This window comes from Macaca nemestrina, chromosome 9, assembly GCF_043159975.1.
Source record: "Macaca nemestrina isolate mMacNem1 chromosome 9, mMacNem.hap1, whole genome shotgun sequence".
Lineage (NCBI taxonomy): Eukaryota > Metazoa > Chordata > Mammalia > Primates > Cercopithecidae > Macaca > Macaca nemestrina.
Window position 1 is genome coordinate 81,620,725 of NC_092133.1, and position 1,153,433 is coordinate 82,774,157.

General features: G+C 43.8%; 2 protein-coding genes, 2 long non-coding RNA genes and 2 other non-coding genes across 10 annotated transcripts; 3 read left to right on the forward strand and 3 right to left on the reverse strand.

Moving 5' to 3' along the window:
- Positions 1-53,838: 53,838 nt before the first annotated feature.
- LOC112429228 (U6 spliceosomal RNA) lies at positions 53,839-53,941 on the forward strand. The gene has a single exon (XR_003021397.1). It is a non-coding gene; the product is annotated as a U6 spliceosomal RNA (small nuclear RNA).
- Positions 53,942-57,958: 4,017 nt separating this feature from the next.
- On the reverse strand, positions 57,959-98,662 carry LOC105495986 (uncharacterized). The gene is made up of 5 exons (XR_011607873.1): positions 97,336-98,662; positions 77,794-77,988; positions 75,864-75,963; positions 74,791-74,880; positions 57,959-58,446 (listed from the first exon to the last, which is right to left on the reverse strand). It is a non-coding gene; the product is annotated as an uncharacterized lncRNA (long non-coding RNA).
- A 16,760-nt stretch (positions 98,663-115,422) lies between these two features.
- On the reverse strand, positions 115,423-912,305 carry LOC105495984 (glutamate ionotropic receptor delta type subunit 1). Of its 2 annotated transcripts, XM_011766003.3 has the most exons (17): positions 911,824-912,048; positions 909,477-909,632; positions 752,936-753,220; positions 685,781-685,986; positions 455,822-455,875; positions 403,108-403,278; positions 389,106-389,267; positions 387,567-387,686; positions 261,246-261,347; positions 259,601-259,798; positions 256,049-256,373; positions 254,702-254,840; positions 164,108-164,303; positions 136,726-136,892; positions 130,230-130,470; positions 129,880-129,970; positions 119,323-119,459 (listed from the first exon to the last, which is right to left on the reverse strand). In XM_011766003.3, the coding sequence occupies exons 1-16, from the start codon at positions 911,900-911,902 to the stop codon at positions 129,881-129,883; spliced, it is 2,691 nt and encodes an 896-aa protein (XP_011764305.1). In that variant the 5' UTR covers positions 911,903-912,048; the 3' UTR covers positions 119,323-119,459; position 129,880. The 2 variants fall into 2 exon arrangements, with proteins under 2 accessions (XP_011764304.1, XP_011764305.1); XM_011766002.3 differs by lacking the exon at positions 129,880-129,970 and having other exon boundaries at positions 115,423-119,459; positions 911,824-912,305.
- Positions 912,306-984,606: 72,301 nt separating this feature from the next.
- On the reverse strand, positions 984,607-1,070,975 carry LOC105495982 (WAPL cohesin release factor). Of its 3 annotated transcripts, none has more exons than XM_011765999.3 (19): positions 1,070,843-1,070,975; positions 1,067,063-1,067,581; positions 1,047,039-1,048,064; positions 1,044,544-1,044,644; positions 1,020,386-1,020,481; positions 1,019,126-1,019,278; positions 1,018,724-1,018,860; positions 1,017,520-1,017,631; positions 1,014,055-1,014,282; positions 1,007,996-1,008,107; positions 1,007,222-1,007,319; positions 1,005,479-1,005,555; positions 1,002,223-1,002,398; positions 1,001,784-1,001,899; positions 1,000,609-1,000,773; positions 994,871-995,078; positions 991,958-992,046; positions 987,270-987,365; positions 984,607-986,968 (listed from the first exon to the last, which is right to left on the reverse strand). In XM_011765999.3, exons 2-19 carry the CDS (start codon positions 1,067,559-1,067,561, stop codon positions 986,903-986,905), a joined length of 3,555 nt encoding a protein of 1,184 aa, XP_011764301.1. In that variant the 5' UTR covers positions 1,067,562-1,067,581; positions 1,070,843-1,070,975; the 3' UTR covers positions 984,607-986,902. The 3 variants fall into 3 exon arrangements, with proteins under 3 accessions (XP_011764301.1, XP_011764300.1, XP_070925944.1); XM_011765998.2 differs by having other exon boundaries at positions 1,044,544-1,044,662; XM_071069843.1 differs by lacking the exon at positions 991,958-992,046 and having other exon boundaries at positions 1,044,544-1,044,662.
- Positions 1,034,948-1,035,054, forward strand: LOC112429232 (U6 spliceosomal RNA). Its single transcript, XR_003021400.1, has one exon. It is a non-coding gene; the product is annotated as a U6 spliceosomal RNA (small nuclear RNA).
- A 14,812-nt stretch (positions 1,070,976-1,085,787) lies between the features above and the next one.
- Positions 1,085,788-1,096,901, forward strand: LOC139356081 (uncharacterized). Of its 2 annotated transcripts, none has more exons than XR_011607465.1 (3): positions 1,085,788-1,086,064; positions 1,095,984-1,096,104; positions 1,096,715-1,096,901. It is a non-coding gene; the product is annotated as an uncharacterized lncRNA (long non-coding RNA). The 2 variants fall into 2 exon arrangements; XR_011607466.1 differs by having other exon boundaries at positions 1,096,004-1,096,104.
- The last annotated feature ends 56,532 nt before the right edge of the window (positions 1,096,902-1,153,433 follow it).

The following is a 1,153,433-nucleotide window of genomic DNA, read 5'->3' on the forward strand; positions in this document are numbered from 1 at the left end:
GTTTTGCACACTTAACTACTACCTAAGATGAGAGGAATGGTTTATTTGGGTTCAGAGAAATAATTTGGAAGAGGCACTGAGGGCTTCCTACCTCAGAGTGAGCATCTGCTGATGAAGACTGCCATAAATCAGCATCAGCAGGGTATATGAAAGGTTAGTTTTATCAGGTAGAGGCAAGACTCAGTGAGGACTTTGATGATGGGCATGTGCTGGTTTAACATATAGCAAGACCTTAAAGGCTCCAGTGCTAGAGGAAGTGCAACAGCATGAAGGTGGATTTTGGAAGCAGAAACTCTAAAACAGTATGGAGTTCAGAGAAGACATGCATTTTATTATAGAATAAAAAGTTGCAAGAACATGAGGCAGAAAGTTTTGGCTAATTTTAGGATTTCACAAAAGAATCTGGATAGAGCTGTTTACCACCATGATGGAGTATAGCCCAGTGAGCTATCAGAGGCCTAGTGATGCCACTAGACAAGGCATCACGTTGAGCATCTTTGCATGAGGCATAATCTTTATGCTGCCAGGTTCACTGTGATATATTTATATTTATAATAAATTTTATCTTAGATTCTCTCTGGACTACAGATCAAAATTTTAAAACGGTAAGTCTCTACTCCATTTCAAGGCTGCTTGTTGACTGGTCTAGCCATTCTTTGCCTTTGTCATTGGGTGATCAGTTAAGTTTGGCGGTGGAAAGCACATACCAGGCTTGCAGGTAGCTGAGGCTTGCTGGGGCCAGGGATTATTCTCCAAGCTGCCATTCTGAGCATGGCAACCCAGATTTTATCCATTCAACAGATGCGGTGCTGCAGATTCTGTGTGAATTCAAAGAAAGGAGGACTCAAACAAGAGGTGATAGACTTGTGGGATTTCAGATATTGATCACATCCTTGTCCAAGTGGAGAAAAATTTTCCACATCAGATCCCAGTGAATGAGCTCATGATAATACCGTGAAATCAACACTTCCAAATCCCTTAAACAGGAAAAAATACCTCAAATCTAAACAGGCATTCAAAGCCACTCAAGACACAGACAAAAGCACTATCTGCCAGAGTATACAGGATACCAACTTGACAATTGTGTGTCCATACATATACATGTGCACATATGCGCATAAGTGTGCACACGTTTACCCACGTACACACACATAAGAAAAGTGATTGATCTGGTCTAATGCAGGAGAAGGAAAACCCTTAACATGATGCTAAATACAGAATTAATAATAAAGTTAGATAATCCCCACTTGTACTACAACTAGTGAATGAATGTTTCATGGGGAAAAGGATACTTACATAGTCTCAAAGTTTCTTCCCACAATTTATTTTTTTACAAAAGGGGAAAAAAAGTAATTTCACAGTTGAGCAGTCTGGTGAATTACCATGTTAACCAAGTGATTAGAGTTAACATAACTAATATTGGATAATCTAGAATCATATGATATTTGATATAAATGCATTGAGAAGTATACAGTATTGCTTCTGTTCCTCAAGTGACAAGTAATAATAAAAACATAAATAAAATGATGAGAAGACATCAGACAAACACAAATTGATGGACATTCTAACACTATGCTTGCAGTGTTAGAATATTTCATATTAGAGACTGAAGACTCATGACAATTAAATGCAATGCCTTTAATGTTGGATTACTAAACTGAGAAAATAACTATACAAAGGACATTATGGGACAAATGGGTAAGTCACTTAGCCATTCTGTGTCTCATTTGTCTAAACTGACAAAGGGGGGCTAAGCCTATTTATCTCCAAAAGTTATTAGTGCATGAAATGAGATATCTTTGTAAAGTATGTAGCACAGGTCTGAGCATAATAAATATCTAATATGTACTCACTGATAGCTTTCTTATTCACCATAGTCCTCTTTCTCCACTCCATAATTTATTCTTACTTTGTCGTTGGGCTAATTCTGACAATGTGATTTATTTTTGCCACCTAATTGTAGCTTTAGGGTAACTTTTGCAACTGCCCAATGTCAGGTCGTAATAAGTTAGCTTCTGGCCTTTGCTTTCTCTTCTACCTGTCCATAGTGTCAGTGTGTAAGTGCGACTGAGGGTCTCAGCCTTCTTTCCTGATACTATCTACATTTGTTTTCAAATGTCACTGTCTGAGTAATGCTTTCCCTGACTACATTTACATGGAAATCTACAACTACTCAACAATTTCTAACCTGCTTCATTTTTCCTCATAATATGTATACTTTAACACGCAACAGGCATTTACTTGATTGTTTTGGTTATTTTCTGTTCTTCCCCTCATTGGAATATAACCTCCATGAGGGCAGGATATTTTGGCTGTTCTTAATTGATATATCTCCGGCATCTGGAACAGAATTGACACTTCATAGATGTCTGTTGAAGGGATCATAAAGGCATTTATGAAAGGCATTCATAAATATTTGTCAATGAATGAGTTTTTCTCATTTGCCTGGCAGGTGCCCTCTCCTTTCTTAAATGAGGGAAGACCCCTTAGATGAGGGGTGCATGGCAGCCACTGTGAGCCAAAGTGGGAATTTATGGCCGTTATTTAGGTTAATTAGTATTTCTTAAAGAAAATCTCAGAAGTTTGTGAATTCATGTAGAACTAAAAAGATGAATTCTCTAAGATTGTATTGGGGTAATTATAGAAATGAGAGTAAAAATTTGGGACATGTGAAATATAAGGAAATGAAACTTATCCCTAGAGTTTCTTGCCAAAAAAAAAAAAAAAAATAGATTACCTTGTTACACAAAAAAATATGGCCACAAGACAGAGTCCCCACTCAGAAACTAGGGATAAAAGGAAAACAGAAATAAAGGTATTTTAAGTGAATGTGAGGAGAAAATATAAGCGTCCAATTGTACCTAATAATTTAGGGTGTCACCATAACAAGTTTCTAAATATTTCAAAAATAGCAATGTTTTGAATATATACTTTTAAGAAAAAGTATGAATTAACTTTTTTCAAGCTAAGAAAGTGCTCATTCACAATTATAAAATTAAACTCGAAAAGGTGTATTTTGGTAAGGACAGTTAACATGAGATCTATCTGGTTAACCATATTTTAAGTGTCTAATGAATTATTTTTTACTATAGGGACAATGTTGTGCAGCAGCTCTCCAGAGCTTATTTATCTTGCTTAACTAAAACTTTATACCCATTGATTAGAAATTCCCTATTTACTCTTCCCCCAGTTCCTGGCAATGACCACCACTCCTTGATTCTATTAATTTGACTATTTTAGAAACCTCAGAGTAAGGTAATCACACAATATATGTCTTTCTGTGGCGGGCTTATTTCACTTATTATTGTGTTCTCAAAGTTCATACATGTTGTTGCATATTGCAGAATTTATCTGCAAGTATGGGCAATTTCACTTCTTCCTTTTCAATTAGTATGCCGCTTACTTTTTTCTTGTCTAATTGCCCTGGCGAAGACTTCCAGTACTATGTTGAATTGATGTGGCAAGAGTGGATATCCTCTCTTTGTTTCTTATTTCAGAGCAAAAACTTTTAGTCTTTTACTGTTGAGCATTATATTAGTTGTGAACTCTTCACATATGACCTTCATTACATTAAGGTTTTTCCTTCTTTGCCTAATTATTATGAGTTTTTAATAATGAAAAGTTATTAAATTTAGTCAAATGACAAAATACATTTTTCTGCATTTATTGATATAATCATGTTACTTTTATCTTTTATTCTGTTATCTTAGTTAGTCTACCTGTTTGTCAATTTTGTCTTTAAAAAAACTCTCAGTTTCATTTATTTTTAAATTGATTTTCCTTTTTAGACATTTTTATTTTTTCACATCTATGCTTTTTTACTATTTGCTATTTTATTTATTTTTACTGTAAATTTTGTTATTTCTTACAATAACATAAGGAAGTATGAAACTCATTAATAACAGTGAATATATTAACAAACATGGAATATATTCTACTATAATTGTGGTGGTTAAATAACTTTTAATTATATTATTAAAGTTAAAAGGCAAAAGTATAACAAATAAGCATAACTATAAATATGTTAAAACATACACAATATAAATAGATGTAAAGTATAACAGTAATAACATAAACAGTGGGAAGAGGAGAAGTTAAAGTGAAGTCTTTGTGTGTGACTGAATTTAAGTTGTTGTCAGCTTCAAATAGTCTGTTACAAATATGTCATTTTATATAATCCCCAAAGTATTTGCACACACAAAAATACCTATAGATGTTACACACAAGAAAGAGAGAAAAGAATCAAAGTATAATAATATATAAATGAACAAAACACAAAGATGACAGCGAGAGGAAAAGACAGGCAAAAGAACTACATGACTAATGGAAAACAGCTAACAAAATGGCGATGATAAATTTTTCTCTATTGATAATTACTTTAAATGTTAATGGTTTGAATTACTTAATCAAAAGGCATAGAATGGATGAATAAATTAATAAACAAGACCCAACTATATACTGCCTACAAAAGAATTACTTCACTAAGGACGTGCATAAACTAAAAGTAAATAGATGAAAAAAGATGTCCCATGCAAATGGAAACCAAAATAGAAGAAGGGCAGCCATATTTATATCAGATAAAATAATCTGTTTGTTAAAAATTCTGACAAAAGACAAAGAATGTTATTATATGTTGGTAAAGAGGTCAATTCATCAAATGTTTATATAAACATTTGTCTATCTATCATCTATCTTATCTATCTATCTATCTATCTATCTATCTATCTATCTACAACCAACTTTGGAGAATCTAAACATATAAAGCAAATATTAGCAGATCTGAAGGGAGAAATAGATAGCAATGGAGTAATAGTAGATGACTTTGATGCCTCACTTTAAATAATGGAAATACTATGCAGATAGAAAATAAAGGAACAATGGACTTGAAATATACTTTAGAACAAATACACCTGACAGACATACAGTAAGTCTTCATATCAGCTTTAAGTAAAATTACATATAGTATGCTATAGGAACTTGACTTTTTAAATATTAATTAGCTTATGGTAAAATTGATTTCATTATACAATCCACTGTTTTACTTAAAGTCACAGTTTCCAAGAACCTATCGATAACTTTGAATGAGGACTCAACTCTATACAGAAAATTTCATTCAATAGCAGCAGAATAAACATTCTTCTCAAGCATACATGAAACATTTTCCAGGATAGATCATATGTTAGGTCAGAAAACAAGTCTTAACAAATTTAAGAAGATTGAAATCATATCAAGCATTTTTTTTCAGAGCACAATGGTATGAAACTAGAAATAAATAACACATGGACAAAGCCAGAAAAATTACAAATATGTGGAAATTAAACAACACCTTGCTGAACAACCAATAACTCAAAGATGAAATTAAAAGCAAAATTAAAATATATATTGAGACAAATAAAAATGGAAACAAAATATATGAGATATACAGCCAAAGCAGGGTTTTTTTTTCAACTTTTATTTTAGAATCGGGGTACACATGCAGATTTGTTACAAAGTTATAGTGCATGATGCTGAGGCTCAGAGTGATTGAATCCATCACCCAGGTGGTGGGCATAGTACCCAAGAAGTAGTTTTTCAGCCTTTGCTCCCTTCCCTGTCTCCATCTCTAGTAGGCCCTTCTATTGTTCACATAATTATGTCCAAGTGTACCCAAAGTTTAGCTCACACTTATAAGTGAGAACATGTGGTATTTGGTTTTCTGTTTCTGCATTAGTTCACCTAGGATAATGACTTGCAGCTATACCCATGTTGCTGCAAAGGACATGATTTTGTTCTTCTTTATGGCTGCATAGTATTCCCTGGTGTATATATACAATTTTTTTTTTTTGAGACAGAGTCTCACTCTGTTGCCCAGGCTGGAGTGCAGTGGCTCTATCTCTGCTCAGTACAAGCTCTGCCTCCCAGATTCACGCCATTCTCCTGCCTCAGCCTCCCAAGTAGCTGGGACTACAGGCACCCGCCACTGCGCCTGGCTAATCTTTTGTATTTTTAGTAGAGACGGGGTTTCACCATGTTAGCCAGGATGGTCTTGATTTCCTGACCTGGTGATCTGTCCGTCTCGGCCTCCCAAAGTGCTGGGATTACAGATGTGAGCCACTGCACCCAACCTATGCAGTTCACCATTGATAGGCACCTGGGTTGATTCCATGTCTTAGCCATTGTGAATAGAACATTTCATTTTTCTTTGAGTTTATACCCAGTAATGGGATTATTAGATCAAATCGTAGTTCAACTCTTAGTTCTGTGAGAAATCTTCAAACTGTTCTCCACAGTAGCTAGATTAATTTACTTTTCCACCAACAGCGTATAAGTGTCCCCTTTACTCCATAACCTCGTCAACATCTGTTATTTTTTTTTACTTTGTAACAAAAGTCATTCTGATTTGTGTAAGATATTATCTCATTGTGGTTTTGATTTGCATTTCTCATAATTAGTGATGATGAAATTTTTTTCATATCTTTGTTGGCCACTACTATATCTTCTTTCAAGAAGTATCTGTTCATATAGTTTGCCTAATTTTTAATAGGGCTGTTTGTTTTAACAAAAGCCATTTTCAAAGGAAAGTTTATGATAATTAATGTCTATATTATAGAAAAGTAAGATGTCAAATAAACAAGCTAAATTTAACTTCAAAAACGTAGAAATAGAACAGAATAAGCCCAAAGGTAGTAAAAGGAAGGAAATAACAATCGTAGAAGAAATAAATGAAAGAAAGACTAGGAAAACAACAGAAAAAAATATGTAAAACAAAGAGTTGGTTTTTTTGAAAATGTAAACAAAACTGATCAACTCTTAGCTAAATAGAAAAAAAAGATTAAAAATTCAAATAAACAAAATCAGAAATGAAAGAGGAGATATTACAATTGATGCCACAGAAATACAAATGATCTGAAGAGACTACTTATGAGTAATTATAAGTCAACAAGTTGAATAACCTGAAAAGAAATGTATAATTTCCTACATACATGCAACCTACCAAGGTTAAATCATGAAGGCATAGATGTCTGAAGAGATTAATAATGAGTAAAAAGATTGAATGAGTAATGAAAAATCTCCCAACAAAGAAAAATTCAAGACTAAATGCCTTCGCTAGTAAATTTTACCAAACATTTAAAGAAAAATTAACACCAATCCTTTCCAAACTTCTCCAAAAAACTGAAGAGGAGGGAATACTTCAAATTTTATTTCATTAGGCCAGCATTACAGTAATACCAAAGCCAGACAAGAATACTATAAGAGAAGAAAATTATAGGTCAATATTCTTAATAAGCATAAATGCAACAAATCCTCAACAAAATACTAGTAACTGAATTCAAACGTATATTAAAAGGATCTTACACCATGATAAAGTGGGATTTTTCTCTGGGATGTAGTAATGGTTCCACATATGCAAATCACTAATCTTGATACATTGCATTAACAAAATGAAGGAAAAAATAAATATAATAATCTCAATAGATGCAGAAAACATATTTGACAAATTCAACATCCTTTCACAATAAAAAACTCTCAACAAATTAAGTATAGAAGTAAGTTACCTCAACCTCAACATAATAAAGGCCATATATGACACCCCACAGCAGATATCATATTCAATGTTGGAAAGCTGAAAGATTTTCATGTAAGATCAAGAACAAAACAAGGGTGTCTACTTTCACCACATCTATTCAACATAGCACCGGATGTCCTAGCTAGGGTAATGAGGCAAAAAATAAACAAAAGGCATCCAAATAAGAAAGGAAGAAATAAAACTGCCCCGTTAGCAAATGACATTATCGTATGTATAGAAAACTCCAGAATCCATTTTTTTTAAACTGTAAAAACTAACAGATGGATTCAGTAAGTTTGCACGATAACAAATCAATCAACAAAAATAGTTGTATTTATACATACTAAAAACAAACTACCCCCAAAAAAGATTTAAGAAAACAATCACATTTACAATTACATCGAAAAGCATAAAACACTTAGGAATAAGTCTAACCTAGGAGGTAAAAGATCTTACACTGGAAAATATGAAACATTATTGAAAAAACTTGAAGAAGACACAAATGAATGAAAAGTTATTCTGTGCTTATGAATTAAGAAGAATTAATATTCTTAAAAGTTCTTACTACCAAAACAATCTACAGATTTAATGCAATCCATGTCAAATTACAATGGCATTTTTCATATAAATAGAAAAACAATCCTAAAATTCACCTGGAACCACTAAAGATCCCAAATAGCTAAAGCAATCTTGAGCAAGAAGAACAAAGCAGGAGGCATTACATGTCCTGATTTCAAAATATGATACTTAGCTATAGTAATCAAAACAGTATGCTTCTGGCATAAAAACAGACACATAGAGCAATGGAATAGAATCCTCTTAACATATACGGTCAATTAATTTTTAACAAAGGTGCCAAGCATATACAATGGAGAAAGGATAATCTTCAATCAATAGTATTGGAAAAACTGGATATCCACATACAAAATAATAAAATTAGACCTTACTTTACAATATACATAAAAAATTACTCAAAATTGATTAAAGACTTAAATGAAAGACTTGAAACTTTAAAACTCTTAGGAGAAAACTCCTTTACATTGGTCTTGACAATAATTTTTTAAATTTGATTCCAAAAGCACAGACAGCAGAAGCATTAGTGAACAAGTGGCGCTACATCAAACTCTAAACGTTTTGCATAGTAAAGCAAACAACTAACAAAATGAACAGCCAACCCTTGGAATGAGATAACATATTTGTAAACCATATTTGATAAGGGCTTAATATCCAAAATACATAAGGTACTCATACATCTTCATATCTATATGTGTATAAAACTGCATTAAAGAACAATTAATGAACCTTAATAGACCTTTTTTTTTTTTCAAAGGAAACATACGAATGGCCAATAGGTGTATGAGAAGATGCTCAGTATCATTAATCATCAGGAAAATCTAAGTTAAAATCACAATGCGATATCACCTCATCTTTTAGAATTGCTCTTATCAAAAACAGAGAAAGAGTATGGAGGAAGGGAAAAAAGGGGGTATAAGAATAGCCACCATTGATTTTGACCATTTGGTCAAAAGATACAAACTTTCTTTTATAAGATGAATAAGTATTGGATATCTAATGTATAGCTTGGTGACTATAGCTGACAATAATGTATCATATACTTGAGCTTTGCTGAGAGTAGAGATCTCAGGTATTATCAGCAGAAAAATAAATATGGTAACTAGGTGACATGAAGGGTATGTTAATTACCTTGACAGTGATAGTTATTTCACAATATACATATATCAGAATATAATGTTTTATACCTTAAATGTATACAATTTTTGTCAATCTTCCCTCAATAAACCTGAAAAAAATACTCTATACAAAATCAAAAACATACAAAATGGCAAAAGTAAATTATTTTTTATCAATAATTATTTTAAATGTAAATGAATTAAACTCCTCAATCAAAAGACAGACTTTCTGAATGGATAAGAAACAAACATACAAGGCCCAACGATGTATGGTCTACAAGAAACTCACTTTAGATTGAAAGACACATATAGGCTGAAAGTGAAGAGATGAAAAAAAGATATTTCATTTAAATGATAACCAAAAAGAACAATGGTGGCTATTCATATGTCAGACAAAATAGACTTTTTAAACTGTCATAAGAGACAAAAAAGAACATTGTATAGTAATAGTAGGATCAATTTACCAGGAAAACAAAGCAATTATAAATATATATGCACCCAACATCATAGCACACAAGTATGTAAAGCAAACATTGACAGAACTGAAGGGAGAAGTAGGCAGCAATATAGTAATAATAGGAGGCTTCAAAACCCCACTTTCAATAATGAACAGAAATTCCAGATGGAAGATCAAAAAGGAAACAGAGGATTTGAATAGCTCTATAGACCAAATGGACCTACAGGCATATACAGAACGTTCCACCCAACAGCTGCAGAATACACATCGTTCTCAGGTGCACATAGACTTTTCTCCAGGCTAGATAATGTGTTAGGACACAAAACAAGTCTTAACAAACTTAAGAAGATTTAAATTATATCAAGTATCTTCTCTGACCACAATGGAATAAAACTAGAAATCAATAACAGAAGACAAACTAGAAAATTCACAAATAAGTAAAAATTAGACAGTATACTATTGAGCAACTATTGGGTCAAGAAAGAAATAAAAACTAGAATTTGAAAATACATCAACACAAATCAAAATGAAACACAATATACCAAAATTTATGGGATATGGCAAAAGTAGTTCTATGAGGGATGTTCACAGCAACAAACACTTACATTAATAGAGTAAAAATAATCTCAAATAAAAAACTAAATTTACATTTCAAAGAGGCAGAAAATGAAGAACAAACTAAGGCACGATTAAACTCTGGGAAATTTCTCCCATTGCAGGGAACTTTATAAATCATAGACCACATACATCTGGAATCTGCTCACTAGATAAATTGATGTTTTGGTGCTAACACCAAGAATAGTCTATCTTTTTTTTTTTTTCATTTTCTCTTCTATGAGCCTCTAGATAGCCGGAAATCTCCACTATGATCTTTGATTGATATTAGCAATGTAAATTTAGATTATACCTGTACTGTGTTCCAGAAGCAGCATTTTAATAAAAAAATTTAGAGATTTTCTTGTGTTTTCTGCACTTTTTGTTATTATACAAACACTGTGATTCTTATGTGATTTTGTGGGATTGTCACAAATGTGGGGCAAATAAGGGTCTAAAGTTGGATAACTCAGCTTTGGAAATGCTAGTACCACACAGTGTTCATTATACCACCTTTCCCAGTGTTTTCTGTTGAACAATATGGATAGACTTAATGTGGAATGAAAACAGAATCACGGGTAAACTATATCTGATAAGGGGAAAATTTGACCTTAAAATTAAATTTAATTAATGGCCCCATATAACCCATTTCAGAGCTTCCTTGGGGTGATAGATTCATATCTGAGCTTTCCACCTATAATGAGGAGCAACTTCATGAAGGAACAGACGGGATTGCTCCAGAAGTTCATAGATTTTCAGCCTCTAAAAGGACAACTGTAATCCTGGTTGATCTTAACTCTCAAATTTAATAAAATCAGTTTAAATATTTTATACACTGTCAGGGTAGATCCAGTATTTCTGTGTTCACTTTGTCCATAGAAAGGGGATTTTATTTTACTACTCAGGAGGAGAAAATATTGGAGTGAAAAATTTCAGCTCTTCTCTGCACTCTTACAAATTTTCTCTTTCCATACGTAGAGACCAGGATATTCACTAGGTTTGAAGGAGCACTTAATTTGCCTCAAAAATGGCATCAGATTTCCCCTTCTCTCACTTCCTTATAGCTAGGTCTCTTATAAGGATATTGGACTCACTGCTTTCTCAACCCATGCATTAAACCAGGGCAAGTCTCTGCCCCTCGCACCCTCCTTCATAGGAGAGAGAACTGTTGGCGCTATCTTGGTTTCAGTTACCTAGCACTCCTGTATTTCAGGATTACAGGCACATCCTGGAAACATATTAGTCAGATAGGTATTTGTGCTTTTTGTTTTTACCCATTAGTACTCAAGAGAGAAGGACAGAGTATCTTTGTCACTCCCTCTCAACTTCAACAAAAGCAATTCTATAATTTAAGCTTCCAGAGATTTCAAATAAAAATTAACTATGCAACAGTATTTTAACACAGAAACACATCCCCATAGAGAGGAGCTATGTCTTCTGTAAAGACATTGAGAGAAGGCAGGGGAGGACCTGAGGAGGGGCTGGTAGAAGGGAAAGAAGGGAAGGAGATGGGTCAGGAATCCTCATTTTCAGAGAGGGTAGTGCTGCATCGTCCAGGCTGGTCCAGCCCTGGAGGGAGGTATGTGGGCTGGCTGTAGAATTAATTGAATTTCACAACTTGCCTCACATTCCTGCTGACACAAAGTGCCTTGTAAAGAGGGAGGCATCGCAGGATGCCAACACAATGGCAAGACCAAGGCTGGGCACTGCTGTGAGCCTTTCTTTATACAACTCCTGGCTCAAAATAGCTTGCCTGTTAGCACCCCAGCTGAGAATACCCACTGGCAAGGGAGGAAGAAGTGTGCCGTCTCTAAGATACAGCTGGCGCTCTGCTCTGAGATGAAGCCCTGGACCCGCAGAAGTCCTTCCCCTCTCAGAGCCCTAGAGGCCTCACCTATATAGAAGGTATTTTGACAACATGAATTTTAAGTTCCTTCCAGCTGTGACACTGCATTCATCTAATGATCTGAGAATCAGCTCAAGACCTCCTTTAGCAACAGTTCCCCAGCTTCATTAATGTGCAGAATCAGAGTATACTTAGGACCCAAGCTTCCTGTCTTACTTCTCACTTAGATATTAACCAAGGACAGAACAGAGTTCTGCACCAGGCACCCTACAAGTCTTCACAAAGGTTGCCATATGCAATCTTCACAGCAATATTGTAAGGGATTAAGGATGAGTCTCATTTTTTAATAAGGAGATAACAGCTCAAAGAATTTGGGAGGCTTGACCAAAGCCAACAAATTTGTAAACAAGAGTTAGAATGTAAGTGTAAACTATACAACTCCAATGCAAGAGTCTGTTTCCACAACTCTTCTACTCACACAAACCTGAATTGCTTCTGGGACCCTTCCCTGTCACAGAAGGGAATGTCACAGAAGTGTGTCACAGAAGTGTGTCACAGAACTGACCATGGCACTGCCTTTCTTAGTACCTGGCATAGCATCGTTACTAAACACATGTTTATTACTGAATGGCTGTCTAAATGAATCTATGTTTTATGGATTAAATATATTAGAGCATCTGATCACTAAGCAGAAGCATTATTGCAAATAACATTTCTTGTCAACAAATTCTGATTTCTCAAATAATATTTCTAAGAATACTCCTGCACAACCTTCACTTGTTCACGTATTCATGCATTCAAAAAACGGCACCTACAAGACGCTAGGCACTATGCCAGAGGTTGGTTCAAAGAAGAAATACTCCCAGAATACATAGCACAAACTGTATTGTGGGAGGACAGCCTAAATAAAATGAATATGCAATTACAATGTGAATATGTGCTGTGAGGGAAAGTTGCCCTCAGAGCTGAGAATGTGCCCTGGGGAGTCAGAGTCTGCTTTCCTGCATGCTTGGCAATTCCACTGAGACTTACAGGATGTATAGGTATTAGCCAAGTGAGGGAGGCTGACAGTATAATCATTTTATGCAGCAGACAGCATGCGCAGAGGTGCATCAGTAGGGTGAACAGTGGTCCACTGCATGAACAGAAAGAAGGCTCTGGAGGCTGAGATGAGCCTGACAACGTGCTGACACCCATAACTCACAGAGGACAAAGATGACTTCTAATACTCATACCTGCAAAGTTTCTCATACTTACACTCATCTGGACCTACTTCAAGCATCCTTTCTCTGCAGAGCTGCTTTTTTAAAAGGCCAATCACTGCATTCATGGCCTGCAACTCACTCCCACCATCTTCAAGTATTTCAACATTTTTAGTTTTTTCTGGGTTCAGCCTCATTGATGTCCCTTTCTCTTTTGCAAAATTACCATTAGTATATAAACATACCCTAATATCTCCTATCTGAAATAAAGGAGAAAAATTTCCATTAATGCTTATATTCCCTTAACATCTGCCATACAGTTCTTTCCTTCCTTCCTTCCTTCCTTCCTTCCTTCCTTCCTTCCTTCCTTCCTTCCTTCCTTCCTTCCTTCCTTCCTTCCTTCCCTCCTTCCTTCTTTCCTTCCTCTTTCTTTTCTTTCTCTTTCTTTCTTTTCTTGCTTCCTTGCTTTCTTGCTTTCTTTCTTGTTTTGAGACTAGGTCTTGCTCCGTCACCCAGGCTGGAGTACAGTGGCCCAATCTCAGCCCACTGTAGCCCTGACCTCTCTGGGTTCAGGTGTTCCTCCCACCTCAGCCTCCCAAGTAGCAGGGACCACTGGTGCACACCAGCACATCCAGCTAATTTTTGTACTTTTTTCAGGAGATGGGGTTTTGCCATGTTGCCCAGGCTGGTCTTGAACTCCTGGGCTCAAGTAACCCTCCCACCTTGGCCCCCCAAAGTGCTAGGATTACAGGTGTGAGGCACTGTACGTGGCTTCTCTTTCTTTCTATAGATAAAATTCATTATAAATTTGTCTCATAAGCAATTTCTCATGTCCCATTCTTTTTCTCTCTCTCTGTATGTCTCTCTCTCTGTCACACACACACACACATTTTTTTTTTAAATGGGAAATATTACACACATTTAGAAAAAGGCAACAACCGATTTAATTGCCACCCAGGACAAAAATAGAACAATAGAACAGTGTCAGCTCTCAGAAGCCTTCCCTCAGCCCTTCTCAATTCTCTCTACTTCAAAATTAATCACTATTCTTAATTTTACTTGTGCACTTTCTTACTTTGCTTTGTAGTTTTACCACCTATGTATGCATTCTTAAATGCTATAGTTTAGCTTACCTAGTATTGCCTGATGTTTTAAATTTGCATAAACATAACCATATGGTAGGACATTATTTGTATTTAGCATCTTTCTATCAGCATCATATTTGTGAGCATTATCCATGTTATTGCACAAAGCTGTAATTTATACATTTTTACTGATGAAAAGTCTTGCATTATATGAACATGCTTCTCTCTCCATTCTATTTTTCAAAAATACTGGATTATTTCCAGTTTAGAGTTCTTATAAATAATGCTTCAATGAACACCCTTGAACACATCTATCTGTTAGTACATATCTGTAGACATTCATTTTGGATGTATGTAGGTGTGAAAGTGAGGGATCATAGACTTTACATACATTCAACTTTCATAGATAATAAAAAATGTTTTTCAATATATTTAGACCTACTTACACATCTACTGAGAGTGTTTGAAGAGTGCCTGTTGTTCCACATCCTATTTGTCACTTAGAATCATTAGTCTTTTTTCTCTTAGTCATTCTGGTGGTGGAATGTTGTCTTGCCTATTATTTAAATTTGCATTTCTTTGATTACTATCTAAACTTCTAAAAGTAAATTTATTCTCCAATTGGACAAATACTTTGGAAAAATGCTTGTTCAGATCTCTTGTACATTTTTCTATTGTACAGTTTTTTTTTAATGAATTTGTTAAAGGTAGTCATACATTCTGTATATGAGCTCAGTATTGGTTAGATGGGCTGCAAATGTCTTCTCCCACACTGTAGCTCACTATTTTTGTTTCTTAATATTGTCTTTTGTAAATAACAGTGTTTAATTATAATATAATGCCATTTTACAACATTTTCCTTTTTACTAGATATGTATGTCTTATTTTAAATAGGTTTTTTATTACCAAAGTTATGAGCATATTTGTATATATTATCTTCTGGAAGTCTTACCATTTTACAATTCATATATAGATTTGAAGCTCCCCTGAAATTTATTTTTGTGTTAAGTACAATTTCATTTTTGTTCATTTGCATATTCAGTTGACCCAGCACCCTTTATTGAAAAATGTTTTCTTTTCCTACTGTTCTATAGTTCTTCTTTTGTTTAAAGAAACTGACAATTTATAAGTAGGCATAAATTTGGGTTGTTTATCATTTCTTTGGTCTACTTGTGTGTCTTTATAATAATACCATAATGTATTATGTATGATATTTGGGATGGAATTCTTTATAAATATTCTTTTTCAGATCAAGGTGATTCTGTTTTATTCCTAGTTTGCTAAGACATCAAAGATGAATGAATGTTAAATTTTATCAACATTTTTGCATCTGTTGAAATGATCATAGAACATTTAGCATAGTAAATCAGATTATTTGATTTTTTAATATTTAAAACACCTGGAATTAACCCAACATGGTCATGAAGATTCATACTTTTCATATATATTATGAGCTATATTTGCAGAATTGTGTTAGGACTTTTGGATCTTTCTTCATCAAGAATGAAATTGTACTTTATTTTTCATTCACCTAAGGTACATGTCAAATTGGAATATTAAGGTTATGCTGGACACAGAGAACAAATATAGTAGTAATCCTTGTGTTCCGTTTGGAAAAATCGTATTCCAAATCACAGAAAGAAAGCTTTTAACCATTGTTATTATTTTTGCTTAAATATTACTAGAATTTTCCAAGGACATTCCACATAAGTATTACCTTTTCTTTGTTGGAAGGTTTTAAATTGCAGGACTCATCTGTCTTAACATTTAGAGGACTCTTGATTGTCTTTCTTTCATCAACTTTAGTATTTTCTTTTTCTAGATATTTTACAATTTAGTCTACATTTTAAAATTTGTTATAATAACAAGTCATCACATATTCTCATTATCTAATATTTTGACATTTATATTAACACTTCTTTTCATTATTAAAAGCAAACCTTCAAGTCTTTTTTTTTTTGTCAGAGTCTTAACAATTTTGTTAATCTTTTCAAAAAGAGACTTTTAACTTTTTAATCCTTTCCCTGCATGTATTGCAATTTACTTATTTTCACTTGTCTCTTTATGGTTTCCTTCTCTAAGCTTTATGTGAGTTTCACTTGTTTTACTTTCTTTCTTTCTGACTTGGATGCTTAGGTCACCGGTTTTTCAGCTTTTATTCTTTTATGGTATTCACATTTTATATTTTATATTTATCTTTAATTATGTATTTGCTTATAGTCCAACAATTTGATATATAACAGTTTCATTATCATTCAGCTCAAATATTTTCTAATTATATTTGTTCTCTATGTAGAAGCATATATTCAAAACCATGCTTCTTAATTTTTAGACAAATGGGAACATCTTAGTTTTTGTTGTTGTTGTTGTTATTGAGTTCTGGCTTAATATCCCTGTGGTCAATGAGCCTACTCTGTAGAATGTCACTCTCTTGAAATTTATTGAGATTTCCTTTATGCCCCAGCATGTGGTCAATGTTGGTAAATGTTCCATGTGTACTTGAAAATAATGTTTATTCTGTATTCATTGGGTGCAGTGTTCTATATGTTGCATTTTCTATCACATGTGTGGATTATTTTGTTTAAATCTTTTTTATCCTTACTGATTAATTTGTCTGCTTGTTTTATCAGTTACTGGGAGATGAAAGTTGAAATTTTTGAATATGGCTTGGGTTATCCTATTTCTCTCTTTACTTCTGTCAGTCTTTGCATTAATAATAGGAGCATACACATTAGAATTGATAACTGAGCTTTTAGCATGATGAAATGTCAATCTCTAACTGAGTATCTCCACACCTGACCATTCTCTTGAACTCCACACTCATCCATCCAATTTCTCATTCAATAGCTCCACTTGATGGTCTAGTGAGCTTTCAAAATATTACATATCTGAAACAGAAGTCCTGATTATCTTTCTTAAACTCTTAACTTTCCTAAACTTCCTCCAGATTTCCTTCTTTCAATAAGTAGCACTACTAATCCTCCAGTTACTCAAACCATAAACTGAGAAATATTCATGACGTCCTTCTTTCCCTCAAGCTTTTCAAGGCCTTATACTGTGGCCTGAAAAGCTCTACATGATGTGACTTTTTGTCTTCTACCTTGTTTTGTGTTTTTCTCCTGTAGTACTATATTCTACTACATTACTTTTCTCAAGTTTCCATAGTCTTTTCCAACACAGGATATCTGCACACACTATTCCTCTATAACGCAAGAGCATTATTCTTTTTCTTTAAAGGAAAGCCCTCAGAATGGTCTTTCTTTTCCACTTGGGTTTTAATCATCTCATTATCTCATTGACTCCCATTATGGTCAATATACCTTGAAATTATTTTATATGTCTTTTGCTTTGATTTTGCTTGTTTCTCCCAGTAGAAATAACTTCTTAAAAAAAAGAATTGCATTTTATTTGCTGTTTTCTGTACCTCCATTGGCTTCAATAATGCTTCATACAGAGCAAGCTGTCAACAGATAACTGTTAAATGAATAAACCAACAAATGGTTAAAAGCCCTTTGAAAATGTTGGGTTTTATTCTAATAAGGAGGAAAATTTTGAAGGGAGTAAAATTGCGGAGGGTTTGACATGATCTTTTTACACTTCGAAAATATTATTCTGGCTGATGTGTGGGGAATGTTTCAGAGGAAACAAGCATGAATGTATGAAAGCCAGTCCACATAAGAACTGCTGCCCGCTCAACCTAGGTTTATGATAGTTAAGATGGAGAGAACCTTTGGTGTCAGAGAGAAATCAGTTGTTTAAAGAATGCCAATACATTTTTTCTTTTTCTCTTTTTATTATATTTAAGTTCTAGGGTACATGTGCAAAACGTGCAGGTTTGTTACATATGTATACATGTGCCATGTTGGTTTGCTGCACCCAGTAACTTGTCATTTACATTAGGTATCTCTCCTAATGCTATCCCTCTCACATCCCCCCACCCTATGACAGGCTCTGGTGTGTGATGTTCCCTGCCCTGTGTCCAAGTGTTCTCATTGTTCAGTTTCCACCTATGAGTGAGAACATGCAGTGTTTGGTTTCCTCTCCTTGTGATAGTTTGCTCAGAATTATGGTTTCCAGCTTCATCCACGTCCCTACAAAGGGCATGAACCCATCCTTTTTACGGCTGCATAGTATTCCATGGTGTATATGTGTCACATTTTCTTAATCCAGTCTATCATTGATGGACATTTGGGTTGGTTCCAAGTCTTTGCTATTGTGAATAGTGCTGCAATAAACATGTGTGTGCATGTGTCTTTATAGTAGCATGATTTATAATCCTTTGGGTATATACCCAGTAATGAGATGGCTGGGTCAAATGGTATTTCTAGTTCTAGATCCTTGAGGAATCATCACACTGTCTTCCACAATGGTTGAACTAGTTTACAATCCCACCAACAGTGTGAAAGCATAGCTATTTCTCCACATCCTCTCCAACACCTGTTGTTTCCTGATGTTTTAATGATTGCCATTCTAACTGGTGTGAGATGGTATCTCATTGTGCCTTTGATTTGCATTTCTCTGATGACCAGTGATGATGAGCATTTTTTCATGTGTCTGTTGGCTGCATAAATGTCTTCTTTTAAGAAGTGTCTGTTCATATCCTTTGCCCATTTTTTGATGGGGTTGTTTGATTTTTTCTTGTAAATTTGTTTAAGTTATTTGTAGGTTCAGGATATTAACCCTTTGTCAGATGGATAGAGTGCAAAAATTTTCTTCCTTTCTATAGATTGCCTGTTCACTCTGATGATAGTTTCTTTTGCTATGCAGAAGCTCTTTAGTTTAATTAGATCCCATTTGTCTATTTTGACTTTTGTTGCCATTGTTTTGGTGTTTTAGTCATGAAGTCCTTGCCCATGCCTATGTCCTGAATGGTATAGCCTAGGTTTTCTTCTAGGGCTTTTATGGTTTTACTTCCAACATTTAAGTCTTTAATCCATCTTGAATTAATTTTTGTATAAGGTATAAGGAAGGGATCCAGTTTCAGCTTTCTACATATGGCTAGCCAGTTTTCCCAGCACCATTTATTAAATAGGGAATCCTTTACCCATTTCTTGTTTTTGTCAGGTTTATTAAAGATCAGATGGTTGTAGATGTCTAGTGTTTTTTCTGAGGCCTCTGTTCTGTTCCACTGGTCTATATCTCTGTTTTGGTACCAATACCATGCTGTTTTGGTTATTATATGCTTCTAGTATAGTTTGAAGTCAGGTAGCATGATGCCTCTAGCTTTGTTCTTTTGACTTAGGATTGTCTTGGCAACATGGGCTCTATTTTGGCTCTATATAAACTTTAAAGTAGTTTTTTTCCAATTCCGTGAAGAAAGTCATTGGTAGCTTGATGCGTATGTCATTAAATCTATAAATTACCTTGGACAGTATGGCCATTTTCATGATATTGATTCCTCCTATCCATGAGCATGGGATGTTCTTCCATTTGTTTGTGTTCTGTTTTATTTCATTGAGCAGTGGTTTGTAGTTCTCCTTGAAGAGATCCTTCACATCCCTTGTAAGTTGGATTCCTATGTATTTTATTCTCTTTGTGTCAATTGTGAATGGGAGTTCACTCATGATTTGGCTCTCTGTTTTCTGTTATTGGTGTATACGAATGCTTGTGATTTTTGCACATTGATTTTGTATCCTGAGACTTTGCTGAAGTTGCTTATCAGCTTAAGGAGATTTTGGGTTAAGACAATGGGGTTTTCTAAATACACAGTCATGTCATCTGCAAACAGGGAAAATTTGACTTCCTCTTTTCTTAATTGAATACCCTTTATTTCTTTCTCTTGCCTGATTGCCCTGGCCAGAACTTCCAACACTATGTTGAACAGGAGTGGTGAGAGAGGGCATTCCTGTCTTGTGCCAGTTTTCAAGGGGAATGCTTCCAGTTTTTGCCCATGCAGCAAAATATTGGCTGTGGGTTTGTCATAAGTAGCTTTTATTTTGAGATACGTTCCATCAATACCTAATTTATTGAGAGGTTTTAGCATGAAGAGCTGTTGAATTTTGTTGAAGGCCTTTTCTGCACCTATTGAGATAATCATGTTTTTTTTCTTTGGCTCTGTTTATATGATGGATTACATTTATTGATTTGTGTATGTTCAACCAGCCTTGCATCCCAGGGACGAAGCCCACTTGATCATGGTGGATAAGCTTTTTGATGTGCTGCTGGATTCGGTTTGCCAGTATTTTATTGAGGATTTTTGCATAGATGTTCATCAGGGATATTGATCTAAAATTCTCTTTTTTTGTTGTTTCTCTGCCAGGCTTTGGTATCAAGATGATATTGGCCTTATAAAATGAGTTAGGGAGGATTCCCTTTTTTCTATTGATTGGAATAGTTTCAGAAGGAATGGTACTAGCTCCTCTTTGTACCTTTGCTAGAATTCGGCTGTGAATCCATCTGGTCCTGGACTTTTTTTGGTTGGTAGGCTATTAATTATTGCCTCAATTTCAGAGCTGGTTATTGGTCTCATCAGGGATTCAGCTTCTTCCTGGTTTAGTCTTGGGAGGGTGAATGTGTCCAGGAATTACTGCTTTAAATGTGTACCAGAGATTCTGACACATTGTGTCTTTGTTCTCATTGGTTTCAAAAAACATCTTTATTTCTGCTTTCATTTCATTATTTACCCAGTAGTCATTCAGGGGCAGGTTGTTCAGTTTCCATGTAGTTGTGTGGTTTTGAGTGAGTTGCTTAGTCCTGAGTTCTAATTTGATTGCACTGTGGTCTGAGAGACAGTTTGTTGTGATTTCTGTTCTTTTACATTTGCTGAGGTGTGCTTTATGTCCAACTATGCAGTCAATTTTGGAATAAGTGCAATGTGATGCTGAGAAGAATGTATATTCTGTTGATTTGGGGTGGAGAGTTCTGTAGATGTCTATTAGGTCCACTTGGTGCAGAGTTGAGTTCAATTCCTGGATATCCTTGTTAAGTTTCTGTCTCATTGATCTGTCTAATATTGACAGTGGGGTGTTAAAGTCTCCCATTGTTTTTGTGTGGGGGTTGAAGTCTCTTTGTATGTCTCCAAGGACTTGCTTTATGAATCTGGGTGCACCAGTATTGGGTGCATATATACTTAGGATAGTTAGCTCTTCTTGTTGAATTGATCCCTTTACCATTATGCAATGGCCTTCTTTGCCTCTTTTGATCTTTGTTGGTTTTAAGTCTGTTTTATCAGAGACTAGCATTGCAACCCCTGCTTTTGTTTTTCTTTTCCATTTTGCTTTCCATTTTCTTTATTTTGAGACTATGTGTGTCTCTGCACGTGAGATTAGTCTCCTGAATACAGCACACTGTTGGGTCTTGACTGTTTATCCAATTTGCCAGTCTGTGTCTTTTAATTGGTGCATTTAGCCCATTTACATTTAAGGTTAATATGGCTATGTGTGAATTGGATCCTATCATTATGATATTGGCTGGCTGTTTTGCCCGTTAGTTGATGCAGTTTCTTCCTAGCATCAATGGTCTTTACAATTTGGCATGTTTTTGCAATGGCTGCTACTGGTTGTTCCTTTCCATGTTTACTGCTTCCTTCAGGAGCTCTTGCAAGGCAGGCCTGGGGGTGACAAAATCTCTTAGCATTTTCTTGTCTGTAAAGGATTTTATTTCTCCTTCTCTTATGAAGCTTAGTTTGGCTGGATATGAAGGTTGAAAATTTTTTCTTTAAGAATGTTGAATATTGCCCCCCCGCTTCTGGTTTGTAGGGTTTCTGCTGAGAGATCCACTGTTAGTCTGATGGACTTCCCTTTGTTGGTAACCTGACCTTTCTCTCTGGCTGCCCTTAACATTTTTTCCTTCATTTCAGCCTTGGTGAATCTGACAATTATGTGTCTTGGGGTTGCTCTTTTTGAGGAGTATCTTTCTGGTGTTCTCTGTATTTCGTGAATTTAAATGTTGGCCTGCCTTGCTAGGTTGGGGAAGTTCTCCTGGATAATATCCTGAAGAGTGTTTTCCAGCTTGGTTCCATTCTTCCCATCACCTTCAGGTCCACCAATCAAACATAGATTTGGACTTTTCACACAGTCCCATATTTCTTGGAGGATTTGTTCATTTCTTTTTACTCTTTTTTCTCTAAACTTCTCACTTCATTTCATTCATTTGATCTTCAATCACTGATACCCTTTCTTTCACTTGATCCAATTAGCTACTAAAGCTTGTGCATGCATCATGTAGTTCTCATACCATGGTTTTCAGCTCCATCAGCTCATTTAAGGTCTTCTCTACACTGTTTATTCTAGTTAGCCATTCGTCTAATCTCTCTTTTCAAGGTTTTTAGGTTCTGTGTGATGAGTTCAAGCATCCTCCTTTAGCTCAGAGAAATTTGTTATTACTGACCTTCTGAAGCCTATTTCTGTCAACTTGTCAAAGTCATTCTCCGTCCAGCTTTGTTCCATTGCTGGTGAGGAGTTGCATTCCTTTGGAGGAGAAGAGGTGCTCTGGTTTTTAGAATTTTCAGCTTTTCTACTCTGGTTTCTCCCCATCTTTGTGGTTTTATCTACCTTTGGTCTTTGATGATAGTGACCTACAGATGGGATTTTGGTGTGGATGTCCTTTTTGTTGATCTTGATGTTCTTCCTTTCTGTTTGTTAGTTTTCCTTCTAATAGTCTTGTCCCTCAGCTGCAGTTCTGTTGGAGTTTGCTGGAGGTCCACTCCAGACCCTGTTTGCCTGGGTATCACTAGCAGAGGCTGCAGAACAGCAAATATTGCAGAACAGCAAATATTGCTGCCTGATCCTTCCTTTAGAAGCTTCATCTCAGAGGGGCACCCAGCTGTATGATGTGTCAGTCAACCCCTACTGGGAGGTGTCTCCCAGTTAGGCTACACAGGGCTCAGGGACCCACTTGAGGAGGCACTCTGTCTGTTCTCAGAGCTCAAACACTGTGCTGGGAGAACCACTGCTCTCTTCAGAGCTGTCAGACAGGAACGTTTAAGTCTGCAGAAGTTTCTGCTGCCTTTTGTTCAGCAGTGCCCTGCCCCCAGAGGTGAACTCTATAGAGGCAAGCAGGCCTCCTTGAGCTGCACTGGGCTCCACCCAGTTCGAGCTTCCTGGCCACTTTGTTTACCTACTCAAGCCTTAGCAATGGTGGACACCCCTTGCCCAGCCCAGCTGCCGCCTCACAGCTTGATCTCGGACTGCTGCGCTAGCAGTGAGCAAGGCTCCATGGGCCTGGGACCCGCTGAGCCAGGTGGGGGATTTAATCTCCTGGTGTGCTGCTTGCTAAGACCATTGGAAAAGCACATCATTTGGGTGACAGTGTCCCAATTTTCCAGCTACAGTCTGTCACGGCTTCCCTTGGCTAGGAAAGGGAAATCCCCCAACCCCTTGCACTTCCTGGGTGAGGTGATGCCCTGCCCTGCTTTGGCTCACCCTCCATGGGCTGCATCCACTGTCCAACCAGTCCCAGTGAGATGAACCAGGTACCTCATTTGGAAATGCAGAAATCACCCATTTTCTGTGTTGACCATGCTGGGAGCTGCAGAACGGAGTTCCTCCTATTCGGCCATCTTGGAACCGGCTCGCTACATTTTTTTCTTTATGCAACTGAATACTTATGCCATTCTCTGAGGTAAGGAACACTGGAAGAGACTACTTATTGCAAGGGAAGGCTGTAAGTTCCAACTTGAGTCTGAGGTATCTAAAGGATGCCCAAGGGAAAAAATGAAATAGGAAATAGGAGATTGGTCATACTTTAAGTGGCCATGTGACTAAGTTTATTTCAGACAGTAAAGTTTATGACAACTGTCCCAGTGAAATACAACTTATAGTGCCTTCTCTAACTCCTAAAATTAGTTCTTTAGGTATATCACATCAGAACTTGGTCAGAGCTGAAGACATGCTTGGTAGTCTTCTGCATCTAAATTTAAGTACTGGGAATAGATTTTGTTACTTAAGGAAAGAGCATCGAGTGAGAAAAGAAAAGAATCAAGGATGACGGCTTTAAAATTCCAATAACAATATTGAGAATGTTGAGTCTGCAGAGGAGATAAAGACATGCCTAGTTTTGTGGAATGACAAGAAAAAGAGATAATTTCTACATATTTATGTAAAAAATAGCAAATGGCTCTATGTTGACAGAGCCTTGATAAAAATTAAAATTGATAAATGATATTAATATGTTTGATTCTAAAATCCTCCCATCTCTTCCAAAATATTAGTTTTGAGGCAGCACTGGCATATCACTAGAAGAGAGGAATCAAAACATGCTAAAAAGGAAAGAAAAGGCCGGGAAGTAGCAATATTGATTGCTGCACCAGGAAGGAGATCTTGTCATTCTATTTGGTGAAGCAGATTGTGAGGAGGTTTGGACAGATGTAAATTTCAAGCTGTAAATACTCCAGACCATCTCCAGAGCCACAGGACATCCCCGACATGTACAATAATGCCAGGGACACAGCAGAATCTTTATAAACGGTGTCAATTAAGAAACCAATTTATTTGCTTGGCACCTAATTCTTCTGTGTTTCCATACCACTGTGGCAGGCAGAAAATGGACCCTCAAAGTTGCCCCCTTCTTAATTCCCCAACCTATGAATATGTTACCTTACATGGCAAATGGAATTTTGGATACATGATTAGATTAAGAATCTTGAGATGGGAAGGTTACTCTGCATGATCCAGGTGGGACTACTATAATCACGAGAATCTTTACAAGAGGGTGGCAGGAGTATCAGAGTAAAAGACAGATTTGAAGATGATAGTCAACTGCCTTTGAAAATAGAGGAAGAGACCCTGAGCCAGGGAATGTAAATGGTATCTAGAAGCTGGAAAAAACAAGGGCAGGGATTCTTCCCTAGAGCCTCCAGGAGAAATACAGCTTGGTTTGGCACCTTGGTTTTAGCTCAGTAAGACTCATTTGGAACTTCTGGCTTCCAGAAATGTAAGAGAATAAATCCATGCTGTGTTAGGGCATTACACTTGTGATAATTTATTACAATAGCAATAGAAAATGAACCTATCAACACACCCAGGAACGTAAACTGATATGCACTTTTTCATGGTCTGAAATCGGAAGCAATGAATTATTTTCAGGAAACTCTTTTCAAGTACTTAAGTTTCTGCATGCTAACTGGGACTGTGTCTCAGAAGATGACACAGGCAAATATTTACACACAAATTTAGATTTTTAAACCAGGAATGAATGGAAAATTTGATTCCACAAAAGAATTACTTACCTTGAATCACATAGCCAGGCATTGATAAATTAGTGGTAGAATCCAAGTCACCTAAATCTCCATCAGTGCTTATACTTTCCTACTGACTTATTTACTGAACCTGTGTACGTTCTTCTAAATCAACTAAACACAGTTCACTTTGAAAGGAATGTTTCATTCCTCTGTAGAACTACTGGTTTATAATTTATATTGTAGGGTAAAACAATAGTTAAAAGGTATAGCCCATGGCATAGAGAAATTTCTATTCATTTATTCAGTTATTCATTTAATCCATAATTCATTTATTTATTCATTCAATGTCATGCAAGTGTAAAGGGCTACAATATGCCAGACACTGCTATAGAAACTGGACATAATGTTGACTAGGACAGACAAGAGTTCTATTATCACAGAATTTTTATTATAGAAGGAAAAGATAGATAATAAAGACCCAAAGTAAATAATAAACTGCCAACTAGTGATAATGGCCATATTGTGATAGGAGTACCGGAGGTCTGGAGTGGTCATAAAAGGCTCTCTAAGGAGATAATATTTAAGTTTATGACTAAATGAACAGAAAAATCCAGACACAGGAAAGAACATTTTAGGTAGAGGAAATAACAAGAGCCACAGGGAGCTATGTGGTTCCACGGATTTAATTTGCATTATAGACTGCAATGCACTGAGTAAGAAAGACTTGTCTATAAGTTATAGTTTTATTACCATATTGGATATGTCATCGCAGGTAAGTTATTTATCTGAGACTCAATTCCTTTGTCTTTAAAATCGGGTTATTAAACATACTCCAGTGAGTTGTGGTAAAGACTAAATTAGATAGTATTTGTGGATGTGCTTAGCATATAGTGGAAAGCTCAACGCATTGTATACATTTTTCCTTTGAAAGAGAAGGCACATAATGCTTATTCTGGCACAATTCTTATTTCAAGGAGATCCTCCTAAAACATTCAAAAGGATATAGGGGAGTAGAGTCAAAGGAGAAGATCTGGGGGAATTGCAATCTATTCACAGCTGAGAGAAGAGATTGAATGGTCCGGTTGGGTGGTAGTCATTCATGGCTGAGGAAACATCTCCAATCAAGGAGAGAGAGGTTCAAAATAAAATACAGTGAATAGAAAATAGTGGGTTGTGCTGATCAGGTGGTGAAAAGCACAGAATTTGGCCATCACTCAAATCCAATTCATCAGTTTAAAAGCAATGTCCTTCCTTTGATGATTTTCCCAAACCAGCTAATTAAAAATGTCTTTGCCCAGTGAGAGACCATGATTGACAACAACCATCTCTTAAACCTACAGCTATTTAACAGTGTGTTTCCTTTATTCTAACATTTGCACTTATAATGGATGAGTTGTCATCACTGTGAAATTATCTGAGCACAGCCTTGTGTACGTTGCAATGCCCTCCCTCGTCTCTCTGGGATAGTAAGCAGCAAGCCCTTACCGGTGAGCAGGCTGAGGTCAGCCACAGCAGAGTTGGGGCTAATGGCTCAATACCAACAGCTCACAATGTTGCTTGTCAAGCACCATTAGGAGGCACAGTCCCAGGGCAAGCTGCAGGAAACTCAACTGCCATTCCTAGGAGGAGTGCCCAGAGCAGTTCCCTGGAGAAGCCCAAGAAATCCAGGCTCCAAGGGGGCAAATAGGAATGTTATTAAACGTCTGTCTTGTGTCAGATACTCCTCAGGGGACTATCAAGAATGCAAAATTCAGCAAGCATTCAACATTTCTATGCTTTCTTTTCTTAAAGTTCAGACTTCTTTGTCTCATGATCACTATTCAACCAATACAATTTATCTTCCATTACCACCACTCACCAAAATTTTCCATTCAAAATTCTCCCTAATGCCAAGCAGAGTGTCCACATCTCAGATGCCTACAAGGGCAAGGCCTTGACCTTCTTACCACCGTCCTCTCCCTTGGAAAACATGATAAACAAAATATCATTTTCTTGCCTGTTCTTCTCTGTTATATATTAGTCTCCGTTTCTAGGTGTTTGCCTTTACCTGACCCTCAGATATGCTGGTCTCCAAACAAGAATTTTGAGTCACTTCTATTCTATCTTTGCATGCTCCTCCTGACAACACAACCATGACCATGGAACAAGTCACCAACCAAATGTTGAACACTCATTCTGGCAGAAGCATTTGTGCCACCTCAAAATTCACAGACGTGCATGGATTATGAATAGACAAATGAGCATGGGTTTTTTTCTCTTGACAGCTCAGGATGTCAAAGAGACACTACATCAGCTGGCCACCTTGCAAACTAAACACAGACTATAATACAAAGGGGAGTATAATAAATCTAGAGTCATTTTATCTAAATCTCCAACTTATTTGCAAATACTTTAGCAATTTTATAATTTGAATCAACATAAGTCCTGATCCCATGATAAGAAAAAGCACATGTAACTCACATGTCAATTGGAATTTTCTAGCCTTCTGATACCTTGTTAAGATCATTTAGAATCTTCATTCCAAATTCTGTGGAATATTAACTTTCTCAGAGATTATTTTTAAATACATAAGAGACCAAGGCTTTCATGACAGCCTTTAGCTAGTTTCATTACTTCTTCTCTTTCTTTTTTTTTTTTTTTTGAGACAGAGTCTCACTCTGTCACTCAGGCTGGAGTGCAGTGGCATGATCTCTTCTCACTGCAACCTCCGCTTCTCAAATTCAAGTGATTCTAGTGTCTCAGCCTCCCAAGTAGCTGGGATTACAGGGATGCACCACCACACGCAGCTAATTTTTGTATTTTTAGTAGAGACAGGGTTTCACCTTGTTGGCCAGGCTAGTCTCAAGCCCCTGACCTCAGCTTCCCAAATTGCTGGGATTGCAGGTGTAAGTTACTGTGCCCAGCTAATTACTTACTCTTTTTATAAACGTTGTTTCTAGTTTCACAGCATGGTGTTGTGAAAAACAGTCACTTAGATTTTATTCTCTCTCCTTCTCTCTTTCTCTCTCTCACACACACCCCACAAACTTACTTACACACATCTTCATTCTTAGATACAGACTTCACTGACAATTGTGTCTGTTTGAGTGTGTGAAGAGCTTTATGAAAGTTGGTTGTAGATGAGAATAAGGAGACTAAGAAAAGTTTTAACCCAGCAGCAATGCAAAACAATAGACATCTTTATTCTTAAATTTTCTTCTCTTTGGTGTTTCTTATCTAGATGAGATATCATAGGCCAGTGTTTCCCTGATTCTCTCCACTAAGAATAACTGTAACTGCTGAAAATAATGCAAGAAGCACTCAACAAGAACTCTAAAGGGTATAAAGAGAAAGGCGTACTGGTGAGAGAACCCAGAACTGGAAGAGCAACCTACGGGCAGGGAATCTTTAGTCCCCTCACCCCACTCAACAAAGGAAAGCAATCCAGGCTAGATTTCTTCCAACCCTCATTTTAACAGCAGAGAGCAGCCCAGGTAGAATCATTCTTCTGCTGGGTTGGACGGGGGTCCCTCTGACAACAATGGTTGCCACTTTCTGAGTCATTATTATGCCTTGATGCAGACTGAGTACCTGGTGAAGGAAACCAAGTGACCTGGTAAACATCACAAATTGGGCACCGTGTGTGCAGCAAATTATTCCAGTTATAGCTGCGTGCAGAAAGAGCATTGAAAGACAGTGGGGAAGGAGTAAGACTTCAAGTGATGCATCTGTTTTTATACCTTCACTTAAGGATGCATGGCTAAATGGGTAGATCGCTACTAATTCAAGGGCAGTGGCTAATAATTTGGCCAGTTGGCTAGGACTTGTGAGGACACTTGTTTCCTAAATGCAGGGTATACTCTGCAAAGGAGGCTTTCCCACAATCAGATAGGCAAGATAGTTCACTGCATGGATAACACACCTCTTTCCTTAGCTATCCTTTCGCTTGATTGATGGGTCCATGAGTAAAGTGGCTATGGTGCACTGATGGAAAATAAGCACAGGTCTAACAATGTGGATTTCCCTTCACCAAAGCTGATCTGGCTTCTGCACATGCTGACTACCCAGCCTGCCAACAGCACCGCTCAGTGCGGGGCCCCTGATCCAGCACCTTTCGCTATCAGTTATCAAATTCATTGGATCCCTTCCATTATGAAGGAAACAGGGGAACAGGCTTTTTCTTCACAAGAATAGACATATATTCTGGATATGGACTTATCTTCCCCATTTGAAATGTTCCTTCCAATTCAGCCTTTTACAATGTTGTATAGTCCCTTCATAGCATTATTTCTGACCAAGGACTTTTTTTTTTTTACAGCAATATAAGTTTGCCAGTAAACTTGTGCCCATGAAATTATCTGCTCAAATCACATACTCCATCACTCAGAAGCAGCTGGTCTGATAGAATGGCAGAATGCCTGACTGAACATTTAGTTTAGGTGCCAACATCCTGTAAGTGAGGACTGCTCCCTGTAGGATGTGACACGCACTCTGAACCAGCAGCCAATATATGTTGTCGCTTCTCCCATCCCCACACTACACGGATCTAGTACCTACCCAAGGGATACTACCTACCAATCCATTTGACTTGCAGCCTAGTGACCTGAGATTTTCAGGGTGCAGAGGTCTTTATTTCCAAAGAAAAAATGCTGCCACAGGATGCTCACCAACAATTCCACTGAATTGGAAGTTGAGGTTGTCTTCTGGACACCCTGTGCTCTTCAGGCCACTGTACTGCTAGGTGGAGAATAGGGTAGTGTTCCTAACTGGAGTTATTTATACCAATTAACAAATGAGCATTGGTATGCTTCTACCAAATAAAATGGAAGGTAAACTGGAATAGTCAGTGTGTATATCTGGAACTTACGGGCTTGACTGGAGCACCCATATCTTGGAGTAAAAGTTAATAGAAGGCAACAGCAATCCAGCAGAGACAGGGCTACTGAGACCTCACACCTTTTTATTTAAAAGGCAGGTTTACATTACCCCACCAGATAAAGAACCCCAACCAGACAAGGTGCTGGCCGGGGGAAAAGAGAACTTGAAATGTGTTTTAGAAGAAGAAACTCCAGCCCATGGCCAGACACAGAAATGAAGACTATAGCCACTATGCACGTTTTTGTTAAATATGTCGGTATGTATCCATCCGCTATTTATTTTCTACTTTTCTCCTTCCCCTGTTATTTCCAGTGAGGGGAATATGTGTTGCTTATATTTACATTTCACTTTCCAGGCCAAAATCCCATACCAGGCCACATCTAGAACTAATGGGGAAGGTGGTCTATCAGCTGCAGATGGGAGGTGCCGAGATGGGCGTGGTGGATGAGAGGACGTTTTGTATCCTGTTGTACCTCCTGAAGTTGCTGGTATGCAAGTTAAACAAAGGCAGAGTGAAAGAATAGCTGCTGAGAGGTGCTGTGGTGGACTGTGCAAGTCACATCTGTGTGCTTCCAGACCCATTCATAACCAGAGTTCAGAAAGGAAGCAAGGAGAAAAGATGGAAGCAGGGTTAGGAAGAAGCAGACCTACAGACAGACAGAAGGAAAGTTTTCAAATATAGGACGTGGACTGAGGAGAAAGGGCCAGGGTTTACATTTCAGTAAGATTTTCAGGGCAGAATCAGACTTCTGGCAACTAAGCCAATAATGCATATGTCAGTCCAGGCAGAAGATTCAGATCCCTCTTTTTAGACAACTATGACTGACATTCTAAGCTGGATAGACAATAAACACCAGAAAGAAGCATGGTGTGTGATGGGGTGAGGTGGAGAAGGCTTCGCACAGTGGGAGGTGGCTGTAGGGAGGGTGTCATCATGGTGAGATGGAGAAAGAATGGAATTGAGGTCAAGGAGGTCTAGAATGGAGCCACTTTGTTGTTGCTTACCGTACTTGCCTGCATTTTGTCTTATTCACGTTCAGATGAGCTCAATGGTGTGTGAGTAAAAACGAAGTATGGGGTATAAATACTGTGCAACTGCTGGCTCATGAAATTAAAATATAGGTGAGAATTGGCATGATGAGGGGTGGCAATGGCAGGACTGCCTTAGCAAGACCAGGACTCTTGCTTTGCAAATCCAAGCACTTAAGGATAAAGGAAGAGGAATGGGGCACCATAGGTAAAAAAGAGAGATGCTGAAGAACAGACATGAGCTCACAGACAAGGATCAAAATAGCAAGAAATAGTGGAGGGAATTTCAGAGGCAAAGTTAGTTTCATTTAAAGATAAACTGCAGCCCCAGGGTATGCACAGATAAAGTGCTACCAAATGATATCAGATTCACAGAAAATATGAAAATCAAACACTCGGAAGAAAAAAAAATAATAAAGGAAGTTGGCTTTCTGCTTTCTCATACTATACAGTACAGAGCTTCCCAGCCCAAGCAAGGGAAATAGACTAGGGGAAAAAAAGATCCAAAAAGACAGTGGGGAAAATAATGCTCAATAGGACTGGCCAGAAAGAAAGATGAAATGTGTTACATGTGCCTCGAGCACAGGGCAGCTGTTCGCTTGAGATTTTCCCTGCTCTGTGGTAGCAGCTAAATGCATGGCCGCAAGGATTCCTAGGCCCTGAGTTTGTGTTTGTAGAGCATGTTATTAGCTCTAGGAAATAAGGAAAGCTCCTAGAGCAACTACTCAGTCTTCAGAAATGGTCAAATGGAAAGAAAGTGTTTAAAGCTCCCTTTTACACAGTCATGGATCACACCACTGTGCTCTTTGCAATGATTCCACTCACAGCATTAAGCATGCACAAATTTCTCCCAAAAATAAACAGTCACTGAGCTTCTATTGTTTGCCTGGTCCCATACCCCTACAGGGAGGAAGGGAGACTTGGTGAAAGCCACTGTACTCAATGAGCACACTGACTGAAAGAAAAATGTGACCAGGACTTAAATATACATAACAAAAAGTAGAAAAAGATAGAGCTCCCGCAGACACAGTATTATTATTTTGTGAGCTCCTAGTGCATCTCAGGCTGCCTGGAATTTACTTCACTTTGCAGATGCAGCTTGAGAGGCTGTTACCTCTGTCTTGCAATCTAGACTCTATACTAATCCCTTGAAATCTTGCAGCTTTGCCATTGCATCCATATGCCCCAGCCTTATCCAGTCTATAATCAGATTTTACACAAGTATTTCATCCTGGAGTGATACTGCAAGTATCACCCAGCAAACCCAGCACTGTGTTAATAGGGCCTTGAATCCAGTCCTAAATGAGCTTTTAAAATCTTTCTTCAGCCATGGCACATACAGCTTTATATAAGCCACAGCCTCAGGACAGTGTCTACAGCATCTCTTTCAGCCATCTTGCCAGATTCAAGGACGCTGCCTTTACTCTTGTTTCATGCACCCTGCTGGCTCAGGACCTATACCCAAGGCTTGTGGGGTGCATTTGGTTCCCATGATCCCCCTGATGTCACACTCCAAGCTGCCTCTGCCTGCTTCCAGAAGCAGAGCTCGGTAGGGTTCAACTTCTGCTCAGCTCACTACAGAGGCTTCAGTTATGCTCTGGGCTCCCCGAGAGGTTCCTCTTGTTTGTGAACACAGCTCATCTATCATTGCTGTGTTTAGCACAAAGGGAGGTTCACTGCATGAACTCCCAGTGCCATTCTGATCAGTGGTCTATGTCATCTCGTTTAATCTCCACAATGCTCTGGAGAGGTCAGGAATGCCATAAATCATAGACTAGACTTCATATAAAAATTATTAAAATAAAAGAACCCACAGTCAGTTGGCTATGTCAAAAGAAGGAGGAGTTAATATCTGCATTTTACTAATAAACAAATTGGATCAAAAATATAACCTGACCATACCTCTAGTAAGGTTAGAACAGAAACTTGACCCTGTATCTGTTGAGTCCCAGAGCCTATAAATGATGTTGCTTTGGTGTTTGGGGGAGCAAGAATTTATCCATTCATACGCACAAGGATCTTATCAGTCCTTGAAAAGTAAGGGATGACAGCTTTTTAGACAGGGTGAACCAAAATGGGAAAAGTTCTGGATATCAGAAATACCAGATATATTCTCAAAAAAGACTAGTTCTCCAAACTAAAGCATTCTTCCTCCAGTTACCAGTCAGTGAATGCATCTACCCCGTCAATTCCAATAAATTTGCAACTAGTATTAAGTACTACTACATGCCAACCACTAGGTACTGAGAGTGCAAAAGATGATTAAATTTTGTCCTGTCTGTAAGGATCCCACAGACTGATAAGAGAAAAAGATATCTTAACAAAAATACTCTCTAGTGGTTTTATGTTATGATAGCTAAAAGGCCAGGGTATATTAGAAGTACAGAAAAGAACATTATCAATGATACTTAGATAAAAGGGAAGTCTTCAAAGAATAGCTGACATTTGAGCTGGTTCCTGAAAGGTGATAGGATTGCAAGAAGTGCAAAGGGTGCAGGATCGGGGAATAGCAGAGGCAAAGGCCAATGACATGACACAGATTATGCTTCTTTCAGGAATGGCAAGTGGCCCTATTGATCAGATCCCTTCTCTTGCCTGGGTGCAAAGACTGAGCAGGGAGAGAGAGAAAAAGGAATAGGTTCAAGTTGGAGTAGTAGTTTGGGCTCATCTCCCACAGACTGAATCCCAGATGAAGCTACAGCTCAGGATGTGTTAGGAATCCTCAGGTCTGGAGCAGGCAAAATCTGTGGCTGAAGGTACAATGATACCACTCTCCAGTTGATCCCAGGCTTATTGCCAGCATAATCCAAGAGTGCTCACTGAGCTGTGTGTATATGGTACCTGACACAGAAACTACAACACTCATTTCTCCAACTACTCATCCCTGTCTCCACAGAGTGTCGGAGCTACTGTCTTGTTCTCCTCGTCCCATTAAACAGAACCATAGGAAGAGGTGGCTTGTAAGGAATGATCTCACACCACAGAGCTATCAAAGCACAGTCTTTTGTCCTGGAGACTTGCCACACAAGCAGCAAGCTCTCCAACTCTGCTTCACTCCTGGCAAACGGTAAGGTGAGGACCTGCAGAGAGGGGACTCAGGAGCTGACACAAGCGGAAAGAACGGCCTGGCAAAGAGAAAGATCTAGGAAGGGTGTGGGGGAGGGGGTGGAGTGGAGAGGTGAGAAACACAGATGAGTCCTTCTTTTGATTTTCTGTTTGTTTTCAAATTCTTCACTTCTAATACCTATTGTTTTGTCATGTTTCTTTCAGTCTAGTTCAACAAATATTTACCCAACCCCATCCCAAATGCAAGGACTAGGCCGAAAATTGGAATTCAAAACAGAAAAGGCATAAACTCTATTCTCATGGAACTCATAATCTAATAAGGAATAGAGTCTCTCAATGCAGCATATTAATAAAATATTGAAAGTGCAACAATAGAATTAAGCAAGGAGGCAGAGGGGATGTGTATAAGAGAAGCCTCAGGAACCAAGGCAAGGCTTGTTAGGGGAGTTGCCCCCTGAACTAAATATTTAAAGATAGGTGGAAGTATTTTTCATATTGATGACATAATTGGTAATGAAAACTGCTCCAACAGACATGTCATGAAGTGTTTATGTTGAATAACACTGCATCAGTGCAAATATAACAACTGCTATTATACTAGGAGAAATTAATAAAACCATAATCAAGTCAGGAAACTAAGTCAATTCTCTAAACCTTAGACAGATCAAATAGACAACCATAAATGAGTTTTAGGAAAACAATAATACAATAAATAAAGTTAATTTGCTAGATATATATGTTTTGTATGTCACAATCTTTTTAAAATGACTGTGGAATATTGAAAACAAATAAAACATAAGATTACCTTCTAAACACACACAGACCCTTAATTCAATCTAAACGCTGAAATTACATTAAAACGAAACACAAATTAGAAAATCTTTTTGAGTCTATGTAAATATCAATAAAACAAAATTCTGATCGTGTTAACTAAGGGGCAAAAAGAGAAAAATAATCAACACTGGGATAAGTGTGTCCAGCTACAGATATGATTGACTAATATTTTAAGGATTTTTGTAAATATGTTCATAAGGAATATTGGCCTATAGCTTTCTTGTTCAATAGTGTATCATGCCGATGCTGTGTTCATAAAACTAGATAGACAGCATTCGCTCCCCCTCTACTTTCTAGAAGAGTTGTCTAGGATTGGAATTCTTTCTTCCTCAAATAGAATTCATTGGTGAAACCACAGGGACCTGGAATTTCTTCATGTCTCGTAATGAACAGAGCTAGATCTTGCTTTTTTCCAGTCTGAGATGCTCCAACATTTATTTAGACTGTTTATGTTCCATACATTCTGTCCGTTTATATTCTATGCAATTATACCTGTCCTTTGGGTTTAAGTCCACAATCTTGCTATTTGTTTTCCATTTTTGTCTTTTGTTTTTGTTCTTCTGTTGATGTTTTCTTGCATTTTCTTTTTTTTTTTGGCAGGGGGAGGTGGGTGGTACTTGCATACAATCATATATTTTATGTCCTCTATTAACTTCTCAGCAATACCTCTTTCACTATTTTTTCATAGTTGCTCGAGGGCTAACAATCTGTACTTAAATTTCCAGTATCTACACGGATTAATGTTTTCACTTCACACCTGACACTTTCCTCTTCTGATGCTTCCACTTTCCACTGTGCTCTTCACACCTCCCACTTATTACTTTTCAAATGTAATAACTAAAATGCAGTAAAATTATATGTACATGACCCCTTTCTTTAGTGCTATTGTGCCACTTTTTATTTCTACAACATAATAAATCCTACTTTATGATGTTAATATTTTTGTTGTAAACAGCTATTATTTATAGAAATTATAAGCAGCAAAATGCATAGCTTTTTATGTGTAACTGCTTCTTTTCCATTTTTGTTGGTTTCTTTTGCTTTCTATATATCCGAATTTCCTTCTGATGTCATTTTTCTTCAACCTTAAGAACATTTTGAATTTCTTCCATTACATGTCTGCGAGTAGTAAATTCTCTCAGTTTTATTTATCAGATGTCTTTATTAACCCTTCATTTTTAGATGATATTTTTAGTTTGTATAGAATTCTGGGCTGACTGACACCACCACCACCCCAGCTCATTAAGGATGTCATTACATTGTACCCTGGCCTGCTGTCTTCCTGATGAGAAGTTATTCGTCATTTTCATCTTTGCTTTCCTGTATATAATGTGACTTTTTTCACTGGATACTTTAAATATCTTCTCTTACTCTTAGGTTTTCAGTAGGTTGACTGTAATACACCTTGAAGCAGTTTCCTCTGTGTTTATTCTGCTAGGAGTTCATTAAGCTTCTCATATCTGTAAGTCAATGTTTCTCATCACATCTTGTAACTTTTCAGTTATTGTATTTCAAGCATTTTTGTATCATTATTGATCTAGTCTCCTTATAGAAATCATATTTACACACATCAGACCATATTATATTGACTTACATAACCCTGAGGCTCTGTTGATAGTTTTTTCTACCTTTATTTTATCTCTTCTTTAGATTAGATTATTTCTTTAGGTTGTGAGTCAAGTTTGATTCCTCAATTTTTCTCTATCTTCAATCTGCTGATCTGACCATTCAATAAATTTTTCCTGCAATGAATTCCTAAATGTGTGTTTTGTTATTTGTCACAGTTTCCATTTCTCTGTGGTGATTTCTGAGTGCCTTATTTTATTTTATTGAATTCCTTAAACATATTTCTTTATGAATTTTATTTTATTTTATTTTATTGAATTCCTTAAACATATTTTATTGAATTTTATTGAATTCCTTAAACACATTTTTATATTTTATTGAATTCCTTAAACATGTTTCTTTTTTATTGAATTCCTTAAACATACTTCTTTATGTTCTTCTAGCACTTTATAGTAGCTGTTTTACATTGTGTGTGTGTGTGTGTGTGTGTGTGAGTATGTGTGTGTGTATTTCTGCTAAATCCATGTTAAAGACCATCTTGTGGTCAATCTCTATTGACTTTTTCCCCCATTACTAGTTTTCTCTATGTTCAGCAATTTTTGATTTCCTACTAGACATTGTTGTGTTGAACTGTAAGGACTTTGGATTCTGTCATCTTTTTCTGAAGAGTGTTGGCTTTTGTTCTAGTGAGTAGTTTGACTATTTCTTGCTCACCTTGAAACTGAGTAGGTTTTCTTATATCTTATTATGGAAGATCTGTTGAAAGCCAGTTCTGTTTCATGTCCTCTGTAACATGGCAAGATTCGACTTCCAAACACTGTCTCTTTTTCAGAATCTTGTTAAAGTTTGTTTTCAGACTTTGTTAAAGAGAAATAAAGTAAAACTTACTAAAAATTTAATATTTCCTTATAAGAAGTATTAGTCCATTCTCCCACTGCTAATAAAGACACACCTGAGACAGGGTAATTTATAAAGGAAAGAGGTTTAACTGACTCACAGCTCTACATGACTGGGGAGGCCTCACAATCATGGTGGAAGGCAAAGGAGGAGCAAAGGCATATCTTACATGGTGGCAGGCAAGAGAGAGTGTGCAGGGGAGCTGCCCTTTAAAAAACCATCAGATCTCGTGAGACTTAATCACTATCATGAGAAAAGGAAGGGGAAAACCTGCCCCCAGGATTCAGTTACCTCCCACCAGTCCTACCCAAGATACGTGGAGATTACAGGAGCTACAATTCTAGATGAGTTTGGGGTGGGGGAACACAGCAAAACCATATCATAAGGGAAAGCCTAAAGATGTCTCAGGTGGATATCTCCAACATCCCTGAGCACTGCTCGAGCTCTAGTATCTGTTCCATTCTCCATCCTACAGCAGCTACATCTTCTAAGTCTCTCATTAAACTTGTACAGCCTGACTCCTTATCAAGGACTCATGGAGACTCATGAGGAAACCTCTGCCCAGCTCTCTATCCTCTAGTGCCTGCCTATTAATTCCAGCACCTTTGGTTTTCTCAAACTCTAATATCTACCTCCTTTGATCAATGATGCTGCTGTTCTTTGCTTGGACTCCAGCTCACTACGCAGCCATCAGAAAACTGTCCCCCAGGCAGAAACCTGAGGCCATGACGGGGATTACCTAATGAATTGCCCTTCTTTCCCGGTAACTGCCATACTGTTTTCAATAATGGTTGCACCATTTCACACCCCTGCTAATAGCAAACAGGGCTTTCAATTCTCATGAATTACCAACATTTTTTAATTAAGTGAACATTTTAACTATGTCCATTATATCTTTCCCCTCCATTGCTTAAAATTATGTGGTGATTTCCTACTGTATTTAGCAAAAGAACTTGCCATTGACTATCAGGTCATGGTCAAGCACCTATCTGCCTCTTTAGATTTTATGAGGCTTCCTAGAACCTGGAAACTTTTTACCTCAGAATATTTGCACTGCCAGATTTTTGGATTTCAACTTCCTCGACTTTTCATGTAACTATTTTCGTTAAAATTTTGAAATCTGATACAAGGTAAGATGACATCAATGTTATTGAATATTCATCTGGAAGTGGAACTCAGTGTTACTGAGGTCAAAAGTAAGAGTTGTAAATATTAGAAAGAAGGAAGTGGCCAGGCCCAGTGGTTCATGCCTGTAATCCCAGCACTTTGGGAGGCCGAGGCAGGTGGATCACCTGAGGTCAGGAGTTAGAGACCAGCCTGGCCAACGTGGTGAAACCCTGTCTCTACTAAAAATATAAAAATTAGCTGGACGTGGTGGTGGGCGCCTGTAATCCAGGTTATTAGGGAGGCTGAGGCAAGAGAATCACTTGAACCCAGGAGGTGGAGGTTGCAGTGTGCTGAGATCGTGTCACTGCACTCCAGCCTGGGCGACAGAGCAAGACTCCATCTCAAAGAAAAAAAAAAATAAAGAAAGAAGCATGCTAACCAACATTACTTTATAGTGGGATGGGATTAACTGACCTCCTTTTGCTTAGCAAAATTGGTTAATAATCAAGATTCTGTGTTCTGAAGTTAGCACTTTGGTTAAAATCCTGATGTGCCACTTACTTGTCCTGCCACATTGGTAACTCAATCACTCCAAGTCTCAACGGCAGTAAAATGTGTAATTTACTTTGCTCAGGGCCTAGCAACCAAGTAGTAACTTAGTAAATGTGAACTATTATCTTTTTGAATAATGTTTCTAGTATAAGCTTTTGCTTTGTGTATAAGAAGAAAGCCTATTAAAAACAAATATGCCAAAACAAAGAACGAAGACTGAACAATCTTAAATTTTAATCTTGTCTGCTGCAATCTGCTCTCTCTTCCTTGAGTCTTCTGTTTCCATCAGGGCTTCACTCTTTAATAGCACTGAATCTGAAAGATAACAACAGTAATTATAGGAGAGAAAACTGAGGCATAGCAAGGAGAAGGGCTTGTTAGTGTTAACCTGCGGTCACTGGAAGAGCTCTGATCTGAAACTGAGTCTGATCTATGCTGTTCCCTCTGCCAAGTGGCCTGTGAACTAGGGAAGGGTGTTGCCCTTGCTTCTCTCCTTATCCTCAGTACCTGTGTGGTCTGAAAGACTGTAATAGACACCGCTTTATCAACTAAAGCCCTAAGGTTAAGAAAACAAAAGTTACCCATGGATTGAGCATTCAGGGCCCAACTGGTATGGCAAATTTCTAAATTCCTATGACCACAAGAAAAAAATTACACCCTAGCAAAACTCCCCAACACTAGGAGCTATCAGGCTGATTTACAACCCAGGCTGCTACACATCTGATTGGACAGACCACCAGCCTTACAAACATTCTTTTCTAATAAGCAATTGCAGAACTTAAGCCAGTTACAACAGCTTATAGAGGCTGTGCACAAATTGTCTTTGTGTCTTATAATTCACTCTTTGGTGTAAAGAGCCAAATTCCATTCCATTTCAATGCTAAAATCCTGCCCTAAAGTGAACATGGAATGTATGTTACATACAGGATTACCCGTTATGCATGCACTTGGCTTCTCTCATAAATATGTATAGCTTTCTACCAAATCTGCTGAATATGTAGGATATTGGCCCTCTCAGTCATAAAATCCAACCTGTCCTTCCACTCTTCAAAGAGAAAGTAGATTCAGTACCAGCCATAGACAATGTCTTTCCAGTTTGCAAACTGCTATTGCCAATATTTCTACTATCCATCCTGGTGGTCTTCTGAATGACAGCTACTACCTTCTTAGTATCTTGTCCTCACTACCCATATAGTGATCTAAAAGAAAGGAGGTTTGGATGCACAGGAAGAAAGGAGGGAGAAAGGACAAAACTAAGAAGTTTTCACAGACCTATTCAGTCATGTTACTAGTGTGATTATATTGAATTCTTTGCCTTTTCTTCCTCAGTGGCAATTCTTAAAATAACCTAAACCTATGATCCATGAAACCGAGAAAGAAATGAGATCAGAGGTAATCTGATTTTCCTCAAACTCCCTTTTCTATTGTCTCTGAGGCAATTGGGAACAACTGAGAGACTCTCCCATGTAGAGGAAATGAAGTGTGCTCTGTCAGACACAACGTGTGTAGCTTTGGGAGAGGTCTGTGTTTAAAGCAGGTGTCATTGAAGTTTCTGGGAAGTATTTAGTCTCTGATCTTCTCTCTAGCTCCAACATCAGGACAGCCACACCTCTGTGTTGCTTTGTTCCCCTCTTCTTCACCACATGTATCTCATACAGCTGAAGAAAGACTTTTCTATCAGAGAGAATGTGCTAAGTAATTAGCAGGAGTCTTTGAGTAGCCAGACAATGACAACATTAGCCTGAATTGTTTAGATAAATTAGGGCATGGGTAAAACCTGAGTTCATAATAATAGAGACTCCCAAGAAGGTGCTTAGAAGAAATCAGTCACAAAGCTTTGTTTTGGTGAAATGGGGTCAGCCAGTGCTCTGTTTTACTGAGGTAAAAGTGTGAGTTAGTGTGTCTGTGCCTATGAATATGTGAGGCATGTGTGTTTGAGTGTGAGGCAGTGTATGTGTGAGGATTTGGGGAGAGAAACAAGAAGAAGAATATACCAGCAGAAGATGCTAAATCTTTCCCTCCCTTTCTCGTCCATATTCTATGAGTAGTTCTAGAATATTCTGGAATGGGAACTGTCAGAGGGGAAGCATGTGTTGATTGTTACTCTCATTAATTGAGGCTTGTATTCAGGTCTACTGGGAAAAAAAGCTCTGTCCTTGAAGGACGCACAATGCCTTAGATAAAACACTCCAAAACTGCTGATATTCAGTTATCAGTGAGCCACCAATGATAGTAGAAACAATAAAAAAGTTTAACTAAGAGCCCTGTGGGCATTGAACTGGTCAAATGGGTGTTTTCTGAGACGGGAAACAGTTTGGACAAGCAGAGAGTGGCAGAAAGGAAAGGGTTCCTGGGCACTGAACATGAGCCACATGTGCTTGTGGTTGGGAATAGACAGACAGGGGAGTGGAGGGCAGGTGGGCTCCCAGACCTTCCAGGCCAGGGGGCTGCTGAAGGAGGCACAGGTAGGAAGAGGGTAGGGAAATGGGAGATGGGGTATACAGGGATTTCATGCAGTTCCACACTTTTAGATTTTAGACTCATTCTGCGAGGTGGAGCATTTCTTCTTTAAACCTTTATGGCACAGTGACAGATGTTTTAAAAATGTACTTTCGTTTAATTCTTTCCATGGCCCCGGATGGCAAGTATTATTATTCCCATTTTACAAATAAGGGAACAGAGAAGTTGGAAGGAGGTTAAGAAATGTGTCTATAGTCTATTCCAAAACCTGTAAGCCTTTTATTTTTTTTTTTTTCTTTTTGCTTCTATCACATCACCTCTGTCTGAAAAAGCTCTCCTGCTGCTAATCTCCACCAGGATAGGGCTCTTTTTATGTTAATGTTAGGGTGCACAAAACAATTCCCCAAAATACAGTGCTTGGGTATGCTGATTGCTTTTGAGAATTGAAAGGACTCAGAAATAAACCTCAGAACTATGGTCTCTCTCTGATCTTTTCCACACCTCCCTGTCTCTCTCACCCTTTTCCCTAAGGCACTTGGGAGAAGTGAGCTCTGTTCACATAAAGCACTTGGGAGAACAGAGCTCTGTTCACATAAAGCAACCTGAACTTAGACCTTGGTTCCCCAGTCTGTGAAGAATGGATACTGATTTGGTGGGAAGAATTTGTAAGAGCCTATCTTGCGCCAAAGTTCTAGGCATCCCAGGTGGGGACAATAGGGGAAGACTGAGCATGTATCACTACAATACAAAAATTGAAGTTCATTCTGGTATTCCACAAACACTGATTTGTGGGTTTCTGTGTGCTAGAACATGGTCATTTGAGTGCAGAAATTGTCCCCTCAGATCTCAGCTGTGTTGATAACTGTGTGAGCATATGCGATTTTCTCAACATCTTCTGAGCTTCAGTTTCTTAATCAGGTTAAGTAGGGATAATTGTACTGACTTAAAACAGCTGTATTAAGAATCAAGCGAAATGAGCTTTCCATTCATTCGTATAAAGAAAACAACTATCTTTCCCTCCTAGTGGCTGATCTCCATGAATCTGTGTCAGTCTGTTGTTAATGCAGGGGCAAAGGGAACAGTTCCCCTTCATTCTCTGAAGGTACACTGAAAAATAAACTGACAAAAGGCATATTAGTAAGAGAAAAGGCATACAAATTTATTAACATGTACAGGGGGGAATCACAGGGTAATCACCCAAAAAAGCCAGGGTAGTATAATGCTTATGCATCCTTCTTCACACAAGAGGGACCTGATGGAAAATGTAGACAATTCTTTTGAGGAGCAGTCAATCATTAGAAAGAATGAATGGACCCAGGTGGTGGGAGTCAGACATTACTGGAAGGTAAGAGGTGGAGCTGTACAGGAACAAAGGTTGTTTTATTTTGCAGATAAAGTCCTCCACGTAATCACTTGGAGCTGCTCTCAGAAGAGCAGATGATGTCTGGATGTGGTGATGACTTATAGTCTCTTCTCTTCTCAGGTGGTTGATCTTTCCTGGTTATTTGATGAGATTCTTAGGGAGGAACTCAAGACAATTGCATTACTTTTGGAAAGAAGTTTTGTTAATCATATAAGGAAATTCCAGAGATACTCCCTCCCAAGTGCTTCAGGGAAAAGGGTGAGAGAGATAGGGAGGTGTGGAAAAGGTCAGAGAGAGACCATAGTTCTGAAGTTTATTTCTGAGTCCTTTCAATTCTCAAAAGCAATCAGCATACCCAAGCACTATATTTTGGGGAATTGTTTTGTGCACCCTAACATTAACATAAAAAGAGCCCTATCCTGGTGGGTTCTGCTGGTCCAGTTCTCTGCAAAGTAAAAAAGAGTATATCCACATCTGCCAACCCTTGTATCTCTGAGAGAGATGAGCAGTTCCTGCAGATGCACTCCCAGTGAGATCTGATGACTGAGAGCTTATTCAGAATCCAGAATCACTTTTGAGTTACGGGCAATGCTTATGCACTCTGAAGGTTGGTGTCTGGTAGGAGGGTGCCAGATTGGCAGACATACACAGCAGAAATGTTCAGAATGCCCACATATTTATTCTTGAAGGAGGAAGCCAGGCCGATGACATCATGCCCTCCTGTGCCACGAGAAGCCTAACACCATTGGCCAAGTGAATCAGGAACAGTCACTTAGAGTCACTAATAGGTGACAACCTCCACCCACATTCTGCCACAGGTCAGGGTTACAGAGCTCTGTTCAGTGTCAAAGGAAAATATGATTGCCTTTGGAAGAGGCAAGCAAATGTCCTATTCCTGACCCCAGAGGGGCCATCCTGCTTGTACTCAAAACATCTGTGTTTAGAGGAAGTAGCCTTGTGAGCGGAGGGAAATTGAAGAAAGAAAGGTTTTCTCCAGAAGTCTGGAGTCCTTCCTCTGAGATAAAAGCAAAGAAAGAGGGGGATGGGCCAGAAACCAAAGCTAGTGGGGGTGACTCTGCAGGATGTGTCAGCTACGAGACCCAGAGAACAATGTGTACAAGTCCTGTGGAAACAAACCTTTACAAGGACTGTTAGAAAGTCCTGCAGAACCTCTCTCCACACTCTGAGAAGACTACTATCTCCCTAGCCATGACTGGGATTAGGAGGGCTCAGGCTGTGGTAAGGGTACGTAACGGTAACTGCTGAGTAATGGAGCTGTTACGTGACTGCCAGGCTCATTTGCTCAGTGTGCAGTAACAGACCAGTACACTGAAACAGCAGGAGTTACTGCAGAGAAAGTTTCATGATCACTGGGCAGCCAAATGAAGAGACAGGAAGAACCTCAAATCTGCCTCCCTGAGAGGTTCTAGGCTAGGGTTTTAAAGAGAATTGTGGAGGGAAAGGGGCTGGAAGATTGTGGTCACCATTTGGTAAGGGTGGGGGGGATGAAATCATCAGGATGTAGAAACAACTACATTCTTCAGTTGAGCCAGCTCCTTGGTGGGGACCCTCAGGCTAGCTGACATTGGTACTTTCACTGGAATATGAGTTCTTAAAAATATCTTAAATGAAAAACTTGATATTTCTCAATGATAAAGATGTTATCTATAGGAAAAACTAAGGAAAGTTAGTGCCTTGTGACCTGGTCTGTGACTTATGGGAAGTAAGCGACTACAAGTGAGTGGGCCAGAGGGTGTGCTGGTTAACCGTTATGTTGAGGTGTAACTGTATTCCAGTCTTCTGCTTTTGTCAAAACATCTGGCAATTGATTTTACTAATTTTATGAGGATGGTTTCAGAACTGACTAACGGGCACATGTATTTTCTCATTAAATTTCACACTAGGCCGGGCGCGGTGGCTCAAGCCTGTAATCCCAGCACTTTGGGAGGCCGAGACGGGTGGATCACGAGGTCAGGAGATCGAGACCATCCTGGCTAACATGGTGAAACCCCGTCTCTACTAAAAAATACAAAAAACTAGCCGGGCGAGGTGGCGGGCGCCTGTAGTCCCAACTACTCGGGAGGCTGAGGCAGGAGAATGGCGGGAACCCGGGAGGCGGAGCTTGCAGTGAGCCGAGATCTGGTCACTGCGCTCCAGCCTGGGCGACAGAGCAAGACTCCGTCTCAAAAAAAAAAAAAAAAAAATTCACACTAATGTTGAAAAGAGGTGGTGAGGCTTCAAAGTCAGAGACTGACCCAGAATTAGGCTTGCTGTAGGTACTAAATAATTATTCCTTGAATGAAAAAATAGGATTATTCTCGGTTGGGGTTCAGGCTCAGATGGTTGCCAGGTAGTGATTGACTCCAATGGCCAGAGTCTAAGTTGGCATGGGTTTGTGTCAGGGCTCAATGAGCCTAGAGGTAAGTCCAGGTCGTGACCAAGATCCAGGCTTAGTCTGGGATCTGGGCTCTGTCTGAAGCCAGGCTGAGATCAAACTGAGGGATTATCAGATTTGTGCTTCAGGATCTTCCTCCCACCACTTGGAGTCTGTTCTCGGGATTTGCGGCTCATCTTCTTCTCCATGTCTCCTCCTTGCTCACCTCAGAGTTGGCATCTGTATCACTGTAGCCAAGTCTCCTACATGCTTTCTCCTTCGTTGCAGACCTAGGCTCCCTGGGGTCTGCAGTGATATGCCCTGACTCATGCTCAGTACAGACAAGACTGAACAAAATTGGCAATACCAGGATAATACAGGAGGCTGCCAGGTGATACAGGCTACCACATTTTGGATAGGCCATGGTATTCACATGTAAAGATGTGTAACTTTGAACAACAACAAGAGAGAACCTGGGGATATGGAAGCACCCACAATTATAGCACAGGCAATTGAATTTCAGTTAAGCTTAACTGCAATTAAACTGTCAGACTATCAAAATGGACCAGAAAGGCAATACTGAGTGGGTCTTTTTCCCAGTCCTCTCGTGCACATGTCCTAGTGGTCTACAGGGATGGAGGGTGCAGGTGGAGGCATAGGGAGTGGGCTTCCCACAGCATGATCCACTTCTCTATTGGCTCATTTTCATTTTCTTTACCAAAGACACATGAAAAGAATTCAAAACTACCATGACCCAAATGTGTAACATATGGTGCAATTAGTAAGAGTGCATTAAGAACCAAATTGGTCCTCCACTGCCACTTTTCTGATAATGAGAGGGAGGAAAGACTAGGAAAACAATTGCAAAGCAAATAGCTGAGACACAGTGCTAGCTTCCCTGAGGAGGAAGGCTCTCAGAATGGGCTCAATCTCTGGATCCAGGGACACTTCCTGGAGAAAAAAAAAAAATCATTTCTAGAAAACAGCATTTCTGGAACTAAACTTGACAATATGGAACAAACATACTAAAAATGTCTAAGACCATTGTTCCACTAAGTTCACTCCTAGGGATTTATTGTAAGGCAATAACAAAAAATGTAAACTGAGATTTATTTCAACATTAATCGTAACAGTGAAAACTTAGAAAAAAACTTGAAGGAACAACAATATGGGAATAGTTAAGGAAATTATGATGGGGACAAACAATGGAAAATTACATCACCATCAAAAATTATGCATACAGAGAATCCTTAATAACCCAAGGTGATGCTTCTGACAGAATTGTTAAACCAATCACAGCACATAAATCCAAAAGTGCAGTGTAACCTCCACTGTTTTATCTACTAACTGATGTCTTCATCTAGCTTAAAAACTCACTGTAAATACATAACAGTGATAAATAGTGGTTATTGCTAGATGTTGAGCTCTGGAATGAGTTAAACAGTATTTTTGTTGTTTCATGTATCTTGCAAATGATTTCCAAAGGGTATACAATGCTTTGATAATCTGAGAAAAAAATTTGCTCCTTTGGAATAAAAAAATACATCTCTTTCTCAGCCTCATATTTCTCCCATACGAAGTAAAGCTGCCTTTGAGAACAAGGGCCCTGGACTTTTTCTCTGTAAGCAATGATTTTCTTAGCTCCCAGAAAGAAGAATTCTGACACCCCATAATGCAGATTCTCAGAGGCTTTCCAGGCCCTAGCTCAGGGATCATTCTTTGCCTTTAAATGCCAGCTCACCTGTCCATTCAAAGCAGTTTCTTGCAGGATGGTCAGAACTAGCAAGATGAAGATCAGGTGGCAAAATGTCTCTTTTGAAAGTGGTTTTATTAATCTCAAAATAGGGACTGAAGAAATTACGGTCGCAACCAGGATCTCCTAATGCCTTGTTGCACAATGTGTGGTCCCTGGGCCCTCAGCACCAGCCTCAGCCAGGAGCTTGTTTGATAAGCAAATGTGTAGGCCTCACCCAGACCTACTGAATTGGAGTCTGCATTTAACAAAATCTGCAGGTGACTCTTAAACACATTATTATAGTTTGGGAAATACTGTTCTATAAGTTAGATTTGCAGTAATCTGGTATAATACAACAAGCACAAGGTGATAAGGCAGGGCACCTAATTGTTGATCCCCACTCTATAATAGAAAAGCTAAATGACCTTGAAAAGCTGGATGCCCTTGCCTGAGTCATCTGTGTGCATATCTAGGTTTTAGTTTCCACATCTGAAAAATGGAATTCATAAAATGTCTCCATGATAGGGTTTGGACAGATCAAATTTAGCGGCGTAAATAACCTTAGGGTGGTACATGGAACAGAATGAGAATTAAATGATTTTTGTCATCATTAGCATAATTATATATGACAGTTGTAAGGATCAAATGAGATAATGAATACGCAAACCTTCTACAGATGTAAGAGATTCTTACACAGATGTGAAGAGAAATTATTTTATGGATGTTAGGGATCATTCTCATCCAGAAAGCCAACTGTGAAAGAATAGTTGGGAAAAAGAGAGTGAAAATGTAGGCTCTCCTGGGAGAATTTTGATTCCATGGGCTCAATCTCACAGAGAGAATCAGCAGAAGTAGGGTAGACAGAGTGGGGTAAAGCTTTTACAAATGCACAGCTACCTTTATTATTCTCAGTTCCCTCCCACTCAGGGAGGAGAAAAATGATACCCTATTATTAGGAGAGTTAGGGGAAGTTTGAGAGCACCTGCCCTCTCACTCCCCCAGGCACCATATCAGACAATCTCTCACCCTTGGGGCTGCTGGTGAGTAATCTTTGCAAATTTTTTCCCATTTTCAGATGTTAGGAAGCTCTGCCTGTATGCCCTTGAACTAGGAGGAAGGAAAGCCTACGCTTCACACAAGCTGTGTCAGCTGTCAAGCAAAGCGGTCAAATGTCCTGGATAGGGAAATTGATAAAAGTTTTCAGAAATGGCTCAAATTACCTTGGCCTTGAACAAAAGCAGCAGGAAGGTATCCTAGGGAGGGAAGTGAAGCTTGAAAGGTGCAGAACAGACTGGGCCCAATTTGGGGAAAGTGGATGTAAAGCTTTACATTGAAGGAGCAGAAATAGAAACCTATGGGAAATAGCCAGTGTTCTTCCTTTAGACTTGGTTCTGGACCGTGTACACAAAATCCCGAATTCATTAATGAGAGTCCTGGTGAAGAGGTTAAAATAAAGCATATTGACTCTACTGAACTTGGTCCTTACATTTCCAAGTTCCTGGTGATGCCACAAGGATTGTTTTTCTAGTACAGTCACTAGACAAGATCTGATTTGATTTTGTTCAGTGCTACACCCAGCGGATGCTTTAAATGTGCATCTCGCCAGATCAGTCCCTGACATCAGACTTGCTGTCTATGCCTTCCTCTCTCTGCTAAGTGACCATGTTGAAACTGCCTTTGCAAAATTATGGCTGAGATAGTGAAAGAGATCTAACCTAACCAACTCCATCTTGCTTCTAACCTTTAAGCTGTCCTTCTTCATTCCTGGGCATAGGCTAAACTAACTTTGAGAGGAACTTAGTTTCTAGTTTGAAACAAAGACGATAACAGCCATTTCCAAAAACAAGACTTCTTCTTGCCTAGGGACTAGACTGCCTTTATAGGACTAACAAATTAGGCACAAGGTTAGAAATGGTGGCTTAAGAGTCATGCAGCTGGAGGCTACAAGATTCTGACCCTCCCTAAGCTGCTCCTGAGATCAGTGCTTAGGATATTTTGCTCAACCTGCATCTGATGGATCAGCTGGCACCCCCCAGATGGATAAAGTGGTTCAACTGATCTTGTGGCCCCCACTCAGGAACTGACTCAATGCAAGAACACAGCTCCGATTCCCTATGATTTCATCTCCTACTTGGCCAGTCAATACTCCTGGTTCAGGGACTTCCCCCCACCCACCAAGTTGTCCTTAAAAACTGATACCAGAATGCTCAGGGAAACTGATTTGAGTAATAATAAAACTCTGCTCTCCCGCACAGCCAACTCTGTGCAAATTACTCTTTATTGCAATCCCCTTCTTGATAAATTGGCTTTGTCTAGGCAGTGCACAAGGTGAACCCATTGGGCAGTTAGAGGATTTGTTCCTGGCCTCCCTCATGCCCCTGACTTCTTTTTCTCTGATTCTTTTTATTTGGTCTTCCTCAGGCTGACCTGGTGTCTTCTAGAGTTCCATTATCTACTATCCAACAAAAGTGGTAAACTCAAACACCTTGAGGGCAGGAAAGGAAGATGAATGTGTTAAAGAAGCAGAGTGGAGTAGGGAGTGGTGTGGAGTCGGAAAAACTGAACATTGTATGTTCTGCTAAAAAGGTTTCAGGTTTCTCTTACTGAAATCATTGTCCAGGCCAGATTTATCCACTTCCAATGTCTGCCCACTGTGCCCTCCAAATGTCCACCACCAGCGTTTGAGTGAGATCCTACCTGTCTGAAAAAGGAAGCCATGTTTGGATTTCTGGCAAGTTAGCAAGGTCCTAGAGGCCAGAAGGTTCAGCAGGACCTGAAATGCAGTCATTTGTCTGACCCGTCTCCACTTTATTGGCCCTTGGGCTGGACTATTTCAGGTCCCATCTAGACTTTATTTTGACCTCAGCTGGGTTTCCTGGGCTTCCTGGCAATGTCTGGGGATCAAGGAAAACCTAGTCCCAAAGTCGCATGCATGAACCATGTGTGGCAGATGTCTGCAGTGCTTCCCATCACATCCTGTGGCCTGTCTCTCATTTTGGGCCAACCATAGTGGTTAGCTTCATGCAAGCTTATCCTGACCTTACAGGGACAATGCCCAACTTCAAGCAGGAGCTGGCATCTGTCAGCTTTGCTTCGCTGCCAGGACCTTGTTGGGCACCATGTTTATCTGCCCAGCCCTTGTGTGAGCACAGCCAGAAGCACCCAGGAATTAGACGGACCTTTCTGTCTCTATCTTATGCTTTGTTCTCACACATCTGTCAGCCACATCTGAGCTTCCCAATCTGTCCCCTAGAATATCACACTCAAACACATATGCTTTGTCCTTCACTTCTTCCCTATCCACCTGGATGATTCCTATTTATTTTTCACAACTCCACTCACGCTTTGACTCCTTTGAAGAGCCTTTCATCATTCCCCTACCCACTTCTATCTCTGTTGGGTCCTTTCTCTGTGTTTACATTTCTTCTCTGAATCTTGCCAACATAGAAGTACTTACCATTTTTTTTTTATAATTGTAGAGGAGAAAACATAATTTATTTCCTTTCTTTTTTTAAGTTCTAGTTTTGGTTACCATATATTAGTCAGAATTTTAATTCTTAACCTTAATTCATAGTGAAAATCTAAGCAGTAAACAATTTTTAACTCAGTCACATACTAACAATTTATGAATACATATTTTATAATCCTCAGAAACATAAGCTTTCTAATGGAACCATTTTTCAGTGGAATAGGATATATTTACTAATAGGTCTAGATATCTTTTTTTCTCTGAAATAAGAAGCCTAAAGTATGTAAGTTTACACTCATATTTAGTAATATCTTAGCAATATATCTTATTTGGAAATGATCTAGATATTCAACGAATATCAATTATTCAATTTAGCTTAGCAAAAAAACTCTAAGGGTATAGTTACTAAAAGATTTGAAACACTTTTTAAATAAGCGTTAAAAAATTATAATTATTATTAAAATATTACTTACAAACTTTTATTCAAATCTATTTTATTTAATTTTAACAATTATGTTTGGAAAATTTTATGAGACTTTAGGCAACTCTGATCATCATCTCAAGTTAAATTTTCTATGAATCATTTTTGTTTTATTGTATGTTAGATTAGGTAAGTATCAGAAAAGCAAGAACCTGAAAGCTAAACATATGAATATTTTGCTGATAAACTTAGAAGATGTCGTTATTTTTATTAAACCAACAATATTAAACTAGTCTTATTTACCGTTCTTTACCCCAAATGATTTACTCAAGTCACATGAACTGGAAAAATATTTGGGCTTATTTATTTAATATATGAGCACTCATCTTTAAGTTAAGTTGGTATCATGTAGAAAATATACAAACATATGTATAGACATATACATACATGTAGACATAACATGCAACCTACAAATGTACACATGCATGCATACAAAAGCCAGAGAAATCACAGTTCAGTGTAAAAGCAGATAGAGCTTTACAGCTGACAGGAACCTGTCCATTCACAACTCTTGGGGTTCCATGAGGAAAAACAGAGGTTCCTCCCCAAAAGAGGAGTCTATGTTGGCTTTTCTGTTTTCCTCCCAAGATCCCAGGGCTGTTAGAAATCTTTTTTAGGTCTACAATATGGCAATCTTTCCTCTTGTAACCTTGTGGGTTGCAAGAGGAAAGAAAGACAGAAGTAAATGGAAGAACAAGTCTTAGAGGCAAAAACTATATCAACAAGAGGAGAAACAGACAGAAGTGCATATAGTTGTTATAGAGAAGAAGGGTTTTAAAAATATACGCATACACATATAGCCTAAATATCAGCTTTTAATTAAGGTGACTTTTGACTATAGAGCTCTTAAAATCTTTTTATCAAATTTTAGCTGGGCAAATAGCAAACATTCCTGTTTCTTGCCTTTTCCTTTCTTAAATTTACATAAAGAAAGAGTCTTGGAGGTGGATATATTTGTTTATTAGAGGTCTAATGTGATCACTGTTTAAAACTCTTTGTCTTTAAAATGTTTTAATAAACTGTTTCTTTTGTTTTTCTAAGTATATTGTTCCATTTAGCTTAGGAAAGGAAGCTAAGAAAAACCAAAAAATTCCTCTTATGCTCTAAATGTAAGCCAAAATTTAAATCAAAGGTATACCTTGATTGTTTAAAATGAATAATTTTAGAAATGTTTCTCTCCTGAGCTAAAGGCACCTACTGAGGAAAGCAATTTTGTGGTTGGTTCAAAGCACTTTAACTCTGTTTCAAATCCTATCTCAGTTGGAATGCTGCTTATCTAATTCCCTAGACATTTCAAAGTCATGGTTAAGATTTTCATATCCTAAAGACTAAGAAGAATCCCTTAAAAAACATACTTCTAGATACAAAAGTCCCAGTTTCCAAAGTAAACCTACTATAATTGTGACTTAAAATCAGTAAGTCTTTTTAAGGCTTATAACCAGACACAAAAATTATATCCCCTAAGATGGTGTAAAAATGCAATCCCCTTCAAGATCCGAAGTTTTTCCAAAGATGGCCTAAGAAAGTAAAGACCTTTGTTATTAGCAAGGCAATGAAGGTTGAGACAATTAAGACAAATCCTGAGAGCCAGCACATTTAGAAAAACAGACATTTTGGACCCAGTGGAACTCCCAGCTGGCTACCTGACATAGGCCAGACAATTTATGCCCTCAAGGTGGCACAGACCACAGAATAAATTTGCAGCTTACAAAGCCAAGCTTCCCAAGAAATGAAACAAGATGAAAGAAGAATCTTGTTGTGATCCTCCTATGAAAAACCACTCAGAAAGTCAGAGACAAGGAAAGCAAAGATCATCCTTGTAAAACTAACAATCAATAACCAAATAGGTACTTAAAGAAATCTACAAGTCACAGATTCAAAGAATTAATTTTATTATTATTTGTAAATGTTTTCCTCCTATCAATCTGAACCTGGAAAGGGAGGGATGAGGAAAATGTTTTACCTTCTTTCTTGGCCAGGTACCACAGATAGAAACCTGGGAGAAGCTGACCTTGGTGAGAAATCTTACCCTTTTCTGCTGCATCTGCCAGTTCTCCCAGGATTTCACCTGTAGGTACTGGAGCAGTCAGGGTGTCTCTGTTGGCCCCATCTTGGGTGCCAAGTTGTAAAGGAGAAAACATAATTTCTGTCCTTTCCCTTTTTTGATTCTTAAAGAGACGCTGTTGAGACACTGTCCTGAAAACAAAAGTCAGATTAAACAAGTGAGGAAAACAAGCAGAAGTTTATTAACACGTGCTGTACCCATCACGCAGGAAAAGTCTCAGTTCAAAAGTGTTTCTTTTTCAAGGCAGTGGCTTAGGGTCCTTGCTTAAATAATATTTTAACAAGGAGCCATAAATCCTACATAGTGACAAGAAAAAGAAGAAAGCATCTTCAGGCTTCCAAAAGGTGGGAAAATATGGGAAGGTAAATTGATGGGGAGAGTGAAATCTGCTCCTAGACCATCTGGTGCCATTGTCTATGGGCTCTGTCTCTAAGCGTGTTGATGTGTTCTCTTTGGCAGCACATGTACTAAAATTGAAACAATACAGAGAAGGTTAATATGGTCCCTGTGCAAGGATAACACAAAATAAAAAAGCAATAAAGTAGTAAAAGTCTAGTTTAAATTTTAAAAAGATATATATATATTTTAAAAAAGAAAGTGTGTTGTAAAGGAGCTTGTCCTTAGGTGGGAAAAGTAGAGAGGAGGGGCAGAGTCTGCCTCTGTGTTTTAAACTTTTAACTTTAATTAAAATCGCCAGTATGTTAGAGAGGCATATTTTGCTTATAATTCCTCTTTCTCTCACACATATATTGAAGGCTCTGTAAAGGATGGAAGACTTGTCAATCACCTCTGTGTTTGCATTCATAGTGTGTGACAAACAACTCGCATTAAGTAAATATTTGTTGGATGAATAAGTGAACAAATGAATGCGTGGTTTACAGTATGCTCAGTATCCTACTGGCACCAAATATAACCTTTTGCATAAGACCAGTATCAAAATTAGTAAATACTTCATGGGAATTTATTTGCCACATAGAAATCATTTAATAAACGCTAAACCCTTATTTGAACTACAAAAAGAAAAAAAAAAATCACTCAACAGAGTGAGGGAAATGAATATAAATTTAACAAACCTGACCATAAGGGTTTTAATTATTTAATGATTTAATGAGTCCGAGAGTGGGTGAGTGCATGACTGATTGCTTCATGGAACCCATGGGGTTATGGGAAAGGATCAGAGTTAGCTGCAGACCAATACTGTTAATTCGAGAAATACTTAGGGGGTGCCTACCTAATGCCAGGTGAAGTATATAGTGAGACTGAGCTTATGATGAATAGCTCAGTATTCACCAAGCTGTAATTACTTTGGAAAGTAAAAGGATGTTTACCTGGTTTGAATAAAATTTGAAACTTTAAATAGTATGCTAAATGGTAAAATTAGAATTTAGGGCAATTGGAGATCTTAGCAATGTATGTTCCCTAGTTCCACCTTAGGTTTTGATTGAAGACAGGCTACTTGCACCTAATGTCTCTCTGGATCAATTGAATCCTAAGTCTAACCATTAAGGACAATTATGAAAACTAATTATTAGGAAAAATATACATTTTATTAATGTATATAGGAGGAGGGGGTATCAAAGCACTTAGGAATCTTTTAGCTAAAATCTTGAGTTTGTTGCAGCCCGGTCTGAGCCTTAAGGTCCCTGTGACAGGTAGAATTGCTCTTGCTCTAACGTTGACTTCGTTACTTCTCCTCATCACTGGTCCACCTCTGCAGATGTCTGGAGTGGCAGCTTTTTGTTGTTGCTGTTGTTGTTGTTTTTGTTTTTTTGTTTGTTTGTTTTTTTGAGATAGTTTCGCTTTTGTTGCTCAGGCTGGAGTGCAGTGGCTTGATCTCAGCTCACTGCAACCTCTACCTCCTGGTTTCAAGCGATTCTCCTGCCTCAGCCTCCCGAGTAGCTGGGATTACAAACATGGGCCACCATGCCCGGCTACATTTTTTTGTATTTTTAGTAGAGACAAGGTTTCTCCATGTTGGTCAGGCTGGTCTCAAACTCCCCACCTCAGGTGATCCGCCCGCCTTGGCCTCCCAAAGTGCTGGAATTCCAGGTGTGAGTCACCGCGCCTGGCCGAGAGGCCGCTTTATAACAGAAATGTCATGAGCTCGGGAACCAAACTGAGTCTGCCCTTTATTTAAATGTTTCATAAACTTGAGCAAATTGGCTTTCATCTTGGAACCTTCTTAGCTTATTTACCTGAAATGTCAGGGCAAATTGCACCTCGGGCAGAATTTAATGAGGTCATAGTCAAGTAGGCCTGGCGTGGTCCTAAGAGCAGAGGACTGACAAAGGGTCCCCCCTTTTCTCTTCCTCAGAATCAAGAGCCTTGTTATTAGGATTTTTCCTGAGTTTCTCCATACTTCTCCTTTTCTGCTCCTCTGGTCAAAAGTTCAATGTTAGTAATCATTAAGAGGCCAAGTAGTTGGGAGAAAAGAACCCAAAGGCAAGAACTCCTTGTCTCTTCTTTGTACTTCTAAGGTCTCCTAAGTTGCAGTTTCCTACCTGAGCTAGATGTGACTTGAAAGGATGTTGGGGGTAGATTCTGGAATTTTCATGTTCGGCTATGTAAAATGAAAAAAATCTGAAATGGATGTGGAAATGTCCATTTGTTCTTATTATAATCTCATACTTTATCTTCATTTATGATTGCTATTTAGTCAGCAATAGAACACTACAGCTTTCAGTTTCTTCCTCTGTTAAGCAAGTCATACTCTGTAAACAAACACTCCACTAAGTGCTCTTTGAAGGGGCCTTTTCAACCTTTTGTGATGTAAAGAATCTTTTACAGCACAAACGAGTCCACCTTCTAATTTAGTTTTTTAAAGTAGGAGATTCAGGGACTCCATTTACCTATTCTATTTAGAATTTAATTACACATGAAAGAATGTGTATTACTTTTCTTTCGTTCGTTCGTGTAAAAAATTACTAGAGGTTGTCTGGCGTGTTGGCTCAGGCCAGTAATTCCAACATTTTGGGAGGCCGAGGCGGGCGGATAACCTGAGGTGGGGAGTTTGAGACCAGCCTGGCCAACGTGGAAAAACCCTGTCTTTACTAAAAATACAAAGTTAGCTGGGCGTGGTGGCGCATGCCTGTAATCCCAGCTAATCAGGAGGCTGAGGCAGGAGAATCGCTTGAACCCAGGAGGCGGAAGTTGCGGTGAGTCGAGATCGCACCACTGCACTCCCGCCTGGGCAACAAGAATGAAACTCAGTCTTAAAAAAATGAAAAAAAAAATACTACAGTTTTAGCAGCAAAAAACAAAACTTCTTTTCCTTAGCTCACACTTTTATAGGTCAGAAGTCCAGTTCAGGAGGGCTCTGCTAGGTTTCATACTCAGAGTCTCACAGGACAGAAACCAAGATGTGATCAAGCTGGGCCCTTCTGTGGAGGCTCTGGGAGAGAAATGGTTTTTAGTCTCATTCAGGGTGTTGCTTTAATTCAGCTCCTGTGATGATGGCACTGAAGTCCTCCTTTCCTGTTGGCTGTCAGTTGGGGCCGTTCTGTGCCACACTGCCCACATTCCTTCTCATATGCTCACCTCTGTCTTCATACCAGCAACAGTGCTTTGAGGCCTTTCTTTTTACATCTAACATTGCCTTCTGCTTTCTTCTCCTGTTAAAGAAAAAATTATTCGATGACACTTATTAAAGCACATTAATGCAGACTTTATTTGGGGCCATCACAACAGATGTGGGGACTGCAGCAATGAGTTTTCTGATGGAGACATGGGCAAGTGGGAATTTATAGTCGGAAAGCAGGGTGGGAACAGTGGATGAAAAATTATGAAGAGGAAACGTCAGAGATAAGGGAAATTCTGGCTGAACCGACCTAACAGGTTTCTTGCTGAAGACAGTCCAGGATGATCAGATATCACCTGGGAGATGATGGAGGATGAGGAGTCCAATCAGATATCAAGGGTGGGGAGTTCTTGCTAAATTCACTTAGCAGGGTTCTTGCTAAAAGTGGATTTTCTAAGGAAGTGCATAGATGGGCCTGGGAGAAGATTCAGGAGACTGACTAACGTTTGGCCAAACAAAGAACCTTTGTCACACCAGAGAAAGCTTTGTGCGTTTGAGGACTTATGGTTAGACTGGGTCAACCCAAATAATCTCCCTTCTTCAAGATCACCTGTGCTATATAACATAACAGAGCCACGGGGATAATATCTTTTCATAGTCACAGGTTCCAGCATGGAATCTTGAGTGCCATTTTTAGAAATTCTGTCCAGCACAGGTGCATCTCTACAGAAAAATAGTTTTCTGCTCTGTCTCCTCCTCCTTCACGTACCGTTCTCCTGAGCGTTCTTCAGAAGGATACTGATATCCTTAGGCAAGAAATCCTGGGACATTGAATAAAAGTAGACAAAGTAACTGAAGCAGAGGAGAAATCAAATAAAAACAGGGATTTCTCAGCAATTTTCTTGAGTTAACATCTTTGAAAAATAGGAACTTCCGAAGTTCAACCAAATCCAAGTTCTGAAGTATCTCACTAAGACTGAAGAGGAATGTATACCAACTCAAAGTTTCCTTGAATTAGACAGAATAATTTTGTTGAGCTGCTAGGTTATATAATAAAGCCTTCCAAGCCCCATTTGATCAGAGTGAGCACTCACCATTTGTCCACGGACTATTAGATTAATAAGTGATATCTAACCAGGCTTATTCTGCCCACACACAGCAAGCCAATCACTGATATGAGTTTTACAAAAGGGAGTTTATTCATGAGGCAGCCAAGTGAGGAAATGGGAGAACATGTCTCTAGCACATCTCTCTGTAGATGGGGTTTTAAGGATATTTGTGGGATAGAGGATTAAGATGGTCCAGACATGGGGAAAGGTGATTGGTAGTGGGGAAAGATGACGTAATTGATGGTCTTTGCAAGTGTAACTGAGGATCATGACTCTTCATAGGACGCATGTTCAGTAGCATGATCTGAGGAAAGAGTTTTGGCCCTCTGATGCCAAAAGATAACATTTTAGGCATTTGTGCAGGCCCAGTTGAAGGGTCGGTGGTCTCAATCAGTTGAAACCAGACAAGAACTGTCCCCTAGCTCCTGAAAAACAAGTTAAAGCAACTGTTACCATAGTGACATACATATCAGATATATTATCTCTAAGGAATCTGGTGAGAGTTGAGTTACATATTGTTTGGCTACATGACTTTTAGCTATAAGAGTTTAAGATCAACTAGAAGTAAGCAGTTAAAAGCAAGCAAGGCAGGTTAAGTTTGGCAAGCTTAATCAGGTCAGCCTTCAGTTTCACAAGGACCAGAGTACACAGTTATTGAGAAGACTGATAGGCAAGAAAGTTCTTAATTAAAACAAGATGTTAATTTCTTTATAGACTGATTTATAATTTTTTCTTAATTATCCATTTATATTAAACTATATACCACAGTTTGTCATAGCTAAAGGTGAAAAAATTCATTAAAATCTTCATGTGCTATGGGCAAGCAACACCTTCACAAAACACAGGATGAAAAGTATCTAGGCCATCACTCCCGATTGTACTCATTCATTTTACAGTAAGTGCTGAGCACTTACCATGTGCCAGACACTGATGTGGGTATGAGAGAGAGAGCAAAGAACAGAATGTGCCCAGGTCCTGTCTTCATGAGATTTACATTCCGGGGCCCTGAAAGATGAGCTGCTGCCACAGGTCCTCCTGGGCATAAGAAGCAAAGCTGGTTCCTGCAGAATAGTGACTCCGCAAGAGCAGAGCCCAAGGCAGACACCCATCTCATGCCTGAGATCATAAGTCAGGGCCTGAGCTTGGTCAAAGTGAAGACTAAAAATGAACTACTGCCCCTGCTATATGTAAGAAGTGATTTATTGCCTCCTACAAATTCCAGAGTCCACCTGAGTCTGCTCTGGGAAACAGGAAGACTTAACCTAGAGACTCCAAGGTTTATCTAGGGGATATATGCGCTCCATATCATTTAAAATATGTAATAAAATTTTTCTTTCATAAGACTTTGGGTAAGATAGTGCAATTTGAGCACAGGGTTTAAATGCCTTTCTCTCTATTAATTCCATTGGAAAGACTGATAGGTAATAAAAATAGGGGAAATTTTCATCAGACCTGTGTTGCAATCAAAAGTGAAAAAAATAAACTTGAGGGATTTCTAAATTATACCTTATTTCCATCCAGGGGAAAATAAAGAGGCATGCCTGAACCTCCAGAGGGGCATCAATAGGCTGATAAGGCATAGTCAAAAAGAGCATTTGTTCATATACAAACCTCACTGCGAATTTGGAAAATCTTCCTGGCTGATTGGGATTTGCAGACACCAAGAGAATGTACTGATGAAGGAACAGTTGTGAAGTGCCATTATGAGCAGAGCCCAGGACACAGAAGAGTAAAGAAAGCCCCTGCCCCCAGGAAGAAAGCACAGTTGCCCTTCTGAGACTGGAGTATATCCCCAAGAGGGAGGTTTAAAAAAACCTCTCCATAGTCACCGCAGTAGAGAGGGCAAGGGCAGGAGGCAAGATCAGCCTCGGGCAGCTCTTTCCTTCTTGACATGGGCAGGTAGTATTTAAAAACGACTGCACTAAGTTCCCTCAGGCTCATGAGCTTGCAGAAAGCAGCCGGTGCAGCTAGCTCAGGCTCGTCCTTGATATAGTTAATGGCAGCAGAAGCTATCACCCAGCACACACTACATATATCTCGTTTTTGTCCCATTTAACAGATTATAAAATCAAAGCACACACAAAAACGTCCCTGTAGTACAAAGTTATAGAGCTAGGATTCTAAACACAACAATTAGATAAAGTATAATTTAGAAATCCCTCAACAGTGAGTTATAGAGCCAGGATTCTAAACACAGCAATTAGATTGCAGAGACCAGATTCTTACTGACTGTATCATATTGCCTCTTTCAGGAAGAATGCTGGGCACTGCTAGGACTTTTAGCCAGTTTCAAGTAGAACTGATTGAACAAAGCTGGCTGCATGCTACTTCCCAGTCAAAGGTAATGAAGGGGAATATGGTACCCCAAAATATTTCACTTTGGTATATGGACAAATTTTAGCTGAAGGCAATTGTGAATCAACAGATGCAGAAAGAAGCCTTCTTGGGGCTTCCTTTGTCTGACTAAAAGCAGAAAATTCAGAGAAATGAGGACCACCATAAATCCTTTCTCCAGGGAAGTTTTATGGTCATGAAAAAGATGGAAAGTTGGCACCAAAATGAGTCTGCCCAAATCTTCCTAAAATAACACTTACCTTACATTAGTTCTCTCATATATTTACCTTCACATAATTTACTGCCCCTAAAAGCCCAAAATTCCCCTTTCCTTTATGTAGTCACTGCCCCACAATTTTTCACCTTTTGTTTATATGGTATATAACCTTACAATTCTACCCAATTCTTTGGGTTTTCCTTGTTTGTTGTTGTTATGTTGTTTTTGTAAAACCCTATACTTGTGAAAATGTTAACGTCAATAACATTTGTACGTTTTTTCTCCTGTTCATTTGTCTTTTGTCAGCTTAATTTGCATACCCTAACCACTAAACCCAAGAGAGTAGAGGAAGAGGGGAAAGTGTTTTATTTTTTCTCCACTGCAATAAGAAGAATCACAGAGATGATACAATCCTGAAAGAATTTCACAAGGTGGTAACTTCCTTCCCATTCTTCTCAGGCTGAAAAATTATAAAAACATACCTTTCCTCGCCCCCTTGTGTGAATTGCAAGGATTTGGTTAGAGATCATCATAATTTTCTTTTCTTTTTTTTGAGATGGAGTCTTGCTTTGTTGCCCAGGCTGGAGTGCAATGGCGTGATCTCAGCTCACTGCAACCTCTGCCTACTGGGTTCAAACCATTCCACTGCCTCACCCTCCCAAGTAGCTGGGCCTACAGGTATGTGCCACCATGCCTGGCTAATTTTTGTATTTTTAGTAGAGATGAGGTTTCCCCATGTTGTCCAAGTTGGTCTCGAACTACTGATCTCAGGTGATCCGCCCATCTCGGCCTCCCAAACATCATAATTTTCTAACAGATTTTATATTAGTTACCATTTTGCTGACAGACAATACCAGTTAATTTCAGAATTTGGGCTCTAAGGGTGAGCAAACCTCGGGAAATCGCACTTTTTGGGAAGATAGTACTGGAAAGTTAAGAAGAGCCTCTCTGCCTGTGTCTGGTGTTTTAAACAGGGAAGTGGCAATCCCAGATGGGGAGGAGAGTGTTCACCAAGGGCCATATTCACTTCATTACTGCAGTGTGTTTTCTGATGCCACCTGGGAGGGCACTGGCAAAGGGAAATGTGGAGGGATCAATGGGATCTAAACTTTAATCATGAGGGTGAGACAAACTAATCTGGTCTCCATCACCCAAGGAGGAAACAGAATGGATAGAGACAAGAATGCAGGGGCAATGACCCTTCCTGGCTCTCAAAAGCAAGGTATCCACAGCCAAGCTGTTTCTGGGGTAAAAGGAGAGATCAGAAGTCAGCCAGCCCTGGGTTCAAGTGCCAGCTTCCTGTTTATTGCATGAGTAAACTACAGCAGTTGCTTGAGTCACTGACTATTCTGTCACATGGAGATTATTGTTACCTATCTACTGCATTGGTAGAATTTCATAGGAATGAAATGTAGTGCGTATGTCAGCCTGGCAAGTGCTTGTCATGGACACACAGACTCATTCTTATGCCCACCTACCCCTGTTTATTCTCCACACATTAGCACAACACCCAACGTAAACTTTTAAAATCACGAACAGATTCATGCAGTTTCCCTAATTCAACCCTTCAATGACTTGCCAACACCCTGAGAACAAATTCACCATTTTCCCCCACAGTCTACATGGTCTGCCCATGGCTGATGTTCCAACCTCATCTTTAGCACCCTCCCCCTTGTCTACTGGGCTTCAGTCCCACTGATGGATCACTGCCACTCCACTTGCCAAGAGTATGCATAACCAGGGCCTTAGCATGTGCTGTTCCTTCTTACTCAAAACCCTTCTCTAGATATTTACATGGCTCATTCCCTCAGTTCATTAAGGTCTCTGCTCAAAGGACATGTCTCAGAACATGCTTCCCTGGTTTATCAGAAATGACCATCTTTTTATGCTTGATCTCCTTACTCAACTTCAGTCTCCTTCTTAAACATTACATTATATATTTATTTATTCATCTTTTGTCTGTTTTTTTGTAACACACCATGGGTTTCATTCCTCTCTATTCCAGTGCCCAAATCAGTGCTGGCACATAGATAATAAATGTAAGTTATCTTTGCCTTTCTTCTTTCATTCCCTATCCTCTCTCAGGACTACAGAATCCCATTCAGAATCTATGAGAATCAGAGTTGTGTTTTTATAAGTAAATGAGACTTGACCCCTCTCCTACTATTGCAGGCACCACCACCTTCGCCGATGAAACCCACATTAGGAGTGCATTCTCTGTTCAGTTCCTCTTATGTGTCCTTACAGCATGGAGCTTCCTGAGCTCTGCAACCATGTCCCCCGCTAGGGGGAAGCTGGAAGGAATCAGTTTCTCCCCAGAACTGCCTGCCTCATCCTCGGACCTCCCGCTGCATCTCCCCAGTAAGTGCCTAAGTGCAGCTGTGTGCTCTGCAGCCAATGACTGGTATCCTTATAGGCACCTGGTAAGCTTTATGAGCCTTTATGGCACTCGATACATAATAAATAATAATATGCTGTCAGATGATTACTCTATGACTGCTGCTATGATGAACCATTCAGGGGGAAGTAATAACCATGAGCAAATAGAAAAGCAAACAAAGAAACAATTTGTTTTGCTGCACCTAAAATGAATCTAGGAACACAGAGAGATTCATCAGAAATTGAAATGTTTTGTTGACAAAGGCATGGAGATAATAGGTGTCTTTAAATGTGCCTTTTTCTGAACAGCTCCACTGTGCTCTGCCAGCACACTGTTCTCTGACCTCACACTCATGGAGGTGGCACAGGGGAACAGGGGAAGGGAGGAGACAAGCGTGGTCTCCTCGTCATAGTCCATGTGAAGCCATGAGTCCAGTGAAAGTTAGTTTTTCTCTGGCTCCAACAGGCCGGCAGTTGGGCTGTCAGAAATGAATAATAATGGGGTATGTGATCCTTTAACAGAACCTAGTCAATAAATATGTCCTATACTATAATAACTCTTTTTTCAACTCCTGTACTTGTCAGAGGGACTTGAAGTACAGAATTTTACAGTCCTTGTCCCATTGAAGGAATATTGCTAGATGCCTGAATGTTTAATAGCAATAAAACACAAGGTGCCAAAGATCGGATTCTGTTAAAAACTAATGGCTATACTGTATGATTCCATTTATAGAGCAACCTTGAAATGAAAAAGTTACAGTAATGGAGAACAGATCAATGGTTACCAGAGATTACAATCAGAGGGAGAGTGTGATTACACAGAGGTAGCAGCATGAGGGAGATTTTTTGTAGTGCTGGAAGAGTTCTATATCTTGATTGTGGTGGTGTCAACAGAAATTTATACGTGTGAAATTCCATAGTACTATACATCATCATCAACATCACCACCACCGCCAACAAAAGCTGATAAAAGTCAAATAATTCCTATGGTTTAATTAATAGTGTTGTATCATTACCAATTTTCTGGTTTTGAAAATGTACTCTTGTATATAAGATGTTATCATTGGGGAAAGCTAGGGAAAGCACACACAGGAACTTCCAGTATTATTTTTGCAACTTCTGTGAGTTTTAAATTAGTTCAAAATAAAAATTTGAAAAAAATGCAAAAATAAAACCCTAATGGATATATTCCAGTTCTGTGTCCTTCGGAGTAACTATGTTTCTGTTGTCTTTCCCATTGCTGTGACTACACAATCAAGAGAGAATATATGGAGGAGATATTTTAGGACAGTGAAAAGTAAATAGTAGCAAATGGGTTGGAAAGAAGACCAGAATTCAAAGCATCACCAAATGGTGGTAAGTTTATGCATTTTTTCCCTACATTATCCCCTAGGCTGAATGCAATTCAAATTGAAACTGAGAGGTGGTCATTTACACAAACAGAGAGGCCTCCAGGAAAAACTCTCCAGTTCTGGCTCCAGGAAGTGAGAGAGGAGCTCTGAAATCTCAAAAGGAATGTGGAAATCCTCTGTTGTCAATGTTGTGTTGCTGTTGTTTATCCTCCAAGTAATATCACAGCAGTACTGACAGAAGTCTCACTATTCAGTGGGGTTGGGAACCCAGGAGTGTGGAGAGAGCTACCATTGCCTTTTTCCTCACGGATCCTCCTTCCACTTGACCCTAGACAAAGTGTAGTCATGGAAGTGCATGGCAGGGCAGAAAAAATAAAGTCACAATACTTTCTCTGGAGGACCAAAAAGAGGAGTGCCAGGGACCCTTTGGAGTCAGTAAAAAACCACTGGATGTGCTTTACCTGAGAGACTGTGAAGAGGGAGGAAACCAAGAAGACATCCCCCATAAAGTAGTTTCAGAAATCCTGGGTTCACCTTCAGTCTACACATGAATGGATCTGATTCTACTGAGCATATAAAGATTTAGAGGACAGAACTAATAACTAGATCATTGACCAAGTCTCAAATCCACCACAGGGTGGCACACATGTGGGCAAAATCTGAATAGCGCTGTGAGGCACTGAGCAGTGAACTGACATTGAATTCACAGCCCACAGAAGACAAGTTGGAACTTGTAGTCTGAACTTAGTCAGGTTGCCTTGCCACTAAGAGAACCATATCAACATTTGCCGTAGAATTTAGATAACAACCAGAGAACAAAACATAATATTCAAAATATCCAGGAAATAAGCCAAAATTACTTGCCATGGGAACAAAACAAAACAAAACAAAACAAAACAAGAAACGTTCAATTTGCATGAGTAAAGACAATTAACACTCACAAATGTCAAGATGACACAGATGTTGGAATTACCTGATAAAGACTGCAGAGCATCTATTATTTGAAAGACTTGAGAAGCAATAGTAAACACTCTTGAAAAAAATGGAAAAACAGAAAGTCAGCAAATAAATAACATATAAAAAGAAGAATCAAATAGAAATTTTAGAACTGAGAAGTATACTAACCAAAATGTAAAACTCATTAGATGGGCGTATTAGCAAAAACAGAGAGGGAAAAAATAAAGAGAGCCCCAGAGATCTGTGTGACAATAATAAAAGATTTAAAATGCACGTCATTGGAATTGTAGAAATATAGGAGAATCTTGGTAAATATAAAGGCCATTTTCCTCTTCTCATGTTTTTAAAATTTATTCCATGTTTGAAACAAAAATTGTAACGTTCATCTGATAACGTTTTAATGTAGTTGTTGTAATATGAAAACTATAACATAAAGGAAGGAAGGTAAGGGGACCTATGTGATGCTAAGTTTTCTATATAGTGTAATAAAATTCTTAGAAGTTTATAAAAAGAAAGTGTATATATTTTAATTATGAGAGCAGCCAGTAACAAACAGATAAAGTAAAATCCATAATAGATCAATTAAAACAGAATAAAAGAAACTTAAATGTCACTCACTGAAAACAAAAAAGGAGAAACAAATGACAAACAGAAGTGACAGAAAGCAGACTGAAATAGTAGAGTCAAATACAAATCTGTTAATAATAATCTTAAACACAGCAATTAAATAAGAGAAATTTTCAGAATGGATTTTTAAAAATGACTCAACTAAATGCTGTCTACAGTAAACTCACGTCAAAGATAACAAAATAGGTAAATGAAAAGAAAAAGGATAGACAATTATGTCCCATGCAAACATTAACCCACAAAAGCCTGAGAGGCTATACTAATATGAGAAAAGAACATTTCGGAGCAGAGAAAATTACAAAGAGTTCTTGCATATGAAACAACAGTAACAATCCTACATGCATGTGTGTTTAACAACAGAGCTTAAATATGCAAAAATGACAGAAATTAAAGGACGAATACAAACATTTGTGATTATATTAGGAGATTTCAACATATCACTTAGTAGTATAGAGAACTAGAAAACAGATAGTCAGCAAGGATATCGAAGAATTGAATGAAACTATCAACCAACTGCATATAATTGATGTTTATAGAACACTACACTCAGTGACAACAGAATACCCATTCTTTTTAAGTCCACATGGTACATTTACCAAGATACTCCAGAACCTGAATCATTTAAAAAACTTTGTGAAGTTTAAAATAATTAAACTCTACAAAGTTCTCAGACTTTCATGGAATTAAACTAGACATCAATAATAGAAAGATGACTGAAAAATCTGGAAACATCTGCATATTACGTACCCCACTTTAAAATAATCTGTGAGTCAAAGAGAAACTTCCAAGATAAATAGAAAAAAAAAAATAGAACTTAAAGAAAATAAAAGCACAAATAGATCAAAGTTGTTGTGTACAGTTAAGATAGTGATTAGACTGAAAGTCACAGTAATAAATTCATTTATTAGAAAAGAAGAAAGTTCTCAAATCAATATTCTATGCTTCTAACTTACAAAATAAGAAACAGAGCAAAATAAATTCAAAGCAAATTTAAAGAAGAAAAGAATAAAGATAAGAGTAAAATTCAAGCAACAAATATTAAATATCAATGAAAGTAAAAGCTGGTTCTTTGAAATAATCAATGAAATTGATAAATATCAAGATAGTAAAAAAAAAAGAGAGAGAAAGGATATAAATTACCAACAGTAGAAATGAAAGAGATGCTCTCACTAAAAATGACATACATGTAACAAGAATAGAGAGTGAACAGCTAGCTCAACTCTATGCACTCTCTTCAATAATTTATCTGAAATGACACAATTCCTCAAAAACTGTAAACTACAAATTCAGAAAAGATGAAATAGACAAATCTTCTTACATAATTAAATAATTTGAATTTGTAGCTCAAGAGTCTCCTGAAAAAGAAATTCCAATCTCTGATGATTTCCTAGTGTAGTTATATCAAATATTTTAAAAAATAACATCAGGTGTTGAAAATGTCTTTCAAATAATAGAATAAAAAATTTTGTCTACATAATTTCATGAAGCCTATGTCACTCTGTACCAAAACTAAAGCAGCAGAGTAGAAAAAAATGAAAACTACAGACCAATATCTTGCATTAAAATATGCAAGAATTGTCAACAAAATATTGTTAAATTTAATGAAGCTATATAAAATCATCATAATGACAATGACAATTCACCATGACCAAATGGAATTTATCCCAGGAAAATAAAACTTGGTTCAATGTTCAAATAACAATCAATGTGATCCATCACATTCAGAGTTCGAAGAAGAAAAAATACATTATCAGATCAACTGATGAAGAAAAAGAAGTTCACAAAATTTAGCATTCATTTATGATAAAAACTCTTTGCAAAGCAGGAACAGAAAGGAACTTCTTCAATTTGATAAAAGGTCTGTACAGACAAAATCTACAGCTACTATCATACTTAATAATGAAAGTCTGAATGTTTTCTTCTTCAGATTAGGAAAGATAAGGAATCCTTTCTCACTATTTCTATTCAACATAGTACTGGAACTTTTAGCCAACGCAATAGGCATGAAACAGCCATTATTTTTTAGAAATAAATTAGACGTGAATAAATAAAACCGTCTCTATTCACAGAGACATGATTGTCTGTATAGAAAATCCTAGAGAAGGAAAAACAAAAACAACAGATACTGGAGAGAATGCAGAGAAAGGGAGTGCTTATTCACTGTTGGTGGGAATGTGATTTAGTACAGCCACTTTAGCAAACAGTATGGAGACTCCTCAAAGAACAAAAATTAGAACTACCATTTGATCCATCCATCTCATCATTAGGCATCTACCCAAAGGAAAAGCAATCATTATATCAAAAAGGTATCTGCACCTATGTTTATTCTAGCACTATTCATAATAGCAAAGATATAGAATCAACTTAAGTATCCATCACTGACGACTGGATAAAGAAACTGTGGTATGTATATACAATGGAATACTGTTCATCCATAAAAAGAATAAAATCATGTCTTTTGCAGCAATATGAATAGAACTGGAAGCCATTAAGCAAAACAAGTCAGTAACAGAAAGACAAATACCACATGTTCTCACTTCTAAGTGGGAGCTAAATAATGTGTACACATGGGCATAGAGCGTGGAATGATAGACAACTGAGACTTAGAAAAGCAAGGAACTAGGAGGGCATAGACAATAAGAATAACTTAACGGTACAGTATATGTTATTCATGTGATGAATACACTAAAAGCCCTGACTTCACCACTACACAATCTATCCATGTAACAAAACTACACTTGTACCCCATAAATGTATACAAATAAAAAATGTCCAAAATAATAACAAAGTTGACAAGGTTGCAAAACGTAAGTCAATACTGAGAAATTAAACTTTTTTCTATATACTAACAAAGTACAATTAAAACCTGAAATTCAAACAAAAACAATACCATTTATAATAACTCCAATAAAAATAGAAACACTTTGGCATAAATCTGGAAAAACATCAAATAGAGAATCTGTATGTTGAAAACTATAAAGTACTGTTGAAAGAAATTAAAGACCTAAATAAATGAAGAAAACTACCATGTTCAGGCATTACAAGATTTAACATAGGAAAGATATTAATTCTTCCCAATTTGATTTGTAAGTGAATTCAGTATTGACCAAAATTTCAGCAGAATATTTTGTGTACATAAGCTGATTCTAAAATTTACATGGAAAAGCAAAGAAATTTGAATAACTAGAGTAATTTTGGAAAAGAAATATAAATTTTGAGAAATCATACTAATTTTAATAATTATTATAAATCTATAGCAATCAAGACTATGTGCTATTGGTGAAGATCAAACATGTAGATCAATGGAAGAGAGTAGTGTCCAGAAATTAACCCACACAAATATGGCCAATTTATATTTGACAAAGTTACAGATGCAGTTCAATGAAGAAAAGTATTATTTTCAACAAATGACGATAGAACAATTTGACATATACAGACAAGAAAATAAATCTTAACTTACATCTCATACCTCGTACAAAAATTATCTCTGAATTGATCATACCTCTAAATGTAAAGTGCTAAACTAAAAATTTTAGGAGAAACTCTTCAGGACCTAGGGCTATGCAAATAATTAGAATTCTTAGATATGACAACAAAAGCCTGAGACATAAAAGAAAAAAATGATCAATTGGATTTCACCAAATTTAACAAATTTTGCTCTGCACAAGACATTATCAGAAGGATGAAAAGACAAGCTACAGACTGAGAGAATATATTTACAAATCACGTATCTGACAAAAGACATGTACCGGTAGTAAGTAAAGAACTCTGAAAACTTGACAGTAAAAAAACAAACAACACATTTTTTCCCAATGGGCACAAGATGTTGACAGACAATTCACCAAAGAAAAAACATCGATGTCAAATAATCACAGGTAAAGATGTTCAACATCATCAGTGACTAAATGAAAAATTAGGATCATGATGAAATATCACTGCCACATACTGAATGTCCAGACTGTAAACTACTGTCAATATCAACTCCTGCCAATGATGTGGAGCTTCTGGAACTCTTGCATATTGCTAATAGGAATGTAAGATGATGCAGTTGCTATGAAAAATGGTAAGTAGCTTCTTCTAAAGTATTCATATGCTCATCATATGGCTTAGCAGCTCACTCCTAGGTATTGACTCTACAGAAATGAAAACTTATGTTAGCACACAAAAATCTATACATGGATACTTTAATGTCTTTATCACTAATTGATCAAAACTAGAAACAACACAAATGTTTCTCAATTAGAAAACAAATAAACAAAGAGTGACACATTCATACAGCGTAGGTATCCGTCAGCCATAACAAGAAACAATCACTGATACACGCAAGAACATGGATAACTCTCAAAAGCATCATGCTGAGTGATACAAGCCAGTCTCAAAAGGTCACGTATTATATGATTTCATTCATACAGTAGTCCCCAGGAAAAGAAAAAAAAAAAAAAAAAAAAAAAACTATTGTGATGAAAACAGATCAGTGGTAGTCAGAGGCTGCGTGTGAGTGGGAGGTAGAGTATAAAGAGTGTGCATGAGGGAATTGTTTTAGAATAATAGAATGGTTGTGTATGTTAATTATGGTGGTGGTTACATAGACCTACATATGTATTCAAATTCATAGAAATGACAGTAATAAGGACAGTGTGGTACTGGCAAAAAAAAAAAAAAATAGACCAATCAATGGAGCAGAATAGAGAACACAGAAATAATTCACATAAACATAGCCTACTGATCTTTGACAAAAGAGCAAAGACAATTCTATGGCAAAAGGACAGTCTTTTCAACAAATGGTGCTGAAACAACTGGACACCTGCATAAAAAAAAAAAAAATCAATCTAGACACAGGCCTTACACCTTGCACAAACATTAACTCAAAATTAATCAAGACCTAAATGTAAAACAAAAAAACTTCTAGAGAAAAACACAGGAAAAAATCTAGGTGACCTCGGGTTTGGTGACTTTTTAGATATAACACAAAAGCACAGTCCATGAAGAGAAACTGGGTAAGCTGAACTTCATTAAAATTAAGAACTTCTGCTCTGTCAAAGACACAGTTAGGAGAATGAAAAAAGAAAGTCATTACTTTCTGACTGAGAAAAAAGAAAAAAATTGCCTAGCAGCTATCCAATGGCTAGTATACAAAATATACAAAGAGCTCTTAAACATCAAAAATAAGAAAGCAAACAACTCAACTAAAATGGGCAAAAGATCTGAACAGGTAATTCACCAAAGATGTACGGATAGCATACGAAAAGATACTCAATAACACATGTTATTAGTTAATCACAAATTAAAATAACAATTATAAACCATCACTCACCGATCAGAATAGCTAAAATTTTAAACTCCGATAACATCCAATGCTCATACAGACATGGAGCAACAGAAACATTCATTCCTTGATAGTGGGATATGCAAAATGATTCAGCATTTTGGAAGACAGTCTAGTGATTTCTGACAAAGCTAAACATCATCTTACCATACAATCCAGCAATCACCAAGTAAATTTAACCAAATTATTTGAAAACTAATGTCCCACAAAAACCTGCATACGGATGTTTATAGCAGCTGTATTTAGAACTGTCAAATCTTAGAAGCATCCAAGGCATTCTTCAATAAGTGAATGGATAAATTATGATACATCTATACCATGGAATATTATTCAGATTTTAAAAAATGAGCTATCGAGTCATAAAAAAAGACACAGAAGAATCTTAATGAATAGTACTAAGTTTAAAAAGTCAGTCTGCAAAGGCCATATACTGTACAATTTTAACTATATGACTTTGAATTAGGAAAAACTATAGAGACAATAAAGAGATCAATGGTTGCTAGGAAAAGGGTGGATGAGAAGAAGGTAGGCATGAGTAGGTGGAGCACAGGGGACTTTTAAGGCAATGAAACTATTCTGTATGATACTGTAGTGGTAGATACATAACATTTATATTTGTCAACACCCATAAAACTATATAACACAAAGTGTAAACCTTACTGTAAAATATGGAATTTAATTAATAATAATATATAAATACTGGTTCATTAACGATAACAAATATACTACATGAATGCAGGATGTTAACTGTGTGCAGGGTATGGGGAAGAGGAGTAGTATATGGAAACTCAAATTTCTGCTCAATTTTTCTGTAAATGTAAAACTGCTTTAAAAATAATGTCTATTAATTTTAAAAACAGAACTGTACACTCTGAAAGAAAAACTCTACTGCACTGATAATTTCAAAAACAAGTTGAAAATAAAAGCAACCTAGGTGTATAATAACAGGGGAAAGTTTATATGTGCACACAGAAAAATCCACTTATTCATCATTCAACAAGTATTTATTTAGATCTCCATGGACTCTTTATATCATAGTAAAGTAAAACATTCATGTTCAGGATATTATCATTTTTTCTTAGTCAATTAATTACTGTCACTTAATCTCTATCTCATGCAACTCTCCAGTCTGTGGAAATGTTTTCCTTTCATAGTCAGCTTACATTTTCTGGCTGAGCATTTTCTTCATCCTCTTGCTTCTACCCTTGCCTCACTTGTCCTCTTGCCAAACTCGCGTAACATGTGTGCTGTCATTCGCCTATTTTCCATCTTCACCTTCTCACATAACTCAATGAGCACTGTGGGAGAAAGCCTTAAAGCAGCCCTTGGCATGTGGTCACTGCATCAGCTCTGATTTCAAAGAGGCGCACAGCACTACTCAGTACTCCTGTTCTATCTGTCTTGAGAGATTTTACTTCACAATTGTGATTTTTAAATTCTTCCATTTAAAAATAATAGCTGATCCCACCACCCTGTTTGCTCTCAGCAGTTAAGCTTTTGTCACAAGTAAAATAGGAATTGTCCCAGGAGCTCTACCAACAATTTCCACTCTAAACTGACAAACGTAGACCCATCCTGATTCATTGATCTTTGTTACTGCCTGTTAAAACAGAAAGCTTCTTCCTCCAGGAATGTTCTTGCTTTCTTGGGACCTCATTCTATCAATTACTTCTCCATGATTTGCTCTACTATTGTCAAAAAATCTATCTCTACAAACTTTTCCTTAAAAGCATTCACACTTTATTAGATCTTTCCCAGCTTTGGAAGAAACAAAAAAAAACTTCAAATAAACATTAGAGCTTATGTCCTATCTTTTCCCTTATTGACAGTCCTTTTCATTTCTCACTTTCCATTCACTTCCTGATTCCAGTCATCTGATTCTTTGCCAAGTAGCCATAAAATTGTACTCAAAAAGATACTAATGCAGTCTTTAATACCAAATCTAATTGACACATTTTTATCTTTATTTTCCTTGATCTTTGATCTGCACCTAAAATTTTCTTCCCTTGGTTTCTGTGATTTCATGCTCTTGCTCTAATCCTCATTTTTTTGTTTGCTCTTTCACAGACTCCATTGTCAGCTTTTGTTCTTTTATATTTCATTCAGATGTTGGTCTTCATACTGTACACATAGTCCCTGAACAACTTCTTCCTTTTATTCTTATAGATCCGATTATGTATCTTAACTCCAGTGTCTCACTCTTGAATTTGCTTTATAACCAACCCCCTATCAGCATCCTCTACTTATATTTCCAAGAATACCTTAGAATTGAAATGAAAATCAAAACCCTTTATCTTCTCCCCTTCTTCAATAGTTTCTGCTTTAATTGTCTATCCAATTATCCAAAGCAGAATCCTGGGATCTAGCCCTAACATATTCCTCTAATGCTTCATATCCAATCAATTTCCAAGCCCTCTTGGTTTCATCACCCAAACATCTCTTGAATACAATATGTTACTCTACAATGTCAATCACAGCCTAAGTCAAATTATCATCGTATCTCATATAAATTATGAATTTTGTCTTTTAACTGGTCTCCTGGCTTCAACTTTGTTTGCCTCTGGTATAGTTTTTCACACAGCAACCAGGGTTATCTTTCTCAAGCAGAGTTCTGATTAGATCACTCCTATGCTTAAAATAGTTCAATGGCTCTTCTTGTATTTAAGCTAAAATATCATCTCCTTAGCAGAGCTCACAATCTTTCACAATTTGACCCCATTGAATTCTACTGACCCAGCTTTCACTACTTCCCATCCACACTCTATTTCCCAATCAATCTGAACTATGTGTAATTTCCAGGATGCACAGTTCTATCTCATGTCTCCAGGTTCTATCTCAATGCCCCATTCTCAAAGAATGGAACACTCTTGAACTTTTTTTGCCATGCTGTCTTCTATTTATTCTTTAATTCTCAGTTCAGATACCATCTACCCTAGACATCTTTTTCTGGGTAAGGACTGCCGCAATACTCTGTATTTATTTCTATCACAGTGCTTGTCCCACTGTTGTAATAATTGGTGACTTGCCTACTAGTGGAATTTCTTGAGGGCAAATTTAAAATGCTGTGCCTTATTGATCTCTATATTGCTGTTCAGACTAATAGATGATCAAGAGATGTTTAAAGAAGGAATTTAGAAAATCAGAATGGAAGGAAGAAAAGAAAGAAGGAAGAGAGAAAGGGAGCGAGAGCGAGAGGGAGAGAGGGAAAGGATGAATAATAATAATAAAAAAAGAAAGCAAAGAAGGAATTACGCCCTTTAAGATTACAGCTATGTAAAAGTGCATTATACTAACAGATATTTTGTTCCTGATATGAGATTATGGGTGATTCACTCCTGGTTATGAAACTGTGTTTAAAGTTGTTACATTGTTTCAATAATTAAAATGCCACTGATTTTTGTTCTACAAGTATGTGACAGGTACTCCTGGTGTGACAGAGACTGCTCTCTGTTCTTCAAAAGGTGTTTCTTCCTCTTCTAGGCACATGCCTAGACTGGGTTTCACAGCCTTCCTCTCTGCCAGTAGGGCCATAGGACCAAGTTCCAGCAAAGAGACTATGAACAGTAGTGACATGTACCACTTCAGGATTTGATCCTCAAAGTCCTCTCACAGTGATCCTCTGCAATTTCTTCCTGTCTCGAAGGTGGCCAGAGAGAGCATCATGAACCTAAAGGAGTGGAGAAATAAAATATGAGAAAAGCCCAAGTCCTTGAATGATTGCTTGAAAAATCTCCCTACCAAAACAGTCAATTGGACTTTATTTGGGTGAGACTGCGTTTCTATTGAGTGAAATTATTGAAGTTTGAGAATTTATCTATATGGCAGTTAAGCTAAAGTAATATACTTGGTGAATAGTTTAACATGGAACCACCTAGATACTGAGATGACCTTGATTTTAATTTGCCTGTTGTAGAGCACATGGGAAGTTGATATCAGCAAACCTGATTCCTACAGCTATGGAAGGATGAAATTTATCAGTTAGTAAAAATAATTCTATCATGAACAGTTTGAGTGTAAGGGAATAATAGATATAATATTGTCCATCCCTCTATATTACACATGGGAACTCTGAGGTGCAGAAAGGGAAAGGCTGAATCAATTGTTGCTAAGTCAAGCTTTGCTTTCAACCTTCCCAACCACATGTTAGGATGCCTTGTCTGGGACAATTCACAGTTCATTGATTGTCCAGAGAGCAACATGTGTGCTCTGGCTGCCTAGATGTGACACTGCCTTTCAAGCCTCCAAGGGCACTCTTCCTGAAACTGCCTCTGTGGTTGAGGAGGATCACCTTCTCAAAGAGAGGAGAATAGTTCTTTGACCAAGAGCATTCAAGGAGCTGAAATTTCCTGCTAGAACCTTTAGAACCCTTAGTCCGCGGTCAAGAGGGTTCTTGTGATCTTGAACTAAGAACAAACTTGCTTAACCAGATATGAAAATAAAATGGTATGAGGTAAAAATGAATTAATTAATTTTGTTGTATTTTAAATTTTCTGTTTAATAAAGAATGCTGTAGATTTTATTAACCAATGACAGACTGGGAGATGATTGTGGAAAGATATAATCACTTATTCATTTCTGGTACAAGTGTAAAATGAGATGCCATTTGGGGCTATCTGATTTAGAAATATCTGGGGTGTGCATGGAAGTTACCTATGTACATGCTCTATGATTCATCCACACCACAAAGAAAATTTCTGCATAGGTCTACAGGAAGTTGAGTAGAAGAACAGAAGGCATTATCTGTCCATTGCTGGAAGAATAAAAGTAAAATGGGATGGATAAATACCATAATAAAATGAAAACAAGCAAGCAAATCATTGAGGGAATTAAGTATAAAACTAAACTATATATTGTGTGAATACAGATATATGTGTGTATATGTGTGCATATATACATATCCACATATATACATATCCACATATATATCTGCATATAGTGTACACTTAAATACATACAAAATAGCATAAGATTATTTTTCCTTTTCATCAATAAAATGTTCAGGGATAGAAAAGTATACATCACTTAACAAAAACCTTATAAATGTTTCCCTTGGCTTAAAAATTAAACATTTCAAATAAAATTCAACCCCATAAGTAATTGAACATTAAACCTCCAAGAACATATTCTCTTATCTGGCAAGAGTTTAAAATTACTAAGCTCTTGCTTACACTTTTATGCTCCTGCTACATATATATTTGTGCAGAAACAATATACAGTATTATTTTATATGTTTAAAGCTTTCTAAAAAAGATATCGTACTGCATGAATCCTTTTGCAACCAGCTTGATTTATTTAACATTGTGTTTTTGAGTTTTCTCTCTGTTGTTGTTTGTACATCCAGTATGTTTATTTGACTGTACCATATTTCATTGTGTGCATATACTACCTAGTATTTTCCTTGTCATATTGATGGGCAGATCATTTCAAGTTTTTGACATTACAAGTCATTTTGAAATGAGCATTTTTGTATATGTCTTCTTGTTCACATGTCTATGAATTCATGTATGGTATAATACTAACTCTGAAATTCCTATAGCAGTAGTGTTTGCATTTATCTAGATATTGTCAAATGATTCTCCAAAGTGGTAGCTCCAATTATATTCTCACTGCTAGTGCATGGATGTACCTGCTCCTTTTTCTTTACTGACATCTCTGCTAACACGTGGCACATTCAGAGAATATTGTGAGTTGTTGCCTTATAAAATTTATTTATCTGATTAATACAAAAAGTCTTCTGAGGTTGAGAATCTTAATGTATTTATTTACTCGTTGGGGTTTACTTCTTATCTTTTTTTCTATTTTTCAATTTTCATCTATTTTCTTACTGATTTATAGTAATTCTATATACACTACTGAATGCTAATTCTTTGTCAGTTTTGTGCACAGCAAATGTGTTTCCTGATCTGTGGGTTATCTTTTCAATTTGTTTGTGTTTTTGATACACAATTCTTTTTAATTAAAAGTTTGAAATCCATCTTTTCTTTATGTTCCCATGGTTCTTGATGTATTTGAAAAAGCATTCTCCAATATTGAGGTCAAAAAGATATTTGCTATATTTTCTGCTAAACATTTTAAAATTTTACTTTTTACAGTTATATCTTTAACTGAATGGAATTGATTTGTTTTTACAGTAACAAGATGGGATTCAATTTTTTTTTCATATGGATAAGCTATTATATCGGAACCATTTACTGGAATGATCCCTTTTCCCAGCTGCTTTGTAATGCCAGCTCTGTTGCACATCAATTGATCAATATGTTGCACATCTGATCAATATGTTTTCATTGTCTATCATGTTTTCAATTGTGTTCTAAGTACTAGTTACATATCAGTAACAAAATAATTACACCTGATGCTCATTCTGCATTTCCAGCCTGTTTCTTAGAGTTGATATTGCTGTGTCTAAAACACTGTTTAATGACTATAAAGTTTATTTGTTCATGTTATCTAATAAAAAAGTTCCTCTCCTCTTATTCCTCTTTTTTCCAAATTATTCTGCCATTCTTACCCCTCTTATCAAAATACACATATATCTAAAATATTCATATATATGAGTACAAATATAATTTCTATAACAAACCTGTATCTTAGGTTGTTTTCCCCAAAAGCAGAGCCTGAGAAGAATTCTTGTTGAAGTGCTTCTCTTAAGAAAAGAAGAATGAGGGCAAGCACGGTGGCTTACACCTGTAATCCCAGCACTTTGGGAGGCTGAGCAGGGAGGATCACAAGGTCAGGAGATCGAGACCATCCTGGCTTAACAGGTGAAACCCTGTCCCTACAAAAATAAAAAAAAAAATAGCCGTGGTGGTGGGCGCCTGTAGTCCCAGCTACTCGGGAGGCTGAGGCAGGCGAATGGCGTGAACCCAGGAGGCAGAGCTTGCAGTAAGCTGAGATTGCACCACTGTATACTGAGATTGCACCACTGCCTGGGCAACAGAGCGAGACTCTATCTCAAAAAAAAAAAAAAAAAAAAGAAAAGAAAAAAAAAAAGAAAGAAAGGAAAAGAGAAGAAAAGAAGAATGAAAGCAAGCAAGAAGCAAGGTAGATGGAATACTATGCAGCTGTAAAAAAGAGGAAATCATGTCCTTTGCAGCAACATGGATGTAGCTGTAGGTCATTATCCTAAGCAAATTAACACAGTAACAGAAAACGAAATACAGCATGTTCTCACTTATAAGTATGTGCTAAATATTGGGTACTCACGGACATAGAGATGGGAACAATAGACACTGGGGACTACTAGACGAGGGAGGTAGAAGTGAGGGCAAGGGGCAAAAAAACAATTGTTGTGTACTATGCTCACTACCTGGTGACAGGATCATTTGTACCACAAACCCCAGCATCACACAATATACCCCGGTAACAAGTCTGCACACATACTCCCTGAATATAAAATAAAAGTTGCAAAAGTTGCAATTATTTGTTTTACAGAAGCAAGGTAGGGGTGGCTCTCATACAGCTAAGGGCAATAATTCAGTAAAGGGGATTGTTGGGGTCTTACCAGTCAACATTCATGGCAGTTAGGGGATGTGGTGAGGCACCTACATTATCCACCATAATCTGTAGCACTATTTTTTAAGAATAAAAATATGCTGCAAAACATGTACATTTTACACATTAGGGATAACCTGATGGGGGAGAAATGGAGTTAGAAATGGGTGAAAATTAAAAATAAAAACTAAAGGAGTTTTCCTCTAGATTGTTGAATGATGAAGTTCTATTGCACTTCTCTGTACCTGTGATACAATAAAAGATTGATATAAATAAATACATAGTGATGAAAAACATACATAATTCCATCCCCAAACACATACTTACCCTTTAAAAACACTGCATTGCCAAAACTGAGGCAGCCTTGTGAATAGCTGTGGTCTATAATTTAGGAGGTTTTTGTTGAGCTTTTGTAAGTCTCTACTAATGAGTCAGTGTTCAGCCACTGTTCAGTTGTAGCTTTTAATTGCAAACTTTGGGACACTCTAAATTAGGGGTATATGAAGCCAGATTCACTAAAACCCAATGCATGCTGATGGGCTTAGTTATTTTTTCCCAGTGTGGACTTACATTCAGCCTCAACTCTTAACGTATATTTGCATTGCGAAGAAGAAAAAATTTTGCATTTTGATTTATTGATGCTTAAGTCCACAGGCACGTTGTTCGCTAAGGCCTGATATTCAGGCTGTCTCAGGAGTAGTATTTTTCTATGCTTGCTATCTTGCAAACAGAATAAAATTTATGTTACACAGTTCAACCATTTTGTCTTGTTTCCTGATCATCCAAATGCATAGTTACCTTACCATAATATCCGGACTAATATTGTTATCCTCACTACCTCACTTGAAACACACAAATCAGACTCCAGTCTAACTTTTATAAAGGTAGTCTAGAATCAGGAGTCCAGCAATATTGTGGAAGCAGTTAGCATACATCTCTATCCCAATGCAGCATCCAGTATCCAGTACCCAATACACACTGCAGTATCCAATGCAGTATTTTAATGTCTAAAAGAAAAGGAAATCTAGAAACCATGAATAAAATTAATGAAACAATAACCCCTATAGGTATCTCTGTAGAAGTCTGGTGTGATAGCATGAAAGATCCAGACCTCAGAGGGAAGGGCTCGGGGTCTTGGTGCTGTCTCAGAAACAGAACACTTAGCTTTGGGCTCAAATTTACCAGAGGATGAGCTGAGCAGCTCTGCTCAGAACCAGAATCATTTAAGGATTGTACCTAAGTGATAGGAAGAAGACAATACTTACACTCTCTCCCCAGGACAATGAGAAATGAAAAGTAAACATGCTTCTGCCTAGGGCTTTGGGTGGGTAAAAATGTCTTCTATATCTCCCGTGGAATTAAACTCATAAACCTGCTTCATGTATGCAAATGAAATCAAAAGTTTGTCTAATCCTATGAATAAAAAGTAATTCACAAATTAGAAAAAGGTTAAATCTAGCTCCAAACTGTTGAAACTCGCAGGCAATCTAATAAAAATAAAGCAATCTATATCAACAATTATAAAAATTAAAATGTATAATATGTCTACAGACAAAAATAGCCTCTGCTGAAGATGTGCTTACATAAAATAAGAAAATAATCTACCATGAGAGAGAGTCAGAAGACATAACAAACTGGAAATTGAATAGAAAAAGGAAGCACAAAGGAAGTATATGAAGAAAATCAATATAAGAGATCAAATTAATTAAATAAAAAACAAAATATGATTGACAACAACAAAAATTTATACTTTAAATAGAGTATAAAATTGATTTAAAAATTTTTTAATACTAACAGTTAGAAAAAAGAGAGGACAAATTTCCAAAATCAGAAATAAAAAATAAAAAGACATCAAATTTAAAAATAAAGGATATTAAGGTCAACTTTTGGAAAATAAATGTAAACATTTGAATAAAATAAAAAAATCTTAAAAAATTTATTACAACTGACATAAGATCAAAGAAAACATAAATTGTCCTTTCTCTATTAAAAAGCTGCATTCTTTAAAAAAACACATAAAAACCTCTTCACAAATAAAAGAGCAGTTTCAGAGGGCTTCAAAGGATAAGACTGGCAAACTTTAATAAAAGAATAATACCAAGTTTATAAAAATCTTTCTAAAGAAATAAAAAAGTCAGAGCACTGACTATTTTATTTTAAGAAACCAGAGTTAACATAGTATTTAAACATGGTGAAGGCATTATAAGAAAAGAAATGTACTGGACAACCCACCTATACACAAAACCGAAAACTCTTAAAGATAATATTTGTTTAAAAGTCAGTAATACATAAAAATTATAACATACTATGTCCAATTTAGGTTTATTTCTAGATTGCAATTTGGTTCAGTATTCAAAGATCAATCAACATAATATATCTTGTTAATGGAATAAAGAATAAAAGTATATTATCTCAATAAATACCTAAGTATAATCTGATAAAATTCAACCTCTATTGATGACAAAAATTAAAAAGAATTTGAAAATCTAGAATATATTTTTCTTAATCTTAAAAAATTCATCTGGTATTTTAGCAACCAGAATGCTAACTCTCGTGTGTTCATTCAATTTTGTACTGATTTTATCACATTTCTATGTGACAAAATAAGGCAAAGAAATGAAAACAAATGAATAAGAATCAGAAAGTAACAAATAAAACTATTTGTAGATAATATGGAACTTTAAAGTATAATTACTAATTGCAAAATCTATGAAGAATAGAGTAGGAAAATAAATTTCATGATATTCATATAATGGAACATTACATGACTAGACAAAATGAATGAACTAAGACTTTACATAAAAACAGAGTTGACTGTTTTATAAATACATTGTTGAGTAAATAAACCAGACATAAGAAAGTCTGTATAATTCTGTCCATAAAATTTCAGAAGTTGGCAGGACTAACTTGTGATGGTAAAAGTCTGTAGAGTGGTATATTTGAGGAAAAAGAAAAGTGTAATGATGGAAAGGGGACATGAAGGAGGATTATGGGTTCTGCTAACATTTCTTGGAAAATGCAGCGATCATGCCAATCTGTTCATTTATAATTATTCACAAGGCTATACTCTTATCATTTGTGTACTTTTCTGTATAATAGAATATGTTTTTAATTTTTTGAGTTTGCAATCAAACAAGGCACAGAACAGATATTAGAATGCTACTTTCTGTGTAAGAAAGGACGAGAAATTAATACCTATCTATGTAATCCATCTACACACAAAAAACAGGAAGCAATGCACAGTTGTTATTTTTAAGAGGAGAACAGAGTTAAAACAAAATTCTCACAGTATACTTTTTATGCACTTTTGATTTTGAACCAAATAAATATTTCACATATTTAAAAAATAGACTTGAAAAAGTAAGCCTTAAAATAGAAAATCAACTGAAACAGACTTTCTTCTTTTGTTACTATTTAGAAAATAGAACAAAATCATTGTTTGTACACTATCAACCAAAACAAATTGGTCAAGCAAAAAATTTGTAGGTTTTTTTTTTTTTTGTCAAAGCCTATCAGAAACTTACGAATGCAAATGCACTGCATTCCAGAAAAAAAGATAAACATATTATAGAATAAAAGAGACCAGTGGCTCCTGGGGAAGTGTGAAGAGGAAAATTTGATCACTGGTGAGTTTTAAGAGAAACTACAAGAACTTTAACAAACTTGCCAGGGCCCAGTGTGAGCCTGCATGATGGTGTGAAATTCTGAGGCACCTGGGCTACAGAACAAGTCTGCCCCACACACCAATTCTTTCCCAAGGGTCTTCCCTGAATGCTCCTGGGTAGTGTGTGTCAATGGCAACACAGGGCAGTTGCTGAGATGCCATTGAGGTGCATGGACCCTCCCCCAAGGGCAAGGCAAGAATACTCCACAAGCAGAGAGGCAGGAATGGATTTATCAAGGCAGCCAGGCTTTCAACAACTGAACAGCTGAGGGCAGAGAAAGAGAGCTGGGAGAAACTATAGTTGGATATTTTTACACTCCTCTGAGTAATTGATAGAGTAAGTATATAAAAAAGTAGTAAAATACAGAATTTGAAAAACATTGTCATGGAATTTGACCCAATTGGTATTTATAGAACACTTCACCTCAAAACTGCAGAATACCCATTATTTTCAATTGCATATAGAGCAGTCACCAAGATAGACCAACATTCTGGGTCACAAAGCAAGTTTTAATCAATATAAAAGAATGGAATCACACAGAATATATATATTCTCCCACCACAGTATAAACCAAAAATAGAAGGCTAAGCCCCCTACCCCAACCATCTGAATGGATGCCTCCTCTAGGCCAAAGACATTCTAAAGTTAACCTAAAAATTTTGTTCAGGCTGTGATAGAAGGGGCAGTTGGACATGCTTCATTATACCCTCCCCAGTTTTGCAATTCAGGAAAAGCCAGCCAGCATTAACATCAACATAGATCTTAAATCTGATCAGACAACCTATTCTCTTTGAAGTTCACTACTTGGAGGCTTCATCTGCATGATAAAAGCTTGTTCTCCACAACCGCTTATCATAAACAAGATATTCCTTTCTATTGATAATAACTCTTTCAATCAACTGCCAATCAGAAAATTTTTTAATCTACTTATGATCTGGAAGCTCCCCCAAATCCCCACACCCCACCAGATTGGTTAGATCTAGAAGTTGTCCCACCTTTCTAGATTGAACCAATATAAATCTCACATGTATTTGATTGATGTCTCATGTCACCCTAAAATGTATAAAACTAGGCTGTGCTACAACCACCTTGGGCACATGTTCTCAGGATCTCCTGAGAGTCGTGTCATGGGTCATTGGTCACTCATATTTGGCTCAGAATAAATCTCTTCAAATATTTTAGTTTGACTCTTTTGTAGGCAATAAGGATTTTAAATAAGAAATCAGTAGCATTAAGGTATCCAGAAAATTCCCAAATATTTGACAATTTAGTAATACCAGTTTACATGACACATCAGTCAAACAGGGAATTAAAAAAATTAAAAAGTATTTCAGTCTAAGTTATAACTAAAACACTACATATCTAATTGTATGACTTATAGCTAAAGAAGTGCTTAGAGGAAATTAAATGGCTTTAAATGATTGTATTAGAAAATAATAAAGGTCTCAACCGAATTATCTTAGTTTCCAACTTAAGAAAGTATAAGTAAAGCAAATTAAATCAAAAATAAGTAAAAAAAATTAGTAAATATTGGAATCAATAGAAAAATGACAAATAAAAAATTGATAACTCAAAACTTTGAAAATAATTTTAAAATGGGTCAAAATCTAGCAATATTAGTTAAGATACAGTGAGAAAATGCAAATATCTAGCAAAAGAAATAAAATAAGAAACATAATTATAAATTTACAAACATTGAAAGGATAATAGGGGAATAGCGTAAAGAATTTAATGACAATAAATTCTTCGACATATATTAAGTGAACAAACCCTCGAAGAGTAAAACTTACCACAGTTAATACAAGAAGAAATATAAAATAAAAAAATCCCAATATTACTAAAAAATTCAACTCATACTAAAAAATATTTCCACAAAGAAAATCCTAGGCCCAGATGACTTCTTAACAATTCCATGAAACGTTGATAGAGATAATGTGAATTCTACACAAACGTTTTCAGAATAAATAAAAAATTCTGCGCAATTTTTTATACTACTAAAAAAGAGTGATGGGTTATTCTAACACATTTTGTGAAACTTATAAAATACTGATAGTAGTACCTGGCAAAGACATTGGAAGAAAAAGCTACAGATCAATCTCTCTCACAAACATGGACATAAAATCCTTAATAAAATGTTAGTAAACCTTTCCCAGCAATATATAAAAATAATAATAAATCATGACCAAATAGAATTAATCTCAGGAATACAAGGTTGTTTCAATATCTGTGAATCAGGCAATGTAATTCACCACATCACCAGAATGAAGAGAAAAAAATGATCACCTCAGTACATGCAGAAAATCATTTGATTAAATTTACAGCCCCTTCATAATAGCTTTTAGGAAACTAGGAACATAAAAGAAATTCTTCATTCTGAAAAAAGGACATTTAAACAACAAAACAAAAACAAAACCTCTAGCTAACATCACTCTTAATGATAGAATATTGAATGATTTTCCACTAAAATCAGAAAAAAGAATGTATCTACTCTCTTAGTTTGTATTCAATGTTGTACTGGAAGTCCGAACTACTGAAAAAATAAAGAAGGAAGGGAAGAAGGGAAGGAAAAAAGGGAAAAGGAAATAAAGATTGGTTGAGAATAAAAGAAATAAAATGTTGACTGTTATTGCTTGTCATAATGACTGTGTATGTAAAATACTCAATGAAATCTACTAAAAATCTACTAGAAGTTAAAATTACATTTAGTAGTTTTACAAGAGGCAATGTCAATATACAAAAAACAATTATATTTTTCATACTAGCAAATAAGAATTGGCAGAAAGTTATAAAACAATAATATAACTGTATTATGTAAAATATTTAAGAAAAAATTAGCAAATAATATTCAAGTCTCATACATTGAAGACTATAAAATATTGCATTTAGTGATTGTTTAGGAATTATAGAAAGAATTTTTAACTTAAAAGTTAATATTATTTCACTTTGCCATCAATATGAGAACCTTATTTTGATATGGTTTGATATTTATCCTTGTCCTTTGCACTGTTATTGCCTATATATATATATATATATATATATATATATATACACACACACACACATACATACATACCACAGGTATATAATTATTGCTTTAGAAGTTATGTTTTCTAAAGAAATTAAGATAAAAAATTATATGGGCTGTCATGTTTCTCCATATGATTTTTTTATTTCCTGGGCTCTTTATCTCTTTCTGTTAATCTGAATTTCCGTATGGTATCAATTCTCTGCAGTCTGAAGCAATTTCAGTAGCTTTTGTGTGAAGAGATGTAAAGACAAATTCTCCCAATTTCTTTCCCTGGAAATATTTTTACGCTGTTCTAATATTGAAGAATAGTTTTTCCAGTTGTATAATTTGTGTGCATGTGTGTTAGTGTATGTGCACATATACACCCATGTGCATTTTCTAGCACTTTAAAGGTGGTGTTTTTCTATCTTCTGGCCTCCATTGTTTCCTCTTACAAGTCAGCTGTCATTCAAATTATTGTTTCCTTGGATGTAATATACATTTTTCTCTGGCTGCTTTACAGGATATTCAATCTCAATCTCTCTCTCTCTCCCCCCACCCCCACCTTTTGTCTTTCTCCCTGTCTCTCTCTGTTTTTTTTTTTTCTCTCTCTCCCTCTCTCCTTCTCTCTCTCTCTCTTTCTTTCCCTACCCACTCTCTCTCTTTTTTGCAGCTGGACTATGATCTGAATAGATGTGGTATATTTATCCTACTCCTTAGTACTTGTTATTCTGAGGAATCAACTGATTAACGAAAAGCTCAGGATTTTCAACAGAATCCTTTCACTCTAGCTGTTTGAACCACTCCCTATGACTCCAGCCATTACATAGTCAAAGAAATCTCTATTCAACCCACACTTGCCCAGCAGCTTTTGTCTACCTGTGTTTCTGCATATCAGCAATTTAGTATTTGGCCAAAATCTTGAGACCTGCTACTGATTTTTGAAGTTCCTTCTCTACACAGCTCCCTTTTCTCCAGCACCCTGCTTTGCTGTCTCTAGCTGCCTCGACCTTTCAGAGCCTCTGATTTCTGTAATCTCAGTTCCTCTAAGCCCCTGAACTTTCTTAAGTCGCTATTTCCCTGCAAAGCAGTGCAGAGTGTCCCTCTGCAAAATGCCAGGGCAATCACAGGGCTCACCTCATGTGTTTCTGCCTATCTCAGGAAGCACATTGCTGTGTTGCAATGTGATTCCATAATCTAGAAGCTTTGCCTAATATACTTCTTTCCAATTTTTCATATTTATTTACAGCAAGAGGGATTATCTGGTACCAATTGCTCTGTTACAGCAGAAGAAGAACTTCATAAATTTTTGTTTTTCAAGTTTTTAAACATTCAGAAATTGTGAAAGAATGTTAATAATTGTTAGCACTCTTCTGCGTCTAAAAAATTCTTTTTGTGTGTAATTTTTTACAATGACATTTTAAAATAAGTTGCAGGCATAATAATAATTCACTCATAAATGCTTATATATTTCCTCTGAATAAGAACCTTTTCCAACATAACTGTAATACCATTATTATACTCAAAATTAATAATAATCCCATAGTAACATATAATATGCATTCTATATTCAAATTTACCCATTTGCCTTCAAAGTTGTCTCTGTAACTGATTTAATTGTTTAGGAATTATAGAAAGGCCTTGTTTTATTATTTAATTGTTTATTCTGGATCCAAGGACCAATCAAGGCTCATGCATTACAATGCATTTGTTCTTATTTTTCTATGATCTCTTTTAAACTAGCATAGTTTATTGTTTACTGTTTGTTTGCTTGTTTCCTTTTTAAAGAGTCAGGCAACCAGTCTTCTAATTGAATTTTCCACAATTTGGATTTTTCTGATTGTTTACTGATGCTATTGTTCAAAGCATTCCTCTATTTCTGAATTTCAGTTAAATTTAACCTTAGGCTAATGATTTGGTTAGATTAAGATTAGATGTTTTTGTCAAGAATACATCATAGGTGATATTGTAACTTCAAATAACATCTTATCAGGAGTAAAAAATGTCACGATGTTTCACCATAAATGATGCTAGTTTGGATCATTCGCTTAATGTGGTTACCACCGTCTCTCCATTTTAAGACAATATTCTTCCTTTTATAATCAGTAACTGAGCAATAATATGTGTCACTGTGAAATTTTTTTCCAAAAACATTTCACCCACAGGTTTTTGCACCCATTGCTAGTGTTTTCCAGAGTTAGTTTTTATATTAGGGGTTGCAAATTGGTGATTTTTAAATTATACATTGATTAGTTGTCATTTTTGTAAATACTTTTTTAAATTCCCCATAATTTCTATACTTAGAGAAACTGAAAGCATTGAATAAGAGTTAGGAAAACGTCATTTTAAAAATCAGCATTTACAGGTCAGTTGTCCCTTTTGGAGGTATCCTGGATAAAGTTGTAAGGCTGGGTGTTACAAGGCCAAGGGGAAAGTTCCACTTAGCCCTCCGAAAGTTTGCTGAAAAATCAACTTGCAAACAAATTTGTCTGATCATAGTTTTCTGTGACACAGGAGCCTTCAGAATAAAGAGCCAAATATACAGGGAAATTGTCCATTTTTATGGTTAGGTTTAACAAAGTGTGGACAGCCATGTAGAAATGTAACTGAACTAAAAGGGTATGATCTAATGCTAAGAGCCTGAATGGAGAGGCTCAGCAAGCCTGTCTGTCTAGATTCTTCCGGGCCTCTCCGCACAGCATTTCTTCCTTAAAGGCATGGGGCAGGACCTTCTCTGGAATGGGATCTTATGACCTACAGTGAAACATGGTAGATCACATAATTTCTTTATGGCCAGTTTTTACACAGAAAGGCGGAGGGAAAATTAGAGTAATATTTCTAGGTTTCATGGTTGACTTTGAGGAAAGGGGTTCTGATTTCTATGTTCCACCTTGGGGAGGAAGGATTCTGGCTTCCATGGCTAGCCTCAGGGGAGAATGAGGGGCCAGAGGCAGGAGGAGAGGAGAAGGTCAGGGAGAGACCTGTGCTTCTGAGGCTGCTTCTAAGGCCTTCATTTTGGGAGTTTGTTTCCTGAGTCCCAGCAGTGTCAAGGCCAGGCCAATCTGGCTGGAGTTTCCTTCCTCAAAGGTGAGCTGGTTGCTCCAGGCCTCTGAAGCTCCTAGAGCCATTGCCCGGGGCTCTCCCATGAGCTCTGCAGTTCCCATGGAGCTGGTTCCAGAGAGGGCCTTTCCTTGTTAATTTTGTTAACGGCGAATTTCCCAGTGGGGACATGTGGGCTTCTGGTTGCAGTGGAGACTAAGGGGTATGTATCCCCAATTGACTAAATGCTTGCCAACCAGCTTCTGTAAAAACAGATTTCATACCCAAGGGTACCTTGTCTTTTCAGGGCTGATTATCCCGTTTTAAGCCACGGAGAAATAATCCCTGACAAGCACTCATGGGCATGACTGCAGCACATCCTGTTCCACTTTATCTCTGCCTTATTTGCTTGGAGTGGTCAATTCTCTCCTTAACAGAAATTGAAAGGAATCAATATCTTCCTTCTTAAAACCAAAACAAAATATCAGGTAAAAAGGTCAGCTCTTCTGAGAATGACTCAGCACCCTGAAGCTCAGACACTTTAAACTGGAGGAATGTCATCCTCAGTCATTTTTCCAGGCAGGAGACACTCACCTGTTACTGTGAGCGAGGTGTGTAATGAGGCTTGGAGGAAAAGGGACAAGGAGCTAAAACTACAAAGCATTTTCTCTGAACTTGTTTGCACTGAAGCGTCTCCTTTAATAGCCACTTGCAATATTCTTATTATTTGTCTTGTTTTAAAAATTAAAAAAAGAGAAATTGTTGACAGACCAGGTCACTCGTCCTGAGTTTTATGGCCGGAAGGCAGTGGCGTTACATTTGAAAATCAGGTAGTAGGGATAAGGGGCAGTGGAACTTCTGACCCTAGATTTTTCACAACCCCACTGACAAAGACATTCTTTCAGCTCTATCTAACCCCTTACCCCTATCATCTGGTTTTCAAATGTAATGCCACTGCCTTCCAACTATATAACTTGAGACAACTGACCTGATTGCTCAATAATTTCTCTTTTTCTCTTATTTTTAAAACAAGACAATAAGAATATTGCAAGTGACTACTAGAGGAGATGCTACAGTACAAATAATTTCAGAGAGAATGCTCTATGATCTTAGTTCCTTGTCCCCTTTCCTCCAAACCTCATTACACAGTTCACTCACAGTAACCACACAAAAGAGGAATCCCTATTCCTACTCCATATTTAAGGACACCATGGCTGAGAGAGCTAATTGCCTACAGTGACAGGCACTAAGTCACCTTGCCCTCTCTCCTGACCCTTGTCATGAGCCTCCGATGGACTCTGCACTGTTAACTCATTCCCAACTTACTACCTACTAAGGTATTTTCCAGAAGTAGGACTATCAGTGCTAAAACCAGGACAGTCCAGGGCAAACTAAGATGGCTTTTCACCCTAAATTCCCCCTCCTGGACTAAGCTATTATTCCTTTTTTTGTTTATTTTTTCTTGCTGAGAGGGCATCACATTTACTCTACCAGTTTATCTCAATGAAGTCCTTATTCTGCCCAGAGGTAATCCCTGCTACCTTCATACACTCCATCCTGATACCATCCCTGTGTTTTCCTGGTCCTCAGCCATGGTCTCACTTAATTTTAGGTTGTTTAAGCCAAAGAGGAAGATGGATATTTTCCCTGACATGTACCAATCTCCTGTTAGATTAAAGACTGATTGACCTTGCTCTTTGATCTCCTTGAAACTTGTTTTCCCCAGCTTTATTAAGGTATAATGGGCAGATAAATGCGTAAGGAAAATGTGGTATATATACACAACGGTATACTGTTCAGCCTTAAAAAGGAAGGAAATCTTGTCATTTGCGAAAACATGGATGAACCTGGAAGCTATGCTAAGTGAAGTAAGCTAGGCACAGAAAGATCAATACCACATGATCTCACTTACATATGCAATCTGAAATTACGCTGTTTATGATTCCTCTTCATGGGAGGTTTCAAGCCCAGGGAACCATGCACCGTAGCAATATGCATCATTACTCTCCTGATAGGCTTTGGGCCCCTGAATACTCAGTGCTCTGCTCTGACATTCCAGGATCTCACTTTGGTCAGGGACATTCCACACATCGGTGGACTGTCAAGCTGTATGTCATTTGTTCAGATTTACTAATAAACCCTGAAAAAAAAAACAAAAACAAAAAACAAACAAAAAACACCAACCCTAGAAGAACACAGAGTGCGCGTGTGCACACACACACACACACACACATAAAAGGGAAAAGAAGAAACCTACTAGCAGTGCATAGATCATGTGGGCCTTAGATTTCATATCAGCTGGGTTCATATCACTTTGTGTGATTTTAGACAAGGCATTTACTTCTTTGAGTCTAGTTCTCCTTGCTGTAAGAAGGAGTAATGATCAAACGATTTGCTCTCAGGAACAAATTAGAATAGTACCTGCGATACAACAGGTGCTTACTAACACCTAGCTTCCTTTTTTTCTGTTAAGCTGAGAACCATGACTATTCGTCCCCAGAACTTTCAGGCTGTGATGGGCACACAGAAGTGGGTTTTACTGGATTTCCAGCAGGGTTGGATGGGTCCTACAGGTACGGATGCAGTTGGTGCCTGTAGGGTCAGCATGAAAGCCATCTTATAGAAGCCAGAGTGTCTCAATTTCTTGTGCAAGACACGTGGTGACCAGACACCCCTGGGAAGAACCCAGAGTCACTCCCAAGCCCACCTGAGTCCTCGCTGACTACATAGTGCTGAATGCACACGTGGGTACTAATTGAATAAAGCTTCCTCAGGATCAATATGGCTTCACTCCAAATAAGCCTACTATTTAAATAAGCGAAAGAAAATGCCACTCACTGGCCTCTGCTATTTATCTCCTAATTACGAGCATATTTGGCCGACTCAAAACCAATTTATGTGTAGAAATCAAACAATTAAAAAGGTCTCATTACTAAAACCTGGACATCCTTTTATGCAAATGAAGTGCTATGATATACAAGGATTTATGATGAACAAACAAAGCTGAACTTGGATGCACATGTGCTTCTAGTCAAAAGAAGTTCCCAACTGGGTAGAGCCCAGGACTGCCTTTGCTGTGTGTCTTTTGTGGAGAGGGGAGCCAACAGCATCGTCTCCAGCCTGCAGCCTGGCACACACAACAGCAATGGAGGCAGAGCAAAGATATTATACTTGATCTTAGCCAAAAGACTGAAAAGCGATAGAGAGCAAGAATATTGTTGCCCACCAAAACAGCCATGCGAATGGCCCTTCCCAATCCCTGGTCTCAGTTGCAAAATCTTCTCTACTCCAAAACCCTGCACATCTGCACATTTTCAGCCACTCACAGTCACAGCCACATTCTGAGGTCATATGTATCTTAAAACTCTAAATATCCACCTACTCCTAGAGAGCTTACCATGTTCTATACTGTGCTAAGTGCTTTATGTGCACTACTAGAATTCTCGCTATAAGCTTTTGACATAGGAACTATTATTATCTCCACTTTATAGATTAAGCAATTGAGTTCCAAGTTCACACAGCTAATAACTAAGAAATAATACTTATACACAGATGTGTCTAACATCAAGGTATGTATTTGTATCTGTTGCACAATACATTTTTTTTCCTACAATCTCTATTTAACCTTTCAATGTCTGACCAAAGTGTGTCCCTTCACCTATCCCAATAAAACTGCCCTGATGTGAACTCACGGAGAACTGCAGCTTTCCAGTCCTGCTCTGTCTTTCCAGCCCATCAATCCCAGACCAGTTTCACTTCCTTCCTATCAACCTGGCTGCTGTTGTCAATCATTTCAACTACGTGTTTACTAACTCCCTCAATTCCCCTGATCCCTTAATCTTTCTCTGCACAGGCTCTCATGATGTACAGGTCTGGATTAATACAATTACCTGTTTTGCCCTTTGCGACCCAGGGAACGTGGAGGCCGCTGGACAAAATCTGCTACATGTGTTTGAGTTCAACCTTCGTGGATCTTTCAGTCTCACTGAAAATCCTTTATCCTGCTCAAGTTGTCTCTCTTTCCTCTTCCCTGCAGTGATGACTCTCAGCCTTGTCTTTGTCTTCAGGCTCCCCACCAGGCCCCTGCCCTCATTCTCTCAGCTGATGAATAAGTGGTCTATGTTGCTGGGAAAATTGAGATCCTTAACTGTGAACTCCTTCAACTTTTCTCTGAAAATATCCCTTTATCTTTCCTGGTTTTTTCCCCACCTGTTGCCAAGATTTCAGATGTCACAGTCTTCAACAAGACCTCGCTTTGTCAAAAAGCCTCACTCAAACTTGTGTTGCCACTGAGTGTCCACTGTGTCTTTATGTTTACTACCCATCATTCCATCCTCTCCTGAGTCCCCTACAACCTCCCTATGGCCACTCTGGGAAGAGTCTGCTCTTCCTCTTAATTGAAATTGGAAGTTTCTGATAGTGCTTACCATACCCCCTTCTGAAACATCCTCCTTCCTTGAGATTTTTTTATTTTTTTTTTTTTGAGACGGAGTCTCGCTCAGTCGCCCAGGCTGGAGTGCAGTGGCGATCTCGGCTCACTGCAAGCTCCGCCTCCCGGGTTCACGCAATTCTCCTGCCTCGGCCTCTGGAGTAGCTGGGACTACAGGCGCCCGCCGCCACGCTCGGCTAATTTTTTGTATTTTTAGTAGAAACGGGGTTTCACTGTGTTAGCCAGGATGGTCTCGATCTCCTAACCTCGTGATCCGCCCACCTCGGCCTCCCAAAGTGCTGGGATTACAGGCGTGAGCCACTGCGCCCGGCCCTCCCTAGATTTTTGTGGTAACACACTCGTAATATTTGGGTGGCTACTCGGAGTCTTCCCTTTGACCCTTTTCTTAGTCCACTTTCTCGTCACTGAATAGATTTCATCCACAGACACGAATGCAAATACCATCCATACTCTGATGATCCCAAAATCAATTTCCCAATCCCAGATCTTAACTGAAAACTAGAGATGTGTACTTACATGGCAAAAATGATGTGCCAAGAAATAAACCCAGCCTCCTCTTTCTAAACCTAGTATTTTGGAGGGTAATCTTTGTTTTAAAGACGTTAAATTTGATCAAATTATCCAAGGTAGAAACCTAAGAATTATATTTTAAGCCAGGCATGGTGGCTTATGCCTATAATCCCAGTGCTTTGGGAGGCTGAGACAGGGGGATTGCTTAGGCCAGGAGTTCAAGATCAGCCTGGGCAACGTGGCAAGATCCCATGTCTACAAAAAATAAAAAATAAATATCACATTTTATGTCTTCTTATCAATTGCTCTCATACATATGCCCAACTGATATTAAATCCCACTGATTTAATTTTGTTTATTCATTCACTCAAAAATATTTATTTGAAATTTCCTTCATGAGAAGTAAGTAATTTCAGCTGTAATAACGCACAGTGCCAGGGACACCATGCAGTAGGTGCAACATAATGACCCTGTGAGTCATGGTGCTACACCATGACTATAATAATAAGGATAATAATAGGCAATAGGGCCTGCCCTTATGGCTCTTAAAATGTAGCATAGGGACATGACCATAAACAAGATCAGCATCAAACAAGTGTAAAATTGCAAGAAGACATCAGAAAATGATGATTGAGCCAGGAACTGAAGAACGAGGGAAAGAGAAAGAATTGAATAGAAGTCAAATGGCTCCTGTACATAGTACTGTAGGCAAATGCCTCGGGCAGGAGCATCATAGGGCATAATTGCCACTGAAAGGCCAGTGTGGCTGAAGCAGAAATTGGAGGAAAATTGTGCAAAATGAGACTGGAAATCAGGAGGAAAGCAGACCATGCAGAGCCTAGACCACATGAAGGAGCTATGTTTTTGTCTGTTCTATCAGCATTGGCAAGACAGTGAAAGCATTTACAGATATTCAGCATGAGACAGAGAAAAAGAAAAACAAATCTGAGTTTTGAAAAATTTACTTTGGTTACAGTGTGGCAACCAGCTTGGTGAGGAGCAAGGATCAAGGCAGGAGAATGTTGAGGCAGCAATGGCAGTGTATCTGGCAGGAGGGCTGGTGGTCTCTTGAATGAGTAGGAAGGCAATTGGACAGGAGACAGGTGGATGGGTTGGTGAGTTGTTCAGGAGATAAAATCAACACAATGATGTGTTGACTATGGATGATTAAGGAGAAGAGGACATCATGTCAGGTTCCTGGCTTTTCTAGGTGGATAGATGATGGTGTCCTTTACTGACTTGGAGAATAGAGAAAGAAGATTATGTGATGGAGGACAGCACTGGGGACTGTATCTTAATTTCAATTATGAACATATTGGTTTGCAGGGACTTTCAGCCTTCCAAGAAGAGATATGGATTACAAGTTTGAAACTCAGAGGAAGATAATGCTGCATATGAATGTGTGTGCTGTCTGTATGTAGATGATAAGTGATGTCATAATGTAGATGAGAACGTCCAGGGAGAAAAATTTGAGTGAACTGAGAAGACACACAGCCTGTGACCAAATTCTGAAATCTCCAACATTCACTGGTTGAGTGGAAGAGAATAAGCTCAGAAAATAAATGGAGAAGACATGGTAGGAGGGGTAGAAGAAAAATTAGGAGAATGCTGTCTCACGGAAGACAAGGGCAGAGAGCATTGCAAGAAGCAGAGAGTGATTATCAGGGCTGAAGGTGCTGAGAATTCAAGGAAGAGGCCATATGGAAATACCTCTATTCAGTGGAGCTACTTGGATGTGGAATTATGGGAACCAAGCCACAGTAGAGTGGTTAAGAAATATTGTAAAATGAAGAAATAAGATTTTCTTTAAGAAGCTCAATAAAAGAAGAGAGGAAGAGAGCAATAGCTGGGGGAATGAGGTTAGGATTTTACGTGTATTTAATGGAAAGGGTTTGAACAAATTAAAAGCTAATCGACAAATCTAGTTAACAGAAGGAATCTATGTATAAGGGAAAAAATAACCTGTTTCATTGCTCCTGGGAAAGCAAGAGTGGATAGGATCTGGTTTTCAGGATGAGATGTGGCTTTAACTCACAGGAGAAAGTCTCCTTTATTATAACAGCAAAAAAGGGGAGATATTGAGGACAGATGCAGGTCATTCATATATTTATAATTTGGAAGATAGATAAATTCTCATTTGATAACTTGTATTTTATTTTTTATTTTTCTGTAAAATGGATATGAACTGACAAAAACCAATCCTAAAAAACACATGTTATATGATTTCATTTATATAACATGCTAGAAATGATAAAATGATGAGAATGAAGAACAAATTAGTGGTTGCCAGAGGCTAAGGAGAAGCAGAAGTGGGTGTGACTATAAAACGGCAACATAAAGCATCATGTTGTGATAAAAACATACTTTATCTTTGCTGTATTCATGTCAGTATCCTGGATTTGATATTATGCTACAATTTCACAAGATGTTACCATTGGCAAAAACTGAGTAAAGAGTACAGGGAAACTCTCTTATTACAACTTCATGTGAATACACAAGTATCTCAAAATAAAAAAGTTTAATTAAAAAATGTTGAGTAAGGGAGAGGAGGCGTGTTTATGCATTTAAAAAGTGTGAACAGTTTCTGAGGAAAGTAAAGAAAGAATCGGCCAAAAAGTCCTAGTAAGATTTCCAGGTCTCTTAGAGATTGGCAACCATGAATTTACAATGACAGCAATCAATCTGCTCTGCTGTGTAGCTTTCATCACCTGCACTCCACCGTCTGGGGATAAGAACAGAGAAAACAAGTGGTTGGGTTGTTCAGGATACAGGTGCACCAAACCTGTGCAATAACAACAGCAAGAAATCCAGGACAATTTTTCTCAGATCCATCTCTGTCCTTTCCATCCTCCCTGCTGCTGCTTCGGTTCAGAATCGTGCTTTTGTATCTCCTCAACATGTGCAGGCTCTTTCCTCGGCTACTCCCACACCAGCATTGTAATTTAAGCAGCTTATCCTTCAAATTCCTGGGCCCAGAAGTGACAACAACAACTGCGACTATGCCTTCATAGCTTCTTATACATTAGTGTGCTGTATTTATCAGTGTTCCCTAGAGAAACAGAGCCAAAAGACAAACAGATAGACAGAGAAACAGAGAAAGAAAGAGGGACGGAGGGATGTGGGGGAGAGACAGAGAGAGAAGAGAAAGAGAGAGAAGGAGAGAGATGTATTGTTTATGTATTTTAGGGAGTTGGTACACATGGTATGGACCCTGACAAGTCCCCCTCTGCAGGTCAGGTGGGGATCCAGGGAAGATGCTGGAGACCATGTTACAGCTCCAGTCCAAAGGGACTCTGGAGGTAAAATGCCCTCCTTTCGGGAAACCTCAGTTTTTTCTCTTAAGACCTTCCATTGATTGAATGAAGCTAACCCTTAGTACAGACATTAATGTGATTTCCTCAAAAATTGATTGATTTAAATGCTAATTCCATCTAAAAATGATACCTTCACAGCAACATCTAGACTAGTGTTTGACCAAATATCTGGGCATCACGACCCTAGCTAAGTCAACACATAAAATTAACCATCACATCCATTATAGCTAGAGTGATCACACCATTCATCATTTTAATGAAAGTTATTAATAATTGTTAGAACAATAAGCACAAACTGGGGCTGTCTCTGGCAAACCAGGACATAAGACTATCTTCATTACAGTCTCATCACAATGTGCTTTGATATCTCCATGGGAGTTTCTATGGATCTTTGTGTCCCTAGAAAAAGTTGGTGCCCTGCACACTGTTGTATTCAAGAAATGTTGACTGCCCTTCCTGGCCCATCTTGGTTTTTATTTGTCTGTGGTCTGTCCTCACCATATAGTCCATTCCAGGTACTCCCACCCATCTGAAATCTCTCGGGCTTATCCCAAAGAGGATAGATTCATATTCTGTTAGCCTCTGACACCTCTGAAACGCCTGAAAAGGAACATTACCCAAAAACAAAAAGAGAAGAAACTGTTACCTTCAACTTAAGTGTACATAGGACATGTCCCTGGGCTCAAGGGTAGCTGCCTTTGGGCTGATGGCTACTCCACTCAAGCCCTGATCTGAGCAGGGTCTGAGAATCACACTCAGTCCTAAGACCCATATCTTGGGGTAGCTGTATCCCACCTTGGCATTGTTACCAGGACTGCTTAGTTCTCAGTATTCTGGGTGTCCCTCCTCCCCCAGCTTTTAGGTCTTGGAAGGGACATCTCCATACTAAGAACCTCTACTCCTCTACCCTGCAGAATCCTTTTATAATCCTGAGTTCTATTCTGCTAGTTCTATTCTGATCAAATTGCCTCTTCCTGAAAGCAGGAACTCTGGATCATCACCAAGTCCCAGACTGAAAAACCCACCTAGAACCTAAATTCCTTTGACAGATAAGCATAGCTCTTGGAAATCACTCACTGTGCATGCAGAGAACTGCTGCCAAGCCCCATGGGCAGGTTCCTGCTACTGCTGGCATGTGGCCATGTCATATTGCTGGTTCTAGTTTCCTGTGTCGCTGCACTATGTCCATCAGCCACAGATGCATCTAAGACTGGCTACTGTCTCCCAGCTTATTTGAGTTTGCTTTTCTGCTCACTGGGAAACTGTAGGCCCTGCCTCAGGGTCTGTTTGCATGTCATATGTGGGCTTGCTACGTGCTCAGTTCCAGCACCAGTTCTTGGACTCTGCCGTACTACGTTTTCTGCCCTCAGTAACTAAAAACCTCCCAATCCATTTAGTCTAGGGTTTGTCTTCCCATTTTGTGCAACTGCAGGGAGGATGTTTCGTGCTGTAGTTAAGAACAAAGATGTGAGAACCAGACTGACCTAGGTTGCTCTGCGGTCTGAAGCAGATTACATAAAATCTTCTACCCTCCATCATCTGATCTCACGGTCTTATTGTGAAGATTAAATGATGGAACACATGCAAAGAGTCTGACATGATGCCTGTTACTGAGTCAGCCCTCAGCATCTAAGCCTAATATAGGACTTGAAATCTGGCCCTAGTGTTCTGCCTTTCATCTCCTTTGGGTGGTGATATGCTGGCTAATGTTTTATAATCAGCTCTCTGAATAAAACAAGGGTCTGATTTACAGTGCTTGCTGACTTCCATGGTGTAAATACTCCCATCACGGCCAATTTCATGGTGCTAATGTGGTGTTACTGAACACAGAGTTGAGAAAAGATACACACAAGAGGTTTTCATGAGCTGGTAAGAGCGGGACGCAGCACACCAGTGACACCGGCCCAGTGCTTATGCTCTGAGCTGGACCTTTTATGAGGAACTCCTTTCTGGCTCATGCCCAAGAAGCTATCTCTCCGTGATGTGTTAAAGATCTGTCTGCTTCACATTCTTGGGAGTGACGCTGGATAAAGCATGTAGTCGTTTCATCGCTTCAAATAAGGTATGACAGATGATTCTGATCTGCTGAGATGCAGCAGCCTCTTCAATTGCAGCTAGGGGTTAGGTTAGCTCATGACATTGATGGTGAGGACTGCCCTTCTGGGAACTTCCCAGAGTTCTCTACAGCACCTCTGCTCATCTCATAGGTTGCTATGAACACCTGCCTGAAACTTTTACTTCTTACAAAAAGTGGCCCCAGGACTCTCATTTCTGTCTATTAATACCAATACTTCCAAGAATAACAACTAGAAAAGCTGAATGGAATGAAAGAAACAGTTGTTTGCAGGTATTAGGGAGATACTGAATAACCAAGAGTTAAAGGCCACAGTCTTGGGAGGAACTGCATGAGGCTTTTCCTATTGGCCATTGCCACTTTGGTGTATATCATGGAGATAAGTGGCCACCAGAAAATGGAGAAGAACCCAAGGGAGAATCAGCAGCTAAGCAGTGCTTTCCATATATCACGGAAGTGGGGAAATGAAGGCTGGAGTCTGGGCCAATCACAACCCGATCTTGAGGAACCCAAGTCCTGGATAGTGAAATGGGGATACTAAGATGAGAGCCACACTGTGTGCCAGTCTTCTTATTGAGGGATTAGGCTATTTATAAGTTGTTTAGGAAAAAAGACTAAGAAGCAGAGGAATAAAGACACTAAAAAGGTGAGTAGAGTTTTTGGCCATTTCACTATGCTGGGGAGAAAAAATATGGAGATGAGAATAGGGTGTTGGTAAACGTAACAGGTGTTCAGACATGATCCCTGGAGATCTACAGTTTACTAGTGGGGATAAAACATAATTGAAACAGGAAATTTTCCTGGACCCCTTCATGGGTGGGAACTGGAATGCAGGTGCTGGAGCTAGCCAGTGGCTTCAGAGGCTTCACTCACTGGGATCCACTGCATTCCACCCCTTGTGGGAGGAGGAGTGCAGCTGAGCTGGTGCAGGAGCCGGAGAAAGTGCTTCTGGGCACTGGCAGGGGCGAAATGCTGTGCAGGCCCCAAGGCAGCATCTATGGGGGAGTACCCACAATCCCCAAAGCCCCAGAAGGAGTGTTACAGGCAGCACTCTTTTAGCTTTATCAGATGGCTTAAGTGATTAACAGCTTAGTGGACCCTCTGCCTTTTTGCAAGGGCAGAGGGTCAGTGTGGTAGCCTTCTGTACTTTGAGCTCTTGTCCAGCATCCAGGAAAAATCAGTTCACATGAATGAATTGAAGGATAGTAAATGTGGGGGATTTTATTGCCTGTGGAAGTGGCTTTTAGTGGGAAGAAGAGTTGGAAAGGGGATGGAGTGGGAAGGTATTCTCCTGTAGTCCCACCATCAAGCTGTCCCTCTGAAGTCAGACTGCTTCTCTCCAACATTTAGCTACTTCCTCTCTTCCCCCCTTCTCTGCTCTCTGCCAGTGGAGCTTGGAGTTTTCATGGGTACAGGATGGAGTGCAGGGCAGTCCAGGGGTGGGTTTGGAAAAGGCAATATTTGAGCGGGAAAATGGGCATGTAAAGGTCTCACGTTGGGCTGTGGTTCTAGGCTTGAGGATGGGGCCCTCGCCAGAGAACCCACCCTTTTCTGCCTGGAATTTCTTTGCCTCCTGTCCCTATCAGAAGTAGGCAAAATCTTTTAAGAAGTGAAACCAGCCTGTAATCCTAGCACTTTGGGAGGCCAAGGTGTATGGACCACCTGAGGACGGGAGTTCGAGACCAGGCTGACCAACATGGAGAAACCTTGTCTCTACTAAAAATACAAAATTAGCCGGGTGTGGTGGCTCATGCCTGTTATCCCAGCTACTCGGGAGACTGAGGCAGGAGAATCGGTTGTACCCATGAGGCGGAGGTTGCGGTGAGGCAAGATCACACCATTGCACTCCAGCCTGGGCAACAAGAGTGAAACTCCATCTCAAAAAAAAAAAAAAAAAAAAAGAAAAAGAAAAAGAAGAAGAAGAAGAAATGAAAGCAGGCTCAAGTCAGTTCCATTCCTGAATAATTGAGATTATCTGTCTTATTCTAGTTGCCCACTATATGATAGAGTAAATCATTTCTGGGAGAAGAGAATGCCGTTCTGAGCCTACATAGTGTTTCATACACAATATCTGATGCTCCGTAAAATATTACTAGGCATTTTTTAAAGCTTCTTCTGGATTCTAGACCTGCATGTAAGGAGCTTTGAGGTCTTCACTAAAAACAAATAAACACAGGAAAAATACATAAACTGAAAAATCAACTCTTCTTAGATCTATCATAAAAGTAAGGTCACAGGATGAACCTCTTCCCCAAAAATAAGAGAGGCACACCAGCATATACAGAGAATCACAACTTGCCAGAACAGAGACCCACAAGCAGAAACCTCTGTGGGAACAAATACGGGGGCAGGAAGACCCAAACTGTAAGTCGTGAATTGCTAAAAGCTCAGTGTGGATGAATCTGAGAAGTAGAAACTCCAGTGGGGGCAGGCATACAGAGGCCCCTCACTTTTTATGAGTTTTACTTCCAGGAGCTCTCTCAGGTTCTCAACGTGAGTAGTAGAGAAAACTTTCCTCATGTATTTGAAAGTAGGAAGGAGAAGTAAACATTATGAAATATGCCAGAGCATTCTGTTCTTAAAAAGGCCTGCGGTCAATAAAAATATCTTACCAAAGCCTACTCTTTTGTGGTTTTAACAGAGCCTAACCAACCTGGAGAAAGAGAAAGACCCAACTCTAGCCCCCTCTAGTCAACCTGTCCTACCTGGAGCAGGGGGCGGGGCGACTGAGAAGCCCTTGTGAAGTTCATACCCGGGGGCATAGGATCACAAAAGGATGAAAGCCTAATAATCACAGAATGACAGAACACTTCACCTTACCACCACATTACTAAAGATCTGTTACCAGAATTCCTTTTGCTGAGTACGTCAGGTCAGGCTTACAATAAAAAGTTACAATATATACTAAAGGCAAAAAACAACAACAACAACAACAACAACAACAACAAAACTGTTTGAAGAGACAGAGCAACTATCAGAACCAGACTCATATATTTCAGATATGTTGGAGTTATCAGGTCAAGAATTTGGAGCTGTCGTTAATAAGCTAAAGGCTCTAATGGAAAAAGTAGAAAATATGCAAAGCAGAGGTAAAATGTAAGCAGAGAGAAGGAAACTTTAAGAAATATTCAAAAAGAAATGATATAACTCAAAAACATTGGAACAAAATGAAGAATACCTTTGATAGAGTAATTCGTAGACTGGATATGGCTGAGGAATGAGTCTCTGAACTTGGGTATGTGTCAACAGAAACTTCTAAAACTGAAAATCAAAGAGAAAAACAGATGAAAAAAATAGAACATTATATCCAAGAACTGTGGGACAACTACAAATGATGTAACAAACACTTAATGGGAATATCCGAAGGAAAAACAGAGAAAGAAACATAAAATACTTGAAGTAATGACTGAGAATATTCCCCAATGAATGTCAGACACCAAATCACAAGTCCAGGAAGTTCAGAGAACACCAAACAGAATAACACCACCCTGCCTCTGAAAGGAAAAATCAAAACAAGACAAAAAAACACTACGCCTAAAAATTTTATATTCAAACTATGGGAAATCAAAGATTAAAAAGTCTTAAAAAGGTAAAAAACATCTTACTCATAAAGGATCAAATATAAGGATTACGGCTCAGTGCTGTGGCTCACGCCTGTAATCCCAGCACTTTGGGAGGCTGAAGCAGGCGGATCACGGGGTCAGGAGATAGAGACCATCCTGGCTAACAGGGTAAAACCCTGTCTCTACTAAAAATACAAAAGAAAATTAGCCGGGCATGGTAGCACATGCTTACAGTCCCAGCTACTTGGGAGGCTGAGGCAGGAGAATCACTTGAACCCAGGAGGCAGAGGCTGCAGTGAGCAGAGATCACGCCACTGCACTCCAGCCTAGTGACAAAGTGAGACCCCCTATTAAAAAAAAAAAAAAAAAAAAGGATTACATCTGACTTCTCAGAAAAACTGCAAGCAGGAGAGTGAAGTAAAATATTTAAAGTGTTGGGAGAAAAAGAAACACTAACCTAGAACTCTATATGCTGCAAAATTATCCTTTAAAAGTGAAGGAAAAATAAAAATATTCTCATACAAACAAAAATCGAGGAAATTTGTTGCCGGTAGACATGCCATGAAAAAAATGTTAAAAGAAGCTCTTCAGAAAGAAAGAAAATGATATAGGTCAGAAACTCAGATCTACATAAACAAAGGAAGATCATTGGAGAACCAAAAGTAAAGATAAAATAAAAACTTCTATTTTTCTTGTTGTTAATTGTTCTAACACAAAACGGTTTGCTCCAATTAATAGCAACAGTTTTTTAAATGATTATAGCTTATATATAAGTGAAACGAATAAGGGTGGTGATTCAAAGAACAAGAAGGAACAATCAGGAATATTTTGTTATTATAAGGTGCTTGCACTGCCTGTGAAGTGGTATAATATTATTCGAAAGTGGACCTAGATTGGTTGTAAATATATATTGCAAACTCCAGGCCAACCAGTAGGAAAAAAAAGAAAAAGAAGTATAAATGATATGCTAAGAAAGGAGAGAAAATAGAATTATATAAAATGCTCAAGTAAAGCGACAAAAGACAGAAAAGCAAAAACTAAACACAAAGGCAATAAATAGAAAAGATATTAATCCAATCATATTAATAATCATTTCAAACATGAAATATCTAAATACACAATTAAAAAATTATCAGAGTGGATCAAAATCCCACAAGAAACCCACTTTAAATACAAAGAAACATATAGATTAGAAGAAATGGAGAAATGCATATCATGCTAACACTAATCAAAACAAAAAGGAAGAAGCTGCATTAATATTAAACAGAACAGACTTGACAGTAAGAAATATAATCAGGGATCAAGAGGGGTAATGATAAAGGGATAGATTTACAATAATATACAACAATCCTTGATGGGTGTGCACCTAAAATAAGAGCATCAAAACATGTAAGTCAGAAACTGATAGAACTTCAAAGAGAAGTAGATGCATCCACTATTATATTTGCAGACTTTAGCACTCCTTTATCAGAAATGGACAAATCCAGCAGGCAGCAAATAACTGATGACATAGTTGAAATCAACACCTCCATCAATCAACTTGATATAATTCACATCTATAGACTACTTCATCCAATAAAAGTATAGTGCAAATTCTTTTTAAGATCATGCAAAATATTTACCAAAATAGACCAACATTCTTGGCCACAAAAAACCAACAAATTTTTTAAAAATAGAAATCATACAATGTTTTCTCTCAGAACAAAATAGAATTAAACTAGAAAAGAATAATTAAAGGTAGGTGAAAAGTCCCCAGATACTTAGTAATTAAACAGCACAATGTTTAATTATTGTTATTTCTAAATAACATTGGTGAATGAAAAAAATCTGAAGAGAAATTTGGAAATATTTTGAACTAAACAAAAATAAACAGTTCATCAAGAATTGTGGCATGCAGCAAAAGCAGTGCTTTGAGAGAAATTTGTAGCAGTCACCGTATATACTTTTATAAAAGGAAATATCTAAAGTGAATGATCTATGCTTCCACTTTAGAAAACTGGCAAAAGAAGGCTAAATTAAATCCAATGTAAGTAGAAGAAAGAAACAATAAAAATTAAAGCAGAAATAAATGAAATTTAAAACAGAAAATCGATAGAGAAAATGAACAAATCCAAAAGCTGGTTCTTTGAAAGATGAGTAAAATGTATAAAACTCTAGTCTGCTTACCAAAGGAAAAAACAAGACAAAAATTACTAATATCAGAAATGAAGAAGAGACATCAGTACAGATCTTATGAACATTTAAAGGAAAATAAAAGTACTATGAATAACTCAATGCCTACAAATTTGATTATTTAGATAAAATAGAAGAGAAAGGCACATGTGCCAAATAACATACAAGAAAAAGTAGGCGATCTGAATACACCTATATCTACTAAATAATTTGAATAAAAAATTCAAAACCATTCAAAATCCAAAGCATCAAACCCAGATGGGTTCACTGATCAATTCTACCAAACATTTAAAGAAAAATAATGACAATTTCCACAATCTCTTCCAGAAGATAAAAGCAGAGGACAAACTTCCTAATTCATTCTGTGAGGCCAGCATTACCCTAATACCAAAACCAAAGACATTTTACAAGAAAATAAAAGTACAGACCAACATTTCTAATGAACACATATGCAGAAAATCTCAACAAAATATTTGCAAATTGAATTCAATAAAAAAATTATACATCATGACCAAGTGTCATTTATCCAAGGTATGAAATGCTAGTTCATTCTATCAACAGACTAAACAACAGCAACCAAAAGTTCATGATTATATCAATAAATGCAGGAAAAGCACATTTAAAACAACTTGATGCCTATTCATAATTAAAACTCATGGCACACTAGAAAAAGAAGAAAATTTTCTCAACTTGGTAAAAAAAAAATCTACAAGAACCTGTAACTAACATTTTACTTGATGGTGAGAAATTAGAACATTTCCCATTAAGATCAGGAAAAAGACAAGTATATCTCCTCTTATCATTCCTTTTCAAAATATTAAAACTATGCAATAAGCAAGATAGTTCAGTAACACAAGAAAAGGAAATAAAAAGTATGCAGATTGGGAGGAAAGATATAAAACTTTTTGTTCATAGGTGACGTATTTCTTTATGTTGAAATCTGAAACAACCAACAAAAGAACTCCCGAAACTTAAAAGCAATTATAGAAAGCCTTCAGATACAAGGTTAATATACATATTAAATTGACTATCTATATGTCAACAATAAATGGAATTGGACATTAAAGCCACAGTACCATCTACAGTAGTGCCAAAAATATTAAATTACTTGGCATAAATCTAGCAAAATATTACAAGATCTATATAAGAAATGACAAAACTTTGATGAAATAAATCAAAGAAGAACCAGATAAATAGAAAGATATTCTATGTTCATGGATAGAAACACTCAATACTGTCAAGGTATCAGTTCTTCCCAACTTGATCAATAGACTAAATACAGTCTCAACCAAAATCCCAGTAGTTATTTTGTGGATATCAACAAAATGATTCTAAACTTTATATGAAGAAGCAAAAGACCCAGAATAGCCAAAACAATATTGCAAATGAACAAAGTCAGAAAACTGACACTATCAGACTTTAAGACTTACTATGAAGCTACAATGTGGTATTAGCAAAAGAATAGACAGGTAGATCAATGGAAAAGAATAGAGAGCCCAGAAGTAGAACCACATAAACATAGTCAACTAAATTTTGATATAGAAGCAAAGGTAATGCAATGAAGAAAGATACTCTTTTCAACAAATGTTCTGGAATAACTGAAAATCCACATGAAAGAAAAAAAAAAAACCTACAAAGAATTTAGATAGAGACCGACAAAAATTAACTCAAAAGAAACCATAGACCTAAATGCAAAGAACACAACTATAAAACTTCCACAAGATATCACAGGAGAAAATCTACATGACCTTGAGTATGATGATGACTTTTTAGATACAACAGCAAAGGCAAAATCTATGAAATAAAAAATCAGTAAGGTGACTGCATTAAAATTAAAAATTTCTGCTCTGCTGAAGATACTATCAAGAGCATGAGAAGACAACCACAGATTGGGAGAATATATTTTCAACATACATATCTGATAAAAAGATTATTATCAAAAAAATACCAAGAAGCCTTATATTCAACAATGAAAAATCAAACAACTCAATTTAAAAATTGGGCAAAAGACCTGAACAGACACTTCATCAAAGAAAACATACAGATGTCAAATAAGCATATAAAAAATGCTTCACATCATATGCCATTAGGGAACTGCAAATTAAAACAGAGATACCACAACCTATCTTTTAGAATGGACAAAGTCCAAAACAGTGATAGTATCAAATGAGAAGGAATAGGAACTTTCATTTATTGATGGTGAATACAGCCACTTTAGAAGATAGTTTGGTAATTTCTGACAAATTCGGGAGATTCTGACAAACACAATCTTATTATCCAAACCAGCCATTGTGCTTTTAGGTATTTACCCAAATGAGTTAAAAACTTAATGGCCACCAAAAACCTACACATGGATGTTTGCAGTAGTTTTATTTGTAATTCTTAAAAGTGTTGTTTCAGGCAGAAGACAAATATCTCAGAAAGAAACAGAGACATAGAGGGAGAAATAAAGAGACACAGAAAAAATAAATATATTGAAAAGCCCAAATGATTCCTTACTGCATATAACGATAGTTAAAAAATTATTATTGAAGTTTTGTTGAAAATATATGTAAAATTACAATTATAGAAAATGGAGGGGATTAAATGAAGTTAAGGTGTTTTAAGATCCCGATTTTGTCTTGGACATGGTAAAATATATATTTATATCTGTAGGATAATCCCTTTAAGAATATAAAAATGTACAACCAACAAGCTAACAGAGAGAGGATATTGAATAACAAAGCATTATTTTAACTACTAAGAAGGCAAAAAGGGGATAATTAAAATAGAACAAAAGGCAAAAATAGAAAACAAGACTATCGATCTAAACCCAAATACATCAGCAATTATATTGACTGTGAACGCGCTAATTATTTTAAACACCATATTAAAATACACACACATACGGACACACACACAGAACCTCAAACTGCTTTCAAATGTCACACCTTAAATATAAGAACGCAGAAAATTTGAAAGTAAGAAATGGAAAGGTATTAATTTTTTCAAAGTTTATCAGTGGATTCAATGCAGTTTCAGCCAAAATCTCAAGAGTAATTTTCCAGAAAATAGCATGATGTTTTAAAATTTATGTGTAAATGCAAAGGACTGACTCACATAACCAGATATCAAGATTGATGACAAAGTTACATCAACTAAGACAGTAGGGCATTAGTGCAAAAGCAGACAAATGGGTCAACAGAATATGATATGAAAATAGGCCTACACACGTAAGATCACTGTATTAATGATAAATCTGACACCGCAGTGTAATGAGAAATGGACGTTTTTCTATAAATGTTTCTGTAATAAACGAATGTCCATACTAAAAATATATTGTAACCTCTTTCTCACATCATACTAAAAAATTGATTCCAGGCAGCTTGCAGATGTAAATGTAAAGGCAAAACAAACATCAACACAAAACACCCGGAAGAAAACAAGAAAATATCTTCGTGGCCTTGTTTAGGCAGAGTTTTCAGAAATAGGACGTATCTAACTCTGAAGATTAAAAAAAAAAAAAGTTGAAAATGAACTTACAGTTAAATTAACAACTTCTGTTCATCAAAAGATGCCAGAAAGAGAGTGAAAAGGTAAACCTATGGAAGAAAAGAGACAGCTCACAAAAGCAATATGCAAATAAGCATACGTAAAAGGCTCAATCTCATTAATCATCAGTAAATGCAAATTAAAATCACAATTAAGTGTACTGCATTCTCACTAGAATGGCTGAAAATTAGAATATATGATTGCACTGGTGTTAATGAGGATGTGGGACAACTGCAACTCTCAAACACTGCAGGCCGAGTGCATAAATCAGTACAACTATTTCTGAAAACGGTTTAGAAGTATCTACATAAAATTGAACACATGCATACCTGTGACCCAGCAAACCAACAGAAAGGCATACATAAATTCACCCAACATGTCCAAAAAATGCTTATTGGGATACTGCTTGTTATAACCCAAAATGAACTCAGGTCAAAAATCTATTGATAGTAGAATGCATAAATTGTGGCATATTCATACAAAGAAATCCTGTATAACAATGAAATGAACTTCATGCAGAACCATAAAGTCCCTAAAGCCAATGTTGAATGGGAAAAAAAAAAAAAACAGACAAAAAAGTATAATCGATTCTATCTCAACTTCTTTCTTTCTTTTTTTCTTTTTCTTTTTTGAGACGAAGTCTTGCTCTGTCACCAGGCTGGAGTGCAGTGGCACGATCTCAGCTCACTGCAACCTCCGCTTCCCAGGTTCAAGCAATTCTCCTGCCTCAGTCTCCCGAGTAGCTGGGATTACAGGTGTGTGCCACCACGCCCAGCTAATTTTTGTATTTTTAGTAGAGAGGGGGTTTCACCATGTTGAGGAAATTCTATTCTCATTTTGGGTTAGGGCCTACACAAGAGCACTCACAATGTTAAAATGAACCAACCTCTATACTTATGATTTATGCACCTTTCTAAGTAAATTTTATAATTTTCTAAACAATTATATTATAAAACTGTGACCTTGTAATTGGGCCTTTTGTGACCATTTTCCTGTACTACTACTAATGGTCATCATTTCTGAGCACTTGCTGTACGTCAGTCACTGGCACTAGGTGTTTTAGTCCAAGTTTTCTTTTCTTTCTTTTTTTTTTGTTTTCGGAGATGGTGTTTCACTGTTGTTGCCCAGGCCGGAATGCAATGGCGCGATCTCGGCTCATTGCAATCTCCACCTCTGGAATTGAAGCAATTCTCCTACCTCAGCCTCTCGAGTAGCTGGTGTTACAGGTGCCCACCACCACACCTGGCTAATTTTTTGTATTTTTAGTAGAGACAGGGCTTCACCATGTTGGCCAGGCTGGTCTCAACCTCAGGTGATTCACCCACCTCGGCCTCCCAAAGTACTGGGATTACAGGCATGAGCCACCATGCCCAACCTCCAAATTTTCTAAGTTCATTCTTCAAGATAAAATTGCTGCTCACGTTGTTTAGATTTCATAGGTATGGAAACTGATGCTCAGAGAAGTTAAGGGACTTACTCATGGTCATATAACTAAAATCCTACCTCCAAAAGCACACCTTTCTCATTCTAACACTGACTCCTGTGTAGTTCTGTGCATTAGTATTCTTCAGGCATCCATTCAGAATAGTGGCCTCCCACAGCCAAATTAGAATTATGCAGGATACACTCACACTATCCCAACCGCAAAAAGGCTGACTAGTGTTTTCTCCACGAATGCCACACCTTCCACACTGCCTGCCCTCACCTGCAAGCTTGCAGTCCTTGGTGGCTGAGACCTAGATCTGGGGAGGTGACCGTCTGTCTGATGGGTCTCGTGTCTCCATCTTCAGAACATGTGGGGCAATTCAGGGCAGAAAGAGCATGAGCTTCATTTAGGCTGACAGACAAGATGAATGACCTTGAGAAAACCACTTAATTACCCTAAGTCTCATTCTCTGCATTTATCAAAAAGAGATTTCTTTAATTTTCCAGGGTGAGAAGGAGTTAATTCTCTTGGGACATACTAGGCATATGATGCATGTGAATTCCTTTTCTTTCCCCTCTCGACTCCCCTAGAGTAAATATATTTTATTTCTTTCCCGCCCCACACTCATTTTCCATCTTTCTCTACTCTGCCTCAGTGGACTCCCTCGCTGTCTGCTCTTGGGACTGGCAGGAGATTAGCTGGCAGGAGACCAGTGAAGTCAGAGTATGTACTTCCGCAGCTGGCTGCTTTTAGAGTCACCATTGAATAGCTTATCTCTGGAGCTGCGCTCAGCTCCTGTCAGGCAGTCCTGACCATAGTTAGAAAATGAGATCCCTCCTTCCACCTTGTTGGGCTGTCAGCAGGTAAGGGTGTGCTGCTCTTCCTACACTCAGGCTTCTCCGCTATGGAAGAAAACAGACAGCTCACAAGAGCCATATGCACATAAGCATGTGTAAAAGGCTCAATCTCATTAATCCTCAGTTCTCCTTGTGACTTTGCTTTGCCTGTGCACATCTTTCCAAATAGTGTCTCTCCCCAAATTTCTCAGTTTCCCTGTGCCATCTCTTTCTTACCATGCAGGATCCTTACTGACACAGCAGCTCGCTCTGTCATTTTCTCTAGAATACATCAAGCACTTTCTACATGAGATTACTTAGTCTGGTCAGATGACAAGTTGCCAACAAAAGAAGATTTAACTACCTTTGGGCTTCGGGCCTAAGGTAGAGGCACAAGCCAAAAAAAAAAAGCAGACATGATGGAATAGATGTAAAATAATCCCAGCACATATACAGCTCGTTGCTTCAGGTGTGTGCATTTATTTCCCCCATAAAACACAAGGGGTTGGATGCTACCTAAAAAACACAGGGCTATCACCCTAGGAACCTCGGAAGGTCTTGTGTTTTTTTGAACTATATGGACATGAACCTTACCTCGCAAACTATATTCTGAAAGATGCATAGATACCTCTGCCAGCTTTGGAGAGGCAGTTTCCCTGAAGTTTGCTTCTTTTCAGCTGCACTTCATCATGAGCATGTCTGAAAGTCAGGAGCTGAGAGGGCACTGACTGAGCCTCTCACAATCAAATCACTCCTCTCTAGGTAAGCCAGGCTGCTTTTCATTTGCTTTCCGAGAACAATCAGAATGATTACCTGAGAGGGTCTCGGGAACAGAAGTGAGGGCTGCTGTTACTGCTAGCCCCCAGTGGGAGAGTGAGACCTAAAGCAAGCATTCCAGTTCTACGGATGAAAATGGAAATGCTTCCTTCCTCTGTCTCAGCAGACAAGCTGGAAGGAAGTGGTCTGTACGTGAATGTTATGAATAAGATGGTTGACTAAGCTCAAAGCCTGAGCAGTTCACACCAAGAGGCAGGATGCTGTAGGTGCACAAATCACAAGAACTTCTATTTATAAGAGTGTGTTTGTGCAAGTACCTTACCCACATTATCACTGATCTTCAAAACAGCTCAGGACTCAGAATCCATTCTATAGGTGAGGAGGAGAAGGAAGGCTCAGAGACATTGGTAATAGGATCAAGGATACCCATCTAGTGAGTGGCAAAGAACAGATTTTAAGCCAGATCTGTCTTTTCCTCCTCTAATCTACTGAATCAGCACTAGGCCATCCTGTTTTGCGGTAAAAAAAGTAATTTGCCACAAAGCAAAGGGAAGCATGGCCTTGCTTGTCAGGAGCCAGCTCTGGTCTTTGGAAACTGTATAGGTTCTGCAAGAGGCTCAGCTGGCAGAAGAGGTGAGCTTATGAACTGGGAAAACATCATTTCAGCAATCATGAATCACACATAGCTCTGTGAATTCATTCTTATCACTTCAAATCCAAAATCATACAACTGTAAAGTCCAGAGCCAAAATGCAAAAGCAGGTCTCACTTATTTTATTGACACAGCATTTGTCTAGCATTCGTACCCATCTAAGGTGCACAAATCCCTTCTTCCTGCACCCCTTGCCCAGGGAGCCAGGCCTAGAACAGAGCAAACGTGGATATATCCCAGGCAGGGCACTGGCCCTTCCCATCCAAGAAGGCCACAGGGAGGTAAGGGGTTGAAAGTAAGAGGCAAAGTGAAAGGAATCCTGTCTACTTAATGTCAGGGAAACAAACATGAGAGCTTCAGGGGAAGACAGACCAGCCAAAATCCTCTGAAGGAAGACATGAGCGAGGGAGGTCTCTGAGGAGGTTGACTTCACCATTGAAATGCAAGCGAGAGGATGCTGGAGGGTGGTGGATTGTCAAGTGGCAGGGCACAGGCGCCAAGCTGGAATAGTAAACACGGTGGTGGGGAGTGGACTGGGTAATACTAGAGCATTTAGAACCAAAATCAGCCCAGGGACTGAGTGTGGAGACAGTCAATTCCCTGCCAGTCTATTATTTCTGGAGGAAGAGCTTGAATAAGTTTATTTCACTCAATTTTTTTTGCTTGCCTCAAATTAAGGATGGATGAAGCAGTTCTAAGGACTGAGAAGTTGTGCTATGGGAACCAACTCCCAATTGCAGCTTTTTTTATGATTACTAACTATGGAATTTTCACCAAATAGAAGATATAGGTATTATTGTCACTAATATAAGAATGAAACAGTGAGATTCAAAGAAGTAAAAAGGAATGTGCTCAAGATGTCACCCCCAATAAGAGCCAGACATAGGAATCCAGCCCAGACCTGGCCAGTTTTAGTATTCATTCCTTTGACTTATCTTGACCACTTTCTTGGGTGCCAGGATCAGGGCACCAGCCCCACCCTGTTGCCCATGCATCTCATGGTGCCCAGGGTGCCCTGCCAGTGGGATTTTTCCACCTCCTCTTAGTCAAAGCCCCAAGGCCCGCATCTGCAATGCATTTTCTACACTCCCTCCTCTGGCTACTGTTCTGCTTTTCACCTCAGATGAGCACCAAAATAAGATTGCTCCTAAACACTCACCTTGGAAGAGTGAGATGCAGAGGCTTGCCTGACTCACAACTCTTAAGGCAAGTGGCTTAGAGCTTTTATACGAGAATTTTAGGAATATGTGAAAGATATGAACCAGGATCCTGGAATAAATGCACATACACACATGCATACGTACATGCACAAGCAATTTGGCAGATAATTTTTGGAGGTTTTTCAGGCACCTCTTAGGTCTGTCAAGGGACTTTGATGGAGGAATTCCTGCCCAGGGGAGAATCCTAAAACCCTTTAGAGCACTAGTTAGCCTCAGAGTTTCCCTTAGCTTGATGCATACTTTGCCTTTGGCAGAAGGAGGAGATGCCTCTTGGGGAGTCTAGGGGAGGAAGGAGATACCCTTAGAGGAACAGTCCAGCTTCTGAGTAAACCTAACAGACTGATGCCCTGCCTGGCTGAGGCAGCTTCAGGGGAGCAGATATCTAGCCCAACGCTGTGGTTAGAAATGACACTGTTAGCCCAGCCTAGCTACAGCCACTGCAGGGGGCCACAAGCAGATACTCACCGACTGCCCTGAAGCCACTGGAGAGAAGGCAGCAGATGTAGAGGCTGGGGTACCTGATAGGCTGGTGACAGGGAAGGTCAGCACAGATGCAGCAGCTGAGGCACAGCGGGTATGCTCTCCAGGAGGGAGAGCCGGCTGTACTGGCAGGAGTATGCACTAAGGACTCAGACAGACAAGAAAGTGAATCTCAACACTCTCTCTCACCAGCTTTGGAACCATGTCTTTTTGAGTCTCAGTTTTCCTATCTATAAATCTATTTATAATATTTTTTACCTTGCATGACTGATCTGAGAATCAGAGAGTGTTTATATGTGAGGGGTATAGTACAGTCCCTCAAACACCACACCTGATCGAGATATAGTCACTGATACAGATGATAATGGGTATTCTTATTAGGAAGCAGGATGTTTTGGAGAATGCTTGGGGATTCTTTGCATATTTCAGGGATTCTGGTTGCGAATCAGGATTTTAGAACAAGGGACTGATGATAGAGGAGGGTTTGCTGAGCACACCAGGCAGCTTTGCAGACAAGAGGCCACATTGCAGGAGCTGCTCCTCCCTCCTCGGTGGCTGATTGCAGAGCACCGCTTGGCTGATTGTTGCATTGAGATTGTGCACTGGGCAGGGAAGCTCTGAAACAGCCTCTTTTCTGCCCTGGTTTCTGTTTCTGATGAGCATATCTCCATTTGTTTATGTCACCCAAGTGCATTGCCACGTGCTTTAAACCTCTACATGCATGTGTCTGATACGGTGAGTGTGTTTGCATAGACTTAGGTGTTTGTGCATGAACATGTACATATGTGTATATGTGTCTGTGTGTACTTATTTTAGATGTACAAGTCTCCATATGTTGGTGAATATTTTGTTTTCCTCTGAAGTTTGGACACCCCCGAGTCTCTGGCAACTGTATACTTGAATCTACCAGCAACTGAGCTCTCCTTGGGGCACATTTGGTTGCTCACCGTAAGTAATCCAGGTCTGTCTAGTGCCCTCTCTTCCAGATCCCAGCCATCAGCCATTGTAAACTTCTGTGCCCATCTTTTTTTTTTTTTTTTTCCCTGCAGAGAGAGTTTCTATTATCTCTGGAGCTCAGTGCTCAATGTCAAGTTCAGAGGTGAGACAATAAATGCTGGCAGGGGAGGGATGATCAGACATTACAGACAATTGTCCCTTCCTCTTTCGTAGGAGGTGACTATTAGCTCACCTGATTTATCTGGAATAGGTTCCCTTCTCTCGTAAGTAATCTCCTCTGACTAAATACCACCACTGAGAGGCAAAAGAAAAAAACAGACAATGAGTAAAGTTATTGGCACAGAAGAGGGTTATTTATGTGCAGTGTCTTGGTACAAAGGGTGAGGATAATAAGAATAAACAGTTTTATTAAAACAACTAATGGCATAAAAGAATATTTTAGATATTAAAAAATGTTACATTAGGAACAGAAATGCTGCCTCTTTTATTGTGTCCACAGCAAGGAAAGGTCAGTTAAAATTGTCTGGAGCTTTTATCTCATTTTCTTTTGCCAAGCCTTGGAGTACAAGGCTCTAGTTAAGACGCAGATGCTAACTCATGAGCAGATACTTTTGGGAGTGAAGGTTTCCTGAAAACGAAGCTGGAGGCACTCAATTAAGTGGCCCCTTCACCTTGGAAGCAGAAGGTCACATAGAGACCTGAGTTAGCTGTTAGACCTTGCCCATCTCTGTTATTTAATAATATTTAAAATGTTTAATATTTCAATTTTTTATAATATTTCTATCACCTATTATTAAATGCAATGACTTTTAAATGAAAATGCACAGGCCATGGATTACATCCCTCCATGTCCTCATGGCCTTTAGGATCACTGGGCTTTTCTTCTTTAATGTGTCTGCTTCTCCTTCAGTGCTTGAAAAGATAAACATTAGGTATGAAATTAGTTTTACCTTGGTACTATTTGGAGGATTTCTAATTTAGGAACTAGGTAGCTTCTTCTTAAGAAAACAGCCCTTTGTGATTCCCCACAGCTGCTCCTGTCCACCCATCTGCTCACGGAATCCAGTGGTGTCTGTTGCCCACCCCTCGGCCCCAGTCTCAGGAGTGACCCCAATGTGGAGAAGCCTGTCCTTGGTGCAGGACAGAAGAACTAGGGCTGGGCATCCTCCCTTTGGTTTCTAAAAGAAGAAGTCTTGATCATGACAGACAGCCCCCTTAGATCAGCTTTACTGAGCTCGAGGCCAACAGCGGGGCTGTTTCCACCACAAAGTCACTGAAGCCAGGGGACTTTTTCAGAGGTTGGCTAAAAAGCACGTGCATCTGAGGGTAGGGGATCAGGTTGATGGCTCCAGGCCTGTAGGATGACTGAGGGCATAGGATGTTCACTGAAGAAAGGTCTCCACAGATCCTGTAAGGGCCAAACTTTGAGAAACCAAGCTATGGCTCCACCAGGAATGACAGTCCCTTAGCCCTGAGACCTAAGCACAGGGAAGCAACTTATCTAGAGGAGAGGGTGAGTGCAGAGATGAGAGTGGCAGCACAGTCCACTGACAATTAAAAGGGTGTTCATTCCTCCAGGCCATGGGAACACTTCTCTACACTGATCAATCATGACCCAGTTCTCTCCTAAGACACTTCCAAGAACTTAATATTTTAAAGAACACTGTTAGGTTAACCAAAAATTAGACTTGCTGCTCAGCCTGTCCCTCACACTGTCCCCGCTTGGTTTCAGGGAACTCTGGATATGCACTGGGTGAGGAGGGCATGGCCTACCTCCAGGCATATCTGAGACCCCCCTTGAGGAGTTTTTCTCATGACTGTCCCTGCCGATGGCACAGAATTTACTTCATAATCTCAGCATGCCCAGAAACAAGCAGACAGTATTTCTTCACCCCAGAGAATAAGAGCATAGGGAGCAAAGACAAGATTTATTATTAAACAACTTTAATCCAAATGCTGATTATTATTTGCAGTGTCTGAAGGCACAAAATATACCTAAAATGTATGGAATAGTCTAAACAGTTATAAATCCAAAGAGCAAAGCATGAAAAAAGATACATTCTGAGCTGACACAGAAATCTGAGTTGGGAAGATTTTTTTTTTCCTAGAGAACTTGCTTGACTATCAATCATTTCCCCTCATGCCAAGGGTAGAAAATTCTAAAAAAAAAAAAAAATAACATAAACGGTGAAGAATAACACCATGAGGTGTTAAGGATTTTGTATAAGCAGAATACTTCTCTTGAGGATGCTGGTCTCTCTCTCTCTCTCTCTCTCTCTCTCTCTCTCTCACACACACACACACACACACACACACACACACATGCACAAACACATCCTCCATCTCCCTCTCTTTCCTCCTTGACACTCATTCTAAGCAGAACCATCCAAGAAGACATCCATGCTATACCCCAGAAGACAGGCCATCTCAGGGGGCAATGGGGAAACAGAGTTGGTGTGTGATAAGGCAGTGAGACCAGAGTTTGATTAAAAAAATAGATATATATATATATATATATGAAAAATTGACCATTCAGGGCAGGGCCCCCAATGTGCTGATGGAAAACAAAGCCTGCTCTTCCTCGGGGTCATGGTAGCCCACCTAGGCTTCTCTGAGCATGCCTGGCTTCAAGCTCCACATGCTCTGATTGGAGAAATGTCAATGGATTGCCTAGGTAGCACGAATATCAGACCATTCTCAGCATCCAGCGATAAATAACATAATTATAAACACTCTCTTCCCCACAGTGCTTTCAGCTGACTGTGTGATGTGGCCATTCTTTACTGCTCAATCATGTCACTAGGGACTTTAGGAAAGAAATCAATCCCGAGCTAGTTATCACCCTCATAAATACATCTCTCTAGAAACTCCATAAGGCTATAGAAGAAGCAATCAATAGGACTTTGTATTTCTCCACGATCACAGACCCAGGCTCTCAGCTCCGTGATTACTGCTGGCTGTGGGAGCTCCACCTCCTTCAGTGACAGATGTGGGCTGTGTATTCCATTCTGACGGGTCTGGAGATCAGAATAACCTTTGTCTTTAGGAGAGGAACTGAAGTGACACAACTCAGATTCCCCCAGTTCCACTCCTAATGGTTCTTTCCCTGATTCTGTAGTTTAGTTGTCTCAGAAAGGGCAACTGAAGGAGGGGGAGCTGTTAGGTAGTCCTAGGCTTACAAAACTGGATTTCCCCGCAGCTGTACCTGCACAGGCATAGGCCTGGAAATCTCAGAGGATATCAGATGCCCTGAGTGGGAAGGGCCCCTGCTCTGGGCTGGATTGCTGCTTGAAGAGGACTCCAGGTCTGGTCTGGAGAGGGTGGTGAAGCTGGAAGGGAGGGTTTGTGCTGGAGCCATCCCTGTTTGTTGGACTGCCTGCAGGATTTAGGACCCTGAGATAGGCCTTCACTTTTGGGGCTACAAGCAACTTCCCTGGTGGATGGGAGTTACACTTATGCTTCTTATCTAAGGGGCAACGCTTTCATCCTACCTAAACAAACATGGTCTCTTTTCTCTATTTCTCAGCATGCCCCATCACCTGGAGTACTGGTCCACCCACCTGGGCACCTCCCCCAACTCTTTCTAAAAGGATCTGTTTACCTGACACCACGAAGCTTCTACTCCCTGCATCTATGACCTCACTTCCTTCTCTCACCCGGGACCATGGGCCAAAACCCAAGGGAACATTCTTCCTCTACCTCGCCTTTTGTTCCACCACCTCACCTGGTCCATGTAACTAACCCCACCTCGCAACTCCTTGCCCCCATGGACCTTCTTCCAGATCAACCCCACCTCTGCCCAGCCTCCCTGAGGAAATGATGGAGTCTGCCCTCCTCCCCCCAATATTCTATCACTTTTTGATTCTTCTAATTTTGAAAAGAAAATCAGAAACAAAGCCAACAGGATGAGATGAGAACAGCTCAGTATCAAAGTCCTCAATTACCTTATTACAGGTAACTGTCAGCTTCTCTTGGGCCCACGGGGCAGAGGCACACTGCGGCACACACAGCAGTGACCATCTCGTCCCGCATGATCCAGGACAGGACAGGACAGGACAGGACGGCCCTGAGTCCAGGGCACCTCCTCAGTCCCAGGCTACCCAGAACAGCCGATCACCCTACAGCACAGCAACCCAGTAGGCGAGCCCAATACGGGCTCCAGACTCACTCTTTATCCAGCTGAAGGACTAAAAGGAATGAGGGGCCAGGAGCAAAGAAATGGGGCAGCAAGCTATGGGACAAGGCAGCTAGTGGCATGTGGGGCTCCTCGTCTTCCCTTCTCCCCCAGCAGAGAGGGGCTTCTTATCTGGTCGCTCCTCCTGCCCTCAGAAAGGCCCAGGAATGGGGGGGCTCCTTTGGCACTTCAGAATGATCACAAGTAATTTTCCTTTTTATTCATATAGAACAAAATTTACAAAGTCATTCATACAGTTTTTGTGTTTTTTTACTGACTTCGAAAATTGGGAATATTCAAAATACACTTTTACCCCACTCCATTCTGTCATTATTTACACATATGTACAAGAAAAATGACAGAGTCTCTGTGTGTGTGTGTGTGTGCGAGTGTGTGTGGTTTGTGTTGTTGTCTTCTTGTATTAAAAAGCTCTGCTGGTCGGGTGGGTGGGAGGGTGGGCGGGAGGGCAGGCGGCGCGGTCAGATGGAGGTCCCGTGGGAGGTGTCCAGAGCTTCTGGAAGGACGCCTCCAGGCACGGGCTGGAAGGACATGGGGATGGGGGTCTTCACCGGGCTCTGCCGGAACAGCCCCCCGTTGGGCGACCTGTGTTTGCACTGCATGGAGGGCATGGTGGCTGAGCTGCTCAGCGGCAGTGGCAGGTTGCTGCTGGGCACTGATGAGAGTGTCCGGCTGGTGCCATGGCTGCTCTGCTCCGGCAGAAAGGTGCTGACTGAGAGCTGGGTGTTCTGGTACTCCCGTGTTGGCTCCAAGGTCTGGGTGGGAGCCAGGCCCCCCATCTCCAGGGCCGAGAGCTCAATCGACGCTGGGGAAATCTGCTTGTGAGCAATGTCTTCATCCATGAGGCTGTTCATACGCCGGTGGACCTGCTCCAAGTTCACTTCTTTGTCCTGGAGGGAAGGCACAGGAAGGTCAGGTGGGGCCCTAACAGTAAGTCAAGGCTGGCTTGCTACAACTCTGGATGTCTGGAGGCACCAGGCCTGGTCAGTCTGTTGGGCTGTGGGTGAGTATCCCATTCATGTGGCTCCCACCTCCCCTCAATTATATGGCCAACCCTCAGTCATCTGGGGAAGCCATGGGGTAGACATGATCCCTATGTAACAAAGAAGATGCCATCAACAGGCCTTGGCTGCATCCTACCTTGCCTCTGTACTCAGTTTAGAGTCACTGCCACACCCAGAACCAACCCTTAGGACAAGATGCTTTGAAGAGCAGGCAGAGACAGGAGAAGAAGTCCCACAGGAATAAAGGAAATGGTCCTCGAGCCCCTAAGGTGCCCCATGAATATGCCACTTCAAGTTCACGATGATGAAAAGACTTTGTATGATCATCCCCACCTTACACAAGAGGAGGTTCAAGCCCAGGAAGGTTCAATGACTCCTCAGAGTCATAGGTCCATGAGTGTTAGAGGCAGCTTGGAGGCCTGGAGCCAGAGAGAAACCCTGCCTCACCCAGTGACCTCTGTCCTCCCTGTGCAATCTCCTCAGGCAGCCCAAGGAAGGGGACATGTCCTTGTCTGGAAGGGCAAGAGGGCAAGGGTTCCTGCATGGAGATTGTGAGGAATGGGACTTCCCCAGGGTCAGCTGACTCTCCTGGTTTCATGAGGGTTCAAGGCTATCTAAGTGGGTGATCTCACACCTGATACTGTCTCACCACAGTGGGTGACATCACAGGAAATTACTTGGTTTGTTCATTTGTTAAGAAAGAAAACAAAACAGAATATTGTTCCTTTCAAATAACTTGATGATTTGTCTACAATGTCAGAATAATTAAAGGCAGACAAACTGCTTGAAAGCTCAAGGAAGATGTCATCTCCTTCCTTAGCTTCCCCGCAGTGAGGTGGGCACAGGATCTGGTGCTCAGCAAAGGAGCCATATGAGCTTCCCGGTGAGGTTGAAGCTGCAGGGACTTTGTAAGCAACATGGGTGCTGATGGGCCAGGGAACGTGGTGACCTCTCCCTCACCTCAAACTCCTAGAGAAATACAGTCCCGAAGCTCAGCTCCCAGGCACCCCTGCAGGTGGTCTCATGTTGGCATCTTGTATCAGAGAAAGCAACCCATCCCCTGTCCACCTTGCAGAGGAGTTAGAAATATTAAGAAATATAGGAGCCCTGAATATGCTTTCAGAAGAAAACAAAGGAATCACATGAATCTAAGAGCCATTCCAATGACTGCTTTGAGCTTCTGTGGGGATGATCGGAGAGGATTTCCACCCCCAGAAGTTCAGCTGAAAGATGGGCATGAGCCCTGAGCAGATGAGTGCATGAATTACAGGGCTAACCCCCATGAAAGGTCAACTCAGTGTTCCCCAGGCAAGGAAGTTAAGTGCTCTACAGTTCACTCCTTGCTTCAATGTCCCCTGGCACATAGAAGGTGGGACCACTGCTCTCTCCACACCTTTATGAGTTCATGGTTGGCACACAGAGCTTGGCTTCTGATGAGACACCTGCTGTCATTCTCAGAATTCTTCCCAGGACAAGAAAACTGACAACACCCATAAGACAACTTGACAAGTCATGCCAGGGCAGGAGGAAATCAAGAGAGCCAACTGGTTTGACAGTAGAGGATACTATGGGATGTGGCTTGGTGTCATAGGTGAAAATGATATCAGAAACCACTGGCACAGCTTCATAGGCACAGTCACAACTCCAGTGATCTCAAGCCCACCCACACAAGCAGAGCTCAGTTCATTGGTGCTGGAGACTATCTCTGAGTTAGGGTCACCTCTGCATGGCAAGTGTCATGGGGAAATCAGGGGGACTGGCTGGAGAATGCCAGGCTTCTACTTGGCCCAGCTAAATATTGTTCATGCAATGCTTATGCTGACTCCTTCAAAGGTTTGTAAAATATAGAGCAAACCAAATTCAAGTTATTTTCCTAATTACCTTATGCCATGGTGGAGCCAGCTCTGTTCAACTTTGCTCCTTTTTGTGTGTTCTATTTTGTCTGCTTTGTTTTCATTTTTGCATGTTAGACTACTTTAGGAATATTTTATAACTGTTATACAGGATATTAGTGGCTTAGCGCCACTCAGCATCAATGATCTTTTCCCAAGGAAGTCTATGGTTTATTGCTTTTAGGGAGTTACTATCCCCACTGGATAACAGTTTGACAGGCTACCAAGAGGCAGGTTACCTGACAAAGAGATAGGACCATGACCCAAATAAGGACAGTAAGATTGAAGCTGAATCCTGAACAAAGAGACAGAGAGACAGAAAACAGTGGGTGCTTCATCTGCTGCGGCAGTGGGACTCCATCAAACTTTCTCTTCCACAGCTGTCCTCCTAGTGTCTGGGTGCTGGGCCTCCAGACAAGCCCTGACTCCTGCCCAGCATCAAGTCTGCATCTCTAGCATTCTTGGGACTGCTATGAGCTCCTGTTAAACTGTGGATAGAGTGTCATCTGTATTAGCGAGACTCAGTGCCACAATCATTTTGGTGAATATTTGTATCTATAAGGCACGTTCATTTTGAAATGTATGAATGGCACAAAACAAGTACCAGGGAGTCTGGAAGTTGTAGTTGAGAGAGGAATTCAGATACTTTCAGGGTTTAATAAGATAACCTTCTCTTCTCTTTGCAGCTAGCAAAGCTTGGAGAAGGCTGAACAAGCTGGTCACCCTCACTGGCAGAGACTTTCATTTCTGTGGAAGGGAAATTGATGACCTGGGGACCACTGGAAGAACTAGTTAGTAACTAGTCAGCTGCATAATCTTCCCTTTTCCTCCCTTCTAACTTCCCTTCAGGACTTTAAGGACCCCTTTGAAGATGAAAAGAAAGAAAGTTTGAGTGGACTCAATTGAAGTGGGAACCGGGTGTCTTGGTTCCAGGGTTGCTCAACTCTGGATTCTGGCAGTTGATAGAGGGCCTGTCCTTTTTCTCAGTCAATTGAGCACTAGCCCAGGGTGTTCAGGAGATGCTCCCATTTTGTCAGAGTTTGGAGAGAAGGAAAGATTAACTTCCTGTCCAAGAAAGCCACAGGGAGGTAGGGGGTTGGAAGTAAGGGACAAGGTGAAAGAACTGTTTCTACTTAATGCCAGGGAAACAAACATGAGAGCTTCAGGGAAAGACAGACCAGCCAAAATCCTCTGAAGGAAGATGTGAGCAAGGCACGTCTCTGAGCTGGAAGACTTCACCACTGAAGGGTGAGAGAGAGAAAGACGGAGCGTGGTGGACTGTCAAGTGGCAGGGCACAGGTGTCAAGATGGAATGGTAAACATGGCGGTGGGGAGTGGATTGGGTAATACTAGAGCATTTAGAATCAAAACCAGCCCTGAGACTGAATGTGGAGATAGCTAGTTCCCTGACAGTCTGTTATTTCTGAAGAAAGAGCTTGACTAAGTTTATTTTACCCATATTTTTTTTTTGCTTGCCTCAAATTAAGGATGGATGAAGCAGTTCTAAAGACTGCTAAGCTGTGCTGCGGGAACCAACTCCCAATTGCAGTTATCATTAGCCTTTAAAGTCTCTGTGTCAGGACATGCAGAAAGTGTCTACACCAAATGGACAAATGTTCCAGGGGGGTTTCCTATCCAAATAGTTATTAAGAAATCCATCCTCTTCACATCAGGGTCACCTCATTCTACTCAAATTCCATCATTCCCAATAGCTCCAACACCAGGACAAATCCTGGGAGATGAGGGTACCATCTCGGGCCTCTTATTTTGGTTGTTTAACTGAATAAGAAAATGTGTATAACTGCAGCAAATGACTCCTGTGTTTTCTGAAAAACAAATGCAGCCATTTGCTGTGTCTCACAATGTGTCCTTTAAGTTGCCTGCTCCTGCTGCTGTCTGTGGGAGCCAGAGCTGAGGTGCAGAGAACAGACTGCCTGGTTTGGAAACCCTGGAAGCATGGTCTGCTTGTATCACCTGGGGCCGTAGATTTAGCACTCATAAAGTCATGTCTGGCTGTTCCTTCTGTGTCTCCAGCCAAGGAAAGAGGAGACAGGAGTAATCAGCCTACTCAAGGAAAGAGGCAGGAGTGATTTGAATAATTATCTATCTTTTAGACAAAATGGTGCATTCTATTATGTTATGCAAATTCAAATAATGGGCTTTTTTATGTGAACTACATCCGTTTACATCCTCATTATCCCAAGGTTTCAGTGTTCGGCCAGGTAATGACAGCTGTGAAAAGAGACTTGGAAACTTATTGCTACCTTCATTAATTTACTGTAGGTAACTGACCTAGTGAAACATCCCTGAATATGAAATAAAATTCACAGACTGTGTTTACCCATGAATCCGGCTGAATTCCAGCTCTGTGTTTCTCATCCCATATTAAACTGACGACAGATGCACCAACACAGGTTACTGGGGAACCTCTCCCAGGCATTGTCTTGCAGAGATAAAGTTCTGTAATTAAGCCACTGTTCACCAATGTGGAAATAATACAGTGTATTGGAAAACGGTAATTAACTAAACTATCATCTTTGTAACAGCCTGTTACACGTGGGACTCCTTAGAACAGACTTTGCTTGGAGTCCAACAGCTCTTATTTTAAGTTGGGCAGGAACAAAACTGGGGATGAGGGACTTCCCCCTGACTGAGCTGGCTGTTGGTGGCATTATCCTGTTACCACTGAGACCAACCAGGTGCTAAATTGGACCCAAGGGCTGGGAAAAATGCCACCAACACAATCTTCAGTGTTGTTCCCAAGACTTACTTAGCCCCAACGGGCTGGGCTAGGGGTCTGAGAGTATTGGCTGGATAAGGACAAAGGAGCTCAATTACTTAAGTGAAATGGTCTCAGGAGATGGTGGTAGTTTTTCAAAGCATCAGGAGAAAGAGTTCTGATCAGTTCAACCACAGATATTTTAGGGAGGGCAATGAGAGCGAACCGACAATGACTTCACATCATGGTGGTAGCAGCAGGTGCACCAAGGAATGAGCTGAGGCTAGGGGTACAGCAGCTTGCTCAAGGCCACGCAATTCCACAGTAAGTGGAAGGTCAGGACAAGAGCTCACATCTACCAGGTTCCCAAACCTGGGCTCTTTTCTTTTCCTTTTTTGCTTGTTTGTTTGTTTGTTTGTTTGTTTGTTTGTTTGAGACAGGGTCTCCGTCTGTCTCCCAGGCTAGAGTGCAGTGGCCTAATCTCGGCTCACTGCAGCCTTGAACTCCTGGGCTCAAGCAATCCTCTTGTCTCAGCCTCCTGAGTAGCTGGGACTACAGGCACATACCATCTCACCTGGCTAATTAAAAACAAATTGCAGAGACTGAGGTCTAGCTTTCTTTGTCCAGGCTGGTCTCCAACTCCTGGCTTCAAGCAATTCTCCTGCCTTGGCTTCCCAAAGTGCTGGGATTACAGGCATGCGCCACTACACCCAGCCTAAAACCTGGGCTCTTTTCCATGACATCAGTGTGTCAAGAAATTCATCCTCCCCACACCAGTAAGAATTCATTCTACTCAAATTTCATCACCCCCAGTAGCTTCTCACCTTGGAATGCTGGCATAGATCAGAGGTTTTCATCCTTGGCTGGATATCAGAAGCACATGTGGAGATTTTAGAAATTATGGCAGTCCAGATCTCCCTAATATGACCCTTTGGGAAACAGGGCCCAAGCATCTGTATTTCTAAAAAGCCCCAGAATTCATCACCTCTGATATGCAGCCAGAATTGAAAGCCACTGATCCAGCTGCAATGATTACACAACAATTTAACATTAATAACATTTTCTTTATGTGAGTCCAGACTAGTTCATTCATTCAATAAACGTGCTTGAGCTCCTACTACCAGATGAGCTAATGTTCTTGATAAAGCATCTATCTTGGTCCCTGGCACATAGAAAGTGCTCAATACTTCAATTATATTCATCACCCCTTAATGAGAGCTTCCACTGTTCCAGAGAGAAGGCAAATTGATGGGAATCCAGAGGTGAGGAGGCACTGACGGATCTGAAGCAGAGACAGGCAGGTAAATAATTACTGGCAATGTGGAGCACACCCAGCAAGGGAGGCAGCTAGTGGTGGCAGCAGGCAGGGGAGGCTTTGCCAAGTGATCTGGTTTTGAGATACACAGTGGTGTATGGTAAGTGTTCCATGGCTTCTCACTGGAGGCCGTGGGCTGAAATATGCACACTCACTATTCTTACTCTCATGCTAAGCCATTTGCTCCTGAGCATAGTTCTCAGGCCAGGCTGTTTCCAGCAGAAGGGAGAGACTGAGGTTCAGATAATGTAACTGTGTAACCAGAAGCCAGGAACCTAGCCCCGGGTAGAGCACCAAGTCACAACCTTCATTCCCAAGTCCTCTGGAAAATGCTGCCTCAGAACCCAATGGGCTCATGCATATACCCAGTGGAAAGGACAGCGCCCTGGCCTTTTGACAAGCTTGTACCTGGGAGGCAGCAGGGGTACAGAGGTAGACACATTGTTCACATCCCATCTCTACCCTTCTCACTTCTGAGATGGATTTCATCAAGGATAAGGATGCCTTCCTCAACTACTGAAGAGGACTAACAAGATTGCTCAGCACAGGAAAGGAGCCCTAAGGTGTCACTTGTCTCCCTCATATTCCTCATTGCCTAGCCCAGAACCTTTGGATGGAGTAGCCCCTTGGCCACCATCAACCAAGCATGACCCTGGGCCAGGCACATCTTTAATTCACTTTATATGCCTTCCCTTGTTGAATCCTCAATGCAACACTGCTGGGTTGGCATAAATGAAGAAGAAAAATGTGCAGAAGGGCAAACTCTTTACATGCAGTTGAAGAAGACATCAAAGGAGTGGAGGCAAGGAAGGGTGTGGAGTGGAAGAAGTGAGGGCCTCTGGGATCGAATCTTTCATAGCAGGTGGGGACATGCAGACAGAGGCTGCCCACAGCCAGAACAGAGGGGCCGTCTGCTCCTCTGTCCCCTGCTGCCCGGCCACCCTGGCCTCAGCCAGCTCCTGTGTGCGATGGAAGCCAGGCCAAGGGAGGGCAGGCAAGGCAGAAAGCAAGAATTCCAAACTCCGAGCCCAGTGATGGATGATTCATATCTCACTCCTCATGTCATCTCCCATTTCTGCAGTTCTCATCTTTATTTCATGAATATTTTATTCTCAGAGCAATGGCTCCACATCCCCCATAAATCTAGCGGGTGGCTCTTTACTGCATCCATGGAGCTTGGTGCATTCACCTGCATTGGATAACTACATAATCGTCTGATTCCTTAGAAAAAATATGAGCTCAAATCTACATGAATATTAAGGGGTTGAACGCACATTACTACTCTTCTTCAAGTAGGTGTCTAAACTGTGACGACATCCTAGAGCAAGCCATTAAACACAACTTGGGCTCTACCCAAAGACACGTTTCTGGCTCTTAAGAAATACAGCCCATGCCTCAAAATGAAACATTGAAAGATCAACCAGACACTCTCACCTAATTGCAAATGCTGCCCCATAAAACACGGGCAACCAGGAGCACAAAGTAGTTCTGGATTAAATACCATCATTATTTTTTGAAGGTTTTAAGAATATGCTTCTAAAAGACTGTTGTTTTGAGCCCTTTCCTGGTTCCTATTCCCTGCATGATAAAGTCAAAACCTCTCGGTCTGGCATTTAAGTTCTTCGGTGCAGGCCCCATATCCCTCCCCAGCTTCCCCTGCTAGCATCTCCTTCCTCATGTTGACACTTCAGCCCTAGAGCTCCAGGAGGTATGATGACTTTGTTCACCTCCGTGCTGTTCACTTTGCCCAAAATGCAACTTCCTGTCTCATCTTTAGTACCAGGATTTGTATCAATGCTTCAAAGCTCAGTTCTAACAGCTCTGAGCCCCAAGTAGTCTTCAATAACCACACCCCTAACCCCTCTGACCCCACCATGCCCTGGCTGGGCTGGATGCCCCTTAGCACTTTTGTGATACTTGCTGATCACTGCAGGACAGCCTGCTCAATGAGTGGAGACTGCTGGGCCCAGCTCTCTGCCACATCTGTGCATGCGGAGGTAAGCTCCCTGAAGGCAGGGGCCGAGTCTCTACAGGCAGGCTTATTAAAGGAAGAAAGGGAGAGAGGGAAGAAGGAAGGGAGACATTGCATTTGAAATTTGGAAACCCATAAAAATAGGAAAAAGATGGAACATTTCCATGCAACCCTTCCTAGCAACACCAGAAGGGGTTGGAGGACAGGCAGCTGCTGTGCTTTTCCAACCTGCCTCTCTCCATGTGTCCTCATTCCTATCTGGAAGCAGGTTGGCAGCAGGGGCAGGAAGTCCCACATTCTGGAAGCAGGGCTGATGTATTCATCATTTCATAACTGAGATCCTGGACTTATGTGGAAGCCAGAATAAAAGGTAGGATGTTTTACCGGCAAGAAAGGAGCTGTTCCTCACAGCTAGGTGATTCCTTGGTCTCCTGGTCTCTACATTTTTTTCTCTTTTCTTTTCTGTCTTCCTATCTATGTCTCTTTAACAATCACCAGTCTCTCTCTCTCTCTCTCTCTCTCTCTCTCTCTCTCTCTCTCTCTGTCTCTCTCACACACATACACCACAACAATTAACTGTGGGTGGTCCAGGCTGAAATTGTCCAAACCGTCACTAAACTAGGCATTGTGAAGGGACATGGCTAAAAGCAGACAATGACTTCCCATCCAAAGGACAAGCTCTCCCTGCAGGTGGCTCACAGATGATAGGCTAGAGGCTGGGGCTGAGCCTGAACCTGTGTCTCCAGGCCCCCAGCCTTGCCCACTGCTGCCCAGGAAGGCAAATTCCTGACAGTGTGATTTTCATCCACCTGGAGACCCTCCCCTGCTCCCCTGACACAAAAGGCCTTTGCACAGAGGAAACCAGGCTGAAGACTTATGGAAAATAAGCAAAACCCAAAACAAACAACATGGAGTGGGAGCAACGTGGGCCAATTTGGGGGCCTGGTCTTTTCCATCCTTCTCATCCTTCTGGGTTCTACTGGGAGTGGTTTTGGGACCACTCCACCATGGCTGCCCACTGATGCTTCCGTGCATAGAGACCTGGGTGGTGCCAAGCAGGTGAATGGTGCACTCTGGCCATGGCGTGGAGGGGCTGACACGATGAGGAGAGGTCAGGTATGTGCGGCCTTTCCTTAACACTGCTCGTCAGAATAATTCACTGTCCCTCCCACTGACTTCTTTATACAAAATGTTCCGGTAGCCAAAGAAGCTCGGGACAGAACCATCAACTGTTCCTTTCAGGCCTTTTCCTCAAAGCTCTGCCTTTCTTCCCTTCTGAGCTCCGGGGGTGACAGGACAGCCACTGAGGCTGCAACTGGCTCCAGCTTCACATTCCCTTACATGGAGATACACTGAAGGATGGAGAGGAAGACAGATGTCCCCGAATATTGCAGATGTACTGAGTTAAGCAGTGTCCTCCTTCCAGGGAAGAGACAGCGTAAGGACAGAGAGCTCACTACCTGGTATAATGCAGAGTCCTGTAAAGGAGTGAGGGACACCTACCCCTGTCCTCACCCCTGACCTGCCAGGAATGCCCTTACAGACCAACGAATGGAGGGTGAGATGTGGCCAGACACCCAGGCCACAGACATGGTGGACCCACCCTTCCTGCCCAGAGGTGCCAAATCCCTGCCCTAAATTAGGCTGAGAAGGAGCCCGCCGGCTCTTACGTCCTCCTGGCTGTTTTTCTTTCCTGGCTCAGTTTATTTTTATGCCCCTTGGACCTCCTTCCTCTGAAACCATTTAATGAACTGCCCGGTACTATCTGAGCTTTCAGTAAAAACAAAAACAGGTAAAAAACAAAAACAAAACAGAAGTGCTTTTGGGTCTGATGCAGGTTGCTTTACCACTTCCTGTTTGAGGTTTATATCCATTTGCACCCACAGAGTCTCTAAGCAGAGCTGTGGTTCTAGACATAGCTGAGGCCTATGTGGCACAGAGTGACAGCCCCGTGGATGGTGTGGCTGGGCATGTGTAGTTTCTGCTGGCAAAGCATCATCACCAAATGACACTCCTTTCCACCCTCCCTTAGGGGAACTGTCTCCAGGTCTCTGGGGGACCTTGGTGAAGGCTTTATTTCAGAAAAAATAAAAATTAAAAAAAAGAGCTTGCAGAAGAATACAAACCCGATAAGAAGGAAGTGTGGAGGGACAGAATCAACTTGCAGTTGGCACATACAGGGAGGGACGTGTGCCCAGAACCTGGAGTGTGGACAGAGCTAGAGTGTTCCCTGGGCTGGGTGTACCCAGGAGGGACAGGGGCACGGCTGGGCCCTGCAAGGAGGAGGGATATAGGGAGAAAGGAGTGCTGGGAGGGACAGGGATCCCCTGATGCTCTGGGAGAACAGTGCCCTGTGGCCCTTGGTGAGAAGTCAAAGAGAATCAGGAAGGAACGGGCTCCTCTCTTACCCTACAGGTGGTCTCTCCAGGTCAGGGTGGAGGCACATGGGCGGGGCAGGGTAGGGAAGGGCTCTCTGGCGCTGCCCACGCTGTACCTGCTCTATAGATAAATACAGGACTTTAGTGGCTAAGGCTGGCACTGCAGCACTTTGTTCAAGCAAGAAAACATCCCCTACATTCTTCTCTAGTTTTAAAAACAAAATAAAACAACAACGAAATCCCCCAATATAAAACTCTGTTGTCTCCAGACAAGATGACTCAGGTAACTACTAACTAGAAACAATCTGCCCTCCCAGCGGCCCAGTGTGACACTCTTGCCTCTAGGCTGCGAAAGGGAGGGCAGGCCCCAGGGTGCTGACCTCCTTGGGGGTCTCCTGGTGGCACCGGTTGCTGTTCCACCACAACTCCAGGGCGGCCACCAGGCAGGCCAGGAGCAGGCCGATGGCCAGGATGCAGAAGACCCCGGCGAAGCTGTGTAGCTTGAGGGATTTGCCGTCGGCCTGGGCACTGGCATGGCTGGTGAGGTCACAGCGGCCCATGTGTGGCCACCACTTCTGCTTCAGCACATCCAGGTCCCCTGTGTCCTGCAGCTCCAGGATCCTGCAAGACACAATCCAGGTGAGCTATAGCCACTGACATCATCGACTCAGCCATGAGGGCCCTGGCCCCTGCCCCACCATGCTGGCCCCACTACAGACAACATTGAGCCATCCTAGCAGCTTTCTGCCTTAGCTCTTCTCTTCCCAGTCCACTCCCCACACTGCAGGTAAAGTGTTACTCCCAAACGCACATTAAGTTTTGTCACTTCCCTCCCCAACAGCCCCCCGCTCTCTCCCACCCTATCCCACTGCCCAAGAATAAAGTCTGACAGCAAATCACATAAGGCCCGTCACATGGATTCTGTGGCAAGAGCTCAAGATAAAACTAGGAAATACAGAAAGGAAAGAGGCAAACATTTAGGTTGTGGATTTAGGATATTCCTGATCCTGAAAATGCTTTCTTTTGAGCTTTCATTACTATATCCTAAGTCTCTCCCACTGGGATTCACCAAATTATTCATACAATCATTTGATTTGAGGACCTTCTGTGCTTTGCCTAGTATGATGTTCAGCACTGCTGAGCTTATGGTCTAGAGATACAATCACTGACGCTAAAAAAATTAGCTCAATCAAAGTGCAGGCAGAACTGTGATTAAAAAAAAAAAAAATTTAATCAAAGTAGAGGTTCTAGGAAACAGCACATAGTAGGTGGTGTTCACTGGAGGATAGGAGAAATCCTCACCGAGGAGCCTACAGGTAAGGAGAAGCTTGAAGGATGACTAATCATAAAACAGCTCACATGGGTCTAGCATGTTCTACGTGCCAAGGTTTACCCTCCATGCTTGACAAATAGTGTTGAATCTTCATTCGCATGCCAATCCTTTGAGATGGTTATTCCTGTTTTCCCATTTGACAGAGAAGGAAATCAAGGCACAGAGAGGTGAAATGTCTTGCCAAAGTCATTATGAGGCTGCCAGGGTTGGCTTTCAACTTGCAGGAGGAAGAACCTTCCTGAGACTAACACCCCATGTGAAAGTCATGTCTGGGGTAGCGCTTAGCACGTTTAAGAAGTGGAAAAACGGCCAGGGAGGCTATTGGGTGGTACGGGAGCAGGCATCAGGTGAGGACAGGGAAGAAGGCAGAGCCCAGACACGGGCTCTGAGAGGGCATGAGCGGCAGCTTCGATTTCATCATGTGTGCAATGGTGAGACAACCCATGCTGCTTCTGTACTCCCCACTGTGGTTTTCTCTGGTTGTGGTATTTTTGTCTGTAACCCAGGAGTCTTAACAGAGAGCCAGTGGTAGCTGGTAGCACTCAGACCCCAAACACCTAAGCTTTTCCAGTGGGGAGTGGAGCTCTTTAAGCCTGATCCATGGTGATATATTCAACTGATAACATCTGTAGAGGTCCCTCTGAGTTCTCTGGGTGTGTGTCGTTAGAGAGCAGCAGTTGTTTATAGCCAGGAGAAATCCACTGCCCACTGGACAGTTGTGTGATCTCTACCCTGGACCTGCATTCCAGCTCAGCTGTGACCACAGACCGGAGGCTATGCTCAATTCCCATACATGAGCTTGTGTCTGGTGGAGACAAGAGTCACAACCCTGAGGGGGTCCCAAGACCTGTCAGCATCATGGGCCCAGCACAGCATGGCCTCTTGATGTCTGGGAATGGCCTGGCTCAGTGCAAAGATTGGCTTTGGAGGCACCAGACCTCACCTGGACCGGGGACTTGCCCCTCCTAAAGCTCAGTGTTCTCATCTTTGCAACATAAACTGTTGACCCCCACTTAGATGAGCAGATCCTTCAGGACAGGAGCTGTGGGTTATTCTGTTTTCCCTGAGCAACCACAGTGACAGGCATCACTAAGGCTTTCAGTAGATGTCTGTTGTGTCAATAAATGTGTGAATGTACTAATTGAGCAGTAAAAACTTGACTAAGATGGCTGTGGTTAGATATTGATATAATGTCCATTAAGTGCTCAAGGCACTGGTCAGGATGAAAGACACAGAATGTGGCTGTACATTCAGGGACTTGGTTGTTAAGATACATGTGCATTTATATGGTTTGGGGTCATGCTTAGATTGCCCCAGAACACTACAGACCCCTCTCATGGCACATCACATGGTGAACCGGACAGCTGTAGTGTTGTACCACCTCATATGATCACGTCGGGTCAACTCAGTGGCTGCGCGTCTGCCTGTTCACTGGCCTTAATAAGTCTGTGCTGGTAGGCATGAGGAGGCTGAGCCTCCTGGCAGTTGCAGGAACCTCAGGGACAGATAGGCAGGACCTCAGGGCCTTTGAGGAGGTCAGCAGTTGAACAGCTAGCTAGCTATGGATAGACAGTAGAGCTTTGTGTTCATGGCTATCCATTCAAATCCAGGCTTGGAGTCTCTCAAATTTAGCTCTCTTATCACTAAAGCCTGAGGTTATAATAAATGTACCTACCTCACAGGATATTGTGACAAAATGAGAAGAGGGAACACATACAGACCGTTAGCTTGAGATCCAGCCAGTAATCAGAGCTCCATAAAAACTGGTTAGTAGTTGTCAGTCTGATGGCCACATTGACCAGTAGCCTTATCTTGCCAGCACTGACATGAGCGACCTTTTATAGAGAACACAGTAGGAGCTGATCATTTTACACTGTTTGAATCCTCATAACAGCCTGCAAAGTGGTTCTTATTATGTCTATTTTACGTCTCAAAGACCTAAAGCTCAGAATCTAGATGACTTGCCCACTGTTGCAATTAGAAAGTGGCAATGCTGCTCATCAGAGCTGGGTCATTCTGACCCAGGAGGCCATGGTCTTTCCAGAACAGCAGGCTGTTCTCCTGGGGCCAGCTTCGGGGCCTAGGGGATGGTGAGGCTCTGGCCAGATGGTGGTTGTGGGGTCAGATCCCCACTCTTCTGCTCATTAGACAGATCCTGTGCAATGTCAGGGAAGTTGCTTAATTTTGCTGACCTCTTCTTCCTGCTCCCTATAATTGTATGCACTTTTTATACCCAGTCTTATCCCAGAATGATAGTAAGGCAATTTATAGGAAAGCATAACATAAAACAAAAAACCTAAACAAACAAAAATGATATTTAAATATGGAAGGGACAGAGGAAAGATAAAACAAGTCACAGGTACAAAATGACTTTGAGAATGAGGCTAAACTAATGCACACCGTAATAATCCATACTCCCGCTTACAAGAAAGCCAGAGGGATAATAGCCACTTCCTGAAGCCAGCTGTTCTATTTTCCAGACAGATATAATTGCAGGTGCTTTTTTTTATTCAATAGCTGTGGAGCCTGCTACACAGTAGGTGCTCAATAAATGGCTATTAAATTGCTAAACATTTATTGAATGCCCACTCTGCATGCTGTGGTCTGCAAGCCTGTTTATAGCACATAAGCCCTGCCACACATGCACATACATCTAGATTCTGTCTTCTGCCAAAGCAAAGGAGCGTATCTTTATTGAAGGAAGTAGTTTAGTTCCCAGGATGAAGGGAAAGACAGTCACAGCAGTTCCACATAAGGCTAGGACCTACCATTTATACCAGAACCTGTTTTCTACAAATGGCATGAGGCACTGCTCTCAGGACCTGTCCCTTCACTCCTCTGAAACATGCCTTAGCTAGGGGCAGCTCACAGTTCTGTATGCACCATACAAGAAGGCCTTTTTTTTTTTTTTTTTTTTTTTTTTTTTGAGAATAGGGTCTTTTTTTGTCGCCCAGGCTGGAGTGCAGTGGTACGATCTCAGCTCACTGCAACCTCCGTCTCCTGGGTTCAAGCAATTTTCATGCCTCAGCCTCCCGAGTAGCTGGGATTATAGAAGTGTGCCACCACATCCACCTAATTTTTTGCATTTTTACTACAGACAGGGTTTTGCTATGTTGGTCGGGCTGGGCTTGAACTCCTGGCCTCACGTGATCTGCCCGCTTCAGCCTCCCAAAGTGCGGGGAGCCACGGCACCCAGCCCAACAGAACCTTTTAAAGAACCACTGGCATCAGTAAGTTGGCAACCTGAGGTCTGAGTGTCGCTACTCAAGGGATGATCCCAGCCCAGAAGGAACTGTACCATACAGGAAGATGAGGAAACTGTGGGAGGCCAGCACAGGCCACTGGTGACGTTTCCTTATAATCACAGAGCACATGCCTTCTGATGAAAGCAAACAGTAATCAAACACTACTTGTCAAAATGACATGGAAACTGGACTAGCCACATTTGATTATGGTGACTGCTGGAATCAGGAGAGCAGCCCATGGGGTCTCTGTTGGGAGGTTTTGCACATGGACCTCACGGTCAGTGAGTGGACAGGTAGTGGGCAGGCTTGTTTCAGAAAGCCTGGTCTCTGGAATCACACACCCCATGTTGGCCCTGGCCCTGGTCCTCTGAAGTCACACAAAGGACATCTCACTCCTTCTGCCTCCAGCAAGGCTTACGATATTGGAGGTGGGCAGCCACACCCCTCCCCACTCATCTCCACCTTCCCCAGGTTGAGTATTCTCAGGTTCTACTCTGACCTAATGGGAGTCCCCTCTGCTCTGACTCCATTCAGCAATCCAGCCAAGACCGGGGCTCCTGGACTAATGTCTGCTGCCTCTTCTCTCCAGTGTGTCAGTGTTCACTTCAGCAGACTCTCAGGAGCCATGTGAGCAGTGTGAGCACACGGGGACTCTAACCTTTCCTCTCTGGGGCCCCTGTGCTTCCATGAGCGCGTCTTGTGGCGCATTAGTGGTCTTGGTGCTGCTGCTGTGTTGGCCCCATGGGCTCTCTTACCATCTGTTCTAGAGAGATGCTCAGAGGTTGATGGTCTGTGGAATCGTCCTGAGCCTCCCATCTCGGAAAACCAACTGGTGTGAACCTCAAGAACACCAACGTGTTATAAATCCTGGAGAGAAGCCATTCTTTCTTCATGCATTTAATCTGAGCAATTGATAAATCACTACTCCTCCTTCCCTCTTGTCATCTCTCTCTGCTCCAGAGAGTAGAGGGAGGAACAGAATGTATACTTGATTAAATTTAAGGGAAAACCCAAAAGTCTCATTTACCTTAATTAGCCCTACTCTTTTCCTCAGTTTTGCAAAGAAACCACTGAATGGACTGGTTGCAGGCCCTCCTCCTCAGCCTTCCCTTGATGGGGCTGAGGCCCAGGTACTCATGAGCAGAAGGGCACAATGTGGACATCTAGAGTGTGGGAGAAGGGAGGTTGTGGGGCTTGGAGATCCAGCAGCCACATGGGCATAGCACTAGGGCTCAGGAGACCTGGATTCTACTTCCAGCTCTGCCAGCAGCTGGCTCAGCAATCTGAATATCCTAGTTACCCTCTCTGAACTGCAGGATGTTAAAGAAATGATTTATAAGGACTCTCACGTCTCCAAATAGAAGTTCCTTAGTACTGAAATCCATGCATTAATCAGTTGACAAGCGTTGCCCCTGAACCTGGCATGATGCCAGCCTTTTCATTCAGATGCTTCTGCCTCATTTTGGATTTGGGTAGACTCTGGCAGAGCCTGCCCATAGGGCTTCCTCACTGGGTTCTGAGGATTCATCCCTTCACCCAGCAAAATGCCCTTCACAGATGTGTGCAAGAAGATGGCCCAAGGCTTAGACATGTTGGGGACAGGAGCTCTTGTTCACAGCTGACTACTGGACAAAGGCCACTGAACTACCCATGCCCCACTTCCACCCTTTCTGGCTAAGGCCACATCCCTTCCCTGCCCCAGCAGACAGCATCTCCTTGGACAAGGAAACTTCTGCCCTACAATCAGAGGTCCCTTCCAGCCACGTGCAAATAAATATGGAGACATTCTGCTTCTCTGACCCTACTTTTTAAAAGTCTCCACATTGACTACTCCACTTTACAGGTACATTTCTCTTTAAAAGTGATTAGTAGGCCCTTATCAGATCCTGCTAATTATTCATTTTTCTGGCTAACTCCTCCTCATTCTTCCAGCCTCAGGTGCCCCCTCCTCTGGGAGGTTCTCCCAGATATCCTGGGTCTGGTGAGATGCCCTTTTCTGCCTGCCTCTACCCTAGCATACTGAGGATGTCTTTGCCACATGCTAATATGCTCTGGGCTGGCATTACCTGCTCACAACAGAGACCCCACAGAGACTCTGAGCCTTCCTGGCAGGGACCATATACTTCCACAGGGTCTGAGGGTAGGGGAGGAGGAAGCAGTGGGGCATAGTATGTGCTTAGGAAAATGTGATGAACAAAGGTATTTGCATTGGCTCTTGTCTTCTAAGAGGTTATTCTCTTACCCTCGACCACCAGAGTCCCGAGACACTAGAGTCCCCAGGCAGCTGCCTGAGCTTACCTCTGGGAGAAGAGGTCCCTGTAGGGGCTGCCATGCTGCAGGGCGATCCCGTAACCCTTGCTGCTGATGCTGTTGCCGATGACAGTCACCGAGCAGTCGTCATCTGTCAGGGCTGCGTATTCCACTACGGCCACATCCCATAGGAAGGCGTAGTTCCCCTTCTTTGCCTGAAAGATCAAAATTACCATGAAATCAGGTAGGCCTGGCCAGTTGTGTCAGCTTTGATCGGTGAGCTATCTTGATGGTGGGATTTGAGGGACCCATCCTCAATGGTCTTCCTACCCACCAGACAGCACAACAACTCTGCTACTGTTTCCTGGCCTACAAATACCAGCATTGGTTGAGGCCACTCACTTTGACTAGACATAAAATGTGTGCAGACCAGCCACAAAACATCTCATGGAGAGGGGAAGAGCAGAGGAACTAGAGGTGGGCTCTAAGACGAGCTTCCTGGTCACAGTGCCATGGGCCTGTGTCTCAGATTAGAAGGCTCAGCTTTGGAGAGTGTAGAAAATCTAATGCCAGGTGACTGAGATTCTCAGATCAGAATTGTTGGGGAGCATAACAGTTGGGGATGAGGAACAGGGGAGAATAGAACCATGGCAAATCTTATCCACTGATATTTCTACTTAGAATTTGTCTGAGCTCTGCTTAGGGTAAATCTGGAAAATGGCCCTGAATTCAGTGCCCCAGAGTAATGATGACTTAATATCAAGCACAAGCACATGCACATGTCTAGAGTCCCCTGTGCATGAGGAAAAATCCATCAGGGACAGGGCTTGACTGTTATGGTGCCATGCCAGGCTTCTGCCACTTGTCTTTTATTGCCCACACATGAAGGTATGCACATGCCTGCACACACCCCTACACATGCACACACATGCCTGCACACATACACCTGTGCACATCCACATACATATGTGTAATACACACACATCTATGCACCCATAAGTATGTGTTCACATACGTATGCACACACTCACATGCATATATGTTTGTACACACACACATGTAAACACATATACGCACACACACGTGCAGGTTTCTGGTGTCACTGTCTCCATATCAGTGCAGTGGTGGCAGATTCTTCCATCGGGAATTTGCCTGCGGTGACAGCTAAAGTCCTACTCTGTCACACCCATCCACAGCAGAGGTTGTCTTCTATCCTGAACCACAATTCTAACTTTGCCTGGAGTTTGGGCACTGGGAGGGAATGCAAGCTGCTTTACTTTCTGGAAAGAGATGCAAACCTGACACTGTCACTTGGCCATCTTGAAACAAAGTAGGATGTTCTTAATGCAGCAAAGTGCCCGGCTTTAATGCTATAGCGAGCACACAGACAACTCGTTGCCACTTCTTTCCTTTCTACCGTGGCTCGCACTAGATGATGGGGGGCCTCATTATGGGCTTAGTGACAGCACTGAAATATCACAGACAATAATAGGCCATGCTAGCAAGCTACAGGCTTCTTGGCATTGTTGAGGGCATTGTCCCTGGCTCCTGCCTTTGTTCAGTTGAGTCTTCATGTCCACTGAGACTTTCCAAAGAGTGTCATAGCTACTTAGACGAAGTTAGTCAAGATTTTATTTCTTTCAAGACCCCAAGTGCCCATGGCCCAAGACGGCTTATTTCTTTGTCAGAAGTTCTCCATTAGAAGGATTTGTGGGCAGAGTGTGACCTCCTGCAGTGGGAAGAGCCTGTTCCCAGACATTCAGACAATTTTGCCCAACAACCTTGTAAGAAATGACACACACCTGTGCCACTCATTGACTTTCACCTCAGGGAGCAATTCAAATATTACACCAAGGCCTCAGTCCTCAACCAATCCAATTTCAGAAGTCCTAAAGGACTCTGACCCAGGTTGCAAAATTACACACATCTCTCTCCTTCCATGTAGGAAGATAACAGTCCTATAAATTTTTCCTGCTGGCAAACAAGTTTTCTCACAAAAAGATAGACATTTTCAACCTCTTAGTAACCAAGTTTCTCAGCAAAATGTTGACTTATGACCTAATATTTGGTTTCAGTCAGACTTTGGAGCATTTCACATCCATGCTTGCAATTCAACATGACAATCAGACATTGTTATTTGTACAATTTCAAAAGGGCATGTCACTTTGAGGGAAAAATTAAGATCAGGTTTGTTTCTACATTTCAAGTGATGCTCCAAGAATGAAAACAAAATATGCTGACTTAGACAGAGTGGAAAGGGACTCCAAGGAAAGCCTGATGTGGCCACTCTAATGGGACACGTGGCTTCCTTCAAGCCACAGGCGTTTGTGACTCAGTTTGGGCTCAGGGACAGGTGAGCACAGCTGCATGAAAGCACCCACATTTATAGTCCTGCTGGCCTAAGCTGAAAAGGAGGGAACATCCAGAAGGGATGCTGGCAATGGCTCAGCCTCAAATCCCTGCTAACCAGGAAGGAAGTCCAGAGGAGACAGTAGGACATGCCTTCTGGACCTGCTGAATACTCCATCTCCCCATTTGTCTATTTGTAAACAGGGACTAAGTTCATCATTATATTTATTTTTTCTTTTTTTTAAAAAAAATATAGACAGTCTTGCTATGTTACCCAGGCTGAATTTGAACTCCTGGGCTCAAGCAATCATCCTGCTTCAGCATCTTGAGTTGCTGGGACTACAGGTTCATGCCACTATGCCAGGCTGCCAATATATTTCTTGTGTCTGAGAAAGCATGTGGCTGGATCCAGAATCTGCCTGAAAATGCCGAAGCAGGAGCACCTGGAGAGGGTGCTGTCCCACATTTTGTGATGGGAGCTGGAGGTAGGCTCTAGGATGAGCTTTCTGGTCATGGCATGGGCCTATGTCTCAGATTGGGGGTTCACCCTTGGAGAGGGCAGAAAATCTAATGCCAGGGGACTGTAATTCTATGGAAATGTAGGGGAGTATAACAGTGTGGAGATGAGAAGGAGGGGAGGATGGACTGTGGTAAATCTTATCCATTTAATATTTCTACTTAGAACTTGACTGAGCCCCGTTTAAAATGAATACAGGAAAAGGCCTTGACTTCAGTGCCTCCAAGAACAGGTGACAATATCCAGCACAAGTACATGCCTAGAGCTCCCTGTGCATGGGGAAGAACCCTTTATGGATAGGACCCTGACAGGGCCAAATCAGAAGCTCCAATGGTGGCAGGACAGGCCAGATTCTAGCTCTGTCCTTAGGAAATACCCTCCATTCCTAAATGTCGTCTTCACTTCCTTGGCATCCCAGAACTTTCTCAGCCTTTCTCTTTCAGCTCCATGCTGAGTAAAAGGCAGTGCTGAAGTATTTCCTTGGGTCCCCAAGTTCATCTATTTCCAGGAGAACTTTCTGGACCTTGCAGACATCTCCCCCAGTTTCCAGTGTGTCACAGAGCCTGTCTGAGACATAAGGCTTCTTAGGTCTGACCATACTGTCAGGAACATTGCAGACGCCAGCTCTAAGAAGTCAAAATATCCCACCCATCATGGCCCTGTTGGCTTTATACAGACCCTCTTCTTCTCCCCTTGCAGAATGAGCTCCATCCTGTCCCCACAAAAACTCTAAGCTTTGCTTCTTCCTTGTAGGGTCAGAATCAGTTTTCCATGTGGCCCCTAATAATGATGAATTCACCCCCTTATTCTGTGCTACTTATCCACTGGTCTGACTTCCCCACTACAGGGAGGAACACCTAATATATCAAGCAAGCATCTGCCTCCAGGACAGCCAAGTGTGTCCTCTCTTCCCTGCCCCTCCTGCTGCAAGTTCACCCTCCTTCTTCCTTGAGTCTCAGCATTTCCTCCAATCCCGCTCCTAGGTTCAGTCACCTCCTCTGTGGGTGCAACCTCTTATCTAGCCTCTAGTTCTGTTAGGAAATCATGTCTATCTCTTTCTCGCCATTCTCCATCCCTTCACCTCCATTTCAGAGACCTCTCACATTACGAGGCATTTGTCATTTCCTATTTATATTAACTCTTTTCTGTTGAGGATGTTTTCAGGCTCTGGAAAAGACACAGCATAGGCAGGAATCTAGCTTCCTCTCAACCTTATGCTATGGTCTGGTGCTTGTAGAGGGAGGAGGGTGAACCCAGTCACCTCCCTGCAGGTGTCCCAGAGTCCCTTGGCCAAGTGTCACAACAGATCTTTAGATCTGCTATTTTTTTGCTACTTCCTGTTCAGACCAACTCCTTCTTCCTGTATCTCCCAGTACTGTCTTATCCCTACTTCCAGGTGGCTGTGGGAAGTTGAGGAGGATAATGTCTGAGAACAGCCATGATAGGTGGTAAGTTGTTTGCAAATAGATTGTTAGCATTTATCTCATAATGCCTAAAAGATAAAAGGGATGCCACTGATTTGAGTTCCGCTATTAAAAGAAAACAAAAGCAAACACTATATTTCACCTTTCAATGGGTTAAGTTACCTTTATCTGGTTTGGCTGGTCCATTTATAATATTAAACGCATTCTGAATTTCCAATTGCTGACTCACCATGGATCAATGCCTTAGAATAAGGCTGGTGGAAAGTTAGGCTGGAGACAAGGCTGTGGATACAGCCAAGCTTGCTCCAAGCCCTCAGCTCTCTGCAGAGCCTAGGTGGGCATAGACATCCAACAGTCCAGGCCCCTTTGACCCCAGAGAGCCCTTCAGGACTAGTTACGGGGTCCTGGGACTCCAACCCATGTTTCTTCCAGGAGCTATGAAACGTATTTGCAGATCATCCTAGAAAATAGATGTCTGCAAACTAATATGTGTAAGTGGCCAAATTACATTTCTAGAACATATGGTCTAGAAATGTAATTTGGCCACTTACACAGCGCTTTAAAAAAAAATGATAATATCTAGTGGTAAAGGAATTGTGAAAAAAATGTGCGTAATCCTTCATGGCTACCAGCACCACAAAATGATGCAACCCTTTGGAGAGTAATACAAGAGTACAAAACACAAATGTTTAAAGCTGCTCATGTCTTTCACCTTTGCAAGTTGGGAATTTAACCAAAAAAGTAACCTAAATGTATCTAAAATGCATGACAAATATTCTAAATCAAGAGTTGACTCTAAAGTAAACATATGGTTTAAATATTTACTATTAGGGAAACAACTTAATAAATTATGGTTCATAAATGTGATAGCATTTTATGTAACAGATAGTAATATAAAGACTTTACAGAAACACTATATGTTTATATACATAGATATGAATACTTAAGGAAAGTGAAAGAAAATAATAGGATGAACAGATTATTATTGATAGATACAGTATTATTGCTCTTGTGTGTACATGTGAAATGCAATATTCTAAAAGATGGATCATCACCTAATAGAGCGGGATAAGTGACACTTTTCTAGACAAGTGGCTGAAAGTGTTGTCTTTATTTAACCTTGTTTCACAGTTTGTTCTATCATGCATGACACAGACACCTAATCCAATCTGCATCCTCCATGTGCCCCTGGCTCCACTGTAGCAGTGCCCTGGCCCATCATCAACAGGACACAAAGGTCTGGGAGAGCTCTCAGACCTCTCCAGAACACTGGCTCCCTGATAATAGCCAAGCACTTGGAAAAATCTCCTTGACATTTCTGGCCTACCTCTAAACATTTTGCTTCATTTCATTCTCTCCTTTTCCTAAAAGAAAAGCAAACAAACAAACATGGTCCAGACATAAAAAAGAATAGATGCAGGAACTTTAGGGAAAGGAGGAAGAATATCTTGGCATGAGAAAAAGTCAAAGGCATGTGAGCATCTATCCCTGGGATGCCAGGACAATAACAGCTAGAGAGACCACCCAGCCTTGTCTCCCAGCAAACACCTTAGCAAACAGATTCCCTTCTCAGTCTACCTGCACCCTGGGTTGTTGCAAAAGGAAAAAAAAAAAATTGACATGGTGAGGGAGTCTGGCTCTAACACTTACAGCATCCTCCCTAACATTTAGGGGAATATGATTGGCCTCTATTTGCTGGAGGAAGGTTGGGCTCTATAAAAGAAGCCGCAAGTGAGCTGGGTTATTGGATGACTTGCTTGTGTTCCATGACTTCACACCGGCAGTAAAATGAAATTGCATTGCCTTTTGTTGCTCCACTGATTCCACCCCTTTTGGAACTCACTTGGAGCACAACCTTTCAGAGACATCAGCCTTCAAGGCAAGAACCTCATTACACTATTACATTCCATCCTAACTGCTTTGGAAAGGGACAAGCAACCACACTGCTCCCCCAAATGAGAATGTTTGTGCTGCAAACATCAGTTAGAAACGCTATCGGAAAGGAAGCACAGAAGGAAGTCAGGTGCCCGTAGTGCCAGGTACAGGGAAGGTGTGGGGCCCCCACTGGGTACCAATGCCTTCAGAAACCTGATCCCTTTTTTATCCATGTAATACTACTCAAGGGCAGAAGATTCCACCCCATTTACAGACAAAACAACAACAACAACAAAAAAAAAAAAAAAAAACTGAGGCTCAGAAAAATTAAATGACATGTCCCAAACAAGCCTGAATTATGAACAGTGGAGCCATGTCAACCTGAGTTACATCTGGCTCCAAAGAAGTCTGTGCTGTCTCCTCTGTCCTGGTTAGACTCATGAAGAATGGACTGGGGAGAATTCACCTACTGTCTTTGCTCTTGGACCACTTCCCAGGGAACATTGCTGGTGACAGACCACACACAAATGGCAATGCCTGTATTTCCCTAGCTTTAGAAACAAAAGTGGTTCATGGAGTCACTGAAACTCTGGAAGAAGGGAGGACACGGGGTCTGCCCCTTCTCTGTACATCATGGACTCTTTGGAAACCTGACACATTCTCGTGTGCATTCACCATCTGTGCAGAGTGCATTCTGCCTCTGCTTCAGCCACCATTTATCCTAACAAAGCAGAACTCAGCCTTTTCAAGCATCCTAAGTCTTAGTTCCTATAGTCATGTTCATACAATGGCAACACATTACCACAGGCAGCCTGAACCCTGGCTACGGTGATACCTGTATTATGTATGCACCATGCCAAATTATAAGATTCAACAGTAAAACCCAGACCATCTGCAGAGAAAAAGACAATTTTGCAGTCGGCTGGTGGGAGTGTGGCTGGCATGATATTTCTGGAATGGCAATTTGGTGGGGAGAATTGAATGTTTTTAAAATGTGTACATGCAGCGATTCTACCCCGTGGGATTTATCCTGAGGAATTATTCAATTTTCAAAAAGTGTTTGCATAAAGATTTTTTCAGGGCAACACTGTTTAAACTAGTCAGAAGTTAGAAACAACCTAAATGCTCAGTAATTGGGAATCAGCTAGGTGAATGATAGTATTAGATGGTGGAACATTATGTTACCATTAGTATGGGGCTTTAAAAGAGCATTGATTGTTAAGGGAAATTTCCATGGGAAAAAAAGAGGCACCCCTGAGCTATGAACCAGCCTGGGTTACTGAATCCAACTGTATGAGTTTAAATGCTAGCTCCACGCTTGCTGTCTGTGCAGACGAGTTGCTTAACATCTCCGAGTCTCAGTTCCACTGGATAAACTGGTCCCTACCTCACAGAGTCCTGATGAGGATTAAATTACTCAATATGTGTGATGTGCTTAGGATCTTGCTTAACATACGGTAAGTGCTAAATAAATGATAATCAATCTTATATTGTTTAGTGGAAAATGAACCTATTACACTAGAGTATTGACATTGTGACCACCTCTCAAATTATTATGTAAATCTTTATGTTTGTGAAGGATCAAAAATAAGTGCCAAATACAAGCCATGGTCATCTTTGGGAGGTGCCATCATGAGTGACTTTTGTTGGTTTTGAACATCTCTTTGTTGCCTATGTTTCCTGCAGCTCAGCAAGACTCACCTTTTGTGACTACGGATATCGAGGCTCAGCCTCCTTCCTTGTGCACAGTGCCGCAGAAAAAGCAGGGTGCCCACTGTCACAGCTCAGCTCTCCAGTGACCCTACTGTCTCAGGGGCTAACAATTGTTTCCTGAAAAGACGGTTGTGAGTGGGAAATTCCCGAAGGCAAAACACTGTACCTGGCACAGCATGAGGGCTCAACGCGAGTTCCGTGTCCTCCTCCTTCCTTCAGTTCCCAGATGGTCAGGAGATCCATCTGTCAGCTGTGATTGAAGCATTTTCCCTCCACCTACTCCCCTCTTGCCAGTCACCCCCCATCTTCACCAACTCAGCAACACACTCTGTGTGAGTATGCAGTGTGTGTGCATGCAGAAGAGTGTGAGTTTGTGTGTTTATGTGCATGAGAGTTGTGTATGTGCATATGTGTAAGTGTGAGGGAGATGTGTTTGTATAGATGTGTACATGTGGATGCACATGAGAATATATGGGTGGGTGAGTGTGTGTGTATTCGATAATACACGTTAGTGTCTATAGGTACGTATTTATGTGTATGTGTGCATGGGAAAGTGTGAGTGTGTGTATGGGTGTGTGCGTGTGCGCATGTTGGAATAATGTACATACAGGTATGACTGTGTATGTGTGTGAATGTATGTGAGGGTGTGAGAATTATGTGAGTATGTGTACATGTGTAAGCGTGAGGGAATGTGTGTGTGTGAAGGTGTGTGTGTATACATGTGAGAATTGTATATATGTGTGCAGGTTGATGAGTGAGTTTATGTGTGAATGTGTGAGTATGTGTATGATTGTGAGCACCATTGCCCCAAGGGAGGCAGCAGAGGACTCAGGTACCAAGCTGCTGGAGAACCATGAAGGGTTCAGAAAAAGTGGACCTTCAGCTGGAGATAAAGAGCCCATCTCTAAAGAGAGAACAATGGAGAGAGGTGATGCAAAATCAAAATGATGTGAGGCTGTGAGGCCGACCATTGGTGGGCCCAGCTAGGAGGCTGCCAGGAAACCTGCTACCCAAAGAATGAAAGGTAAAGACTTTTTATCTGGATCAGACTCTGGACCAGCAAAAGGAGGCAAACCAGGACAGGCTTAGTTGGGGGGCAAGAGATTGCAGACAAACTCTCCACAATTACTGAAAAAGCTGCTTTTCTGAGGGTCCACAGGGCACAAAGTCAATTTGGCTCCTGGCTGCAACCCAGAGTGAACAGGATGGGACTGGACAATGAGATGACACAACCAAAGGGGAGCAAGGCCTTCTGGCAGCAGGTAGGCCTTTGGCTTGTGTGGCATGTAGAGCACAGACACTAGGGCAGCCCTTAGCTTTGTCATGAAAGGCCCAGAGAGGCCACCCATGACCTGGGCAGGAGAACTGAGAAGATGGAGGTGTCGCCAGGCTACAGCAGTAGGACATGGCTCCTGATGGCCAGGTGCCAGGATTTCTGCAAATGATTGCCTGTCTCATCCTGGTATTCCTGTTTCCTAGAGTAACATAGTCAATAGTGAGGAGGACAGCAGTGGATAGAGAGAATGAGAGTAATTCTGCATCTCAAAAAGGCCACCAATCCCTTTTTTCCATGAGTTTCTTTTCTTTGTTAAAAAATTTGTATAACTTTAAAGGGTACAAGTGCAGTTTTGTTACATGGATATATTGCATAGTAGTGAAGTCTGGGATTTTACTGTAACCATCACCCAAATAGCCTACATTGTACCCTTATGTAATTTATCATCCCTTACCCCCATCCCACCCTCCCACCTTTCCAAGTCTCTAATGTCTGTTATTCCACACTCGATGTCCAGGTGTACACATGATTTAGCTCCCACTTATAAGTGAGAACATGTGGCATTTGATTCTCTGTTTCTGAATTATTTCACTTAAGATAGTGACCTCCAGTTCCATCCATGATACTGCAAAAGGCATTATTTTATTCTTTTGAATGGCTGAATAATATTCCTTTGCATAAATATACATATATATCACATTTTCTTTATCCAATCAACAGATTGATTTCATATCTCAGTGAACAGAGATGCTATAAACATATAACTGCAGTTATCTTTTAGATATAATAATTTTCTTTGAATAGATACCCAGTAGTGAGATTGCTGGGTAGTTCTATGTTTAGTTTTTTGGGAAATCTACATACTGTTTTCCATAGAAGTTTTAGTAATTTACATTCCCACCAACACTGTAGAAGCATTCCCTTTTCTCTGCATCCTCACTAACATCTGCTATTTTTTGTCCTTTTAATAACAGCCATTCTGACTGGTGTAAGTGATATCTCACTGTTGGTCTAATTTGCATTTATCTGATGACTAGTGATGTTCTGCATTTTTTTCCTATGCTTGTTGGCCATTTGTATTTCTTTGTTTGAAAAATGTCTATTCATGTCCTTTGCCCACTTTTTAATGGAGGGACAGATAGCCAGAATTTGTAAGAAACTCAAACAACTGAACAACAGCAACAATAACAGAAATGCCTTTTCTCTTACGTTATCTGCCCTTTGATTTTTAACTTTGTTTATAGAATTTTCAATTCCAGGTCATAGAGAGCACAGCATGGTATGTTGGCGAGAACAAGGATTTGGAGACAGGCAGACCAGGTCTTTCTTTAGCATCCTTGGCCACCTATCTGAGCCCTCTGAGCTGAATGCCCTCACCTAGAAGACAGGAATAGCATGCCCACCTCACACACTTGTCACAGGAAAAGACAGTGTGGTGCATTGAAGAAACGCAAACAATAACACACTATTCTCATGATCATGACAATCATTACCTGCATTATCTTATAGCTGAAAGTTTGGATCCTGATAATGCAATTGCCTTGGAATAAATAACACTTGAAATTGTCCTCAATCATCAGTATAGTAAATTAGAAAAATTGTTAGACTAGGCTGGATCACAGTCTTGGCCCAATTACTGATTTCATATCAGTTTATAAAAATGGAAGAGTGGCACAGATGGTCCTTCAGGTCTTCTCCAGAACTGGCATTCTTAAAGTCTATGATATAGACTAGTGGCTCTCAAAGTGTGTTTTCTGGCCAAGCAGCATCAGCTCACTGATGAACTTATAAGAAATGTAAATTATCAGGTCCCATCCCAAGACCCACTAAATAAGACTCTTAGAACAAGGTCCAAAATGCTATGTTTTAATAACCTTTACAAGTGATCCTGATGCATGCTAAAGTCGAGATGTAATGATTTAGACCTCTGGGTCAAATAATTTCTGATCTTCTCTTGAACATAGGTTTAGAAAGGGAGATAGTATTAAAGCTCCAGGGTGATGAATTGGAGTACTGAATGGAAGAAGGGAAACCATAGAGTTGAGAGACCAGGGCTACTAAAAACACATTTTAAAGGAAAGTCACATGTTTTACCAGCTATTCTCTTCCCTTACCATCAATTCCATTCCCTGAATTTCTTAGAAAGTTCAGGATAAACTTCCGCAGTCCAAATTGTGTACACTTTCCACCCAAGGAAATTGAGGCTCAAAAAGAACTGTACCCAAGGCCACAGAATTAGCTATTGGCAGAGCTTCAATTTCTCCTCAGATCTCCTTGACTGCAAATTGCCTTCCTCTCTGTCACATCAAAAGTTCAGTATCAGTAGCCCCAAACAGCCACACTGAGCCCCCTGAGCAATTGACTCTGTCCTCATGCTGGTTTTCTCCCCTCTTCTGCTGCCAGATTCTTGTCAAGTCTTTGTTAATGACATCTGCCTCCAGCATCTGACCCTTTGGAGACATTATGGCAGCATTCCCTTTTAGGGCCTCCAGCACTTTGGGGAGGAATAGTTTTATTTAGTGAGCCAAAAATTGTCCTAGTAAAATAAGGTTTCTTATATTTTCAAGAAAAAAGAAGCTGGTTTGGTACAAAGGAAAAAGAAAAGTCCTAAGTTGGAAAAATCAATGCCTCTTTTCTCAAATTCTGAAGTTGTACGCTATCAGCAAAACTAGGGACTATAAATAACCTCGTCAGTAGGGCAAAGGGACACATTGATTTTTCAATGATTTGTCAAAATTTTAAATTGTCCAAAGACCATGATAAACAATAATCTAATCTGAGTTATTCCATGGGAAAAATTAAGATGACCTAAAAGAAAGAGTAAATCTGTGTACCCAGATACAAAATAGATTACAAAGGGAAAAGAATACAGAATGAAGAATGCCATCCCAGGAAATTTAAACAACTTAAGAATACATGAATTCAGGGTACACAGACGACAAACATACATATGGTCAAATAGCCCATAAAGTACAGGAACAGGACTGTGCAGATACTCCGTGTGTGCCAGGTACACACATATGCACACCCACCCACACCCACACCCACACACACATAAGGAAGAATGTAAGCTTGACCATGCATGTCCTGTTTGCTCCCCTAGCATGATGTCTGGCATAGAGTTGGTGCTAAGTAAATATGTGTAAAGTGATTGAATAAAAGATGAAGGGATGGCAAGCAAAATCTGGGAAGCCAGAAGCCTTGGTCTTGGCTTGACTGAGCTGCTGAGTGGGGTACATCCTGTTTGCCCCTCCTGGTCTGCCCTCCACCCTTTTCCACCCTGAAGTCTCTTCCAGAGGCTTCACAGACAGCATTAATGGGCACCCTTGGCCTCAGTTTCTAAAATTCAAGAATAAATAAAATACTAATAAAACAACAATCATGACAATCAGCACCATTTGTTCAAGCAAACGTTCTCAAACTCGGAAGCCATGAGGATCACCTGGAGGACATGTTAAAACACAGATTGCTCACCTCCCTGTTGCCCAGCTTCTAATTCATTAGCTCTGGAGTAGAGTCCAAGACGGTACATTTCTAACAAGTTCTCACATGATGCTGGCAGTGTTGGAACAAGGCCCACCCTTTGAGAACTACACTGTTAAAATATACTTTTTAATGTTTTTCTTTTGTTGTTTTGAAATGGAGCCTTGCTCTGTCGCCCAGGCTCACTGCAACCTCCGCCTCCTGGGAACAAGCGGTTCCTGTGCCTCAGCCTCCTGAGTAGCTGGGACTACAGACATGTGCCACCAGGCCGGGCTAATTTTGGTATTTTAAAAAAAAAGTTTTTATTTTATTTGAAGGTGTGGGATACACGTGCAAGATGTGCATAGGTGTTACATAGGTAAACGTGTGCCATGGTGGTTTGCTGCACCTATCAACCCATCACCTAGGTATTAAGCCTCACATGCATTAACTATTTATTCTGATACCATCCCTCCACCCCCCAACAGGCCCCAGAGTGTGTTGTTCCCTTCCCTGTGTTCATGTGTTCTCATTGTTCAGCTCCCACTTATGAGTGAGAACATGTAGTGTTTGGTTTTCTGTTCTTGTGTTAGTTTGCTGAGGATAATGGCTTCCAGCTTCATCCATGTCCTTGAAAAGGACATGATCTTGTTCCTTTTATGACTGTAGAGTATTCCATGGTGTATTAATTTTTGCATTTTTAGTAGAGATGGGATTTCACCATGTTGTCCAGGCTGGTCTTGAACTCCTGACCTCAAGAGATCCTCCCGCCTCAGCCTCCCAAAGGGCTGAGATTACAGGCGCGAGCCACCATGCCTGGCTCTTTCACATCACTTCTAATCTTTACAATAACTCTGATAAGACCTGGTATTATTATTCTTATTATTCAGGAGCCCGTTAATTTGCCCAAGATCTCACAGCTAGTAAAAGATGGATACAAGATCCAAATCCAGTTCTTTCAGAACCAAATCCGATTCTCTATTCACTATGCTATGCTGCCTTTAACTGAGCACTTGACTTCACTGAAATAAAGTTTAAGTGAGACCCATGAAACTATACCCCGAGGCCAAGGTGGCTTTGCTGTCTGAAGCAGCTTCTTCTTAAAGTCTGTTTAGCCATAAAGGGTTGCTGGGAACTGGCAACACGAACTGTGCTGTGAGGAGAGAGAAGCAGCAAAATTGCATGCTATCCCAATTAACATTAAGGAACATCCCTTCATGTGCTGGGAGACCATCTCCAGAGGCTTATGTGGAAGAGCCTCATCCTCTAACTCCATTTGTGGCTAAGTATTCCTTTATGGCCTTTGCTAAAATGTCAGAGCTCACACAACAGCCTTGGAGCACTTTGAGGAGCTATAAAAGAGGTCACATTCTGACCAAAAAGATACAAATGGACTCTCATTCCTCACAGCTGAATAAGCTGTGGGCTCTACCTGTCGGAATTTACAGCTTTGTAAAGTCAAAAGAACCATAAAAGTTCACTGGTAGAGGGCTGGGTGCAGTGGCTCACATCTGTAATCCCAGCACTTTGGGAGGCTGAGGTGGGCGGATGACCTGAGCTCTGGAGTTCGAGATCAGCCTGACCAACATGGAGAAACCCCGTCTTTACTAAAAATACAAAATTAGCCAGGTGTGGTGGCGCATGCCTGTAATCCCAGCTACTCGGGAGGCTGAGGCAGGAGAATTGCTTGAACCCAGGAGGCGGAGGTTGTGGTGAGCCGAGATTGCTCATTGCACTCTAGCCTGGGCAACAAGAGTGAAACTCCATCTCAAAAAAAAAGTAAATAAAGTTTACCAGTAAAGGGGCTTTACAGGGGTAGTGGGGGAACTCCTGCACAGTCCTGATGGGGGCACCTCTCTCTATCCCTCTCTCTCTCTCTCCCAAACACACACACACACACACACACACACACACACAGAGAGAGAGAGAGAGAGAGAGAGAGAGAGAGACTACAATTTCAAAATATAGGACCCAGAGCAAATCTTAATATCCTCATGTTATAGAGTGAAGAGACCTATCAGCTGTTTATTGGAGCACCCCATCCCAGTGGAAACCACTACTTCTACCCAAATATGTTTTATCTTATGGATGATCACAAGATAATGATGACAATGATAATAATAGTAGTAATAACAAAAAGACACAAAAATGGTAGAAAGAGACAGCTAATTTTTGGGAAAATAATTTAGTTTTTTTGAGTTTTGCATTCCTTATTTGCAAAATGGAAACACGCCACAAAAGATCCTCAATGGTGAAGATAAAGTGCATAAGCACAATGCCACACATGTCAATTTCTATGTAAATGTTATTTTTTTTCACTTTTTCTTCCTTTTTGCTCCTGAATAAACATTATGCCAATAAAGTGGAAATAAAACTAAGCTACACAAAACTTGCCAACAATCTGGCTGACATAATAAATCAAAATTATTTTCACCAGAAATTTCTTCTTGATTTTAATGTAATCTAATAACAAAACAATTCAGTTTAAAATGTAAAAACTTAAGTCATAAAACCCAAAGCAATAATATTCAATGGAACAAGCAGAATGGCATCAGCCCACATTTACAGCCAGCACTAAGGTGAAGCGTATCAGACCTGGGTACAAAGCAAATTACAGGGTAGAGAAAATCTGAAAAAAAAAAAAAAATCAGATTTAAGCGAAGTCAATATCCTCCCACTTCCTCTAATAAGAAGTTTGAAAATAATCAAGGTTAGCATGATGGCATGGATATTGGTTTGATTCCAGAGCTTACTCTATCAAATTATAAAAATTGTAAAAGAAAGTAATTGCAGAATTCATAACAAGATTTGCTTGGCAATGCTCAAAACCCAAAGCAGAATAATTTAATAAGGGAGGCACAGTGGGGGTTTTCCTTGATCTTTGGACTGTATTATCCCAAACCAGTCGTCACCAAACAGAATTAAACGGCAAGGAGTTATAAAGGGGCCAACTTAGTCAATTGTGTGGCAACGGGCTCCAGTAAGACTGACTCTGCCACTCAGGCCCAGGGCAGAGGACCCCCTGCCCTCCCCTGCCCCCTCCTTGCCCTTACTGCAAGTGGACCCCAGAAATTTTGCTGCTCATTCATGTTTAAGAAAGATACAGATGAATGCATTTCTTCCCACTCTCATTTCTTACTCATTGAACATTTACTTTGATTTTTGAAAGGGTAGGAGACTTTGAGTAAGCGCTTTATCCCTATGCCCACCTCTGTCCTCGGCCAGCCCTAAGGACAGACAAATAAATAAGAGGCAGGCCTCACCGTAGAAAAGCCCCAAGTCTAGCAGGGCTGTGACAGAGCAGGGCACTGAGGGTTGGATGGCATCTGGTGAGGCTGCACTCTGGGATGACCTGTGTAGTAAGGGGAAAGGGAAACCCCAGGGAAGGCTCAGAAGACACTAATGTTTCTGTTACGGCCTGAGGGATAACCAGGAACCAGCCTGACAAGCAGAGAAGGAGACTGGTGCTCCAAGCAGTGTGCGAGAGCTGAAGCTTCATTCTAACCACGAATTTCTTCCATTTCTGTGGAGTGTCACAGGGTAACGACAAGGGCGCTGGAGTGAGAAGAGTTCAATACTGACTCAAGCTTGATTGTCAGCAAGTCCCTTGCCCTCTTGGAACTTCAGTTTCCTCATTAATGAACTGGTTGTGCTGAAGCACAATTGACCTGATGCACGGGAGAAACTTAACCTCACACCTGGTCCAGACCAGGTTTCTCTCATGGTAGCTGTTGTGATAAAATTAATCTCCTGATTGTCCAAACATTGACATAAGGCCCAATGGAGGAAAGGGAGACCCAGGATAAAATAAGAAAGGATACAAAAATATTTTACTTTTGAAATAATATACTGTCCCAAGTCCGTTTTTGTCTTCTCTTCTAACTCAGTTTTAGGAGGAAAAGTGTCACGTCCACTTTTACATATTAACTGAGTTCAGCACTAGTAAATGGGTTGATGAATAAATGAACGAATAAATGGATAAAATACAAAATACTTCACAGAGTAAATCACTGCAGAAATCTATATTTAAGGAAGAAATTTACATGTCCATCACTTCTGATTATTGAACAACCATAGACCTCTAAACACGATCTTATTCAATTTCCCCAATTAGCCACAGTTTATAATGGCAATGCCCAGGAAAAAAATTTTAAAGAAAATGATTGCTGTTCCACTCTAGTCCCCAGAATTATAAATCAAAATAAAGCAAAAATACCTGCATACACAAATAACTTGTACAAATATAAACAGAAAGAAACAAAAAATCACAATGAAAGATATGAGAAAGTAGAAAACACTAATTTATTTTTAAAATCTTAAGATAAATCACAAGGATTTGATGAAAAAAATCCACTGACAAATAAATATTCTTTAGATCCCAAAACTAATAATGTAATTCATTCAAAGCTCTGCTTTTGGGAATATTCAATAATATTTCATCAAGGGCTTTAAATGTTTATATCCTTTTTGGCATCATAATTCTACTTTTGAGAATTAGACCTACAGAAATAAATGTAGTAACTGAAAAACATTAGGCATAAAGATGTTCATTACAATGTTATTTATAACTGTAAACAACTGGAAATGACCCAAATGGCAATCAAGAAAGGAATGTTTAAATAAAATTTTTACATCCATTTACATTTCATAAAATACTAATTAGTCACTAAACAATTTTTATGAAGTTTTCCCACATTGTCAGAAAAATGCAGGATAAAATATTTTTATAGCAATATAATTATATGCCATGTTTGTAGAAATTCTAAAAAGACTAGACAGAAATACACAAGAGGATTCCCGGAACTGCATTTAGGTGGTGAAAAAAAGAAATCTCTTAAACTTTTCTTAATGGGGACTTATTACATGTAAATCATAAACGTATAACCTAAAGATTTCCTCTCGAAACTGTTTATTATTTTAAAAGTTGATATGGATTGGGGGATATTTGAGTGGATCTGCCGTTGGGTGGACTGCAGAGTCAAAGCATGTGAAAAAGGCTTAGGCACATTTTAATTGGCCACGGCCTACAGAACTCAGGAAGCTGAAGCCCAAGACCATGGGAGAGATACTGAAGACAGTAACTATGAAGCAGTGAAAAGACCACTGCCCTCATTCTCCTACAAGGAAGCTACACATTTAGCAGAAATAAACTACTACTAAAGCTACACATTTAGTAGAAATAAATGTGGGTTTTGTTCACATGGAGTTCAACTGTTTTTTCCTGCCTCTCTAATTTCCTTTATCTTCCTGTACCTTTTATTTCTTGCTTGCCAGTTTGCTCTCACATTCTCACACTTTTAACTTCAAATCAGAAAAGGAGTTGAGACTTAGAGATTACAAAATATGTGTTCCTAACATGACTATCTTGGAAAGCTTCTTCTAACTTCACTAAGTATCCCCGCTCTGGGCATCCATATTCTTTCCCACATTAAATCAATTGCAGCCGTTTGCTGTCCTCTAGAACTTGATTCCTTAACAAAAAGATTAAGTCTGAGACTTCATATTTTGAATTAGGTGATAATGAATACACAACATATAAAAATTAACAGGGTGGGGTTAAAACAGTGTTTAGAGGGAAGTTCATAGCTCTGATACTTATATTAGGAAAGAAAACAAGTGTAAAAGTAATGATGTAAGTTTTAACATTAAAAAGCTAGAAGAGGTAAGATAAAATTATAACCAAAGTAAAATAGAAGAAAATATTTTATGCACAAAAAAGTTGAAATCAATAAAATATAAAAACAACAGTGAAAATCAGTGAAGACAGAAATTGGTATTTTTGAACAGAAAAACCATGCTCATAGATTGGAAGATTCAGTATTATAAAAATGTAAGTCTTCCCTGAAATGATCCTTATATTAAATGTAATAACGATCAAAATCTCAACAGGCATTTTTGAAGAAATTGACAAAATGATTATAAAATTCAAGTGGAAATGTAAAGAATCTGAAATTGCCCAATCTTGTAAAAGAAGAAAGAAGTTGACGGACTTACAATACCTGATTTAAGGAATTATTTTAAAACTTCAATAATCAAGATATTTTTGTATTGGCATAAGAGTAGTTATATGGATCAATGGAACAGAATAGAGAGTCCAGAAATAGACCAACACATACATGGCCAGTTGACTGTCAATCAAGGCATGTAGTCAATTGATTAAATACAAATTATCTTAATAATGGTAACAGGTCAATAGAATAAAATGAATAGGCAAGTTACAGACTAAGAATTATATTTGTAGTACTTATATTTGATCAAGGACTTCTATCCAGAATACATAAATTAATGAATATAAATCAGCAATGAGAAGATGGAAAACCAAATAAATATTAACAAAAAAAGCACACATTTTATGAAAGAAGATACATGGATGGCCAATAAGCACATGAAAGCATGCTCAGCATCACTAGTCCCCAAAGAGAAGCAAATTAAAATAATAATCAGATTTATGTTCATATCCACTAAATTAGCTGCAACCAAAACTACTAGCAACACTAATGCAGGATAGGACATTCAGCAACTGGGACTTACAAGTATGTAAGGATTATATTACCAGAGGTGATGTAAAGTAGCATAACCACATAGGAGGTAGTTAGTTTCATAATGACCTAGTAATTTCACTCTTTCAAATTTAGCAAAGAAAAATGGAGACATATCTCAACAAAGTACTTATATAGTATTGTTCATATTGTCATATTTATGGTAGCCCTGAATTGGCAACAACTACAGTGTATGTTAATTGGAGAATAAATAAACAAATCAAGGTTCATACAATAGAATATCATCCACACACACGCAAAAAAGAAGTACTGATATGCACAACTCCATGGGTAAATCTCATAGACATTTTGTTGGGTGAAAGAAGGAAACACAAATACATATATTCTGTATAATTCCATTTGTATGAACTACAAGAGCAGGTAAATTTAATGTGTGGTGCTAGAAATCTGTAAGTGGTTTTCTCTGGGGATGAGGAGAAGTGTCTAGAAAGTGACAAAAGAAAATTTTTACAGGTGATGGAAATAGGTATCTTGTTTTGGGTGATTATTACAGAATTGCATAAATTGTCTAAACTCATGAAATAGATACTACATGTGTATTTTAATTGCACCTCATAAAAGACTAAGTGCTATTGCCTTTTTTAAAAAATCTTTTTCGTGGCTGCGTGCGGTGGCTCACATCCGTAATCCCAGCACTTTGGGAGGCTGAGGCAGGTGGATCACCTGAGGTCAGGAGTTTGAGACCAGCCTGGCCAAAATGGAGAAACCCCTTCTCTACTAAAAATACAAAAATTAGCTCGGCATGGTGGCACATGCCTGTAATTCTCGCTACTCAGGAGGCTGAGGCAGGAGAATCACTTGAACCTGGGGAGACAGAGGTTGCGAGCTGATATTGTACCATTGCACTCCAGCCTGGGCAACAAGAGCAAAACTCCATCTCAGAAAATAAATAAATAAACAAACAAACAAACAAATATCTTTTTCTAACATATAGCAGTTGCTAAGATAGTTTGCTGACACCTGCTGAATGTATACCTTGTGCTACAATCCACATTGAATGCTTTAGACCCTATACATTGGTATACTTGCAACTAATCTGGACAGACCTTCCTCAAGTATCACAGATGGTACAGCGAGGTGAATATACTTGTTCAAAGCCACAGACTAGGTTGAGCATAAAATTTAAACACACATTTTCTAACTCCTAAAAGGAAGATGCTACTCAAACTACATTTCTTGAATGGATAAGTTCATAAATGAATGAATAAAGAGAAGATGCCATCCAAGTTGCAAAATAGATATAGGGTCTTTTGAGCAGGTACAAAAGATACAGACATGAATGATTCACCAATGTGAGTGCCTGAGAGGGAAGGAGGCTTACAAAATCCCCAATCCATACTCACTTGGAAGCAGAGAAATAACAGAATTTCTTGGATCATGGCTACAAGGGCTCTTGCTGTTGTAGAGAGCAGTATTTTTGCTTTGCACCACACAGGTAGCTATGTAGTCTACATCTCCTTCCATCATCTTGGTCAAATTTTCTTGATCTTTGAATCTAGCATCCCAAAAGTGCAAAGAAGTGCCCACCCATATAAGCCTCGCCCTACTCCTCAGTAGGAATTTCCAGCATGCCATGGAACTAGGAGCTGCCACATATGAGGTCACCTTTCTTACCTTGCCCTTTCCAAATGGAGGGTTATCTGGGTGCCAAAGTTCCTGATCCTACTGTGGAAGACTGCCATCCTTCTAGGGATCAGCTTCTCTGCCACAGGTGTAATCCCTGACACTAAGCAGAGATTGTGTGCAAGGAGAGCAACCCTGTCACAGAGCAGAAAGGAAGAGGAAGGGAGCAAATGTTGGTGCTAAGAGGTGATGCCCACATGCAATCTAGTGCAAGGACAAGCATTAGATCAGGGGTGGAAATAAGATTTGTGGGCCCATTTTCTTCCTGCATTTGCATTCACACTTTGTGACTTCAGCTATATTTACTGAAAGGAAAACACCACCTTTTGTTACCACCAAATGCTGACCTAAAAAACTCCTTTCCTCTGAAAAATACTATCTCCAGCCACAGGGTCTGAAACAAGCTACTCATCTATTTATTCAAAGGCCTCAATGAGCTGTGAAGATTGACATTTAAACTATTAGCGCTATATTCTATTTGACAGTGTTATTAAATATTAGGTTTGATTTATGGAAAGGCTTAATCAATTGGTGGTCCAGGTCAGCCCTGGCACTGAGCAGAAATTGGGTTATGCTGGATGTTGCTTGATGAAGTTGATCAAGCTAAAGAAAAAAAATCCCATCAGCAATATTAAAACCTGACTTCACGTGATGAAGTTATTATCATATAAATTTGAACCATTTGCCAGCTCAATTCTGCATCTCCAAGTTTCTGTAATGGATATTTTAATAGTTTGAAAATCAAAAGATAAAGTCACAGACTTCAATAACCGTTGCCATGACACATGGAAGGAGCAGTATGGCTGCCAAACATGGGAGTCGGGCGTATATCTTCCTACTTTGGTGTCAGAGAGGGAAGGAAATAAAAGCACAAGCAAAGTGTACACAAGGGGGTGGAAACACAATGAGGTGTAGAAAAGATGAGATTACCACCCCATGGGAAGAGGCATGAGTAGAATGAGGTTTTGGTGACCATGCCACTAATTACTCACATCTGTGTGAACCTTAGGCAAGCCACTTAGTTTCTCTGAGGCTCAGGTCCAGTTTCTACATCTTGGAGATAATAATCAAGTAGTCGGTTTCAGATGAAAGTATGAATGTATGTAAATGATCTGGCCCAGTGCCTGGGATGTAGAGATTGCTCAATAGATTTCAGACGGAGACCAGGCCAGACCAGCAGTAAAGCTGGGTCTCAGTGCAGTGAGGGAGAAATTTCTAGGCCATCAAAGACAGACCTAGAGGACAAAAAGGGGCAGACCCCGAGTGCTACAAGATGGTACAGAGCTGGATGATGCACTACTAGAGGCGCCTATGAGCTGTTAAACGGTGCAGAGCTGCAGCAGGAGCTTCTTAGTAGAGATGCCTGTGCACCATTCCATTATATAGAGTTAGAGGATATGCTACCTACTAATGGTGACTGTGTGCTATGAGATGATGCACAGCTAGAGGCAATGTCCCTGGGTTGCCCCTGTCTAGACCGGGAGTCCTCAAACTTTTTCTATAAAAGAACAGATAATAGATATTTTAGGCTTTGTGGGCCATATATCTTTATCATAACTATTCAACTCTGCTGAAATAGCAGGAAAGCAGCCATAAATAACATGTAAATAAATGAGTTGGGCTGCTTTCCAATAAACCTTTATAAAACAAGCTGTAGGTCAGATGTGAACAGGAGTCAGAGTTTGCCAATCCTCGGTCTAGTCTTTCCTTAGGCCTGATAGGTGCACGTGGCTGACAGAAATGGAAGCAGCCTCTCTCCTCTCTCTTTGTGATGCATCTTTCAGGACCAGGAAAATCTTATCCTCTACAGAAGGTTATCAAGAGACAAGCCTGACAGGAACCCTGGAGCTATTTCTCTTGTCCCTTCCACCATGAAATCTAAAGAGGGTAACCTGCTAACCGATGACAGGAACCTTGTCTCCGATTTATCTGCCTCTGCTCAGTCAGACAGCAAACAGATGACTCATTCAGGGACAATCCTGTATTCATTGAGACTTACTGGGTGCCAGGCAGGTTTGTTGTGAAAATGGTGTGTGGTAGTCTCTTAATAAATAAAAATTCCCTCCTGTCCCAAATTTTCATATTTGCCTCATCAAAGTCTGACAAGATCTCACTTGTCCTTATCTTAGTGGCCACTGGCATGGTAAATCCTTTATTTGCATCTTTTGCTACTGATTTTTTAACATTGTTGTATTCATGAATAAGACTCTATCTCCAGAGGGTTAGTGATTGCCTAAGTGCCGCCAATGGACAAGGAGTAGCTAGAACAATAAGGAGGTGTTTCTCTAATGACTCATCTCCAGGTTTATTATCCTCCAGAGGCTCAATGGTGTGTGTTGGCATGAAGGAGTGGGTCCCAGAGGTGAGCTAACCATGACATAACCCTTCTCCAGTTCTGATATCATGGACAAATGATTACTCTAAACAATTCCCCACCTAAATTGGTTTCATGTCATTAAAAGCCTTAGCACTCCCAAGGAGAAAATAACAGCAGCTCTCCAGGGTCACCCTCCGTACCAACCTCCTTGACTTTTGCAGCAATTAGACATTGCTCCGCTACCAAACACTTCCTGAAAATGGAGCTGAGTCACCAAAGAGCAACTGAAAATTAGAAGTGTGATTGTCTGTCAATTGCTAAAGAAGCTTCCAGAAGAAGCCCCTCGGTGGGCAACTCCTCACCTTTGCCAGGCTGCCCACATTGCATGGCAGCAGACTCTGTTTGGGATTTGGAGAGGCTGTTCCTCCCTGAATACTGGGCCCATAATTCCCTACTTGCTGGATTTGTCCTGCAGTTTCTGGATTCAAGTTGTCATCCTCACTTAGGGCACAGCCATCTCCAGACATCTCCAGACTGGTCTGCTCCGGGCTCAGGGATTCACAAGCTTACTAAAGCCATAGTCTGGGGGCAGGGAGCACAGGGGCCACTCCATAGAAGTAGGGAAGAGGACAAATTTCAGACAAGCATTTAAGTCCAGTAGTCATCCAAACAGGCACATGAAGAAGGAGGATTTGAGAGTAAATCTGAGCTTTTCCTCCAGTAAAAAAAAATGCAGCACACTTCATTGTCTGACAATACTATAAACTCACTTTTATGACACTAGTTATAAAACCCGTAACATTTGTCTAGTGCTGGCAGTTGGTTTCTTTTTCTTAGAGATCCAAATGCAAGAGAGAGATTTGTGATCTCAAAACCAGCTTGGGGTTCATAAAATGAAGGTATCATAAAAACAATCCATCCTATGTACTAAAAAAGTTAAATTCTATACCATGAAGTGATAGGCATTGATAAAAAATCCTTTGTTGGCATCCTTTGCTACTGATTTTTTAACATTGTTGTATTCATGAGTAAGACTCTAAATATCACCAGAGGGTGAGTGGTTTCCTAAGTGCCACCAATGGACAAGGGCTAGCTAGAATGATGATGAGGTGTTTCTCTAATGACTCATCTCCAGGTTTATCACCATCCAGAGGGCTCGATGGTGTTTGTTGGCCTTTCTGAGGCATAAGCAGGCAAATGTCACCTGCAAAGAGGGAAGGGGTGGGTACTTGTGAGGAGTACAGCATTGCCTTGCTTGGTCTGGACATGCATTTGGAAGAGTAGGGAGGTGAGCAGAATGAGGTCAATGACAACTTTTGCTTCAGGATACCCGTACATTTCTCCTGGAATGGCTGTCTTTTTGAATTAACTCATTAACTAATTTTCTAAAATCTCCTGCTAATCTAAACCTAACACCAACCCTGCCTTACCAACAATGTCCTTCTCTCTTCCCTGCTGCTTTGGCTCTCCCACCTGTAGCAACCACTGTGGTGAATCTTGTATTTTATCATTGCTTTGGATGTGCATGTGTATATTTTATACATTTTTAAGAGGGCATAATATTCTGTGTTACCTTCTATTAGTTGACCTGTATGAAATTGTCTTTAATGGTTTATTTTACTCAATATCGTCCTGCTAAGATTCATCCATTTCATTGTAGCCAGCATCTTTCTTTATATTGTTAATGGTCATTTGGATGGTTTCCAGGGTTTTGGTTCTACAGGAAGTGCTACCGTGGCCTTTCTTGTCTCCAAAAGTGTATGTGGACATTATTTTAGGTCGATACATTGGAGTGTAACTGCTGGGCCATACGGTATGTAAGTGTCCCATTTTACAAGAGAATGCTAAGCTCTTCTCCAAAGCGATTGTACTGAGCACACCCCCACCAGCAATTAACCAACTGTTACTCCACGTCTTCTTCACCACTTCTCATTTTATGCCAAACTAATTGGTGTAAAATGATATAATCTTTATGGTCTTGATTTGCATTTCACAGATCACTAATAATTTTGAACATCTCTTCATTTGATTATTGGCCATTTGTGTTGCCTCTTCCGTGTCAAGCCTGTGCAAGCCTCTTGCCATTTTCCTGTTAAGTTATTTGAGCTTTTCTTATTGATATATTCTTGATAGTAATCTTGCATTGGTTATATGTATTATAAATATCCTCTCCCAGTGTATGACTTGCCTTTTTATATTACTTAAAGTGACTTGTAATGAACAGAACTTTAACAAAGTCAAAAGTAGCTATCTTTTTATTTTTCTAAGCAGTGCTTTTTTTTTTTAGCATTATGCAATGAATCTTCATAAGACCCTGTGAGGATGACAGTACTGGCTCTCTCTGAGAGTCAAAGAAAGCCAGGAAAAGGAACTCGAAGGCCATTTGGCCCAGGCCTCACATGCACAAAAGGCCTTAAATCAACATTGTGTTCATTATCTTCAAATGAGGTCACCTACAGCCACAAAGATTCACTGTCAGGGATGAAAGAAGACCCTGCAGCTTAAGGCTAGAGCACCATCCTTTGCAGTGAACTGAGAACTATGAGGTTTTAATAAATCTTGTAAGCATGAGAATAGCACAGTTACACTGCATTCTATTATTATTGTCAAAGTATCACTTTGTTAAATCTAAACATTCAAAATTTATCATGATATGTATTGTCAGATCATTTAAATCTCTAAGGAGACCCCCAAATGGAAAGTTGCCCAGGTCTTTCTCAACTCCAAGAGTTCCCAGACAGGGAGAATGGTGTGCTCCATTTCACAATGTTGGTCACTTACAAAACTGGAATTCACACCTAAATGTGTCAAGCTCCAGAGCCTAGACACATTCTGCTGTTCAATGTGGCTAAGTGGCAAGGAAAAGTCATCCTGAGCATGGGATCCTGTACAAATCATCCTATGCACAACCATCTTCCCAGTGGGCCTCACTCCACATGGCACCACAGCTAGGTGCCCCAGCCTGTCACGGGATAGAGGCTGCACTCTGTCTGATGCCCATGTGTTTCCAAAGCAAAGGGGGACTCAGGCCTCTCTCCCTTGACCCCTCTGGGGCACATCAGGGAGGGGCTGGCAGATTGCTGAGGACCATGAAGGGCAGGGTGGTGGGCCTTAGTGGCCCCAGAGCTTGCCCCAGGCTGTCCTGACATCCACCGCTCTCTGCAGGAAGGCCAAGATGTCACTGGAGTGGCTAGGGGGCAGCACAGGGATGAGTGTGTGTGTTGGGGGGGGGGGGGTAAGGTGTGAGTGCGCCTGTGAGGGTATACATGAGGAGACTCCACAGAGGTGGCAGGATGGGTCTGGGAGAGAAAGGATAGGAGGAGACACTGAGGCAGTCGGTCTGCTCAGAGAGGCAGCAGTGCTGACCAGGGGGCTGTACATGTCTCCGGCCCTATTCTCTAATGACCTCAGGACAGTAGCTGTCGCATGTGGGGGTCACTGGACAGGAGGACCCCACCACCAGCAGCAAAATCATAACACCTGCCTTCATCCCACCACATTCTTCTTCATTGACCTCCAAGGGCTCTACAGCTGCACATGAGTGGATAAATGCCAATTCCCCAGCTTGGAACCCAAGGAGTCATGAGTCAGAACCATCCAATCCTCAGCTGTATAAGAGGATAATAATGCTGAATTCGAGTCATTGTGGGAAATTGACTGAAACAAATGAGCAACATCTAACAGTGCTGAAGAGCATCATGGGCTTTCTCCTCCCTTCTTCCCTCTGGCACTGGTATCTTCCCACTTGTCCTCCCAAGGCTTTGCCCGGTAAGGCTCTGTCCCAGGCTGTCTGCCCTTATCCCCATCTCTGAGGCACACCTCTTCTCACAGTACGGCCCCAGAGATGAGCCCAGCCCACCTGGCCGACCCTTTCCCTGTGTGCAGACTTCCCCAACCAGACCCCCAGGATAACCACAGTGGGCCACCCTCTCCCCAACACCCTCCCTTCACTCCTGCACCTCTTCCTTGGTACTCTGCTTCTGCTTTTGCCAAGTGTTCTCATCTGAGGTGGACAGGTCTCTCTGTGCCACCCTCCTATGAGCTCATGAGGAGGGTGGGCCAAAGGTCAGGCTTAATCTGCCTGCTCCTCCCCAGCCAGCACCACTCTGCAAACTTGGAAGGTCCCTAAGGAGCAGCTGCTCTACTTCTGCTGCCCAGAAGGGGCATCCACCTGAAGAACGTGTGTGATGGATTGCCCTGCAGGTAACAGGGCTGCTCAGAGTCAGATGCCTCTGGAGGTGTCTCCCACCTGGGGGATGACCACCCCATGGCCCTGTCACAGTGCACGTGCCCAAGCGCCAGCTCCCCGCCTACCTTCCTGATGCCTTCTGAAGGACTGGACACACAGTTGTCAGCCCCTCCGTTCTTGCTGATGGTCCGCCAGAGTTCGGCAAACGTGCTGTCCTGCTCCAGGGGGTTGGTGCCCTTGGCTCGGAAGTACTCATATACAGCAGAATCCCGGACGGTGCCATAAGACATCTCCACTTGTTTGGACAAGTCCTGGAAAGTCCTGAAACGCAGAAAGGCAGCGAGGCATGAGTACATGCTGTGCACTGCACACTGCAAGGTTACAAATGGGCTGCAAGGCTCTTCTGAAGTCCAAGCCCAGCATGGCCCACTATCCACATTCTTCATTCCCAGTCCCCCAAAGTTTGAGTCCCTCAGCCCGGAGAGGGCCTCATTCAATTACAGGTATGTTTTCTCAGTGTTGATTAATTCAATAAGATGACTGGGAGCCTAAAACCAGGTTCTTTACTGAACTGGAGGGATAAAAGGATGAATAAGACATGATTCTTGCCTTTAAGGAGCTTATAGTTCAGCTATAGAAGCAGACATATAGACAGAAAATCATAGTATCAAAGAGTCAGGGCAACATGAGAGGCTGTTTGCTGCGGATCTCCAACTCAGATGCCTGCAGAGGCTGCGCAGGAAAGAGGCCTATGTTGGCATTATGGACGATAATGATGGCTGGCCTGTGACACTCAGAGACAGCATGGGGAAGAAACGCACTCAGAGACCAACTGACTCAAGGTAAATTAAGAGGCATCCCCTCCAAAGCTTGCAGCTGTGCTAGGGGTCTAGGCAATTATTGACTTCGAAAGCTCCCCACCCCATGACCTCCCCAACCAATTTGGTTTTTGAAAAAATAAAGTAAATTGGATTTTTATATCTCTCCTGATTTTAAAATGTTGACAATTATTTAAAAGATAATGAAAAAAACAAAGCACTTCTGAAGGCCTTGGGTTTGCTCTCCTTAGAGGAGTGGCAGGTAGCTCCAGCCAGGTGCACATCAGAGGGGGGATTTCACGAAACAACAGCCATTGGCAGCCCAAGAGCAGACTTCTGAGCTAGGAGCAGAGGAGGAGATTCCTCTGGGGAAGGATGAATAGTCACAGCAGGAAGGACCAGTCGCTATGAAGATTTCACTTGCTTCAGAAGAGCGTACTTGGCTCAGCATGTTGAGAGAATGTCATGTACCAAACAGAATTGCAAAGTAAAAAAAAGCCCAGTGGGGAGCTAGCCTCTCTCTCCAGGTTCCAACCTGATCACTCTTTACTTATTTCTCTTCTAGAAATCTCAGTCTCTCCTCTTTATCAACCCACATCATCATCCCTCCCTCTCTCTGAGTCACCGTTTCCACAGGAAGAGCCAGTCTTCTCAACTGGATCTACACAACCCTCCATCTTCTGGTCTCATTTCTGGCTGTTCTCCCCACCTGCACACAGCACCGTAGCCAACCTTGAAATGAGAAATCCCACACACTTCCCATCCGTGGCACCAGGCCACAGTGCTCCCTCTGCCTGGAATACCTTTATCTTCCTCCTCTAACAACACCTCTACAAGCCCGTTGAAAATCCAGCAGCCAACAGCTGCCCCTTTCCTTGGGCAGCTGTCCCCACCCCAGCCTCCCTGTGCCCTCTCCACACCTTGTGGGCTTCTGTGGCAGCACGAGCTCACCGGGACTTCAGAGGCTACATGCCAGAGCAGAGACAAGCAAGGGCTCTGGAGTCCAATTACCTATCTTGCCTGTCTGCCCTCCACAACCAACACTGTGGTCCAGAAAACTTAGTTAACTTATCTGTGCCTCAGTTTCCAAATCTTTTAATAATGGAGATAGAAGCAGAGCCTGTGGCAGAGGATTGCTATGAGGATTAAATGGGATTTGTGTTCAGCTCTCAGAGCAGTCCCTGACTACCGTGATTATTCAGGTCCCCAGTGGACTATATGAATTGAGGACTGGAGCTGAAGGAGCCCCTTTTTTGCACCCATGGCCCTGGACCAGTGCTGACAGCAGCCTCCCCAGCCAGCACACAGTAGGCCCAGCTGTGGATGCTTCCCCTTGCTTCGGAGACACATGCCACAGCACTCCTTAGGTCCCTGCTATGTAGCCCAGAAATTAGTATTCGTTTCAATACATTAAAGATGAAAGGAAACATAAAATAACAAATTCGATGAAGAAATCTTTCTAATTATTGTTCATTATTTATATCTAATTGAAGCAAGATGTTCCTTTGCCTGAAGGGCCCCAAGGGTTGCAACTCTGCCGTAATCTGCCTGTAATGAAAGGAGGGGAATCTTTTTTTTCCCACATTTTTAAAAATTTTTCTCATGGTAATACAAACAAATACAAGGCTTTGATAAATGAGAAACATCAGGATGAATTACATAGTTGAGTCTAAATACTGAGCTGCTCTAAATTGCTGCAGTTTTCATGAGTGTGGAACGAATGGGTAACTGCCAGGGATCTCCAAACTGTTTCATCCCCACATTTGAAATGGAGATTTTCTCTCTCCTCTAGGTATTATTCATGAAGGTGCCCATGTCCAGAGGCTCAGGGAATATCTCTGGATAAGAAGCAGGCAGCCCAAATGTTTATGGCTTCATGTTCATTTCTGTTCCAGTAGACCTCACTGCTCCCACCCCAAAATGCCACCCCCATCTTCTTTGAATCTTACTGCTCAGACCCACGGTCATAGCCTCCATTCATCCGTCACCTCTAATAGCCACAAATTTGTGCAGAGGAATCTCTCCCATCTCAGACATGTACTTGATCTTTCAACAAAGGTTTCCAGGCTCACTAATGCCCAGCACAGGGGGCACTATTATCTTATTCCAGGGTGAATAAACTTATGGAAGGCTACTTGGGATGTTGAACAGAGGGACCCAACTATTCATCCACAAAAGCCATCATCTCCCTGAGGAAGTCATCCTCTTGTCACAGCACACAGTTTTGGAGGGGACACACAGGGAGGAATAAAGGAGAATGGGGACAGCCAGGCATCCAGACTGCCAAGCCAACACTGGCAGTCAGCGGAAGACAGATGCTGAAGTCAGACAGGACGCCCATTCAAGCAAGTGAGGGAGGCTTCACCTGGAGGAGGCTGTGCTAGCAGCACACTCAATTTAGAACTTTTCTGAAGTCAGTCTCTTCAGCAACAACTGCTACGAAGTGTCCAGGTACCTCTACCACAGAGAGATGAAGGAGACGTGCCCATCACAGGTGTGGTCTCTATTAACCTCACATGCACAATGCAACTCGCTGATGTCATTCAACCATTTATTTCACCAACAGTTCCTGAATGTCTACTAGGTAAGGCACAGTGCACACCAAGCAAGGAATACATGGCAGGCATCATCAAGGGGTGAGTTGTCAGAGAAGTAAAGCAACAGCGACCAAACAATATGAGAGACATTAAAATACAGGTCTGTATAGGGGATCCCAGAAGCACAGAAAAGTAGCTAACCCATAGGTAGGAGCTAAAGAAATGCTTCCTAGAAGAGGGAACATTAAGCTGAGTCAGAGAGAACGGGTAGAGGCAGCCAGATGGAGAACCAAGGGGTAGAATGTTCCTAGAAGAGAAGGTATTACCTGAGAAGGCATTTGGGTAATGAAAACAGGTGGCTTATTCGGGACACAAACCAGGGAGCAATTCACATCAGCTAAAAAGACATAGGTGATGGAATTTGGCAGTCCTGGGTGTGGATGCTCCCTCTGAATGCCTTCACTGTTTGACATAGACCAGTAGCTCTCAAAGTGTGGTCCTCAGAGCTGCAGTGTCAGCACCTCGGGCCTTATGAGAAATGCAAATCCTTGGGCCCCACTCCAGACATACTGAGTCAGAAATTCTGAGGGTGATGCTCAGCAGTTTATGTTTCCACAACCCTCCAGGTGATTCTGATGCATGCAAGCTCCAGAACCATGGACTGGGGCAAATCATTTAATCTCTGAGGCCTTAGATTTCAAAACTCATACCCAACTCACAGGGTTGTTGAAGATTAATGATCCCAGACATATACCTGGTACACAATTAATGTTTAACAAATGGTAGCCCTTCTAGTAGACTGCTTATCAGTAGTTCAAATGGTTGGAGCACTGGGCTCATGTGAAGGAGTCATGGGTAACAGGCCAGAGTAGTCATACCCAGATGGAAGCAAGCATGGGCAAGCTGCATGTCTAAGCTTCCAGGCTCATGTGATTGAAGCCTATCTCCCCATCTGCCCATCTGTCTCCCCATTGAGAAGCCTATGGCCCATCTTGTTTCCATCTTGTTGCCAAGGTACATGCAAATGCTCCCCCATCAGCCCACAATTTGCTGCCTTGTCAACAGCACACACTTCAGACACTCAGGATACCTAAAGGGATGACTTGCAGAATTCTGAACCCAGGATGAGCATAGAGACACCAAAACTCCTCTATCAGGCAATCTGGACCTTTGCTTTGTGGGTCGTCATAGTAACAGCCTAGCAGAGGCTACCCCGGGAAAGTAGTGAACTCCTAGGCAAGGAACTGCTCAGGAAGAATGGCCTCAAAAGCATCAGACCCAGGCTGCCCACCAGAGTCTGCACTGGCTCATGAAATACCATGGTGCAAGCTTGTGTATCCCTTGAGCCTCACTTCTGTTTGCTGCCTACCTTCTTACTTCACCTTTTGATAATATTTTGTGTTGGAATCCTCCCCTGACAAAGCCTACCCTCTCCTCCAATCTTATGTTTAAATCAATATTTCTACTTAAGTGTGTCCTACCAAAACTGGGTTTGAGACCAATGCGAGCTGCTTCTCTGTGTCTCCTGACCTGGATTACCGATTTTTGAAATTTCCACAAGCTAAAAGCATAGCTGATACCTTTGAGCACATCAGATTGTCTTGCAAAAGGACTTTGTAAGCATCCCTTGCCTCTGAGAACACTGTCCTCTAATTAAACATGTACCTCCAGGGAAGACCCACCATGCATCCTTCAGCTGTGGCCAAGGATATTCTCCCCAGCTTGGTACCACCTCCTTTCCTTCCCACACCTTTCTCCATAAGTCAATCTTTCTATTTCCTTGATATATGTTCATTAACAAAGAGATAAATGTGTTTGCAGTATAAGAAAAATCAATAATACAGAATTTATAAATACATCTTTGCATGTTACAAAAATATTTACATTGGCAATGGAGATAAACACACTTGCAACAAGAGCAGAATAAATATTCAGTATATGTAATGGATTTCAACAATGGTGGGGATGTCATAAGAATGGGCCTGATGCATTTGGATCTGGAAGTCCTATTATTCTTCCTTAAGGAGAAAACAATGTGGTGGAGTGGCTCAAAAGACACAGGAGGGTGGGGATATCCATTCTGGTGACTTGAAACTTTCATAGCTACAGCCTACAGATGCCTATACTATTATTCTAGCAGTCTCGATTTTCTATCTCATGTCTGACTCTACAAGAGATGATGCTGCAATCATCAAAAGAATCCAGATTGCCTGGCTAGGGCTCCACAACTGGCTTCCAGAGGGCACCATGACCCACCCTGGTACACACTGATAAGCCTCTCCTGGTTTTCTTCCCCAGGGTGCCCCAAGGCCTCTCTAATCTGTCACCCATGCAGGGGAAGGCTTCCTAGGTGTTCTCCTTCTTTCATTCACTCGTCATTCAAAAACCCTATTTCCTGTGCATCTACCTGCATTAGACAGTGCTCTAGGTCTGGGGATAGGGCATGAATGGCACCAAGTTCCTACTTTTGTGGATTTTACATAGTTGAGATGAGACAAAGAAACAAACATCAATGACAACAGCAACAATACAATAACTAGGTAATGCCAGGGTCAGCAAACTTTCTGGAAAGGGACAGATAGTGCCTGTGTGGTCTCTGAGGGCCACACAAGACTCAGTCACATATTCCTTGTTTTTGTTTTTGTTTTGTTTTCCAACATTTAAAACGTTTTTAAAAAGGAAAAGCAGTCTTGGCTTGCAGGCTGTGTCAAAGCAGGCTGCAGGCCCTCTGAAGGCCTGTGGGTATCGTCGGCTGACCCCTGCAGCTCTGTAACAAGTGATGAAAAAGGCTACGAAGATTAATAAAGCAGAGCAAGGGTGAGATAAAATGATGGAGGCAGTGATTACATAAAGTAGCCAGGGTGGATTTTGAGCCATTGGAGTTGACATCTAGGGCATGTGTTTCTCTAGTATCTGTCCTCACACTGGACTAAGAGGAGCAGAGAAGAGTGAACTCACAGAAGCTGGGGCTGAGGCCTGCTGGGACTGTCCTGCGAAGGAGCTAAGACAGGGCGGCCAAGGAGCCAGCTTATGAACCTCTCCTACCTTGGAACATTTACTCAGGGACCTTCCAGGAAGCCTGGGAAAGGTGATGCTTGGGTGTACACAGGTGCTGTGGTTAGAATACTGTCTCCGCCAAAACTCATGTTGAAACTTAATTCCCAATGCAGCAGTATTGAGAGGTGGGGCCATTGAGAGGTGATTGGATCATGAAGACTCTGCCTTGATGAATGGATTAACCCAGTCATGGACTAATCAGTCATCATGGGAGGGGAGATGGTATTTTTAGAAGAAGAAGAAGAAGAAGAAGAAGAAGAAGAAGAAGAAGAAGAAGAAGAAGAAGAAGAAGAAGAAGAAGAAGAAGAAGAAGAGGAGGAGGAGGAGAAGAAGAAGAAAAGAAAGGAGGAGAAGAAGGAGAAGGAGGAGGAGGAGAAGAAGAGGAAGAAGAAGAGGAAGAAAAGAAGGAGAAGGAGAAGGAGAAGGAGAAGGAGAAGAAGAAGAAGAAGAAGAAAGGCTTAAGCTGGGATGCGAGTAGGCTTGGTCCCCTGTCCATGTGATGCCCTGCACCACCACATGACACTGCAGGGAGAAGGTGCATACCAGATGCAGCTGCTGGACCTTGGACTTCTCAGCCTCCAGAACTGTAAGAAATAAATGCCCTTAAAAAAAAAAAAAAACTACCCAGTTGAAGGTATTCTGTTATAAGTGAGAAAAAATAGACTAAGAAAACAGTTCTCCTTTGTATCCAAAGCCTAGTCAGGGTGTGATTTGGAGTAGTGAGCAGAGGGACTGCAGATCCAAACACTGTATGAGAACACTTAGTGACCCACAGGGTGAGGGCTGCAGGGCCCACGGCAGGAAAATGCATGCTTCCATAGGCCACAGAGCCCTTCTTCCAATCTATGCCTGAAAGTCAGCCTCGGAGGGCCAGCTGAGGTGCCCTCCCTCCTCACCTTCCTTCCCTCCACGGCGTTTTCTCTCCAAATCCCACTTCTTCAATTGCTATTGAAATTAAGACATCCAAAATAAACGGCTAGAAAAACTCAAAGCATTTGAATATATTTACATACTTGTAAAAAGTAACAATTAATAAATGTAAATAAATATAAAAACAAAAGTAAAAGGAATAAGCAGTGAACTTCTGCAAGACTTCCACTTCTTACAAACACATTTTTGTAAAATTTGCATTTTTATTATGTTATAAATAAAAAATGTGATCTGAATGATTTTAAATATCCTGCTTCTGCCCAAGCATCAGTTCTGGGCCTTGAGAACTGAGCTCTGTGCTCTCTTCTATCCTCTACGTTCACCCTTCCTCCTGGGTTAGCCTCCCATCAGCCAAGATCCACTGAGAGGCAGGAGGTCTCTCTACCAGCCCCATCAAACACCCTGTCCACAGCCACGAGGAGGCTGTGATAGTTGTATCTTCAGTCCCTACAGCAAGACAAACATGTCAGACTAACTCAAAGTGGTCTGAGGCCATCCCAGGTACTCAGGGCCCATCAGTACTCAGGCTCCCATACCAAGGCAGGCTGGAGTTTCCTCACTTCCGCACCTTCTGCCTGGATTCAACTCAGGCCTGGTGTTCTGGTCCCAAAGCAGACTGTGAATTCCTAAACATGGGCATATGTGATACGTGTTTCTGATTTGCCAAACTCAGCCTAGATCCTGTATGTAAGCAGAGCTCAGTAATAGGAGCTGTGAAAATCACCTTGATGAGGTCAGATAATTGTGGGCCAGGTGCTAAGCAAAGTCAGGAGCTCAATGTCCACACTACTCACTAGGTCAATTCTGGGGCTTCTATTTCCCCCAGCAAAGGAGGCTTAGTGTAGAGCCTTCAGTGCTTCAGTGCTGCTTCCTCCAGCTCTTCTCGGCTACCCTACTTTTGGGGTGCCAGCCTGGAAGACCTCCTGCTCACTCGGGCCTCCAAGTCTTCACTCAGGTTCATTGCCTGCCTTCTTTGCTGTGTCCTGCCTTTGTCAGGTGACTAAAACGTACCTACCCTGAAGGAATCAGCTCAGCTGTCATGTTGTATTGAAAGAGTGGATCCATGACCACTGGATCTAAGTCCTGTGTGTTCTGGACTTGGCCCTATCCTAATGTTTTCCCCTTTGAGCTTCCTGTGTTGTCTGCCCACCTCAACCCTGAGCTCCCCCAGGGAATGGACTCTGTGTTCATCTCTGAATTTCTATCACCCCGCATACAGGCTGACAGACATTAGGAGCTGAGTTCATGTTTTCTGGAAGAATGAACTCTGTTTTAAAACAATTTTTTGTTTAGAACTGAATGGCTGAATATGGCTGGGAGAAGATCCAAGCTAAATACCAGCATGGTGATTCTAACTTTAGAATCATGACCACTAGCCTCCAGGAGACCCTTAAATATGCCTGAAATCTTCTAAATCTCCCCGTGCACTTCCTCCTCCTACGTTCTCAGATGACTCTCAGACAATGAGGCTGCTTCTTGTTTCCTGAGAAGGGAGACGCCATCAGTAGAGAACTTTGCTTTTCTAACGAACTCCCTTCTCGAAAACTACCGAATAGAATAGTTGCCTTCCATTTTTTAAAAATGACAGTTTTGTTTTTTCTCCTATGTATGTCTAACTCTGTTTGTCTCCTAGATCCCAGACGCTTTCTCAAAGTACATTGCTCTTCCAGTTGTCACCTCTATCTTCCTCATCATGAAATTATTTCTCTCTGCAGATCATTTCCATTGGCTTGAAAATACATACATACATCTTCGCTCTCGGAAAAAAAAAAAATCCTATGAAATGACATCCTCCAACCACCCTTCCAGCTCTTCTTCTGGAGAGTTATCTATGATTACTGCCTCCATTACCCTCTTCCCATTTCTCAGAAACCTGGCTTACTCCAGTTTTCATCCCACTGCTGATCTGAAGCAACTTTCATCAAGGTCATTAATGATCTCCCAAATACAGTGGCCAATCCTTGGTCTTCACATCCCCCCGACCAGTAGCATTTGACAAGCCAACCACTCTCCTAGATGCCCTTCCTTCATTTGGTTTGCAGAAATTGCTCTTGCTCAGTCCTCCTCCCACCTTGGAGGATCTCCTTATTCATTTCCTTTCCTAGTTCTTTTTTCTGTTCTCAGACTCTGAATTTTGGAATCTTCCAGGGATCAGACCACAGATCCCTTATCTTCTGGGTTGCAGGACTTTTGCCACAATCTCATCATGTCAGTTGTCCGTAGATGCAGCCATACATTGATGACCACAGTGGGACACCCCAGCCCTGACCCACCCCATCCACTCCTGGCAATCACCCACCTGACCACTTCATTTGGATGGCTAATAGATCTTCACACTAAAAATGTTCAAACTTGAGCTCTTAAATCACTAACCCCTAAATCATGCCTGCTCTTCCTTTAGTTCTCCCATCTCAGTCAAACACTGCTCTATTCTTTGAGATGTTGTAGCCAAGAGCCTTGAAATCACTACTGACTTCTCTCTTTCTTATGTATCACACATACAAATTTCAGCATTTCCTATCTCTTCCTCTATCAAGATACATCTAGAATCAGATCACTTATCATGACCTTCACTCTGCATCTTATCTGGACACTGAGATAGTCTCTCTAAGAAACTCCTTGCTTCCACCTTTAACCCCTACAGCTATTCCCTGGGGAGGTCAAGCAGAGTGATCCTTTAAAAATCTATGCCAGATCATGTCACCTCATCATTCAAAGCCCTCCAATGACTTCTTGACTCCAAAGTCAAAGGGAGCATCCAAAGTCCTCACATAGCCTGAAAGGTCCCATGTTATGTGGACCCCAATATATCTACTCTCACCATACCAGCCTCCCTGCCTTCCCACCTCAGGGTTTCTGTAGTTTTTTATTAACCTTATCCTGGTTTATTCTTCCCTCAGATTTGTAATTGGCTCACTCTCTCAGGGTCTGAGTCGAATCAAATGTTACCTTCTCCATGATGCCTTTGTTGACAATCTTTTACAAAATACAACACCCCTTAAATTATATGAAAAAAAACCACAAAAACACATCACAACTTGACATATATGGCTGCTTAATGTTAGTTCCCCTCCTAGAATGGGATTTGGCTATTTGTTTTGTTGCTGTATCACCAGTGCTTACAACTTGAGTGACCAATCACCCCAGTTTGCTTGGGAACTAGAGATTTCCTGGATGCAAGACTTTCAGTGTTAGAACCAGAAAAGTTCTAGCCAAACTGGGATAATATGCCCTCTACCTACAATAGTGCCCAGCTCATGGTAAACACTCCAATGAACATAGGTTATATGTATGAATCATATATGAATGAGTTGGCCTTTTTCTTGCCTTTAAAACATCTAGTTTGGATAGTCTGTTGGAAAAGTCTTCATCTTGGGTTGACTAGTCTCCCTTCAGGACAACTGTGAGTCAATCATCTGCAGAGAAGCAGGCCTAGTAATAGTTTGAGGTGCTTGAACCAAAGAACTGTGGCCCTGAGCCAGGAAGCACAGCACAAAGCTACATGGCTTCAGGCTGCCCAGGAACAGATTGCCAAGGAGTCTGGGAATCAGATCTAGTTCTTTAGGCTCAATCCACAGGGTGCTGAAACTTCATGATACAGGTTTTTTGTGGGTGCAGTAGAAATCAGCTTCTACCAATTAAGAGAATTCTCCTGGGATACAGTTGTTGTCTGCTCCCCTGGCTCCTGTGTCCCTGCCACTCCATGGGAGTCCTGCCAGCCAGCAAGACCTCCATGCCAGGAACATGGCTAGCTCCCAGCTCTCAACACCCACAAATATTTGCTGTCACAAATCAAGATAAAAGCAGGATGCACCATTAACCTTTAATATATCAGTTCTGGGGCTCTTAATCCATTATGAAGCTGTCACAAATGTGTCTGAAATGCAAATCAGGGCAGCAGCCCTTGGGGAGGCTGTGAAGGTGCCTTCTTCCCCTTCTGGCATAGCCAGCATCACCCTGTACTCCAGAGAAACAGCATGAGCCTCTTCTCTCCCTGCTAATACTGTCTTTCCTTCCCTCTTCTTCTTTTCAAATGTCTGCCTGAACCCTCTAGTGTGTCATCTTCCCCAGCAGTCACTTGATATGCCAGAAGAAAGATACAACGAGACTAACTTCCAGACCCTGTGCTAACACTTGCTTTATACTGTTTCATTGAACCTTGGCAATAGCCCTTTCATAAAGTTATTATTGCTAGCCCCCTCATTTTACAGATTAAAAATCAAGGCTTCAGGAGATTAAGGAATTTATGGAAGGTCACAGATGCAGCAAGTACAAGAGCTGTCTTCACACTCAGGACTGCTTGGTACAAAAACCTGTCCATATTAGTATCATCCTATGGTGATATTAAGTAGCTCATAGCTAAGTGAGGAGGGTGAACAGGCACATGGATCATTACAAACATCACGCAAAACAGTGCTAGAATGAAGCATAGAGTCATGGGAACATGAAGTTGAACTTGTCCCAGCTTAGCAGACAAGGAACTAGGGCTGTGGGCAAAGAGGGAGGGTTCATGGGAAGGGTGAGGCTAAGGCTGAGACTTAAGGAGAAACAGGAAATGGACATGTAGAAGAGATAAATAAAAAATGTTCTGTGCAAAGGTAACATTGCATTGTTTAAATCATGGATGTGTGTGAGAAAGAGAAATCTTCTGGGAACTAGTAATAGTTTACTAGGAGACAGCAGAAATGGTATATTACTAAGCACTAAGAATAGGATTGCAGGACAATTGTCCATAAAATACTTAGAGGATTGTTATAATGGAATTTTTGTGGAAGTGCAAAGATAATGGAAAAATGATAAGCTATCGATGTTCCCTAGACAATTATGGGGCCAGAGAATGTGTGAGCTGAGTGGGTGGAGACATCTTATACTGTGGACAGTGAGGAAGCCACTGCAGAAAGTATGCCACACATATTTTAGAATGCAGAGCTGAGAAGCAGCTGTAAGTCCATGTGCTTGCACATATGTGTGCATGCATAAATGTGCACACCTGTTCAGGCCTGGGTGTGTTCATGTAAGAATGTATACTCAAGGGCCCCAGGGCAGGAAGAAGAGAAGAAAGATGGAAGAGAGTGTTGCTGGAGGGCCAGGACAATTGGATGGGGGTATGCCATTTGCTATGACTAACTTTAAAATAAAGGAGTGGTTGTGAGTTCCTCAGTGGTTGGATGGGGACCCCAGAGGAGGTGGATTCATGTGGCAGAGAGCCCAACCAAAGCAGCTGGTGAAGGGATCACAGCACACAAGACATCTGCCTGCCTGAGCTTGTTTATGGATCTGAGCAGTCAGTACTCATGGTGCAAGAAAACAGACTGAGGCTCTTCCCTTGTGGGACAGCTGGAGGGAAAATACTAGCACACATGGGCCAGTGATTGAACAATGCAAAACCAGCTGTAATTAAATGTGAAGCTACAAGATCTAGCTGTTTCGAATCAGTTTGCAGAAAAATCACATTAACAAGGATATAGACTCTGATGGGAAGTTTAGGAAAGGGAATTGGGAGGAGAAGTTGTGCTGTATCATTGATGAGTCTTGTCTGAGTTCAGAGAATGGGAGGATTCCTACTCTGTGCCATGTGCTGTTACACAGGCTAGCACATTTCATTCTCAGAACCACCCTCTGTGGTAAGCTATTCTTCCCACCTTATGGATAAGGAAATTATGAAGTTTTTGAAGCTGGTCCATGCCAAAGCCAAGTTGAGCTTGTTGAGCTGTTGATGCTAAGCTGTTCCAGGCCTGGATCTCCTAGATGCCTTAGCTATCTTCCCAAACCAGCTCCAATTAAGGATGATGTCCATGCCATGGAACGTTCGGTTACAACTTTTTTTATCTTGGACACCATTTCTCTTGTGGCACCATTAGCAATGCCAGGTGCCAGTCACAGCACCCCAAGAGCTCCACATGCCAAATAACCTTGACCTGGCGTGCTCTCTGGCCAGGGACAGAGACTATCTGCTGCAGGTACCTGCACTCCCCAGGGGGCATCAATGGGAGCCTGCCTATGCCCCAATCAGGACCAGGATACTGGCAGGATAGAGCATGGTGCTGTTTTTTGTTCTTTGAAGTAATTATTCATCCCATTGATGTTTTAGGGTTTGGACAAGACACTCAGGATAACTCTGCCAGTATCCAACAGTGTTTGTCCAGTTGGAGCAAAACATCCCACTACAGAACACTAGATACACCACCATGGAAAGGTTGTTGGAAAGTACACAGATGGACAAAAACATCTGGGGATATCCAAACATATCCAGACCTGGTGCCAGTCCCTCTTTCATGAGATCCTTGTGACAACCCTGGGAGAACAGTCCTAATTCTTAGGACCCTGGGAGGTAAGGTGAATTCCCCAGAGAATTAGAGACTCATATCAATTTATGCAGGACCCTACAGCTGGTCATGAGCAGAGATGATCGCATATGCTAGGCTGTTCTGGCTGAAGTCTGGTTCTAAATATCAAACCTCTTAAGCAGAGAAAACAAGGGAAGCAACACACTACAGTTCAGGCTCTATCTCACCAGGGGTCCAGGGCCTGGATTCTGGACCCTGCCTAGGGAACATGGCATTTCCTTGCTCTTAGGAGTACTCATGCTGGAGTGGCAGGGCAGGGAAGCGGTTCAGAACCTGGGCAATGGAGTCAGAGTGTGCTTTCAAATATTACTTTACATCTTGCTAGCTCTGTGGCCGTGGATAAGCTACCTAACCTCTCTGTGCTTCAGTGTTCTCATCTATGCAACAGGAATATTCATGGATTGAGTGAATTCAGGCAGAGCACTGAGCATAGTGCCAGTCTGTGGGAAGCATCTAGTAAGTGTCAGCTATCGTTACGAGCTTCAGTTCCCCCAACGATTACATGAGAGAATGATGCTATGCCAGTGTTTGTAAACTGCCAATCTGCATGCCCAGTCCAGAAGTGGCTGGTTTGGCTAGCATGCTCTTTGCCTACTTTGAATCTGCATTTTTTTTTTAGCCTGGGTCTGTGATTTTTGGGTCATCACAGGCTCAGCACTCTGGTCTTAGACCGACATTTACATTCTCTGCTTAGCCCTGTAAACACTGCGATGGAAACCCACTGGACAAGATGATCCATCAGGCCTTTTCCTGCTGTGATATTTCATGATTCTATGGCCTGGGCTGGAACTAAAAGACTTATCTTGTTTAGGATTCTCTCTTCCAGAAAAGCAGCATCATGGGCTTTTTTCTCTGAAACATAGCTGTTTTCTCTGAAAACTAGAATCTCATTTTGCAGTGTGTGTTGGGACTCAGAGCTACCACGGGGAGGATATCACAGAGAACAGACCTCTAGTGATTAAAATGTAGTGTGCTCAGACGCCAGCAGCTTTGCCTCTGCAGGGTGCTGGAAGCCACCTCCTCAGAAGCAGGGACCCAGGGAGCTTGTCCCCAAGTCACACCAAGGCTACAGCCACACTGCGCCCAATGGGGCAAAGCAAATCAACCACCTTCAAAGGCACCAGCTCAGGTCATTGTGGTCTTTTCTGACTCTTAAGAACATAATAGGTCCCTGTAGTGCCTCAGAATGAAAGATAATGCACAAAATTTAGCCACAAACCCAAAGCAAAGCCAATGTCTTCCTCTCTGGGAGAAGAGAGACTTCCAGCAGGAAGAGCCAAAGATGAATTTTGGGTGGAAGCTGCTTGCCATTCTTCCAGAGAAATGAGCATTCCAAGGGAACCCTCACCATTCCAAGATGGTGCTCTCTTTGCCTGCTGTCTCTCTAGACTACCATGTCTGCCAAAAACAAGGTTCTCCCTGGAATGGTTTCCTTCTGCCATGTTCACAGGGCATCCAGGCCAGGTAGGAGGAACACTGCCTCCTGTGTTTCCTGGATTCAGAGCCAGGCACACCAGGACCAGGCTGTACCTGAATTTTTGCACTGAAATCCCAGGAGTCACTCAGCAGATGTTGCATCCTGATTTGTTTGAGTGGATGAATGAGGTATAAGACACACATCTCACTGCCTCATCTGTGTTTTACTCTCCTTTCTCCTATTCCAGAGACAGTAGTCAGGTCAACAAACAGGGATAACTAAAGGTCTCTGTAAAGGTATTTCTGATGTTCCTTCATGGGTTTGGCTAAACAGTCTGGAAAAGTAAAAGCAAAAGGACCAGAGGGCGCTTGGCTTGAGGAGACCCCCAGGTAGGAGAGGGCTCCAATGCCAGGATGGGGGCCTTCAGGGACCACATGACTACAGTGAAGGGAGCCGTTGGGCCAGCAAGGCGGCTGCAAGTGGAGCCATCTCAGGTGAACCCCAAGTCCCTCTGCCCTGTACACTGGATCCCCAGCTCCCTCCATAATACTTCTGCCCACCCACAAGGCCATTGCCAACCAGAGACAGGCTCCCTTCTCCTTCCAAACCATAGGGCTCCTCTCCCAGGGAAGAAACCGTGTTCCCCCATGCCTGAACTGAGCCCTGTATGACATTTTTCCTGATGCCAGGGCCTAATGGGTTACGTGGCCTACCAGAAGAGAGTTGCACTGTATCATAGGAAGCACCACATCTGCCACGCCACCGTGACAAGGTTCTCTGTGGGAGGCTGGGATGGATTCTGACCAATGAAGCTGTCTGGATAAGCCTTTCATGGGTCCCCACTCTCCTCAGGAGGAAGGGACCCCTCCAGATCTGACTCTTTAGGCCTGAAGGATTTGTCCCACTTAGTCCTCCAGCAGCTACTCCTATACTTTATGTTCTGTCCCGTGCAAGATTTTGTTTCCCAAGCCCACAGTGCTCTCTCCTGCGTCTAGTCCTTCTCATATGCCACATGGAACAGTTCTCCTTTCTAAACATGCGGACAACTCCTCATTCCACATCTTGGGGAACATATCACTACCTTCAAAATTCTGTTCCAGATATTTCCCCTGTGATGGGTTGGAATGCATCCCCCCAAAGTAAATATGTGGCATCCTAACCCCTAGTACCTACAAATTTGATCTCACTTGGGGAGTCCTTATCAGAGGTCATCAAGTTAAATGAGGTCATTAGAGTGGCCCTACTCTGATACCACTAGTGTCCTTATAAAAAGGAGAAATTTCTACACAGATACCTACACAGGCAGAATGCCACGTGTAAAATGAAGGCAGAGAGCAGGGTAATGCATCTACAAGCCAAAGAACACCAAAATTGCCAGCTACCGTCAAATGCTGGGGGAGAGGTGAGAACAAATTCTCCCTCACAGCCCTCAGAAGAAATCAGCTCTGCCCGCATTTTGATCTTAGACTTTCAGCCTCCAGAACTATGAGACAATAAATAAATTTGTCCTTCTCTACTGGACAAATATACTCCAGTTTCCTTTCCACACAAGCAAACCCCAGCAGCCCCAGGGTCACACCTGGACAGTGACTAGCCCACCACACATGTTTACAGCTGTGGGGTTCAGGATGAAGGGTGTCAACCTACAGATCCAAAGTCCTCTAAAGAGCTACGCTTGTCCACCCTCCCATGTTTCCCTCCTTCTTCCCATGATCCTAAAGGGTTAATATGATAATTAACGCATGGGATCCTAATTCTTATGATATTAATCAAACTGAAAACTGCAGATGGTGTTTAATAACTTAGTATCAGCAGGTTCCAGGCACTTTACCTAAATCAAGTTTGTGATACTTTGTTCACAGTACCCCTAAGAAACTAATACAGCCCCCATGTGCCCTGACAATCACAGAAACTTCCCTAATCATGGTACTCATCTTGCTGTGCCGTACTGAGTCACTTCTCTGCCTGCTCCTCTGAATTGCCAACTGCCACTCCATGAAGGTGGAGAACATGATTTCTCATCCACTTTTTATCTCCAGAGTCTGACACAATGTCAGGTGAATGATAGGAGCAAATGATCTCTTTATTGTAGAAATGTAAGAATGAATGAGTGAATAAACGAATAGGATGATTTCTGATCATAGACAACTGTTGCAACATGGTCTTTATGTTGGTTACAAGATAATGTTACCATAGCACTGTTACTCCACCAATGTCCAGCTTAATCCAGGTATTGAATGTGCTCCATACTGCCTGCTGGATGAATAAATGAATAGATGAGTCAATTAACCTGTAAAAAGAGACACCTCCCAGAGTATAAAAGGCACAGTGTCCTCTCCAGCATGACTTCATTCCTGGCGTCATGTTTCTTGAGAGGAACCTTGCCATATGGAATAGTCACTCAGTGTTGATGTGCAGCAGAGCATGGCATGAAGGCACTGAGAGGCCCAGGAGGGAGCTCTTGACTGGGAGTCACAAGATCACCCTCTTTGTGCAATTAGTCTGACAGTCAACATGTGAGAGCCTCCAGTAAGAAGAGTCATGCTTTTAAAAGAATGCCTACTATGTGTCAAGCTCTGGGTAGAATCCTCATGAAACCCATGAAGGGCAAGTATGAACATCTCCACTTTCCAATGAGGAACCCAGGCACATGAGATAGGTGACTTGTCTGTGGTCCTGTAGCCAGTAAGGGGTAGCAAAGATTTCTGCCTAGTGGTGCCTACCTCAAAAATGCTCTTCCCTTGGAATCAGAGCATTACTTTGAGACTAACCTTACATCTCAGACTTTTCCATCTCTGTTTCCAGTTTTTTATCTTTTGTAATGTCTGAATGTATTTACATCTTATTATCCTGCATGGTTTGAAGAAGCATTGTCAACGTATCAGCCAACATTAGCTGTGCTTGGAGAACACAAGCAATGAGCTCAGTCTCTTCGCTGACAGCCGAGCTTGAAGCCACAGGCATGGGTACCTTGGAGGTGGCAGTGGCAGCAATATTAGAATCTGAGGTTTCATTTCCCACAAAGGAAATGAAATCCAGGAGGGCACAATAGGTGGAGGGCTCCACTTGAAGTCTTTCCTTTCAACTTTTCAACAGGAATGTTTTATTAAGTGATGTACGTTAATGTAAAGCATTGGATTTGATTCAAATAAGCTTACATTTGAATCCAAGTTTTGCTTCACACTAGGTATGTGGACTGTTTTCTGCCTTGGTTTCCTCATAAGCAATCAGAGCTTAATGTGGTAAAAATTAAATGATGTAATTTTTGGAAAGCACTTAGGCAGTTTCTAGTACAGAATATATTGTATAACACAGTACATATTCACACACAGACTACATAGCATATACTGTATATTAAAATGAAAGTAATTCCTCAACAAATGATATGTAATTATTAGAACTACCATTATTAGTGCTACTGTTGTTGTTGAAGTAATTTCCCTTACAGGGCTGGGAAACCAGGTGTGACTGATATTTAAGTAGACTCCTTCTCTACTGGACAAATATACTCCAGTTTCCTTTCCACACAAGCAAACCCCAGCAGCCCCAGGGTCACACCTGGACAGTGACTAGCCCACCACACATGTTTACAGCTGTGGGGTTCAGGATGAAGGGTGTCAACTTACAGATCCAAAGTCCTCTAAAGAGCTAGGCTTGTCCACCCTCCCATGTTTCCCTCCTTCTTCCCATGATCTTAAAGGGTTAACATGATAATTAAAGCATGGGATCCTAATTCCTATTATATTAATTAAACTGAAAACTGCAGATGGTGTTTAATAACAACTTAGTCCCAGCAGGTTCCAGGCACTTTACCTAAATCAAACGTATCATAAAACTGGCATGAGACTCAGAGTCTAGCCCTGCCACATCTGGCCAGGGACACATGTTTTCACTTAGAGCAAAAGCAACACACCATCTCTATTACTTATGCAGATATGGTCTTAAATTGCTTGACAGTCTGATTCCACCCTACCATCTTCTGGAGCCAAAAATAAAGGAGTATTGATTGCAAAGATTAATAACAGAGCTTAAGGAGGAAAATGGTTCAAAACACCTTTTTTCTCTCCCTTCGTGATATAAACGCCTGCCACCCCTGCAACCTAATTTTGTCACCCAGCACACGGGAGTGTATTAATTAAAGTGACACCAAGGACAGGAAAATCTGAGCTCTTGGGGTGATGACTGGAAATACATAAATATGCATCTCCAAGCTGTCTCGGGAAGGGAGGCATGTTGCCAGGCAAGATCAGCATAATTTCACCAAAGGGAGGGTGGACAGGAGTGTGCACAGCTCACCGCTGGAGGTCAAGGCTCTTTTCTGGCAAATGTCTCCTAAACCCAAAGAAAGAAACTAGACAAAGAGCAAATATGTGATTTTTCTACCTTGTCTCTAAAGAACTACACCATCACTTTTGTAAACGTCCTCTGATATGGTCTGGAGGGAGCTAATACAGAATGAATATTTATTATGCACTAAATTTCCAGACTATACTGACAGAGATAGAGTGGTGCCATTTTATAGGCAAGGACACTGAGGCCCAGCATGGTTAGTCAATGTCTCAGCCAGTATTGAATACTAGATTTGACAAAACCACACCCCTACACTGATCTGCTGAAACAGAAGGCATGAAAGAACAGGGTAGAATGAACAGGTGTTTCCCAGGGGGCCAGCCCTAGAACACTTCTCCTGGTGGGTATGGATAGGAACCTCCCTCCAGGGTCAGCACATCCTTTGAAAGGGGCATTTCTTGCTGCCATCCCTCCCACCAGCAGAGGGTGCACTGGGACTTTGATGCCTCTCCCCACTGGGGGCAGGTACCTGCAACCTTGGGTGGAGAAGTAAGAGATTTAGTTGAGGTTGGCTTGGAAGGCATGAGGGGATGGGGGATGATTTTAGAGGTGCTCACTTTACATTTTTTATTTAGGTGAACTTCATTGTAGTCAATAAACCAGTTTCAACAGCCAACTGTACTTTGTGACTGATTTCGGTTACTACAGGGGACATGACCTCAGCTCATCCCGAGCTTCCCCACTGTCATTACCTGTTGGGCATCTCCACCTGGATATCTATGCGCATCTAACACTTACCTGGTCTCAACTGGACCTTGTTCTGCCTACCCAAGCCAGCTCCTCCCCTGTACAGCTCATGTTAGGTGCAGGTGCCCCCATCCACCCAGGTCTCGCACTAACACCTGGGCTGCCTTGCCCCTTACTCTGGCCTTTCTCCCACCTGTCATATTCCAACAGGCCTGACCGAGTTGAGCCCCACAATATTTCTCAGATCTCCCTACTCCTCCAACATCAGTGCTACTTCTGTAGTTGAGGAAATGCGGAGAACATTCATTAGGCTGTAACGAGAAGGAACTAAGCAGAGGCAGAGAGGAGCAGACACATAGAAGAGAACCCAGGATCAGTGATAACAGCAAAGTAGTGAAGACCTTGCTCTCTGTGGTTATGTGATTGGCATGACTGTCTCCAGTGTAAATCTGCACCCACATCTGGCACATGGGAAGCCCGTCTATTCTTTATCTGCTGTTCTTCCTGGGAAAAATTTCCCCTGCATCCTCTGGGACTCCCAGGTAGAGGCAGGCATTCTGGTATGTAGCAACTCTTTCTAGAATCACACACACACAAACACGCACACAGACAGAAAGAGAGAGGGGGGGAAGAGAGAGAAAGAGAGAGAGAGAGAATGTATTTTATCTGTTAGCCTACTCCCCTAGTAGGCTGTTTTTTTAAAAAAAGGATAAAGACAAACAATAGAAGATTATTAGTGAGTTCTTACTATGTATAGGGCAGTGTTCTGAGTATTTACAGAACAACCCTTTTAGGTTGGCCCTATTAGTATTCTTAGTCTACAGAAGAGGAATCTGGAGTCCAGAAGGTTAATCAGCTTGCCCAAAGTCACACGTCCATTCAATATCAGATCCAGGATGTGAGCTCAGGCTGTCTGGCTCCCGTACATGGACTCCTAACCATGCTCCTGCACTTTAAGTTCATGAAGACATGCAACAGGTCTAGCATCTTCCCCAATGTGCCTCCAGAACTGAGCACAGCCCCTAGCACATGGTAGGTGGTCAACAAAAACTTTGTGAGTGAATGAGTGGATGAATCTAGTCTGTTTGTGTGTATTATTGCTGTAAACCCTGATAACTGGTCTAGTAGTATTCTGTTCCCAGCTGTCTGACTAGGCTTCCCCGCTCTGCAGGAAATGACAACTCCCCTTGCCCTCCATTTCCATGAATTCATGCTAAGCCAGTGCTCTTCCTGGAGGGCACCCACCATTCCCCATCCCTAAGCCCCAGGCAAAGGCCAGCCATGCAGAATCACATACCATCTCACCTGCTGAGTTATCCCCATTTTCCGAGGAAAATCCCCGGCTAATCTGCTGTGTACTATGACTGTTGTTATTATGAGATAAGGTGTATTAGTCATGTGAGGGCATCAGCACGCACCTTCCACAACCTGTCAGACACAGGAGACTGGGGATGCTTCCATAGGGAGGCTCAGAAAGGGATCCCAGGGAAGGAAATGCAGCCTCAGTCTGGCCCTTCCTGGCCAAAAACAGAAACCAGAGTAAAAGAAAGAAATGCACATAGACAACAGGCAGATTCATTCGGTATGTGAGCAATGGAGCATGTGCCTCTGACTCTGTGTGTGTGTGTGTGTGTGTGTGTGTGTGTGTGTGTGTGTGTGTGTGTGTGTGTGTGTGTGGTTAGCTACTCCTGAGTGGGCATCTGTGGGCTGATGTGTGTCTTCTCTGTGTGGAGCTCTGAAGTGGGAGCAGGAAAATGTGCCTGTTCTTGACTCCAGATCAAATCTGTCCTGCTTTTCTTAGTGTGTGGAGCCAAGAGAAGCCACTTCTGAGATGTTCTTTAGACGCTACTGTTTAAGGTGAGAGTTTGAACTAAGTCGTCAATAAGCTCACAAACTGTCAGAGCAGGAGGCAAGTTTAGAAATCTTCTCATAAAATCCCCTCATTTTATAGACCTAGAAAATGAGACCCAGAAAGCAGTCACTTTCCAAGGACACACAGCTAATGAGTCTGCCAGGACTCTCTGTCCACACTCAGTGGACTTTGCACAATGCCTGAGGGACTGCTAGAAGACCTGCCATTGCTTAAAGGTAGAATTTATCTCACACTTCAGCAATGGCAATAAGACATTGCTTCTAAAGGCAGGTCACCAATATCCAGGCTCTACGTTGCACATCAAAAAGTCATGTTGGTTGCTGTGTTCTCAACAGCTCACGATCCTTCCTGTAAATCCTCTAAGTCAGGACAGTGGAGTGTGCTCAAGGGGTCCAGATCTCAGGAAGACAGAGAGAAAAAAAGTGACCTGCAGGACACATTGGCAACCACTGCAGACTTCCACTGTGGACTTGCACTGGCATAGTCAGGTGTTTGAAAAACATTATCGAAGTTAGAAATCCTCTTGGTTCCCACCAAAAGCAACGGCAGCAAAAGCCAAAATTGACAAATGGGATCTAATTAAACTAAAGAGCTTCTGCACAGTAAAAGAAACTACCATCAGAGTGAACAGGCAACCTACAGAATGAGAGAAAATTTTTGCAATCTACTCATCTGACAAAGGGCTAATATCCAGAACCTACAAAGAACTCAAACAAATTTACAAGAAAAAAACAAACAACCCCATCAAAAAGTGGGCAAAGGATATGAACAGACATTTCTCAAAAGAAGACATTCATACAGCCAACAGACACATTAAAAAATGCTCATCATCACTGGCCATCAGAGAAATGCAAATCAAAACCACAATGAGATACCATCTCACACCAGTTCGAATGGCGATCATTAAAAAGTCAGGAAACAACAGGTGCTGGAGAGGATGTGGAGAAATAGGAACACTTTTACACTGTTGGTGGGATTGTAAACTAGTTCAACCATGATGGAAAACAGTATGGCGATTCCTCAAGGATCTAGAACTAGATGTACCATATGACCCAGCCATCCCATTACTGGGTATATACCCAAAGGATTATAAATCATGCTGCTATAAAGACACATGCACATGTATGTTTATTGTGGCACTATTCACAATAGCAAAGACTTGGAATCAACCCAAATGTCCATCAGTGACAGACTGGATTAAGAAAATGTGGCACATATACACCATGGAATACTATTCGGCCATAAAAAAGGATGAGTTTGTGTCCTTTGTAGGGACATGGATGCAGCTGGAAACCATCATTCTTAGCAAACTATCATAAGAACAGAAAACCAAACACCGCATGTTCTCACTCATAGGTAGGAACTGAACAATGAGATCACTTGGACTCGGGAAGGGGAACATCACACACCGGGGCCTATCATGGGGAGGGGGGAGTGGGGAGGGGGGAGGGATTGCATTGGGAGTTATACCTGATGTAAATGACGAGTTGATGGGTGCTGACGAGTTGATGGGTGCAGCACACCAACATGGCACAAGTATACATATGTAACAAACCTGCACGTTATGCACATGTACCCTAGAACTTAAAGTATAATAATAATAAAAAAAATTAAAAAAATAAAAATAAAAGTAATTGTAAAAAAAAAAAAAAAAAAGAAATCCTCTTGGTTCCACCAGAGGATGACACACAGGCTAATCACAGGATTCCCCACTCTAGGCCTGAGTAAGCATGTGGCCCAAACCCGGCCTGACTTGTCTTCCATGTCCAATGACTATTTTATAACCATTACCCAAATGCAGGGCACTAGACAGTGGGACTCTGTGAGTCCAGCAAGCCCACTCCAAATGGCCAGTGGGTTAAGTAGGGGTGGAGGATGGTGGCAGTTTCCTATTTATTGAGGGGCCCCACGAGCCAGGCAATGTGCAGAGCACTTTACAGAGAGCATCTCTTCACAATCACCACCTGTGGGGAAGTCAATGTTATATCACAGAGGAGCGAACTGGGAATCTGAGAGGGCTCCAAGGGCCCCTCTCGGTCATGAGGATGGGCATAAAAGGCAGATGATTTCAAATGTGGACAAGTTGGCTGGGAAAATTAAAAGCAAAATACATCTACATAGAACAGAGCTCACACTTTCTGAAGTCCCTGCTTCTTCCTCCATACCCACACCCTCACCCTGGCTCCTGACCCATTTTTCATCCATGACTTCCTCTTGAATCTCCAGTTTGACTCCCAGCCCCACTTCTCATGACTTGCCCTGCTCTGTGGGTCCTGATTTGGCCCATCCTTAGATCAGACTGTCTAGGGAAGGACTGCTAGCTCCCATCCCCAGACGGATCTTATCCTGAGGCCCCCTTCTATGTCCTGCTCCAACTGGAAGCCGCCTTTAATACTTTCATTCCATGCAGTAACTTAGATTACTAAAATGGAAGCTCTTTCAACCAAGTTTACTGTTTAACATCTGAGCCTCGGTAACAACTGAGCACTCTCTTAGCTCAGTTGCTGATCACATTAGCAATCAGTGAATGGGACTTAGGGAAAGTAGACTACTCTGGCTTGATTCTGCTTTTTGTGTAGCATCATATTCTACTGTGTTTTGGCTTACAGTGAGGAATGCTGACACACCTGCATCGTAACAAGGTATTTTGTTTTCTTTAAAAATGTGATACAAATATGTTTTTCTAGTTAGTTTATTGAATTGTCTTTCTTGACTTTTCTATTCAGAAATACATATTTATGATTTTTCAAAAATAGTTCATTAATAAATACATCTGGGAAATACTGAACACGACAGCCCCTCTCAGAGACTTACGGTGCATAGTAACAAAGGAAAGACTGAAAAGCCCTTTAAAGAAAATTTTCAACTTTATTTCACCCAACTTTTTCCATATTCAGAAAACAGAGCTACTAGGAATCCACTTGGGAAATGATGTGTAGATGAATCAAAGACCAAAAGGCTCTGAAATGGGCACCAATGCTGAGACTTGCATTAGAAACAGAGCAATGAGGATTCTGCCTGCCCCCGAATAGGATTTCAATGGGCTTTTTAAACAAGCCCATTGTATTTCCATCTTGAATAATTAGCTGAAGGAACACTGTTTTTCAAGAAAGGGAGACTAGGGAAGAAAGATACCTCAGAAAAAGGGTCAGAAATGACATCAGAAGTTTAAAATGACACCTAGACCCAAACAAACACGAAGACAGTCTCTTTTGTCTATAGAGACAAAATTGAGGATGACTGCAAGTGTGAGAAGGACCTGAGAGTCGCTTGAAGACCCCTCATCTCAGGCCCTGCATCTTCATCTCCTGCTCATGACCAACTGGCTTCTATTCCCACCCTTCAGCCCACAGGGTCCTCCATCTTGCTGGGTCACAGACCACCACCTCTGGAAACTGCCGTGACCTACATGCCCAACTTGACAATGCTTGACAATGGTTCACCTCTTCATTTTCATTGCTTATTGCAAATTTTCCTCCCTCCGCTCTGCCTGTGCCCATCCAGTCATAGATGGTTTGCCGCTCCTCCCTTAACCTCTGGCCTTCTTACTTGCATAGGGTTGAGATAAGCGCCTCTAGGATGCCAAAATAGAAATCTCCTGCTCTGAGAATGCCATCAAGCAATCCTCTTTTTCTAAAACCAGCTCACCTCCTGACTTCCCTATGTCCTGTGAGGACACTGCCATCCTCAATCCCCCAAATATAAAGTCTTAGGACTCTTCAATAATCCTTTTTTTTTCTACCTTTGCCTTGTTGAGTCAACAGAATTCTACTTTTCTTTTCATTTCTACTGACATTCTCTTAGCTCAGTTTCTTTCCCTGTCATCTGACTATGGTAGTACAGGCTTAACACCTTTTATTGCACTTTGCAGTTACTGTGGTTCTTACAAATTGAAGGTCTGTGGCAACCCTGTGTCGAGCAAGTCTGTCAGTGTCATTTTCCAACAGCATGTGCTCACTTCATGTCTCCATCACCTTTTAGTAATTCTCACAATATTTCAAACTTTTAAAATAATAATAATAATAATTATTATTATTATTATATGTTATAGTGATCTATGATCAGTGATTTTTGATGTTACTATTGTGATTGTTTGGGGGCCACAAACTGTGCCCATATAAAATGGTGAAGTTCATCAGTAAATGTGTGTGTTCTGACTGCTCCACTGACCAGCCGTTCCCTCATCTCTCTCTCTCTCTCTCTGCTCAGGCCTCCCTATTCCCCAAGACACAACACTATTGAAATTAGGCTGATTAATAATCTTAAAATGGCCTGATTGAGTGAAATAAAGAGTTGTACATCTCTCATTCTTGATGAAAATCTAGAAATGATTACACTTAGTGAGGAAGGGATGTTGAAAGCCAAGAAAGGCCTCTTAGCCAGTCAGCCAAGTTGTGAATGCACGGGAAAAGTTCTTGAAGAAAATTAAAAGTGCAACTCCAGTCAACATACAAATTATAAGAAAGCAAAACAGCCTTATTACTGATATGGAGAAAGTTTTAGTGGTCTGAATAGAAGATCAACAGGACATTCCCTTAAGCTAGAGCCTAATCCAGATCAATGTCCCAACTCTCTTCAATTTTAATGAAGGCTGAGAGAGGTGAGGAAACTGTAGAAAAAAAATTTGGAAGCTAGCAGAGATTGGTTCATGAGGTTTAAGGAATGAAGCTGTCTCCATAACATAACAGTGCAAGATGAAGTAGCAAGTGCTGATGGAGCAGCAAGTTATCCAGAAGATCTAGCTAAGATCATTGATGTAAGTGGCTATAACAAATAACTAATTTTCAGTGTGCATGAAAACACCATCTATAACTTTCATAGCTAGATAGAAAAAGTCAATGTCTGCCTTCAAAACTTTGAAGAGCAGGCTGATTTTCCTGTTAGAAGTTAATGCAGCTCATGACTTTATGTTGAAACTAATGCTCAGCTACCATTCTGAAAAGCCTAAGACCCTTAAGAATTATGTTAAATCTACTGTTTCTGTGCATTTTTTTTTTTTGATGGAGTCTCCCTCTGTGGCCACGCTGGAGTGCAGTGGCACAATCTTGGCTCACTGCAATCTCCATCTCCTGGGTTCAAGCAGTTCTCCTGCCTCAGCCTCCTAAGTAGCTGGGACTACAGGTGCATGCCACCATGCCCAGCTAAGCTTTGCATTTTCAGTTGAGATGGGGTTTCACCATGTTGGCCAGGACGATCTTGATCTCTTGATCTGCCCACCTTGGCCTCCCAAAGTGCTGGAATGACAGGCGCGAGCCACCACACCCAGCCTCTGTGCTCTCTAAAGGGAACAACAAGGCCTGTATGACAACACATCTGTTTACATCATGGCTTACTGAATATTTTAAGCCCACTGTTGAGACCTACTGCTCTGGAAAAACAAAAAGATTCCTTTCAAAATATTATTGCTCATTGACAAAGCACCTGGCTACCCAAGAACTCTGATGAAGATGTACAAGGGGATTAATGTTGTCTTCATGTCTGTTATTACAACATCCATTCTGCAGACCATGGATCAGGGTATAATTTTGACCTTCAAGTTTTATCATTTAAGAAATACACTTCATAAGGCAGTAGTTGCCATAGATAGTGATTCTTCTGATGGATGCAAAGTAAATTGAAATCTTCTGAAAAGGATTCACCATTCTAGGTGCCATTCAGAATACTTGGAATTCATGAAAGAAGGTCAAAATATCAACATAAACAGGAGTTTGCAAGAACTTGATTCCAATCCTGATGGATGACTTTGAGAGGTTCAAGACTTCAGTGGAGGAAGTAATTGCACATGTGGTAAAAATAGCAAGAGAACTAGAATTAGAAGGGGAGCCTGAAGATGAGACTGAATTCCTGCAATCTCATGATCAAACTTAAATGGGTGAGCATTTGTTTCTTACAGATGAGCAAAGAAAGTGGCTTCTTGAGATAGAATATATTCCTGGTGAAAATACTATGAACATTGTTGAAATGACAACAAAAGGTTTAGAACATTCCATATGTATAGTTGATGAATAAGTGGCAAGGTTTGAGAAGTGTGACTTCAATGTTCACAGAAGTTCTACTGTGAGTAAAAGGCTATCAAACAGCATCACATGCTACAGAGAATTCTTTCATGAAAAGAAGAGTCAATTGATGTGGCAAGTGGCAAGTTTCATTGTTGCCTCATTTTAAGAAACTGCCACAGCCACTCCTACCTTTAGCAACCACCACTCTGATCAGTCAGCAGCCATCGACGTCGAGGCAAATCCTCCACCAGCAAAAAGATTACAACTCACTGAAGGCTCAGATGGGGGTTAGTACTTTAAAATTTAAGGTACTTTAAAATTAAAGTATATATATTTTTAGATATAATGCTATTGAATACTTAATAGACTACAGTATAATACAAACATAACTTTTATCTGCACTGGAAAACAAAAAAATTCCTGTGACTTTAGTTATTGCAGTATTCACTCTCTTGAGATGATCTGGACTTGAACAAATTCCTCTCAGATCACTCTTCTTAATTAATAGATCCATGTTTTAACCTTAGATTAAAATTAGTTTGCTCATCTTTCACTTTTTCCACCTTTCTCTACTGGACATAGTAGGTTTAGATGTGACCAGTTCAGATGCAATGTCCTTTGTGTTTCCTTCTATCCATATTTCCAACACGATGGTAAGATTGCTTTTGTCTCTGAGCTTATTCTTTGGCTTGTGTGCTGTGACCTGCCCAAGAGTTACAAAGCTGTGGGCTCATCTGTTCTCCCTCTGTGTTCACCTAGGGCCAAAGCCTGCATATTTCTCTACTTGGTTCTAGATGTCCCATAGAAAGCCCCTCACAAAACAGGTGCCCAAGAAATGTGTGTTAAGAAGAAATCCAATGAATAACAACAGCTTCAGCATACCCCACTGTATATATCTCAAAGTTCAAGACAGACAAATTATAAAAGTCTTCTTTCAGAGATTAATGGATTATAAAAGCTTACATTATATCTTTTGTGACATTTTAGAATATTCCAGGAATCATCACATAGATTACACTGATTGATCAAGATGACTATCCTATGAAGTCAACTGCAATTAACTATCCTCATTTGAAAGATGAGGATCTGGAGGCTCTGAGAGGTTAAGGGTTATTCAAGATCACAGAGTTAATATTTTGCGGCACCATATCACCTGTTTTTTCTGCCACACAACTTAGTACAAGAGAAGTTAAAAGTGAAAATTGCAGCCTTTTTTTTTTTTTTTTTTTTTTTTTGGTGTGCAGCATAAATCCATCCATAGCAGTCAAATGGATTACCTGACACTGATATGCCCAGTGTATACTAATGAGAAGCTCAATCATTATTAATGCAAATTATAACCAAAGACTTACTAGGTCCTTTATCCCAGGAGGAGACATATATAGGACAAACTCTGGGCATGAAGCTCAGAAATTTAGAGTATCATTCTGCTTAAACTGCTCATATATTCCATTGGAGTTTATTGGAAATTATTTTTTTAGGGCTCATTTCTGGGTTCATGTTCAGTGCACTATCAATAGCTTTACAGGTGTTTTGAAGAAGATAAGAGACCGTCCATCAGGTTCAATGCTGCTGGTTTGTGTCATTTCCTCTTAGGAAAATTGCCCAGAAAAAAAGAAACCTATTCCCAGGGAAATTTTTAAGAAATTATTCATACTTTTGAAGGGTCTAGACGATACCTAGCAATGCTGTCTACTCTGGGGCTGCACACCCGTGAGCTATGTGGCTAGAAGGGATTGATGAAGCACCTTAGGACTAGCAATAAACTCTGCATGATAAGTCTAGAATGGCAGTGCTCTTCTCCTCTCCTTTCTTTTCCCTCCACCCACCACTTATTCCAGATCCTCCTAGGCTAAGCGACAATGAAGATCTCAGCCTGGGGCAAAATAATGCAGGAGGAACTTGAACCTACCACAGGGATCCAGGATAACTCCTGGTGAGAAGGGCTGCTTTCAGGAATGACAGACATCTTATGTGTATTACTTGGGGAATTCTTTGATTCAGTCCTTCAGACTATGCCTCAAGTTCCTTAAGGAAGGTATCTGAGAAAATGACAAAGCAAGCTACTTAAAATGTGTTCTCGTGTGGTGGAAAATGAGCTCGTACCTTTCTTCCCATCTTTATCTCTCTCAAACAGAGGGAGACCATAAACACAATGAGTTCGACATTCAAACTTCAGAGAGAAGAATAATGTTCTTTCAATGTCCAGCAGGGACCCTGGTATAAAAACGCCGTGCAGTCTGGTGTGACATTAACCCACATAGACTAAATTGGAGGCATCAGCTTCAGGTGTTCATGAGAAGGACAGGTTTGCTTTTTGACAGATTAGGCAAAGTCACAGGGCAGGGGCAGTGTCCATGTTGCTTTTGGTGTTCCATACACCTTGTGAGGGCTGGGACCTGCATGTGAAGCTGTAATTGGAAACTGAAGATTCAGTCAGGCCCTGGGGTCAGAATCCCCAAGGCTTTTGGCAAATTCTGCTTCCTGTCCTGTCTGTGTGACCAAGTGGTTTTCACTAAAAAGGCTGTGCAATGCCACAGGGATCACCTCCAGCAAGGAGATTTTCATGGCAGCAAAGAACATAGATATAGCTTGAGTTTCTGCTCATGGAAGGGAGGTCAGCCAGACCTGTAGTGGATACTGTTAGTGTCTCACCTTGAATCTTTTTTGGAAGGTTGAGCCTGTTCCTCCCGTGAGTCCTGGCAGCTAATGGGGCAAGAACACCGCCCTCCATGGAGGGGAGCTGCCTCCCCTGGAGATGACCCCCCTCTTATCTCTTCCACAGCCCACAGCCAACAACTGACTGACATGGGAATGTCAAAGGCAGCCTCTTTGCTTCAGGGTGGGATCAAATCTGTGGGGCCACTTGCAATCCAGAGTTCTTGTGGGATCAGGCTGGAGCTAGTTTCCACCTGACACCATATTCTTGCTTAGCACCTTTTCCCTGCCTCACTCTATTTCCCTCATTCTGCTTCTCTTGAGGTTCCCCCTCCACCCAAGAAAACATTTGTGCTAGAGTCCTCAGCTCAGGTTCTGCTCGTAGGAATCCCAACTACAGGCAAGAAAGCTTCGCAGTCAAACACACCACAATGGAGATGCAGCTTCCAATGAGCCTCTCCTAGCCCTAGAACAGCAAGGGAAGCTGGGAAGCCATGGACTTCCAAGTTGCAGAAAGCTATGAGGCACAGCACTGAGCACCTTGGAAGCACCCTTAAATCCTGGAGGTCTGACTTGATTGATAAAGCTCCATATTTTCATATGCTTGGTTCTTTGCATGTCAGCACTTCTGTTCTCCTCCAAGTCCGCAGGGACCAGTCTCTGCAAGGACAATTAATTTCACTTGCTTACCAGATTCAAGCACAATTAGTCACTGGGTTTGCTATTAGTTAATGGCAGGCAGAGCTATCAGAACCATCACTTTTATGTGTGGGGTAGTAATAAAATAAATAAGGCCTTAGGAGAAAACCTGACCCTACAGTGGCTGCTGTTTGCAGATGAGCTGAGAAATTAATTTGTCGGACCCTGTATTTGGACTGAAGATTCTAAGCTGTCTTGATGATTTGGCAATGTGTGACAGATCTCCTCTGATAAACTCAAAATGGGGCAAACTGACCCCGAAAACTGCCAGAGCCTCCTTAGTGATAAGCCTGGAATCTATTTCTAAAACAAAATCTCAAGGGCTGAAGTGTTCAACAGGGTAAGAGATAAAGTGGGATGTGGGTAGGTAAGTTTTAATTAAGACCAGGGTGTGGGTGTGAGGGCTGCTGGCAGGCCAAGAATGCCCACCCAGCCAGCATGCCTGGCACACAGTGGCCAGCAAGCAGTGGGAAAAAGGACAGGCATGAGGCATTCTTGTGATTCAGTCGAGGGGGAGGAGGGATCAGAGCTCACTGAGTTCCTGGATGCATCAATACTGGGAATTTAGAAGAAAGGAAAGAGAAACAGTAACTCACTTCAATGGAGCACCTATCATGTGCTAGATACATTCACATAGTTGTCTCTATTAACCTTTTCAACAGCTTTGTGAAGAAGGGATTGATATTTCTATCCAAAAGCCAGGGGAAACAAAGCTGAGAAGACAAAAACCTACATCAGGTGAATACCCAAGCCTACATGATTTTCAGCCCACCAAGGTTGTACTCTCAATACTTTTCTGGAATCGTAGTTAGATGAGACCTTCCCTGGAGAGAATGGAGTCATAGGTTTGACTGGAGTCTCCCCTACAAAGTAGTGTTTATGGGATGAGCTGTGAGTGAAAAGAGGAGTGTTGAAGGAAAACAACCTCTAAGCACATTCACAGAAGTGAGAAGAGCATGCACAATAGGGGGAGGTAAAGAAGGACATGCTCCATTTTGTAGCCTGGTGAGATTAAAGGGAAGCGAGTTCATAGAGTGTATCTTGAGACACTAGAGACAGACATGGTGCCAGAAACTCCCCAGAAAGCACCTGTGTCTACAGAGGGGATTTAACTGGCACAGGTACAGGCAGGATGCTGTATCTCATTCTTAGTAACTTGGCACTCAAAAGGCAGGAATCCTATTTCTTCACCACAAGCACTCTGCCCCCCACAACCCTCAAACTCTAAGTTGGCCAAAGCTAAGGCAAGATGTGGGGTGGGCTTCCTGGCTCCCTAAGAAGCATTTCAATTGAGGCCTCAGTTGAGCAGGAAGGTCAGGGTTCTGCTAGGAAGAAAGGGAAATGATCACCTCCCTGCTGGACAAGGTGCCCCAGGAGAAAACCTCAACAGCGATGCTTCAGCAGAGGAGTGATTTTTTCTTGTTGATATCCTGAAGGAAAAGATCAAAGGCTGGACATAATTCGCTAATCTCTCATCCACCGGCTTCTTTCAAAGACACATTCAAAGAGAATTATAGCTCTGGGCTGTGGTTCTCTTTAGCCCTTTCTCAAGCCCTAGGAGCAGAAATTGTTAACTGGGAAGAGTGGACTCCCCAAGGTCCAATACCCAAAGATGAGGTCTAAAACTTGGCTGCTGCAATTGGTGGCCCGTGGAGAGGTCCCATTGCCTCATGTGGTCTCTGCACCGTATCTCCTGGTTCTCTTCTCTACTTGAGTCTCAACATCATTTTCTTTTTTATTTTATTTTATTTTTATTTTTATTTTTATTCTTTAAGTTCTAGGGTACATGTGCATAACGTGCAGGTTTGTTACATATGTATACTTGTGCCATGTTGGTGTGCTGCACCCATCAACTCGTCAGCACCCATCAGCTCGTCATTTACATCAGGTATAACTCCCAATGCAATCCCTCCCCCCTCCCCCCTCCCCATAATAGGCCCCGGTGTGTGATGTTCCCCTTCCCGAGTCCAAGTGATCTCATTGTTCAGTTCCCACCTATGAGTGAGAACATGCGGTGTTTGGTTTTCTGTTCTTGCGATAGTTTGCTGAGAATGGTGGTTTCCAGCTGCATCCATGTCCCTACAAAGGACACAAACTCATCCTTTTTTTCATTTTCTCTAGTCTCCTTAGAGACTTTGCACCATCCATCAGCCCTTCTTTACTTTGCCTCTGGCTACCCTCTGTCTAAAGACATGATAAGGTCCACCTCATCCTAAAATAATTACTGTAACATCCAGATCTCCCTGGACACCTCCCTCAGCTCTGCCACCACCGCCTCTACAAGCCTCTTCTCTCCCCTTCCTCTCACCATTAAAGTTCTTGATAATAATATGCCCTCACTTCTGCAACTTTGGTTTGTACTCCTTGAAATTTAAATTACACTCTGAGTATGCAACTAAATTTTTCTCTCAATGGATAAAGGAGAGGGAACTAAACTCAGCCAAGTCCCACGCTGCTGCTTAACGTGCATCATTATAGGTAATCTACACCTGACATAAAACAGGCTCTCAAACAACGCTGATGATTTAATTTGTCATTTAATCCAGTACTCTTTCTAGCTTCACATGCCCCATCACATCTAGGGATAGAACATTCTTCTGCCATAACTACCATGGCAGTAATTCTCAGTGGTGGTGGGAGGCAGAGTTTCAGAAGCCTCCAGGGAATTCTGCTTATCAACCCCAGACAGATACATCCTTGAAATACCTACTCCTTGGAACAGCACAGCATCTCAGCTCCCAGGCTCTGATCAAGCTCCCAAACCATAGATCTCTCTCATCTTCCTCTGCCATATCTTAAATGTGCCATATCTTAAAAGTCTTTGTCTGAGCCTTCCTGGTTACTCAGTCTGCAGTATATCCAATGGGAATTCATTAACTCCCACAATGAAGAGTGAATATTTTTGCAGCGGACTTTGAAGGCTCTGAGTTTATCAGCCCCAACTATTCCCCAACCAACAGGTGCGCATTTCCAGCTGTTCCTCAACCCAACCTAAATGGATCTGGGGAGGCCTGTTGGAGGAGGGAACAATTGAATTGACACTTGCAGGACAGACACAGATATCAATGTCCTGGAGAAGCAGAGGACTGGGGCTTCCAGGCAGAAGGAACAAGGATGCAGAATGTAGGATATGGAGGTAGGGAACCCTGGTCTGTTAGACAAAGTGTCTTACTGGCAGGAGAATGGAAGTGAATGAGGCAAGAATGTTTCCAGAGAAAATACCACCCTGCTAGCTGAGAAGAAGCTACAAGAAGCTAGTGATAAAATCAAGGCAGAAAGTATTTAAAAACCAACATCAGGACCCAGGACAAACCATCTGTAACAGTCAGTGGGGGGACATTAACACACTCTAGTGCCTGCCCTGCCCTACCCCCTGCAAGATGCAGCATGACAGAATTATGCAGGCAGTGGCCATGATGGGCCTAGGCAGAGGTGGTGGCCAGTGAATTTAGGGGGTCATGGAAAGAGTCCTGAGGCCCTGGGCGGGGCATCTCAGGCTCCTATGCATGCAGCACAGTTCCACGTCAGGCCTGTGCTAACAACTTGCTTCTGCTTTAGATGCCCAAGACTTCCTCCAGCCATTCCAAGGAAGCCCTGGAGCTCCTGCAAAACACTGAAGGGTAAACATGAGTACAGAATAAGTGTGTGTGCAGTGGTAGGAGAGTGCAGATTGCGGCTGCAAACAGATCCAGAAGAGCCCAGCTTAACACCCTTTCTTCCTCTTTCCAGGTCACCTCCCACCAGTGTCCAGCTCCACCAGTAAACCCTCTGCTGCATTTCCTTCCACTGGCACTTCCTCCACTCTGGCTGCCCCTGGAGACCACACTCCAACTCCTTCCCTAGCCAGGAGTCCACATCTTCCTTCTCCAGCCTATTCACGCAGCTCATCTTCCCAAAGTGCCACATGATCATGGCCAACTCCTGATGGAAACTCTCATCCATCTGCCATTCAGCATAGAAATCCCTGACCTAAAAAATAGCAGATGCTGGTGAGGATGCAGAGAAAAGGGAACACTTATACATTGTTAGTGGGATGTAAATTAGCACAACCCCTATGGAATGGATATTCCTCAAAGAACTAAAAATAAGATTACCATTTGATCTAGCAATCCCACTATTGGGCATCTACCAAAGGAAAAGAAGTCATTATATCAAAAAGATATGCACACTCATGTTTATCACAGTACTACTCACAATAGCAAAGATACGGAACCAATCTAAATGCCCATCAACATGGGCATTATCTTTGACTAGATAAAGAAAATGTGTACACATACACCATGGACTACTACTCAGCCATAAAAAATAATAAAATCACTGTTGCAGCAATGTGGATTGAACTGAAGGTCATCATCCTAAGTGAAATAACTCAGAAATAGAAAGCCAAATACTACATGCTCTCACTTACAAGTGACAGCTAAATAATGTGTACACATGGGCATAGACAGTAGAATAACAGACACTGGAGACTCAGAAGGGTGGTAAGCGGGTGAGGGAGGAGAAATTACCTTATGGGTACTATGTACTGTATTTGGGTGATGATTACACTAAAAACCCAGACTTTGTCACCATTCAATATATCCATGCATCAAAACTGCACTTGTACTCCCTCAATCTATAAAAGTAAAAACTAAAAAAGAAAGAAATCCCTGATCTCATTTTGCAGGCCCCCCATGATGGGGCCCAATCTCATGTTCAAGTTGGCTCCCACCATGAGCCCTGTTCTCCACCTAATCTAAACTCGGGAAAAGGAGCTCTGAATCAGGCTCTCTGGCACCTCTTCCATGTCCAACATTGCACCAATATTTTAAAATGTATTATCTATTTTTTTCTAATTCAAACAACACCCATGAAGCAGATATTAGTATTTTTCATTTGTTTCTAGTAAAAGAACAAAGAAAAGAAATAGGTTTGGAAAACTTCAGTTTCTCAAAGTTTATTAATTTTCAAGGCTGGAACTCAGACTTTGTCTGACAGTCTCCGTGTCTTCTCAGCTTTCCCATGACCCGAGGCTTCCCCAGAGTTCACTGTGGGTCCCCACCCGGGTTTACCCCACATGCACTGCCTCTTAACCTGGAATGCTCCATGCACCGTCACTTTCTAAATCTTGCACCTTCTTCATAGCCCAGCCCCTTTCTGCCACCGCAGCTGAGGGTAATTATTCCCTCCACACTGCCTTCAGCCCACGCACCTGACAGATCACTCTGGGTTGTTCTGCTGGCATTTCCGCATCTCTCTCACTTCCCATATTAAACAGCAAGCTGCCTGATGGAGGGTCTTTTGCAAGGACCACAGTATACGGCCTGCTGTCCCCATACATGCTCAGCACGGTGTCTGTGCCAAGTGGATGCTCAACTAGAGTTGAACCAATGTTGGGGTACCTCAGGCAATTTACCCAACATGTACACTCAGTTTCTTCCCCGGCATAGCATATGCACCGGCAAACACTGGGAGAGCACCTGTCTCACCCTTCATGTCTTGGAGTGTTCACTGGGTGGGGCAAGCAGCAGAGAGCAACAGATCCTGGATAATAAGAATAAGAAAGACAGACATGCCTTCTCAGAACCAGCTGGCTTCTCTGCAGCAAGGGACAAGGGTCCCTGGGAAGGCCTTGCAGATGGAAGGAAAAGGGATGAGTCCCAAGACCAGATCTTCCAAGAGTTGTCATATAACGTGAAAAGTCTCTTCGTTTCCTAGATCCTCTGTTTCCTTCAATGAAATGGAAAAAATTGCAATCCCCACATTCTAGAGAGTTGGGAAGATGATATGAGATTTGTTTGTAAGACACTTACTGCAGAGTCTAGTGCAGTGTATGCAGCAATTACGGTCTATGATTAGTAGATCTTAGACCTATTCATAGACCATATGCCTGTACAACAACAGACCCTCCAAAAATAGGTAAATACATAAATGAATAAAAAGCTCTGATTTCTGTGATGTCATTACTTCCACCATAGACAACTTTACCCTAGCAATGTGATGTCGGTGAATTGTCACCAGCCAGCAGCACACCACTGCTTGCAGATCACAAAAAATTGCCAACTCACTTTGCCACTCTCTCCACCTCCTTATAAACACAGACAAACATCTTTGGCAGGTGGGAAAATAAACTAACAGCTGCAATTTCCAACTAAGGTATAGAGAGGAGATGGAGGCCTCAGGCACCCTTCCCCAGTGGAGGCCAAGGCCTCCCACAGGCCTGCCTGCATGGCCTCAGCAACACAGCCTTGGACAGATTGAGTCCCTGTGTCTGATGTGCAGCCAAGTTCCTGGAATGTAGCCGCTTGGAAGGAATCCCAAGCCTGCCTGTTGTGAGAATCCTCTTCAGATGTGCAAGAAGATTCGCCTTCTGGCATCACTCCCCAGGGAAGATGGCACGTGGCTAGGGAGCCTTTCAGTTGTGGCCAGTTTTCACTTTCCAAGGATGTGAAGAACATCCTACATTTCTACTTTCGTTGTTGTTTTTCAGTCAGTACTTAAGTGATACCCAATTCCCATGGTGACAGGCTGGGCTAGTAGCCCTCACACTCAGTTTACCATCACTCTCAGATACACAGAAATCATAAGAGAGCTTCCTTCTATCTCTGTCTGAAACTTATTCACCAAGAGAGACCTCGCTTTCTAGGAAGTTCTAGAGGTTTGTTATAGGCATGCAGAGAAAAAAATAGAAAAACAAAATTTCACTGGACAAAAATGAAGGCGATCATCTCTTACAGGAGGTTTGAGGAATGTGTTAGTGTCAAAGCGAATAGGGAGAACTCCATGTCTCTCTCAACGACAATATGCCAAAACAATTGAAGAGATCTCTAGGTCTTAAGAGTGGAAATTTTTAAACTAGTGCTCTGAAAAAGAAAATAGAAAAGAATCTTCACAATACTGTTTTAGAGCTCTTAGGTTTGGCATGGGACATGAGCAGTGCCTTGAGGACTGCTGAACTGAAACGTGGCACTGTGGAACATACAGTGGTTATGAAGTCAACTTTGAAGCAAACTGTTTTTCTCCTTTCCTCATTAAAAGCAGCAGTTGTAAAGAAAATTGCCATGAAATCCTTGTAACTTTTGCCTTTCATGCTCACTGGCCATGAACTGCGTTGAAGAACTCTGATAAAATCTGACCTGAGAAAAAAATAGAAAACTTAAATAGTCCTATAACTATTAAGAAAAACTAAATCCATATTTTGAAACCTTTCTACATTGAAAACTTTTGGCCCAGATAGCTTCACTGTAGTGTTCTACCAAATATTTAGGAATGAAATATTTCCAGTCTTCAACATACTCTTACAGATAATAGACAGTGAAGGTTTCCCCTGTGATGAAGAATGTCTAACTGTTCATCTATTTCCTCTTGCTGGGCACAAAGGAACACCAAATTCCGCAACCTTTCTGGCAGTTAGAGCCATGTGAGTAGATGCAAATTAATAAAATATGGGCAAAAATTATGTATAAAAATTCCAGAACGGGCCATAAAGTGTTATTTCCCCTTACGGGGGAACTTCAGAAACCATCCATTTAATATGGGAGCCTCACAATATGTACAGATTCTGGATCTCTTAGTCATTTTTATGCCAAGGGGGTGATCTAAACGACAATGGACTATGTTGCAAGCCAGAATTAATTGTGTTAAGATATTTTAGCATTTAATTGTTACCACGAAATAGCTTAGACTAACTTGACAAGTATACATGCCCCTAAAACAATGTATACCACTAGCACAATTGTCTTTTCTTTTTTTTTTTTTTTTTGAGACGGAGTCTCGCTCTGTCGCCCGGGCTGGAGTGCCGTGGCCGGACCTCAGCTCACTGCAAGCTCCGCCTCCCGGGTTTACGCCATTCTCCTGCCTCAGCCGCCTAAGTGACTGGGACTACAGGCACCCGCCACCACGCCTGGCTGATTTTTTGCATTTTTTAGTAGAGACAGGGTTTCACCGTGTTAGCCAGGATGGTCTCCATCTCCTGACCTCATGATCCGCCCATCTCGGCCTCCCAAAGTGCTGGGATTACAGGCTTGAGCCACCGCGCCCAGCCACCACTAGCACAATTTTCATAACAAAATATGATAAAGATGATAAGAGAATGAAAAATTACCAGCCAAACTTGCTTGGAAATATAGAGATAAAAATCCTAAACAAAATATTAAGAAAATTAATATAGCAATTGTAACCTGAGCTTCTTTCAGAAATGCAAAGTTGGTTTAAAATTAGAACTATCTATGTAATTTGTTATATTCATATATCAAAGTAGAAAAAACTATAATCATCTTCACAGATACAGAAAAAGCATTTAATAAAATGTAATATTCATCTTAAGGGAAAAAGACCTTCTTAGCTTCATAGAAATGAAAGAATTTCTTAACTTAGTAATGGATATCTGTAAAACATATCAAACATCATCCTAAATGGCAAAATATTAAAAGCTTTTCCTTTGAGAGAAGAAACAAAATGCATAAGTCCGCCATACTATTTAGCTTGGGCTGCCATAATACAATATCATAGACTGGGTGGCTTAAATAACTGCAATTTATTTTCTCACAGTTCTGGAGGCTGGAAGTCAATGATCAGGGTGCTAGCCTAGTAGGCTTCTGGTGAAGGTTCACTTTAGGCTTGCAGACTGCCATATCTTCACTGTATCCCACATGAGAGAAATGTCTCTTTCGCTTCTTACAAGGCCACAGTCATTTTGCATTAGGGCTCCACCCATTTGACCTCATTTAATTTCAATTACTTCCTAAAGACTCTGTCTCCAGATATTTACCACACTAGGGGTTAGGGCTTCATCAAATGAGTTTGGGGGAGAGATATAATTCAGTCTATAGCACCCATGATAGCTTTTATTCAACATTGTACTGGAGGTATTATTTTTTTCATCAAAAGGGGGATAAAATGCTAAAGATTGTAACAAGATCATGATTTTTGCAAATGATATGATTGTGTACACAGAAATTCCAAGAGAATTTATAGTTATTAAAATTAATAAGCCTATTCAGAAAAGTAACTGGATTTAAAATCAATACACAAAATTAATTGTTTTTCCATACACCAGCTATATAAATGTAAAACATAAATTAAAATTTACAAGATACCATGAAAATGTCAAGTACCTTGAAATAAATCTAACAAAAGGTGTCTATATCTTTATGGTAAAAACATGAGATAAATTAAATTGAGAAAAAGAATGCTTCAATAAATAGAGAGTCTACCATTTACATGGGTCAGAAAACTCAGTATTATAATGATGTAATTTATTTCCAAGTCAATTTGTAAATTCAATATAATGAAACTATCTACAGTAATTTTAGGTAAAACTTAAAACACTGATCCAAAAACATACATGGAAATGAAAAGATCCAAGAGTAACCAAAATTCTCTTGGAGACAAACTAGGTTGGAGACATGGATATAACAGTTACATAGATTTACTAGGAAGTTAAAGAAATTAAAATAGTTTGGTATTTTACAAACATAGATAGACCAAAGGGAAATAGTAGTTCTAGAAACATGTGTATATACTTTATTTATGACAAAGACGACACTGTGCTGAAGGAAAGCAGTAATTTTCTGATAGGATAGCAATATAGTGTAAAGAAAATGTAGCAGAAATAAATATACTATTCATATTAACAACACAGATATTATGATACATAGTGATGTATTTAATAAAAATGTGCAAGACCTTTATTGAAAAACAATATAAAAGTAACTAAAGAAAAAAAACTAAACAGAAAGATAGATATACTCTGTTCATGAATAGAAAAACTCATCTCATAAAGGTGCCAATTATCCCCAAGTATATTTTGATTTTGTTTATGTGAAATATAAGAAGCTGATTTTCAAGTATATATAAAAGAATAATGCTTCAAGGAAGTTCTGGAAAATATAAAAAAGATAAGTGTGACAAGCACAAAACTATTATAGTGCACAGGGAAAAACAAATAGATCACTGGAGGAGAAAAGAAAGCCCAGGAGTCTCAGTTACATACACAGCCCACTTATGTGATTGAAGAGACACTGGAAATCAGTGGAGATTGTCAAAGCCCATAGAACTTTCCAGCACAAAAAGTAAACTTGAATGCATAAATTTTTTTTTTTTAAAAAAAGGCCAGGAATTTGGGGGAACCCAGGATAGAATGCAGATTGTCTCACAGGAATCTCACAGTAGTATAAATGAATGATGTGACCACTAAAGGGCATAGGGCAAATGACCTAACCTGTCAATTCAGAAAACAGTGTTTTGACTGGAAATTATAAGGCTAAAAAAAGAAATTCTTAATAAATATTGTTCTAGTTAGTAAATTTGATTCTCATGAAAGTAGGGGTTATTATTCTGAAATTGCTTTCCAAATGTACTAGGGTCAAACCAGTAAGTAAATGGATGATGTATAGTTGGATCCAGGTTTCTGTCTATTGGAAAGGGAAATTACAGAGAGGCAAGAGAGAGAAAGCAAGAATGAAATATGCAGTACCGGATTAGAGTTGGAGGCAACAGTATACATTCATGTTTAACTTGGTGAAGGTAACACATGACTGGATAAAGAAACAAGCAAGTGTGTACATGTGTACATGGGTCAAGATACATACAGCTACTTCCTAGCTCCACCCTCTGAGATGACCCAGTAGCAGTGATGCCCCAGTAGCAATGAATACACCCAGAGCCCATAAGTCTCAGATTTATTACCATTCTTAAATTAAAAGACAAAACAAAACAAAAAACTCCTTGGAAAGACAACACATTCTAAGGCTGGGGCAGGGAACATACAGAATGGGGGAGCATCTTGTGACAAAAAATAAGAAAATGAATACAAATAAAGGAGAAGAAAAGAATGTGATTGTGGTCAGGCACAGTGGCTCACACCTATAATCTCAGCACTTCGGGAGGCTGGGGCAGATGGATCACAAGGTCAGGAGTTCAAGACCAGCCTGACCAACATGGTGTAACTCCATCTCTACTAAAAAATACAATAATTAGCCGGGAGTGGTGGTGTGCACCTATAATCCCAGCTACTCAGGAGGCTGAGGAAGGAGAATCGCTTGAACCTGGAAGGCAGAGGCTGCAGTAAGCGAGATCATACCACTGCACTCCAGCCTGGGTGACAGAGTGTGACTCTGTCTCAAAAAGAAAAGAAAAGAAAAGAAAAGAATGTGATTGCACCACAGGGACCCAGGAGCCAACCAATGGCCAAAGCCAAAACAATTTGAGCAACAAAATAACTATGGTACTATTGGATTATAATTTAAAGAATAAAATATTCATAAATCTATACTACTATAAATTAATGACTAAATAAATACATAAGAAGAGATAAAGCTTTCATAGAGGAGAATTTTAAATAACTTATGTAGATACTCCCTCCTCTGGGAAGTAGAACTTAATATACCTTCAACCTTGAGAGTGGACTGTGCTTCATGACATGCTACTAAAAAGCAGAATAGGGGAAAGAGGTATACAAACCCTCAAATTGGAGAAACCTGGCAAAAGCCACTTTGCAGGTTTTCCTTTCCTGTAAACATAGACTACTGTACTGTAAATAAAATGTTTATTTAAAAATCAGAGTGGGGCCAGGCATGGTGGCTCACACCTGTAATCCCAGCACTTTGGGAGGCTGAGGTGGCAAGATCACGAGGTCAGGAGATGGAGACTATCCTGGCTAACACGGTGAAACCCCATATCTACTAAAAATACAAAAACTTAGCTGGGTGTGGTGGCGGGTGCCTGTAGTCCCAGCTGCTCTGGAGGTTGAGACAGGAGAATGGACTAAGTAAACCCGGGAGGTGGGAGCTGGCAGTGAGCCTAGATCGCGCCACTGTACTCCAGCCTGGGGGACAGAGTGAGACTCCGTTTCAAAAAAAAAAAAAAAAAATCAGAGGGGGAAAGCATGAACTATTCAATAAATGACCCTGTAAAAATATTTATCCATATAGGTTAAATGATATTCTCCAAAGTAAATTCAAGATGGATAAAAGACCTATATGTGAAAGTCAATACTGCATAATTTGTTAAATAAATCATAGACCTGGAGTTAGGGATGATATTTTTAAAAAACATGCAAATAGAACAAATGCTAAAGGGAATAATTTATAAAGTTGACTACATTAATATTAAAATCTTTTCATAATAAAGATGCTACAAAGGAAATAAAATATAAGCCACAGACTGGAAGAAAATGATGGTATACACGTAACAGATGTGTAAGATTGATAAGATTAAAGCAAGTATCATAATTTACCAAAAGCAAAAAACATATGAACAGAAAATGTGCAGAAGAAGCCCGAATGGAAATAAACTTATGAAAACAATGCATAGCCTCACTTGTAATCAAGAATCTGGAAATTAATATAGTTATAAAATAGCATGTGACACCCACCACATTTTCGAAACTGAAAGATATTAAATCATCAAATATTCACCGCATTGATAAACAATGTGTACTCTCATACACAGCTACTGGCAATGTAAATTTGCAAAACCACATTAAAGAGCAATTTGGCAATATCTAACAAAATTAAATAAAAGTAAAATTATACTGATAAGCCAGTGATTCTATTTCAAGGTATGCATTACAAGGAACATATCCATGTGTTGTTCACAAGATAGTATAGGAAAGCATACTGTAGCACTGTCAATATTGGCACACTGGCAAAATACTGAAACAATCCAAATGCCAGTGATGGATAGATAAACGTGATATGGTTGTATAGTTAAAATAAACTTTACTATATGGTATCTAAATAAATGGACTAGCCCTATATGTACCAAATATTGATTTTAAAAGGCAACACGTAGATTTCCTACTATTTATAAATTACATACAGTTCAATACTACTTACACATATTTTGAAGATATTAAAAGATGATACATATATTAAATATATTTCTGATCTAAAATATCAAAGGTATTAAGAAATTGAAAGAAAATAAAATATTTTAAATAATCCTATATTTTATTTATAGAGGCATATTATATATGGTAAAATTTACATATGGAGAAAAACTGAAGTCATGTCAATAAATGACTGTGGATAGAAGAGAAAAAAGAGAAATGACATAAGTGCTAATGTGTATTCAATACTATCTATAAGATTTTATTTCACAAAACACAATTCGAAGGAAATTGATTAACATTTCTTATACATGGGTAGTGGGGCATAAATGTTTGTTATATTGCTTTTAATTTCTTTTCATGTTTAAATGTTTTCTATGAAACATACAAAGATAGTTAAAGAGATGTGAATTATGATAAAAATACAGGTATTGAACAAGCACTGAGTCCATTTACACATAGAACCTAATATTTAGCAACTCTGGATAATTATGGTTACAAAGAAGAAATATACATTCATAATTTTTGTAACATAAATATAACACCAAACAAAAAAAAAAGGAAAGTAATACTTAGGGAAATAGGAGGCCACTTGTACATGTGTATGATAATCTTATTTTCCACAGTGGAGATTAAAATACTTGAAGCCGATAGTTGAAAGTACTGCAACTTCTTCAGTTTTTCAGATTTGACTTTATAACTACAGAATAACTTAGGATAATTTAGGAACTAATATTTCTTGTAATAAAAAAAATTCAAACTTCAGCAATATCTTTAGTTTCACTTATATTCATTGTTCCTCAAAGTCAAGTAAAAATAAATATAATAATTTTATTAAGAATAGGTTTATAAGATGACCCTATTTTATTCTCCAATTACCTCTCTCTATCCATCCTTAAATAGGCAGAACCAGACTCCTGAAATGATTTTCTCCAAATTGAAAATATTAATTACTTGGAGAGAGGGAAAAATGTTGGTAATTGTTATTTTTAAAATTTGAATTTGTATGGTAAAAATAAAAATATTTGCAAAAAAAAAAAAAATGTAACCAGGACCAGGCACGGTGGATCATGCCTGTCATCCCAGCACTTTGGGAGGCTGAGGCAGGAGGCTTGCTGGAGCCCAGGAGATTGAGGCTGCCATGAGCTAAGATGGCATCATTGCACTCCAGCCTGGGTGACAGAGCAAGACTGTCTCAAACATAAAACACACACAAAAAAAGAAAAAATAGTACAATAATTATATTACAAAATATTTAAGGCAATAAAGTATAACATGGCACAAACAGACCGTATGAGACAAGGGATTTTAAAGAGAACACAAATGAAATGGGAAAAGTTCAAGAACAATTAAAGGAAGAGCAGGCTTTCACCAGACCTGGAGGAAATGCGAAATTTCAAAAAATGAACAAACAAACTGAGGAACTGAATGTGTATTTGGGGGAGAAGGACTAACCTGAAAATAACTGGCTCACCGAGAGTGAAATGACTGTGTTTAAAAGTGTGGGGGATACAGTATGTGATTTCAAATGAGGGAGTTGGATGTGATTGCTGGTATGAGAATAGTGCTGGGAAATCCCAGGAAAATGGAATTGTTCAGTCTGGTAAGTCAAAACAGATTCACAGAGGAGAGAGCATAGATTATTGAATGGAAAAGTCAAGTTTTCCAGGAAGATGAAGTGAGTAAAGTATTCCAGGATAGAAAAATAAAACAATAAATTCAAAAGCACAGAAAGGAGACAACTTGTGACTGAAACATCAGGTGAGTGAGAAGGACTGGGAACGGGGAAGCCATGAAGGCAGGCAAGGCTGTCACGTCATTGCCTTTGGTGTCTACTGCAGCAGCTTGGACTTCTTGCAGGAGATCACAACAGACTTCGTCTTGGGGAGAAAAGGGGCTGCTGGGAAATAACTTGATTAGTCTTTTAAAAAATACTCAGAAGGTATTGGGTAAATTTTTTAAAAAGAGACATGGCTGGAGTGCAGTGGCACAATCATAGCTCACTGCAGACTTGGACTCTTGGCCTCAAGTGACCCACATGCCCCAGAGCAGGAAGGAAGCTATCTAGGTATGTGAACACCTGCTTCAAAAGTGAAACAAAGAGGAGACTTTGAGGCATATTTATGAGGCGGTCTGCATCTCTAGGTGGCAAATGATGTCCTGTGGGAAACAAGGACAGCCTGGGGTTAAGGGTGAATGAGTGGCCAGGAGGATGGTGGTGCTCTTCCACTAATGAATAATGTTGGCAGAATGGTTTAGGGTTGCGCTAATGAGCTCAGTGTTGAACAAGTTGAGTCTATGGACCTGGCCTGGACCAGGGCCCCAGACGTCACACCTTCAGCATTTGGTGGTAATTGAAGCCTTCGGAGTGGGTGACACTGCTCAGGAAGTACAGAGAATGGGCTAAGCAGGGAGCGGGATGTATAAGCCTGGAAATACACATCCCCTGTCCTGTACTTAAGTGGCTTACCAGGCAGCTTATCAGGTTTCATTTATCCATCTTGTTCGTTTTAGTGCTTTGTTCTACCCTGTTGATATCATTTAGAATTTTGATTCTATCAGTCAACATATTAACCATCCTAGGCTTTTCAGTTTAAAATGTCTCTGTCGAGCATGCACAACTCTCCCAACTTCCTAAGACGATAATCATAAAAATGATAAAATATCACACCATCATTCAAAAAATTACAACTTTGTAAAATAGCAAATGTGCCATTTCTTTATAAGCATTTTGGAACTAGTACAGATAGGCTACGAAGGAAAGAGCCAGGAACGAAAAGTCAACAAGATAAGATGTAAATGGGAATGGTTAATAGAGTGAAGAATTGCAGGGGAAAAACTGAAATTGCTCAAATGAATCCACATGGAGAGTAAACAGGATAAATTGTAAGAAGGACACATTTCAAAAACTGGCTCTGAATCCAGAGTAAAAGAACAAAGAAATAGAAAAAAAAAAAGTGAAGATAAAAGGTCGATAGTAGAGGCTAGAGGGCAGAGCATCACCCTCAAAAAATATATAGAAGTTGCTGACATACATGCAAACAACTGTAGTAAATGTTATAAACAAAGCTATAATTAGAAAAAAAAATCATCAAATACAACAAAAACCAAAAGATAACATGACAATTGAAAGAAGTCACCACATTCCAAGGAAATCCAATGGAAAGAAACAAATATTACTTGTACCCATGCTAACAAAATCTGTCAAAAATATCCTGTAGGCATATGACTTTTAAAAGGAGGAGAAAGGACAGATTCAAAGGAAGAAAAATAACTCAGGTCATTTCTATCCTGTGAAGTCCTACATGCTAGAGAATATAAACTTGAATTCTACCAGTCAAGTTATTCTTCATACGTAAAGAACCAGAAATGAAACAAATCTTCAGAAATGTAGGAGTTTAGAAAATAAAATATCTATGTCCTTTTGCTGAAATATCTAGTGAAAGCACAATTCAACCAGGAAGAACCTAAATGCAGAAAAGCTGTATGTAAAATGATTCTCAGATTTTCCAAAAAAGCTATCAGAAGGAACACCACCCAACTTATCAACATTGTCTTATGGAGAAAGGTTTTAATACTTCGTTTCTATCTGAACTGACTATGAATTAAATCTGCAATGAAATAATATGCTAAAATATAGTCATATTTTTGTACTTTGATTTGTGCATTTTTCTTTTGCTTAGATTTGTCTTTAATGAATATGTACTTTTACAGTAAAAAAATTTACATAAATATATACGTCCTTAAAATTGTATATTATCTGTGAAATTGATTAGTATGTGTTTGTTCTCTTAATCTAAGCCTGATTACTGTTGAACACAATGGTTCTAAGGTAAGCACTTTATGACATTCAACTAAGCAATAATCTGCCAAGTTAACCCAAATATATTTTATTAATGCACTAGGACAGTTTTTAACCAATTACAAATCTATTTATCCATGTACCACATTTTCCTTTTTATCCCAAGATCACTATCAAAGACCACCAAATAATGTACTGCTGAAATCAAGACATACCAGGTCTATGAATTATTCTGATTTGCCAGTCTAAAAAGTCTATCCAAAACAAAGAAAAACAAGTTGAAAGAGGTTAGCCTAACTCAAGATGATCTGTTCTTGGGGCATTGGGACCACCTTCCAGGGATCACTTTTTCCTTTCCAAGTGTTCACAGATCTTCCAAATAAATCATTTGTAAATGTTGGCACAGTTGCACATCAAATTCACTGGCATATCAAACACAAAATTCAATAATTCAATGGTTTCTCAAAAAGTTAGATATATAACCATCTCTGATACTCTAATACCATTCTGATTTTCAAATATTATCAGCAGTGCAAACACACACACACACACACACACACACACACTGTTCCAGAGTCTTGGAATGGTTTTCTAATTGAATCTGGAAGCAGGCTTTTACAAGGCATTAGGGGAAAGATAGATTTATTCATTTATTGAGGACCAAGTGAATGCCAACACAATGCTGAATCATATGATGTCTAATTTAATTAATTGACATAACCCACCATTAAACTCATTAATTCTGTCTATTTTGGAGGTGAGAAAGCTAAGACTCAGATCCATAAAGTGACCATCTAAAATCACACAGCCAGCAAGCCACTGTGCTAACACAAAACAATTGAACCAATGGTTTTTATATGACAGCAGTGATTCTACTTCACATTATTGTCTGTTAATGCTACCCAGTAATCCTTAAACACTGACCTCCTCTGCTAACGAAAGTGTAGAAAGCAATTCTGCCATAACTTTTATTTTCTTCAGCATTTTTCACCAATTGAAGTTCATTATTTCACTTGGCCCTACTTATACACACTTTTGAGTGAATACCCCTGTTTTGTTTTATTATTCTGTGCATTACCTTCCAATTTCCATGCTTGTCTCTCATCCCTCTGATTCCCCAGCTCCTCGTAGTGAGCCCGTGGGCATCTGCCTGCTGTTCCCTCCTCACTGAGATAATTTGTGATTAGACCACTCCCGCTGCATGATTTAAAGACATTCCCCTCTTGAACCATAGCCGTGGACCTCAGAATGTTCCCTTTTCTGAAAAATTTGGAACTCTGCTTTCCTGAAGAATTAACTAACTACCAAGTTGTGCCTAACTCTGCCTTCTAGTTCGCATCTATTACAATAAATTTCAATAAGACAGTTTCTCTTTCTCCCACACTTCCCATTACTTGTATTATCAACAAATTATTTTCTCTCCCTCATTTTTAAAATGTGAACAGCTCTGCATGGCCCCAAATGCGCCATATATATTCTGGCTGTTTTCCAAGACACTTGCCCTGGGCTTGTCAGAAGATAGATGGGTCCACAGTCACTGAACACCAAAAGCAATGACCAGCTCATCTAAACTACCTTGTTTCCACCTCAGAGGTTTCTGAAGTTGGGGTCCCATTGCACACAGGGAGATTGTCACTGTAGCCCTCTCGATAGTTCTACATCACACCATGCAATGAGCTGCCAATAGGGCAGCTTGTTCTCAGCAGCAGCTATCCTTTTTCGTGGTTTCGTCAGTCGCTCCATTTATGCAGCTTTCTCTCTACATCTATTCTTTTCTTCTCACAGCTTTCACAGTGTGTTTTCATTATTATTTGTTTACCTACTGACTCTAGGGTATCCGAGTCTCTCAAGCTCCACTGTCTGTTCATTCATGAATTTACCCAACCCTACCATGTGTTAAGCTGAGTGCCAAGCCATTTGTTTAGCACGGAGAATTATAAAATGAATGGAACACAGTTTCTACACTCAATGAAGGCATGATTTAATGAAAGACAGAACTTATAAATGAATAGTAAAAATTCAATTAAATAAGTTCAGTGATAGAAACAAAAGGGGAGGATGGGTGCAGTGGCTCATAGCTACAGTCTCAGCAGTTTAGGAGGCTGAGGTGGGTGGATTGCTTGACCCCAGGAGTTTGAGGCAAGTCTGGGAAACATGGCAAAATCTCATCTCTACAAAAAAATACAAAAATTAGCCAGTTGTGATGGCGTGTGCCTGTGGTCCCAGCTATGCAGGAGGGAGGCTGAGGTGGGAGAAAAGCTTGAGCCCAGGAGGCAGAGGTTGCAGTAAGCCAAGATTGTGCCACTGCACTCCAGCCTGGGCGACAGAGTGAGATCCTGTTTAAAAGAAAAAGAAAAATAAACACAAAGAGATCAAATAAGTAATCAAATTTCAATTAAAGAAGTTATATAGGAGCTGTCATAGAAAATCATAAGAAAAATCCTACAAGATAAATAAAACTGAACTCTGAAAATTTAAAACAATTGACTAACAAGGTACAGGAAATAATTGTACTTTGAGATATTCAACAAGGCCTAGCATTTGAGGCATCACAGAACATGCATGTAGCTGTAAAGGTAAGGCTGTAAAGGTGGCTACAATCAAGTGAAGATGCTTTGCTAAGAAAGTTGAACTTTAATCTGAACACTAGAACCACTAGAGATTAACAAGCAATGACTGACCTTATCAGAATTTATTCTACAAAGAATTTTGTACTTACAATATGGAGAAAGATTTGAGGGAGTGAAAAGAGGAGAGAAAAAGGTAAGTCAGGAGGCTGGTATAATAAACTAAGTAGTCATCAGGACATACAGACCACATGTATTTGAGAGATTTAGGGGATAGAATGGATAGACTCTATTAACAGAGTAGTTCTGGGGTGTATGGAGCAAGTGGACATTTAGAATGATTCCAGTGTCTGCCTAGTCAATAAAATATTTGGGGAGAGGGAGAGTGAGATGCATAGGTAGAACATAGAGACTTTTTGTACAGTGAAACTATTATGTATGATACCATAAAAGTGGATATATGTCATTATATATTTATCAAAACCAATGGAATATACAGCACGAAAAGTGAGTCTTAAGTAAACTGTGACCTTAAGTTAATAATAAGGTAACAGTATTGGCTTATCAACTGTAATAAATGTGCCACACTAAGATGTTAATAATATACTACAAGGCTATAGTAACCAAAACAGCAGGGTACTTGTATAAAAATAGATACACAGGTCAATGAAACAGAATAGAGAACACGGAAATAAAGCCACATATCTACATCCAACTGATCAACAAAAACATGCACTGGGGAAAGGGACACTTTTCAATAAATGGTGTGGAGAAAATTGGATTGCCGTATGCAAAAGAATGAAATTGGACCCTTATCTTTCACCGCATACAAAAATCAACTCAAGATGAATCAAAGACTTACATGTAAGACTGAAACTACAGAAATACTAGAAGAAAACCGAGGGAAAACCAGATATTGGTCTAAGCAAATAATCTATGCCTAAGACTGCAAATGCATAAGCAACAAAATCAAAAGTAGACAAGTGGGAATTAACTAAAAAGTTTCTGCAAAGCTAAAGAAATAGTCAACAGAGTCAACAGACAACATGAAAAATGGGAGAAAATAAATATTTGCAAAACATGCATCCAATAGGAGACTGATATCCAGAATTTACAAAGAACTCAAATAACTCAACAATGAGACAAAGAACCTCATTAAAAAGTGGGTAAAGGAAATGAACAAACAGTTTTCAAAAGGAAGCATACAAATGATCGACAAACCTGAAAAAATGCTCAACATCACCAATTATCAGAGAAATGTAAATTAAACCTACAGTGACTTACCATCTTACACCAATCAGAATGGCTATTACTAAAATGACAAATGTAACATGTTGGCGAGCATGTGGAGAAAAGGGAACACTTATACACTGTTGGAAGGAATGTAAATTAATTAGTACAACCTCTATGGAAAACTGTATGGAGATTTCTCAAAGAACTAAGGATAGATCTACCATTTGATCCCACTACTGAATATCTAACCAACAGAAAATAAATCATTACATCAGAAAGATAATGTTTATTGCAGCACTGTTCACAATAGCAAAACTATGAAATCAACTTAAATGTCCATCAGCTGGTAACTAGATAAAGCAAATGTGGTGTATATACATAATAGAATATTATTCAGCCATAAAAAAGAATGAACTCATATATTTTGCAGTAACATTGATGGAACCAAAGGATATTACTGTAAGTGAAATAACTCAGAAACACAAAGTCAAATTCCTCATATTTGTTTTAGTTGTAAGTGGGAAGTAAATAATACACATGGACAAAGAGAGAAAAATAATAGACACTAGAGACTTGGAAAAGTGGGAGGGTGGGAGGGAGGTGACGATGAGAAATTACTTAATGGGTACAATGTACATTATTTGAGTGATGGTAAGACTAAAAGCCCAGACTTTACCACTATACAATATATCCATGTAACAAAGCTGTACTTATACCCCTTAAATTAATACAAATAAAAAAATAACAATAGAGGAAAGTGGAGGGAAGAGAAGATGAATATATGGGAACTCTATTACTTTCCAGTCAATTTTTCTGTAAACCTAAAACTGTTTAAAAAATAAAGTCTACTAAATTTTTAAAAACATGTAGGAGAGAAGAGAAATACTAATTTGGGATTTTCCAGTACCTTGAATATGTCAACTTTAGGTTAGTCCTCAAGGAAGGCTGTCTTTTCAACAGTCTATAGAGTAAGCCTGTGGTAATGCTGACCCTTACCTTCCTTAAAAACTCAACATGTACTCCAGAAGGCTGGACACAATGCCCTTGATGTTTCTTTGACAACCAGATGCTGTAGTTCTGGATGTGACATGAGAGAAGTGGGTATGCACCCATCATGGGAGTTGTACAACATGCTTGCCCCTTTGGAACCTAGCTTTCCTGAATTATATAATTCTTACTACTATATTGTGTATGCATAAGCCTGAACAGGAATACAAATTTTACAGCCAGGTTGTGCATATGGATGACTTATCACAGCTATAAAATGTGGATGCTATCAATTCATGAATCTCACTGTTCAAAGTGAAACAGTACATAAACTGCAGACTGCATTTCACACAATTCTAATGGATCTCTGGATACAGGAGCAATAGAAGAATAAAAAGAAGTAAAAAAATCAAAAGATGTGGAAAATCTCCAATTTGACCTTTAGAAAAAGGTGTCTTGTCAACGCTTTGCCCAGTAGTATACTGATGTGTATGCTGGACATAAGCAATTGTCCTCAATCTAAAAATAAATAAGAAAAACCATAACCAACCAACCAAACAAACAAACAAAAAACCAAGCCAATTCCTCTTTGCATGGCAGAGGTGTAAAGAGCATGTAACCCAAGGAGTAGGGAGCACAAAATACATGAATTCAGAGTTTATAAGAGACCTTCATGGCTTCCTAGCTATTATGGACACAGCTCAGGAATGCACAATTCATCACCTCCCAGAATGTGTATTCATCTTCAGACATGTCTGACACCAAGAAAGGACTTTATTTTATCCACTGAGCTAAGCTTTATCTTGAACTATCTTACCCAATGTTCCTAATTCTTTATATATGGACCATAAAGCACAAGTCTGCCTTCAGTAATTAAGTAATCCAATTAACATATCTATAGGGTATATATACTGTCAGGCACTGTGCTAAGCAGACATGAGTGCATGTTAAACAAAAGTAAGCACATAAGTACATAATTGTACAGTGTAATAATTGCTATGAAATAAAAGTATAGGGTCTATGACATTAAAAAAATAGAGAAAGGTGATATAAATTGAGGTGTATCTAGGAAGGCCATTCTGAGGAGGTGATGTTTAAGCAGTCACTTGAAGGATGAGTGAAATTGGCTAGGTAAAAAAAAGCAGAGAGAAGGGTGTTCTAAAAATATGGACTAACTTACATGAAAAAGAGCAGAAAACTATTCATGATGTTCAGGGAGCAGACAGAAGCTACTGGGAGATAAAATTAAAAACACCTAGACAGAGACGGGGCATGCCAAATTTCCATTTTCTCTTATTTTTCTTGGTTAGTCTTGCTTGGGGTTTAATACCTTTATTAAAATTACCAAATAACCAACTTTAAGCTTTGCTAATTTTCTATGCCGTTATATATATTCTATTTTTTTCTTTCAGATTGCATTGAACTAAGCTTGTCTTTATTTTTCTCTCTTCTTAAGAAGGAAACTAAGAATCTCAATTTAAGCAAAACTCTTTTTGTTTCTATTATAGGCATTTAAAGCTATAAACTTTCCTTTAAGCATGATTTTAGCCATATTAGATAAACATTTAGCTAATATTTTAGCTAAATATTTATTATTGATAATATTTAGCTAATATTTCAGCAATATTTTGGCTATATTATGTTAGTTATATTTCCTGTGAAGTTTCCGGATTGTTTATTTTTATTGATTTTTAATGTAATTAATTGTAGGGATAGAACATGCTATGTATGATTTTACTCTTTAAATTTACTGAGATTTAACTCTATGGCTCAAAAAATGATTATTCTTGGTGAATGTTTCAGGCACACTAAAAAATTGTATTCTGCAATTTTTGGGTGTAGTGTTCTATAAATGTCAATTATGTCAAGTTAGCTGAGAGTGTTGTACAGATTTCTAAAGCCTTAATGGTTTTTTGTTTACTTGTTATATGAGTTTTTAAGAGAATGAAGTTAAATTTTGACTATATTAGATTTTTCTACATATTCCACTAGATTTGTCAGATTTTACCTCATAAACTTTGTTGTTCCATTATTAAGAGCATAAATATTTAGACAACTTGTCTCTCTGGTGACTTTGTTCCTTTTATTATTATGCAATGACCCTCTATCCTCTGTAATACTCTATGGCATAAAGTCCATTCTGTCTGATATTGATATAGCCTCACCAGCTTTCTTATGCTCACTGTTTACATGGTATATCTTTACCTTGTCTCTCAATCTATCTGTGCCTTTTTGTGCTTAAAATGTTTACATATAGCATATTTTCCCCATTTTATAGTTATTAATAATGGGAAGACTGGTCCTGTTCCTTTATCATAACAGGGAAGACCTGTTACTTTATCATAACATGTAAAGAAATGTACACAATTTCTTTTTCATGAGTCCCATTAATATGAACCACCTTCCTCTACCAGTTTATGGTGGCCTAAAGGCAAGAACTGATATGTAGCTCCGTTAAAACATATTTTGTTAGATGCAGCCAATCACTTCAGGCTATTGACATTTTATAGATCATTTTTTTTCCTAACCAGAGGCACTGCTTTCCAAAAATTAATGTGGATTAAAAACATTTAGAGATCTAGTCATATACAGATTCTGATCCAGGATATCTGAGGTGAGGCCTGAGACTTCACTTATGCTAGTGATGTTTGTCTATATGGTCCACTTTGAATAGCAATTCAAATAGGATTTACAGTACCCACTAACTTGCAAAGAGTTATTCAGATTTTCTATGGCAGAAGTTACTAACATGAATGGCTTGATGGTGTGCAGTGAGTATATGAGGGTATAAAGCCAGCAGGTGACAAAAAATAAAAAACTAATTATACCAATGGCAATCTGAAGAGTGCAGGTACCCCCCAAAATATCAAATTTAAAAATTTTAAACATTGTGCTGTTAAAAAACCAAGGATGTCAGATAAATTCAGATAATATCCAACTGTTTATGATTCCTATTCAATGTCACTACCCACATATCAATTAAAAGAATGAAAGGCTCACATGCAAAATGGCAATGATCCATGTATAAACAGAATTTAAGTTCAGTCTCCAAAGAGCAATTGATCCACAGTAGCCCTGCCCAGTTCACATTTTCCACACTTAATCCACAAATACATTTTCTAAGACTTGACATAGGTGTTATTAAAAATCCATACATATTTCTTTTTATCATAAAATATTCACTTATCAACGGGCATTCAAGTATCCACCACGTTTTTTCAACCCGATAGCTCTTTTTTTTTTTTTTTAGCACTGAACCATATTCCATTGTCTGGATATACCAGAGCTGACTTATCCATTCACCTGTTAGAAGATACCTTAGTTGCTTCCAAGTTTTGAAAATTATAAATAAAGCAGCTATCAACATTTATGTAAAGATTTTTGTGTGGGCATATATTCTTAATTCTTCGGGCTAAATACCAGAAGAGTAATTGCTGTATTATATGCTAAGAGTATGCTGTGTTTTGTAAGAAACTGCAAACTGTCTTCCAAAGGGGCCATAACAGCAATGAATAAGACCTTCTGTTGCTTCATGTCCTCACCAGCATTTGGTGCTATTGGGGTCTTGGATCGTGGCCATGTTAATAGGTGCGTAGTGGTATTCCACTGTTGTTTTAATTTGCATTCCCTAATGACATGATTTTGAGCATCTTCTCATGTTTGTTTGACATCTGCAAATCTTTGATGAGCTGTCTGTTGAGAATTTTTGCCCAATTTTTAAACAGGTGGTTGGTATTTTTTTCATTGTTGAGTTTTTTGTTTGTTTGTTTGCTTTTGGGTTTTGTTTTGTTTTGCTTTTTGTTTTGTTTTTGGAGATAGAGTCTCACTCTGTGGCCCAGGCTGGAGTGCAGTGGCATGACTTCAGCTCACTGCAACCTCCACCTCCCAGGTTCAAGCAATTCTCCTGCCTAAGCTTCCCCAGTAGCTGGAATCACAAGCATGCACCACCATACCTGGCTAATTTTTTTATTTTTAGTAACTATAGGGTTTCGCCATGTTGGCCAGGGCTGGTCTCAAGCTCCCGACCTCAGGTGATCCTCCCAACTTGGCCTCCTAAGAGTGTTGGGATTATAGGCGTGAGCCACCGTGCCCAGCCTAATTGTTGAGTTTTAAGAGTACTTTGTTGGCTGGGTGTGGTGGCTCACACCTGTAATCCCAGCACTTTGGGAGGCCGAGGCGTGTGGATCACAAGGTCAGGAGTTTCAGACCAGCCTGACCAACATGGTGAAACACCGTCTCTACTAAAAATACTAAATTGCTTGAATCAGGGAGGCGGAGGTTGCAGTGAGCTGAGATTGCGCCACTGCACTCCAGCCTGAGCGACAGAGCAAGACTCTAACAATAAAAAAAAAAAAAAAGTACTTTGTATGTGTTGTGTTGGATACCAATCATTTATCTTACATGTGTTTTGCAAAGATTTTCTCCCAGTCTGTGACCTGTCTTCTTGTTCCTTTAACAATGTCTTTCACAGAAGTGTTAAATTTTAGTACATTCCAACTTAATAATGTTTTATTTTATGGATCATGCTTTTGTTCTTGTATTAAAGAAGTCACCACCAAACCCAAGGTCATCTAAATTTTCAGTTTATCAAAAGACTTTTTAAAATAATAATACAAAATTAAAACTCAGAGGTTTATAGTAAATTTTGTATTAATAAAGGTTATTTCTTTACATTGAGATAATTGGAAGGAATCTACCTCAGGATAAATTAGGCTTCTGGTGAATTCAGAAGCCTAATTATTTTCTCCTCTGAAACTGTGCAGATCTGTGGACACAAGACAAATCTCTAATTATAGATTGCCTATCTTTCCTTAGTTTAACACAATAATTTATCTGTTCAAAGTATTTGCTTACTTTAGTTTACAAATTTGATGTTTCCAGTGAAAATACGAGCAAACATCTTAAATTGCAGTTTATACCAACATCCCTATTTTACATATATGGAAGCTAAACATCAGAATAGTTTCTAATGCCATCCAGCTATGTGGTGACAATTTCAAAATGGAGCTGCCTACTTCCTAGACTAAATCTTCTCTCCCACATCACCCAGGCATGCTGGCTTTCTTCAGCACAGGACTCCAAATCTCAGAGCTGTCCCTTTGACTATGAAGGACCTTGTCAACAACAGTAACGATAATATCCAGCAGATATATGGCCCTTTCTATGTGCCAGGTAACTTTATAAACTCTAACATAGATTGATTAATCTTCCCAATAAGCCTGTGAGATAGATGCTATTCTTATCCCTATATAGAGATAATAAAAGAGAAACACAGAGAGGTTAAGTGATTTTCCAAGATTACACAGGAAGTAAGTGAGAGAGAAAGGATTTCAAACCAGTCAGTCAAGCTCCTGTGTCTATGCTCATGCCTTCTTGTCTTTCTTAGTCATGCCACTACTGTCCTCCTGCCTTCCAACCTGAGCCTATGGGCCAAATATGATCTTTCTGAATGTAGGATGCTACTCACATAGGATTTTTAAACAAAGTATTTCCTAAATGCAGATATTAATTCATTTAATGATGCATTTCCTAAAGGCATTATTAAAAGGTGCCTGTAGTGTTCAACCTTATGCCAATGCTGCCATTTTCAAATGATTCTGCTGTCATCATTATAGCAGGTAAACATCTATTAGTAATTGTAAAGGAAATGAAAGTAATTATAGTAGTTTGAGATTGCTTAGTGAACAAAAATGAGATATTCTCTCCTCAATGAACACACCTCACACTCACCCCTGATGAAAAAGGCAAAAATTGCTTAAAGTAATGGATAAGTGAATCTCTCCTCTTTAGATTTCAGTTCTCTTGGATGCTGGCATTGTCTATGTCTTTTAAGGAATGTATAGATTCCTAAGACTAAGACAGTAATGATGAATATTTATATGGACAGGGTGAATTGCAATCATTATTAAATGGTTTTATATTAGCTTGAAAATACATAAGTTGAAGATAACTAAAAAAAGACATTTATAAAGAGAGAACAGATATTCATCCTTACTCCTTTCAGATAACTACTGAAATGAACAGGTCACTTTTTAAACTCTGGGGAATCATGTATCATGAACCAGGAAAGGTTGCTACCTACTCATTTAAACTCTTTGGGCAGTTTCTAGGGGAGAGAGAAAATATTAATGGGAGACAGCAATGGGAGACTCAAATTCATCTTGCTTTGAAAATGCATCATTTCTGTGGATTTCTTCTTATATCGATAGAGACAAAGTAATTCAGAGCAGCAACAATAAAAAATGCCTAGGTTCCTCACAGCTTTGCAGGGTACAGAATGCAGTAATCCTCATTTACCAGCATTTGTCTCCGAACAATAGTAATTTGTCAGTAAATAGCAGAGAATATCGATGGCAAGGAAAAAAAAAAGAAAAGGTTACAAAAAGGTACACAGTGGCTTCTCTTACTGTTGCTGAGGCTAAATCACTGAGAATGCTAGAAACTGAAACTTTGTCACCAGGGCAAAAGACTCAAAAGAAAAAATTCCACTAAGGCATAGTTTTGATAATGGGAATTTAAATTTATATCACAGTCTCCACTTGTACTCACAAGTCCAGATTAAGACTTGAAAGAGTTATTCTAACTGCATCCAGTTGTACTATTAGGAAATCCAAAGAGAATCAACCCACCTGTTTATGGAAAGAGCTCTCCACATTCAAGGAAGAGTAAACTAAACAAAAACTGATTATTCTAAGTGAAGTAACTCAGGAATGAAAAATCAAATATCATATGTTCTTACTGATATGTGAGAGCTAAGCTATGAGGAGGCAAAAGCATAAGAAATGATACAATGGACCAGGGGACTTGGGGGGAAGGGTGGGAAGGGGGTGAGGGATAAAAGACTACAAGCAAAGTGCAGTGTATACTGCTCAGGAGATGCGTACACAAAAATCTCACAAATCACCACTAAAGAACTTACGTAACCAAACACCACCTGCTCCTCAACCTATGGGGAAAAAGACATGAAGATATTTCCAAATTAGAAAATAGCAGCAAGATGGAGACATAAAGGAAGATTTCACTATGAAAGAAATAATACATAAATATGTTTATATAATATTGTGTTAAAGATACTAAAGAATATATTGTTAGAAAAACATATGCTAAGGAAAACAAAGCCAACATTTTAAAAATATTTGTTTTTCTGTAGGTATAATTTACTACAGCAAGGACTCTTTATAACAAAACTTTAAAATGAAATCCATAAAACATTGGCTGAGAAATAAAAGAAGTGCTAGCAGAGTGAAAGGAAGAAAGAATGAAGGGGGAATAAAAATATATAAGTAGAATTTATATAGTCATTAATACTGCTAAAAGGCATGTGAAAACTAAAGAAAATCTAATCTGAAATATGAAAGACAAACTGAGGAACTCCCCCAGAATGAGCAGGAAAAGGAAATGAATTGAAAATGATCAGAGAATGAGATAGATGTAGAGTAATCATAATACCAACATATGAAAAATCAATGTTCCTGGAAACAACATGCAAATAAATGGGATATAAATAATAAGGAAAGGTTTAATAGATGAGAAAATTATTGAACTAAAGTGCAAGTTTCTGTTTGCATATACGAAGGCCTCACTGAATCCTGAGAATGATTAATGGCATATCAACCAACTCTGGAAGTTTTTAAGTTGAAAGACATTAGTAAGGATAATTACAAAGGAGAAAGCACAAGAAAGGAGAAACAAGTGAAAGAGGAAGAGGGAAAACAGAAAAAGGAAAAGGAAAACAAAAAGAGAAGAAAAAGGAGCAGTATGAGGATAAATGGAGGCGGAGAGGAGAGATGAGGAAAAAGTGGAAAAGGAAGGGGAGGAAAAGAAGGAGAAGAAGGAAGAAGGAGAAAAACAGGGAGGTGGTAAGTGAGAAGAAAGATGGTGAGGAGAAGGAGAAGGAAAAGAGGAGGAAGAGGGTGAAAGGGAAAGACAGAGAAGGGAAGGTTAAGGAGAAAGAAGATGAATAAATGAATCAGACAGAAACAGAAAGGAAGAAAGAAGGAGATGAAGAGGGGAGAAGAGAGAAAGTTGTGAGGGGGTGAGGGAGAAAGTAAAAGAGGAGAGGAAAATCAATAGGTGAAAGTTTCTCCATTGTATTACACACAGGAAGAAAGCAATCGAGCAAGTTCTAAACAATACTGAAGAGGAAAGTTGTGACACAAGAATATTACATACGGATATGTTTTAATTAATGTATAAAGGCAGCAGAAAACATTCTCAGATATGCTGTCTCAGAAATCATACTACTTATTATATTGCTAAAAAAGCTACTCCAGCTGATCAAAAATCCATCAAAATAAAGAAATGAACAATGGCTAAATCATAGTATAAAGAAACATTCAACAATCATTAAAACAATTGGAGCATAGAATTCAGTCTTAACTGTAACTATAGATATGGATGGGAAAAAATAAAAGAATGTGAATGGCAAATATATATCTTAAAGAAGCCATATAGGATGTTAAGAAGAAAAAAAAGAAACATAGTAAACTGGGTCTAAAATTTTGTAAACAAAGATTAAGTAGAAGGAAGAAGGAGAGGAGGAAAAAAGGTATTTTAGTATTACCTTACAAAAGAAGAGATATGAATATATAGTTTCACTGCTAATTCTGAAAGAGAAATGGAGTTGCATGTATTTTTAAGCCTAAAGAAAACCACTGGAGATTAAAAGAAAATGGTTAACTTCAGGTAGGAGGTAAGTATAGTAATAATAATGGTAACAGAATGCTAAACAACATAAAAAAATTGAAATGCACAAGTGGACATGAGAAAAATAAAATCAAATATATTTATATTATAATAACTACCAATGGTTAAAAATACTCCTTTAAAATACAAGATTAATAAAATGGGATCAGAAATACAATACATGCTGATTACAAGAGAAATACCTAAAGCACTATGATTCAAATATGACAAATACTTTTCAGGTAAACACATAAGAATAGTAATCAAAAAGAGTCATACCAATATTCAATAAAGTAGATTTAAGGTATACAATATTAAATTGGAAAATGATCATTTTATATTGGCAAAATATTGAGCCCTAATGAAGTTGTGGGTTACAGAAGTACATAAAGCAAAACTTGAGAGAAGAAGATGACCAAGCATGTGCCCAATTCAGTGTCGTGTATGTGTCTGGGTAACACATACACCCATTGCAGTCAGTCACTCATTTGCAGAAGCAACTTTCAGAAAGGGTGTAATCATCAAAATGTCTCACATATTTTGGAGGATAGACCATGCAGTTACCTCCACATATGAAATAGGAAACCCCCCAGATTACAGGGAGGAAAACTGCATGAAGAAGCATGGTATGCCCATGAATCACATGGCTCAGCAGATTATCAAAGAAGACTTTACCACATTTGATTATATATCATATACTAATGAAAACAACCTGAGAGATTTGAAGAGAAAATTTCCTAAAGTTAAACACTGCAAAGCTAAAATTGAACTACTTAGGAGCTATATCCACCAAAACAACTTTTTACTGAAAATCCCTGTTAAGGGAATGACACTGACTTTGAGACGGTGTACCAGCAACGTGTCAGGTGCTGCAGAGCATTCTTGGAAAAGGCCCACTGAGGCTGCGCTCATGCCCTGCTGCAGCCAACAGTGACAAGACCCCACCTGAGGTTCTGCATTTCTCAGTCAGTGTGCTAAAGCGCAATAATGTTTTACAGTTTGATATCCCATCTCTTCCTTCAGTTGACATACTGTTTCTTATCTTAAAAAATAATTGTAGATAGAAATCAGTTGTGTTTGGCTGAACAACAAATAAAAATATTTGATTCAGACAGTTTAGGGGGTATATTAAGTATTCTTGGACTAGTTGAACCTTTCACTTTGGCCCAATTACAAGAATAGTGGAACATACAACATATAGGGCAATAAATTAAAGCAAAATAAAGTAAAACATCACTTGAAGACCTATGTAACATCTAAGCCCATCAAGCCTTAGAGAATTTAGTCTACCTCTTCAATTAGTTTGTGTGAATAGCCTGATGAAGGACAAGTGCCCTCCACTCACCTATGCTGTCTCTCTCTTTTGGCCCATGGAACTCATAGTCTAGATTAGAATTATTTTCGTTCACTCACACCCATAGGGCACAATTGTATATTTAAAAGATAAGAAAGAGAGGAAAATGTAATAAATCACTATTTGGCACTTTTCATACCTCTTAATTTTTGTCTAGGTTATTTCATGAGGAGGAATATAGACCATAGATAAACCAGGATAGAAGTGCCCTTCTTTGCTGTTCCATATGTTGGTTGAGTGATATGTCTGTATTTACATCCACATGTAACCCAAATGTCAAATACAAATTGACTCAGGTGATTAAAAAAAAAATTGAGTTGGAAAAAATTATTTTATATTGGCATGCTTAAATACTGATATGTTAAGAAATATTCTTTCATTTGTGTTTAATACATTTATAGGCAATTATAGGTAATTTATATGTACTTTGATGTAATTAATCTCAAATTCAAATAGATATATGTCAGAAAAACTTCTTTTCAAAATGAATTGGGGAGTTATAAAAATATAGCTGAAGTGTAATAAAAAAAGTAAAGAAATAATAGAGAAAATTGGATTCAAAGGTATACAGGCAAGTAAGTTATCAGGGTATTAGCCATTTATTAAAAGGAATAGAAATTAAAATAATATTAAGCCAAAGATACAAAAGAAATTAAAATCATAGTGATGGATGAAAGAGGAGGAATTAATAAAAGTAAAAGTAAATTGAGAAAAGTTTACTTAAAAAAATCAATAACTGATTATATTAGGTGTTTCACAGGACACGTCATACTATGCATTTAACATGTCTGGTGTCTTCTGGTTCTCCTAACATCCTTTGTCAGGTAAGCAGTTATCCTTTAATGAGAAATGTGAGACATGATGAGATTAGTTACTTCTTCTTTTTTTTTTTTTTTATTATACTTTAAGTTCTAGGGTACATGTGCATAATGTGCAGGTTTGTTACATATGTATACTTGTGCCATGCTGGCGTGCTGCACCCATCAACTCATCAGCACCCATCAACTCGTCATTTACATCAGGTATAACTCCCAATTCAATCCCTCCCCCCTCCCCCCTCCCCGTGATAGGCCCCGGTGTGTGATGTTCCCCTTCCCGAGTCCAAGTAATCTCATTGTTCAGTTCCCACCTATGAGTGAGAACATGCGGTGTTTGGTTTTCTGTTCTTGCGATAGTTTGCTGAGAATGATGGTTTCCAGCTGCATCCATGTCCCTACAAAGGACACAAACTCATCCTTTTTTATGGCTGCGTAGTATTCCATGGCATATGTGTGCCACATTTCCTTAATCCAGTCTGTCACTGATGGACATTTGGGTTGGTTCCAAGCCTTTGCTATTGTGAATAGTGCCACAATAAACATACGTGTGCATGTGTCTTTATAGCAGCATGATTTATAATCCTTTGGGTATACACCTAGTAATGGGATGGCTGGGTCATATGGTACTTCTAGTTCTAGATCCTTGAGGAATCACCATACTGTTTTCCATCATGGTTGAACTAGTTTACAATCCCACCAACAGCGTAAAAGTGTTCCTATTTCTCCACATCCTCTCCAGCACCTGTTGTTTCCTGACTTTTTAATGATTGCCATTCCAACTGGTGTGAGATGGTATCTCATTGTGGTTTTGATTTGCATTTCTCTGATGGCCAGTGATGATGAGCATTTTTTCACTGTCTGTTGGCTGTATGAATATCCTCTTTTGAGAAATGTCTGTTCATATCCTTTGCCCACTTTTTGATGGGGTTGTTTGTTTTTGTCTTGTAAATTTGTTTGAGTTCTTTGTAGGTTCTGGATATTAGCCCTTTGTCAGATGAGTAGATTGCAAAAATTTTCTCTCATTCTGTAGGTTGCCTGTTCACTCTGATGGTAGTTTCTTTTGCTGTGCAGAAGCTCTTTAGTTTAATTAGATCCCATTTGTCAATTTTGGCTTTTGTTGTCGTTGCTTTTGGTGTTTTAGACATGAAGTCCTTGCCCATGCCTATGTCCTGAATGGTATTACCTCGGTTTTCTTCTAGGGGTTTTATGGTATTAGGTCTAACATTTAAGTCTCTAATCAATCTTGAATTAATTATCATATAAGGAGTAAGGAAAGGATCCAGTTTCAGCTTTCTACTTATGGCTAGCCAATTTTCCCAGCACCATTTATTAAATAGGGAATCCTTTCCCCATTTCTTGTTTTTGTCAGGTTTATCAAAGATCAGATGGCTGTAGATGTGTGGTATTATTTCTGAGGACTCTGTTCTGTTCCATTGGTCTATATCTCTGTTTTGGTACCAGTACCATGCTGTTTTGGTTACTGTAGCCTTGTAGTATAGTTTGAAGTCAGGGAGCGTGATGCCTCCAGCTTTGTTCTTTTGACTTAGGATTGTCTTGGAGATGCAGGCTCTTTTTTGGTTCCATATGAACTTTAAAGCAGTTTTTTCCAATTCTGTGAAGAAACTCATTGGTAGCTTGATGAGGATGGCATTGAATCTATAAATTACCTTGGGCAGTATGGCCATTTTCATGATATTGATTCTTCCTATCCATGAGCATGGGATGTTCTTCCATTTGTTTATGTCCTCTTTTATTTCACTGAGCAGTGGTTTGTAGTTCTCCTTGAAGAGGTCCTTTACATCCCTTGTAAGTTGAATTCCTAGGTATTTTATTCTCTTTGAAGCAATTGTGAATGGAAGTTCATCATGATTTGGCTCTCTGTTTGTCTGTTACTGGTGTATAAGAATGCTTGTGATTTTTGCACATTAATTTTGTATCCTGAGACTTTGCTGAAGTTGCTTATCAGCTTAAGGAGATTTTGGGCTGAGACAATGGGGTTTTCTAAATATACAATCATGTCATCTGCAAACAAGGACAATTTGACTTCTTCTTTTCCTAACTGAATACCCTTGATTTCTTTCTCTTGCCTAATGGCCCTAGCCAGAACTTCCAACACTATGTTGAATAGGAGTGGTGAGAGAGGGCATCCCTGTCTTGTGTCAGTTTTCAAAGGGAATTTTTCCAGTTTTTGCCCATTCAGTATGATATTGGCTGTAGGTTTGTTGTAAATAGCTCTTATTATTTTGAAATACGTTCCATCAATACTGAATTTATTGAGAGTTTTAGCATGAAGGGCTGTTGAATTTTGTCAAAGGCCTTTTCTGCATCTATTGAGATAATCATGTGGTTTTTGTCTTTGGTTCTGTTTATATGCTGGATTACGTTCATTGATTTGCATATGTTGAACCAGCCTTGCATCCCAGGGATGAAGCCCACTTGATTATGGTGGATAAGCTTTTTTTGCCAGTATTTTATTGAGGATTTTTGCATCGATGTTCATCAGGGATATTGGTCTAAAATTCCCTTTTTTTCTTGTGTCTCTGCCAGGCTTTGGTATCAGGATGATGCTGGCCTCATAAAATGAGTTAGGGAGGATTCCCTCTTTTTCTATTGATTGGAATAGTTTCAGAAGGAATGGTACCAGCTCCTCCTTGTACCTCTGGTAGAATTCAGCTGTGAATCCATCTGGTCCTGGACTTTTTTTGGTTGGTAGGCTATTAATTATTGCCTCAATTTCAGAGCCTGCTATTGGTCTATTCAGGGATTCAGCTTCTTCCTGGTTTAGTCTTGGGAGAGTGTAAGTGTCCAGGAAATTATCCATTTCTTCTAGATTTTCTAGTTTATTTGCGTAGAGGTGTTTAAAGTATTCTCTGATGGTAGTTTGTATTTCTGTGGGGTCGGTGGTGATATCCCGTTTATCATTTTTTATTGTGTCTATTTGATTCTTCTCTCTTTTCTTCTTTATTAGTCTTGCTAGTGGTCTATCCATTTTGTTGATCTTTTCAAAAAACCAACTCCTGGATTCATTGATTTTTTTGGAGGGATTTTTGTGTCTCTATCTCCTTCAGTTCTGCTCTGATCTTAGTTATTTCTTGCCTTCTGCTAGCTTTTCAATGTGTTTGCTCTTGCTTCTCTAGTTCTTTTAATTGTGATGTTAGAGTGTCAATTTTAGATCTTTCCAGATTTCTCTTGTGGGCATTTAGTGCTATAAATTTCCCTCTACACACTGCTTTAAATGTGTCCCAGAGATTCTGGTATGTTGTATCTTTGTTCTCATTGGTTTCAAAGAACATCTTTATTTCTGCCTTTATTTCCTTGTGTACCCAGTAGTCATTCAAGAGCAGGTTATTCAGTTTCCATGTAGTTGAGCGGTTTTGATTGAGTTTCTTAGTCCGAGATTAGTTACTTCTTAATTGATAGAACAACAGTTTGAACTCTGACAGTCTAAAATTTTAGGCTGCATAATTACCTGTGCAGACTGTGGGGGTAATTTGAAAGTCAGATTCAACAGGAGGTTTGTGGAGGAAATAAAATATCCCAGCCTTAAGATGAATATAGAAAAAAGTTTAAACCCAAATAAAAAAGAAAGAGAAAAGTAAAAGAAAACACAATAGTAAACAAATAAGGTATTTTAAATGATTCAAGAATAAACATGTATTTAATCCCATTTTCAATAATGAATAGAAAAATCAGATAGAAGCTCAATAAGTAGAGAACTTTAACAACTCTATTAAAAAAATAGATGTAAGAGACATAAATATCTTCCAAACAAGAATATGGTATACATTTTTTTCAAGTGCAGTGAAACATTCTCCCAATAGACCATATACCAGGGTACAAAACAAGCCTTCACACATGTTTAAAGATTAAATAACACAAAGTACATATTCTGATCACTACGGAATGAAACTAGAAATTAACAGAAAGAGAAACAGAAACGGAATTTTTGTAGGTTAAATTAAGTAACTCTCTTTCAAAATTAGTGAGTCAAGTATGAAATCACAAATTAAAAAATCTTGAGATAAATGAAAATGAACACACGACATGCCAAACAATATTGGATGCAGGAAAATTAGCAGTGTTTAAAGAAAAGTTATAACTAAAAATGCTTACATTGAAAACAGCTTAAATCAACAACCTAACTTTATACCTTAAGAAACTAGAAAAAAATGCTAAATACAAAACTAGCAGAAGGAAGAAAATAATAAAATTAAGAGCATAGATAAGTAAAATAGAGAACAGAAAAACAACAGAGAAAATCACACAACCAAGAGTTGGTTCTTCAAAAAGATCAACAAAATTGGTGAACCTTTAGCTAACTTAACTAAGAAAAAGGAAAGAATACTCAATAACTGAAGTCAGAAATGAAAGAGAAGACATTACTACCAATTTTACAGAAGAAAAAGAGCCATTAGGCAGTATTATGAATGACTATATACAAAAAATGAATAACCTAGATGAAATGGGCAAATTCCTAGAAACATGCAACCTACCAATATTGAATCATAAGGATATAGTAAATCCAAATAGATCTATAACTAGAAAGGAGATTGACTCCATAGTAAAAAAAACCCTCACCAAAGAAAATCCCAAGACCAGAGGCTTGACTGGCATATTCCAGCAAAATTTAAGGAATAATGAATGCTAACCCTCCTCAAATTCTTACCAAAAAAAAAAAAAAAAAAAAAAAAAAAAAGATCTAAACGAGAGGGAACACTTCCTAACTTATTCTATGAAGCCAGCATTACTCTAATACTGAAGCCAGACATAAGGACACTACAAGAAAAGTATAGATCAAGATTCCTAATGAATCCTGAACAAATTTCTAGCAATCTGTATTCAACAGTATATTAAAAGGATTATACACCATTAACAAGAGGGATTTCTTCCTGGAATTCAAGAATAGCTTAATATACAGAATCAATCAATGTAATACATCACATTAACAGAATTAAGAAAAAATATGATTATCTCAATTGATGCAGAAAAAACATTTGACAAAAATTCAACACCCTTTCACGACAAAAAAGAAAATACTGAACAAACTAGAAAGAGAGGGAAACAAGCTCAATATAACGAAGGCCTTATATGAGAAACCCACAGTTAACATCATATTCAATAACTCAAGACAGAAAGCTTTCCCTGTAAGATCAGGACAGGACACAGATGCTCACTTTCACCCCTTTTATTCAACACAGTGCTAGAAGTCCTAGCCAAGCAATTTGGCAATAAAAATAAATAAGAAGCATTCAAATTAAAAAGAAATAAGTAAGGTATTTCCATTCTCAACAACATAATTGTATAGGTTAAAAAAAAAAAAAACAACACTAAATTACACATACACACACACAAACACACACACACACCTGTAAATACTAATAAACAAATTTAGCAAAGTTGCTGGATAAAAATAGACACACAAAAATCAGTTTGTTTCTATACATTAACAATAAAATACCTGAAAAGGAAATTACAAAAATAATTCCATTTACAATAAAACCATGAATAAAATAAAATACTTAAGAATACACTTAACCAGGAAGGGAAAAGGTGTATGCACTGAATACTAGAAAACATTGCTAAAAAGACATTAAAGGCACAAATAAATAGACATTTTATGCTAATGGATTGGAAGACTTAATATTTTAAGATGGCAGTACTGGTCAGAGTGATCTACTAATTCAATGCAATCTCTAACAAAATTCCAATGATTTTCTTTTGTAGAAATAAAAAAAAAAAACTAAAATTTGTACAAAATTTCAAGGGATCCCCAAATAGCCAAGACAGTCTTCGAAAAAAACACAGTTGAAGGTCTCACATTTTATGATTTCCAAATGGAATCAAAAGCTATGACGATCAAAAACAATGTAGTATTGGCACAAAGACAGATACACAGACCAGTGGAATGGAATAGTGATCCCAGACATAAACCCTCTTGGGTATGGTCAAATGATTTTCAACAAGGGTGCCAAGACAATTCAATGAAGAAAGGATAGTCTTTCAACAAATGGTAATGGGAAAAGTGGATATTCACATGTAGAAAAATGCAGCTGTATCCTTACCTTACACCATACATAAAAGTTAACTCAAACTGGCTCAAAGATTTAAATTTAACACTAAAATCATAAAACTGCCAGAAGAAAACATAGAGGAAAGCTTTATGACATTAGATTTGACAATGAATATTATGCCTAAAGTACAGGCAACAAGAGACAAAGGGATAATCTGGACTTCATCAAAATTAAAAACTTTTCTGCATTAAAAGACACTATCAGCAGAGTGAAAAGGCAACCTGCTAATAGAAAAAAAATTTGTAAATCATATATATGATAATGGATTAATACCTGGAGTGTATAAAGAACCCCTACAACTTAATATCAAAAAAACTATAAATGATTCAATTAAAAATAGGCAAAGAACTTGAATAAACATTTCTCCAAAGGAGATATGCAAATTTGACAATAAACACATAAAAATTCTCAAAATTTTATATCATGGAAATGCAAACCATAACCACAATAAGATGCTACTTCACATCCATTGAAATGGATATTTAAAATAAAAACAAACAAACAAAAAGCAGATAACAACAATTATTGGCAACAATTTGGAGAAACTGGATTTCTTATGCATTGCTGTGGAAATGTAAAAGGATGCGGCTGCTGTAGAAAATTGTATGGTTATTCTTCAAAAAAATGAAACATGGGGGGGCAATTCCAAGATGGCCGAAGAGAAACAGCTCCAGGCTACAGAGCCCAGCATGAGCCATGATTTGATTTCTGCATTTCCAAGTGAGGTACCAGGTTCATCTTACTGGAGTATGTTGGACAGTGGGTGCAGGACAGTGGGTGCAGTCCACCAAGCAAGAGCCGAAGCAGGATGAGGCATCACCTCACCTGGGAAGCACAAAGGGTAAGGGAATTCCCTTTCCTAGCCAAGGGAAACCATGACACACAGCACCTGGAAAATCGGGTCACTCCCACGCTAATACTGCGCTTTTCCATTGGTCTTAGCAAACAGCATACCAGGAAATTATATCCCCTGCCTGGCTCGGAGGGTCCCACACCCATGGAGCCTCCCTCATTGCTAGCACAGCAGTCTGAGATCTAACTGAAAGGCAGCAGTGAGGCTGGCGGGGGAGGGGGGGGGCCACCCGCCATTGCTAAAGCTTGAGTAGGAAAACAGAGCTGCCTGGAAGCTCGAACTGGGTGGAGCCCACCGCAGCTCAAGGAGGCCTGCCTGCCTCTGTAGACTCTACCTCTGGAGACAGGGCATAGCCAAACAAAAGGAAGCAGAAATCTCTGCAGATTTAAATATCCCTGTCTGACAGCTTTGAAGAGAGTAGCAATTCTCCCAGCATGGAGTTTGAGATCTGAGAACGGACAGACTGCCTCCTCAAGTGGGTCCCTGACCCCCAAGTAGCCTAATTGGGAGGCAACCCCCCAGTAGGGGCGAACTGACACTTCACATGGCTGGGTACCCCTCTGAGACTAGGCTTCCAGAGGAACAATCAAGCAGCATTTGCTGTTCAGCAATATTCACTCTTCTGCAGCCTCTGCTGCTGATACCCAGGCAAACAGGGTCTGGAGTGGACCTCCAGCAAACTCCAACAGACCTGCAGCTGAGGGTCCTGAATGCTAGAAGGAAAACTAACAAACAAAAAGGACATCCACACCAAAACTCCATCTGTACGTCACCATCATCAAAGAACAAAGGTAGATAAAACCACAAAGATGGGGAAAAAACAGAGCAGAAAAGCTGAAAATTCTAAAAATCAGAGCACCTCTCCCACTCCAAAGGAATGCAGCTCCTCGCCAGCAACGGAACAAAGCTGGATGGAGAATGACTTTGACAAGCTGACAGAAGTCTTCAGAGGATCAAACTTCTCTGAGCTAAAGGAGGAAGTTCGAACCCATCACAAAGAAGATAAAAACCTTGAAAAAAGATTAGACGAATGGCTAACTAGAATAACCAATGCAGAGAAGTCCTTAAATGACCTGATGGAGCTGAAAATAAGGGCATGACAAGTGCACAAATGCACAAGCTTCAGTAACCGATTCGATCAACCGGAAGAAAGGGTATCAGTGATTGAAGATCAAATGAATGAAATGAAGCGAGAAGAGAAGTTTAGAGAAAAAAGAGTAAAAAGAAATGAACAAAGCCTCCAAGAAATATGGGACTATGTGAAAAGACCAAATCTGCATCTGATTGGTGTACCTGAAAGTGACAGGGAGAATGGAACCAAGTTGGAAAACACTGCAGGATATTATCCAGGAGAACTTCCCCAACCTAACATTCAAATTCAGGAAATACAGAGAACACCACAAAGATACTCCTCAAGAAGAGCAACTCCAAGACACATAATTGTCAGATTCACCAAAGTTGAAATGAAGGAAAAAATCTTAAGGGCAGCCAGAGAGAAAGGTTGGGTTACCCACAAAGGGAAGCCCATCAGACTAACAGCAGATCTCTTGGCAGAAACTCTACAAGCCAGAAGAGAGCATTCTTAACGAAAATAATTTTCAACCCAGAATTTATTATCCAGTCAAACTAAGTTTCATAAATGAAGGAAAAATAAAATTCTTTACAGACAAGCAAATGCTGAGAGATTTTGTCACCACCAGGTCTGCCCTACAAGAGATTCTGAAGGAAGCACTAAACATGGAAAGGAACAACCAGTACCAGTCAGAGCAAAAACATGCCAAAATGTAAAGATATCGATGCTAGGAAGAAACTGCATCAACTAACGAGCAAAATAATCAGCTAACATCATAATGACAGGATCAAGTTCACACATAACAATATTAACCTTAAATGTAAATGGGGTAAATGCTCCAATTAAAAAATGCAGACTGGCAAATTGGATAAAGAGCCAATACCCATCAGTTTGCTGTATTCCGGAGACCCATCTCACGTGCATGGACACACATAGGCTCAAAATAAAGGGATGGAGGAAGATTTACCAAGCAAACACAAAACAAAAAAAGGCAGGGGTTATAATCCTAGTCTCTGATAAAACAGACTTTAAACCAACAAAGATCAGAAGAGACAAAGAAGGCCATTACATAATGGTAAAGGGATCAATTCAACAAGAAGAGCTAACTATCCTAAATATATATGCACCCAATACAGAAGCACCCAGATTCATAAACCAAGTCCTTAGACACTTAGAAAGGGACTTAGACACCAAGACAATAATAATGGGAGACTTTAACACTCCACTGTCAACATTACACAGATCAACGAGACAGAAAGTTGAAAGGATATCCAGGAATTGAACTCAGCTCTGCACCAAGCAGACCTAATAGACATCTACAGAACTCTCCACTCCAGATCAACAGAATATACATTCATCTCAGCACCACATCGCACTTATTCCAAAACAGACCACATACTTGGGAGTAAAGCACTCCTCAGCTAATGTAAAAGAAAAGAGATTATAACAAACTTTCTCAGACCACAGTGCAATCAAACTAGAACTCAGGATTAAGAAACTAACTCAAAACCACTAAACTACATGAAAACTGAACAACCTGCTCCTGAATGACTACTGGGTACATAACGAAATGAAGGCAGAAATAAAGATGTTCTTTGAAACCAATGAGAACAAAGATACAACATATCAGAATCTCTGGGACACTTTAAAGCAGTGTGTAGAGGGAAATTTATAGCACTAAATGCCCACAAGAGAAAGCAGGAGAGATCTAAAATTGACAACCTAACATCACAATTACAAGAACTAGAGAAGCAAGAGCAAACACATTGAAAAGCTAGCAGAAGGCAAGAAATAACTAAGATCAGAGCAGAACTGAAGGAGATAGAGACACAAAAAACCCTTCAAAAAATCAATGAATCCAGGGGCTGGTTTTTTGAAAAGACCAACAAAATGGATAGACCGCTAGCAAGACTAATAAAAAAAGAGAGAAGAATCAAATAGACACAATAAAAAATGATAAATGGGATATCACCACTGACCCCACAGAAATACAAACTACCATCAGAGAATACTATTAACACCTCTATGTGAATAAACTAGAAAACCTAAAAGAAATGGATAAATTCCTGGACACATACACTCTCGCAAATCCAAACCAGGAAGAAGTTGAATCCCTGAATAGACCAACAACAGGCTCTGAAAATGAGGCAATAATTAATAGCCTACCAACCAAATAAAGTCCAGAACCAGATGGATTTACAGCCAAATTCTACCAGAAGTACAAGGAGGAGCTGGTACCATTCTTTCTGAAACTATTCCAATCAATAGAAAAAGAGGGAATCCTCCCTAACTCATTTTATGAGGCCAACATCATCTTGATACCAAAGCATGGAAGAGACGCAACAAAAAAAGACAATTTTAGACCAATATCCCTGATGAACATCGATGCAAAAATCCTCAGTAAAATACTGACAAACCAAATCCAGCAACAGATCAAAAAGCTTATCCACCACAATCCAGTGGGCTTCATCCCTGGGATGCAAGGCTGGTTCAACATACACAAATGAATAACTGTAATCCAGCATATAAACAGAACCAAAGACAAAAACCACATGATTATCTCAATAGATGCAGAAAAGGCCTTTGACAAAATTCAACAGCCCTTCATGCTAAAACTCTCAATAAATTCGGTATTGATGGAACATATCTCAAACTAATAAGAGTTATTTATGACAAACCCACAGCCAATATCATACTGAATGGGCAAAAACTAGAAGCATTCCCTTTGAAAACTGACACAAGACAGGGATGCCCTCTCTCACCACTCCTATTCAACATAATGTTGGGAGTGCTGGCCAGGGTAATCAGGCATGAGAAAGAAATGAAGGGTATTCAATTAGGAAAATTGTCCCTGTTTGCAGATGACATGATTGTATATTTAGAAAACCCCATTGTCTCAGCCCAAAATCTCCTTAAGCTGATAAACAACTTCAGCAAAGTCTCAGGATACAAAATCAATGGGCAAAAATCACAAGCATTCTTATACACCAATAACAGACAAACAGAGAGCCAAATCATGAGTGAACTCCCATTCACAATTGCTTTAAAGAGAATAAAATACCTAGGAATCCAACTTACAAGGGATCTGAAGGACCTCTTCAAGGAGAATTACAAACCACTGCTCAGTGAAATAAAAGAGGACACAAACAAATGGAAGAACATCCCATGCTCATGGATAGGAAGAATCAATATCATGAAAATGGCCATACTGCCCAAGGTAATTTATAGATTCAATGCCATTCCCAATAAGCTACCAATGAGTTTCCTCACAGAATTGGAAAAAAACACTTTAAAGTTCATATGGAACCAAAAAAGAGCCCACATTGCCAAGACAATCCTAAGTCAAAAGAACAAAGCTGGAGTCATCACACTACCTGACTCCAAACTATACAACAAGGCTACAGTAACCAAAACAGCATGGTACTGGTACCAAAACACCGATATAGACCAATGGAACAGAACAGAGCCCTCAGAAATAATACCACACATCTACAACCATTTGATCTTTGACAAACATGACAAAAACAAGAAATGGGGAAAGGATTCCCTACATGATAAATGGTGCTGGGAAAACTGGCTAGCCATATGTAGAGAGCTGAAACTGGATCCCTTCCTTACACCTTATACCAAAATTAATTCAAGATTGATTAGAGACTTAAATGTTAGACTGAAAAACCATAAAAACCTTAGAAGAAAACCTAGGCAATATCATTCAGGCCATAGGCATGGGCAAGGACTTCATGTCTAAAACACCAAAGGCAATGGCAACAAAAGCCAAAATTGACAAATGGGATCTAATTAAACCAAAGACGTTCGGCACAGCAAAAGAAACTACCATCAGAGTGAACAAGCAATCTACAGAGTGGGAGAAAATTTTTGCAAGCTACTCATCTGACAAAGGGCTAATATCCAGAACCTACAAAGAACTCAAACAAATTTACAAGAAAAAAACAAACGACCCCATCAAAAACTGGACAAAGGATATGAACAGACACTTCTCAAAAGAAGACATTTATGCAGCCAACAGACACATGAAAAAATGCTCATCATCACTCACTATCAGAGAAATGCAAATCAAAACCACAATGAGATACCATCTCACATCAGCTAGAAGGGTGATCATTAAAAAGTCAGGAAACAACAGGTGCTGGAGAGGATATGGAGAAATAGGAACACTTTTACACTACTGGTGGGCCTGTAAACTAGTTCAACCGTTGTGGAAGACAGTGTGGCAATTCCTCAAGGATCTAGAACTAGAAATACCATTTGACCCAGCCATCCCATTACTGGGTATATACTCAAAGGATTATAAATCATGCTGCTATAAAGACACATGCACATTTATGTTTACTGTGGCCCTATTCACAATAGCAAAGACTTGGAACCAACCCAAATGTCCATCAATGACAGACTGGATTAAGAAAATGTGGCACCTATACACCATGGAATACTATGCAGCCATAAAAAAAAAGATGAGTTCATGTCCTTTGTAGGGACATGGATGCAGCTAGAAACCATCATGCTCAGCAAACTATTGCAAGAAGAGAAAACCAAACACTGCATGTTCTCACTCATAGGTGGGAATTGAACAATGAGAACACTTGGACACAGGATGGGGAACATCACACACCAGGGCCTGTCATGGGGCAGGGTGGGGGGGAAAGGGATAGCATTAGGAGCTATACCTAATGTAAATGACAGGTTAATGGGTGCAGCACACCAACAGGGCACATGTGTACATATGTAATAAACCTGCATGTTGTGCACCTGTATCTTAGAACTTAAAGTATAATAAAAAAATAATTAAATAATTAATTTAAAAAATTAAACATAGAATTACCATATGATCCAGCAATTTTACTTCTGGGTATATACACCAAAGAATTAAAAGCAGGCATTGAACAGGTATTTGTATACCCAAGTTTATAACTGTAGTATTACAATAGCTAATATGTGAAAGCAATCCAAGATTCCACTGATAGATGAATGGATAAATAAAATATGATTTATACATTAAATGGGATATTATCAGCCTTAAAAAGGAAGGACATTCTTACACAAGCTACAACATGGATGAATCTTGAAAACAGAAAAGTAAAATAAGCCAATCATAAAAAATAAATGCCATATAATACTACTAATATGAGGTACCTAGAGTAGTCAAATTTATAGAGACAGAAGATAGAATGGTGGTTTCCAGGGTCCAGAGAAAATGGGAAATTAGTTCCTTCATGGGTACAGATTATCAGTTATGCAAGATGAAGTGTTCTGGAGATAGATAGTAACGTTGATTGCGACAATGTGAATATACTTAGTGCCACTAAACTTACATTTAGAAATTCTTAAAACAATAGGTTTTATGTTATGTATATTTTACCAATAAAAATTTAAATCAGAATAAACAAATAATTTAGTAATATCTTCTAATACCTAAAGATCTTCTTAAAACTTGTGAAGTTTATTCAACAAATAAAAAAATAACAAATTTAAAACTAAATATCAAAGACTATCTACTGAATCAATTAAAAGTATTAAAATTACCTCCTGAAAAAGAGCACATCAAACAGTTTTATAAAAGAATTAAGGTCAGGGTGTAGGTGGAACAGAACTATATAACAGCATAACTTTTGTACATTATTAGGCTAAATTTGTTATTAATCCAACACAAATTGTTATAAATTAAGATGCTAATTGTAGTGTCCTGGGCAACTATTAAAAATATAATAATAATATATGATGTGTGTATATATACGTATATATATCAAGGCAGTTAAAATAGTAAAGAAAAAACATCCATTTTTGAATAGACCAATAGCAGGTTCTGAAATTGAGGCAATAATTAATAGCCTACCAACCAAAAAAAGTCCAGGACCAGATGGATTCACAGCTGAATTCTACCAGAGGTACAAGGAGGAGCTGGTACCATTCCTTCTGAAACTATTCCAATCAATAGAAAAAGAGAGAATCCTCACTAACTCATTTTATGAGGCCAGCATCATCCTGATACCAAAGCCTGGCAGAGACACAACAAAAAAAGAGAATTTTGGACCAATATCCCTGATGAACATCGATGCAAAAATCTCCAGTAAAATACTGGCAAACCAAATCCAGCAGCATATCAAAAAGCTTATCCACCATGATCAAGTGGGCTTCATCCCTGGGATGCAAGGCTGGTTCAACATATGCAAATCAATGAACGTAATCCAGCATATAAACAGAACCAAAGACAAAAACCACATGATTATCTCAATAGATGCAGAAAAGGCTTTTGACAAAATTCAACAGCCCTTCATGCTAAAAACTCTCAATAAATTCGGTATTGATGGAACGTATTTCAAAATAATAAGAGCTATTTACGACAAACCCACAGCCAATATCATACTGAATGGGCAAAAACTGGAAGCATTCCCTTTGAAAACTGGCACAAGACAGGGATGCCCTCTCTCACCATTCCTATTCAACATGGTGTTGGAAGTTCTGGCTAGGGTAATCAGGCAAGAGAAAGAAATCAAGGGTATTCAGTTAGGAAAAGAAGTCAAATTGTCCCTGTTTGCAGATGACATGATTGTATATTTAGAAAACCCCATTGTCTCAGCCCAAAATCTCCTTAGGCTGATAAGCAACTTCAGCAAAGTCTCAGGATACAAAATTAATGTGTAAAAAATCACAAGCATTCTTATACACCAGTAAGAGACAGAGAGCCAAATTATGAATGAACTTCCATTCACAATTGCTTCAAAGAGAATAAAATACCTAGGAATCCAACTTACAAAGGATGTAAAGCACCTCTTCAAGGAGAACTACAAACCACTGCTCAATGAAATAAAAGAGGACACAAACAAATGGAAGAACATCCCATGCTCATGCATAGGAAGAATCAATATCATGAAAATGGCCATACTGCCCAAGGTAATTTATAGATTCAATGCCATTCCCATCAAGCTACTTTCTTCATAGAATTGGAAAAAACTGCTTTAAATTTCATATGGAACCAAAAAAGACCCCACATTGCCAAGACAATCCTAAGTCAAAAGAACAAAGCTGGAGGCATCACGCTACCTGACTTCAAACTATACTACAAGGCTACAGTAACCAAAATAGCATGGTACTGGTACCAAAACAGAGATATAGACCAATGGAATAGAACAGAGCCCTCAGAAATAATACCACACATCTACAGCCATCTGATCTTTGACAAACCTGACAAAAACAAGAAATGGGGAAAGGATTCCCTATTTAATAAATGGTGCTGGGAAAATTGGCTAGCCATAAGTAGAAAGCTGAAACTGGATCCTTTCCTTACTCCTTTTATGAAAATTAATTCAAGATGGATTAGAGACTTAAATGTTAGACCTAAAACCATAAAAACCTTAGAAGAAAACCTAGGTAATACCGTTCAGGACATAGGCATGGGCAAGGACTTCATGTCTAAACACCAAAAGCAACGGCAACAAAAGCCAAAATTGACAAATGGGATCTAATTAAACTAAAGAGCTTCTGCACAGCAAAAGAAACTACCATCAGAGTGAACAGGCAACCTACAGAATGGGAGAAAATTTTTGCAATCTACTCATTAGACAAAGCGCTAAATTCAGAACCTACAAAGAACTCAAACAAATTTATGAGAAAAAAACAAACAACGCTATCAAAAAGTGGGCAAAGGATATGAACAGACACTTCTCAAAAGAAGACATGCATACAGCCAACAGATACGTGAAAAACTGCTTGTCATCACTGGCCATCAGAGAAATGCAAATCAAAACCACAATGAGATACCATCTCACACCAGTTAGAATAGCAATCATTAAAAATCAGGAAACAACAGGTGCTGGAGAGGATGTGGAGAAACAGAAACACTTTTACACTGTTGGTGGGATTGTAAACTGGTTCAACCATTGTGGAAAACAGTATAGCGATTCCTCAAGGATCTAGAACTAGAAATACCATTTGACCCAGCCATCCCATTACTGGGTATATACCCAAAGGATTATAAATCATGCTGCTATAAAGACACATGCACATGTATGTTTATTGTGGCACTATTCACAATAGCAAAGACTTGGAATCAACCCAAATGTCCATCAGTGACAGACTGGATTAAGAAAATGTGGTACATATACACCATGAAATACTATGCAGCCATAAAAAAGGATGAGTTTGTGTCCTTTGTGGGGACATGGATGCAGCTAGAAACCATCATTCTCAGCAAACTACTGGAAGAAGAGAAAACCAAACACTGTATGTTCTCACTCATAGGTGGGAATTGATCAATGAGATCACTTGGACTCTGAAAGGGGAACATCACACACTGGGGCCTATTATGGGGAGGGGAGAGGGGGGAGGGATGTCATTGGGAGTTACACCTGATGTAAATGACGAGTTGATGGGTGCTGACCAGTTGATGGGTGCAGCACACCAACATGGCACAAGTATACCTATGTAACAAACCCGCACATTGTGCACATGTACCCTAGAACTTAAAGTATAATTAAAAAAAAAAAAAAGAAAAAAAATATCCATTTAACACAAAAGAAGGCAGCAACAGAAAACATGAGGAACACAAATAATGTAAGTCATATAGAAATCAAATAGCAAAATGGCAGAACTAAGTCCTTTCTTGGAAATTATATTAAATATAAGCAGATAAAACATTTATTTAAAAGTAGAGATCAGCATAATGATTTTAAACATGATCCAACTATATACTGGGTACAGGTGTCTCACTGTAGATTCAGACAAGTATATTGAAAGAAAAAAGATGGAAAAAGATATTCTATGCAAGTGGTAATAGAATAGGTTGACTAAACTTACATCCAACAAAATAGACACACATGTGTACATATACATATATGCACTCAACATTAAACACATAAATATGATAAGTAAATTTTGACAAAACTGAAGGGAGAAATAGTGATACAAGAATTCTCAGGGACTTCAATGCCCCACTTTCAACCATGGAAAGATCATCTAGGCAGAAAGTCAGTAAGTAAAAACAGACTTGAACAACAATGTAGACCAGATGGTCCTAACAAACACATACAGAACACTCCATTTAATAGCCACAGAATACACATTCCTTTCAAACTTTCATGGAACATTCTCCAGGATATATTACATGTTAGACCACAAAACAAGTTTAACAAATTTGAGAAGACTGAAATCATATCAAGTATCTTCACGAGGCACAATGCTATGAAACTAGAAATCAATAACCACAGAAAAATAAGAAAATTTATCAAATGTGGAAATTAAACACATCCCTGAAACAACCAGTACATTATAGAAAAAATAAAAAGGGATACTAAAAGAATTCTTGAGACAAATAAAAATGGAAACATAAGCATACCAAAAATAATAGGATGCAGCATGAGCCCTTTTAAGAAGGAAGTTAATGTTGATTAAAACTACATTAAAAAAGAAACATTTTAAATATTCTAACTTTATATCTCAATGAACTACAAAAAGAACAAACGAAGCCCAAAGTTAGCAGAAAGAAGAAAATAATAAAGATTAGGGCAGAAATAAATAAAATGGAGACTAGACAGGCACTACCAAAGGTCAATGAAACCAAGATTGGCTTTTCTGGAAAGATAAACAAAATTGAAAAACCTTTAGCTAGACTAAGAAAAAAGTGGTAAGTCTCAAATAAATAAAATTATAAATGAAAGAGAAGCAATCAATACCACAGAAATAGAAAGGGTCATAAGAGAACACTATAAATAATTTTGCAACAGCAAACTGAATAATTTAGAAGAAATGAATAAATTTCTAGCAACATACAACCTACTGAGACTGATTGCTGAAGAAACAGAAAATCTGAACATATTAATATTGGTAATAAGATTGGAACAGTAATCAGAAACCTTCCAAGAAAGAAAAATGCCAATCCTTCTCAAACACTTCCCAAAAAATTGAAGGGAACGCTTTCAAACTCATTTTATAAGACCACCACTACCTTTATATCAAAGCCTGACAAGGAATCTTTGAGAAAAGAAAACTACAGGCTAATATCCCAGATAACATAAATGTGCAAATCTTCAACAAAATGCTTACAAACCCAATTCAATAGCATGTTAAAAAAAAAAAAAAAAATCCCATGATCAAGTGGAACTTACCCCCAGAATGCAAGGATGGTTTAACATACAAAAATCAAGATATAGGAGACACTACATTAACAAAATGAAGGATACAAATTATATATTTATCTCAAAAGATGTAGAAAAATCAATTACAGAAAATTTAACATCTTTCATGATAAAAACTTTCAGCAAATTGGGACTAAATGTCATGTACTTCAACATGATAAAGGCTGTATATGAAGCCTATGACTAACATCATGCTCAACAGTAAAAATCTAAAAGCTTTTCCTCCCAGATTGGGAACAAAACAAATTGCCCACTCTCACCATATCTATTCAACATAGAACTGCAAGGCACAGTCAGAACAATTAGGCAATACAAATAAATAAAAGATAAAGAAAATGTGATACATATATACCATGGAATATTATGCAGCCATAAAAAAGAACAAGATAATATTCTTTGCAGCAACGTGGATAGAGCTAAAGGCCATTATTTGAAGCAAAGTAACAGAGGAACAGAAAACTAAATACCACATGTTTTTACTTATAAATGGAAGCTAAACAAGAACATATGGATAGACACTATGAGAGGAACAACAGACACTGGGACATATTTGAGGGTGGAGGTTAGGAGGAAGGAGAGTATCAGAAAAAAATGACTATCAAGTACTATGTTTATCTGGGTGATAAAATTATCTGTACATCAAACCCCCATGACATACAGTTTATCTGTAAACAAACCTGTACATGTACCCCTGAACATAAAAGTTAAAAAAAAAAAAAAAGAAATAAAAGACATTCAAATCAGAGAGAAAGAAGTAAAACTGCATATATTTGTAGATGACATGACCTATATAGAAAACCCTTGACTTCACCAAACAAATGCAGGAACTAATAAATAGTGCAGTAAATTTGCAGGATACAAAATAAACATACAAAAATCAGGAATATTTCTATAAACTAACAACAAAGTATTTGCAAACAAATCATGAAAACAATTCTACTTAAAATAGCATAAAAATAAAATTATTGTGTATAAATTATACCAAGGAGGTGAAAAATCTGTATGCTATGCTGTAAACTATAAAACATTGGTGAAAAAACTGAAGAAGACACAAATAAATGGAAAGGTATCCTACATTCATGGACTGGAAAAAATAATACCATTAATATGCTAATACCACCCAAAGTGATCTATAGATTTGGTATAACCCCTACCAAAATACCAGTGATATTCTTCACAGAAATAGAAAAAAAAAATCGTAAAATTCCTGTGACCACAAAAGGCCCCTGAATAGCAATGCAATCTTAAACAAGAGAAGCAAATCTGGAGACATCACACTACTTGATTTCAAAATATAGTAGACAGTCATAGTAATTAAAACAATATGGTATTGGCATAAAATGAGATATAGAGACCAATGAAAGAGAATAGAGCCCAGAAATAAATTGGCACATTTGCAGTCAATCGATCTTTGACAAAGTCGCAAAGAACACACAATGGGGAAGACAGTCTTTTTAATAAATGATGTTGGAGAAACTGAATATTCACACACAAAAGAATGAAAATAGACCCTTATTTCACACCATACACAAAAACCAACTCAAAATAAATTAAAAACTTAAATGTAAGAGCTGAAGCTGTAAAACTTCCAGAAGAAAAAAGCTTTTTGACATTAGTCTGGGGCATGAATTTTTGGATGTGACCCAAAAGCACAGGCAACAAAAACAAAAATAGATAAATTCAGATAAAAAACTGAATCAAATTTAAAAATCTTATACATAGCAAAGTAAACAATCTACAAAGTGAAGAGACAACTTGCAAAATGACAGAAAATCAAATAATGTGCTAATATCCAAAATATATAAGGAAATCAAAAACTCACTAGCCACAAAACAAATAATTTAATTTAAAAATGGGCAAGGACCTGAATAGACATTTCTCAAAAGAAGACATATAAATGATCAAAAGATATATGAAAAAATATTCAACATAATTATCATCAGGAAAATAAAAATGAAAACTATAATGAGGTATCACCTTACACCTGTTAGAATGGCTATGGTAAAAAAAAAAAAAGACAAAAAATAACAAGTGATGATAATAATATGGAAAACAGGATGGCAATTTCTCAAAAACTTAAATATAGAAGTACCATATGATTCAGTGATCCCACTTCTTAATACAGAGCCAAAGAAGATGAAATCAGTATCTTGAAGAGATATTTGTCTGCACTACCATGGTCATTGCAGCATTATTAGAAATTGGCAAGATATATAACTAACTTTTTTTTTTTTTTTGAGACGGAGTCTCACTCTATTGACCAGGCTGCAGTGCAGTGGCATGATCTTGGCTCACTGCAACCTCCACCTCTCAGATTCAAGTGATTCTCCTGCCTCAGCCTCCTAAGTAGCTGGGATTACAGGCGCCTGCCACCATGCCTGGCTAATTTTTGTATTTTTAGTAGAGACTGGGTTTCACCATGTTTGCCAGGCTGGTCTTGAACTCCTGACCTCAGGTGATTCGCCCGTCTCGGACTCCCAAAGTGCTCGATTACAGGTGTGAGACACTGCACCCAGCCAGAATCAACCTAACTTTTTATCCACAAATAATTGGACAAAGAAAATGTGATATATTATATATATGCACATATATTATATAATGTATATACATGTGATTATATATTATACACACACATATATAATGTATATAAATGCAATTATTTGTATATATTAGATATACATATAATATATAAATGTGATACATTATATATAATTAATATATATAATATATAAATAAAATATATTTCCATTGTGACAACATGGGTGAACCTAGAGGATATTGTTATGTTAACTCAAATATTATATTACGTTAACTCAAATAAGCTAGGCACAGAAAGACACATACTGAATGATCTCACTTATATTTGGAATCTAAAGAGTCAAACTCATAGGAACGGAAAGTTTATTGGTTGCCAGAGAATGGTGGCTGCCAGGGACTGGAGTGTGGGGGAATTATGAGCATTTTGTCAAATAGTACAGAATTTCAGTTAGGTATGATGAATAAGATCTGGAGATATAATGTACAGCATGGTGGCTATAATTCATAAAATTGTGTTATACATTTGAGATTGGCTAAAACAGCAGATCTTAAATATTCTCATCACACACAAAAAACTGATAACTATGCGAGGTAACAGATATGTTACTTAGCTTCATTGTGGTAATCATTTCGTAGTGCACATGAAAATGTTATATTCAATAGAAGAAGAACAGCCTTTTCAACAAATAGTGCTGGAGCAATTAAGTATCTGTGTTAGTTTGTTTTCATGCTGCTGATAAAGACATACCTGAAACTGAGAACAAAAAAAAAAAGTTTTAATTGGACTTAAAGTTCTAAAAGGCTGGGGAGGCCTCAGAATCACGATGGGAGACAAAAGGTTCTTCTTACATGGTGTAGGCAAGAGAAAATGAGGGAGAAGCAAAAGCAGAAAGCCCTGATAAACCCATCAGATCTCGTGAGACTATTTGCTATCACAAGAACGACATGGGAAAGACTGGTCCCCATGATTCAATTACCTCTCCCTAGATCCCTTCCACAACACGTGGGAATTCTGGGAGATATAATTCAAGCTGAGATTTGGATGCAGACAGAGCCAAACCATATTATTCCACTCCTGGCCCCTCCAAATCTCATGGCCTCACATTTCAAAAGCAGTCATGCCTTCCCAACAGTCCCCGAAAGTCTTAACTCATTTCAGCATTAACCCAAAAGTCCACAGTCCAAAGTCTCATCTGAGACAAGGCAAGTCTGTTCCGCTAGTGAGCCTGTAAAATCAAAAGCAAATTAGTTACTTCCTGGATACAATGGAGATACAGGTATTGGGTAAATATAGCCATTCTAAATGGGAGAAATTGGCCACAACAAAGGGGTTACAGGGCCCATGCAAGTCCGAAATCCAGCAGGCAGGCAGATTTTAAAGCTCCAAAATGATCTCCTTTGACTCCAGGACTCACATCCAGGACACACTGAGGCAAGAGGTGGGTTCCCATGGTCTTGGGGAACTCTGTCCCTGTGGCTTTGCAGGGTACAGCCTCCCTCGTGGCTGCTTTCATGGGCTAGCATTGAGTGTCTGTGGCTTTTCCAGGCATACGGTGCAAGCTGTTAGTGGATCTATCATTCTGTGGTCAGAAGGATGGTGGCCCTCTTCTCACAGCTCCACTAGACAGTGCCCCAGTAGGGACTCTGTGTAGGGACTCCACACCCCACATTTCCCTTCTGCACTGCCCTAGCAGAGATTCTCCATGAGGGCCTCACCCCTGAAGCAAACTTTTGCCTGGGCATCCAGGCATTTCTACGCATCTTCTGAAATCTAGGCAAAGGTTCTCAAACCTCAATTCTTGACTCCTTGACTTCCACATAGGGACTCCACACCCCAGTAGGGACTCCAATCCCACATTTCCCTTCCACACTGCCCTAGCAGAGGTTCTCCATGAGGGCCTTGCCCCTGCAGCAAACTTTTGCCTGGGCATCCAGGCATTTCTATATATCTTCTGAAATCTAGGCAGAGGTTCCCAAACCTCAATTCTTTGCTTCTGTGTACCTGCAGGCTCAACACCACATGAAAGCTGCCAAGGCTTGGGGCTTCCACCCTCTGAAGTCACAGCCCAAGCTCTATGTTGGCCCCTTTCAGCCATGGCTGGAGCATCTGGGACACAGCACCAAGTCCATAGGCGGCACACAGCACAGGGACCCTGGGCCCAGACCATGACACCATAGTTTGCTACTAGGCCTCTGGGCCTGTGATGGGAGGGGCTGACATGGCCTGGAGACATTTTCCCCATGGTCTTGGGGATTAACATTAGGCTCCTTGCTACTTGTGCAAATTTCTGCAGCTGGCTTGAATTTCTCTTCCAAAAATGGGTGTTTCTTTTCTACTGCTTTGTCAGGCTGCAAATTTTCTGAACTTTTATGCTGTTTCCCTTTTAAAATGGAATTCTTTTAACAGCACCCAAGTCACCTTTTGAATGCTTTGCTGCTTAGAAATTTCTTCCACCAGATACCCTAAATCATCTCTCTCAAGTTCAAAGTTTCACAAATCTCTAGGGCAGGGGAGAAATGCCACTACTCTCTTTGCTAAAACATAACAAGAGTCACCTTTGCTCCAGTTCTCAATAAGTTCCTCATCTCCATCTGAGACCACCTCAACCTGGACCTTATTGTTCATATCACTATCAGCATTTTTGTCAAAGCCATTCAACAAGTCTCTAGGAGGTTCCAAACTTTCCCACATTTTCCTGTCTTCTTTTGAGCCCTCCAAATTGTTCCAACCTCTGCCTGTTACCCAATTCCAAAGTAACTTCTACATTTGTGGGTACCTTTTCAGCAATGCCCCACTTCCAGTACCAATTTACTGTATTAGTTTGTTTTCACACTGCTGATAAAGACATACCCAAAACTGGGAACAACAAAAAAAAAGTTTTAATTGGACTTACAGTTTCACATGGATAGGGAAGCCTCAGAATCATAGTGGGAGGTGAAAGGCTCTTCTTACATGGTGGTGGTAAGAGAAAATGAGGAAGAAGCAAAAGCAGAAACCCCTGATAAACCCACATTAGATCTTGTGAGACTTATTCATTGTCATGAGAATAGCACGGGAAAGACCGGCCCCTATGATTCAATTACCTCTCCCTGGGTCCCTCCCACAACATGTGAGAATTCTGGGAAATACAATTCAGGTTGAGATTTGGGTGGGGGCACAGCCAAATCATATCAGTATCCATAGACGGAAAAAAAAGACCTCAGCCTCTACCTCAAATTTCATACAGAAATTCACTCAAAATTGATTGTGGAATGAAATGTAAAATGTAAAAATATAAAAATGTTAGGAATTTTAAAACAGGAGAAAATCCTAAGGCTCTCTGGATAGACAAAGACAACATCAAAAAGAATGATCCATGAAAAAATAAATTTCTAAATTTGACCTCATCAAAAGTAAAACCTTTTCTCAGTGAAAGACCCTGTTAACGTCAAAACATCATGTTGTATGCTGTAAATTTTTGTCAGTAATACCTCAATAAAGAAAAAAATAAGTAAACTTAGCAAAAGATCAACATAATAGTAAATGGCTACTTGCTTTATCAATTTTTTGAGGAAAATATTTAGTTGACTAACTACTGAGCTGGGTTCAAACTCAATCCACTATTAGATTCACTGATACTTCATTATTTATTAATTATTAAATAGGAAAATTTTAATTAATTGTGTTATATGGTTAATTTTTCAATTAGTCCATTTGCTCTGAATACAATTCTGAAATCCTTTAGCTGATAATTTTGAAAATAACAAAAAATACAAATGTGAAAAAATTTATATGTATAGATGTAAGTTCAAGAATGGCTAAAATAATCCTAACAAAGAAGATTAAAATGGAAGGAATCACTCTGCCCTATAATAAGGCTTATGCTATAGCTACTGTAATCACAATAGTATGGTGTTGGCAAAGGGACAACCATATATAACAATGGAACAGAATAGACAATTTAGATAACATACAAATATGCCCAACTGTTTTCTCACAAAATACAAAAGCAATTCCATGGAGGAAGGATAGCCTTTTCAACAAATAGTATTACAGCTATTGGACATCCATAGACCAAAACAGACAGACAAAACAAAACAAAACAAAACAAAAAATGCTCTCAACCTAAACCTCAAACTGTATAAAATTATCTCAAAATTGATTGTGGACTGAACTGTAAAATGCAAACATTTTCAGTAAAAAATAAAAGTAGAAAATCTTCAGGGTCTCAGGCTAGGAAAAGACTTGACAGCAAAAGCATGATTGGTGAAGCAAATAATTTTCTAAATTGAACCTCATCAAAATTAAAAAGTTTTCATGGTGAAAAGACAAGAGTTTGAAAAGACAAGCTATAGAGTGGCAGCAAATATTTGCTGACCGCCTATCTGACAAAGAACTAGTATGTAAAATATATAAAGAACTTTCAAAACTCAAAAGTAATAAGCAATCCATTTAGAAAAGTTAAAAACAGATATTTTATGGAAGGGGATATATACATAGCAAATAAGCACATAAAAAGGTGTGCAGCATCATTAGTCATTAAGGAAGTGCAAAATAAAACCACAATGAGGTATGACTCCACACCCATCAGAATGGTAAAATGAAAAATAATGGCAATACCAAATGTCAGGAAAGATGCAGAGAAACTGGATTATTCTTACATCACTGGCAGAAATATGAAATGGTACAGACACTCTGGAAAGCAGTTTGATACCTTCTTACAATACCCAACATGAACTTGCCATATGATCCAGCAATTGCACTCTGGGGTGGTTATCACATGTAAATGAAAACTCATGTTCACGCAAAAACCTGCACACAAATGTTCATGGCAGCTTTTTTCATAATTGCCAAGAATTTGAAACATCCCAGATGTCCTCCAATGGGGGAATGGTTAGTCAAACTGTGGTATATGTGATATTACTCTTATGTGGTACATGTGGTATAATCAAAGCAGTAAACTACTAATATGCACGAAAACGTGGATGAATCTCTAAGGAATTATGTTGAGTGAAAAAGCCAAAGCCAAAAGGCATTATTCCATTTATATCACATACTGAAATGGCAGAATTTTAGAGATGGAGCACAATTAATGATTGCCAGAGTTGGGGACAGAGTGGCAGGGGAAGAAATGTGAAAAAAGTTGGGTGGTTATAAGAGAACAACATAAAGGATCCTTGTGGTGATAGATCTGTTCAATATCTTTAACGTGGTGCAGATATACAAGTTTATAAGTGATAAAATAGTATAGATCCGAATGCAGACATACATATAGACAGACACACAGAGAGATGAGTATAAGAGGGGAAATGTGAATAAAATCAGTCAACCGCATCAATGTCAGTACCCTGGTTTTGATATAATATTAGACTTTTGCAAAATGTTACCACTGAGAAGACTGGGTAAAGGATCCTAGGAAACCTCTCTGCAATTTTTCTTACGACTACATGTGAATCTATAATTATCTCAATAAAAACGTCAATTTAATAAAGATATTAGACAATATCATACTGAATCTTGAATCCTAGTCAAGGAGTTTGAACTCTTTTCAATAGCTAGTTGAGACCCATAGAGGCTGGTTGAGTATAGATGACTTGATTAAGAGCTATAGATCAAAAGAACCAATATGATGGCAGTGAGTGTGATGAATTAAAGGAGATGTTACTAAAGGCAGTGGCTCAAAAAACCATAGTCAGACATCAAGTTAGAGTTAATATTGAAACCAATATTGTGCCCAATGAAGTGTACAACAGATCCATGCCTATGGCCACTTCAGCAACCACACATCCAAACCAAATGCACTTTGTCCATGTTCTTTTTTTTATAATCTGCACTATATTTGGGAATCTGATCATAAAATAAAATCACTTCCAAGATTTATTTTGCTATATTGAGCTCGTTCTTTTATGCCATAATCTTAATATTTTGTAAAAATGAAGACATATTTTTAGTTTTTGGTTTCAATAGTTTTATAATCATATAAATGTGCATGAAATATGTTTTCCAGTTATTGTGGTAATTGGTATTTTTGAAAAAATCATTTTAAGGTGTTTGAAGATTGAAAAAAACATATTAGACTTCTGGTTTAAATTAATTTTAACTAAATATTTGTAAAATTTTGATTAAATAAGTTTGTAATCAATGTTTAAATGTCTGAGGAAATGTAATTTGTTAATTGATTTCTTAGCTTTGTAGCCAGCATTAAATTTGCAGGGAATATTATTTAATGAATTTATACATTTATGTAATTTTGCCTGAGATAAAATACAACAAGAGTGAAGCTCTTCTCCACGCACTAAAGATTCCAGGAGACCATCAGATTGCAGATCAGGGCTCTCTCCATCATACCACACTGCCCTGGAAAGGTTTACATCCTCTTTAAAGCCTCTCTGAGCTGCTGGCTCCAGATCAAGGAGGAATAGGCTTACCTTATGGGGTTGTCCATCCTGGACACTGTGAGGAAGGCAGCAAGGTTGGCTGTGTAAGAGGAGCACACAATGAGCGTGAAGAGCCACCAGCTGCCCATCACGATGCGCATGGCCACGGAGTTCACGGAAGATTCACCACCTGCGGGAGGCAGACAAAGTGGATTGGCCAGTGGCTTCTGGTCTCCCTCTCATCCCCAGGGAGGTGCTCTGCCCTGCAGTCAGGCACACAGGCTATCACTGGTGATGGGCTGGGAACCAGGGAGGTGACTGCCAGCTGGCTCTGGGCATCTGTGCCAATTCTGGGATAAGATCCTAAAATCATGGATCTTGGACAGGGGTAGAGGACCACAAAATATGGAAAAGTTAGGATTGGGCTTCTAGTGGTGTGGAGTTCATCAAAACACCAAGGGTGGGGTCTGAATATGAAAATCTTTCAGTTAGGAGATTCTACCTCACAGTGGCAAGAACTTCTAGGGCTGCAGTCTTATGTAAGATCCCTTTCCAATTTCAAATTCATATATAGCAGACTCAGGAATTCTGTAAATATAGAAATACCTCCTACGTGGAGGGCTCCCTGGCTTTTCTTTTAAACTTCAGAAATGGGATGTCCCATATCACTTTTATTAGTATTCAGCCCTCTCTAGATGGCTTTTCTTCCCCCAGAATTTTCAGAAATCATGGCATGAGACTTTTAGTTAGAAGTTTAGCCTCTTTGAGGCCAATTATTTCTCCTTGGTCTCTAAAGTGTTAGGAGAAGAGAGCTTCTCACTGCTTATCTCCTTACATAACCTCACAAAGCATTTGCCATGGTGCAAACAGGACCAACACTCGCATTAGAAACTTTGCAATTTGTTGCTCCAGTCACAATGGCACAATCCTATAACTCACTACTGGATAGAAGTGCCATTCAGACCCCTCAGAGGTAGGAGAATTTGTACCTCAAGAATGGCTGGAGTACTGCTTATATGATTGCAACACAATTGGGATTTTTTTTTTCCCATTAAGTCATCAAATTTAAGCAAGATTCACAGTTTCATTGACAACCTCATGTGCATAGCAATCACTTTAATGTAGGAGGGGAGAAAAGTGCAAAGCAGAACTCCAAAGTTAATTTTATCTAAAGTGGAGAATCAGGAATTGAAGTTGAGTTCCTTATTGTTGTTTCATTTAATTTATCTCTGATATTATTCAGGGAAGTTGGGTGCAACATGATATTTGTACTGTCCTAGAGATTAAGTAAAATTGCATTTGAAATGACTTTGGCAAAATGCACCTGAGAACTTTGCCAATGGATAAGTCCTTCCAAGCCCCTAGAGCTATTCAAGGATCAGGGAATCAGAAAGGTACCTTGCTGTACGAAGGCTCCATAGACAATCCAGATGGCACTGTGCAGAGTAGCAGAAGCTGATGGCCTGGGCTGGGCAGCACTCTGAGCCCTCACAGCCTGTATCCTGTTCAACACAAATATCAGCACACCAACCACGGGGATGGCTGCTGCAATGCAGGCCCACACAGCAAAATCAAATGGAGCAAAGAGGGAGAAGATGCTGATTTTCTCCTCAGGTTTCTTGATTAGAATTCCCACTGAATAGTCCATGTACCGCTTGCTGAAGTCCACAACGCTCTCCCTTTCTGGGGTGATGGTGATGGCAGAGATGGCCAAGTCTGCTCTCTGAAAGGCAAAGCCATCTCATCAGACGGCAGTCCTCAGCTTACTGTTGGGTTCTGCCCTGGGTCAAGGTCCACCTTCTGCCCTTTGAACTGCTCTTTTCAGAGGAATGGATTTGAGAGCTGGCGCCCTGAGAGTCTGAATATTGTAAGGAAAATCCAACACTAAGTTGTCTGTTACTATTTCCTTTACCTTACAAGTTTCTCTCTTCTAAAAACTTCAGGAAACGGTTTCTACAGAAAAGAGCCGAGTAAAGCATCTTCATTTCTCTATGAATTACAGTTTATCTTCACTTTCTTGTTGTTTTCCTACCAAACTTTAGCTATCTTCTTTTTATTTTCCCTGTGTTTCCCTCTACCCTTCACCAAGAAGGCCCTTCTATCTTCTTCTAAGCCTGTCTGCATCCTCCCTACATGTTAAGACCAGAGGCACACTCCATTTCTTCATCACACCCCTCGGACTCTATTATCCCACATTGATCTCTCTCTTTTCTAAAACACTTCAGAAGTTATATGGTGAGTTCTACAACTATGTTAGACTTCATTAACATATTAGCCACTGAGTGTTTTATAGGTAGACTTTATACCAGAGAGTAAAATACTGAAAGAATAAAGGGATCATCTACTTACTTCTATCTTCCCCCACCCTTAATTCATGGCTTGCAGACCCACAGGTTGATTCTTCCATGATAAAGCCATGGTGTGAAGAATCTCTATGGACGTTCCCTACCGTGACCTCAAAATTATCTCCCAAGATGTTTGCCTTCCAAAATGGGCTTCCATTTCAAAAACAGACAGAAACCCCATTAAGATGGATCCAGACTGTGAGGATGAAGCTGCCAAGTTTGGGGCGATTACAAGCTTCATGTCTGGATGGGTGGGTGCCAGGTGACAATGGGGCCTAGAGTCCTCCTTTAGTCACAAGAGCACTGAAAGGCAGTCATCATAATGATCTGGGCTCTTGGCCCTCCAAGTGGGAGGCATCAGCAGAACTGGTTTCTTTTAGAATGGCCAATAGTGACAACTGATTCAACCTCCATGCTCAAGTTGGGGAAACACATGTGGAAGGATTTTTTTAAGGTTTAATACGTGGGCTAGGGACAGATATACTCATGTCCTAAACTGAAATCTAATACTGTACCTTGAGTAAAGACAAAATATGAAGGTGACCCTATCAACACCCTCCTCTTACACTTGTCACACTGGCACCTCTGGTTCTTGCCTCTCTTCTAAAAATCCCAACATCCAGGGACTATTTTTAGGATTAGGAAGGTTTGGAGCATATTTAAGGGCTTAAAAAGAAATTTAGTGGAGCAGGATAGGCTTATAACACAGAATGAAGGTAAACTAATTTATGAAGCAAAGTTTGAAGGAGGCACAAAGGAATCAACTCATGACACAAGTGGAGGGGTTGTCCTGTGACAGTGGGAGAGACTGACAGGGGACAGGGGACACTCCCCTCTGTGGGAGATGGCAGGTGCCTGCAGATGTAAATTTCATAGGCATTAGAAGTACAATTTTATGCCCCAAAGTCTCAGTTTATTTCCCAATATAGAAGTGCAATCATTTTTTTTTTTTAGTTGGGAAGGATAGAAGATTCTTAGGTAGCTCAAGAAGAAAGGTAAACTTTTTAAACAGTCTCTGAGAGACATAGCCAAGGAGCCCAACAGAGGACAAGTTAAAATATTCTGGCAGTACTGAAGGGCCCAGCTGATTCTGGAGACCACACAGGGTTTCTACAGCAATCTGGACAGATTCGTAATTTCCTTCTCTAATTGAGTGCAGCAACCTAGATTTCAGAGTGAAGAGGATAGATAATAGAATCCATTCAGGCTTAGGGTGCAAGAAAAAAGTCGAGAACAGAGGGAGTCACAAGGGATGAAGGGAGGAGGGATTTATCTGGCCACCCATGGAGGATGCAGTATCAGAAAGGCACAGAAGCCGCAGAGAAAGATGGACCTCAAATACACACACTACGTGGAAAGAACCAGACACAAAAGACCACATCTTGTATGATTCAAAAGACCACATCTTGTATGACACAAAAGACCACATCTTGTATACAAAATGTTCACTGAAGCAACTCTATAAGATACAAAGTAGATTAATGGTTGCCTAGGGCTGGGGGTGGGAATGGCATTAACTATAAGTAGGTATGAAAGATCTCAATGGAGTGACAGAAGTATTCTAAAACTAGATTATAATGAAGGTTGCACAACCCAGTACCTTTACTAAAAATCATTGAGTTGTATATCTAAAATGGGTAAATTTTATAGTATGTGAATTTATCATAGTAAAGTTGTTTCTTAAAAAGATTAATAGAAATCAGAGGAATGACAAGCCTAGTGTCTGCCTTTACAGATTTAAAAAGCAAAGGGCCTTTGCTGTCAGAGTAAAGGTTCAAAAGAGTCAGAAGGACAACTTGTTGTGGTCATGCAGTGGGCTAGTGATGGTGACATGTAAGATGCTAACAAGATGCATGGGGGTGAACAATGGAGTGGAGCAAAGCAAAGCTCCCTGGAGGCGAGGATGTCAAAGTACTGGGAGTCCAGAGTTGTCTACAGGGATGTCAGAAGTTGTCAGAATGGTGGCAGGAGGAATAATGGAGATGGAGGACTTGAGTCAGATGCCATCATGATCAATGATCATGGGAAAACGACCCAAGGTCATGAGATGACAAGAAGGGGGACATGGTAAGTTGGCCTCATGCCATGAGTTTCAATGAGGATGCAGTTTCTACGGGAGGGAAGAAGAGTACGATTTAAATGAGTATGAGGACCTGCGGGATGCCACACCATCCACCCAGCAATGTAGACACACACATGTGTATGCATATCCTACCTGTGGTCTATGAGGGATAGGAGAATGAGCACTCACCAGTACCCCTGGTAGGAACTAGGTTTCTGCTTCCCACCAGGGAAGGTTCCCTGTAGGGTGTGGGGTGGTTCCCTGAAGGGTGTGCTACAGAGTAGGCACAGTGGATGATAGACTTCAAATGAATGACAGAAGTGGGCAGGGAGGTAACACAGAGTGTCAGGGATGAGGAGATACAAGAGCAGAAATGGATGTAGCAGGGGATTTGAGGACAAAAGAGCCTTTGTGTGTGGAGAATGGTAACTGTGGTCTGTTTAGCTGGTCCCAAGGTTTCCACGGTGCAACTGGTCAAGTTTAGATATTACCCCAGAGGAAGACTAGGGTGCCCCTCCCCCTGGATCTGCTGTGGGGACCTACCTTGCTGATGAGCTCCCCGATCATCCCGTTCCAGGAGGTGTTATGGAGCTGGTGACCATACCTGCCATCAGGGGCTTGATAAATCTCATATTTGAAGCCCAGAGCCTTGGCCAGTGCATCCAGGACATCTATGGAGAACCCTTTGTAGCGCTTGGGCTGTCCTAGGATGTTCTCAGCCACCATCACGAAAGGCTCTTCCTGAGGACAACAGAATGAAGGTTCTCCAATTAAATAACAGGTTCATTAACACATATCTCGAGTGTATTGTTAGAGAGAAAGATCTGATTAGAACATTTGCAGTTCCCCAATTTAGGACTGGAGGCTCAACTTACCTGCCCTTTTCTAAAAGCCGTGTATGGACACTCAAGGAAGAGTGCACAGGATGATCACTCCAATCAGTAGGTCCATACAGAGGAGTGGAGATTCATTTGTCCTATGTTGTTATCCCGGGCTCTGCTCCAACCCCTACTTCCCTGAATAATATGGTTTGTTTTCCTTCCTCCATTTGTAACATCCATGCAGAGTTAGGACCGTGTCCTTAGAATATGCCAAAATTATACAAGGCCCACATAAGAAACATGAAACTTCTCATCCAGGATAATAAGTGGTGATAAAGTTCTGTGACATCAGGTTGAGAGAAAAAGCATTATGTCTACTAGCAATACTAGAAAGTGGATATGGATTAACTGGCCAAGGCCAGACCAGAAGCCAAAGGGTAAGATAGAATTCAAACCCAGAGTTCCGAGTTCAAAGCCATGCCACGCTCACACCTGCACATGTTGTGCTATGCCACATGTGAGCGAGGTGGTCGTCTGAAAAATGCCTCAGCGCTCACCACCATTCCCCTTCCTTCTTGTGTGAAACTGAACAAGGGGCCTTTGGCAAACAGTTCCAGGGAGTATAGCTCATTAATTTAGTGGTGTTGGGAAACAGGGTGTAAAGCTTGTTTGTGGTGTGCAAACAGGGAATGCACAAATACTGCTGCCAAAGATTTCTGAGCCAAGGGAATGCTAGTGTCTGCTGGGACAGAAGGGACATTTGGGCATGTGTGACCCAGTCAATAAGAGGCAAATCTATAACGTCTCCTGCAGTTTTTATAAAAATGTGAAAAAAGCAATTGAAAGGAAGATGCTTTTAAGGTCTCTTACAAATGCAAAAGTCTATGATTCCACGATACCCATGCAGAAAAGTTGCAACTACCAAATGGTCTTCATTCTGAACTTGTGTCACATGAGCCCATCAGTAGTGTTGGGTGCTAGGAGAATGTCCTCCTCCAGAATCTATCTTGGGGTTCTGGCTACCAGAACAGCTCTCCTAAGGACCAGTAGTGGGTCAAGATCCAGTTTACATCCAAGAACAAGGGGAGCAGCTGGGCCCCCTCTGGTCCTCAGAGGAAGCTGTGGATGAGAAGTCCTTTTCTAGAGCAGCTCAGGGACTTCCTATGGAAAGCACAGAGGTCCTGGGGCAGAAACATCAATCTCACTCTTCCTTTCATTATTCACACAATTAGTTAAATGAAAGGCCTTATGAAAGCTCATAACACTCCTCAAGATTCTCTTCTCCCAAAACCCAGCATGAAACAGAAAGCAGCCTCTGATTCAACAGCCTGGATGGTGTAGCTCCCAGAATGTCCCCATGATCCTACCAAGACAGTCACCACTTTGAGAGTCAATCCTTGGAGGCGGCTGCCCATGGGCCTCTCTTGCAAGCTGCCATTCAAGCCCTTCTCTGAGTCCCACGTCGCCAACTGTGAAGGAAAAATAAAGATTATGAGGGATGAAACTGACACCTATGCACACCTTAGGACCTCAGCTCCTACACTGGGAGCCTGAATTAGGCAGGTAGGATAACAGCAGTCCCCTAGAGTTCCCAGAGACCCAGAGCCATTTTAAAACCCTAAAGAGAACAGACATATGGTAAACAGAGTTACATGTCCTCCTTCAGCTCACCTGGATCTCTAGAGCTCAGCACAGCCCTAAAATGAAACCAACTGGTGAGAACTTGTCTCTAAAACAAATGTTTATGTCCAGTTTTATTCTGTTCACCCACAGAGGCCATGTCACTGTGATGCCTGCAAAATACCCTCTTTGTTTAATTATTCCTTTGGCTTGCCCAGGCCACAAGGCCCTTGAGTTCAGCCATTGCTCCCTCCATAGGTAGGATGAGGCTCAGCAGTAAAGCAAGTAGTAAACGCTCAAGTGCACAGCTTGCCTTGCACCCCGGTGCCTATGGCAAGCAGGGTCAAGAGCTTCCTGCCTGTTTTCACTGTGGTGTCAGCTGCTTCATTTTCCTTGATAGGCAAGTAGAGGTTAATGGCAGGGTAAATGTGCTCTGAATCTGCTACATTCTCCTAAGCCTGCAGAGTGTATCCAATAGCCAGATGCATCTCTTACAGTCATCCTAAGGTGGTCACGGAGAACCTACCTTGGCTCAGAAACAATGAGGAGACACAGTTGTTCATGAGACTGCTTCCCCTCCCTGCATCCTTGCAGGGTCTATACAATGACAAAACTTTTGTCTGGGAAATGATTCTCAACTATTAATGGGGAAGACATAACAAAATGCAGATACCCAGCTCCATCTCAAGTCAACTAAATCAGGATCTCAGGGCCTGAGCATAGGAAGTTAATGCCTCCCGAGTGCTCCTGATATTGCAGCCAAGGTTGAAAACCCCTGCTCTTCTAGGTCACTGGCCCTCCAACTTGGATGCATATTAGTATCTCTTCTGGGGGGCTTTATAATAAAATGTACTGAAAGTTGGGTCCTACCCCCAGAGACTCTTATGTAATTGGTCTGTAGTGTACTAGAGATGAATATTTTAGCTCCCCAGGTGATTCTAATGCACAGCCAGAATTGTGAACCACTGTTGTTGATTAAAGCCATGATGCTCAAACTATGATATCCACACAAATCGCCCAGGGATTTTCTATGCACTTTCTGATTCTGGTGCCTGAGATTATTCATGTCTAACAAGCTCCCAGGTAATGCTGCTGCTGCTGCTAATCCATGGACCACCATTTAAATAGCAGGGGGCTAATGGGTCAAACTGCCACAGGCAGTATATACTGTTGTCAGGGAAAAATCCATAAGATCCCCTAGTTAACCTGAAGAGAAGAAGAACCCCAGTGGAAAAGTGCTACTGGGAGCCCTAAAGGAACCACCAACTATTCCACTTAAGAATGCTTCTACTCTCTCAGCATTTCCCATGGTTCTGACATCTGCAGCAGGGTCTGCACACTGAGCCCTGACTATAAGGCCATAGAACCTGAGGGGCCATTCCTCCTGAAAGAGACAACAACTCTGAGATATAAAGTAAAACCACCAGAATAAGAGATGGAGTTCTAGAGTCAGTTTAACAGAAACCTGGAATTTCCTGCTGTCACCTTGGACATGATGCCCAACAAGACCCACTCCATCCTAAATAATAGGATGCCTTGGTGTGATGAATAAATAAATTAGTAAAAAACATGGCCATGTACCCTGAAGAACCACCCACCACCACCACCACTAATTAATTTGGGGGCATTGAGATAAAGAACAAGTGAAGATCTACCCAAAATTCTGCTTAAAGACCTTGAAGATACCAATATACCACACTTTGGGTAATGATATAGTTTAAAAAAAAAAAAAAAAAGCAAAAATCATGGCTATTTCTCCATTGGATCTTAAGAAATAGGCTGGGAGCTGTGGCTTATGCCTGCAATCCCAGCACTTTGGGAGGCCAAGGCGGGTGGATCACTTGAGTCCAGGAATTCAAAATCAGTCTGGGCAATATGGTGAAATACTGCCTTTATAAAAAATAAAAATAAATTAGCCAGGTGTGGTGGCATGCACCTGTAGTCCCAGCTACTTGGGAGGTTGAGGTGGGAGGTTCAATTGAGACCAGGAGGTCAAGACTGCAGAGAGCCGTAATTGTGCCACTGCATTCCAGCCTGGGCAACAGAGTGAGATCCTGCCAAAGAAAGAAGGAAGGAAGGAAGGAAGGAAGGAAGGAAGGAAGGAAGGAAGGAAGGAAGGAAGGAAGGAAGGAAGGAAGGAGGGAAGGAAGGAAAGAAGGAAGGAAGGAATTGAGAGAAGGAAGGAAGGAAGAGAAAGAAATACAGAAAGATAGCGGGGGGAGATTGAGAGAGGAAAGGAAAGGAAAGGAAAGGAAAGGAAAGGAAAGGAAAGGAAAGGAAAGGAAAGGAAAGGAAAGGAAAGGAAAGGAAAGGAAAGGAAAGGAAAGGAAAGGAAAGGAAAGGAAAGGAAAGGAAAGGAAAGGAAAGGAAAGGAAAGGAAGAAATTGCATGAAGATGCAGAATCGATTCCTACAGCTGGATTAAAATGCTTGTCAGAGGGAAGAGGACAAATTCAGACAAATGGGGCCAAAGGGTTGATTGCCTCTATTCTTTGGATGATCTACTATGGACTCACTGGGGCAGGAGTGGATATTTATTTGGGGTGCCTGCATCTGCACTACCTTAACTGCTTAGCCCAGGTGCTGGAGCTGCTTAGCCCTGATGTGTATGCTGCTACTTCTCCTGGGTGTGGCTGGAGTTGTAGAGGTCTTCTTGACCATCCCAATGGCTCATAAAGTCATAACAGAAGCCATCTTGTCCTAATGATGATGCAACCATTCCAGACACTCCATACTCTATCTTGCACCAGGACCCTTTTGCCTAACATCTGCTGCCAAACCTTCCTGGCACAGTGAAGGGGCATCTTAATTCTCTACTGTCTTGGCTTGAGTGAGTGTTTGGAATGGGGCTCTGTGCATCTTGATCAAGAAGGCCTTCTCTGTCTTTCTACTGGGATTGTAATCAGAAATTAGAATGGAGGATGGAGGCAGGAAGAAACAGTTGGGATGAAGCCCTGAACATCATTCTCTACTTCTGGCCCACTGCTTGGCTCTAGGAGGCACCACCTCAGTCCCCCTAGATCTTTGCAACAGCTTTCTCATTGGTTTCATTACTCTCAACCTCTCTCTCTTACAGCTCATCCTTCAATAGGCAAGTGGGTACCCTTACAACAAATAAACTCAAATATGAACTATATTAATTAAACTATTCTAATGAATTCCTTTTTCCTACAGAATAAATCCTAAGACTTTTAAACTTGGCCTAAAAGAAAAGGAAAAGCCTTCCCCGTCCAGAGCCAATCCTGACTCTCAACCTCACTTTAGTTTATGTAGTTACAGTATACTACAATCCCCAAAACTACTCCTCCTTTCTCAGGCACACCACATTCCCTCCTGATATTTGTATCTGGTTTCCTTCTGCCTGGAACGCCCTTTCTCTTCTTCTGGGTCTGGTAAACTCTTACTTGTTTGTTGAAATGAGATTTCACTTTAGAATAGTTTTAGATTTACAGAAAAGTTGTAGATGCTGTGCAGAGAATGTCAATAGATAGATACCCAGTTATTCCCAATGTTAAGATATAACATTAGAATGACACATTTATTACAACTAATGAATGTTCAGCCTAATATCCATGATTTATGCAAATCTGCAATAGAAATGGAATAGAAGGATCTCCAGTTCCTTCTACTCTTGGCCTAAGTCAGTGAGTCAGCTGTGGCATTGGGCTTTCTTGCCATGTTCTCTGGGGTCAAAACCCTGTCTTCATAAGCTGTCTAGAGCCTCAGGCTCCTGGGCTGGACTTGGCCTTTCTCATTCCCATCTCAGGGTCTCCAACCTTGCCTCGAATTCCAGGCTCTCCTCTCCAACATTAACTTCTGTAACTGAGGAAGAAGACAGGAACTTGGAGGTGAACTTAGCAGACGTTCATGAGTCAGTAGACCTATGTTCTAGTTGTTGTCATCACTTATGTGAGTGACCTCAGACAGCACTTGACAGCACAGTGCTTGAAACATAGAAAGAGTCAATAAATATTTTTTCAATAAAAATTGAAAGTACACTTTACTGAGATTCCATCATTTTCTTTTCTTTTTTTTTTAGACAGGATCTCACTCTGTTGTCCAGGATGGAATGCAGTGGTATGATCATGGCTCACTGCATCCTCTGCCTCCTGGGCTCAAGTGATCCTCCCACCTCAGCCTTCCAAGTAGCTGGGACTACAGGAGTGCACCACTACATCCTGCAAATTTTTCTGTATTTTTTGTAGAGATGAGGTTGTGCCATGTTGCCCAGGCTGGTCTCAAACTTCTGGGCTCAAGAGATCCACTGACCTCAGCCTCCCAAAATGTTGGGATTACAGGCATGAGCCACTGTGCCCAGCCGATTCTATTTTCTTATCTATGAAATGGGAAATAAAAATCTTCCTTGCCTACCAAATTGAGGGGCTGTTCAAAGAAGAAAATAACTTTGAAATAGTCTATTATAAAATAGCTTAATTAAAAATCACAAAGTAAAGAACCAGGATATAAGACTGTATACAATATGGCCTCAATTATGTTTTTTTTTAAAGCAGTGGTAAAAATGGGAGAAGATACATTAAAATGTGATACGTGGATATATGTGTTACACATAGGTGATGGAATTATAAGTAATCATTACTACCTTCTTTATCCTCTTCCTGATTTTAACAGGATTTTCACTAATAGGAAGTAAAATAAGCTTTTGATAAAAATAACTAGCATAGATGATTGAGCAATATCCTATCACATGCACTTGTACGACTGAAAACTGCATGATGGGGGAGCAACTGGAGTCAAATTACCTGTCAATATGTCAAGGCCAATCTGAGAGTCAGAACCCAATAAATCAGTGCTTTGGCTCTAAGGAATTTTGGTCTAGGGGTTCCTCATCATGAAGGGGCATATGGCTAGTTTGACCAGCACAGCTTCTCATATTCTAGGATCTCTCCAAGACAGTGGGAGCTCTGTAAACTGTTGGGTTGGGAGATAGGAAGTGCCCACAGCTGAGGCCCAGATCCGTGAAGATAAGCAATCCAAGTAATCATTCTCCACTGAGAAAGAGGAGCAGCTCCAAATCATTTTAGTTAATATTCAGACAACCTTAATACAAGAAGGCCATGTAAATTAAAATGGAATTTCATGAAGGAAAAACAATTCTTCCAAGCCTATTATCATGCTTATCTCTTCATCTAAAAGTGGTTAGGACTTAAAAAGTATTTTTGTTTTGTTTTGTTTTGCTTTAATACAGACTTCTCTTTCTCCCTAGCCTTTAGGCATCCTGTATCCTGGCAAAGCAAGAAAAAAAATACTTCAAAGCAAAAAATCAAAATTCTGCCTTTCAAACACATCAAAGTGCAACAATGTTCCAGGATTCAGGATCCTTCATATTGAGTAGGAAAGTTTATTATTCCCTCACATCAGACAGAAGCCAAGTGCTCCAAGCAGAGTGAATCTCCCCATTTCCACAAAACTGTGTGCTCTTGCCCAAATCTTAAGACAACAGTGGTAAACCTCCACCATTTCTGGGCAAGGCCATCCGTCTGTGATTCAAAATATAAGGCCAGAACATAGAAAAGCAGGGTTCACATGAAATAATCCAGTGGAATATTTTTAAGTAAATGAAGGCTTTAAATGGATTACTAGCCCTGTAGTCAACCAAGATCAGAAGACACTTGCATCCCACCCCCATCCTGAGGGTGTCTGGCGCTCCCCACTCCGAATGCTCAAGAAAATGTTTCAGTCAATAAAAGCCAAATGAGGCCGATTGACTTGATAAATGGGAAGCCAGAAAAACCTTTTACCCAAAGAAGTCCCGACACTTAGTCATACAGCTCGAGACCATTTCATTTGTACCTAAGTGTGTCTACTCTGACTTCCCCTTGTATTTTGCAGACAGAATTTTGTTTACAGGATCGATGAATTTATGGCCACGGACACCCACTTTTGACAGCTGACCTGTCGAGATCAGTGCCTGAAAAACTAATTTCCAGCACTATTAAACAAAACAAGTACTGCTGCTATTTGATAAGACAGCTACGGTTTTCATTCATTGCTGAGATCTGCTCTACCCAAACCAGAAATGTGGATGGAGCCAGAGGTTACAGCACAATCATCACTTGAAAGGAGATATATGGCCTCAAAATCTGATTATGACAAACAACTGTGCAAGAGATCAGCCAATTGGAGAATATATTTCACAAATCACTGGTCTCAGGAAAATATATTTCCCAAGTCAACGGGGCTGTTCTTCAAGTTAGTGTTTCTGAGTTGTAAGATGTGGGGATTTGGGACTTTGTGGCCCTGTCCTTAATAAATGCAGGGTTATTAACCCTAAATGGGACAGGTGTCCTTTGGAAGATTGGGCTTCGTGTTCTGTAGACTAGTTATAAAGGTGTCTTAAAGTATCATTCTCTTTTCATGGGGAGGGAGGATAGAAAGAGGTGGCAATCTAACTGTTTTACAGCCCAGGGACAGAATATAACCAATTTCATATAGAGAGCATTGTATATTCCTGCGAAGGGAAGGACAGAGGAAGGGAGGAAGGAAGGAAGGAAGGAGGGAGGGAGGGAGGGAGGGAGGGAGGGAGGGAAGGAAGGAAGGAAGGAAGGAAGGAAGGAAGGAAGGAAGGAAGGAAGGAAGGAAGGAAGGATGGATGGATGGATGGATGGAGGGAGGGAGGGAAGGAAGGAAAGGGAGGAAGCAAGAGAAGGAAGGAAGGAGACAAGGCAGGAGGGAGGGAAGAAGGGAGGGAGTGAAGAAGAGAGAGAGGGAGAAAGGGAGGGAGGGAGGGAATGAAGAAAGGAAGGAGGTAAAGAAGGAAGGAAGGAAGGAAGGAGAGAAGGATGGAGGGAGGGAAGGAGGGAAAGGGAGGAAGCAAGAGAAGGAAGGAAGGACAGAAGGCAGGAGGGAGGGAAGGAGGGAGAGAGCAAAGAAGGGAGAGAGGGAGAAAAGGAGGGAGGGAGTGAGAGAAGGAAGGAAGGAAAGAAGGAGAGAGGGAGGGAGGGAAGGAAGCAGGGAGAAAGGAAGGAAGGAGAGAGGGAAGGACAGAGGAAAGGAATGAGAGAGGGAGGGAACAAAGGAAGGAAGGAAGGAAAGAAGGAAGGAAGGAAGGAGGAGGGAGGGAGGAAGGAAGGAAGGAGAGAAGGAAGGAAGGCAAGGAGGAAGGAAGGAAGGAGAGAACGAGGGAGGGAGGGAGGGAGAGAGGGAGAAAGGAAGGGAGAGAAGGAAGAAGGAGGAGAAAAGGAAGGAAGGAAGGAAGGAGGGAGGGAAGGAAGGAAGGAAGGAAGGAAGGAAGGAAGGAAGGAAGGAAGGAAGGAAGGAAGGAAGGAAATAACCCCAAATCTCACGTTTAAGAATATCCAACAGGACAATGGATCAATAAGCTACACAGTCACAATTTTACAGCTCAGTGACAAATACTTTGTTGGTAAGCTTGTCTCAAGATAGTATTGGAAAGCAAGAGGTGAAGATTTTATGGCCATGTCTATCAGACCTCACAACCACATCTGAAATCCCATAAGAGCTGTGTTCTCATCAACCAGTGACTGCCATGATCTGAGTGCAGATGGCCCCAGCCTCAGTGATGATGGCCATAGTGGGTCTGTCGTTATGTCAGTGCATGGGCTTTTCTAAAACAATAAGTCATATTTTAGGGGTTTTTTTCTTTGTTTACTTTTATTGGAAAGCAAATGGGCTCAGAGTATGTTTCAAAAGATCACAGCCTTAAATAAGGGTAAGGTGAAACAGAACTCACTATCTTGAATCAGCTTGAATTGGACATTCGGCCAGCACTGATACCAGATAATCCACTGCAAGTCTTAACCTTCAGCTAAATGCAGGAACAACATGTTTAGATACAAACACAGCACCTGGAAAGGAGACTGTGAACATCTGAGGGTAGAATATTAATATTGGTAGCCAGGATTCCCGAAGTAAGGTATAACTTGAGAGTTCATTTTGGGAATCCCAGCATATCAGAGTTAATGAACCTGGGCCTTGGAGGGTATGAGTCACAGGTGTTGGCAGTCAGAGCCGAATTAATACACCCACTGAGGAAGGGGCTAGGACCACTCTTGAATATCTCAGGCATGTGAATAGGAAGGGGTGATTATCACTCTCTGAGATGGAGAGAATTGAGAGTATCCATCTCAGTTAGGACCATTTGCACAAGGAATTGAGACTTTGGTGTGAAAGACACACTATCTTAAAAACAAGTCCTAGAAGGACGTGTGTTAAGTGTCCAGAGGACAGAGCTGTAAGAAACTAAAAGAAGAGTGAAATGGACAGGAGGGCTATGATATACAGGGGCTTTTGAAAAACCTTTAGCAAGGATGAGGAAAAGATACTTCCCAGCGGGGCAGGAGAGAAAGGCAATGAAAACTAGCAGAAATGCCTTCTGCACTGGCAAGAGATCACTCGTAGTGAAGGCAAAGGAAATGCTCAAGCTCTGGCTTCCACTACCTTAAAGCCCAGGCCACGAAGGTCTCAGTGGACTCACACAGGATAAAAGGACCGACCAACTCTAGTAATGCTGTCAATGGAGCCTTTTGTCATATTAAGAGCGAGGATGGAGGCAGGCAGTTCCACTTCTGCTTAAGATATAGAAAGGAGCAAGAGGATTTGGGAACAACAACAACAGTAAAGCCAGATAATCAACTAACCATACATATATATAAAGTTAGCCTATAAGACACTTGCAATCACAAAACCACCCTTTGAACTGAATTTCAAATGGTACGAAACCCCTTCAAGCAGAGACAGGATGTAAGAAGTGTTTCTGCTCTATGGCAGAGCATGGAGCAAAAGCAGGTGGTAGTTATAAAAGTAAGTAAGAAGAAAAAACCCTGGAATTTTAACAATCTTAAAGGTCAAGTGTGGATCTTTAACAGTCAGGATCCCTGGGCCCTAGACTCAAGGGAGGCCACATCTACTCATCAGCCCTTCTCCATCAAACTTCCACTGGATGAAGCAGGAAAAAGAAAAATGTAAACTACCATCCAAAAGTTATAGGAAAAATATCAAACATGTGTGTACCCAATAAAGGATATGTATCAAGTACACATAAAGAAAACTCACAAACAACCCATTTTAAAATATAGAGAAAGGACTTATTTTTCCAATGAGAAAGACATGTGATAGGCCAATATGCACATGAAAACATACATGCTCCACATCATGAGTCATCAGGGAAATGCAAAGTAAGGTCACAAGGCAATACACTAAATCTCACTTGAATGGCTAAAATCAAAGACTGATGTTACCAGGTGTCACTGAGAATCTGGCAGGCAAATTCTGCAGCCACATTGGAAGACACTTTGGCAATTTCCTATAAAGTTAACATACAATGTTAAGCCCAGCGATTCCACTCCTAGACATTACATAAGGGAGATGTAAACCATGTCCATGCAAAGGTCCACATGTGAATGTTCATAGAAGCTTTATTCATAATAGCCAAAAAATTGAAACTCTCCAAATGTGGATCAGCTGGTGAATAGATAAACAAAGTGTGGGATATTTACACAACAGAGTACTACTCAGCAATAAAAAGCAACAAGCAACTGACACACACAACAACATGGATAAAGCTCAAATGCCTTACGCCAAGTGAATGAAGCCAGACATAGGAGAACGTGTGATTTACGGTGCTGTTAATATGGCATTCTCGCGAAGGCAATATTACAGGTACTGAAAACAGATCAGTGTTTGTCTGGAGGTGGTAATGGTAGAAGGGTATCAAATGCAAAGAGGAAGGTGGGACATTTGGGGTAACAAAAGTGTTCTATATTTTGAATGGCCTGGTGCCTACGTTACCATATACATTTGTCAGAGCTGATCAAACACTGTATACCTCAAAAGGATAGATTTATTGCACATACTAAATAAACCATATGGTTTCAAAAGCTTATTTCTTTTTGTGAGATGGTGCACATATAAGCCTAAGCTCAAAGGTAGTTATAAGTAGCCGTTTCTGGCATTGGGTGGAGCAATGGGATTATAGGGAATATTCATCTCTTGCACTCCACAGTCCTATACGGTTAGAATTGTTTTACCGAGAGGAAGCATTGTTTTTATAATCAGAAGAAAAACAATAAAGCAATTTTCATTTTGAAACTGCAGTGCAGTCTAGCTAATGACTGTAATGTTGATTTTGTACCTTTCTTTAATTGTTTCAGGTGTATTGGCTTTTTCTCTCTAAATAAACTGCAAGTTCCAGCAAAGGCATTCTCTATAGTGGGACAAGCCAGGCTGGAATACTGTTTCTTCCACAGATGAGCCTGGGGACCTTTGGCAAAGTATGAACTGGTCATATTTGTTCTCTGGGCTCAAGTGTCTTCACGTGTTCCAAGTTCCATCAGATATTAGTTATTGTTATTAATAATATGATATCTCCTCTTAAGTCTATTATGCTCGGGCCCATACTAACAGATTTGAGATTCTTGTTGGTTTTAATTGATCCGAATTAATCACCCTATGTGCACTATACCTCAGTCTGAAGTCTGACAAGACACTTCTGACAGTCAATTCTATGAGTTCGTACACTGAAAAAAGTAGCAGATGTCTCCCATTACACTCTCTCAAACTATGAACTGGCTCTTCTCTCTGGAACATCCTTCTCTTCCTTTGTCCTCTGCCTCCTACTTAGACTCAAGGTTCCAGATTATGCCTTATATTTGAAGCTCTGCAAAAGGTTTTCTCATTCAGTGCTCATTTATTTCCAGTGGTTGAAATTTCCTGGGCTGGATTTTCTCTTTTGCATGATTTTCTGTTGGAAACTTACTTTAAGACTTCTAGTCATGGTAAAGTATTAGGATAATAAATATTTTCTTTAAAAACTCGCTTGATATGTCTTTACCACTAGGCCCCTGTGTGTGGTCCGTGGTCCAGGAGCATTGTAGTGTGGCTCCATCCCACATCTACTGAATTAGTTTCTGTATTTTGACAAGATTCCCAGAAGAACATAGGCACAGTAAAGTTAGAGAAGAACAATTTCTATATCATGGTACCATCATTTCTTGCTTGGGACCTTTATGAGCTGCCTTAACTATCCTTCAATTTCTTTCTTATCCACCCCCTATCTAAGCCTCCCTCAACCCAGCAGACAGTTTTCTTTCCTTTTCTTTAAGAAAATTGCTTTATTTCATTCTTCTCAAAATTCTCAAATGGTTTTCAGTTACACTTGGGTCATCGTTTTCATGGTCTGTAAGACTCACCAAGACGTGATCCATGTCTGCCTTTAACCCCATCCACCACACTTTCTACCTCACTCACTACACCCCACCGACACTGGCCACCTTTCACTTTCTCTCTCAAGCCGAGGTCCTTCCTGATTAGGAACTTTGTGCACATCCTTCATGTTCCCAGTAAATCTTATCTCTGCCATTCACATCTCATGGTTGGCTCTTTCTCATCTGGTGGGTCTTGCCTGATGAGTTTTACTCTTGATAAAGGCCTTCGCAGGTTCACTCTTCCTAAGTATTTTAATATTTTTAAACACAAGACCTTGATATTTTCTTCATACCTCTCAAATATTGAAACTGTGAAAAGCACCCTCCATAATAGGGAGGATGTCTGTTTTGCTCACCATCATACACTAAACATCTGACACACTTTCTGGCACATGTCATGCACTTAACAAATTATTTGTTGAATCAGGAAATAAATTAAAGAACTAGTCCATGGATAGTTCTTTAACTATTCCATAAAGGACCATACAGTAAATATTTTAAGTTTTCTAAGAAAAGCATGACATTCCAGCCAGTTAATGAGGAAGTACCCAAACAAGATTTTATTGAGCAAATCAAAATGAAGAAGAGATGGTCTCTGCCTTAACAAAAAGTTATGTGGGCCAGGCGCAGTGGCTCACCTGTAATCCCAGCACTTTGGGAGGCTGAGGTGGGTGGATCACCTGGGGTCAGGAGTTCGAGAACAGCCTGGTTAACATGGTGAAACCCTGTCGCTACTAAAAAAAATACAAAAGTTTTCTGGGCCAGATGGTCTCTGTGGTCAGCCACTCCATACATTGAGTAGTGGAGTTGGGTTCCAGTAGACTTTACTTACAAATTAAGCGGCAGGCTGCATTGGGCCCAAGGGCCATAGTTTGTTAATCCCTGAAATGTTGATACCTTTATTATATTGTTCCCTCTGCCTAGAATGTTCTTCCTTCAATTGCATATTTCAAGGCACTACCTTTCTTTCAAGGTTCAATTGTCAGTTTAAAAAAACCGTTTAATTGCCCTGTTTTCAGGAAACCCCATTTTATCTCTCCAACTAGAAGTGACAGATCCTCCTGCATCTTTAATGCATTATGCTTACCCCTTTTCATGGCACTGATCACATTCAGATTTCCCTGACAGTTCCTGCAGCAGATTGTATTTTCTAAAGATGGTTGTGACAATATTCCCCATCCCACATGCTCTTCTGTAATGTGACTTCTCCACCTCCTATCAGGAAGAGAAGTCTAATTACTCTTCCTTTAAATCTGGTCTGAATCTGATGCTGTCTTTGGGACTAGGTCAGAAAGGGCCATACAGTGTCTACTTAGTTCTCTTGAGATACTTGCTCTAGGAAAAAGTTTTTCAACCTGACACTGTTGGCATTTGGGGCCAGATAATTATTTTGTGGGTTGGTGTGGGGGCTATTCTGTGCATTGTAGGATGTTTAGTTGCATCCTTGACCTCTGCCAAATAGATGCCAGTAGTGCCTCTTTCCTGACTCCCCGGCCCCCAACCAGTGTGACAACCAAAAATATCTCCAGACATTGCCAAAAACCCTTGGAGGATAGAATTGTACACCCACGCCCCCCGTAAACACCACCCATTGAGAACCAATTATCTAGGAGAATCCCGTTTTGCCTGCAAAAAGTACAGCAAACCTGAGACCACCATGCTGGAGAGATCACATGTGGGTCCCACATGGATCCCATATGTGTCCAGCCTTCCAATCACCTCTGCCAAAGCACTAGACATGTGAGTGAATCCATCTTAGATCCTTAAGAGTGGCGCATAAACTAGCTGAGTGTCATTGAGTGACTTTAGTTAACATTAGAAGAATCCCCAAGACAAGCCCTGACCAAATTTCTGACATACAGAATCCATTAGACATTTGTAAATTATTATTTTATGAAATTCTAGGTTTTCATGCAGTAAGTAACTTGAAAAGAAGTTAGCCCTGGAAATGCAGTGATACTATAAGAAATATATATAAAATATGTGGAACTGGCTTTGAGGCTGTGTATAGGAAAGAAGATAGGAGAACCTTAAGGAGACTTTTAGTGGAACCGAAACTCAAGAAAACTACTGTAGGAGTTTAGGGGAAAATATTGGAAGCTGAAAAAAAAAAGCTACCTTTGTTATTAGGTTGGTGAGAAAGTAATTATGGTTTTTGTCATTAAAGTAATGGCAAAAGCCACGATTAATTTTTCACCAACCTAATATCTAGTGGAAGAAAATTTTAGAAATTTTTCACATGCAGTAATATGGAAAGTAGAAAATCTACTTAATAAACTGGTGAGTCTAACTACTGAGGTGTTCAGGCAGAAATTTGAACGATCCTTTGGTTTCTCGTAATTGCATGTCATAATACATGCATAGGTGCATAGATAGTTCATAGATTAAGTAAAGAAGGGATTCTGTTTTCAATCAGAATTTAAAGAAAGTATATAGAAGAGAGAAGCCAAGATTTGTTGGATTCAAAAATAAAACAATTTTTATTCTCAGTCTTTTCTAGCAGAAAATTCCAAAATAAGAGAGGTTCTCAATGCAAAGATCAACTCCTGAAGACTAGCCAGAAAATGTGGACCCATGAAATGAAGGGTATAACTGTAAACCCTTTCTTAAGACTTCATACATATTTAAAATGCTGCCTTGAAGACTTCTCAGAAAGACAAAAGACTTTCTATAATCTTAAAGGTGTACCTCGCAGACCTTCTCTGTTAGACTACAGAAATTCTAAAAATCACTAGCAGCCTGTTTGGGAATTCAAGCTAAAGAAGAGACTGTCAAAAATATTTGCAAGTGTGGCTTTTATCTAATGTGGTCAACAACCAATAAACTTAATTTTAAAACCCACACAATTTTTAAAGTAAGTGTAGTGTCAAAAGCATAACCAGGTTAGACTAAATGGGTCAGAGACAACACAGAATGAGAGAGACATTTAGATCCCTGAACTATGGGAAGGAAATCAGCTGCAAAAAGAATCTACATTTTTTTAATGGAAAACTAAGGATGATTTGGGAAGAATCAAGAGCTCAAAGGTAGAGTGAAGAAACAGAGAAGCAGTAACAAGTTTTAATTGAGGAGTTAATGACATGAGCCCAGCTGGATATGAAAATTGCTATCGACCAGTTATCACTATGTGCTTTCCAACTTCTCCATCCTTACAAATGGTAATCCTTATTGCAGTTATCCTATGACTGCCTTACTTTCATATCTTGAGTACAAGGGAGTTGTATAATTTGTCCTTTAGATTTAGGTATTCAGGTTGAAAACTATACTTGGGAAGATGTACCCAAGAATCTGTACTCAAAGAGCTTCATCTGTACCTCAACCTGACTTAGATAATGAGATCCTAGACTTCGAGTCAATGCCCTAGATGGTACGAGTCTTTGAGGTTCTTTAGAGAGGGAGTTGAGAGTATTTTTTTCATTTGAAAGGGGTGTGGATCATTATAGCCATCAGAAGCAGGACAGCAGGTTGCACCTTCCAAGTTTAGCAATAACATCATCCTATGCTCTTCTAGAATGTGACCTTGTCACTTCCACATCTTCATACAAAGCCTAACCTCACCCCTCTCCCTTCAATATTGATTGGTTTTATTTGTAATTTCTAAATTGTTGTGGAAGTAACATTTTGTGACTTCTGAGTCTACATTCTAAATGGCCTTCAATTTCCACTTACGACCCTTGCACTGGGGCAAGTCAGCCACCATATAAGAGATTCAACAGCTTGAAATCACCATGCTGAAGAGGCTACATGTAGATGTCCTGGAAGATAGTTCTAGATGATCTCAGTCTTTTGGTAACTCCCACCAAGGTACCAGGTATGCAAGTGAAGCTCTCTTGAACCCCCGAGTACAGCTAAGTGACCTCAGTTGAAATCACCCATCCAATCCTGCATAATATATGACATATAATAAAATAAAACACAATGAATATTACATAAAATAATATAATAAATTATTGCTGTCTTAAGCTGTTAAATGTTGGGGTCATTTGTTAATGCATCAGTAGTAACAGTTTTTCATACATTTGCCTTTATGCTCATCTTAAGAGCCTAGGCTGGTTTAGTCCTCTCTGTATTCCCACAGCATCTAAAATGCTGCCTCCCATACAGTAGGTGAACTTGTTTACATTCTACAAAGTATTGTCACACATAATATCTCATTTGAGTGTCACCAACACATTGTGAGTTAAGTAAAACAGAAATTTTTATCTTCAATTTTGCTGGTGGAGAAACCTGAGGCTCAGAACAGTTAGGAGATTTGTGTCAATTAAATAATCCAGAGAGCCTGTAAACTCAGAACTTCTGAATCAAAGCCCATGGGATTTTCCTCACAAAATGCTCCCTATGCACATAGTAGTGTCTGCATAGGCATTTCCTTATTTAATGGAGGAAGAAATAAAGGAAAGGTGAGCAGGAGAGAAGAAGGAATAACAGAGAAAAATGTTCCAAAGGCAGTTAACTTCCACAGTGATGAAATCTCATCTGGACTGGGACTGCTGACGAAGCCCAGAAACTTGACACAATCCTGAGGTCAGCATTTTGTGGGCTTCCTTCCCCTTACATCTTATTTGACATTCTGGGAGCCAGATCATTGCACAGGCACAACCTAGAAACCTCATAAGCTTCAGGCCTCCTTCCTCCTGCCCCTTCCTCTTAGCCCCATACTATAGAGGTTTCTCCAGCTGCACAGAAGGAAAATGACTCTCATTCATCCCCAGCACCAGAGTCAAAGAATTATTCTTACCCAGAAAATGGATATAAGCATAACAATAATAAAGCCTATAAAGAAAGTGATTAGTCTATATAACCTGGGAGTGATATTAGGCAATAAGAACCAAGAGATAGAGATTTTGAAAGCAATTTCTGTTATGGGATACCAGAAGTCTTGAGGCCAGATGATCTAGCTACCAAGACAGTGTAGGGGGTCAAAGGTGGGTCTTCCTATATCTAATTTTATCTTTCATAGTCCATAATCAGAAAGTGAATAGTACTTGCTTTCAGTATCAGTAAGTCTTCTTTAGTTTATACATGTAACTCAGATATTAAGATAACCAAAAAAATCACCTTTCTTTCTACAACAGTAAAAAGAGAAAATGATCAGTACATTACTTTGTAAGATTGGAGGGGATTCTGCTTCTGATGAACTTGAAGGCTGTGTTCAGGGAAATGAGTCATAGGAGTGAGGTGCACCTGCCCACCATGACTGTGTACATCTCAAGGTCGGCAGCCAAGAGTGTCTGCCTCTGCGTGGCCTCCAAAGACCCTGGGCTCAGACATTCAAACATTCAATAAGAACATCTGCAACTGAACTGAAAGAAATGGAACAGAATGGAGTAGAACATTCACATAATTCCACACTGATTGAGAAACAGTACAGTATGGTGTAAAGTGCTTCCACTAAAAAACCTGTGGATCAAGGGTGAGATTGCCCGAGAAATATCACGTGACCTTAGTCAATTCATGTGACTATCCTATGTTTCACTGTCATCTCCTGAAAACCAGGAGCAGAAATTCTTAATATCTAACCTCTTTACCAGTGAAATCATATGGGTAAAAGAGGGTTGAGAGCTATAAAACTGATCAAAAATTGATACCGTATTAGCAATATTAAAATAATTATTATCTTTGGCTGAATGAATTTGGGCAGACTTCAGTTTGAATCCTACCTCAATCACATACTAATTATGGCTTTAAGGAAGCTAATTAACCCTTTTTAGCCTCAAGTTTTGTTTCCTTAAATTAGAACACATATTAACTTTGATAGCAGGTCCTGGTGAATTTCTATATTCACCAATGCTCTAAGCACTTGGAAATTTATATTTCTACATCAGGTTTCTTCCCCGGCCTCCAGACTGAAATGACCAGGCTCCAGCTTGACATCTCTACTTGAATACCTAATAGACAACTCAGAGTCAAAAATTTCAAATACATAACCTTCCATCCAAAAACTCCTCAAACACATCACATACTAATCTTTTATTTTCCAAATATTTCTCATCTCAGTTACAAACACCATTATCTACCTCATTACTTAAGCCAAAGATTTCAGAGTCATCCTTGATTTCACCTTGCACACAAAAGCCATCTGCTAGCCATGTTTACTCTACTTCAGAACTCTATCCGGAAACTGCACCATATCTATTACTACCTCCCAAATCCCAGCCACGATATTCATTTGGATCACTGAAACTGCTTTGTAACAGATATCCCTATTTTTACTTGGGCCTCCAGGTGACAGGCAGTTACTATTCATCAAATATCGATGTGTTCTTCTAAATTTCTCAGCTTCATTCCAGTGAGTTTGGGGCCATGTGCCTGAGTTCTAACAAGTGGGAATGTTAGCAATGGGGACTCTTGCTTCTGGCTAAGAGCACTTAAGCTTCTGTGTGCTTATCCTTCCATCTCTTCTTCTTCAGTGGCAACCATATAGTTCACAAGTTGATGGGGTAGAATAACAGGATAGATGTTGCCTGGATTCCTGAGTCACTGCATGGAGAAGACATTCTCTAGAGAAACACCTGGCCACATCAGGCTTTCTGTGAACAAGAAATAAACCTCTAATGCATTAAGCCTCTAAAAATAACAGTCTAGCCTATCCTGACCATAATACATCCCCTACATAGGATACAGAGTGACATTTCAGAAACATAAATCATTTTATATTACTCCTTCATTTAAAATGTTCCTTTGGCACCCATTTAAAATAAGATCCAAATTCCCAAGCGTAACCTACAACATTCTATACGATCTGACCTCTGCCTAGTTAATAATATCCTATCACTTCCTCCTAGTAATCTAAAACAGCCACACTGGCCCACTTTCTGTTCCTCAGACAGTCCAAAACTACTCCCAGTGTAGAGCCTTTGTGCATGCTCTTCTTCTAGAAACATTTTCACCCCAGAACTACTCTTAATCGACTTCTTGCATTAGTCAGTTATTTTCTCTAAAGGGATTTCTTGTCATCCTAAGTAGCCTCCCCTACTAAGTCCTTCTCTGTCCTATATTCCTATTTTAGTTTTCAATAGTATTCATAACTATATAAAATGATCCAACTTATTTTATTATTTAGTTTCTAAAATTTTTATAAATTTCTTGTCCATCTCCCTTCACTGGAATATAAGCTTAATGAGGACAGAGTATTGTTTGACCTATTTTCAGCAGGTCCTTCAGCACTTATTAAAATGCCTGGCACAGAGAAGACACTCAGTAAAAATGAATTATTATTACTATCATTACCATAAATTAAAAAGATATGCATACCTATTTTTATAGTTAGCTGAATTCCAACAGGAGCATCTATTCTTAGGCGACTAGGGTGTAGATCTGTAATAATCTTAATACATGATCACACAGTGCTCTACCTGAACCAAACTTTAGAGAAGGTTCAGCTGTGCTCAGAAGCACACAACTCTTCTGACCCATTTCCAGGGAAGAATTTGGTCATCTGATCATCACCTGTGATTGGCTGAAAGATACGATTACTCCTATTTTAAGAACAAGGCTTCTGCCCAACCTCACAGGCAGAACAACTTGCAAAGTAAAACATGAATAACTGAAAGGAAAGAAAACCAGAACAAATACTTTCACAAAGAGAATAAGTAATTAACTAACAAGCATGGAAATATGTCCAATCTAATAACATAAAAAGGCAAGTTGTCATGTTATGCTATTTCTATTTCTATTTTTGCTTATAAAATATTTTTAAAATGAAATACCTAGCAATGATACCATGAAATGAGCACAATGATAATACAGGGTAAACTGATACTCTGTGGAAGATAGCGTAGCAGTATGCATCAAAAGCCTAACAAACATACCTCTTGATCATTAATTTCAGTTCCAGGGAACTATCCTAGGGAAGGATTCCTATAGATTAATGACAGAAACAAAAGTAATGCACAAAGATGATTATCAGAGAACTAAACATAATGGCCAAAACAAACAAAAAGGAAACTACCCAAAATCCAATTACAGGAGAAATGTAAAGTAATTATGGTCCACCTCCTGGATATAACAGTAGGCAGCATTAAAAATAATGATCAGAGATTGTATTAACATTAGAAAATATTATGACCCATAATATTGGATAGTAATTGAATAGGAATCTTGTAACGGTTGAAGAAACATTCAGGTTGATAGAAACGGAATGTGTTGGGTAGGTGGGCCCAGAGGGGACCCTGGGAGAAAAGGATATGAGATGAGGGAGATTCTAGGTGTTTACATTCTTACAATCTCAGGAGAGAAGAGAGCCATGAACATATAAAAATCTGACTAAACGGAGCAGAAAGTCTGGCTGAGCCAGAATTTCGAAGGCACCTCTTCTGGTTGCCCTGGTTACAGGCTCCCTTCTCTTGGTAGTGATATTATAAATGAGACAAGTCACATACAAATGAAATGAGCAGATATTAGGGTAGCACCAGGTTGGGTCTAAGAAGCTCTGCCTTGGGAGCAGATTTCAATAAGAGTTTGGGAAGGGTTTGTGCAGGAGACAAAGGTGGTATTAGAAAGAAAGCATCACATCCAAGATAAGAAAAGACTGCTGCTGAAAGCTTGAGAAAATCAGGTCTTCTGTTATCCCACTGAGATAGCCCTCATCACACCAATGGGTTCACATGGCTTCCCTTGTTCAGTCTGGTCCCTTTAGTTACATGGAAGAGGAAGCCTCAGGATCAAAACTTAGTAGAACTCAATCTCCCCAGTGGCTTTTGGGGGCCTGTATAGGTAAAAGCTGGGGAATCAAAATTATATTATTTTAAAAAGATAAATATATATTCTTATTACAACCATATACATATTTAATATTATATATGTATGCACACATATATGTATGGTATGTGGTATGAGAATATATAATAGATCCAAAAATTAATGATTTTTTAAGTAAAAAAATTATTGTTAAATTTATTTAAATTAAATGCATTTAAAAAAACTTTCCACAATGAGCTTGACTTGCTTTTATAATGAGAAAAATAAAGTATGATTTTAAATAAAGTGAAATTTTAAATACTTTTATGCAAGTCTAGGGTTGTGAACTTGCTACGGCCAAGTCAGTGACTAGCTGAAAGTAATCATCCCCACATTTCTGCTAGTCACCTTACTCTGACTAGTCAGGATAGAGCCACATCTGCCTTCCCAAAATGGCCTTTCTTTAATCCACATTATTTAACAAAGCTTGAAATAGACAAACTGTAGAAAGAGTCGATGCCCCTCTTGAGTGTATCTTTATGAGCCTTGTAATTGGTGCAAGACCAAAGCACATACAATCACAGCCCTCAGGTCCCCTATGGTTAGAATTGGTGGGAAACACATCCCAGAGCTGACCGTGAGTTCACAATCTTGGAGACACACTCAAAGTGGAGAAAGTCCAGAAATGATGACCTGCACTCACAAGGTAAAATCTGAGACATGACTGACTACCTTTGGGATTGGGAAGGCCTTGGAGGTGACCTCATGCCAAGGTCAACACATTTCCTGTACATGACCCCTGTGGAAAAATGCTAAGCCTCACACCAATATATGACTGCTTATTTACAAATGATATAGATATATATACTAACATATTATATATATTACCAAATAGATACAAAATGGAATTTTGACAAGTGGAGATACAGATAAATTTTGTTAAATGTCTTGCCAGACTTGAGAGATCATATTGTAATTAATGAATATTTCAAGATCCAATATATACTTATGACAAGGTTCATTATTAACCACTATAAATTCAAATTGATATTTTAAATAGTCTACTGCTAACTTGGAATTTTTAACCAATTTCCTGTAATACCAGAATATATTGTTATTTTATCTACCTCATAATATGGCTGACAAAGAGCTGAGACTAAGAGTTAAAGAAATGTCCATTCAACCATTTTCATATTGTAAGCTATGTTTGCCTTTATTAATATTGTCAATCTGTCCATTACTAAAAGGTAACTTTTAAGTTTTTTTCAAATTCCTCTAAGGGTTATTTTAGTTAAAAATCAATATTATACATAAATTCCCTGCCAGGTAGATATACATTATAATACATTACAACTTGTAGAAATCAAATAAAAACTTAGGGCATTCTGGCAAACCATCTGTATTCTGAAATCCCTACTTTTCCCTTGGGTATCTCATGTCCCACACTTCAGTGCTGCTGAGAGTGTGATCCATGGATCGGTGCCAGCCTTCAAACTCTTCCTAGTCTTCAATGAGATAAGTAGAGAAATCAAAAGTGTTTATAAACATCTAGCAATTTCACAGATTACACTATGTCATCTGATTTAACTAGAAGAGGGAGGGACTTGTATTCTGTGTATCTTTAATGTTTTGGAAATTCATTTTATTATACTCTATAAAAATATGGGTTGGTGGAAGATTGAAAATAAAAATAAGTGGTCCTTTACTGCAAATAATTGAGAAGCACTGACATATGGGGCACATGGGCAGATTGACATATAGACAGTAAGGGCACCATCAAGTACAGAGCAGGAAAGGCCAGGACCAAGGCCTAAAAGATTCAGCTGGTAAAGAGACGACAAGCCACTTAAGGATTCAGAGAGTTTATAACTTATATGGACAGAGAGAGGAAGACTAATCAAATGTGGCCACTCTCTGTGTCTTCCTACATACCAGAAAAGATGACACTAAAACCAAAGGGTCTTGGTGACTGCAACTCCAGCTGTGAGATATCCCACTGCTGGGGAGCCAATTCTAGACTTTATCTGGTCCAAATGACTATAACTTCAGTTGTGGGATACTCCATTGCTGAGGAGCCAATTCTAGACTTCACTTAAGCAATTTTATAGCCTACAGCTATATCTTGATAGGTGTAGGGCAGAAAGATTCACACCTCATGAAGAGTAATGGAAAACTGTCTCAGGACAGCCTCCCACAGGAAATAGGAAGGGGAGTGAGAGATGGCCTCAGAGCAGCTCCTCAGAGGCCTCCCTTCTTCTTGTGTTCCAGAAGGATTGCAAGGTGATACACCAAGACTTCCATTAGCTGTAGTTTAAGCCTTTGCTTGTATGGCCTATCTGGACACATACAAGGTCATCAGACAATCATGGCAAAGCCATTCCCCTATAAGCACCAGTGCTAATGCACATAGCAAATATTGTAAAGCTTAATTTCTTTCTTAAGTTTTAAGACAAAAAAAACTAAAAAGAAATTTCTAATTTTATCCTCCATCACCCAGTGATGTGACAATTTCACTCACGAGAGCACTGATCTTGTGAAATCTTCATACAAAGCCAGAATTCACATGCCACCAGCCTAAATGACTACCCAGACACTCAACAGATGCGGGGAGGGGGACTCACTTCCCTCAGAAATGTCATTTTTCAAATGTGGGCAATGGTTCACAGAGTTTTTTCTTCTATCAAAGCATCAATATATTCATTAATTAAACAAACATTTATTGAAGGCTGCCACATGCCAGAAGCTGACAGGCACAGGTCACAGAAATGAAGTATAGATCCTGTCCCAGAGAAACGTCTGGTCTAGAAGGCAGAAAGATAGAATAAAAGAAAGTAATTAAAATCATGAGTTACATATGAGAAAAAGGTTTGTAGAATGCACTGAGGAGAAAAAGAGAAAAGAGTGGTCCTCTGAGCACACGAGACTAGGGAAAGATACGACAAAGAGAGTAAGATATGATTAAAGTTAAAGAGTGAATAGAATTTCCCCAAACAGACTTACATAAAGCCCATTACTGATCAAAGAAAGAGCATATGCAAAGCAATGGTGGTAAAAAGAGAGCATGCTATGTTCAGAGATATTCCTTTCCCCCAAACCTTCTCATTCCCTTGACTTATATCCAGTGGGCCAAGAGAAAGACAATAAGGCATAATAAATAGAGGTTGGGTTTGGGAGTCAAACTTTGGTTCAAATTCTAGTTCCTCCCCTTGCAGACTGTGTGAACTTGGGCAGGAAACTCTTTGATTCTATTTCTTCACCCACAAAATAATGGAATTAATGCCTACCTACCTTAAAAAGTTATTTATAGGATTAAGAGTAGGCTGCACATAAAATGACTGGCATATTGGAGGTACTAAATTTATTTTTATCATTGTTATAATTTTTCTTAAAGAGCTTGGGATGCTTTCGAATCAGTCTAGTCTTTCTGGTACAGGATGGCCCTCTTGGTATTTGAAACAGCCTGATCATGAGCCTATGGGTTTTTAGCCTTTTCTGCTCACTAGTTCCCCTCACTATTTCTTATGAAGCCTGTTTTTGACCGGCCCTTTTTCATACATTAGTAGAGTGGCTGCTAGAAAGGGTCCTAGGACTCCAGGCCTGGTAAAACTTGCGCAAGCATTTCAGTTACTAATTGAAGCAAAACAAACCACCCCCAAACTTAATGGCTTCAAACAGCCACAACGTATTATTTCTAACAGTTCAATGAGCTAATGGAGCCTGCTCCTGGGATTTCATTCAGCTGGAAGATCAATAGGTCCTGGGTTCAGCTGAGCTGGCTGAGATGACTTGGCCTTTCTCTCCACATGGTTTCCATCCTTGGTTCTTTAGTGCCTGCCCAGCTCAGGATGGCGTGCAAGGGAGCAAAATGGAAGCTGCGTGGTCTCCTGAGGCTCCAGAACTTCCGCAAAGTCACTTCCACCACATTCTAGTGGTCGAAGCAAGTCGCAGGAGTGCCAGGATTACCAGAGTAAAGCAAAGGACTCTTCTGAAAGGTAAGAGCATCAAATTCACATTGCCAAGGAGGGTGCACATGCTGAGATGAGGAGCCTACTGCCGGCATGAGAGCATGAGAAAACATGACGCAGCTGGTGCCACTCTCACTCTCAGCCCTTGAAGTGGCACTTCCACTCGGGCACCCCTAGGCACTCTGCTGGGGCCATAAGCACACGTGGTGGGGCTCTGACACCCTTGTCTAAGAACCCCATTTCCTGGTGACATGACCTAGATGGAAAAGGTCTGGAACAAACTTGAATTATACAGTCCTCTCCCCTGGCCCCTGAATCTCCCTCATCTCATCCCTAAAACAAGGAGGCGGGACTCATACCTATCAGAGCCCTTCCCACAGGCCAAAGACATGTTGAGACCCTGCCATGCGCTGGACGCCACTGGTAATAGCTCAGGAACCTTCTCTCACCGTGGTAATCTCTCTCCTACCCTCACCACCCATTCTCCTTCAACCCCCACCCACATGCAATAGTCCTCCCTTATCTGAGGGGGATACATTATGTTCCAAGACCCCCCTTAGTGGGAGCCTGAAACCACAAACAGTACCAAACCCAATTGCCATCAACTGGAACACGTTTCTGTTCATGTTCTTCACCCATAAATTTAATGCTCTTTTCATCTTAACTAAGCACTTATCATGCACTGTGGCCGTAAATTTGCAGTTTGAGCTGTGAAGAATAAATTTCTTTTTCCTTCTTCACAATTTCATGGAAATAAGATTCGTTCTTGCCGTAGATCTTAGCAACCTCAGCATACAACTTTTTTCTTTTCTTATTATGTCTAGAGCTTTCACCTTTTCACTTAAAGGAAGCACTTTATGGCTTCTCTGTGGCATATCTGAATTGCCAGCATCACTAATCTCGTACTTTGGGACCATTATTAAGTCAAATAAGGGTTACTTGAACACAAGCATTGAAATCCCAAGACAGACAATCTGATAACCAAGACAGGTACAAAGTGACCGACTGGCAGGTATTATCTACAGTGTGAATACGCTGGACAAAGGGATGATTCATGTCATAGGTAGGATGGAGCCAGATAGAGTGAGACTTCATTCTGTTACTTAAAACAGCAACAGCACTGCAGTCTAAAACTTACAAATTGTTTATTTCTGGAATTTATCATTTAATATTTTTGTGCCATAGTTGATTGGTTGACTGTGGGTAACTGAAACCATGAAAACTGAAACCACAAATAAGGGAGTACTACTGTATAGACACAGGCATTTGGCCCTCTGTCCATTTGTCACTTACACTGAGCTAACAATTTATAGGTTATGCCAGGTGTTGCTCTGAGCACTGTACCAATATAAACTCCTCTAATCCTCATGACAACCTAATGAGGTAGGCACCATTACTGATTCCCTGTACAATGGGGAGACTGAGGCAAAGTGTAGTTTTATAGCTTAAGGGTTAATGACTGCCTTTTGGATCAAAATGTTCTCATAGTCTGTCAGCTGCTTTTGCATAGCTCCTCCAAGGATCTACCTTCTAAAAGGTACCTGAGTTAAGTGCAGGATCTAAGGCATGGGAAGCAAACCAAGCCAACAGGGCACAAACTTGGGGTGGCAGGGTTTACCCACTCGGCAGATGCTCCTCTACTGAGCTCAGGCACAGCCTCAATGCCTTCAACTCCCCTTCAAGGTTCTACTACCTAATCTCGCTTAGAAGAACAAGCCTCTCACTGAGGAACACCTTCCTGCTCATTATCTGTGGATGGGAAGGAAAATTTTCCCTATGGCCCAACCCAAGCCGAATGCTTACTTGGCTAATGCTGCTGCTGTTGTGAGAACTGTCTTCAGGATGCTGAGAGGATCTGATGCCCAATCTGCACATGGGTGGAGTGAGGGCAGAAAATTCTCCCACCTCTCCATTCTGGGAGTTGGCATGTACAAGAAAACAGATATAATGATCTCTGATCAGGGAGGCGATAACAGGCCACCAAATCTGGGTGGTCTTACAAACATTCAGAGCATCCCCAGGATTGTGGCTGACCTTGTTATTTAGGGAAAGTGGGAAGAAGCTCACTTTGAACAGAGTTCAGCAGCATCTTGAATAATGTGACAGAGCCTACTGGGGAACACTAAAGACTAGGAACAGGAGCTGAAGTTGGTCCCCATGTACTATGTATGGTGGTTGAGCTGAACCAGGTCAAATTCTAGCTCCATCCAAACACACTGTGTGAACCTAAGGATCTTACTGAAATCTCCAAGCCTGTTTTCCCAACTCCAAGGTGGGGACAGTCATTCCTACCTTCTTTAAGATTCAATGATAAGCCAACTAAAAAGTGTCTGGTACATTCTTGGAGTTCAGTAAATATTGCAGCATGCTGCTACACTGGCAAGTATTCTAAGGGAAGTGTAAGCTCCAACCAGAACAGACAGGCCAGGTAGGCAGGGGCCATAAATTTGACACCATAACACTCCTGGTACAGCCTCACACAGACTGACCTTCCTTGGACACTGAGGCAGTCCTTGCAGATGCACCAACAGAAGAAGTAGAGCACGGTGGTTAGAGTGCTCCTCTGCACTCACACTCTTGATTCCATTTCTGCATCTGTTACTATCTAGCTATAGCATTTGAGGCAAGTTTTAGGGCCTCTTTGGACTTCAGATCTTTCATCTGTAAAGTTAAATATATAACCATTTTAATTATCTTTTGCTGCATTATCAAATAATGGCAAAACTTAGTAGCTTAAAACAACAATCATTTTCAATTGTTTTATTTACTTGCTCACTCTTTTGCAATTGTGAAAGAGTTTGGCAACAGTTCGTCTCTGCTCCACGTGCCATCAGCCAGGGAAAACCACTAGGGGTGGGCACTTTCTTTCCAAGTTGACTTCACTCACATGGCTGGAAAGTTGGTGGGGCTGTGGTTTAGGAGTTCAGCAGAGGTAACTGTTGAGACCTCAGTTTTCCTCCACATAGGTTCTCCTCATTGTTGAGCCTGGTAGCTTCAGGGTTTTCAAACTTTTTACATGGCATCTGGATTTCTCCAGAGGGCAAAGCGCAGATTGCCAGGGATCGTACGCACTGTCTCATAGCATGTCCCACCATCAGTTCTGCCATATCCTGTGGATTAAAGCAGGTATAGGCCCGCCCAAGTTCAAGGGGAGGGTACTGCAAAAGTGTGTGGGCACTGGGAAGTATGATTTGATGGGGACCAATTAGAATAACAGCTCACCACAGCCTATCTTCCCCATAGGGCTATGGATAGGATTAAATGTACTAGAGCACCTATGGCACTTGTCAAGTTGTGATTGACCTGCTAGTATTGAAAGGCAGCACAGTGGAGAGCCTCCCACTATAGGCTGGTGGAACAGACTCCAGACAGGCTGCTCCATTCTCACTGCTCACTAGAGGAAAAGCTGCTTAACCCCTGTGTGGTTTGAATTCTTCATCTATTAATATAAAACAAAGATAATAATAGCACTTGCCTTGTAGAATTGTTGTGAGGATTAAATAAGTTGATGTTTATAAAGTGTTTAAAATCATGCCTAGGACATAGTAAACATGATGGGGATGACTTCCATTATTATAATCCTAATCAGAGCCAATTTCAGTCTCTGAGTCTTGGTCATGAATCAAGTCTCTGGCATCAACACATCCCATGAAGCAAAGTGATGACTACAGAGGTGTTGTCTTCCACCTTGTTCCTGGCTGCCCCTCGAGGTCACTGAGTGCCTTTCCCTCTCCCTGCAACCCTGGTGCTCCTTTCCAGGCATCCCAGTCTGATGGGCCATAGACATTTTCTGTTGGATCCTGGACCAGCTCTTGGGCAGCTGCACCTTTACAACCCTAGAGTCTGGCCAGGTGCTGAATGCAGCTGCTCTTGGGAAAAGACCTGGAGACCCATTCAAGCTGATCCCCACAGCTCTGTCTTACTGAAAAGGATCACACTTGTTGTCTTCCTTTGACTTTATGAACAACCAACTCCCTCTTGGAATATATCTCTCTGACTCTTCCTTGACTGATTAGTGCATGGAAACGACCCTCACTAACCAGAGAGAACTGTCCTCCTGGGTGGTAAAAGGCGATTTGCACAGTGATTGAAAAATAACATTTTTTTATCTAATCCATAATTAGGTCTTGGAGAAACAAATTAAGTGAAGGCAAAATGATGTTTCTTTAAAGCATGCATACTGATCTGCATAATTATGTACATTTAATGGTTTTAATTTCCAAGGGAAACTATTTTTAAAATGAGTTCGGAAAAGTATTTTTCCCTTCAATTCTATGTCTATAAAGTTAAGTCCCCAGGCTTGATACTGCACTGACCCAGTCTGCAATCCTAACTAATTAGTGATGACATTTTAAACCTAATACAGCAAGAGTATCTTCCACCTCTGAGGGCATCCTGCCATGCCAGGTAAAGAATTAATGCAAGAAAGAGAGTCCCCAAAGTGTGGTGCCTGGGGACTTGCTCTCTCTGGCCCCTATCGCCATCACATTCTCAAGTCTCCAGGCCTGTCTTCTCAGTGGGGCTCTTGATGGTAACAGTTGTGTTATTATGAATATATAAGACAGGATTCTGACATCCGTTTTTGTTAGTAGCAACCTATTTAACCTCAGTGAGAGGTGGTGTCATAACAGGAAACTTGGACTCAGACAGCCCTGCTGACTTAAGTTTGTTTAGGCACAAATAAGATACATGAAAAGTGTTGACCATCAATTGTTTTTGATCTGTATAAATGGCAATTTTATATTGTTCAGCTTTATTAGATGCCTGACATATGGCAAGAACTCAGTAGATTTTAGGTGTTATTACTATTGTCATTGGCATGATTTGTGCAACTCACTGTAAGTGGAAGTAGTACTACTGCCCACTTTCCAGGTTGTTGGGAAAATTAGATTAAAGTAGATAAGAAAATGTGTTTGTCACTCCCTCGGCACACAAGACAGTTTCAAAACAATTTAGCTCCTTCCTTTTGCCCATTTTGGGTTTCCACCATTCATTTTCTGCCAGGTAAACTGTAACAACTCAACAGAAGTCACAAAGAGCCCTGCATCCTTTAATCATCAAGCTTTTCAATGTCTTGGAAAAACGTATGAGACTGGTCACACACACACACAGTATTGGCTAGTGAGACAGAAATCAACAATGTCAACAATAAGTATACATTTGCAACACATTCTATAGTGTCTCAAGCACAATTTCCTCAATTATTCTGTTTTATCTTCCCTAAGAGTTCCAGAAAGTGGGAGTTATGCCTGGATTTCCTGTTCAGGAGCCACTCTGCTCTATTGTAGCAATTTGAGGTTCCCTGGCTTTGGCAAAATGTCCTTGTCAGAGCATCAGCAGGGCCATCAAACTTCACCCAAAGCACCAAGATTCTCAGATGATAACACAGGTCAGAAGGCATTTCTTCAAAGTGGACAAACCTGCACTCATACCCATGAGCTGTGGCTCCAGCGCCATGCACTGAGAACCCAGTAACACCACCTCTAACCTGAAGTTAAAGGCTTCGGTTTTTCAGTCCGTGATGAATTATTGGCCAGCTCTTCAAAAAACAAAAAGGGGTGCTGACGAGTTGATGGGTGCAGCACACCAACATGGCACAAGTATACATATGTAACAAACCTGCACGTTATGCACATGTACCCTAGAACTTAAAGTATAATAATAAATAAATAAATAAATAAATAAATAAATAAATAAATAAAAAGACTCTGAGCTCAGCTGAGCAAATAAAAAGGCAAATTTTTATGGTTATCCCAGGAAGAAGGAAGCACCTGCTGTGCACTATTTCAGTTTTTCCACTCAACAATGCCTGCAGCCAGTTTTACAATTCTCAATGAGCCCCAGAGAAGCTAACCAGTTAGCTCCTGGTCATATATCGAGTGTCATGTGTTAAACACTAACGGTTTTATCTCACATCCTCAAATCAAAGATAGCAGCTTTAGAAATAGCTTGTTTAGGCTTCAGCACAATTAGGGATGTGTAGAGAGGAGAAATTGACTCGTGGAGTTCTTTCCAGTTTCTGATCACCCATTCAAACAAGTATTTACTGAGCCCTTTCTATGTAGATGCTGCACTGGGGATGAGAGAGCCAATGCTAAGCCAAGGACAAGGTCACTGCTCTCACAGTGCCCATGGTGTGCAGAGGTAACAAGCATACAAATTAGCAATTACACCGTTGTGCTGTGCAAGTAAGTGCAGGGCAGCCAACCTAACCCAGCATCATCAGGGGAGGCCCCTAAAGAAGAGGCAATGACAGGGAGTTCTAAAGCGTGCTAGCCAGCTTCAGGGAGGAAGCTGGAATAGAGGCCAGGAGACAGATAAAACCACTACGGGTCCCCAATTGGTCAGCATCCAATAGAACATACTCTGAACACTTTAGGGTGCAAATTGCCATGGTGACCCCTCTGTCTGCCAGACAGTCCCTATGCCATGCTCCCCCCAGACCCCTCAAAATACACACACACTTTCAAAGTCTCCTTCAGCAGTTTACTTGATTATGCCAAACCATCCTGCAATTCAGAAGAGGTGAAGCTACCACAGGAACAGAAAACAAAAGAAATGCTTAAGACAGGGAAACATTGTTATCAGCCTTCTTGAAATGTAGTTTGCTTCTCTCCAATATGTTGAAAACATTGAAAAAGCCTTCCCAAATATCTCAAACATCTGCTGAGTGGGCCAAATACTCCCTCCTATTTGCTCCACCCACAGTCGCTGTATCCATCATGCCTCAGATTAAGTGACACTCAATTACAACATGTACAATTTTGCACCGCATTCCTCCAACAAGGGCTCATGCTGGAGCAGTCCTTTCCCCACTGTCTCCTGGGTGTGCACAGTGATGTCAATGAAATGCATGTGCATGATAATTAAATTTGACATAATTACTTTTCCAAATGATCACTGACACTCCATTGTTCCAAAAGGACTAATCCTCAGAGCTTCCAAACACAGTCTGGAAATTTCTGGATCTAAATGAGATTTCAAAGAATGTAATTTGTAATAACCAAGATCCCCAATGAACATTTTAATATATCCTTTCTTTGTTACAATCATTTGATGGTAAATCCAACTGAATTAGAATTATCCTAGGGTGATGAGCTGCCTGACTGGGGGTGCCAGTTGGGATGTCCCAGACCTTGAATGTGTGAGTTGCTCCCCGATCTGCCCCAATGCAGGAACTGTGCCTCAACCAGCTTCCTCCTTTCAGATAAGCCCTAGACTGCCACATGTGCCAGAGAGAGGGCAAAAGGCTGCCAGCTCCCTATTCCTATCTGCTGACCAGAAAAGCTACAGAGGCTTTGACAGACATGAGAAACCAGGAAGAGAGAGGGCAATGGGGAAGAGAAGAAACGCCCCCTGTCTTGAAGCCATAACAATGCACAAGTAATCAATTCTGTTTGGAGGGTGGGAAGAAGTGAGTGCCAGTTGTGAGTCAGGTGACTTGTCAGGTGCCTGATTTGCTCACTGATTTAGCAGAATCATCCTGGGAGACAGACAGGAGGCCCCTGAGTAGCCTCAGGGTTAAAACCTAGTCCAAAGTCACAGCTAGGATTTGTAACTATGTATAAGACTACAAACCCCACAGTATATCTGGAAACTGGGAAACTGCAGCAGAGCACATCTGGGGAGAATGGAGGGGTAGACAGCAAACAGGTAAAGTCCTCCTGTGGTAAGAGCAAGAGTGACATCTTTCTCCAGAAACTGAGATTTGACTTCTGGGAGAATGGGCAGGGTGGACTACAGTCTTGGTCTTTTTGCCAATTACCCCAAGCCAGCTGCCCACCTTGCAGTCCTCATCTCGTTTTCTTGCTTTTCTTACTTGTTGTGCTCCCTTTTGCTCTTCCTCTCACCAAAGCCCCTGGCACACTGATGTCTGACACTCCATTTTCTCATCATACTCTATCCCACTGCCTTCTAATTTACATAATGCAACTCATCTCAGAAAACGTTTTCCCAATCCTATGTCAATTTCCCATAACTGTGACAATTTATCTGGTTAGGAAAACTTCAAGTGAGAAAACAGGACCTGCAGACATCATCAACATGGGTCTCATTTATAATGCACATTTTTACCTTACTCACTGGAAATGGACAGCACAAATGGCACTCACATGGTCATGCAGGTATCCCTCCTATTTTTAAGCAGCATCCTCTGCATTTGTTAGAATCATCAGTAGACAAATTTGAATGTGTGTAACATTTATTAACTGTAACATTAGCTCTGATATTTCAGTTTAATCAGTGTTACTACAGACAAGTAAAGTAATTCTCTTGTACTCGCCCATAAACAGTATTATCTTTTCTTTTCCAAAAGGTACCAATTCATGATCTAAGGCACTTGGGAAATAATTTCATCTCTGTGTGGGGAGGCAGATGAAAAACTCCAGCAAAGTCTCTGAGAGACTCCATTTAAAGATTAAATAATAGATAAATTACAGATGAGGCCACAGAGAAGGAGCCCTCTGGAGACTGCTGGATTTTTCAATATTAGTTCTTAATAAAAGCCATGAGATGTGTTTTCTGCCTGTAAAACTCCAGTTTGTTCAGGAACAGGATGATGAGCCCCTGAAGTGGTGAGTCTTTCCATGAAGGGTGACAGGAGGTGACCAAAATGCTCAGTAAATCCTTCCCAGGCCAAGAGGCAACTGTGCTGACGAGTTGATGGGTGCAGCACACCAACATGGCACAAGTATACATATGTAACAAACCTGCACGTTATGCACATGTACCCTACAACTTAAAGTATAATAATAATAAATTTTTAAAAAATAAAATAAAATAAAATAAAATAAAAAATTATAGATGATAAATAACTGCAAAAAAATAAAAATTTTTAAATCACAAAAAAAAATAAAAAAAAAATAATCAGAGGGATCCAGTTTCATTCTATGCTGCCAAGCACTGACTTCCCTGCAAAGTGATGGTTCTCAAAGGGCTGCACAGAATCCCTCTGAGGGGTGGAATTTTAAGTAGGGGCACCTGTGGCAAATGAACTCACCACAGGGCCTCAGGATAAATTCTGGGCCTTCGAACGGCCCCACATAGCACTTTCTGGTAGCATTCACAAGTCCTCAGTGAGGCCCAAAGTGGGCAGAGAAAGTAAGCCCAGAATGGACAAAGTTCCCCTGGTCCCTTTAAGAACCAGTCATCTTGATGTGGGGAAAGTCAGCCACCTGGGCTGCTGCAGTTGAACCCCATGCCCCGCAGGGTCCAGCACAATACAGGGCCCAGGAAACAATGGTTAGACACAGGCACATGTTCTAAAGAGTTGTCTGAAAGCCTCAAAAACACATGTGGGCTTTATTTCTGAGTCTAAGTTAGTAAACCCATGACTTCAAGTTTATCTTCCTCTCCACTAAGTTAGTACCTTCACGTCACTCTCACAAAACAACTGTTTCTGAAGCTACGGTTTACTCTGCACATAGCTCACGTTGTGCTTAACATTGCAAGCATGTCAGCCATAGTACAGGCCCAGACACAATTCAAGGAAAATAGAAAGGGAAAATTGAAAACAAAACTCAGGGTCACTGAATTTAAAATTCCATTTGTCTGAAAATAGAAAGGGTCATCAGACTATATAACAGAAAGGCAGCAGGGATTTTTCTTTGCCCCAAAGAGGACAAAGCAAGTGGTTAGATGGTCTCTTTGAGGATTCCAGTACATCTTTATACCTGATATTTATTTAGAATTTAGGATGTTGCAGGTGCTGAAAAGAGTAATTGATGTATGAATATATCCCATTTAATCCTCAAAACAACCCCGTAATTTTGTATTATGTTGTATTATCTCAGTTTTCAAGCAGATGAAATTGAGGTTCATAGAAGTTGAATAACTAGTCCACAGTCACACAGCAAGAAAATGGCTCAACCAGGACATGGTATTTGCTTCCAAATTCTATGTATAAGTGATCATGATTACCCTTAGAAAGCTCTGCATCCAGAGGGAGATTCAGCTACACGGGCTGGCTTAGGCCTCAAGACCCTTCTGTTGCTCTGGCAATGCTGATTACCAGCGAAGGTCCTAGCAATGTTTTCCCATGTGTCTCCAGTTTCATAATATTTGAAAAAGTAGGATACAAGTTGAGCACCTCTAATCTGAAAATGCAAAATCCAAAATGCTCCAAAATCTGAAACATTTTGAGCATCAACATGACACAAGTGGAAAATTCTATACCTGACCTCATATAACATGTTGCTGTCAAAATGCAGTCAAAATTTTGCTTCATGCACAAAATTATTTATGACATTCTATAAAATTACCAATTACCTTCAGGTCATGCATATAAGGTGTATGTGAAACATAAATGAATCTCATGTTTAGAATTTGGTCCCATCCCCAAGATATTGCATATAAATAATGCAAGTATTCCCAAATCAGAAAAAATCAGAAATCCAAAACACTTCTGGTCCCAAGCATTTCGGATAAGGAACACTCAATCTGAACTTAACGGGAATCAATTCAGACCACTGTTCCACCCAACTTCCTATTAGCCACACTTTCTCTTGTGTCTACTGCTGTAGGAGCCGCTGTCAGAAATTTTAGGAAGCCAAGTTTTGGGTCTGAGTTTAGTGGAATACTTTCCCATGGTCTAGTTTCACTTCCATGCATAGAAAACATATTGCTGGCTACCAGAGGGGGACAATTTTAACCAGCTTTCTTGCTGACTCAACTGGTTTCATACCACAGAGGTGCACAGGTGATGTTGTGTCATGGCAATACATGGCAGTACATTTTAACCAGCTTTCTTGCTGACTCAACTGGTCTCATACCACAGAGGTGCACAGGTGAGGTTGTGTCATGGCAGTACATGTGCTGCAGCCCTGGCATCACAAGTATGTGCTAGAGGAGAAACAAGGTTTGAAATAAACCAAGGAGGAAGTCAGCCATGGAAAAATCTTCCAAATCTTCCACCTCACAAAAGAAACTTGGAAGGGTTTCCTTAAATTTGACAATAGGGACTGGGCACAGTGGCTCACGCCTATAATCCCAGCACTTTGAGAGACTGAGGTGTGAGGATTGCATAAGCCCAAGAGTTCAAGACCAGCTGGGGCAAAGTGGTGAAACCCCATTTCTATAGAAAATTTGAAAATTAGCCAGGTGGAGGGGCATGTGCCTGTAGTCACAGTTGCTTAGGAGGTTGAAGTGGGAGGACCAATTGAACCCAGGAGGTTGAGGCTGCAATGAGCCGTGTTCATGCTAGTGCACTCCACTCTGGGCAACAGAACAAGAACTTGTCTCAAAAAAAAAAAAAATGACAATAGTTTTAAATTTACAACACATCACCAATGATAAGAAACCAAACAAAACTTTTCTAAACAACTACTAATAAAAAACTTTCAATCAACCATACCAGAGGAAAGATGAAATAATCTTGCTCTTCTCTCTATGGGACATTAAATTCAAAAGGATTATCATATGACGAGAGGATCAAAGAGTAGCCAAAAATGACAGGGGAGAAATTATGATGGAACTGTGTGCAAGGCAGATGACTCTGTGTGTGTGTGTGTGTGTGTGTGTGTGTGTGTGTGTGTATGATTTTGTTGTATCTGTCAGGGTTTTCATGTTTTTTAGTATATTTTATTGTAATTTTTTCTCATTAAATAAATATTCACTTTCATACCTGATTTTACATTCACAATTTCATATTCTTTTCTTTAAAGTAAAGCCTTTGAAATTACACACACTTCAAGTCTTAGAAAGCCTGGATCTGCCCGGCCTGCGTGTAACTAGAGGGGAAGAGTCTTCCCCTGCATATGCCAAGAATATATTCATGCCCCTCTTGTTTCCTGTAGTCAAATCCATGTCTGTCATTGTCAAATTCCAATAAGGTTTATAATTTCTTGGGAATGAACATTAGTGCATTTGGCAGGGTTATTCCCAGAACTCGAGATCAGGAGAAGCTGGGCCACTCAGGCGCAGCTATTCGTCTTATGAAAGTTGTAACTAATATTTCCCTTTTTAATTTGACCACTAGGAAATGTAGAGCCAAGTTGGAGCAATGCAGCAATTGTACAAAATCAACAAGTTACACTTCTATGAGCCTATCCTCCTCCCACACCGTCACCCCCAGTCCCATCCCCAGCTTTATTAATTTCTTGTCCTCCATTATCTAGGCTGCAATTCCACCAGTTATTTTTTCTGATCCATTTTTGGTTTTGTTAGTTGACTCAAGTTCTTCACTGAATCATATTCATTAAAAATTCAAATAATTTAAATAGCATATCTAATATACACCCAGCATGCTTATTTTTAGGATGGGAAAAAGAACTTTGTTAAATGAATAGATAGACAAATAAGACTTAAAAGTTCTGAGTCATTTTCATTTTGCTGAAGTTTTGGGCCTGTTGTTACTCATTCCATGGGCAAGAGTCACTGGGTCGGGGAGATGGAAAAGCGGCAAGGAAGAATTCAAGGGAAAGCAGTGGGCATTTCTTCAGTTGTCTTTTCATGTGCTTGACAGCTGGCAATTTCCTCTGCCTTTATGCACACACTTCCCAAATGTGGCTCCTATTCCACCTTTGATATTTCTTTTGGCTGCTACACCCATCCTGTCCTGATGCAGAATCATTTGGCAGAAATAGAAAAACGTGAGATATTTGTTGAGAGCTCTCTGCTCACAAATGGCTATGGCTGGTGCCACAGCTATAGTGACCACACAGACCACAGAGGCACATTAGACACACTGAGACTTTACATTGCTGTTTGCAGAAAAAAATCCTGTTGACAAGGGATGCAAACCACAAAAGCTTGGAAAGCAAAATGACAGAGTTAAGAGATGCATAGTAATCCCCAAACAGAACAGGAAATGCAAACCCCAGAGACTTTGGTGGAAAGTTTTATCACCTTCCCAGGAAATCCCGAGTTAAAACTGATTAAGAGGAAATGAAAGCTGAGAATGTATTTTCCTTGACCAACCCCTAAGGAAGTGTGGAAAATATGAAGTATTCAATAAATGGTGTTGGAATAACTGGGTGACCATCTGGAAAAATATTAAGTGGAATCCATTTTTCACACAACACACAATACACCAGGATGAATTCCAAAAAATTAAGGATTTAAACACATCAAATTGAAACTATAAAAGTTCTAGAAGATAACACTGAAAAATTATTTAAAATTTAGAATGCATAAAAGAAAAAAATAGTAATTAGACTGCATGAAAACCTTCCATGTGGTAAAAAATAAATAAATAAATAAATAAATAAATAAATAAATAACAATGATAATAACAAAAAGAAAATCCAAAAGACTAACAATATTCTGAGGAAAATATTGGCAATATCCAATGCAAAGGGTAATCTCTTTGATGTATAAAACTCCTATAAATAAACAAGAAAGACACAGATCAACAGTTCGGTTTTTAACGTGGAAAAATTATATGACTTGCCATTAACAGAAAAGGAAAACGAATGCCTCTAAGCATTTGAAAAGATATACAGCTCATACAGGGTTTAAAAAAGTACAATTTTCAATTATTCTGTGTTACCATTTTTCACCTAACAGGTTGGCAAAAACCCCAAAGTTTGGTAAAGCACTGCAGTAACAAGGCTGTAAGGAAATTGGAACTCCAATGCATTGTTGACAGAAATAGAAATTGACCCAACACCTGTGGAGGCCAACTTGGCAATATTTAGCAAAATCACACACACATATATACAAATACTTTTAACCAGTAATTCTATTTTTAGGTATTTATCTTAAAGTTACTCTCAGACACTTGTGAATTAATATATGGTCAAAGTCATTTATTCAATACTGTTTTCAATAGCAGAAGATTGGAAATAGCTTAAATGTCCATCGATTGGGTATTGGTAAAATAAGTCATGCTCTATTTACTCAAAGGAAAGCATTGTACTTGTAAACAAACAAAAAGACTATAATAATGTACCTGTAAAAAAAGAATCAAGAAGTTCTTTCTGAACTAATATGAAAATAACTGCAAGAATAATGGTGAAAATGCCATGGAATATTATGCAGCCTTAAAAAAGGAATAAAATCATGTCCTTTGCAGCAACATGGATGCAGCTGGAAGCCATTACCCTAAGCAAATTAATGACAGAACAGAAAACCAAATACTGCATGTTCTCACTTATAAGTGGGAGCTAAATGTGGGGTACACATGAATATAAAAATGGCAACAATAGACACTGGGGACTCCTAGAGGAGGAAGGGAGGGGAGAGGGGAAAGGGTTGCAAAACTAACTATTGGGTACTATGCTCACTACCTAGGTAATGAGATCCATCATAGCCCAAACTTCAGCATCACACAATATAACCATGTAAGAAACCTGCACGTACACCCCACCCCAAATCTAAAATAATAGTTGAAATCATTTAAAAATTTAAAATTTTTAAATTTTTTGCAAAAGAATATTGTTGAAAGGGGGGTTGAGAAATATGTATTCCAATTTATTTGGTTTAAAGAACTGTATATGAGAAAATAACAACATTAGGCATCTCTTCTGGCAGGGAGGAAGTGAGGACTAAACACAAAAGAGTCACTGTCTTTGTGGGTGGGGAGCAGAACTTTCACTATATAATAGTTTTGTTCAAATTTTTGCACCACATGAATATATAGTATAATCAAATAGTTTAACAATCAAAACAAATTTAACCTAATGAATTTTTAAAAATATATGTAACTGAGATCAGAAAAAAAAAATCAAAAAAGCACTGGTGGTCTCATTAGTTAGCCAGATGGTCTAGTTAGAAGCCATGCACTGAAGAGACTTGGGTTTGTGTCCCAACCTAGGCACAACACCTCCGCGTTCCTAACTACAATGACCTTGCCTACTGGAGGCAATGGTTGGTGTAAGGCCTTTGCTGCTCCAAGAGAAGACTACAAAGATGAGCAAGCAGCTCTTGATGTTATGGGCCCAGGAATAAGCACTTCACCTATGCAATGTCAAATAAAAATTAAACCTCAAAACAACCCTTTTTATAAGGGACAGAAGTGAGGCTCGGATCAATTTCATGCTTTCCACAACAAAGAACATAGAGCAGACAATTGATAGCAGAGAGAATATAAAAGGCTACTAAATGAATATGAAATGCTCTCACACCTTCTCCACTTAGGAGAAAAATAGAAACACACACAAGACAGTGCCAGTGTCCTGGCTGGAGCAGAGCTGAGGCTACCTCTCCAAGGAAGTGGCAAGAACTGGGGTGGACTGTATTGAGACTTCCACATAGCACCCAGCAGCCGAGGGGAGGCAGGAGAAGGAGAGATCACTGCTTGGAAACCACACCCTAGAATGGAGGGCTCTACAAAGCGTGGCGACCGCAGCCCTAACTCAGATTGTCAAGCCTGTATGTCAACAAGCAAATGCTACCTGTGATCCAAGTGCCCAACATCCTCTCCCAACACAGAGGAGGTTTGCCTGCAAGGGCACTGATTCTCTGAACTGAGTAAGGAGAGGCAGGGATGAAGCTAACAGCCATGTTCCGGCATAGTCCTCAAATCTCTGCTGTGTCCACTGAATCTCATGTCTGCTAGTCCTTGTGTGGCTTGCTCACTAGCCAAGTGTTCTAGGGACTCAGGGAGGCAGAAAGCAGACCACAGTGAGAGGCTAGCAATGAAATGCGTTTGCTACCTATAGCTACAACAAATTGTGGTATTGGCAGCTGAAATCATTATCTGGATAAAAACAAACAGCAAATTTGACAATAAATTGCATTCCTTCCCACTGTAATAGGAAAGGGTCCTGTATCAGCACAAACCTCCACCTTCCTCTCCAATTCTCCAGCCTAATGTGTAATTACAGCTGGCCACCTTCTCCTCTGGCCTAACAACCATGCCCTCTGCTCTAATAAGTGGGCCTCTAAATCAGGGAGGCGGGGATGTTCCCAGAATCAGCAGTGGGCAAAGGCCAACGCTACAAAAACCTGGGGTCCACTCTCTCCCCTGGGCCCTCGTTTCTCCCAGCCTGCAATATTGCCAGGAGTGCTTTGCCTACCTCCAGCCTACTGTCCACTCAACAAATCCATTCACGTCTGCTAGGAGTCCCCACAATGCCTGTCAACTTTGCTGAACATTGGAATCCTTGGAAGACTTTAAAATAGACTGATGCCTGGCTCCCACACCTGGGCTTATGGTGTAAGTGGGATGGCGTAGGACCTGGGCACTGGGATTTTTAAGAGCTCCTGGGTGATTCTAATATTCAGCAAGGACTAGAGACCCATGTCATATTGTACTGTTTTGTTTCTTTGAAGTTCTCATCATGTGTCTTCATAGAAAGTATAATCTAATGGAGAAAACAGCCATGATTTCATATAAAAGGAAATGACCAATTTACTTGCTTTTTGCCTACTAAAGAGACTCCTCAGCTGGTCATAGCTCAGGATAGGAGGATGAACTAACCATGGGACTCTCCCAGTTTTCGCAGTGAAAGTCCTACGTCCCAGGAAACTCCTTAGTCCTGAGCAAATGAGGAATGTTGGTTACCACAGCCAAGGACACCACATCACTCAGCAGTGATAGACAGGCATTCAGCAATCATCAGACACTCTTGTATGCAGAAATTTAGCCGTAATTAAAACTAGGGGGATGATACTGAGGAAAGAATAAATCCACACCCCAAATATATTTCTGTACATGGTCTATCATCTCAAGACTCATTAATTTAACCAGTTCTTGGGCATCTCGGTGTCAGGTTCTGTTGTCCATGAAATCTGTTGGAAGACACTATGTCCTGTTGTGGAATTCAAGAGATAAAAAAATAAAAGACGGAAGCTGGAATCAATAAGACTAGGACCACCATGGACAAGAAAAGGGGTTCTGAGGAGCACACACACGGAGCATTGGCACTGGTGTGTGTGCCAATGGAGGTGTCAGAGCAGCTGCGAGAGCTCAGGGGCATGAGATGAACTTGTGTCCAGCACACCTGCTAGACAAGCAGAAACTCCAGTGGGAATCATGGTGGGGACCAGGACCATGCAGTGACAAGGTGAGGAACAGGTGGCTCAGCAAGGTAAGAGGTAGGCCAGAGCAGGGGTTGGGAGGTGGGGACAGCATTGGATGCAGTGTCACTGGGGTTGAAATGTCACTCCAAGGCTAGGTTGTCAGGAACCATGTGGTATTCACCCCCCAAAAGTATTCATTGTGCTTCCCTTTTCTGCTCATCATTATAGTGCCCCAGGATAGTGTGATAAGCAAAAAGATACTGTTCCTGACCTCAGAAAACTCACTTTCTAGTGCATGGGAAGAGGAAAAAACAATTTCAGGGCAAGGGGACAAGTTTGACCTGTGTGCTGTGCTGATGATTTGGATTTTAACTTACACTCAACAGAAAACCAAGAATTCCCAGTAGTGAAAGGTGTTTTCGAAAAACTTCTGCGACAGAAAAAGTAAATGAAAAGCCTTCAAAGCTGAGACCTGACAGATATAGCTGGGAAGAGTGTGGGATAAAGACAATATCTCCAGGAAATAATAATATTTAGAGATGGATGAGGGAGAAGAAAGTAGCTATGAAGTCTGAGAAGCAGCCAAGCCTTTAAACAAAAAACAGTTCTGGAAATGATTTAAGTTGTCATTTTTCAAAATGTCTTCAGTGAAGTTAAATACTTTTCTTTCTCCCTGCTGTGCATGTAACCAAGCTGCTGTTGGAGAAAAGTTGGGTGGAAAAGCTCTGCTGCCTTTCAAGGAAGGAAAATGCAGCTCGGAAGCCCCGGCTCAGGAGGAGCTTGTCGAATTTGCTGGTGTTTCTCACTCTACGAGGGCCTCCAGGCAAGCACATAAAGCACATCAAATGGAAACAAGATTCAATTTTTGTTCCCCTGCTTCACTCTATTGGAAAAATCCAAAACCTGCCTTAGGAGAGTGAAATCTCTCTAACTGGATGGGAGTCTTCTCAGTTATCCTGCCAGGGTTTCATCCCTGCCATGTGGTACAGGCATCAGATGCTCACTGAGCACCCACTGGCTACTGCATGCCAGGTCCCGTGCTCCCAGCAGACATCACCACTCCCAGATGTTTCAGAAGGACAGTGACCATGGGAATGATAAACTCCTTTGCAAATAAGAAAGGACAGGCTCAACCGATCCTCTCCCTGCCCAGGCTGGGCTTTTCTGTTTTAATTGAAATACGTTGAATACCAGAAAGATTGGACAGCATTTGACAGCATTATCCACTCTACAAGCAGAAATGTGACGAGGTTAATTACATTGTCTAAAGAGGTCCTAACTGCCCCTTCCAGGCATGTTCTATCAGTTGGCCCCTGAATGAGCAGTCACTAATACCTCCTAATCTCACACAACAGGCACTGGCAATGCAGCCCTGCAGAGATGAGGATGGAAAGGGAAAAGGAAAGTTACACATGGAAATGGTGGGTGGTTTCTATGAAGGCACCAAGTGCAGGGAAGAAGTCCTTTGCATTTAGTCCTGGTTGGCTTTGCATGCTAGCAGAGTCTGTGGGATGATGGAAAGATGTATGCCAGAGAAAGGGAAGGGGTAAATGACAAGGGCAGGTGTAGCACCGTGCAGATTCTCCATCTCATCTTCTCTCCCGGCACTAGCCCACGCTGTGTGCTCCCTTAAGGCTCAGCAGTGCCAGGTCAAGATTGGATGAAACAAAAGGGGCAGAGCAGCTCCACCTCGCACCATGCTTGGCATTGGGAGGACATCTTGAGATCTTTGTCTAACCCCAGCCCTAGAGCCTCAGAGCAAATTTGCCAGAGAGAAGAGGAGGATCTGCGAGGCCACTGTCCACTCAGAGCTTTGCTGCCATGGGCACTGCATTCCAGATAGACCAGAGGCACAGCCACCAGCAGCTGGGATTCAGAACATGCCCAGATGCAACTGCCACCACATCCCCCACAGATCTACAAACCCAGGCCTACCTGGAGGAGGTGGACGAGGAAGTGGGGCTGGAGCAAGAAGAACTGGTGTAATCTGGTGTTACAGAGAGCCCCGTTTCTCATCCTGCACCACTGGGCAAAAGTCCTGTTTCTCCTAACTACTATTCACGTGACTTTGAGCACATTACTTAACCTAACTCAGCCTCAGCTCCCCCATCACTAGGATGTGGATGATAATCCCTCCTATGGGGCTGCTGCTTACCAGTACTGAGCCGACATTTTCAAAATGCCTGGCACACCGCGGGCCTCATACGAGTTTAGTTATGCCAATGGCACTTCTGAGCCAGCTTCCTGAACACCCAGCCTGGAGGCAGATAGTACGGGTCACACCCTATTTCCACTCTGCCACGCTGTGGGATCCTGCATGAGCTACGCCTCCCTTCTGTAAACAGGGCCAATATCAGTGCTTAATCATGGAAGTCAAGTCACAGTGATGTTCTGAGGATTAAATTAGGCATTTGATGCAAAGTCATTCAAAAACTTCCTGGCACATAGTGCTTTATAAATAGTTGTTGCTATTAAAATTTACAGAATGTGTGGTCTTGTAAAGACAGACCAAAAAATGCCCTACTTGGCCCAGGGTGTGTCCATGGTGAACACCAGAGTGCTTGGGAACCCAGTTTCCAAAGGAGGGCCAAGCAGCCACCGGGCTCAGGAGCTCACTCCTGGGAAGGAATGATTTTCTCTATCACAGGAAGTTTCCCCCAATCTCTACAGAGCTTTGGAGGGTTCGCCTGGTCTCCCTAACCAGAAGGGGAAATGAAGTAGGTGCTCCTAGGATTAAAAACTGGCATTTGAATCTCTGCTCACAGATGGAAAGTAAAAGTAGCAGAACCCAATTTTAAAAAATCAATATCAAATTAAGGATAATTTTTCCTCTGCTAGAAGGAGACTAAAGCTAATTCTCCTGGACTCCTGAGTCATAATATCATTTGGGGAAGAACATTTCCCTTCAAATATTGAGATACCTCTGCGTGCTCCCACTATGCCATATAAGCATGATTAGCTCTGTCAGAAATTAATCCTTTGTTGCCTGAAATCCATACAGTTACTTTTTTGTAGTATGCCTCTGACAAATGAATAATCTACTTTTGTAAAATACAACGTTATTGATTACATGAGCTGCAGTATAGCAGTGGCTGGCCAGTTGCAAACGTGGTGGTTGAGATGATAAAATGCCTGTGTGATGCTGCTGGAGAGTAGGTAACAAGTGGGTGACAGAGGGTCAAACTTTCGGACCACAGCATGTGACTCAGGAAATGCTAACTCATTCCCTCAAACCTCCTGAGTAAAATCTGTATTTAATGAATACCTACTACATGGCTGGCCTCATGTTGGGCATTTTACACAGAGGATAGTGTTATATAAGCCTGTGAAGTAAATATCATGGTCTTCAATTTCCAGTGAAGAAACAGAGATATATTGTACATTAAAAAAAAAAAAAAAAAACTAGTTCAAGATCACACAGTCAGTAGCTTATTAGGCCTGGATTTATACATAGAAATGCCTGGGCTTAGAATCCATGATCTTAATCACTAGGCCCTCACAAGCTCTTCCAGACCTCAATGGTTATTTAGGAGGCCAGGAATTCTCAATAGTTTAACATTGGTTGGACCTATTTTTGTTAGTCTTTTTTCTGAAAATTAATGTTCCTAGAGGCAAAAAATTAAAAGTTTAATTACAATAAATCCATATTAATGTTCTCATAAGAATTTTATAATATTTTTAAGTGAAAAAGCCAGCCAGGTCTGGGAGCCACTGCAATTAGCCCAAAATCACAATAATAGCAATAATACCAATTACGACACTTAACAACTGACCCTCAGACAAGACATGTGAGTGCACATGCACGCGCGCACACACACACTCACACACACACACAGTAATCAGAATCCACATTGTAACATTGCAAGGAAATGTTTGGAAAATTAACAATCAACGCCTTTTATGAGATCTCTGTAGGACGGGCAGTATCATTGTCTATTGACAGCTTGAAAACAGAATTTCTTCATTCATTCAACGAATGTTTATTGAGCATGCCAGGCCTTGTTCTAAACCTTGGGGACCCAGCAATTAACAAAACAAGTAAAAATCACTGCTCTCTTGTACGCTACAATTTAGTGAAGGTAGACTAATACAGGTGTTACATGGGATGAGCAATGGGCAGTGTTAGAGTTGAAATGTTAAGTGAACAAAAGAGCCTCATTGAAGAAGAGTTATTTGAGTAAAAACCCTGAAAGATTGCAGGGAGTAAGTCAAATGAATATCAGGAGAAGGGCATTCTGGGCTGAAGGAGCAGTGAGTCAAAGGCCCTAAGATAGGTAAATGTCTGGCAGGCATAAAATGAGTGCAATACTGCCAGGGCAACTGCTGTAGAGCCAGGGATGTCACAGGGGACTGGGTCACATGGGCCTTGAGGCTATTCTAGAAAATATTCAAGTACAAACCAGTGTATGTGCATGTCTAAATCTTCCAGGAGGAATTTTGGGCAGTTGACCAAGTTAATTGCAATAAAAGACACACATTGACATGGAATCAAAAGAAGAAAGAAAATGAATAAGGATGGAAATAAACTACAGCCAGAAAGGCACTAAAAATGCCTAAAAAGATGATCTCCACATCTCCAACAGCTGGGCCTCACTTTTCTTCTCAGCCTCCTAGGAGTCAGAGTAGGCACAAACAGGGAAATCCTATTCATCACCAAATGCACCAACCCCAGAGAATAAGTGCCAACAACTCAATCTGAGGGATTAAAACTGTCTTTGGCATTGTAATTAGAAAAGACTGTCTCCCGGGGGATCATATATCCAGACTGTGTGAAGCAAAGCGGACAACAGCATCGTTAGCAGCACCCTTGCAATGAATGTGACGAGAAGCTTCCCAGATTCTGTTTCTTAGGTACAGTGCAAGGTGCTCAAGCCAGTTCTGCCAAGGGTGAAGAGAGGGCTGGGCATCTGAGGGGGCTACCCTCTGACAGAGAGAGGGCCACACACAGATTCATAATATCAAGAAGCAGGGCAAGACCTCTCATCCTTCATGTAATCCTCACCGAATGGAGTTCCTTGAATCTGATTTTATGGTCAGAAAGAGTAACAGTGAGATCAGGACTGTCCTGGCACTGCCCAGAAACCCACTGAATATAGCTCTTGTGGTTGCCAGTGGAGGACTAACCTCTGAGGCTTCGCAGAAAATAAACCAGAATGGAAATGACATACCTTTGTAGAAGCCAAGGATCTTGCTAAAAACAGTTCATCCTTGTGTCATGAGGTGAGCTGAGGATTACCGCTGGTGGGGACAGGGATCACTTCAGAAAACTGCCACAAGTCTGCTTCAGTGCACAGACAAATAGGCAATCAGGGACCTGCCCAAAGCTCCCTCTCATCCAGCATGGCCAGAATTGTTTTACTCCAAAAAAAATAAAGCTTTTGTCACCAGAGGCTTACCTGAGCCAAAATAAAACCTCCCAAGAGCACCTAGAGAAGAGCAGTATTTGAGATAGCCTGGCCACTCCCAAGACACCGCATGTCATGAGGGGGTTATTGGTTAGTTGAGGGTTGGGAGATGTCGCTGGCATCAGGGGGCCCAAGGTCTTTTAAAAACAAGAGCACGTAATGTTCAGTGTCCTCATGATTTCCTAGGTGGGGCTGTGATGTAACTACTCTCCAATATGTCAAACCTTCAGCAAAATCTGCTACAGATAAAAAAAAAAAAAAAGAAGCTGGAGAATATCTAAAAAGGAAATAATATAAATTATTTATTTACATTATTTTATTTTATTACATTAATAATTGTCCTTCTCTTGGAATAATTATTTTGAGGACTAATTGTCTAAACAGGAATCATCTAGCTCAAGATGTTGAAAGCATGCCAGAGGTAAATTAAAGAACTTTTACTCTCAATAGCGGGGTCTTTGCTCATCTCTCTGAGGCTCTGACTACATAAACCAATCCTCAAGCCCATAAACATGCACACCCACTCCACAGCATGCACCTCAGGTGTGTCCAGGAGGCTAATGGGTAGTACAGACCTCTAGACAGAGGATCAGGGGCCACAGAGGACAATGGGTCAAAGGAGTTCTTCCTAGGGGACAGAACTAGAGTCTGCCCAGGGCACTCTGTCCACTGCCATGGCTAACATGCTCATCGGGCTTCCCAGGAGTTCAGCATCGCTCTGAATGATGGCCATGCCATCTCCCTTTCCCCTTTCTACCAAGTGGGATGCTTACTGCATTTATCCTGTCCCAATTCTAGGACTGTGTCTGGTGTGCTTTGGAAGGGAGGACTGCAGACAACCATGAGCATCAGTTTGTTTGTTTAAGCTCCTGAGTCACAGTATAGCAAGGAGCCCATCTTAAGCTGATGGAGTCCGGAAGTTCTGGGCTTTTGAACGGATCCAGAGGCTGGGTGGGATTTGAAGGTTGTCTGCTTTAAGGACGAGGTGTGCATGCTCTGTGTGAGGGAAAATCAATGAAACATTTGGTAAACACAAGGGCTAACTATGGAAGAGTGTTTTCACTGGTTATCAAGATTTCTTTTTTTTCTCTGAGCACACAATTGAACTGCATTTTCAGCCTCACTTTCCCGTCCCCATGGCCATGTGACTGAGTTCTGCTCAATGAGATGTGACAGGTGACACTTCTAAGTCTGGCTACACAATTGCAGAAGAGATCCCCGATGCTCTCCCTTGTATGTAGACAGCATAATGTCACCCAGCATGGTTTCTGAACCAGTCATTTGATCTGGGGCCTGGCCTGACTGAGAGGAGCATGTACATGCACACACTTGTGCACCCTAGCAATCAGGAACACTTATTTTGGATTTTACATGAATGAGAAGTAAACTGGAACGGGGTAGAGATGCTTTTAAACTTACAGGGTAAATATTCAGGTAAGGAATTCACTACGCTGGTCTCTGACCACCCCAAAACTTCTCTGAAATTCTGCTGTTGCAGTAGCCCTGTGTTAGAAGCTCCTTTGCAAATCAAAGGAAAAGAGTCTGGTTCCACAGTGGTTGAGAGCAAAGCGGAGGAAACAGACCCACAGCAGGAAGCAAAATGATCACGAGATGAATTCCATGGATGCAGAAAGAGACAAGAAAAGTGGAACTAGGAAGGGGCTTCCCTGAGAATGACCACAGTTCTGCCGTGGCAGGCTTTGGGTTCCCCTCCATAAGCTGGATGAAATCTCAAGCTGTTTTTAAATACTGAAGGGAGCATGACTTCTGGAGTCTAAGGCTTCTAGGCTAGACTGAAATATCTGTCTCCTCCAGTCCCCAAGGACAGGGGCACTGACTTCCTTTTTTAGTGTTCCAGGGACCTAGTGAATTCAGTAAAGCAGCCTCATTGGACTTTATGATGAAGCCCCAGTAATAAATGGTTTACACCCAACTTTACCACCACAGCCATCTCCACCCCAAACCTGAAATCAGGAACTTTATGTGACTCAGGATAAGACCAATGACAGATTGGCTCTCCTCCACCGGAAGAACAGGCAACAGCAGCTCAAAGTGCATTAAACAAATGCACACACACATACCCACACCCACACAGTACACAACACCCCACAGACACACACACGTCACACGCACACAACACCACACATACACACACACATGTACTCACCATACCCACACACTACACACACACATACACATAGTATACACATACACACACACATAGTATACACATACACACCATATACATACATATGCACACACAATCTCTAGCCTGGCTACATCATGCTGTGTAAAATGAATTTTTTTTTCATGATATTCCCCCAAGCAGTTATCTTTCCAAAGTATAGAGGCAGTGAGACCTGATTCATGAAGGGAAAGCTGCCTGAATCAATAGCCAGCCTGAGTGACATGATAAGATTTTAGTGTGATTTCTACATCATTCACCAAGCACTCAATGGGCACCAACCACACACCAGACACTGTACTTGGCGTCTGAGAAACTGGGTGCTGAGGGTATGATTCCTGTTCCCAAAAGGCTTTGTAGCAGCTGCCATGCTGGCTCTAGGATTCAAGATAACCTGTTCCAAGGGAAGTCACTAAACTCTAGCATTGATGTGACAATGCTTGCTCTTTCCTGGTTGCTCAGTGGTCCACCCCCTGCAGGCATGCCGGACTCCACAGGGCAGCAGGGTGCCTCAGGAGGGCAGCAAAGGGCTGGAGAGGAGCACATTGGAACCACGTGGGCCTGCAGGGCATAGCTTTCTCCCGGATATCCCTCCCACCCTGCTGCCTCACCCAGGGGCTTATTTCTATTGGCAATCTCAGTAGTGCACATCCACATTTAGATAAGTGGCACTAAAATAAAATGGACTGTAATTATTGTTATAGATTACAGTAATTACAGATGGGAAAGGGCCGATTAGATTAGTATGCCCCACCCCCCGCCAGGACCCGGCTGATAAGAAGGAGATTTGTGCAATAGGCAATGAACCTGCTGCGAGCACTGGATGTCACTATGGCCTCCCAGGGCCCAGGCTGCAAAGGGCAGGGTGTGGAGGAGGAGTGGTGGGAGGGAGAAGCTTTCAACCTGAAAATAAACCAGCCATTAAGAAACGGGGCCTCTCTCCAGCCTGCCTGGAGGTCACACCTGTGAGAGCTGGGGGCAGAGCCATGGCTGGGGCTTGCCCCAGGGCCTAGGCCCCCTGCTATGAGAGGCTCCCCCTCTGCCTCCCAGCTGCCATCCACCATCTCCCATCAATGCCCTGCAGCCGTGGCTGGAGCACAGCACCCACGGAAGACGACTGTGACATTGAGCAAGTTACTTATATGTTCTCTGAGCCTTGTTCCCATTGGTCGCTGAAGAGACCATCTGCATTCATGCAGTATGGTGGTGAGATCACAGACATAGTGCATCCGGGACAGTTCTGGAAGGGTTTGGTAAATGTGCCTGTCCCTGCCCCTGCCCCTGCCCTGGCCACTCCCAGCTATCCAGCTGGGCCTACTGGTGCTGACAACCTCATTGCCTGGATCTGAACCCTCTGTCCTCAGGTCCATCGTGGCCATGGACTCTGCTTTGTCCTCTGAGTCTGCTGTCCACCTGGACCCAGGTCATAAGAGGTCCTGTGGGTGAAGCTAGCGGCCTGAGCAACTCCTGCCATGTCCTGGGGCTGGGCACCCACCTTCATGCTGGACTTGAAAAATGTAGGCCTCATTCCTCTCACTCATCCTTCCCACAGGAACTGGAGCTATGCTTTGAATCCTGGGAGGGAACAACAAGGGACTGATGTCATGGGTTATCTCCTGCCCAACCAGCTCCATTTCCCTTCCAAGAGGCTGCCCAGCTCTGTGACATCCACTGCTTCTGAGACCCACAGGACCGCCCATTCGTGTGGACCACAGTGGAACCAGGTAAATCCTCAGCTCAGCACACTGCCCAGTTGCATCCCCAACATCCCCCAGCCAGCCTAAATGGGTGGGTCTGCTGCCAAGCCCACCCCACCTTGCCCCTCTCTGCTGCTGTGCCCTGCTGCCATCTGACAGCCAGGGGCCCCCATGCCATCAGCACTCCCCCTCTCCAGTTTCTTTCTACTCCTGATGCTTCTGCTCCTAGGACTGAGAAGGTCCCCAGTGGCTTATAGAATCCATTTACAAATCCCTCCCCAGGGTCTGGCCCTGGTTCCACTCTTTGCTCTCGTTTCCTGTTACCCTGCAAAGCACTGAGCACATCACAAGGATCTGCTAACTCATCGGTCACCCTCCGGAGACTATAAACTTCAAAAAAAAAAGAAAAGAAAAAGAAGTTATTTTGCCTTTTAATTACCCCTTAGCAGAATGTCTGACACACAGCAGACACCAATTAAAAGCTGATGAATGAGGGGGAAAAAATCAGGAATTATTGACTGCCTAGATGCTTGCCAGCCTTTTTCTTTCATGATTTGCTCTTTCTCTGTGGGAGAAACTTTTCTTATAAAATATGGTCAGGGCAGGGAGGCGCAGTGAGCCTGGCCAGAAGAGCAGACATTCACCGCGATGCTAGACAGAGACAAGGGTGGTGTTAAGCAGGCCCAGTGAGTCAAGAGGAAAGAAGAGCATGGCAGATTGCAAAGGTGGCCTCCTTTTCTCTCTGGGGAGACTCCTGAGCTGGAAGTGAAACATCTGAACAGAGCCTGAAAGCACAGGAACTTCTAGGCTACGGCAGGCTTATTGTACCCCATGGAGAGACTTAGTCAATGTAAGTAAACTAGCAGATTTTAAATTCCGTATGGTCTCATCTCCTGCCTGGTAGCCCTTCCTGCAAGGGTGCAAACTCCAAGGCTTGCCATGGAATTTGCACAGCCTAGCTTATGTTTTTAGGTTATTGTCTCTGCTCCTGATATTCACCAGGAAAAGTTGAATCTAACTTAAATGCTTTCCCGAAAATCTCCAAGTTGCTGCTGGGCCCATTTTTGTTTTCTGGCTCAAAGGTTTTCCCCTTGGCTCCACCCTCTGCATGGAGAATCAAAGCACAGATGTGTCTGTGAGCCGAAAGCATCAGTGGTGCTGCCCCCTCGCCCCAGCAATCGAGCCCCAACCCCGTTCCCCACCATCATGCCTCTGAAGGCTAACGCACCCAACACATACAACCAACCTTGACCTGGGATGATCTGCAGCAATACAGAGCCTCAGAAAAGTGACCACTTGGCAGAGAATCTAGAGACCCCACATCCCATGGGACAGATCCCACCAAAGGCAGCCTCTCTGTTTGCCTTCTGCATCCTTCTTTCATCCCCATTGTTCTCGCTCAAAGCCAACATCTGATCAGATGGAAGTAGAATAAGTCATCTCTGGTTCCTTCTATACCATGCAATACCCATGGTCAGATCTCATGGGTGGAGAAGCCAGGCAAAGTCAACTTCCTACATGTCCTAAATGCACTATTGCATTTGGCCTCTGGTCCTCTGTCTTGGGGACTCCTGTTTCCCACTGGTGAGTAAGTGGAGGCAACGGCTGGATGGTCCCTGCATGCAGTTATTTACTATGCAATCCTCTGAAAGACCAGAAGTTAGAAAGACCAGAAGTTAAAAACTACTAACAGTGGACCCTTCTTAGAGGAAACACTTGGAGTCTGAGGGCATCTCTTGGAGGATGTCTGGTTTCCTGCCTTTGGTTCTCTGTTCCAATCTTTGTCTGCCAACAGCTCAAGGGCTCCCTCAGGCCTGCAGCTTCCTATTTCAGCTTCCCCTGACTCTCATCAGAAGAATCTGATCTAGACTGGAAAAGATGAAGTCTCCCACTGAAATACAGCCACTCTAACCTGGAGCCCACCTGGTCCTGATGAGCTTCCTCTGCTTTAGGGGGCAGGACCATGGACCTCCCTGCCCAGCTTCTGCCTCTCAAGAATGTTGAGCCTCTCACTGGGCTAGTCTCAGAGTCAGACTCTTGGGAAGAGGCCTTGGAGCCCTGCAGCAGACACTGTCACAGCCCTACAGACTTCCATGGGTCACTAGAGCTCTCCAAGGTTTGTCATGCCCCTGTACCTTTGCCTTTTCTCTTTCCTCTGCCTAGAACACGGTTTCACTGGTTCTTTATGTGCCCTTCTCTCTCAACATTTGGGTTTCCATTTGTATATCAAGACTTTACATAATATATGCCTGCCACCAGCACGGCTGCAGTCCCATCTTTATCAGAGCTCCTCTATTCCTACTTAGCATTTAATTATTATGTTTAGGTGTGTTCTTTCTTATGGTCTTGTCTCCCCTAAAGATTGGGGTCCCCATTAAAGCAGGGATGAGTCTGTCTGCCCAAGGTCTTATCTGTAACATCAATCAATGTGGCTGGCTCATAGTGGGGCCAGTGAAGTTTTCTTGGCCAATCTCATGAATTTATTCCCCAGTGAAAGGCAAACCCTAATTGTTCCCACACATACGTCATTACCCACAGACTTTTTCAGGCCTGAGTATCTGGGAAGGCTCGTCCTCTTCTGGGTCACTGATTTATTCTTGCGTTAGGAAAGTCTGGCACTGTGAAATGGGACCTGTTTCCCTTCTCACTGTGGCTAGTTGGAGGTGCACAGGCACATATGGAGTGTCTGGAGCTGACCTCTAGCAACTAATCAAGTCCTTCGCAGATGAGTTGCTGAGCACCAGACTGCACCAGCCAGGAGGGCTTTCAGCTGCTTTGGAGATGTCAGCCCAAGTTAGGACTTGGCTGCAAAATAAAACTAGGCTAGAGAACTTGGGGTCGGGGGAGGCAGGGTGGGCACACGCATTTGTATACTTAGCTTTCCACCAGCTTCATCTTGCATCTCTGCCCTCATTTTCTCTTTGCCCTAATTTCTCCCATATCTTGATTAAGAGGAAAAAAAACAAAAAATACCTCCCATTGTACATTAAGTGTTTCTGTAAAGTGTCAGAAATCCTTTTCTGGAAGGAGGCAGAATATAAATAAGTAAATATAAATAAATAAATGAGCTTTGTCTTCTTCCCCCAGGGTGCCCCCTCTGCTTGGATTCAGGTCATCTACATGTCTATTTATGATCTATTTTCAAATTTCAGGATTGTGACTGTGTACGCAGGAACCACAGAGCTGGCTCTGGAGCCAAGACACCTGCCAAAGCTGACACTGCACTGAGCGCCACCGTCCGTGTGCAGGCTGGTGCCCACCTAGAGGGCCCTGGGGAAGATGCCAGAGCAGCCACAGAGTGGAGAGGACCTGTGAGCACCCCAGACTGGGCAGCACTATCCAGGAGAACCATGGATAATACAGAGGTGTCTCTCTCCCTGCATCTCAGCTTGAATTTATAGAAAATGGCAGTTTGGAACAAAGACCACCTCTGAGGGTGAAAATGGGTCTCAAAGCTCCTGGTGCAGTGCCCAGGTGCAAGTATGGTTCCTATTATTAAACAACCCTTCTGGTAACACAGGCAGGCTTCAGAGGATGCTCTTTCAGCTGTAGCTTTATGAATTCCTTTGCTACAATTAAAGCAGCAAACACTTTCAGGTTCCACAGCTGAGAGGAAGGAACTGGGATAGCTTCAGAACTGCCCACGGATGTGACAATCCCCCAGGAGATTTGGGGGCCTCACAGTCAGGGTAGCAGAGGCCAAGAGCAGGGGGTGGGTCCTGAACATCCCTACACTGTGGCACTGTGATCTCATTCAATGCAAACCTACAGTACAAACACAAGTGCAATTTGCAAGTCTGAGTGATCAGGCCCTGAGACCCTCTGGCTTCCCCCAGGCTGAAGAGTCCCAAGTTCTGCAGCGGCACCCACCCTCATGGCTCTTGGCGTCCACACCTGCTCTTCCATCTCCAGAGGGCCCTCTCCCTTTTCCTGACTCTGCCTCTGGCCTCAGCTTAGATTTACTTTGTCCGGCAGCTTTTCTCAGTGGGTAATTCATCCTCCTCCAGCCAGGCTGGGACTGCTGCTGCATGTTCCCGGGTCCACCCACCTCTCCTATCACAGCATGACTGAGCCTGTCCACCAAAGCGGGTGAGGACCGGCCCAGGATGTAGGAGGACAAGGCTGTGTTTCCCTTCGTTCCCTGTCATTCCCTAGCACCTAACCCCACGACTGGCAGATACCAGGAACTCAATAAATATAGATGGAGCAGGAGAATGATTAAATGAGATGACACGGAGTCTGCCAATCCCCAGCAGTTTGTGACTAGGCAATTGTCCTCAGGGGACCTGGCTCCACACCCAGAGGCCATTTCAGGCCTTGGGAAAGGGAAACTGGAAAGAAACAAACAAGGTCTGCATCTGTGAGGAGACTGCAGGACAGGCAGATGATGAGGGAGATTTAGAGTGGGACAAAAGGATGTTTCTATCAAAGGAAGGGCCTGTCTGGGCAAAGGGATTGTGTGTGTCGGGGGGTGGAGTTCAGGGCCTGTCAGCATGGGGCACCAAGGTATGCTGGGGTCACTAGGTTTAGAGCTGGCCCTGTCCTGAGTCGGACGAGGCGCCTCCTGGCAGGGAGCATCCAGGCCCTTGGTCCCCCATCCATTTTCTGGGTCAGGTGCATATGAGGATGGTCACCCCTATGCTCCATGAGTGGGCATCTGAGACAGATGTGGCTGACAGAGGTGGCTAACTGTACAGGGCCGCCTGGCTTCTCCACCACCAGCTCCTCACAACTTCTCAAGCGCCTCGACTAAGCCCTCGTCCTGGCTTCACAGAACCCTCTCTCCCCGGCTCCTCCGCTCTTTAGAGACCAGGCACAGCTCCACCGTCTCTGAGGCAGAGTAGAGAAACTTGCTGGGCTTTGGTTCTAGCCTTCCTGAGGGCCTGGGGGCAACACACTCTACTGCCCCCATGGTTATCTACTCCCCTTCTAATCCTGCCTTTCCCAGAGACAACGAGTGACTTCACCCCTGGCAATGGCCACCCATGGCGACAGAAGCACACCAGCCAGGCAGTGACACCCAATATCAATGCCCACCCGGCAGCTCAGGTCCGAGCAGAATACAGATATCCTCAGATGAGAGCATTTCAGGGAGCCCACAGACAACGTGACTGATGTCCCTGAAGAGTCCAGGTTGGTCCCCAAATCCAACCGGAGGCCAAGCAAGGCAGAGACTGTGTTGTGGTTTCCAGCCACACCCAGGCCGTGAAAGATGCCCCATGGTGAGATGGAGCACAGGACCTGAGGGCAGAGGGCCAAAACCCTGACTTGGGCAATGCAGATCTTAGAAGAATTTTCTGAAAGTTCCCTCCCATTTTGAATCCTGAAAATTATGGAGAGATACACATCCAGGACAAAGTGAATAAAACACTTGGAGAGAGAGAACTCACCAATTCTCACAGAAGCCAAGGACAGCCCCAGCAAGCTCCTGACTCCAGTCCCCAGTCCCTCCCTACACTTTCTGAAACAGGGAGCCAGCTCTCTTTAAAGGTGAATGATAATCAGAAAGAAAGCAACAGTATATACATATATATATATATATATATATATATATATATATATATATGAACAGAATGTCCCCAAATCATGAGTAAGGGAGGGAGAAGCCAGCATGGGGAGAAAAGCAGATGAAGAAACTGTAAAAATCCATCACAAGGAATTATCTCTTAGGGCAGAAAAGATTAATAGTTCAGGCAAATATTCTCCCCAGTCTCAAAAAAGTTATAGATAACATGGTCTCTTAAAGGAAAAAGAAATTCAAGAAGAGATACAAGAGTTCAAAGAAAAGATAAAACAACAGACAGATGAAAAGCAAATAGTTCAGGTTAGGGAAGAGACAAAGCCGGGGACCCTGGCCTTTTGTGCAGGGGACACAGTGGGGAGAGCTGGGCTGTGGTCCAGCGGGGAGGATGCAGCATCAGGAGCAAGAGGAGCAGCTGAGTCCCTGGGTTCCCCAGGCAGGGGGCCAGGGAGCCAGCCCAAAAGAATGTCTTCACTTTAGTTCTGGAAGCCTAACTGCATTCATGAACTAGCACATAACTTAAATGATCTACCCAAGCTGGCCAAACCACAGAGCATAGCTTTCCCCAAATCCTCCTTCCACAGGAATGGGACCACAGCCTCCCTGAAACCATTACCCACTCCATTGAAGGATTATGCCTCAACTGTCAGTGCCACCAGAGATCTGCCTTGACGCTCGAAGCTCCTGACGGTGGCAGCAGTCGCAGCCGCAGCAGCAGGAAGAAACAAGTTGTAGCTGTCAGCTCTGAAATGCAGACAGTGTTGTTCCCATCTCTGGATGATGCCACAGCACTTAGGGCCTCAAATAAATCCTGTATTGATATTTCCTCCAGTGGAGGGAGCCCTGGCGAGGTGCCTTTCAATATTTTTAAAATGATTTTCCCTCTTGGCTGCACTTCATAAGTCATCAGACACTGGAAGCCAGAATCCTCTTTCTTGCTGGAATGATTTGTTCTCTGGCAGGGTACAGGGTTTATGACTCGGGAGGAACCCAGCTTGCGATCTGAGCTGAGAGGTGCCAAAGGCCTCAGGATCCTGGTCTCTTTCTCTCTCCACTCCTCCCAACACTGGCTAAATGAAGCGACTGTTGCAGCTCTGTCCAAGAACCCAGATCCATGGGGCAGGTTCAAAGGCAGGGCCACTCCAGACCTCTCAGGAAGCTGTGGTTTTCCTCTCAAGCTTGAAGCCTCTTCCTCCTGGTATCCCAGTGGAATGATGGAAATGACACCCAGAGTCCTGCAAGGAGGAGGCCACAACGACCCTTATTGTGAGTTCCCGTCCAATAACACCACACCAGAGTACCTATAGGGCTGTGAGAAGGTGGGCCAGCAGAGCAGACAGAGAAGAGTCAGCAGGGGCACTTGCCCATCACAACAATGGCAGTGAGGAGGGTGTGAAACATTTCAGATTAAGTCAGATGCCTACGCCGATGTCATCAGTACCTGCTTCAGGGCTCTGCCACACCCTTGTCCCATCCCTCCCTAAGTAGCTTTTCCATCATACAACTTCTGGCAAGTGCCACATATCAGCTCCAGAGTGCAGGCATGCCTCCTGTCTGGAGCTCAACACTCTCGATGGGCTTTGAAGCCTTTCCAGGTCCAACATCCATCTTCCTCTCCCAAAGGGTTCCATAATCCAGCTATGTGAAACCCACTACCTTAACCGGAAGCAACTCTTGGCACTGCCATATGCACTCCTTGAGCGGCGTCCTGGGACTCTGCAGGTGCTTCTGCTGGATCCTTAGTCTGCCCCCACCTGGAAGCTGCTGTCCATCCAGCAGCACAGGTGTACTCTCTGCAATCAAGGTGCACTTGAACCTCCACTAATCAATCACTTTTTCTTCTGGAGTCTCTTACCCAGCTCCTCTTACATGCATTGTCTGTCACTGCTCTCGATTTTAAGCTTCTGGAGACAAAGACTATATTTCTTATTCATAACTTTAATTGCATAACCCAGGCCAGGCCTAGACGAAGGTCAGGAAAGACATGACTGGAGGAATCCAGTTCTGCCCTTGGACCGACAGCTATCATGTGAGTTTTCCAACCTCTTCAGGCCCTGATGGTCTCTGCAGGGCTCCACCATTTGGCATCTCTGGTACGCTCACTGATAGTAACTTTTACAACGTATGGCACATACAAAATACTCCACAAATGATAGCTATTACTACCATGGTAAAGGTCATGAAAACTGTATGAAAAAATAAAAGCATTACTATAGTGAGAGTCAATCAACAGTGGGAAGGAAAATTCACTGGTCTTAGGTTGAATGATTTAAGCTGGAATTTTCTAAAATGAATTCTGCCGAGCATTCCTGGGATAGTCCTGGGTCTACCAGGAATGACAACAACAACAAAAGCTCTGCATTAAATGAACTTAGGAAGAAAAAAATGGAGACAACAGAATTAAACAGATTTCTTTACTACAGACTTTTAATATGATAATGTGTATTATGAATCATGATAAGATAGATTTAACATGCAGCATTTCCCATACTTAGTTCTCCCCGGGGCCTTTCCTTCAAGAAGCATCTCCTCGAAGGACTGCATCTCCAAGCATACTTTTGGAAAGGCTGAATTAATCTCTCTGTCAGAACAGGTGTTTCAGTGGATTGTTTTTACCCAAATCAAGGCTGTAGATTTTCCACTGCTGAGGTTATTTGGTTAGACTCTACCCAGCCTGCCATAATGATTTAAATATCAACTCTGTCACCCATCATTTTAGCTGCTTAATATGATCAGTAACCTAATCATTTATATGATTTATAACATAGACAAAAACAAGTACAGCTATTTCCATCCCTGAGGTTGAATCTCAGAGCATCAGTGCTTAAGGGAAAACGTGTGTCAGGCAGTGAATGTTTTCAGGATCATGTTCACAATAAAGTCAATAATGAATTTTATAAGTGTGTTTCTAATCATGTTCTTGAATGACAGTCAGTGACATCACACCGAAAATATTTGATGAAATGGATCTCCACAGAGGAAAGCAATTCTCACTGGAAGAATCTTGCTGATTACAAACGTTAGTGTCCAAAGGATTGATGGATTGAATAGCTTTCAGGTAATCTACTAAAAGTGTTGTTTCTCTCAATCTACCTTTGATGGGGGTTAAGTAATGGCAATGGCAAGTTCAAAGTTTTACTTCTAAGCCAGTGCCTGGGGTGCAGCCAATAGTATTTACCACTGGGTGCTAATAGACCCAACTGATGTAAAGGCAGCTGATGTGGAGATAAGACCCTGCATTTGCCTCCTGTAATCATAAGACAGTAGAGCCGTGCCCTTGAGGTCAAACATTGATGGAGAAGTGTGAAGCTGACATACTGCCAAGTGATTGCTTTTCCTGCCTGAAAGACACAGCAAATTCAAAGTGGATTACTTACCAACGTCTTGCACTATTTACATAGGTCTCCAGTTGAAAATGGCAGATGACACATTCTCCCCCAACTTCTAACTAAATATAAAGACACGGAAATGATGAAAATATGGAAAAAAAGATGAAGACAATACTGACAGTCATCCCACGTAAATATTAGCAATTTCCCTTGAATATAGGTGGATGGATATGGATTGAGAAATATAATCACTGGACTACCTATGCTTTTGTCAAAAAGACAGGACAGCCTAACCACTCTGAATCACCACAGAAGGATATTCTAACATCATTCATTCCTTCTTTGATTGTTCTTGAAATTAGAGGCCCAAGGTTTATGCCAAATTGAATAGTGCATAGCAATTCCTCTACTGTGTGCTCCCTGTTTCTGGGGCAGCCAGACCATTTTCTGTATCTCCCCAAACATATGACAGCAAAAGACACTAAAAGGTGTTCTGCAGCATGTCAGTCTTACAAGATGCACCTCAGAGAGCTTCATCTAGTCCCATCTCAAGAAGCCACAGTCATCAAAGGCTCTCAGAAGCCATTTAGTAAACAATCCTGTAATGATTTTGTTTAATTCAATATTTCTTAAATGCACTTGAATACAAGGCATTTTTATTTTTCATTTATCATCTATATACATCCTGAAGAACTAGTGTTCCCTGAAATATATTTTCAGAAAATGCTCTAAATTAATTTAGGGAAAACAATTACCAGGAAGCAGGAAGATAGGAAACAGGAAGTGGAGGAGAAAGGAGACAGGCAATGGCACATCGAATCCTGGCACCCATAATGCCCACCAGCAAAGCACATTTGGCTGAGACAGAAAGAATCTCAACATCTTACAGCAGGGCTTGCAGTTGCTTGCTGAGCAATCCAGAGAAAGTGACCATAGGTAAAACAATACACACAACAGTAAACAACATCTTCCAAATGATTCAGAGGACATGTTTATCATGAAACTGTTATGAAGAACTGAAGGAAGAAAACAGGCTGAGATGGAGAGTCCCAGGAAGGACAGAAAAAATGACAAGCTGAACTTAAAAGGGGAGCTGGTGAGTTAAGGGAGGGTTGCAAACAAAACCAATACCTCTAATCCCAGCATTAGAATTGACGAAGAAAAGACTGGATCGGCCGGGCGGGGTGGCTTAAGCCTGTAATCCCAGCACTTTGGGAGGCCGAGGCGGGCGGATCACACGGTCAGGAGATCGAGACCATCCTGGCTAACACGGTGAAACGTCGTCTCTACTAAAAATACAAAAAACTAGCTGGGCGAGGTGGCGGGCGCCTGTAGTCCCAGCTACTCGGGAGGCTGAAGCAGGAGAATGGCGTAAACCCAGGAGGCGGAGCTTGCAGTGAGCCGAGATCGCGCCACTGCACTCCAGCCTCGGGGACAGAGCAAGACTCCGTCTCAAAGAAAAAAGACTGGATCAGTCATGGGAAGCCTTCTCTTCCTGACAATGCGAAAGGAATGGTCAGAGATAGCAATGACAAGGGACGGGGGGAATGATGTGGAGAGAATAGAGAATAAAGGTCAAAGCCAGAATCACAGATGATTCTGGGAAAACTAGTGCATAAACCAGAAAACCCACAAAACTTTGACAGTATCAAAGAAGATACCATTGGAGAAATACTTTTGAATTTTAAAATAGTCAACTGTAAGCCAAAGGGACTTACCACACTCTAAACAAAGTTCTTAAAATAAATCTAGACATATTGTGATTAAAATATTAATTGGACAAAGAATACACACTGTAACAAATTCTTAAAGAGAAAAAATGGTGTTGACTAAAAATCTACTTTATTTCAGACCTTCCATTTTATACACTAGAAACAACAACAGAAAGGAGTAAATGTCTCCAACTTACATAATGCCACAAGAAGTGCATTCTGGATTAAGAAGCACATTGCAAGATATAAAAGGCTCAGAAAAAATCAAAAGTGGCTTGCTTGGAAAAACAGCGTGAATATATAATCTAGCCACTCTGAAAATTAAGAGGTCTAGATGGGCAAATCATGGTAGAAAAGCAATGACTTTGAACGCTGAAATAATTTAAGCTCATAGTTAAAATGTTCTAACTCAAAAAAAAAAAAAAAAGTAGCAAATAACCTTTCAGAACAATTTGACATCAGACCTCAACAGCAACAGAAACATTAGTTTCAATAAGACAACACAGTAAGATATTTTAAGGCATTTTAAGTAAAAGAACATTAAATCTGAAATTTTATATCCAGACAAATTGCCTTTCAAATGTCATAAAAATATTTTCAGACATACAAGGAAGGCTTCATTAGTTTTGTCTAACAATGACCCATTTTAGAAAGACTTTGTGATAAAGTATCCAAATAAGAAAAGACACAAACCTAACAAATGCTGCAGGAGACACATGAAGTAGGAGTGATAAAATATCTGGAAAATTTTCTTTTGTCTTTTAAAAGGCTAAGAGCACTGCCAAATGGAAAGGATAAAGTGTATATATAAGAAACCAAAACGAGAATAAAAGAAAATAGCAGGATGATGTGGTATGAAGCTGTTAAATTTCTTATTATTTGAAAAAGAGTTTTTTTTTTAAATCTCAAAACACTGGATAATTTTTTTTTAAAATTCAAATTTCCTTTTTTTAAAAAAATTTCAACTTTTATTTTAAATATATGGTGTATGTGTGCAGGTTTGTTACATAGGTATCGAGCTGACTACTCGAGTAGTGAGTATAGTACACAATTGTTAGTTTTTCAATTCACATCCCCTTCACCCCCTACCAACTCTAGTAGTCCACAGTGTCTATTATTTATTTCTGTATTTATTTTTATTTTATTTATTTCATTTTTTGAGACCAAGTTTCGCTCTTGTTGCCCAGGCTGGAGGGCAATGGCGTGATCTTGGCTCACTGCAACCTCCGCCTCCCGGGTACAAGTGATTCTCCTGCCTCAGCCTCCTGAGTAGCTGGGATTGCAGGCATATGCCACCATGCCCATTGGTGGCTAATTTTGGTTTTTGTTTTTGTTTTTTTTAGTAGAGATAGGGTTTCACCATGTTGGTCAGGCTGGTCTGGAACTCCCCACCTCAGGTGATCCGCCTGCCTCGGCCTCTCAAAGTGCTGAGTTTACAGGTGTGAGCCACCACGCCCAGCCCACAGTGTCTATTACAACACGTGTTTCTGTCCATCTGTGCTCAATGTTTAGCTCCCACTTATACATGAGAACATGCAGTATTTGATTTCCTGTTCCTGTGTTAGTTCACTTAGCATTATGGCCTCCGGTTTCAACAATACTGTTGCAAATGACATGATTTCATTCTTTTTTACGGTTCCATAGCATTCCATGACCAATGAAATACTTTTTAGTGGCTACATAGTATTCCACAGTATATACATATACCACATTTATCCAATCCACCATTGATGGGTACCTGGTTGATTCCATATCTTTTCTATTGTGAATACATAGTGATGACCATGTGAGTACGTGTCCTTTTAGTATAATGATCTATTTTCCTTTGTGTATATACCCAGCAGTGGGATTGCTGAGTTGAATCATAACTCTATTTTAAGTTCTTAACAATCACAATAAAAATTATTGTCAGTTTAAAGGCAATGATTGGAAAAAATATCTGCTACATCTTCTTTGCAAATTTTGCTTTAAGGAGGCTGAGGCTTTAAGAGTGAAAGTATAAGAAGAGATACACAAAGAAATTCTAATAAAAAGAAAAATGAAGTCACCATCAGACAATATAGAAATTAAGGCAAAACAGTATAGACAATATATAGACTGTAGTGGAATTGTTGGATTATAGGGTAGTTCTATCTGTAGTTTTTTGAGGAACCACCAGTTTTCCATAGTGGCTGTACCATTTACATTTCCACCAACAGGGTAAAATAATTACACTTTCTACTTATCCTCACCAGCATTTGTTGTTATTATTATTATTTTTGTAGTAGTAGCCATCCTAACTGGAGTGAGGTGATATCTCACCGTGGTTTTGATTTACATTTCCCTGGTGATTAGTTATCAGCATTTTTCATATACATATTGTCTCTTTGAATATCTTCTGGGAAATTCCTATTAAGATATCTTGTTCATTTTTAAATCAGATTATTTGGTTTTTGTTATTGAGTTGTTGAGCTTCTTGTATATTCTGCATATTAACTCCTTGTCAGATGCATAGTTTACAAATATTTATTTTCTCCTATTCTGTAGGTTGTCTCTTCACTCTGTTGATTGTTTCCTTTGCTGTGCAGCTTTTTAGTTTGATTTAATCTCATTAGTCTATTTTTGTATTTGTTGTCTGTATTTTTGAGGTCTTACCTAAAAAGTTACTGCCTAGATCAATGTCATGAAGTGTTTCTCCTGTATTTTTTTCTGGTACTTTCATAGTTTGGGGTCTAACATTTTAGTCTTTAATCTATTTTGAGTGGATTTTTGTAAGAGATAGGGGTCTATTTTCATTTTTCTGCATGTAGATATTCAGGTTTTCCAGCACCATTACTGAGAAGACTGTATTTTTTCTAATATCTGTTCTTGGCACCTTTGTGAAAATCAGTGGACTGTAAATGTATGTATTTATTTCTAGGTTCTTTCTTTTGTTTAATTGGTCTACATGTCCATGTCTACATTGGTACCAACCTGTTTGGTTACTATTGCTTTGCAGTGTAGTTTGAAGTCAGAAAGTGTAATGTCTCCAGTTTTGTTCTTTTTGTTCAAGATTGCTTTTGCTATCTGGGGTCTTTTGTAGTTCCATAAAAATTTGATAATTTTTTTCCTATCTATGAAAAATGATGATGTTGAAGAAATATCTGCACTCCTATGTTTATCTATGCTTATTACAACACTATTCACAATAGCTAAGGTACAGAATCAACCTAAGTGCCTATCAATGGATGAATGGATTTTTAAAATGTGTTATACATACACAATAGAATATTATTCAACCATAAAAAAAAATGATTTAAATCCTGTCATTTTCAACAAAATGGATGAACCTAGAGGACATTATGTCAAGCCAAATAAGCCAAGCACAGGACAAATGTCACATGGTCTCACTCATGGAATCTTTAAAAAGTCAATCTCATAGGAGTAGAGAGTAGAACAGTGGTTACCAAAGGCTGGGTGGGGAGGGGGAGAAGGGCAGAGGCTGTTTATTGGGTATAAAATTAGTTAAAGAGGAGTAATGACTTCTGGTGCTCAGTTGCATAGTAGGGTGACTACAGTTAACAATAGTGTATTGTATATTTCAAAATAGCTAGAAGAGGGAAGTTTGAATGTTCTCATCACAAAGAAATGACAAATGTTTAAGGTAATGAATATGGTAATTACACTGATTTGATCATTATGCAATGTATATATGTATCAAAACATCACAGCGTACCCCATAAACATGCACAATTATTATGTGTCAATTAAAAGACAAAATTAAAAAGTATAGGGAACACAGGGAATATAGAAAGTCACTACAGAATGTTGAAAGTGTTTAAAGAATCAAAAATACATATCTAATTCACACATGTCTAAACAAGTATGTGCCTAATACATTAGTCACAAGATATACACATATAAAATTACAAAAAAAAAAAAAAAACTCTAATACTCTATTAAGTGAATAATTTCTAAGGAACTTTCTCATTGGTCAAGCAAACCAATGGCCAAAGTTATAGAAGATGTGAGCAACACAATTTAATGAACATATAGTTGCGTATCATACAATGTAAAAACACACATCATTCTCAGACATTTATAATACAGTCCCGAAACTGGATTACATACTAAACAAGAACCAACTATGTTCTTAACCAAAGATTACAAGATAGAAACAAAAACATAAGATATTCTTATATAGAGAAAAATTTTAAAGTACTTGTAAACAACTCCAAGATTATAGAAAAATCCATAATGGATAGTTCAAAACCATCTAGAACTATAACAACAACAAAACCCCAAAACAACTACCACATAGCTAAATTTATAGAATATAGCAAAAGTGGTAATTCGAGGAAAATATTTAACTTTCAATTCTTACATTAGAAGAGAAACAAGACCTAAGAATCTATAAAGAGAGTAACATTAATTCCAAAAATATACAAGAAAGGAGATAAGAACAGAAATTAACACAATTATTTATTTACTAAATAAATGTTTACATAGTACTTTCTATGTGTCAGACGACATGAGTGCTTTGCAATTATTAACTCTTCTAGTCAACATAACAACCTGTGAGGTGGATATAATTCCCATTTTACAGAGATAGAAACTGAAACACAGAGAGTTTAAGTAATTAACACAGAACCACACAGCTGGTAATTGCTGGAGCCCGAATCTGGCTACAGAGTTTGAGCTGTTTCGTTAAAATAGAAAGACTCCAATAGAAATAAAGGTCAATTATTTAAAAAGAATAACAAAATAGGCAAACCTCTGGGATTATTGATTTGGAGAGAGAGAAATAAAGACTGAGAACAAACAAACAATATTATGATTGAAAAAGTGACATAATTAGTAACAGAGTAAAAACTAAAATATGAGAGAATATTATTAATTCCTTTATGCTAATAACTTTTAGAAGTTAGAAAATTTCTGTTTGTTAATGTAAAATGATTCAATAAGAAATAAAACATGAAAATTCTGATAGCTTTTGAAAAAAATTAAAATAATTAAAGGTTTTCCCATAAATAAGTTCTTGACATTTTCATAGGCAATTTTTACTAAATTTACAAGATGTATGTTCTTTTAAAAAATATAAGTAAAAGGAGCATACTGTAACTCATCTTATAAATCCACTATAATTTTGAACTGAAAAGAAACAAAAATTATTCAAGAAGAAAATTTTACAGGACTGTTCATTTTATTCATCAATATAAATGTAAAATATCTAAATAAAAGTGTTAAATAAAAATCTTTAAAACAAATTCTAAATAACTAAATACAACAGGATTTATGAGTTCTGTTAAACAAATTAATGGATAAAATCCATGTCATCACCTCACAGAGACAAAGAAAACTTTCCACAATATTTAATATCTATTTATGATAAAATTATAATATATTAGGAATGGAAAGAAAGTTCTCTATTTTGATAAAAGGGATCTACAAAGCACATTTAATAAACATAACCATAAATGAGAAAATGTAAAGCAACTGCTTTAAAATCAGAATATAAAATGATGTTCAATATTAACAAATCTACTCAACATTATACTACATGTTCTAGAATATACAATTATAGGAAAAAAACCCTAAGAATTAGAAATGTGAAATTAAGAGATATTATTTTCAGATTATGTTTATATATAAAACAAACAAAAATAATCTTGAGAAAAACTATTAGCTATAAGAGATGAATTTAGCTAGATAAATGAATATAAAATCTCTCTATAAATGTTACTTGTTTTTCTATATACCAAACAATTAGAGAAAACATCTTTAAAAGACAGCATTTATGATAGAAAATAAATCTAACAAAAATGTGCAACATTTGTATGAGGAAGTTATAAAAATTAGTGAAAGTCATTAAAGAATTTTAAAATGAACTGTTAACCCATGATCAAGGAAAACGAGACATAATATGGTAAGGATATCAATTGTCTCTGAAATTGTTCTATACAGCCAAAGAAATGCTAATCAAAAAAGCAACATTTCACAAGGAACTTGGAGGGAGTAAAGACCCAAGAATAGCTAAGACATTTCTGAAGAAGAACTGGGAGAGAGGACCCAACTTAACAGATAATATGATTTACATGATTTATTATTAGGCCATAGAAATTAAGATAGTTCAGTGTTGGTATACTGATAGATCAATTGACCATCATAATAAAATAGAGAACCCAGAAGCAGACCCACATATATATGAATATGGAAATTTGCCTATAGAAAACAGGAAGCATGATAAATCATTAGGCAAAGGACTACTGGATAAATATAACTATGGTAAAATGCTTATTCATAACCTTTCAAAAATGAAATTGTATGCCAACTCATATTATGCACAAAATTTATCTCCACATAGATTCAGATCTTACATTTAAAAGGAAAAATAAGTAAATTTTAATAGGGATAACTCTGAATCCTGGTCATAACAGAGTAACTGGTAACTAGCACTTCCACCAATAAATAACTTAAAAACAGAAATAAATATACAAAACAAAACTGTTTTCAAACACTGGACAAGAGGCAGGGCAGAACTGTGACTGTCAAGAGAAGAGAAACAGATGAAGAGAGTCCTGCAATCTCACCAGAACTCCAAGCAGAACAAACACACACACACACACACACACACACACACACACCCAAGGCACATTCAAATCAAATTGCTTATTTGCAGGATCTAAAAATCAAAACAATTGAACTCATGGAGACAGAGAGTAATTGGTACTAGCACTTTCACCATAAATAACTTAAAAACAGGAATAAATATACAATAAAAACTGTTTTCCAACACTGGACAAGAGGTTGGTTACCAGAAGGATGGTTACCAGAGGCTGGGAAGGGTAGTTTGGGGGTGAGTGGAAGGTGAGGATGGGCACAAAAAATATAGTTAAAAAGAATGAGTAAGACCTACTATTTGATAGCACAGCAATGTGACTACAGACAATAATAACTTAATTGTACATTTAAAAATAACTAAAAGAGTATAACTGGATGATTGTAACACAAAGGATAAATGCTTGAGAGGACGGATACATTCCCCATGATGTAATTATTTCACAGTGCATGCCTGTATCAAAACATCTCATGTATCCTATAAATATATACACCTATTATGTACCCACTAAAAACATAATTAATTTATTTTTAAAAACACCACATACAAACTTAACCTAACTGACATTTATGGAACACATCTAACAACTTCAGCGCAAATGAACTACTTACCTAGATTAACTATTGATTTTCTATCAGACAAGTCTCAATAACTTTAAAACAACTAAAATCATACAGAAAATATTCTGTGACCAAAACAAAATTAATTCATAAATTAATAACAAAAGCATTTTCAAAAAAGCTCTAAATAAATAAATTTAAGCAACATATGTGAAAATAACCAACTGGTTAAAAAATAATGAAAATTAGAAGATATATTTTTAATTTTTTATTTTTGTGGGTATGTGGTAAGTGTATATATTTGTGGGTTACATCAAATGTTTTGATACAGGCATCAATACATAATAATCACATCAGAGTCATGGGGTGTCCATCACCTCACACATTTATACTTTTTGTTATATTTTGAGCTAAAAAATAACGCACACCCAAACAGCAAAGTTTATGGGACATAGCCAAAGCAGTACTTATTTAAAAAGTTATAGTTCTAAATATTTTTATATATATATTTTTAAAGAGAGAGGTATACAATCACTAACCCAAGTTTTCAATTAAGGAGCTAAGATGAACAAATTAAGCACAAAATAAATAGAATTAATGAAACACTAAAGAGGGGATATCAATGAAATTGAAAAAAACCAGAAAATATATAAAGACAAAAATTCATTCTTGACAATAACAATAAAAATTGATAAAACCCTATTTAGACTAGTCAAGGAAGAAAAAAGAAAAAAAGCATAAATTACCCGTCTAAGGAGTAAAAGACAGGGTATCACTACTGATTCTACGAACATGAAAACGATAATAAAAGACTGCTATAAATAATATGCCAATTAATTTGAAAAAATAAAATGAAAAAAAAAGTTTTGAGATCCAAATGACCAAAACTGACATTAGAAGAAATGAGAATTCTAAATAGACCTGTAACAATTAAAGATATTGAATTCATAATTTGAAATCCTCATACAAAGAAAACACAGATGATGTGTTTACTCACATGGATGTGTGTTTACTCACATAGATGGCTTTACTCAACCATATGGGAACAAACAATACCAATTTCACACAAACAGCTTTAGACAGAACAGAGGAAAGGGTACTTTCTAACTCATTTTATATGACCAGTGTTATGCTCATACAAAACCAAAGACATTACAAGAAAAAATTCATGGATTAATACCCTTCATAATAATAAATTGAATTCACTTATATATAAAAAAAAAGATACAGCATTATGACTATGTACGTATTTGTCCTAGAATTGCAAGGTTGTTTTACCTTTCAAAAAAACTCAATCAATATAATTCACTCCTCATTAACAGAATAAGGCAACCAATTACCATAATAATCACAATAAAAATTGTATTAACATTCAAAGCTCAATTATGATAAATGCCTCAGCAACATAGAAACTGAATAAAGCCCATGTTCAAAAACACCTTCATTTCACAACATGCTTAATAATGAAAGCCTGAATACTTTCTAACTAAGTTTGGGGACAAGGATGTCAGCTCTCACCGCATCTTTTCAAAATTATAGTAAAGGTACAAAAGAAAAAACCATACAATGGAAAAAAGAAAAGGAAGGAAAAAAGAGGGTGGGAAGAGACAGAAGAAGAGAAAAAAGGAAGGAAGAAGTTGACTGCCCTTTTAGTCATATATCTAAAAAATGTAAAGAAGATAAGAAAAATATACTAGAATATAGGAACACACTACATATAATATATAGGAATATAATAACATAATATAATAAAATGCAGGAGTAAACTACTAGATCTAATACATAAATTTAACAAGTTCACAGGATACAAAAACCTGATATCTGTCTACACACCATTAGTCAGCCACTGAAAAATGAAATTTAAAATAACTTTTGAAACAGTGTACAAAACATAAACTACATAATACTAAATTTAATAAGATATATTCAAGGGCTGTATACTAAAAACTATTGATGAGAAAAATAAAATAAAACCTAAATGAATAAAAAGATTTGGCATGTTCATGAGTGAAAGACTCAATTGTTAAGATGTCCAATAAACCCTAAATTGGTCAAAAGATTTAACAATCCCCCCAAAAAATTCCAGGTGTTTTGAGACAATTTGACTCTAAGAAATTATGTGATTCTAAAAATTTAAAGGACTAAGAATGGACAAAATAATGTTTACCAAGGCAGTAAAAGTGAAGAATTTACATCATGTGACTATAAAGCTTCAGTAATGAAGGAGGTGTGGTATTAGCATAAAGATAAATGTATTTTAAAAACTAAACAGACTAGAGAGTCTGCCAAAAGATCCACATATACACCCTGAATTGACTTTCAACAAAGATCCCAAAGTAATACATTAGGGCAAGAAATGCCTTTTCAATAATTAGATATCATATGATAAATAAGTAGGTAAATAAATACCTTGATACCTCCCTCACAACACATACAAAACAATAACTCAAAGTCAATCATAGCCAGAAAAGTAAAACATAAACTATAAAATTTAGGCAAAAAACACAGGGAAAAATATTTGTGACTTTGGGATGGACAAAGTTTTTTTAATAGGAAACAAAAAGCCATAAAAGAAGGATTGATAAATTGGACCACATAACTATCATGCTTAAAACAAACAAACAAACAAACAAAAAGTCCATTAAGGAAAAGACAAGCAAGCTATGGACTGGGAGAAAATATTCACAATACATACACCTAATTAATGAATGGTATCTGGAACATTAAATAAGTCATACAACTCAATAAAAGAAGACAAGCAATCCAATGTTTTAAATGGGCAAAAGATTTGAATAGACACTTCGCAAAAGAACACATTAAGAATTGCTAATAAACACATAAAATGATGCTTAACATTATCAGTCATTATAGAAGAATTTGAAAACACAAATACCACTATACACCCACCAAAATGACAAAAATTAACACAGTCATGCCAAATGTTGGTAAGAAAGTGGAACAACTGGAAATTCCATACATTTCTGGTGAGAATACAAAAGGATATAGCCAATTTGGAAAACAGTTCAGCAATTTCTTAGACTGTGTTCTTAGACTATGGCTAGACATTTGTCATAACCCTAGATATTTACTTAAGACAAAGTAAAGCGTAAGTCCCCATCCACACAAATAATTGCATGTGAATGTTCTCAGAAGCTGGATTTATGATAACCCAAATTTGGAAAAAAAAAATTTTTTTCATAAAATTGTGATAATATTCATATAATGAAATGTCATTCAAATAAAAAGGAACAAACAATTCAATAAAAAGGAATACACAAAACAACGTGGAAATCTCAAAAACACTAGGCTAATTAAAGGCAAATTGATATAAAAGATGACTCTGTACTTTATTTGTATGTTCTAGAATAGACAATATTTATAGTGACAGAAATCAAATCAGAATTTGCCTACAATGAAGGGGGCATTCAATTCAAAAGGGGAATGGGAGAATATTTTAGTGTCATGGAAAGGTTCTAGCCCTTAAATAGGGTGGTGGTTACCTATATGAACATATTTATCATTACTAATCTAATTGTGCAATCAAAATGGGTGCACTTTAATATTTGTAAATTACATCTCAACAGATTTTTTTAAACTTTACAAAATGTAAGGACATATCTTTTACCTTGGATTCAGACAAACAGTACTACTTTAAAAATTTTTTTTTTAATCTTGGTTTATTAAAAGTAAAGAAAAATAATCTTGGGCTGGGCGTGGTGGCTCACGTTTGTAATTCCAGCACTTTGGGAGGCTGAGGTGGGTGGATCACCTGAGGTCAGGAGTTTGAGACCAGCGTGGCCAACATGGCAAAACCCCATCTCTACTAAAAATACAAAAATTAGCCAGGTGCAGTGGCGCGCACTTGTAGTCTCAGCTACTCAGGAGGCTGGGGCAGGAGAATCACTTGAACCCAGGAGGTGGAGATTGCAGTGAGCTGAGATCACGCCACTGCACTCTGGCCTGGATAACCGAGCGAGACTCCATCTCCTCAAAAAAAAAGGAAAAAAGAGAAAAGAAAAAGAATCTTTATTTACTAAGATTAAGAATTAGTAATTTTAGACACCTTAAAAATATGGAGGGAAGAATGATACAAATATATGAAAGATAATCATGTGACTTAAAAAAGTTAGAAGCTTCAGAAACCACATGAAGAACTCTCATTGATCAGTAAGAAAGAGATAAATATTCCAGTAGAAAAAATGAGCAATGGAAATGAATATTACCTGGAAAAAAAACATATGTTAAATTAACATATGAAGAGTTGCTTGGTTTTCATAGTGATCAGGGATATGCAAATCTTGATCAAAATGTGATATTATTTTACATTCTCTTGAGTGGCATAAATAAGAAGTCTAAAGTGGAACATTGTATTCATTGCTGGAAGTATAATTAATATAACCACATTGGAAAACAAATAGATATTATAAGTTGATTTTTTAAGTTTATTATCCACAAGACTCAGGAATTCCATTTCTGTACATAGTCAAGAGAAACTCTTGTGCATCAGTAATATAAATTAAACAACATAGTTGCACTTATAATAAACTTTATTAACATAAAAGTGTTGAGTTTAAAAGTAAAGCCCAGGAGATACCCTTATTTGAAAGTTCAAAACTATTTAAACTGAACAACACTTCAGGGAAATGGCATGAATAAATATATAATATAATCATAAAAGTAAGGGAAGGTCCCACAGTAAATAATTGTAAAATTTATTAAAATGTATAAAATAACTGATTTCAGGCCTTATATATCAACAATTACAAGGTTACTTTTGAAATACCAGAAAAACATGGCAGGAGGCCCATATTCACACCAGACATTATTACCTGCAGATATTTTGTAATCAGTTTTGCATGGAAATCAAACACAAGCATGGAATGAGAGTCTCGCTAGCTGAAGGGAACAGAAATAAGAGTTTGTGGTACCAAAGTGAGAAAAATTTGTGAAGTATGTTAAGAGGAAGGAACAAGTTGAAATTAGAAAGAACTCCAAAATATCTCTGTAAAAATTGCATTCAAGCTCTTGGATGACTCCTATGACACGTACCTAGTTTGCAAAAAGTCTAAGATGATGTCACTGATCAACTAGGAAAATAGAGAAATGAGCACATATTTCAGAGGTCACAAAGTTCTGGAAATATGTTAAACCTCCAGGGAAAGTATAAACATCTCAATGAATGAATGTCAATGACTATTAAGTGACACATGAGGGAGGCTATGCCTTCAGTGTAAGCATGATCTAAATAAGAGTGAGGAAAAGACTAAAATAGAATCACCACAACAAATTGAAAATCATACCTCAATAAGACCAAGATGATTTGTTAGCAACATAAATGACTTTTAGTACAGAATTATACAATAATCAGACAAAACTAACATAAACCAAAGATGGTACAACGTATCTACTACAATGTCCAGGATAATAAAAAAATTTACTATTACACATATAAAAAACAGAAAATGACCGATAATCAAGAGATAAAATAGTCAATAGAATTAAGACCTTAAAAGGTGAAGATATTGAGTTAACAGACCAGCATTTAAAAATAAATATTATGTCTATATTATGCCTGTATGTCAAAGAAAACAGAGGAAATGAGACAGAGAGACAACCCGAATGAAAAGTTAAAAAATTTCAACAGATAATTTAAATCCACAAAAAATTATAAATACAGGCAAGAATTGTAAAATAAAATATAAAATAAAATATTCACTAACTCAGAATAAAATGGACTGAATACAGCAGATGTGACTCGTTAAACTATAAATATGTTTATACCCAATATTCAACTGATTCACAGAGAAAAAATAAAATGAGGAAAAAAACAGAGCATAAAAGATATAAGTACCTGTTAAAAATGTCTAACAAATGTTTAATTGTTGTCTCAAAATGAGAGAAAGTATCACATCTTAAATTATTAAATTTAGTAAAACACATCAAACCATTCCCTCAATAACTTCAGTAGGATAAAAGTAATAAAAGCCACACCTACTTAAACACATTATAGTCATACTCCCAAAACCACACCTACCTACACACATTATAAACATACTCCCAAAACTCAAATACAGAGAAAATTTTAAAAGCAGCTAGACAAAAAAGTATATTCCCTTAAAAGGAGCAACAATAGGATGGATGACTTTCAAAACAAAAATCTGCCTAGACAAAAGGAGTGCTATCAGCAAGATGGGTAATTAGAAAGACCTGCCATACATTTCTCCTTATAAAAAAGGACCAAAGGAACGCAGCTCATCGTCAGCAACGGAACAAAGCTGGACGGAGAATGACTTTGACAAGTCGAGAGAAGAAGGCTTCAGTCGATCAAACTTCTCAGAGCTAAAGGAGGAACTACGTAACCAGCGCAAAGAAACTAAAAACCTTGAAAAAAGATTTGACGAATGGCTAACTAGAATAACCAATGTAGAAAAATCCTTAAAAGAACTGATAGACATGAAAACCATAACATGAGAACTATGTGACAAATGCACAAGCTTCAGTAACCAACTCAATCATCTGGAAGAAAGAGTATCAGCGATTGAAGACCAAATGAATGAAATGAAGCGAGAAGAGAAGTGTAGAGAAAAAAGAGTAAAAAGAAATGAACAAAGCCTCAAAGAAATATGAGATTATGTGAAAAGACCAAATCTACGTCTGATAGGTGTGCCTGAAAGTGATGGGGAAAATGGAATCAAGTTGGAAAACACTCTGCAGGATATCATCAAGGAGAACTTCCCCAACCTAGTAAGGCAGGCCAATATTCAAATTCAGGAAATACAGAGAATGCCACAAAGATACTCCTTGAGAAGAGCAACTCCAAGACACATAATTGTCAGATTCACCAAAGTTGAAATGAAGGAAAAAATCTTAAGGGCAGCCAGAGAGAAAGGTCAGGTTACACACCAAGGGAAGCCCATCAGACTAACAGCAGATCTCTCAGCAAAAACTCTCCAAGCCAGAAGACAGTGGGGGCCAATATTCAACATTCTTAAAGAAAAGAATTTTCAACCCAGAATTTCATATCCAGCCAAACTAAGTTTCATAAGTGAAGGAGAAATAAAATCCTTTACAGATAAGCAAATACTTAGAGATTTTCTCACCACCAGGCCTGCCCTACAAGAGATCCTGAAGGAAGCACTAAACATGGAAAGGAACAACCGGTACCAACCATTGCAAAAACATGTCAAAATGTAAAGTCCATCGATGCTAGGAAGAAACTGCATCAACTAGCGAGCAAAATAACCAGCTAATATCATAATGACAGGATCAAGTTCACACATAACAATATTTACCTTAAAAGTAAATGGACTAAATGGTCCAATTAAAAGACACAGACTGGAAAATTGGATAAAGAGTCAAGACCCATCAGTTTGCTGTATTCAGGAGACCCATCTCACATGCAGAGACAAACATAGGCTCAAAATAAAGGAATGGAGGAAGATCTATCAAGCAAATGGAAAACAAAAAAAACGCAGGGGTTGCAATCCCAGTCTCTGATAAAACAGACTTTAAACCATTAAGGATCAAAAGAGACAAAGAAGGCCATTACATAATGGTAAAGGGATCAATTCAACAGGAAGAGTTAACTATCCTAAATATATATGCACCCAATACAGGAGCACCCAGATTCATAAAGCAAGTCCTTAGAGACTTACAAAGAGACTTAGACTCCCATACAATAATAATGGGAGACTTCAACACCCCACTGTCAACATTAGACAGATCAACGAGACAGAAAGTCAACAAGGATATCCAGGAATTGAACTCACCTCTGCACCAAGTGGACCCTGGGCGACAGAGCAAGACTCTGTCTCAAAAAAAAAAAAAAAAAAAAAAAAAAAAATAGACATCTACAGAACTCTCCACCCCAAATCAACAGAATATACATTCTTCTCAGCACCACATTGCACTTATTCCAAAAGTGATCAAATAGTTAGAAGTAAAGCACTCTTCAGTAAATGTAAAAGAACAGAAATTATAACAAACTGTCTCTCAGACCACAGTGCAATCAAACTAGAACTCAGGATTAAGAAACTCAATCGAAACCGCTCAACTACATGGAAACTGAACAACTTGCACCTGAATGACTACTGGGTATATAACAAAATGAAGACAGAAATAAAGATGTTCTTTGAAACCAATGAGAACAAAGATACAACATACCAGAATCTCTGGGACACATTTAAAGCAGTGTGTAGAGGGAAATTTATAGCACTAAATGCCCACAAAAGAAAGCAGGAAAGATCTAGAATTGACACCCTAGCATCACAATTAAAAGAACTAGAGAAGCAAGAGCAAACACATTGAAAAGCTAGCAGAAGGCAAGAAATAACTAAGATCAGAGCAGAACTGAAGGAGATAGAGACACAAAAAACCTTCAAAAAATCAATGAATCCAGGAGCTGTCTTTTTGAAAAGATCAACAAAATTGATAGACCACTAGCAAGACTAATAAAGAAGAAAAGAGAGAAGAATCAAATAGATACAATAAAAAATGATAAAGGGGATACCACCACCAACCCCACAGAAATACAAACTACCATCAGAGAATACTATAAACACCTCTAGGCAAATAAACTAGAAAACCGAGAAGAAATGGATAATTTCCTGGACGTGTACACTCACCCAAGACTAAACCAGGAAGAAGTTGAATCCCTGAATAGACCAATAGCAGGTTCTGAAATTGAGGCAATAATTAATAGCCTACCAACCAAAAAAAAGTCCAGGACCAGATGGATTCACAGCCGAATTCTACCAGAGGTACAAGGAGGAGTTGGTACCATTCCTTCTGAAACTATTCCAATCAATAGAAAAAGAGGGTATCCTCCCTAACTCATTTTACGAAGCCAACATCATCCTGATACCAAAGTCTGACAGGGATACAACAAAAAAAGAGAATTTTAGACCAATATCCCTGATGAACATCAATGCAAAAATCCTCAATAAAATACTGGCAAACTGGATTCAGCAGCACATCAAAAAGCTTATCCATCATGATCAAGTGGGCTTCATCCCTGGGATGCAAGGCTGGTTCAGCATACGCAAATCAATAAATGTAATCCAGCATATAAACAGAACCAAATAAAAAAACCACATGATTATCTCAATAGATGCAGAAAGGCCTTTGACAAAATTCAAAAGCCCTTCATGCTAAAAACTCTCAATAAATTCGGTATTGATGGAATGTATCTCAAAATAACAAGAGCTATTTATGACAAACCCACAGCCAATATCATACTGAATGGGCAAAAACTGGAAGCATTCCCTTTGAAAACTGGCACAAGACAGGGATGCCCTCTCTCACCACTCCTATTCAACAAAATGTTGGAAGTTCTGGCTACGACAATCAGGCAAGAGAAAGAAATCAAGGGTATTCAGTTAGGAAAAGAAGAAGTCAAATTGTCCCTGTTTGCAGATAACATGATTGTATATTTAGAAAACCCCATTGTCTCAGCCCAAAATCTCCTTAAGCTGATAAGAAACTTCAGTAAAATCTCAGGATTCAAAATCAATGTGCAAAAATAACAAGCATTTTTATATACCAGTAACAGACCAACAGAGAGCCAAATCATGAATGAACTCCCATTCACAATAGCTTCAAAGAGAATAAAATACCTAGGAATCCAACTTAAAAGGGATGTAAAGGAGCTCTTCAAGGAAAACTACAAACCACTGCTCAGTGAAATAAAAGAGGAGACACAAGCAAATGGAAGAACATACCATGCTCATGGATAGGAAGAATCAATATTGTGAAAATGGCCACACTGCCCAAGGTAATTTATAGATTCAATGCCATTCCCATTAAGCTACCAATGACTTTCTTCACAGAATTGGAAAAAACTCCTTTAAAGTTCATATGGAACCAAAAAAGACCCCACATTGCCAAGACAATCCTAAGTCAAAAGAACAAAGCTGGAGGCATCACGCTACCTGACTTCAAACTATACTACAAGGCTACAGTAACCAAAACAGCATGGTACTGGTACCAAAACAGAGATATAGACCAATGGAACAGAACAGAGCCCTCAGAAATAATACCACACATCTATAGTCATCTGATCTTTGATAAACCTGACAAAAACAAAAAATGGGGAAAGGATTCCCTACTTAATAAATGGTGCTGGGAAAATTGGCTAGCCGTAAGTAGAAAGCTGAAACTGGATCCTTTTCTTATTCCTTTTATGAAAATTAATTCAAGATGGATTAGAGACTTAAATGTTAGACCTAAAACCATAAAAACACTAGAAGAAAACCTAGGTAATACCATTCAGGATATAGGCATGGGCAAGGACTTCATGTCTAAAACACCAAAAGCAACGGCAACAAAAGCCAAAATTGACAAATGGGATCTCATTAAACTAAAGAGCTTCTGCACAGCAAAAGAAACTACCATCAGAGTGAACAGGCAACCTACAGAATGGGAGAAAATTTTTGCAATCTACTCATCTGACAAAGGGCTAATATCCAGAACCTATAAAGAACTCAATCAAATTTACAAGAAAAAAACAAACAACCCCATCAAAAAGTGGGCAAAGGATATGAACAGACATTTCTCAAAAGAAGACATTCATACAGCCAACAGACACATGAAAAAATGCTCATCATCACTGGCCATCAGAGAAATGCAAATCAAAACCACAATGAGATACCATCTCACACCAGTTGGGATGGCAATCATTAAAAAATCAGGAAACAACAGGTGCTGAAGAGGATGTGGAGAAATAGGAACACTTTTACACTGTTGGTGGGACTGTAAACTAGTTCAACCATTGTGGAAAACAGTGTGGTGATTCCTCAAGGATCTAGAACTAGAAATACCATTTGACCCAGTCATCCCATTACTGGGTATATACCCAAAGGATTAGAAATCATGCTGCTATAAAGACACACACACACGTATGTTTATTGTGGCACTATTCACAATAGCAAAGACTTGGAATCAACCCAAATGTCCATCAGTGACAGACTGGATTAAGAAAATGTGGCATATATACACCATGGAATACTATGCAGCCATAAAAACGGATGAGTTCATGTCCTTTGTAGGGACATGGATGCAGCCAGAAACCGTCATTCTCAGCAAACTATCACAAGAACAGAAAACCAAATACCACATGTTCTCACTCATAGGTGGGAATTGAACAATGAGATCACTTGGACACAGGAAGGGGAACATCACACACCGGGTCGTATTGTGGGGAGGGGGGAGGTGGGAGGGGGGGAAGAATAGCATTAGGAGTTATACCTAATGTAAATGATGAGTTAATGTGTGCAGCACACCAACATAGCACATGTATACATATGTAACAAACCTGCACGTTGTGCACATGTACCCTAGAACTTAAAGTATAATAATAATAAAAATATATATATACATATAAAAGGACCAAGGAAGTGAATTAACAACTAAAACTTTTACTGAAGCATCAGAGGGAAAGTGTTGAAGTGTAACAAAGGAGTAGTAAAGTCATTTCAGTGTTCAGAAACCCAAGAGGGTAACATAAAGAGGGGAGCAAGGCACCCTGCCTCTGCTGAACCACCTCTCTTATTGAGATTAGCTCAGAGTTAACAGGGACTTCTTCCTGTGGGAAAGGGAAAGCAGAGGACCTGCAGCAGCCCTCACTGCCACTATAGCCACCCTGTAATCTTTACTACAGAAGAATCCCACAGTCCTCGTAATCCCTCAGCTCCATTTGGGAGCTGTCTGGAATTCACACGGCTGCATTTCACTGGATTAGGAGTACAAATTTTGTACTTCCATTATCCAATTACCCAAGCTGCTGGGGTGTGGTGCCATCTTAAAACTAGAGCCACTACTGGAGTGTGCTCTGCCTTGGAGGCCAATAGCAACTTTGGGCCTCCAACCGTGGGATTCCACAGTCTTTCCACCCACATGGGTGGCTGTAACACCACGACCCCAGCTGCTCAGAGCACTGGGCCCAGGAATGGCCCTTGCTCCCTTACCACACTGTAGGTAAGCCATCCTGGGTCAGCTGAACTGCTGTGTACCCATGTCCCTGGCCAATAAATAGTCCAGCAGACCTGACCCTGGCTAGACACACCCTTGAGCTGCTAAGCAGCTGTGGCCAGAGTTGGAGAAACAGTCTAGCAGACCTGACTCTAGCAGAGAAGGCCCCAGAACAGCTGAGCAGCTGTGTGCCTGTCTGTTAAGAGAAACACTCCAGCAGACCCATCCCAGGCAGACCTGGTCTTGAGCTGACCTAACTACCATGCACCCTTACTCCCAACTGGAGATGAAGCTAGGCAAACCTGCCCCTGGCAGACATGCCCCTAAGCTACCAAGCATCTGCATCATCATATTCCCCATCAGAAAAACAGCCTAGTGGACCTGCCCCAGGCAGACGTATGCCTGAACTGGTTTAGTGGCTATGCACCCATTACCCTGACCACAGAAATAGCTGAGTAGATCCAACCCTGGCATACTTATCCCAAGCCAGACAAACAGGCATGACTCATGTCTTCAGTTGGAGTAATAAACGAGAGACCCTGACCCCAGTGAGCCAGTCCCCAAGCCAGCTGACTCATCCTGCACACCTGCACCCACAGTCCAAAAAACATCCTGGTGGCACAAATCTTAGTGAACCAGTCCTCAAGTTGGCTGATCCACTGTGTTCATGCATATACCCCAGCCTGAGAAACACTTCAGCAAGCCCACCCCAGAAGAAGCTGTGTCATCACCACCACAAATCCTCACAACCTAGGCCACTAAGGCACTATCAAACATCACTAACATGGATTACATCTGAAGAAACTACATTACTTTATCTACCAAGAACCAAAGTCAATACACCCCAGCCAATCAACATATAAAAACCCATCTATAGGAACAAGATTTCTCCATGAAACCTACTCTATAAAATTGGAAGAGGCTAGTATTCCCTCAGGTGCATAAATATCAATGTAAGAACACAGCAAACATGAAAAAGCAAGGAAGCATGACACCTCCAAAGTAACACAATAATTTTCCAGTAATAGACCCCAAATCAAAGGAAATACACAAAACGCCAGTGAGATACAAGACAATATGAATAAACAATTCAATTAAATTAGGAAGACAATTTAGCATCTGCATTAAAAATTCAGCAAAGAGACAGATATTATTTTTAAAAAGAACCAAACAAAACTTCTAAACCTGAAAAACTTAATGAATGGAATAAAAAATACAATCGAGAGTTTCAACAACAGATGACACCAAGCAAAAGAAAGAATTTCTAAACTTCAAGACAGATCTTTTGAAATAACAAAAGCAGACAAAGAAAGAGGAAGAACAAATAAAGAAAGCCTACAGAGTTTATGGAAAACCATTCAGTGAATAACTATTTGCATTATGAGCAATCAGAAGGTAAAGAGAAGGGAAGAGGTGAGGAAAACATTTTTGATAAAATAATAGCAGAAAACTTCCCAAGTCTAGAGAGGGAGAGATGGACATCTGGTCAAGAAAGCTCGAAGGACCCCAAATAGATTAAACACAAACACATCCTCTCCCACATACATTAGAGCCAATTGTCAATCAAAGACAAAGAGAGCATTCTAAAAGCAGCAAGAGAAAAACAGTAAGTCACATATAAGAGAATTCCAATTAGACTAACAGTAGGTTTCTCAGGAGAAATCTTACAGGCCAGAAGAGAATGGAATAATTTATAGAAAGTGCTGAAAGAAAAACACACTGCCAGTCAAGAACCCAGCAAAACTGTTACTTAGAAAGGAAAGAGAAATAAAGTATTTCCCAGATAAGCAAAAACTACAGGAATTGCTCACAACTATACTGGTGTTAAAAGAAATGCTTAAGGGAGTCCTTCATCCGGAAGTGAAAAGATGATTACTATCATCATGAAAACACAAAAAATTACAAAAATCATAGTTAGAACAGATACACAAAGGAGAAAGAGAAAAAAAATCAAACTTTATCATGACATAAGATTACATATGTAAAGTGTTAAAATAAAGATAATTACAAACCTGGAACTTGATAATCTATGGAAATGAGCTTCAAAAAATGATGATCAGGGTGTATGTACAAAGATGACATATATGTTGTGATAATGGCAGTGATGTACAGTGGCTGTAAAAGCCCATTTGGAGATAGCAATTATTAGCATTTTATTATTTTTTGTCCTCTTAATTTACTTAAAAGACATAACTGGAATTCCAATTCTGCTAGGCTGGTAGGAATCTATTACAGCCCAGACCTTCTGCTAGTTGGAGTTATACTTTCTGGAAAAAATGCAGAAAATAATTACCTGAGGACTCTAAAGTGTGAGGTAATGAAGGCAGATTGTGAAAGAAAGTCAAAACTAAAGAAGCAAACAGGAGAAGTTCTCTCTCTCTCTCCCCCATCTCTTTCTTTCACTATATATTTGTGTGTGTCTATACATACATATGTATGTGCATTAATATGTGTATATCTGTGTGTATATTTTATATATATACACATACGTGTGTGTGTGTGTGTGTGTGTGTGTATTCTCCTGCTCTCTTTCAACTTAAGAGGGTTCTTGCTGTATATCAGCATGGTGGTAATGGCAGCATTGGTACCTAAAGGTAGCATGGAAACTCATATATTGCTTTATATTTGGTGAACTTGAATAGAGCAATAGAAATAATTCAATCTGAAGAGAAAAGAAGGTGGAAAAGATTGAAAAAGAAAGATCAGAGCCTCTAGGACTCTGTATTAAATGCTTTAATTGATGTGCCATTGGAGCCCCAGGAGAAGAGAAAAACATCTTTGTGCAAAAATATTTAAAGCTGTAATTATAGAAAACATTCCAAATTTGATACAAAAAAAAAAAATATATATATATATATATATAAATTACGGATTCAAGACAGTGAACTCCAAAAAGTATAAGCACAAAGAAAACCATGTCTACATATATCTTTATCAAATTGCTGAAAACAAAATAAAAAGGAAAAGTCTTGAAAGCAGCCAGAAGAAAACAACACATTATACACAGTGGAAGCCAGATTGGAATCACCATTGATTTCTCATCAGAGGATATGGAAGCCAGAATAAAGTGGAACAACATCTTTAAAATGTGAAACGCTGGGAAAAAAAAAAAAAAGAACTGTCAAACCAGAATTTTATATCCTATAAAAATATCCTTCAAGAATAAATGAAACTTACAATCTTCTCACAAGAAGAAAAACAAATAGAAGTTTCACAGCAGGCCTACAATATTAAAAATGTTTTTTTTTAATTTGCTTTAAAATATATTTTTAAAAAATTATGTTTAAAAAATATTCAAGGAAAACAATACCAGAGGGAAACTTGCATCTTCAGAAATTAAAGAATAAAATAAATAGTAAATATCTAGACTATTTTCTTATACCTTAAGTACTTTTAAATGTGTGTAACTGAATGTTGAAATAAAAAATTACATCATCTGTTAGAACTTTCAATGTATGCAGATATATAGGACATCTATAATGCAAAATAGCACATGGGTAAGGGAGGAGAGTTATAGGGACCTACATGCTACAAATTTTCTAAAGTTTACCTAAAGTGATACAACATTAGTGCTAAATAAATTCCTTAAATACTGACAGAAAATATATATCCAAAAAGTAAATAAATAAAATGAAATATTTTTTAAAATTTAAATAATTCAAAAAAGGCAAGAAAAGGGATATGGAGACTGAACAACCAAAAAATTAATAAGAAAATTGTAGACATAAATCCAACTCTATCAATAATTACACAAAATTATACGATGTTCCAAACACTCCAATTTAAAGGCAGATATTGATAGAGTGGACAAAAAGCAATACCCTGCCATAGGCTGTATATACAAGTAACAATTTAAACATAAATGCCAGGTAGATTGAAAATAAATGGATGGATAATTATACAACTTACGTAATGTTGTGAAATGCGGCCAAAGCAGGACTTAGAGGGAAATGTGTATAATTAAATGCTATGCTAAAGAAAGAATAAAGATATAAAATAAATAACCTAAGTTTCTAACTTAAGTAATTAGAGAAAGAACAAATTAAAGCTAAAACAAGCGATAGAAGGAAAATAATAAAGGTAAAAGTAGAAATGATCGAAGTTAAAAACAGAAAAACAACAGAGAAAAATCAATGAAACCAAAAGATAATGTCTTTGAAAACATTGTTAAGATTGATAAACCTCTAGTCAGACTGCTCAAGTAATAAGTGGAAATAACACCAACTACTAATATCTGGAATTAAAACAGGACATTACTATATACTTTTAAATGAGATTAAGGGTATACCATTAATAGTTCTATTTCTATAAATCAAACAACTTTGATGAAAATAATCAATACCTTGAAAGATACAAATTACTATAATCTACTCAAGAAGAGCTAGATAATGAGATAACTTCATATCCATTAAAGATATTAAATTTATAGTTAAAAATCTTTCAAAAGGCCCCTATAGTTTCACTGATGGCGTCAGAAAGAAATAATACCAATTCTGCACAATTTATTCTAGAAAATAGAAGAGGAGAGAACATTTACCAATTATTTTTAAGAGGTCACCATTATACTAATACCAAAACGAAATGGCCATTACAGAAAAACGAGACCGACAGATCATGTAAACATAGATGCAACCTTGTCAACAAAATACCAGCAAACTGAAAGGAGCCACATATAAAAAAGATAATACATCATGACCAAGTGATGTTCATCCCCCAAATACAAAACTGCTTTCACATACACAAATCAGTCATCGGAATTCACCATATGATCACACTGAAAACCTGAGAGAAAAAAAAATCATAATCATCTCAATGAACCATTCAACAAAATTCAACATCTATTCATGATAAACACTCTCAAGGAACTAAGAACAGAAGGAAACTTCCATGACTTATTAAAAGACATCTTTTTTAAAACCTGCAATAATGCCTCATTTAATGAATGACACTGAATGCTTTCTCCCTAAGAGTGGGAACAAGGAAGGAATGCCTTATTTCACAATTCCTAATCACCATCATATTGGAAGGCATGCAATAAGACAATAAAAATAAACAAAAGAAATACAAGAAATATAGATTGGAAAGAAATAAATAGAACTGTCTCTATTCACAGACGAAACGATTCTCTGTGTAGAAAAAACTAAACAATTACATTAAAATACACTAGTAAGTAGTAAGTTAGTAAACGAATAAGTAAGTTTAACAAGATCACCAGATACAAATTCAAATTGGACCACAGACTTAAATGTAAAACTTTAAAACTTCTAGAATAAAACATAAGAGAAAAATCTTCATGGACTTAGGTTTCTAGAAAGTTTACATTTGACACCAAAATCACAATGCACCAAAAAAATGTAATTTGAAATTTATCAAAATTTAAGTACTGATTGTTCTGCAAAAATACACTATTAGGTAATGAAAAGGCAAGTCACAGATGGGAAAAGATATTTTAAAACTCTTATCTAATGAACACCTTCTATTAAGAATACATCTATAGAAAATTAATACTTCGGCCGGGCGCGGTGGCTCAAGCCTGTAATCTCAGCACTTTGGGAGGCCGAGACGGGCGGATCACGAGGTCAGGAGATCGAGACCATCCTGGCTAACACAATGAAACCCCGTCTCCACTAAAAATACAAAAAAATTAGCCGGGCGTGGTGGCGGCGCCTGTAGTCCCAGCTACTCGGGAGGCTGAGGCAGGAGAATGGCGGAACCCGGGAGGCGGAGCTTGCAGTGAGCCGAGATCGCGCCACTGCACTCCAGCCTGGGCGACAGAGCGAGACTCCGCCTCAAAAAAAAAAAAAAAAAGAAAGAAAATTAATACTTCAACAATAAAGCAAAACAACTCCTTTTTGTAAACAAAAAAAAAGTTTACATCATTAGTCATTAGTTAAATGCAAATTAACACTACAATTAGGCACTACTATATATTTATTAGAGTGGCCAAATTTTTTTAAAAATTATTATGATAATAAATTGACAGCACCAAATGCTGGCAAAAATATGGAGCAAAAAGAACATTAATTCATTGTTGGTGGAAATGCAAAATTATACAGCCACTTTGATAAAAAGTTTCACAGTTTCTTATGAAAATAAATATCTACTTATGACATGATCCATCAATTCTACTTCAAGGTATTTATCCAAATGAATTAAAACTTCCTTTTACATAAAAATCTTTACAAAAATTTTGATAATGCCCTTATTCAGAATTGCCAAAAATTGAAAATAATCAAGATGTCCTTCAAGAGTTGAATGGATAAACAAACCCTGGTACATCCAACAATGGAATACTATTTAGCAAGAAAATGAAACAAATTACAGAACAGCATAAGTTAATCTTAAATAGATTTTGCTAAGTGAAAGAGGACAGACCCCAAAGGCTACATACATATCATGTAACTCATTTATAAAACCCTTGTAAAGTCAAACTATAGAGGCAAAAATTTGACTAGTGGTTGGTTGCCTGGCTGGTTTTTAAGGATGTGGGGTTGAATAGAAAGAGGCCACGCAAGACAATTTTTAGGGTGATAGAACTATTCCGCATGTTACCATGTTGGTGGACACATGATGCTGTACATTTGTCAAAATCGATAAAAACTGTACACCACAAAAGTAAATTTTATTGTATAATTTTTCATGCTTTTTGTTATCATTATTATTTTAACTTTTATTGGAGGTTCGGGTGTACATGTGCAGGTTTGTTATACAGGTAAACTGTGTGTCAAAGGGATTTGGTGTTCAGATAATTTCATCACCCAAGTAATAAGCATAGTACCTGATAGGTATTTTTCTCTGATGCTCTCCATCCTTCCACTCTTCACCCTCAAGTAGGCCCCAGAATCTGTTGTTCCCCTTCTAGCAGCCATGTGTTCTCATTGTTTAGCTCCCACTTATAACTGAGAACATGCAGTATTTGATATTCCATTTCTGTGTTAGTTTCCTTAGGATAATGGCCTCCAGCTCTCTCTATGTTGCTGCAAAGGACCTGATCTCATTATTTTTTATGGCTGGATAGTATTTCATGGTTTATATGTACCACATTTTCATTATCCAGTCTGCCATTGATGGGTATTTAGGTTGATTCCATGTCTTTGCTATTATGAATGGTGCTGCAACAAACACACACATGCACATGTCTTTATGGTAGAATGATTTATGTTCCTTTGGGTATATACCCAATAGTGGGATTTCTGGGTCGAATGGTAATTCTGTTTTAAGTTCTATGCCTGTAATCCCAGCACTTTGGGAGGCCAAAGTGAGAGAACTGCTTGGGTCCAGGAGTTCAAGACCAGCCTGGGCAACACAGTGAGACCCATCTCTACAAAAAATACATAATCGGCCAGGCATTGTGGCATGTCCCTATGGTCCCAGCTACTCAGGAGGCTGAGGTAGGAGGATAGCCTGAGCCCAAGAGGTCAAGGCCGCAGTGGGCCATATTTGTGCCACTGCACTCCAGCCTGGATGACAGAGTGAGACTCTATCTCAATAATAACAACATGTTTAAGATTTATAGCCAGAATGTCAAAATATTCCATGATGGAAAGTTGGCTATAAAAAATGAATTATAGAAGGCCAGGCACAGTGGCTCACGCCTGTAATCCCAACACTCTGGGAGACCGAGGCAGATGGATCATGAGGTCAAGACTTTGAGACCAGCCTGGCCAACTTGGTGAAACCCCATCTCTACTAAAAATACAAAAATTAGCCAGACGTGTGGCACGTGCCTGTAATTCCAGCCACTTGGGAGGCTGAGGCAGGAGAATTGCTTGAACCCGGGAGGCAGATGTTGCAGTGAGGTGAGATTTCGCCACTGCACTCCAGCCTGAGTGACAAAACAAGACTCCATCTCAGAAAAAAAAAAAAAAAAAAAAAATTTCATTGTAGCACAAATAAAAGGCATAACCTCACTGAAGGCAGAGGAGGAACGGGAGTTTACCTAAGTAGCTTTCGGAAACAGTGATTTGCTTGGATACTCTGATACCAAATACCGAAAGAACTGTATTTAAATGCTGTTCTTTAGTTGGTAAATTTGGTTCTCACATGCATGCTGATTAGCAGTTCTGATACTCTATGTATCCAAGGGTTGGACAAACAAGTAAATAATTTATAGATAATGGAAGCCAAGTTTCTCACTGTCAAAGAGTGAAGTAACAAATAAGTAAAAAGAGAAGACTAGAATGAATCCTTCCTGATAGATGAGTTAAATATTGTGATTATTTATACATACAAGTATGTGTGTTTAAATCTACCTATGTTTCCGTCTATTTGTATCTACAAATATACATCTACACACACACACGGATGGATGAATGGATAGACAGACAGAAATAGAGATGTGTGTGTGCACGAGTTAATACACATGCATATACATGGATAGACAGACAGACAGAAATAGAGATGTGTGTGCATACAAGTTAATACACATGCATATACATGGATAGAGAGAAGTAGAGAAGTGTGTGCATACATGAGTTAATACACATGCATATACATGGAGAGACAGAAATAGAGATGTGTGTGCACACATGAGTTAATACACATGAATATACATGGATAGAAAGACAGACAGAAATAGAGATGTGTGTGCATACGAGTTAATACACATGCATATACATGGATAGAGAGACAGACAGAAATAGAGATGTGTGTGTGTACATGAGTTAATACACATGCATATACATGGATAGAGAGATAGACAGAAATAGAGATGTGTGTGCATATGAGTTAATACACATGCATATACATGGATAGAGAGACAGACAGAAATAGAGATGTGTGTGTACATGAGTTAATACACAAGCATATACATGGAGAGACAGACAGAAATGGAGATGTGTGTGCACACATGAGTTAATACACATGCCTATACATGGAGAGACAAACACAAATAGAGATGTGTGTGCATACATGAGTTAATACACATGCATATACATGGAGAGACAGACAGAAATAGAGATGTGTGTGCATACATGAGTTAATACACATGCATATTCTTCCTCACTTTGTCCATTAAAAGGTCCCAGAAGCAATGATATCTCAGTAAAAGCAGATATATTAATCACCCATATTTTAGTTTCTGAATACCACTGATATAAGCCAGATACCAATAAAACAAGCCAGAGCTCCTTGGAGAAATGGCTAATTCTAGGTCAGAGGCAAGGAAAATACAAGATGGGAACAGAGCATCTTATAGCATCAGAAAGTAAAGAAGTCCTCAAAAAGGATGAGGAAGCCATGTCCAAAGGAGATAGGAGGCTACTTGACACAGTTCCCAGTAACCAAAGCCAGAAAAATGTACCAATATTAATTTTTTTTTTTGACAGAGTCTCGTTCTGTCGCCCAGGCTGGAGTGCAGTGGCACAATCTTGGCTCACTGCAACCTCTGCCTCCCCTGTTCAAGTGAGTCTCGTGCCTCAACCTCCAAAGTAGCTGGGACTATAGGCGCATGCCACCACACCTGGATAATTTTTTTGTATTTTGTAGCAGAGACGGGGGTTCGCCATGTTGACCAGGCTGGTCTCAAACTCCTGACCTCGAGTGATCCACCTGCCTCAGCCTCCCAAAATGCTGGGATTACAGGAGTGAGCCACCATGTCCTGTGCAATAGTATTTGATTATAACCCAAAGATTAGCATTAAAAAATTCATGAGTTCATACTGATATAATGCATGTTTGAACAAATAAATAAATGGGAGGGAGAGGAAGAGTCAAATCCTCGTTATGTAAGAATTTCAAGTAAGGTAAGAGGAACAAGAGAAACTTCAAATCATCACAAAAAGCACAATAGCAACAATTGCTGCATACAGGATTCGCTGATAAATGCTAAAATTAGTGGGAAAAAATTAAAGGAGAAATAAGACATTTGCACAGTTTCAAAGCATATTCCCCCAGACGTTTATTAATTACTGTGATTTTGACAAGGACCCACAACTTTTTGTTACTCCTCACACCACGCAATGAATCTTAACTCCCCTTTCCTCAACATGATCTGGACTTAGTAACTTGCTTCTAATGAATATTGTATGAAAAAAACTAGTAATTTTACCTTGGGGAAACCTCACAGACACCACCATAAACAGGCAATCAAGGTTAACATCACATGAATATCATGTATCCCCTAATACGATACAGAGAGAAGGGTACCAGGTGGTGTTCTTCCCCAGAATTCGTAACCTCCATCTAATCATAAGAAAACTTCTGGCCAGACATGGTGGCTCATGCACGTAATCTAATCCCAGCACTTTGGGAGGCAGAGGCAGGCGGATCACTTGAGGTCAAGAGTTCAAGACCAGCCTGGCCAACATGATAAAACCCCGTCTCTACTAAAAATACAAAAATTAGCCAGCCATGGTGGCGGGCACCTGTAATCCCAGCTACTCGGGAGGCTGAAGCAGGAGAATCATTTGAACCCGGGAGGTGAAAGTTGCAGGGAATCGAGATCACACCATTGCACTCTAGCCTGGGCGAAAAGAGCAAAACTCCGTCAAGGAAGAAAGACAGAAAGAGAGAGAGGGAGGGAGGGAGGGAGCAAGGGAAAGAAAGAAAGAGGAAGGAAGGAAGGGAGGGAGGGAGGGAGGGAGGGAGGGAGGGAGGGAGGAAGGGAGGGAGGGGAAGGAAGAGGGAAAAAAGAAAAGAAAGAAAACTTCTGATACACTCAAATTGAGGAACTTTCTACAAAATACCTGATGAATACTCTTCAAAATTGTCAAGGTCTTTCAAAAAAGAAAAAACTAATAATTTTTTTTTTTTTTCTTTTTGAGACGGAGTCTCACTCTGTCGCCCAGGCTGGAGTGCAGTGGCCGAATCTCAGCTCACTGCAAGCTCCGCCTCCCAGGTTTATGCCATTCTCCTGCCTCAGCCTCCCAAGTAGCTGGGAGAAAAAACTAATAATTTGTTATAGATTGGAGGAGGAAAGAGCCACAATGACTAACTGCTATGTGGATTCCTGGAAAAGATCCTGAAAAAGGAAAAGAACAATAGTAGGAAAACAGGCAAAATCATAATAAAGTCCATAGTTTACTTCATATGCCTAGTGTTCCATTATTGGAACGCTAAGGATGTGGGAGTTCTTTTTTTTTATTATTATGAAACTAAGTTTATTACAGATACACAATTTATCACTGAATTTTATCCATGCTCTAAAAATCTAGTGATGAAAAGATATCATTAAGAAAATTAATGTGAAGCCACAAATTGACTGAAAATCTGTGCATGTATATTTCTGACAATTTATATACAAACCAGATAAAAATTTCCCACAATTTAAATAGTCAAAGCAATACTTTTTTTTTAATGGGAAAAACTGCCAGGATGGTGTAACTAACATTGAATTTAATCTCAAGTTAGAAATAGCTAGAAAATTGAACAAACTGCAGATGTCTTCAACTTTTTTTTTTTAAATTTATTTATTATTATTATACTTTAAGTTGTAGGGTACATGTGCATAACGTGCAGGTTTGTTACATATGTATACTTGTGCCATGTTGGTGTGCTGCACCCATCAACTTGTCATTTACATCAGGTATAACTCCCAATGCAATCCCTCCCCCCTCCCCCCTCCCCATGATAGGCCCCGGTGTGTGATGTTCCCCTTTCTGAGTCCAAGTGATCTCATTGTTCAGTTCCCACCTATGAGTGAGAACATGCGGTGTTTGGTTTTCTGTTCTTGTGATAGTTTGCTAAGAATGATGGTTTCCAGCTGCATCCATGTCCCTACAAAGGACACAAACTCAAGGATGTGGGAGTTCTTTATATCCTACTGCTCAAAGTCATTGCCAAGATCTGATTTTTCAAATTCAAAAAATTGCAACCTCAGGAATAAATAGGTTAATATATTATTCCAAGGCTAATTTCCCAGATTTTATATATTTATAATTATTATGTTAGATGTTAAAATTAAAGGAAGCTAAGGAAAGTACATCAAATAATTATTCGTGATGTCTTTTCAAATTCTAAAATTATTTTTTAGTTATAAAAGCCACAACAAGATACCACTATTATACCATTATACCATTTATAATGGCTAAAAAGTTTTAAACTTATCTATACTACATGGAGGCAAGGCTGTAGAAGAATTGAAATGTTAATACATTGCTGAAGGAAATTAAAAATCAAATATGCAGTTTGGAAAACAGCATGGACGTTTCTTTAAAAATTAAGCATCAACAATATGACCCAACCATTCTGCCTCTTTGGTATTTATTCAAGGGAAATATAAATATATATCCACAAGAAGACATATTTTACACAAATGCTTGTATCCGCTTTATTAAAAATAGCCAAAATCTAGAAACAATGCAAATGCTCATCAACAGATGAGCAGATAAAGAAATATGGTTTTCCCATATAATGAAATTACTCATCAATAAAAAGAAAAGACCTCTTAACAAACATAACAGTGTAGATTAGTCTCAAAATCACATTCTAGAAGAAAGAGTAAAAGAAAGCACATTATGTATTATATTTATATAAAATTCTAGGAAACACCAAATAAACCGTTGTAACAGAAAACAGATCAGGCCAGCCACGGTGGCTCATGCCTATAATCCCAGCACTTTGGGAGGCCGAAGTGGGAAGATCATTTGAGGTCAGGAGTTCGAGCCCGACAGACCAACATGGTGAAACCCAGTCTCTACTAAAAATACAAAAATTAGCTGGGCATGATGGCGGGCACCTGTAATCCCAGCTACCTGGGAAGCTAAGGCAGGAGAATCACTTGAACCCGGGAGGCAGAGGTTGCAGTGAGCTGAGATTGTGCCACTGCACTCCAGCCTGAGTGATAGAGCAAGACTTCATCTCAAAAACAAAATAAAAACAAACAAAAAAGAAAACAAATCAGCAGTTGACTGTGGGTTGTGTTAGAGGGAGACATGGATTGCAAAGAAGTACAGGCAAATTTGAGGGTGATGCAAATAATTGTTATCTTGATTGTAATAAAAATTTGCTATATATATGGGTGTCTGTATTCATATATATATGTATATGTGTATATACCCTGAAAATTATTAAAATGTACATTATCAATATTCTCAATTATTTTACTTCAATCATCTCTCAGTAAAGTTGCTAAAAGTCATTGAAATATACACTTGATCCAATCTGTCACTGATGGACATTTGGGTTGATTCCAAGTCTTTGCTATTGTGAATAGTGCTGCAATAAACATACGTGTGCATGTGTCTTTATAGCAGCATAATTTATAATCCTTTGGGTATATACCCAGTAATGGGATGGCTGGGTCATATGGTACATCTAGTTCTAGATCCTTGAGGAATCGCCATACTGTTTTCCATAATGGTTGAACTAGTTTACAATCCCACCAACAGTGTAAAAGTGTTCCTATTTCTCCACATCCTCTCCAGCACCTGTTGTTTCCTGACTTTTTAATGATCGCCATTCTAACTGGTGTGAGATGGTATCTCATTGTGGTTTTGATTTGCATTTCTCTGATGGCCAGTGATGATGAGCATTTTTTCATGTGTCTGTTGGCTGTATGAATGTCTTCTTTTGAGAAATGTCTGTTCATATCCTTTGCCCACTTTTTGATGGGGTTGTTTGTTTTTTTCTTGTAAATTTGTTTGAGTTCTTTGTAGGTTCTGGATATTAGCCCTTTGTCAGATGAGTAGATTGCAAAAATTTTCTCCCATTCTGTAGGTTGCCTGTTCACTCTGATGGTAGTTTCTTTTGCTGTGCAGAAGCTCTTTAATTTAATGAGATCCCATTTGTGGCACATATACACCATGGAATACTATGCAGCCACCAAAAAGGATGAGTTTGCGTCCTTTGTAGGGACATGGATGCAGCTGGAAACCATCATTCTTAGCAAACTATCACAAGAACAGAAAACCAAACACCGCATGTTCTCACTCATAGGTGGGAACTGAACAATAAGATCACTTGGACTCAGGAAGGGGAACATCACACACAGGGGCCTATCATGGGGAGGGGGGAGGGGGGAGGGATTGCATTGGGAGTTATACCTGATGTAAATGATGAGTTGATGGGTGCAGCACACCAACATGGCACAAGTATACATATGTAACAAACCTGCACGTTATGCACATGTACCCTACAACTTAAAGTATAATAATAAATAAATTTAAAAAAAAAGAAATATACACTTGAAATGGGTGCATTATATGATGTGTAAAATATGCCTCAATCAAGTTATTGAGAAATCCAAGATATGCTCAAGAAATTTTTTAAATTACAAAAAAGATAAAAATATAGATCATTTGAGAAATAATTAGAATCTAATTAAAATATATATAAACAAAAATAAACAGAAAATTAAAAATGCATAATGATTAAAACCAAAGAAGGGGATAAAATGTTAACATGTGGGTCATGCTTAAAAGCTCTAATGTGTGTAATTAGCATTTCAGAGAGAAGAGAGAGAATTCACCAAAAGCAACATAAGATTAAATACAAACTGAGAATCGTCCAAAACTGATAATATATTTAAATCCAAATAATTAAATAATTCTGTGAATATCAAGCTTGAGAAATTTTTTTTTTAAATCTTATACAGTAAGACTACTGAAAACTTTAAAACAGTCAGGGGAAAAAATGTTACCATTTTACTTTGAAATGAGAAACAGTAAGACTGACAGTCCCAGAAATGATGGAATCAAGAAGAAAGTAGAATAATACCTTTTAAAGTTATGAAAGAAAAATAACTACTAGCTTAAAATTCCACACCCAGTAAAAATAATCATCATCAATAAGTGCTGGAAAAATATATTTTCAAAATAATAAATACTGAGAGAATCCACTGGTCACCAGTAAACCCGCATCAAAAGAAACACTAAAGAAAGTTCCTTGAGTACGAAAGGATCCCAGAGAAAAGTAGAAAGGAATAAGAACAATTGAAAAAGTAAATATGTGACTAAGTATAACTAAATAGTGATTAAATGATCATTGTTCAAAAAATAGCAATGTATTAAGGGTTTTAAAATATTCACAATGAAAGTACATGACAACAATAAGGCAAAAGAGGAAAGGACTTTAAAAGAGTTGATTTTGTTTGTTTGTTTTTTGAGATGGAGTCTTGCCTTGTTGCCCAGACTGGAGTGCAGTGGTACGATCTTGGCTCACTGCAGCCTCCACCGCCCGGGTTCAAGCGATTCTCTTGCCTCAGCCTCCCAAGTAGATGGGATTACAGGCCCACACCACCACACCTGGTTAATTTTTATATTTTTACTAGAGACGGGGTTTCACCATGTTGGGCAGGCTGGTCTCGAATTCCTGGCCTTAAGTGATCTGCCCACCTCAGCCTCCCAAAATGCTGGGATTACAGGCATAAGCCACCATGCCCAGCCTTTTTTCATTGTTGTTTTTTAATTCATTTTTTCACATTTTTGAAAATTTCAATAGCTTTTCAGGTAAAAGTGGTTTCTGGTTACATGAATGAACTGTATAGCCGTGAATATCGGATTTTAGTGCATCTGTTACCCAAGTAGTTTATATTGTACCCAATATATCGTTTTCTATCCCTTACCCCCTGACCCCACCAACCTTCCGGTCTTCTGAGTCTCCAATATCTATTATACCTCTCTGTATGCCTTTGCATACACATAGCTTATTTCCCACTTATAATTGAGAATGTGTATTTGGTTTTCCATTTCTGAGTTAACTTCACTTAGAATAATGGCCTCCAGATCCATTGAAGTTGCTGCAAACGACATTATTTTATTATGTTTTATAGCTCAGTAGTATTCCACACTACATATATACCACATTTTCTTTACCCACTCATCAGTTGATGGATACTTAGGCTGGCTCCATACCTTTGCAACTGTAAATTGTGTTGCAATAAACATGTGTGAAGGTGTCTTTTTGATGTGATGACTTCTTTCCCTTTGGAAAAATATCCAGACGTGGGATTGCTAGACTGAATGATAGGTCTACTTTTAGTTTTTTGAGAAGTGCCCATACTGTTTTCCATATAGGTTGTACTAATTTACATTCCCAACAGCGGTGTATCAGTGTTTCCTTTTCACCACATCCATGCCAACATCTGTTGCTTTCAACTTTTTAATAATGGCCATTCTGGCTGGGGTAAGGTGGTATTCCATTGTGGTTTTAATTTGCATTTATCTGATGATTAGTGATGTTGAACATTTTTTCATGTTTGTTGGCCATTTGTGTATCTTCTTTTGAGAAGTGTCTATTCATGTCATTTGTCCATTTTTTGATGGGATTGTTTGTTTTATTCTTGCTGATTTATTTGAGCTTCTGGTAGATTCTGAATATTAGTCATTTGTCAGATGCATAGTTTGCAAATATTTTCTCCCATTCTGTGGGTTGTGTGTTTACTCTGATGATTCTTTTGCTGTGCAGAAGCATTTGAATTTAATTATGTTAAAATAGACTAATACTGAAACTTTCTAGTGTTAGTGTGGAAAAGGTAAAAGAATAATTTATGCTAGTTTGTAATGAGTCAAATGTATTATTTAATCTCTAGGGAATTCACTAAAAGAATAGCAAAAGGTAACAAGTTAATAGAGGGGGCAAAAGAACTAATTTTTTAAATGATCAATCAAAAATATGGCAAGAGAGAAATGCAATAGAAAGCATAATCACAAAAAGAGAATGGAAAAGATAGTAAAAAACAACTGGACAAAAAATATGTGTGTAATACAAAGAATATTGATTCACAAACTGATTATCAATAACATAGTTTCAAATATGTATAAATGTAAGTTATGAGAGAGAAAACAGAATAATATTCTTCAATAAATTAAGGTAAAAAAGAAGAGGAAAAAGAAGATAAAATAACAAATAAAAAAGAGAAAAGTGATAACCATAAACCCAAATAAACCAGTCACTATACTGAATGTAAGTAGATAAAATACCCCCAAGCAGGCCGGACACGATGGCTCACGCCTGTAATCCCGGCACTTTGGGAGGCTGAGGCGGGTGGCTCACCTGAGGTCGGTGTTCCAGACCAGCCTAATCAACATGGAGAAAACACCCCCGTCTCTACTAAAAAAAGCACAAAATTAGCCGTGCATGGTGGCACATGCCTGTATTCCCAGCTACTTGGGAGGCTAAGGCAGGAGAATCGCTTGAACCCCAGAGGCGAAGGTTGCGGTGAGCCGAGATCGCGCCACTGCACTCCAGCCTGGACGACAGAGCGAGACTCCGTCAAAAACGCGCGCATACACACACACACACACACACACACACACACACACACACACACACACGCAAACGTCCAGAATTGTCAGATTGGATTAGATTTGAATTTTAAAAATCAATAATAATGACTCGCATCCCCAATTACTTAACTTCATACTAAAAAGAAGGGAAAATCCCTGTGAATGTGTTCGCAGATGCCAGCAACTGTGACCCTCCCCAGTCCCCCACCCCTGTTGTGCCGCCAATGTTGCCGGCGTGAGCATGTGCCGGAATGCTGTTGCTCCATTTGTGCCAGTGCCCCACACTTGCCAACACATGCACCCTGCAACATTCAGCTTGCCACACTGCACCCTACACCCTGCCACACTGCTGTGGCTACTGGCAGGCACAAGTGAGCAAGGATCCTGCTGCCATCATTTCAGTGAAGCACTGTGGCCAGCATTGCCCATCAGAGCATTGCTGCCAACAGACTGGGAACACCTCAGTTCCTCCAGCACAGCAGGTTCCTAATTTCAAGGGGCCAGAGAACAAAACTCGGGGCCTGGCACCAAGCCTCAAGAGTTAGAGTAGGCAGTCCAGGAGTGCTGACCTGAGGCTTGATCCCCTAAAATCTTCCAGAAATAAAGCTAATTGACTGAACCCACATTATGCCACAATCAAACCTCCAAGGGCATCAAAGAAAATGAAAGCAAAAAATCTAATTCAAAGGACAACTTCAAAGATTGAAGGAATATGAGTCCACACAGATGAGAAAGAACCAGTGCAAGAACTCTAGCAATTCAAAAAGCCAGAGTATACTCTTACCTCCAAATGGCTGCACTGGTTCGCCAGCAATGGTTCTTAGTGAGGTTGTAATGGCTGAAATGACAGACATAGAATTCAGAATGTGGATAGTAATGAAGATTATTGAGATTCAAGAGAAAGCTGAAACTCAATTCAAGGAGTCTAAGGAATACAATAGAATGATACAGGAGTTGAAAAATGAAGTGGGCATTTTAAGAAAGAACCAAATTCATCAGATAGAGCTAAAAAACTCACTTCGAGAATTTTATAATACCATCACAAGTATCAACAACAGAATCGACCAAGCTGAGGAAACAATCTCAGAGCTCGAAAAACAGTTCTCTGAATTAAATCAGTCAGACAAAGACAGACAGACAGACAAAGAGAGAGAGACAGACAGAGAGAGAGAATTAAAAAGAATGAACAAAATCTCTGAGAAATATGAGAAAATGTGAAAAGACCAAACCTATGACTCATAGGCCAAATCTATGACTTGGAGTCACTGAAAGAGAGGAAGAGAAAGCAAGCGACTTGGAAAGCGAATTTTTGAGGATAGGGTCCATGAAAACATCTAATCTTGCTAGAAAAATGCAGGGATTGCTATTTTAACTTCAGACCAAACAGATTTTAAGCCAACAGTGGGAAAAAAAAAAAAAAAAAAAAAAGCATTACATAATGGTAAGGGGTTCGATTCAACAAGAAGACCTAACTATTCTAAATATATATGCACCAAACACAGAAGCATCAAGGTCTTCTAAGACCTTGATAAGAAACTGAGATAATCACATAATAATAATGGGATAGATCAACAGCCTACTTGTAGTATTCGACAGATCATCAAGGCAGAAAACTAACAAAGACATTAAGGACTTGAACCTGGCACTCAACAAAATGGATCTAACAGACATCTACAGAAATCTCCATTCAAAAACAAAAGAATATACATTCTTCTCATTTGTATATTGCATATACTCTGAAATTGACTACACAATCAGCTATAAAACAATTCTCAGCAAATTTCAAAAAATGAAATCATACCAACCACAACATGCAACCACAGCGCAATAAAAATAGAAATCAATACTAAGAAAATCATTCAAAAACCATAAGATTACATGGAATTTAAACAACCTGCTCCTGAATGCCATTTGGGTAAACAATGAAATTAAGCAAGAAATCAAGAAATGATTTGAAACTAATGAAAAGAAATACATAACATAGCAGACAGAATATCTGGGACACAGCTAAAGCAGTGTTAAGAAGAAAATTTATAGTGCTGAATCCCACATCAAAAAGTTAGAAAGATCTCGAATGAACAACCTAACATCATACTTAGAGAAATGAGAGAAAAAAAGAAATCAAAACAACTCCAAAGGGAGCAGAAGAAAAGAAATAACCAAAATCAGAGCTGCACAGAATGAAACCAAGATGTAAAAAACCATACAGAAGATCAACAAATCCAGGAGTTCATTATTTGAAAGAATAAATAAGATTGATAGATCACCATCTAGTCTAATAAAGGAAAAAAGAGAGACGATCCAAAGAAATACAGTCAGAAATGACAAAGAAAACATTACTACTGAACTGAAATCCAAAAAAATCCCCATGACAACAACCCCCGGAGACTACTCTGAACACATCTATGCACACAAACTAGAAAACCTAGAAAAAATGAATAAATTCCTGGAAACATACAACCTCCCAAGATTGAACCAGGAAGTAATAGAATCCTTGAATGGACTAAAAATTAGTAACAAAATTGAATCAGCAATAAAAAGCCTATCAACCAGAAAAGGCCCAGGACTAGATGGATTCATAGCTGAATTCCACCAGGTGTATAAAGAAGGGCTGCTAATATTGCTACTGAAACTATTCCAAAAAATTGAGGAGGAGGGACTCTTTCCTAACTTATTCTATAAGGCTGGCATCATTCTAACACCAAAACCTAGCAGAGACACAGCAAAAAACAGAAAACATCAGGCCAATATCATTGATGAACACAGATGCAAAAATCTCCAACAAAATACTAGCAAACTGAATCCAGCAAAAAGCTAATCCACCACAAACAGGTAAGTTTTATCCCTGGGATGCTAGGTTAGTTCAGCATATACAAATTAATGTGATTCATCACATAAACAGAACTAAAACCGAAAGTCACATGATTATCTCAATAAATGTAGAAAAGGTTTTGATAAAATGGAACATCCCTTAATGTTAAAAATTCTCAACAAACTAGACATTAAAATAACATACCTCAAAAAAAATAAGTCATATATGACAAACCCAGAGCCAACATCATATGGAATAGTCAAAAGCTGGAAGCATTCCGCTGAGAACCAGAACAAGACAAGGATGCCCATTATCATGACTCCTATTCAACACACTATTGAAGTCCTAGCCACAGCAATCAGCAAGAGAAAGAAACAAAGGACATCCAAATAGCAAGAGATTGGAAGTCAAACTATTTCTGTTTGTGGATGATTAATTCTATATCTAGAAAACTCCATAGTCTCTCCCAAATGTTCCTTGATCTGATAGTCAATTTCTGCAAAGTTTTAGAATACAAAACCAATACACAAAAATCAGTAGCATTTCTATACAACAACAACGTACAAGTGAAGAGCCAAATCAAGAACACAATTCCATTCAAAATATCCCCCCAAAGAATAAAATACCTAGAAATAAAGCTAGCTAAAGAGGTGAAAGATCTCTGCAATGAGAATTACAAAACACAACCCAAAGAGATCCGAGATGACACAAATAGAAAAATATCCCATGCTCATGGATAGGAAGAATCAATATTGTTAAAATGGCCATACTGATGCCATGCTATTATGCAATTTACAGATGCAATGCTATCCCCTTTGAACTACCAATGGCATTCTTCACGGAATTGGAAAAAACTATTTTACAATTCACATGGAACCAAAAAAGAGCCCAGATGGCCAAAGCAATCCTAAGCAAAAAGAACAAAGCTGGGGGCATCACATTACCTGACTTCAAACTATACTACAAGGCTACAGTAGCCAGAACAGCATGGTACTCAAACAAAAACAGACACATAGACCAATGGAACAGAATAAAGAGCCCAGAAAGAAACCCATACACCTGCAATTATCTGATCTTTGACAAAGTAAACAAAAACAAGCAATGGGAGAGGGCTTTCCTATTCAATAAATGGTGCCGGGGTAACTGGCTAGCCATATGCAGAAGACTGAAACTGGACCTCTTCCTTACATCATATTTAAAAAATTAACTCAAGATGAATTAATGACTTAAATGTAAAACCAAAAACTATGAAATTTCTGGAAAACAACCTAGGAAATACAATTCTGGACATAGACCCTGGCAAAGATTTCACAAAAAAGACACCAAAACAATAGCAACATAAACAAAAATTGACAAAGGAGACCTCAATAAACGAGCTTCTGCACAGCAAAAGAAACTATCAACAGAGTAAATAGACAACCTACTGAGGGGGAGAAAATTTTTGCAAACTATGCATCCAATAAAGGTCTAATATCCAGAATCTGTAAGGAACTTCAACGAATTTACAAGCAAAAAGAAACCCCATTAAAAAGTGGGAAAAGGACATGAACAGACACTTCAAAAGCTGATATGCACATAGCTAACAAGCATATGAAAAAGTGTTCCATTATCACTAATCATTAAAAAAACGCAAATCAAAACTATAATGATATATCACCTCACACCAGTCAGAATAGCTATTAATTAAAAAATAAAATAATAACAGATGTTCATGAGGTTGTGGAGAAAAAAGAATGCTTCTACACTGCTGGTGTAATGTAAATCAGCTCAGCCATTGTGGAAAGTAGTGTGACAACTTCTCAAAAATTAAAGCAAAATTACTATTTGACCTAGCAATTCCATTATTGGGTATATATCCAAAGGAATATAAATCATTCTATTATAAAAACACATACACATGTATATTCATTGCTGAATTATTGACAATGGCAGACATAAAGTCAACATTAATGTCCATCAACAGTAGACTGGATAAAGTAAATGTGGTACATATACACCGTGGAATACTATGTAGCTATAAAAAATGAGATCATGTCCTTTGCAGAAAATTAGATGGAGATGGAGACCATTTTCCTAAGCGAACTAACACAAGAGCAGAAAACAAAATACTATGTGTTCTCACTTATAAGTGGAAGCTAAACACTGAGTACAAATGGACACTCGAGTATTTGAGGGTGGAGGGTGGGAGTGAGAGGATTGAAAAGCTACTTATCAGGTACTATACTAATTACCTGGGTGATGAAACAACAATCTGTACACCAAAACCCCATGACATGCAACTTACCTATATAACAAATCTGCATATATACCCCTGAAGCTAAAATAAGTTTTATAAGATATAAAATAAAAAGAAGAAAAAATAGGTAAATCCACAACCACAATATGAAACAATAAGATGAGATACCGTCTTTTTAAGGGCACATGAAATATTTACCTCTATGGTGGTAATACCGTAAGATGACTGTATGGTGGTCATGTAGTGAGCCAAGATAATATTTAAAGAGCCAAAATCATTTACAAATTTGCTGATCACGGTGACAATAAGTTAGAAACTATTAAATGACTAACCAAAGAAAAGACTAGAGAACCTTCTATGCTTAGAAAATAAGCAATATGCCTCTAAATAAAACCTGGGTCAAAAACAATTTTTTTTAGTAAATGAAATAATGTTTGAGCTGGATAACATTGAAAGTAAAATAAGTCAAAATATATGGAATTCAGCTAAAACAGTACTGTAAAGTAAATTCATAGCTTTAAATGAAAGAAAAATAAACACAAAAAATAAATTATCTAACCACACATAGCAGGAAGCCAGAAAAAGGAACAAATCATAATAAAATACATTGGAAAATAAAATAAATAAGAACAAAGATTAATAAAAATTTTAAACAAAATAAAGTAATAAGGCCAAAATTTGTTTTTTGAAAAGAATAAAGAGATGAAAACAACCAAAATCAGGTAAGAAAACAATTTTTTGTGTGTGCCATGATATTTGACAATTTAGATGAAGTGGAAATACTTATTGAAAATCACATCTTAACAAACTGAGTGAAGAAATAATATAAAATCTAATGTACATACTAGCATGTTTGCATAAATATATATACTTAATGACAGTTTGCTTCACTAGTGAATTATTCTGAACATTTAAGAAAGAAGTTGCACCAACTTCATACAAACTCGTTCAGAAATAGAGAAAAATACACACTTTTTATCTCATTATAAGAGCCCCAGCATTCAATAGTCTTAATACTAAGACTATTGAATACTAAAACTCACAAGGACATTGCCACATAAGAAAATTTCAGACAAATTCTCCATGAACATAAAGAAATTATTAACAAAATATTAGAAAATCAAATGTGGTGATATACAATAAGGATAATAAATTACAACCAAGCATAATTCGAGCAGTGAAAAATGGCTCAACTTCCAAAAACCCATCAATGTGAGAGTTTCTCAAGAAGATGATGTAGACTCATTTCTCCCTGCTCTTCTCTGCTATATACAACTACAAACCCTGGAAATAACGCAAAAGGCAATGAAAGGAGAATTCTGAAAGATGGGAAGAGGAAGACAAAATAGTAACGGAACTCAGCACTAGAGGAAAAACATAGTGACAGGGTGTCTTATGGCCCCCAACAACATAAAAAATGCAACAAACACAGGCCTAGAATTTTCTAAATTCTAACCTAGCAACAGAAGATGGTCCAGGTGGCTCATTCTTCTCCCAGCCAGATCAGACAAGCAATACCAAAAGGACAATCAATCAGAAGTCCTGCTGAAAACAAATGGCCCAGCCCTAGAAGCACTACCCTTCCACACCAACCACCCTCCATAGTAACCTGGGACTCCCCTGACCCACCATGAGAAACCAGGCACCATAAGCAGCACTGGCAAAGAGATCTCATCATTACTGGACACAGCTCAGGAATCTTCTCTGTCATTGTGGGTCCAAGACTCCACACCCCCACTCAGGCAGCTGGGCAGGACCAGCAAGGGTGATTCTACCTAGCCCATAAAAACACTTCATCCCCATAGGCTGGAATCTTTCCTCCTCCACCCAGAGTCAGCAGGTGGCATTGGCAAAAGGGTTCCTGCCACAAGCAGTCCCCAGCCAGGGAAGTGCCCTCTTTTCCCTACAGGCAAGATAGTCTTGTCACAAGTGCCTGGGAAGTGTTCCTCATTCTCAACTACAGAAACCAGGTGGCCCAGCCTGGAAAATCCCTGTCATACTTCTTGGGAATCACAAAGAAAGATCAGTGGAAGCCCCAACAGCACCAGATAAACTAAATAGACCAAAATAGTACCACAAAATAACACCAGCTCCTAAAATTAAGTAGTCACTGAAAGCACAGCAGATAAAAGTAGGCCAGACATGTGTACTAAAACTAACCAGGATAACTCCCTACCAAAAAAAAAAAAAAAAAGATTTAAGTAGAACACACAGCCTCCTAAGACAATTACCACAATGTTCAAGATATAATCAAGAACTAGGAAAACCACAACGTGAGTAAGAAAAAATGATCAACTGATGCTAAGACCAGGATAGATCAGATGTTTTAATTATCTGACTATAATTTTAAATAAATAAAATCATAAAAATGCTTCAACAAGCAATTACAAATTCTTGATACAAAAAGTAGAAAATCTCATCAAAGGACAAGAAGGTATAGAGTAGAACTAAATGGAAATTATGGACCTGAAAAACAGAATAACTAAAATGAAACATTCACTGGATTAAATCAATCATAGTGTTTAGATAACAGAGGATAGAGTCAGCAAACTGGAGAACAGATGAACAAAATTTACCCGATGTGAAAAACAGAGAGAAAGCAGATTGATAAAGAAATGAACAGAGCCTCGAGGGTGTATGGGACAATAACAAGAGATCCAACACCAACATTAATTCCACTGAAATTCCAGAAAGAGAAGACAAAGAGACTGAGGCTGAAAGACTATTCAAATAAATAATGATTAGCAGTTTGACAGATTTAGTGGAAGATGTAAACCTGGAAATTCAAGAAGAATTCAAACAAGATAAGCCCAAATAAATCCATGTCAAGACATATCATAATAAAACTTCTGAAAACTAAATTTTTTAAAAGAAATCTTGAAAGCACCTAGAAATAAACTACCCAGAAGAATACAAAAATACAGCGATTTGAGAATATGAAACTACGGTAATCAGTAGAAAATGGCACAACACATTTAAATTCCTGAAAGAAAAGAACTCTCAACCATAAATTCTATGTCTGTCTTTCCGACAAAAAGGGGAAATAAAGACATTCTCTGATGAAGGAAGACCAAAAGAATATGTGCCTAGAAGACCAATCCTTTGAGACTGGATAAACAACATTTACTAAGCAAAAAAAAAAAAAAAAAAAAAAAAAAAAAAAAAAACAAAACCATTATTGGAGCTTTAGGAAGTAAATAAAAGCAACAGAAATATGAGGATATACTATCCTTCTTCTTCTGAGTTTTATAAATGTATTTGATAATTGAAACAGAAACTCTAACACCATTTGATACTCAAGACAATGACATTTAAAAGTATGAAAGGTAAAGGTACCTGAATGGAAGTAAGATTTCTATATTTCACTCAAAGTGGTAAAATATTAACACCAATAAACTGTTAAGTCACATATGTGTATTGTAATACTCAGAGCAACCACTAAGAAAACTCCACAGAGATATATACTAAGGAACACTATAAATATATCAAGATTGAATCATTAAAATATGCAAGTAGCCCACAAGAAAGTAAGAAAAGAGAAACAGAAAAATTAAAAACAGAGGAAATAAACAATTATGATATAGCACTTACTTAAATGCTAAAACAACAATAATTATCTTAAGGATGTAAATATGCCAATTAAAAGGCAAAAATGGGAAGAATAGATTTTTTAAAAATCCAACTAAATGCTGTTTGCAAAAAACGTTACTTCAAAGGTGATAACATGGGGGGTTAATGTCAAAAATCTCAAAAATATACCATGCAAACATTAATTTTTAAAAAGTAGGAGTGACTATATTAATATCAGGTAAATAAAATCAACAGAGATAAAGAGGGACATTACAAAATTTTAAAAGGAAAAATCCATCCGGAAGACATAATGATCCTAAATGTGCATGCTCCAAACAACAGATCTTCAAAATGCACGAAGAAAAAACTGATAAAGCTGAGAAGAAAAATAGACAAATCCACAATTATAGTTGGGGACATTGACAACCCCATCTCGGCATTTGATAGAACCAATAGATTGACAACAATATTGAAACTCTGAACAACACAATTGATATGGTTTGGCTGTGTCCCCACCCAAATCTCGCCATTAATTGTAATAATACCCACATGCCAAGGGTGGGGCCAGATGAAGATAAGTGAATCATGGGGGCAATTTCCCCCTTACTGTTCTCATGGTAATGAATAAGTCTCATGAGATCTGATGATTTTATAAATCGGACTTCCCCTGCACAATCTCCCTTGCTGACCACCATGTAAGACGTGATTTTGCTCCTCCTTTGCCTTCCACCATGGTTGTGAGGCCTCCCCAGTCATGTGGAACTGTGAGTCAATCAATTAAATCTCTTTCCTTTAAAAATTACTCAGTCTTGGGTATGTCTTTATTAGCAGTGTGAGAACAGACTAATACAACAATCAACCAATAATATCTAATTGACACATATACAACATTTATCCCAATATCAGCAGAATACACATCTCTTCAAGTGTGCACTGATTATTCACCAAGATAGATCATATCCTAAACAATAAAGAGACTTCAATAAATTTTAAAGAACTGATATCATATAGAGTATGTTATCTGATTATAATGGAATCAGACTAGAATTCAATAAGAGAAAAACAAAAGGATGATCCTTAAACATGTGGAAAGTAACAGTACAGTTTTAGCCTAAGCCATAAATCAAATAGGAAATTTTTAGAAAATATATAGAACTGAATATAAATGAAATGCAACATATTAAATTATGTAAAATGCAGCCAAAATAGTTCTAATAAACTGGTTCAACCACTGTGGAAAACAGTATGGCGATTCCTCAAGGATATAGAACTAGAAATATCATATGTCCCAGCCATCCCATTACTGGGGATATACCCAAAGGATTATAAATCATGCTGCTATAAAGACACATGCACATGTATGTTTATTGTGGCACTATTCACAATAGCAAAGACTTGGAATCAACCCAAATGTCCATCAGTGACAGACTGGATTAAGAAAATGTGGCACATATACACCATGGAATACTATGCAGCCATAAAAAAGGATGAGTTCGTGTCCTTTGTAGGGACATGGATGCAGCTGGAAACCATCATTCTCAGCAAACTATCATAAGAACAGAAAACCAAACACCGCGTGCTCTCACTCATAGGTGGGAATTGAACAATGAGATTACTTGGACTCTGGAAGGGGAACATCACACACTGGGGCCTATTATGGGGGAGAGGGGAAGGCATTGGGAGTTATACCTGATGTAAATGACGACTTGATGGGTGCTGACGATTTGATGGGTGCAGCACACCAACATGGCACAAGTATACATATGTAACAAAGCTGCACGTTGTACACATGTACCCTAGAACTTAAAGTATAATAAAAAAAAAAAATAGAAATAACAGGAAAACAGCAAGTTTGAGAACTAACAAAAAAAAAAAAAAAGAAAAAAAGAAAAACGTAAATGTCTCAAATAATCTAAGGTTCAACTTCAAGGAGTAAAAAAAAGCAAAATGAATTCATAGCAAGCAGAAATAAAAAAGGATGAGAGCAGAAATTATTAAAATTAAAAATAGAAAAATAATTTTTAAAATGAAACAGAATATTGTTCTTCAAAAAATCAATAAAGGAGGGGAGGACAAGATGACCAACTAGATGTCGACAAGTGGAATAGCTCCCATGGAGGGACGGAAATGACGGGTATGGTTTTAACAGATCTTCAGAGGGAAGGCACCGAGAGTGGATGGAGGAAAGACACAGAACCTAGATTGAAGAGGGAGAAATCTGTGAACCCCACAAAGGCTACTCAGCACTGGGATTCATTTTTGACCCACAACAGCTCTAGGGGAATGGATGAATTGAATTGGCAAGAAGCAACCCATTCTCACCACAGGCCTCTGGATCCCAGGCAGGAGGGGACCCCTTGACTACCACAGACACTTGAGGTAGCAGGGACTGCTGCTTAGAGAAGTGGTGGGGCAGCAGTCAGCTGATGCAGAGTACAGAGAGTTTGGTATAGGGGCAGCTGTAATGGAGCATGGCCAGGGACAACTATCGCCCTAGGCTCAACTTACTCCTAAAGAAGAGACTTTAGCTTTAGGGGAACTGTCAGACCTGATCTCTGTAAGGTGGTCTGCACATCAAACAGGACTTATCCAACCTGAGTACTCCTCGGCCTGCTTACCTCTCCTGGGGCCCCAGCATCACCATGCCTGCTTATAAGGCAGCGTCAGGTGCCCTGGGGACACACACCATAGCTTCTGCACCAGAGAACCAAGCCTGACAGGTGGAGAGCTCCAGAGAAGTGGCTCCTGTGGCTGCACACCAGCCCACATGCCACCTCCCCATACTGCAGCTTCCCCTGAGCCCACAGCAACCCCTCACATCACATTGTTAGCATGTGTCTGCACAGGTGGGTTTTGCTTTACTTGCCCTGCCAGCATGTGGGAGTGCAGTTTATCCCCCCCCACCACCAACTGTCACTGCAGACAGAGCCTTCATGGCACACAGCCAGCAAGCCCTGCCTCCACTGGTGTCCCATACTTGTGCTAATGCTGCACAGAGAACAAGGGATCCTCCCACAACCTGAGTGATCACTCTAGCTTGTGGGGGCATAGAGAAAGCACCTAGACCTATGCCAGCCAGCACATTATCCCAAACCAGCTCCACCTCCAGCACAACAGTGCGCATAGTCTCCATCAGGGCCCCTCCTACTACCAGCTGTCTTGCCTCTGCCACTGTGGTGAATGCCCACAGTGAGGCAGGCACCCCTGCACATGCTAGCACTCTGTTGCAGCTGTTGCACCTTGGCACTCCCAGCACAGTGGACTCCAAGCCTCTAGGAGCCAGAGAACAAAGTTGGGGCCTAATACAAGTTCTCCAGAGTCAAAGCATGCAGTCTAGGAGTTGGGAGCTGAGCACTGGCTCCTGAAAAATCTCCCAGAAATAAAGCAAGTTAGTGAATCCACCTTATACCATAATCAAGTCCTCATGGTCATTGAATAGGACAAAAGGAAAAAAAAAAACAACAACACATACAGAGGTCAGTAACCTCAAAGACTGAAGGTAGATAAGCCCACAAAGATGAGACTCAGCACAAGAACGCTGAAAACTCAAAGCCAGAGTGTCTTCTTTCCTCCAAATGACCACATCATCTCTCCAGCAAGGGTTCAGAACCAGGCTGAGTCTAAGGTGACTGAAATGACAGAAATAGAATTCAGAATATGGATAAGAACAAAGCTCATTAAGCTACAGGAGTAGGTTGAAACCCAATGTAAGGAAGCTAAAAATCATGATAATACATTGCAGGAACTGACAGACAAAATAGCCAGTTTAGAGAAGAATATAACTGACCTTATAGAGCTGAAAAACACACTACAATAATTTCATAATGCAATCACAAGTACTAATAGCAGAAAAGACCAAAAGGTGGAATCTCAAAGCATGAAGACTGCCTTTCTAAAAAGAGACAAGCAGACAAAAACAGAGAAAAATGAATAAAAAGGAATGAATAACACCATCAAGAAATATGGGATTATGTAAAGAGACCAAACCTATGACTGACTGGTGTACCTGAAAGAGATGCAGAGAATGGAACCAACTTGGTAAATATATTCCAGGATATCATCCATAAGAACTTCCCCAACCTAGCTAGAGAGGTTAACATTCAAATTCAGGAAATGTAGAGAATTTCCTGAATTTGAATGTTAACCTCTCTAACCAGTCAGATAGTTCATAAGAAGATCATCCCCAATACACATAATCATCAGATTATCGAAGGTTAAAATGAAAGAAAAAATGTTAAAAGTAGCTAGAGGAACAGGCCAGGTCACCTACAAAGGGAAGTGCTCATCAGACTAACAACAGAACTCTCAGTTGAAATCCTACAAGCCAGAAGAAATTGGGCACTGATATTCAACATTCTTAAAGAAAGAAATTCCAACCCAGAATTTCATACCCAGCCAAACTAAGCTTCATTAGCAAAGGAGCATTTTCGGATAAGAAAATGCTGAGGGAATTTGTTACCACCAGAACTGCCTTACAAGAGCTCCTGAAGGAAGCACTAAATATGGAAAAAAAGACTTACCAGCTACTACAAAAATACACTGAAGTACATAGATTAGTGACATTATAAAGCAACCACATAAACAAATCTGCATAATAACCAGCTAATATCACAATGACAAGATAAAATCCACACATATCAATAATAACCTTAAATATAAATAATCTAAATGCCCACAATTAAAAGGCACAAGTGGCAAGCTGGATAAAGAATCAAGACCCATTGTTATGCTGTCTTCAAGAGACCCATCTCACACGCAGTGACACACATAGGCTCAAAATAAAGAAAGGAAAAAAATCTACCAAGCAAATGGAAAACAGAAAAAAGCAGAGGTTGCAATCCTTGTTTCTGACAAAACAGACTTTAAACCAATAAAGATCAAAAAAGACAAAGAAGTACATTGCATAATGGTAAAGTGTTCAATTCAGTGAGAAGATCTGACTATCCTAAATATATATCCATCCAACACAGGATCACCCAGACTCATAAAGCAAGTTCTTAGAGACATTCAAAGAGACTCAGACTCTCCCACGATAATAGTGGGAGACTTTAACACCCCTTTGACAATATTAGATAGAGCACTGAGAGAGGAAATTAAGATATTCAGGAACTGAACTCAGCACTGGATCAAACAGAACTTATAGATCTCTACAGAACTCTCTACCCCAAAACAACAGAATAAACATCTTTTCATTGCCACATGGAACATATTTTACAATTGATCACATAATCCAAAGTAAAACACTGATAGGCAAATGCAAAAGAACCAAAATTATAATAGTCTCTCATACCACAGTGTAATTAAATTAGAAATCAAGACAAAGAAATTTACTCCAAAGCATCCAATTACATGGATTGTATGAATGACTTTCTGGTAAATAATAGTATTAAATCAAGAAGTTATTTGAAACTAATAAGGCAAAGACACAATGTACCAGAACCTCTGAGACACAACTAAGACAGTGTTAACGTGAAATTTATAGCACTAAATGCCCACATGAAGAAGTTAGAAAGATCTCAAGTTAACAACCTAACATTACAACAAAAAACAAAAGAGAACCAAAAGCAAACAGATCTCAAAGCTAGCAGAAGAAAAGAAATAACCAAAATCAAAGCTAAACTGAAGGAAAACCATTCAAAAGATCAATGAATACAGGAGCTGGTTTTGTGAAAAAATAAAATTAAATTAAATAGACTGCCAGTTAGACAAATAAAGAAGAAAACAGAGAAAATTCAAATAAACACAATCGGAAATAAAAGCAGCATATTGCCATTGACTCCACAGAAATACAAACAACCATCAGAGAATATTATGAACATTTCTATGCACATAAGCTGGAAAATTTAGAAGAAATGGATAAATTTGTGGCACCTACACCCTCCCAAGACTGCACCAGGAAGAAATTGAGCCCTGGATGACTAATAACAAGCTCTGAAATTGAGGCCATAATAAATAGCCTACCAACCCCAAAAGCTTAAGACCAGTGAGATTCACAGCTGAATTCTACCAGATGTACAAAGAAGAGCTGGTACTATTCCTACTGAAACTGTTCTAAAAAATTGAGGAGAAGGGACTCCTCCCTAGCTCATTCTATGAGACCAGCATCATCTTGATACCAAAACCTGGAAGAGATACAACCAAATAAGAAAATTTGAGACCAATATCCTTGAACCTCAAAATAATAAGAGCCATATATTAAAAACCCATGGCCATCACCATACTGAATAGGCAAAGGCTGGAAGCATTCCCCTTGAAAACTGGCACAAGACAAGGATGCCCTCTCTCACCACTTCTATTCAACATAGTATTGGATCCCTGGCCAGGGCAATCAAACAAGAGAAAGAAATAAAGGGCATCCAAATAGGAGGAGGAGATGTCAAACTATCCCTGTTTGCAGATGATACGATCCTATATTTAGAAAACCACATAGACTCCAATCAAAAGTTTCTTAAACTGATAAAGAATTTCAGCAATGTCTTAGGGTACAAAAATCAATGTGCAAAAATCACTAGCATTCCTATACATCAAGCACAGTAAAGCAGAGAGCAAAATCAGGAACATACTCACATTCACAATTGCCAGAAAAAGAATAAAATACCAAGGAATACATCTAACCAAGGAAGTGAAATATCTCTACAAAGAGAGCTACAAAACACTGCTCACAGAAATAAGAGATGACATTAACAAATGAAAAAAAAAAACATTCATGCTCATGGATAGAAAGAATCGATATTGCTAAAATGGCCATACTGCCCAAAGCAATTTACAGATTCAATGTTATTCCTATTAACTTACCATTGAGATTCTTCACAGAACTAGAAAAAGCATTTTAAAATTCATATGGAACCAAAAAACACCCTGAATAGCCAAGGAAATCCTAAGCAAAAAGAACAAAGCTGGAGGCATCAGGGTACCCTACTTCAAACCATACTATACGGCTACAATAAGCAAATCAGCGTGGTACTGGTACAAAAACAGACATCTATACCAAAAGAAGAGAACGGACAACCCACAAATAAGTCCACACACATACAACTATCTGATCTTCAACAAACCTGACAAAAACAAGCAATAGGGAAAAATTCCCTATTCAATAAATGGTGCTGGAATAACTGGCTAGTCATATGCAGATTGAAACGGGACCCCTTCTTTTCACCATATGTGAAAATTAACTCAATATGGATTAAAAATTTATATGTAAAGCCCAAAACTCCAAAAGCTCTCTAAGACAACCTAGGTAATATCATTCAGGACATAGGTATGAACAAAGATTTCATGACAAAGAGGCCAAAAGCTATTGCAACAAAAGCAAAAATTGACAAATGGGATGTAATTAAACGAAAGAGCTTCTGCACCAATAGGGTAAACTGACAACCTACAGAATAAGATAAAATTTTTGCAAACTATGCATCTCACAAAGGTCTAATATTTAGTATCTATAAGGAACTTAAACAAATTTATCAAAAAGAAAATATTAAAAAGTGTTCATGCAAAGAACATGAACAGACACTTTTCAAAGGAAGACATACAGGTAGCCAAAAATAATATGAAAAAAAGCCCAACACCACTGATCATTAAATAAATGCAAATTAAAAGCACAATGAGATACCATCTTATACCAATCAAAATGGCTATTATTAAAAAGTCAAAAATGACAGATGATGGCGAGGTTTTGGAGAAAAAGGAACACTTATATACTGTTACTGGGAGTGTAAATTAGTTCAACTATTGTGGAAGAGATTGTAGCAATTCCTCAAAGACCTAAAGAAAGAAATACTATTCAACCCAGTAATCCCATTACTGAGTGTATATCCCAAGAGTACAAATTGTTCTATTATAAAAGCACATGCATGTGTATGTTCACTACAGCACAATTCACAATATCAAAGACATGGAATTAACCTAAATGTCCATCAATGTTAGACTGGTAAAGAAAATATGGCACATATATACCCTAGAATACTATGCAGCCACATAAAAGAATAAGATCATGTCCTTTGCAAGGACATGGTTGGAGTTGGAGGCCATTATTCTTAGCAGAATAGAAACAGAAAATCAAATACTGCATGTTCTCACTTATAAGTGGCAGCCAAATGATGAGAACATGCGGACACATAGGAGAAAACACACACTGAGGCCTATTAGAGAGTAGGGGGATGGGATGAGGGAGAAGATCAGAAAAATATCTAATGGGTACTTGGCTTAATACCCGGTTGTACAACAAACCCCTATGACACACATTTACGTATGTAACAAACCTAAACATGTAACCCTGAACTTAAAATAAGAATTGAAAAAATCAATAACATTGATAAAACTCTAACAAGACTAATAAAAATAATAATAAAGAAGAGACAAATCACGAATGTCAGGAATAACACAAGAGATACTATTACAGATGCTATAGCCATTTAAACAATAAAAGAAAATACAAACAACATTACACTCATAAATTTAACAAGTTAGAAGAAATGACCAATTATTTCCTACAAACTACCAGAAGTCAACCATGATGAAATAGATAATCTGAATATCCCAATAACCATTGGAGAAATTTAATTTGTAATTTAAGAGCTCCTGTAAAAGAAATCCCCAGGCTATAATGATTTTACTGGAGGATTATATCAAACATTTAAGGAATTAAAACCAAATTCTAAACAATCTCTTCCAAAAGATGAAAAACAAATGTTTTCCTACATATTTTATGAGGCTAATACTACCCTGATGCCTAAAGCAGACAATGATAGTACAACAGCAAAAAAAACCCTAAACCTCAATATTCTCATGAATTCAGAATAGCAATATCCCCCATAATGTCTTAGCAAATACAATGCAACGATGTATGAAACATTTTGGTAATCAACACAGGGTCATAAAGATAGGCACACTGATCAATGGCATAGACTAGAGAACCCAGAAATAGACCCACACAAATATGCCAAAATGATTTATGGCAAAGATCCAAAAGCAATTCAATGGAGGATGGACTGTCTTTTAAACAAATGGTGGTGAAGCAATTGGATACCTATAGGCAAAAAAAAGAACTTCAACCTAAACTTCACAATGTCTAAAATAATTAATTCAAAATGGATTATAGACTTAAAAATATGAAAATATCAAACTTTTAAAAAAATAGGAGAAAATCTTTGGAATATAGGGATAGGCAAAGAATTCTTAGACTTGACACCAAAAGCACGATATATAAAAGGAAAAATTGATACACTTAGCCTCATTAAAATGTAAAACTTTAGCTCTGCAAAAAGTCCTCAACAGGAAAGGAAAAGCCAATTACAAATTGCAATAAAATGATTGCAAACTATATACCCATTAAAAGACTAGTATCTGGAATATACAAAGAATTCTGAAAACTCAACAGCACAATATAAGCAATCGTCTTAGAAAAACAGTCAAAAGACTTGGGCAGACATTTCACTGAAGAGGATATCCAGATGGCAAACAGGCAAATATGAACATAAAAAAATTTCAACACTACTGACTATCAGTGAAGTGCAAATTAAAGCCACAATAAGATATCTCTGTGCAATTGTTAAATAAAAAATAGTGATAACACAAAATGCAGGTGAGGATGTAGAGGCATTTTCTTATGCATTTCATGGCTGAAGTATAAAATGGTACAGCTACTCTGGAAAAGAGTTCGGCTGTTATTTTTTTTAACACTACACATGTAATTACCATATGACACAGCAATTTCACTCTTGGGCATTTATCCCAGAAAACCTGCACACAAATGCGCATAGTGGCTTTATTCATAATTGCCCTAACTGCAAGCAATTCAGATGTTCTTCAATGGGTGGATGGTTAAACAAATAGGGACACATCCATTCTTTAAAATAATACTCAACAATAAAAGGGAGAAACTCTTCATACATGCAACAAACTTGGATGGAACCTCTAGAAAATTATGCCTTTTTTTCTAGAGTGAGAAAAGGCCAATAAAAATTATAATACTATACGATTCAATCTATATATCATTTTTTAAATGACAAAATTTTAGAAATGGAGAATAGAAAATACTATGGTTATCAGGAGGTAGGAACAAGAAGGGCAGGGAGGTATGAGTGAGGTCCATGTGGTCATAAAAGAGCAAATGGGGAAGGAATCTTCTTGGTAACAGAATTGTGTGTTGGATGTGGTAGTGGATATATCAGCTCACGCAGGAAAATACTGAATACAACTAAATACACACAGACACACACACACAAATGAAACTGGGAAAATGTGGATCTGAATGAGATCCATAGGTTGTATCAATGTCAGTATCCTTATTGTGTTATTGCATCTCAAGATGTTACCACTGAGGAAACTGAATAAAGGGTATGCTGGATCTCTCTATACTATTTATTAAAACTGCATGTAAATCTATACCAACTCAAAATAAAAATGTAATTGTAAAATATTCTGAAAAGTAAGATAAATTGGATGGTATCAAACTTAGCAAATATTGGAATATACTATAAAATAATAATAACAGTATGGTATGGTATGATATTCGTGCAATAAAGAGAAATGAGCACCATCAAAAAGGAATATAGCCACATAATTTATCATATTAACAGGAAAGAGCAAGAATAAAAATTATATAATTATCTTGATAGATGCAAAATAGCCTTTAAATAAATGTAACACTCATTCTTGATAACACTATTAGTAAACTAGGAATTCAAGGGAATTTTCTTAATCTGAAAAAAGAACATTAAACCAAAATTATGTAGCAAACATATTAAAGAATAAATTATTACAAATTATATTCTGACATCAAGAACAAAATAAAGACATCCATTGTTATTACATCTACTTAACTTGAGCTAAAGACCCTAACTAATGCAACAAGACAGGAGAAAGAAATTTAAAAATTAACAATTAGAGGCCAGGCGCGGTGGCTCACGCCTGTAATCTCAGTACTTTGGGAGACTGAGGTGGGTGGATCACGAGGTCAGGAGATCGGGACCATCCTGGCTAACATGGTGAAACCCCGTCTCTACTAAAAATACAAAAAATTAGCCAGGAGTGGTGGCGGGTGCCTGTAGTCCCAGTTACTTGGGAGGCTGAGGCAGGAGAATGGTGTGAACCCAAGTGGCGGAGCTTGCAGTGAGCTGAGATCGCGCCACTGCACTCCAGCCTGGGCAACAGAGCGAGACTCTGTCTCAAAAAAATAATAATAATAATGGCAATTAGAAATGCAAATATAGAAGTTTTATTACTTATAGATGACATGATTGTGTATACAGAAAATCTAAAATAATCTAAAGGTAAACTAGCAAAATAAATTAGCAAATACAGTTAGTTCACTGGAAATAAGTTTGATATACAAAACCAATTCCGTTTCTATATACACACAGTAACAAGTAGAAAACTCAATTTGAAATTGACTACATATAATCATAAATCAATATCCAGGAATAAATCAAACAAAAGTTATTCAGATCTCTACAGTGAAAGCTACAAAACTTTACTGAGAGAAATTGAAGAAGCCATAAATAAATTGAGGGGTATACTATATTCATGAATTACGTTACTCCATGTTGGTAAGACATTAACACTTCCCAAATTGATCAAGAGTCAAGGCAATCTCAGTCAAAATCCCAAATTTGTTTGTGGAAAATAAAAATATAATTTTAAAATGTATAAGAAAATGCAAAGAGTCAAGAATCACCAAGTTGATCTTGAAAAATAAGTATGAAGCTTGCTCAGGTTTTCCTCCATCTCCTGACTGACCCTGTGGTCCTGTCTAGTGTGCTGTGCATGCTCCTCTGGGGAACTGTGAGTAACAATCTATCTTTTCAATGGCAGTCATCTCCTGATTTGTTGGCCTTTCTATACCTGTATGATAATAAAAATTCCTTGTAAAACACAATAATGAATTTTCTAAAACTACATACAACAATAATAATGAATCCTACTAACACACTGTTGAGCAAAAGAAGTAAGATACGAAAGAGTATGGAACATTTGATATCACTGATATCAAGTTAAAAACAGGAAAAACCTAATTAAGGTCATTAGATATCAAAACTGGTTCCATTTGGTGGGTGTGGTGACTAAAGGGGTGCACAGGGGAGAACTCTGAGGGTGCTGATGACGTTCTTTAATGTAAGTGTTGTCTGTGTGGGCATGTTCACTTTTGAAAATTCACCGTGATTCATATAAGATTTCAACATTTTTCTGTATGAGGTTTATGCTTCAGTTTATATTAGCAAAACCACTAACAATTCAGTCACAACTATATTCAGAATAAAACAAGGCATTCCAAAACAAGAAAGAATAAAAATAAATTATCTAACACCTCATATAAAAAGTTTTTAAAAATAGCAATAAAATTGGCCAGGTGCAGTGGCTCATACCTGTAGGGGGCAGATCATTTGAGGCTAGGAGTTTGCAATCAGCGTCACCAGGATGGTGAAACTCCATCTCTATTAAAATCAGCTGGGCATAGTGGCATGTGCCTGTAGTCCCAGCTACTCGTGAGCCTGGCGCACAAGAACCACTTGAACACAGGAGGCAGAGGTTGCAGTGAGCCATGATTGTGCCACTGTACTCCAGCCTCAGCAACAGAGTGACAGTGTCTCAAAAAGTGATAAATAACAATAAAACAATTATTATGTAGCAGGCAGACAGAAAAAAATACAAAAAATGATTAAACAAATTAGACCTAGTTCTTTGAAAAAAAATCAATAGAAAAATCTGCTGTCAAGTCTAATCAAAAAATAAAGCAAGACAACACAAATATGTAAAAATAGGAATGAAGAAGGAGTTATGTCAACAGCTCAGTATTTTTAAAATTGTTTACAAGTACTATATAGAGCTGTAAGTAATGAATTTGAAAATTCCAGTGAACTGCAAGATTTTCAGTGAAGCAGATTACTAAAAATGATTAAATGAAATGTAGAAACCAGGAAAGAAAGTTTCCAAGATACAAAAGTAATATCTCCAAAACCAGCAACTAGTCCAGAAAATTGTACAGTCAAATTCTTTCCAACATTCAAGAGCTCTGTCTATGCAAGTACAAAAGAATGAGCAATTTCTTTTCCATGTTATGAAAAGAGCACAAGCCTAACACAAGCTGAACACAAGCATCTGAGAGAGAAATTCTGCCAATGTTACTTGTGCATCTAACAGGAAACCCTCACCTGCTATAACAACAACAAAAAAAATGATATAAAATAGCACAGTAAGCCAGGACCAATTTCTAGGAAAGGGCTCTTCACTTACAGAATGGAGACACACAGAAAAGAGTACTCTTCTTCTACTTACTGCTATCTTTCTGGGTATAACAGTTTGAACTGCCACAGTCATTCTGAAATTATGAGAAAAATTAAGACTGCGGCCTGAGAACAGCCAAGCTGAGATATGAAAAAGACCCGGGCCTTTGGGCTCAGCAACGAATCACTGATTTGGCCAACCCTGAAGCCTTCCTAGTTGCAGTCCTCTTTAATGTGAGATAGTAAGTCTTTCTTATTGTGTAATCCACTTAAGGTGGACATTCTGTTACCTGAAGACAAGCACATTCTGAAAATGTACAAATGTGAATTAAATTTAAGCTGAGAGAAAAAAGAAAAATGATTAATAATTTCTAAAAATCAATGAGGAGATATGCAAATTTATATAGCTTATAATAAAATGTGATATTCAAGTCAATAGGGAAATGAAGCTCTGCTGTATAAATGGTAGTAGAAACCATTTAGTGAAAAAAATGTAAAAGCTAGGACATTATGTCACAATTTATCCCAAATCCATCCCAGTTAGATGGTAGATTTTGTCGGAAAAAAAAAAAAATCAAACCACAAAAATAACTGGAAGAAAGTATGAGTAAACAGTATCTACTTTGTGAATTGGGTATAAGTTTCTAAAAAACGCAAATATAAAAAAATACAAATGGATAATCTAATCATTTGACCACATGCATTTTTTAATGTCTGTATGTGAAAATATTTTTTAATTCAAAGGCAAACTATTTATTGGAACAAAATATTAAACACAAATAACTATCAATCCCTTTCTGAAAGAGAGGTTATGTAGGTTTACAATGTGCAAAGAACCTGAGGTATAATTTACAAAAATGTGAAATACGAATGACCAATAATTATACTTTAAAATGTACAATCTCACAAGAAATGCAAATTTAGTATATCACTTTTTCATCCTGCTACCAAACTAGCAAAAATGCTTAATATATATTAACCATATTTTTTAGCATATAACATAGACTTTATATACTACTCATGGATGTGAAAGTTATTAGGCCTTTCTATAATCAATTTGAAAATACGTATCACGTACATTAGGAGCCTAAAAGAATTAATATTCTTGTTCTGGTAATTCTACTTCTTAAAAAATATAATATGGAAGTAAATATAGATATAATTAAAACTATGTATTTTAGATGTTCATGACAACACTATTCTATAATAAATGTGGTGAAAATACCTAAATATTCATCAGATAGGAAGATGCAATAAATGATGGCTGCCTGGAAGTTGAGTAATGTATTTCCACTGAAAAAATCACAGTTGTAAAGCACAAAGAAATGAGGAAATATTACCAATATAACATTTAGTAGGAAGGTCAGGATATAAAATATATTACAATAAATAGCAATTTGATAAATATACATATCATGATCTCTATGTACAGAGGGAGAAAAAAAAAAAAAACACAAGAAAATACACCAGAAACATTAACAGTATTTATTTCTTGGTTTAAAGATTGTAGCTGAGTTTTACATTCTTCTTTTCATTTATCTGTATTTTCTGAACATTCTATCCTTAATGGGTATGTATTGATAAAACGCTACCTAAAATGAAATACTTAATTGCATCTTTTCCTTATTTCTTCACTGGGATGAAGCAGCAGTGTTTGTTTCAGTTCTCGGCTCTGTCAAAAATAGTTCTGCACAAGGGTTCAGAACGGTTGACATTTTACTTTGAAAATACACTGGAAGAATGTTAATCCATGAAGAGACTCAAGTTTATTTCTCTTCTTCGACTCACTGTGCACAGCCGGGAGTCTCTATGAGAGCAGCTTAATAGAGACACTGCACAGTCCTCAGACTAGATCCTCGCAGCCCCACCTCCACCCATATCCCCCTCCTCACTGCTGTGCCCACTTCCCAGGCTCCTAGCACCAACTGCTGGAGCCACCAGGTAAAGGCAGCTTCTACCTCATTACGAGTTAGCCTTTTCAACCTGGCTTCACCTCTTACAACTTCTGAACCCGAGAATTTGGGGCAATTTGTAACACCGCATAGTGGATCTGCACGAGAATGTTAATGATGCACTTTCAAGCTCAGGGAGGACTGAGGTCTCACGGCGTGGCAATCGCTGCACAAAGAGCAGTTATTACTCAGTGAATTATCAGCAGTCACAAGGCTCTCCCAGGGATGCAACATCAAGGGGGGCATTTGATTCCCATCCAAAGCCAGCTTTTATGAAGAATCAACATTGACAGAGAAGTCAGAAGAAGCATCTTAAACTAGTAAAGGGGAATGAGGCCCTTCTATTTCCCTGGGAAATCGCTGGAACAGGGAGGCTGAGCCAAGGGCAGTGGTGGAAATTTCAACTCAGCAGGCTCCCAGCCAACAGGAAGGGACTGTGATGCCCTAATGCTGGCTGGGGAAGGTTGGAGCAGACAGTGAGATGAAGGGGAGAGAGGGAGTCACAGAACTGCATCACCTCAAGTTCAGAAAGGATGTTCTGGGTCCTCTGTTAACCCCCTCTCACTCCCAGGAAATCTGCCTTCCAAGCCCAGCACAGCATCATGCTTGCTGGTGCTATGCATCTCCCCAGTCTCTGGGCCTCTCTTTCCCAAACTTAGCTGTGCAGACCCCAATTCCCCACCTATTGCAACCAGCACACGTGCTTCTATGTATATTTAATACATTTGGGTCCCAGAAAGATCCTGCTTGACCAGACTTTGTAGGGCCAGAGAAAAACTTGATCCCCTGAACAAAATACTCCTTCAGCCTCTCTTGGTCCTAACTTGATTCTAGAAAGGAGAAGAAAACAGCTCTGTTGTCTCACACCACATCAGGGTCTCCCTCATCCAGGATGCAAGGCATAAAGCAAAGCCACAGGCTGTCCAGATGCTTCTGCCTACTTCCCCCACTCTCCTGCCCAAGGACACCCGCTGCCCTCCACTGAGCCACTGAATCGGGTAGATGCCACCCACAGAAAATGAGGTTCAGAGGGCCTGCGAGCAGTTGGCAATTCTCCCAGGGTTTTCAAGCACAAGGGACCTGGAGTTAGTGGAAGAGAATGAGTTCCCTACACCAATGTCATTAGGATGGAGAAAGGCGGACAGCTTCAGCAATCAGGTCATGGAGAAATGTTTCCTCTGGGCTATAACTAGTGCTCCTATCCAAGCAAGTCATGCTTGTGGGGAAAAAAGAAAGACAACCACGTTTTTCTTCTTGCAATGATTACACCAACAACAAAACAGCCCTGAAAATAAAATCTTATCAGAGGTGAAGTTCCACAGATCCCTCACAGCCCTTGGTCTTTATAAGGAGTGGACATCTGCTGCCAGGCATAGAAGGGGAGTTTGGCACTGCCCTGGCACACAGAGCTGAGTGATCCCAGCTGTACCAGCTCAGGGCTGCAAGAGGGAGCCTCCCATCTCTGGCCTTGGCTTTGGAGCTATAATCTAGGGTACTGTCAGGCTGGAAGCTGTGTTTTAGGCCTTCCTGTGCCTCTCGGCTCTTGTGGAGTCTGAGATAGATACGCTCAGAGAAAATGCACAGTCCCATTTGCCCAAAGCTGATGCCCTGTGCCATATGAGCACGCTCTCACTGCCAAGTGCTGCACGGTGTCATTACACTGACTGACCCCTCCATCCAACAAGTAGGCTCATATTACCTGTAACTTTCCTCTGAAGAAACAAAGGTTCAGAAAAGGGAAGTTGTGCACAAACTCAGGAGAGGCAGAACCAGGAGCAAAGCAAAGGCCCAGGTCAATGAGACAACATACGTACGATGTACCTTCGGATACCGTGGATGCTTAATAGCTCCTGCCCGCTCCCTACACCTAGCAGCTTCCCACACACCCCACCTTTGGAAACTTGACTACAGGTGGCTCTGACACATCTGTCAGAGCTCAATCATGAGCTAAGGACATTTACATGGACACGTTCATGGCATCCTCCTTTGGAGATTCCTATCTGAACAAAGAGAAAGAAAGCCAAATAGAAATTTGTGGAGGTCCTGTTACAGTTCTGAGCCCTGAAAAAAAAATATGCCTCCAATAGGATAGAAGAAGCATATACCACCCCCCACCCCACCAAGACAAATGTTAGACCAATGCCTGTGAGAGCTGGAAGAGTTTCCAGCAAACCTTTCCCCTGGTGGCAGACCCATGCCAGACAGCTCCAAGTACAAAACAGACAATTAGTATTTTGCTAGTAGTTACACAGCAAGCTGATGACATAGACCTTTGATTTTTCCATACAAAGCTCATTCACTAAGAACACACTTCCTGGATGAGATAATTGAATTGAATTAGTATTTGTCCAGCACCCTGTAGTGAAAGGCGATCACCCACTCCTTCCCTCCAATGAAGGGGCTGAGTAATCTACAGTCTCTTGATACCACTTAATCTAAAATGTCTGGGTGACTCACTGTCCCTGAGATTTCCCTCCAGGGTATTTAGTTTAAGAAAATATCTTGGTCTTTAATTTAAAAGATGCCTCTTGGTTTAAGTCTTAAAGAAACTGCTTAGTCTGTGTCTGATTTGTTCATATATGACATATATAATCTTTGCAGGGAATGCTGCCCCTGCCCAGCATAACAGGATCTAGGAGTCTGCCCAGTCGGCTCCTCCAGCAGCTGTGCACGTTGCATGGCCAAGAGAGCTGCGACCCCTTGGACTCTGACCTTGGGCACTCCTTAGATGACTGATCTGGGCACTGTTTTGGTGTGGCTCAGGACCCTACCCTCAAATTTGTCACCCATCCTCAATTTTTTTCTTCCTTATGTGAATGTCCTTTATTTTTAAGTTACCCTGATTTTCCAGCCCCACCCTTCACAGCCCCATCTCCCATCCGAAACCACCACTCAGCTCTGCCTTCAAATGCTGCCCTACCCCCATGATACAGTCCTAATCCCTTCTCCTTGGTTCATGTGAAACCCACCGGACTTGCTTTAATGCACCCTAGGCCTGAATCACAAACATTTGCTATAGTAAATCCCATTCCCTGCTTTCCAGATAACTTCCCCTTAGCAGTGATAAGCTGCCAGGCAGACAGATAACAACTAGGATATGCAGTCATTAAGGGCAGATTTTAAAATGACAAAAAGATACATTTTAACATAAAGCCCACTTGAAAATCAGCTTCCCTTCCAACTCAATTACATTCAGGCCTCCTGCTCAAAGCTCCTTATACTGAGAGATTCCAGCTCCCACTGGCTTCGGGGTTTTTGAGGCACGTTGCCTTGGCAACATAAAAGGCCCAGACACCTGAAACAGGAAGTGGAGGACACAGTGCCTCCCCGTCTCTCAGGCACCTGAGGTGGCCAGCAGGGCGCCAGGCACAGGACTGGAGGGTCAGCTGCTTGAGACAAGGCAGGGACCTCCACAACTAGCATTCCCACCAAAAGAAGTGGGTGGGAGACGGAAGGAGCCGGCAGGCAGGACCTAACTTCAGAATAAGACTTGGGGATGAAGGCAACTGCGCCAGGACCATGGTCAATATGAACAGTTATTTCAGCAGCCAGCTACACTTGGCAAGCTTTTTCATACCAAAGTGACTGAAAGAACCCTCCTTACCTGGTGGGAGTCCCAGTGCAAGCCCGTATCTCTTGTGGTCATGACCCAGACCAGTGCTGACCACCCATCCCCATCCCCTCACCAAGTCTCACAGCTTTGGGCATCCTAACAGACATCATAGGCCAGCCCTGGCTTCCTGGACATCACAGGTCACACCCTGGCCCTCCATGGGAAGTCACAGAATAGTTGCTAGCCAGCTCCATCTAGGATGCCACCAACAAACCTCTGAGCTCCAAAATGTCATCAAGCCATGTATGTCAGACATTGTGTCACAACAAATTATTGAATCTTCAATTATTTATATGACCAATCCATGACTCTCTCTTCCATCACAGAGTGGGCTAAAAATTCCCCACCTCCCCATCACACATGCACCCAGGCCATCCCAGCCTCTCCCTGGTGAGCTAGTCTTCTGCCCCATCTGTCACTGATGAGCTCTACACTGCTCCCTCCCTGTTCCCCAGCTCTCACACTCTCCACCAGTCCACACATGCGTCTTTCTATCCTGGCCCTCAGGAGCAAAACCTTAGAAGTCCCCCACCCAGATTCTCAGTACCCCAACATCACTTAGCCCTTGCTTCCCCCCTCTAGCACTGCTCCTAGCCAATGCTGACATCAGGCTAGAGGGCTCTTTACTGAAGGCTTATCCAGCCCCTGCTGAGAGCTCATTGCTTGCAAGGACTGTCCTTCATGCTCCAGGTACCATCATTAGTGGACACATCTTCCTTCAAAGTGTATGAAGTGCGTACATGTGTGAGTGTGTGAGCATGTCTGTGATTACATGAGGCTGTGCCTGAGTACATGCCAATCAGTCAATGCTTTCATTATTTCCAGAGAAGATCAAGCCCCTGTGGCCTTGGTCTTCTACACCATGAGTAGTCCCATCTCTGGTCTCTCCTGTACAGGTTATTTCTGGAAGTGCATCCAAGCCAGTGGAGTTGGCCAGGCCCAGGACAGCCAGCCACTGACCACACCAGGATAACCACCATCAGCTCCACACTGGCTCACAGTGACCACATCCGAGGTCCTTCACTTGGATAATTGTTCCAAGCCCTTACTTGCCATATGGGCCTCTTTGTCCTAGCCCTGTTAGACTCTTGGTGTCATGGGTCTCCTTAACTGTGGGGATCCCCACCCTGGATAAAAGGCCACCTCTCTACTATCTACAATCCTGAAAAACTGTTCTCTATCCCCCATAAGAGGTGGAAGAAGAGGGAAAGTATCACTGGGAAGACCCAAGCTGCCACCTGCACCAGCACCAGCGCCAAATAAAAAAAGTCAAACCTCATTCTGAGCGTTCAACTCATCTGTCTCTCATTTCTCTTTCTGCTGGGCTCTGGCATTTTCCAATTTCCACCCTCCTTGCAGCTCCGTTTTCTGTTTGTGGCCTTGTCTCACTCTTGGATCTGGAGGACACTCAGGCTGTAACGTCTGTCTCCCGCCTCAACCACAATTCACACTTGTCCCTGTGGTTGGGCTGATTTCACTGCTCTGAGAAAACATATTGTCCTTTATAGCCTCCAAGCAGCCCCCCTGATCCAAGCAGTAGGACCCAGTTGTTACCAGGTACCCCTGCTCTACTCAAAGAGACTCCATTAGTGACAATTTCTGTTTGGAAACCTCTCTGCACCTACTCCCTAGCATGCTATATAAACACCAGCCAATTACCATTGCATCAGCAGATTACCATTGCATCAGCAGAGAGAGACTGGGAGGGAGGATATCTGTGCCAATTAACAGTTGCTAGGAGCCCAGGGATCCTGTAGCTATTGCTGTCTTCAGGGGCACCATAGCAGGAAGATTGGAAGATAGGGAGCCTGGGGCTTACCTTGCGCATGTCTTTGCCAAAAGTCTCACTATAGGTAGTGCCAAGGATTTCAAATTGGACATAGGGATTCGAACTGTCCTCCCGAAACTCCATCACCCCAGTGAGGCCGGTGATGTGGCCCTGCAGAAGAGGAGAAAAACCCATTGGAAAATCTGGTTAAAGTAAAGGATGGCATCCCAAAGGCTAAGAGGAGCAAGGAAGTGGTCACCAAGAAGGGAGCAATCAGTCTTGAGACCATGGACAGGCTGTAATGAGGACAAATAGGCTGGTGGTCCTAGGCCCTCAGAGCAGGATGAATACTTTCTAGGACATTTGCTTATGGGAGAAATCTCTAAGGCTTGCACCTGTCATTCATACCGTCCATATGCTTAGAGTCCCTGCTATGTGCCAGGCACCATGCTAGCCATGAGATTAAACAGTGGCGGCTTTTCTCCTTGCCCTCTTGAAGCTTAGTCCTCCCCTTGCAATCAGTTCCAGGGGCTCACCTTAGCCTGACCCAAGAGGAAATTCAAAGGCCAACAAGAGACATATCAGACACATGATGTTAAGTTGCAGGGCAGCAAGCATGTGCATTGGAGGGCACAGCCAGGTCCCAAGCTTGGATCTTGACTTTGCCACCTGTGCCACATTGGGCACATTGCCCATCTCCCAGCTTTGGCCTGAAGTTAATCAGCTCCACATCATAGAACCCACAAGGACTGAAGGAGAAAATAGGTACAAAGCACAGCATCCAGCATAGACTGGCTACCGTCCCCCTGCCTCTCTCTACTGGCTCAGTGGGCTCTATAGGAGAAGGAGGCAGCAGGAGGCTGAGGGAGTCATGGTGACCCCCTTTCTCTCTCCAAGTCCAGGGTGAGATTCTCATCCAGATTTATCTCTCATAGTCCCTGTGAGCCTACAGAGTCCCAGAAACACTGGGCCCAAAAGGGGCCCTGGCTCTGCCCTGGGCTGTAGTGGATTCTCACCTACACTACAGCATGTTCACTGCTACTGAAACCACATGCAGTTCATTGTGAATAAACTCCTAATGCTATGGATTTCCCTAAATACTCTTTTGAAACCTCTAAAAGTCAATTCACTCTAACAAATGGTCCATAGATTACTCAATTCACTTCAAATCCAGCTTTCTAATTCAGTATCCCTCCTCAGCACATGAGATACATCACAAGCACACATACAGGTGCACTCCTCTCTTGGGGAGTGGTGGTCTGCATAGAGGGGTACCTTGCAGACATGGGATAGGCAGCTGCCTCCATTTCATACCTACTTGACAATTACGGCCAAGGGCAAGTTGCTCAGCCTGTCAGAAATTCTTATATTAAATTGAGGACAGTAATGATAGTATGTATTCGTGGACCACAGCTCACCTGGCCTGCAGATGCTGGGACAGGAAGAGTGACGAGGAGAGAGGAATGGGGAGAGGCCTACTGGGGCAGCCACACAGAGCCTAGCTTCAGGCCAGCTGCTAGAGGGGAACACAGTAGAGTTGTAAGAAGCGGCCTTTCTTTGGCCAGGTTGGGGGTGCCTCTTCACACATACCTTTTTGATGGTGTCCAACATGGACCTCCCACCATTCCAAGGCTTAGTGGACTTCCGTATGCAGTTGAGGCTTGCCATGCTATGCCACTTCCGGTCCTCCAGCTTCCTGTGAAAGGCGTTGGCCAGCATCAGAACACTGTCATACAGATAGAGGTTGGAGATCTGCAAAGACAGAGGCAGTGAAACCCTTTCCACAGGTGCATTTCCAGAGAGCTTTGGAGGAACCCGCAGGAAGAAGGAGGAATGTAGGATGCCAACACTAAGCTGTGGTGCTGAGTATCTATGCCAAGATCCTTGGCTTTTAGGTGTATGTTCAAAAACCCAGCCAGCTTCTGGAGTCCTGAATGGAATAAGGCCTTGCCCTGCCTCAGGAACTAGAGTGGGAGGTGCATCTGTACATCAGCAAGGAGAACCCTGATCTGTAGCTGATTGAGATGTGCACACAGGCAAGTTACCCACTCAGGTAAGGGAGGTTAGAGGGAAGGATAAGCAGAAAGCTCAGGGTTGAAGGATTAGTGGGATAAAGGGAGGGCACAGCATGTGCAAGGGCATAAAGGTGTCAAGAGACAGGGCCAGGTACAGCACAGTCCACCAGAGTTTCTTGTAAAGGACCAGCTCATAAAGATTTTAGGCTTAGTGGTCTCTTTTGCAATTGCTCAACCCTGCCGTTATAACCTGAAAGCAGCCATAGACAATATATAAACATATGGGTGCAGCCATGTGCAATAAAACATTATTTTCCAAAACAGGCAATATACTGGATTTGCCCTATGGGCCACCATTGGCAGATCCTTGGGTTAAAGGAATTGAAAGCAGCTCAAGACGACTTTGTCAATGGATACAATACAGAGGGAGCAGGATCAAGAGAGAAGCAGGGATTGAGCCCTGCAAAGACTTAGGGACTTGCTAAGGAGGAATAGCAACACAGGTGACTGTAGGGGGAAGGACGCCATTGTTGGGTCTGTATACAGGAAGCTGGAGATCAGACCTGGGCCTCAGAAAGACCTCTCTGGTCACTGGATGGGCCTAGGGTAAATGGTGGCCTGAGTGACGAGGTAACAGCGAGGACGGTGGTAACAAGAGATGAGAGTGGTAACAAGAGATGGTGCCTGCTGTGCAGTGGAGCCACTGCCACCCAGGGAACACATTTGGGATTTGCAACTGTGCCCATCTGAGGACCACCCTTCTGCTTAGTTGTCTGATGTGAGCTCAGTGGTAGAGGAGACACCTGCCTGTCTCAGAGCTCTGGAGAACAAGGCCATGAGTGAGAGTCTAGGGTAGCAGTGTGAAGAATGACACTACAGCATCGGGGCCCAACCCATGTGTGGGGTCCAGGGTGGGCAGGCCAGGCTCAGCCTCCTGAGTGTGGCTACAGACTCCGATCTGGATGTGGAGGAGCTGGAAGATAGAACCCGCCCTCCCAGGGGCCCAGCGGGAGCCCAATGGGAGAGAAGCACAGCATTGTTCTCAGATGTTACCTTCACATCACCCCAGCCCTCCACGGGCACACTGGAGCACAAAGGAGAGGAGTAGGAGAAGGGAAGGGGGTGAGGGCGAGGTAACGTCCACCCTCAGTCAGATTTGTGGCCCCCCACTGATAACTGTTGCACAAACAACCCTCAGCCAAAGTGGGTCAAGGGGACCATTCTCTGAACGCCTAAGCAGCAAGTCGTCTGCTAAAAATATTTTAGAAAAACAAAATCACCAGATAAAAATAGGAGATCATGTCAGCCTCACAGGACTCCTGCGAAGATCAAATAGGCTCCTTGGGCTGCAAAAAGAACCCCTCCTCCCGCAGCCTCACTCCCACCCTCCTCAATATGTCCCTGTACTACAACACCTCTGTGCCTTGTTCTCTGCCCGCAATTTACTTCCTCATGTTTCTTAGTCCAGGTGCTCCAAAAGCAGAACCTTAGATCAGAACTTAGGTGGCAGGAACTCTCCAGCAACTGAAGCTGAAGTCTGAGATGAGCCAATAGGAGGTGCAAGACATCACAAACATCTGCCCCGTTATGCCTGTCCAGTCCTCAAGGGCCATTCCCAGCATGTCACATCCAGGCAGAGCTGACTGCCACCCCTGTAGGTGTCCTTGTGCACAGACCATTGCTGAAGAGCTCTGTCCTGTCACCCAGCTCTGACCACTGTGGGCTGCATGCCCAGGGTCTCTGCATGCTGTAGGTGTGATAGGTACGTGGACGATGGCCAGATGTTGCAGAGGTGTCAAGAGTGTACTAAAACCAGAGCCTTGAACTGAGGGGGAGCAGAAGGTCAGTGCCTGGGCTGACCCTCTTCAGGGGCCTGCAGCTCACAGGAGCTTACTTGACAGCAGGAGGAAAACTAAGTACCACCACCCACCAGGAGCTCACCCCCCACCGCACACAGAACACCATGACAGAACTGTGCCCTCAGCCACTTGAGGCCTAGAGGAGCATTTCCTCAATGAGCAGGACTAATTCACTCTTTGTTGCTGGCAACTCCCCAGCCCTCAGGAGCCCCCACCACTGCATGTGTTTTAAGTCTTCCTCCCCTCTGGAAAACAAACCCATGATGGAGATGTTGTTATAAGGAATATAAGCCGCTTAGAATTGCTTTGTTGTTTTGGGTTTTTTTTTTTTATTTACCCAAAAGAATAACTTGAAACTGAGAATCCTTAATGATGTGAAGATTTCTCTTCTCAAGACATTCATGGGTCTACAAGTCACCCACTCATAGCTGCTGCTATTTAACCAGCCAGGTCTCTTTGACCCCTACCCCTATCCATCCACACACTTACACATCAGGGCAGAGTCTACAGCACCAGCTCATCTGTGGCTCTGATCAGAACCCAGTGGAATCTCCTTTTCACTTCAGCACTTCTATTCACAATGAATCAAGGTATTCAACAAATGTATGAATGCAGAGAGGTCTTGAAAAAAAGAGGAAAAAGCAGGACATGACTCAGAAAGGCCAAAGGAAGCCCTCAGTCCTTCCACAAGTATGTCTACTTGGAAGGGCAAATACATACCAGTTCACAGGAACAGGCTTGAGCAATGCACTTTTCCAGGCACAGATAGGCAGGCCTTCCCACTGCCCACATATCACCCTGGATGTACCCTCTTCCATTACATATGTTGTCAGCTCATAAATGTGTTTACCTCAGCAAACTTCAAGCTCTTTAAGTACTCTCTCTAGAACTCAGCACCAATCAAAGCACATAGCTGGTACTTAATGTATGTTTAATGGCTGAACACACGGTAGACACATGTATGCACAAACAGAAGGGTAGATGAGTGTGTAGATGTATGAGTAGATGGATGGATGGATGGATGAAGGGATGGATGGATGGATGGATGGATGGATGGATGGATGGATGGATGGAGTGATGGATGGACGGATGGACGGACGGACGGACGGACGGACGGACGGATGGATGGATGGATGGATCTTCTCAGAAGGCATATACTAACCATGCTTTACAAAAAAGAGAAATTATAGAAAATGAATCGCAGATAAAAGAGATTTTATCCCTCCAACTTTGACTTTGGAGAGAGCCTCCTTTTTTCAAACAGCAATTTGTTCTTGTCTAAAACCTCCTCAAAACACCTTCTTGATCTTCCCAAGAAGCTGTTTCCATTTACTCCACTTACTCCTAACTGTTCTCTGGTAAGATGTTGTCTCTCCCTGCCATGGGCATAATCTAACACTGCAGTAATAATCTGTGGCTCCCCCATCTGCACTCCAACCTCAGCATCCTCACAGAGGCGACCTACTTTGTGCAAACTGACTTTAGCTGACAGTTCACTGGTGGCAATGCAGAGGGTAGGAAAGGCCCTAACCTCACAACCGATTCTGAGAAGGGATTTTTGGATTAAAAAAATCACAAGTATATGGTAGAAAGGCAGTTTAAACTTGGGGCCCTCTCCAGAGCCTGATAAACATAAGAGAAGCCTTTCCTTAGGGAAGATAGCTGGATACCAGTGTCAGGGTCGGTCATGTCAAGCCCCTGAGAAGGAAGTCTGGAAGGAGAGAGGCTTCCAGATGCATGGATGCTCACTCGTCATTGACCACCAGGGGCCAACAGCCCAGGCTGGAGCCACAGACCACAGGTGCAGAGAATGAGGCCTGGCTTGAAGAAGTCCTTGCCTCACTCCCTCATATTTTAGGTTAGGCACAGCACAGAGTCCATCAGCAAAGGTAAGGCAAGCAAGCAGATGCTGTCACTATTTAAACCCTCATCCCCATGCAAGCAGGAGCCCAGGGCTCTGGGTGTCCTAGGAACACTGCAGCATAAAGTTCCAGGAACCAAAAAAGCATTCCAGGTAAGAGTAAATTTGAGAAGCAAAAGACAGGTCAAAGTGCCAAGGCCACGGGCATGGCAAAGGAGAGACCTGGTAGCAAAGCAAAATACCTAGAACCAGGTCAGAGATGCTAGAGGGAGTGAAGTCAAGGCCAGACAGAAGCCAGGAAAAGGGCTTGAGGCCTTCCTGGGAGCCCGTGGGCTCTATTATAAGTGAGGAGAGAGCTGGAAGAGGGACTGGATGGTTTCATTTAGCCACCCCAGAGATTTACAGTAAGTTCCTCTTTCACTAATTACCATATAGTATGACTCTCACACCAGGGTTGCAGCTTAGGCAAGTGGTCTAATAGGATCCACAACAGCTTTGGATTCATCCCAACCTGGACCAGCTTTACTCACAGCTGGACCCCAGGTCTCTACAGTAGTGCCTGGATACAGCAAGCACTCAATAAATGTTGATTGAACAAGTGAAGTAGATCTCCATTAGCATCCATTTGCTGAGTGATGTTGAACAAGCTGTTGAACACTCTGAGACTTACCTTTATAATAATAAAATACAGTGTGATCTGGGCCCCTGGAGAGGTGCAATGTGGCAGCCCTGATTTATCCACCTGTGGAATGCAGATGGTAGTACCTCTGTGTGCCAAGTACTATTCTAAGATCTTTGCATGCATCTTCATTTTCAGAGGGAGCAGAGACAGAAAGGAATAGAAGAGGCAAATAAAATATCTAAGCAGCTTCCTGATTTCAATATGTATGAGCTGAGAGCTCCTCCAGGGATGTCCCCAGAAGCTGGGGTCAGCACGAGTCTAGATGCAGAACATGAGAACTACTGAGAAAATGAATTTGTATCCTCCAACACCACTCATCCTCTCCCACAAAGTCCCTTGGTCCCTAAAGCCTTCCAAAGGCACGAAGGGAACATGTCTGACTCCTATAGACTTGAGGGTCAGAGATCAAGCAAGAATCAGCATTGAATATTAATTCCCAGTCCCACCTGAAATCTGCTCACCTGAGCACCTGTGTACATGTCCCTGGCCTCCTCCAGGTCCCAGCAGCACGGACACAGCTGCCACAGCCCCCAGGGTCTGAGCCGCACCTTTCAGGGCTGCATGATCTGAGGTGTTGCAGGGCGGCCCTTTAAGGGAAAGGCCATTTCTCTACCCCTAGGATGTTTCATAAAAGGTACCAACACAGGAAGGCTCAGAGAGTGTGTGTTGCATGGCAGGGGGTGGAGGGGAAAGCTCTATAATACCCTGACTCTGGTTCCTGAGAGGGAGACAGTGTGGCCCACTGCAGTCAAAAGCCAGACATTCACACAGCAAGGCTGGCTCAGCCACGGGAGCCTTTGGCACAGTGGATTCTGCAATGAGATCAGCAAGGTGTGCAGGGGAGATGGGGAAGGCAGGCAGGGTATGGCTGGAACAAAGGCCAGCTGCAGTCCAGCATCCATGGAAGGCAGGTGCTCTGCACTCCACCCTCTGCCCAGCTCAGGGGTTTCAGTCCTGGGGAAGCCTCCAGATGTCCTCACTCAATGGTCACCTCCCATTTTAGGGGTGAAGTTCAGGTGCCCTTATTTTTCCCTAAGGATATGGTAACCACTGGTTAACCTGTCTCCAGTCTCAGATCCTCCCTTTCCACACTGCATAGAGTTGCCTTTCTCAGATACACATCTTCCACATCACATCACCAAGGGCAGAGTCCCAGTCACTGTTGTCCCCTCCAAGTTACTTCGCAACTTCTTGCCTCTCACCCCTTGCCCCAGGCACAATGAACTCTTCCCCTGCTCTCTCAGGCCTCTGGGCCTGTGCACTGCCAGTTTCCCTAATCAGAACATGCTACAACGTGGAAATTAAAATTCCCAATTTTGAGGGGTTTATGAGAATTAGGAGGAAACATTTGTGAAAGGTCTAACATAAGAAGAAATGCATAACAAATGCATAAATGGGTATTTATGGAATTACTGAAAGTTGAATAAGAGTTCTAAACATGTTCTTAGAAACACGAAGTTGGCCGGGCGCGGTGGCTCAAGCCTGTAATCCCAGCACTTTGGGAGGCCGAGATGGGCGGATCACGAGGTCAGGAGATCGAGACCTTCCTGGCTAACACAGTGAAACCCCGTCTCTACTAAAAATAATACAAAAAACTAGCTGGGCGAGGTGGCGGGCGCCTGTAGTCCCAGCTACTCGGGAGGCTGAGGCAGGAGAATGGCGTGAACCCGGGAGGCGGAGCTTGCAGTGAGCCCAGAACGCGCCACTGCACTCCAGCCTGGGCGACGGAGCGAGACTCCGTCTCAAAAAAAAAAAAACAAAAAAAAACACGAAGTTAAAGAGATGTCAAGGCATTTGCAAAGAAGATGCCTCTTCTTAGAAGACAAGTGGTGGTGGATAGAGGCTGCTGGGGAAAGAGATGGGAGCTCTGTGTGAATAAATGTGGAACTGGCCATCTCCCACCAGAATCTCAGGCTATGCATTTCCCTGAGATGGCAGGATCCTGGCAAGGTGTAAATTTCCAACATCAGTTACCCAAGCAGGAGATGGGTCCTCAGAAAGGTAACGGGAAAGGTAGGAGGCGTCTCTGGGAAGCAGGAGAGAACTCAGCCGTGAGCTCTTGTTGGGGGCTTGCAGCTCTTGAGAGACCCAGGTGGATACTCTTGGCTGCTAGATAATTAGAGATGAGTCACAAGAAGTTGACTGAGGACCAGGGATGGAAAAATAGATTTTTTAAAAATTTATTACCAGAATTTCTATTACATCAGTAACTATACTTTATTTAGGAAAATACCTTGTGTCAGCAGGAGCAAAGGCCACCAGTAAGACTGTTAAATTGATCTTCATGAGAAAATAAGGAATCAAGATCCAGAGGGAGGAAATGGATGGAGCACTGGGGGCAGCGGAGCAGTGCTCAGAAACACTGCACATTCCGCAGAGGGGAGGGGCTTCGAAGGCTGAATCCTGCTTGAGCAGTTACAATGCAAATGCCCCACCCAACATCCCACCATGTGTAACACTGGCTCTGAGGCTCCCAAGGAGATGTGAAGGCTGCCTTCGTCCACTCAGGCCACTGCAACAAAAAACCACAGACTGGGTGGCTTATAAGCAACAGAAACTTAACTTCTTACCGTTCTGAAGCCTGACAAGTACAAGATCAAGGTGCCTACAGATTCTGTGTCTAGTGAGGACGTGCTTTTTGGCTCATAGGTGATGCCTTCTCATCTTGTCCTGGCAGAGTGGAAGAGGAGAACTCTGGTCTCTGCAGCCCCTTATAAGGGCACGAATCCCATTTATGAGGGCTCCACCCTCATCACCTCCCAAAGATCCCACCTCCTAATACTGTCACCTGGGGGATGAGGTTTCGAAATAGAAATTTTGGAGGGATACAAACATCAGACCACAGTGGATATCTTGTGCAGAAGGAAATTTGTTGTCTTGTTGAAACCAGGAAGGCACTGACTTTCCACCTGGGCAAGCACTGGGCAGGGTGGAGGCATGCACATTGGAAGCCCAGGTGTTCCGGTCTGTTATTGAATCCCTGGAAGCAGGATCAGGACCAAAGATAATGAGCATGTAAGTCCCCCATGAAGTGTGTTGAGGTCCTCAGGAGTGCTGCAGGCTCCCAGGATGATCCAGCTAAGACCTTTGCCCCCATCAGTGGGGAAGGGAGAGGCCCCTGGAAGACAGGAGGGTGTGTCTGCTGGATGGCCAGACTGTCTGCCTTCCTGGCAGCAGCACATACCTTCTCTGTAGTAAATCTGGGGGTATTCCAGCCTAGTATTTGTTATGCTCTGGGGCCCAGGGAATTGTTGTGCATCCGCATTATCAAGGTAAAAATCATCCTTGGAGGCGAAGGAAGATGAATCGCAGGCCAGGGTCAGAACCAGACCGTTATCCTCCCAACACCAAAGCTGGAAGTGTGGGAAATGTTTTCATTAAGAAAGGCTGCATTTCCTCCAGGCTTTTAAAGAGCCTAGTTTTCTCTTCCCTCTGTCATTAATCAAGCAAAGTGGACTGTTCAGGGAGACATCACAGAGGCAAACAGCAGGAACTGACCTCTGACCAAATCCTCAGACAGGTTGTGGTTGGCCAGCAAAGTTAGACAAGCAGCTAACAGAGGGTCCAGCGGGGAGGACAAGTTGACACACAGATGTCACAGCTTGAGAAATCCATGCCAGGTGAAGTCTCTCTGCCAAACTGCTGCCAGTCCAGCTGTCCTGGGATAGGGCACCACAGCCAAGCCTCAGGAGGAAGCAGACGGTAACAGAGGGCACGGGGGATGCAGGGAGTTCTGCTCACTGCTGAATCTGAGGGGATGGTGTGAAGAGTGAAGAGGGCTATCTGTTCACACCCAAGGTTTTCTGGGCTTCAAATGCACGCACGGCCACCTGCAGCCAGAACAGCAGCCGGTTGCACCCAAAGAGAACACCTATGCAATTGTCTCCGACAAAGCCTTCCCCACTCTCTGTGTTAAATGCTCCCATATGGGTCTTTAGGGCTAAGTAAACCATTGAAAGTGACATGAAATCCAAGGTAGCTGGTATGTGGAGGCTCGGTGAAGCTCCAGAGGACAGGCTTCTACCAACAGGTTGACAAAAACCTTTTAGCCATGGAAGAGTACAGAAAGCCCTAAAAAAAAGGGATGTCAGAGGGAGAGGGGTTGAAATCCTCTAATAGATTGTGCGCAGCACAGAGGAAGAACGATTCCATCAAGCCATTCGACAATTTTTAAATACAAGAAGAAGAGAAATTTCAACCTGAGGGACCATTTTATGGTAATACCACATTAGCCCCCACAGCTTAATTCAGGGATCCGGCTCCACAGTGACCACACAACACAGTTTATATCATTTGCCTGTCACCCCTTAGAAACACATTTGAATATAAATGGGGGGATGACTATGTGATAATACGCCTCTTACTTCAATGGCAGCCCTGATTTCACAGGGCAGTACAGTTCCAGAGACAGAGTACGTTACAGATTCTCCTCTAAGCAAAGATGTCCGTGAAATCTTAGCAAAGTCTCAGGGTTCTGAGGGACTGGTTATCACTTTTATTACTAGCTGAGTCAGACAAGTCCTAAACTAACTTATCAAGGAAACAAGAATGAGAAACACACAAATAAGACAGTGCTTTGTTGGAAAAATAAACAACAGTGCTGCATGCTGGCAAAGGCAATGCTTTTGGAGCACTAGGGGCCACATATTTAGGTATTTTTCTTCCAAGGGCCTTTTGTTCTGCTAAATAGGAACCAAATTGATTTGCTATAATAGTCCTTGGTTGGCTTTAGAGCACAGAAAGCCCTGACCACAGGCCTCATAGAGGATGACAGAGTTTCTGAGGCCAGCTCAATAGAGAAGCCAAGGGATGGATGCTATTGCAAAAATTCCCTGTTCTTCTTGGTCCTCCCAGAAACTTCTAAACCAGAATGATCTTCCCAAGAGTAGCCATTTGGCAGGGGGGACTAAAGATGGACTGGAGAGCTCCATTTCCAAAAGGATCTTCACTAATTTCGTCAAGACAAAGTTAATAATCCATGACATAAATGTTTTTTTTTTTTCCTTGAGTTAGTTGTTCTAAACATGTTAGTCTTCTCGATAAATCTCACAGCTAGAGGCTAGTAGAAATTAGTTTGCCTTCCACACTGTCATTAAGAAAGAAAGAAGTGGTAATAGCTATGGAGGAAACTGGAAGGGAATGGCTTGTAAATGAGATGAATCTACAAGATACCCAAGTAGTTATTGGGCAGGATGAGTAAATAAATCCACATTTTCCTCTCATGATACCGCCTGGCAAGGAAGCAGAGGAAGCAGATGCAACAAATGGAGACCGAGATTCCTTTAATAAAGTGTTTTACATATATATATGTACATATATATATATAAAGAGGCATCCAGAGTCAGTTTAACTTGTATTGAGACCTGCATTCTTAATAGATTCATCCTTTAATTCCTTATTGAGGGTCTTCAATGAGCAGGGTCTTGTGGTCTTGTATAAAGAGCTGCATGAGTCTAAAAGACATAGCTTGTCAACTCCCAAGCAAGGAAGCTATGATTCAGTACCCATGGGAGAGATGTGGACAATAAGTGGTACACAAAACCTGTGATAAGGGGCTGGAAAGATAGAAGCTGCCCTCCCACCTGCAGTGATGCCTTTTTTTTTTTTTTTTTTTTTTTTTTTGCTGAAGAAGTGGGTCCTCTTTATTTCTTTTTTTTTTTTTTTAGTTTCTTTTTTTTATTTATTTTTTATTATTATTATACTTTAAGTTCTAGGGTACATGTGCATAACGTGCAGGTTTGTTACATATGTATACTTGTGCCATGTTGCTGTGCTGCACCCATCAACTCGTCAGCACCCATCAACTCGTCATTTACATCAGGTATAACTCCCAATGCAATCCCTCCCCCCTCCCCCCTCCCCATGATAGGCCCCGGTGTGTGATGTTCCCCTTCCTGAGTCCAAGGGATCTCATTGTTCAGTTCCCACCTATGAGTGAGAACATGCGTTGTTTGGTTTTCTGTTCTTGTGATAGTTTGCTAAGAATGATGGTTTCCAGCTGCATCCATGTCTCTACAAAGGACACAAACTCATCCTTTTTGATGGCTGCATAGTATTCCATGGTGTATATGTGCCACATTTTCTTAATCCAGTCTGTCACTGATGGACATTTGGGTTGATTCCAAGTCTTTGCTATTGTGAATAGTGCCGCAATAAACATACGTGTGCATGTGTCTTTAGAGCAGCATGATTTATAATCCTTTGGGTATATACACAGTAATGGGATGGCTGGGTCATATGGTACATCTAGTTCTAGATCCTTGAGGAATCGCCATACTGTTTTCCATAATGGTTTAACTAATTTACAATCCCACCAACAGTGTAAAAGTGTTCCTATTTCTCCACATCCTCTCCAGCACCTGTTGTTTCCTGACTTTTTAATGATCGCCATTCGAACTGGTGTGAGATGGTATCTCATTGTGGTTTTGATTTGCATTTCTCTGATGGAAAAAGCGTGCTTTGGAGACAGGTAGACTAAATCACACCAAAAAAAAAAGGAGGCTATGTTCAGCCTTTCCATGGACACCCTAAATGTACTTGTCCACACCCTCAGTAATGATGATAATAGGTTAAGTATCCAGTATCTTAAATGCTTAGGCCCAGAAGTGTTTTTATTTGGGATTTTTTTTCAGATTTTGAAATATTTGCATTATATTCCAATTCCAGTTGAGCATCCCTAATCCAAAAATGCAAAAATCTGAAATGCCCCAATGAGCGTTTTTTTAGTGTCATTTTGGCACTCAAAAATTTCAGATTTCAGAGTATTTCAGATTTTGGATTTGCAGATTAGAGATACTCAACCTGTACTGCTAATAGCTCAGCTCTGAACTGAATGCTTTCCGTATGTTCTCCCATTTAATTTTTATTATGGCTCTGGGGGGTAATACTCCAAACCTCAATTTAGAGAGGAGGGACCTGAGGCACAGAATGATAAACAAATAATAATAATGAAATAATTGGCTAGTGACTAGAGTTACCAGGATTTGAACCCAGGTGATTTGATTCCTCTTTTACTGTTGCTGCTATTACAAGATTCCTATAGTGTTGCACTTAAGCTTTGCTCTTTATGCAGTGCCTGGGTCTCAGCAGGAACAGAGGGAGGTGCAGTGTCCCAGGATTCCTGGGTCTGACACTGCATTTACCTCATTTGATGATGTTCGGCCACATATCTGGGAGCTGCGCCTTTGTTTCTCCTCACCATGGGCACGTGTCATTTAAGCAGGCCCTCAGATAGATTCCCTTTTGAACCCCTCGGTCTCTCTCCACTCCAGTGAAAAGACTTTTTGTATCCAATGTGTCTGATGTGCAACCAAAGGGCCCACCTGCGCCTTTCACCCACAGCAAAAGGAGGCATCACAGGCCCCAACAAGAAGCACTTTCCTCTTTCCCCTGCTCCAACCTTTGCAGACACTTCTGTGCCATGGAAAGTGGCCCCATCTTTGTTCCTCAAGGAGACTGAGTGCAGTTTAACTAAGACCCAGAGAATGACTTATGGCATATGAGGCAAGGGTGCCATGTATTTGGAGGGAGGAAGCCCTTCAAGGTAGAGAGAAGCTAGAAAGACCGGCAGAGAGTGAGACCTTCACAGGCTCTGGCCCCACAGAGAGCAAAGGGATTCCCCTCTCCCGGTGCACTGGGTGGGAATGGGCACATGCTCCCTGAGCCCCATTGTCTAAGGCCATTTCCATCCACATGGAGGCTGGGAGTGATGACTACAGAGGCACAGTGAAAGGAACTTACTTGGCCTTCACCATTTCTTCCAGACTCCACATAGAGGAAGGCAGAATAAACCAGCAGCACCTCAACGTAAACTCTTGCACCAGGGCCTTTCACTCTGACTCGGGTGCCCAGGCTCTTGAGTCCATGAGTGCTGCAGGGGCCTTGGGTCCATTCTCTTCGCCACCCCTCTACCACCTTAGAAAGACCCCAGACACTCTGGTGGGCTACCTGGAGCAGAAGACACTGGTGGAATGGGGATTATTCCAGCTAAAATCAATGTGTGCTGTGTTTCCACCTCAACCAAGAACACATTTATCATGCCTACCATCATTGAGGCATGTTTCCTTTTTCTCCCTACATATAAGATTACAGAGTAGATTCATTCCTTTGGCAAATTTGACACACGTCCACACCCCACTCAAGATTCCAATAATTACCTTCTACAAAATGTGTGGCCCCTGATACAGTGAGAACAAAATATTATGGGGTGGGGCTGATACTCAGGTGACAGGTACAGCCATCTCTGTTCAGAAACCCTGATTTCTACCCCTCATGCCTGGCTGGGTAAAGATGGTAGAACTAGTTTCAAATGCTGAGTGGAAAGCATATCACATGTACAAACTTCTGGCCAATTTCCACAAACCCAACTGGAAGAAATTTCCTTCTGTCCTGTGGCTCTCACTAAGCATCAGTGAAAGTCTTCTGAGGCACCACATTCCTAACCTAGAAGTGGATTTGAGGCTGCCAGTGGGCACTCTCCACACTGCTTCTCTGTTGCTCCCAAACACCCAGAGAGAAACCACCTCTTACACCAGGCACATAGCTCTCCATCATATTCCAAGGCCCAAGACAAGCTAGTGCCAATTGCACATACTTAGGGTTGAAGGAATGACCAGAAACACTTGGTACCTTTGGCCTTGGAAGGAACCATGTGCGTGGGGTTCCATGTCATGGTCCTGCTGTCCTGCCCCTCCCTGCTCAGCTGGGCATCCAGCAGTGTCCTGGGTGACCCAAGCCTCAGCACTCAACCTATGTGTTGGGAGAGCCCCAATTTGCTTTGCAAGGGTCACGTCTGTATTAAGAAGAGCTTAAAACAGGTTCAAAATGATCACTTCCCAAAGAAGACTCCATCCCCAGCCCTGCCAGACAAACACATTCCCACAAAGCAGTCATCACAGAGACATAAGAGACAGGAATCTTTTTACCCTCTATGCATGGACTTTTAAATACCAGAGATACTCAGTGAGCCAATAAGCTCTGTCTGCTGACAACAGGCATAATTGCCTGCTAGTACTACTCAGAGACACTGCCCAGTCGACTGGTTTCAATTTCAACAAATGACAGAGCTAGTAATTGAAGTTGGTGGCAACAGGAGGCCCCCACATGTCTCCCTTGGCCAAGGGTGTGGGTGAGACTCTTGGTGGAGGGCACTGGGGAGAAGAGGCTGAGCACTGACCTGCAGCATCTGGAGGTAGCCTTCCTGGGGGTCGCAGAGCAGGGAGGAGATGCGGTGGTTGTTCCTCATGCATTTCTGATTGTCCTTTGCAGACGGAAAGATTTGCCGGACCACGGTCATCCTTCCAAGGGCACTATGGACCAGATCCAAGATCTCCGGGTCACTGATTTCCTAGAAAAATAACCAGGCCCATGCTTACCATCCACTCATGAACTATCTCTGCAAGAGACCTATCAGGAGGCGTCTAGGCCAGCAGCCTGAAAAACTGATACCAAAGAAGGCAAGGGATTGGGCCCAGGTCACACAGTTCATTAGTTGCTTATTCACAAATAATACTTGCTATCCTTTAGGGGCAAACAAGATTAGTCAACATTTTCCCTGAAGGCTAGAAAAAGATGTTTGAGGCTAAACCACTGAAGCACTGGTTTCCACAGGTGTGAAGCTTTTAGGAACTAATGCTGTCAAAGGTCATGGTAGACATTAGCAAGAGAGAAAGGTTAACTTTCCTTTTGGAAGTCACCTACCTGATTCTGACAGGGAAAGCTGGGTTTCTCTGCCATAGTTGATCAATATACAATGAGTTTCCCTGAATTCCTCTAGAATTACATTCATTTTACGAAATATTTGCATATGAATTTTGAGGCTATATCCATTCATTTATTCACTATTCATGCCACAAAATCTACCTACATCTCTGAAGTTTGTTCTGTACTAAGCACTGTGGATACAGCCAGGAACAAATCAGGCCCTATCCTGTCCCATAAATCTCATGGACATCCTAGGATGGAATATGCTGAGTTCCAGGGCTAAGGAAATCTATGCGCTGTCCATATTGACTACACAAAACCCTCTGCTCACATTAACTCACTTAGGCTCACAACATCCCATCCTGGTATGATCCACTGTGGAGCATAGAAATAGCAAGGGGAGGAGACCACAGGAGCTCTTTCCACAACAGGGCTTCCATGAGGAATCTGACAAGGGGTGGACTTGTGATGGTTAATATTGAGTATCAACTTGATCGGATTGAAGGATGCAAAGTATTGTTCCCGCGTGTGTCTGTGAGGATGTTGCCAAAGGATTTTAACATTTGAGTCAGCGGTCTGGGAGAGGCAGACCCGTTCTCAATCTGAGTGGGCAACATCTAATCCGCTGCCAGCATGACTAGAATAAAGCAGGCAGAAGAAGCTGGAAAGAGCAGACTTGCTAAGTCTTCCAACCTCCATCTTTCTCCCGTGCTGGATGCTTCCTGCCTTTGAACATCAGACTCCAAGTTCTTCAGCTTTTGGACTCTTGTACTTACACCAGTGATTTTCCAGGGGCTCTCAGGCCTTCGGCCACAGGCTGAAGGCTGTACTGTGGCTTCCCTACTTTTGAGGTTTTGGGACTCAGACTGGCTTCTCAGCTTGCAGACAGCCCTATTGTGGAACTTCACCTTGTGATAGTGTGAGCCAATACTCCTTAATAAACTCCCTTTCATATATACTTCTAGCCTATTGCTCCTATCCCTCTAGAGAACCCTGACTAATACAGATTTTGTTTCTGGCTAACAAGTTCTGGAGGAAGAACTTGTTAGCCAAAGTGCCGCTGGTAGGCAGGTCAGGGTTGCAGTTGAGGAGCTGGGGTTGCTGTGGAAGGAAGGTGGAGGGAGCTGCCAATAGCTCCCTGTTCCAGGTAGAGGGTAGAGGCAGCAAGAAGTGTGAAATGCTAAAGCCTTAGGCAACCTGAGGAGGGACAGAGAGACTGCCCCCCAGCAGGGAATACTTATGATGCAGAAGGAAGAGTGGTCAGAGGCAGGGCTAGAACCCCATTCAGAGTCAGATGGGAGAACAGAGAGTCAGGACACCCCACAAAATGCCCATACTAAGGGAGACAAGGAGCGATTGAAAGGATCTGGCCTCGGGGGCGGAGCAAGATGGCCGAATAGGAACAGCTCCAGTCTCCAACTCCCAGTGCCAGCGACACAGAAGACCGGTGATCTCTGCATTTTCAACTGAGGTACTGGGTTCATCTCACTGGGGAGTGCCGGACGATCGGTGCTGGTCAGCTGCTGCAGCCCGACCAGTGAGAGCTGAAGCAGGGCGAGGCATCGCCTCACCTGGGAAGCGCAAGGGGGAAGGGAATCCCTTTTCCTAGCCAGGGGAACTGAGACACACAACACCTGGAAAATCGGGTAACTCCCACCCCAATACTGCACTTTAAGCAAACAGGCACACCAGGAGATCATATCGCACACCTGGCCGGGAGGGTCCCACACCCACGGAGCCTCCCTCATTGCTAGCACAGCAGTCTGTGATCTACCGGCAAGGCAGCAGCGAGGCTGGGGGAGGGGCGCCCGCCATTGCTGAGGCTTAAGTAGGTAAACAAAGCTGCTGGGAAGCTCGAACTGGGTGGAGCTCACAGCAGCTCAAGGAAACCTGCCTGTCTCTGTAGACTCCACCTCTGGCGACATGGCACAGTAAACAATAACAAACGCAGCAGAAACCTCTGCAGACGCAAACGACTCTGTCTGACAGCTTTGAAGAGAGCAGTGGATCTCCCAACACGGAGGTTGAGATCTGAGAAGGGACAGACTCCCTGCTCAAGTGGGTCTCTGACCCCTGAGTAGCCTAACTGGGAGACATCCCCCACTAGGGGCAGTCTGACACCCCACACCTCACAGGGTGGAGTACACCCCTGAGAGGAAGCTTCCAAAGCAAGAATCAGACAGGTACACTCGCTGTTCAGAAATATTCTATCTTCTGCAGCCTCTGCTGCTGATACCCAGGCAAACAGGGTCTGGAGTGGACCTCAAGCAATCTCCAACAGACCTACAGCTGAGGGTCCTGACGGTTAGAAGGAAAACTATCAAACAGGAAGGACACCTACACCAAAACCCCATCAGTACATCACCATCATCAAACACCAGAGGCAGATAAAACCACAAAGATGGGGAAAAAGCAGGGCAGAAAAGCTGGAAATTCAAAAAATAAGAGCACATCTCCCACGGCAAAGGAGTGCAGCTCATTGCCAGCAACGGATCAAAGCTGGACGGAGAATGACTTTGATGAGATGAGAGAAGGCTTCAGTCCATCAAATTTCTCAGAGCTAAAGGAGGAATTACGTACCCAGCGCAAAGAAACTAAAAATCTTGAAAAAAAAGTGGAAGAATTGATGGCTAGAGTAATTAATGCAGAGAAGGTCATAAACGAAATGAAAGAGATGAAAACCATGACACGAGAAATACGTGACAAATGCACAAGCTTCAGTAACCGACTCGATCAACTGGAAGAAAGAGTATCTGCGATTGAGGATCAAATGAATGAAATGAAGCGAGAAGAGAAACCAAAAGAAAAAAGAAGAAAAAGAAATGAACAAAGCCTGCAAGAAGTATGGGATTATGTAAAAAGACCAAATCTACGTCTGATTGGGGTGCCTGAAAGTGAGGGGGAAAATGGAACCAAGTTGGAAAACACTCTTCAAGATATCATCCAGGAGAACTTCCCCAACCTAGTAGGGCAGGCCAACATTCAAATCCAGGAAATACAGAGAACGCCACAAAGATACTCCTCGAGAAGAGCAACTCCAAGACACATAATTGCCAGATTCACCAAAGTTGAAATGAAGAAAAAATCTTAAGGGCAGCCAGAGAGAAAGGTCGGGTTACCCACAAAGGGAAGCCCATCAGACTAACAGCAGATCTCTCGGCAGAAACTCTACAAGCCAGAAGAGAGTGGGGGCCAATATTCAACATTCTTAAAGAAAAGAATTTTAAACCCAGAATTTCATATCCAGCCAAACTAAGTTTCATAAGTGAAGGAGAAATAAAATCCTTTACAGATAAGCAAATGCTTAGAGATTTTGTCACCACTAGGCCTGCCTTACAAGAGACCCTGAAGGAAGCACTAAACATGGAAAGGAACAACCGGTACCAGCCATTGCAAAAACATGCCAAAATGTAAAGACCATCGAGGCTAGGAAGAAACTGCATCAACTAACGAGCAAAATAACCAGTTAATATCATAATGGCAGGATCAAGTTCACACATAACAATCTTAACCTTAAATGTAAATGGACTAAATGCTCCAATTAAAAGACACAGACTGGCAAACTGGATAAAGAGTCAAGACCCATCAGTCTGCTGTATTCAGGAGACCCATCTCACACGCAGAGACATACATAGGCTCAAAATAAAGGGATGGAGGAAGATTTGCCAAGCAAAGGGAGAACAAAAAAAAGCGGGGGTTGCAATACTAGTCTCTGATAAAACAGACTTTAAACCATCAAAGATCAAAAGAGACAAAGAAGGCCATTACATAATGGTAAAGGGATCAATTCAACAGGAAGAGCTAACTATCCTAAATATATATGCACCCAATACAGGAGCACCCAGATTCATCAAGCAAGTCCTTAGAGACTTACAAAGAGACTTAGACTCCCATACAATAATAATGGGAGACTTCAACACTCCACTGTCAACATTAGACAGATCAACGAGACAGAAAGTTAACAAGGATATCCAGGAATTGAACTCACCTCTGCAGCAAGCAGACCTAATAGACATCTATAGAACTCTCCACCCCAAATCAACAGAATATACATTCTTCTCAGCACCACATCGTACTTACTCCAAAATCGACCACGTAATTGGAAGTAAAGCACTCCTCAGCAAATGTACAAGAACAGAAATTATAACAAACTGTCTCTCAGACCACAGTGCAATCAAACTAGAACTCAGGACTAAGAAACTCAATCAAAACCGCTCAACTACATGGAAACTGAACAACCTGCTCCTGAATGACTACTGGGTACATAACGAAATGAAGGCAGAAATAAAGATGTTCTTTGAAACCAATGAGAACAAAGATACAACATACCAGAATCTCTGGGACACATTTAAAGCAGTGTGTAGAGGGAAATTTATAGCACTAAATGCCCACAAGAGAAAGCAGGAAAGATCTAAAATTGACACTCTAACATCGCAATTAAAAGAACTAGAGAAGCAAGAGCAAACACATTCGAAAGCTAGCAGAAGGCAAGAAATAACTAAGATCAGAGCAGAACTGAAGGAGATAGAGACACAAAAAACCCTCCAAAAAATCAATGAATCCAGGAGTTGGTTTTTTTGAAAAGATCAACAAAATTGACAGACCACTAGCAAGACTAATAAAGAAGAAAAGAGAGAAGAATCAAATCGACGCAATTAAAAATGATAAAGGGGATATCACCACCGACCCCACAGAAATACAAACTACCATCAGAGAATACTATAAACACCTCTACGCAAATAAACTGGAAAATCTAGAAGAAATGGATAATTTCCTGGACACTTACACTCTTCCAAGACTAAACCAGGAAGAAGTTGAATCCCTGAATAGACCAATAGCAGGCTCTGAAATTGAGGCAATAATTAATAGCCTACCAACCAAAAAAAAGTCCAGGACCAGATGGATTCACAGCTGAATTCTACCAGAGGTACAAGGAGGAGTTGGTACCATTCCTTCTGAAACTATTCCAATCAATAGAAAAAGAGGGAATCCTCCCGAACTCATTTTATGAGGCCAACATCATCCTGATACCAAAGCCTGGCAGAGACACAACAAAAAAAGAGAATTTTAGACCAATATCCCTGATGAACATCGATGCAAAAATCCTCAATAAAATACTGGAAAACCGGATTCAGCAACACATCAAAAAGCTTATCCACCATGATCAAGTGGGCTTCATCCCTGGGATGCAAGGCTGGTTCAACATTCGCAAATCAATAAACATAATCCAGCATATAAACAGAACCAAAGACAAGAACCACATGATTATCTCAATAGATGCAGAAAAGGCTTTTGACAAAATTCAACAGCCCTTCATGCTAAAAACGCTCAATAAATTTGGTATTGATGGAACGTACCTCAAAATCATAAGAGCTATTTATGACAAACCCACAGCCAATATCATACTGAATGGGCAAAAACTGGAAAAATTCCCTTTGAAAACTGGCACAAGACAGGGATGCCCTCTCTCACCACTCCTATTCAACATAGTGTTGGAAGTTCTGGCTAGGGCAATTAGGCAAGAGAAAGAAATCAAGGGTATTCAGTTAGGAAAAGAAGAAGTCAAACTGTCCCTGTTTGCAGATGACATGATTGTATATTTAGAAAACCCCATTGTCTCAGCCCAAAACCTCCTTAAGCTGATAAGCAACTTCAGCAAAGTCTCAGGATACAAAATTAATGTGCAAAAATCACAAGCATTCTTATACACCAGTAACAGACAAACAGAGAGGCAAATCAGGAATGAACTTCCATTCACAATTGCTTCAAAGAGAATAAAATACCTAGGAATCCAACTGACAAGGGATGTAAAGGACCTCTTCAAGGAGAACTACAAACCACTGCTCAGTGAAATAAAAGAGGACACAAACAAATGGAAGAACATACCATGCTCATGGATAGGAAGAATCAATATCGTGAAAATGGCCATACTGCCCAAGGTAATTTATAGATTCAATGCCATCCCCATCAAGCTACCAATGACTTTCTTCACAGAATTGGAAAAAACTGCTTTAAAGTTCATATGGAACCAAAAAAGAGCCCGCATCTCCAAGACAATCCTAAGTCAAAAGAACAAAGCTGGAGGCATCACGCTACCTGACTTCAAACTATACTACAAGGCTACAGTAACCAAAACAGCATGGTACTGGTACCAAAACAGAGATATAGACCAATGGAACAGAACAGAGTCCTCAGAAATAATACCACACATCTACGGCCATCTGATCTTTGACAAACCTGACAAAAACAAGAAATGGGGAAAGGATTCCCTATTTAATAAATGGTGCTGGGAAAATTGGCTAGCCATAAGTAGAAAGCTGAAACTGGATCCCTTCCTTACTCCTTATACGAAAATTAATTCAAGATGGATTAGAGACTTAAATGTTAGACCTAATACCATAAAAATCCTAGAGGAAAACCTAGGTAGTACCATTCAGGACATAGGCATGGGCAAAGACTTCATGTCTAAAACACCAAAAGCAACAGCAGCAAAAGCCAAAATTGACAAATGGGATCTAATTAAACTAAAGAGCTTCTGCACAGCAAAAGAAACTACCATCAGAGTGAACAGGCAACCTACAGAATGGGAGAAAATTTTTGCAATCTACTCATCTGACAAAGGGCTAATATCCAGAACCTACAAAGAACTCAAACAAATTTACAAGAAAAAAACAAACAACCCCATCAAAAAGTGGGCAAAGGATATGAACAGACATTTCTCAAAAGAAGACATTCATACAGCCAACAGACACATGAAAAAATGCTCATCATCACTGGCCATCAGAGAAATGCAAATCAAAACCACAATGAGATACCATCTCACACCAGTTCGAATGGCGATCATTAAAAAGTCAGGAAACAACAGGTGTTGGAGAGGATGTGGAGAAATAGGAACACTTTTACACTATTGGTGGGATTGTAAACTAGTTCAACCATTATGGAAAACAGTATGGCGATTCCTCAAGGATCTAGAAGTAGATGTACCATATGACCCAGCCATCCCATTACTGGGTATATACCCAAAGGATTATAAATTATGCTGCTATAAAGACACATGCACACGTATGTTTATTGCGGCACTATTCACAATAGCAAAGACTTGGAATCAACCCAAATGTCCATCAGTGACAGATTGGATTAAGAAAATGTGGCACATATACACCATGGAATACTATGCAGCCATAAAAAAGGATGAGTTTGTGTCCTTTGTAGGGACATGGATGCAGCTGGAAACCATCATTCTTAGCAAACTATCACAAGAACAGAAAACCAAACACCGCATGTTCTCACTCATAGGCGGGAACTGAACAATGAGATCACGTGGACTCAGGAAGGGGAACATCACACACCGGGGCCTATCATGGGGAGGGGGAGGGGGGAGGGATTGCATTGGGAGTTATACCTGATGTAAATGACGAGTTGATGGGTGCAGCACACCAACATGGCACAAGTATACATATGTAACAAACCTGCACGTTATGCACATGTACCCTACAACTTAAAGTATAATAATAATAAATAAATTAAAAAAAAATTCACAAGTAAAAGTAAAAAAAAAAAAAAAAAAGAAAGAAAGGATTTGGCCTCAAACAAGCCATAGATTTACAGTTTTTAAAACCTCTGACTGCAGTAGGGAGAAAGGATTAGAGAGGAACAAAACTGGAGGAGAGAGCAGAGAAGAGAGTACCCATCTCTGTAGCTAGGTGCAACATGGGAATTATAACAAAAATGGAAACTAACACATATAGATGCTCCTCCACTTAAGATGGGCTTATATCCTGACAAATCCATCATACGTTGAAAATATTGTAAATCAAAAATGCATTTAATCCCCCTAGCCGACGAACATTGCAGCTTAGCCTTGCTCAGAATGCTTGCATTAGCCTACAGTCAGGTAAAGTCACCCAACAGAAAGCCCATTTTATAATAAAGTGTTGAATATCTCACACAGAATTTCTTGAATGCTGTACTGAATGTGAAAAACAGAATGGTTTTATGGGTACTAAACTGGGCATTACACTGAATGTGTATCACTTTGACACCATTGTAAAGTCAAAAAATTATAAGTCAAATCATTCTAAGCCAGGGACAGCCTGTACAAGCCAACAATTTCAGTGGTGGAAGAGGGCTCTGGTTCACTCTTTCTAAGAAGGGACTAAACCAGTGGTAAATTACAAGACAAAATTTTATCTACAAATAGCTACATTTTGAAATAGGTCTTAAATCTTTCTCCTTGCATGTGACACATTCTAACTTTGAGACAATATGATGGTAAAAAGGAAGCTAATAAGGTTAGGAATTAGTAATGAGGGTTTCAAAATCATTTAAACAAGAACATAATATTTTTAAGGGTAAGATGGTAAACAATGTATTTCAGGAGCTGTCTTAAGAAGCTGATATGTGTGTGAAGCCTGGTCAGTTGAAACCGCATGCTGGATCTGGGAGAAAGTAAAAAATTAAGGTTTGTATCCTTTTAGGATAATTAATGGTTCCTAAATATACTGAATTACAGGGATTTCAAAAGAACTAAAATGCTATTACATATTGGATTTGGGCTTAAACTACTAAACTGTATTTCAAACAAAAGTCTGTTCAAGGAAAGATGATTAGATTGGAACCAACAGACAGTCAAAGGTGGGGAAATTGACAATGTCCATAACTCAGGACTACCAGATGGAATGGGCCTAGAACACAGCTGGGCTTCAGGGAGGGCAGCAGAGGGCACAGCTGAGCCTGGATGTGCATGCTCAGCTCTGCTCTTAACTGCCTTGGTGACCAAGGCCCTGCCCCGCACACAGGATACAGAATGAGAGAAATCACATTATAATCTAACACGAAGTAGGAATACAAGAAAAAGCAATGAGTAGATTAGTTAGTTTTACCTTGAAGATGGAATATAAAGGACTTGGGGAGGGAATTTTTATCTAGAAAAAGCATGAGGTCATGAAGACCCTAATTTAGATTATGCAGAAAAGGGGGAATCAGGGCCAGTACACCTCCAAGAGGGATTGAATGTGTCTCATGCCTTTCGTTTTTCCCACATTGTCTTGATGGCAGAGGGCACTGTAGGAATAACAGGCCATTTTCCTAGAAGTCCTTTGATTAAACTTCTCCTGCTTCCTCAACTTTCTGGAGGGAGAATCGCCAGCACTGAGCTCTCCCTACCACACCACACCCCAAGCAGGACCTTGGAAATCTGTAGTGGAGCTGACTTACAAAGTTGCACAGTCCCTTTCTGTAAGCACAACCATCACTTTCCCTGGCAACCTTGGGCAGCACCTGGAGTGACTGGCTAATGGGCCAAGGGCAGCCACAATATCAAGTGGGCTCAGCCCCCGTCCCCAGCTGCCCTAGTCTGTACTGTTTCTTTTCCATTCTACCCACCCAGGAATTCTTGAAGGCTCCCTTTCCAATCCATTAGCTGCCATATGTCTTCCTCACAGTGAGGGTCTCTGCAGGTACCTTGCAGAACTTCCTGTTTCCCCTAACCCAGTTCTCATCCATGTGCTCTGGGTCAGAGCATGTATGCTGGCTGCCAATGTACTCCCACCCACCTCCTTGCACTTGTGGGACTATTCTTACTGTACAATCCAGAGATATCTGCAATCAGAATCTAAGAAGCCACAGAAGCAGCTTCCCCACTTCCTTGGGGGGCAATTAAAAAGGTCAGTTTTCTCCTTGCCTCAGTCGCAAACCTCTGTGATCAGTCAGTTCTAGCAGTTTCATGCCAGGCCCTGCTCCTGTCCTGTTGGTCCTCCTGGGTCCCTTGAGTGCCACAGGGGTGAGTGTAGGGATGCAACCACTCCCTGCTCACTGATGTCAGGCTGTACACACCAGACTGTACTTCCTGGCTGCACACATCAGGTCAATCTCTGTACTACTGTGAGACACCCTGACCTCGGGACCTTCTTAAGCATACAGAGGGCAATCCAAGTGGCTTCTTGGAAAACAAACTTTCCCTTTGTCCTGGGCAAACATTCCCTCCAGTAGTGCAGCCAATGAGCAGAAGCAGCAAGACAATGTATATACAACACTATTAGAAGTCAGTACATCAGCAGCACAAACAAAAGTAACGTGTCATACACAGATGCTCACTGGAGTGCACAGGCTCAAAGTAAGCCTTTTTTATTTTATTACTTTTTAAGTTTATATTGTGAAATATATCTTATGTACAAACATTACATACATTAAATATGAACAATAAAATGATTTCAGTGTGCCTTTCATCAAGCTAAGAAATAAAATATTACCCACATCTTGGTTGGATGCCTCCTTCTCAAATGCTTACTCCTTCCTCCTCACAGAAGCAGCCTTTGTCATGCTCTGATTAGTGTAGTGTAACCCAAATAATATACAGCTTAGTCTCCTTTGTTCTGTTTAGCTTTGGGTAAGCTAAACAGTGTGCATGCCTCTCGCAATTGTGTTCTAACACGTTGTTTCTCAAACTTCATTGTGTATCAGTATCACTTGGGGAACTTAACAAAATTACAAAGCTCCAGTCCTGTCCCACTTTAACAAGAAACATCTAGGGGTACCCCATGAGCTTTCCAGATAATTCCAATACTCACCAACATTTAATAACCACTGGTCGAACATTAAGCATTAGTGATTGATTCATCGCTGGTAGGTGAAGCTCTAGTTTATTCATTTTCGAAGCTGTGCACAATCACATTGTATGACTATACTGCAATTTATTCACCCTATTGTTGATTACCATTTGATTGTTTTGTTTGTTTGCTATTACAAAGTTTCCATGTACATTGTCTTGTGCATGTGTCTTGGTGTGCTTGAGTAAGAATTTCTTTAGGATATATATCGAGAATTAAAATTCCTTGATTAGAAAATAGGAACATACTCAAATTTACTAGGTAACAGCAAATATGTAAAGTATAAAATAAATTTATATATTTGGATTGATTTCTGTCATATTATTTATATTCCAAATTTTGCTATTTTTTCATTTTTCCTTTTTGTAAAGTGGTTTTATAAATTTATAATCATTTGTGGTAAAGGGAGTTTCTGTTGCTCTACATCCTTGCCTACACTTGATATTGTATGACTTCCTAATATTTGACAGTCTGGTAAGCATGCGTTGGAGCATTGTTAAATTTTATTTTCACTTCCCTAGTTCTTAATAGGGTTGAATATCTCTTATGCACTTATGAATCATTTGTATTGCCTTTCTTGCATTTGTGCTTTTGTCCAATTTCCACTGAGTTGGTTCTATTGCATGTTAATCTGTGGGACTGCATTTTTTTATTCTAGATACAAAGCCTTTGTCACCCATGACAGATCCCTTCTCCGCATTCTGGAATGTTTGTTAGAATCAGACTACAAACCCATCTAACGTCGGTTCTTTGTAGAGAGGCTGGTTTTGTAGCTTACCATGTGGTCAGTTTGTATTATATGAACGTTTCATGTGCATTTGCTGTTCACTTGTTGGTGTCAATGGTCATTTTTAGGTCCATTAAAAACCTGTGTGTTTCTCTTTGAATATTGGCTATTTTTAATATATTTTGGGGCTATTTTATTTTATGTATTTATTTATTTATTTTGAGACAGAGTCTCATTCTGTCTCCCAGGCTGGAGTGCAGTGGCACGATCTCGGCTCACTGCAACCTCCACCTTCCAGCGTCAAGCAATTCTCCTGTCTCAGCCTCCTGAGTAGCTCGGACTACAGTAACATGCCATCATGCCCGGCTTTTTTTTTTTTTTTTTTTTTTTGGTATTTTTAGTAGAGACGGGGTTTCACCATGTTGGTCAGGCTGGTCTTGAACTCCTGACCTCAGGTGATCCACCCGCCTTGGCCTCCCAAAGTGCTGGGATTACAGGTGTGAGCCACCATGCCTGGCTGATGGGTTCTTTCATAAGTTACACACAGTGTAGAAAGATAGCATCTTGCTGAATTAAATGTTACCATCATATAGATATTCTATTTCTAGTAATACATCTTGCCTTATCATCTATTGTGTCTGATATTAAAATAGCTACACAAATTTTATTTGGTTAGCATCTGCCTGCTCTAACTTTTTCCATCTCTTTGCCATCAGTCTTTCTCTGTCTCACATTTTAGTTGGAATTCCTGTAAACCTAATATACTAGATATTTTACATCCATATTTGAATTTTTAGTATAAATCTCAATCCACTTATACTGATTATGATTATTTATATATTTGGATTGTTTTCTATCATATTATTTACATTATATATTTGGGTGTTTTCTCTGTCTTCCTTGTTTCCCCTTAAAATGATTTGTTTCCTATCTTTACTTATTTACCTTCCCTTGGCAGTTATGTTCTCTATGTTATCTTTTATTGGTTATTCTAGATATTTTAATATGCATATCTAACAAAGAATGAAGTTAATAAGTATTCTTACTCTCTTCTTTAACGTTTACTTCCACTCACCATTATCCCAACTAACACGTTAAAAACCTCCAGTATTTTAATTCAGTCTTTGTTCATGTTGTCCTATTACACATTCTTTCTATTGTTTGATACAGCCAATATTTGTCTATGTAACCAATATTCATTAGCTTATTGGCATTCTTTTAGAAACCTCAAACCTTACATCTGGGATCATCTTCCTCCTCCTGAAGTATATTATTGAGAATTTCCTTTAATTTGGGTTTGTTGGTGATAAACTCAGTTTGTATTTACTGGGAAATGCCTTTATTTTTATCTCACTCTTGAAAGATATAATTCTAAGTTGACTACTATTTTGTCTTAGACATGGAAGGTAATACGGCACTGTCTTCTAGCTTCCACTGCTGTCCAGTGTATAAGTTTCCCACAGCTGCATTAACAAATTATCACAAACTTAGTGGCTCAGAATAACAGAGTTTTATTCTGTCATATTTCTGGAGACCAAAGACCAAAATCCATTCACTGGGCTGAAATCTCGGTGGTGGCCAGGATGCCCTCCTTTGGAGTCCCTAGGGGAAATATATTGCTCATTTCTTCCAGCTTCTGGTGGCCATCAGCATTCCCTGGCTTGCGGCCGCATCACTCCAACCTCTGCCTCTATGATTGCATTACCTCCTCTTCTTTTGTACAGTCAAACCTCCCTTTGCTTTCCTCTTATAAGGATGCTGGAATTGCATTTAAGACCTATACAGATAACCCGAGATAATCGCCCCATCTTAAGATCATTAACTTCATCATATCTGCAAAATGTCCTTTGCCATATAAGGTAATACTCGCAGTTCTAGGATTAGGCCTTGGATATCTTTGGAGTCCATTATTCGGCCCACCACATCCAGATATTAAGAATCATTTTAACTGTCATTGCCTTGTAGATGACATGTCTTTTCTGTCTGGATGCTTTTTTAGGTTTTTGCTTGTCTTTGGTGTTCTACAGTAATATGTTATGCTGTACCCAGATATGGACTTCTAATTTTTATTCTATTTCTGATTCTTGGGATTCCTGAGTATGGCGTTTGGTTTCTTTCAATAATTCTAGAGAATTAGAAGCCATAACATCATTTATTATTTTTTCTTCTCCATTGTCTCATATTTCATTTTAGAAATCCAATCAAAAGCATGTAGGACGTTTTCATTCTACCTTCCATGTATCTTAACTTCTCCTTCATATTTTCTATTTCTTTGTTTCTCTAGGCTTCATTCTAAATAATTTCTTCATATTTTCCAGTTCACTAATTCTTTCTGCATATGTGTCCACTTTGGTGTTCAACCTCTCCTCTAAGATTTTTAACTTCAACTGTTAGATTCTTAATTTTCAGATGTTCTGTTCATTTCCTTTTCCATTTTGCTTTTTAAATGCCTTTTATTCCTTGCTCATATTTTCCAGTCTCTATTTTTGAAACATATTTAAGCACACTTATTTAATATTCTATGTCAGATTATTCTAAATGCATAAAATTATTTCAGGTTTGATTAAACTGCACCTTATTGTTTCCTGGTTCTCACTCATGGTGACTTTTTTCTTTCCTTCTTTTTTTCCTTCTCTCTTTCTGTCTCTCTCTCTCCCCTTCTGTCCCTCTCTCCCTCTCTCCTACCCTCTCTTTCTTCCTTGTTTTTTTCCCATCATGAATGTAATCTCATTTTCCTTAAAACTTCCTTATGAAGCCTTTGATTCACATTACTTCAAAAACTATTTATGCTTGCTTCAACCACCTAACTAGGAGCACCAGTTATCTATAACCACTACAAATCTATAACCACTACAAATTAAGTTTTCCTTTCAGCTTTTTAAAGACACCGTAAATAGTGGAAACTTGGATCACAAACCTGCATGGGAGTTAGCAATTCTGAAGAAACTTCCCTGCTCCATGCAACTCCAGTCAAGACTGAAAATTTCCCTTGCCATCTCCTTCTGCAGAGTGTGCTCATTTCTCATTAATCCTTATACTGAAGATAGAAGTTTCCAGCTTTATGTAGAAATCTCTTATCAGGCTCCACATTTGTTTCGTTCTTAGACTTTATCTTATACGTCCTATTCCTTGCACAGTCATAAGTAAAAAGCTCAGGGTTTTCACAGTTGGGCAAATACACGCAACGCAAAAATTAAATTTGAAGCTCACATATTGCTGAAAGTTCCTATTGCCATTTTATATTTGGCCTTCATAGATGTTATTCTTGATGGACTCTATTTTAAGTATTTTTAAATGTATTATATCTGGCTTTTTTTGGTCATTTTTCCTTTTGTGAGTGTCATTCAGGCTAATTATTCTTTTATGAAGACATACTACTAAACCTTTTGTATGGAATTTAAATTCTTTAGCTCATGACCCTGTTCGTTTTCTGGGACACATATCTGCCTCCCAAATACCTCCCTATATGTTTTGACTTTGTGACTGACTAACCATCAGTTATTATGCTATAATTTATATTTGCTTCATTTGACTGCCTTTTCTTAAGTTTCTTGTCATTAATATTAGAAAGAGGGCTATTTCTTTTTTTTTTTTTTTTTTTTTTTTTTTAATTTATTTATTATTATTATACTTTAAGTTGTAGGGTACATGTGCATAACGTGCAGGTTTGTTACATATGTATACTTGTGCCATGTTGCTGTGCTGCACCCATCAACTCGTCATTTACATCAGGTATAACTCCCAATGCAATCCCTCCCCCCTCCCCCCTCCCCATGATAGGCCCCGGTGTGTGATGTTCCCCTTCCTGAGTCCGAGTGATCCCATTGTTCAGTTCCCACCTATGAGTGAGAACATGCGGTGTTTAGTTTTCTGTTCTTGTGATAGTTTGCTAAGAATGATGGATTCCAGCTGCATCCAAGTCCCTACAAAGGACTCAAACTCATCCTTTTTTATGGCTGCATAGTATTCCATGGTGTATATGTGCCACATTTTCTTAATCCAATCTGTCACTGATGGACATTTGGGTTGATTCCAAGTCTTTGCTATTGTGAATAGTGCTGCAATAAACATACGTGTGCATGTGTCTTTATAGCAGCATAATTTATAATCCTTTGGGTATATACCCAGTAATGGGATGGCTGGGTCATACGGTACATCTAGTTCTAGATCCTTGAGGAATCACCATACTGTTTTCCATCATGGTTGAACTAGTTTACAATCCCACCAACAGTGTAAAAGTGTTCCTATTGCTCCACATCCTCTCCAGCACCTGTTGTTACCTGACTTTTTAATGATTGCCATTCTAACTGGTGTGAGATGGTATCTCATTGTGGTTTTGATTTGCATTTCTCTGATGGCCAGTGATGATGAGCATTTTTTCATGTGTCTGTTGGCTGTATGAATGTCTTCTTTTGAGAAATGTCTGTTCATGTCCTTTGCCCACTTTTTGATGGGGTTGTTTGTTTTTTTCTTGTAAATTTGTTTGAGTTCTTTGTAGGTTCTGGATATTAGCCCTTTGTCAGATGAGTAGATTGCAAAAATTTTCTCCCATTCTGTAGGTTGCCTGTTCACTCTGATGGTAGTGTCTTTTGCTGTGCAGAAGCTCTTTAGTTTAATGAGATCCCATTTGTCAATTTTGGCTTTTGCTGCCGTTGCTTTTGGTGTTTTAGACATGAAATCTTTGCCCATGCCTATGTCCTGAATGGTACTACCTAGGTTTTCCTCTAGGATTTTTATGGTACTAGGTCTAACATTTAAGTCTCTAATCCATCTTGAATTAATTTTCGTGTAAGGAGTAAGGAAAGGATCCAGTTTCAGCTTTCTACTTATGGCTAGCCAATTTTCCCAGCACCATTTATTAAATAGGGAATCCTTTCCCCATTTCTTGTTTCTCTCAGGTTTGTCAAAGATCAAATGGCTGTAGATGTGTGGTATTATTTCTGAGGACTCTGTTCTGTTCCATTGGTCTATATCTCTGTTTTGGTACCAGTACCATGCTGTTTTGGTTACTGTAGCCTTGTAGTATAGTTTGAAGTCAGGTAGCGTGATGCCTCCAGCTTTGTTCTTTTGACTTAGGATTGTCTTGGAGATGCGGGCTCTTTTTTGGTTCCATATGAACTTTAAAGCAGTTTTTTCCAATTCTGTGAAGAAACTCATTGGTAGCTTGATGGGGATGGCATTGAATCTATAAATTACCTTGGGCAGTATGGCCATTTTCACAATATTGATTCTTCCTATCCATGAGCATGGTATGTTCTTCCATTTGTTTGTGTCCTCTTTGATTTCACTGAGCAGTGGTTTGTAGTTCTCCTTGAAGAGGTCCTTTACATCCCTTGTAAGTTGGATTCCTAGGTATTTTATTCTCTTTGAAGCAATTGTGAATGGAAGTTCATTCCTGATTTGGCTCTCTGTTTGTCTGTTACTGGTGTATAAGAATGCTTGTGATTTTTGCACATTAATTTTGTATCCTGAGACTTTGCTGAAGTTGCTTATCAGCTTAAGGAGATTTTGGGCTGAGACAATGGGGTTTTCTAAATATACAATCATGTCATCTGCAAAGAGGGACAATTTGACTTCTTCTTTTCCTAACTGAATACCCTTGATTTCTTTCTCTTGCCTAATTGCCCTAGCCAGAACTTCCAACACTATGTTGAATAGGAGTGGTGAGAGAGGGCATCCCTGTCTTGTGCCAGTTTTCAAAGGGAATTTTTCCAGTTTTTGCCCATTCAGTATGATATTGGCTGTGGGTTTGTCATAAATAGCTCTTATGATTTTGAGGTACGTTCCATCAATACCGAATTTATTGAGCGTTTTTAGCATGAAGGGCTGTTGAATTTTGTCAAAAGCCTTTTCTGCATCAATTGAGATAATCATGTGGTTCTTGTCTTTGGTTCTGTTTATATGCTGGATTATGTTTATTGATTTGCGAATGTTGAACCAGCCTTGCATCCCAGGGATGAAGCCCACTTGATCATGGTGGATAAGCTTTTTGATGTGTTGCTGAATCCGGTTTGCCAGTATTTTATTGAGGATTTTTGCATCGATGTTCATCAGGGATATTGGTCTAAAATTCTCTTTTTTTGTTGTGTCTCTGCCAGGCTTTGGTATCAGGATGTTGGCCTCATAAAATGAGTTAGGGAGGATTCCCTCTTTTTCTATTGATTGGAATAGTTTCAGAAGGAATGGTACCAACTCCTCTTTGTACCTCTGGTAGAATTCAGCTGTGAATCCATCTGGTCCTGGACTTTTTTTGGTTGGTAGGCTATTAATTGTTGCCTCAATTTCAGAGCCTGCTATTGGTCTATTCAGGGATTCAACTTCTTCCTGGTTTAGTCTTGGAAGAGTGTAAGTGTCCAGGAAATTATCCATTTCTTCTAGATTTTCCAGTTTATTTGCGTAGAGGTGTTTATAGTATTCTCTGATGGTAGTTTGTATTTCTGTGGGGTCGGTGGTGATATCCCCTTGATCATTTTTAATTGCGTCGATTTGATTCTTCTCTCTTTTCTTCTTTATTAGTCTGGCTAGTGGTCTGTCAATTTTGTTGATCTTTTCAAAAAACCAACTCCTGGATTCATTGATTTTTTGGAGGGTTTTTTGTGTCTCTATCTCCTTCAGTTCTGCTCTGATCTTAGTTATTTCTTGCCTTCTGCTAGCTTTCGAATGTGTTTGCTCTTGCTTCTCTAGTTCTTTTAATTGCGATGTTAGAGTGTCAATTTTAGATCTTTCCTGCTTTCTCTTGTGGGCATTTAGTGCTATAAATTTCCCTCTACACACTGCTTTAAATGTGTCCCAGAGATTCTGGTATGTTGTATCTTTGTTCTCATTGGTTTCAAAGAACATCTTTATTTCTGCCTTCATTTCGTTATGTACCCAGTAGTCATTCAGGAGCAGGTTGTTCAGTTTCCATGTAGTTGAGCGGTTTTGAGTGAGTTTCTTAGTCCTGAGTTCTAGTTTGATTGCACTGTGGTCTGAGAGACAGTTTGTTATAATTTCTGTTCTTGTACATTTGCTGAGGAGTGCTTTACTTCCAATTACGTGGTCGATTTTGGAGTAAGTATGATGTGGTGCTGAGAAGAATGTATATTCTGTTGATTTGGGGTGGAGAGTTCTATAGATGTCTATTAGGTCTGCTTGCTGCAGAGGTGAGTTCAATTCCTGGATATCCTTGTTGACTTTCTGTCTCGTTGATCTGTCTAATGTTGACAGTGGGTTGTTGAAGTCTCCCATTATTATTGTATGGGAGTCTAAGTCTCTTTGTAAGTCTCTAAGGACTTGCTTTATGAATCTGGGTGCTCCTGTATTGGGTGCATATATATTTAGGATAGTTAGCTCTTCCTGTTGAATTGATCCCTTTACCATTATGTAATGGCCTTCTTTGTCTCTTTTGATCTTTGATGGTTTAAAGTCTGTTTTATCAGAGACTAGTATTGCAACCCCTGCTTTTTTTTGTTCTCCGTTTGCTTGGTAAATCTTCCTCCATCCCTTTATTTTGAGCCTATGTATGTCTCTGCGTGTGAGATGGGTCTCCTGAATACAGCAGACTGATGGGTCTTGACTCTTTATCCAGTTTGCCAGTCTGTGTCTTTTAATTGGAGCATTTAGTCCATTTACATTTAAGGTTAATATTGTTATGTGTGAACTTGATCCTGCCATTATGATATTAACTGGTTATTTTGCTCATTAGTTGATGCAGTTTCTTCCTAGCCTCAATGGTCTTTACATTTTGGCTTGTTTTTGCAATGGCTGGTACCGGTTGTTCCTTTCCATGTTTAGTGCTTCCTTCAGGATCTCTTGTAAGGCAGGCCTAGTGGTGACAAAATCTCTAAGCATTTGCTTATCTGTAAAGGATTTTATTTCTCCTTCACTTATGAAACTTAGTTTGGCTGGATATGAAATTCTGGGTTTAAAATTCTTTTCTTTAAGAATGTTGAATATTGGCCCCCACTCTCTTCTGGCTTGGAGAGTTTCTGCCGAGAGATCTGCTGTTAGTCTGATGGGCTTCCCTTTGTGGGTAACCCGACCTTTCTCTCTGGCTGCCCTTAAGATTTTTTCCTTCATTTCAACTTTGGTGAATCTGGCAATTATGTGTCTTGGAGTTGCTCTTCTCGAGGAGTATCTTTGTGGCGTTCTCTGTATTTCCTGGATTTGAATGTTGGCCTGCCCTACTAGGTTGGGGAAGTTCTCCTGGATGATATCCTGAAGAGTGTTTTCCAACTTGGTTCCATTTTCCCCCTCACTTTCAGGCACCCCAATCAGACGTAGATTTGGTCTTTTTACATAATCCCATACTTCTTGCAGGCTTTGTTCATTTCTTTTTCTTCTTTTTTCTTTTGGTTTCTCTTCTCGCTTCATTTCATTCATTTGATCCTCAATCGCTGATACTCTTTCTTCCAGTTGATCGAGTCGGTTACTGAAGCTTGTGCATTTGTCACGTATCTCTCGTGTCATGGTTTTCATCTCTTTCATTTCGTTTAGGACCTTCTCTGCATTAATTACTCTAGCCATCAATTCTTCCACTTTTTTTTCAAGATTTTTAGTTTCTTTGCGCTGGGTACGTAATTCCTCCTTTAGCTCTGAGAAATTTGATGGACTGAAGCCTTCTTCTCTCATCTCGTCAAAGTCATTCTCCGTCCAGCTTTGATCCGTTGCTGGCGACGAGCTGCGCTCCTTTGCCGGGGGAGATGCGCTCTTATTTTTTGAATTTCCAGCTTTTCTGCCCTGCTTTTTCCCCATCTTTGTGGTTTTATCTGCCTCTGGTCTTTGATGATGGTGATGTACTGATGGGGTTTTGGTGTAGGTGTCCTTCCTGTTTGATAGTTTTCCTTCTAACAGTCAGGACAAAAGAGGGCTATTTCTGAGGGGCCCAAGAGAGGCATGTGCACTCTCCTCCATTTGGCCAAATCCGAATTGTATTCTTGAATAATCTCACTGTCGTGACTGAAAGAATGTAAATATTCTGAAGATTCCACCTTAATTTGTATGTTGCTCCAGAAAGATATCCCTAAATTTCTGTTACTTCCTCTCCTACAATCTAACAGTTTCCCCCCATAAATCCTATTTCATCAGTACTGCTCATTCAAGAGATTAGCCCTGTGAGAGATGATGGTAACTTAAGCTAAGGTGGCTGCAAATGGTCATTTTTAGAACTAGGTAAAATTTAGAATTTGGAGCATTAACTGATGATGAAATTGGAATTGATTGATGGCAAAATACTGATGGAGCAGTTCCATTTTCAATGGGAGAAGTATTTGCAATTTAATAACCAGAATACTGTGATAACAAAAACAAGTAGAGAAGAAATGAGGGATGCAGTTTCAAGTTAACATCATATCCTTTTTGCCAGTCATCAGAAACTGAAAAAAGACTCTTTTATTGCTTTATACCATACTTAATAAAAGATTTCTGTGAATACACTAAAATGTGAGAAATTGCTTCATGCACTACATAATAAAAATAATCGCTGTCTCTAATTCTCTACTGAGAATACACTGAATCTTAGAAAATCTGCATTTTGAGTCAAATAAATTATTAAGAAACCTCTGCAAATCTCTACTTCACTTGCAAAGCGTTAAGACCAAAGAAAAGTTAGAAATCTAAAGAAAAGCCAATCCTCACATTCTCCCAAAAGGCACATGCTTAATTCACTGATTTGAAGCAAAACTGTCCTTTTTATAGTATGCACTAAGGAAGGGGGTAAGATGTGATTTCCCCTGTTCAGAGGAACATGTGTATTCAGCCAGGCTATACAGCTGGCTTCAGGAGGACTTGCCATTCCAAAAAGTGTAAAGTATACAAGTATATGTGCATTTTCCTGTGGAGAAAGCCCATAGACTATATTGGATTTTCAAAGAAGCCTTTAATCAAAACAAAAAGGTGATGAATTACTGATACGGAGGCTAGTAATGGTTCCTCAAGTGCTCTTTGTTGCTAATTATGAGAAGAATAAAAATGATGATAATATCAATGGGATAATTTGGAGACACAAGAGTTTCACTAACTGTCAGATTCAGCTATTTCTTCCTCACATTCATTCAGGCCTCTGATGTAATAACAGAAAAAGAAAGAATAAAGGAAGTAATGGAATCAATACGACGTACTACCATCCAGCTAGAAAGATGACTGAATACATCTGCAGTGTTACTTCGTCACCTGCACAGATGTGGATGACAGAGTTAAGGAAAGCAGAAAAGAAAGGAAAAGAGGAATAAGTTATCAAGTGATATATAAATACATTTATAGTAAAGATATATGTATAGTATAATAAAAACTTAGATGATGACACACCCAGCTTCAGGACAGTAGTTGTCCCTGGGGGAAAACAGGGAGCTAACCAGCAGATTTGGGGCCTGCCTGAGACTCTTGCCTACTTCCTCCATGTTAGGGCAACCCCAGGGTGCCCTCCCCTCCAGGATACCCAGAACCAGAGCTCTGTCCTGCTTGGTCCCAGACCACCTGGGTTGTCCCAGTTTTAACAGTCATGGCCCCATTTCTGGTTGTTGGGATGTGAGGGGGTTCTCCATGCTGGATTTTGATATGGTTTTTTGAATCCTAAGAAGAGGACCTAGAAGAGACAGCGCCTTTCTGCCTCTGGATGTTTGAGTCCTGAGCAGAGTCCACTTGAGGGTTGGCCCATCACACTGCAAAGATCAGGCAGCCTGAAGATGCCACTTAGCCTCTGAATTGTCCTACCTTGAAATCTTATGACCTGTCTCTGAACCATATGTAAAGTGAAGTAATAAATTTTTAGACCGTTCAAGGAAATTTGATGCATATTTTTCTATTACTGTAGTCAAAACAACCTTACTGATTCACACTTTAATGGGACTTGAAATGGGGTACAGGGCAGACTTTCACTGTATCCAAAACAGCCAATTTCTCCAAATATGAGATCTCAAATATGGCAAAATTTCAATGATGGACATGTGGGTGTTTGTTATATTACTCTCTGTATCTTTTAAGCATCTTAGAAATATTTTATTGAAAACAGAGAAAGAGTAACTGCAAAGGTCTCACTTCAAGTCAGGTTGAGGAGCAAAGAGGATAAATTTTTATAATGAAGAGAAATTTTCAAAGCAACAATTAAAATAGTAAGGATCTCTTTTTTTCTAAATATATATTTTGGCAAACCAGGTGCAAAACTTATGCACAAACAAGTTTTTGTCTGATCTGCAAAACTTCAGTAAAATTTTGGAAAGTTCTGATATCAGAGAAAAATATTATTAAACATTTATATAAATCTCTAAACTTACATAGGGCTATGCAATTACATTATTAGTCATTTCCTTTTATTCCTTAGGAAGACCTAGATCTATCAAACATCTGTGTGATACCAGCATTACTCCCTCTCTGGAGAAATAATAAAGTTTATTTTCCTCCTCCAAACCACGGTGCCTGTAATCTAAGTTGATGACCGTAGAGAAACTTCAGACAAGGCCAGCTTAAGAAAAGTTGAGAAAATAAAAGAATTCAATAAAGTCGTGATGAAAGAATAACTCCTGCTGAAGTCAGCAGGGTTTACAGAATGTGTGTTGCATTCAGATCCCTATAGACCACCTAGGGCAAGGCAGACCAAGTCTCCATGGAGATCAGGACATCCTGGGTAGGAAGAGAGGGTGGGAGACACTGCCAAAGCTTGGCACTGGTTACATCTCCAGGACAGTGGACAGTGGAAGAAGGGGCATCTTCTGAGTAGTCATTCTGACCAGAGGCACATCATCTCATTAGCTGTCCCCTAAAAACTTATGGGGTATGCATGAGTCTCCCTGCTTTGCATAGGCCACAGAAACTTGCCAAAAAGCATTCTTTTGTTTCTTAAAGTGAGATCCATGGTCCAACAGTAATGGCATCATCTGGGAGCTTGTCAGAAATGCAAAGTCTCAGGACCTACCCCAGACCTACCTCATCAGAATCTGCATTTTAACAAGATCCCCAGGTGACTTATGGGCACGTTAATGTTTGAGAAGCCCTGGTCTAAGATATTATGTAGTGAAGTGATGAGTGTAGGGTCTGAAATCAGATGGATTTGAATTCCAACCCTGGCTTCTCCTCTTCCTGGTGGTGTAACTTGGACAAGACACTTAATTTCTTTGAGCATCATTTATAAATGGAATAATAGTACTTCCTAGGGTTTTAACAAAGTTCAGTGGCTTTAATTCAATAGGATACAATGCATCTAGCCCAAAGTTTTGCAGTGAGTCCTCCTTATCCATCTAACTCAAAAACTAAACTTCTTTCTGTAATCGTTAATACCCATCAAAGACCTGCCTCTACCTGGCCTCCATGCAAGCCAGAGCAGCCCTTTTTCTGCCCTTCCCATCATCCCATTCCTCCTAAAACCTCTTCTATACCCTGAAGGAAGCCCATAGCATACCATCTCAATTTTCAATTAGCCCTTTCCTGTTCCTCACCTCCAAGAAATCTTAGGTACCCTTGCCCCTTGCCAGGACATCAAAATAGGACTCAACAGTTCTGTTATTAAATAAAATGGGCCATTGTTTGAAAAGCAGTGCAGCTTCCTTTGTTTGTATTAATGGCACAATAGCTTCTGCTCACCATAGAGTCAGCACACTGCCTGCCCTCATACTCTGGCTGTCTAGCGTTCAGCTAGCAGAGCTGCCTCCCATCCACCTCCTCCATCACAGCCCATTCCCATGAGTGGGCCCAGTCAGCACAGCCAGCAATCTGCAGCAGTCTCCTCTCCCTAAAGACTAGCACATGGAGGAACAGGCTCACTGCTCAGTTCTGGCAAACCCTTCCCAGGTCTACTGGTTTACTAGAAGAACCTGCTATACCAGCCAGAGAAGTCCAAAGTCCCAAGAACTTTACACTTCGAGAAGCTTACACCATTTTATTGACCAATTTGTATTTCTTCACATTTTACTCTATTTTGTTCAATCATATTTAACCATGAGCACAAGGTGGACATCTCCCTGCCGATGAGACTAGGGACCCACACTGAGGAGAGTGACTGGAGCTCCTCTGGCTGGTTGGTTATTTATAGGTGATAGACGTGTTTAGGTGGGCTGTCTGTGAGATTTATCCACCTTCTCCTCAGTTCTCTCCTCATCTCTTTTTTCTTGTCACCTACTTTTACTTTCTGCTTTCCTTTTGTTTTTACTGTTTCCTTTGTCTCTCACTCTTCCTCCCTCTCTTTTTATTTCACCCTCTTTTCCCCTCATCTTCTCGGAGCTTACTGCTTCTGCCATAGAAAATTCTACCTAGCAAATTCTAAATTCTCAAAACCCCATTTCACCCATCCCTACTCATTCAATTTCCTTTAATTCCAATGGACTCAGAACATTCAGGGTAGGTCAAAGCAATTCCCAAAAGTGGTTTATCAATTGCTAACCTTACTCTGACCTTTTCAGATGTGATATTCCTGAAATATGCTCCAAGTTGCATCTGAAATGTAAACTTCTACAGGTCTAAACCTGGATTTTAAAAGCACTGAAACAACAGTTGGGACAAGCTAAAACAGCTTTGTCTGGCATTTGGAGGGATGGCAAATCTAGAGTCTCTGCGGTTCAACAACTCAAGGCAGAGGCTAAGTGGGAAGTTTTCCAGGTAATGGGCTTCAGCAATCACAGGCAGAGACGTGCCCCTTTTTGCGATCTCTTGCACCCAACAAAGCAATGTGAAAATAGGCCCAGAAAAGGAGTTTCAACTTCGTAACTATTCACCAACTTCTCTCCAATCTCCCCTTACCCTCTCCTCCCAAGATTCTGGTAACCACTGTTCTACTCTCTCCTTCTATGAGATCAATATTTTTTAGATTCCACTTGAGTGAGATCATGTATTAATGGTCTCTCTGTGCCTGGCTAATTTTACTTAACATAATGTCTCCCAGGTTCATAAATATTGTCTCAAATGACAAAATTTCACTCTTTCTTATGGCTGAATAGTATTCTCTTTTGGATATATATCACAATTTCTTTATCCATTCATCTGTTGAGGGACACTTAGGTTGTTTTCATAGCTTGGCTATTGTCAATAGTGCTGCAATAAACATGAGAGTTCAGGTATCTTTGAAGATGTTGATTTCTTTTCTTTTGGATAGATACCCAGAAGTGGGATTGCTGGTTCATTTGGTAGTTGTATTTTAATTTTTTGAGAAACCTCTATACTGTTTTCCATGATTATACTAATTTACATTTTCACCAACAGTGTGTTAAGATTCCCTTTTCTCCACACCCTCATCCATACTTTTTATCTTTTATCATTTTTATAATAGTCATTTTGATAAAGAGTGAGGTGGCATCTCATTGTGTTCTATTTTTTAAATTGACACATAATGTACATATTCAGGGGTATATAATGATGCTTCAATTCATACAATGCATAGTGATCAGATCTGGGTGATTAGGATAGCCATCACCTCAAAGTTTATCATTTATTTGTCTTGGGAATGTTCAATATCTTCCTCTTAGCTATCTGAAACTATATAGTATATTGTGGTTAGCTATAGTCATCCTACAGTGCTGCAGGACACTAGAACTTATTCCTTCTACCTAGTGAGTCATTGTGGTTTTGATTTGCAATTCTCTGATGATTACTGATGTTAGGAGAAATAAATTCTGGGAATCTATTGCCCATCAGGCAAACTATAGTTAACAATAATATATTGTATATTTCATGATAGCTAGAAGAGAGGTTTCTGAATGTTCTTACCACAAGGAAATTATAAATGTACGACATGATGGATATGCTAATTACCCTGATTTGATCATTATACAATGTATACGTGCATGAAAATATCACATTGTACCCTCATAAATATGTACAATTATTGTGTCAATTTAAAAAAAGAACATGGGTGTTAAGAAATGCATAAAGAAACTCCATTAACTCAGATCTAAACTTCATAAGGATCTTTTGGTCATTCACTGTATATAGCCACAATTTTCATTTAGTTCAAGACTACTGTAAATTATCACTGTGCCTCCAAAACCAAAAGGAAATTGCAAGTGATGATCCATTGCTCTATGTATGCTGGAGTTAGAACCAGAACCAGCTCTTACAGGGTGAGGTAAATATCTCCTGTTGTGCTGTCTTCCTAGCTCTAAGCACCAGGCCTGGTAAGTACTCGTGAAGGAAGAAGGAAAGGGAAGGAGGAAAGAGCAAAGGAGCAAGGGAGAGAAGAAGAAGAGAGAAAGAAAAAGGAAGAAGGGAGAAAATGAGGTATTTAGAATTACACACACACACACACGAAGTGAACCTCAAAATTTTTAATATTTTAAACTGTGACCTGGGTAACTAGCTCCATAACACAAAGCCAATTCTTTTCATTCTGTTGTTAAATTATTAAAAGCTGACTGAGCCCTTTAATTCACAGTTTACTCCCCAGGCAGATATTCAAACAGAAAAATAAATATAATAGCAGCTGATCCTTCACAGTCCTCATTTGCTTGCCTGTTACAAACCACTTTAATTATTTTGTTTGCAATACCTATTTGTTTATCTCAAGGGAATATTTAAATCTGCTTCTATTTGTGTACAACTACCCCCACAACTGGGAAAATGAGACCTTATGTTTCACATTAATACCTCATGGTTGTTTTTTTTTTTTTAAACCCTGAGGAGCTGACAGAGAATTATAATTTTAATTACATATATAATTTGAAATTCTAAAAAATTACCCCAAAAAACTTTCCAAAGATGATTTAGAAATAAAATTACATGGCCCAGAGCCCTTAAGTGTCATGATTCTGGAGTTTATAGCCCTGTATTCAACATATCTAATCCTTACATCTGAACAAGATCCAATTTTGTAGACCCGAGAGTAAAGATAAAAAACATACATTCAGAAGGAAATATAGCGTGGTAATTAAGAGTGCAAATGCTGGCCATGGTAGAGTAACAGGAGCTGAATTTACCTGTCATCTTAAATAACTAAAACCAAACAAAATATATGCAACAAGTTTTCAGACACTGGATAACAGGCATAACTAGACAGACATAACTAAACCCCTGAATCCAGGGAAAGGACCATCTGAAAGAAAAAGGTGCAGCAATCCTTAGAAATAGGCCAAATTAGCAATAGACTAAAGAGATCTGCATAACAAAGCTTCAAAGCAAGTCTTGAAAAATAAAAATATTCAAAGTAATTCAGCCGTGTCCCAAGGAGGGAGGAAGTCTTTAAAGGACTAACAATAAATCAACCACCCAACCATGTAAAAGCACAATGTCTGGCATCTAATCAAAAATTACCAGGTACGTAAAGAAGCAGGAAAATACAATCCATAATGAGGATACAAATCAATCAATAGAAACACACCCAGAAATAATGCAGATGGTAGATGGTAATTAGTAAAACAGGACATTAAAACAGATATTATAAATATTATAAACACATACCATATGTTCAAGAAGACAGAGCAAAACATGCATGATAGGGAGAAAAATAAAAGGTACAAATTGGATTTAACAATAAAATATGTAATGTCTGAGATGAAAAATACACTGGATAAAATTAACAGCACATTAGACACTGTAGAAGAAAAATCAATGAACTTGAAAGTATGGCAACAGAAACTATCCAAAATGAATCATGGAGACAAAAAAAAAAAACAGCTGGAAAAAAATCAACAGAGCATTAGTGACAATGGAATAATTTCAAGCAGCCTAATACACAAGTTATTCAAGTCCGTGAGGGAGAAGAGAGAGGAAATACAGAAAAAAGTATTTGAGAAAATAATTGCCAAAAAGTTTCCAAATTTGATGAAGAGCACACTTAATTAACCACATAAACAAAGACAGGCAAAGAAAAATTCCTAAAAGCAGCTAGAAGAAGAAGATCTGATATGCAGGGAGAAATAAAAATAAGATTAAGAGCTGAGTCCTCATCAAGGCAAGCCTGAAGTCCATGATACATCTTTTAAGTATGAAAAGAAAAAAAAAAAACCTATGTTTTCCCTACATTTTTATACCTGCAAAACCAAAGCGAAGATGTTTTTAGAAAAATAAAAATTAAAAAAAAATTATTCACACACTAAAATGATAACCTAAACTCCTAGATCTACTAAAGAAACAGAATGTGTTCTTAAAATCTGTCCATGAAGGGTATTCAGAGGAAGCTTTTCAGACCCAGATAACATCATTGGTGAATTCTACATGCATTTATGGAAGAAAGAGTATCAATTTTATACAAACACTTTCAGAAAATTGAAGAGGAGGAAATATTGCAACTCATGTCAGGAGGTCATCACTACCCTGATAACAAAACCAGACAAAGGGTTTACAAGATAAGAAACTAAAGTCAATTTTTGTATCTCTGGGCATAGATACAAAATTCATAGATTTAAAATTTCTTTAAAATATCTTAGCAATACTTTAGCTAAAATATTTTAATTTCAAATCTAACATTTTCTTTAAAAAAGACAAAAATATTCATCCCAGGACTGCAGGTTGGTTTTACACTTGAAAATGAATCAGTTTAGTTCTCCACCCTAACAAAATAAAAAAGACAAAATCTGATTATCTCAATAGATGCACAAAAAGTATTCGACAAAATTCAAGATTCAATTATGTTAAAAACTCTCAGCAAGCTAGGAATAAAAGAAAACTTCTTCAACATGATAAAGAATACCAACAATCAACCTACATCTAACATCATCATTAATGATAAAAGGCTGAATTCTTTCCCCTAAGAACAGGAAAAGGGCATAGATATCTGCTACTATTACTTCTACTCAACATTGTGCTGGGGGTTCTAGTCAGGGCACCAGGGATAGAAAAATAAGGGAGAGAGATCCAGATTGGAAAGCAATAAGGATAGTTCACTATATTCATGGATGGCATGACAGTCCATATAGAAAAATCCCAGGAAATCTGAAACAAAAAGCTACTAGAACTAAGAACTGACTTCAGCAAGATTAGAACACAAGGTCAATATCCAGAAACCAGTTGTATTTCTACATGCTAGTAACAAACAATTGAAAATTTAAATGAAAAAAGAAACACCATTTACAATTATATGAAACTTATTAGATACTTGGAGATTAATTTAACAACAAGACCTATACACTTAACAGTGCAAAACATTGCTAAAAATAATTAACAAAGACCTAAATAAATGAAAAGATATGCTTTGTTCATGAATTAGAAGACAATATTGTTAAGATGCCAATTCAACACAATTGAAATTAAAACCCTAGTAGGATTTTTCTAGAAATTGACAAGTTAATTCTAAAATGCATATGGAAATGCAGGGCCTCAACTAGGGTAAGGCACTATCACAAACTTCAGAGTGAATTCCTCTTAAATTTTGTGTCCTAGATGCCTCACTTGTCTCACCCTAGTCCCACACCTGTGAAAATGTGAAGAACCTAGAAAGGTGAAAATAAAGTTTCAAAAACGGAACAAAGTAGAGAACTTCCTCCTATTGATTTCAAAATTAACTATAATGCTACAGTTACTAAGATAGTGTGGCACTGCTGGGACGACAGACAATCTTTCCGCCAGTCAATGGTCAATGGAACAGAATAGAAAGTCCAAGAATAGATACACATACTGAAGGGCAATTGATTTTTGGCAAAGGATCCAAGGTACAAAGGATATTTTCAATGATTGGTGCTGGAACAATTAAATAATTATGTAAGAAAATAAAATAAAGATTAACCTTAACCCTTACCTCACATCATATGCAAAAATTAACCACCAATATACACAACATGCATGTGTCTCAAAATCAATATGCTGAGTGAAATAAGCTCCACAAAAAAGAGTGTAATACAGGTTTGATTCCATTGATATAAAATTCTAGGAAATGTAAAGTAATCTACAGTGACAGAAAGCAGATCAGAGGTTGTCTTAAGATTAGGTGGAGGGAGAAATTATATGAGGCAGGAGAAAATTTTTGTGGGTAATGCAAAGGTGCATTATCATGATTGCGGTGATGGTTTTACAAGTGTATATTTTAAAACTCCAGTCATACTTATCAGATTGTGCAGGTTTTTTAAGTATCAATTATACTTTTAAAAGTTTGTAAAATAATAGCAGTGTAGGCACTAGAATCAGACTACCTTTGCTCAGACCCAGAGCACTCCAAATAAAACAGAACTTGGCCTGGTACGGTGGCTCATGCCTGTAATCCAAGCACTTTGGGAGGCTGAAGCAGGCAGATCACTTGAGGTCAGGAGTTCAAGACCAGCCTTGCCAGCATGGTGAAACCCTGTCTCTATTAAAAAGACAAAAATTAGCCCAGCATGGTGGCATGCACCTGTAATCCTAGCTACTTGGGAGGCTGAGGCAGGAGAATTGCTTGAACCTGGGAGGTGGAGGTTGCAGTGAACCAAGATCATGTCACTGCACCCCAGCCTGGGTGACAAACTGAGGCTCTTCCTCAAAAAAAAAATATATATGTATGTATATGTGTGTGTGTATGTGTGTGTATATATATGTGTGTGTGTGTGTGTATATATATAACTCACCCCACACAGAACCTATAGCCTTCATCTCCTTTCAACACTTGCTACTTGTAGGTGCTTGTTTTTGCACTAACCATTGGTCCTCCCTGACATCAGTTTAATCAACTCTCAGCAGCTCCTGTTAGCCCCACCTTTGAAACTCCTGAGCCTGAATCCATCTCACCACCTCCACCTGAACCATCCTAGTCCATGTCCCATCATCTCTAATAAAGGCCCCACCTTTTTTCCTTTTTCCTACCCCTCCTCACCCCAACGCCCATGATACATCTTCAACACTGACGTCAGGGTGGTCCTTCAAAAACATAATTCAAATCATGTCATTTCTCAATACAAAATGCTCCAGTGTCTCCTCAGCTCAATCAGAATAGAAGTCAAGTCCTTGTGGGAACAGATGCCACAGAAACTCATCCCACCCCTGCTCGTATGTTATCACCTTGGACTCTAAGCCACTGTCCCATTATTAGCTGTCTGCCCACATTTCATCCACAAGCCATCACCATATTTCCCAGTTATTGTGGTTCCTGGCTGTGACTGCTTCTCATCTGGGGTACACATTTCTCCCAGTACTGTGTGGTGTGAGCTGAGGGACAAAAACCTAATGGTTACTAGAACCCGTCTTCCTGCAGCCAATATTTGGGTGGAAGAAATGGCGTTTCATATTAACTGAACCATTATGCTAAATTGAAAATTTTCTTTGAGGCACATAGTCTTAATGATAATGAAATTCCACAGTGAAGTGCCTGACCCAGATGCAGATGATCCAAGGAAAATAAGAATCAGTTTCTTGACTCCAAAAATGCTCAGCCACAAGGAGAATATAAAAGGTCCACAAGAGTCAAAATTATGGGAAAGAGGAATTAGTGAGAAACATCTCTCTGGGGGAAAAACAGAACATGAATGTGTTGTCACTCCCAGAAGGGGAAGGAGATTGCCTGTCCCTCACTGCAGGTCTTCTTGGGGGGGCCATTGAAGAGTTCAACGTAAGACAGCTAGGACTTTAAACAAGCAGGATTCTTTGAGGTAAATCATAAAAGCTACTTTACGTTGTCTTCCATTGGCCCTTTGAATCTGTTCGTTCATTCTCTTCTATTGGATGAGAATTTAATCTGTCGGATGAAGTTTTGTGGCTTTTCTGTCTATTTCTAGTTAATAGGAAGTTCTGTCACTTTAAGTTGCAAAGTCAAGTTTTGATTCAGCCATTAAAATTATCTGCCCCAGTATAATAATCAGAAGTTTTACTTGGCTTGATGCAGAAATTTTGACCTTTAAAGGACAAAAATCAACATGTATCTTCCATTAAGGTAGAGCTGGGCTGGTTCAAAGGCAGTATTGCATGAAGGTAACACAGGTTTTGGAATCAGACCAACCTGAGCTTAAAATTCTACCTTGTCTTTATATTGTTGTGATACCTCAGACCTTTTCTGAGCTTCAACTTCATCACCTCTACTGGATTTTTAATAATATCTCTCTTATAAGGTTATTGTAAGGATAAAGTTATACGATACTAACACATCTGCGCAAAGGACATAGGCAACCATGTCACAAAATAGAAGTAGACGTGATGATCAATCAAGAAATATTAAAAGTGTCTGACTTAGCTGATAAGCAAAGAAGTACAAATTAAACAATGCAGTGCACCTTTCTATCTAAAATATTAGTAAAAACAAATAACAATTTATTATATTCATGTCACAAGATGCAAGAGTAAGATGAGACGAACACTATGATAAAAGTAGTTCAGACTCTTTGAGTTTCCATACTTTGCAATAGTAATATTATCGTCAGAAGGAGACATCAAGAGATCCAAGTATAAGGATGTTGATTGAAGCATAATTTAAAATAGCATTAACCAAGCTAAGTTTCTAACAAAGGAGAAGATTTGCATAAATTATGATTCCTCCAATGACAGAATACTACAAGGTCATTAAATATTATTTCAAATGCTATTTACTGACATGATAAATTGTTAATGATATATTATTAATTGAAAACAGTGAGACACAAAACTGAACATAACAGTAAAATCTTGATGTGGCAAAATAAATGACATATATAAGGCTGTTTGAAAGGATAATTTATTGGTACATTACTTTGTATTTTATTTTATCATTATAGAAGGAGCAGAAGGAATTAGAGCAATTTTTCTCTGTTTTGCTTCTATCCCTGCCCCTCCCCCTTCATTATACACACACCCAGACACACCCACACACCCACACAATGGTGAGCAGCACTTTATGCCCTAGAAAGTTTATGCTCTTCTTTCTCCCAAGATATTTTCTTTCAAAAAATAGGTGAACTGACATAATGGTTGGCTGGGAAGTTCTCTGTGGCTTGGAGAATGGGGATAGGTAAAGTAGCCTGAGCCAGGAAACCTCCAGGGAAGATGGGGAGGGAGAGAGAGGAGAAGCCATGGATTGACCCATCGCTGATACACTGGGCCCTCAGGAAGGCTTGGCCATAGGCATGGGGTCTCTCAACCTCGGAAAACAAATCATCATGCCTGAGGCCCAAAGTGGCTTGGAGTTAATGTTATTGAGTACCTACAGAAGTTTTTATGATGATGATGATGATGGTGACAAATACAATGTTTTATATTTATGATGTACAACATGATATTTTGACATGTATACATTGTGGAATGGTTAAATCAAGCTAATTAATTGATCCACTATCAATTTTTTGTGATGAGAACATTTAAAATCTTTCTTAGCATTCTTCAAGTATTCAATGCATTGTTATCAGCTATAGTAACAATGTTGTAGAATGGATCCCCTGAACTAGTAATTCTTTCTAACTGAAATTTTGATTCCTTGGACCACCATCTCCCCAGCCCCCACTCTCACTCTGGCCCATGGCATCTCACCCTTCTTCTCTCTGCTTCTACGAGTTCAACTTTTTTGGATTCCACATGCAGTCACGCATTGCTTAATGATGGGGATATGTTCTGAGCAATGTGTTGTTAAATGATTGTGTCATTGTGAGAACATCATAGAGGGTACTTACACAGACCTAGATGGAACAGCCAACTGCACACCTAGGCTATATGGTATAGCATATTGTTCTTAGGCTACAAACCTATATAGCATGTTACTGTACTGACTATTGCAGGCAATTGTAACCCAATGGTATTTGTGTATCTGAACAAAGCTAGACATAGAAAAGGTATGGTAAAAATATGCTATGAAATATTAAAAATTATACAACTGTATAGTACACTTACTTGCAGAACGGTAAGTTTCTCTGGGTGAGTTAGTGGGTGAGTGGTGAGTAACTGTGAAGGCTCAGGTCATTAATGTACACTACTATAGAGGCTATGAACATTGTACATATAGGTTACACTAAAATTTTTTTTAAATTTTTTTCTTCAAAAATAAATTAACTTTAACTTACCATAACTTTTCTACTTTATAAACCTTTTAACTATTTTAACTTTTTGACTCCTATAGTAACACTTAGTTTACAACACAATGTATAGCTATACAAAATATTGTTTTCTTATATACTTATATATCTTATATACTTATTCTATAAGCTTTTTTCTATTTTTAAATTTCTTTAAAACTTTTTTGTTAAAAACTAAGACACTTAGGCCTACACAGGGTCAGGATCAACAATATCACTGTCTTCTACTTTCACTTCTTGTCCCACTGGAAGGTCTTCTGGGGCAATAACATGCATGGAGCTGTCATCTTCTATGATGACATTGCCTTATTCTGGAATATCTCCTGAAAGATCTGCCTCAGGCTGTTTTACAGTTAACTTTCTTATTTGTAACTAGAAGAGGTACTTTCTAAAATAACAATAAAAAATATACCATAGCAAATACATAAACCAATAGTATAGCCGCCTATTATTATTTTCAAGTATTATGGACTGCACCTAATTGTATGTACTCTACTTTACACGACTGGCAGCACAGTAGGTTTGCTTATACCAGCATCACCACGAATATTGGAGTAATGTACTGCACTATGACATTAGGATGGCTACAAAGTCATTAGGTGGTAGGAATTTCCCAGCTCCACTAAAATCTTATGGGACTGCTGTTGTAGATAGGGTTCGTGGTTGGCAGAAGCATCATTCTGTAACACGTAAGTGTATAAGTGAGGTCAGGCCATATTTGTCTTTCTATGCCTAGCTTATTTGACTTAACATAGTGTTCTCCAGGCTCATCCATGTTGTCAATAACAAGATTTCCTTCCATTTTAAGGCTAAATAGAATTCCTTTGTGTAGATAGACCACATTTTCTGTATCCATTCAACTACTGATGGACACTTAGGTTGATTCCATATCTTGCTATTGTGAATAGTCCTGCAATCAACATGAGAGTGCAGATGTCCCTTCGATACACTGATTTCATTTCCATTGGACGTACACCCAGTAGTGGGACTGCTGAGTCTACAGACATCTTTCTATGATTGATCTTGTTAGTATAAAATCCAGGAACTTTTGCACATCCTTCAGGAGGGCAGAAAGGAAGCAATCCTATTATAACTGAGATGAAGTTTCTTGCCATCCTTTAATTGGGTAAATTTAATTTGTTTTAAGATAATATCTATAAAGCATCCAAAGCAGGACCTGGCACACAGTAGGCACTCAGCAACGTGATTTCGCTTGCTTCTGAGGGCGACCCCTCGGCTTGCTATTCTTGCCTTGCCGACAGCAAGCAGAAACCTGAACATGGGGAGGCACTTGTTCAGATCCCCATGGGCCTCACACAGTGGGCTTTTCAGAAATTCTTGAGCAAGAGGAGTATCAGGCATGAAAGTACCCAGAAAGTTCAGCCCCTCATTGCCTCAGCAGCTGACAAGCTGGCCTCTAGGGCTGTTGGAAACTGCATCCTAGTTCCAATCACTGGCAATTAAACTGCCTCCTCACTTTCCTTTCCAAAACTGCATAATATTGATTTGGGATTCTCCAGCCACCCCTAAGAGACAGCTGCCTTGGTGCACATAGCATCTCTTGGTTTGAGGCAGTAGGAAAGAGAACCAAAGCTGAGACTACTGTCTCTGTAAACCCTCAAAAATCCCTTAAGACACTTCACAGAAAGAGGTTCTGGTGGTTTGAACTATCTCCCGCCTCTGCTCTGTTCCAGCTTTGAAAGGACCCTTCCTGGGGAGCTCCACCAGGGGCCTGTAATTCCCCATGCTGTGTGAAGGCAGCAGCCACGTGTGAATGTGCGTGTGTACGTGTGCATGCAGGCGCGCTTGCTTCTCCTCTGTGTGGTGCATAATGATTATCCAGCCTGGCGAAGGAGGTGTAATAACAGGGTAGAAGGCACAGATAATAGGGCCTTTCTGGCACAAGCAGCAAGTTCATCTGAATCCACCAGAATCCATTTGTTGGAAGACAGATGGATAGGAATGCGGAAAGGTAGACACCAACCTTTAGTTTTCAAATACATTTGCTGCACGTGGTAATTAAAGCTATTTTTAAAACTCCCTAAGTGTCAGCACTCCCTTTCCCAAGCATTTTTCTGTCAAAACTCTGCAAAACGGCAATACGCTTGTTGGGAACAATCGATTCATATCTAAAAACATGGAGTCTGATTCCACAGCAATGGCAGGTTGTCTGTCTACAGGGAGTTGGAACTTGAACTGTAGAGGATCTGGAGTGGCCCCCACAGCCTTGGCTGAGCTGTAATTTAGTGATACATGGACACATGTTTCTCACCCATGACACTATAAACTCTCTGAGGGTGAGGGATGCATCTTTCAAATTCTTATGAGCATCCCTGGTGCTTCACAGGTGTTCAGTACATGTATGACGAATGAACAATAGCTTGTCAAGAGTTATATATCATGGGAGGGAGAGAGGTCATGAAAGAAAAAGGTAAGGACCACTGAAGAATCACAGCATAAGTTGTATGCAGTGTGGAAAGAAGGAAAGGCCATGGAAGACATTAATAGGTATTGCAAAAAGTGGGGGAGGCAGTAATTTGAACTGTCTTAAAGGATGCATGAGACTTCGGGAAGAACGAGGGTCGCAGCAGGCCCAGAACAGAACTATAAATGCTGTGATTCGGATTCATAACAAACAACAAAAGGAATTAATTCCTCAAGTCTTTGTGTTTTCCTAATTAAAGTACAAAGGCTAACTTTCCCACGGGATGTGAGTCACTTGTTACAAAGAAGAGCTATCTTTTTTTTTCCTTTTCTTTTCTTTGAGGCGGAGTCTCGCTCTGTGGCCATCTCCACTTCACTGCAAGCTCCGCCTCCTGGGTTCACGCCATTCTCCTGCCTCAGCCTCCCAAGTAGCTGGGACTACAGGCACCTGCCACCATGCCTGGCTAATTGTTTTTGTATTTTTAGTAGAGACGGGGTTTCACCGTGTTAGCCAGGATGGTCTCCATCTCCTGACCTCGTTATCCGCCCACCTCGGCCTCCCAAAGAAGAAGAGCTATCTTTTAAGAGTGCTTGCTGTCTGCCTGATGCTGTGCTAGGCCACTTCCTGTATGTTAGCTCATTTAATCTTCATGACTGTCCTAGGAGGTCTGTCCTAGGAGGTAACTATCACAAAGTCTACTGAGTAAATGATGAAGATATGGCTCAAGGAAGGAAATAAAACAGTCATAGAAGTGGTCAGTATTGGAGCCAAAATCATGTCCATGGTGTGTTCTCAAAGGCTGTGATCTAAAGCACAATGGTATGTCATTTCTTCCTCGGTCCTGCTCCCCAAACCCATCATTTGTGCAGCTGCAAACACCCTCTCCACAGGGCTTTTCAAAGGGCTAAAGAATGATCCTGCAGAACAATGACATCATATATCTGCAACCATAAATGTTAAATCTCATAGTTTCCTTTAGGACTGAGAAAGAAGAATAGACCTATTGTGATTAACATATAGAAGTGCATTTCCAGTAAATAGGGTTTGTTTCCTTCAGGTATTTCCTCATGGGACATGTATAAGTTTATTTGTGTGGGCTTTTGCCAGGTTCTTTCATGTTTTCCATAATAGATTTTAAAAATAAGGCGCTAATGTGCAAAATAACATAAAGGGTAGAAATCTAATAAAGCAGCCCCCTCTTATCCTCGGGGAATGCATTTCAAGATTCCCAGTAGATGCCTGAAACTGCAGATAATACCAAACCCTATATATACTATAGTTTTTTCTATCCAGTAACCTAGCACTGGGTGACCAATGGGTGGTGGTGCATACAGTGTGGAGACCCTGGATAAAGGGATGATTCATATCCTGGGTGGGACAAAGCAGGACAACGCAAGGCTTCATCACACTACGCGGAACAGCGTGTGATTGAAAACTTATGAATTATTTATTTATGGAATTTTCCACTTAATACTTTTGAACCTCAGTTGACAGTGGGTGACTGAAACCATAAAAAGTAAAACCGCAGATAAGGAGGGACAACTGCAATAAATTAACAAAAGTTTCATAGTAAGACTTTCCATAATACAAACTATATTACTGATTCTAAGTTATGAAAAATTCAAATATTGCTGGGATTCCATAACTTATTCAGCATTCAACCAGTGCTGGGTGTGAGAGGGAAGATAATGGGGGAGCCGTGTGGCATCAGGTATGTAGTTCTTAAATTTGAAGTCACTCAGATCTCAATTCCTGATTCTGCCACTTACTAATTACGTGGCATCAAACTGTTTTCTTATCTCTGGATGGTATAATAGAAGTTGGAGTTCTTGAGGGTTCCGTCCTCCCACCTTTTCTGGCATTCCTCTTCTAGGTCACACACCCTCCTGGCAGCATCACCTGACATTGACTTCTCCTTCCCTTTGAAATGGTTTCTTCACTTGGTTTCTGGGACCACCGCCTACCTGTCCTCCTCCTCCACCTCAGGCTGCTCCTGGTCAGCATCCATGGTGAGTTTCTCCTCCTTTCTCTGGCTTGGCATGCCCCAGAGGTGCCAGGGTTTGAGCCTCTTCTCATTTTTAGTAATGCAACCCCTTTGTGGTCTCATCCAGTCGCATGAGCTTAAATATCCCCTATATGCAGATGGCTCCCAGATTCATATCACCAGCTTTACCCTCCCTCTGAACTCCAGACTCATAGAGTCACATGTCTAGTGTCTACATACCATCTCTCTGTAATGGTCTAATAGGTATCTCAAAATCAACAGATTCAAACCAAATTCCTGATCTTACCCCTCAAATATTCAATCTCCTCATCTCAAGAAATGTCTTCTCTTTTCAGTTCCTGAAGCTAAAAACAAATGAAAATCCTAGAATCATACCTGATGTTTCTCTTTTCTCATAATCCACACCTAATCCAACAACAAATCTTACCTGCTCCCCACCCCAAATATATTCAGAATCCAACTACTTCTTACCTCCTCCATTCTACCTCATAGTCAAAACCACCACCCTTCCTTTCCTAGATAATCACAATAGCCTGATAAATAATTTATTTCATCCCTACACCCCTCACCACCTCACTTACTCTTAAGGCAGTTACGAGGGTATAGTTTCAAAATATATATATAGATTGCCATCTTTTGCTCAAATCCCTCTCCTTGCTTCCAACTTCACTCAGAATAAGAATTGTGTCTTACAAAGGCCAGAAAAGTTCTACGTGACCTGGCTCCCTGCCATGCTTCTAACCCCTCTCCCACCACTCTCTCCATCACTCACTCTGCTCCAGCCACACTGGCCTCTGTACCATTCCTAAAGCCTATCCCCAGACTCCCACTCAGAGACTTCACACCTGTTCTCTCCTCCAACTGGAATGCTGTTCCCTCAGATATATGCACAGTTTCCTCACTTCCTCATTTCTTCAAGTCCCTGTTCAAATGTTACCTCATCAAATAGATTTCTCATGGGCACCCTATGTAAAGTAGAATCCATTCCTTCTCCTTCTTTTTGCCTTACATGATTTTATTACACTACATAGAATCTAACAAATTCATCAAATTATAAATGTAATAATTATCTGGTCATCTGTCTTGCCCCATTCAAAATATGCTCCACAATACCAGAAGTTTTCTGAGAATTAAGTCAGATAACAAAGATGACGCCTATAATTAACCAAGATGGAGTAACAGGGATTGGATTTACCCTCTGATATGAAATAACCAAAAAGACTAGGAAAAACCTATGAAAAAATAGTTTGCAAGACACTGGAAAATAGGCAATGAAGAACAGCGATCCTCCAAGACAGGAAACAAGGCAAGTTTTATGACTGAGCTAAATCACTGCCTTCAGAGAATTTCCATGCCACAGTGCAGGTGGGGAGAGGAAGCATGCGGAACCCAGCAGACTCCACGTGTTAAGGATATGGACCTGAGAGACTGGAAGAGCAAGGCAGTTAGAGTTTGCAGGAAAGAGTACTAGAGAGGAGAAAACTGCACAGAGAGAGAAAAATGTGGTCACTCAGAGAGGGTCCCCCATGACAATACTGAGCAGAGTGCTGACCAGAGCATGCATGTAAGGAGACTACCTGAGGCTGGTAAAAAAACCAACCAAACCAGTGTATGGAGCTCACTCAGAGCTAGGAAGAGTGTTTCTTCCTACCATCCAGACTGGAAAACCTCATACTTCATGTGCATTGAGCAAAATACTTAGGTAGTCTAGCCTCAGCAGTGTAAAATAATTAGCCCTAGACTGAGTTTTACTTGAGAAACACCTATTAAATCACAAAAGCAAGAGGATCAACTATTTCCAAATAACTGTATCCTAGAAAAAAAAAAAACTCAAGAATATGTATAGGAACACAAAAAAGAGCTAGCATTCAACAAAGTAAAATTCACAAAGTCTGGCCATCAATCAAAGGTTACCAGGCATTCAGAAAAACATAAGCCATAAGAAGAAGAAGAATCGATTAAACAAAACTGACCCAGAACTAAAACAGAATTAGAATTAGCAATGACTTTAAACAGTTATCGTAACTACTTTTTTTACATTCAAAATGTAAGTAGAGACATTGAAGATTTAAAGAAAAGACTCAAGTCAAACTTCTAGAGATCAAAAGTACAATGTAGGCATGACATTTAAAAAACACACTGCACAGAATAATTGGCAAATTAGACACCAACAAAGAAAATATCACTGAATCTGAACACATAACAATAAAAATTATGCAAAACAAAATAGAGAGAAAAAAAGAAGAGGAAAAGAACATCAGTGATATGTGGGATAACTTCAAAAAAACCCAAAATCTGCGTAACTCAAAATCTCAAGTAAGAGGATACGGAGGCAGAAAAATAATAGAAAATATAAAAGATCTTTTTCACATTTTGCAGTAATAATGGATTAAAGTTTTCATGAAAATTATAAATACACAAGTCCAAGAAGCTCAACAAAGTGCAGGCACACACAAAAATAAAAACAAGAAGAAAACCATGCCAAGGTACGCGATAATCAAATTGATCAAAACCAGAGAAAGAGAAGAAACATTAAAAGAAACCAGAGATAAAGAGCATGTTATATACAGAAAAACAAAAGTAAGGATAATATCAGATGCTTATCAGTATTAATATGAGTAGGAAGACAGGGCGGCAACATTTTTAAAGTACTGAAAGGAAATACTGTTAACCTAGAATTCTGTACCTAGTAAAAATATCTTTCAAAAATGAAAGTGAAATAAAGTCATTTTCACACATACAGAAGTGGAAGGCATTCACCACCAACAGAACTGTATTATAAGAAATGTCAAAGGAAGTCTTTCAAGCAGAAGAGAAATGATACCAGATCAAACTACAGATCTTCACACCAAAAAAATAAATACCACCTGAAATAATAACGGCAGAGAAAAGTATTTAAGATTATTTTCTTATTACTTAAATCTCTTTAAAAGATAATTGACTGTTTTAATAAACATAATAACTATGTATTTTTGTGTATATAACACATATAAAAGTAATATTTATTACAACAATTATATCGAGTCCAGGAGGGTAACACGGAGGGATACTATTGTAAAATACTCATACTGAAATATATGTGGTATAGTATAATTCCACTTAAAAGTAGATGGTGGTGAATTAAAGATGTATACTATAAATCCTAAAGCAACTACTAAAATGTTTTAAAAGAGTTATAGCTCATAAGCCAATAAAACAGTTAAAATAGAATCATAAAAAATTCTCAATTCATCCATAAGAAGTTTGAAAAGAGAAAAAAGGAAACAAAGGAAACGAAACAAATACAAAACAGCAAGAAGACAGGCTTGAGCCTAACAATATTGATGATTACATTCAGTATAAATTATCTAAAATTCCTCAATTAAAAGGTGAAGACTGTTATAATGGATAAAATAGCAAGACTTAAATAACTGCTGCCTCCAGGAAATATACTTAAACATAAAGAAACAAGTATGTTAAAAGTAAGATGGTGAAAAAAGGTATTATGCTAACACAAGTCAAAATAAATATAGAATGGCTGTAGTAATATCAGATAAAGCATATTTCAGAGCAGAAAAAATTACCAGGGATAAATCCTAATTTATGTCCTAATGATACAGGGTTAATAAATCAAGAGGACATAAAAATCCTAAGCATTTCTGCCCCTTGAAATAAAGCTTCCAAATATACTAAGCAATAACTGATAAAACTGAAAGGGGAATAAACAAACTCACAATTAAGGATGAATATTTTAATATTCCTCTCTAAATAATTGATAGAAAAAGTAGACAAAATAATCATAAAGGATACAGAAGGCACAATCAACACTCAACTAAAATGACCTAATTCACATTGATGAAACATTGCACACAACAACAGATAATGGATCCTTTTCAAGTATGCTTGAAATATCTAGCAAGAAAGACAATATACTGGCTATCAAATCAGTCTCAATAATTTTAAAAGGACCCAAATAATAGAAACTCTATCCTGTAGCCACAGTGGAGTTAAATTAGAAATCAATAGCAGAAAGATTTCTTTAAAATCCCCAAATATTTGGAAACTAAAAACATACTTCTAAAACCCATGGGTCAAAGAAGGAATCCAAAAGTAATATAGAAAGTATTTTGAACTAAATAATGAAAGCACATCATATCAAGATTTGTGAGATGTCACTAAATCACTTAAGGGGAAACATAGCAAAGAAAAAGACAGGTCTTAAATCAATTATCTCACCTTGTTCCCTAGAAATTAGGGGGGAAAAAGAGCAAATTAAAGCCAAAGGAAACAGAGAAAAGAAAATGATGAAGACAAAACAATAAACTAATATAAATGGATATTGAAAAACAATAGAGAAAATCAATGAAATTGAAAACTGGTTCTTTGAAATGAATAACATCAATAAATCTCCAATCAGACTGATCAAGAAAAAAAGAGACAAATAATGAATGTTATAAATGAGAAAAATCATATGTCTATAGATTCAACAAGTATTAAAAGGATAATAGCAGCATATTATGAACTTCATACTTATAAATTTTTTTGCTTGTTTTGTTTTGTTTATTTGAGACAGAGTCTCACTCTGTTGCCCAGGCTGGAGTGCAATGGCACAATCTCGGCTCACTGCAACCTCCACCTCCCGGGTTCAAGTGATTCTCATGTCTCAGTCTCCCAAGTATTCGGGATTACAGGGGTGTACCACCACACCTGGCTAATTTTTGTATTTTTAGTAGAGGTGGGGTTTCGCCATGTTGGCCAGGCTGGTCTGGAACACCTGACTTCAAGTGATCTGCCTGCCTCGGCCTCCCAAAGTGCTGGGATTACAGGGGTGAGCTACCATGCCTGGACCGTACCTATAAATTTGACAACTTAGATGAAATGGGAAAATTTCTGGAAAGACACAAATTACTAAACTTACTTGAGAACAAATAGCTAGCTCTATGTCTAATACATAAATGTAATTTGTAGTTAAAACATTCCTCTAAAGAAAACCCCAGGCCCAGATGGCTTCATTGGTAAATTCTAACAAACATTTAGGGGAAAAAAATAATAATTATTTATGAACTCTTCCAGAAACTGTGAAAGAGAGAATACTTCCCAGCTTACTTTTGAGGCCAGCATTATGCCAATACCAAAACTAAAGAAAGATATAAAAAGAAAAAATAAATAAATACCAATATACCTGGTGAACATAGGAGAATAATTCTAATCAAAAATTTAACAAATCAAATAGAACAATATATACAAAGGATAATATAATATGAAAAGTAGGTTTTATCCCAGAGATGTTGGATTGCTTTAATGTAAAAAATCAGTCACTGTAATTTAACATATTCTGCAAAAAGAAAAACCATATGATCATCTCAATAGATGCAGAAGCATTAGATAAAATCCATTATCATTTCCTGATAAAAATTCTCACCAGTCTGGGAATGGAAGAGAACTTCCCCAATCTGATAAAGAACATCTATAAACAACTTACAGCTAACCTGATACTTAATGATGAAAAACTGTGTGTGTTCCCCCTAATATCAGGAATATGAAAATGATGTCTCCTGTCACCACTTATATTCAACATTGAACTGCAGGTACTAATCAGTGCAATCAGGCAGAAAAAAGAAATAAAAGGTATCCAGATGGAAAGGAAGAGGTAAAACTGTCATATTCCCAGAGGACATGATAGTCAAGAATATTTTCTCTAAGAAAATCTAATGGAATCTATGAAAAACTCCACTAGTATTAGTAAGTGGGTTTAGCAAAGTTCCAGGATACAAGATCAATATGCAAAAATCAATTGCATTTGTATATTCTACCAATGAACAATTGGAAATTAAATTTTGTTTTAAAGTATAATTGTCAGTAGCAGTAGCACTGACAATATAAAATACTAAGGGATAAATCTGATAAAAAGACGTGAAAGATCTGTATACTGGAAAAGATAAAACATTGAGAGAAATTAAAGAAAATCTAAATAATTAGGGAGATAGATCTTGTTTGTGGGTGAGAAGACTCACTATTTTTATGGTATCAATTCTCCCAAAAATGGAGTACAGATTCACTGCAATACCAAATAAAATCCCAGTCAGCTTTTTGTAGAAACTGACAAGCTGATTTTAAATGTATACAAAAATTTCAAGGACCTAAGACAACCAAAACAATCTTGAGGATGAAGAACAAGGCAGAAGCCTAACAAAATCTAATTCCAAATCATATTGTAAAGCTATAGCTATAGTAATCAAAAGAATGTGGGATTGGCATAAAGATAGAAAAAAAAATAGATCAATGGAATAGAATCAAGAGTACAGGCATTTTTCAGATACTACACTAAAAACATATTCTTAAAAGAATAAATTGGTAAGTTAAACTTCATAAAAATTTAAAATGTCTCTTCTTCAAAAGACAGTGCGAGACTGAAAAGCCACAGGCTGGGAGAAAATATTTACAAAGTATATACCTGATTTTTACAAAATCTTTTATCCCAATATAAAAAGAATTTTCAGAACTCAATAATAAGAAAACAAAAAATCCAATATAAATGGGGAAGTTGTTTAAACAGATACTTTGCCAAGAAGATACTTAGATCTAAATGGCAAATAAGCACAAGAAAAGATGCTAGGAAGTATTATTAGTTATCAGGGAAATGAAAAATCAACATCACAGTGAGAACCATTACACACCCATTAGAGTGACTATAATCAAAAAGCCTGACCATACCAAGTGCTGAAGAGGATATGAAGCAATTGGAACTCTCAGCAACTTGGCAGTTTCTTAAAAAGTTAACATAAATCTACCATAAGGGTTGGCAATTCCACTTGTAGGTATAAGCCCCAGAAAAAGGAAAGTATATGTCCATACAAAGACTTATACATAAATGTTCATAATAGCTTTATTTGTAATAGCAAAAAAACTAAAACAACCCAAATGTCCATCAACAGAGGAATAGATAATCCTATTGTGGCTTACAGATGTACAAATAAATATTCCTCATCAATAAAAAGGAAAGAACTATTGCTATACATTGCAACATAAGATGAATCTCAAAATAACTTCATTGAATAAAATAAGCCATACCAAAAGCAGAAGAGTACATACTCCATAATTCCACTTACATAAAACGCAAAGATACAAATAATCAGTAGAGCCAGAAACAGATCAGTAGTTGCCTAGAAAGTGGGAGAAAGTGGGCCAGGAGGGTGGCGTTCCTGAGGGCCATGAGGACACTTTTGGGGTGATGGATATGTTCACTACCTCCATTGTGGTTATGGTTTCCTGGGTATATACATATGCCAAATTTAACAACTTATACACTTAAATATTGTATGTATTGCATGTCAATTAAACGTCAAGAAAGCTGTTACTTTTTCAGAAAAAAAGAAAAAGGTAATGAAGGTGATACTCAAAAACAATGTCTGGCTCTGTCTAAGGTCTAATAAATAGCAACTCTTGGTCTTCATTCAAGAGTTCTGAGCTGGGGCTACAGAGGTAGTAAGATGTGCTCCCTGTCCTCAAAGATTCCTCAGTGAAGCTGGGAGAGAAACAAGTAAAACGATTACGACAAACATAATTGTTTTTGAGTGTTACTAAATTAAATTTGAAGATGGTAAATGGTACAGGGACTGAACAGTCCAACAGAATTGGAATCTTCAAAATAAAAGGAAGAAAACAATCTTTTCGTTCCCTCTCTTTCTGTGGGTCCCAAACAGAGATTTCTTAAAGCTATGTGATTCAACATTCATATCACGGTCTTTTTCTTTGTTTTCTTCAATTAGAGCATTAGCATCTTCCTCTCCCACGTTATACATGTGGTGCGTAATCTTATTTTCATTTGTTTTACCTTGGTGTGTGCTTTAGGATAGGGAAGACTTGAAAGTCTGGAGTGATGTCCCTGGACTGTTGACAGAGGCTGCTCTAAGAGCAAGGACTGACCCCTAAGGATCCTCACTGAGTACTTGTTGGTGACAAACTAGTGAAAGTGATAAGATGGGGACTGGGGCCTGAGGCTCAAGAACAGGAGAGCGTCTAGGCAGAAGGTACTGAAGAAGTCCACACACTGGGATGACCTTGTCCTTGGGGTGGCAGATGGGGGGTCTCTTAAGATAATAGTCAGATCATTTAACCCAGCGAGCTCTTCTGTGTGTCAGCTCCTCATACTAGGAACTTTAGGGAACCTCAGAGAAAGCAGATCAGCTTGTCCAGGGAATCAGGCATGTGCATCAATTCCCCAACACAGCAGAACTGGGGTGAGGCTGTGAAAGAATCACCCTACTGGGGAAATACAGAAGTCCTTTTGGCAGAGGCAATGTTAAGCAGATCCCTGCAAGAGAGGGAATTCCTAGACAATCACAGATTCAGAAGGACATGGCAGGTGGAAAGAAATACGCTGCCAAAACCCCAAAGCTAGCAGGGAAAAATAAATACAAGAAACAAGAAGTCACTCATCCTTTTGCAGGGATGACCCATGAGATAGGAATGCAATAGTAAGAAGTAAATAAGGGTGCAAGTGTGGGGTCAGGGTCATCCTGCAGAGGGCTGCAGTGGGCTGGATGATGTGGGCAGATTTCTTAAAGCTATGTGATTCAGCATTCACATCACAGTCTTTTTCTTTTATCATGCCTTTGTCTTTTCTGTGTCTGAGGAGCCAACCAGAAGGATGGCGACAGTGGTCTCTGAGATCAGGAGCACCAAGAGAGAGCCAGGTTTGGGGAAGATGGTGAGTTTGGAGAGAGACACGCTGAGTTTGAGGTGGTGATGGAGCTTCCAAGTGGCCAAGTCAAGAGGATCTTGAGTCAAGCTGGATCTCTGGATCTGGAGTTCAAGGGCAAGGTCTGGAATGGACGTGAGATGTGGAGTCACCGACATACGCTGGCAATCGGGAAGAAGTGGCAAGGGCTTGCTGACTATACCTCCTCCCTTTTTAGAAGTCACCTCCTCCTGGCCCCTGCTGACCCACAGATCACCTCTTAGAGCCTCACTCTCTGATAAAACCCAGGCGCAATGGTTATGTGTGCATACTCACATCATCCGTTAAGCACCTTAAACCATTTCCACCAAAGTATGTGTGTGGTTTGGTTCAATGTCTGGAAGAATTCATGTAACAATGGAAGTTGCCCATCAACAAACAGAGTGCTTCAATCCCCATCATCCTTGGTTCTTCAAGAGGCTGGAGAGTCATACTGATTTTTCTATGGGAGAATTCCCTGAACAAAGTTCCCAAAAGGCCAGACCCACAGGGATCCCCGACTCTCCTGGCATCTGCTGGAGGATGCGTGGAGAGGAAACATTTTACCTCAGCTGCTAAAGAGGCCCCAAAAGCCACCCGCCTCATCCAGAGTCAAGGCTGACTGGGCTTGAACTTGGCAACATCTGATGAATGACCCATAGAGGTCCTTTCCATCGCTGAAACTCAGGACTTAATTGTTGCCTTTGTTTTCTCTGAGCAGACAGGGAAATGCTTGTCAATGCAATTTGCTCTACACTATGTACATCGACCTGCCTTCAAACAAACCTTTGAAGAATCTATTCCTTATTCAGGGCATTGAGGATTCAGTGATGAGCTGAATCTGGCCATGCCCTCAAGGGACTCACAGTTCAGTGGCCACCTTGACTAAGAGTTCATTTTGTTTTCCACAAGTTCTTTTGAATCCCCTACCCTCTCTAAGGTAATTTGCAACCTAATCAGTCAATTTAAATATTCTTTAAATACTTTTAGCAGATCTAAAAACACACCCGCTCTCCAGTGTCCCCAGAGTGGTGCCCAGAGACCTATAGGAACTGTCAGTAGGGCTCACACAAGGCTTCCTCTGCATCCAATTATTTCTTCTCCAAATAAACCAGGTCTGTAATATGTAGCACCAATATTCACCAGAAAGAGGGCAGGTGTATTTAGAAAACCACTGCATAAAGAAAGCAAATAAAAACATGTGCCCTCAAGTGTTTATTTTGAATCCAGGAAAATGCATAAAACAAATCAAATACAGAGAAGGAAACTGAAAGGCAGAACCTGTAAGGAATGAGAGCGAGTGGGGGGCACAGCTAGAGGGCCATGCTGGAGGGCCCAAAGACACCTGCGGTGGTCGGGGAGGCACAGACCTGATCTTGTTTGAGGAGCTGAACTTAATCCAGAGAAGTGGGGGAGCAGTTTCAAGAAGTGGGAAGGCAAGGACCCAGTGAAGCAGCTGAATTCTGGAGCATGTTGGAAAGTGAGCCAGTAAATGCCTGCCCCTGACTCTCCTTTTCTCTTTATTTTTTCCCCCTTACTTTATCTCTAGTCATTATATAAGACAAACAGGAAGGTGGCTGGGAAACCATTTGCCTGTGGCTCTATACTTGGATAGCTTAAAAATTGGGCAAAGCCTAAAATGATATCACATTGTAATAATAATAACAGGACTTTTGTGTTCAATTGGGGCCATGCTGAAACCGGAAACAGTAGTCCTGAATATAGCCGGATCCTAAGGATAAGCCTACATGTAATTTGGAAAACACCTCAGTCCTTAACCAGAGGCTACCCTGGAGTGCCTGGGTGAAAGCTTTCCAACAGGCCCTACCTTCTGATAGAAGACTTCAAAAAAAGTCCATGAGCTGGCACCAAAGGCCAGCCCAAGAGTATTCCCCGTCAGTGTATATACCTGACCCCCACTGACTGGCTTCACTGAATCAGACACTGACCGTGAGTTAGGGATCTTTGCTAAGGCCATGTGCATGAAACTACTGTTTGATGGAAAAATTTTGGAGCCAGACGATCCTCAAATAGGATCCTAGATACACCATTAATAGCTGCATGACCTTGGGCAAGTGATTTAACCTCTGGAGACTCCGTTTTCCCATCTGCAAAATGAGGATAACTGCCACACTGGGCTGTTGATGAGGACTAGGAGGGTAACAAATGCAGTGACAAGTGCCTGGCGCATAGTAGGTGATTAAGAAATATTAGCTGGCCAGGCATGGTGGCTCATGCCTGTAATCCCAGCACTTTGGGAGGTCAAGGAGGGCAGATCACTTGAGGTCGGGAGTTCGAGGCCAGCCTGGCCAACATGGTAAAACCCCACCCTACTAAAAATACAAAAATTAGCTGGGCGAGATGGCACACACCTATAGTCCCAGCTTCTCAGGAGGCTGAGGCAGGAGAATTGCTTGAGCCTGGGAGGCGGAGGTTGCAGTGAGCTAAGATCGCACCACTGCACTCCAGCCTGGGCAACAGAACAAGACTCTAGTCTCAAAAAATAAAAAATAAAAATAAGAAATATTAGATGTTGTCCCCTGCCTCATAGAAAAGGAAACCAAGAAAGGAGGGAGTTGGGGCTCCCTGGAGGCCCCTCACATTTGGAGGAGGACACACTCAGCTCAGAGATACTCGCACCATCCATGTGCGCTCCCGGGCTGGCGCAGGGTACACAGCTGGCTATGGTGCAACACTGCCATCCTCTCTAAGCCGCTCCAGTGTGGCTCCAACAGGTATACCCCATATCTGACTCCTCCTGATGACACTCAGCCCTGGGTTCCAACTGCCCCAGTAATGCCAGTGTGCCTACCAGTATGGAATGCCCTAGGGGCACCGCACACTGGGTTAGTCTGAAGTTAACTCCAGCCCTGAAGAGTGAATCAAGAGGGACAGACAGGTGGCCCCTGAGGGTGGGTGGGGATTTGGGGAAAGAAAAGAAAACAGGTTAGGAATGTAAAAGCAGAGCAATTCTTTTGAAGACTGGTAACAGAGAAACACTGGCTATCCAATTTGGAGGATTCATCAAAAAAGTAAAACCAGCATCAGACATTTGACTTCAGGAATGCATCGTTTCTTTGGAACAAAGAAAACTGGACTGTGAAGAACCATAGAGAAGTCAGCAAACCCCAGAGAATTCAAACTTCTCAAGGATCAAGGCAGCCTCTCACAGGCTCTGAAAACAGGAGGAGGCAGTCATGTCCCTTCTAATTACCAGCACAACCACCTGCACCCCACGGTAAATGGACAGTTACTACACGTCCCCAACTGGCGTCTGTGGACATGGAGCTAATAAGATGTGAATTCATGAAGGGAAATCTATGAAAAGTGGACTTTGCAAGTAGTTACAATCTGATACTACCTGCACAATTATTAAAATAAGCCACCCAAGACTATTTCAGACATATTAGCAAAGAACTAATGAGGAAACAGACATCATAAAAGAATGAATTGCCTACATAATAAACCTGCATCTTCCAGATGAAGCCATTAGAAATTGATCAGCTAATTTAGGAGCAGCTGAAGGCCATAGCCATGATGAGCCATGATGAAATCTTGCACCAAGAACACATTCTGAGTCTGCTGTCAGTGAATATAGCGCACTGAGGTCACACAGGCCACCCAAGTCAGTGCTCCTGAAAGGACATGTGGGCAGAGGGGATTCTTTGGGAAAGCTAGGGTGTGCGATTTCAGGCCACTCTCATGCAATGCCTGCAGCATGGAGGAGGCCAGGGCCAGACAGGGTACAAGTAATGAAGAGCAGGCCAGGCCACCATGATCCCTGGTGTTGTCATTCCTCCCTAGGGCCAAGCTGGTGGGATGGTCAGTCATGGGAGAGACTTCCTATTTACTCCCTTTACGTGGGTACACTTATCCCTACACGTACTGGTTGCACACACAAACATACTTACACACACATGCACAAACACACAGGCACATACAACTCACACAGCACAGTACTCAAACTCATATACAGATATATGCACTTTCATACATACACACCCAAACATATACATACACAAACACATATACACACTCATGCACACACACTCATACACACATGCACACACAAAATTTGCACATGCACACCCCTGTACATACACTCAACACACACAATTCACACACAAAGACACACACAAAGACACACACACTCTTGTACATGCACAGCCACACACATATTCACTCATTTGCACATGCACACACTCACACACACACACACTTGCACATGCATGCACATACCTGTCACACACTCAAACACATCCACACACATATATACACACACCTTCACACAGACACATATATACACACACCTTCACACAGACACATATATACACACACCTTCATGCAGACACATCCACACACATGCATGTTCACACACACCTACACACACAACTCATAAACACACACACACCATTAACACAGACATACACACACACCTGGATTCACATTCTCACATGCATGTGCACACCCTGCATACACACTCTCGCTCACACTCATGCACACCCTTACCATCTTGCATGAAATTCAGCCTTCCTCCCCTACTCATTCCTTTGCCCCACCGCCTCTGCATCCCAATTCATGACCTGCCCTAATTGCTCCAGCCCCTGGCTCCCACTGGCTGCCTCACCTCACCTAGCACGCCTCATCCCTGCCACCACTGCCCTCTGACTTTTGACTTCCTCATGAACCTGGGTCAGGATTCTTTCTCTGGTTCTCATCTGCCAGGTGAGCACCCTGCTAGGTCAAGTTCAACTCTTTGAGCTCCTGGGGCTAGGTGGAGCCCCAGGATTCACGACAGCCCCCTAAGTCAGAATTGAACCCAAAAGGATCATGCTGAGCTTTACCAAGGGGCTAGGGGCTCAGTCCAGGCCTTGCTCATCACATTCCTAGAGCCCTTACCTCATTCACAAAGACCCAGTGGCTGTCCTTGGAAGCCAGGTTGGTCTCCACGGCCTGCAGAGAGAAAAAGAACAAACATGAACAGAAGCAAGACAGAAGCTGGCAGACACAGGATGATTGCCGAGACAGAGTTTTATAAACATTGTTCTTAGAGAATATTTTCCTCACAAAACATGCCATCCCCCTGGGGCCTGCTCTGGCTGCCTTAGCTGCAAGAAGCTTCATCTGAACACAGACATCTGATTTCCTGCTCTCCCTCCACGCTCTCCTGCACCAGCCCAGAGCAAGATTAGATGCTTGGGTTCCTGCAGGCAGCACAGGGTCACAGACACAGGTACAGCCTCCCTTCCCTAGGAATGTCTGCAAACACTTTTCTGTTGGGGCGCTTAGGGGATGAGTGTTATCATTATTCCAGGCTGCAGAATCAGGAAACTGGAATGAGGGATTTATGGGGGCTTGTCTAGTCCAGCTGTACTGAATGACATTCAGGAAGACAGCAGCTCACAGCAGCTCTGGGGCTCCCAGCTTCCTTCAGTTCTTTAGGATCCATAGAACAAAGCTCTTTTTAGTTCCTAGGCCATAGCCCCATTTGTAACTCTCTATTACAGTGTTTTGTTCTGTTTCTTTATGGCACTTGCCATCTTTGTGCTTGAACGGCTATCAGTTTACTTATTTCTTATTGTCTATCTCCTCTGCCAGAATATTTCTTATTGTTTATCTCCTCTGCCATTATGTCAAAGGCCACATCTCCTAGGTCACAGCTGTGTCCCAATAGCTGTAACCAGCACACAGCAGGTATTCAGTAAACATTGTTGATTATGCAAATGAAGTGGAAGGCCGAGGCAGACAGAATTCAGTTAATTATTTTGTTTCCTGTATGTGTTTATGAGTGCTTTCCCTCTCCTTCAATTGGAAAGCCAACAGACTGGAAGAATTGGAAGAGACTGATGGTTTCCAAGCATGTCCCGTATGAATACATCCCGTGAGCACGTGCCAAGTGCTTGCTGAGCCTGGGCACTGAGCCAGGCCGACTATGAACCTGGACAAGAGCTATCAGATTGGAGTCCTGTTTTTTTGTTTGAAATGTAATTTTATTATTCCTGTTATCGAAAAAAAATGCAGAAAAATAAAAATGCTCAACATCCCATCATCCCATCCCATTTAAAAAAATATGCTGCCATAGTGAAAATTCCCCCTTTATCCCTCCAAATTTACTCTCTAAACATTGTTTGAGGTGTCACCTTCTAGAAGATTTTACAGTTACCTCTGCAAGTAAATAGCTACAAATAGCTGTTTTCATTAAAATCAGACCATGAAATACACATCCAGTTAAGACTCTAGTTTTTGATTTATCAGTGTAACACGAATATCTTTCCTCATCAGTACATAGAGATCTGACTCACTCCCAACAAATGAGGCATGGAGGTGTCAGGGCCTGTACCAACAACCCCACCAGTGACCCTAGGTCTGCATGGTGCTGCAGCCTGCAAACTGTCATGTACAGGGTGCCTCTCTTTTGCACTGGAAAGAAAGAAGGCTCCAAGAGATGCTAAGCCATGTACCTGGGTATGCTGCAAGGCTGTATCCTGAAGACACTTTCCGCCCCTTTCTACAAACTCAGTTAACCCGGCTCTCTCCAGAGATGCTTCAAGGGCTGAAGAGCCAAAGCTCAAAGGGACCTTCAGTCAGGGTAGAGGAAGGAGAACACTTCAGGGTGGAGTCTCAGCCACCCCGTCCAGAGCCTCTCTCCTGTCAACATGCAGACTTTCAGGGAGGTCTTCAAAAGCCTGGAAGCACTGATGAAGAGATGGAGGGAGAAGTGGAGACAGGGTGGGCTGAGAATGCTCTGAGAACATCACTGGGCTCTAGCTCACCTCGATTGCCAACAGTTCAACATTTCCTTGACACTCATGTAGAGGACACTGGCAATACTCTTATTAAATGTGCACAGATGCAAATCTGGGAGGATGTCATAACATCTCAGTGGCTGGAACACTGAACTGAATCTAAAGACATGTGGTTTAACAAGGCCAAACTCAAGCCCTACACTCAGTTTCCAGGAGCAGAAGGGCAAATGGGGAAATAAAGTTTGAAAGCAACACTCTTGAGGAAAAACCACAGGGGACTGCCTCCACCCAGCTGTCACTTAACCACTCTGGTCTCTGTTCCTTCATAAAATGTAGATAACACTTGCCATTTCCTGTCTCCCAAGGTATGTAAAAGCACATCGCTGGGCTCTAGCTCACCTCTAGCTCAACTCATGGAAAGGAGGGTGTGGGAGGAGTTTGTTCCACCCCTTGGCAGGTGGACCTAACCAGGTCACCCTACTCGATGAAGGACAATGCACACTATAGCCCAGTCATGAAGAGGGACAGTTAAAGTGATCAGGGATGCTTAGAGGTGGGATAATACAGGTGTCTTTAAATTGTCAAGTGCAAGAGAGATTGGAACTGCTCTGTGCATCTTCTGAGTGTTGACTTAGAGCCAATGGCTCCCATAATCAGGGAGGCAGATATCAATTCAATATAGGAGACAACTTTCTGACTTTCCAAGTCATTCAAGATGAAATGGGATGTCTCAGGAGTAGCGCCGTCCCATCCCAGGAAGTGCCTGAGCAGAAGGTGAGCAGTACTTTCTTTACAGTGTCATGTATCTAAGAAGGTTGACCATTTGTGAGAAGTAAAGCTTTATCATGCACTGACATTCTTCAGCAATGATTCTCCAGTCTGGCTGTGTTTCAGAACCTCCAAGGGAGCTTTAAAAAAGAGGGCCCGCAGGCCCCACTGCTAGGGATCCTAATTCACTGGCAATTGTGCTGTGTCTGAGATCCTGTGCTGTTTCAGAGTTCTGACCCTGCCTCTTGGCTTCAGGAGCTGAGAGTCCTGCTTCAGAATATGCAGTTCTGTGAATCTGAAGGTCTGGGTATACCTGTGCAGGTGAGAGGTTCTCTGCTTGTCCTGGAAGAGGCCAGCACTGCAGACAACCTGATTCAGTTGCTGGGAGACCCCAGGGAGTGGGTGGGAGATTTGGCCACCCTAAGAAGTACTTCCACCTAGTATCAGACCCATGCAGGGAAGATATTGGTGGAGACAATTGATCAGAAAACCCCATGGGACAACTGGTCAACTTTTCTGTCCTACTTTTCCTCACCAATTAAGCATCAGCTAATTTGTTAAGCCTCTTTTCCCCACACGGAGATAAATAGTGCTTTTCTGCAGCCTTTTCCAGAGGGTGCCATTCGCACAGAGGCTGAGATAGATGGAGAGAAGGAGAAGCTATAGCACATTTAGCAGGAACACTGCCTGCCTCCCCCTGTCCTCTATCACCCCACGCTACTCCAGCAATTACTGGAGGGCTGCCAGCTCTGTGGGAAGAGTCCTAAATGCTCACACCCCAGTGGGCAATGTCCCTCCCAGCACCACTAATTCCCCTTCTAAGTGCTGCCCTTTCCCTTTTCCTCTCCAGCTACATCTGCAGCAGGTAGAGGTAAGTCCTCCCTTCCGTCTGCAGAGTGAAAACGCTATGGAGAGTTCCAGCAGGCAGGCAGAGTGCACTGGAATCCCAGTTCTGCCACTTCCTGGCTGAGTGCTCCTGGGTGAGACTTTTCACTTCTCTGAGCTGCAGTTTCCACACCCATAAGGCATTTGAATACCAACAGTGCTACAGGGGGCTCTGCCCACAGTCCCTGTGAATCTTGTTAGCATTTTTTATTACACTGATTCAGCATGTGTGTTCACTCCCAACAGCCAACACCCCCAATTCAGGCTGCCTGAACCCTGCTTGGCACTCACGGTGGCTTGGAATGCACGCCCCTAACCAGGGACCCAGAGTGCCACGAAAACAAATCACAGCTGCCTTGCTCCCTAATGGAGACTTCTCCAGAGTGTGATCTCAGCTGTTTCCAGAATTCCTCTGCAGGGTGGAGCCAAAATCACCTTGTTTGGCTTCCTTTATGTTCCTCTTCTAAGTCCCCACTCCCCTGCTGTCTTTCTTTTCTAAATTCCCCATAACTTCTAATAAATCATTGTCATACAAAAAAGAATTCATCTCCATGTCTACTTCTGCGAACCCAACTCAAGACAAACACCTCCCACTTAGGGTTATTGTGAGAGTCAAATGAAATTACAGGTGACACTTCCAGCCCAGGGAGGAGCTCACTAAAGATGATCAGTCAGCACAAAGTTCCTCCCGTTCCCTCTACTGGAGTCTCCAGCCTGGTCTTGATTCGATGGTCTCTTTTGAATGTGTACAAGTGCATAATCCCTCATTCATCCATTCCTTCCTTCATTAAACAGACAGAGCCCACCCAACCCCAACAGGCCGTCTCAATTCTCCTGGGTAGGGGAGTGAACCAGGAACCTCATCTCTGCCATCATGGAGACACCAGTGGCAAAAAGACCAACAATCAATACAGCTTTGCAAAGTGTTGGGCACCACCACCTCCATGTGCTCCCCTTCAAGACAGCAGGATGTGGTGCTTCCCTCCCATCTTGGCCACAGTGTGGATCGAGCTGTATAATGCTGTGGGCATCAGCAGAGAAGTGATGACCCAGTCAGACAAGCAAAGGGCAGCCCCTGTACCCTATGGGTGGGGAGGGGAGGGGAGCTGGCCTCCTGCTCAGGGTGGGCTCCCAGCAGGTAGGGTGGCTGATTGCCTGCAGTCTGCAGTTAGACTTCTCTCCTGAAGTGAGACACTGTGGCTGGGGGCACAAACCCTGTGGGAGCTGGGGACTAGGGCCCAATAAGCCCAAAGGAACTGCTGTAGTGGCCAGATGCCTGCACCCCTCTAAGTTGCTATGAATCCCACGAGACCTAGTCAAACCACTGGGCCAGTCTGCCTGGCTCCTGTGGCCATCATACATTGGCAAACACAGAACTTCAGAAGAAGAGTTAAGGATGTAAGAAGTTGCAAAGCATCCAACTGACTTCTCTTCTAGCCTCTTTTGAATGGAGGAGACAGCAGATGCTGATGGTGGTGACTGGCACATGAGATAGCTGGGAGGCTGGGCACAGTCAGCCAGGGGTAAAAGGAACAGCTAAGTGTCCACATGTGTGTTGACTTATGTGTGCATCCACATCTTGACACCCACATTCCACCCTCTGGAAAGAAAAGTGTGCTGTTATAGGCAAACTCCAGCTAAAGGAGGCCGAAGGCGGCTGTTATTCCCATGCTGGGGATGCCGACTGACTGTGGAAGGGAATGTGTCTCCCTGCTCAAGAGCAACAGCCCCAATCTGAACCTCAGATGCCTTTTCCCAGTGATGCCTAAAAGCTGAGTTGTAAGTGACACAGGACACCAACAGGCCATTCTGCAGGCCCACTGAGGGCCAGAGGACATTTGGGTCCTGCTCTGGCCACCCTGATCTCACGATTTTCATAGGGAAATAGATGTGGGCCAAGCACTGGCTCCCAGCTTCCAAACAGACTCTGCACAGAAAGGAGTCCCTGAGCACTGACATGAATGTCAAGGGTGGAGGTGGCTCTCCTAGACTGGTGATGGGGAGAGTTGACAGCTGCCCCTGGACCATATGGTAGTGAGGATCAGTTCTAGCATCCAAGAGCCTGGAAGGAGGTAGAGAAAACAGTGAGGCTGAACGCACTGGAGGAGGCATCTCCAGCCTGGGGCCCCTTCCTCTGTGTCCTTGGCTTTTCCCTCAAGACTAAGTTGGAGACATTTCCAAGGGCGACGAGAGCTTGCTTTTATTAACCACCCCCCCCCCAAGATACTTCAATACAACATCTCCTCTGCTTCACAACCCACACACCTCATTTACTCCCAACAACCTAACAAGCCATGCAGTGTTCTTATCCCTGCTTCACAGATGGGGAACTGAGACCTCAATCTAGACTCGTATCTTGCAAAAGGTCCCTTAGCCAGTACTCAGCAGAGGTTACATTTGAACTCTGGCCCAACTGTCTCCAAAGCCTGTGTTCTTTCTTTTGGTCATGTTGCTCTCCAAAAGCCCCAGATAACTGTCTGAAAAAGCTTTTGGGTCTGAACCCAGCCCCTTAACAATGGGAAAAAATGGTCTTTTTTCTCATATCTAAGAAAACACCATTACAAGTCACAATGCTGTCCTTCTCCAGGTTAACTTGTTCTCATAAGCCTGAGACCATTATCCCACATGCATTTCTTAAGTGTGAGACTGTTTCTCTTTATCTTGGCCTAAAGGAATAGTAAATGGAGTGAAAAAAACCTCCACATGGAAGCCTTCCAATAACATCGCTGAGGATTTATTTTACAAAGTGCAAATGCCACCAATTATTTATGTATGTGTTAATTGTTGACCACTTATCTAGGCATCCCCCCAACACTGGGAGCCTGAGATAGTGAAAGCTTGTCAGCAATTAGCATCTTTTTAAAACCCCAACTCTAACATTTGAGAACATTCCCCCCGTGGAGCCCAGGGCCTGGCACTTTCCCAAGGACAGATATTGAGCTCACGTTAAAGGCCCACCACTGCCTTTGCAACAACATGTCATTTAGGAACAATGCTCTCTGTGCAATGTCACCCCTCCAAAGCATGCAGGAGCACAACGCCCCTCCATTTGCAAGGAAGGGGCGTAGCTAGCTGCAGGAGGATGGATTATTTGAAGAGCCTGTTTAAAAGGAAATCAGCAAAGCAGACACCATGAGGCCCAAGTTTCAGAAGTTATGCCAGGAAGCATGAGGAAACCCCTAAAGAGCAGTTATCACAGAACTTTCTCAGCCACCCTGTGCCTCCTGGGGGCCTGCCTGCTTGGGAAAACGTCCCAAGATGCTGGCTCAGCTGCTTCTCCTTGCCCCAGTCTTTTCTCTGGAGCCTCTTTGGTCTTTGTGTTCACCAGAAAACTGCCCTGAAGTTCTCTTCATCTCCCACGAGTCCTAATTCTGGCTCCATCCTTATTTTGAGATCCCACTGGGGAATCCTGGATCCCAGAAGGTCTCTTTTCCAGTGTTTTCTCCCAAGCCTTTCCCAGGAGTCAGCCCCTCCTGACGGTCATCTATTCCCACCTCACCCATCTCTTTGCTGGAGGATCCTTGAAGCCCAAGGCCCCCACCCTTGGCAGGTACAGGAAACACCCCATCTGGGCACAGGGAAAAGCAGTTGAACATGGGGGAGTGCATGGGCTCAGGTCACTGAAGGATAGTGGAGACAAGGCAATCCCTCCTGGCTCTAGCAAAGTCATCTGAGAAAGGTGTAGAATTTACCCTGTGAAGCGCTAAACCACAGCTCTGGGGGAGGCCTTTAAGAGGGCTGTTTCGCTGGGAGAAAGCTGAACCTGCCACTTAGGAGCTCAGGGAAGGCACTGGCTGGGAAAGGCTGGAGTGGAAGGCTGGTTGCAGGCTGGGGGCAATCACTGGCATTTCCAGAACACCTCATCCAACCCAGACCCTGAGCTAAGCCCTCTACACACAATCCCTCCCTGAGCCCTCACAACGGCCCACTGAAAGAGGCTACTGAACTGTAGCCTACAAATGGAAAAGCCAAGGCTCAGAAGGATGAAGTTATTTTCCCAAAGTCTCCCAGAAAGTCAGAGTAACCAGGCCTTTCCAATGCAAAACCCATATGGTTTCTACCGTGTTCCACTGACTTGGGCACCAAGAAAAGACGAAACTCAATCTCTGTGCCTTTTACAGGTGTTTAGTGCAAAAACAACAGCTAAACCAGAAGGTTATTCAGGTGACAGTGATAGTGGTGACTGGATAGTGGGGGCCTAGAGAGCTACAGGGGCTTCTGCAAAGTCTGATCCTGGTTTCCAAAATTTCCTGTCACCTCCTTTCAAAATTCCTGGATCATGTGCACCTCTGGTTGCCAAAGGATTTTTTTGCCAATGGGGATAGCCTCTGGTCCCTCACTAGGAAGTGAGCTCCTGGAGGCCAAAGCCTAGTCTAATTACCATGAAGCCATTTGTGGGACATAGCACCTGGCAGACAGTGAACTTCAAATGTGCCTATAGAATGAATGAATGAATGGGTGATTCACATTCCTGGGACTGAGTAGAAGGAAAGCCGGGAGCATAAATAGAAACCTTACTACAGTTAAAAAGAATATGAATGTACAGGTGACCTTTGTTTGCATGGTGCATGGTATTGTGGTAACCAAAACCTGTGCATATGGAACTAGTGTCCTTGCTTTGCACGAACTTGATTATACACTTGATTTTTGGTTAACATTGTGCCCTGCAAAGTGACTGCAGCCTGTATTTGCAAATAACACCCCGTTCTACACATCTGAGAGGATCTGAGAAAGAAACAAAGTGAACTTAAAGTGAATGAATGCAAGATGCCGTGACCTTTAGGAGCTGATGGAAACATGATCAAATTCTAGAGCTTTTCCTCCAGGATACAATTGTTTCTTCATTCAGACTGAGTGTTGATCCTCCTGATGCTAGTTCCCATATATCATGCCTAACAGCATAGTAAGTGCTGGACTAGTTTGGTCAATCAGTGACATTTAAAAAGATACTACTGAAAGAGAGTACACTGGAAGAGAGAATGTTCAGCATTAGACGTTTTTGCCATTGGCTCAGATCTCTGAAAAACTATTATGTTGCTATGGAACAACAAGAAAGAAAGAAAGCATAATTGACTAAATTCATGTAAAATTCTGATAGATATGAAAAATTTCTAGTAAATCATTAGACCTCTCTGGCCTCAGTCCTTCTTGTTGACCAAGTCTGAGCTCAATAGCCAGTCTGAACTGCCTTCCCTGTTCGTGTGGATGGCAGAAGCGCCCTCTCACAGCCCCAGGGGAATGAAGATTCATTACAGATCATTTGTGGATCCTTCAGATGAAATAGAGGCAAGTTCCAGGGCTGTGCAGGGAGTGCAATTTACTATAATAAAAAGTGAGAATATGCTACATGTGGACAATTTATAAGGAAACGTTAATACCAGCAGAAAAAATGAAATGGAGCCTGCTCGCAGGCACGATCTGTCTAATAAGATCAACTTGGAGAAGTGAAGCCAGGCGGCACCAATGAGTATTGGCCAATGGATACTTGGATTTTAATCAATGGCCCATAATTTCCCTGCCACCTGGAGGGCACAGAAACCAAATAAGGGGCCGGGCGCGGTGGCTCAAGCCTGTAATCCCAGCACTTTGGGAGGCCGAGACGGGCGGATCACGAGGTCAGGAGATCGAGACCATCCTGGCTAACACAATGAAACCCCGTCTCTACTAAAAATACAAAAAAAAATTAGCCGGGCGAGGTGGCGGGCGCCTGTAGTCCCAGATACTCGGGAGGCTGAGGCAGGAGAATGGCGTAAACCCGGGAGGCGGAGCTTGCAGTGAGCCGAGATAGCGCCACTGCACTCCAGCCTGGGCGACAGAGCGAGACTCCGTCTCAAAAAAAAAAAAAAAAAAAAAAAAAGAAACCAAATAAGGCCCCCCATGTCCTCACTCTTACAGGCATTCAGGCTATGTCCTGATGGGAGGCAACGGAGCCCAGCTTTTCTGTCCGATCTTGTCTCACAGAGGAGCAAGACATTCAGGCCTTTGGCCACATGGATGCTGTCACACAACCCCTTTTGAGGACCTGGATGTACAGTGGAACAAATCACTTCTGAGATTATTTATGCTCACTCTGGTTCGGCGGGGGCAAGCCACCAGCCTCTGCAGTGTGCACTGTGAACAATCTCATGACTCAGTCCCTGAGGACAAGGGACACGGCCCTGGGGTGCAGATGGCTGTGCTGAGCCATTTCTCATACACTCTGCCGTTCAGCTCCAGCTTCAAGTGATTTTCAAATACAAGCAAAGTCCAAAACTGTTTAGAAATGTTTTCTCCTCCCTCCCTCCAGTGGGAGGGAGGGAGGAGAAAATGTTCACGTTCATACTGGAGTTTGAGAAGCTGCCGCCTGCATCCAAAGACCAACTCCAGGGACCACAGCATCAGATACTGCTGAAGGAGGGTGTGGAGCCATTTGGGACAGGAGAGTCCCTCCCTCCCAGTGCAGCTGTCAGTCTCAGAGCCCCTGACCCACAGCGGGGACATCCGCTGGGAGAATAGCTACACTTTCCCAGCTGTTCAATTAAAGCATCAGCGTTCAAGGTTAATGCCGTGACCCCTTCAAATCATGCTCAGGCAAGCCACTTCTGCACATGAATCTAATTCCTTCCCTCAACCCAAATCTTTTTTTAAAAGATGGAAACATGTGAATTCTTTTTCAGGCAATAAAGTGGAAAGTAGCAATTCTTTACCAAGCTGATAAGAGCTGCTGAGTATAATTTGTATTCTTTTTTATGAGCCTGACTTTTTGAGAATGGAATAGAAAGAAAAATATCTGCTTTTTAGTTCTGGAGACATAAGCTTCTTCTACCTCATGGTGCTAGGGAGGAACTCCTGGCACCATTGTCAGGAAACAAGTCTCTGGATTTGTGACATGGGAAAACCAGGGGAGGTGGCCAGTGCAGTGGGGGAGGGGAGGTGGATGGTGCGACAGCTGGGGCATAAGTCGTTGCTTACCTCTTACCTTGGCCACCTCGGTACTCAATTTGGGACTCTAGTTCCACAGAAAGTGACTGAGAGACCATGGGGGGCTCTGAGGTCTTAGGGAGTAAGGAAGAGAGGATATTGCAAATTCAGCAATAAGAGAGTGTGGGGAGAAGGAATCTATTTTTAGCATCCACAATGTAAATTGCTTCACAACCATTAAGACAGCCCTTCTCCAAGCACAAAGCGCCCATGTAGTTCGGTCCCAGACCTGGGAATGGTCAGGAGCTTAGTTTTTGCCCAGAGCTCTTGGGACCTCACAGTAAGCCAGGAAATTGCATTTGGCCCTTATAGAAAGTAGAAACAGAACCAGAAACCAAAGATGCCTGCTCTTACTCCTCAGGGGTGTGGCCCAGCTGCCCAACGCCCACCCCACTGCCAGCACAAAGCACCTGAAAAGGCCCCACCCACAGAATGACATGGCTTAGAGAGAAAACTCTGTGATACGGGGCTTCTAAGGAGACAGTGTGCAGAAGCCTGGAGATGTGAAAAGGCATTCAATTTGTAGGGACAGTGGTGGAGCCACATCGTCACATCGTGTGAGTGAGGATTTGAATCTAAAGTTACCAGATGAGGCAAAAATCAATTAGACAAAATTAGCCATACAGATTTCTTAATTCATGGATATGAAATGGTACAGAAAACATCATTTGTATAAAGAACGCTGTGTCTGTTCCCCTAACCTTTATCAATCACTATTTCTCTACAGCCCTCAATTAGAGCTTCATTTTCTTCCCTGAGTGTATTGATTAAATCATCACCCACTTACCTAGCCCTGTTCTCTCAGGCCACTGCTCTAATTCAAATGCTCAGACCACTTTGGAAGCTCTTCCTGCCTTGCAAGTTAGGACAGGAAGTGTGTGGGCAAGCTGCCCTTGTGAGAAACCCTCGAGGCCACGCGCGCACTCCCCCAGCAGGTCCTAGCACACAAACTACGTCAGGTTTCACTATGCCTACTGCCTGTTGAGGCAGATGTGGCATCATCTGGCCTGAGAACCAATGGACTGTGAGTTAAATGTGCACATGATGCATCTCCACTGTTGGTCACCCCATGGCTTAATACCCGAGGTGGGAGGATCAGTGACATGAGGCGTGAGTTATTACCTGAAATGCTGCCAGGTCCCAGTCAACAGGGTCTTCTGCCAGGCAGCAGAGCCTGGCTTTTACCCCATAAAATGAGAGTTTCCAGATTGTGTTCCACAGAATGAGAGGGTCTTAGGAGATAAATACAAGTTTCTTGTTAAAAAAAAAAAAAAATCTGTGGGAAAGTTGGAGATATACTGCATTTATATCTCCAGCTTGAGAATGGCAAAGCATACTAAACAGACAAGTCCTCTTTTCAAAGAAACTTGTCAAACTTGGCTGAACCCAGAGTTTATTTATCAAGCGAATCTCCCCAGAATATTCACTTTCTTTGTTCAAGAAACACATCAATATTTCACAGGACACAGGTTGCAACAGGAACAGTCAGGTAAATGGAGCTGCAGCCTTGGGCATGAATGGAAGGAAGTTAGGATGGAAGAGTATGGTCAGATCTGGATTCCAGATAGGCCAGCCTGGCCATGTGGAGGTGAATTTAACAAGTGAGAGCATTTAAAACATCTGATGAAAAGTAGTTAGAATGGTCCAGAAAAGAGGCAATGAGGACCAGAACAAGGTATGAGGCATTGGCCCAGGAAGAAAAGGATGGAGCTTAAAGCGTTTAGAAAGAAAACACTGACGGGATGGGGTCATAGGTTGAAAACTGAGTGAGGTACAAGGAGAAAAAGGAACTTGACGTGACTTCCAGATGCAGCTGCATAAAGACAGACGCTGGATAGGCTCAATGAGGAAGATGATGATTCATCCCGCTAAACTCCCTCAGGCAGCAGGAATTTGGAGAGGACAATCTTAACAGTTTGGGAGAGACCAGGTGTGGTGGCTTACACCTGTGATCCAGCTGCTCTGGGACAGAGGCGGAGGATCATTTAGGGCTGGGAGCTTGCGACCAGCCTGGGCAATATAGCAAGACTGCATCTCTAAAACACTTACATAAATACATAAAGTTTGGGAGAGATGAGTAATCACAGGAGCAGACAGGGATAGGGCAAGGGCTTCACTCAGGCAAAAGGGAAAGGTCCGCAAGGACAAGGCAGGTTATGTAGCAGCAAGGCAGCCTGCAGAGTCCCCGTCCTCCAGTGTGGGAATCGGCACTGACAGGCTTGGCCTGCAGACACCAAGTCACTCCAGTTGCAGAACTGGTGACCTGTGAAGGTTGGGAACCGGGCCGAAAGTGGCAGGACAGGAAGCTCCCTTTCCCCCTTGCACCACGATTGCTTCGCTATTGCGGAGCTTCCACATTCCTGGGGACAGCACAGCTCACACCCAGTGGCCCCACTTTCAAGCCTCAGGAATGGATTTTTAAAATTATGAGTTATACACACACACATACACCTACATTCTCTGTACTGGTTCAGGGGGTTTCCCAGCCTCACTGGAAGCCTTCATCTTTATCCTTGTAAATGTCATGTTGTTGGAATCAGTTCACTGCTCTACACAAACTATTCAGAATACTTTGGAACCTCTTCTTGTCTTCCAACACTACCCTCTTCACCTTAGATCGTGAGCGAAGGTAAACTTTATCAGACTAGCACCCTGTTTGATCAACCAGGGAAATATATGTGAAAAGGACTATGAACCTAGCTCTTGCTTTTTCTCTTTTGCTTTTAAACTCCCCGGGTTTCATTGCTTTTTCATCTGAAAAGTCCAGGAGATTGATAGACAAGACTGATGCTTGGACCTCAATATATTCGAAAATGCTATGGGGGCAGGTTCCCAATAGTTTGAGGAATCCAGTCGTTTGGAAGAAAAGGAAAGGGTGTCCCACATGGGGGTGTGTGAGAAACAGTTGTAGAATTTTGTCTACCCTATATCAGGGAGTCTTTGCTGTGTGGAGATGCCCATTGTGTGCAAGGCCAGCATAGGACCTAGGCTTAGCACAACAGATCCCCTTGAATCCTGAGATAGTGACTCAAAGGTCTAATTCACTCCCCACGAGAACAGCAGTGTTGAGGTCCACCGATGGTGTCTTATCCAGACTGACCCAGGGTAACCTCAGCCACATCTGTTCCATCCAGCCTCCCATGGCTTTCTGGGCCTAGCTCTCCAGCATTCAGTCCACCGCTGTGAGTTGACCAGTGTCATTTGAATAAATTACTTTTATTTCTTAGTAACTCTGTTCTAAAACTTTATACAAACAACAGGGAAAATAATATTTATTTTTAAAATCTGAATATAAAATCTGGTAAGAGCCATGTGCCAAATAAGAGTATAATCAAATGTTTTAAAAGGGAGAATAAATTGAGTAATTTCAAAGCACAATGTGAGAATTATAGACAATAGTTTCTAAGCCTATTATTCTATACTAAATCATAATTTTTAAAAGGCAGAATTAAAAGCCTTCTATTGAAAAATGGCAGTCCCTGGTCCTAATGCCACTCCCAGTCCTGCTCCCCAGAGGCAAACACTTACAACTCTTTCATCTGTTTCTTTGGGATTTCCATGTTTCTTAATCATATTTAATCATGTTCATACTGCTATACTTGGTTGATTAACTTTAGCACTATCTATTATCTTCCTGATACTGCAGAGAGGACTTAAGTCTCTCAATCCTCTCATCCTTTCATTTCCCTTCCTAGTATTTCCAATCTAGCTGTATCACAATTTATAAATTAAAACAATTGTATTGACTCCATTATGATTATGATACTATTCACTACTAAACCAAACAGTAGACTATGATTATATTATTTCCTTGCTTATACAACTTTCGCTTTTTTGCATTAGCAATTGCTCTGACTTGTAGTTATTTATAACCACAAAATTTTTATTTATATTTACAGTTATTTATCTGTAGTTATATATTATGTCATATTTATAATATAATGTACTTTTCCAAATGCGCAACACAACAAAATAAGCTTTCCATTTCCTTAAACCCTGGAGATAGCCCATTCCAGCTCTCTCCCTTCCCTTGTGTGGACCAACTGGTCTCCAGACGGATGAGCAGGAGCTGTCATGAGACTTCCTTTCTGCTCTGCTGGTTGGATGTAACTGCCATTGTGCTTACTTTTATCTTTTTTTGTGTGTTTTGACTTTTTTTTTCTGAAGCCCATCCTACCATAGTAATTTCTTAAGTAGATTCACAAGGTATATGTTTTTGAGTATTTACATGTATGAATTTTTTTAACTTTGCTATAATATTGATTGATAGCTTCACTTAGTATAGAATATGTGAATATTAATTCTTCCTCAGAAATAGCACCTCTCCAGTATCTTCTAGTATGGGTGTTACTTTTTTTTATTTTCTTTTTTTAGATAGAGTCTTGCTCTGTCACCCAGACTGGAGTGCAATGGTGTGATCATGACTCACTTCAGCCTCGACCTCCCAGGTTCAAGCAGTCTCCCACCTCTGTCTCCCAAGTAGCTAAAATTACAGGTGTCCAACACTGTGGTGGCCTAATTTTTACATTTTTTGTACAGACTGGGTTTTGACATGTTGCCCAGGCTGGTCTCAAACCCCTGGGCTCATGTGACCTGCCAGCCTTAGCCTCCCAAAGTTCTGGGACTACAGGCGTGAGCCACCATGCCTGGTGTTACTCTTAAGCATCCTAATGCCATTTTGATTCCTGTTCTTTTCATGTCACCTGCTCTCCCTCCTCCCTTTCCCTCCTTCCCCTTTTCCTCCTCCTTCCTTCCCTCTCCCCCTGCCCTACCCCTCTACCCAGTGCCTTGGTGTGGTTGTTCTTTTCGTTTACTTTGGGTAAGAGCTACATGGTTGGGAGGGCTTTTTAATCTGGAGACACATGTCCTTTAACTCTGAAATATTTTGTTACTTATTTCTTTGATATTTGCCTTTTCTGTATTTTTTCTGTTCTATCTCTAGAATTTCTACTAGAATATTAAACTTTCTAAATTGAGCCATGCATTTTTATCAACTTTTCCCTCTCATTATATACCTCTTTGCCTTTTTTGCTTTACTTCAATAGGACTTTTACAATTTCAGTCATCACGTTTCTCTTCAATTGCTGCTTTGTGCTCTCTGTTCTTTTTCATAGCAACCTGTTCATGTCTTAAGGGTGCAATATTTTTTAATCTCTTTAAGACTAATAATAGCGTTTTTGAAGTTTTCTCTTTTTCCTCACATTATTTAGTTTGTCCTGGATCCCTTTGGTATCCCTTTGTTTTGTACTCTCTGTTTCATATAAAAGATATTCCTCAAATGCATAATGATCCTTAATTGTCCTTTCATGTTTAATGTGAAGCATTAAGAAGCTCATTGAAGGGTATGGGTGTGACTTGTGGATAGGGGGACTTCCTGTCCTTTGCATTGGAAGACTCCCCAATGTCAGCATTTGGAGGTATTTTCCCCAGAGTCCTTCAGTTTCTCCAGAAATGACTCCTACTATATCCTGCCAGAAGAGAGCACTCCAGCCACTGGCATCCTGTGAGCAGGTCAGAAGAAGCGGCCAAAGGTTCTACTATCAAATATGTCAATGTCTGCTTAATTTTTCCTGGTTTGTGCCACCTGCCTAACCTCGGCTTTCTGGAGTTTCTGGGTGCTGAGGCTCTCAGAGGCTTGCCGGCAGAACCAGGCTCATCCCCCAATAGCATCTTTATTATCAAGCACTAACACTGTAACATCCTTGCATCTGCTAAATCAGTTATCCTTCTTCCATCCACTCTTTAAAAAATTGAGACAGGGTCTCCCTCTATCACCCAGGCTGAGTGCAATGGCACAATCCTGGCTCACTGTAGTCTTGACCTCCTGGGCTCAAGTGATCCTCCCACCTCAGCCTCCTGAGTAGCTGTTACTACAGGCACATGTTACCAAGCCTGGTTAATTTTCTTTTTAATTTTTTGTAAAGACAGGGTCTCACTATGTTGCCCAGGCTGGTCTCGAACTTCTGGACTTAGGGATGCTCCTGCCTCAACCTCTCAAAGTGCCAGTGTAAGCCACTATGCCCGGCCCTCCATCCACTTTCTATTTTCCAAAAACTGGCCCCAAGCACCCATCCACTATTGTCTCCTATTATGAACTCTTTGATCTTGTAGATTTATAACATTTTAACCTCTTGCCCATCATTTTAGAATAGTTTAGGGGAGAGCAGGGATAAACATGGGCAACCAATCAGACTTGTCTAATCAGAAGTCAATAAATCCCAAGTCCATCAGAAGTCAATAAATTCTCCTTTTCCTTAAGCTAACTAGAGCAGGTTTCTGTTGCTGAAGACTAAGAACACTGACTGATGCAAGGTGGCTGGACGGGGGCACAGCAGGGATGAGCATGGCTTGTGCAGGGGCTGACAGAAGAGGGAAAATTGGCAGCAAAACAAAACAAAAGGAATATCAATTTTCTGCACCAAGCCTGGAAAACTAGCTGAGAACCCAAACTCCAAAACTTCTTATATAGAACTTGCTATGGTTTGAATGTATCCCCCAAAAAATATGTGTTAGAAACTTAATTCCCAATGCAATAGAGTTGAGAGTGGGGTCTAACAGAAGGTGTTTGTGTCATAGGACACCATCCTCCTGTATAGATTAATGTCAGCATTGCAAGAGTGGTTTCCTTATAAAAGGGTGAGTTTGACTCCCTCTTGCTCTCCTGCTCGCCCTCTCTTACCCTCTCTTGCCCTCCTGCTTTCTGACATGGAATGGCACAGCACAAAGGCCCTTGCCAATGATGCAGACTCCTCGACTTTGGACTTCCCAGCCTCTAAAACTACAAGAAATAAATCTCTGTTCTAAAAAAACAAAGAAACAAACAAAAAAAACCTTTTATTTTAGATTCAGGGGTATATATACACAGGCTTGTTATATAGGTAAATTGCATGTTATGAGGGATGGGTATACAGATTATTCATCACCCAGGTAATAAGCATAGTACCCAGCAGGTTGTTTTTCAATATACTACCTAATCTCAGGTATTCTGTGATAGCAGAACAAAATGGACTAAGACATAACTTATTTTCATACACTTTGGAAAGGTGGACCTTCTGGCCAGACGTTGAGATAAGAGAAGGAATTCTCTGCTCCAATCTCCAGGCTCTGGAGGCTGTTTGGGCTGTGTGTTCTTTGGAATCAAGCAGTAGAACAGACACAACTTCATAGAGAATTCTTGATCAAGCCCACAAGTCCATTTTGGGCTCAGGCTCTATTTATCACTTTTAGAAGGGAAGAATGTCAGATGCTTATCCTACAACTTCATTCCATGGCCCATTTAAATGAACATACATCAGGCAATCCAAAGAAAGAAGAGGTGCAGAATCATCAGTAACCTCGGGATTGACATTATATCAACAGGATGTGCATGAGGGCTGGAGATTTATAACAGTCTGTTCAAAGAAATAGTTCAAACATACTGGCTCACTTTGATCAACACATCTTTCTAGAAGGATGAATGATTTAAAAATGTACAGAACAGGAGATCTGAGCTCCTTCAACATAAATATAGGCTCAGGGTTTCCTAGGTATCCTGTCCTCAGTGAGGGTGAATTTGTGGGCAAGAAGGAAAGCCACTGATGCTGTCTCTTTCCTCAATCAGATTGGGCTCCACTGTGGGGTTATGTAGGGAGGAAGAGATAGCACAGGCAGTCTGTGGATAGGTAAGCTGTCTGGAGGGACCTCTGATGGGAAAAGTGAGAGCAAGCTGGAATAGTAGGAATAGCTTCATGGAGGTACTGGGTTGAAAGAGTGAGAGGTTTGGGTAGACCTAAAGGAAGAAGTAGGTCATTGAAATCCTGTGAAGGAAGAAAGAGCAAAACATCTCCTTGCCCTCAAAATTAACATAAGTATAAAGAAAAGTTACTCTGAGTCCAGTGTGCCCATAGTATGCCCCAAAATATGGAATGGAAGAACCCTAAGCTGCAGAGATTGGACACACACACACACAAACATACAGCAAAGATAAATAGCTCATCAAAATGGCACACCTCCTGGCCAGCTGTGGATTGGAGGCAGAGTCTGGGCTATATTCTAAGAGTCTAGATTCACATTTAGTGCTTTGGGACAAAAATCATATGTTGTTCTCAACAAAACCACTTTACACATCACTTTCTATACAAATATGCTGAAAAGTGCCTAATTTTTCTTCTTTCCTAATCCTTTTTTTTGTAAAATACCTATGTCTTTTAGAGCAGAAAATGAAGCTAGTATGAAAAGGGCAAGGAGAAGCCACAAGCAGACAGGATGCCAGTCACGCTGGCTGGGACCACTGCCAGGCATGGCCTCAGTGCCAGGCAGCTCCAGGAGGGAGAAGGTGAGTAGGGACCTCCAGCATCTTCAGGAGCAGGTTAGTGAGCACTGATCCCTACCTATAAGTCCTGTAGGCTTTGGTTGGGATAAAGCCACCTCAGTACTTTAAGGCCTCCAGAGCTTTTCTGGTTATTTTAACAAAGATACATTCTAAAGAAAGCTCATGTCATGGAGAAAAAGACCAGGTATAGACTTCGTAGAAGCCAGTTTCACCATCAAGAGCAAAAGCATCTCATACTGATTACATGCTGATCATGACGGGTCCCGGCTAACAGCTCTATACAGATTACTAACCTGAATCCTTACAGTAGCCATTTCATCAGGGTTACTATCATCTCAATTATTAAAGATGAGACAGCTGATGCTGGAGATGTTTCATTACTCATCCAAGATCACACAGAAAATAAGAGGCTGAGCCAGAAGAGGATCCCAAGTCTACTCGTGGCCAAAGACCCCTCAATTGCCTCCTACGGGAAACCAAGGCAGGGTGAGAGGTCACCTGAAGAAGGTAGAAAGCCTCAGAGATGGAGTTCTGACCTAGAGACTACAAATATCCTCCCAAAACCCACCCCAGTGTGGCTAGACAGGGAGCTCTGAGAAGGATGGATAAAGTTGCCCAGCCTCCGGACAGAGGCAGCCTGGAGGGCCAGTATGCACGCAGAGCGTCAGCCTGGCCCTCCACATGCCTGAAAGCTGGCTTACGGGAGCTACTTTCGAGTGAGTAACAAGTATTTGTGTGCCAGGCCCAGCCAGGACCACAGCTTAGCCCCCTGTACATTCACCCTGGCAAAAGAGCCATGGGGACATCAAAAACACCAGTCATCATAGCCAATTGCATAGCAATTTCTATATGCCAGGCACTGTACTAAGTATGCTTCATATGTCAATTCCCTTAATCCCCTCAGCAACTCTAGGGGTAGGTGCTGTTGTTAGCTCCGTATTTCAGATGCATACACAGAGGCACAGAACAATTCTTTCACTTGTCCAAGGTAACGGAGCTAGATAGTGGTAAAGGCCTAAATTTTATTCTGGCAATCTGGTGCCAAAACCAAGACTCTAACCTCTCTGCATACTACCTTGCCTTATACCAAGAATTACTCTAGTTTGGCATGCCTAATAAATATTTATGAAGACCTACTATGTGCCAGAACCAGTGTATGAGCTGGGAATACAAACATCACTGATATCATGCCTACCTTTCAGGGTCCATCATCTGCAACACAGACACATACACAGGTATAAGGGGGTGGGGGTTCTGTGGAAAGGTGGGGTGCACAGGATATTATGGGAACACATTATTAGGATACCTAATTCAACTTCAGGGAGTCAGGGAAACTTTCTTGGAACACATGATGCTGGAACTACATCTTAAAAATTAAATGGAAGTTAGCCAGAAAGACAGCCTAAGAAACACCAAATTTTAATTCTTCTAAGGCTTTTAAGCTCTGCCTACTGCCAAGTCAAATCCCTGGGAAGCTCTAAGCCTGGATGATATCATTTCTGCTCTCCATGGAAAAATTCACACCGAACTAGAATATCACACTGTTTATGCCTTTGGCTTCTAGCCAGAGCTGATATAAGAGGCAGCCACATGAATCACATTTGCATTGTTTGTAAAACTGCAAGCAAAGACACTACCCATTATATTGTTCTATGTCCCTTATCTGGAAACTCATGTGATAAATGCCTCCTAAAAAAGCACCAAACAAAAAAAAAAAAAAAAAAAAAGATAAAAAATAGAAGCCTCACTCCCAATGGACTGGCATTCTTCCTTGTAGTAAGCATTGAGGGCCATGCATTCTATCCAGTTCTGTTTGTTGCCTTGCCTACTGGGAAGCTCAGAGCAGAGGGCAATGTTAAGAGCCTCCTTTAGCCTATGTTTTTTGGCATAAGGATCCCTTTGCTCATTTACTTGCCTCTATCTTGAGAGAAAATGCAGACATTCAATATTTTTATTATTTTGATGTTCAATTAAAAAGTATTTGGCTAAGGGAGAGTTTTAAAATGACATTAATACAATCTCTTCTTGCACTAAATTTAAAGATCAGTTATTAAGTTAATTTTAATTCACATTTGTTTTTCAACTCAATAGAATTTGATTTTATAAATCAAAATAATGCTTTTGTTTCCTAGATGTGGCCATTACCCAATTTTACCGATGTGAACCAAGCCCAGACCTGGAGAGCAGCTTCTGGAGGCACCACCAGCCCATATTCTGGTTTGTTCTGCTCAAATCCTCACCCGGCTGTTTTCTTTTACATGAGACCAGTGGTGTTCAACCCTGTACCTCTGATTCACCTGAGCAGCTTCAGAAAATCCCAGTGTCCAGCCCTCATCCCAACAATTCTGGCTTAATTAGTCTGGGTGGTGGCCTGGACAAGCATTAGTACTTCTAAAGAAGAGCAAAGATGCTAAAGACAAAGATGGCCTCTGCAACAAGATGTGAAAACTGCCCAGTCTAACATATGAAACACAGATGCAGGAGGTCAAAATGTAGAGCAGCCTTGGCCCATTTGCAGCAGCGGCAAAAGGTAGCACCTTTTGATTGGCCCCTGTGGGCATCAGAAAACCAAAACTGGTATTCCAAATACCCACCTGTGTTCACCAGAAAAGGACCATTTCTCTCTGTATCCAGCCAAGTAGCTGTGTTGAAGGTATCACCCGCCCTCCCCTGTCTCATCTCCAGTCTTATGTTCTGCTCAGGGTTCACCTTGTGGTTGACCTGACTGTATTATCACAGCCATTGCCCTTGCGGGTCTCCCCTCTTAAACTGTAAGACTCTAGATTATAGGAGCAGAGTTTGATTCATTTTTGTAACTCCAATGCCTAACCCCATAGCTTTTAGCCAGGGACAATTTTACCTCCACTATCCTCCTCCCACTGGAACATTCGGCAATGTCTGGGGACATTTGGGGTTGTCATAACTTGGGGTGAGGGGGCCAAGGGCATCAAATGGGTAGAGGTCAGGAATGCTGCTAAACATCGTACAAGCACAGTTCAGCCCCTACCACAAAGAAGTGCCCAGCCCAAAATTCCAACACTGCTGAGGTTGAGAAAACCAGGGCTAGCTTAATGTTCAACACAAAGTTGACACTAAATATCAAAAAGATATTCACATCAAGAACTTTCCTCTTCCCATACTTATTCATCATTCAGATAAGACCAATGTGATCTATCAACATCTAGACTCTCCATCCCAGATTTATTAGCTATCTGGTCTCAATTTGACAAGCCTTTGAGCTTAATATATTCTACAAAGCCATCAACCAACAGAGTTTCTTCCAGAGGTATGAATGCCTGCATTCCAATTATGATCCCAAAGATTTTGCCGGGGGAATCTGGATGGGAGAGTCCAACTCTCTAGGGCAAGTTCTCCAGGAAAATCCACCTGAATTAAGGAGAAAAATACTTGGACACATTTTCTATAAGTAAGACCAATATTGAGGGAAAAATTCAGCCACATCCATTCCTCCCTAGTGGATCACCAGCATCTAAGTGCTCGGACGGGGTCAGAGTCCACCCTCTACTCGTGCCCTGACTTTCAATACAATGTTCTCCAATTTTTCATATTATATATTCCAAAATTAGAATAACAATGAGATAAATCAATATTTTTTTAGCACTTACTACATGCTGGGCAAAGTGCTCAGAGTTTTACATGGCTTGGCTCCCGTAACTTTCACAACAACCCTATGGGGTAGTTTCTCTCATGGTTCCTATTCTACAAATGAGAAAAGTGAGCCTCGGAGACATCATAAAAATGCCACGATACAAAAGAGCCAGGATTTGACCTCAGGGATAGTGAGTGAACATGCTGAAAATATGCAAAAGGCTCTCCAATTCTAATCAACAGTATTCTGAGGGCCAATTAAAAACCCAGTCCTCTATGGGTCATCACCAGTAACAACAGATTAGAAACAGGCCAGAAGCTAATTTGGCCAGCCCTTAGCTGGGTAATCACAGGGAGGCATTTAACCTGTGACTTGGAAAGCTTTAAAAAATTACGACTTGATAATACCAGCAACAACAATCTCTCATATTCAACCCAAAAAAAGTCATATGAACATATATTAAGTAAAATCGCTTTTTAAAGTTAATTTCTTCAAAACAAATTAATCAACTAAATTTGAGCATAGTTGTTCAAACCTGCCAAAGTTTGATTCATTTTTATTTTTTTATTTTTTTTATTTTTTTTTTGAGACGGAGTCTTGCTCTGTCACCCAGGCTGGAGTGCAGTGGCCGGATCTCAGCTCACTGCAAGCTCCGCCTCCCGGGTTTTACGCCATTCTCCTGCCTCAGCCTCCCGAGTAGCTGGGACTACAGGCGCCCGCCACCTCGCCCGGCTAGTTTTTTTGTATTTTTTAGTAGAGACGGGGTTTCACCGTGTTAGCCGGGATCGTCTCTCGATCTCCTGACCTCGTGATCCGCCCGTCTCGGCCTCCCAAAGTGCTGGGATTACAGGCTTGAGCCACCGCGCCCGGCCAGTTTGATTCATTTTTAAATGGACGTTGACACTTGTAGCCCCCTGGAAAACCAAGCCTTGTCAAATGGCTGTCCCTGGAGGCCAACCCTCGGCAGGTGGGTCATTGCTCAGTCCCAGGCCGCCTGGTGCCTGGTCTGTAGGACAGCCTCTCTGCCAGCCCACCTGGACTGCCCCCGGGGCACTCCTGATTCCTCCAACCTGAGTTCAACAAGGAGGTCAAGGTCAAGTCTATGCTCCCCCACCTCTCCCTACCCAAGTAGGTCTTACTGGGCCCCCTGATCCAACAGAGATTGCTTTCTTATTAGCTCATAGACAGGATACAACATGTATTAGCTCTTTATTGATGCTGCCATATATTATCACAAGTTTAGTGACTAAGCACACAAAGTTTAGTGACTTAGCACAAACCTACAAAGTTTGGTACACTAGAAGTCTCACTAAGCTAAAATCAAGGTGTTGGCAGGGCTGCGTTCCTGTCTAGAGGCTCTAGGATAGAGTGTGTTTCTTTGCCCTTTCCAACTTCTAGAAGCCACTCTCATTCCTTGGCCCCTTCGTCCATCTTCACAAGCAGCAGCAACACATCTCTCTGGGCCTTTCTTGGGGAGTCATGTGTTCCTCTGACTCTGTCTCCTTCTTCCACTTTCATAGTCACTTGTGATTCCATTGGGCCCACCTGAATAACCCAAATAAGTTCCCTGTTTAAGGTCAGCTGATTAGCAACAGTAATTCCATCTTCAACCTTAATTTTCTTTCATCCTGTAACATAACATATTCATAGGTTCCAAGAGTTAAGACAGAGACTGGCTGAGTGTGGTGGTTCATGCCTATAATCCCAGCACTTTGGGAGGCCAAAGTAGGAGGATCACCTGAGGTCAGGAGTTTGAGACCAGCCTGGCCAACATGGTGAAACTCCATCTGTACTAAAAATACAAAAATTAGCTGGGCATGGTGGTGGGCGCCTGTTATCCTGGCTACTTGGGAGGCTGAAGCAGGATAATTGTTTGAACCTGGGAGGCGGAGGTTGCAGTGAGCTGAGATTGCACCACTGCACTGCAGCCTGGGTGACAGAATGAGACTCCCTCTCAAAAAAAAAAAAAAAAAAAGAGAGAGACAGCTGTGGGTAGGGGGCATTGTTCTGCCTGCCACAATTCTTAGATGTAGTAGCAAACTGTCTGAGGAATTATCATAGTAGTTTCTTAATTGAATTTGAACGCCTTTTGATGGGACCTGCCTCTCCAGTTTGTCTGGTCCCCAAGACTCTCCATTGTCTTTTCCAACACTCCGCTCTTATTTACATTCTCTGCCTGGCCCACAGAGGCAGCTGAGTTTCTAACCCATGTGTAGTGAATCTTCAAAGGAGGGCCCGTCTCACTTAGCTTTAGCTCTGCTCTTAGGAAGCCGAGCTCAGAGGAGTGATACCATATACAGACCCCCAGAGCTGCTGGCAACCCTCTCCAAAGCTAACGGAATGAATAATAAACGCAGATTCCAGGGTGCACACACTGATGTGGCTTCTGAAAAAGAAATTGGAGAAATATCCATTTCTATCGATGTCTGGGTGACTTACAGCTCTGAATATACATCTATGGAATGATTTATCTGAATTTCATAGACCCTAGGCTTCTCCCAGCCAAAACCCCAGTTACTGCCTCCACAATAACTCATCCAATTGATCGCTTTAAATTTAAGGGGTGCAGGGAGAACTTTGCCTGCACTGTTTAAATCTTGTCTTCTGTGGAGGTTCTGTTAAACTTCTGGATGGCCTGGACAAAAGCACTGTTGACCCATGCGGACAACTAGGAGCAGTGGCACAGGAAACACAAAGAGGCAGAGCCAGACCCTGGCTGGAGAAAGCATCAGCCACAATCTCAGAGAGGAGAAGAGACCGAGGCAGGGGCTCAGGGTGCCAAAGCAACCGCTCAAGCTCCAAGAGCTTCCTCAGAAGGGTTGCTATAAACCGAGACTGACTACCAATATAAGAACCATTTGGCCTGGGGAAGGCCAGATCAGGGGTGGGGAGACTGGAGAAGAATTATATGTATTAAGGACCCACGTATGTCAGGTGCTTTTCATCAACCTGTGATGTGTATTCAATTATTCTTCCCACCTTAGGAGGGTTGGTCTTCATAATCAGGCAGATTAGGTTCAAATCCCAGCTGCACTATATGCCAGCTGGGTGTCCTTGGGTGAGTTATTTAACCTTTCTGACCCTCATTTTCTCATCTGTATTTAGAAACTGTAGTCTACACCTCACAGAGCCTGAATCTTTTAAAGTGTTTTCGAAGAACATTTAATAGCATGGGAAAATGGTCATTAACAACATTAAAAGAAAAAAATGGAGGATGACATACAAAAACCATGTAACTCTGGTTCTGTAAAAAGAATATATACATGTTGAATATATGCATATCTATATGCTGTCAATATATATGCATAGATGAAAGAAAATAAAAGTATTAACAATGGTTATATCCACATGGTGGGAATTCAGATGATTTAATTTTTAAATGTACTTTTTTATATTTTCCAAATTGCCTACAATGAACATGACATACTTTGAAATATTTATCTAGATTTGCATTTTTATTGCAAAAGTGATCCATGTTCAGTGTAGGAAATTAAACTTTGTTACCACTGGGAACAGCTTGTTATGAATTCTTCCAGATGTTTTTCTGTGCCTATCTAAATATATATGTACAGGGCATGAATTTCACAGGTCACAAATTCAGGAGCTGTGCAAAAGAGGACATCTTTAGTTTTTTGTGATTGAATTTTATTTCTATCCCAGGCCCCATTTCACTTAGTGGCAGAAACGTAATTTTAAGCAATGGAAAGTGAGATCAGGCAAGTAAGAATGCTCCCAGCCAAATAAGAGTTTTCCCAGTGGCTTTAACTCCCTCCTGTCTCCTACTTCTCCCTGGAATTGCATCTTCATCCTGGGGAGCTTACATGGTGTTGAAGTGTGCAGTGGGGCACCGGAGGGGTCATCTTTCCATCCTAGCTTGAACCTAGATGTACTTTTCCCCTGCCCTCGGTCTTCAGGGTCTATCCCAACTAATGAACTCTTAGATATCCAAGTTTCTCAAATACACTGATCAACCCATGCCAAACACACTGGGGCACCCCTTTCTCTTCTGGTCCAAGAGACTTGGGTCCTCAGTTTCTCAAAGGCCCCCTCAAGGGGACACATGGAAAGCTTCCAGATGCTATCCCGTGCTCCCCCAGAAGGGGCACTCACAGGCTTTCTCTGTCTAGACCTGCCTCCCACCCCCACCCTGCCAATTTCTAATCTTCTAATTCTGCCTCTACCTGGTTCAGAGGATGTTGGTGTGGGTCTCCACCTCCACAGAGTTCAGAGGGGTCTCTGACTCTTATGTCCCAAACTATCTGGGGCCTGTGATCCAGACTTTCTTTCCCCACCCTAGGGGGGCCTCAAAGACATAGATCCCTTCACAGATGCCCATCCAAAACTTAAATGAGAACACTCAGATTCTCCACCCAGCTTCCTCTCCTTCCTGCAGCTACTGTAATCTTTCTCTCTTTTGCATGGACCTGGCAGCTGGTTAATATCAGTAAATAAATAGCTCCTTTAGTATTAACAAGAAAATAAAGGAGGATGGGGCAAAGGATTGCAAAAGCAATGCAGAGAAAAAGAAATTGAAAAGGCTAATGTGATAAATCACAAACAATGGCCACATGATTCTCCCTCCCATCAGGAGCGATGTCTACCTCCCCAAGCCCGGAGTCTGGATTGGCTGTGTGACTTCTTTGGCCAATGGGAAATGAACAAATACAACCTGAGCAGAGGCTTGTTCGTGTTCAAGGTTTAAGACATAAACCTGATGCCAGGGGTCCTTTCTCTCTGCCTTGGAATGGAGACTATGCAAGCCTTCTTCTCAAATCAATGTCTCTATTATAGATTACAAAAGTCTATTTTGAAATTCCAAAGCTGAAATTAACTTTTGTCCTGTGGTCCTATGTGTTGCCTGAAGCCTGGGAGAGGAGAGGAAGTGAGGCATAGAAAGAAGAGAAAAGAGCAGCTGTTCATATTCAAAAATATTAAATACTATATATGTCTTTGGTTATGTGAAATGAAGATACATAGCTTAGTAACAGTATGGCAGTGGAAGCATATCATATATACTTTCTACAATATTCTTATCACCACTGAACAATATGCCTTTGAGTTATTGGGCTAATAAATTCTTTGCAATAGTTGAACAATATTCTATTATTCCATTTCAATATCTAATCATTTGTTTCAAAAATAGAGTTGCTTCCAATTTTTCACTATTTAATGCTTCCATGAACATTCTTGTGCATATCTCTTGCTCACTTGATCAACTATTTCTGGAAGATAAATTCCTAGAGGAAAAATTGTTATGTCAAAGGATATTGCCAAATAGCCCCCTACTAAAAAATTATATATGGGAACTTTACAGAAATAACATTTGAGTTCTGTGAGGGAAAATGATTATTTAATAAGGAAATTTAATAAAGAATGCTGGAATAAATCAAAAATATATAAAATATATGCCATATTTTTTAAAACTGTATGCCAAACAGATTAAAGCTCTAAATGGAAATAATAAAATATCTACACTGGGAGGGAAAAATATACCAGAAACATAAGCATTACCTCACCATGGAACTAGGAAGAATTTCTTAAGCCAGATCATTTTCAATATAGTGAAAAATACCATAAAGCAAAAAGATAAATGAAAGATTAGAGAAAATATTTGCAATGTAAAGTACCTTGCTATACTTGGAGATTGAATCTACCCCCACCTATACTAAAATCCAGGCACATTTAAAATCACAGCTGGCCCTGCAGAACACACCCACATGAAAAGTCAACCTATGTAGTTCAAACTCACACTGTTCAAGGGCCAACTATACCTGTCAAGCAACTGGTTAATATCAGTAAATAAAGAGCTCCTTTAGTATTAACAAGAAAATAAAGGAGGATGGGGCAAAGGATTGCAAAAGCAATGCAGAGAAAAAGAAATTGAAAAGGCTAACGTGCTAGATCACAAACAATGGCCACACGATTCTCCCTCCCATCAGGAGTGATGTCTACGTCCCCAAGCCCAGAGTCTGGATTGGCTGTGTGACTTCTTTGGCCAATGGGAAATGAACAAATATAACTTGAGCAAAGAATTGAAAAGTTCTCAGCACTGGAGCTTGTCCTATCTTGCTGCTCCGAGGAATCCTGCCACAGTAGCCTGTGAACAGTCTCCGGCTAGCCTGGTGGATTATGAGACACGTATGGCCCGCTGGTCTCCATAGCCCTAGCCAACAGCCACCCAACTGGCAACCACAGGGCCACCTAACTGACCAGTAGCTGACCACAGATCTGTGAGGGAGCTGAGCCAAGACCAGTAGCAGAACTTCCCAGTTGAGCCCTGCTCAAACTGGTGGCCCACAGAATCGTGAGCTAAAATAAATGGTTGTTGCTTTAGGCCACTAAGGTTTGGGGTGATTTGTTATGCAGCAAAAGCAAACAAAAATAGCTAATAAACAAATAAAAATGTGCTGAAGCTCACAAGCAGCAAATTTAAGCACAGTATTATTTTTAACCCCTCAAATTAACAAAAATGAATAATAATAATTTCAGTTCAGTAAGAATGAAAAGAAATATTTCTATTCATTGCTGAGTGCAAATTGCTGCTAACATATCTGAAAAGTAATGTGACAATAGCTATTGAAACTGAAAATACATATAGCCTTTGACCCTAGAGCTCAACTTCGAGAAATTTATCTTACAGCAGTAAAAAAAAAAAAGTATAAGGATACTTATTGGCATATTGGCTGTATTGGGGGAGGAGGAATCATCAAAGAAAGGAAGGGAGGGAGGTAGTGAGAAAGAAAAGAATGCAAGAGAAAACCTGGGGCAAACATGTATATCTCTCAATAGGAAAATCCTTAGTAAAATGTAGCATGTGCGTATTACAGGTCACTAGATAAATATTAAAGGAGTAAATTAGACTTACATTTACTAATTTGGAAAGATGAATGTGATTTACTGTTGAGTTTTTTAAAGCAAGTTACAATGTAATGGATACAGTACAATTCCATTTTTTCTAAAATAAAAACGATGATATAGGTATATGTGTTTTTGCAGAATATTATAATATTGACGTGTTTTCATCTTACTAATTTCTTTTATCCAGTGACCCTCCTAAAAACATAGAAATAATGGGTACCCCAGCAGACTACAGAAATAAAGGTTAACTCATGACTTTGAGTTTCAAATGCTGAGGTCCTCATCCAAACTATGACTGCCAAGCATCCTAACCGTGAACACCTATCAGTAAAACCTTTGAAGCAGGTGCTCCATTATATGTAAATTTAGGTTTTTAAAAATTATGCACATGAATTACTATAGATTATAAAACATATTAGAATATATAATACTAAAAGGAGATCCAAAAGAAGAAATAAATGATTTTAATAAGTTATGATTTAATGTGATTAATAGTACGAAATCTTTTTGGTATAATTAAAAACATATATGCTCCATTATAAACAATTTTAAGTGCAGCAATGTAATTGAAAATGCTTTAATTTTTTAAATATCTTGGTGTAACCCTTTTTAATACAATAATTCAAAGCCTGCTTCCAGTTTCCATTTATTTCAATACTTGATTTTAATGGGTGTTGTAGCTGAAAGAGGTATCTCTCAGAGTTCCATATGTTCAAACTGAAGAAGTTCTTTGGGATATTGCTTCCTCAATCTTAGCAAACAAAGAATTTGTCAAAAAGTTGACTGATGCATTTCTATCTTCCCAGATACTTCAAACACACTGAACTTTCATGTTTTTAGGAACTCATTTCAAAGCACATTGAAACCCTTCACTCTGGAAGGTTCTTATACATGGGCAAGAAAATTCTGTTTCCCAGGTTTTTAGGATGGTACATTTTCATAGTTTTCATTTTCAGCACTTTCCAAACATCCTGAGATGCTTCACTGTGGAAGATTTTTACATACAGATTAGAAAATTCTGTTTCCAAGGTTTGTTTTCTAGTAAGCAGATATAAGGGCTTTAAATTATTATTTATGAGTGACACATATGGTTCTCAGCAACAAAAACTAAAAATACTGGAAATATTTCCAACCATTCATTTCCAAAATGCTTTCTTGAAGCAAGAATTTCTTTCAAAAAGCAATTACTTTCTTATGCATTGTTAAAACATTGAAGGGACAGATAAAATATGGTTAATTTTTAGAAGAGTATCTGCCAGGTAGCATTCAATTGACATTATCTCATTATTACAAAAAGGATCAGCAATCCTGAAAGTTTGTCTTTTAATGAGAGAAAAATGTCTAAGCTTCAAGTCCCAGCCTTTCAAGCACTTTGCCAAAAGATCCCTGGTGAAGCTCTGGGTAGTACAAAAGATTTCAAAATTTTCTCCCCGTTTCATTACAAGGTACTATAAAGAGTCTGCCATTGAAAGGTCTTATGTTTTAAAAAGTAATAAGCTAATGGTATCTCATGGCAGATTAAATGGGTTGTGCTCAATGCCCTGAGAAGATAAACAGCCAGGTAAGATCACTGCTCCAAACCCTGCTCAGTGTCTATTCCATTCGACCCAAGTGCCAACTCGTGTTAAATATTAGGAAGCTTCACTCCTTTGATTTTTTACTTAAAGATTAGAAAGAGAAATTCTAATATTTTTGTTTGACACACCAGGGAATCAGCTGTGTAACCCATTTTGGAAATCACTACTCTAAATAATTTATTTGGGAAAATACTTTTGATGCCATGAAGAGAGAAAAATGCTCAGGCAAAAAGAGATGACATGAGAGACTTGAGTAACAGAGTCCAGTGGGAGCTTGGAAAGGGATGCTGTCCCTGCTCCCAGGGTCAAGGTCAGCCCTAGGAGTTGCGGGGGGAGGAATCCCCAGGTCAGTCTTGGGCGGCTCTGAGAAACTGTCTTCAGTTTCATTTGGCACTGTGATGCCAACAAGCCCAGTGTTCTCAGGCATCTAGGAAGGTAGACATGAGGGGCCTCCCAGAACCCCACCCACACTCCCCAGTGTGGCCTGTGGAGCTGCCTGGTGACCTGAGAATTGTGGACAGGACAATAGTAGGTGAGTATGAGAAGCACACAGTCATAAGTTCCAATGGTTCATGATGCAGAAATGTGGATGACTTGGTGAACACAGCAAGAGAGACGACAGCAAGTCCAGAAGAAACAGTGTATGGCTCAGAAGAGGTGGGACAGTGATGACAATGAACCAGAGCAGTCCCCACCAGCACTGTCCACCCACACCATTATTCTCACTGCCAAATCAGAGAGGCTCCTCCAGGAGAAGGGGACAGGGGAAACAGAGCATGGCTGTGGCTGCATTCTCTGCCCCCACACAGAAGGGGAAGTACAAGATGAAAATTAAGTTCAGCTATAGATGTAAAGGCTGTGTTGTTTCCACTTCTGAATTTGTGGCTTGAGATAAGTACCCACCACATGCATTGGTACCTTGTTACCCACACAGAGCTGTGCAAGGATACACTCCAAGCTGTGAACAGGAAGCCTGGGACTGGAGGTGGTGTAGGGTGGGGAGAATACTGATTTACACATCTTTGAACTGGTTTTCTTGTTATAATGGCCGTGGATAACTTTCATAACTCATATAAAATATGATTTAAAGATATGTATGTAGAGCACATATCAGCAAGTTTTGGGAATGAAGCTATGGCTACAGATTCCCCTAGAAAACCCAGTCATCGTCCCAGGGGCATTGTGGTCACCACAGACCCGCAAGTGCATGTCCATGGAGAGTGTCGTGACTTTGCAGGACGCTGTGCCAGAGAAAGGCACACAAGCAGCACCTAATGCTTCTGTCAACTTCACAGAATTTTCTAAAAAATGCTTAGTAAAGAAGACCACCAAATCTGCTGAGAAGAGAGGATGCCGAAGACGTGGCAAAAGCATAAAGCCTCGCTATGAAAGCCTTATTTCCTTCTGAAGGGGAAAGAAAGAGGGTCAGGAGTCCCAATACACTCAATAGCCTCCTTCGACCTTGTTCTTATTTTGTTCCGTCTATCCCCAGAAATCAAAGGAGAGCATCTTGGAGATGTTACAAAAGAATTGGGAGAATGTTGAATAGCACTGCAGGTGATAAGCAACCTTACAATAAGCCTACCAAGCTGAGGAAAATTTTGAAAATGGTATTGCTTTGCCGGGTTAAAGCCTACCACAGGAGAAGAAGAAGTTGCCCTAAAGGCAATGTGGTATCTTAGACTAGAACTGATAGCAGAAAAGGGACATTAGTAGAAAACCTAGTGAAATTCAAATAAAGTCTTGGGTTTAATTAATAGTAATGTACCATTGTCAGTGTCTTAGTTTTGACCAATGTATCAAGGCAATGTAGAATTTGATTAGATTAGATAATCAACATCAAGAGAAACTGAGTAAGGGGATAGATAAGAACTCTCTGTCCATTGTTTAATCATTCAAAATTATTCCAAATGAAAAGTTTATTTTTAAAAAACAGAGAGACTTGCCAAGGATAAAAAGAGCAAGACCAAGGAAGAGGAAGATGAGGATGAAGTGGTTGAGGATACAGTTGAGGAATTAGGTAGTCCTTTTGGGAAGCTGCATTGTCACCTGGAATGACAATTTCCCAACTTAGAAGATGTTGTCTTCTCTGAAGGAATTAACTGCCCTACACACATCTCACTTGGTTTTCTAAAAATTGAAATCATAAGGATGTGTAAGATAATTCTTGTATAGTAAGCCTAGTATTAAGATTAAAACATTATGAACCTGTCTTTTAGAGGTATTTGCAATAGCCACTAACTTTGTATCTTACAGTGTGGGGCTGTAAATTGACACAGAAATTTAAAGCAGGTCACATATAACACAAACTATATTTGGAGTGGTAGTTTTGTTTTTGATGCAACTTGTATTAACTCTTCTGTGAACTTAATACCAGCTTATAATTGCAAGAAAAAAGACCCTGATGTTTATTTGACATTCTGAAGTCTTCTAGGTATATACAATCTCTTTAAATTTTAAATAAAAACATGTGTTTTAAGGAAAAAATAAATATATGTAAACTGCTTCCAAAATATCTTGACCATTCTGAAAGGTAATATGATATTTCATTGTTGTCTGAATTGACATTTTTATTATTAAGTATTAACTTTATAATCAGGAACATGAATAGAAAAATACACTTTAAGCCCACACAAGAATACACAAACTGGAGAGGAGAGAAACCATCTGGACATGATGCTTAAATCTGGGTGGAGAGGACAAAGGAAGCACTTTCTACAGGAACAGAAGAGGTGCTTCTCCCAGGAGGGTACTCTGACAGGTGTGCGGTGTGGGAGGGGAAGGGCAGCAGATAGCCTTTCATACCAGGGTGTTGTATCGGTTTTTACATTTTTTTTAACAACAATAACTATTATTAGAATAATAATAATTGTAAAAACTTCAAAACAGTTTTAATTGAAAATTCCTTTTTATTCCCTAATTTCATATCCCAGAAGTAACCACTGGTAACTGCATATTTTTGGGCATTGTTCCAGACCCTTTCTATGCATATATATAAGAATAACTTTAACAGAAATAAATCATATTATACATACTATTGTATAATTTGCTTCTTTTTGTCATAAAACAATAGATCATGAACATTTTCTCACTCTTTGTGTATGCAGGCCTAATCCATTCTTTTGAGAAGTGCTATTGTATTTCATTTTATGGATAAATATTCAATTATTTATCCAAACACCTATTGATTTTCATTTACAGTGTTTCCAGGTTTTTGTATTATGGATGGTGCTGCCATATTGTTTGTGCTCTGATGAGCACAATCTTTACATCACACCCTCTAGGCTTCCATCCTGGCATCTCCAAAGACTATCTATATTTTTGAAAACATTATTTAACCTCCCTGAAACTCAGTGAATAATCACTGAGCGATAATATCTACTTTATACATATATTGCCGGGATTAAATGCACTTATACTAATGACTAAAAGAAAATGAACAAAAATGACTAGTTGTTCCCCTGATATCTGTGTGTCTGATGTGTGTGTGTCTATAGGTAGAGAGACAGATAAAAGAGAGAGATAAAAAATAAAAAATAAAAAAATAAAAGAGAGAGATATATATATAGAGAGAGGACTATAGGGATGGATGGATGGATTGATGGATGGATGGATGGATGGATGGATGGATGGATGGATGGATGGATGGATGGATGGATGGGTAGTTGGATGGATGGGTGAGTAGATGGATGGATAGATGGGTGAGTGGATGATAAATGGATGGGTAGATAGATAGATAACAAAGAGAGAGAGAGACACCTGGTAGGTAACAAAGCCTAGCACCAAGGCATGGAGGAATTTTATAAATTAATGATCTTAAATGGACTTAAATTCCTTCCTTTTCCTTTTATGGAAATAGGGAGCAGACAAAACACAGTAGCAATGGGAGTTTTACATTCAACTAAAGTATCTGCTTGAAGAGCCATTAAGCCCAGAGCAGTGCACCTGCAGTGACAATTTTCCAACTTAGAAGTAATGGAGTAAATGCCGCTATTCTGGAGCTAAAGAGACATGGTTCCGGAAATGGAGTGGCAAGAACATTGAGAGAAAGTGGTCATGTCACTTTAACAACATGTGCTAGCCAGAGAGGGTACAGCTCAGTGTAATTACAAATGTATCCCAGACTCTAGCCAAAGAGACTGTGAAATGCCCAAAGAAAAGCAAGATGTAACTCCATGTCCTAAGACTTTTAAAAATGATACAGCTACAGATGAGGGAGGCTCTGAGAATCCAAGCCTGACCAGACTGTAATCAATGGTCTTGTCAAGGAGTGGAGGCAGAGAACATCTCAAGAGGCCTGTGAGATAACAAAATATTTAAAAGCAGAAGCACATCCTTGCAGTCACCTTTGATTTGTCCTCTAATTCAATCAGTTCTCAAATCCAGCAAACATTATGCCCTGTACAAACTTCCTGCCAGAGTGATCTTCCTACACCCCGTTGTGGCATACCACGCCCCATCATCCTCTGAGGCTTCCAGAACAAGGTCTACAGTCATGGTGCAGCTTCAGAGTCCTCTCAATTCAGGTCCCAGCCTGATTTGCACCACTCCTCTCCACATGTCCTGCCCTCTGACCACACCATCACTGATCATTTAAGAGTCTCCTTCCAGGAGGAATATTGCACCATCATCTGACTTGAACCCTGGGCCTGGAGTATGGGTGGGAGATGTCTGAAGTTAGGGGCTGTCTGGCATCCCCATTCCACTGGGAAATGGCCCCTGAAGGACTCCATCTGGCTCTGGTTAGATACCACTCACAAGGTCCCACTCCTATCCCCAGTCATTGGATGTTTCTATCCTCCTGTTCACAGGGACCAGCCCACAGGATAGAAACATCTCAAGCAAGACCAAATCAGGTCACTGTCTTCCTTGGGCTGGGGCTGGCAGTTACCACCCTGCCATGAGGAGAACCAGACTCTGGGCTCCAGGAGGGCAAGGGATTTTTGTCTGGCATACAGTGCATGCATGTTTGTTGAATTAATAATTGAATGTAACAGGATGGAATCAGAGCAAATAAAAGGACAAGCAGCACCAGTGTTCAGAGAGAGTTCTAAGCATGTACCCTCAGACCTCCCCATTAAGTGTGCTCAAATGTTATATTTCTGTATTTCTGCTTATACTAGCTTTAGTTGGGATTTCTGTCACATACAACCAAAATGCAATTCCCTACCCATGACCAAAAAGCTCAAATCTCTCCAGGTTCATCTCATATGCTGGTTCTCCCATGTAATATTCCCAGATGCTCCCAGGTCAAGTCACCCTCTATGCCTTATGAAGTTTCATTGCACATTATCTCAAACTTCTAGTAACATGTCTTATTTTCTACCTTTATCTAAGGCAATTTATGTACAGAACTGCAGCGGACATCACTGGTGCCCACCCAGACACACCCCAGGATCCCTTTCACTGGCCCTGCCCCAGGGCCTGGAGGTGCTGGCTAAAGGCTCACACTCACAACCTTCCCTGGAACAGTCAAAGCCCAGAGGTGCCCACAGGGCCCTGTTCCCACCCCATGGCCAATGCTGCTGGAGAACAAAAGCCCGTAGGACCCTCTGTAGCATCACCTGTGTTCCTGGGGGTGAGGCCAACGTCTTGCCTGAGTAGGTCCATCCCTTCCTCCACCCCATCTCCCTAACTGCTTTATGAGCATCTCCCTTTCTCAATAAATAAAGTGCTCACAAATCTCCATGTCAGGCCCTGCTTCTAAGGAACACTATCCAAAGCACCAAACATTCCATCTTCCCAAACAAACCTTTCAAAAACAAGACATATGTTGATTCTCCCTTCTGTCTCTTGTAGCACAGTGCCTACATGGGAATAGCATCCTCTAAGAAACAAACAGGAAGGAAATGCAAAAATAAAGACACGAAAGAGCAATTGAACGGAGTTAATAATTTCCAGTAAATGAAGAGGGGCACATGTTACAACATCAACCTGAAAACAGCATGAGGAAGCAAACTCCTAGAACAGGCTAAATCTTCAAAACAATTCAGAGAACAACCAAAAATGGCCTGACTCTGTTTGTTTTGTTTTGTTTTTTAAGATCCATCCAGAGGAAAAGCTAGACATGAAAAAATTGGCAATGCCATGTTTTAGAAATTATTCTTTTATTAATCCTCTTCATTGTTTCCCAAACTCCTCAACTCATGTGTGATGAAACAGACACTTTGATATCAATTGCAATATTATTGCAATGCCTTCAGGTTTAAGTGTGGGATCTGCAACAAACCCATTTTTTTAAGGAGGTGTTTTGTGTTTGTGGTTTTTTGTTTTTTTTTTTTTTTTTTTTTTTTTTTTCCTTCAAGGCTTGGCTCATTCTCCAAAGAAAGCCTTCTGCCACAAGAGGAAAAGAGAGAAAAAATAAAGAAAAAGAAACAAAACAGGGCCTTGCAAATTGAAGTACATCTCTCTTTCAAGGGTTCTCTCTGGTATGACCCGCCCACCCCCTGCCCAATCAATGACCTAGGCTATTATCTTGGGAGAACTGTACACAGTTGATCCTTGAATCACATGGGTTTAAACTGCATGAATTCATTTACACTCAGATTTTCTTCTGCCTCTTCCATCCCTAGACAGCAAGACCAGCCCCTCTTCTTCCTCCTCCTCCTCAGCTATTCAATGTGAAGACAACAAGGGTAAAAACATTTATGATGATTACTTCCACTGAATGAATAGTAACTATATTTTTTTCTTCCTTATGATTTTATTAATAGCATTTTCTTTTCTCTTATATATTGTACTCATATATTGTAAGAGTACAGTATATAATATGTATAACAAACACAGTATGTGTTAATTTTTTATATTATCAGTAAGGTTTCTTATCAACAGTAACCTATTAGTAGTTAAATTTTGGGGAAGTCAAAAGTATTCCTTGGTGGTACATATGCACCATGGAATACGATGCAGCCATAAAAAAGAATGAGATAATATCCTTTGCAAGGACATGAATGGAGCTGGACGCCATTATTCTTAGCAAACTGATGCAGGAACAGAAAACCAACTACTGCATATTCCCACTTACAAGTGGAAGCTAAATAATGAGAACACATAGAAGGGAACAACACACACTGGGGCCTATTAGAGGGTGGAGGGTAGAGCAGGGAGAGGACAGGAGAAATAACGAATGGGTACTAGGCTTAATACCTGAGTGATTAAATAATCTGAACAACAAAAGTTATATGTAAATTTTTGACTATGCAGGGAGTCAGCACCCCTAACTTCAACATTGTTCAAAGGTCAACTGTAATCGCTAGGATATTTTGTGAGAAGAAACTTCCAGACTATGTATAACTAAAAAAGCCTTCCCCACATTGCAGAAATTGTGGACTCTATAATATTCCTGGCCTCCCAACATCACACTCAATTGCAAACTCCTCTCCCCCGCTTCAGCCTGTGAGGGGTTAAATGCTTAGCCATTTCACGGTCTTTCTGTATAGGTACGTCTCTGATGTGCATGAAGGTACAGGCGTAACTCCTTCCCAGGACAATTCACGCACATTTTCACAGAAACCCTCACACAGAAATATCACACTGTCTGGTTTTAATATTCACTTCTTCTTCTCCACCCTGAGTTCCTAATTCTCAGTGTGGGACAATGTTTTCCTATTAAGCATTTTCCCCTAAGCCTCATTACCTCTCTGTGGTAGAAAATCATTGCAGTTCTTTGGCTGTTTTAGCAGGAAAAGAAATTAATTTACAAAAGAGGACAAAATAATCTCCAAATAACAAATCCTTCTGAACTTGGAATTTGGCACTTCACAATCAAGTCAGATGAGAGGAGGGGAGTCTATCACTGCTCAACAATTTACAGGAGTGTCTGAAACTGCCTTGAAATTAACAAACGTATAAAATGGTGGAAAGAAGGGGAGCCAGTGGGAAGCTCTGGTCCCAGAAAACAACACCATGAAATGCCATTAATGAAGATAACTGGATAGCACTCAGGACAGGAGGATGGCAATAGAGGATGTTCAATTAAATATGAAATCTAACAGAAAAAGGTTTACCATCACTTCCACTATAAATCAGTAACTGCTAATTATTGTATCCAGCAAGCATGCCAAGTTACTCTAAACATTGTCTCTCTTATCCTATGTCCTAACTATTTAATGGACTGAGAGTAACTGGCAGCAATAGGAAATCTTCAGAAATTAAGTCTACATGAAAGCCTAAGTCATAAATATAGGAAATACTAATGGTCCTTTTACCAGCAGTCCAGGCAACCAACAAAAGCCTTTATACTTTCTTTATTATAAAAGGAATTATTATAAAAGGGCCAAAGATAGATGGCCCTTGATATATGTAAGGAAGTTGCCCCTAAATTCGACAACAGTACTGTATCATGTGGTTCCTCATAAGCAGTGTACTCTAGCATAAGCAGAAAATAGCAAAATCAGGCAATACTTGTCCCTACACAGCCTCCCAGGTCCTTCCAAACTGGGAGAACTGTGCTAAATCCCCAAAATAGATCAAGGCAGTAAATTACACTAATAAGTTTTGAAGTAGTATGAACTCAAACATTTACTAATCTTGTGATCTAGAATAAGTCACTTAATCCCTCCGAGCCATAGTTCAGTTCCCCATGGTGTTGTGAAATTTAAATGAGATCATGGATATAAAATGTCAAACCCACTACAGACACTTGTTGAACTTGTATTTTTTCTCATTTTCTAGTATATACTTTGAAACAGGTCTAAAGGATGAGATTCCAGGGCCTGAAGGAAAGACTCCATCTCCCTGTCCCTTGGACGGTGCAGGGAAGAACTTACTCACTCAGTAGAAACAGGGCCAAAGAAACTTTTCTGCTCTTGCTCCAGAGTCTCAGTCCTCGGGATCAGTTCATCAAGGTGGCAAACCTGTAGCCATGATTAAACAACATATGGGGACACCAAGAGGCCCCTCAGAACCTGCATCAGGATAGCCAGCCTCCAGCATGAGACACAACTTATGGAAGTGCCAAGAATCTGGATGCAACGGCCTCCTCTGGGAGTAAAATGGGTGGAATCAGTGGTAGAGGGGCCAGCTGGCCTCTGCCCAGTTCCCTACCTAGGAGGGACTCTGTAGTCAAAGCAGAAACAGCAGGACCTGAGAACATGAATTCAGCCTCATTAGGGGTACTATCCTATTCAAAGATGTAGGGCATGGTGAAAGGAAAGTGCTTCCGGGCCTCCAGTTGTGCCTGGGATAAGAAACAACTAGTGACTGACAGGGTCCAGTGGGTCAGAAAGGTCTCTTTCGACAGAGCAGGTGGAGACCCCAGGCTGTCCCTTCTCCACGATTCATTTAGTCATCAGACAGTCAGCACCTTTCCTGAGCTCCCTACAAGCCCACACTTTGCCCCTGTCTGCCATAGTCACAGTGGACAGGGCAGCTGACCTGTGCCCACAGTCCTAGAGTGGGACTCCTCCCCTTCTGACCCCTGAGGCTTCTCCAGCTCAGCCTCCACCAGAGGGGAGCTGGCCATTGTGCTCCCCTCAGCCCTTTCTCTTTCTCAGCATGATAAGGAAATTAGGATGTGACATTCATAGTAGTTTCTTGTGAGCTTGACCCACTGGAGTCTCCCTGGCAAAATTGATTCCAGGCCCTCAAAGTGGATGGCCATAATCCTGATGTGGTTACTCAGGGCAGGCAATGCCCAAGCCCCTGGGCAGCCTCTTTCTTTCAACACTCGTTATACTCATATCTTGTTTTCCAAATATTTATTCTTATTTTAATTTTAACCCAAATCATTTCCCAAGTCAGACTGTAAGCCATGGTGTCAAACAGTTTGCACCTGCTGTGCAAGTCCTGCACTCCAGGTGTAAGTTCCTTACACCTGGGCACCCTGACCACTTGACTCTCTAATTGGCTGTGCCAACTCCCTTTCCCAACCCTTCCTATTCTAGCAAGCTCCTACTAGCCCGACCTCCCCAGCACTCTCCTCTGGAAACTTATAAGCTGCTGATGCTCATTCCTTTCAAAGTTTATGAGGATATATCCAACTTCAAAGAGGTGAGTTACATAAACACCATATCTTTAAAAAGTTTAAAATAGATGCTCAGGATTTCTCTTTTCAAATGGGGCAGGTGGGGATTAACTTCAGTTTTTACCCCAAGGGATCATCTTGGTCTGGTTTGGGCTCATGCATGTGGTCTGATTATTCTAAGCTACCCAAACATTCAGTGGTAGCACAAGGAAAGCCCCTTCACATCCCAGCACTTTACAAACTCTAATCAAAAAAGGTTCATTGAGATTAATGGAAAATGCCCTTTCTCCCATTGAGGAGTGCAGAACAGTGTAGGCATGGGAAGCATCAATTTGAAATGGATCCAGCAAGAACCACTGGGCTCTATAGCGCAAGCAACAGAAATTGATCTAATTAAAGTTGGGGAACTGTTGGAAGGAATCTGGCAACTCAGAATCACTGTGTATCAGTTCCTTTTCAGGTTGCTACAAAGACTGAGTAATTTATAAAGGAGAGAGGTTTAATTGACTCATAGTTCCGCATGGCTGGGAAGGCCTCAGGAAACAATCATGGTGGAAGGGGAAGCAAACACATCCTACTTCACGTGGCGGCAGGAGAGAGAAGTGCTGAGCAAAGCGGCCAAAGCCCCTTATAAAACTAATAGATCCCTTGAGAACTCACTCACTATCACGAGAACTGCATGGGGGAACCATCCCCATGATCTAATCACCTCCCATGAATTCCCTCCCCCAACACGTGGGGATTACAATTCAGATTACAATTCAAGATGAGATTTGGGTGAGGACACAGAGCCAGACCATATCACACTGCCAAAGCTACAGAACAAAGCTGGGATATGAGGCAGCTCCAGGGGTTTGGAGAACAAACTACAGTAATAACTTTAGAGTAGAAATGGTGTGGCCAAAGGGTCCTCCAGCCTCACACACCCCATGAATGCTTTCCAGCCGGGTCTTTGGTCCTCAAATTTTTAGAACCCCACAAGAAAGCATTTAAGTGGCCAGATTAGGTCTTGGTGTTCCCCCTGGTTTTATTAGGCAGCTAAGAAGACATATCTGGCCCCTTTGGCTTCTGTAAATGGGATAATCCCCCCAGACTACACATAAGGGCAAGATGGAGCTCCCAAAATGAAATCAGAGAGCAATAGGAAGGAGGAAAGGATGAATGTTCTCCCCAGCGAAAATGCAGAAAAGAGTGTCTTGACACCCTGAGCCCACCTGGTAGGGTTGCAGCCCATCTAGAACACCCTGAATCCCAGACTGGGTTGGTACGGCAAGACCCCAAGCCTGCTCTGTAGGCCATGCTCTCCCTGCACCCATGCTGAAGGTCAGCAGCCACCCATTCCCAGGTAACTCTTCCCCCAAGCTTGGGAGAGGAGAGGTTAATGGAAAGCCAGGCTGGGGATGTCTGTAAGCCTGTTCTGGCTCCCCAGGGTGAACACGACATGGAGAGGCAGCCTCTGCAAACCTGGATGTCACCTACCAAGGTGAGACAAGCTGCAAGTAAGGACCTTCCCCAAATTGAGCTACTTTTAACTAAAGCAAGAATGGAACATGTGAAACTCCTCCTAAGGGAGTCGGGAAATGTGCCAGCTAGTCAGGGCCATGATGGCAAAACCCAGCAAGCGGACAACAAAGGCAAACCTCACTGTCCCAGGGCCAATAAGCTCTAGAAACCCCTCTGGCCCCTGCTGGGTCAGGTCAACCTGGGCCTCTCCTGGATTCCACATGTTCCTTTGTAAATATTACTGCAGTTTGAATTTTACTTCCATGAGTAACTTTTTACTAATGACAGTCTCTCTCAAGGCACCATAATCTCCTCAAAGATAGGAATGCCAGGAGTAAGTCACAAACTACCTGTCCCTCATTCACAGGTACCCTGCTACACTGAACCCATATGAACACACTAAACTGAACCCATATGAACACACTAAACTGAACCCATATGAACACACTAAACTGAACCTATATGAACACACTAAACTGAACCCATATGAACACACTAAACAATACTATACCCATCTGTTGCCTCAAGGCCCCTTGGTGACACCTGTGATAGTTAATTTTACGTGTCCATTTGACTGGGCCACAGGGTGTCCAGACATTTGGCTGAATATTAATCTGGGTGTGTCTGTGAGGATGTTTCTGGATGAGATTAGCATTTGAACCAGTAACTAAGCAAGGTAGATCACCCCCACTAACGTGGGTAGGCCTCATCCCATCAGTTGAAGACCTGAACAAAACATAAAGAAGCTGAGGGTCCGGGTGGGGTGGCTCACGCCTGTAATCCCAGCACTTTGGGAGGCTGAGGCAGGCAGATCACCTGAGGTCGAAAGAAGACCAGCCTGACCAACATGGAGAAACCCCGTTTCTACTAAAAATACAAAATTAGTCAGGCGTAGTGGCGCATGCCTGTAATCTCAGCTACTCGGGAGGCTGCCGCAGAAGAATCACTTGAACCCGAGAGCCAGAGGTTGCGGTGAGCCAAGATCGCGCCATTGCACTCCAGCCTGAGCAATGAGAGTGAAACTCCATCTCAAAAAAAAAAAGAAGCTGAGGAAGAGGGAACTTTGTCTGCCTGACTATGTTAAGCTGGGACATTGGTCTTTTCCAGCCTTCAAACTTGAACTGAAACATCTTTCAGACTGGAACTGACACCGCTGGCTCTCCTGGGTCTCCTGTTTGCTGACTGCACATCTTGGGATTTGTCAGCCTCCAAAAGTGCCTGAGTCAATTCCTTAAAATGAATCTCTTTCTCTATGTGTATGCATACTGATTCTGCTTCTCTGAAGAACCCTGACTGATGCAACACTTCTCAGCAACACTCCTGCCCTGTCCTGGCCAAACTGGACCCTCCCCCGGGAAACTTTGGCCCTCTCTGTGACCTGGCAAATAAAGAGAACAAGATGAGATACAGCAGGGTCTCCAGGGTGTTGCTCCAGTGCCTTGACAGCACCTGCTTGGAGGTGTTCAGGGCAATGAGTTGGCAAGGGTATCCACCTGTGCACCCACTCGCTGATCCTGATGGAGCATATTTCCATCATCCAGGAGAGTTCCCTGTGCACTGCCAGCCAGTCTCCCACCCGCTCCCACCCAAGGCAACCACTGGTCTGCTTTCCATAGCTCAAGATCAGATTCACTTTTTCCAGGGTTTCATAGACATAAAATGATACACAATGTACTCTTTTTCTGGTCTGGCTTCTTTTGCTCAACATAATGTTTTTGAGATTCATCTTTGTCACTGTGTGTATCACCAGATTGTTTTCTTTAATTGCTGTCTACTTTTCTATTACTGAGAACATCATTATTTGTTTACTCACCTGTCAATGAACATTTGCATCATTTTCAGTTTTTTGCTATTTCGATTAAAGCTGCACTAAACATTCATGTCCAAGTCACTGTGTGGATATATTTTTTCATTTCTTTTGGGTAAATTTTTTTTTGAGACAGGGTCTCACTCTGTCACCCAGGCTGGAGTGCAGTGGCACAATCTCAGCTCATTGCAACCTCCACCTTCTCAGTTCAAGCAATTCTTGTGCCTCAGCCTCCTAAGTAGCTGAGACTACAGGCACGTGCCACCACTCCCAGCTAATTTTTGTAGTTTTTGGTAGAGACGGGCTTTCACCACGTTGGCCAGGCTGGTCTCAAACTCCTGACCTCAAGTGATCCGCCTGCCTCAACCTCCAGAAGTGCTGGAATTACAGGTGTGAGCCACCATGCCCAACCTCTTCTGGGTCACTATTTAGGAGCAGAATAGCGAAGTCCTAAGGTAATTTTATGCTTAGCTTTCCAAGAAACAGACAAACTGTCCTCTGAAGTAGTTGCGCTATCTTCCATTTTCACTAGCAAAGTTGGCAAAGTTTTAACATCACTCTGCCCACACAGACAGGTGGCGAGGTATTCAGGTGCTGTCTGCAGGATGAAGAGTCAGGAAAAGGTTGTGATCATATCATAGTACAGCAGGCCTTCCCTGGCCAGGTCTAGAGTCTCTCTTTGCTAAAGCTTTCTAAGCTTTCTCTAGCCCTCAACACTGAGCTCCCCTCTACATTTGCTGTGGGCATGAGGGCACGTATCCACACAGCACAGCCATGCTAAGGTAGAAAGAGCACTATACATTTCCACCAGCCGAGGCTCAAGGGCCGGACTTTGCCCTACTGACGTGTGTGTCTCTCCCCTTGCCCCCACCCCTAAGAATCTCTCACCTGCCTTGCAATAACAATTGGTGCTACACGTTGGTGAACATCCAAATGAATGAATCAATGGATTGAATCTGGTTTAATCGCTTCTATCATGGCCACACCAGCCTCACGGAATTGGAGCACTGCATTCCACCCATGGGTGCACCATTGTGAGCACTGACCTCACACAGGGAAAACATTTCTTTTGATCTTTTGAGAACTTTCCCACTTGTTGCTGGTGGCTTGGGGAGGGAGGAGGGGCTTCTGCAGACCCTGCTATTAACCCAGGCCTTCACCCTGAGAACTCAGAGAGAGGCTCAGTAGTGGAGTTGCATGGAAGCCAGCAAGGAGTTCTCTGTGCAGTGTCCAGGCCTGCAGTAAAGGGCTCCAGGGCCAGTCTCATGAGCCTCAGAAGTAGGCCCTGCCTTTTTGAATGGCAGTACATCCTAAGCCCAGATTTCTTCTCAGAACAGAACAGAGTGATAATAACACATTCACAGTATTGCTCTGAGGACAGAATGAGATAATGTACATGCAAGTGCTTTGAAAACACTAAATTGCTCCCCAAACGCAAGCCTCAATTATCATGCAGCACTGGGTTCTCCTCTGAGCCTGCCCCTGCCTCCCTTCACAGCTGGCACCACCAGGCACATTAGCTGTGCCCAACAAGTCTCCCGCATCTGTCAGTCCGGGAGCTATGAGCAGACCCCCTGTAGAGCCCACCAGGGACCGTGGTATCATGAGCACAGTGAAGCCCAGACCAGTGAGGAGGACTCCCGCCACTCAGGTCCTGAGGCAAAGGAAAGCAAGTCGCTCGTGGCCAAATACCTCAGGACCCACGGATCACCATCTGTCCTCCCTCCCTTCTCCTTTTCTTCCTTCCTCCCTTCCTTCCTCCCCTTCCTCCTTCCTTCTTTCCTTCCTTCCTTTTACCTTACCTCCCTCCCTCTTTCCTTCTTCCTTCTTTTCTGCCTTTCATCTGTTTTTCCCTCTTTCACTCCTTCCTTCTCACCTTCCTTCCCTCCTTCCTTTTTTCCTTCCCTGCTTCTTTCCCTCCCTTCTTCCTTTCTTTCTTCCATCCTTCTATCTTTCCTTCCTCCCTCTCTTCCCTTCTTCCTTCTTCTTTTCGCTTCCTCCAGCCTTCCCTCCCTCCCTCTTTCCTTCCTTCCTTCCTAAGGACAAAAAGGATGGAAGGAAGAAAAGAGAGAGAGAGGGAAGGAGGGAAGGAAAAGGGGGAAAAAGGAAGGAAGAAAAGAAGAAAGAAAAGAATGAAGGAGGGAAGAAAGGGAAGAAGAAAGGAAGGAAGGAAGGAAGGAAGGAAGGAAGGAAGGAAGGAAGGAAGGAAGGAAGGAAGGAAGGAAAGAAGAAAATAAGGAAGAAAGAAGAGCAGAAGAAAGGAAGGAAAGAAGGAGGAAGGGAATGAAGGAAGAAAGGCAGAGGGAGGGAGGACAGAGGGTGGTCTGTGGATCCTGAGGTCTATGGCTTGGGCCACTTCCTCTTCTTTGGTCAGGCCTCCTCACTGGTCTAGGTTTCACTGTGCTCATGGTACAAGGGTCCCTGGTAGGCTCCTACAGGGGTCTGCCACTCCTCCCCTCCTTCCTTCCCTACCCAGCATTCCTTTCCAGCATCCCCGGGTTCGTTGCTCTCCCCTACAAAGTTGCTTAGCATCTGGTGTCTGGATGGAAGTGATATTCCCCTACAGCCTTCTTTCCCAATTTCCACCTTGCTTCTCTACTTAAGGTGACAACCTGAAGCTGCCAGTCCCTAAAAATCAGAAAAAGCACCAGCTCAGCTGCATAGAACTCCCAAGCACCTGGCAAATGTTACAACTGTCCAAAAGTTCCACTTGGAAATGATGCCCAGAGAAGTAACATTGCCTGGAGCCATGTCAGCTTAATAAGTGGAGAGGGAGGGAAGAAAATATCATCACAGATGTGTCCAGCAAAACATGGCCTCAAGGCACACTAACAGCTCTCACGGGGGATCCTAGAATGCAAGATGGTGGCTCAAGAGAAACCAACTTGCATCAAGGTGGCACCCCTGCCCCAGGGAGACTGAGTGTCTCAAGCACTGAGCAGGGCTATGACAACTGAACACTATGCTCAGGTTTGGGAGGTACTGGGTTTGGAGAGAAATTTAAAAATTTATGAAACCACTTAGTACTACCCTTTCAGATTCCATTTCCTTCTAACCCTCTACATCCATCCTTAATTCAACACACAATTGTTAATCCCTACTCTGGGACAAGCTAGTGAAGCAATGCTGAGTGAGACTTGGTTCCTATGCTTAAACCACTCACAGTTTACAGGGAAAGAGAGGCACACAAATAGATAATTTTAAAATAATATGCTAAGTGTTCTGCTGGGCATAAGAAGCAGGTTCTATGTGAGCCTAAGAAGAGCTGCCCAACCCAGCCAGGGAAGTCTGGAAGAATGATCTGTGTTGCTGATGCCTGAACTGCAGGTTATTTATTTATTTAATTCCGTTGCTGTAACTGTATCATAGATTCCAGGAGATGTTCCTGGAGGCAGTTGAAACATAGAGGGCCCATGGCTTTCCTCATGGGAACCAGCTACATCTTCCAACCACAAAAAAAAAAAAAAAAAAAAAGATATTTCTGGCCTTTTCTTTCATATGCAACTGGGTTTCTGGTCCCAAGGATTCCACTGCTGAATTATCTCTTCACTTCAACCCTTCTTTCCCTTCTCCATTGCCACTACCTTACTCCCAGGTGTTGGCCATCACCTCTCTGCCAAGTGAAGAAATCAGTCCTCTTTCCTAAGACTCCCATCCCTTTTCTCACTTAACCTTCCAATGCACCTGCCACACAGTGGACAGGGTGACTTTTGCTCACTTCCATCTGAGCTAGTCAGGCTTGTGCTCAAACCTCTACTAAGGCTCTCATAGCTTTTCAAAAAAACTCTAACCTCCTGACACCAGACCCCTGATGATCTTCCCATCCTCCACTCTTACCACTCCCAACCTTGATTCCAAAGCATCTCTCCAAATCCATGGGGTTATTTCTTGTCCATATGTATAAGACTACTCCTTCACCTCGATTCTCTTGGTCACACCTTGCCCCAAAGGTAGAAGTACCCACTACATTCCTTGAGTCATTACTTCACCCTGGTCAGCCTTCTATGTGTATAACGTTTTGTTGCTTTTGTATGCAACTTGTCTCTCTCCTTTTTACATTATGAGATGAAAACAAGCCCTATATCTTGTTTCTCATTCTAGCAGCAACATCTAACATAGGGCATGCAGAAATTACTTAAAGGGTCCTTGTATCTAACTGGAAAAGGATTTACACATGGCAGAATGAGGACTTCCATAAATAAGCCCCTCCATAAAAGAAATTTAAAAATCACAAGCATTCCTATACAGCAATAACAGAAAAACAGAGAGCCAAATCATGAGTGAACTACCATTCACAATTGCTACAAAGAGAAAAAATACCTAGGAATGCAACTTAAAAGGGATATGAAAGATTTCTTCAAGGAGAACTACAAACCACTGCGCAAAGAAATAAGAGAGGACACAAACAAATGGAAAAACATTCCATGCTCATGGATAAGAGGAATCAATATCATGAAAATGGCCATACTGCCCAAAGTAATTTATAGATTCAATGCTATCCCCATCAAGCTACCATTGAATTGGAAAAAACTACTTTAAATTTCATATGGAACCAAAGAAGAGCCCACATAGCCAAGACAATCCTAAGCAAAAAGAACAAAGCTGGAGGCATCATGCTACCTGACTTCAAACTACACTAGAAGGCTACAGTAACCAAAACAGCATGCTACTGGTACCAAAACAGAGACATAGACCAATGGAACAGAATAGAGGCCTCAGAAATAATGCCACACAACTACAACAATCTGATCTTTGACAAACCTAACAAAAACAAGCAATGGGGAAAGGAATCACTATTTAATAAATGGTGTGGAGAAAACTGTCTAGCCATATGCTGAAAGCTGAAACTGGATCCCTTCCTTACACCTTACACAAAAATTAATTCAAGATGCATTAAAGACTTAAACGTAAGACCTAAAACCATAAAAACCCTAGAACAAAAACCTAGGTAATACCATTCAGGACATAGGCATGGGCAAAGACTTCATGTCTAAAACACCAAAAACAATGGCAACGAAAGCCAAAATTGACAAACAGGATCTGAATAAACTAAAGAGCTTCTGCACAGCAAAAGAAGCTATCATCAGAGTGAACAGGCAACCTACAGAATGGGAGAAAAATTTTGCAATCTATCCATCTGCAAAGGGTTAATATCCAGAATCTACAATGAATTAAAACACATTTACAAGAAAAAAACAAACAACCCCATCAAAAAATGGGCAAAGGATATGAACACCCACTTCTCAAAAGAAGACATTTATGCAGCCTACAAATATATGAAAAAAGCACATCATCACTGATCATTAGAGAATGCAAATCAAAACCACAATGAGACATCATCTCACGCCAGTTAGAATGGTGATCATTGAAAAGTCAGGAAACAACAGGTATTGGAGAGGATGTGGAGAAAAGGAATGTTTTTACACTGTTGGTGGGAGTGTACATTAGTTCAACCATTGTGGAAGACAGTGTGGCGATTCCTCAAGGATCTAAAACTAGAAATACCATTTGACCCAGCAATCCCATTACTGGGTATATACCCAAAGAATTATAAATCATTCTATTATAAAGACACATGCATATGTATGTTTATTGTGGCACTGTTCACAATAGCAAAGACTTGAAACCAATCTAAATGCCCATCAATGATAGCCTGGATAAAGAAAATGTGGCACATATACACCATGGAATACTATGTAGCCAGAAAAAAGGATGAGTTCATGTCCTCTGCAGGGACACAGATTACACTGGAAACCATCATTCTCAGCAATGTAACACAAGAACAGAAAACCAAACACCACATGTTCTCACTCATAAGTGGGAGTTAAACACAGAGAACACATGGACACAGGGAGGGGAACATCACACACTGGGGCCTGTTGGGGGTGGGGGGCTAGGGAAGGGATAGCATTAGGAGAAATACCTAATGTAGATGACGGGTTAATGGGTGCAGCAAACCACCACGGCACAGGTATACCTATGTAACAAACCTGCAAGTTCTGCACATGTACCCCAGAACTTAAAATAAATTAAAAAAAAAAAAAAACTTTTTCACAACTCTGAAAATTAACCAAAGCCATATAACAACCTAAGGAGTAGTTACTCAAAAAATCCCAGCTATCCTTGATAAGAACATCAGGATTTATGGTACTTTAACTAGATCTACTCTCACCACCTCCTACCCAGTTCCAGAGTAGTCTTAAAAAACAGCAATCCCTCAACCCAGGTAGTTATGACGACCACCTTCCTTGCAGCTATAAGATGGGGTGGGAACTGAGTTTGGAGCTTCTTAAAAAGTTCCATTCTCCAGGGCATTGTCACAATTTGACGTGTTTCACAGCTCCCTGGAAGATCCTTACTCACAGGGTGTTGTCATTATTTGACCTGGCTTACAGCTCACTAGGTAGGAAAAGCCCTGTCCTTAGAGCATTTGTTAAAAACAATCAGAAGCAATTGTTTGGCATCACAAATACCTGAGTCTGTAATAACAGTTACGAAAAACAACAGCCTGGCCAAAACCTTAAAAGGAAAATGGAGAGAAAGATGCCCATAGGGACATTGGGAAATCTCTGATCTATTCCTGGATATTTAGAAGGATGCACCTGGAAAAGATCTCAGCCCCAATATCTTACCTCTGGCTGGCCTTGAGACCATATACAAGTAGAAAGTAAAGGATACTGTAATCCCAGGACTTTGGGAGGCTGAGGTGGGTGGATCACCTGAGGTCAGGAGTTTGAGACCAACCTGACCAACAAGGCAAAACCCCAGCTCTACTGAAAATATAAAAATTAGCTGGACATGGTGGCATGCACCTGTAATCCCAGCTACTCAGGAGGCTGAGGCAGGAGAATCGCTTGAACCCGGGAGGCAGAGGTTGCAGTGAGCCAAGATCATGCCACTGCACTCCAGCCAGGGTGACAAGAGAGTGAGACTCCACCTCAAAAAAAAAATGCAGAAAGAAATATATGACCAATTATTTGTTGACTACTAAGAAGACTGAGCAGAGACTTCAATGGATACTGACATGGTTTGGCTGTGTCCCCATCCAAATCTCACCTTGAATTGTAATAATCACCATGCCTTAAGGGCAGGGACAGGTGGAGATAACTGACTACTGGGAGCAGTTTCCCCCATGGTAGTGAACACATCTCACAAGATCTGATAGTTTTATAAATGGCAGTTCCCCTGGACAAGCTCTCTCACCTGCCACCAAGCAGACGTGTCTTACTTCCCCTTGCTTTCTGTCATGATTGTGAGGCCTCCCCAGCCATGTGGAACTGTGAGTCAATTAAACCTTTTTCTTTATAAATTATCCAGTCCCAGGTATGTCTTTATTGCAGTATGAGAACAAACTAATACGGATATACACCACATGTAATGAAGACATCACAAAACCAGTCCACCAAAGTTACTAAACAAGTATATAGCAACACCACCACCAAAAAAAAAAAAGAAAAGAAAAGCAACAAACCCAGGATAAGGGGGACTTATTTCCAGAGTTGCCACATCATATTATCTAAAGTGTTCAGTTTTCAACAAAATATATGATGAGACATTCAGAAAAATATGAAAAAATGCATTCAATATAAATTGTCCCATGGTGGACAGTTGTTGAAATTAGTACCCAAAGACTTTAAGTCAGCTATTAAAAATATTTTCAAGGAACTAGAGAAAATCATGTCTAAAAAAGTATAACAATAGTATCTCACCAAATGGAGAATGTCAATAAAGAGATAGAAATTATATTTTTAAAGAACTAAATGAAATTTTTGAATGAAGCTCAATCAATGCTAAGAAGGAGAACTCAGGGAGACTCATGCCTAAATATATCATAAAACCAAAGGCAGAGACTCTTGAAAGTAGCAAGAAAGAAATGACTCATCACTGATGAGGAATAAGATTGTCATCTGACTTCTCAGCAGAGACTGTGGTGGCCAGAAGGTAGTAAGATGACCATGTTCAAAGTACTGCAAGAAAAACACCATCAGCTAAGAATTTTATATCTGGCAAAAACTACCCAGCAAAAATAAGGAGAAATTAAGATATTCACAGATAAATGAGAATGGATATAATTTGTTTTTATATTGGCTTTACAAGAGATACTAGAGGAAGTCCTTTAGGCTGAAATGAAAAGACAATAGATAATAATCCGAATTAACATACAAAATAAAGAGCACTGATAAAGGTAACAATATAAGTAAAAATGAAGGTATAAATGTATTTTTGTAAGTCTGTCCTTCTATTTAATTAAAAGACAACTGCCTATAATAATACTTTTAAATCTGTATTGATAGGCTTCAAATATATAAATATGCTATTTCAACGGCAAAAATAATATAAAGAAGGGGGAGAAAACAGCTACACAAAAGCAAAGGTTTTTGCATAGCATTTAAAATTAGCTACCATTAATCTGTTCTGGTTTGTTTTAAGGTAAGATGTTAATTGTAATTCCCAGGGCAACCAGTACAAAAATAACTAAAAAATATATACAGAAAAAGAAACAAGGGAATTAAAACATTACATTAGAAAATGTACATTGAATGCAAAATAAAGCGGTAATGGAAAAAAGAACAAACACATAAGACATACAGAAAGCAAACAATAAAATGGAAAGTGCAAATCTACTTTACCAGTAATTACATTAAATGTAAATGAATTAAATACTCCAATCAGAAGGCAGAATGACAGAGTGAATTTTTAAAAGATACAACCAGATGTAGTCTACAAAAAACACACTTTAGTTTCAAAGATATGATAGGTTGAAAGTAAAACAATGGAAAAATATGTGCCATACAAACAATAACCACAAGACAGCTGACGTGGCTGTACTAATAGCAGACAAATTAGACTTTAAGGCAAAAGTGTTATTGAACACAAAAGGAACATTTTATAATGATAAAGTGTCCATCCATTAGGAAGGTATGTTTTATAAACCTGTATTCATCTAATAACAGCACCCCAAAAACACAGGAAGCAAAAAATGACAGAATTGAAGGCGGACATAAATAATTTAGTGATAATATTATAGTTGGAGGCTATAATACCTCACTTTCCATAATCGGTAGAACAACTAGACAGAAGTTCAAGAAGGAAACAGCTTGAAAAATGCTATAAACCAACTAAATTTAACAGATATCTATAGAACACGCCATTAAACAAAAGGAGAATTCTTCTCACGCACACATGGAACATTTCCCCAGGATAGGATAGACTATGTGCTATGCCATAAAACATGCCTCAATAAAAATAAAAGGATTAAAATCATACAAAGTATGTTATTTGACCTAAATAGAATTAAAGTAGAAATCTATAATAGAAGGAAATTTTGAAAATTCATTAATATAGACAACAAACTCCTCAATAATCAATGAGTCAAGGAAGAAATTACAAAGAAAAATTTTAAATACTTTGAGATTAATGAGAAAAAAAGACAGATATCAAAATTTATAGGATGCGACAAAAGCAGTGCCTGGAGGAAAATTTGTGGCTGTAAACACCTATGTTGAAAGAGAAAGAAGGCCTCAAATCAGTAATTTAACCTTCTTCCTTAAGAAACTAAAAAGATAGGCCAGGCACAGGTGACTCACACCTGTAATCCCAGCACTTTGGGAGGCCGAGGTGGGCAGATCACAAGGTCAGGAGATTGAGACCATCCTGGCTAACACGGTGAAACCACCTTTCTATTAAAAATACAAAAAATTAGCCGGGCATGCTGGTGGGCACCTGTAGTCCCAGCTACTCGCTACTCGGGAGGCTGAGGCAGGAGAATGGCGTGAACCCGGGAGGCGGAGCTTGCAGTGAGCCAATATCCTGCCACTGCATTCCAGCCTGGGCGACAGAGCGAGACTCCATCTCGAAAAAAAAAAAAAAGAAACTAAAAAGATAAACAGCAAACTAACACCAAAATAAGGAAAATTAAGGAAATAATAAAGATTGGAATGGAAATAAATGAAATCGAGAATAGAAAAACAACAGAGAAAATCAATAAGCAAAGAGTTGATTTTTTGACAAGACTGACAAAATTGATAAAATTTAACCAGATTTACCAATTAAAAACTAGAGAAGATTCAAATTACTAGAGTCAGAAATAAAAGAGGGGACTTCACTACTGATCTTAAGAAAATAAAAATAAATAGCTGTGTGACAACAAACTAAATAAGTGAAATAGATATAGTTCTAGAAAGAAACAAACTGCTGAAACTGTCTCAGAAAGAAACAGAATTCCTGAATATACCTATAACAAGTTAAGAAATCAAATTGGTAATTTTAAAACTTCCCACAAAGTAAAGTCAAAGCCCAGATGTCTTCACTGGTGAATTCTTTGAAATATTTAAAGAAGAATTAATGCCATGCCTTCACAAACTCTTCCAAAAAATAGAATAGGAGGGAACACTTCCAAACTCATTCCATGAGGCTACTATTACCCTGATACTAAAATAAGACAAAGACACCACAAGGAAAGAAGACTACAGACCAGTAACTTTTATGAATATAGACACAAAAAATTTCAACAAAATGCTAGCAAAATAAATCCAGCAGCATACAACAAGAATTACACCTAATGGTCAAGTAAGATCTATCCTAGGAATGCAGGATTTGTCTAACATCTGAAAACCAATCAATGTAATATACCATAGTTAACAGAATAAAGTACAAAAACCATATGATTATCTTTACATATGCAGAAAAAGCATTTGACAAAATCCAGAGCTTTTCATGATTAAAAACAACAACAACACTCAACGAATTAGGAATAGAAGAAAACTCCTTCAACCTGATAAAGGACATCTATGAAACACCTGCAGCTAACATCATACTGAATGGTGAAAGACTCAATGTTTTCCCCTAAGACAAGGAATAAGACAAGGATATCTGCTTTTGCAACTTCTACTCAATATTATACTGGAGATTCTAGTCATGCCAATTAGGCAAGAAAAGGAAATTTTAAAACATATAGAAGGAAATAGAAAGGAAGGAAGAAGTAAAACTATATTTGCGGATGACATAGCTCATTTATTCTTTTAAAAGTCCTAAGATATTCACACAAAAAATTATCAAGGCTAATAAATGAATTCTGTAAGGTTGCAGGATAACAAGATCAATATATAAAAATCAATTCTATTTCTATATACTAGCATGAAAATAAAAATAATAAAACAATTCCATTTACAATGGTATGAAAAGGAAATCAAATTTAGGAATAAAAACAACAAATCTAAGTGAAAACAGATGCACTTAGATGGTTCCCCAGTGACCTTTCCTCAGGAGTCATTCAGCTTCAGATATGAATGTAAAAGGTAAAATATAAATAAATAAACTTCTAAAAGAAAATATAGGAAGATAGCTTCCTTGCCTTAATGTAGGCAAAGATTTCTAAAATGAGACAAAAAGGCAGTAACCATTTAAAAATAATCAATCACCAAAAGACACCAAACTTACGACAGTGAAAAAGATGATACAAGTGACAAGATATTCATAATACCTATGTCCCCAAAAGACCCATACTCAGAATATATAGTTTTAAAATTATCCTGTAAATCAAAAAGAAAAAGTCCAACAACCCAATTGAAAAGGTAAAGTGGGAAAAAGTTCTCAACAAGCCTTTTACAAAAGAGGATATCCAAATGGCTGGTAAGAATGTGAAAAATGCTCAATATCTTCAGTCATCAGGGAAATGGAAATTAAAACCACAGTGAGACTCACTCCTGCCTTTGGAATAGCTGAAATTAAAAAGACTACCAACACTAAGTGTTGTTGAGAATGTAGAGTATCTGAAACTTTCATATAGTTCAGGTGGGAAAAAATTCCTGCAACCATTTTGGGATAATGTTTGCCAGCATCTTCTAAGATGAAACATACGTCTACTTTATAATCCTGCAATCCCATTTCTAGGTATATATCCAAGATAAGTGGGTGCATATGCCCACCAAAAGACAAGAACAAGAATAAAACAGTAACAGTTTTATTCATCATAGCCAAAAATTAGAAATAACCAAAATTTCCATCAAGAAAAGAATAAATAAATGACAGTATATTCTTACAAAGGAATTCTACATTTCTACATGGTAACAAATGAGAATCAACTCCTAATAGACACAACAACATGAGAAAATGTCACAGACATTATGTTGCATGACAGAAGCCAGACATCTCCTGTGGATCTCATGCTGTGTCTCAGCAAAAGCATTCAAGGGTTTCCTGACCATTTTTCTTTTCTTTTTTTTTTTTTTAACTGACCCATAATTTTGATGGCTCATAGTGAGCTTGAATTCAACTCACATTCCTAAGTCTCTTTTTCCCCTGGCACAGCTAGGACTCATTGTTCTCATTCTATCCTTTGGCACGTTTTTAATCTAATGTTATTATTACTTGTTTACTGAAAAATAAAATAACCCTAATGGAAATCAAAGGCAATTGGAAAGAGCATAATTTCCCACAGGCCAGCCATCCCATGAATCGTCAGATTCCAGGGCCCTCTAGTCCCTAGTCATTTATATATTTAATTTTTTATGTACTTGTAATCATTACATAGGTATAATTTTGCTATTTCAATACTCATGATCATATCAGAAATACTTTCTCAGAGCCTTTGCAATCATCATCTTTATTGGCTACATAATAGTCTATTGTGTGGCTATTCCATAATGTACTTAGCTATTCCCTACACTGAACATTTAGGTTTTTTCCAATTTTTCAGTATGGAAGATAGCACTGCAATACAGTCCTTGTATATTAATGTATTTCTCACTTAAATTACAAGGTTAGGGTAAATTTTAACAAGTGAGATTATTGGATCAAACAAATGAACATATTAATGATTCTAGGTATGTTTTACAAATGATTTTTCCCATTGACACAGCAACCAGCAATGTATAAAGACACCAGTTTTACCACAAGCTTGATAGCATTATTACCTTTAATCATCTATAATAGATATAGGATGATTGCATGGATTTCATTTTATTTTGAAATTCATTGGTTATTCCCGAAGATGTTCATTTTGCTATGTTTGTTTTGAAGTCTTGGTATTTAACAAGGCCAGGCACAGAGCAAGGTGGCACCACGTGACTTTTCAGGTGAACTGAACCTTATTCCTTCCTTGTTCACTTGTTCATTCACTTGTTCGTCACTTGTTCATTCATACCTTTTGTCCAGTGTTAACCAGGGTTTGAATTTGCTTATTAATTTGAACAAGGCAAGGTAAACATTCCCGTTTTGTCATATTTGTAACAAATAATTTTCCCTCCACTTTTTTTCTTTCTTTTTGTCTTTATGAAGTTTTTACTTTTTATACGTTGGATCTATTTACTTTGTAAATATTTTTACCACTTTAAAATGTAGAGTGTTACCTGAAAAATCTTGTAGTCTACTTTTTGCTATTTGTAGTTATTTTTTTCCAAATGACTAATACATTCTTCCAACATCCTTCATTACAAATCCTTCTTTTCTCCATGGTATATGATTCCTCCTTTATCTTCTCTCATTTTATGTACAAGGAACCCTTTCAGATTTGTCTTTTGTTGCTGAAAGTCTCTGCTCTGTACCAGTGCTTCTCAGATTTAATTACCATGGGCTTCTATGTTCTAAAATCTATTAATACTGGCCCCTTTCATTATTTCTTATTTTCTAACTATTTCTATATAAAGTAGCTTTTCCTTTCCAATTTTATTTTCTAATCGTTTTGTAAAAATCTAATAAAACACTGGATGGAAATTTTGATGAGGATTAGGCTACAATTATAAATTGAGAATAGACTTTTTAAGTATTTAGCCAAAAGACTACAGTAGGGAATATATTAAGTCTCCTTGATTATTCATCTCGTATTTCTTTCAATGAAATATGGTAAAGAGCCAAAGAGCATGGGCTCTGAAGTCAGATTACGTGGATTTGAATCCCAGCCCAACTACAAACTGGCAACATGTATTAGTCATGCTGCTAAGTGGCAAACAACCACAAAATCTCAGTATCACCCAATATAATGGTATATGTCTCATATTCGCAGACTGGGGAGTCATCTGGATGGCCCAGCTCCACACATCCCATCCTTGGGCTCAGGTGTGAGGATAATGTATACCTGGGGCATACTCTCCTTATCAGAGTAGAGGGGTAGGTGGACGCATGCTTTCTACTGAAAGTCTATGCTCAGAACTTGCACGCTCACTTTTTCCAGCATGCCACTGGCCAAAGCAAGCTCATGACCAGATCCAGCATCAACTGTGCACATAAATAAATTCATCAGTCAATATTTAGGAAAGGAAGACCTAGAGAAAGTCACATAAAGCCCAAGCCTCAGGTTTTTTTGTTTGTTTTGTTTTGTTTTGTTTTTTGTAAAACAGAGATTATCACCTGCCTCTCTCAGGGGGATGTGTGAGGACTAAATGGAATAATGTCTGAAAACCACTTGGCATTGTGCCTGATAAGTAGCAAGAACATCAGAAATGTCAGGTACTATTATTGTTTTTAATTATAGACCAAATGCTGCCATTGACCTTTTGAACCTAAGTGGAAGACTTTCAATTTTTCCACATCAGATTTTATCTTGTTATCTCTGACACACTGTGCCAGTCATTGGAGATATTTGGGATCCTCACCTGTCAAGCAAATGAATATGACAGCACTATGCTAAATATGCTCCCCTATATTACCTGGCAGGTTGTGCGGCACTAATGAAATAGTGACCCTCTTGACTTTCTGCAACCAGTCAGTGTTCCACCACTCGTCATGGATGGTGGACATGTTGAACTCTGCCTAATGCTTCCCAAGTAGCTGGGACCACAGGCACGCACTACTATGCCTGGCTAATTTTTTATTTTTGCAATGACAGGGTCTCACTATGTTGCCCAGGCTGATCTCAAACTCCTAGCCCAAGCCATCCTCCCACCTTGGACTCCCAAAGTGTTGGGATTATAGGTGTGGGCCATGAGCATGGCCTAAAGCCTTCCTTTGATTGACTTTGATCAGTGAATCAATAATTTCTGGGTACATGTGTTTAAAGTTACACATCAACCTAATTGCCCTGCTTAAAATTATATGTTTCTCCATGTTCTCTACAAGGGCATCATCCAGAGTCTCATATAAATCTAAACATGCCACCTTAGACAGTCCAATTCTCATCATTTGCCCATGCTCTAAAAATGAATTTGTCCAAAATCTCTGCATGTGGCTCTGTTAGTCTATCCCAACCTTCTCTGTCTCTACTAGGGACATTCATAATTACTTCCTCACATTCAGTTTCTAGCCTGCACAACCTGAAAAGCCATCTTCCCTTATTTTGACAAAAACACTGAGATTTCTCGAGACTTTTTGAAATCCTCCCTGCTGAGGTGCAGGGTGGACAGGGTTTGCCCAGCCTTTCCTGGCTGACTGTGGGGAACTGAGGAGCCATCAGTTGGGCCAGCCTGACACAAGGCTACTCTCATTTCCACTTCACCAAGTGGCTCCTCCAGGCCATCCACATTTAGGGCCAAGAGGGCAATTGTCCTAATTGGATCCTCTACCATAAAGGAAACAAAATAAAATAAAAAAGTTATAAGATGCTTGATGAGGTCTAGCAGATGGCTCATCTGTGGTTGGGATCAACAGGAGTTTGCAAACAAGAAAAGCTGAATGGCCTCCCTGTGGACAATGGACAGCGTCCAGTCTGTAGTAAGCTACCCCAGAACCCAAAATTTTGAAGACTGACTCTTTTTGGTCCAGGCCTATGGTCAAGAGGTCTCCGAGTTGCCCTCTTTCAACTAAGCTCCAGGAGGCAGGGACTGCCCAGCAGATGATCAAAAAAATCGACCCTCAAGGTCAAGCTCTCTCTCTCAGAGGCCACTGTTCCCAAAAACTTAATTCATGCTCCCCAAAAGGACAACAGTGATTTCTTTCCTATAAAATATATTTCATCTACATGAAAAATATCAACATATTTATGTGGTTTTTCCTTATTAGTCTTCCAAAACCTGTCATTTAGAATTAGTGTGCCATCTGTGAGAACACCAGGAAGCCCCAGGAGAACTCACCTATGGCTCAGGAACCCTCTGCCCCTGTTCACTTTACCAGCTCATCACAGGGTGGGCAAGTGTTGTCTAATAGATGCCAATGCTTCTGCCATGTGTGCTTTGTCTTTCTTATGATCTGAACGTCTTTGTGCTATTCTCCTCTCTTTTTTTCCCCTTCATTAATTAAAAGCATCTATTTTCTCTAATTTGATTATTGCTTTTTGTTCTGTTTTCAAATAACAACAAAATGACCAGAGATCAAACTGTGATCATTTCCTGCAGCAATTAATCTATCTGCAAGGCTGTGTTCTGCTGAGTACTTTGATCCGAGTTAATCACAACTCTGGATGGTGCTCCATCAATACATCCCAATTACTAGCATGGCCTGAGGTCAAGTGATTTTAAGGCACTGCCCCCGGGGAGTGGAAATGCCTCCAGACTGAGTGAAGGCAGGCTGAGCTCCTGCTCACCAGACCTATGGCTGGCTCCCTCCAGAGGATGGCAGCTCCTTCAGGTGAGTAGAAGGAAGGCTCCAGATTCTGGCTTCTGCAGGAACTCACCTATGAGGCGAGCCACTGATTCCTTGTTTTAGAAAACCTGACCTACCCATCTAGCTCCCCTGCCCCTTGCCACCCTATGGCATCCACCTGTGCATGCACCTGCAGGAGGATCCCTCACATTCCAGGATGATATGCAGGAGATGTAGCCCTCCTCCAGTTCCCCAGTGTCCCTGCAGCAACATGAAGAGAAGCAGCTGCCGCTCTTAGCTGCAGACCTGAGCAGGCTTACCTCTTTCCCTCTGTGTATGCTCTTTGCTAAATTCTGCCTTCAGGCCTGACAGTCTTCAAAAACCCCACATGACAGGCTAAGACAGGAGTGCCGTGTCTCCAAGGCCTCAGGAAAATATATCACATGGATGCAGGTTTACTCCAACCATAATGGGAACTTGTCTGCAACTAACAGAGATGGTTTTTCTTCTCCTGCTCCAAATGGAAGGCAGTTAGGAAGGACTAAGCACTGGCCTGTGGATTCCAGCACAGTCTTCTCCCTCTGACAAGGCCCAGCTTCAGGGGAGAGGCGAAGCCCATGAAGCCTGCGTAGGAGCCAGGGCTGCTTAAATCCTGGGACATACTCTCCTGATGCATTTGATTTGGAGTTCAGCCCCCTCTGCTATAAATGTGATTCGTGTCTACATTATAGGGTTGATACAAAGTCTGAAGAAGACTAGAGTTCCAAAAATGCTTAGAAAAGTGGCTGGCATGTAGTAGATGCTCAACAAAGCTTTCCTTCCATCCTAAAGCCTATTGTGGCCAAAGTGTAATGCTGGAGGTAGCACAGAATCTGTCCCAGGCAAGTAATACAGTGAGAAGTGAGGGGAACAGGTAGGGATGAGCCCATGAGGAGAAATGAGACCTATGCCTGACTCAAGAGTGCAGACCTCACCTAAAGGGACTCTGATATTGTAGAAAACACCATGCCGGCCACACAAATACATCTCTGATCTGAATTCAGCCCATGGGCAGTGAGCTTCAACTCTGGAGAAGAGAAAAATATGAAAAACAAGGGCATACTCATAGCTATGAAACATTTCTAGCAACATAAAGTGAGCAATCAACCCCCTAGGCTTAGATTAGAGCAAGGCTCCATGCACACCTGCAGAGCCTGGGAGTGCTCCCTTGAACTCACACTCAAGACAGCCCCTCTCCAGACACAATGCAGTGGGCTGGTCTTCCTTACTGCCCTGGATTAGATCACAAGTTCCTATTTCACATCCAGAAATACCCAGCCAGTCCTTATATGGCAAACAGTCACTAGCCAATTGAAGACCGCCCCCCACCCACTGAAAGTGAAATCCTAAGCTGCTGTTTAAGCACAGTGCCAACCTTAACACTAGTCACGCCCTGATGGACCACACTCAGGTGCCTGGCAGATGTCTGGTCTATCTAGTGCCCTGAAGGATGAACATGATGGCAGCTGTGATCACAGACGCCACTCCAGGGCCCACATGAGAGTGCCGAGGTCAATTGGGCCAGAGGTCCAAAAGAGCCCGGGAATGTATCCAGCTCTCTGAAAACATACTACTAACCTTCCAGGGATCCACACATAGCTAGGGTTATCCTTATAGTTCTTGCTTACTATACAAAGCCATCAACAAGTGGTCCCAGAGTGGACATTTTTCCAGTCCATGCAGCGTCTTCCCTACCTGACCTGTGATTTTTAAAAATTCCCCAAAGCCACATCCTTGGAGTTCAGGGTCAACACCATGCAGACACCAGGGCTATTCCATTCACCTCTGACTATCCACTAGGCCAAAGGACCTAAAGCAGCTAGATTATATGTTGCCCAAGCCTAAAAACATATTGCATTTACTTAGAAGCATTTTCTCCAAAGGGACTGGATAACTTACCATAAAGAACATATTTAATCAACTGGTACAACATAAATAAAGCATAATAAATTGAGCCAGGGAAAAGTGAATACATTTGTACAAACCTGAGAATAAATGGACTTGACCTTCCCAGCAGTAAGAGCAAAAAGGGAAACACATTGTTACACCGATCACATTACCAGGAAGGAGGAAGCAGACATTCCCTAAATTCTGAAAGAGATTCCTCCAAATTGTGTAATGGACAATTGTTTTAATGGAAAAAAAGCTAACACTTCTTGAATGTCTACTACATGCTAGAAACACTGTGAGACATTTGCCATACAGGGTCCTCCCTGCCTGCATGAGCTCTTATTCAGATTAGAAGAAAATGCCCCAGTGGGGAAGGCCCGCTGGGTGGCAAACAGTGTGCTGATGAAGTCCAGACTCACCTCCCAGTCATCCAGGTGCAGGAGGCAACCTGCTCAGCTGCATGTGGTGACCCTGTGTACTCATCCTCCTGCAACGCTTACAGTAACCCTCCAGAGACAATGGTTCCATTTTGTATACAGAGAAACTGGGGCTCAGAAAGCATAAGTGTCTTGCCCAGTTCACAAAACCAGTAAGTGACAGCCCCATTCTCTGACTCTGCATGACTTGTTTCTTCTTGTAGGACCCTTGACAAGAGATGAACTTTGTGTGAGGGGGCGGGGTGGGGGGGCTCTAAAAGGGGTCTGTGAGCATAATAAAGGCCAAGGACATAGCTTTCTGGAGGTCTGGCTGCACAAAGCTGAGGACCAAGGGTGTGAGTGCACACAGGAAGGCCCTGCATGAGACCTGTGTCCTCCAGCCCCACTCCCATGACTCCCAGTGCCCATCAGCATCATCTGGAGAGGCCTGACCACCACCTATGCTGTATCTGTGCATCTCCACCAGGAGGACCCAAGAGTGGCGAAATTTTAGAGGTCCCCAAGTTTTCTATGTAAAGACGTGAGGGTGTGTTCATTTGCTAGGGCTGCCATAATAAAATATCACAGACCAGGTGGCTAGATCAAACAACAGAAATGTATTATCTCCCAGTTCTGGAGGATGGAAGTCTGAGATTAAGGTGTCAGCAGGGCTGGTTCCTCTGAGGACCAGGAAGGAGGGATCACTTCCAAGCCTTCCTTCTTGGCTTGTAGATAGCCATTTCTCTCTGTATCTTCAAATCATCTTCCCTCTGTCTGTGAATATCCTGAATCCAAATGTCTCCTTTTTATAAGGAAACAGTCATATTGGATTAGGGTCCACCCTTATAACATCGTTTTAACTTGATCATCTGCAAAGACCCCGTCTCCAAATAGGATCACATGCTGTGGTGCTGGGGTTAGGATTCCAGCTTATCTTTTTGGGATGGGACATAACTCAGTCCATAACAGAAGGCTGTAGCACTGCTGTCCTTGGTGGAGGCAGATACTGGTCCACAGGCCTCAGGAAGAGACCAGGAGGACAAACAGAGAATGGGTCTATCCAGTTGCCTACTCCAAACTACCTTCACCTGTTGCCAAAACAATTTGGGTAGCCTCCTAGCTGATCTTCACTCATGCCAATTGTTACCTCCCATCCAGGCTCCACACAGCAGCCAGAATGAACTTTTCAACCAAAACACAAATTTGATAAGAGCAGTCACTGCTTAGAAGCCTTCAGTGATGGTCCATTAGTCTCAGGAACGAAGCCATTCCATCCTCATTACCTTCCAAATGTTGGATTGCTTCCTGGAACACTCTCCCCTTCCTCCTTCCCCACCTGGGACTTACCTAGACCTGATAACAATGAATTTCCCTTACCCGTCAGACCCCAGGTGGATGGGCTTCTCCCCAGGGTGGGATTCCCCCATGCCCATCTCCTGTGCCACCCATAGCCCCCGCTGGAAAGTGTCAGGGCTGTTTTGCTCACCTCTGGGCCCTACTCCTAGGACAGTGCCTGGCATATGAACAGTGTTCAGTGTTTGTTAAGTGAAGAAATAGTGGGACAGTAATGCCTTTAAGCTTATCCTGCAGTAGGAGCTTTAGATACAAGGAAACTTCTGTTTCCATTTAACAGATGAGAAACTGTCTGTCTATAGAAATGACTTGCTCAAGGTTGCACAGCTAATGCCATCTGATTCCTAATGCTGAGCTCTCAACGGCAAACTTCTGGTTCCCCAAGCTGGAGCTGGGACAGATTTGAGTCTGCCTTCTGCAACATCTGTGGATGTTTCCTGGCCAGCAGGCAAACCTCCCTGCTCTTTCTTCCCCGTGGAAAACACACTCATGTTCCCATATGAGGCCCTGGGATGAAGGGTTGGTAAGAGAGTAATAAAGAAAACAGCAAAGAGTGCTGGTCGTCCCCAAGTGGGGTCAGGAACAGGGATGTGTCTCCTGCATGCATTGTAATGAATTGAGCCCCAAACTTGGAGCCTCAAGGTAAGTCCTCAGACCCTGTGTCTGCTTAATAGAAACAGGAATTTATGAGAGTCACATGGCTTCTCTGGGCCCTGCTTTCCTCCACTGTAATACATGAGAGAACAATGAAGCCCATTTCACAGTGAGGATTTCGGAAATTATGAATACATAAATGCCTAGATTGATGCCTGTCACTGTGGGCACCCAGGAAGTGACAGCTGTCTCTTGCCTTTCTCCCAGGTGAGCCATAGCTTGGACAGCCTCAGTGTGGAGGGGCCACTAGCTCCCAATGAAGCCACAGGACAAGGTTGCATGTGGGGATTCACCTCAGTAGCTCACGGCTCAACAGCGGCCCATGAGCACAGACAGTTGGGAACTGACCAACAGGCTCCACGCTCTGTCCCAGGCCCTGGAAGAAATGTACCACCAGCAGCCAACAGCAATGAATATGCCCCTCCCACCGTAGCAGGTCTAACCCACACCTCTTCAGGCACAGGCTTTCAGTCTGACTCGGAAGCTGCCAGGACAAGACCTGTTTGGTTTTGCTCTGTGTTATGCCTTGAAATATGCAGGCAAAGGACACAAACTGCAGTCACTCCAAGGAAAAGCCTTCGCAGATCATCAACCTTTGTAGAAGGGAATCTGGAAGCAGCTGGCTGCCAGGGATGCTAACTTCACAAGGGCTACAATGCCTACTTGGCTTTTGATGGGAGTCCAGCAGCCACTAGGAACCTTGGCAAAGGACTTCATGTTGGCCTCCTTCAAATGTACATCAATGTTCATCCAAGCTCTGCCTTCTTGCCCCGGGCTCTCTGGCAGGCTGATGCCCTTACCCTCAGATGCACATATCTGAAAGCTTTGTCTAAATCTTCCCTTTCCTTCACCATTGCTCTCCGTGTTTCCCCACTCCCACTGCCCCTTTGATTCCTGTGTTAGTTCAGTGGGTTGTTCATTCACTAGATGCTCCAGGCACCTACTATGTGCCAGATGCTGTTGCAGGCATGGAGAATAGAGCTGAAGCAAAACACACAGAGCCTCTTTTATTACAAACACCAACCACCCACTTAACATATGAATCAATGTCAGGTCATGACAAATACGATGAAGTCAGACAGGAGAGGGACCAGGGAGAAGGAGGAGTGTGCTGCTTCAGGCAGGGTGGTCAGGAAAGGCCTCTGTGATGAGGCAGCATCATGCCGCAGCACCAAGAAGCAAGGAAGCCAGCTATGTGGGAATCTGGGCAAAGAGTGAGAGTGATCCAATGACAGGGGACAGCCAGTGCAAAGGCCCTGAGGTGAGTGCTTGTTTGGCATGTTTGAGAAGCAAAAATAAGGCTCCAGGTGAGTCTGGGGAATGAAGTAGGAGATGAGGACAGATGGAAAAATGGCCATTTAGTGCAGGCCTTGAAACTGATGAAAAGGGCTCTTGCCATAATAAAAAAAAATGGGTAAATTATGTGAGATGATGAATGTGTTAATTTGCTTGGCTATATAGCCACCATTTCACTGTCTGTATGTATAGCAAAACGTCACGCTGTACACCTTAAATATATACTTTTTATTAAGAAAAAAACTTTGGATTTTATTTTGTGAAACAAAAACCACTGGAAGCATTTTCAGCCATAGTGATCTGACCAGTGATCAATAGTGATCTGACCAGGTGCTATATGGAAAATTGACTCAAGGAGTCAAGGGTGAAGTGCAGCCATCCCAAAGACGCCTGTGGCCATTGTCCATCAGCTGAGAGCCAAGGGTGAATGGGGAGTATTGTAGGGGAGAAGGGGGACAGGGGACCCATGGTGAGCCCAGCCCTTGGCAGCTCTGTGATGTGGGATAAGTTGGGACTTCTCTGAGCCTCAGTGTCTTCCTCTATACAGTGAGAGCAAACCCAGTACCACATGGGTATCCAGTAGGAGCATAATAGATAACATATGCAAAAAGCTGTGCACAGCACCTGACTCATATCAGGACCTCAGCAAAAGTGACTTTCCCTCCCCATCTGCTATCATCTCTGTTTTGGGAAGAATTTCTTCCCTACAGTAGCTATTGTCACTGAAAAAGGAACTCCCTCAGACCAAGTTTCTCAGAAAGAGCAACCCACAGGCAAAAACAGGAAAACTCAAGAACCTCTTAAATCAAGACTGTAAAAGCCATGATAAAAAAGACAACCTGGCACTTTTATGACTCCCTAAAAACTCTTTAGAAACCTACGTGGCATATCCTCTTGAGACCCTCTATTGTTGATCCAATTAGCCAATGTGGGGCCCAGAAACCACAAATTTCTGGAAACTGGAGCATGGGGAGCTGCCTGAGTGGAGCGCCGGCCACGGCCTGGACACAGGTCTCTGTGGGGGAAGCAGGTGGGCAGCCCTGCTCCTGAGCCCACCCACCACCTTGTCTGAAGTGAGGATGACTGGACAGCCTCTGTTGAGTTCGTGAGTAAGGAAATGGAGTCTCTGTCACATGTGCTGGTTGGCCCTGGACCTGGTGTAAGACCTGGTCCAATCAGAAAAGCTGGGGGAGCCACTCACAGAAGGCCCAGGGGGAAAGAAAGGAGTGAGGCACATGTGCCGATTCACCTGGTGAGACTATGCTGCTTGTCCACTGCCCACTGCATGGGACCCCAGCCCTGAGCAGGCTCCACCTGGCCCTGTGGTAACTCCCCAGTTCACAGTGCTACACAATCCCAGAAATGAGCCCAGTTAACTTTTGCAACTGCCCTTTAAGATGAACAGGGTGGAAATGATTATCTCATCTTAAAGATGAGAGAACTGAAGCTCAGACAGGAGATGTGGAGACTTGAACAGAATGGATCTCCTTCTGAGACTACACACAAGTTCCAGTTGCCCATCCTCTCCCAGGCCATGGTGTCACATCCAGGGTTGTCAGAGCTGAATGAGCCTCAGGCCCTGTGAGCAGGAACTAGCCAGGCCAAAGCTCCCACGGAATCTCCAAGACAGGTCCCAGATGCTTCACAAGGTCACACTCCATTGCTCAGGGGCTTTCCCTCCCCCAGCCCTGGTCAAGGGAGGGAGGACCAAGACTCACCACGAGGTCATGAGCTTGGGGGCTGCTAAAAAAGAGGCCCTTTCTTTTCAGGCTTCACCTGACAATATCATTCTCTCCCATGCCCATAGGACCCTCACTCTCAGCATGGCCAGCTGAGGTCCTCCTCATACCTGCTCCTTCCCTACTCCTCCATCTCCTCTGGACACGTGAGTGTCAGCCTGTCTCCTCCCCACCCTGGCCACTGGACTTCAGGAATGTAATCTGAATCCAGCCCTCCTCTCCATCCCTCCTCCGTGACCTCCCAGCAGCATCCTCACCTCTCCCTGGACCACAGAGAGAGGCTCCAACCCATCTCCCTGGCTTCATCCCTACCTGCTCCTCTCCCTTACTTTCTCACAAGGCTCCTAATAGGTGTCCTGTGCCCCTGAGCCCCCAGCCTGAGGGCCTCAGTAAAGACCTGGAACCACTCAACATGGAACGAGAAAGAGACATAACAGTTATCCTTCCTCCACACTCTCCACACCCAGATTAAGCCCAAGGGTCTCCTTCAAGCCCAAGCCAGCCAGCAGGGTGGGGGATTCCAGTCTCCATCTACCACCTGGCCACCTGGGGCCAAGGCATGAGCTGCTTATGTCAAGAAAGCAACCTCGGTGCTGAGAGGTCTGGGCAGGAGAGCCTTCTCCCAATGGCTGTGGCACCTGCAGGCAGGTGGGATGGGCCTGTGTCCAGGACCTGGAGCTGGGAGGGGTGGGCAGGACACTCATGCTAATGAATAGAAGTGCAAGGAGCCTTGGTCCTGGCCAAATCCCAGCATATCCGAAACCCTGGAAAGAAACATCAGAGCCGAACGGCCCTCAGAAGCTCTGTCGGACACCAGCAGGATGCAGGCAGAGAGGCTCAAGAAGGGGAAAGGAGTGTCCTTCACAAGCAACTGATCAGGACTCCTAGTTCCCTGACAAAAGCACACAGGTACATTCACAGCCCCACCTTAAGTCCCAGGAGCAAACCATGGAGCTCTGGAGCCCCGGAGCACTGGAGCCCTGGTGTTGGAATCCTCTGGCTCTTAACACTCTGGCTCTAATTCAATTAGCCCTGACTAACACCCTCTTGGTGCCAAGCACTAGGTGATGCTTACTCATTTACACCAGGGTTTCTCAACCTAGCACTACATTTTGGGCTGAATAATACCTTGTTGCAGAAGGCTGACCTCCGCATTGTAGGATTTTTATCAGCGTCTCTGGGATCTACCCACCAGATGCCAGTAGCATCCCAACCCCCGAGCTGTAACAACCAAAAATGTCTCTAGACATTGCCAAATGTTGCCTGGGGAATAAAATTGCACCCAAATTAGAACCACTGGCATACACCATTTAATCTTCACAATAGTAATAGATGTTTCTATCTCAAGTTGCCAAGTGAGGAAACTGAGACTCAGAGAGGGTTCATCGACTTGCTCAACGTCACTAAGCAAGTAGCCATATTCATGTTTGAACCCAGGCCATTCTGATTCAAAGTCCAGGGCATTTTCTGCCATAAAACTCTATTTCCTGATGCAAAGATCAAACTAAGTGGCTGCCCACCTCGGTCTCCCCCAACTGTAAGCTAGCGGGTGATACCTGAATTTGATCGATAAATTAGGAGCAGCCCCTGTGAATCTAACTAGATGGTAACCTTCAGAGGCCAGAAGCAGGGTTTACCACATGGTACATGAAGTTCATGGGGCAGGCTCTCCTTGTAGGAGCCACTAGCCATCCTGGAACCCCAGATGCAGCAAGAACTTACCTCTGGGTTCCCAGGATGGCCGCTCAGTGCCTGAGGAGCCTCTGAAATGCTACCTGCACTCACGGTCACCACCTGGTTGGGCAGCTGTCTCCCCTGTGTGTCCCCCACTGCGATTCCCCTCTAGTCAGGTAATCTTTCTACCGGACCTCAACAAGCACCTGGAGTTGGTGGGGGTCCCATCTACAAACATGGCCCCATTGGATCTCCTGGATCTGGCTGCCTGGCCCGCAGGGAGAGGCAAAAAAACAACTCAGCTGTTGGCTGCATTGTTTCCCCAAAGTCAAGTTAGAGCAGCAAGGTCTGGTCTCTTGGTACAAATCCTGACAAATTCAGAATATATGGTTTCATCTCTCAGAACATGAATTCACTCCTCCAAAGAAGAAAAATAATAATACCTACCCCATGGGGATGTGGTGGAGACAAAGCAAGAAGTTGGACGCTAAATGCCTGGCACAGTGTCTACTGCATTCAAAGTGTTCAATAAATCACGTTTAATAAAATTCTGAAGCACTAAGCACAATGGGGAGGAAAGTTCTGCGTGCCTCCCAGGTGTTCGTAACTTACGGATGGATTGGGTGGATGCATAAATGTACGCTAAGAACTCCACGGTAAGCCAGTCTCCCATATTTGAGGCAGCCCAAATTTAACCGAAAAAAACCTGAAAGGTAATGAAGTCGTCTCAGACCGCCTTTGTCTTAAAGGCAACTGCCTGCAAATAGCAAGCCCAGAACGCTTCCAAATGAGATGCCCTGGGAGAACACTTGGTGGGCACTGGAGCAGTCAGTCCAAGAGGAAGAAAATAATAATAATCCAGTTTGTTGTCTGAGACATTTGTCTGTGCATTCTGCCAGGGAAATTGTGTTAGTTGCAGAGACAGGCCTGATAGGAGGCCAGCTGGGAAGAGCATCACATAATAATCAGGTAAATACAGCAGTGGGAAGGAGCCTGCATCACCGCCAGACCCCACCTGCAACCTGCCTCTCCTGCCACCTACACTGGAGAAAGGAGTGGTCTGAGCATGCAAGGGCAAGTCTGTGCCAGGCCCACAGAGGTGAGGAAAGAGACTGAGATGCCAGGCTTCCGAAATGTGCCCTGGCTTCCTGGTCAGCTCAGCCTGCATCTGCTCCTATGTCTAAGAGAAGTGCAACATTCATTTACTTAACAAGTGTTTGCAGAGCTCTAGTTCCAAAGAATGATCCTAGATACTGAAGATACTGCAAAGGACAGCACAGATAGAGCTTCCTTCACTTATGAAACCCAAGTGGAGTGTGAAAAAGAACCAGAGTCTGTTCTGCTCTGTTCATTCCACAGATAGCCCCATTCAGCACTCTCAGAAGCAGCAGCTCCAGCAGCTCCATCACAACCACTGCAGCTCCCAGCCTCAGGCACCGACTCCTAAGGGGGGATCCCAGCCCAAGCTGCAGATGAGTCAGGACTTTCCTGCCCCACCCTAACCAGCTCCTCCCCATCTAGGACCAGACTGAAGGCTGAAGGGGTACCACGGGCACCTAGCGGACCCCAGGGCAGCCACTCCATGCCCAGGACTCAGAGTTGCCCCAGCTCCCCAGCCACCCAGCCCAGCAGCTTCAGGGGTGTCTTCAAAGCCCACCCTGGATTGAGTCATGGTCCCCATCTTGAACAGCCTGGACTGCCAGGATCAGCCAGCCTGTCCTCACCTTGACTGAGATGGCTCCCTCACAAGAGGCCTTACATCCCCTCCCCGAGTTTCACCTCCCACCTCCCACTCTCGCCTCTTCCCACAGCCAACCTAATCATCCCCCCCAGCCTTACTTGCTCCAAGCCTTACCTTTCCCCCAACCTAATCATCCCCCCAGCCTTACCTCCTCCAAGCCTTACCTTCCCCCTAGCTATACCTTTCCCCCAACCTAATCAACCCCAGCCTTACCTGCCCCCAGCCTTACCTCTCCCCAAGCCTTACCTTCCCCCTAACCTAATCACCCCCCAGCCTTACCACCCCACAGCCCTACCTTCCCCCTGGCTATACCTTCCCCCCAACCTAATCACCCCTTCCCCCGCCAGTCTTACCTCTCCCCAGCCTCACCTCCCCTACAGCCTTACCTGTTCCTACCCTTACTTCCCTTGCAGCCTTACCCTGCTCTAATCCAACATATCCCTTCGTCCCTCTGGTCCTTGGCATTTCCAGTTCCTTCTTTCCAGAATCCAGGATGCTCCTCCCATGCCACTGCCCTTTTCCCACATTCTCACCTTAAGCCCCAAGTTTGAGTAGTGCTTCCTCAGGGGCCTTCCCATACCTTGCATCTGAATGGGGTCCCCCAGCAACACCATTTCACCTCTTCACATCCTCACCTTTTTCCTCACAGACATAATTTGTGACTCTTCAATGTGACTGAGCCATTTTTTGTGTAATGTCTATCTCCCCTCTAGCTGAAAACTCCATGAAAGTGGGTAATCATCAGGTTTGTCACCACCAAATCCCCTGCACTGAACACAGAGACCCACATGAAATTCCTACTCAAAAACAAAAGACCTGCTGAATAGCAAGGAATATCTGGCATGCCCCCTCCATCCCCAATTATTCATCTTATTCCTACTCATCCCTCACAACTCAGCTCAAGTGTTGCCTCCTCTTCTGACTTCCACCTCCTGCCAGATTTAAGTGACCCTACCCCACTCCCCTCTACTCTCCCAATACCCTGCATTTTCCTCCATTGTTGCAGGTGTCACCCTGAGACTCAATCATTGATTAATCTGTCTGATCCTCGGGGGCAGAGGTGGCTTTATTGGACTTTGTGTCCCCTATCCTTCACACAGAGTCTGGCGAAAGTCCGGTGAACATTGCATGAATGAAATATAAGGATGAATGAAGTAAATATGGAGGGAAGCTTTTTTCAGGCACTTCAGCCTAGAATCTCTGTAACTACTGGCGGAGGCTCTGTGATCAAATGAATCGTTTACAAGAAGAGAAGTAACATTTTCACCCTTGCCTGAAAGTCTGCTCCCCAACCTGGGCCTTCCTAGACCCCTGGGCCTAGGGGCACTAGGGAATGACTTTAAGCAGAGAAAGCGTGATCCTCTCAAGATCACCGTCGCCCATAGGGGATGAACAGCTCAAGCACTGAGAAGTTCCCGGGCCTTTGCTGTTTTTCCATCCCAGGGGTGGCCGAGCCACAGATTGGTGGTGTGGCCTCTAGATGTACATGGGTATGGGCACAGAAATCTGTGGGAACTTCACAACCAAGGCCACTTTGACCAAGGGATGCTATCTGTTTATACAAGTTGGGAGGATTTTTAACATATCCCCAGGATTTCTTTTAATCAAGGATGGTGAGATACACAGACACAGAAATGACTCACTGCAAGAAGAAGTCTGTTGTGGTCACAGAGTCACAGACCCCTAGACAAAGGAGGCAGGGCGCAGCTTTTGGGGCCACATAGGGAAGCGCCAGCGTGGGTCAGGTCACAGAGGGCAGGAGGAAAATGTGGACAAGAGCTTTTTGTGTGGTTTGTGAGGGAAGAAACAGGAGAGGCAGAGTACATAGGTTTAGGATTGGCTGGTTTGAATAATTCCAGCAGGCTCTGGGTGTTAGGGACTGTCAAGAGTCGCCTACTACCTGACCCTGGGATGATCAGGGCAGGAGAACAGTGGCTTGGCCAGTGAGAGTTCCACAAAGGCACAAAGGCAGCTCTTGGAGTCATGGGCTTTGGATGGGTTGCTTGACACGCAAAAAGTGTGTCACAGGTGGGTCATTTGCTGTCTCTAGGAATGAGCTTGCCCTGAGGGGAAGGCTTTCCCTGGTCAGTAAAGCCCCAACATGTCAAAGCATCCTAAAATCCAGGAAATCAAAAACATGTTAATCCAGAAGTGTTCTACAGCAGGGGTCTACCCGCTGGCCACAGGCTGGTACCTGTATTTTCCCCTATTTAGCCCAATAGAGGTACCAGTCCTTAGCCAGTTAGGAGCCAGGCCACACAGCAGGAGGTAAGTATCAGGCCAGTAAGCAAGACCACCTGAGCTCCGCCTCCTGTTCAATCAGCAGCAGCATTTGATTCTCACAGGACTGCAAACCCTATTGTGAATTAAGCATGTGACAGATCTAGGTTGTGCACTCATGAGAATCTAACTAGTGCCTGGTGATCTGAAATGGAACAGTTTCATCCTGAAACTAGCCTTCAACCCCCACTGGTCTGTGGAAACATTATCTTCCACGAAATCCGTCCCTGGTGCCAAAAAGCCTGGAGACCGCTGTTCTACAGGAAGGGAAAAGAAAGCATGATTTCCATCTAACTGCTAGGATCTGACAGTTTGTATCTCTGTAAAATTTACATGTTGAAATTCTAACTCCCAAGATGGTATTAGGACATGGAGCCTTTGGGAGGTGATTAGGTCAAGAGGGTGTATCCCTCATAATGAGTGCCTTATAAAAAGAAGCCCCAGGTTGCTCCCTTGCCCCTTCAGCCCCGTGAAATTACAGCAAAAAGACAGCTGCCTGTGAACCAGGAAGCAGGCCCTCAACAGATTCAAAATCTGTCTGCACTTGGATCTAGGACCAGTCTCCAAACTGTGAGAACTAAATTCCTGTTGTTTATGAGCCACCAAGTCTATGGTATTTTTGTTATAACAGTTCGAACAAACAAGACACTTCTGCAAATTATTCAAAAACATGACTTTATTGATCACTTTGCCTTAGAAGGAACCCAGGAAAGCAAATGGCCCTGAAACGTAGGCATCGTTAGCTTCACAATACCCTCATCTCTGCTCGGCAGAGAAGAAATAGCCCTTCATGGTGACATCAGTAAGCCAGTAAATGAATTTTATTCTTACACTCGAGAGGTATTTATCAGTGACCTAACACATGCAGAGCTTGTATGAGGCTCAGGGGGAATAAGTGTGATCAAGGCAGGAATGATCTGCCTTCACAGGACTCACTTAAAGGAGACAATATGCAGTGAAACAAGGAATTCAAAAATACGTGATGGGTGCTAAGACAGAAACACAGAAAACAAATCGTGAGAGATGACAGCCTTTCGACCGAGGTGCCCTTAAGAAAAATGAGAAGGAAGCAGTCAAAACCTTTCCAGGAAACCAGAAGATCATGTGCAAAGGCCATGGGGCTCAAAGAGCTCAGAGTGCTGAAGAAGGAGGAAGAGAGGTCCCCTGCAAGTGGAGAAAGGTGGTCAGTAGAATGCATGGAGGCCTCTAAAAGGAGCTTGGGTTTTATTTTAAGTTGAATGGAACACCTTTGAGAAGTCTGAAACAGGGAGTGATGTGGTCATGTTTACTATAATTAGTTTGTTGGACAAATCAGAAACCAATAGAATAAAAATATAAAGACTTTTTTTTCCTTCAGTCATTATCCCTGGTCCCAGAATGACACCCATAACTTTAAGGTCACTTGTAATCATTAAAAAGTCCAGGTTCATCTTACCCCCATTTAATGCTCACCTCCACTGTCCCCCAAGGTATGGGTAACCTTGTTCTGCGGTAGGAAGCATGATCTTCTACCAAGATTCCTCTTGCACCCTCCCTGGTCCTCAGAGTCTCCACTCCTCTGGCCCATGAGGGAAGGGGGCAAGAGGAGAGAGATGCCCAGAGTTGCCCGATTGTCTGTGGATGAGGTGAGGTCCCTGTCTTCCTTCTGGCTGGGTCTAGTTCTTTATGATGCTGGTGGATCCATTGAATTGAATGTAGAATACAAGGGAAAGGGGAAGATGGGGATGATTTCTATTTTGGACTCAAGCAACTGGCTGCCTGTAAATTCATTTTGAGAGGTGGGCAAAGTAAGGGAGGAGCAAAGTAGAGAATTCTGTTTGGAATATGCTGAGGCCAAGGTGCCTGCAAAATATCCAGATGGATGCCGAGGCTCACAGGAAAAGCCTGGGCTGGAGATTAACATTTGGAGTAGATTAATGTGCAAGTAGTTAAAGCCATTGGTGGAGATGAGACCACCAAGGAAGGAGGGAAGAGACAGAGAAGAGGTACGGGACTGCCCTCGGGGTATGCGGACAGTAGGAGTTTGGGCAAGAAAGGGGAGCCCTGCGAAAGAAGCTGCCAAGTCAGCAGGGCTCTGGGCTGACGCTAATATCATAGACCAGAGAAGCGAATGTGTCAGGAGGCCGCGCTTCACTGTGTCAAACGTCACGGAGTGGGCAAGGAAGAGGGGGACAAGCAGCAAATTGGAAAATAGGAAGATGGTTAGCCCTGACAAAGGTAATTTCAGGAGAAGGAGGGTGAAATCAGCAGCCAAACTGTGGAGGGTGGAAAATCGGACAAAAAGAAAATGAAATTGGGAGAAACAGAGCAATCACTGAAAGGGGATGTGGAAAATGTGGGAGGGGGGTCGCTTTCTTAGACTAAATGTTCTAAAACAAGTTTCTAGACAGAGCAGCAATGCAGGAGTGGATAGGAAGAGATTGGTAATGCACCAGAGAAATGTGGAAAAGAAAAGGCAAAATCCTAGAGGGGAAATTGGGATGAATTCAAGGCAGGGGGCAAGTGGCTGTTGCAAGAACAGACACTTAACTTCCCTGGGTGTGACAGGATGGGGCAATGAGCCAGCTGGTGCAAGTGTGGGTGGGCTTGACTTTGGAGATGGGAGATGAGGGGGCTCCCATCTGATGGCTAAATGAGGAGGGAGGAGGAGACAGGGTTGAAAGGAGAAGACAAAGCATGGAATAGGGGTTTAGGGAAGTACAGTGCAAGCAATGGAGATTTATGAGGAGTAATACCAAGGAAGACCAGCATCACAGCTTTGTCATTATCTACATCAACCTGCTCAGGCACAGGTATGCAAAAGTGGATGGTCAGGCTTAGCTCATGTGGGAGTTTTACCTGGTGAATATCACAAAGAAAAGGGACTAGGAAAATTGGGTAGGCAAGGGAGAGATTATTACGGATCAGTAACTTGAAGCTTCACTAAGAAGGCATGAAGACAAGGGTTTTGTGAAAACGTGAGGTTGGAGGTCTCACTAGGAGGTCACTGGGCATGTGCCAGACTGGAGGAGGGAGGAAAGAGGGAGCCAGAGTGTTCAGGGAAAGATAACAGAGGGGACAGAGCTGGTAGTGAGGATGAGGAGAGGTGGGGGGTGGAGAGGGTGGGCACAAATGGTAAGAGCTAGAAGAAGCTAGAAAGAGGCCAGGCACAGTGGCTCATGTTTGTAATCCTGGTGCTTTGGGAAGCTGAGGCAGGAAGATTGCTTGAGCCCAGGAGTTCAAGACCAGCCTGGGTAACATAGTGAGACCCTGTCTCTAAATAATAATAATAAGAAGAAGAAGAAGAAGAAGAAGAAGAAGAAGAAGAAGAAGAAGAAGCAGGGTACGGTGGCATGCACCTGTAGTCTCAGCAACTTGGGAGGCTGACGCAGCAGGACTACTTGAGCCCAGGAGCTTGAGGCTGCAGTGAGCTATGATTGCACCACTGCACTCCAGCCTGGGTGACCAAGTGGGACCTTGTCTCTAAAAAATAACAATTTTACAAGTTTTTTAAAGAACTAGAAAAAGATAGGGTGGTGCAGGAAGGGAAAGAAAAGGTTTGCAGGAGATAAAAGAGATAATATTAAAAGGACACCTCCTGAGGGACATGGAATGTGAAAGGAATAAGACCTCCAACATGACAGGCTGTCCCCAGAGGGTAGCTGGTTTGAGTTAAGGAAAGTAAGGTAAGAGAAGAGGAGGAGGCCAGCGTGTTTGCTGGCCTCAGGACAGTAGGTACAGAGAACAAGGGGAGGGATGTGGGAGAGGACAGCAGGTGGAATCTGTGCAGGTGCAGGGGAAGCTTTGGCCAAGGTAAGCAAGGCAGTAGGATGGGAGCTGGCAGATGTGCAGTGGGGAGCGGGCCTCTAATTCTCTGCTCAATGGTATGGGCCATCCCAGGACACTGCCTCACATGGGCAAGCCACAGTGCAAGGGTCACCCGTGTGTGTAAATATTAGCAAATATTTTTAAAGCATGGACATTTATATCAATCAAATGGGGTCAGGGAAGCAATTAGTATTGGAAACCCACTGGTCCTAGGAACATTCAGTCCTCCTGCTGTCCCATTTAATCCTCCTACAAGTCTGCAAAGGAGCTACTACTGCCCCTACTCTATACAAAAGGGAAAGATTTAGAGAAACTAGGTACCCCAGCCAGAGCCCATGACTAGTAATAAAAGAAGAAGGAGAAGAAAATGATGAAGAGCACCATTGAAATTTACTTAGTATTTTACTTCACATGAGCCTATGGCTAATTGCTTTTACATGAATTGTCCTATTTTATCCTAATGACAAACTGTAAAGTAAAATTACATTGTATACCATCTTATAGACAGGGGAATTATGCCTAGGAGAGTAATGAGACTCGCCCAAAGTTCAAGCCAGGAACCCCTCTCCATTTCTGATGATGTTCGGTAGATGATGCTTCCTTGCACGGCAGCCTAACACAGAAGTCATGTCCAAGCCCTGTCAGGCAACCAGTTTAAATACGGAGCAGGTGCCCCTGCCATGGAGATGGACATTGCAACTTTTAACCTCATTGGACTCCTGCCCTGCTGAGCCATCTTCCCTGATGAACCAGCTAATCAAACATGTCCTGGGCCAGGAGCTACAAACGGCTTTGATTTTTCAAACACACTAAACAACAGGAAAGAAAAATGAGCAAACCAGACCCAGAAAGAGGCTTGACCCAATGCCTCCAAATAGCTCTTCCAGCTCAAGAAACAGACCCTCCATCTGGGTTTACAGATGCTGTGCAGTGACCCACAGCATGGCAGCCTGACCTGCCAGGGCTGCGGTAAGGATCCCACAGCGTCAGCATCTGTGAGTGGACAGAGGTAAGGCAGGGTGCTTTCCAGAGGACATAGCTCACCTGGCATCAGGCCAACTTGAGATTAAAATTTGTTTAAAATCCAGCCCATAACAGCCGATAATCTCAATCGCAGCACCCGACATCTCTGCCCTTAAATCACACACCTGGAATTAGACGCTGGGGACCACACAGAACTCTAGCTGCCCACTGCAGTGATAACCATAAAACTGGCCAAACCCAAAGGATGGTGGGATGCCCTGAGATGAAGAAATAGAGGTCCATTCTGGTCGGAATATGGATACACACACGCTGCCACTTATTGGTGAGCTGTTAGATACTCAGCACACGATTATGCAGCTATGGCAGTGGACAGAATGCTGGGGTCCCCCAACTAGTCACCTGATAGTCCAGAAACCATGGCTGTAACCTTATCTCCAGCTGTCAGACAACAGTAGGTAAGAAGGCCTGTGCTTTTCCAGAGACAGCCTACTATGGACCAGAATTCCCTGTTTTTGAATTCAGTTTAAAGTTTCTTGAAGCAATCAAAAGCACCTAATATATAAAATTTATTGAGAATACAAGACAGAATCTTTAGTCAAAATGCCATTTGGCTTATATTTTTAAACATTTCCACCTGGCTGAAACAACTGCGAATGTAAAATTAACCTTCATAGACACTGTTTGCCTTCACATGCCTACTATAAATGTTTTTAAAGGCACATAGTTGAATTTTATGTTCTTTTCATTTATTTTCATGTTAGACTTGGGGATTTTTATGTTAAAAGTTATTTTTCAGAAGTGGAACCCTGTACCTATAGAAAATAATGCTACAGCCATAGAAAATAGAAGCTTCTCTTATAACAGTTCAACATAAAGGCATTATTCAGGAACCAAGTGGTTTCCAATAATCTATCACTAGTCATAGAACTTTGATGGGATGACCACCTATTGGCTCTCCTGTATTTTATTTCTGGGAGAACAAGCGTCCTAAGATAATCCTGGCAAGAGAGGAAGTTCCCAACTAGCAGGCAGCTGGATGCCTCTGCTCCCAATCTGTTGGCTTTGCCTTAGTTTTCAGGGTCTCCAGCCTTGGGGGTGAGGAAGAGTTTTGGATCCCCCCACTCACAGGGCTCCATAAAAACTATGCAAAGGGAAAATGTTCCCCAGTTGACTAGGTGTGCATGTCTGATTAAGGAGCACTGACTAGGTAGAATGGAGTAAGAGCACCCACCATGATTCTCCCCTGAACATAGTCATAAAACCTGGACAGAATGCATGTAGCAGCTATTCAAGGAGTCTGATGAGTAAACATGAGCAGGCAGATAGGAGAAGAAAACAAGAATTGAAAGAACACCAAACTGGCTATAAGTTTACCAAGTTTTTATCCTCTAACCATCTTGACCCCTTGCCCTAGAGGGAGATGCAGCCACAAAAGTGTGCAGCAGAGCAAGATCTCCAAAGACACAGCTGATTGGAGAACCATCAAAGAGTGCTTCAGAATAGGAAAAGAGTGAGGATGTCACAGAGAAGGAAAATCTCAGGAAAACAACTCTAGTAAGCTGTTTACGAACTCCTGGGCTCACTCCTGAGCTGCTCACACATGGATAGGATTCTAATCAGTATATAAAAGCTGTGAATAAAAGATAAAAGACAGATTACCACTAGGTTCCAGACTGGCCACTGGGTGGCACACACATGGGAATGATTAGAAGAGCACTGCAAACACTTTCAAACCTGAGCTGACATTGGTAACAGCCCACAGACAACATGCTGGAGTTTGTGGCCTGAACTTAACCTGCTAAAACAAAAATATCAACATCTTTCATAGAATGTAAGTGAAACCAAGAGTCTCATAATATTCAAATTTTTCAAGCTAAAATCCAAAATTGCTCAGAATAAGAACAAGCAAAATCTCAACTCACATGGGAAAAGATAATCAGCAAACATCAACCCAAAGATGACATAGATGTAATTTTCTGGCAAAGGCTTTAAAGTAACTATTATAAAAATGTTCCAACAAGCAATTGTGAACACTCCTAAAAGAAATGGAAAAATAAAAAGTCCCAGCAAAGAAATAGAAGAGACTTTTTAAAAACCAAATAGGAATGTTATGCTGAAGTATACAATAACTAAAATTTAACACCAAAAGAATTTCACTGGATGGGCCCAATGAAGAATGATGATGACAGAGAAAGAATCAATAAACTTGAAGACACATCAATAGTAATGATTCAATCAGAACAAGAGAAATGTATTTTAAAAAATGAACAGAGCCTCAGGGACCTAGGAAACAAAAACAAAAGATCTAATATTTGTGTTATCAGAGAGACCAGTCTGGCTGACATGGTGTAACCCTGACTCTACTAAAAATACAAAAATTAGCCAGGCATGATGGTGGGTGCATGTAATCCCAGCTACTCAGGAGGCTGAGGCAGGAGAATCACTTGAACCCAGGAGGTAGAAGTTGCAGTGAGCTGAGATTGTGCTTTTGCACTTCAGCCTGGGTGACAAAAGCAAAACTCCAACTCAAAAAAAAAAAAAAGAAAGAAAGAAAGAAAAGAAAAAGAAAAAGAAAAAAAAAACTGAAATAATGGCTTAAAACTTATCAAATTTGGTAAAAGACAAAAATCTATAGATCTAAGAAGTTCTGCAAACTCAAACAGAATAAATGTAAAGAAACCCACATTCAGACAAATGACAATTAAACTGCTAAAAACTAGAGACAAGGAAAAACATCTTGAAAATAATAAAGTCTATATATAATAGATTCTTCTCCTTTTTAGTTTTCTAAAACATGCGATACCTAAAAGTAAAAATCATAACATAAGCTGGGCATGCTGGCTCACGCCTGTAATCCCAGCAGTTTGGGAGGCCGAAGAGGGTTGATCACAAAGTCAAGAGTTCAAGACAAGCCTGGCCAAGATGGTGAAACCTCATCTCTAATAAAAACACAAAAATTAGCTATGTGTGGTGGTGGGCACCTGTAATCCCAGCTATTCGGGAGGCTGAGGCAGAGAACTGCTTGAACCCAGGAGGCAGAGGTTGCAGTGAGCCAAGATCACGCCACTGTACCCCAGCCTGGGCAACAGAGCGAGACTCCACCTCAAAAAAAAATAATAATATATATATACACACACACACACACACATATATACACACATATATATACACACACATATATATATACACACATATATACACACACATATATATACACACACATATATATACACACACATATATATATAAAAAACATAGTTGGATAACGTTTTGATTTATGTAGAGGAAACTATAAACGGTGGCAAGATTTCTACATTGCACTTAAAGTGGCAAATTATTGATTCTCAGTACACTATAAAAACGTAAGTATGAATATTATGGTCTCCAAAGCAATCTTATAAAAATAATCAAAGATATATAGTCAAAATCACAATAAATAGATCCAAAAGGAATAGTAAAAAATGTTTTAATAACCCAAAAGAAGGCAGAAAATAGCAAAAGACAAAAACAGAGAGGAAACAGAAAACAAGAAAATCAAAAGAAATTAATAAATGCATTAAATGTAAATGGTCTAAACATATCAATCAAAAATTGATAGAATACATTTTGAAAAAAAACAAGCAAACCGATTATATGCTGCCTACAAGAAACCCACTTCAAATATACTAATATAGGTAGATTAATGATAAAAGAATGGAAAAACATATTGTGCAAACACTTATCAAATAAAAGCTAGAGTAGCTATATTAATATCAGACAAATGAAATATCAGAGCAAAGAAGATTATAATGCATAGAGAAATATTATCTAATGATAAAGGTTATGTGAAGCAAACACTGGAGGAACTAAGATAACAAATAAACAAATGCATAATTTTATAGACTCTAACACAACTTTGTCAGCGATAGAATTAGTAGACAAAAAAATTATTAAAGATAAAAATGAACTAAATAAATCCATTAACCTACTAGATCTTATTGACATTTACAGAATATTTCACACAACAACAGCAGAATATACTTTTTTATCAAGAGCTCATGAAACATTCCCCAAGGAAGTCCATATCCTGTATCATAAAACAAATCTTAACAAATGTAAAATAAGTGAATCATATAAAAGTTTTCTGAAAATAATGGAATTAAACTGGAATTTGGTATTTGAAAGACAATAAGAAAATATCTGAACACTTGAAAGTAAACTTATAAAAAATGCACGGGTAAAAAAAGTCTAAAAGAAAATTAGAAAATATTTTGAATTACATAAAAATGAAAAACACAACATTGCACAATTTGTGAGACACAGGTAAACCAGTGCTTACAGGAAAATGCATAGCAATAAAATACTTATACTAAAAAAAAGAAAGATTTCAAAAAACTAAACTAAGCTTTTAGCTTTTATCTTAAGAGACTGTAAGAATAAAAGCATTTTATTAACTCCATAACAGTCAGATGGCATAAAATAATAAAGATCAGAAATCAAGGAAATTAAAAACCTAAAAACAACAGATAAAATCAACAGAATTAAAACTGATTCTTTGAAAACATCAGCAAACTTGATAAAGCTCTAGCACACCTAACAAAGAAAAGAGAAAGAAAAGACACAAATAACCAATTTTAGAAAAGTAAGATAAAACATCACAACAGACTCCACAGCTATTAAAATGTTAAGAAGGGAATACTACAAAAAACTCTGTACACTTAAACCCAACAGCTTAGATGACATAGAACACCAACTCATTGGAAAACACAAATAAGGCCAGGCACAGTGGCTCATGCCTGTAATCCCAGCACTTTGGGATGCCAAGGCGGGTGGATCACCTGAGGTCGGGAGTTCAAGACCAGCCTGGCCAATATGGTGAAACTCTGTCTCTACTAAAAATACAAAAACTAGCTGGATGTGGTGGTGAATGTCTGTAACCCAGCTACTTGGGAGGCTGAGGCAGGAGAATCACTTGAACTTGGGAGGCAGAGGTTTCAGTGAGCCAAGACTGTGCCACTGCACTCCAGTCTGGCCAACAGAGCAAGACTTCATCTCCAAAAAAAAAAAAGAAAGAAAGAAAGAAAAAAGAAAGAAAAACACAAACAACAAAATTTACTCAAGATTAACTCAGTAACCTGAGTACTCCTATAATTACTAAATAAATTTAATGCATAGTTAAAAGCTTTCCATAAAAGAAATCTTTAGTATTAGATGATTTTACTGAAAAATTCCACCAAACACTTAAAAAAGAAATAGCACCAATTCTACATAAATCTCTTCCAGAAATAGAAGAGAAAGGTACACCCCCTACTCATTTTATGAGGCCAGATTTGCCCTGCTACCAAAACCAAAAACAGTACAAAAACAGAAAACTGCAGATGAATATCCCTCATGAACATAGACCCAAAAATTTTTAAGAAAATGTTAAATATTAGCAAATTGAATCTAGCAATATATTGAAAAATTATTGTTACAGCCATGTTGGATTTATCTGAGAAATGCATGATTAATTCAATATTTTAAAATCAAGCAATATAATATACTATATTAATAGCCTAAAGAAGAAAACCCACTTGATTACATCAACGGATGCAGAAAAAAAGCACATGACAAAATGTAGCTTTCATTCATGATAAAAACTCCTTGCAAACCAAAGATAAAAGACAACTTCCTCAACTTGATAAAGGGTATCTATTTCTAAAACCTACGTCTAACATTACACCTAATAGTGAAAGATTGAAAACTTTACCCCACTAAGAACAAAAAAAGTAAAGATGTTCACATGCACCATTCTTATTCCCCATCTTACTGGGAGCCCCAGCCAGTGCCATAAGGCAAGAAAAAGAAATCAAAATGTGTACAGATTGGAAAGAAAGAAGTAAAACTGTCCCTATTCACAACCAACAATATTGTCTATGTAGAAAACCTCAAATAATTTACAAAACAATTTCTTGAAACAAAAGTGAAATTTAGCAAAGTGGTATACTACAAGATCATATACAAAATTCAGTTGTGTTTCCATATACTAGCAATGTAGAATTGGAAAACAAAATCTAAAGACAATACTATTCCTAATAGCTTGGGGAAAAAAGTTATAAAAGAACTCATGCAGAATCTGTACAAAACACTGAGGCAGGAAATCAAAGACATAAGTAAATGGAAAGACAAATTGTGTTCACAGACTGGAAGACTCAGTAGAGGAAGGATGCCAATCCTCTCCAAACTGGTCTATAGGTAACAAAATCCCAACAGGATTTTTCACAGTATGGACAAGCCACTTCTAACATATATATGGAAAGGCAAAGGAATTAGAACAGCTAAACATTGTTGAAAAATAAGTTGAAGAAGTCACTCTAACCAATTTTCAGACTTACCATAACCTATAGTAATCAAGACAGCATGGTATTGGTGAAGGAATAGACAAATGTATCAGTGGAATAGAATAAAGAGTCCAAATATAGACCCACACAAATATAGCCAATTGATTTTAACAACAGTGCAAAAGTAATTCAATGGAGAAAGGATAGTGTCTTAACAATAGTGTAGGAACAACTAGAAATCCATGTATCAAAAAAGTTGAACCTTAAATTAAGCCTCACACCTTGCCCAAAAGTTAATTCAAAATGGAACATCATTCTGGAAAAGTTTGATAGTTTTAATAAAGTTAAATACAAACTTACCATACAACTAAGCAAACCCACTCCTGGGTGTTACTCAACAAGAATAAAAAATTCACACAAGAAAAAGTTTTTAGTGGCACTCTTCATAATTACCAAAAACTAGAAACAACCCATTTGTTCTTCAGCAGGTGAATGGAGAAACCAGCTATGACATACCAATGAAATACTGCTCTGCAATTTTTAAAAAAATGAACTATTGATACACATATCAATGTGGATGAATCTAAAAGGCATTATTCTCAGTGAAAGAAGCTGGTCTCAAAGGCTACATACTGCTTGCTTCTATTCATGTGACAGTCTCAAAATGATAAAACCATCATGATGGAGAACAAATCAGTGATTGCTAGAGGCTCAGGGTAGGAAAATGCTGCCACAGTAAAGGGATAGTATAAGGAAAATTTTTGATGGAGCTGTTCTGTATCCTGATTGAGGTGGTGATTCCATGAATCTTTATATATGTTAAAATTTAGAGAACTGCAAACAGCAACAAAATAAGCAAACAAAAAAAAAAAAGACACAAACCACACAAAACACCCCAAAACACCCCATCAATTCTCACACAGTCTCTCAGAAGACACAGAAGGAAGATTGATAAGGCATTGAAAGGGCAGAGGTGGACCCTGGAGGACCCACCTGACTTTACGTCCAAATTCCTCCTTCTGAGCCTGGAGCACTGTTCAGCCTCTTTCCTTGACCTTGGAGATTCCTTAGAGTGCTGTTCTTCAACGTTTCTTGTATGTCAGAGTTTGGGAAAGATTTCCTGAAGGAATTTGGCCGTGCAGAGAAAGGGCACCTGTTACAAATGCAGATTCAGCTTCAGAGGCATCTGTGATTTTGCTACAAAGTTTAGCATCCAATGATGCAGAAAGTTTCCCTATCATTTGTGGGAGATGCCTGACAATTAGCTTGATTGTTGTAACTGAACAACTACATCAAATATATTAGTTTGCTATGGCTACTGTAACAAAGGACCACAAAATGGGTGGTTTAAAAAAAAAAGAAATGTATTCTCCCACAGTTCTGGACACTAGAAGTCTGAAGTCAAGGTGCCAGCAAGGCCATGTTCCCTTCAAAGTCTCTAGGGAAGGGTTCTTCCTTGCCTCTTCCAACTTCTAGTAGCCCCAGGCATTCCTTGTCCTGTGGCAGTATAACTCCAGTCTCTGCCTCTTTCTTCATATGGCCACCTCTCTCTGTGTCCGTGTCATTGCATGCATTTCCTCTTTGTGCATGTCTGTCTTCAAAGTTTCTTCTTCTTAGGAGAACACAAGTCATAGTGGATTAGGATCACCCTCATGAGCTCATCTTAACCTCACAGCATCTACAAAGATCCCACTGCCAAACAAGGTCACATTCACAGTTATCAGGGGTTAAGTCTTCAATACACCCATGAGGTGACACAATTCAACCTAAAACACCGAGATTTCATAGAAAATAGAAAATAGAAAATGACAGGTAAAACAAGAATGCTGGCATTCATTTGTTTAATGTACTAATAGCAACTGATTCTAAAGCTCACTGGCATTCAGTCCTTTCTCCCCTTACCCTGAATTGCATTTTTTTAATTGCTTGGAAAAACAGAGCTGCATTATTGTATGTTTTTCTATAATGCAGCCCGCACCTCTTTATAAAGTTTTCAAATCAGCACTCACAGACGTAAAATGTAATGCCTTTTTGCACTTACATTCTCCAGTGTCTCAATTTCCTAAGTCTCAGCAAAATCCTTGTTTAACCTCCTAGCCTTTTCACAAAATTATCACAGTGGTTACTGGGCCTGGGAGGAGCACAAACAAATGTCTCTCCACTTACAATCCCCCAGACTCAGCCACACGTTCTACAAAAGAAAGGAGCCATAGTGATTGCTGTGTTATTTTGTTTAAAGGGACTGTGTTGAACTACGCACATATTTTTTAAAAACTGCGGAATTAAACCTTTTAGTATACAGACACAAAAGTGGCATTTCAAAACCATGGTTAATGAGAATCATTGTGCCTTCCTCCATTGGTTTGTTTATCCCATCAGTAAATATTCACTGCACACATACTATGTCCTCACCTCATGTATTGTGCTGGGGATACAAAGACAAACAGAAGAAAGCCATGAAAACTTATGAAAATTCAATGTCTTAAATGTTCTCAAGGTACAGCAAGATCTTAGGGTTGGCCCTAACTCCTCTTGCAGAGCAAGGGATGACTGTCCTCCGGCTAGTTTGATTCACTGCACAAGTCAACAGCAAACCCACAAGAGCAAAAAGGGCTTCCCTTTCTTCTGTCTCCTGAACCCAATGCAGCCCAAAACCAGACTAACCCAGAACCTCCTGGGCACCTGTAGACACTTGACACATTCATTTAACAAATGAAAATGCATACCTACAATGTGTCAAGCACCGTGTTGAGCCATGGGGATAGAGTGATGATGAAGAACCAGGAGGTAGATGCCCTCACTGAACTTTGTCTAATGAGACTTGCTCTTGGGAAGCCAGGGAGCTAGGAGAATGGGGAGTCCTTGGCACATCAGCTGGATGGGAGAGCCCGTGAGGCAGCTGACAGCTGTTCATCCAGATATAGCCCTGATGTCCTAAGAACATGTCAGCTTCTTATTCAAAAACAAGAAGTATTTTTAATTCCCTGGCACTTGTGCCCTATTTAGAATATTACTTCAGTGACTAATCAGGGAAGCCCAACTAATCCAGACTCCTGAGAGCTCAGGCAGCTTCTGAGATCTGCCAAGGCCACCAGCAGCCAGCAGGACACGTGGCAGCCACTCGTGAAGCCCAGGTGTGCCTTAGTACTTCCCATATTCACCCAGCCCAAGTACACAAGGAGGCTGCCATCGGCAGACACCAAATGTGAGAGTAGCTCTCTTTCCATAAGGGTTTAGAAGCCAATGGCCAATAAAAGTCAATGGCCAATGAGAAGACAGTCAAACATCTATAAATGGAGAAATGCACATTGTAAGGAGTCACCACTTATACCCATCCTATAGGCATTGATTTTAAAGTGTAACAATGTCAATCGAATATTTGCCAGGATGTGAAAAACAAAGTATAACGAACTTGGAGATCCCTTTGGCAAGAGCTAAGAAACCTGCCAACTTGCCTGCCCTGCGCCACACACATTGGGCACAAGGAAAACAACAGGATGCTGTTCACTGCAGCACTGCCCATTTCAGCAAAACATTAGAAACTCCCCAATGTCTTGCAGCAGAGCAACAGGAAGAAGGAAACTGTGCACAGGAATCCAATCAACAGATAATCCTCACTGCTAACCTGCGAGAGAGGTATACTATTTACCCTATTTCCCAATGGGGAAACTGAGGAACAGACAGGGTAAGTAACTTGCCTAAGTTTACACATCTAGGCAGAGCCAGAGGTCAACCCAGGCCACCTGACCCCACATCTGTGATCTTACCCATTCTGCAATCCTGCCTCTGAAGAAATGTGCAGAACGGACATGGAGGTATATTGCAATTCTCCCGGAGGTTTACACATGTTTGAAAAATGTCCTAATTATCAAAGAAGAGACAGATGTGCTGCCAAAAAGAGCTTCCCAAAGTCCCTCTGTAATGGTTAATTTTATGTAAACTTGGATGGATCACAATGTCCAGATACTTGGTCAAACATTCTGGCTGTTTCTGTAAGATGGATGGTTTTGGGATGAGGTTTATATTTAAATCCTCTGACTTTGAGTAAAGCAGATTGCCATCCATGATGTGGGTGGGCCTCATCCAATCAGTTGAAGGCATGAATAGAACAGAAGGCTGGCCTCTCCCAACAAAAGGGAATTTTGCAGCAGATGGCCTTCAAACTTCATCTGCATTATTGGCTCTCTCCTGGGTCTCCAACCTGCTGGCTCACTCTGCAGATTTTAGTCTCTGTAATTGTGTGAGCTGATTGCTTAAAATCTCTCTCTCTCTCTCTCTCGCCCCCCGCAACACACACATACTTGATTCTGTTTCTCTGGAGAACCCTAACATCCCCTCTCTCCAGCGCTTGCTCAGTATTGCAGCATCTGATGGACAGATGAAAAGTGACCTCATTGCACTGTTCCCTACGTTTTCCTGTCTGGAATCTTGAAAGAAGGACAAAGAAGACATAAACTACTGTAACATCACACTCTGAGGAAGCTATCATTGATTCCATTTTATAACGAGTAAAACTGAGGCTTAGAGGAGCTGAATAACTTACCAACGTCTCACATCAGGCAAGCGATGAAATATTTTCAGGCTTAAACTCCATATCTTTTCTCCCAAAGCATATGGCAAGGACCTAGATGGTGGGCATGCCTTGGCTCTGCTAGCAATCAGACACAAGTGGGCAGATGCCATGAATCCCAACAGCTGGTCAGTTTTGGTACTAGGATCACTGAAAGGAATAGTTCTCCTGCAGAAGACTCTATGGTTGACCCACAGCTCTGGCCAGCCAACCGTGATGGCTCCCATCTTGTACTTGGTGATACCCCCTCCCCCAGGGCATACATTTGTAATGCTTCCCAGTGGCCAGCTCCATTCAATAAGTACTTGTAAAATAAATTTTTAAAAAAGGCAAAACTCATTGCCTTCTCATAAAAGGCCACCCCTAAGACAGTAAGGAGAAAGATCATGTGCAAGGATAAATGTTGTTGGAGAGACTACTGGTTAATCACGTAGATGAGGTAGCAGGTGAACAAGGGTGTGAAACTAGAATATCTAATAACAAAGCACAGGATACCTGGACTACCAAAAAGTGAAAGCAAGCACTAAAAAAAATCACTGATAAATTAACCACCAGGATGAGATAAGGGATCCCACACTGTGGTCAAATTCTGATGGGGGTCATAGTGATAGCTCCAAAGCACAGACTCCTTGATGTCAGACAACCATCGCCATTATCTTGAGTAAGAGTAGGCATAGAATTCAGACAAGATACAAGAATGTATAATGTTATGGGGGATAGCTCGCAGTATGATATGAAAGGGTAAGTGACAAAGATTTGCATGACAGCAGGCAAGAGAACTATTGAAACACGGGCCCTATCTGGTCTCTGAGAAACTTAAATAAATGAAGATATGTATCATACTAGTGGATAAGGATATATAATCTTATGTAGACATAAATTCTTCTCATAATTATCTGTATATTTAATGCAATTCTATTCAAGATTCCAACAGAATTTCATCAACCCTAATAAGCTAATTCTAAAATTTACATGGAAGAATAGCCAGTACACTTCTGAGAAGGAAGAGTGAAGAGGTTTGTTTTATCAAATATCAAGAATTATTATGAATCTAAAGCAATTAAGCCATGGTGGTACTAGTGCACGAATTAATAAATTAACCAACAGAATAGAATACAAAGCCCTAAAACAGATATTATTTGTAAGTAAAAATGTTCTAGATGTCCAAAGTGGCAGGTCAGGTCATCAGACAGATGAAGACTATTCAATAAATAGGATAAGAAAATAGGATTATCCACTTGGGAAAAAAGGTTAATTTCAAAACCTAACTCACTCTAAACACAAAAATTAGCTGTAGTTGGATTAAGAACTTAAATGACAGGGCCAGGCACAGTGGCTCATGCCTGTAATCCCAGCACTTTGGGAGGCCGAGGTGGGTGGATCATGAGGTCAAGAGATTGAGACCATTCTGGCCAACATGGTGAAACCCCGTCTCTACTAAAAGTACAAAAATTAGCTAGGTCTGGTGGCATGCACCTGTAGTCTCAGCTACTCGAGAGGCTGAGGTGGGAGAATTGCTTGAACCCGGGAGGTAGAGGTTGCAGTGAGTTGAGATTGTGCCACTGCACTCCAGCCTGGCGACAGAGTGAGACTCTGTCTCAAAAAAAAAAAAAAAAAGGAAAAAAAGAACTTAAATGACAGAAGATAACTTTAGGACTTTTACATAGGTGAATATCTTTCTGATCTAGGGGTAGAAAAGGATTGCTTAAACAAACCAAAACAAAACTGTATATAATAAATAGTGGATAAATTTTACAATATCCAAATTAACAACTTCTATTTATCAATGAAAAGTTTCAAGAAAGTAAAAAAGACAAATGGAAAAATAATAGCTGTAACAGTTATAAGTGATCATGAATTTTAAATAATATATAAAGAGCTTCTATAAATCAATAAGAAAAGTATGTTCAACCCAATAGAAAAATGAGCAAAGACACAAATGGTCTTTTCACAGAAAAGGAAACACCTGTGAAAAATAAAAATAAGATCTTTAGTCTCCTTGGTGATCAGAGAAATGCAAATCCAGGCCACAATAAAATGCCATTTTATACACATTTTATGGACACAGATTAAGAAACTTCCATGTGTTTCCGAGTATATAAATCAAGAACATCTCCCATATTTTGCTGATAGAATGATAAATTGATACAATCAATTTGGGAGCTTTTTGGTTTAATTTAAATATTCATGTCCCCAGCTATCCAACGCCACTCCAAGAGAAACTCTTGCACATGTATAGCAGGAAGCATACACAAAAATGTTCATAACAACACAGTTCACAATAGCAAAATCTTGATATCATGCCTAATGCCTATCAACAGGAGAATGGATTACAAAGGAAACACCATTCACAACAGCATCCCATTGTAATATTATATAGCACTCAAAATGCTAATGAGCTCTGGCCACACACAGCAATGATGAGAATGTGTCACAAACCAAGGATTATGAATAATCCAATTCGGAGGTCCAAAATATAACCGAAAAAGAAAAAAAGGGGGAGAATTTTTTTTTGAAAGGATACTCCTTTCCCTGGTCAGACAAATGCTGAGATCTCATCCTTGCAAGAGGCATAAGTGTTTGTTGCAGAAGAATTTTTTTTTTAACAGCAAGCCCCTCTTGACATTTTTCAACCCAATACCACAAATGAAATTTCTACCCAAGCATCCCAGAGTGAGATAAATAGGGATTTAAATGGCAGAGGCTGGGGGTTTAGCTGCAGCCAGTTTTATTTATGCATGAATTCAGGTAGAGTTAAGAGAGGATTCTACAGCCCTGATGATAAAAGTTAACAGGAACATCAAGCTACAGAATTTGGGAAGGAAATGGCTTCTAATCAATCCGTCTGCTGGAACCAATTGCCTGAGATAAAGCCAGGCCACGCTGTTGAAGATGGATAATCGGGAGTTTATTGGACAAATGAAACAGCAGTGATAGAAGAGGTAAAGTCATTGCCAAGAAGGAAGGTAATTATAGCAGGAACAGCAGAAAAAACTGCTATTAGATTTCAGTTTTCCCAACACTGTTTATGTTCTTTCCCTGCAAAGGTTTTCTCACCCTCCTACAAGAACTTTGAAGAACCAGGGACATGAGCATGTTATGCGGAATTTTCCTAACTCAACCTAAGCAGAGGTCTGTAAACTTCCTAAATTCTCTGCATCAGACACCAGAATGGAGAAAAAGGAGAACTAACCCAAAAAGATGGGTCATAACCATTAGCAGACAAATAGGCAAGAAAGTTACAAGGCTGAAAACCCACATCTCAGTGATCTCCAAAGGACTGGTACAAAAATGAGACCTCTCCACTTCACTGACTCCAGACAGTGATTTTAAACCATCAGTTACCTCATCCATGTTTGCATATCAGACACAAAATAGGATCCAGGGCAAAAACACCCAGGCAACTCTCAAACACCTGTGAAAAGACAAACTCAGTTCTCTTCTCAGCTCAAACTCTTTCTCCTCCAGGAAGCCATCCTTGACTGTCCCTGGAATCCTTGAAGGGCCTCTTATGCAATTGACAACAGTGTTAGTATATACTCCTATTTTGGCACTTAGAGAATAAGAAATCATTACAATGGCTATCATGATGTTACTAATTCATTAGACAAATATCCACTGAATATTACTTCATACTAGACAGTGTGCTGAGCACTGGGCTATAGCAGCGAACACAAACACAGTGCCCATTTTCTTGGGGCCTACTTCCCAGGAAGGGAAAACTGCTTCACCAGATGGCCATAATATTGTATGTTTGATTACAAATCAAAGGGAGGGCTATGAAGGGCAGGCAGGGTGCCCAGGGACCAGACCATGTTGGCAGGAGTGGGACTGGGACTCCAGAAAGTAAAGTTTAAATTGATTTCTGAATATGAAAAGGAAGTAATGAGGCTGGGTGTGGTGGTTCATTCCTATAATCCTAGCAGTTTGGGAGGCCGAGGTGAATGGATTGTCTGAGCTCAGGAGTTCTAGATAGGCCTGGGCAATGATGAAACTCCATCTCTACTAAAATACAAAAAAATTAGCCAGGTATGGTGGTGTGCACCTGTAGTCCCAGCTACTCGAGAGGCTGAGGCAGGAGAGTTGCTTGAACCTGGGAGGCGGAGGTTGCAGTGAGCCAAGATCTTGCCACTGCACTCCAGCCTGGGCAACAGAGCGAGACTATGTCTTCAAAAAAAAAAAAAAAAAAAAAAGCAATGAGTTGAAGGTGTGTGTGTATGTGTGTGTAGAAACAAATAAGGCAGAAGAAATATGCACAGAATTAGGCAGCAGATGAATCATGAAGGCCACAGTCAAGATTCCGGTCTTTGCCCTAAATTCTATAGAAACCTTTAAAGGAATTTGGGACACGGATCTTTAAAGGACAGGGTAGGTGCAGGAGATGACTTTCACATTTTGCATTTTGAAAAAAACTCACTCTGGATGAAGAATAGAGATGGTCAAAATGAAAATGTGAGGATTACTTAATAGCCGATTGCAATAAGAAGTAAGGGGAGAAATCTGGGGCTGATACTCTAATCTCATTGAGGGCAAAGATAATGAAAATCTAATTTGGATTCAGAAATGAGGAGCTGGAAGCCAATATTTTTGCAGTGATGAAATAACTCACTAAATTAGCACATGTGATCATCTGAAATAAACTTTCTGCTAGATTGGGAACTCCATGAGAGCAGAGATTTTTGTCATTTTTTTTGTCCTCTGCTATACCTAACACCTAGAACAATACCTAACAAATAATACATGCCGTTAAATATTTGTTTAGTGAATAAATGAATTGAAAGCAAAATTTTGGGACACTAATGCTTGGCTCCCAAAGAATATTATGAAAAGCATGAAGAGATTAATGAAAATGGCACGGATTAGGATGGCAGCTTCTAAGTGCTCTGTATAAATGAAGGAAAGGGGAAAAAACGTCTCAGATCTCTAAATCTGAGGTTCAATATATGAACTGAACATAAAGGACTGGACCCTAACGAGGCTATTCTAAGGAGGAAAGAATGTAATTTCAGATCAGACTAAATTCACTGATATGGAGGAACTTGCCAGAATTCTAAATTCAATGTCCTGGTACAAGCAGCTGAGAGTGGTTCTAATTGTTTGCTCAGCTATTTAACAGAAATATAAACTCAACAGTGATGAACTCTAAATGAAGTTTAGATGCCAAATTTCTTTGACATAATGTAGAGGAAACAGTCCAAAGACCAAAAAAAATATTAAAGTAGATGTATCTCGGCCAGGCGTGATGGTTCACGCCTATGATCCCAGCACTTTGGGAGGCTGAGGCGAGCAGATTGCTTGAGGTCAGGAGTTCAAGACCAGCCTGGCCAACGTGGTGAAACCCCGTCTCTACTAAAGATACAAAAATTAGTCAGGCATGGTGGTAGGCATCTGTAATCCCAGCTACTTAAGAGGCTGAGGCAAGAGAATTGCTTGAACCACCGCACACCAGTCTGGGCAACAGAGAAGGACTCCACCTCAAAAAATAAATAAAATAAAGTAGATGTACCTCACCCTACTCACCTATAACCACACTCCCAAAAGCCACTCCCTTCGGCAAGTGTTGATAAATACAAAGGTGAGGGGAGTGCTAGCATTTTGGAAAAACATGTTAGTGCCTGGTCTCCATAGGCTATGAAGTGTTGGTCAACTGCAGTTGAAACTAGTGCCCTGATTTCAACAGAGATGGGCAGAGCACCCACACAAACACCAGGAGTAAAGTGTACCTGGCACTTAGGGAATCGGCAGAGCCAGAGGGGTCGTCAGAATGTTCTAACCCATGGGGAGAGTTGGCAGAGGTTAACTGACTCTGACCCGGAACCCTTTACAAGGAAGGAAGACCTCAACTCACATACAGCATCAGAATTAAGTATCATGAATACTTAACATTTCTTAACCTTCCCTAAAGGGACCTGAAACTATTTGTTATGGGTTGACTGTCTGTGTCCCACCCCCAAAATTCAGGTGTTGGAATCCTAACCTCCAAGGTGATGGTATTAGGAGATGCAGCCTTTGGGAGGTGATTGGATCGTGAAGTGCCAGAGTGGGACTGGCACTCTTTTAAAAGAGGCTCCAAGAGAAGTTTTTTGCCCCTTCTGCCATGTAACGACTCCATGACAAAATGCCTTCTATGAACCAAGAAGTAGGCCCTCACCACACACTGAATCTGCTGGGACCTTGATCTTGGACTTCAGTCTCCAGAACTGTGAGAAACAAATTACTGCTTTTAATAAGCTAATTCATTTATGGTTTTGTGTTATAGCAGCCTGAATGACCTAAGACACTATTTATCAGGATAACTTTGCACTGGAGGAAAGGAAATAATAGCACGATCTTTGGGGTATCATTGAATGCTGGATCTTGACTAATCCTAATTCCTGGACATCTGAATCCACCCATGGGTCAGAGTAGGGGCTAATACAGGTCAAATGAAAACTAGAGTTTCAACCCTAGTCAGTCCAGGGGGACCTCAGACCTATTCAATAGCTGTTTTCCAGTTTCCTGAGTGTCTGTTTGGAATAGATATCTTCAGCAATAAGATAAACTTCCCGATTGACTCTCCCTGAAAATCAAGTGAGGGCAAATAAGGCCAAAGGGACAAAACGTAAACTATTTCCCTCTTCCTACCAAAATAACAACAAATAAACATGACTACATCCCCAGAGAAATCAGATAAATTTGCTTCCTCATTAACTATTTGAAAGGTACAAAGCAGAGGATTCCAATCACATCCCTATATGAACTTTCTAAGTTGGCAGATACAAAAAATAGTGAGTTATATAGATTGACAGTGGATCATCATAAACTTAATCAAGTGGTGACTCCAATTGCATCTGCTGTTTCTGATACGGTCTTTTACTGGATCAAATCAATACAGACCCTAGCAACTTGTACATGGTTATTGACCTGTCAGTATGTTTTTCCCTTTATCCCAAACAACAACAAAAAGTACTAGAAGCAGTCTACTTTCTCCAGATAGCTACAGCAATAAACCTTCACTATCCTTCCTGAGATCCATAGCAACTTTCTGTCTCTGAGCCACACAGTCCATAAGAACTTGACCATCTGACAATTTAAGAGAAGAACATCATGCTAGTCCAATACATTGATGACATCATGCTGACAAGACAGAGTGTATAAATTAGCAGGTACAAAGTGCCTTGATAAGATACATGTATGTATGGTAGAAAATAACTTCTATGAACCTGCAAAACTTAGTTAAGCTTTTTGGAGGCTCAGTGCTGTATGGTTTGTCAGAATGTACCCTGCAGAAGAAAAAACAAGATGCTGTCCCCTGCATCCCGTGTTATTCACAAAGAGGCACAACACTAGGTGAGCCTTTCTGGATTTGGAGGCAACAGATGCCATATTTGGGTGGGCTGCTCTGATCCACTCACTGGAGAAGTTGAAAATCTGACAACTCTTAATGGGGCCCAGATAAAGAGTAAACTATCTGCTTTTTCCAAGCTGCAGCACAGAGGCTCTGACACTCAGCTCCCACAAGCCAGGATTTAACGTGACTCCACTGAGTGAGGATGCTGTATAGAGCTCACACAAGTGAAACATGCCAGACATTTATAGGGCTTGGGAGCCAAGTTATACCCTGCTTGACAACAAGCTATTCTCATTTTTCATACTGGGCAGTTCCTGACTTTCTAACAGACTTAGGAAAGAAGGAATGCCTAATAATGGAAACAATATTAAACGGAAACGATATTAATGCATAGGCTGAGCCACCCAACACAGATTGGATGTTTTCAGATTCACTGAGTGAGTCAGAAAGTTGAGGATATGCATTAGCATTCTATCATCCAGTACAAGGGCATGTACATGGTCATGTCTGGTCAGGCCCTGGAGCCACCAGTAGGCTTCTCCTTGCCTGCACATTCTGGCCACGCAGCATGCTCTCTCTCAACCCACATCAGGACTGTGTTTAGCATGGATGGGAGAAACAGATTTAGGCATACCACAAAGATCACTCGGCAAGTATGTAGATGCCATCCAGAAGCACACTGCCATAGCGCTACAATTACACTCAGTCAATGGCTCACTTTCTAGCCAGAATGTCATAGACTTAAAGGGAGCAAGTCTTCAGGCTGGGCACTATTCCCTCTGACTTCATCTCCTATTACTCTACTTCTGGTTCATGTGACTCCGGCAATGCTGGCCTCTCATCTGATTGGAGGACATTCTACTCAAGCCCCATATCCATGTAAGCCCCCACATCCACTCAAGCCCTCACTTAAGGTCTTTATGTTTACTGTTGTCTCTGCCAGGAGCACCCTTTCCTGAGTTATTCAGATAGTTTGTTTCTTCACCTTTTATAAGGTTTTCACTCAAATGCCCACTTCCCAGTAAGCTTCCTCTTACCACCATATTTAACATTGAGTCCCTCTAAACATGTTATGGCTCCTTTTCCTGTAATGTTGTATGGCACTTATCATAACATACCATATACCTATTCATCCTGTTTATTGTCCATCTCCTCAAAGTCTCATCTGAGCAGAGAATTTTATATTTGGTTCACTTCCTCAGCCCCTAGAACTGTGCCAGTTACACAGCAGGTGCTCAAAACTACGGGTTAAAGAAATGCATATGGGTATCAGTCAGCCAAAAAGGAAGAATGCCGTGACCATTTGGTTTTCCTTTGGCTTTCCAGCCACCAAACTCCCTTTCAGTTGGTTAGAAACTCAACCACAGCTTTAGTCTTCATAGAAGAAAAGTTCATTCCTCCTACCAAAGATGCTTAATGGAGTTAGATAATTTTCTCTCCCAATGCTCTGGCAGGTATGGCAAAAGGAGGAAACAGGATAATCTTACCCAACTTTCCACATATGATGAAAGTGATACAAAAATGCAAGCACTCTAAGAGAGTATTGACATCATGCTAGTGCAAGCCAATGTCCAGCTGTGGAGGCAGTGGCAGGGCAAGTGGAAGTGGCAGCCACATTCAGCAACAGCCCTGCTGCCCAGCCACACTGTGGCCAAGGGGATCCAACTGCTCTTGGGCCCAGACTCCTTTGGTTGCTGCTCATTTTCTTAATTTGGTTCTCTGGACTTCCCATTAACTCTGTGACCTGTCCAATATCTTAACAATCCATCATGTTAGCTGATTAAGTTAATGGGAGTGGACTTCATCATTGCAATCAGAACCCTGACAGTACAGAAGGTGAGGCATGGGAAATTATTACAGATATTATTACAGATGTGGCCAGAAAGTAGGAGCTCGAGTCATTTCAGATGATGCTAAGGGCCATGATGGGGCTGTGGAAGTAGAAAGCTGAGGGACAGTGGAGGAGGAAATCAGGAGGTCAAGGAAATGTGTTGAGGGATTGCCACATAGACAGGGAAGTTACCGAGCATTATGTCTAGACTTGGGCTGGTGAGGAAGACAGTTATCCAGGGACCAAAGTCTCAGATGAGTGGTAGGAAGTAAACAACAGGCTGAGTTAAATAGTCAGGCTAACCCCAAAGAGCACCATCTCTTACAAGAGTAGCAGCGATCTCTGTTTCTGAATCCCTAGAGCGTAGGGCGGCAAATGTTTACTAAGGAATTAAGTGAAGCAAGCCTTCTTCATGTGTAACCGTGTAAGTGAGAGTTATGAGTAAGAGTTTATTTCTATGAATTCTCTCTAAATTGGGTAGACTCTTTCTGTCTTCTTCACTCCTATCCCCCAGCAGCTGAGAACAGCGTCTAGCACACAGTAGTCCTCCATAAATATCAGTGGAATATACAATGAATGAAGGAACTTAGTCTTGCTTTTCTCCATTTCACATCTTTCCTGCTTCTGTGATATTTTATTTCCAATGACTCTGAAAAATAGCCTTATACCGCAATTGTTCTCTCAGATCTCTGCCTTCCATTTCTAAACCCACCGCCCTCTTTTACGTGTATTATTCTATCTCCCCGCAAATGGTGAGCAGCTGGATGGCCAGAACCATGTGGTTGAGGGACCCTGGACTTTAGAGTCAGGGGTATCATCTCTCACACTCAGTATCCACAGAATGAGGGTGCTGTGATGAGAGGAGGCATTGGTCTTGAGTCTAGCATGGCCTAATTCATTCATTCAATGAACTTTTACTACGTGCTGCTGTGTGCCAATCATCTGCTAGGCCCTGAAGTAGAAACAGTCTGAAATCCCAGGAAGACGTTACACACATGTAACTACAGAGATCAAAGGTTACCAACACAAAGTATTGGACTTGCTGCTAAGTATTCCTGGGTTCCAATTTGACCCCAACCACTTACTCGCTATGTGTAATAAAGCATTTGTTTGAGACAATAACTCAAATCTCTCCAAGGTTCAATTCCCTCATTTTACCTATGGGAATAACAACTGCAAATAGAATTCTGGGCACATGAGTAAGTATCAGGAGACATGTATAACCTGTCCTTATTCTCCATCTTCTTTCTCTGCTTTTCTGGGCAATGTGACCAGGCACACAGCAAGTGCTCAGAATTTGAATTGTCAAAGAAGGCTGGACTACAGGGTCTTGTGTTAGACTTTAGTAAGCACTGACCCCACTTTAGTAAGTGCTGACTTTTGCTACAGACCTGCAGCCACCGGCCTGCAGAGGCAGAACTAGGCACCGGGCTGCCTCCTCCAGTCTTATTTGCAGAAGCAGGGGTTCTCCAGCCACCTTCTCCAAAACCCTTGAGCAGGCACAACTGGGTCATGGTTCAATGTCACAGCCCATTTGGCTGTATTGGCCCTGGTGTCTCCAGGACAAGGGGCAGGTATGGCTGGCAGACATTCAATCCAGACGGCCACAGTATCCATCTGACAACACAAGTGTCCTTCCACCCTTGAGTCATTTGTGTAAATCAAAGTAGCCATCCCTGATGATTGTGAATGGTTGGTAATTCTGAGCATGTTACAGATAGAAAATCAGGTGTGGGGATTCCAAGTAGGAAAGAGAAGGAAGATTTGGAGAGGATGCAGTTCCTGTCTGGGCCTTGCAAAGGAGGGAAAGAGAGGAGGCTGGCATATCCCTTAGTGCACAGGTGTGCGGAGGCACTTGCCCCATCTCTGAGCCCAACAGACCATGTCCAGACTCAGTGCTACAGCTGCCTCACTGCGGATTTCCTGCACCACCTACCTCCCCCTCGCACAGACTTTCCCAGGCACCTCACCCCCAGCTGCAAGGTGCTGTACTTGTCCCACAGCTCTAGGAAAAAGAGAATGATATGGAGCAACATTTCACATCCAACAGTGCAGTCTGCTCACCTCTGTTCCAGTGGAGGGGTGATCTGGCCCTGGGCCATGTACCTCAGCCCTGGGCACACAGATTTCTGATGAGCTCCTTCATGCCATGAGCCACAACCAAACCCTGGCATCAGAAACCTCTCCCTGAAACACATCAGAACTGCCCAGCTTGATCAGAATTCTGTGAGTGCCTGTAGCAGGTGTGAGGAAAGCAGACTGGCTCTCTGGCCTCCCATAACCTTGTCAGGGGAGAAAAGACAGGCTTATGGGAAGCATCAGCAAATGCTACAAGACAGACAGCATCCCATGCCAAAATGTCTGGGGGAACTCGATCGAGTTACACATGCAGTGTTCTCACACAGCATGACAACCTGTTTCTCACTCTAACAAGTCCTAGGTTCTTGATTGCAGCTCCGAGGCCAAGAGCAAACAGCTGGCTTTGTTACATGCACGTGACTGCAGGTGCCCACGCCTTCCAGAGCTGCTGAGGCAGCTGCTCAGGCTGTTTCTTCCAAACCTCCTGTGAGTGCCTCTGGAGACTACCAGCCTAAACAGCCAGCCAGAATGCTGGGGCCACAGACAAAGACTTGCTGCTCAGGGAGCTCTGGCCTGTGGTTGAAAGGATTATCCCCGCCTTCCAGCCCCATCTCCCTGCCCCGCCAGAGGCTGCATGGCAGGAGGCTGCCATGTGTTTCAACAGTTTCCACCAGCCACAGACTCAGGGTTTTAACACCACCCACACAATATTGTCTTCTTTTTTCTCATGATGCAACCAAGTATTTTTCTGCACTTGGTTAACTTCAAGAGTGGATGCAAATTCCATCCATGATGGACCTTCTCCAAAAGATACTGATGATGTGGGCTGAAGAGCTTGCAGCTCCAAATCAGAAGGCACAGTCAGGACACCAGACACTGGATTCTGGACTGTGTGGACAACCCAGGACACAGTGGCTCTTACAGGACAAGATGGTGCCTTCGATCAAGGTGGAGCCTTGTCTCTCCTATAAAAGTACAGAGAAAAAGAGATGGGCAACTTGAACCAGAGGCCTGGCAGCTGCCTCAAAGTCCACTCAGAAACACATATGGACCAGGTTTGGCGTCTGCACCACAGAAGGGCCTATGGACCCCTGCACACCCCCATCCCCAGTGCTGACAATGTGTGTCCTCACACAGCTGCCCCTCCACCCTAGCTGTGCTCTCCATAGGCACGTGCCCCCTTAGCATGGTGGTGTTCTCCTGCAAACCTCTCTACAAACCCCCTAATGCCTCAGCCACCTGCTCTCATCAGGAAGTCCATAGTGTCCCCATCAGGGAGAGGGCTCCTGGGGCCTGGAGGGTTTCGGGGCATGGGGCATTTCCCCTTTCCTGCCCATGACCCCAGCTCCATTCCAACCATACCCTGGCCAGCCAGGTACACAGGTGGAATCTGTATTCTCAATGCACAGATGAGGAAAAGCAATTCACATGCATACTAGGCCCTTTGCAAACTGTCCATTTAATCCTCCCAGAACTCCCCTGGGTGGAAGTTGGCATCTCTGTCTTTCACAAATTAAGAAGCTGAGGTCCAGAGAAGGTGTGTGACTTGCTTTGAGCCACACAGCTAGTGTGATAGCTCATAAGTGGCAGATCAGGATTCATACAGAGGTCTGACTCCAAGCCAGGTCTTCATGGGCCAAAAGAAGGCAAAAGTCTATTTGGCCAAGGCCATGAGGCATCCTCAGCATGTGTACCCAGGGCCAGCGTGGTTTGAGGAGCACCCTGAAGGCAGCGGCCAGCTCACCGGCAGCCCTGGTACACTGCCAGCTTCATCCTAGTGATTGCAGAGCAAAATATGGCCATGCTAAGCACAATGAAGGCTTGGAATGCCCAATCTGAAATAAATTAGCTTTCCTCTAACTGACTTACCATGGGGGAAAACATGACAGACATCATATATCACCTAAGCCAAATTCAATTTGTACCCATTTATAACACAAACATGTCTCAGGTGTAATGTCAACAAGCACGTTTAGCATTCTGCACACTCCCCTCAGAGGGCTGGCAGTGCCCTGGCCAAGGTGAGACACTGCACATCCGCTTATGAGCAAACTTGTTCCAGTGTGAGAGAAAAATCAGTTTCCTTTAGATGGCAGAGTGGGACCCTCACACATTTGCAAAGCAACAGGCAGGAGCAAGGACGGAGCCTGGCACAGGAAAGGAGCAGAAGCAGAGCCGGCTACCCAGATTCCGTGTGACTGACAGGATGGTTCCTGGCGCTGACCGACTGAGCCATCCATGCTGGATGTGCAGGAGTCGAGACTCACCCATGTACCTCCAGCCTGTGGGCCCTTGTGTGCATATAGGCACAGCCCCAGCACAGCCTGTGGGCTCAGGGGAATCAGGCTGAACTGAGTTCCAACCTTCACTGCTTATTTGCTCAGTGACCTTGGCTTCTCTAAGCCTCAATTTCCTGCCTATTAAAATGGAATCAAGTGCGTGGAGGTGACTGTGGGTCAGAGGAAGTAACAGATGGAGTGGAGAGAGTGGAAAGTGCCTTGTAATTCATCATTAGCTCCATTTCCACCATTTGCAAAATTCTAAAGCATCATCTAAGGTCAGCTGGCACTACAGGCCTCCAGTGTCCAAAGCCCACAGGACAGGCAGGCCCCACAGAATGAGGCCTCCCTGGGGAGAAGGGAAGCCCCTCTGGGAGCAGCATCTTCCTGGTTCCTTATGCATTTGATGACAGTGACAGCTGACTCTGCAGCCTTTTGTTAAACTATGTTTACTGAAGTTATAATAGACATACAGAAAAGTGCAAAAATCCTGAGACTTGTGAATTTTCATAAATGAACACACAGAGATGAGAAAACAGAATATTAGCAGCCCCCCAGAACTCTTGGAGACCACTTTGCAAGGCGTTTTTGTCTTGTCTGATTCTCATATGTGGGATATGAGACCTGCCTGACCTGCCTGCCTGCCTGGGAGGACGATAAAAGTGTCTGAGAGCCACTCTACAATGCAGAGACCATGATCAAAGCTTGGGAGGAATCCACTTGTAATTGCGGGTGTGATTTAAGGCCTTAATCTCCCAAATGAAAGCCAAGCAAATTTTTAAAAGACATTCCCTCCCTATCTGGGCTTCTCTGGGTTTCCTGGTAAGAATCTCAGGAGAGACTCCTTGGCAAACAAGTGTCTCCTCCCTCCTGCTGAGCCTTTTATTATAATACTATAATGTGCTCAACAATGCTGTGATCTGGTATGATCAGCAGACACTGCCCTTGGTGAGTAGGGATTAATTGAGCAGATTTCTTTCCCCAGGAAAAGACATTGATGACACCCTGAGATGTCCGTTTAGGGTTTTTGTTGGTTTCATTAATTGTTTTTCTTACTCTTTTCTTCTGCTTTAGGCTTTTTGTTTTTTAAAAAGACTTCATTCTCAGCAAACTATCACAAGAACAGAAAACCAAATATCGCATGTTCTCACTCATAGGTGGGAACTGAACAATGAGATCACTTGGACACAGGAAGGGGAACATCACACACCGGGTCCTATTGTGGGGTGCGGGGAGGGGGGAGGGATAGCATTAGGAGATAAACCTAATGTAAATGACAAATTAATGGGTGCAGCACACCAACATGGCACATGTATACATATGTAACAAACCTGCACGTTGTGCACATGTACCCTAGAACTTAAAGTATAATAAAAAAAAGACTTCATTTTTAAAAGCAGTATTAGGTTCACAGCAAAACTGAACAGAAAAGACAAAGATTGCTATATCCCCCCAGCCCCCACACATGCATGATCTCCACATTATTACTATCCCATGCCACAGTACTGTGTTTGTTACGACTGATGAGCCTACACTGACACATCATTTTCACCCCAAGTCCACAGTTTATATTCAGGTTGGTGTCTGGTTTAAACCTGCAAAATTTTCCCATTGACCTGCGTGGTATATTTTGTAAGTGAACCCTGGAGCCATCAGCTTCTCAGACCATAGGCTGAGCTAGGCCTCCCCAGAAGATTTGGAGAACGTCACCCTCAGGTGTGTCTGCAAAGGGTTTAGTAGCTCTTAGTCAGCTGAGGGTGAGCTGCAGCCTGGGTCCTGGGCTGACTACAGCAGCCCCATCCAAAAGAAGTAGAACGCAAGCTGCATATTCAATTTAAAATTGTCTAGCATCCACTATAAAACGGTAAAAAGAAACCGATTAATACCACACACTTTACTTAGCCCAATATGTCTAAAATATTATCATTTCAACATGTAATCAATATAAAAACTATTAATAAGATATTTCACATTCATATGAAGTCTTCTAAACCAGTGTGTATTGTACATTTACAGCACATCTTAATCCAAATGCTAAATTTTCATCAGAAATACTTGATCTGATTTTATATTTTATAAAATGTATCTTTAGAAGATCCACATAATCAAGTTGTTCCAAACATACTTAAAATTTTTTCTAATACTTGAATCAAGTGTCAGTTTTTAAATTTGAACTAATTTCAATTCCATATTATTAAAATTTAGGTGCTCAGTAGTACCGGCCCCATTTCAAGCCCTCAATGACCACCTGTGTCTGTTGGCTCCTGTGTCAGACAGTGCCGGGCCACAGGGCGAGGCCAGGGAGGTCCCCTGGTCAGCCATGCTGCCTCCTGCCCATGAGGGTCATTAGCCCCAAACCCCAAAGTCAATTAAAGGATTAAAAAAAAAAAAAAAAACCAGGGCAGTTCTGATGCTCTTTTTTTCCCAAGGTCTCTGTGAGGGGCTAGCTCAAGGCCACTAATCTACTGGGGAATGGAAGGCATCAAAAATTCCTTTTTTGGCCAGGTACAGTGGCTCACACCTGTAATCCCAGCACTTTGGGAGGCCAAGGAGGGCAGATCACCCAAGGTTAGGAGTTTGAGACCAGCCTGGCCAACATAGTGAAACCCTGTCTCTACTAAAAATACAAAAATTAACCAGGCATGGTGGCAAGCGCCTGTAATCCCAGCTACTCTGGAGGCTGAGGCCGAAGAACTGCTTGAACCCAGGAGGAGGAGGTTGCAGTGAGCCAAGATTGCACCACTGCACTCCAGCCTGGGTGACAGAACAAGACTCCATCTCAAAAAAAAAAAAAAAAAAAAAAGATTAAAAAACTTCATTTTTTAAGACCTGCAAGATTATTGAGAGACCAGCACCCAAACAAGGGTCATATGTTGGCGGGCCACAAGGATATTGTAATCACTGCCTCCTGGGCAGAGTGACTGCAGCTCTCCCAGCCTCCAAACCTCAGCCCAGGGTGCTTGGAGGTCCCAGTACCTCCTCACACTGCCACCTCCCACTCTGTCCTCAGGGGTTCCCAGCTTGGAGAAAGAGAGGCCCTGCTGAGGGATGCAGTCATGAGACCCAGCCCCTTTCCGCACTAAGATCTGACCTAGTCCAAAGGTGAAATGTACGTCCCAAGAAAGACTGAGAAAACTAATCGAGGCAGAATAACAGTCATCAGTGCAATCCATACCAGCAACCAATATGGCCTGCAGGCTCTCTGTGTCCTGTGCTTCACTGTAAGCCCTTACCTCCTTGAATTCTCACAACTCCATAAGCTAAATACTAATCTGAACCCACTTTCAAAGGATACCCTTGAACTCCTGCTGCCTTTGCCCATCCCGTCTCCACTGGCTCAGTCCCTCAGTCCAGTTTTCCCTCTAAACCTTCTCTCAGCAACCTGCTCCATGCCCACTGCTTCTCCAGGTCCCTGTCCAGACCCCTCTCTTGAACACTATTTCTTTATTATCCACTGCTTGCTGACAATACCTGCACGCATAAACCGCACCAATGCTACACACCCAGAATGCCCAAGGCCAGACTCAGTACCTCGCCTTGGCCAAGCACATTCTTCTTCCTGACTGCTTATGCTTCCTGAATCATGTATGATTTACACAGCCACACATGCAAGAACCCAGACTCTGTCTTATATCTCACTGGTCTCCTACCTCTCTAAGTTCAATTGCATCTATTCCCTTCAGATGAATCGAGTAAGTTCCCTTTCTGTCCCAGCACTACACATGACAGGGGCTTCACCATCTCTCACTGAGGCTGCAGCAAATAAACAGACAAGTACACAAAAATAATAATCATCATCACAGTCATGTCTGTATGCCTAGCACATGAGTGAGTACTCATTAATTATGTTAAATTAATGCCTTCCTCTTCTTCCTCTTCATTCTCTCCTCTACAGTGCCTCTGAACCAAGGCCAGCCACTTATGTCTCCAGATGCCGAGGATGGAACAAGAGCTGTCAGATTTCCCTAGTCAAGGGCCCCATGAGCCATGACCTGGGCTGGAACGGGCATTCCGGAATGAGATCACCCAGTTTACAAATGAGTATGCAGAGACGGCCAGACCTGGTTAGCATCCCACAAAATAACTTGCTTATTTCTTCTTTCCCATTCTTCTTCTGCTATCCCCCAGCCGTCTAGTACAAACGACCCATTTAAACACCTCAGAAGTGACTATGAGAAGCAGGATAATAAGGTAGCCAGCCCCCAGTTCCCCAAGCAGCAATCACGGTGTGTAGGATAGAGTGCAGGGGCCTCTCTGTCGCTCTCATCTGTCACACATCAAGTGAGAAAAGATCTATTTTTTCCCCAGGCAGCATGCCTACAACTTCAATTGGCCTAAAATAAGCTTGGCTAAATTTGCTTGTGAGATGCTCTAAATGGTACACAGTGATCCATGCAAAGTCACTGCGAGGAGCCTCACCACGACGTGGATGGCGCCGGGGCTCCACGAGATGAGCAGATCTGAGCCAGGTGAGGGCTCCTCCCAAAAGTTAGTTTCCCTGGTTCTGAGCCCCACCTCTCCGGCTGGCTGCAACCCAGACTTGCTTCTGTCCACAGCTCTGCTTCCCAGCAGCCTCACAGTTAGCCGGTTGGGCAGAGCCTCTCCTCCCTGCCCCTGGTGGTTTCCTGTCCCATCACTCACTTCTGGTTCAGCATGCAAGGGTCTTTCTGCCCCCGGCCCAGGGAAACAGTGGGTGGGTATTCCCACCCCTATCTGCCAAAAAAACACCCAAACAGGGAAAACATCCACAGAATAGATGAGATGAAGCCAGGCATCCTAGGATGTCATCTGGGCCCCAGGAGTCTTTATACCAGGCTGATTCCAGGAAAGCTAGTCTGAGCAGTTTGCAATATCAGTCCCAATGTTAGTCTCCTAACCGCACCAGTGGTTTGAAACTGCCATGAACAGGAATCATGTGATAAGAGGCTCAAAATGCAGCAACACGTCCCCACGTGGCCAGAATTATTTGCAAGGAAGCAGCCCTGATGGAGAAGTCAGTCCACAGAGGTTGGACTCAAATCCTGGCCCCCTCTCACCAGCTCTGTGACCCGGACACATGGCTTCCCCTGGCTGAGCTGCAGACCATGAATAGTAATAGTACCAAGTCTTCCTTTTGGGAGCACTAGGTAATAAAATGCATGTAAATGTAGTGATTATGGTGGTTTGCTCATTTCTGAAGCACTGTCCTGCCATCAACACTACACACCCTAAGTGCAGAGACCAGGTCATGAATACGAGTGATTCCAATGAGAGTGACTTGACTCACTTGACTCCTCACTTCCTATTACAAGTAGCCTTATTAGAATTGGCTTCCCCCTTGTAGCTTTCCTACGATGGTAGTCACAATCAAGGGGTTCCACCAATTGGGAGCACATTCTATGTACCACGTGCTTTCCAAATGCTGTCATTTCTACCCCAACCACAACCCTAGAACAGGAGCCATTATCCACCCGGTTTACAAATAAGAAAACAGACTCAGAGAGGGTGGATGTTTCCTTCAGGTGTCATACATATAGTAAGTGGCAGGGCTGAATTTTGAACCTGAAGCAGAACCTGATATCTGTGCCCTGCACTGTGTATACAAGTGGACATCGTGCAGCTCAGCCAGGGTGAGACTTCAGCCTGGACCGTGGGACTTCTCACTGTGAATAGATAATCAACCCAGGTTGGGGACCTGGAATAATGCCTCTGGCCCAGTCACTCCCCTAGAACTCCAGTAAAATTGAATTTTGAGCCTGCAAAATTGAAAAACAGACCTCTGTTCTGAGGAACTTACCTCTAAGCCCTGTGCCTCAGGGTATAGTCCTTCTGTGCCCTGGGGCAGGGAAGCAGCCTCCTTCCAAGGCCACACTACCCTCTGGCTTGCTCCTACAGCAAGACCTTCACTGGCACTCCCCTCAAGGCCCAAGGGGGTGTGGCTAACATGCACAACACAAACCCATCCAATCCCGGAGTTTTTATGACAATTCGCTCCAACTAACATATGTGCAACATCTATATTATTGCATAATTTATATACATTTCACACTATTTGTGTGGGATATGAGTGCCACACCACAAACTACTTGCATATAGATGGAGGGTTATAAACATATGCTTGTATTTGATGAGTAATATCTGAAACACACACACATACATATTGCTCTTACAAGCGCAGAAATGCTTGCTTTCTGCCACAACTTCAAGTGCACAGTGATCCTCTAACAGTTTGTTAATTTTCCAAATTTACAATACTGAATAGTCCATTTCTGAACATATAAATGATTTTCAACTGCTTGATGAGCTGTGGTTGCCAAGTATCAGAGGAACGGAGGATGAGGGTTTCAAGCAGCTTTACTTCAGAGAAGCTAGGAGTCAGGCTCGCTCTTGTTGAAATCTCCACTGGTGCTGGCTGTCAAAGAGAAAGCCATTCCTTCTATACAGTTTGCCATCTACAACCAAGTCAACTACGTCAGTGACAAAAACCTAATATTTGCTTAGCAAGCACACACTCAGCTTCTATTCTTTGCCAGACACTGTACTCAGCATAGGGGACCCAGAATTGAATCTAACTGGTGAGAAGCAGCCCAGACCTACCCTGGAGCCAGCACATAGTAAATGCTCAATAAACAACAGTGGCTGTGCTGGATGACCAGAGACTGGTGCTTATGGTGGCAGGTTCAGCCCTCATGTGGAGACGTGTGGGGTGTGAATCCCAGCTCAGCACCTGCTGGCCTGGGACTGGAGAAAATGCATGACATGCTCTCAGCCTCTGTTCCTGGCCTGTAAAGCAGGAGAGCACCACTCTCACAGCTGCTGTGAAGACAAAGAAACAACCTGTCTAAAGCGTTCTGGGCTAAGTCTGGCCCACAGTGGGGCCATGGGAGGCAGGACAAAGAGCTCCACTCAGAAGGAGCAGCCTGTCTTGAGGGTCTCCTGGAGTAAAATCCCACACTTCTCTATCTGATTATTTTCTAATTATGGTAAAATACACATGACATAAAATCCACAATTGTAGTCATTTAAAGTATAAGATGCCATAGCATTTAATACATCAACAGTGTCTAGTTCTGGAATATTTTTGTCATCCCAAAGGAAAAGCTTGTATCCATTAGCAGTCACTCTCCATTTTCCTTTCTCCCCAGCCCCTGCAACCACTCACTGCTCTCTGTCTCCATGGATTTGCCTGTTCTGGACATTTCATATGAATGCAGTCATGGGACAGTGGTCCTTTTTTGCCTGGTTTCTTTCACTTAGAACAGTGTGTTCAAGTTTTATCCAAGCTGTAACATGTGTCAGAACTACATTCCTTCTCAGGGCTAAATACTATTCCATTGTATGGATATGCCACATTCTATTTATCCATTCAGCAGTCGATAAACGTTTGAATGGCTTCCATTTTTTGGCTGTTGTGAACACTGCTGCTATGAAACCCTTATCTGATTTTAGTGGCTGAGACAGTTTTAGTTCCAGTTTTTCACGTGTTATATTCCTGAACTCAGATCATCATATCCTGCTTAGGGAGTCTGGAGCTGCTTCTCCCAAGGTCCATTTGAGACCAAGTTTCCTTCAGGAAAAGCCAGAGCTGACGGCTTCCAGTCACACACGTTGTTTGCCTTTGTTTTGCCTACACATCACATCAGACACCTTGTTTCCTCAGCTCAGGTTTCCTAATTGATTTATTGGCATAAAATCAACACTCACATTATCACAATAGTCATTACAGAAACTGCTCATCATTAACCTGTACCTATTACCATCATGAATTTCTCATTGGCTGTATATAAACAAGAGAATAAACATTGAGTGAACACTGGGTTTGTACCAGGGTCTGTGCTGGCTCCTTTATGGATGTCATCTGACTAACCCTTCTAACCACTCTTGGAGTTAAGAGTTAATATCCCGTGATATATGGATGAGAAAATTCAGGCTTAAAGAGGTGAAGGGACTCTTCTCAAATTACACATCTCACAAGACGCTGAGATGCCATTCACCCGCCAGGCGTGTGTGGCTCCAAAGCTGCCTCCTGCATTTCCAACCAATACCTCCTTGACCAATAATTATGAGCAAGGAGCCACCTAGCCTGCTCCCACTGCATCTATATGCTGCCCCATCAAACTGCACACCACAGCAGCTGTGCAAGTAATCAAAGCTTCCATCCTTATATGCTCTTTGGGGGCAACTCTGCCCCTTTCATTCTGGGAAGGTTATGGAATTTTATATATACATCAAGGCTATGGAATTAAGGTCCTAGGCCATGGGATTAGAAGCCAGGGTCAGTGGTATGGACTGATTTACTGTCTGACTTCAGGTGAGTCAGTCCACTGAACTGAACTGGTCCTGATCTTCCAACAACAAAACAGGTATCTGTTGTCTACCCTGGAATGTTCTAGAAATTATGAGAACTATCTTTAGATATTGGAATCTTTAAATATTCATGTGCACATTCACAAGCTCAAAACCAGAGAAGGGGGGAGCATGTGATGCTCAGTCTTTACCAGAGATGACTTGCTCAGGACAGCCAGGGCTCCTCTCAGCATACCTCTTAGCCAGTGCCCAGGGCCCTAGAGTATCCACCCTTCTCTCTGAAAAGCCACCTGGTAGGAGGGACTGTGGGAAAGAGCCATTTTCATCTCAAATGACAGGTTTGTAACTAAATAAAAATTGTGTCATCATAAGCAAAATATTTATACTTAAAAAAAAAAATCTCCCAGGTCTTCCAGTAGACTTCCAAATTGTGATTATCTCAACAGATGCAGAAAAGGCCTTCGACAAAATTCAACAGCTCTTCATGCTAAAAACTCTCAATAAACTAGGTATTGATGGAATGTATCTCAAAATAATAAGAGCTATTTATGACAAACCTACAGCCAATATCATACTGAATGGGCAAAAACTGGAAGCACTCCCTTTGAAAACGGGCATAAGACAGGGATGCCCTCTCTCACCACTCCTGTTCAACATAGTGTTGGAAGTTCTGGCCAGGGCAATCAGGCAAGAGAAAGAAATAAAGCGTATTCAATTAGGAAAAGAGGAAGTCGAATTGTCCCTGTCTGCAGATGACATGACTGTATATTTAGAAAACCCCATCATCTCAGCCCAAAATCTCCTTAAGCTGATAAGCAACTTCAGCAAAGTCTCAGGATACAAAATCAATGGGCAAAAATCACAAGCATTCCTATACACCAATAACAGACAAACAGAGAGCCAAATCATGAGTGAACTCCCATTCACAATTGCCTCAAAGAGAATAAAATACCTAAGAATCCAACTTACAAGGGATGTGAAGGACCTCTTCAAGGAGAACTACAAACCACTGCTCAATGAAATAAAAGAGGACACAAACAAATGGAAGAACATTCCATGAATACGAAGACTCAATATCATGAAAATGGCCATACTGCCCAATGTAATTTATAGATTTGATGCCATTCCCATCAAGCTACCAATGACTTTCTTCACAGAATTGGAAAAAACTACTTTAAAGTTCATATGGAACCAAAAAAGAGCCCGCATTGCCAAGACAATCCTAAGTCAAAAGAACAAAGCTAGAGGCATCATGCTACCTAACTTTGAACTATACTACAAGGCTACAGTAACCAAAACAGCATGGTACTGGTACCAAAATAGAGATACAGACCAATGGAACAGAACAGAGCCCTCAGAAATAATACCACACATCTACAGCCATCTGATCTTTGACAAACCTGACAAAAACAAGAAATGGGGAAAGGATTCCCTATTTAATAAATCGTGCTGGGAAAACTGGCTAGCCATATGTAGAAAGCGGAAACTCGATCCCTTCCTTACACCTTATACAAAACTTAATTCAAGATAGATTAAAGACTTAAATGTTAGACCTAAAACCATAAAAACCCTAGAAGAAAACCTAGGCAATACTATTCAGGACATAGGCATGGGCAAGGACCTCATGTCTAAAGCACCAAAAGCAATGGCAACAAAAGCCAAAATTGACAAATGGGATCTAATTAAACTAAAGAGCTTCTGCACAGCAAAAGAAACTACCATCAGAGTGAACAGGCAACCTACAGAATGGGAGAAAAGTTTTGCAATCTACTCATCTGACAAAGGGCTAATATCCCAAATCTACAAAGAACTCAAACAAATTTATAAGAAAAAAACAACCCCATCAAAAAGTGGGCAAAGGATATGAACAGACACTTCTCAAAAGAAGACATTTATGCAGCCAACAGACACATGAAAAAATTCTCATTATCATTGGCCATTAGAGAAATGCAAATGAAAATCACAATGAGATACCATCTCACACCAGTTAGAATGGCGATCATTAAAAAGTCAGGAAACAACAGGTGCTGGAGAGGATGTGGAGAAATAGGAACACTTTTACACTGTTGGAAGGACTATAAACTAGTTCAACCGTTGTGGAGCATACTGTGGTGATTCCTCAAGGATCTAGAGCTAGAAATACCATTTGACCTAGCCATCCCATTAGTCGGTATATACCCAAAGGATTAGAAATCATGCTGCTATAAAGACACATGTACACGTATGTTTATTGCAGCACTGTTCACAATAGCAAAGACTTGGAACCAACTCAAATGTCCATCAGTGATAGACTGGATTAAGAAAATGTGGCACATATACACTATGGGATACTATGCAGCCATAAAAAAGATGAGTTCATGTCCTTTGTAGGGACATGGATGAAGCTGGAAACCATCATTCTCAGCAAACTATCGCAAGGATAAAAAACCAAACACCACATATTCTCACTCATAGGTGGGAATTGAACAATGAGAACACTTGGACACAGGAAGGGGAATATCACACACTGGGGCCTGTCATGGGGGTGGGGGAGAGGGGAAGGATAGCATTAGGAAATATACCTAATGAAAATGACAAGTTAATGGGTGCAGCACACCAACATGGCAGATGTATACATAGGGAACAAGCCTGCACATTGTGCACATGTACCCTAGAACTTAAAGTATAATAAAAATTAATAATAAAACAAAATAACATGTCCCAGGTCTTCCAGTAGACTTCCAAATTGTAAAATCTAAAGGTAAGAAATGTCTCATGAATTCTGAAGGGTGGGAGATAAGAAAGCTGATTGCTTTATGTTCCCCTTAGCCCTTACAGCAATCCTTCTGATACCAGTCCCCAGATCCCTTCTCCTCCCTTAAGCATCCCTCTAATACTATACTATGGCTCTCTACAGTGTCTGCATGCTGGTGAGTCCCCAGGTGTACCTGAAGCTCCAGCCTCTCCTCTCATCTTCAGCATGGTTGATCCAGCTGCCTCCTTCAACTTCTAATTGGATTTCTCAAATTTAACATTTCCAAAAACAAACTGGCTTCCACTTCCCCCTAAACCCACTCCTCTGTCCTCCTTGTCATTGTAGCAATTGGTCACACCATTCTTATAATTCAGGCCAAAAGTGATGGCACTGTCCTTGACTCTTCTCTGAAGACCCACATCCAAGCTCTAGGCAGATTTTGTCAATTCGCCTTCAAAATACATCCAAAATCTAAGAGAGGATCACCCAACTCACAGATATTTGAGAATACAAACCCATGTCTGGGCTCACCTTTAAGAGGTCTTATCTGAGATTCCTTGTGGAACAGAGTTCCATCAAAGTCAATCCAAAAGGCCTAATAATCATTCTTGTACTTTTTGCAAATAATCAGGCCAAGTATAAGACTAAAGTTTATTCTATGAACAACAAGGTCCCATCATAATTTGTTTGTACCAAAAATGAGGACTGGAGAGAGAAATTATACTCCAAAGCTTATCATATATTTGTCACTAAATCCTAGTCACATTAATTGTTTTTAAGCTTTTTGCCTACACTTTAGACTAACTTTGCTTATTCTTGTGAATCTAATGGTGATCTTCTGCAGCTTGAAAGAAACAAAAAGGGATAGGTAACATAGAAATCTGTATCAATATGCTAGTTCTGGGCAATTAACCTGCAAATTCTGCCAGGTAATGAAAGTGAGTAGGGTGCCCATAACCTGGAGGTTTCTTTGTTTGGGAAAATAAAACCAAGGAACTTCATAGATCCCCAAAAGGAAATTCTATATCTTGGCAAGTAAAATTTTAGATGGAAATAATCTACTATGTTACCCTTGCAGGAATTGCTATACTTACTCTACTATTTGCAGTAGAGCTATACACGGTAGCACCTTCTAACTGAAATATTGGACAGAGAGTTTCCATTGCTATAGTATTTTGCTTAATTCCTATCTTTATAGAAGGGATAATAGTTACCAACAAAAAGAAATCATGAAAGTTTTACTATCAACGAGTCTACTAGAACTTCTTATTGGTTTTGGTAATATGTCACACCCTGGCTATGTAAAGAAGGTTATAAAGGAAAGAGATTTTTATATAAGAAAGGATCTTGTTTGGTAAATACTTTTCCTAAAGGGAATGGTTGGTTTAAAACAGGGATATTTAGGACAAGACAGAAGGTGTAAGCATGTCTTAGATGGCCTATGGAAGTCATGAAGGGATTAATAATTTCAGGAAAGAATTAGCAAAGGTTAACACTAAAGTTTCTCTAGCTACCCAAATACAATACCACTCATCCTACAAGGAATATTACTTTTATATTGATGTTTCAGCTACATCTGGTGGAGGCAAACCAGTGTTACTACCCATCGGAATGACTGACAGCAATCAAACTCCAAATGGTCCTGCAGATAGAACCATGCATGGACATGCCTTTCTTCCAGCGACCCTTAGATCGACCCCAGGAGGAACCCTAGCTGCTATTCTGCACACGATGCCCCTTTTCAGCAGTAAATACACAGGAAGAGTCATCATCCAACACTCCCTAACAGCCGTTAGGGTTACCACTCCAGAGTGAGGAATGATGTAGGAGTTAAGAAGAAATCACTTAGGAAGATAGTAAGGGTATGGGAGTCCTCAGTAAGGCTTTCCTTTTTAATAAAAAGCAGCTCCAAATCATTTTCTAACAAAGAGCAGCCTGTAAAGTCAGGCTGCAGACATAGACAAGCAAGCTGGGAGCTTGCACGGGTGAATGCCAGCAAGAACTAGGGACTAGACATGTTCAAGATGGTGGCTCCATCTTCCTTCTCTTTGTCAGCCACGTGTACAGTAAGGAGTAAACAAGATGGTGCCAATCAACTGGAAAGCCCATTTGCATAAAAAGATTAGGGTGGGGTAACCAGCCTTCCTTGTGCACTATGTAAACATCATACCTGATGGAACCAGCATGTGAGCCCTATGTAAATCAGACACCACCTCCTCAAACCTGCCTATAAAATCTGGCGCATTTGCCACCAGCCAGTCCTTTCTGCTTAGAGACCCCCCCTCTCTAAAGAGAGAGCTATTTCTCTTTCTCTTTTCTTCTGCCTATTAAACTTCCACTCCTAAATGAAAAAAAAAATCCAAAATATAAAGAAAATATGGTACATATACACTAGGTAATACCATATGACCAAACAAAAGAACAAAATCATGTCTTTTGCAGCAACATGGATGCAGCTGGAGGCCATTATTCTAAGCAAATTTACGCAAAAACAGAAAACCAAATATGGCATGTTCTCACAAGGGGAAACTAAATGTTGAGTACACATGGAAATAAAGATGGGAATAATAAACACTGTGGACTTCAAAAGGGGGGCAGGAGGAGGAGGTCAAGGGTTGAAAAACTACCTATGGGGTACTATGTTCACTACTTAGGTGACAGGATCATTAGACACCCAAACCTCAGCGTGATGCAATATACCCACGTAACAAACCTGCACGTGTACCCTCTGATTCTAAAATAACAAAAATAACAAAACAGCAAAATGCATCCGGAACCTGACTACTGTTTAGGTTTTCCACCTCTGTCCCCTCGTCAAAGCCCCCACCACCTCTTGCTTAGGTTGCTTCCACAGTGTTCTCAAAGGCCTCCTTCCTTTCCCTTCTCCCTCCATGGTCTGTTCTTCACAGCAGCTCTGCTCAAAACTCTCTAACAGCTTCCATCTTAAAGTGCATTTCGTTATACTTTTGTAATTTCTTTACAAAGTCCCACAAAGCCCTACCTGACCTGTTGCCAAGGTGTTTCTTGCATATGCCAAATACACCCCTGCTCAGAGTCTTTGTGCTGGCTGTTCCCTCTGCCTGGATGTTCTTCCCCCACGTCCCGGTGGTTCATTCTGTCACCTCCTTCAGGCCTCTCAAATGCCCCCATGTCAGAGGGGCCTTCCCTTCCCTCCCCACCTTTCTGTAATATGACCATCACCCCATTTTTCCCCTTACTCATCTTCACCATATTTATCATATATCTATGCGGTTATCTAGTCGTCACCTGTCCCGCAATGTAGGCTCCATGACAAAGGGGGCTTAGTCTGGCTGGTGGCCATCTCTCTCTGAATGTCATGTACTAGGTGCTCATTAAATATCTACGAGAGGGAGGGAGAAGGAATTTTGCAAACATGAAAATTCAAGCCCAGAAACTTAAGCTTTCTCAGATTCAAACAGCTAGAAGACAGAGAAGCTGGAATAGAAGCCTGGCCCACCCAGTTCTGCAGCCTTCGCTCTTTCTTCAACAATGAACTGCCTCTTTGGGCCACATTCTTTGCAAAAAATGAAATCACTGTCCTGAGTCAAGCAAAAGAGCTGGAGACAGATGTAATTTCCAAGAAAAATGTGAAAAGTAAATGTTATGGTAACAAATCGCCCATGATCTAATTATCACCATCAAACATTTCTATTAAGGGCCCATGAGCACATGCTGCCCGGCTTGGCACACTCCTCAGAGGGAGAGGAACTAGAACAGCAGGTCATGGAAGCCCATGAGGACGAATGATGCTTCAGTCTCTGGGTCTTCCAAGGGGTGGGAAGAAAACAAGAGTTGGAGAAGGCTGGGAATTGGGTGTAGATGAGATAAGAAGTGGACTTCAATTTCAAAAACACAATCAAAGTCTGCAGGGAGACCACCTGAAGCCCTTGCAGGAGGCAGCAGTCTTGTCTGCAAAAGTGTGGACTATAAGATAGCCCCAAGGAACATCCAGACAGAAAAGCACCTCTGTGTCCTCCCCATAGTCCCAGGCAGATGGGCCACCCGGAGCCCTCTCAGTTGGCCACTGGGCCTCCAGACTGGACAGGGCTCCAGGCCAGCAAGAATGTCAGCTCTCTCTCCCATCACACCCACAGAACCAGTGGCTCACTAGGGGTCCTAACAAGATGGAAATGGTAACCACTCCTAACACAGCAACAAGTGCTCAATGACCACCAACCAGCTCCAGTGTTAAAGATGCTAGCTGTGTTCCACCTGAGTTAGGGGAGAAGAAGGGTGCCAATCAGAGGATGTCACCCTGTGTCTGCTCATCCCCACTGACCCTGGGGCTGCCCCTATAGAAACTGAGGATTCTGTGTCTACACTTGGATTCATTGAAAAAAGTCTTCAAGGGACAGTGCTATTCAAATTTACAACTTCAGAATTATAAATTAGCTTATTTTAAGTAAACTTACCCTTCAGAGTAATCAAATGGAAAGCCTACAGCTCCCGCTATGTTGCTAATATTTGATTTTTTTAATGATGTGCTAACGCAGCTAATGGCACCGAGGTAACAGATGTCCTTGTGAGTTGCCCAGAAAAAGGGAGAAATTTAATGCTGAACTGAGAGTGTTAAATTCCATGTGTGTGTGAGTATGTGTGTATAGAATATCAAATATATAAATATTTTTAAACATGATCTGTATTTCATTTTCAAAATTAACCACAGAAAGAAGAAAATGGAGGGAAAGGCACCACAATTTACCCACCAGCTGCTAATGGCAGGCATTCTGTCAGGCCCTGCACAGACACCACCTCACTGAATCTTCCCAGAAGCCTGGTGGATTTGGCTGTCTCCATTTTGGAGAGGAGGAAAATGAAGGCTCCAAGCAGTTGCCCATAGTCACTCAGACCGTAAGTGATAGAACAAGAATTCAAATCCATTTCTGACTAGTTCCAAAGCAAACATTCTTTCTGCAATACCACACTGCTTCCCAGGAACCAGGTGAGGCTTTGCTTCCTGGTAAGGGGCCTTCCCTGGGCTCCCCTGGCACCTAGGAGATCCCCTGTAATCATTTTATCATGTGATTACAATTACAATGATCTGTTTCCTCTTTGGCCTGCCTTATTGGAGCGTGAGAGTTTCTGAAAATAAGGGCCTTGTCTATCTTCTCCTCAGATTGTGCCTGGATGAACAGATGTATGAACAGATGGGCAGGCAAGTGGGTGGGTGGGTGGATGGATGGATGGATGGATGGATGGATGGATGGATGGATGGATGGACCTACTGATGAATGGATGCAATGAATGGATAGATCAATGGGTGGATGGATGGATGGATGGATGGATGGATGGATGGATGGATGGATGGATGGTGGGTGGATGGATAAGTATATAGGTACATGGAATCATTGGGGACTTACTAAATCTAAGTTCTAGGCTCCAAGGAGCACAGTCATTTGGAAAGGAGGATTTTGGGACTGGGCTGTCTTTGGGACAAGATCTCTCTCCCTGGTCAGTGTCTACACCACCCTCTCACTAGCAGCCTTGATTTTACCTAATCAGCGCTAATAGGCCTGTTATCCCTTCATCATAGCTGGGACTGAGATTTTACCTAACAGTTCAGGGGTGGATTTCTCTGGAAAGGGAAGCTCCAACCTAACAGATGTTATTCTTATTCATAGAGCTTTCTAATCCCCTCCTTAGTCGTGCTGAATTATTTGACTCAATGATATCCTGCAGGAGTGAGTTCCCAAGGTTGATTAATAATATGTTGCCAAAAAAGGGTGTCTATTTTACATTTGTAGCCTTTTAATTTCATTAAGTGCCCTCTTGACTATGAAAGCATGGACGGTAGCGAGTGTGCTGTGCAGGATCCAGCTCCAGGCAGGTGCTCACAGGTCCCAGCAGAGGAGGCACTGGCCACACAAGCACCATCCACCGTGTCCAGAGTCAAAGCAGGCTGGCAGCACAGAGCAGGTTTATGAAGGGTTCCTGGAGTCCCCTCGCAGTGCAGGATTTTTTGTACATTCAATAAATATTTTATCAGTGACCACTGTTGCCAGGCCTTGGGCTAGGCACCAGGTGTGCTTTGGTGGAAAAAACAGCATGATCCAGGAGGAAGACAGATAATGAGCATTAAAGTAAATAAATAAATATGTTTATAACATAATACAGAACATAAATCTATAAATAATAATAAATAGATATAAGGCGAGATACACATGCCCAGTGAAAATAACAGGTGCTTTAAGAGAACAAAATAGTGGAGGTAAAATATGGGGAAATATCAGCACACTGGCATCATCAGACACTTGGAATAGGAGCCTCAGGCCAAAGCTTCTGAGAGCCCCCTGAAGCCCACCTCAGGTGGACTGGGGTGGTCTTTAAAAGGCAGGGCTGTGAGGGCACATCACCAAAAGCATTACAATCAGTTAGAAAAAAGGGAGGGGAGGTGAGGTGACCAGCCTGGTATACGAAGAAGGAAGCCCAGAGAAACAGAAGTCACAGCACTCATGTAATGCAATTGGGGGAAAGGTGTGTAGGACCCCAGGCTCTCACCTGCTGAGCCCTGGGCAGACCAGTCCCGGGTGACTAAGACAAGTGACATCACCACTCTGAGACAGTCCGCCCTGGGCTGGGCAGACTCTCCGTGAGGCCATCAGGTACTGTCCTGGGATTTCTGGCTTTGTGTCACACATGAGTTTTCTTGGCTGGTTGCTGTGAGTTTGTCCCTGGAAAGGGAGTCCCTCTAAATGTACTGACAAAATCGAGCTTTGAGGCTATCAGTCCAAATGCCCAACCCTGCACCGTGGGAGATTTCCCAAGGAATGCTGCCATCTGTGAAGTTTTGGAAGGCAGCCGCAGGCACTGTGACCTGTTCCCCTGTTCATCTTGAGCCTGTCACCTCCAGCCCCAAGAAGGACCAGCCAAAGGTCCAGAACTGATTCGTCTGGAGGGCCAGGACACCCTCCTGTGGTCCTGTCCTGCCTCCCTGTCCCTGAAGGGCTCGGAAACAAAAGGCTTCAGTGCCACCCTGTGAGACCCTCTCACTGCAACACAGTGAGAGTGTCCACCAGCTGACAAGCAGGAAGGCCCTCCGCCATCCACTTGGTGAGAAAGGAGTGGACGGGGACTTCTGGCCTTACAGAGCAGGTGAGGATCGACTGAAACACACACACCTGGTGACCCAGGTAACCCAGACGCCAGCCCATGGCTTCTGCAGCCTAGAGGGAACACTGCACTCCCCCACACTCTGCCACTTCCCATTAGTGGTTAAAACAATGTAGGCTACGTTACAAATCAAAATAAGCAACAGTGCATTTTATAATTAGCCATAACTTGACAAATTAATTAGTACAACAGCACATTGTGTTCCCTGAAGCATGGCTCACTATATTTTGCTTAGAGAATATATGTCACAAATTACAGATGTGTTATTCAAAGTACTTATGCAATCAGAGTGAATTCTAAAGGTGCCCTTTTGATATCACTTTCTGGAATGGAAAAAGGGGCTCGAGGTAGCTAGAAATATCATCAAACCTGCCATCCAAGCTTTGAGTTACAAACGTACTTGCAAAGATGTATTTCTTTTCCTGGAAGGAGAACCAAGGCCGTCAAGGACCAAGATCTGGCTTTGGAAAGAGTTAATCACACTTAGTTACTTGAGGTGGTGTGAAATGAGGGAACATCCGGGCCTCAAAGAGCAGGGAGCCTGATGATCAAGAACATGCAAGGCTGGAATCCTAACTGCCATCTAGCAGCTGTGTGGTGTCAGGCGAGTTTCTCATCCAGAAAAGGATATAGTAATAATAATATCCACCTTGCAGAGTTACTGTGAGGACTGATGTGCTACGTTACGCAAAGTGTTTCGACCAGGGTCTGTTCCATAGGAAGAAATCAATAAAAATTGCTACTATTATTCTAAGATACACTTCCCTAAGAAGGTTCAAGAGGTTATTGTCTTAGGAAGCCTTGAGGTTGGGGCTTAGGTGCACTACAGAGATACCCCTTTCTCCAAGGAGAGGCCTAGTATTAGCCTTGTTAGTTCAGAAACTCAGAAACTGTTTATCTTTGAGAAATAACCAAGTTCAAAGAAATGGATGCATACACCACAAAAAAAAAGAGTGGGGTGGCAGCGAGAGCTATAGTCAATGGTGTGTTGGTGAATGTTTAACATCCAGCTCTCAGGTGGGCGTGGGAAGTCCTGAGTTGTGCATTTGCTGGTTTCCATGCTATAAATACTACCATTGTATGGGCTGAATGTGTTCCCCCAAAATTTATACGTTAAAGGCCTAACCCTCAGCACCTTGGAATGAAACTGTATATGGAGCTAGGATCTTTAAAGAGGTGATTACGTTAAAATGAGGTCATTAGGGTGGGCCCTAATCCAACATGACTGGTGTCCTTATAAAAAAAGGTGATTAGGACACAGACACTCATAGGGAAGATCAGGTGAAGATATAGGGAGAAGATAGCATGTACAATCCAAGGAGAGAGGCCTCAGGAGAAACCAACCCTGCCAACACCTTGATTTTGAACTCCTAGCCTCCAGAACTGTGAGACAATAAATTCTGTTATTTAAGCCTCCTGGTCTGTGGTGCTTTGATATGGTAGCCCCAGCTCACTGATACTCCCACTGTGGCCAATTTCAAGCTACCAGTGTAATGTCTCCAAGTGATACACCATTGGAAGAGACGCATATGATTGGCTCCCATGAACAGATACAAGCCAGGTATGATTACAAACACCAGCTAAATCTGAGACTCAGGTTGAAATCTTGCATCCACCAGACATGCTACAGTCTTTTCTTGGAGGTACTGCTCCTGGGATGCTGAATCAGAAGCAAGAGGTGACTAATGGGACAAGGGGACTTAGCCAAATGCATGATCATGTGCCATGATCTGCCATGGTTGCTCATGAGCCTAAAAGCCCATTAGCTTTCAGGTACTGTGCCCTAAAAAGGTGATGGCACTGCCAGTGAAAATACACCCTGGAAGTCCAGGAATCAAGCTCCAGGCCCCTTTGCACTGTGTTCAGACACACATGGCCAACACTGGCCTCTGAAATTCCTCTTTGTATTTTCTTCTGGGCAGACAAACCTCTACTTTTACTTCTCAGTCCTTCTAAATATCCCATAGCGTCATTTCTCTTTAACGTAACTTTGTACATATCTGTGAAGATCTATTGTGTGTTGGCTAAAGTGATGACTCGCAGAAGATGGTCTTATTTCTGATTTCCTAGTTCCTGAAGTAGGGGAGTAATCTCACAACAGCCCCCACCCTTCTCTTCAACAGGCTAAATCTATAACCCCAAGCCCTATTCCAAGCCAATGTTAACCTTGTGCTGAGCAAACCAAGCAACAAAAAAGCCCAGCCAATTTTGCTTTCCAAACAGGTCAGAAATCCACCCCTATTCTCTATCACCCCTAGGGTATATCCCTACCATCACTTCTTTCCTTTAGGTCTTGAACATCTGCCAAGACTATTCCATTGCCTCCTAGGTAACCACTTTTCTTTCATCTCCCCGCTTCCCTTCCTTCCCTCCTATGCTCAACTAGAAAGAGAATCAGAATGCAAATTGGACCTTGTCATTCCTCACTCCTAACCTCTCTGTGGTCATTTTCCCCTATTCCTCCCAACCTTGACTGTTCTGGATTTTATGACAGAACTCATGCCAATTCACCACTCTAAGAATAAATAGTTCCACTTAAAATTCCCTTTTGGTCCCTATTGGACTATCTGGAACAGCTCCTCTTCACCGTTCAAAACCCCTTTCTGAGTTTTTCCAGTCTGTGTTAATGAATCATTTTGAGGGACCACTTGCTCCCTTTCCCCATGTTTTATCCCAGATTTTAAATAAGAAATTTTACCCCTTAAATATATATTTTAAAAGCTGTTGTCCTTTCCTTCACCTTTTACAAACTTCTCTCCTTAGGAAGAGAAAGGTTTTACCTGCTTGGTGAGAAGGGAAGAGTTTGACACCCACTGGCTCACCTAACTCTGGTGGTGGCCAGCAAGAGTGAGTAGAAGGGTGAGCTGAGGCCCAGGCTGCGATACCCTAGCAGTTGACCAAACAAGGATCAGATCTACAGACAACTATCTCAACCTGTAGGGCCTAAGCAATGCACTTGTGGGGAAATAGTGGAAAATCCATTTTTGGTCTCAGCTCCAAAACAGGTCTTTAATCCAGCAATAAAATAGAGACGTTTCTCTCTATCTCACTTCTATGTATGCTTCTGAATTAGTGTAGAGCTCACAGAAGAGTTGGGTATGAATAATTAGCCCTTGGAATCCAGAACTTGTGTGACAGGAAAAGACTAGTACATAGAGTGGTAATTATCTGTCAGCTTGTCACTTTCCCCTGTGGATCAGAAGCCCCTGAAGGAGAGGGCTGAGTCTTTTCTCCACAGAATAGGATGCACTCTGAGAAGCACTGAGTGCCTGCCACATTTCAGGTAGGGCATCTACTGTCGTGGGGCCTGAAAAAGCAAGTTAAGATGGTCTCTGGAAATGGGAATTCTTATACACTGTTGATGGGAATGTAAATTAGTATAGCCATCATGAAAAACAGTATGCAGCTTCCTCAAAAACTTAAAAATAGAGGATTAGGTTCCAAGATGGCTGAATTGGAACAGCTCCAGCCTATAGCTCCCAGCATGAGCCACACAGAAGATGGGTGATTTCTGCATTTCCAACTGAGCTTTGAAGAGAGTAGTGGTTCTCCCAGCACAGAGTTTGAGATCTGAGAACAGACAGACTGCCACCTCAAGTGGGTCCCTGACCCCTGAGTAGCCTAACTGGGAGGCACCCCCCAGTAGAGGCTGAATGACACCTCATGCAGTCGGGTGCCCTTCTGAGACGAAGCTTCCAGAGGAACAATCAGACAGCAACATTTGCCATTCTGCAATATTTGCTGTTCTGCACCCTCAGCTGGTGATACCCAGGCAAACAGGGTCTGGAGTGGACCTCCAGCAAACTCCAACAGACCTGCAGCTGAGGGTCCTAACTGTTAGAAGGAAAACTAACAGAAAGGACATCCACACCAAAACGCCATCTGTACGTCACCATCATCAAAGACTCAAAGACCAAAGACAGATAAAACCACAAAGACGGAGAGAAACCAGAGCAGAAAAGCTGAACTTCTTAAAATCAGAGTGCCTCTTCTCCTCCAAAGGAACACAGCTCCTTGCCAGCAACAGAACAAAGCTGGATGGAGAATGACTTTGACGAGTTGAGAGAAGAAGGCTTCAGATGGTCAGTAATAACAAACTTCTCCGAGCTAAAGGAGGATGTTCAAACCCATTGCAAAGTAGCTAAAAACCTTGAAAAAAGATTAGACGTATGGCTAACTAGAATAAACAGCATAGAGAAGACCTTAAATGACCTAATGGAGCTGAAAACCACGGCACGAGAACTACATGACGCATGCACAACTTCAGTAGCCAATTCATTCAACTGGAAGAAAGGGTATCAGTGATTGAAGATCAAATGAATGAAATGAAGCAAGAAGAGAAGTTTAGAGAAAAAAGTAAAAACAAATGAACAAAGTTTCTGAGAAATACGGGACTATGTGAAAAGACTAAATCTACATCTGATTGGTGAACCTGAAGGTGACAGGGAGAATGTAATCAAGTTGGAAAACACTCTTCAGGATATTATCCAGGAGAACGTCCCCAACCTAACAAGGCAGGCCAACATTCAAATTCAGGAAATACAGAGAACGCCACAAAGGTACTCCTCAAGAAGAGACATAATTGTCCAAGACACATAATTGTCAGATTCACCAAAGTTGAAACAAAGGAAAAAATGTTAAGGGCAGTCAGAGAGAAAGGTCGGGTTACCCACAAAGGGAAGCCCATCAGACTAACAGTGGATCTCTCAGCAGAAACTCTACAAGCCAGAAGAGAGTGGGGGCCAATATTCAACATTTTTAAGAAAAGAATTTTCAACCCAGAATTTCATATCCAGCCAAACTAAGCTTCATAAGTGAAGGAGAAATAAAATCCTTTACAGATAAGCAAATGCTAAGAGATTTTGTCACCACCAGGCCTGCCTTATAAGAGCTCCTAAAGGAAGCACTAAACATGGAAAGGAACAACCGGTACCAGCCACCACAAAAACATGCCAAAATGTAAAGACCATTGATGCTAGCAAGAAACTGCATCAACTAACAAGCAAAATAACCAGCTAACATCATAATGACAGGATCAAATTCAATTCACAATAACAATATTAACTTTAAATGTAAATGGGCTAAATCCTCCAATTAAAAGACACAGACTGGCAAATTGGATAAAGAACCAAGACCTATCAGTGTGCTGTATTCAGGAGACCCATCTCTCATGCAGAGACATATATAGGCTCAAAATAAAGGGATGGAGGAAGATCTACCAAGCAAATGGAAAGCAAAAAAAAAAGCAGGGTATGCAATCCTAGTCTCTGATAAAACAGACTTTAAACCAACAAAGATCAGAAGAGACAAAGAAAGTCATCACATACCATTACATAATGGTAAAGGGATCAATTCAACAAGAAGAACTAACTATCCTAAATATATATGCACCTAATACAGGAGCAACCCAGACTCACAAAGCAAGTCCTTAGAGACCTACAAAGAGACTTACACTCCCACACAATAATAATGGGAGGCTTTAACACCCCACTGTCACCATTAGAAAGATCAGCAAGACAGAAAGTTAACAAGGATATCCAGGAATTGAACTCACAAACAGACCTAATAGACGTCTACAGAACTCTCCACCCCAAATCAACAGAATATACATTCATCTCAGCACCACATGGCACTTATTCCAAAAGTGATCACATAGTTGGAAGTAAAGCACTCCTCAGCAAATGTAAAAAAACAGAAATTAAAACAAACTGTCTCTCAGACCACAGAGAAATCAAACTAGAACTCAGGATTAAGAAACTCACTCAAAACCGCTCAACTACATGGAAACTGAACAACCTGCTCCTGAATGACTACTGGGTACATAACAAAATGAAGGCAGAAATAAAGATGTTCTTTGAAACCAATGGGAACAAAGACACAACATACCAGAACCTCTGGGACACATTTAAAGTAGTATGTAGAGGGAAATTTATAGCACTAAATGCCCACAAGAGAAAGCTGGAAAGATCTAAAATCAACACCCTAACATCACAATTAAAAGAACTAGAGAAGCAAGAGCAAACACATTCAAAAGCTAGCAGAAGGCAAGAAATAACTCAGATCAGAGCAGAACTGAAGGAGATAGAGACACAAAAAACCCTTCAAAAAAATCAATGAATCCAGGAGCTGGTTTTTTGAAAAGATCAACAAAATTGATAGACCGCTAGCAAGACTAATAAAGAAGAAAAGAGAAAAGAATCAAATAGATGCAATAAAAAATGATAAAGGGGATATCACCACCGATCCCATAGAAATACAAACTACCATCAGAGAATACTATAAACACCTCTACGCAAATAAACTAGAAAACCTAGAAGAAATGGATAAATTCCTGGACACATTCACCCTTCCAAAACTAAACCAGGAAGAAGTTGAATCCCTGAATACATCAATAACAGGCTCTGAAATTGAGGCAATAATTAATAGGCTACCAACCAAAAAAAGTCCAGGACCAGATGGATTCACAGCTGAATTCTACCAGAGGTACAAAGAGGAGCTGGTACCATTCCTTCTGAAACTATTCCAATCAATAGAAAAAGAGGGAATCCTCCCTAACTCATTTTATGAGGCCAGCATCATCCTGATACCAAAGCCTGGCAGAGACACAACAAAAAAAGAGAATTTTAGACCAATATCCCTGATGAACATCAATGCAAAAATCCTCAATAAAATACTGACAAACTGAATCCAGCAGCACATCAAAAAGTTTATCCACCACGATCAAGTGGGCTTCATCCCTGAGATGCAAGGCTGGTTCAACACATGCAAATCAATAAACGTAATCCAGCATATAAACAGAACCAAAGACAAAAACCACATGATTATCTCAATAGATGCAGAAAAAGCCTTTGACAAAATTCAACATCCCTTCATGCTAAAAACTCTCAATAAATTAGGTATTGATGGGACGTGTCTCAAAATAATAATAGCTATTTATGACAAACCCACAGCCAATATTATACTGAATGGGCAAAAACTGGAAGCATTCCCTTTGAAAACTGGCACAAGACAGGGATGCCCTCTCTCACCACTCCTATTCGACATAGTGTTGGAAGTGCTGGCCAGGACAATCAGGCAGGAGAAATAAATAAAGGGTATTCAATTAGGAAAAGAGGAAGTTAAATTATCTCTGTTTGCAGATGACATGATTGTATATTTAGAAAACCCCATCATCTCAGCCCAAAATCTCCTTAAGCTCATTAAAAAGTTAGGAAACAACAGGTGCTGGAAAAGATGTAGAGAAATAGGAACATTTTTACACTGTTGGTGGCACTGTAAACTAGTTCAACCATTGTGGAAGACAGTGTGGCGATTCCTCAAGGATCTAGAACTAGAAATACCATTTGACCCAGCCATCCCATTACTCGGTATATACCCAAAGGATTATAAATTATGCTACTATAAAGACACATGCACATGTATGTTTATTGCGGCACTATTCACAATAGCAAAAACTTGGAACCAACCCAAATGTCCATCAATGATAGACTGGATTAAGAAAACGTGGCATATATACACCATGGAATACTATGCAGCCATAAAAAAGGATGAATTCATGTCCTTTGTAGGAACATGGATGAAGCTGGAAACCATCATTCTCAGCAAACTATTGCAAGGACAGAAAACCAAACACCGTATGTTCTCACTCATAGGTGGGAATTGAACAACGAGAACACTTGGACACAGAACATCACACACTGAGGCCTGTCATCGGGTAGGAGGAGGTGGGAGGGATAGCATTAGGAGATATACCTAATGTAAATGACAAGTTAATGGGTGCAGCACACCAACATGGCAGATGTACACATATATAATAAACCTGCACATTGTGCACATGTACCCTAGAACTTAAAGTATAATAATTTTTAAAAAGGGAAAAAAAAAAGCTTAAAAATAGATCTACTGTATGACCCAGCAATCCAACTACTGGGTATATATCCAAAGGAAATAAAATCAGTATGTTGAAGAGATGCCTGCACTCCCATGTTTATTGCACTGCTATTCACAAAAATCAAGATAAACTTAGTGCCCATCAATGGATGAACAGATAAAGAAAATGTGCTATATATAAAACGGAATACTATTCAGCCATAAAAATGAAGAAATCTGTCATTTGTGACAACATGGATGAATCACTATGTTAAGAAAATTAGCCAGGCACAGAAAGCCAAATACCACACGATATCACTCATATCTTGAAGAAAAAAAAAAAGCTCATCTCATAGAAGTTGAGAGTAGAATTGTGGTTGCCAGAGACTGAGGAGAAAGGGGCAAGGGGGAAATGGGGAGAGGTTGGCCAATGGGTACAGTGTGAAAAGGGCAAGGGGGAAATGGGGAGAGGTTGGCCAATGGGTACAGTGTTACGTTTGTTACGTTAGATAGGAGGAATAAATTATTCTGATCCATTGCAAAGTAGGGTGACTATAGCTAACAATAGTGCATTGTATATTTCAAATAATTAAAAGAGAATTTTGAATGTTCCCACAACAAAGAAATGACCAGTGTTTAAGGTGATAGATATGCTAATTACCCTGATCTGATAATTACACGATGTACACAAGTGTTAAAACATCACATGGTACCCCCAAAATGTGTACAATTATTATGTGTAAATGTTTTTTTAAGTTGATCTCTGGGCTACAGGATCCAAGTGCTCAGCAGCCCAAGGTGGGGCTGTCCCCACAATGGTAGAATTCAGGTGTAGCTGCACAACCCGGCTCTCTCTGGGCTCTGCCTCCTTCCGCCTATCCTCTCCTGCTCAGTTCCTGATACTTGTCCTCTTTCCCACTCAGCCTCTCTCTCACACTTGCTTACATGTGTCATCCAAGATGTGGCTATCCATTGGTATTGAAGCTAACCACTTCACTCCACCTATTCATCCACACGGAGACCTCCCTGAGCTCCTTGGACTAGCAGTTTTTAAGGCAGGTCTGCTGACATCTGTTTCCTGCAAACCAACCCAGGGTCTGAGTGGCTGGGCAAGACCTTGAGCCCTAGTGAGGCCTCCTGGAAGGCCTGAAGTCTTGCAAACACCACAACAACAGAACAAAATGTGCATCTGCTTGCACCATTACTGCCTCCAAGGGCTCAGGGAGAAATGCAAGGGTGTTTGAGCTGCAAGTCCGTTAGCCACACCCTGTCCCATAATCCACAAGAAAGCTGACCTTATTTAGAAATCTCCCTGGCCAGTGCTGTATATTGGGTAGAGACCTGAAAAGAGGGGACCTGCAGGTGCTGATGGATTGCTTTCCATAGTGGGGCCAGCCAGGGGATGCACCTGGAGCAGCCTGAGTATCCTGAGGAGCACGGGCTTGGAAGTCACTCTTCCTGGGTTCAAAGCCCAGTCCCCCATCATCCTAGCTAGATAACCCAGGACAGGTCCCCTGACCATCAAGCCTCGGTTTCCTAACCTGTAAAATCTGTTTCGTTGCTCAGAGCTATTACAATGTGTAAGACAGAACATTAACGTCAAGTCTGCGACCCAAAAGTCACTGTGTAAACCCCAAGATTATCAGCTTTGTCATCTGAAAGGAGAAGCGTGAGTGTAGAGCTGCCTGCTGGAGCCCTGACAATTTCCACCACTTTTTGCCCAGGATGTCACATGTTCCTTACCATGGATATCTGGCCTCATGCTGCCTGCTACTGAGGGCCCTGTCAGGCCTCCCACCTGGGTAGGTGAACCTTCCTCTCTTGCTGCCAGCCTTAACCTGGAGATTTATTTAAGGGGACCAATTAAAGCCAACCCTCTTGCTTAGTAGCAGCCCTTTCCCAATCACCAAGGTGAAAGAGGAACAGGTCCACCAGCTCCTCAGACAGCCCCCGCCATGCAAGGGGGAAACTGGGAGGATCTCTAGAGGTTCCTTATGAGGGCTTCAGCCAAATTCTCTAATGAAGTTCAACCAGTCCTTAAAGCCACCTTCCCTCCAGAAAGATGGCTTTCTCAATCCCCCCCTGGGACAGACAGGAGGTTTTTCTGTGTCTTTGGAGTCTCTCCTCAGCTGGGAGAAGTCAGCCTGGTCTGACACTCAGGCCTCTGGCCCCACAGACTCCAGGCTCACAGCCCAAGAGGATGCTGAAGAAGACTGGGAGGCTCCATGAGGGTTAGGGAAGCCTCTGGGTGCACAGTGTGGGCCACAGTACTTGGAGGAAAGAGATACCAGGAAGAGGGGCTCAACCAGGAGAGATAAAGCCCTGCCTGAGCAGAGCTCCAGGACCAAGGGGAGAGCAGGAGCTCTGTGGGTGTCAACTGGAAGCTCAGTGGTCCAAGAAGCTTCTGGAGCAAGGGGACCTAGAAATAGCAGGGGGTATTGTAACACCCAAACTGTAGGCTAATAGCAAACTCAAGACCTACAGGCTACACCAAGAACTCCACAGGAACCAGGGGACCTGCCTGGAGGAGGTGGTGGCCCTGCCCTTGCTTGAATGGCCAAGCTGTGCTCAGAGCATCTTCATCTTTATCTCTGAGCATCATAGAAAGCCCAAGACGCCAACACAGAGAAAAAACTTTCTGAGAATCCATCAAGATGTCTATTCTAGCCTGGGCATGGTAGCTCACACTTGCAATCCCAGTGCTTTGGGAGGCTGAGGCAATAGCATCACCTGAGCCCAGGAGTTCGAGATCAGCCAAGGCAACATAGTAAGACCCCATCTCTACAAAAAAAGTAAAAAATTAGCTGGGCATAGTGGCGTGTGCCTGTATTCCCAGCTACTCGGGAGGCTGAGGTGGAAGGATCCCTTGAGCCAGTGAGGTCAAGGCAGCAGTGAGCTGAGATCAATCACTCCACTGCAATCCAGCCTGGGTGACAAAGACTGTGTTCCCAAAAAAACAAAGTGTCTATTCTATCAGACAGCAGAGGGTACACAAAGATATACCTCAAATCCCCAACTGGGGAACATTCTCCCCAGCCCCAAGTCCTTCATCACAGGCACCCAGCCAGGGACTTTCTCCCAGACTGTCTCTTCTCTACCAGCCTTTGTTCCTCCATCTCGCCAGACCCCTCAGAAGAAGGCTATCAAGAATCTGAGGACCAGACACTGGAAAAGAGCTCCCTCTTTACCTTGATGGAATTAGATCGACATAAGGCAGACCTTCCTGACAGCCAGGGGCGTGGAGCCACACCTGGAGGAAGCCAGGGAGCCCAGGGCAGTCCTCCCCTGGGAGTACATCCTGCAGGCCTGAGCCTGCAGCTCTCCTGTGGGCCTCTTGCTGGCAGCCTGGTGATCCTTGCCCTCATTACTGGCAGGCTGGGGCCCGGAGGAGCAGGAAAGGGCACAGGTGGGCAGGCTGCAGGCTATAGGTGACCTACCTCAGCTCTGCATCCAGCGAGAGCTTCAATCTGATCTCTGGGAAATTCACAGCTCAACTCAATTCAATAAAACCCCCTCTGGAACTGTACAACACATCATAAATAATCCAACTACAGGATTTTTGAACACTTTTACACATACAATTTCTTCTCACATCCTCCATTTCTGTTTCCCAAATGTCAGCCCTTACACCAAATCTCACAAATCTACAAAAACTTGCATTTTCTAGATCTTTAAATAACGATCATTACTTACAAGGTGAATTATCCCCAAGCAATATAAGCCTGTGAGATTTCAAATTTCAGTGATGATTAACGCGTGCCAATAGAAAATGAAAATGAAGTTCTTTTAACATGATCATTGAAAGACTTAATAAACATTACCTACATGTGCTCAATAGTAAGAAAGCGAGTTACGTATTATTATATAATACTAGTTTTACATCTGTTTTCAATAGTCCACTAAAGAAATGTCAGATATTTTACCAAGCCCCCACACAGAAACACTGCTCAAGATAGTAGGGTTTTCAAGGTCAGGAAGTAAACTATACTGTGTTAAACTCCATCCCCAGAGTCTAGCAAGTGGCAAGCACATAATAAGTGCCATATAAATGTTTGCTGAATGAAGGGGTGAAGTGGCTAATGGCATTCCACTGTATTATTTATTTTTAAAATTCTAGGTAAAGACCTGCTTCATTTCCCAAAATCATAGTGCATAAACTTATAAACCAGCATTGGCTTAATGGTTTTTGACATGCTAGTGAGTGACTTTACCTTGGTTATATTTTAATTGCTGGTCTTTTTGCTGGTCTTTCTTCAGTGCTAGAACTGGGACATTGCTGATCAACAAAAGATACCGGACTTGCTTAGTAAAGAAGTAGACATTCATAAAAGCTACCCTCTCATCTGCATATCCACCAAGGGTGAATTAAAGCCCACCTGGTTTTCCCAGGGTTCTGAGACCTCACCTCCCCTAAAAACCTTACTCAAAAGAGGAAAATCTAATCATCATATCACAGAGGTGCTGTTACAGGGTTCCCCATGAATTCCCCAACTCTTAGAGATGTGCAACCATGGTATGTGGCAGGGGAAGAGAGCAACATGAGTGATTTCCAGGCTTCAGGGGACCTCGCAGAAATCACACATTTATCTGCTAAAGGAGAAGCAATACCCTTTGTTCTTGGGTAGAACTTGGCGGCTCGTTTTGCAAGTTATCTCATACAGGCCAAAAGCACATTCTGTGTAGACTGCCGAACTGGATGCTGTAGCAAGGAGCCTTGGTGGAGCACAAGAGCATCGCAGGGCCCTGAGTCAGTGCCAGGCAGAATCACACAAACTCCTTACATATTCATTCCTCAGATGTTTATTGGCAACTACTATTTACCAGGCCCTCCTTTTGACACTGGGATGCAAGGACCCACAAATCCTTGCTCCGGTGCAGCCTGCAATTTAGTGGAAATTGTTTATATGCAAAGAGTATATAGCAAGTGTTGTCAAGAGCCAGTACTCTTGTTTGTATTAACTCATTCAATCCACACAATAACACATTGTGGTAGATTCTGTTATTGCTTCCAGTTTCACATGAGGAAACTGAGGCATGGGGAGGTTAAGTCATTTGCCCAGGGTTATGTGACTATTAATGGCAGAATTGGAATTCAAACCCTGACTCTGCTTCGGAAATTTTCACTTGCAACCACTGCAGTGGCTTTTTGGACCAAGGTCTAGAAGCACTGGGTGACCACATCTACACATGCTGGAGCAGTACTGCAGAGCAAAATGGACATACAATGTGTCAATCAACAGAGCAATATGGTAGGGGAAATTATTTCAACAAGTGAGACTGGGATTTTCCTTAGGAAGAGAAACTTACAGCAACAACAGATGAGTCACATCAGTCCTCAGGGTAGCCTACCTCCAAAGCTTCAGAGGAGGGGAATTGGCCTACATAATACAAGAGAAGCATATGGGGCTCCTGAGATCCTCTGGGAGGATGAAGATAAGCAAAAGAGATGGAGAGAGAGTGAGGGGGGGGAGAGAGAGAGCAAGATGGTGGTAAGAAGGTGAGGCAATGAGTGGTGGTTGACCGTCTCTGGATACTCCATCCAGCAAATCTTAAGGAATGTCTATCAATCTCATAACTGATTGTCATAATGACTGGTCATTGGTGTGAGGGCTGTTGTTATGGTTGGAAACAGAGGAGGACTAAGGTTCACTTTGGGAAAGGTGTGGTGCAAGACAGAGGCTGTACTTGCTGAAACCACAGTTTAGAAAGAAAGGATGCCAGTGGTTTACAAACCCTTGGGGAGATATCTGAGTGAGCTTTGGACTTCCACTGGCCATGGACTTGAGCAGGAGATTTTCAGGTGATTCTGAAGTAGGAGGTGGGACTCAGCTCTGGAGTCAGGGCTCAGACACCAGACCAAACTAGGGACTAGCTAAAACAGGGATGGGGCAGAAGCAGCTTTTCATAAGACACACCCACCATTGTGCCATGTCAGTTTACCATTGCCATGGCAACACCCAGGAGTTACTGCCCCTTTCCGTGGCAATGACCTGAAGACCCAGAAGTTACCACCCTGCCCCTAGAAATTTCTGCATAAACCGTCCCTGAATCTACGAGTAATTAAAAGTAGGTGTGAATATGACTCCTGAACTGCTCTAAGCTGCTTGTCTCAGCACACTGCCTGTGGAGCACCCTGCTTTCAAGGAGCAGTCACGGAGCTGCACCATCACCAGAGCTGCAACACTGCTGCTTCCATAAAGCTTTTTTCTTCTACCCCACCACCAGTTGCCCTTGAATTCTTTCCTGGGCGAATCCAGGAATCCTCAGGGCCTAAGCCCCACTGGGGGCTTGCCTGTCCTATATCAATTTCACCTAGATCTCAGTGGCCTGTGGTTGAGTTCCAGGTTAATAGTCAGCATGACCACATCAGGCAGACAATTACAAATTTCTCTCTTCATTCTCCTCCCAAAGTTTATTCCCCACACCCCAAGTTGGTCTAATAAAGATTGTATATAACAGTTAACCCTAGATTCACCTTGACATCTGGATTCGTCTCCCCATCCCACCAGAGGAAGAAGGGATTGTTATCTTGACGAGTGAAACTATCAAAGAAGGAAATGCCAGTTGCTCATCTCTGGACAATTCTCTCTATAAAACTCACTTTTAATCACTTAAATGCAGTCTCTTTACAACTCTAAGTGCTTTGAATCCCAACAATAATGCTGCAAATTGTTAAGTCCATTAAAAAAAAAAAAAAGACACAGAGACCCAGAGAGATCAAACAGTTAGCAAACAGTCAAGTGGGGATACTACCTAGGTCTGCAGGGCAGCAGAATGGCCACATGTGCTCCCCCCGCCCTCTCAAGTCAGGCAGTGGCCACACCAGAGGTTGCAGGACTTCTCCATGGCTCAGTACCATGTTCTCTGAGCATCAGAACAAATGATTGCCTAGAAACTAATTAGCTGCTCATTCTCAAAACTAATTAATCTTCGTTAAGCTCACTGAAGTCTCACCTTCAATGATTGAAAATACCAAACTTGAGTTCATCATCAAAGACAGCTCCCCAGCAGGAAACATACTCATCTAAATGACTCAGCCTCCTGAGCTACCTGGGCCCTGGTGGGAGAAGGTAGTCTGGCAAGAGGCAGAACAGTAATCCACGAGTGTGGACCAGAGCCAACCTCTGCTTACACAGACTGGAGCTGGGCACACATTATTAAAACATAAGCTGAAAATCACTTATTCTGCTTTAGGTGATTAATAGAGTTGGCTTTTTCCTGGGACATAGAGGCAGCCCTGAGAAATGATGCAATTATTCCCAGTGAATGGGGATGTTAAGAGACTTGTTGCTAATAGGGTGGTGTGTACAATTTCATGGTTAATTAGGACTTTTGCGGGGAGCACCGCTACATTACCCAGCCTAAACAGAGTTCCTAACCCTGCCCTCTCTTTGCCTTCAAATTGTTGTGAAGTAAACATTAAGGACTGAGGAGATCAAAGAAGCTCTGGGTTAATTGGAACCCAGCAATGATGCTGGAGATGATTTTTGAGGTAATCTCGGAGGAGCCACCTTAATGCCCTCCACGGTGCAGCAGAAGCACTCAGAGATGTGGTTTCTAGGGAAAAAATGACTTTTAATCAAGACTGGGAAATGAAATTACATGTCTAATTAGATAGAAACAGCCACAAACCACAAACTAGAGAGCTCGCTGTAATATTGAGCTTCTGTTCTCAGAGGCTAGCAAGAACTTAGGCGTAAACTCTGCTGATGAAGGCATTTGGATTTTTGTTCTCTGGCTGACTGGAACTTCCCAGGAGGAAAATAATGGTTGTTTTGTCCTCATTGGAAACACCCGACGTGGCAATGCGGTGACTGCATTCCCTTTGTCGGCTTCTGCTTTTTGCTCTCCTGGCCCTGACCTCAAGTTCACCATCCTTGCACACAAATGAACATGTGTTCATTTTCCTCACTTTGGGAAGCAAACTCCAGATGTCCAGTGAAGAAGCGAAAGTATTCTGAGGTTCCAGGATCAGAGATCACCAGGCAGGGGCTGTAATTTGCACTCATTTCATGTCAAGTTCATAGGCATATGAAGCAGAGTACCATATTTTTTTTTTTAATACAGAATAGAAGACACTGACTTCTTTGACCTCTAGAGGATCACTTGAGTGCCCATCTTAGGTAAAAGTAGGGCACAGAGGCAGCCACTGCCTTGGGATTGTGAGTCTATTTATGTAATCATTTCCTTTGGCGCCTTTAAAACCTTACAGAGTCCTCTAAGAGAAAAGGCACCAAAACTCCAATTCCTGCAGTTTAATATTCTAAGTTACAGGCACTTGTCAGGGGAGGCCAGAGTGGCTCTTCCAGGCCCAGGAGCAGAGGCATGACACAAGATTGAGGAATAAAACCATTTCAAGGAAAAAGAGATCCAGGCTAGGGGCCTGGGCTGAAGCCCCAACACACGAGGCTCATGGCAACACTCCCAGCTGATGCTAAAGGCCTCTCCCCTCTGGAGCCAGGGTTCTGGGTGACTGCTTGTGTTTGGAAATACCATGGGAAGGGGTGGAAGCTGAAATGATAGATCCACATGACTTAAAGCCACATTCACTTTTTATTCAGGACACATCCTACTGAAGACTCACCTTGTTTATAGTGTCAACATGTAATAATAATAACATTATGGGACACTGGAGGACATGCCAGGAGGTTTGCAAGCTCAAGGGCCCTACAGACCTTGGCTCTTTGGTTCCTTCCCCTTTCTGAAGCTCAGTCCCTTCTCTGCAAAATGGAAACGGTAATTCACCTGTCTCCCAGAATGAGTGCAAGAACTGAAAACAGAAAGAGCCCTTCTGTACATCGAGCCTTGTGCCAAGTTCCTACCTATGTTGTCTTGCTCTCTGTCATTCCATGAGCCTGGAGCTACCACTATCCCTGTTTCACAGATGAGGAGAGGAGGCTCAGGGAAGTTAAGCAACTTGGTACTGAAGTCATTAGAAAGTAAACGGCAGAACTGAGAAGTGAACTCATGTATTGACAACAGGCCCCAGCCTGTCACCATCACACGATGCTGAGTGTCTGAGCAATTGACCAGGCCCCCAGCAGCCTCTTAAGTGGCAGCCACAGCCTCATCCCCCTCTACTTCCACCAACATACTTTGATTAGATGAGTGGGATGGTGCGGCGGGATGTCTTACACATTGTATTGATCCATATCAAATTTTATCTTGTTAGACTTGACTCAACTTTCCAGCAGTGTAGATATTTTTGACCCATAAAATTTCCTTCTTAAAGACATTATTTCCTGAATAAGAACTGGTAAAGATGGGGCTACTATATGGCCCAGGAAAAGCCTGTCCTGATTGTGAGATTGGGGAACTGAACCAGAAAGCAAGTTCGGCCATGCCACACCAGGAAGAGATGTGCTTAATCCCTGGATAAGGCAAAGGCTGCTTCTCACTGGCACTGAGAAAATCCAACCATTACCCAGCAATGGGGAGCCTGCCAGAATCAAGGTGACTCTAGATGACATGCATTTTCCTGGGCACCAGGCCTGTCGGTGGGTATGGCTGCATTGCTTGGCTTTGACTACCTCTGGGACTAGATTCATCCATGACTCTTACTTGTCCAAGTCTTTGAGAAATACATAACCTCCTCTTGGAGACATATTTGGGCTCTGCCTTCAACTCACCTCTTCTTCTTCTTTTTGTCATCGTTTAAGCCCAGCAAGCCGTTGTCAGTGTTTCTTTAATGGAATGTCTACGTTGCCCCTTCCATAGCTGGCTTTCAAAGGTGAGACTCTCCTCCGTTCACAGGGACACATGTGTGTACATGTTAAACACCCATTAGAGAGCTCAATCTGATTGTCTGCTCATCCACCTTTGTCAAAATGTGTGGCAGGCAAAGGAGAAATGATGGGATCCATGGGATCCATGCACACACAAAAACCCAGGTGTGTTCCTGCCAGACTCAGCAAGCTGTGATTCCACAGATGGCTCACAGGGATCACTGGAAAATCAAGTCAATACACTTAAGAGGGATGACCAAGGAGACAGGGCATCAGTGACACTTTACAAGAAATGTCTGTGTTTCTAATATTTAGCCACTTAAGCATTTTAAAAGGAGGCACACAATTTCTCTATTGGCAAAACCTATTTGGAATTTACAATGCTCAAAAGTATTTGTAAGAAGTATGTGTGTGTATATACGTAGTGTTTAGTATTCAATTAATAAATAATTTTACACATTTTAAGCATTTATTTATTTAATAATGTGTGGATACGTTTTTAAATGTGTACCCATGGCTGAACTTGTGTAAGAACTCTGAAAAATACATGAAGAAATGCTGATCCACTTCTGGTAAGCAAAAAACAGAAAATGTAAACAGAGTGCAGTACAAAATCAATACTAAAAGGTCAGTAATTCTCATATATTCAAACAATGATGAATTTGAAGATTTAGCAGAAGGGGGAAAAATTTACAAACCCAGATAGCAAGATGAGCTGATTCTAAAACTCTAAACAAAAAACTAACAATCATAAGAACCAGGAAAAAGAAGTTAAAAAAAAAAAAAGAATAGCTGGAGGTTCATAGAGACCTAATCATACCAAGTAATAAAATATACATATTATTGGGAGACTGAGGCAGGAGAATCGCTTGAACCCGGGGGCCAGAGGTTGCAGTGAGCCAAGATCACGCCATTGCACTCCAGCCTGGGCAACAAGAGCAAAACTCCATCTCAAAAAAAAAAAAAAAGTGTGTGTGTGTATGTATATATATATAAAATAAAGCTACAATAATTAAAACAGTGTGGTACAGACATGTGAAAGACCATCAGAAAGATCAATGAACAGAATACCATTTCTAGAAATAGACTCACACATACACATGATTTTAATATACTATAAAATAACAATGAAAATCAATGAAGAAATGGTAAGTTTTCAATAAACGGGATTTAGATTAACTATACACCAAACGAAAAAAAAAAAAAAAAAAAAAAAACCTTTAACAGGGCCTCAGATTTAAATGTTTAAAATGGAACCATAAAAATACTTATAAGAAAAATGAGAGAAATATTTTATAACTTTGTACTAGCAAATGTTTTCCTATGAACTAAAATTCAGAAGTCATAAAAGAAAAAGGAACCAATGATTTTACCATATATAAATCAAAAACTGTTTCATGAAGGGAAAAGGCAAATAAAAATCAACGAACTGGTTCAATATTTTCAACACATGCCAAAAAATCAAGGTATAAAATCCCTACTATAAAGATTTCCCAAAAATCAGTACAAAAATAGGCAAAGTACATGTACACGTCTCACAGAAAATGAAATACAAATAACTCCTGAGCATGTGATAAGATGCTTAATCTTGTTCAAAAGAGAAATGCAAATTAAAGCTTGCTTTCATACTATTTTTATCCATCAGATTGGCAAAAATCCAAAAGTTTGATAACACATTCTGTTGACAAAACTATGGAAAAACAGGCACGCTTATACATTGCTGGTGGGAATATAAATTGGCACAACCCTTCTAGAAGAGAATTTTGCAGTATCTACCAAAATTACAAATGCAAAAATCCTTTTACTCTGCAATTCCATTTTTATGTATTTATCTTTATAGATACACTTGCAAAAATGCAAACTGACCTATTTGCAAGATCATTCTATGCAGCACAATTTTTCATAGCAAAAGAATGTGTGGAATCTAAATGTTATTAGGAAGCTGGTTAAGTAGGTTATGGCACATCTATGCAATAAACTACTGTGCAGCTGAGAAAAACAGGCAAGCCTTTCTAATATGGAAATATACCTGATGTAAATGATGAGTTGATGGGTGCTGACGAGTTGATGGGTGCGGCACACCAACATGGCACATGTATACATATGTAACAAAGCTGCACGTTGTGCACATGTACCCTAGAACTTAAAGTATAATTAAAAAAAAAAAAAGAAAAGAAAAAAAAAACATGGAAATACCTCTTAAGACGCGTTATGTAATAAAAAAAATCAATGTGAAGAAAAAGTATACATAGCATGCTTGTATTTGCATACAGAAGTGAAAGAATGTGAATTTATACTCTTATCTGCTTATAATTATTTTAAAAATCTAGAAAATCCCCCACTAAAAAATTAATAATACATTTATCTGAGGGAGTGGGGAGGGGTGAAATAGAGTGAAGCTTGGGAGAATTTTTACCCAATACCTTTTTACACTACTAATTTTTGAGCCTATTCAAAAATTAAATAAATATATTAAAGTTATTTCTTCAAAGACAGATGCTGTCTGTGGCCCTACCACCCTGAACATGTCTGGTCCCCTCTAATCTTGGAAGCTAAGCAAAGTTAGGCCTGGTTAATACTTGAATGGGAGACTGCCTGGGAATATCAGATGCTGTTGCCTTTTTAAATGAATAGACAGATAGATACATATGTTTTAAAAAATGAGATAACTAAATGTTAATGGAACAGATCACAGAGAATATGAAAATAAAAGAAACTCTAGTACTACAGAGATAAAGAACAAAGATAGAGAAGAAGAATGGGAAAGGGAGCCAAACTCTGTGGAACTAAAGCAAAGTGCCAGAAGCAGATAACGGAATTGTGAAGGAATAAGGCACACAAAAATACATCACAATGTGTTTGAACTATTCATATACATTATATAAAACTAATATGTATATGTATGTGTGCATATATGCAGATTTCATAATTCAAAACATTTCAATAGGCAATGAGTGTCCTTTGTCCCTAGCAATTGTAGATCTAGAAATCTTTTTAAAGAAAATCACTAAGACTGTGCTCAAAGACAGGTACAAGGCTGTACCTTACATACAAATGCTCAGAAACAGGTGATTAATTTAGTAAGTCATGGCCTCCCATACAATGGAATCCCAAGCAGGCACCAAATTTATGCTGCAGCATATTTAATGATACCAAAAGATGTTTACCCTCTGCTGCAAAGGTATACACTAACATATTCACTGCAGCTATCCCAGGGAGTGGGGTAATGGACAACTTTTATTCTTTTTGCACATTAATATTTTCTATAATTTCTAATTTTTCTACAATTAATATATATTCCTTGTATAATAAAAAACAATAAAAGTTATTTAAAAAGAAAGAAAGAAAAAGTTGAGCTTTGTTGATTGATATCTGAGATAGCTACTCTCACAGACTTCTACTTACCTCGATTCTTTGCTCCATTTTTGTTGTTGTTGTTGTTGAGATGGAGTCTCCCTCTGTCACCCAGACTAGAGCGCAGTGGTGCAATCTTGGTTCACTGCAACCTCTGCCTCCCCTGTTCAAGCAATTCTCCTGCCTCAGCCTCCTTGAGTAGCTGGGACTATAGGCATGAGCCACCGTGTCTGGCTAATTTTTTTTGTATTTTTAGTAGAGATGGGGTTTCGCCATGTTGGCCAGGCTGGTGTCGAACTCCTGACCTCAGGTGATCCACCTACCTCAGCCTCCCAAAGTGCTGGGATTACAGGCGTGAGCCACCATGCCTGGCCTTTACTGCAATATTTTTAAACTGTGCTATGGTGAAACCCAAAAGCTTTCCTGAGAGGCTTTCCTCAGGGGCTGCTGAGGGCAAGAGAGATGGGGAAAGGGGAAGGATGGAGGATTTGAGGCTGTGCTCCACATGCTGGCCCCCATCCCTATACAGACACACACACACTTACACAGGCACAGGTACACACATGCTTATACATGTGCACACACACATGCTCACACACACATGCACACCTGCACACACTCACACACATTTACACACATATGCAAGCTCTCTTACACACACAGTCGGCCAGAGTAATTCCACTTTCTCATGTTTTGTAAATAGGCCTTCTGCCTAAAATTGAACCTTAATACAGGAGTATGTAGATGGAAAAAAACACAAATACTATGCCATGAAGTTCTGTCCTTATGCCTAGTCCAGGCTCCAAAAAGCCACTTAACTCTCATGACCCCTGAAAATGCCTTCTCAGAACTCAGATAGTAAGCCAGAAGTGTTATCATCCCAGGCAGGTGAAAGAGCAATTCTGAAGGCCCAAAGTGCAATACCACAGGACTCACAGGAAGGCAGAGAGCAGGCTTTTCTGTCTACTCCAGTCAGGGCTGGGGGTTGGGGTGGGTAGTACCCAGCAGGCAAGGTGAAACCAGAGTGGGCATCAGAGATGAGAGAAATACCTGGAAGGGAGTCAAGCCCCCTCCAGCTGATGCAGTTGGTCTTTGAGAATATGCTGACCCTCTTCTCGCGTCAAAGATGACTTGTTGCTGGAGATTCAGATTTAGGCTGATCTTCCCCCAGCTCTAAAAGAAGATCAAGAGCAGAGTCCTGCCGACCCCCTTCTGAGTGAGGGCCCCTCACTTATCCACAATTTTCCTCCCTGTGAGTGTGAAGGAGAAAGCAGTGTGCCCTGCAAAGGCTCAGGCCAGAGGGACTTCTCATTTTGACCCTGGCTGCATAAAGTGGCTGACCCTGTGTCTAGCTCTGCAAACTCTTAAGTGTAATACTAACATAATAGCAGCTATCTCTTAATGTGTTTTCACTATCAGGTACTGTAAGAACACAATCTTATTTAAGCCTCACAGCAAGGATATGAGGTGGTGTAGAAGACTCACTGGAAAAATGGGCCCACTTCCCAGTCCTCTCTATATCCCTGCTCTTGGCCATGTGACTTTGCAGCTTCTCCCATTAGTGGGTAGGGTCTACATTTCATCCCTTGACTTTGGGCAGATGTTGTGACTTTCTTTGGCCAATAGAATGAGGCAAAGTGACGTGCCAATTCTGAGCCTAGAACTCAAGAGCTCTTGCCCGTTTCTACTCACTCTCTGGGAATCCAGCCATTTCCATCAGAATGAGCCTGGGCTAGCCTGCTGGGGATGGAAGATCACGTGGAGAAAAGCCACACGAGCCAAGGCCACCCTTAACCAGCCAAAACTTGAGCTGCCCACAGACATCAGTCACCTCACCCAAGATCAGCCAAGCCTGACCCAGGAAAGCAAACCCACCCAGCTGACCTGTAGTATCATGAGAAACAAAACATGGTTGTTGCCTTAAACTGTAAGTTTGGGGAGAGTTACACTGCATTATTATGGCAATAAATAACTGGATACAAGTGAGTACCATTATTGCTGCTACACTCGAGCTGAGAAAGAAACTTTTTTATTATGGATTGAATGTTTGTGTCCCAACACCAGAATTCATATGTTGAATCCTTAACCACCCAATGTGATGGTATTGGAGATGTGTCATTAGATCAAGTCATGAGGGTGGGGCCTTCATGATGGGATCACTGCTCTTTTAAGAAGAGAACCCTGTAACCCTAGCACTTCGGGAGGCCGAGGCAGGCGGACCACTTGACGTCAGGAGTTTGAGACCAGCCTGGCCAACATGGTGAAACCCTGTCTCTACTAAAAATACAAAAAGTAGCCAAACATGATGGTGCACACCTATAATCTCAGCTACTCGGGAGGCTGAGACAGGAGAATTGTTTGAACCCAGGAGGCAAAGGTTGAGGTGAGCCGAGATTGTGCCACTGCACTCCAGCCTGGGTAACAGAGTGAGACTGCATATCAACCACAACAACAACAAAAAAAAAAAAGAGAGAAGAAGAAGAAAGAAGAAAGAAGGAGGAGGAGGAGGAGGAAGAAGAAGAAGAAGAAGAAAGAAGAAGAAAGAAGAAAAAGAAATAAGAAGGAAGAAGGAAGAAGAAGAGACGCCAGACCAGAGAGCTTCTGCTGTCATTCTCTCTCTCCCTCTCTCTTTCCCTCTCTCTCTCTCTCTCTGTCATGTGAGGACACAGAAAAGAGGCAGCTGTCTGCAAGCCAGAAAAAGAGCCCTTGCCAGCAACCAACAGTGCTAGTACCCTGACATCGAACTTCCCAGCCTCCAGAAATGTGAGAAAAACAAATTTCTGTTGTTTAAGCCACCCAGGCTACAGTATTCTGTTATGGCAGCCTGAGCAGACAAGGTCTCACAGCTGGTAGGTGACAAAGTTAGATTCCAAAGCTTAATAAGGAGTTCACAGCTTCCTGCCCAGCCTCAGGACAGTGACCAGAGCAGGTGGACTTTACTCCACTTCAAATTTCTCAGCCACACCCTTGGGGCTGCCTCCTGCCTTGAGGTGTCCTAGAATCCTAAATGTTCTAGGCACATGGAATTCCAAGGCTGAAAACAGACTTTGAGGGCATTAACTCCAACTTCCTGGTTCTATAGATGATGATGCTGAAGACCAGATAATTCAAATGAATTGGCCAAGGTCAGACTGTATAGAAAGGCAAAGGAAATGCTGTAACAAAGGTCTCCCAATGAAGCACTCATTTGTCCAACCAGGCTGATCTGCTTTTCCAGGTGTAATAAGAACAAGGAAGAGTTGTCCTTCAGGAATTCTCATCTCGTTTGCAACCCGTGTCCCAAGGATGCCAATCTTGAGATCCAGAAGCCAGAACTCTTAGGATCTGCTTATGACTTCCTACTCCCACCTGTCCCCATTCCCAAACCCTTCCCCACAAATCAGACTGCCGAGCCACACAGTTAACATAGCACAGACAGATGGTAGGACCTGGGTGTCTCCTTTACAGCCAAGAAAATGAAGTTGCTTCCGCCCACCAGCATCATTGAGGCAGCAGCTCCCTGCATGCAGAAGACAGAGCCCCCAGGTCACATGCACAGCCTCTCCAAAGCCACGTGGTGGATCTTGTAGCAGAGACTGTAGCTTAAGGAGGCTATTTGGCTGTTGCCCATACATATGGCAGCCTGGCAGGCCCTTCCAAGGGCTTGCAAACCACATAGCAATCAGGAGCCCCTAGGGCTTGGGGCCCACCTGTTGTGCAAAGACAGAGCCTCATTTGAGATGCCACAAAGCATCAGAAGATGCCTTGTGCTTCCCGCAGAGCTGGAGTGCTGCCCCTAGCCTGGCTTTTGGCTGTGGTGGAACTCTTAGAGAAGATGAAGTTCCTTCAGCACATCCACAAAGGGCTGCTGTCTCTGCGGCTCAGGCTGCACTCCAACTAACAAGATGTGGTCCTGGCCCTCGAGGACCCTCCAGGGAGTGGAGAGGATTCTACAGAGGTTTCTACAGGGTTGTGAGCCCACAGAGAGGGCAACTATTCCTGGCTTGGAGACAGAGACAGAGTAGAAGGAGCACTAAAGAAACCTTTTCAGAGAACAGGACATTTGGGCCTTCAAGGAGATCCCTCCTGCAGTCACTTCTCTGGAGATTTCACAGGAGTCACCTAGGATTCAGGTCAGGAATGAGGTGGATGAGAACTCTGCCTTCTGTGGTAACACACAGCCACCTCCCAGATGTGCCAGGTTCCCCAGTGTCTGGGATGACCTTCTTCTGCAATGGCCAAACAGGGCCTATACTCCCATCCTGCTTAGTACAGTCACACTGCTTCAACCAAGCCATGGCTCTTCTCTGTTCTTAAATAAAGATGATAACCTTTGATGCAGCCTACGACGCCCTGCAGTCTCAACCTTTGCCTACTCCATTGGCCCTCAGGTGGGTCTCATTTATGCACACCCAGCAAGCCCTCCCTTGCTGGGTTCCCAATATCCCAATTTCCTTCAATTCCTTGACTAACATCCCTCAGCACAGGGCCTTGGTTCAGTTTCCCCACTCTCAGGTCTCACCTCAAGGGCCACTGCCTCAGAGAAGTCTTCCCCGACCCTCCAGTTTGGGGCCACTTCCTCAGAGTTACTCCCTCTCAGAACCACATCTCTTCCTTTCCCCACACACTAAGTGTCTTAACTTTATTCTCCTGGCCATGGAACTGTTTAGTTAATGTCTGTCTTTTCCACAAGTCAGTAAACCCCAGGAGAGTAGGAGCCATGCCTGCTTTGGCTTACGTGTGCATGTTGACTATCTAACACTATGTCAGGCATGGGGTGTGCACTCCAGAAATGTTTGTGGAATACTAACTAGGAGTATTGCCTTGGGAAATGGAGGATCCATTGTGTCATAGGTTGGGTGTCCCCAGAAGTAGATCTTGGGATCAAAATTTGAGTAGAAATCAGCTTTGGGGAATTAAAACCAGGAAAATCTGATAGGGAAGTGGGGAAGAAAGGGACGAAGGAAGGGAGAGAGGAAGGGAGGGAGCTGGAGTGCATAAATGAGACCCCTGGAACACCCTTCCTCCCCCAGCCCTCCTAGGGAAAGGAACAGAGAAAGCGAGAGGCTGGATGGAACACCTGTGTGCACAACAGGTCAGGTAGAAGCAAGGTAGAACTCAGCTCATTTCTGTGTGACCTTCTAGTTGGTTTGGATGGTTCCTGCCCGAGATTCCAGACATGCTGACATGAGAGCTATCAAGTCCAACCTCTCCATGTTCATTGCAACTGGTTCCCCATTAGCCCACAATTTCAGCTTCTCCAGTACAGTGATCTTTTAAGATAACTTTCAGCCCACACTCCTGAGTCCCAGAAATACCAAAATTGGCTAATTAACTAACAGGTCAAATTCATTCTCTTCAGAGAAAGAAGTGGCGCGTTGTATAGAGATAACGACCCACAGCTCGAAGTTCTGGGCATCCATGTACCTTCATTTCCTGAGCCCATCAGATTTGTGCAAAATGACAGAAACTGACATCTGCCAGAGACCTGTGGGAGGGGATTCAAGACCCAAGAAGCAGGTCAGGATGTTAAGATGCCACCCTTCATCTTCCATTAAACTTCTTAATCTGCAGGCACCATGAACTCAGCCAAACATGCAGCAAATATTTTCTTGAACACCTGCAGTGTGTCTGGCACGTGCTCAGCATGGGGATCACAGCTGTGAAGGGACACCAGGTCCCTGCCCTTGAGGAGCCTATAATTTAGAGGAGGACACATGCATCAATCAAATGATCACCCAAATGCCTGCTAAACTGTAGCTGGATAAACACTAGGAAGGACAGGTACTGGGCCCTATGAGGACATAACACTGGGCAGCAGATGGAGTTTGAGTGGGGATGACTGATCTCATCTAGGGACCAGAGAAGTCACCAGAGATGGATATGAGCTAGTGAGGAGGAGGAGGTGGGGAGAAAGCATTCTAGCAGAGGAAGCAGCACATGCAAAGCCCTTGGATAGGTCATGACAAAGCGGACCCATGGAGGATGAGGACCCATGTGGTCTGAGACGAGGCAGGCAAGGGGAGTAGGTGTGGCTGGTCCACAAGGGTCCTGAGTCTTGTGGGAGTGGATGTCAAGGGGTCTTGCTTGTCGGGGGCCTGATAACATCATGAGTGAAAGAGGGTAGGCAAAAGTAACCTGCAGGTCTCTCCTTAAATGCAAAGATGGTAAAGATACAGTGGAGCTCAGGAGGAGAAAAGAACTGTCTTCGATGAGCACCTACTACGTGCCAGGCATTCTGCCATACACAGGCATTTATGAAATCCTTAGATTTGTGCATTCATTCAATGTAGCAATTATCTGTGGAGCCACTGCTACTCTCTGTGACCAAGCAAACGGCAAAGGTAATTTTTTTCCAAAATCATCCTTCAATAAGAAGAGTGAGTGAACTTATATTCAAATTCCTGACAAACTCTCCTGCTAAAGGGCAGTTCTCTCATTTACTTTATTTTAACCAACAAAGTACCATTTGGGGAAAAGATATTAGCCTGAAATGACCTCAATCAATGCTAGTTTTGGATGCTCATAAGAATTTGCTTGATGGAATCGTTAAAAGAGAAGGCAAAGATATTTAACCCCTATTTAATAATTATTCCTGGGTCTGATCTTAGAATTACAAACTGGGGATGTTGGTCTAAACAAGTCTTTTACAAATCACTTTAAAAAGCGATATCAGAAGTAGTTACACTATGAAGATCCTAGAGATATACCTAAAGAAAAAATGAAAAAAAAAAACACTCTGCTAATATCATGCAAATGAGCATAGGTAGCTTGTGATAAATTCTCCAGTGACAGCATTTTACACAAAGCCACAAGTGTTGGGTCTCAAACAACCATGATGGAAGTGGAGATTCTGTGCCCTGGAAAATTGTGTTCAATGCTGCACACAGTGGCTCTGGCAATGATGGGGCCTGGGAAGGCTTTGAATAAAATTGCTCCATAACTGCCAGAAAGGGAAAAAAGGCAGATTTCTAAATTAAACACTATTTTACATGGCATGGGAATTTAAATATGTATGCGTAACTAAATTAATAAATCAAATGCTACAAATAGACATAAACTCTTTCATCTGCTTCCCTGAGTTTTTATATTCAACTACAAGTTGACCCCCTCCCCTAAATATAGGATTTCCCCAATGGGAAAATACATAAAGCACTTTCTATTAGGAGATGTTCTGTATTCCAGCATTTATGGGAACTAGCTACAGGAGCGAACTGGGAAGCTTGCCCAATTCTACCCACAAGATAGATCTGAACCCACCAGCCAGAGCACCCAATGTGGGCACCCAGACTTTGGAGGGAGCATATCCCCAGTATATTGGTGAGGGATCACATCCAGGGAGGCCTTGAAGGCTGAGCAGCTCAGGGGCACAGGCACAAAAGTCACAGCCAGGATTATAGCCCCATCTGCCCCACCCTGAAGCCCGGGTCACTTAACCATGTCAGGTGTCCCTGGGAGTCAGATGCCCCACCACAGCAGGGCGCTGGCCTGGGTGACCTGCCACTGGTTTCAACACATGAACAGTGCTCCTGAGTTTGTGGGGAAGAGAACCTCAGGCTGTGTCTCACTCAGTCCCTCCAGAAGACACGGCTCCCAGTCCAGGCTCAGGACTCCAGCCCCCAGGCCACAGCTACTCCACCATGGCCAGCAAGCTCCTTAGATGCCTTGTACTCTCCATGGACTGGCACTCAAACTTGTTCCCTGTCCACGGACAGCTTCCTCCTTGACAGATGTCAAGGCCTCTGGGTAGCCACCCCCAACAGAGCTGGTAGGCACTAGCAGATCAGTTGATTCTACAATGCATCCCTTTCCAAAGAGAAGGCAGAGCAGCCTCCACCCCGCAGCACTTCCTATGCCTCCCCACTTACCTGCACCATCTTTCTGGTGGCCTCTCTCACCTTGGCCCCCATGGCACTGGCCCTTCCTGGTGCCTCCACTATCCTTCTCCCATCCCCACCTCCTGGGGGTACTCTATGGGCTTTGTTTTCCACTCATATCTGCAGCACTGGCCTCTTTCCCTGCAGAGCTCAGGACCCTCCAATCCAATTACCTTCCAGCAGCTCCGAGCAGCTCCACCACTTGAATTGCCAAAGGCAGCTCAAGAGAACCAAATAACAACTCCCAGCTTCCACTATAGTTCCACCTCCGCAGGGCACTGCAAAGAATCCCTCAAGCCTTGGCCTGGCCTCTGACTCCTCCCTCTTCCCTGGCCCCTTCCCAGGCAGGGATCCAGACAGGATCCTCTCTGTGCAGGATTCCCCTTCCATTGTGAAAGCAGCCACCTCCCAGTAGACATCACCTTCAAAATGGCAGCCCTGCCATCCAGCTCGCCCTCTCCAATCTGTCCTGTTCACCACTGACAGGTTCATATTCCTCAAAGAAGAACCAGTGAGATGCAGTCAAGGCCCCTCTCCACTCCGCAAGGTGAAGCAAAGCCTGGCACTGTGATTCCAGATGGCTGCTGCTCCCCCAGACCCCTCCGGAGGGCCCCATCATGCAGGACCCACCTACCTCTCTCAGACCCAGCCCACTTCTGTCCCTCCTGCCAGTGCTCCGAGGGCCACCCCTGCACACTCAGGCTTCACACAAGACTCCTCCTGCAGGAATCCACCTGGAGTGCTCCCATTCCCCATTCCCCATTCCCCAAAGGCCAGATGCTCACTTCTGTATGTCACAAGCCTGTCCAACCCGCCTTATTTTGTTGTTGTTGTTCTGCTTGGTTTTGTTTTAGGCTTTTAACAGCCTGAAGCGGGGGTTTTTAATTTCTTTCTCTAGTGATAAGCAGAAAAGAGATGAGGAAGCGGCTTTACTGGCCCAACCAGAAATAGAAACTAAGAGCCCGTGATGTATTCTCTCCCTTGGACACCCCCATGGATATCAGAGAAAGCATCCAACAGGCTGAGCCACAATCCTGGCTTTCCCACAGTCTGCAGATGAGCCCATCATCCGTTCTGTGCCTTTGCTTCTCCATCTGTGCAATGGGAATTGCAACATTCTGGTTAAATGAGGGTGAAGCTTTGTTGTGCTTTGCATCTTACCCCTGGCACCTACCTGGGGCTCTTATTCAGAGAATGGCCTTCTGGCTCCTGGAGCTATGTTGGCCACAGGCCGAGAGGCCTGGAAGGGCCTGAGCACCTCATACACATACACACACACACACACACACACACACACACACACACGCACACACACACTTAAGATGAGGGTGAGGGTGTGATGACCCAGCTCTCCCTTTGCCTCAGGGACATTCCAGGCTGTGACTCACCCTCACCCCAGAGAACCTGGAGCTCGGTCTGACACCTAGGGGTCTTCTCTGGAGGTCCCACTCAGCTTCGCTTCCACCCCTGCTTCCGGCCCTTCCCTGTCCTGCTTTCCCCTCCCTTCCCAGGCTCCTCTGTGAGCGCCTTCTTAGGAAATACTGATACTGGAACCCTCATTTCAAGGTTTGCTCGGAAGAAGCCTGCCCTAGACAAATGCCTGCCTTGCGGCACTGCCATGGGGAGTCTGTGTATGAATACAAAGTACCTGGTGGAGTCCCTGCCATGAATATGAGCTCCTAGAGCCATCGCCACTATTCCAGTCACCAGCTTCACTCATATCCCACCAGTCATGAGCTGTCACCTCCCCTTCCAGAATGTAGCTCCTTGAAAGGGGAGACCATGGCTTCCACATCTGTGTGAACCCCATGCCCAGCACCTGTCTGGCACAGGCTGGGTCCTGTGGCTGTGGCTGTGGCTGACCACATGCCCAGGGCTAACGGCAGCCTCCCATTGGGGCCCAAACTTTCCCTCACTATTGCTCACTAGGGACAGATCAACAGGACCCCTCCCCCCTTGCCTGAGCATCTCCAAGGTCTTCGGGGTGATGGGTCCTGCCCAGAACTTGGGAGGGACCCCCCTAGGATGAGTACAGGGGTATGTTCGGGAGGCTGTCACAAGCCCCAGCCCAGGAAGAGAGACAGGATGGAGCCTCCAACTCCACCCAGCCTGGCACCCATGTGTCTTCACTATTGAGGGCAACAGTGCCACCCCCTCTTGTCAGAAGCAGGACAACTGAGGCAACTGCCCTGGAACACACTTGTCAAAAGCATGAAGGAAATAAAGCCTGAAGTCCATATGCTTGTTCTCAGGTGGAAATGGTGAGTACACACAATGTATATAAAATTGACAAAGTAATAGTGGAAAACCCACAGGTGCTAGAGAAACACACGCCAGCCACTGGGAAGCATAAAGGAGCTCATGGTGAACTGGACAATGGAGAACATGGACTGATAGGAAATGCCAGAATGCGAACCTGAGAGGGCCCAGAGAGAGCAGCCTGCACTTCTCCAATAACTACAGTGCCCAGACTCCAAAAAGGTTATTTCAAAACTGGGCAAGTGTGCAACAGTGTAAGATACATCTTATCCTCAGCATCATGTTTCAATAAAAATGAATTGGAAAAGCATCCAACAGTACCAGATGCTTAAATAAATTATGAATAGAACCGTAATGTGCTTAACCAATCTGCTATTGTAAGACATACTTTGCAGCTTTTAGAAATAAAAATGTAAGTGAATATATATTGATATGGAAGACTTCCATGATATACTGTGATGTGAAAAGTCAGACCAAAGAAGAAAAAGTAGGAATACTTACGTATTTATAAAATACAGGATACATGGAACTTTGTAGAAAGTCTAGAAAGAGGTTCAACAAACTCAACTCAGGGGCCTGTTTTTATAAATAAAGTTTTATTAAAGCACATCCACAGGCATTTGTTCATGAATTATCTGTAGCTACTGTCAGGCCTAAGGATAGAGATGAAGAGTTGCAGCAGAGACCATATATGCTACAAACCAACACTATTTACTATCTGGCCCTTTAAAAAAGAGCATGTCAACCCCTGGTCTAGAAGAAGAGCTACAAAGATATTAATGATGTTTATGTCAAGGTACTAGGAACTTGCATAATTTTAAATTGTTGGGGTTTTTTCCTTTATGGCTGTTTATATATTTATGTTTTCTCTGCTGTGATAATGTATAATGTCCTAAAAAGCACATAGCTTAGAAAAACGATCTATTGGCCTACTTATGTTAAAAATAATTTTATCAATGTTCACAAACATTTTTCCCATTTTATAGCTGAGGAACAGAGTTTGAGAAAGTTCTAGCAACTTGCCCACAGTGCATGTGAGACCTAGCCTGGGTCTGTCTGACCCAAAGACCCTCTCAGAATAAGATGCTGAGCACAGTATCTGTGATGAAAAAAGGCCTCCTGTTTTCTCTTCTGGGGAGACAGGGACAAGAGGTCCCTCCCCGAAGGGAGGCACTGCCTCCTCACAGAAGCTGGCCTGGATGGGATGCAAGTTACCAGCATCCTATCCAGTTCTGGTGAAAGGCATCAGAACTCTTCATGGCTCCTGGAGGGCACAGTGCCTGCCTCAGTGTGCTGGTCCAGCTGCAATGGGTATCAAATGCTTCCTCTATCCCAGGACACAGAGGAACCAAGGTTGGTAGGCAAAGCTGGCCATGCTGGAGTCAGAGATCAAATCTAAACCTTCTCCAAGCTCCATATGCCCTTCAGCTGCTGCCTCTCACCTCTCTGACAATTCCCCCTTTCCCCTCCCCATTACCCAGCAACCACGATGCTCCAGCCAATCAGAAAGCCTCACACTTCCTCACTCAGAGCATCTTATTCCGGGCATTTGCACCTGTGGATTCCTTTGCATAAAAGTCCTTTCCCTCCCCAGCTGCCTGGAAAATTCCTATTCATTCTTTAAAAGAAAGAAGACAAACTGAAAACTCGCTGGCCACATGAAGCCTGCAAATGCATTTCCTCAGACCCATGTGGCATCATAAAAATAACATTTTATATTAAAAATTGAGATTCCCATTCTTTCCAGACTGAGCAGAAAATCTAGTTATGCTCATCCCACATTACCATGTAGCAGCCACAGGCTGTGGCTCAGGAGTAGCTGTTCTCTTTGCACAGGATGCATGCTTCCCAGTTGGCTGAGCACCCCATTAGGGCCACCACCCGGCCTCCCTCACTGGCCTCCATAGACATCTATCTGAGATTGCAACCCTTCCGTTAAATCCTCTGGCACAGTGGTTCTCCAAGTGTGCTCCTGGACCAGCAGCATCAGCATTGCCTGGAAATGTGCTAGAAATGCAAATTCCCAGGTCTGTCCTAGACCTACTGAGTGAGAAACTCCAGGGCTAGGGCCCAGCAGTCTGTGCTGTAGCAAGCCTTCCAGGGGATTACAATACCTGACCCTCTGAGAACTTCTGCTGTAGCCCTGTGGACTCTGGCCCAAGCACCAAGGCCAATCTGTGCCCTCTGTCAGCCTTTTCTACCTCGTACACCCATCCTTCCGCCTTGGTCCCAGCACAGCTGAGTCCTGGGCCAGCTCCCAGCCACATGCATTAAATTTCTGTTGCATGCACTCCCCTGCCCTGTGGCCAGGTGCTCTTTACCTGTCTATTTCCTAGCCAGTGGGATCTTTTGGGGCAGGAGCTATTTCTGATTCCTGCCTCCCTAGCACCTAGCACAAAGCCAGGCCCTTAGTCAGGGCTCAGGACCTTCTGCAGAATTAAAATGATTCACTTGGTGATGATTTATACCCCCCTAATTTGGAGGAGCAAGAGTGACCACGAGGCAGCCTCAGCCCTCCTATGTCTGGCATGACAAGGATGGTGAGAATCAAATGCTTGCAGCTCCAAGGAGAAGTGATATTTCAGCAGAAGATGAAGTAATTCCTATTCAAAGCATCTGTTAATCACTCAAGATCCTTCTAGATGTGAGGGGCTACAGAATGAAAGGTGTTATTAATGAAACCGTACAGACTAGGAGGCAGTTCTGAATAGCAGCCCTCCTTCCTAACAATGCCTTTCCCTGCGAGTTAATCCCCCGACATTATTTTAAATTCTTCAAGTGCTGAAGAAGTCATGTAGGCTGTTTTCCTGAGTAGTCACTTAGCTGACAAGCATTTTCTAATTGACAGAACATTCTGAAAAGACAGATTAAAGAGGGGGAAGAGCGGTATTAAGATGGTGCAATTGCCCACACATAGCAGGAGGCTGAGTTGACTGAAATATAAGACTCAATTTGGAAGAAAAGTTATTTATCACATCCCCCAGCCCGGCAGCCCCTTCCCAGAGAGAAAAATTCAGGGATGTTGTTCCACGGTGGCTCCGACCCAAGGACCCCAAGGGGGACTGACACCTCCCATGAGCTCAAACCCAAGCCGGGAGGTGAAATCCAGGAGTGATACTAAAAACTGTTACTGACAGTTGAGCAGCTAATATGTGTCTAGAACTTTCCAGTGGGCTGTGTGCCAGGGGTATTACAATTTTTAGCCCTAAGAGAGGACACTCATTTTCCAGATGAGGAGACTGAAGAATGCACCCAAGTACCCAAGTTCACACAGCTTGTAAGTGGCAGAGCTGAGGGAGGTCAAACCCAAGCTTGCATCCTGGTTCTGCCCACCATGCTATGGAAGCTCAGCAAGTTCCTTAACCTCTGAGTCTCTGGTCCATCATCTGCAAAACTGGGTTCACAATACTCTTGCAGGTGTGATGTGATATAGTGTGATATGCTCAGCAAACGGTAACTCGGGTAACAGCCTCTGAAAGCAACACTCTTCTGCAAATTCAAGCCATTGCCTAAGTTGGGAGGTTCTATGTGCTCTTTCCTGTCATCAGGCCACCTCCTCCCCTTTAAGGAAATGTGCCTAGATGTCACTGCAGAGTGGCAATGGGCTTAGATGGCAAACACCAAGAGCCACAGCCTGGAACCCTCGGTAGGGGCCGCCCCGGCACAAGCATCCCATAGGTGCTGGCAGGGCCTTGGGCTTTCCCTGGGCCACTGTCACACCTGCTATGAAGCCCTTGGAGCTACAAAGCCTCCAGATAGGACCCACCTATCAATCACCCCTTCCTTAATAGCGCATAGAGCTGATGGAATCCCCCCTAATGGTCCTCAAACCATGCACGCTTTGAACAACTAATGAGGCATGCAAGATGGCTTTGCCATCTAATGTTTTCAGATTTCCTAGAGTAAGATAATGCCACTGACAAGGGAGTGTACACTGAGCCGTCCCAAGCACTGATAAGGTGTTAATAAACCTTAGCAAATGCTGATTAGAGGCGGCTCCAGCAGCACAGAGCCTCCGCGCTCTGCATGCACACTGGAGGGTTGGCCAATTAAACCTGGGGAGCTTCTCAATTTGGAACTGATCCTGAGACAGCGGCAGCCTGCATCTCCACCACTTTTGAGTTATGAGGCAGGTCAGGCTTGCCCTGTGCCTAGTCCAGGATACTGCGCACCAAGGGACTGCGTGAGTAAAGAGTGTTTCATAGACCTCACCCCAAAAAGCCAGATAATCTATAAACTGGAAGGCATCAGGCATTTGGGAATATAGCTGAAACTTTCTTGAGCATGCTTATACTTACAGCTGATTTTTTAAAACTCTTGGGATAAAAAGTTTTAAAATAGGCAAGGGGAAGGTGACAGGTGCTGTGGTTCTCCACCCAGATCCCCTCCACTGCTGGGTGTGCCCATCCCCAGCAGCTGGGGCACAGGCCCCTGAGAACTGCAAAGGCCTCTGCCTCACACAGAAAGGCCTGGAAGGCTATGCCCTCCAACTGGGGTGGCCCACAGTCAGTGAGTGAGCACTATGGTGCACAAAACTCCAGCCCTTTAGCCTCAAGCCACGATGACTCTGTGGTGCCATTCCTATGCCAGAGCTCCGCTGAAGATCAGGCCAAGGCCTGACCTCAGCTGAGACCCCACTGTGCCAACCTTCCTCCCCTGCCCCATCCTGCTACCTCCACATCCTTAAGGATTTCACCAGAGAGCTCTCCCTGGATAAATCACTTGTGCAATGCCTGGCTCTGCTAAGGAGTCAGACTTAAGCAGGGAGAAAAGGAGAAGGGATTAGAACTACGATTTTTGGAACACTGTTTTGTGCCCGGCTCTGTGTTAGACACTTTCCATTCACTATTTCACTAATGTTCCTCAGCAAACTTGTGGAGTATGGGAAAATGTCACCGTTTACAGATAAGGAAACTGAGGCTCAGAATGGGACAGTGACTTGACCAAGGTCACATGGCTCCTCAGTGGCAAAGGCAAGATGTGACCCAAATGTGGTTGATGCTGAAACCCATGCAAACGTATTTGCATGGCACCATGTTACTTCCCCATGTTTACAATGGGCTATGTGAAGTCAGGAGAAGAGAGCATGGAGCTCTAAAAAGATCTGAAAAGATACACCAGGCTGAAAGCTGAAAGACCAGCAGGGAGAGAGAAAACTTTCCCCCACTGAGGAGTTCAAATCACCATTCTGTGTGTTCCTCGCCATCCCCAAGTGGGACCTTCACATATTGCTTGGCAAGAAACTAACCACTTGCCACCTCTCTGATTCCCAATTATAAAACATACCCTACATTTTAATTTAGAATGTATATTTCACTGGTCAATAGATTGAGGCAAATTTTCCCACATGGGGCTCCTGCCTAAAGGAGCTAACAGCTTCAATAAAGGTAAAGCAGCCTACTGCCAGCGACGGTGCCTCAGATACTGTCACACGCGCTCCTGCTGAATTAAAATGTGCTCTGTGATGAGTGTCTAGGGAGGCAACTTGCTCAGATGGTGTCACCCAAGGACATGGGCATCCTAAGAAGGCAGATAGCCTCACTCCAATCAAAACAAAACCAACAGTGAAATGTGCCACCCCTATGTAACTATTAATTACTGTCCAAGTGCCCTCTCTGCTGGCAGGCAGCAGGCGTGATCAGGAGTTGGGAGGAAAGACAGGCTCCTTTCTCATGGGCTTGCCATTCTGCCTCTACTCATCCCCTGCCCAGTGTCCAGCAAGTCCTGCCACAGTCAGAAACTCCAATCTGCTCCCCAAGCCCCTAGTCTCTAGTTTGATTAGACCCAACAATTTCCCGGAGGAGCTGTGGGAAGGGGGAGCGTACGCAGACTGCTGGGGAAGGTCAGGTTGGGGAGGACTGAGGATGGGCCAGGGAAGGCCAGGGCGTGGAGGTGTTTATATACTTCAGGCTCCCTAATGAGAGCTGCTGGCAGGAGGGGCCTCTGCTCACCTGGGCCAGGTTTGCAGAAAACCTGCCACTGCAGACACAATGACATGACAGTTGCCAAGGGGGTTCAGAGGTGATGTGAGCAGAATTATGAGCAGGCCCCAGCTTTCAGAGGCTGAGGACGAGGGGATGGAGCTGCTCCAGACCACAGAGCCTCACCCTGAGAGGACTGCAGTCAAGAGTGCTTCCCGGCCTGATGTGGTGGCTCACACCTGTAATCCCAGCACTTTGGGAGGCTGAGGTGGGCAGTCATGAGGTCAGGAGATTGAGACCATCCTGGCTAACATGGTGAAACCCCGTCTCTACTAAAAATACAAAAAATTGGCCCGGCATGGCGGTGGGTGCCTGTGGTCCCAGCTACACAGGAGGCTGAGGTGGGAGAATGGCGTAAACCTGGGAGGCAGAGCTGGCAGTGAGCCAAGATCGCGCCACTGCACTCTAGCCTGGGTGACAGAGCAAGACTCTGTCTCAAAATAAATAAATAGATAGATAGACAGACAGACAGACATAGATAGATAGATAGATAGATAGATAGATAGATAGATAGATAGATAGATAGATAGATAGATAAAGGAGTGCCTCCCTCTCCAACATTCTGAAAGGCCAAGAAGCTTCATCAGTAAGACCATGATGAACCTTGTTTTCAGTGGAAGAGATGTCCAGGAAGTTACAAGGCAAGCTAGTCCAGCCAGCGTCTTCATTTCCTGTTAGCCGGAACACTCCTCTATGCCTCAGCTGGGGTGTGATGTGTAGATAAAAATCATTCTTGGTGCAGAAGACCCAGAAAGCCCCAAGTGAGTGGTGCATGGGTGAGGGGAGAGGGGCCACTCACTCTTGACTGTGGGAAGACAGGGATGCCGAAGAGGAAACTCCTGGGTCGTTGTGGGTCCTGATATGGTGCCTGTAGAGGGCAATGAGCTTGCAGAAGGAAATTCAGGAGCCTGGGTAGGGGCGGTGCTGTGGTTGTGCCAGCTCTTTGGAGTTCGAGACCATCTCTCAGAAGTGTTGTGGAATGGAAAGCCGATAATTTATGCTACCTGCATCTCATGTTTACCTCCCCATTGGCCTGTTATTCCTCCTCAGAGCTTGGAAGGGTTTCTGGAATTAAATTCCCCTGGGTTGGGCTAACCAGAGGAGTAACAGGCATCCAGGCTTGGAAGAGGGCACTGGGGCACTGGGAGTGTCTGTGCCAGTTGTGGAAATCAAAGCATGCACCCCTGATGGGAGCAGGGTCAGACTGTGTGGTCCATACTCCTTACCCAGCCCCACCTCTACTAGAGGGTGTCTTTCCAGAATCAAACCCTCCATAGGGAAGCTATTTCTTCCTGGCGTAAATTAAGATAATTGTCTTAAACGCTGCCCTGACCAGGCTGGGATGGGCACGTGCACCAGATGCCTTTTCCTGACATCCATCCTGCCTGTCATTAGTGTCTGGAACAGGAGCTGGTGAAGGGAATTCTGCAGGGTGCCCAAGCTCCTTTCTCTCCACAGTGGACACTGGGAACTACCCATCAGCCTTCTCAGAACCTTCAGAGCAGCCCACAAGAAAGCATCTCTGTGATATGACCCAGACACTGCTTCCTGGCCCCTCATCCATCCCTGCACACATGCCTACATCCACCTACTCATCTGTGTGTTAAGTAGTCTTTCAACAAACTTTCATTGACTATTCCAGGCACTGAAGTAGGCCCAGCTGATACAGAGAGTAACAGGATTAATCCCATCTTGTTCTTACCCTGGAGGAGCTTTTGGGCTAATGGAGAGGAACCAATAAAGAGGGAAGCATCTGGGAAGAGAACCACTGCATGCACATCTCCCTCCCTGCAAGCCACTGAAAAGGCATCCATCTGTGACCTGCATCCCAGGGGTCAATTCCTGCACCTCACCCTGACCCCAAGCTGACACACTGCCAGTGAATTTGAAAAAAGGTGGCCTCTGGGTGTGCAGCCCTCAGCTTATCTGCTTCCAGTACTGAGGTAACTTGTGTGAATGCTTTTCATTGCTTTGGCCGATTTTAAAATTCCAACAAGAATAACTGCTTAGGAACAGACTCCATTGGAGAATCCTCCCGCTTCACGATAGGCACACAGAGGTACAGACAACCCATATCCTGCCTGTGCTGAGAGAGCTCACTGTCCTGGGAAGATAGAGCAGTCCTGATGCCACTCAGAATGTCCACCCCACCTGGCATAACTGCACAGATCTCAAATGCAACAGGCTAGTAGCACAATGACTTGTGTCCTGGCTTTGCCTGCCATGCTACGGAAGCTCAGCAAGTTCCTTAACCTCTGGGTCTCTGGTCCATCAGCCACAAAACTGGGTCCACAATACTCTCACAGGTGCAATGTGATATAGTGTGAGACGCTCAGCAAATAATAACTCAGATTACAGCCTCTGAAAGCAACACTTTTCTGCAAATCCAAGCCACTGCCTTTTTCTAGTTTGCCCGTGCTCCATTAAACTCATATGCCTTCCTCTTAGAATAAGTCAACATTGACATCTTTCTTTTTACAGATAACAAATATTTTCAGAGCACCTATTACCTGCTAGGTTCTGTGCTATAGGCGCGCTGAGGGAGGTGGTGGGGAGGTGGTGTATGTGCAGCCTTGAAGAGCTCATGGTCTACTTGGAGATGCATAAGTGATCCATATTGTGGTGCATGTACATTGGGAGCTGGTAAAGGAGAGAGAAACCCAGACTGCCATGAGAGGAGCTGCCCCAGCCAGTGGGAGAGGTGGTCAGGAACAGCTTCCTGGAGGAGGAGGCAGAACCTGAGTAAATGTTGAAGGGTGAAAGGAATAGTGAAGTGAAAGAGAATGGGAGACAGAGACACCTGCATGAGCAGATGCCAAAAGAGGGGAGAAGGGGCTGGTGGCAAGGAAGAAACTCTGAGTCATTTACTGTTACTGTCAGGTAAGAGGAAGACGGGAGGAACTGGGGGTGATGAAGGAAAGGTAGCCAGTCTCTAAGGGCCTCCTGGGAGCTAAAGGAGCAGGACTTTATTCTGGGGTCGTCAGGAAGTGTGGAAATGTTTTATGCAGAGGAACAAGATAAGTTTTCTATTTCAGACATTCAAGTTTAAGGTAGTGTCTGGCAACAATCCATACCTCAGCCAACTTCCCTCCAAAAAAAATCTATCACAGCTCACACGAGGATGAAAACGGTAAACTAAGATTTATCACTAACCAAGGGCGAGGTGCCAGGAGAAGCTTCTGCAATTTGAAACAGGTAGGGAGCTAAAAGAAGACTCGTGGGAAAGGCAATGCCCAGCCATTTTTCAGGCCAGTCGATGTTTTTTTCTTAGACAATACAAGTTATTTCCTCATCTTACCCAGAGGAGTCCATAACTACTTTCTTTTTTCTATTTTATTGGGTAAAGAAACATAAACACATCTCAGGAAATATAGATATGTTTTCAGTAGCAGAGGTAATTAAAGATAGCAATATAGAAGTAAAGTAAGATGAATTCTTTACTAAATTAGTAAGGAGAAAATAATTATCCGCAGAAGCCCAAGGTAGCTCGATCTGATCAGCACAGTGAACATCTCTCCTTTTTAATGTCAGCTTTTCTTCATGGGTTTTTGTCCATCTATCCCACCCCTTTCCACGGTCTCAGACCTAACTGTACACCAAGGAGATAGTATAGGGTCTTTGCTAGTGTACAAAAACAAGTGGTTTACTTGTCCTCACTGCACGCACACTGCTGCAGCCCAGGAAAGGCACAGGTGCCTGTACAGCATGTGCTAGTGCCTACACAGCATGGAGGTGAGATGAAATGCTTTTTAATTCTATTATGTCATCTACCCAATGCCAAAGCCACAATATTTGGAAACATGAAGATAGCTGATGGAATTTTTCCAGAAATTCTCATCCAGATGTGTGGCTTTGTAAGTATTGAGAATAAAGAATAAATAAAGAGCTACAACCTCCACTCATATTTCCAGTTCATAAGTTGTTAGTAATTTTAAAAATCTTTGTTTGTTGAAGGGATTTAGGAGGAGGCATTAACACCCCCAAATATTGCAGTAAGTGAAATAAATTCTGATTAAAATGATTAGCCAAATAGAGACTCCATAAACATCTAAACAGACGAATGCATGCTCATCACACAGCCTTTCTCTCCAACAGAGCACCCCTGAGGGAGGGACCAATTTATTCAGCACAACCTCCTTTTAGTTACACTCCAGCTCCGTGCAGCAGGGGGACTGGTGTTTATTCCCTGTTACACACTGGGGTAGGGTGAAGCCAGACTTCATCTGTGTGCTGGGAGAGTAGCCATCGCACAGAAGCCACTGCCTTCTTCCTGGGACAGTTTTGCTTTCCATTGTGCACCCCAACAGTATAACTTTGTCTGGTGGGTTCCCTGGGAGTGTGGTTATACAGCCTGGAAACAGGGTTTGCTCGTGATGATGTTTTCTTGCCTCCTGCTGGGATGGTCCAGGGGGAGAAGCAGGCTGGGCCCGGCCCCGCTGGCAGGAAGCTGGCATGCACACCTGTCTTCCAGGGACAACTAAGGGCACTCTCAAGCTCCACTGAGCTCCGGATCACAAGGTGGGCACCACTTGATGCCAGTGTGAAGCTGCCCCAGGCACCATGATCAGTGATGAAACATCATCACGCCGGGCACAGTGGCTCACGCCTGTAATCCCAGCACTTCGGGAGGCCGATGTGGGTGGATCACGAGGTCAGGGGTTCACGACCAGCCTGACCAACATGGTGAAACCCCATCTCTACTAAAAATACAAAAATTAGCTTGGCGTGGTGGCGGGCGCCTGTAATCCCAGCTACTCAGGAGGCTGAGGCAGGAGAATTGCTTGAACCCGGCAGGCGGAGGTTGCAGTGAACCGAGATCGCACCACTGCACTCCAGCCTGGGCAAAAGAGCGAGACTCCATCAAAAAAAAAAGAAAGAAAGAAAGAAACATCATCACTTGGCTGGAATCCTCAGAGCAAGATTAAGGACCTAGACACAAGAGAGGGTCAGAAGGAAGAGACTGACATGTCCTGCCTGGCTGACAGGACTGAACACCTGGGCTCTCTCTCCTCTTGCTCAGAGATGTGGACAGTCAGGACCACAGCAGACAGGCACTCTGGTTTCAAACAAATGCATCCAGGACAGAGCTCTCCCTCTGCCTAGTTTGGGGGAGGGTGGGGGAAATTCCCACTATTCTGAATAGAAGTAGCCAAGAAATCAACTGTACAGCCAATCTGTGCATCCATTCCTCACCAAACCACCACTGTCCTCCAGTCCTGGAAAATCACACCACTTTGAAGAAGTGGAGATAGTTCAATAGTCCGTCTGTTCAAAAAAAAATAGTAGACAAAAAAAAATCCCTCCCCATTTTCTTTTTTATTATTTTCTTATTTGCGCAAATGTATGGGGTGCATGAGAAATTTGCTTATGTGTATGTTATGTGTAGTGATCAAGCCATGTGTCTATCACCCAAGCACAATACGTTTTAGTTAAGTATAGTCACCCTGCTCTGATATCAAACATTGAATTTATTCCTTCTACCTTCCTAAATGTTTGCACACTTTAATCCACTTCTCTTCATCCTCTCCCCTCCCTCCCACTCGCCCCCCCAGTCTCTGAGAACTATCATTCTACTCGCTGCCTCCACGTGTTCAAATGTTTTCATTCCCACATAGAAATGAGAACATGTGATATTTGCCTTTTTGTGCCAGTCTTATTTCACTTAAGATAATGACCTAATTTATGCAATAACATAATTTCATTGTCATTTACAATGAAACTGACATAATTTGCAAATGACATAATTTCATTCCTTTTATGGCTGACTAATAGTCCACTGAGTATACCACATTTTCATTATCCATTCGGCCACTAATGGACACTTAGGTTGATTCCACATCTTTGCTATTGTGAACAGTGCCACAGTAAACATAGGGGTGCAAGTAACCCTCTGATATACTGATTCCTTTTCCTTGGATAGTACTCAGCAGTGCTCCCACTTTCTGAGCCCTGAAGAGCACTCCGATGGAAAGGAATGGATTATTAAAATTTGACTTCAGCTTTTACACAGAGATGGTGCAGGACAGGGCTCCATCTGCCCTTGAGAAGTGTTCAAAGGAATGAATGATGGGATGAATGTCGATGTATGAATGATAGAGGGAAGGAGGAAGTCACTGAATATTACTGTAGTTGTTGAATAAATGAACAAATGAAGTGCATAATGTGTGAATGAGCAAATCAGTGTGGGAATGAGGAGCCACTGACTATCACTGTGCAGCTGAATGAATGACCAAATGCACAAAAGGAACGAGCGAGCCTCGCTAAGCATGACATCCCACGGTGAGAGGCCTGGGGGGAGAGTCCAGCTCAGCTCACCCACCACAGTTCTTGCGGAAGGCTCCTCACTTGTCACTGTCCCACCCTGCCAGTTTGACTCAGTATGAGTTGAAATGTGTCCCCTTCCGAAATTCATATGCCAGAGTCCTAACTGCCAGTACCTGTGAAGTTGGCCTTATCTGGAAATAGAGATTTTATAGAGATAATCAAATTAAAATAAGGTCATTAAAGTAAGCCCTAATCCAACATGGCTGGCATCCTTATAAGAAGGGGAAATTGGGAGACAGACACAGGGAGAAGGCCACGGGAAGAAGAAGCCAGAGATCAGGATGATGCTGCCACAAGCCGAGGAAGGCCTAAGGTTGAGCAAACCCTTGGCAGCTAGTACAGAGGCGGTAACAAATTCCCCCTCACAGCCCTCAGAGGGAATCAATCCTGCCAACACCTTGATCTTGAACTTCCAACCTCCGAAACTGTAAGATGATACATGTCTGTTGAATAAGCCACCCCATTTGTGGTACTTTGTTACAGCTGCCCTAGCAAACTATCCCAAAGGCATAGCGAGGTTCCTCCAGGTGCTTCCCATGCCCAGACACTGCCCGTGGCCACCACAAATCAACAGGATGGAGGGCTTGTTTTGGAAGAGATGCCCAAGGGGAGGCAGGCATGAGGTACATGGCACTTCCTCAGAGAACACGCAGAGGACCCTCTGCTCATAGGCAAACAGAAAACACCACACACAGTGAGGTTGGCCAGGAATGTAAGGAAACTTCAGAGGAAATGGGATGTGAAGGGCACCACGGGGCAGCTAGAAATATGCCTACCACTGGGCCTCCCCAGCACAGGAAGGGCTGGTGTCTTGACTCCCCCCACAGAGCCAAGCAAGTTGGGGCGAAGACTCATGTTGGTGTCCCCAGCTCCTGCCCTATGCATGGCACCTAGTAGGTGCTTAGGAAAGTTCTAAAGGAGAGAGGGAAGCAAGGAGGAAAGACTTGTGAAATCTAAACCAAATGGCTCCTATTTTCTGGGAAAGGTCTACTTATTCTTCTCAACATGTTATCAGCTGCCACAAGTTCTATCAGATTCGACATGGGTAGGACATGGGCAAACATTTTTCATGGTGATCTATCTATTTTAATTAATTATAACTGGGCAAATATTCCCTGCTAGTATATATCCAAGCCATGATTTCAAGAAAATTATGATTGAGGATGAGACAACATTTAAGTAATGAAAACAGTAAGTTTAAAGAAAGAAACAGTAAGTAAGGAACAGGTGATATGAAGATATGATAAAAATGTGGAAGTCGGTCATGAATCACTGGAGTGCAGGCCAGTTGGTCTGGGGTACCTGAAGCTCGGCAGCTGCTGCTCTCAGCAGCAGTCTGGCCAAACCTGGTGTATTAGTCAGGCTTCTCCAGAGAAACAGAACCAATAAGAAATGTGTGCATTGAGAGAGAAAGAGGCTTATTTTAAGGAACTGGCTCATGTGATGATCGAAGCTGGCAAGTCCACAAGCTGTGAGGGGGGCTGTCAGACCAGAGACCCATAGATGACCTCATGTTGCAGTTCAAGTTCAAAGGCAGTCTACTGGCAAAAGTCTCTTGTGCTTGGTGGAGGTCAGTATTTTGGGCCATTCACGCTTTCAACTGATTAGGTGAGGCCCACCCACATCATGGAGAGCAATCTGCTTTACTCAGAGGCCATCTATTTAATTGTTAATCTCGTCAAAAATGCACTCACAGAAACATCTAGAATATGTCTGGTCACATATATGGGTACCAGAGCCCAGCCAAATTGGCATAAAATTAACTGTCACACCTGGGAATAAAAGTTAGGGGACCCGCTAGAGAGGAATGAAGGTTCCCCCAGATCTCAGGCTAAATCAGAATAGTAGCTGACATGGCAGTGGAAAAGATCTCTGTCTTCATTCATTGGCTGTCATAACCAAATACCATAGACTGAGTGGCTTATAAACAACAGAAATTTATTTCTCACAGTTCTGGAGGCTGAGAAGTCCTAGATCAAGGTGCTAGCAAATTTAGTGTCTGGTGAAGATTCACTTCCTGGTTCTAGGATGATACCTTCTAGCTGCATCCTCACACAGTAGAAAGAGCAAGGGATCTCTTTGGGATCTCGTTCATAAGGGCAATAATTCCATTCATGTAGACTCTATCCTCATGACCTAATAGATCTCAATGACTCCTTTTCCTAATAGCATCACATTGAGGATTAGGTCGCGATGTGACGTGAGGATTAGGTTGCCATGTTAATTTTGGGGAAACACAGACCTTCAAACCATAGTAAAACCAATGGCCCTTGCCTGTTCACTCACCTGGGCCCTGCACCAGCCTCCTTGCTGCCCTCCTAACCCCTCCAATTCCTTCTCTAAAACTGACCCACAGGCCAGATCTTTGCATTCCCTGTTCCATGGCTTTTCATTGATACCATCTTTCTTGCTCCAAATCACCTACGGAATAAGCTTCATCTCCTCAGGACAGTCTCCAAAGCCCCTCCTGATCTGGTCACCACCAAGTCTTCCATCAAACCTTCTGATTCAAGAATTCCAAAACACGCCCACTGCCTGAACACCCGCTGCAGTCTGCAGCAGCCACACCTTTGCACGCCCCATTATTCCAGCCTGGAGTGCCCTTCCCCCTTTAGAGCTCAGTCCCACCTAAACCCATGGCACTAGGGCTCCTCTTCCAAAGCATTCCCTGCTCCCTGCAGACAGAATCATGCTATTTGCTACATCTCCATCTGTATAGACATCCTGCACAGACATCCATTCGAACACACATTGTGTGGCTATGACCAGTGATTCATGTGCATTGAAAGAAAAAGGAATCTGTCCCCACTCTAATTTGGCCACTGTCCCCCTCTGTAGACTGAGAGCTCTTTGCAGCCCTGTGAGAACCCACACTGGGAGCTGGATATTAGGATGAGAAGCTGAGGAATACATAGATTGAAAGCAGACAAATCACGGAGGGGAAAAAACCTCAACCTCAGCCCCACACACAGTCTGCATGAACCAGGGCGTGGACATTAAGTGACTCAAGGGAAAGTGACAGGAAAATGGCTTGCTTGGCCTGGCCTACAAAGCAAGCCTAAGAAGCTCTGACTCCAAAGTTCACTGGGAAGGATCCTCTGAGGCTGCCCAAGGGGCTTTCAGGAGCCAACATCCTGACGCATGGCCAGCCTGCCACTTTGAGACTCAAGGGTTCTCTAGGACCTGGGCTTAGAGGGAACTGGCAGTGCCAGGGCCGGCACTCATGCCTCCCTTGGCAGGCCTGACCCTGCCCATTCATGGGCCATCTCCAAGGAAATGCATAGGGATTGATTTTCATCTCCACAGCCAGAAGAGGGCTGTGATCATACAGCTTATCTTTCCCAGAGGCCAGGAGACAGCGACAACTCCAGGGATATGCTTAGCAAAGCCCTGGAACGATTTTAATGGACAACACAATCGATCCATTTCTGCCTGGGCTTTTTGCCTCCTTCCAGTTTCCTGCTAAAATGCACAGCTGCTTCTTCATTGCAAAGTGTAAAATCTGTTAAATTAGAAATGTCTTCTTGTGGACGGTCAGCAGCTGGCTGCCCTGGGCACATACGGTGGGTGGAACAGGTGCTCCACGACCTGCAGCAGCATCTCCACAAGCCATGCCCCTGTCCTTCCTCCTCTCACACTCTCATCTCTCTGTCATGTAAACCTGGGACTCATACCTTCTTTCTCAAAAGACTTCATGTTCTCGAAAGCCTTGCTTAATGTCTTGTCTTCTCTGAGCAAGGAATAAGACATAAGATCGATAATGGGAACACACAGCCCTGCCTTCAACACTGGACCCTTCCACTGTTCAAGGATCCCCTGGGGGCCTGGGGCTGGCTAGGCAATGGGAGCCAGGCATGAGGGCTCGGGAGAGGCAGGAAGGTGTCCAGCCCCAGCCTTCTCCATGGAACCTAGGGTCCCCAGCCCCCGGCCTTGCAGCTAAAACTCTGGGACTGTGTTTGCCTTCCCCCAGCGCCCAGCATGGGTGGCCCTGAGGAGAGCCAGCAAGGGTTTCCTCTCTTGTGCAAACCTGACAGGTAGCCTCCCTGGACCCAGCTCTGTGTCAGGAGCTGTGTAAACTCAGGTCCACCCTTAAGGGGGCTCAATAGGCACAAGGGAGATCTCCTCTGGGACGGAGCTACCCCCATCAACACAGCACTCAGAAACTGGGTAACAGCCCAGCAGCTGCTCATCCCCATACACAGCATAAAGAGACTCCCTGTTGGACCCAGTACCTCGAACTGAAGCAGCACAGGTTTCAGAGAGGTGAGTGAGGGGACATGGGGCCCAACACTTCCAGGAAGCCCATTAGCAGCTCAACAGCACCAGCTGAGTCACGGCAGCCTCCTGGAGCGGCCTGCTGAATTACTCAGCCCTGTTTTAGCAAATGGCCTGGATGGGGGCTGATTACCCTTTGAACACAGTTCCGAAAAGGAATTTCTGAAGTCATCCTGGTTCTCCCTGATAAAGGCTGAACATTCTAGGCTGGTAGGGGAAAAGGCTGCCTGCAAGTCACTGGGGCTCTGCACTATTGATGATTTAATCATGCGTTTCTCTCCAGGGCTCCAGGGCTCCAGGGCTTAGCCAAATCAAGGGCCTTGGGCACTGGGTTGGAGGGAATAAGACATCCATCAGACCAGGAAGTAAGGCAGAAAGAAGCTGGGAAAGAAACCAGAGTCCACTTTGAACACAGCTGTATCAGTCAGCAGCTCCTTAAAAGAAATGGAATGTGACAGAGACCCAGCTCCAAATCCCAGCACCAACCCTCGGTGCCCTTGACCAAGTCATTCAACTTCTCGGGGCCTCTGTGTCCTCCTCTGTTTATGGTCATAAAAAGCACCTCCATCATGCAGCTATTTTCAAGATCAAACGAATTAATGGGTGCAAAGTGCCCAGAGCATGTCAGACACTTAAATGGGGTCACTTCCCCCTTTGACCTAACAGTTATAGAGTAAATGAACTCCCACTCTTCTTTAAGTGGATGTTATTTCCTTTCTGTATACAATACTCTGGTTAACCTCCCTGGCAGTGGGTGCAAGGGGCAGGAAGCTGAGAAGCAGCTAGCAGGGAAATCTGAAAGGACCAATCCGTAAAGAGGAGGAAACCCAAAACGGAACCATGTCCCAAAGGATAAGTGCAAGGGAATGACCACCATGGCCAAAGGCTGTTAAGAAACAGAGTAAAGGCCCAGCACAGTGGCTCACGCCTATAATCCCAGCACTTTGGGAGGTTGAGGCAGGGGGACCACCTAAGGTCAGGAGTTCGAGAACAGCTGGCCAACATGGTGAAACCCCATCTCTACTAAAAATATAAAAATTAGCCGGGTGTGGTGGCACAATCCCGTAATTCCAGCTACTCAGGAGGCTGAGGCAGGAGAATTGCTTGAACTCAGGAGGCAGAGGTTGCTGTGAGCCAAGATCGTGCCGCTATACTCCAGCCTGGGCAACAGAGCAAGACTATGTGGGAAAAAAAAAGAGAGAGAGAAAGCGAGAAAGGAAAAGAAAGGGGAAAGGGGAAAAAGGAAAAAGGAAAGAAGGAAGGAAAGAAAGAAGAAAGAAACGGAGTAAGATGAAGCCCAGGGTTTTTCACCACTAGGTTTGGCCCCCAGGAGCAACATCTGTAGGACGCCAGGCATCCTCCTGATTGGAGAGTTGAGTGTCTGAATGGGGGTCCCAGGAAGCAAACTCTGACAAAAGGAATCAAGTACAAGAAGTTCATTTGTGATGCGCAGGGAAAACTGATGGAGAGTAGGCAAGTGGGAAGGAAAAGCAGCCCACAATGGGTGTTACTAGGAAATCTCCATACAGATGACTGGAGCTTCCTCCATCAGGGAAACAATGCGGAATTTGGACCTCCAGATTTTACCACCGAGCGACAGGGGACAGGGTATCTATACACCAACTCCAGTCTGTCTTTGATTGAAGAATGCTCCCAGGTAGACTAGTTCCCTCACTTCCAGCCTGCTCTGAGTGCAAGCAAAGCATGGCCCTTAAGGTCACAGAAAAAGCCCCAGACACGGAAAGGCAGATGCTGCAGAGCCCACTGACAGGGGAGGGGCCAAGGATGGGCCGTGGTCACTGCCAGCATCTGCTGCAGAGGAGCTCCTGAGAGAATGGGAAGAGCTGTGGTGGAAACAGCAAGTGAAGGTAACTATCTCATTTTATTATTATTATTGTTATTTATTATTATTATTATTATTATTATTTTGTGATGGTCTCATTCTGTCACCCAGGCCAGCCCAGGAGTTCAAGACAAGGTAACTATTTTGAAGAGTTTTGTTCAAAGAGGAGCAGATAAATGGGGCTGGGGATGAAAACAGACGCAAAGAGGGCCGTGCAGAGATGGTGGGTATTACAGTGTGCCTGAGAGCTGGCTGATGTGATCCATTTGAAAAGGAGAAACTGACAGTACAAGAATTCCACCCTTAAGTAGGTGACAGGGAATTATTTCTAGTATCCAAGGGCTTGCGTTCAGAAGGAGCACACAGTGTTCCCGCTCAACATCAGACAGAAGAGGAGGCTCATGGCCACAGATGATGGAAGCTGATAGACATGGCAGTGAATGCATACATCAACTCTGCCCTCATCCTTCCTGTTTTCTCAGTAAATTAAAAAGCAAAGTCATTGTGTTTATAGCAGCTTTGTCCACAATTGCCAAAATGTGAAAGCAACTAAAATGTCCTTCAGTAAGTGAATGAATAAGCTGTGGCACATCCAGACAATGGAATATTCTTCAGCCCTAAAAAGAAATGAGCTATCAAGCCATGAAAAGGCATGGAGGAAACTTAAATGCATATTGCTAAGTGAAAGAAGCCAGTCTGAAAAGGCAACATACTATATGATTCCAACCATATGACATTCTAGAAAAGGCAAAACTATAGAGACAGTAAAAGGATCAGTGGCTGCCCATGAATAGGCAGAGCACAGAGCATTTTCAGGGCAGTAATATTATTCTGCATACTAGTAATAATGGTGAATTTATGTCATTACACATTTGTCCAAACCCATAACACTTACAGCACCAAAGAGTGAATCCTAATGTGAACTATGAACTTTGATAATAAGAATGTACAGATATTGCCTTATTGGTTGTAACAATTATACCACATTAATTCAAGATACCAATAATAGAGGAAATTGGGGGAAAGTGAGGCAGTTACATGGATCTCACCGTAATTTTTGCTCAATTTTTCTGCAAACGTGAAACTGTTCAAAAAAGTAAAGCCCTTTAATTTTTTCAAACAAGGAAAAATAATAGCAAGACGTAACTGCAGAAGAAGCAGTTGCAGAGGTTTGAGGGGAGGGAACACATGATATAAATGGCCTTGGGCAATGCAGTAGAATAATCCTGCAGAATGAAGGACCCATTTGAGGGCAGGTGGGAGTTCCTAGAGGCCAGTTGCAGCCTAGCTATGTGTTTTCTGCCAACAGCATTCCATTGCCCAGGGGCAGCTGCAGGTGCAGAGCAGGGAGGGAGTTGGGTTTAAGCAAAATTGGGATTGCTCTAGGCAAGCAAGCCTCCCTGGAAATTCTCCTGCACCCTGTCCTCATCATCTCTTGCCTGGGCCATTGTAATAGCTTCTAACTTATCCCCTAGACTCCAGCCTATCCCCATGTTACTGCCAGAGGGAGCCTCAAATAAAACTCATCCAACAGGGCCACGGCCCCTCTTCCCAAGTTCTGGAGGTGCCCCGTTTCCCACAGGATAAAGCACAGGCTCCTTCACACAACCCACAAGAACCTTTTAGCCTCCCAGGCCAAAGCTGACTCTCCAACCTCATGTCCCCACCCTACCCCTCCCTCTGCCCCGCCACTCAGTGCTGCCCAAACCATGACTCTGCACCCGTGTACAGACTGTCCCCTCTGCCTGCACTGTCCTGCCCCCTTTCTTCACTTCTATTCTCTGAAATGTGGCTCAAATGTTTCCTCCTTTGCAGTGTCTTCCCAGCAGGCAAGGACAGAGCGGGGAGAAGCAGCTGATGATCTCAGCTCTGGATCTCTGTTTCTATTCCTGAGGAATTGTCTGCCTTTTCACTCCACTAGTCCAAGAGTTTCTGGAGGATGAAAGGTGTCACATTGCTCATCTTTGTCACTACACCCGGCACAAAGCCAGACACATAGTGGGGGCTCAGTAAAGTCTGTGAAATGACTGAGTGAACAGGTGAGTGCAAGTGGACTGAAATGTCACGTGGTCTGGCTCCCATCTGAACTTGGATTTCAAAGCAGCATTTTCTTCTCCCCTTGAACATTATATTCTCATGCGGTTGTTTCTAAAGCATCACTTATTGGAAGATGCTGTTTCTGAGAAGGGCACCAGGGCTGTCGTAGGGGTTGAGGACTGGCGGGGAGAATTTGTTCCTGAGTGTGTGGCCACCTGGGAGCTCCGTGCCATCCTTTCCATCTTCTAAGCGCGGCGTGGTACCACTCATGCTATCTCCTGTGCCGCTGTAGAATAGCAGTGAAGTGCACGGTGGTTTTGCACAATGTGACACACAGTTGGTCTCAACCACAGCCAGTGAATTTCCCTCGTCACCGTCATGAGACAACTGTTGTCAAGAAGTCTGATCCTTAAATCTTGTTTCAGAAGCAGACATTGCACGAGGTGATGGGGAACAGCTACAACTTATATTCCTTTTTCAAGTGATAGTAAAAGTCCATCCTACCTTCAGATCCAAGTCTCTGGGCGATTCTGAGAAATGAAGGGTCTGTCATTAAATCACAGGGAATATAAGCTATGTTGTTATCTTCATCCCTACGAAGAAGAATGATAAATCTGCCAGCATTACCTTCAGGAATCAAGTCACCTTGGTCAACATGGCCAATGACCTCCACTCAGCATGCACCTTACAGGCAGCTTTCCACCTGAATACCCCAATCCAGTGCACACCAAACTCCAGTTCAGCTCATAAGTTGTACTTGTGTGTTTTCAGCCATGAGACTTTGCAGCAACAGGAGGCTGCTTTCTAGGGTTGTGCCCACACTCACAAAAAGCTCTCCAGGTGTCCCAAGGGAAGGGGCCAGGCTTCTTTCACTGCATCTGGAGTCCCTGCTGGACATCAGCCTCGGTCTGGTTGTTGTGCATCCACTCCACAAAGATATCCTGTGCGTCTCCCGTGATCAGGCCCTGGCATGGCAGGATGGACATACACTGAATATCCAGTGTGTCCCTCTGGACTCACAGAGCAGCGACGGGGTAGTAGGTACACACACAAATGCAATCGAGGGAAGACTAGGGCACTGAAGGAGCACAAAGGACAGGCGCCCAGCCAGACGGTGAGCACCAGGGAAGACTTCCTGGAAGAGGTGGTGACTGACATGTGTCTTAAAAAATGAGAAGTCCTTAGAACCATTAGGATGGCTACTATCAAAAGAAAGAAAGGAAGGAAGGAGAGGAGGGAGAAATGAGGGGAGAGAGGAAGGGAGGAAGGGAGAAAAAGAAAGAAAATACGTATTATTGAGGAAGTGAAGAAACTGGAACCCTTTTGTGCTATTGATAGAAATGTAAAATTTCTATCAATATAAATTCTGCTATAGAAAACAGTATGGCAATTCCTCAAAAAGTTAAAAATAGAAATATCCTATGATCTAGCAATTCAACACTGAACATATACCCAAAAGAAGTGAAAGCAGGGTCTCAAAGAGCTACTTGCACACCTATTTTCACAGCAGCATTATTCATAAAGCTAAACAACTCAAGTGTCCAATGATGAATTAATGAATGGACAAACAAAATGGTGTCTATCCATGCAATGAATATGACTCAGCCTTAAAAAGGAAGGAAATTCTGACATATGCTACAACATGAATGACTCTTAAGAACATTATGCTAAGTGCAGTAAGCCGCTCACGACAGAATACTGTATGATCCCACTTATATGAGTTATCTAGAGCAGTCAAATTCACAGAGACAGAAAGTAGAATGGTAGTTGCCAGGGACTAAGGGGAGGGAGGAATGGGGAGTTATTGTTTCATGAGTAAAAAGTTGCAGTTTAGGCTAATAAAAAAGTTCTGGAAATGGATGGTGGTGATGGTTGCACAACACTGAAAATGTACCTAATGCCCTAAAAATGGTTAACATGGTAAATTTTATGTGATGTATTTTACCGATACTCATGCAATGTGTATTTAAACAAATAAAGAAAGAGGAGTTTCCAGGGAAGAGCATTTCAGGAAGAAACCCCTGTGATAAGCCTCTCTCTCACTGCTTCGACGAGCCCCAGATGTGGCAGGGCAGAGACACCTACCTTTGGAGTGAGCAGGAAAAACCCCTCCAGGGATAGCTAGAGAGGCAGCCTGGAACCTTGGGTCCTCAGCTTGTTTCCCTGAGCTTTCGGGGCTCAGCCAGCAACTGCCTGCCCATAGCAGCTCTGCTCTGCCACTGCCATTCTGTGGACCTCCAGTGCCAGCCTCAGAAGGACGGCGCAGGCACCCGAGGACAAGAAATTAGGGTGGAACTGGCAGATGCAGGCAAGTGTGAGAAAATGTGGAAACCAGGCATGAAAGCAGAAAAGGTCGAGAGAGCATGGCTTTTTGAACCGGATGAGACCTGCGTACTCTCCCAATTGTACTCTCCAAGAGCCCTGGTGCTCCAGGGACCTGGGTGGGGAAGATGAATACCTTCAAAGGTAACCTCCTGCCTGCCCCCTAGGAACAAAGTAAATAAAATTGAGTCTTCTCACAGAATGAAATGGACAGTCACTGGGAATGTCTCCTTTATTTACTGGTTACCAGGCAGCTGAGAGCTGTCACCTCCATCCAATGGTCTCCATGTCCCTGGGGATCCCAGGGGTCTTTAGGACTTGCAGGCAGGGGACGTAGACCCGAAGCTCCCTGCTGATCCCACAGCCCATGGCATCAAACCTGGAACAGGCTGGAGAATTAGGAAGAGTCCTGATACTCACCGAGCCCCAAGAGCAGGACCCAGGCTCTCCCACTGCCATCAGGACACCTGGCCCAGGCACTCCCCAGCATCCTGACCTCGCTCCAGCCCATTCTTTTCTCAGGTCTCCACACCCCAGCCCAACTGGGCCTTTCTGTTCCTCAAGCTCACCAAACTCTTTGGAGCCTCTAGCCCTTTGCACTCACTGTCCGCTCGCCTCAGAGTGCTGTTCCCCATGTCCCCAGGGCTGGCCTATGCTCTTCCTTCAGGCCTCAGCTCAAATCACTACCCCCAAGAAGCCCTCCCCAACCACTAGCTATTCTCCATCACATCCCCTGGCTCCTTCCTGCCACAGAACTCACCACTCTCCACAATTCTCTGCTCCACTTATACCGTCTCTGTTTATTCATTTCCTATCTCTCCTCCTTCTACTTTGTGGTTCCATGAGGGCTGGGGTCTGCTCTTGTCTGTTATTTTTGGCCTGGCACCCAGATTCAGCACTAGGCACTTAGGAGTCAAAAATATTTGTAGAATGGATGAACAGATGAATATAATCTGCCAAACCCTTCCACACCCATTGTTTTATTGAATCTATCAGGAGATTGCTTTTAAATAGGAATGACTGTTCCCACCTTACCGATGAGGAAAGCGAGCCCAGGGAGACTGAGTGCCACCGTCACACAGACAGTCAGGGGCAGGGCTGAGACTCAAAGCCATACCTGTCTGAGGGTTCTGCAAAGCCCACAGGGGGTTATAAGAAGCAAATGAAACAATTGAGTGTGCCTGTGTGTGCAAGTGTGTATGTGTGTGCATGTATATGTGCAAGAGCGTGCACAAGTGTCTATGTGTGTGCATGGGCATGTGCAGGTGTGTACTTGTGTGCAAGTGTGGGTGTGTGTGCATATTTGCACAGATATGTATGTGTGTGCACAGTGTGTGTTGGTGTTTGTGCATGTGTGTGTCAGTGCCCCCAGACTCCTGAACATGACTCCACTTTGCAGGTCCAGGAGCTCATGGAACAAAAGGAGCTCATCTTTTTCACAGCGTTATGCCCAGGACATTCCACAGGCCCTCCAGCTGAGCATCAGTAAAAGTCGGCTCAACTGCTTGCAAATTCAAGAGCTATACATACATGCACTATCATTGCTTTAAGTTCTTGTGCTTTCTTGCCTGTGTGAAAGGAATGAACACATCTGAGTCGCTAGAGACAAAATTACCAATAGTTTAGGGTTAAAAAATGAATTTGCTTACATGGAAGGCATGGGGCATGGAACCAATACAAGCTTCTGATTCCTTTGTAATGGCTATACACACTTATACACACTTCCCATCTGGGTCTTCTCCATCCTGCCTCTGTGCCCGCCTCTATGTTAGAAGATGGTGTATGTGTGTGGGGGTCTGTCGGGGGAGCTCTTGTGTCTGAGGATCTATGTGTGTGTGTGTAATATGTTAGTATGTCAGTATACGGCATGAATGTACATGTGGATCTGAGTGTGTGTGAGTGTGTGTGTGTGTTGTGTCTGCATAATGGAGTCTGTGTGTGTGAGTCTGGGGCGGCTGTGTATGTGTGTGTACACACCTGTTGTGATGGGTTGTTGCTGAAACTGTTTATACCTGTGTCTCTACAAGCAGATCCATGTGTGTGTGTGTGTGTGTGTGTGTGTGTGTTTTCTGCTTCCCCTCCAGAGTGAAAACTGACAAGACAGAGACCAGGCCAGCTCTTTCTGTTTTCCTTCACTGGCCACTCCTATGTGTCCAATAAGCACAACCAACTAATTTATTCATTAACAGAAGGAAAGCTCAGATCACCCTTGGGTCCCTGTCCACACAGTCTCACACTATCACAGAGATGTGCAGCCCAGCACAGACGGCACAAGGGAGAAGCTCCCATTCCCTACCACATGGCTGCTGGCCCACCTCCCTCCCAGCCCATGACCACTGAGACTCCACCGTGCAAAGGCAGCCTAAGTTTTCATGGCTCTGCTCAGGATGGTGGTGCAGCCACCAGCTCTGGGTCAGGCCCCTATAGCGCTAGTTCCTCCCCACCCCCTGTGTCCTCTATCTGCTTATGCAGAGCACGTTCTACAGGCAGTGCAGAAGCAGGAACTGTCTGCAGAGCCCCCAACACTGGCCGCCTCTGTCCTGGCCAACAACCGCGGACTGTTCCAGCCCCACAAACGCTTCCGTGGCTTTGTATCCATTAAAGGCACAATCTTGCTCAACCAGTTAATGAAGCACCTTCTCTCCCGCAATTCTCAAATTTCCCCAGAGCCAAATGTAAAGTCTATACAATAATTGCACAGTCCACTGTTTGATAAAGGAAGGTTTACATCTTTAATAATTCTCAATGAAGGAACATCCTGTGAAGGAATTGTTTAATTAAAAGACAACAATGGGATAAAAGGCAAATAAGAAGGAAAAGAGAGAGAAAGAGAGAGATAGAGAGAGAGATCACATCTGTTAATTCAGAACTAAATAAATATCCCCCACTTGAGATTCCTTAAATACTGTCTTAGAATCCAGATATATTTGTTTAGCATGCAAATGTATTCTGTCATTAAACATGTTTGAAAAATGAGCAACAGTACTTTGACTAATTTTGTATCTCTCTGCTTAAAGAACAGCTGTCACGTCCCAGAGAGCATGGGGATCCCAGCTCTGAAACAGTGACTCCGCTTCTCCAGGGCAAATTAGAGATTGCTGGGAGGAACTTCAGCTCAAAACCTTGAGGGTTCACGGTTGAGGGCAGGACAGAATGAGGACTTCTGCTCCCAGGGAAATGTAGTAGACAGACTTTTTCCTTATTCTCCCCACTAAGTACAACTAAAAACCCCAAACATTGTACAGAAAACAAACATAAGAGTCCTGGGATTATTCAACGGAGAGAAAAAAGCAGAACAGCTCAGGACCTCAGGACCTGAGGAATGACATGATGTTGAGGTCTGGAGTTTTCTTTTGGCCTCATATTTTGCAGACTTGCAGCAGAAAACTCAGCAACCCAGAAAGACCAATAGATGCAGGCAAAAAAAAAAAAAAAAAAAAAAAATGCTGTCAACAGAAGTCCTGCTCTCTCTAGCCAAAGGTCCAGGAAAGGGGTAGGCTACCAAGACACCATACTCCAGCCAAACATTCCAGAAAGTAAGTGTGGTTTCACCTCACCCATACCAGCAAAGCCCGAGTGCAGACCCTAGACTCCCCATCATCACCAGGCTGAAATGAAGTCCCCATTTGCCCAGCCGGGTCATGTCCAAAAGGGTTTAGTGTAGAGTCAGAACTTTCACCACTACCATAAAGAGTTCACAAACAAACCGCGCCCGCCCCCCTCACCAAGGTGGTGTCAGTGGAGGCCATCTAGAGAGCAGTAACGATGCATTCCTACTTCTCCCAGACAGGGAGGGGTCAGCGGTGGCCTCAGTAGGGAGCTAGAACTTCCACGTCTTCCCAGAAGTAACAAGGAACCCCCACCTCAGGTTTCAATAGAAACCAAGAGGAGAGCCTGGACTTCCACCCTCATTTGACAATGAGACAGCAACCCCCTCGCCAGAGCAGTATCAGAAGAAACCAGCTAAAACAGAAGGTGTAAGGAAGACCCATGAGCCTAACGTAATTCCCCAGAATTTCCAGGTTTCAAACAAAGGTTACTATTCACACAAAGATCCAGGAAGAACTCAAACTGAATCAATCAATAGATTCCAGCACTGAGATGATGAAATCATAAAGAACAATCTCACAAAAATTTTTAAACAGCTAGCATAAAAATGCTTCCATGGGCAATTGCAAATGTATTTGAACCAAATGAAAAAAGAAAATCTCAGCAAGGAAATACAACAGATAAAGAAGGAATAAAAAAAAAAAAAAAAAAACGCCTCCCAAGTTCAAATGATTCTCCTGCCTCAGCCTCCCAAGTAGCTGGGACTGCAGGCACACGCCACCAAGCCTGGCTAATTTTTGTATTTTTAGTAGAGATGGGGTTTTGCCATGTTGGCCAGGCTGATCTCAAGCTCCTAACCTCAGGTGATCCACCTGCCAAAGTGCTGGGATTACAGGCATGAGCCACTGCGCCCGGCCTGGAAATTTTAAAACTAAAAAATACAATAACCAAAAGTAAAGCTCAGTTGAAAGAGGAGACAGAGGAAAGAATCAGTGACCTAAAAGATATGGCCAGGCTTGGTGGCTCACGCCTATAATCCCAGCACTTTGGGAGGTCAAGGTGGCGAATCACTTGAGGCCAGGAGATCAAGACCAGCCTGGGCAACATGGAGAAATCCCATCTCTACTAAAAATGCCAAAAAAATAATAATAATAATAGCGGGCACAGCAGTGCACACCTGTAGTCCCAGCTACTCGGAAGAATTGCTTGAACCTGAGAGGCTGAGGTTGCAGTGAGCTGAGATCCCACCACTGCACTCCAACCTGGGTGACAGAGTGAGATTACATCTGAAAAAATAAAAAATAAAAAGATATAATAATATACATTACTCAGCCTAAACAACAGAGACAGAATTGACTGAAATTTTTAAAAAATGAACATAGCCTCAGGAACCTGTGAGACTATGAAAAAAAAAAAAAAAAAACAGATCTAACATTTGTGTCATTGGAGTCCTGGAAGGAAAGGAGAAAGAAGATGGGGCTGAAAAAGTTCTTGAAAAAAACATGGCGGACAGGAGGCAGGTCAAGATTGCAACTCTGGACAGAGCAACACAGAGGCTTGCACTGTGAATTTTAGCTCCAGATTGACTGCAAGAACAAACCATCAATCCCAAGAAGACCCACAGACACTCTGCAGGAAGCAAACTGCTTCTGCAGGACCCGGGAGACACCCCAAACACTGTGAATGTCCCAACTCCAGAAGTGGGAAAGGGAGACCCTCCTCCCCCGAACACACACCCCCACCGGAGAAGCTGAAGGTCTGTTTGTGAAAGAAGTTTTCACCTTTACCTGGAGCTGAGTCAAGTTAGAGGGCCCAGTGAAATACAGGGGTAGAGGAAGCAGCAGAAAGGCCCTGGGAGCTCACTGGGTCCCCAGTCAGCCCTTTCCTGCTTGGCACCACAGGGATCCATCCGGAGGGCGGCCAGAGGAGCTGGGGGTAAAACTCCACAGGGAGAAGGAATTCTGTAGCTGAACTTTGTAACAATTTGAAAGGGGTGAGAAGACTCCTGGCCAGAACTCAGGAAAGGGCACGAATCTGGTGTGCACACTTCACAGGCTGGGTAAGAACCAAGCCCTTTTCTCTCCCAGGTGGGAGGCAGATAGCTTTGGGCAAATTTTCAAGCCCATCTCATGCTCTGCCTGGAGACAGACTCAGGGCTGTTGTAGGGGGCACTGTGAGAGTGAGACCGGCCCTTCAGTTTGCATGGGAGTTGGGTGATGCCTGTGACTGCCGGCTTTCCCCCACTTCCCTGACAACCTGCATGACTCATCAGAGGCAGCCATAATCCTCCTAGGTACACAACTCCAGTGACCTGGGAATCTCACCCCCATCCACCACAGCATCCACAGCAAGACTGGCTCAGACACGCCTAGCCCTGCCCCCACCTGATGGTCCTTCCCTACCTACCCTGGTAGCAGAAGACAAAAGGCATATAACCTTGGGAGTGCTAGAGCCCCGCCCAGCGCCGGTCCCTCTCCACAATGCTACAGCTGATGCTTTCTGGAAAGCACCACCTCCTGGCAGGAAGCCAACCAGCACAAAAATAGAGCATTAAACCACCAAAGCTAAGGACCCTCAACAGAGTCCATTGCACCCTCTGCCACCTCCACCAGAACAGGTGCTGGTATCCATGACTGAGAGACCCATAGACGGTTCACATCAAAGGACTCTGTGCAGACAACCCCAGTACCAGCCCAGAGCCGGGTAGACTTGCCGGGTGGCTAGACTCTGAAGAGAGACAACAATCACTGCAGTTCAGCTCACAGAAAGCCACATCCACAGGAAAAGGGGGAGAGTACTACATCAAGGTAACACCCCATGGGACAAAAGAATCTGAACAACAGCCTTCAGCCCTAGACCTTCCCTCTGACAGAGACTACCCAAATGAGAAGGAACCAGAAAACCAACCCTGGTAAATGACAAAACAAGGCTCTTCAACACCCCCAAAAACATCACACTAGTTCACTAGCAATGGATCCAAACCAAAAAGAAATCCCGGATTTACCTGAAAAAGAATTCAGGAAGTTAGTTATTGAGCTAATCAGAGAGGGACCAGAGAAAGGTGAAGCCCAATGCAAGGGACTACAAAAGAATGATACAAGAAATGAAGGGAGAAATATTCAAGGAAATACATAGCTTAAAGAAAAAACAAAAAATTCAGGAAACTTTGGACACACTTTAGAAATGCAAAATGCCCTGGGAAGTCTCAGCAATAGAACTGAAAAAGAAGAAACAAATCCAGACCTCGAAGACAAGGTCTTTGAATTAAACCAATCCAACAAAGACAAAGATAAAAGAATAAGAAAATATGAACAACGCCGCCAAGAAGTCTGGGATTATGTTAAATGACCAAACCTTTATGTGCATTAAGACTCACATAAACTTAAAGGGTGGAAAAAGGCATTTAATGCAAATGAACACCAAAAGCGAACAGGAGTAGCTATTCTTACATCAAGCAAAACAAGTTTTAAAGCAACAGCAACTAAAAGAGACAAGGAAAGACAGTGTATAATGGTAAAAGGCCTTGTCCAATGGGAAAATATCACAATCCTAAACATATATGCAGCTAACACTGGAGCTCCCAAATTTATAAAACAAGTATTAATAGACCTAAGAAATGAGATAGACAGCAACAAAATAATAGTGGGGGAATTCAATACTCCACTGACAGCACTAGACAGGTCATCAAGACAGAAAGTCAACAAAGAAACAATGGATTTAAACTATACCGTGGAACAAATGGACTTAACAGATATATACAGAACATTTGATCCAGCAACTGCAGAATACACATTCAACAGCTCATGGAACATTTTTCAAGATAGACAATATGATAGGCCATAAAATGAGCCTCAATAAATTTAAGACAATTGAAATTATATCAAGCACTCTCTCAGACCACAGTGGAATAAAACTGGAGATAAACTCCAAAAGGAACCTTCAGAACCATGCAAATCCATAGAAATTCAATAGCCTGCTCTTGAATGAGCATTGGGTCGAAAACAAAATCAACATGGAAATTAAAAAATTCTTCAAACTGAATGACAATGATGACACAACCTATCAAAACCTCTGGGATACAGCAAAGGTGGTGCTAAGAGGAAAGTTCATAGCCCTTAATGCCTATATCAAAAAGACTGACAGAGCACAAACAGACAATCTAAGGTCACACCTCAAGGAACTAGAGAAACAAGAACAAACCAAACCCAGAAAGAAAATAGCCAAGATCAGAGCAGAACTAAATGAAATTGAAGAAAAAAAAAAATACAAAAGACAAATGAAACAAAAAGCTGGTTCTTTGAAAAGATAAATAAAATTGATAGACCATTAGCAAGATTAACCAAGAAGAGAGAAAATTCAAATAACCTCACTAAGAAACAGAACAGGAGATATTACAACAGACACCACTGAAATACAAAAGATCATTCAAGGCTACTACGAACACCTTTATGCACACAAACTAAAAAACCTAGAAGAGATGGATAAATTCCTGGAAAAATACAACCCTCTTAGCTTAAACCAGGAAGAATTAGATACCCTGAACAAACCAATAACAAGCAGTGAGATTGAAATGGTAATTTAAAAATTAACAACAAAAAAAAGTCCAGGACCAGATGGATTCACAGCAGAATTCTACCAGACATTCAAAGAATAATTGGTACCAATCCTTTTGACACTATTCTATAAGAAAGACAAAGAAGAAACCCTCCCTAATCCATTCTTTGAAGCCAGCATCACTCTAATACCAAAACCAGGAAAGGACATAACCAAAAAAGAAAACTACAGACTGATATCCTTGATGAACATAGGTGAACATAGATGCTGAAATCCTTAACAAAATACTAGCTAACCAAATCCAACAACATATCAAAAAGATAACCCACCATGATCAAGTGGGTTTCATAACAGGGATGCAGGGATGGTTTAACATATGGAAGTCAATAAATGTGATGCACAACAGCAACAGAATTAAATATAAAAATCACACAATCATCTTAACAGATGCAGAAAAAGCATTTGACAAAAATTCAGCAACACTGTATGATTAAACTCTCAGCAAAATCAGCATACAAGGGACATACCTTAATGTAATAAAAGCCATCTACGACAAACCCACAGCCAACATAATACTGAATGGGGAAATCAGTTCCCTCTGAGAACTGGAACAAGACAAGGATGCCCACTCTCACCACTCCTTTTCAACATAGTACTGGAAGTCTTAGCCAGAGTAATCAGACAAGAGAAAGAAATGAAGGACATCCAAATCAGTCAAGAGGAAGTCAAACCGTCACTATTTGCTGATGATATGATCGTTTACTTTGAAAACCCCAAGGACTCCTCCAGAAAGCTCCTAGAACTGATAAAAGAATTGAGCAAAGTTTCCAGATACAAGATTAATATGCACAAATCAATAGTTCTTCTATACACCAACAGCGACCAAGCAGAGAATCAAATCAAGAACTCAACCCCTTTTACAACAGTGGCAAAAAATAAATAAAATACTGAGGAATATACCTAACAAAGGAGTCAAAAGACCTCTACAAGGAAAGCTACAAAACACTGCTGAAAGAAATCACAGATGACACAAACAAATGGAAACACATCCCATGCTCATGGATGGGTAGAATCAATATTGTGAAAATGACCATACTCCCAAAAGCAATCTACAAATTCAACGCAATCCCCATCAGAATACGACCATCATTCTTCACAGAATTGGATAAAAAAAAAAAAAATCCTAAAATTCATATGGAACCAAAAAACAGCCCACATAGCCAAAGCAAGACTAAGCAAAAGGAACAAATCTGGAGGCATCACATTACCTGATTTCAAACTATACTATAAGGCCATAACCACCAAAACAGCATGGTACTGATATAAAAATAGGCACATAAACCAATCGAACAGAATAGAGAAACCAGAAATAAACCCAAATACTTACAGCCAACTGATCTTCAACAAAGCAAACAAAAACATAATGTGGGGAAAGAAACCCTCCCTAATTCATTTTCAACAATTGGTGCTGAGATAATTGGCTAGCCAGCCACAGGAGGAGAGTGAAACTGAATCCTCATCTCTCACCTCATACAAAAATCAACTCAAGATGGATTAAGGACTTAAACCTAAGACCTGAAACCATAAAAATTCTAGAAGATAACATTAGAAAAACTCTTCTAGACATTGGCTTAGGCAAGGATTTCATGACCAAGAACAAAAAAGCAAATGCAATAAAAACAAAGATAAATAGCTGGGAACTAATTGAACTAAAGAGCTTTTGCATGGAAAAAGGAAGAGTCAGCAGTGTAAACAGACAACCCACAGAGTGGGAGAAAATCTTCACAATCTATACATCTGACAAAGGAATAATATCCAGAATCTGCAACAAACTCAAACAAATCAGTAAGATAAAAACGAACAATCCCATCAAAAACTGGGCTAAAGACGTGCATAAACAATTCTCAAAGGAAAATATACAAATGGCCAACAAACATATAAAAAAATGCTCAACACCACTAATGATCAGGGAAATGCAAATCAAAACCACATTGCGGTACCACCTTACTCCTGCAAGAATGGCCATAATTTAAAAAAAAAAAAAATCAAAAAACAGTAGATGCTGGCGTGGATGTGGTGAACAAAGAACACTTCCACACTGCTGGCGGGAATGTAAACTAGTACAGCCTCTATGGAAAACAGTGTGTAGATTCCTTAAAGAACTAAAAGTAGAACTACCATTTGATCCAGCAATCGAACTATTGGGTATCCACACAGAAGAAAAGAAGTCATTACTCATAAAGGATACTTGCACACACATGTTTATGGCAACACAATTCATAATTGCAAAACCATGGAGCCAACCCAAATGCCAATAAATGAATGAGTGGATAAAGAAACTGTAGTATGCATATGCAGCCATAAAAAGGAATGAATTAACAACATTTGCAGTGACCTGGATGAAATTGGAGACTATTATTCTAAGTGATGTAACTCAGGAGTGGAAAACCGAATATCATATGGTCTCACTGATATGTGGGAGCTAAGCATTGAAGACACAAAGGCATAAGAATGATACAGTGGACTTTGGGAACTTGAGGGGAAGAGTGAGAGGGGGCAAGGGAGAAAAGACTACAAATATGGTGCAGTGTATACATGGGTGATGGGTGCACCAAAATCTCACAAATCACCACTAAAGAACTTATTCGTGTAACCAAATACCACCTGTACCTCAATAACTTATGGAAAAAAACAAAATAATGGCTGAAGGAGTTGCCCACAACCACAGACTGTTCCAGCCCCACGAATGTTTCCATAGTTTTGTCTCCATTAAAGGCGCAATCTTGCTCAACCAGTTAATTATATTGGACCATTTCCATCAGAGAAGTGGCAGCATTTTGTCCTTGCTGGAATAGCCATTTAGTCCAGATACAGATTTGCTATGCCTGCACACAGTGCTTCTGCAAAAGCTACAATCCATGGACTCACAGAATGCCTTATCCTCTGTCACAGTATTCTACACAGCATTGCTACTGACCAGGGAAATCATTTCACAGCCAAAGAAGTGTGGCAGTGGGCTCATGCTTATGGAATTCACTGGTCTTACCATGTTACCCATCATCTTGGAGTAGCCAGTTTGATAGAATAATGGGATAGCCTCTTAAATACTTAGTTACAACACCAGCTAGGTATCAGTACCTTGCAGGGCTGGGACAACGTTCTCCAGAAGGCTGTATATGCTCTAAATCAGCACCCAATATGTGCTTCTGTTTCTTCCATAGCCAGGATTCACAGGTCCAGGAATCAAGGGGTAGAAGTGGGAGTGGCACCACTTACCATTACCCCAAGTGACCCACTAGCAAAATTTTGCTTCCTGTTACCACAACTTCACGCTCTGCTGGCCTAGAGGTCTTAGTTTCAGAGGGACTGTCCTTGGGCAACAACTCCAGGCTTCCCAGCTTTTCGACTCCAGTACTTACCCCAGTGGTCCCCTGGGTCCTCAGGCCTTTGGCCTTAAAGTGTGAGTGACACCATCCACTTCTCTGGTCGTAAGACCTTCAGACTTGGACTGAGCCACACTACCAGCATCCCAATGTCTCTGGCTTAAAGATAGCCTGTCATGGGACTCCTCAGCCTCCATAATCATGTGAGCCAATCCCAGACGACAGATATATGATAGATGATAAATAGATAAGAGAAGATTTATTAGGGGATTAACAAACATATGGAAAACCACTAAAACTTCAGTTGTAATCAAAGCAATGCAAATTAAAACAGGATGCCATTTTTCACTACTCAGTTAAAGAACATGCAGTGCTGGGGACACTGGTAAAAGGAACACTTGTATCCCCTCTCATCTATCTATCATCTATCTATTACCACCTATCTATCCATCTGTCTATACATCTATCTATCTACCTATCTATCTAGCTATCTGTCTGTCTATCATCTATCTATCTATATCCTGTTGGTCCTCTTTATCTGGAGAACTTTAATACAAACTCAAATAGAAAAATGCCCAAGATATATAGCTAAATGAAAAACAGAAAATGCATACTATAACCCAAACTTTGTTTAAAAAAAGAATAAATAATAATTATACAACACCATATATGTGGCAAAAGGTGGACAGATACGTATTGAACTCTTAACAGTGGTTATCTCTGAAGAGGGTGAGACAAAGCCAAGTCTACTTTCAACTGCATGTGAATCTATCATGGTTAAAGTTAATATAATTTTCTCTTGTTTTTCAGCAGAAGAAAAACATTCCAATCACTTCTTGAGAAAAAGGGACAGTAATAAATAACCAAATCTAAAACAAAAAAAAAAATCCAGATATGAAGAAAATACAATCGAGTGGTTATTTTCCAGCATGGCTTATCTTCAGAAATCATCCCTTTGTTTTCCACAAAGTGGACTTTAGATAAAAATACCACATGAGATAAGTAGTTTCTTGACTCAGTTTTCCTAACCATGGTGCCTCTATTCCAGTGGCATCCAGGCCTCCTTTTATATCCTCAAGTCAATGTAGTCACCATATTATGGTTCTGATATGAAAGGAGTACATGCTTACTATTAAAAGGATGATCTTAAATTACCCATATTCATCCCACCCTCACACAACCATTGTTAACATTTTTTGTTTTACCTCTTTCCAGATTTGGCTCTATGCAAAGATCCCTACAGAATCTTGCATAGTTGTAATAAAATATGTGCATTCTGTGTCTTGCTTTTCCCTTAGAGCCTACACAGTCATCTGATGCGATTTGGCAAGCACTCGTGGGTCCCTGCAGGATCCTCTATCACTTGGATACTGTCATTGTCTTAACCACACCCCTAACATTGGCTCCTTAGATTATCGCCCATTTTTTATTCAGCTGTTTTGAACAACTTCATGCAGAAAGCTTCCTGGACAATTAGAATAATCCCTCAGGAGAGATTCCTAGAAATTGAATTACCAGGTCAAAAGGTACAAACATTTTTATAGTTCCAGATACTCATTACTGATTTATCTTCCAGAACATCTCCACCAGGTTACAGGCAAGTGTTCATTTTGCCAAAGTCTCCCCAGCACTGCATGTTCTTTAACTGAGTGGTGAAAAATGGCATCTTGTTTTAATTTACATTGCTTTGATTACAACTGAAGTTTTAGTGGTTTTCCATATGTTTGCTAACAAGCTGCATTTCCTCTTGTGATTTGTTTGATCATATTCTTTGCACATTTACCTACTGGAAATGATCGGTGTCATACTTAAGCTTCTCTAAGCCCTCTCTTTTGTCACACTTCTGCTACAACTCCCCTATTTATTGACTGCCATTGGTGCCCACTTGAAATAATATTAGTAATAAAATTTCAAACCTAAAGAGCACTCAACACAAGCACACTCTGGTTTGATTTTCACAACCCTCTTCTTTGTAGGACTAATAGGATTCGTAATCCCCATTTTACAGAGCAGAAAGCAAAGGTTCAAAGTGATTACACTGGCTTTTCCAGGGTCATGTAACCACTAACCACCAGAGTTGGTACCAGAATTTCTTTCAATTTCAGGGGAGAAGGTAGCACAGTGGTTTTGAGTCCACATCTATAACCCAACTCTGCCATCCCCAGGGATAACAGCAATTCCCTCCTGGGGCAGGTAAGAGTCAAATGAATCATAGCTGTGGGGTGCTAAGCACAGTGCCTGGCCCATGGTGACTGCTCTATAAATCCTTCATTTCACAAACACATGCAGATCCCGTTGGGGCCAAGCATACTGATGGGCATTGGAAATACAGAGACCAGGAGTTCAGAGTCTGGCAGAGAAAACAAACAAACACACCACTATGAGCCAATCATAAGCCATCAAGCCCTCCCTCTGTGACTCTCTCCTGGCAGGAGGGGCCTATGCTTTTCCTGAACATGTGTGTCTGTGATCTCCTCTGACCAGAGGCCCAGCCGTCTGTCCATCCTCAGGGTCCAACTGCTTCAGGGTCTGCAGGGAGCAGCTTCTCTGGGGTCTCCATGCACAGGGGCCACTGGTGGCTGGGGGTGGCGCAGGACAGCCATCAGTGTTCCAGAGGTCCTGCATAGAAACTGACTTCCAGAGAACTGGGAGGGGTATCTGGGGCCAACTTCAGCACCCTCATGGGCTAGGGCTCTAATATCATCAGTTATTGTGACTCCTCAGGGATGCTGGTGCAGGGAAGGAGGCCAGAGCCTGGTAACCAGCATGCAGGAAGGTGTGGGGGCAGCATAGCATGGAGAGAAGTGCATGAGCTTCAGGGAAAGAGACCCTGACTCACCAAGTGACTCTGGGCAAGGAACAGCCTCTCCAAGCCTCAACGCCTTATCTCTGAAGCCAAACTTAAAGCAGATCTGGCTTCAAAGGCTTATTGTGCAAAGTATTGTAATCATACACATAACTAAGCCTTGACTCTCCCAACAGCATGCAGGCTGTAGAGTACAAGAGCCTCCAATTACTGAGCACTTCTCGTGTGCAGGACTGTATTTTAAAAATGTCTCATATATCATCTCAATAAATTATTAGCATAACCCTATTCAATCATTTAGTCAAATACTTACTGAGCATTTTTCTTAGGTGCTGGAGATATAGGAGTGAAAAAAAAAAAAAAACAGATAAATGTCCTTGTGCTCTGGTGAAACTTACACTCCAGTGACTGGAAGACAGAAACTAAACAAGATTAATCAATGAAATGTATAATAAGTTATACAGTCAGGAGTGTTAGGAAAACACTGCCCAAAGCAGAGAGGAAGGAGAGAAAATGGCAAGCGGGGGCTCAAGTTTTCGCAGGTTGGTCAGAGAAGCCCTCACTGGGAAGGTGATGGGGACTGTTTGGATTATTGGTGATATTCACTCCCCTCCCTGTGGGTGGAGTATACTGCACAGCTCGACTTGCTGTCACCAATGGGATGTTAACTGGCACAGCACAAGCAAAAGCTTGAAATGTGCACATGCAGGATGTGTCTTTTGTGCTTGTGCCATGGCCAAAAGAGAGTGTCCCTTGGGTAGCTGCTGCTCTTCCAGTCTTGGCCTTGCTGAGATGCTGGCAAGCAGACCCACAGCTGGAAGCAGAGCCCACCAAGCCCAGCCTGGATGTGGCACCTCCACCAATCTGTAGGGTGCATGAGATGCTGGATGCCAGTGAGACTTGAGGCTGTTTGTTATGCAGCATTAAGTGGTCACTGGTGACTGATAGGGGGACTTTTGGGTAAAGATTTTAAGGAAGTGAGAGAGAAGGGGCTCGTGACTATCTGGAAGTTGATTTTTCCAAGCAGAGAAGAGAACAAGTATAGAGAACCATATGCAGGGGCCCACCTGGCATATTCACGGGACAGCAAGTGGCCTGGGTGGCTGGAATGAGAGATCCAGGAGAGGAGCAGCAGGAGATGACATCAAAGAGAGGATGAATCAGGTAAGATGTTAGAGGTTGAGTGACCATATAATTTATCACCCCAACCAGGACTTGCTTTTTAAATCAAAGTATAATTTACATAGCAAAATGCATGATTTTTAATGTATAATTTTATGAGTTTTATAAACTTAGTAATGTAACAAACACCATAATCACTATAATCAAGATATAGAACAGCTTCATTGCCCACAGAAATTCCTTATGGCTCTTTGTAGTGAATCCTGCTATCCCTAGGCCTGGAAAACATCGGTAAGTTTTCTGCCCCTATAGTTTTGCCTATTCAGGAACATCACATAATTGAAATTATGGAGTATGAGGCCTCCTGAGTGCAGCCTCTTTCACTCAGCATGTGCTTTTGAGAATCATCTCATGTTGCTGTGTGTATCAGTAGTTTGTTCCTGGTTTGTTTTTTATTATTCTTTTTTTTTTTTTTTTAAGAGACAGAGTCTCTGCTCTGTTACCCAGGCTAGAGTGCAGTGTGGTGCAATCATAGCTCACTGCAGGCTCAATCTCCTTGGCTCAAGAGATCCTCCCACCTCAGCCTTCTGAGTAGCTGGGACTACATGACATGCAGTATGTCTGGTTTGGCTAATTTTATTTTATATATATATACATATTTTTGTAGAGATAGAGTCTTATTATGGGGATCAGGCTGGTCTGAAGCTCCTTCTTAATGCTGAATAATATTCCATTGTATGGATATACCACAGTTTGTTACCCATTCACCAGCTGAAGGACATTGAGATGGTTTCCAGTTTGGGGTTATTACAACAAAGCCACTATAAGCATTCACAAAGAGCAAACCAGGATGATTTTAAGAACGAATATTTCTTCTGGAACAAAAGTCATAAGTGGGGACCATCTCATAGACCAGGAAGTGTGTTCGCCCTACTTTGTCCACACAGGGACTCCAGCTATTACCCCAGTGAGACAGGAAGATTCTGAGCAGGGTAATGACGTGATCAGCTGGAATTTTAACAGAGTCACTCTGGCTGCCTCACAATGACAAGCTGCATGAAGCAAGGTGAGAAGCAGGAAGGCAGGTCAGGAGGCTGATGCCAGTGATGGCTTAGACCAGGGACATAGCCACTGGGATGGTGAGGAGTAATCAGAATCCAGACCATGGAGGGTAAGGGTGTCAGAACTGCTAATGGACTAATTATGAGGGGTGTGAGGAAGAAGCAGCAAAGACAGCACCAAGATGTTGGACCTGGGCAACTGAAGAAAGGGTCACGGGCCCATTTCACAGAGATGGTTTAGCGTGGGCAAGGTATTACACCATGTCCACTCATTGAGAGGGAAAACTGGGGCTGGTGTTCCCAAGCCCTGCCCGGCACTGCCACACCATTTGCTTTATGTTAAACACAGAACAAACATTCTTCCCTAAGGAGGAATCCAGGTCTGATCCCCACAACATAAGCGTGCCCAGTCCTGGAAAGGCCCTACCTGGGAGCAGTGCCAAGAGGCCCAAGGGATGGGAGCCAGGCCTCCCCAGCCATATGGAACTGTGAATCCATTAAACCTCTTTTTCTGTTCATGACCAGACTGCGAGGTCTATGGAAGGGCAGGTAATATGGTTTTGCTGTGTCCCCACCCACATCTCATCTTGAATTGTAGTGCCCATATTCCATACATGTCGTGGGAGGCACCCAATGGGAGGTAATTGAATCATGAGGGCAGGTTTTTCCCGTGTTGTTCTCATGATAGTGAATAAGTCTCATGAGAACTGGCAGTTTTACAAAAGGACAGTTCCCCTGCACATGTTCTGTTGCCTGCTGCCATGTAAGACATGCCTTCGCTCCTCCTTCGCTTTCTGCCATGATTGTGAGGCCTCCCTAGCCATGTGGAACTGCGAATCCATTAAACCTCTTTTTCTTTATAAATTACCCAGTCTCAGGTATTTCTTCATAGCAGTATGAAAATGGACTAATACAGCAGGAAAGCAAGAGGACAAAGTCAGCACAGGCAAGCAGAAGAGGCTGGCAGCTCAGGCCACACCCCTCACTGGTCAGCCCACTAAGCCCCTGTGTGCATCACAGAGGTGGAGCCAGGACAGAGGACAGCACCAGAGTCAGCTGCCACTCTGCCACCTGAGGCTGACCTGCTGGGGCCAGAGACCAGAGCTGGCCATCAATTCCCTACAGGGCCCAGATGGGGAATTCTGAGGCCCTCAGTCACTCCCTGTGAGCCTGTGATGAAGCCCTCAGTCCCCTGCCACCTGCTCAGCCTCAGCTTAGTGCCCAGGGCTAGATTCACATTATGCCATGTAAGGAGGCTCAACTGCACCCCCAGTCCACAGGCCTAGGCTCCCTGGAGCAAGCGTCAGCCATGGGAGCTGGAGCCCATGTGGACAAGCAGTGAAACTGCAGACAGGCCCTGGAGGAAGAGGACTTCCGATGTTGCTTCATGCAATGCCTTCTTGGGGACAGGAACAGGCTCTCCATTCCACAGCATCTCACATTCTGCTCCAGCCATGGCTCTTAAACATTTGCCACAGTGGGAAGCCCTTAGGAAAGGTGTGTGCCTTGTTCCTCAAGGGTAGCAAGGACAGAGGGTAAAGCCACCCTGAGATACTGCCTACCTCCCCTGGCCCAGCCATGTCACTGGAGAGAGAGAGAGAGAATCATTACTAAGTACTGTTGGGCTGAACCCTGCACATGGGGCAATCAGTCATCCAGTGACAGCCCTCATGGTGTTCCCACCCAATCTCATGCATCACAACTGTTCCTCCTGGTGTCAGGAGGACAGCTCCTCCTGTCGTGCTTCCCTCATAAGCATGGCTCTCTAATGTGGCCTTCAGACTCTATTCAGCTACACATGCATGTAAGGGCACATATGTGCACACTTGCTCCAGTCTGGCAGAGAGGTGGGTGCTTTATCCCATGGGGTAGGCACCACTCCACTCTCTGCCCACCCTGTTCTTTAACAAGAACAGGCTTGGAGACATACAGACCAGGGTTCAAATCCAAACCTGGCAGGTAGAAGGGGCTAGTTCCTCTTGCAAAGCTGCCGGCCAACCCAGCTCAGAGTCCAGGGTGCAGTTGGGACCCCAGACCCAACCACACTTGCTCTGTGAAGTTCCCTCCAACTCTGGAGGCCAGGCCTCAGCAGGTGCAGAGGTCTCGTGGCCAGACCCCCATGAGAAGGCCCGGCACAGGCATCCCACACCTGTTTCCTCCAACGTCCGAGAGGCACAACTCACACCCACTTGCTTAGCCAGGGCATAGGTTTCCCTCCCAGGGTAAAGGTCCCTGCTGCAAGGATGGCCCAGACAGGTGCATGCCCACCATGCTCAGAGTTTCACAAGGCCCAGCCCTAGCTGGCAGCAGACAGGCAGCATGACACAAAGGGAGCACCAGCTCCTCTGAGGCCAGAGAATATTTCCATGCCATACATCGGGGCAATCTTTGGCAGACTGAATGCCCAGAGTCATTCCTGCCTTGTTTCATAGGCCTGGCCCAGCTGCCCCACCCCTCAGGCCCTCAGGACCACAGGGCTCTGCCTCTGTCCCTTCAATGTTGGACACATACCCACACCCTAGCATGCACCATGGTCAGGTCCAACTGAATTCAACCTGATATCTCATTCCCAGGACCCTGCAGGGCCTGAGACAGTGCACTGGACCTCCACGCATGGCCTATGGCCACACACAGCAAGTGCTTGGGGTGTGCGACAGAGGACGGGGGGCAAAAGGTACAGCATTGAGAGCGGGAAGCCAGTGAAGCCTGCAGCAGGTGACAAGGCTGTGACAGGCCTCGTGCCCCCGCGTGCCTCCACTTGCTGTGGAGATTAATTCACCTGACAAATCAATCCTACCCACTTCTGACTTCATTATATATTCACATAATTACATTCAAGTTTGGGAATTTTAAGGAATTGATTTACAGTGGCTCTGAAGATCTGGACTGGGTTAGTGCCATCCTCTTTCCCAGGAAGTTGGAGAAGCACTTTTCAATTTAACGAGCCACGTTTTCTCAAGAATTGTTACCCCAAATACCTGAGGGAAAAGCTGCATGAACTAGGCACTGGGATAGCTTCAATCTGCCCAAGAAGACAGTGAGGGCAGGCAAAGTTATGCCCATCCATTAAGGTCTGGGGTGTGCCCATCACAGAGACGAGGAAACTGAGGCCAGAGGGTGCAGCGCTCTGGCCAAGGTCTCACAGTTGTGGAGCACAGAGTCGGTCAGAAGCATGGCCTCTCTGTTACAGACGCCCTGTTTGATTCTGCACCACGCTATCTCCTCAGAACACACAGCACTGGCTGTTCTTGCCTCCTGTGGCTCTCACACAATTCCCACACTTGAGTCCTAGCCTTCTGAGGCACACTTCTAGATTGGGTGGGGAACACGCTCTTCAATGAAAGCAGAGCCCTAGGGTCCAGCTGCCCCTCCCCAGCAGTGTCCGGGGCACACAGAGCCTTCGTTCCCCATTCAGCAAGCACTGAAGCCTCTTCTGTGTGCCAGGCACTGTAACTGGCACTGTGGAGAGAAAGATGGCCATCCCCCCTCTCCAGCAAAGATTAGAATCTAGGAGAGAGACTGACACCAGTCAAATAAGCCTGTGACAGACAGATCATTGCAGAGTGAAGTCTGCACCCTGAGGGAAAAGCACAGGCACTGTGCATGTGTCTAACTGGCCTGGGCACCACAGGTCACCCAGGAATGCTACCCTGAGGAGCCGCGATGGAGAGATGAAAATGATGGTAGAGTTAGTATGGTATGCAAGGGGGACAAGAGGATGGGGGCCGCTTTAGGGAGAGGATGCCCTGTGAGAGAAGATTCTGGAAAGGCCAGTGTTCCCAGTTGCAAAGGAGGATGACGATATCCACTGCTCAGCACCTCAGCCAAGATCATGGTCTTGGGGACTGTGAGATTCAGGGTCTGGGAGCTCCCCAAGTGTCTGTCCTTCCCTGACCTTTTGCTCCTGCTCTAGGAAATTTCCTGTCAGCAATAATCCAAGTGAGAAAAATCAAACACTGCACATGAAGGTTTACACTGAACACTGTCAAAAAAATTGAAGACTGGAAACAGTCACAATGTCCAATGATAGGAAACATTAGATAGGATATGCAACATCAATTCTTCGTCTCAATGCAATCATTAAAAATGATGATTAGAAAGGCTTTGCAACCACACAGGAAATGTTTATGCCAGGATGTTAGGTCAAAAAAGCAGAACACAAAATCTCATCTAGATTATGAGTATCTCTATATAAAATCAGTGTGCATGTGTTCAGAGAAGAATACAAAAAACAAAAACAATGACTAGGCTAGGCAGTAAGGTTACAGAATTCTTCCTGACACTGTCATATGTTTTTAAAATAAGCAAAATAGGTGTGGGGATGGGAGGAGATCTGCCTTCAGTTGCGTGGGTTGGGGGAGGAGCCTGCTTCAGGTGTGGGGATAGTGGAAGGCGCCAACTTGCTGTGCAGGAATAGAGGTAGGGGCCAGCTTCAGGTGTGGGGATGGAGGGAGGGGCCAGCTTCAGGTGTGGGGATGGAGGGAGGGGCCAGCTTCAGGTGTGGGGATGGAGGGAGGGGGGCTTCAGGTGTGGGGATGGAGGGAGGGGGGCTTCAGGTGTGGGGATGGAGGGAGGGGGGCTTCAGGTGTGGGGATGGAGGGAGGGGCCAGCTTCAGGTGTGGGGATGGAGGGAGGGGCCAGCTTCAGGTGTGGGGATGGAGGGAGGGGCCAGCTTCAGGTGTGGGGATGGAGAGAGGGGTCTGCTTCAGGTGTGGGGATGGAGGGAGGGGCCAGCTTCAGGTGTGGGGATAGAGGGAGGGGCCTGCTTCAGGTGTGAGGATAGAGGGAGGAGCCCGCTTCAGGTGTGGGGATAGAGAAAGGGGCCAGCTTCAGGTGTGGGGATGGGAGGAGGGAGCCTTGAGTTCAAATCAAAGTTCTCTTCCTGGGCTGCACACTTGGGCCAAGTCATTCACTTCTCTGATTCCTGATCATCAGAGATCATCAGAGATGATCAGGAATGCGCAATGAGAAGAGGGGTCTTGGTGAGTTGCAGGGGCATGTCTAGGGAAGCAAGGGAACGAAGGGCAGGACTGCATGGCGGCTGGCAGTGGAGAGTTCCGGGACTGGGCAGGCTCCAGGATGAGGCCGTTGGAGGTGGCAGCTAAGATGGGATAGAGAATGGAGCTGGGGAGGTGAAGGAGTCCAGGGGTGAAGAGGAAAATGAACCGACAACAAGGAGGAGGTGAGGAGAGAGGTGAAGTTTTAAGAGAGAGGACTTCTAGGTCAGAAGCCTAGATGGGTCTTCGCGGTGACAGAATCCAGTTCCCTGTGGAGAGTGAGGGCCAGACCTGCCTATGGAAAACACCAAGTGACACAAATCCTGCACGACAAGTCTAGGAGAAGGAAACTTTCCCAGTGCAGGCAGAGCAGGAAAGCCCAGCCTGCAACCCAGACATTAGGCCTAGTGACAGCTCACTGAGTATTAGCACTTTGCCTTAGGTGGCACCATGGTACGCCTACATCCTATCCAGGCGCCGCCTTCTCACTGCCCAATAGCTGCTCTGGGAGGGAACCTTGAGCCCTGCAGCCCTGCCCTGGCCCAAATAGCTATTCTGCTGGAGACCTTTGACTGCTGGAGATGTGCCCTGGTAACAATGCACAGCCATGAGGACCGTGATCTGAAGGGTGTCCTTTGGCAGGTACGATGCACAAGCCTCACAAGTGTCAGTGGCAAGCCCCACAGGGTGGCCCAAACCTTGGCCTAGTTATATTGATACAGGAGGGGGGAAGGGAAGTGTGGGAAGGGAAGGGCATGGGCCCTTTAAATGATACAGAACAGGGGAAAGGAAGGGTGTGGTCCCTGGCTAGGGCTCCACTCCCTGGCCTGTGCCCATGGACCTAAGTGAAGACAGGTATTTTTGCTTTCCTGCCCAAATGTTGCATTTTCCAAGACCTCCCCTGGCCTGCCATGCCCCCATCCTGTGCCCATAAAAACGCTGAGATCCTAACAGGCAAACACACAGGCAGCTGGATATTGAGAGGAGCACATCAGCGGGGGAACACACAGGTGGCTGGACGCCGAGAGGAGTACTTCAGCAGGCACCAGCAGGCCAGCCAGCCACTGACCAGCAGAACAATGCAGAATTTGGCCAGGGTACTCAGAGGAGAATCCAGGCCGCCAAACAGCCCGACTCCAGGGGAAAATCATCTCCCTTGTTGCTCCCCCATCTGCTGAGAGCTACTTCCACTCAATAAAACCTTGCACTCATTCTCCAAGCCCACATGTGATCCAATTCTTCCTGTACACCAAGGCAAGAACCTGGGATACAGAAAGCCCTCTGTCCTTGCAACAAGGTAGAGGGTCTAATTGAGCTGATTAACACAAGTCACCTATAGACAGCAAACTAAGAGAGCACCCTGTAACACATGCCCACTGGGGCTTCAGGAGCTGTAAACATTCACGCCTAGACACCACCGTGGGGTCAGAGTCCCACAGCCTGCCCGTCTGTATGCTCCCCTAGAGGTTTGAGCAGCAGGGCACTGAAGAAGCGAGCCTCACCCCCATTGCATGCCCAGCGAGGAGGACAAGAGAACTTTTCCCATTTCAATATAACCTCTTTGCATCTCAGCTTCCCCAAATAAAACAGGGATTTTAACAAAACCCTACCTTATGAATTGAGGGAATTCGACAAGATAAACACAAAAAGTGCTCAGAAAAGTGGTAAGCCTCAACAGCTATTAGCAGTTATTATTCTGCCTGCTTGGAATGGAGCTTTGTCCACCAAATTGTCCTATTTTTCTCCTCTGGGACTGGAAACTTCCATGAGAGAAGGTGTTCACACATGCATGCACATACACGTGCACACCCACACATGTGCACACAGACATGTACACACAATATTCCAGGAGCTCCATCTCCCCAAAAGAGTAGAATCCCTGGGATGGAGCAGCGCCAGCCCTCACACCCCATCCCCAGCACCAGGCTCTGCTCTGCTTTTCTCCTTGGGGTTGTTTGCATTTCCTTATTTGCCTCCCTTCTAGTCTGATTTCCCACTTCCTTTGATTTGCAGGTTCTATGTTTAACAAGAAAGGTATTTGATCACTTTCAGAATTTCACCAGCATGTTTTAAAAAATGCCCAGGCACCTAAGGGCCCACCAATGCCTGTGAGTCTGGCAGTTGCGTTTCGATCACTCAGTTTTCCTAAGTTGTCTTAGGGCAGCCCCCCACCGAGGTTGGCTTTCATCAGTGCCCACCCTGGCCGGCTTCCCTCTCCGAGTCCCTCCCCAACCTACGACATCCCTAGCATGCGCTGCCTTCACCGAGTTCTCGCTGCAGCCCAGCCTGCACATCTCCCACATTAAAGAAACCCGAACATTCGTTCCACCTTCCCTTCATCGACCTTTTCTTCTGTTCTCCTGACCCTTTTTTAAGCAAACGTTCTTCCAGCTGTGATTATAGATTGAGTATATTTCACAACATGTATCTGCCCTCCTGTTTATCTTGCTTCAAAGTAGTTTCCCTCCTCTGTAAGTCAAAACAACCATTCCCTTAACTCCAGTGAGGGCCTCAGCCTAGTTGCTAATAAGACTTGGTGAACAACAGAAGGAAAGAGCAGATCTGATGTGCCAAGAAAATGAAACACTGAGTGTTCAGAGGATAGGCTCCTGCCACCTGCCCAGGGTGAGCAAGGCTTACAAAACTCAGCACAGGTCTTGGGCCCCCAACACAAGGGGCCTTGTTAATGGGCTCCAGGAATCACTGTCATCAGGCTGAGGAACAACGGCCTCCCTCAACATCCCAGTGGCCAAACAGGGCTCTCCCCAAGCCCATGCTAGCTCCCTCTCATGTCACAACTCCACAGGACAACCACACACAATGTTTTGTGCCTTGTTGTTTTGTGCACTGCAGGCACACCCCAACTATGAGCCAGGCCTGCCATTGGACATAGCATGATAGTCGGGTTGCAGAAGGCCTCTCTATGTCATCAGGTCACCTGGGGAGATGTTTAAGCATCTCACTGACTGGCCTCCTCCCTAGGGATCTCACTTAGTTGGTCTAGATGGGATCTGGGCCTTGACCTTATCTGAAAGTTCTCTGGGTGATTCTAACACGCAGGCCAGGGTGAGACCATGGGCTTTCGAGAGCTGGAACTCCAGAGGAAGATGGCTGGGGTCCAAATCCTGCTTCTGGGGTCCAACTCCAGCAAGTTACCCAGCCTCAGTGTCCTCAGCTACAGCACTCCTCATAGGTAAAGAAAAAAATGCATGTCAAGGGCCTAGCACAAAGTTAGCATTCAATAAATCTTTAACTCTGCCTTTTTTTTTTTTTTTTTTTTTTTTTTTTTTTTTTTTTTTTGAGATGGAGTCTCGCTCTGTCACCCAGACTGGAGTGCGGTGAAGTGATCTTGGCTCACTGCAACCTCTGCCTCTCGGGTTCGAGCAATTCTCCTGTCTCAGCTTCCTGAGTAACTGGGATTACAGGTGCGTGCCACCATGCCTGGCTAATTTTTTATATTTTTAGTAGAGATAGGGTTTCACCATATTGATCTCAAACTCCTGACCTCAGGTGATCCACCTGCCTCGGCCTCCCAAAGTGCTGGGATTACAGGCATGAGCCACCGCACCCAGCCTACCATTCTTTTTTCACCCCCTGGGCCACCCATCCCAGGTCCACTTCTCTCCCTGCTCTACCATGTGGCCCCGCTTTTTAGAGAGAAATGAAAAGGGCTCCTGGGTCTGTCTGTGCTGGCTGGCCCAGGAAGAGGGGAAGACGGTTTGGGGCAGAACACCTGCCACAGGCCTCTTCAAACACCTCCCACAGGCCTCTTCGAACACCTCCCTACAGCAGCCACCTATTGAGAAGGAGGGCACCATTGCAGAGAGGTAATGGGGGGAAAGCTGGGCATCAGGGGGACTTCCAGCCTCTATCACCCAGAGGCCTGGGGCTCACTACTGCCCTCCTTAGGCCGTCACTGGGACGGCCATCCCAGCAATCCCTGTCTGCTCTGAGGCACCACTCTTCCTCCTCTCTTTCCCAGCTGTGACACTGAGAAAGAGTCTAGTCCACAGCTTTCATCCCAACAAAACTTGGAAAGAGTCAACCAGATGAGGTAGGCACCCCAGAGGACCCTCAGGTTCAGAGTGTTCATGTGTATCAATGTAAAGAAAGAATTAACACAGTAAGATTTAACAACCGAATAAAATTCTTCATTCATTCATTCATGTGCTTATTCAGTAAACAGTTCTAAGAGCCTCCTCTATGCCTGGCACAAATTTGCTGGATGTGGAGGATAGAGACACAAATAAAGCCCGGTGTATCAGTTAGCAATTGCCAAAATAATGCTGCATAACAAACAACTCAAAATTCAGTAGCTAAAACAAGCATCATCTATTCACACAGATTTGTGGGTTGGTTGGGCAGATCTGCTCCTCACTGCAAGTCTGTAGCTCAGCTCAGTGGCTCTTGTCTGCCCCTTATGTTTCTCATCTGCTTTGAACCAGTAGGTTTTTAAGAATGTGAAGGTGATAGAAACTCAAGAGGACAGGTGGAAATGTCCAATATCTCTTTTTTTAACCCAGGCTCAGAACTGGCAGGTTGCCATCTCTGCCTACATGCCCTTGGCCACAGCAAGTCACAGGGCTATTAGTTCCCTACTAAAATCCACCCACCACAAGAACATAGCAAGCATGTGGATGCAGGGCTGTGTGAATAACTTGGGGCAACCATCCAATCGATCATGCCCAGCCGCTGACCTAAAAGACCTCCTTCTGGCCTGGACAGAGAAAGCAATGCATCAGGAATAGTTGCAGCACAATATGATTTTGTCCCAATCACTGAAGTTATTTGGGATCCAGAGTATCTTCTAGCCTGAAGGATACCTGTATGTATCTCAGGGAAGGACACCTGTTCCCTGATATATGTGTCCTATCAATTAAACCAGGCAGGAGCTGTCACCCACTTAACAGGTGGAAAAGAAGGGACTTGGAGGGATAAAGGGGTTAACCCAAGCTACACTCAACTGCCTTCATTATTATTTGCACCTGGTGAAAATGTTCATATGAAAGAGGATGAGGATCTGGTGTTCACAGCTTCCCAGGCTAACAGATACCAATGTTTGGCTGGTCCAATCAGTCATGCCATTGAAGGAAGTCAAAGAACTCAAATTGATGGGAAGAGGCACTGAGGATTAGGCACAGCCTTAACCCGCTGGAAAGTGCCATCATTTGCAAAGAAATAGAACCTCTGAATGACATTCCATGGTCTGGGCATGTTACAGACATTGTCTTGTCCAAGTCCTCCAGGAATCTAATGAGGTATACTCTCCACCCGACAATAAAGACATGGGCCACCATGAGGCTACAGTCCAGGCCCACAGTCCCACACTGGTGAGTGGCTGAGGCAAGGCTGCAGGTAGGCACTTTCAGGTGCAAGACCTGAGTTGCCACAAAGTATCTTAGATGACTCAACACAGGAGTTGTCCAACCTAGTCCCCAGGACTAGAGACAGGGGACACAGTGCTGGGACCTAGGACCCCAAGTCAAGCCAGACTAGCAAGCAACAGTCAGGCTCAGCAGAGATTCCTCACACCACATCTGCAGGATGAGGGGTGGCCCAGCTCTGTCTCAAAACCTCCTGGAACTGATCTCATTGGCCAGTCACAGGGATATGTATTTTCTTCTCAGCTCCTCAAGTGAACATCTGTTTTTCTCAAAGCTGTGAATGTCATGTCAAGAATTTCCAATTACCTTCCCCCTTGGTTTTATTTAGCATCAGTGTACTGGAGGCATAATTAGTCTGAGATGAAAACCTGTATTGTTCCCTTCTCCTCAGCAATGAAATAGGTTCCAAATGTGCTAACAGAGAGGATCCTTCTCCAAAAATGACAAACAGCAAGTGAAGGATGAAAGTAAGAGTGAAATACAGATTAATGACAACTGCGGCCGAGCGGGGTGGGGGTGGGGGTTGTGATTGTGGTGTCTGCCAGGGGGCTCCTGCTGCAAATCTCACCTCCTCCTCGGCTCCTAATGAGGATGGCCCTTCTCCACAACATAAAAGTGATACTGATGAAGATGAAAGAGCAATTTCCACTGATATGTTCTCTAACGATACATCATGAGAACCAAGGCACCTTCAGGGACTGCTGATGAGGTGGTGTCATGCAGCATTCTTCTCCCCGTGAGCCTGGCCACGCTCACAGCCTGGGGGCTTTGGCTGAGGGATGCATATTTTGCATTGGCCAGGATTACCCAAAATTAGGGGGGAAAAGAGGCACACAAAGTTTATGAGTAGAAGACACCCCTAGAAGTTGGATATTTAGAGTATCAAGACTCAGAAGCCCTCGATGACCCCAGCCTCTGCCACAGACTAGACCTTTAGCCTCTGATTTGTCCAATACTTGTTAAAGTGAGGCTTTAAGGATCTTACTCATGTGATGCAAGGAATGACATTTGTTCTGCTTTCATGCTTGCCTTCTTAAAGGCTCTTCACAGATCAGCCAGAAGGTTCACTAAAGAGGAAATGGGTCATGTCATTGCCCTATACAAACCCTCCAATGACTTCCCATCACACTTAAAATAGAACCCTAACTCCTCGTCTAGACCACATAACCCCAGATGGCATTCTCTCACCCACCTCTCTGATCCCACCATGCTGCTGCCTCCCCTCCTTTCATTAAGCTCCAGCCACACAGGCATTCTCTCTCTGTTCCTCTAACAGGCCAGTTTTAATTCCATCTTGGGACTCTTGCAATGGCAAAGGTCTCCCTTACAAAAGCAAAGGCCTTCTCAGGCCTGACTCCAGCAATCAGATGTCAGCTGAAAAGTCAGAGTGGTCACATAGCCAAAAGCAGCCCCAGTCATGTCTCATCACATGGTTCTGTTCTAATTCCTTACAGAACTCTTCACATGATATTATCTTGCTTTTTTGCCTCTCCCTCTCTCACATAAAATGTATAGGTGTGGCGGCCTCACCTGGTTTACCCGTCAGACCCCTGCACCCTGCAGAGCTTCAGGGCATCTGACACACAGGAGATGCTCAGTAACTACTGATGGACTCAGGCTGGTGGGTGAGCTGGTGGGGTTGGGCTTACCAAGAAGACCACAAAGTGCATGCACCTATCTTCAGATAACCAAGGGGCTAATGGGAAAAGAAAGTAAAATTGCTGTGTAGACCAAGAACACCAATCCAGCACTAATGGGTAGAAGCCACAGGACAGCTTTTGCCTAACATAAGGTAATTTTCTCACTGTCAAGCTACCCAACAACAAAATAGATTTCCTTAATCGATGGTGAGTTCCCCATGTGCAGAGGTTTGTAAGCAGAAGCCACTGCTGGAGCCTGTGTAGTGGAGAAATGAGCATCCTTCTAAGCTCCCGAGTCCACGGCATTCACGTTGGCTTCCTCTATCTCAGTGGAATCATAACCCCCTGAGGGAGGGTGGGGCCTCTTTCCCCAGCAGGTGCTCTCTGCACAGGGTGGGGTTGGGGTGTCAGATGGAGCACAGGTATCCACCAGACATGGAGTGCAGTATACGTTCTTGGCTCCTGTTCAAGGGTAAGCTGGAGGCTCCAGGCCAGGCTAAATCCATGGGGCCCCCATGTGGAGGCAGGCACCTTCCTGGAGGAACTAAGCTTGTAGTCTATGCTTTCCTCCAGGGACACAAGCCTGGGGAGTGGACAGGAAAGGCAGTGCAGAGGTGGCAGTCAGGGAACACCACAAGCTGCCCTCTAACTGTTCCTCTGCCAATGCTCCCACAGCCCTGTGAAGGAGAACATGACTTCCATCCCACAGATAAGAAACTCAGGGCTCAGGAAGGTCACATTATTTGCCCAAGTCCTACAGCGGGTCTGGGAGATGCTGGGAGTTGCGCTCAGATCTGACTGATGCCACAGCCTGCATTCTTGACAGCTTGACCCCTGAAGGTCAGGCAGCTCCCCTCAGACTGCAGACCTGCCAGTTGGAAACATTCTCAACTCCTCCTGTCTTTCCCTCTCCCCTGTCTTCTGAGAAAAGGAAGCCCCTTAAACCTTCTAGGTCAAGCCCTAACTGGAACCCCACTCAGTTCTGCACTCTGTCATCTGACTCAGAGCTATTCGGAGGGAAGCTGGTAGAACCAGCTCATTAGCAGGCTCCCTCCGCCCAGCATCAACAGGCACAGAGCTGTGATGCCACGGTCTCCTCCAGGGCGTGGCTCCATCATAAATCTGCATTTTCATCACCCAGTAAGGTAACTCCCACGGCAGGCACTCAGCAGGGAGGTAGTTACGGCAGGTGAGAATCCACCTCTCTCCCTGCCTGCTCTTAGGATCCAATATTGGCCCATGTATCTTCCCTGTTTCCTCAGGCTTTCTGGACTTTTGTAGGGGGAAAAGAGGAAGAGAAGGAGAAGCAGGGAGGAGAAGCAAGAGCTCCCGGGGGCTATGAAAGGTAACATATATGGAGAGTTTGGGGAGATGGCGGCTTGTGAGAGACAAGGGAAAGAGAGAGAAATAGGAGTATTCTAAGAAGCAAGGCTGTGAGTTATGACAAGGATCCTCTTTGACATTCAAGTGGATACCTGTGCTCCACCTGACACCCCAACCCCACCCTGTGCAGAGAGCCCCTGCTGGGGAACAAGGCCCCACCCTCCCTCAGGGGGTTATGATCCCACTGAGATGGAGGAAACCAACATGAATGCCATGGACTCAGGCGCTTAGAATATCAGTAAAGGATTGCTTTGCATGCCACTACTTTCTTTTTCTAATGTGACTCTACATAGACACTGGGGCACCACTGCTATATGAGGCACCACTACTTATATCTGGATTACAAATGAATGAAACAATAGATGAATGAATGAATGAACAAATGAATGAAAACTAGGAACCCATTGTTTAGTTCCTAAAGTCCCAAGTCTCTCTGCCTATGTTAAACACGATAGCGGCTAACACCCCTAGGTAAATGTGTTAGGTATGTGTTTAAGTGCTCTACATGTCCTAACTTCTTTAATCTGCCACCTACAAGGTAGGTAATCTCATTATCCCCATTTTGCAGGTGAGAAAACTGAGGCATTCACTTAAGGTTCTACAGTTAACAAGTGATGACTAGACAGAATTCCAACTCAAGTCTGGGTCCTGACCCATTTGCTTAGCCATTCTGCTAACCCATGAGGTGATCTACTTGCCAAAAAGGACTGACAGAGCCAGTGACCCCAGCACACTGGGCCAGCCCCATCCCAGCTGCTCCTGGCAAAAGGAGCCTGCTGGGCTATTACCTGGGAGGCCAAAACATGTGTACGATCAGGCTCTGCTTAACAACATTTCAGTTAACCATAGACTGTATATAAGACAGTGGTCCCAGAAGATTATATTGCTGAATTTTTACTGTACCTTTTCTGTTAAAGTATATTTAGATATACAAATACCACCGTGTTACCACTACATTTGGCACAGTCACATGCTATGCAGGTTTGTAGTGTAGGAGCAATAGGCTGTACCATAAAGCCTTGGTGTGCTGTAGGCTGTACTGTCTAGATTTGTGTAAGTACACTCTATGGGGTTCGCACAATGATGAAATCACCTAACGATGCATTTCTGAGGATATATCCCCATCATTAAGTGATGCGTGACTGTATATCTTCTAATAGATCAATAATAAACAGCAGAAATAACAACCAAGTGCAGCTGTCACTTTCTTGGCTGTAGTCAGTAAGTGCTTACAAAATTTTATTTCACACAAACAATAAAATAACATGAAAAATAGGTATCTGGAAAAGATTGAGCTTGGAGTGTTAAGGCCAAGGCACATTTGCAATGCCTCTACCCGTAGAATCTGTCAGGCAGATACTCAAAGGGCAACAAGGTTGCTCTCTCTCCCCGAGCTCCCCAAACGAGCACTCAGGGAGGAGGCCAGGCTGAGAAGCTGCCCTTCCCAACCAGCTGGAAGAATCAGGTGGCCAACTTCAACTTGTCTTAGAGAGAGGCCAAAGGGCCAGAGACTGCTCGTGGGAGAAAGATGGTCATCCATAAGTGGTAGGCTTCTCCAGGGCTACAAGAACCTCTGACTCATCTATTTCCAGAGGTGAGCCCTAGATCTGACGCACAAGCAAAAGGCAACATGCAAAAAATGCTTATGGGGTTGATTTGGATTGAATTAAGTTAAATCAAAAGCCCCCCCACCACCACCACTCATGGGGAGAGGAGCACCAGCAGCCTGAGGACAGACTATGTGGCCAGGGGCTAAGGCTCACCAAGAGAGAACCCAAGCCTTATTCACCTGCCAGCCCGGAATGTAGCACAAGTCTTCAATCCACCACTAAAGAAATTGTCCCTTGGGGCCAGGTCCAGAGGGGCATAGGTGGCCCAAAGAATGATTCTCAAGGAAATTTTGAGTCCTCTCCTGCTAGCCTGTGTACCACCACCATCACTGCAATCACTATCATCATCACAATCTTCATCACCATCACCACCATCATCACCACAATCACCAATATTACCACCATCACCACCACTATCATCACCCCTACCATTCCCACCACCACCAATAACAACAACATCACCACCACCATCACCAGCACCACCATTAGCACAATCAGCAATATTACCACCATCACCACCAACACCACATCACCAACACCATTACCAGCACCACCAATAACACCATCACTACCATCATCATCACCACCACTACCACTACCATCACTATTACCATCACCACTACCACTATCACCACCACCAACACTAACACCAACACCATCACCACCACCATCACTGCAATCACATCACCACCATCATTACCACCACTACCACCACCACCACCATTACCACAATCACCATCACCATCATGACCAACACCAGCACCATCACCAACACGATCACTATTACCACCACCACCGATACCAACACCATCCTACCACCACCACCATTCCCATCACCAACAATAACAACACCATCACCACCATCATCATCAGTATCACCACCATCATTACCATCACTATCACCATCACTACCACCATCATCACCACCACTGCCATCATCACTACTATCATTATCACCACCATCATCATTACCATCATTATCATCACCACCACCACCATCACCACCACCATTAACCTCACAGATCACAACCAATTTGACCTTCAAAAAGTGAATTAGAATATCCCAGCTGAGTGGAAAAATGCTCAACATCATTAATTATCAGGGAAATACAAATCAAAAGCACAATGTGATACCACGTCACTCCTGCAAGAATGACCATAATCAAAAAATCAAAAAATAATAGACTTTGACTTGAAGGTAGTGAAAAGGGGACACTTTTACACTGTTGGTGAGAATGTAAACTAGTACCACCTCTATAGAAAACGGTGTGGAGATACCTTAAAGAACTAAAAGTAGATCTACCATTTGATCCAGCAATCCCACTACTAACTATCTACCCAAAGGAAAATAAGTCATTATACAAAAAAGATACTTGCACATGCATGTTTATAGCAGCATAATTTGCAATTTCAAAAATATGGAACCAGCCCAAATGCCCATCAAAGAACAAGTGAATTAAGAAAATGTGATATATATATACACACCACCATGGAATACTATTCAGCCATAAAATGGAATGAAATAGTGGCATTCGCATCTATCCTGGATGGAATTGCAGACTATTATTCTAAGTAAAGTAACTCAGGAATGAAAAACCAAACATCGTATGTTCTCAGTCATATATGGGAGCTAAGTTATGAGGATGCAAAGGCATAAGAATGATACATTGTACTTTGGAGACTTGGGGGAAAGGGTGCGGGGCGTGGCAAGGAATAAAAGACTACACATTGGGTACAATGTACACTGCTCAGATGATGGGTGCACCAAAATCTCAGAATTCACCACGAAAGAATTTATTCGTGTAACCAAACACCACCTGGTCCCCCAAGAACATATTGAAATTAAAAAATTAAAAATTTAAAAAATTTTTTAAAAATTCCAGGCTGAAGAATTTCAGACAATGGATGTAGATACTCCACTCTTGAGGGATGAAGTGTAGTTCTCCACTCTTTAAGTGTGGACTGCAAATAGTGAGATCTTTCCAAAGAGGGCAGCATGGGGGAACAAAGGGTCATTTTTTAGTGAAGAAACCTTACAAGCACTACCTCAACCAGGCAGTCAAGGTCAACACCAACAGTGATAAGTCATGTTAATAGTAAGTACCCTTGATATGGTGTGATGAGAATGGCACTACCTCCATGGTCTTCTTTCCCAAACCCATAACCCAAATCTAATCATGAGAAAAACATTAGATAAATCCCAGTTGAGGGGAATTCTACAAAATACTTGACCAGCACTGCTCAAAACATTAAGGTCATCAAAAGCCAAGAAAAGCCTGAGAAACTATCACATCCAAGAGGTACCTAAGGAGACGTGACAACTAATGCAATGTGGTATCCTGGATAGGATACTAAGACAAACAAAACAAAAGGACATTCGGTAAAAACCAAGAAAATATAGGCCGGTCACAGTGGCTCACGCCTGTAATCCCAGCACTTTCGGAGACTAAGGCAGTGGATGACTTGAGCTCAGGAGTTAGAGAGCAACCTTGGAAACATGGAAAAACCCTGTCTCTACAAAAAATACAAAAATTAGCCAGGCATGGTGGTGCGCACCTGTAGTCCCAGCTACATGGGAGGCTGAAGTGGGAGGATTGCTTGAGCCTTGGAGGAGGAAGTTGCAGTGAGCTGAGATCACGCCACTGCACTCCAGCCTGGGTGACAGAGTGAGACAGTCTCAAAAACAAACAAACAAAAAAAAAACTAAGAAAATATAAATGAAGTATAGACTTTAGTTAATAATGCATCAGTATTGGGTCCCTAATTATGACAAATGTTCTATACTGATGTAAGAAGCTAAAAATGGGGAAAACTCAGTGTGGGGTATATGAGAACTCTCTATAGTATCTTCATAATGATCCTAAAATGTAAAGTTTATTCAAAAAATTGGAATTTCACCCTAAATTATATAGAATACACTTCTAAAATACTCCTCTAAAGTATTTCCTCCTCCCCAATTATCCCTTTCTTAGCTCGATGTTATGTTGATGCTCACCCAAATATTAGCACTGCCCTTCCTCCTCACCACAGGCATCCCATCCAGGGCATCCTGTTTCCTGAGGCCACTCAGAGCTTTCAGGAACACAGATGTGAGGAGGCACATCTATGCTGCAATGGCTCCCACTGTTTTTTTGTTTTTTTTGTTTTTTTGAGACGGAGTCTCGCTCTGTCGCCCAGGCTAGAGTGCAGTGCGGGTTTGCGCCATTCTCCTGTCTCCGTCTGTAGTTGGGACTACAGGCACCCACCACCACACTCGGCTAATTTTTATTTTATTTTATTTTATTTTATTTTATTTATCTATTTATTTATTTATTTATTTATTTATTTTTGTATATTTTAGAAGAGACGGGGTTTCACTGTGTTAGCCAGGACGGTCTCGATCTCTCGAGCTCGTGACCCACCTGCCTCGGCCTCCCAAAGTGCTGGGATTACAGGCGTGAGCCACTGTGCCTGGCCAGCTCCCACTGTTTTAAGGACTGATTATAGCCTCTAGCATGGCATACAGGATCCTTCCCAGCCTAGCCTCCTTTTCCTCCACATGCCTCTTTTGATGTTGCTATATTAAAACACCAATTGCTCTTTCCTCCAGAGACTTCCTCTAGTGCCCATGCTCTGTCCATCTACGCCCTACCCTTGCTGCCCCACTGTTTTCCCTGGTTGGCCCTTGCCTGTCCTTTAAGACTCGGCTCAGACAGTGCTTCCTACAGAAAGCCTTATTTTGCCCCAGGACAAATGTATTGGCTTTGGAGGACGCCCTGGCAATCCCTGTACTTACAACTATTCTGTATTGTCGTTGATTGCTTACTTTCCCTAAGGACAGACAAGTGCTCTCACCTATGTCTCTCCATTGCCAACCTTCAACAAATATTTATTTAATGATGAGTAAATGACTTTGGGGAAAAAAAGGGTGGCATGAAAACTCATGGCCAACAATCCAGGGCTTTTGTTCCTGGGTTTTAAATTACAAATTCTGCTCTTCAGAACTCCATTATCCTCACTAGAGTCCTATATAACCACATCCATTATATGGCAATGTAATGGAATACTAGATTTAATTGTAACAGGATAATTAATGTCAAGGTATTGCCAGTTTGGACATAAATATTAAATATCACCTTCTATGTAACTGTTTTCCGACTGTGATTGCAAGAATTAGAAATTCCAGTTTTTGATGAGAAGTGCCTTTGTCATGGGGGGAATGATGCCAAGTGGAACATCTGGTTTGCAGGCTGCCTCCGTCCTCCAAGTAGAATGCCTCCTCCCTGGCTTGAGGCTGGGCTCCTGACATACCTGGCCCTGCCACATCCTGTCTCTCACATGCCCTAGTGCAGACCACCACGCCTGGCCCTTTGAGTTTCTGGAGGGATCTGTTCAAGTCTCTTGGGAGATCCTCAAGTTGCTCCATCCCCTTATGGCCTCCATTTCCCTCCATAACATGAAGTAAGAGCAACCACAAGGAGCAAGGGAGACTCAGGAGTTATGACAAGGTACAGACAACATTGTAAGTCGGGGAGGGGAAGATAAGCTGCTGTGGACCAGGAAGGCTCCTCCTGGGCCTCCACCTGTCTACCACATCTTCTCCTCCAGCCACCTCTCAAGCCCTGCTCTGGCTCTGTCCCTAAAGTTGCAATTTCATTCTGCACCTTAACAAAAACTTCACCTCTGGTCAGTCACCTTCAGGCTACTCTCAAATGGCAGGATCATGAATGTTCATAACGCAAAAGCCACATACAGGACACAGTGCTTCCATGTTAAGTCCTCTTCCCAACCATGGATCCTGCCAGAAGTCTGGAATGAACAGGCCCAAGCTTCCTCCTGGCTTGCTGGAGCCCTGCATACAGAGTCCCTGAGCTTCAGCATAGAATATAAGAAATCCTAACAGCATTAAGTCACAATGCTTTGACAAAGCCCAAACTAATGTATTCAGAAAGACCAAATGAAGAGGAAGATTGCCCAGCCAGTCTCCAGCTTCTCCAGCCCCTCACTCTTCCAAGTCCTGATTGAACCACATCACAGATTCTGAGCCCAAACCACCCAGCTCGACCCTTACCAAAGTTTTAACCCAAAGAAAATATGAATAATAATAAAATGATTGTTGTTTTAAGCCACTGAACTTTGAGGTGGTTTATTACACAGCAACAGATAACCAGAGCAAAGGTCCAACATCAGAGCCACTGCAGTAAACAAACACCTTTCAGATCCTTCTTCCAGCAGCAAACTTCAGCTTCCCACACAGCCTTGGTCCCACTGTCAGACAGAGAAAGCTATTCTGTCCCTTCTCCAATGTGCTGGTGCTTCTGGCTCAAACGTCTTCCTGAAACATTCATTCAGGCCCCACAACCACAGAACCTGGCATCCCCTGACTCCTGTCAATCTCACACAGAAAGGAATTCTCATGCCTACCTCACTCCGACCCACCAGCCCACAACTAAAGTAAAAATACACTTCGGGCATTCTATGATTGAGCTGAGACCTCCTGGTTACTTGTGTTTCTGAGAAAGCCAAAATGATGCCAAAGGCAGAGTGGTTCTGATGGAAAGCACAAGCTGCATCATCATCATCATCATCATCATCATCACTATCATCATTATTGTCTTCATAATCACTATCTTCAATCACCATAATCATTATCAATCCTATCATGACCATCAATGTCATTGTCATCACCATTGTTGTCATTGTCATCATCAATCTTCAACAGCACCACCATCACCATCATCATCACCACCATCACCATCATCACCCACTATCACCACCATCACCACCAATGCTACCATCTCACCATCATTTATCTCCGTCACCATCATCAACACCATAATCATCAACACCATCACCATCATCATCACTACCACCACCATCACCATCATCACCATCACCATTATCTCACCATCATTATCACCATCACCATCATCATAATCATCACCACAATCATCATCATCATCACCACCATCACCATCATCACCATCAGCATGACCATCATCACCATGACCATCATCACCACCACCACCATCACCACCATCATCATCATCACCACCATCACCATCATCACCATCAGCATGACCATCATCACCACCACCACCATCACCATCATCACCACCATCACCATCATCATCACTACCACCATCATCGCCATCATCACTATCACCATTATCTCACCATCATTATCACCATCACCATCATCATCACCATCATCATAATCATCACCACAATCATCATCATCACCACCATCACCATCATGACCATCATCACCACCACCATCACCATTATCATCACCATCATCGCCATCATCTTACGATCATTATCACCATCATCACTATCACCACCATCATCACCACCATCATCTCACCATCATTATCACTATCAATATCACCACCATCACCGTCATCTCACCATCATTATCACCATCAACAGCATCATCACCATCAAAATCATCAATCACCATGACCAGAGTAATACCAGGGACATTTACTGAGTACTTACTATGTACCAGGAACTATTCTAAACACTTCAAATGACTGTCTTGTTAAACTCTCATCACATCTTATGATGTAGTCCTGCCACTATCCCTACTTCAGAGATAACAAAACAAAGGTTTGGAGGAGTTTTATAACTTGCCCACAGCCACCAGCCATAAGGGCAGTGCTTGGATTCTAACACCAAACAGACAACTCCAAAAGCTAGACATGCTCTTACCTGCTCTGACGTCTCTCCCCTCAAACCTGCTCCTTACCTTGGTTGCTTTAGAAACATTCCACTGGATACCCCAGGGCTCCAAATACAACCCTGCAGGGCCTCAGTCTCTGCATCTGAGAAATGGGAGCAGTGACAACAGCCTGGCTCTGGACAGAGTGACAGACCTAAGAGCACCTTGTGCCATAGAAGGGAGACAAATGCAGTCATTTACTAACCTACTCCAAGCCAGGCACTTCCCCACACATTACCTCCTTTAAACTTTACCACAGCCCTGGGGGTGAGCAGGGACTAGCTTCTTCATTTTACCAGTGAACACAGGTTCAGAGAGTAAGCAAAGCTGAGTAACCCCCAAAACCCTGCTCTTTCTGCTGTCCCCAACTGTTCCCCCTCCCTACCCTGAGGACAGGTACCACATGCTGAGCCAGGCACAAGGTCCCTCTGTCTGACCCTGTCAGAGAAGCAGGATCATTCCCTGCACATTCACTTAGAGCAATTAATGAGCCAGGATGTGCTTGCTTTGCATTTCCAGGGGCTGACGGCCATCCTGGGCATGGCCCCTTCTGCATAGGAAGAAATACCCAACAACTGGAAGAGGAATGAGCAGCCCCGGAGCTGGAATTCCTGCTCAGCCTCTCCCTGGCACTGGAGCTCCACTGGGTGCCTGGATAGCTTATACAACTTCCCTTTACCTATCTTCCTTTGGAAGCTAAAACTAGCCAGATTTGAAAGGACACTGCCCCTCATAGAAAGAAACAGTCATGATTTTTTTAATTGGTCACTGAAATAAATGTGCAAACAGTGTTCCCCATTTCACAGATAAATTTATTTTTTCCTCACCTTTTAATTGGCCTCTGTGGTCCAGTATGTCTGGACCACAGCTGCTGCCTCTGATGAGACTGACCCTCAGGGCCACCCCTGGGGTGGGAGCACACATGAGGGAGGGGTGGAGACAAGGGGAGAGCCCAGTTGGAACTGTTGGGCCCCACTTTCTGCAGCTCTTAGTGCCCTGCCGTGCGGGCCTGGGCAGTGATCAAGTCCAGAGTCCAGGGACACAGGACTTCAGAGCCATGGCAGCAGAACCAAGGGACCCAAGCATCACTGCAAAGGCTCTGAAAGGTACCCAGCTTTGAGGATGAACCAGGCAACTGCTTGATTTTTTAATCAAGTCATGTCATTATTTTGGTCCCGTGCAATGCCAGGCCTGACTACTTCTCCTCCCCAACACTGCCAGTGCCCTGGGGGATCTGGAATGAATGGTGGGGATGAGGATTGGAGTCTACTGGGTCACAGGAGGGGAAGGGGGACCTACTGAAAACCACCTTATCCTAAGGGCAAAGCTACACTCCAAACCTAGGGAACAGAGGACAGAGGGCCATAGCCTGGAACCTACCAGTGGTGCTGAGAGTGGAGGGGAAGCAGCTGGGAGCAACAAAGAATGGGATGGGGTGTGGGATGCCCCACATCACTATCTCCCACAACGTCAGTGAGTCCTTTATGGTGGAGGTAGGGGCATCACACAGTTTCAAAGGCCAGTGTGGAAACAGGCAGACAAAGGTGGAACACACGCAAACTCTGCACCCACCCCCACACCCACACGTGTCCACACATTGGCATCCCTGCTTTGTTCACCTATTGGCACAAGGGCAAACAAATCACAGCCCTGGGGAGGGGAGGCCCTGCACTGGGCTTGGTAGCAGCCCTGCCTGATTCTCATTAGGTGATGAACAGGTTTGTGTGGTTGGGGTTTGTTATTGCTGTTGCTTTTGCTGCTTCCCCAAATTCCCTGCTGAAGGAAAAAGGAAAGATGCACTGGAAAGGGCATGTCCTCTCTCAGCCCTTTCACAAGGAGAGTCCTTGGAGCAGCAAGGCAGGCCCATTTGCACACACATTAATAATGTGCAAAGCTCTTTAGGCTGATTGCTTGCTCCTCACAGGAAGCTGCTATGGTGGCTGCCAAGAGGCTGAGCTCACCCCTGTGAATTCGCTCCGTGAGGCACAAAGCAGGAGCCAGCCTGGCTTCCCACACCAAGGGCCCATGCAGGTGGCCTGAGTGAAGGGAGCCCAGAATGAGGCTGCCAGGCAGGGGGCTGCCCATCTAGGCCTCGTGGCCCAGGCAAGTAGGAAGACAGAGGGAGCACCTCCCCAGGGTAGCCATTCTCAGCTCCCAGGCTCCCTGTTGGCTAACAACTATAGATTACCATTTCCTCAGGATTTTTGTGTCCCTGAGCTGCTTCCCATGGAATCAGAAAGTGGCAGAGACAACACCTTAACCCTGGTCCCTTTCCAAATCATGCTGCTCACCTGCTCACAAACCTCCAGTGACTTCCTGTTCAATTGAAACCAAACCCAAAATCTGACAAAGGCCTGAGAGCCCCCAGTGCTTTGATCTGGGACACCTCCCAATGTCACCTGCCACCACTCTCCCCCTGGCTCACCTGGCACCAGGCACATCCTCCTTCTCACTGATGCTCCAATGTGCTGAGCTCATTTCAGCCTCAGGACCACATGCCACTCCAGCTGCCACAATCCCTCTGCAGCAGATCTTGTTTGGGGGGCTTCATCACACCCTTCCGGTCTCTCAATAAATGCCTCCTTCTTGGCATCATTGTCCCTGACCACGGCTCTACAGTGGTGCCCCCACGAAACCACTCTCTTCTTACTTTACTGTATTTTTCTTCCTGGGGGTTATCACTACCTGTACGACTTTTGGTTTACTCATTTATTTGTTTAGTGTCTGACCACCACCTCCACTAAGATGTTAGCTCTTGAAGACAAGGACTTTGTTTGTCTCAGTCCCTTTATATTCTCAGGGTCTAGAACAGAGCCTGGTCCATATTCACTGCCCAGTTAATATTGAATCCATTTCAAGACAGGCAACTGAGACCCAGAAAGGCAAGGCAGTGCCCTATAGTCACACAGGGAACAGGACACAGCCAGGGCAAAAGCTTGTGCGAACCTTAGTCCCAGGCTCTGGAGAGCTCCAAGGTGTGATATGGGGAATTGGGCAGTTCCCTACTGGCCTGGCTGATGCAGTCAGTGACTTGCTGAGCATCTACTCTGCATGGTCCATTCAATGCACTTCAGGGAGCAATCGTAAGGTAAGGTTGGTCCCTCCCTGCAAGTGAGATATGGTTTTAGAAAAACATGAAAATTAAGGCCACAGCACAATGCAGTAATGCCTCAGCACTGGCCTGGATAGGCTCCCTGGACATGCTGCACCCACAGCAGGGACTGGAGGAAGAAAATCTGACAGTAGAACATAAAAGCACCATGGCTTCCACGTGACTGTCCATGGGCAAGACTTTGCCACTCAGGCCCTAAGTAGGAAGCTACTTCTCACGCTAATGGTCAGGCAGGCCGAAACCCTCCCCACCCCAGCACAGACAGGGAACCAGCAGAGTCAGTGTGTCACAAATGCAGAAAGGAAAAAGTCATAAGACCCACGAACTGGAAGTTGCCAGTCTCAAGATAGTTAACAACCAGCAGCAGCCTTGCGGAGTACTGCTAGGCAGAGCAAACCAATGCCAATGATCACCACCCATCTAAAGAGCTGACCTTCACACAGGAAAGACCAAAAGTGCCTGTAATGGTTAAAGAGCTCAGTTCACATTTAGGGTAGAATTTGAGCAATGGTGGATAAAAAGAACAAGAGCTTCTGGCAACTACAGTTGACTCTTGAACAACACAGATTTGAACTGTGAGGCTCCACTTACCTGTGGATTTTTTTCAATCAATGTTTCACCGAATGTGACTGCCTCTCCTTCCTCTGCTTATCCCTCCTCCACCTCTCCCGCCTCTGCCACCCATGAGACAGCAAGACCAACCCTTCCTCCTCTTCCTCAGCCTACTCAACATGAAGATAATGAGGACGAAGAACTCTGTGATGAGACGCTTCCACTTAATGAGTAGTAAATATATTTTCTCTTCCTATGAGTTTAATTCCATTTTCTCTACTTTACCGTAAGAATATAGTATACAATACCTATAACGTACAAAATATGTGTTGATCAAATGTTTATGTTATCGGTAAGGCTTCTGGCCAACAGTAAGCTTAGGAGTTAAGTTTCGGGGGAGTCAAAAGTTATACACAGATTTTTGACTGCATAGGGGGTTGGTTCCCCTAATATCTGCATTGTTCAAGGGTCAACTGCACGAAGGAGACCCCTAAGGCAGGTCAACACCCACCAACAAAAGTAAGAAGGGTGCTGGAATCACAGAAAACAGGGGTGGTACCTTGAGGAGCCAAGGAAAGAAACAGGAACTCAGCCGGGCACGGTGGCTCATGCCTGTAATCCCAGCACTTTGGGAGGCCGAAGTGGGTGGATCACAAAGTCAGCCGTTCAAGACCAGCCTGGCCAAGATAGTGAAACCCCGTCTGTACTACAAATACAAAAAATTAGCTGGATGTGCTGGCACATGCCTGTAATCCCAGCTATTCCAGAGGCTGAGGCAGAGAATTGCTTAAACCTGGAGGGGCGGAGGTTGCAGTGAGCCAAGATCACGCCACTGCACTCCAGCCTGGGCGACAGAGCAAGACTCCCATCTCAAAAAAATAAATAAATAAATAAATAAAAATTTAAAAAAAGGAAAGAAATAGGAACTCCTAGGACCACTGACTCCATTTCAAAAAAAAAAAAAAGGAAAGAAATAGGAACTCCTAGGACCACTGTGCTAAGAATGACTGCTGATCCTCAGCAAGAAAGGACTGCGAAAGAACAGGGCTTGTTTCACACTATTCTCATAGTTAATGAGCTTAAGTTGACAGTATATATGCAATAAATCAGACATTGCCACTTGGCAGTCTACAAGCCTTATCAGCCCTGCCACAGGCAGAGTTGGCCAACAGAGAGTTCAGCATATTTGTAATTAGCTACAAACATTTAAAAACTAAGAGATTTCACAGAAAGTCCAAATTTCTGGCTCCTCTTGAGACACAAGAAATAGTGACCACACCAGGCCTTCTCAGGGGAATCTTGGCAGAGCCTAACAGTCCTCTTCAGAGAAGGATGTTCCCCAGGTGCCTGCAGCTGCAATACTCTCAGTTCTTATAGCCCACCTGCTGTCTGCCTTAATATCCCTGCCTGGATGCCATAGGCATTTGGATTTATGGCCTGCTATCATGTCAAAGGGTGGCTTTAGCCATTCTTCTCTGACCCTTTGATTGTCCTCAAAAGCTCCAAGTTACAGAATTACCCAAGAGTGGTTCACGTGGTGGCCTGGATGGGATGGTTCCACTTGATCATCACAGGGCGAAAGAGTGGCAGCTATGCAGCCCCTTCCCACCCTGCTTCGCTAGGCGCAGGGAGTCTCCAACTGGGTATTCACTGTTTTCTCTCTCTAGTGTAGTCTGGCAGTGCTTCAGGGGCAGAGACCATGTCCTTCTCCCCCAAAGCACCCAGTATAAGAGGTCCGGGGATGGAGCCCATTCTGTCTTAGTGGTGGACTGGCCACCGACAGGCTGCTAAGAGATGCCTTCTCATCTGGAGAGTAACTCTGCAGGCAGAAAGCATCAGCAGCTGTCCCTCTTTCTATCAGCCCAGTAACCAGCACTCCTGAAAAGTCACTAGTAGCTGCTCCTGCTCATGTGCTCCAATAACAGCCCAGATGGGAGGTGCCCTGTGAACTCCCACCCTGCTCCTGAACAAGATCCGAAAGTGCCCAGCCAGCATCTGGAGCCCAGGCAGCACTTAGCCCTCCTCTTCTCCCCCTCTCCCTTGGACTCTAACATCCTCTCCAGCTGAGTGCTGGACTGCAAGCCAGTTCTCAAACCCAGCTGGGCTGGCTGGAGATTGTGAGCACTTTGTCACTTTTTCCTAGCCCCTCCTCTTACCACCCAAGGTGCACCCCACATCTGGCTTTCCTCACTTGGCTCTGGGAGCTATGCTTCCTGACACAGAGTGAGTGGGAGCTATCCTTCTGCCAGGCTGGCCACAGCTCCCCATCTCTGAGCCACAGGCACCTCCATGCTTGACCCCAACAGTCCCAGATTGGTTCTACAATCTCAGCCAAACACCATCCACAGACACAATAATGAAACTACAATTTGCAGAGCACCACCCCTGCACCAGCCCCTCTCAAGCATGTTCCTCATTTAATTCCCATGGCAACCCTCTGGGAAGGTGTTAATACCCCAGCTTATGACCAGTAAACAGCCTCAAAAAGATGGCACTGATAGCAGAGTTGGGCTCTGATTCTGTGTCCATTTGCTCCAAGGACAGTGTCCCTTCCTCTGTGCCACCAGCAGCCCCAGCCCTGGGGGAAAAAAAAAAAAAGCATCATCATGGCCCCAGCTGAGCATCTGAAAGCCTCAGGTTTCCTCTGTGAAGAGGAGAGTGGGTGGAATGGGTGTGGGAGGAGGGGGACACTCTCAGGTGCTCTGCTCTGCCTTTTCTTATTTAAATAGAAGTGGTTCAAGTCCTGCATCTCCCTGTTCAAGTCCACCTTCCCTCCCTGTGCCCATGTACCCAGGGCTTCTTGGATGTGGTTGGGGGAATTCATGTGTGCTCTTCCTGTGATGATCTACCTCCCTCCAGTTCTTTTCTCCCGCACATTCACACTTGTTTCCTAGAGCAGCTCCTTTCCCCCAGGCTCCGTGACTCCAACTGTGGACCACAACCCCGTACATTGCTTTCCCCGACATCGCTCACAGCATACTTTGGTGATAGTGCAGATATAAGTAATGCAATGGGGAGACGGAGAGGCCACACCATGCCCTGCACAGCAGGCAACTTGGAGGTGAAGAGTACACATGCCTGGTAACAGCCCACCGACCTTGCCACTTCTCTCCTAGGTCCACCGACCTAGCAGCAGGTTACCAGCCCAATCCCTGATGTCAAGCACTAGCACATCCCAAATTTCAGAATGTTGACCTTGCCCAGGGTCACAGAAGATCTTTTCACTTTTCTCAATGCCCTTCATACCCATATCTTTACATTTTCTGAGACTCGTCAATCTCCCCACTCACACATCAGTCACTGGGCATGTTCTGGGTACCCATACCCACATCAAGCACTGTAAGAAAGGAAAAAGGAAAACCTACATCCCAAAATAACCTGTACTTAAAAGAACATTGTGAATCAAATATTAACTCCATTGAGCAGATGAGGAACCAGAGCTCAGAAAGCCACATGGTGAGAAAGTGGGGCAGGAAAGGGGCTGGGTCTCCTGAACTCTGCCCTTGCCTGCCCTGTAGACAGAAAGCCTATATAAAATGTCCCCAGACTCTCAGGTGCCTGGGAGGTTGTGGAAACTGCTCTTCTAGTTGTCCACTGAGAGGCAGAGGCAGCCCATCCATCCCCTCGGGTTCTCTGCAGATGTGCTGGCAGAGAGAGGACTGGGGGTTGTCCCCATCTCCATACGAGCATTCAGAAGTGTCCAGTCCCCTTCCCCATGCTACCTGCTACTCCATGGCAATGTTCACCTAGTCTGCTCTGGGTTATACTCCAGGAGAAAAATGGGCTCTCCCTTGATCTGTCAATGGCAACAAGCTTCCTCTCCCAACAGCACATAGTGGTGGAAAAAGGCTGGGTTTTGAGTCGGGGTATTCAGCATTCATAGCCCAGCTCTGCCATTTTTCGTCTTCCGGACCATGAGCAAACCCCAAAATCCCTGCAGGCTCAAAGCTCCATCCGAGCCCTTCTCTTCCAGCATTGTTGAGAAGACTTCATGAGTTTCAAGGCCTAAATATGGTGAACTTGATAAATAAAGGCTGCCTTTATCCCTCCCTCTGCCCCGCATCCCCCTCTTTGCCATGTTCACCCCAAAGTTGAGCAATGTGGAAGCAAAGTAAGAGTCAAGAGGTACATGACCCCAGGTCACCCGCAGACCTGCCACCATCTGCTTCCACCCAGGAAGCTCATCTGCACACTAGGACCATGCTAGATAGACAAAAAAATAGTCCCAACTCTCCATCCCTTAATGCAGCCACTGTCTTGGCAATGTGACTTTGCACTTCCCCCTTCAAGAGCAGTCTTCCATCCAGAGGAGGAGTCTCTTTCCCCTGACTGTTGGGCTGACTTCATGGCTTGCTCTGGCCAAGAGATTGCAGCAGAAGTCACAATGCACCAGGTCTGAGCTCAGGCTTCAAGCAGCCCTGAGCACTCACACTTGCTTTCCTGGAACTCCACTGCTGCCACATGAATAAGCCTGGGCTAGTGTGCCTGTCAAGCAGCAAGGCTCATCACCCCAGCTTACAGCTGGCCAGTGCCATCCTCCCCAGCCAGACCAGATGCATGAGCCAGCCCAGCTGAGATCCAGTGAGTCTAACCCAGGTCTGCTGAGCGGGAGGTTCACGAGTAACAACACATGCTTACTGTCACATGACACTGAGTTTTAGGATGGTTTGTTACACTGCACCAGCTAGCTAATAATGCAGAGCCCTTCTTCTCTCCAAGGGGACTGGCAGCTCAAGCACAGATGGCAGGTGACCAAGGCCAGGTTCCTACCAGTGACACAGACAGGAGGCCGGGAAATACTGGGTAGAAGAGGGAAGTTCCCCAGCAAAGGCCCCACCTACAAGCCTGGAAACTCACAGCCCTAAATGGGAATAGTCATTCCTGTTTTCACACACAAATGTTGCCTTTTGGCCTGCCATGCCCCCCCTATCCTGTACCCATATAAACCCCAAACCCCAGGCTCCATAAGCAGAAAGGCAGAGGAACAGAAGAGTGATACAACAGAGAAGGAGAGAAGAAAAGGAGCATCTGAACATCAAGAGGAGTTTGGTTGGAGACAGTCAGAGAGAAGATCAGCTGCAGGATGGTGAAACTCCAGGGGAATATTATCTTCCCACTCCAACCCCTTTCCAGCTCCCCATCCATCCTGCTGAGAGCCACTTCCATCTGACAATAAAATCCCCTGCATTTATCATCCTTCAACTTGTCCATGTGGCCCGATTCTTCCTGGATGCCACACAAGGACCTGAGTACAAAGAGGGCACTGAGCTGGTTAACACTTAAGCCATCTGCAGATGGCAGAGCTAAAAGAGCACTGTAACACACCCACTGGGGCTTTGGGAGTCACAGGCACCCACCCCTAGATGCTACCATGGGGCCAGAGCCCAAAAGCGCTCACCCCAGCTCCTGTACCTGCCCTTCTGCATGCCCCCGCTCCCGTAAGGAGCACGCAGTCGAACAAAGGAGCCACATCCCTATCCCACATCCTGCAAGTGCGGTCAGGGAAGTCTCTCATCTCACCGGCACCAGGAGAGGGCTCTGTTTGGGGATGCCATGTGCAGAGGACGGCACCAGATGTGGACTACATGGCACAGATAGCTTCTCTGAGATAAATTCATACCAATTTAGATAATCTCTCTCATTTCTGCCTCTCATGACCCACCCCCTCCCCCCGCCTCCCACCATGTCTTCTTACAGCTTCGCTGCTAAGCTCCCCAATCAGCTCTTCAGTCAACAAACAGGCTGACTCACCTCAGGCTCAGGGACGAGGCCCCCCCAGGCTGAAAACCCTTGGGGATCCAAGCAGAAAGGGTAATTGAGCCATTTTGGCTGCTGCAGGCTGTTTCCCTTTGTAAATGCCTATTTCTCATGTCTGCTGCCTCAAGGGGCTACCTGCTAATAAGCCACAGAGACTCTGCAGGGAGGAGCTGACACTCTGCTCTGCTATTTAATGACCCACAAAGGAAGGAAAGGCCACCAGGTGTCTTCAGGCCCATGCTTCAGGTTCACAGCCCTCTTTGACCCCAGACAGGCCTTCCAGACAGTCTCTGTAAAGCTTTCAGCACCCCTGAGCACCAAGAATGGGATGGCATGATTTGAGATGGAACTCAAAATAGAAACAACACCCAACCAGAAAATAAACACCAGAAAGTCCAGCAGCACTTAGGCCTTTTTCCCTGATGATTATTTAGATGCTCCTTTGAAATATCAAAAATCAAACATTAAATTCTTACAATGTTTTACTCAGGCACCCTTGCTTGGCTAGAGTGTTAAGAACGTGTTTCATTTGCCCAGTGGGCAATCGAAGTTCCAGATGGTGTTTGTGTGGGGGCAGAAGTCGGTGCTCCTGGGATCCCACCCTCCATCCATTTACCAACCATAACGCATGGCCCCTGAAAAGGTGATTAAAAAATATTAACAGGCCCCAGTTCCTGCCCTTAGCATTCCCAGGTCACACAAGGAGGGAGATGCAATAGATGGTCACAGCACAAGCACTGGGTACAGGGCTAGCTCTGGGATGAGGTGGCAATGGAGGTGTGTTCAGGAGGCAGCAGGCTCTGAGGGATGTGATGGTGCTATCATAGAGAGGGGACAGTGGGCTGGGATGCCAGAGGCCTGCAAGACCAGTGCTGGTTGGTACCTGGACAGAGCTCATAGCAGCTTCCCCAGCACTCAGAGACTTCGGAAAGATGAGCAGGAGGGTAGGGACAGAGGAGGAAAGGGACAGAGCCATGTAGATCCTTAAACACAGACCCTAACAGGACAGCTCTCTCTTCTCTTCCTGAACTCAGCCAGGCCCCGCCTTCTGGCTCCCTCTTGCAGCCGCTGAGTTCCAAGCCATCAGAATAAAATCTAGAAAAATTTCTTTCTTGTGATCTTATTTCTAAGAATTCCTAAGAGAAAATAGAAATTTCTCAGACTGGAAGCACTTTTGCTAAAGTGCTAAGGCTTTAGAATCCGTAAACAGTGGGATATAATTAAATGCAAATGCAGGGCCACATTCAAAAATTAATCTCCTATAATTAATTAGTAATTTAAAATATTCTGGTAAATTATACTTAAATGGCACAGAATTATCCTAGCTCTGAGTGATAAAGTCATCTGCTAAAGATTTACCGTGTTAGAGTGAGAAATATTTGCATATATCATGTGGGACAACAGAACATTGAGATTACTTAATTTACCTTTGCTGTAAATGTATTAAAAAGCAGTCTTTATATTCAAATTGCGGGAGCTTCAGTCACTGCAGCAAACTCTGAGAAGCAATTGATTTGAAGACAGGACTAAACCCAGGCTGGGTTTCTATGAAGGATTAAACTGACCTCCAGGCACACACCATGCCTGGGAAGCCAATCTGGGAGAGGTGTTGGGAGTGGCCCCTTCACCTAATTCCATCCAGCCTGGATGAAAAGTAACATTTTGTACCAGAGCAATAGAAAGCCGTCCGACCAACCAGCTATTCTCTCTCTGCTGTTCTTTCTCCCCTTTTTCTCTCTACAGAAAGAGATCACTGGTATCTAACTGCAGAGGTCAATGCCATCTGCTACAACTGTCACTGGGTAGCTGCCATTTCTTTTCCAAAGACAGAATACCTCTCCCAGACTGCTCTGCCACCAGCAATGCTCTCCTCCTGGTGGATATGTGCGCATGTTGATGTGTGGATCTGCACAGGTAATGTGCGTGTGTCAGTGCCTGTTGGGCTATGCCAGTCTGAAGGTCTGGTTGTACCAGTGTATGTGGCTGCTGGTTGTATCATTGCATCAGGCTGTGTCCATGTATGCGTGTGTGTGTGTGCACAAATGCCTGGTCTCCCACGCCTTCCTCCACTGCTGCTTACCACCACCCCCCACCCCCACACATGCTCATCTCTCTGCACCCCATGCTCCACTGCCATGTGCCACAGCTGGGCCCAGGAATGTCCCACCTGCAGGAGCAGCCCTAGCCTCATTTGCTGACCCACCCAGGCCTAAGGCAACACTCTTAGTCAAACATAAGCCTTCCCACTAGCCAAAGTTTTCAGACCAAAGCCCTTGCTGATGTGCTGGCCTAGGAGTTGTTGACCAGCCAAACAGGCAACCAAAGTATACACACACACAAAAACAGCTTACCCCATTTCTGTTGGAAGTAAGAAACATAAAATGCCCATTCATTTATTCCCTGAACACTACTGTAGACAAGGTCCTATACTGCTCTCAGGAAATAAAATGGTGAACATCACACAGTCCCTGGTCTACAGGCAGCATGTTCTAGTTAGAGGGACAGATTGTTCAACATCTGCAGGACATACAGAAATGGACAGTGCCTGGGCATCAGGGTTGGGCAGGCTGCCCCGTCTCCTTGGGAAGTGGAAGGAAGAAGCAGCAACTGTTCTCTATAAAGATCACAAATGGTCTAAAATCATTTAATTTTTCCACTCTTTCCAGTGAAACAAAAGACTAGAAGGGAGAGGAGGAAACACAGAGGAAACAAAAGGAAAGAGGGAGGCCTATGTACAGTAGAGACAGTGGCATAGAACCAATAAATAAGAGGTGAAAGGACAAAGCTCTGGAGTCCTCAAAATGCCCACGGACACTGAAAGAGGCCTCAGTGATCACAGCCCTGGGGCATAGCTGCTCTGCCAGCCACTGGAATGCCCAGCAGTGGCATGGTATGTGGCCATGACTTTCCATATCATAACCAATCTTGGAGAGGAGGAGGCACTGCCCCTGAATTCCATGCCCCCCAGCATTTGATAGGGTTCCTCATCCATAGGAGACTCCCAATTGGTACTTGCTTGGTAAGTAGATGATTGGATGGATGGATGAGTAGATGGACAGATGAATGGATGAACGGAGAGAGATGGATGACAGATGAATAAATGAACAGAATCCCTCCAGGAAGCTGAGATGAAGCCCAGGGCCAAATGACTGTGGACTGGAGTTCTCCCCATCAAGCCTGACCTAGAGAAGAACAAGAACAATAAGACATGTAAACTGTAGGGTGTTAACTTCTAACACCCTGGAAAGAACCCCAAGAACACACCAGTCCTGAAGTCTGGATTTCCTGCCCCAAGCTAGGTAGCCCTCCCTGCTGACATCCCAGCCTCAACTCCAGCCACTCCCTCCCCTGCACACCCATGACTGCAACTGCATGACATACAAGTTCCTGAATACACTAGGGATCTCCTGACCCCTCTCTCCAGCCCTTCCTTGTCCAGAGTTAGTGCAAGTTCATTCCTACAGACCCAGACCCAGAATCACCTAGTCCAGGAAGCTTCCATTGACCCTCTGATGACCCCATCTGTCCGTGGCCAGAGGACATCTCTCTGTCTTCCGTGCTCTTACAAGACCTGGCCACACCTCTGCCATTACAGGTAAAGGGGTCTGTTCACACCTCAGTCCTCCCCACCAAGCTGGGAGCCCTGTGAGAGCAGGGACAACAGCCTACATGCCCACATAGAACTTGGCACAGGCTGGGGCTCAGTAAATGCTAGAGAAGTGACAGGAAGAGCCATGAGCAGAAGACAGAAAGCTCCAGCAGCCACCGGCAGGATTCCCAGAGCACGACCCCTCTCAGCAGCTGCTGCCTTGGTCACTTCAGCCATTCCATGGGCCGTGATCCCCAGCTGGTGAGGAAGCTGACAGGCTTGCATGAGGAGAACATCACAGGTAGTTGTCACTGTGCACTGAAGTCCCACTGAGCAACCTGTGGCCCAGAGAACCAAGGTCCAGCTGAGGATCCAATGAGTCCAATCCACTCCCCAATTAGGGTATGACTGGAAAGAGCCACCCACACTCACATGGAGGGTCCCAAGGTCAAGCCCAGGACAGAACAGGCCCCCCTGGAGGAAGGGACCTTCCACAGCCTATACCCTCGGCAGCCCCCAGAGCAGCCCCATGGTGGCCCCAGGCCTGGGACCTGGAGACCTGAGTTCTATCACCCTCAGGCCCATCCTCCCCAAGGGGAGCCTCTCCACACGTCTTTAAGATGATGCAGTGTTGTGGTGGCTACTAATATGGTGATGAGGAGGCCTCAGAGGATGAATGTGGAATAAAGACTGAGCGAGGGATGTGAGGGGTCTCTAGGTGGGGCCTGACACACAAGCCCACAGTGTCTCCAGGTGGGCCCCAGCACCTTGGCCTGCCACAACTCCTCCACTCACCCACTCACTGCCAAGGCCAGGCTCGCAGAACCTGTAGGCCCCGCCAGCACAGCCCCTCATGAAGTGGAATCACAGAGAGGCTGGTGGTGCCATGTGCCCCCAGGCCAACAGCCACCTGCAGTGAATGAATGCTATTTTGCAAAATGTAAAAGATTCCAGCAGCTCTGTCTTCCTTACTCCCTCCCTCTCCCATGTGACTAGGCTTTTTGAGCAGGGAAGAGGAGAACTTACAACTAGGAAAGCCACATAGCCCACGCCAACTGTAGCTCATCCGTACCATCCCAGATGCGGCATAACATTGACATGCAGTCGATGTGTGGGGGGCGCTACGGGACATTTACTCCTCCTTAACTGTGCTTTGGGCTTCATAAAATTCAGGACATGTTCTGGCAGTGTGTCATCCTTGTGAACATCATTTGTCCTTGTCACAACAAAGAGGAGGTTGGGTCATCTGCTCAAGAAACCCATGCAATGCCTCCAGGTGGTGAGGAAGGCTTCGTGCAGGGACAGCACTCCCAGGTGTTCCTAGGGGACCTGCTGGGCTAGCCAGTCAGACAGCTCATGTTTACTCCAGAATCCACATTTCTTCCCCACCACACTTAGGAGATACGTTAAAATGCTTTGCATATAAGTACCCTGAGAACCTCTGCCAAACCCTGGCCAGAGACACTGGAACCATATCTTTCCCCACGAAGCCAGAATGCCCTATTTCCCCACTCCAGCAAGTGCAGTGCTGTACGCTGTGTTCCTGGAATCATCACAGATGGAAGAGAGGGGCTCTGGAGGGAGTAAAATCCGGACTTGAATCCTGTTCAACGCCTAAGTGGCTATTTGTGTGACCTTAAGCAAGTCATTTAACAACTTTAGCTTTTCCGTTTCCTCTGTCTGCAAAGTGTGAGGATTAGAGAACGCACAAAGGACCAGAGCCATCGTGGGCATGTGAGGAACCTCAGCTTCTTCGCTCCCAATAGCAGGCACATGGGAACAGGGATCAAGACTCTTATCATCGGTGGAGACTGAAGACTACGGTGGGAGCTGTTGGCCCAAAGTCCAAATGCCATCCTTCCCCCCAGTCTCCTGCCAACACTCCCAAAGACTTGACTGAAGTTAAGAGTGGAGCAAAAGAAACTGTAGCATCCTAGAGGGTGGGGATTTAGAAACGACCTACTGGATACTATTTTCACCACCTGGGTGACAGGATCCATACTCCAAACCTCAGCATCACACAAGATTCCCATGTAAAAAATCTGCACATGTACCCCCTGTATCTAAAATAAAAGTTGAAATTTAAAAATAAAATAATGGCCTGACCAAAAAAAGAGTGGCCACCCCAGAGGCATCCCCAGTCCCATCACACCCAGCAATGCGAGCAGGACAAAGCAAGCCCAGCGAATCCACCACTGCAGGCGCTTGCATAATTAACCACTTGGAAATAACACCCTTAGGCCAGTCTTAGTTATGTGTTAAATCCTCACAGGGCTAGAAACGGGAAGGGGCTAAAATCTTCTAGAAGGAAAATGCATGAATATGTGCAGTGAAAATAAAACAGATGCTTCTTTAAAAGCTATACGCTAAATGCTTTATCATAGCTGTCTCCTTCATCCCTTTTAACAGATGAAGAAACAGAGGCTAAGATGGTGATGCAAATGGCCCAAGGTCACACAAATAATAATTCAGGGAGCTGGGACTTGCCCCCAAATCCATTCAACTCCAAAGCCAATAGTCTTTCCACCCCCAAGCTTCACAGCAGAGCAAGGAGGAAAGGAAGCAAGGGGAAGGGGCAAGGAATTGACGAGAAGCAAGAAGCAAGGGGAACAGCAATGAGATTAGCCGACACCATCACCAGTACAGACTCCAGCTGGGGAAATACTGCCAGAAGAGCCATCCCCTGAGCAGACTTTTGCAAACGCACAGCTGGGTATATTCTGAGAAAGAATGGACATGTTAGTGCTGCTAATCCCAGGCTGCCCATTACTGGACTGAATCACTTCACACAGGGCAACATGTTCTGGTGAAAATGCCGGGAGCCGACAGGACATCACAGCCTGACGGACCACCGGCGTGATTCGGGGCCTGCTTAGCAGAGAGCATCAGGGCTGCTGGCCAATTGTACCATATTAAGCTTTCCAAATTTTAAGTTCCCCAGCAGTGGGTTTTGGGCTGGCTCCTGATGCATGAGGTAGCATTCTGAGTAATAATTAATTAGAGGGAAAAGCAGAATAAGCAAGCAAAGAACATCAAATGGAATTAGTATAATGCCATGCTTCACTTCAGTTTACTTTCAATCAGAGAGGACCAGCAAGGTGACTGGGGTTGTCTGGAGAATCTGCAGGGAGCTCTTGGCCACCCTGTGACCTGTTCAATCCGCCTCTGCTCCCAGGCACACCACATCCCCAGCTCACCCCTCAAAACCAACCCAGGCCAGAGGGAGACCTGCCAACTCCAGCCCATCACCTCTCTGCCATTAGACTACCTGGGCCGGCGCCAATCAGCCAACTCATAGGTTATTTCTAGTTTGTTCTCAAATTAATGAATTCTTTACAAATGAATGGATTCTTTACTAACTAATGGATTCTTAAACTGATGGACCCTGTCTCCATTAGAAGGCTCCAACCTCGAACAGAGATGTTTATAAAAGAAATAAATGATTATTAGCCCAAGTGCCAAAAAAAACAAGAACGTCTAATGTATCCTTCAACGATAGGCAAAGACACCTCTTCCAGGTGCTAAGAAATCCCAAGGCAGACCTACCCACCTCTGCAGAAAGCTGGAAATTTATTTTATCCCTAGAGGCTTACACCTGTCAACAAAGAGAGGAAAATTTAAAAAAAAAAAAAAAAAAAAAAAAAAAAAAAAAAAAAAAAAAGCCTGAGTCTTGCATCAGAAATCTCTGGCAGTGACTTGCAAACAGGCTTCCCATCAGCCTCCCCACAGCTTCTCAGAGGCTGGGCAGGCCTTGAGTGACCTGTCAGGGAACAATCAGGAGCCAAGTAGTGCTCAGAGAATCCCCCCTCACAGGCTGTGTGCTGTGGGCCGAGCACCCACGTGTCTCCATGTCCATTTAGGCTGTGCATAAGACGACTGTGCCCTACAGCTCACCTGAGCCATCTTCTGCAGAGCCCTGGGCACCAGGCCCCTGAGGCCTCAGGCCCCCACGACCTACCTCGTTGATGAAGGAGTGGGCTCCCTGAGGGCTGAGCAGCAGGATGGCGCGGCGAAGCGTGTCCCGGTAGCGATTCAGCTCCTCTGTCTTCATCGTGGTGAAGAGGCTGGTGAATACGTGGCTAATGTTCTTGTCCACCTTTTGTAAAGAGACGTCAAGGCCCAGCCGCGAGGCCTGGTCCAGAAAGCTTTGAAGCCCACGGATATCTGAGCAGTGGGAGAAGAGGAGGAGGAGAAAAATCATCTTTAAGGGGGAATGCACCGGGGAGGGTGTCTAACTCCAACACGTTCCACCCCTGCAGGCCACCGCGAAAAACAAGGGTCCAAGTCTGCCTCAGGGATTCCCCTCAACAGAGGTTGGAGGACACCGGCGTAGACCCAGCCGTGCTCACCAATGTCCAGCCCTGGCTGACTGTCTCCCCCAACAGGTTGGATGCCATCCAACAGGTCCTATGGCCAGAACGTGCCCTTGATTCACGACAAGCTCTCTGTCTCTCCCTATATGGGCCCAATCACAGCAATTCTGGCCTTCAGGCCACATTTGCTGGAGGTCCCTGGGCCTGACATCCCCAGTCCCCTCCAACTCCCTCTGCTCTCCACATGAGGCTCCTTGACCAACCATGGCCAGTTGAGGCCACTGACTGGAGTGGGCCTGGCCTCAGCAGATGGGCAGTTCAAGCCCTCAGTCCCTGCACCAATCCTGCAAATGCACAGCCTGCACCACAGCACCCCAGTCCTGAGGTGTGGGACCCCATCTGGCTTCAGGGACCTGATTTTCCTTGATGAAACATTCCTCCTGCCTGTTTCCAGCTGGAGTGACTCTCACTTCAAGTCCAGTCAGAAGCCCACATCCTGACTGGATCAGGGATGAGCAGGGGGTTCAAGGAGGTACAGAGAGAGCCCATCCTGGCACGTTGGTGATCACTGGGAGAGAGGCCTGTAGGCACAAACCACCCAGGGATGGAAGATTCAACAAGAAGGAACCTGGAAGCCAATACAGTTGCACTGCACAATGCTACAAATCTATCCTTGCGAGGCCTGAGGGTGCTAAAGTTTTTTCAACCAGTGCCAAAATCATCTCTTGGCAGCAGCCTTGTAGAAGCCATTTGACTTTCCCAAAAAGAGACATGCCCAGAACAGAGGCAGGCAGGTCTGAGAGTAAGACATGGTCCTGACGATGTCATTTCAGCCCCTGGGTCCATGTGAGGCTGAAGCCTGTTTCTCCCGAACTTTCCAGTTTCATGAGCCAGTGAATGCCTTTGCTTGCCAAAGGTGGGTCATGTGCAGCCCAGAGTCTCAATCCACAGGCCATTTTTTCACAGCCTGGGATGTTTCTTGCATCTGGCCCATCCTTGCATTTCACCTCCCATAAGCAAGACCCATGCCTGAGTCGCACCCTCCAAAGGACACTCTAGGTCTGCCCAGATCCACAAGCTTCACTGTCGCCATGCCCTGGGATGCCCACACGCACAGCCTGGCCCATGCAGTCACCAAGATCGAAATGCAAATAAACAGTGTTAGTTCAACCAGGTTTTGCTCCTGACCAGTCCCTCTCCAAAACTCTCTCTGTACTCATTTTGCAAACTTCCTGGTCTACACTCATGCCAAGTGCCATGCAAGCTGCTGCAGAAGTCCCGGGCTCCCTGTTGTGCCAAGAGGGCAGGCTCACCACTAAGTGTAGTCCCAGCTGGACTGTGTGACAGGAGCCATCATGGAGAACCAAGCAGTGCGAAGGAGGAGAGCAGAGCACTATGGCCATCGTGATGAGGGTGCTGGGAGCTGTGCACAGGGACCCCCTTCCCACTGCAGGGGGAAAGCCCTGGACTAGGGCCTCAGCACCTGCCAGGAACCCCGACACCTAGGACTCAGTGCAGTCCCTGAAGCCCTCAGGCAAATCACCATCCCCTTTGAGCCTGAGGGCTCTCTGTAAAATGGGGATGAAAATCGCCAACTACCATTTTCCTGGGACTCTGAGAAACCACACTTCCTGTGCAGGCCACCTGCTTGTGTCTCAGGAGCCTGCACCTGGGAGTACAGGGAGCCCACCTCCTGGTGGTGCATGGGGAGGGCAAAGTACCATACAAATGAGAACCCTGGGGCCCTCTAGAGATGGCAAATGTGTGACCATCCAACCATGACCTCAGCTGGCCCCTTGTCCATCAGCAGCCTGGTCCCTGGAGCACAGCCATGTGACCTAACCCACTGGCTTCACAAAGCACAGGGGTCTCGGTGTCGCTGTTCCCACTGTGTCAGACAGGAAGGAGAGCCAGCCCCAGGGCTGGGATGAAGTGGCCAGCACAGGGCTCCCCCAAAGTGAGGAAAGGTAGCCAACTGAGGACAATACGGTGCCTTACACCTGCACCGGCGCTCCAGGCCCCCAACACACAAGCCCCAGGCTCTCAACACCCTTGGGGTTCCCAGAGAGGCAATTTAGTCTCCATCAGCCTGTTCAGGGCTATGCAGATCTGTAGCTCCCAAGCTTCTTGAAAGAAAAGGTGAAGAAGATAAAGACCTCTTCTTAACCAATCAGAGGGAGTAGCAGGGCAAGCGTGCAGAGATGGCTCAGGAGCCCCAACCAGAAACACAAGCGCTGGTGTCAGCCCCAGTCCTGCCCTCTCTGGAGCACAGCACAATGCAAATCTGTCCATCATAAGCTGGAGGACATCTCAGCACCCAGCGGCCACCCACACCAAAACCAGCAATGGGCAGCTGTGCTGGGCACATAAAAGCCTTCCATGGGTGCCAATGAGGGTTTCCCCCTGGATCTGGGCTGTACATAACACAATCTTTAGCCATATATGGCCATTAAAACTTCAATTAATTGAAGAGAAACACAATTAGATGCTCAGCTCCTCAGGTGCACTAGCCACATTTTAAGTACTCAACAGCCACATCTGGCTGGTGGCTACCATGTTGGACAGCACAGATATAGATCATATGAGATTGATCATCACAGAAAGTCCTATTGCCTGGTACTGCCTGGAGAAACCACCTTTAACCAGTGTGGTGTAAACAATATTCCTAAATATGGGAGACTGGCTGCCTTCAGGCCCCTGGCAAAGGCTCCTAATCCCAGGCTTTTTGTTCTCTCACTGTGAGGACTCCTCCAGCTCCAGCTCCGGCCTCGGCCAAGTGACCCACTTTGACTATGGGACAGTAGTAAACTTGACGCACACATAGGTTTGAAAAAAGCATTTGTGCATTTCCATTTCCACTCTTGGACCATGCCACCACCATGAGAATATCCCCAGGACAGCTGCTGGAGGAATGTGGACACACAGAGGAGAGTGAGGCAGGCACCCAGGCAGCCATGCCCAGCTGCAAGCCAGCCGAACTCAGATGCACGAGCAAGCCCAGAGCAGAACCGCCCAGTTGACCTATAGACTCATAAAAAATAATAAATGACTGCTGTTCTAAGCCACTAAGTTTTGGGATCATCTGTTTCCCAGCAATAACAAACCGATAGATCAAGGTCATCGGATGCACTGTATCTGGTATAGATTATGAAAACGTTAAGTGAAAGAGCAACACCTTTGCCTTTAAAAATTGCCCTGCCACAGCTTACCTGTGGAACTGTCCACACAGGGCTGAGTGCTAGCCAGCCCCAGGACGAGGCCACATGTCCACAGGGAGCTTCTGCAGCCCTGTCCCTTCCTTAGAACACCAGTGATCCTCACGGCCCATGGCCTTGGTTGTGACCCAGATCCGAGCACAGCTGCATGATGGGCATGAAGGTGGGATCCTGAGACCTGTCATTTACAAGCTTCTGCTCCTTCCAGCATCTTCTAAGGCCACTGCAAGTCTTTAAAATGGCAGAGACTGGCCATGTCTACAGAGCATACCTTTCTGCACATCTACCATGTGTACCATGAGGGCTTGCATGAGTCTATGAGTCTGGTAGGGACACCCATGGGGCCCCAGGGACCTTATGCCTCATGCCAGCATGGCCAGTCCTCTCAGCCTGGGGTAAAATTCTCCTTCAGTCCCTTCCCTGAGCTCCCTCTACCTAAAACCATCTCAACCCATAGGACTATTTCATTTCTTCAGGGAATAGGAGATGCCATGGGCAGGTAGCACCTGTCTTGGCATCCATGAGTACATGAGAACATGCCATATGGGAGGACACAAGCCCTCAGAGCTCCTCTGCACCTCCCACTGCTGCATTTCTGGCTTCTATTCCAGCAGCCCCTAATGGGACTGAGGGTTTACAATCCATCAGAGAGAGTTTAAGCTCCCCGCCAGCGGTGGCTCCTCACGCCTGAAATCAGTGATGCCAGCTGAAGCCAGTGTTCCCGAGGGACCACAGCCCCTGGCTACCACCACCTGCTCCCAGTTGGCTGACAAGGTCAGCTCTCAGCCTCCTTTCCCTGAAGCTTCTGTCCAGCTGCACTTGGGGTGGGGCTAGAGGCAGAGTAACAGTGGGGAGCCCAAGCCTGTGCTGCAGCCCTCCTGCCACTCTCCAGGAATGGGGCCACGGAAGCTCACTTCTCCCACAAAGTCCTTTACTCCCTTCAAGAAACCGAATTTGTAATTCCACCCTACCCCAACCCCCACCCCCAAAAAAACCTGACTGCTGCTGCTGCTCACAGAGAATTCCCCAAGAGGTTAGACAATGAACAGATCTGGGGTTTCCCCCACTGGGCCACAGAGTGAGTGCCCCTCCCCTGGAATCCCTTGGCTCCCACAGGGCTCTGGACTTTGTCCCAGGGCCTCCCCAGCAAGCTCACTATACACACTGGCCAGCCCTACCCACCATCACCAATGCAGCTTCCACCAACCACATGCACCTCCACCCGCCCCTGGGGAAGGTTGCTGACTGAGGCCTTGTCAGGCCTCGCATTAACCTGATCCAGAACAGGCATGAGAAAGGCAATGGCCACTGGGTCTCCAGGCAGCCAGGAGAGGCATGGACTCTGGAAAAGGCCACTGGACACTGCAGGGATAGGGAGGAGCTCCCTAGAGAGGAGTCCTGTGCCTTAGACAAAGGAGGAAGCTTGGGGAGCATGGGCCAGTCCACTCCTGCGAGGAATGCAAGGTGACGGTGCCCGGGTCAGGCCTTGACGTTGCCTCTCTGCCTGCCAGCACCCATCCGTTCCTTCTTCCCCCAGTACTCACTGAGCACTCTGTATCTGTCTCTCCCCTGGGTATGGGAAAACAAAACTGAATGAGCCCCTGTATCACTTAACTTAACATTTCAGAGGCTGAGAACAAACCAGAACAAATCAACAGCAGGAAAGACAAAGAGATTATTTCCAACAGTGAGAAGAGCCAAAGAAATAAATGCTGGACTGGAGGGGACTTCAGGGTGGGATTCTGCCTGGGTGAGGAGAAGCAGCTCTGGAAAACCCTTGGGAAGAACATTCCAGGAGAGGGAAACAGCACACAGAAAGTTCCGGAATGAAGCATCTTTGACATCAAATGAAGAAGATCCTTGCTCGCCCCATGACAAGGCTGGACTGTGGAACTGCCAGGAAAGGAAGCTGAGGGTCAGTGGGCACCAGGGACCACCCATGGGAAGGAGAGGACACAGGTCCCTCCCTGCCTCCACACCAGCTTTCTGACGCCTGACCCTGCTTGCCCAGCACATCCCGGCCACTCGCCCTCTCCCCCTGCATCAGGCTCCACGACTCTGCTCTAAAGCTCCTGCCAAAGTCATCAACAAACAGGGGCCCTCCTCGGTCTTTGTCTTCCACGGTTCTCCAGCATCCAGCCTGCAGCCCTGCCTAATGCCCTCTCCCCCTGGACTTGCAAGCACAATGATACGCCCCTCTGCTCTCACCTGCTTTCCCTTCTCCTCCCTCACACGCTCCCGGTCACATTCCCACTAGTCCTGGACTTCCCCCTGGTACTACCTGCAATGTCTGTTCTCACGTGTCTAAGAAGAGCATCACCACACATGCACTAACGAGGCCCACATCCTGGACTGGCGGAAGCCTTTCAACTTCTCCTCCTAAACATTTCCTGAGTTCCACTCTCCCTTCTCAGGTTCAGCACTATCACCTCCTCCCTAGGATTCAAGCAACAGTGTCTTGCAGGGTCCCCTGATCCTAGCATCTGCCCTCTAACACATTCCACAAGAATTTTCTCTCTTGAGATTATATCTGCTCACAATACAGCCCTCCTCCAAACCTTCAACAAATAACACAATTTATGTAAGAGTGCCAAGAAATTAATATCCTCAAAATTATCAGTCAATCAAGTTACAAACAAAAAGTCTTCTAGAGACTTCCTTATTGTGCACAAAATAGACTCCAGACATTTTGAGTACCTAAGAGACTGTGGTCCTAATAGCATTTTTTTGAGACAGAGTCTCTCTCTTGTTGTCCAGGCTGGAATGCAGTGGCGCGATCTCAGCCCACTGCCACCTCCACCTCCCAGGTTCAAGCAATTCTCCTGCCTCAGCCTCCAGAGTAACCGGGATTACAGACGCCCGCCACCACACCCGCCTGATTTTTGTATTTTTAGTAGAGAAAGGGTTTCACCGTGCCTAACAGCATTTTCTATTTGTGTTAACATTCATCACCTGCCTCCACCATGACCTCCTCAAACCATGTACCTTGGGCTCCAGAAAAAGAAGCTCTTTGCCCACTCCTGGACATCCTCCATACACACACACACACCCTCCACTGGGATGCTCCCAATTTGAAATTTACAGAGCCCTACTCCTCCATCCAGACCCAATTCAAACTTCCCCTCTGAGGCCATCTCAGGTCCTCAAGTTGAAATTCATGCCTCCTTCAAATTTAGTAATATTAAATAATATTAATAACATTAAATCATAATATATGGGTAACAGGAGCTAGGCCTTTCTCATTTGTGTTCTTTATCAAACCCCAAGGTTTGGTGCCTAGTACAGAGTCAGTTTATGGAATCAAGTTGAGCCGCAGCGGGAACCTGCCTGAAGCCCGGCGTGACTTCAGCAGCCACACGGTGACCACGTATCAGGTGGAGGCAAAGCCCTACTTAGTAAGGAACTGAAGTCGGGAAAATCATTTTTCCAAAAATCTAAGGTTATAGCTGTGACTATCCCTCCACTCCCTCTGAAAAAAATCAGATAGTATTTTTAATACTGGGTATTTTTAATACTTTCTTTCTGAAAAGTAATTGAAGTGAAAGAAGACATTTCAAATTGCTTCCCCTACTATTTTCAATTTCTGAGAAGGGCCCAGGCACTGAGAGTACTTATAGAGAATATTTTACCATCTGTAATGTACATATATATGTATGAACGCTGCCACCTCACACCCAGAAGTTCACAGTTAGAAGTGTTTTTGGATTATTGGCAAATTTTCCAAAGGCTGAGACACAACTTTGATTCCACAGACTTTCTTTTTTTTTTTACTTCTTTCCTATCTGAGCCCCCAAAGATATGCTTTGAATTTCTTCCCAGATGTAGTTTACCCATACTTCAAGTTCACTTCTAAGAGCCCTGCCCAGCCTCCTCTCCTCTTTCATTGCACATTCCCCTCCCACCACCAGCTCCTAACGTCACCATAGTTGTTGCAAGAGGAGCAGGTGTGATGGTGGCAGGGTCTGCCGTTTCCAAGAGAACCCAAAGAACTACCTGCTGTGACTCCAATCACAGGGGATACCCTTGCCCTCTGCCTACTGGAATCCATCTGGAGCCTCACCTCCACACACCTCACACCTCGGCTTCTCAGCTATGCATTTCCTCTTCCTCCATTCCCGCCCTCTTCCTTCCTTCCTCACATATTTCCTGAGCACTGTCCTGGGCCAGGCGCTATGCTTGGTTCCAGAACAGCAGAATTTTAAAACTTCACAGCCCTGTCCTGGAGGAGCTCTGGGTCCTGAGGGTAAGACTGACGCTGACCCTGAAGAAAGGAGTGGCTCCCGTCTACCACTTCTTGAGTACCTCCTATTGCCAGAATGTGTTCCATTTGCAGAGAGTATTTCATAAATAAATGAATTCCCTGCAATCGATCCATGTAGATGACTCTCTGTGGAAGTCAGAGGGGTACCAAGCAGGCCCGGGGGCAATTCAGCAAAGGTATGGCACATCCAGCAGCTGTTGGTAAAATTGGAAGCAGGGCTCCCCCGTCGTGGGGTGACAAGGTCCCCCAGAGCCTAGGCAAGGGCTGCATTCAGGTGAGTAGAATGATGGTATCCCGCCAGCTTCAGCAGCACAGGGCTACTGCTCTAAGTCTTCTTGCCCAAGGTCTCATCTGGGAGAGTCTTGTCTGGGAGGGAGGCCTCCCCTGTCCCCATCACAATCCCAGCTGCCCAGACAACACTCATGGTAGGCCTGGCCCTGAGGTCCTCCAGATTGATATCCCATCCCTCACCCCAAAAACCTCCACCCTCTGTATTAACCATATCATTTTCCCAAAGATATGAACTTATTTATTTAACTTTTATTTTAGTTTCAGAGTGTATCATATGGAACCAAAAAAGCCCAAAGAGCCAAGACAATCCTAATCAAAAAGAACGAAGCTGGAGGCATCACATACTTGACTTCAAACTATACTATAAGGCTACAGTAACCAAAACAGCACAGGGGTGCTGGTACAAAAATAGACACATAAACCAATGGAACAGAAAAGAGGACCCAGAAATAAAGCTGCACACATACAACCATCTGATCTTCAACAAAGTTGACAAAAACAAGCAATGGGGAAAGGACTCCCTATCACTAAGTGGGGCTGGGATAACTGGCTAGCCATATGCAGAAGACTAAAACTGGACCCCTTCCTTACATCTTTTACCTTTTGATGCTTTGACATCTGGGGCCTTGCTTACCCTGGAGGGCCTGTCTCTCCCTGGGTTAGTAAGCAACTTGCTCCAGAGCATGCCTTTTATCTGCAAACCAACCAATCCAAGCCCAGAACCCCGAGCACATTTTATATTGAGATCTCACACTCAGGGCCACTATACACTTGTCCCAATCACCCCAGGGCCAGGTACCAGACAACCAGGGACAACTCTATGCCCCAGAGCCCACTGGGCTTATTCCCATCAGCCAATCTTAAGCCCGCCTACTCTGCCTTGCCTGTTCCTCCCCATGGAAAGCACAGCCGACTCTTGCCCATAGTTTCCCCCCTCCTCCCTTCTGCTTCCCTGTGGCATCCGCTAGGAAGGCAGGCCCTCGTCTCTGGGAATCTGCAAGTATAACAAATGATCTTTTCAATGGTAGTCATCTCCTAATGTATTGGCCTTGCCATACTTAAATCATAATAAAGCCTGTATTAAAACTCCCGTGCTCCTTGCAGCACTCTGCAATAGCCAAGACAGGGAATCAGCCTAGGTGTTCGCCAGCCGATGGACAGATGAAGAAAACGTGGTGTACATGCACAATGGAATGCTCTTCAGCCTTTGAAAAGAAGGCAATCCTGTCATTTGCAACAATGTGCATGAGCCTGGAGCAGATTATGCTAAGTGAAATAAACCAAACCCAGAAAGACAAATACTGCATGATCTCACTTACAAGTGGAATGTGAAAAAGTTTAACTTGAAATGGAGAATAGAAAGGTGGTTACCAGAAGCTGGGGAGTTAGGGGATTGGGGAGATGTTGGTCAAAGGAGGTGAAATTTCAATTAGGCAAGAGGAATAAGTTCAAGTGATCTATTGTATAAATGTTGACTACAGTTAATAACAATACGTTGCATATTCGAAAATTCATAAAAGAGTCGATTTTAAGTGTTCTCGCCACAAAAAAAAATAAGCATGTGAGATAATGCACATGTTGATTACCTTGATTTAGCCATTCCACAATGTATCCATATATCAAAACATGTTGTATATCATAAAAACATAACTTTTACTTGTCAAAAAAAAAAAAACACTATCTTTCATGGTGGTCTGAGATTCAGAGCTTAGGAAAAGGCACAGAGAAGCAGCCCCATTGCCCTGCTCCCCCAGGGGTGCACAGAATAAGCACAAGCCTGGGTTCACTATCTGGGTGATCCTGGGCAACCACCTCTCTGAGCCCATTTTCTCACCTGCAAAGCAGAGCCAACCCCACCTTCCTCCTAGGAGGCCTTAGACCCTTCAGTGAGGGGCATACATCACAGCTGGCACAGTGCAAAATAGATGTTCAGCGGCTGTCAGCTCCCTTCCAACCTTCTCATCAGTGCAGGGAACGCCCCCAAAAGGGCTCCCAAATGAACGAATCATCTCTCTTGTTCTAGAGTCTCATCAAGAAGGGAGGTGCCATTCTGACAATCGGGTGACACAATAGAAAACTAAAAAGGTCATCTCTCCCTTCTGTGATCATGGAAATTCCAAAGTTGTAAAGTGGCTTGAAGGGGAAGGTCTGTCATTGAAAACTCTTTGAGAAGGGAAACAAGTTTCTGCCTCTAATAAGGGCTGATAGTACCCAGGAGCCTTCTGCTCAGACAGGTTTCAGAACCAGCCACAGAGCCACATAAGGGCAGATTCAGGAAAGGGAGTGGGTGGTCTGGATGACTCCGTATGGGCACGTTCACACTGTGTGTTCACATGTGTGCTGTTTCAGACACAGGGACCTTGAATGAGCCGTACCCACACCCCCTGCCTGGGGCACTGACAATGGAAGGCTTCGGCTGATCCAACCACGTTCCAATTTCCCACAAAGTTCTACTCCTTTCCATTTAAAAAACAAACACAGGGAAAAACATTTTAAATAATCAGGCTGGAAGATCGAGATTAAAAACAATTTAAAATAAACGTCTACTCCGGCACTTTGGAAAAAACATACCACGCTACATTAAGTGCTTTGAATTAAGTAAATTATGCCAAGTAACTAATTTACATAATTATCAAGATTTGCATTTTACACATGTTATGATGAAAATGACTTTATAAAATAATTCTTCACCAACTTGTGTTCCAAGTTGGGTTCTAGTATTTGGATAAAATTCCACGGTGTTTATCTGCTACTGTCTTTCATGTTTCAAATCTCTGGCTCCTTCAATATTTTCTTTTAATCTGGCAGGTCCCTTGTTCCCACTGCAATAAATAGTCCCTTTGATTTACAATTCCCTTCCATCAACTGAGTGAGATCATATTTTTAAGGAATCCATAATATGCTAATGATTTTTAGAATTTTCACAAATAAAGTTGCATTTTCTGTCACCTTTCACTTACGAGGTATTTGGTAATGATTTTAGCAGTTCTTCCTCTATGATTTGCAGGGATGGTTTTCAGAGCCCTGCTGTTTTGACGCCATTTTTTCAGGATGAGGAATCAGCATGGCATTTCCCCACAAGCTTCTTTCCTGCATCAACAGGCCCCTCGGGGCAGGAGCAAGACCCCAGCCAAAGGTGCCCAGCAGGAGGCTCGCCTCCAGTCCTTGGGTGCTTGGTGCCCTCTCCCTGAGCTGCTGGATTCTTCAATGCTTCGTTTCTTTTCTCCCTCTCTGTGGCTTGTGAGGAAGGCTAACCGTATCATGAAAGATGAAAATACTGAAGGCCAGAGAAGTTGAGCTCCTCCTTCAGAACACAGAGGAATGACCCACATCATTGCTTTGAAGGAGCTCTGGGTATTTTTCTAGATCCCTCTTTCATTTAAGTAGAGAAGCAAATCTAGAGAAGTAATTTCCAAGTGTTTGTCCAAACAGCCACATGTGAATTTCCAGGGGCTCCAAAGCTGATGCCTTTGGATTTTGTTAATGCCACAGCCTGATGGCGTCTCTCCATGGTACGGCCAAACCAATGATGGCATAATCGTAACAGCATGTTACAGACTGAATGTTTGTGCTCCCCCAGAATTCATGTGTTAAAATCTTAACCCTCAATGTGATGGTATTAGAAGAGGGGGCTTTGGGAGGTAACTAGGGTCATAAGGGCAGAGACCTCCTGGTTGGAATTAGTGGCCTTATAAGAAAATAAGAGACTCAAGATCTTTTTCTCTCTACCAGGTGTGCACACTGAGAGAAGATGGCCAACTGCAAACTAGGAAGAGTGCCCTCACCAGACGTCAGATCCAGCACCTTGATCTTGGACTTCTCAGCCTCCAGACTGTGAGAATTAAATGTGTGTTGTTTAAGCCCCCCAGCATGAGGTATTTGTTATGGCAGCCCAAGCTTACCAGGACACAGCACATCTTATCAAGGTCTGCCTTCTTGCCAGGCACTATGTGAAGTAATTTGCACATACTGTCTCATTTAATCCCTATGACACCCTCATGTCTTGCCTGAGTTTATCCAGCCCTGGAAGGGGCTCAAATCCAGGGCCTCTGACTCCGGAGCCAGAGGTATTTAGCCTTATTCACCAACAAGCTGAAGGCACCTGGGAAGGGATGAGAAGGAGGCAGGTTTGCAAACCCCATCATGTTTGCAATGGTCTGGTTGGCGATGCTGAGGTAGGTGGCCGGCACACACATTTCACCTGAGCCTGAGCACCCATAGGGAATTACCAGAGTATGCCCATTTCACAGATAAGTCACTGGCTCAGAACAGAGCTGGGATTCAACCCCAGAGCTGTCTACCATAAGGGGCTCTGCTCTCTGTGTACCAACACATGGAAACCCCCATCCCCACCCCAGACCTACCTAGTGGCCACCGCAGGCATACAGAACTCCAGAGAGACAGTGCAGCAGGCTGGTCAAATGCTGGAGTCTGGCATTTAAGAATGGCAAGAGGAAACCGTGAGGCATGCCATTACCAGCTGTTAATTTGCAATCAGTATTAATAAGTGACATTACACAGTGAAATGTAGCATCTTCATTAGTTCTGTAAATTATCACTCTGAGTAAAGCCCATTCTACTAGAAAGAGCAGCCCCAACTGAGTTAACTTGGAAGCAACCTGGGCTGGGTTCCACCTCTGCAGACCTGTCCGAGGGCCACCCAGGGACTGTCACCCACCCACCAAATGGGCCCTCCTGATCCCTGGGACCAGCAGTGTCTCGGGATCTGCTCTGGTGGGGAATGTGTGTGGGCCTGCCCTGGTCACTGCCCACAACTCCCACCCTCTCAGTGACAGGGTGATGGGACTGCCCCACACTATCTCACCCACTCAGGCTTGCTCCAAGCCTATGTATGGTGCCCAACCAGGCCATGCCCTATTGTGGATACTAGAGAGAAGGATCAGATCCTGTCCTTCTGTCAGGGAGTCCAACAGGAAACGGACAAGAAAACAGTGTTTGAGGATGTACTAGGAACACCAGGGAGTGCACGAGAAGGGATTTGTTTCCCCAGACAGAGGGAAGGTCTCAAGAAAGCCTTCAGAGAGTCAGGAGTTGGAACTTGCAGGATGAAGAGGCATTTTCTGCATGGACAAGAGAGGGAGTATTCCAGACTGAGAGGATGTCAGGATCAAAGGCCTCATGGAACCCAACAGCCCAGCTGGAGACCTGTGCCTGGTTCTGTTTTGGTATGAGGGGTGTGGGACCTTGTGTGCCCCCAACAGGATAGCCACAGTGGCATTTCTGGACAGAAAGGGTGCCAGAAAACCCTGAGACCAGGGCCTAGGGCCCAGCCATGCCAAGCCCACCACTCCTGCCCACTGCCTCCTGTCTCTGAGGCAAAGAAAGGATGACAGCAACAGAGCCACCGCACTGGAGTGAGCCCTGAAGCCCCGCTCTGCGCCCAAGAGTCCCCACAGCCTGAGCAGCTGCTGCCTAGCTCTCAGGGAGGCCACTTCAAGGCAGGGCTGTGGCCCCCCTGTGGGAGAAAGAGCCTGGGTTTTGGGGCCTGCCACAGGGGAGGTGGACTCATGGGTGGACATCTCTGGCCTGGGCATGGCTCTTAAGTTCCCTGAGCTTCAGCCACTGCCTCTAAATTGGGCAGAGTGAGGCTGCCTAGGGGTAGGACCACTGTAAGGAGCACATGGAAGGACAGATATGAAGCACCTGGGACGGAGCCCATGTGAAGGGCAGGCCACTCAGAACAGCAGCCCATCCTCTCCAGTGCGGCTGCCGCCCCTCACCCACCTGTGCCTTGCCAGCCCTGACAGGGAGGCTTCCGTCTTCACAGCTTTCCACTGACCTCATGACAAGTGTTCTTTAAATTATGTATTTAATTTACATAATTACTCTCTGATATTTACTCGGGTTTAATTTGTTTCCTCGGGAACCTGTCTTTGAAGGGACAGTAGCAACCAGAGCTGGAAGTGAAGCCACAGTAAGGGGCCCACAGATGCCACCACCCCTCATTGTGGGCCTCCCGACGCCACTTCTACAGACGGACCTCACTCTGTCTGAGCTCCAGGGTGCCACAGAGCCTCCAGTGACTGAGCCCAGTGGGTGCCAGGTCAGGTGGCATCTGGGATTCTGCCCCAGGCCTGAGTCTGGGTGCAAAGGAAGGCCTCCCTGACTGACACATTCACTCACACACACACGCTCAGGTATTCCGACTCACCAGTGTTCACACTCACCTGTACTCACACACACTTAGTGGGCTGGAGCCCATCCTACCACTTTGCCAGAGCCTATTGTTACATTTTCAGGAATTTGCAAGCAGTTATTAAACACAGCCAGTATGGATTAAATTATATAAACCTATCATTAAACAAATTATATTAACAAACAAAATTGATAAATACACAAAGCTCATCATTCCCTAATTATTTTGCTGCATTTTACTATTGTCTGCGCTCTTGAGGCTATTAATGTCTATCCTATCTGAAACACCAGAAATAATGGGTGTCACTGCTTCCCAATTCCATGTCCAGGGACATCATGCTGCTCAAGATGGGGTTGCTGGTCAGTAGAGGCAGGGAGCTCTGCAAGAACGGAGCGGCGACACGGCTGGATACCCCAGCCCAGGCAGCCCGGCCATGCTAGGAGCAACATAGGTGGCCCAGGGCCTCTGCAACCACACAGAGCCCCACCACGAAAACATGCCTGCTAAGCCCCCAAATTAAAGCCACATCTATATTAATTAAGAGGCAGGATCTGCAGGCCTAATGGGGCTGTCTGCCCATCCATCACAAACTCGTTACCTCCTGCCAGAACCTCTTGGGCCAGATTACAAATGGGATGTAGGGTGGGGGCCAGGGAGGCAGGGTATTATCCTGAAATATAATTTGAATTTTCCTTCCAAAATACCATCCTCGGTCTGATCTATCACATACCACACCCGCCCAGGCCTGGCACAAGCAAGGACTGGACCGTGGGGCCATCCATCACAGGCCGCCGGAAGGCCCTGGAAATGCCAGGGCTGCTCTTGGGCTCTGAGGAAGGTGCAGACAACTGGACTAATAGTATGATCAATGCCAGTGGGGTGGGGCTGCAGTCATGGGAAACGGCTGCTGGGACCAACACTGTCCCCTCTCTTCCTCCCAAGGGCAGATATCCTTCCTGCCAGGAATGCTGGGCCAGGGGAGTAGGGAAGTGAGCCTCCATTTATGGCTTATGAAGCACCTTCTTTGCACTGTCCCACACTCTCCCCTTCATTTCCTCCTCACGGCAAGCCTACAAGGGCAGGATTTTCATTCCTGCTTTACAGAGGAAAAAACTGGGGCCTAGAGAGCTCCAGGCACTCTAGTAATAAGGGCTGAGCCAGGAGGTCTGATTCTGTCCAGCTCTGCTGCCTCCAGGAGAGTGATACAACAGAATGTAGAGCCCCAAGGACCACAGTCCACACCGTGGTCTCCAGGAGGGCCCCTGACTTCTTGACCAACCTCCATATCCGAGGGGGTCCCTCCCAGCAGCAGCAGGTGTCTTTAGAGAGTGGCCCGAGATCCTGGGCATCTTTCTCAGCACTGCATATGCCCAGATCCAAGCACGGAGCCTGGTATGCAATAGCAGCTCAGAAAAGTCACATGGAAAAAATGTTCAAATTAATTACAGAAATGCAATTCCTTGTCCAGGAGTGGAAGCTCAAGTCCAACAGGAGCCCACTGGGTTGACGCAGAAGCCCACACCTGAGCTAGGCTGTGCAAACTGAAGAGGAGGAATTGAAAGAGCTGCCATCGTGGGATGGGCAAGAGCACACACCTCTGCTCGCTGCCACCTGTCCAGGAGCAAAACCAGGGGACACCCCAGCAGTGCACCCAGCACTGTGCCAAGCCCCATGCACTCCCCATCTCATTTACTCACCCCAGCAACCCCAGGAGGGCAGGTCGATTATTATCCCCACTTTACAGATAACTGAGGTTTGGAGAGGTGAGTGCCAATGCCACAGTTCAAATCCAAGTCAATCTGACTCCAAAGCCCCTACCCTGAGTCTCTCTGATATTTAGGAACATGCCTCCTATAAAGAAGCCCCTCATTATTGTTAGCCCCCTTCACCTTCCAGAAAAAACAATAATCAAAAGTAAATCCACACTCTGCCAGATGCCCTCTGCCCAGGCCAGCATCATGGGCTGTATGGTTTGCTGAAGGCTGGGGAAGGTCCTCTGGTAGCCCTGGGTCTGTGCAGCCCCTGCCTGCAGCCAATAGCTGGGTGCCCACTTTGTCCGGCTCAACCAGGCCCATTCAATGGCTGGCCTGCCATTCTTCCAGGTGTCAACCACACAGCCTCTGCCCAGGACAGCACATGGGCGCTTTCCTAACCCATAGCTGCTTTTTTTTTTTTTTTTAAACCAACTTTGCAAGAGCAACTGATTCTGAGTCAGAGTTTTCATTGCAATTATAGTGATTTCCAGTTTAGAGGGAAATGAACACCCCAGAAAGCATTTAGAATGAATCCTACCATTCTGGAATAGCAATAAAACTTCCTGAGGAATAAAATATGAGTAGTTCATCGCAAGCCCTGTCACCAGGATAAAGGGGAGATCCAATCGTCTGTGGGTTAGCACAGGTTCCTGGGGCAATCAGAGGTATCAGAAGCTCTGGTGGAAGTCCCCTATTCTCGCCTCCACTCCCCTGCCTTTTCCACTGAATATATACATCAGCCCTAAATGAGGAGACAGGTTAATAGTCCTCAGGACTCTCTAGTGGGTGTAGGGGAATAGAGAGGGCAGGAGGGAGGAAAGTCGTGAATCTCTAGTCGGGGCTGGGCTGTGTGCTTGTCTCCAGGAAGCTCTGAAAATCCACTGGCAGGATGGAGGCCTGAGGAGGATGGGAAGGCAGGGAAACCTCTGAGCAACAGGATGGGTGCAAGGCATCGAGGGTAGCCGTGCCTGCTGATGGGGAGGACAAAGCCCCCAGACATCCAAGGCAAGTTCCAGTCCCCAGTCTGACCTTCCTAGCTGAGCACTCTCCAGCTAGCAGGCTGGAGAAGGAGTCACATGTACAGACAGCTGCAACAAGCTGCAAAATTCAGAACTCCATCCACATGTAAATCCTAGGAGAGCCCAAAAGAATGCCTGGCCTCTAGGGAAGGTGTGAGCAAGGGGAGAAGAGAGGGGCAGCACATGCATGCACAACTTGTTGCCTGCCTAGCACATCCCTCTTCTTCTGGAAACAGTTCCCTGCTCTTGTTTGGGGGAATTCCTCCTTATCCTGCTCCAATCTGATCTTGTAGCTTTAGTGGGTGCTGCCATCCATGCAACCTGTCCCCCAGGCACTGGCCATAGCTCATTAGTCCAGAAGAGATCACATGATTCAGGCCCAGCCTGTCAGAGCCCTTCCCTGATTTTTTTCAAACTGTAACTAAGAGAAGAGGGATGACCCTCTAGAAAAAGCTGGTAGGAGGCTCAGGAGGTGAGAGCTGCCATGTTTCTTGTCCAATGGGGGAAGCTGGGGTAAGAGAATTGACCGATATACAGGTAAAGAAACCAAAGGGCAACATTTGAGTCCCCGGTTTGACAAAGCCAGAGGCTCAGACGGCTCCAGCCCTTTAACTAAGGTAGCTCAAGGTGAGTTTCTGTCACCCATTGCCAAAAGAGAACCACAAGAGCAAAAGCCCAGAAGCAAGAAAATGTGTGACTTGTGATTAATGGTGCTATGTGGAAGCAGATGGGGAAGGGAATGTCAGAAGAGACATCTAAAACAAGTCATGTCCAGGTGATCTCACGTCTCAAAGGCCAGCATGATGGGTCTGTACCCTCAGATAGGAGGGAGATCCTAAAGTTGGGGAAGGACATAAACAGGGCTGGGCCAACAGAAGTGGTCTGGAGGGAACAGTAGACAGGAGTGGGAGGTGTGGCAACAGACCAGGCAAGAGAGGATGACAGGCAGACTCCAAGGGGAGGGGTATCAGGAGTGAATAAGGATAAAGAAGAGGCGCTCAGTGGAAGAGTGAACAAGCTGACTGTCTGGATGGAGAGAGGGGAAGAAAGGGGAGGCTAGGATGGCTTGGAGGCTTCCAAACAGGACCTCCAGAAGCATGAAGGTGGCAACAGTGAATCCATAAAACAGAGAAGGAGGAACAAGCTTAGGATGGAAGCTGTGAGTTCTGATGTGGGCTTGTTTACTGTGAGGTGTTGAAGCACATCTTAATCAGATGCTTGAAAACTTGAATCCAAACATGATCAGGGCTACAGATGTAACTTGCTGTGTCCTCACCAGAGGAACAACTAAAGCCACAAATGTGAATGTTGGCCCAGGAAAAGATACAGAGCAAGACAGAATGAGGGCTAAGGACATGGCATGAGACTCGGAAGGCAAATGCCCCCCAAGCAGGAAAAGGGGGCATTTCCAGTAAGCAGGGTGGCCAAGACCACTGGGTGCTTGGAGGGCTCAAGGGTGATGAGCTCAAAACGGTGCTGCCTGTGCCATGAATGATGGCGAGGCCCCCAGAGAACTTCTAGTGGAGTGACAAATGGAGAAACGTAAAGAAGGGCTTGTACACCATGCTCAACCTTTTATCTCCCTAAACACGTCTCTCCTCCAGGTGCTCACCAGCAGGACCTCTCCCATGGACAGCTTGGAATTGGGAGTATTTCCCAGTAATCTGAGTTCTTAGGCCACCTCTGTGGGCTCCATGGAAGAAAGCAGATGGAAAGTCCAGGTAGTAACAGTGAGGTTACCCTAGGGACAACCTGGAATCCTCCCAAATTATAAATGCAAGTTGACAGCCAACAGTCAGTGAAGGTGTTGTCAGCACCCCCTCCATCATTATCCAAAATATAGGAGATAGTAGCCTCCTCGGGACTGTCCATAAGCGTGGCTGCCTGGGCTCTGGCTCCAGCTGCTCCCACAGGTGAGCTGAGCTCCCTGAAAGGATGTTGGGCCCCCAGAGCATGGGACCAGCACAGCCTAGACAGTGATCAAGGGGATTTTCATAAACAGCATGAATTCTCAAGATTTCTGCTGTGTCATTTCATGACAGATTTGTCCACCCAACCCAGTGTTTCTTCCCTGACACAGGCCTGCTCACAAGCCTCCAGGGCTCCTGGGTCCGTGGAAGAATTTCCATTCATCGGCCTGAGACTGAGCACCCTGACAGAGGGGAAGGGCCTGGCCCTGGGAGTCAGACAGCCCTGGCCCCAGTCTTGGCTTCACCACCCATCAACTAAGGTACCTCTCACCTCTCTGCACCTTCATCTCCCTACCAGTGAAAACACTGATTACAATTAAAAGGGAAAATGTATCTCCATTACAGGGTTATTGTGAGAATTAAAGGTCAGGCATTTGTGGAGGTGCCCACTGAACTGCAGCTACGATGACCATCATCAGAAATTACTCACTCACCTACTAAGCCACTGGGAAGCAGCTGATGTGCCCTTGCCTGTCCTGGCGTTCAGCAGCACCCTGACTCCTGACCTTTCCAAATTCTCTCTGCTCTGTAGGACTCAGCTCCAACCCCACTTGAAAGGGCTCCCAGACCAAAAGAAGCACCTGTGTGAGGTCACAGACGTACCACAGAGATGGGAAATTATCCAAAGAGGCAATTCAGGAGGCCATGGGACAAGTCAGGAGACACTGAATCATGGCTGAGAGGTTTGTGTGACCAATGGGAAGCAAAATATGAGCAGATGTCCCCAGTCATACTGTACATCCTGAGGCAGAGTCTGGGTGATCCCACACTGTCCGATGTGGCAGCCACGAGCCACAGGGGGCTCCTGAGCATTTGAAATGAGGCGGAATCAACTGAGATCGGCTGTAAGTGTAAAGCTGAGGTTGAATTTCAAAGCCTTGGTACAAAACAAAGAGTGCAAAATATTTCATTAATTATCCTTTTTTTTTTTTTTTTTTTTTTTGAGACAGAGTCTTGCTCTGTCGCCCAGGCTGGAGTGCAGTGGCCTGACCTCAGCTCACTGCAAGCTCCACTTCCCGGGTTCACATCATTCTCCTGCCTCAGCCTCCTGAGTAGCTGGGACTACAGGCGCCCGCCACCATGCCCGGCTAAGTTTTTTGTATTTTTAGTAGAGACGGGGTTTCACCATGTTAGCCAGGATGGTCTCAATCTCCTGACCTCGTTATCCATCCACCTTGGCCTCCCATTAATTATTTTTATATTAATTTATGTTGAAATGACAATAATGGGCTAAAAGAAATATACTAATTTCACCTTTTTCTTTTTACTTTTTAAATTTTAAATTACATATGTGGTTCACACTATACAGTCATGCACCACAAAATGACATTTCAGTCAACAATGAACATGGTAATCCCAAAGGTTATAATGGAGCTGAAAAACTTCTATTGCCTGGTGAGATCATAGCCACAGTAACATCATTACCTTTTCTATATTTGTTTAGATACACAAATACTTACCACTGTGTTACAGCTGCCTCCACTATTCAGTACAGTAACGTGCTGTACAGGTTTGTAGCCTATGAGCCATAGACTGTCCCTTATAGTCTAGGTGTGTAGGTGGCTGTACCCTTTAGGTCTGTGTAAATACACAGTAAGTACAACAATGAGCCCATCTAAGACACACTTCTCAGGGTGTATCCCCATCATTAAGCAATGCACGACTATGTCTCTGTTAGAGCTGGGCCAGAGCCTGGTCTGTGCCACAGGACACAGCTTTGCTCAGCCTGCCTGCTCATCATTCTTGGGACAGAGGTAGGCGGCACAGGGCTAAGTCAGCCAGGGTGGACTTAAGTACAACAATGAGCCTATCTGAGCCAGGTGGACACTGGACTCCACCCCTTACCAACCATTCAGCAATGAACAATTTTAACCTCTCTCTGCCTTTGTTCCTCATCTATAAAATGGAGATGATAACAAAGCCAACCTCATAGGATTCTTATGAGAATTAAATCTACATTCAAAGCAGGTAAATGTACCCAGTATGTGGTAAGAGCTGAACTAGCTCGATCACCACCACCATCATCATCACCATCACCACCACCACCACCACCATCATCATAAACATTGCCATCATCACCATTATCATCACCTTCACCATCACCTTCACCATCACCTTCATCATCACCACCCCCACTACCACCATCATCATAACCATCAACATCACCACCACCACCACCAGCATCAGCATCATCATCATCATCATCATCATCAAGTGAACCAAAGCACACCTGTCCATGCCATACCTCCAGAACACCAAGCCCTCAACTGGGGGATTAAGCCAGGATGGGTCTGATTTCTACACAAATGAGCCAGCCATAGATGTATATGCTATGCTCGGTCTTGCCAAAGCCACAGCTGAGTCCTAAGGCATCCTGCAAATGCTCACTGTGTGCCTGTCCTCCATCCCTGCTGCATGCACCTCACCAAAGCACAAATTTCATTTCAACCACGTGGAATTCCCAGTTCAGTCCAGATCACCTACTCTGCCCCTCCCCTCCCAGCTGCCATGGCTTCTGCAGACCAACTAGCTAGCATTGCCACTCTGGAGTAGGAACAATGATGTCAGGACCAATGACATCAAGAGCTTGCACAATTATGCCAACAAAAAGAAAGTTCACTGTGTACCTTCTGGCATTCAGAGTGGAGGGGAAGAAGGAGGCATGATCAACAAAGGGTCAGAAGGCTGAATGGGCAGAAACCAGCAACCTGCTGGTAGTCACCATTTTCAGACCCAGGTGCCTGCCCAGACATGCCAAGCAGAAAGAAGCTCATCATCGGCAACCCCCAGTGCCATAGGAAGAAGGCCACAGCATAAGCTGAGGGCCTACGATGTGCCAGGAGCCATGTGTTCCCTCATTTAGCCCTTGCAAAAGTCCTTCCAGGGGGAAATAATAACCCCATTTTTACAGATCAGTAGCCTAAGGCTCAAAGAGGTGAAGTGACTTGCCCAGGGTCACACAGGGTATAAGCAGTAAAGCAGGGAATGGAGTCTAGGAGACTCCAGTCCAAAAGCTGTTCTCTTAGAACGGTGTAGCCCACTGTCCAAGCACACGCTCAGCATGCTGGAAACAAAGCATCTTTATTCTTAGAGGCCAAAATCCTGCCTTGATCTCTCAACATCTGTTTGGGTGCTCCCCTCAATACTCAAGAACGAGGGTGTTCTTGTGAAAAAGCGTTTACCCCGCCGGCTCTCAGGAAAGCTGTGCATTGTCCCAGGCCTCCCACCTCTCAGTTGATAGCACCAACAACAACAGACAGGCTACACGATGTGAAACTCCCACACCCTGGCCGCCCAACCCCAGTGACCCAAAGAGCTAAGGTGCGAGCCATGCTTTTAGGAATAAGAGAGAGCATGAGAAAATAAGCTGGTAGCAAGGTGTGTCAGGAGGGAAATACAGGGCCTGACATCCTAGCACATTCAGGCACATTCAGGTAGCTAGGGGTTTGTGAAGCCTGGGTAGGGGGTGGTGTAAGAGGGAAGACAGGGCACTTGGAGGAGTGACTCAGTCTGAGAAGCTGAGCCAGGACAGGCAACTGCGGGGAGGGAACAGCATTTATGAAGCTCTCACCTGGTGCCAGGCTCTGGGGCAGGCTGATGTGTGCTACCCCCACTGAGCATTCCTGTTTCTCCCATGAGAAATGCCCTAACCCCATTACACAGATGAGAACAGTGAGGCTCAGTGAGTGCCCTAAGCCAAAAAGTAACCTTAGGAGCTGAGGCTGGGGAACTGAGGGTCTCTGTAGGCCATGAGTGCTTGAGGGAGTCTCTAGGAGGGCTTATCTCTCATCAGTCAGAATCTGCCTTCCCAAAAATGCTGCACATCTCCACCACATCACCCTGGTTCTGGGCAGGGTTTTTAGCAAGCAGGTGAAGATGACTTGCTGGCTGACTTGTGCAAGCCACAGGCTTGCAAGCAGGTGATGGTGGTCACAATGGAACTGGATCACTAAGATGGCTGGAGGTGGAGGAATTGACAACAACATCTCAGTCCACTCAGAAACCAAGAAAAAAATCAAACAAAACTTACATCCAGCTTCTTCCTGCTAAAACCAAATCAATAGAGAAGGCAGAAAAACAAGTGTGTTGTATTTTGTGCAAGCTTCCAATTGTCACTGTCTGTTTACTGAAGGAAAATGCTGGTGGTCACCCAAGAAGGGCTCCTGGCAGCTGGCCTGCTCTGGAGGGACGGCAAGACACCCAACCAGTGGTAGGGCTGTGGCAGGGTGTTTTTGCAAAGCCATTCCACTTCTAATTAAAATTAAATATTGAACAAATGAATATGTATGAATGTGTCCTGGGGTTAGTAATTTATCCAGATGGACCCCCGTACCCTTTGGGGCCTTGGGTGGGTGGTGTCCCAGGCAGCAAGGCCCAGGGAGGAAAAAGGGAAGAGGGTGCAGCCATCACAAGGAGGGAACTGCCCCAGGAATAAAGACAGGAAAAGGGCAAAATCATGGGGCCATGATGACTGTGTCCCTGCTGAGGCCCAGGGACCCTCACCCCATGCAGGGAACAGGAAGAAGAGCCATACATCCCCATCCCAGCCACCCAAAGCCCAGCCAAACAGCTCCTCCTTTCCCAAGCCCACTGGGGCCAGCTAACTGCAAACTGTGTATTCTCTCACCTAAAAGCAAAGGGCAGCCAATCTTGTTTGTTTTCAGAAGCTTTCCATGGATAAGCCACATAGTAGCTCAAATTCAATTTCCATTCCCAATTCTGCAAATCCAACCCTAAAAACAGGGGTGTCCCACGCATAAAAAGGGTCTTGGGGCCACCTTTTCAAAAGTATAGAAGCATAAAGTCTGTCTAAACCTGGAGCCAGGAGGGTGTACACTAGTGGGCAGGTGAGGGTGTTGGATGGGGTTGTCCATGACCCACTGAATGGAGAAATCATCATTCCTCTTGGCTTTACTATTCTTTGGGAATGGCCTTTGGGTATCTGTCCCAACACCCAGAGAGAACCTTCTGGGCCATGCCCTGTGCCCAGGGCTGAGATGGGCTACAGCAAACAGAGTCCTGGGGTTGCAGATTTCTCTCCAGGTGGGCAGCCTGGCAGGGGGCGTATATCTGATCCACCATCATGGGCATGGGCCTGAAGGAGCCTTCTGAAAGCCAGTGTCAGGGGTTTGTTGAGTTGGAGAGGCCTGTACCAAGTAAGTAGCACATTAGGGTACAAGAACCTGAGGAAACACAGGGGCTGAGATTCCGAAACTGAGGGCCAGGATACTAGAGAGGTGGAAGCAGGGAGTGGGAGTGACTCTGTGGACCTCCAATGGGCCAGTGCCCTCAGTGCCCTTTATGCATCCCAGGCTGGCATAGGGCAGGCTGGAACCACTTGGAACAACAGGAGTAGGAGCAGCACAGCCTGGCCTGGCACTTGCATCGGAGCCCATGGCTGCCCTGGGCCATGGCACTGCCAGCTGTCTCCATCAGGCCCAGGTGAGTCACTCCATGGCCCATCCTGTCCTTGAGGCCCACAGCAGACGCAGAGCTAGGGGCTTCGGGGCATAGCTGTCCTGTGAGCACAAGCCCCAGAGCAGCACTTTTTGACGCATTTCTTAAAGATCTTCTGTTAACATGTAAGCTGCTAAGCCAGTGATGAAGACCATGAGCATGATTCTTTGGACTGATAGCGTCAGCCACCGACCTGGCAGGCAGAGAAAGGGTCAGAGGCTGAGACTTTGAGCCTTGCCCCTACAATTGGTCTCTGGTTGCCCCTCTGGCCCAGAGTCACGAGCAGGGACTCCATGTGGGAGGCCTGGGTCAGACAATGTTTGTTGAGTCCCCACTCGGGAGGAGGGACGGTGCGGGCAGTCCATCTGTGGTCTCTTAAATCTTCTTTCTAGGGAAGTATGATTATCCCCACCAAATGGCTGAGAGGATGAAGAACAGAGAGGAGGAAGAGTGGCCCAGCACCCCCCACTGGTATGTGATCGCCTGCTCAGCCTCACCCGTCTGCTTGCATCACCCTGTCCATCTCGGAAGCTACTGGCGTGGCAGGCAAGGGTCTCAGGCCTGAGGCCCTTGCACCACCAGGTGCTGCTCACACCAGCTGGCCGTAGTCCTCGGACCCCAGGTGGGGAACAGTTGTCAAAACAAACCCGGGCAGTGCTTTCACCGGTGCACCAGGCTGAGCAGAGTGGGAGGGGCCATGTGAGCTCAGCGAATAGATTACCCGCTTCAATTATTTTATCTAACGATGACATTTGTACTGTAAAAGTCAGCACAAAAATCAATGAGTTTTAAAGGACAAAATCTGGGGGAGGCTCCAGCCCAGCGACCTGGAACAGCACCCCAGGAACCAGGAGGAAAAAGAAGTTCAGAACCAGGGAGGTGAGCAAGACTCGCAGGATGCCAGCACTGGGGCGACCTACCCCCGGCAGCACCGGGGAGCAGAGAACAAAAGAGCTCAGTGCTGAGGCCCAGCCCCGAACCCCGCAGCCTGGAGCATTCATTCATTCATTCATTTGCACAAAGGATAAATATCTACTAAGTGACACTGTTCCAGGCAGCCTGCTGAGCAGTCTTAGAGGGACAGTCCCTGCCCTCACCCAGCACAGTGGAGGAAACAGAAGTATAATTAAGCCCATAACAGCACAATCAAATAGTTAAATTACAATTAAACAAGGACAAAGCCTAACTTTTTCAGGGGGTCAGGGAGAGTTTCCCAAGAAAATGACTTTAAGCCGAGGAATGGAGGAGGAGTTTGCAATGGGTACAGAGAGGTGGGAGAGGGAATAGCATTCAGGCAGATGGAATAGCATGAACAAAGCCTGGAGGCTTGGCTTCCTCCAGGACCGATGGAAGCCATTCCCTCCAATGTAGTCAGCCCTATACTTACTTAGCCCCTCTTTTGAGGCCCCAAGGAGTAGTGGATGAAGCTGGGGGCACATCAGTGGCATGGAGGAGGCAGCAGGGGTGGTGATAAAGCATGTCCTTGAGTGATGGGGACCAGAAGACAGACCAGGCATCCAAAGGCCAGAGAAATGGAGCAAAGAACAATGGACAGAGGCGATTGTGCAGTGGCGGGGGGATAGGAAATTTGGGGATTCCAACAATGGCAGAAGTACCTTCTGCCCTGCTGTGTGCTCCAGAGGCAGACTGTGTCTGGCAGGACGAACAGCCACGGGGCAGTCACAGGGGGTTTCAATCAACCCCAGCTACGACCAATACAAGGGAAAAAGAAATCTGTGAACCTGGAGGGCTGCTCTTGGTGCACATTTCCCATGCTCCTGTATTAATCACATCCTGGTGGTAGGAGGAGGAGCAGAGTGGGCAGAAAGCCCTGATGAAGAACTAGATCTGAGACGAGGCTAAGACAAATGGTTGTGTCAAAGCATCTGCAAATTGCTGTGTTGCTCGGTGCTCAAGGTTTCTGGAGGAAAATGCCTGAATAACCCTTTTTCTGTGGGAAGGACCAGGCCGAGGCTAGACCAAGGCAGAGAGGGAAAAGGGAGAACATGGGCCCTGCAGGGCAGAACTGCAGCATTGCTTGCTGGCCTCCTGGAGACAGAGGGTTGGGAGAAGAGGGGAGGTGCTGAGCCAGGACTGAGAGCCCATCCCTGCTGAAGCCCAGGGCCAAAGAGGCTGCCTGTGGCTGGCCTAGTCTACAAAGACGGAGATCCAGTATTGGGTGGTAAGTTGTTTCCAGTTCTGGGTTGGGTTTAAGGTTATAAAGACTGGGGCTAGGGCTAAGGGTTAGAATTCTTGGAGTTGAGATCCAGGTGAGTAGCCATCCTTCCCTGTTTTCCCAAATTTTAAGTGACAAACTGTCCTGCTGACCACCTCCCAGGAGGTGCTCATGGGAGGAAACCAAGGGCAGCTTCTGTTTAGGGCAAGGCGGTGCTGAGAGTGGCTAGTGGGAACCAACATTCGGCAGGGCCTGGGATTCAGTAGGTAAGAGTCACTCCTCGTTCACACCCCCAGAAATCCTGTGCAGAGCAACAGTTTCCACCACAATCGGAGGAGGCTCAGGTCATGTTGATTGGACACGAGAGCAAAGGGAGACACCAAAATGCTGAAGACACAGGGAAACATTTCACATTCATTATGTCTTGGCTAACTATGGAGTAAATGAGACCCATGGATCGGCCTCCATCACATGCATTATGTCATTCTCAGCAGTTCTTTATGTCACTGTCACTATCTTAGCAGCATTTACTGAGTCGGGGAGTGCAGCTTTACCTGTGTTTTGCAGATGTTTTCTCACTTAGTACTCAGGAGAACTTGCAAGGCCTATATTACTATCCCATTTTGCAAACAAGCACAATGAGGTTCTGAGAGGACAAGTAACTTGGCACAAGTCCCATAGCTGGGAAGTGGCAAAGCAGGACCTGCTGTCAGGACAGCCCAGTGCCTGGCCCCACAGTATAAATTGGCCTGGCCGACATTTAAAATTTAGGTGGGACCAAATACTCCATCTCTGCTTTCTCAAATAGGAGGTTTTATGTGAGCAGAATGCAGTTCCCCTCAGTCTTCACAGCCATGTCTAAGCTTTTGCTGGGCAATCTCTATTTCCACACTATTTGTGGCAGGCTTGGTTGCTGCTCTGCCCCCAGTACCTCCTTACCTCCCAAACGGTTAAGCCTGAGTCAGGCCCCAAACCCAAAGTCCCAAATCTCAAGCACCAAGTCTTCCTGCCTTTACATTCAGGAGCTTATGGGCATTGCTACTTTTCTGCTGCAGCAAGGAATCTGAGGCCTACTGCAGAGAGGCTGAATGGGGAGCACCCCCCACCCAGCCCAGAAAAGACCCAGCCTACAAGGGTAGAAGGGGAAGGCCTCTCCCTCCCTGTAGCACTGTCATCTTCCCTGCAAAGCCCTGCACCATCTTACCAGGGATACCAGAGGTTTTTCCACAGTCAAGACAGCACTGATCTATTGGGGGGCCAAGGAGCTGCCAATAAGGCAGGACAGAGGGGCCTAGGCCCTGGGAGGGTGTCCAGCCAGTCAGGAGGCCAAATCCTCCCTGCTGCTTTCTTCCTGAGGATGAGCAGCAGGGAGAAGGGGCCACAGAGGAAGCCTGAAGGCCTGAGTGCAGGCGCCACCAAGAAAGAGTGCCTACCTTCCAGAAGGAACCACCGAATTGGCCCCAGAGTGTGTGCTTGCCCACTCTGGAAGAGAACCATGCATCTCCCCAGGAAGTAGAGGAGAGATCCCACAGGCCACAGACACCCTGCCCCTGGCTGTTCCCAAGGACCTCGGGACCAGGCAAATGGAGCCAACATCCTGTGGGGACAGTGCTTGCTGAGGGAGTGGCGGGCTTTCCAGCAGCAGCCTCACACTTTGGCCAAGGTGTCAGGTGTGCACCATCTCAGCTGGTCCTCCCCACCGCCAGGCAGGGTCCACAGCACTGTAGCTGTTTTACAGATGAGGAAACTGAGGTTTGGCTGTCTTCCTGCCCCGCCATCACTGCAGAGTCAGCCCTCCTCAGCCTGTTCCTGAGCCTCTGATGTTAGACACAAAGCAGGACGGATTCTGCCTTTCTCACAGAAGCACCAGGCTCAGCTTGGGCAGCCACCACCCAGGATTCCTGCCTGAGCCTCTCAGGAGACATCTGTGAGAAGATGACGCTGTGTTCCAGCAGAGGAGGCCCAGAGGCAAGCAGTTGTGACTGAGGGAGGCACCAGGCCAGGCTCACAGTGGGTTCTCCAGGACAGAAGGAGCTACAAGAAGCCCCACAGACCCCCACAGCCTTGAGCACACTGAGTGTGGTGAAAACCGAAGAAGAGGGGAAGCAGTTAGGCAGGCTGCTCGGTGGAGGCAGACATGGCATCAGTGGTTTGAAATGAATACAGCCCAAAAAAGTGTGGACTCCACCAGAGGCACCACAGGGCAAGGTGAGTCTGCAGGAGTGGACCTCCATTCCCTGCCTCAGGCAGTGTGGTGACAGTGAGACACAGCGTGGACCTTTGAGTCTAAGGCAAATCTTCCTCCTGACATTTATGGGCTGTGTGACTGTAGACAGGGACTTAACCACTTTGAGCCTCAGTTTCTACTGAAAAATAGGCACATGATCTCACCAGGCTGTGTGTGGAGCTGAGGAGACAGTGCAGGCAAGCGGCATGACCCTAGGCTGGGAAAAATGAACCTCGCCCGCCCTTGAGCGCTGCACTGAGATGGGAGGCCCTGCCCAAATTGTGGGCTGTGTTCACCGAGGGTGCATCTGAACCCTGGGAAGCCCTTAGAAACCGGGACACCACGACAATCTCTAGAACCCAAGAGCCTGCAGTCCACACAACACCTGCTGATGCAGAATCCCCTCTGTCAGGTATGGGAAGGATTCTGAGCCAAGTGCCCACTGCACCCTGAGAAGCTGCCCTTCCTCACATACCCTGGCCCTGAGAGAGCCTCAGCAAGCCCAGGGCAGAGTGGCGAGTAAGGCTGGCAGGGAAAGAACCCACTCAGGTTTTGCACACACAGACACACAGAAATACCCAGTCACATACTCAAAGACTCACAAAATACCCGCCTCTGGAAAGACCTTCTTCTAACTCACCCACTTACCCTGGGGGACAGGGCAGGGCAAAGACGCAAGGCAGGCGTGCATCCCAGGCAAGGGGCACAGGAGGCAGCACTATTCAGGGTGACTCCCTGGGCACAGAGTATGCGCTGGACCTTGTGAGTTCAGCTCGTTCTGTGGGGAAAGAAACTGAAGCTAGAAAGGGGGCCCAGGCCCACAGCTCAAGCCGGGCCTCGCCCTCCACCCTCACACACCTGCATGGGCGCACAGTGCCAGTGCAGGAAGGCTGAAGGACAATGTGTCTGACATAAAAGATGCTTCAATGCACCGGTCCAGGCCAATCCAGGATCATGGCAAGAGCTAGGCCTGACTGCAACAAGAAGGCCTTGTGTCAGAGCTAGGGGTTTGGTCACAGCAGACCAAAAGGGCCACAGTGGCGTCTGGAAACACGGCCCTGAGATAGCTAAGTGCCTTCTGGCAATGACCCTAGGCCAAACAGATAGAGAATGAGGCAAGTACTATTGAGCTTGTCAAGCCACGCTGTAGCCCCAGGGGCAGTGGTGTACTAGGAAAGGTTTAACTGGCTCTCTGGAAGTAAATAAACCCCTAACTTGTAGTGTTTGCCAACTTCCTTGATGTAAATATTTCCACTATGGTAGATTTCAAGCTACCAAGTGACATTACTAGGCATGGAGTTAGGATGCCAGCTTCCAGCACACCCCTGCACAGGGGTACCCACATGTGCCCAGTTGCATCATGGGGGTGGTGGAAAGGATGCTGCCAAGGAGAAAACGAGAGTGGGAACCAAAGCCTGAAACCTCAGGGAAAGCAGACAGGGCAACCCATAAGGCCTGGTGAGTCCAGCAAGTCAGAAGAGCATAAAATTCCTCTAGCAGTTTCCAGCAGCAGTCCAGCCTGGGATTTCTGAAACATGGTCACTTTCAATTCCCAGGCAGAAGACCCCACCAGCCAGTTCAACTCAAGAGTCCCCAGAAGATGCCCCAGTGCTACAGGCAAAGCCCTGCCGTGGCCTGAAGGAGGAACTCCCCAAAGATACCCCATCCAGGGAGATGTACCGCTGAAACAGCCCAGCGGCAGCCCATGTGGCTCCACGGGGGCTTCTGAGGATCCCTCTTCTTCAAGGTACAGCCACTTCCTTTGTCCTGCTCAGAACACAGCTGGAGCTCGCAGAGGCGAAGGGGAGGCAGGAAAGGGGCCTGTGCAAGACTCAGGCACCTGGCGCTCGGGTTCTGAATCAGCACTGCCAAGGACTCTCAGAAGACAGGCCTTTCTGCCCATCCTTAATGAAAAGCATTATCCCAAGCCACCTCTCCCAAAAAGGTCTCCAGGCAAGCCTGGGGCTTGAGGAAATCACAGAGCCAAAAAGGACTACAACACTGCCCAAGGTGACACCTAGAGCCTGCGTGGCTCTGGCCCAGCCCACAGGACTGGGTTTCTGTACCAGCTCTCCCAGAGCATCAGGGGTGTCAACTCCACAGCAGCCACCTCTGAGCCAGCAGGCGGATGGCATGGTCCAGTAGACAGCGATTCTAATCAGAGCCCTATCACCCACCATCTGTATGTCCTTGGATGCACCACAAGCCTCAACTGACTCCCCGGTAAAGTGGAGCTTCTCATAGGAGTGTCATTTGAGGCCTACAGGAGATAACGGCCCTAGGACAGTGCCTGCCTCCACAGACCCTGTCACAAATGTGAGCTCCCCCAGGAGAGGGCAATACCCTGTTCTTTAATGAATGGATCTGCTCTTTTCCCTGCTGGGCCTGCCCATCTTTAGGAGGGTTCCCACTTTGCTCCCCAAGGGACCAGTGAACCACAAAGAAGCATGTGCAGAGTCTGCCACGGCTATGCACAACCTTTCTACTGTCTCTCTCCTATACACACAAACACACCCACACCCACACACACACACACCCCCACACACACGCATACACACTCCAAGTGCCAGACCACTGCTGACATGTTTGGCTGACAAAGGAGGAAGATTCCTTCTTGCAGATGTGTCAGAGCAGGAGTGAAGCTATTTGGGGTCACGTTCTAAAAGCTGAATGGATTGCTGGACCCATGCTTTCTGTCTATTTTCAGCCAAATGGCCAACCCGTTTAAAATAGCATGTTTACTCACAGGTTCTCCTCTACACTCAAGTCAAGAAAAATGTTTACCCCCCGCGCTTCCTCCCCCAACTCATTAAGCACTTCTGCTTTTCCCTGCATTCAGACCGCCACCACCTGTTCAGCGTGACTTCCCTCTGAGGCAGTGGTTCTCAGACTTCAAGGCATACTAGAATCACCTGGAAGGTTTTAATACTTTCTACCCTATACCAGTTACATCAGAGCATCTAGAGGCAGGACTCCGGCACCTGTATTTTTTTAAACTTACCAAGTGATCCCAAGGTGCAGCCACTATGGAAAGCATGCTTTGGCCCTGCCAGGGGCAGCAAGAGCTTAAATTAAAGGGATGGTTCACATTCTTCTCAAGCTCAAGAGAACCACTGGGGAAGGGACCTGGGGCAGCAGAAGTATTTCTGCCTCCAGCCCAGGGATTTGGTCCTCAAGCCTGAAAGTTGGAAAGGAAGAAAATCCCCAAGTCCAAGGCCAACCCCATCAGTTCTGTGGGTCAGCTAGCTCTGTGCCTCTCTCACAACATTTTAGGCAATTAAGGAAGTATTGAAGAAACAGAGATAAACTAGGACATCACAAGTCCATTAGACTAGCTACTAATTGGCTTTATCTCTATTAACTGAGGTGGGGACCCAGAGGGTGAAGACGTCAGCAGGGCTCAGGCGTTCACATAAGTCCCATGGGAAAAGAGGAGTCTGCAGAGGTGCGTAGGGTGGGGGCTGTGCAAGGAATTCCACACTGTAGACTGTCTAAAAGATTTCCAAGCTTCAAAGAGAGATGGTTTTAAAGCCCAAAAATTTGGAGCAATATGAATAATCTACTTTAGGGCCATTAAGAAGGCTTTTAATTCTAGACCAGTATGTGGTCATTAGAAACTTGAAATGGTAATTCTACCTAAACCACTCACTTCCAGAGTCTTCATAGCATGATTCATATCAAGCATTTCAGAAAGCAAACGCCGGAGGAACACGCTCTTCCCTAATGATTTCAGCGAAGCACCTGGAGTTAGAAACTGTACGTGGCATGCCAGGAAATACTTTACACACACTTTTTCATTTAATCCTTAACTCTGTGATGTGGGTGGTGTATTTTTTTCAAGCAGCTTTATTGAGATATAATTTACATGCCAAAAAATTCACCTGTTTTAAGTGTACAATTGAATGGCTTATTATATTCAGACTCTTGCAACCACCACTACGATCTGATTTCAGAATTTTCCCATCAACTCAAAAAGAAACCTCACGACCACCAGCAATTATTCTCTACACCCCCCTACCCCCATCCCACCCTAGACCTTGGCAGCCACTTTCTGTGTCTATGGATTCAGCTATCCTGGACATTGCATATAAATGGAATCATACAATATGTGGTCTTTAGTGGCTAGCTTCTTTCACTTGGCATAATGTTTTCAAGGTTCATCGCCACCGTAGCACTCATCAGTACTTCATTATTTTTTGTGTCCGAATAATACTCCATTGTGTGAGTATACATCAGGTGTATATTCATGCATACACCTACTTTATCTTCATTCTGCAGACGGGGAGTTACTGCCCCAGGTCAGAGGATTACTGAGTGCAGAGTCAGGCAGTCTGCCTCCAGAGCCCACATGTAAGCCTCTATAAACCTCCCTCCCACCACAAAGTACTGCCCTACTTAATCCCATGGTATGAATCATTTTCTAGCAAAAAAAATATGACCATATTATATGCATGTAATTTTGCAGAAGTATCCAGGGATAAAAGCAATCTGTCCAGGAAACTCGATTGATAGTTTCCTGTTCTCATTAATATTCGCTCATTACTTATCCATCCATCCTGCCATCTGCTCCTCTCTCTAGCCGGCAAGTGATAACAGCACCTAATATTCCAGAAAAGTTAAGGCCGTAAAACCTAAAACAAAAAGCAAACAGGATTCCTGTATAGCTAAGAAAAAACTGTTATTATTTGATTTTATTTTACTTGTTATTATAAAATAATTTTAAACATTGGAAAAAAGAGTAGTGGGCCTTGTGTATCTCTTACCTAGCTTCAACTGTTATCACCTACACCTCACCCACCCCAAATTATGTTGAAGAAAATTTCCAGCATCACATCTTTCACATGTATACATTTCAATTGTATATCAAAAAGACAAGGATTTTTCCCTGTTATTGTTTTATTTTATTTTGTTTTGTTTTGTTTTGAACAGACAGAATATCCGTCACCCAGGTTGGAATGCAGTGACCTAATCACGTCTCACTATAGCCTTGATTTCCTGGACTCAAGCAATCCTCCCACCTCAACCTCCCAAGTAGCTGGGACTACAGGTGTGGGCCACCACGCTTGGCTAATTTTTATTGGTTTTTGTAGAGACAGGATCTTGCTATGTTGTCCAGGCTTGTCTCAAACTCCTGGCTCAAGTGATCCTCCTGCCTCAGCCTCCCAAAGTGCTGAGATAACAGGCGTCAGCCACTGCACCTGGCCTGACAAGAAATTTTTTTTAATGCAATGCCATAAGCATACCTACAAAAAGTAAACAAACCCTTACTATCTTCCAGTATCCAGCCAGTATTCATATTTCCCCATGGCCACAGAAATGTTTTCTTATAATTTTTTTCAAATCAGAATCCTGACAAAGTCTATACATATAGCCAGTTGTTTGATACGTCTCTTAAATCACTTTTAGTCTAAACTTTCCTCCTCAGTCTTCTTTTCTCCCCACAAGGCAGCACACCAGCATTCCACAGGACCTTTGGAAATCATTGAATGTTCAATAAAGATGTGTGTGTGAACATGTGTGTGTAGGGGAGGAGGTATATGTGTTTACACATAGATGCAGCAATAGCTATAGGGATGGGTACCAGAAGTAGCTACAGATACATTGTCTCGACTTGTGGATCTGGTTGTTCTCTGTGTATTTCTCTCTCCCCTTTCTCACTTGCTTACTCCCAAAAGGCCATTTTCTCTACCTCCTTGCCCTCAATAAAGCAAGGAAAAAAAAAAAGACTCCAAGAAAGTGGTGGCCTAAGTTACCCTCTGTCTTTATTAAAATATCTCCCTCTTGATACCATGACCCCTCCTTCAATGGCCACCATGCCTCCACACCCCTTTACAAAGAGAATTCCATATGATCTAGGCAGCTGGCTCCACTTCCTCTCTTCCTGCCATCTCTCGAACCCACTCCATGTGTCCACTGCCCCACTGCAACAGCTCTTGTCAAGGACACCACTGCTGTAAACCCAGTGGTCGACACTCACATCCATGTACCCCCAGTGCCCAGAGCTGTGCCTGGCATAGGGCAGTGTTTGGTAAATGTTTGTGGAATGAATTCACAATTCATTTAGGGGGAATGAGTCTCTCTCTCTCTCTCTCTCTCTCTATATATATATATATATATATATATATATTTTTTGAGACGGAGTTTCATTCTTGTTGCCCAGACTGGAGTGCAATGGTGCAATCTCTGCTCACTGCAACCTCCGCCTCCCAGGTTCAAGTGATTCTCCTGCCTCAACCTCCCAAGTAGCTGGGATTACAGGCATGCACCACCATGCCTGGCTAATTTTGTATTTTTAGTAGAGACAGGGTCAGGCTGGTCTCGAATTCCCGACTTCAGGTGATCTGCCCACCTCAGCCTCCCAAAGTGCTGGGATTACAGGCATGAGCCACCACACCCGGCCTAATTTTTGTATTTTTAGTAGAGACAAGGTTTCACCATGTTGGCCAGGCTGGTCTTGAACTCCTGACCTTGTGATCCGCCTGCCTCGGCCTCCCAAAGGGCTGGCATTACAAGCATGAGCCACCGCGCCCGGCCAGGATCACAATTTTTGAAGACCAGCTGTTGGGCTGAGTTCTGGGCTAGATGCTGGGGATACAGAGGTGAACAAAGCATATTTCCTGCCTTTGAACACCATGTCCTGGGACTGGAGGAGGAGGAGAGTAGGATATGGAAACAAATGAATAATAGCACAGTGTTGGAGCATGATAGTTGTCATCAAAAAAAGAACAGAAATAGCACAAGGAGAGTGTATCTAATGTGACCTAAAAGAACAGGGAACTTGGCCTTATTAAATTCATCGTGGCACAAGGTGAAAGGAAGCATTTCCAGGCAGGAAGATCAGCATGTGCAAAGGCACGGAGGCCTGAAAAAGTGGAGGCATAAGCAAGGAGAAGCCTGTGCATGCTCTGAGAGCTAAAGCAGTTCAGCACTGCCAGAGACCAAAGGCAAATGAGGGAGAAGACGAGGAGATAATCATGTAAAAGAAGGAAGGGGCCAGGTAGGAAAGTGTCCTGGATGTCAAGTTACAAAGCTTGAATTTGACCCTGAGGCAATGAAGAGCCACCGAAGGTTTTCAAGCTTGGATTTGACTAATAAGACTCATATTCTCAAGTCCCCTCTAGTGACCAATGGGGTGAATTAGAGAAAGAAGACACTGATGGCAGAAAGCCTTGATAGGTTGCTATTGTGCCAGTCTAGGTAAGAAATGATGAGGGACTGTAATGATGTAGATGGAAGAGTAGATGCAAGGATGCCTGAAAAGAGTCAGTGTTCAATCACTGAAAGCTGTGAAAAGGTGTCAGCTTTCTCAGTGGCTGTGGCAACAGTAAGAAACATCATCCAGTGGCAGTGATGTCACCACAAAAGGAGACCAGATCTGGAGCAGAAACGGTGAGTTCAGACTCAACATCTGTGAGACAGCCCCAGGCATGCACGGTACAGTTTCCACTACATCACTGTCTGGTGCCCTTCACCCCCACCCCTGACAGCAGCAAACCCCAACAGCACCCAGGATCCCCACCTCCCCCAAGAGAGATGAAAACACCCTCCAGGAACAAGCAAGAAAATCCTAGGGAGGAAAAAGCCAGGTCTGCTCCTGAGAAGTTATTTGCGTTTAACACTCAGCGAAAAGGGTAATTTAGACCAATTACAGTGCATTGTCTTTTCCCTACTCCCTCCAATTACGGCTGCTTCTGAGCCACCCCATGGGAAAACCCTGCTCAACATTCAACTTACTTCTCTGGCAGCTTCAGGCAGGAGAGAGAGAGAGAGAGAGACAGAGACAGAGACAGAGAGAGATCCCAGTGTGTGTTTATGTGCATGAGAGACAGAGACTGTGTGTAGGGGGTGGGTGCATGCATTACAGAGAGAGAGACAGACTTTAGCATGTGCATGCGTGTGTGCATGAGAGACGGAGACTTCAGTGTGTGTGTGCATGCATGAGAAAAACAGAGAGATTCCAGTATGTGTGTATGTGCATGAGACAGAGACCGTGTGTATGTGCACATGCATGACACAGAGAAAGACAAAGACTTTAGCATGTGTATGCATGTGTGTGTGAAAGAGACAGAGATCCATTTTGTGTATATGAGAGAAAGAGACAGAGGCAGAGAGAGATTCCAGTGTGTGTGTAGGTGCAGGAGTGACACTGTGTGTGTGTGTGTGCCTGTGTGTGCATGCATCACAGAGAAACAGAGACTGTAGCGTATGCATATGTGTATGCATGAGAGACAGAGACAGTGTATGTGTGTATGTGTGCATGAGAGAGAAACAGAAACAAAGGCTCCAGTATGTGTGTAAAAGAGACAGAGAGAGTGCGAGGCAAAGAGATCCCAATCCACCACCATGAAGAACATACTATGCTCCCCTCCATGGGGACACAGCGGAGACATAGCCTTGAGGGGCACCAGGGGTGAGGTGTGAGTTTTTAAGTAAGGAGGACTCTGACTTCCTATAAACCTCTGTGCTGAGATTTCACTTAAGAAATCAGCTCCACTCCACAAAACACAAATCTCCAAAGTCAGTTCCCCAAGTGACAAAATCTTCAAGTGAGCAGTTCTCCTAGTGGCCAACTCACCAGAAACCAGGTCACAAAATCACTTGTCTCCCAAATGACCTCTGACTGATTTTCCAGATCACCAAATTACTGAGAATTTTTTTTCTTACATTTTATATTCATTGTGCCCTTCTTTTGGACACAGCCCCAAACCTTCCCCTGCCTGCCTATTTGCACAAAAAAGCGGGAGCAGTAGAGGGGGAAGAGGGGGAGAAGCAAGGCTGGGTGACAGCAAGTCATTCAGTTAACAGGCTCTCCAGGGGCAACCTGGCCTGATTTTTGGCAAACAGTGCTGGGTCATTAGTGAGGACATTCAGGCCCAGGTTCAAGCTCATAGGCCATTTCATGAGGGTGTTAGGCCCAGGAAGGGCCTCTGCCACAGAGGACAGACCCAAGAGAGCACGTGCGCTGCCTCCAGATGACCAGCAGGTGGCTCGTGCATCCACCCCAGGGTGTTCTACACACAGAGAACTACGGGTTCCTTAAACTAAGTGACTCCTCATTTCCATGCATCACACCCTGGGAGCCACCTCCAGGCCTCCTGGCCCTTTCTGCCTTCGAGAGGCTCTGATTTCACTCCCCTCCCCGAACCCACGGTTTCTCCCCAGCCTCCCTGCTTGATTTGGAGTGAGACCATTTAGCCCAGAGACCCTCAAAGTCAGTGCCCTGTCCAGGGAAGCCTTAGAGTGGTTCCTGATGGACAGAATTTTCTCTGTCACTCTGAGCCAAGAGCCTTGACCTTGGGCAGGCAATGCAGAGGCTGGAGGGTCTGGTTTACCCTCAGGCCTTGCCCCAGCCATACACTCCTGGGGCCAATAGGAGAGCTGGGATTGGAGTCATCCTAGGTCCCAGCCTAGTCTGAGCCAAGGATGGGATGGAATGCCCAGGGCTTAGGTCATCAGACCAAAGGTGTTTCCAGGCTCCAGACCCAATTCTCACCCAGAAGGCAGAAATCCCCCCAAGACAGTACACACATTTGAGTATGAGCGCCCAGGGCTAAGTTCCAGGGCCTTCACTGGGGCCCACAGCACACACATTCCCAAAGCGAGCCTGGCTACCTTCCTCTTCCTGCCACCAGCACACAAACCCAGACTGGCCAGGCTTATCTTGCAGCAGCCCCCACCCATGCCCCAGCCCTGGACTGCAGCCCTCCTCCCCCTTCCCCTCCCTGCATCTTTCTCCTTGCTCTCCTAGGATCAGCCGGACATTTACTCATTTAAACTTCTCTGAGGCTGTCCTGGATGGTGTGTCAGGCAGCTTCACTGAGGTGACCTCCTCTGGTCCTCACCACGACCCCAGCAGGGAGTCACTTCCATCCCAGCTTTCAAGGGAGGAAATTATGGCTCAGACAGTTCTACTTACTTGTCCAAGGTCACACAATTTGCAAGTGGAGAGCCACACAGAACTGCGTTTCATTTTCTCTGACAGTTTGTGGGGCCTCAAGTCCCCTTCTGCTCCCTAAGTCCCCAGTCACTGCTCCAACTGGCCATGGGACAGTGTCCTTCCCTCTATGGGAACATCTGTATGAACCTCAGGGTCACAGCCGATCAATCACAATGAGTCTCCTGGCCCAAACCAGTGCATTATGTCTAAATAAACCTCCACTAGGATTTCAGCCACTTTAATCAAGCGAGGTCTAACAATGAAATGCCACCACATGATCCTCCCCAGGGCATCCTCCAGAGGGTCATGAGGAAGGCCATCTTCCCCCGAAAAGTGGAGAGAAGAGGAGGCCCACATTTGTTACACATACACCTCAGTCTGAATCCCATGCAGTGCATGGGCAGGAGGGAGCCAAAGAATGAGTCCAGAAAGATGCAGAAGGGTCTGAATCCCTTGCAGAGGCCTGGAGCACCACAAAGAAACTAGAGCTCCATCAACCTGTGGCAGAGACCAAGTCAAGAGTCTAGGAGCCTGTGGGCAGGGCAGAGCAGGAGCAGGCTGGACAAAGGCAGGCCAGCCCAGTGGTGGAGTGGTGGAGAGGTGCAGGAGAGGTGGCCGCCAGCTAGCCTGTGAGCAGAAGGTTCTGGCTGGTGCAACAGAAGGACACCCAGAGAACACCGGGGGTGGGCACCATGCCTGTGGCCCACAGTGATTGGCTCAGCAACTCCTCTCCTCCATGCCACAGGCAGGAGCCCCTCATTTTACTGACAAATGGCATAGAGGCCCAGGGTGATCGAGCAGCTGCCTGGGGCCATGCTTGGGCAGGTGTGACGGTCCTATATCCTCTGTAAGAAAAGTGACTTTAGGACCACAGAGGTTATCCTCAGAGTGCCCCATACCCACCACATCCCAACCATAATTAAAACTGGTGGTCTGCTGAGCAGAGGACAGGTCCTGGGGTCAAGGGCAACGATGCTTTGAAGGACCAAGGTTGCCAGCCCCATGTGCTCCCTGTCCCAAGCTGGGCTGGGCAGAGACCTGAGCACCCAGGAGCTTTAAAGAACAAAGTCCAAGTGCACCCACTTCCCAGGCTTCCCCATGTACTCCAACAGCTGCTCCACAGAAGGCCCCCTCTCCACGTGAGGTGCAGGCAGGAACAAGGTGCTGTCTGCAGCTCAGAGGAGCAGGGCTGGACAAAGGGAGGGCCTGCTCCACCACCTGAGCCCAGGCCCGGGAACTGGGCTGTGAACATCCTCAGAGATTGTGACACAAATGTTAACAAGATCCCTGTAGCCCCCTCCTGAGACAGGGCTTGGGGAGCCCAGTGCCAGACCAGAGAGGCCAAAGGCTCTGTAAGGGAACTGGCAAACTCTGAGCTCAGGAAAGGCTAACCTGGAGGAGCAGAGGTGGTGCTGAGGACCAGGGCAAGCAAGTGAGGGTCCTCGCTTGGATGCTGGCCATGAGGACACCCAAGCCCAGGCTGAACCTCACCTGAACATACAGTGCTTGGGCAGGATATAGCCATGAGGCTATACAAGCCACACACACCCCCAACCATGCAGGTGTGCAGAGCAACCCCCAGTACAGGTGCCAGGAGCAGGGCACGTTCCCTAGTATTTGCTTGCAAACCCCTCACTCTTATCCCACAGGTGAACTTGGTTACCTGCACCCACCCAAAGCCTCCCACTGCAGGCATCACCTTACAAATCCAGGAGATCAGGCTGGTGGTACAGGGCTGCATGGTCTCCCATCCAGCTGCCCCTGAAGCTGTGGCCCTCAGGACCTGGCCCTCCCCTGGGAAATGGAGAGCTTCTTCTCAATGCTGCAGAGCAATGCTGATCGAATACAGGTAGGTCGCCTCTTCCAGTGGACACTGACATGAACCCAGAGAGGGAAGCAACAGCTCCCAGTCCCACTAGGACATGGGAACAGACTCCTCTGGGAGTGTTTAGAGAAACAAGGAGGAGACAGTCACAGTGGGTCCAGGAGAGGGTTAGGAAAGAATGCCTGTGCCCAGGGACACCTAAGGGGTGAACTAGAGTCATTTGTCCACCTTTCTTGGAGTATAAACACTTTAAGCATATGGTGAAAAGTATGGACTTTCCCTAGAGAAAAAAAAAAAACAGAAACACAGACACACATACTTTTCCATACTATTTCAAGGAGCTTATGGGGTCTATGAGCCCAGGGGAAGAACCTCTGAATAAGAAAGTCAGGCTATATCCAGGACATTACATAATAACAAGTTTTCTTAATTACTCGGTGATACTTATCTTGTTGGCTTTCTTAGTTATTTATTCTCTGTCTCCTAAGCCAGGCTATAAGCTCCATGAGGGCAGGAACCTTGGCCCCCGCATTCTCCACGAATCCCCAGAACCTAGCACGCAAAAGTCACACAATAAATACTCATTGGACGAATACACGAATTTACAACTTAATGTTTCAGTACTTAGAATTTGCTGGCATGGGGCAAACATCAAAAAGTGAAGTTGGCTTCTTTAAGAGCTTAATGACTTCAGACTCTGCACTCGACCCCCGCATCAATTCCACATCAGTCTCCATGGGTGCAGACAGCCTTACAGCTGTGTGCTCGTCCTTCCATTGAGACTGTGGGGTGAGACCATGGCTGCGTGCAGAATTCCAGTGTCTGTGGGTGCTTCCCCATAGCCTAGCCCTGAGGGGCTGCTGAGCGGCCCTGCTGAGCAGCCAGAGAGCTGGCATGGATACCTGTCTCCCAGCCCCAAGCAGGGGGCGACTCTGGGCCATGGAGACTCCAGGCATCGGTGGGGGAGCCTCCACACTGCATGCCATTGATCGCCACTAATGAATTTCTTTGAGGAAAGGAACAAACTGCTCCACAGTGAGACTGGCCAAGGCCGCCCCAGCGTGGCAGCCTGGTGTCTCGGGCATGCTAATTACCGTGCTGTCTGAGTTCATCTGATCGGCTTCTGCCTACCACTGTTCCATAACTGACACGCTAATCTGTCCCCACCTGATGGCTTCCGAGCAGGCCAGAGATGTACTAATAAACCTTAATGCAGACTGGTGATAAAGGAAGAAAATTATAACATAGAGATTAAAAACTGTGATGTCAGCTTCTAGATCGCAATGCACTTAGCTTCCTTTGTCATACATTTCAAGGACTATTAGTTGAAATTGCTCATTGCATTTGGGGGCCCTGCTATAATATAATCCTGACTGTTCCACCCTTTCTGTCCCATGTGTGACAGGAATTCCAACAAGCCAGCACAGCTTGCTTATGTGGTAGATGTTACACAGATGGATTCTCAAACTAACATGTCTTTGCAGACATAAGGTATATGCAATTATTTGAATGAATTCAGGTGTGATGGTTTCTCTGGCGTGGACACAGAACCCCTGTGATAGGCAGCATGGTATCAGGAAAAGGCAACAGAATTTGTTCAACAGCTTTATTGAGGTACTAATGTGCAACATACAATAAACTGCACATATTACAATGTAAATTTTTAGTGCATTTTTTACACATGCATCACACAATCAGGATACTGAACATACTCCCCAAATTTTCTTGTGCTTCTTTGTGGTCTTTCTTTCCCTATCCCCCACCCCAGTCCCCAGGCAACCACTGATCTGCAATCTGTCACTGTGGATTAGTTTCTATGTTCTAGTTTTATATAAATGTAATCCCACAGTATGTACTCTTTTTGTCTTTTTTCACTCAGCCTAATTATTTTGAAATTCATCCATGTTGTTGCTTGTACCAATAATTGATTCCATTTTATTGCTGAGTAGTATTTCATCGTATAAATGTACCACAATTATTTGTTTACTTATTTATGTATTTATTGAGACAGAGTTTCACTCTTGTTGCAATGGCATGATCTCAACTCACTGCAACCTCCACCGCCCAGGTTCAAGTGATTCTTCTGCCTTAGCCTCCCAAGTAGCTAGGATTACAGGCATGTGCCACCACACCCCGCTAATTTTGTCTTTTTAGTAGAGACAGAGTTTCACTACGTTGGTCAGGCTGGTCTTGAACTCCTGACTTCAAGTGATCCACCTGCCTCAGCCTCCCGAAGTGCTGGGATTACAGGTGTAAGCCACCACGCCCAGCCCAAAATGTTTTAATTCATTCACTTGCCGATGGACATTTTGGTTGTTTTCCGTTTGAGGCTATTATAAATTAAACTGCTACTGAAATCTTCAGGTGGACTTGTGCCTTCATTTCTCTCAGGTAAATACGTGGGAGTAGAATGACTGATATGATAGGTATATGTTTAACTTTTTAAGAAACTGCCAAACAGTTCGCCAAACTGGTAGTGCATTTTACATTCCCCCCAGCAGTAAATGAGAATTCCAGTTGCCCCATAAACTTCCTGATGCTTAGTATGGTCAGTCTTTAATTTTAGCAATTCTAATCACTGTTATGACATAGCATGTTCTGTGGCTTTAACTTGCAATTTCTTAATCAATAATAAGCATTTTTCCATGTGCTTGTCATCCACGTATCTCTTTGGTTAAGTGTCTATTCAAATATTTTGCCCAATTCTCACTGTGTTGTTTATTATTACTGAGTTTTAAGAGTTTTTTATATTCTATACATGATTTCTTTATCAGTTATGTGATTCATAAATATTTCTCCTCAGTTTTGGCTTTTTGTCCTCTTCACAGTATCTTTCAAGAGTGCAAGTTCTTAATTTTAATGAAATCTGGCTCATTAATTTTTTTTTATTATTATACTTTAAGTTCTAGGGTACATGTGCATAACGTGCAGGTTTGTTATATATGTATACTTGTGCCATGTTGGTGTGCTACACCCATCAACTCGTCAGCACCCATCAACTCGTCATTTACATCAGGTATAACTCCCAATGCAATCCCTCCCCCCTCCCCCCTCCCCACGATAGGCCCTGGTGTGTGATGTCCCCCTTCCCGAGTCCAAGTGATCTCATTGTTCAGTTCCCACCTATGAGTGAGAACATGCGGTGTTTGGTTTTCTGTTCTTGTGATAGTTTGCTAAGAATGATGGTTTCCAGCTGCATTCATGTCCCTACAAAGGACACAAACTCATCCTTTTTTATGGCCGCATAGTATTCCATGGTGTATATGTGCCACATTTTCTTAATCCAGTCTGTCACTGATGGACATTTGGGTTGATTCCAAGTCTTTGCTATTGTGAATAGTGCCACAATAAACATACGTGTGCATGTGTCTTTATAGCAGCATGATTTATAATCCTTTGGGTATATACCCAGTAATGGGATGGCTGGGTCATATGGTACTTCTAGTTCTAGATCCTTGAGGAATCGCCATACGGTTTTCCATAATGGTTGAACTAGTTTACAATCCCACCAACAGTGTAAAAGTGTTCCTATTTCTCCACATCCTCTCCAGCACCTGTTGTTTCCTGACTTTTTAATGATCGCCATTCTAACTGGATTAGAGACTTAAATGTTAGACTTAATACCATAAAAACCCTAGAGGAAAACCTAGGTAGTACCATTCAGGACATAGGCATGGGCAAAGACTTCATGTCTAAAACACCAAAAGCAACGGCAGCAAAAGCCAAAATTGACAAATGGGATCTAATTAAACTAAAAAGCTTCTGCACAGCAAAAGAAACCACCATCAGAGTGAACAGGCAACCTACAGAATAGGAGAAAATTTTTGCAATCTACTCATCTGACAAAGGGCTAATATCCAGAACCTACAAAGAACTCAAAGAAATTTACAAGAAAAAAACAAACAACCCCATCAAAAAGTGGGCAAAGGATATGAACAGACATTTCTCAAAAGAAGACATTCATACAGCCAACAGACACATGAAAAAATGCTCATCATCACTGGCCATCAGAGAAATGCAAATCAAAACCACAATGAGATACCATCTCACACCAGTTAGAATGGCGATCATTAATTTTTTTATTTTATGGATTGTGCTTTTGGTGTTACATCTAAGAAATCTTTGCCTAATCTAAGGTCACGATGATTTTCCACTGTTTTCTCCTAGTAGTTTCACATTTTTAAGGTTTATTCTTGTGTCTGTGAAGCATTTTGACTTATTTTTCCATATGGGCAAGATGAATGAAGTATATTTCTTTTTTTGCACATAGAAAGTTAGTTGTCCCAGCACCATTTGTTTAAAAGGCTATTTATTCTTTCTTTACTGAATTGCCTTTGCAACCTTGTTGAAATCAATTGTCCATATAAGTGGGGGTCCCTGTTCCAGTAATCTATCTCTCTATGTTCACACAAAAACACACTGTATTGATTAGTGTAGCTTTTAAATGTTTTGAAGCTGTAACTTTGAAAAACTAAAACTTTTAGTTTACTGATCATATGATGATCTATGTACAAAATTCAATGGAATCTACAAAAAAGCTACTAGCATTAACAAGTGAGTTTAGCAACCCTGCAGTATAAAAACATCAATATACAAAAATCCATTGTATCTATAAACTAGCAATGGATAACTGAAATCATGTAGTCATGTAGTGAAATTGAAATTGAAGTCATGTTGTGTTAATTCTTCAAGTTTATTCTTCCTTTCCAAAGTTGTTTTGACTATTCTAGGTACTTTACATTTCCATACAAATTTTATAATTAGCAATTTTTACCAAAAAGAAGAAGCATGCTGAGATTTCTATTGGGATTGCATTGAACCTATAGATTAATTTGGGGAGAACTAATATTTTTAACAGTAATGGGTCTTCCAATCCACGAAAACAGTATGTCTCTCCATTTATCTTGATCTTCCTCAATTTTTCTCAGCAATGTTTTGTAGTTTTCCATGTGCAGATCTTGTTGATTTTTGTCAGATTGATCCCTAAATAGTTCCCATTTTGTATGCTATTGTAAATAGTATTCTTTATTTTGATTTCAATTGTTCATTGCTAGTATGTAGATACAATGGATTTTTGTATATTTTTTAGACTGCAATGTTGCTAAACACACTTGTTAATTCTAGTACTTTTCTGTAGATACCATTAAATTTTGCACAAAGATGATCATATAATCAGTAAATTTAAAGTTTTCACGTTTTATTTCTAATCTGGGTATCTTTGTTTCTTTTTCTTGCCTAATTTTCTGGCTAAAACCTCAGCTACAGCATTGAATAGATACAGTGAGAGTAAACATCCTGTCTTGCTCCTGATCTTAAGGGACGAGCATATAGTCTTTCACTATTAAGTATGATGTTCCTCGTGGATTGTTTATAAATTCCCTTTATGAAGTTAAGGAAGTTACTTTATCCCCAGTTTGCTGAGAGTTTTAGCATAACTGGATATTGGATCTCATCAAATGCTGCAACATAATCATATGTGTTTTCTTTTTAAGTCTATAATAATGGGGGATTACATCACTTGATTTTTGAATGTTACATCAGCCTTGTATTACTGGACTAGGCCCTGCTTGCTCACAATGAAGTATTCTGTTTATATATTGTTACTAATCTTTTGTTGAGGTTCTTATGAAGGACATCAGTTTAATTTGCTTGTCACGTTTTGGTCAGTTTTAGTACCAGGATAACACTGATCTAATAGTATGAGTTGGGAAGTATTCTCTTCAGTTTTCTGGATAAATTGGCATAAATTGGAAATATTTCTCTCTTAAATATTTGGCAGAATTAACAGCGAAGCTATTTGTGTCTGGAGTTTTCTTTCTCAGAGGTTTTTAAACTAGAAATTCAATTTCTTTAATCAGTATGTGACCATTCAGGCTTTCTATTTCTTCTGGATTATGCTTTAGTAATTTGTGTCTTTCAAGGAATGACATTTTTCAAAATATTCCCTTATGATTGTTTAATGTCTCTTGCATCTATAGTGATATCACCTTTCTCATTTCTGAAGTTGGTAATTTGTGTCTTCTCTCTTGTGTTTTCCTGGTCAGTCTGTTTAGAGGTTTATCAATTTTACCTTCATGAAAAACCAGCTTTTTGTTTCATTTATTTTTTCTATTGTTTTTCTGATTTCCATTTCATCATTTTCCACTCTAATCTTCATTTATTCTTTCTTTTACTTATGTTGGATTTGATTTGCTCTTTTTTCCTAGCTTCCTAGGTGGAAGCTCAGGTAGTTTGAGGACTTTCTGCTTTCCTAAGGGACAAGGGGACTTCAAGCCACATAGCCACCAGTGTTTGTTTATCTTGATGGGTGACCTCAATCAAGTTCAATAGCCTGCCTGAACCTCAGTTTTCCCATCTGAAAAATGGTGCCAAAAGTACCTAACTTACTGGGATGTTATGAAAATTCAATGGGGCCAGTTTTTTAAACACTAAACCCAATGCTGGCATGCAGTGATTACTCAAATGCTCCTTCTTTCCTGTCCCCATGACAAGCAACCACTTCATCACTTCCTTGGGTAACAACCCCAGAGCACATAAGAAGCACACCATAGCCACAAAACACAGAGATCAATGCAGTCACAAGAGAGTCCAGCAGATCTGATCTATTCATTTAGAGAGAAGCAAACCGAGGTACAGAGACTAACTCCCAGGCAGAACCAAATGTTCCTCTGGACTAGCTTTAGAGGTTTAAGCTGGGGAAACCAGGTTTTCTATGACACTCAATGACTTGGTGGACATTCCAGAGTAGAGCCAAGGAAAGGCAGCCCCAAATCCCTTTTAGCTTTTACCTTATCATTTGACCATCCCCAGAGGACAGAGATCCAAGTGGGTTGTGGTAGGAAAAGCATGGTCACTGGGGGCGAGGTGGGGGTCAGACCTCTTTTGCCACTTGCTGTCTCTGCAACCTCAGAAAAATTACTTCACCTCCCTGAGTCTCCATTTCCTCATTGGTAAAATGGGGTTGATAATAATATCAAGCATCTGATAAGCACTTTCTATGGGACAGGCACTGAGTGTTATTGTGGTGCCAGCTCTCTATGCCTTACAAGAAGGCTCCAATGTAGATGCCTACAGGCAATCTGAGACATGGAGACACTGAATATCTCACCCAAGTTCATGCTACCTAGAAAGGCTGGAGGCAGGATTTGAACTCAGACAGTCAGCACCAGAGTCTTAGTGCTAAATCACCATCCAGTGCTGCTAATTGCACTATCTTCCCAGGGTTTTATGAGAATTAACAAATATACCTAAGGCACCCAGCACTGAACTAGACCAGGAAATGTGAGATTCCAAGGAGCAGCCAGAGGGTGGGGAGCCCCAGGAAGAACAGGTGATGTTCTTGGCATCTGTGCATGCTGAGAAGCACTGGGGCTACTCTTGGGGCTGCCCTAGTTCCAGGGGAGGTATTTATAGTGCAGGAGGCATCACGCCTGCTCAGGCTGAGCTGAGCCCAGAGCTGATTTGCACATGGAATTGGCCATTATCGGCTCATTTCCATAAGGCAGCTACATGGGAGGAATAATTCAAGAAGCTCCCACCACCCATCTCCTAAAGAGCTTTTACTTCACAGATGCTACATAAGACACGTAACTAGAGATGTCAGAGCCACAGGGACCACCCCTAGCCCTGTCCTAATTGGTGGAAGGAAGGGAAATAAGTCTTGAAGGAAGAGACCCACCAAAGGCCCATTGGTGGGTGATGGAAGGGCTGGGTGAAGACTCCAGGAGGACTCCAGGCCTTTGCCCTGCCCTGCCCTGTCCATCCTCTGCAGCTCTTTATAGTGCAGATCCTCAATTAGTACTGAGGAGTGACACACATGGTGAAGTGAATAGAGGTGTGAGCGTGTATGGCTCCCACATGGACTGCAGCAAGTTGGGCACTAGTTCTTCATTGCACAGATGGAAAGATAAGTTAATTCAAAGGTGCCCAGATAATAAGTAGAAAAGCTGCATACATCTAAACCCCACTTTTCCCCTAGCACAAGGCTGAGTCCCTACATGGCTGGAATGTCCATTCAGCTATGCTGATGCCATCCCCATGCCAATAAGGGCTCAGGCTCTTCTCCCTTCAGGGACCAGTTCATCCCCCAACAAACCAAGCCAGAGGGAAAATGGAAGCTGCACCCCACCAAGAGAGCAGCCCCTGCTAGGCCTGGCCTGCCCATACCTTCCATTCTGCCAAGCTACCTCATCCCCCTGCCAGCCCACTGTCTAAGCCTAGAAACAGGTTCCTTTGCCAAGACCCACTCTCTGAGGAATAGAGAAGCCTCTGTGCCCAAGGCATACAGGAAGGGTGCCAGAGGGCTGGGAGGGATGAAGACAAGCATTTACAGCACCTCCCTCTCCCTCGGGGCGCGGGCAGGTTGGCAGGGTTGTCCTGGGGCTACAGGATACATATCTACTCTTTTCATCATCCATCATCCACCACTGCCAACTTCCTCTATTAAAGAATAACCATAACAGACCCCCAAATGTGTGAGGCCCTGTGCTAGGCACATCAGTAATCCCATTTAATCCACTATGTAAGCTATGGGATTGGTGCCAGTGTTATCTCTGTTTGATAAAAGACTCTGAAGGTCAGAGTGGTCCAACCAGACAAGTGTCAGAGCACAAGTTGAGCCCAGTTCTGGAACTCTAACCACAAGGAGCCACAGGGGGAACCAAGTGTCTGACACAGGGAGAGCTGTGGCTGAAGCCCCACTCTGCCAGGCCCAGAGCTCTCCTGACCCACACCAGTGAAGAAGCAGGCAGATTTCTGAAACACCCATTTTCCACCATCCAAAGGCACTTCCCTCTGGTTTCCTGCATCTCAACACCCACAGGCACCTGCTGGCACTTTCAAAGCTCTATTCCCCTTCTCTAAAAGGGGGTGTCATGTCTGCAGCTCAGACATTCTGTGACCCTGGAATCCAGGACTCAAACCAGACTTGCCGTCATTCCTTTCAACTCTCTCCTGTTCTTCGGGATGATGGAACCCCTGGCCTCCTAGGCTAGTGATGGGACCTTTGGGGAACTTCTGATGTCAACCTTCCCACTTCACCTGGCTTAACCAGTCTGCTTCCAACTCACATCACCTCCTGGTACAAAGTCCCATGTGTCTTCTCTGCTGTGATCTCACTGCTACCACCCCCAGTAAGCCCTCATCACCATCCCAGAAATCCTGACACAGCCTCCTCATTACTCCCTTGCCTGTGGTCTCCCTGTCCCCAGCATCCCTACCCTCTACACACACACACACACACACACACACACACACACACACACACCCCACATGCATGCATTTCCACTCGATTCCACAAACTGCACTGAAAACACAACTTTATAGATCCCTGACCATGAACCTGAAATAGCTTCCTATTACCTATGCCCTGTTACCTACTATTGACATTTGAGGCCAGAAAGTTCTTTACTGTCAGGGGCTGTCTTAAGCAGGTGCTGTGCGATGTTTATTGGCATCCCTGGCCTCTACCCACTGAGGCCACTAGTACTCTTCCCCATCCCCTGTTATGACAGAGAAACACAAATGTCCCCAGACATTGCCAAATGTCCCCAGGGCCAGAGGTGGGAGGAGGCTCTTGTACCCACTAAGAACCCCTTCCCTGCAAGGACAAAGGCCAACTCCTAACATGGCTCTCCAGGCCCTTCTCTTTTGCCTGAAAACTCACCTAACCCTCCTTGCTAACGCCCCACTCTCTGACCCTCGTGCTTCTCTGTGCTCAGGCTGTTCCCCTCCTGGGCACCTCTGTCTCCCTCTGCCTAAGCCCTCCCTGCCTTCCAAAGCCCAGTGGAAGTCCACAGCACGCCTTCCGTGACTCAGCCCCAGGCTCCTGCCTTCCCTTCAACACACACTGTTACCTTGAATATCCTCTGTGTCACCATCTGGTCGCCCACCCCCAAGCAGGTCACAAACACCCTGTGAGTGGAACACATGGTGTGATCTTAACCGGCCCTCCAGAATAAGAAGCTCTGACGTATGGCACTTACTGGCCTCCACGGAGTAAATATTCCCACCAGGACTGATTTCTAGCCATTGAAGTGCTGTCACCAAACACGGAATTGGGAAGAGGTGACACGGTGGCTCACATAAGCCCCTTTGCACAGGCTCCAAGGCACCCCACATGCTTCCTCCCTTTGCTGCCCCTGGACCCCACGACAGGTGTGGGGGCCCACAAAGCCTGGCTATGCTGGTGTCAGGGAGGGGCTGGGCAGTGCCCTATGGCTACAGCCTGGCTCTGTAGCCAGGGCCTCTGACTGCAGTGGCAGTAGCCAAGATCTGGATAGGTCCAAGATGGACCAAAGGCACCCCTGACATGCCCATCCCCATCCTGCAGGTGTGCAGGGCCCCTGGAGCTCACCTGGCTCTCCCTTCCCGGCACAGGCCAGGCTAGAAGGAAGACCTCAGGAAGAATTTCACCTTGAGCTGCTGGAGGCCCTCCAGTGAAATCTTGTGCCAACTTAGAAGAAAGGAGTTAAATGTATTGATCTTTCTTGGTGACTGTTAGCAAGATTCATAGCTAGCCTCAGACCACATTCATCTGCGCCTCTGACTTTAATGACCACAGGCACTTCAGATGTGTGGGTGTTTACATGCACGTGTCTATGTGCACGTGTGTGCATAGGCGTGCATGCATGCATGAGTGTGTACATGCATGCACACATGCATCTGTGTGTGCTCAAATGCATGTGCCTGTGTGAACACACGTGCACATATGCGTGTGTGAGAGAGAGACAGCTCCAGATCTCTGGGCTTTTTATTTCTGTCACCTCAAACCTAGTTGCTGAATCATACAATAAGCATCTGCTCAGGCCTGTTACACACATTTGATGCCAGAGACTCAAAGTCAGGTAAAGCAGGCTTTTCACCCTGGAGGAGCTTACTGTCCAGAGGGAGGGAGAAAGGAAGTGAGTAATTATGGCCCAGTAACCTGGGGTGAGATGCACAGAGAGCTGTGGAACCCGGAGAAGGGACAGTCCACCTGGCAGGGGAACAAGGAGAACAGAGGAAGAAGCTTCCCAAACAAGGCGACAGTCAAATAAGTCTTGAGGATGGAGGAATAGCTTTCAGGCGGTGAGGTGGCTGGTCCCGGTCAGGGAGCCATGTGGGATGGTGGGGTGTGACTGGGACACATTCAGGAAGGTGAGTCCCTGGGTGTGGTGGAGAGTGCAGACTGTAGTCACATCCATCCCCCACCCTCTCCTGTTCTGCCCTCTGGAGTGCCTACCCCTCCCCCAGAAAAAACCTCCCCTTCCCAGACTCCCTATCCTTCTGGTTGCCACTGATCACTGAGAAGCATGATCAGGAGGCTCAGGGACAGGAGGAAGAGGAAGCCAGGCATTTCATCCTCTCTCTGCCTCTAGTGTCTCTGGCCATGGGTGGGTCTCCCACATGCTCCCAGTTCCCTCAGGGTGGCCCCTCTATGAGGTCTCAGTACCCACTGGGCAGTCATGGCTCTAGGACCATCTTTCCCATTCATCCCTCGAGCCCTGGGAGTCCCTTCAGCCCTGCCCAGTTGTTAGTCTGGGCTGCATCCATTCCACCTGTCCTCACCTCTGCCAACACCTGTCAGTAGTTCCTCATGTTAAATCCCCTCCTCTGAATGACCTAGAGTAGGCCACGTGTTCCTGATGGCACCCCTGCTGATCCATCCTGCGTCGCTGGGACACAGAGGTCTTGAGGGAGTGATGAGAGAAGAGGCGAGGGAGTGATGAGAGAAGAGGCCAGGGAGAGACAGACCTTGGAGGCCCCGCGTACTGTGAGAAGGGATCTGAGCCTGATCCTTAAGGAGACGGGTAGCCATTCAGGGGTCTAAGCATGGCAGTGAGTTAAGGAAGGTGACTTTGGTGGCAGAATGAAGAATGAATGGATGTCTTCCAAATAGTGTAGCACGAAAATGCCCACCACACACACACACACACACACAATCCTGGTGCAGCAACACACACCCACACACCTGCACACACACACACACACACACACACACACACACACAGAGGCTCCGAGAGACAACATTCCTCTCCCAACACCCTCAGAAAGCCAAGTGGACCAAAGGTAGAAGCAACCCCTAAGCGTCCATTGATGGATGAATAGATCAATAAAATGCAGTCTATCCACACAATGGAATATTACTCAGCCTGAAAAAGGAAGGACGTTCTGACGCACGCCTCAGTGTGGAGGAACGTAGAGAGCACTATGCTAAGTGAAATAAGTCAGTCTCAAGGAACAAATACAGTATGAGTCCACTTACATGAGGCCCCTAGAACAGTCAAAGTCACAGAGACACGAAGGAGAACAGTGGGGACGGAGGGCTGAAGGGAGGGGGGAATGGGGGTGTTTGTTGAATGAGTACAGAGTTTCGGTTTGGGAAGATGAGAACCTTCTGGAGATGAATGGTAGTGACTGCAAGGTGAATGTACTTAACGCTGCTGAACTGTGCATTAAAATGGCTAACATGGCAAATTTTGTGTTGTATGTATATTTTTCCACAATAAAAAAAAAAAAAAAAAACTACAAAAGTAAAGTAGGAACTTCCCACCAGAGCACAGGTAGAATCCAGCACACAGGACCAGGGCCAACAGGTGATGTTCACACCGATATATGTGGTGATTCTACAGAACCATTAGGGTCTCCAGCAACAAAATCCTTAAAGGCCCCACAGTGAGGATGCAGCCTCCCAGAGCCCAAGTCCCAGGCCTAAGGCTCCACTGTGTGCAGCTCCCTCTGCAAATGGCACGTGTGAGAGACCAGATCTTGTGTCTCAGGAAGGCCCGCGAGGATGGGGAGCAAGGAGAACAGAAGAGAAGGTGAGGCAATGAAAAATGCCTCCCAGTTCCCTGAGCCCCATCCAGCCTCAGCATCTCCTAACTCAGGGCTTCAGGAGCTCACCCTACCTACACCCTCCACTCTCTCCTCATTCCCAGGGCATGGTGTCCGGAACACGCTCAACTGTAGCTCAGGGTGGTTGGGCTGCAGTCAGGAGAGTGAGGCCTTGAGATTTGAATCACCACCGATAGCTGGGGTCCCCCCAGTCTGCTCCCTATGTGACCTGGTGGCAGATGCCTACCTTGTTGAGTTACTATAAAGACTAAGACAGGAACTGTGGTTGTGTGCCTGGCACAGGGTAACTACACAGTGAATGTTTGATTCGCTTCCTTTGGGAGAAGCAGTGCAGAGCACGTCATTCTCTTTATGATCCATTAGCAAAGCTCAACCATATGGCCTTTGGTGAGCCTCTAGGCCTGGGGAAACCATGCCAGGGTCTCTGGGGAGAACCTCTATCTCATGATGGCCAATCAGCCAGGGGCTTGTGGGCACACCAGAGCTAAGAACCCTTCCTGCCATAGTACCCAGGGTGGGTCCCTGGGGGAGAGAGTCAGCCCCTTCCAGTTCAGATCGACTCTGACAGTTGGAAAGTTCCTTGACATACTGCACTCTATTCTCTGCAGCATTTCCTCATTAGTCCTAGTCCTGGGACCCCTCGGCTCACATCAGCCCGTTCCCCTAGCTCCAGGCCTGTCAGCGACCTCAGAATCCCTCCTTTCTGAATTCCTGCCAGCTTGTCTCCATTCCACCAGAGAGGCATGTCCCTCGGTGCAGGACACACCACAGGGACCACCCAGCACTTGCCACCTCCTTCCCTCCCTTCCACTGCTTACTCCCACCACTCATTCCCACCACTCACTCCCACCAAGCTGCAGATAATTCAACCCTCAAATCGCTTCTCACAAGAGTTGCTGCCAGCCTAAGTGGGTCCTTGCTGCATTTTATCTGGTTCTCTGATTTTGGATTTTGTCCCTGACTTTCTGTCCAATCACACTTCTCAGCAAGATGGCACCCAAGAATGGAAACAACAGGGGCTAGAACAAGGTCTGTTCTCCTCCAGAACACTTCTCCTCTCCCTGCCTTATTTTGGTAACTGGCATCTCATCACTGTCTTCTAGCTTCCTAATTTGAAAACAGAATCCCCTGCAGCCCAGCTGCTCTGCCTTCTAGCAATCCAACCCCTAGAAGTACTTAGATACATGCATGAGGATGTGTGTCCACGGCTGCGCACTGCAGCCCTGTGTGACGGCCAATAACTAGAAGCCACCTGAATCAAGACATGGAGGAATAAAGCCCATGGGGCCTACCCTGCAGAATGTTGTGCAGCAGGCAAAAAGAATGGGGTAGAACCAAGTGGGCGATATGGAGCAAAAGCTGCAAAGCCCATCAAGTAAAAGCATGTCACCAAACAATGCCCGGGACATGTTCCCCCTTCTGCATCTGCAAAGCACTGTGTCTGTGTGCACATGTGGCATGTCCAGGCAAGGCCAGAGGAAGGCAGATAGGTGGGAGAGGGAGAACACATGCCTAATGGGTGCTTGCTTTTTGTTTTAAATGTCTATGTTGTTTTAATTTTTTTTTCAACAAGAGCATATTCATTTTGTGTATGACTTATGTATATGATAAAAATAATTTCAAAGCAAAAGTCCCAAAGCAGAGTGGTCTCCCCTTCCACGTCTTCCCACTCCCCTGAGAATACAAGGCAGCCCCTCTGCCCTGCTGGAACCCCTCAGGTTGGGCTGGTCTCTGCTCAGCCCTCCTCACCCCATCAGGACTGGACTCAGCCACCAATGCTCATGAAGGCCTCCCCAGACGCTGCTACGGCTCTGTGGCAAGCACTGCACAGGCCCCATCACACCCTTTGTCCCACTTACAGCAGTTCCTGTCAGGGCAGGGACCATGCCTGCTGTGTTCTCCTCCTGAGCCCCACCCAGCACCTGGGACTGCAAAGGCCTTCAGAGGACATTTGTCCAACGGAACTAAACTGAATGGACACATGAAGCCTCACTCCATGGGCAGCAAGGAGTGCCGGAACACACAACCCTTACTGTGACCCGCTTCAAGTCCGGCCCAGAGGAAGCTTAGGCAGGGAAAAGTCCTATCCCTACTCTCTTCCAGGAATGGTTAGTTCCAGCTTGGGATCAGCTGAGCCATGAGAGGGCCACACTCCACAGTCAGCGACTGTGCTTGACTGAGAAACAGCCAAGCAAAACCCACTTCTGCATTTGCTGTAAAGGTTGAGCCAGAATTGCCATACATTCTGTCCTTCAGGGTCTCCTGCAGAGATCAGGTCCCTCAGGGAGGATTATTTGCAGTGCTGAGGGGGGCCTGGTGCCTCCGCTTCCTCCCACCCAGGGACCGTGGTTTCTGTAACCTGTGGCTGCCAGAAGAGCATGACCACAGCCGTCCTTGGTGCCACTTGATTTTCTAATGCAGCTGCTTTCTTAACCTCAGTGTCTCTCTAAGAAGACCTTAGAAGCCTCTGCAAATTCTCTCTGAATGTGCGCAGGAAATAAACATATAAGCAAACAGGTAGATAATGCAACCTGAAACAATCAAACCAAAAATCAGAGGCAGCATGCCAGGCTTACGTGCAGCGTCCTATGCTGGCTGGGGGTTGGCAGCAAACAAGTCCCCGTGGCGACCACGCCATCGGGTGGGTAAGAGACTAACTTCCAGCAAGGAACTGGGTACATGAAGGGCTGAGAGGAGACATAATGTTACCCACATGGCTGTGTCTGGGCGTGACCCCCACCTTTTGGTTCTAAGTAGCCTTGTCACCACTCGCAGAGTCTTCTGCAGGAAATACGGGGCAGGCAGTTGCCACCTGGATCAAAACCACCAGGCTTCCTGCAGTCCAGAACTAGCCACACAAGATACAGGCAATTTCGTCCTTTTAACATTCCAGAGTAATGCAACCAGAGAGGACGGGCTTCCGTTCTTGAGCATCCTTACTACACAGGAGAAAGTTCACACAGAGGACAAGCCTCGACGTCACAGCACATGCCTCACATCAGAAGAGAAAAACCCTACGACAGACACGACGACCTGGCCTCTGAGACTGCCAGCGCAGTTTCCCTTCCATGGACCCCTTCATCCTTTCCCATAAGCTACTGACCCTCCGTACCTCGTCCCTCTCAAATATGCCATGCCATTCACACCCTGGCATTTCAGTCCCAGGTTTCCTCCATCTGCAGAAGCCCTCTTGCTCCCGGCAGTAATTCAAAACCCACTGCCTCCCGGGACAGAGTTGTGGCTCTAGGCTTCAGGGCTCCCAGCACAGTTTGTTCAGCACTTGGCTCAATCACAGGCCTTGTACCCAATGTTGTCCTGGGTACTGCGGAGGAGTAAGAAAAACGAGAAATGGTCTGGGACCTCAGGGAGTGCAATCACTCTCAAATCCATCACTTCATTTCATTTCATTTCAGCCTCACACGAACCCTCCACGGTAGGCGTTTTTATTATCCCCACTACCAAAGTGGGAAAACAAAGGATCAGAAAGAGTTGTCAGTGTGCCCAGAAGCACGTTAGAAAAAGACAAAGCCAGGAAGAGAACTAAGTCTTCCAACACAAGCCAGGCTCACCCACCAGACCTCAGCAGCACCGTTGCCATCTCACTGTGATTCATATGTGTTTTGCAGTCATTCTTTTCTTGAAGCTATGGGAAGAACTTTCTCAGGGGCTGGGCACATCTAAACTGCGATCCAGTCCTTACCCCTGGCAAACACAGGCAGTCTACACACTTGACAAGGAGGAAAGTATAGACAGAGACACAGCAGGCTGAACAAGCCAGGGCTCTGCTGAAAGTGGAGGAGGGAGGGGCTTTGCCTTTGCACATCCTCGGACTCCATAGGAAGCATATATTACTGCTGTAATTGGTAAACTCAAGGAAAGAAACAAATGCTCCTAGGCCAATAAATGGGCAATGAAACACCCCCAAAACATCAATTCATTCATTCACTCATCAAATATTTAATGAGCACCTACTAAGCTTTAGGTGCTGCTCTAAACGCTGTGGGTCCAGTATCACTCATCTAAGCAAACAAAACTGCCTGTCTGCATGGAACTCACATTCTAGTTGGGGAAAGACAGACATCAAAAACTGAGTAAATGGGAATAAATTCAATGGAAAAAGGGAGAAAGGGGTGCCAAGAGAAAATAGAGCTCCATTTTTAAATAAATTAGCAAGGGAAGGCCCCACGGGATAGACGGAATTGAAGCAAAGCCCCAAAGGTGCAGCTTACAGACGTTTGCACATGCAGGAAGAGTGTCCCAGGCAGAGGAAACAGCCAGTCCAAAGCCTCTGCAGCAGGTTGTGCCGGGCACGCTCACGGAGCACCAAGGAGCCAGAGCTGGAGGGGAGCAGACAGGGAGAGGGAGGAGGGGAGGTCCCATCTGCACCAGTGATCCTTTCAGAAGTCTGCAGCCACATCTCACTGGTACCCTTCCTGAAATTCTAGTATTTAACAACACATCTCCCTTGTTCCCTCTCATGTGTGGGGTGAAGGAGGTCTGGGGAGTGTGGGTCTGGCAGGAGAGGGATATCAACAAGAGCCTGCATTGGTCCTGCAAGGGCACAACAGTGTGTGGTGAGAAGAGGAAACAGGGGATCTGGCCAAGTTCTTGCTCCCTCAACTCCGGCAGGACCCAGTGGCACACTGGGGCATGTGTGGGAGTCGGCATAGCCTCACTTTCCAGTCCTCTATCCACACCCGCATCAGGCATCTCCTCACTTCTCCAGACGTACTCTGGAATCTGACGGAGGGGTGACGGAACTTCAGAGTTAATAAACTGTAATCTTCTAGTGCACACTACAATTAACACACCCCAAAGTACAGTTACTTTGTAATTAGATCGAAGAACAAAACCCAAAACACTCGTCCAGGTAAAGTTATTGTCAAACTTCTTCCATAGGTTTCCTAGCAATTAAACCCACTTACTCATTTCGTCTGGAAAAAGTATGTATTACTTCAATTTAAACTAATGCCATAATGATCCAATGTGTGTTATTAATAAGATCGGGCATGGCAGTTCAGTCATCTGGACTGCTTTGCCAGGGGCCGCAAAGGAGACGTCAGCAAGGAGCACTGATTATAAAGTAACATTTGCCCTAATAATTCCCTTTCTTCCAGGGAATTTTATTTCACGAAGACTCGGGGGGTGAGATCCCAACAGATATTTGCTATGAAAATCAGTTAAGCTGTCCAGCTTAGAAGGCACGATGGCTCTTCGGAGCCACCTGTGACTGTGCAAGGAGACCTTGGGGAAGCCTTGGCAGCTCACAGCTCCTCCATAGTGCAAGGTGTATACCCTGCAGGTGAGAGAGCTGACCCCCAAGCTCCCTCTGTTTCCCCAAGCACCAAGAACACAACCAAAATACAGCTGCATTCTGGGATGCTGAACAAGCCAGGACTGGGATTCACCAGGTCTGCCTTGGGCAGCCAAGGAAGAATGGACAGCAATGGGACCACCGCTGGGCACAGCTCCAGAGTAGTGTTACTGAGCAGTTACCACCTGCCAGGTACTGAGCTAAGCCCCTGACATCTATTGACTCATTTAATCCACACATTAACCCCATCAGGCAGAAATGAGTACTGTATCGCAATGTTACAAATGAGAAAACTGTTGCACAGAGAGGTTGAGTGACTTGCCCAATGTCACACAGCTAAGGCAGCAGAGCTGGGATTCAACAAGAAGACTGCTCTGGATCCCACGCCCCTAACTATTAAATGCAAGGGTTATCCTGAGCCTGACTGGAGGAGCAAACAGCCAAATCTCTTGCACCAAGATTCTACCAAGGTTGCCTAGTGCCCATACGCACTGCCATGAGGGAAGAATTCTGGTTCCTGCCACTCCTGGTCCCCACGCATGGTTTGCTGTGATCATATAGACCACTTACCATGTGCCAGGTACTCTACCGGGTATTTTGCCCTTACAGCTCAGAAATTACCCTACAGATGAGGAAGCTGAAGCTCAGAGAAGTCACCTTGTATAGGAAGCAGGAGGCAGAGAGGGGTGGCGATTCATGCTTATTTTTTTATTTACTCATTTATTTTTTGCACTTGATGCAACACTCAAAAAGTACAAGAAGTTATGCAGTGAAAAATAAATCTCCCATCCCAGTCCAAGCCACTGTGTTTCCCTCCCTTAAACAGCATTTCCTTGGAGTGACTGTGTGTGTCCACTCAGATACACACACACAGAAGCTCACTTGTACACAAAGCAACACTTACGTCACCATTCCCATTTCTCTATTGTCAGCTAACAGCACCATGTTTTGGAACTACTTCCACTCAGCACATAATAAACTAGATTTTTCCATTAAATGTACATATCATAATATATTTAACCAATTTGCTGAAGATGGACATTTAGATTGTTGCTAATTTCTGATGTCACCAAATATGCCACAATAAATCTTAGTACATCAAGCAAACACTCTACCACAGTGTTTGCTCCCCACAGATATGCCAAGAGGCTGTGAACAGAGCTGTGGACCCTCTGGGAACCAGAGCTGGCCAGCCCCCCACTCACCAGCCATATGACCTAGAGCAAATCCCTTTACTTCTCTGAATACAGAACCCACCATGTGGGGCTGCTATTGGGATGATGTGAGCAAGGGCAGCTCCACGCTCTTTCAGGGCACCCAGGACGAAGCAAGGGCTAGAGGGACTGGAGCTGTTACCCGCTGGCATGACGCCTGGGTCATCTGGGAAATGCAGGCCCTACATCTGGCTTAGACTCTGGGGCTGTGGTTTGTCCTAAGACAGATCATCATTCCTGAGAATGTGTCAGTTTCTGCCCTTTTGTCTGCAGACAATGACTTCAGACAGGAGGCAGTGAAAGGACCAGAGCCTTCTAGAGATGAAGGCTTTGCCTTTGTCCGTCTTCAGATCTCTAGGCGGGTATAAAGAACAGGACCCAAGAGTGCCACCCAAGGTAGCAAGGTATGGCTCCCAGGGATTTCTGGGGATCCTGAGCATCTAAAGTCTCCTCCGACTGTCTCTCCAGTCTCATCCCTAGCCAATTCCCATATTCCAGCCATATGATCTTTCCTCCTCTCCATTGCCCCTAGGCCTTTCCTCAGGAAAGAAGGAACCAAGTTCTTCCCTCTGCTTGGAACACTCTTCCTACAACCCCACTGCCCTTTGCTTGCCTAACAAAAAATAAAAACTACTCCTATTTAAACACCTGCTTAAATGTCACCTCCAGCCCCCAGTGCCCTTTAATTGCCTAATAAAAAATAAAAACTACTCCTATTTAAGCACCTGCTTAAATGTCACCTCCTCCAGGAAGCTCTTCCTAACCACCTTGCCATAGGCTGCACTGAATTTGCATGAGCTTTCTTCGGTTACCACCAAGAAAAAGACAGGCCCAAAGGCACGGCAAAGTGGAGCAGTGTCAGGGTGGAAGGAATATCAACCCACAGCTGCTGAGAGAGGTGGGCTTGCTAGGCTCACAGAGGAGCAGGGGAGACAGGCACAGCCTGGCCAGACCCTAGCTGTGGACACCTAGCCAGGTGGACAATATCTGCTCTCCATATAGAGAGGGAGGTTTCAGCAGGAAAATTTCTTTCTGACATGCGGGTAGGAGAGGACTTCTTAAACAAGACAAGCAAGAGAACTAGCCATTAAAAAAAAAAAAAAAACCGATGACTACATTTGACAACAATACAATAAAGAATTTCTGTTCACTAAGACAAACAATTAACTTAAAGAAGATATTGCCACACTTAAAAAGAAAAGGCTCAATTTTAAAAACGGGCAAAAACTCAACTGTAAACAGGTGTTTCACAGAAGAGAAAATGAAAATAGCCCATAAAGATATGGAAAGATACCCAACCTCATCTATCATCAAGAAAATGTAAATTAAAATCAAAATAAGATTACATTTTGCACTAGAAACCTAAAAGTAACAAGAAGACAAGTGTTGGTGAGGTTAGGGGACTTGGGGAACTCTCACATATTGCAGGTGGTAGTGTGAATTGCTAGGAATGCTTTGGAAAACAGTTTGGTCTAACCTAATAAAGTGAAATATGCACTGACCCAACAGTCCAGCAATTCTGTTCCTCAGAATAGACCCTGAAAAGCTCTTGCACACAAACACCAAAAGACAAATATGAGAATGTTCCTATCAGTATTGTTGGTAATAACAAAATCCTGGAAACAACACAAATGCCCATGGACAATAAAGTGGATAAATGAATCAGGGCATACAGTGCAGCAATAAAAATGATTAATACACCGACCTGCATCAAACGGATGAATTTCAAAAACCTAATGATGAGTGAAAATAAAAAAACAATCCCAGAAGCATGCAGAAGTGTTATTCCACATACATGAGTCACAAACCAACCATGGGCCCCATACTTGTATGATAAAACTATCAAGGAATGGAGCTGCAAGCCACTATCCTGAGCCAACTAAGGAACAGAAAACCACATAGGGCATGTTCTCACTTCTAAGTAGGAACTAAATCATGAGAACCCATGGACACACAGAGGGGAACAACACACACTGGGGTCTATGGGAAGGTGGAGAGTGGAGGGAGGGTGGAGATTGGAGGGTGGGAGGAGGGAGAGGATCAAGAAAAACAACTAATGGGTACTAGGCTTATTATCTTGGTGATGAAATAATCTGTACAACAAACTCCCACAACACGAGTTTACCTATGTAACAAACTTGCACTTGTACCACTAAGCCTAAAATAAAAGTAAAAAAAAAAAAAAAAAAAAGACATTGGCTTGGGATCCTCTAAAACAGTGAAATACATGTACAGTGTTTTAAAAATATGAGGCATAAGTTTAAAATTTCCATGCTTAGATACAACTTGGCAAAACTTCAGACACATAAAAAGAAAAAAAAATATATCAAGGAAAGCGAGGGGCTTGTTAGCACACAATCAGGAGAGTGTTTAAGTCCCTCTGTAGGGGAGACATGGTCAGGGTGAAGCACACAAGGGCTCCTTGATATTTTTTAAACTGATTGTGTGTTCATGAGTCTTCAGGTTATTAGTCTTTTAATTGAACATATACATTGTAACCACGTGTAGCTTTCAATTAAAAAATAATTTTTAAACTGGCACAAATAGACAGTAGTCACTCATACAGAGCCCTGATGCTTTGTTTCTGCGGAATCCCAGCTTCCAACCCATCCCAGGTCTGCAAGCTAGCCCAGAGGCCAAGAAGCGACTGCCGTGCCCTGGAGATGCCCCTGGGCCCCTGGGCCCTGACTTCCAATGCCAGCCCATGCAACATTAGCCAAGTTACTCCACCCATCTGTGTCTTCATTGAAAATGAGTGCCTAGCAAAATACCTGGCATGCGGCAGGGATTCCGTGAATATTTGTTGAATGAATGAGTCAATGATATCTAAGAGCTCATCATAATTACAACCTTCATCCAAATTTATTCGCTAGAGGGAAATTGTGGATACAGCTACTAGCACATCCCCACCCCAGCCCCTGCCAATGCATACACACACATGAATATCCCAGCATTTGAAGTGGCAACTCAGAAAGTTCTCCATTCTTTTCAATCCAAACTTTTGGTATTTTAATGTTGCAAATTTTCTCTCTCAAATGTCATCTTCTCTTTTGTTTTTCCTTTCACTATCACAACAAGCATACAAGTATTTTCAGTGGAATTTTACCAAATGGCACATCTTGTAAACCATATACATACCATCTCCTCTCTCACCCTTCTGCCAAATTCTGTCTTGGAGCCCATGGCTTTTCCTGTTCTGATCTCTAACTCCTGACTCAAATGCCCAGTCCTCAGGCTCTACCTGGGGCAGGACATTCCTGGGTTTAAAGGGAGGCTGATGAGCAAATGAGGAAGAATCAAGCCTTGCCCCACAAAGGAGGAAGCCTATGTGTGATGCTCACTGAAGTGACTGCACCAGCCTAAAGCATGTCATGTCCCTTCCAAACTACCTCCCTTTTTCTTGGTATCAACTCTGACTGGTTGGGGACAGCAGCAGGAAGCTAGAGCCTAGTAAGTCCAAATTGCAGAAACAGAATGATGCCTTGGCTAAACGCATGGGTACTAAAGTCAAAAAGAACTTTTCTGAGCCTCATTTTCATCATCTGTAAAATGTAGCAATAATCCGATCTCAGACGGATGTTGGGTGGCTAGAGTGAAGTAAAATACATAAAGATACTTGCAGAAGCATTGAAAAAAAGTAGCTATATTCCCAAACCACTTCCGTTTGACTTTGGAAAGAATAGAACAGTCTTTACACTTAATTTGCTTTTTAACTGGGCTCATCTGCAGCTAGTGCTGCAGTGAGTCGGGGGGAGGAGGGGCTCTGAGGTGTTCCAGAGGCACTGTTTGTCTTGGCTATATTGGCAATGTGTATCTACCCAGAAGTGACACTGGGACAGGCCACAGCCAGCCATGCCAAGGGAGCAGCCACACTCACACTCCAAGGGCTGAATGTTCTGCATCAAACAGCAGATAGGCTGAGCTGCCTTGGCTCAGGCACGTTGGAAATGGGCAGCAGCTGGGCTGGGCATGAGGGGAAAGCCAGGACGAGCACTGGGCACTGAGTTAAAATTTTACAGAAAATGTGTAGAGGCAGAAACCAAGCCTCACTGCTTGTCATATCAGGAGGCCGATGACTAGGGAAGGCAAAGGCAGGAGGTCCTGCACAGAATCCAATAAAAGAGTTCTCTGGCCTCCAGCAAGCGGAGAGCCAGAAGGGTTAGCACCCTGGACAGCGCCATGAGTACACAGCTCTGAGGCTGTCTTCCGACTGAGAACCCCACCTCTGGGGTTCTCCACTCACCTCCACCCTCCAGGTCTGAACCAGTAAACATGACAGGTCTCTGCCAATCCCTCTCTTGCACCATGGAAGCCTCACAGACCAACTATGGTGTTTTCTGCTGCTGAGCCCACACACAGCCTCAGAATCCTTCCCAGCACAGCTCCCAAGCAGCCTCAACCAACCACCTACAGTGGTCCTCCAGATGAAAGTTACTGGTCACTTGGCAACTTTATGGAATTACTGATAAGGAGCAGTCTGGTTGGAAACTAACTTCAACCCCACTATAGGCAGCAAAGGTGTCCATGTCAGAAAAGAGGAACACAGCTTTTGGTCCCATTGTAGATTCCAGGTGGAGGAGAGAAGAGGGGTGGGGAAGTGTATCTGCAGAATAAAACCCGTTTCCTAGCCTACACCCCTTCCCTGCCACCTCATATTCAGAGGTCAGACTATCCAGTACCCTTGTCTTTCTCCCCATTCCTCCTTTGTCTTGTTTGAAAATGGCTTGAAAACTCCATGTCCCCATCCATGAATGTGTCAAGGGGCTACTCTGTGCCAGGCAGCATGCAGACAGCAGGGCCATTGTGGTGGGAAGTACACAGCCACTCTCCTGGACTTCACTGCCTCACCAGGCAGTCCAGCACTCATGGAGGACCAGCCCTCATGAGAGTCAGGACAAGCCGAGAGCAGGCTGAGGGCAGGACGAGCATGTCTGCGAGAGCGTGTAACCAAGCTGCCAGCTCTGTAGGACAGGTGGGGCTCAGGAACATTTTTCTTTGTGGACCTGCATCTTGAGCAGAGTGAGGGTAAGGAGTGTAATCAGAAAACAGGACTTGGGCAAGTGCCACCAGGCCTTGTTCAGTCTGCAGGAGTCACAGGAGCACAGACGGGTGGGCAGGCTAGAGAGCTGATCACCTGCCCTCCCAGCAGCTGAGGTTCCCATCAAGGTCGCCTTCCAGGCTCTAGAGGAAACCTGTGTCTGCAGGCCAGATTGGAAACACAGCAATGATGCTCAGAGAAAGTGGGGTGGGAAGGGCCTGGGCACACTGGATCACAGCACCCCCATCCCCGGCAGTGTCCATGCCTCTCCACAGGGCCCAGCCTCAGAGCAGGCTGGACTTTGGGGTTGAGCCACCAGCCCCAAGGGCTCTCAGGGGAAGGCCTGGCCCCTGAAAGATCCCTGCAGGCAACTTAGGGCTCTTACAAAGCCTCCAACTCCTCCCCAAGGGCCAGGGACTGAGCAGGAGTGGGAGCGTGGGAGGGAGAGGCCAGGTCTTGGACTGAGTCCAGTTCGGGTCCCACCCTTGTCCCCATCCACCTCATTTTTATTTCAGCACAGTGACTGTTTGCGCTTTCAATTCTTCCTGGAAGACTCCAAACAGTATATTTGCTCAAGAGCTGGGGACAACATTCCAGTCTTAGAGAAGAAGGGTATTTAGGCAAATGCAAACATATGCTGATTTCTTTTCTTAGTTACATTCTTGGCAAAGAAATTATATCACCCAGAGACAAAATGGGACTTTCGAAGGTCCACCCATTCCATCCTGGCACCAGCCGTGGGGCTGCCAACCCTCATCAGTCTCCCACACCCTCTAGCATGTTATGGGGGTGTCTGTGGCTATACAGAGGTAGATAGGGATCCTTGTGAAGGAACTACTCTGTATCCTGACTGGTGGTCACATGAATCTACACATGTGATTTTTAAAATGCATGGCAGGCCGGGCGCGGTGGCTCAAGCCTGTAATCCCAGCACTTTGGGAGGCCGAGGCGGGTGGATCACGAGGTCAGGAGATCGAGACTATCCTGGCTAACATGGTGAAACCCCGTCTCTACTAAAAATACAAAAAACTAGCCGGGCGTGGTGGTGGGCGCCTGTAGTCTCAGCTACTTGGGAGGCTGAGGCGGGAGAATGGCGTGAACTCGGGAGGCGGAGCTTGCAGTGAGCCGAGATCACGCCACTGCACTCCAGCCTGGGAGACACAGCGAGACTCCATCTCAAAAAAAAAAAAAAAAAAAAATGCATGGCAATAAATCCATACCTGCAAGATCACATGCACTACTGAAATATGAACAAGGCCTATGGGCTGTATCAAATCCTGGTTGCAATATTGTACTACAGCTATGCAGGATGTTACCGTGGGGGAACCTGGGTGAAAGGCACACTGGATCTCTCTGGGTTGCTCCTTATAATTGCATGTAAATCTAAGTTATCTCATAATTTTCAAAACAAATTGTTTAAACACTAAACATGGAAACCATTCTATCTCAGGATTACGACTAGTCTATTTTTACAGAGCAGTCATAAGAAAACCTGAAGCCATTTCTCCAAAGCCCATTTTGTGGTTTCCTAACAAGAAAATGATGATTTTTTTTCATATGAGAGGACTTCAAAGAAGCCATGTCCAGCCATACCCAGTGTCCTCAACCCACCAACCCCAGCCTGGCTCCATGACACTCAGAGCATTCCTCCCCCTGACCTTTGCCCCAGCCTGGAACCCTGAAACTGAAGGCCGATTGGGATGGATGGAGGCAAGGAGCCAGGAAGGCCTGGCAATCGTCCAGTGTGAAGGGCACTCTTTGGAGAGGAGGCCTCCAGGAGGAACCATGCTGGCCGGCCTCCACCTGTGCCAGCACACAGCCCTTTGGATCCCTGCCAGCAGTTTATTAATATTTTATTGAAACCTCTAAGATGATTCAAACTTCAGCCATCATGATAAGGTGTTGTTGCTAGGCAACTCTAGTGCCTATCTATGTAGCTGTTGTTGCAGCTCTTCCTGACTCATGAAGCTTGAGGTTTGACCCTATCACCTAGAGACCCACTCAGCACAGACCACCCACCACCAGTCCAGGGCCCCACCCACTCTCTAGTCTCCCAGCATCTGGCCATCCCTGCCCCCGAGCAGCCCTGGCTCTCCTGCCTGACGACTCACCATACTCGCTGTCGTAGAACATGACGAACTTCTGCCAGCGCAGCTCCGTCACCAGCCTGAGCATGACGTCGTTGAGGCGGACGGGTGGTCTCGAAGCCAGTGTGTAGGCCTCACCATCAGGGCTGGGGTTCAGGTGGCAGGCAGTGCGTGGCGACCCCCCGGGGTTGCGCTGGACAAAAAGGTGTGGGATGTGCATGGCATCCGTGAGGGACTGCAGGGCGTTGGCAGATGCACAGCCGGTGGACGTGACCAAGGCCAAAATCCCCTGGGTCATGAGGTCACAGGCTAGAAAGAGAGGAGAGAGAGAGGAAGGGGTCAGCATCAGGGTGATGCTGCACCAGCTTCAGCCTGCAAGCCCCATGCCTGGCAGCTCGTGCCTGGGACTCCCAAGAGAGGCTGCCTCCCTCCAGGACCAAGAACCATCCTGGGCCAGGCCAGCGGTTTTCATGAGCACAGCCTCACTGACATCCTTGGTGAAAATGCCAACTAGACATTCTTGTACCCATTTAACATGAGAAAATAGAAGTCAAAAGGGGCAAAACCATTTGCCCTAGGCTAGTCAGGGAAGGATGGTAGAGTACGGATTCATCGCAAATCTGCCTGACTCCCCAACCAAGCTGTGAGATTAGCCATCCTGTTTCCTACCTAGGACTATAAGCCCGTTTAGAGCCAAAACGTCATTGTGTTGATCTGTGTATCCTCATGCCTAGCTGTGGGCGGAGAATACACTGTGTGCTCTACAACTGTTGACTGAACTGAACTGATTGGGACTGAACGGACTAAATGGCTTCCGAAAGTCAGGGAGGCACTTACCCGAGAGGACCCAAGATGCACGAAAAAAATAAAAAAGAAAAGAAACCCTAGGTCTTCTGGCCAAGTCCACTTGATCCATATCATAAAAATACTGGGCCAAACCCCAGATGAAGCAGTTGTTCCAGAAGGATTATTCAAAGCCACTTGACAATAACAAAGAAAGACGCTCCCGCCGCTCAGACAGTTACCACGGGTGCAGAGGATGAACGCAACGGATACTCCAGCAGCCGCTTCTAGGGCTGACATGCTCAGGGGCTCATCTTTCCAAGCTCTCCTGTAACTGCAAGAGGCGCCCCTTGTAGCCATGTGCCTACACTTTTTTGGGATATCAACCAATTAATAGAAAGATGCAACTCCCAACGCCGCAACTCACTGCACCAGTTTTGAAGCAAACATTTCTTACTAATGGTTTATGCGATGGCAAGGATGTGCAGAAGCAGATGCAGTTTCAAAACACAGCCTGTGAATGGCAGCAGGCCATCTGCTGCACACGGCAGACTTTGAACGACTTTTGACAATGCAGTTCTTTCGGTCAAGAGCTCTTGGATTTATGTAATGCCTCAGATAAGGCTGGGAGAGGGAGAGAAGAACAGGGGAAACTGACCCCGGGGAGCAAGGCAGTGGGAAGCAGGGGAACATGTGGGAAGGGGAGGGTCCCCCCACACTCTGCAGCAGCAAAGTCCGGCTGCCCTCTGGGCAAGGGCGCTCGCCTTGCATGGCATGAGCACCAGCAGGATGAGAAACCAAATCCCATGGTTCTCTCCTCTTCAAGGCCACCAGCAAGGGTAGCTAAACAAGAGATGATGATGTCTTGTGAATCTCGCAGCCCCCTAGATGCCCTGGCCCTCTCCTACCCCAGCTCCAGTCTGCTGAGTTCTCTCCTAAACAGAAATCTATTGCATGTCTTGTTTAAAGCCCCGCTGTGCCCCCGTTTTACTTTAGCCGTAGGGATAAAGTAAAAGTCCACTTCTGAAAAAGTGGTTTTGCAAGCTCCCAGGCCTGCAGCCTCACGCTCCTCACCATACCCTTTTCCGCTACATCCCAACCAACTGCCCACCCTGGACCCTCAAACTCACCTCTTCAATCTTGATGCTTACGCTTGCTTCAAAACTCAGACTCAGCATCCCCAGACTGGCTCATGACCCTTTTGGCATGATCCCCCTTCACTGCACTTCCCTGTCATGGGCCACATGTTGCCTGTGTTACTGGCTGGTTCTCTAGCTTGACCCCAGGTTCCAGGATGACAAGTGTCATGCCTGCTGTGTTCACCATCCTTTCCCAGACATGTGCTAAGCCCAGTTCACAATAGGCAATAAAGACTCGTGCAAGAATATCATGCAAGAATTTCCATGGCCCCGGTCAGTAATTCCTCTCTGGGTACCTGTCCAAAAGATAGGAACAGCATTCAATCCAAAACCATTCAGAGGACACTATCCGTACTCTTGGAATATTACTAACGATCTAAAAGATGCAAATAGGTGAGTGGTTATGAAAGGGCCCCATTTGCTGAAAGTATATACAGCCTTTAAACTACTCAAGAAGATACTACAATAACACGGGAAAGTGCCTGTCATAAAAAAGTAGGTGAAAGTGATACAAAATTGCATGTATTTTATCAATTAAATAAAACGTCAGCATGCATGAAAGAAAAACCAGAAGGAAATATTGCAAGGTGTTAAAAGTCACTGCAATTTAGAAGAAACCTGAAAGTGGTCTTCTTTCTTTTCTATATTTTGCCAAAATTTTGTGACATAAACAGATAATTCCTTTTAAATAGAAAAACAATCCTCTGATAATGGATAAGTAGGAAAACTACATAGGAGGAACGACTATGGTGTGAGAATTCCCTCTGGGCCAAATTCTCCTGGTGTCCTTTGTACATGTGAATTCACAGTATTCTCAGGACATTTGTGTAGAGTAGGTATCATTTTATCCATTTTCCAGACAATGAGATGTGAGGCCACACAATGAACACTGCCACAGACATGGGGAAAATGCTTCTGAGAGGTGGCCATGTGAAAATACCAGGGCACAAAATTATATGCTACTATGATTACAGCTAGGCAGAAAGCACACCCATGAAAACAGCAAGAGAAAACACTAAAGGCTAAGGCGCTACGACAGTGCATGGATATTTTTTCTTGTGTATGTTCTCTTGAATGCCAATACTATACATTTTTAATCTTAAACAGCAATTGTATAAAATAAACTGTATATCCCTGGGACGTAAATTGTCCAGGAACTCCAACGCTCAATTGTGGAGTTCTCCCATCCCAGGACTCCCATGGAGAGTCCTCCTTGCAGCCCTCAGTCACTTTTGGCTCTTGTTGCCCCACCTGCCCATCTCCCTCCCAGGTCATCATCTGTCCTCACTCCATATATGTCAGGTTTTGAAGTTGCAGAATGTCTCTGAGCCTCAGTTTCCCCATCAGGGCATGCATGTCACTGGCTCCTGCCCTCCTTGTCTCATACATACATTTGGTATCCCTGCCTGCCCCCCCCACAAGCCAGCCCCTGCCCTAAGCACTATTAGGGGGAAAAGCAGGAGGACCACAGGTTCCATCTTTGAGGAGGTTAGGATCCACCGAGGAGACAGACTCTGCAACTCAACTGGAGGAAAGAGAGAGGAAGCTCCCTGCGACACAGAGGAGGGTAAATTCATTTGCGGTCGGCACCAGGGCCTCAAAGGAAGGAAAGGATTTAGAACCTTTCAGGGTCTCCCTCAGGAAGAGCAGCACAAGGTGGGTGCAGAGTGACAACGACATAGAGCCGGGCAGAACCCTCACCAGCTACCACCTCACCAAGGGTGGTGGGAAGAGCATTCGGATCTCACGTTCACCCACGTTCCAGTTTTGGCTCCTCCAGTCAGTAGCCACACAGCCACGGGCATGTCCCTTTCTAAGCCTCCATTTTCTATTAAATAGGAATAAGAATCTCTACCCAGCAGAGCTATGAGAGCACTGGCTTAGGACGCGGACAGCAAGAGCCAATGCCTCACAGTGCACAAGATGCTGAAGAGATGTCAGCCTCCTGCCCCTTCCTTGGACATCCCATCTCTCCATCAAAGTCATGCCCAGGATCTTAAGTATTAGTAGTCTCAGGCGAGAGCCATCTCGCCCTCCCCATGGAGGTGGGTGCTGCCGGCCCACCCCTCATGGAGCCACCTGCAGCGTCGTAAGCGCCAGGCCTCACAAACAGGGTGGGTAATTAAGGCTGGAAGCCTCTCCCAGGCGCTAATGGAGAGGCCCGATGTGAGTCAATTTCCAATCCACTGTGAATGGCCTGCTAATTGGGGCACTGTTGAAATGATGGTTATTTGGAGGCTTCTAACATAAAAATAATAAGATCAAAATACATCAGATCAAAGCCAAATCAGCTATTAGCTTAATCAAGGTTGTGTGTGACGGGATGTTACACAATGCATGCCCTGGTTGTTGTGACAGATGCTGAACCCCAGGACCGGGACTGGCCACCTGCCGGAGTCCGGGGCCTGCCCTGGTCACACACTGGGACCGTGGGTGAGGGCTTGTCCTCTCTGGGTTACTGGTTGGCTTTCTCTTTATTTCTTTCTGTCTTTCTTCCTTTCTTTTTCTTTCTTTCTTTCTTCTTGGGGGGGGTCAAATAAAGATGATGGCTCCCTCTTCACAGGGCTGCTCCACGTGTGCCATGAAAGGTCTTTATATGTGGACGGTCATTCATGCTGCCTCGCACATAGTAGCAAATCGAAAGTCACCACTACCTAGGATGATGCTCAAAGATGTTTGTACAGCTCTCTAGAGGATAACAGCTTTTGTTATAATTCTTTGCCTCCATATTATATGGTCACAAAGCTGATGTCTCCCTTGATTACAACACAAGCTTGATGGACTGATAAGGGCCCCCTGAGAATGACCCATCCGTCAGCTGAGAAAGTGAGACAAACTGTAATGAGCAGCTTCCAGCCTCCTCACCTGCACCCTGTGTCCTGGGAAAGTGGAAGGTCTCCACAAAAGAAAGGGCTACTCACAGCTCAGGGGCGAGGGTTGGGGGCAGTCAGCATTCCCAATTCAACTCCACCATCCATAGTCACATTCCCACCTGCTTCCCTGGAGAAGATGTTCACATCCCACCCACACGGGCAAAAATTTTCCAGACAGCAGACTCTCAGGGGTGGGACATGTCAGGTGAGGTACTGGCCACTTCACAGGACAAACTCTCAGTAACTCTCACCTCAGGTGAACTTTCTGATTTCCTGGTTTAAAAAAAAAAAAATTACAGCACAGAGAGTGCTAGTTGCTTGGCCAGGACCACACAGCCAGAGAGCAAACAGCAAAGAGAACCCCAGACCACCAGGCACCTCTATATCCAACGCTGCAAAGAGAAAGTGGCCAGCAGGGACAGAACCCAGGATTCCAGGCTGACTCTACCCAACTGTCCCTGGATAGAAATCTCCAGGGCAGCTCCCAGCTCAGTGCTGGCCCCAGGGAAGGAGCAGGCAGGCAGGAACAAGGCCTGTCTCCCCTGAAAGTAGATCCTTGACTCATCAAGTCACTGGGTGCCTGTAGGTGGGTGCTGGAGGTGAGAGAGGTGCCCCAGAAATTGAGGTCATTCTGGGCACCATCACTAATCCATGCCCACTATTCTCCATCTCCATGGGGATTTCTGGAACATTCTCAGAACAAGGCTGTGAGAAGCAATACCCCAGAAGGCATGTGTTAGAAGAGACTCACAGTTCCTGGTGCCACTCCCTGGTCCTGACACTGGCCACTGCCAGCTCAGCCTTTCCCTCTGTCAGGTGCCCTTGAGGCATCGCTCCCAGGCTTGCTCACCCTGGAAGAAGATCTGCCCATGCAGCCCCTGCTACTCTGAGGTCCCAACCCCCTCAACTGGCAACCCCTGTGTTAACTGGCCTCTGGGTGCCACCTTAAAGAGCAGCAGGATGTTTCCAAATGGATGAGGCAAGAGAGAGCCTCCACCTGGGGAGAAATGACCTGATGCCCTAACCTCAGAGGAACCTGGCAAGGCTCAGCTCCTCTCCGTGGGCAGCAGAAAAAACAGCCAGGCTCTGGGCAAACCCGGGCTCAGCCCTGCCTGCCCAGAAGGAATGGTCTCTCCCCAAGGGAGTCCAGCACCTCTGCCGACCCCCAGGCTGCTCCATGAGCCACCTCGTTCCTCCAATAATCTTAACCTCCATGAGCACCCACCTGCCCCCAGTCACCCTCATTATCTGTACTCTTCCTTTCTTCCTTTACATAGGAAACAGCTATATTAATATTTGAATTCCAATGGCTAATGCTTCAAATTAAGGTAGCATTTATAAATACTTTAGAGCTGATGAATAATTGACCAAATTTAGTATTGTCATAACTCATAGTAAATAATTGATCTATGGAGAGTAAATACGTTTCATCTTTTATTAAGACATTTAAAAGGTAACCAAAACCATAAAATGGGGGGTGGGGAATGGCTGGTGGTGCCGTAAGAGGCCAATGCTAGAGCTTGGGCCCTGGAGTGAGCTGGTGCTCCTGCCCCTCCTGCAGAAGGTGCCTCCCTCCAGAGCACAGGACACACACTTGACAGGCGCCGTCCATCCTGTCCCACAGACTGTGTGTTTCAGTGATTCTCTGCCCACTCTCCGACTTCCCAGAGACCTGCAGCAACCCCACCTCCTTCCTTGGAGCCTGCTTTCCTCCTCTCTGGTCACTCCACTACAGACTCCCTCTCTTTCCTTATGTAGCTTGGCTGTTGAAATCCTAACTAGGAGTCAACTCAGAGTGGATCAACCTGCCCACACTCTTCTCCACACTGCTGGCAAGAAGTGGAGGGCCACAGAGAGCGCCACACCCTGGCAACTCGGTGACTTTGGCCACATGGCAGTCACCCATCTCAGCAGGGCTCCCACGCTGACACCTCTCTACCACCTCTCTCCCTGTTCTTCTTGAACCACCCAGGTTTATTCCCCAAGTTCAACGAATGATTTACAGCCTTTTTCATGAATCAGAAGACATCATCACAAGCAATCTCGCGTGACTTCCTGCCTCCAGAGCTCCACACCTCCCTGTCTGTGCTGAAAGCTGAAGAGAGAAGTTTCTCCTAAGACTGGTCCCTGCTCCTGAGCTCCGGCGGCTCCCTCCTCTGGCCTTTTCCTACACCCAGATCCATCATCTATACCCTCTCTCTATGGAATCATCAACCTTCCTTGCATGTTTGACCCACCCTAAGCCCAGCCCTGTTGAGGGCTCCACCATTATTGCTCAAGCCCACAAGGCTCCCCTTGGGGTCCTGACACCCACCCACCCATCTGCCTGAGATCTCCAATTAATGAGTCCCTTGGCAGCTCAAACTTGATGCATCAGCACTGAGCTGCCTAAGGTGTGAGTCTGTTCTTCCCAGTCTCCCAACCTTAGTAAAGTGGTGTCCCATCCACCCACAAGTTACTAACCCTTCTCTCTCACTGGCCCTCTGCACCCAAGCCACCACCAGGCCTGCATGCTTTATCTCCCAAACATATCTTGAGTCTGTCAACTTTCCTCCACTCCACTGCCATCGCCTTGGTCCAGAACACTGTCACCTCCCCAATGGACCCTCACACCTCCAACCTCCCCACCTGTCCCAGATGAACACACTGTCCATTCTACACACTAGTGGACTGGCCTTTATAAAGCACCAACCAGACAGTGCTGTCCCTGCTTAAAACCACATGAGCTTCCCACTGGCCTTAAAACAAAATGCTTACCCTAATGGCACCCACAGGCCCAGCATACTCCACACCCTATGCACTGCGTTCCAAGTAGCAGGCCTTTGTGTGGTAACTCAAGCGTCCCAAGCTCTTGCTCACTACCAGGACTCTTCCCACACTCCCCCCACTGCCTAAAGTACTCCTGCTATGTTTGTCTGGCTAATTCTCCTTCTCCTGTGTGCTGGGTGGGTAACCATCATTCCCTCTAGAGAACCTTCCCCATGGTCCCCAATCTTCCCTCACCATGGTTTGCCTTCATGGCACTAACCAACATTTGCCATTCCAACTGCCCAGTTGGAATGGCAAATGTTGGACTATTTTGTGTGGTCTCATTCTGCCCATAAGCAGAAGCACCTTCACTTCTTACCCACCCCCCGGATCCCCAGCACCTAGCACAGCACAGCAGAGCAAGAAACTATGTAATCTCTGGCTCACGCCTATAATCCTAGCACTTTGGGAGGCCAAGGTGGGCGAATTGCCTGAGCTCAGGAGTTCGAGATCAACATGAGCAACATGGTGAAACCCTGTCTCTACTTAAAAAGAAAATACCAAAACATTGTTGGGCATGGTGGCCCATGCCTGTAATCCCAGCTACTCAGAAGCCCGAGGTATGGAACTGCTTGCACCTGGGAGGTGGAGGTTTTAGTAAGCCAAGATAGTGCCACTGCACTCCATCCTGGGCTACAAAGCAAGACTCCATATCAAAAAAGTGAAAGGGAAGGGAAGAGAAGGGAGGAGAGGGGAGGGGAAGGGAGGGGAGGGGAAGGGAGGAGAGGGGAAGGGAGGGGAGGGGGAGGGGAGGGGAGGGGGAAAGGGGAGGGGGAGGGGGAGGGGAGGGCAGGGCAGGGCAGGGCAGGGAAGAACATAATCCTAACTCTGGAAAATAAGCACAACTGGAGTCCAGATTTCGTGGGTAAGACACAAAGTTTTCAAACTTGCCAAGGTCTCACAGTGCTCATGTTCACCAAAAGGTAAAGCCAAATCCCACAATTTAGAGAAGGGGAGCCAGTTCCTTAAAGGTGACACTCCCTCTAAGGAGGGGTTCACCGAGAGCTTGCAGAGAACCAAGGAGACAGTGAGGAGGAAAGAGGGATGAGCCTGAGGCCTGGCTCAGGCAGCAGCAGCTGTGCAAGTATCTCACCAGGAGCACCACCAGGCTGAGAGCCCCAGCCTCTCTGGCCTCAAGCTCAGCCTAGCCCAGGGAGGCCCAGGGAGGCCCAGGGAGGCCCAGGGGAGCACGGCCGAATGGTCCTGAGGAATGATGGGCTGTCATCCAGGGCAGGTGGGCAGCTCACGCAGTCAGGATGCACAAAGCAGACCAGGAGGGTGGGGAAGAGCTGGCAGCACCATGGGATCTCTGGGGCCTCATTCCTCTAACAATTAATGAATCAAAACCAATTCCCTACTCCTGCAGATTGGAAACACAGGGAACACTGGGTGGGATCATGCTCACTTATTTATAGCTCTCCAGCTCCTCATTAATGACTTTTACTGCTCCGCCAATGAAACGTTAGATTCCCCAGCCAGGATTCACATGGAAGCCTACACTGTCAAAGTTAAATCAGGACAGTGATGAGTCCTGGGCATGCCTGCACAGAGGAGTGTCTTGGAGAACCTCGAAAGGAGTTGAGCACTACAGCCTCCTGTAGCACTCCCAAGCCCAGAGAGCTCCTCCTGGGCATCCCCTCAGCCCCTGGCCAGCCCACAAGACGTCGTCACCTCCTCACTCTGCCTTTGAATGTCTGTATCCCTCCTTATCAGCGAACTGGTCTCCCTGCCTCCCAGTCCTTCTTTCTCCAACCCACTCTACAGACCAAAGTTCAGCAACAAGCATGTCCTTGAAATATCAGCCATGCTCCCCACTGCAAGTGATCAAAGTCCAGTTTGTGAGATCCTCCACCGCTCCCCAGCTCCACACATCACAATGGCGCCAGTCTACTTGCCAACCTTCACATGTCCCATGCTCTCTACATGTAGACATGCCCATTCTAATCTCTATCTTTGCATGTGCTGATTCCCTTTTCCTGAAATGCTCTTCCTCCCCTACTTTGCCTTTCAAACTTCCACTCATTCCCCAAAACCCACCTCAAATGCCTCTTCCTCTTTGGCATTATTTGACTTTCCCCTTGCTAGGCAAAGTTAACCATCCCTTTTCCTGCAGGTCCAGGAATACTTTATCCTAGCACACTTCTATTGCATATGTATCATATTATCTCATGCTTAATCCCTAAGGTCACAAGAAGAGAGGCTGAGGCCCGTGGCTTTATGTATCTTCAGGGTCAGGGCCTAATGCAGAGATATTCAGAAGATACGGAATGATTGAATGAGCTGAGTGAAAGCACAGATACATCCATACTAGAGAAATCATTTAAAATATTAGTGTTTCAAGGTAAACGATTACGTCAGAGAATCAATGAGATGGGACTCATGTTAGGAATGAGGCAATGGAAAATTCTGTCTTGTCCAAGACTAGAGTTAGCCTTCAGCAGCGCAATGAGAAAAGATCTTGGAATGTGGGGCCTCCTAAACTTGGTTCAGAATCCAGTCCCTGCATGAATGAGTCAGGAGTCCTGGGCAATTCACTTCATCTAATTCTGCCCAAGAAGGAGAGAGTGTTTCGGCATCAGAAAAGGAAAACAAGAAGCTTGGGAGAAAGCAACGATGCTGTCCTGAAGCTGGCAAAGGAAGGGAGAGACAAGCAGCCAGATCTGAGAACCCCTGGTTCCATGGGGCCCTGGGCAGGACAACTCGGGTCCCAAGACTATGAAGCACAGCTGGCTCGGAGAGGACGGAGACTTGGGCAGCACACGGAGCTCTCCGAAGAGCTCAGCTATGCCCAGGACATGGACTGAGGGGGAAAGAAAGGGACAGGTGTGGCCACATCCAGGAAAGGCTGGGGCCAGAAAAGGATCCCTAGGCTAACCAAGGAGGTGTTTCCAGCTCTGTTTAGAAAAAGGCTGAAAAAGAGGATAAGGTTATGGCAGTGCTCAGGGTGGGGCAAGGACATGCCTTCTGCTGCAGACAGTGGGAGAGGAGGAATGGAGCCGTGCCAGGGCCCCCTCACCTAATCGCCGAACCGCATGGCCTCCCTGGGAAGTGGGTACTACTACCCCATTCTAGACAGGAGGAACAGGAGCAGAGATCCTAGGTTAGAGCATTGCCTAAAATCACAGTAGAGCCTGGGTTCAAACCCTGAGCTGTCTCTGATCTTAAAGTTAGGGGACCAGCCCAGGAGACAGGCCACTGTGGTAGCTGTGTGCCCTCAGGCAAGCCACTTAACCTCCCTGAGCCTCGGTCCCTCACTTGTAAATGGATAATAACAGTCCCCACCTCCTAGGGCTGACATGAGGATTAAATGAACCAATTCATGTAAAAAGTTTAGAATAACGTTTGGTATATAGTAAGTGTTCAAAAAAGGATCAACTTCTGTTGTTAGTCACAGCCCTCTCATATGGGATCCTGTTTTTAGAGACTCAGCCAAGTAGAGGGTGGAGGAGCTTGGGGCCAACTCCTTCATTCATTCTGGGTGGGGAGAGGTAGTCTCAGCGCTGTTGAGCAGAAAACTCTTGGCCAGACACCAATCATGGCCTGGCCCTAGAAAAGAGGCAGCCGGCTTCCCAGAAATTCCACATGCCTGCAGGTTTGGTGCTCCTGTAAGCAACACCTCATAAGCAATACCTCTTCAGAAGTGACTGGGCCATAGGAACAGAGAATGTCCACTGCACTCTAAAACAGGCTCAGGGAGGAAGCTACATGGTGGTCTCTCCTCCTGCCGGCCTTTGGGCCAGCTGGTCTCCTGGCAACAGATCACTGAGAAGCCCCTGAAGGCCAGGTCTGAGGAACTGGAGCCTGCAGTTAGACTCCTACAGACAGGCCACACCACAGAGCCTGCCTCAGCCCTCCCCGCAGCCCTGGGCCACCAGGCCCGATCCCATGTCCAATTCTCCCCTACCCCACCTGCATTCGTCTCCTGAAAGATAAGAACATCCAGATAACAGGCCCCAGCATCCCTCCCAGATGGAGAACTTAGGCTCTGTGAAGTTTCTGGCTGTCCCTCTTCATCTCAACCTATGTCCGACTTTTGTTTTTAGCTTTCTCTGGCTGTCTCCTCCTCCTTATCACTACTTCTGACTTTCTGAGTCTCGGTTCTGTGTGTGTGTGCGTGCATGTGTGTGTGTGTGTTTTCATGCACGCACCAGCAAAGGTATACACAGGTATGTAGGTGGAAATCACTCTCCCCACCGCAGCCGATGTCCTGCCTCCCTGGTAGGGCTGACTGCTCCAGAGCTCCTGTCTCTGCCAAGGCTCTCGTCTCCACCCCAGATTTGGAAGCTGACCAGGATGCCCCCTGCTAGGCCCTCAGCTGTCTAGTCTTTCCCCTCCCGGGGATTCGTGCAGCAGGAGCAAAACTCACACCTTGGCCAGCAGCCCTTCTAGGAAAGGTTGGAGTGGCCCACCCTGCCAGCCTCACCAGCCCCAAGCCCCAGCTCCAAGGCCTTGTACTAATCCTGCAGCATGGCCAGCTGACTTCCCAGGGCAACTTCCAGGCTCCAAGATACAGCACAGGGTCTGGAGGCTATGCTGTGTCCTCATCTCTGCACCTGCTTTTCCCCTGCCATAAGCTCACTGTCCCCTCTTGGCTACTATCTACATGGTGAATCCTTATCATCAACCCAGACAAGTGCCTCCTCCTCTCCAGGGACCTTCTTGTTTACCCACAATCAGGACAACACAGGCCCTTCCTCTGATGTCACTTTCTGCTTTATATATGATTACAGCTCAGTGTCATTGACTGCTCCTGGGTCCCTGTTACCACCTGCACTGAGCTCCCTCAGGACTTGTCTCTCCCTAGCACCCCGCGTGAAGTGGGACCCCCAGCTCTGGATGCCTTGGAGCAGCAGGCAACAACAGGACAATGCGGGATGTGCATCATCCTGGCCTGGCCGTGGTCCACCCACTATCGCCAGGACAGCCCAAGACAGCTGGGCTCGCCAGGCAAACCATAGGCAATGGCAGCCAGTCATCACCCTATGGGTCTGTCTCTAGGGTAAGAGTCACAGCGACACCCACACCCACCTCACTCCCTCTACAACTGTCTGGGCAGGTCAGGTGGGAGTACATGCAGCCCTCTGTGCCGCTCCCTGGCCTGTCACCTGGTAGGGACCAAGACAGAAGCACTGGCCTGAAGCCTGCCAATGGGCAGGTCTAGCCCACTCCCTCAAGGGGAAAGTGCCACCCCTGCACCCCCAGCTGCGGGGCTCTTGACCCAGAACCCCCAATCCATCGTCCACCTTTCCTGACTCCATTACCAAGGGACTGTGCCCACCCTCCAGCATGAGTTCAATGCTGCCAACTGCCCAATGGCCCTTAAACCAGGTATTTGGGCTGTAGGTCCCTCTTTAAGGGCCATCCCCCCACAGACGCAGACCCTGCCTCACTCTGCTCAGCCTAGTTGTTTACTGACCTTGGCTGCCAGCAAGCCCCCAACATGCCTTGCAGCCAAGCCCAGGGAGATGACCCGTGAGGGGCAGCCCCCCTGCTCCCCTTCTCCCTGCTCTGCATGCTACTCCCCTACAGCCCTCATCATGTGCAGCCCTCCCCGTCCCTGAGTGAGGGCAGGAGGGAGAGAGCTGGAGTGAGGCTGGGGAGGTGGTGGGGGTAAATGGAGCAGGTTCCCCCATCCCAGGTCCTTTCTGTTCTTTATATCCTTCTTGTTGTGATTCTTATGTGGCCAAGTGCAAGTGGACTGTTGTCCACATTTACTGGTCAAAATGCTAATTCCAGGGGACTGTGAACAGAATGAGGAAGAGGCAAAGTGACACCACAGAAGCTGAAGGCATCTCTTACAAACTAACTCTGTCCAGCCAGTCCACAGATGCTCCCCCCGGGAGGCAGCCTGGGCTGTGCAAAGAGAACGGACTTGGCAATCACGAAGCCCAAGCCCCAGCCCACCTCTACCACATAGCAGCCCGGAGCCTCGGTTGGTCATGCCTCATGCCTAATTTTGTAAAACTGGGGGAGGGCAGCGAAGAACAGGTCATGGCACCTGCACCACACACAGATGTAAAAATATAGCCACTGGCACAAAATAGATCTTGAATAAGTTCTAAAATGCTAATTCCTCCTCCTCAGGAAGTGTTCATTCATTCATTCATTTACCAATCAAGTGCCAAACACACTCCTTCTTGGCCCCTTTGAAACTGAAAACCATATTAGTGCAGAGGACGCCCAATAACACAAGAGAAAAGAGGCTGTCCAGATCTCTCAGAGAGATGGACTGGCCCAGCGGTAAGAGGACAGGTTCTGGCACCAAACTACCTGGACTTGAATCCCTGCTCTGCACCTTACTGCTGTGGGCAAGTCACACCTCCTCCGTGCCCTACCCTGAAAATGGGGTTATGATAGTCCTGACCTCATAGAGCGATAATGAGAGTCAAGTTAGTACTGAGGAAGCACTTCGACCAGCACCAGTAAGTGCAGGTAACTTACCACCCACTGCAAGAAGAGCGAGAAGAAAGCAGCCTGGCTACGTTCAAACTCAAAACCAAGCTAGGAGAGTGAGGTCTAGGCTGATGGTCAGACGCCTGGGCATGTCCAAGACCATCCTCTGCTCATCGGTACCACCTCTGAGCAGGATGCCCAGGTGCAATTCTACAGGTGAGAGGTGAGGGGGGGCCACACCCAGCCTGGGTCCCACATGGTGCAGGAGCTCTTCTCATTCACCCTAAGTTTTGCATGGGCTTTGTTTTCCAACACCTCATTGCCATCCTAACAGCCAGCATGACGGCACACAGCCTCTGAAGTTGTTGACATGAGGCCTGTTTCAGAGAATGAGTCAGCCAGGTGTTAGGGGTGCACCATGCACCCAGCACCAGCATCTGAGGGGATCACCCTGGGGCCAAGGGTCTCACAAGATGGAAAAGTGGATACATGTGCTGGCTGGCCCCCAAAGCCAGCTTTCTCAGCATGACCAATCCTGCATCTCCAGGAGGAGGCAAAGCCATCAAGACACAAGCCATGGCCAGTGCCTCCCTGGCCGTTCAGGCTGGCCCTGCTCCTAATATTTTCTGAGAAAGAGCCCAGCTGGCCCTGGGACATTACCATCTCAGCCCCTAGGTGCTTCAGAGCAGTCGGGCAGCAAAATCAGAAATCTCCTGCAGCCAGCAGGGATGAGAGGGGCTCTTTGCCAGTGATAATGAAAATTTTCACAGTAGCAGATGCTCGGAGAAAATTGAAAAATAATACAACAAAACTTATAAACCAGAGAGGAACTTCAGAGAATCCTGGTCAGTAAGGCTACATTTTTCCCATCAGCACATTTTTAGGCACAATAGACAGATGGGGAGCCACCTTCTCCCAGCAGGTAATCAAATTGCCTCCCGGAAGCCCCCCACAAATCTCCCCAAGCACCCCATGCTGGGAACACAGAACTGAGGCAGATCCCAGCACAGGCCCCAGCAAAGGCTATCTGGAGAGGAAGCCAGGCTGTGCGCTGGGGAGTAGTGGAGGTCCGGCAGGTGGAGTGGGCGTGAACAGTCATGTAGCCTGGGGTGTCAAGGGGTCTTCACAGAGGACAGCAGCTGATGCTGGGGCACAGAAAGAGGACAACCCAGGCCAGTGGCTGCTGTGAGCCAAGGCCCAGCGCCCTCCAGGAATGGCCCCCTCACATGGGGTGAGAGGTTGGGCAATGGCTGTTAGGAAGAAAGGGAGGGTGGAGTCCCCAGAAGTCTTTGGATGATCAGCTGAGGGGCTTTGTTTTGATCCCAGGAGGAGCAGGGAGCCTTGAAGGGTTTCGGAGCAGAAGGAGGACCTGCTCAGAGCTTACTTCTGGGAAGGTGGCCACAGGGAGGATGCAGCCAGAGGGCTAGAGGCAGAAGCCCCCTCCTACTCCTCCTCCTCCTCACTCAGCAGGAACGGGGTAGGGAGGGCAGGGGGTAGGAGGCAGCGGGAACAGCATCATGGCCATCACAGAAACAGGGGGCAGAGCCAGCTAAAGCATGAGGGGAAGAAGGGGACAGGTCAAGGACAGACACCAAGCCCCAAGAACCCCAAAGCTGGCAGGACTAGGCCACGGCACCTACCACCCGGTGGCCCCCAAGGCTCCTGAATGCCATCTCATGGCGTCATCCCAGGCCTAGAGGGAGGGCCACCACTTGTCCCCCACCCATTTGCAGGGGGGGCACCTGAAGCTTGGCAATGTGAGCTCTCTTGCCACGTATGATCCACTGCATGGCTAGTGGGGAGTGAGCTAGGCCAAGAACTCAGGCCTTCCAAGGGGCACACTCTGCCCACCCCAAGCCTGGGCTTCCAGGTGCCTCCCAACCCAGGGGGAGGGCATGGTCAGCCCTTCAGCCTCCAGTCAGCACCTTAGCTACCCTCAGAGGCTTGAGGGACTCAGTGCCATCTAAATGCCCAGGGAAGGTGTGGTGGGAGCAGTGGGTCAGGTGGGGAGGAAAAGCAGGGCCTTCACCCCACTGTGTCCTGAAGAAGCCCTGTAGAGACCATGCATGTTGCAGGCCAGGCTGAGCTTAGGGGCCACCCAGCAGCTGGGGAGCAGGCCTGTTCACTGAAAAATGGAGGGGCCTCTGAAAGACGCACCCCAGGAGAGGCAGCCTAGCAACTCAGGGCAGTGGAGTTATAGGAGCCCCTAAGTGCCAGGGTCAGCCACTGGGACAGACTGAATCCAAAGGGGAGAAGGGGTGTAAGCATGGGCAAAACTGCATTATGCAATTCCCCAAGTTGGAGTGGACACAAGTCACAGAGCCCGAGCACTTCCCTGGAGCCCAGCTTAAGGGCGGCAGGGCACCCCCTTCCTTACCACCACAACACCAAGCCACTAGGGCACTAGGGCCAGTCAGGCAAGGGATAGGAGTGTCATGTGCACACCCAAAACAACACCGTCACCCCCTGGGGGGATGTGCGAGACTGCTTCCCCCACCCCACAGCAAGCTCAGCTGGGGTCATAGGGTCCCCACCCCACTGTGAACTATGAGCTCCTGGCTGGGAGAGGAGCCTGGGCATGTATGCTCCCATGCCGCTGACCTGCTTCTGGGGAGCACTATGGCATATCAAACCAAGGCAGGGGGGCTCTGAGAATCCCCCGAAAATACCACATACTGCCCATTGCTCTCTGCCTTCCCTAAGGGCCTTTTCCTACTGGGAAAGTGGCTGCGTGCGGGATGGCTAGGTCTGGAGGGCACAGTAGATTGCTCTGCCCAGACACCTTCCCTAGAAAGAGACAAAGGGATGACAGGCAGGAGGACACAGCTGCCAGGACACACACCAGAGAAGGAACAGGAAGCTGCGGAGCTATGGCTGGGGGCTCAGCCCCTCCAAATGCCCTGCCTGGTACGCGTGCAAGCACACCACCTGCAGGCACATGGCCCCCCACACATGCACACATGGCTGCTCTGCACTGAGGAGGAGTTCCCATGATGGTGCAGGGAGCTGTCCCAGTCAGACCCAAGGCCACTGAGCCTCTCGGGACATTTGGACGGATGATTCCAGGCAGTTCTGGAGGTATGGGGAGGGACTCTGAGGACTGCTTCTGCACTGTCTCCAACAAGGACAGCTCAGCTCAGGCTTTGAGGCAGGGGCACTCCCTCCCACAGGCTCATGGGAGTGGGCAATCTCTAGCCCAGCTTTGGTCTGCTTTCCAAGAAGTGACTGAGGTAGCACGGGCAGCAAGTGACAACCGCATACTGTGTCTCACTCAGGGACACACTGACACGAAGAAAAGCACAGGCCAACGGAGGAACCCCTCTTACAAACACAGAGCAAACTACTTTGTGCCTAGCAGCTTCCCTTCCTCACCTCATTTGATCCACCTGACAATTCTGAAGTAAGAAGTATTGTTACCGTTTCTCAGATGAGGACATTGAGGCTCACAGAGGCAGAGTCACATGCCCAAGGTCACACAAGAAGGCAATGGAATCTGAGTTCAAACTCAAGTAAGTCTGACTTTACAGACTCTCTTCCCACTCTACCATGTGGCACAGATGAGAATCAAAACCACAGCAGGTGACAGACCAAGAACCAGCACGTGATAGACCAAGGACCAACAGGTGACAGACCACGGACCAGCAGGTGACAGACCAAGAACTGGCAGGTGATACACCAGCAAGTGACAGACCAAGGACCAGAAGGTGACAGACTAAGGACCAGCAGGTAAAGACCAAGGGCCAGCAGGTGAAGACAAAGGACCAGCAGATGAAGAACAAGGATCACCAGGTGATAGACCAGGGATCAGTAGGTAAAGACGAATGACCAGCAGGCAAAGACCAAGAATCAGCAGGTGAGAGACCAAGGATCAGCAGGTGATAGACCAAGGATCAGCAGGTGATAGACCAAGAATCAGCAGGTGATAGACCAAGGACCAGCAGGTGATAGACCATGGATCAGCAAGTGATAGACCAAAGACAAGCAAGTGATAGACCAAGGATCAGCAGGTGAAGACCAAGGACCAGCAGGTGATAGACCAAGGATCAGCAGGTGATAGACTAAGGATCAGCAGGTGAAGACCAAGGACCAGCAAGTGATAGACCAAGGATCAGCAGGTGAAGACCAAGGACCAGCAGCTGATAGACCAAGAATCAGCAGGTGACAGACCAAGGACCAGCAGGTGATAGACCAACAACCTGCAGGTGATAGACCAAGGACCAGCAGGTGATAGACCAAGGGCCAGCAGGTGATAGACTAAGGACCATCAGGTGAAGACAAGGACCAGCAGGTGAAGACAAGGACCAGCAGGTGAAGACCAAGGATCAGCAAGTGATAGACTAAGGATCAGCAGGTGATAGACAAAGGACCAGCAGTTGGAGACCAAGGACCAGCAGGTGATAGACCAAGGACCAGCAGGTGATAGACCAGGGACCAGCACGTGATGGACCAAGGACCAGCAGGGGATAGACCAAGGACCAGCAGGTGATAGATCAAGGACCAGCAGTTGAAGACCGAGGTCCAGAAGGTGACAGACGAAGGACCAGCAGGTAATAGATCAGGGAACAGCAGGTGATAGAGTAGGAACCAGCAGGTGATAGACCAAGGACCAGCAGGTTATAGACCAGGGACCAGCATATGATGGACCAAGGACCAGCAGGGGATAGACCAAGGACCAGCATTTGAAGACCAAGGACCAGAAGGTGATAGACGAAGGACCAGAAGGTGATAGACCAGGAACCAGCAGGTGATAGACCAAGGACCAACAGGTGATAGACCAGGGACCAGCAAGTGATGGACCAAGGACCAGCAGGTGATAGACTAAGGACCAGCAGGTGAAGACCAAGGACCAGCAGGTGAAGACCAAGGATCAGCAGGTTAGACCAAGGCCCAGCAAGTCAATATCAAGGACCAGCAGGTGAAGACCAAGGAACCAGCCAGTGAAGACCAAGGACCAGCAGGTAATAGACCAGGGATCAGCAAGTGATAGACCAGGGACCAGCAGGTGATAGATTAAGGACCAGCAGGTGAAGACCAAGGACCAGCAGGCGAAGACCAAGGATCAGCAGGTGAAGACCAAGGCCCAGCAAGTCAATATCAAGGACCAGCAGGTGAAGACCAAGGAACCAGCCAGTGAAGACCAAGGACCAGCAGGTGATAGACCAAGGACCAGTAGGTGATAGACCAGGGACCAGCACGTGATGGACCAAGGACCAGCAGAGGATAGACCAAGGACCAGCAGGTGATAGATCAAGGACCAGCAGTTGAAGACCAAGGTCCAGAAGGTGACAGATGAAGGACCAGCAGGTAATAGACCAGGGACCAGCAGGTGATAGAGCAGGAACCAGCAGGTGATAGACCAAGGACCAGCAGGTTATAGACCAGGGACCAGCAAATGATGGACCAAGGACCAGCAGGGCATAGACCAAGGATCAGCTTTTGAAGACCAAGGACCAGAAGGTGATAGATGAAGGACAAGAAGGTGATAGACCAGGAACCAGCAGGTGATAGACCAAGGACCAGCAGGTGATAGACCAGGGACCAGCAAGTGATGGACCAAGGACCAGCAGGTGATAGACTAAGGACCAGCAGGTGAAGACCAAGGACCAGCAGGTGAAGACCAAGGATCAGCAGGTTAGACCAAGGCCCAGCAAGTCAATATCAAGGACCAGCAGGTGAAGACCAAGGAACCAGCCAGTGAAGACCAAGGACCAGCAGGTGATAGACCAAGGACCAGCAGGTGATAGACCAGGGACCAGCAAGTGATGGACCAAGGACCAGCAGGCAATAGACCAAGGACCAGCAGTTGAAGACCAAGGACCAGCATTTGAAGACCAAGGACCAGAAGATGATAGACGAAGGACCAGAAGGTGATAGACCAGGAACCAGCAGGTGATAGACAAAGGACCAGCAGGTGATAGACCAGGGACCAGCATGTGATGGACCAAGGACCAGCAGGTGATAGACCAGGAACCAGCAAGTGATAGACCAAGGACCAGCAGGTGATAGACCAAGGACCAGGAGGTGATAGGCTAAGGACCAGGAGGTGATAAACCGAAGACCAGAAGGTGACAGACCAAAGACCAGCAGGTGATATACTGATACTCCAAGTCATATGAAAGAAGGAAAACCTTCCTGCTCTCATCCCAGGCACATGTTCCCACCAACTGTACTCCGGTTTCACCCCTCCAACCTCTTGAACTCCCAGAATCCCCACCCTCCCAAGCTCCCACCCCCAACACTCCCAGCAAACACAGATGCACACACCTATTTTCTGCATCTGCTTAAATCACAATAGCATTGGTTGAAGGTAAGTGTACTGACTGGCTGAGTGAGCTCAAGCGTCCACACCTACCCAGGCAGAGCCTTACCAGACAGGGGTAAGCCTCCTCCTCCCCCAGTGCCTTCTTGGAAGGCGGCCCACACTCCATTCAGCTCATGAGAAAACAGACCAACCCAAGGCTCCAGGGCTTGGAAGTCCCCAGAGGAGGACACCAGGAGTCCCAGGCATGGGGATGCTGCCACCCACTGCCCTGCCACAGCTGGGTCCATGGCTGCTTCTGCTCTTACAGGTTCTCATGGGGACTGGGCAGGATGGGATGTGGGGAGCACTCAAATAGGAGAGAAGCGATCTACTCTCAAAGATCCCAGCCCAGATGGCACCTGTCCTGCACCTCCATCAACCCCTAGGGGCTCTAGGAAGCTAGAGGGAGGTGTAAGCTGGGGAGACAGCCAGCTGCTATCCTTAATGCACCCAGGTTTCATCTCCCTCTACGCAGCCATCCAGAGCACTGGCCACTAAAATAAGCCCAGCTATTGACACACCAACACCCAAGCTCTCTGTCCCTTGCTCCTCACCCTTCAAAGTTCAAGTCAAGTGCCCCTTCCACCAGGAAGTCCCCGGGGCTTTCCCACCCTCACAACATCCAGAGCACAGCCCAGGCATTATCACTCGGAATCATCACCCTCTGTCTCCACCACCAGGCTGTGAGCTGTTGGAATTTAGGAACCATGTTGAGGCCACTTCAGGGTCCCCAAGGCACAGGTGCTGGAGGAATGTTTACTGAAGGAGCGAATGAAACTATTGCATTAGATCAAGCCCAGGTGCAGAGGACTAGTTTCACATAGAAAGCATCGATTTTGCCCTATAGAACCCTGCCTCTAGTTTTCCAGCAGACGACCCTGGTGTGAAGACAGAGGGGCAGGGAGGAAGGTGGGGGCTGACATTTCCCAGCCCCTCCCAGGCCAGGGGAGAGCTGAATAGCTCACTGACTTGTCCAGGAGCCCGAGGTAAACCAGACTAAGAGCCGAGAGTCTCGATTCACTACTGGCATTTCTCCAGCCGTGACACCAGCCAAGGAAACTGCCCAGAATGAGCTCAGCACTTTTTTGCCTTAAATGGTTGACTTCTCGAGTGTTTTTTAAAAGGATATAACACCAAGGGAAGCAGTACTCAAGGCTGAGAATTACGAATATTTATAGTGTTTAAGCATAATCGTATTCAGATGAGGACTATATATTGCTCACTGCAATTTGCACTCTTCTCAAAGCATATATTTCTGCAGGGAAGAAGGCCCAATGGCTGGATGCCGGCCTGGAGACTGCAGGGTCCGGAAGGTACAGGGGAGGTGCTAGCGTCCCAGCTCCAGCCCCACTTAGGCATGAAAGACAGCATCTGCCAGACACCCTGCCCTGGAGGGGGACCAAGAAGGCCCACGGGCCCCAAGTTGTTGGGGAGAGGAGCAGAAAGATCTGCTAAGGACAAGCCCAGAAACAGACATCTCCCAGCTCTTTGGGTGACAGGATCCTTTTATAAAGTTCAAAACTGGCTCCTACACGAGGTAGCTGTACTTTAGTTTAGTGCCTGCTGCTGGAGAGGTCGTCATCACGACCTGAAGCCAACGTACCCTCAGCAAATAAACCTGCCATGTTATTACAGCAACCATGACATCACGGCCGCGTGTGAGCATCAGGTCACCGTCAAGGCTGCAGGCATTCGTGGGGTCCTGACCCCTTTCTACAGAGCTGGGGGCTTCATGGGGACCCACTCATTGGGGCTTTGGAATTCCACAGGCCCGATTCAATTAATAGTCACCTAATGAAGTTGACAAGACTCTGCAGGTGGACAGGTAGGCTGATGGGGCAAAGGGCAGAGGCATGAGAAGCAAGAAGAGAGTAAGAATGAAAGGGAAGGAGGACATCCCAGAAGACCTCAGAGCCATGCCTCTGGACAGGGGATCTTTCTGTTCCCCGCACAGACATACTGGGGATCCTACCCACCCACCCCTGACCATCACACATCATACACTTCACTCATATACGCAAAGCTATTGAAAAGCCACCTCCCTGAGCTGACACCCCATGAAGCAGCGGTCAGAGCCCACCCCAGCACACCCTCCTACCCCAGCATACCCTCCCACCTTCAGTGTTTCCCAGTGGAGTGGGGGTGTTGGCAGCAACAGGTGTTACCTTGGACAGGTGGACAGGAGCCCCAAGTCCCGACCCGGCCTCCTCACCCACTCCCTCCAGAAGCAGCAATCCCAGCAGAGAGACAGCCAGGCCTCCCCTCACCCACAGCCCCCTGAACCAGCCAGTGCTCCACCCTGAGCTCAGTCAGCTTGTGCACACTAATTAGGAAATGGAACCACCAGAGGATACCTGGAGACAACTGCAGGGAATTACCAGGCCTCAGCCTTGCTGCTTTCTCTGATTTGGTGCTGCATGCCCTGCTGGCATAAACTGCCCTGCAGTTTATCTTTCTCTACATTATCAAGCATCTACCAGAGGAGCCACCCTGAGCTGTGCATCTGCAACTGGTGGAAAGGGGAAGCCTCCGAAGCCACAGAGTCGAGAAAGGGAGCCTCCCTCTGATATGGGCCTGGGTGAAGCCACCTGCTCTGCCAGGGCAGCTTCCCAGTGGGGAAGAGGCTTGAGAGGAGGGACTGAGCCTGGGGAAAGGAGAAGTCTGGAAAGGTGGAGTTGAGAAAAAGAAGACAAAAGACAATGGCAACTGGGGCCGCCCCTCCCCTCAAAGGGGCCCTCCTGGGGTGGATGGTGGGCCATAGGCACTGAGGTGGCCCAGGAGCCCAGCATTAAGGCAGGGGTGGTGGATAGCTCATAGCACTCCCTAAGAGCTCACTCATAGAAGCGGGAGGCTGCAGCCCCAGCACCAAGGCAGGAGCTCCTGGTCTTTTCATTTTCCTGCCTCCAGCCTTGACTCTTGGGCTCACCGCTCACAGGAGCAATCTTCCTAAAACCTACCCCAGCTTAAGACTCTCAAAGACTCTCATTCTCACAGGACCAGCAGCCAGAGACCCAGCCCCAAGACCCTCATGAGCTCAGCCCAGCCCAGTTCTCTAATCCCTTTCCAAAACCTGCTCCCACCCCATTCCTTACCCCGCTGTCCTTCCTCACACCTCTTGAGCCCCAGCCCATGCCAGCCCTCTGCCTGGAGGATACTCAGCCCAGCTCCCACATGTGAAGGCCCTGCTTGGCCCTCAGCATGGCTCCCCTCCCAAGGCAAGCTCCTGTGGTGGCCATCCTCCCTCCATCATGGGTGCTCCATGTACTGTTCCCACCACTAGACTGTGAGCCACTGCAGGACCTAGGCCATGCCTCATCTGTGCTTAGCCCCAGGCCCAGCATGGTGCCTGACACGTGGTGGCTACATAGTAAACACTGAGGAAAATGGTGAATGATGGCCACAAAAGAATAGACAGATGGGTGGGTGGATGGGTGGGCAGATTGATGAGTGAATGTATAGATCAACAGATGGGTGGATGGAAGTATAGTTGGAGGGATGGAAGGAAATATGGTTGGATGCATGGATGCATGGGGGACCAGGTCGGGATGGATAGATATGAGGTGAGTGAGTGAGTAGGTGGAGGCATGAATATGTAGGTGGTTGGGTGAGTAGGTGGGTGCATGGATGTGCAGGTGGTTGGTTGAGTAGGTGGGTGGATGGATGTGTAAGTGGGTGGGTGAGTAGATGGCTGGATGGATATGTAAGTGGGTGGATGGAGGGGTGGGGGAGAGGACAGTGTGGTGAGGGAGTGAATGAGGGTGGCTTGGTGCATGGGAAGGGGTGGGCGGGGTGAATGGGAGAGGAAACGTAGACAATCAGAGGAAATCTGACCTTGCTCCAGCCTTGGTCCCCCATCCTCACTCCATACCACCCGACCACAAAGGCACTTAGAAGGATTAAGCCTCCTTGATACAATTGGAGCAGCTGGAAATAGCTCTGTGCAGCCTGCAGCCGCTGCCTTCCAGCAATCAGCCTCAATCAACACCCACCTGGCCCTGCTGCCAGTTAATTCCACCTGACACCCTGGCCAGGCATCCCAGAGCCACCAGGTGTTAGCCCCATATGAGGGATGGCAGGAGATGGACCTGCTCAGCCAAGGCCAGCAGAAAAATCAATCTCCTGGACTCCCCCACTGGGATCCAATGAGGACAACAGTGTCCCAGGAGCTCTAGCCCACAGCAGAGCTTGGGGATACCAAGAGACACCCCCACACACACATTCAGGGAGCGGGGTCACCCCTCAGGAAGTGGATATGTGGGTCCCCTCCTGGCCCGGCCACTCTCCTCTTACACTCACCTGGCAACCGGTTCATTGCTCTAAAGAGCTGGGACCCCAAGAGGGACCCCTGAAGGCATCTTGCATTGGTCTCTTCAACACCAAAGAGGCAACAGCAGAGACTGAGGGAGACAAGTGTGACCCCTCTAAATGCTCCACTTGCCCAGAGGCACCCTGAACAAGGGTGTGGGTGTGGAGGCAGCAGGCACTCACAGTAGGCAGGGGCTGCCTTTGTCCAGAGTGGGGCTCCGTGCCCTCAAAATAGGGACTGCTTGTAGCTGGGGCAGGGTCCCCACATGATCTCCTTTAGGCCTTCTACTTTGTGACCCCTCACTCAGCCCCATTGCCTTAATCTCTCCAGCCATGTCCCTCTGTGCCTCCCATGGGAACCCCAGTGCTTCAGCCTAAGCCAGGCCACCCCACTCTCTAGCAAGTGCCTGGGGCCAGCACAGCCAGTCCCCCTCCTCCCAGGGCAGAGGAGCAGCTAAGGCACCTGCTGGGGTCTGAGGCCACCAAAACACGAGGCAGCACTGCAAGTAGAGTGTAGGGTTCAGAGAAAGGATGAAGAAACCAGGCTGCCAAGGTTAAAGCTACTTAAATCTGTGACCTTGGGCAAGACCCCTAACTTCTCTGTGCCTAATTTCCTCATTGGCAAAACGGGCTAATAATAGCCCTGCCTCACAGGCTGAGTAAATGGTGTAAACTGCTGAGAGCCGAGCCTGACTCACAGGGCACCCTCTAGGAGTTTGAGCTATTCTTATGATCTGGGGGTGGCAGTGGGCGCACTTCTGGGAGTACGCAGGCCCCAGTCATTCCAGGGACCTCGGAAGCTTCATTCTTAAGCAGGTTTGTCCTAGCCCAGCACTGCCTGGAGCTCAATCCATCTGGCCTCAACCCTTCTGATGGCATAGCCAGGGCAGATGGCCGGGTGTGCCAGCCCAGGTCTCCTACCCACACCTGGCATCTGCTGTAGCCTCCTCCACAAATTCCCCCTTCACTAAGTCCTGCCCAGACACCTCTCCTTCAGATGACCTGCCCTGAACCCCAGGCTAGGCTATGTCCTCTGTAAGACACCACCACACATAGAGTCCTGTCCTCAGGCAGTCACTCTACCATGTGGCCACATGTCTGGCTCACCTTGGGATCCCCAGAGCCTGGCCCAGAGCAGGCCCTGAGGGTGCTTGTTGACTCAACACAGGACCACTGGTAAGAGAAGGAGTAACAGCCTCCAGGCATCCCCAGCCCCTGCATCCTGCTCCTGGTAGCAGCTCCTCCTCCCGGCCTCAGCCCTCCTGCCTATGGTGACCAGCCAGCCTCAAGCAGCCCACCACCAGCCCAACTTGCCCCTGCCTCCTAAACCTGGCTCCAGGCCCTGCCTGACCTCACCCTACAGTCCCACCCCATCCCAGAACCACCATCCACCCAACCCCACCCCAGACTGGACAATCATATCAAGAATTACGGAGGAGAGAGGCCACCACAGGTCTCCACTTCTCTGGTCACACAATTGCCTGGGTGAGTTTCTATCACAGATGAGGAAATGAGTCTCCAGTGGGGACAACAACACCAGGAACTCCTGTGCCTCATCTGGCTTCCCTCGGAGCTGGAAGCCTCAGCCCTCCCAGAAGCCACTCGGTGACAATGCCCAACAGAAGGACAGCAGACAGAGCTCAAACAGCTTCTCCTGATCAACTCTGGATAGGCCATCATCAGCACTGAGCCTGGAGTGAGAAAACATGCATTTCCTTCTGTCTCCACACCTGAACTTCCCACTGTTCCCTAAACACATGTCACCTTTCAACATTTTGTACTTTTGCATGCCCTGTTTCCTCTATGTGCGTAAGTCTCCTCTGACCATTATAAATTCCTACTCATACTTCAAGAGTTTGCTCAGTTGTCACCTCCTCCACGAAGTCTCCCCTGATTTCTCCCAGATCTCTCCTCTGTGTTCTCAGAGCTGTCTCCCGCTCTGGTCTGTGAACTCCTCCAGGCAGGATCATGTCCAACCCATCTATTCATCTCCCACCCAGGGCTGGCAGATGGGCTCCCTCCATGGATGGTGGCATGAGTAATGCACACCCATCTCTGTGCCCAGCGGTGTGGGCAGTGACAGGCCCAAGTGGCCACACTTCTGCCCAAACTGCAATCCTTCGTTCCCTGAGACTTTCCTGAGGACCAGGCCTCTCAGCACTGGGCTGTTTCCAAGGTCTCTAAGCACAACTCTGGCTCCAGCAAACCCAAACATCTGTGGTGGTGGCTGGGGACAGAGGGAGAACTGCCTGCCCAGCCAGGCTTCCAGAAGGTGCCTGTGAAACACATTTTGCAAATGGCAGGAGACATGCATGTCAGAAAATTGTCCACAATCAATTTCAAATTCCAAGCGGAAATGGCTGGTTTGCTGCTAATTTGCCTGGAAATCTGAAGATAGTGTCTCCCGGGAGGGAGGCAAAGGGCCCGGGCTGGTTCCCGGGAGGTCAGAAATGCCGTCTTGACCCCCAACCATCTCTGCACACCCAGGGAATAGCCATCTGCCTGGGAAGCAGAGCCAAGTCATTCTGCACTCAGGACAGAGCCTCTGGCTCTGATGGCCCCTGACCCAGAGGCCACAGGTAACCCTATTCCAGACCCCCTAAGTGGACCCTTGTGCCCTGGGCCAGGGGGTGCTGAACCAGGCAGGCCCATGGGCCCTACTGTCAACCATTCTCTCTCTCCACAAGTATCCAAGCAATGAGACAGCAAAAGCTTTGCATGAAGAGCACAGGCCGGGTCACGTTATCTCTATAGGCCTCAGCTTTCCCACTTGATAAATGGGAAGAATAACCTGTCCAAGTGTGTCTCCAAAGGGTATTTGCTACCACAAAAGGAAGCAGAGTGAGCAGCTATTATTAACCACCACAGGGGTCATTAGACAGCTGACGTCTCGGCACCTAGTCTGTGCCTCCTATTGTATTTGGAGACGCAGTGTCTTCAGTTACTCATGAGCAAGCCTCTTCACAGTAACCTGCATTTAATGTCTCCCCAAGGAAGCAAGCAGTCCAGGACCTTTGTGTGACCGTGATTCCCCGAGGCCGGCACACAGAACACACTCAACAAATGCTCATTGGGTGAGGGATGGGGTGAGGGTTGCTCCTATACTGCAAACCCTCCCGTGCATCTGCATGGACACTTTTTTTCCTCCCAGGGACTGGGGTACCCTGTTCTCATTGCACTTGGGGATAAGAGAGGAGAAACAAGGGTAGAGAAGTGGGCCAGGAAGCCCTGAATCCCAGCTTCCCTTTCCCTGTTTTCTCCTCTCTCATCCCTAGGTGCAATGAAAACAGAGCATCCCAATCCCATGAGGAAGAAAATTGGGAGGCCAGGGAGAGCCCCAGGATAATAACGCAGCCATTGTATTAGGGAGCCAGGAGAAAAGGCAAGCTGAGCAGCCCTCTTCCTGCACGCTCTGGAATGCTGCTCTCTTAGGAACTGATACACTAAGGGTTCTCTAGCTGGCAGTTACTGGGCATCTCTCTGAGCCTCAGTTTTCCAGTCTCTATAATGGGGACAGACTTGATGCAAAGACTCAATGAGGTTTCACAAGCCCAAGACCGCACAGTGCCAGGTACAGTCAAGGCAGGACTCAATATAGTCCAGCTGCCTCTCCTGCTGTATTCCCCACCCACCACCTCGTCTGACAGATCAGACTAGACTCCAAAGAGATACTGAGAAGTGACTAGAATAAGAGGAGGGAGAGAGTTTAGTAAAGGGAAGTAGAGAACGCTAGAGTACAAATGCCCATTTTTAAGTTTTTCTCAAAGAATAGGGAACGCTTCAGCAAGGCTCAGAATGAGGCTTCCTTTTCAGGGCATTAACAATTTGTATTTTTCACTATCCATCTTCCTTGCAGTCTTTTGCAGGGAGGAAAAGTCTATAAATATTTTTTTTAAGGAACGACTGCATTTTGATGAACTCAGCTTAGCAAGTACTTTGCATATGAATGGGACCTGATTAGCTGGCACTCTCCCACAGCAGAGTAGCCTGCAACTTCAAGCTTTCCTGAGAGTTAAAAAGTTGAAGCGGCCACATTTATGTGGCTCCTCTAATAAAAAAATCATGCATCATTTATTATTAATGTTCGGCTCTGATAAATACCCTCATCTAAAATTCTTCACTTGCAGGAACCCTTCAGGATAATTTCTCAGGATAACCAAAGGGAGTACTTCAGCCAGGCCTTTGCAGGAGAACAGGATGTCTACGGCAGAGGCTGGGGGATAGGATGTGACACCCACTGAAGTGGCCAGCTGGAGCGTTTTAGGGAAAGCTGAACGGCCTCGGCCACTGAGAGAGGGAAAGCCGTCCACTGCAGAAGGGGCTCTGCTTCTGCTGTGACCACCTCAGCCAGGCTGGGTGCGGCTTCTGAGAAGACTAGCACTCAGATGAATTCCCCAGGTGAGATGGCTGGGAGCAAGGGGCCGCTTTCTTTAATCCAGAGGTGTCTGCTAATTGACTTCAGTCCTCCCACAAAGCCAGGCTGTGGTGCGGAGGCTGTTCCCTGATGGAGCCACAGATGCTATTAGTGTCCCGGCCAGGCCGCCTTTACAGATGGACACTCCCATCCCCTCTTGCTCTGAATGTTAGGCGGCTGGGCCTCACAGGTGCCCCCTTCTCCAGCAAACTGCCCTCACCCAGGGGATCCACCAGAGGGGATGGCCCACTCCCCACCCAAGGGTAGCTCACAGCCAACGTTGGACAGTGGTGGTGGTAGAGGAGGTCACCCCTCCTCCCCTTCAGAGGAAACAACTCTATGTTCCAGAGTCCCTGATCGGGACAGGCTAGACTTACATGATACCACATCCTTCCTTGTCTCTTTTTCCTCTCTAGCCTGCTTCCTTCCATAAATCTCAGACAGCCAACCCCTGTCCCAGGCTCTGCCTCTAGAGAATCTGACCGGAGACAATTGGACCCTCCAGATCCACTACTGAGACTCTGGAAGGCTAACTGCTGTGGACGGCATGGCCAAGACTCCCTTGTCCCCAGGTCTCTTGGTGATTTGGCCAATGGGAGACACAGGCAGGAAATGAGAGGGTGAAGAGGGGGTGGGGGTGGGGAGGAGAGTGGGTGGGGGTGGGAGTGCTTCTCCCCTGACTGCCTCCTTGCTGGGTTGACCTTGGCTGCACTACCTGCTCCAGTTGCTTTCCCCTCTCTGTGTCCCTTCAGGACTAGGGACAGGAACAGCTCCTGAGGCCACTTCAACACAGCTGGTGCCCTTAACTTTGCCCATACTACTGGGAAAACTCTGTTCAGGGTCTGTTTTCCACCAGACCTTACCTGGCCTGGGAGAAATGCTCCATCCCCCTTTTCCTCCCTCCAATATAAAATGGGAGGTTCCATCAGAGACACCCTAGAAAGAGAGAAGTGGGCAGCTTTCAGGGTTATTAAGACACAAACAACAGGCACGTCTGCCCTCAGCTAATCCCTACGCAGGCAGCAGCTCCCACGCTACCAAATAAGCCCTGCTCCGCAGTGGGGCCAAAAGAATGAAAGCCAAACAATGGCATTGGTTTTTCCAGAATCCCTGCATGCATCCAGACACATGGAAGGGTCTGCACCTCTCACCCATCGGCTCCTTAGTAACTAACAACTTAGGAAGATCCAGTGTGAAGCAAGAGATTAAAATTTCATGCATTTTGCTTCAAATATCTACAAAAACTAAGTTTCCTAGGAGAAAAAAGAAAACTCTCTAAGCAACACAAAAAGCAAGCCAAGGCCCAAGCCCCCCCAGGTTGGTATTGCGGTGTAAATCTTTGATTTCACTTGCTGCTCTCGTCCTCTGACCCCAGCAGCATTCCATAAATATTTAGGCAGCAAACATCAGGCTTATTTTCTACTTTGGAATGCTAATGATGAGAATGGGAGGGTGAGAAAGCAGCCTCCATGGCCCATACAGCTCTGGGCCCATCAGCAAAATACAGCAGGCATACTGGCGACACAGGAAGCCATCGGCTTCCTTAATGAGCCAAGATGCAGTTCATGGGGAAAATCACTACCTGCAGGCATATTGATGGTGGAACCACCAGCCAAATCAATAGAGGTGGAGAAACCTCAAAGGGAGGGAGGTGCAGTGGAGAGGAGAAAGTGCAGTGGAGGGGAGAAAGCTCCACGGACGTGCATGCAGATAGACTTTTTCCCAAAAGAATTGCAGCTGCCCAGGCCAGCTCTCTTGGCCTCCCTACTCCCCGGGCTAGAGCCTTGCCAGCTCTCTCCCTGGGCCTTGCACACTCATATACATACCCTCCTCAAATATTCAGGCCCTGGAGAAGGCCCAGCCCCAACCTCCTAGTCCTCCACCCAACACCAAATGCAACTGTCACCTCCCCTGTGGCTCCCACATTGCAGAGGGCAGAGGTCTCTCAACTCCTGCCCAAGATCGACCTCTCTGTACCTGGCAGTGTGGACCAGAGACTGCCTGGAGCAGGGTGGTCTTGGTTTGAATTCTGCCTTGATCATTTTCTAGTTATGGTCTTCAGCAAGATTATTTTAAACAGCTTTATTAAGGTACAAACTACATACTATGAAATTCACCCATTGTGTGGTTTTGAGTTTTAGCAAATTTATATAATTGTGCAACCATCCCCACTATCCAGTTTTACAATATTTCCATACCCCCCAAAGGTCCCCTCATGCCTGTTTACAGTCAATCTCTGCTTCCACCCCTAGCTCCAGCCAGCTACTCATCTGGTTTCTGTCTCTATGGTTTTGCCTTTTCTGGAAATTGCACATAAATGGAATCATACAACATGTAGTCTTCTGTGTCTCCTTCTTTCACTTAGAATAATGTTTTGAGGTTCATCCATGTTAAGCATGTATCAGTGTTTCATTCTTTTGTATTTCTGAGTAGTATTCCACTGAATAGGAATACCCAGTTTTGTTTATCTATTCGCCATTTGATGGACATTTGTGTTGTATCCAGTTTGAGGCCATCATACACAATGCTGCTATGAACATTCATGTATAACTCTTTGTGTAGACATACGCTTCTCTTTCTCTTTCGTAAATTCCTAGGAGTGGAATTGCTAAATGATATGGTGAAGTATATAAGTTTGTCTTTTTAATAAGCTGTCAAATTGTTTTTCACAGCAGCTGCACCATTTTGCATTCCCACTGGCAGTGTATGAGGGTTCCAGTTGCTCCACATCCTCAAAACACTTGCTAGTGTCTTTTTTATTACAGCCATCCTAGTGGGTGTGAAGTGGTATCTGATTATGTTTTGATTTGCATGTCCCTAAAGACTAACGTCATTGAACATCTTTTCTGAATGTGTATTTGAAATCTGTATATCTCTTTTGGTGAAGTATCTATACAAATCTTTTGCCCATTTTGTATTGGGTGGCTTGTCTTATTGAATTGGAAGACTCATTTATATGTTCTGGACAGAAATTCATTATAAAATATGTGATTTGCACATTTTTTCTCTTAGGCAATATTTCAACCTCTCAATGTCTTCACCTGCAAGTTGGAGCGTGCCATAATACTTTACCATGTTGTAGTAAAGAACAAGGATGATGAGTGGCTAGTGCCAGACCTGGCACATAGGCCACTGAAAAATGGAGCCACCACTACCATCACTGTCCCCACCTCATCCCTGGAAGTCAAGGTCTGCATGGTCTTGGCCTTCAACTTGAAGTACCCAGCACAATACAGATGAGGACCTAGGACAGCTTGAGCCCTAGTCCATCCCGGCATCCCCAGCATGTTCCCTCCAGGGCCTGCATACATCATCAGTGGCACCAGCTCCAGTCTTCACACAGCAAAGTGCAACGTCAGCAGGCAAGACCCATTACAGGAGCACTGAGAATGGAGCACAATCTCAAAGGTGACAGGTGTGAGTAGGGGGAGGATGACAAGATGTCCTGGCAGATGGGTCAGCAGGAGCAGAAGCACAGAGAAGGAAAATGTGCATGGCACATCCTGGGTGCCAGGGAAGGGCTACGCACCTGACCCAGCAAGTATGGCTAGGCGCGGCTCTCAGGATTAGCAGGAAAGCAGAGAGCAGGAGGCAGACAGAGTGGCACTCTGTGGGCCAGGCCATGCTGGAGCCCCTGAGCACTGCTGCTGGGAGGGAGACATGGTGAGATGCACTCAGGAAAAACTTCTAATTCCATGTGCCTGCACGACACAGTCCTCTGCTTCTGCTTCCATACTCCTTCCCCTCAGAGACCCACAGCCCAGGAGAACCAGGGAGACCTCTGTGCCAGGAGCTGTGTCATGGACACTGTGCCATTCCTCACTACGCTCCTGGGAGGAGGTGACATTACCTCCTGTGTTAAGGGCTGAACTGTGTCCCCTTAAAATGCCCTAACCCCCAGTACCTCAGAACATGAACTTACTTGGAGACAGGGTCTGATAAGGTTTGGATTTGTGTTACTGCCCAAATCTCATGTCAAATTGTAATCCCCAGTATTAGAGGGGGGTCCTGGTGGGAGGTGACTGGATCATGAGGGTGGATTTCCCTCTTGCTCTTCTTATGATAGTGAGTGAATTCTCAGAAGATCTGGTTGTTTAAAAGCATGTAGCACCTGGCCAGGCACACTGGCTGACGCCTGTAATCCCAGCACTTTGGGAGGCCAAGGCAGGTGGATCACGAGGTCAGGAGATCGAGACCATCCTGGCTAACACGATGAAACCCCATCTCTACTAAAAATACAAAAAATTAGCCAGGCATGGTGGTGGGCACCTGTAGTCCCAGCTACTTGGGAGGCTGAGGCAGGAGAATGGCATGAACACAGGAGGTGGAGCTTGTAGTGAGCCAAGATTGCACCACTGCACTCCGGCCTGGGCAACAGAATGAGACTCCATCTCAAAAAAAAAAAAAAAAAAAAAAAAAAAAGCATGTAGCACCTTCCCCTTCTCTCCTTCTCCCTCTCCTGCCATGTAAGACATGCCTGCTTCCCTTCGCCTTCCACCATGATCCTGAGGCCTACCGAGTCATGCTTCCTGTACAGCCTGTGGAACTATGAGTGAATTAAACCTCTTTTCTTTATAAATTATATTATCCAATCTCAGGGAGTTCTTTAAAGCAATTTGAGAACAGACAAATACAGAAAATTGGTATTGAGAAGTGGGGCATTGGTATAAAGATACTTGAAAACGTGGAAGCAACTTTGGAACTGGGTAATTGCCAGAGGTTGGAACAGTTTGGAGGGCTCAAAAGAAAACAGGAAGATGAGGGAAGCTGAATATAAAAGTTTGGAAAATTTGCAGCCTGGCAATGTGGTAGAAAAGAAAAACCCATTTTCTGGGGAAGAATTCAAGCAGGCTGCAGAAATTTGCATATGTAAAGAGGAGCCAAATGTTCATAGCCAAGATAATGGAGACAATGCCTCAAAGGCATTTCAGAGACCTTTGTGGCAGCCCTTCCATCACAGGCCTGGAGGCCTAGGAGGGAAGAATGGCTTTGTAGGCAAGGCCCAGGACTCACTGCTGTGCAGCCTAGGGACATGGCAGCCTGCATCACAGGCACTCCAGCTCCAGCCATGGCTAAAAGGGCCAAGGTGGCCAGGGGCAGTGGTTCATGTCTGTAATCTCAGCACTTTGGGAGGCTGAGGCAGGCAGATCATGAGGTCAAGAGATTGAGACCATCCTGCCCCCCATCTCTACTAAAAATACAACCCCATCTCTACTAAAAATACAAAAATTAGCTGGGTGTGGTGGCACACACCTATAGTCCCAGCTACTTGGGAGGCTGAGGCAGGATAATCACTTGAACCCTAGGAGGCAGAGGTTGCAGTGAGCCGAGATTGCGCCACTGCACTCCAGCCTGGCAACAGAACGAGATTTCATCTCAAAAAAAGGGGGGGGTGCCAAGGTACAGCTTGGGCTATTGCTTCAGAGGGTGCAAGCCATAAGCCTTGTGGGCTTCCACAGGTGTTAAGCCTGCAGTTGTGCAAAGTGTGAGAGTTGAGGCTTGGGAGCCTCCACCTAGATTTCAAAGGATGTATGGAAATGCCTAGATGTCCAGGCAGAAGTCTACTGCAGGGGCAGAGCCTCCATGGAGAACCACTCCTAGGCAGTGTGGAGAGAAAATGTGGAGTTGGAGCCCCCACACAGAGTCTCCACTAGGGCACTGCCTAGTGGAGCTGTGAGAAGAGGGCCACCATTCTCCAGACCCCAGAATGGTAGATCCACCAACAGCTTGCAACATGTGACTGGAAAAGCCACAGGCACTCAACACCCCATCCTCCAGAACTGCAGAGGCTGAGCCCTGCAGAGCCATAGGGACAGAGCTGCCTAAGGCATTGCAAGCCCACCCTTTGTATCAGTGTTGCCTGGACATGAGACAGAATCAAAGGAGATTATTTTGAAGCTTTAAGATTTAGTGACTGGGTTTTGGGCTTGCATGGGGCCTGCAGCCCCTTTGTTTTGGCTGATTTCTTCCTCTTGGAATGGGTGTATTTAGCCAATGCCTGCACCCCCATTGTATCTTGGAAGTCACTAACTGGTTTTGATCTTACAGGTTCTTAGGCAGAAGGTACTTGCCTTGTCTCAGATGAGACTTTGGACTGTGGACTTTTGAGTTAATCCTGAAATTAGTTAAGACTTGGAGCACTGTTGAGAAGGGTTGATTGTATTTTGCAATGTGATAAAAACACGAGATTCAGGAGGGGCCAAGAACAGAATGATATGGTTTGGATTTGTGTCCCCACCCAAATCTCATATCAAATTGTAATCCCCAGTGTTGGAGGAGGGGCTTGGTGCAAGGTGATTGGATCGTGGGGGCAAATTTCCCTCTTGCTATTCTTGCAATAGTGAGTGAGTTCTCACAAAATCTGGTTGTTTAAAAGCAAGTAGCACCTTCCCTTGCTCTCTTCTCCCTTCTCCAGCTATGTAAGACATGCCTGCTTCCCTTTCACCTTCCACCACAATTGTAAGTTTCCTGAGGCCTCTGAGCCATGCCTCCTATACAACCTGGAGAACCAATTAAATCTCTTTTCTTTATAAATTACCCAATTTCAGGTAGTTCTTTATAATAATGTGAGAATGATCAAATACAGGGTCCTTATAGAGAGGCCTCCTAGCCATGCCTCCTGTATAGCCCACAAAACCAATTAAACCTCTTTTCTTTACAAATTACTCAGTTTCAGGTAGTTCTTTATAACAATGTGAGAATGATCAAATACAGGGTCCTTATAGAGGTGATTAAATTAAGATGAGTCAGGAAGGTGGGCCCTATTCCACCTTTGTAAGGCTGGTGTCCTTATAAGAAGAGCAGACAAGGACACAGACACACACAGAGGAAAGACCATGTGAAGACACAGGGAGACGACAGCCATCCACAATCCAAGGAGAGGGGCTCAGCAGAAACGAACCCTGCCGACACCTTGATCTTATACTTCCAGCCTCCAGAACTGTGAGAAAATAAAAATCTTTTTTGAAGCCCACCAGCCTGAGGGACTTTGTTCTGGAAGCCCCAGGAAACCAAATATCCCATTTCCAGATAAGGAAACTGGCTCAGTAGGGGACACTGTACCTGAGGCCCATGGCTGGGGAGAGGCAAGCCTGGCTGTCTGGTTTTAGGGCCCTGGGCCTCCACCCTGTCCACCTGTCATCACTCCAGCACACACATCACTAGGACATGAGCTTCCTGGGAGCTAGAACCTTGCCTGGGATTGTGCCTGGCTCACAGGGGCACTCTGGGACTATCTGGAGAATGAGAGTGGAGTGCTGCCTCCTCTGCACTAAGCCCCATGTTGGAGAGCCAGGGGCACTCAGAGGAAGGTGCAGGGAAGGCAGCAGGTCAGTGAAGCAGGTTCTGAAAAAGAGCTGTGGCTATTGTATGGAAGAGAGCAAGATATGTCCAGGGGCCCACCTCTTGGGCGGGTGCAGCAGTGATGGGGGGCAACGGGCAGGGCAGAGCTGAGACCCCTGAAAAGCAGATTTTAGCTCCAGAAGAAAAGAGACCAACTGCTCCCCTATGGAACGTGCTGCCCAGATGAGGAGTCCAAGCAGCAGCTGCACTCAGTGGAGCAGCCACCAGGTGCGTCAGGGTGAACATAGGAATGTGTGGCTTTCCAGTCATGGCATCAATACTGCCACCAAGCAGTGGCTCACCTGTGGTCACCTCAGGTCCCCATCCTCCAGAGATAGCAGCATGGGAGCCCCAGACCAGCCTCGGGGAGCCAAGCACAGAGCAGCAGGAGCAGCCAATGTGGAAAGGCGTGGAAGGTGTCCCTGCCAGGCTGGGTCAGAGCCCCTGAGAAGGCCCCACTGGCCCTGGGGACATGAAGCCTGAATGGACACTGCCTCTTTACCCAAGCACACAAGGAGACACAGCCCGATGCTAAAGCCTAGGCAACAGGGTCTGGGGAGAAGCCACCATTCCTCTTTGGAATGAGTGGCCATTGCCCAGTGCTCTGTGAGGGGTCCAAGGCCCTGTTGCCCACAAAATGCACCAGCTCCCACTTATTCACCACTCTGAGCCTTGGCTATGAACTCTCGCCTTATCTCTGACCCTTCAGCCCACCATGCCCTGGCCCCCAAGCCCCTCTCCTCACCTCACCCAGGCTGTCTATTCCCTGAAGTGACTTTGGCTCCTCCTGGTAACTCCCTCTCTGTCCCAGCCCTTCAGGAGAAAGGCTCCACCCTCTGGCTGGCCCTGGCCATCAGGACTCCTCCACCTCTGGCAAGTTAAGAGTGAGGCATCCTTACAGGGGGGCCCCCTACAGCCGCAGGCTAAGCCCCTCTGGGCAACGCCCCTGTCAAACAAGCACTACCCATCAGTCCACACTACCTCAGGCAGGGCCTCCAGGCCTTAGTTGGGCTATGCTTCCCTTAAGCAGAACTCCTCCCCACTGCTATCTGATCACTGGGGAGTTAATGTCACTAACTTAATCCTAGACAGAGTTTGCATAGTTATTTCTACATTTTTATTCAATTAATTATTGCAATATCAATAGATCTTTAATTTTCTCATCAGTGAATAATAGGAATGAGCCTCAATTCTACAATATAATTAATTAGTTATGAGTGATAGAGTGCAAGTTCCTACTCAAAGTCCTGCTGAGACAAACCCCTGACCACTGCCCCTGAGAGACCATCACCTGCAAGAGCCCAGACTGCTTGGATGGGGCAGAAGACACCCCCATCTGACCCAGCCTGGTCAGAGCCCTGGGTATTTTGCTGAGCTCAACAGACCCTTAGGAAGCACCTCCTGTGTGCCAATGCCCGTGCTGGGTCCCTGGATGCAAGGATCGAGCTTCCCCCGACCCTCGGCGGAGGCCTGGCCTCGATGGCTCACATGGAAGAAGCAACAGAGACATGAAACAGATGGTTTGTAATAATGTGCACTAATTCAATTACACAGATTTTTGTTGAGCATCTATTATGTGCCAAGCCCCGTGCTAGGTTCTGGCAACAGAGTGGAACCTCATGGAAACAATGAGCCCACCTGGTCGGAAGTATGTGGTTGCTAAATCATGAACTGAGCCTTTTGAAGGCAGAGCAAGATTTACCAAGGAAAGAATAAGGTCAGTTGTTCCTGGCAGAAGGAACATCACAAACAAAGATCGGAGGAGGACAACGGCATTCCAGAATGGTGGCCAGCTTTTGGATCATGGAGTGTTTGGAGCAAAAGGCCCCACAAGTTGCTGATGAGGGCATGGAGGAACAGGGAGACTGCCTCCTGACCCAGACGCTGACCCTGAGAGCCTCAGGGGGCCAGGCTGAGGGCTGCCACACTTCCCCTCCCAGGACATCCAGGAGAGGACAAGGGCTCTTAACAGTATCCTGAGCTGCCTGCTGATGGAGGGATGCCCTCATCAGGCATCCACAGGCCCTAGCTCAGCCCTAACTGGGGCACTTTTGAAAGGGATATAGGTAAGGCAACTGACTTAGAGAGTGCAAAGGCCTAAGGCCATATAGGAAGAGTGGCCAAGCTGGACCCCCTGCCCACGCCCACCTCCAAAACCCCTGTCCAGGCCACCTCCTCCAAGAGGGCCTCTCTAGGAGTACACTCTTCCCACCCTACTCCCAAAAATCAGAGCTCTCCATGTATCTGATACTGGTGCTTTGCATGGTGACCTTGCTCCATCCTCCGAGTAATGACATCCAGGCTACAGATGAGGAAACTCAGGCACAGAGAGGCAACATGCCCACAGTCACAGTAACAAGTGGTGGGGCAGGGATCTGGTACTGACAGCCGATGGACACTGCTTGTCCATCAGCTCCTCACCCAGCCCCACCCACCTCACCCAACTCCCCACCTCACCCAACTCCCCACCTCCAGCAGGCCTTTGCTGGGACCAAGCTCAAGCTCCCTGTGTCTCAGCTTCCTCACCTGTAAAACAAGAGTTATAATAATGCCCACTTCCCAGGATGGGTGTGAAGATGTCAATTCCAGCAGAATGCACATCAACTGCAATTCTTGGTGCTGCTGCTGCTATCTGGTCATGGTGGTGGTTCATATAAGGAACCCGATGCAGGTGTGGGTGCCATTAGGAACAGGTGCAAACCCAGAAGAAGAGGAAAGGGACCTGCCAGTAGGTGGTACCACCAAGGCCCAGAGGCCTGGCTCTGCAGACCCGTGCTCAGTAGGGTAGGTCTCCACTAGGGTAGGCCAGGATAAGGGTCAGGCGTCCTCAGATGGAGTCTTTAGGGGCTCAGTTACTCCTGGACCCTAACCGGGCCTAGAGAACCAAGCACTGTCAGGCTGTGCCCACCCTTCCCCATTCATTGACACAGCCACTCGGCTGTCTGGATCCTGTGTGTCAGATGCCGATGGGAACTCAGCTCCTCACACCACCTAGGTGTGAGGAGGTGAGCTAGGCAATCCCACTTAACAGACGAGGAAACTGAGGCTCAGAGTGGTAAAGAACAAAAAACAATAATGAAAAGAGCTAACACATAGGGAGCAGTTCCTCTATGCCAGGCCCTGGAGAAAGAGTGTCAATTGTATCATCTCCCTTAATTTTCAAAAATAGCCTTAAGGGATTGCTGCTGCCAGAATACAGATGAGGAAATCAAGGCCTGGAGATGAAACTTGCTTGCCCAAAATGCCAGCACCACCCATTAACAGCATGGGGTTCACACCTTCCAGTCTGATTCTGGCCAACCTCCATTCACCCGCAGCCCCCAGCACAACGCAGGCATATGTCAGGGCTGAGGAGCGGCCATGCTGATCCCTCAGGACATTTAATCCAGCCTTCCCCAGTCCTCGCCACCGTCTCTGCACACACGTGCCACACATGTGCACACAAGCACATGCATACATACCTGCACATACATGCACACACGTGTGCTCGTGTGCACTGTGTATACACATATATACATGCATATATACATGTATGTGTACACACCTGTATACACATATACATGGGTATGCAAACACAGCTCCTCTCCTTACCTCTCTTCCTCAATTGGGGGCATAATCAGGGTGAGGGCTGATAGTGGGACCTGGCCAGGAAATTTTTTTTTTTAACCAACTGCACTTCCTACCAATATCCACCAAAAGATGACAACTATGCAGAAACCCTTAACAAGGTCAGTAATCCTGTCATAACCCCAAGTTGGTGGGACAGTGGCACAGAGGAGCAGCCCTTCAAGGGGGCAGAGTTGGGGGCCTGCTGGGTGTGCAAGGCCTGGTCACAGATTCAGCAGAGCCAAGGTCCCCCTAATTCCCCTCAGAGGCCCCAAGCAGGCGCCAGAACAGGAACTATTGTCTGGTAAGAGACATGTGGATCTGATGCTCCCGCCCTGATTTCTCTGACTGTTACAGATTAAATCGGGGATAATGTCTCTGATCTAGAAACCGGATTCGATGAAGCTTAAAGCCCTCGCAGACATCGCACCATTATGCTAAGCAGTGCGCCTGCAAGGAGGCTGCCGCCCCCTCGTTAATCATCCCTGGCAGCAGGAGCACAGTCAGTCAGCCCCACCTCTGGCTCCAGCGGGCAACACAAGAGGCAGCGAGGCCTCGGCCCCTTCATCCTCTCGTGGATGGACAGACAGACAGACAGACAGATGGAGGGCAGCCATCACCCTCTCCCTAACCCCACAGGCCCAAATAAATAGCCAAAGTGAGAGGTTTCCTTTCAAGACATCATTTCTGAGAGCCTAAACTGAGTTAGTCCTCGAATATCCTCAGAGATGCAAATTATGTGGGTTGAGCTAATGAGCTATATATGTATCTTTCATCCCCTAATTAACTGTGGTTTAATGAATTTCTCAGTGCATTGCTGCCAGAATAGCCTTGCAGCCCAAAAGATTTTTTCCCCTCCATTGCAGGTAAATATTTAAACACCCCAAATTAAAAGGAGCACCAGGACCCAAAATTGGAGGCTTGATGCTACCCAGAATAATTAGACCCCGGTCGCACTGATTCCATGTTTTCATTTTTTCCTTTCTCCTCCTGAGGCGATGGCAGGGGACCTTAGGCACTAAGAACCTGGCCTGGTACAGAGCCTGGGGCTCCCTGTAGACCAATGGGCCTGTGTTCAGCTCCCACTACCTGGAAACTCCTCTCCTGGGCTCTGGGGGAACTGGATTAAGCCAGGGGAGGGAACAGGGGACACTACCCACCTGCTGCTCCCATGGTTGGCACAGAAACCCCTTAGAGCAAGGGGGCCAGTGGCCTGGGGAAGTCAGGAAACTGCCCATGCTGGGACTCATGTCCCAGCACCTGCCCCTCAGACAGTCACCCATTCCCACGGCCTATCACCGTCATCATTGCACCTCCTACTACCATTCGCTTTACTCCATTCCTCCTCTCTTTAGTGGCCTCCACAAAACAGAGAAGGCCCCACCCAAAGGAACTGCCTCTTACAGTACTGTCCCCAAGTGGTGAGTGGGCATCTCAGGTGGTCCTTGAAGCCACATGAGTGAGCAGCCACCACTCACCTGCCCCAAAGCTGTCCCTGCCCCGCTTTCTCATGAGAAGCTTGGGCAGAAAGGAAGCCCCTGCTTCCTGCCAGCCACAGCTGGCCGGCCTTGGGCACTCACAAAGCCACAGGCCAGAGGTCAACAGGAGGAGAAGGATGGGGAAGCACAGGAAGCCAGGGAAGGCAGGAAGAGGGAACCCTCAAGGTCCCCATTCCAGCTGCAGCAGCCAGCCTCCCCGAGACAGATGTCAAGAGTGTGCACACATACTCCCATACCCACCACAACCCATGCAAAAGGGAGAAGTGAACCAAAAGCAGGGGCAGGCACCCATGTGCCTGGGGACCAAGATGACCCAGGGTCAGGGAAAAACACAAGGGTCCTTCCCAGCTCTGCCCTCCCAGGGAGACACGAGGCTGAAAGGGTAGTGCTACCAGAATCTGGGAACCAGGGACTGTGCCGTTCCAGAACCCTCTGGCCTTGACTTAGAGCCAGCCTAGAGGGCAAAGTATGCTCTCCCCTCAGCTGCACTCACCGGCCCTGCCACTCCCTGACCCCACTGATCACAGCCAGGCAGGTAAAGCCACAGGGCCTTGTGAAGCCACAGCCCACCTGGGCTCCCTGAGGGCCCTGTGTGGACACTTCTCACTCTCCCGTGGCCTCTCTCTGAGGACAGCCTGGCCTGTCTGGTACCTGAGAGGAGCCCAGCCCTGGCCACCAACAGAAGGAACAAGCAAGGGAGCTCCTGACAGTGCCTCCAGCTGGGTCTTGGCCACCACAACCTGGCCGCACCTGGGCCAGCTCACAGGGAAGAGGAGGAGCCTGAGAATCTGCCCATCCACGTGGGGACCACTGACCCATCTACCCTTGCTGGCATTCCCCTACCATTAACCCAAAGCCTCCTCAAAGCCCCTGCCTCCCCTTCCAGGTCCCTCCATCCTCCCTCCACTGCCCAGAACCCTGTCCCACCCCCATGTACCTCGCACAAGAACTCCCTCTTGTCTTCCTGACAACCCTGCCACCCACAGGGAATGGCACGGCCTGAAAGCTTATTCTAGGCCTGATGTTCTCACAGTAGCCGCCTCTCCAAAGCCAACCCCCATGCAGGGCCTCCCCCAGCCTGTGCTGGCTCCTACATGCCCCTCCACACTCACCTTCAGTAACAATCACTGTGATGAGTCCACTTGTTTGTTCAGAGCCCTTGGGCAGCTCAGCAAGCCCTGTTGCATCCTTGGATCACTAAATATGGCCCCATAAGAATGACTGATGTCTCCTCTGCACATTGCTTCTCCAATTAGAAATGAGCCTTATCTCTTTTTGGGTCCATGCTGCCTGACACTGTGCCTGGAACACTGCAGGTGTCAATAAATACATGCTGACTCAATGACTGGATAGACTGATGGTCAGATGGACAAATGGACAAGTGGACAACTGGGTAGGTGGATGGATGGATGGGTGGATGATGGATGGATGGATGGATGGATGGATGGATGGATAGATATATGAGTGGATGGGTAGACAGATGAATAGATGGGTAGGTAGATGGAAGGACAGAGGGACTGACGGATGGATGGATGGATGGATGGATGGATGGATGGATGGATGGATGGGTGGATATATGAGTGGATGGGTGGGTAGATGAATAGATGGGTGGGTAGATGGAAGGACAGAGGAATAGATGGATGGATGGATGGATGGATGGATGGATGGATGGATGGATGGATGGACAGATGAGTAGATGAATGGATGGATGGTTGGATGGGTGGGTAGAAAGAGGGATAGAAGGATTGACAGATAGATGGATGAATAGATGGATAGATAAATTCTCAAACTAGTCACCAAAAAAGAGACTAAACCAGCCCCAAAACAGTGAAAGTTTGGCTAAGCAGTCTTCAAGGGCAGAAGGCTAGAAGGAAAGGCTCTGGGTCTTCCAATAAGGGGCCATGACTACCCCTAAAAGTTTTTTCAAAGTTGGGAAACTAAGATGAGAGAGGTGGGAGCTAGAGTCTGCGACTGAGAGGGGGAAGTGTTGAGTGTGGGAACAAGCACACTAGACAGAGCAGAGACTAGCACCAGCTAGGCCCCGAGGCCCCAGGGAGCACCAAGCCATGAACTAGAGAGTGGATGGCCCAGCACTCCTCCCTCAAGGAGGCCTGACACATGCACATAGCCCAGGCAGAGTCTGAAGGGACCAACCTGAGCCCAAGACCAAGCCCTCTGAACACCAAACACGTGTTGATAGTTGTCTCCAGATCCACCAAGCAGGCCCAGAATGTAGTTATGACCATCCTGACAACCAGGTCCCCCCACAACCTCCACAGAGATGAGGGATCAACAAGTGCTGCCCCTAAGCGGCCCAACAGAGGGGCTGCCCACCCCTCAAACTGCCTTCCACTTCCCCCAGAATGTTCCGAATCACTGCTTGCTTATTAAATTCCTTTCCAATAAACCAAAGTCACTTCCACAAAGTAGGCAGACGGTGCAGACACAGTGGCTTCAGATGGCAAAGGCACCGTCTAATAAGGCAGCTCCTGCCAGCGGGAGTCACCTTCACCCACCTTCACCCCCGCAGCAGGCTGGGGCTGCTTGAGTGCTGAGGCCCCACCCACAGCACCACCCACTGCTGTGCTGGGCCCCACCTCAGCAGGTGACCATATTCAGACAGATCTACAGAACCAAACTGGGAGGGGGAGGGCGGAGGGATTACAACCTGGAGTGGTTAAAACAATATTCTATTATGAATCGACAAAAAATAACTATGAGCTTCAGAATTAGCAGACTTGAAAGAAGTTTTCTTTCTGCACTGGTCATACAAAACCTTGGATAAATCCCAATGTCTCTAGACCTCTGCTCCCTGTCTGTAAATTGGGCATGACAAATCTCTTTTTTTTTTTTCTTTTTGAGACAAGGTCTCACTCTGTTGCCCAGGCTGCAGCAGCACAATCTCAGCTCACTGCAACCTCCACCACCTGGGCTCAAGCGATCCTCTCACTTCAGCCTCCCGAGTAGCTGGGACTACAGACATGCACCACCACACCCAGCTAATTTTTGTATTTTTTGTAGACATGGAGTCTCACTATGTGGCTCAGGCTGGTCTTGAACTCCTGGGCTCCAGTGATCCACCTGCCTTGGCCTCTCAAAGTGTTAGGAATACGGTGTCCAGCCTGGGCATGACAATTCTTACCTCTCAGTTGCTATCAAGATTGAAGGAGCTGAAAAAGCAAATCAGCTCACAACACTCGAGCCATGCAGGCTCTAGGAAACAGGGCCACCCCCACCCTCAGTTTCCCAGGGAAAAGGAGCCAGCCTGCCTGATAGCTGTCTCCCTCACTGGAGGAGCCAAGACCACCAGGGGGCCAAGATCAGCACTTAACTGTGGTGCGGGGCAGTCCACAAGGGCTCCCAGAAAACCCTCCTGTTCCCAAACACCTTCACCTTCTGACAGCCATGATGCCTCGAAAGCCATGATTAGGTGGGGAGAGGGTCCCATACTGAGACCTCCCTATTTCTTAGAGGATGGGGGATCCCAGGGTGCCCCTTCCTTGGCAGCAGGACCTATGCCCTTGGGTTAGACCTGGGAGATCAGAAAGGGCTTGGCATTTGGCCACCCATAGGCTAGCGAGTCCCAAGGTCACCATCAGTCCTGCCTTCAAGGACTTCTCTAGAGTTGAGTCAGAGCCTGCTCTGCATCCATCCTTGGACCCTCCTATCCCACACCTCATCCTTTCCAGTCTCTGACATCAGACAAATCTACTTGAACACGGACCTGATTGTGCCCCTCGCCTGGCCCGCAGACCAGCCGCACAATAGCTGGCATCCTCCTTGAGGGTCTTCACTACCACACTCCACCTCCATTTCTCCTCCACACATCTTAACTCACCTCCTTTTCTCTCCCCACTGCCCCCCACCACAGGAAGAGAGCTGTTTCTGGCCTCTATGCCTTTGCCCAGGCAGTCCCTTCTGCCTGAAACTCCCCTCCCTCAACCACCACTTTGCTAATGCTCAGATGGCCCTCCTTGAGAAAGCCTCCAATCACCACCTCCATCACTGAGCCTCCAAGTCCTCTAACATATGTGTGCTTCTATGTCTATCTCCCCACAATAGAACCTTCCAATCCCCAGTTACTGGTACAGTAACTCCCATCAATGTTTGATAAATGGATGGATGGTGGATGGATGAATGGATGGATGGTGGGTAGATGAATGGGTGGGTAGATGGATGGATGGGTGAGTAGGTGAATGGTGGGTGGGTGGATAGATGGATGGATGCATGGATGAATGGGTGGGTGGAAGGATGGATGAATGGGTGGGTAGGTGGATGGGTGAATGCAATGGATGGGTGGGTAGGTGGGTGGGTGGATAGATGGATGGGTGAGTAGATGGATGGATGCATGCATATAGGAGTCCAACAGGAAGGTCGTATAAAGAAGAGGCAAAGGCAAAAGCCAGTGGGGACATTTCTTCCAGTCGCCAAAATCCCCTCCATGCAGTCTCCTCCAGACTGGGAATAGGGCAGGTTTCCCTCCATTCCAGGCATTCAAGGTGGCCCTAAGCAGAGGCAGAGGGATGGCTGAAGTACCTCTCCAGCATCCCCTCAACATTAAGTTTCCCCTCCTGCTGCCTTTGAGCAGCCCCTCTGTTTCTACAGTTACCGTCCCCATGCACAGGCCTTCTTGGAAGAAGAGCCATTCAGGACAGTTTCAGCATTGCCGTGTATTCATCAGCCAAGAGAAATGGTCTCAGTGAGCAGCAGGCAGCTTGTGTGAGTGTGCTGTGTCTTGGCTCCCCAGTGGGGCACTCAGCAGGCTAATCTAAGGAAAGCTTAAAAATCACATGTATTTTTATAGGCAATATGACACAATTATGCCAAACTACTGACAGCATTGAGGCCATGGCTGTTCCTCACACCCGAGGCTCAAGTCTCTCATGTCTGCAGGAGCTGGTCCCTCAAGCCTTGCAGGGCTACTACCTCAGCTTTTTCTGGAAAACCTTAGATTTACACCCCTCTGCTTGCCTCCCTAGAATATCAGGCCCCTGAGAGGAGTGGCCTGGGGTTCTGGAGTCAGGGCTGGGCACTGACTCAGGAAGGGAAGCTCAGAAGCTCCTCCTCCAAAGTTCTCACACTTCAGAATCTGCCAGTCACTGCTGACAAGTGTCAGAGCCAGGACCAGGCATCAGCCAGAGTGAAACAGGCCTTCAGCAGGGGTCAGGAGGCACAGATGCTTAGCACCTGCATGGCCTGACATTCACATCTAAAAATACTTTTGCCTGGCCCTGAGCAGCTCAGGGCTGGGCTGTCTTAGAGCACTCTGTGAGCACAAACCTCCCCCACGGAATGGGTGCTCTCATTCCCTAAAGCAGCCACCTGCAGCAAGACCAGCAGTGGCACCTGCATCTTGGGCTATGGTTTGACGTCATCCTCACTATCACTTGCAGAGGTTGGTATGGGTGTCCCCATTCCATACATGAGGAAACTGAGGCTCTGACCTTACCTGAAGTAACTCCTCTACTAAGTAGCAGAGCCAGATACAGAGCCCAGGTCCAGCTCTCCCAGGGCCCTCGGGTGCTCTCCCCTCTGCCTTGGACCTGTGAAGCAGTGCTGGATTCTAGGGGAGGCAGGGCAATGCCAGTCCTTACTCCAGCAGAGACCCGTATGTGGCCCAAGAAGAGCGTTAATATCACACCCAGCCTGCAGCATCTTCCTTCAGCCTTGGCTGTCCAACTCAGTCACATCCACCCAGGCCTGGTCCAACATCAATTTCGCTATGGGCCTCCTGGGACTCCCCAGGCAATTCATGTGCCTCCTGCTCTGTGCTTCCTCCACTGCAGCAAGCCTGGTACATCCCTCCATTAGAATACCCATTACACTGCACTGTAAGGATTATTTACGGGTCTGTGTGAATGGATCCACAAAGTGCATGAATAAACAGATGAATAAATAAATATGTGGTTTGACACCATCTCTGCTTTGGTGTGCAAAGTCTGTATGTCTCCAGGAAGAGAGAAGAAACTCATCTTCCCCCTAACAAGCTGCAGTCAATGACTTCCATTTTTCTACACCAAAGACACTTAGCATCTGTCACCTTTGTTGGTAGCCAAGTGACACCACCTGACGCCTACTGTGATCGGGTGGTAGAAGGATGTATTTACATAGTTTGTGCTCCCTGAGATAACATTACTATCTCTGGGGGCCTCCGGCTGAGTGTGAGATATTGGTACACAGTCTGAATTACCTCCACGATGATTTCATGCTGAATTTGCTGAGTCTCCAAGCAAAGTCATAAATGTAAAGGAGGAGTGTTTCTCTGGGCCTTCGCCACATCTTTCATCCAGAAAATAAGTGGTGATAATATTTGTAATATGTTTACTGACAGAACCAGGGGCTCTGCGCAGATAACTCTTTTATGACACAAAGTACTTAACTAAGATGGAAAATGGCATTACTCATGTTAAATTTAAAATGAGCATTTTGTCCCAGATTGCTAGAAACCCAGTAAATGTCATTAGCTCTCTGAGGTTACGATGAACTCCGAAAAGGGTTACTTTTTGGTAATTACATTTACTGTAGCTATAGAAACCAGGGACATCAGACACAGCCAGGCTGACAGCTTTGTCTTTTCCCCTAAGACCAGCTCATCTGCATGTGGCCGTCTCCAAAAGCCAGGCTCTACATCCTGCATCTCTGCATCGGAGGCCTGCTCCTGGGAAAACTGTTTTCCCCACAGGCACCAGGCTGGAGCCCCAGGACACAGGCTGCTGTGATTCTTGATTGGAAACTGATGATAAAAGACAGATGAGAACGCTCTTCCTGTGGCTTCTGCATTGAAATGTGCCTCCTGAATGTGTGCAGGGAGTGAGGCTTCCCGGGGCCATCGTTCTGTGGTGGATGCATTATTGAAGGCCAGTATGAAATTGTGCAAAGCACTTCCCCAGCACAGAGCTCCACGCTGCTGCTCCCCAGCCCACCCGAACACTCCTCCCTCCCAGGCCAAGAGACACACCCACCCAGGCCCTGGAGCTCCACCCACCTTCTTGGTCTACACTGCAGCATGGGAGGATGAGAAGGCCAGGCTCGGAGGGCATCAGGAAAGGGGATCAGGATAGACACACGAGGGAACTTGGGAGCTGGAGGCACCTTCAGCCTCAGTGGGAAATAGGCCGATGTCCATGTTAGCCAGCTAGAAGGGCTAGCCCCTTCCCTCTCCACCTGTAACCATCACCACCTTCCCTCATGATCTATGACACAGCATCAACTCCCTCACCATCTGTGACACTTGACACCTACCCTCACATCTATGACAAAGCCATACCTTCCCTCACCTCAGGTATGTGACTGGCAGCTGCTTCCCGCTCCATCTGGGACAGGCAGCACCTGCCCTCACCACCTGTACAGAAAGCCAACAGCTTTCCTTACCACCCACCAACACTAACACCTTGATTTGTCATCTGTCACCGCCAGCCCCTTCCCTTGCCACCCAAACCTACAGCCAACAGCTTTCCTCATTACTGATACCAGGCAACACCCTCCTACACCACCTAGGTGCCTGACAGCAAACACCTTTCCTTGGCACAGGATAGCAACCAACACTTTCCCTCAGCACCTGTGACAACCAGCCTCCTCCCTCACAACCCCAAGAGACAACCAACACCTGTCCTCACCACCTGTGAGTGCTGACACCTGCCCTCACCATCCGAGGGAGCTGACACCTGCCCTTGCCTTCTGGAGGTAACCAGAATTTCCCACATCATCTAGGCCAGAGGTTCTCAAAGTGGGGTCCCCAGACCAGCAGCAGCAGCATCTCCTGGGAACTTGTTAGATTTCAATTTCTTACAAATTCTCAGACAAACCTAACAAATCAGAAACTTTTGAGGTAGGCCTCTGTAATTGTGTCTTTTGACAAGATCCAGGTGACTGATGCACATAAAATTTGAGAACTACCATAGCTGCTCTTTAGAATCACCTGGATAGCCTTCAAAAACCTTGATACTCACATTGCAGCCCCATAGTGTGGGAGCCTGGAGTCAGTGTTCACACAGGGTATGCAGCTGGGGCCACACCCTGGCCCTGTGTGCTTCTCCACAATGGCAAGCAGGGCCCAGTAGGCTTCCAGCTGTGCTGCCACTAAAGCACAGCCACTGAAGCCTGGGGCTGGCCATCACCTGTCAGATGCCTAGCAGCTCCTCACTGGACCACAGAAATGCCTAAGAGACAAGAGTTCCTGCAAGCAGACCTGGCTGAACCAGTTCCAGCTGAACAGCCCCAGCCAGGGATCCCCCCAAACAGGCTGGCCCTGCCTGAGGGCTACTCTCCAAAGCAGGGGAACGCCTCCAGGACTCAGGAAGCCCAGATAAAGACCAGCCCCTGGAGCAGGCCACATGAGGAAGCCCGGGACGAACAACTCCAGCCTGAGCCTGGCCTCCACACCCCTAAGACCAGGCCTGCCCTTGGTCATAGCCTCTCTCCCTGCTCCTTTCCCACTGTGTTTCCTGCTCCATGGGCTCCCCACCCACCTGGATGTCACCCCACAGCCTTGTCCCCCACTCCCTGGGGAATCACAAGTATTTAAGAAGGGCGTGCCAAGAAGCAAGCCAAGATGCAAACATGTTTTTCTTTTCTTTCTTTTTCAAAGATTCTGTCATGCATCATATTTTGAATATGTACTTTAAAACTAATAATTAAAACAAACTGTCTCGAGAGAAGCTGTACAGAGAAGCTGTCTCTCCATCCCAAGGGAATCAATGTATATATATATATATATATACACATATATATACACACACACACATACACACACACACACACACACACACAAAATTCACAAGACTCTTTGGGACATTAACAAGTAACTGAGTGCAGCACAACTCAGAGGCTGGGTAGCACTTTCAGAGAAGTGCACTAAGGACAAGGTCAATGTCCACCGACACTCATATACTAGCCCCTCAGGAGGCCCTCCCTGTGCTCACCACCCTCGGGATGCAGTGGCTGAGCTCCCTTGCCGCCTGTGTGCACATCTGGCTAGGCTCTGTGCACCTGTGGCTCGGGTTACCCTTTTCCTCCTGCAGTCACAAACTCTCTTGCCCAGTGCCCAGCTTTATGGCACTGGCAAACTGACACCCATCATCACCTAAGAGAGGACTTGCAGTACCCCCTGGGGACCTAGGGTGTCCCCAGCACGTCCCCATAAGGATTTGGTTTGGTCCTATCAGCTGGGATGTCAGAGCTAGAGAGATGGCGGTGTACACTCACCTGTGCTGGGCTGAGTCAGCAGGTGGACAGACCACTTGAGCCGGAACCCCAGGGGCCTCGCCTGGGCTGCCTAGCTCCACACACACCACATCTCACTTCCCATGTCCAACATAGTCTGCCCTGTCTTCTGAAGTTGCTGCACCCCCAACCACTACATGGCCTTCCCCATGGTGTGCACAACAGCTGGTAATCAGGGCTCCTGGAGAGGATCCCAGGGTCATTCGGATCACAGCCCTCGCCTTTTCTTAAAATGCAGGCATGCAACAGAAATCTCCCAGCTCAGCAGTATTTGGCACAGCTTTTGCAGCCCCACAGGTGGGTCTGTGTGAATTTTGTCTGTGTGTCTTGCTCAGGACAGCCCTGGACAGAAGGGTGACTCCATGGGCCCCCACCCAATAACTCCAATTCCTAGCAACTCTGACTGCTCTTCTTTCCCCTATTGTCACCCTGAGACTGCATCTCTGGCCAGGGCAGGGGCTCTGCTCCCACAAGGAACAGCCCAGTTAGCTCCCACGGGCATTGAATTTGTTAAGATGATATCAACGTCTCAGGGTGCTGTGGCTCGCACCTGTAATCCCAGCATTTCAGGAGGCTGAGGTGGGAGGATCACTTGAGCCCAGAAGTCTGAGGCTACAGTGAACCATGATGGCACCACTGCACTCCACCCTGGGTGACAGAGTGAGACCCTATCTCTAAATAATTAATTAACTAAATGTCATCATGTCCCCATGACTGCAATTAAACTCACCCTGTTGGCAAGAGGGTCCAAAAGTGATGATAGAGAAGCTCTCTCTCTCTAACCCAAGGGCTCCCTCTCTCTCTCTCTCTCTCTCTCTCTCTCTCTCTCTCTCTCTCTTCATATATGTATATATAATTCACAAGACTCTTTGGGACATAACAAGTAACCTAGTGCAGCACAACACGGAGGCTTAGAGAAGCGCATGAGATTACAGCCTGACCTGGTGAGCTGCCTACTGTGCTGGCATCTCCTGTCCACTCTGTTGCGCGCCCTGCAAGGCTGGCCTCTATGGACTCAGCTCCCGGGCTCCCTTGCCCCTTGGCTTCTACCTGGCTTCAGCTACCGGGAAGCATCAGATCAGAGGGCTGAGCTGGGCCTGGGTTTACAGTAGCTGTGTTCCCCAGTGAAGGACACAGTTCCCACTGGCAGCCACTCTGCCCGCTGCATCCTTCTCTCAGGCTCAGCAACACAGCCCCTGTCGCTTCAGGCCCAGGGATAGTGCCGCTCCCTGGCACTGATACCCTCTGAGTGCTTCCCTGTCCCTGCTGGGTTCCTCTGTATTCAAATCTGTTCAGTGCCCCTTTGGAATATGTGATCTGTTTCTTCCCAAACACTGAGTAATGCACCTCAAGAGTCAGCACCCTTAGGCTTTGATGCAGAGTTTCAACAAGGTATTCACACAATCTTCTCTGAGGTGGGCTGAGTGCTAGTACAATTAGGTGCATTCAGAGACAACAACTGACAGAGTCTCTAGTGACAGGCCTTAGGGCTCTATCCTCAGACCTGTCTGCTCAACAGGTTTATGAATGACTGCAGAGGATATCGATTGCTACTGATTCCACTTGAGAGAGAGTTAATACAGTGTCTGGGATACAAAAAGATCTTGGCCATCTGGACCAATGGGCCATCATGAGCAAAACAGAGCTCAATAGAGATGGACTGAAAGTCACAGACATAAGAACAGGTGGAAAAGACTCAACTAGAAGCTTGTGGGAGAAGACCTGTGTGCAACCACCTTTAAGCTTAATAAGAGCCAACAGACAGATGTGGCCACGACTGTGTGAATTCATGATATCATACCCTGGATAAGGAGGGAGAGATCCCCTCCAAACAGTCCAGATGGCAGCTGAGCGCTGAAATCCATTCTGGGCTCTACATTCAGTAGGGACAGTAATACTATGGGGAAGAAGTAGAAGGGGACAGTCAGGCAGGTGTATAGGTCACAGAAGTCATCACGGGGCATGGCTGAGAGACCCAGAGAGGCCCTGGGAGAAGGCAGACTAAGTGTGAAGATGACATGAGCGCCAACTCCAGACACCTAAAAGGATTACCTCCAGGAAGATAAAGAACAGGTGAGCAATGCCAAGGACATTCCTCCTTAACCCAATTAAAACAGTCTGCAATCTACTGAAACAAAGACTTCCTCAGCAGCACCAACAGCAATGAGCAAAACACATGCCCAGTCTCCAACTGGTTGGTGTCCCGCCTCCAGCCCCACAACTTAGCTTTCTACCCCAATGAGGCTTCTAAGCCCCTCAGCAAAACAGGAAGGAACAACAGAGAACACTCAAAGTGTAGTAAATAGGTAAATGACATAAAAATCCCTACAGTCCAATATAAAAATTTCATGAGAATAGCCAACCCTAAAACAGACTCACATATAGAGCACAAGATTTTAGAAAAATACTACCAATTATTTTCAAAGAGAAAAAAATACATCAACTGAATGATATAATTCAAAACAAAATTAGTATCTGTATGATTCTAATAGAACCACTGTTGGAAGCTGTAAAAAACAAAATTGGTATTGCCAAGAAACCATACCAGTGAAACAAAGAATATATTTGAGAAATGTATTTGTCAGTTTAAGCTAAGATATGCTGTTGTAACAAGCAACCCCAAAATCTCAGTGGTTTAAATCAGTAAAAAGTGATTTTCCTCTCACACAGTTTTTTGTAGGTTGTTTATTGTAGGTTGGCTGCAGCTCTGTCCCATGGCATCTTTATTCCAAGACCCAGGCTTGAGGGAGCAGCCCCCATCTCTCATGGCAGAGGGAAAAACAAATAATGTAGCAGCTCTTGGAGCTTCTGTTCAAAAGAGGCCTCTGTCACTTTCACCCTCACTTCATTGGCCCTGGCAAATCACATGGCCAAGGATGACATCATCAGGGCAGCCTGTAAATCCTCCCACAGAGAGAAGCAGTGGATATTGTGAAGAATGAAACGATCTACTGCACATATCCAGACAATAGAATAAGTAAGTGGAGGCTTTTTGTAATGTGAAAGACGACACATACAAGAGAAAATGCAGGGAGAACCCAATTACAGGGACATGATTTCCAAAGACATAAGAAACTGATCATAGCTGATCATAAACTCAATAGAAAAATTCTTGGAACTGAACGAAGAACTCAGATTAGAAATCAAAAGGACACAACCAGTCTTAGTTTATGCACCGAAATTAATGCTAAGTTTCATAACTGAACAATGCTTAAATTTCAAAGAAAAAGAGAGAACCTCTGATGAGGAAAACAGAGCAGCTGTGGCCTCACGAAGGTGGGCGCTGATGGCTGGACACAGGCCAACATGTGCTGCCCAGCTGTGTCCTTGAAGCTGCAGGAGGAGCTATAAGAACATGGAGCTGTTTCCTCTGATGACCCAGCCCCCTACCCTAGGGCAGGTGGCCTAGCCTGACCTCTTTTCAAACTGTCAGCCCTAACAGTTTAACCCAAAAATGTAAAGACAAGATTCTGTTCCCAGACCTCTGCAGTCTCTCTCTCTCTCTCTCTCTCCCGTCTCTCCTTAATCTATACCTGTCCATATTCACTGATGACAACTAATGACTTTCCTCCCTCATGTGCGTGTAAACTATGCATACAGAAAGCTGAATATCTCTGAATTATTAAAGAACATCATTAAATTATATAAATACATCTATACCATTACATATGAGGTTGTATAAATATATTAATTCAAAAATACAAATTGTCAAGGAAAAAGGTGGGTACTGCCAACATAGGGGAGTGGGGAATCTGTAAGTTGCAAATCAGAAATGAAGTCAATTATTTCAAATTCAATCAAGTGCAGAGTCCAGCTGCATTCCTAATAACACGTCTGTGTGCATGTGTATATGTGTGCACGCACATGCGTGTGCAAGCCTGCATAAATGGCAGGGGCAGGGGAGGAAAGACAGCAGAAGGCAAAGGGAGGAGAGTCCAGTAAGGAAAGTGAACTGAGAGGAAGAGGCCAGATAGAGGCCACACTCTGACCTCTACCATAGCAGGCTCTATATAGTGATCAAGAAGCCCCTGAGACCCACCAGCAGTCCCTCTGCAGGTCCCTCCATCCAGTGGGAAGCACCTAGTCACCTGGCTCACTAGGATTTCTCACTGGGGAAGCACATGAGAGCCCAGGCAGTGGTTTCTCCTTGTGAATTAATATGCTGGCTTGTGTTCAGCCAAACATCAGTCTCTTATGAGTTTGGTTAGTGTGAACTGGTCTCTAGCTGGTACTGAGATAACAGTGAGCCTGCCCCCACTCCATGGAACACCTGTGTGGAGTGGTCAGGGCAACAACCAGCCTTCCTCTCCTGCACCTTGTTCTCTGTTCTACCTTCAACAGGGAAATCTGAGTACCACCCATATGGCTTCCTGCCACTTTTGGGCCAGCACTGCAAAGCACTGATTCGATGCCAGGCACTCAGCTACACACTGTGGATATTACTTCATGATAATACTTACACCAATCCTTACAAACAGCACGTACCAGTAACACCTTCATTTTAGAAATCAGGAAAGCCAGGCTCAGAGAACTTAGGTAACTTTTCATAGGTCACACAGCAAGTGACAAAGCTAGATTTACAAGCCAGATCTGCCTCTAAGAACTTCAGTCCTCCCACCACCCCCACCATGTGTCCCACTCTCTCTTCCTGGTTAGAGCTTCATCAATAATCCCTGGACTCTAGCAGGACCTTCAGGAGCTCCCGGTCTTCATAGAGATGCAGACAGACAGAACTGGAATAGACACCAGTAGCAGATGACATCCTAGAAGGATCAAGGCAGAGCCCAGGGAGAGCTGTTAAGAGCCGGGCAATCGGAATGAGTAAGCAGGCGGAGATGGGATGTGAGCCTCCGGAAAATGGAAAATCCTCACCCAGCCCCACTTCCCTTGAGCCTGGTTGGGAATGAGATAATCATGATAACAGACACGGACAGTGATGGAAAGCATGGCCCCCAGAGAGACCCCCTCATTCAGACTCCACAATTACCAGCAAATGCATGCCAAACCACCCGGCTCCAGAGCTGATAAGACAGACGGTTCCTTCACCTGCGATGGAGGAAATGTTTTGTGCTTTCTGCTTTAGCTTTAATTTGGAGCTAAACAAAGACCCAGCACGTGGGAGAAGGAGCGCTGCCTGGAGAGCCTTCTCCTAGCCTCCTAAACACACGTTCCTCAAACCAAAGAAAAAGCTGGGTGGGGGCTGCAAAGCCCGGAGAAGCCTCTGTGCCCACTCCACAGGGAGCAAAACATCCAGCCACGAGGGCTTGGGCTCCGGCAGTAACCCAGGTTCTATGCTTGGTGCTTCCTCCTCACAACCCTGCGAGGTGGTACTATGATTATCCCAATTTTGTGGATGAGGAAACTGAGGCTTACACAAGTTATGTGACTTGCAAAATAACAGGACAGAACCAAGCTCAAAGCTACCCCTATCTGAGTCCAGAGCTCTATCCTGGCAGGGCCTGCAGGACCCCTGGGGGAGAAAAAGGGCCCCCAGGACCTGCCGGCATGACAAAGGGGTGGGGTTCAAAGCCGGCCACAGACTATCCATCGCATAGTGAGGATCAGATGGGAAAAGCACTTAGCACAGAGCCTGGCACTGGGCAAATGCTCAGTAGCTGTCAGTACTCAGAAGACTGCAAGCACCACAAGGACAGAGACCTCATCTACTTTGCTCACCGGGGCCCCCAGTGCCTGGAGAGCACCCAATGCACTGGGAAGGAGGTGCTCCACAAACTGCTGGGACCCACAGTCCTGCCCCAAGCCAGGGGCGTTTTCCTTTTCCAACCTCTTGGTTAGGTCAGTGAGAAACTGGGGTAGAGCAGGTAAGAAGGAGCAAGGCCAAAAGGACAAGGAAAAGGCAGCGCAAGGCAGAGGCAACCCACCATCCCAAAGGCCAGATCCTGATGGATGCAGCAAAACCCCAGGTCACCCACTCTCACCTGAGCAGGTGCATGGAGGTGGCACACACACATACACATCCAGGCAGCCACCAGCATCCAGGTCATCCTGCTCCCCAGTCAACCCCTGGAGGTCACACATGGCTGCACTGCTTACCATTGTATCTCAGAGCCTGGCACCAAGTATGTGCTCCATAAGCATTTGTTACAGAACACTGGGGCCCAAAGAGCTCTGTGCCAGACATCAGCCCAGGAGCTTCACTCTTCATGCCAGTCTTACAAAGTGAAAGTATTATTCTGGCATCTGCAGGTGAAAACTGAGGCATGGATAGGTGAAGCAGTGTGTCCAGCGTAACACAGCCAGGAGGAGGTGACAGTGGTGAATCTGGCCCCAAAGCCTGCGCTCTTTACACTGTGCAAGTCACCTTCCAGAAGGAGGAGGAAGGAGGGGAAGAAGGGCGCTGATCTGAAAGCAGTTAGTCTGCCCCTCAGCAGTCTCTTGGAGCTCTGCTCCTACTGAGCCCAGGAAGCCAGGCAGAAACCAAGCACAGTGGCTCCGGGAGGCAATGGCTGTCTTTAAATTTGGCCCAGAGCAAAGCCAAGCTCTGCACTGAGATTCTGATCCCACCCAGCCAGGGGCTCACTAGGCACTGGCCAGACCTTGGGCACCCAGGAAGGGAGGCTTTATTCCCCCACCCACCTCAAAGAGCTTGAGTCCTTCAGTTCGGCCGCCTGGTCCATGCTACAGGGTCTAGGCCCAGCGGGACAGCAGCCTCTGGGTCCCCACACCCCACCACACCATCTTGGGCATGCATGCTGGCAGAGTGTCAGAGCGGAGGGCGCCTTCTGGAGTAAGGGAACGTGGCTCCACCCCCAAGCGTTCTCTTATTAGGGTGTTCTGGACCACAGCCCTGTTAGGAAGGACCCCTTCCCCACTTCACTGTTAAACTGAGCTAAGAGAGGTTAAGTAACTTGCCTGAAGATTACCCAGCTGGCCAACGACATGCAAACCTAGGGACACGAGACGCAAAGCCCTAACCAAGGAACACTGCCTCGGCGCACCCTAATTCCAACCCCGATTCCGCCAGACTTCCGCGTTGTCCACACAACTAAAGGTTTGCTCCTTTACCACGGAGGCTTGGCGACAGAGAGCCCAGGAGCCAGAAGCCCCGAGCCCGGCCCCAAGCCCGCCCCCGCAGGAAGCTCCCTGCGCGGCGTTCCCAGGCCCGCACTGCCCGCCCTCCCTCCCCCGAGAGCATAGGCTGCGTTTGTGGGAAACCAGGGCTCAGCGCGCTGGGAGGGAGTCAATTTATTCTGGAGAAAACATCTTTGTTCTGCGAGTGAAGGGGAGCCATTCCCAACAATTTAATGCTCTGTTCGCGGGGCCCGGGTGCTGGGCTTGCAGCACGAGGCTTGTTCTTCGAGGCAGAGCTGCACATAATGAGGCTTCTCACTACAGCTCCCCGTCATCGTGCCAAAAACCAGAACGGTTATTTATCCATTAATCTGACATTACACCCCTGCATTTTATCTGCTTAAATAAATTTGGTGGTTAGAGTGTGTGCCTGGCGGAGAAGCTCCCGCATTCAATTCCTTACGCGCCACGGCGCGCAACGTTGCCATTGTAAACTGGCCTTGGAGTGGCGGGGCCGCGGTGGGCCAGCTGGGAAAAGAGAGGGCAGAGGGGAGGATCCCGCCTCTCCCAGCTAGTCGGGATCCAGGCCCAACAGGACGGTTCCCCAGACACTGACTTCGGGGCTTCAGCGCGCAGCACTGAGTCACATGGGCGCCGTGGCCTTTCTCCTACAGAACAAGCCGCCCCCTTCTCCAGCACCTACAGGCAGCCAGAACAGAGGGCAAACCCCGTCCTAGACCCCACTGCCTGAGCTGGAATCCTGCTGTGCCACTCACTAGGTGTGGGACCTTGAGATGTCACCTGACCTCTGATGCCTGTTTCCCCATCTCCCTCCCCCTCGGGTTGTGAGAATTGAGTCACTGTCTATAAAGTGCTTAGAACAGTGCCTGGCACATATCAAGTGTTCAATAAGAGTTGGCTTTAAAATATTAATCTTTAAAATCTAGGACAATTGCTTATGTTTGGAAGTAGGCTTTGGAGATGGGCTAGACCACTGGGTTTCCCCACCTCAACCCTCTTCACTCAGTTAAGAAAAGTGGGTTTCATGGAATATTTCATTTGAACAGAGTGCCACTGCTTGAAAATATCTGGCTCACATTTTGCAGAGGAGCAAACAGAAAGCCAGAGAGGGGAAGGGACTTGTCCAGGAGCCTCTGCAAGTTCACAGCAGAGCTGGGAGCCGAATCCAGGCCGCCCACCTGCCGGGTCAGGTGTTTTATTGGCAGCATGAGCTCCTGGGATGTTCATTCACCTCATTTTCATTGCCAGTCATGCTGACCCATGGAAGGTACCACTGGGCACCCTCCTCTCCCATGCCAGCGGCTGCAATACCACCCCACGCTGGGGCTAAGAGCCCAGCCCCACCAACAGGTGAGACCCAAGACCCTCAGACTTCAACACGCCCCACTCTGGAGCCTGGCAAGGCCTTTTCATTTGTCCTTCATTTGTTATTTCCTCTCATCCTCTGGTTCTCTACAACATTTCCTTGGCCCGGAAACTTGCTGGAACTTCCTGCCTGTCCTCCCTACATCTTGTCTGCCCCTTGTACCCTGTACCTCTGCCCCACAGGCTGGAGACTACCCCAGAGCAAGGAATCCCGCCACCACTCGGTCCCTTGGATGCGGGCCCCGCTTGGAAACAGCTTTGCCCAGCTCAGATCCAGCCTGAGGTTATCACACTCTCTAGGGGCCCATTCCCTGAACACCTCCCAGAGGCTGGCCACTCCACCTGGAGAGCAAGGTTTCCACAATCTTCTCTGGCTCAGGAGGGCCTGCCCTGATGCCCCACGCTGACTGTGGAAGTAGTTTGGGAGCGAAGTGGTGAGTCTGTAACCAGAGAGAAGAGCCATGTCCCACGCAGGAGCCGCTCTGCCCAGGCAGCTGCAGGCCCAGCCCCTGCCTCCTTCAGAGCAACAGAGAGGCAGGCATGCGGGCAGACAGACGCCCAACACAGAGACCTCCCACACGCTCACTCGTCTGTGTCACCGCCGCCCCTTCCTGCTTGGCCCTGCAGACGAGGAAGCCCTCCAACCTGCAGCCAAATGCACTCCTTGCTGACCAGAGGCTCCTGGAGGAGAAGGGTTGCTCCCCCGCCCCCAGGAAACCCTCTGAACGTAGCTATCTGCCATCGAGACCTGGATCAGCCAGGCAGGAGCTGCACTTGCCCAGCCTTTTCCTTCCTACTCACACTTAAGCAAGACAAGTGGCATGGGCATGGAGAGGCTCCCCTGGCCACACACTGGGCAGGGACAGACCTGGGCTGCTCATCCTTTCCAAGCAGCTAGCCTGACCCAGGCCTGCAGGCTGAGTGGCCCACCCTGCCCAGCCCCCCACAGGTGTTAGCTCCCACACCCCCACCTCGGGCATGGTTCCATTATAACAAATTGTCCTTGCTCACCTCCCACTCCACTTCACTGACTGTCCCTCTCTTGACTCTAGTCCTGCCTTGGTCCCATCCTTGCCCCCTGACCAATGCTGCTATTGCAAAAGTGACCCAAGTTCTGAATTTCAGCAGCTTTTGATCATTTCAACTGGACCCAGCCCTGATAACCTGTGCCAGACACTGTGCCAAGTGCTTTAAAATCTAGGACTTAATTAGGTATGACCCCTCTGTTTTACAGATGAGGACACTGAGGCTTGCCCACAGGCACAAAGCTATTAAGTGGCCCAGCCTGGATGTGAACCCAGATGTGTCTGAATCCAGAGCCCCAGGTCTTACCACCAGCCCTGCCACATGGCTGGCACACCCACAGATGTGTTCTTGCCCCATGAGTAAAATCAGACACTGAGTCCCGCTCCTGCAGCCATGGAAGATGGAGGGAAGAGGGCTGAGCCCCTCAGGGGATGGTTTCTGCAGGTTCTGCTTGGGGGTCTGTCCTCCTTCAGTGCCACTAACACTCACCTGTCATTGCAGGCAAGAGGAAATCAACATTTTACAGCAATAAAAGGCTGCTCCTGGTTAGACATCAAACGAATCAATCTTCTCTGACAGTTAATTTTCATTTTGCAACTTTCCCCGGCAACAACAACAAGTAATGACCCTGAGGATCTGCAAAGTCGCTGATCAGCAGCCCAGCCTCCCACGCCCCTGACTCCTCCACTGCCCTGGCTCAGCCCCTTGCCATCCATGCCTACCATTCACCTCCCCTTTCAGCCCTCTGAGATCCAAGGGTCTCTCTGCCCAGTGAACCCTCTCAGAGGCTCAGGCCTAAACTTCCCCTTGGAGCACTGAGACAAGAAACAGACACACCAGAGCTTATAGTTGAAGCCAACCTGCTGGGATAGTCACTGAGAACCCCCTGGTCAACAGCACCATTCCATCCTCGCTGCTCCCACCTCCCACCTCATCAGTGATCCTCCCCCTCCTAATAACCCATCATCACTGCCTCCCTAACACACCTATGACCCCAGCTATGACTCCAGGACCTACCACCAACCTCCAGTGCACAGCACCAATGACGCCATCAGAAGGCTTCTCCAGCAAATCCCTCTAATTCCCCCAAACCTCTTCCCAGAGCATTCACACACGGCATCCCTGCCTACCCCCAAATTCCATCAATAACCCCAAAACCACCACATCTGACCCCTAAATACACTTCATGCATTCCCAGCACTTCTGCACAGCTGAGGAGCCCGCACACTCTGCACCTGTCCCCAACCCTGCCCTAATCAGTTCAAGGCTTCCCGATCTTTTACACACCACAGTCAGATGAGAGGATTCTTCCCCAGGCAAAGGCCCTCCTGCCTGACTCCCATGATCCCAGGTCAGTGATGGGTGTCAGCCCAGCTCAGAGCTGCCAGGCCCAATTCTCCAGAGCCTACTCTGTGGCCTGGCAAGAGAGATAAGAAAAGGCCCACTGGGCCTCTGGACTGTGGCTCTGTGGTGGCCTCAACACCAATTGTAGCAGCTTTCACAGGCTTAGGAAACCCTCTTGGTCCCCTGAACCCTGGGATTCACAGGCAGCGTGGAGCTTAAGTCTGCAGGGTTTTCTCATGAGGCCTACTACTTCCTGCCGGGCTATAGGATTGGGGAGTGGGATTCCCCCTGCCCCTCCACTTTCCCAAAGTGCCCAAGACCAGGCAAACTCCAGGGAGGACTCTTCACCTATCCCCACAGAGTCTCTGTCCCCAAGAACAATAGTAAATACCATTTAGTGAGGCTCTCTGTGTGCCTAGCATGGTGCCAGCCAGGCTGACCACTCAGCACAGGGCCATGTCAGCATCACGTCACGGCATGGATTCCCACCCCGGGACAGTGCTTGCCACACAGCAGACAGCCACAAACATGTATTAAATAAATGAATAGATGGAATGCCTTCCAACTGTTACCTCATGAAATATCTCAGCCCCTGCAAGCTGGATATTATCATCCCAACTTCAGTTTGAGGAAACAGGCTTCAAAAGAGCAGACTGCGGCTGAAAGTCATGTAGCCATTAATGGGCAGAGCCACATTCAAACCCAAATCTGTGCAAACTCAGAGGCTCTGCTGTCTCTGATCCACATAGAGTCCCATTCAACAAGGACAACAGTGGTGATGGCAGCTCAACCCAGCCCCATCCTGGGGCTGCTAAGTGCCCATCTCTTCCTGTCACCAAACTGCAGCTCCAGGAAGTGCAGGCGGCAGCCCCTACATCTCCCTGGCAACCCAGAAGCTTTTGTTCAGGAAGAATGAAGCTGATTCATCCCCCCAGGGTGAACAGCAGGGTCTAGACCTGTGAATGCAGCCTAGAGCCACCCAGGCTGGATGGATGCATGCAGGGTCGGGGCCTTCGCTGGAGTTTCTGGGCAGGTAGTTCTGAGTGCCCACCACACCCACTGGCCAGAACTCCACAGCCATAGCTCAGCTGAAAGACAGCAAAAGGCACATGACATCCCACCCACAATGAAGAAAGCCTTACTCCTGGCCCTGCCCAGCTCTCTAGCCCCCTCCTCTGCCCACACACTTCCATAGGTCTCCAGAGCTCCAGAGACACACGCCACTAGCCTGCACCCAGCACCGCGCTCTCATTCCTGCACCTTTTCACACTCTGTCCCTCAAACTGCAGAGGCCCTTCCATTCTTGTGCCTCACTAGGGATTTCTTAGCTTCAAACTGGGGGCTCAGACACTATCGCCTCTGCAGTTCTCCCTATGAAGAATGTGTCACCACTCTGCGCACCCACACCCCAGTGCTCGCCCGTGTCATGCACAGTCATCTTACGTGGAGGCGTCCCTTTCCTGGGTTATGACTGTCCCTTCCCTAGACAGTAAGCTTCTAGAGGGGCCCCTCTCCAGCAAGCAGCCCCCGTTTCTGCACAGAAGAACACACATGGGGCATCTGAAAGTCACCACTGATGGGAACTTTCAGGGTATCCATAGTCAACTGCTACCCAGTATGCTCCTCCACTCCTCAGAGCTAGGTCTGCCAGGGACCTGCTCTGGCCAATGAAATGGAAGCCATGTGATAAGCATTTCTTCCTGGTAGATGTTTCCAAGCTGGTTCCAGCTTCCCGGTTCCTCTCTACCGCTATCACCAACAGCATTTGGATACTGGCTGCTTGTCAGCCTGCTTCCTGGAGGAAGAGGATGGGAGGGAGCATAGCCCAGGACCATCCACGATGGACATGCAGCCTGAGCGAGGAATCAGTCACTGATGTGTGGAGGTTGTTTGTTACTGCCACGGGGGCTAGTCTATTCTAACCCATGCAAGGCGTGAAAGAACCATGCTTCCTGCAGTGTCCAGGCCAGCACAAGGGTCAGGGACTCTAATGGGAGGCCACCAACATCACTGGCTGGCTTTCTACATAGGCTTAGTGCCAGGTGTGTCCCTACGATAACCACATGATGAAATCTGAAAAAGGAAGAGGCACGTGAGGCATGTTAGAAAGATTGGGGTTTGGAGCCGGGTGCCGTGGCTTACACCTATAATCCCAGCACTCTGGGATGCCAAGGCGGGCTGATCACTTGAGGTCAGGAGTTTGAGACTAGCCTGGTCAACATGGTGAAACCCCATCTCTATTAAAAATACAAAAATTAGCTGGGTGTGGTAGCACATGCCTGTAGTCCCAGCTACTTGGGAGGCTGAGGCAGGAGGCTTGCTTGACCTGTGAGGCGGAGGTTGCAGTGAGCTGAGATCACGCCACTGCACTCCAGCCTGGGTGACAGAGTGAGATTCTGTCTCAAAAAAAAAAAAAAAAAAAAAAAAAAAAAAAAAAAAATGAAAAGAAAGATTGGGGTTTGGAAAGCAGACTTGGGTTCAAATCCAAGCTAAGTCACGTCTGTGACCTTGGACAAATCCCTTCACCTCTGTGAACCTTGATTTCCTTATCCTAAAGTAGGTGCAACAAAACCTACCTCCCAGGGCATTCTTAAAATAACAGGAGCACAGACATCACATATAAAGTGTCTGGCACATTGAGAATTTTCCATTGCTCAGGGTGGCTAACCTTTGATTAGCTCCAAGATGCCTGGAGGGCTGGGGGCAGGAGGAACTGGCCTGAGCCCCAAGCCCTGGCCTGGGCAGGCTGCAGCACAGCCAGGTAACTGAGGATAGGCTGTATCTAAGATGACACTCACCCACACAGGGCACACAGAGGCCCCAGCTCCTGCTGTGCTGGCCTCACTGAGGTCACCAAGCCAATGCTTCAAGTTATGCACCCAGCTCCCTTGCCCCTTCACCCACACACATTCTGAGAGACACCATTTCTGGCTCTGCACACTGGCTGGCATTGACCCCTTGCTAATTAAGAGTTCTCTTGGCCTCAGCCTTGTGCCTCTCCCGGTTCTCAGTCCTTCCTCTCATCCTCCCTGGTCACAGCTGGCCCTTTCCTCAGGCCCCATCTAGGGCTGCTTTCACTCCCCTTTAGTCTCAATTCCCAAGTTGGACTTCTGAGGCAGATTGGCAGCAACTTCTTGAAGGTAGGGGCACATCCTGTTTGCTTTTTGCTGTCCCTCTAAGACATGAAACCCACATTTATTGACCATTGCCTAGGTGTACCCCATGAAAACCCCGCAAGATGCCTGTAATACAAGGTCCCATTTCACTGTGCTATGGGCACTAAGACCCCCTGTAGGGAAGGGGTCTACAGGGCTCACACATGAGTCTTCTGACCCAAGCTCCTCCCTACAGCCTCCCTCACAGAATTAAACATCCCCTTCCCTTAATACCAAACAAACCTATCCTTATTTGTAGGTCTTCCTGGAACAGTGTTCATAATTGCATTCAATGAAAAGCATTTTAAATGAATCTAATTCTCAATAGTTTGGAAACATGGAACATCTGCTTTGTCTGAGCAGCCGAATCTTCTGATTAAAACAATGATAAAGCCTTTCCCTCACCCCTTCAGACTGTGGCCTCCTTGAGGGCAGGGGCTATGAGTTGTTCCATTCAGTACCCACTGGGGCCTGGCACAGAACAGTGATCAGTAGCAGATTAAATCATTAAATCACTAGCTACCTCATTCCAACAATTGCCTCCTCTCTACCACCCCCACCCTTCATTCTCTCCATTCCCTCCATCATTAAATGAGCTCAGATACAACTATTAAAAATAATAATAATTGGTCCAGGCATGGTGGTTCATGCCTGTAATCCCAGCACTTTGGGAGACCAAGGCGGGTGGATCACTTGAGGTCAGCAGTTCGAAACCACCCTGGCCAACGTGGTGCAGCCCTGTCTCTAGCAAAACTACAAAAATTAGCCAGGTGTGGTGGTGCATGCCTGTAATCCCAGCTACTCAGGAGGCTGAGGCAGGAGAACTGCTTGAACCCAGGAGGCGGGGTTGCAGTATTGAACCGAGATTGTGCCACTGCACTCCAGCCTAGGCAATAGAGCGAGACTCCATCTCAAAAATAATAATAATAATAATAATAATTTGTACTTCTGCTTCTAACCCAGCTAAAGTAAGAGGAATCCAATTTGCCAATCAGAATTTATTCATGGAATAACCAAAGAAAAAAATGAGCAAAATATATGGAGCAATGGTTTTTCAAGACATTGGAGAGAAGGCAATGAAGGACAGTGATTCCAGAGGCTAAGATCAAACAAGGCAAGCCCTACAATTTCTTCAGCTGTCTTTAGGGACTTCCCAGGGTGACACAGGAGGCAGAGTCCAGCAGATGTCCTGAGTTGCAGATTTGGAGCTCAGAGTCTAGAGACCAAGGCTGCCAGAGTTCACAGGACAGTACCAGAGAAGAGTGATGGGCAGAGAGAGATACCTGGCGAGCTTTCAGAAACTCCCACTCAAGTGTTCGGCAGAGTGTGAGTAGACGCCCCAAAGCCAGGAGAAGAATCATCCAAAAGATTTGAGGGAATAGTATCTGGTACTTTCAAGAACAGTGACTGTTTTCAACAAGACTAGAAACCCTCATGATTCACAGGACACTGGGTAGAGTATGTAGAAAGGTCCTGCCTCAGTAGTAGCAGCTCTGTCCTGCCTAGCAAATAGTAAAAGCAAGACCCAAAAGGATCAGACTATTTCCACATAACTGCATCCCAGAATAAAGCCCAAGGATATTTCTAAGAATGCAAAAATATCCATCACAATGTCTGGAATACAATCAAAACTGATTAGGTATGTAGAGAAGCAGGAAAAAAATTTACCCATATGAAGAAAAAAAATCAATTGATCAAAATCAAACCACAACTGAAACAGATGTTGAAATTAGCAGACAAAGATATTAAAACAGTCATTATAACTACATGCCTTATGTTCAAACGTTAAGTAGAGACATGGAAGATTTAAAATAAGATGCAAATCAAGCTTCTAGAGATGAAAAGTACAATATGTGAGATTTAAAAAATAAACTGAATTAGATTAATGTCAAATTTGATACAGCAGAAAAAAATGAGCAAATTTAAACAAATGGAAAAAGAAACTATCCAAAGTTAAACAGAGAAAGAAAAATAATCAAAAAAGAGAAAAGAAGAAAGAAAGTAACATTGGTGAGCAATGGGACAACGTCAAGTGGTCTAGCATATGTGTAACTGGAGTCCCAGAGGGGAGGAGAGTGGGAGGAAAAAGAAAAAATATTTATAGAAATAATTCATGAAAAATTTCAAATTTGACAAAAACCATAAATGCACAGATGCGAAAATCTTAAGAAATCACAAGCACAGGCTGGGCGCGGTGGCTCAAGCCTGTAATCCCAGCACTTTGGGAGGCCGAGACGGGCGGATCACAAGGTCAGGAGATCGAGACCAGCCTGGCTAAATACGGTGAAACCCCGTCTCTACTAAAAAATACAAAAAACTAGCCGGGTGAGGTGGCGGGCGCCTGTAGTCCCAGCTACTCGGGAGGCTGAGGCAGGAGAATGGTGTAGACCCGGGAGGCGGAGCTTGCAGTGAGCTGAGATGCGGCCACTGCACTCCAGCCTGGGCGACAGAGCGAGACTCCGTCTCAAAAAAAAAAAAAAAAAAGAAATCACAAGCACAAGAAACATGAAGAAAAATATATCAAGACACGTTACAATCAAAATGATAAAAATCAAGATAAAGAGAAGGCAGCCAGAGAAATATATAATGTTCAGAGGAAAAAGGATAAGGATGACAGTAAATTTCTGATCAGAAACAATGCAAATAGAACGCAATGCAGAAACATCTTTAGTATTGAAAGAGAGAAAAACTATCAACCTAGATTTTTATAATATGAAAAAAAAATCTTTCAAAAAAGATGGTGGACCAGAATAGCAGAGTAGACAACTCCAAGTTCTAATCTTCCTACAGAAACATTCAAAAAATGAACAAACAAAAAAGCAAAAACTGCCAGAGCCAACTTTGTCAAAACTCTGGAAAACAGTCAAAGGTTTACAACAACCAAGAGAACACTTAGTCAAGAAAAAGGCAACTTTAGGGAGGTATTGTGGCATTTTTACTTGCCCATGCCCCCTCCCTCCCCCAGCATGGTGTTATGTTGAAGTGGTGCCATCTTTTTTTTTTTTTTTTTTTTTTTTTTGAGACGGAGTCTTGCTCTGTCACCCAGGCTGGAGTGCAATGGCCAGATCTCGGCTCACTGCAAGCTCCGCCTCCCGGGTTCACGCCATTCTCCTGCCTCAGCCTCCCGAGTAGCTGGGACTACAGGCACCCGCCACCTCGCCCAGCTAGTTTTTTGTTTTTTTTTGTTTTTTTTTTTTTTTTTTTTGAGACGGAGTCTCGCTCTGTCGCCCAGGCTGGAGTGCAGTGGCCGGATCTCAGCTCACTGCAAGCTCCACCTCCCGGGTTTGCGCCGTTCTCCTGCCTCAGCCTCTCGAGTAGCTGGGACTACAGGCGCCCGCCACCTCACCCGGCTAGTTTTTTGTATTTTTTTTAGTAGAGACGGGGTTTCACCGTGTTAGCCAGGATGGTCACGATCTCTTGACCTCGTGATCTGCCCGTCTCGGCCTCCCAAAGTGCTGGGATTACAGGCTTGAGCCACCGCGCCCGGCCTGTATTTTTTAGTAGAGACGGGGTTTCACCGTGTTAGCCAGGATGGTCTCGATCTCCTGAGCTCGTGATCCGCCCATCTCGGCCTCCCAAAGTGCTGGGATTACAGGCTTGAGCCACCGCGCCCGGCCAGTGGTGCCATCTTGAAGTGGTGCCATCCCATGCTCCCATTGTAAGACCTTCATCTCCAGTTCTAGAGGGAGCAGAGCAGATATTATTCACAAATTATTGTGACTATCTGTTATAGGCTGTCTGAGGGACACCTGAAGGATTGATGCAAGATACTCTTCTAGGTTCCCCCTAACTTGGAACTTAGACCAAAAAGTAACAGGCATTACTCACAACATTGCAAAGCAAACGAACAACTCACAGACACTTGGGACAAAAGACACAGTTGAGACATACAATAGACTGCCTAAGACCTGTGAGGAAAATCTTGGAACATTCTTTGGGAAATTGGGACATTCAAAAGTACCTATTTATACTGAGGAATTTAAAAAGCTACATTAGGCATAGGGCAAGATGCATGCTAAGAAAAGAAATAAGAAGACGCTAAGCTTTCTCTAGGCACACTAATCTCTAGGCATACTAATCTCTAGGCACAATGCCAGCCTGGCTAAGTGCTGAAGGATTTCCCCAACACAGAGAAATCTGCGAAGACTGAGAGAGATGTCTGGTGTATTTCTGTTTTTCTTGTTTGTTTGTTGTTGTTGTTTTGCTTTTAGCTCATGACATTCAAGGAATTATCTGTCAAAACATTAACCAAACACAAGCTAAAGGATCAGAGACTTCAGTGATCACACAAGACAATAAATACAATCTTTGAGAAAGTTACTAAACAAAGAAGTATACGCCCTTCAACAATTGGAAAAAAAAAAAACAGCAGCCTTTGAGGAAGGAAGATAATATGATTTCCAGAGTTACCACATTATAATACTCAGATGTCCTTTTTAAAAAAAGGACACAAAGAAACAAGAAAACATGGCCCATTCAAAGGAACAAAGTGAAATTACACAAACCATGCCTAAGGAAGCCCAGGCATCAGACTTACTAGATAACAACCTTAAAACAACTGTCTTAAATATGCTGAAAGTGGTAAAGGAAGACATGGACAAAGAACTAAAGAAAATTGAGGAAATTATATATGAACAAAATGAGAAAATCAATAAAAAGATTAAGATTAATTTTTAAAAGAAGCAAATAGAAATTCTGGAGCTAAAAAGTACAATAACAAAATGAAAAATTCACTAGGGCGTTAAAGAGCAGATTTGAATGGACAGAAGACGGTGAACTTAAAGATAGGACAACTGAAATTATCAAGTCTGAGAAGCAGAAAGAAAAGAGAAAGATGAAAAGTGAACAGAACTTAAATGACCTATGAGATACCATCAAGCAGACTAACATACTCGTTATGAGTGTTCCAGAAGGAGAAGAGAGAGATAAAGGGGAAGAAGAATATTTGAAGAAATAGTGGCTAAAAACTTCCCAAATTTGATGAAAGACATGAAATTAAAATCCAAGGAGTTCAGTGAACTCCAAGTAAGATAAACTCATAGACCCATACAGAGACCCTTTATAATCAAACTATTGAAAGACAAAGACAAAGAAAGAATCTTAAAGGCATAAAGAAAGAAGGAACTTGTCATGTACAAGGGATTCCCAATGCACTGGTTTACTGGGAGTGTCATAACAGAATACCACAAACTGGGTGGCTTGAGCAATGGAAATGATTTGTCTCACAGTCTAGAGGATAGAAGTCTGAAATGGGGGTGTCAGTAAGGCTGGTTCCTTGTAAGGACTTTGAGAGAAGGATCTGTTACAAGCCTATCTCTTTGGCTTATAGATTGCCATCTTCTCCCTATGTCTCTTTACACCGTCTTCCCTCTATGTGTGTTTATCTCAGTGACCAAATTTTCCCATTCTATACAGATGCAAGTCATATTGGATTAGGGCCCGCCCTAATGAACTCATCTTAACTAATTATATCAGCAATGACCCTATCTCCAAATAAGTTCACAAGTGCACATTCTGAAGTACTGTGTGTCAGCACTCCAACATATGAATTTTTTGAGACATAATTCAACACATGACATTCAATACAATTTTTTTTTTTTTTTTTTTTTTTTTTGGAGACAGGGGTCTCACTTTGTCACCCAGGCTGGAGTGCAGTGGTACAATCTTAGCTCACTACAACCTCCGCCTCCTGGGTTCAAGCGATTCTCATGCGTCAGCCTCTAGAGTGGCTGGGATTACAGGCATCCACCACCACACCCAGTGAATTTTTGTAGTTTTAGTAGAGACAGGGTTTCACCATATTGGCCAATCTTGTCTCAAACTCCTGACCTCAAGTGTTCCATCTGCCTCGACCTCCCAAAGTGCTGGGATTATAGGCGTGAGCCACTGCACCCAGCCTTCAATAAGATTTAGCATCCAATTTGTCATCAGAAATCAAGGCAGTCAGAAAGCAGTGGGATGACATATTTTGAGTGCTGGAAAAAAAAAAAAAAACTAAAAAACTCAAGAGTTCTAAATCCAGCAATACTGTCCTTCAAAAGAGAGAGCCATTGTGCTAAATGAAATAAGCCAGTCACCAAGGACAAATACTTTATGCTTCGGCTTATCTGAGATACCTAAAGTCATCAAAATCATAGAGACAGGAAGTAGGATAGTGGTTTTCAAGGGCCGGGGGGAGGGGAAAATGGGGAGTTATTGTTTAACACGTACAGAGTTTCAGTTTGGGAAGATTAAAACGTTCTCAAGATGGAGGGTGGTAAAGGCTGCACAACAATATGAATGTACTTAAGGCCACTGAACAATACACTTAAAAATAGTTTAAAATGTAGAGTTTAGGTTATATAAATTTTACCACAACTTTTAAAAAGAGAAATTAAGATATGCTTAGATAAACAAAAGCTGAGGGCATTTCTTACCACTGGATCTTCTCTGTAAGAAATGCCACAGGAAGTCCTTCAGATTGAAAAGAAAGGACACTACACATTAACTCAAAGCTGCATGAAGGAATAAATGCAAAGGTAACTACATGGGCAAACATAAAAGCCATTCTTGTATTTTTAGTTTATAACTCTACTTTTATTTTTTACATAATTTTAAAAACACATGAATTTTTAATTATAAATCTATTTTAATCAGCACACAATTGATAAAGATGTGATTTGTCATAATAACATAAACAAGGAAATAAAGCTATATAAGAGCATAGTTGTGTATGCTGTTGAAGCTGGTATCAATTCTAATTAGATTGTTATAAATTTAGGATGTTAAGTGTAATCCTGAGGGTAACCACAAAGAAAATATCCAAGGAATATACACACAAGGAAACTAAAAGGGAATCGAAGTGTTTCACTACCAAAAAAAATCAACTAAACACAAAAGAAGCCATTAATAGAGAAAATGAGACAAAAAAGTAATTAATAAACATACTGAAAACAAACAGTAAAATGGTAGAAGTAAGTATATTCTTATCAATAATTACTTTAAATGTAAATGGGTTAAACTATAAATAGTAAAATGGCAGAAGTATATTCTTATCAATAATTATTTTAAATGTAAATGGGTTAAACTATAAACAGTAAAATGGCAGAAGTAAGTATATTCCTATCAATAATAACTTTAAATGTAAATGGGTTAAACTATAAATAGTCAAGTGGCAGAAGTAAGTATATTCTTATCAATAATTCTTATCAATAATTATCAAAATAATAGTAATTTTAAATGTAAATGGGTTAAACTCTCCAACCAAAGACAGGGGCTGCAGTAGTAAATTTTACAAAACATGATTCAAGGTAAATGACTCATTTTACATCCAAAGACATAAGTAGGTCAAAAGTGAAAGGATGGAAAAAGATATTCCATACAAATTGTAACCAAAAAAGAAGTGGGGTGGCTATACCACTATTTTTCAAATTGACTGTAAGTCAAAACTATAAGAAGAGATAAAGAAAGTCATTGTACATAAATTTTAAAGGGTCAATCCAGTGACCTGGGTTTCTACTTTAAGCATTTGTCTTAAGAAGAGCAAATTAAACCCAAAGTAAATAGAATAAAGGAAATAATAAATATCAAAGCAAAAAAATGACAAAATAGAAAACAGAAAAACAATAGGAAAAATCAATGAGACCAAAGGCTGGCTTTTTTTCAAAAATCAATAGTATTAATAAACATCTAGCCACACTGATCAAGATAAAACAAAAAGACAAAAATTATCAATATCAGAAATAAAAGAGATGACATTACTACAGATCCTACAGCTATTAAAAAGATAATAAGGACATATTATGAACAAGAATATACTCATCAGCATAGATCAAATGGACCGATTCCTTGAAAGACACAAACTACTAATGCTAACTCAAGACGAAACAGATAACCTGACTAGCCTTATTATCCATGAAGGAAATGGAATTTGGAGTTAAGAACTATCCAACATGGAAAACTCTAGGCCCTGATGGCTTCACTGATGAATTCTACCACATGTTTAAGAAAGAAATGATACCAATTCTACATAGCTTCTTCCAGAAAATTATAAAGGAATAAATACTTCCCTATTTGTTCTATTAGGACAAAATTACCATGATAACAAAACCAAAGACATTACAAGAAATAATAATAATAAACCACATGTGTAATGGACTGAATGTTTGTGTTCCCCCAAAATTCACATGTTGAAGTATTATCCCTAATTCGATGGTATCAGGAGGCGGGATCTTTGGAAGGAAATTAGGTCATGAGAGTGGCGCTCTCATGAACGTGATGAATTCTTTATAAAAGGAACCCTAGAGAGTTCTCTTGCCCTCTTTCCACCATGGAAAGGTACCACAAGAAGTCAGCAGTCTACAACTCAGAAGAGGGCCCTCATCAATGCTGGACCATATTGGTATCCCCCTCAGACTTCCAGCCTCCAGAACTGTAAGAAATCAATTTCCGTTACTGATAAGTTTCCAGTTTACAGCACTTTGTTATAGCAGCCTTATAAACGAAGACAACCTGCCGATATCGCTCATGAATTTAGATGCAAAAACTTTAGCAAATCAAATCCAATAATATATAAAAATGATAATATATCATGACTAAGTAAGATTTAACATTTAACTTAACATTTGCAATCAAATCACCATATCAACAAGCCCAAAAAGAAACACATATGATCATCTCATTGAACATGGTAAAAGCATTTGACTATTGTAAAATCAATCCTAATAAAAATTCTCAGCAAATGAGGCATAGAAGGGAACTTCTTGATTTGATAAAGAACATTTATAAAAAACCTACAGCTAACATCATATTTAGTGTTGAAAGACTGAAAAGGGTGGTTTTCTCCTAAGATCGGAAAAAAGGATGTTCACTCTCATCACTTCTAACATTTTACAAGAAGTTCCAGCCATTGCAATAAAGAAAATGAAATAAAAGTCATCCAGGCCGGGCGCGGTGGCTCAAGCCTGTAATCCCAGCACTTTGGGAGGCCGAGGCGGGTGGATCACGAGGTCAGGAGATCGAGACTATCCTGGCTAACATGGTGAAACCCCGTCTCTACTAAAAATACAAAAAACTAGCCGGGCGTGGTGGCGGGCGCCTGTAGTCTCAGCTACTTGGGAGGCTGAGGCAGGAGAATGGCGTGAACCCGGGAGGCGGAGCTTGCAGTGAGCCGAGATCAGGCCACTGCACTCCAGCCTGGGAGACACAGCGAGACTCCGTCTCCAAAAAAAAAAAAAAAGTCATCCAAATTGGGAAAAAGCAAAACTCTCTTTCTTCACAGGTGACATTATCATTTATTTAGAAAATTTGATGGAATCTACCCTTTAAAAAAAGGCGCTAAAACCAATAAGTAAGTTTAGCAACATTGCTAGATATTAATATACAGGCTGGGTGCAGCAGTTCACGCCTGTAATCTCAGTGCTTTGGGAGCGACAGACAAGAGATCACTTGAGGCCAGGAGTTTGAGACCAGCCTGGGAACCATAACAAGATCTCATCTCTACCACAAATTTTAAAATTAGCCAGACATAGTGGTGCACATCTTTAGTCCCAGCTACCCAGGAGGCTGAGATGGGAAGATTGCTTGAGCCCAGGAGGTCAAGGCTGCAGTGAGCTATGATTGCACTCCAGCCTGGGCAACAGAGCAAGACCCTGTCTCTAAAAATAAATTCAAATAAAATGAAAGATCAATATATCAAACTCAATTGTATATTACAAATTTAAAATTTTTTAAATATTATTCACAATAGCATCAAAAATGGAGTATTTAGGGACCAGTCTGACAAAATTTCCACCATGACAACTTATCCTTCATCTTCTCCCGCCTCTACTTGCTGCTCCTTCAATGATTCCTTGTTCTTCATTTCAGGAGCACAGTCAATGCCAAACTTAACAAGCTTCTCAGTATGGCCAGTAGATTCAGAATAGCAATGATATCAGTTGCAAAGAGTTTTAATACTTAACATGGAGACATTCATTATGGTGAGAACCCTTGTGAAAGCAGAAGGAGCAAAGCCTTCCTAAGTCATTGTAGCAGGGACTGAGTGGTTTCCATCTCTCCTCTCTTCATTTATTTCACAAAAGCTTTCATCATGCCTCTCCCTATAGAATCAAGCCCAGACTCTTCAGCACAGCTTTCAAGGCCATGATCCAGCCCCCTACCTACTTTTCCAATGTTCTTTCCCCTAACCTCCTTTCACTGACCCTTTCTGCCAGCTAAATGGATTCACTGCTCCCCATACCTCCCCTACAGTTTCCCTTGTCAGTGCATAAAATATCCATGTATTTTCTCTCCCCCATTTTCCCTTCTTCCTTCTCTCCTTTTACAGCTCATTCTCCAGCCTCAATTACTCTTCTTTCTGCCCATATCCAAATCCTTCTCAGCCCTTACAGACCAGCTGAAAATGCCTCCTTCTCCAAGAAGCCCTCCCTGACTCTACCAACCATGGGGATCACCCTTCCTCTGAGCCTCGCCTGGAGCCAGGGGCACTTTCCCTTTGGGATGTGTTTCTTGTCTAATTCCTGTACTGACTGAGAATGCAATAGCCAGATGGGGCAGAGCCTACATCTGGCTCATCTATACAACCCAAAGTACCTCCAGCAGGGCCTGGCACAGCAAAAGAAACCATTGGTAAGTGTTGGAAGAGGGGGGAGGAAGTGGCTTCATCTGGAAAGAGGAAGGAAATGGAATACTTGGATAAAGAGAGGCAAGAAATGATGTGGTGAGGGGAAGGCATCTTTCATTTACTTCCTCTCTGACACTGAGCTGCTGGGATTGCAGAGGAAGTTGAGGTGCACAGTAGAGCTGCACCTATTGTGGCCAGTGGCCACAGAGGGGTTATGGGGTACAGCAAGGTGGGCTGGCTCTTCAGGGAGAATTTCTCACCAGAGCTGTCCTGGGCTAGAGGAAAACTGTAACATTTCTGCTGCCTCATCTACCCTCCTCTCCTACCCACTGGGCAGGCGGTTGTGCCTAACCCTGGCTTATTTGGAGTTCATCTGAAAATCAGCATGGGGAACTATGGCCAAAAGCAACTTTGTTGTTCATGAGATCTTCCAAATTCAGGATTTTGAAGTGCCCAGCAGTTAGAGAAAGGAAGCAGGTGCTCTGGGTTCCCATTGCCCACAGACCCATGGCCTGAGGCCTAGACAGTAGTCCTAGGCCTTCACTGGGCATCAGGATCAGCTGGGGAGGTTTTTAAAATGTAGATGCCCATGCCCCATCTCCAGAAATACAATTTCAATTGATCAGAGCTTGAGCACACTTTAAAAGCTCCCCCAGATGATTCTGCTGGGCAGCCAGGCTGAGACCCTGGGCCTAGGAAGGACTTTTTCCAGCCCACAGTTATTCTAGGATGGGGACAGAGCACTGCTCAGGGAGGAGGCCTCCTGCCTTCTGTAAGGTCTGCTTAAATGCCACTCCTTCCCATACTCCTCAGTGAAAAGCACAATAGCCCAGTGGTTAGGTTCAGACAGACCCTGGCATCTAGTCATCTGGGTTTGCATCCCAATCCCACAGAGTGGTGCCTTGGACAAGTCAAACTGGAAAGACCATTGTCAGCTTGCATGGCTGCTAGAAGAATGAAATGGGAAAGTGAATTCATGAAGCCCCTGCAAATCCTAGCATACAGCAGATGTCCAAGCAGTGCCCTCGTGCTCCCATCCCAGCCCCTAAAGGTAGAGGCAGGAGGCTTGGGTGTCCCTCTCTCTCCCTGGGTGACTTGGGCAAATCATTGGACCTCTCTGGGCCTTGGTTGCCTCATCTGTAAAATGGAGAAAACCACAGCAGGAGCCAGGCCTTTGTTTCTTTACTCCACCAGGGAAATCAGAGACAGGGAGTCTTCAGAGCATAGCCCTTCCACAGGTCCAGGTGCTGGCTGAGTCTGTCCTCTCAGGGGATCCGTGGTCCATCTCAGGGAACAGTTCAAAGAGTGCAATTCCCCAGCAAGCTCTTGAATCCCCACCAGCCCAGGAAGAAAAGAGGCTGTACTGGAGGACGTTTGTGTGTAAGTAAAGAGCGACCATGAGCAGCAAGACCATTTAAGCATGGCAGTATCCAAGGGTGGACACGAGGGCTCTTCCCAGGGAGTAAGAGAGTGCTGGCCTCTATCACTAGACACCCCCTAAATTCAGGGATTGTGGCCGCTCCCTGGGAGCTCCCCTCCCATGTCCTCTGAGCCCCCCACTGCCATGGCCCAAGATCAGCCATTATCTCCCTCCTAGATGTCCACACCAGCCCTGCCTCCAACCCATTCTCCACCCTCAGCAGAAAAACCCTCCAAGAATCAGATCTGTCCATGCCACTCTTCCACCTGAAGCCACTCAGCAGCAACCCACTTGGCTCACAGTCAAGGCCAAGCTCTCCCCAGTAGCATAAGGACCCTTCACAGGCAGGGCCAGGCCTCTGCCCACCAGTGCACCCTTACCCCTGCCATCCCCTACACCTTCTGAACTGCTCTCATTTCTTCTAAGATACCAGCCCCCTACCCTAGGCACCTCTCTGCCTGTCCATGTGCCCTCATGGCCTGGAATGCCCGTCCCTGCCCTGCTGCGTGCCTGGCCAATTCCTCCAACTCATCCTCCAAGGCTCTGCTTTGGCACCATCTCCTCCAGGTAGTCTTCCCTGGAGATTCCTCCCCAGGCAGGGTTAGGAGACTCTCCTCTGGGAAAGCTCAGCCCCCATACTATCCTTTCCCCTGTGCTATTTGCACAGGTTGGGGAGGGGAAAGGGAGGACTCAGACCTCCTCAAGACAGCATGAGGCCTTTCACCTCATTCAGCTCCCCACATGTGGTGAGGGGCCCCAGCGTCTAGCCCACTCCCTGGCTGGAAGGAAGGATTCAGCAGGACCAAGCAGATTTTAGTGGAACTGGCCTGCTAGAGAAGGAGGGCCTGGCATCAGGCTCTTGGTTGGAAAGAGCTGTGGCTGGGTAGCTTGCCCATATGACACACACACATACACACCTGCCCTCACACACACATGCACACACACACCTACCCTCACACACACATGCACACACATATACAAACACACCTGCCGTCACACACACACCTGCACATACAACCTGCCCTTACACACACATCTGTATATACACACCTACCCTCACACACACCAGCACATACACACCTGCCCTCATACACACACCTGCATATATACACCTGTCTTCAATCTGCCTTCACACACACACCTGCACACAACACGTCTGCCATCACACACACTTGCACACACATGCACCCCTACACACACACACAGCCCATCCTTGTCACTGCTGCATTTTCAATTACAAACGGAGGCTCCTCTAGCAGCTCAGCCACCTCCTAATCAGGCTCTGATTCACTGAAGCACACAGGAACTTAGAGGTTCCATCTCCAAGCCAGGGAGACTACAAATGCTCCTCTTAAACAAAACCAGAGCTCCAGCTCGCAGGACACACCCACTTCCACTACTGCTGAGCTAGGGGCTGCCCTACCACTGCTGAGGTGAATCAGCTCTTCTTCTGCCAGCTCCCAGATGGGGGCCAACAAAGCTGCTTTGCTCCATCACACAGCCAGGCCTCTCAGAGCAGCTCCCGAAGCAGCAAATGTGGGCCCTCCAGGCCACAGGCTCTCAGTGTGGCCGTCAAGGCAGGCAGAAAAGCTAAAAGAGCGCCCTCAGTAAACGCGGATGCTGTGGGGAAAGGCCACAATGCCATCCACTGTCAGGAGCCAACATCCTGGGTCAGAGTCTAAGGATGGGGCATAGGGTCGCAGCAGAGGGAGATGGCAGGGTGGGCAGTGGGCACTGTGATATAGGGGAAGAAAACTGGGCTGTGGCCACTCAGGTCTGGCTCTACCCTGGTCTGCAGAGTGGTTCAGCACAGCCTTGCCACCTCTTCAGCCTCAGTGTCAAGACCTAAACCATGGAGACAACAGTAATGGGCTTGCTAGAAGGTACAACAAGACCATGCCATGCCTCTCTAGCCCACAGGTGGACAGTCCTCCCTCCATGGTGATGGAGTCAGGAGAGGAGACGAGTGAGCCCCCCATCCCACCCCACCCCACCCCCCATGGCCAGGGACCTTTGCCTCTACCCCTCCTCAGCCCAGAGGAAGCATCCAGAGTGTCCCTGCAAACACCACCGCAGCACCAGTAGTGTCAGACTCTACAGACTGTGAGGCCCGGCTTCCCCTGAGCCAGGTGAATATCAGTTGACAGCGATGGCTCTGAAGCCAGACACCCTCTCCAGCCTCCGTCTCAGGCTGCTAGCAGGGACTTCCTAGATGGCATGCTCAGGATCGCCCTGCACATGACACTCATGGTAAAGCCCTGCAGTGACACACTTGCCTAAACCAAATGTGACATTCTTAATGACCCAAAAAGAGGATGCAGCCAGGGAGACTCCAGCCACCGCCCGTCACAGAAACAAACGGCACAGCTTCTCATCAACATGCTGCTTAAATGCCCCAGCCCAGGGCCCCTGCCAACTGGGTCAACAATACAGGAAACCTGTGCCACCTCCAAGAGACCAGCACTGTGCCCACCACCTGGCCTGTGGTAATAATAACCATATGTCAGCATGTCTGCACAGGGCTTTCAGGATGCCAGACACTGCTCTGAGATATGTACTGGAGATGAGGGCGCAGGTGTAGGTGCTGGTGTTGGCATGGCTGTAGGTCTAGGAACAGGTACAGATTAGATGTAAGAATAGGAATAGGAGTAGAAGTAGGTCAAGGCATAGATTAGATATATGGTAAGTCCTTACTTAACATCACTGATAGGACTTTAAGCGAAACAATGTATAATGGAAACCAAATTTTTTTCTCATCAACGTTGTAATGAAGACATTTGAGCAAAACCTTATTTGAGAACCTGCTGTACATTGTTTTGCATAAAGTTTCCAATAACTTATCAACAACATTAAGCAAGAACTTATTGTAGATGTGGGTTTAGGTCTAGAAATTCGTATAAGTATACATGAGATGTAGATATAGATATAGATTTAAATTAGATGTCGGGATAGGGATAGGAATATGTTAGATGCAGGCTGTAGGTGTAGGTATAAGTAGAGGTTAGGGGTAGCCTGTAGGTGTAGGTAGAGAGAGGTATAGATGAGGCATAGATATAGGTGCATAGGTATATTGAAGTGTAGATGTATAGTTATAGGATCATCTTGTTCCTCACCACAACCCTATAAAGAGACAGATATTTACAGATGAGGAAACAAGCATGACAGTGAGCCTGGACCACCACCCAGCACTGACCTGGGTGCTGGGCCTTCATTGAGGACCCAGGAAGCATTCTGAGGGAGCAGCCTATGCCCCCCTGGGTGGAGATGAGGCAGTCTCCATGGCTCCATCGTCAGCAAAAGATTCCACACTTGGGCACCGTTCCCTCTCCTGTCTTTTTACTAGTTTTGGGGGAACCACCATGGGGTCCACGAAGTCCCTGCTTCCGCCCACGAGAGAGGCCACAAGAAGCCAGGCAGGAATTTGCAGCACAGGATGTGCTCCACGAAGGGCTTCTCCATGGCATCACAAGGCAGACAGGAAACACTTCTCAGCGGCTCAGCAAATTGTCAAGATCCTGGAATCAGGTCAGATAGAGGCAGGATTCCATCGTAGCCCTGCCCTGCCATGTGACTGTGAGGGAGTTACCTGCCTTCTGCACCTCACTTTCTCATCTATAAAATGGGACAACAATGGTACCTACCCCAGGGGCAGAGCCTGACAGCTCTCCACTCTGGGCGCTGGCAGGGTTGACAGCTTTCTACTGTGAATGGGAAGAAGTCAGCACCCACGCAGAAAACCAGAGGAGCAGAAATTAGGGCCCTCAAGACCCCTCCCAGCAGAAAGGCCACTGTGATATGACCACCACTGCCTGGGCACCTGCAAGATCTTGGGCCATAGACACCGCCACCTGGTGTTGCTCCTATGAGCCATGCTCTTATAGGCTGGTAGGGGAGGCAGACACGTGACCCCAGGCTGTGCAGTAGGGGCTCAGGGAGCACAACAGAGTAGGACCCTAAAGGCTGAGAAGGTGAGGTCCAGAAGGATGCACAGGACAGCTCTGGAGGCATGGAAATAGATGGAATGCCTGGGCACAGGAGGTCCCATGGGGAAAGAGCCGCAGGTGAGTCTGGGGCAGAAACAGGACCAGAGAGAAAGCAACCTTGTCATATGAGAAACCTGAATTGCAGTCCCCAGATTCCCCCCTGTATCCCTGAGGGACTGGAAGTTCCTCTGAGTCAGGTCACTGACTCAATTCTCTCATAACTAAAAGTTGGGTGCCTACCTCAAAGCAAGAGATAATCAGGGGAGAGCCCTGGGCACCATTCCTGGTCCCAGTAATTCATCACTTAACTAAAAGCAGCTGCTGCTATTGTTTTGCCAAGTGTCTTCTGCAACAGAGAAAAAAAATGAAAATGAACGACTGCACAGTGCTTGCGCTGGCACTCTGGATCAAATGGGCTTGTGCACCAGGACCAGTCCTGACATCTCAATACTAAGGCCAGCCTGCCATGTTGGGTCCTTACTTTCTAGCCCCAGCCCTGACAACAACCATCAGAGTCCACAAGAGAGGGTTGGTTGTGCCCCTCCACAGAGCCTGCCCTGAACAGGTGACCGTGCATCCTCATTTGCCCAGCACAGCAGCTGCACCTGTTCTTTAGTGAAATTATTAATTTCACTTTTAAAAGTTTCGCAGTTTAAATGGTTTCTCAGTGGTCAGCCTAACTTCTGAGCCACATGGTTTCAGCCCAAAGTTCCTGTTGCCAGAGATTTTCTGTGGTTTCCTAGACACCCATATCTAGGATGGCAGAAGGTGGCTGGCATCAGGATCACTAGAGTATGTACCCACAATGCTCCAGGAAATTGCTCCTTAGCCAGTAAGGGTCTCTTCCTCCAGTTCCACATGCTCCATGCAGGCCTAGCACCGCCCTCCAAGCCTGCCCAGCCCTTGTCACGCTCTGCCTCCACCAAAGATGCTCGTTGCAGAGTTGTACCATTGCCTCCTGGGGAAAAGGCAGCAGGAAGATGCAAGGCTGCCTGGCAGAAGTTGAGTCTATGGGTACAAAGCAAGGGCAGAGACTCACATCTGCCCACCTGCCACATTCCCCACAGGTCAGGATCTCCCTGCCCATGAACCTGTTCTCCTGCGAGAGTGGAGTTCATCAGCGAACACCAAGAGTCACCCCTGTCTCCTGAACAGTAACTCCTCAGCTGGAGTGGCCAGGCATGGCTGACCAAGGATGTCCCCAGGGAGCCCAGGAGAGCCCACAGTCTCCAGTTTCCAGAGACAATAACGGCACCTGCTGTTTGGAGAGTGTGTGATCAGTCACAGTTTTGAGGAAGGGGGTTCTCTCTGGCAATATTCATTCAGCTTAATATGCCTACAAGCAAGGCTTTTATGAGGCAACCACACTGCTATTCTAGAATGTGGTCAACATCCACTTCAGCAACTTGCTCTTCAGTTGACTCTGAAACCAGAAACAAGGTGGAACTCTGTGAGAACCCAGGAGTCCTGTTGAACAGCCATGCTGGCCTCTCAGGTGTGTTCTGGGGGGAAAGTAGCTTAGTTATGTTGGAGCCTCCTTAAAGCGGCACCTGGGTCTCTGGGTTCCCTCTCAAACATCACCATTATCACCCCAAATCTCAAAGCGGCAGCACCCAAATTGCCAGATAATGTCAATCTGACAGTGGGTGGCTGTCACCTCTTCTTCAGTGTGCAGAGACAGCCAGAGCGCTTCTCTGAGCAGGGCTGACTGGCTATGCCAACCTCATGAACACAGCAGGCAGCGCAGGCACCAAGACACCCCGTACAAGCATGGGGTGAAGGCTGCAGGAGAACAGAGGCCCCGCCACTCCCTAGAACTTAGCAGCCTCCTGCTCAGCAATAGGACATGGCTATGGACGCAGCTCACCCCACCATGTCTGTCCAGGCTTCTATGTGAACAAAAATATGTGTAGACATCACTGTTCTACCTCCCATGCCTCTTCTCCCACTGGGCCCCAGGAGCACAGTCACTAGACCTACACACTTGAAAAGTGGACTCAGAAGATCCCTGTCACTCAAGGTTGACAGACCAATGGACCCCTGACGCTGGGTGGGAGGATACAGTGAGGCCCAAAGCATCATCAACTCTCAAACTGTCTAATGAAGACCAATTAATGCCCAGGAACATCAGCCCCAACCATGAAAAACAGAGGGCTCTAGGAAGCACGAAACTGAGTGAGGAAGAGGGGAAGGGCCTGGAGACCACTGCTGGCAACGTCATCCCTCGCGTCATTATCCTAATTGTGAATCCCTGAGAAACAGAACATCCGCCAGCTGAAGCAGTCATCACCCCTTTAGAACCCTCTGCTGCCCTTGGTGCTTCAGCACAGGCCAAGCCAAGCTCTGCTACCTCGGCCTCTTCCACCCCTGCTTCCAGGGGACCCAGGATGCTGCCTCTCGGTGGCCCAGTGCCCACACCCCCAGCCGCCCCGTGCCACTCTCCTAACTGTAGTTGGCTTAATTTTTCTAAAACACAGCTCTGATCTCCCCAGCTCCTGTTTACCAAGCTCTAATGGCTCCTGTAGGGGGCAGCCACTCGTCCATCCTGCCCAGCCTCCCACCCCGATTTTCTTTAGCAGAGCGTCCTCCCTCTACTCCTAGTCCATGAGTCCATGAGTTCTAGTGGGCTGGCCAGACGCAGTGGCAGCCCACCCCAACTAGAGTGTCCTGCTCACCCTAATTGGTTCAGGGATGGGCGGCCACCCCAGCTGGGCCAATACTATATCCTTAAAGCCTTTGCCTGAGCTTTCCAAACAGGGACTCTTACCTGTGCTGAGACTGTGGACACCAAAGACCAGACAAGCTAGAGTTGTGGTTCCTCTTTGTCACTGGGTGGGGAGGACATTCCTAAGAGTAAAGGCAATGAGAGAAGAAGAGAAACAAAATACCCCGAGGGAGCAAGAAAGAGAAAGCAAGAGAGGAGGCGTAACCACTAGATCCAGCCATGCCTGAAGCTAGCACATCTTTGGATCACTTTGTCATATAAGCTAAAAATAATTCCCTTTTTTACTTAAACCAATTTAACTGGTATTTTTATCACTTTCAACCAACAGTCCTGATTAATACATCTCCCCATGCCTGCAAAAATAAGTGGACTCGATTATAGGTAAACAAATAATTTTCATAAAACATGGTACCTGATAAAACTAACAGGAAATGCAAATTGCTCTTGTGAGCACTGAAGAGGCAGTGCCTCATTCTGGCTGAGAGCGTTGGGGTGCTCCCAGGGGAGGATACATCAAAGCCATCATTTAAAAGATGTTCCCGGCCAGGCGCGGTGGCTCATACCTGTAATCCCAGCACTTTGGGAGGCCAAGGAGGGCAGATCATTCAAGGCCAGGAGTTCTAGCCTAGCCTGGCCAACATAGCAAAACTCCATCTCTACTAAAAATAAAAATTAAAAAATTAGCCAAGTGTGGTTGTGCACATCTATATTCCCAGCTACTTGGGAGGCTGAGGCAGGAAAATTGCTTGAACCCAGGAGGCAGAGGTTGCAGTGAGCCAAAATCATGACACTGCACTCCAGCCTGGGCAACAGAGCGAGACTCTGTCTCAAAAATAAAATAAAACACGTTCCAGGTAAGAGAGCCACAAAGATAAAGCATGAAAGACCACGATGTGTTTGGGGGAAATAGGAAGTAGTATGAACAATAAGGCAAGAGGCAGTGTGGAAAACAAAGAATGAGTCAGCATGGATCATGAGGTGAGGGTCTTTTCCCTCTGTTAATGAACCTAGACTTTGTTTAATAGACCAGCAAGAGAGAACACCTCCTCAGGCCACACTGCACCCCTGAAACCGAGGACAGAGAGCCGTCCTGGAGAGGAAGCAGCCTAGGGCAGCAGTGAGATCCTGACAGTCCAAGTCCCAGTCCCTGAAAAGCTCAAAGGGAGGAGCAGCAAAGCTCCAGGCCCCAAGAGCTTCCCAGGACCAGGACAGCTTGTGAAGATCCTGGAAGTCTGCACTGCTCTGCTCCCAGCAGCTCTGAGCCCCCAGGGAGCGTGACCACCATGGACCACAGGCACAAGGCCCAGGGGCAAAGCAGAGAAGGGGACCTGTGGCAGCAGGGTGGAAAGCAGAGCCCAGAGGGCCTCCAGATCCACAGCGCGGTGCACAGAGCACACAACAAGAGGCAGGAAGGGGATGAGAACCCAGACCCCCACTCTCCATCCCCACTGACTCCTCGCCCTAGCCTGGCCCTAGGCTTTGGCCCAGAGACCATGTTAGGACCGGGCTAGAGGAAGGGAAGCTGAGGAAACCAGGGAAAGCAGAAATGAGTCACTCCCAGGGAAGGCACAGGCTGAGTAAGAGGGACTCCCCAACTCCGGGCAGTACCAGGCTCACCCCACAGCAGCCTCCCCAGCACCAGCCCTGCCTCAGCCCAGGGACACAGCACAAGCCTCTCACTCAGCCTTTGGGCTTCAGCACAGGCCATCCTCCTCCAGGAAGCCCTCCAGACACGTTCTCCTGGATGTGGGGCTGCCCTAGGCTGCTGTCCCCAACACCACCCCCTGTTCATCTCAGCTGGTACAAGATACACAACGCTGAGTCTCTGTTTCCGTGTTGGTTCCCCCACCAAACAGAGAGCTCCATGGGAATAAGTACATCAGCTCACTTCCAAGGCTGATGCGAAGTAACCATTCCATCAATGCTAGCACCATGCCCTGAACCCATGACACACGGACACAGCACAGCAAGGTCTGGGGCGGGGGCAGGCAGTAGCAATTCAACATGCGGCCCTGATCAAGGGATTATCATGCCCACCTGACAGAGAAAATCGAGGGCAAGTTACCCAGCCAGGGCCCTTTGAGAAGGACTCAAACCCAGGCCAGTCTGATTCTCAAGCCAGGGCCTATTCCTCTCCTTCACTGTCATCATCACCTGGAGTCTGGGGCTGCCAGCCCTGGAAACCTGGGCAGAGGAGGCACTGGGGCCCACACACAGGGTCAGGGAAGCCCCTCCACAGACACCCTCCAGGTCAGACCCCTAACAAACAGAGGCTGCAGGCTTGTGCAAGAAAAAGCACCCACCCCCCAGCACAGACTCAGGGGAACCTGCCCAAGGGGAGAAGTCACGAGGGCGCCACCCCTCAGCTCTGCCTCCAGCCCCACTTCCTGCTTTGGGAAGGATGGCGCATCCGCAGGCCTCGGAGCTGCAGGGAGCTCTTCTTTGCTCACCTGCGAGCTTCATTTCAGGAGACTGTCAGGACTGACAGCAGCCAAGATGCACAGGGCGACATTTCCCTGTTGGGAAAATGGATTCCCCTTTCGCCCTGCAGCCACATGCCCCAGGGAAGCATCACCAGGCCAGGAAGAAAGGCTCAGTTCTCAGGAGCAGCAGCTCCTACGGCAATTGCTGGCAAACTGGAGTTGAGCTCAGGGATACGCGTCACCCTGGCACCTCCTCTGGTCCTACGGAGCGAACAGCAATCTGCTGCCCTGAGGCTGGGGAGGGGTCCACCTGTGCCTCCCTTCACCCCTGCCTTCCTCCCTCTCTTCAGGGCCAAGGCGTTTCTGTATGTGCATGTGAGTGTGAGGTGTGTGGGTGTGTGTGCAAGTGTGGGTGAGTGTGAGTGTGGATGTGGGTGGGTGGGTGAGAGTGTGGGTAGGTGTGAGTGTCGGTGGGAGTGGGTGTGAGTGTGAGTGTCTGGGTGTGTGTATGCAAGTGTGGGTGAGCATGAGTGTGGATGTTAATGTGTGAGTTTGTGTGGGATTGTATATGTATGAGTTTGTGAGTGTGGCAGATATGGGTGTGGAAGGTAGCCGTGTGAGTGTAGGTGTGAGTGAGGGTGTCTGTGTGAAGAGAGGGATGGGGGCAGATGGATGGACCCTTGTGGAAAGAAAGCCGACTGGGCCTGGGCTCTACGAAAATCACAGACCTCAGACTCCCTGAGGCCCTGCTGCAGACCCAGCCTCTCACTCCTTTGCCTGGCACCATGCCCAGCCCAGAGCTGTGTCCTGTGCCCCAGCTGTGCCAGCGCTGCCTCCGCCCAACCCCTGTTCCATTGCAGGTTGTTGTGGGAAGGTCTCAAGAAGCCCAGGGTCTTCCTAGAGCTCCAACCTTTCCCAGCTTTGTTATCACTCCTTCTTTCTTTCCCTGTGGCCCATGCAGGGCTGCCATGGCATGAAGGCCACACACTCCAATGCCAGAGAGGGAGAAGGAGCCATCGCCTACCTCCCCATGTCTTTCCCTGGCCCAGGCGTGCCAGTCCCTGAGACTTGAAGAGAAGGGCTCCCATACTGCTCAGGCTCCTGCGGCTACCCCCACCAGCTCACTAACAAAGCCCCAGAGGAACTCCTTGGTGCCAGCAATGCCTTGGGGATGGGGTAGGCATAGAAGAAGAGCCATTTTATTTGATTACTTGGCTCTGCCAAGCAGAACCATTTACATGTTAAAGACTTTTTTTGTTATTATTCTGCATATTACATTTCAAACAAAAACCCCAAACCAATCCTCAGAGCAAAGACCTTTTGTATTCCCCACAAAGCAACCTGCTGCTTCCCGCACCAGGCCCTGGATCCAGGGCTGCAGCATGAGGGAGCCTGCATCCAATCTGTCAGCACAGAGACAGACTCAGACCATAGGGAGGGGTGGGGGAGGAGACACTGCAGCTGGGCTGGAATGCATTCCTTCATTCATTCATTCACCACTCATTCCTCCTACAAATGTCGTCAGCGCTCTCTCTGGTCCAGGCACTGTGCTGGGTGCATTTGCACCAGACATAGATGTCTGTATTCTTGGAGCTAAGGCTCTAGTAAAATTAAAAATGGTTGATGGATAAAAAATAACAATAAGATAATAAATAAAAATTTTAATGCAATGATGTCAAAGAAAACATTTTAAGTCAATTCAAAGATATGGCTGAGTGGATGATAGAGTACATTCGCAGGTGACCACTGTTATGGGTAAAACTTAATCGAGGCAGAGGATCAGAAGAGCCTACGGTAGAGGCTGGAGGAGTATGGAGAGGAGGCTAGGCAGGTCTGGTCAGCACCAGGAAGTGAGGGTAAAGGCTTTGGGGAATCCTGGGGCAAGCTCTGGGGCTGAGTCTCTAAGAGAGGTGTATCAGTTCTGGTGAAGGCAAGGAGAACACCGCAGGCAGCCCAGGGCAGTGAGCGCTGAGGCCTGGGGGAGCAGACAGGCAACACAGCGCCTGGCGACTCCTGTGTGGACCCTGACCTTTCCTCTAGCGAGATGGAAGCTGTTGGGGATTTTGATGTGAGTGAGTTGTGTGCACCAGCATCATTCTGGTGCCATGATGAGAACAGACCAAGCGGGACAGGGCGGAGGCAGGGAGACCTGTCAGGAAACCAGTCTAAGAATCCAGGGAAGAGATAGTGGTGGCTTAGCCATGGGGGTGGTCAGTGGGCTGAGCGAGAAGGGTGGGCTCCTGGGAATGGGAAGAGGGAGAGTAAAGGGGACCCCAAGGCACTGGACCTGAGCACTGGAGGGAGGGCAGATGGAGAAGCCTCAGGGGGGCTGGTATGGGCTGAAGCACCCAGCTTGGGGACATGCTTATGTAAAAAGCCTATGTCATCCCAGTGGAGAAGCAGTGGACAGAGAATCTAGAGCTAATGCGAGAGGAAAGCTGGCAGAACTGCGAAGTCCTCCGTGGGTAGGTAATATTCAAAGGTGTGAGAAAGTCAGAAGTCACCAAGAAAAGGAGTACAACACGATCAAGGCCAGGGCCACAGGACATGCCAGAGTTTTAAGGTCAGGAGATGAGAAGAGACCAGCAATGGGACTGGGAAGGCTACACCCACCAGAGAGCCAGGAGGAGGGAGGCTGCAGCCCTGAGCCCGGGGAACAGTGAGGGCAGGCCAGGTAAGGAAAGGACTGAGATTGGGCCACTGGACCAAGTCACACAGAAGTCATGAGAATGCTCATAGGAGCAGCTCTGAGAGTCATGAGGGCAAATGCCTGACCACAGTGGGCACAGGAGCAATGGAGAGAAAGGCATGGGAGACAGACAGTACAGACCAGCCTTTTCAAGAGCTTTGCTCTAAGGGGGTGGGGGAGCGGCAGAGGAGACGCAGAGGACAGTAGCTGCAGAGGAAGCAGACCAAGTGCAGGAGCCAGTTTCCCCATAGCACTGGCTCCACCAGCCCTGAGTTAACCACAGTGGCTCCCACACCCTGGCCGGCAGCCACAGCCCATCTCCAATGTCTCTATACACTCTTCAGAGCATCTGAGAACCAACGCTCAGTCCCAGTGGCTCACCATTAACTGGGACCTTTAGCAAAATCCTGTGACAACAAGGAAAATGCTATGGTATTATAGAAGAAGCCACAGGAGGCAAAACAGATCACCACTGTGGTTATAGCTGTGCCCAATGTCTGTCTGTTTGAGGACAAGTTCTAGAAATAACCACAGAAAAATTAAAACCATTTGCTTGTTAAGGTGGTGAGATAGTGGTTCCTCCTTTGTTTTCTTTTTAAATTCTGCAATGCTGTTGCCATCTTGGTTATACAATAAATTAAAAGTATGATTTTTAAAAAATAGGCTGGATGCAATGGCTCACACCTTTAATCCCAGCACTTTGGGAGGCTGAGGCGGGCAGATCACTTGAGATCAGGAGTTCAAGACCAGCCTGGCCAACATAGTGAAACCCTGCCTCGACTAAAAATACAAAAATTAGCTGGGCGTAGTGGCACGTGCCTGTAATCTCAGCTGCTTGGGAGGCTGAGGCAGAAGAATCGCTCGAACCCGAGAGACAGAGGTTGCAGTGAACCAAGATCACGTCATTGCACTCCAGCCTGGGGGACAGAGGGAGACTCCATCTCAAAAATAAATATATATACACATACATACATACATACATAAAACCTATTCTACTACTGTATTCTACACAGGCAAAAATATTTTTTTAAATGAGCAAGAAGATCTCACTCACAGAAGCAACAAAGAGTGTAACTATTTAGAAATAAAACTTCACTAGGGATGCGCATGACCCGTGTAAAGAAAACTACCAAACTTTATTGAGAGCTATAAAAGATGGCTTGAATAAATAGAGAAAATAACTGTTCCCAGATGGGACTTTATGTTATAAAGATGTTAATTTTCCCAAAAGTTAACTTATACATTTAATTCAATCTCAATCAAAATCTCAAAAGGATTTCCCCAAGGAATTATATAAAGTTATTCTAAAATCATTTTGAAAATAAATAGATGAGAAAAATAAATAAAATTCAATAAAGGAAAAGAAATGAGAGGAAACTAGATATAAAAATCATTATAAAGCAATAATAATTAAAGTACTGTAGAACTTGCACAAAAATTGAAATATGGATCAGAATAAAAAAATCTAGAAAAGGACCTAATTGCATACAAGAATTTAATGCATTACAAAGCAGGTGTCAACAAGTCATGGGGAAAGGAATTCTTGATTAATAAATTGCACTGATAGTTTTGAGGAGAAGTAATTAGTTCAGAAACACACCTTTCCTCACACATCAGAAAATAAACGGTGGAGAGATTAAGGAGTCAACTAGAGAAGTCAAATGAAAGAAACCTAGCAGGAAATGGAAGGAAATATTTATCTATTCCTTGGAGGAAGTGATAACTTCTCAAGTTTCATACTGATAAAAAAAAAAGTACAAATAAAAAGATAACAATTCAACAATATAAAAAGTACAAAAGCTTTGTAGGAAAGAAACAAGATAACTAAAATAGAAATAGTCTATGAAAAATGTTTGTAGCAGTGTGTCAGGCAGCATTGATAACTATAGTATAAGGAGTTCACACAAATGGTTATAAAAAGCAAAACTCCCAGATGCCAGCGGATGAATGGGCGGGACAGAAAATCCACCCATGGGAAGGTGCTGGTAGTAAACACAGGAGAATCCACCTCTCTGGGAATCCAATGGAAGGTCACATCTATTAAAATAGCAGAAAAAGAAAGACAAAGGCTTAATTGCCACATCAAATGCTTGCTGAGTTGTGGTAAAACCAATCTTCTTTCGTGCTGACAGGAAATGATCTCTTCAAAAGCAATCTGGCATTACCATTGCAAGTACCATAAAAATGCCCACATTCTTTAACCCAATAATCTCACTTCTTCTGAGAAAATAATTTGTTAGAAAGAAATGACTGCTTCAAAAAGATGTTCAACATGATTTATAATATCCAGAAACAGAAAACAATCTAAACCTCTAACAAAAGGCGATGTTTAAATAAATTAAAGAATATCAATTTAATGGCCAATTTATGCAACCATTGAAATGATAATTATGAAAACTGTAGCAACAGTGAAAAATGTTTACAGTATAATAAAGGAAGTCACAACCAAAGCTGTAGTTTTGCCATGATTAAAAATATGTCTATGGACCAACGACTGGAAGGGAATATAGAAAATGAAAATAGAACCATGGAGTCTGGCTCTATTATTTCCATTCTAATGTAATAGCATTTTTGTGTATTACATAAAAACTCAGACAAAGGAGTCTCTTTAGCTATGAGGTCAGCCTCACCTGACATTCACTCCCTGCACTCCAGAACCCCTGTGCTGGGGGTGTGGGGCTATGGGCAGCCCTGGCCATTCTTGTGAGGACTCACCCAGGCCTGGCCTGCCCAGGCTGCACAGGAGACCCAGGCTTCTGCTGTGCTTCTCCTGGTGTGGCTGAAATGCCCTCCCCACCTCCCTGGAAAGGCCCCTCCTTCAGGACTCATCCTGGAGCTGAACATGCCCCTGAGGCTTCCTCACCTTCCTCTCTGTTTCTCAATCCCACTCCACCCCTATGGCAACTGCAACTGTCCCAGACACGGAGTTGCCAGAATGTCCTGTGACCAGCTCCCGGTCCGGGGTTTCCTTGAGGGCAGTGGTTCTATCCAGTTTGTGTCTGAAAGCCCAGTGCTGAGCTCTGGCCTGGTACAAAGCAGATATTGGTAATGGTTTGTTCACCACTTACGGATCCCTGGCCTGCAATTTTATGCCAAGCCTGGGTGGCACGTGAAGAAGGAGTGGACAGCATCCTTTCTTCCAGAAGCTCCCGGGTTAGATGCAGAGGAAAGGAGCTCACATATCTGAGGCACTGGGGATAGTTCTATGCCCTATTCCATTCCACCCCCACCCAGCCCTATAAGGGTAACTATCATCACCTCTACTTTATAGGTGCCCTCACAAGCTCAGAGAGGTAACGTCACATACAACCAATCCTGCCTGCCTGTTCCATGTTGTACTGCAGGACAAGGACTAGCTTTCCATGTGGGCAATAGGAATTCAATAGCGTTTTGCCAATGTGGATTGTGAGGGTTTAGCAGAAAGCCAACAGAAAATCCAGGGCTTGTGCCTGCCCCTCCAACACCCAAGCAGAGTCAAGGGCCCATGAACCACACTCCCTACTCCAAAGACACTGCTTCCTACCACTGACACTCGGGCCACTAAACTACAAATGGGACAGACCCACGTGCTGGAGTTAGCCTTGGGGACACTGAAATTCGGCACTGCTGACAGCCTCCACGAGGACTTTCCAATCCCCTGCCTGAATTTGGCACAGTGGAATATGTACTTGGCTAAATAGTGTTCTCCAAAAAGTCACGTCCACTCCAACCTCAGAATATGACCTTATATAGAAATAGTGTGTTTGCAGATGTCATTAGTTGAGATGAGGTCATATTAGATTAGGGAGGGCCTTACCTCCAACACCTGGTGTCCTCATATGAAGAGGAGAGGACACACAGAGACATTACAGAGAGAAGAAGCCCATTGGAGGCAGAAAGTGAGGGATGCATCTACAAGCCAAAGACAGGTATGGCACGCCAGAAGTCACAGAAGCTACAAGAGGCAAGGAAGAATTCCTCCCAAACTGGGAGAATACATTTCTGTTGTTGTAAGCCATCCAGTTTGTGTAAATTTGATATGGTAGCCCTAGAAAACTAAAACAGTGGGTCGGTGGCACGAGCCTGTGGTCCCAGCTACTCAGAAGGCCGAAGCAGGAAGATCACTTGAGCCCAGAAGTTTGGGGCTGCAATCAGCTATGATTGTACCACTGCACTCCAGCCTGGGTGACAGAGCCAGAGGGAACAGGGGAGGGATGGACAGAGGGAGGAAAGGCAGGGAAGGGGAGGGGAGAGGAGGGGGGGAAGGAGGGGAGGGGAAGGGAGGGGAGGGAAAAAACAAAATACCTGGAAAGATCTTTCCCTTAAATGGAGTTCCCTGCAGCCACCACCCTCCCTGGCTGATCCTGCCCTGGGAACAGCAAAGACCAGCTTCTTCTAGGTCCCACCTGAGCCATCCAAACATGAATGAAGCTATGGTAACTGGAGCAGAAGGAAAGAACCCCCCTAGGCCTGGCCTGGGACTCCAAGCACAGCATTTCCCTGGGATCCAGCCCGCTCCACCATGACGCAGCCAGCCGCTTCCCACTCCCACCTGGTGAATGCACCTAGAGTCCAGGGTGCAGCCCGGGAAGCCTGGGCCAGGAAGAAAAGACAGAAGAGAAGACAGAACCACAGCATCCTGGGGAATGGGAAGGGCAGAGAGTGGGAGCTTTGGAAGCAGAAAGACTGGGTTCAACTTCCATCTCCACCATTTACCAGCTGGGTGGTCTTGGAGAAGCTGCTGAACCCTCTAGTCTATATGTTTAGGTCAAAATGCACAGGCCCTGGAGGGTCCCCTGCCATCCAAGGAAGGCTAAGGGAATAAATGCTTAGCTTTCAGGTACCTCCGACCCACCTGCCCATGGAAGCAGAAAAGAGACAGTGAGCCCAGCTCACCACAAGGACCAAGCCACAGGCCACAGACCAGCTGGGAGGTACCTCACCTTGGACCTGCTGCTGGGAGCCCTGGCGGACTCTAGCTCAGAGTGGCTTGTCGATTTTCTGCTTCAGGTTGCACTGAAGAAACATCAAAAATCAATCAGCTCCATCTATCTATCTCTGCCACTGACACCCTTCATTTCCATTCATTTTCCTTCCTGTTGCGCTAATGGTGTGTGGCTAAGACACAGCATAAAAGAAGATATAAAATTATACAGCATTATCTTTCCCCTGAGCCTGCACACATGTGCTTTTCTCTCCATCTCTGCCAAATCTTTAAAGGGGGAGCAGACACACATCTCACCCAGATCTAGACCCATTTTCAAGGGGCCTACCATCCAGCAGATGAACCCTCGGCCACAAGGAACTGTTCCAACCTTGTATCCCCACCTTCCCAAGGAAAGGGACAGCAGGGACCCCAGAGGCCTGAGAATGAGAAAGCCAATGCATCCAGCCCCCTGCCTCTGAGCAGTGTTTGCCTGAACCATTGTCACCATTGGTCCCAGAATGGACAATCATTACTGATAACGGACCCCAAGAACCCCTTCTGCAATCAGTTTCTTTACCCTTCTTAAGGCCTCAGTACTACTAAAAAGAGCAGATGTTCACAACCCTCAGATAACAGCTTTCTGATTCAACAGAGCAAACACATTTCAGGTGTCTTCATTGGTTTTGTACCTGAAAGAGCCTCTTAAGTCATCAAGGCTATGTTTGCACCCCCCAAAATGGGCTCAGACAAAGCCATGGTTTGCCGCCTGGCTCCCAGGTCACCTGACTGACCTGCACTCTACTTCCGGCCTTCCCTGGCTTCTGGCCCACCACATACTTCTGTGCTAAAAGCCTCACTTGGCTCAGACAGCTCCATTTCTTTGACCCTTAGCTTCCCTCCTCACCCTGGCACATGGTCTAGGTCACAGCCAGGTGAGGTCTCTGCAGGATGTGACCCGGCCTGGCAGGCATATCCTGGACACAAACAGCAGCGCCTCCCTGAGACTCACTCCACAGGGGCCACCGTGCCTCCTTGGGAGACACATCTGTGGCAAGAGGCAGTGGTCCCCACCCAGCAGAGGAAAAGAAAGGGGAACCAGGGGCAGCACTGATGTACCTCAGAGGTTTGAGAAGCACTCTGGGGTACTTTTTGTGAATGAAAATTTCTAACACCTCCTTAAGAATTTGATGCAACCAATGAATCCTCTCCCCACCTCCCCCCACACAAGGTCTATGCTCGCATCTACAGAGCCTCTGCCTACAACCTCACATGGCCAAGGATGCTCAACCATAAATCACGGTGAAAGGTGTGTGGATGTGCTTCTTGACATGATGACATTTGAAACACACAGCACCCCCAATCCTGTATGCTTACCACAAATGCCTTCCCTGGATCACACTCACCTCCAGACCCAACTTCCAACCTGCAGGCAATACAGGGGGCAGAGGAACAGGTTAAATGTCACCCTAAGGAAGCAATTGGCTAGATCCAGTAGCTGAAACATTCTACAGGACAATTGGCCTATGCTATACAAGTCAGCGTCATAGGAAAGAAAGGAGGTTGGTTGTTCTAGACCCTAGTTACTCAAGATGTATTTCATGAACCACCAACAGCAGTGCCAATTGAGAGCTTGTTAGAAATGCAGAATCTCAGGCCCTGCCTGGACCTAGAAGCAGAATCTGCATTTTAGCAAGATCTCCAGGTGATCTGTGTGCACACACAGAAGTCTGACAAACACTCATCTAAATAGGAAGAGATTTATGTGAAATAATGAATCACATGTGTTGGCCTGGATTGAATCCCAGCTGGAACCAATCAGGTATAAGAGATATTTTGGGGGCAATTAGGGAAATTTGAATATGGATTGTGTTAGACTATATTAAGAAATTAGAATTATTCTGCTAGGCATGAAATGTAGGAAAATGTCCTCCAATTTTTAGGGATGCATACTTAAGTGTTTAGCAGTAAAATGCCATGATGTCTGTAATTTACTTTGAAATATTTCAACAACAAAAAACAGATGAAGCAGATATATGACAAATGTTAACAATGGTTAAATCCAGATGATAGCTATGTCCATTACACTAGTCTATACTCTGTATGTACAAAAATATTTTATGATAAAAATTAGAAACATAAGGAAAGAACCCCTTACCTCATTAGGGTTTTTCTAAACAAAGAGTAGAGCAATGCCCAGGAAGATGTCAGCGCACGTTCTCTCCCCTCGTGGCAGAGACTGTGCTCAGCAGGAAGGTGGCGCGCAGGGAAGAAGCAGGCAAGGGGAGAGCATGCCTCTCTCAAGCACTCACTATCTAAGAGGCATGACAGCTGCGGATATTTATTTTCCTCATTGATCTTCATGCCATTCCATGAGGTGGTCTCATTAACCCTGTTTTACAGATGAGGAAACTGGGCCAGCTAATGGATACCACACTGCCCCACATCACACAGTTATTAAGGGTTGTGGACAGGATTTCAGTGACACCCCTGGGCTCTCTCCAATCCACCAGCAACTCACCCGGTTGCACAGCGAGCTATTCGAGAAGCCTCACCTGAATCTCTTCTGGGCACTCAGATGTCAGCAGGAGACGCCAGCAGGGCTCGTCCTGAACTGCTTCTGTCTCTCCTGGGGCTTTTCTGGGCACTCCGTCTAAGATCTGCCTCCACATGTTATCTCCAGGCTTAACTAACCTCGCTGCCTCTGACCTTTTAAAGACACACCAGTTTTCCCTTTTTAGTCTCAGGTCATTGGTCATTACTTCTCGTTGCCGTGGCCTTTCCTATCTCCATCATTTCCTCCCCCTCCAGCTGGAGGCTCTTGCAGGCTGTGGAGCCCGCAACCCTGGTAGTGACTCTCTGCTCTTACCCCACCCAGAGGAGGCATCAAGAGGGACCCAAGGACCTACCCCAGCTCACTCCACTGCACTTCTCTGCACCTCCTACCTGTCCTGCCTCCTCAACAGCCTGCTTCAAAATGCATTCTGCCCCTCGGCTCACTGTGTGATGTCTCCTGGGGAGCCCAGAAGCTGTGTGTTTAAGATGCACCAGGACAAAGAGAGGGCAGAAGCCCCAACATACTTATGTTGAGGTAGACATCTGGCAGAGGGGACTCCTCCCCTCCCTTCCCCTGGACACATGCTCCACATGTCCCACCCTCAGCTGCCTCACTCAGCTCCCTGTGAATCCTGACCCTTGCCTACCCCTGGCTCAGCTGCTGGGGTCCACAGAAGAACACTTCTGCTCCTGGACCCCTGAGCAGGATCCAGTAGGCACCTGCTAAGCCCCACAGAACTATCCCTTTGTCCACTATCCTGAGCACAGAAGGCATGGTAGATTTCAGGGCTGCTGACGGAGGCCCCCAAAGGCAGAAGGAGAAACTGGGAGGAAGCTAACACACTGGTAAGTTATGAGTCATGGCCTGGCACTGTGCTCAGTCCTGCCATGTCCATCATCTGTCAATCTCCAACACTCCTGTAAGATATGAGCTACGATCTCCATTTTACAGATGGAAAAATAAAAGCTTCAAGAGGGACAAGGTAACTTGTCTTTGTCAGAGAAGTGGGGAGGCAGGGGTTAGAACTCAGGCTGGCAAACTTCAAAGCCACACTCTTTCCATGGTCAGGGTGTGGATGTTTTCAGAGCTGAGCCTCTTGGTCTACATCTGGGTTAAAGCAGCACTTTAAAGCCCCTGGGTGGCATTGTCCCTGTCTGTGGTGGTTAATTTCATGGGTCAATTTTTCTAGGCTATGGGGGCCAGTTATTTAGTCAAACACGAGTCTAGAGATTGCTATGAAGGTATTTTTCAGATGTGATTAACATTTAATCAGTAGACTCTGAGTAAAGCAGATTACCTTCTATAGTGTGGGTGGGTCTTATCAGCTGGAGGGCTTAAGGAAAAAGAAAAGACTGATGTCCCCTGAGGAAGAAAGAATTCTGTCCCTAGACTGCCTTCAGACTCAAGACTGCAACATCAACCCTCCCCAGGCTGGAAGCCTGCTCTGCAGATTTCGGACTTGCCAGAGCCTACACTCATGTAAGATAATTCCATCTCCTTGGGGAAGCCCTCCCTCAACCTCCCATCATTGGTCAGGAGCACATGACAGGTGCTGAGAGGCAGGGCCTGTGCCTGCTCTGACATGTGTCCCATAAGCCTGTCTCTATTTCTTTTAAATTGACTGGAAGCGACATGGCCAAGCACTGATCTTGGCTTTAGGATTGTGTAAAAACCCAAAAGAAAGAGTTTTTACTGCATAACCATGTGATTCTCAGACATCACTGCCTTCTCCTCAGTCTCTCATGCCTGGGAAGCACTAGGATGTCTAACATCACATATCTGAGGCCCCAAAGGCTGTGAGGGCAGCAGCCAGGGGGTAGGGGGAGGGCCTCTGCATACAGACATTTCTCAGTTTGCCCCCCAACCACCACCATAATAGGAGCAGTGGGAGCATTATCTCTCAGAAACAACAGGAAGTGGGGATTCCAGTAAGGTCTTCTCCCGGAGCCAGAACAGATGGCTCCCTGGGATTTCAGAGAGGAGAATCACACAATGCCTTCAGCCCTCTGGGGAGAAAGGAGGGGCTGAGCCTCCCACTGAGTACTTTCTATACTTTGTCTACCATTTTCACAACAATTCTATAGCATTGTCTCCATTTTATAGATGAGGAACTTGAGGCTCAAGGAGTTAAGACACAAGCCTTCTCTTTCTGAAGAACTTGATGCAAGACATTTACAAATGCACACGCCTATGTTCCAGCCCAATTCCGCCCACCATAACTTGGCAGTGATCAGTGCCCCAACATATACCCTGACTACATTTAGTAACTTTTTCCTTCTGTCTCTCAGCCATGGGGAAAGATGACTCCACCTGACCTGTGGTTGCAGAGAGGAGGAAAAGCCTTCAGAGAGTGTTCTATCAAAACCCTTTAGTCAAGGCTTTGGGCAAACAAGTGGGTACTAGCCTCTTCTCCAGATCCTAAAAGAAAGACTCCTCCTCCGAGCTTAGGGAACTAACTTGGGAGTCCCTCATGCTGGAGTCCCAGGCCCCAGTTGGTCCCCTGCTACGGCTCTGGTTCTCACAGAACTGTGAGTATTCAGGGGCCCTGGTGGCTTATCCAGGGCTCTCTTGAGCCAAAACCAGTGGAGAAAGCTCTTTGTTCAGGTAACATTCCCCAATAGCTTCCTCTCAGTGATTTAAAATACTCCTAGTCACATTTGGCACTCATCTGATTCAAGGAGACTTCCAAATCCCAGGGACAGATAGAGGAAACTATCTAGAAATTTCCAAGTAGAAACCTGTGGTAACCTGGGCTCAGAAACCAAAGGGACTTCAAGATGAAGGCCTCCGGTACTGGGCTCAGTTCCCTCCAATCTCTCCCTCCTGTGCTTGCCATGATCTGGCTTCCAGAAGCCCACAGTCAGAGCAGTGAAGAAAGGAGGAAGGGAAAAAGAGAGAGAGGGGGAAGAAGGAGGTCCAGCACCCAGGCAAGAAAACAAAAGTGTCCTCCAGAAACAGAGATCCAAAGTCCCTGAGGACCATGTTGACATTAAAGTTCTAAGGTTCCCTAACAGCTAAAAGTTCCAGAGAGCCAGACAGTTCTGCCTCACAAGAGCTTAGGATAACAGCGCCTTCCTGGCGCTGTCCGAGGTACTGATCCACCTTTGTTGAGATATAGTTGGTATACCTAACACTGCACATAATCAATATCTACAATTTGGTTATTTTGGACATGTGTAAACAGCTGTGCTGCCCTCACCACAGTACAGGTAATAAATATGCCCATTACCTCCAAGAATTACCTTGTGTCCCCAGATGATGACAAGTATTGGTGAAGATGTGGAGAAAAGGGAACCTGTGCACACCGTTGGTGAGATTGTAAACTGGTAACAGCCATTATGGAAAACAGTATTGGGTACTGGGGGTTCTATAAAAAAAACTAAAAATAGAACTACCATATAATTCAGCAATCCCACTTCTGGATATATACCCAAAGGAATTGAAATCAGTATCTCGCTGGGTGCAGTGGCTCACGCCTGTAATCCCAGCACTTTGGGAGGCCGAGGCAGGCGGATCACCTGAGGTTGGGAGTTCGAGACCACCCTGACAAACATGGAGAAACCCTGTCTCTACTAAAAATACAAAATTAGCCAGGTGTGGTGGCATATGCCTGTAATCCCAGCTGCTCGGGAGGCTGAGGCAGGAGAATTGCTTGAACCCAGGAGGCGCAGGTTGCTGTGAGCCGGATATTGCACCACTGCACTCCAGCCTGGGCAACAAGAGTGAAACTCCGTCTCAAAAAATAATAATAATAATAAGTGAAATCCAGTATCTCAAAGAAATATTGCACTCCTATGTCCATTGCAGCATAATCCACAATAGCCAAGGTATGCAAACAGCCTAAGTGGCCGTCAATGAGTGAATGGATAAAGAAAACGTGGTATACATACATAACGGAATTCAGCCTTAAAAAAGAATTAAATCCTGCCATTTGCAATAACATGGGTGAACCTAGAGAACATTATGCTTTGTTATAAGCCAGACATATAAAGACAAATACTGCACAATCTCACTTACATGTGGAAATCTAAAGAAGTAGAACTCAGAAAAGCAGAGCATAGAAAGGTGGTTGTCAGGAGCTGGGGTGAGGAGGAATGGGGAGATTTTGGTCAAAGAGTATAAACTCAGTTGCAAGATTAATAAGTTCTAAAGATGCCGGGCGCGGTGGCTTACGCCTGTAATCCCAGCACTTTGGGAGGCCGAGGCGGGCGGATCACAAGGTCAGGAGATCGAGACCACGGTGAAACCCCGTCTCTACTAAAAATACAAAAAAATTAGCCGGCGCGGTTGTGGGCGCCTGTAGTCCCAGCTACTCGGGAGGCTGAGGCAGGAGAATGGCGTGAACCCGGGAGGCGGAGCTTGCAGTGAGCCGAGATCGTGCCACTGCACTCCAGCCTGGGCGACAGAGCGAGACTCCGTCTCAAAAAAAAAAAAAAAAAAAGTTTCTAAAGATGTAATGAACAGCATGCAGATTATAGTTAACAATAATGTACTGTATACTTCAAACTTACTAAGAGAGTAGATCTTAAGCTTTCTCACCACAAAAAGAAAAATGTTAACTATTGAGGTGATAATATGTTCATTAGCCTGATTCTGGTGATCACTTTACAGTGTATATCAAAATACCATGTGTACACCTTAAATATTTTATTGTCCATTATATCTAATAAAGCTGGAGGAAAATCAAGTAAAAACAAAATGTCCTTTGTCCCTTTGTTTTTGTTGATGTTGTTTTGTGCATATGTTGTGCACTAAACATGAGATCTACACTCTGAACAAATTTCTACATATACAATCTCCTATTGTTAACTACAGGCACCATGCTGTGCAGTGGGATCCCCGGAGCTTACTCATCTCATACACTGCAGGTTTATACACATTGAACAACAGCCCCCCACGTCCCTCTCCCCCAAGGATCACCATTCTTCATCTCCACTCTGGCTTCCACCTCAGTGTGAACTCCGCGGTTCAGAGTTCTGCTCTCACTCCCCGCCATCCTGCCCATCTTGACTGTGCAACCCTAGACATTCACTTTCCAGCCTGCCCCACCTCCAGAAGCAGTTCCTCTTTATCCTAATGGACATGCAAACTGAGCCCACCTCTGAGTGGCCAGCTGGGTCCCTCTACCTCCAGACCTGAACTAGGGCCCACCAGACATTGGGATGAGGCCCCAGCCCTTGGCCCCGGCCCCAGAGCCACTTCCAGAATCTGTAGATATTTGGTTGAACAGGTCATTGCTTCTGTATATCCTGAAAATTGGAGGGGCAAGGATGTCTACGCCCAAAGGAACTGATGGAATACAAACACCAAACACCCAACCTCAGAGTGGACTGTATGTCACTGTTCACAAGCCACAGACTCTCCCATGGGGTGGTATTGTTCAAAAGAGAAATCTACTATGCTGCAGAAGGAACGTATTAGGTCCAATGGTAAGTATGTAAAAATACATTGGTTAGAGAAGCTCTTAACCCATCCCATGTTGCTGTAACAAAACACTCGAGACTGGGTAATTTATAAAAAATAAAAACAGAGATTTATTCCTTACACTTCTGGAGACTGGGAAGTCCAAAGTCACGGGGCCCACATCTGCTGAGGGCTTTCTTGCCGACATCATCTCATGGCAGAAGGCGGAAGACACAAGGGCAGGAGAGCATGAGACAGCACAAGAGGGCCTATCTCACTTCATTAACAACTCACTCTCCATAATGAACCCACCCCTCAATGACAACATTAATCCATTCATGAGAGCAGAGCCCTCGCGACCTACTCACCTTTAATGGTCTCACTTCCTAACACCATCAAAATGGAAATTAAATTTCAACACGCATTTTGGAGAGGACACTCAAACCATAGCAGATGGTTTCTAAAAATATATTAATCTAGTTATTTATGTTTGGATATAGCCTATGCTCTGTCAGTAGGAAGACAATACAGTCAACTAGTGAATTTAGGAGAACTTGTCTTAGTACTCAGGGTTTACAAAGTCGCAATAGAGATAAGGGGCTAGGAAGCTTCCGAGCATTAATTTTCTTAAAACAACAGAGTAAGGTGAGTACTAAGACACAGTTGGAGTTTGACAAAGTGAAAAATGGGGTCCAGATGAGACAAGAGCCTACAGACAGCATCCTCAGTCATCATTAAGGGCCCCCCTCCCTTATGCTAATGACATAATAATTAACAAAACCATAGTAGATAAAATAACTGAGCAGTGTTGGCTCTTGTCAGAACTACCTTGGGAGAAGTACTGGCATAGTTTGGAGGGAGTTGAGTATTGTGGCGAAGAAGCGGGTCTTACATAAAAGGGATCATGCCTGCATGCTCATGTTCCTGGGCACAGTACACAGATGCTGTGGCTCCCACAAGCATTGTTTCAACATTATAAAGAATTGAAAAAGTCCCACAGGCCTCCTCTGTTCTACCTGGCAGCATCCTGTCCTGGCAGCACCACATGGAAGGAACTCCGAACTGGAGATGGCAGCATTTGTTCTCCCAGTGATCTTTATGGGGGACTTGAATTGCTAGCAGTGTGGCCTCTGGCCTCCATGGTCACTGCCATCAAAGAACCACTTAAGGGAGGTCCAATAAGTAGAATGGGATCAATAGCCTTCAAGGTCCTTCCTTCTGAAGTATATTTGTGCAATTAGCACACAAAGGTTGCACTGAAGTCCCTCCTCCTACAAAGCCTCCTTGCTGGAAGAGACATCCTAAGAGAAGATGCCAGTGCCTCAATGATTTCAGCCTCTGAACTGTGTGCCCTCCAGCCAGGACACAACTGGCTCTTCTCCATCTCTCTCTCACCACCTTTCCAGAACTCACAGCTTCAAGCCCACCACCAACCCCTCAGGTCCAAGCCAGCTGGCCTGAGGCCACCTGCTAGGGTCAGCAGCCTCAGCTCCACCACCTGCACTGCTTGAATCACTTCTGCTGTTTGCTGAGCACAGGGCAGTGCCCTCACCCTTACCTGACTCTCCTGCTGGCTCTGACCTGACCCTAAGAAATTTCGAGCAGCCCTCATACCCTCTGGCCCCATCCCCAAGCCCAGATCCTTCTAACCAGGCCCACAGCCACTAGTTGGTCCCGTTGTGAACATAGCCCAATGCCCCCAAAGCTTTCCCCGTCATGTTCTGCTCAAGACAGAGCCACACTGAGTTCTTTATATACTTGGCCATTGTTCCTCTCCATCCCCAGCAAGGTGGTCCCCAGCCCTGTGTTGGGTAGAGGGGTGGGCAGCAAGCCTCCATCAGCTTCCAACTTGTGCCTGACACCACCAGTGTGCTTTGAGCCCTCAGTACCCCAATCACAATTGGGTGCATCAGCCAGCCAGTGCCCTTGCTGAGGATCAGGTGCCTGAGTGTTGGGGAGAAAGGCGTATACCTATCCAGTCTCCAGGCATCCCACTGTGCCACGCAGGGTTTCTGCAAAGAGGATGGAGACTCCAGAAAAGGCAGCTGATGCCCCTCAGACCTAGACAAACACATCCGCTGCCCTCTGTCACCTCAGCCCAGAGACTCCACGTCTGCTGGAGCACCCCGGTCTGCTGGGGACTGAAATGCCCCCACATTTATTTTTGGAACTTCCACAAAGCCAAAGTCAGAGGAATTTACAACTTGGCTGTCTTTGGTAACACCGTGCAGCAGTCTGTTCAGTAATAGCCTGTTATCTCTGAGCTCAGATCTCTCCATCCCAGACAGCAGAGGGTACAGGAAGGTGAGCATGATAGATTTCCAGCCAATCCATCCTGAAAGAGCCTCGTGGGTCAAGATGGAGGAGGAGCAGCGTGAGGAGGACATGGGCAGGAGGAAGAGGAGGGGCAGTGAGGACGAGGAGGAAGGAGAGAGGGAGGAAAGGTAGACTGATATTTTCTGAGACCCTCCTCTGTGCCAGCCACAGAACTAAGACATCATATAGTGGTATCTTGTTCAATCCTCCAAGAGCCTGTTGAGCAGGAATTATTCCCTCATTACCATTGACGAAAGGAGGGCTCAGAGATATTAAGAAATGTCCTTAAATCACCTAGCCAGGAAATGCAGACTCAGATTGTCAGAAGCGAAAGGCCATGCTCTTTCCACTGCACGATGCAGCTTCAGCAGGCAGGAGGAGGACATCCTGGGGCAGCTGGGAGACCCAGTCAGAATAGCAGACGGGTATCACATATATACTTGCTCCCATAATGCTTTGCTGTATCATGGGGTGTGGCCCCACAACAAAACTTGCCTCCATCAAAGCCTGAAGGAGTTACTGGTTCCCATTTGGGCCTCTCTAGCCAGACAAGGCAAATGCCTAGACCACACCTGTATGACAAATGCCTAGACAGGTGCAGGGGCTCCTGAGAACACTGGACTGTCAGAGTGAAAAAAAAAATGCACTGCTGCCTCTCTCTTTCTCTCTCTCTCTCTCTCTCTCTCTCTCTCTCTCTCTCTCTCTCTGCCCTTCCATCCATCCAACCTGAGAGTTCAAAACTTAAGTCAAAAATCTACTGACAGTTTGGGCATGGTGGCTCACGCCTGTAATCCCAGCATTTTGGGAGGCTGACATGGGAGGATCACTTGAGCCCAGAAGTTCTAGGCTGCAGCGAGCCATGTGATTGCACCCCTGAACTCCAGCCTGGGCAACAGAGTGAGACCTTGGCTTAAAAGAAAAGACAAATCGGCAGCCTCACAATCTGTTTTAATTAGTTGGTTTTGAAACCCTTGGGTCTACAGGTCTGAGAATCTCACAGATTATTCAAACCAGAGTATCCACCACTATAAACAGAACTGCGGAGCCCACTTCTGCCTTGGGGGCTGGCCTCTGTTTCCCAGCACTTGTAATTTGTGCAAAGTGCCTTGTGGCCGACTGCCACCACGCAGGCTCTTTCTGCTGACAGGGCACTTCTGTAAAGTTCAGACTGCCTCGGCTACTGTGAAGTTAAATGTGGGTGAAAACAAGGCAAACCTATCTCCAAATGTTTCCAGATGGCTTAGCTCCTTCAAGCCCAGATGACATCAGAGTCATTTCACTTTCAAAACAAATTCCCCCATGCTGGAAAAATGACTTTCCACAGTGGTGCCAAGAAGTAGCTGGAGGAAATGCATTCTTTGGTCTCCCACCCCACCCTAAACACACCGTCCCTTTCTTTGCTGGAGCTAATGACAAGAGCACTCACTCATCACCTCCAAAGGAGCAAGCTCACCCTTCATTAGTCAGCAAAGGGAGGGGACTGCTTTCCTTCCAATCTGTTCTTTCAAAAGGATTTCTTCCCATCTGCCTCTGGTAGTGGATTTAGAAGCCTTGGTTCTGCCTCCCTGAAGTCCATGGGGAGACCCATCTTAGACCCCAAGGGCCAGTGAATTAGGGAACAGTGGGTGCCATGGGAGGAAGGTTCCAATCTTGGTTCCAACACTCACTAGTCCTGCAACTTGGGCAAGATGTTCCACCTTTCTTGAAATCACTGTTGATCACATCTCACAAGGTGACTTGGGAGACTGAGCCTTTTATAAACTATTAGGAGCTATCAGGGCTGTCACCTGCACCACCCCAGGGGATGCCATCCACATAGACTGCAGTGAACAGAGACCTGGAGTGTGTCTCCTGCAGTCAGGGGGTGTCCGTGGACAAACCCCAATGGCAACATTAGCGGTGGCCCACCCACTGAGGGAGGAGCAACAGAACACCCAAGAGGCTCTGCAGCACAGGAAACCAGGACGGTGGATCCCAAACTCAGGCACGCCTCAAGGATGCCTAGCATCTCATGGAGCTGTGGCAATGAAATAACAGGGCAGAGCACAGACAGCGTCAGGAAGCCCCAAGCCTTTAGCCACAGCTCAGCTAGCACAGGCTCTAGGGCTGAGAGAGGCCAGGTGGGTTGGACAGAGCCACCAATCAGGGCTGGGGGAAGAGCCTGGGCAAGAGGCAAGTCCTGTGGAGGGAACTGGGGTTGAGACCGTGCAGTGGGGTAAAGGGGGATCAGAAGCTGGAACTTGACAAGCTCTGTTTAATTCCTCTGCCATTAAAGTAACCATGAAAATACTGACGGCGATCATTACCCATCACTAACCATGTGCCAGGCACCGGGCCAAGTTCCTCACACATATCTTCTCAGGTCATCTTCACAACAACCCTGAGATGTTGACAGATGAGGATACAGAGGTTCCTAGAGGCTCAACAACTTGCCCAAATCACTCAGCCACTAATTTATGGGTCTGGAATTGGAACCCAGTCTCTCTGGCCCTGTCATGCATGGGAAATGTTAGTGTAATGAACAGAGGACGCTCCAGGCTCCGAGCTCCTCTCCTCAGATCCCCACTCCCCAGAACTTGAAGTGTGGCACAGGGGCAGGAAGAGTCTCCGTGGCAGTGCAGTCTCCCCCTTTAGGCTCAGTTCAGTAGTCCTTGGCACAAGATGTAATGATGTCCGGGAACTTGCCCGCCTATCACCAAAGCTTCTCCCAATCCTAAACCTCAATGCCAAAGCCCAGGAAATTCGTGGGAGAGGAACAACCTTCCCCCCAGCTAGGGAGCAGGTGAGAGCTGGGCTGCACCCTGTGCTGGGGCGTCCCACTCTTCCCACACATCCCCAGCCCCCAGACTGGCACTCCTGGTGGCTGGCTCCCTAAGGGACAACTGGGCCTGCCAGCGCTTGTTGTTTCTGCTAAACTCCATGCCATTACAACAAAACCCCTGTATTTCTTGCAAATAATTTTCCCCTTTGCAATCTCATAAATTAATTCACTCCTTTCAAGCAGACTGGCTTCCTGCTAATCTAACCACTAACCTATCACCATCCGTAAACTAAATGATCCGTAAACACTCTCCCATCTCTAGCCTAATGCACTAAAATTACTTTTCGGTTTTTCCTGCTTTATCTTTCTTTGTTAAGGACAGGTAAGGTCCAGCTTCCTCTCTCCCTCCTCCTGAACATGAGTGGCTTCCAGCTCTTCACTCCTGAGGCTCCACTTCCTTGCCCCTCAGGTACTGTAGCCAAGAGGTGGGGCTGGCTGCTTTCAGCTGGTGCTCGGGGTCTGAGCTGCTGAGAGCTGACTCCCACCTGCAACCCACCATAGAATGAAGAGCCCCCACATGAGCATGGATGGGACAGGTCCCAAGGGTTGTCCCAACCATGAAGTCAGAAACTCCAGATGACGGCAGGTGACATAAAGGTGGCTCAGATCCCTGAGACGAGGGCACCTCCCGCTCCCTGGGCTCTGGTGATCAGTGGTCATCTGCCTCCCTGACCCCTCAGGGTGGGATCAGCTGTGCTTACAGAGCCTGGCCTGGGGAAATATCAGAGGAATCCCTGGCCTAGCCCAGAGATGGGCAAGGAAGCTTCAGGTGTTCTAGGGCCGTTTCCTGCCAGGCCTGGGAAACAGTGGCACAGATGCCCTTAGAAGGACAGGGTCAGTGGGCTGCAAGAAGCACCTGCTGCTCACCAGAAGACTCCCTGAGGAGGCTGCTCTCTGAAGATGGCACCTCTTAAGAAGTCAACCTCAGCTCTTGGGCCAACAGTCCCCTTTCCCAGCACTCCTCAGATGTGTGCCAGCTGTCCTAGCCCTCTAGGCTAGAATCTGAGCCCAGAATCTGAGGCTGCCATTCAGAGCTCTGCCCAGTGCCCTGAGACCTACTGCAGGAGCATCTGAAAAGCCACATGGTACAGAGCCAGAGCCCCCAGGATCCATCACAGAGCCACCAAGCCCTTGTGTTAGTCCATCCTGTGGGAACCCTCCCTGAAGTCCTCCCCTGCTTGGGCCTGCAGTCAGGACCTCCATGCAACCTGTCCTTCCCCGGACTGACCTTCTGCCCCCACCCACTGCCGGCATCGGATCCTGTTGTGCCGCACCTAGTTCAGAGCCGCCCTGTTTCCATCAAGCTTCCAGGCTCTGCCTCTGTCAAACAGCATGACCTTGAGCAAGTCACCTTCAGACTCCTCATCTGTGGGGCCCATACCTCCCCAGCTGTCACAAACATGAAACAGCAACATGCTCAAAGCACTTAGCACATTGCCTGGTGGAGACTAGATAAAGCAAAGGCCCGTTCTCTTTCCTCAGCCTTTGTCCTCCAGCTCCCCCCTGCCAATAGCCACCACAAGGTTCTTGCAATTTGTCATCCTGGCCAGGCACAGCCACACGCCGGCCAGCACTGCTGGACCCCAGGCAAGGAGGGCTGAGGCATCAGCACTTGGAGCAGAGAGATGCCCAGGCCGGGAACATGGTCTGCGTGGCTCAGGAAGGGGGCTGGGGCTGCTTCCTCTAATGAGTCCAGGGCTGGGCAACTCCTCTCAGAACTACCATGGCCTCTGAGTCACACAAGGAACTGGATTTCTGCATATCTAGCCACAGTTTAATTTTGTATCAGTGAACCTGGCCACCCACCTGATCTGCTTCCTGCCCCACAATGCCTCCTTCCAGCCACATTAACCCATTCACCTGTAGACCCATCCATGCATTCACCCTCCCCTTTATCCATCCATCCTCCCACCTATCCATTCATATGCCCCCATATTTTCCTTCAGTCACCCATATATATCTGCCTCCAACCATCCACTCATCCATCTATCTACTCCCACTCACACTCTATCAACCCAACCATCTATCCAACCATCCCCAACCTACAATTCATCCAGCCACCTATCCAGCTCCAATCCCCATCAATCCATCCATCTACACATCCTCCCACTGGCCACCCACCCACCCAGGCAGTCATAAACTCAGCCAGGTTTTCATCTATCTATCCATCCATCTACCCATTTTTCTAACTCCTACCTGTCAGCCCATCCACTCATCCATCTATCCATCTACACATGCACCCATCCATCACTTATTCACCTACCTACACGTCCAACCCCCACTTCGATGAGACAGAGTAAGAGCATCACAAAATATAAGATTAGATAGCCAGGGAGCTAGAACTGGTCACAGACAGCCACAGCAGCCACCCTGGTCCACACTGGGCACCTCCACTTGACCAACACTCCCCATGACCTTCAGTTGCTGCACTCTGGGACACGCCACCAGGTGTGCCCCAGAATACCCCAGGCAGACTCTGTGCTGCCAATACATTCTGCACATTTGGTCACTAAGGCAGAGATCACATCACACTCACTGTCCACCCTCCCACACACCCCCACAGCAAGGACTGACAGTCCCTTCATGTCAGGGGCTTTGCAGCCCTGACTTGCAAGGGAAGCCAGCTAAGTCAGTGTTCTCCAGAGTCTCCAGAGACACAATAATCCCCCTCATCAGGCACAGCCTGGCCCCTGAAGCTCTGCACATTCCTGAAACCAGATGGAAGAGCCTTTCTCCAGTGCTGGACCCAGAGGCCCCTCAAAGCTGCCCCAGCCTAGGTGGAACAGCCAGGCAAAGCCTCCAGGCTCAGGAGGGCAGAGCCCCAGTGGAAGATGGGACACAGGGTGGAGATGGAGCCAGCTCCCAAGACAGCAAGGGGTATCTAGCCTAGAATGAGCCAGCACTGAATTTAAAGCCCCAGCGCTCCTGAGCAGCAGCCTTGCATCCTCCAAGGTCACTCCTGGGCCCTGCTCACAGACCCACAAACCCCAACTGACCTGTTCAGCCTCCTGTTCAGCTGCCGGATGAGATGGCTATATTGCTTTTATATGATTTTCCATGAGACATAGACAGGTTGGCATTCAGAAGCACCTTATTCCAAGCCAGTGCTTCTCACCCCTGAGTGTGCACAAGAATCAATCCCACTAAAATGCATATCCCCAGGCCCTTCCCCAAGAGATTCAGTCCAGCTGGTGGGGGTGTGGGGACAGGAATCTGTATAAAAGTACAGCCTTGGTAATTCTGATCCATGCGGCCCCAGGGGCCACTCAGTACAGAACAACACACATCTGAATCCCCTCAAAAGAGAGCTGCCTGGCTCCCCACCCGTTGCTTCTCTGCAGGAAGCAGACCTCTGCCCGGACCAGCCCTGGGCATCTGCTCAGGGCTTCAGGGCTCATCCCAAGTCTGAATAGCGACCCCTTTGTCCCGATCTCCTCATACCCTGATTCTAGACACTTGGCTTGCAGCTCCCTCCTGAGAGGCAGGCTACACCTCCAGGCCTGGCTGTCTCATCCACAGGCCTCCTTTCCCACTCTGAACAAGACAGACTCCTGCAGGGCAAAGGAAAGCATGTGAGTAGGTGTTCCGTGGACCTGTGAGTTTCCAGAAGTGTTATGAATGGCCCAGGAAGAAAGCATTTGTTAAAATTACGACAAATAGCTTTGATGGTGTTTTTCAATTACCCACAATTACATCTCACCTGCTGAAAGTGTGGATTCTCCATACTGCCACATTTCTTGGGAACACACATCTGGCATCCTTGTACCCCACTTCTGCTGGGATGGCAGAAAGAGGTGGGCAGGCCTCGGGCAGCAGGGACCCTGCACCCAATTATCTCAGCCAGCGCTTCTGGCTGGGCCATGAGAGCAAGAGGGTCCCCATTCCCGACTGACTTAAAGAGCAGGAGGTCAAGGGATCCTCCCCCAATCTGTGTCATTTTTTAAATTTTAAATTTTAATTTTTAGACATGGCCATACTCTGTCATCCAGGCTGGAGTGAATGAAGTGGAACAATCATAGATCACTGCAGCCTTGACCTCCCAGGCTCAAGTGATCCTCCCCCCCTCCCCCGCCCTCCAGCCTCCTGAGTAGCTGAGACCACCAGCAAGAGCCACCATGCCCAGATAATTTTTTTTATTTTTTTGTAAAGACAGAGTATTGCTGTTGCCCAGGCTAGTCTTGAACTCCTGGCCTCAAGTGATCCTCCCCCCCTGGCCTCCCAAAGCACTAGAATTACAGGCACAAGCCACTGCACCTGACCTTCATCCTTTGACTCATACAGACTGAAGGGCTGGGCTGGGCTCCCCAAGCAGAAAGAAAAAGGCCCATGCGCTTGGGGAGCCTCACCCCACTGCCTGCGTGCTCTTCAGAGGCATGAGAAAGGCCAAGGCCCCCTTAAGGCAGGCAGGTAAAGGCAATGACTCAGTACCTGAGTGCTGTTGCCAGGGGTGGCTGTCTACCCTGCCCCAGCTGCTGGAACATAGTGGACCCCAGAAGTCACAGCCCCATCTTGGCTTTAATTCTGCACATTGCATGTAACTCAGACCTAGTCATGGCCACTGCTGCCACACAGAAGCCATGCCAGAGCTGGAAAACACCCTCTGTCACAGTCAAGCTCCGTGCTCTGCTGCAGTGGCTACTCCGAATGTCCTGCCCTCTGCCTGCCAGGGCCAGCCCATACCAGGGGTCCACACAGGCTGACAGGTTGGGAGTAAAGTTCAGATTGCAGCCCCCTCCTGCTATGAAAAGCCCACTTCTGATGTCCTGGGGATGCCACAGGGCCTGAGGACAAGAGAACCAACACAGGCTAGGTCTGGCGTCCTCCCTGTCCGTTCCCTGGAGCCAGAAGTTGAGCCTGAGGACACGGCAGGGTGAGGGACAGCAGGGAAGAGGAACTCACTCTTGCTGAGACCCTACCATATGCAGGGCAATCTGCTAGATACTCATTCACTCATTCACTCCCTCATTCATTCATTCATTCATTCATTCGTTCAACTAAGCACCTACTGGTCACCACGCTTTTAGGATTCATCTGAGAACCAGACTTAGAACCTGTTCTCATGGAGCTCCATTCTAGCAGGAGAGAAAGCACTAAAAACTAAACAAGTAAATACATACACATCATAAGTGCCAGGTGAGAAGCTCTATGGAAAAACAGACCAGGGAAAAGGAAATTGAAGAAATATTATGCTTGTCATGGGTTTTAAGATGGGGCTTAAGGTAGGTCTCACTGATATGGTGAAGGTAGAAGGGAAGTCATATGAGTGTCCCGGAAAGGGCATTCTGGGCAGGGGGATCTGGGAATGCAAAGACCCTGAGGTCCTGAGGCTGGACCACACCTGGGGCGCTGCAGGAGCAAGGATTAGGCCACTGTGGCTGCAGGGGAGGCACCCAGGGAGAAAGGGAGTAGATGAGGCCAAAATGAGACAAGATCATAAGGGCCTCTTGGGCTTCGACTCTGAGGGAAACGGGGAGCCATGGTGGGTTGTAAGCAAAAGAGTCACAGCCTCCCTTTATTTTCAAAGGCTCACTCTGACAACTCTGTTGGGAATAGAAGTATGGAGACCAGCCTGAAGTGCCAGCTTCACCCAACCTGGCCACAACCTAGGGGTGTTACAGTGAGAGGGTCAAGGTCAGAGAGGTTAAGCAGCTCATCCCAGGTCACTCAGCCAGGATTGCAGAGCCAGGAATGCAAGCCAGGAATGCAATCCAGGTCTCCAGCTGTTGCCTCCACACTTTTCTGCCTGGTGTGGGAAGAAGGGGTGGGATCCCCTCCCTCTGCCCTAGGCCCTGGGTAAACTCCAGCTACCCTCCCCTCTCCCCTCACTCCTGTGGGTAAAGCACCCATCCCGCCATGGGGAGCACACTCCAGCTATGACTTCAGGCAAAGAGCTTCCAATAAATAGTAGCAGCTGCCTCAGAGGCTTCTATGAGATAATCTGGGAGGTGGGCAATCCTGGTGTCTGCAGAAGTTGCTGACAGGGACAGGGAACGTGGTGAAGACGCTGCTGATGGCTTTCAGGAGGATCTGCTGTCCAGGGTGCCCAGGGGCTGCCCCTCCTCCTCTCCTCCTCCTTCTACTCTATCAAATTCCCTCCTAGGATCAGATATTAGAACATGAACTACAGTAACAAGCAGCTGTACCAGGAGCTCCCTAGCTCCCTCAGTGACAGCAGCAGCAATAATCAAGTAATGAAATGCAATTACATGTTCAAACCACACCCCCTCGCCGTCACCAATCCCCACTGCACCTCCATAGGCACAGAGCATCCTTGGGGCTCCCCTCATGCCTGGGCCCAGCAGCGCAATGTGGCAATATGTCTGGCAGAGGCGGGAGAAATAGAGTCAGCAGAGCGCGAAAACTCAATTTATAAATTACAGTAAAGCAAGTTTATGAGCACAAACTTTCAAACTAGCCCTGCTGGGAACGAAATCCATTTCATTTGGCTCTAGCTCTGAGATGAATCACTAAGCAAATGAGGATGGCAGAGTCTCCGGGAAGAACCCTTCTACACAGGAAGGAGGAGAGACACCCAGGCCACCTCCTGAGAGATTACCATGCATTCCCAAACATTGTAGGGGGTGGATCTCAGGGAGGGCAGCCAGGAGGTAGGGGAGACAGAATGGGCATTTCAAACACATTTGCACCACGGATGAACCTTGAAAACATCATGCTAAGTGAAGTAAGCACATCACAAAAGTACTATATGATTCCACTTGTATGAAGCACCTGGAGTAACCAAAGTCAGAAGGAGAGAAAGGAGAATGGTGGTTTTGCGGGGCTGGAGGAAGAAGGAAGAGGGAGTCATTGTTTAAGGGCTATAGTGTTTCTCTTTGGGAAAATGAAAAAGTTCTGGAGATGGATGGTGGTGATAGTTGCACAGAATGTGAATTAATGCCATTGAACTGTACACTTAAAAATGGCTGGAATGGTAAATGTTATGTACATTTTAACACACACACACACACACACACACACATCTTAGGACTCTACCTTAGGAAAATAGTTCCAAATGTGGACAAAATTTCAAGCACAAGATGTTCATTGTGGCATTTTTTTATTATAGTAAAATGTTGGGAAGAAAAAGGAAACAGCTAAGTCAATTCAGATATACCCACCAGAAAAAATATTATGCAGTCATTAAAATAGTGATTATGGAGAAATTTTAATGACCCAGGAAATAATTACCATAGCATGGTAATTATATGAAATGATGTGCCACATTATAAATCTCTTCTGGAACAAGGTCATCCAGTAAAAATGAATAGAGATTGAGCCAAAATGGTGGCCTAGGGTCACATTCTGCCTCTTCCCAATACAAAAACCCTAAAAGTAACATAAATACTTTTTTAAAAATCCATAGCAGTGCTGAAAAACAAGAATGGGGTTCTTTCCTGCAGGAGCTGGATTTTTTAAAAAAGAAGAAGAATGAGGTTCTTACTAGGGCAGGAATCATGAAGAATGTTTGCAAGGCAGAAGGCTGATGGGTTCGGATTGGAAATGGTACCACAGGGCAAAGCATACCCGGGAGAGGGCTGCCACAAAGCTGGCAGCTCCAATCTGGGAAGCCCAGAAAATGGGGACCCAGAAGAAGCTCCAAATCAAATGTGAGGGTGGCTGGCAGGGCCATGATGCCAAGCAGTGACTTGCAAAAGCAACTGCCCACAGGCAGAGGCAGGGAGTAGGGGAGGCAGCCCTCGAGTGACACCAACACACAGGAGGTCAGTGGAGCCCACACCCAAAGACTGGGATCTGCTCCAGCTGGCACCACAGTGCAGAGCTCTCCCCATCCAGTGTGTGAGTTCAGCCTCACAGATAGGACAACAGAAGCCTTCAAACACAAAGATGAGCAGGCAACCCAGAATCACCTACCTTATTAAGAAGATTACACATACATCGAAAGCGGCACACCAAACTCATCTGCTAAATGAATGCACCCCTGAGGACTTGGGTACTAGGACAAGCAGAACGACACTTTGAACGAGAAAACAGAGAGAGGGGAGAGGCTATCACATCCATTTGAAACGAATGAACTAGATCTGGGAACCAAACATTTCATCATTAAAGTTTAAAAAGGGGCTGAATAGCAGCATGGAACAGATGAAGATCAAATTAGTCACCTAGAGGGCTGAGACAGGAACTCTCCCAGATGGCACAAAAACCCAGAGATGGAAAGGATAAAAGTAAATTAAAAGACATGAAGGATATAAGCTCCAACTACCACCTAAAAGGAACTCCAAAAAGAGACCTGACAGAATATGGGAAATTAGAAAAGAAAATGCAGAAACACACAAGTCCTCAGATTGACAGAACCTACCACATGCAAAATAGAATTATGCTTCTTGTTGTTGTTGTTGTTGTTGTTGTTGTTGTTGTTGTTGTGACAGATTCTTGCTCTGTTGCCCAGGCTGGAGTGCAGTGGCATGATCTCAGGTCACTGCAACCTCCGCCTCCTGGGTTCAAGCGATTCTCCTGCCTCAGCCTCCCAAGTAGCTGGGACTGCAGTCACACGTTACCATGCTCAGCTAATTTTTGTATTTTTAGTAGATATGGGGTTTCACCATGTTGGCCAGGCTGGTCTCAAACTCCTGACCTCAGGTGATCCACCCACCTCAGCCTCCCAAAGTGATGGGATTACAGGTGTGAGCCACCACGCCCGGCCTTGAATTATTTTTTTAATAAAAAAATACATAATAAAAATACTAGGCACAGAGTAGTGAAATTTCAAAATCTAAGGGACAGCCAGGCAGGGTAACTCATGCCTGTAATCCCAGCACAAGGGAGGCCAGGAGTTCAAGACCAGCCTGGCCAACATGGTGAAACCCCATCTCTACTAAAAATACAAAAAAAAAAAAAAAGCTAGGTGCGGTGCCGCACATCTGTAATACCAGCTCCTCGGGAGACTGAGGCAGGAGAATCACTTGAACTCAGGAGGCACAGAAGTTGCAGTGAGCTGAGATCGCACCACTGCACTCCAACCTGGGTTAAAGAGTGTGACTCTATATGAAAAAGAAAACATAAAAATCAAAGGGAGAAAGGAAAAATGCCAAATTCTCCCAGAAAACAACACAGCCTGCCTACAGAGGAGCAGAAGCTGAAGTGGTAGATGGCAACTTCTTGAGAGCTGGGGTGGCCTCTTTCCTAGCTGAGGGGATGTGGGGCTTCTCTTCACTCAGCCTCACTTTCTCTGCCTGTTATGTGGGGAGCAGCTCCAGCCTCACAGAGTTATCAGTAGAATTAGATGACTTACTATGTATAAAGCACTGGTGCAGAGCACACACTGTATTCAACGTAGCAGTCACTGTTCCTGAGGACATGGATGCATACAAGTCAATGAAACAATATCTCCAAAGAGCTTAGGAGAGAAATGGCATAAACCTTAAATTCTCTACTCAGCTTTTAGGAAGGAAACAGGCATTTTCAGAAATGTGAAGATACAGAAAGTTCACCACCACAAACCCTCTTGGAAAGAATTACCAAATGGTATGCTCCAGCAACCACAAAAATGAATCCAGAGAGCAGAGAGGTGAGTGGCTGCCAGGGGCCGGGGGAGCGGAAATTGGAGTGACTGCTCAACGGGTACAGGGTTTCTTTTCAGGATAATGAAAATGTTCTGGAATTAGGTAGTGGCAATGGTTACACAACATTGGAATGTACTGGAAGTCACTGAAGTGTATACTTTAAAATGATTAAAATCATGTGATGTGCATTTTACCACAATTTAAAAAAATGAATCTAAGAACATGATGTGGAATGCAAAAGCAGTAGTGAGAAAAAATTAAAACTTATCATTAAAACTTTATTGAGGGCCGGTGCGGTGGCTCACACCTGTAATCCCAGCACTTTAGGAGGCCAAGGTGGGTGAGTCACTTAAGGTCAGGAGTTTGAGACCGGCCCAGCCAACATGGTGAAACCCTGTCTCTACTAAAAATACAAAAATTAGCTGGGCATGGTGGTGTGCACCTGGGGTCCCAGCTACTCAGGAGGCTGAGGCAGGAGAATCGCTTGAACCCAGGAGGCAGAGATTGCAGTGAGCCGAAATTGTGCCACTGCACTCCAGCCTGGGTGACAGAGTGAGACTTGTCTCAAAAAAAAAAAATTATTGGCTTTTATTAAGTATAAAATCCCAGTTGGCCTCATGTTAGGCAGTGATACAGCTCAGGGCAGAAGGCCATTGAGACATAGAAAGGTCTCTATTTGTTCCAAGATACACTGATTATATGTTGAGAGACACATGTAAACATAAAGGTATCTTTAAAATATAAGCAGTCACTAGAAAAACAAACATGTAATGTATTATTGAACCCTTAGTGGATGGCTCTCCACTGGGAGAAAAGGGGAGGGGACTTTTTGGTTGTCACAAGATGGTTGGGGTCTGCTGTAGCTTAGTGTCCAGCAAGAGGGATGCCAAATGCCCTGTGGTGCAGCAAAGACTCCCACAGCCCAAGGTACAGTCCCACCCAAAGGATGCAGGGCCACTGTTGAGAAAACTGCTTTAAGGAACAAAAACCCGGACAAAGAAAACACAATTGATTCAATAAAAGGAGGAAAGGGCAAAAGTAGCACAAGAAAGCACAGCAAACAAGAAACACAAAATAAAATGGCAAGGAAAAGTCCAGGCATATCAACCATCCCAATAAAAGTAAATAGATTAAATTATGCTAATAAAATCTTCAATAAACAGATGAGATTTTTTTTTTCATCATGACATAACATTTTACAAAAATACAAAACAAACACCCAGGAAGGTTCAAGATAATAGGATGAGAAAAACAACACCAAGCAAAAAATAACCAGAAAAAGGGGATGTGTATCAGACAAAATAAGAGTTCAAGGTGGAAGCACTCAAAGGAACAGGCAGCAAGAGTTCATTTTGATAAAAGACACCACGTACACCAAAAATATAACAGTCATGACACTATATGAACCTTGCAACACAGTTTCAAAATAGATAAGGCAAAATTAACAATAATTGGCCTGGCGCGGTGGCTCAAGCCTGTAATCCCAGCACTTTGGGAGGCCGAGACGGGCGGATCACGAGGCCAGGAGATCGAGAGACGATCCCGGCTAACACGGTGAAACCCCGTCTCTACTAAAAAATACAAAAAAACTAGCCGGGCGAGGTGGCGGGCGCCTGTAGTCCCAGCTACTCGGGAGGCTGAGGCAGGAGAACGGCGTAAACCCGGGAGGCGGAGCTTGCAGTGAGCTGAGATCCGGCCACTGCACTCCAGCCTGGGTGACAGAGCAAGACTCCGTCTCAAAAAAAAAAAAAAAAAAAAAAAAAAAAATTAACAATAATTGAAGGGGAAACCAATCAATCCACAATCTTAAAGATGATTTTAACATTTTTCTTTCAGATTCAGTGAGCAAAAAATAATATAAAAGATTTGTACATCTCACTTGTATACGTTTATCTAACAATATTGTATTAAATACTTATATTCTAAGTTCTGGTTTAAAGTTCTATATATATTAATGAATATCATCCTTACACAGTGCCGTGAAGTAGGCACTACTATCCTATGCATTGGACACATGATGAAACTGATTACCAGCAACTTACTCACCATCCTGTGGACAGCAGGAGGCAGGGCTGGGGTTTGAGTCAGGCACTGGCCCCAAAGCTTGTACACTCAACCTGCACTTATGCTCCCTCTCTTAAGACCCAAAAGAGACAGCACTGTCTTCCATGCACACCCAACTTTCCACAGTAGAAATCTCAATAAAATCCTTAAGAAAAAAGTATTCAAAAATTCATTGGGCATTAACGAAGTCCAGTGCAATAAGACTAGGAATTAACAATAAAAGAAACCTCCTTCCTAATCTATCTACTTAGAACACTTAAAACATTCTTTTTTATACCTGCTGGCTTAAGAGAACATAACAAGAGAAATTCCAAACTATTTAGAAATTAATTTGAATTGAGCACCTATTGGCATATGGCTAAAATCATACTCTGTAAAATTATTGGTAAACTAGGGATTAAAAGGAATAACCATAACCTGATAAAGGACATCTCCTAGAAACCTACAACAAGCATCACACTTAACTGTGAAACTGTAGAGTGTTCTACCACTAAAAATATTTAGCATTGTCCCAGACAATGTGACAGCACCTGAAAAATAAATATGGACAAGTGTTGAAAAAGGAAAGACAAAATTGATATAATTTGTAGAAAATATAGGTATCCACCTATGAACTCCAAGAGAATTAACTAATAAACCATTGGAACTTATAGAAGAGTTCAGCAAAACTCCGGGATATAAAATCAATATGTAAAAATCAATAACTTTCGTGTATGGGAGCACTCCCAATTAGAAAGCTCATTTGTATTAGAAATAAAATCGATAAAATCCCTGGGGAAAAACCTAGTAAGAAATGTGTGGGACCTACACAAAGAAAAACATAAAACTTTACTAAAAGCATTAAAGAGACCCAAAATAAATGGGGAGACACCCTACGCCCTGGGTTGGTAACTGTTCATATTATGAAGATGGGAGCTCCTGCCTTATCTATATATTCAAAGCACCCACTGACACACATTTTAATGTATAATTGCCAACAGTAGTGGATGACAAGTAGCTAGTGTCTACCCACAAGAATTGCATGCATTTACTGAGCACTTATTTACCTAATCAAATGTATGAAAGTTTGAAGAAGGGTAAAACGGTCTGAACCACAGGAACAAATTCTGAAAAATCGGAGGGAAACTGTAATGAAAAAGTAGAAGGCAGCTCAAATCGTCCATAAGACCAAAATTAAAATTTAGAGCCACAGAGAGACCAAAGAGCATCAAACAAAGAGAAGAACAATTTGCCGTTGGAAGAGAAGCAACGGAGTACTGTCAGACCAAGCAAACAGTGCCAGCCTTCAATAATCAGCGAGCTGAAGTCCCATGAATGCACACAACATCGGAGGTGTGGGCCACAGCTGTGGGCACACCACATGGTAAACTGGAAGCGAGAGTGGAGCAGGTGCCAGGTTACCCAGGAGGCAACCAGCAAAGTGGGGCCCTAAAATAAGAACACATTTTTAAAAGAATTTTATTTTGGCCGGGTGCGATGGTTCATACCTGTAACCCCAGTACTTCAGGAGGCCGAGGTGGGTGGGTCACCTGAGGTCAGGAGTTCGAGACAAGCCTGGCCAACATGGTGAAACCCTGTGTCTACTAAAAAAAAAAAAAAAAAAAAAAAATAGCCAGACATGGTGGCAGCTACTGTAATTCCAGCTACTTGGGAGGCTGAGGCAGGAGAATCACTTGAATCCAGGAGGCGCAGGTGGCAGTGAACCGAGATTGCACCACTGCATTCCAGCCTGGGAGACGGAGCAAGACTCCATCTCAAAAACAACAAAAAGAATTTGATTTCAAAGTAAGTCATCCTGCGAAAATGAACACCCTTGTTGGATATCCTTACATTTATGCTATAGTTTAGTGCTGTTGTTATTTTGAGTTAGTTACGGAGCCTAAAATCCCAGTGCTTAGAGGATCCAAGGGTCTTGCTGTAACACTGGTTATATGTTAGTTATCTCTACCCAGCATGCCATCATCAGGATGGCAGACTTTACCCACTGCCAGAGACCCCACCCTTGGACAATAGCATCTTAAAGAATTTCCGCAAGCAGCCAAAGAGTAGAGCAAACCCACATGAGAACAATAGCACTCACAATCAATCAATGCCAGTATTGAGTCATGGACACCTATATACTGCTCTTTCAAAAGTTTTATCACTGAGCTCATTAAATGCTGTATCTTACTGGAAAAGAATGCCATTGTTAATTGTGTTTGCAGCGAACTCTTAGGATAAATAAATTAAACAAGATAATATTTCTGTTAACAAGATCTGCTAGAACTGCATGTGTTAGGTAGAAGAGAAGCCTCACAGTAATTAGGGAAATGGAAAAGAAAATAACGATGAGGTACCGCCTATTAGCCATTGGACTGACAAGAATTAAAAGGCTGATAATATCAAGTCTTGGCAAGAATGTGAAGAAGTGGGTGCTCTTCTTGCCCTGTCGCTGGGTGTGCAAATTGATTCCACTTTCTGGAGGACAATTTGGCAGAAGTTATTTTTAAATTAAATGTGCATGTTATTCAGACGAGCAATTCCACATCTTAGAGTCTACCTAGATACATAGGCATGTATAATGATTTCCATGACAATATGGTTTGTTACTGTGCAAATTAAAAACAAACTAACTATCTAAGAGGAGGAATCTGTTAAATATGTATTAACAGTTTCATGTATGTCATGAAACTCTGTTTGAAATGTGGTGGATTTATATGAAATAGCACAGCAAGCCCACCAAGACACTGGTGCATGAAAACAAGCAAGTGCAATAAATATGTGTAGTCAGCATTATTTATATATACAAAACACACAAAAAGAACGCAAAACTCTTTATTCTGTTATGTGTGTAGGTTACATTTCTCTACATGTAAACACAGAGGGAAAGTTCTGCAGGAATATAGAGCAAGCTGATTGCAGTCTTCCCTCTGAGGCAGGAAATGGGGCTTTTGTTTCTTTTAATTATTTCTTGTCTTTCATAATGAGATGTGTTTGTGTATTATTTGTGATATTTAAAGAAATAAAAATGTTAAGGTTGAAGGCTGAAGACAAAATTGAGTGAATGGTTATGTGCTCAGCCATGTGAAGAAGTCTGCAAGCGGTGCTCTGCATGGCTGGGTTCCTGGCAGCATTTATCTTGCCAGGTAACGAAAGCACTTTCATAGGCTTTTCCGCATGTCCTCATTTTTCCGTGATACCCGCATATTGCTTTTACAATCAGAAAAATTCAGGAAGCATTTTTACGTGCAGCTGGCTGGCGCCCCACTCTCCATTAAGGAGAGGTTCCCTATAGATTCTCTCACATCCCCAGAATCGATTCATGGGTCAAGAGTGAGCCCTGGAACTCTATGTGTACCTGGTAAGACCCCATTCCCCACCCCCACCCCCACCCCCACCAACATGCTCAGACTCACCTTTCCTGTAAGCTGTGAGACTCCCAGGACTTGGGGACTCTGCACAAGGCCCTTTACCTCTAAGGCCCTCCCAGGACCCCCGGGGTTACCCCACCCCCAGCCTCTACCTCCCTGTATAGCACTTGACAAGAGAGTAAGTCCAAGACCTGGAAATTTGGGGGCTGAACTGGGGACCCCCAAGGCTATAAGGATTGAGTGTTCTTCAAGCCCAGAAGCCCTGTCACTATGGGCTGGGTGACCATATCCAAGGAGCCCAGGAGGAAAGCAAAGCCCTGGCTCAGAGAAAGAAGCAGGCTGTGAGACAAATATCCGCCAGCATCGCCTCCCATATGCAGGAACACCTTCAGGGCATCCATCCCGAGCCCTCCAATGTAAAGTGATAAAGCAGCTGCCTGGTTCCCTGGCCCTGGCCAGCCCTGCTGACCACAGACGTGCATGCTGCCCACTGCAGGGTCCACCAGGTTGCCTTGGCCAGGCCGCCTCTCCCCAACTGTCACACCATGGGCCCTCCTCTAGGGCCCTCCAAAGCAAGTGAACATGCTGTGGTTACAAACAACCGCCAACCCCAACTAGCCAGGTATCTACAGCCCATGTGGTTGGGGGTGAGCACCCAAATATGTCTCCATGGAAGCCAGGAGGAAGGGGGACAGCTGATGTCCATGCACCAGAGCCTGTGGTTCTGCCCTGGGAAGGGCTTTGGCAAGGAGCCTCCTGCCTACTGGTCAAAGGACAGGGGTAGGCCTAGTGTGCAGACTCCCTCATCTGTCAATGACAGAATGACCCAAATGACCTTTCTGAACATACATGCTACCTTCTGTGACCATCCCCTGGCCCACACCCATTGACTGACCCCTGATCCCCAACCAGCCAACTGGCAGAACCCAGAGGTCCCAGACACAAAGTCTCAGCAAAGGGGCCCTGCTGGGGGGTTTCTGCTCAAATTGGCCTGCCAGTCTACCCCTGCTCATGCTCTGGACAACTCAGAATCCAACCCCAAGGATCCAGAGCCTGAATCTTCCTTATGAAGTTGGAGGGGGGCGCCTCCCTTGAAGCAAACCAGGCCACATCACGGTTTGGCATCATCGGTTCCCTTCCAGGCCAGCCTGTGAGGCCAAGCATGACCCACCCCAGATACTGACCACCACAGCCCTCTCCTTAGCTCCTGCACCACTCCCCACGTTCTGATCTGGAGGAGGGGCTCCCTCCCTGCATGCTGAGCTGGCCAGCAGGACTTTCCTCCCCTCCTGCTCACTCCCCATGACGTCCTTCCCCTCCCCCATCCCAGTAGCATCAGGCATCAGCGCCTGTATCATGGACAGACTGTGACTCCCCCAGGGCAGGACCGAATCTCTGTTTCCTCTGCATCCCCGGCCCTGGGGAGGGGCTCAGCCCTTCCCGCTGACCCCAGACTCACCATTCCCACCTCGGGGGTGGTTCACACCCTTCCCTCTTGCAGTGCACCAATTTCCCTTCCTCCCCACCCCCTTACCAGCCTTCCTGGGGGGCTCCTCTCCCCTCAAGCTCCTCAGGCAGGCAAAGGAGGCCTCTGCAGAAGGCAGGAGGTCCTGGCCACCCCACAAGTTTGAACCCTGGGTCCAGCAGACTGGCAACACCACCAGGGCTAGACACCTCTCCCTCTTCCAGTTCCCCTCCAGCAAGCCCACCCACAGCCCAGGGCTCAGGACAGATGGCCAGGAGCAGACCCCTGGAGACTGCACAGTCACAATGATGGTGGCTGCGCCCATTTTCCAAGCCCTGACCAAGCATTGGGAACAGCATCTCATCCCATTCTTGCCCCAACCACAGCAGGAGGCTGCCCTCAGGGTCCCCACAAGGCCAAGCAGCAAGTAGAGGCCAAGACCAGCTTCATGCCTTATATGAAGCCACACAGCCAGGAAGAGGAGAAGCTAGAAATTAATTCTGGTGTGGCTCACAGTGAAGCTCAGGTGAGGCCAGATGCAGAGGAAAGTAGGTTTCCTGGCAAATGTAAGCCACGTAAGACGGGAGCAGCACGTCCAGGAAGCCCACTGCACATGGGCACACCCACAGACCTGGTACCACTGCCCTGGCAGGTGATGGCTCATCTCACTGATGTCACCTTGCAGGAACTGAGCCTCAGAGAGCTGGGGGACCACAGCAAGGTCATGCAGCCAAGAGGCAGAGGGTCTGGAGGCCAGGACTAGTGAACGAACAAGGAAGGAAGAGGAAAGGCAGGCTGCATGCCCCAGGCTGCCCCAGGAACACCATGAGAGAAGGGCCGCCAGGGTCCCACCGTAAACAATCCAGGGAGGTGGTGGCAGGGCTGGCGCGTGCAGGAGGCATCTGGAAGCCCATCGCTGAGACTTGTCACCCATGCAGAGCTGCTGGCTTGGCTTGGTTCATGGGATATGTTGCTAATTCCACCTTTCCCCCACCCCTCACCTCTCTGCCAGTCGCTCAGAGTACCACAGCTTCTTCAAGTGGCTTGTAGGTTCTCACTGGGCATTCCAGCCTTGGACTCCCATGCTAGACAGCCCTGGCTGGAGCAGGGGGCACACAGAGCCTCCCTGACAGGGCCTCCCAGCCTGCAGAGCCCCCCTCCCCCAACTACCCAGGGAGGTCACTACCTGCTGAGCCTCAGCAGCTCCATGTGCAGTCAGGAGGGTTGGCCCAGGGCAGTGTGTGGGCTTGGTAGCAATGGTAATGCCCCCACCCTCTCTGCAAGGTGTACAACGTGCCCACAACCCATTGGAAGCTGGAGGGCTGGAGTCAACACAGTGCCAGACATTCCACCAGTGCCCTCCATGGGACAGGGCTGGAGAGACAGAGACTCCTAGTCTCCCTAAAACACTGCCTTGAGACCCCAGGAGCAGGGTGAACAGAAAGAGTTCAGACTTTGGGGTCACCAAGCCTGGGTCCCCAGCTCAGTGGTCACTTCTATCCCAGTTCTGGTCCCTGGGGCAGGTACCAAGTGTCTGAGTTTCCATTTCCTCATCTGCAGACAAGTTGCTGTGAAAAATACACGCCTACTGCTAGTAACTGGTCTGGCACAGAACAAGTGCTCAGTAAAAGCAAAGCCACTGCCTATTCTCCAGCAATGAGCATCCAGCCACTGTCTCTGCCAGGTCAGACTGGGCACTGTGTATGGTGGGCGGAAATGCATCGGATGCGAGCCTACTGCCCGAGACACTGGCCATCCTGTTGGACAGGAATGACACAGAAAGCAGAAACTGAGAGTCAGGACAAATCAGACGGAGGCTGCAGGGCTCAGGGCATGCCTGCAACACCATAGCACCTGCCAATGCGAGACCATTCATTTCAGAGATGAGAAACCTGGAGTCCAGGCCAGGGGTGACTTCCCTGAGGTCATGCAGCTGGCCAGTGTCAGGGTGGGGCCCAAAGGGACCATCCCTGGCCTCCCCACCTCCATGGCTGGATTGGCTTTCTCACAGGCCCTCCCTGACTCCTCCAGAATCCAGGCCAACTTCCTGCTGGAGGAGGGGGCTGCCCTAGGACGGTGAAGGAAGGGCACGAACAGCCCCTGAAGAGGAGGACGATGCATTCCTGAAGGAGAATTCTAGATGGACCTCTAGGATTGAGTGGCATGAGGTATGAAGGGTGCAACCCTCTCCCTGCAGCTCAGAATGCCTCTGAAGGGCCACTCAGCCTCAGAGCTGGGGCTTCCCTTGGGATGGCCTCTCATCCCTCAGTCTGTGTCCTGCCTGGCCTGACTCCTTTCTCTGCCTTCCCCAGGTGCAGATCCCAATGTCACCCCCAATAAGCCTCCTAAAAGCCAAAATCCCACTTGGACTCAGCTCCCTGGAACTGACACTGTGTCCCAGGCCCCCACCTCATCCCCGCTGGGGCTTCCTTCCCTGCCTTCCCACAGTGACTCCTGAAGTGATGCCTCCAGCACACCTCTCTCCTCCTGAAACCTCACCCACGTCCCCCAAGTACCCCAAACTCCATGGTCTACACTGACCTCACATCTTCCCCTACTCCTTCCTGACTCCTCGTCTCAAAGATGGCCTCCCTGAGGCCCAAGCGTGTACATGACCTTCACCTTGATGTTCCCCTTCCCTCACTCCAATACCCAGAAGCCAACCTCCAAGCTCCTGCTCTGACCTTCACACAGCCCCTCCTCGCTTGTCTGCCTGGCTGCACCATCAGCCTGTCCAGCCTACCTTCCACCAGGGTGGCCTCCCAGAAACACAAACCCATCACATCACCCCCAGCTTCAAATCCTTCCCAGCTCCTCTCTGCTATCAGTATGAGGTCCAGCTCCTGCTCCTGGGAGACCCACCTACCACCCAAACCTCCAGCCTCATCTCCTACCAGATCTTCCGTCAGGCCAGCACTCCAGCAAACCACCAGGCACTCCCTGCACACCCCACAGATGGAGGTTTCCCATCTCTGCTCAGAATGCCATCTCCCACCACCATCTCTTATCCCTCATTTTAGGCAATCTGCTCAACTCCTATCCACACTTCAAAACCCCAACTAAAGTGTCTTTCAGGAAGCCTTCCCTAACTTCACTAGAGAGCAAAACGTTCCCGCCAGTCCATGCTGCTTCTAGGATAATTTCCCATTTATTCCATGAACTATAAATATTTATTTCCACATCTATGCTTTCCCCATTAGACTGGGAACACTTGGAAGAAAGGAGTTGTGCTGGAGCCATCCTGGAATCCCCTGGATTTAGCAGAGAGCCTGCCTTGCAGCAAGCTGTCAACAAATGTTGGTTGAAAGTACAGTTGACCCTTGAACAATGAGAGGTTAGGGTGCTGACCCCTCATGCAGTCAAATTTTTGAGTACAACTTTTGACTCCCTAAAAAATTAACTACTAATAGCCCACTGTTGACTGGAAGCCTTACTGATAACATAAGCCATCTATTAACACATATTTGTGTATGTTAAATGTATTATGTACTGTATTCTTACAATAAACTAGAGAAAAGAATCATAAGGAAGAGAGAAAGAATATTTACTATTCCACTGTTAAGTGGAAGTGGATCATCACAAAGATCGTCATTCTTGTTGTCTTCACAGTGAGTGGGCTGAGGGGGAGGAAGAAGAGCGGTTGGTTATGCTGTCTCAGGGTTGGGAAAGGAGAAAGAAAATCCTGTGTAAATGGACCTACACAGTTCAAACCAATGTTGTTTAAGGGTCAACTGCATAGCTGAGTGAATAAAGGAATCAATCCACTAGCACTGGATGCCAGCCGCCACCCCCCCTCCTCTCCTCTTCCCTCAAGCTGTGCTCTGTCTGGCCAGGGGAAGCCCCTCACCTCCTACATCACTCAGGGCGAAGGCTGCCTCCCCCCACCTGGCCCCCTAGTCCCCTGGCCTATCCATCTGCTTGACTAATGAACAGAACAACCTGTGTTCCTTTTCCGGGGAATATTCCTGCCTTAAACTGCTTTGAAGAGCATAGCACCTGCTCACATATCAATTAAAATTATAATTAGGTGGTGAGAGTATATAATTAAAATAACACGTTCCATCTCCCTCATTTACTGCTGCTGCTGGCTGTCTAGATGCAGTGAAGCAGCTCCCAGAGTGGATGGGGGTGGGGATCACCTTTGTCTCTGCATGCACCATGCTTTCCTTCCAGGTGTCTCTTCTGGCACAGAAAGCAGATCCCCAAGGTTGCCTTAAGCAACCCAAGTGAAACGGGTTTTCTGTCACTTGCTCAATTATGACTAACACTCCTTGTCTGGTTATGGTTCGTATCACATGTCAGACTTTTTCAGGCCTCCACACCTTTGTACCTGAAGTAGAAGAAGGGCATTTAAGACTATCTGTCTAAATGCCCTTCTTCTATTGTATGCATAAGAAACTCCTACTCATCCTTCGAAACCCAATTCTGATTTTCATCTGTGATGGGTTCTGGGGACACAAAGGAGAAAGATGCAGTCCCTGCTTCAAGGGACACACAGTGCTGATCACCATCCCCACGTTCCAGAGGAGGAAACCGAGGCTCCCTGATAATGGACCATGGTTGGGAGGCTGAGGATGTGGCTGGGTCTGCAGAGCCCTCCCACAGCCTCAGTCCCTCCCCACTTCCACAGCACAGGTCTGCTACATCCGCTGCCATCTCCTGGCCAGCGGCGGTGCTGGCAGGTAAATCTGTCAAGTGGCATGTCCTGCTAAACAAGAATAGGAGTGTGGTTTGGGAGGAGCCATTTGCTGCTGCATGGTGCTTTGCAGAGATTTTGCTCAACCAGGAGATGTGCCCACCACCTAGCACATCCTGCTGTAATATTTATGAAGTCCCATTTTGGCAGAGCATGGGGGAAATCACTCCTTGTCTTTTAAAATTAAACTCACTTAGACTTTCATTGCTATAACCATTAAAACCAGAGTGTTAGCTACTGTCAGCTCCTCCAAGCTGATTTGCAGCCAGCCAGGGCTGCCTTATCCTTCTGCCTCCTCCAGGATGCCAAGTGGGGGAAAGACTCACAGTTATTGAGTACCTCCCAGGTGCTGGGCACTCTGTGGAGTATTTTACATATGCTGCCTTGGCATTTCCAAAATGGGTTTTGCAAAGCACTAATTACGCAGGATGTTAATAGGTGCTCTGCCAAATAAAGTTCCATGTTCAATTGAGCCTGCAAACTCTGAGTTCACAAAAGTTAACAGGCTTCTTTACTGCAGGACTTCTCAGAGCCTTAAATATGCTGATGTATGTGGTGATGTCCTCAAGAGAAGCATCTAGCTAGGTCATATGTATTTGGCCACAGAGCCTGTTTTCTCCCACAATATTCAGTAAAATCAGTTGTGCAGAATTCAATCTGGGACATACTGTTCTATTCTTCCCCAGCCTGGAAAGTGGCCATTGCTGTCCCTATCTTAGGTATGAAGAAACACACTCATGAGGTCTCTCTCATTCACTGCTATATCCCCTGCATCCAGCATGGAGACCTCCACACAGCAGGCCCTTGATGAACAGTTGGGAGCTATATGAAGAGATGCCCAGCCAATGGTCATGAAGGGGAGAGCTGGGACAACACTCTGAAAGTATGTGACTCTTTCAAACTCCTTACACTTCCCATGGCCACTTCTCTAAAGCTCATGAAAGAACCCCTCTCCAACCTACCCCACAACCAGGTAGACTGTGAAAGGGCTGGGTATGCAGGCACCTGGCCTGGTCCCAACACAGGGTAAACCCTTAGAGGGGCCCTCCCACCCCAATCCAGCTGAGCATGGTTTTACATGGGGCCTAACCAGCCAGTGAAGGGGCAGGAATCCAGGAGTCACATGAACATCACACCTGTTGATCCCAAACATTGAAGACGGGAGGGCGGCAGAGGCTGCTCCACTCCACCTTTCTGAAGGCTGTGTCTATCACAGACAACCCTAGGTTGCTCTCCTAGGAGTATGATCACTGGACTTACTTGTCCAGCGTTGTGTCTAAGAAGGAGACTATTTCACAGTGTTTGCAATAAAATGTACACAATAACACAGAGAAACACTAATGGGGTACACAATGGCAGAGGCAGAGGCTAAAGGCTGATCTCCACTGTAATCCCCAGCCCCTGGCCAAGCACACGCTTAGGAATTGAACAGGATTTCATGATGGAATAGAAGAACTGTGACATCCAGGAAACAGAAGGTTAGGAGTGGGGGCCTCCAAGAATGTCAATGCTCCTTGCAGCAGTGACACCCTGGGCTCCAGGACTCCTCTAGAGCCCAAGCAGGCAACTGAAGAAGAAACACAAGTGTATGTCCACAACCCAGCCTCCTCCACGGTGACAACTAATGCTGTTTCCCACCCTCACCAGGTCCACACCTCCCCATCCCCCTGCCGTCCTCTGGATGCGTGGAACACCATGGTGTCCCCAACCAGTAGGCTCCAGGGATGGTTTTCCTATCAGGTACTAAAGTGCAATGATTAGGCGACAAACCTCATTTGCCAGAAGGCAACACGCAGAGTCATAACCAGACCTGGCTCCATGGGAACATGGCTATAAATTGTTTCTGACAGTTGTGTTATTTCATGTAAGCGTCGCCCACTCATTTGTAGGCATTTCTAGAAAGACCCTGACACACAGCCCTGCAGACTGCCTGACCCACTCTTTATCTGACCGACTGATCGACCGACACTAACCACAAGTCAGCCAGCAGGAACGCAGCCTATCCCCTATTAGAGAGGCCCTCCACGAGCCCACCGGCCCCTCCAACCTGCATGTGGGTAGGACAGGACCAGAGGCTGCCTGGGAGTACGGCTGTGCCGTCTCAGGCAGGAGCTGGGAGGCTCTGATCCCTGACCTTGTGTACTCCCTGGCTCAGGAGTCTTAGCCAGGGCCTTCCCACAGGGACACCATCCTGTAAGGAGCAGACAGCTTCCAACCACACTGGGCCCCAGCTACACCACCACAGAAAGCCAGGACTTGGGGAGACACTGACCCCAGTCTCGACCCTCCCATGTCCTGAAATAAGGGAACTCCCACCAGTAGGGGTGGCCTAGACGGCCTGAAAACCGCAGGGGAGGACCGCAGAGGTCAATGTCTACAGCTACCAAGGAAGAACTGCTCCTGGTGGTAGTCTGTAAGTTACAGTTCTGAATGTCCAGCACAATTGATTTGCTCACCTTATCCTGCTAACAGCCTTTCTCTTCCTTTTTGGGAACTCTCTTTTTTTTTTTTTTTTTTTTTTTTTGAGATGGAGTCTCGCTCTATCCCTGAGGCTGGAGTGCAGTGGCACGATCTCCACTCACTGCAAACTCGGTCTCCCAGGTTCAAGTGATTCTCCTGCCTCAGCCTCCAGAGTAGCTGGGATTACAGGTGCCCGCCATCACACGCCATTAATTTTTGTATTATTAGTAGAGACAGGGTTTCACCATGTTGGCCAGACTGGTCTCAAACTCCTGACCTCAGGCGATCCACCTGCCTCGGCCTCCCAAAGTGCTAGAATTTCAGGCGTGAGCCATGGCAGCCCGATCCCGAACTTCCTTCCAATACTACCTGCTTTTGGAAAGAAGTGAGGGACATGGCTCAGGCTGGCCAATGAAAATATCCCTCCCTGATAACACTGAGTGGCTCTTGGATGGGCACATGACCCAGGCTGGGCCAGTCAGGATACGCCTATCCCTGGTAGCACTGATTGGTTCATGGATATGCACATGACCCAGGCTGGGCCAATCAGGATAGCCCTGTCCCTTGTAGCACTGATTGGTTCATGGATAAGCACATGAACTAGGGTGGGCCAATCAAAGTCCTCTGAGGACCCCTCCCCAGGAGTGGAAACGGCATGTGGTCTCTTCTCTACCATTTTTGCTAAGCAGGAAGAGTGGATGACGTGGAAGGAGCATGCACAAAGTGAAGTCAAGCAGAGCCACAAAGAGATACTCCACAGCCCAGAATCCAGCCTGCCCTGAATCCCCTTTTGGCAAAGGCCAGGGTGAGTTGGATCTTTGTCCTGTACAACTGAAGAAACCACAGCGGGAATACATTTGGGAAACTTGCTGGTCCCTCCCACCTGAGAGTCCACAGTACCAGCCCCCCTGGGGAGGGAGGAGTCTCGCTCTATCCCCCAGGCTGGAGTTCAGTGGCACAATCTCGGCTCACTGCAACCTCCGCCTCTCGGGTTCAAACAGTTTTCCTGCCTCAGCCTCCCGAGTAGCTGAGATTACAGGTGCACACCACCACATCCAGATAATTTTTGTGTTTTTAGTAGAGACAGGGTTTCGCCATGTTGGCCAGGCTGATCTTGAACTCCTGACCTCAAGTGATCTGCCCGCCTCGGCCTCCCAAAGTGCTAGGATTACAGGTGTGAGCCACCGTGCCTGGCTCCCATTTTAATTCACACAGATACCCTGAGTGACAGGGCCTATGCTTATCCCCATTTTATAGATGAGGAAAGTGAAGCTCAGGGAGCTTCAGTAAGTTACTCAAGGTCAAAAACTAGTCAGTGGGCCGGGCACGGTGGCTCACACCTGTAATCCCAGCACTTTGGGAGGCCAAGGCAGGCGGATCACGAGGTCAGAAGATCCAGACCACCCTGGCTCACACGGTGAAACCCCGTCTCTACTGAAAATACAAAAAATTAGCCGGGCTCATGGCATGCGCCTGTAGTCCCAGCTACTTGGGAGGCTGAGGTAGGAGAATGGCGTGAACCGGGGAGGCAGAGCTTGCAGTTAGAGGAGATTGAGCCACTGCACTCCAGTCTGGGCGACAGAGCGAGACTCCGTCTCAAAAATAAAATAAAATAAAATAAAATAAAATAAAATAAAATAAGTCAGTGGCAGAGCTTGGGTTCAGATCCAGCTGGTCTGCCTCCAAAGTGCTGTCTGTCACCTCCTCTCTCCATTCAAAGGCAAGCTCCAGGTGCCATGTCCACCCTGAACCCCAGCACCCAACACAGTGCCTGGTGCCTGGCCCAGACAAGACACCAGTGAACGTCTGTGAAGTGAACAAATGCTCTCTGCCCTGCCACACCTGGACATCTCCTAGGAGCCTCCCAGGAATCCTGCACTCCCAAGAAACATCTCCTGAGCTGCAGGGGAAGGCAGGGGAGGAGGAGGAAGAGGCATGGGATGAGAGAAGCCTCCAAGCCTGGCAGAGGCCAGGCCAGGGCACCTCAAAGCCCCATGCAGGAAGGCTGGGGGTTGGCACAGGCCTGCCCATGGGGAGTGGATTCGGTGATTACCCAGTGCTGGCTCCACCTACACCAATTAACTTGCAGCTCCCAGGGGTGTGGTAGTTCCCACTGCACCCTGTGGCTGAGCTAGGCAGGCAGAACCACACTGCAGGATGCACACTGAGGAAGAAAGCTCAGGCCTTTGCCTCCCGCTGGGGAGGAGAACCTAGAGCCGGCCCTCAGGGATGGCCATGTGACCAGCCTCACGGGCAGTGAGGAGGCCAGCCGCATCTTGCTGAGGAACCCACAACAGCAAAGGAGAGAACGAGCAGAGTGGGGAGGCTGGGAGTCAGCAGACCAAAGTGACCTCAGGAGGAGGTGTCAAGCTCTGGGGTCTGGCAGCCAGCTCAGAGGTATTTAGTCCTCCATGCAACCTGCATTGATGGAGCTCCTGCTGTGTGCAAGGCACGGCGCTAGAGATGAGGACCCAAAAGACAGAAATCCCTGCCCTCCTAAAGCTTCCACTTGGGATAGAGGTGAACGAGCAACAACTAGGTTAATTCATCATCCAGCCAAGTGGCCTATGAGAAGGACATGAGAACTACAGAGAAAGACAGGCAGCGCCAGGAGGGCGGGAGGAGCTGCAGTAGGGTGGGGAGCGGCAGTGGGGTAGGGAGCAGGGTGAAATTCTGCATGGATCCCAGGGAAGAACTAATAGAGGAGGAGACAGCAGGGACTGGAGGAGGGGAGAGTGAGCCTCACAGATGAGGGAGAGTGCCCCCTGCAGCAGTTGGGAGGCTCCCGGGGAGAAGGTCAAGCAGCCAAGCAGTGGAATGGAAACCCCAGGAGGAGCGGAGCCAGGATCAGAGCAAGGGGGCACTCAGACACCCAGCTGAGAGCACGAGCATGAAATGGCGAGAGATGCATAGCAGGCAAAGCCCCGAACCACCAAAAAGTCAGTCAGCAACTCCAGGGGAAGCAAAATGTGGGACAGGAAAGGCTAAGGCAGCACTTCCCTAACTGGGCTGTGCTGTGTGTTGACACAGGCCTAATGCAGAAAACGTGCACCACAGATCTGACCAGACTGCAGAGCACCATCATGACCCGCCACCCAGAGGGCAGGATGCAGGGCACAGAGGGAGGAAAAGCCCATGATTCCCGTCCTCTGAGGCGAGAAGCCAATACAGACGTCCACAAGGGGAACATCAAGGGGTGGAGCCAAGCATGCACTTGGGAACTCTGCAGGTGAATACTCCAGGGGCACGGTGGCCTCTAGGAGAGGAAGGCAGTGGAGGGGAGTCGCTGTTTCTCTAGACCTTATAGAAATCATGGGCTCTTGAAACTACCTGCATGAATAACTTTGATAAAACCAAAAACTAGAAGGGGAGGAGGGAAGAAGAAAAAAGGAGGCGAGATGGCCCTGCCTGCTGAAGTCCCCACGGCAGCCAGGGCCTACAAAGACAGCGCAGAGCAACTGGATGAGGACTGGAGTGGGAAGCTGGAGTGGAGGCGGTGGCCCTGGACGAACACCTGGAGGGTGTCAAGGGAAGAAGAGAAAGGCCTTCATTCTGCCTCTCAGGAGCCTACTCCAGTTCAGGCCTCCTCCTAGTCAAGGACCACAGGTGGCCCCCAACCCCATCCCCCTTAACTCTGAGCCTCTCTGTCAAGTCCCTACAGCAGACAGATCCAGGCCAGTTACTGCAATCCCCTGACTCTCAGAGGGAGCCCTGCCTTTCCCGACCCCCACTGGCCCTTCTGTCTTTACCTCCTCCTGGGCACTTGTCCTTTGGCCTCTTTGCATATGCTGTGTATCCTCCCTCCTCCATATTGTTCAGGCTTCATTTAAGAAACCCCCTGCTCCAGGGACTGTCCCTGATCCCCCAGGTCCATCCTTTCAACGTGGTCCCCTAAAACACAAAAACAAAAGGAGCAGAGTGCTTCTAGAGATAGTAAGAAAATCCTACCACCGACACTGAGCCCCGGATGCCCCAGAGCCTGCACTGCCCACTAAACAGTCCCAGAGGATGGAGGAGAAGATGGGACTGGGATGAGGTCCTGGTGGGACCCTGGGTGCTCACATGGTGCCCCTCCCTCACACGTTTCCAGAAGGGCCCGCTCAGGGAAATGCTTAACCGTAACCAAAAACCTTAAAGGTGGCTTCTCGGCAGCCAGTGAGGCTGGGCATCCTCCCCCGCAGGGCTCCCGGCCATGGCTTTCCCTCAGCCTGAGCATTCCCTCTCCTGCAGCTCCCAGAGCTAGGCCCTCCTCGCCAGCTGTAAATAACAGACAGACTGAGAGAACGTGCCACAAAACCATGGCCACAATTCACAACACGTAGTCTCTTGCCATGAGCCTGGCATTTACATCTGTTGAGTTGGTGCCTCAGGCAGTGGGGTAGGCACACAGCCCTGCCCCTCTTCCCAGCCCTGTCTGCCCAGAGAGGGGCCCTGGGCTCAAAGGGCCTGGGCCAGGTGGCTTCCAGTGGGGTTTCCAGGCTCAAGAGCTGTGTGCCTGCAGTTCTTAGTCCGCGGAGCCCCAGTTTAGGGATCTGGCCTTGGGGACTTTCCAGGGAGCATCTTTTCCTTGGATTCTATGCCAGAGTTTCCAAGCCCAGCCCAGGGATCTGGATTTTAGGGCACTAATTCTAGAAGTTCTATCATGAGATGGGGAACTAGTCCTGAGCTTGAGGTTCTCATCTGGGAGCTTTTAAAGAAGAGTCACCCTGGGCTCCTCCAATTGAGGGGCTGATGTGACCTTCTGGGCCTCATCCACCTCTGCTTACTCCCGAGGTGGCTCCAAACCAAGTGCCCCATGTGTCCAGGAGCAGGGACGAGAGCGGAGTGCTGGAATAGGCAGGTCACACGACCCTCATGCTGCGGGCACTGCTGCACACAGCCAATGTCAGAAACCAGAGAGGGCTGTAGCTCACAAAGGCCACACAGTGGTGCTGTGCCAGCCAGGAGGTCCAAGTCCCGGTCCCAGTGATGCCTCAACCCCAGGTCCAAAGAACCAAGAAGGAGGTGGGGTGGAAATCAAGATGAATCCCAGCTCCTTTCCTAATACACACACACCCCACTATGTCCTCACCCAAGGTCTGTCAAGCCCCAGAAGTCTTTTGGGTAACTTGGCTGGCCTAACTGGGACAGCCCAACCCAGTTAAGGGGCTGGCTGGGCCCTGTTAGGTACCCAAGGGGGACTGAGACCCACGGGCTGGCCATGCCCCCAGGACAGAGTATGGAGGGCAGGCCTGAGGGACATCCAGAGAACAGGAAGTTTGGCCCAGCCCGGCCCACCCTCCAGGAAGCCCTAGGGAACCCACGCTGCTTCCCTGCCCAGGAGCAGCCTGAGTCGGGTAGCGATCTACCCCCTCCACCGCAGCGTACCCCTCAGCATTGAGGGAGCCCCAGCAGTGAGCAAGCCCTGAGCGCTGTGAGCCCCGGCCCGGCAGCCCATTCCGGGGAAGGACTGACCATTGAAAGGTCTTATTTGTCATAAATACAAATGTTTGTTCCTCTGAAAAGCACAGGCTCTTTAAAGATAAAGATCCTGGCGTTCCTTCTGTATATGCCCAAGGCCAGGGCCAGTCCACAGTAGGTACTCAGGAAATGAATGAACAAATGAATGGACATTTCCTTTATACTATCCCCACTGAAGGATCAACAGAGGACTTTGTGCAGCGGCCTTTCAGCCGTGTGAATGTTCTCTCTGCTGATAGCACTCTCCATCACTTGTGCTCTTAAAACCTTGTTTTGGAGATGAGATGTTTGGAATTCCATCCAGGAATTAGGGTTCAGTTCTCTGCAGAGGGTTACTCGCCTTCTTCTAACAGAACAGAACCTCCCAGTTCTCATCTTAAGCTATCTCACAGCTAATTTTCTGGATTTCTATATATAAAATAAATCATTTAACAAAAAAATCTGTATCTACAGTGTATGGAACAAAAGAAGATTTCAAAGCCCATTAACTCACAGAGATGGTGTGTTACTGGGAGAATATGGGCTGTATAATTAAAACAATTTAAATCCAATTATAAAAAGACAGTGGGCTTTACTGCCTGCCACTATCTCACTAATGGAAAGAAAACCGATATCTTGAGTTTTCTAAAATCACTGTAAAATTATGAATTAGAACACGTATGTACCATCACTCCACTGCTCCATATTACTGATAAAATGAGATGAAATATTTCTTGCAGAGAAATATTCCTTGCAGAGAACATAAGCCATTGTTGGCTCAGAGCTCTGCTGGGCGTACACAGCATCTGGTGGCTGAGGCCCCCAAGGTGGGAAAGGAGGTGGTCAGCCAGTATGACGGGGTATCCTTTCTAGAAATCCCAGCCTTGAAGTTAATGAGGCGTGGTTCCCCACACCTCCCTAGTGAACCATGGCACCCTGTGTCTGATGAGGGAGAATCGCTGTCATGCAGGGGGATGGACAGAATGACAGTCATGGCCCAGCCAGGAACCCCGCCTTGTGCAGCACAAGCGTGTATTTCAGTCTGAACTAGGGGAGCATGTCCAGAGCTGTGATGAAGGAAATCAACAGTGAGAGCACCCCCACTAGCCAAGTACCTACTGGGAGCTGGGGCGGGAAAGCACGTGGCCACGCCTGGCCCTTGGCATTCCATCTCTGCATCACGAAAGGCCACCATTCATTGGTTGGCCCTGGCTGCCCCTTGGCACCACCCAGGAAGCTCTTAGAGAATACCAGTGCCTGGGCCCTTGCCAGTCTTGTGAAATCAAGCTCTCTGGGGTGGAGCCTGGGCACTGACACTTTTCTGAATTCCTGGGGCCTGGGTCTGCTGTGCCCACAGTGGCTGGCACTGGGTCAACCCTCCAGAGACATGTGGGCAGGGAACAAATGGGCACCCACTGTATGCATACCATGTCTTCAGACTCTCAAAACAATTCTTCTTCAAGGTAGATGTGAGTATCCCCATCCTACAGATGAGGAAACTGAGGTGCAGATATTTAGAGGAACATGTACTGACTCGCACAGCCAATAATAGGCAGAAGAGGGATTCGGCCCAGCCACAGCACTGTCCAGTGTCAAAGATGATTCAGAGACTTCACCCTATCCCACCTGCCTTCCCCCAGCCAAGACTGGCCCACATGTGCCCCACACTGGACCAGAAGCTAGGGGAGGAGCAGGGACCAGCAGGAGCCAGGGGCTGCCTCTGAGGCCACAGTGGTCTAGCAATGCCACCAGGTGCTGGAGAGAAATGGGGCACAGCCCCTCCTACACCAGTCTCTTTTGGGGCCAAAGTACATTTGTAGGATATAATTTCCACACATGGGGAAAGCCCTGTCTTGACACCTGAATTTTACCACTAGGTCATTGTAAGAAGTCTGGAAGAATTCAGGTCTCTAGACAACTCTTGTGGCCCATGTCACATCCTCTCAGCCATCTCTCCACCTGTTGCTGTGGTGACTGGCTGCATACAGGTATCCTTGGGCAGCCCTCACCTCTGCTCAGCAGGGGCCTCTCTGCTGGCACCAGGTGGGAACTGCCCAGCCAAGCTGCTGCACAAACCTGGAATAGCTGGGAAGGGAGCAGCACCAGGCCCCTCTGACCAGTGAGGAGTGGGCTGGTGGATAAATGCTCCCACTTTCCCTGCCCAGATGGACAATCCAGATGCCCTTTTTGTGGTTCCCTGGAGGGCCCCAGCAGGAAGGAGCCCTGGCAGTGACCAGTCAGACTGGCCTTCCCTCCTACCCTGATTCACACTTCCTCTTCCCTTGCCATATGTTCCAAAGTCCCCTGCTGGCGCATGAGCCTTCATCTCAGATGTCTGACATGAGACATCTTCATCTTCATGTCTGCGTGGAGGGGCCTCAGGCTGCCATATCTTATGAAATGCAGGTACCCTTGTCATAAGCCAGCACCATCTCAACAGTATGTGTAATATAGTCACTCAGAGTGGTGCAGCTTGGGTGGACAGGAATGGGCCCTGGGGTGGAGAAGAGAGAGGCCCGGGGCTACCAGACCTACCACCAGGCCTTGGGCAAATTTGGGGCTCTGAGCCCTGCTCCCCATCCAAGGAGAAGCCAGCCAGCCTAGCAGCCTGCTCCTCCTCTCCCCTCTTCTATGGCAGGCCAGGAATCTGTGGCCATGGGAGGCAGAAGCCAGGCTTAGGGATGGGCCTCAGCCATGTAGAAGTCCTGAAACCTCCAAGAATGATATGCTCTGCACCTGGGATCCTCAGGGAGCTGCTCTGAGTCCAGAGCGTAGATACCTGCAGAGGCAGGGGTTGGGGGAGCTGACTGGCCTGTGCAATTCTGCCATCCTCACAGGCCTCTCTCCTCACAGCTTAAGGGCCTAGATGGAGGTGTACGGCTCTGAGCCCCAGCAATGTCCCCTCCAGTGGCCCACATCCTAGATCCTTTGATGCTCAGGGCCTTAGTCCTGAGCCACTTCTGCCTGTACCAGAGAGAAGCCCTAAGGCCCCTGCAGACTTTGCCAGGATGTCAGCACCCTCCTCCGTCTATGCCCAGGGACCCTGGACAGCTCACCTCTGAGCACTAGCTCCAGCTATGCCACTACCTGGAGTGCCTGCCTCCCTTTCTTCACCTAACCAACCCCTGTTCCACACTTAAGACTCAGCTCAGAAGTCACTTCTTCCAGGAAGTCTCCCCTGGTTGCCCCAAGCCCAGGCTAGGTTAGGCACCACTCCTGTGCTCCCACACCCCTGGGCAGGCTTCATTCTCTTGTAGCATGCATCACATTCTTAGGCCACTCATCTGTCCCTGCCACACCCAGCCAGTGGGCATAATACGTATGCACAGTGTCCAGACCCGCTGCTGGGTGTGGCCTGCCAGGGCAACTCCAGCACATGGACTCTGCCAGCTGGAAAACACCCTCTCCGCCCCAGCCCGCCTCACACCCCTTAAGAAGGCTCACGTTTCTTCTTGGACCACCACCACCTGCTTTCCCCAGCTGAAGTTAATAATTTTAAAGTAATTAAGTCCAGCAAACCATAACCGATTAAGTAGGGACTGGTGCTGGCCAGCAGAGCTGCCATAGCCTCGTCTCTGCCCAGGCCTGTGTTTGGAGGGCAGCTGGGTGGGGCCTGGCCCCGGGTCCACCCCGCCAGGGCCTGACCATCCTGTGGCAGAGATAAACCTCTCTGAGCAGTCAGCCGCCTAATGAGACTGTCAGGGGACTTCTTAATGAGATTAGGCAGGGCCCTAGCTCTGCCTCACGGTGCGAGGATTTCTATTCAATTAATCATTCAGAGCAGAGCAGGCGCTGCCCAGGAGGCAGGAGCCAGGCCCATGCTGATAAGGCAGCCACCTCCCAGCAGCAGCCCAGCTTCCTGAAGTCCACAGCAGCCCCAGGCATCGGCCCCACTAGGCAGAAGGATAAACAGAGGCTAGCCAGGAGGATGGGGCAAGGCTGCTGGCCCAGGACTCCTCCTTGGCCCTTGGAACCTGGAGGGAGCTCTCAGGGTTCCCCACAAATGTGCCCATTGGGAGGAAGAAAGCAGAGATCCCCACCCACAATGTATGCATGGGGTTAGGAGAGGCCTGCCGGCTGGGGAAGACTAAAACCAGGAACAAGAGCACACATGGCAGCTACATAGTGAAAGCTATGTGTGAGAGCCCCAGGCCCCATACCCTGCATGAATGCTGAGCACAGGTGTCATCCTGCGGGCTGGCACATGTCTCTTACCCCAGAAAGCCTACCCTAACTACCCAGCCCCACCCTCCTGCCCTGCTCCACACACCTGTGGACACACCACAGAGCTCAAAGCCTGGTCCTTCCCCTCCTTACTCTCCTGTCCCCAAAGAGGTTTCCAGCCAGCACTGTTTGGGTCTCCTGGAGCTCACTGGAACAACTGTCACCAGGTGTTGTTGCCCTGAGGCTCCCAGTCCAATCCCCCCTTAATGTGACAGGCCACATTCCAAGTGCCTGTGGCAGAGAAGCCCCCGGCTGGATGCTGCTGCCATCTCGGCATCCTTTCTCTTCCTCTCCAGGTGACCCCACCCCCATCTACCGTGCCTCTTTCACTCTCAGTCCAGGGACTGGGCAGCCCCCACTAGCCTGACAATCAGGGTGTTCTACTCCTTGGGCACCAGGATTGATTCAGGGAGAAAGTGATTCGGCCCCATACCAGCCCAGTGGGCTACAGTCCTGGGACTCCTGTGAGACTCTTGTTAAATAATTCCCCTCTTCCAGGGTCAAGTGGCCAGGTGGCTGGGCTGTTTCGACATCAGCCTGCAACAGGCAGGAGGCTGCTCAGGAAGGAAACCACCCAGGAGACAGCAGGGACAAGGGGTGTGGAGACGGAGACAAAGTCCTGTGGATACCATTTGGGCCTTGGATCCAGCCATGCCTGAAGCTACACAGCCTCTGGCCTTTTCCATTACATGGCCTAATAATGATCCCTGTTTTGCTTAGGCCCAAATGAGGGTTTCTGACACCAGCATGATTAATATGACTAACACGGAGGGTTATTTCAGACCCATGGCAGGTTTCCCTGAAGGCAATAGTCTCAGATGGTCTGCTTTAGCATTCTGACAAACGACACACATGTGGCCCATAACTTCCCCACAGGCCATAAGAGGCGGAAACCCCTACATGCCACAGGGTGCGAGGCTTGGCCACCTTCCCCATGGTCCCAGTGGGGACCTCCCAGCACATCTAGACAGGCTCCCCCAAGGAGGGGCTCTCTGGGAAGATGGCCCCTAGACCACCTGTCACTGGGGTCTCAGTCCAACAGCAGGTGTGCACTGTGAGCTCTCTGGGACACACGGTGTGCATGCAGTGTGTGTGTGCAGGTCCTGGTGTGTACTTGCCAGAGGCCCAGTCAGGCAGCCACTCAACAAACATTTGCTCCACCCCTGCATGTGCCTAGGCCTGTACAGGCCCGGGAGTCCCAAGATGAGTTCATGGTGCTGGTGCTCACAGACTTCAAAGGCGCATGTAGAAGCCAGACACCAACTAAGACACAATGAATGGCATGGCAGCAACGAGGCAGCCCTGGCCCAGACAGAGGAAGCAGAGTGGCCAGGAAAGGCCTCCTGAAGAGCGTACAGAGCTGAGACTGGAGACGGGGTTCGGTGGCACAGGGTGCATGGGTGTAGGCAACCAGGAGAGAGCAGACTGGATGCCAGGGCAGAGGCCAGACCACGAGGACTTGAATGCTGAGCACAGGTGTGACCCTGCAGGCCAGCAGCCACAGGGGCCTGGTGTCGGGAAGATGCCCTGGGGAGCTCTGAGGGGCAAGGCTGAGTAGGGGCCCATCTGCCATGTGCCAGTGCCTGGGCTGGCACACAAGAGCCCCGGCACGTCCACGCACATAGCATGTCCACGTGACAGCATCCCAGGGCAAGGCCAAGGCAGAGCCACATGCATGCCCCTGCTAGCTGCACCTGACATCCAGGAGCTCCCAGGAGCACTCACCAGTGCTGATCAGTGCATGCTGAGACTCATCACAGACCTCGCTGTCCTGCCTTTAACAATGTTAATTTTCTTCTCAGGAGCTAAGTAGCCTAAAGCAGTGGGACCCCATCCCGGCTGCACTCATGCAGGCTTCTCCTGAGAAAGCTTGAGCATGAACAACCACAGAGCTTCAAAGCCCTTCTAGCCCCTGCTCACCAGGAGGGGTCCAGCTCCTGCTTCCTCAGAGGCCAACGTGGCGACAGCAGTGGCTGCTGGCTATGAACTCAGATGGGCAATGGTCAGCAGCTTCTGGAGTGCAGAGGGAGGCGCTGGTGGGAGCCGGTGGGAAGCACCTCCCTGCCAAGCTCACAGCTGTCAGGCTCGCCACTCCAGACCTGCAAGAGCTCCTCCCCTTCCTGGCCAGGGACCATTCCACCTACCCTGGCCAGAAAGAGGCAGTGGCCAGGACCATGTCAGCCCCATTTCACCCATGGAGACTGCTGGGGGCAGAGGGGCTCATAAGCCCACAGGAAAATTCCCAGGTGGGAGAAGAGAAGACAAACCCAGGTTCTGGTGCAGAAGCTCACACTGCCAGCACCTGGAGCCCGGGTGAGCTTCTATTTCTTCTGCAAGGCTTCTCCACTCACCCCCACCCGCACAGGCACACCTCAAGCATACAGAGGTATGGGGCCTCCAGAACTTTCCCACTCCAGCCAGTGAGTATTGGAAACATCTCCATCGTGGTTCTCCCCTTTGCACGTGGCCTTGGAAGACCTCATATAAATAGCCATTACCAGGGAGAAGCAGTGCCATCAGCTCCCATCTTTTCTTGACAGGAAGATCTTCAGTGCAGAAGCTGACCAGGAGGGAAGGGTTAGCAGAGGCAGACCCACAGGGGGCAGGACAGGACTGCTATACACACAGCTGTGCGACCCCAGGTGGTCCTGAGAAAGAACACGGGACAAGGAGCAACAGCATGCAGAGGCTGCAGAGAGCAGAGGTCCTATGAGTCCCTCCATCCCGTCGCCCATCCGGGGACTTTCACTGAATACCTCCAACCAGCCTCATACCAGGCTTGGCTCTGAGGACTTGGCAGCAAACAAGACAGACACTTCTCTGCCCTCACAGACATGATGGCCCTCACAAATAAATTATTAACATCATTGCTGATGAGGAAGCCTGCAAAGAAGGAAAATAACATTTTGGTAGAGTAATAGGGGCCCTACTTGGAGCCAAGGGGAGCTTCTCTGAGGAGGTAAGATCAGAGGCATAGCCAAAGGCTGAGAAGGGGCCCAGCATGCAAAGAACCTTCCAGATAGTAGGAACAGCATGTGCAAAGGCCCCAGGGTAGATGCATGCTTGGCTTGTTGGAGAGATGGGGGAAAGGCCAATGTGGCCAGAGCAGTGAGGCCAAGAGAAGTGGCGACTGAGACACAGGTAAGATCGGCTTTTGTCAGGGTCCTTGGGGACTTGTGGCCCCAGCGAGGGGTCTGGATTTTATTCTTAGTGCAATGGGGAGCCATTGAAGGGTTTCAGCAGGAGACGGAGGTGATTAGATTGATTTTTCAGATAACTCTGGCTGCTATACAGACAATGGCCTGGAGGGAAGGGCAGAAGCAGGGGGCCACGAGGAAGTGACCTCAAGTGTCCAGGCTGGGGCTGGGGAGATGGCAGTGGAGGTGGAGAGAACCAGACAAAAGCCAGGTGCATAGTGGGAGGCCCAGCAGGTACAAGGAGAGCACCAGCTTGGCTGCCAGTCCTTCACATTCCCTAAGCAATCCCTGCTTCACTTTGCTTTCTGTGTCATTCCCTGTACTGCCCAGGATTGTCCTGAGATGATGCACAGACAGCCCTGGGCAGTTTGTAATGTATTGGTAGACACCTCTGCTTTTTTTAAAATTGACGTATAGTAATTGTACATATTTATGGGATACAGAGTGATATTTCAATACATGTGTACAACGTGTAATGATCACATCAGGTAATTAGCATATCCATCACCTCAAACATTCATCATTTCTTTGTGTTGAGAGCATCCAAATTCCTCTCTTCTAGCTGTTTGAAAATATACAATAAATTATTGTTAATTATAGTCACCCTGCAGTACTCTAGACCACTAGAACTTATGCCTCCTAACCAGTGGTAACTTTGTATCCCTTAACCATCTTCTCCCTATCCTCCTTTCCCCTGCCCTCCCCAGGCTCTAGTAACCTGTATTGTACTCTCTACTTCTATTAGTTCAATGTGTTTAGCTCCCACATGAGTGAGAACATGCAGATGCCTCTGCTTTTGAACAAGCAATCACCAGGAGCCTGCAGTATGGCAGACGCTGCCAAGCTCACCACATTCCTTTCCCGAGTGAGATTCCTGGGCCAGCTGCAAGCACCACCCAGGTGACTGTCCATGAGGCTTCTACAATGAAAGGAGGATTAGCTGAAATGGCTCCAGGACCTCAGCCAACTCCAGCATCCCGTGGCTACATGAAACATGCACGAGACAGTGTATGTGGATAGAAAAAGTGTGCAGGACTGAGTCAGGTGCAGACACGCATGGGCTAATGGGATTTCTGGGATTCTTGTAGCACACGTAGGAGCTGGTCTGTGACCCAGTGTCAAGCCACAGGGCAGGCTGGGGAGGTGAACTGAGGGATCAGGTCTAGGTCCAGCCTGCTGGACATTTCTGAGGTCAGTGAGGGCAGCACAGGCCTCCCTGCAAGGTGGCTGGGGCTGGGAAAGACAGCCAGCTACCTCTAGAAAGTAAGCATGAGATTCGCAGAGCTCTGAACACACTGGACTAAAGGAGTCAGTGTACAGTCCACATTTGGAGTCAAATAGCCAGCTGCATGAGCATTGGCAGGGGTGTCTGATGCACCGCCTTTTATTGGGAGAAGATCCCAGAGCCTGAGGATCAGAGGTTTACCCAGAGCCACAGCAGGCAGTGATTTGGGAAGCCAGTGTCCTCTTTGGCTTCATCAACATCAGCAGAGTATCCTGAACAAGCAGTGACCATTCCCATCCCTCTGCACTGGCCAGGTGACATCGCGAGGACAATAACTGTAGCTGCTCTTTACTGAGCACCTCCTTTGTGCCAGGGACATGCTAAGTCCTCTGCAGTCATTACTTCATTTGTTCTCAAAGACAGCCCATTAAGTGGGGGCACCAGTATCCCAAGTGTACAGGAAGGAATGCTGAGGCTCTGCGAGTTATGTCCCAGGGACCCTGTGTTCAAAAGGGGCTGGGCGCAGTGGCTCACACCTGTAATCCCAGCACTTTAGGAGGCCAAGGCGGGTGGATCACAGGGTCAGGAGTTTGATACCAGCCTGACCAACATGGTGAAACTCCATCTCTACTAAAAATACAGCTCAGCATAAAGACTGTCCGAGATGAGAGTCACCAATCCTTAGAGGTACACGGATCTTCAGCTCATGTGGTTCAAGGCTGGATTTGAGAAATTTGGGCACTGTAGCCCTGACAAAGCAGGCTGGCCCATGCTCCCTCAGGCAGTCAGTGCCTGGCCAGGTCTAGCCCCAGGCCAGAGTTTGCTCACAGCCCTTCCTCTCCTGTCTTAGTCTGCTCTGGTTGCTAAAACAAAACACCATAGACCAGGTGGATTAAACAACAGACTAATTTATTTTCTCAACAGACAGTTCTGGAAGCTGAAAGTCTAAGATCAGGGTGCCAGCATGGTTGGTTCCTGGTGAGGGCTGTCTTCCTGGCTTGCAGACGGCTGCCTTCTTGCTGCATCCTCACATAGCAAAGAGACACAGCAAGCTCTTTGGTGTCTCTTCTTATAAGGCCACTAATCCCATCATGAGGGCCCCACCCTCATGACCCCATCTAAACCTAATTGCCTCCCAAGGCCCTGCCTGCAATGCCATCACATTGGGGGTTAAGGGCTTTGATATAAAATTAGGGAAAACAAACATTCAGTCCATAACACTTCTAGACCTTCCCCCACTCTGGCCTTGGCTTTGCATGGCCCCCTCAGCTCTGGACACAAGAACTCTGACATCTGCTGACCTGTATAGCTGAGACCCCAAGAGGGCCACTCCCTGGGGTGGTAGGCAGACTGGCTCCCTCTCATCCCACTAGCATGATGCTGAGATGCTACAGGTGACACCGACAATGAAGAAGCACTTAAGGTGCTGTCCGCGGCCTCCTCCTGATCTTGGCCAAGTTAAGTGACCACCACTGCAATGACCATCCCATTGGATGATCTCTGAGGGTCCCGGAGTCAGGTCTACACATCTAAGGCCAGGAATGTGCCCCAGGAGGGAGAGGAAAATGTACTTATTGAGTGTGCACTACAAACTGCCCTTAGAGCTGAGGATACCACAGGAAACAAAAGCAACCCAGTCCCTCCCTCCCCACAGTCCACAACCTCCAGGAGGCATCACCAACAAGTCAAAGGAAACACAAGGCAAGGGGAGCACATGGCCAGGTCAGTCTCCTGTGGGTGCTGGGATGCACCCTGAGGATGCCACCTCCCAACTGGAACCTCACGCGAGTCCAGGAGGAGTGTGAGGGAGCTAGCAGTGCTCCAAGCAGCAGCTGGAAGCCTTGGCTCTTTCTGCTAAACATACCCAGGCAGCATGGGTGTCTGCAACAGTCTCCTTGTGTGTGCATGTCCCTGTGTACATACATACCTGCTCAGCACTGCCCACCACACCAGAGCCCCCAAAAGCCTTTTGGAGGGCTGAGCCATCACACTGCTGGACTCTCCAGGGCACCTATGGCCATGTTCCTCCTGGAACAGGAGGAACCCGTTCCAGCAGTGTGGTGGCTCAGCCCTCCAAAGTCTTTATCAGGTGCACAGTAGATGCCCAGAGCTGAGGCTCAGGTCCCTGCGCAGAGCTGGACCCCAGCAGCAAGCCCTAGGCCAGCTCCAGTTGGGGTTCTGTGATAAGGAGAGACCCACCCTCAGCTCTCCAGGCCCAGGCTGGCAAACCACAGGACTTGGGGGTGGCCCACAGAGTTGTTTTAGTTACCAGAACCCTGTGGGAGAGGTGAGTGAGGGCAGGTACCCTGGGAGCCTCCTGGGACAGAGGAGGAGCAGCACTGGATGTTACAGCCACGGCAGGGAAGGTGGCAGGAACCCTAGAGCCCAGCTGAATCAAGGCCACCTCAGCATCTGACACTGGCCACTGAAGATGGAGCACTGTTGGGAGGGGGGCTCAGCCCAGAGCTCAGGTCAGGCCTCAGAGCTCTGAGCCCAGAGCCCAGACCAGAGGCCAGAGTGGGGCCACTCCATGGCTTACCACACCTCTGGGCACTCAGATGAAAAGGCAGAAGAAGGCCCACGACCCCAGGCCAGGAGCAGAGCCACAGTAGGACCTCAAGTCTCCACCCTGGACTGAGCAGGAGGAGTGCCATGAGGGACAGAGAGCAAGGAGACGGCCTTCCAGGCCAGGCCAGGACCCAGTTTATAGGGGCACTATAAACTGCCATGGGTGGGCTGGGCCCAGAGCTCCAGGCAGCAAGGCCTGTGTCTCAGCCCTGACCTGGGGATTGCTAGCACCCAGACAGGACCCAGAGACCAAGAGGTGTCGTGTACCTTGGCAGGGTCCTAGGAGGATGGAAAACATTGTGGCCAGGACACAACAAGAACGAATGTCTCCTGAACATACTATGTGCCAGCACCCATGCCCTCAATGCAAGAATGAGCCCCAAGGCACTAAGCACCCCTCTCTCGGGCACCATGGTGGACTGTCGCTCACCACAGCCTCCCTCCTGCCAGCAGTACATCCTCTCTAGATCCACCACCACAACCCCAAGGCAGCCCCATTTCACAGAGGTTGAGACTGAGGGTCAGAGAGGGAAAGTGATCTGTTCGAGAACACACAGCTAATGAGTCAGATTTGGGAACTGAACCCATACCTGCCTGACCCCTTTCCACCAAATAGAGCAAGGTAGGCCTGCCCTATGGCCAGGTCCTACGGAGGCAGGGGCAGGCCAGTGGGATTCTGGCCACTTCATGCACTCAGAGCAGACAAGGCCACAGCAAGACGGAAATACCGTGCCGTGACAGTCCACAGGTTCCCAGAGTCCCAGCCCATATGGACGGCTCTGAGCAGCCTCCATATGAGCCATGTGGTCAACACTGACCTCCTTCCCTGCTCTCCTGAGGCACCCAGAATGGCTGGGGCTCAACTCCAAGCCGCACATCTCCACCGCCCTAAGTGGGGCCAAGGCTGTGGGAACCTGCTCACACTGCCCAGCCCAGGGCAGGAAGTGAGAGGAGGACAAGTCTCCACCATAGACCACTCAAGCTAGTAAGATCACGGCCACCTCCGCCTCTTCACCCAGTCACTGCCCTGTGCTAGCCCTGGGCTGGGCTATTCTAGTGCGTTTCCTCAACTGATCCTCTCAGCTGTCCTCTGTTCCATTTTACAGTCATGGAAACCAAGGTTGCCCACCCAGAGTCAGAAAGCAGAGCAGGGGTGGGAGCCCCAGTCTGTGTGAGGGACAGCCACTACACTCCCACCCCCTCAGCTCCTGGACACCACACGGATGCTCCGGCGGAGACATGGGTAAGGGCCAGGCTGAGCACAGTGGGGAACCGGGGCGGATCAGGTGGAGATGCAGTCGCAGAGCACAGCTGCCTCACCTAGAGTCTGTCGAGGGACGAGTGTGAGGGAAAACTGGAACGATGGGGCCATCAGGGCCACATGTCCCACACCTGGGTGGAGGAGGAGGGGCAGCCTGGGCTCAGGACCACCCTAGGCCCCCAGCTAACACCCTCCACCTCACCCACTGGTAACCTACACTGCCCACAGCTTGGACCTAGAAACAAAAGGGGCCATCTCATCCCCTCCGGACCACCCTGCCCGCACCTCAGGCCCAGAAAGGGGAACTCTGGGTTCTCCTTTCTTCAACCGTGGCCATCCGCCAGGAAACTGGCTGTTTACGGGCTGGGAGGAAGGGCTCAGAGAGTCTAGCTGAGATGTTGGACACAGACCCAGCTGCCTTCCTGGGCCCAATGCCTGTCAGAGAGGGCAGCACCCCAGAGAAAGGGGCTGTCACAGGCCAGCAACGGCAGAGAGATGCGTGGTCTCTGCCCCAGCCCACTGCCATTAGCAGGAGAGGGCTGCCGCTTCACAGGGCAGCAGGGGCAAGGCGTGGGAGTCTATACGAGGGACAGGGCCACAGGGCTGAAGCCATGGAAAGTGCAGACTTGCCAAGTCCAACTACGGGGACAGGGGGAGGTCATGGGTGCTGGTCCTGTCGGTGGCTGGGCCGAGAACCCAATCTTCACCTCATGACTAGCTCAACGCTTCTGAGAGCTGGGATTGTCCAGGCGCTAGTTTACAGAGCACAAGATTGGCAGACATGGAGAAAAGCAGAGGTGCAACCCCAGCCGGGGCTGGGGACTCTGGCTTCCTGACTTCCCAGCACAAGGAAGGGCTGCCCCGAGGTCTGCAGAGGAGGGACAAGTTGCTGAGTACACAATGGGGAATCGATGGGAGCCACGGATTCCACCCAACCTAGCATCCAATACCTAAAATTGTTTTTGGCTTTTGTTTGTTGCTATTGTTTTAATGAATCGCCAAGGAAACAGGAAGGCTGTTTCGACATGAATGGGAAATAGGCATTTCTGTTGCTCACCAGTTGTTTCCAGTTCTCTCTGCTTCCAGGCACATAGTAAGGCTGTGCTTCCTGGATCCCCTGTGACTGGCTGCGGCCATATGACTGGTTGCAGCCAATGAGTCATAAGCAGAAGTGATGTGGGCACATCCAGGCTGAGCCCCCCAGAGCTCTCTTCCCCTCTGGCACAGCAACTGGCAACAACCAAGTGAAGTGACCATGAGGAGCCAAGCTCCCCACTGACCGGCAATGGACACACAGTAGGAGCAGGAAATACTGTGTCGTGCAAGCTGCTGGGAGTTTTGGATTGTTTGTTACTGCAGCATAACTTAGTCTCCCCTGACTCATATAATGGGAAACACAGAGCAAAACCAAAGGGTGGAGACCCACAGGCATGGCCATGGGTAACCAAGTGTAAAAAGAATCACATCCAGGGATGGAATGGGTTAGAAATGATCTGGGAAGGGACAGGGCAGATGGGATGCTCTGAGTTGTTAGGCAACAGCATTTCCTGGGCAGTAGAAGACTCAGTGAAGATGGAAGACAGCTGCTGTGAGGACAAAGCTAGAGAATTTCAACCTGGCAGCTACAAGAATTGGGAAAGAGAGTCTGTGTGCCATTACAAGAGGTGACTATGAGTGATGAGGGACAGCCTTAGCTGGCCCCCAAGAGAAACCTGGAGAAATGGCCCCAGCAGGAAAACTGTCAAAGTACTCATGTCCTAGACCTAGAAACGGAAGATGCCATCTCATCCCTTCCAGGCCACCCTGCCCACACCTCAGGTCCAGAAGGGGGAACTCTGGGTTCTTCTTTCTCAACTGTGGCCATTGGCCAGGAAACTGGCTGTTTACAGGCTGGGAGGAAGGGCTCAGACAGCCTAGCTGAGATGCTGGACACAGACCCAACTGCCTTCCTGGGCCCAATGCCTGTCAGAGAGGGGAGCACCCCAGAGAAAGGGGCTATCACAGGCCAGCCCAGGACTAGGAACAGCAGCAGCTCAGAGGCAGTATGATCCATGGCCTCTCCCACACGCCTGGCATGAGGTGTCCATCTGCTCATTGCCAGTTAAGTCCAACCTCCCAATCTAGAGAGTCGAGCCATGGCAATAAGGAATGAAGGGAGCCTCTTGAACCCAAAATTTGAGGAAGTGGGTGGTGCCGGAGTGTAGTCTATAAAAATGAGAAAGTGTGTGTGTCCCCATGCATGTGTGCATGTGTGTGTGCTCTTGAGTACATGTGGATGTGTGTGTGCCGGAGTATATGCATGCATGTGTGTGTGTTGCACATGCGTGTGTGTGCACCTGCACAGGAGTGACTCCAGAATGAAGGAGAACCCTGACGCCTATGAGTTCAGCACCCTGACACCGTGAATTCAGCACAGGTTTGTGGGAAATCCAGAGAGGGGACCCAATGCCTAACTCCAGACTATCAATGCCTGCAGTCTTATCCACAGCTGTTATCACTGGCAGTAGCCCTTGAGGGGTCCAGGAATAACAGCTCTCTGTGGGACCCCAGGCAGCAAAGTAAGATTGACTTCAATGAGGGCCCTCCCTTGGGCTCTAGGTAGGCATGGGCAGAGATGGTGAGGTTCTGAAGAACAACCTACCCAGGCAGAAAAGAGGCCCTGGGTCCAAGCGGCAGCACCAACTTACAGTCTGACTATTCAAACAGCAGTTTCCTCCAGGAACTTCCTTATGCACAAGCAGCAGCCAAGCCCAGGAAAAGAAGCTGGCATGTCATTGGAGAACACAGGTTAAGTCTGTGGAGGCCCCACAAGCTTACAGTGTGATGCTTCCAGAGTGAGCTTTGTAGAAATGGAAAGGAAACATAGCTATCCATCCCAGGTGACTGTAGCAAGCCCAACGAAGACAAGAGGATGCCCCCCAGTAAGCAAGAGTGCAGTCAAGCATGCAAAAGATTATCAGGGTGGAAGGAAAGTGGAGGTGGACAGTGCACATTGGCTACATTGGGCAAAGACAGGTGTGCCAACGTGGTAGCAGAATAATGGCCCATAAAGATGTCTACATCCTAATCCCCATATCTGTGAATATGCTAGGCTACATGGCACAGGTTGCAGACAGCATTAAGCTTGCAAACCAGCTATCCTTAAAATAGGGAGGGCTGGGTGCGGTGGCTCACGCCTGTAATCCCAGCATTTCAGGAGGCCGAGGTGGGTGGATCACGAGGTCAGGAGATTGAGACCATCCTGGCTAACACAGTGAAAGCCGGTCTCTACTAAAAATACAGAAAATTAGCCTGGTGTGGTGGCGGGCGCCTGTAGTCCCAGCTACTCGGGAGGCTGAGGCAGGAGAATAGTGTGAACCCAGGAGGCGGAGCTTGCAGTGAACTGAGATCGCACCACTGCACTCCAGCCTGGGCGACAGAGCGAGACTCTGTCTCAAAAAATAATAATAATAAAAATGAGGAGATTATCTGGGATCATCCAGGTGGGCCCAATATAACCACAAAGGTCTTTGAAAGAGGGAGCCAAGTGGAAAAGGGAGGAAGAAGAGTCAGAGAAGGAGACGTGATGACAGAAGCCAGGTCAGCATGAGAGGATGTGAGAAGGCCTTGACCCGCCATTGCTGGCCTTGAAAATGGAGGAAAGGGCCAGGGGCTGAGGAACCCAGCAGCCTTCAGAAGCTAGAGAAGGCCAGGAAACAATTCTCTCCTCCAGCCTCCAGAAAGACCCAGATTTTAGCCCAGCAAGACCCATGTTAGGCTTCTGACCTGCAGAACTGCAAGAGAATAAATGTGTGTTGATCTAACCAACTAAATTTGGGGTAAAATTTGTTTCAGCACCACAAGAAAACTAATACAGCTGAGAGGATGGGAATAAGGGGTCTACAGCATCTTTAGAAAGACATGGACATCACACTCAGACAGCCTCTGACAGTGTCTGGTGAGGCTGCCTGCAGGACTGCAAGGGTGTGGCCTCGATGGGACCTACAATTCTCTATAATTCTGAATGGAAGCCAAGGAAGATGCCGGAAGCCATCAGAGCTAGCAGAATGTCTAGATACCAGTGTGGCCAGTGAGGGGCAGAGTGACCACTTAGGAGGTAACGGATATAAACTGAGCAAGGCCTCCACATGGGCACCAACAAGCTCTCTGGGTTTCATTTTTATTTTATTTCATTGTTTCATTCTGTGAACCACAAGCTATTCTTGGTAATGTTTATGTCTTCCTAGAACCCTTTTGTGCTTATGATAACTAAAAGGAATATTGCCTCACTTGCATGCATTCCTTTTTTCTGCCTCTTCCCTAAACTGTTATCCCTCCACACTGCGACAGGTATATCTACAGCATATCCAATAACTCACGTCTTTTACTCACAGTAAAAAGTAATGCTGGGAAATGAGAAGACTCGTGCTCAGCCAGTTCTTTTATATAAATTATATGCATTTATATAACCTCCTACTTGAGCAGGCACTTTACGACAATCTGAAATTTTTTTTATTTAACAAATTAGGATCTCTTTTAGTATCTAGAAGACAAATTTTCACACTATTTGTTAATATGGACTTTGCCAGCTAAATCTAAGATGTAACATTTTAGAGATTTAAATGTCCTTTCTGTGTTATTTGCTAACTTTCAATCCTTATCAAATGGATATTTTATTGTGTGATCCATTCTTTTCCATAAATTGACCAAATGTCCTAAAAGGCAGTGCTTGTAAGGAGCTTGTTAAAAGTCAGCCTAAAGAAATTGTTAAGTATAAATCTTAGGACCAATATATCCAGGCCGAGTTTCTTGTTTTGTTCAGGAATATTTAATTCTGCATATCTCAGCATAAATAGTTCCTTTAAAAAAAAAAAGTTTTGAACATTGAGAAATGTATGCAGTTACTAAAAGTAATGTTTACAAATAGTTCACAGTGATTTCAGAAAAGGCCAATGATGTTAAATGGGGAAAAAAAAACAGGATATAAAACTGAACAGAATGGGAGCTCTCAAACTTTATAAAATACAGTGGTGGGGGAAAGACTAGAAAGAATCAACACTAGTGCAATTCAGAGCAATTTTGTTCTGCTTCTTGATGCTTTCCTGTGCCTTCCACATTTTACATAATAAGCACACATTGCCCTTTTTCTTTTTTATATTTTTATATTAATACATGCTCATTGCAGCAATGCATTTTCTTTTATAATCAGGGAAAAAAAGTAAGAGCTAAAAATGAAAAGGTCAGTTTGGGTCCTCTCTCAAGGAATTCACTAGCTTAAAAAAATGGTGTAGCTGAAAATATCAACAGCCTCAAGAGAAGCTGAGATGGATTCACGGTTGGGTCAAGGAATGGAAAGGGAATTACTGTTTACAGAACACCCACCTCAGGCCTTATGCAGACGATTTACACACGTCTCATCTCATTTAATCCTCACAATCCCATGAGGCAAATCCTATGATTATTCCCTTCGAACAGATCTGGAAACAGAAGCTCAGAGCAGGGCTCCAGGGTCACACGGCGAGTGAAGACAAGACGGGAACTGAAACTCTTTAGGCTCCACCAAGCTCTTATCGTTGCATGGCACTGCCTCTCAGTCCAAAACAGCTACAGCACCACTCTACTGAGAGGTCACTGTGGCCTTGTCCAGTCAATGTTGGATATCGAGCCCCCATCTGCCTTTGCTCTCCATCCCTGACCACTCCCCTACTAAAACTCTTTTTCTTTCCTACTCAACCTGTATCGACAACCCATGTCCTGCTGCAATGAATGTCCAGGCCCAGCAGTGAGAGATAAGCCATTCATCAAGCAGGGATCAAGCCCGGTGATGGAAAAGCACCCCACAGAGTACAGCCAAGGAAGGACATCCAGAGAGCTGAGTACCTGCAGCAGAGCCCCAGGCAAGGGAAAAGGAGGCTGATGAGCACTGCTCTGCCCCTCCCAGAGGCCTTCCAGGGCTGGCTCCTCCCATCCCTTGTAGGCATCCAAGGGCTATGCAAGGTCACAGGATAACAATGGATTTCAGTCCACCAGACTCATAAAATGAAAGTAAATGCCAGCTCTCACCAGCACAAACTCTCTGGGCAGTAGGCAGCCCAGCAACAATACCTGGCCAGTGTCTCTCTCCTTCGACAACTATCAACCACCAGAATCTAACTCCCTACTTCCAGACATGCAGAAACACTCACTCTCACACCCCACAGAGACCGTGTCAGCCTGCCATCCTTGGAGCCTGAGACATTTTTCCAGTTATACAAACAGAGAAACCAAGACCCAGAAAAGGCCCCTGGGTGGAACATTTGTCCCCAGGACAAAGTTGCTTTGAGGAGCTTACAGGTTGAACCACCCATAGCTATGTTTTGTGTGGCTTGTGCTGTGTTGTTTACATTGCTTTATTAGTTGATGACAGCTTTAAATCAAATTTTACATTAAGGTCCAGATTTGGGGTTCCTCTTAAAAAAATAAATCAGCATGTCTACAACAGTAGGATTTTCACTCCCAAAGGCAAAATCTGTTAAAGTTGTGTGACAGCTTCTCCTTTTAATGGAGATGACCTCTTCAGGCCCTATACTCCAGGTACCACAGGAACCAGCTGCCCGGTTCATCCTTGTATGTTACCTGCATGAGGTGGCAACCTTGTGCAAGAGCACCATGTTTAGTCCCTGGGGAACTGCTGATGGGAGTGAACAGGCATCATTCAGGGGCAAAATGAATGAGCTTGGATACTCAACACTGCAGAGGGGAGTCAACAGAGGTGTGTCACCAGACATGGAACACAGGCAGGGTCTCCACTACACTGGGAGCTCCTGGGTCCAGGAAATATGTGCTTCCAAACTGTGGCTTCGGCTCCCAAGCACAAAGAATGAATGTCGACAGAGATGGGGTGTGTGGAGCCAGTGTCAAGGGAACAGGAGGCAATGTGAAAGTTGTAGCTTGTCACCCCAGGTCCCCACCCCAGTTAGGGTTCCTTCCACTAAGAAGGCCCTGCCCTCCTCTGGCTGGAGCCCACCCCAAGAACCTGCAAGGAGCTGTGGTAAGGGCACACTGAAAAGAAGTCCAGAACAGGGGGCGTCTGGAGACAGAGACTGCTGGTGGGGCACCAGACACCAAAGAAGGGCAGGAATTCCTCTTCCCTGTACCTCAACAGACATCTGACAATGGACATCTGTCACAGCTGGAAGCAGCAGCTCCCATAATAAGCAGTGTTAGCCTCACCCCCCGCCCAAAGAAAACACTTGGGACTCCCGGTTTGTGAAACCACCTCAAGAAATCCTTGGACCTTCAGTCCCCAGAACTAGTCCCCGGTCCCTGCCCCCAGAGCTGGCCCCTTTCCTTCCTCTGCTGCACCCAAGAATAGGAGACCCCCAGAATTCCTCCTTCCAGCACAACAACCTCCCCAACACCAGCTCTGACACTCCAGACCCAGACCAGAGCCATCATCGAGGTATCCTGTCCTTGCAGGCACCAGGGAGACTAGCAGCCCACGTGTACCATAGCAGCAAGAGGACTCTTGGCTCAAGGGGCTTGAGGAGAAAGCACCGGCCCGGAGCTCTTAGCCAGCCCACCTCCCACTACACCCACTGCCCTCTCTACACTGCCCTACCAGTTCCTCCAGCAAGGAATCCTTGCATCCTGCACCACTAACTGTGCCCTTCTATCCTCAGCACTGAGGGGCACTGGCCTCAGAGTCCCCATGGTTGTGGGGAGCAAGGCAGAGGGAAGGAGAACGGACTTAAGCTGGGTAAGTGTCAGAGGTGGAGCCTTAGGCCTTAACCAAGAAGCTGGAGGCTTGGAGAAGGAACCAGGGTTCCGGAGCTGAAAGTCAGGTTGAAGGGGAGGGACTAGGAGAGAGGAGGGAAAGCAGAGGGAGTTGCTGTCACGAACGCCCTCGCCGCGCACCTGTGGCGCCTGCCGCGGGGCCCGACCGCAGGCAATGGCCGTGGAAAAGGGCGGCCCCGGCGCAGGCTAGGATTTCCCCGCAGCCTGACTAGCCCAGCTCCGCTCCTTTCCTGGGCGAACAGCGCCCACCTCCGGCCCAGGCGGTGGCGCCTCCGCCCGCGGCGCGGACAGCGATAGAGAAACCCGTTCCTCCAAACCTGGTGGAGGAGCGCGGCAGAGAAGCGCCGGGCTGAGGCTCTGGAGGCAGTGGGGCGCGAAACACCGCGCCTACCAGGTTATGCCCGGGAGAAGGAGACAGGGCGGGCTCCAGGCGCTGGGCGCTCCTCACCTCGAAGCAAGGAAGACACCGGCCCACCGAGATCAGGGGGTGCGCCCGACACAGGTACCCGGCACGCAGACACGCCCACCCCCAAACACCCAGAAACAAAGACCGCCCCAAGCCACGCACGCCTGCGCAGCCAGCGCTGGGCGCACACCCGCGCCCACACAGCCCGAAAGGCGGCGCGCAACCCGCAGGAAGCCCAGCTCCCCGCGCTCGCAGGCTCTCATTGCCAGCCGGCAGCGCAGAGCAGTCCTGGCGCCGCTGCCTAGGTGGGCCAGGGAAGGCGCGCCACCGCGTGTAGCACCGCGGCTGCCCAGGAGCAGAGGGGGACCCGCGCGGCCCAGCTCGTCCCCAACCCCGCCAGTGCCCACTGCTGCGACGCCTCACAGACCGTGTCCCAGTGGGCCCTGGGCACAGCGGTCACTCACCTTCCTGCACAGCCTGGAACGGGTTGTTGGCCTCGATGACCTTGATGGAGTAGGTGATCTTCTCGCTCTGCAGGATGTCATCGTTGAGGCTCAGGTCAGATACCGCCAACTGGAACACCCTGTCGTCCTTGGCTGCGTTCTCCTCGAAGATGGCACCTGAAGGAGAGGAGGGATCAAGACCGGACCTAGACAAGAACCCTCTCCCCGCTTCCCTTAGCCCGAGGGTCAAGGCACTCGCAGACCGATGATTGCCAGGTGGTGGGAAGTCTGAGCTGGGATTTCAGCTTGGCAGGGTAGAATAAGGCTCTCCCATCTCCACCCGCACAGGAATATGCTCCCCTCCCCCCAGCAGCCCTCAGCGCACACGTGCACACAGTTGACATGAGTTACACATGCACATCTCACATGCTGCCACCAGGTCACACACGTGTCTCACAACCAAGGCACCACATGTCCTAGCCATACCCCACAAAAGGGACTAAGCCAAGCTAGGGTGGCCCCAGGCAGTGCCCAAATGCCTTCCATAAATCCCATCCCAGGAGCCAGGAAGTTCCCTGGGAGGGTGGTGTCCCCCACCCAAACCCCAGGACAGAATGATGACTCCTTTCTGCCATGCACGTCCCCTGCTGAGTGGAGCTGAGCGAAGCAGGCCTACAGTTGGCTTTCCTGCGCAGAGGGGTCTTCCTTAGGCAGGGGCCTCTGGTGGCCTGCAGCTTGGACGGCTGTGACGCTGCCCAGCCTGGCGCCCTGAGCTCAGCCTCCTACTCTCCATCCTTCCCCACTTCCATTTCCTGTATGTCTGTCGAGGGGAGTGGGGGAAGGGGACTGTGTCCTAGGCGCCTAGGATCTAGCGGGGCTGGGGGTCCCAGAAGGACCTGTTCTTGAAGGGTTTTCTAGAACCGCGGACAGCTCCTCCAGGGCGCCCTCCGGCTGGCGCTTTGTGCACCTATCACAGCTTCCGCGGACCCTGCGCTTCCAGCCGAGATGCGTCCCACCAGCCCGAGCCTAGTCCCGCAACCTGGGCAGCTCTGGAGTCAGCCACCCACACCCCGCCTCACCAAGCTCCGAGGGTCCCTGAGGTCCCGGAGCTGGCCCAGTGATCCCTCAAGCTGGGGGCTGGGTAGAAGGAGGGAGGCCCCGATTCCTCACTACACCCGGAGCCGGAGCCGCAATGCTGACCGCGAGACCCGCACCCCTCCAGGGCGGGAAGCAGGTTTGGTCACGGGCCCCTGCAGAATCGTAGTTCTCTGAGCTCAGGCCTAGTACTCACCACCCCACTCCACGCCCCGGCCCCGCCTGTCCCGTCCTCCTCGCCTTCAACACCTCCCAACCCCCAGTTTCCCTGTGATCGCTGGTCTTTCCCAACTTCCGGAAAGACGACTGCGGAGGGACTCCCAAAGCGACCGCTGTCAGCCCCCCAACTCGGCCCAACTTCCCGAGATTCTTCCCGTGTTGCTCCCAACTCCCACCCACTCCCCCTCGGCGCGCCCACTCCCCCTCGGCGTGCCCCCTCCTCCTCTGTTCTCTCATCTTCTCTCCTGGTTCTCTCTCTCTATCCATCTCTTCCCGCTCAGCATCCCCCTACCCCGCGCTGCCCACGCTTCTTCCCTCGGCTCCCAGCACCCAGACTGTCTGGGCCCCCAAGACTTGGACCACGCAAAACTCTGGGACTGTCCAGGATGGGGCTGCAGTCGCCACAACCAGATACACACGCACCCACACATACACCGAGGGCTACACAGACACACCGGAGAAGCAGGCAGACACTGTGTCCACTCTAACAGGCTGACAGACAGTCGTGCACGCACCAACACACGCTCAGATGGCCCCACACACCCCAACGCCCTCTCACAGTAACACCGACACCGTGCCAGGCGCACACAGCGACACACGCTGACAACACGCACCCACACACATTCACACACGGTTCCGGTCCGGTCTCTTTGATCTTGCCCTGCCAACTTGACGAGCCCCCCGCCGTGCCTTCCCCTGCCCCCAGCTGCTCTGAGCTGCGCGGAAAGGACCTCCCGACCCGCCGACGGCCCCTCTAAGGGCGCGGGTCTCCACGCGCGTCCATCCCGGTGTTCTCCGAAGCCTCGGCCCTAAGTGTCGGCAGAGGCCGCGGGGCCCCGCGCGGAGATCGGAGCCCCGGGGAGCGGCTAGCAGCCAGCGGGAGCGCGGCGCGGCCCGTGCACAGCTCCTCCGCCGGGCGGCGCGGCGCGGCCCTTCGGGGGAGCACCGCCCGCCGAGCCCCTCGGCCCGGGGAACCGCCAAGTTTGGACGCCGCGCACCCCCTTCCCCGTTGGGGCCCCCGCCCAGCCTCGGCCCGGCAGCCAGCCACGCTCACCGATGTGGATGATGGAGTCGGCCCGCACCGACACGCACTGGCATATCCAGGGGAGAAGCCACAGCGTCAGCGCTTCCATGTCCCCCGGGCGCGCGGCTCATCCGCCTGGGCCCGGGGCGAGGCCGAGGGCAGCGCGAAGCGGGGAGGCGCTGGTCCCGGTGCAGTCCCGGGCCGCTCCCCGGGAGAGCCGAGCCCGCCCGTGCGTCTTCCCCCGCGCGCCCGCCCCTGCGCCCTGCGCCCGCCCCAGCCCAGCCCAGCCCAGCCCAGCGCGGTCGGGCTCCCGCTCCGGCTCCGGTGGCGGCTGCGGCGGCGCTGGCAGCTTGAGCCCAGGCCGGCGCGGCGGGGGCGGCCCGCGGCGGTGGCAGCGGCGCTTCCCGCGGCTAGAGCGGCTTCGGGGGAGGCTGAGGCGGTGGCGGCGGCGGCCGGGCTGGCGTGGCGGCTCTGGGCTGGCTGTGTGTCTGAGCCCCGGCTAGGAGCGAACTGCGGAGGACGCCCCCTCCCCTCCCCCTCCCCCTGGGCTCCGCTCCCCCTCCCCTCCCTGCCCGCCTCCCTCCCCTCCGCCCTTCTCTCTACCACGTGACTGCGGAGCCTCAGCCTCGCCGCGCGGCGCTCGCCCGCTCGCGGCTCGGAGGGGGCGCCGGGTGCTCCACGCTCCCGGCCCGGGGGACGCTCGGAGACCGGCACGGCGGCGGGGACCGGCCTGGGCTGCGGCGCGCCGAGCCGTGGCTGTCCGGGCCTCCTTCTCCGGTTCACCAGGGGCGGGAGAACGGAGGAGGGCCGGCCGCTAACTGCCCTCGAGGGGCTCCCGAAGCGCCCTGGCGATCTCAGCAGCCGCGGGTCTCGGGTCATGTCCCCGGCCGAAACAGACCGTTCCTCGTGGAGTGGGACCTGGGGAGCAAGAAGAGAGACCGGGGCGGGGCGCCGGGCCAGGCCCCGGGACACCTGGGGAGCCAAAGGGGGCCGGCCGCCGCGAGCATCTCGGAGCAGAGCCCAGGCCGCGGGCTTGAACCCTGGCTGGCCGCGCGGACCTCGGCGGGCGCCCATCCCCCGCCCCGCCTGCAGCGCACTCAGCCGGGAGTCGGCAGGAGGCTCGGACTCTGAAGCCCAATTCATGGCCGGAAACCGGCGCAGCCGTGACCGCGGCGCCTGGACGTGAGGAGCCTTCCAAGCGGCCGGCGGGCTCAGACTCCGACCCTGCACGGAGCTTTCTTGCGCGAGCCCGGGCGAAGAGCCCGCTCCTCGCGGCCATAGCGGAACGGGGCTCCCTCCGCCTCCGGTGCCTGCCTCGGGCCGGCCACCACCAAAGCGTTAAGCTGTTGTGGGCTCCTGCCTGAAAGGGACTGGGCTCCATGTGGCACCCCCAAGATTACGAGGAGACAGCTGAGTTTCCTGGAGTCTGGGACCTGGCAGAGCCTCGTTCGGAAGCTGCTCCTCCGGCAAGCCTGGGAACGTCCCCAGGACTCCCGCCGCGCACCAGGTGGTGCTCGAGCTCGAGGGAGGCGCAGAGGCTCCCACCACAGCCCTTGCCCAGAGCTCCCAGAGCGGTGGGCGAGGCAGACACCTAACCAGGTCATCTTTTAAATGTTGGGGGGGACTATGAATGAGCTGTGTATGCTCAGATGCCTGGGCTCTGACCCAGCCTGGGAAGAAGAGTAGGGATGGCTTCCTGGAGGAGGTGACAGTTGTAAAGACTGAGTGGAGGTACCCAAGGAGAAAATAAGGCTTCCAGGCATTTAACGGTGGTGAGCCAAGGCAAAAAGAAAGAAGTATGTGTGTCTGTATGTCTGTCTGTCTCCCATGTGGCCACCCAAAGAGTAATCATTGGTAGATTTCACTTTGGAAAGAAAGATTGGAGAGGATGAGCTGTGCTGAGGGGGCCAGTGGAGGCCCATAGTCCTGTGAGGGAACCCTGAGGGGGCCAGCTCAGCTGGGCAGGGACAGCATGGTGGAGCAGAGAAGCTGGATTGCAGAAGTATCAAGGAATCCCATGGGCCAGCAAGGTGGCTTCCAAGTTAAGGGGGCCAGGGAGCAAGAAGAGAGGAGTGGTCATACTTGCCCATGGGAGTGGCTGAGTGTGCTCCTACACACACACACACACTTCTTCCAAAAACCTGTCTTAGGGTCCTTGAGTAGTGAAACCTGACCCACGCTGCATCTCAAAACCCTCTATGCCTCTAATTCTCATTCCTGCAAAATTCTACCATTCACTGGCTGAAATGTTGTAAGGAGAAGAGAAATAAATGATGAGTTTTATTATACATCAGTTTGTTTCCTACGGGGACTGTCTCCACCTTGAAAGGATGGTGGGTGTGGTCTTGACCTGAAGTCCCTGTGGGTCAGGGACACTCCCAGGGCCTCCTGTTGTTGGGGGTTCTCCAGTGTGTTAGTACAGTGGGCATGTGATATACCCAGTTAGAAGTTTTTCTTTGATGTATGTTTTGCTAGGTGTAGGTAGCATGATTTCAGTGGAACAAGTATTAAGACCTCCTTCCAAGTATTAAGAAGACGACCCACCAACACATAGTTTTGGAGTGATTTCCATCAAGTTCCAGTTTGGATGATGAGGTGGGTGATGAAGTTCCTGTGGCTTGGCATCTGAGGATCATGACTCAAGGTGGATCTCATCTGAAGCTGTTGACCTGGGGCAACCTCACCTTCTGTCCCGGGTGCCTCCTTCCCCTCCAGCTTCCGGGGCGTGTGGTAGTCTGCCATCCCCATATGCTCATTCCCAGATGCTCACCCTGGGACAGTCCACTCAGCCAAGCCAGTTTTCCTATTCAGGCTACAATCCCCTGAACACCCTTTGTGTGGTGACTGTAGGCACTCTGCTCAGCTCCTGTTCCTCACAGAGCTGGGAGGCAGGCTCAGAGACCACTGGGGACCTGTACAGACTCACCTTGAGGCAAAATGGGTTTAATCCTCTGCCACCTAAAGCTGGAGTTGCCAGGATCCAGGGGCATTGACTGTTATTGGTGGTTTGCTCAGACTCATAAAAGCCCTTAACAATTTATTGCTCCTGGCCCAGCTATCCCTGGCCCAACACCCTTATCCCTGATAGCCTCTGGGGCTGCAAATGCTGCCTCTCCAAAACCAGGGGAAGCAGCTCTACCCAATGAACAAGTTCACCCCTACTGCAATAATCTAGCTGGAGAAGATAGATTAGCAATCTCTGGGTCATATGACACACACCCACTTCAGAGACAGAAAAACTGAGGCCCAGAGAAAGGCATCAGGTGAGTTGCTGGCAGGCCCAAGGCTCAGTCCTCTTGGTTTGCTCCTCACTACACAAAGGTGTATTCAAAGAAATTAAAACTGAGTCAGTAAATCTTTCTTTTACACAAGCTCAGCCAGCACAGGTGACTGCTTTTTCTAAAGAGTTCTTCAGTTTTACTGATTCTAATTACTTTTCTTTAGCACTTACCACATGCAGGCACTGTGCTCACCGCCTGACATCTTACTGAGGAGATGGTCATCCCATTTTACACACAAGGAAATGGAAGGAGGGTGCAAAAAGATAAACTGGGCTCATCAGGAATCTCAACTGAAACAACACTGGAAGCTAGTAGTTGGCCACAGAAGCTGTAGGTGAAATGTCAAGGCAGAGAGAGGCCTCAGTGGTCTACTTGGAAGCCACAATCATTGTGACTTAAAGCTTTGTCATTCCAGAAATGCAGACCTTTCCTTTCTCCATTGCCTTCTTTCTCACCCCAGCCAAGAGCTGGACTAAGGAAAGGCCAGCTGGAGTCCTGGCCCTCCAAGTGACCTACCTCCCAAGCACAATCCTGAGGAGCTGCCTGCCTGATGCGGAACCATCAGTGCCCAACCCCTGCAGAAGTGCACCTCCTGAATCATGTGTCTCCAGGGAGGGCCCCAAAACTCTATCTTCCTCATTCCCTCCTCAGCACAGAGCCCACCAGTGATATGGAAGACGATTCAGCCCAGGCCCTGCTGGCAAAGAAAGGTCAAGTCCAAGCCTGGGGAATTCTCTGCAGGCTTTGGCATGGAACCCAGCTGTCCGTTGTACACAGGGTAGAGGCCAACCCAGGTCTTGAGGTCAAGCCCCCAGGAAAGAGTCTGTAGGCATCTGGGAAGGAGTCTTGCTGCCAGCCTCATCTGTCATTACAAGCTCCAGGGAACCCACTTTCTGCCAAGATCTAAGCTCAGAAAATCTCACTGCTGCCTTCCTCTCTTAACCCACTGGGTTTTTCCTTTTTTTAATTTTTTCTTGAAGACAGGGTCTTGGTCTGTCACCCAAGCCAGGGGACATTGATGTGATCGTGTCTCACTGTAGCCTACACCTCCTGGGCTCAAGCAATCCCCCCACCTCAGCCTCCTGAGTAGCTGAGACCACAGGCACATGTTACCAGGCCCAGCTAATGTTTTTCATTTCTTGTAGAGATGGGGTTTCACCATGTTTCCCAGGCTGTCTTGAACTCCTGGACTCAAGCAATCCTCCTGCCTTAGCCTCCCAAAGTGCCAACATTACAGGCGTGAGCCACCACGTCAGCTTTGTTTTTTTTTTGTTTGTTTGTTTGTTTGTTTTTTTGAGATGGAGTCTCATTCTGTCACCCAGGCTGGAGTGCAGTGGCACGGTCTCGGCTCACTGCTAGTTCTGCCTCCCGGGTTCACACCTCAGCCTCCCGAGTAGCTGGGACTACAGGTGCCCACCACCACACCTGGCTAATTTTTTGTATTTTTTTTAGTAGAGACGGGGTTTCACCGTGTTAGCCAGGGAAGTCTCGATCTCCTGACCTCGTGATCCGCCCGCCTCGGCCTCCCAAAGTGCTGGGATTACAGGCGTGAGCCACCGCGCCCGGCCTGTTTTTTTTTTTTTTAAACACCCTTGTTTATTGCTTTTTTCATCTGTTCTCCCAGCACTGCTTTGGCTCTTCAGTTGAATGTGAATTGTCTGTCTCTACTTTGTCTTCCTTACTACCCTTTCTTGCCAACCTCTTTCATCTTATTTTTAATGTTTCTCAGCTTGTATTTATTTTATTTGATCTTCTTTTATATTACTGTATTTTTTTAGTTTACTTTTACTCTTGGTAGCCTCATGGGTTTTTACTTTAAATTTCCCAGGCCAGCAATCTTTTGCATTGCTCATTCTATTAATTTGAGACTTCTATTGATTCATTCCTTGGTTTTCCCGAGGTTAGGTAGAGGGAGAATTCCAGCACCAGCTTGCCTCAGCCACCAGGGCAAGACCCACTGTTATGCCCCTTTGCACCCTTCCCATGGCACGGTGCAGACACCCATGGCGGGAAGCCCAGGTGAGGGAGAGCTTCTGCGGGCCAGAGCCGTGCCCCATGGGCCAATGAGGAGAAAGGAAATCACACACTGTGTGTCTGCCCTAGATAGGAAGGCCTCATCTTTCCAGGGCAAGGACCTCTTTACCCCCATTATACAGTCAGGAAACTGGGACTCAGGACTGGGTCTTCAGTCTGCTTAGAATCAACTAGTCCAAAAAGTTACCTGTGTGGAAAATTGCTTCCTTTGCAAAAGCAAGGAACTCCAGAGGTCTCCTTCCTGGACTCAGGCTCTCCAGGCAGGGTGGGTGGCAGGACTGAACAGCAGCTCAGGCTCATCTGGGGCTCTCATACTGACATCCAGGACTCCCTTTGACCCCTTGGAATCCAGCAAGGTTCATCCCTTCCTTAGAACCCTGCAAAAGTCAGATAAGGCAAGCTGGAGTGTGTACAAACGCCAAGGGAGAGCAAAGGAGAAGGAAGGCTCAGGTCCGAGGAACGACCCCCAGGAGCTGTCATCTCAGTCCCAGGCCTCTGGGGGCAGCCTGTGTCTCACCTCCTGCTAAAGCAGAGATTCTCCAAGTATGTGCCCCAAAGCCTGGATCTAAGAGGCTCTTCAGAGGAAGCTGGGGGTTTTTGAGAGCCCCACTCCACGTCCATAGCCAGCCTTGGGCATGGGCGCTTTGAGTCTACCTGTGTGTAGAGAATGGCTTCTGCTGCTGCAGCTCACACGTGTAAAACCACAGCCCTGAAAAGCCTGTCCTAGAGCCCACAGGCTGGCCTAGGCCCTCCCAGGAGACCTGCTGGGCTCCCTGCTTCCCAACCCCAACGCCTGCCTGGGGTGGCTCCTCTCCTCTCTCCCCAAAGCCTGGGTTCTGCAACTCTGCTGTTTTTGCACTTTGGGGACCATTCTATTCCCCAATGACTGGAAGGACTAAGTGGCAGGGTCCTGAATCCTGGCCTGTCTGACCCCAGAGCTGAACTCAGGCTCCTGTACCCTCAACAGTCACCGCCTGACTGTCCCAGAATATGAAGTGCCACAGAGGCCCCTGCCCCTCCCACCACTGCCCAGGGCTCCTCCTGCCCCTGTCATCTCCTGCTTTGGGTTCCAGGGCTCCACACAGGTTTAGCTGAGACCTTGAGCTGAGTTAAGGAAGGGAGTGTACATTGCAGGTGAAGGGAACAGCAAGAGGAAAGGTATGGAGGTGGAAGCAAGTAAGGGAAGGCTGTGGGGAGAGCAGCAAGGTGGGAAGAAGGAGGCAGCAGAGGGACCAGCATAGAAGTTGACAGAATGGTCCTGGTGGGAGATGCTAAAGCCAGACATGCTCCTTCCCAAACACATCTCTACAGAGTGGGCCTGGGGTGGCATCATGGCAGCCAGAGGCCTGTCAACCATCGTGTCTTCAGTGGACATCCTGGGCAAGAGAATCACCAATCCACAAAAGGGAACTTAAACAGTGGAGTGAGAGGTCTTTGTCCCCCTGGCTACCAGGGAACTCATGGGAGACTGTCCCACCCTGGTTCTACACACAATGCTCTATGCCAGTCATATGTCCTCTGCCCTCCCCAGGAATGAGGCTGCAAGTGTCCACACATAGAGTGGGGCCTTGTTGCTCACCAGACACCCCCTGCTCCTTGTTTAAGATGAGGTACCTAAATGTCAGCCTGCACGGCAGGCCAGGAGCTGCACAGATATTTTGTTCAATGGATGTGAGAGGTCCACCCCACCACACCCCTCCTCACCCCATCCTCCTAAGTTGGGTGCAGCACAGGGGCTCCCACCAGCCCACAGCCTTTCAGAGCCGAGTCCCCGACTCTCCCAAGGGAGCAGGGATAGGGGGAGCTGCATCCACCTGAAGCCCTTGCTCATCCAACAGAAAGCCCCTTCCCCAGACCCAGCCCTCCAGCTAAATGCAGCCCCTAATGGATCTGAGCACCCTACATATGGACACACCCATTTCCAAGAGCGGGTTATCTGGCCTGTAAACCTCTTCTTCCATCTGGCAATGAAGTGAAATTGTGATTGATTTTTCCTATCTGGGCACCATAGTGCATTTAGCACCCTGTAAACCTAAAGGGGGGAAGTACTACCTCCCAGGAGGCTTCTGGAGACTTGGTTTGGAGCAAGGGCTGCCTGGTACTCCTTCAGATGAGGCAGGAACATGGCAAAGGCTCTGAATCCACTGTCAATATGCTAGGCAACCTTGGGCAAAGTCCCTGACTTGCCAGAGATCTGTCTGGAAAATAGACAGGGACCCAGAGATGTCTTTTGTTTGGGGGGTTTTGGCTTTGTTTGTTTGTTTGTTTGTTTGAGACAGTCTTGTTCTGTTGCCCAGGCTGGAGTACAGTGGCATGATCTCGGCTCACTACAACCTCCACCTCCCACGTTCAAGTGATTCTCCTGCCTCAGCCTCCCAAGTAGCTGGGACTGCAGGCATGTGTCACCACGCCTGGCTAATTTTTGTATTTTTAGTAGAAAGGGGGGTTTCACCAGGTTGGCCAGGCGGTCTCAAACTCCTGACCTCAAGTGATCCGACTGCCTCAGCCTCCCAAAGTGCTGGGAAATTACGGGCCTGAGCCACTGAGCCTGGTGGGAGCTTTGATATGAGGGAACAGAAGAGGGAGTGGGAGGAAGCAGAAGCCCCCAGGGGAGGCTCCCAGGGAAGGAGCCTGCACGTGTTTAACCCTTGCCAAGAGCAAGGCCTGTGCACCACAGCAGCACACACGCCTCACTGTGGGGACAGGCAGTGGAAGGAGAAGGAGATGGAAACAGGAAAAAGGGTCTGCAGATCAGAGGCCGTCGGCAGGCCTGCCACCCATGTCCTTTCACAGTCTCCAGGACCAGGGCAGATCAACCAACAAGCGAAAGCGAGGGAGAAGCAGCCTCAGCAGTCAGAGGGGAGGGGCAGGGCAGGGCTCAACCACTGAGGGACACTCACTGTTGCCTGCCGAGCGCCTGCTCACAGCCGGTTGGTGACTGACTCAAGACTTTGTGAGAATGGGACTCTTATCCCCACTCGACAGATGAGATCATCAAGGCTCAGAGCAGTAAAGTCACCGGACAGTTAATGAAAAATAGCCCCCAACAGATGTCCACATTCTGATCCCCAGAATTTGTAAATGTGACCTTATTTGGAGAGAGCGTTTGCAGATTTGATTAAGTCAAGCATCTGCAAATGAGGAGATGGTCCTGGATTGTCCAAGTGGGCCTTAAATGCCATCATGAATGTCCATCTAAGAAAGAGTCAGAGAAGGACGACACAGAGAAGCCCATGTGATCACAGAGGCAGGGATTGGAGGGGCGCGGCCGCCTGCCAAGGAATGCGGGCAGCCACCAGAAGCTGAAATTTCATACAGCAGCCACAGGACATGAACACAATGCAGAGGCCAGGACACAGACCGAGATTAGCCTGACATGGCCCACCAGCCCTGCGCGTGGCGACAAACCCCAGCTCCTTTGGGGAGAAAGCCCCAGAGCCAGTCAGTCCAGCCCAGCATGAGCCCAGGCTGTACACACTCACCCCAGCAACCACAAAGCCTTCCTGGAGACCAGCAAACAGAGAGAGTTAGGGCAGCCAGCAAGGCGGCCAGTAGACAGGTACGGCCCTCCCAGGGACAGCCACAGTCCTGCACTCTACCGTGTCCTCTGAGGACTGCACCAGTCTTCAGGGGCACACAGGACTCAGGGGGATGGAAATTAGTGGGAGAGACCTCCAGGACCGCAGCACTCATAGCAGCTGTGTCTGAGCCCAACTGCAACTGCCTGCCCTCTGCCCTCCATTCCCGCATAGCAATCCACCCCAACCTTGTTTCTTAAAACGCAAAAAGTCCTTCATTTCTTAAACACAGAAGCTAGTTTTAATGTCTTGTTTGATTTACAAAATGCCAGAAAATGTGAAGAAGAAAATGATGATAACCCATGACACTACCTCCATGTTCTTCCCAAGTGGTCCATTCTGACCAATGAGACCTTGACTGAAGCTCTGTTCACATAAAATAAAAGGCAGAGCCTCTGGAGGAGAAAGACTTTGTTCCTCTGCCTTCCCCCTTCTTCCTGCCTGGAAGGTAGACAGGAGACCCGGAGGAAAGCCTACCGTCCGGTGACCTTGAGAAGCCAAGCAGGGCATGCATAGCCTGCGTTCCAGGAGGGCAGAGTGGAGCTGCTTTATCAGCCCAGGACACAGGAGCCAATCAGACCCTGGTCTTTATAAGCTTCTGCAGTGAAGTTCTCAGTTACTCGTAACTTAACACAAATCCTACCTGATACCACCAACCAGAAATAACCGCCGTTGACATTCTGATGCTCTTCTTCTCATCCTTTTTTCTATTCAAGTATAATTTTGAAAGAGAAACAGACAAAAGTATTACTACCTGAAATTATTTTTCACTTCTTTCTTGCCTGTCTTCACCTATAGAAGGAAAGCCCAGTAAGGAGGGCGATAGTATTTATCTTATTTACAGTTGTATTCTCAGTGCCTAAAAGAATACCTGGCATGTCTCACAGATATTCAATAAATGTTAAATCAATTAATTAGTGAATGAATGAACATTTTAATGTGAGCATTTAACTCTGCTATGAAATTCTCTTCCAAAAATGTGATTTTTTTAATGGCTGATTACAGTTCTATTCCATGGAGCTATCATACATTATTCAATCATTCATTTCCTGTTGAACATTCTCCCCAATTTTTACCATTATAAACAGTGCTTCGGTAAAAATACTTATACATGCATTTTCAACTTTTATGCAATTATTTTCTTAGTAGAAAAAATACCTAGCAGTGGAATTGCTGGGTCAAAGGTTATGCATCATTTAAGTCTCTAATACATCGTTCCAAAATTGCCCTCCAAAGCTGTTTTTAAAACCAATCTACATTTCCATTGGCAGTTCATGAAAGTGTCTGCTTCTCTGCACCTTCACCAACACTAAACATTATTCTTTGTTTCATTCTTGATAAATGAAAAATTGTATCTCTAAGTTGTTTTAGGGTGCACTTCCCACTCACTGGGAACACTGACTGTTCTTTCCCCAGTGTGTGGCTCTTTGTGGGGTCACCTGAGGGTAGCGGCCTGCATCTGCCATCATCTGTTGAAGGTCTGTGACCACAGAAGGGAGGGTCCCCTTGGCCTATGGGCCAGTGGTCAAGCCTCTCCAGGAAATGTGGGGGAGAGTAGCCAAAGGCTAGACCTCTGGAGTCCACGAGATTTCCAGACTAGAATTATCTGGAATCACGGAGCTGACCTTCCTTCACAGGAGGCCGGGCCATCCCCGTGATCCCCTGTCAAGGGTCATGGTGGGCAGGACAGACACAAGTCCTAATATGGACCCTGAGTCTGGTGGTGGGGGGTGAAGGGTAGGCCCAGGCGAGGACTAGACGTTTTTGGGGACTGGCAGGGAAGGGAAGCTGATGCCAGGCCCTGACACCTGGAAAGCTGTTACGGACTCTGAGATACCCGAGGAGGTTGAATAAGGAGGAAGGGGGAGCCATTCCAGGAAGCAGGCTGAGCATAAGAAAAGGCCCAGAGCAGATTCAAACATGGGGTGGGCTCAAGCCCAGATCAGGACCACACGGCGCGCACATCCTCTCCGCCACACTCCCTCCCCAGAGGCCACTCGCGCCTGCAATACCGCTCAGGCCCAGCCTGTCTGCGACCTAATGAAGGCCGAGGTGGGGGTTGTCCAAACATCCCCCGACCCTCACACTCTGTGCCTGGCCTGGGCCGCGCCCTGAGCCACCGCGCAATTGCCCACATTTCACAGATGGGGGGATTGTGCACGGAACAAAGACGGTCAAGGGCCTCCAGGCCCCACGAGAGGCCGAGAAAGAGCCACACACGCCGGGGACTCGAGGGCTGCAGAGCCTCGTGGAAGAGGCGGTGGGGCGCCCTGCCCCAAGAGACCCCGGGCTGAACAGAGACAGCGGTCTCCGGCCCCCATGCCAGCCCTACTGGGCAGACAGCTCTACACAGGCTACCCCGCCGATGCCGCAGGTGACAGCGCGAGGCACGCAGCAAGGGCACGGGCCCACGCGAGGAGCGGTTCCCAAGCCCGACCGCCGGCGCCGCCCAGGAGCAGTCGCAGTGCAATGCTGCCCCCTGCCGGCAACCGCGGGAACGGGCCCCAGGCGCTGTCTTGCGAGCCGCCCCAGGAGGCAGGACCCGTCCCAAGGATAACCGCACCTCCACGTGGTCCGGGAGGCCTGCAGGCTGCTGGGCGGTGGGAAGCCTAACAAGGCCTGGTCTCAGTGAAAATGATAGCAACAACCCACATTTACATTGCGTTTACTACAAGACAGGCACTATGTCAACGCTTTGCATACATTAACTCATGTAATCCTCACCCAATCCTTCATAAGGGAGGCGCTTTTATTATTCCCATTTTATAGAGCAGTAAATGGAGGCACAAGAGAGTTGTGTAATATGCCCAGGTGGTATATGGCAAAATAGGATTTGAACCCAGGCATTCTGGCTCCCCAGCCCACGTCTTTGAACTATCTGCCAGTCAGAAAAGCCAGTGGGGGATCCACCTTTATACAGCCCAGCACCTATGTGTAAATTCCTGCGGATTTCTAGAGCCCAGACCCCATGGTCAGCCCCTGCTGCAAATAGCAGGCAGGTGTCCTAAAGCGTGGATCATTAACCATTCTCCGTCTGGACCACATATGGAGGAACTAGGGCCCTGGATTTCCCAGGGGTCTGTTAGAGACTGCCTGAGCCTTCCCTGAGAGCCTTAAAAGGCCAGGATCCACAGGAGACTGAGGCAGGAGAATGGCGTGAACCTGGGAAGCAGAGCTTGCAGTGAGCCGAGACTGCGCCACTGCACTCCAGCCTGGGTGACAGAGCGAGACTCCATCTCAAAAAACAAAAAAAAAGGCCAGGATCCAAAGAGGTGATCCCAGTGTCCTCCTCCTTAGGCCATCCAAGATCCGGAGCAGGAAGAGGGCCTGGGTGAGCTCAGCTTTTGCGAAGAGCCTACACTGTGTGTAGTGTCCGTCCTGGCAGCCCCAAGTTCTTGCCGCTTCCCCCTCACCCTGATTCCTGCCAAAGTTTCAGGCTCAACTCTGTCAAAACCGTAAGTCAAACTGTGACAGTCCTACTTAAAGCTCTTTACTACAACTCAACAATAAGACCCAACCTGATTAAAAATCAGGCAAAGGACATGAATAGCCGTATCTCCAAAGAAGAGATATAAATGACCAATAAGCACATGAAAAGATGCTCAACATCACTAGTTATTAGGGAAATGCAATAAAAACCACAATGAGATACCACCTCACATCCATTACACACTAATCACAATCAATCAATAAATCACAAGCAAGGATGTGAAGAAATCAGAACCCTTGTGAACTATTCGTGGGAATGTAAGAGGGTGCAGCCGCTATGGAAAACAGTAGACCATTTCTCAAAAAATTAAAAATAGAACTACCATGTGATTTCCAACTTAACTGAAAGGGTCAGAATCTCACTTAAAGAGTTTATTAAGTGCAAAGTTCAAGGACAAGTGGCCCAGGAAGCAAAGATTCCAAAGGATGGAAGTCAGTGTAGATCCAAAGTGTAGAAGTTTAGGATCGTGCATACAGACAAAGTTTAGGGAAGCTTAACAGAACATTTAACATCTTTTATGTAAGGCTTAATACATAGTTACAATGATCTGATTAGTCAAGATGGTCTTTTTCTTCCGGGAAAGGTATACTTAACATTCCTCACTGAAGATATAACTGTCATGGGGTCTTGGCTGCTATCTGGTCTAAGTTAGGTACAGGACAATAAAAAAGGCAGTTAATCTATAACAAAGATCAGTGACTGGAAGGGGGGAGTTATGGTCTCTGGTCTCCCCTAGTCATTTACAGAACAAGAGCAATGAGTAAGAGAGTTAATCTATAATCTTTTTCTTTTTTTTTTTTTTTTTTTGAGGCTGAGTCTCACTTTGTCACCAGACTGGAGTGCAGTGGTGTGATCTCGGCTCACTGCAACCTCTGCCTCCTGGGTTCAAGCAATTCTCTTGTCTCAGCCTCCCAAGTAGCTGGGATTACAGGCACCTGCCACCGCGCCCAGCTAATTTTTGGATTTTTAGTAAAGATGGGGTTTCACTATGTTGGCCAGGCTGGTCTCGAACTCCTGAACTCAAGTGATCCACCCACCTCGGCCTTTCAAAGTGCTGGGATTACAGGTGTGCTCCGCCACACCCGGCCTTAATCTATAATCTAAGAAGCAGAATTGCAAACATGCTACATGAATGAGCCTTTCCCCTTGGTATAATAAATTTAGAGGATCCTGAAATTTTATTTCCTTTTACATGATCCAGCAATTCCACTATGGGTATATATCCAAAAGAATTGAAAACAGGTCCTGAAAGAGATATTTGTACACCAATATTTATAGCAATGTTATTCACAATAGCTAAAGGGTGGAAGAAACCCAGGTGTTCATCAACAAATGATGGATAAACAAACTGTGGTCCATCCATGCAATGGAATATTATTCATCCTTAAAAAGGAAGGACATTTTGACACATGTTCCAACATAGATGAACCTTGAGGACATTATGCTAAATGCAATAAGCCCATCACAAAACGAAAAATACTGGCCCGGCTCGGTGGCTCATGCCTGTATCCCAGCACTTTGGGAGGCCAAGGCAAGTGGATTGTCTGAGCTCAGGAGTTTGAGACCAACCTGGGCAACATGGCAAAACCCTGTCTCAACCAAAAACTACAAAAAATTAGCCAAGTGTGGTTACACACACCTGTGGTCCCAGCTTCTTGGGAGGTTGAGACAGGAGGATGGCTTAAGCCTGGAAGGCAGAGGTTGCAGTGAACCAAGATCGTACCACTGCACCCCAACCCCGGTAACAGAGTGAGACATCATCTAAAAAGAAGAAAAGACAAGACAAATACTGTATGATTCACTCACAGGAGGTACCTAGAGTAGTCAAATTCATAGAGACGAAAGTAGAATGGTGGTTGCCAGGGTCCGAGGGGAGATGAGAATGGGGAGTTGTTTAATGGGGACAGAGTTTCAGTTTGGGAAGATGAAAAAGTTCTGGAGATGGATGGTGGTGAGGGTTGCACAACAATGTGAATGTACCTAATGCCACTGAACTGTACACTTAAAAATGGTTAAGACAGTAAATGCTATATTATGTGTATTTTATCACAATTAAAAATAAAAATAATGTAAAATCAAACAAACCCTTTGCTGGGCCCTCTGTCTGCAGAACAATGGTCGAGTTCCACAGCATTTATGCTGTAGTGAATTTCTGCAGGATTGGCCCCAGGCAATGCCCCCTACCCTGGGAGCTGTGCCATCAAAACAACACAGGGCTGTAGCAGGAATGACCAAGGTCATAGAAGACCCAGGCCCTGACTATGTCTGATTGGTCTGAAGATGGTCACCTACTCCAAACTAGCCAATCAGCACCCTCCTCAGAATGCTTTAACTAGAATAAAGAGAATCTGGCCCTCTAGGTGGTGGGAATGTAAGATGTGAAGTCAGGCTAGGTGGGCAGACATGATCCCTGATGGGTGAAAGGAGCCAGAGAAGCAGGGGCAAGAGGTGGTGGCTGTTCCCCTGACCTCCCTACCTTTGCAGTGTGAGTTTCTGCCATGTGTTATGGTCACTGGCAACCAAAAGATTACTGGCTAGAACAGAAGCCTCCCAAAGGGCTCCCAACCCCCCAGTGTGAAACAATTCGGTAACACTAATGAGCCACACTGTTTCCCACGTCCCAGCCCCTGCTGTTCCCTCTCCTAGGAATGCCTTCTTTCATGGATGGTCCACTAAAAATGTATGCGGCTTTTAAGATGAGGTTGAAGCTCCATGAACCAGGAAGCCTTTATTACCTACACCCCCAACCCCATGTGAAAGTGACCCATCTTTGGGCCACCTGTGGCTGCAGCATCCACCATCATATATGTCTGTTCTCACTCCTGCCTCCCCTTCTAGCTGGAAGAGTCTCAAAAGCTGAGACTCATCTTGTGTTCCCACTACCCAGGAAAGGGTCTAGCACCTAATGGGTTCTCAATCAGTGCTTACTGAATGAAGATGGAGAGGCAAATTAAATATCAACCCTCTTTTACAGAGCACACAGCTGAGGCTCAATGACGTGGCATCCCAGGTCAATCCCCTACAAGCTGCAGGCATCCCCTTATCTGATCCCACCTCCCAGCCCTCCCCAACTGCTGAAACCCATCCACATGCCTTTGGAACTCCTGGTCAATAGGAAATTCACACCTGGGTACATCATAGTGAGACAGCAGAAAACCGAAGATACAGAGAAAAATTGTAAAAGCAGCTAGAGAAGAAAAAACAGATGTCTTAAACTGACATCTAACTTCTCAACAACAGTACACACATAACAAGGCGGAAGATAGTGGAGTGGTAGCTTCAATGAGCTGAAAGAACATTTCTACCCTAGAACTCCACACTAAGGAAAAAAATGTCTTTCAAGAATTAGGATGAAATAAAGATTTTTTCAGGCAAACAAAAACTCTGAGAGTTCAATTAGAAGCAGACGTTCACTAAAGGAAATGCTCAAGGAGCTATTTCAGGCAGAAGGAAAGTGATCCCAGATGGAAGGACCTATGTACAGGAAAGAGTGAAAAGCAATGAGCGTTTAAATGCATGGGTGAATATAAATGAACACTGTCTAGAACAGTGATGCCTACGGCATACAAAAAAATAAGAACTAAAATATAAGACAATACATGGATTGCCTGGGGAATATAGCAAAAGTATTCATTAACTGTAAACTTTGGTAAATTAAGTATGCAGATTTTAATTTTGAAGGAAAGCACATACACACAAAAGGAGACAATAACTTCTGATGGAAAATGTATGACAAAGTACAGCGAAGTCCAAGAAAATACAGTTGAGCCCAAGAAAGCAAGAAAAAGAAACATAGAACAGAAAGGCAAATAGCCCAAAATAAAGTGATATTTTAAAAACAGAAATACATTGGTAAGTATATTAAATGTAAGAGAAATGAATGCTTTAGTCAAATGGCAAATGTTAGTAAATTGGATTTTTTGTGAAAATCTAGATGTGACAAAAGTCACATTTAGGATATAAAAAATAAAGAAATATTGAGAATAAAAGGAATAAGTATAATGTGCCATGTGAGCATTAACCAAAAAAGAGCTACTGTGGCTATAGTAATGTCAGACAAAATAGATTTTAGAGCAAAAAGTATTATTAGAGATAAAGAGGATTATTATGTGATGATAAAATATTCTATTTACAAGGGAGACATAAAAATGTTCTATTTGTATGCACTTAACCACATAGTCGCAAAATATATAAAGCCCAGAATTATATGTCTACAAGAAGAAAGCAAATCCAACATCATAGTGAGAGAATTTAGCACAAGTCTACCAGTATAGACAAGAAAAGCAGTAAAAAGCCATCACAATTCAGGGAAGAAATAAACCATCTATACACTATTATTAACATATTTGATCTAGTGGACACATACAGAATACTGCACTCAGCAAGAGCAGATTACAGTTTCTTTTCAAGCATACATGAATATTTACAAAAAGATAATGTTTAGGCCAGGGACGGTGGCTCATGCTTTTAATCCCAGCACTTTAGGAGGCCTAGATGGGCGGATTACCTGAGGTCAGAAGTTCAAGACTAGCCTGGCCAATATGGCGAAATCCTATCTCTACTAAAAGTACAAAAATTAGCCCACCATGGTGGTGTGTGCCTGTAATCTCAGCTACTTAGGAGGCTGAAGCAAGAAAATCACTTGAATCCAGGAGGCGGAGGTTGCAGTGAGCCAAGATCACACCACTGTACTCCAGCCTGGGCGAAAGAGCAAGACTCTATCTCAAAAAAAAAAAAAAAAAAAAAAGCTAATGTTTGATTGAAATAGTATTAAACATGATTTCTTTTTTTTTTTTTTTTTTTTTTTTTTTTTTTTTTTTTTGGTGAGACGGAGATTTACTCTTGTTGCCCAGGCTGGAGTACAATGGTGTGATCTCAGCTCACCACATCCTCTGCCTCCCAGGTTCAAGCGATTCTCCTGCCTCAGCCTCCCAATAGCTGGGATTACAGGCATGTGTCACCACGCCCAGCTAATTTTCCATTTTTAGTAGAGACGGGGTTTCACCATGTTGCCCAGGCTGATCTCGAACTCCTGACCTCAGGTGATTCGCCTGCCTCGGCCTCCCAAAGTGCTGGGGTTACAGCCGTGAGCCGCTGCGCCCAGCCATTAAACATGATTTCTGACGACAATGTAATCAACTTGGTAATTAATATTAAAAATAAAACTGAGAAATACATTCCTAAACAACTCAGTATACAAAAAGAAAATGATAAATGAAAGTTAGAAAATATTTACAACAGAAGAATAACAAAAATGTCACATATCAAAACTTGTGCTTCTCTCTAAGTAGCCTTTTATGTACTTGGAAGATTTATAGTCTTGAAGGAAGTCAGAAAATTAATGAAAAAGTGTCCATTTCAGACATTAGAAAAAGAAATGTAAAATAACCCAAAAAGGTAGAATAAAAAAGTTGAGTATAAATTAATAAAATATGAAACAAACATAATACATGCAATAGAGAAATCAAAATAAAATTTAAAAGTCAAAAGTCATTTCTTTGAAACTATTAACAAAGTTAAAAAAATCCTGGCAAGACTGATCAAAATGGAAGAGAGAAAAAGAGAGAGAGAATGAAAATAACTAAGCAAGAGTAAGAAAAAGAGAAGTTAACCAAGGATCCTACAGACATCAAAAAATAAGAAAAGAGTATGAACATATATTTGAAAATTCAAATGTAATGGATAAATTTCTCTCTAAAATATAATTTACCAAAATTTATACCAGTGGAAACGGATAACTTGGGCAGTCTTACAATTATTAAAGAAATGTAAATCCTTGAATTCCAGACGGCTTCATTGGTGAATTTTACCAAACATTTAAGGAAGAAACAATGTCACTGTTACACAGACTTTTCCATAGATCAGAAAAAGAGGAACCAGGCTGGGCGCAGTGGCTCACACCTCTAATCCCAGCACTTTGGGAGGCCGAGGCCGGCAGATCACCTGAGGTGGGGAGTTTGAGACCGGCCATGACCAACATGGAGAAACCCCATCTCTACTAAAAATACAAAATTAGCTGGGTGTGATGGCACATGCCTGTAATCCCAGCTACTCGGGAGACTGAGGCAGGAAAATCACTTGAACTGGGAGGCGAAGGTTGTACTGAGCCGAGATCGAGCCATTGCGCTCCAGCCTGGGCAACAAGAGTGAAACTCCGTCTCAAAAAAAAAAAAAGAAAAGAAAAGAAAAAGAGGAACCATCCCAACTTCTTTATGATGCCAGCAGAGCCTTAATATTAAATCCTAACAAAGACATTAGAGAAATGAAAATCACAAATCACTCACTTTCATGAAAGTAAATGCAAAAATTCTAAATCAAACATTAGCCAACCAAATCAAAAGATATATAAATAAAATATAAAGATATTATAAATATATAATCCATCATGACCAAATTTTATGTATTCTAGTAATGAAAATTGGCTTAAATTTTTAAAAATCAATGATATTCACCACATTGTAATGGATTGAAGGAGGAAAAATATACGAAAACCTGTGGATTCTATGGAACAAGAAAAGGTGCAGTGAGAAGCTTTAGGAACACCTACATAGATGAAGGGATACACTACGAATACATATTGGAAGAACATATATGATACAGACGTCAGTTTAAACCAAAAATTCAAAAGATGTTTTGTGGAACTTGTAAAGTGAGTCTAAAATGTATTAGGAAGTATAAAAAAAAAGGATAGCCAAGACACTTTTAAAGAAAAGCAAGATGGGAGAACTTATTCTGCTAGATGTCAAGACCTATTATAAATAGAAATTCAGACAGTGTGGTATTGACTCAAAGATAGAAGATTAGAATGGAACAGAATAGAGGGCCCAGAAAGGACTCTTGCATACACAAACATTTGCTCTCTGGCCAAAGTGGCGCTGCAGAGCAGACAGGAAAGGACATTCTTCTTAATAAATGACACTTAGATATCCATATGAGGAAAAAGTTAAATTGGATCCCTACTTCACACCATACACTAAAGTAAATTCCAGGTTGATTAATGACCTAAATAGAAAGACAAAGACAGAAATCTTTAGATGATTAGAAAGTTAGACAGCTCTTATGACCTTGAGGGAGGGGAAAACTTAAACAAGACTTATAAAGCATTAGCCACAAAGCGGGGAAAAGCTATAAAGAGAGTAAAAACAAAGCCATGATGGGATAAGGTATAAATAAAAAATAATTCTCCAAAATAAATAATTATAAATAGAGGGAGGGAATATATAAAGAACTACAAATCAATATGAAAAAAAGTTACAATCAAGGGAGATGAAAGTTGACTACAAATTCTTTGCTATTCCTCTCATTGAAAGGTAGAATCCGATTCCCCTTTCCTTGAACCTGGGCTGGCCTTAGTGACTTGCTTGACTGAAAAAACACATCTGGACATTCAACACTAAGTCAGAAGAAGCCCTGCACTTCTACCCAATGCTTGCAATGCTTGTTCTGGGGTACACCTGAGACTGGCCCGCTATGAAGAAGCCATTCTCCAGCTAGCCCCACCCCCAGCCATTGAGTCATCACAGCCGAGGACAAGTCCTGCTCAAGTTGAAGACCCATGAGCAAAAGAAATTAGTGCTGCTGGCAGGGCGCGGTGGCTCAAGCCTGTAATCCCAGCACTTTGGGAGGCCGAGACGGGCGGATCATGAGGTCAGGAGATCGAGACCATCCTGGCTAACACAGTGAAACTCCGTCTCTACTTAAAAAAAATACAAAACAACTAGCCGGGCGAGGTGGTGGGCGCCTGTCGTCCCAGCTACTCGAGAGGCTGAGGCAGGAGAATGGTGTAAACCCGGGAGGTGGAGCTTGCAGTGAGCTGAGATCTGGCCACTGCACTCCAGCCTGGGCGACAGAGTGAGACTCCGTCTCAAAAAAAAAAAAAAGAAAAGAAATTAGTGCTGCTTTTTCCGGTCACAAATTTTGGAGTGGTTGGTTATGTAGCAGTATATAACCAGAATAATAACCTAATAGAAAAATAGAAAAAACGCTTGAACAGGTACTTTTTCAAATGAGAAAATTCATTTGTGATTAGAGAAATGCAAATTAAAACTAGAATGAGATGCCATTACACATCCATCAAAACATAAGAGTGTAAAATTATGTGTCCTGGCCGGGTGCGGTGGCTCACGCCTGTAATCCCAGCACTTTGGGAGGCCGAGGCGGGCGGATCACAAGGTCAGGAGATCGAGACCACGGTGAAACCCCGTCTCTACTAAAAATACAAAAAATTAGCCGGGCGCGGTTGTGGGCGCCTGTAGTCCCAGCTACTCGGGAGGCTGAGGCAGGAGAATGGCGTGAACCCGGGAGGCGGAGCTTGCAGTGAGCCGAGATCGCGCCACTGCACTCCAGCCTGGGCAAAAGAGCGAGACTCCGTCTCAAAAAAAAAAAAAAAAATTATGTGTCCCCTTTGGAAAGAGTTTGGCATCACCTATTCAAGCTGCACATACACATGCCCTCTGACCCAGCATTTCCACTCTACCCCCTGGAGACTCCTGCACAAGGACACATGTGACAGACCTACGAACGCTCACAGCAGCACTGTTTGTGAAAGGCAGAATCTGCAAACCACCCAAACTTCCATCTTAGTGGAATAAGTAAATAGATCACTGCAATATGTTTCTACAATGGACCCCTATGCAGCCATGAAAATGAACAAGCTAAAACTATAGAAAACATGAATGCTGTTCACAAACATGACATTGAATAAAAGGCAAAACCAAACCAAAACAAAAAACAACCATATTTAGTGGCCTTCTATTCAAATGAAACTAAATAACAACCAAAACAAATTTAGGAATGTACTGAGATAGTAAAAATAGGAATGTACTACTTTTTAAATATTATCACCGTTGGCTGGGCATGGTGGCTTACACCTGTAATCCCAGCACTTTCAGCGGCCAAGGTGGAAGGATCACTTGAGGCCAGGAGTTTGAGACCAGCCTGGGCAATATGGCAAAACCCCGTCTCTACTAAAAATGTTAATACAAAAAAGTAGCCAGACACGGTGGCACACACCTGTAATCCCAGCTACTTGGGAGGCTGACACAAGAGAATCACTTGAACCCAGGAGGCACAGGTTGCAGAGCCAAGATGGTGCTACTACACTTCTACTAAACAGAGTGAGACTCTGTTTCAAAAATAAAAATAAAATACTATCAGCCTAGCCAGAATGGTGGTTATATCTAGAGCAGAAGGAAAGGATTATGATTGTGGAGGAGCACTGGGAAGATGGGTGAGGTGTTAATACCCTTAATTTTTTTAACCTGGGTGATGGTTACATAGTACCTACTTCATTCACAAAATGGCATATTTGTGTTTTATGCACTTTTCAGAAAATATTGTTAGCGTAAGGGGAAAAAGGAGAACTTCCACAAGCTCCACCTAGCTGCAGCGACGTGCACATAATTTGTACCCTCCTGCCCGTTGCTGTGGTTGAAGCACCTCCTGACAGTCAGCGCTAGGCCTTGCTCTGCCAGGCCTCCCTCTCCTGCATCAACCCACCTGCCTCTGCAGGACCTGCACTCACATCTCCCTCCAGATGTTCCCCATCTTCTCTTCAAAGCTCACACTGTGGGAAGGCTTGTCTAGACTCACTGCCTCCAGCTGTTCTCTTCTCCTTCTCTCTTGAACTCACTCCAATCAAGCTTTCCCCCCACCATTCACCCACGCTGCTCTATCAACCTCACTAATGACCTCATGGTGTTACATCCAATGGTCGCCTCTTAGTCCTCCTCTTGAACTGTCATCGGCATTTGGGACAGCTGAGCAGCCCTCCTTTTAAACACTATCTTCACTTGGTTTTAAGGGCCTCCTCCTACCCTCCTGGTTTTTCTCCAGCCTTCCTGACTGCTCCAGCTCAATCTCCTCCAGTCTCTCCTTCTCCTATCTCCCCTACCCAGCTTTTCTGGGTCAGTCCCTGGATGATCTCATCCAGTTCCAATGCTTTAAAATGCCATATCTACGTTATGACTCCCAAATCTTGATTTCTAGCCCACCACCCCCAACTCTCCCCCCGTGAAGTCCTGCCTCACTGACACAGCCAGCATCTAACCATCATCTCCACTTAAAGGTGGAATATTCATCTTCAATGGGAGGTGCCCAAAAGTGAATTCCACATCTCCCCACCCCAAACCGGCTTCTCCTGCAGCCTTCCCCATCCCGGCAACTTCTATCCTTTCTGAAACTCAGGCCAAAAACTTGAGAGTCATCCCTAACTTTCTGCTTCCCTCCTTCCACCCCACATCCAAGCCAGCAGCAAATCCTGTGTGCTCTGTCTTCGATAAAGATTCAGAATCCAGCCCCTTCTCACCCCTCCGCGACCACCGCCGAGGCCTCCTGCCTCATTGCAAGAGCTCCTAATTGGTCCCGGGATCCCGCCCGTGCCCCCTGCAGCGTGTTTGCAGCAACAGCAGCCAGACTGACTCAGTTACACAGGGTGTCGCGTCCTGTCGTTCCTCTGCTGAGAACCTTCGGCCTCCCTCCTCCCTCAGAGGAAAAGCTCCCTCCGCAGGAGGAAGCCTCCCAGACCACCCTACTTAAAACTGCAGGTCCTCTTTCCTGCGATCCCTATCCCCTTTCCTGCTATGTTTTCCCCTAAGGAGTATCACCACCTCACAGTCTATGCTTTTTAAAAACTTATTTGTGGTCGGACGCGGTGGCTCATGCCTGTAATCCCAGCAGTTTAGGAGGACGAGGGGGGCGGATCACTTGAGGTCAGAAGTTCCAGACCAGCCTGGCCAATATGGTCAAAACCCCTCTCTACTAAAAATACAGAAATTAGCTGGGCGTGGTGGCGCGTGCCTGTAGTCCCGGCTGCTCAGGAAGCTGAGGTAGGAGAATCGCTTGAATCCGGGAAGCAGAGGTTGCAGTGAGCCAAGATTGCGGGGCTGCACTCCAGCCTGGGCGATAGAGCGAGACCCGTCTTAAAACAAAAAAAACACAAAAACCTGTTTGCTTGTTATCAATCTCCCCACAGTAGACTGTAAGCTCCAGGCGGTACGCTCAGTGCCTGTAATGGTGCCTGGCACGTGAAAGAAGGTCAGTCAATGTTCTTTAAAGGAGTGAGGGTGACTTGCACACGCCACATAGTAAAGCGGCAGAGAACTTGCACCCGGCGTCTCTGACCGCCGAGCCAGCGAAGACCTAGCTGATTACCACCCGGAAGCTGGAGAGGACGAGGCCAGAGGTGGGCGGGGCAGTGCTGGGAAGCCCCGCCCCGCCCTTGGATCCTGTGCTCCCAGGTCTGGGCGTTAGCATTCTCTCAATACCCGAGCAACGCTGGCTGACTGCCGGGCTCCGGCAGCACGGCTGGTCCCCTTTTCCCAGGTCCGGGAAGCACCAGGCCTCGCCGGGTCCGCTGAAGAGGGAGAGGGCCGGGGTCGCCGCTGCCGCCGGGAGGCGACAGAGCCAGCTGGGCGCACCTGAGTGCTGGCGGCTGCGCAGCCGCGGGGCCTGGGCCTGAGGTCCCCTCCCACCCCGGCCTCGCGCCCCTTACTGGTCTGACCCACCACTGCGCCCACCGGGCTGACAGCGCCCGACACCCGCGGCGAGGCGTCAGGGAGGAGCTGCGGGCTCAGGGTGGAGGAACCCTGGGGGCAAGCTGAAGAATGGGTTAATATCCAGGCAAAGAGCGAGGAGGTGGCTATGGGGCGTCTGAAGCTGGGGCGGGGGGCGTTCCTTGGAGGCGCAGACAGTAGACCGGTGTGGCTGGGCTCGCCAGGCGGGCTGCTGGGAGGAGGAGGGGCTTGAGGCCCCAATGAGGATTTGGGCTTTTCCTCAAAGGGCCACTGATACTTTTGTTTGTCCCCAGAGAAACAGGATCAAATTTGTCTTGTAAACACCTCTCACTTGGATGGGAGGGAGAGGGAAATGGAAGTGAAAAGCGTGAATCAGGAATAGGGCCAGAGCCAGCAGGGACCAGGGAGTGGAGGCAGATGTAGAGAGGGATAGATTTTGGAGTTAGAATCGATGGGACCTGGGGATGAGTTAACTGCACGTGGGGGTGATACTAAAAATTAAAAAAGAAAGAAAAGAAAAGAAAAAAAAAAAAGAGCAGCCAACACAGACCCCAGGGTTCTGGCGTAAGCAGCTGCAGAGAGGAGCTGCCACTTCCGGAAGGGGGAGAGGTCGTTCCAGAAGGCAGTTTGGGACAACTAAACCTTTGACACTCGTGAGATTAGAGCAAATCTGTTCCAATACTTAAATCACTGGGAGAAACCGCTTACCAGGGAATTTCCAGTGAAGTTGCTGGTAAAAGGTCTTACTCCAGATCACAAAAAATGCTGCCATGCCTGGTGGGGCTGGACTCTGCCTATGCTGAGTTTGGGCCTGGATAAATGTTGCAGCTAGCCTTGATCCTTGGGAGAGGTATTTAAGGAATGGAACATAAAGGCAGCAGCAGATTGTCACATGTATGTGGCGATGGCAGTCCCATCGTCTGCCTACCTGTCCCCGTGTCCCTGTGTGACCAGCCCAAGGAGTCAACCCTGCCGGCTGCTGTCCCCTGTGAAGGCAGCAGGACTCACTGCAGCTGCACTGGTTATGACCCTGGACTGTTGAGCCAAAACTGTCTGGGTTTGTAATCCCAGCTCCACCTCCTGCTACCTGAATGGCCTTGGGCAAGTTTCTGTGTCTGTTTCCTCGTCTGTAAAGTGGGAATAATAACATCTAGGTCATATGATTGTGGTGAGACGCCACCTTATAAAGAATTTACTACTTGATTAAGAAGAACCACGAGCCTGTAGGGACCAGCTCGGACTGCAGCCACAGATTCCTTAATAAGTTCGCTGGATTTTTAAGTAACATTTTTTTTCGCTTCCCATGCCAGATGGAGCTGTCACACTGGCAGGTGGGGCTCAGAGGAGGGGTCAGGCTGGAAGGCACCCGCGTAGGACACGATGCTGGTGCCTTGATAGTGTAGGCAACACCCTGGGTTGGGCTTCTCAGCCCTCACAGAGCACTTATATCACCTGGGAGTGTTGGAAAAATACCAGTGACCCTGGGCCTCCCTGGATGCGATCAGCCTGGGCATCAGCATTTCACAGAACTCCCTGATGATTCTCATGCAAACTAAGATTGAGAACCTCAGGTCTAGGGAGGTCAGGTGGAGACAGAAGGGCAGGAGCTGAGCAACTGAGCAACTGAGCAGCTGAGCAGGGACAGGGGAAGATGGGGTGCAATTTTAGAGGGCAGCCTGGAGGAGGAGTTAGCAAGGAGACTGAGACCATGTGGCCCTGGTGCGGGAGTGAATCCAGGAGCAAACTGAAGAGCCTGGAGCTTGAAACAAGGGAAGAGGCAGAGCAAGGGACTTCAGAAGTCAAGAACTGAGATGTGGTGATTACACGTGGCCCGGGAGGTCCCTGGTGACCTTAGCAGATGGGATGCTGGGTGAAGCTACAAGCTAAAAAGGACAGTAGAGTCACCAACTGAGATTAGAAAACACCTGTTGATATAAACAGGGGAAGGAGAGGAGACAGTAGCTGGAGGGAGTTGTGGAGTCAAGGGAAGTTTGGTTTGTTTTCTTTTTAGGGCCTCCTGGGCCTGTTGGGAGGCCGGGGAAGCCCCCAGGAGAGGGAGAGGAGGGAAGGAGGAGGTGTGGGAACAGGTCCCTGAGGAGAGAGAAGATGCACCAGAGCCCGGAGGGGCCACTTCTGAGGGAGGAGGGATGAGGAAGGTGGCAGCCAGAGAGTGCACTCACAGCTGGGAGACAGGCTCCATGGTCCTCCCAAGACCAGAGTCAGGGGTTTAGAGAGAAGGAACTGCTGGAAGGAAAGGAGAAATGCTGTAAGTTGGGGACAGACCTTAGAGACCTGTCTCTAAGGACAGACTCCACATCTCCCAGGCCTGGACTGCTGATAGCAGGAGAGGAAATGGTATCCCCACACTGGAGAAGACTGAAGAAGGGGCGGGGCCTAGGCCAGCCCATGTCTATCAAAGCATCAGGGTGGGATGCTCAGAGAAGAATGCGGATAGGGGGAGCTTGGGGGCTAGAGTCCCTGAGAGTGCCCTGGAAGGGGAGGGGAGCAAGGGGAGTCTGGAGGTGGGGTAAATGCAGGGGCTGCAAGGGGCAGGGTGGGAGTAGGGGAGAAGGCTGCGACCTGGGAAGTGTCCCTCATCAGTGAGGTTGGCCACAGCACTGGAGCCCACCTCTCCCAATACCTGGCCAACTCCGGGCCCAGCCAGGCAGCTCTTCCTCCTGGAACTCTTTCCATACATTCCTAGAAGAGCTTGGTTCTCCTTCCTGGCTGTGCTCTGTGACCTGAGCCTACCTCAGGTAAAGCCCGCTGAAACCTGACCCCTAAATCACCCCTGGGTGCCAGTGCCATCCTGAGCCCAGGTCAGACATGGCCGGGCAGGGCTGGGATGGACATACGAATGATGCTTAGGAAGTCATGTCTGCATGTCTCAGGGAGTCTGTTGACCTGAATGAATGAAAGCAGCAAGAACTAATTTAGAGTTATTGAAAGAGGAAGGTCAAGTCCTGCCCCCACCTGCCTCTGTTGGTCTCCTCCCTCTGAGTCCTGGGCCCTGTACTGTCACCCTATCCTGGCGGACTGAAGCTGGGGAAAGTGTGCAAGTGACATGTGGTCAGCAAGCATGGCCCCATCCAACACTAAGATGTGGGGCCAGGAAGGTGGACCCAACTATTAGGGGGAAGGGAGAAATGCTAACTTTTCTTTTTATTTTTTTCCTTTTTTGGGGGGTGAGGGTACGGAGTCTCACTCTGTGCCAGGTTGGGGTGCAGTGGCATGATCTCAGCTCACTACAGCCTTTGCCTCCTGGGTTCAGGCGATTCTCAAGCTTCAGCCTCCCAAGTAGCTGAGATTACTCCCAAGTAGCTAGCAGGCGCATGCCACCATGCCAGCTAATTTTTGTATTTTTAGTAGAGACAGGGTTTCACCATGTTGGCCAGGCTGGTTTCAAACTCCTGACCTCAGGTGATCTTTCCACCTCGGCATCCCAGAGTGCTGGGGTTACAGGTGTGAGCCTGCACCCGGCCCCATTCTTCTTTTTAAAATGCTCATTTTGTTATCGTATTCTGACAGTGAGATGCACAATGACATCACACTGTGTGTGCAGCACTGCTTGGGATATGAAGCAAGAATGTGCAGTGGGAGGACACGGAGGCCAGGGATGGGGCTGCAGCAGCAAGGGGGTGGGGCAGGCACTGCAGTAGAGCAGGACATCAAGGTGCAGTGTCATGGGCACAAGAAGCAAGAGGAGCACCAGGGCAAACACTCACTGGGCTCGGCCGGGCCTCTCACACCTCCTCCCAGGCATTCTCCAGCACTGGTAGGGTGGGGGGTGATAGACAGTCAGGAATTAAACTTCAAATTATACTCAACTGCAGAATGATAGAGTTATTTCCTTCTTATTTATTTTCCAACTCTTCTGATTACTTCACAGGGGAAATTAAAAGTGCTCATGCAGAGATAATACATTGTAATTACAAAATTTTAAAACATACAGAAAAATAATGATGTAACAGACACCCTTACTGGCCATGGAGAAATAACCCATGAAATCCCTTTGCTTTGGAGCTCTTTCTCTATCTACTAGAAATAAACCACTATGGAGAGAGCTGAGGCTCATCCCTCCCTTCCTCTCCCCTCCCCCTGCCCCAGTGGCACAGCTGTTGACGTGTAGTATTGGTTATTGTGTGAAGTAGTCAGCTGTAAGTCTAATTGACTTTTCTACACTTTGATATATGTGTATATTTCCATTAATGATATATATTACAGCTTCAGTGTATTTCACTTTACATAAATTATGATAATACTGTGTATATCGTGTTGCCGCTTGCTTTTTTCTTGCATCATGTTTTTGATGTTTCGATGCATTGGCAGATGGAGTTTCGTACTCTCTGGCTTCGCTGCTTTGCAGTATTCGATGATAGACAATGCTGCATCTCACTTTCCTGTTCTCCTACCAGGGCAGAGTCGGGTTTTTTCCATTTCTTTAGAATGGCGGACAGTGCCACAGTGAATATCTTGGTACTTATGCCCTTGCGAACATAGGAACAGGTTTCCCTAGAGCTGATACTTACAAATGTCTCTACCACAAAGTATGCAGATATCTAAGTAGGATTACCAAAGTGCTCTCCACATAGTCGGCTGATTCAGACTTCAACAAATGGAGTACACAATTTCCTGTTTCTGCCACAGTCTCCCCAGCTTCCCTATGGTTCCCTCTCTGAAAATCTTGTTCTACCCTTACTCCTGAACAATAGTTTAAAATGAAATGTATCATCAGGGCTGGGTGCAGTGGCTCACACCTGTAATCCCAACCCTTTGGGAGGCCAAGGCGAGTGGATCACTTGAGGTCAGGAGTTCAAGACCAGCCTGGCCAACATGGTCAAACCCCATCGGTACCAAAAATATTAAAAATTTACTGGGTGGGCCGGGTGCAGTGGCTCAAGCCTGTAATCCCAGCACTTTGGGAGGCCGAGACGGGCGGATCACGAGGTCAGGAGATAGAGACCATCCTGGCTAACACTGTCTCTACTAAAAAATACAAAAAACTAGCTGGGCGTGGTGGCGGGCGCCTGTAGTCCCAGCTACTCAGGAGGCTGAGGCAGGAGAACGGAGTAAACCTGGGAGGCGGAGCTTGCAGTGAGCTGAGATCCAGCCACTGCACTCCAGCCTGGGCAACAGAGTGAGACTCCATCTCAAAAATAAATAAATAAATAAATAAAAATAAAAATAAAAATAATTTTAAAACTAGCTTGGTGTGGTGGCACGAGCCTGTAATCCCAGCTACTCGGGAAGCTGAGGCAGGAGAATCGCTTGAACCCAGGAGGCAGAGGTTGCAGTGAGCCGAAATCATGCCACTGCACTCCAGCCTGGGCAACAGAGCGAGACTCCGTTTCAAAAAAAAAGTGACATCAGACTTTTTAAGTTGTGCAAATCTTATGGGTGTATGGAAGCAAAGGTTTCTTCTTCTTTTTCTTTTTTTAAGGCAGAGATAATTTTAGCCCGTTTTTTTTATTATTTATTGTTGTTGTTATTGTTGTTTTGACTGTTTTTTTTTTAGACAGTCTTGCTCTGTCATCCAGGCTGGAGTGCAGGGGTAAGATCATAGCTCACTTCAGGCTCCATCTCCCAGGCTCAAGCGATTCTCCCACCTCAGCCTCCCAAGTAGCTGGGACTACAAGCACACCCCACCACACCCAGCTAGTTTTTTTATATTTTTAGTAGATGAAGTCTCACTATGTTGCTCAGGCTGGTCTCGAACTCCTGGGCTCAAGTGATCCTCCTGCCTCGGCTTCCCAAAATGCTTGGATTACAGGCATGCACCACAGCACCCAGCCTACATATATATTTTGTTGTTGCTGCTGCTGTTGTTGTTGTTAAGAGAAAGTCTCTCTCTGTCAGCCAGGCTGGAGAGAAGTGGCACAATCATGGTTTACTGCAGCCTTTACTTTGCAGGCTCAAGTGACCCTCTCACCTCAGCCTCTGGAGTAGCTGGCACTGACTACAGGTGCATGCCACCACGCCCAGCTAATTTTTTTTATTATTATTTTTGTAGAGATGAGATTTTGCCACATTGCTCAGGTTGGTGTCAAATTCCTGCTCAAGCAATCTGCCCACCTCAGCCTCCCAAAGTGCTGGGATTACAAGGCATGAGTCACCACACCCAGCCTGTATGTTACTTATTTATTTATTTACTTATGATGGAGTTTCTCTCTGTCACCAGGCTGGAGTGCAGTGGTGTGATCTCAGTTCACTGCAAGCTCCATCTCCCGGGTTCCAGAGATTCTCCTGCCTCAGCCTCCCAAGTAGCTGGGATTACAGGTGCCCACCACCACACACGGCTAATTTTTGTATTTTTAGTGAGACGGGGTTTCCCCATGTTGGGCAGGCTGGTCTTGAACTCCTGACCTCAAGTGATCTGCCCAACTCAGCCTCCCAAAATGCTAAGATTACAGATGTGAGCCACTGTGCCTGGCTTCAAAGTATCCTTTTTAAACAAATAACTTCATTTTAAAAATGAACAAAAGACCCGAATAGACATTTCTCAAAAGAAGGCATACAAATGGTCAGCAGGTATATGAAAAAATGTTCAATATCACTAATCATCAGGGAAATGCAAATCAAAACCATGATGAGATACCATCTCACCCCAGTTAGAATGGCTGTTATCAAAAAGACAAAAAATAATGGATGTGGGCAAGGATTCAGAGAAAGGGGAACACTCATACACTGTTAGTGGGAATATAAACTAGGACAGCCACTATGAACAACAGTATGGAGGCGCTTCAAAAAACTAAAAGTAGAACTGCCATATGATCCAGCAATCCCACTGCTGGATATATATCCAAAAGCCAGGAAATCCGTGTACATAAGAGCTATCTGCGCACCCATGTTTGTTACAGACTGTTCACATTAGTCGAGAAGTGAAATCAACCTAAGTATCCACCAATGAATGAATGAATAAGGAAAATGTGGTATATATACACAAAGAAACATTATTTGGCCATAAAAAAAAAACAAAATCCTTTCACTTGTAGCAACATGGATGGAGCTGGAGTTCATTATGTTGAGTGAAATAAACCAGGTACAAAAATACAAATATCACATGTTCTCACTCATATGTGGGAGCTAAAAAAGTGGATCTTATGGAGGCAGAGAGTAGAATGGTGCTTACCAGGGCCTGGGAAGGGTAGAAGGGAGAAGAGATAATGAAAAGTTAGTGAGTGCAAATATACAGTTAGAAGAAATAAGTTCTAGTGTTTGATAGTACAGTAGGGTGACTATAGTTAGCAATAATTGATTGTATATTCCAAAATAGCTAGAAGAGAAGAATTGGAATGTTTCCAACACGAAGAAAAATGTTTGAGGTGATGCATATCCTAATTACCTGAATTTGATCATTACACATTGCATACATGTATCAAACTATTGGGTGTACCCTCAAAATATATACAACCATCATATATCAATAAAACAAAGTGTCTTTTTTAAAATAAATTAAATTTAATCTGAAAAAGGGGCAGTGGTGGTGGAAACATAAATTTGTGCTTTCTGAATCCCCACATAAATACAGTCAGAGCAACAAGACATTAAAACCAAAACCTGTGGACAATATTGCAACAAAACTAAGTGACAGGGTATCCTGTCACCACAAAATGCAAGTGGGTGGACAACAGCCATGACTCCTGCATAGTATCAGCATGTGTTGGGAGAAAGCAGAGGGAAGCAACAGGTTACCTGGGAACCTGAGGGCCCTGTTCATGTACAGCGCAGAGGCCGGGTGAGGAACAGCAGGTTTGGCTCACTCCAGATCTTACCAGAGGTCTGCGGTAAGATCTGAAGGTCTGTGAATTCTCTCACTGACCTGCCAGGGCTCTCTTCCAGACTGCACCCCCACAATGGACGGCAACTGCTAGAAATTGAATCAAAATTAAGCAGAGGCCAGGCATGGTGGCTCACACCTGTAATCCCAGCAATTTGGGAGGCCAAGGTGGGAGGATTGCTTGAGGCCAGGATTTTGAGACCACTCTTGGCAACATAGCAAGACCCAGTCTCTTTAAACTCGCCCACCGAGTTTTGTTGTTGTTGTTGTTGTTGTTGTTGTTGTTGTTGTTTTTGAACAGGATAAGAAAAATAAAGAGCAAGGAAAGACGAGCTCCAACTCATCTCCAACCAGGGTGAGGCAGGTGAGTAGAGAAAGGTCCTGGCCTGCAGCACAGAATTTCAGAGCGCACTAAACAGTTCAGGGATGCAGAAAATGAGATTTTAATGCAATAATTTTTAAACCAAATTCAATGCCAAAAAATCCATGATGAACAAAATATCAAACTTTTAAATAAAGATAGGATATTAATAGTCTTGTACTGAACCATACTGGAGCCTGAGGCCAAAGGAATAATCAGTGATGCTGATCCTGTCTTTATTACAGTGATACAGTAACATGGTCCATAGCCCTTCTTGAGGATCTACTAAAGCACCAGCCGCAGAGACCAAAATAACTAGAGAAACATCACGTTAATGATTGGTGATGATTAACAAATGTATAGTTATTTGTGGAGTGAAGACTAAATGAGGGTTTAAAAAGAGAGATTATACTATCTAATGGCTTTACCATCTGATAATGTAGAGTACAAACAAAAATGGGGGGGAGGCTGGGTACATTGGCTCTCGCCTGTAATCCCAGCACTTTGGGAGGCCGAGAAGGGCAGATAACCTGAGTTCAGGGGTTCGAGACCAGCCTAGCCAACATGGCGAAACCCTGTCTCTACTAAAAAATTAACCAGGCATGGTGGCATGTGCCTGTAATCCAGCTACTCGGGAGGCTGAGGCAGGAGAATCGCTTGAACCCAGGAGGCAGAGGTTGCAGTGAGCCAAGAGTGTGCCACTGCACTCCAGCCTAGGCAACAGAGCAAGACTCTGTCTCAAAAACAAAAAACAAAAAACAAAAAACAAAAAAAACATGGAGGGGATAGAAATAACATATGCAGAAAGAAAAAGTTTTAGGTGTTTTCAGAAATTATAGCTAGTTATGGTATCGATATTGTTATTCTGAACCTGTAAGTATATAAATTGAAATAAAACAAATGACTAATTGGATTCTAATTCAGTTATTCCCAGTGTCCCTAAGAACCAGGATTCCCAGTGTGGAAGAAAAGAAATACAGGTGTAATCAAGAAGTCCTCCATTTAACTTAGTTACATCAGTGTAAATTCCCAGTGTATTTTATCATATACGTAATTTATAGCCCATCCATTGAAAAGACCTAGAAACAAAGATCAACCAAGAAGTGAAGAGAATTCCTAGCATCCCAAACTGGTAAGACGTCTTGTCATTCCAGACAACAAGGAAGTGTTCAAAGACTACTAGGGTCACATCTAAAGGACTCAAGAGTTAACCTAAAGAGGCTCCAGCTGCCCAAACATGGGACCATTTGTATGTCAGCACTGACAGTAACTGCAATGTATTGAAATCCATCTAGCACATTTAAATCCTTGGCATCATAATGGTATATATTTTTTAACTAATCCTTCACTTTGACAGGATAGCAATTCATTATCTTGAAAATGGATAAATAAATGCAAAGAAACAAGCATTTACCCTGCCTTTCCTCTGTGAATGCTTCCACTGGGTAACCAAATAGCAGATGAGGAGGAGAGTCTCTTTATAAAATCAACCCAGATGATAAATGAAAAATAAATTATTTAATTAGTATATCACCATTTTCATCCCCCAGTGAATTAATGAATGTAAGCATTGGACATCATCTCTCCTCAGATCTCAAAAAAGAGAGACAACCAGACATTATCTGCCTCCTGACAAAACAGCACTCCACTGCCTGGAGTCTCACCAAAAATCTTGAACCTGAGTCTGATCAAGGCTTTGGATCCAGCTGTCAATTTGCAGAAAATGCAGAAAACAGGGAGATGTGTTGACCTGAACCAGGAGAATGCAATCAGTGAAATCCAGACTAGAAATCTCTTCAGATTCTTCCAAGGATACATTGCAAGGAAAATAAAGTGATGGAGAAAGAAACTACAAATTAAAGAGACTTACAAGATATTAACAAAATGAGCAAGTCTAATTTATAGCCTCTAGAGAGGCGAACTTGGGTGACAACAGTTTTTTTAAAACTGTTAAGTAATTACTATGAAAGGCAGGATAGTGGCTACTTTGGGAAGGAGGGAGTCGAGTGAAATCGGGAGGGAGCACCAGCAAGGTATTCTGAGGGAAAGTACTATTTCTTGGCTTGGGTAGTGGTTACAAAGATGTTTATTTTACAATAATTCACAAAGCTTCACATTTGTGTGGCTTTCTGTGTATTGGCGATTGAATTCAAACTCAGAACTGCTAAGGCCAGCGCCCAAGGCAGCAGAGGCGGCTAGGCAGAGCGGATGAAAGGCAGGCGCTCGGGCCTCCAGGCCTGGCGGGGACAAGAATGTGTTCTGGGCCCTTGCAGGGGACGCACTGCAGGGGACGCTGCGGGCACACTGAGACCTCTGAGAGGACCGCAGCTCCCGGACCTAGCTCGCGACGCGCCCAGAAGCCTCTCTCGCATCCAACACAGAGCGCGACGGCGCGGGAGGAACGGCCCCTTCTAGCACAGGGGAGGGACCCGGCCGACTTCCGCGCGATGAGCCCTAGGCGGCCGCCCAACGGTGCAGGGGGCTCGGAGCTGGCAATCAGCGACGACCCGCGGCTGTGGCCCTGCGGGAGCTGCTCCATGCGGTCCGGAGCTAGTCGGCTGACACTCGCGCTCGCGGCAAGCGGAGCCGGGGATCCAGACCCCATACGCACTGCCGAGGACCGGCAGAACCCGCCGGACTGGCAGCCCCGGCGCGCGAGGGCGGAGGCGGCGGGCGGGTCCGCTGGAGGCCTGCAATCCCCGCGCATCACGGGGAGACCGCCCGCCGGTGTCCGTGTGGCCCCGCGCTCCTGGGGTGGGGCCCGCCTCTTCACCTGGCCCGCCCCGTCACCCCGCCCCGTCACCCCGCCCGGTCTCTCTCCAGGTCTCCGCTCGCCGCCGCCTCCGGGAAACCTTCTCGGCCTTCCCCCGAGCTCGCTTGAGCGCGCTCCTAGCCCGGTTCTGGGCTTCGCCGCTGGTCGCGCAGGGCTTGAGTCGGCCTCGCAGTCTCCCGCTCTTCCCACACCCGCACCTTCCAGGCGCGGAGGAAGGGCGGCAGCCCCACAGCCTCCCGAACGCCCGCCCGGCCCAGGGTGGATCAAGGCCAGGGCGCCCCACAGCTCCTTCCATATCCGGGTCCCCGAGGCGGGCTATGGTCTGTGGTTTGGGGACAGAAGAGGTCGCGATTGGAGCTGGTGGGCTCCCCTAGGGGAGAGCAGGGAATTGGAGACGCAGCTCGGCCAAGCTCTCCTTCGCTCACCCACTTCTCGGGTTGGGAGACTGGGGCCGCGGGCATGACTGGGGTCCCGGGCATGACTGGGGCCTCGCAATGCCGGCGCCTCTGGAGGCAGAGAGAGCGCCTGGAAGGCGGCTCCCACGCCGCGATGCGTCACTCGCCCACCTACTTACCAAGCAGGTGACACTGGCAAACCCTCGCCCCCCGCCGCCCGCCCCAGGGTGCAGGGGAGAATAAAAAGGGCAGAAGACAGGAGTGGGGCCTAAGGGCGCGCGCGTCCCCCGACCCCCAGCCTCCTCTCCAGGTGAGCGGCGCGCCCCACCCTGGCCTCCGAGGCCACCTCTGGGTAAAGGGGGCGAAGCCGAGGCGGGGGCCGGTGCTGGCTGGGGATCCGCGACCGGGTTTCCTCCGCGATCCACCAAAGTGTCGAGACTTGCCCAGGGACAGGGGCTGGACTTGGAGTCCGCTAGGGGCAATCTCCCGCCCTTCCCACTGCTTCGTGCCAGACCCGAGCTTGCCTCGAGGCAGAAGGGCCAGCCTCGGAGGAGATTACACCGTCCGGGCGGTCCGACTGGAGCGGAGAGCACACCCGCGGCCCTGAGCTGCGACGCGCCCTAGAAAGCCCGTGGGCCCGACCTCGCCCGGGGCCCTCCGCACCCCGCCCGGACGTCCTCCTCACGTCTATCCTTTCCCTCTTTCTTCCCCTTGGACCTCTATCCTCAATTCTCTTCTGTCCCTTTCCTCGAAGGACACCTCTCCCTCCCAGGACTGGGGCCGCGCTCCAAGGCTCTCCCTCCCCCGCCGCCCGCGCAGCCCAGCAGATGCCCCGACCCAGCACCGGGGCCTCAGAGGAGCTGGGGAGAGGCCTGGGACGTGACAGACTAGGTCCCTGCCCTCTGGGGCTTCCATTCCGTGGGGGAGCAGCAGAAACTGGCACGTCTACTTTGCCAGCAGCGAGGAGTGCCGTGAGAACAAGGGAAGGGGTGGGAGGGTGTCGCCTACGGAGACTAAGGCAGGCCTCCTGCGTTCATCCGCCTCTGCCTTCGGAGCACTGTGCTCGGTGTCGTGTCTTTTTGCCAAAAAAAAAATATTTCAAAGAGAAAATATTCTAAAATAAACAACAATAAGTCAGATGAAGGGGGTCAGCAATACATAAAACCTGGTACAATTTATGGTAGAAAGAGGTAAAAATTTATTTCTATTACCCAATGCCAAAGGACGCCTCAAATGGTTCTGAGGATACCTCAGGGAGGTGCCAGATTTGGGACGGTGGGGGGTGGGGAATCAATGGGACTCCGGTTTGATGAGTGCGGTTCTTATCTTTACTGAAAAAAAAAAAAAGTACTTGATGCATTGTTGGTGAAACTGAATATATACAAATATATAGATATCTGTTAAGGAGAGCTGAAGACAAAAGGAGGGGATCCCTGAGAAGTGGGGGCACCTGCCCTGCCCAGAGCCCTTTTAAGGAAAGCGTATGGGCAGAGCTTCTGCAGACTGGGAGGAACAGCAATCTGCAGAGAGGTCGGGTGCTGGCAAAGGCTTCTAAAGAAAGGGCGGTGGCAGGAGAAGGCGTTTGGTGCAGCAGGAACAGCATAGGCAGAGGGCACGGGCGGTGGGAATGGCAGCACCATGGCAGGAAATCCGAGGGCTAGTCACCACCGCTGAGATGTGTTCTGATGTCCCTGAGTCTCCATCGCTAAGGGACCTGAGAGAGTTGTCCTTCCGTGCAGCATGAGAGGACTTCATAGAGCGAAGTGCAGAGGCAAAGGCTGGTGCGGAGAGCGACACTGCAGGGCCCAAAGCAGGACAGTTTACTTGCAGACTGGGTCGCCTGTAACCAAGAGGAGACATAACTCTGAGAGGCAGTGAGACTGAATCACGTGGGTCCTTGAATGCCAGGGTGAGATGGTCAGACTTCCAAAAGGCGCTGGCAGCTGAGGCGGGGTGATCCAAAGGGCAGGGATGGTTTTGGAGCTGGGCTGCAGAAAGCCACATTTGTGGCTGGAGAAGGTGATTTTCCTAAAGGCAAGCCAGAGACTGGTTTGGCAAGAGCAAGAGAGGCCTGGTGCTGCACGAGAAGGACCTGAATGTGGTGATGGGGATGGAAAAGCAGAGGTCAAAGGGACAGGTGCTATGCAAGCCAGTGCCAGGGGATATGGGTGTGGCTCCTTTGATCAGGTGGAGAAGCCTACTCAGTCTACCTGGAGGAAGGGGGAGTTTCCTTAAGGGCAGAGATGAAGCCGAGTCAGGCCTTACAGAAACGAGGCTGAGATCTGGGAATCATTAAGATTGGAGAAAGCTCCTCTTTCCATGTATGTGTCTCCTTTCTGTGACTCTGCCCTGTACTCTGTGGCTCCAGTTTCTGTGCCCTATGACTTCATCCTGCACTGATCTTCCGTTGCCCTGGAGCCAATTCTGACCTCTCATCTCTGTGACCTGGAAGATCCTGTGTTCCACACTTCTGCTCACAGTTAAGGATCTTGACATTGAAATAATTGGCTGGCATTTGGCCATGTGTACACTGGGTCATGTATCCACTCTTGGGTGAGGTCACCAACGCTGCCCCTTCCTGAGCTATGGCAAAGCAGATTAGTTCAAAAGTTGACTGACAGGTCTGGTAGAGATGCCAAAGAGAAGCAATCAAAGACAACAGCAGGGACAACTCACTCTTACTAGAAAACACTGGTGCACTTCACTGAAAGAAAAACACCAACTTGGGCATTTGGTAAACTTCAACCAGGTTTTGTTTTGTTTTGTTTTTTGTTTGTTTGTTTGAGATGGAGTCTGGTTGTGTCACCTAGGTTGGAGTGCAGTGCCTCAGTCTTGGCTCACTGCAACCTCCGTCTCCTGGGTTCAAGCGATTCTCCTACCTCAGCCTTCTGAATAGTTGGGACTGCAGGCACCCGCCACCACACCCAGCTAATTTTTGTATTTTTAGTAGAGACGGAGTTTCACCATGTTGGCTAGGCTGGTCTCCAACTCCTGACCTCAGGAGATTCACCCACCTCTGGGATTACAGGCATGAGTGACCGTGCCTGGCCAAGAATTTTTTAAAAATCAACATCACACAGCCAGGTGTGGTAACTCATGGCTGTAATCCCAGCACTTTGGGAGGCCGAGACAGGTGGATCACCTGAGGCCAGGAGTTTGAGACCAGCCTGGCCAACATAGTGAAACCGCATCTCTAGCAAAAATAGAAATATTAGCTGGGTGTGGTGGCGGGTGCTTGTAGCCCCAGCTACTTGGGAGGCTGAGACAGGAGAATTGCTTGAACCCGGGAGGCGAAGGTTACAGTGACCTTCGAGCTGGTGGACTCCCCCAGGTGAGAGCAGGGAGTTGGAGATGCAGCTCTGCCGAGCTCTTCTTTGCCCACCCACTTCTCAGATTGGGAGACTGAGGCCACGGGCATGACTGGGGCCCGGCAGTGCCCTCACCTCTGGAGGCAGAGAGAGCGCCTGGAAGGCGGCTCCCATGCCGCGATAGCACCACTGTACTCCAGCCTGGGCAAAAATAAAAAATAAAAAATAAATCTACATCACACATTATTCTCAGTGAGAAATGTCAAAATTATTTTTAAACCAGAATAATAGGCCGGGCGCGGTGGCTCAAGCCTGTAATCCCAGCACTTTGGGAGGCCGAGACGGGCGGATCACGAGGTCAGGAGTTCGAGACCATCCTGGCTAACACGGTGAAACCCCGTCTCTACTAAAAAATACAAAAAACTAGCCGGGCGAGGTGGCGGGCGCCTGTAGTCCCGGCTACTCGGGAGGCTGAGGCAGGAGAATGGCGTAAAAACCCGGGAAGCAGAGCTTGCAGTGAGCTGAGATCCGGCCACTGCACTCCAGCCTGGGCGACACAGCGAGACTCCGTCTCAAAAAAAAAAAAAAAAAAAAAAAAAAAGAAGTATATATAGGATGACCTCTATCACTCTCTCTATTCAGTATTATACTGGCAGTCCTAGCCAACACAGTAAGAGAAGAAAAAGAAAATGGACGTAGAAAAAAGTGGAAAGGCAGAAACAAAACTCATTATGCAGGAGATATTCACATCTAATAGAAAACCAAGAAATCTGTAGATAATTTAGTATACTAATAAGAGCTTATATAAAAATCAATTGCAGGCCGGGCGCGGTGGCTCAAGCCTGTAATCCCAGCACTTTGGGAGGCCGAGACGGGCGAATCACGAGGTCAGGAGATCGAGACCATCCTGGTTAACACGGTGAAACCCCATCTCTACTAAAAAATACAAAAAACTAGCCGGCCGAGGTGGCGGACGCCTGTAGTCCCAGCTACTCGGGAGGCGGAGGCAGGAGAATGGCGTGAACCCGGGAGGCGGAGCTTGCAGTGAGCTGAGATCCGGCCACTGCACTCCAGCCTGGGTGACAGCGCGAGACTCCGTCTCAAAAAAAAAAAAAAAAAAAATTACATTTTTATACAACAGCAGTTAGAAAGCATAGTCTTTTAAACGTTATGTATAATTTTTAAAATAATACTATTTCCATTAGGAAAAAAAAATACAAGGTATCTAGGGAAAAAGTCTTACAAAAGATGTGTAAGAAAAAAATTTAAAGACTTTATTATAATATATGAAGGACATAAATAAATACAAGAGTATAATGTGTTTTTAGAAAACTCAATACCGAATGAGGTCAATTTTTCCCAAATTGATTTCTAGAATCTATGTAATTCTAAACAAAAACCCCGATGGTCATATTTGAGGAACTTGATAAGCAGATGCTGAAATTTATCTGGCGGCTGGGCGCAGCGGCTCACCCCTGTAATCCCAGCACTTCGGGAGGCTGGGGGGCGGGGTGGATCACTCAAGGTCAGGAGTTCGAGACCAGCCTGGCCAACATGGTGAAACCCTGTCTCTACTAAAAACACAAAAATTAGCCAGTCATGGTGGCATATATCCCAGCTACTTGGGAGGGAGGCTGAGGCAGGAGAATCACTTGACCCTTCAAGGCGAAGGTGGCAGTGAGCCAAGATCGTGCCACTGCACTCCAGCCTGGGAAACACAGCAAAACTCCATCCCAAAAAACAAAAAAAAAGAAAGAAAGAAATTTATCTAGAAAAGCAAAGCCCCAAGAAGAGTCAAGTAGCCATGACACAGGTAGGAAGAGGAGGCTAAAGGACCTGATTTACCAGGTCAATATTTATAATGAAGCTACTATAACTAAGAGTGTGGTGTCAGCAGAAGGATACATAGTAGACTAATGGAACAGGAAAGAGAACCTAGAAACGACCTCAGAAGAATATGAAAACTTGATATCCAACAAAGGTGATTTTGAGTACTATATTAGTTCCCTATTGCTACTGCAACAAATTACCACCAATTTAGTTACTTAAAGCAATACACATATATTATCAGGCAGTTCTGGAGGCCAGAATTCTAATGTGTCTGCAGGGCTCTGTTCCTTTTGGAGACTCAAAGGAAGAATTATTTTACAGTTTCTAGAGCCAGCCTACATTCCTTGGCCTGTGACCCCTTCCTCCATTTTTAATGTGCATCACTTCAACCCCTGAGCTGCTTGTGTCTTTACATTGTTCTGATTCTAACCTCTTTGCCTCCTTCAATGAGGACCTTCTGATTATACTGGGATTACCACGTAATCCAAGATAATCTCCCCTTCTCAAGATCCTTAACTTAATCATATCTACAGATTCCTTTTCGCCTTACAAAGTAACACATTCACAGTTACAGAGATTAGTATGTGGACATCTACGGAGAACCATTGTTCAGCCTACCACAAAGACCGACCGACAGGGAAAGGACAGAAATGGTGCTGGGACAATTGGTTGTTCATTTGGAAAAAAAAACAAAATTTATATTTGTAATACAAAAAATAATTTCAAAAAGATCACTTAAATGTGAAAATCAAAGTTTAATACTTTTTGAAACTAATATAGGAGAATGTTTTAACAACTTCGGTAGAGAAGGATTTATTAAATAATATATTAAAAATTGGAATCACAAAAGATTGGGCCAGGTACAATGACTCACACCTACAATCCTAGCACTTTGGGAGGCCAAGGCAGGTGAATCACTTGAGCCCTAAAATTCATGATCAATCTGGGCAACATGGTGAAACTTCACCTCTACAAAAACACAAAAACATTAGCCAGGCGAGTTGATGTGCACCTGCACATCGGTAGTCCAACTACGCAGGAGGCTAAGGTGGGAAGATTGCTTGAGCCTGGGAAACAGAGGTTGCAGTAAGCCGAGATCACGGCACTGCACTTTAGCCTGGATGCCAGAGTGAGACCCTGTCTCAAAAAAAAAAAAAAAAAAAAACCTTCCAGAACATGAAGGCACATTTCATCGTCATTTTAAAACAAAAAAAGAATAAGAAAAAAGGAAAAGATTAATAAATGCAACTGCATTAAAATTTAAAAGTTCTATTTTGTAAAAGACACTGTACAGAAAGTGAAAAGTCAAGCCACAAACTGGAAGAATATATTCACAACATATATAATCAACAAGGAAATCATATTCAGAACATGTAAGTATAATAATCAATAAGAGGCCAGGCGTGGTGGCTCATGCCTGTAATCCCAGCACTTTGGGAAGCCAAGGCAGGCAGAACACTTGAGGTCAGGAGTTCAAGACCAGCCTGGCCAACATGGAGAAACCCCGTGTCTACTAAAAATACAAAAATTAGCCAGGCATGGTGTCAAGCGCCTGTAGCCCCAGCTACTCAGGAGGCTGAGACACGAGAATCTCTTGAATCCGGGAGACAGAAGTTTCAGTAAGCCAAGATCGTGCCATTGCATTTCAGCCTGGGCAACAGAGTGAGACTCTGTCTCAAAAAAAAAAAAAAAAAAATCAGTAAGAAAAAGATAAACAATTCAATAGAAAAATGGACAAAAGACCAGTGGTCTGTAAATATGCTCAACCTCACCAGTAATCAGGCAAATGGAAATAAAGATGACACTTGAGATGCTATTTTATATCCATCAAATTGGCAAAAGATTTAAAAATCTGATTGTTCAAAGTGTTGGTGGAAAGATAGAGCAGTAGGGATGCCTTTAGCTGCACATGGGAGTATAAATTGGCACAGTCACTTTGGAAAACAAGTTGACAGTATTTTAAACTGAATATGCACACATCCTATAGCTAGATATTTCACTCTTAGGTATCTATCTAGAGAAACTCTTGTACATATGCATGAGGAGATATTTACAAAACAGATCATAACAGAATTCTTTGAAATTAAAAATCTTTGGAGGGCCAGGCAGAGTGGCTCACACCTGCAATCCCAGCACTTTGGGAGGCCGAGGTGGGCGGATCACTTGAGGTCAGGGGTTTGAGACCAGCCTGGCCAATGTGATGAAACCCCATCTCTACTAAAAATACAAAAATTAGCCAGGCATGGTGGTGCACGCCTGTAGTCCCAGCTACTCGGAAGGCTGAGGCAGGAGAATCGCTTGAACCTGGGAGGCAGAGGTGGCAGTGAGGCAAGATCATACAACTGCACTCCAGCCTGCGCAACAAAGTAAGACTCTGACTCAAAAAAATAAAAATAAAAAAAATAATTCCGAGAACATTCCATATTTCCATGGATGGGCTACTGCATAAATAAACTGTGGAAATTTCATGTAATGAAATATTATCCAGCTGTGGAGATGGATGACCTACAGCTACATGTAGCAATAAAGCTAAATCTCGGAAACATAAAAGTGAATGGGGAAAAAAAAAGGAATCCTTCAGAAGACAGCGCATTATAAGGTACTATTTTTATACATCTCAAAAACAGGCAAAACCAAGCAACATGTTGTTTACAGATCATGTTAGTCCATTTTGTGCTGCTGTAACAGAATATCTGAGGCTGGATTATTTATAAAGAACAAAAACTTATTTCTCACAGTTCTAGAGGCTGGGAAATCCAAGATCAAGGCACCAGCAGGTTTTATCTCTGGCTCCAAGATGGCACCTTGTTGTGTCTTCCAGAGAGGAGGGACGCTGCATCCTCACACGGCAGAAGGTGGAAGCGGACAAACCCACTCCTGCTAGCCCTTTTTTCTTTTCTTTTTTCTTTTCTTTTCTTTTTTTTTTTTTTGAGATGGAGTCTCCCTGTATCACCCAGGCTGGCATGCAGTGGTGCGATCTTGGCTCACTGCAACATCTGCCTCCCAGGTTCAAGTGATTCTCTTGTCTCAGCCTCCCAAGTAGCTGGGACCACAGGCGCACACCACCATGTCCAACTAATTTTTGTATTTTTAGTAGAGACAGGGTTTCACCATATTGGTCAGGCTGGTATGGAATTCCTGACCTCATGTGATCCACCCACCTCAGCCTCCCAAAGTGCTGGGATTACAGGCCACAGCGCCTGGCATGCTAGCCCTTTTTATAGCAGCATTAATCCAATCATGAGGTCAGAGCCCAAATGACCTAAACACCTCCCATTAGGCCCCACCTCACATATTTTGGGGGACACATTTAGACCATAGCAGAGATACAGTCATGTTAGCTAATGCTATTTTTAAAAGCGTGAAAATGATAAACACAAAATTTAAGGTAGTAGTTACCTTACTCTGAAGAGTAGAGAGGGAGGCAGGGGTTGGTATAAGGGAGAGGCATACTGCTCCAAATGGTCACATTCAAGAGCTGAGGTTTGGGGCAGGCTTGCCATATTCACTATATTACATTATAACTTACATAAGCTACATATATGTATACATACATACATACATACATATATATATATATATATATATATTTTTTTTTTTTTTTTGAGGCAGAGTCTCACTCTGTCACCCAGGCTGAAGTGCAGTGGTGTGATCTCAGCTCAGCTCACTGCAGCCTCTTTCTCCCAGGTTCCAGCGAGTCTCTTACCTCAGTCTCTCAGGTAGCTGGGATTACGGGCACATGCCACTACACCCAGCTAATTTTCATATTTTTAGTAGAGACAGGTTTTCACCATGTTGGCCAGGCTTGTCTTGAACTCCTGACCTCAGGTGATCTGCCCACCTCAGCCTCCCAAAGTGCTAGGATTACAGGCGTGAGCCATTGTGCCTGGCCTATATTTTTTTTAAAGGTAAATCTTGGTTTGTTAAAATTAAGTACTTACATTAAGCAAAAGACATCATTATTAGGCAAGCCAGTGACTGGGAGAACATGTTCGCAACACATGTATCTGACAAAATATGCAAAATATATTTTAAAACACCTATATAGCAATTAAAAAACAACTCAATTAGAAAATGGGCAAATGGCTTGAACAAACACTTCATAAAGAAGATATCCAAATAACCAATAAGTGCATGAAAAAGTGCTCAACCTCATCACTCATGGGAGAAATATACATGAAAATCATAGTGAGATACCATCACATACCAGACAGGGTGGCTGAAATATAAAAGTGTGACAATATTAAGTGCTAGCAAGGTTATGGAGCAGCTGGAAATTATCATTAATTGTCAGAGGGAGAGTAATCCATGTTTCTATTTCAGAAAACAGTTGGACAATATCTACTAAAGTTAAATATATGCCCTACTCTATGACCCAGAATTTCACTCCTATTTACCCAAAAGAAATTAGCGCGTGTAGCTATAAAAGGCATGCATGCAACTGTTCATGAAAGTTTTATTCATAATAGCCCCACACTAGAAACAATCTAGAACATATATCTATAAAAGACATACACGAAACTCTTCATGATAGCTTTATTCAGAATAGCCCCAAATTGGAAACAAACTAAATGTTTACCAACAAGGTAAATAAATTGTGGTATATTATACAATTAAAAAGAGCAAACTACTGATACAGTGACATGCATGAATCTCCAACATTATGTAGATCAAAAGAAGTCAGACACATACACGCTGTATGGTTCTATATATATGATGTTCTAATTAATCGGTGATGGTAGAAGTTGCAATAGTGGTTGCCTTTTGGTGGGGAAAGGTCTTGCCTGAGAAGAACCGTGAGGGAAACTTCTGGGATGATGGAAATGTTCTAGATATTGATCTGAGTGGTGGTTACATTGTGTATACACATGAAAAGTTTTATCGAGTTGTACAGTTAAGATTTGTATATTCTACCATATATATTCCACTAGTTCTCTCTCTCTTTTTTTTTTTTTTTTTTTTTTTTCCAGATGGAGTTTCGCTCTTATTGCCCAGGCTGGAGTGCAATGGTGCGATCTCGGCTTACTGCAACCTGAGTAGCTGGGATTACAGGCATGCACCACCACGCCCGGCTAATTTTGTGTTTTTAGTAGAGAGGGGTTTCTCCATGTTGAGGCTGGTCTCGAACTCCTGACCTCAGGTGATTCGCCTACCTTGGCCTCCCAAAGTGCTGGGATTACAGGCGTGAGCCACCGCGCCCGGCCCACAAGTTCTTTCAAGCAGATTTCCCCTCCCCAGCATTCCCTGTATAAGAATTTTGGACTCCTTGACATTTGGCCTAAGGAGAGCCACTTGAATCACAGTGAACAAATATAGCAAAGACATTAAGTATTATTAGGAGCATAAAATGACTCACAGGGCTGGGCACGGTGGCTCATGTCTGTAATCCCAGCACTTTGGGAGGCCGAGGTGGGTGGATCACTTGAGGTCAGCAGTTCAAGACCAGCCTGGACAATATGGTGAAACCCCATCTCTACTAAAAATACAAAATTAGCCGGACGTGGTGGCACATGCCTGTAATCCCAGCTACTCAGGAGGCTAAGGCAGGAGAATTGCTTGAACCCTGGAGGCGGAGGTTGCAGTGAGGCTAGATAACGCCACTGCACTCCAGCCTGGGCAACAAGAGCAAAACTCTGCTTCAAAAAAAAAACAAATGACTCACAGGATAAACAAGAAACCAGGTGACACAGTTGAGAGGAATGTATTTTGCTGATGAAATGAAGATAAGTAGAACAGGAAAGCAGACTGCTTCATGAATTCATTTGTTTATTCCACAAATACTATTTGAACTTCGGCCACATGCAGACATCATGCCAACTTCTCCTCTAAGGATCAGGCCATCTGACTGATGCCTCGGAAACAGAACTGGCTTTATCTTCCCCTTCATGTTGACTCAGTTTATCTCTGCTCCTGCCTTAGCCTCTCTCCCTTTCTTCTGTGGACCTTTTCCATCTCATGAGTTTAGCTGACTTGAATTTGACCATGGCCTGTGAATCTGTGAACCCTTCGTTTTGACTCTTCCTGATAAGTATCTGTCTCAGTCAGCTATAGCTGTGTAACAAAGTACACCCAAACTTGGTTGCTCAAAACAGCATTTGTCACTCATGATTCTGTGGAGTTTAGCAGGGCTCAGTGGGCATAGCTTATCCTTCCCCACGTGGTGTCTTCAGGTGGTTCAACTACAGCTGGGGGATCCAACACACCTCCCTCCCTGTGTGGGCCTTGATACCTGTTATCTCTGACTCTGCTCTCTTCTCAACAGCTCATTAAGAATTGCCTGAACACATCCTCTCCTTTCCCATTGAGCTCTTGTAAAACTTTCAGATACTGGCTACCACTGTCCCTATAACAAACACAAACAGGTGCTAAAACCAGGATGCTGAGCTCCACACCAGCATGAGGAGTCGTCTGTGTTTATGAGAACCAGCCTTCAGGAAATGCATGGGGATAGTGTGCAGTCTAAGAGACTAAAGCTGGGCTAAAAATATTTTATTGTCATTGTTAAGAATGAGAAAAAAAAAAAAAAACCTATCTTGGGTAACCCCAGGTTAGATAAAAAAATCAGTTGCTTCTCTTGACACTTCCCCACTCCACCCAGCTTCTTCCTGGATTTCCCATTCCAGCTAAATCTTCATAAATCCAAAACCTCCGTGCAAACGGAGGTGGAGCAAAACAGAAATAAATGTCAAAGACTGCACAGACAGCATGCATCAGCCTCTGACCCAGCAGATTATTTCAGGAAACACCCACAGTGCTCAGACAGGAAATTCTGTGCACTTCAGAGCTGTGAGCTCGCAGACACAGGAAGCATTGCTGTTACAGCCCAGACTCGGAGAATTGAGGCAAAGCATGGACTGGGCCCTTATCTGCTAGCTGTGATCCTTGACTTCTGTAGGCCACAGTTCCCACAGCTGTAAAAGAGGAGTCACAGTGAATGAGACAGTGCACATAAACCACCTAGTAGGTGTTCAATAGACGTTGGCTTCCACTTGGACCATGGTGCAACCCAGCCCTGCAGAAAGCTGGCCCTGTCCATCCACTTCATCACCTGTCATGAAACCAGGCCTGGTCAGGCATCGTGGCTCACACTTGTAATCCCAACAGTTTGGGAGCCCAAAGCAGAAGGATCACTTGAGCCCAGGAGTTCAAGACCAGCCTGGGAAACATAGTGAGACCCCATCTCTACAAACAGTAAAATATTAGTCAGGCATGGTGGTGCCTGTGTGTAATTTCAGCTACTCAGGAGGCTGAGGTAGGAGGATTGCTTGAGCCCAGGGAGGTTGAGGCTACAGTGAGCTATGATCACACCATTGCACCTCAGCCTGGGTGACAGAGAAAGACTCTGTTTAAAAAAAAAGAAAAAAGAAAAAAAAGAAAGAAAGGAAGGAAGAAAAAGAAAAAGAAAGGAAAATAAAAGAAATCAGGCCTTTGTGGGCTGTCCGCACCTGGCACTGTAAAGAGGTTGTTCTTTTTTCTCCCATGCCAGGCTGTACATACCTGTGGCTCACCCTCAGTACATTATATCACCGTATTCATCATTTGACCAGGTAGAAGATTTGATTAAAATGGCATTATGTTAATTTGCTGTGTATGAGACACCTACATGCTCCGCTATAAACAATTCATACACTTCCAGGTAGTGCCCAAAGTAAACCTGTTGTTTCTTTAACTTCACACTGCCTTGAAAATTAGGTAAGAGTTTGTCTGTTCACACATTATGAACTCTTGACGCATAGACCTGGAAACCCAAAATTGAAACATAAACTCTTCTGGAGGTATCTGAAAATTGAAGACAGGCCGGGCATGGTTGCTCACAAACTGTAATCCCAGCACTTTGGGAGGCAGAGGCAGGCAGATCACTTGAGGTCAGGAGTTTGAGACCAGCCTGACCAACATGGAGAAACCCCGTCTCTACTAAAAATATGAAAATTAGCCAGGCATGGTTTTGGGCACCTGTAATCCTAGCTACTCAAGAGGCTGAAGCATGAGAAATGCTTGAACCCGGGAGGCAGAAGTTGCAGCAAACCAAGATCACGCCACTGCACTCCAGCCTGGGCGACAAAGCTAGACTCCATCTCTAAAAAAATAAATAAATAATTGAAGACTGCCAGGCACATTCTAAGTGCTCAGTGAATGTTCACAATTAATATTAAAAACATTCCTCAGAACATCATCCTGGGCTGGAGAGGCATGATCAGGCAGTCGTTGGAACAGTAACAGGTGCTGAAGTAAGATGGTTTACTTTACTCCATTTTAGTTTCTCTTGTGTATGGGTTCTCTGTCACTCTTACAACCCTAAAAATAAATGCTATATTTAATATTAGTCCACTTAAACTATTTCTGTCTGGACATGGTGGATTGTGCAGTAATTCATGCTTACCATTTCAGAAACTGTTCAGTGATCCAAAGGTTAAATGCAGGATGTGGTTTCTGCAGACTCTGGCATATATATAGCGCATGTTCAGCGCAGGCAAGCTATTTTTATGAAAGCTGTGCTTAAATTTTCTCCTTGGATGACAGCAACATAAAACAGAAGAAGTTAGAGTAGCAGTGTGTGCTTATGTAATATTTGGTTTGTCTTGTTTTATTTTCCATGGGGCGCTATGTAAATACAGTACTGACAACTATAGTACTGAAACCCTGAAAATTTATTTTTTATTATTTCAGTTTAGTTACCAAAAACTATTTGATGTATCACATGGCCAGTCATGCAAAAATTCATGCTTACGTGCCTCAGAAACTTTTCCACGGTCTAAAGGTTCAATTCAGGATGTGGTTTTCAACCCAAAGCCAGTCCCAGCTGCCACTCACTTTACTTTTTTCTTTTTTTTTTTAAGAGTTGGGGTCTTGGCTGGGCATGGTGGCTCACCCCTGTAATCCCAGCATTTTGGGCGGATCAGCCAAGGTCAGGAGTTCGAGACCAGCCTGGCCAACATGGTGAAACACCGTTTCTACTAAAAATACAAAAATTAGCCGGGCATGATGACAGGTGCCTGTAATCCCAGCTACTCGGGAGGCTGAGGCAGGAGAATTGCTTGACCCCAGGAGGCGGAGGTTGCAGTGAGCCAAGATGGCACCATTGCACTCCAGCCCAGGCATTGCAGCGAGACCCTGTCTCAAAAAAAAAAAAAAAAAAAAAAAAAAAAGCTGGGGTCTCGTTCTGTCACAGGCTGGAGTACAGTGGCACAATCATGGCTCACTGAAACCTCAACCTCCTGGCCTCAAGCAATCCTCCTTCCTCAGCCTCCAAAGTAGTTGGGACTACAGGCTCATGCCACCATGCCTGATTAAATCTTTTCAAAATTATTGTTTGTAGAGACAGGGTCTTGTTATCCTACCCAGGCTTGTCTCAAACTCTTGGCCTCAAGTGCTCCTCCTGCCTCAGCCACCCTAGTCTCTGACTAGGGATTTCAGACACAAGTCACTGTGCCTGGCCCCTCACTTTCCTTTTATAGCTTGAGTTTTATCGCTATCGAAGTAATAAGTGTGCATATCTTTAAAAATCAAACGTTTTACCGTGAAAATGCTTACAATTAAAACTAATGGTTCCCTAGCTCTGCAGTTCATCATTGACCTCTGTTCCCGGAAAGCACCCTGTTCCAGCCCTGGCACCTGCTTTTTTCTGCCAGTTGATTTAACTCCATATTTTAATTTTATTATTGTTTTATTTCATTTTATTTTTTGAGACGGAGTCTCCCTCTGTTGCCCAGGCTGGAGTGCAGTGGTGCGATCTCAGCTTACTACAACCTCTGCCTCGCGGGTTCAAGTGATTCTCCTGCCTCAGTCACTTGAGTAGCTAGGATTACAGGCATCTGTTACCACACTCGGCTAATTTTTGTGTTTTTAGTAGAGACAGGGTTTGACCATGTTGGTCAGGCTGCTCTTGAACTCCTGACCTCGTGATCCACTTGCCTTGGCCTCCCAAAGTGCTGGGATTATAGTCATGAACCACTGCGCCCAGCCTTTACTCCATATTTTTAAACAATATGCTTATACTGCTTTTTCTTGACTTTTCCATTGACTGTCTGCCCTCGAAGACTAGATTTTCCCTCTCCTATGCCCCACACATATCTCCCCAATAAAGTTCTATCACAAGTTTTGGTGAGATCAGTACTCAGTATTCAGCTTTCATGATTACAACTGTGTAAATATTACCCAGTGAACCATGTATACTATACTATGATTGCATTTATTTTCTCGTGAAACTTTGTTTCCTGTAAGTTAATAATTTGCTTATTTTTCTAAGTATTTATCTTCCCTTCATCAAGAGGTGCCAATTGACTCATGAATTGATTCCTAGAACACTCAAACCCGTGAGGTCCATTCTCTTAATATATTTTTCTTTACTTAATATATTTGTCTCTCCTGAAATTCTCCTGCTTCTAATTACTCTCTTCCTTAGAACTTTAAGTGGTTTCATCCTTGCTACAAGGAATCAGAATTTATTTTAGTAATTGGTTGAGATAAAAATAAACAGTCATTTTGAGATAGTTTCAGTAGGACACTGAGTATTCAAACATGAATAAAACCGACTTCCTGCCCTCAACAAACTTTAACTGAACAGGGAAAACCATAAAACAGAAAAATTCAGGAATGCGTACGCAGGGGCTACAGGAGTGGCCACCCAGGAAGGACAGCATGGGGTCTCGGGACTCCTGGCTGCTGTGGGAATCAAGCAGACCTGGGTTCAGATTCTGATCCTGCCCCCATGTGACCTCAGGTGGCTAATCCAGGCTCATGACACGGGATTTATTTCTCTGTAAAACACAGATACCACCCACCCATCCTCCTAGGATGTTGGAGAAGTTATGCCAGAAAAGTTACGTGAAAGCACTCAGCACACGCCAGACCCTTGACATGGTCATGCCCTCCCAATCTTGACAGTTGAGTCCAGGAAAAAACTCCTCAAATAAAACCCCAAGAGCCACATACCTTAGGATTTGTGTTGATTTTTCATTTCATATTGCAATTGTCCTCCCCAAAATCACCTTAACTTGTTTTTTTAGCTCTTTCTTTCTTTCCCTTCCTTCCTTCCTTTCTTTCTCCTTCCTTCCTTCTTTCTTTCTTCTTTCTTTCTTTCTTTTTCTTTCTTTCTTTCTCTTTCTTTCTTTCTTTCTTTTTTTCTCTCTCTTTCTTTCTTTTCTTTCTTCTTTTTCTTTCTTCCTTTCTTTTTTTGAAACAGAGTCTCACTCTGTTGCCCAGGCTGGAGTACAGTGGCATGATCTCAGCTCACTGCAACCTCTGCCTTCCAGGTTCAAGCGATTCTCCCACCTCAGCCTCCTGAGTAGCTGGGATTACAGGCGTGCACCACCATGCCCGCTAATTTTTGTATTTTAGTAGAGATGGGGTTTCACCATATTGGTTAGGCTGATCTGCAACTCCTGCTCTCAGGTGATCCACCCCCCTCAGTCTCCCAAAGTGCTGGGATTACAGGCATGAGCCACTGCGCCCGGCCGGTTTTTTTTTTTTTTTTTTTTTTTTTTTTTTTTTAGCACTTTCAAAGGCTTGTGATTACGAAAGTAAAAAGCTCAGTCTCACTGGAAAGTGATAACTTCATTTTAGTACATCCCCATTTCAGAGCTCAACTAATTCTTCAGGGTGGTTGTAAGAAAAGCCTGCAGTGAAAATTCTGTTGTTTTCTATTCTCAGAGTTTAGGTTTTCAATCAGGCGATCAGTTAGTGTTACCGGACAGCTAAAGGAACTGTTTTCAAAGCACACTGATCTTCTTTAGAGGTGGACTTGGACTGTCTCACCAGCTGCTTCCTAAGTCTTGGTTGTTAATCAGCGGACAATGGCCATATTCTCACATCTTACTCCCCTGTTCCAGGTGTTTTTAAACACTTTAAATACCCTGAACAGACTAATTTGGATATTGACTATTTTCATTATTAGACACTCTTTTCTAGGATTATTTTATTATTTATTTAATTAATTTTGAAATGGAGTCTTGCTCTGTCACCCAGACTGGAGTGCAATGGCATAATCTCGGCTCATTGCAACGTCTGCCTCCCGGGTTCAAGCAATTCTCCTGCCTCAGCCTCCTGAGTACCTGGGATTACAGGCACGTGCCACCACGCCCGTCTAATTTTTTGTATTTTTAGTAGAGATGGGGTTTCACCATGTTGGCCAGGCTGGTTGTGAACTCCTGACCTCAGGCAATCCACCTACCTCGGCCTCCCAAAGTGCTGGGATTACAGGTGTGAGCCACCGTGCCCAGCTACGTATTTACTTATTTTTGAGACAGTCTTGTTCTGTTACCCATCCTGCAATGCAGTGGCACAATCTTGGCTCACTGCAGCCTCTACCTCCTGGGCTCAAGAGATCCTTCACCTCAGCCTCTCAAGTAGCTGAGACTACAGGAGCACCACCATGTCTAGTTAATTTTTTTTGTTGTTTGTTTTATTTTTAGTAGAGACAAGGTCTTGCTATGTTGCCCAGGCTGGTCTCGATCTCCTGAGTTCAAGCGATCCTCCTGCCTCAGCCTCCCAAAGTGCTGAGATTACAGGCATGAGCCACTGTGACTGGCTGAGGATTGTTTTAGAGAATCAAGACATTCAGTAAAAGGATTCAAGAACCATTCTTAATTTTGCTCATATTCCTAAAGAATGAAGGAGTGGGCTCATTTTAGCATTAACCCATTCGCATGATGCTTGTTGAAATACACATTACGTGTAAACCACTCAGGAACTGTTAGCTATAGATAACATGGTTATTATATCCACTGCCTCTGGCAATAAAGAATAATAATCTGCTTCACAGAGGTCAGGTTTCCACTGAGCTATCAGGACTGTTTTAATTAAACTAAGTGTGGATTTCTAGCTGCTCTTGAATGTAAGCAGGTCATCATTTAGATATGGCTCAATATTCAGCACCCTCTGCTGACCCCTTCTAAATAACAATGCTAAACTTTTTGTCTGTTCATTTGTTTTCCTGACTTTTTCAACTTATTTTTAATACATAGGAAATGAATAAGTATATTCTCATTTAAAAGAAGTCCAGGCTGGGTGTGGTGGCTCACACCTGTAATCCCAGCGCTTTGGGAGGCCAAGGTGGGAGGATCACTTGAGCTCAGGAATTTGAGACCAGCCTGGGCAACAGAGTGAGACCCTGTCCCTACAAAAATAAAAAAAATAGCTGGGCATAGTGGTGCATGCCTGTAGTTCCAGGTGCATGCCTATATTCCTGTAGGTGGGAGAATCACCTGAGTCCAGGAGTTCTAGGTTGAGGTGAGCTATGATAGCACCACTGTGCTCCAGCCTGGGCAACAGAGTGAGACCCTGTCTCCAAAAAAAAGAAAAAGAAGTAAAGAGAGAGAAAGAAAGAAAGAAAGAAAGAAGAAAGGAAGGAAGTAAAGAAGGAAGGAAGGAAGGAAAGAAGGAAGGAAGGAAAGAAAGAGAAAGAAAGAAAGAAAGAAAGAAAGAAAGAAAGAAAGAAAGAAAGAAAGAAAGAAAGAAAGAAAGAAAGAAAGAGAAAGAAAGAAAGAAAGAAAAAAGAAAGGAAGGAAGGAAGGAAGGAAAAAAGGAGGGAGGGAAGGAAGGAAAAAGGAAGAAAGAAAGAAAGAGAAAGAAAGGAAAGAAAGAAGGGAAGGAAAGAAAGAAAGAAAAAAAGAAAGAAAAGAGAAAGAAAGAGAAATGAGGAAGAGAGAGAAAGAGGGGAGAGAGATAAAGAAATCCAAATCAATACAGAATAAACACAATTTGCCTTGTATCTCCCTTCATCTCATCCCCCAGAGATAATAACTATGAGTTTGATATTTAGCCTTTCAGAATTTTTCCATCTATGCACTCACAAGCATGTATGGAAATTATATATATACTTCAACTGATAGAACACACTGTACATATTACTATGCCACTTAAATTTCCCTCTTAAAAATATGACTTTCTCTTTCCTTGTCAGCACAAGAGCCAGCTCTTTCTTTTTACTGCTGTGTGATATTCCATGCAAAGAAGGGCCGCACTTTGTTCAGCAGCAATCTCCTTACTCAGGGGCATTCAGGGAGTTTTCATTTTTCACTATTCTGATGTTGCAGAGAACATAGTCATATGTATTCTTTGGGTACAATACAAGTGTTTTTTTCAATGGATTACAAAACAAAAATTTCTGGGTCAAAAGATACCCATCTTTACAATTTCAATAGATACCCTCAAATTGACCTCTGTAAAGGCTGTCACATTGAGGGAGGATAAATAGGTGAAGTACAAAACATTTTTAGGGCAGTGAAAGTACTCTATATGACACTAACATGGTGCATAGATGTCATTGTACATTTGTTCAAACCCACAGAGCACAGAAGGCCATGAGTGAGCCCTGATGTAAACTTGGCCTCTGAGCGACAATGATATGTCATGTTTACTGATTGTAGCAAATGCACGGCACTGGCGCAGGATGCTGATCGTGGGGGAGGCTGTGCGTGCTGCGGACACGGGGGTACCTGGGAAATCTCTGCACCTTCCATTCAATTTTGCTGTAAAACTAAAACTACTCTAAAAAATAAAGTCTTTTTGGCCGGGCGCGGTGGCTCAAACCTGTAATCCCAGCACTTTGGGAGGCCGAGGCGGGCAGATCACGAGGTCAGGAGATGGAGACCATCCTGGCTAACATGGTGAAACCCCATCTCTACTAAAAAATACAAAAAACTAGCCGGGCGCGGTGGCGGGCGCCTGTAGTCCCAGCTACTCGGGAGGCTGAGGCAGGAGAATGGCGTAAACCCGGGAGGCGGAGCTTGCAGTGAGCTGAGATCCGGCCACTGCACTCCAGCCTGGGCGACAGAGCGAGACTCCGTCTCAAAAATAAATAAATAAATAAATAAATAAATAAATAAATAAAGTAATAAAGTCTTTTTTTTTTTTTTTTTTTTTGAGTCTGAGTCTTGTCCTGTTGCCCAGGCTGGAGTGCAATGGCTCGATCTCAGCTCACTGAAACCTTCACCTCCCTGGTTCAAGTGATTCTCCTGCCTCAGCTTCCTGAGTAGCTGGGATAACAGGCATGAGCCAGCATGCCCGGCTAATTTTTCTATTTTAGGATTTCACCATGTTGGCCAGGCTGGTCTTGAACTTGTGACCTTGTGATCTGCTCACCTCGGCCTCCCAAAGTGCTGAGATTACAGGCGTGAGCCACCGCACCTGGCATAAAGTCTATTTTTTAAAAAGCTATAACAATTTACACTCACACACGCAGTTTATGAATGTGTACCTGTGGCCCAACATCCTTACAAAGGAGATGGTATCAATCTTTTAAGATGTGTGATGTATTTAAAAACACTCGAGGTCATTATTTGTAAAAATATTGATGGGGGCTGGGCACGGTGGCTCACGCCTGTAATCCCAGTACTTTGGAAGACCAGGGTGGGTGGATCAGTTGACTCCAGGAGTTCATGACCAGCCTGGGCAACATAGCAAACCCTGTCTCTACAAAACACACGACAACATTAGCTGGGGTGGTGGCACGTGTCTGTAGTTCTAACTGCTTGGGAGGCTGAGATGAGAGGATTGTGTGAGCCTGGGGAGGTCAAGGCTGCAATGAGCCGTGATCACGACCCTGCACTCCAGCCTGAGAGACAATGAGACCCTGTTTCAATAAAAAAAAATACATTGACTGGGTGCCTACTATGCGTCAGGCCCTGTTCTGGGCACTGGAATTGAGCAGTAATGAAAGACACAAAGCTCCTGCCTTCATGAAGCTTACATGCTAGCAGGGGAGAGAGATGATGAACAGATATATGATAAAAATATGCTATCTGGCAGTGAGAAGAGGCGGTGAGAGGTAGTCAGATTCTGGGCATAATTTGAAATGGAAGTGAGAAGGTAATAAATGAATTATATAAAGGGAGGTGGTGTCACAATTATTCCATGTTTGGTGCCTAGGAGCTCAATGAAGGGAACTGAGCTATGAAAGGCTCATGGGTTACATACAGATTGTTTGGGAGGGTTTCAGAATTTAGTTTTGACATATGAGGTAGGAGATGCCTGTGAGACATCCAAGGGGAAAGGGTGGACGGGCGCCTGGATATGTACAGTTAGGAAAATGCTAGGATTGAAGCTACAAATTTGGGAGTCATCAACACATAGGTAGTGTTTCAAGTCATGAGTCTTGGTGGTCTTACGGGTTATTCCAAGCCATTAAGACCACCAAGAAGTGAGGGAGGGAAAAGAAGGGGCCACAGGTTGAGATCAGGGGTGTGCAGAAGCTTTTGTGCACACAGACGACGGGTTGTTTTCCTAATATAAAGGCAACTTGGTTGTGAGGTGTTCACTTTTTGTTTTTTTTCTTTTTTGAGACGGAGTGTCATTCTGTCACCCAGGCTGGAGTGCAGTCACGTGATCTCAGCTCACTGCAACCTCGGCCTGCCAGATTCGAGCAATTCTCCTGCCTCAGCCTGCCAAGTAGCTGGGATTACAGGTGCCTGCCACCAAGCCCGGCTTTTAGTAGAGACAGGGTTTCCATGTTGGTCAGGCTAGTCTCAAACTCCTGACCTCAGGTGATCTACCCGCCTTGGCATCCCAAAGTGCTGGGATTACAGGCGTGAGTGAGCCACCGCATCTAGCCACATTTTTATATATTGCTGTAATTTACTGGCTAACATTTTATTACCATTTCACATCCAAGCCATGAAAGATTGGACTACAGTACAATCTTTCTTTCTTACAATGTCCACATCAGGGTTTGGTGTCAGGGACAAATGGGTCTCATAAAATGTGTTGGAAAAGTATTTCCTCTTTTTCTATTTCCTTAAAGAGTTTTGTATAGCACTGTTGTTACTTTTGTCTTAAAATGTTGGAAAACTCACCACTAAAAGTAAACGGGCCAAGTGTTTTCTTTATAGGAAGGTGCATTCATCTGTTTTGCATTGCTATAAAGGAGTACCTGAGGGTGGGTAATCAAGAAAAGAGGTTTCTATGGCTCACAGTTTGGCAAGCTGTACGAGAAGCACGGTGCCAGCATCTCCTTCTGGTGAAGGCTCAGGAAGATTCCAATCAAAGCAAAAGGCAGAGAGGGAGCAGAGATGTCACATGGTAAGAGAGGGAGCAAGAGAATAGGGAGGGAGGCACTGGGCTCTTTTCAACAACCAGATCTCACATGAACTAATACAATCAGAACTCACTCATTACCGCAGAGAGGGCACCAAGCCATTCATGAGGGAGGAGGGCCCAACTAAGCCCACCTCCAACACTGAAATAACCCATAAGACCACCAAGACTCATGACTTGGAACACCACCTACGTGTTGATGACTCCCAAATTTGTAGCTTCAATCGTAACATTTCCTAAACATACACATCCAGGCACCCATCCACCCTTTCCCCTTGGATGTCTCACAGGCATCTCCTACATCATATATAGAAACTAAACCCAGAGACCCTCCCCACCAACATGTGTGTAACCCATGAGCCTTTCATAGCTCAGTTCCCTTCGCTGAGCTCCTAGGCACCAAACACGGAACAACTGTGACACCACCTCCCTTTATATAATTCATTTATTACCCCTCATTTCCATTTCAAATTATGCCCAGAATCTGACTGCCTCTCACCGCCTCTTCTCACTGCCAGATAGCATATTTTTATTATGTATCTGCTAGCATGTGAGCTTCATGAAGGCAGGAGTTTTGTGTCTTTCATTACTGCTCAATTCCAGTGCCCAGAACAGGGCCTGACGCATAGTAGGCACCCAGTCAATGTATTTTTTATTGAGACAAGGTCTCACTCTGTCTCCCAGGCTGGAGGGCATTGGCTTCACTCTGTCTCCCAAGCTGGAGGGCATTGGCTTCACTCTGTCTCCCAAGCTGGAGGGCATTGGCTTCACTCTGTCTCCCAGGCTGGAGGGCATTGGCGTGACCATGGCTTATTGTAGCCTTGACCTCCCCAGGCTCACACAATCCTCTCATCTCAGCCTCCCAAGCAGTTAGAACTACAGACACATGCCACCACCCCAGCTAATGTTTTGGTGTGTTTTGTAGAGGCAGGGCTTCACTGTGTTGCCCAGGCTGGTCGTGAACTCCTGGAGTCAAGTGATCCACCCACCCTGGCTTCCCAAAGTAGAGATTACAGGTGTGAGCCACTGTGCCCGGCACCATGACTTTTCATATATTTTATTTTCATTATCCAGTTCTAATTTTTTTTAATGAAATTAAATTTTTTATATTTTATTGTTTTAGACAGGATCTCACTCTTTCACCTAGGCTGGAGTTCAGTGGCTCAATCAGGGCTCACTGCAACCACCACCTGCTGGGTTCAGGTGATCCTCCCCTGTCAGTCTCTCAAGTAGCTGAGACTATAGGCGCGTGCCACCATACCCGACTAATTTTGTATATTTCATAGTGATGGGGTTTCACCATGTTGCCCCGGATGGTCTTGAACTCCTGGGATAGAGTGATCCACCCGCCTCGACCTCCCAAAAATGCTGAGATTACAGGTGTGGGCCACCACGCTCAGCCTAGTTCTAATTTTAAAAAAAATTATGGCCAGCTGTGGTGGCTCATGCCTGTAATCCCAGCACTTTGGAAGGCTGACGTGGGCAGATCACAAGGTCACAAGTTCAAGACCAGCCTGGCCAACATGGTAAAACCTTGTCTCTAATAAAACTACAAAAATTAGCTGGGCATGGTGGCGCGCACCTGTAATCCCAGCTACTCAGAAGGCTGAGGCAGGAGAATCACTTGAACCCAGGAGGCGGAGGTTACAGTGAGCTGAGGTCAAGCCATTGCACTCCAGCCTGGGCCACAGAGCGAGACTCCATCTCAAAAAAAAAAAAAAATAGACTTAATTTTTAAAAGTAGTTTTAGTTTTACAGGAAAATTGAGTGGAAAGTGCAGAGATTTCCTAGGTACCCCCGTGCCTGCAACATGCACAGCCTCCCCCATGATCAATATCCTGAACCAGCAAGTCTTTGTATGAAAGTGTGCTTTCGTTTGTCTTCAGTAAATACCTAGCAGTGAGATGTATGGGTGATATGGACAGTGTGTGTTTAAGAAACTGACAAACAGGCCAGGGCAGTGGCTCACACCTGTAATCCCAACATTTTAGGAGGCCAAGGCAGGTGGATTGCTTGAACTCAGGAGTTCGAAACCAGCCTGGGCAAAATGGTGAAACTCTGTCCCTTCAAAAAATACAAAAATTTAACCAGACATCATGATATGCTCCTGTAGTCCCAGGTACTTCAGAGGCTGAGGTGGGAGGATCGCTTGAACCTAAGAGGTTGAGGCTGCAGTGAGCCAAGGTCATGTCACTGTACTCCAGCCTGGATTGCAGCGCAAGACCCTTTCTCCAAGAAAAAAAGAAAAAGAAAAGAAAAAGAAAGAATAAAGCAGAAAAGAAAGAAAGTAAAAAAAAGAAACTGGCAAAGTGTTTTCCGAAGTGGTTCTTCCACTTCACATTCCCCACCAGCAGAGTACAAAATTCCAATAAATCCATGCATTTACAATCAACTCATTTTCAACAAAGGTGGCAGGAACATACACTGGGGAAAGGACAGTCTTTTCAACAAATGGTGTCTGGTAAACCAGATATCTGTATGCACAAGAACAAAACTAGACCCCTATATCTCGCCATATACCAAAATTAAATCAAAATCGATTAATGATTTAAATGTAAGACCTGAAACTATAAAACTACTAGGAAAAAACATTGAGGAAATGCTTCAGGACATTGGTCTGGACAAAGATTTCTGGAGTAAGACCTCAAAATCATGGCAATCAAAGCAAAAATGGGTAAATTGGATCACATCAAGCTAAAACACTTCTGCACAGCAAAGGAAACAATCAACAAAGGGGAGAGACAACCTACAGAATAAGAGAAAATATTTGCAAACTCTTCAACTGACATGGGACTAAAATAACCAGAATACATAAGGAATCTAAACAACCCAATAGAAAAAATACAAGGAATCAGGTTTTTAAATGGGAGTAGACCTGATTACACATTTTTCAAAAGAAGACATACAAATGGCCAACAGGTATATGAAAAAATGCCCCCCATCTCTATTAAAAAAAAAAAAAAAAAAAACTAGGTCAGATGCAGTAGCTCATGCTTGTAATCCCAGCACTTTGGGAAGCTGAGGCAGGAGGATTGCTTGAGCCCAGGAGTTCAAGACCAGCCTGGGCAATATGGTGAAATCCTGTCTCTATTAAAAAAAAGAAGAAGAAGAAAGAAAGAAAAGAAAAGAAAAGAAAAAGAAAAAAATGCTCAACATCATCAGAGAAACACAAATCAAAACCACAATGAGAGATCATCTCACCCCAGTTTAAATGGCTATTATCAAAAACCAAAACTGACAATGCTGGCAAGGCTATGGAGAACTGGTACACTGCTGGAGGGAACGTAAACTAGTACAGCCACTGTGGAAAACAGATTCCTCGAAAAACTAAAAATAGAACTACCATATGACCCAGGACTCCTGTAGTTATTCTCACAGGGTTAAGAAGAATTCTGGACAGAAGTGAAGTTATAATCAGGCTGCACTTTGGCCCACGTCCTTGTAACCAGAGGTCCCTGTAGCACCAGAGTCTGACTATTTGCATTCACCTTGTTCCTGTAGAGACAGAACTGATGTTAAAATCATGAGGCTATTGTTTAAGAATTGCTCAAGATGTTTTTCAGATCCCCAATTCCACCAAAACAGCTGATGCCAACCAGTTTAAAGACCCCCACGGAGGAATAGAATCAACATGAGAATCGTTTCTTCATGTTATCCTATGACTTCACTCTTCCCTCCTGGACCAATGATCCCCACACTTCAGCTCACTCCAGAGCCCTTAAATACCTTAGCCCCAAACTCCTCAGAGAAAGGCATTTGAACTTTCTTCCCATCTCCTCGTTCAGTGACCCTATAATTAAACCTCTTTCTCTGCTGCAACCCAAAGAATATTAACATTCTCAGGGTATTAACTTGCTGGGTACATCAGGTAACAGACCCATTAACGGTTCAATCCCCCTGTTGGGTATCTACCCAAAAGAAAGGAAATCAGTATACTGAAGATATATCGGCACTCTCGTGTTTATTGCAGCACTGTTCACAATAGCCAAGATATGGAATCAACAATTCCACTGGGTCTACTAACAGATAAATGGATAAAGAAAATGTGGTGACCAGGCCCAGTGGCTCACGCCTGTAATCCCAGCACTTTGGAAGGCCAAGGCGGGCAGATCACCTGAGGTCAGGAGTTCAAGACCAGCCTGGCCAACACGGAGAAACCCTGTCTCCACTAAAAATACAAAAATTAGCCTGGTGTGGTGGCATGCACCTGTAATCCCAGCTACTGGGGAGGCTGAGGCAGGAGACTCACTTGAACTGGGCAGGTGGAGGTTGCAGTGAGCTGAGATCATGCCACTGCACTCAACCTGGGTGACAGAGTGAGACTCCATCTCAAAAAATAAAACAAAAAAAAAAAAAGAAAAAGAAAATGTGGTATAGATACACAGTGGAATATTATTCAGTCATGGAAAAGAATAACATTGCCAGGCATGCTAGTTCACACCTGTAATCCCAATACTTTGGGATTGTGAGACAGGAGGATAACTTGAGCCTGGGAGGTCAAGGCTGCAGTGAGCTGTGATCACATCACTGAACTCCAGCCTTGGCAACGGAGCAAGACTCTGTCTCAAAAAAAATAATAATAATAATAAAAATAAAATCCTGTCATTTGCAACAACATGGATGGAACTAGAGAACATTACGTTAAGTGAAATAAGCCAGGCGGAGAAAGACAAGTATCTCATGTTCTCACTGATGGGGGAGCTAAGAAAATTGATCTCATGGAGGTAGATAGTAGAATGATGGTGACTAGAGGCTGGAAAGCACAGCACTGGGGGAGGATAAAAAGGAGCTGGTTAATGGATGACGGAATTAAAGCATGTGATTAGTGCTACAAAAATATAGTTAGATGGTAAGAATAACATTGAGTGGTAGCACAATAGGGCAACTATCATTAACAATAATTTATTGTATATTTCAATATAACTACAAGAGTAGATTTGGAATGTTCCCAGCACAAAGCAATGATAAATGTTTGAGTTGATGGATATTCTAATTACCTTGATTTGGTCATCACACAATGTACACTTGTATCAAAATATCACATGTACCCCACAAATATGTAAAACTATTATGTATCCATAAAAATTAAAAAAGAAAGTTCCAGTTGCTTCACCTTTTTGCCAACACTTGGTGTGTTCAGTCTTTTAATTTTAGACATTCTAATATGTATGAGTTATACACTATCATGGTTTTAATCTTTATTTCCCTAAAGACTAATGATGTTTAGGATTTTTTTCTTGCACTTGTTTATCTTGCTTGTATTTTCTTTCCTGAAGTACCTGTTGAAATCTTTTGCCTACTTTTTTTTTTTTTCTTTTTCGAGCTGGAGTGTTACTCTGTGCCCAGGCTGGAGTGCCACTGCACTCCTCAATCTCAGCTCGCAACCTCTGCCTCCCGGATCCAAGCAATTCTCCTGCCTCAGTCTCCTGAGTAGCTGGGATTACAGACTTGAGCCACCACACTGGCTAATTTTTGTATTTTTAGTACAGATGGGGTTTCACCAGGTTGGCCAGGCTGGTCTCCAACTCCTGACCTCAGGTGATCCACCCGCCTCAGCCTCCCAAAGTGCTGGGATTACAGGCGTGAGCCACCACGCTCGGCTTCAGTGCATTTTTAAGAGACTTTTAAAAAATATTTCTTCCAGTGATTTGTCTTTAGCAAGATGGTTGGTCTGAATTCTTTTGTCATCTATTTTTTCTGAAATTACGTCTGGCCATATTGCTAAACTGTCTTTTTATATCTAACAAATTCTCTATAAATTTGGATTTTCTATATAGCTAATCATATCATCTGCAAATAATTTCAGGTTTAATTTCATCCTTTCACTTTTATGTCTGTATTTATCTTATCACATTAGCTGACACCTCTGTTGTTGTTTTAAATAGGAGTACTCTCATTGGAAATCCTTGTTTTATTCCTAATTCTAAAGCAAATGCTGCTAAGATTTTACTACTAAGGTAGAATATTTCTGTAGGTTTTAAATAGATACCTTCAATTGTTTCAAGGAAATTCGCTTCTATTCCTACTCTGCTAAAACATTTGTTCTTTGAGTATCTTTGAATTTATGTAATTAGTGTCAATCTTTAAAACTTTCTTTTATTTAGTCATTTAATTTGTGTAGTTTGTATATTTATCTTTGAATATTATTTAAAATTAATTAAACGCTTTTTGTGCTTTCACTGAGAAAACCTCATTATTTTCTTCATTTATGTGATAAATTACATTTGTTGATTATTCTAATGTTAATTCACCATTGCATTCTTGTGATGAATTCAATTTGGACATTGTATTAGCTTTTTATACATTTCTGGACTCAATTTTCTAACATATTGTAAAGGAATTTATTATCTATGGTTATTAAGGAGATTACCCTGGAATTTGTCTTTCTGTTCTTGTCCTTTTCTTATGTTTATCATTATATAGCCTTCATTGAATATTTAGGGGAGTTTCTGAGTTCCCTCTTTTTCAATGCTCCAGAAGAATTTGTATAAGATTGAAATTATTTCTTGATAATTTAGTGGAAATTACTTTCAAAACCATGGACTTCGTGTCATGTGTGTTTTGAAATCTTTTAATAATACTGATTCAATTTCTTGAGAAATTATAAAACTCTATCCCTTTTTGTGTCGGGTTTTTTTTTTTTCTTTTTTGAGACAATCTTGCTCTGTTTCCCAGGCTGGAGTGCCGTGGCATGATCTTGGCTCACTGCAGTCTCTAACTCCCAGGTTCAAGGGATTCTTGTGCCTCAGCCTCCCAAATAGCTGGGATTACAGGCGCATGCCACCACATGAGGCTAATTTTTGTATTTTTAGTAGAGACAGAGTTTCACCATGTTGCCCAGACTGGTCTTGAACTCCTGACCTCCTGTGATTCACCTACCTCAGCCTCCCAAAGTACTAGGATTGCAGGCATGAGCCACCACATCTGGCCAGGTTTTTCCTTTTTGCTATATTGTTCTAGGAATATGACTTCATTTAAGTCATAAATTCATTAGCATGCATTTATTCAGAGTATTTAGTTAAAACTTTTTAAATCTCTAGTGTTTCTGTACTCATATATTGTCTTTTTAATATTTATTTATTTATTTATTTATTTATTTATTTATTTATTTCATACAGGATAGCATGTATTGATTTTTTCTTTTTTTTTTTCTTTTGTGATGGAGTTTTCACTCTTGTTGCCCAAGCTGGAGAGCAATGGCTCAATCTCGGCTTACTGCAACCTCTGCCTCCTGGGTTCAAGCAAATCTCCTGCTTCAGCCTCCCAAGCAGCTGGGATTACAGGCACGTGCCACCCCACCTGGCTAATTTTTTGTAGTTTTAATAGAAACAGGGTTTTACCATGTTAGCCAGGCTGGTCTCAAACTCCCGACCTTGTGATCTGCCCGCCTCGGCCCCCCAAAGTGCTGGGATTACAGGTGTGAGCCACCACGCCCGGCCCACATGTATTGATTTTTATATACTTAGTTTTGTAATTTGTATTGTATTCTTCCTTCTTGGTCAGCATACTCAAAATTTAGACTTTTCAAAAAATCCTTTTTTCCCCAATTTTTAAAAATTTGCCATTATCTTCTTTGTTCTACTTATTAAGAGTTTATTCTATTGTTCTTACTCTGTCATTAAGATGAATAATATGTACTTTACAATTTTAGTCATTCCGTCTTTCAAATATAAGCATGTAAAAAATTTTGCTGCATCCCATGACTGTTTTTTTTTTTTTTTTTTTGAAACGGAGTTTTGTTCTTGTTGCCTAGACTGGAGTACAATGGTACGATCTTGGCTCACTGCAACCTCCGCCTCCCGGGTTCAAGCGATTCTCCCACTTCAGCCTCCCAAGTAGCTGGGATTACAGGCATGTGCCACCACGCCCAGCTAATTTTGTATTTTCAGTAGAGATAGGGTTTCACCATGTTGACCAGGCTGGTCTTGAACTCCTGACCTCAAGTGATCTGCCCGCCTCGGCCTCCCAAAGTACTGGGATTACAGGCATGAGTCACTGCGCCCTGCATCATGACTTTTGATATATTTTATTTTCATTATCATCCAGTTCTAATTTATTTTTTAAATTAAAATATTTATTTTTTTTAGACAGGGTCTCACTCTTTCACCTAGGCTGGAGTGCAGTGGCTCAGTCAGGGCTCACTGCAATCTGTACCTCCTGGATTCAAGTGATCCTCCCTGCTCAGCCTATCAAGTAGCTGGGAATACAGGCGCATGCCACCACACCTGGCTAATTTTGTATTTTTCATAGAGATGGGGTTTCGCCATGTTCCCCAAGATGGTCTCGAACTCCTGGGCTGAGGTGATCCACCTGCCTCAGCCTCCTGAAAGTTCTGAGATTATAGGTGTGACCTACTGTCACCAGCCTAGTTCTAATTTAAAAAAAAAAAAAATTATGGCCAGGTGTGGTGACTCACACCTGTAAATCCCAGCACTTTGGGAGGCTGAGGTGGGCAGATCACTTGAAGTCAGGAGTTCGAGACCAGCCTGGCCAACCTGTGAAATCCTGTCTCTACTAACAATACAAACACTAACTGGGTATGATGGCATGCACCTGTAATCCCAGCTACTCGGGAGGGTGACGCAGGAGAATCACTTGAACCCAGGAGCTGGAGGTTGCAGTGAGCCAAGATCGCACCACTGCTCTCCAGCCTGGGTGACGGAGCAAGACTCCGTCTAAACAACGACAACAAAAAAATTATAATTGATTTAACTCATGAGTTATCGGGTTGTGTTTTTTACATTTCTAAGCATATAGAAGTTTTCATTTAACTGCTTATTACTGTCTTTTAAATAAATTGTTCTGAATGTTTTCACCTGAGATAATATTGCCTGTTCTATAATTTTGTATAAATTGATGCATATTATAAGTCTCAAATTCATGGTCTCAAGCGATTCTCCCACCTTGTCCTCCCAAAACACTGGGATTACAGGTGTGAGCCACTGCACATGGCTGTATTATATGTATTTTGAAAATTCAGCTTCTTCCACTCAGCATTATGAATGTAAAATTTCTTCATGTTGTTGATTTAAAAAGTAATTCATTCCTCTTTATTACTAAGTAGTATATTATTGCATGATTCTATCAATTTGTTTATTGTCTGTGGATGGACATTTGAGTTGTTTCCAGTGTTTGGCTATTTGTTGATAAAATGACTATGAACATTTTCCACAACTTTTTCTGTTGAATATTTTCATTTCTCCTGGATAAAGTGAAACTGTTAAGTTGAAGGACAGATATATATATATTTAGCTGTGGCCCAAGCTGGAGTGCAGCGGTGCAATCGCGGTTTACTGTAGCCTCAACCTCCTCGGCTCAAGCAATCCTCCTGCCTCAGCTGGGACTACAGGCATGTGCCACCATGCCCAGCTTTTATCTATCTATCTATCTATCTATCTATCTATCTATCTATCTATCTATCTATCTACCTACCTACCTATCTCTATCTATCTATCTATCTATCTATCTATCTATCATCTATCTATCTATCTATCTATCTATCTATCTATCTATCTATCTATCTATCTATCTCTATCAATCAATCATACAATGGCAGAGATGAGGTCTCACCACATTGCCCAGGCTGGTTTTGAACTCTTGGCCTCAAGTGATTCTCCTGCCACCGCCTCCCAAAGTGCTGGGATTGCAGGCATGCGCCAGTGCACTCAGTCCAGACAGGTATAACTTTAACCTCACAAGGAATTGACAAAACCCTTCCAAAATGGTGTTACAATTTTACATTCCCAACAGTATTAAAAAAAAGTTCCAGTTGTTCATGTGCCACCATTTGGTGTTGTCATCTTTTGAACTGGCAATTCTACTGAATATACAATAGCATCTCATTGTAATTTAGGGGTTTTTCAATTTTTTATTTATTTATTTATTTATTTATTTTTTTTTGAGATGGAGTCTCACTCTGTCGCCAGGCTGGAGTGCAGTGGCGCGATCTCTGCTCACTGCAACATATCCTCCTCCCGGGTTCAAGCGATTCTCCTGCCTCAGCCTCCCCAGTGACTGGGATTACAGGCACGAGCCACCACACCCAGCTAATTTTTGTATTTTTAGTAGAGACGGGGTTTCACCATGTTGGCCAGGATGGTTTCAGTCTCCTGACCTCGTGATCCACCTGCCTGGGCCTCCCAAAGTGCTGGGATTACAGGCGTGAGCCACTGTGCCCGACCAATTTTTATTTTATTTTTGAGACGAGGTATGGCTCCATCTCCCAGGCTGGAGTACAATGGCCTGATCTCCACTCACTGCAGCCTCCATCTCCTGGGCTCAGGTGATCCTTCCACCCTAGCCTCCCAAGTAGCTGGAACTACAGGCGCAGACTGTCACGGCCGGCTAATTTTTTGTATTTTAGTAGAGACGGGGTTTTATTGTGTTGCCCAGGCTGGTCTCCAACACCTGAGCTCAGGCAATCTGCTGGCCTCAGCCTTCCGAAGTTATGGGATTACAGGCATGAGCCACCACGCGTGGCCTCATGCTTTCTTTTTATAGTAGCTTTATAGTTTTAGCTTTTACATTGCGATCTATGATCCATCTGGAATTAATTTTTGTTTAGCATGAGGTAAGGGTCAAGGTTTTTTTTGTAAAAATATGGATATTCACTTGTTTCATAACCATTTGTTAAAAATATTTTAATTTCTACATTAAATTGCTCTAGTGCCTCTGTCAAAAATCAGTTGACCTTGTATCTGTTGACCTATTTCTAGGCTCTGCCTTCATTTTATTGATCTTGTCCTCATGCCAATATCACATGGTCTTGACCATTGTGATTTCATCGTGAAACTGGAAGGTCAATAGTGTATGTCCTCCAGCTTTGTTATTCTTCAGGATTATTTTTACTATTTTATGTCCTTTGTATTTGCATGTGAATTTTAGAATCCCCCTGTCAATTCCGCTTTTAAACGAAGTAGAAGTGTTGATATTGGACACCTCTGCCTTGTTTTTGCTCTTCAGAGGAAAGTATTCAGTGACTCACCATGTTTAATTATATTGTACACTTTTCATACATGCTCTCTTCTGGGGGGCGGGGGATCAATATTAGTTCCTATTTCTTTTTTTTTTTTTTTTTTTTTTGAGACGGAGTCTTGCTCTGTCACCCAGGCTGGAGTGCAGTGGCCGGATCTCAGCTCACTGCAAGCTCCTCCTCTCGGGTTCACGCCATTCTCCTGCCTCAGCCTCCCGAGTAGCTGGGACTACAGGCACCCGCCACTTCGCCCGGCTAGTTTTTTGTATTTTTTAGTAGAGACGGGGTTTCACCGTATTAGCCAGGATGGTCTCGATCTCCTGACCTCATGATCCGCCCGTCTCGGCCTCCCAAAGTGCTGGGATTACAGGCTTGAGCCACCGCGCCCGGCTAGTTCCTATTTCTTTCTCTTTTTTTGAGGCAGAGTCTCATTCTGTCACCCAGGCTGTAGGGCAGTGGTGTGATCACGCCTCACTGCAGCCTCAACCTCCTGTGCTCATGCAATTCTCCTGCCTTAGTAGCTGCCAAGTAGCTGGGGCCACAGGCGCACACTACCACACCTGGCTAATTTTGTATTTTTTATAGAGAAGGGGTTTCGCCATGTGGCCCAGGCTGGTCTCGAACTCCTGGGCTCAAGCAATTCATCTGCCTTCGCCTCCCGAAGTGCTGGGATTACAGGCATGAGGCACTGCATTGTTGCTTTTTTGTTTCTTAACCATGAATAGGTGTTGCATTTTGGAAAATTGTTTTTCTGTATCTAAAGGATAATAAAACAATTTTGCACTCCTTTGAAAAATACCTTGTTGTGATGTATTATACTTTTTATATAGTAATGGATTTGATTTTGTAATACTTTGTTAAGTATTTTACATCTATAAAATGTTGCTATTTTTTTCCTTGCAATATCTTTGTCTGCGTTTTGTATTGGGGATATATAGGTAAGCCTTATACACTGATTTGATAAGTATTCCCGTCTCTACTTTCTGTGTAAGACAGATATTAATTCTTCCTTGTGTTTCATGTGATGCATCAATGAAGTCTTCTGGGACAGGACTTATTTGTAGATTTTAAAGTACAAATTCAATTGTTTTGAATATAGGGCTAATGAGGCTTTCTGTTCCTTGAGTCAGTTTTGGTATGTTTGTTTTGCAAGGAATTTGTTCATTTAATTTGTAAAATTTACTGGCTTAAGTTATTCATAAAATTCTTTATCTGACCGGGTGTGGTGGCTCACGTCTGTAATGCTTGCACTTTAGGAAACCAAGGTGGGAGGATCAGAGCTCAGTAGTTCAAGACCAGCCTGAGCAACAAAGCAAGACTTTGTCTCTATTAAGTAATAAAAATCTTTTAATTACAGAAATTTTAAAATTATTTATCCCTTTACGCCTATAGCATCTGTATTCCATCTTTTATTTCTGACGTTGATAATTTGGGTGTTTTTCTTTCTTGATTAGTCTTGCTAAGGATTTATCAGTTTTATTAACTTCAAAGAATCATCTTTTGGCTTTGGTAAAATTTTTCTATTACTTGTCTTTTATTAATTTCTGCTCATATTTTTTTCCTTCAACTTACTTTAGGTTTAATTGTTCATCTAGCTTCACATAGAAATTAGGATAATTTAAGCCTTCTTAATTTTCCTCTAAGCACTGCTTTAAGTGTATTCTACAAATTTTGATATGTTGTATTTTGTCATTCAGATCATTAAACTTTCTAATTCCCCTTCAACGACTACTAGGAAGTGTATTATTTTTCAAAGTTTTCTAGATATTGTATTGACTTCTGATTTAATTCCCTGGGGTGAAGATATATCCCCTTTAAGATTTCAGTCATCTTAAATTCATTGAGACTTGTTTTATGACCCATCAGATGGTCTGTGCAAGTTTTTTGTGCAGTTGAAAAATATGCTCAGTGTAATGTTTTATAAATGTCAATTATGTAAAGATAGTTGATACTGTCATTCAGAGCTTCTCTATCCTTACTGATATATATCATATATATATGTATCCTATTCCAAAGGGTGAAATATCAAACTATGATGTCACTTTGTCTATTTCTCCTTTAAATTTTTAACTGCATGTAGTATAAAAGGTCTATCAGGTATTAGATGCACAGGCAGAATTGTTATTTCTTCCTGTTAGAGACCCTTTCCCCTTAATAGATCTATATTCCCTTGTCTTAAAGCCCATCTTGTCTGATAATACAGCCACTCCAATTTTGTGATTAGTATTTGCACGCTACATCTTTTCCTATCCTTTTACTTTCATACCATTTGTATATTTGTATTTAGTGTCTCTTGGCTGTTCAGTTTGACAATCTCTGCCTTTTAGTGTATTTACATTTAATATAAGTATTCATGTCATTAGGCTTAGTGGACATCTTTGGCTTATTCCTTACAGGGAAAGTATGTTTTGCTTATTTATATTTGTCCTGCTTCTTGTTTTCTACTTTTCTTGTTCGTTTTTGTTAGTTACTCCTTCCCTGCCTTCCTCTGATTAATCAATATTTTCCAGTGTTTCTTTTAATTTCCTCTGGCAGCTCCAGCTATATGTGTCTGCATTATATTTTACTCGTTACTCTAGGGGTTATGATAGGCACCTTTAATATATGACAATCTACTTAACAATTTTTGCAAGAGGATAGTTACATTTACCTACATTCGCTGTAATACAATTCTAGATAGCAAGACAGGTTCTTATAACTAACAACTAGGCAGTATACAGATGTGGTTTTATAAACTCAACTGGCTCCTTAAGCCAGTACATGGCATTTGGAGTATTCAAACTGCACACAAAGGTTAAACAGGGAAAGAGGTTTGACCAAAACACTCAGTATTTATTCAAATTCTTTGTTCAAAGACATTATCCATAAAGTTATTCATCTACACATCCAATGTCAGGAGACCATGACAGGGAATTGTGCAAGCCTCTTTCAACCCGTTCTTCTACATCTAAGAAAAATTCTGAAGGACACGCTTAAAATACTTTTGAGATGGAGTCTCGCTCTGTTACCCAGGCTGGAATGCAGTGGCGCGATCTTGGCTCACTGCAACCACCGCCTTCCGGGTTCAAGCGATTCTACTGCCTCAGCCTCCCGAGCTGAGACTACAGGTATGCGCCATCACGCCCAGCTAATTTTTGTATTTTTAGTAGAGACACGGTTTCCACCATGTTGGCCAGGATGGTCTCGGATTTCTTGACCTTGTGATGCACCCACCTCGGCCTCCTGAAGTGCTAGGATTACAGACATGAGCCACCGCGCCGCACTCCCATGCTTAAAATACTTTAATACTGAAGTGTGTTCAATTCCCTCCTTCTTAGTCATGAACAAGCTATTAACAAGATCAATTTGAAAACAGCAATTGTAGAGGTGCTGTTAAAGTAACCCAAGCCCCACTGACCTCAGTAATATAACAATATGCTACCCCATTGTTTAGAGTATTTCACCTTTCTGATAGAAAATAGTGAGACGATAAAAGCTACCATTGCCAAGTTAAGGTTACTTTTTATTTATTTTTTTCAGACGGCATCTTGCTGTTTCCCAGGTTGGAGTGCAGTGGTACGATCTTAGCTTAGTGCAACCTCCGCCCCTGAGTTCAAGCAATTCTCCTGCCTCAGCCTTCCAAGTAGCTGGGATTACAAGTGTGCGTCACCATGCCTGGCCAATTTTTGTATTTTTATTAGAGACCAGTTTCACTATGTTGGCCATGCTGGTCTTGAACTCCTGACCTCAAGTGATCTGCCCACCTCAGCCTCCCAAAGTGCTGGGATTACAAGTATGAGCCACTGTGCCCGGTCATCCTAAGTTTAGAATGTTGTGCTAATGCTTCATATGTACTTACTTAATTTTCACAACCATGAGATAGGTACTATCCCTACTTTTCCTGTTTTGAGGAAACAGGCTTAATGCTCCAAGAATTTACTCAAAGTCAATAAACATGTATCAGAAAAAGGATTCAAATTTTATGTGTGATTTGTCTTTCTATATCCATAGCCTGCATCCTGAAACCACTCTTACACACTCATGTTTTATAAGTGGGGAGAGTAGATGGAAACTCCCAGGAGAGATCCTTCAATCTAGTTTTGTGGCTTAAAGCAGTAAAGTAGTTGAGGAATCTACTTGTAAATGCAGGAGGCCTAAGGACTGACAATTAAGAAGAAAACTTAAACTAAAAAAACTAAAAAGCAGTGTAAAACCTCAGAAGCAAATAAGTCTGGATCATACTCATAGGAGCAAAAAATACCTAAATCAAAACAGTATGTCAAGGGCCTAACTGAAAATCCAGTCCCTAATTGGCCTGAGTTGTTGAGTTCACATTATATTCAGATAAGTATTATTAAAAACAGAGAAATAAAATATTTAACGAAAATTGGTTAAATGTGTGCTAAGTGATAGTGTATTTCCCATTAGTCAGCTATATATAAAGTTTGTGACACTTTTGTCCTCCAATAGACTTATGTTAAAGACAACATGTGTATTGAAAGTAGCAATTTTATTTGAGTTAAAATTATTTACAAAAACCCAAAGACATACTTCATGAAACTGGTACAAACTATTTTTTCCTGCCGTTGGCTTTTGCTCCAAAGATCACAGCTGAGAAATACTGTATAAAATAAAAATAGGATTGGATTCAGAAAAGTACTCTACTGTTCTAATTTCCAATTGGTAGTATTTACAGAAATATTTACAATGGAAAAAAAGGTTACTTTAAAACTTTTAGTTAATTTGCAAGTCAGCCTCAAGTACCCTAAAATGCAGAGTTCTCTGAGGGTTAAAAACACACAAATGCACTGCAGTTGGTGAAGTGATTATCTCCCCCACCACCTCCCCCCACCAAAATCTGCATCTCTTATCAGTGCTTGACAATTAGTTATTATTTAAAAAACAAAACAAAACAAAAACTGTTAAACACTGAGGTAAATCAATTTTCAAATGATTACCAGTGTAACAGAAAAATGTAGTTCGCCCTGATTGTTCTCATCCAAATGTTTTATTATATTCCTTACCATCTGCCACAAGTCAGGTTCACCAAAAATCTGTCCCTTTCTCTAAATCCAATGATTAATAAATACCAATGTATTTTGCATTTTAAAATAAAATATAACTAATTTAGTTTTATGGGTATCATTTACCAATATGTTTTTAAAAGTATTTTGCTAAGCCAGCTTTAATACTCAGGGCAAATACAATCTCAATGGTTCCCACGTTACACTGGCGTTGTATGTTCTTAAAAGGTGATGGGTAGGGGTCGGGGTGGGTAGAAGGAAGAAAACAATTTGCCTGGAATCAGTTACTTCCTTATAGATTTCCCAACAATCTGCATTATCAAAAATAGGAAGACAACAGAAGGCAGCCACTGCATTTAAAAACATTACAGCTGGCACTGATACAAGAGCCCCGATTTGTCACTTTATACAAGGAAATAACAAAGTCTAAATGGGTAAAAATTAGACTTTTAGCTATTTTCCCCAATACACACCAAACTAATATTTTTATGGCTTCAAGTTTTACAAATCCAATGAAGAAACATGATGTGTACTACCTGAAAGGTATTTAAAAGTATTAATGAAAAAGATCTCTAGAAAGCCTGTATTCAGGCCCAATCAATAAAAAAGAAAAGGGGAAAAAAAAAGTATAACCAGTGGTCTGAAAAATACAAGAAAAATTTGCAATGTTATATTAAATCTATAAAATGTTTTGTGTTCCATAACTGTTTTCCAAATAACCGCTCTATGAACAAAGGATCTGAATGAAAAAAGGGTCTTCTCTAAACCAGCAATTTAAGGCTTTGCGCTTATGCAATTGATCCTGTCACTCTATAGAAGAATATACATGTTATCTGAAAACATGAATTCCACATTGGTGTTTTAGCTTCCTTATATTTATTGTACTGAACATTAGAAAATATATCTAGAGAGTCTTTCCTCAAAACCTAATAATGTTTCAAGAGCCTCTCTAGCATTAAGTGTAAACTACCCTGGGTTTGACTATTTTGCCTCTTCCTTTAACAGGGCACATCATCTTATACAATATTCCCTCAAACTGTTGTTTTTCTTGTGTCTATAGCATGACACATTACGGTATGATACTGAATATGGTTGTGGTCTCAAAAGTAAAAAATAGTTCAATAACCCAAACCTAATCAAGAATAAAAAAATATACTATTAATCCCATGTATCTTTGGATTCCATCTAATTTTAAATATAGACAGTAGTTCAGGGAACAACAACCAAAAAATTCACAAAATTATTAAAAGCTTTATTTACGATTGGAATCATTCAACAAAAAAGCAAAAGCAAATGAGCCTGAAAAAGGAACTAAGCTGTTGTCTAGAATGTCCTCAGAACATTCGCTACCTCAGTAGCTAAGCTGCCTTTGCACCTGGCTGGCATGACAACAGTGGCTCAACATACACAGCAGTTGCACTAACAGCAGCACAAATTTTCCCCTTCAAACTTGCTCCAAATAAAGCAAGAAAACAAGGGGAGGGTATAAACTCTGCCAAAGTAAATGTATTTAAATACTGCATGGAATTGTTAACAGCCTGAACCTTTTCCCTCATTTTTGATAGTTGCAGATTGATGTAGTAACTGTCATTTAGCAAATGCCGAATGCATGACGAAGAAATCAGGTGGCCTTAAAAATCCAAACACGAATGATACTGATGAATGTTCTTGGTACATCTTCAAGGACTTCTTTCATAACTTGACTTTTCTTTGTCTAAGGATAGCTCCAGCATTACCGAGCACCTGAAGCAAAGGTAAAGCAGCTAGCAATGTTCCAAATATTCAATCACTCTAGAGATAGATTTCTGGCCAGTTGTTCCAACAGCACACTGAAAGGGGGATGAAGGCGAAAGGAAGTAACAGTTAATATTTAACAGATTTTAAGAAGTAAAAATAAAAGTTTACCTCTAGATTTACTAAACTGAACACTACAAATCAAAGTACACCAAGATTAAATTGTGGGTTTGATAGTTATTTGCCATAACATGCAATAATTACCTTGAAGAAATAGAACACAATTATTAAAATTAGAAGAAAATCCCTTTTTGCTCCCACTTACTATGGCCATAGTATTTTTATGTCTACTGTCAATGTATTATACTTAAATTTAAAATCATAAAAGCTACTTACAGTGAGATTCATGAAGCTCAAAAATTTTTTGAGCATCTCTGTCATTATTGAAAAGTCTCCTTCTGGCAGATATTCCCGCACAGTGGTTACATTGATCTGAGGAAACAGAGCAAGAAATGTTGGTCAGCTGGCAGAAAACATGAGACTGCACCTCGTACAATGTTGTTGGTTTTGACACACATCTCGGTGTAAATTTTCAAGATCCTTGGAACACGTGGTTATTCTCTTTCCACACTCATTCTGCGTGCTGTCGATTTCCTACCACACCCCCAGAAAGAAAGGAGAAAGGCAAAGTTGGCAAAAGCTACAAATAAACATTTGTGTGCACATTTACTTTTTTTTTTTTAATGAAACAGTCACTCTGTCACCTAGGATGGAGTGCCATGGTGCAATCTCAGCTCACTGCAACCTCCACCTCCTGGGTTCAAGCAATTCCCATGCCTCAGCCTCCCGGGTAGCTGGGATTATAGGCACGTGCCACCACGCCTGGCTAATTTTTGTATTTTTAGTAGAGATGGGGTTTCATCATGTTGGCCAGGCTGGTCTCGAGCTCCTGGGCACAAGTAATCCACGCGCCTTGGCCTCCCAAAGTGCTGGAATTACAGGCGTGAGGCAGCATGCTGGCCTACTTTCATAAATGCAAAGAAAAAGGCCTGAAATAACAAACTGCACTGTTTAATGTATGTGTATGTTTCACTGGGGGCCCCGGAGGAATAGGAGAAGAGGGTGAGGACTTTAGACTTGAGAATGTACTCACAAAGCTGCTCATGAAATAAAAAGATGAAAGAAAAATTCACACGCTTCACAGATGAATTCAACTAATTATATAGGACAGGAATTAACTAGAAGCATCTTTCCAAAGGTAATCTAACCTCACTTACGATAGATTCTCAGACAGTATCAGGAGAGAAAACCCTTCATTATTAGCAAGAAGCAGCCAAACTATATATAAACCAATCTGTTACATGGAAAACATTACACAACCTGCTTAAAAAACTATTTCATTACATTAAAGAATGCTTTAAATGTTTTAGGGAGAATAAAAAGAAAAGACCTTTTAGGAAGGTTCACCTGTAGTAAGGAGCAAAAGAAAGTATACTGTCCCAAGTTTGGGGACACAAGGTAAAGGTTAAACAAAACCAACCAAACAACAATAAAACACACAAAAACTTCCAATTTGACTTTTGTTAGTGGGGGCAAAAAAGGAGAGACAACATATTTCTCTTCAGAAATTTGCCACTACCCTCCCCCTTTTTTCTATTCCCATGCCAGGGTACTTGCAAAATTAGAAAGCGGCAAAATAATGAGATGAATACAGCTTCAGAAAAGATCTAATCAAAAAACTGCTAAAGTACTCATGTGCTGAAGGTATCAGTTACATTCAAACTGATCCTTCCACCAAAAGCTATCACAGTAGTGGGCAGAGTAGTGGCTAAAGTGTCTCTGGAGAACTGCTCAGTACAAAAGTACACCTCTATAATAGAGAATATATGATTAGCTCCTATGTTTTGGATGCAACTCCCTCAATCCAAATCAAATCCTTCTCTGTCAACACACTACAGAACATAACATACAGCATTTCTGAGGCAATGGGAGGGACAGTGACTGCATTTTTTAACAGAGTATAGCAGGTACAAAAAGAAAAGGCATGATACAGCATGGCCTATTCGAAAAATTTTAAAAGTATCCAGTGGGTATATAAGTTTGGAAATTGGAGAAGCAGTCTTAAGTCCAGGGTCTTGCAACATTAAACAGCCATTAGTCCCCTTATTGGCTGTGAGCCAAGGAAGACTGGGCAAGGAGCTATGTGATCAGCAAGTGCTCTGAAGTAAGTTAGCTCTGGTGGCAATGTGCAATGTCCCAGGAATGGACGGGCAAGAAAGCAGGAAGAGCAGTGAGAAGACTGACCACTGCAATGCACCAGATGCAAAGTGAGAAGTCATGAAGGGCAAGTGAAAACAGGATCAGACCACAAAGCGGCATTTGCTGCAACAACCACATGCTTTCTTGTCTATCTCTTTCACTTACACATTAGGCAAACCAAACTTCCTTTACATTTTGTGGTATCAGCTAGCTTTTTGGTGTTAATCATAATAATCTCCAAGGCAACAAACAAATCTGGGGCTCTCTGAATTCACAACATTGCCTACAACTTAAGAACATTCTCTCTTTAGAGACAAGATAGATACAGGCAAACACAAATAGGAATTAGCATGGGAAAGATGACCCAAGATAAATCACATGTGGTAATAACACAATTTCAAGAATGATTATGTAAGAAAGAATATGACTGAAATATGACTAAACCTATAGTGTGTACAAAACAGAGTATCTAAAAATCTTTACATTTAAATATTATTTTCATTGCTTTTGAGGCCTGCCTCTTCTTCCTCTCCTGTGTGTGATGTGTTTCTGATTTGCTCTTAAAATCTTGTCACTGCAAATAAGAAAAAGGGATATAAAGATCTTGCGGGGCCTCCAGAGCTATGATGAGAACTTTGGTCTTGATCCTGAAATGGGTGGTACCCAGAAGGGCCACACAGAGTGGGCTCGTGTATTTAGGTTGGTTAAAATATAAGTATGGAAGAGATGGACAAGATGGATTCAGAAAAAACACACAGGACTTAGTTACAGAAAGTGAAAAAAAAAAGGCAATACAAAGAATTAGATGGCAAAAATAAGGAAACGTGGCTGGGTAGATGGGCCCAAGTACAAGGAGCCAGCATGAGTTCCTGCTCAAATGAAGCCATGCATTTATCATTATTCTGTTCTTCCAGTCCTCCAGCTTCAAAATGAGATGGCCCCTGCTTCCTACTGAAACTAACCCCCACTCTATAGGTCTCCACTCTTTCTTGCTCCCTCAATGCCCTTGCTCTTAGAAAACAATCTGCCTTCCATTTCAAACTCTGGCTTTACAATAATCCACCTACACCCAACCCCCCCATCTTAAAGAGAATACTCACAATGATTCTGCCGTGTCCTTCTTCAACAGTTTTACTCCTCATCTTTGTTTTTCCCAAGGCAGCAGACTATCCCCATAGTCATTACCTTCCACTTTCGGGCTGACTCAGCCTGATTGTCTAGACATTCGTATTTCTCCAAAGTGAATCCTGATGATCTAATCCACTCATAGTAATCCCATGTTCCTGGCCAGCAACTGGTTCAGACAAAAGCATTGTGACCCGATGCTGGCCAAGATAAGGAAGTCTACCTGGTGAGGGGTTAGAGTGGCATGGGGTCCCAAAGGGGAAATAAACAAACAGTTGTCTTAAAAAGATACGTATTTCTAGCCAATGTACCTATGGAAAAAAAAAAGAACCTAGAGGAAGAGGCACCTATTACTGCTAGGCATTATTTAATTTGATGAGACACCTAGCTTAGCATGGGACCATGAGAGCTAGCAAAGGACAACATGTGGAAGACAGCAGTTTAAACACAGAAATGGGGTGAGCGCTGTGGCTCACACCTATAATCCCAGCACTTTGAGAAACCAAGACAGGAGGGTCACTTAAGCCCAGGAGTTCGAGACAAGCCAGGGCAACATGGTGAAACCCTGTCTCTACAAAAAAATACAGAAAAACAATAAAGACAGAAATGATCCGAGCCTCTGATGACCTCAGTGAGGCACTGACATCACCCAAATTAGACTCGGCCATCTTGTTTAAGCCAGATGAGTACAGGTTTCACACTATCCCTTCTTTTACTCCAACCAAAGGCATCTGAACAGATTCATCCATCAAACAAGAGCCTTTTCTTTTCTTATTTATTTTTTTGAAACAGTCTCACTCTGAAGCCCAGGCTGAAGTGCAGTGGCGTGATCTTGGCTCACTGCAGACTCCATCTCCAGGATTCAAGCAATTCAACTCCTGCGCCTCAGCCTCCTGAGTAGCCGCGATTAGAGGTGTGTGCCATCACACCCAGCAAATTTTTATATTTTAGTAGAGACATGGTTCCACCATGTTGGCAAGACTGGTCTCGAACTCCTAACCTCAAGTGATCTGCCCATCTCGGCCTCCCAAAGTGCTGAGATTACAGGCGTGAGCCACCACACCCAGCCACAAGAGCTTTTTCATTAGACCTAATGTATTCTGACCTTTGGGACGTACCTTAAAAATCTCAACAAGTAGTTTTCAGTATTATACACTATCTTGATTTTTAAGTTGATTTCATGTGTGTAATTCTTCCTTTTTCATGAGATTAAAGGACTGACTAGCTTGTTTTCCAGAACTGCTTTTTCTTATATCTTTAACAGCCTAACTCTGACAGGCACATCCTTTCTAACAAAGCCATAAAGATCAACTTTATTTCACTTTTTAAAAAGTGAAAATCAATTTAATTTACTCCACTCCAAGCCTTACTTAATAAAACCTATATTGGAAAGGATTAGCATGTAAAAAATGCTACACATTCTCTTTCCAATAGAGACTGTACTAAAGTTTTTACTTTAAAACTATTTAGGTAATTTAAATAAAACTACTGGAAATGTTAACACATTTTCTTGCCATTTTTCCTCCATAGAAAACAAACAGTTTAAATAACCCTATAACCAGCCAATAGCCTTTGTGGAATAAGTTGGACATTAAAGGGGAAACACTGAAGAAATAAGTAAGTGAAACAGGTAAAGGTATGAAGCTGTTACATTGGAATCTTTCAAAGATACATAAAACATCACTGAACTATGTACTTACTGGACTTTCCTGGCAGAGACACCCAAGAAGTAGTGCTGTGTAGGAGGCCACAATGCAATCCTCCATGTGTTTGCCGGCATGCTGAAGGGCTGAGAGAGTTGAGAATTGTAAAACCAACCATTCTGTTAGTTATCTTTACTTCAAAACAGCTACAAATCAACAAATGATGCTAGGACAACTGGATATCCACAACTTAACAAAAATTAAATCAAAATGAAAAAAGGATCCAAAAGAATAGCTGAAACCATAAAACTTTTAGTTAAAATTTTTGTGTTACAAAGGAAACAATTAACAAACTGAAAAGATAATCCACAGAATGATAGAATATATTTGCAAATCATGAACTTGATAAGGGTCAAGTATCCAGAACATACAAAAAAATTCTTAACAACTCAACAACAAAAACAACCCAATTAAAACTGGGCAAAGGGCCCAGGCGTGGTGGCTCGCACCTATAATCCCAGTACTTTTGAAGGCTGAGGCGGGAGGATCACTTGAGCTCAGGAGTTTGAGACCAGCCTAGGCCACATAGTGAGACCTCCTCTCCACTAAAATTAAAAAACCTTAAATGGGTGTGGTGGTGCACGACTGTAGTCCCCAGCTACTTGCAAGGCTGAGGTGGGAGGATCGCTTGAGCCTGGGAAGTCAAGGCTACAGTAAGCCCTGATTGTGCCACTGCTCTCCAGCCTGGGCGACAGAGCAACACTCTGTCTCAAAAACAACAAAAACAAAAACCCACAAAACTGGGCAGAGGACTTAGAGAATTCTTCAAACAAGATACACAAATGGCCAATGAGCACATGAAAAAGATGGTCAGCAGCATTAATCACCAGGCAACTGCAAATCAAACCACAATGAGATATCATGTCACGCCCACTAGGATGACTAAAAATTTTATTTTACAATACAAGTAACTTGGAACCTTCATACATTGCTGATGGTAATGTAAAATAGTGCAGCCACGCTGGAAAACAATTTGGCATTTTCTTAGAATGTTAAACACACAGTTATAAACAATCCAACAATTCCAAATCCTAGGTATAAATCCAAAAGAAAATGCATGTCTACAAAAAAACTTGTAGATAACTTCAAAAAGCTAAAAAGCAGAAACCACTCATATGTCCATCAGTAAACAAATGGATAAACTATGGTATAACAATATTATGGAATATTATTTGTCTACGGAATACAGTATTAACAAATACTGTATCACAGATAACTTTGAAAACATTCTGCTGGCTGAAAGAAGCCAGTCATAAAAGGCCACATATTGTATGATTCTTTTTTAAATGGAATGTCCAAAACAGGCAAATCCATAGACACAGAAAGTAGATTAGTGGTTGCCAGTGCCCAGGGAGGACGGGAAAATAGGGGTGATGGCTGCTAATGGGTATAGGGTTCCTTTAGTGGTGATAAAAACAGTATTTGGAATTAGTGGTGATGGCAGCACAACCTTGTGAATATATGAAAAACTACTGAATTACTCACTTTTAAAGGATGAACTGTACAGTCTGTGAATTCTATCTCAATAAAGCTGTAACTTTTTAAAAGACTGCTAAAGAACCAAAACTGTTATTACGCCAAAAAAAGAAAAGCATCAAAACCTAGTAACTGAGAAAAAGGAAAAGTATTACAATATTAGAACTAATGGTATCAGATTTGTGGAGAAGTGGGAGTAATAGGAGAAAAGGCTCAGAATGAGACATTGCGGCAGCTTGCTTCCTAGTGATGTAAAACTGAACACATTATGGTCGTCCCTCTGCATCCGAGCGGGGATTGGTTCCAGGATGCCAGCACCCTCCAATACCAAAACTGGCGTATGCTCAAATCTCTGATAGGAAAGGGTGCAGTATTTGCATATAAGACACACACATCCTCTGGCATACTGTAAATCATTTCTAGATTACTTCTGATACCTAATACAATGTAAATGTTATGTAAATAGCTGTTATACTATATTATTTATTAACCTGTATTATTTTTTTCTTCCTCAAATATTTTTGATTTGTGGTTGGCTGACTCTGTGGATGTGGAACCCACAGGTATGGAGGGCTGACTGAACTTAAATTCATAACCTTAGTGATATGAAGTTACAAATGGCTATTCTGCAGAACTCGTATGAATGGCAAAAGTTGTATCACAAATTCTGACAACAGCAGATACTCAGTAATGTATGACTGGTGAAGATATTACCTCTAGTATCTTTTTTTTTTTTTAAATGAGAAAGGGTCTCACTCTGTCACCCAGGGTAGAGTGCAGTGGTGCAATCGTAGCTCACTGTAACTTTGAATTCCTCAGCTCAAGCAATCCTCCAACCTCAGCCTTCTGAGCACCCAGGACTACAGGCTTGTGCCACCATGCCAAGCTAATTTTTTAATTTTTCGTAGGGATGGGGTCTTGCTAGATTGTCTCAAACTCCTAGCCTCAAGTAATCCTCCTGCTTCAGCCTCCCAAAGTGCTGGGCTCAGGTGTGAGCCACCAGCCTACAGTATATTTCTTATTGTTTCCCATCTAGCACTTACATTTTGAGAACTATTACTATAATTTATGACAACAGATCTTCAAGTTTATAGTGAAGCTGAAAAAACAATCTCAAAAACTGAAAACTGAAAAAATTCCATTATGTCTCCTATGTGTCTCTTCACAGATGAGTAAAGGAAAGGAGGGCGCCGGAAGGAAGAGTGATTTAACTGGATCTTTCCTGTCACTAGCATGCCTGCCATTGGCATGCACCTTCCTCACTGTGGGAGAACTACCACAAGCACTCAAGTATCAAAGCTTGTCTGGATTGAACTAGAGAGGTCCTCAAGTAATAGCCAGATTAAGACAATCTGCGAATTAAAATGGTTTGAAGAAAAAAACAAAATCAAACCACTATCTTCAATGTAAGTACACCATTCAAAGTAAATATACCTTTATTGAGGTCAAGTTCTTCATCCTCCTCCTCCTTCTTATGTTTCTCTTCTGTACCATCAGTCTTTTCAGTTGATACCCACTGTATTTCTCCACTTGTTTCTTGCCACTCTCCACTCTTATCATGCTGAGTGGTGGGAGCATCTTTGATCAACTCATCTGTTTTACTTTCTGCTAGCTGGGCTGCCCGCTCTCGCTCAAGGAATAGCTGATAAAAATTATTTTTGAAGATCATTAAAAAGAGATCGCCAATCAATATGCATATATGCAAATATAAAGTTATAGTTGCTTTTAAATGTATCACTAACTCTAAGATGGTTATGTGGTAAAAAGAGGTGAGTATAAGTAAAAGCTTTTGCTCTACATCCTATCGAAAGCCAAAACAAAAGTATAAATGCTGCTAAGATTCAATGAAGTCATCTACTAATGACGCAGGTTGCTTGGAAGAATGAGTCTCAATAATTTCCCTTAATTTGCATAATACAAGAAATTCAAGCAAAAAATACAAAATTGGAAAATTCTTAAGTCAAAGGGGAATATGCTAAATTCCTTGCCATCACTTACTTTATTTTCCCTGAGCTGGTACAGTACTGACACATAGAAAACACTGACATGAATTGGGAAATGCTCCAAGTTACTAAAAGAATTGCCTGAAAATCAAATGCCAAGTAGACCCCAAAGATTTGTTGAGTATACAGAAGAGTGGTATACAAACTTCAAAGAGAGATTATACAAGATAATATCTTTCAGAAAATAAAAGTTAACATTTATAGAGAACAGCAATTCTCAAAACTGGTCTAAGAATCCCTATGGATCCTTAAGACCCTATCAGGGAGTACAGGAGGTCAAAATTACACTCATAATAATATTAAGAGGTCTGCTGACTTCTTTCTTCTTTCACTGAGTGTACAGTGGAGTTTTGGAATCTACATGCCATGTGATTATGTCACTGCTCTAACAGCTAATGTAATGTCTCCCAGTTTTAATTTCTAATTCAATAAATATAGATAGATAAAGCACATATAAACAACAAAAGTTCTTTGGGTTTCCCAATAATTTTCAAGCCCTGAGATAAAAATGTATGAGAAGAGAATAATGGACTCCTACTTATGACTTCAGAAAGAACTGAGTTGTTGTGGGTTACTCTGAAGACACAACTTTAAGGATGACTGCTTTTGAAAAGGTCAAAAAAAAGGAAGCTAAACACAGCAAGGGCTTTGGAAAAATAAAAAGAATGAACCATCACTGTTTCTGGACATGTACAAAATGCCATTTAAGGAAATACCAAAAATACCTAGGAACCTGTTAGACTAGCAAAAATCTTGGCAAGAGTATGAAGGAATGGGGACTCATAAAAAGTTTTAGGGGGAAGTATAAATTGAGGGCACAGGAAGTATGTGTTTGGTGATGAGGGTGGGAGGAGTTAGGCATATCAACTTTAAATACAGTACAATATATTCTGACACAACAATTCCTAAACCAGAAAAGTACGCTCACAGACATACTTTGTATGGCCTGACCAGGCAGGGTGGCTCATGCGTGTAAATCCTAACACTTTGGGAGGCCGAGGCAGGCGGATCACTTAAGTCCGGAGTTCACGACCAGCCTGGCCAACACAGTGAAACCACCTCTACTAAAAATACAAAACTTAACTGGGCGTGGTGGCGCATGCTTGTAATCCCAGCTACTTGGGAGGCTGAGGCAGAAGAATCACTGGAACCTGGGAGTCAGAGGTTGCAGTAAGCTGAAATGGTGCCACTGCACTCCAGCCTGGGCGACAGAGCAAGACTCTGTCTCCAAAAAAAATTTAAAAAAGAAAAGTATGGCCTAAGATTTAGATGCTAGGGTATTTATTTCTGTAATTTTTGTAACAAAATAAAACTTAAACACAAAACAATCAAAAAATGTATCAGTAGAGGTTTGGTTAAATAAAGTACTAAGGCAGAGCATGGTGGATCACGCCTGTGATCCTAGCACTTTAGGAGGCAAGGCAGGAGGATCACTTGAGTGCAAGAGTTTGAGACCAGCCTGGGCAACATAGTGAGACTTCAGCTCTACAAATACAAAACTTAGCTAAATGTGGTGGCATGTGCCTGTAGTCCCAGCTACTTGGGAGGCTGAGGTAAAAGGATCACCTGAGCCTGGGAGGTAAAGGCTACAGTGAGCTGTGACTGGACCATTGTACTTCAGCCTGGGCAAAAGAGACTACTATGTAGGTATGTATGTGTGTATGTATGTATGTATGTATAAATAAAAAAGCTACTGGTTTGCAGTCATTACAAAGAATGTGATAAACCTTTGTGTTGACATGAAAAGCTCAGGAAGACACTTTACGCAAAGAGTGGGTATAGACTAAACACTATGTACAGTAAGAGTCCCTTTATATAAAACACATTGCACATTTATTTTTTATTTACTTTTCGGACAGGGTCTCACTCCCATTGACCAGGCTGGAGTACAGTGGCAGGATCATGGCTCACTGCAGCCTCCACTTCCTGGGCTCAAGTGATTCTCCCACCTCAGCCTTCCAAATAGCTGGGACTACAGGCATATGCCACCACACTTGGCTAATTTTTTAATTTTTAGTAGAGACATAATTTTGCCATGTTGCCTAGGCCAGGCTCAAATTCCTGGGCTCAAGCAATCTGCCTGCCTCAGATTCCCCAAGTGTTGGGATTACAGATTACAGGCATGAGCCACCATGTCTGGCCTCCACATTTATTTTGATATATGCACAAACACTGATTTCTCAGGACAAACACAAAACTGTTACAAATGGTAATGTTTTAGGAAATACATTTATGGAGTTTAAACCTTTCTGGATCTGACTTTTTTTTCCCCCACTATTTTTGTGAATTATGTTTGGTTTTTAAAAAATAAACAGATCCATAAATAGGTAAGAACAGCTAGAAAGAGGAAAGTTCATGTCAGTAATCAGAACTACCTGTAAGATTCCATTTATACAACATTATTGAAAAGATACGTAATTTGAAAATTACTGGATTCAGACCAACGTTACCAGTAGCATAAAGGATATAAATATGAACATGGAATTTTCCACTCTATCTTTGAATAACAGAATTAAAAGCCATTTCTTGATACTTTAAGATAACTGAGTACAAGGCAGCACAATTTTCTAAAATGAGTAACAGAACCCATCACCCAAAAGGTATTACAGTCGAAAAACAAAAACTGTAAACTGATTTAAAAATGACAAACCATAAACCATAGCAGATAAAGGAAAGCCAGAGAAGATACAGGATGACACCCTGAAGGACAAGAAGCTTCTATAACACTAAGTGCAAAAGAGGAATACTGGAAGTGATATTCCCAGGTCAATTAGACACAGTAGGAAAATTTGAGACTATCCTGAAACAACTCACAAACAGAGATCTCCTAGGGTGTGGGGGTGGCTTCTGCAAATGAACCCCTATTATGTGAATAATGCAGACCTATCATCTGTGCCTTCAAATACAGCTCGTGAGGCGGCTGACGGTAAGTTTTTATTCATTTCTAGGTTCCATTTGAAGAAAAGTCAATTTTTAAAAGAAAGGGACTAGAATGATAGAAAAAAATAAAATGAGATGAAAAAAGATGGAAAACAGGTTGGTGGTAGCTAGGAGACAGGGAAGGCAGGTAAGCTGTACAGTGAGCAGCACAAGAGAATTCTTTTATGGTGATGGTTCTATACCTCAATGTAGTAGTGAGTGCATTAATCTATACATGTAATAAAATTGAACAGAGGTACATATGTTACACACAAACATAAATGAATGCAGATGAAAAATGGTGAAACTAAGTAAGGTCTACAGTGCAGTTAACAGTGATGTACCAATGTCAATTTCTTGGTTTTGCTATGGTACTACAGTTATATAAGATGTCACCATTTGAGGAAGTTAGGTAAAGGGTAAATGGGATTCTTTGTACTATTTTTGTAACTTCCTGTGAGTCTATAACTATTTTGAAATAAAAAGTTTAAAAACAAGTCAACTGTACAGAAAAAAAAATACTTTTTTAAAACGTTTTTGAGACACGGTCTCACTCTGTTGCCCAGGCTAGAACACAGTGCTGTAATCACAGCTCACTGCAACTTCAAACTCCTGGGCCCAAGCAATCCTCTCACTTCAGCCTCCCGAGTAGCTGGTACTATGAGCATGCACCACCACACTCGATCAACTATTTTACTTTTTGTACAGACAGGATCTCACTATGTTGCCCATGCTGGTCTCAAACTCCTGAGCTCAAACAATCCACCCACCTTGCTTGGCCTCCCAAAGTGCTGGGATTATAGGTGTGAGCTACCTAGCCTGGTCAAGAAATGCTTCATTTAGCAGAAAAACAAATGTGTCGATGGGATCAAAGAGAGAGGTGCCAAATATTTTAAAATGGTTTTTGCATTAAATGAAATCTCTAAATGGTATCTGGAGACTAAAAGTAGTCTATTACCAATTATTGTTAGTAAATTACTACTACCATTTACTATTACTGTTATTGATAAGTAATGACAATTTATCACTAGTTTCACATTTAATTTTGTATTTTAAATAAACTAAAATTTCAAGGCTAGTCAAGACCGAGTATCCTGAATCTAAGAAGAAAATCCTAGGGATTAACTACCTCTTACCTACAGTCAACATTCAATCACACATAATAGAGAACAAAAGAGGATAATGAAAAATGACTTTAAATGGTTCAAAGAAACATTCTCATTCACGATTTCCCATGCTCAGCTACTCTGCCCTTTCCAGACTGGGTAAGGGAACAGGTGACAAAGGAACTTCTAGCTTTCTATGGTCCATAAGGTCAAAGTTCTGGACACAGATCAGATGAGTAAATAAATACTAGAGAACATGAAGTGGATGAGATGGGCCTGGATTCTTGACTTTTTTTTTTTTTTTTTTTTTAAACAGAGATGGGAGCTCACTATGTTGCCCAGGCTGGTCTTGAACTCCTGGACTCAAGTGATCCTCCCCGCCTCAGTCTCCCAAAGTGTTGGGATTACAGGTGTGAGCCACTGCACCGCACCCAATTTGATTAATAAAACAAATGTGCCTTTGTCTCTGCTTTTTGGTAACAATACTTAAGGAGTGATTATAAAAGTTGAGAAAAATCAGCAGAATAAAGTAAGAATGCATTCTAAGCAGTGTACTGATCTACAGAGAAATCACAACACCATTTTTTTTTTTTTTTTGAAACAGAGTCTTCCTCTGTTGTCCAGGCTGGAGTGTAGTGACATGCCACCTTGGCTCACTGCAACCTCCACCTCCTCAGTTCAAGTGATTCTCCTGCCTAGCCTCCTGAGTAGCTGGGATTACAGGTGCATGCCACCATGCCTGGCTAATTTTTGTATTTTTAGTAGAGATGAGGTTTCACCATATTGGTCAGGCTGGTCTTGAACTCCTGACCTCAAGTGATCCACCTGCCTCGGCCTCCCAAAGTGCTAGGATTATAGGCGTGCACCACCGTGTACCACATTTTTAATTGGTTACAAATTCTGGTTTAAAATAAGCTTTCACCCTAGACGCTGTGAATATTTAAAAATTGGTCAGGTGTAAAACAGTCCCTTTCGACCCTAGCAGAGACATGCTTCAGGAGTTCTAACTAAAAAGGCTGGGGGAGGGGCAGAAGGGCCCAGCAACAGGTGGGGAAGAAAAGGAGGTAAAAGGTGGAATTGATAAAAGAAATTGGACAAATCCAACAAACTGCAGTTATGAGTTTGTATTTAAGTGGTTGCTTACCTGCACTAAAGCCTGAACAGCATGAACTTGTCCAGCTATCCTTAAACTACCATCTCCTTCTCCACTACAGATGGAAGAATCAAAAGAACACGATGTTTCCATGTTGACAAGACAGTGCCGATTCCGAGCGCTATACTCCACTAGATTTATCAGCAGACCTAAGCCCTTCAAAAATTTTAAAAGACACATATTATCAGAGATGAGTGCTTAAAACAAATAAACACAATATACACAATTTTTATTGGTAGCTAAAAAGCTGAATATCAGTGTTCTACCATCTATAAAATGGCTAAAAACCAGTAGTATGAAAGGACAAAAAGAAAAAAAAAAGCAAAAAGACCGGGCACAGTGGCTCATGCCTGTAATTCCAGCACTTTGGGAAGCCAAGGTGGGTGGATCACTTGAGGCCAGGAGTTCAAGACCAACCTGACAAACATGGGGAAACCCCATCTCTACTAAAAATACAAAAACAAGCCAGGTGTGGTGTTGGATGCTTGTAATCCCACCTACTTGGGAGGCTGAGGCAGGACAATCACTTGAACCCAGGAGATGGAGGTTGCAGTGAGCCAAGATTGTGTCACTGCACTCCAGCCTGGGAAAGAGACTAAGACTCTGTCTCAAAAAAAAAAAAAAAAAAGGCAAAACAAAAAAACCCACCAATTTTCCCAAAGAATCATTCCTTTAATTTTTAACCGTCACTTTTAGCTTTTGCACTTTTTATGTTTACATAGGGTCTTTCATGGCTTTCTTTTGCACAATAAGAAGTACATTCAGCCAGACGCAGTGGCTCATACCTGTAATCCCACCACTTTGGGAGGCTGAGGTGGGCAGATCGCTTGAGGCCAGGAGTTTGAGACCAGCCTGGGCAACATGGCAAAATGCCATCTCTACTAAAAATACAAAAATTAGTCAGGCATGGTGGCACATGCCTATAGTCCCAGCACCTGGAAGGCTGAGGCAAGAGGACTGCTTGAAACAGGGAGGCGGAGGTTGCAGTGAGCCAAGATGATGCCACTGTAGATTCCATCTCCAAAAAAAAAAAAAAAAAAAGTATGTTCATGAAAAAAACCCAAAATATATTAAAGGGTTGGTTCTTAAACCCAAACTAAGGTTAACATTTTGCACACCTTACTAGATATGATACTCATTTTTCTGAAAAAGTCATTTCAACTTACCAGCACTCGAATATCAAATCTCTGCTCCTGAGGTAGGTACTTTGGAACCTGAAGCACACAGTTCAGTGCTGTGCCTATGAGACCGTCCTGCTCTCCTGTTTTGGTGCTGCCCCACTCTGAAATAAGAAATGGATATAGGAAAGTGGTTATTGATTCTTCCTTAGAACACTAATAATGGAGATTTATTAACATGGACATTAACTTGGAATTGTACAGTCATTTCTCCATTGAAACATACTGTTGATACTTCCGGGTTAAGCTACTAGGCTTCTAAAAATACCAACTCTTAAAAGCAATTTAAACCTACACATGAATAAGTCAAGTACATTATGACAAATTAAAAAATCACTATCCTAAGAAAAGGAGAAACAAAGAAAAATAACTTGTTTTCACATGTAATATACATCTTTCAATGAGAAAAAAATGGAAAAAATCTTACCATTATCATTAGTTAAATTGAGCAACACCCCAATGATGGCCCTCATGCAGTCCTCCACTGCTTTGCCTACATGGTTAGTTACATTCTGGTGAGGCAGAGGCTTACTGTCAGCTAAGCATATGCTGTCCTCAGCGCGGTTGTACTGTTGAATCAGTTCTTCACAATGCTGTAATGCTCTTAAAAGGAAATAAAATATAGACTATTATAGTAAATAATAATAGGTACACAGCAAATTTCTATTTACTTGAACCTAAAGGCTATCGGATGAAATTTCACTTTATTTTGGAAAAACCTGATACCTTAAAAAAAATTATCCAAGGAACGTTAAAATTAAAAACTCATGGCAGAAGTTTATATCTGTACTATCTACATTTACCACTAGTAATCTCTTTATTTCCAAATTGTCTCGCATGTTATTGATCTCTCCAATATGAGACAGACAACAACCCTTTCTCAAACAGTGCAAATGATTAAAGAGCTAATGTTGGACACTTCTGAGGTAGTAAATGTTATGACTACATAACAAATGTTAAAGTAAACACAAGTATTAAATATTTCATACGCATTAGAGCAAATCATTATTTTTATTATCTTAACTACCAATGTGACAATATAAATCATTATTTTTTAATTTAAGTTCATTCAAACTGACATGTCTCCTTGACAGTTATCCAAGGGGATGAGTTACATCCAAGGATTCTCAAGATTCTACCCAAAATAACAAGGAAATATAATCCCTAAATGGATCTAGTATTTCTAAAGACACTGTTTAAATCATCAAGTCCACTATTTTTATGTTTAATACAAATCAAGTAAGCTGGCTCTATCAGTTGATTCTTCATGCATTATATATCACACAAAATTAGAAACCGTATCTAATCTATGCCTAGTTGCCCTTTAAAACATACTGAGGAAATTCTGTGAAAGTTCTTAATATTTTACAACCATTTGGTCAGGAAGGTGTTCCTCATGTCTAACCTAAAATAATTTGTTCTTCTGGTATTGAATGCTGGTCAGGATTACCATACTGTCATTGGTAACTCAACTGTTTTTAGACTGGGCTAAACTCGGGCTTTGAAGATGAAAGGAGGTTCAGCATATGTTATTTAATCTTTCTGTAAGCTATCTCTGAATTGATTATGGTTTCTGCTGAAAAGCTTAAAAACCTAGAGATAAGTGCTCTTTTACAAACACTCAATTCTGACCTCTACTGCCACTTCCAAGACATGTGGCCTGATTTTCCTAATCACAACGAAAGAGCATCTGTCATATGAAATACTTCCTTTTACAAGGTACTTGCCAGAGGTTATGAAGTATACACAAGAGATATTTTTAAATCAGAAACAACATATACAATTTTTCTTGTCAATTTAAAAAAGAAAATGAAACCAGAAACATTTAACTTCAATAATCTTTGGTAAGGAAGGGTAATAACATGGTAGCAACCAACCAGAATGCATGCGGTAAGAGCACTAAATATAGGCAAGGCACAGTGGCTCATGCCTGTAACCCCAACACTTTGGGAGGTCAAGGCAGAAGAATCACTTGAGCCCACGAGTTTGAGACCAGCCGGGACAACACAGCAAGACCCTGTATCTATTTAAAAAAAAAAAAAAAGTGCTAAATGTATATAAAATAGGCCAGGCACAGTGGCTCACGTCTGTAATCCCAACACTTTGGGAGGCTGAGGCGGGCAGATCACCTGAGACCAGCCTGGTCAACATGGTGAAACCCCGTCTCTGCTAAAAATACAAAAATTAGCCGGGTGTGGTGGCGCACACCTGTTGTCCCAGCTACTCATATTCCGGCTGAGGCAGGAGAATCGCATGAACCTGGGAGGCGGGGGTTGCAGTGAGCCAAGATCATGCCACTGTACTCCAGCTGGGGCTCAGAAAAAAAAAATAAATAAAATAAAGATAAATAAAATATACAAATGAAAGATACAAAATGTACAAATCCAAGACAAAAAGGGAGATTTTAAAAACCTACAGATTAAGAAAAATCTATTGAGACTAAAAATTTGAGACTATTGAAAATTAGAATATTGCCTAAACATAAAATAGTAGGCAACTAATAATGTGTGGTATGAAAATGGCATTGAGGTTATATTTTTTAAAAGAGTCCTTTTCTTTCAGACCTTATGTACTTAAGTATTTATGGATGAAATAATACCTGTATTTGTTTCCAATAATACAGCAGAGGGAATGGATGGGGTTATAGATGGAAACCAGACTGGTCATGATTGATAATGTGTACATTACAGTTTATTAAACTATTTATATTTGAATTCCTCTAAAATAAGAGGTTAAAAAACAGATAAACTAGAGTAAGACTGCAATGGGCCTTTGATAAGGCTGACTTCAATAAGAAAGTCGTACATATATCTAAAGACAGTAAGGAATCAGAGATTTGAGAAATTAAAACTATTTTTTCAAAGTAGCGATTTGGAGAAAGTTAACTCCAAGTAGTATTGTTCTGGATAGGCTAAAAGCCAGAGAACTAGGGCAGATATCAAGAACTAGGACAGAGATATCAGGAAGAGGCTGCTGTAATAAGATAAAACCAGGACTGGAGACATACTTGGGAATTTTACCTGCGCAGAGGTGACAGCATTAGCCTAATTGTGATGAAATGTGGGAAGAAAGAAATGTGGAATGGAAGAAGCTACATACAGATATGAAAAAACAGGTCTAAATAAAGTGCAGAAGAAGAGGGCTAGAAAACTCCATTTAAAACCAGAATGAGGAAAAATGCTTAGTATTTACTATATGCCAAGTATTGTTCTAGGCTTTGCATATTAACTAATGTAACTCATTAATATGTATCACAAATAAGATACAAAAGATACTTTTAAAGTCATTTAAATTTTAAAAATGTTTTTATATGTATTTTTAATATACACATATTTTAAAATGTCTACTAAGTATATATTTCTTACAAACATACAAATTAACTCATTCAATTGTAATAAAAATCCTAGGTGGGTTAGACACAATTATTATCCCCCCTTGTAAAGAGTTTGGTTTGTATATTACAAAAGTGATACAGCTGAAATTATCAAATTGGAATCCACATATTCATTTTGCGTCCAAAATCTGTACTCTTCAAACTTTCGTTACACAATGTGAACTGATTCATAGAACTCAACAGAGTACTTCATGGAGGAAGCTAATCCAAATTTCTTTCATTTATGATCAATCCAAATGTTCAAAATAAGTAACAATGTTAACTGTTAACTAATAAACAAAAAACTTACTTAGCTGATGAAACAATAAGTTGGGAATCTTTATATGCTATCAAGTAGCTTTGATTTTCGGGATTATGCACAGTTACCTAAAAGGGAAGAATATGAGATAATTGTGACAATCCAAAACTTTCATTCATTCACAACACCACATTCTGCCTGGGGCGTAAAAGATATAAAAATGAGGAAGAAACAGTTCTTGTTACCTAAGGAAATAATTTCACAACCCACAGGTTCCAGATGTAAAATAAGAAAGCTAATATTTTACGAAAAAATTAAGACATCACTGTTATAATTATTCATTCATAATTAACATATTCTACACTATATATTCACTGTAACAAATTGCCAAACACACTGAATGTCAGAATAGAGCAGTCCTCAACTTACAAATAACGTAAAGTTCATAAGTAGATTCATTTAGAATACATTTTTACAAAGAAATATCTGTTATCTACTGTACCCAAAGCACTCTAGAAGACATATGGAGCGATTACAATTTAATCTGGCCAGAGCTTTTAATTTATACCACACTATTTTCCCCACAGTTTTTTTTTTTTTTTTTTTGAGACGGAGTCTCACTCTGTCACCCAGGCTGGAGTGCAGTGGCACAATCTCAGCTCACTGCAAGCTCCACCTCCTGGGTTCATAACATTCTCCTGCCTCAGCCTCCCGAATAGATTGGACTACAGGCACCTGCCACCAGACCCAGCTAATTTTTTGTATTTTTAGTGGAGATGGGGTTTCACCGTGTTAGCCAGGATGGTCTCGATATCCTGACCTCGTGATCGGCCCACCTCGGACTCCCAAAGTGCTGGGATTACAGGCGTGAGCCACCGTGCCTGGCCTATTTTCCCCACAGATGTTTTTAAAATAACCTGGTGAACAAACCTATGCATGCTGAAATTAGCTGGCAGTATAAATTCTAATCTACACGGAAGTGGGTTAAGTCCTTCATAAGAGTCAAAGACCAAAATATACTTACTGCAGTTCAACAGTATCATTCTCCAAAGTCAAATATTATGACAAGTCACGCCTATAAACAATTTGACTCAAATAAAAGTCAAATAAACAAAATGCTAATAATAATTTAAAAATAAAACTTGATTGCATTTCACTATTGTTATCTACAATGTAGTCAAGTAGAAATTCACATTAAGGAAATTCACATTAAGGAAAAAAAAGCTGGGCTTGGAGGGGCCCAGCAAGGTGTAATGCCTGTAATCCCAACACTTTGGGAGGCCAAAGCCGGCAGACCACTTGAGGCTAGGAGTTTGAGACCAGCCTGGCCAACATGGGGAAACCCTGACTCTACTAAAAATACAAAAATTGGAAGGGCATGATGGCACACGCCTATAATCCCAGTATGCAAGAGGCTGAGGCATGAAAATTGCTTGAACCCTAGAGGCAGAGGTTGCAGTGAGCTGAGACAAGGCCACTGCATTGTAGCCTGGGTGACAGAGTGAGACTCTGGCTCAAAAAATAATAATAAAAATAATAAAATCTTAAAAAAAGATTGGCATATATAAACAAACAAGCATAACATTTCATTTGCAGTAACAATACAGGTACTCCTAAAATATAAAACTACTCATTTAGCTTGTTTATTAACTGGTTGCTCAAAAAAAGTACTGCTATTTCTATCTGGATTAACAGAAGTGAACCCCCAGGGGTATATAAAATATTTGGCAGTCTCTCTCACACACACAATCACAATTAAGATTGAATAATTTTTGCCAAATCATCCATACTTACACTTTCTAAAACTCGTAAACATCTCTCTGCTCCCCATAGTGAGGCTACCAGTTTCTCTTCATCCTCATCTCTACTTAAATGATCCACACATTCTTTTACTAGGTGAAAAGAAACAAACGTAAGTTAGTATTTACCATCAATACTTACCAACAGAATACTTTTAACTAACATTAGAAGCCATCTGTACACACGCTATGAACATGCTGGAACCTCTCTGAACATTTTTTATTCTAGGTTTCATACTGTGAGATTTTGAAATATATCATACTCTGTAATTATTTTGTTTCCATAATCCCCCAATATCAAAATGTTAATGGCCTTTTTTTTTTTTTTTTTGGAGACAGAGTTTCACTCTTGTTGCCCAGGCTGGAGTGCAATGGCACAATCTCAGCTCACTGCAACCTCCACCTCCCATGTTCAAGCAATTGTCCTGCCTCAGCCTCCCAAGTAGCTGGGATTACAAGCATGCAGCACCACGCCTGGCTAGTTTTGTATTTTTAGTAGAGACGGGGTTTCTCCATGTGGGTCAGGCTGGTTTCAAAATCCTGACCTCAGGTGATCCGCCCGCCTCGGCCTCCCAAAGTGCTGGGATTACAGGCGTGAGCCACCGCGCCCAGCTGGTCGCTTCTTTAAATGTTAGAAATTTGCAGGATGCTACTAAAAAAAAAACAGACATTTCCAAACGGATACAATTATTTTTTGAAGTATGTCAATGGAGTGTTTTCTTCAGGCTTTAAATAATATATAAAAACATTATAAATGTGAATATCATACCTTTATCTACAATATGATCCAGACCACCCAAAAGCCGGAGTTCTTCTTTAAACCAGTCTCCTGCTCGTTTAGAAGTAAGGGACAGTAATGTCTCCATAGCTAAATGCCCAGTCTAAAAACCAGAAGCATCATTAATGAATATTAACTTTCAGCAATAAGTCTAGAAATTGTTTCTTTACAAAACTTTACTGCATGCTACATGTAGTTTTTTAATACTACTTTTATACATAAAATTGAACTAATTTTCAATTTTATCAGAATAGTCTACATTGAACAAAGTTTAACCAGCTTTTCATAGAGAAAATGTGCTATTAGTCTATCATCTATCAGTTTAATATTATACATATATATAGGTACTCTTATTTCTACAGCATAGAAGTGTGGAACTGCTAAGTCAAAGGGTACATGTATTTTTTAACTGTAAATCAATATTGGATTAATTTACTGCAATGGATTTAACAAGTAACGCTCTCAGAAGCAAAGTCAGTTGCCCTGAATCTTCAAAAGCACAAGTTATCACTTAACATTTTTGTCTGAGGACACAAAATGGTAACATATTGCTTTTGTTTGTATTTTTACAATTACAATAACCTTGAACAGTTTTTCACATATTATGTTTCTAATATGAGACTCCTGTTCATTATTCTTTCCATATTTTCCTTCAAGACTGATTGTCTTTTCTTATTATTCGGTGTATTTTGTCTATTCTGCATACAAATCTTTTGTTCATTTTAGTGTTGCAGACTGACTAGTTTTAAAGGGCATACTGCAGGCTTAGCAGCTCAGATATTCATCATGTGGCCATGATAACAAAACTGTATACAAATAATGCTTTAGGACCACCACCTTCTGGTACAAAAGCTAAGAGCCACATTCACAATCTGAGTAAAGTTTTTATTGCTCTTTATTTCACTTTGGCTGTTGTTTTTCTTTTTAAAGCAGACAGCCACTTCCCAACAAACAGCAATTTGGTTCCTGCTGTAATAAAGGAACTTCAGCATAACAAAATAAACGCTCTTTAACTAGCAAAGACTGACAAGATCTGATTTTTCTCCCTAAATTTCTCCCTTTCGAAAGATGATGGTTTACATTATCAGGTCTATTTGAAAACTGCAAAATAATTAGATATTTAGAAACGCAAATAACAGATATTACCAGTGAAAACCTTAGGATTGCACATTTAGAAGAGATCTAGAATATTTTAATCTACTTCTTTTAAAAAAAGTTGTTCTCGGCCAGGTGTGGTGGCTCAAGCCTGTAATCCCAGCACTTTGGGAGACCGAGGCAGGCTGATCACCTGAGGTCAGGAGTTCAAGACCAGCCTGGCCAACATGGTAAAACCCCATCTCTACTAAAAATACAAAAATTGGCTGGGCGTGGTGGTGGACGCCTGTAATCCCAGCTACTCGGGAGGCTGAAGCAGGAAGAATTGCTTGAACCCGGGAGGCCAAGGTTGCAGCGAGCCAAGATTTGTGCCACTATACTCCAGCCTGGCCGACAAAGTGAGACTCCGTCTCAAAAAAAAAAAAAGTTCTCCAAGGTGACAAATATAGAACTAGAATCCAATACCACAAAAAACAGATTCAATTGTGCCCATTTTTCATTCTGTCCCTCAAAGAGTAATTTAGATTGGTTCGGTTGTGTTAATTCATGAGTCATACTGGCAAAGCTGAAGCCTAATGAGGCATTCTTTGTTTAGAAGAAAGGTGATGGTAATGTGATATTAATAATTAAAACTTGAGTCTTTTTAGTAAGTTTTGGTTTTGTTTCTATTGGCATAAAAACGATTCTTTGATATTTTAGGTTATATTCAGTATACTATAAGCTAGCATGTAAAAACAGCCTACTATTCAAGCATTTTATTTGAAAACTGGAATAGTCCTCAGAGTTAAAGCACAGTCAAATCACTAATCAGAAAATAAGAGCAACAGGCCACAAGGTGGCTCACACCTGTAATCCTAGCACTTTGGGAGGCTGAGGCACAAGGGTCACTTGAACCCAGGAGGCGGAGGTTGCAGTGAGCTGAGATGGTGCTACTGCACTCCAGCCAGGTTGACAGAGCCAGAGAGTTTCAAGGCAGTGTAGGGGAGCCCCCAGGCAGGTCCTTCAGAAGGTATTCCAGATCAAGGCATTGTTATCACAGGAGATGACACCTCCATGCAAGTTTTACTGCCCCTAAAACCTTCCAATGGGACAAGATATGGAGGTGGAAGACAATCATATTGATAATCTTGACCCTGTGTGGACCTAGGTTAAAGTGTGTGTGTCGTCTTCATTTTTAACAAAAAAAGTTTTAAAAGTTAAAAAATAATTTTAAAAGCAGACAAAAGCTCACAGAATATTTTTGTAGATCTATACAATTTGTGTTTTAAGCTAAGTGTTATTATAAAAGAGTCAAGAGTTAAACTTAAGGGAGCCAGAGTGTATGGTGTTTATCAAGTCTGTAGTAGTGTGCAATAATGTCCTCGGCCTTCGCATTCACTCATCACTCACTGACTTACACAGAGCAACTTCCAGTCCTGCAAGCTCTACTCATGGTAAGTGTCCATATAGGTGTATCTTTTAAAATCTTTTATATCATATTTTTACTGTATCTTTTTTATGTTTAGATGCACAAATTTTACCACCATTGTGTTCCAACTGCCTTCAGTGTTCAATATAGTAACATGCTATACAGGTTTGCACCCTAAAAGCAACAGGTTTTACCATACAGTCGAGATATGTGGTAGGTTATAACTTCTAGGTCTGTGTAAGTACACTTTGATGTTCACACAACAACAAAATCACCTAACAATGCATTTTTAGAACATATCTGTCATGACGCAAAGCATGACTATATTACTATTTTAAATTATCTTTTCATGGCAAATCAGCAATACCAATATATTCAAGAAAGTAAGCAACTAGTAACAAAACTAATGTGTAGAGGATATTCATTGTACAAAACAACATAGTAAATCTACTGTACAATTTAAAACAAAAATATTCAAGAATAGCTAACATTAGTGGGGAAAAAGAGGAATCCTAAAATTTACAACTGTGCTCTGGCTTAATCATATGAGTAAACTATTTAATACAGTGTAGGAAAGTTTCTATTCTGGTATTTATCATCCTAATAAATTCAACAAAATATAAGACAAATCCAATTATCAAGTTTATCATGTTATTTAACAGCATACCTGAAATGAATCTAAATGTCGAATACAGAGAAAAAACTAAAGGCACATTCATCCAACTATGCAGGCAAATAAAAATTATAGGCTCAAATTTATTCTTTTATAGCATGAAAAAATTAGTAGACACTAAAAATATAGAAGTAAATAAAAATTACAGATATTTTGGACAGGTGCAGTGGCTCATGTTTGTAATCCCAGGAAGGCCGAGGAGGGCAGGTCACCCGAGATCAGGAGTTTGAGACCAGCTTGGCCAACATAGCAAAACCCCGTCTCTACTAAAAATACAAGAAAATTAGCTGGGTGTGATGGCACACGTCTGTAATCCCAGCTATTCAAGAGGCTGACGCACAAGAATCGCTTGAACCCAGGAGGCAGAGGCTGCAGTGAGACGAGATCACACCACTGCACTCTGGCCTGGGCGACAGGGGCAAGACTTCATGATTTGCCATCTGAGCACACCACCTCTCTCCACAATCTTATAAAGTGAAAAGTACTGAATACATGTCAGTTTTGTACTTTGCTGTTTAAAGTTAAATTGCTCTCCCATCCTCCACCGTAACCAGAATGTATTACCACCTCTACCTTAATTAAAATAGAGAATAGAGCAAGAGCCTTAAGTCACATCTGGCTAGCACAAAGCATCCTACAAATTTTTGTGGCAAATGCTGCAGTCTTCAGTTAAGTAAGTGTGGAGACACTGGCCTTTTTTTTTTTTTTTTTTTTTTTGGAGACACAGTCTTGCTCTGTTGCCCAGGATGGAGTGCAGTGGCGCCAATCTCAGCTCACTGAAACCTCCACCTTGCCTCTTAGGTTCCAGGTTCAAGAAATTCTTGTGCCTCAGACTCCCAAGTAGCTGGGAATACAGGCACCCACCACCATGCACAGCTAATTTTTGTATTTTTAGTAGAGACCGGATTTCACCATACTGGCCAGATTGGTCTTGAACTCCTGGTCTCAGGTGAGCCGCCTGCCTCGGACTCCCAAAATGCTGGGATTATAGGCATGAGCCACACCGCCCAGCCTGGCTTCTGATTAATTAACATCTGTTCAGGAAAGCCTCTAAAATTTCCAGTTTACCCATTGTTCCTTATGTAAAATCAGGTACTTACTGTATATCCTGCCCTTACGTCAAACAACCCTGGTGTACTTCAACAGCCCTACACATCCATTCTGAATTACGCTTTCCATATAGCATATAAATCCTGGATGTGGGGTGTAATGGCATGGGGATCCCGAGATACAGATACGGCTTTTGTTCGTAAGTCCCTATTAAATGTTTCTTTCTAAAACACTGGATTTGTCACTCTTCGGCCTCTCAGCTTCCTTGGACTTTGGGGGTACGTTTGCATAGACTTGTCCATTGTGAACCAGTAGACAATAACCAATGTTTATATAGTTTTGATGTTGGAAATGTCTGAAAACCAGGTTACTTTATAATAAATATTCTTTTTGTTTGTTTGTTTTCAAAATCACAGGCCAATTATCTTCTACTGGCCTAGAAACCATTGAAACATTATTGATTGTACAAGTAAAAAGTCAGAAGAAAGCAGAACTGAACTAAAGCAAAAATGGAATAGCCATCTCACACATGGGGCATCGTGATGAGCATTAACAGCAGCTACTGGCCATGACTAAATTATAAGGAATACCACCTCAGGGGAGGCGAGGTGCCTAGGAATCTTCCTTGTCGTGTCTTCAGGGTTCTTCAAGTCCCATGAAGCAGTTAGACACCCTGAGGTACTCTGGAATAAATAGATGCTTGCCAATTGAAAATGGCAGTTATGGCAGGGGTGGTGGCTCACGCCTGTAATCCCAACACTTTGAGAGGCTGAGGGGAGATCGCTTGAGCCCACGAGTTCAAAACCAGCCTGGGCAACATGGCAAAAACCCCGCCTCTACTAAAAATACAAAAGTTAGCCAGATATGGTGGTATACACCTGTAGTCCCAGCTACTTGGGGCGCTGAGGTGGGAGGATCCCTTTAGCCTAGGGGTTTGAGGCTGCAATGAGCTATGACTGCACCACTGCCCTCCAGCCTGGGAAACAGAGCAAGACCCTGTCTCAAAAAATAATAATTATTACTATTATTATAAAATAAAAATTAAAAAAGAAAATGGCAGATGTAAATCCTCTGAAACTTTTATTCCTGAAATCCATGGAGAAAAAGAATTCAAATTCCTAATAGCCTAAATGTAGTTTCTACCCTTTTTTTTTGAGACGATCTCACTCTGCCACCCAGGCTGGAGGTGCAGGGGCACAACCTCGGCTCGCTGTACCTTAAAACTCCCTTGGCTCAGGATATTCCCCCAACCTAAGCCTCCTGAGTAGCTGGGACTACAGGTGCACACCACCATATCTGGCTAACTTTTTTGTATTTTCTGTAGAGCTGGGGTTTCCCCATGTCACCCAAGCTGGACCCAAACTCCCAGGTTCAAGCAATCCACCTGCTTCGGCCTCTCAAAATGCTGGTTATTACAGGCATGAGCCACTGTGCCCGGCCCATTTTTTCCTTAAAAAATAAAAAATAAAAAGGATTAGAAAAAATGCAACAGAAAATGCAACTATTTACTGGGCAAAAAGCCTAAATACAGATAAACTAGTTTAGGAAGTTCAGGCAAGGAAGGAAATTATGCTCAGATCTAAACCTCTGGACAAGGGGCAGGCCCTGCACTCATGAGGGCTTCCACTGTGCTGCCCCCTCTTAATATTCACCAATAAATTCTACTTCCTGTCCACCTAAAAAAAAAAAAAAAAAAGAAATTTGCCAAACTGTAAACCAAGGTTAGAGTTAAAATAATTTGCCCACAGTCACACAGCTGCTGTAACTAACCAAAGACTTTATGAAAGTAATTCTCATCTTAGAAGGAAGGAAGAAGGAACCCACCGTTATATTTTCTAGATCAAGATGCTTGTTGTGTACAGTTTCACAGAGCCTTCGGATTTTTTCTTTAATTTTGTTCATATCTTTTTCATTCAGTAGCTTGGCTGACGAAGCATCTTGTTCCAGTTCCAAAAGTCGAATCATTAGATCTAAGCTAGCTCTGTCAAGATCCATGTTCAAACGGTCTCTACTCAGTATATACATGAGGGCAGCTGTACACAGGGACAGATTCTTCCACAGGCCAAAAAAAGGAAAAGAAAAAAAAGTTCATGTAAGCAACTCCTGACATCTCAGGAAATAAGATGGTTAATGACTTTTGTTTACAAGTTAGAACACTTAAAACATATTACTAACCATGTTGGAAACTTCAGAAATGTTTTATTCAGTGGTCCCTCTAAAAATATTCTTTTTTTTTTGAGATGGCGTCTCACTCTGTTGCCCAGGTTGGAGTGCAGTGGTGCAATCTCAGCTCACTGCAGCCTCCACCTTCCGAGTTCACGTTATTCTCTTGCCTCAGCCTCCTGAGTAGCTGGGACTACAGGTATGCACCACCACGCCCAGCTTATTTTTTGAATTTTTTTTTAGTAGAGATGGGGTTTCACTGTGTTAGCCAGGATGGTCTTGATCTCCTGACCTCGTGATCCGCCCAGCTCGGCCTCCCGAAGTGTTGGGATTACAGGTGTGAGCCACCGCACCCGGCCCCACTCTAAAAATATTCTGAAGAAACATGTTTAAAAAATTAAACGCTGTTGCTTAAAATTTTCCTTTCAATGGATCATCCATATATGAATGCCTGATAGCTAGAAGAATATAAGCTGAGTTAAATATTTATTTGGCTATTCTGTGCTAAACGAAGAGTTTATAGAACATTTTTACAGATATGTGTGTGTGAGTGTGCATATATATATATATATATAAAAATTCTATTATGACATACCTCATTTTTTTTCTTTTTGAGACAAGGTTTCACTTTGTCATCCAGACTAGACTGCAGTGGCACCACATCAGCTCACTGAAGCCTTGTCTGTCTGGACTCAAGCAATCCTCCCCACTTCAGCCTCCCAAGTACCTGGGACAATCGGCAGATGCCACCATGCCCAGCTGATTTTTTTCTATTTTTTTGTAGATGGGGTTTCACCATGTTGCCGAGGCTGGTTCTGAACACGTGAGGTCAAGTGATACACCCACTTTGGCCTCTCAAAGTGCTAAGATTACAGGCGTAACCCACCACGCCCAGCCTATTCTTTATGACATAGTAGTCATATTTCAGTTTAAAATCAATAATTTAAATAATAATTTTAAATCTATATCAAACCCTTAACACATTTTTTCCCTTGGAAAACACAGCTGTGTTTGCATCTGTATATAAACCCAGGATGCTGAAATACACGTATTTGGATTTCTTTAAAATAAACCAATTGCTAGGCGTGGTGGCTCACACTTGTAATCCCAGCACTTCGGGAGGCTGAGGCGGGCAGATCACCTGAGGTAAGGTGATCGAGATCAACCTGGTAACATGGTGAAACCTCGTCTCTATTAAAAATACAAAAATTAGGCTGGGCGCAGTGGCTCACGTCTGTTAATCCCAGCACTTTGGGAGGCTGGGGCAGGCAGATCACCTAAGGTCGGGAGTTCAAGACCAGCCTGGCCAACATGATGAAACCCCGTCTCTACTGAAAATACAAAAAAATTAGCTGGGCATGGTGACGCTCGTCTGTCATCCCAGCTACTCGGGAGGCTGAGGCAGCACAATCACTTGAACCCAGGAGGCGGAGGCTGCAGTGAGCTGAGATGGTGTCACTGCACTCCTGCCTGGGTGACAGAGTGAGACTCTATCTCAAAATAAATAAAATAAAATAAAAAAATAAAAAATAAAATAAAACAAAACAAAATAAAATACAAAAACTAGCCTGGCATAGTGGCAGGAGCCTGTAGTCCCAGTTACTTGAGAGGGTGAGTTGGGAGGATCACTTAAAAAAATAAAATAAACCAATCAACTCTGGTTGAACCAAATAATTTTTTAAAACATTAATAAACTGTCTCAAAATCACTCAGATCAGGTAGTTAAAGTCAGCACACTCTACTTTTTTTTTTTTTTTTTTTTTTTTTTGAGAGGGAGTCTCGCTCTGTCGCCCAGGCTGGAGTGCAGTGGCACGATCTCGGCTCACTGCAAGCTCCGCCTCCCGGGTTCCCGCCATTCTCCTGCCTCAGCCTCCCGAGTAGCTGGGACTACAGGCGCCGCCACCACGCCCGGCTAATTTTTTTGTATTTTTTTTAGTGGAGACGGGGTTTCATTGTGTTAGCCAGGATGGTCTCGATCTCCTGACCTCGTGATCCGCCCGTCTCGGCCTCCCAAAGTGCTGGGATTACAGACTTGAGCCACCGCGCCCGGCCACGAACTAACTTCTTAGTGCTCACTTTTTCTCCATTATTATTTTGTATCTGCTACAACTGAGTAAAGGAGTTATGCTCATTCAGGGTTAAGTGCATTACTTTAGGTTTCCTAAGATGCAGGTTTTTGGGGTTTTTTTTGAGAAGGAGTCTCGCTCTGTCGCCCAGACTAGAGTGTAGTGGTGCAATCTCGGCTCACTGCAACCTCCACCTCCCAGGTTCAAGCAATTATCCTGCCTCAACCTCCCAAGTAGCTGGGATTACAGGTGCCCGCCACCATACCCAGCTAATTTTTTGTATTTTTAGTAGAGTTGGGGTTTTGCCATGTTGGCCAGGCTGATCTCAAACTCCTAACCTGAGGTGATTCGCCCACTCTGGCCTCCCAAAGTGCTCGGATTACAGGCATGGGCCACTGCACCCAGCCCAGAAGATGCAGTATTAAATTATTTATCGCCTAACCTGTATTTAGAACATAATTTCTTTAACAAAAATACAGTAAGGCCATCTCAAAATACTACTAATGATAATAATTAGCAATGATGGTTACTCTCTTCTAATTTTGGAAAATGTTAAACCTAATAACTTTTGTTATTATGTTTATTATTAAGCAAAAGCATCAAAGGCAAGGAAAATGAAGAATTTATTCCTTATCACAATGAGGCCATGTTCCAGATTCAACACTGGACAAAAACGTTTCTAAAAAATTAGGGCTGCATTTCTGAACCAGTTTTTTTCCATTCATTAGTATCAAATAATATTAAAAGATTCTTCTCAGTGCTTTCTGATTATAGAGAAAATCATGCTTACAGAATTCAGTATCAATATACTACGTTAGCTAAGATAACAAAATACAATTTTAACAATATAAAATGACAAATTAAGAAAAAATGTTTTCATGAGAAAATAAGTATTAAGCAAAAACTTCTGGCCATAAGCACTACAAATTTAGCAAATAAAATGAACTCAATCTGTAATTAGGATATATTTATAGACTATTCAGTGAAGATATTTTTTGATAGCCAAATAGACTAGTAGTTTTCAATATAAGGCTTCTCAATCTCAGAAACTTAAAAATACCTGATGGTGCTGGGAATCATCCAAGGTTTTAAAGACCATTGCTACCATCCCATGTGCTCTCAGGTGCATTCGAAAACTGGGCATGGCACATTTAGTAGCCAAGCTAATAACACTACAAGAAAATAGAGTAGGTTAGGGGGACTGGAAACAGCTAGTACATTAGTTTTTAGTTTGTGTAATACCAAAACCAGCAAATAGGAAGGGGGTAAAAGGGTCAAAGCACTGCCCATACATGATCACAATATAAAAACCATAGGCAAAACACACTATTAAAAACATACTGATGCCTAGTGCATGATTAGGTATACTGTATTTTAAAAAAATAACGTAACTGTCTTTAGTGCATTCCTTACATTACTACTACCATTAAAAGCTTAAAATCTGAACTGCCTTTCATAATACTTCTGATAAAAATTATATTTGACTGGATATACTACAAATGACTGAAAAATTCAATCAAAATTATAGTATTCAATCAATCCATTAGGAAATACAAAAGATCATCTTTTTATTTTGAGCATTTGGGTGCAAATGTAAGCACTCAGATCACAATATGCTTAAATAAATCTAATTTATTACTTAAACATCAGAGGTAAAAAGAACTTAAAATATCTTTTTAAAAAGTTATTTACTTTATTTCTTTCTGCTATTTTTTTCTTTCTTTTTTTGGAGACAGGGCCTCACCTCACTCTATCACCCAGGCTGGAGCAATGGCATGATCACAGGCTCAAACCACCCTGTCACCTGAGCCTCCCAAGTAGCTAGAACTACAGGCATATGCCACCATGACTCGTTAATTTTTTATTTTTTGTAGACATGGGGTCTCACTATGTTGCCCAAGGTGGTCTCGAACTCTTGGACACACACGATCCTCCCAACTTGGCTTCCCAAAATGCTGGGATTATAGGTATGAGCCACCATACAGGACAAAAAGATGCTTTAGCATAATGCTTTTTTTTTTTTTTAAGCACTTGAAAACTGAAGCCTATGCTATGCTAAAAAAAGGCTCTCACCACCCAGCTTTCCCTCTATCATGTAGAATCAAATTCTTTCTAAAGAAATGGATAGCATTTTAACATATCACTGGCTATATATACTCCCCATCATAACAAAATAAAAAATGTTTGGCTTTTTGGACAACATCTAGTTGAAAAAATTTAATATGGCATGCACATAATTATAAAATATACAAATAAGATCTTACCTAAGGCAACGTGTGTTTAGAGGCTGAGTGCTCTTTAAGCCACTTAACAAGTACTCAATGTCATCAGTGAACTCTTGATTTTCACCAAATTCTACGACATCATTGAAGTGCTTCACGTGCTGAACAACAGTATATAACTGCCAAGAAAAAAAAAGTTCACCCCTTTTTAACTAGGAACTAGCATATTTAAAACAATGGGCTCACTGTACTTTTACATAAGTGCATAAAATAGTTCCTTAGATGGCAACAAAAATATTTTTAGAACAATGATGGTAGGACAAAAGAAGTTTGTGGTTCAAAACTGAGTATCAGTATACTGATACTTGTTGAAGATATTAAAAGGCTAAATGTTACATACAAAAATCTATCAACATGCAGTAAACACTGTATATGGCTGCTTACTTCTTTGTCTTCTCGTCTGCATTTCAGTGCAGTAACTATATCTTGGTAGGGCTGAGTAGGTATTGTCACAGTTTTTATCACTTTGGATGGTGGCGCAGGAGCCTTAAAAACTCCATCATCTTTTTGATTTGGTTCCTTTGAAGACAGCCTCACCTATTAATAAAGGTATTAAATTAGTTGTTCTAAATAAATATATAAAAATAGGAACATCTCATCTATCTGGCAAATTCAGCTTCCAAAAAAAGTAAATAAAGCTTTTCAAAAAGCGGGGAGCAGGGAGGCCTCTCAAAGGTCTTTAGAAATACTTTGAATTCCATGCACTAACAGGTAAGACATATGTCTGTCTGCACACAGAAGAACCACTCAAGGATTCCTTCTGGTCTTTTTTAAACTTTTTATTTCACAATTTGTCGTTTGTCTCTAGTACCATTAGAAAGACTAAAGAACCACAATTGCATGCAAAAATAGCTTTTATAAGCAGAAAGGGACAGGACAGAAAAACTAGACAGAATCAAAAGGATTTTAATAGCACAAGAGTGTGAAGTAGTTTAGGGTAGAAACAAATAGCTATAACAGAAGCATGCTATATTACTACTAATATGCAAAATGACTTCTTTATACTATCGAAAGGAGTCTAATCAGTTTAAGAAAACAGGGAACTGTACATTATACTTTAGAAAGACTTTATCCCCAAATTTCTTGTTGTTATAAAGAACTAATTTACTTGATAACTCCAGATGAGTGAAGCTTTACTGTTAACCTAGAAATCATGTATGATATTACCAGTCATTCTGGAGTAAGTAAGTTGCTAAGAATCTTTTTCCTAATGTTTTGGATTGAAAAGTATTACTGGAATACAGGAAGAGATTTGCCTCTGAAAAGCAAATTAAGCACTGAAAGCCACTTAGAAATATATACAGGATGTAATATACAATAAAGCTCTTATACAAACATCAAATATGGACAATCTTGCTCTTAAACACTAAATACTATAAATTCCATGAAATGTGGATCATGAGTAACAAGAACCTTATTTTTTATGGCTTTCATTGTTTAACCTAGCACTAGAATTTCTGCTATCTTATTGACAATCCTCGGTTTTCCAATGAATTAAACTGAAACTACTAAGTTTCAGTAAAGAAGGCCAAAATAAACCGTTAAATAGAAAAGTCAAAGATTTACAAATTATGAATTAAAAGAGTTATTGTTTAAAGTACAGCTTATTAAAAAACACAAAATAAATAAGTACAGTTCACTTACTGTGACACTCTGAGGTTTTACTACTGGTGGCCCAGGCAGTTCTTCTGAATCTGGATGATTCCAATGTCTGGCATTATATACAGCTTTTGTGGGTGACTAGAGAAATGAGAGAAAGATCAACTGCTTCCATCCTTATAAAAGACTCTCAATAAACTAAAAATCATAAAGAATAATTTATATGCATAAACATGTCCTAGAAACAGCAGGATGGATACTGGGAATAGTCCCACGATAGTTCCTATTCTCATGTCTATGGCAAATATAATCTCTGTAGTACTAGGTCACAAAATCAGTAACTACGCTCTCGCAACTATGACTAACCAAGAAAAGATAGCACTTGAAAGTAAACCTAGGCCAGACACAGTGGCTCATGCCTGTAATCCTAGCACTTTGGGAGGCCAAGGCGGGTCACTTGAGGTCAGGAGTTTGAGACGAGCCTGGCCAACATAGTGAAACCCCGTCTCTACTAAAAATTAAAAAAATTAGCTGGGCATGGTGGCAGGCGTCTGTAATCCCAGCTACTTGGGAGGCTGGGGCAGGAGAATCACCTGAACCCGGAGGCAGAGGTTGCAGTGAGCTGAGACTGAGTCACTGCACTCCAGCCTGGGTGACAGAGTGAGATTCCGTCTCAAAAAAAAAAAAATAGTAAGCCTCTTTCTAGGCTTACTGACTAAGTAATCAACACATTTAACTCAACATGGGCTGGGCATGCTGGCTCATGCCTGTAATTCCAACACTTTGGGAGAGTGAGGCAGGAGGATCACTTTGAGCCCAGGAGTTCAAGACCAACCTGGGTGACAAAGCAAGACCCCATCTCAAAAAAATTTTAAAAATAGTAATGATGATAATAATAATAGTTCAACGTGTTCTGTAGTAAAACGTTATTCTTCCTACTACCAATTCATGCCTCACAACATTCCAACAATGGGAATCCAGCAGTTTATGACAGATAATGCACTCATTTAAAGCAAACCACTGCAGTCAGATGTGTGCCACCACTCAAGAGTTCTCAAATTTTATCAAGGTAAATACAATACATATACCACATATTCCAAGATACAGTGGGATCCAAGAAAGTACCATGTAAAAACATACATGATTTCTGCAGCAAAATGTCACACTAAGCAGGACAAGGATGTAAAGTCCCTCACATCAATTCAGGTTATTGTGCTGCCCCATCAATTTACTTAAACTTATAGAGGGGGATTTTCAGTTTTAACACAGAATTTCAGAACTGAGAATAAATGACAGTAAACCTACAAAATCAAATCAAGTAAAAGAACAAAACCCTCACTTTCAAGAGAAAACTGCATAATTACAACGACTGACAAGATAGAAAGGTCACATCTCATTCTATCCTCTACAAATGTGATGTTAAATTAATTATGTTTTGAACTTCAAAGAAATGGTTTGGTCAAATTAGAGATTTTCTCTTATGCAACTAATCTTATTTTCAGTACAACACAAAAATAAGAAGACAAGTGGAAAACCATACTTCAAGACCGTCAAAAAATCTACATTAAAAAACTTATCTCCCCTTCCTAGCTGCAATGCAGCAACATAATTAGCATTAAGCATTAGTGTGAACTAATGGTTAGCTTTTTACATATTATCTTTAACAAAGTAGAAACTCTTATTTGTATTGTGTATACAAACCCATCATTCTTATATGCCAGGTTTCCATAACATGATGCAGCATTAGCAATCTGAAACAATTTATGCACTCATGCAATGACTTGATCTGGCTTCCTGAGACACAACACATAAAGTGGACTGAACATAAATTTTAAAACCTACCTCTCTATTCCTTCCATTCTTTTCAAAGACCAACTATATAACTTGTGTGCTAGTTATGGATCCCTGATTTGAACTACCTTTAGTACCTCAAGCATACTCAGAGTCCAGGCTTTGGTAACAACAGCCTTTTGGCAAGAACGAGTGCCTCAAAGCTCATGCATTTTACTTCTTTTTAAAAAGCACTGACTGGGATAGGCAGAGTGGCTCGTGCTGGTAATTGCAGCATCCCTCTAGGCTGAGGCAGGAAAATCACTTGAAGCCAGGAGTTCAAGACCAGCCTGGGCAAGAAAGCAAGACCCTGTTCTTTACAAAAAATAAAATTAAAGAAATTAAAAGAAACAAAAAGAGAAATTATTTTTTAAAAAGCATTGACTACAGGTAATAATCTAGTTACCTAGTTCCACAGCCAACAAAATACTAGGGCGGCTCAAAGTTCTAAATTAAAACACTGTAAGAGTGCCTGAAAGAATAGGTGCTGCTGGCTGTGGTGGCTCACACCTATAATCCCAGCACTTTGGGAGGCCGAGGCAGGTGGATCACCTGAGGTCAGGAGTTTGAGACCAGTCTGGCCAACAGGATGAAACCCCGTCTCTACTAAAAATACAAAAAACAGCCGGGCATGGTGGTGAGCACCTGTAGTCCCAGCTACTCAGGAGGCTGAGGCGGGAAAATCGGTTGACCCCGGAAGGCAGAGGTTGCAGTGAGCCAAGATTGCGCCACTGCACTCCAGCCTAGGCGACAAAGTGAGACTCTGTCTTTAAAAAAAAAAAAAAGAGGCCGGGCGCGGTGGCTCAAGCCTGTAATCCCAGCACTTTGGGAGGCCGAGACGGGCGGATCACGAGGTCAGGAGATCGAGACCATCCTGGCAAACACGGTGAAACCCCGTCTCTACTAAAAAAATACAAAAAACTAGCCGGGCGAGGTGGCGGGCGCCTGTAGTCCCAGCTACACAGGAGGCTGAGGCAGGAGAATGGCGTTAACCCGGGAGGCGGAGCTTGCAGTGAGCTGAGATCCGGCCACTGCGCTCCAGCCCCGGCGACAGAGCGAGACTCCGTCTCAAAAAAAAAAAAAAAAAAAAAGAAAAAAGTGTTTTGTAAGTATTAAATATTATTAATAATTGTTATGTGATGATGTGCTGCTCAGTTTAAGTCTAACACATTCATAAGAAAATAGAAATATATAGCCTAACTACCTAATAAATATGATAAACAAATGGAATAACTGATGTGTCCATTCATCTCAAAAGTCCTTGAAGCATGACAGCATAGAGAATAACTGAATATTTATATTAAAAGGTCATATTAAAGGAACTATTGGTTATGCTGCTGAACAAGGCAATTCAGTAACACTATTAGTTTTAAAGCTTTTGATGTTTTACCATTTTAATACTAATAAGCAATCTAAAGGAAGTAGTCCCATCAGAACTTTTTCTTGACTTTTATTTCAAAGTCTTACAAGATTAATATAGGGTTTATTACGGGAGGAGGGATATTGAAGACACATCTTACTAACTAAAAATTAAAATAAGTAATATCTGTGTATGGCTAACATACACGCACAGCAGAGAGGGGAAGAAACAGGGAAAGACAGAAAAGGAACACTGACTGAGCTCTTTACATCATTCCAAAACAGTATAATAATTCCACATGCTCCCAAGTGAATTGTGTATGTAAAGCACACAACAGTGGTATGTCACATGCTAATTTCACTTAATGAAAGTGATTGTGTGTGTACAAAATATGTAAAAATATCATATAGCAATAAAATTTCCATGGAAAATCAAAAGTCACCCTTACCATTTAGCAACCTAGCTAAATGTTAACAGAGTCATTCTGATTGCATCACCAGGATTGTCTTTAATCTTCTTAATTTTATTCTTGTTTGAAAAGCAGATAAAGGGCCAGGCACAGTGGCTCATGTCTGTAATCTCAGCATTTTGGGAGGCCAAGGCAGGTGGATCACCTGAGGTCAGTAGTTCGAGACCAGCCTGACCAACATGGTGAAGCCCCATCTCTACTAAATACAAAAAATTAGCCGGGTGTGGTGGCAGGCACTGTAGTCCCAGCTACTTGGGAGGCTGAGGCAGGAGAATCGCTTGAACCCAGAAGGTGGAGGCTGCAGTGAGTCAGGATCGCTCCATTACACTCCAGCCTGGGCAACAAAAAAGCAGATACAGGCCGGGCATAGTGGCTCACGCCTGTAATCCTAGCACTTTGGGAGGCCGAGGCAGACAGGTCAGGAGTTTGAGGTCAGGAGTTTGAAACCAGCCAGGCCAACATGGTAAAATCCCGTCTCTACTAAAAATATTTTTTAAATTAGCCAGGTGTGGTGGTAGGTGCCTGTAATCCCCACTACTCAGGAGGCTAAGGAAGGAGAATTGCTTGAACCTGGGAGGCAGAGGTTGCTGTGAACTGAGATTGTGCCATTGAACTCCATGCTGAGCAACAAGAGTGAAACTCTGTCTCAAAAAAAAGAAAAGAAAAGAAAGCAAAGCAAAGTAGATACAGCATATAAACCCAATTCCTAAACTTTTTTCTGTGTTAAAAAATATACATATTGTGGCTAGGCATGGTGGCTCTCGCCTATAATCCCAGCAAGTTGGGAGGCCAAGGGAGACAGATGTCTTAAGCCCAGGAGTTTGAGACAGCCTGTGCAACACGATGAAACTCGGTCTCTACAAAAAAATACAAAAATTAGCTGGGCATGATGGCACATGCCTGTGGTCCCAGCTACTCAAGAGGTTGAGGTGGGAGGATCACCTCCTGAGTCCAGGAAGTGGAGGCTGCAGTGAGCCAAGATCACACCACTGCACTCCAGCCTGGGTGACAGAGCGAGATCCTGTATTCAAAAAAAAAAAAAAAGGGTGGATTCTGTTTGCTAGGTAAATTAATGAGAAAAATACTTAGAACAAAATAAGCAAAAAGTTCATAATAATAATCTAACATTCTAAATATTCAGATCCATTTTAGCATATTTCAATACTAGTAGTAATCTTAAATATATTATTCTTTTATATTCAGTGCTCCAAGGGCATAAGAAAGAAAAACCTCAAATGTGACATTCCATTAAAGCTAAGGAAAAAATATTCCAGTGACAAACTGATGGGGCATTTCTCCATGAGAGATAATATAGCTTCTATAAAAACAATGGACAAAAATGGGTTTTTACAGTACCACCACAAAGGTTGCTGTTAACCGATTGGATTACTGAATCACAACTATAAATCAGAGGAAAAGGCCACGTATGGTGGCTCGTGTCTGTAATCCCAGCACTTTGGGAGGCTGAGGTGGGCAGATCACTTGAGGTCCGGAGACCAGCCTGCCCAACATAGTGAAACTCCATCTCTACTAAAAATACAAAAAAATTAGCTGGGTGTGGTGGCACTCGTCTGTAATCCCAGCTACTCCAGGAGGCTAAGGAAGGAGAATCACTTGAGCCTTGGGAGATGAAGGTTGCAGTGAGCCAAGACTGTACCACTGCACTCCAGTCTGGATGACAGAGTTACACTCCATTTCAAAAAAAAAGTGACAACATTATGTTATCCCCCACTCACTGGGCTGTGTCATAAAAGGAGGAAAAAAAGGAATGGGTTTGGTTTGGTTTTGTTTCTGAGACAAAGTTTCACTCTTGTTGCCCAGGGTGGAGTGCAATGGTGCAACCTCGGCTCACTGTAACCTCAGCTCACTGCGACCTCCGCCTCGAGGGTTCAAGTGATTCTCCCGCCTCAGCTTCCCAAGTAGCTGGGATTACAAACGCCCGCCACCACACCCGGCTAATTTTTGTATTTTTAGTAGAGACGGGGTTTTGCCATGTTGGCCAGGCTGGTCTGGAACTCCTGATCTCAGGTGATCCACCCGCCTCGGTCTCCCAAGTGCTGGGATTACTGGCGTGAACCACCACGCCTGGCCAAAAAAAGGAATGTTTTTAAGCCATAAATACTTTATAAACAACAAGAGCAAATTTATTTATACGTTTCAAAAACTATGTGCTATATGAAGACAAAAATAGTAAGCTGATCAGAATTCACCCAGACTTACCCACCCAAGGATATCACCAGTAATTTAATCAATCAGCATGAAGTAGAACTAAATGAACTCTGAAGAAGTACTGCAATGCATAACTGTGTGTGTATGTATGCACAGTACTTTACTGGCAATTCAAAAGGGGGAAGTAGAAAAACAATTTGGATCTGGATTGTCAAAAATTTCTTTAAAGGATTTGTATAAAAGACAATTGGAATCAGAAGCAGGAAGAAGAAAAGTCTTACAAAGAATCTTTCAGCTCTTTACAACTTCCTTTTAAGCATAATAATACACAAAAAACATAACACATGTTAAATATTCAGAGTATTGAATTATTTGAAGGAAGACTACAGAAACTCCTAAATTAAAACCAACAGTGTCTGTACTATCAAGAACTAGAAATTGTAATATTCAATATGAAACACTGTGCAGAAATCTAATCCACAGCTAATAGGGAGAAATAAAACTGCAAAGTCTTTCTTCTTTGCCTGAATCAATTGCGTACTACAAGTAGTAATAACTTTTAAAAAGACAGCTGCCATTTTTATGAAGAAATTGTCAATTCCTGTCTTCATGAAGAATGATGCACACCACTACTGTGAGTATAACTTCAAAGCTTAATTGGTAGCCACGGTTTTATTAAAAGTAGGTAACTGTCACTTCAGAATATCACCAGGAAATAGCATAACTTGGTTGTAAGTTCTAAAAAGTTCGTGCAAAAAAACATAAAATGCAGTAGTTGGCATTTTGTGAGAACATAACTTAGCCTATAATTCAACAATTAAAAACCAAGATACTAGTATGAGAGCCATGACCACAATCAGCTAAAATAACAGTTCTCACAACTAAAAATACCATTAAATATTGTTGACAAGTTGTATTAGAAAGATGATTATCAAATTTAGAAATAAAAAAACAGAAGCTGTAAATATCTTGAGACACCACCACCTGTGATACGAGAATATCCATTCTCCCCTTCATTTTCCTTTAAGAACATTTAGCTGGACACATGCTCACACAGATTTCTCAATATCTTGATGCTTGCATGGGCATGTGACTAAGCTCATGTCAATGAAGTGTGAAGAGAAGTGAGGTACACCTTCTGGGGTCGTGGCTTCTAGGGATGGTTCACTGCCCTCCCTTCTAGCTCCTTTATCTTAATCAACAGTCTAGAAAAGGTAGAACACCACCACACAAGGGAAACCTGAGTCCCCTACACTGCAGCAATTTGAAAATTGTCCAGAGATAAACAACCAGAGACTGGTAAGCCAGAGAAAAATAAGCTATCTATTAAAAACTAATTTGTGATTTCTTTTACAACATCTGAACCAAATCCTAAGCGCCACCTTTGAACAACAGTAAATTGAGATTAGAAACAAATAATAACAGGACATGCTGAAAATATAAAATTTTGCCAATACTGGATGTGGGTAAACTATGCACATACAACATTAAAAAGAAACAATGTAAAAGATATAAACAGTCAACATGTAAGGAGAAAGACAGAAACTAAAGAAAAAAAATCTAAAACCAACTTTTTAGAATTATAAAAATATATACTGAGGAAGATCTATATGAACTGATATAGAGTGATTTCCAAGAAATATTACTAAATTTTAAAGGAGAGACAGTGCAAAACAGAACATATAGATGCTACTTTTTATGTAAGAAAAAAAAATTTTTTTTTGAGATGGAGTTTTGCTCTTGTTGCCCAGGCTGGAGTACAATGGTGCGATCTTGGCTCGCTGCAAACTCCACCTCCCGGATTCATGCGATTCTCCTGCCTCAGCCTCCCCAGTAGCTGGGATTAAAGGCAAGTACTACCACGCCCAGCTAATTTTGTATTTTTAGTAGAGATGGAGTTTCTCCATGTTGGTCAGGCTGGTCTCGAACTCCTGACCTCAGGTATCTGCCCGATTTGGCCTCCCAAAGTGCTGGGATTACAGATATGAGGCACTGTGCCCGGCTGAAAAATTTTAGTCTGTTTAGTTTTATATAAAAAAGAAACACAGAAAAAAAAAAGCAGAAAACAATAAAACTGGTTCCCTACAAGGGTGGGTGACAGACTGGAACAGATCTCAGACGAAGTGACCTCATTAAACTTACCTTTTTATATAGTTTTGACTTTTATAATGCTGTACATATTTGAAAAAAAAAAAAAGGTAAGAATGGAAACACAAAACCCCAACACTTAAAGCAAACCAGAACAAAGAAACCTACTCATATTTCACATGGACAGCAAATACTGTGAAGAGAAGCCAGACAAACAACCCAAAGCACTGACCAATCAAAGAGGCAGGCAGGCAGAAATAATCCCAAGTAATTTGTGAACACATTATTTGACTTTATACCCTCAATCTTTGGCAGGATGGAGGAGGGTAAGTACAGAATTGCCAAACAATTCCTGAAAACTTTTGTAAATTTACTTATTGTAGTGTAATGGGCAAAGCAATTCCGTACCTATTTAGATATATTACAGGTTGAGTAAAGGTGCTGCTGTTGTTCACTGTGAAAAAGACATAAGGCCAGAAAGAACCCTGGGCTCTCACTGTGAAAAAGACAGAAGACAAGAAATAATCCTGTGAGGATGCGCTGATACTGAAGGTATCAGTGTGAATTCATAATTTCTAGATAACTTATGTGCATAGGCATGAATCCACATATACATGTGAAGGTATATTTGTATGTGAATGTATGTGAATATATATGTATATACGTAATATATGTATATGTGCATGTTTCCTATGCCTGTTTGCTAAAAGGGCCAAGTAGCAAAGGACACACCTAGGGCCCATTATCATAATCTCTAATACCATTCTCCACTAAAGAGAATCATTACTCCTCAGAGAATGGACTTGATCCCAAGGCTACAGCTGACCAGGTATAAGATGAACCTGGAACACTGTATTACACCAGGAAGAAAGAAGTTTTCATAGAATGATGGGGACATGGCAAAGGAACCAAACAGCCAGCTTGATGAGGCTCTACTAGCCAAATTAGGACAAATTTAGGCCCCGAATAATTAAGTACAGTAACAGACTATAAACCATTGGGGAAAAAGTAGGGATTCACTAAAGTCAAATTCATAGGAATGAAGAGTAGAAAGGTGGCTGCCAGGGGCTGGCAGGTAGGGGAAATGGGATTTTGGTCAAAGGGTAGAAACTTCCCATTATAAAATGCTTAGGTTCTGGAGATCTGACTTATAGCATGGTAACTACAGTTAATAATAATGTACTTTACAGAGTCATGTACCACATAACAAGGTTTCGGTCAATTACAAACTGCATATATAACGGTCCCATAAGATTTTAATGGAGCTGAAAAATTCCTAATGCTTAGTGACATCTTAGCACAAAGCATTAGGTGAGTATTTGTGGTGATGCTTTCATCAACAAACCTACTGCACTGCCAGTCCTATAAGAGTATGGCACATACAGGCCAGGTGTGGTGGCTCACACCTGTAATCCTAGCACTTTGGGAGGCCAAGGTGGGTGGATCACCTGAGGTTGGGAGTTCGAGACCAGCCTGACCAACATGGAAAAACCCCGCCTCTACTAAAAATACAAAATTGGCCAGGCGTGGAGGTGCATGCCTGTAATCCCAGCTACTCAGGAGGCTGAGGCAGGAGAATCGCTTGAACCTGGGAGGCAGAGGTTGTGGTGAGCCAAGATCACACCATTGCACTCCAGCCCGGGCAATAAGGGCAAAAACTCCCATCTCATTTAAAAAAAAAAGTATAGCACATACAATTAGATACAGTAACACCTGACAATGAATGACTATCAACAATAACATAGGTACTGGTTTATGTATTTACTATACTTTTAACCATTTTAGAGTATTATCCATCTACTTGTAAAACAAAAAAAAGTTCACGGTAAAACCGCTTCAGACAGCTCCTTCAAGAGTTATTCCAGAAGGCTGGCATCATAGGAGATGACAGCTCCACGTATGTTAGTGCCCCTTGAAGAACTTCCAGTGGGACAAGATGTGGAGGTGGAAGACTGTTAGAATGATGACCTTCACTCTGGATAGGCCTAGGCTAGTGTATCTTAGTTTTAAACAAAAAATGTTTTTTTGGTGGGTTTTTTTTTTTTTTTTTTTTGAGGCAGTCTCGCTCTGTTGTCCAGGCTGGAGTACAATGGCGTGATCCTGGCTCCTGCCACCATGCTTGGCTAATTGTATTTTTAGTAGAGATGGGGATTCACCATGTTGGCCAGACTGGCCTCAAACTCCTGACCTTAGGTGACCCACCTGCCTCAACCTCCCCCAAGTGCTGTGATTAGAGGCGTGAGCCACCGCACCCAGGCAACAAAAAAACTTTTACAGCAAAATTAAAAATAATTTTAAAAATAGAAAAAAGTTTACGGAATAAAGATATAAAGAATGAAAATATTTTTGTACAGTAGTACAGTGTGTTTGTTTTAAGCTAAGTGTTACTAACAATAGCCAGAAAGTTTTAAACAAATTAAAACGTTTATAATGTTAAAAAGTTACAGTAAGCTGGCTGGCCACAGTGGCTCACATCTGTAATCCCAGCACTTTGGAAGGCCAAGTGGGTAGGATCGCTTGAGCCCAGGAGTTCAAGACCAGCCTGGACAACATGACGAAACCCCACCTCTACAAAAAATACAAAATCAGCAGGGTGTGGTGGTGTCCACCTGTAGTCCCAGCTACTAGGGAGGCTGAGGTGGGGGGGTCAATTGAGCCCAGTAGGTAAAGGCTGCAATGAACAGCATTCACACCACTGCACTCCAACCTAGGTGATAGGAGATTGTCTCAAAACAAAAAGCAAAAAGAACAAAACAAGCCATTACAGTAAGCTAAGGTTAATTTATCACTGAAGAAACTATTATCTTGTAACTTTAGTGCAGCATACATGTACAGTGTTTAAAAGGCTACACTAGTGTCCTAAGCTTTCACATTTACTCACTGACTCCCCAAAGAAACTTGCAATCCTGCAAGCTCCATTCATGGTTAAGTGTCCTATATAGGTGTGCCATTTTTATATGTATTTTCACTATACATTTTCTATGTTTAGATACACAAATACTTACCACTATATTACAATTGCCTACAAAAGTCAGTACAGCAACATGTCAGGAGCAACAGGCTACACCATAAAGCCTAGGTGTGTGGTAAGCTCTCCCATCTAGCTTTGTCTAAGTACATTCTGTTTGCACAATGAAATCGCCTAATGACGCATTTCTCAGAACGTATCCCTGTCATTAAGTAATGCGTGACTGTAGTACAAAATGGAAAAACAAATGAAATTCCAAACTATAAACACCCTAACACACACACAGGCATACGCATGCGCGCGCGCTCGCTCTCTCTCTCCCCACCCCCCATCTCCCCCCTACCCACCCTCCTAACCCCTACCTCAATCCTTCCCATCTTTAACTATCAAATGGATGTCAGTGCTTTCCGGCTCTTGATAACCCCTGGCCACATTTTCTCATTTCAAGCCTCATTTCCTGGGAAATAATAGTAAAATACTTTGAACTTTCAAACTTTAAAGGCACCTATACTAAAGAAAATACGATTAGGCAGGGCGTGGTACCTCACACCTATAATCCCATTACTTTGGGAGGCCGAGGGAGGCAGGTCACTTGAGATCAGGAGTTCAAGACCAACACGGTAAAACCCCGTCTCTACTAAAAATACAAAAATTAGCCCTAGGACGTGGTGGCATCCGCCTGTAGTCCCAGCAACTCAGGAGGCTGAGGCAGTTGCATCACCTGAACCCAAGAAGCAGTAAGCCAAGATTGCACCACTGCACTCCAGCCTAGGCAGCAGAGCAAGACTCTGCATCCAAAGAAAAAAAAAAAAGATTAACTGTACTTTCATTCCTTATTAAAATCCTTCCAGAATAAAGTATTAAAGGAAAAAAAGCACAAGAATTGGATCACAGAGAGAAAATAATTTACATTTTCCTAAGCCTTTTTAACTTTTGCCTTTTTTTTTTTTTTTTTTTTTGAGACGGAGTCTCGCTCTGCCACCCAGGCTAGAGTGCAGTGGCGCAATCTCGGCTCACTGCCAGCTCCACCTCCCGGGTTCACGCCATTCTTCTGCCTCAGCCTCCCAAGTAGCTGGGACTACAGGCGCCCACCACCATGCCCGGCTAATTTTTTGTACTTTTTTTTAGTACAGATGGAGTTTCACCATGTTAGCCAGGATGGTCTCGATCTCCTGACCTCATGATCCGCCAACCTCGGCCTCCCAAAGTGCTGGGATTAAAGGCGTGAGCCACTGCACCCAGCCTACTTACATAGATCAAAGATTTTAATTATCTGGTTTATTATTTAAGTTAAATATTACCTATATAAAAGGAAGAAATAATGCTTCTGGTTTGGAACAAACACACTAAGGAAATACTAAGACTGCTCAAAATTCCAGCAGGAAAAAACAATTCTGCCTTTTTAAGATACTCTTCTTATTCCTTTTTGTATCCCTAGCACAGTGAAAGTCATGTAGTAAACACTAAATAAAAACAATGATTAAAAAAAAGGCACCTAAAACCGACTCCCTCTCTTCCATACCCAGGCCCAGCCAGAACCTGCTCAGCTTCAACAACTCTTCGGATCACCCACCCCAGAGCTGTAATGAATGGCAGCTGCTATTAACTTCCACACTTTTGCCAGTTTCCCTCATCACCAATCCAATTGCTACAGTCACTCTTTTTTTCAGGCTTCATATCAATTAATACAGGTTTCTAGTACTTGAGAATATAGTGGATCTCACAATACCACATGATGACTGGATCTTAAGATGGTCAGTGAGTTCCTATACATAGAACAAAGGTAACACTGGGTAAAACTGTTCTGACAGAAAAATATGCTATTTCATGAGAGTGGGTTCTAACTGCTAAAGGAAGATACTGTGTGGAAGGAACATTTGTTCTTGGGTGAGATGTGGGAGTACTTGTCCTTTAAAGTCTCTTCAATTGTAAGATTTTGCTACTTAAGTTGACAACCTGTATAAACTCATTTTATGAAACAAAAAATGAAGTTTATCAAAGTATACAGCTATATCCAACTTTAAAACTGCAGGTTTATGTAATTGTAACATTCTAAAACAACTAAATATGTAACCATGATTTATACTGATAAATTTTAATTGCCCAGAAGCCCACTATCCAGTGTCATATTGAAGGACAGATGGGAAGAAAAAATTAAGTCCAGAATGTTCCTTAAAGAGTTAGACAAAAGATAGTGCCAGAAGGGCCTAGCTTTAAACCACAGGGGAATGATGAAAGTAAAGGTACAGGCTGGGCATGATGGCTTATGTCTGTAATCCCAACACTTTGGGAGGCCCAGACCAGCAGATGGCTAGACTCAGAAGCCCGAGACTAGCCTGGGAAAAATGGTGAAATCCCATCTCTACAAAAAATATAAAAAAGTTAGCTGGACACAGTGGCGTGCACCTGTAGTCCCAGCTACCTAAGAGGCTGAAGCAGGAGGATCACTTGAGCCCAGGAAGTCAAGGCTACAGTGAGACATGATGACACCATTGCACTCCAGCCTGAGCAACAGGAGTGAAACCCTGTCTCAATAACAACAAAAAAGAACGTAAAGGTATTAAATATTTGAGAACTGAAACTGAGATTGACGTTATGGTTAGTTTCATCAATGACCCAGCAACAGTCTTAACTGCACAACAAGATGGCCAACATCCCAAGTAAAACACAACCAACCCCACAAGCACTGAAAACCTGTATAGTCAGGCTGACTATACAGACAATGAATGCTTACAAGCAGGGATGACACGCAGCAGCTAAATGAAAAGGTAGAAATCAAACCACAAGCAGGGCAAGCAGAAGAAATAATCTAAGTATATCAGCACACATATGACAGCTGCAAATAATGGCATGTAGGGAAGCTACAGCCAGAAATCAGAAACTGGATGACATTTCATGAACGAAAGCACCAAGAACTGCTCAATGATCAAAACCTTACCTAGAAACAATAGGTACTTAAATCCATGTATGTTTCAACCCAATCTATCAAATCCTATCTTTCCTTTTCTCACCAGCAAGTGACAACTTTTCTGAATCATTGTCTCAACTATGTTTTTACTACAAGTTTTCTTCTTCACCCTCCTCATCTTCTTTCTGAGGCATGTATTCCTACAGTCAGCCCTCAATCTTGATATTAACAACTCCTCTATATTCCTGGGAGATGTTAAAGAAAATTCTCACAGACAAGTATGCTTAAGAGTTAATGCTTTCTAACACAGGGTAGAGGGGTAGGTAAAGGGAAGGGGGACCTCTTGGCCAGACTATGTCAGCAGAACTAAGGTGAGGAAGATGGCCGGCATAGTCAAGAAACTGGTTACATACATGAGGATTGTGAAAATAAGAACACATATGGAGGATAATGGAAACCAGATTTCTCTCGGTGAAGGGAATTAAAATATGGAAAATGAGAAGTCTAGAATAAAACGTGGTATCAGAAATATTAGTATGAACTCATGGTTCTGAACATACATAGAATGACCATGAAATAGGCATGTGTCTGTATATGAAAGAGTATATGCATATTTTTACATGTTTCCTAGCTGTCTACTCAAAGAGACCCTAGCAGCAATGACACTTCAGAAGAAATAATCATACCTAGTGAACAAATATTTATTTCTAAATACCATTCTCCATGAACTGCAAACAGGAATCCTTGAAGAAATGGCTGACTCCAGGACTGGGAAAGTATAGGATGAGCCTGGAACATCTTAGAATGTCAGTAAGGTGCTTGCTTCAGCAGCACATATACAAAAACTGGAACGATATCAAGAAGATTAGCAAGACCCCTGCACAAGGATGACACACAAATTCATGAAGCGTTAAAATTAAAGAAAACAGAATGTCAGTAAGTAAGGAAATGCAAAATAGTGGGACACATCAAAGTCAGCTTGAAGGAACATTCACCAACCAAATCTAAGAAGATCAAACTAATGACAGAAGTATGATTTAAATAAATACAGTAAAAAATGACTGAATAAAGTAGAAATCCATGTTCATACTGTAATAATTGAATGAATACATACAAAAATACATGCATACATTCTAACCTACATGGAGGGGAAGAAAATATCTACCTTACACTAGAAGGCCAAATACTAATAACTGTAGAACAAATACTATAATTAGGAAATCACATTTGGCAACCAATGTTGTAAAAACTGACTCAGGCAAGAATCAATGCTAAAACTAGTGGGTGAAAGTCTAATGAGGAAAGGTGACGAACCTGATAAATACCATCTTAACCAAGTGATCAGTTAACATCAATAGTAATGGTACAAACTGACATTAAGTACTACCTGATGTGATGCAGCAAGAAAATGGCATCTCCTCTGTATTGCCATCAAAACTATCTAACCTGAGTCTAATCATGAGAAGGCATCAAACACAAACTGAGGGACATTCGACAAAATAACTGGCCTTAACTCCCCCAAAGATGTAAAAACCATGAAAAGACCAGGAAACACAGATCCCATGGCCGACTGAAGGAGAGTAGAGACTTGTGACAACTACATTTAACATGTGATTCTGGATTAGATCATGGGTTCTTTGTTGAGGAGACATGGGGATGTGGTTTAGTTGTTCTGCTGTAAAGAACATTACTGGGACAATTGCTGAAATTTGAATGGGATCTGTGGATTAGACAATGGATTACATCAATGTTAACTCTGGTTTTGATGGGTATTCTGTGGCAGTACAGTAAAGTGCTTTTGTTTTTAGAAAGTACAAACTAGGTATTTAGGAGTAAGGGGCATCACATCTGAAATTACTATCAAGTCACAAACACATACATATACATCAATGGGAGGATGCATTTCACTCCCCAGGAAACATCTGGCAATGTCTAAAGACATTTTGGGTTTAACAACTAGGCAAGAGGGGGATGCTACTGACAACGAGTGGATAGAGGCCAGGGATTTTGCTGAATATCCTCCAATGTACAGGGCCAGCCTCCAAACCAGGAATTATTCAGTACAAAATATCAATAGTGCTTAGGCTGAAAAAGTGTGATAGAGCAGGAGGAAAACTCTTGCCACTACAAGTCATAGACCACCTCTTTACCACCTGGAAATGGGGCCACTGGTATTCTTAAATCTAATCAGATTAGAGAGCTAGAAAATCCAGATATTCCCACTGGCCTACCAACTACACAAGGGTGCTTCTATTATAACAGAGAATGGGCCAGGCACATTGGCTTATGCCTGTAATTCCAGCACTTTAGGAGGCCAAAAAGAGCAATCACTTGAGCCCAGGAGTTCAAGACCAGCCTGGGCAACATGAGACCCCATCTGTACAAAAAATACAGAAATTAGCAAATGTGGTGTCATATGCCTGTAGTCACAGCTACAGGCACTAGCTACCCTCCAAAGGCTGAGGTTGCAATGAGCCATGATCATGCCACTGCACTCCAGCCTAGGCAACAAAGCAAGACCATGTCTCAAAAAACAACAACAACAAAAAGAAAAGAGAGACTGGAATAACTGCTGAGAACATTTCCTATACCCACCTATCTCGTCCTTTTTTTTCTCCCGGTACACGTGAGGTAACTTATGTAAAACTTCCCTGGAGAACTGAGCTTTCCATAAATCCTAATTTCTCATACATAAAGAAATCTGTGGCATTTACTTAAGTAAGGCTCTTCTGGGAATAAAACGTCAGGGCTACATCTAAGATCTTGCTCCTGTTAAGTCATGAAATCAACTGCAGTTGGCTCCTAAAAGCTGTGTTTCTTCTAGTTTTGTTTGTAAGAAGGTTATGTGAGTTAATTCATTTATATTTATTATGTCTTTTAAATTAGAAAATAATGTTTATGATGTCCTTTCAGATTTTACCTGTAGTTCATACTTTGAAATAATCACCCAGTAGTATCTTATTCTAGCACTGTCTAAATCTGAGCAACATCTGGTGGAATCTTAAACTTCAGTAGGAAACCATGAGTTAATACATTTTCCACTCAAATATTAATTTCAGAAGGAAACAAACTAATATTCTTAATAGGGCTAATTTGAATTAATTGGCCTCTATGTTTGGGGGAAAAAAAAGCTGAAACATTGCATGAAAGATGTCATGGGATATACGTTGATCTCTTGGCCCCATTTGTTAATTGTATGACCTATTTGAACGTTGTCCTGTTCTATTGTTAGTTTTCTTCACCATTTATTGTAGTCAATTTTTAAATTTCTGTAATATGAGACCTTTCTCTATCTTTTAAATTACTGTTACCTAAAGTTAATAAATCCAGATTATATGTTCCTTACACTTGTGCAACATTAAAATGAATAAAGGCTTTGCCTTGAAAAAAAAAAAGGGGGGGGCGCTACTATGTTAAGACACAGCTTGTTAAGACACAGCTTTGGTTGGGCGCGGTGGGAGGCCCACTTTGGGACTTTGGGAGGCCAAGGTGGGCCGATTGCTTGAGGTCAGCAGTTCAAGATCTGCCTGGCAAACAGGTGAAACCCCATCTCTACTAAAAAGACAAAAATTAGCCAGGCATGGTGGTGCATGTCTGTAATCCCAGCTACTTGGGAGGCAGAGGCACGAGAATTGCTTGTACCTAGGAGGCAGAGGTTGCAGTGAGCGAGATCGTGCCACCACACTCCAGCCTGGGCGACACAGTGAGACTCCATCTCAAAAAACAAAAACAAACAAAAAAAAACACATACACAATTTTACTCATATTACATTTTTCAAATAAGCTCAGTCCCATAGCTCTTTTTGTTTTATAAATTAGCAATAATTTTCTTAATTTTCTGACACTATCACGTTGCATCCATTAACAGTAAATAGGTCTGCTGCTGACTCAGTTGCCATGACCTGATTTACTTTAGGCCAGATAGATTCCTTCGTAATCAGGTCAAGTACATGTACACTGCTGCCTTCTAAGCTATGTTCGTAGCAAAGAAATTACTCCAACATTAAGTTCAAAACTAAGTTAAAAAAACAGAACACAAATAGGTACAAATGACCTCAACTGAATATAGAATTAACCATAAGCAGACAATATAAATATCATTTCAACAAATTTTAACACACTACCGTAACTGTTCATCCTAAGTAAACTATAATCTAAGGACAAAACAAATTGCAAAGAAATTAAAATTCACTCAGTATATTTATTGCTCATGTCGCTGGAATTATTTTTATATATATGTATGCTGTAGGATAAAGCAAATAAGTATACAATTCTGTGATGTTAAATTTGAAGGCCAGGCACAGTGGCTCACGCCTATAATCCCCAGCACTTTGGGAGGCTGAGGCGGGTGGATCACCTGAGGTCGGGAGTTCGAGACCAATCTGACCAACATGGAATAACCCCATCTCTACTAAAAATATGAATAAAATTAGCCGGGCATGGTGGTGCATGCCTGTAATCCCAGCTACTCGGGAGGCTGAGGCAGGAGAAGCACTTGAACCCGGGAGGCGGAGGTTGCAGTGAACCCAGATCATGCCACCGCACTCCAGCCTGGGTGACAGAGCAAGACTCTGTCTCAAAAAAAAATAAAATAATAAATAAATTTGAAAAAAAAAAAAAAAACTATCAATAACATAAACTCATGGTTCATTTTTCAACGTATCTCGTAACTCTGTCCAAACAAAGGCCCTTGATGTGATGAACACATTCAGCACTCAGATCTCGGTTTCTGAGTACTAATACCCACAAACAGAACCAAGTTTCTAGAAAAACACGTGATTCCATGACTTAACAGGGAATCTACAAGATGAGCCTGAGCCATGTTATCGTACAGAAGGCAAGGGAAGTGCTCAAAGATGACAGGTTATTTCAAAAGGATACAAGAGACAGCTTGAAATGGTTCACATTGGCCAAATCTAAAACAACTTCAACTTAAAAAAAAAAAAAAGCAAAATCAACTATAAAACATTTAGTAAATAGTATTTATTTTTATTGCATATATTTCACACGCAAGATAATGCTTTAATATACACAGTGATTACTACAAGCATCCATCACTTTCCAGTTACCCTATGTGTGTGTTAAGAGCACCTACAATCTACTCTCTTAGCAAATATCCTATGTTATTAACTACAGGTCTGCTACTATACATCAGATAGCTACATTTATTCATCCTATGTAACTGCAAGTATGTACTGTCTGACCAACACTGCCCTATTTCCTCCCCCTCCTCATCCCTGGTAACCACCATTCTATTCTGTTTCTACATATTCAACTATTTTTAGTTTGACACACAAGTAAAATCATGCCATTTTTAATATTCTTTGTGTCTGAGTTACTTCACTTAGCATAACGTAACTAAAAATGTTATCCAATAAGCAGAAATTACTGAATTTATAGTGATGGAGACAGTGGGAAGGAGACGGGAAGAAGGAAGAGAGATGAAGGTTCCTCTTTACAAAATTCCAGCTATTAAATGTGTAAGAAATAATGATTAGAAAATTCATCATTCTGTAACTCGAGCAATAAATGATGTAGGCAAAGCTCAACAATGGATACGAAAATGATGAGGTAAGACAACAATGGGGAATAGGCATGCATGTGGTACCAGACTAGCATTCTGAAGTTTCCTAACTAAATTATAAAAGCAGAAATGTACTTATATTCTGGAGAGAGCTGGTGATCAAACAATGCTAAGAGTGGAGTAACCAGATGTCATGAGACTTCCGATGTAAAGCATCATACATGATGCAACCGGTGAAATAGTCTCTCCCCCCTCCCACACACACACAAAGTCTAACCTGAATTTAATCAAACTTCCAGACTTAAATTCTGGTACTTTAATGCAGTGATGTAACAAGTTAAATGACATCAGTAGGAAACAATCAGATAAATTCTGAATGTAGAACTTTCTGTAAGACAAATAGCCTAGGCTCTTAAAAAACCATCAGGGCCGGCCGAGAGCAGTGGCTCATGCCTGTAATCCCAGCACTTTGGGAGGCCGAGGCAGGCGGATCACGAGGTCAGGAGATCGAGACCATCCTGGCTAACACGGTGAAACCAGGTCTCTACTAAAAATACAAAAACGAAATTAGCCAGGCGTGGTGGCAGGCACCTGTAGTCCCAGCTACTCACAAGGCTGAGGCGGGAGAATAGCGTGAATCCAGGAGGCAGAGCTTGCAGTGAGCAGAGACGGCGCCACTGTACCCCAGCCTGGGTGACAGAGTGGGACTCCGTCTCAAAAAAAAAAAAAACAAAAAGAAAAGAAAAAACATCAGGGCCAACGGGAATTTTTTTCAAAGGAGGGTACTGTTCAAAACTAAAAGAGACATAACTAAATCATTATGGTTTGGAAAAAAAAAATATGAAAAGACATTTTGAAGATGGGGAAAACTGAATACACAGTGATTATCAGATTATATCAAAGAATTATTAGGAATTGACTTAAGTGTTATATAACCACAGGTATAAGACCTTTCTCTTAAGAAATGCAGGCAACTTACTTTCAAATAGACCTTATATATATTTAATATAATAAACTTGCAAATAAGACTATCTATATTTAATATAAATATTATATATTATACAGTAAATACGTATTATAGAGAGCGAGAAAGGGAAGAGACCATGTACAATTATGGTTAAATGCTAATTGGAAATCAATCTAGGCAGAGGGATATGGGTATTCATCTTACTGCTCTTTCACATTTTCTGTATATTTCAAATTTTAGTTTATTTATTTAACTTATTTATTTTTAAGAGAAAGGGTCTCACTCTGTTGTCCAGGCTGGAGTGAAGTGATGTGATCATAGCTAACTGCAGCCTTGAACTCCTGGGTTCAAGTGATCTTCCTGCCTCAGCCTCCCAAGTAGCTGGGAGCCACTATGCCCAACTACATTTTTTCCTTTCTTTTTTTTCTTTTTTTTTTTTTTAAAGATGGGGCCAGGTGCATTGGCTCACGCCTGTAATTGCAGCACTTTGGGAGGTCGAAGCAGGTGGATCACCTGAGGCCAGGAGTTCGAGACCAGCCTGGCCAACATGATGAGATCCCATCTCTACTAAAAATACAAAAAATTAGCCAGGCATGGTGGCACTTGCCTGTAGTCCCAGCTACTCAGGAGGCTGAGGCAGGAGAATTGCTTGTGCCTGGGAGGCAGAGGCTATAGTAAGCTGAGATCGTGCCACTGCACTCCAGCCTAGAAAACAGAGCCAAGACTCCACCTCAAAAAAAATTTTATAAAGATGTTATCTGGCTTTTTTTACTGGATTGACATTTGTATGGATGGTGCAAAAGCAATGGTGGGTAAAACTGCTGGTGCCTTAGCACCAATAAAGGTAGGACTTCTGAACTGCTACATACTATGTAGCAGTCAAAATGTAAAATGCCAGTTTCACTTAAAGCCCTTAATGAAGGAATAAAGATGGTTAATTTTATTAAATCTCTATCCCTGAATATACTAATAATCTCTGTGACAAAACAAGTATGCATAAAACACTTCTGCTGCATGTAAAGTACAGTGGTTGTATGGAGAAAAAACTACCACTGTTTAAGTTGCAAGCCAAACTAGCTACTTTTTTCTCAAACATCATTCTTTACTGGAAAGATCGACAAACTGTGCTGATTCAAACATGGGAATGTGGCAGGCATTTTCTCGAAAACAAAGAGTAAATCTGTTACCATCAGTTGTTTTCCTTTGCTTCCAACAACAACAACAACAAAAAATTAGAGAACTTGTATCTACCACTGTGAACTTGACAGGTTCTCAGTACGTACAAACTTTTCTGAGTTTGACAGTGGTATTTTGATACTGTATAATGAAATGTGTCATCATTTGAAAGATTTGCATAATTCATCGTAACCAGTATTTTGCAAGTGACCAGTACATGATGTTATAAAGCATGTATGGGTAAATGCCCATTCAAAATGCAAGACAAAGCAGCAGATTTTAATGCAATGGTATGAAAGGTTACTGGCATGGTTTCAGATTCCAAGTTGCAACTAATCATCAAGAGACTCCCATTTATTGAGTTTTGGGGTAGTACTGTAGAAGAATATCCAAAATTACTCAAAAAGGTTGTTAAAATACAACTACATATATCACTGTGAAGTCATACAGTTTTCTAGAAATCCAAAGTCTCACCTAAGCACCTGGGAGTGCAAAACCATAGCACAATTACATTGAAAAGATCCCCAAATGGGCTCTTTAGGTAAAATAGGAAAAATAAGGCCATAAAAATTGAACACACTCATTTGTTACTTAAAAGCAATTCAATCTACAAGAATAAAAGGTACTGACAATCTCTAATTTTAACTTTAAATAACAGAATACTATTAACAAGCTATTTAAAGAATTTTTTTACAAAAAAGGTGAAATCAAATTATTCTCAATACCTATGCTGGACCATATTACATTTTGGGAGACCAAGGTAGGCAGAGAGCCTGAGCCTAGGAGTTCAAGACCAGCATGGGCAACAAAGTGAAACCACATCTCTACAAAAAATACAAAAATTAGCCAGGTATCAAAATACACGCCTGTAGTCCCAGCTATTCAGGAGTCTGAGGTGGGAGGATCACCTAAGCCCGAGGATGTCAAGGCTGCACTGAACAGTGATCACACCACTGCACTCCAGCCTGGGTAAGTGTGAGACCATCTCAAAAAAAAAAAAAAGAGGAGGAGGAATAAAGTTGGCCCTAACCTTATACCATATACAAAAATTAACTTAAACAGAACAAAGATCTAAACGTAAAGACCTGAAACTATAAACTATAGGAAAAAAACATAAATGAAAAGGTACGTAACACTGGATCTGGCAACAATTTCTTGGATATGACACCAGATGCACAGACAACAAAAGGATAAATTGAACATCAAAATTAAAAACTTTTTTGCATCAAAGGACAATATCAATATGGTGAAAAACAACTAATGAAATAGAAGAAAGTATCTGTAAATCCTATTACTGATAAGGATTAACATACTACTACAACTCAATAAAAACAAAAAACTCAATTATAAAATGGGCAAGGGGCCAGGCACAGTGGCTCACGCCTGGAATCCCAGCACTTTGGGACACCGAGGCAGGTGGATCACCTCAGGTCAGGAGTTAGGGACCAGCCTGACAAACATGATGAAACCCCATTATTAAAAATACAAAATTAGCCATGCATGGTGTCACATGCCTGTAATCCCAGCTACTTGGGAGGCTGAGGCACGAAAATCGCTTGAACCCAGGAGGCGGAGGTTGCAGTGAGCCAAGATTGTGCTATTGCACTCCAGCCTGGGCAACAAGAGCGAAACTCCATCTAAAACAAAGAAGCAAAAACTGGGCAAAGGACTTAGACATTTCTTCAAAGATACAAAAGTAGCCAGTAAGCATATAAAAAATGCTCAACATCACTAGTCATTAGTGAAGTGCAAATCAAACCACTATGAGATACCACTTCACACCCATTAGGCTATTATCAAAAAACAGAAAATAGAAGTGCTGATAAGGATATGAAGAAACTAGGGCCCTCATACACTGCTGGTAGCATACATTGCTCGTAGCAATGTAAAATGGTGCAGACATCACAGAGAACAGTTTGGCAGTTCCTCAGAAAGTTACAGGCCTACCATATTGACCCAGGAAATCCACTCCTAGGTATATATCCAAAAGTACTAAAAGCAGAAACTCAAACAAATATAGCTATGTGCCACCCTTCACAGCAGCATTATTCACAGTAGCCAAAAGGTAAAAACAATCCAAGTGTCCATCAACAGATGAATAGATAAACAAAACGTGGAAGGTGTGGGGGTGTGGTGGTGGTATGTTTGTCTCACACACAATGGAATATTATTCTTATATATATATATACACACACACATATATATCTCACATACAATGGAATTTTATTCAGCCATAAAAAGGAATGAAATTTTGACATACAGTAAAAGACAGATGTACCTTAGACAAATCAGGCTCAGTGAAATAAACCAGATTCATACAATGTTTGTCCTTTTGTATCTGGTTTATGATGAATATTGTATGATTCTATTTAAAGATACTTAGATAAAGCACATTCCTAGAGCAGAGTGGAATACTATTGACTAGGCATGGGGTGGGGGAGGAAGTTATTGGTTAATGGGTACAGAGTTTTTGTTGGATATGATAAAAAGGTTTTGGGTATAGATAATTGTGATGGTTACATAACACCGTGAAAGTAATGCCACTGATTTATACACTTGAGAATGGTTCAAAAAATATGTATATTTTACAATTTTTAAAAAATGGTTACATCTGAAAAAAGGACTTCCATATATCCTTTGAAAGACGGTTGCTATGTTTATTAGTAACTTTCAAATAAAAAATAAAGAGTTGAGCCCTCCAGTAACAAATAAATAATAAAAATCACTGATAGTGCTTTACTTACCCGTTTGGGGCCACTAAAAATCTTTCTGGTATTTTCCTTTGATTTATCTCCTTGTTTATTTATGGGTTTCTTCACACTTTCAGGCACACCAGGCAAGTCCTCTGTAAAATCCAAGTTTTCTGAAATAGTAATCAAAACTATCTAGCTTACTAATATTTCAAATTACCTACCGGAAAACCTATCAAGACTATATATATATGAATCAATGAAAATGGGAAGAAAAGAATAAAGGAATCAGAGCACCACAGAGCTGACAAAATACTCCCTAGAATAAGAAGTTTCATTCTGCCATTCTCCCTTCCTGCTTGCCCCTCCCGAGAGAAATCATAAACCTGGTTGCTGTGTATGTGTTCTAGTCTTATTTTATGTTAAATGGAAAAACCAAATCTTTTCCCAAATAATTTTCTTACTTCCGAGAGGTCACATAACTGCTGGATATCTATGGATACTGCCACTGGAATGGTATAGTTTATACATATACAAAACACGATGCGGTATCTACCTGTAACATTTTTCAGAACTTTAAATCCACTAAATCACGTTGGCCTTCAAAGAATGCCTGCTGGCAACTACAAAAGCCACATTTAAAACACCAGAAAAGGAGGACAGTTATCCTTGGCAAGAGATTTAAAATGACCTAATACAAGAAAGTTTAATGATTTGTTGGTCTTCAAACACAACTAACCAAAAAATCAGTTTATTTCCCAACTGGTTAAAAATAGGTATCTTTTTCTAAGCTAAACAAAATAGGAAAAATAGGAAGACTTTTCTGTATCCCAATGCTTAAAATTTTTTGCTGTTTCACATATGGTATGAAGACTCAAATTTCAACTTTGGGTGGATCAACCAAATGGCCTCTAATTGTCAAATGTTATTTAGCATCTACTTCAAGTTTCTCAAAGGGAGTCTAATTTCACATTTTAAATCTTTAAAAGTTTTATTACCCAAGATGTAAATTTCAGTCACAGATTTTCAATTGCAGGGGATAACTTGCTATCCAGATTAGAATAAAAGCTTATAAGTAAACTGCAGCAGGACAAGGGCACTGGTACTGTATAGCAGTATTTATCATTCTACTGAGGAAGCAAATGCCTAGCTGTTCTGCCCAGCCAGATCTTAAGTGACTATAGTAAGGCTGCGGCAAAATTCCATTCTCCAGAAAAGATTCAAAGACGACAATGGATGTATTTTTTCTTTTTTTTCGGAGAAGGTAGGGGTGAGCCTCTAGGGGTACTCCTGTGTATGTCTAGTTTTGAAGAATAAATTAAGCAAAACTATTTTTAGGCCAAATAAAGCAAAATGGCAGGTAATCTCAAGAATGACTTATATTCTATAAGAGAATCTGTATTTTAAAATACTATTGTAATTCTAATTTACCATAATGACACTTCTGTGGCCCTACCAGGAAAAAAAGATTTAATATGTAAAGCAATCCAGAAAAACTATATTTGGTTAAGAAACCATGTATCCCAGAAGCTTTCACAAATTCTTCCTCACTAGACAGTCAATCCACCTCACAAAGCCCTTGTCAGGTAATGACTTAATTATAGCAGAGCTAACCTACTTCATTTGTTTGTCTCTCACAGTGGAGACTGAACTCCTTGAGGACCTTTAGTCATTACCGGGTCTACAATCTCCACACAAATTAAATTTCCACAGTTAAGAGTGAATGCATAGTTACCTGGTACTTTTCAATTTTACTGAACCAACTTAAGATGGTTTGAGAGTGTTTTGAATGTTTATTAGTTTTCAGCCAACCACAAAGAGTTTTTAAATTCTAATCTTCTGGTATTTCCCTCATTATAACCATTTGTTATCAGTATAGTTCCAAAGGTCCAAAATCTAATCTATGTCTTCACTGCATTTGCATTTGTCAAGTGGAAACATCATGATATTTGGTGTCCCTGCCCCATATACATACATGCTTTAAAATTCTCAAGTGCTAAAGCTTAAATTAACACTCAAAGTATGACGACTCTCCAATCTACAAATTGGTTCCTTAAAACTTGGGACTTGATCATTAACACTTAAAATGCTGTACCTTTAGATAGTTCTAAATAGGTACTTTTAATAAATACAACAAGTTAAAATTGAATATCTAGGAAGAAACTATGTAGGTGTTGATTTAAGCCTGAAAAACACATTTATAGTAGTCCCCCCGCCATCAATAGGGGATACATGCCAGTTCCTAGTGGATGCCTGAAACCATGGATAGTACACCAAAACCTGTATATACTATGTTTTTGCATATACATACCTATGATAAAGTTTAATTTATAAATCAAGCACAGTAAGAGATTAGCAATGACTAAGAATAAAACAGAATAACAATATGCTATAATAAAAGTTATGTGAATGGGGTCTTTATCTTATCATACTGTACTCACCTCTTTTCAGAATGTGGTTGACCTTGGGTAATTGAAACCATAGAAAGTGAAACTGCAGGTAAGGGGGGGACTACTGTACTTACTATATATATTTTTTTAAATTCTTACCTGCATTGTTAGTACCAGACTGACTGTCCTGGGAATTATCATTGCTTTCTGGGGGAGGCTGCAAGGAGGGTGATGGAGCTGTTTTAGTTCTTTTTTTGCTTGTCTTTCTTTCCACTTGACAGTCATCATCTTCATCATCTTCGCTTTCACTGAGATCATCAAAGCCAAAATACTTAATTTTGTAATTAGAACTTCCAGAACCCCCTTCATCACCTCCTGTCTCATGATCTTCAAAACCAAAAAATTCAAGTTTAACATCCTTTTTGGATTTAGTATTACTAGGTCGAAATCTAGTAGTGGTCTTAGAAGTTGCAATGTCTGCCTTTTTTCTGAGACGACCAGCTTCTCCCAAATCTGCAGGAGTGGATGCAGTGAACTCATCCATGCTGCGTTCCATAGTATCCTGTATGGTAACATTACAAACTGACAAGCAAGATGGATGTAAAACAGTGTAATCTCTAGTCCGTCCAACTGTCCCTCTAAAACTGGTCCCACAACTTACACCGCCTTTCTTTGCCTGATTCAGGCCATCTTTACTCGATTCACTGTTTGCTTTGGCTAAGGCCTGACTGGTGCCATCCATCAGCTTATCAAAATTTGACGCTCCTGGGGAGGATTTCGCTTTATTGGCCCTACAGTACGTCCTACAGTTGGTTGGCCTAAGAACACTTTGTACAATATCTTCCTCAATGGCTTCATTCAGATTTTCCAATCGATTTTTAAAATCGTCATCCTTCATCTCCAAAAGGGGATCACTATCCAAACTTAAAATACAGTCTTCTGATCTGATATCTTCAAAATCATTATCCCATTCATACAAACCAGTTCTTACAGATCCCTTGATTGGAGATATTTCTGATGGTGATTCTGGCCTCTTCCCAAACTGGGAGTTCCAAGTATCGTTTGTTTCCTTGATTTCAGAAGCCACTGTAGTTTCTGCATTGGGTTTCTTAGTACTGTCGTCAGCATTTTTGTGAATATGGTGACTATTCTTCTCACGTTCTTCATGAAAATTCTCCACTTTATCTGTAAAAATAAGTCAAAGGATAAAAACATGAGTGGTATCAATATAAAAGTTAATAAACAACAGACATGTGGTTAATCAATAGTATATGATCAATCTCGAAAGAACTGCAAACAATTTTAGGTTGTGAAGAAATTAACATTTACATATCAGACATTTTCTCTCCTATCTTTTCAGTATATAGCTCTCATGTCTTCTATTGACCTTTCCTCAGGCAATCAAGTCCCTTAAAATTATCAACTCACAAGAAATTTCAGCAGGGTTAAGCAACGGAATCCATTCAGAATGACATGCAAATGACTCAGCCAAACCTTCTTAGGGGTATTAAGGGCTTTTCAAATAAAGATGCTTAAATTAAAAATTATTCAGTAAAATCTAAACCAACCGAAAAACCTTCTACCAATGTTTTTATTTATTTGGGATAGGGCTGCCCATAAGGTATGCTAGTTCTATCTAGAAGCCTGCCCATAGGATCAGGTTTCTCTAGCTATTTCTGTTCTTTCTTCTAATCCTAAAAGCCATATAACCTCAAGGAATTTTTAGCAGTAGTTCTGGTGTGTTAGTTAAATGGCTAATAGTGGCTATTTATGCATATCAGCCAGTAACAAATCCTTGGCCTGCCTCTTCATCTTATATGTGGAGAATTCATTTTTGTTGCCTTCAATTTTTACTATTGGAACATTTTTATAACCTTTCCAAATGAGATACAAATATGATTCCAACTGGTATTATTATTAATTCCCTCAACACTTACTTGTAGAAAAACACTGGCAAAATGTATACTCTATGACAAACAATAAAATTACTTCTACAAAATATATCTACATTTAAGAAAATCTATTTACAAATCTCAATTAGTATCATCAAATACAGGTGAGAGGGATGCTTTACATGGACAGATTCACTATAAAATGTTTAATGCTACCCAATAGGTTTTCCTCCCCTCAAGACAGGACCTCACTCTGTTACCCACACTGGAATACAGTGGTGTGATCATGGCTCACTGCAGCTTCAGAGCCGAGCACAGTGGCTCATGCCAGTAAATCTCAGCACTGTTGGAGGCTGAGGCAGGAAGATCACTTGAGCGCAGGAGTCCCCGACCAGCCTGGGAAATTTAGCGAAACCCTGTCTCTTCAAAAAAATCAAAAATTAGCCTGGCGTGGTGAGGCATGCCTAGTCCCAGCTACTCAGGAGGCTGAGGTGGGAGAATTACCGAGTAGGAGGTCAAGGCTGCAGTGTGACATAATCAGGCCACTATAGATTGCATTCCAACCTGGGTGACAAGCAAGACTGTCTCAAAAAAAAAAATTTGAGCAGCTGTCACCAACGAAATTATAATGACATCAAGAATATACACATGAAAAATGCTTATCATGAGTTGCTAGGGAAACACAAAAGGTAAACTCCTTAATATACTAAGAATCGTTACATATCAGTAAATCCAATGTCCCAGTACAAAATGAAGCTAGGGGCCAGGCACAATGGCTCAGGCCTGTAATCCTGGCTCTTTGGGAGGCCGAAGTGGGCAGATCACTTGAGACCAGAAGTTCGAGATCAGCGTGGCCAACATGGCGAAACCCTGTCTCCACTAAAAAGACAAAAAAAAAATAGCTAGGCGTGGTGGCACCTGCCACCCACTCCCAAGTCCTAGCTACTTGAGAGGCTGAGGCACAAGAATTGTTTGAACCCAGGAGGCAGAGGAGGTTCCAGTGAGCTGAGATAGAACCACTGCACTCCAGCCTGGGCAACAAGGCAAGACTCTGCCTCAAAAATAAATAAATCAGAAGCTAGGAACACAAAGAAGCAATTCATTAAAATATATATAATGAATTAAATAACTTATGAAGGATACTCAATTTCACTCACAAAACTCAAAGTAAAACAAAGCTGAACTATATTTATATAAGCCCTCAGTATACGCCTGGTACTATTCTAAATACTTTCCATTAATTTATCTCAAAGCAACCATCAGGTAGGTACTACTGCCATATTCATAATCCCTTTCCCACAATTCCAACATCCAAAAAGCTCTAAAAAGTAAAAAGTTTTCTCACAGCACACTTGGAAGCAAAACCCGACCCCAACCAAAGGGAGGCTGTTTATAGTATTTACCCTACTTAGGGAAGGTATTTTCTCCTCTGAAGAAACACTATATTTGAATAGAGAACACCACCTCAGATCCTGATAGGGGAGTTAATATAAACTTTCCAAAATCCAAAATAATTCTAAATTCTAAGACACATCTGGCCCCAACGATTTCAGATAACGAAATGTGAACCTCTATCTCATTCCACAGATAAAGGACAATGGGCTTACATTACTAGTTGTTGATTACATGGCTATTGAGTGGTATTTACTCTCTGAAAAATAAGGCAACTTATTAAAAAAAATTGGAAGCAACTTGAAAGTCTGACATTAATAAGGAATTGGCTAAGTAATGTATAGCGCATACAGAAATTGACAACATGCAACAGTATTTTCTCAAAGGGTAGGGGGAGAGCCAAAAAGAAAACTGATATGGTATTATCCCCAAGCTATTACATGAGAAAGAGTAAGGTACAAAACAGCAGCAAATCATCATTTTGTGGATTTTAATTTTGTGGATTAAAATACGCAGGCACACATGTACATACAGATATGCGAAACTGCCAGTATTGCTCGTATATACACAAAACATATCAGAAAGGTTAAAACAAATAACAATGAATGGTTGTTCCAGAGAAAACTGAGGTGGCTAAGGAAATGTGCTAGGAGGGAAGTTGTTAACCAACACCATATTGAACCATGTGCAAATAAAAGGTATTTTTGTGTGTTTTTGGGTTTTTTGTTTGTTTGTTTTGCAGCGGAGTCTCACTCTGTCTCCCAGGCTGGAGTGCAGTGGCACAATCTCTGCTCACTGCAACCTCTGCCTCCCAGGTTCAAGCTGCCTCAGTCTCCCAAGTAGCTGGGATTACAGGCACCCTCCACCATGCCCAGCTAATTTTTGTATTTTCAGTAGAGACGGGGTTTCACCACATGGGCCAGGCTAGTCTCAAACTCCTGACCTCAGACAATCCACCCACCTCAGCCTCCCAAACTGCCAGGATTACAGGCATGAGAAACCGAGCCCAGCCACAAACTGTTTTAAAAATAAAAGTAGGGCAGGGGCTGGGCGTGGTGGCTCACGCAGTAATTCCAAAGGCATGAGAATTGCTTGAACCTGGGAGGCAGAGGTTGCAGTGAGCCGAGATCACGCCAGTGCACTCCAGCCTGGACAACAGAGCGAGACTCCATCTCAAAGATAAATAAATATAAGCCCTTTCAATGCCACTTAAGAAACATCTCCTACCCTTATATTCAGACATGGGACATAATGGTCAAAGACATATTCGTGTGTAATTTATAATAAAGCACATACAGAAATTGACAACATGCAACAGTATTTTTTCAAAGGGTAGGGAGAGGGCCAAAAAGAAAACTGATATGGTATTATCACCTAGATATTACATGAGAAAGAGTAAGGTACAAAACAGCAGCAAATTATCATTTTGTGGATTTTAATTTTGTGGCTTAAAATACACAGGCACACATGTACACAAAGATATGTGGAACTGCCTGTATTGCTTGTATGTGCACAAAACATATCAGAAAGGTTAAAGCAAATAACAATGAATGGTCATTCCAGAGAAAACTGAAGTGGCATTTATGTGTAATACTGTGTAGCATTTATGTGTATATAATACACATGTATTAATACACTACACATGTATTAATATATTAATATAATTATACATGTGTATTATACTAATATATTAATATATTAATACACATGTGTATGTAATACTGTGTAGCATTTATGTGTATATAATAATATTGTGTAGCATTATGTGTAATAGCAAAACACTAGAAACAGCCAAACTATCTGTAAGACACCAGTTATAGTACTATGGAAACTATAGTTATAGTACTATGGAAACTACAATGGAAACTAAAACCAGTTATAGTACTATGGAAACTACAATGGAAAACTATGAAACTGCTTTAAAAAAACCAAGGCAGATCTATAAATATCAGTAAGATTGTAACAATGTATAAATAAATCTATAATAATCTATATCAGAGTATAATTAAAATAAGATTATAATTTTAATTATAATCTTATTAATATTTATAGATCTGCCTTATGTTACAATAAACATCTTAAAAGATTAAGTGTTTTTAAAGGCATAATACACTAAATATATATATGCATATATGCTCCCATTTGTGTGTGTTTTTAAGAACACAGACACACATGCTGTGCCTACTAAAGACTGTGTAACAGACCGTTAACAGCACTGGTTCAGTGGAAGGGAATTCACTTTTCACTGTTAATATGGTCATGTGGCTGATCACCAGAGGCACCTGAAAGGCCACAGGAAAAACACGGCACATCTTCCTAAGTGAGCAAATCTTTACTCAAAGATTTGAAAGATAAAAATTATTTTTTAAAATAGTTAAGGCCAGGCGCTGTGGCTCACACCTGTAATCTCAGCACTTTGGGAGGCCAAGGCGGGTGGATCACTTGAGGTCAGTAGTTTGAGACCAGCCTGGCCAACATGGTGAAACCCCATGTCTACTAAAAATACAAAAAATTGCCATGAGTGGTGCTGCACAATCCCAGCTACTGAGGAGGCTGAGGCTGGTTGAATCACTTCAACTCAGGAGGCAGAGGTTGGAGTGAGCCAAGATCCGCCACTGCATTCCAGCCTGAGCAACAAAGTGAGACTCCGTCTTGGGGAAAAACAAAAAACAAAAAAAGGGTAAAGCGTTACAATTGGTAATCCAAAACATTTTATATTTTATAAGGCATACCTATAAAATACAAAATTTACATGCAATTTTAAAGAAAAAACACTAAACTAAAAACAATTTCAAAAGTACTACTCAGCTTGGCCCACCACACAGAACAGTCCAGGTTATCGCAACCTTCCCTTAACTCCCACTAACACAGCCTGTGGAAAGCCTATACAAGGGCTTTCCAAATATAGGTACAATGGCGTTTTAAGGAAATTCACTTCTAAATCCCCAATCTCCAGGTGTATACTGTTCCAAAAACTGATTTGCCAACCCACCTGGCATTAACCAATCACTCTTCTCCCACATTACAAGTATTAATAACAGCGTATCGCTCACCTATCCCTAATCTTATATGGTACATTTCTCCAACTCTTGACATGAACTATAAAGAAATAATGTGATAGATTGTTGATAACGTGATAGACTGTTGGTTTCTGTACTTCACAATTAAGTAAAACTTTCATGTGTGGGTAACAAATCCTTTTCATGTCAGGTAGTTTCCTAAATTAATTGCATTTCACAGAATTGAAAAGACCTAACTGATTCATTATTACAATGAATTTCTATGATTACCACATGCTTTGTGGCATGCAAGAATTCAAATAATAGAATCTGCTATAACAAAATTCTTACCATTCTTATCTTTATTTTATGAATTTATGGCTTCTCAACATTTACGCATATTAAAAAATTGAAATAGGATGCCAGGTGCGGGGGCTCATGCCTGTAATCCCAGCATTTTGGGAAGCAGAGGCAGGCGATCACAAGGTCAGGAGATCGAGACCATCTCGGCTAACACGGTGAAGCCCCATCTCTACTAAAAAATACAAAAAATTAGCCGGGTGTGGTAGCACATATCTGTAGTCCAAGCTACTTGGGAGGCTGAGGCAGGAGAATCGCTTGAACCTGGGAGGCAGAGGTTGCAGTGAGCCCGGGCAACACAGCAAGACTCAGTCTCAAAAACAAAAAAAAAATTTGAAATAGGAATAATAGGGACATAGTAGTACGTCCTTGTAGTCCCACCTAGAGCTACCCAGGGTACTGCGGCCAGCAGTTCATTTGAGGCTGCTGTGTTATGATCACACCTGTGAGTAGCCACACACTCCAGCCTGAGCAACACAGCGAGGCTCCATCTCAACAACAACAAACAACAAAAAATAGGAATAAAATTGATACCAAAAAACTTTTTTGACCAAAACCTTTATATACTTTAGCAATAATACTCATTCATATATATATAAACTAACTGAAAGAAGCCCAGTCATCTCTTAAAAAGATACATTTCCAGTAAATTTTACCCTTAATTTATACAGCATTCAAGTTTCATAAATTACAGCATTTAAGTTTGATCAAATATTCTGCTAACAGAGAGAGAGCATTTGATTAAAAAAAAAGTAAGCACTGGTAACTGTGATCATGATGTAGTACAGAATCATTTTTAAAACAGTTTACAGCATTACAGTCACATAAAATTCCTAAAAGCTGTGGAGTTTTTTTTTTGTTTTTTTTTTTTGTAGAGACAGGGTCTCTCTATGTTGCCAAGGCTGGTCTCAAACTCCTAGACTTGGGTGATCCTCCCATCTCAGCCTCCCAAAGTACTGTGATTACAAGCTTCAGCCACAGCGTCCAACTTTTTTTTTTTTTTTTTTTGGAGACAGAGTCTTGGTCTGTCAATGAGGCAGTGGCACAGTCTCCACCTCCCACGTTCAAGTGATTCTCCTGTCTCAACCTCCTGAGTAGCTGGGACTACAGGCGCAAGTCACCATTCCCAGCTAATTTTTTTATTTTTAGCAGAGATGGGGTTTCAACATGTTGACGAGGCTGGTCTCAAACTCCTTACCTCAAGTGATCTGCCTACCTCAGCCTCCCAAAGTGCTAGGATTACAGGCATGAGCCACCAGGCCCGACTGCAGCTCTTAAAAATTTGAATTTAGGCCAGGTGTGGTGGCTCATGCCTGTAATCCTCTCCCACTTTGGGAGGCTGAGGCGGGCGGATCACGAGGTCAGGAGATCAAGACCGTCCTAGCAAACACGGTGAAACCCTGTCTCTACTAAAAATACAAAAAAATTAGCCAGGTGTGGTGGTGGGCGCCTGTGGTCCCAGCTACCCAGGAGGCTGAGGCAGGAGAATGGCATGAACCAGGGAGGCGGAGCTTGCAGTGAGCCGAGATCGCGCCACTGCACTCGAGCCTGGGCGACAGAGTGAGACTCCGTCTCAAAAAAAGAAAAATACATACATAAATAATTTGAATTTAAATGCATATACATATTTTTGTACCAAGAATTATGAAAAAGATGACCACTAAAAGACTAAACATGGCCGGGCGCGGTGGCTCAAGCCTGTAATCCCAGCACTTTGGGAGGCCGAGACGGGCGGATCACGAGGTCAGGAGATCGAGACCATCCTGACTAACACGGTGAAACCCCGTCTCTATTAAGAAATACAAAAAAAAAAAAACTAGCCGGGCGAGGTGGCGGGCGCCTGTAGTCCCAGCTACTCGGGAGGCTGAGGCCGGAGAATGGCGTGAACCCGGGAGGCGGAGCTTGCAGTGAGCTGAGATCCGGCCACTGCACTCCAGCCTGGGTGACAGAGCGAGACTCCGTCTCAAAAAAAAAAAAAAAAAAAAAAAAGACTAAACATAAATACCATAATCATTAGGATAAAATTCTGAAGGGGAAGTAGGATAGAAATACAATTTCAAAAAGAACAAGGAACACTATATTCTAGCTATTAAAGAGCATGTTCTTGTATTTTTTAAAACATACAAAAGTGAACAGTTTCTGGGACATAATGGGGACTTGTAAGAAAGAAAAATTATTAAAGAAAAATTTTTAAAAAGAGAACGAACAGCAGGTAATTATGGTATTTGCAAGCAAGAAAATAATTATGGGCCAGAAGCAGTGGTTCATGACAGGAATCCCAACACTTTGGGAGGCCAAGGTGTGAGGACTGCTTGAGCTCAGGAGTTCGAGACCTCTTCTCTACTAAAATCAAAAAAATTAGCTGACTGTGAGGGTGCACACCTGTGGTCCCAGCGTCTCAGGAGGCTGAGGCAGGATTACCTGTGCCCAGAAGATTGAGGCTGCAGAGAAATATGATTGCATTACTGCACTCCAGCCTGGGCGACAGAGTGAGACCCTGTCTCCAAAAAAAAAATAAATACTTTGAGGGTGAGGAAGTGATGCATGGAAGAGCTTCTAGAGTGGCTGGCACAATTCTATTTCTTAACCTAGGTAATGGTTACAGGAGTGTTCCTCTTCTAATAATTAATTAAGCTAGACCTCTTTTGTGCGGTTTTCTGTATGTTTTATTTTACAACTTAAAAAAGTTAGGCCGGGCGCGGTGGCTCAAGCCTGTAATCCCAGCACTTTGGGAGGCCGAGACGGGCGGATCACGAGGTCAGGAGTTCGAGACCATCCTGGCTAACACGGTGAAACCCCGTCTCTACTAAAAAAAAAAAATACAAAAAACTAGCCGGGTGGCGGGCGCCTGTAGTCCCGGCTACTCGGGAGGCTGAGGCAGGAGAATGGCGTAAAAACCTGGGAGGCAGAGCTTGCAGTGAGCTGAGATCCGGCCACTGCACTCCAGCCTGGGCGACACAGCGAGACTCCGTCTCAAAAAAAAAAAAAAAAAAAAAGTTAAAGAAAATCACTATTGACACCTAAACTGCATGTTATATTTTAAAATGTCAATATTGGCCACGTGTGGTGGCTCACGCCTATAATCCCAGCACTTGGGGGGAGCAAAGCAGGGGGATCACTTACATCCAGGAGTCAGAGACCAGCCTAGATAACAGAGTAAGACTGTCTCTACAAAAAAAAATTTTGAAAAGCAGCCGGGCGTGGTGGCACGTTTCTATAGTCCTAGCTACTCAGGAAGTGGGGGCAGTAGGATCACTTAAACCCAGGAGTTTAAGGTTGCAGTGAGCAATGATCACACCACTGCACTCCAGACTGGGCAACAGAGAAAGACCTTCCTTCTAAAAAAAAAAATTAAAAGGATACCTGGGGTTCATCCTTTCTACCACTTCCTTGCCCTACACTTGACTAAGGGTGCCTCTTCTCCTGCAGCCCTCCCTGCTATTTCAGGGCAGGACAGTTTGGGGACACTGACATGCTGACTCTCCAGAGCCTCTTTATAAAATGATTACTCCTCCACCCTGTTATATAAAAGCCCCTTCTTGGCTTCTTTGATTTTCCTGTGTAAGACTAAACAAATAATAATAATAATAATAAAAAGACAACAAAAATAAACAAGGAAAGATTTAAGAAAAAAAAAAAAGTAGTGGCCGGGTACGGTGGCTCACACCTGTAATCCCAGCACTTTGGAAGGCCGAGGCAGGTGGATCACCTGAGGTCAGGAGTTCAAGACCACCCTAACCAAAATAGTGAAACCCAGTCTCTACTAAAAATACACGAATTAGGCAGGTGTGGTGACAGGCGCCTGTAATCCCAGCTACTCGGAAGGATGAGGCAGGAGAATCATTTGAACCCGAGAGGCAGAGGTTGCAGTGAGCCAAGATTGCACCACTGCACTCCCGCCTGGGCAACAACGAGACTCAGTCTCAAAAAATAAATAAATAAATAAAGCCCCTTCTTTTGAGGCTGTGCTAGTTACCCTCCAATCTTCCTAATACCTGTCATCTAACAACCTCTTATTCAACCTCTTATTCACTGTTCATGTATTTAAGGATTTTACACCATATTTATAATCTACTCCATCCCAATTTTGCTATCACACTGAATTCCACCATATTCCAACCCTGACTTCCCAGTTTCTTAACCTATCTCATCATCAACAATCTCCCGCATTCCATCTCAGCCACCAGTTTCATCCAGAAGCTTGCTGTACATCCTAAAATGCTTTACTTCTTAAACATTAAAATCAGATAGCCCACTTTTTTTTAATCATAACCTACCAACCATCCAACTTGCTTGTGCCAGTACTCCCATTCTTCATTTTTACTTAAGCAGATTCTCAGTATACTACCCTTTTTCTCCTCTTTCTCCTATTCATTAGCCCTGTCCAGGCACTCAGCATTTTAAATTCCAGTCTAATCTTCTCAATCACTCTCTGGGCAATAATATCCTAAATTCCCTTGCTTCTCTCTCTTCATTCCACATGCTGACTGACAGAATGTCTATTGAGGATAATTCTAATAACCCTATCCAATATTCTGTATTCTGTCCAGGTTCCAGGTAATGGGGCCTACTAAAGGAGGGAGAAAAAACATACTCACACACTAGGTAGATTAGTGACCATGTGTTTTCAGTAACACCAACTTCAACTAAGGCCTCAATAATGTCCAGGAATTCTACTTTGTCTCTAGACAGCTCACTCTCCCACTTTAAGTAACATCTATCTGAACTCTTTCCAGCTCCCTTAAACCCCCCAAGTTACCCTGCACGCCCAGGCTGGAGTGCAATAGCGCGGTCTCAGCTCACTGCAACCCCCGCCTCTTGGGTTCAAGTGATTCTCCTATCTCAGCCTCCAGAGTAGCTGGGAATACAGGCGCCCGGACCATGCCTGGCTAATTTTTGTATTTTTAGTAGAGACAGGGTTTCACCATGTCGGCCAGGCTGGTCTCGAACTGCTGACCTCGTGATCTGCTCACCTCGGCCTCCCAAAGGGATGGGATTACTTTTTTTTTTTATGGAGACAGAGTCTCACTCTGTCACCTAGGCTGGAGTGCAGGGGCGTGACCTTGGCTCACAGTAACCTCTGCCTACTGGGTTCAAGTGATTCTCCTGCCTCAGCCTCCTGAGCAGCTGGGATTATAGGCGCACACCACCACGCCTGGCTAATTTTTGTATTTTTAGTAGAGACGGAGTTTCACCATGTTGGTCAGACTGGTTTTGAACTCCTGACCTCCTGACCCACCTGCCTTGACCACCCAAAGTGCTGGGATTACAGGCATAGCCACCGTGCCTGGCTGTCTGGCTTCAAGTTCTAAAAGCATAGAATACTTAGGGAAAATGCTCAGAAAAGCACAATGTATTATATAAAAGTGTTGTCATCATGTTAGTTCTTTATCATGACCAGCAGAAGTCAATAACTCTAAAGTACAGAGGCTATGTTTATAAATTTCTTATTTTACCCCATAGCTGGTATTCAAACTGGATCTGAGAAGAAATTTGTTAAGTGGTCTCCCATGCTTTTGTTAATACACAAACCTTGAGAATAATACTCTTTTTACTCAGAATATCTGAGTAAGAAACAAAAGTTCTGCTTTAGAACAAAATGAATTTACTTAAAATTACAATGCCTCTTTCATAATTTACATAGTGTCGAATTTCCATTTGTATACACACATATGAAAATAAGAAGTAGAAAATATCTATAAAAATCAAGTCAAAAACTTTATTCAGTAAGTATTAAAAATAGTTTGGTCATCATTCTCGTTTTGTTTTTGAGATGGTATCTTGCTGTGTCGCCCAGGTTGTGACCCAATCATGGCTCACTGCAGCCTTGAACTCCTGGGTTCAAGTGATCCTCAACTCAGTCTCCCAAGAAGCTGGAACTACGGGTGCACCCCGACACATCGGGCTAATTTTTCTTCTTTTGAAGAAATGGGATGTCACTATGTTGACCAGGCTGGTTTTGAACTCCTGGGCTCAAACCATCCTCCCACTTTGGTATCCCCACGTGCTGGTGTTACAGATATGAGCCACCATGCCTGGCCCATCATTCTTATAAAAAAGAAAATTATTTAAGCCAGGTGGCATGCCTGTAATCCCAGCCTCTCAGAAGGCTGAGGCAGGAGGCTGAGGTGGGAGCATCACTTGAGCCCAGGAATTTGAGGCCAGCCAGGGCAAGATAGCAAGATCCCACCTCTTTAAAAAAAAATCAGATCTTTAATATTAAAAAAAAGCAGAAAATTACTTGAACAGAGACAAGAGGGAATCCATAATTTGGCCCTCGCAAAACAACTTTATTTCCAACATCAAGATAAAACTGTTCTTACAGTGACAGTCTCTTCTAAACGTACAGCTTTGAAGATGACAAAATTAATCTCATTCACATCAGAATACAACAGCACTGTATGAAAAGAACACTTTGGATGTTTCCCAGATCTTCCACTTAACAGTTCAAGTTATTCAACCTCTGAACTGTGCCTTACCCTCAATACAATGGAAACAAAGCCTCCCTTATACAGTTGTGATTAAGGATCAATTAATATGTAAAAGTAGGAATTTAAGAAATAACAGGGCTGGGCACAGTGGCTCACTCCTGTAATCCCAACATTTTGGGAGGTGGAGGTGGGAGGATCACTCAAGTCCAGGAGCTCAGGACAAGGCTGGGCAACATACTGAGACACTGTCTCCACAAAAAAATTTAGAAATTGGCCCAGTGTGGTGGTGCACCCCATACTCCCAACTGCTGGGGAGGCCAAGGAGGGAAGATGGCTTCAGCCCAGGAGGTAGAAGCTGCGATGAGCCATGCACTCCAGCCTGGATGACAGAGTAAGACCCTGTCTCCAAAAAATAAAAAGAAAAAAAGAAATAATAAGTCTTATCTACTTCTCTTAAAAAGAAGCTGATTTTAGATATGATTTAAATATATTCTACACAACAAATACATGCAATAAATAAAGGTAGGTAACTCTTGCTGATACTATCCTTTCAGGACTTAAAAGATAATAATAATCCTCATTAATCATCTATAGTTTATCCAATGACAATCTCATCTCAGGTCACAAGTTCGTGGACTACTCTAAACTTTCAGTAATAATTCATTTCCCTTTCTAAAAAATCACCTTCAGTTCTAAATCTAAGTTAAAAATCTCCTGACAATACCATCCCTCTAACTTACACAAATACTCATTACAGCTTTAAACAAATTAAAAAATTTTACTGGCTACAAAACCAGTCAGGCAAATTAAGAGCCTATGCTGTAGTTTTCTCAGTATTTGGCAGGATATGTAGACTGAATCCCAGCTGACTGGCAAGGAAAGTGTGCCAAGCCGAAATATAAGTCTTTGCACACTTTAGAGTCCAGATTAAAAACCTGTAGCAGACAGAACAAAGAGGAGAAATGGAAGTAGCCTTGCATAAAAGGCAAAAGAAGACTTTTTTTTGCCTCTACTACAGACAGCACTGATTCAAACCATTAAGGATTACCTGGAGATCTCTTAGAAGGGTGAACCTTTAGCTCCTGCTAACAGTCATTTTTAATGGGCACACCTGGCTGAGAACTGACTGGCTTTAATAGCAACCGTAATCAGAAATTTCTGTTTTCAAAATTAAAGATTAGACACAGAAATATTTGCAGATAGAAACAGAAATCTGAAATTAGCTTTAAAATCCAGGGAGTAAAGGATGGGAAGTGGAGAGAGTAGTGTGCAAAACAGATGAAACAAGATCTGCCAGATACTAAATATTGGAGGTGGACAATCAAGTACATGAGGTTTTTTTTACCATTCTATTTTTGCGTGCCTGAAAAGTTTCATAATAAACATTTTCTTCTTGTTCAAGGAATAGGATATTTTAGCAACACGACTCTTCCCTGAAGTACCTATTCAGTTTGTAATCTTGTTTCTGGTTCCCTTACCCATCAAGCATCTGTCTGGAAAATGGGAACCATTGTAGATTTTGTGGGTTGTTTTTTGTTTTTGTTTTTTGAGATGGAGTCTCCCTCTGTTGCCCAAGCTGGGGTGCAGTGGCACGATCTCGGCTCACTGCAACCTCCACCTCCCCAGTTCAACCAATTTCCGGCTAACTTTTTTTGTATTTTTAGTACAGATGGGGTTTCACCATGTTGGCCAGGCTGGTCTCGAACTCCTGACCTCAAGCAATCCACTCCTCTCAGCCTCCCAAAGTGCTAGATTACAGGCGTGAGCCACTGCGCCCGGCTATTGTATGTTGCATAGTGACCTCATCCTATGTTTCCTCTTCAAGTGAAACACAATTTTTTTTTTTTTTGAGTCAGAGTTTGACTCTGTCACCCAGGCTGGAGAGCAGTGGCACAATCTCTGCTCACTGCAACCTCTGCCTCCTGGGTTCAAGCAGTTCTCCTGCCTTAGCTTCCTGAGAAGCTGGGATTACAGGCATGCACCAACACACCTGGTTAATTTTTGTATTTTTTTTAGTAAAGACAGGGTTTCACCATGTTGGTCAGGCTGGTCTCGAACTCCTGACCTCCTGATCTGCCTGCCTCGGCCTCCCAAAGTGCTGGAATTACAGGCATGGGCTGCCGCACCCGCAACACAATTTTTAAAAGTACTATCCATTTTTATAAAAGTACTTAAAACAAAGAATTTTAACAGTGTCAAAAAAAAATCAACCACATACTCCCCTATAGATAAAGAGATGCACTTAAAAACGTAATGCCAGGTCAAATGACATAATAATTCTGAGCCTGGGTTAGCCCTTTTCACTAATGTGATATAATTCTACAGCAAAAAAATAAGATGAATGAGCAGGGACACTCAACACTCCATTGGAAAGATATGATGGAACTTCATCTGTGCACTTTGAACGAGTTGTTAAAATTTGCAACAGGTGGCCGGGCGCGGTGGTTCACGCCTGTAATCCCAGCACTTTGGAAGGCTGAGGCGGGCAGATCATCTGAGGTCAGGAGTTCGAGACCAGCCTGGCCAACATGGTGAAACTCCGTCTCTACTAAAAAAAATACAAAAATTAGCTGGGCGTTGTGGTGCATGCCTGTGGTTCCAGCTACTTGCCAGGCTGAGGCAGAAGAATTGCTTGAACCCGGGAGGCAGAGCTTGTAGTGAGCCAAGATCGCGCCACTGCACTCCAGCCTGGGCTACAGAGCCACAATCCGTCTCAAAAAAAAAAAAAAAAAAAAAAATTTGCAACAGGTTCTTAAATAAAATGCCTAACCATGATCTGCAAAAGACTGCTAAAATTTCTGAGACTCAAGTAGGTATATGAGTACTTGCATCTGGAGAAAAGAATTCGAAACTCATTCTCAGAAGGGTCCCTAATGCAAAAAAGGTTAGGAACCCCTTGAGATTTACAGAGGCCTCTTTTATCAAAAATTTAGGTTTCGGTTTCTAAATTTCAATTAAAATTACAAGGTTTTCTGAGTGAGAGTAAAGGCAACAAAAATTGATAGACATAATGCAAGAAAACAGTCTAGGCACAAGAGAAATGACCAGTTTAGAGGGGAGAGACAAAGGAAAGGTCACGAAGTGCAAAAGCATCCCCACAACTATAACAAACTTACAAACATACAAACTTATAAATGGTTTATAACAACAACTAACTCGCACACATTAGAGACAGGAGAAGACTACCATAAAAATTAAATGCACTCCCTCAAATTCACTTCTTATCCTACAAGGAGCTGCCAAGGTTGTTGCAACTCTGGATGACGAAGGGAGAGGAGAAAAAAAGAAATATTCATAGTGCTATACCATTCCCTGACCACTAAAAGACCCTTTGTGAAGGAGGAAGATGGACAAGATGTTCCTGAACATCTATTTGCCTGTATTTTAGTATGTATTTTCCCCTCACAAACCAATTAAAATGGAATTTGAACTCAGAGTCAGTCACAGTATCAGCATTAGAACTACAATTTAGCTACGTAGACTGGGAAGCAATTATCCCACTTAGCTGGTTGGTCTCTCCAACCTACTTCCAACAAGAGATTTAACACAAAGATATATTGTCCGCAAAGCTACAGAAACAATTACTTCTGAATACTTTCACATTCCTTTCCCCCTTACCTAAACGTTCATCTTTATTAATACGCTCTGCCATCAGGGTCCCTGCCTGCCAGTGATGCGCCATCCCTCAAAAGACCACACACTTAAGGAAGCTGGAGTTAGCCTTGAGGACTTTCACCACTTGTACAGCGTCATCTTCCTTCCTCCAGCCCACCCACCCCACGTTTTGGTTTATCTGAAAACATCAAGAAATGTCAGGCCGGGCACAGTGGCTCATGTCTATAATCCTAGCACTTTGGGAGGCCGAGATGGGTAGATCACATGCGGTCAGGAGTTCTAGACCAGCCTGGCCAACATGGTGAAACCTCGTCTCTACTAAAAATACAAAAATTAGCCAGGCATGGTGGCAGGTGCCTATAATCCCAGCTACTCGGGGGTACCAAGGCAGGAGAATTGCTTGAACCCAGGAGGCAGAGGTTGCAGTGAGCCAAGACAGTGCCATCACACTCCAGCCTAGGGGAAAAGAGCAAGACTTCTCTCAAAAAAAAAAAAAAGAAAAGAAATGTCAGTTGAACAACAAACACAAGCAGAATAGCATTCGCAGAGCCTAGCACAGTGGTTTGACAAACAGTAGGTGCTCAATATGTTGATAATAAACGAATCTCATTCCAGTTCTGCCACTAGCTGACCTTGGACAGTGACTTAACCTCTTTGAGCTTCATATATAAAATGAGAGCTCAGTTAAAATTCATTTTAGTTCAAAAAGAGTTTGAGGGGCCAGGCGCGATGGCCCACGCTTGCAATGCCAGCACTTTGGGAGGCCTAGGTGGGCGGATCACTTGAGGTCAGTTCGAGACCAGCCTGGCCAACATGGTGAAAATCTGTCTCTACAAAAATATAAAAATTGGCCGGGCGCGGTGGCTCAAGCCTGTAATCCCAGCACTTTGGGAGGCCGAGATGGGCGGATCACGAGGTCAGGAGATCGAGACCATCCTGGCTAACACGGTGAAACCCCGTCTCTACTAAAAAATACAAAAAACTAGCCGGGCGAGGTGGCGGGCGCCTGTAGTCCCAGCTACTCGGGAGGCTGAGGCAGGAGAATGGTCTAAACCCGGGAGGCGGAGCTTGCAGTGAGCTGAGATCCGGCCACTGCACCCCAGCCTGGGCGACAGAGCAAGACTCTGTCTCAAAAAAAAAAAAAAAAAAAATATATATATATATATATATATATAAATTATCGAGACATGATGGCAGGTGCCTATAATCCCAGTTACTGCGGAGGCTGAGGTGGGAGAATCACTTTAACCCAGGAGGCAGAGGCTGCAGTGAGGCAAGATGGCGCCATTGTACTCCAGTCTGGGCAACACAGTGAGACACTGTGTCAAAGTTTGATGATTTTAATACATTTATGTATTTTTTAAAAATACATTTATGTATTTTTAGAAGCTGACCTGAAAACAGTTTTTATGCTGTTTATGCTATTTATTTATTTATTTATTTGAGATGGCATCTTGCTTTGTTGCCCAGGCTGGAGTGCAGGGGCACAATCTTGGCTCACTGCAACCTCTGTCTCCTGGGTTCAAGTGATTCTCCCACCTCAACCTCCCTATTAGGTGGAATTAGAGGAACCCACCACCACGCCCAGCTAATTTTTTGTATTTTTAATATAGATGGGGTTTCACCACGTTGGCCAGGCTGGTCTTGAACTCCTGAGCTGAGGTGATATACCCGCCTTGGCCTCCCAAAGTCCTGGGATTACAGGCATGAGCCACTGCACAGGCCCTTTATGCCGTCTTTTTAATGGAAATTTAACCTAAACTTGCCAACAACGCCTGAGGAGAAATGTGGGCAAAGCAGTAAGGACAGCCAAATTAGAATTAACCCGGAGGATCAAAGGAATGACAGTAACAGCTGGCTCATCGTCTCATCCAAGAGTGAGAGAAAGAGTGAAAAAATGCTCAACATTTTTAGTAAAACTATGCAAAGCCCAGTACATTGTACTGTTTCATGTGCCTTAACCTTCAAAGGACAAATTCCCCTTAATAATTCAGTACAGGCCGGGCGCGGTGGCTCAAGCCTGTAATCCCAGCACTTTGGGAGGCCGAGACGGGTGGATCACGAGGTCAGGAGATCGAGACCATCCTGGCTAACACGGTGAAACCCCGTCTCTACTAAAAAAAAAAAAAAAATACAAAAAACTAGCCGGGCGAGGTGGCGGGCGCCTGTAGTCCCAGCTACTCGGGAGGCTGAGGCAGGAGAAAGGCGGGAACCCGGGAGGCGGAGCTAGCAGTGAGCCGAGATCTGGTCACTGCGCTCCAGCCTGGGCGACAGAGCAAGACTCCGTCTCAAAAAAAAAAAAAAAAAAAAAAAAAAGAATTCAGTACAGCAAAGTTTTGTGTTTGTGTTTACTTCCTTTCAAAGGAAGATTTTTATAACCTTTCATTATTGCTAAACTTTGCCAAGATGTCAAGAACTAAGGTTTCTTTTCAATTACAGTATAGTGCCACCCTTATCCTAATGCTGATAGAGTGCTCCCACTTCTCTACCCCACCTCTTCCCTGCCACCCTCAATATTAGCTCTTCAGTCTTTTAGTTAATTGTACCTTTTTCACTTATTATAAATCTCAAATCCCTTACAGGAGACAGAACAAAATGTATCGTTTTAGGAGAGAGTACTAGATGCTCTATTTACAAATTAACATTTTTAAAATACAACCAGTTTTGTGGTTTAAAATCTATCAATACGGCGGGGCACGGTGGCTCACGCCTGTAATCCCAGCACTTTGGGAGGTCGAGGCAGGCGGATCACAAGGTCAGGAGATCGGGACCAACCTGGCTAACACAGTGAAACTCTGTCTCCACTAAAAATACAAAAATTAGCCAGGCGTGGTGGTGGGCCCCAGTAGTCCCAGCTACCTGGGAGGCTGAGGCAGGAGAAAGGCATGAACCTGGCAGGCGGAGCGCGCAGTGAGCCGAGATGGCACCACCGCTCTCCAGCGTGGGCGACAGAGCAAGACTCCATCTCAAAATAAATAAATCTATCAATACAAGCTGCTACTGGCCCCAAACTAATCTCAATTTGGAATCAAGTTCAATTCTTTAATGTCTCCACTCAATACCTCCTTAATCTTTCTGAGCTAGTTTTGGCAGAGAGTCTACCATTGTTAACTAATCCTCATTTTAAGTACTCATCTCATTTTCATTAATAATAACCATCCAAATCCTCCACAGTAATAGAAATGAGATACTCCGTGATCCTAACACAACAAAAAGAGATATTTCTTATTGGAATCGGGGTTAGAAACGTATGACTGTTCCCAAAATGCACCCTGAGCAACAGTCTATAAACATTAATATCCAAGTTGTTTTATTATTTCAACCTCCAACTGGTTTCTTTAAAGTTCTTAAATGTCTTTTACAAAACTATCAATAGTCCCCATTTATCCTAAGTGCAGAAAGAAAACACAATATGTATTTTAGAAGTTAAATCATTTTAAAAAATTGCTTGCATGAAGCCCTCTTGGCTGAGAATAAAGAAAATCAAAACTTACCTGAAGTTATTAATTTGTTACAGCTACTTATGCTTGCATCATCTTCTACAATTCGGTTTGTGCTCTTTTCTTTCCCAAGCAAAGTGTCCTCCAAAGGGAAGCATTTATCAGATATAACAGTGTCTTCAACCACCACATGACTAATTTTGCTATTAGCTTCAAGTACTGAAGTGACCTCTTCCAGCTGAGCAGCTTCACTAGATTCTGAGTAAGAGGAACCCTTACCCTGGGCTAAATTCTTTGAAGAAACTGGTAGAGACTCATCATCACTATCAAATCCAAAAGGATCTCCAGTACTTTCTTCTTCCACTTTAGGTTTCTTCGGAATTTCTTGGATATCTGGTTTGAAATTGGGCCTCTTCTGCCCTAATTTAGCCATAAATGTAGTCTCTCCCCATTTTGTGCTAAGGGTGGTCCGTTTGTTGGAAAAGACTTCATCAAATTTTGAACTGCCATTTCCACCTTTCCTACTGTATGTTTTCCCAAATCTGGATGTCATTTTGACACCAGTTTCATATTCTGTGAAAAAAAATTTAAGAAAACATATAATCATCAAATACTCAACAAGTGTTAAACAGTGCTATAAAAATAAAAACCTAGGGATTATTCCCTCATGACTTTTGACATCACCACAGACTTTTAAACAAACAAATATGAGGAAGGGGTATAAAGAAAGGCTGACTTATTACTCTACATGCTTCCATGTCAATTTTCCTCTACAATGAGTACATATTCTTATGCTACTTACAAAGTAAAAAAACTTAATGATTAACCAACTTATAATATGATATCCACAAAGCTAACTTGAAACGTATTAAGCTCCAAATGAATCAACTTGCTATTCTTATAAACATCATTTTTACCTTAAAAAATAATCTGTATAGAGGCTGGGAGGTCGAGGCAGGCAAATCACTTGAGGCCAGGAGTTTGAGACCAGCCTGGCCACCATGGTGAAACCCTGTCTCTACTAAAAATAAAAAAATTAGCTGCGAGTGGTGGCACACGCTTGTAATGCCAGCTACTTGAGAGGCTGGGGCAGGAGAACTGCTTGAACTCAGGAGATGGAGGTTGCAGTGATGTTATAATAATCTATATAGGGTAATTACCTATATAAAATCTTAAGCACAGAATGTTAATTTTTTTCAGGGCCTCAGAAATATCCAATACTTGATTAAATTTAGTTCTTTGAAATTTCATGGCACTAATTCATAGGAGAAAAAAGGTCCCCAAAATGGTGCTTTTTCTCATGTTTTACAACCTGCAGCTTTTAACCCAATCCTGAAGATTCTGCTTCTTGGTGTAATGTAATTCGGGCTGTGACTTAAAAAATGTTCCTTAGATGGTCATTTCCCTAAGGGAAAGAAACTATCCTTATCCTATCTGCCTTGTCCCGATAGTGCTGTGCTCATTTGCTGAATTACATTTTCTGGAGCTAGTGAGCTCCAGCATATTACACTGTTTCATGGATTAATACAGGAATAGAAACATATAACCTTTATTTTTCTCTTCGATTTATAAATGGCAAATCGATTTACCTGATTTATCTACTTCATAGGACAAAAAAAAAATCTTTAGGGCAGAAAATCAAGAGTCAAACATTTTTTAAAACAAGTTACTTGCATTGGTTCTGTGCCTATTAAAAAAAGGTACAGTACTTTTTAAACATGATCAATCCTTATCTGTTTGTCTACACTTTGACCTTTCTACAGTTCAAACATCAATACATCGAATATAACTTTAAAAAGTGAACAAGGGCCTAAGGGATGAAAAATCTTCTTACTTTGAAAACTACAAGAACTGAAATTATATTTGACCTATACTTTTGAATATGTTTTGAGCTACACTTGTGTTTTCCCTTAACTTAAATTATTACAACTTACAATGAGTCACTGTCTGAGTTTTATATATATTCTGTAGTAGATCCCCCGATGTTTGGTGAGAAGACAATTTTAATTTAACAAAATAATAATTTAGTCATCATATATATCTGTGTTAAGAGAAAACAGTGTTCCTGAAGGAGATCTATTTCATCTTCTACTGCAGCTCTAACACTAAGAAGTCTTACTCTCTTTCTTGTTAAGTACAGCCTAAACACAACAGGATACTGGGCAACTACCACGGACAACAAACTAAAAGTCGATTCTCTTGATTCTTTCAAGAATGTAAAGCTGAGATCCTGCAGGTCTGTAAGTGTGCTTACATATATACACCAACAAAGTTGAAATGTTTTCGATACGCTTATGTGCTAATCATCTAAAAATACTAACCAAAGGCCAAACCAAAAATCTAGACTTGAGTTCCTTTATGTCAACATCAGAAAAACTCACTGTTAAAATGGTTCTAGAACCCCAAGGCATTCACTGTTGAAAGTTTAAAGTCTGCAGATGAATATCTGACACTAAGGACTTAATTATTTTATGTGATAAAAAATAATTTTGTGCTGGCTGGGCGCGGTAGCTCACGCCTGTAAACCCAGCACTCTGGGAAGACGAGACAGGCAGATCACCTGAGGCTGGGAGTTCGAGACCAGCCTGACCAACATGGAGAAACTGCGTGTCTACTAAAATAGAATTAGCCGGTCGTGGTGGCGCATGCCTGTAATCCCAGCTACTCGGGAGGCTGCGGCAGGAGAATCAATTGAACCCGGGAGGCGGAGGTTGCGGTGAGCTGAGATCACGTCACTGCACTCCAGCCTGGGAAACAAGAGCGAAACTCCATCTCAAAAATAATAATAATAATAATAATTTCGTGCCAAAAGACCACGTTTTTTACAAATACATAGTGAAATACTGATGAAATAACGTCAGCGATTTTCCAACATTAAAGAATGAGAAGTGTACAGATGAAATAACTTTGTATATTAACTGCTGAATCCAAGCGATGGGTACAGAGGAGTTCATTATATAGTATCTCTTCCTGATTGCCTTTATCGTTTCCCACAATAAAATGTCTTTAAGTCTGCAGACTGTTGCAATGGCATGTAAGCATAAAGCACTAGATTCCAAAATAAGTGTGCAGACGTCTTTGAAATTAAATTTTAAGTGTTTCAAGTACACGATCCTGCTCAACCTTTAAACTCCAAAGACTGTCCTAACTAAAAACGAAAGAATGATTCACGACTAAGTCTTTTCGGTTGTTGGGCTTTTGCCCTAGCCCAAAATCAGGTCGAATTTTCAGGGAAGTGCGCTGATTAAAGAAAACCAAAAAAAAAAAAGCCTTTATTTTTCACTCCCACCCTAATCTAGCGTCTTCCCGATCCCCAAAGGCTTTAGGGGCTTCCATTAAGGATGGAAAGCGGACGGGACAAACCTGACTATCGAGAAATCCTCACCTGGGGACAGCCGGGGCGCCACGGGCAGTGGGCGCAGTGGACCCCTCGGACTGGACACTCACGCAACTTTTCTCCTCCCAACCCGCGCCGCCCAGGAAAGGGAGGTCGCTTTCGACGCCCCGGAAGCCTCTGCCACCGAATCCCTAGGGCAGTGCAAGGCCCCAGTGGCAGCCAGGGGCGGATGAAACCACGGGAAAGGACTCGGGGCTGAAATCAACACACTTGACTGGGTTTGGGGACCTAAGTCAATCAGCAGTCGCCCGAAAAAGAACTCCGAAAAAGGAAAATAAAAGGGGAAAAAGAGAGTTCTTCAGGTCATTCCCCTGCCCAACTTCCTCAGCGGCCCGGTGGGCGAGGCAGTTAGACTTCCACCGCCCGCTCCCAGCCTCTGCCTCCCCCACCCTCCCGGCTCCCTCCCGGCCTAGGCGGCCGCCCGACACCTCACTTACCCTCGGCGCCTGGCGGGTGCTTTGGCCACGGGCCGCCTCCGCCTCTCCCGCTCCCTACGGCCCGCGGGCGGGCGCGGAACCCCCGCGCGGGAGAGCAGGGCCGGCTGGTGAGAGCCGAGAGAGGCGAGGGGCTCCGCTTTCGGTAAATAGGAAGCCCGGTGGGGGGGGGAGGAGCGGCGGCCCCGCAACTTCCCTCCCCGCCTCGAGCGCCGCCGGCCGGGCTCGGGCCTAGCTCTCGCTGGCCGCCGCCGCCGGAGCTGGTGCCAGAGCCCGCTACGTGCCCCTGCTGGGCCGCCGCCGCCTCCTGCGCCGCCGCTTCCGCCGGTGAATGGTCAGCGCTGGAGTTTGAACAGGGCCCTGAACCATCTCAACGCCATTTGCGCTCCCGGCCCCCACCTCCTTCCTCCAACAGCCGCTCGCTCCGTCACTCCGCTTCCCACAGTCCCCGCGCGGCCGCCCGACCCCGCAGCCAATCACGCAGCCGCTTACTCAAACCGCCGCGCAGGCGCTGCGCTCCGCATGCTCCGGCGCCCGCCATTGGCCTGACCGCGGGGCCCGACGGGAGTTGTAGTCCAGGTCCGCGAGGTCGCGTTGCCCAGGACCAGGCGCGGGAGCGGGCGCGGGAGCGGGCGGCTGGCCTGGCCCTCCTGGTCTCGGCAGCCACTTCTAGCTCCCGGCCCCGCCGGGAGACGCAGGTGCCACGGGGATGGGCGGCCGAGCGGGTGGCGCAGTGCAGGCAGCTGTATCAATCGCTTCCCCTCCAGGGACCCGCCGGTGTCTGGGGACCGCGGGCTGTGCAGCTGCGCTGGGCCTGCCGGGGCCGCCGCCCGGGAGCGCGGAGGCAGGGAGCGCGTGGTCCAGAGCCGCCCTCGACCTGGCCTGGCAGGTCCTGGCCCGGCGTAGGTGACAACGGCGGGACTGCGAGGCGCCGGACACCCGAGGCCGCCAGCAGCGTTGCCCCGCGCTTTTTCGCGCCCCTCCAGTCCTGCAGTCCTCCCTCTAACTCCGTCTGCCCGTCACCGATTGAAAGTGGCCCCGAGAATATTGGATGGTATTGAGCAAATATCATTAACCTTGTTGGGTGTGGTAACGGTAATGTGGTTATGGTTTTGTTTTTTTTTTAAGACCTACTGATATGTTGACAGGTAGAGTGATCTGGTGTCAGGAGTGTAAAATACGCCTGTGAAAACTGGGGGAGAGGAATAAAACAAGCTGGCAGGACGTTTTTCATCGTTGATGCTGCGTGATGCAAGCACATGCGCTCATCATACAATCTCTCTACTTGTGTATATGAAATTTTCCATAATAAAAAGTTTAGAGAAGTAAGCCAGTGATTGCCTCAAGGGAGAACAGTGAGGTGGCGGATGAAGGGAGGAAGGAGTCTTAATTTTTCGCTGTGCGCCTTTTTGTGCTGTCTTAGGTTTTCCCCATTTAATGTGTTACCTAATTCAGAAAATTGGTAAGTTTTTTGTTTTTTTTTTTTGAGACGGAGTCTCACGCTGTTGCCCAGGCTGGAGTGCAGTGGCGCGATCTCGGCTCACTGCAAGCTCCGCCTCCTGGGTTCACGCCATTCTCCTGCCTCAGCCTCCTGAGTAGCTAGGACTACAGGCGCCCGCCACCGCGCCCGGCTAATTTTTTTTTTGTATTTTTAGTAGAGACGAGGTTTCACTGTGGTCTCGATCTCCTGACCTTGTGATCCGCCCGTCTCGGCCTCCCAAAGTGCTGGGATTACAGGCTTGAGCCACCGCGCCCGGCCAAGTTGTTTTTTTTTTTTTTTTTAAAGGCTACTATGAGAAAACAGCATTCTAAAGAATAGCACAACCAGTTCCCCCTAAGAGAGGTGCATGATTCGTCGGACTCGGACAGCCTTGATGTTTGTTAGGCGGTTAATGGAGACCCACCTGGGAAATTAGAAAACTACTAATTGCTTTCAGTGAGAAGCCCGCCCTTCTTCCACAAATGGATAATTTGCTTTTAATGCACCCAGAAGTTATCCAGCTCCCTCCGGTATAATCGGGGAAACTCCAAATAAAGGAAAAATAGTTAAGAGACCCTGCAGCCTTTCCCAAGAGGAATTTGAGGTGGATTTTAGTGTGGTTGGATTGTTTTGCCTACCTGACTGCAGAATTTATATTCTGACATTTACAATTTCCCAAATACTGAGTCAGTATTTTTTCTTGTTTCAAAATAAACCAACTTCTTCTGTAGTTTATATGAATAACAAGTCCATATCTTCCACTGTGGGTGGGATGCACATGACTGTTTTATTTGGGTCAGTTTTGTCTCTTTTTTTTAATTGGCAATTTAGGAACTTGTTTTTATCATTCTGTTTAAAGATCTCTGGCAGAGGTGCAGGCTGCACTTACTATAATTATTTAGATGACAAGGTAGTGGATGGTAATTAAAGGGTAATTATCATCAGAGGGAAAAGGTAAGATCAAAAAACCAGAAGAGGTGAGGAGACAATTGCAAGATCTTCCTGTAGGAGGGTGTTGTGAACCTCCCAAGACCAAAGGATATATGTATTATGCCTGGCCTCTCTGGTGCTGGACACTGGCAGGGTCAGTGCCTGCATGAAGCTGAAGTGGAAGGGCTCATTGTTTAGACTGTGTGGTGCCTTTTGAGGGCTTTTGTGAGATGGTTGTGTTAAGTAATGGAACTTAGTAGTGTCAAATTCTTGCCATTCAAAGAAGGATCCCCAATCAGCAGTGTAGCATAACCTGGAAGCCTGTGAAGAACGCATAATTCCTATCCTCACCCCAGCTCCACTGAATCAGAACCTGCATTTTAACAGGATTCCCCCAGCTGATTGGGCTGCACATTAAAGTTTGACAAGCACCGATTTAAAGTATACCCATAGCATTTGACAGCAATCTAGTATTTTTCGTTAGGATGAGGGAGAGGAAGGGAGATGATTAAGAACCTCCTATGCATCAGGTAAGTTGCTAGGCTGTTCCCTTATCTTACAGGTAAGGAAATGGGAAGACTTGTATATTACAACTAGTGAGGGAGTCAAACTTTTTCTTAATGGTTGGGTACCCATTAGTACTTATGGATGTTCTTGAATCTGGTAGAAAGTGGTACATGATTTGAGAAGTTAACAAGTGTGTGTGTGTGTATTTAGTCTGTGGAAACTTACTATATGAATATTAAGCAGAGCTCTTCTGGGCTCTGTACCCTTCCTTGTGTGGCTCAGGCTAAAGACACCTCTTGGGTCCCTCCTGGAGGGAGTTCAGACCCCTGGCCCTGCAGGCTGTACTACCACCTTAACCCCTTACCTCCCTGCTTCCACTGAGGCAGCAAATGCCCTGGAGTCACCTCATTCCCTTACCAGGGCCCTGGGTTCCACACCAGAATAAGCAAACAGGACTCCAGTATGGGTAACACATGGCTGAGCAGCTTTTTGTTGTATTGTTTTTGTTTTCTTAGTTCTCTCAGCTCAGGATTCACTCTCTGCCCATCCCCCTGGCCACCCTCAACCCCTAGAATGGTTGTCTCCATTTCATGAGAATCTTCACACTAACATCAAGTGGCCAGTAGATGCTTTTGGTTTTGCTAGAATGCCTCTGTGCAAGCTCTCAGATACCTGATTTTCTTTCCCCCACTGAAAGTTGTTAATTGTCAGAAACTGAAATCATGGATCGGAGCCAAGTTTGTAGTACCCTTGGAGGGGCTTCTGCCCTCCTGTTTGCTGCCTGGGTGAGGACAGAACCCCCTACTACCTGGAGCCCCACTTGAGTGGGCCCATACCTGTACTTTCCTCTGAAAAAAGAAAATCCTGCAAAGAAAATAGAAGACATCTGTTCTGCCATTGCCACGCGCTTGTTCTAGCCCAGACATGAGAACTGTCAGAATTGGAGTTACTAAATAGAACTTTTAGTCTTTTTCTGATAATGTGTAGTAAAGTGTATTACAACTTACAGAATTCTATTTAGGGAACTAGAGGTCAGAAACTACCATATTGGTAGCAGTCAATTTTTCTTTGCCATAAGATGTGGAATAAAATGTTAAATTGTACACTTGCATGTTGTGGTTATGTTACAAAGCTCTACAAGATGTGGCCAGGCCCTGCCCTTTGCTCATGCAGCCCCTACTTTCTGCTCTGCCCACACCTGAGTCCTTGCTATTTCCCCACCTTAGGGCCTTTGTATTTCCTATTTCCTCTGCCCACAACTCCCCCAGATGCCAGCCTGCTTCAATTCCTCTCCTCTAGGTTTTGACTCAGATGGGACTTTTCAATGAATCTCCCCTGACCAACCTATTTTAAATTGTTGCAACATCCTCACTCCTAAATGTCACTGTCCCTGCTTTACTTTCCTTAAGGGCATTTATCTTCGCATCTAACATACCAGGTGTTCTGCATGTTTATCTTACATGTTGTGCTCCCTCTGAGAGCAGGGATCTCTCCCTGTCTTGTTTTCTGCTACAACCCTACCACCTAGAAGACTGCCTGCCACAGAGTAGGTGCTCAATAAATACTTGTTGAATAAAAGCACCCATTTATTTCCTTCTTTTGTGTAAGATTATATACATATATATATACACACACACATTTTTTTTTTTTTTTAGACTGAGTCTCGCTCTGTCACCAGGCTGGAGTACAGTGGCACAATCTCGGCTCACTGCAATCTCTGCCTCCCAGGTTCAAGCGATTCCCCTGCTTTAGCCTCCCCAGTAGCTGGGACTACAGACACGCACCACCACACCCAGCTCATTTTTTCCTCCTGACCTTGTGATCTGCCCGGCTCAGCCTCCCAAAGTGCTGGGGTTACAGGTGTGAGCTACCATGCCTGGCTGCATTTTTTTTTTTTTTTTTTTTTTTTTTTTTTTTTTTTTTTGTGACAGAGTCTCGCTCAGTCGCCCAGGCTGGAGTGTAGTGGCACGATCTCCAATCACTGCAACCTCCACCTCCAGGGTTCAAGCCATCCTCCCACCTCAGCCTCCCAAGTAGCTGGGACTACATTTCCATGCTACCATGCCCCGCTAATTTTTGTATTTTTGGTAGAGATAGGGTTTCACCTTGTTGCCCAGGCTGGTCTTGCACTGACGGGCTCAAGCCATCCACCTACTTTGGCCTCCCAAAGTCCTGGGATTACAGGCTTGAGCCACTGCCCCTGCCTATATCTTGAAAGGAAACTGGCAAAACTATCAACAGTTTCACATAACCTGGTAGCTCTAATAAAGTGTTAACTGGGATATCACAATGGGGAAGGGAGTACTTTCTGGAGACCTTTTGTTCTTGCCTTGGATAGGTTTTCATTCTGAAAATTGAGAAAATGAGTACTCTTATAATCTCAGTTATCTTATTTCCCAGGATAATTGGAATATGTTCTCTGGAGATAGTGACATCCTTTGGGGAATACACTGCTGTCTAGGCAGATGAAACACAAAGCAAAGGAAATTCTCTAGGAGCACATTGCCTGACAAGGACTGGTATGAGCAACCTTGAAGAAGTCTGGCTTCCTGACCCTTGTCCTGGAAACAGCCCTTTTTTATCCAGGATCCTCAACCCTAATACTGTATGATACCCCCCTAGTCAAAGACCCTGAAGGGTCCTCCTATCACTAAGACTAAAATCCAAAATTCTTACAGCAAAAAGGCCCTGCATGATCTGGCCCCTGAGTACTCCTATCCCTTCCCACCTTGCCAGGCCTGCCTCTGACTACTACTAGAACATGCCAAACCAGCTCCTGCCTGCGGGCCCTCTTCATACTTGTTCCCTCTGTTAGTCCTCAAGAGACATACATGACTCATTCCCTCCATGCTTTCAGGTCTTTGCTCAAGTGTCTCTCTCAGTAGTGTCTTCCCTGGCCATGCTATTTAAGGTCATCCAGCACCCTGTATCTCCTTTTCCCTGCTGCTTTTCTCCATAACATAGTCATTACGTTTGCTTTGTGTATGAACTTGGTTATTATCTATTTCCTTTCACAAGAATATAAACTCCATGAGGACGCGGATGACTGACTTGTTCACTTTATATGCCAAGCACACCTTGAATAGTGCCTCACACACAGAAAGTGTGCTATAAATATTTGTTGACGGAATACCTGAATTAATTCAAGCTTTAAATTGTGTTCAGCAGCCGGGCACAGTGGCTCATGCCTGTAATCCCAGCACCTTGGGAGGCCGAAGCGGGCGGATCACGAGGTCAGGTGATTGAGACCATCCTGGCTAACACGGTGAAACCCCATCTCTACTAAAAATACAAAAAAAAATTACCTGGGCGTGGTGGCAGGTGCCTGTAGTCCCAGCTACTCGGGAGGCTGAGGCAGGAGAATGGCGTGAACCTGGGAGGCAGAGCTTGCAATGAGCTGAGATCGCGCCACTGGAATCCAGCCTGGGCGACAGCGAGACTCCGTCTCAAAAAAAAAAAAAAAAAAAAAATTGTGTACAGCTTAACACATGTAATCTCAGCGCTTTGGGAGGTGAAAGCGGGCGGCGAATCATCTGAAGTCAGGAGTTCAAGACCAGCCTGGCCAACATGATGAAACCCCATCTCTACTAAAATACAAAAATTAGCCAGGCAGGTGGCAGGCACCTGTAATCCTAGCTACTTGGGAGGCTGAGGCAGGAGGATCACTTGAACCCAGGAGGTGGAGGTTGCAGTGAGCCAAGATCACACCATTGCACTCCAGCCTGAACAACAAGAGCAAAACTTTTTCTCAAAAATAATAATAGTGTTCAGCTCTTCTATATCTTTAATAATTTTTTTTGTCTGCTTGACCTATAAATAATGGCAAAACATGCATGAAAACCTCCCACTATAGGAGTAATCTTTTTCATTTCTCCCTGTAGTTCTATTTTTCTTTCTGCATTTTGAGGCTATTTTATTGGGCACATGCTGTACAAGTTAGAATTGCTATCGCTTCCCGGTAGAATTGAAAGCTTTTAAAGTAATATGGGAGATTAATTGCAAAAATTGCCTGAATTTTCCACTCACTCCTCCCCATAGCCACACCTTTTGCAATGTGACTTGGCAGCTTCTCCCAGAATCTCAGCTAGATTTTAACTCACCTTGGCCTAAAGAAAATGACAGAAGTGATAAAGTCCTGAGTCTGAGCCTAAAGAAACCTTGAATGCTTCCACGTTCTCTCTGGGATCCCTGCTTCTGCCATGAGAACAGGCCTGGGCTAGTTTGATGGAAGATGAGAAGCCACATGGAAAAGAGCTGAAGTCTTCCCTGACCTATGAACAGCCAGCAGACCCCAAACATGTAAGCCCAGCCAGGAGCAGCATGGCAACCCACCTGACCGGCAGCCACCCAAAGATGTAGATGTGAGCCCACCTGGGACTAGAACTGTCCTGATGACCTGGAGGCTCATGAGTAATAATAGCTACTTATTATATTAAGCTTCTGAATTTTAGAGTGGTTTGTTATACAGCATTGTGACAATAAATAATGGATAACAACTAGCGATTTTCCCATTGATAATGCCTCCTTTTTTGGAGTCTCAGCCTCCAAAAGACTTTCCTGACTAGGCAATCTGAAGCAGCTTCCCAGTCTTTATCATAACACTGGTGTATTATTAACACATACCACTCTCCCAAATTATCTCTCTTTTTTTTTTTTTTTTTCCAAATAAGGTCTCCCTCTGTCACTTAGGCTGGAGTGCAGTGGTGCAGACACACATGGCTCACTGCAGCCTTGCCCTCCCAGGCTCAGCCTCCTGAGTAACTGGAACTACAGGCAAGAGTGACACCTAGGGAAAAATTCAAAAAATGAATGTTTGATTTTTTTTTAGAGATCAGGGGGGGTCTCACTACATTGCCCAGGCTGGTCTTGAACTTCTGACCTCAAGCAATCCTCCAGGGCCTCCTAAAGTGCTGGGATTGCAGTTGTGAGCCACCACACCCAGCCTGCGTACTTCTTTGTTTGTTTGTTTGTTTTTGAGACAGGGTCTTACTCTGTCACCCAGACTGGAGTGCAGTGGCACAATCTCGGCTTACCGCAACCTCTGCTTCCCAGGCTCAAGTGATTTTCCTGCCTCAGTCTCCTGAGTAGCTGGGATTACAGGCTTGTGCCACTACTGCCCGGCTAATTTTTCTATTTTTAGTAGAGACGGTTTCACCACGTTGGCCAGGCTGTTCTTGAACTCCTGACTTCAAATGGTCTACCGCCTCGGCCCCTCAACGTGCTGGGATTGCAGGTGTGAGCCACCGCGCCCAGTCTAGTTCTGTATTATCTATCTTCCACGTTAGAATGTCAACTGTGTAAAGGCAGAGATCTTGTCCATTCTGCTCTCTGCTGTATGCTCAGCACCAAGAACAGGCTGTACAGTCCAATGTGGTAGCCATGAGCTGTGCGTTCACTGAGCACTTGAAATATAGTTAGTCCAAGTTGAGAAATCCTGACAATGTAGAACACACACTGGATTTCAAAGACTTCCTACAAAAAAAGAAAATAAAGTATCTCAATACTTTTTACACTGATTAAATGTTGAAATGATTTTTTATATCAAGTTAAATAGATTATGTTATTAAAGTTAATATCACCTGTTTCTTTTTACCTTTATTTAACGTGGGTACTAGAAAAAATTAAGTTACCTTTGTGACTTGCATTATATTTATATTGGCAGCCCTGATATCAAAGTTCAGTAGCTGGGCACAGTGGCTTATACCTATAATCCCAGCACTTTGGGAGCCCGAGGCGGGATGGATGGCTTGAGCCCATGAGTTCAAGACCAGCCTGGGCAAGATGGTGAGACCCTGTCTCTACAAAAATTAACCAGGTGTGTTGGCACATGCCTGTAGTCTTAGCTACTCAGGAGGCTGAGGTGGGAAGGTCGCTTGAGCCTGGGAGATTGAGGCTGCAGAGAGCCATGATTGCGCCACTGCACTCTAACCCGGGTGACAGAGCAAGCCCCTGTCTCAAAAAAAAAAAAAAAAAAAAAAGGCTGAGTAAATATTTGTTGAAGAAAAATATTAAAAATGAATTTACCAAAAGAAATGACTGTCAGGCTATGAAAAGATATGGAACCTTAAATGTATATTGCTGAGTGAAAAAAGCCAGTCTGAAAAGACTACATACATACATGATTCCAATTACTGTATATGATGTCTGGAAAAGGCAAAACAATGGAGAGAGTAAAAAGATCAGTGGTTGCTAGGGGTTCAGGAGGAGGGGAGAAGAGAGATGGATACCTGAAGCACAGGGGACTTAGGGAGTGGTGAAATAATTCTGTTATACTCCAGGCACGCTGGCTCATGCCTGTAATCCCAGCACTTTGGGAAGCCGAAGTGGGCAGATCACCTGAGGTCAGGAGTTCAAGACCAGCCTGGCCAACATAGTGAAACTCCGTCTCTACTAAAAATACAAAAATTAGTCAGGCATGGTGGTGCATACCTGTAATCCCAGCTACTTGGGAGGCTGAGGCAGGAGAATTGCTTGAATCTGGGAGTTGGAGGTTGCAGTGAGCTGAGGTCACGCCACTGCATTCCAGTCTGCGCAACAGAGTGAGACTCCATCTCAAAAAAAAAAAAAAAAAACCTGTAATACTGTATCAGTGGATGCATGGCATTATAGATTTGTCAAAACCCATAGAACTATATAACACAAAGAATGAATTCTGATGTAAATTAAGTTAATGATGTATCAGTATTTTAACAAATATACCACACTAATGCAAGATTTTAATAATAGAGGAAACTGGCCAGGCATGGTGGCGCACACCTGTAATCCCAGCACTTTGGGAGGCTAAGGCGGGCAGATTACCTGAGGTCAGGAGTTCGAGACCAGCCTGGTCAACATGGCGAAATCCCATCTCTACTAAAAATGCAAAAAATTAGCTGGGCATGGTAGCACACGGCTGTAGTCCCAGCTACTTGGGAGGTTGAGTCAGGAGAATCGCTTGAACCTGGAAGGTGAAGGTTGCAGTGAGCCAAGATAGTGCCACTGCACTCCAGCCTGGGCGACAGAGCAAGACTCCATCTCAAAATAAATAAATAAATAATAGAGGAAACTGGGGAAGGGGATTGGGGAGGGAGGTATATGGGAACTCTGTACTATGTGCACAGTTTTTCTACGAGCCTAAAATTGTTCTAAAAAAGTCTGTTTTTTAAAAATGAATGTACTCTTCTTGCACAGTCCCCAGAATGATATTTCTAAAACATACATTTGAGAAATCACTTCCCTCTCCTAAAAGAAGAAAATATTTTGCTCCCCACTATCTATGGGAAATAAGTTCATATCCCATAGGCATAAGTAATTTGCATTGGCATTTATGGTTATGTTCTACCCTGCCATACCTCTCTTTCCCTCCTCTCCTGACTAGCTGGGCCAGACTACTTGACTCCATGCCCAGCTCATGCAGTCCTCTCTGTCTAGAACTTCCCTCTCCCTCTGCACTTGTGGAGCCTCACATAAATGAATCAGTCATCCTCTAGTCCTTGGTTCCACCAGTTCTATGTTAAAAGAAGATACGGGCCAGGTGCCATAGCTCATGCCTGTAACCCAGCACTTTGGGAGGCCAAGTTGGGAAGATCGCTTAAGGCCAGGAGTTCCAGACCAGCCTGGTCAACATAGTGAGACCCTGTCTCTACTAAAAATTTAAAAATTAGAGCCAGGTGCGGTGGCTCACACCTGTAATCCCAGCACTTTGGGAAGCCGAGGCGGGCGGATCACGAGGTCAGGAGATTGAGACCATCCTGGCTAACACGGTGAAACTCCATCTCTACTAAAAATACAAAAACAAAATTAGCTAGGTATGGTAGTGGGTGCCTGTAGTCCCAGCTACTCAGGAGGCTGAGACAGGAGAATGGCATGAACCCAGGAGGCAGACCTTGCAGTGAGCCAAGATCCCTCCACCGCATTCCAGCCTGGGCGATAGAGTGAGACTCTGTCTCAAAAAAAAAAAAAAAAAATTAGGCCAGGTGCAGTGGCTCATGCCTGTAATCCCACACTTTGGGAGGCAGAAGTAGGTGGATCATTTGAGGTCAGGAGTTCGAGACCAGACTGATCAACATGATAAAACCCCGTCTCTACAAAAATGCAAAAAAATTAGCCGGGTATGGTAGTGCGCACCTGTAGTCCTAGCTACTTAGAGGGCTGAGGCAGGAGAATTGCTTGAACCTGGGAGACAGAGGTTGCAGTGAGCCGAGATTGTGACACTGCACTTCAGCCTGGGCAACAGAGTAAGACTCTGTCTCAAAAAAAAACAAAACAAAAAAAGTAGCCAGGTGTGGTGGCATGTTCCTATAGTCACAATGAGGCAGGAAGATAGGGTCTGGAGGCAGGGAACATAAGGCCAATTCATACTTTAGCTATAACAGGAAATATTCTCTCCATAGGGCATACGCCGTAAATGACTTTGTAACTTTACTTCATCCTCTCCATTTACATAGGGTGTACCCGAAGTAACCAGTGGAATCCTCTAAGGAGTATATAAACTCCCAGAAATTCTGTAATGGGGTCTTTGAGCCTCATGCTCTGGCCGACTCCCACACTGTGGAGTGTACTTTGATTATCAATAAATCCTTTCATTCCTTCCTTGCTGTGTTAGTGCTTTTTGTCCAATTCTTTGTTCAAGACACCAAGAACATGGACACTCTACCGTTAACATGTTTCTGTTAACACCAGCTACTTGGGACGCTGAAGTGGGAGATCACTTGAGCCCAGGAGTTCAAGGTTACAGTGAGCTATGATTGTGCCACTGCACTCCAGCCTGGGCAACAGAGCTAGACCCTATCTATCTCAAAAAAGGTTTAAAAAAACAAAAGAAGATACAGCAAAGCAGACATATGTTTTTGTCATTTTCGTGCTTCTTTCTAGTAAGAATTTAGAAGATGGATATGGGCCAGGTGCAGTGACTCACACCTGTAATCCCAACACTTTGGGAGGCCAAGGCGGGCGGATCACCTGAGGTCAGGAGTTTGAGACCAGCCTGGCCAAGGTGGCGAAACCTCATCTCTACTAAAAATACAAAAATTAGCTGGGTGTGGTGGCTGGCGCCTGTAATTCCAGATACTTGGGAGGCTGAGGCAGGAGAATCGCTTGAACCTGGGAGGCGGAGGTTGCAGTGAGTGGAGATGGCTCCACTGTACTCCAGCCTGGGCAACAAGAGTGAAACTCCATCTCAAAAAGAAAAAAAAAGAGGGGGGTGGTCTATATATTAATCTTGGAAATGTTGAAAAAGAATTCTGATAGCCATGAGTGGGCGAGGAATTAATAACCTTGAGATGGAAACAGTGGAAGCAGAACAAGGCTATTGAATGTCAGGGAAAATCTACTTGGGCTCACTTCCTAGGTGAGAGGCAGCAGGACACCCAGTTAGGAGCAAGATCCCAGTAGTGAGGCCCTGCTCCCTGACTGCTTGCCCACAATGACGTCAGGAGAGAGGCCTCTGGGGTGTCACCTGCTCTGAAAGCCAATCTGCCTCTGAATGCTGCTTGCCCAAGCGAGGATGCCATGGCCATACAGTTTCAGGTATTTAACTTCCAGGGCATGACTGAGTGGAGGTGGAGGTGGCAGCAACATTACCGATGTCATGGTCTCTACCTCCATATTGTGGAGCCTTGGGAGAGAGTGTGAGAACAAAGGCAAGCTCCAGCTACTCAGGAGGCTGAGACAGGAGGATCTCGTAAGCCGAGTTCAAGGTTGCAGTGAGCTATGATCATGCCACTGCACTCCCACCTGAGTTACAGAGCAAGGCCCTGTCTCTAAAAGAACTTTTTTAAATAAAAGAACAACGGCAAGCAGCCTCCTAGGTGCTGAGTTGCTCTACTCTTACCTAGGGAGAAGGCTACCATTTACTGAGTCCTATTTTTTGCCAGCCACAGTGCAGATTTCCCTGCATTGTAATTTACATTGTTATTTACATTGTCATTGATGTCTCATCTCCTTATCAGAGCTGCATTATCCTACCACTTCTCTGATAGGACTCTTAAGGAATACTGTACAATGGTAAATGACTTGCCTAAGGTCACCCAACTGATTAATGTGACAGAGCCAGGGTTTTAAACCAAAACTATCTTTCTCCAAAGGTTCCAGGCATGAAGCATGTGCTGTCCTGGGCCCTGAATATCAAGCCAGGTAGAGGAACCCCATCCTTCTGTTGTCATTTCAAGCCAGAGGCTCAAGCCAGGAGGAGTGAGGATCAAGATAAATAACTCAAAGCTGTTTAGAAGAAGAAGCCAAATTCAAGGAGGAGTGAGGAATTGTAGGTAGAGAAGCTTTGACCTGGGGAGAGATCAGGTATTTGTGAGCAGCAAAGGTAGGGTGGCAGACAGAGATCTAACAGGCCAGGTTGTTGAAGTCAAGGTCACAGTGTCTTGTCTTAACCAGCCCATGTCTCTTCTTGCCCTGCCCACTTGATTCTTGACAGCATCCAGATGTATTGCTGGGGCCTGAAGGGAGCTCCTCCACCATAAGCGGCTCTTCCTCCCTTCACAGCGTCCTGTCCCACGGCTGGGTCATGGGCTCTGCAACTGGCCTTTGGGGCAAAGAAAAGGGAGGAATTGTGCTTTCTGAGAAGTGCTCAGGAATAACCTGGGTGGAGGTTTCTTCGTGTGAGGAACTCCAGCCTCTGAGTGGGCAGAGCTCTTCGGCTTGCCCCCATTCCTCTGATGCGCCCCTAACCTGGCCCATAGTTTGGGTCGTTTGGGCAGCCCTGCATATTCCCTGAGCTGAGGGGCCTCTCCCAGGAGAGTGGGAAAGAATTCTGTCCTTTGTGTAACTCGCTTCATTATGTATGAGTGTTGGCTCCCTTGGTTGAAAAATGATCACTCTATTGGGCTCTCCCAGCTTGAGGCGAAAGCTTTTGGAAGCTCAGGCAGCTTGGAGGAGTTCGTGGATTAGAGAATGTTGAAGTTGGAGAACTATAGCGGGGCCTAAAAAATCTTCCAGAATCAAGACGGTGCCTGACGCCCTACCTAGCCCCTCTCCAGCACGGGAGCCCCCGGCCCTTGGCAATTATGTCTGCGCAGCTCGGGCCCCATATCCAACAGGGGAGCACGCCCCAATTTACTCTCACCCCACCAGTCGAGTGGAGGGCAGGTGACCTGCCAGTTCTCGAAAGAAGCCAGATGACTGACTTTGGTCGCCTCATCACAGGTTAATCCATAAGAAGAACTTGGAACAGCGCCCGGCAGAGTCTCAGCGCGCCCAAAGTGTGTGCGGGTATGATTACCATCGCCAGCAGCTGAGCTGGGAAAAGGATCTGACTAGATAATTTTGGCAATAACTCGACAAACTATCGAATGTGGACAGTGAAACGCATTCCAAGGTTTCTAAAAGCTCCCGTTGTGACACCCTCTGTGTCCTCCCCAGGCCCGGCGGCCTCCGGGCCAGCGACATCCGACCTCGCGTGGTCCGGGCTACCCAAGGACGTCCCGAGGCGTGGCGGAGACTTGGCGGCTGAGTGCAGGCCGGGCTGCCACCCAGCAGGACCTGGGCGAGGCCTGCGGCCCGGGCGGGGCCAGGGTTGGGCTCTGTCAGAGCTGCGCAGCAGCCACCCCGCCCGGGCCTCCCTGCCCCCACCTGTGACCTGGATTCCGCGGTTCCTGTGCGGGGGCGGAGGGTGTAAAGGACAAGAGCAAATAAAGGTCTGTGGCCCGGAGAAACTTCAACTCCTGGAATTGGTGCACCAAGGATACTTTAAGGCGAGGGGTCGGGGTGTGTAATAATTTACCCGGTTCATCTGTGTACACTGGCCTCTCTAGCTTACACCAACACATGTTTACCGGGTTCGCACCCGAGCCAGAGGCGGTTAGTTTAGTAATCCCACAGCGGCTTCTGCCTGCTTTCTAGGAGACGGATCTGGGCCCAGGGGAGGCTTCAAAACATTAACATTTCAAATAAATGCCCCCGGAGTTGGGGGCGGGTGCCTCGGACTGCTTCTCCCCCAGAACTCCCCTTTGCACTGGGGTCACCCCGGGCATTACCCTTGGGGCCGCCTGGGCTGCCTTTGTTGCGCAGGGGACCTTCCCGGCCATGTCAGTGGCCCGGCTGCTCTGCGGGACGGTCCTGGCTCCGAAAGCGGGCGCCGGGGCGCTGAGCCAGGGCCCGCTCTAGATCGCGTCGGCTCCGCTGTCAGTTATCATCCGCGTGGTGCTGGGGCCTCCCGGGACCCGGGAGCCGCGGCAGATTAGGCCACCCGCCCCAACCTGGGTTTTGAGCTACTTATCTGAGGCTTGTGAGTCCAAAAGGGCTTAGCAACCGCAGCCGTGGCAGCCCCAAGGACATGAACACCCGCACCTCCGAGCCTTCCCCTGTGGAGTACCTTGGAGGTGAGGCCTGCGCAGCCCCAGGAAGAGGGTGTGGGCGCAAACCCGCGGTGGGGAGCTAGGCCTGCCGGCTACACGGTTCCTGCCATTCTCTCTGCGCCCTTTCTCCCATGCTCGCAGTGTCCATCCAGCTGAAACTGATTAACACAGCAAACCCAACACCCACAGACCTGTGGCCCCTTCTTTCCCTTCTCGCCTCCTCGGCAACCCTTGAAAGCACTCAAGTACGAAGTTGTAATTGCAATTATAATTAACTGCGTTCGACTTGGGCTTCCCCAGGTCTTGGCTTCCGTTAGGACAGTGTCCCAGGTCTCCCTGTCCCAGGCAGCCCCAGTTCCCAAGAAATAGTTGAATGAATGGATGTTTGCATCCCCTACCCAACCTCAGACTGTGTACTCCTTTCTCTCCAAGCACAGAGATTCTACTGGAAGGCCCCAGGGATGGTGGAAAGGGCACTAGGCGTGAGGTTTGGTAAAATGAGGACAATACCGGTACCCCTCCATCTCTCCTTCCCAGAAAGGGATTTAGGAGGCACAAGTAAGAAAGCTACACGACTCCTGGCCAGTTGACAAGCAGAAGGTCCCGGCAACCTGGGTTTTATCTCCTGTTGTCCAGAAGCCACAGTGGGTCTCCTGATGCAGAGCCTGCCTGGCAGTGTTGTTACAGTGGGTAGCAGCAGACATGAGCAGGTCAGGAGAGCCCCCACCTCCAAACCCAGGAATATCAGAAGACCATCAGGTGATGGTCAGGAGGCTGTTAAGCTGTCTAAAATAGTAATTGATCACACCCAGCGCCAGAGAAAGGCAGTCTCCCCAACAGATAGAAAAACCCAAAACTGGTGATCAGCTTCCCAATTAGATCTCAGGAGTTGGGCGAGTAGGCTCAAGCATGTGACCTAAGAGACAAAATGGTGGAGTTTAACTGGCATATGAGTTCTCTCTGGGAATGTAGCAGGATCAGCCACAGACAAAACTCCTCAGACAATGAGTTAAAGAAGGAAGGGGTTTATTCGGCCAGGAGCATAGGCAAGCCTCCTGTCTCAAGAGCCGAGTTCCCTGAGTGAGCAATTCTTGTCCCTTTTAAGGGCTCACAACTCTAAGGAGGTGTGCGTGAGAGGGTTGCGATTGACTGAGCAAGCAGTGGGTACGTGACTGGGGGCTGCATGCACTGGTAATTAGATCAGAACAAAACAGGATAGGGATTTGCACAGTACTTTTCCATACAATGTCTATAATCTATAGATAACATAACCAATTAGGTCAGGGGTCGATCTTTAACTATCAGGCCCAGGGTGTGGTGCCAGACTGTCTGCTTGTGGATTTCATTTCTGCCTTTTAGTTTGTACTTTTTCTCTCTTTGGAGGCAGAAATTGGGCATAAGACAATATGAGGGGTGGTCTCCTCCCTTATTCCCCCCTTTGAGACTCTCACTCAATAGTGGGAGTTCTCACTTTCATTTTTACTACCTATGTCTTCTTGCAAGACAGATCAATAGTGATTTATATAGCACACTTGTGCTGAAGCATTTTGGTGAACTAAGGTAGCAATGAAGCTTTTTATCATTTGAAGAAGTACAGGTAGCAAACAAGGAACGGTAAGTAGTTTCCTATTACTATTATAACTCTTATAAGAGTTTTAAATCCTCCTAGCGCTGGGAACCATTTTCTAAACATGGCCCCAGGATCAAATCCATGCCACACTTGCACAGGCACATGTGCCAGTTTTGTCATATCTTTATGTCTTTAGCTACTTACCCTTGATTATCTACATGTAGGCAGCAATTAGTAAAGTTAAATTTCCTACAGACCTCTCCTTCAGCTGCTGGCAAGTAGTCGAGAGCTAATCTATTTTGATAGAGAGCATTTCTCATCTGAGTTTCTTGCCAGGCCAGAATAGTCAAGGCTCTGCCAGTTTTATTAGTGATTATTTTTAAGACAGCTTATAACTGTGTGATTCGGTTGATCATGTAAATGGAGGTCTGGTATCACTACGAGCCATCTTGTGCCTGAGTAGCAGGCCTACAATATTGTATGATTCTCTCAGGGGGCCATTTATCATTTTTTCAATTTCCTATAGCTATGCTTCTCTTTTCACGGGAAGCATAGACAGGGAAGCCCAGGAGTTCACCTGTTTTTATGGGCAGTAGGAAGAAAGATGGTTTAACAGTGCCAATAACACAACTACTTGTCCACTGGTCAGGCAGCTTAGCATAGGCTCTATGTCCACATATCCAGTATAGCCCAGTGGGGGCCGTCCAGTCCTGGTGGGATTCTGGGTGGGCCTAAACGGTCTGCAACTTTGGAAATTTACTGAATGGGTTTTTCTCTGTGTGGTTTGAACTCCACCATGTTGTCTTCCTGCAGGAAGGGTGAAGTCCTTCTCCACTGTTGCTATACAGTATTGTCTAATGATTGAGGCTTTTAGGACCTAGAAGTGATCAGGGTGATTCTTTTGGGCCAGGAATTCATCAGGAACTGGGTCTGTAGGTACTAATTATCGGGCTTCCTATGGCCATTGATCTCTTACTACAGTTCCTTCACATATATAGCATGTGGCATTGAGAGACTTGGCTACATGCTCGGCTAATTGCAAAAACAAATTTCTTGTTTTTCCTGGAATTTCCGGTACTGACACTTTTAGTTTATCATAGAAGGTTTGAAATACTGGCTCAGGAGAGCATTTATAAACTTTTTCTGAAACCACAATATTTACTTGAAGATCTAGTCTGGCTCCATTAATTTTTAGGGTTACACGTTCCCCTTTTTTTCCAGCAAGGATCAGGGGATTGGTTATTACTAGCTCTAAGGGGTTACATTGTCCTTTAGTACAGGAAGGGCCATTTTTTTCTTTCTGAAGGTGGACTGGATCCTTTTTTTTTTTTTTTTTTAATCTAAGTGGCCTAAATGGCACAAGACCAGTATTTACATTTATTTCCATACAGTCCTAATTTATGACAGATGTACTTATTTTCTGCCATATAGCCTCTTTTCTAATTAAGAGAACTACACCTTATTCCTAACTTATTACTATTAATGACAGCACAGGCATCAAATTTTAAGGTGACTTTTTTGAGCACCCTTTCTTTTTTCTGTTTTGGCTAACACTTTACTCGTATCATTTATAAGCCCCTACCAGTCCTCAGTCCTTAATCTTATTTTAAAAACTGTGGTCATGGGAGGCTCAGATGGGTCATAACACACATCAGGTTGGTCATTTCCTGGGCTACATACCTTGTATAGACTGACATTATACAAACAAGTTCTTTTTAGATTTCCAGTACACTCATAATAACTGTAAAATAATAGGACTGTAGCAACCTTTTGTCCTACCTCAGTGACTTGATGTATACACTAGGAACAGCCCTCAGTCTGAGGAAGGTCAGTTGAAGTCCCTACTGTGCAAGTCCAAATTTTAAGGAAAATGAGTCCCACAATGAGTTTCCTCATGCTTTGGCTGTGCGTGGACCATTCAGTTTCCAGGTATGACTGGAGCAGGGCTTGTTGTCTTCTTCAGAGTCACTTTGCAGGGGTTAGCGAAGCTGCTCCCATCCGTGTACTGCTCACAGTCTACTGATGTTCAAGGATGGTCTCAGAGGTTGGCCCTGCTAGAATAAACTGAGTCCAACACCTCTACACAGTTATGTTCAACTGGGTTCTCTGATACCAGGAGAAAGGTGGTGGGGTTTAGGGTGTTGCAAACTTCAGTGGTTATGTGGGGATTTTCACATAGCAAGCTTTGGTACTTGGTTAATCTAGCATTTGTTAACTAATAATGTCCTTTGGTATTTATTAAAGTTACCACAGCATAGGGAGCCTTTAGGTTAGTTTATATGGCCTAAGGGTTAGTTTATTTGCTTCTTGTGCTAACAGGGCCATTGCTGCTAGGGCCCTTAGACCTGGGGGTCAGCCTTTGGAAACCCTGTCTAGTTGTTTTAAGAGATAGGCCACTGGTCTTGGCCAGGGCCCCACAGTCTGGGTTAAAACTCCAACTGCCGTTTTTTCTCTTTCTGACACATAGAGTGTGAAGAGTTTTGTCAGGGCAGGTAGCCTCAGAGCTGGGTCCAACATGAGTTTTTCTTTTAACTCATGAAAACTTCGTTGCTGTTGGTTGTAATAGATGTAGTTTATCTAATTTACATTTTTATTAACTGTCACCTACTAAAATATTGGCTTAAATCCTGCAGTTATTTGATTTCAAGCTTTAAATTGATCTGGTATTCCTCATGGGACTCCAATTGCGTCTAAATAGACATAAGAGTCGAAAGACCCATAAGGGGCTTCTCTTGCTTTACAATATCTCATTTTTTTTCCTTCTGGTTGATGAAATGCCAGGGTGAAAGGGATAGCCAATTGGACTAAAGTACAAGTGCCACTCCAGTTATTAGGCAGAGTGCCCAGTAAAGGTCCACCACAATACCACCACACATCCGCTCAGGGATGAACAAGGGCTGACTGATTGATAAGCTCTTGAAAATTCTTAAGCTCATCACATCCCTTCAGGTCTCTAAGGAATGCTAAGTTTCCTCCCTGTCGTGAGAGACACGAAGTGAACTTAGTGTTGGGAGACAGAAGCTAGATGGCCCTCAGAAGCTGACCCGCAAGGTGCTGGACTTCGGGAAATAGCAGAGAGAGTTTGGAATGACTTATTACTCTAGGCTGTAGAATTCTGGAAAAGAGCAACTATGCAGCCTATGCCTGGTCAACTGGAGGACCACCTTAGTGGAAGGGGGACAGTCTGGGCCTCTGGCCTGCCATGTGCACAAGCATAATAATTGCTTTTGTTTAATGTGCAGATGGAATATTTGATCCATTTTAACCAGGCATTTGCATCTTGGTATCCTGTCTTAATTGCTTAAGTTTGTTGTAAGTCTTTGACTTCTATGATCCTCTAGTAAAATGAATGTATGGTTTTAGGAAATTACAAAAATTGGTTGGGGCAGTCCATCCTTGCTCTTTAGTGGTCCACAGAACGTTGGACCAACTATGGCATGAAAGCTCTACATCGTGGGGCAAGACTCCTCCTTGGCAATGGGGTCTTTATTGAAATCTCCCCAGATTAAATGGTCCTAGTTTACTAATGCCCAGTCTGAGGAAAGTCAGGAGGGACAGAAGTACTTTTCTGAAGTAGAAAACTGTCTTTGACTTGGCAAGTCCCCACAGGGTATAACAAGGCAAGCATTAAATGCAATAGTTCGAGGCAAAATTGACTTGGTTATGTTAATAACTAGATGGTCAGCAATAGAGCACGGAAAGAAGAAAGAGTAACAGAATAGATGAAAAAAGTTAGATTTTTCTTAGCTTTAGTTTGGTAGGGTCTTCCCCTGGGACTGTGGCCTGCAACTCTGGAGCGGGTGGCACTTTCTTGACTCGGGTGTGATGAGTCCATCCTTTTTTGCTGTACTAACAGCAGTCTTGGTGGTTAACAGCACAAATAGGGTCCTTCCCAGGCTGGCTCGAGTTTTTCTTCTTTCCACCCTTTGATGAGAACGTGATCTTCAGGCTAGTGCTGGTTTACCGGAAATTCTAGGTGTGGTACATGTGCTAAAAGACTTTTAGTTTTTGAGAGAAAAGAAAGTGGAAGATAAACCAAGTATATAATTTCTAAGAAATTGACCTTTTGTTTTAAATGTGGGGACCTTGGCAGTGGACTTTATAGTCCTTAGTGCTTTTTTACTGAGAAATTTCCTTTAGCACCTATTTTTGTTCATTTTTAGACCAAAGAAAGCTAAACACTATTTTATATTTAATAATGCTTTTTGTATGATTTTTATACCAGATAAGCTAAATTTTATCTTTATATTAGTGTGTTATTAATGTTAAACCTAATTTTAATAAAACTTTGTAGACACATTTATCTAATTTTTAGTGTTTGATTATAAGGTAAGATTTTATAGACTCTTTAACCTTTTATAATTTTTGCTAAAGAGCAGGTTGGTACTTTAAGAAAAAGCTGTTATGCTTTTACTTTAACGTCTAGTTCACAGAAAAACTGGATAATACTTCTTTAACTTTAGCTAATATGTTTACACACAGAATTCTCTTTACAATTAACGTTTTAGAACTTGCTTAAACCTTCAAAACAATAATTTTTTTAACTTTTTAATGTAGGTAAAAATGTACATTCTTATGCTTCCTTATAATCCTTTTACTAAAGGTATATTTTACTTTTTTTATACACCTTGCACATAAACTGTTTTTTTGTTTTTTTGTTTTTGTTTTTGTTTTTTTTTCTGTCGCCCAGGCTGGAGTGCGGTGGCTGGATCTCAGCTCACTGCAAGCTCCGCTTCCCAGGTTTACGCCATTCTCCTGCCTCAGCCTCCCGAGTAGCTGGGACTACAGGCGCCCGCCACCTCGCCCGGCTAGTTTTTTGTATTTTTAGTAGAGACGGGGTTTCACCATGTTAGCCAGGATGGTCTCGATCTCCTGACCTTGTGATCCGCCCATCTCGGCCTCCCAAAGTGCTGGGATTACAGGCTTGAGCCACCGCGCCCGGCCTGTTTTTTTTTTTCAATAGTTTTACATTCAGGAGGCCTAGTTACTTTTAAATTATACAACATTTTTTGCATAAATTCTTTTATTAACACACATTTTTTTAAATAACTTTTTTTCTACAAATTTTACAGGCAATTTTTCAACATGCCTTAACTTTCTGACTTATTACAAACATTTGTTTCTTTAAACAACCAGTTAATATATTTCAGGACAAGAATTTACCATATAACACTCTTTTTATATAAATTCCGCACCACCCCCCTTGTTTTCCTTTTTATTCCTTTTTTTTTCCCCCAAAGATGATAATCATTCTTTTCTAAAGCAAACCTGTTTTTATGTCTGTGGACTAGATTGTCTGAGGCCAAAAGAATAGAAGCTACTATAATACATGTTACACTCTTAACTTTTAGCAAACTTTACTTTTCTTGAAAACCTTGTAAGTTTGGGATTTTAATTATCCTTTGCTATTAGTAAGACCTTGTTTTGTCCAAATTAACTTAGAATTGGTATAGATGGCTTTTTTTCTTAACTACTTGTATATCTCTTTCTCTCTTTCTTTCTCTTTGACTTTCCCTCTCTTTGACTTTCCTTTTGCCTCTGTCTCTTCCTCTCTCTGTCTGCCTCTCTCTTTCTTTCTCTCTCTTTCTCCTTGACTCCCTCTTTGTCTCTCTCTTTCTCGCTGTCTCTTCCTCTCTCTCTTTGCCTCTTTTCCTCTCTCTGCTGGTCTTTTCTTGCCTTTTTCACTTATGCTGCTGTTCTCTCAACCACTGTGTGTTGGGGGCGAGAGGTCTAAAACCAGCTGTAACCAAGTGTCTATGTACAGGAACTGGTCTGGGTTCCCTGGCTTACAGGTTACCTTGTGCCATACCTTTGAAACAAGGGACCTGTCCAGGCTTCCTTCTAATGGCCAACTTACCTCTAATGCTGGCCAGTCTATCTCACACAAAGTTTTAAGTTTTCCCGGTGTCATAGTATTCCATAGTCTCCCTTAAATCCTTTTTTGAAAATTTTCAACATAGTTCCTAGTGGTGTGGGCTTACTTTGTGCCTCACCTATGTTTCTTCAAGACAAAACACCACACTCACACCACATGCACACCACAAAACAAAGAATAGGTAAAAAGGGCACACACACGCTTTTGTAGTTTACACCAAAGCAAAATCAAAACCAAAACCAGAGTATCCAGAAATCCAAGCCAGGTCAAAACCAAAACCAAAGTATCAAGAAATCCAAGTCAAAAACAAAAACCAAAGTGCCGGTACAGTCACACCATGGGTGATCAGGCCACGCTTCCACTCAAATGAATTAGGTAAGTTCCCAAGACCAGACCTGTCAAGCAGTTCAAACCAAGTCAAAACCAAAACCAAAACCAAAGTGCCAATAAAGGCACACCGTGGGTGATCAGACCACGCTTCCACTCAAACGGAGTGCGCAAGTTCCAAAGACTAGTCTTGCCAAGTTTCAGATGTCCAGACTCCAAGTACCAGTTCCTTTCCAGTGTTCAGCCACTGTGTTGATCCTCCACAGGGGCCTGCCACACACTGCTCTGGTGAGGCGTACCACTGGGGCAAATGCCTACCTGGGAGCGCTCTCAGGATCCGCATCGCTAGGGCTGGTCGGAGTCCCCCGCAGGAATGTTCCAGAGGGCAGGCTCAAGCCTAAGGAGCTGCCTCGACCATTCGCCAATCACCTTGCTTCCCGGTCAGGGAACCAAGAAATGTAGCAGGACGAGCCACAGACAAAACTCCTCAGACAATGAGTTAAAGAAGGAAGGGGTTTATTTGGCCAGGAGCATCGGCAAGCCTCCTGTCTCCAGAGCCAAGCTCCCCGAGTGAGCAATTCTTGTCCCTTTTAAGGGCTCACAACTCTAAGAGGGTGTGTGTGAGAGAGTCATGATTGATTGAGCAAGCAGGGGGTACGTGACTAGGGGCTGCATGCACTGGTAATTAGATGGGAACAAAACAGGATAGGGATTTTCACAGTGCTTTTCTATACAATGTCTGTAATCTATAGATAACATAACCGATTAGGTCAGGGGTCAATCTTTAACTTCCAGGCCCAGGGTGTGGCACTGGGCTGTCTGCTTGTGGATTTCATTTCTGCCGTTTAGTTTTTACTTTTTCTCTCTTTGGAGGCAGAAATTGGACATAAGACAATATGAGGGGTGGTCTCCTCCCTTAGGAACACTCAACTGGTAAGAGAAAAATACCTTGTGAGCATGCACACCACTTCAGTAAACACACTGTGCCAGGGGCCCCTCCCAAGTGCTGGCAGGCCACCCCAAGGGAAGAATCAGGGGAGAAGGGATGCAACCACCCCACACACCCTCCAAGCTTGCCAGCTTATAAGATTCCAAGTCAAAGGCCAAACCATGCACTTGAATCTCTCAAATCACCCAGTTGGCCCTCTTCCAAGTGTACTTTTAATTTTGTTCCTGCTCTAAAACTTTTTATTTTATTTATTTATTTATTATTATTATTTTTTTTTGTGAGAGTCTTTGTCACCCAAACTGCAGTGCAGTGGTGCGACCTCTGCTCATTGCAACTTCCACCTCCCAGGTTCAAGTGATTCCCCTGCCTCAGCCTCCCAAATAGCTGGAATTACAGGCATGCACCACCACCTAATTTTTGTATTTTTAGTAGCCATGGGGTTTCACCACATTGGCCAGGCTGGTCTTGAACTCCTGACCTCAGATGATCCACCTGCCTTGGCCTCTCAAAGTGCTGGTGTGTCCAGAGTTGGTTCGTGGTCTCACTGACTTTATAAGAATGCAGCTGGGGACCTTTGCAGGTGAGTGTTACAGCTCCTGAAGATGGCACAGACCCAAAGAGTGAGCAGTAGCAAGGTTTCTTGTGAAGAGCAAAAGGACAAAGCTGCCACAGTGTGGAAGGAGACCCGAATGGGTTGCCACTGCTGGCTGGGGCGTGGCCAGGTTTTATTCCCTTATTGTCACCCTCCGCCCCACCACACTCTATGTTCCATTTCTGTCCTATCAGAGTGTCCTTTTTTCAATCCTCCCCACAGATTGCCTACCTTTAGAATCCTGCTGATTGGTGTGTTTTACAGAGTACTGATTGGTGCATTTTACAATCCTCCTGTAAGACAGGAAAGTTCCCCAAGTCCCCACTGGACCCAGGAAGTCCGGCTGGCTTCACTTCTCACTGGGATTACAGGTGCGAGCCACCACACCCAGCCATGTGCTTTTACTTTTGTTTCTGCTCTAAAACTTTAATAAAACTTTCACTTCTGCTCTAAAACTTGCTTCTCTCCCCCTGTCTTATGTCACTTGGTGGAATTCTTTCTCCTGAGGAGGCAAGGATTTGCCACCACTTACAGACTTTGGTGCCTACATTCCCTGGTGCTAACAATGTCAACCTTTGAGAAACAGATATATTTATTTTATTTTATTATTTTTTTTTTTTTCTGAGACAGAATCTTGCTCTGTTGCCTAGGCTAGAGTGCAGTGATGTGATCTCGGCTCACTACAACCTCCGCCCCTGCCTGGATTTAAGCAATTCTCCTGCCTCAGTCTCCGGAGTAGCTGGGATTACAGGTATGTGCCACCACACCTGGCTAATTTTTGTATTTTTAGTAGAGATGAGATTTCACCATATTGGCCAAGCTGGTCTTGAACTCCTGACCTCGTGATCCACCCACCTTGGCCTTCCAGACTGCTGGGATTACAGGTGTGAGCCACCACACCCGGCCAAGACATGTTTCGTTAAGTCTCTGTCATCTGAAAAATGTGCATGTCCTTCTGGTTTTGTGTGCACCCTGTTTCAGGCTCCCCCATGAAGTTTGCCCAAGCCCAGGTTTGGGAATCTTGTTCTGCACCTTCCTGATACCCACTTTCCTTCTTATGCCCCTTGCTGACCCACTTGCTGTTCCCCAGCAGGCAGCTCGGGCTGTCCAGCTTGTTTCTTACTAGCAGTGAGCTTGGTTATGGGAGTACCCCCTTTCTCTACACCCACCCCCACCCAAATTATTTCCTTTCACCCTTCCTCTGCGGCAGCCGGGTGTCCTTAGCTCCCAGCCTCACCAGCAACTTGGTGAGACTTCTGATGTGGCACCCACTGCCTAGGGGTTGTCTCAGTCCCCATGGCTCACACACTCCTGGGGCAGGGCCTTGACTTCACTTTATATCCTTCCCTCTACCCCGTTAGGCCAGTGGATTCTCAGAATTCATAGCATTACCTTGCTGAGTGGGCAGTGCTCCAGGACACCTGTGATGACTTCACTTCCAAGGTAATCCACCAAACGTTCCTTTGACTGGAGATGCCACCAAGAAATCTCCAGACATTGGAAGGCATGCATAATAAATCCTAGGACTCGGAAACCTGTCAGGATTCTTCCACATGAAATGAGTGGTAAGGCTGGAGAACTACTTTGGGGCTTCCCACATTGAGGGCTCTGCTTATATCCTGTGGGCTGCTCCACAGCAATGGAGTGAGATGCTCAGCAGATGCTAATGGAGGCCTTTCGTGTACCAGGCAGCAAGCTGGGGCTGAGGAGTCTAAAACAGCCGGCAGCCATAGTGTCTGCTTTTCAAGAGCACTTCCTGCTCTTCCTGAGCCACTCTGAAGGTTTAAAATTTCTTTCGGCCCCTCCCACAACATTAGCTTCTCCTTTCTTTGTGTTTCATCAGTGCCCACCTGAGCCAGGCTGGGACCCACCTGAAGGAAGGCCACCAAACAGCATCTAAGCCTGACTGCCAAAGGAAAGGCAGGACAGGTATTCTGAGGTTGGACACAGGTCAATCTGAGGTGGTTGGCCCTGGGGATGCAACAGTTGTTGTTGTTGTTGTTTGTTGTTTTTTGAGACGGAGTTGTGCTCTGTTGCTCAGGTTGAACTGCAATGGCACTATCTCAGCTCACTGCAACCTCTGCCTCCCGAGTTCAAGCATTTTTCCTGCCTCAGCCTCCCAAGTAACTGGGATTACAGGTGCCTACCACCACACCCAGCTTATTTTTGTATTTTTAGTAGAGATAGGGTTTCACCATGTTGGTCAGGCTGGTCTCGAACTCCTGACCTCGTGATCCTCCTACCTCAGCCTCCCAGAGTGCTGAGATTACAGGCATGAGCCACCATGCCTGGCCCTCAACAGTTTGTTTGTTTGTTTGTTTGTTATGGAGTCTTAGTCGGTCACCCAAGCTGGAGTGCAGCAGCACCATCTCGGCTCACTGCAACCCCCACCTCTGGGTTCAAGTGTTTCTCCTGCCTCCATCTCCCAAGTAGCTGGGATTACAAGCATGTGCCACCACTCCCAGCTAATTTTTTTGTATTTTTGGTAGAGACGGGGTTTCACCATGTTGGCCAGGCTGGTCTCAAACTCCTGGCCTCAAGTGATCCACCTGCCTCAACCTCCCAAGGTGCTGGGATTACATGCATGAGCCACCGGGCCCGGCCTTCAACAGTTTTTAAATTAAAAAAAAAAAAAAAAAAAAAAAAAGGCTGGGTGCGGTGGCTCACGCCTGTAATCCCAACACTTTGAGAGGCCGAGGTGGGTGGATCACAAGGTCAGGAGTTCAAGATCAGCCTGATGAATATAGTGAAGCCCCACCTCTACTAAAAAAAATACAAAAAATTAGCCAAGCGTGGTGGTGGGTGCCTGTAATCTCAGCTACTCGGGAGGCTGAGGCAGAAGAATTGCTTGAACCTGGGAGGCAGAGGTTGCAGTGAGCCGAGATCATGCCACTGCACTCCAGCCTGGGAGACAAAGCAAGACTCCGTCAAAAAAAAAAACGAAAAAAGAAAATGGGACTTTACCTTGTGGTTCCACTCCTAAAAATCCACACCCCTAGTTCAACCATGAGAAAAACACCAAATAAATTCTATTAGAGGGATATCCTACGAAACCCTGAACTTGGCTGGGCACAGTGGCTCATGCCTGTAATCCTAGCACTTTGGGAGACCAAGGTGGGCAGATCACTTGAGGTCAGGAGTTCGAAATCAGCCTGGCCAACTGGTGAAACCCTGTCTCTACTAAAAATACAAAAAAATTAGCTGTGCATGGTGGTGGACCCCTGTAATCCCAGCTACTGAAAAGGCTGAGACAGGAGAATCGCTTGAACCCGGGAGGTGGAGCTTGCAGTGAGCTGAGATCCGGCCACTGCACTCCAGCCTGGGTGACAGAGCAAGACTCCGTCTCAAAAAAATAAAAATAAAAAAAATAAATAAATAAAAAATAAAAATTATACCTATCTAGTTCTCAGATCTTTGTTCTAATACCATTCTCTAATAAAAGGAACTAGGGCCCCTAGGAGAAATGGCTGATTCTAGGATCGGGGTTAGGAAATATATATGATAATGCTGGAGTACCTCGTAGTGTCAGAAAGTAAGGAAGTCCTAAAAAACAAAAACCTAAAAATCCAATTCTGAGGCTATGTCAAAAAAACAAGTGAGCCAGGCGCAATAGCACACACCTGTAATCCCAGCACCTTTGGGAGGCTGAGGTGGGTGGATTGCTTGAGCTCAAGAGTTCAAGACCAACCTGGCCAATATGGTAAAACCTCATTTCTGCAAAAACTGTAAAAATTAGCCAGGCATGGTGGCACATGTCTGTGGTGCCTGTCTGTAGTCACTGTTACTCAGGAGGCTGAAGTAGAAGGATCACTTCAGTCCAGGAGGTTGAGGCTGCAATGAACCAAGATTGCACCCCTGCACTCCAGCCTTGGCAACAGAATGAGACCCGGTCTCAAAAGCAACAACAACAACAAAGACAAATAGAAAAGAGCTCCCAGTGGCCAAAGCAGGAACAAGTTAAGAAACAAAATCAATAAAATATTGGATTATGACCCAAAGTATAAAATAAATATCCGTGAGTCTGTACCAATATCAATACATGATTGAATAGATAAAAGGAGAATTACAGATAAATTTCCCATGCAGAAGAATACCAAATAATTAATATGGCTACTCTGCCCTCAAGGAGGGGAACATTACTCCTTCAGTGTAGATTGTACTTAGTGACTTCCTTCCAAAGAGTACGTATAGAAAAAGAGAAAAAAGACTACATGCAGAAACCTGACAAATACTACCTCAGCTAAGTGATCAAGTCATTGATATGTCATGTTGATAGGTCATTTTGAGAGCGTACACCCTAAAATACAAAAATTATCTGAGATTGGCGGTGGGCACCTGTAGTACCAGCTACTATGGAGGCTGAGGCAGGAGAATCGCTTGAGCCTGGGAGGTGGAGGTTGCAGTGAGTTGACATCAAGATCGCATCACTGCACTGCAGCCTGGGCAATAGAGAGAGACTCTGTCTCAAAAAAAAAAAAAAAAAAAAGAGAGGAGAGTATGTACCCTTGATATGATGTGATGAAAATGGGACTTTGGGACTTTGGCTGGGTGTGGTGGCTAACGCCTGTAATCCCAGCTCTTTGGGAGAGCGAGGCTGGTGGATCACGAGGTCAGGAGTTTGAGACCAGCCTGGCCAATATGGTGAAACCCCGTGTCTACTAAAAACACAAAAGTTAGCCAAGTGTGGTGGCGCATGCCTGTAGTCCCAGCGACTCGGGAGGTTGAGGCAGGAGAATTGCTTGAACCTGGGAGGCTGAAGTTGCAGTGAGCCGAGATCACGCCACTGCACTCCAGCCTGGGAGAAAAAGCAAGACTCCGTCAAAAAAAAAAACGAAAAAAGAAAATGGGACTTTACCTTGTGGTTCCACTCCTAAAAATCCACACCCCTAGTTCAACCATGAGAAAAACACCAAATAAATTCTATTAGAGGGATATCCTACGAAACCCTGAACTTGGCTGGGCACAGTGGCTCATGCCTGTAATCCTAGCACTTTGGGAGACCAAGGTGGGCAGATCACTTGAGGTCAGGAGTTCGAAATCAGCCTGGCCAACTGGTGAAACCCTGTCTCTACTAAAAATACAAAAAAAATTAGCTGTGCATGGTGGTGGACCCCTGTAATCCCAGCTACTGAAAAGGCTGAGACAGGAGAATCGCTTGAACCTGGGAGGCGGAGGTTGTAGTGAGCTGAGATCGCGCCACTGCACTCCAGCCTGGGTGACAGAGCAAGACTCTGTCTCAAAAAAGAAAAAACAAAACACAACACAACAACAACAACAACAAAAAACACTGAACTTAAAGTACCCCTTAAAATTGCCATGGTCAGCCAGGTGCAGTGGGTCATACCTGTAATTCCAGCATTGTGGGAGGCTGAGGCAGGTGGATAGTTTGAGCTTAGAAGTTCAAGACCAGCCTGGGGAACATGGTGAAACCCCATCTCTACAAAAAATACAAAAAAATTAGCCGAGTTTAGCGGTGCACACATGTAGTCCCAGCTACTTAGGAAGGTGAGGTAGGAGGATGGCTTGAGCCCGGGAGGCGGAGGTTGCAGTGGGCCAAGATCAGGCCCCTGTATGCCAGTCTGGGTGACAGAGCCAGACCCTGTCTCAAAAAAAACATTGTCACAGTCATTAAAATAAGGAAAGTCAGGCATACTGTCCCAGCTAAGACCAGCGTAAGGGGACATGACAAGTAGATGTAATATGGTATCCTAGATGGGCTCCTGCAACATGAGAAGGCTTTAGGTAAAAATTAAGAAAAGCTGAGTAAAGTATGGACTTTAGTCAGTGATATTATATCAATATTTGTTCATTAATTTTAACAAGTATACCATACTAATGTAAGATATTAATAATAGGGGAAACTGAATGCAAGGTATATGGAAATTTTCTGTATATGTCAATTTTTCTGTAAATCTTTTTTTTTTTTAGATGGAGTCTCACTCTGCCCCCAGGCTGGAGTGCAATGGCATGATCTCGGCTCCCAGCTCACTGCAACATCCGCCTCCCGAGTATCTGGGATTATAGGCGCCCACCACTACACCCTAGGCTAATTTTTGTATTTTTAGTAAAAACGAGGTTTCACCATGTTGGCCAGGCTGGTCTCAAACTACTGACCTCTAGTGATCTGCCCACCTCGGTCCCCCAAAGTGCTGGGATTACAGGCGTGAGTCACTATGCCTGGCCAATTTTTCTGTAAATCTAAAACTGTTCTAAAAATAAAGTCGATTATTTTATTTATTTGTTTGTTTATTTTGAGACAGAGTCTAGCTCCATCAGCCAGGCTGGAGTGCAGTGGCACAATCTCGGCTCACTGCAACCTCTGCCTCCCGGGTTCAAGTGATTCTCCTGCCTCAGCCTTTTCAGTAGCTGGGACTACAGGCACCTGCCACTACACCCGGCTAATTAAGTCTATTATTTTAAAAATTACATCTGTTTGTTTATTTGGATTTTTTTTTTTTTTTTTTTTTTTTAGACAGAATCTTGCTCTGTCACTTAGGCTGGAGTGTAGTTGCACAATCATGGCTCACTGCAGACTTCACCACCTGGGCTCAATCAATCCTCCTGCCTCAGCCTCCCAAGTAGCAGGGACTACAGGCATGCACCACCGTGCCCAGCTAATTTTTATGTTGTTTTTTTTTTTTTTTTGTAGAGATGTGTCTCACCGTGTCGCCCAGGCTGGCTGGCTATGTTTTTCTGTTTTCTGTAGAGACAGGGGTCTCACTATGTTGCCCAGGCTGCTATCAAACTCCTGGGCTCAGCCTCCCAAAATGTTGGGATTACAGGTGTGAGCCACCACACTTGGCCTAAAAGCTACATCTGTTTTAATATGAACTACCTAATACCTGGCAAGATGATGGGCTGAGGGGAGACCAGCAGGCTGAAGCCTCAGATCCTCAGAGCATCCACCTCTGTTAGTGCATTCCTGCCATAGAAAGTTCATTTCGGAAAGAGGAATATTATCCTTTTTTTTTTTTTTTTTTTTTTTCCAGACAGGGTCTCACTCTGTTGCCCAGGCTGGAGTGCAGTGGTGCGATCTCGGCTCACTGCAATCTCTGCCTCCTGGGTTCAAGTGATTCTTATGCCTCAGCCTCCTGAGTAGCTGGCATTGCAGGTGCCTGCCACCATGCCCCCCTAATAATCCAGCAAGGAATACTATTCCTTTTTAAATGACTGGCAGTTAGGACTGTTTGTTTTGTTTGCAGCAACCATGTGAAGGCAAAGCCACCCATGTGGTTTGGAAGGGCAGGAACTGGTCCTGTGCCAAGCTGTGCCTTCTCTCTCTGTGGTGGAGGGGGTGGTGGGGCCTGCAGGGAACTGGGCAAACTCAGGCCCTGCCAAAAGGGATGACAGATGCTCCCCTCCAGCTGGCAATAGCCGTGGGACAGAGAGGACCCAGAACTGCCAGATCTTTCCATATTTCAAAAGAAATGATTAATCTAGCTTTTCATGAGAAGTCTCCTGATTTTTAAATGTTGCCAAGTAATTCTAATTTTATTTAAACACTGCTCACTATATAAACAATATACATCCAGCTCAGTATACAATACACATCCAGTCAAGCACTACCTAGGTTGAGTTACTCAAGGGTGGGATAATATGGTTTTATTCTTTCTGTGCCCCTCAGGACCTAGCACAGCACCTGATGTGTAATTGGTACTCCAAAATATATATGGAATAATGAACAAAATAATACAGTTAGGGAAATGAGACATACATATACTGACAATTATTTATTTATTTATGTTGATATGGAGTTTCACTCTTGTTTTCCAGGCTGGAGTGCAATGGCATGATCTCATTTCACTGCAGCCTCCATCTCCCGTGTTCAAGTGATTATCCTGCCTCAGCCTCTTGAGTTGCTGGGACTACAGGCATGCGCCATCATGTCCAGCTAATTTTTGTATTTTTGGTAGAGACAGGGCTTCACCATGTTGGCCAGGCTGGTCTCGAACTCCTGTCCTGAGGTGATCCTCTTGCCTTGGCCTCCCAAAGTGCTGGGATTACAGGCTTGAGCCACTGCGCCCAGCCTATATTGACAATTAATGATCAAACAGATGAATGGAATGGGTTGCGATGCAAATCACCACCATGCCTCTTTGTGATTCTCCCAGCAATGCAGTATTGATTTTGATTTACAATTTTGGCATAGTTAGCTCCAGGGGTTTCCACTTGGATGCCTTCATTGCATGAACTAAGGGGGTATTATGGTGATTCTCACAATGGCTAAATATGGCTATTCAGGAATAGGGGAATAACTCCAGAATATTTTTGAGCATGTATCAGTCAGCTTAGACTGTTATAGTGAAGTAACAAATGACCCAAATGTCAGAGGCTTACAATGAAAAAATTTTTTTCTCATATTGTATATCCATCTTAGAGTAACTTCAGTTCTGCTTCAGGCCATCTTTGTTTGGGTACCCAGGCTGACAGTAGGCCCAATCTGGATGTTGCCAGAGGAAAAAGAGAGATGGCAAACCACACACTGCCTTAAACCTTCTGCTCAGAAGTGACATGTCACTAATGCTCACATTGCATTGACCAAAGTAAGTCTGCCCTCTATGGAGGATGGATGTGTGGTTTTTCCATAGGGCAGTAATACAATATGTCACGATTGGCCTTTCTGGTCTCAGGCCTGATGTCATTGGGATGGGGAAAGGCTATAGTGCCTCAGAATCAAGCTAAAACACCATTTATCACCTGATCACCATAAACTCAATTCCTACCAGTGGATCAAAGAGGCGTTCTGGATCCCCAGAAAAGAGAGGTAGAGCTCATTATTGTGTCCCATAATCTCAGAGAAAATTATTTTTTTCCCCCACTGCACAGTTAATCTGGAAAAAGCTTGTAGGCCTGTAGTGGTTAATTTTATGTGCCGAGTTGACTAAGCCATGGGTTGCCTAGATATTTACTTAAACATTATTCTGGGGACCTGGCGCAGTGGCTCATGCCTGTAATCCCAGTACTTTGGGAGGCCCAGACAGGTGGATCAGGAGGTCAGGAGTTTGAGATGAGCCTGGCCAACACAGTGAAACCCTGTCTCTACTAAAAATACAAAAATTAGGCCAGGCACAGTGGCTCACACCTGTAATCCCAGCACTTTGGGAGGCTGACATGGGCAGATTGCTTGAGTTCATGAGCATCCTGAGCTACACAGTGAAGCCCTCTCTCTACAAAAAATACAAAAATTAGCAGGTCATGGTGGTATGTGCCTGTAGTTCCAGCTACTCAGGAGGCTGAGGGTGGAAGGATGGCTTGAGCCCAGAAGGCAGAGGTTGTAGTAAGCTGAGATTGCACCACTGCACTCCAGGACAACAGCACCAGATCTTATCTGAAAATAAATAAATAAATATCTGTGTGTGTGTGTACACATAAATGTATATGTGTGTGCATATATAAATGTATATATGTATATGTATGTATAGATAAATGTATATAGGTATATGTATGTATATATGTATATATACACATATATGATATATACACACACACCATATTTATTTATTGATTGATTGATTGATGGTTCTTTTTACTTGGGGAACCCACATTAATACAGATTTTGGTACTAAGAAGTGGGGTGTTGCGTAACAAATACCTAAACATATGGAGGCACCTTTGGAACTAGACAGTGGGTAGAGGCTGCAAGAGTTTTGAGGTAAGTATTAGAAATATGGACATTAAGGGAAATCCTGTTGAAGTCACAGGCAGAAATAAGGAACATGTTATTGGAAACTGAAGGAATGATGATCCTCATAATAAAATGGCAAAGAACTTGGCTGAATTATGTTCCTGTGTTTTGTGGAAGATAGAATTTGTGGGTGATAAAACTGGATATTTAGCTGAGGAGATTTCTAAGCAAAGTGTTGAAGGAATGGTTTGGTTCCTCCTCATTGCTTACAGTAAGGTGTGAGAAGAGAGAGATGAATTGAAAAAGGAATTGTTGGGCCGGGCGCGGTGGCTCAAGCCTGTAATCCCAGCACTTTGGGAGGCCGAGACGGGCGGATCACGAGGTCGGGAGATCGAGACCGTCCTGGCTAACATGGTGAAACCCCGTCTCTACTAAAAAATACAAAAAAAAACTAGCCGGGCGAGGTGGCGGGCGCCTGTAGTCCCAGCTACTGGGGAGGCTGAGGCAGGAGAATGGCGGGAACCCGGGGGGCGGAGCTTGCAGTGAGCTGAGATCCGGCCACTGCACTCCAGCCTGGGCGGCAGAGCGAGACTCCGTCTCAAAAAAAAAAAAAAAAAAAAAGAAAAAGGAATTGTTAAGCAAAAAAGCACCAGAACTTGAAGATTTGGATGATCCTCAGCCTGTTTGTATTGCAAAAAATAAGAAAGCTTGTTCTGAAAGGAATACTAAGGGTGTGACCAGACTATCACTTTGCCAGTTTGAACAAAAGGGGACAGATATGGGATGAAATGAAGAAAAACTGTTGGACTTTTTAGATTCTATGAATCTAAGAACAATGAAGCTATTTGGCTGCAAAATGTGTGTTTTTCTTCAAAAAGATGGAAAAATGACCTTAAGAACCCCAATGGCAATTCAGAGACCTGCCTCAATTTCAACTGGCCAGATGGCCACCACTTAAAGTCTTGGAGGTGGAATCATCATGCAAAGCCTTCAGACTAGGCTGCCTAGAGCCTTGGAGGTCACACCCTACTTGGCAGAGCTGCAGAGGTAGGATCACTGTCCCAGTGAGCCCTGAAGGTGGACCAACACCCCAGTGGGTCCACACAGCAAAGCATCAAACCAAAGAGGATTTTTCTCAGACTTAAGATCAAATGGAACACACCTTGATAAGTGTTGACTTGCTTGGGACATATCACCCTGTCCTTCTTTCCTATTTCTTTCTTTTTTCTTTTTTTTTTTTTTTTTTTTTGAGACAGAGTTTCGCTCTTGTTGCCCAGGCTGGAGTGCAATGGCACAATCTCGGCTCACTGCAACCTCCACCTCCCGGGTTCAAGCAATTCTCCTGCCTCAGCCTCCCTAGTGACTGAGGAAGAGAAGGAGATCTCTCTCTTCACATACATGCACCTTGGCCATGTGAGGGTATAGCAAGAAGGCAGCCATCAACAAGCCAGGAAAAGAGAGATGTACAGCCCATATGTTTCTACAGGATCAGGTATAACTGAAAAACTCTAAGTCTGGCAAACTGAGGCTTGACTCAAGCCATCATGATAAAAAGAAATAGTTTTTGTCCCAATTTGCAAGCCTGAGTCAGCTCTCAGGTCCAGAGCCCCTTGAATAAATGCGCCCTGAAGGAAAGAGCCTACAATAACTTTCTGAGTATATAGTATAGCACTTCCTCCAAGCCTTTCCTTAGGAGGCCTTGTGTTAATCAACTTGGGCTGCTAAAACAAAATATGATAGATTGGGTGACTTAAACAACAGAAATTTAACTCTCACAGTTCTGGAGGCTGGGAAGTCCAACATCAAGGTTCTGGCTAATTCAGTTCCTGGTGAGGTGATTTTTTTTTTTAATTCAAATCGTTTTCATTCTGTCATTCACATGAGGAACACTGGTTGAGAAAGGTTGCACTAAAAAAGTATTAGGGGGTAATCACATCAGCAACTTACTCTCAGATGCTTCTTCATTGGGAGTGGGGAGGGAATCTGAGATTATTTCAAGTTTAAAAAGAAAGAAAGACAAAGAATATGCTATAAATTATCAGTCTAAAGCATGGTCCAGTGACTTTCTGTGATTGTGTTAAAAGAATAGCCACAGGGGCCGGGCGCGGTGGCTCAAGCCTGTAATCCCAGCACTTTGGGAGGCCAAGACGGGCGGATCACTAGGTCAGGAGATCGAGACCATCCTGGCTAACATGGCGAAACCCCGTCTCTACTAAAAAAAACACAAAAAATTAGCTGGGCGAGGTAGCGGCGCCTGTGGTCCCAGCTACTCGGGAGGCTGAGGCAGGAGAATGGCGGGAACCCGGGAGGCGGAGCTTGCAGTGAGCTGAGATCTGGCCACTGCACTCCAGCCTGGGTGACAGAGCGAGACTCCGTCTCAAAAAAATAAAAAATAAAAAATAAAAGAATAGCCACAGGGCTGAAGTAGCCAAAAATTAGACCTGAAGTTTGAGCAATAGTCTGATAAATGACAGTATCGGTTGAATTCATAGCCTCACCAAGTTTCTTAGGTTGAAGTAAAGGCAACGATGAGCAAATAGGAGGATTCTCAAAAGTGCACTGAGGCTTACAGTACTGCACTGAGCCTTGGTTGTCTGTGGAGTCACCTTGTCTGAAGAGCTCTTAGAGACCTCACTAGAGGAATGACCTGCTAGAGGAGTTGAATTCTGCACATCCCCACCCAGTGCTGAATCCAGACCTACTGCTAGAACTGTGGTTCTCAATCTCAGCTGCACATTGGAATCACCTGGAAACCTCAAAAGATGCTGGATCTCATCTCCCAAAATTTTGACTTAATTGGTCTGGGATCTAATGTATTTATTTATTTATCTATTTATTTTTATTTTTATTGAGACAGAGTCTCACTCTGTCACCTAGGCTGGAGTACAGTGGCACGATCTCACTCACTGCAGCCTCCCCCTCCTGGGTTTAAGTGATTCTCTTGCCTTAGCCACCTGAGTAGATTACAGGCATGCACCATCATGCCTGGCTAATTTTTGTGTTTTTAGTAGAGATGAGGTTTCAACATGTCGGCCAGACTGGTCTTAAACTCCTGTTCTCAGGTGATCTACCCACCTTGACCTCCCAAAGTTCTGGGATTGCAGGCATGAACCACCACACCTGGTCCAATTGTTCTTTTTGTTGTTGTTGTTGTTGAGATGGAGTTTCACTGTTGTTGCCCAGGCTGGAGTGCAATGATGTGATCTTGGCTCACTGCAACGTCTGCCTCCCAGGTTCAAGCAATTCTCCTGCCTCAGCCTCCAGAGTAGCTGGGATTACAGGCATGCGCCACCATGCCCGGCTAATTTTGTCTTTTTTGTAGAGATGAGGTTTCTCCATATTGGTCAGACTGGTCTCAAACTCCTGACCTTAGGTGATCCGCCTGCCTTGGCCTCCCAAAGTGCTGGGATTACAGGTGTGAGCCACTGTGCCCGGCCCCAATTATTCTTAATACACTTATTTGTATGATCATTCCCCTGTATGTCACCCATCTTCCAATACTGCTGCCACCCCCATATAAGCACAGACACCCTCCTCAGACACACTTGGGCTTCAACTCCTCAAGCCAGCCTATCTCTCTCACATGGATGCCTTTTTTATCCTGCTCGGGCTCTGAACAGCTATGCCTGGTTTCCCAGATCTGTGTATGTCCTCCTTACTCTGCTCGGGCTTTGAGACCACATACCAGGCTACCCCTCCACATGAATGCTCTCCATAGGGATCTTAAAATTCTTTGATACATCAATCTTCAAAAGGTGCAGCCTACTTCCCCTCCCATTCAGTGTGGGCTGGATTTAGCAACTGACTTTTAATGAATACAATATGATGGAAATGATACTATATGACCCTCTAGACTAGATTGTAAAAGGGATAACTTCTTTTGTCTCACTCTCTAGACATGCTCACTCTAGAAGAAACTAGTTGCCATGTTGTGAGGATACTCAACAGTCCTGTGGAGCGGGCCACGTGTAGAAAGATCACATGTGGAAAGAAACTGACTTGCTAGCAGCAACTTTCCAGGTATGTGTGAAATAAGCCACCTTGGAAGCAGATCCTCCAGCCTCTCAGTCAAGACTTAAGAGAATTTCAGCCTTCAATCATTTAGTCTGCCAGCCATGACCCCAGACACTGCAGAACAGAGACAAGCATTTCTGCTATGCCCTGTCTGAATTCTTGACCCACAGGAGCTGTGAGATAGTGAAAAATTATTGCCATTTTGACCTTCTAAGTTTTGGTGTCATTTCTTTTCTTTTTTTTTTCTTTTAATTGAGACAGAGTCTCGCTCTGTTGCCCGGGCTGGAGTGCAGTGGCGCGATCTCGGCTCCCTGCAACCTCCGCCTCCCAGGATCAAGTGATTCTCCTATCTCAGCCTCCCGAGTAGCTGGGGTTACAGGCGAGCACCACCATGCCTGGCTAATTTTTTTGTATTTTTAATAGAGACAGGGTTTCACCATGATGGCCAGGCTGGTCTCGAACTCCTGACCTTGTGATCCACCCGCCTCAGCCTCCCAATGTGCTGGGATTACAGGCATGAGCCACGGTGCCTGGCCTGGTATAATTTCTTATGCAGTGAGAAATAACTAATACACTTTCATTACCCTGCTCAGAATCTATTATGGTGTGAATGCTCCCCCGGGATTCATGTGTCAGAAACTTAATCTCCAGTGCAACAGTGTTGAGAGGTGAGGCCTTCTTGGAGGTGTTCAGATCATGGGGGCTCCACCCTTATGAGTGGATTAATGCCTCTGTAAAAGGGCTTGGGAAGTGGGTTCCTTCCCTCTTACCCTTCCACCTTTTACCATGTGAAGACGCAGCAAGAAGGCCTTGCACAACGCCAGTACCTTGATCTTGGGCTTCCTACCCTCTAGAACTGTGAGAAATACATTTCTGTTCTTTATAAAGTACTCAGTTTCAGATATTCTGTTATAGCAGTGCAAAACAGACTAAGACAGGCTCTCATACTCTCACCAAGCTACTCCTCTGCAGTGATGCCCTTCTCATCCTTCTCACACTAGGTCATCCTCCTATGTAGACACCCTCCTCATCCAGCTCAAGTCCTGACTCTGAAGGCCAGGCAGCCCTCCTATCCTAATGCCTTCCTTACCCCACGAGGCTCCAGCATCCCGCTCCATGCCTCCATAGCTCCCTCCTCTCCAGGCGCAAATGCCTTTCTTGCTATGTCTTACCTAATGCCCTTAGGATTGAACTTTTCAGGAAACAAAGAGAAGACAAGAGAAGGGAAGGATTGCTTATCAACCTCTTTCCTGAAATTGCCCAGCAGAGTTCAAAGCAATGGTGACACCCATAGTCCTTGAATTACTCATTTCCTGTATGCTGTTTTGGGTGGCAGCCCCTGGATCCCCCAGAGCCTTGCCTCAGTGAGTACTTCATTAAAGGTAACCCTAAACAACAGTTGCATCACTTCTTTCTTTGCCACATGCCGTAACTTACAAGTTTCCATCCCTAAATGATTATTGTATTAGTTATCTCTTGATGCATAATACATTACCCTACAGCTTAACAACGCACACTAGCCAGGCGCGGTGGCTCAAACCTGTAATCCCAGCACTTTGGGAGGCCGAGACGGGCGGATCACGAGGTCAGGAGATCGGGACCATCCTGGCTAACACGGTGAAACCCCCTCTCTACTAAAAAATACAAAAAATCTAGCTGGGCGAGGTGGCGGGCGCCTGTAGTCCCAGCTACTTGGGAGGCTGAGGCAGGAGTACGGCGGGAACCCGGGAGGTGAAGCTTGCAGTGAGCCAAGATCCGGCCACTGCACTCCAGCCTGGGTGACAGAGCGAGACTCCGTCTCAAAAAAAAAAAAAAAAGCACACACACACTTGTGATCTCACAGCGTTGGTGGGTCAGGAATCTGGGCACAGTTTGTGTCCTCTGTGCTAGCTCTCACAAGGTGGCAGTCAAGGTGTCAACTGAGGCTGCGTTCTCATCTGAAGACTGGGGGTGGATCTATGTTCAACCTCAGTCACCTGCTTCTTGACAGGATTCAGTTTCTTACAAACTGTTGGCAGAGATCAACCTCAATTTCTTGCCATTTGGGGCTCTCCAGCATGTCAGCTTGCTTCATCAAAGCATGCAGACACAGAAGGCGTAGAGAAAGACAGAAGTCACACACTTTGATAACCTAATCATGAAAGTCATATCTCAACACTTCTTTCTGCCATATTGTTTTTGTTAGAAGCAAATCACTGGGTCTAGATTACATGGGTGAACACCAGGAGGCAGGAATCTTGGTGAGCCATCTTTTTTGCTTTTTGTTTTTTTCTTTTTCCTTTCTTTCTTTTTCTTTTTTTTCTTTTCTTTTTTTTTTTTTTTTTTTTTTTTGTTTTGTTTTGAGAGGGAGTCTTGCTCTGTTGCCCAGGCCAGAGTGCAGTGACATGATCTCACTTCCTCTGCCTCCCAGGTTCAAGTGATTCTCCTGCCTCAGCATCCTGAGTAACTGGGATTACAGGCATGCACCACCACACCCAGCTAATTTATGTTGAGCCATCTTAAAGGCAACCTACCACAGTAATCTTCAACCCTATCTAGGGAAGAAGACCAGTCTCATATCTCCTCCATTCCCCTAAGTCTACTGCTTATACCTCATACCTCATATGAATTGCTCTTCAATTTGGATTCTTGGTTGCAAAATTAAAAACTGATTCTGGTTAACTTATGCAAAAATGGTCTCTATAAAATTAGGCTTAGAGGCTGGGCACGGTGGCTCACACTTGTAATCCCAGCAGTTTGGGAGGCCGAGGCAAGCAGACCATAAGGTCAGGAGTTCAAGACCAGCCTAGCCAATATGGTGAAACCCCATCTCTACTAAAAATACAAAAATTAGCTGGGCGTAGTGGTGCATGCCTGTAGTCCCAGTTACTCAGGAGGCTGAGGCAGAAGAATCACTTGAACCCTGGAGGTTACAGTGAACTGAGATCACGCCACTGTACTTCAGCCTGGGTGATAGAGCGAGACTCCACCTCAAAAAATAAATAAATAGGCCGGGCGTGGTGGCTCACGCTTGTAATCCCAGCACTTTGGGAGGCCGAGGCAGGCGGATCACAAGGTCAGGAGATTGAGACCATGGTGAAACCCCGTCTCTACTAAAAATACAAAAAATTAGCCAGGCGCGATGGCGGGCACCAAAAGTCCCAGTTACTCAGGAGGCTGAGGCAGGAGAATGGCATGAACCCGGGAGGTGGAGCTTGCAGTGAGCCGAGATTGCGCCACTGCACTCCAGCCTGGGGAACAGAGCGAGACTCCGTCTCAAAAATAAATAAATAAATAAATAAATAAGGCTTAGAATTCTAAGAATTTTTTTTTTATGTTCTCAAAAATGACCACTAGGTATGTAGTGAATACATCATGGTTTTTGTTTGTTTGTTTGTTTTCTTTAGAGACAAGATCTCGTCATATTGCCCAGGATGGTCTCAAACTCCTGGGCTCAGGCTATCCTCCCACCTTGCCCTCCCAAAGTGCTAAGATTACAGGCGTAAGCCACTGCACCTGGCCCATTGTGGTTTTTTCAATGAGTGAGTGAAAGGATAAATATAAAAGTGAATAAATTAACAAAATCCCCAGTAGTGAGTGCATGTTATCTGGTGGCATTATTTGGCTTGGGAAATCCCTTAAAAACTGGAGCTGTTTTATTTATTTAGTTAGTTAGTTAGTTAGTTTTTTTGTTTGTTTGCTTTTTTTTTTCTGAGACAGAATCTCACTGTGTCACCCAGGCTGGAGTGCAGTGGCACGATCTTGGCTCACTGCAACCTCCGCTTCCCAGGTTCAAGCGATTCTCCTGCCTTGGCCACCCGAGTAGCTGGGATTACAGCCACCCACCATCACACCTGGCTAATTTTTGTATTTTTAGTAGAAATGGAGTTTTACCATGTTGGCCAGGTTGGTCTCGAACTCCCAACCTCAGGTGATCCATCCCCCTCGGCCTCCCAAAGTGCTGGGATTTCAGACTTGAGCCACAGCACCTGGCCTTAGACTCCACTATTGATGTAAAGAATCTCCAAGGACATGCGGACATTTTTTAAAAACATCACAGGAGCCATTAAGCTGGCTGCTCTGGGCTCTGTAAGTGAAGTCTTCCTAGGCAAATGCAATGACAGCTGAATAATGAGGAGGGTGCACACCAACTTTAGGAAACAGACATGGGGATGGACCCTGGGCATGCCATGGTCTAGGGCATGAAGCACAAGCAGAGTTTGTTTTCTACGCCCAGTGCTAGATCTCATCTCAGGTGCCCAACTTGCTTGCTCTTCAAGCCGGCTCCTTCTTGGGCAGTGCAATCTGATCTGGCAAAAGAAGCACGAGCTTTGAATGCAGACAGACCTGTTTCCAAGCCTAGTTATGACACCTACTAACACTCAAACTTGGATGAGTTACTCCCTATCTCTTTAAGGATTCTATCAGTCAGGGTTCTGCAGAAAACAGATGACACCCTCGATTGGGTAATTTGAGGAGAGTTTAATAAAAGCACTATTTACAAAGGTGAGGGTAAGGTGTAGAGTAACCATGAGGGATAGTGCAGTACTCCAGTACTCCGGGACTAGGAGCAATAGGGCTCTTGCCTCCCCTGGGCATAAAGGGGCCAGCCAGGGGAATGGTTTTCAGAACCCGGAGACAGAGAGACTGTGTGCAGGGCACACCTGTATGGAAATGGGGCCTTCAGTGCTGCCCACAGCCAGTCAGTGGAGGCTCTGCAGAGGGAACCAGGGAGCGTGCACTCAGCTGCGGCCTGTCACCTCCTGCTGGTGCCAGGGGAAAGCAGAGGAGGAAGGAGCTTGCTGATGCTGTCTCAAAGGCTCAGCTTCTGGGGGTTGAGTGAAGAGCCAATCTGGAGGGACAAACAGAACATACCCAACACAGAGTTTACACGAAAAAAGGTATAAACCCAGCCTGGCCCAGAGAAGACACTTAATAGAGCTCAGTTCCAACTCCCTGCTCAAATGTTTACTTAATAGAGAAAGCAAGCAATGGTGTAGAAAAGGTGCTGGGCTTTACTTTGCATAATAATGCACACAAGTCAGCCGGGCGCGGTGGCTCATGCCTGTAATCCTAGCACTTTGGGGGGCTAAGACAGGCAGATTGTCCGAGGTCATGAGTCCGAGACCAGCCTGGCCAACATGGGGAAACCCCGTCTCTACTAAAAATACAAAAATTAGGCAGGCGTGGTGGCGTGCGCCTGTAATCTCAGCTACTTGGGAGGCTGAGGCTGGAGAGTTGTTTGAACCCGGGAGGTGGAGGTTGCAATGAGCAGAGATCATGCCATTGCACTGCAGCCTGGGTGACAAAGCGAGACTCTGTCTCCAAAAAAAAAAAAAAAAAAAAAAAAAATGCAAACAAGTGTGTCAACACAAAACACTTTGGTGAACATTTATAATTTGCCCCCAGGAAGGAGGAAAGGCAAATGTATCCTGTTTGGGAGGCACACCACAGCCTAGAGCAGCATCTAGTGGTAAATACATGGGAAAATATGGGAATTCTAGATATTCCCACGAAACCAACTGTTACAAACCCAAGTAATGGTTTCCAGGCAGATTGGACAGGTTTGTCTAGGCCTCCTGGAATTTGGATGCCACAATTCTTTTCTTTTCTTTTCTTTTCTTTTTTTTTTTTTTGAGACGGACTCTCTGTGTATTGCCCAAACTGGAGGACACTGGTGCAATCTCAGCTCACTGAAACCAGGTTCAAGAGATTCTCCTGCCTCAGCCTCCTGAGTAGTTGGGTCTACAGGCGTGCATCACCATGCCTGGCTAATTTTTAGTAGAGACAGGGTTTCACCATGTTGACCAGGCTGGTCTCGAATTCCTGACCTCAAGCGATCCACCAGCCTTGGCCTCCCAAAGTGCTGAGATTACAGGCGTGAGCCACCGCACCCGGCCTGGATGCCATGTTTCTAATCACCCCTTTCTTGGAACCCATCTGAGGACTTAACCATGTAAAAAGTGCCAGCAGAGGATTCAGAATAAATTTCAAAACCGCAGTGAATCGTGTTGCCTGACAAAAATGGGAACTGACATTTAGTTGTCACCCATCAGACAACCTCAAGGAAGTGTCTGCTTCACTTCTGTCCTTCCCTTTTCTTATTGGAAATACAATATAAGGACATAAGTGGTGTTTTAAAAAAAGAAAATTGCTTGTAATCCCACACCATCAACAGCCCCTTTTTTGCAAGTGTGCTTTCTGGCCTTTGCTCTTGTAACTTCATATTATTATATAGTTATAGACTACTTACTCTGCTTGTGTTTTTCAACAAAGACACCACAAAGACTTCCTAAGTATGAATCTTTAATCATTGCATCGTATCCATTGAGAAGATATACTATAATTTATCAGTTATTCCCTTATTGTACAAATTCTGCTCTCCCCACAGCTGATTTTTTTTCTTTTATAAAAAAATGTTTTTGGTCAGGTGTAGTGGCTCAAAACTAAAAGTTCTCATGGACTTTAAAAAAATTTATATATATTTATTTTTCGAGTTGGGGTCTCCCTCTGTCACCCAGGCAGGAGAGCAGTGGCACAACTATAGCTCACTGCAGGCTTGAACTCCTGGCCCCAAGCCATCTGTATTGTCAGTTTTCATGCTGCTGATAAAGACATATCTGAGACTGGGAAGAAAAAGAGGTTTAATGGATTTACAGTTCTGTATGGCTGCGGAGACCTTACAATCATGGTGGAAGGCAAGGAGAACCAAGTTACATCTTACACAGATGGCAGCAGGCAAAGAGAGGGAGCTTGTGCAAAGAAACTCCCATTTTTAACTATCAGATCTCGTGAGATTTATTCACTATCATAAGAACAGCATAGAAAAGACCTGCTCCCATCACTCAATTAATTACCTCCCACCGGGTCCCTCCCACAACACATGGGAATTCAAGGTGAGATTTGGGTAGGGACACAGTCAAACCATATTATTCAGCCCTTGCCCCTCCCAAATCTCATGTCCTCACATTTCAAAACTAATCATGCCTTCCCAACAGTCCCCCAAAGTCTTAACTCATTTCCACATTAACTCAAAAGTCCACAGTCCAACGTCTTATCTGAGACAAGGCAAGTCCCTTCCACCTATGAGCCTGTAAAATCAAAAGCAAGTTAGTTGCTTCCTGGATACAATGGGGGTGCAGGCATTGGGTAAATACAGCTGTTCCAAATGAGAGAAATTGGCCAAAACCAAGGGGCTACAGGCCCCATGCAAGTCTGAAGTCCAGCTCCAAAATGATCTCCTTCGATTCCATGTCTCACATCCAGGTTATACTGATGCAAGAGGTGGGTTCCCGTGGTCTTGGGAAGCTCCACCTATGTGGCTTTGGAGGTATAGCCCCCGGCCCAGCTGCTTTCACAGGCTGGCATTGAGTGTCTGCAGATTTTCCAGGCACATGGTGCAAGCTGTCGGTTGCTCTACCATTCTGGAGTCTGGAGGATGGTGGTCCTCTTCTCACAGCTCCACCAGATGGTGCCCCAGTAGGGACTCTCTGTGGGAGCTCGAACCTCACATTTCCCTTCTGCACTGTCCTAACAGAGATTGTCCATGAAAGCCCTGCCCCTGCAGCAAACTTCTGCTTGGGCATCTGGGTGTTTCCTTACATCTTCTGAAATCTAGGAGAAGGTTCCCAAACCTCAACTCTTGACTTCTGTGCACTGGCAGCCTCAGTACCATGTGGAAGCTGCCAAGGTTTAGAGCTTGTACCCCTGAAGCCATGGCCGAAGCTCTACATTAGCTCTTTTCAGCCATGGCTGGAGTGGCTGGAGCAACTGGAACGTATGGCACCAAGTTCCTAGGCTACACACAGCATGGGGACCCTGGGCCTGGCCCATGAAACCACTTTTTCTTCCTAGGCCTTTGGGCCTGTGATGGGAGGGGCTGCCGTGAAGACCTCTGACATGCCCTGGAGAAATTTTCCCCATTGTCTTGAAGGTTAACATTTGACCCCCAGTTACTTATGCAAATTTCTGCAGCCACCTTGGTTTTCTCCTAAAAAATGGGATTTTCTTTTCTATCACATTGTCAGGCTGCAAATTTTCTGAACTTTTATGTTCTGCTTCCCTTATAAAACTGAATGCCTTTAACAGTACCCAAGTTACCTCTTGAATGCTTTGCTGCTTAGAAATTTCTTCCACCAGATACCCTAAATCATCTCTCTCAAGTTCAAAGTTCCACAAATCTCTAGGGCTGGGGCAAAATGCTGCCAGTCTCTTTGTTAAAACATAACAAGAGTTATCTTTGCTCCAGTTCCCAACAAGTTCCTCATCTCCATCTGAGACCACCTCAACCTGATTTCATTGTTCGTATCATCAGTATTTTGGTCAAAGCCATTCATCAAGTTTCTAGGGAGTTCAAAATTTTCCCACATTTTCCTGTCTTCTTCTGAGCCCTCTAAACTGTTCCAACCTCTGCCTGTTACCCAGTTCCAAAATCGGTTCCACATTTTGGGGTATCTTTTCAGCAGCACCCAACTCTACTGGTACCAATTTACTGTATTAGTCCATTTTCACCCTGCTGATAAAGACATACCCAAGACTGGGAAGAATGGACTTATAGTTGCACATGGTTGGGGAGGCCTCACAATCATGGTGGAAGGCAAGGAGGAGCAAGCTACATTTTACATGGATGGCAGCAGGCAAAAAGGAGCTTATACAGGGAAACTCACGTTTTTAAAACTACTAGATCTTGGCCAGGCGTGGTGGCTCACGCCTGTAATTCCAGCACTTTGGGAGGCCAAGGTGGGTGGATCATGAGGTCAGGAGATCAAGACCATCCTGGCTAACACAGTGAAACCCCGTCTCTACTAAAAATACAAAAAAAAAAAAAAAAAAAAAAAAAAAAAATAGCCAGCTGTGGTGATGGGCGCCTGTAGTCCCAGCCACTCAGGAGGCTGAGGCAGGAGAATGGCGTGAACCTGGGAGGTGGAGCTTGCAGTGGGCCCAGATTGCACCACTGCTCTCCAGACTGGGCGACAAAGTGAGACTCCGTCTCAAAACAAACAAACAAACAAACAAACTACTAGATCTGGTGAGACTTATTCACTATCATGAGAATAACACGGGAAAGAACTGCCCCCATGATTCAATTACCTCCCACTGGGTCCCTCCCACAACATGTGGGAATCCAAGATGAGATTTGGGTGGGAACACAGCCAAACTGTGTCACCATCCTCCCACCTCAGCCTCCCATAGTGCTGGGATTACAAACCTGAGCTACTGTGCCCTACCATGGACTTTTTTTTTTTTTTTTTGAGACAGACTGTCACTCTGTCGCCCAGGCTGGAGTGCAGTGGCGCAATCTCAGCTCACTGCAACCTCCAACTCCCAGGTTCAAACGATTCTCCTGCCTCAGCCTCCCAAGTAGCTGGATTACAGGCATCTACCACCACGCCCAGCTAATTTTTGTATTTTTAGTAGAGATGGAGTTTCACCATGTTGGACTAGGCTGGTTTCGAACTCCTGGCCTCAGGTGATCTGCCTGCCTCGGCCTCCCACAGTGCTGGGATTACAGGCGTGAGACACCGCGCCCAGGAGGACACTTTTATACATCAAAGTTAGTCCTTCTTGAGGTTTATTTTCCCAAAATGACTGCAGTGGGATTCGGGGTGTGAGATGGTCAGGGATCTGGCCTCTGCTCTAAAGGTTGGCGTCTCCCACCCCCACTCTCCCCAGCTCCCCACTGCAGCGTGGTTCCTCCTCTCAGCACAGCCACTGCCGTACTCCAGCAGCGGCTCAGACAACACTGAATGGAAAAGCCCAAATTAGAGCAAAGGAGACCCCAAACAAAAATATTATTTGACTTTACAAAACCCAGAGCTGAAACACCTAAAAGTTTTTTAATCACAACACCCTACCCTGCAAATCCCAGGACTAACTGAAAAGCAAAATTGGCTGGGTGCAGTGGCCCATGCCTGTAATCCCAGCACTTTGACAGGCCGAGGTCAGAGGATCACTTGAGCCCAGGACATGGAGACCAGCCTAGGCAACATGGCAAAACCCCATTTCTACAAAAAATGCATGGCCGGGCACAGTGGTGCACCTGTAGTCCCTGCTACTTGGGAAGCTGAGGTGAGAGGATCTCTTGAGCCTGGGAGGCAGAGGTTGCAGTGCGCTGTGATCACACCACACACCACTGCACTCCAGCCTAGGTGTAAGACCCTGTCTTGGCCGGGTGCGGTGGCTCAAGCCTGTAATCCCAGCACTTTGGGAGGCCGAGGCGGGCGGATCACGAGGTCAGGAGATCGAGACCATCCTGGCTAACACAATGAAACCCCGTCTCCACTAAAAATACAAAAAAATTAGCCGGGCGTGGTGGTGGCGCCTGTAGTCCCAGCTACTCGGGAGGCTGAGGCAGGAGAATGGCGGGAACCCGGGAGGCGGAGCTTGCAGTGAGCCGAGATCGCGCCACTGCACTCCAGCCTGGGCAACAGAGCGAGACTCCGCCTCAAAAAAAAAAAAAAAAAAAAAAAAAAGACCCTGTCTCAAAAGAAAGAAAGAAAGAAAGAAAAGCAAAATTGGAGCTTCAGTCCCCTCTGTCCAGCACCCAGCCCTGAACTACAGTGTCATGTGTGTCTATGTGAAGAGACCACCAAACAGGCTTTGTGTGAGCAACAAGGCTGTTTATTTCACCTGGGTGCAGGCGGGCTGAGTCCGAAAAGAGAGTCAGCAAAGGGTGGTGGGATTATCATTAGTTCTTATAGGTTTGGGATAGGCATACAAAGTACCTTCTTGAGGGCGGGGGAAGAATATTATAAAGTATCTTCTTAAGGTCGGGGGGAGGATATATCTTATCAGTTAGAGTAGGGCAGGAACAAATCACAATGGTGGAATGTCATCAGTTAAGGCTATTTTCACTTCTTTTGTGGATCTTCAATTGCTTCAGACCATCTGGATGTATACATGCAGGTCACAGGGAATATGATGGCTTAGCTTGGGTTCAGAGGCCTGACATACAGTTTCCTCGGGTTCAGGTTTCTGAACTTCAGAGTTGTTGCGCAGAGGTGATATTTCCCTGTGAGAGAGTCCAGGCCTGGGGATTTCTGAGTATTTTGTTTTCAACCTCATGGAAGAAAGCTGAGCTGCATTTCTCTCTGTCATGGGTTTTCCAGCCCCTGCTTCTAGTTAGTGACCTGACAAGGCTGGGATCCAGGCCCACCTGGGTGTGAGCCTTGAGCACCTCTCAGCCTCAAACAAGAGCAGGACTCATTCCTGGGTCCTGACCAAAGTGGAAGTCTGCAGGATCTCTGGGGGAGGCCTTTGGACAGGAAAAAGCATCAGAAGTAAGCCATACATCTCCTCAGGGCCGGGAACCATGAACCCCTGAGAAGGGCTTGTCGACAGAAAGCATCAAACTGTAAAATATTTCAAGAGATTTATTCTGAGCCAAATATGAGTGACCATGGCCAGTGACACAGTCCTCAGGTGGTCCTAGGAACATGTGCCCCAGGTGGTCAGAGCACAGCTTGCTTTTACACATTTTAGAGAGGCATAAACCATCAATCAAATACACTTACGAAATACATTGGTTTGGTCCAGAAAGGTGGGACAACTCAAAGCGGGGGTTTCCAAGCTATAGGTGAATTTAAACATTTCTTTTCTTTTTTTTTTTTTTTTTGAGACAGAGTCTCACTCTGTTGCCCAGGCTGGAATGCGGTGGCGTGATCTAGGCTCACTGCAACCTCCGCTTTCCAAGTTCAAGGGGTTCTCCCGCCTCAGCTTCCTGAGTAGCTGGGATTACCATGCCCAGCTAATTTTTGTATTTTTGTATTTTTAGATTTTGCCATGTTGGCTAGGCTGGTCATGAACTCCCAACCTCTGGTGATCCACCCACCTTGGCCTCCCAAAGTACTGAAATTACAGGCATGAGCCACCACACCCGGCCGAATGTAAACATTTTCTGGTTGACAATTGGTTGAGTTTCTCTAAAGACCTGGGATTGATAGAAAGGGAATGTTCAGGTTAAGGTAAAAGATTGTGGAGACCAACTTTTTTTAAGTCTTATATTGGCTGCCCTTAGAGACAATAGATGACAAATGTTTCCTATTCAGATCTCAGTTAATGTCTTTAGGATTGGGAGGATGTGGAAGAAAAACATCTAGCTATGTTAATAGAGATTCTTTACAGAGGCAATTTTCCCCCACAAAGAACAGCTTTGCAGGGCCATTTCAAAATATGGCAAAGAAACGTGTTTTGGGGTAAAATATTTTGATTTCCTTCTTTGTCTTGTAATATCATGCCAGAGTCAGGTTGGAAAGTAAGTCATGGCTGGGTGCGGTGGCTCACGCCTGTAATCCCAGCACTTTGGGAAGCCTAGGTGGGTGCATCACCTGAGGTCAGGAGTTCGCGACCAGCCTGGCCAACATGGTGAAACCCTGTCTCTATACAAAAATACAAAAATTAGCCAGGAGTGGTGGTGGGCACCTGTAATCCCAACTGTTTGGGAGGCTGAGGCAGGAGAATCTTTTGAACCTGGGAGGTCGAGGCTGCAGTGAGCCAAGATCGTGCTACTGCACTCTAGCCTGGGTGACAGAGCAAGGCTCCATCTCAAAAAAAAAAAAAAGAAAAAGAAAAAGAAAATAAATCATGATATATAGGGTTAAATAAAACCCATCTGATGAGAATTTATGATTTGCAGGGCATGACTCCCCAGACCCCTTAGGTAGGAATTTGGGCAAGATAAAAAAAAAAAATCAGAGTTTAGTCCTCAGGCTGCAGTGCTTGTCTGGTCATGCATGTGCCTGTTGGTGTCAGAGTGAGCAGGAGCTCTCAGGGAGCTGCATTTAGGGATTGACCCTGTCCTTCAACTTCTGCTTGGCCTTGGCCTCAACTGTCCTGTGCTCAGAGCTGGCTCCTGAGAAGACCGTGCACCCAGTGTAGTGCTTAGGTAGAGCTGACCTGGGAGAGGCCCTTAAGTCCTGAAGTTTTCCACATGGCTCAAAAAGAAATCCCTCCAGAGGCCTCTAAGAATATGGATGTCTGGGCCAGGACTGGAGCAAAGACAACTACCTTGTCTTTCCCTTTGGGGAATCCTGGCACTGACCAGCCTGCTCTCTTCTGGGATTTGTCTTGTCAGCTGTGCATGTCTCACTTAAGGAGTTTGGGTCACTTCAGACAGATAGAGGGTACTCTTGTAACCACCCAGTGGATTCACTTTGCCTACTGCCTAGACAGAGCCAATTTATCAAGACAGGGGAATTGCAATAGAGAAAGAGTAACTCACACAGAGCCGGCTGTGCAGGAGACTGGAGTTTTATTATTACTCAAATCAGTCTCCCTGAGCATTGGAGCATCAGAGTTTTTAAGGACAATTTGGTGGGTGAGGGGAAGGCAGCCGGTGAGTCAGGTGTGCTGATTGGAGTTGGAGATGAAATAATAGGGAGTTGAAGCTGTTCCTGGGTGGGGACCATAGATGAGCCAGTTTATAGATCTGGGTGGTGCCAGCAGATCCATCAAGTGAAGGGTCTGCGAAATATCTCAAGCACTGATCTTAGGCTTCACAATAGTGATGTTATTCCCAGTAGCAATTTGGAGAGTGAAGTAGCCTCCAGCTGCATGACAATGGCAAGGCAAGTCCCCAGGCAAGAAGGGAGTTTGTTTTGGGAAAAGGCTGTTAATTGTCTTTGTTCTAAACTATAAACTAAGTTCCTCCCCAGAATTAGTTCAGCCTACCCCTAGGAAAGAACGAGGACAGACTGGAGGTTAGAGGCAAGTTGGAGTTGGTTAGGTCAGATATCTTTAACTGTCTCAGTTATAATTTTGCAGTGGTGGTTTCACTCTTCCCCTCCCATTTCCATGACTGAAGGGCCTCTGATGCCAAGTGTGGGGAAAATGCTGCTGGACCAAGTCACACAGGCTCCTTCTAGCCAAGGGTTTCTTCCACACCATGGTCTGGGTTGAAAGATGATTCAGGAGTACTTTGCATTTCTGGAAGGAAAGGATGCAATTAGGCAAATCCCGAAAATGAGATACATGTCATCAATACCAAAGACTGTGTATCTAAGCTAAGTCCTGCAATCATGGGGAAACATTCTGCTTTGTTTGGGCCTCAGAAGGGCCAGGATGTAGAGTGGAAAGCTTGGGGTCAGATGGGCTTAGGTGTGCATCTCATGCTTTGTGAGGTTCATGCATTAAAAAGTAATGATACCGCTGGGCGCGGTGGCTCAAGCCTGTAATCCCAGCACTTTGGGAGGCCGAGACGGGCGGATCACGAGGTCAGGAGATCGAGACCATCCTGGCTAACACGGTGAAACCCCTTCTCTACTAAAAAAAAAAAATACAAAAAAACTAGCCGGGCGAGGTGGCGGGCGCCTGTAGTCCCAGCTACTGAGGAGGCTGAGGCAGGAGAATGGCGTAAACCCGGGAGGCGGAGCTTGCAGTGAGCTGAGATCCGGCCACTGCACTCCAGCCTGGGCGACAGAGCGAGACTCCGTCTCAAACAAACAAACAAAAAAAGTAATGATACCAAAATGAGATACCGCTTCCTTTTTTTTTTTTTTTTTTTTTTTTTTTTTTTTTTTTTTGAGACAGAGTCTCACTCTTGTTGCCCAGGCTGCTGGAGTGCAGTGGCGCGACCTTGGCTGACTGCAACCTCCGCCTCCCGGGTTCCAACAATTCTCCTGCCTCAGCCTCCCAAGTAGCTGGGATTACAGGCACCTGCTACCACACCCAGCTAATTTTTTGTATTTTTATTAGAGACAGGGTTTCACCGTGTTGGCCAGGATGGTCTCAAACTCCTGACCTCAGGTGATCCACCCACCTCCACCTCCCAAAGTGCTGAGATTACAGGCGTTAGCCACCACACCTCTTCATACCCATTAAGACAGCCATTATTTTTACAAAGTGTTGGTGAAGATAATAGAGAAATTAGAACTCTCATACATTGCAGTGTGAAAGGAAAATAAATCCTGGGGCTCCTAAATCTCTAAGCTAAAGGGAAAAGTCAAGCTGGAAACTGCTTAGGGCCTACCTGCCTCCCGTTGTATTCAAAGTCATCCTTCTGCTCACCGAGATAAATGCATATCTGATTGTCTACTTGAGGCTAATCAGAAACTCAAAATAATACAACCATTTGCCTCTTTTTTGCTGGGGGGGGAGGTGGACAGAGTTTTGCTCTTGTTGCCCAGACTGGAATGCAGTGGCGCAATCTCGGCTCACTGCAACCTCCGCCTCCTGGGTTCAAGCAATTCTCCTGCCTCAGCCTCCCAAGTAGTTGGAATTACAGGTGCCTGCCACCATGCCCAGCTACTTTTTTGTATTTTGAGTAGAGACAGAGTTTCACCATGTTGGCCAGGCTGGTCACCAACTCCTGACCTCAGGTGATCCACCCACCTAGGCCTCCCAAAGTACTGGGATTATAGGCGTGAGCCACCGCTCCTGGCCCATTTGTCTCTTATCTATGTATGACCTGGAACCACCCTTCCTGGCTTTGGCTTTGGGTTTTCCCGCCTTTGCTTCCAGTTGTCCCGCCTTTCCAGACCAAACCAATGTTCAGCTCGCATATATTGATTGATGTCTCATGTCTTCCTAGAATGTATAAAACCAAACTGTGCTCTGACCACCTTGGGAACATGTCATCAGGACCTCCTGAAGGTGTCATGGGCGCACGTCCTCAACCTTGGCAAAACAAACTTTCTAAATTAACTGAGACCTGTCTCAGATTTTCGGGGTTCACAGCAGGTGGGGATATAAAAAGATGAGCTGCTATGGAAAATAGTATGACAGTTACCTTTTTTTTTTTTGAGGCGGAGTTTCACTTTTGTTGCCCAGGCTGGAGTGCAATGGCACAATCTCGGCTCACTGCAACCTCTGCCTCCCGGGTTCAAGAAATTCTCCTGCCTCAGCCTCCCGAGTAACTGGGATTATAGGCAAGCACCACCACACCTGGCTAATTTTGTAGTTTTAGTAGAGACAGGGTTTCTCCATGTTGGTCAGGCTGGTCTTGTTATGCCCAGACCGTTTATTCCCCAAAGAAGACCACCAGAGTCCAGAGTCAAAGCTAAGCAGCAAGGATCTTTATTACAGGTTCGAACCTGGAACTCTCCCTCGCTCGTGAAACGAGACGGGCAGGAGAGCTCCCGCACTCAGCTCCGAACAATGTTATATAGTCTAAGAAAAGTGGGCATAGAGTTATTATACAAATCAGATATATGATTGGCTAGTGTTTGAACAAGGCGATTTGGCTAACTATGATTGGTTCCTGCCATTTCTGATATTTTGGTTCAAACTTTGAGGCGGGAGAGCAGGTTTATGGCAGCAAGAGTTTATCTTACTTAAACACGTCTTGTGACCTTGCCTCAGAACTTACAAAATCTCTGGTATGTGCAAAACAAAATCTCTGGTACGTGCAGAAAACCAGGTACTCACAGAACTTACGAAATCTCTGGTATGTGCAAAGATTAGAGAGCAGAACAAGGGTGTGGGAGGGGGTGGGTACACATCTATCTTTGTGTCCTTTCATTTCCCCCTTCTCATAAGTAACTGGATGTCCAATCTTGGATTTCCAGAGTCTTATAATATAGCCTCACTTTCTGGGTGCAGGAGAGGCTGGTGATGGCTACGGAGGACCATTAGTTGGATGGTATCAAACCTTTCTCTGACAAATTGTAAAATTTTATTTACCACACAGGGGCCTATAGTGAATAGAAGTAGTAAAGACATTAGGGGGCCTAAAAGGGGTGCCAGAAGGGAAAACATTGAAGAGCTCCACCAATTGTTAGCGGCTGTAGTGAATTGTTGCTTTTTCATTTCTAAGCTTAGTTCGTGTAGGCGTTGGACTCTTTCCTCAACTAACCCTGACTCATTTATATAGAAACAGCATTCTTCTTTGAGGAACATACAGGTACCTCCTTTCTCAGCCATGAGTAAGTCTAAGGCTCTGCGGTTTTGAAGGGTGACCTGTGCTAGGGAGGTGAGCTGCCACTGAAGGGAGGCTAGGGAATAGGCGGAGTCTTCCATAGCAACAGAGAATTGTTGTAACAGCTTGTCGTTTTCTATCATGGAGTGTTGTAGGGCCCCTCCTGCTTACCCCGCTGCGACGACAGAGGTGGTTAAGGATATTCCAGCAATTAGTGGTAGAAAAACTGCTCGTCTATGTCGCGCAGTTTTAGTTGGGGCGGTCCCTGCCCAGCCTATGAACTCTGCCGGGGTTAGCAGTGTCAGTCGGGGAACTAGGGTAACAGGGATACACAACTGTCCGTCAGAGATGCTTTTGGACAGAGTTTTTAACAGAGTCATATTATACCAGAAGAACACACCAGGGGGAGCATATATGGGACTATTAGGGTATGTAGCCGATTGGTTACAGAGGCTGTTGCTAAATGCCGAATAACAATAGGGGTATTTCTCTTGGTATGGGTCACGGTGCAGGGCCACATCGGGTATCGTGACTATCGATGAGTTAAAACCTGTATAGTTTGTGGGAGGGGAGGATAGAGGAACAGCCGTTAATGGTGGTCTTCCTAGGGTTGCACACATAAAGCAAGAGGACAGGTCGCCTAAACCAGTGAGGTTGGCGAATGCTAGCCCTTCCCGTAATAGAGTTAGCCAGGAGAAGGGCTGCAAGTCTTGTGATAGCTTGGTTTCTTGCCTGTGGATTTGTGTGTGGATTAAGGGTTGAATCTGGACTAGACTTCTCCACAGATATAAATGGCTACTGGGCCAGGTACTAGTTGATGAGTAATATACTCCCCCATGTTGTGGGGTTGTCCACCGAGAGTCCCATGGGTCTCTAATTATCCAAGTGTAAGTGACGGGAGACTCAGTTTTGTAAAAATACCACCCTTGTCGTTCTCTCCAGTATCGGACAGAGTGCGTCTTACAGTAGCTATATGGGCAACCTGCACTCTGGTGCCACCAATAATTTTTACAATTATATTCAGTTTGATCATATTCAAAACAGATCATGGGTATTGCTGGTTGGGCAATCTGGAACCTAGTGAAATTGAGGTAAACTATAGTATTACACCCTGAGGGGGGGCAGTCTGCGCTAGCTAGCAGTTTACCCGCTTGGGGGGTTTCCCCGGGGTGAGTTTTGTTCTCATAGAGCCAGAACCTCCAGACATAGGGATTAGACGGCGCAGCAGTGAGGAGAGTCAGATGCATAAGGCATAAAAGCATAGGTAAGCTAGACATGGTTACGGCTATGGGGATGATGGCGCAGGGTTAGCTTTAAGGGATTGTTCTTAGCTTTGTCTACAGTCCATGTAACCGGTGCTCCAGACGGCTCGAGAAGGTCGGATGTTGGGTCCACTGGTTTGACGTGTGTGTAGTGGATCCACGAAGCGATGCCTTCTACTTTGAGAGCGGTAGGAGTAGTCAGGAGTACTTGCAGTGGTCCTTTCCACCTGGGTTGAAGAGTTTCTTGCCGGTGGCGCTTGACTAGGACCCAGTCTCCCGGCTGGAACGGATGAGGCGTCGGCGGAGGTCCTGCCTCGTACAGTTCTCGTAGTCTAGGCCAAATTTCCTGGTGAATTTTCTGTAAGGCTTGTAAGGAGAACAGGAGCTCAGAGACATTTTCAGTTTCAGGTTTGAGTAAGTCATCTTTTAGACTGGGGACCAGGGGTGGGGGTCTGCCATACATGATTTCATATGGTGTGAGGCCTAGTCTGTAAGGGGTATTTCGGGCCTGGAACAGAGCGTAGGGGAGAAGTACTACCCAATTAGCGCCAGTCTCCATGGTCAATTTAGTTAAGGTCTCCTTCAGAGTCCGATTCATCCTTTCTACCTGTCCTGAGCTTTGGGGCCTATAAGCACAATGTAATTTCCAATTTGCCCCCAGAATGGAAGCCAAATCCTGACTTACCTTAGCAACGAAGGCTGGTCCATTGTCTGACCCTATTTGGACGGGAAAGCCATACCTGGGGAGGATTTCTTCCAAAATTTTCTTTGCTACAACCTGAGCAGTTTCTCTCTTAGTTGGGAACGCTTCTGTCCATCCTGAAAAAGTATCTACAAAGACAAGTAAGTACTGACACCCATATTTTCCAGGCTTTATCTCAGTAAAGTCTATTTCCCAATAGATACCAGGCCTAGTTCCTCTACACCTAATTCCTGCGGTGGTCTGGGTTTGGGGGCAAGCGTTGTTTAGTTGGCAGGCTTTGCAATTTGTTGTGACATCGCTGGCCAGTTCAGCTATGCGCCTGATTCTAAACTTGGCGTTCCTGATTAAGTCCATCATTCGCCGGGCACCCAGGTGGGTTGTCCGGTGGATGTGTTCCAACACCTGCCGTCCTAATTTTTCTGGTAGGATGGTTTGGTCATTTATATCAGTCCACCACCCATTTTTAACCTGTTTTAGGGGAAGCGTGTTCATCCATTCGCGATCCTGTTCGGTATAGTCGGGAAAACATGGCAAATTTCGCGGGCCAGGATCGGGGAGCTGGAGCGCGAGGAGCTGACTGGGAGCTTTTGCTATGCTCCTTGCGGTTTGGTCGGCTAAGAAGTTGCCTCGAGCAATTGGCGTAGTTGGTTTCTGATGCCCAGGGCAATGTATGATAGCCAATTTCTTTGGTTTCCACAAAGCAGTTAACAGAGCTAGGATCTCTTGCTTGTTTTTTATTTCTTTGCCTTCAGCTGTTAATAGTCCCCTTTCTCTGTAGATGGCCCCATGTATGTGCGCAGTAGCGAAAGCATAGCGGCTATCCGTGTATACTGTTAGTTTTTTCTCTGCCCCTAGGGTGAGGGCCTGTGTAAGGGCTATCAGTTCGGCTCTTTGGGCCGATGTCCCTGGAGGCAAGGGTTCCGCCCAGATTACCTCAGTCTCTGACGTTACAGCCGCTCCTGCATACCGCTGGCCTTGGTGGACATAGCTGCTGCCATCAGTGGACCAGGTGAGTTCTGTGTCAGGGAGCGGACGATCTTGCAGGTCCTCCCGCACCCCATGCACCTGAGCCAGTATCTCAGTGCACTCATGGGACGGGGCGTCCAAGTCTGGATTTGGCAGCAGTGAAGCAGGGTTTAAAGAGGTTGGGGGCAGAAAAGTTATTCTGAGGGGGTTTAACAGCAGTCCTTGATAGTGGGTGAGCCGGGCGTTACTCATCCATCAGTCCGGCGGCTGCCGGAGGACGCCTTCAATGGCATGCGGGGTTATAACGCACAACTCTTGCCCCATGATAAGTTTATCAGCGTCTCGGACCATTAGGGCGGTCGCCGCGATTATCCGGAGGCAGGGTGGCCAGCCAGCAGCCACTGAATCTAATTTTTTTGACAAATAGGCAACTGGCCTCTGCCAGGGGCCTAGGTACTGTGTTAACACGGCTTTTGCAACACCCTTACTTTCATCCACGTATAAGTGGAAGGGCTTGGAGACATCAGGGAGCCCCAGTGCGGGGGCTGATAACAAGGCAGTTTTGATTTGCTGAAAGGCCAGCTCAGCCTCTTCCATCCAATTGAAGGGCTGCCATTCCTTTGTTGCCTGGTATAGGGGCTTGGCTAACTCAGCAAATCCGGGTATCCATAACCTACAGAACCCTGCCGACCCCAGGAATTCTCTCACTTGCCGTGTTGACTGGGGTCTAGGGATGCGTAGGACTGTTTCCTTTCGGGCTTTGGTTAGCCAGCGTTGCCCCCCTTTTAATAGGTACCCCAGATAAGTTACCTCCGACTTGCAGATCTGAGCCTTTGTTGCTGAGGCTCGGTAGCCTAGCTCCCCCAGAGTCTTCAGGAGGTCCTCAGTCCCTTGAACACAAGTTTCTGGGGACCTGGCCGCTATTAAGAGATCATCAACATATTGCAAAAGAGTTATTTCAGGGTGTTGCCGCCGGTACTTACCCAGATCTTCATGAAGGGCTTCATCGAACAGGGTTGGCGAGTTCTTGAACCCTTGTGGCAGTCTGGTCCATGTTAGCTGACCGTTGATGCCCCTCTCAGGATCCGTCCATTGAAATGCAAAGAGTTCTTGACTTTTGGGAGCCAGAGGAAGGCTGAAGAAAGCGTCTTTTAGATCAAGAACGGTATACCACTGTTTTTTGGGATGTAAGGCACTCAGAAGGGTGTATGGATTGGGCACAGTGGGATGTATGTCCATGACCCTTTTATTAACTTCTCTTAAATCCTGTACTGGCCTGTAGTCCGTACTGTTGGGTTTACGAACAGGTAACAGTGGAGTATTCCAGGATGAGTGGCAAGCCCGTAGGACTCCCTGGTCTAGGAGTCGGCAGATATGGGGCATAATTCCTTCTCTTGCCTCCAGGGGCGTAGGATATTGCCGAACCCGAACCGGGTCCGTCCCTGGCTTAACTTCCACAAATATGGCAGGTCGATGTTTAGCTAGCCCCAAGCCCCCAGTTTCTGCCCACGCTTCAGGGAAACGCTGGAGCCAAGAGTCAATTCCCTGATCGGGGGGCTTTTGCTCTTGATGGAGTCGGTACTCATCTTCTAAGGTGACAGTCAGGATAGATATTGGCCTGTTTTGGGAATCAGTTATCTTGGGCCCTTCTGGCTCAAAGTGGATTTGGGCCCCCATCTTTGTCAGCAAGTCCCTCCCTAGTAGAGGGCAGGGGCTCTCTGGGATGACTAGGAAGGAATGGGAGACTTTTCCCGTTCCTAAGTCTACAGTCCTCTGGGTTGTCCAGGGGTATTTTTTGATGCCTGTGGCCCCGTGCACCCAGGATGTTTTCTTAGACATTTTTCCAATTGGTTTGGTTAGGACTGAGCGTTCTGCCCCAGTATCGACCAAGAAGCGAACTGGGGACCCCTCCACTTGCAAAGTTACCCTGGGTTCGGGGAGGGGGTCCGAACCCCGTCCTCCCTAGTCAGAGTCCTGGGTAACGAGTATGGAGGTAGGGTTAGCTGGTCTCCGTTTCTTTGGGCAGTCTTTAATCCAGTGGCCACGTTCCTTGCAATAAGCACACTGATCTTTTTCTAATCCTTGCCTAGGGCCTTGCTTTTTCTGCTTTCTGTTTTGGCCATTTCCTGCCTGGGGGAAAGCTGCTACTAAGACTTTGGTCATTTCTTTGGTTGCCTTGAACTGTTTTTCTTCTGGAGTATCCCTATTATTATAAACTTGCTGGGCCATCTGAAGGAGGTCCTGAATCTGCTTTCCCTCTAAACCTTCTAATTTCTGGAGTTTTCTTTTAATATCTGGTGTTGCCTGGTTTACAAAGGACATTACTACCGCTGCCTGATTTTCCGGTGCTTCCGGGTCCATAGGGGTAAACTGTCTGAAGGCTTCCATTAATCTCTCTAAATACACAGCGGGGCTTTCTGTCTTACCTTGTAACACAGAATATACTTTAGCCAAATTGGTGGGCTTGCGAGCTGCAGCCCGGAGACCCGCCATTAGAGTCTGGCGATAAATGAGCAGTCGTCCCCTACCTTCTGCCGTGTTGTAGTCCCATCTGGGCCGGGTCAAAGGGAAAGCCGCATTAATGAGGTCAGGATTTGCAGTTGGCTGGCCGTCATCTCCTGGAACCAGTTTTCTGGCCTCAACTTGGATTCTTTCCCGCTCCTCCGTTGTGAACAGGATTCGGAGGAGCTGTTGACAGTCATCCCAGGTCGGCTGGTGAGTAAACATGACACTGTCTAACAACGAGGTTAGATCTTTGGGATTATCTGAGAACCGAGCATTTTGGGACTTCCAATTGTATAAATCACTGGTGGAAAAAGGCCAATACATGAGACGGAAGAGCCCGGTATCATCGAGCGATCCTATTTCTCTGAGAGGCAGGGCTACAGTGGAGTCAGGGAGTCGGGAAGCTTGGTCCCGCTGTACGCGGCCTCGTGTTCGGCCGGCCGGCCCCCCCTGGTTACTTTCGCTCTCGGCTGCTTCCGCTTCTCGGTTTCCCTCTACGGAAGCACCACCCTGGGGGACTGGGTCCTGCGGGATAAGGTGCGGATATGGTGGGGGAAATGTGGGTTCTAACGTTAGGGGGTCCTGGCTGTCCGGCAGCACAGGGGCCGAGGGAGCAGAGGGAGTCTTTTGTCTTGTAGGTCGCATTACTAGGACTTTGCAGGGCTCAGGGATGAATGGAGTTATCCAGGGTGGTGGGTTTTCCACAAGATCCTGCCACACTAGAATATAAGGAATTTGATCAGGATGTCCTGACTGCCCTGGCAGGAAAATCTTAGTTTTTACCTTAGTAATAATAGAGAGACAGAAAGTTCCTTTGGAGGGCCACCCTACGCCGAAAGAGGGCCACTCCGAACGGCAGAAAGTAACTAGCTTTCCCTTCTTTAGTTCTACGCTTAAGTTACGCCCCCGAGCCTTCACATCCTTAAAATTGGTAACAAGGAGTGAGAGCGGCGTGCTCTGGTTGTTGCCCATCTTTGGACTGCTCCTACAAAGAGAAGGGGGGACGAAAATGAGTGTGAAGCAGAGGGGAGTATCCGACAGGTCCGGTCCTGGAAGGGGAAGAAAAGGTTTTATGTTTCGTTTTGGGCTTACACTTAACACTTAACAATAACGGACAGACAGTAATAACGATGAGCATTCGCGAGCGCGTGTCGGACTTCCGACCTGAGTCAGACGGGGCAACCAAGGATGGAGGCCCCCAGATGGGCACTGGGGAACGTCTCCCACCAGTCCCGAGTGGCTGTCTTCTAGCGCGTCTGCCAAGACCGTGCCACTTGCAGAACAGACCAATACAGATTACAGATTACGGATTTCACGAAATTTCAGGGAGACAGACAGAGACAAAGACAGAGACAGTGACAAAGCCGGCTTACCTACAGATTAAGATCCGTTGACTTGGGGGTCTGGTGGGCTTGGGGGAAATCCTGGATGAGCCCCCATTTGTTATGCCCAGACCGTTTATTCCCCGAAGAAGACCACCAGAGTCCAGAGTCAAAGCTAAGCAGCAAGGATCTTTATTACAGGTTCGAACCTGGAACTCTCCCTCGCTCGTGAAACGAGACGGGCAGGAGAGCTCCCCCACTCAGCTCCGAACAATGTTATATAGTCTAAGAAAAGTGGGCATAGAGTTATTATACAAATCAGATATATGATTGGCTAGTGTTTGAACAAGGCGATTTGGCTAACTATGATTGGTTCCTGCCATTTCTGATATTTTGGTTCAAACTTTGAGGCGGGAGAGCAGGTTTATGGCAGCAAGAGTTTATCTTACTTAAACATGTCTTGTGACCTTGCCTCAGAACTTACAAAATCTCTGGTATGTGCAAAACAAAATCTCTGGTACGTGCAGAAAACCAGGTACTCACAGAACTTACGAAATCTCTGGTATGTGCAAAGATTAGAGAGCAGAACAAGGGTGTAGCGGGTGAGGGGCGGGTATACATCTATCTTTGTGTCCTTTCAGTCTCAAACTCCCGACCTCAAGTGATCTGCCCGCCTCAGCCTCCCAAAGTGCTGGGATTACAGGCATGAACCACTGCATCCAGCCGAGAGTTTCTTAAAAAGTTAAATATAGCATTACCATATTATCCAGCAAGTCACTTCTAGGTAGAAACTCAAAATAACTGAAAGCAGGCCGGACGCGGTGGTTCATGCCTGTAATCCCAGCACTTTGGGAGACCAAGGCCAGTAGATCACCTAAGGTCAGGAGTTCGAGACCAGCCTGACCAATATAGTGAAACCCCATCTCTACTAAATACAAAAAACTTAGCCGGGGGTGGTGGCACATGCCTGTAATCCCAGCTACTTGGGAGGCTGGGGTAGGAGAATCATTTGAACCCAGGAGGCGGAGGTTGCAGTGAGCCAAAATTGCACCATTGCATTCCAGCTTGGGCAACAAGAGCGAAACTCCATCTCAAAGAAAAAAAAAAAAAAAGAAAGAAAGTGTATAGAGGTTACCACGGATTAGAGGGAAAGAATGTGGGGTTACCGTTTAATGGGTGAGGGGTTTTTGTTTGGAATGAGGAAAAAATTCTGAAAATGGATAGTAGTGATGATTGAACAACATCGTGAATGTACTTAATGCCACTTAACTGTACACTTAAAAATGGTTAAAATGAAGGCCAGGCATGGTGGGTCACACCTGTTATCCCAGCACTGTGGGAGGCTCAGGCAGGCGGATCACCTGAGGTCAGAAGTTTTCTAGCCAACATGACGAAAACCCATCTCCACTAAAAATACAAAAATTAGCCAGGTGCAATGGCATGGGCCTGTAAGTCCCAGCTACTCGGGAGGCTGAGGTGGAAGAATCGCTTGAACCTAGGAGGCAGAGGTTACAGTGATCTGAGATCTCACCACTGCACTCCAGCCTGGGCAACAGAGCAAGACTCCATCTCAAAAAAAAATGGTTAAATGATATTAATAAAATTCATATTATGTATATTTAATCACAATAAAAATCGATCTGAATTTTAAAGTCCTTTCATTGTAGTTTTATTGGGGATTTGGGAAGAGTGAAATTAGCTACACATATTTAATTCACTTTTTTTGTTGTTGTTGTTTTTGAAATGGGGTCTCGCTTTGTTGCCCAGGCTGGCATGCCGTGTCACCATTTTGGCTCACTGCCGCCTCTGTCTTCCAGGTTCAAGTGATTCTCCTCCCTTGGCCTCCCAAGTAGCTGGGATTACAGGTACACATCACCACACCTGGCTAATTTTTGTATTTTTGGTGGAGATGGGGTTTTTCCATGTTGGCCAGGCTGGTCTGGTGATCCACCCACCTCAGTCTCCCAAAGTGCTGGGATTACAGTTGTGAGCCACCACGCTCAGACAGCAGAGGTCTTTTGTCATACATACCAGAAGAGCAATCACACACATCTTCATCCCTGAAGTCCTTTTTCCTGTCTTTTGAATTTCTTTCAAATTTCTTTTTTTCTTTTTTTTTTTTTTTGAGACGGAGTCTTGCTCTGTCACCCAGGCTGGAGTGCAGTGGCCGGATCTCAGCTCACTGCAAGCTCCGCCTCCCGGGTTTACGCCATTCTCCTGCCTCAGCCTCCCGAGTAACTGGGACTACAGGCGCCTACCACATCACCCGGCTAGTTTTTTTGTATTTTTTTAGTAGAGACGGGGTTTCACCGTGTTAGCCAGGATGGTCTCGATCTCCTGACCTCGTGATCCACCCGTCTCGGCCTCCCAAAGTGCTGGGATTACAGGCTTGAGCCACCGCGCCCGGCCAATTTCTTTCAAATTTCAAAAGCAATATAGGAATTCACGGTTGTTACCAAAAAACAAAAAACAACAACAACAACAACAACAACAAAATCTCAAATTATAACTGTGTGAAAGAAAGATCACTTTCACACATCTCCGTCCTATTTCCACCTTTACATTTCAACCTCCAGTCACTAACTGACTGAAATCACCACTGGCTTGTACCTGTCAAAGCTTCCCAGCAAGCTTCAGGTAGCAGCCTGAGCCAGGACCCAGGTCTAGCAGCCTCTTCTCAGGAAAGCCCCTGGTGTTCTCATGTCTGACTGCCACCCCTACTGCTGCCTTGTGTGTGTGTGTGTCTCTCTCTCTCTCTCTCATATACAAACACACACACACACACACACACACACAGCAGCAGCAGCAGCAGCAGCAACAGTCTATTGTAAGATTGAAGGAACTTCTGTATCCTCTTTTTTGTCTCTCTTTTTGTTTTTTGAGACGGAGTCTCTCTCTGTCACCCAGGCCGTAGTGCATTGGCACAATCTTGGCTCACTGCAACCTCCACCTCCCAGGTTCAAGTGATTCTCCTGCCTCAGCCTCCCAAGGAGCTGGGATTACAGGTGCATGCCACCACGCGCAGCTAAGTTTTGTAGTTTTAGTAGAGACGGGGTTTCACCATGTTGGCCAGGCTGGTCTTGAACTTCCAACCTCAAGTTATCTGACCACCTTGATCTCCCAAACTGCTGGGATTACAGGAGTGAGCCACTGCGCCTGGTCCTGTATCCTCTTCTCTTTTTCTTTTCTACCAGAGGTATCAGTCTGGAGATTCCATATAGGTTGTGGGTTCCTTTATTTGCTTGAATTTCCAGATGGAGAATCCCTGACACAATCCAGATGCATGAACCAGGGTTACTATTTACAAGCAAAGCATCCAAAACCAACTCCAACAGGTTTAAGAAATGGAACATATACAATGAATATGAAAAGAACCGGAAACTCAGGCCTGGGAAATAGGTCCAAGGGAAGCTATGCAGCCAGAGTACAGCAAAAATTATGCCATAAAATGAGACCAGTGATAGGAAATAAGGCCAGTGCTGCAACTACCTGGTGTCAACAGGGGACCTGGGACATCACTGCTGGACCCACTGTCAGCCCTGGACTCCCTAACATTTGTTCCAGGACATCTGCACTGCCCCACAACCTGGATGGTGCCCTTGCTGTGGTTGATAATCCTAGAAAGGATTCTTTGCAACACAAGGTCCCAGTTCAGATCTGCGCAGGATGCAGTTGATTAGCGAAGCCTGTATTATAGATGCCCATGTTCTATGTGCAAAGAAACTGGAAAAGCAAGTGTCTGGTCTTATGGCTTCTATAGTTGAAGATTAAGGTCTTGTCTGCCACCAAAAGGCAGCCTTAAAAGTCAAAACTCCATTTCACCCATCTTCACCAAGATTTTCTTCAGCCTCCTGAGTTACTGTACTAATCACTGCCCAGACATCATGTTTCCTTGTAGTGCACAGCAGAGTTCCTGAAGATTTAAATTAAAAAATCAACTGAAGAATGACTTCTGATGCTGGCAATGAAAGACACTTGCTTGGATGGAGGCAGAGTGTGCGTGCGTGTGTGTGTGTGTATAATAATTTTATGGCATCCTCAATATATTTGATATTATTATTGATTTTTTTCAGGTTTTTATTTTTATTTTTAGAGACAAGGTCTCGCTCTGTTGCCCAGGCTAGAGTGCAGTGGCATGATCATAGCTCACTGCAGCCTCAGCCTCCTAGGCTCAAGTCATTCTTCTGCCTCAACTTCCCACATCACTGAGAGAACAGGCATGAGCCATTGTGCCCAGCTGGTATTTTAAATTTGCATTTTTGTATAGGCAATATACTCATCTGGTTCAATATAAAAATTTTAGTTCTTAGAAGTCTTGCTTGCACTCAAGTCACCATCCAGCCCATTACCTCCCTGCTGGCCTTTGGTAGAGAACCACTTTACTGTGAATCTTTCCAATTTTTGTTTGTTTGTTTTGTTTTGTTTTTATAGAGACTGGGTTTTGCCATGTTGTCCAGGCTGGTCTCGAAGTCCTAGACTCAAGCAATCTACCCACCTTGGCCTCCCAAAGTGTTGGGATTACAGGCCTGTTTTTTTCCAGTGTTTGTTTATGCAAATAAAAGAAAATATGAGTAAGTATTCTTATTTCCCTGTCTTTCTTACAAAAACAGGTAGCATGTTGTTTTTACTGTTCTGCATCCTGCCTTTACATTTAACAATATTTTCTTGAGAAAAAAAATTTTTTTGGGGGGGGACAGAGTTTCAGTCTATTGCCCAGGCTGGAGTGCAGTGGCGTGATCTTGGTTCACTGCAATCCCTGCCTCTTGAGCTTGCATGATCCTCCCACCTCAGCCTCTCAAGTAGCCGGGACTACAGGGAGTGCACCACCGTGCCCAGCTAATTTTTGTAGTTTTTGTAGAGACAGGGTCTCACTATGTTCCCCAGGCTGGTCTTGAACTCCTGGGCTCAAGTGATCTGCCTGCCTTGGCCTCCCAAAGTGCTGGGATTATAGGCATGAACCACTCTGCTCAGCCAATAAATTTTTATATCAATATATAAAAAACTTTTGTTACTTTTTTACTTTAAAAGTACTTTCATCTGGCCCGGGCATGGTGGCTCACACCTGCAATCCCAGCACTTTGGGAGGCCGAGGCAGGCAGATCACTTGAGGTCAGGAGTTCGAGACCAGCCTGACCAACACGGCAAAACCCCCTCTCTACTAAAAATACGAAAATTAGCCTGGCATGGTAGCGCGCATGTGTAATCCCAGCTACTCAGGAGGCTGAGGCAGGAGAATCACTTGAACCTGGGAGGCAGAGGTTACAGTGAGCCCAGATCGTGCCACTGCACTCAAGCCTGGCGATAGAGAGAGACTCTGTCTCAAAAAAAAAAAAAACAACTACAACAACAAAAACTTTCATCTACTATATAGATGAACTATGGTTTATTCAACCAAACACAACAGATGGACATTTGGGAAGTTTCCAGTATTTTGCTATTAAAAACAATTTAGCAATAAGTAAACTTTATCTTATAGTAAACCATAGTAAATATAGTAATACAGTAAATAATCTTATAAGTAAATAAATTTTTAAAAAACCCAGTCTTACAGTAAATACACATTATTTTGTCCATATGCAGGAATATCTGTCAGATGCTGTTTAGAAGTGGGATTGCAAGGTTAAAGTGTGTGTACATTGTAATTTTGGTGGATAGTGCCAAATCTCCTTCTATGGGGGAGGTGCCAGTTTGCACCCAGACCAGCTGTGTATGAGCATGCCTGTTTTCCCACAATCTCAGAGTGTGCTGTCAGCCTTTTGAATTTTTGTCAATCTGATAGGTGAGAAACTTAATTTCAGTGTGGGTTAGATTTGCATTTTTCGGCTCATGCCTGTAATCCTAGCACTCTGGGAGGCCGGGGCGGGCAGATCACTTGAGGTCAGGAGTTCGAGACCAGGCAGGCCAACGTGATGAAACTGGTCTCTACTACAAACACAAAAATTGGACTGGCATTGTGCCACGTGCCTGTAGTCCCAACTACTCAGGAAGCTGAGGCATAAATATCGCTTGAACCCAGGCAGCAGAGGTTGCAGTGAGCCAAGATCACTCCACTGCACTCCAGCCTGGGCGATGGAGGGAGACTCCATCTCAAAAAAAAGAAAAAAGAAAAACGCAGAAAAAGCATGCACATAGTTTTTAGGAAAAGCAATGCAAATTACCCTTAAACATGTGAAAAAATGTTTAGCTTCACTCATAACAAGAGAAATGCAAACGTTTTTGTTTGTTTGTTTGTTTGTTTGTTTGTTTGTTTGTTTTTTGAGATGGCATCTCCCTCCATTGCCCAGGCTGGAGTGCAGTGGAATGATCTTGGCTCATTGCAACTTCTACTGCCTGGGTCCAAGCGATTCTCCTGCCTCAGCTTCCTGAGCAGCTGGGACTACAGGTCACCACGCCTGGCTAATTTTTGTATTTTTAGTAGAGATGGGGTTTTGCCATGTTGGCTAGGCTGGTCTCGAACTCTTGACCTTAAGTGATCCGCCTGCCTCAGCCTCCCAAAGTGCTGGGATGACAGGCGTGAGCTACTGTGCCCACCCTGCATTTTTCTATAAAACTAGTGGTCTTCAACTTGATTTCTAGAGGTTCTTTTGGTGGTGGTGGTGGTGTGTTTTTTGTTTTGTTTTTGTTTTTGTTTTTTTTAGTTTGGGTTTTTTTTGAGAGAGAGAGAGATAGGGTCACACTATGTTGCCCATGCCGGTCTTGAACTTCTTGAGTCAGGAGATCCTCCTGCCTTGGCCTCCCAAAGTGCTGGGATTACAGGAGCGAGCCACTGTGCCCAACCATCTTTTTTTTGATTGTTAGGTTGCAAGAATTCTTAATATATTCTGGAAATAGTCTTTATCAGACATATATAATTGCAATTATTTTCTCCCATTTTATGGATTGACTTTTCATCTTTGTTTGTTTGTTTGTTTGTTTGAGTCAGAGTCTTGTTCTGTCACCCAGGCTGAAGTTCATTGGTACCATCTTGGCTCACTGCAACCTCCGCCTTCCCGGTTTAAGTGATTCTCACGCCTCAGCTTCCGGAGTAGCTGGGATTACAGGCATGTGCCACCGCGCCCAGCTAATTTTTCTATTTTTGGTAGAGACGGGGTTTCACCTTGTTGGCAAGGCTGGTCTCAAACTCCTGACCTCAAGTGATCCACCTGCCTCGGCCTCCTAAAGTGCTGGAATTATAAACATGAGTCACCATGCCCCCTTGACTTTTCACATTTTTGCTGGTGTTTTTTGAGTTCCAAAAGTTTTAAATTTTGATGATGGCCAATTTAGCCTTTTCTCCTTGCTTGTATGCTTTCAGTGTCATATCTAAGTAGGCATTTATTCTTTCTTTCTTTTCTTTTTTTTTTTTTGAGATGGTGTTTCACTCTTGTTGCCCAGGCTGGAGTGCAATGGTGCAATCTCGGCTCACTGCAACCTCCGCCTCCTGGGTTCAAGCGATTCTCGTGCTTCAGCCTCCTTAGTAGCTGAGATTATAGATGCCTGCCCCGACGCATGGCTAATTTTGTATTTTTAGTAGAGAAGAGATTTCGCCATGTTGGCCAGGCTGGTCTCAAACTCCTGACCTCAAGTGACCCACCCGCCTCAGCCTCCCGAAGTGCTGGCATTACAGGCGTGAGCCACCACGCCCAGCTTGTAATTTTTTTAATAGCCAGACATAATGCACTAGGTGAAAGGAGCTTCTGTAAATGGGTCTTTAGTCCTGTGGTGGTAAGGTTTATAAGGAGGGGAAGTGTTCTATAGTCCTGATGTTTCCATCTCAGTCTTTTAGTGAGCCTGTGCCTCTGGACTGGAAACTTCAGAAGTTTCTCTCTCTCTCTCTCTTTTTTTTTTTTTTTAGACTAGGTCTTGCTCTGTCACCCAAGCTGGAGTGCAGTGGCACAAACACAGCTCACTGCAGCCTCGACTTCCTGGGCTGAAGCAGTCCTCCTGCCTCAGCCTCTGAGTAGCAGGGACTGTAGGTGTGTGCCACCATGCCTGGCTAATTTTTTAATTTTTATTTTTTTATTTTTGAGACAGAGTCTCACTCTGTCACCAGGCTGGAGTGCAGTGGCACAATCTCAGCTCACTGCAACCTCTCCCGGGTTCAAGTGATTCCCCAGCCTCAGCCTCCCGAGGAACTACAGACTAATTTTTTGCATTTTAGTAGAGACAGAGGGTTCACCATGTTGGCCAGGATGGTCTCGATCTCCTGACCTCATGATCAGCCCATCTTAGCTTCCCAAAGTGCTGGGATTATAGGCATGAGTCACTGCACCCGGCCAATTTTTAAATTTTTTGTAGAGACAGGGTCTCACTATGTTGCTCAGGCTGGTCTTGAACTCCTGGGCTTAAGCAATCTTCCTACCTTGGCCTCCCAAAGTGCTAGGATTACAGGTGTGAGCCAGTGTGCGAGACTTTCTCAGTTTTTTTCTCCCCACTTCGGTGGGAGAAGATGGCTACAGTGGGCTTGAATTGGGTATTTTCTACAGTTTTGTTGGATTAGTTGCAAGTTTTCCACAATGTAATTAGCCCATTTATGCCTGAGGTTGCAATTTTTTGAATTTTTGCAATGACACTTTGGCGATGACCTTGAGCAGTAAGATATAAATAACTCCTACATGCTTAGCGTTCCAATAATGGAACACTAGGCATAAATAATCAAGTAAGGAGACCTATGTCATTTATTTATTTATTTATTTATTTTTTATTTTTTATTTATTTTTTTATTTTTTTTTTTGAGACGGAGTCTCGCTCTGTCGCCCAGGCTGGAGTGCAGTGGCCGGATCTCAGCTCACTGCAAGCTCCGCCTCCCGGGTTCACGCCATTCTCCGGCCTCAGCCTCCCGAGTAGCTGGGACTACAGGCGCCCGCCACCTCGCCCGGCTAGTTTTTTGTATTTCTTAATAGAGACGGGGTTTCACCGTGTTAGCCAGGATGGTTTCGATCTCCTGACCTCGTGATCCGCCCGTCTCGGCCTCCCAAAGTGCTGGGATTACAGGCTTGAGCCACCGCGCCCGGCCTATTTATTTATTTTTAAAGACAGGGTCTCCCTCTGTTGCCCAGGCTGGTCTCAAACTCCTGGCTTTAAGCAATCCACCCTCCTCAGCCTCCTGAGTAGCTTGAATTACAGGCATGAGCCACCATGCCCAGCTCCTGCATCATTTAGAACAGCTGTCTTCCTGAAGTCTTCACCCATCTCTGTGTCTATTCCCTCTTGGTGAACTTGGTCCTGTACTTTAATAGCTTTCTCACAGTCATCTATCAATATCGTGCCTTCAGTTTCCAACAGAAGACTTCATTTTTTGCTCCATAAGTTCTTGGTAATCAAGTTTTATATCCCTCCTCTTATTTGAAATATCAGTTGAATTCACCATTTTATATGTCTTTCAAAATATTAACTTACTTTTTCTTTTTGGGGCCTTAATTATTTTTTTCTGGTGAAGTTGTACTCTACCCATTAGAAAAACATGACCTATTAGCATAAAAGTGAAGGAGCAAGTTTGTTTTGAGCTTAAAAGCTGAGCTATTCATTGAGTGGTCCACTGTCAACTGAGATGTAGGAGTATTTCCTGCATTGGCTGCACAGCCCCGGGGCCCTTAGGCAGAGAGCCCTACTCCTGAACCCACAGAGTCTAAGGCAGCAACTGGCATTGCCTGCCCACCAGCACCCATGCTGGGCAGATGCTTGCCCAGTCTCTTTTTGTTGTCCTGGAGCAGGGTTCAGTAAACAACAGCCTGTGGGCCAAATCTGGCCTGCTGCCTTTTTGTAAATAAAGTATTATTGGAACACAGTCACATCCATTCTTTTACATATAATTTATGACTGCTTTCATGCCACAGTGGCAGAGCTGGGCAATTGTAATAGAGATCAAAAGGCCTGTGAAGCCTAAAATATTTACTATCTGGCCCTTTACAGAAAAAGTTTGCCAAGTCCTGTTCTGGAGAACTGGAACTGTGAAGGGAGCTTGGTAGTCTCGTCTTTCTAGGCTGTTCCAAAGCCCTAACCTGGCATGAAGGGGCCGGCTGGGGTGTGGTCATGGCCCTTCTGGCTCTTCCATCCTGGCTAATGCCCATTTCCTACTTGCTAACAAAGAACAGTGTCTTAGTTTGAGTAGCCCCAGGAGCCGACTCTGAGACAAGGATTTAAGTGAAACTAAGTGATTTTAGAAGGGATCCCTTGATACCTCAGTAAGGGAAAGGGGAAATGAGAGAGAGGGAAGGAAGTCAACAAAGAGTTTGTCATGAAGCAAGTTACCACTGTGGGCAGCTAGAGCTCTGTTCCACCGTGGAGCCCTGGAAGCCAGTGTGAAACACTGCCTCAGTGCTACTGCACCTGAAGAGGGAGGAAGCTGGGGTATTTATAAACCAGCTCCTGCCAGTGATTAAGTAAAGGGCTGCTGCCAGGAGGCATTAATTGTTTGTCACTTGTGGTCTGGGTTTTTGTTTTGTTTTTGTTGTTGTTGTTGTTGTTGTTGTTGTTGTTTTGCTTTCTTGAGGCAGAGTCTTGCTGTCATCCAGGCTTGAGTGCAATGGTGCGATCTCGGCTCACTGCAACCTCCACCTTCCAGTTTCAAACAATTCTCCTGCCTCACCCTCCTGTGTAGCTGGAAGTACAGATGTGCACCACCACGCCTGGCTAATTTTTTGTATTTTTGGTGGAGACAGGGTTTCATCATGTTGTCCAGACTGGTCTTGAACTCCTGACCTCAGGTGATCTGCCCACCTCAGCCTCTCAAATTGCTGGGATTATAAGCGTGAGCCACCACGCCCAGCCACTTCTGGCCTGTTTTGAAGAACAGTGAATGCTCTCAGGCAATTAGTTGCAAGTTCTGGTATTCAGAAGTCAAGCCAGCAAGCAATGAAATGGTAAAGGTTAAGAGGGTGCAGGCAGGATACCAACAGCATCTGCTACAAGAAAATACAGATACCAAAGTGGCTGTGTGCAAAGATCCTCGGAGTGGAGGGTGTGATTCCCAGAAAAAGCAAAACAAAACAAAACAAAAATTCCTCTGGAAGCATCTAGTTGAAATGGTCTGAGTGTGCATTTCTGTCTGTGTGATCCTGGCCAACCTCCCTCTACTTACGGGGGTTCAAGGTGCCTATCTGTGAGGTTGAAATAATATGACTGGCCTCCTCCCTGACCTGGGGAGGGGCACATGACTCATAAGACAGTCAAAGATATAGGCACTAAAGTGTTGGAATGTTTATTTTCTCCCCAAATGGGAATCCTATTATTTTTACTGATAACAAGAAGTTATATTGTAAATGGGGTTTTGTTTGTTTTTAGACGGAGTCTTGCTCTGTTACCCAGGCTGGATCTCAGCTGTTACCCAGTGGCACGATCTCAGCTCACTGCAACCTCCACCTGATAGGTTCAAGCAATTCTCCTGCCTCACCCGCCAACCCCCAGTAGCTGGGACTACAGGTGTGCACCACCATGCCCAGCTAATTATTGTATTTCTAGAAGAGATGGGGTTTCACCATGTTAGCCAGGCTGGTCTTGAACTCCTGACCTCAAGTGATCTGCCCGCCTCGGCCTCCCAAAGCTTTGGGATTACAGGCGTGAGGCACCACACCTGGCTGTAAATGATATTTTTAAAATCCAGAGCTGTAGAAAATAGAAAATTCTAAATGCACCCCAAAGCTAGCCACACCTAAATGTTTAATGTAACTTTCCAGATGTTCGGTGTATATACAAATTTATATTTTTACATATAAAAATTCATAGGGAACATAATAGTTTTTTGGGGGGAGGGTGGGGGATGAAGTTTCACTCTTGTTGCTCAGGTTGGAGTGCAATGGCGTGATCTCAGCTCACTGCAACTTCCACCTCCCAGATTCAGGTGACTCTCCTGCCTCAGCCTCCCAAGTAGCTGGAATTACAGGCACGCACCACCATGCCTGGCTAATTTTTTGTATTTTTAGTAGAGACAGGGTTTCACCATGTTGGCCAGGCTGGTCTCAAACTCCTGACCTCAGGCGATCCACCTGCCCCAGCCTCCCAAAGTGCTGGGATTACAGGCATGAGCTACCGTGCCATGCCACATAATACTTTTTAATCTGCTTTATGTTTGTTACTTGACAATATACTGAGGGCATATTGGCATACATTGAAGGATATGCATGTACCTTATACTTTTTAATAACTAAATATGGCCAGGCACGGTGGCTCACGCCTGCTCATTTTTCCATTGGAGTACTAATTTTTTATTTGATTAACATGAGCTCTTTATGTATTAAGGATAATACATCATGAAAATATTGGCAATGTCAATAGTAAACTCTGATGGAAAGATGACACACAACATCACTTGCTTAAATTTACATAAGGCCAGGCGTGGTAGCTGAGTTCAGGTGGCTGAGCCAGGCTGAGTTCGAGACCAACCTGGGCAACATGGCGAAACTCTGTCTCTACAGAGAATACAAAAATATTAGCTGGGTGCAGTGGCATGTGCCTGTAATGTGCCTGTAGTCCCAACTACTTGGGAAGCTGAGGTGGGAGGATCACTTAAGCCTAAGAGGACAAGGCTGCAGTGAGCTGAGATCATACCACTGCATTCCAGCCTGGGTGACAAAGTGAGACCCTGTCTGAAAAAAAAAAAGAAAGAAAGAAAAGAAAAGAGGCTGGGTGCAGTGGCTCACGCCTGTAATCCCAGCACTTTGGGAGGACAAAGTGGGTGGATTGCCTAAGGTCAAGAGTTCGAGACCAGCCTGGCCAACATGGTGAAACCCTGTCTCTACTAAAAGTACAAAAAATTAGCTGGGCATGGTGGCAGGCACCTGTAATCCCAGCTACTCAGGAGGCTGAGGCAGGTGAATCGCTTGAACCTGGGAGGCGGAGCTTGCAGTGAGCTGAGATCCTGCCATTGCACTCCAGCCTGGACAACAGAGCGACACTCTGTCTCAAAAAAATAAATAAATAAATAAAAAGAAGAAAAGAAAAGAAAAAAGAAGTAATAGTTGGGGGCAAAGGCAGAGGACAGAAAGGGCTTTATCTTTATCTCCCTTAATCCCCATCTGCTCCCCTCTGGCCATCCTCCTTCCCTCCTCTCATCATTATTTAAATACATAATTACATAAAATTTCTGTTGTTTAGCAGTAAAATGTGTAAATAAAAGTGTCTGTGGAAAGTTGCCGTTTGTGCGTGATTTAAATGGAAAGGCTGTGCATGCTATGTAAATATAGCTGGGAGGAAAGCCCCTGAGGCCTCCCCTGGAGTGGTGGTCAGCCGGAGGGGAGGAATCCCTCTAACAGGTGACCTGGATTCCCAGCCATGGTGGGCAAGCCTGGCTCTGGGGTGGGACAGTGGTGGAGGGAATGTGAGGAGTTTCCCCGTCTCTAATAAACCCTCAGATCCATGAGACCCTGTGTGCCTTCCAAGCACCCAATCACCTGTCACCAGCGTCACTTGTAAATGACAAAAGGAGGTGCAGAGTATCTGCTTGAAATGCCACACCCAGCCCTGGCTTGCAGCCTCACCAGTGAGGACTTGGGAGGAGAAAAGAGGCACACCCTGCTGGTGATGGGCGTGCGAGCGAGGGTCCGGCCAACCCTTTGCTGACCTCCTGGGCAAGCTTGAAGCCCCTAGTTGCAAACCTCAGTCAATCCATCTCCTATTGTGCTTTGTTTTGAGAAGAAGACTTTAGTTTTACAGTGCGGGTGTGGGCTTCAACACCATAATGGGTTAACTTCTGCATAGAAAATTTGAAAACTAGAGGCTTTGTTCCATCTTCAAAAATTTAATGAAATGTATCTACTAGGTATTAAATCACTTCCCTGCTGCAAAGCTCAGCCCATCAGATTTTACAGAAGCTGTGGAGGATGAACTGTGTTCCAAGGACAAAGATGTATTCTGGCTTTCCATTGGGCCCAGCCTCAACCTGAAGCCAGCAGAGAGTCCTCCTCTCCCAGGTGTCCCCGACACCTGCAGGGCACAGGGTGTGCCTTCAGGTCAGTCAAAAGAGGTCCTTTAAACTTTTTCATTTCTCAATGTATTTGTTTAGACAGAAGACCCTTTTTACAGATGCAGTCACTGAGCCCTGAGGGCTGCTGTACCCAGGCCAAGGTCACGTGGACTTGAGGCCAAGTCCCAGAAGGCACAGCAAGAGGACAGGAGGCCAGTTGTCTTTCTTCGGCACTGGAAGACCTCCCAGTGTTCTGGTGTCCTAACACCAGGGTCTCTCCTCCATGTCCCTTAGCTAAGTGCTTCAATGGAGACAGAGCAACCCAACATAGCCACACCAAAGGCCCTGGCCATAGAGGCGCAGCCTGCTGCTGCCTGGGGAAGGTGGCCGACAGAGGCTTCCAGCTCCCAGCTCCCTACAGGTTGCAGCCAAACCTCCCTGGGCACACCTCACCCCACCTCCCACCCAAACCAAATGCACAGCGCCCCGGGAGCCTGCACTGTGAGAGACAGCCTGAACTAGAATGGCCTGCCGAGGACTCTAACAGCAAGACTCAATTGCCACCTCCTCCCCTGGGCCCCTCAGCGGGAACCAGTTGTTCTTGTGCTTCTATTGGAGCAACTAATTACATCTATTATTGGAGCAATTAATTTGTTGTCCATGTGACTGTTCCACTGTGGGCTCCTGGAAGGCAGGACCTATTTCATGTACGTCTTTGTAACCCTAGATGGAAAGCAACTTGCCCAGCACAGGAGGACCCAAGTGACGCTTTCCCATGTCACCCCTTTTCTAGGCAGTTTCCTTTAGGTATGGTCCCCTCTCCTGAGGCACCACAGTGCCACACAATGGCAAGATGGCAGTTTTGAGCTGTCTGGGGAGGGTTCTTCCACTCCACACCCTGCTGGGGGCCATTTACAGCAGGGGTTGAAGGTAAGGGGTCACCATCCTGGCAGGGCCGTCCTGCATGCCACAACGAAGGTCCAAATGGGGTTGAAATGGCAGAGAAACACACCCAATGCCTTTGTGGGCTCCATGTATTGCAGTATCTGCCTGAGGCTCATGCAGTTTCTCTCCCTGTCCTTTTTTTGTGGAGACAGAGGTATCCCTATGTTGCCCAGGCTGGTCTTGAACTCCTGGGCTCAAGCGATCCTCTCACCTCAGACTCCCAAAGTTCTGGGATTACAGGCATGAGCCATACCGCCCGGCCCTAGTTTGTATCATTATTCCTTAGAGAACAGCACTGCTGGAAGCAAGGGGCATGTCTGATCCATTTTATTCTCACAGGCTGGTCTATGGTAAAAATTAAAAGGTACTGCATCTATGCAATGCATAGGAACAGCCAGCCTTTGACTGGGTCTTAGTGAGCAGAGGGAGTCAGGGGTCTGGCATGAGAAGACCCCCATCCCACTCCTGCCTGAAACTTTCTCACTGTGTGGCTGTGGGCATGTCCCACCCTTTTCTGGGCCTCAGTTTCCCCATAGGAAGTCAAAGGAGTTGCACTAGACTGTTACAAGGCTGCTGTGATCCTCCTGGGACCTCAGGACTCCTGATCTCAGAGGATGGCCTAGTTTTTCTTCTCTGAATCATCCCTACCCTCCAGCCTTTTCCTCAGATTGGCAAGGCTTAGTTACAGGATAAAGCTTCCGTGTTCCAGGAGATAGATAAGAGCTGGTGTTCCAGAGAAGGAGTGCATTTGGCCTGGGAGCAGAGGAGCAGCCCTGGGCCACAGGGAAGGGAGGAGAGGATCCTGTGTTCCTAGGAAGGATGTGTCTATTACAGGGCGATGCCAGGGAGCAGAGATGCCTCAGGCCTGGATTCAGATGGAGAACAGAAAGGGGGCCCCAGCTGTGCCAAAAGGGGATAGGGCCACCACTACACACTAGAGGAGATGGGCATGGGCATGGAGGGTGGCAGGGACACAAAGTGAGCTTTCAGCGTTTGCATCCTATGTCCAGCCAACAAATGTGTGGCATCGCTGCCAATAGCGAGGGAAGTGACTTCAAAGATGAGTAAATGGAGTGATTCTTCACCTGGGGAGGAGGACGGCCCAGCTCTCCAGGAGGAATGCCAGAATAGCAAATGGGGCCAGGAGGCTTTTAAAGATAAAAAGAAACATTCAATAAATCTAGGATTTTAATAAAATAACAACCAAATACAAAGCTCAGCCAGTTCTCTCAGAGATGCACAAAAGCTGGAGTGAGAGAGTGTTGCAGAAGGAGCCTTGGTTTAAATCTCGAGAAGAAGGTGGGCACGGTGGCTCACCCCTGTAATCCCAGCACTTTGGGAGGCCGAGGCAGGAGGATCACCTGAGGTCAGGAGTTCGAGACCAGCCTGCCCAACATGGCAAAACCCCATCTCTACTAGAAATACAAAAAATTAGTCGGGCGTGGTGGCAGGCGCCTATAATCCCAGCTACTTTGGAGGCTGAGGCAGGAGAATTGCCTGAACCTGGGAGGCAGAGGTTGCAGTGAGCCAAGATCGCATCACTGCATTCCAGCCTGGGCAACAAGACAGAAACTCCGGGGCCGGGCGCGGTGGCTCAAGCCTGTAATCCCAGCACTTTGGGAGGCCGAGGCGGGCGGATCACGAGGTCAGGAGATCGAGACCATCCTGGCGAACACGGTGAAACCCCGTCTCTACTAAAAAATACAAAAAAAAAACTAGCCGGGCGAGGTGGCGGGCGCCTGTAGTCCCAGCTACTCGGGAGGCCGAGGCAGGAGAATGGCATAAACCCGGGAGGCAGAGCTTGCAGTGAGCTGAGATCCGGCCACTGCACTCCAGCCTGGGCGACAGAGCAAGACTCCGTCTCAAAAAAAAAAAAAAAAAAAAAAAAAAAGACAGAAACTCCGTCTCAAAAAAAAAAAAAAAAAAAAAAAAAAAAAAAGGCCAGGGACTGTGGCTCATGCCTGTAATCCCAGCACTTTGGAAAGCCGAGGCGGGCGGATCACCTGAGGTCAGGAATTCGAGACCAGCCTGCCCAACGTGATGAAACCCCGTTTCTAATAAAACAAAAATCAGCTGGACGTGATGGCGCACACCTGTAATCCCAGCTACGCAGGAGGCTGAGGCAGAATAATCGCTTGAACCTGGGAGGCAGAGGTTGTAATGAGCTGAGGTTGCACCATTGCACTCCAGCCTGGGCAACAAAGCAAGACTCTGTCTCAAAAAAAAAAAAAAAAAAAAAAGAGTCGTCACTGGGACCCTGGACCTCCTTGGCAGCTGTTGTGGGCCCTGTTTGTGGAGAGTGTGGTGGGGGCAGGCCATGTGTGCAGATGGGCAGGCTGTGATTACACATTAGGGTCCAAACTCCCATCACTCTCTGAAGTGGCCCTCTATAATGATGCTTGGGCTTTGTCTTAGACATTTTACTTCTGACTGGGTATGGTGGCTCACACTTGTAAATCTCAAATGCTTTGGGAGGCTGAGGTGGGAGGATTGCTTGAGGCCAGAAGTTGATGACCAGCCTGGGCAACATAGCGAGACTTGGTCTTTAAATGCATAAATAATAGAGGCTGAGTGCAGTGGCTCACGCCTGTAATCCCAGTACTTTGGGAGGCTGAGGCAGATGGATCACTTGAGGTCAGGAGTTCAAGACCAGACTGGCCAACATGGTGAAACCCTGTCTCTACTAAAAATGCAAAAATTAGCCAGGTGTGGTGGTACACATCTGTAATCCCGGTTACTCGGGAGGCTAAGGCAGGAGAATCACTTGAACCTAGGAGGCAGAGGCTGCAATGAGCCAAGATCACACCACTGCATGCCAGCCTGGGCAACAGAGCAAGACTCTGTCTCAAAATAATAATTAATAATAATAATAATTCTAAGAATCCTAAAAAAAAAACTGGATATACACCACAATTTATGTATAAGGTGATTTATCACAGCATTCTTGGCAACAGTGAGCAACTGGAAGTAACCTAAGCCATCAATAATAGGACAGGACACGAGATCCATGGAACCATATCCTGGGCAGCCACTAAAATGGCAGTGACGCAGAATTGCGTGGGGAGTTTGAATGTGGTTGTGTAGAGTGACTTCTCGACTTTATTTGATTATTTGTACCCTTTCCAAATTTTCTACAATAAAAATAAATAATTCTTGTAAATAGGCAAATAAGTATTTTAAATAATTTACCTTTGCCTAAGGTCAACTGGTCTAGAATCAAATGAAGCTGCACTAAAAAGCTTATTGGTAAGTCATCTGTGATTCAGATATAATGAATGCCTGGTGAACATCCTAGGGGGTCAACTTGTTTTCTACCGTCTCCTTTCATCCTCACCATACTCCTGAGTTTGGTATTGTTATCCCCAATGTACCAATGAGGTCTCCGGCTCAGTTGGTGGTGACTTGGTCAAGGTTACATCATAAGCTTAAGTGAAAGACATTAACTCTGACCAAGGTGTTGAAGAAGACTTTGACCTCGGCCAGGCGAGGTGGCTCACGCCTGTAATCCCAGCACTTTGGGAAGCCAAGGCAAGTGGATCACAAGGTCAGGAGATCGAGACCTTCCTGGCTAACACAGTGAAACCCAGTCTCTACTAAAAATACAAAAAAATTGGTGGGGCATGGTGGCAGGTCCCTGTAGTCCTAGCTACTTGGGAGGCTGGGGCAGGAGAATGGCGTGAACCCGGGAGATGGAGCTTGCAGTGAGCCAAGACTGTGACACTGCACTGCAGCCTGGGTGATGGAGTGTGACTCCGCCTCAAAAAAAAAAAAAAAAAGAAGAAGACTTTGACCTGAAATTGGGAGCAGCGGAGATGTTTGTTAGAAGAGTTTGGGTGCATCAGGGACTATTTTAAGAGAACAAGAAGAACCTAGAGCATGACGCAAGCATATTTGATAGGGCCTTTCCCACAATGTCCTGGGCAGTTTTGCTGTGGCATCCTAGGTGTGGCACCAAGAGTTGCACATCAGGATGTGTTATTCTTGTAATTTTTTTTTCTTTTTTTTTTTTGAGACAGGGTCTCACTCTGTCACCCAGGCTAGAGTGCGGTGGAGCAATCTTGACTCACTGCAACCTCTGCCTCCCAGGTTCAAGCGATTCTCCTGCCTCAGCCTTCTGAGTAACTGGGATTATAGGCACCCACCACTATGCCTGGCTAATTTTGTATTTGAGTAGAGGCAGGATTTGACCATGTTGGCCAGGCTGGTCTCGAATTCCTGACGTCAAGTGATCTGCCCGCTTTAGCCTCCCAAAGTGCTGGGATTACAGGCGTGAGCCACTGCTCCTGGCCATTGTTGCACATTTGAATATCATGAAGCATTTTCCTAGCTTGAAAGTAAGATAATCCATCACTACCTGTCTTCTTTTTGGTCTACCCTTCCCCCATCACGGGTTACATTTATATATCTGTCTTAGTCCGTTTGTGTTGCTATAAAGGAACACTGGGGCTGGGTAATTTATAAAGAAAAGAGGTTTATTTGACTCACAGTTCTCAGGCTATACAAGAAGCATGGTGCTGGCATTTGCATCTGGTGAAGGCCTCAGACTGCTTCCATTCATGGGGGAATGTGCCATGAAAAAGGAACAAGAGAGGAGGAGGGGCCAAGCCCTCATTAACAATCAGCTCTCACAGGGACACATAGGGAAGACTCACTCACTCCCAAAAGAATGGCACCATGCCATGCATGAAAGATCTACCCCCATGACCCAAACACCTCCCATTAGGCCAGACCTCCAACACTGGGGATCAAATTTCAACATGAGATTTTAAGTGGGGGCAAATATGCAAACTCTATCAATATCTTTTTTTTTTTTTTTTTTTTTTTTTTTGAGACGGAGTCTCGCTCTGTCGCCCACGCTGGAGTGCAGTGGCCAGATCTCAGCTCACTGCAAGCTCCGCCTCCCGGGTTCCCGCCATTCTCCTGCCTCAGCCTCCCGAGTAGCTGGGACCACAGGCGCCGCCACCTCACCCGGCTAATTTTTTGTGTTTTTAGTAGAGACGGGGTTTCGCCGTGTTAGCCAGGATGGTCTCGATCTCCTGACCTTGTGATCCGCCCGTCTCGGCCTCCCAAAGTGCTGGGATTACAGGCTTGAGCCACCGCGCCCGGCCGTATTTTTTTTTTTTTTTTTTTTAGTAGAGAGGGGGTTTCACTGTGTTAGCCAGGATGGTCTCGATCTCCTGACCTCGTGATCCGCCCGTCTCGGCCTCCCAAAGTGCCGGGATTACAGGCTTGAGCCACTGCGCCCAGCCCTCTATCAATATCTTAATGAGAGGTCAGCTTGATATCAAATAATGTAAATGTTAAAAGTGTCTCTTTATGACCAGGTGCGGTGGCTCACACCAGTAATCCCAGCATTTTGGGAGGCTAAGTTGGGTGGATCACCTGAGGTCAGGAGTTTGAGACCAGCCTGACCAACATGGTGAAACCCCATCTCTACTAAAAATAATTAAAAAAAAAAAAAAAATTAGCTGGGCATGGTGGTGGGCTGTAATCCCAGCTACTTGGGAGGCTGAGGCAAGAGAATTGCTTGAACTCAGGAGGCAGAGGTTGCAGTGAGCTGGGATCATGCCACTGAACTCTAGCCTGGGCAACAAGAGTGAAACTCTCTCTCAAAAAAACAAAAAAAACAAAAAAAAAGATGTCTATTTAAAGTTGCAGGCCGGGCGCGGTGGCTCAAGCCTGTAATCCCAGCACTTTGGGAGGCCGAGACGGGCGGATCACGAGGTCAGGAGATCGAGACCATCCTGGCTAACACAATGAAACCCCGTCTCTACTAAAAATACAAAAAAAATTAGCCGGGCGAGGTGGCGGGCGCCTGTAGTCCCAGCTACTCAGGAGGCTGAGGCAGGAGAATGGTGTAAACCCGGGAGGCGGAGCTTGCAGTGAGCCGAGATAGCGCCACTGCACTCCAGCCTGGGCAACAGAGCAAGACTCCGTCTCAAAAAAAAAAATAAATAAATAAATAAATAAATAAAGTTGCAAGTGGAGAGGCTTGACTTGGACAAAGTAGAAGGAGACAGGTGGCTCT

What these genes read in the sequence shown, in the direction of transcription:
- LOC105495984 (XM_011766002.3), bottom strand. Translation starts at nt 911,902, where the DNA reads ATGGAAGCGCTGACGCTGTGGCTTCTCCCCTGGATATGCCAGTGCGTG. An exon ending in ACTGGGTCTTTGTGAATGAG is followed by an intron (nt 403,279 to 455,821) that starts GTAAGGGCTCTA and finishes TTATTTTTCTAG; the next exon opens with GAAATCAGTGACCCGGAGAT. An exon ending in AGGGACCTCTTCTCCCAGAG is followed by an intron (nt 130,471 to 136,725) that starts GTAAGCTCAGGC and finishes TGTGTCTTGCAG; the next exon opens with GATCCTGGAGCTGCAGGACA.
- LOC105495982 (XM_011765998.2), bottom strand. Translation starts at nt 1,067,561, where the DNA reads ATGACATCCAGATTTGGGAAAACATACAGTAGGAAAGGTGGAAATGGC. An exon ending in TTTTTAGTGGCCCCAAACGG is followed by an intron (nt 1,020,482 to 1,044,543) that starts GTAAGTAAAGCA and finishes TCATTTCTCTAG; the next exon opens with TCACCCACAAAAGCTGTATA. An exon ending in GGATCATATTGTAGATAAAG is followed by an intron (nt 1,007,320 to 1,007,995) that starts GTATGATATTCA and finishes CTTTTCACCTAG; the next exon opens with TAAAAGAATGTGTGGATCAT.